Here is a 1,153,433-nt window from a genome sequence, read left to right as displayed (position 1 = left end):
GAGGAATAACCATGCCTGAGTTTTGGCAGTGATACAGAATAAGGAAAGGAGATGTTAGCAACCCACCAAAGAAGGGGTCAAGGCAGGACTGATATTCACTGTCGGTTGGCTACATTTGGAATATGAAGCTCACATATCAGAATGCTAGCTAGTGATAGCTTTTGTTTGCAAAGCATTCTATACTTAACACTCTGTTTTTCCTTAGGTTCAGTGAGTTAGGTGATGTTGCAAGCCATTCTGCAAAAGCCTCACAAGGGTTTCTGCCAGCATTGGTCTGGTTCTCACCTGTTCTCACCCATCATTCCTCAAGTGGACTCCACAGAGTGGTGTCCCCATGGCTGAAATGCAGCGCTTCCAAGAACTGAGTAAAATCCAGTAAAAGTCAGGTGGTATTTTGTGCAACAATGAAGTTTAAAACTCCTGTGGCTTCCCCTGGCCTCAGAGTGAAGGCCAAGTTCATACATGTGCTTGCAAGACTTTCTGGGATCTTCCCTATCTACCTTTCCAGCATCATCTTTCACCAATCCAGTCCTCACTTTTTCCTCAGGGTCTTAGTCATATGAAAGGATTTTCTCTCTGCTCTAAGGATTGTTTCTCTGGGCTCTAATCCAAAGGTTTCCCACTTTTTCTCATTTCTTGGGACCCTTGGTGTAGAAATTTCAGTAATTTTTTCACACCACTCATAGGCCAAATCAAAAACTTAGCTATTCCATTTATTAAGTGGTTACGTCCTAACAGTTTAGTAGTTGTTTGAAAAGAGAACACATAAACTGAAAGAAAAAATATTTTTATTTCCCTCCTAAATAACCAGAACCATTTACTTGTGGGATGTTTCAGTCAGTCAGTTCAGTCGCTCGGTCGTGTCCGACTCTTTATGACCCCATGGACTGCGTGCAGCATGCCAGGCCTCCCTGTCCATCACCAACTCCTGGAGCTTGCTCCAACTCCTGTCCATTGAGTCAGTGATCCCATCCAACCATCTCATCCTCTGTCATCCCATTCTTTGTTTACCTGTTGGGCAGACATCCACAGACCTTCTTGTCAGACCTTAGCATCAGACTGGACACCCATTGCACATTAATTTTCATGCAGCTACTGCTTTTTATCACAGAGAATTCTGAAAACCCAGCTTTGCAAAAAATACAAGATGTGGTATAATCTGTGGAAACCTTGAACTACCTGGTCGCACAGGAAGTGCCCAGAGATACTGAGAATTGCTATACTTCTCGGGAGCTTTGCAAACGTCCGTGGTGGCCCTGGGGGTTTACTATGGTACACTGGGCCACCTGGGCAGACAGTATGGGAACTATGGTTCTGAGCCATTGCGTTTGGTGTTAACTCTGCTTGAACGTGTCACCTCTCACGTTTTAGCCCTCAGCATGGATGTGATGCCTCCTAGAAGGCTCCCTGAGCCTCTCAGACTAAGCTCGGAGGTGCTTCTGCATGCTCCCCTCGCACACACTGTCCTCAGTCCTATACCCTGCGCACTGTCATTTTGACTTCTATTTCCTTGCACTGGGCTTTCGGTTCCTTGAGGAACTGCCCTCATGTTACCATATTGCAGATGCTTCATAAAGGTGTAGATTGGATGAATGAATGAATGAGTGAATGAAAACCTATTGAATTTGGTTTGGAATAAGCTTGTATATTGCAGGAAATAAAATAATAGTTCGCGACAGGTTGACATACACGGCTCTTTTCATTTGTCTTTTGATAATGGCCTGACCTTAAGAACATGCCATATCTATTTCTTCCCATGGCCTCGTTTTCTCTCTGGCCACTTTCTACTGACCTCTCTGGGAACAAGCACATCATCCTCCTAAATCATAATACCGACAACAGTGGAGGGCAGTTTGATTCTTTTGCATTTATTCGTGTTGTGAGGCATTGACCCATGCATACATCTCTTGGCTCAGAAACTGTAGATTTAACCTGTTTCAGATGTGTTTGTTGTTTCCTTGAGAAGGAAATATATTAAGTTGCCTGATGGCTCAGATTCCCAGGTCCCTGTAATATTCTGAAAACACAGCTGTGCTTGCAGCTACTTAACTGAGAGGTGATGGCGACTTGAGGACTGTGGCACGGCTCCTCTCAGAGGGAGTAGGGCTTGGGTTTTACACTAAAGCATGTGGGCAAGGTCACTTCAGGCCTCGACCAGCAGATGGTGGCCAGTCAGGGGCCTGCTCACTGTCTTGTTTATTTTTCATGTCTGTTCCTGGAACTAAAGTAACATCAGGAGCCTTCTGACATGATGAGTACCCTCCACCAAGTTGGAATGACTCACATGGCTTTTCAGAGCTCTATGAACATTGTTTGTCTTCAGTTTTGCCTTATCTTTATAATATGAGGTAATGCTTTCATGAGCACCGAGAGCTGTTTTTACTAGTAAATTAAACAACAGATTCATCAGAATAGTGATACGGACTTAGTCCTATGTATCTTCACTTAGGAAGACCATTGTGTCCTATTCCCATAAGGTTGCCTGTCCGATCTAGGCCTTTCCCATAGGCTGTTTTTTTGTTTTGTTTTATTTATTTATTTATTTATTTTAAAAACCTTTTCCCAATGGCCCTGGAAAGTGACAGAAAAGTTTGTTCCTTGTTCATTGAGGCTTAGCAGTGTTCAGCAACTTCCCAAGGGCAGCGCAGCTGGGAAACCCTCTGCTTTCTCCTCAGCATTGACTCCCTCGCTGCAGGCAAAGATTTCCCTCCCTTCTACTGCAACTGTGCGGTCCTTGAAGACTTTCGTTACACAGACTGAGGCTTCAGGACTGAAGGTCTGGCCAGTGTTTCTTGTGGGAGGCCATGGAGGGCTGAGGGGTCTGCAGAGATGTTTCCACCTACTCACTCCTGATGTTTTTGCAAAGGAATATCTGTTTCTATTCACCTTTTCATGCCATTAAATAACAGCGCCTTTATAACTTTAGAAGGAGTATAAGAAGCAGCATCATATGCAATAGAACAACTTCAGGAAATGTGAAGTAGCCCAAAGAGAATTCTTTCGCCTCCTGGTCCTGCTCCTAACATTCCCAGACACGTTAGGCAGTTGCCTGTGGGTCCCTGGATCTCACTTGCCTCATGGAGAAGTTATCACTTCTCCACCTACATCACTTCACGTGAAGGAACAATGGACTAGCACATCCACAGATGCTCCAAATTGGTCTCCGGGTGTTCCAGCAATGGGAAGGAGTATTATTTTTATCAGAAGCACATGGGAAGTGATTTCAAAGCTCACCTCCATCGTTGACAGGAAAAGTGGCTTGACTGATGTAATGAGATAAATTACTACTAAGAAATTTTTACCAAGTCTTGATTTCATACCTATTATGGGAATCTAAATGCCTCTTGTGCATTATCTTATGTATTCATCCCAGCAGTGCCACCAGGTATGTACTCAGTGGAAGATTTCTTACTCCACGTAAGAACGCACCCAGTAACCTAGCATTCCTCCAGGCCCTCTCTCAAGCACTGTTCACCGTCTGGGGCATGTGGAGTCTCTCGCTCTTGGCTGTTTTCTAATGCCATTTGGCACTGCTGATTCCCCCCACTTGAACTGTGTTCTTAGCTTAAGTCATTTTAATATTATCATCCAGACTTTTGGGTGTACCTTTACCATATAATTAAATAATATAATTAATATAACTAAACTATAGTTTAACAGAATTTAATTGTTATATAACAATGACATAGTACAGGAAGAACCATGTCAATAAACAACTAAGTTGTATATTTTGGAACAACCTTGATTGCCATAAAAATTAAATATAAACAAGACAACTAAAAAAAATGGAGGGAAAGATGAAAATGAGAAAAGAATGCTGGACTCTGATTACTTCACAAATGTCTTTTTTTTACATTTTCCTTACATCTTAAAGATACCTAGGCCAAAAGCATTTGGCAGCTTCTTTGTGGTTTTAGCACATGAAACAGGAAGGCGATGTTTTAATAGAACTTCCTACCTGAGCATGTTCTTACAGAAGAAGTCTTAGCTTCATTTAAAAACATTGTCTAATGAAGGCATGTTTATAGATGTTTATAGATCTTACATTAAAATGTGGTTGGCCTCGTAAGAATTCCTGCAGAATCTTTACTCCCATTTTCCAGATAGGGGAACTGAGGTGCCAAGAGGATCATGGACTTTAGCTCAGGATGGAAAGACCCGGAGTTAATCATTTATATTGTTTCTTCATCCTGTTGTCTGTTTCTGTCTTTAGAATGTCATGGGTATCGTCTTAGACATCCTACACAATTTAGACAATCCTGGCAGCTTCCTTATTACAGTCATGTCCCAACAAATGACTGGTCTTTTCAAGCCATACTAAGGACAGTGTCCTCGCTCTACTCCTGGGAATGAAGGCTTTTTTCTGTGTGCCATCCTTTCCCGTGGGAGGAGAGACAAGCTCAGTAACTTCTTTCCTCCCCACAAGCCAAGATAAATGTCATAACAGAGATGAGCCATCAGATACTTGGAATTTGATGCTGTTTGCATTTCCTTCTTGCTTCTTTGGGGCTGAAGCTTCTTAATCGACAGGTGCCAAGATTGAAAAGTGTCAAATACGTGAGGAGGATAAAAGCCTTCTTTTTGGAGAAACTAATAACCGCTCCATCATCCTGTACAATAACCCAGGTGTGTGTGCGTGTGCCTGCCCACATGTGCCAGATTGGATAATCTCAGGCTTTACACCTATCACAGTAGACTGCCTCTTCACCAGAGCTGAGAGGGAGGTCTCTTATCTGAGCTGGGGATTTTGACAAAGGCGCATTTTGAGATGTGGGCTTTATTTCTGCTGAGTATCTGGCTTGATGAGTACGGGGAAGCACATACAAAGCAGGCTGGAGCCCCGCCCGGCCCCAGCCTCCCCGGGGCTGCACAATCAGGAAGTGCTTCTCCCTCCCATTGTGGCTTCAGAGAGAAGTATGCTTTACATATGCAAATGCAAGCCCCCAGTTTCACTTAATAATTATCAGCTGGAGATTCTATTGATGAGCAGCTGAAGCTACTCATCAGGAGAGAAACTGTGAGTTAACCATTTCTAGGTCCCCCTGCAGACTGCTGCTTCCAACCAGCCTCTGAATACTCTGTTGATGGCAGACAAAGTTTCCGATTTCCCCGCATTCTTCCCTTCTCCTGTCTGGTGGGAGTCTGGCAGCTGAGCCTTCCTGACTCCTTTTATCATCGTATGTGCATCTTTCCTCTGCCCCCACCTGCTCTCTGTTGCATAGACTACGGAAGGCAGAATAGGCCCATCTCTATTTGCAGCCTTGGGATTGCTTGCTGCTGCTGCTGCTGCTAAGTCGCTTCAGTCGTGTCCGACTCTGTGTGACCCCATAGACGGCAGCCCACTAGGTTCCTGTGTCCCTGGGATTCTCCAGGCAAGAATACTGGAGTGGGTTGCCATTTCCTTCTCCAATGCATGAAAGTGAAAAGTGAAAGTGAAGTCGCTCAGTCATGGCTGACTCTTAGCAACCCCATGGACTGCAGCCTACCAGGCTCCTCCGTCCATGGGATTTTCCAGGCAACACTACTGGAGCAGGGTGCCATTGCCTTCTCCACAGCTTCGCAAGTAATGGCCTCATGTTAACTCCTATAGTAGCTCTCCAGCTTAGGTGACCAAAGGCTGGCATTCTTTCAAAAGGACCCAAGATGGGGAAGGGGATTGGGAAGAATGAACTCGGAGTTTGAGGTTGGTAGATGCAAACTATTACATATAGAACCAGTGGACAGCAAGGTCCTACTCAGTAGCACAGGGAACTATATTCAGTGTCCTGGGATAAACCATAATGGGAAAGAACATTAAAAAGAGGAATTTCCCTGGTGGTCCAATGGCTGTGACTCCAGGCTCCCAGTGCAGGGGGCCTGGATTTGATCCCTGATTAGGGAACTAGATCCCACATGCTCAACTAAGATCCAATGTAGTCAAATAAATGTTTGGTTTTTTTTTTTTTAACAAAAGAATGCATAAATATGTATAAGTGAGTCACTTTGCTGTACAGTAGAAACTAACACAGCATTGTAAGTCAGCTGTGTTAGTCAGTCACTCAGTCGTGTCTGAGTCTTTGCGACCCCGTGGACTGTAGCCCGCCAAGCTCCTCTGTCTGTGGGATTTCCCAGGCAAGAATACTGGAATGGGTAACCATTCCCTTCTCCATGGGATCTTCCCCACCCAGGGACTGAACCTGCGTCTCCTGCATTGCAGGCAGATTGTTTATTGTCTGAGCCACCAGAGAAGCCCCCAAGGTCAACTGTACTTAAATTTAAAATATAAAATTTGATGGTGAAAGGACACAAGAGGACTTCACAGCAGGGCACCTAGGATGCCGAGATCAAGATCAGTGTCAGTTCAGTTGCTCAGTCATGCCTGACTCTGAGACCCCATGGACTGCGGTATACCAGGCTGCCCTGTCCATCACCAACTCCCGAGTTCACCCAAACTCATGTCCATTGAGTCACTGATGCCATCCAACCATCTCATCCTCTGTCGTCCCCTTCTCCTGCTTTCAATCTTTCCCAGCATCAGGGTCTTTTCCAGTGAGTCAGTTCTTTGCATCAGGTGGCCAAAGTATTAGAGTGTCAGCTTCAGCATCAGTCCTTCCAGTGAATATTCAGGGCTGATTTCCTTTAGGATGGATTGGTTGTGTCAGGCGAGTGTATTCTCCTCAGTTCTGTCTTGTCACAACAAAGATTTGGAGCGACGGACATTAAAGCCCTCAGCGCGTCACAGCTCTCGGGTCTTGGACAAACCATGTTATAGCTCTTAGACAAATCAGTGTTACAGCTCTATTTTATTTAGAAGATAGAAGGAGAATCTATGCTCGAAGTGTGAGGGCATGCCAACCCAAAGACGCGAAGAGAAGAGAGTGGAGGAGCGCGCCAGCGCATGGGGCAGGGAGGGAGAGAGAGAGCGCGCGCGCGCACACATGGGAGAGAGAGAGAGAGAGAGAGAGAACGCGCTTTGGCTCCTCCGCTTATATGTTTTCTCCTCCCCTGGGCCTGCCCTGTGCAAATTGGGCTTAGCCAGGAGTGCCGTTTGTTCTTCCTGAGGTCTTCACTCGGGTCCTCGGACCTTCCTTTGTTCTATTTTTGCGGGCTTTTCCCTTCCTTGTCTTTGAGCCACTGCCATTTTGGACTCCTGTTTTCTATTCTAACTACCTAACAGTTGGATCTCCTTGCAAGCCAAGGGACCCTCAACAGTCTTCTCCAACACCACAGTTCAAAAGCATCAATTCTTCGATGCTCAGTTTTCTTTATGGTCCAACTCTCACATCCATACATGACTATTGGATAAACCATAGCTTTGGCTAGGTGGACCTTTGTCAGCAAAATAACGTCTCTTCTTTTTAATATGCTGTCTAGGTTGGTCATAGCATTTCTTCCAAGGAGCAAGCGTCTTTTAATTTCATGGCTGTAGTCACCATCTGCAGTGATTTTGGAGCCCCAAAAAATAAAGTCTGTCGCTGTTTCCATTGTTTCCTCATCTATTTGCCATGAAGTGTTGGGACCAGATGCCATGATCTTAGTTTTCTGAATGTTTTAAGCCAACTTTTTCACTCTTCTCTTTCACTTTCATCAAGAGGCTCTTTAGCTCTTCTTCACTTTCTGCCCTAAGGGTAGTGTCATCTGCATATCTGAGATCAAGATGCCAAGAATTTTCCTCTCTGCTTCGCCTTTTCTTTCTTCTGCGTGTGCTTGTCCTCCAGGATATCTGATAGTGTATTTGGGTTGCTTTGTCAGCCTCATGAGTTCTGGCTGTGTTTGAACAGAGTTCAGAGGGCTGTTAGAAATGGTTTTATGAGGATTTTCTTCACATCCATCTTTCTTCAGGAAATTCTATACTTTCTTGATCCCTACTGAAACTGTTCTACCACTTGTCTCTCTTATAAGTATACGCCATGCAGGGTGTCCCCACTTGTCACATGGGAATGCAACCTTGATTTCCTGGAAAGAGCTATTTAGAGGCAGAAGGTGGAATGAAAACAGGGGTGTGGGGGGCGGGGCATGGTGTCAATTCAACCTCTTCCCTTTGTTTGCAGAAAGTCTTGACAAGTTACTGCAGCTCAGTGAGCCCTTGCTTTTTCCTTTTTAAAATGGAAACAATAAAACCCTCTTCAGAGATTCAGGACCTAAATAAGATAATGTCTGAGACTCACTCAGCCAACATGCATGGTCAGTAAGGGTGCTCAGAATTGTCCTCCTCTTTCGGAACCCAATCACTGTCATTGACCTGTTCTAGTAATTGCTTGTATTCCTTGCCTTGGTCATTTAAGACCTTGATTGCAGGCCTATTACATGCTTGGTTCTATAGACTCTGGAGGTATATTAATGGCTGAGACAGATCCACAAAATACCCTTCTACCACTGAATTTGTATTCCAGGGGTAGAGACAGGCCAACAAGAAGGAAACAGATGTCTACGTGGGGAGAATGCTGTGATATGTGGAGAAGAAGAGCTAGAGATGGAGTGAGCAAGACTGGGGCCGACAGATGGGCAGGGATGGGGCTTCAGGGGCTGGCGCACAGATTCTTCTCTAAGGACTGGTGATGAAGCAGGCCTCCTAGTTCAGAGTGTGAAAGCCAGCAGCAGGTGCAGAGGCCCCAAGGTGAGACAGTACTTGGTACATTCAAGAGCATCTAAAAGGAGAGTGAGGTGGCTGCAGAGGGAGTGGAAGAACTTTCTGAGGTCAGATAGATAACTCTGGTCAAGGTTCGTGACCCATGGAACCCACGGTGAGGTGTTTGGCTTTTGTTTCTGGTTTGATGGGAAGCCATATGAGGGGTGGTTTGAGCATGGTACTGAGAGGGTCTGAGAACCATTTTTAAGTGTCCTCCGGCTGCTGAGTGGTGAGTGGACTGAAGCAGAGTGGCTGGGTAGGAGGCTGTTGCATAAATCCAGGTGGGAAATGGTGGGGCCTGGGACTTGCGTGGTGGTGGTGGTCAGATTGTGGATTCGGGGTGGACTTTGAAGGCAGAGCCAACATTCTGACACGTTGCTCACACAGCGTGTGTGGAAAGTGAGGGAAGAAATTCAGGGATGAGCCCTAGGCTTTTGGCCTGTTGGCACTGGGAACAGCAATAATGCTGTTGACTGAAGTGGGGAGCAGAAGGTTTGGGAAGGCCTCTAATCTGTTTTGCTGTTTTGTTTGGCTGTACCGGGTCTTAGTTATGGCATGCGGGACCTTTAGTTGTGGCATGTAAGATCTAGTTCCCTGGCCAGGGATCCAGCCTGGGCCCCCTACACTGGGAACACAGAGCCTTAACCACTGGACCACCAGGGAGGTCCCAGGAAAGGCTCTCTTTGGATGAGGGGACATCACTTCACTCCTCAGTCGTCGTCATCTTTCCGCAGTTGGGAGCATGTAAGAATGCCTGTCACTTACAGACATGTTGCTGGACATTCAGGAAAGTAAAGAGGCTCAATGTCATCCCTGCCTTCCCTGGCACCGTATCTGCCTTGAACAGGTGCTGAGGGGATGGGAGTCCCAGTGCCAAGCAGTTTGCATGAACAGCTGCTACAAATGTGGTGAGACCCATCCCCTTAGATCCGTGGGAGGGGGTTCCAGGAAATCTAGTTAGTTACTGGGAGAGGAACAGAGCCCCCAGCCCACTCTGGGCAGATTGGATAAGGCTGCCTCGAAGGGACTTTTGAGCCAGGTATTGGAGAGGCGGTGGGGATTCACCAGGTGACAAGGCCTGCAGATGAGACAGCACACTCCAGTTGCCAGCGCTGCCAGCCAGCATCTTAGGCCAGGGCTTCCATGTGTAAGGGCTCTGGAGATAACTGGGCAGAGAAGATCCCTGGTTCTTAGAGGTACACTTCAGGCAGAAAATGGAGTCAGAAATTGCAGGAGATTTCAAGAGCAGTTCCAGAAAGCCCTATGAATAAGGATTTCCTCCTGATAGATCCTCTCCAATTACCCCATCTAGACGTGGCTTCTGAGGTCAGTCCCATTAGTACAGCCTCAGGTGGGCCTCTGGCCTGCCAGGGCATCTCCTGTCTGTGGCCAGGAACTGCAGTCTGGTCCTGGAGCACCACCACCCAGGTATCCCTCGCGTCCTCTCTAGGTGCTCCCTGCACCCAAGCCCATGCTTCTTTGAACTTGCCAAGGAAACTCCTGGCTTTGCCTCCTAGTGGAGCTGAGTTGAGAGTCCTTCGTTTTCTTTTTGCCTCTGTGATAAGGTTGGAAGGACCTTCTAGAAAAATCTCCATTACCCCTGGAGTAGGACTTGGGAGAAAATAACAATCTGTCAAAAGTAGAGATGGCAGCTTTTTCTTAACAGGTATTAGCACGATATTTTACCCAAGCATCCATCTTGCTCTTGGTAATGTCTTATCTTTGCCAAGTGCCCATCCTGATAAAATACTATTTCTGTCAAACTGAACTCCTGATAAAAATCTTCCATCTATCCCCGCCCCCAATCTATGCTGATAAAACCTCATGCTTCATTTCTTATTTCCTCCCAAGGGATAGTTTGGATTTGTCAGGAAAGGGTGAAAAAAGGATGATAAGGGTTTTTCTTCTTCTTTTTAAAAATTTTGTCTCCATATATTAATAGACGCTCATGGCAATTGGAGTATAACTTTAAGTCCAACTGATAAGGAGGGCGTTGGAGGCTGTGAAGAAAGGAAAAGGAGAGAGAGAAAAGCAGAGCAGTCATTTATAGGCAAAGGGATGCTCAGGCAGGCTTTTGCTTGCTTTCTCTTGTTTTTAATTTACAATTGAGCCGAGGCTGGTAACATTGATTTAGGTGACGTGGCAGTTTACAGGAAGGGGATGCTGTTGAAAGAATCAACCGCATTCACAAAAATACTCGCTTCCTCTGGTCTTTGAAATGTGTAGAAATAGTCTCTTTTATTATTGAAGTATAATTGCGTTACAGTTTCTGCCGTACAATGAAGTGAATCAGCTGTATGGTTTATATCTAGCCCCTCCCTCTTGAGCCTCCCTTATCCCAACCACCTAGGTCATCAGAATGCCAGGCTGAACTCCCTGCACTAGAGAGCAGGTCCCACTAGCTGTTTTACAGATGGTTGTGTGTCTCTGTCAATCCCAGCCTCCCAATTCATCCCACCCTGCCCTTTGCCTATGTCTACTTTCTGTGTCTTTCATCTCTATTCCTGCCCTGGAAATAGGTTCATCTGTAGCATCTTTATAAATTCCACATACATGTATTAATATATAATATTTGCTCTTTTCTTTTTTTTTTTTTTCCTCTTTCTGGCTTACTTCACTCTGCATGACAGATTCTAGGTCCATCCGCAACTCTGCAAATGAGCCAGTTTTGTGCCTTTTTATGGCTGAGTAATATTCCATTGTGTATGTGTACCACACCTTCTTTATCCATTCATCTGTTGATGGACATTTGGCTTGCTTCCTTGTCCTGGCTATTGTAAGTAGTGCTGCAGTGATCATTGGGGTACAATGTGTCATTATGAATTAAATGTTTTTCTCAGGGTATATACCCAGAAGTAGGATTCCTGGGTCCTATGATAGTTCTAATTTTAGTTATTTAAGGAACTTCTGTGTTGTTCTCCATAGTAGCTACATCAATTTACATTCCCACTGACAGTGCAAGAGGGTTCCCTTTTCTCCACACCCTCTCCAGCATTTATTGTTTATAGATTTTTTGATGATGGCCGTTTTGACAAGTGTGGGGGTGATACTTCAATTGTGGTAACAGTTTTGATTTGCATTTCTGTAATAATTAGTGATGTTGAGCATCTTCTGTGCCTCTTGGTCATCTTTGTGTCTTCCTTGGAGAGATGGAGGAATATTCTCTGTGGCAACTACTGGTGCTGGTGGTGGGCTCCATAGCCATTTCAGACTTTAACCATGCACGTCAAGAGTCCTGCTTGTCTGGATAACTCTTTCTACTGATCTGCTTCCCAACTCCTTTTTTTCAGTATCTCATCAGGTCTAACTATATCATGAACACTGCAGGCCAAGTTGGGTTCTCCTGAGGCAGTGCTTTCTGCATGCGGTTTGCATGAAGAGCAGTGGCTATATCTCAAAGCCAGTTCAGTGTAGAGCAGATGAGGTGTGTCAGAGGGCCCAGAAGACGTGATGCAGGTCAAGCCAGTCCTCACTGACACAAGAGCTCCTGAAACACTAGAGGTGGGAGAGGGGGTTTTTCCCTGTGTTGATCCTCACTTACGTGCAGCCCAGAGAAAGAGCCTTTGCTCAGATAGGCATATGCCTCATTTCAGATGCCATGGCGGATAAGCACACTGATGACCGTCACTGATATAGAGTTTGAGGAATACTGTCTCAACTTCTAGCCACGTTTTGCACTCAGTTTTCCTTTTTCTTGCCTAGAGAATCCCATGGATGGAGAGGTTTGGTGGGCTACAGTCCACGGGTCACAAACAGTTGGACACGACTGAGGAACTTCACTTTCCTTTTTCACTCCCAGAACATTCATGAGAATGTGCTATCCTCCAAACACAGGAGAATATCCAAGTCCAGCTGTGCTGTTTGGTTGTCCCCTTCTTCCCTGGATGAGCGGAGCACCGTCCTTCAAGTCTGACACAGTCCAGTGAAAGATGCATGCATGCTAGAAGGCAGTCATTCTTTTGAGTCCTTTTTACAAGAGTCCTTGACTCTTTTCCCTAGATCTGAATTCCGCTCTGACACTTCACCCCTAAAATGAGATAACCTAGGAGCCCTGAGGGTAGGGGGACTTCGCTGGTGGCTCAGTGGTAAAGAATCCACCTGCTAATGCAAGAGACATGGGTTTGATCCCCAGGCAGGAAAGAACCCCTGGAGAAGGAAAGGACAACCCACTCAGTATTCTTGCCTGGAAAATCCCATGGACAGAAGAATCTGGCATGCTATAGTCCATGGAGTCACAAAAGAGTCACACGTGACTTAGCAACTAAACAACAACAGCAACAAAGAGCCCTGAGGAAGAGAAGGGAGCAGAATGGATGAGTGAGGGCTTTGCAGGTTTGTCTTGAGTCCTGACGCAGCTGCTGCCTGCCATTGAAATCTTCTATCCCTCCATAATCCAAACCAGACTTTCTTGTCAATACTCCCCACTAAAATTATTTTTCAGTGTTTTCTGATGAATAAAAATGGCCACTGAGAATGACAATGTGAGGCTTACACCAAGTATGAGTTCACATTTTTAGAAAAGAATAGTTTTCAGTATCCTTAGTGTGACAAATATAAAATTTAAAACCTCGATGAAGAGTTCATCCCATGTAGCTTTCTTGATGTGAACAAGATTTTAGTTACCAAAAAAAAAAAAAGTAAGCCTCATTAAGAATGGTTTACTATAAAATATGATTCTCTCCAACATATATGATTTGCTACTCTTGGAACATATTAGTGGGATTTTATAAGGGCTATGAATATTTCATATAAAATAGCACATTTATTGCTAAGGTTTAAAAAAAATAGATCAATGGAAAAATATGAAGTCGTTTATCTTGAGTGCTTCCAAAAAGGAAATTATAAGGAGGAATTCTAGAATATTTCTGATTATTCAATCAAAGGCCATGTTGGTTGGTAACTTGGGGTGGCATGTCCATTTCACACTTTGCAAAGGATAAAATCATTGTGCTCATTTTGCTTCTGGTTTTGAAGTCTCTCCTAATAAAGGGAACTTTTTCCAACTATCGCAAGTATATGAACTATGTCTCAAGGCACCATAGAACAGGAAACAGCCATTGAAGATCACCAGTAAAGCTTGGCATCTTTGAGGCTACGCAAGAAAAACATGATTGAAGTTAATGAACTAAATGGGGGCAGAGAGTGATCAAAGGTGATGGGAATGTGAATTTATTTTGCTCTCACACACTGGTTGATTCTTGAGACTGGAATAAAGACCACATTTTCTGGGATGCACCATGTTGTTATACTCCAATAGTTGTTTTCTAAACTACCTAAGTGGTCTAAGCCCATGTCATTCAATTATATAAAAAATAGAGCCCTAAATACATTATACTTTTTCTTGTTTGCTGACGATTTCAATGCTACCAACAAAGTCTTTCTGTTAATACTTAGATTCTTTGGACATCAAAGAGAAATAAGATTGGCCAGATTTAGAAGCGGAAAGATTCAGTTACACTTCTATAAGAACAGTGGTTCAAAAACCAACTGTCTCTGACTTTTAGAACTTAGGATGTTTGGGGGAAAAAAAAAAATTGAAGCTTTGAAATCATTGATCCTGAAGTTTCAAGGGGCAAACCACTGATACTGCTGCTTATTAGGATACCTTTAAGCACTTCTAGCCAAAACCCAACTAGGGAGACAGCAAATTGGTGCTAAAAATGTCTTCATTTTCTTGACTTAATGAAGCTCTTTAAGACAAGGTTCTGGAAAATAGTTTCATGAAGGAAAAATCTATTATGATGAGGTGAATCTAGGCCGCTTTTTCTAGCCTGCTGGTTGCAGTTCTTTTCTGCCTTTTTTTTTTTTTTCTCTCTTTTTAGTATATTTTATTTTTTTAATTAGAGGACAATTACTTTACAATATTGTGATGGTTTTTGCCATACATCAACATGATTTGGCATTAGTTATACGTATGTCCCCTCCCTATTGAACCCCCATCCTGCGTCCGTCCCCATCCCACCCCTCTAGGTTGTCAGAGAGCACTGGCTTTGGGTTCCTTGCATCATACAACAAACCCCCACTGGCTGTCTATTTTACATACGGTAATGTACATGTTTCAATGCTGTTCTCTCATATCATCCCACCCTCTCCTTCCCCCACTGTGTCCAAAATGTCTGTGTTTCCTTGGCTGCCCTTCAAGTAGGATCATCAATGCTATCTTTCTTAATTCCATATATATATACATTAATATGATATTTGTCTTGCTCTTTTTTACCTACTTCACAGTAACAGGCTCTCGGTTCATCCACCTCAGTAAAACTGACTCAAATGTGTTCCTCTTTGTAGCTAAGTAATATTCTATTGTATATATGTACCACAACTTCCTTATCAGTTCATCTCCCAGTAAACATCTAGGTTGCTTCCATGTCCTAGCTATTGTAAATAGTGCCGCAGTGAACATTGGGGTACAGGTGTCTTTGTCAGTTCTGGCTTCTCAGGGCATATGCCTAGTAATGGAGTGACTAGGTCATATAGTAGCTTTATTCCTAGTTTTTAAGAAATCTCCATACTGCTCTCCATAGGGACTGTATCAATTTACATTCCACCAGCAGTCTAAGAGTGTTCGCTTTTCTCCACACCCTCTCTAGCATTTATTGTCTATATACTTTTTGATGATAGCCATTCTGACTGGTGTGAGATGCTACCTCTTTGCAGTTTTTATTTGCATTTCTCTAATAATGAGCAATGTTGAGCATCTTTTCATGTGTTTATTAGCCATTTTCTTTGGAGAATGGCTTCTATGTCGTCTTTGGAGAAATGTCTGCTTAACTCTTCTGCCCACTTTTTGATTGGGTTGTTTGTTTTGCTGGTATTGAGCTGCATGAGCTTCTTGTATATTTTGGAGATGGGAAAACTGGTCAACTGTGTGTAAAAGAATGGAATTAGAACACCTCCTAACACCATACACAAAAATAAACTCAAAATGGATTAAAGACCTAAATATAAGACCACAAACTATAAAATTCTTAGAGGAAAACATAGGCGGAACACTCTGACATACACCACGGCAAGATCCTCGATGACCCACTTCTAGAATAATGGCAGTAAAAACAAAAATAAACAAATGGGACCTAATCAAACATAAAAGCTTTTGCACACAGAGGAAACTATAAGCAAGGTGGAAACTCAGCCCTCAGAATAAGATAAATTATTAGCAACTGAAACAATTGATAAAGAATTAATTAATCTCCAGAATATACAATCCGATTCTTTTTAGAAGTTGTGGGGTGCTCTTTTCTTACTGTTGTGTTTAATCTTTGCCAGATGACCTTCAGGGTCTTTGCTGGAACTCAAGTTTGCTTTGGTTGCTGAACATGACTTCCAGGAAATGACTTTGGAGAATCTTGGGGTAAAACATACCCTATTTATCCCATAACAAGTAAGCAGCCTTTTCATGTCATCACTCCCATTTTTCTTCTCTGGGTGAGCTGGATTCCACAATTCCAGAACTTGGGAAAGTGGCTCCACCCAGACCTGTGTCTTTCTCTGAAACTATCAACTACCAAGAATTAGTGACACCTGGACTTGTGGCATGTCAGTAGAATTAACTGTCACGTGGGGCTCCAGTGATTAAAATTTAACAACAGTTTTATCTGCCTGCACTGCGGGAGACCTGGGTTCCATCCCTGGGTTGGGAAGATCCCCTGGAGAAGGAAACAGCTACTCACTCCAGTATTCTGGCCCGGAGAATTCCATGGACTGTATATTCCATGGGGTCACAAAGAGTCGGACACAACTGAGTGACTTTCACTAAAACGTGCATCTTTCAAGGTTGCACTGAGATTTCTAAATTTTTCTAAAATGACTTTGGCCACAATATTTAATTTATTTTGCCATTTTAAAATGCCTTGAAGAAGGGTGTGAAGGTTTTGAGCTTCCCAGGTGGCCCTAGTGGTAAAGAACCCACCTGCCTATGCAGGAATACATAAGAGATGCAGATTCCATCCCTGGGATGGGAAGTACCCCTGGAGGAGGGCACAGCACCCCACTCCAGAATTCTTGCTTGGAGAATCTCATGGTCCGAGGAGCCTGGTGGGCTACAGTCCTTGGGGTTGCAAAGTCAGACGACTGAAGCGACTTAGCATGCACACATGTGAAGTTTCTATGTTGATTGAAAGAAGGGCATTGTGTTTTCTAAAATTACAAAATGCATCCTTAATGAGCAGAACCTTAGGTGGAAGGTGAGGAGTTGGAGAGTTCATTGGAATGAAGTGACCTATCGGTCTTAGAGATGGGTGTCTGGGTGAACCAGGGAAGCTGGAAGTTCTGGCTGCTGCAGTCATAGGGCCCTGCTTTAGGAAGAGCTCTCATCCTGGAAGGAAGGAGAATTGATAGCAGCAACCGCCCCAAGCTTGAGGAGCTAGAACACCGAGTAGCCTAGGGTATAATGGAAATTAAGTTTCCCTGGGTTACAGGACGGGAGTTTCTAAGAATATAGTAGAGACTCGAGCAAAGAAGCTGGGCCCTGGGTTAGAGCAGCACCAGAATAAAGTGCAGCAGTGCTGCTGAAGACCTCTGTGTATCTAAGCCAGTTTCTTAAATTTGCTTTAAGGAGCAAACAGTGGCAGCTGGGGCTTATGGTATCTCAGCCTGAGAACTGGGGGAAATTCCTAAGCCACGGTTTCTCAACCTCAGCTACAGAGGAGAACCAGGAGAGTGGTGCTTCTTAAAATTCTGATATCTAGACTTTAATCTCCATAGATTCTGAGCTAATTAATATGAGAGTTTTTGTTGTTGTTTCTCAAGGGATTGTAATGGTAGCCAAGATTGAGAACAACTGGCCTAAGGGACCAAAAGATGAAGCAGAAGAAACGACAAACTAGATTGTACTTGTTTGGAGAGGGGCAAATAGGAAACATTATGGTTGGGGCAAATAGAGAAATTGATCTGGAGCCGATGAACCTGAGTTCAAATTGCTCCCTTTGCTGTTCGTTCCTGGGATAAAATTGAACAAGTTAAATCATGAGCCTGTTTCTTCTTTTTCCCATTTGTCTAACACAGTGAGAGCACCCACTTCATTTAAAATGTTGTATGAATTAAAATGAAATGGCACAGCCTCTAAGCACTGGACATGTGCTCAATAGGAACTGACCAAGTGTTTGATTGATGACATTGAAGCAGATGGAGTGACTTCTGTACATTTTTCAAATTGCAAAATGTGATGGGAATAGAGTTCTCATTAAGAACATGATCCCTGGCACCTGTGAGTAAGGCTGGCTGGAACAGACAGAGATTGGAAATGGGGAGACAAACTGAGGAGACCAATGTGCTAGAACAATGGCCCACAAGCTAGGGCTCGCAGGCCAAATCTGGCCCAGCACTTGTTGTTTTAAATAAAGTTTTGTTGGAACACAGCCATACTCATTAGGAATGAGTTGGGAATTTCTGTGTCTGCTTTTGTGCTGCCATGCCAGTTGAGTCCTTGCATTCGAGACTGCATGGCCTGCAAAGTAAAACATATTTAGTCTCTGGGCATTTATAGAAAAAGTTTGACCCCTGTTTTAGGATACCATTAAAAGGCTGGATTTGATGGAATGTTTGAAATAGAATGAGAAACAAGTGCTTCAAACATCAGGAAGGGAAAATTGGCAGGCCCTGGCAACAGATTGTACGTAGGGGGATTTTGCTGTATAAAGGTTAGGGACGCAGTGTCTTCATCATGGGTAGGATGATGTAATTGGCGGGGCAGTGGGCGGGGACAGCCTTCATGAAATCTGAGCATGAGTGCAGGGACTCTAGTGTCCTTGCCTAGAAAGATCTAGGGGTGTCACCTCTGGAAGGGGCTGATGTGAGCCCCCAACATGGATGGCCTCAGGGCTGAGGGGCCCTGCCTCCATTAACGAGCCCCAAGTTCTATCCATTTTCAATGATGGATGTCACAGTGTGAAATGCCAGCACTCCAGAGAGATTTCAGCACACACAAATTGATTCAGATCATCACTTAAGACGTTCTGGATGCCAAGTCCCTAATCTCTGTCACCGCACTGCACGGAGGTTGATTTTCAATTTACCTTTTTTGTTCTGAATCTTAGATGTGTTGATTCTTAATTCAGAACATTCATCTCAAGTGGATTCCGAGATTCAAATTCAGTGATAAATTCATGTTTTTTAAGAAGTTTGGGAGGGAGGAGGAAGATGTTGTCAACTGAGATTTCAAATGATGTCTTGTTTGACATTTTAAAAGTGGGCTGAACTGTAGAGCAAAACATATAGGCATCATGTGATAAAGATGCTCTCTGTGTACAAATTAAGTGTAGATCAAAAAAAAAAGAAACCTGGAAGGAAAGGTAACAGAAAAGCAAAGGCCAAAGGGGCTCAGAAATGAAGGATCCTCTTCACCATGTCTTTGTGTCCTGCCTCCAGATTTGGTGGGGTGGGTGGAAAGGGGAAACTTGAGTGTCTACTCTGAATACGCCTGATGCTGGGTAGTATGCTTATCACACACACACACACCTGTCCCCCATTCTACATATGGGGACAGGGAATCACAAAAGGTAAGTACTTTGCCCGAAGGGAAACCCACTCCAGTACTCTTGCCTGGCAAAATCCCATGGACAGAGGTGCTGGGTGGACTGCAGTCCATGGCGTCAAACAGAGTTAAATATGACTGACTAACACACAGTTATAAACAGATGGCAGTACCATAATTCAGACTCAGCATTTTCTTATTCCAAATCCATACTCTTAGGAATAGATGTGATTTGTTTGCTTTTCTTGGCTATCTCTCCCCACTTCCCCCAGTAATTCAGATTATAATGAGGTCACTTTGTAAGTACAGTTGATCCTTGAATGACACAGGTTGGAACTGCACTGACCCTCAACGTGCAGATTTTTTTCAACGAATATGTATCTTGGTTGGTTGAATCTGCAGGTGTGGAACCACAGGCACCAGTGGACCTATCTTGGTGACTAGTGTTTAGACTGCTTGGTTGAATTCAGGTGATGAGTTGCACATGGGGCAGGCTATGTACTCAGCATGTGTATTGGGCTGGAATTTTATCCAAGCTGGATTGGAGGGGAAAGCTTCACCACTGCCAGCATGACAAATAGCTGCTGTGGGTACAGTAGTTTCCATAGGCCAAAAAGTCCCATGTGATGGGAGAGACCAGGGCCCAGAAGGCATCACACAGATGTTCAAAGCACTTCTAAGAGAGCAGAGCTTGCCCTGTCCTAACTCTCTCCTCACCCCACCTCCAGAGGGTTAGGAGGTGCAGGAGCCAGAGAGGAGAGTAGTCCAGGAACAAGAGCCAGAGTCAGGCTGAATGAAACTGGAATGAGCTGCGGATGTGGCAGGCAGTGGGCCCCACTGTCTTGGTTTCCGCCCACGCAGCACTGGATGGGTCGCCCGGGTTAGAGACGGAGGGTCCATCTGTACTTGAGCTCCTGGGAAGTTAAAGCCGAGAAGGGCATTGGAGCACATCTCCGGGACACTCCCTGTCAGAATGAAAACCAGCTGAGGAAGATGAAGGGCCCTGCTCAAGGTGACGCACTGTTCAGACAACACACAAACCAGCAATTCCAATTCTTTTTTTTTTTTTAATTGAAGGATAATTGCTTTCCAGAATTTGGTTTTCTGTCAAATCTCAACGTGAGTCAGCCATAGGTATACATATATCCCCTCCCTTTTGAATCTCCCTCCCATCTCCCTCCCTGCTGTTTACCAACCCCTTCTTAGGTGCCAGGCACTGGGCACAGTCAAGCATGTTGCTTTCTCCAACATCAGCTCCCCCCTCTTTGAGGCCTGGATTTTATTACTTTATTATTTTTATGTGACTTCATCAATGACAAATTTATGGAGTTTTATGGTAGAGAAAACACCTGCAAGTCTTTGAGAGCTATGTTTGGTCAAAACCAGCTGGGATTTAAAGCAGGAAATGGACACAGGTTATTGAAAGCATTTTCCCCCTCACTACCCTGGATTTAGAATTGCTTCAGGATTACATAATTGTGTCTTTACGAGCACATAGTCAAAGAATTAGAAATAACGCAAAATGCGGAGCTTTGGGGAAAGGAGCTAGAGGAAGTGACCGGGTCCCTATGGGAACCCTATTTGCTTTTCTCTTTTGCCTCTGGATGAAACTTGACTTGCCTAAGGCTGAAGGGAAGAAGGTGCAGGGATGCCACATAGCAAAGTAAGTGAAAGTTTGCTGACCACTTGCTCCCAAGGACCACTCAGAGAACAGCCTGTATTCAGTAGGTGGAGAGCCCTCAGCACCCTAATTGACATCATCAACTCATTTTGGCCATAACATCACCTGCAGCCCTTGGACAGGGGTTGCAGCAACTAATTGACACCAAATGCCTTCCAACGAGAGGCCAAATGGTTGGTATTTCAGTGTCTTACACTTCCTAGCACCCTTGCAGGGTGAGCGTTTCCACTCTCAGAATGGAAAACCAAAGTTCAGAGCTTTTAATCCCTCTAAAGAACAAATTTATTAGAGTTTCCATTTGTTAAATTTTTTTCTGGAGCTTCTGGGGTCCTAGTGGGCTTCCAGAGCCTCCTGAGTTCCTCCCCAAATATGCCAAGGTGCTTTCAGAAAAAAGAAGACCCCTGAGACACCAGAACAACTATACCTCCAATTCAGGGCCTAAATGCAGGAGCTCGGCCACGTGCAGTCACAGAGACCTTGTTTCCTGTCACCACGAGGGGAACACGGCTTAAGCTTTTAGAGGATCAGTTCCCTCATCTGTAATGGAGACACCAATTGCCACCTGCTTGTGCTGTGGTAACCCAAGACATTACCAGTGTCAACTACCCAGCCCCACACAGAGCCATAGCAGGTATAAAGCCTAACTGTCCTGCCCACTGATGGAAGCTTGGTGGTCATCTTCCTCACCCCTGCTGGAAGGGTCGATGTTGGCTGAGAAAACACAATTGCTGTTGCTACCTTTTCTTCTTCGTTTTCAGTGAAACTAATTTGGTTTTACCAAGCAAGGAGACAGGTTTCAACAGCCTGGGTCGAGCTTGTAATCAGAGAGCTTGGTAACAATGCAGTCCTAATCAACCTGTGATTTCATGTCCCCACACACACTGCCTCGGCCTTTGATCTGCAGTCCCGAGCAGTGGAATTCAGCAAGTCATATTTGCTGTGTGGATAGCAGAGGACTCGGAGCTCAGGTGTTTTACCCTGAGGTGATTAAGAGGGAAAAAAGGAGTTGTGTTTGTGCAAACCCACAGACACATCAAAAGGCCCTGGGCACAGGCCGGCTCGGCAAGGCAACACAGGTGAAACTCACAGGGTGTGATTCATCACAGTCTTTGATCCTCGAGTTTTGTGAGTCACACAGCCTCCCTGGGACAGTCTGCAAGCTCAGTGGGGTCTGAGTAGGAAGAAGAAAAACTCCAAGTGGGTTTTTTTTTTTTTAGCAGGCGGCTGAGAGAGTAATTTTCTAGAGACGTGATTTTTGCTTGGTTGTCTCTGAGGCAGCTGTGTTGTAGCTGGATTCTGGGATTTCTGCAGCATGGGACAGTTTGGGGTGTGTCTTGTGTCCCTGCGGCTCCTCAACAGTAAGATTGCATTGAGCACCTACTGTATACAAGGGGTTATGCTAAGTATCCTTAGAGATGGGACTTTTGTATTAATTTTTAAATCCATGGCTCTTTATGTGGCCTTTTATGAAATCGCATTTAAGTGGAGAGTGCACAGGCTCTGAGACAAGAGTAACCTGGGTACAAATTCTGATTCCCCTGTGTTCCGTTTGTGTGACTTTGAGAGATGTCATTGCCCTCTCTGTGTATGGTTTCTGACAGTGTATAGACTGTTTCTGGCGTTCAGTTACATGATTATGCTCCTGCTTCCTTCTTCCATTTTGCACTTAACTACTTCACTCTTGCCATGGACAGATGCATCCACCATGCCAGCATTTATCAGATATAATGTTACCACAAAGATAAGTAAGACCCGGTTTTTATCCTTATTAAGTTCTCAGTCTTCAAAGGAGACATTTAGTAAAACAATTTACCAAATCCAGTATGATAGGTACATATTTGTCTTAGTGCTGTGTTGAAATATGCTGATAGATATTTTATCTGAAAATTGAAGAAGGCTTCCCTTGAGAGGTGATGCTTCTGAAACTGGGTTTTGAAGGATGAATAGGAGTTTACATAGGAAGAACTAAATAAACTTAGTTAGTATTTCTCCTTTTTATTTCTTCTCTTCCTTTTGCTCTTCTCCACTTCCTCCTACCCACCCCCATTCTTCTCCTTCCCTCCTACCGCCTCCTCCTTCATATTCATATTTTATTGCTAACAAGAATATCCACCTGGAAATGTGCCCAGTAGGGAAAAGAAGACAGTGGATTTAATTAGGAAAATTACAATTGTCTTCTCTAAACAGCCTGTTAGTTTTTCTTTTTTTAATTGAAGTATAGTTGATTTACAATATTGTGTTTCTGCTGTACAACAAAGTGAGTCAGTTATACATATATACATATTCTTTTTCATATTCTTTTCCATTATGTTTTATTACAGAATTTTGTATATAGCTCCCCGTGTCATACAGTAAGACCTTGTTTATTTTATATATTGTAGTTTGAATGTTCCAATCCCAAACTCCTAATTTACTCTCCATATCCCTTTACATAACCAAAGTTTGTTTTCTAAGTCTCTTGAATCTCTGTGTGTTTCATAAATAAGTTCGTTTGTATCATATTTTAGATTTCACATATAGTAGATATCATATGATATTTGCCTTTGACTTAGTATGATAATATCTAGGTCCGTCCATGTTGCTGCAAATGGCATTATTTCTTTCTTTCCATGGCTGAGTAATGTTCCCACGTGTATATACCACAGCTTTATCCTGTCAATGGACTCCTAGGTCTTGGCGATTGTAAATAGTTAAGCAGCATGTTAGTTTTTTACCCCCGTGGCAAGTCATTCTGCTTTCAACTCTGTTCCCAGTTCACTCTGGATGCATACATTTATAACTCACTTTCCACCTGCTTTCCCTTCTCGGTGGGACTGTGAAGGGAATCTGGATGTCCTGGGTACGTGGAGGGGCTCACATCGTTTTCCTCGACCTTAACTGTTCCCGTCTCTCCGCGCCCACAGATGGGAAGCCGGTGTCTCTGTCCCCGCTGGAGGCCCAGCCACACAGCCCCCGGTACACTGCGTCCAGCCAGCGGGAGCGCGAGAGCCTGGAGGTGCGAGTGCGCGAGGTGGAGGAGGAGAACCGTGCCCTCCGCCGGCAGCTCAGCTTGGCCCAGGGCCGCAGCCCATCCCACCGGCGTGGCAACCACTCTAAGACCTACTCCATGGAGGAGGGCACCGGTGACAGTGAGAATCTTCGCGCCGGCATCGTGGCGGGCAACAGCTCCGAGTGCGGGCAGCAGCCAGTCGTGGAGAAGTGCGAGGTAAAGAGCCCTGCGAACCTTCCAAGGACCCAGCCCCTCATTGCCCACCCTGGCCGATGCCTCCTGGAAGCATGGCCAGGGGCCTGGAAAGAGCTGGCATGCTTGACTCAGGCCTGGGTGTGAATCTGGCCAGGTTACTCACTTTGCCAGGCAGATTGTTTAAGCCTCAGCCTCAGTTTTCCTCATCTGAAAAATGGGGATAAGAAAGCCTGCACCACAGAAGTATTAAGAGCAGCCATTTGATGGAAACTGCTGCTTGTTTCTTTGTGGCTTGTTTCGGCATGCTGAGAATTTCTAGCTGTCATCCTGGGGGCCCTGTTTCTTAGCCTCCAGTGGCAGTGGCGTCCCTGGCCTGTGGCCCAGCTGGGCAGTTCCCCTGGACCTCATTCTCACTTTACACCCAGCTTCTGTAATTCAGAACCAGAGACTTGCTCATCTAAGCAGTTTTTTGAACTTTGATAGCTTTCCTTCATTTTCCCCCTTTTGGGATATGCTGGCTTTCTTAGCAGCTCTTCGGTCATTTGAAAACCTTACCCACTGCCTCTCCTTGCTGCCCCTCAGCCCCCTCCTTCATACATCTGTGCTTTTGTGTGCTCTGAATGTGCACCAGGACAGACACACACACTCATTTGATGCTTCTTCCAGTCCTAGTGGAGGGAAATTAGAGTATCTCTGTTAAGTGTTAGTCACCCAGTCGTGGCTGACTCTTTGAGACCCCCTGCTGTCCATGGGATTCTCCAGCCAAGAATACTGGAGTGGGTTGCCATGCCCTTCTCCAGGGGATCTTCCCAACCCAGGGATCAAACCCAGGTCTCCTGCATTGCAGGCAGATTCTTTACCATCTGAGCCACCAGAGAAGCCCCTCCTTGTTAAGAGCAAGACCTTTTGAGATAAAGAAGCCTGAGTTCACTTCCCAGCTCTGTTGGCTTTTGCTGTGAGTGCTTCAACAAGTTACCTAACCTCTCTGAACTTCAGATGTGCCTCCTCAGTAAACTTTAGAAAATAACACCTGTTTCATGCACTATTGTGAAAAGGAAGTGGGATGGCCAGAGAAAGCCACAAATACTGTCTGGTACAGACTGTGTTTTCAATTGTGGGTCATTTTTGTTGTTTTCAGTTAGATACAGACAGATATTACCTGGTGTTTGTTTATTCCGTTTCCTGACCGCATTCTCATAATGTTTAGACTTCGAACTCCTGAAGAGAAAAGAATTTTCAAACTATCAGATGCTGTTCATGTGACGAGGGTTTTTAGTGATGTCACTGAGACTGAGTAGCATGTCATAAGCAGACACAGGGCTTAGTTGTGAAGTGATGTAGAGTCAGGTCTGTGCAAGGTCAGGGAGGGGATTCTAGACTACAGTGGTCAGGGAGAGCCCCTGAGGACTAGGAGATTTCTTGGGGATTCTCCACGCTGGTTGAAGTGTGAGCTGGTAGAGAGATGGAGAAAGGTAGATGGAGGATGTCCTATGAGGACTGCGTGTGGGGGTAGGAAAAATGTGAAACAAGACTCTGTCAAGCAAGAGAGGATTTAGGGCATGGTGAGATGGCTGATCAGGTGAGCCCAGAGAACCCAGGCAGGGAAGTGGCTGCGGTATCATCATTCATCCAACAAGTATTCGTTGAGTCTCTGTTGTGGATTTCACAGTTTTGTATGCTAAGAAATAGCAGTGATGGGAAAAGAGACAAAATTCCCTTTCTTCTGGCTCTTACCTTCTGAGGTGGGAAGTCAGGAAGAGATGATGGACGAAAAGAGAAATTCCGTTTGTTCCCAAACTCAGGTTTGTCTGCTCGCCATTCAAAAGTCAATAATTTGATAGGCAAATATTGATAGAAAGGAACGATGCTTTAATCCTAAATCTGGCAGTCTGGGGAGAAGACGGACTTGGGATCCGAGACCGACTCTGAAGATTGTGCTCTGCCATGATACTTTTTTTCCGTAATGAATTTCATTTTTGTTTCACTTTGAAAAAACATTTGTTCGTTTATGTGTTTACTTTTGGCTATGCTGGGTCTTCATTGCTGTGTGCGGGTCTTCTCTAGTTGTGACCAGCGAGGACTACTTCTCCAGTTTACACGGGCTTCTCATTGTGGCGGCTTCTCTTGTGGTGGAGCATGGGCTTTAAGTGAGGGGTCAGCAGCAGTGCTCACGGGCTTAGTTGCCCCACAGCACGTGGAATCTTCCTGGACCAGGGATTGAGCGCATGTCCCCTGTATTGGCAAATCGACTCTTTACCAGTCGACCACCAGGGAAGTCCTACAGGTTTGAAAGGGGAAAGGGGAGAAGGGGAGGATCTCATTGAGTCATCGAGGCAGGAAGTTGGGTTCTGCACCCTTCTCCATCGTGTGACTGACTCCTCCAAGTATTATCTTGCCTGCATGGTCCACTTGGCAGGTTGCTTGGGGGCGCTGTTGGGGAGTAGAGAGCCAGCTAGTCATTTGTTAACTGCATAATTCTTCATCCTTCCTTCTACCTAGGAAAAGAACCAATGGCTTAGGCAAGGCATGGTATGCATTCAGGAGAGCATAAGACAGGAATTATGTTAAATTGCCTAGTGATCTGCCTCCTATAATTAGGTACTGACTGTATGCCAGGCCCAGTCTCATTTAATCGTCCACAGCCATTGCCAGTGGCCTCTGTTATGGAAGATCTCTGTTTTACATCTTTGAAAATGAGCACTTAGCAACTTTAACAGTTAAACGCTCATGATCTAGGCTGGTCTGGGGTGGGCCCTAACTTGGGAATGGTCTTTCCCTGCCTGAGTAAAGGCTGGTTTGATTTCTTTCAGGTTCTCTACTCTCTGGTTATGGTCATGACATCAGTTTAGAATGTGGGCTGGCCCGGGGGAGGAAATGCTTTTCCTCGAGTGTGTATACATTATTATGACTCAGACTGACTTAAACCACTGGGTAAGATTAAGGAGGTGAAAAATAGAAAAGGAAGAGGAAAAAAAGAAATGGGAGGGTGCAAGTGTAACAGAGGGCGAAAACAGAGGATTCCTCTTCCTGCTGTTGCCTGTGTGGCCAGTGGCTTCCTTCTCCTGCTCAGCTTTCTGAGATACACACATCCCATTTCTAAAGAGGGCTTCTGCCCCAAGTGTCCCACAAAATAGTGTGAGCAAAAGACCACTGGCTTTTATTCCTGCCCTGTAGATAGTTTCATCTGTATCATTTCTCTAGATTCCACATACATGTGTTGATATATAATATTTGTTTTTCTCTTCCTGACTTCACTCTGTATGACAGACTCTAGGTCCATCCACCTCTCTACAGATGACCCAATTTCATCCCTTTATATGGCTGAGTACTATTTCAGTAATGTATCTATGTACCACGTCTTCTTTATCGATTCATCTGTCAGTGGACATTCAGGTTGCTTTCATATCCTGCTATAAACAGTGCTATGATGAACATTGGGGTACACATGTTTTTAATGGATGGGAGGAAGATCCAAGAGGGAGGAGTTATATGTATACATGTAACTGGTTCACTTTGTCATACAGCAGAAACCAACACAACGTTGTAAAACAGTTATACCTCCATTTTTTTTTTAAAGACTTTCAAAGTGGGAGACAGGAGCCCAAATCTGGCTCCCTTCCTACCTTGATGGTGGTGAGGCTCTGAGCACTTTACATCACTCTTCTGCGTGTGGATTTCTTTGTATGTTATGAATTAAAATCAAGTTCTTGCCTCAAACTGTTTCAGTGGTAACAACGTATACTAGAACTTTAGGCAAATGGTAGCATCATTAGTTGTGTTAGTAGTTGGCTTCACTGTGATTTATCAAACAATTCCAAGTAACAGCTACTTTGCACCATTTTTCTGTTTACATGTAAGAAGTCTGGAGGCTGCCGGTGTAGGGATGTTCATATCTGGAAGGGAGCCTTTCTTTATCTCGTCACCCAGCTGGCATGACTGGCATTCTCAAGGTCATTGCATGGTAGAGCTTCAGCTCTGTCAGTCACATTCCATCTAGCAGGAAGGGGGAGAGTATCAGCTTGCTTTAGAAACATGTCTTAGAAATTTCACAGTCAGTCCCTTTAAGATCACACTGGCAGAACTTCATTTAGCTGGTACCTTTAGCTGCCACCTGGCTGCAAGGGAGCCTAGAAAACAGATTTTTCTTCAAAGAAGTCGTATTCTCTGCTAACATTTTGGAATTTGGCTACTAGAAAGTGAAAGTGTTAGTCACTCGGTTATGTCCAACTCTGCATGATCCCATGGACTGTAGTCTGCCAGGCTCCTCTGTCCATGGAATTCTCCAGACAAGAATACTGGAGTGGGTAGCCATTTCCTTGTCCAGAGGATCTTCCAGACCCAGGTAACAAATCCAGGTCGCCTGCATTGCAGGCAGACTCTTTACTGTCTGCGCCAGTAGCCACTGGGGAGGCCCTTGGCTACTAGAGAACCGATATTATGGTTACAGTGAATATTCTCTGTCAAATGAGTAGTTACTGAACTGGGTTGTACATTAGAATTACATACCCAAACATGCATATTCATGGAACCCATCCATCCTACTGATTGAGAACCTCTGAGAACAGGGCTCAAAATTTAGGTATTAAAATTTTGTATCCACGTGATTCTGAGATATCTAGTAGAAACTGTTTGGAAACTACTGCTTTAAAGAACAACTAGAATAAATTATGGGGTTCACTTTATGCTCTTTGAGAGATAAAGATCTTGGGCTTGTTGCTACCATAACTTATCTTTTAGTCTTTTGCACCTGAGAATTAGGTTTTGTACATTTATTTATTGAGCACACCCCATGGCATGTGGGACCTTGGTTCCTTGACCAGGGATTGAACCCATCCCTGCTCAGAGTCTTAACCACTGGAGTGCCAGAGAAATCCTTGTTTGTTTATTATACGTTTTGTGCGTCTTGATAATGTTACTTCTTAGTTATTTTTATGGTGGAATTCACCTATGATGAACCCTGGATTCTGTTCAGAGTTTCCATAGATGAATTAGCAAGTTCTGGCCTGCTGGCATCTTATTTCAATGTTGTCTCCTCCAGGGGCACACGTTCCCTGAGATGCTGGCTTTAGACCTATTAGCAATATGCTTCTTCTGTTTCCATCACTTGGCATCTTTAAAGATTTTAGGGAAAATTCCATAGAGCCAAACAAGAAATGTCAGTCAGTGGAGTCAAAATAGAATCCTCCTCCTTCGGCAGCGCTTATGGTTACAAGTGCTCAAGCTGGTCCTGACACTCTGTCAGCGTGCAGGGCCTCGTAACTAGGGACGTTGTCATCATCTCTGGTGGCGCTGGAACTTCTCTGGGCTATGACAAGTATTTCTGGAAACCCTTCTGTAATGACGCCTGGGCTGTCAGCTGAGATTGCTGGTGATAGACACCGGGGCCTTGTGCCCTCTTATGGTTCCCTAATGATGTCCCCTTCAAGTCGCTGCTGCCCGTTTTCTTCCTGCATATTTCTGTTGTCAGGGCAATTCTGCTTCCACGAGGGACTGGTTTCTCTGTGCTTCTGGACTTGGAACAGAATGATCCTCTTTGATCTCCGCTTCTGCCTCTGTTTGTACAGATATGTGCATTTTTCTTGCATTTCTGGTTCTGGTCCATTCTGGGAGTCAGCCATGGTTCAGCACAAAAACTGTAAACTGGAGTCAGAATGTCTACCCAGAAATCTTTACTTTGCCACTCACTAGCCATGTGACCTGGGGCAGTTCAGTTACTCTCTTGGGATCTATTTTATTATGAAATGAGAATAATAATGTGTTCTTCCCTGTGCATTTGTGATGATGAAACGAGATAGCAGGTGGGAAAGTAACCCTGGATGGGTGTCACGTATGCTTATTATGAATCTTCCAGTTCCCAATTGCTGCCTAAGAGATCACCTAAAACATAAATGGCTTAAAAACAACACCAGTCATTTTGTTAGCTCTCATGGTGTCTGTGGGTGAGGGATTTGAGAAGGGTGTAGCTGAGTGATTCTGGTGGGTAGAAGGGCTCGTGCATTTAGTTGGTGGCTGGAGCAGGAATGGCGAGGGCTGGAGCTGTGGGCACTGGCCTGGTGTCTTTCTTTGCTGTTATAGGTTTGGGACCTTCCATGTGGTCTCTCCGTGGCTGGTTTGGGCGTCCTCACAACATGGCAGCTCCAGGATGGCCAGCTACTTCCATGGCAGCTGATGGCTTTTAAGTACAAGTATTCCAGTGAGCAAGGCAGAACAGAAACACTTTAATGACCTGGTCTCAAAAGTCACAGTGTCACTTTCGTCCATAATATAGTCTGTTGGTTGAAACAGTTACCAAATCTAACCCACTTTGAAGGGAGAAGGGCATACACCCCATCTCTGAATGGAAGGAATGTCGAAGAACTGAAGCAGCAACAGTTGATATTATTATTATGGAAAGTCAGGTGAATGGTAATGGCTGATGTCACACCACCCCTTGAGGAAGTATCTCTTTCCTTCTATCCCATGCTTTGGACTGTATTCAAGACTGTAATAGCAATGTGATAATAACAAAAGTGAACACGTATTGAGTCCTGCAAATGTAGGAAACAGCATGCTAAAACTTACATGAAATATCTCATTTAATCTGCATAACATACGCTCTTCTTTTTATAGAGTAGAAAGCTACCACTGAGTAAAGTTAAATAATTATGGCAATGTCATACTGCCAGGAAGAGGTGGAGCTCACATTTAAACCTAGGCAGTTTGCTTCCTAGAGCCTATGCTTTGAACCACTGTACTGAGCACTGTGAATTAGAGCTGCTGGGACCTGTGCTCCATCAGCTCAGAGCTACAGTCCTTATTCTCTGCCTGGCAGGTGCCTCATCTCAGAAGGCTTCTGGGTGACAGGCATGAAAGATGTGGGGGTCACCTTTCAGCTTGGGGGCTGTCACAGCCCTATGGGGGTACTCATTCCTCTGTGGTCTAAGCAAAGACCTGACTGTTCTTTAAAAAGAAGTTGGGTTGTTTCGCGGTGCCTGCCAGATTGTGATTGCATTTGTCAGCTCAGCAGGAGTTGAGCGGTTTGCTTTAGGTTTTATGTTTATAAACCTTGACACCTCTTACCTGCATTTTCTGGGTCCCTAACAAACCCAATGGAATTTTGATCTTTTTGTTTTTACTTCATCTTCAGGCTCTTTCTATAATTACCCCACAGTGAAGGGGTTTGTCTGACATCTTTTCATATACCATGTCACCATTGGAAGATACTTGTACAGCCTTTGGATTCACATTTCATTTGCTTCATATGTTGTCTTTGAGGCTCCTTCAAGGACATAAATCTGCTAAAATATTTTCCCCTGAATGTCGCACCCTTGAACTAGGGGACCTTGTACTAGAAGGTACCTCCATATGAAGCCGCTTCAGTCACGTCCCAATCTCTGCCACTCCATGGACTACACACCGCCAGGCTCCTCTATCCATGGGATTTGCCAGGCAAGAACACTGGAGTGGGTTGCCATGTCCTCCTCCAGGGATCCTCCTGACTCAGGAACTGAACCCGGGTCTGGTGCATCTCCTGCATTGGCAGGCAGGTTCTTTATCACTAGCGCCACCTGGGAAGCCCACTGGAATGTACCTAGGAGGACTTTTTTCTCTAGTGATTTTCAGGGACCCAAGCTCTAAGTGTGGCCTTTCAGATGCCTCCCTTGAGTATATTATTTATTGCTTTGGGGCAACTTATTCCCAAAACTTAACAGTCTCCATGCCACATGCATTTTATTATCTCATAGTTTCTGAAAAGTGGGAATCTGGGAGCAGCTTAGCTGGGGGTTGTGGCTCTGGGTCTCCCCTGAGGTTGCAGTTCAAGCATCTGCTGGGGCTGCCTCAGCCGAAGGCTTGATCAGGGCTGGAGCATCTGTTTCCGAGCTGGCACACTGGCCTGGCTGGGGGCTTCTGAATCCCTCTTTTTATAAAGGAGTTACTGAGGACCAGAGAGCTTAAGTCACTTGTCCAAGACCACCCAGCTGGCCAAAGGAAGAGCTAGGGCCGCCGTCTGGCTCTTCTGGCGTCCAGGGCTTTACTTTTGTGCAGGAGAAGCCTGTGTCCCCTGTTCTGCCCCCTCTGCCTTTTCCTCACCCTGGAGGAGGCGTCAGTTCCAAGGCCGTGGGAGACTGGGGTAGCTGTGGGCGGAGCTCTGCCTCTCCTGGCTCTCTAGAAGGGACGGGGGTGGTCCTCCTCAGAGAAAGTCGGAAACGGATTCTGTGGACAGCCCTCCTCTCCCAACAGAATCACAGCTAACATCTGTGGAGTGTTTAACCAGAGACACCCTTCAGAGAGCTTTAGCTAGAGTGGTTCTTGAGGTGGGGTCCCTAGACCACCAGCATTAGCATCACCTGGATGTGGGGAATCCTCAGACTCCTACAGAACCTCCTGAATGAGAAACTTGTCGGGGGGGAGGGACCCCACACTCTGTGTTAACAAACCCTCCAGGGCTTCTGATGGATGTTAGAGTTTGAGGACCACTTATCCTTAACAACTCCTTGAGGGTAAGTAGAATCATGCCCCCCATTTTACAGATAAGGAAGTCAGAGCCAGGGGATGACACCCAGCTTCTCTTTGTGCTGCGTATGCAGTCAGTGATGTGAACAAGCATCAGTTCAGTCATGCACTTATGTGTCTGATCCCCTCAGTTATCCAGTGGGGCATCTATTTTTATCTCCATTTTACAGGTGAGTCAATGAGGTTCAGGGATATAAAGCAGCTGTTCCAAGATCACGCAGTGACTTGTGTTGACATTGCCGCTCAAACCAAGGTCTCTCTACCCTTGTTGGGTTTTCCCCACTAACTGGGGAAACGGCCTCTGCAGCCAGCTGTGTGCCTCTCCCCAGCTGCCGCGACAGCATCTATCCTCTGGGAGGTCTTGCCTCCCCACCCCGGTCCCCAGCAGCTGCAGTTCAGGATCTAGACCGAGCCTGACTTTCCCCCTCGCATCACATGCCAGCATTTAAATAGGTTTCGCTCTCACTCCCACTCCTAAAGGCTCCCAGGTAGCAGAGGCTTTCACTGCATTGTGCCCCCCAGGCAGAATGCCCTGAGGGGAGCACCTGAGCTTTTCAGTTCAGTTCAGTCGCTCAGTCATGTCCGACTCTTTGCAACGCCGTGAATTGCAGCATGCCAGGCCTCCCTGTCTAATACCAGCTCCCGGAGTTCACTCAGACTCATATCCATCAAGTCAGTGATGCCATCCAGCCATCTCATCCTCTGTCGTCCACTTTTCCTCCTGCTTCCAATCCCGCCCAGCATCAGCATCTTTTCCAATGAGTCAGCTCTTCACATGAGGTGGCCAAAGTACTGGAGTTTCAGCTTTAGCATCATTCCTTCCAAAGAAATCCCAGGTTTGATCTCCTTCAGAATGGACTGGTTGGATCTCCTTGCAGTCCAAGGGACTCTCAAGAGTCTTCTCCAACACCAAAGTTCAAAAGCATCAATTTTTCAGCACTCAGCTTTCTTCACAGTCCAATTCTCACATCTATACATGACCACTGGAGAAACCATAGCCTTGAGTAGACGGACCTTAGTCAGCAAAGTAATGTCTCTGCTTTTGAATATACTATCTAGGTTGGTCATAACTTTTCTTCCAAGGAGTAAGCGTCTTTTAATTTCATGGCTGCAATCACCATCTGCAGTGATTTTGGAGCCCCAAAAAATAAAGTCTGACACTGTTTCCACTGTTTCCCCATCTATTTCCCGTGAAGTGATGGGACCAGATGCCATGATCTTCGTTTCCTGAATGTTGAGCTTTAAGCCAACTCTTTCACTCTCCTCTTTCACTTTCATCAAGAGGCTTTTCAGTTCCTCTTCACTTTCTGCCATAAGGGTGGTGTCATCTGCATATCTGAGGTTATTGATATTTCTCCTGGCAATCTTGATTCCAGCTTGTGTTTCTTCCAGCCCAGCGTTTCTCATGATGTACTCTGCATAGAAGTTAAATAAGCAGGAGGACAATATATACCCTTGATGGACTCCTTTTCCTATTTGGAACCAATCTGTTGTTCCATGTCCAGTTCTAACTGTTGCTTGCTGACCTGCATATAGGTTTCTCAAGAGGCAGGTCAGATGGTCTGGTATTCCCATCTCTTTCAGAATTTTCCACAGTTTCTTCTGATCCACATAGTCAAAGGCTTTAGTATAGTCAATAAAGCAGAAATAGATGTTTTTCTGGAACTCTTTGCTTTTTCCATGATATGGCGGATATTGGCAATTTGATCTCTGGTTCCTCTGCCTTTTTGAAAACCATCTTGAACATCTGGAAGTTCACAGTTCACGTATTGCTGAAGCCTGGCTTGAAGAATTTTGAGCATTACTTTACTAGCGTGCGAGATGAGTGCAATTGTGTGGTAGTTTGAGCATTCTTTGGCATTGCCTTTCTTTGGGATTGGAATGAAAGCTGACCTTTTCTAGTCCTGTGGACACTGCTGAGTTTTCCAAATTTGCTGGCATATTGAGTGCAGCACTTTCACAGCATCATCTTTCAGGATTTGAAACAGCTCAACTGGAATTCCATCACCTCCACTAGCTTTGTTCGTAGTGATGCTTTCTAAGGCCCACTTGACTTCACATTCCAGGATATCTGGCTCTAGGTGAGTCATCACACCATCGTGATTATCTGGGTCGTGAAGATCTTTTTTATACAGTTCTTCTGTGTATTCTTGCCACCTCTTCATAATATCTTCTGCTTCTGTTAGGTCCATACCATTTCTGTCCTTTATCAAGCCCATCTTTGCATAAAATGTTCCCTCGGTATCTCTAATTTTCTTGAAGAGATCTCTAGTCTTTCCCATTCTGTTGTTTTCCTCTATTTCTCTGTATTGATTGAGGAGGAAGGCTTTCTTATCTCTTCTTGCTATTCTTTGGAACTCTTCATTCAGATGCTTATATCTTTCCTTTTCTCCTTTGCTTTTCACCTCTCTTCTTTTCAGAGCTATTTGTAAGGCCTCCCCAGACAGCCATTTTGCTTTTTTGCATTTCTTTTCCCTGGGGATGGTCTTGATCCCTGTCTCCTGTACAATGTCACAAACCTTCGTCCATAGTTCATCAGGCACTCTATCTATCAGATCTAGTCCCTTAAATCTATTTGTCACTTCCACTGTATAATCATAAGGGATTTTGATTTAGGTCATACCTGAATGGTCAAGTGGTTTTCCCTACTTTCTTCAATTTAAGTTTGAATTTGGCAATAAGGAGCTCATGATCTGAGCCACAGTCAGTTCCCGGTCTTGTTTTTGCTGACTGTATAGAGCTTCTCCATCTTTGGCTGCAAAGAATACAATCAGTCTGATTTCGGTGCTGAGCATCTGGTGATGTCCATGTGTAGAGTCTTGTCCTGTGTTGCTGGGAGAGACCTGAGCTTTCAGGTCTCTGCTAATGGTGTCAGTGGTGGAAGCGGAGCAAGCAGAGTGGTGTTTACTTCTGCCCAGGCCACGGCTTGCCTGCCGTCCCTTATTAGTTTGGTCTGAATTTCACTTGGGGCAGCATGCACGTATGAGCACACAGCCCTGTGGGGCTGTCTCCTGTTGGAGGGCAGTTCTCTCTCAGGTATGAGGAGGCTAATACGGCTGTGAATCCCTGCTGACTCTGGAGATTGGAGTGAGTGTTGCCCTAGTCTAGTAACTGTAGTGTTTTCTGCTGGAAGTTGATCCTGCATCCGCTTGGTCTCAGTGCTGCTGGCCGCTCTGGGGGGCAGGGACAGAGAGGCTGTGGACATGGGAGCATCTGCAGTCTCTGATAGGATTGTCTGGTTGATTGTATTTCTCCCTGTCCCTTGACCTGGGGAACAAAGGCCAATTGACCTTTCTATCCTTTGATGCCAGGACAGCGCCTGGCACATCAATCTCTCTAAAAGCACCTATGTCATGCCTGAATTCTTCCTGTAGGCCCCAACAGTGAAGGTCACTTACTTGACCTCAGTGGTATCAGGAACGAAGCCCAGTCCACAGCCCTGGCACTCTTACCTGTGTTTCCAGGTACAGCTTGCAGCATTGTATTGATGACTAAAGGGAGAAAGCAGGAAGCTTTCCTTATAAAAAATCTTGTGGTCTCTGTGTCTGAGAATTTTGTATAGTGCTTTAACATTTTTTTAAGTTAAAAAAAAATATTTTGGCCGCACTGCATGGCTTGTGGAATCTTCGTTCCCTAAGCAAGGACTGAACCCAGCCCTCAGCAGTAAAAACACTGAGTCGTAATCACTGGATCTCCAGGGAATGTCCCTTCCAATTTATACCTACAATTTATCCATTCTCAGGTTTGTTATTTGGATGTCCTTCTGCCTTGCTTTGCCTTAGGGATCAGTGATACATCTATGGATGCCCCAAAGTCATCAGAGGTCCCCTTCTAGCCCCCAGGATAAATGGGGTGCTGAGGAGTAGTTACCAGAATTAGTCAGGTCCTGGCAAGAAACAGGGGGCACACTCACAAAAGGTGGGGAGAGGATTTAACACAGGGCCAGAGGCATGGGCAGGGTTCTGGGGTACCAGTGAGGGTTGTAAAGTTCCCAGGAGGGAGTCACCACAACCCCTGGGCCTGCAGGGGCAGGAGGAGGACTTGTGGAACCAGAACTAGAGGTAAAAGAGGACGAGGGGCTTTGGACTCCCGCTGAGGTCTCCCATTGACCAAACTCAAGCAGAAACCAGAGGCAGGAGGAACACAGTTTGTTGTTATTGTTGTTGTTCAGTCCCTGAGTCATGTCTGACTCTTTTCCACCCCATGGGCCACAGCAAGCCAGGCTTCCCTGTCCTTCACTCTCTCCCGGACTTTGCTCAAACTCATGTCCATTGAGTTCGATGCCATCCAACCATCTCATCCTCTGTTGTCCCCTTCTTCCTTTGCCTTCGGTCTTTCCCAGCATCAGGATCTTTTCCAGTGAGTCAGCTCTTCCCATCAGGTGGCCAAAGTATTGTAGCATCAGCATCAGTCCTTCCAATGAATATTCAGGACTGATTTCCTGTAGAATCGACTGGTTAAATCTCCTTGCAGTCCAAGGGACTCTCAAGAGTCTTCTGCAACTCCACAGTTCAAAAACATCAATTCTTCAGCACTCAGCTTTATGATCCAACTCTCACATCAGTACGTGACTACTGGAAAAACCATAGTTTTGACTAGATGGACCTTTGTCGGCAAAGGGATGACTCTGCTTTTTGATACACTTTCTAGGTTCATCATAGCTTTCCTTCCAAGAAGCAAGTATCTTTTTATTTCATGGCTGCACTTACCATCTGCAGTGATTTTGGAGCTCAAGAAAATAAAATCTGTCACTGCTTCTACTTTTTCCACTTCTGTTCACCAGGAAGTGATGGGACCAGATTCCATGATCTTAGTTTTTTGAATGTTGAGTTTTAAGCCAGGTTTTTCACCCTCCTTTTTCACCCTCATCAAGAGTTCCTCTTAGCTTTCTGCCATAAGGGTGGTGTCACCTGCATATCTGAGGTTGTTGATCTTTCTCCTGGCAATCTTGATTCCAGGTTGTGCTTCATCTAGCCCAGCATTTTGCATGGTGTACTCTGCAGATAAGTTAAATAAGCAGGGTGACAAGAACCCAATTAATTCAGTCTAAAAAAGGTTCTCAGTGCACAAATCCCGTTGGAAAAGGGCAGTGAGTCCATGATCACACTATATTCAGACATTTTGGCCAATAAAGGCAAGTATCATGTCTACCAAGTATAGGGGAGGAATGGACAAGGGGTCACAGAATCTGATGCTAGACCCTTTCTCTGAGGGGAGGAACATCCAGGTATCTGGGACCACCTTTAAGCCACCACATTGAGAAACTTGAAACCTGGACTTCATAGCTTCAGAATGGAAAATTCTCTTAGTGAGGCCATGTATGCATCCCTGGTCCGTCAAGGAACCTTCGTCCCTGTCCCCAGACTGTCCCCGCTCCTGCCTCAAGCCTCGCCTCACTTCTGCCATTCTCTTCTGCACCCATAAAATTTGGGACCATCCCGAGCTCTTTCAGGTACGTGTTCGTGACACTCCAATTTTCTGCCTTCCTGGGTAGCAGGGCTCTGCGGTGGTGGCTGCAGATGATGAATTTATTCATGGTGGCAGGTGTACTGGATGAAACTAAAGAGATTGGGAAATTATGTAAAATGTTTGAGAATGTGTGCGCTTGTGCTTACATTTAATGGGCCCATTTTAAAAAGTCCCTGAACCCTGAAGCCAAGACAAAGTTTGATATCTCGGAGGCTGGGTATTTAAATATTTGCGATTCCAAAGAGCCTGATTCAGCGTGCATTTACCCATTCTTGTTCCCACCCTGGTTATACCTCCCAAGGGCAGGCATTTTCCTATTCATCTCCTCCACTATTCAAACAGTGACAGTTGCATCTGCCTTACAGACTTTGATTCTAAGTCTTTGGGAGATATTTTCCAGAGATAAGTGGGGCTGTCGTCATTTTACAGGTGGGGAAGTTGAGATGTGCAGAAATGAGATTGAAAAGGTGGCTTTGGTGTCCTGTGGGATCTGAGCCTCCCCTCACTGCCCCTCTCCTTCCTTAAAACAGGGTTTCCTAGAGACAGTGCTCTTGACCTTTTGCACATAGGGTGATTCTTTGGGGCCCACCCTGTGCATTGTAGAATGCAGAGCAGCATCTCTGCCTCCACCCGTAGACTGCCACTCCTTGCATCCCCAGGAGTGACAACCCAAAATGACTTCAGACATCGCCACATGTCGTAGGGGAGGCAAAGGGGAGTGGATTACCCCCTATTGAGAACCACTGCCTTCTAGTAGGGTAGTTAAGGTCTTGGATATCTGAGAGTGTGCGTTAATTGGTGTGAGACAGGGCTGGCACAGGGTACATTTTTGAGATCTTTTGGGTGTTTCTCATGCACCACCAGCAGAGTGAAGAATCTCTTATGCAGAATTAAAATGCCATCTCTCTCAGCCTGTTTCCTGATCTCTAATACTGAAACAATAACCCTGTACTTGTCTCATACAGCTTAAACCTGGCAATCTGTGTAAAGTGCTAAATACTGTACCCAGTATGTACTAATTTGCTCAATAAATATTAGCTCTTAGCATAGTGATTCTTCTCTTCTGTCTTCCCTCGTCTTCCTTCTTGGTCCCCCGTATAAGTGTGGAGCAGGGATCCTGCTGCCCTGACTGTGGGGCACTGGCTTGCGTATTGCCAGTGGGGGATGAACACATGGGGGCTGAACATTTCAGGGAGCCAAGGGCAGGGTAGATGGGTCAGGTAAGCAGGTAGGGCCTGGTACACAGGGCGAAGTAGGGGAGGGGGTCTTCATAAGCAGGAGGGACAGCTGCAGGGGTGAGAGGCTCTTAGAATCCTAGAGCTGTGGGTGAACTGATAATTTCTCAGAAGCGATGATTTGGAGGAAGCTGAGGTTCAGTACCTGGCACTGAGAGTGAGTGGCCAGGGTGGAGTGAAGGTCATTGGAATTGAAAAGGTCTTGCAAGTGCATCCTAGACTCTCAGTTGGTTTATCCTGGATATGGTTAACCTTTCCTTGGTGATGTCAGGAGACACGGGCTGACGTAGGTCTGGGGAAGCCTGTATGGAAGTGAGCAGGACGGCAGAACTGCCCTGCAGCTGGAAGTGGCTGGTGAGGAGAATGGGGAGCCTGGGAGCCATGCACTAGGAGGAAGGGCCACGCATGGTTCTGAAAACGAAGCGGTGCCTATCCAGACCCCTGCTTTGAATTTCAGTATTGGGTGCCCAGAGGAATATAGAACTTGCAGGCAGCAGAGGGCAGCCAAGCCTGCAGGGTAGCCCTGCCTGGTAGCCTGGAACTCTCACTTGAAGAGATGTGCCATCTTCATCACCTGTAATTCATTCACGGCACACCAAGATGGCAAATCACCCCTGTTTCGGAAGCTCAGCTCTCGAGGGGCTTTCTCCTGTGATCAGACCTCGGTGTGCTGCATCTCTGTACTTGACATAGTTCCCTTCCGTGACATCCCACATGATGTGCGTCCTGACCGTCATGTTACAGTGAGTCCCCTGATGCTGAAGCTTTCCTGGGTCACCCGCAGTTAACGGGCATGCCAGGGCCCATGCTTTGGTGAGATGATCCATCCATGTCCTGTTGATTCTGCCAGCCTTCAGTTCCCTGAATGGTATCCCAGCTGGGCCCTTCGGTATTTCTTGGTTCCCTTTGTCCTGTTATCAGATTGCCCGTGACCTGCGATGTCCTGTGAGAACATTTCCTGAACTCTCAGCCACCACGTCTCCAACTGAGATCCCCGGTTGTCAGTTCATACATTCAGGCGTATTTCTTTCTCCTCTCTTGTTACCGATTGTCATTGTCTCCAGGCTTGGGGGCACAGGATGCACTGTTTGCCTATTCAAGCCAATTGCCATTTCTCTCGTCCCCAAAATGTAATTGAAAAGAGCCTTAATGGTTTCTAAATGATGATAGCTCCATAAAGCGATTAAAAAGGCCTTAATAAAACTGTCTGGAGTTATTCTTCACAGCTGCCGCCAATGTTCCTTGTGTCCCGACCATCCCAGCAAGAAATAGGGCACTTTCTCATGCTGTCAGAAGCGCCAGGAAGATCCTTCTCCTCCTGATTGCTCCTCTGCTCTCTTCCCAGACAATCCACGTCGCTATCGTCTGTGCCGGATACAACGCCAGCCGGGACGTAGTCACCTTGGTGAAGTCTGTCCTGTTTCACAGGTAAGCGCGCGGTTGTCCTCTGCAGGTTCCTGTGTAGCCACCGGCCCGCGCCTTTCCTCCAAAAAGGGTTAAAGCAAAGCAACATTTCTCATCCATCATCTAAGCTGCCATGAAAATGTAATTATTGTCTGAAGCCCCGGGGAGATTATTGTGTTAATAATGTTTAACAGCAGGGTTGAGTTTGCCCTCTCGCAATGTTGAGAATCGTAGCTCTGAGACCTCAAGGGACCTTCAAGGACGCTCTGAATTTGTTACTTCAATTTCTTCATTGGTTTCCTCCGGTTGACAGTCATCAGACCTCTGTTTACACATCCGTGTTGACAGGTTGTGTTGTGGACTGAATTGTGATCCCTTAAAATGTATCCTTGGGAATCCTAAACCCCAGGAACTCAAACTGAATTTGAAGTTAGGGTCTTTGAAGAGGTAATTCAATTAAAATGAGGTCATATGGGTAGACCCTCATCCAGTGGGACTGGGGTCCTTATAAGAAGAGGAGACAGGATGGAGGCGCAGTCATTTGCAAGCCAAGGAGAGAAACCTTAGAAGAAACCAACCCTGCTGACACTTCAACTTTGAATTTCTAGCCTTCAGAACTAGAGAAAATAAATTCCTGTTACTTAAGGCACGCAGCATGTGGCATTTTGTTGGGGCAGCTCTAGCAAATTTATACAGATGCTTACTCTATGCCAATCTGGCCCACCCCACCTCCAGGTGTCTCTGACCCTTAGACAGTCCTGCTTCATGCCAAGCTGAACTTTTCCAATCTGTGGATTGTGTGATGATGATCTCTGGCACTAGTATATCACCATGGAGACAGTCCTACGAAAGATGGATTCGTCTTCCACCTGGATGTGACCATCCTCTCCCGAGTCACCTCTCCTCCAAGTTAAACACCTGCCGTTTACTTTTCCTTTTTCATGGGACTTTTCTTCTGTCCCTTCACTGTTTTGATGTATATCTAATTCTATTCAGAGTATATCCAGAATTGGGTCTACAACTCCAGCTAAGGTCCTTGGTTCTGCCTTTACCTTCTTACCAAGGATTTGGATGAAGCTTATCCACAGCTACAGCCACCAGTGTGGAAATGTATCAGATAGCCATGGCAGGATCCAGAAGGATCTTAGCAGTAGGAACAGGCATGAAAAGCTCCCAGAGTTTAACTGAACAGAGATCAAGGTTTTACACCCACATCTAACTGTCAAGAGCATAAACAGAGTTGGGAAAGATGGTGGACATCCAAGACCTACCCACCCTGCAGGAAACTGGGGTTCATCTTGTGTCTGCCTTCTCTTGCAGTCCCCCAGCCAGCCTGTCCATTACCGATGCCTCCAGCTTCTCCCTCCTAAATGATTTTCAGTTCCACCTCTTCCTGTTCATCCCCACTGTGACTGGCATAGTTCCTGTCCCCATGGACTCTCACCTGTCTTTTCTGTCTCCCTGACCCATCCTCTGTGTTGCCAGAATGATGTTTCAGAGATGCTAATGTGATTTCCTACAACTGTTCAGTAGCTTCTCCTTGTCCAGGATAGAGAATTGAAGCTTTTTGCCGTGGCGCAGGGAGCATCCAGGATCTGATGTCATTCTCAGCAGTGTTCCCATGCTGCTCCTCACTGTCTCGAGCAGCACTCGCCTGCTGGCAGCTCCACACCCTGTCTGAGGTGCACCCTGCCTCTTGTTTCCTCTTACTGCTTTACCGTGCCTTTCTCCCATCCTCCTCCACTCCAAGCTGGCAAACTCCATCATTTTTTTTTCCTGACTTTTTTTTTCTTTTTTTGGAGTATAATTGCTTCACAATGTTATGTTGGTTTCTGCTATACAATGAAGTGGACCAACTGCATGTATACATATATCCCCTCCTTCCTGGACCTCCCTCCCAACCCCCCATCCCACCCCCAGGTCATCACAGAGCACCAAGCTGAGCTTCCTTGCTGTATAGCAGCTTCCCACTAGCTGTCTCATTTACACATGGTAGTGTATATATGTCCCTCCCAGTTCATCCCATGCTCCCCATCCCCGACCATGCCCCGTGTCCACATCTGCACCTCTGTTCCTGCCCTGGAACTAGGTTCATCTGTACGATTCTTCTAGATTCCACATACATGCATTAATATACGATATTTGTTTTTCTCTGACTTATTTCACTCTATATGACAGACCCTAGGTCCATTCCCATCTCTACAAATGACACAGTTCCATTCCTTTTTCTGGCTGAGTAACACCCCATTGCATATATGTATCGTGTCGTCTCTATCCATTCGCCTGTCCGTGGACACTTAGGTTGTTTCCATGTCCTGGCTACTGTAAATAGTGCTGCAGTGAACAAAGGGGCATGTGTATTTTTTTGAACTATGGTTTTCTCAGGGTATGTGCCTAGTAACTGGAAGCCGACCTGTACCTCTCAGCCTGGGTCAGGGCTCCCCTTCTACCAGCCCATAAAGTCCTATGTATTCATTATTATCTTTATTACATTATATTTTCTGTATCTATACATGTTGTATCTTCTAGCAGAATCTGGGCCTTCTGGAGATAAGACACCATGCCTTGATTTTCCTGTTTTCCCAGTATCTCAGCAAAGTACTATTTATATGCTCCATAAATGTTTCCTTGTTTAATAACTAAACCTAGGAGACTATTGAGAGTCCCTTGGACTGCAAGGAGATCCAACCAGTCTGTCCGAAAGGAGATCAGTCATGGGTGTTCATTGGAAGGACTGATGTTGAAGCTGAAACTCCAGTACTTTGGCCACCTGATGAGAAGAGCTGACTCATTGGAAAAGACCCTGATGCTGGGAGAGAGTGAGGGCAGGAGGAGAAGGGCACGACAGAGGATGAGATGGTTGGATGGCATCACCGACTTAATGGACATAGGTTTGGGTAGACTCCAGCAGTTGATGATGGACAGGGAGGCCTGGTGTGCTGCGGTTCATGGGGTTGCAAAGAGTCAGACACAACTGAGCAACTGAACTGAACTGAGGAGCCTGCATTAATAAATAACCTAAAGACATATTTATTCAACCAGTTACTTATTAACCCAGACTTAATTTTATTTCACTTCACATTCAGGCCACTATACAGCTCAGTGATTTTCAGCAGGCCATTTCACTCTTTAGACTGGAGGTTTTTTTAATCAGTTAGCTTATATCAGTTAGTTAGGAATCAGTTCACCCCAAAACTTACGTGGTAAAAGACAGCATTTATTTCCTAGCTCGGCTATTTGTACTGATCTCACCTGGCTGGTTCTTGATGGGCTGCCCTGTTCCTGCAGTCAGCTGGCAGGTTAACAAAACATCGGGTTGGCTGCCCTCCTGGAGCAGGGAAGGGAGGTGGGAGCTACTGGCGAATACGTTACAGGGTCAGTTACCACTGGGGGACTTGGGTCCTCCTGGTAGCTCTGTCCAGTTGCCACTGTGCTTTCAGCTGTACATCCGAGGAGGAAATGGGAATGTGGAATGAAGAAGAGCCTTTTCCCACAATCCTGGTTTCTGTGCAGTTTTGGGGACTCGTGGTTCTGCAGCCTTGATCTGCCGCTTGAAACCAGCCATCATGTAGGCTAAGCATTGAATTAGATGAGTGGTTCTCAGCCTTTATGTATTGGGGTGGCCAAAAAGTTCATTTGGGTTTTTTAACTTTTTGGCCAACTCAATATTTATTCCTTGTCTGCACTAAAGAACTCAGGTCCCTTCCTGGTTGGGAGGAAAAAAAGAAAAAAACACTCTTTAAAGAAGAGTATTTGCATGTTTGGGCTTCCCAGGTGGTACAGTGGTAAAGAATTCACCTGCCAATACAGGAGCCACAAGGGATGTGGGTTCAGTCCCTCAGTCAGGAAGATCCCCTGGAGGAGGGAATGGCTACCTGCTCCAGTATTCTTGGCTGGAAAATTCCATGGATAGAGGAGCCTGGCGGGCTTCAGCCCACAGGGTCGCAAAGAGTTGGACACTACTGAGCACAGCAGACATACATCATGTGATTACAGGTAGTTATGCTCTTTCTCAATTGTGGCACATTTTAAGATCATAAAAAGTTCTTATGGTAGTATTGGGTGTAAGTACTCTTGCAGCTACAATAATGTATATGTACAAACCTAAGTAATTCCAGTAGTTGTTGAAATTGTGAGACTCCTATTGAGTATAAACTCTTCCTCCTACAGGAGCTGCCGCACAAAGATGTTCAATTTAGAAAGAGCAGTGGTTTCATTATCAGCTGCCTATGGCAGGCCGTACTTTCATGGAGGCATGGAGATCTGAGAAGAAAGCAAATTCTCAGCATGTGATATGAAAATTCTGCACCCCACATCAGGGCTTGCTTGATCTCCTTGAACTGAGCAGCCAATTAAGTCCCTTGGGATTCTACAGATAAGAATGATTCTGTGAATTGATATGCTGGTCATAATGATTTGAGATATCAAGACAAAAGGACTTTTGAAAGACATTCCATTCAGGAAGGCCAGCTATAAATAGCTTCATTCCTTCCAAAGCATGTTATGAGGATTAACTAATACATGATTATAAAATACTTTGACAAATGGAGTACCTTCCTAATGTTAATAATATAATAATAGTGGTGCCGGATGCTTCTTTTGGCTTTCACTGTTAATTACAGTAATTAGATTCATTTTCCGGACAAGATTTTTAGCAAAATTTCATTTAAGGTTTGCTTTGTTACATCAAATCAATTTTTCTGCAGCATGCCTAATGATAGTGGACACACTACATTTTAAAAGATAGGAAAGGAGTGCTATCTGCACAGTTCTTTTTTTTTTATTCTTTTTAATATTTATTTGGATGCATCAGGTCTTTGTTGTGGCATATGGGATCCTTAGTTGTGGCGCACAGGCTTAGTGGTTGCAGCCTGCGGTCTTAGTTGCCCTGCAGCATGTGGGATCTCGTTCCCCGACCAGGGATTGAACCCATATCCCCTGCATTGGAAGGCAGATTTTTAACCACTGGACAGACCACTAGGGAAGTTCCTGTGAGCATTCTTATATACTGATGCTGGCATTAAGAATTGCTATAACCTTTTAGAAGTTCATAGTATTATTGCCCAAGATGTTTACCCTATATGACTACATTAAGGGATTCTGCCTTAAAGGGATAATCCTAACATCAGGGGAAAATTTTTTGTGAAATATTGCTTATAATCCTAAAAATTCTATTAATACTTAAACAATAAGTCTAAATAATGGAATATCCCTCTTATAGTAAACCATATTCTTAATTGGTTATAAAAAGTATGTTATAACATGGCTAAGTGATAGTTTATGATATGAAGTAAGTGACAGGACAGTTCAAAAACTCACACTTATCATCGTTCCACTATGTAAATGCACACATGTGTGTCATGCATACACACACACATCTACATGGTTGACATACAGCAAGTGAAAGAGTAGCAAAAAATACATGAAAAATGGAATTTTTGTATGTTCAGAATGGAAAAAATACAAATGACCTTGGTTTTGTTTTCTCTTTACATACATTTTTGGTCATCTCATTTTGCAACCTTTGTAATGAAGGAAGAAAGTGGATGAGAAAAAATAAAGGCAAGGTATATGTGAGCAGAGGTTTACCTCATTGAAAATAAGACAGTATTGTGTCTTTGTCACTTGGATGGGATACTATTTAAAGAAAAATTGGAGGAATACCTGTACTTCCAATCCTAATTGCAAATAAACTGGGAGACATAGCTATTCTGTAAGGAAACTGAGCTTTTAGTGAGCAGAGAAAAAATTCTTACTTAGTCACTAAGTGCTTACCTCCTGGTCAGAAAGGTGGCCCAGCTTGTAAAAAGTTAATATTTGTTTGCTAGGAAGATCTACTTACTCGCTCAGTCCATCACCCTGTTGGCAGGAGGAGACTGGGTGGTTTGCCTTGCTTTTCATATCAAGCAACTTTTTTGTGTGTTTTTAAATCTGTACCCCTCAAGAGCAGAAAGGATAAAACAACATCTTCATGATCAGTATTTGCCTCTAATTGTCTTATTGCTTATTCAGGCTTACACTTGTTGTAGAAGCTGTTTCCAGATTCTGCAGGGAGGAACCTAGGATTGAATAAAACAAAGAACTAGAAGTAGGTTCTGATTCTGATCTTTCTATCTGTGAGCTGCTGACCCAGGGAGGTCACTCTCCTTGGAGCTTTGTTTTGTTCCCCAGTCTCTCATAGAGCCCTGTTGTGAATATCCAAAGAGGTAGTCAATGTGAAATGCTTCTGTATTTTATTTATTTAACAAATAGAAGGGTAGTTCTCACTCTGTGTTACGCTATGTTCTGAGTGTTTTTCAGATACCAACTCACTGAATGTTCTTCTAATTCCATGAGGGAGTCTACTGGTATACCCATTTTACAGATGATGAAACTGAGGATCCACATATGAAGTCATAACTCAGGGTCACAGGGAGGAAGGGCGGGGCTGGGTTTGGACCCAGACAGTCTAGCTTCAGAGTCCGAACTCTCGAAAAGTTACTGTTTTGAGTATGATTTTCTTATTTTCACTCATCATTTTGGGTGACCATGTAGACATTGTTACTATTCCTGTGATCCATTTCCATCTTTATCCCCCACCCAGGTTATGTATTTTTGAAGTATTAAGTATAAATAGTGGGGTTTCTTTTTTGGCTGCCCCATGAAGCACTTAGGATCTTAGTTCCCCAGCCAGGGATCAAACTTGCATACCATCCATTGGAATGTGGAGTCAATTGCTAGGCCACTGGGGAAGTCCCTGGACTGAACATCAGTGTTCTAGTAAGACTTAAGAAAATGCATGGGGAAGTGAAAAGAAAATCTTCACGAGACAATAGATACATTAATTAGCTTGACTGCAATGATGATTTCACAATGTAGACATATATAAAAATATCACCTTAAATGTTTCATAGTATTTAATGTACTTTGGAAACACAAAGTATATAATACACTTTAAATACACAAATTGTTATTTGTCAGTTATACCTCAGTGAAGTTCGGGGCAAGAAAATAGCAAGGCCGTGGAAGATCTTTGAACAGGTGAAAGATGTGTGCTATGTAGTCATGCATGTAAAACCAAAAAGAATTAGTTGCTATAGTTTATAGGTCCCAAGGATAGGTCATTATATTTGACTTTCATCCCAGCCATGTACAGGTGCATACCCACAAATGGATGAGGAAACCGACGCTCAGAGGCTAAATCCTGTGTTCAAGGTCACAGGTAAATAAGTGATGCTCCTGAGGTTCTACCCTTGGCTCTGGCCAGCCGTGGAGTCCATGCTGCTTTTACTACACCATGAGGTCTTTGATTTGCTCTGTTCTTCTCCGCTGGCGAGCTCTTCTGACATGATGCTGAGGTGTCCTCGATTCTCCCCACATGATCAAGGCCACTTGTCCTCCCCCACACCAAGAGCTCACACCAAAAAACCCTCATTTGGGCTTCTGTGTTTTCCTGCAGTGAGTTCCATTAAATCTCTCAGTGTAACAGATTCACTGAGCATTTGAGTTGCTGTCACAGGCTCTTTCTTTTTCTAAAATTGCAATTCCATTGTAAACTTAATAATTAAGGATTATTCAACTCAGCTGTCCTTGTATATTTTAATAAAAAAACAGACCTTGGGTTGCCTTATAGGGACTGTGACACATTCCTGACAGAAATAAGAAAGGAAAAGCAGGGCGAAAGCTAAGGTTTAATCATCTTTGCCTCTTTGTATTACCATATTTATTGCATCCCAGCCTGGAACAGGGGAGCAGTTAAGGAAACCAGAGGCAGCAGGAGCATTGCTCATTATGAGCAAAATCTGCAGGCTCTGCTGAAGACGAAGCATGCACTTGCTTCCTTCTTTGTTAGGAAAGCGTGATCTGGTCTGAATTAGAAGAGACCTAATGTCTGGGTTGCTCGACCCCAATCAAGCTATGTGGGACCCATTGTATTTGAAGATGTGTACTCAAGCTGGCCCATTCAGGTAGAAGCCTTTTCCCATGGGCTTAAAGCATAGCTCCCAGAATGCATATGTAACTGGTGGACTGATATTAAAGGCTATTTTAGTTGTTTAATAGACACTGAATCATATATTACGAAAATCATTCCTTTTGTGATTCTTCTGAATGAGTTCTTATTATCTTCAGTTGATGAAACTCATTTTGGCATAAATATGTTCTTAACATCTGTCTAACTCTTGCTAATCTCCCTCCAAACAACAGAGAATAGGATGGAGGTTCCTCACCTTTGGCTGGTTTGGGGATTTGCAGACCTCTAGCATTAAAACGATTTTACCATCCTGAGTTAGGAACCAAATGCAAAATCAGCCTTGGGGATTACACATTGGGAATGAAATATCACCTGTATTGCTGTTCATCCTGAATTGTGGAATGTTATTTGAATTGAGGGCACTTTTTTGTCCTCATGAGTTGGGGTTACTTATAGTCTGAGCCAACCTGGACAATTGCTGGCTTTTCCTACCTAGGCAGATCATTTCTTGTACAACACAGCTTCTAAGACAGCTGAGTAGACCAGACCTCATTCCCACTCCCAGACTCATAGGTTAGACTGTCACTCTCCATCTCAGGCCAGTGGAGAAGCATTGGGATGTAATTCACATACTGTGACATTCACTCTTTAAAAGTGGACAGTTCAGTGGTTTTTGGAACATTCAGAATTGTGCAACTATCCCCACCATCTAATATTATCAATGGCCCATTTTCAGCATCTCATAAAGAAACACCCGTCCACATGAACAATCACTCCCCACTTTCCTCTCCCTGCATCCCCTGGAAACCACTAATCTTTCTGTTTATGTGGACTGTTCATTCTGAACATTTTATATCAATGGGACCACATGCTCTTTTGTCTTCCTGTAACGGGCTTCTCCTGTGTAGCATAATCTTTTCAGGGTTCATCCATGTTGTAGCATCTGCCAGTCCTTCGTTCCTTTTCATTACCTAATAATTTACTTCATTTTGTTTACTCATCACTTGGTGACCATTTGGGTTGTTTCCACTTCTTGACTGTTACAAATAATGCCAGTGTGGATGTTTTGTTAAAGTTCTTGAAGGAACACATTTTCATATATTATTTGTTGATATCAGATTGGCCACAGATTGTTTAGGTGTTTCCAAAACATGTTACAGAAAAATCCCAATAAACTTTTTGGCCAACCCAGTAGCTAGGAGTGGGATTTCTGGGTAAGTCAGCAATGGTAACTTTATGCTTCATGTTTTGAAAAGCCGCCAAACTGTGTTCCAGAGCAGCTACAGTCATTGTATAATCCCACAAGTAGCAGCTGAGGGTTCCGGTATCTCTACATCCTTAATGACACTTGTTATTGGCTGTTATTTTTATCTTAGTCATTTTAGTGGATTTCAGAGTGGTATCCCAGTTCTGATTTGCATTTCTCTACTGACTAGTGATGTTGAGCATCTTTTCCTGTGCTTGTTGGCCTTTTGTATGTCTTCTCTGAGAAATGACTGTTCAGATCTTTTGCTCATTTTCTAATCTGCTTACTTGTGTTTGTATTGAGCTGTAAAATATTTTTATACTATGGTTACAAGTCCCTTACCAGGTATATCTATGCCTTGCAGATATTTTCTCTCATTTGGTAGCCATCTTTTTCACTTTCTTGATGGTGCTCTTTGAAGCACAAAAGTGTTTAATCTTGATGAAGACAAATTAATTTATTCTTTTTCTTTTGAGTTTTAGATGTCTTACGTCAGAAACCATCACCTAACCCCAGATTAAAAGATAACGCTCTCACATTTTCTTCTAAGGGCCTCTACGCCAGAGTTGCAAGTAACTGTGTCCACTATGAGGGAATTTGGATCTCTTTAGTAATTATTCATTTGTCCTTTTATTCTATTTTTTTTTGATAGGCTATTACTGGATGATTATATCTATAAGGAATTGTTTTTAAAAATCTGAGGAAAAGATTATTCTTAATAAAATCTATTTTGTAGAACCGTTTTCGATTTACAAAGAAATTACAAAAGGAATACCACAGATTTTCCAAAACCCTACAGCCCATTTCCCCTCTTATGACATCTTATGGTATATTTGTTATAATTAATGAACCAGTCCCTAGTGGCTCAGCAGGTAAATAATCTGCCTGCAATGCAGGAGACACAAGTTTGATCGCTGGGTTGGGAAGATCCCCTGGAGAAGGAAATGGCACCCCACTCCGGTATTCTTGCCTGGAAAATTCCTTGGACAGGGGAGCCTGGTGAGCTACAGTCCATGGGGTCCCAAAAAGAGTTAAACATGACTTAGTAACTAAACAACAGCAACACTTGTGTCTTTCTCATATAATAATAAATGGTAGGCATCCAGACCACCAGTACTGGTTGGGTAGTTGTATTAGTGCTAACTTACAGACTTAGCTTCCCTTCCCTGGTGGCTTAAACGGTAAAGAATCTGTCTGCAATGCAGGAGACCCAGGTCCGATCTATGGGTGGGGAAGATGCCCTAGAGAAGGAAACGGCAACCCACTCCAGTATTCTTGCCTGGGAAAACCCCATAGACAAAGGAGCCTGGAAGGCTAGCTATAGACCATGGGGTCACAAAGAGTCAGACATGACCGAGCACATAAAACTCATTACTCACTGATATATTATTATAACTAAAGTTCTGTCCTTTGTTTCAGATTTCTTTAATTTTTGCCTAAGTTCTGTTTTCTGTTCCAGAATCCCATCCAGGATATAATACTGCATTTAATCATGTCTCCTTCGGTTCCTCTTTCTTGAGATAGCTAGGAGAAAGATTATTTACAAAATGTGGTTCCCAGTGCCAGGACTCCATCTAACAGGGAACAGTTGCAAAAGTGTAAGTTTTGAGCCCTGAATTCAGTGGGAGGCTCTGAGAAAGGGCATCTTGATACCATGGAATGTCTTCCTTGGAGCTGTGGTGTCTGAACTGAGAGCCGGAGGCTGGAAGCAGGAAGTGTGGTACCGTGCAGGCAGCTGTGGACACCACTCCAGTGTGAACACAGCCTATGGGAAGGCTAAGCCCTGACCTGATGCACGGCCAGGCACTTTCTAGGCACCAGGGTTGGGGAGAGAGTAGACAAGAGAGTAGGTGCTTTGTGAAATAAGACAGTCTCTACTCTAGACAGCTCGCATTCTACTGGAGGGTGGACATAGATCTGTAGATGTATGGGAAGATTTCCAGCCCTGCTAGTCACTGCTGGAAAGAAAGCAAACGTGGCGGTGGGGTGAGGCGTGATGGGTAGGGAGAGGGGCTTTGGATGGAATGGTCATGGCGGGCCTCTTTGAGAAGGTGAGATTTCACTGTATTCCTGAAGGAGACTTTGGTTTATTCCTGAGGAAGAATGCAGAAGAGGGGGAAAGCCCTGTAGAAATGCTGGCACCATCATCCTCTGAGAGCCTGTTCTTCTTACTCACGCTGTCCATCTTCTGCTTGGTAACCAGATTAACCTTCTGAATTACAGCTTCGGTCTGCTGCCTGCCGAGCCCTATAAACCTTATCTGGCTGTCTTTCACTTGGAGAATCAAATTCTGTTTTTTAGGAATTCACACACCCTGGCCCATCCTGTTGTTAATACTCTCTCTCTTTTCTTTCCTCCCTATTCCTGGCATACAGTGTGCATTCAATAAACATTGTATGATCTGCTCTAATAAGACTGTAGTTCTTTCACAGACACACTATGAACCTCTCCACCTCTGTTCTTTTCCTATTTCTGTTACATACTGCAGGATACATTTCTCTCTCCCTCATCTTTTCTCATCCAAAGGTCCAGTTTGCTTGCCACATGATCCGTGGAAACTGCCTAGACTCTCCACTGCTGAGAGGCCATCTCCTTCATTCTTATTCTCCATGAACATGTGTGTGTGTCTTTGTGTGGCCGTTCTGTACGGCTGTGCAGGCTGTTCACTGTCCAGCTCCAGGAATCCCTTTACTCACCATTCAGGTCCGTGTCTTCACATGGCTGCAGGGCAGCAGGGAGGGCCTGCTATTCCCAAACTTGCAGCTGTGTGTGTTACAGAGCCCTTATGTGCTAACATTTATGTGGTTATTTGTATTCTTTCTCTGTCTCGGCTACATTGATTGCTGCCTGAAGAGAGGACTCTGAGCTCATTCATCGCCTAAATCCCTATTCTGCCTTACTTGATGCTTGATAGCTCTTTGTTGGGTGTTTATCCATTCAATGCATTTTTTCGTCTATGAGTGGAAGAACTAATTGAAAACACTTTATTTGAAAAGTGATGTAAAAGCAGTAGAGAAAATAACAGTTTCATAAGTTCATGTTGATAACAGTTCTGGTCCATTCAGGCAGCTGTAACAAAACAGCACAGACCAGGTGGCTCATAAACAACAGGAATTTATTTTTTCCCCTCAGTTCTGGAGGCTAGGAAGTCCAAGGTCATGACACCAGCATGACCTGGCTCTGGCGGGGGCTGACTTCCTGATCACAGACTGCAGACTGCCTTCTGTGTTCTCCTGTGTTAAACAAGCCAAGGAGCCTCTTTCGTAAGGGCACTAACCCCTTTCAGGAGGACTCTGCCCAGGGACCTATTCACCTCCCAAAGGCCCCACCTCCTGGTACTCTCACCCGAGGGGTTAGGGTTCCACATAATGAATTTGGGGTGGGGGTCAACGAACATTCAGACCATACCAATTATTAACATGTATTGAAATATTACCCACGTGCCAGGCATTTTGCTAAGCACTTTATATATATCACATGTCACAATTAGCCAATATATTGATACTGCTGCTTACACATTATTGTTCCCGATTTGAAGAGAAATTGAGGCCTAGAGAGATGAAGTCACAGGCTTGCATTCACTTGTCATTAATGCAGCCAGGGTTCCGACCCAAGTGTTCTTGAGCAGAACGCCAGCCCTGAACCATTGATGTAAGCGTGTCCTCAGCTGCTTTCACTTCTTATGGGAAATGTGAACAGTGATGGGGAAGGAGAGAGCGCTGGCTTTCTTTCCCTGTTGTATGGGTGTTTCTTGAGCACACGTTATTTGCCAGCCTCTCTGCCCAGCACTGGGGGTGGAAAAGAAAAGATGGCTGCTGTCCTTGGAGGCCTCATGGTGGAGGGAAGAAGCCAGGTATTTGAATTGTTTGTTTGTTTGTTTTATTGAAGGATAATTGCTTTACAGAATTTGTTTTCTGTCAAACCTCTGCATGAATCAGCCATAAGTATACATATATCCCCTCCCTTTTGAAACCTCCTCCCATCTCTCTCCCCATCCCACCCCTCTCGGTTGATACAGAGCCCCTGTTTGAGTTTCCTGAGCCATACAGCAAATTCCCATTGGCTGTCTATTTTACATATGGTAATGTAAGTCTCCATGTTACTCTTGCCATGCATCTCATCCTCTCCCCCACTCTCCCCACATCCATAAGCCTCTATGTCTGTCCATAAGTCTTCATGTCTCTGTCTGTTTCTCCACTGCTGCCCTATAAATAAATTCTTTATACCATTTTTCTAGATTCTGTATATATACGTTAGAATACAATATTTATCTTTCTCTTTCTGACTGACTTCACTCTGTATAATAGGTTCTAGGTTCATCCACTTCATTAGAACTGACTCAAATGCGTTCATGTTTATAACTGAGTAACATTCCATTGTGTGTATGTACCACAACTTTATCCATTCATCCGTCAATGGGCATCTAGGTTGCTTCCATGTTCTAGCTATCATAAACAGTGCTGCAATGAACTCTTTTTCAATTTTGAATTCCTCAGGGTATATGCCTAGGAGTGGGATTTCTGGGTCATACGGTGGTTTTATTCCTAGCTTTTCAAGGAATCTCCATACTGTCTTCCACAGTGGCTGCATCAATTTACATTCCCACTAACAGTGCAAGAGCATTGCCTTTTCTCCACACCCTCTCCAGCATTTATTGTTTACAGACTTTTTGATGATGGCCATTCTGATCAGTGTGAGGTGATATCTCACTGCAGTGTTTTGATTAGCCTTTCTCTAATAATGAGCGATGTTGAGCATCTTTTCATGTGTTTGTTAGTCATCAGTATGTCTTCTTTGGGGAATTATCTGTTTAGGTCTTTTTCCCATTTTTTGATTGGGTTGCTTGTTATTCTGGTACTGAGTTGTATGAGCTGCTTGTGTATTTTGGAAATGAATCCTCTGTCAGTTGTTTCATTTGTTATTATTTTCTCCCATTGTGAGGGTTGTCTTTTCATCTTGCTTATAGTTCCCTTTGCTGTGCAAAAGCTTTTAAGTTTAATCAGGTCCCACCTGTTTACTTTTGTTTTTATTTCTGTTACTCTAGGAGGTGGGTCAGAGAGGATCTTGCTTTGCTTTATGTCATTGTTTGTTCTGCTTCTGTTTTCCTCTAAGAGTTTTATAATTTCTGACCTTACATTTAGGTCTTTAATTCGTTTTGAGTTTATCTTTGTGTATGGTGTTAGGAAGTGTTCTAATTTCGTTCTTTTGCATGTAGCTGTCCAGTTTTCCCAGCACCATTTATTGAAGAGGCTGTCTTTGTCCCATTGTATATGCTTGCCCCCTTTGTCAAAAGTAAGGTGCCCGTAGGTGCATGGGTTTATTTTTTTATTTTAGTGTACAATACTGTATTGGTTTTGCCATGCATCAACATGAATCCGCCACGGGTTACACGTGTTCCAATCCTGAACCCCTCTCCCACCTCCCTCCCCATACCATCTCTCTGGGTCATCCCAGGGTGCATGGGTTTATTTCTGGGCTCTCTGTCTTACTCCATTGGTCTCTATTTCTGTTTTTGTGTCAGTACCATACTGCCTTGAATACAGGTGTTTGAATTTGATCTCACGGTGCTTCGCTGTGAGTGCTCAGTTAGCTTTTCGTTGGAGGCAATCACAGAGGAGATGACTGACAAACAGTTTGAAGGGATGAACAGGAAATCACAGGCACTGGGGAGAATTCTGTGGGGAAGGAACAGCACAGGCAAAGATACAGATGTGTAGGAAATGTGATGTGTTAGAGCAACTATGTGTAGCTTGGTTTGTTTGGTATTGTTATCCCCATATCTAAAATTATGCCATCCCTCCACCATGGATAAAAATGCAAGTTGACAATTACACAGTTTACATTTATCCATTCTTCATACGTAAGATTCCTTTGTGCCTCCCGTGGGAGAGGGAGGTGGTTGTGCCAATACTGAGGGCTAAAGGGACCCTCTGTCTTCCAAGGAGTGACAGGTTACCCCTGGCCTAGCATCCAGGTTAAGTCACTGGCCAGTGAGCAAGCACATCATCACTCCCTGATGCCTCTGGCCATCTCTTAGGACCTCAGGAAGCAATGGCAGCTGGCAGCTTCCTATAGAGCTTCCAGGAAGGCTGTAGGGCACGCACGCCACTTGCTCCTGAGCATACGTGGTTTAATTGGAGAGTTTGCTGTGTTCAGGCAGTGGGTACCGTGGAGAAGTTCAGTGGTTCTGATGGCTTCTTTGAGTCAGTGATTCAGCTCAGCACCCTTGAGCACCTATTATGTGTTTGGCAGATTGACCTTGGATAATAACGTTCTTCAGGTCTAGACTCATCCTCCCAGCTCCACTTGGCTTTGCTACCCTCACCTTCAACTCGCTGTATCCAATACCAAGCCCACCATCTCCCTCCAGTGTGCCTTTCTTCCCGTGTCCTCTGTCCTAGGGGCATCACCACCAGCCCAGGGAGCCCCGCTGCCTTCCTCTTCCTCGCTAGCGTCCTCATATCCGAGACCTCTTCTTCTGAAATCCCTCAAGCTTTGACTCCTTCGTTCTTTGTTGCTCTTCTCTAGACGTGAAGTCAGGTTTTCATTTCACATTCGTTTTTTTTAATCGAACTCTTACTGCATCTGAGGCGTGGAGCTCCATCCTGGGACTCGGCATCACTGGCATTATCCTTTGTCTTTTTAAGCTCACAGTCAAGGAGGGACGCAGACAAGTAAACAGACAGTGACAGCCTAAGGATTGTACAGATGCTGAGAGGACTGTGTGTTAGGAAGGGCCCCTGACCTCATCACGGGTCACCAGGGCGGGATTCCAGGAGCACCCGATGGCCGACCTCAGAAGTGAAGGCCGGGTGAGAGAGAACCAGATGCTGAGTGGCGACTGTGAAAGTGAGGGAGGAAGAGGACGGAGAGGACAGGACTGGAATATGTGAGAGCAAGGATGGTGGGTCTTACCACCATGTCCCCAGGATCCTGCTCATCGCTTGGTGATTAACAGGTGTTCAGTAAGTGTAGAATAAGCAAATGCATGAGGATTTCCTACCCAGTAAACCACATACGCAAAGCCCTGGGTGGAAAGAGTGCATGGGGGAAGGGAGAGTTGAAAGACATTTATGTGTCTGGAACTTCAAACAGTGCTGGGGAGCGACTGTACAGGGGTTGAGAGCTATGGGGCAGGTCGTGTGACTCCCTCTGCTGAGCTGATGAAGTACAGACTGTTGATTGCACTGCTTACTATATGCCTGCATCTCTCCCCTTCTCTGTTCCAACCCCCGAGTCCCTGCTAACCTTCCTGTCCCAACACACTCTCAGTGCCTGCTGGGCTCCATTCCATCTCTTATTATTCTCCCTGGATCATGTCCCCTCTTCCTTTCCTTCCTGTGCCAAGGATAAAGCCTCCCCCAGTGCTTACACATCCTTCTGACCCAGTCCAGACTCGCCTTTCATTTTCTTTAGTCTGATGGAACCTTGTCTTCTGTTGTAGCTGTTACCACATCCCACCTCCTGTTTATATTTAATTTTGTCTATATTTAACTATCTCTTTAAATGGTAAGAGCTCCTTGAGATTGGGGCAGGGGGATGGGGTCCTTCTCATCTTTAGATTTCTCAGAGGTGCTCCTTCACCACAGTGCATTCTCTTATTATTATTAGCACTATGGTATCTGTGGTAGTATTTCTGCTGAGTTGAACTGTGGCTTTGTGCCTGGCAGTCCCTCAGGAAGGCAGCTCCACTGTCTATTATTATCCCACCTATGTTTGTTGTTTTGGAGAAGGAAATGGCAACCCACTCCAGTGTTCTTGTAAGTTCCCATGTTACTCTTTCCATACATCTCATCCTCTCCTCCCCTCTCCACAAGCCTCTATGGAGAATTCCAGGGACGGGGAGCCTGGTGGGCTACCGTCTATGGGGTCGCACAGAGTCAGACATGACTGAAGTGACTTAGCAGCAGCGTGTTTGTTGTTGAGGTGCAGCGAGTATTGTACTGCTAATCCCATCTAACTGACCCCGTAGCCCCAAGGGGACTCTTCATTGTGCACAATGAAGAGGCAGTGCGGAGGTATAAGTGACATGTTCAAAGCCCCCTCCATAGATGCTAGATCTGGGCTTCAGACCTATTTACATTTGAATCAGAAGCTTTGCCCTTGTGTGCTGCTCGTTTGTATTTTGGATGCTGGCTCAGTGTGACAGCGGGCCGACTGAGATGGAATGATAAAGACCTTAGAAATATTACATATGAGGATGAGCTGATATTCAGTAATGGGGGCCCCAGGTGATGCCACTGTGGCTCCCTGGGGGTGGTAATGGACATGGAGGGGAACAAGCAGAAGGAGAGATTTAGTGCTGTGCTATGAGAGAAGTACTTTCCAGCTCCATACAGCCAGTCTAAAGACCTCATCCTCTGTCCACGTGCTTCACTGAGGCCACTACATCCAGGTGGTAAAGATAAAGCATTGACCAAATTGTACACACGCTATGATTTTTGGAAATACAGATGCCCTAATAGCAGGTATGGTGGTTGGCTTGCATGGAGTGTCACCGATGATTTTACCCTCTCCGGTCCTTGGAGTTGCCATGTCTCTGAAATCTTGAGGTTGGATTAGATGTCCTCTCCCCTTGTCACCCCTGACCTCCCCAGCAGGCACTGGTGGGGCAACATGCCTGGTTGACCTTCCCCGTTGCTGTTACACATTGGTTGTGTGTGTGCTCAGTTGCTTCGGTCGTGCCCAACTCTTTATGACCCTGTGGACTGTAGCCTACCCAGCTCTTCTGTCCACAGGACATCCCAGGCAAAAATACTGGAGTGGGTAGCCATTCCCTTCTCTAGGGGATCTTCCCGACCCGGAGATCGAACCCACATCTGCTTTGCAGGAGGATTCTTTACCACTGAGCACTGGCGAACCCAAATATTACCGGTTGGTAGGAGCGGGTTTTTGTGGCTAGAATGCAAAGGTCTTGGTTCTCCCTCCTGACTCCTCCTCTCACTGCCCACAGGCGGAACCCCCTCCATTTCCACCTCATCGCTGACTCCATCGCCGAGCAGATCCTGGCAACACTCTTCCAGACCTGGATGGTACCAGCGGTGCGTGTAGACTTCTACAACGCTGATGAGCTCAAGGTACTGATGGGAAGGGAGTCATGCTTTTCTTGTTTATGGTTTAGTGGACAGAAGCAAAGGCAGAAATCTCAACTCCCAACTGGAAACGTCCAGGTGTACCTGAGGGTTTTTGCCACTTGAAATTGATTTGATTATCTCAAGCATTAAAGTAACCACCTCTTTAGCACAGGATACATGTTGTTCCATGCAATTCTGACCACCAAGCGTTTCTATGGAGGCTGGAGGCCTCTGGCCTGGTCTGTATCTAAAGGAGGCCCATGGTGGCTGATATCTAGAGAATTTGATTACCTGGTCAGGTCAGCACTGAACTCAGAGTGTGATGGGACTGGGTTTGAACTTGTGTATTGTCATTTACTGGTCATAAGACACAAAGTTATACCTTTGCTGGATCTGAGTTTTCATGAGTAGAAATGTGATTATAACAACAACCTCGTGGAGTAATGGCTCAAATGAGAGAATATATCTGAGTGTGCTTTAAAAGACTATGCTGAATAGAGACTTCCCTAGCAGTCCCTTGGTTCAGACTCTGCACTTCCATTGCAGGGGCCACAGGTTCGATCCCTTGTTGAGGAACTAAGATCCTTCATGCCATGTGGCATGGCCGAATAACCCCCACAAGATTAGGCTGAATAAATATGAAGGATTATGTTGGGCCAGAAGGTTTCAACCAAATGAAGATCGTTTGGCCACATCATTACCTTACTTGAAATCCTGCCGTGGTACCACGTGGTCTGCGTCAAGCTTGAGTTTCACAGTCTGATTAAAACGCCCTTCATCTTCTGGCTCTAGACCCTTCTTCCAGTCTTGTCTCTGGCCGTTCCTGCAAATTCACTTATTACTTAGCTCCAAGAAACCACCTCTGGGCTCTCTGCCCTCCTTCCTGTGTTTGAGCCTTTCCTTCTATCCGACATCCCCTTCCAGCTACTTTGTCACCACTCCACTCACCCTTCGGGTCTCAGCTCAGTGGCCACCTGCTCTGAGATCTTTCTGCGACTCCCTCAGGGAAGAGGAAGATCTTCTCTGTTCACTTGTCCAACTGCTGCTTTAGTTTAGACCCTTCTTGATGGGGGACGGGGCTGGGAACATGTCTCGTTCTGGCCTGTATTTCTGGTGCATTGGTTGTTACCCTGTGCTGCTAGTGGATTTTACAAATTGCTGTTATTAGTGGAACACGTAACGTTGCAGAAACTGTGGCTGCTCCATCTCCAGTCACCTTGGGAAGGACTAAACACCTAGGCATGAGGCTGATTTTAGCAAATTGCTTGTTCTAAACCTCATAAAGCCATTATCTTTTCATTTCAGAGCCGTAACATTTTAAATAGATCACTGAGATGCCGGCCAGAGTTTCTGATTTTCCCATATTTCAGGCTCTGAGGTTGATCGAGATGTTGAGAATTTAGCATTTGGGGATTGTCGTGGCAATTTGTGTGCCATTCCAATCTATTCTGAGCTAAAATTGATTAACACTCTTAAAAAGGGAAAAACAAAATTTAGCAAATTGCTGCACTAATTAAGGTGAAAGCAAGCCACTCTGTCTCCCAGGGTCTGAGCACCAGTTCCATGGGGAAGAGCTACGGGAAGGGAGGAGCTGTGTCTGGCACAGAAGGCAGCTTCTTCTGTCTTCATGTGGTTCCAAATCTGTGCTCTGTAAGCCTGGACCACCCCTACTTTTTAAGAGAACACGGAATGGTTGAAAAAACCCCAACTTCGTATTCCATCTTGCCACTAAAGAGCTGTCTGACTTGGGTTTGAGCCGTGAAAGTGAAAAATGAAAGTGTTAGTCAATCAGCTGTGTCCAACTCTTTGCAACCCTGTGGACTAATTTAACCCTGCCAGGCTCCTCTGTCCATGGAATTCTCCAGGCAAGAATACTGGAGTGGGTAGCCATTCCCTTCCTGACCCAAGGAATCTTCCTGACCCAAGGATCAAACCCTGGTCTCCCACATCACGGGCAGATTCTTTACCTCTGAGCCAAATGGGTAGGACACTACCAGACACAGAGGAAGATACTGGATTAAATAAGATAACTCACGTGAAGACCCAGCAGTGCCTGAGATGCGGCAGGTTCTTGATAGTCCCTTATTCCCCTTTGTAGCCCTGGCAATGTAGGATTAAAATGCTCTTAACTGTATGGCCTGCAGGGAAATCCCTGGGCCATTGGGAGGTTGAAAGGTAAGGCGCTGTGCCCTGTATGTAACCTGCCCCTGGGAACCCCAAGACTTTCTTAGGGTCCTGGAAGAAAGGAGGCAGGTGAGATTGGGAAAGACTGGAGTTCTGACTCCATCATGCCCACATGAATCCAAGTATCCATTATGTTTACACACTTTTTTAATTCTTTGGGCCACACTGGGTCTTCATTGTTTCGTTGCTTTCTCCAGTTGCGGCGAGCAGGGGCGACTCTTTGTTGGGGTGCGTGGGCTTCTCATTGCGGTGGCTTCTCTTGTTATGGAGCATGGGCTCTAAAGTGTGGGCTCCATAGTTGTGGCACAAGGGCTTAGCCGCTCCATAGCATGTGGACTCTTCCCAGCCTGGAGATCAAACCCGTGTCCCCTACATTGGGAGGCAGATTCTTAACCACTAGACCACTAGGGAAGCCTGCACACTGAATTTTTATCCATTTGAAGACTGCATGGCTTAAAAAATAAGAAAATTGCCATGTGATGTATTCTGAAGGATATGGTCTCCGGAGTCCTGCCCTTGACCCTGCCTTCTACTCATGACTGCAACGCGAAGTCCCTCCCACCTGCATTTCATTTCCTTACCACTTAAACGTCTATCACCCACAGTCCTGTATCCCATAAGGCGAGTTGTCAGAATCCAGTAAGGACGATGAGTATGAGGCATTCTGTAAAATGTAATTTTTCCACAATTCATGAGAACAGTCATAATAATTTATGCATAATTCTGCTTGAAAAACCTAAATCACGATCTGCCCACTCTCCCGACCTGAGCCTTCCGCATATCTAGCACCACCGTCTACTTAGCTGCTCATCCAGAACTAAGAGTCTGCCTTCAACGAGTCCCTTTCCCTCTCTCTGTATCTGACCATTCGAGGTCCAAGCTTGTTTCCATCTCCCCTGACACTATCATAGTCTAAGCATGTGAGATTTTTCCCCAGACAAGTCTCTTCCCTTCTTATCTGCCTACATCTCCTTTACTGAATCTGTTCTTCATCAGTAACATAAATCAACTTTCCCATAGGAAAGCCCAACCACACCATCCCTGTCCTCTGTGTAAAATCTCTGATGGTTTCCTGGTGCTTTTAGGATGGAGAGTACAGTCCTTAACTGAGTTGTGTTTCTGGCTCCTGCCTCCTTCCAACTTCTTCCAGTATTGTTAGCACCACTGCTCACCTGCTGAATTTTCCAGGCTGCTCTGCTCCTTCCCTTCTGCTGGGGGCCTTTGCACAAGCTATTTCTTCTGTCTGTTGTATTTGGAGTCTGTTCTTTCCCCATCGCTAATTAATTCCCTATTATTTTGCTGAACCTCTGTGTACTTGAGGAAACCTTCTCTGCTTTCATCATCTCATAGGGCTTTGTTATACCTTCTTGGAGGATCACATACGTTTCTTCTGGAAACTCACCACTGAGTGTAAACTTTCCTGCCTTTGTGTGATGAGCAGGTAAATGTCTACCTTCCCTCAAGTGTAGGGTCCAAAAGAGCTAGGCTTCTGTTTTTTATCACTCTTGTATCCCTACCACCTGGCTTGATGCCTGGCCTATGAAAATGTTTGCTAAATGAATATGCAGTAAACTCAGTGCTGGGTGCCTAAGAGACAGACGCAAAGTCATTAGGAAAGGATTTCAGTTTGTTTTTTTTTAATTGGAGTATAGTTGATTTGGAATGTTGTGTTAATTTCTGCTGTACAGCAAAGTAATTCAATTGTGTGTGTGTGTGTGTGTGTGTGTGTGTGCACGCGCATGTGTATTGAAGTAGGAAATGGCAACTCATTCCAGTATTCTTGCCTGGAAAATTGTAGGACAGAGGAGCCTGGCAGGCTACAGACCTTGGGTTTGCAAAGAGTCAGATGCAACTGAGCATATATTAATATATATATGCATTCTTTTTTATATTCTTTTCCATTATTGTTTATCACAGGATATTAAATATAGTTCCCTGTGGTTTACAGTAGGATCCTGTGATTTACCCATCCTCTATACATAAAAGAGTTTGCATCTGATCCCAAACTCCCAATCCGTCCCTCCCCCAACCCACTCCGCCTTGGCAACCAGTCTGTTCTCTATGTCTGTCATTCTATTTCTGTTTCATACATATGTTCATTTGTGTCATATTTTAGATTCCACATATAAGTGATATTTGATGCCTGTTTGTCTGACTAACTTTACTTAGTGTGATAATCTCTAGTTGCCTTGGTGTTGCTGCAAATGGAACCATCGCCCTCTTTATGGCTGAATAGTATTCCATTGTGTATCTGTACCACATCTTTATCCATCTTTATCCATTCATCTGTCAATGGACATTAGATTGAGGAAGGAGTTCTGGATCACTGTCAGGACGTACCACATTCCTGAGGCCCGTTGTACCTCAGGGCACTGGCAGACAGCCAGGTGTTTGTCTGACCCTGCAGTAGCACAGAGAAAACGTCTCCGTCTGTGCCAACCCACCTTAAGCCCAAGAGCAGCCGTGGGGCAGGCGTCTTTCCATGACAGGTAAACCAGGAAGGGGATGTATTGAAACACCATCCACCAGATGATGTTAGAGGAGGGACAGATGATGACGTGGAATCATGCTGATTCTGCACTTGCATCCAGGAAACGTATCGGACGGTACCCACAGCAGACGCATAAGATGGCCTCCCCCGATACGGCTGAGAAATCATTTTATATAGCTGTTGGAAATGACATTTCTCAGAAATACTCCTGTGGGGCCCTTACTCTGTCTGTTAGTGCTGGAGAATGGACAAACAGGGGAAAGGAAATTATGAAGGATCAGTGTGTGATTAAAAACAAGCTGTGAGAAATTTGCGCTGGACTGGTACGCTTCTCTCTGTAATGACCAGTTAGTGCGGGTTTGCAAACAGTGATCGCTCAGCATGCTCATCCCCGTGGCCTGTGAAACACTCATTGGTCTTTCTGATGTTTTTGTGGCTCGTTCATTTCTGGCTTTCTAGTTCCCAGACCCACAGGCTCCCAGGACTGAGTGCCTCCACACCCACTCAGGACAGGAAAGCCCCTGTCACCAGGGGAGGGAGCAGCAGGATGAGGACCACGCCTTCTATTTGCATGGAGCTTTGCAGGTGGTGGCATGCATCACTCACGTCTTGGGACCGCCCTGTGGGGTGGAAAGAGGAGCTTCATTACCTCCATCTCACAGGCACTTTGTAAACTGAAGCATAGAGGTGAAGGATATTTCCCTGAGATTAGGCAGTGAATAAATGCCGAGACCGCTATTTGATTTTTCCTTTCCAAATGAAATGGTGTGAGATCCGGGGTCATGTAACTCAGCAGACATGGAGGTGGGATGGATCTGAAGAAAAGGAGGGAATGTGGGCTGCCACCTGACTGGGGGATGAGGTTGCCACTGTTGACTTGCACTTGAACTCAGAATTCCGTTTGCAGTGACTTTGAACCCCATATACTATGGTGTGTGTTAGTCACTCATTGATGTTCTACTCATTGCGACCCCATAGACTGTAGCTTGCCAGGTTCCTCTGTCCGTGGAATTCTCCAGGAAAGAATATTGGAGTGTGTAGGTAGCCATTCTCTTCTCCAGGAGATCTTCTCGGCCCAGAGATTGAACCCACATCTGCATTGCAGGCAGATTCTTTACTGTCTGAGCCACCAGGGAAGCCCAGGCTACAATGTAACCTCTGCTATATATGGAACAATGTCTCTCTTATGTTCCATGGTTTTCACATGGAATGCTCACCATAACTCTGTGGACTGATTCTATAATGATCCCCATTTTACAGATGAGGAAACTGAGGGTTAAGGAAATAAAATACTAACCCCCCAATCACATGCATAGCTAGTATGTAGCAGTTGTTGTCGTTTAGTTGCTGAGTCATATCCAACTCTTTTGTGACCCCATGGACTGTAGCCCACCAGGCTGCTCGGTCCAGGGGATTTCTGAGGCAAGAATACTGGAGTGGGTTGCCATTTTCTCCTCTAGCTGATATTCCCCACCCAGGGATAGAACCCACATCTCCTGAATTGGCAAGTGGATTCTTTACCACTGAGCCACCTGGGAGGCCCAGTACATGGCAGAGCCAGGACTAAAACCCAGAACTGACTCCACAATCCATGTTCTCTCTCCTCTGTTCTGGTTCCTTCACTGTGGCCTGTTTTTAAGCTAAGATACCACAACTGTGTCTAGACAAAGGTCCTCTGAGCTCTCGGTGCTGTTCTTTTTCTGGTTGTTCCTGAAGAACAAATGTGTTAAGCGTGACTCCTCCATTTAAAGGCCTGCGGGGAGCGGCCTTCCTGCTGTGGACGAAAGTGTGTTTTACTAATGATGCTGCTGAGAGCTGGGACGGCCCCATCCCTGCCGTCCAAGGATCACTAAACTAAGCAGTCCTCACTTTGGACAGTTTGCCTTAAATCAGCAAGATATTTGTCAGTATTCAGACGAGGCCCTGAATACCCTGCCTTTGATCTTGCCCCTGGTTGGCCCGGGACGTCACCCCTGGCCCCCACTGGGGGATAATCCAGAGCTCAGGAAGGGAAGTGTCTGGGGCAGGGGCTGTTTCATGAGGCCCCTGTCTCACTGGGAGCCCTCATTTATCTCCTTTTCTCTTAGACCTGATGCCTGCTCGTTACCAGCATCAGAAAGACGATGAAGTAGGATTCAGGACTGTGGTTACAGAAGGTGTTGATGGTCGACTCTAAAAATTGGCTTCCTACTCACATTCAATTGCCTTTGTGCTGGTCCCTATGGAGTATTGTAGAGGTTCTCTTTAGAAAACCGCCGTCTTTCATCACCTGCTGTCCTCTGGGAGACAAACGTCTATTGTTCCTCTTCCTGGGGCAGGTGGAGACATGACTGCCTGCCTCACCTGTTTCCTAGGAAGCTATGCCTCCTGAGTGATGGGCATGCCCACTCGGCAGGGATTGATAATGACATGAACTCAAAGAGTCTCAGGGTTAAAAAGAAGCTCAATGCTCGTAGCTATATTTTTGGCAAATGAGCCCTCGTGGTGGAGGGTTAAGCAGATTGACCAGAATCTCACATAGGATTCTTTCCAATCAGTCCTCTTCCTCAAATTGGATTCAGATTGTATGATCTCGGGGCCTGGATTATAGTTCGAGGGGGATCACACACTTGGCAATGGCCAAGCTTCCAGTGCAGTGACAAAATACCCCCATGGGCTGGAGCAGTTCTGATTAGACTTGACCTGCAGATGAAGGACCAACTCCCCCAGATGTGTCTTTCTCATGGAGGGTAGGATATGTTACAGAGATGCCCTGCATAAGAATGAGAGATGAAGCAAGCGATATTTGGTCTTTAGAATTACCTTGTCCGGCATCACTAATTATATGGTAATGAGAAGAATGATCATCTTTCAATGTTGGTAGCTCTAGGTCCCCTTTAATGGTGAAGAGATGCAGTTAAATGAAGTCTTATAATGGAAAGCATGGTGCTTGACACATAGTAGGCCCTCAACCATCTCATCTCATCCTCTGCCACCCTCTTCTGCTTTTGGACCATGGAGTTGCAAAGATTCAGACACAACTTAGCGACTGAACAGCAGCAGCGAAGGCCCTCAGCAGATTCTGTTTCCTTCCCTTCCTCTTCGGTGTATTTGAAGATGGCTGCAATTAACCTCTTAAATCTTCTCTTTTCCAAACCTACCACATCAGCACACTTCTTCCCCTACGTCGAAGAAACAGGTGACCACTGACCACTCCTTAGAGGGTGTATGTTTTAGATTGCTTTCCTAGAAGAGTTTATGAATGTAGGCTCTTGTTCTTCCTCTGCTTGTAGGTCAAACATTGTGCAGGAGGACTGGCTGAGGCTTCCAGGTTTGGAAAAGGTGGCATTCTCCCACTTGCTTTATTGTTTTATGATTCCTAGATTATACGCATGATTTGTGAATGGGGGAGCTGGTTCTTTAAGGCCTGCGATGTACCTCAGGCCCTTGTGTCAGGCTTTTCTCTCTGATAGTGAGCATGAGGTCACAGAACAAATGTGGATGAGTGACGTGTAACATGCTATTCTGTATTCAGAAGACTGATCTTCGGCTTTTAAATATGAAACATGGAACCTTGTAGACAACCAACAGAAACTCATCTGTGTTAGAAAAGAAATTGTGTCAGTTGTACAATTCACTTTGTGCTCAGGCAAATGTTTCTTTATGTAACATAGTGTCTTAATGAATGGGCCCTGTCCCCTTTTGAGAATCATAGAATCTTAATTAGGCAGGAACTTGGCATTCATCTAGCATAACCTCCCATTTTCGTCTATAATATTCTATATAAATGGTCATTAATCTTCTCTTTTTGAGTCCTTCCAGAGATAAGAGATCATTACCTCCCAGAGGACCTTGTTCCATATTTAGAAACACGATTAGAAATGTTCACCTTGTGCTATGCTGAAATCTTCATCTTTTTTATCTCCCCCCTCCCCCACATTGGTCCTGAGTATTAAGAAAGGCCAAATGTGAGTGTATCTGTCATTATCTGGTCACTTGTCTGCCTTCCTCACCAGACTGGGAGGAGCTGGACGACAAGGCCTATACCATTTATCTTTAGGCCCAGGATTTAGGATAAAACCTGGCTCGTGGTGGTTTCCATAAATTGCATGAGTTCTGTCTTGGATCTGCAGAGTAAGTCAGACAGGGGGTTGAGGACCCATTGTATTTACTGAGTCCACTGTTCATCATCCCCGTTCCCTCAGCCATGATCAGAATGGCAAGGAGCCTAGTTAACACTTAAATGTGTCCTCTGACCTGTTAACATGATAAGTGGTTTCTGAGTTCTTATCTTCCATGAATGGGCTCACTTTTTTCTCTCTCATTCATGTCTGCCATTCTCTGTGGTTCTTCAGAATACAGCAGTTGTTCCAGATGGGTGTATGTGACATACCCCAGCTGGAGCTGTAATTGGTCTGAGCTCAGACTTAAACTCATTTTTAAAGCAATTAAATGTCCCCTGACTCACCCTTTCCCCATCTGGAACACTGATCCCTTTGCATTTTCATTGCTGTGGTTTTCTTGTCCATTCCTCTTGATAAAGAAGGAAATGCTTTTCCTGTACCTGGTTTCATTGTGTGTTTTCAAGAATCCCATGCTATAAGAACATCATATGTTTTCTGTGGTTAATAAAAACTTATCAAAGGAATTAGCAGCATGCTGCTAATCAGAGGTCTAAGTGATGCTAGAATCTAATTCTCTTGGCCTTCAATACACTGTTGTTCTCTTGAACCACAGATCTTACCTGCTCAGAAGTTGAGTTGAAAAACACCTTCAGTGATTCAAGAGGGTAGCTGTAATGATGGATTTTGGGAATGTGAGCTGCACCCCCCAAAAATAAAAAAGAGTGAAAAAGAGACCAGAGGTATTTATTTCATGGATAGTGAAAAGTAACAACCAGAGCAAACTGGAGATTATGGTGTGGTTAGAAAATTTTTATAGTGAGAACAGGAGTTTCTGTCCAAATGCTTTGAAAGAATAAAAGGCTGGATTTGGGGAGTGAAACATTAGAACTTCAGTGTTTTAGAGGAGGTACATTTTTGGCATGGAGTGACTGAGTGTGAAAAGCTAATGAAAATTAAGGGCTGTAGGCTCATCACTTCAAAGTCAAGGTGTTAGATGGTTCCTCCAGAGTTTGATGAAATCTAAGAAAAATTGTCAGGAGCAGAAAACAATTCTATGCAGGTAGATCAAAAGGGGCCCCTACAATCCAGGTCAAATCAGTGGTAAGTTGCCTACATCAGGCTACACCCTGGAAACAAAATTTTTCAGTTTATTTTATTGAAGTATAGGTGATTTACAATGTTGCATCAATTTTCATTGTATAACAAAGAGAATCAGTTTTATATATATATATATATTTATAATATTCTTTTTCCTCTCATTTTCCATGTGGTTTATCGTGGGATGTTGAATATACAGTACGACCTTGCTATTTATCCATTCTGTATATACTGGTTTGCATCTGCTAATCCCAAACTCCCCATTCATCCCTCCCCCATGCCCTCTCCCCATTAGCAACTGAAAATCTGTTCTCTGTGTCTGTGAGTCTGTTTCTGTTTTGTAGATAAGTTCAGCTGGGTCATATTTTAGACTCTACATATAAGGGGTAGCATATGGTATTTGTTTCTCTCTTTCTGATTTACTTCACTCAGTATGATAACCTCTGGATCCATCCATGTTGTTGCAAATGGCACTATTTCATTCTTTTTTGTGGCTGAGAGGTATTCCATTGTGTACATATACCACATCTTCTTTATCCATTTATCTGTTAATGGACATTTAGAGTGTATCCGTGTCTTGGCTATTATTAGTAGTGCTGCTGTGAACATTAGGGTGCGTGTATCTGTTTGAATTATAGTTTTGTCTGGATACATGCCCAAGAATGGGATTGCTGGGTCACATGGCAACTATATTTTTAATGTTTTGAAGAACCTCCATGCTGTTCTCCATTGTGGTTATACCAACTTACTTTCTCACTAACAGTGCAGGAGGATTCTCTTTGCACCCTCTCCAGCATTTGTTATTTGTAGACTTTTTAATGATGGCTGTTCTGATCAGTGTGAGGTAGTACCTCATTGTAGTTTTGGTTTGCATTTCTCTGTAATTAGCTGTGTTGAACATCTTTTCATTTATCTGCTGGCCCCCTATATGTCTTCTTTGGGAAAATGTCTATTTAGATTTTCTACTCATTTTTCATTTGCATTGTTTGTTGTTTTCTTATTGAGTTGTATAAGCTATTTGTATGGTTTGGAATAAAGCCCTTGTTAGTTGCCTCATTTGCAAATATTCTCTCCCAGTCCGTTAGAAAAATAAATTATAAAGTAAAAATTCTTCCTTTAAGAATAATTCTCATTAAAAAAAGAATAATTCTCATTAATAAGTATTGATTATGTGCCAACTTAATAGCTTCACATGCATAATCTTATTTTATTTTCATAATAATCCTTGAGGTGAGTATAACTATTTTCACCCATTTCCAGGTGAGGGAATAGAAACTTATAAAAGAGACTTGTGGAAATCACTCAATACTATGGAACCAAAATAGGAATCCGAGTAGTCTGTCTCTTGAGCATTGCCTTCCAGTAGAGCTGTAATGATGAATCACACATAAGCAAAAGGTCCCTTGTTATTGTTGTTGTTCAATTGCTAAGTCGTGTCCAACTCTTTGCAACGCCATGGACTGCAGCAGACCAGGTTCCTCAGTCCTCCACTATCTCCTGGAGTTTGCTCAAATTCATGTCCATTGAGTCAGTGATGCTATCTAACCATCTCATCCTCTTTAACCCCCTTTCTCCTTTTGCCTTCAATCTGTCCCAGCATCAGGGTCTTTTCCAATGAGTTGGCTCTTTGCATCGGGTAGCCAAAGTATTGGAGCTTCAGCATCAGTCCTTCCAATGAATAGTCAGGGTTGATTTCCTTTAGGATGGACTAATTTGATCTCCTTGGAGTCCAAGGGACTCTCAAGAGTCTTCTCTAGCACCACAGTTCAAAGGCATCAATTCTTTGGTGATCAGCCTTCTTTATGATCCAACAAACTGAAACAATTGAAGTGAATTTTAATAGTACATTTTATTTAATCCTGTATATCTAAAATAGCATCATGTCAACATGGGATCAGTATTTTTTAAATTACTAATGAGATATCTGGCATACCTTTTTCCTACATGAAGTCTTTGAAGTCCAGCACATGTTTTATTTCTCTCAACTTCAGCAGGCTACATTTCACAGGCTTAGTAGCCACATATGGTTGGAACCATGGGCAAAGGGTAGAGCTTGCTCTCTAAGGCTACCTCATAAGGCAAGGGTAAGTGGAGAAAACCGTCCTGTGTATGAAGAACCAAAATTTTCGCTATAATAATAAACGTCCTACTGCAATGTCTATAGAGTTTTGAGCAAGACAGAGACCCAAGAATACCAGTCAAGTTCTCTTATGCAAAAGACAACAGAAAAAAGAGAAATGCTCTGCAAGTGCTCACAAAATATGCACTAGTATATAGTTCTTGAAGAAAGTATCATAAGCTATTTGCCAGCCAACCAAAAAGCAATCAAAATGAATATTCATAATTGAAGAGGTCTTGTTTTAAGGGGGCAGGCATTATATACTGGAAGAAGTTACACATGGAGTTATCTGTAAATAATTATTTTAAGTCAGTTTCTAAGAGGAATGCAGATGTCGAACATTGCTCTTGCAAACATACCAGCTGATCACAGGCATTTTAAAGCAGCTTTGGAATTATGGGTTTGAAACCTGCCTTGCTTCAGGCATTGTGGGGGGTAACTCGGATAGTATTTAACCCTTCATTCTGATTATCAGGAAAAAATAGATGTTTCTGTATAGCTTAAAAGTGATCACTGGTAAAGTTATGTTGTTTTTCAGTCGCTAAGTCATGTCAGACTCTTTGCAACCCCATGAACTGCAGCACACTAGGCTTCCCTGTCCTTCACTATCTCCTGGAGTTTGCTCAAACTCATGTCCATTGAATCAGTGATGCCATCCAACAATCTCATCCTCTGTCACTGCCTTCTCCTCTTGCCCTCAATCATTCCCAGCATAAGGGCTTTTTTCAGTGAGCTGACTCTTTGCATCAGGTAGCCAAAGTATTGGAGCTTAAGGACCAGTCCTTCCAAAGAGTATTCAGGTTTGATTTCCTTTAGGATTGATTGGTTTGATCTCCTTGCTATCCAAGGGACTCTCAAGAGCCTTCTCCAGCACCACAGTTTAATAAATTTAAAATTATTGGAGATGATTACCTCAAAGGAAACAGACACTATATAAAATATGTAGGAAGCAAAGAAAATGAGAAAAAAATAATGATGCTGCAGTATTAAATAGCCATATGTGGAAAAATGAATTTTGACCTTCACTATATAGTATATGCAAACAATAACTTGAAATTTATACCTCAGTGTAAGAGCTTGGATGGTAAAGAATCCGCCTGCAGTGAGGGAGACCTGGGTTCAGTCCCTGAGTTGGGAAGATCCCCTGGAGGAGGGCATGCCAACCCACTCCAGTATTCTTGCCTGGAGAATCCCTGTAAACCAAGGAGCCTGGTGGGCTACAGTTGCAAAGAGTCAGGCAAGGCTGAGGGACTAAGCACTCCACAGCATATACAGCGTATACAAAAATTAACTTGAACTGAATCTCACACCTCAATGTAAGAGCCACAAACGCAGAACTGGTAGAAGAAAACAGGGGCGAAAATCTTAGTTAGGTAAAGATTTTGTCAATAGGATATGAAAAATGCAAATTAAAATAGAAAGATATTGATAAATTGGACTTCACCTAGACTGCTGGATTTTGTTTTTCCAAAGACATTAAGAAAATAAAATGACAAGCCACAGTCTGGAAGACGATGCTTGCAAAGCGTATATCTGATGAAAGATTTGTATCTGGAATGTATATAGAGAACTCTTAAAAGCATAAATGATTCTTATGCATAATTTGAAAATGGGCAATCATATTGTGAGATATATCACTGGACAGGACATAAAGATAGCCTCCAAATGAAATCTCTGAAAACTGTTCAACATTGTTAGTCATCAGGGAAATGCAAATTAAGATTCTCATCTTCACAGTCACTACAATGACTAAGGTCAAACAGTCTGACTATAACGAGTGTTGTTGGGAATGGGGAACAGCCAGAACTCTCATACATTGTTGGTGGAAGTATAAAATGGTACAACTACTTTGGAAAACAATTCCCTGGTTTCTCAAAAAAACAAAACAAAACAAGAAAACCTGTACTCACAATATGGCTCAATGATTCCACTCCTGGGTATTCATTCAAGAGAAATAAAATGTACATGCACACAAAAATGTGTGTGTGAATAAACATAACTTCATTCATAGAACTCTAGGGCCTCTCCATTGGAGAAGACAAGTGTGGCATATCCATTCAGTGGGATGTCACTCAGCAATGAAATATATGATGCCTGTAACAGTATGGATGACTCTCAAAGTGGTATGCTAAGTGAAAAAAGCCAGGCACAAAAGACTGACTGTTATATCATTTCATTTATATGGAATTCCTGAAAGCAGGTCAGAAGTTACTAGGGATCAAATGGTAGTGTGATAGGGATTGCCTTCAAAGGGGCATGACGAAACTTTGGGGCCTGATGGAATTGTTCTAGAAAGTGCTCACAGTGGCAGTTTCAGACTATGCTTTCATTGAATTGTACATTTTAAAGGACTCTTTGTAATGTACTTAAATTTTTTTCTCAAAGCTCAAAAATAGTTTTTACTCAAAGCATAAAAGTACTATTTCAGAAACAAAACCAACATCCTTGTTTTAATCAATATAAATGTCTTAAACTCCTCTATTGTTGGACAAAACTCTGGTACTTGATTCAACAGTGGTATCTTAGCTGTGTGCTTACTATGCTTAGGAAGCACACCTAATATAAATTATAGAGTTTAAAATTAAATATATATTATGTCTCAGACTTACGAAGACAAATACAGCACAGATATGTTAATTGCAGATGAATACAAATATAATTAAATGTATTTAATTGGATAAAATTAATAATTTCATCAGTTCAAAATTATTAATTTTATCCAATTAAATGTACTTGATTTAATTACATTTGAAGGAGTGTGGTTTTCACAAGAGGATATAATAGCCAACCTGTTTTCCAAGTAGAAATCTTCCAAATATATAAAGCAAAAGCTGATAGAAATAGAAGATGTATTGGGAGAATTTCAGCCACTAAGAATACAAATTGTATTCTTAAAAACATAGTTTTAAAACTATTCCACATGTATACCTGTGGTGGATTCATGTTGATATATGGCAAAACCAATCCAATATTGTAAAGTAATTAACCTCCAATTAAATAAATTTATATTTAAAAAAAGAAAGAAAAAATAAATACATAAATAAAAATTAAACTATTCCATATCAATAGGTATCGAATTTCATATCCATAAAATGGAATGAAAATGGATTTTCAAGTGTTCATGAAACACGCACATAAATTGAAGGCCAAAGAAAACCTTCTTAAAATTCAAATCATAAAAACTATATAGGCCCCACTTTTGGCCACAGTGTAGTAAAACTGCATGTCAGAAACAAACTTTTAAGTCTAATCTCTGTGTCTGTGAGTCTATTTCTGTTTGTAGATGGGTTCATTTGTGCCAAGGGGAGGGGGTTGAGGGGGGAGAACTGGGAATTTGGGATTAGCAGATGTAAACCTATCTATAGGATGGATAAACAAGGTCCTACCCTGTAGCACAGGGGACTATATTCAATCTCCTGTGATAAACCATAATGGAAAAGAATATTAAAAAAGTATTTCTCCATGTGTATAACTGAGTCACTTTGCTATACATCAGAGATTGGCACAACTTTATAAATCAACTATACTTCAGTTTTCAAAAAATTTTAAAGGAAAAACAAATTTTTGAATGGGTGGTTCAAACTACTTGGAAATTAGGAGAGGGTGAAGAATTTTTTTAAATGCTTATTTAATTAAAAAGGAAATAAAAATTAAAATGATTGCCTATTCTGGAAACAGCAAAAGAAGAACATTTCACAATAAAGTTTATGGCATGTGCCCAAAGCTGTCACTGGAGATGTTTTAATACCCTTCAACGCTTTCATTACTCAAAGATGATGATCAATGAATCTCACATTCCAACTGGTAATTTAGACAAGAACAGTGGTATGGACCTGAGGAAAGCAGAAGGGAAATAAAGTTAGCAGCACAAGTCCATGAAGTAAGAAAAATAAAAAAACAGAAAACTATTAAAATTTTCAAAGCTGCTTCTGTGTATAGAAAATGACAGACATCTGGCAATCTAATAATGAACAATGGAGAAAATATTAAGCTAAAGAATAAAGAAGATAGTATACAATAATACACATAAAAATGATAACAAATAGCATTAATATCCAATAGTTTATTTGGTATTTATCACATACCAGATATATATAGTCATAAACATTTAATGTAGATTAACTCATTTATTTCTCGCAACAACCCATTGTTATCAGTGCTATATGATCCCATTTTGCAGATGTGAAACCTGAGATGAGAGGCTGAAACAAGAGATAACTTGGCCAGAACCTCTGTGTTAGGGGTGGAAACAGGAAAGAAGCCCCTCAGCTTCGCCCTAGGTCTGGGTTTTAACCAACACATAGCACTGTGTAAAATCCCTTGCTGAAATCGGTGGGGTGTAATCCTCTGTTGGCCTGAAATAGTGCTTGCATTTATTGCTGCCAGTTGCCTAAGGCACTGTCAGTCCTGATTACTTTGAATTAAATTCTCCATTTGATGTTTATTGGAGTAACAGGTAGCCTGAGTATGGTACAGCGTACAGAATGGGTGCTCATTCTCAAGGCTCCCTCCCTGCACCCAGCCACAGTTCCCCACCAGGTTTAAAGACCAGGTGTTTCCTGTCTTTTCTCTCCTGGATGGTGGAGTTTATTTCTAGATCACCTTTATGCAGGGAGTACAGTCTTTCAGGTCCTAGCTTTATACAGTGTCCTCTCTCCTTATTAGGGCAGACCGGGATCCCTGCCTTCTCTCTTCTGCACCCCAACCACGGCAATGAAAGCAGAGTTCAAGGGCTGCTTCCCTCAGGGCAACGCTTGGTTTCAGGAATTACTTATAGTCTAATTGTCCAACTTTGCTTTGCTCTTAATGTTTGTAGTTTTTCCCAATTATGTTATATATATATATATATATATATATATGGTATAAATATATATATAATTATATGTACATAATGACTTATGCATAACTGTTATATAATATATATCTTTTTATAATACATTTTGATATCCTTAAGACCTTGAATGCTTTCCCTTGCCTTTATTTTTTAATATAAATTTATTAATTTTAATTGGAGGCTAATTACTATATTATATTGATTTTGCCATACATCAACATGAATCTGCCATAGGTGTACATGTGCTCCCCATCCTGAGCCCCCCTCCCACCTCCCTCCCTGTACCATCCCTCTGGGTCATCCCAGTGTACCAGCCCCAAGCATCCTGTATCATGCATCAAACCTGGACTGGCAATTTGTTTCTTTTTTTTTTTTTTTGCTGCTTTTTTTATTTTTATTTTTATTTTTACTTTATTTTACTTTACAATACTGTATAGTTTTTGCCATACATTGACATGAATCCAGCACGGGTGTATATGCGTTCCCAAACATGAACGCCCCTCCCACCCCCCTCCCCATAACATCTCTCTGGGTCATCACCATGTACCAGCCCCAAGCATGCTGTATCCTGCGTCGGACATAGACTGGCGATTCGATTCCTACATGATAGTATACCTGTTACAATGCCATTCTTCCAAATCATCCCACCCTCTCCCTCTCCCTCAGAGTCCAAAAATCCGTTATACACATCTGTGTCTTTTTTGCTGTCTTGCATACAAGGTCATCATGGCAATTCGTTTCATATATGATAATATACGTGTTTCAATGCCATTCTCCAAAACCATTCCACCCTCACCCTCTCCCACAGAGTCCAAAAGACTGTTCTATACATCTGTGTCTCTTTTGCTGTCTCGCATACAGCGTTATCGTTACCATCTTTCTAAATTCCATATATATGCGTTAGTATACTGTATTGGTGCGTTTCTTTCTGGCTTACTTCACTCTGTATAATCGGCTCCAGTTTCATCCGTATATATGGTATGCATATGTGCTCAGTCGTGTCTGACTCTTTGCAACCCCATGGACTATAGCTCACCAGGCTCCTCTGTCCATGGGATTTTCCAGGTAAGAATACTGGAGTGGGTTGCCATTTTCTCCTCCAGGGCATCTTCCTTACCCAGGGATCAAACTGACATCTCCTGCATCTCTTTCATTGGCAGGCAGATTCTTTACCACTGAGCCATCTGGGCAGTCCAATATATACTGTGTATATATAAGGTATAGAATATGTATATATTAAGCCTATATTGAATTTATCATATATGTAAGTATATATGCATATAAAATTATGTATACATATGTATATATGGTGAGGGACAGGGAGGCCTGGTGTGCTGTAGTCCATGAGGTCGCAAAGAGTCAGACACGACTGGGCAACTGAACAACAATATATGTATGTCCCAGAGAGAGTGGTTTGGGGCTATCTAGCTTACCGTGTCACCTGAAGCAGGCATCTATCATTTAGACCTCCGGTTGATCTCAAGGCCACTGGTCTTGACCCCTGTTCTGTTGCTATTTGGGTCCTCCTCTTACGGATCCTCATGCCGCTCTGTGCTTTCTTTGTCATACACTTGTCATTGTATAATTATTTGCTCAGTATCTTCCTTGTATAATTGTTAAGTATCTTCAAAGTCTGAAGTTCTTGGTTATAAGTCTGACGCATCTAGTACAAAGTAAAATCCACTGGATGGTCTTAACCACCCCATCCCTGTTGGCATGTTGCTTTCCCATAATTGACTCTAAGTAAACAATTGAATGAAGAAGTCTTGGTAAGGATGCTGAAGTTTTTTCCTCCATTCAGCAAGGAAAAGTCCCAGGAGCAGTTATTTCTCTCAGCTGTGAATATGAAAAAGAGCAAGAGAGACACCTCATGTTCTAGGTATTTGTCACCCCTTTCTCTTTTTTAATATAAATTTATTTATTTTAATTGGAGGCTAATTACTTTACAATATTGTAGTGGTTTTGCCTTACATTGATATGAATCTGCCACCCCTTTCTTAAGGAAGAGTTAGCAGCCTATAGAGAAAGAGTGGATTATGCAGCAAAAAGCATTATTGTAAAGATTAAGGATTTGGGGAAAATGTCAAATAGAAAATCGCCAGATGCAAAAGATAAATTTTGGGTTGATTAAAGAGTTAAGTTTAAAACATAGCTGGAAAAAATATGAACATTAAACATATTAAAGTTGGAAGAAGAATATGAACGTTATCATCCGAGGGTAAGGAAAATTTGCATATGGCCAAGGGAGACAGAAAGAATTGTCAAAGGAAAAGTCTGGTGAATGTGATTAATTAAAATGGAAAAAAAAGGGAAATTGTTGAATGTCAGTCAGCAACTGAACCAAGTTAAATGGCAAATGACAAACTGGGAAAATTATACTTTAAACAAACATAGCAGATAACATATAAAGGACTTTTACAAATCAATAGGAAAAATAAATGGACCAGTGGAAAATGAGTAATGGATAAGAATAAAGGAGTTCACACAATAAGATAAGCAAATGGTTTAAAATATACATATATAGAGAGAAACATAACAATATCACTATTTAATGAAATAGGAAATAAGATTTTTATATCTAAATGGCAGATCAAATTGCCATCTTTTGTTGGATCCTAGAGAAAGCAAAGGAATTCCAGAAAAACATCTACTTCCTTGACTACACAAAAGACTTTGACTGTGTGGATCACAACAAACTGTGGAAAATTCTTAGAGATGGGAATACCAAACCACCTTACCTGTCTCTTGGGGAACCTGTATGTGTACCAAGAAGTTAGAACCTTACATGGAACAATGGACCAGTTCAAAATTGGGAAAGGAATATATTGTCAACCTGCTTGTCTATCTTATATGCAGAGTGTGTCATGCTAAATGCAAAGCTAGATGACTCACCAGCTGGAATCAAGATTGCAGGGAGAAATTTCAACAAGCTCAGATGTGCAGATGACACCATTCTAATGGCAGAAAGTGAATAGGAACTAAAGAGCCTCTTGATTGAGGGTGAAAAATGAGAGTGAAAAAGCTGGCTTAAACTCACCATTCAGAAAACTACGATTATGGCATCCGGTCCCATCACTTCGTGGCAAATAGAAGGGGAAAAAGTAGAAGCAGTGACAGGTTTTATTTTCTTGGGCTCCAAAATCACTGCAGATGATGACTGAAGTCATGAAAATAAAAGATGCTTGCTCCTTGCCAGCAAAACTATGACAAAACTAGACAGTGTATTAAAAAGCAGAGACATCACTTTGCCATCAGAGGTCTGTATAGTCGAAGCTATAGTTTTTCCAGGAGTCATGTGTGGGTGGTGAGAGCTGGACCGTAAAGAAGGCTAAGCGCTGAAGAGTTGGTGCTTTTTGTGGCACTGGAGAAGACTCTTGAGAGTCGCTTCAACTGCAAGAAGACCAAATCAGTCAATCCTAAAGGAGATCAGCCCTGAATATTCACTGGAAAGACTGATGCTGAAGTTGAAACTCCAGTACTTTGGCCACGTGATGTGAAGAGTCAACTCACTTGGAAGAGACCCTGATGCGGGGAAAGATCTAAAGCAAAAGGATAAGAGGGCAGCAGAGGATGAGACGGTTAGATAGCACCACTGACTCAATGAACATGAATTTGAGCAAAGTGTGGGAGTGAAGGACAGGGAAGCCTGGTGTGCTGCAGTCCACGGGGTCACAGTGTCAGGCATGACTGTGACTGAACAACAACAATATAAATGGCAAAAGCTTTAAGCGTGTATCATCTAATATTGGCAAGTATCTAGCAGGACTAACTCTCATGAAAGTGTCTAAACGAATATCAGGGTAACCTTTCTTTTTAATAGTTTGCAGTACTTATCAAGATTCTTTAAAATTATATACAAGCTAGATGATACAAAAATGTGTGGTCAAACAGTCTCATTGTGGTATTGTTTGCTTAGCAGCAGCAAACATTAGACACAGTTTACTGCTCTACAGTGGTGAGAGGATAGATACACTACAGTACATCCTTACAATGACACATCCGAAGCTTCTCAAAAATCACTCTTTTTAACAAGATTTAATGGTAAAGAACCTGCCTGCCAATGCAGGAGACCTAAGAGACGTGAGTTCAATCCCTGAGTCAGGAAGATCTCCTAGAGGAGGGCATGGCAACCCACTCCAGTATTCTTGCCTGGAGAATCCCATGGACAGAGGAGCCTGATAGCCTACAGTCCATGGGGTCACAAAAAGTCGGACACAACTGAAGTGACTTAACACGCACACACATGTTGATTTAATAACACAAAATTGAGCATCGCTTGAATAAATGAAAAATACTTGCAATGTAACACTACGTTTAAAAAAAAGACAATGCTACTTCTCCGATACCTTGAAGTCATCTATACAGTAATTATTGCAAAAGGAATAGTAGGTCCCCTCTGGGTACTAGACATCTAGTTCTCTTTGTTGGTCCATTTTACAAAATTTCTATAGTACCACAGTTTTTAAGAAGTATGATTTTCTTTCTGAAAGAAGGGAGGGAAAGAGGGAGAAAAGGAAAGAGAAGATAGTGACATGAAACAGATAGGTAACCAAAAGAAGAGCCTTTTCTCCCAGTGTGGAGGGCAGCACGGCTTGTTCACGGGTATCAGAGTGTGCGTGCTGTGGGGTCCAACCTGCCTGAATACGCATCGTGGCTGTCAGGGGTGTGATCATTTATGTATGAGGGGCTTGCTGGCGAGAAGCTGGTTGGAGGGGCCTCTAAGAATTTCTCAAGGCTTTTTGTCCTTTGGAAAACCCATCCTTTTCACTTAGATCAGGGGTCCCCCAACCTCTGGGATCTAATGCCTGATTATCTGAGGTGGAGCTGATGTAATAACAATAGAAATAAAGTGCACAGTGAATGTCATGTACTTGAATCATCTGGAAACCATCCCCTCCCTGCCCTGGTCAGTGGAAATATTATTTTCCATAAAATCGATCCCTGGGGCCAAAAAAGTTGGGTAGTCCTGACTCAGATCATATCTGAGGTGTGTTTGTGGAATAGATAACGGGGCCTAATGTGGGGAGAGAGCATTAGGAATTTGCTTCACACCCAGAGACGCTTGCTCTGTCTGTGTGGTCCGAACATTGTTGGTTCATCTATTCTAGACTTAACCATTTTGGACTACAGCAGTTCTCAGGAGAAGTGTTTTGGTTAAAACAAAAGTGTTTTGCTTCCTAGTCGTTAACATGATGATCTTATATCAAACAGATTGCTTTTGGTGCAAGTAGGTGGGGGACCCCAGTAAAGATGACTTAAACACCTTAGTTATTTTTTCTCACATAGCAAGAAGCCCAGAGTTTGGCAGCTTTATATGAGACTGGTAGTCTTGGGGATTCTCCTGGGCTCCTCGTGGTCCCTGTGGTCATTGCAAATCCAGCAGTCATCTCCTCACAGGACAGGGGAGGGGAAAAGAGCTTTATTCCTCTCCCCCAAGGAAGGACTCTTTCACCCCAAACCTCCCAGCTGACTTCTCCTCAGCTGCACTGGCCATGATTGTGTCCTCTGTCCACTCACTATCTACAGAGGAGACTGGGCAAGCGAGGGCTTCAGTGTGTGTGTATGTTGTCGGGGGAGGGGGCAGGTTGCAGTCTTTAAGTTGAGAATGAGCAGAGTGGCTTAGGGTGGGCAAACAGTCTCTCACACTACCCTCGATAGGTTTACTGTGAGAAGAAAATGTGTGCTTAGGAAGCAGGAATGATCACTGTAAGTGTTGCCATCCCCATCTCTTTCTCTCATCTGAGACTTCTGAGTTAACTAGTTTGGAGCTTGGGTTGGCTGGCTTTGTTGGGATTTCCTGAGGCACTTAATCTGTACAAGAGGAGGTGCTCATGCGCCCCCAGTAAGACCAAGGTGAATGGACTGCCACTAGTTGCCATCCTCTCAGCAATGCAGGGCAGCTGGCTGGCTTGGGAAAGCTGATACTGAGTAATTAATAGGTAGCTGAATTCTCTCCTAATTAAGAGGAAACAGCTCAGGTCGGTGCCCGGGTGCCAATCAATCAGGAGATAAGGATGGGCTGAATGCACACTGTGGAGAATGCAGATGCAGGAAAGCTAATGTCTTTTCCAAGGATTTAATTGGGAACCGGAGAAATAGGGAGGGACTTCCCAGGTGACACAGCAGTAAAGAATACACCTGCCAGTGCAGGAGACGCAAGAGACGCAGGTTCGATCCCTGGTCGAGAAGATCCCCTGGAGTAGGAAATGGAAACCCACTCCAGTATTCTTGCTTGGAAAATTCCATGGTCGGAAGAGCGTGGTGGGCTACAGTCCATGGGGTCACAAAGAGTTGGACGTGACCTGAGCCACTGAGCACAGCACAGAGAAATAGGAAGCAGGGCAGCACCAATCAGTTAGCACCTGGATAGTCAGGGAAGGCTTCCGGGACAGATGGGACTTGGAGCTGGGCCTGGGGGCAGCGTGAGTTCTGGAAGGGGCAGAATCATTCCCCGTGCTAGGTGCGTCACGGTCAGGAACACGTGGAGAGCTTTTTATCTTGCCCTATGAATTAACGGTAGGCTTTCATTGCCTGAAGAAGAGAGTAGCTTTCCCCAAGCGGAACTCCTTTGCCTGCTTATGATCTGCTGAGCTTAGCTATAAAACTTAATACCCTTATCATTGCACTTTTTCTGTCAGAAAAGAAAGAAATGCATTTCTTTTATCTGCCTGGCACTTCTTTCTATTTTTCAGTTATGAAGGCTACAACTTTTCATAGGGGAAGCACCTAATAAACTAGATTATGAAAAGTATCTCCCAGCACTGCTCAGGATGCCTATAGATGGGGAAATTGGATCATTTCACCTCTGGTCTTCACTGTCCAAGTAGTCATTGTGTCCACATTTGAACAAAAAACAAATGGACTGTCTTTTATTTGCAAAATGTCTTGGAAAGCACTAAGGGAGTTTCCAAGGTAAAAATTGTGAGTCTTCCACAAAGGATAAAAAGGATGCTTGTATGGGGAGATAATTAATAGATACATGAATGCCGGAGTGTGTTACCTGTGGAGTAAATAAGGTGGAGAGAAGCATGCTTAGAAGCAGATGAGCGTGGAGCTAATTGGCCTTACATTTGGAGAACTGAACTTTGATTTTACGTTCAGAGTTCATTTTAAAACCAGTTTCCCTAACCTGTTCAGTGGGTTTGAGGGCAAAAGAGACAGCTGGGTGGGATAGGCCTTGTTAAACTCCTGCCTGAAGTTCTTTATCTCTTATTTATTAGATAATGTGCAACAGAAAGCCAGCTTCTTGCCCTAGGGGCATTGCTAAAATGAACCAGTGAGTCCAAGATACCAAGCCTAAGGATCTCAGGTCTAGAGACCTGGTGACAATGTGGTCAGATACCACGGGAGATGAGTAGAACATCAGGAAAGAATCGAGTTGGCTCCTCTGCTCCAGATCTACCATTGTATGCCACGATATTTCCCAAAGAGAAAACTCTTAAGTGTTTTTGTTAAAAACTGCCTCTGGAGGCTGCCTTTATCCTCTCCAGATGACTGCCTTGAAAGGCAGATAGGTGTTAACAGCAGGTGTAACAAGATTTGGACCTGCTGGATGTAGGGAGAGAGGGATCAAGTTCAACTCCTAGAATTCTGGAACAAGCTGGCGGGTGCCCGGTGGTATTTGCAAAGGTTGGGAAAACTGAGGAAGAGACAGGCTTTAGTGGGAGAAGCAGGGGTTCTGTCTGCTAGGGTCAGGGTTATCAACATTGTTCAGTTGATAAGTCATGTTTTTGCAACCCCGTGGACTGCCACATGCCAGGCTTCCTCTGTCCTTCACCGTCTCCCAGAGCTTGCTCAAACTCATGTTCATTGAGTCAGTGATGGCATCCAACCATCCCATCCTCCATCACCCTCTTCTCCTCCTGTCCTCAATCTTTCCCAGCCTGGGGTCTTTTTCAGTGAGTCAGCTTTTCACATCAGGTGACCAGAGTATTAGCGTTTCAGTTTCAGCATCCTTGCTTCAGTGTGAAGTTGAGTTTAAGATGAGGCTTACCTGGTCGGCAGAGGAGACATTCAGCCACATGGAAACGTGGAATCCCTCTTGTGGAGGGTTCATTGCTCCAACTAAGTCTCTTTGTTGAATCTGCCCCTGGACATTTCTTCTTTGTCTCAAGTTGGTATTCTTTCATTTGTAAAGCCTCATTTAATTATCTTTCTTACTTGTGGAGGGTTGCGGACTTGTCACTTTTTCTCTAAGTCAAGATGCTGAGGAGGCTAAAGCCTTAACCTCTTTCCTCAGAAGCAGTTCCTTAACTCTGGATAACGTAGAATTTTCGAGTAGGTCAAAATTGAGCAAAACGTATACTCTTGTACCAGGATCAAATTAAGAACCTGCTGTTCATCCACATGTTTTTCTGCTGCTGCTTCTGCTGCTAAGTCGCTTCAGTCGTGTCTGACTCTGTGCAACCCCATAGACGGCAGCCCACCAGGCTCCCCTGTCCCTGGGATTCTCCAGGCAAGAACACTGGAGTGGGTTGCCATTTCCTTCTCTGATGCATGAAAGTGAAAAGTGAAAGTGAAGTTGCTCAGTCATGTCCGACTTGTAGCAACCCCATGGACTGCAGCCCACCAGGCTCCTCCGTCCCTGGGATTCTCCAGGCAAGAACATTGGAGTGGGTTGCCATTTCCTTCTCTGATGCATGAAAGTGAAAAGTGAAAGTGAAGTCTCAGTCGTGTCCGATTCTTAGCAACCCCATGGACTGCAGCCCACCAGGCTCCTCCGTCCCTGGGATTCTCCAGGCAAGCGGACTGGAGTGGGCTGCCACTGCCTTCTCCTCAAATTTTTCTGAGTCTTCACTAAAACTTCCCATCAAGGGGCCTCAACTCTTGATGTTCTGGGCCTGATATGTCTTTGTCGCAGGGGCCATTGTGTCTGATGATGTTTGACAGTCTCTCTAGCATCTACCCACTAGGTACCAATAGCATTGTTTCCCTCATGTCACAACAGCAAAAATGTCTCCAAGCATTGCCAAATGCCCTTTAGGGGGAAAATTTACCCCTGGTTGAGAAGCACTGCATTAGAATCTGAAAAAATTAAGGGTGACTCCACTATTTAGGCAAGCCCTGACCAACCTGTGGTACTTTGGAAGGCAATGAGATAGAAAATTAAGTCCCTATGTCAGAGACCAGCCAGATGGATTTATGTCTTTTTATTCCCAGTCACATCAAATGTAAGTAGATGTTCATTACTAGATGCTTGACCTGAGGACCCCATGGTCCATGGTGATACTCATTCATAATTCTGACCTCATTTGGGACACCAAGGGGCCAGATCCTCTTTGGTAAAGAGGATATATGTAAAGCACTCCAGGATTATTGCAAAACAAGGATAACACTGAATAGGAAACTTGGAAACATTTCAAGTTTTCCCACCACATTGTACCATATCACCAACTGGATTTTGGCAAAAGGTGTCAAAACGTGAGTTTTCTTGTTTAAGAACAATAGACAGGACTTCACAGTCTGTAAATTCTGTCTGCTTCCCATAATCAAATCGAAGTATCACATAGAGGCATCAGAAGGCCCTAGACTTAATAGAAGTGATTTTCCTGAAGGTCAGAAGAAGCGAGTTTCAACCTTACCATTTACTAACTATGGGACTTTGAACAATGATGTTTTTGTTTGATTTTAATTTTATATGGATTCTAACTGATGAGCAGTTTTGTGATAGTTTCAGGTGAATAGCAGGAGTGACTCAGCCATACATACACATGTATCCATCTGTGTGTGCTGAGTCATTTCAGTCTTGTGCAACCAAAGGTTGCTCTTTGCAACCCTTTGGACTGTGGTTCACCAGACTTCTCTGTCCATGGGATTCTCCAGAACAAGAATACTGGAGTGGGTTGCTGTGCCCTCCTTCAGTGTATGTTTCCGATCCAGGGATCAAACCTATGTCTTCTGCATTGGCAGGTGGGTTTTTTACCACTGGTTCCACCTGGGAAGCCCATACATGAATCCATTCTCCCCTAAACTCTCTTCCTATCCAGGCTGCCATGTAACATTGAGCAGAGTTCTCTTTGCTATTTAGTAGGTCCTTGTGGATGATGATGTTTTGAAGTTTTAGTTTCCTGTATGTAAAATGGAGATACAAATTCCTTCCTTGCTTAATTCACAGAATGTTTTCAAGAATCAAATGAAAGAGATATGAAACTGCCTTGCACACCTAGCCAATGCCCTGCATCCGTGATGGTTATCATCAATACCATCATTATTCCTATTATTGTTTTTGAAAGATGGACATCTTTGGAACCTGACCTGTTAAATATCCATTTATATACTCAACTCCCTTGGCTAAAAACTTATCTAACTAGGATGTTTTCATTGGATTTAACCACTCAGCCAGGCTGAATTCAAGAACCCCAGTGGGTTTTAAATCTGCTCACTACTGGCTAAATAATATGTTTGAAGAGAAAATAGCAAGCAGTGATCAACATCTTATTCACAGGCATAATAGTGCTGCTGAAACTCCCCTTTCTCACCCCCTGTTATTATTAATATGGTGCTATTACTTAATGTACATTGTGTCCCCGAGTGTGCTTGTTGCCTTCACATTTATATACATAGTACATAAGCCCTCCCCTCCACAACCAGCCATTATAAAGAAGCGAGGGGAATCACAGGTTCTGGCAGCTGTGGTGAGGCACTGGCATTCTGAACTCCCTCCCTGTGATCAGACCTTTATTCTGCTTGTCAAGCAATGAAATATTCCTTATTCTGGATTCAGAATTAACTAGCAGCTCCTGAGCACAGACCCTGTCGGGCCCTTTGCTAGCTGCTTCTGTGTACATCATCCCATCCTCAGTCTCCCAGAACCAGTATCAGTGGCTTTGTCTCTATTTTTCAGATGTTGAATCTGAGAGACAGAGCTGAGGATGGACCAGACTCCAGCTTGTGCTTTCCAACTCTGAGTCCAGGCTCCTTTCATTATTCGAGGTTGCTTTCAGATCAAGAAGGCTTAAGTATTCCCGCACCAGAGAGTGAAAAACAAACATCTATAGTCAGGGGCTTGATGATATCTGTGCAGGTAACAATAGCGCACTGAAGTTACAAAGCTGTGCCGTTAATCTGAGTGTTGACGGTCCCAGCTGGAAGTTAGCATGGATTGGTTGGTTCATTTCCCCAGTTGTTGGGTACCTAACACTTGATTGCACAAAGGAATCACTTGATAACTTTTTTAATGCCAAACAATACCCAAAAAAAACAAAACCAGCCCTTCCCCTTAATTGTATGTTAGCATCACTCCTGTGTGATCTTTATGAAATCAAAACAAGCAGTGATGCCAGGCCCCATCACTAGATACCCCAAGTTAGTTTTTCTGGAACAGGCCTGGGAGTGGGCCCAGGTGATTCTCATCTGGGTTGTGACTGCAGCTGATCTTCATCCACATTCTGGAGAAGGGCACCCAGCCTCCAGAGGGCTTTTGCTCTGGGCCCACTGAGCATTGCTATGAGTGTTGTTCATATAAAAGGCTGAGCATCAGAGGCCAAGATTTTCTCTGGCTCCCTCTGGAGGTGCTAAGGATTAACAGATACACAGAGACATGCCGACAGAGGTCCATATAACCAAAGCTAGGGTTTTTCTAGTAGTCATGAACGGATGTGAGAGTTGGATCATAAAGAAGGCTGAGCACCACAAAGAATTGATGCTTTCAAACTGTGGTGCTGGAGAAGACTCTTGAGAGTCCCTTGGAAAGCCAGGAGATCCAACCAGTCAAGCCTAAAGGAAATCGACCTTGAATATTCACTGGGCTGAAGCTGAAGCTCCAATACTTTGGCCACCTGATGCAAAGACGCTGATGCTAGGAAAGATTGAGGGCAGGAGGAGAAGAGGGTGACAGAAGATGAGATGGTTGGATGGCATCACTGACTCAGTGGACATGAACTTGAGCAAACTCTGGGAGATTGTGAAGTACAGGGAAGCCTGGCATGCCACTGTCCATAGGGTTACGAAGAGTGGGACACGACTGAGTGACTGAACAACTACTACTATATATAAAGAGATAACCAACAAGGGCCTAACTGTGTGGCACAGGGCCTGTTATGGGGGGTGAACGCCAATACATCTCCAGTCTAAGTCATCTTGAAACAAGGCGTTTGGAATCTAGACTTATTTTTCAGACTTTTCTTCCTGCGTTTTTATGTGATCTTGTTAACAGATGGCCTAGTAGAATGTTGCCGGCCACTTGGAGAGCTGCGTCTGTGCTGAGAAGGTTGGTGACCCTTTGTTAGTTGCACTGACTGCCACTGTGTTGCAGGGTGTGTTTGTGTTGCACGTATGAGCTCAGTATAGTGGCCACCTTCTCCTTTTCTGATTTCACTTCCTACTTCCAGGTGCAGTTGGTGCTCTATCTCAAGAATTCTAATAAGACTTTATATTTAGCTTTCACTGCCTAATGATCATTTGAATATCTTCTTTGAGTCAGTTTCCACAAAGATTAAGACTTTTGGAATGAAGCAAATCAGATTTTCTGCCCCAGCTCCTATAGTTCTTCAGGATTATGCGACTTCCTTGAAGTCTACTTTATTAGGGTTATTGTGTAACTTAAAAGATAATATTTGTAAATTTCTTATAGTGTCTGTTACAAAGTGAGTATTCAACAAATGTGTTCCTGTAATTATCATAAATATAACACTCTTTTCTTTTAACTGTGATCTCCTAGGAAATCGGAATGTTCCACATTTGTTTTTGTTTTTTTTTTTTTTCCGTAACTTCTAGTGCAGAATCTGGCACACACAAAGAATGTTTAGATAAATGAGTCATTTTCAGAATTAGGTGATTTTTTTCTTTTGAAGGGGGTTTTAGAGCATTAGGAATTCCTTTGATCAGTAACCAAATCCCCAAGTGGAAGCAAAGGCTTAAATGGAATTATCTTGTACCATGTACCATCATCTGTAGTTCTTTCTAAGGGTGACATTCTGTTCCATTCTGCATTCTCACATATGATAAATTGTAAATCTAGACAAGTGAGGCAGCTATCCTCAACACCTGGTTTCCTTGACAGCTCTTCATATAAATAGTAAGGGCCTGTTATGGAGGGTGGATGCCAATATATCTCTGGTCTAAGTCATCTTGAAACAAGGCTTTCAAGGTCAAGGTTAAAATATTTGAAATGATAATAAAACCTTTGGTTAATGTTTCCTAGATGCATTATAAGAGTTGAGTAAAGGCATCATCTCTTCAGGGGTGACCAGTGAAGAGGGCCATCTCTGGCTGTGAGCCAGGAGACATTGTGACTGTCATTGACAAAGTTCTCCTTTGGATGTTTTTACAACACCTGTTTTGCCTTCCATGTTTCATTAAAAGAAAACAGTTTTCAAACCAACCAGAAATTAATTAAGTGGCACCTCTGGTTCATCCTCCTTCACCCTCCTTCCCTGCTTGGCGTTGCCCTCCCCTGCGTTTAGAGTAAAACTGACCTGCAGGGCGGATCTCTGAAGCCAGGAACAGAGAGTGTCACAGGCAAAGGCTTCACCTCCAAAGGATGACAGAGCCCTCTGGAAGCGGAAAAGCTGCTCATTAACGCAGAGCAGCACGGGGCCTCGTTAATTGCAGCCTCTGAGGCTGCCCTTTAGATGGTTCCCTGTGAGGGAGGTGGTGAGCCTGGAGGAGGAGGTATGGGGGTGAGAGGATGAGAATGGTAAAGTATCCTCCACTCTCCAGGTGAACTTGAGAACAGATCTGGCATGTTTTGTGATTAAACTGCCTTCTGATGAAACTCAGGAAGGCAAGAAGAACCACTCACTCAGCTCAGTACGTGCAAATGTCTGGATTCAGGTTTGGGCTCACTTTTCTGTTTTCACACAATTTTCTGTTTTCACACACTTTTCTGTTTTGAAGCTAGTTTGGTGTCAGATAATCCTACAGAGTAAAGTTTTTCAACTTTTTTGAAGAATGTGTTATATCACCCACCCCTCCCCAGGAGCCTTTTAATATATTTTTTAATTGTCCCTCCCAGTAGATTTTAATAACAAATCCTAGTAATATCCAAGATTTTTTCATCCCACAAGAAGTAATTTTTGCTTTCTTGCAAGAAGCAAAATGTTTGCATTTTTAAAGAATGAATGCTAAAGAGTAATTTATGGTAAGGGAAGAAGAGTTTTCTTTTTTCTTCACATTTACTAGCAAAGTGATTGTCTGCATTCTTAGCAGGAGCTGAGTGTGCATGTGTGTTTATGGGTATATTTGTACATATTTGTGACTTTTACCTGGGTCCCCTTAATTGCTAGGTCCACTCCTGGTCACATTCTTCCCCCTTGGTCCTTTGTGATGTTTTTCTGTACACACAGGCATCTGCAAATGGTTGAAGACTGTAGATTAATAGATTATGACATATACCAATAGAACACCACACTATCTAACTTAGAACTAGAAAAATATCACCAAATATACCTGGATGCCTTCCCATTCCATCACCCTACCTCCTCCAACCCCCACCAAGATAAACCTCTAATTTGAATGCTGTGACAATGCTTTTTGAAATCGTTTTCATGTCTCCTCAACTGTACTGTTACCTCTGAGCATTGATCTAATCTTTGAACAAAGGAATGATGAATGAATGAATGAATGAAGCGGGTTTACCAATGTATCCCCATCAAAGGAATGGTTCTCAATAAGCATTGCTTGTTTACATGTATTGTTCCGGTTTTTCAAAACTATTCATTGAGTGCCTCTGTGTGTCAAACACTGTACTAAGTAGACATACATAAATACGTACCATGGACTGTAATAAGAAAAATTGCAGCTTCTAAAAATATTAAGTCCAGGCTATGCAGGAGCTAATGCAGTTTTCTCCTCAGTGCATTGAAAAATCTATTAGTTAAGAAGGCAGCAATATTTCAGGAAATTAAACCACTGTAACAGTCCAGTTCACAAATCAGAACTCCAAGTGCTTTGAAATGCTCCATTTCATAACATAAAGTACTCAGAGCGGTTCAGACGATCCATAAATGGTCCAGTGACCAATCCCCCCAAGCTTCACAGAGCTAAATAGAGGATGCTTCTTGCCAGGCATGAGCGAGGAAGGGGTTTTGTTGCCACTGATACTGGGAGGAATGTGTTTACAGATCTGTGATCACATTCCTCTCGATTCACTGTGCCTTTGTCATCATCCTCGAATTAATTGTGCTTGCGGAAGATGGCTGCTCAGTCGATTTCTGAATAATGACCATTTCAGGTGAAAGCTGGATAACTCATTTTGGGCTGGGGTTATATTTTCTGAATAAGTGTTCATTGATGCTGCATAGTGTGCTGAGGTTATATTTTCTGAATAAATGTTCATTGACACCTCTTAAGATCGCTGTTGCCCATAAAGACTAATTTGGGGGCTATTACAAGGTTTCCTGCGAGACCCCATTGTGGGGAGATGGTAACTGTTTCACTTAGCTCTCCTGTTGGTACTGGTCACTTAGAATTTCACAGGAGGTGACCTAGAGATGCTTTTGTTGAAATGGGATTTCTGAGTTTAGAAGTAGAATAGCCAGGAAGCCTCCATGCCATGTGACATAGGATTGTCTAAAGAACCCCTGGTCTTCCGTCAACACTTTCTTTTGTTAGTCCTTGAAAAGGGTCCTCTCTCCCTATACATCCAACCCTGTCAAGTTCAAGGCTTTTTGTTAACGTGGACCATCTTTATTGAATGTGTTACAATATTGCTTCAGCTTTATGTTTTGTTTTATTGGGTGAGAGGCATGTGGAATCTTAGTTTCCCAACCAGGGATCAAACCCGCACCTTTTGCATTGGAAAGTGAAGTCTTAACCACTGGACTACCAGGAAAGTCTCAGGGCTATCTTATATCTTCTGAGCAGTAAGCTACCTGGTGATCCAGTGTAAATGACTCCACCAACAATGCCTGAAGAAATAAATGCTTCCTATTTATCCAAGTTAGTGTTTCTTAGGGTGTATTCTGGAACACCTGCTTTAGGGTTCATGGCTCTCTGGTTAACAATTCAGACTTCTTGGCTCTACTCTGGACCTGATAAATCATCACTTCTGGCAATGATCCTAGCAATCTGCATTTTCTGTAGACATCCTCCAAGGTCTTGATGCCTGTCAACTGCCTTCTATTACTCTTTCTCTTCCATGGGTTACTAGAGTATATTTCAAAATTACAATTGAGATTTTGTGTCTTTGCTAGTGAAAACCTTTTGTTTCTTGCCCCGGGCCCTAGGATATGATCCAGAACTCTTTAGCGTGGTATCAGAGCACTCCAACATTTGTCTGTCTCTTCCTCCCCAAGGCCTTTTCCATCACTTGCAGCTTCAAGCTTTACCTAGATATATCAGATTGTACTTATTTTACACACACAAACACACATGATTGTTTATTTATAACTTTGTGCCTTCACTGATGCAGACACCTCTCCCATCCTGCTTTTCTCTCAATATTTGAAAAACTCAACTTTCAGCTCATTTTGTCCAGACCAAATTGAAGGCTCATCTTTTCCAGACATCTGTGACTATTCTCCCTTCCTTCCAGCCACCCTCCTTTGACTGTCCTTCTTATAGGCTGCTGCTGTGCATACGCCTGGAGCTTATCATAGTCCACTTATTACCGTCTTAGTATTGGAATTGTGGAAGCCAGTCTCTAAAATAGCCCTCAATGACGGCATCTCCTGGTACTCACGCTTTTGTCTGATCCCTTCCCATGTCGCCCAAGGGTGACCTGTATAATCAATAAGACATTGCAGAAATGACACCATGCAACTTCTGAGGCCAAGTCATAAAAGACATCCTAGCTTCTTTCTTGTTATCTCTCGGATCTCTTACTCTGGGTGAAGCCAGCTGCCGTGTTGTAAAGGCATCCAGACAGACCTATGAGATGGTCCATCTGGTGAAGAACTGAAGTTTCCTACCAACAGCCCTGGTGGGCTTCGCTGGTGGTGCAGACTGTAAAGAATCTGCCTGCAATGCAGGAGACCTGGGTTCCATCCCTGGATCAGGAAGATCTCCTGAAGAAGGAAGTGACTCCCCACTCCGGTATTCTTGCCTGGAGAATTCCATGGACAGAGGAGCCTGCGGGGCTATAATCCATGGGGTCACAAAGAGTCAGACATGACTGAACAACTATCACAACAATCAACAGCAAGCATCGATTCCCAGGCCTGTAGTAGGAGTAAGCCATGTTGAAGCAGATCCCATTGCATTCAGAGGTCTATAAGGTCAACCAAGGTCTTGACTATAACCTTGTGAGGAATCCTGAGCCAGAACCACCCAGAAAGTGGGCTTCCAAATTCCTAATAGAAACTGTGTGAGATAATAAACAATTATTGTGGTTTTAAGCTCCTGTGTCTTGAGGTAACTTGTTATGCAGCAAAGGATAATGAATATCCATTAGACCATAAACTCTTCAAGCACCAGCCATGTTTTATTCATTGTGGACGCTAGTCCCTAGCCCCTTCTCAGTACCTGACCCATATTAAGTGTTCCGTCAATGCTGATTTAAATGATTCCAACTGAGCTAAACTGGAGCATTTTTTTTTCTTTTGCTGGCAAAGCGTAAATACAAATGCAGATGACTTTATCTTGTAGGTAAGAATCTCTTCTATTCTTCTAAACATCATTGGTAATACTACCAATCAAAAATAATTGTCAGTACCTATATACAGCATCAGAATTCTCACAAGCCTATGGAGTATGTTCTGTGTGGATGTCCATTTTGTGGATGAGAAAACGGAGGTACATGGAGCAGTTTAATTACTTCACAGTGACCCAGCCTGGTGAGTGATGGAGCCAGGATTCAAAGCCAGGCAGTCAGACTCCAGAGTGCGAGCTGTTAGCCAATTGAAAAGCTTATGTTGAGCGTTTGCAGTATAGCACACACTGTACCAGACCCTTTCATTCTCTTGCCTCATTTAGTGCTTTGGCAAACCTCATGGGATACATATTTATTTCCTCTCTTTTATGGGTGAGCAGATTGAGGACGAGAGCAATGAGCTCGCCAGTGGGAATCTGGCCGTTCAGACTCCCGAGCTTATGTTCAGTTCACAGTCCTCCATGGCATGGCCCAGGGTCCCCCACCCACCTGAGTTTCTTATCTTCCATTTCTCAGCAATTATGTTCTGAACATACAGGTTGGTTGTCAAGACAACGATTCCGAAACAACATGAAAGGCAAATGACTTTTCAGACATTCTGCAGCCAGGATGGTTTCTTCTTTAACTCTTAAAAATGAGTCAAGGTGATTTTTAATCCACAGGAAAAAGTGGATAGGTAAAATAAATGTATTATTTTTTCCTTTTTGAAAGAAATTTGTATTGGAATATAGTTGCTTTACAGTGTTTGTTAGTTTCTGCTGTACAGCAAAGTGAATCAGCTGTATCTACACACATGTCCCCTCTTTTTTAGGTCCTTCCCATTCAGTCACCCAGAGCTCTGAGTAGAGTCCCCTGCGCTGTACAGTAGGTTCCCAGTAGTTATCAATTTTATACACAGTATCAGTAGTGTATATATGTCAATCCCAATCTCCCAGTACATCCAATGCCCCCTCTTCCCCCCTTTGGTGTCCATACATCTGTTTTCTATACATATGCCTCTGTTTCTGCTTTGCAAATAGGTTCCTCTGTACCATTTTTCTAAATCCCACATATATGCATTAATAGACGATATTTGTTTTTCTCTTTTTGACTTTGTCACTCTGTATGACAGTCTCCAAGTCCACCCATGTCTCTATAAGTAACTCTATAAGTTTCTCTATAAGTTTCATTCCTTTTAATGATTGTTGTTGCTAAGTTGTGTCTGACTCTTTGTGACCCCATGAACTGCAGCATGCCAGGCTTCCCTGTCCTTCACTATCTCCCAGAGTTTGCTCAAACTCATGTCTGTTGACTTGGTGATGCCATCCAGCCATCTCATCCTCTGTTGCCCTCTTCTCCTCCTGCCTCCAGTCCTTCGCAGCATCAGGGTCTTTTCCAGTGAGTCAGCTCTTCGCATCAGATGGCCAAAGTATTGGAGATTTGGCATCAGTTCTTCCAGTGAATAGTCCGGGTCGGTCTCCTTCAGGATTGGCTGAGTCATGTGTACCACATCTTCTTTACCCATTTCTCTGTCAGACATTTAGGTTGCTTCCATGTGCTAGCTGAAGAAATTTATTTTGAGCAGAAAATATTCCTAGGATGATGAGGAAAGATTCCAGATTAGAAATAGAGCAATTCCCTAGAGAGGGAGCAAGATATACTACTCTTACTCCTGTTTTTTCAGGTGAAAAAATTAAAGTCCGCAGAGATTTTCAATTCAGGAATACCCAACTCCAAAGTCTTTGTATCTAATTGCCTTGAAAAAAGCTGCTTCTTGGTGAACATAGATTTCACTGATGGAGGCAGGGTCGTGGCTGCGACCCTACAATTACTAGCCGTGAGGAGTGGAGGACAGCTCTGAATAGACCAGTAACTATGGGGAGGGTAAAGAAGAAAGAAACACTGCATCATTTCAGAGCAGAGTATCTAAGGCCGAGGGGCTGAAATTTGAGGAAGGGGAAAGGACTCAGTCCTCTCCCCCCGCAGTTCATATACAGGGATATTAATTCCTGACCTTTAGTCGAGTTGGAAGCGATGTAAATAAGATAGCACATGGAACGCTCTCCCCACAGTGCCCGCGTGCTTGCGTGCTCCGTCACTAAGTCATGTCTGACTCTCTGCAACCCTACGGATTGTAGTCCACCAGGCTGCTCTGTCCATGGGATTCTCCAGACGAGAATACGGGAGTGGGTTGCGATTTCCTTCTCCAGGGGATCTTCCCAATCCAGGGATCAAAGTTGCATCTGTCTCTTGCATTGGCAGGTGGGTTCTTTACCACTAGCACCACCTAGGAAGCCCCCCAAGGAGCCCCTCACAGGGCCTGATGGCCAGTAAACAGCTCAAGCCCCAGCAAAGCCTAGATAGTATTATCATTATGGGGGCATCCTAGTGCCCCCGTAAGAATTGCTTATGCTCCTTTACGTAAGTGCATTCAGTGGTATCTTAAGCTCAGTTGCATTTTTGCTAATTAAATCTTAGAGCATGTCTGCCTAGAATTATTAACAGCCATTGGAAGGATAATAATCTGTCCATTAACATAAACCTAGCTTTCATTCTTATTATTTTAATTACATGAATCCTTTGGCGTGTTCAGTGATGAGGAACATGCTAGGATATTGCTCAGCTAGGTGGTGGTGTTTCTGCAGCATACTCCGGGGGCCAGTCTGCATGACGCCTTCCAGGTCTCTGTAACTTGCCTCTGAAGATGGTCTTCTCCACACTGATTCCCTGGTGGCTCACAAGGTCAGGAATCTGGCTGCAGTGCAGGATACCTGGGCGATTCCTGGTCAGGACAATCCCCTGGAGAAGGGAATGGTTACCCACCCTAGTATTCTTGCCTGGAGAATTCCATGGACAAAGGAGCCTGGCAGGCTACAGTCCATGGGGTTGCAAAGAGTTGGACACTACTGGACAACTAACACTTTTACTTTCTTTCTGATTGATTCCAAGAATTTAATATCCTCAGTTGGACTGGAGTTTATTGTATGTAGGCTGGAAGTGAGATCAGTAGCGGTGTGGATTGTACCAGGAGACTCCCCCTAAAAGTTGTATGGGTGACCACTCACACCCATTTTTCCCCTCCTCCTAAAACCCAGGATGTGTGGTCCAATTTGGAGGTTCACTAGAGAGGGCTTCACATTTCCCAGTAGATCCCAGTTTGTGATTTATTAATCTTATATATAAAAATATAGGGAAAAGATATGGGTGATTTATTTTCTCTGTCAGAACTATCTCTGTTCCCTGTTTCCCTTTTATTGTCAAAGTTATTAATACTATGGGCTTCCCTGATAGCTCAGTTGGCAAAGAATCCACCTGCAAAGCAGGAGACCCTGGTTGGGTTCCTAGGTCAGGCAGATCCGCTGAAGAAGGGCTAGGCTACCCACTCCAGTATTCTTGGGCTTCCCTTGTGGCTCAGCTGGTAAAGAATCCACCTGCAATGCAGGAGACGTGAGTTCTATCCCTGGGTTTAGTGTCTTGTCTTTATCATGTTCCAAATCATGTATCGTCTGAATCTGGGTAGCACTGACACACACTCATTAGGAGAAGGGAATGGACTTCACTTCCCTCTTTTTTTTTTTTTTTTTTGGTTACAATTTATATGCATTTTTTGCCTATGCTGGGTCTTGCTTGCTGTGCGGGCTTTTCTCTAGTTTCAGTGAGTTGGGGCTACTCTCTAGTTGTGGTGTCTGGAGCTCTCCCTCTGGTTTCTCTTGTTGCTGAGCATGGACTCTAGGGCACGTGTGTTTTAGCAGTTTCAGTAGAGCACAGGCTCAGTAGTTGGGGCACACAGACTTAGTTTATCTAAGGCACGAGGATCTTCCTGGACCAGGGATCAAACCCGTGTCCCCTGCTTTGGCAGGCAGCTTCTTTACCATTGACCCACCAGGGAAGCCCATTTACTTCCCTTCTCTTAATGAATAGATGCTTTGTAATCCTCACGGCAATATTGTGAAGTGAGCATTTGAAGTTCCCATTTTGCAGATGAGAAAACTGAGGCTTATGGCAGTTAAGTGATTTGCCTTGAGTCACATAGCTTATAAGCTTATTAGAACTCGTGCTAAAAACCAGGCTCTGGGGCTCAACAAGCTGTGCCTTTTTCAATGTACTGTACCGATCTGAACCCAAGCAATTACAGATGCCTTTTCTCCTAATTGGCAAAAATTTCACAGGTGGCATTTGAACTGAGGCCTGGTTAAGTCTGCAGTCATGCACATGATCAAATGACTGTGTTGTTACCATAATATGAATGACATCATGCCTACCTCAAGGATTTCTAGTCCAGAGCTGGAAAGAGGCGTGGAAAATTAGACACAGTGTGATGGCTTGCTGTGCCGAAGGAAAGGAAACAGCTCAATTTGGAAGCCCTCATCCAGCCTTGGGCAGCAGGGAAGGGGGCCGGAGGCTGGTGCCTTCCAAGTTGGGACTTGGAGGAAGAGCAAGATTTGGACAGAGGCAGAGAGTGCAGGTTCCATGCTGCTTCTAAGAGAAGGAGCCATTTGTAACAAATACATCTGCTTCTCACCACACGTTCTTCCCCCCTCTAGATTCCTTAGTTTGCTTTCTGGGATTTTCTTTCTGAATACAAACCCATTCGAATGCTTCCTTTACCTCTAATTGAACACTCTAACTTAATTGATTATGTATTAAGTCGGGGACTTGGGGCGAAATTCAGGCCTGGGCTCATGTTGAGATTAATTTATTCCTATAGTCCTTCTGTTCTGTGATGCATCCGAGTGCCTCGCCTGTGTGTGAAAAATAAAGCCGGGAGATGGAGCTGTCTAATTAGACGGCTTAACCCAACGTGCTGGTGTTCGGTCTCCACCAAGCTCTCTTGCTTTGATGGTAACCAAAATAGATGAATAAGTTAATCAAAGGTCTGATTAAATAGCACGACTCTGCGGCATGGGCCAGTGATTGCCAAGCTTCAGTTCAGGCAAATTCTCAGGGGAGTGAGGAAACCAAGCTGAGTTCCAAAGGCCCAGGCTTACACGAGGAAGAGTTTTATAAAACCCACGGGAGGGAATTATTCAGAGTCCTCAGGTGTCAGATCCTAAGGTGATGGCTGGCCTGGAAGCTGACTTCAAAGGAAGACTATGGTTTCGGAAAGGAACATAAGCATTTCGCCTGACAGATTCCAGCTATAGCTTTGCATCTTGCTTGGTGAGGATTTGCGACTAATCAGTCACCTTCCTGTGCCATCCATCTGTCCGTCCGTCCATCCATCTGTCTCCCCATGCATCCTTCCATCTCCCCAGCCATCCTGCAGATGTGTGTTGTGTCTGTGATGTGTAAGGCTTGGTGCTTTGATCTTGCCATCATTTGTTTAAATTAATGGCCATTCTGTTCTGTTAGGTTTGCCCCTCTGGGTTCTTTCTCATCTTTCTTCACTCTTCCCCTTGGGCTGATGCCTAAGGGCTGCATCCCCAAGCTTACTTTCTCACTGGATTATGTTTGAGTTTGCCCAGTGGGCTACCCTGGCAGGAGTCCTAGGGGCAGGAGGAGAGAGGGAGCTGAGATCTCTCTCCTTGATCCATCCTGAGGGATTGTTGCAGCAAGGTCATGTCTCTCTTCTGAAGGTCACTGCTCCTGCTAAGGGGCTTATTCATCTGACTCCCCTCTTTGGACACTAGCAGCAGCTGGCATTGGCCCTTCACGCCTTGAGTGGTAACGGCCCCCAACTCTTCCCCTCACCAAGCCTGCCCAGTGCCTTGTTGCTGCCGTTAAATTCTGCATTCACCCACACCCTGATCAATAATGATACACTGGAAGTGACTCCCTTTTATAAACGGCAGAAACTCAAGCCTAGCAGACTTGGCCAAGTGGACATGGTGATTAATTGACAGTGTCATAATATGAATGCAAGTATATCTGACTCTAGGACCCAAGGTTCAGTTCTGTGCTAGATCCCAGAGATGCCCCCCAGACTTCAGTATTAAGTATTGAAGAGGCATACGCGCGTGTGTGTGTTAGTTCCTCAGCTCAGTTCAGTCGCTCAGTTGTGTCTGACTCTTTGCCAACCCCATGGACTGCAGCATGCCAAGCCTCCCTGTCCATCACCAACTCCCAGAGTTTACTTAAACGCATCTCCATTGAGTTGGTGATGCCATCCAGCCATCTCATCCTCTGTCGTGCCCTTCTCCTCCTGCCTTCAGTCTTTCCCAGCATCAGGGTCTTTTCAAATGAGTCAGTTCTTCTCATCAGGTGGCCAGAGTATTGGAGTTTCAGCTTCAGCATCAGTCCTTCCAATGAACACTCAGGACTTATCTCCTTTAGGACGTACTGATTGGATCTCCTTGCAGTCCAAGGAACTCTCAAGAGTGGTCTCCAACACCACTGTTCAAATGCATCAATTCTTTGTTAGTTGCTCAGCCACATCCAACTCTTTGCAACCCTATTACTTTACATTGTAAAGTAATTAACCTCCAATGAAAATAAATAAATTTATATAAAAAAAGAAGTCCATCTGAAAAATAAAAAATAGATAAGTGTACGCCTTAATGATACCATTAAGTAATCATTTTTAATGGCACAGAAATGGAATAAGACTGTAAGAAATATATCTATCCAGGAACAATTAGACATTGGTTGCAAAAATATATACAGTATGATTCCATTTTTGAAACTTTTATTTCTTCTTTTGTGAATATTGTTTTCTCCAGTGAGCCTATATAATTTCTATAATAACAGAAATCTTATTTTAATGTATTTGCATGGGGTAGTTATTTCAAAAACATTACTCTCCTTCTCCCTTGATTCAGATACATTTTCTTCCAAAAGAACTTCATAAGCCAAACTGTAAATTACATGAACAAATCTTTAAGAAAATATTCATTCATTTACTCAACAATTTTTATCGGAAACTTTTTATGTACCAGGCACTATTTATAATGCTTGTGCAATAATTTAAATGTAGTGATTTTTTTTTTTTTTTGCTTTCTCCTACTCTTTCTCTTCACTTCCCTGTCTAGTCTGAAGTTTCCTGGATCCCCAACAAACACTACTCTGGGATTTATGGTCTGATGAAGCTTGTCCTCACCAAGACTCTTCCTGCCAACCTGGAGAGGGTCATCGTCCTTGACACAGACATCACCTTTGCAACAGACATTGCTGAGCTCTGGGCTGTGTTCCACAAATTCAAAGGTAATTGTAGCTCGTTTATTTTTTCCTGATATCTGAAGGTGTCGACTGACATAACAAGAATAGCAATTGTATTTTTTTTTTTTTTTTAATGTGAGGGCAACTCTTAAGGAAGTCATGCTAATGAAATAGACAAAGAATTATAAATAGAGGTGAACATCAGTTCTACTCTCATTTGATGCTTGTTAGAGGAAAACAGGGATTGGCTTGTATGTCTTTAATAATTGAAGAGGTAAGATCTGTGTTCATAGGAAGAACCCAATTGAGGGTTGTTGAATTGCTTTGTAAGAGACAGACATCAAATGTGTGTATTTTGTGTGCCCATAATTGAGTGTTGGCTTCCTTGTGTGGAGACATGCATTTATCGGTTTTCCCTTTTTATCAAATGATACTTTGATTGCTGAGAAAGCCTGTGAGATAGTGGTGATGGTATTCATTATAGAGTGTTTGAAAATGTTCTTATGACTTTTTCTTTCATTAAAAAGTTGATGGTTTATCATTTTAAAGAAGTATGTAAGTTCGGCTTTCTAAAAGGTTCTTTCTAGTCAGTTTCTTCTTAGTTTTTATTGTTAACTCTTGTCACTGCCCCGAGATATGTGTGAGTATCAGGTGGGAAATTGTGAGGACAGTCAGTGTTCATAACTGGTGTGGATTCATGAGAGAAGTGGCAGGCACAAACCCTACTACTATTTTTTTTAATATAAATTTAGTTATTTTTAATTGGAGGTTAATTACTTTACAATATTGTATTGGTTTTGCCATACATCAACATGAATCCGTCACAGGTATACATGTGTTCCCCATCCTGAACCCCCCTCCCTCCTCCCTCCCCATACCATCCCTCTGGGTCATCTCAGTCCATTTTAATCCCCCTCTCGCAGGTGTTATCCTTTAAATTACGTTATTAGTTTCATATTCTCTATATTAGACAAATACATTGAGAGATAAACCTAGCAGTGAGTGGTTTTTTTTTTTTTTTCTGACTTCTGCATGCTGGCTTCTGTGTTTAAAATCCCTCCTGCCTCTTCTCTATAGCTCTTTATCCTCTGAAGGTGAAATATTGCTTAGTGATTTTAAATCACAGCATTCTCAAGATTCACAGGCTATTCCAGTTGGTTTCTGTTTCCATTCACTGACAGAAGAGTAAATTCCTCACCCACTCCAGTCTCTGCCTGCTTCCTTCTGGGAGCCTCCCAGCTTTGGGATAATTGAAAAAAGTCCTCAGCACACCATGGGGGCAAAACACTCTGAGCCTTGGACTCTTTTCCTTGTCAGGATCAAAACTTCCCTTATTTGTGTCAATAATGACACTAATAGACTCTGTTGAAAGAGAGTGTGTCTCAGCTTTCTGAGCTCTTCTTCGTAGAATGTTTGGATCTGTCGTTTCAGTTCGCAAATAAAGGGGCAGAAGCTTGGCGGGATGCAAGGTTCCACTTGGAGCTGAGACCACAGTGCGTGTGTGTATTGCCTTCCCTGTGCCCCATCACATCTATTTGTTTTTGTTTTTTCCTGATTACACTGCACTCATTAGGGCATTTTTTCCTATAGTTATGTGGCATTTTATTCCTATTTTAGTGCTGACCTTCAGTATTCAGTGATGTATTTATTCAGCAGGCATTTGTTGCATCCCCGCCAGGGGTCACCGGCTGTAAGGAAGGAGTCATCCACTGGGCCCTGGATGTATGATGAGAAGTGGAGGGGAGGGAGAGTCACCACCTCCCGTGGAGGGGAGGGAGAGTCACCACCTCCCGTGGAGGGGAGGGAGAGTCACCACCTCCCGTGGAGGGAGGGACCTCCACCTCCAGCTGGGACCATGTCACTGCAGAGGTGATGATCATGTCTGTCTTGTAGGATGAGAGTAGCGATTGTGTGTGGTGGACACTCACATTCCCCTTTGGGAGGAAAGGCTCATTCCTCCAGCTGCTGGAAGACTGCCTGCAGGTGGGCTCTGCTCTCAGCCCTCTTTGGGGAATGGTCTCAGATGAAGAGTCACCTTGCCCGGGGCCATGCCCACACCGTGGACTGAATGATGCATGTGAAGTCTTGCAGGATCCACTGGCGTCTGCCTGGCAGCCCCGTTTCTCCCTGTGCCCAGTCCTGCTGGCGCGCTGCCCCTTTCATAGATGCTGTCCTGAGAATTCTCCCTAAGTTAACCCCCGGCGTGCTCATTCTCATTCCTGCGTCTACTTCCCGAGAAACTCAGCCTGCCGTATACATTCAGAGCTGCAAGTCTCTCCTGGATGAGTGTAACCCAGCAAGATCCCAGGGACAGGTGGTCCCTAAAGGTAACCTGTCGCTGGGAAATCACATCTATTCTGTCCCAGCAAGGACCTGCCACAGTGCTGGTAGGGTTCTGTCGCCAGTCACAACCGCAGTAATAATCCTAGTGTTAAGCCCGCCCACCCCCATATCCCTGTGGATGGGAAGGCATCCAAGGCTCTTGCTGCTCCCAGAGATGACCCAAGGATGTGGATTTGGAGGGCTCAGAGACTCAAGGCAGCTCCTGGGGCAGAGCAGAGTATATGGGCCAAGGTCAGGGCCGGGGAAGTTTGACTGCAAGGAGTTCAGTTAATGGGCTTTATTTTATTTACTCATCCTCTCATTGGTTCCTTTTGAGCATTAGTCAGGCCCCCACAATGCAGAGGAATATATTAGATGCTGTTGTTAGAACAGGGCACCTGCCTTCAAGGAAGGAATACTGTGTCTGTGTCTACCTGTCATCAGCAAAGGAGTATGACAAGCGTCTGAGGTTTTCCCATGCCCACCCTAACTTTTCTGGGAAAAGAAAGAAATGAAAAGAAAGTAAGCTCTTCTCTTTTCTGTATGGCGCTCTTTAGTATAGGGTCGTGTGTGTGTTTGATTATTTTTCCTAAACCGAATGATTAGAAGCCAGGTCACGGAATAGGAAGGAAGTCCCTTAGGACAGACCAATAAATGTGGAACAGTCTGATGCAGGAGGGAAGGTTCCCCTCTCATAAAGGTGATCGCAGTTGGTATCTTTCACTGTAAACCTTTGGAGTAACATTGATGCCACTTGGCCTTGCTGGGCTTTCTCTGGTCTGGAACACCTCATTAATCTGGGCTGCAGTGACTAGTGTTCAGTCTCATATAGACTTGACTCCTGAAGGATGCTGTGAAATCCCCCTTACCTAAGCTCATTACATGGAGAACCTGGTAAAGAGCTCTTTAGTAAGGACTTAGACCAGCCTCAGTCTCTGCCGTGGTCATCGCCTATGTGGCATTTGCCTGGCTCTGCATCCTGATCAAGTCTACTCCATCTGGCATGGGGGCAGAATCAAAGGCATAAGGAAGTGTGATTTTCCCCAGATTTGAGAAATAAAACCTCCATCTGCAGAATACTGGCCCAGCTTGTGAAGTTCCAGATCACTCTCTTTAGAGTAGCTGTGAGCCCTAGGAAGTCTCTGCATGTATTCATCCTGGACCAGTAGAATAAGCCAGAACTGGAGCCCCTCTGGAGACCCTGTGACCACAGGCAGGCTACTTGACTCCTCTGGGCCTCAGTGAGCCAAGAACCATGCCAGCAGGGCCCCTGCAGGAAATGCACAGATAGTTTGCACTATTCTTCCCATGTTCCTGTGCAGATCACAATAAACTGTGGAAAATTCTGAAAGAGATGGGAATACCAGACCACCTGACCTGCCTCTTGAGAAATCTGTATGCAGGTCAGGAAGCAACAGTTAGAACTGGACATGGAACTGGTTTTCTCTGAGGACTCCTGCCAGCAGCTGTGGGGTAACAGCAGATACCATTAATGGGTGTCTGCTCCATTACCTTGCAGCTTTGCCCACAAAGCCATGGGGCAGCTGTGAAGTGTACAATAATGTAAAAAGGCCAAATATGAAGAACTTTGGAAGTATTGTTTTTGACAAGACATTTAAGAACTTCTGTGGTTTTAATCACTTGCCTTGAAGGGGTTTTTGGACCCTCTAGGCCCTTTGTGTGGGACCTTCTCACATCCCTTCCTCCCTGCTTCCCTACTCCTCCAACCCCACCTTCCACATCTATTCAGTCAGTCGTTCATTAATTCATTATCTTTTGAGCCCTTGGACCTGTCCTTGGCCCTGGGGATAAAATAGTAAGTCACACAGACCCAGACCTGCCCCCATGTTGCTAATTCCTATTTTTTCTGTGTCGGGAGCCAGACTATCTTATTTCCCCCTCAAAAGTCTTTAAGTGTCTTGCCTGAGATCCTACAGCCTGTGCGAGGCAGTGGTGGAGCCTGGATGGAAGCCAGGCTGACCCCAGGCTGACCTCAGAGCCTACTAGATGTTTAACCACTAGATTCTAGATCCAGCTGAACTCACAGTTACATTAAAGTGTGGAAAGAACCTTGAAAGGCAGAATTCACAGTGAAGTAGAATCACACTTGAGGGGAAGCAGCCTTGGCCAAGGGGCTTCCCTGGTGGTTCAAACGGCGAAGAATCTGCCTGCAATGCGAGAGACCCAGGTTCGATCCCTGGGTCAGGAAGGGCCCCTGGAGAAGGGAATGGCAACCCACTCTAGTAACTCTTGCCTGAAGAATTCCATGGACAGAGGAGCCTGGTGGGCTACAGTCCAAAGGGTCACAAAGAGTCAGACACGACTGAAGCGCCTAGGCAGCAGCAGCAGTCCTAGCCAGGGAGGCTTGTGAAGGGAAGAAGCAATGGCAACATTAGCCTGATGGCCCCACTTAGAAGGGATGCAGTGTCCAGAGGCCAGAGGCCCAGAGAGAGAGCCGTGCAGACACTGAAACTGCAGTCTGTTCCTCAAACAGACCAGGCGGGCCCTGCCTTGGTCATTTGCTCTGATGTTCCCGTGCTGGGAATGCTAGTCCCCCAGGTCCCTCCCTGTCTTGCTGCCAGAACTCCCTTTAAGTTCCGCCAAGTGGCCCCTTTAATCCTGCAGCCTGGGATACCATCCCATCCCTCTCACACTGTTCTTTCCTGTTTTTTTTTTTTTTTTAACTGCATCCATCATCTTCTAATCTAGTCCATAATTGCTTATTAAGATTGCTCTGCTCCACCTAGGCAGCCGCACAGACCCCCAGATACCGGGGACCTGGCTGGCTTTACCTGATTATCGTGTGTCTTTCCTGCTAATACATACGTACCTTGAGGGCAAGGGTCTTTGTCTTCTTCCTGACGCTTTCCCAGCACCTAGAACAATACCTGGCAGGTGCTCCTTAAATAAGTGAACAGATAAAACATGTGATTCCAGGTTTGCAGAGTAGGAAATAAGGCAAGAGAACCATAAAAGGTTTTGTCAATTGCAACTTTGGGTTTTATCTAAAGGTAACTGAAAACCAGTTGAGAGTTTTAGGTACAGAAGAGGATGTTCAGATTTTCAGATTTGAAGAGGCTCCTTTGGCTACAGCATGGGGTGGTTCTATAAGATGAAGCAGGAAACCAGTGCCTTGAAAGAAAGTTTTGGCAGCAGGTGGGAGGTTGTCTACTGCTGTGGTCCAAGCAAGATATGACAGTGGCCGTACAGCAGGATGTTGCCCTTGGGGGCAGCAAGTGATGTTGAAGAGAGACGAAGGCGGGAGTGGAGTGGATGGCCCCAGGTGACGAGTTCCATGTTGGGCGTGTGCAGATGGAATGAATAGGTCTGGATCTTACAAAAGAGTCTGGGCTGGAGGTATCTTTAGGTGATTCATTTTTGGAATGAAAACGAAACTGTTTTATGAAAATGTTCCTGTTGGGTTATGACAGTTTCCTTTTCCAATTTCCAGGTATAGAATCCAGGGGTACGATGCTGTGGTTCGCAGCCCTGAAGGGAGGGTGGCTGGCTGGAACTGCTGCTTATCCAATGGGGGGTTCATTGGGTGATGGCAGGTGGGGGTCAGCACATCTAGAGGCTGGGCAAGGTGTGATTGGCAGGCTGTGATTAGCAAGGACGGGGATCAGACTTCTCCGGAGAACGGGTCATGGAGGGCACCCTGATCGTGTCAGGAGACCCTGACGGTGCAGCTCACACCCAGTGAGTGATGTCAGTTCCTGCCTCTAGTTACCACTGTGTCACCAAGCCAGCCACATCCTGATTGCCCTGTCTGCGTGGCTCATGGGATGGGACAGGACAGCCACACCTGTGCTCCCCAGGGGCCCCCGATGGGGCGACCAGACCTCTGTCCGCTGTGTGAATTTTCTCCAAGCACAGGGATGCAGGCTCTCTGTGAAGTGAGCTAGAGAGACACTATGAGTCTCCTAGGGAAGAGAAGGAGAGAGAAGTTTCTAGAGTGCTGTGACGTATTTCTTCCACCTCGTCCTCGTTCAGCTCAAGGGTCCACTCCCGGAGTCATCGGACATAGACGTCCAGGGCCTTTTCTAAGGCTGCCTCCCATCCATCTGCTCACCATCTTTCTAACCTTGGCACTACTCATGTCTCTGGACCTCTGTTTCTCACTGGCAGAGTGGGGATGATGACGTGGTGAGGGTGATGTGAAATGAGACATAAAAAGGTCTCAGGACGGGTCCTGATGCAGCAGAATGACCAGCAGTGTGCCGTGGCTGCTGTTTCGAATATATGAGAGTCGTTCTACTGTCATCACAGTGAGACAGCTGCCCGTCTCCCTGAAAGAGCCAGGATGGGGGGATCTCCATCTTAGAGGAGATGGTGTCAGTCCTCTATGAGTAAGAAAGTTTCCCCAGATATTCTCAATCAAGGTGAGGATGGCAGGGGGCGGGGGGTACAATTATACAATGGGATATTGCTTAGCCACTACAAAGAGGGAAATAATGCCATGTGCAGCAACATGGATAGACCTAGAGATGGTCATCCTGAGTGAAGTAAGTCAGAGAAGGAGAAAGTAAGTCAGAGAAGGAGAAAGTAAGCCAGAGAAGGAATGTCAAAATAAGTTTGACATCCCTTATATGTGAAATCTAAAATGAAATGATACACCAGAACTTACAAAACAGAAAAACACAGACTTAGAGAATAAACTTCTGGATGCCTGCACTTACTGCTATGTTTAAAATGGATAACCAGCAAGGATATACTGCAGAGCACAGGGAACTCTCTTCAGTGTTCTGTGACAGCCTGGGTAAGAGGGGAGTGTGGGGGAGGATGGATACATGTATATGTAAGGCTGAGCCCCTTTGCTCTTCACCTGAAACTATCACAACATTGTTAATCAGCTATATCCCAATACAAAATAAAAAGTAAAAAGCTTAAATGATAAAAAAAAAATTTTTTTTAATGAGGATGGGGGCTCGGGAGGAGGGTCATATAAGAAGAGTCAGGATTTTGTCCTGATGGGAGTCACCAACTGTGTGTCTCAGTGGGTAGAGCAGAGACCGTGGAGTGTGAGGTTCTAGGACCTGAGTGGAAGCCCGGCTCGCCCATGTAATTTACACTTCAGTTCTAATAGGAATAATATTTCAGAAGCAAAATATGTTACTCACCTAGTTCTTTGCAGAGATCTGTTAAATTATCTCAGTTTTTGATGCAGATTTTTTCACATTTTACAGTTTCTGAAACTGAGATGTGACTTAACAGAGCCCCTTGACTGCTGATCTTTTTCTCCTAGAAAATGTGTTGCTATTCTAAGTGTCCCCTTAGAATCTAGAGCTGAAGATTGGAGACTGATCACCTCCTCTTGGCAGAAAACTCGAATTCTGGTTTTGGTCTGGTCTGATTTCTGGTAGGGCCGAGTTCTAGTCCTCCCTTCTCTGGAGGCCCAGGGAAAACTCCCATAATGCCTGGGTATCTGTAGGTGGCAGGAGACGTCTGTAAGGCCACCCCTTTCGCTCCCGCCTCCTCCCCCTTCTTCTTTCAACCTGGCTTCCTTTCCTCCCTTGAAATCTTTGTTGTTAGTACTTGCATCTGAAGTTCTGTGTCTCTGTAGAAGGTTTTCTGACAGACTGTATTCTTGTATTTAAGGGCTTCCCTGGTGGTGCAGAGGTTAAAGCGTCTGCCTGCAATGTGGGAGACCTGGGTTCGATCCCTGGATCGGGAAGATCCCCTGGAGAAGGAAATTGCAACCCACTCCAATATTCTTGCCTGGAGAATCCCATGGACAGAGGAGCTTGGTGGGCTACAGTCCACGGGTTGCAAAGAGTTGGACACGACTGAGCGACTTCATTTCACTTTAGAATCTAGAAAATATGCCACTATCATTTTTATCAGTATTGTTTCTCTAGGTTTTCCTTTTACCTTAGGGTGCTGGAGGGAAAATGGAGGGCGGGGGGGGGGTGAGTTCTGCACTAGAGAAGGAAGAACTGAATTGGGAGGCTGATTAGAATCAGTGAGAGAGAAAGATCTTAGGGTCTCAGATCTTAGGGTCTCCTGAGGCCCTTTAATATGTGACCACAGGGTCCTGGAACCTTGTGCTGTTGCCATTTTTGGTAAATACCTTGCTTGAGTCTCACAGTTAGAATGGTTACCACCTCCTGTCAGGCCCACAGGACTTTTTTAAAATTTCAGGGAGAGATAGTGATAAGTTTAAAGGTTAAAACTATAGGGAGTTCCTCTGCCCAAAGGTATTTTCTTGCTCATTCAGATACTCGATAAATGTTTACTGAACACCTACGTGGTCCTGGATGCACAAGTTATGCCATCTAAGGCCTGATGCAGTAGAAATTCATGTGACTAATTCATCCTCATTTGAAAAATATCAGACACTTCCGGGGAACATTTTGGGGTTACCTGCCATTAATGTGAATTACTCACTTCGGTTGCTTTTCTAATATTTTTCTGATATCAGCTGCCTTGAGTGAAGGAAATTGTGATCGTGAATGTAGCCCCTGTGGGTGCCTGGATGCATGGGCTGTCCTAGGTCATTCTGGAGGAATTAGGAGATGAGAGGGTAGGGCAGGATCAAATAAAGGTGCTAAAGACTCAGTGGGGATGACTGTGAGAGACAGATGCAGACCGAGTAGCAGGAAGAGGCAAGAAACAAATACTTACTGAATCAGTTTATGAAGGGACTTCCCTGGCAGTCCAGTGGTTAAGACTTCACCTTCCAACACAGAGTGCCGGTTTGATCCCTAGTCAGGGAGCTCAGGTCCCACATGCCTCATAGCCAAATAATCCCAACATAGAACAGAAGCAATACTGTAACAAGTTCAATAGACTTTAGAAGTGGTCTACATCAAAAAAAAGAGAAAAATTTTTAAAAATAAATTTACGGAGTTAGAGACAAAGCCCAACTTGAGAATCACATGCTCAGGAAAGAAGGCTTTTTGTTCTTTTTGTTCTATAAGTATCTGGGCCAAAGGGGTCTTCCCTGAGGGTTAGCTCTGTTCCAAGTCTATATTAGTGAAATACCAAATCGGATTAACAGGCATATGCTGGTCAAGCAGCTAATGGTTATTTGCAACTGTGTTCTCTGAGCAGTAATTCTGAATTGCAGGGTGGAAGCTTTCAGTATCAGAATTAATTACCTGTGGTGTCTTTGCAAACTGTGCAACTCCAAGGCCCCTCCCTTCTCCTGCCAGCGGTCTGGACAGCACCAATGCTTTGGCTACCATTGCTTTCATGCATTCAGAGAAGGCGATGGCACCCCACTCCAGGACTCTTGCCTGGAAAATTCCATGGACGGAGGAGCCTGGTGGGCTGCAGTCCATGGGGTCGCGAAGAGTCGGACACGACTGAGCGACTTCACTTTCACTTTTCACTTTCATGCATTGGAGAAGGAAATGGCAACCCACTCCAGTGTTCTTGCCTGGAGAATCCCAGGGACGGGGGAGCCTGGTGGGCTGCCGTCTATGGGGTCGCACAGAGTCGGACACAGCTGAAGAGACTTAGCGGCAGCAGCTTTCACACAAGGTTTCTCTACCTCGGTGCTCTTGACATTTGGGGTTGGGTAACTCATCATTATCGGGGGCTGTCCTGTCATCCCTAGCCTCTACTCACTAGATGCCAGTTGCACCCCCTTCCCCAGATGTGACAAGCAAACATATCTGCAGGCATCTGCAAGTGTCCCCTGAAGGACAGTATTTCTCTGTTATGAACCACTTCCTTAGTGGTTCCATTACTGATTTTAAAAAAAGGTATAGGATGTCCAGTGCTGGTGGTGCTGCTTTACGTGGTCGGTAATGGCCAGTGCCAGAGAAGAAATGAAATCTGAACTTTCTGCCGCTTGTTCATCAGTTCATATCTTGAAGACCCCCTTAGCGCGTGCCTTTAATGAATGACTTCTGGAATCAACCCTGTGCTCAGGCTTCTACTGTGTGCACTTCAGACTTTCTGTCCCCCTTTTTTATGCTCAACACTAGCTTCCGAGATGCTTGATCTGTGAATTTTTTCCTCTCTTAGGGCTACAGATAGTTGAATAGCCACTGGTGAATTTCCTCCTTCAGAAGATGAATTTATTGTTGTAAGTAGCTAAGTCATATCTGACTCTTTGTGACCCCATGAACTGCAGTACACCAGGCTCCTCTGTCCTCCACTGCCTCCCAGAGTTTGCTCAAATTCATGTCCATTGAATCAGTGATGCTATCCAACCATCTTGTCCTCTGCTGCCCCCTTCTCCTTCTGCCTTCAAACCTTCCTAGCATCAGGGTCTTTTCCAATGAGTTGGCTCTAAGAATCAGGTGACCGAAGTACTGGAGCTTCAGCCTCAGTTCTTCCAATGAATATTCAGGATTGATTTCCTCTAGGATTGACTGGTTTGATCTCCTTGCTGTCCAAGAGACTCTCAAGAGTCTTCGCCAGCCCCACAGTTCGAAAGCATCAATTCTTTAGTGCTCAGCCTTCTTTATAATGCCTTCATTCTCTTATACCTGGAAGGAAACTCGATACCAGGGGAAGGCATGATTGAATTGACCTGACTCAGATGCATTCTTAGCCATAAATTTGGGTAGGACCCTCTGGAGTTGATGACTTTTCCCTCGGAATCAGAAGACCCAACAGGTTGCTCATCTCCATACTTGTGAAGAGAGGAAATCATGTCATTCTGTGACTATCGCAAGGACACTTTTTTTTCTCCTAAACACATACACATAGATTATTAGCAGCATCTAATATATGACAAGGACGGACGTGGCCTGTCAGGGAAGACAGATGGCTGTTCTCTTCTCCGTGCGGTGCACTGGGCTTGCGCATCTGGAGAGTGCAGTGGGCAGAGTTGTGTGTGCTGATCCCTTATTGAGATGGATGGAGGGGCTGTTGAAGGGAACACTGTCAGCCAGCATAGGACGGAGTGAAATCACCAGCTTCCCGAGAAGCAGAAGGATATTTTTTTCATTATCCACCATCTCCATTTGACCAGGAAACTTGGGTTTCTGTTTTCTTGTTTGCCTTTTGATGGGTCTCAGGACAGAGAAGGTGTGGCAATTTGAGGCTTCTCTTCTTTACAGCTTAGACATCAAAAGATCATATCCCATGATGGCAAAAATGCTTAAAAGATTAAGAAAGGATTTCCCAAATCTAACCAATAATCCATTTTCTGGGGCAGGGAGGAAAATGATGTGATACTAGAATATTTAAAAAAAGAGTCATCCTTTGAAGGATTTTTGGGTGGAAGTGAGAAAGAAGGAAGGAAGGAGAGGGTTAGTTAGCAGAGCTGGAACTTGCTTTTTTCTTATTTAAGTGAACTTTTAAAATTTTTGGAACAGTTTATTATTTACAGAAAAATTATGAAGTTGGTACAGAGTCCCCATATACCTTGCAGCCAGTTTCCCTTATTAATATCTTGAATGAGTTTGGTACATTTGGGGGATGCCTTGCTTTGATGAGATGCCTGATACAGTCCAGATTCTGCATGCACCTGGATGTTCGATGTACATTAGCTCCTTTCATCCTCACAACAGGCCTGACAGATGGCTGGTCCAATCTGTGTCTTACAAGAAGGAGAACTAATGCTTAAAGAAGTTAAACAACACACTCAAATCATCTGCCTGGTAAGTGGGAGAGCCACTGCCTCAGCCCTCAGCCTGTCTTTTTTCATTTGTGGATTTAGTCCATAGGTTTTTAAGCAACGCTCCTTGTCCTTCTCAAAGTCAGTACTGAGCTGTAAGGATGGGTAAGACGATACACCAGCCTTCATGAAAGTGAACTCTAGTTGAGAATTCAGAAGGGCAAATAAATACTAAGAAAGGGTTATAGTGAGAGCTATAGGCATGTACCAAGCACAATGCTGCCATCATGGGAGGAGAGATTAACTCTGGGAGCTGGGAAAGTCATCACTCAGAACACAAGAAAAAATGGGTCTTGTGGGTTGGCTGGAGATCTCCACATGGGAAAGTGGGACCAAGCAGAACAAAATGGACCAAAATCATGACGTGAAACAGGATGGCATGTCACCTGAACTTCAGGGCATTCCTACTGCTGGAATTCTTTTTGTGCAAAGAATTGAGTATGGGCGGATGGATTGGGAACCTGATGGAAGATTGCCAGGTAGGTGGGAGCAAGATAACAGAAGGTGTGGTGTGGCATGCCACACCAGGGAATTTGGGCTTTTCTAGGAGATGGTGAGAATCCATTGACAATCTCTAAGGCAAAGAGTGACCTAATCAGGCCTTCTCCTCAGGACAGAAAGGTACCTGGCCTGCAATGGGTGGGATGGGCTGGATGTGCAAAACCAAAAGCAGAGTCCAGTCAGTTGGCCGTGTCAGTAATCCAAGAAACCAATGATCATTGCCTGAGCTAAGGTAGGGGTAAGATGGAACAACATAATCATTTAAAGATGGGTGTCCCAGTAAGATGTGGTGCACGAGAGAAAAGATTCATCTCTAGTTTCCCAGTTTAGACGATTAGGTGGGAAACACAAGAGGAAGCATGTATTTAGGGTAAGAAAGTAAGTTCAGCTCTCTTGGCTCTGTGATTTTGTGCTGTTGCTGCTGGCGGTTAATGTTTATATAACAAATGCTTCCTCATAATGCACCCCATTTGTGCCCCACTGTGGTAGAAGTTCTGTCTTAGCTGCTCAGCATCCATGCCCCACTTCCACCAGCATCAGCAGGATGTCTCTCCTTGTCGTGATTGGTTTCCAGTGTGCGTAAGGGTTGGTGATCCAGTCCCTGGTTGCAGGGATAAGGGCATGACCCTGTCTGCCTAGCAGTGGGACTACAGTCGTCTCTCAGGCTCTGGTGGTTGGTCCACAGTGGTGGTATGCCTGAAGCTGAATCCATCGCAACTAATGAGGATAAGCCAAGAACTTTTATTGGAACTTCTGGGAGAGATTTTCTACTACAGTTGCTGTTACTGTGAAAAGATAAGACCGGAACTTTTGTTGGTAGTTTTGCCACTGTGTCAGGGGTCCCCAGGACCACCCCTAGATTCAGTGTTCTGTTAGGAGGAGTCAACATGAGTGGAATTCATGGCTGTGACTTATTACAGGAAAGGATGTAAAGTAAAATCAGCAAAGGACAAGGGTGCATGGGTGAAGTCTAGGGGAAACAAGGCTGAGGCTTCCAGAATCTTCTCCCAATGGAGTCACATGGGACACACTTGATTCCTCTGGCAGTGTGTGAAATGCTGTCCACCAGAGCAGCTCATTAGAAACTCAGCACCCAAGACCTTTATTCGGGGCTGGTCATGTAGGCATCCTCTCTTGTTGTTTAGTCATTAAGTCTCTCTGACTCTCTTGTAGCCCGCCTGGTTCCTCTGTCCGTGGGATTTCCTAGGCAAGAATACTATAGAAGGTTGCCATTTCCTCCTCCAGGGGATCTTCCTGGCCTAGGGATCGAACCCGTGTCTCCTGCATTGGCAAGCAGATTCTTTCCTACCGAGCTACCTGGGAAGCCCCAGGCATCCTCTTCTGCTGCTGCTGCTAAGTCGCTTCAGTCGTGTCCTACTCTGTCCGACCCCATAGACGGCAGCCCACCAGGCTCCACCGTCCCTGGGATTCTCCAGGCAAGAACACTGGAGCGGTTTGCCATTTCCTTTTCCAATGCATGAAAGTGAAAGTGAGGTCGCTCAATCGTGTCTGACTCTTTGCGACCCCATGGACTGAAGACCCCATGGACTCCAGGCTCCTCTGTCCATGGGATTTTCCAGGCAGGAGTACTGGAGTGGGATGCCATTGCCTTCTAGCACATAGCAAAACCCAAGACTCCCAAAAGGAAAGCGGGTATTCATCATAAACTACAATGTTTGCATAAGCAATTTTAAACACATTGGGCCATTCTTACCAGGGAATAATATTAATAGGAACCTTCCTGGAACCCACATTCACACATGCCAGCCAAGGGCTGGCTTTGCAAGCAGGTCTTTCTAAGGATGGCCGCCTCAGGCTGGGTGTGTAACCTCTTTCCTGCACAGCCACTGGGTCTGAGAGTGAAAGCAACTCGGATATCCTGAGAAGAGAGACAAATTCCATATTATGCTGTGTTGCACTCTCTAGTTCCAGCTATGCCGGGAGCAAAATATCTTTCTTTTTTTTAATTTCTTAAAGTCAGTTTAAATTTCTGTCACTTGCAGCCTTAAGGAGTACACTGGCTAATAGAACCCATTCTACATACAGTGTTCTTTTTTTATTCCCTTCCCACAAACCCCCATCACCATTTCCTGTCTTAGACAGACAGGGTCCTCCTCCATGACCATAACAGGTAATAGACATTTGAACATTTTTGATACCTGAAGAGATTTTTCTTTAGCATTTTAGAGCGCTGTTATGTCTAGGTGGAGAAGGTAGATTTTGGAACCTACTGGCCCACAGATGTGGCCTAAATTGAAAGTTTAACATACCTGAATATCTCCTTGATCTTCCCTTTTGCAAAATGCTCTGCTCTGAGAAATTGCACGCTGCTCGTGGTAAGTAGTACCTGCAGCTTGGGCTCTGTCCTGGGCTTTCTTCCTTGTTTGGTCTAATTAATTGTGTCATCATTCAAGCAGATGAGGTGTGTGCCTTCCTGGGACACCAATTACAAAATAAATCAGTGTTTGTCAAAGTGAAAAGGTGACATGTTGAAAGATAAATTTTCTTTCCGGTCTTGTACAGAAACAGGAAATGAGGGAAGTTGTAGCGTGGCTTTGCTGGCATGCACACACATAGAAACTAGGATTGAAAAGAATCTTAGAGATTGGGAACTAGTGCACTGCTTTTTGTTGCAAAGGCAAAGAAGATCCAGAAGGTCTTGCATTTGTGTGATGCAGTTGCAAGAGTACTTAACTTGGATGTGGGTCTCTGTTCTACCGTCACTAGCCTCAGGCAAGTCTCTCTCCCTTTCTGATCCAAGGATATCATTCAATAAGTATTTGTTGAATGACCGGTGAAGAGATGAATGAGTCTGTAAAATAAGTTTGACTGGGATCTCAGTGCTCCTTTCAGGTCTGTGAATCTTATACAAATTCACACTGGCAGAAGCAGAGCCAGAACCATATAAGGTGTGAGTACCTTTGATATCTTTCTTGCCCTCATGCTCTGCATTTATCTGTTGGCTCGGCCTTCAAGGTCTGTCCCAGTCTGAGCCTGGTTGATGCTAAAAAATTAGCTCCTATAGTCCCCCGTTATCTGAAAGTGGATGCCTGAAACTGGATGGGACCAAATGTTATATAGTCTATGTCTTTTCCTGCATTACTTTGGCAACAAAGGCCCATCTAGTCAAGGCTATGGTTTTTCCAGTAGTCATGTATGGATGTGAGCATTGGACTATAAAGAAAGCTGAGTGCCAAAGAATTGATGCTTTTGAACTGTGGTGTTGGAGAAGACTCTTGAAAGTCCCTTGGACTGCAAGGAGATCCAGCCAGTCCATCTAACAGAGATCAGTCCTGGGTGTTCATTGGAAGGACTGATGATGAAGTTGAAACTCTTCATGTTTCATGAAAGATTGAGGAGGATTGGGAAAGGAGGAGAAGGGGATGACAGAGGATGAGATGGTTGGATGGCATTACCGACTCAATGGACATGAGTTTGGGTAAACTCTGGGAGTTGGTGATGGACAGGGAGGCCTGGTGTGCTGAGGTCCATGGGGTTGCAGAGTCGGACATGACTGAGCGACTGAACTGAACTGATATGTACCTTGGACTGCAAAGAGATCAAACCAGTCAGTCCTGAAGGAAATCAGTCCTGAATATTCACTGGAAGGACTGAAGGTGAAGCTCCAATACTTCGGCCACTTGATGCAAAGAACTGACTCACTGGAAAAGACCCTGATGCTGGGAAAGGTTGAAGGCAGGAGGACAAGGGCATGAGATGGTTGGATGGCATCACCAACCCAATGGACACGAGTTTGAGCAAGTTCTGGGAGTTGCTGATGGACAGGGAAGCCTGGTGCTGCAGTCCATGGGGTCACAAAGAGTCAAACACAACTGAGTGACTGAACTGAACTGATATGTACCTACCTATGATAAAGTTTAATTTATAAATTAGGCACAGTAAGAGAGTATCCATTGTCAACATCCATTCTCTTGGCTTTGGGCCATTGTTAAGTAAAACAAGGGTTCCTTGAACATAAGCATCACAGTACCTCGACATCCCATCTAATAACCAAGGCAGCTATTAATACTAAATAACTCATGAGTGGGCTTGTTTTCAGTCGCTAAGTTGTATCTGACTCTGAAATCCCATGGACTGCAGCATACCAGACTTCTCTGTCCTTCAGTATCTCCTGGAGTGTATTCAAACTTGGGTCCATTAAGTCGATGATGTCATCCAACCATCCCATCCTCTTTATTCTCTTCTCCTCCTACCCTCAACCATTTCCAGCATCAGGGTCTTTTCCAATAAGTCTGCTCTTTGCATCAGGTAGCCAAAGTATTGGAGCTTCAGCGTCAGTCCTTCCAATGAAAGACATTAGAAATCAAATTCAGGGTTGATTTCCTTTAGGATTGATTGCGTTGCTCTTCTTGCTGTCCAAGGGACTCTCAAGAGTCTTTTCCAGCACCACACACAGTTCGAAAGCATCAGTTCTTTGGCACTCAGCCTTCTTTTTGGTCCAACTCTCACATCCATACATGACTACTGGAAAAACCATAGCTTTGACTATCTGAACCTTTGTCAGCAAAGTAATGTCTCTGCTTTTTTAATACACTGTCTAGGTTTATCAGAGCTTTCTTTCCAAGGAGCAAGCCTCTTTTAATTTCATGGCTGCAGTCACCATCCACAGTGATTTTGGAGCCCAGGAAAATAAAATCTGCCACTGTTTCCACTTTTTCCCCTTCTATTTGCCATGAAGTGATGGGACCAGATGCCATGATCTCAGTTTGTTTTGAATACTGAGTTTTAAGCCAGCTTTTTTACTCTCCTCTTTCACCCTTTTCAGGAGGCTCTTTAGCTCCTCTTTGCTTTCTGCCATTAGTATCATCTGCATATCTGAGGTTGTTGGTATTTCTCCCAGCATCTTGATTCCAGTTTGTGATTCATCCAGCCCAGCATTCTCCATGATGTGCTCTGCATATAAGTTAAATAAGCAGGATGAAAATATACAGCCTTGTCTTGAATGAGCAAAATTAGCTTTTCAGTTTCTATGGCCCTTTGGGTTCTACAACATTCTTTTTTTTCCCTGTCTACTCCTGTGAAGTGGCAAACCTCAGACAGCCTGGAGTCACCCTGGGGGCTTGCACCACCAAGTTCCTACACCGGCAAAAAAACACTATGTAAGGTAGAAACAGAGACACAAAGAGTACAGGGGAGTGATGAGGTCAGGCCCCAAACAGAGTTCCCAGAAAAGTTAGATCTCCCAAGAGTGAGTGGTGACATGTTGGCTCAGCCTAGTGAGAATCTCAGAACAGAAATCTGGGGCTTCCAAACCCATGCTAGATTCTAGTCTCTATCTCTGGAGACAGTCTTGGAAGCCACTATGGTGGGAGGTGGGGTTTTGAATACTCCTGGAAGCTGTTCATAGCAGCATACAGTAGGTCCTCTTCCCCAGTGCTTGTTTCCCTTAGGACTTTAGAGACCTCCCCCTCCCTTTCCGCCATAAATATATATATATATATATATATATATATATATAGAGAGAGAGAGAGAGAGAGAGAGTATATTTATTATATAATATATATTATATATAGTTTTTGCTTATTTTTTGGTCACACCATGTGGCATATAGGATCCTAGTTCCCTGACCAGGGATCAAACCCGTGCCCCTGCTTTGGAAGCTGAGTCTTAACCACTTGATCTCCCAGGAGGTCCATATTATATATGTCATATATGTACACATATGTGTGTGTATATATACATATTAGTTTCAAGGAAAATATGTCTTCTTTGTAGAACCATAAGATCAGAATTCCAGACAGGATGGGGTAACTGCAGCATAAAGTGTCCCCAGGCATTACAGTACTGAAAGCCCTTCACTTCAGCAGCAGAAACGAGATTTTACTGGACCCTTTCAAAAGTAGACTCTTCTGTCGCAGGCATCAGTAAGGTTCAGTATGTGGATCTCCTTGATATGTGTGTGTCATGAATTAAACAGTGCCTATCCATAACACACAATGAAGAAAATACAATTCCTCCTGTGTTTCTACTACCTAGAGTTAAGTATCATTAACATTTTGGGGTAAAAGGTTAGTTACTTGTTATTTAAATGTTGTGGTTATAGTTATGCTGGCTTCCCTGATAGCTCAGTTGGTAAAGAATCCTCCTGCCATGCAGGAGATCCCAGTCCAATTCCTGGGTTGGGAAGGTCCACTGGAGAAGGGATAGGCTACCCACTCCAGTATTCTTGGGCTTCGCTTGTGGCTCAGCTGGTAAAGAATCCACGTGCAATGCAGGAGACCTGGGTTCTGTCCCTGGGTTGGGAAGGTCCAGTGGAGAAGGGATAGGCTACCCACTCCAATATTCTTGGGCTTCGCTTGTGGCTCCGCTGGTAAAGAATCCACCTGGATTCTGTCCCTGGGTTGGGAAGGTCCCCTGGAGGAGGGAAGAGCTGCCCACTCCAGTGTTCTTGGGCTTCGCTTGTGGCTCCGCTAGTAAAGAATCCACCTGGGTTCTGTCCCTGGGTTGGGAAGGTCCCCTGGAGGAGGGAAGAGCTGCCCACTCCGGGGCTCTGGCCTGGAGAATCCCAGGGACTGTGGAGCCCGTGAAGTCGCAGAGTCAACACAGCTGAGCAGCGTGCACTTCCATAGCTGTTAGTTGCTTTCTTTCGGGCACTCTTCTGTGTCTCTAATACATAAGTTGGGGTCATATTATAGTAATGTTTATATTCTAGTATTTTTTTCTTTACCTACATATTCTAACCGTTTCCCCACCTTATGCATCAGGTCATTTGTTATGCTCCTGGTGTTCCATGACTATTATTTGTCTGTTCAAGCCTTGGATTCTCAGTCTGTTTCCAGTTGCTTTGGGTCTTCTAAAAAGAGCAAAATGCTGGTCCTCTCTTGAACTTCAGAAGACTATAGCCTGAGGCTGCTCACATACAGATGTCTGTAGATGCTCTGAGCTCAACAGTGCAATGTGATGGCTACAGAAAGTCAGACAGCCCTGCGTCCAAGTGCCAAGTGGCTATGTGATCTTGGGATAAGCCAGTTAACCTCTCTCTGCTGTATATTCCTGGTATGAAACGGAGCACTTTCTCCACCAGTTCACAGAGGCTGGCCAGAGTACTGGACCAGATCACCTACCTCTCCGTTCCCTTCACTTCTCCCAAACACAGTTATTTTTCACACTGGCTGCAGGTTAGAATCATGGCTAGGGGTGGGGATTGCACCTTTAGAATAATGATGCCCAAGTCTGCCCTTTGCCAACCAAGCCAGAATGTCTAGTCTGGACCCTTGACAGCCATACTTTCCAGGCTCCTTATCTAAGGCTTAAGTGCAGATGGGTCCATGCTCACTGCACAGAAGTTACTGACCCAGGATCTGCTGTCGACTGCAACAGAAGAGACATTGTGTCTTGGCTGTTTTGTCACTGGGGCAGGGTAGCATTTGGGAGAAGTGTTTGGAGACCAGGATTAAAATCCTGGCACTTGTACCTCCCAGGGAAGTATGCCAACCTGTTTACTTTGTGTCGAGAGCTCAAATAGTGATCAAAATCCGATCCGACATCATAAATACCAGGAAAGGTCAGGGTTGGGCTGGTTATGGGATCAGGCGCACACAGCCACACTGGGGCTGGCACTGGGTCAGCTCCAGACTTTCAGCTGGGGGCAGGGGGACTCAGCCAGACCCAGGCACACAGCACCCCCCAGCCAAAGAACGGAGATTCACATAGCTCTGTTGCTTTTACTGAAGGAGGAGAAATGCCATTTTCTCAGCAGTGGTTCTTCTTGACTCATTAGTGAAGTTGGCATGTGGTTATTTTGTAACTTCTCTGCAAACACTCATAGAAAGAGAAGGGGAGCAGAAGGCAGGAGGTATGAATGTTTACTGAGCTCCTATTCTGTGCATGCCTTTCCAGGGGTTGACAGGACGTTTCCCTTACCCCAGCCCGTGCCCACAGTGCAGCTGAGGGTCCCAAGTCAGTCACACGGCCACCAAGTGGCAGCGATGGGGATTTTGTCCCAGGTCAGCAGAACTTTAAAGCCTGCCTTTTTTTTTTTTTTTTTCTCAAGGCTACACATCATAATAGTTAGGGGGATTTAATTAGGCCATTTCTAGATAATCAGATCTTGATTGTGACAATGAGAAGGAAATCCCATTGAAGGCTGTTTAAAAGAACTTTCCATGTACATTTTTAAAGCCAGTGGAGATAGTGGAACAAATGATCAGGTCCTTTCCCCCTTGGGGCTCACATGGGAACCCCACTGGCTCCAAAACAAAACAAAACAAAACAAAAAAAGAGCATCCCAATCCTCAGGGATGGCAATGGAGGGGATGTGAAATACAGATACCCACGGGCTTCGGGAGCTTGCCTGCTTTTTATTAAAAGAGCTGGTGGGAAAGATGCCCAACAAAATGCATTATTGGTGAAAAAAAATTAAGAGCTAGTGGAGTCCATTGCCAGGCTTTGCTTTTTCTTTGTAACCAGGTGGAGATACTGGCCCATCCATACTTTTCATAGCTTATTGACTTATTGTATCCCACAGTAGGAAATACATTTCACATCACAACCCAAAAAATACATAGGTGTGTGTTATACACATCTATACAAATATGTATATGTGTGTGTCAGTCACTCAGTCGTGTCTGACTCTGCGACCCCATGGACTGGAGCCCACCAGGCTCCTCTGTCCGTGGAATTCTCCAGGCAAGATGACTGGAGTGGGTAGCCATTCCCTTCCCCAGAGGATCTTCCCGACTCAGGGATCAAATTCGGGTCTCCTGCACTAGCAGGCAGATTCTTTACCATCTGAGCCACCAGGGAAGCCCACATATGCAGACACATTATGTAGATGTGCAACCTAAATTTTTCTTTCATAAAACAATACCTCACCGTACTGTGTTCAATGAAGTTTATATGTTCAGTTTATTTGGTGTTTTAATTGTTAAAATGCTTGTCAAATCCACTCAATTATTTTTACAACCCTGTAGTGTGTGGCAAACTCTAGTTGCAAAATATTGGACCAGAAGGTCTCTGAAGGTGCCTTTTAACTCCATGTTAAGCATTCTGAAGTTCAGCAGAGCTGCCTATAATCATAGAGGAGATCATGAACTCACTTTCTAAAATCCATGTGCTGGCAGGGGCCATGGGGATCTCATTGAGGCTACTTCCCTCTTCCCTGGCAGACCTCCACTGAGGTCCTTTAAATGAGCTAACATGTCGGGGTGTCATGCACAGTGGTGGACACATAGTAGAGGACTCTGTGTGTCTCATTTTCCTTTCCTCCCAGGCAGGTGTCATGTTTTATTCATCTCTGTGTTGCTAACAGCTGGTATAATGCACAGCACTGGGCTCAGTAAATTGACGGGGGGAAATGAAAAAAAAAGTCTCAATTCTCTTCTTTCACTTAGTCTTTGGGGGAGGCTGCACAGTCTGCCTTTTATCATGCACTTCCTTGCTTTTTCTAAGCTAGTTTCAGTTTAATTCGGGAACATGTAATGAGTGCTCTGCTCTGTGCCAGGCAGTGTTGGGCATGGAAGGCACTAAACACTCCATACAGAAAGGGATGCCTGCACAAACAGGAAAAAGGAGAGAAAAAGCAGAAAGAGCTGCCAAGGTATGTGATTGTTGCTTGTACAGACAAGTTACCAAAGTTCTCTGGGGGCATTGAAGATGGAGAGCCAGTTCTGCTCAGGAGTGGTAGGAAAAAGATACTGAGGAGAAGCACTTGAGCTGGGCCTTGAAGTTTCAGTAGGAGTTTGTGAGGCACCAAGTAAAGGGAACTTTTAGGCCAAAGAAACACCTTGGAAAAGACATGGAGGAATGGCCTTGTAACGGTGGGGGCACCGTGGCCATGGGTGTGGCTAAAGCTCAAGGTTCAAGGGGCAAGTGGGTGTGCAGGGTAGTTGAACATTTGGTCTGTGAGCACAAGATTCTGATCTGAATGCCAGGCTTTCCTCTGTCTGCGGGCATGTGTGATAAGTCACTTCAATTGTGTCCAACTCTATGCTACCCCATGGACTGCAGCCTGCCAGGCTCCTCTGTCCATGGGATTCTCCAGGCAAGAATACTGGAGTGGGTTGCCGTGCCCTCCTCCAGGGGATCTTCCCGACCCAGGGGTCAAACCTGAGTCTCACATCTCCTCCACTGGCAGGCAGATTCTTTGCTGCTGGTGCCACCAGGGAAGCCTTGTAGAAGAATATCTTCATCCTAATTGCTGGAACCTAGGAAAGGTAACATATGAGGCAAAAAGGACCTTGCAGGTGTGACTGAGTTAAGGTTCTCAAGGTGGGAAGATTGTCCTGGACTGTATGTGTCAGCCCTAAATGTGTCTGTGATATAATAAAAGATATGTAATTGGTCTTTGCCCCAGACTCCTCACACGAGAGTTCCTAAACTCTTTGGAATTTTCCAAAGGAAAATAGGAATGTCTTTTATTCTATTAAGGCCACTCCTGGCCCCTCAATAACTTTAGGATGGGGCTGGTCGCTGGAAAGACCAGGGCATGATTAAAGATTAGGAAATTTTAGCCACACCACCTCAAGGCAGAGGGGAGGGGCTGGAGATTGAAGTAGTCACCACTGGCCAATGATTTGATCAATCCTTCTATGGCCTGAAACCTCTGATAGAAACCCTTAAATGATGGGATTTAGTGAGCTTCCAGGTTGGTGAATACAAGGAGGTGCTGGGAGGGTGGTCCACCCAGAGAGAACCTGGATGCTCTGTGCCCCTTACCTGCCCCATGCATCTCTTCCATATGGATGTTCCCAAATTGAATCTTTTAGAGTAAATGAGTCATAGTGTGTAAAGTGCTTTCCTGAGTTCTCTGAGTCTAGCAAATTATCAAACCTGAAAGGCAAGGGTTGAGGGCACCCCTGACTTTCTAGACAAGTTGGACAGAAGCATGGGTACCCTGGAGACCCAACACTGGCAACTGGCATCTACAGTGAGGACATCGTTTAAGACTGAGCCCTTCAACTGCTAGGGTCTGTGCCAATTCTATAAGCATGAGAAATAAATTGGGTTGAAAGACACCCAGGTGGTGTCCAGACTTTTGGGGTGAGGAAAACACCTATACATTTGATGTCCCAGGTGTTATGAGTAAAAGCAGTTCCGAGTGTCTTCAGGGGAGGGAGAGAGAGGGAGATTTGACTGCAGGGAGAAGCCGCATGATTACAAAAGCAGTGGCTGGGGTGATGCACTCTGAGGAAGGACCATGAGCCAGAAGGTGCAGGCAGCACCAGAAACTGCAGAGGGCGAGGGAGGCAGAGTCTCCCTCAGAGCCTCCAGAGGGACGCAGCCCTGCTGACACCTTGACTTGAGCCTCATAGGGTTTGTGTTGATCTCCAGAACCATGAGATAATAAATGTGTGTGAGTTGAAGCCACTGAGTTCGTGGTATCTTCTGACAGCCATGAAGACACTAACACAATGCGGAAACAGCCTTTGAAAATGACCTCTCCTCAAGCGCAGGGATAAATGGCAGGAGTGACAGTGGAGGAACGCCCTCACAGGGCTCTGGTGAGGACTGCATATGTGACTTCACGTGAGGCTTGGCTGGGGATCGGGCACAAAGTCAGGCCAGGAAGCAGAGAGAGATGAGCTAAGACAAGCAATCACAGATGGGCTTTACATCTTATTGGGAGCGCATGTTGACATGTCTTTATTTCTGGTGAAATACGATCGGAAGGGACCACACCTATCCAGTCATCGCTGTCTGCTAGTATATAGTGGGGTCGCAGCCTGTTTCACCTTCCACAGTTAACTGGTGAACGACTGAACGCAGGCACTGTTGTATTTAAAGGTCCTAAATCAGAGCAGAGAAAGGAACAGCACAGACGCTGTTTATAGAGGGAGGGGTCCCAGCTAAGTGTGGTCAGCACACTGGTCCAGAGGAGAGATGCCTTTTCTTCATATCTGGTTAAAATTCCTTTACTGTTGCCCTTTCATGCTCAGGACCTGTCATTCTGTTCTCAGAGCAAGAGAAGAGCTGCCACCTGTCCTCCTGTACGGTCTCTCCTATACCACTAATTCTTCCACCTTCTCTTTCCAAGCAAAATGACCCAAATTATTTTGGCTTTCCCTTATGCAGGGTATAGTATTACAGTGCCTGGCGATGTTCCAGAGGAGAAGTCTGACTTGCACATGCATTTTAAGTGACCCACACATTCTTTTTTAAAAATGTGATTTATACAAGATGGCAGATTGAACATAGAAGCTTATTGTAATACTTTCCCAAAGTCCACTAGAGTGGAGGGAAAGAATAAAGAACAGACATAGTTCACAAGGGCAAAGATAATAGAAAAAGAGAAAAGCAGACAAGTCTCGGAGCCAGAATGTAGATGGAAGGGCAGGGCGTGGCATCTCAGAGCATCGATCTGATTGGGTCACAGGACAGAGGATGAGTGCTTGGCTCCGCTGATCTCAGACGAGGCTCAGCCATGAGAGGCTGCAGGTATCCCAGATGCAGCATGGAATGAGTACAAAGACAGCTGGGACTCCAGCCTTCCTCAGTGCAGCCATTCACCCCTGTCCCCCAAGGTGCTGGAGCTTTTCGCTTGGGACACACCACACCCTCGTGGCTCAGGACACAGCTCACCATGCACAGATAGAGCTGGACAAGGTGCTAGAGTAAAAGTCGGCATCCAGAAAGAAAAGACCCCTCAGCCCCTTCCTCTACTCAGAACTTAAGAGGTCAGAGGCTGGTACTGTATTCTGCAGACAAGAAATTGTGTGATGTCTCTGGGGAAAAAACCCAGCCAAAGAATCTGGTACTGATGTTTGGGATACCCACACCCCACTGTGCTCACTTAAGGTAATTTTAAGGGATTAGTCTCAGTTTCAAACCCAGCCTTCTGGACTGAGCTCTAGGCAGGGACCCTGCTAATATTTCGGTGTTGCCAGGGGTTCCTAGGAAGGTCGACTTTGGGGAAAGAGGGAAGCTGAGGCTGAGGGAATGAAGGGTTCTGCTTCTGCTTGTCCATTTCTATCTTGGGGAGAACCATCCCGGCGGGGCTTCCTCACCTGGTTGTGCAGTTCATTCTGGTCTGCAGCCCTGCGTTTAGATTCCCTCTCTCCTAGGCTGGGTCCTTGTGCTGTGGCCCTCTTTCCAAGCTCCAAAAGCCTAGGCATCCTGACCCCTTCCTGTCACTGAGCCAGCCCTAGAAATGGCAGCTGCCACTTTTAGGAGCTATTTATAGGCTCTCTTTGTATTCCCCTTTTGCTTTTACAGTCCATTGTACCTGGTGAGCGGGTCTTTATTAACATTTCTCTATGAGGGCTTCCTGTTTCTTGAACGGAGCCTGATGGATGGACCCAATAAAAGTCCATGGCCTGCTTTATTACCCTTTAGTGAAGGCCAGCCACCAAGAAGCCCACCCCCATGAGATGTCAAAAGGTACAAACTTCCACCTGCAAGATTAGCACTTTGGGGACCCAGTGTGCAGCAGGGTGATTATAGCTGACAATGCTGCATCTTACATACTTAGCACGGCGAGAATAGATTGTAAATGTTCTTACTACTAAAAAGAAATGCAGCTGTGATGGGACTGAGGGGCTACCTAACACTGCAGTGGTGATCATTTTTCCATTTGTAAATGTATTCAATCAGTATGTTGTACACCTTAAACCTAGAGTGGATATCGCAACAAAGCTGAGGGTAGGAGACTCACCCACAGACTCAAAGCTACCAAGCCATCTCTAGGGCCTTACCCATCTGTACTGTGCAGAGTCAGCAGATACTGGAGGGAAAAGGAATGGAAAGGTCAAGGGTCTGTTTTGACAAATTAAAAAAGGAGTAGGTAAGAAACAAAGATACGGCAGAGGGGAGCAGGAAACTTCAAAGAAAAGCTAAGGTCGGTGTCCTCAGAGAGGAGAAAACGGCTATTTCAATCATAAGCTATGAGCAGATCTTATGTTTAAACAAAAAAAGGATTATTCAGAACACAGTCACTGTAAAAAATGAAAGATCTGAGAGCTAATAAGTTATAGAATGTTCAAAAGTTAGAAGACAAGGTTGAACAGTTCTTGAAGCAACACAGAGACAGAGATCTAGAAAAGAGGAGATGGAAGATAATTAGGATCAATTGGGGGGAAGATTTCTACATCTAATCAGAGAAGAAGATGAGAAAAACTTTTTTCTTGTTTTAAATTTTTATTGAAATATAGTTGATTTACAGTGCTATGTTAGTTTCAGGTGTTCAGTTATATGTGTGTGTGTATATATTTTATATTCTCTTACATTCTCCATTATGGATTATTGCAAGATATGGAATATAGTTCCCTGTGCTATACAATAGGTCTTTGTTGCTTATTTTATATTTTTTTAAGCCTGCATTTCCAGACTGAATGGGCTCAACAAATGCTCAGCACAGTGAATAATCAAGAAACATCAAGGCACAGGGAATTTCTGACCCTGACACTTAATGACCTTTGGTCTTAAGAAAGTTACTAAGTAGTTCTGGACTTCTATTTCCTTATAAATAAAATGAGGATGACAGTACTTAGTCCCTCATGGAACTCTTGTGAGTGTATATCATAAAATACAGACATCTAGCAAAGCTCTTGACACAATATTGCATAAACATTTTAATAATGGTGATAAGTAATAATAAATAATAAGGATTGTTTAGCTTCATATCTGCTTAGCAGGGAGCCTCACCATCTAGGTTCTTTCACATCTCTTTAAGCACATGAGAGAGAAACACAAACTAACATTTATTGAACACCAAGTGCGAGATCACTGGGCACCCTTTTTTTCCCTTTTATTATCCCATTGATTACTGGTGAAAAATCCACAAAATGTGAGTCTCACCTGTGCTGCATTGAGAAACTGATGCTCAGAGATCACTGCCTGATTTCACAGCTCCCATTAAAAATCCTCTGTGCCTCTGAGAAGGGGAGGTGCATGCCTGCAGAGGCAGCATGCCACAAAGTTTCTGAGGGGCCATATGGACAGACAGCCTCTTCGTTGTCTAGTTAATTTAAAAACAGGAAGGTGTTCCAAATAGAACTCGGCTGATAGGAATAGTCCCAAGTGAGGTCTTGTTCTTTCAGGCATGGACAGGGCCACCCGGCAGCTGACAGCATTAATAAAATTGTCAGGCAGCTATTAGAATAGCTTAAAATTATCCAAATTCGTATAGATACCTGAGGAGTTCGAATAGCTCTTGCCTTTTCTCATGAAATGAACATCTGTTAGCTCCTGAAAGACATATCTGCGCCTTGTGGCTGAGCCTCCCTGGCTCACTCCTTCTGGGATACTCACTGATACATCAGGTTTTTACCCCCTCCTCTAAAGTGGTCCTTCCAGTAAGTGCATCTGCTTGATGTTTCTTTGTTCTAAATATTTTTTACCTTTTTTTTTTAAATGACCCCCACTGAAAGATCTTGAAGTCAAGAATTCAGATTCAACAAGCATACCTTGAATCCTACCTCCCATGTGTCTTGCTCTGCGCTGGCATTTGGTTTACCATCTAGTTTACCATCTCTGTGGCCGTTTCTCATGAATCAGTTCCGTTCAGTTCCGTCACTCAGTTGTGTCTGACTCTTTGTAACTCCATGGATTGCAGCATGCCAGGCTTCCCTGTCCATCACCAACTCCTGGACCTTGCTCAAACTCATGTCCATCTAGTCTGTGTGATGCCATCCTGTCTGGAGATTATCTTGCAGCCATTGCCAGCCCAGTGGTGCTTAAACACTGTGTTTGACAATCAGGGAGGGATGAACACAAACTTGTATATATAAAGGAAAGGGGTCATAAGACTGAATACTTTCATCCTGGTACATCAGCACAATCTGAATGTTATGTCTTAGAAATACCAGGAGGAGGAAGCCTAGAAATTAAGCAACTATTAATAATGCTGATCCTTTGCAGACAAGAACTATGTCACCTGTTAGTTGTCTACTCTTGAATCAGGACAGTCATGCCCTCTTAGCTTCAGTTTTTATATCTGTAAATTGGCAGTGAAGGATCTCAGCCTTAGAGTGGCAGTATCTCAATTATTTGAGATAATCCACGTGAAAGGCACAAATTGGCACCTGCACAAGAGTAGGGCTCAATAAATAGGTATCCAACGTTGTTGTTCAGCTGCTAAGTCATGTCCTACTCTGCGACTCCAGGGCTACAGTCTACAGGACTGTAGCATGACAGGCTTCCCTGTCCTTCACCATCTCCCGGAGTTTGTACAAACTCATGTGCATTGAGTCAGTGATGCCATCCAAGCATCTCATCCTCTGTCGCCCCCTTCTCCTCCTGCCCTCAATCTTTCCCAGCATCAGGGTCTTTTCCAATGAGTTGGCTGTTCACATCAGGTGGCCAAAGTATTGGAGCTTCAGCTTCAGCATCAGTCCGTCTAATGAATGTTCAGGGTTAATTTCCTTTAGGATTGACTGGTTTGATCTCCTTGCTGTGTTCTATAATCTCCCTCTTTTTATGACTTGCACATCTGTGCATTCACCTGTTACAGGCACAGACCCATCTTCCATCCCTGTGGGAACAGAAACAAGCATAACTGGTGTTATAGGTGGGGGAAAAATCGGGACATTGAGAGATTAACAAGACCATGGCTCTCATTGTACAAGAAAAGAAGGATTTATAGAGGTTAGTACTATTAGCACATGATGGAGATAAAATAAGGGAAATACCTGGTCCTCTTCATCCCTGTTCTATTCAGTTCACTTGCTTAGCAAATATTAATTAAATGCCCACTGTGTGTCACACATAGAATTGTACCATTGCTGCATCTAAGTTCATTTAAAAATTGTGCTTAGCCTCCAATTAAAATAAATAAATTTATATTTAAAAAGTAAAAATAAATAAAAATTGTACTTAGGTTTCTGAATCTTCTTGGTGCTCCTGAGGCTTCAAGCCCTTGCTTATAACCCTGACTTGCAGGTGTGCAGCCTCAGTTGTATATATCCCTTGGAAGGAAGCTCTTCTGGCAAGACAGTCTTCTCTGTTTCCGGGCATCTGGAATAAATTTGGTATGAGCCTGAACCAAGGCTCTGTTACTTCCTGTCTCTGGTGTGAGTTCTGTCCTTGAGACCATACGGCCAAGGTTGGTTAATCCTCTTCTGACTGTCCTTCTAGTCACTGAAGGCTGTTTCTGCAGTGCCTGGGAGTTTCTCTACTCCAGCCAAATACTCTGAATTACCCTAAGAAAAGGCTCCCAAAGTCACAGGACCCCTGGCTGGGACAGCAGCGCATAACCACAGAGTAGGAGCTGTTTCCTGTTAAGCTCTGCTGGTTTCCAGCTGCATGACCTTGAGGTAGTGAATCAGTCAATCTGCATTGCTGCTGCTCTGCATTAGGGCCCCTCAAAAGGAAGTGGAGGTCACAGTGGTGTCCAGCCCCTGGGTCGTGGGAGGGTTAACTGATGTAATTTTCCATATGAGTGTTGTACGTGGGAGTGGGGGTCCCAGTTGTCCACAAGTGCAGAGCTACTGGTCTCAGGTTATCAGTGAGGAGGCTGCAGTATGGTCAGGACAGGCCAGTCTCCCAGAGTGGCTCATCTGATGAGGGTGAAAGAGGAGATTGGAAAAGCTGGCTTAAAACTCCACATTCAAAAAAGACAGGTCATGGCATCTGGTCCCATCTCTTCATGGCAAATAGAAGGGGAAAACAGTGGAAACAGTGGCAGATTTGATTTTATTGGGCTCCAAAATCATAGATGAGAAACAGTGGAAACTGAGAGATTTAATTTTGGCGGGCTCCAAAATCACTGCAGATGGTGACCGCAGCCATGAAATTAAAAGATCCTTGCTCCTTGGAAGGAAAACTCTGACCAACCTAGACAGTGTGTTAAAAAGCAGAGACATTACTTTGCTAACAAAGGTCCAGATAGTCAAAGCTACGGTTTTTCCAGTAGTCATGTATGGATGTGAGAGTTGGACCATAAAGAAGGCTGAGTGCCAAAAAATTGATGTGGTGCTGGAGAAGACTCTTGAGAGTCCCTTGGACAGCAAGGAGAGCAAAGCAGTCAATCCTAAAGGAAATCAACCCTGAATCTGATTACTAATGTCAGTGATGGTTAACATTGGCACTCACTTTTTTTTTTCATTTTCTTTACAATACTGTATTGGTTTTGCCATACATCAACATGAATCCGCCACAGGTGTACATGAGTTCCCAATTCTGAACCCCTCTCCCACCACCCTCCCCATATCATCTGTCTAGGTCATCCCAGTGCACCAGCCCCAAGCATCCTGTATCCTGCATCGAAGCTAGACTAGCGATTCGTTTCTTACATGATAGTATACATGTTTCAATGCCATTCTCCCAAATCATCCCACCCTCTCCCTCTCCCAGAGTCCAAAAGTCTGTTCTATATATCTGTGCCTCTTTTCCTGTCTCGCTTTTGAGGGGGCCTCTGAACCACCACTCCGGAACCACCAGCCACGAGTCTTGTGAAGACTGACCTCCACTGTGAGGATAAATCTCATTGCCCTTGCTCCTGCCCCCACTCCACACCCACTTGGCCCTTTGGAGCCCCTGCAACATGACAGTATCATTGTCACTGCGCCTGTGTTTCTCAAGGTTGTTCTCAGGACCACAGGCCAGAAGCATGTTGGGCATCCTTGAGAAAGCAGATTTCCATGTCTGTCTCCCCAGACCCACTAGGATTTGTCCTTGGTGATAAGTACTTTTAACCTTCACACAGTGGTGGGACTGCAGTCTTTGGGCCATGCTTTGCAAAACTGCTTGAGCTGCATGGGAGCAATTCTGTGCCCCTGTCTTTGCATTCCCAGCACCTTGCCTGGCATAATTGTTTTTAATTGAATGGTGAGTTAATTGAGTTACTTGATTAATTAGGATACAAAGAGAATAGAAGGTATTCCGGGAAATGGAAAGTTGTAGTTTCCTAAGAGTAAAGCAAAACAAAATTAATCAAAGTTGCCCTGAAAGACCAGAATGGCCTTTATGATTTAAGGACTTGTGTTTGACTTCGTGTGAGTTTTTCTTGGGGCTGCACTCAATGCAGGTGCTGTCCTGAGTCATACACACTGAGACTGCAGGCTCCAGATCTTGTACTCTGCAGAATATAATCTCAAGCCAGACCCTCAGTCGGAGAACCTCACTGAAATATAAACAGATGCCTGTACTAGATGGATTCACCTGATCACTGCCTCCCAAGGCCCCAGTCCGGTGTGAGCATCACCTCCTCTCTCAAGTGGATTCTTCTCTCCCCAAGCCAGATGAGGCCCATCTCTGCTTTATAGAAGCACTGGCTGTTTCTAGAACAGACCTCTTTAAGAGCTTTGCACTGTAGTTATTTAATATGTTCATGTGTGTATCTCCATCATTAGACTAGAAGCTCTGGAAGTCGGAACTTCCAGTGCTGTATACATAGCTGGCATATAAATCTGGAATGGATAAAAGGTTAATGGAGTGACCCTGGTTAATGGTTGAGTGATGCTAGTTATGCTTCTTTAGAACTAGCTGACTTCATCCCCCTGCTTCTGATTTTCTTGAATCTCAGAAAATGAATGATTAAGCAGTGGATCAGGCTATGCATGGAGAAAGATGCTAAGAGGTGGGCTGCAGGCTCTTTATTATCCTTTTATAACAGTAGCATAGAGACCAATTACTTTAACTCATCTTCCAAAGTTATAAGGATACTGGTTAACTTGGCTTTGATTTTTTTTCCCATAGTACTAATTTTTTAGCAGACATTCATTTACTGGGTCTTTCTTCAAGTATTTTATTGGGTAAGCCCGTTTCTTTCTTTTTTAAATAGCAGCTTTATTGAGATATAACTCTTAAAATTCACCCTTTTAAAGTATGTGGTTCGGTAATTTTTTAGTATATTTGAGTATTCAAAGAGCTGTGCAGTCATCACGGCTTTCTAATTCAGCACATTTTAATCACCCCGAAATAGATACCTCTTTCCCGTCAGCAGTCACTCACCATCATTCTTCCCTCTACGAGTCCATGGTAACCACTAATCTGTCTCTAGAATTTGCCTGTTCTGGATGTTCCATATACACAGACCCAGTTTGTGATCCTGTGTGACTTGCTTCTTTCGCCTGTATCATGTTTGCAAGGCCCATCCATGTTGCAGCATGTAACTGTGCTGCTTTACCTTTTAAGCTCAAATCATATTCCATTGTATGGGTGTACCACATACAATGCATTCATTCACTGATAGACATTGTTTCCACTTTCAGCCAATATGAATAATGCCACTATAAATATTCACATGCATAGTTTTTGTGTGGATATACTTTCAGTTCTCTTGGGAATAGACTTAGAAGTGGAATCCCTTAAGTGTCATTCCTAAGCAGGGTGACTCCTGTTTAATATTTTGAGGAACTGCCAGATTGTTTGTGCCCAAGCAACTAGACCATTTGCAAACCTCTGTCTTGGACTTAGCTGTTCGTGTGCTAAAAATACCAATGCTCTGTATCTTTGTTGCACGCCAGCTAATCAGACAGGTGGAGCCGGTGATGAATGTAGAGTGGAGAACTGCAGAATCTTCTCATCCCTGCAGCCACGCTGGGCAGCAGTTCAGACCCAGTGAGTCGGTCCAGTGCACTGGGTTCAAACACAGAGGATCATAGGGGTCACCAGGGAACAGATGAAGTTGTTTAACCATGAACTAAAGGCATGATGCCATTTAATAGATTCCCATGTCTGAGCCTATATCCTATTTACATATCATATATCACTTGCACTTGTTTGTCTTTATTTTCAGTGACATGTAACAAAATTATTTGAAAATCTATCTTTTGCAGCTTCTCCACTTGCTTAGGTCTCTTTTTTCCTTTGCACAATAGTCACAATCAAGATTCTTAATCCCTCCAATCTCTAATTGGAGGTTACATGCTCTAAGCTGCAAATTGTGCTGATACCGTGGCCCTGGGGTGTTGGTGGAAGTTGCACAGGACACGATTTCATTGAAGACATCTCTTCTCTGGGCCAAGAGAAAGAATGGAGCTGAGCATATTCTTGCCAGAAGGCCTAGGGATCCCTCTGATCCTGATAGCAGAGCATGTAATGGGACTTTTCTGAATGGAGTCAGGGTTGACCCTTGTCCTCCATCCTCCCTGCCCTGATTATGTGTCTCAGCTGAGATGGAACTTCCATGTTTATGTCAATATCTGCCTGACAGAAAGATCCAAAACCAAAATTAAACACGTAAATGCTTCCTAAACTACAAGAGCTTTGTACTAAATTAATAAATGCTTATCCATCTCAGCGGTAGCAACCCTGCTGTGTTTCAGGCAGATTCTCTGGAGTCCTTGCTGTGCCACCCAGAGAGAAAGTTAGTAGATATGCATGGAGAAGAAAAGGCTCCTGTGCTGTGCCTTCTCCCACCAGGCTTAGCTTAACTTCTGCGTGTCCATGCACTCAGTCGTATCTGACTCTTTGCAACCCCATGGACTGTAGCCCACCAGGCTCCTCTGTCCATGGGATTCTCCAGACAAGAATACTGGAGTGGATTGCCATTTTCTTCTCCAGGGGACCTTCCCAGCCCAGGGATCAAACCTGTGTCTCCTGCATTGGCAGGTGGATTCTTTACCTCTGTGCCACCAAGGGATCTTTTTTAAAAATCTCTACCTTCTGAATTTTGGTAGACCTGTGACTTCAGCTAGCCAGAAAAAGAGAAGGAGCCTTTTCAGACCGCCAGGTGCACCTTATTCCCTTTTCCTCACACCCACATTGGAATGAGAAAAGAGATGGGCTGCTTCTAAGATCTCTGGACTGGGAGACAGTTGTCTGGCACCTGTGATAATTCTAGAAAAGGGGTGGTTATAGAGAATGGGGGAGTTCAGGAAAATGACAGTGAGTGAGATATTGTGTGACTCCAGGACCAGTCAAAAGTCTGCTCTGCTCAAGTGAACAAGTTTTATATCTAATCCTATACCTGGAGCACTAGAGAAGATTGTATAAGTTAATGAGAGTATGAAGAAAGAATCAATATATTAGAAAGGAAATAATACTAGCAGTGGCCAGGAGTTAGGGATGATGGGGGAGGGGAGAGTGCAAGGGGATAGCTGTGATTTTTAAAGGGTTGAATTAGGGAGATCTTGGTGGTGATGAAACAGTTCTGTATCTTGACTACTGTGATGGTTTAATGAATCTACACCTATGATAAAGTGGTATATACACATGATGCTAATGTCAGTTTCCCAGTTTGGTTGCTGTAGCTGTCTAAGGCGATGGTACTTGAGACCTCTTTGCACTGTGTTGTAACTTTCTGTGCATTTATAATTATTTCAGAAATTTTTAAAAAATGTTTAACCTGGGAGGGGGAAAAAAAGGAAAATAATAATGCAAACAGAAAAAAGTAAATGATATGATAGACAGTGAAAATAATGGCCTAGCCTCTAGGTAGGTGTAACCTCTATTAGGCTTCTGACAAATGGTGACATTTAAAACAGAAAGATAGCCCCACTGTGACTAATGTAGTGGCTGTCATTAAGATTTCCCAAAATGTCTGTGACTCATGTCACAGGCAGTGGGCTAATCTCAGAATTATATACAAAGAACTTCTAGAAATTAATATGGAAAAGACCAATAACCATGGTCAAAGAATATGAATATATAGTTCATAGAGGAGGAAGTACAGATTTTTTTTTATATTTTTTATTTTCATCTCTTTGGTCATGCTGTGAGCCTTGTGGGATCTTAGTTCCCTGACCAGGGATTGAACCTCTGCCCCCTGCAGTAGAAGCATAAAGTCCTAACCACTGGTTAGGACTGGTTCTTAAACTTAACTTTACCACTATCAAAAAAAATTTTTTTAAACAGTAAAGCAAATTTAAAGATACCAAGATGCCATTTTTTAAACTCCTAGTTTACTGAAAACTCTAAAAATTTGGTAATACATTCTGCTGGTAATGCTGAGACCCTCTCAGGCTTTACTGGTGGCAGCCCAAATGGACACAGCCCCCTACAGACACCTACTTGGCAGTCTTGACACAATTCCTGGAACAGAAATGGCTAACTGTTCACCAAGATTCATTTTTCCCTTCCATAGTAATACAAATGCAACTGGAAAGTGCCTAAGCAGATACAGAAAACCCTTTCCAGCTCCCCTCCCAGACACGTTGCACGTTCTTTCCAGTGGGATGTGAGTAGGAAAGTAGCATGTGCATGTGTGTGCCTGTTTGCAAAGGTAGCCAAAAATTCCTCCCCTCCCTGTGCCTGGGTCATGACTTGGCAGCCCCTCCCAGGAAGAGAAGTCCGTCTTAACTCCCTGAATCTGGCCTGCCCTTATTGCTTACTGCCAACGCGACAGTAAGAGGCGTGCTGGGAGCAGAAACCTGAAAGCGCTTGCATTGGAGCTCACTCTCCTGCTGCTGTGATAGGAACAAGCCTGGGCCAGCCTGTCAGAGGATGGGGGACCACGCAGAGAGAAGCCCCGGTCATCTGAGCTGTCAGGACTGGCATGTGGTAGCTTTGCCAGCTGGTCCACAGGTGCTGGGCAAGAACAGCCAAGAGATCAGCCATACCGGGTCAGATCCAGAGCAGCCCGACTGAGTCAGGCCAGATAGCCCACCTGCACCTTTAATCGCTCTGTTTGGAGTGATTTGTTATACAGCAGTGCTAACTGATACAGTGTCCTACTTCCAGGACAGAGCTTCTCGGAACTGCGTATGCAGACGTGGACCTGGGAAGCAGTGGTGGAACGGACCTTGGTTCAGAACTGACCTGACTCCCAGAAGGGCAGTGGGGGCATGTGCTAGAGATGTGCGTTACAGATGGCCTTGTTCTGTGCTTGGCACAGAGAGGCCTGTTACCTGCGATGCTTGTTGGAAACAGAAGCCTGGAGGGTTCTTTCTGCCCAGCTGTGGGCTCCAGGAAAGGACATTTGATCAACTCCTGCACATGTATCTCAGACCCACAGCAGCTTAGGAACCACTGGAATAGACGGATAGTTTCTTAGCCTACCAGAGGAGGCCAGATGGAGAAACTGTTTAACCCCAAGGAGAAGAAAATGCTCCTCAAATGAATAACTGATCCCCTTTTCCCTGAGAACATGACTTGGTCATCTTCTTTTTTATACCTCAAAGTATAAACAGACTGTAGGCTGGCGATGGATGTAGTCCTCCAGATCAGATCTCTGAGCGATTGGCTTTCCTTTGCTTTCTTTTTTTTTTTTTTTTTTTCCTTCTCCTTTTAAAATACTAAGTTGTTTCTTTTGTTAAGTAACAGACTTTCTTCAGTAGAGGATGTAGAAAGGGCAATGATTTAGATGAAATCTGAGAAGGAATCTATATCAATTTTTAAAAAATATTTAGGAGGTTAACTGCTTAGGGGTGGGAGATAGGGAGCCTAGTGTCTGATCTGGGACCTGAATGGCAGTTTCTGAAGGGTCTGCTTGATTTTTTTTTTAATTTTTATTTTTACTTTATTTTACTTTACAATACTGTATTGGTTTTGCCATACATTGACATGAATTAGCAGCTCAGGTAAGTAGCCTCAAGACCTGTATCTTAAGGTGGGTTTTAGAGGTAACAGTGCCCCCTTCTGGTGCGAGTGGGGTTTTAAAGTATAACGTGCAAATCTAAGCCCACTGAGTTTTCCTCTCCTGAGAAGAGGAATCCTTACCTTAGCAGATCTTCTAAGGGATAAACCTCTCTCTGGGGTGTCTCTGTCTTCCCCCACGTGGGCAGCTCAGGGGCCTTCGAGTTTTGCCAGAGATCACTGCATTCCCTGGTGGCTCAGACAGTAAAGAATCTGCCTGCAATGCAGGAGACCCAGGTCTGATCCCTGGGTCGGGAAGATCCCCTGGAGAAAGGGAGTAGCTACCCACTCTAGTATTCTTGCCTGGAGAGTCCCATGGACAGAGGAGCCTGTTCATGGGGTCCCAGAGTCAGACATGACTGAGCAACTAACATTTTCACTTTCTTTTTTTTTTTTTCCCACTGTGCCGAGGAGTTCTTCACTTGCTTTTTGAAGTCATCTAGGGTTCGCTTTCCCATGCCTCAGGTTGTAGGGCCTCCAGATGATCAGCCAGGACTTATTCACAGTTAAGGAGTATCTGCAGAAAAGAAAGGCGCACACTGCCTTCCAGAGCTGGCATTCTCATCAGCTCGTCTGAATTACTCACACTCCTCATTCTCTTTATTGTTGTAGATAATTAAGAATTGGCTGCAGTTTGGAGTCCAAGGACCCAACACAAGAGTGTTTACATTATTGTTTATTTATTTTAAGGCTCTAGGAAAAAATAAATGATGATGCTGTCCTTGTGGGCTTTGCTGTGGGAGTCTTGTCATCACTCTCTATTAAATGAGAGACAGTTGCTTAAGTAGGAGAAAATTGGGGTGCTTACCCTGGTTAATGCAGGCGTTGTTCTCTAGGGTACACTTGGTCAGTCCTCCACCAATGGAGTGGTAGGAAGCAGGACCAACTTTGTAATCTGTGGGGTCCAGTGCAAAATGAAACATGGGGCCCTTTTAGAGTGATAGTTATAAATTCCAAAATGGTGACACAGCAGAGCTTCAAACCAAGCAGGCTTCTTCTCAGCACAGGGCCCTGTGTGACTGTGCAGGTCACAGGACCCTGCAACCAGCCGTGGCTGGGATGCTAGCATGTGGGGCTCCTTCCCCTAGCCCCACTGCCCTTCAGGCTTGCTCCCTACGGTGCCTTCATGCTGATCACACGCCTGCCTCATAGCTTCATGCTTGCTGTTCTGTTCTCTAGATTTCTGCTCAGATGTCATTTAGTGGTGACACCTGGGTCTGTCTTCACATTCTCCCTGCGTCCTTTGCAATAAAGATATGACTCATTATGTATTTCCTTGTTTATCATTTATCAGTGATCTTACCCCAGCAAAGCGTGAGCTCCTGGAAGACTGGTGCTTGATTGGCATTGTTCCCCAACATTATCTTTAGGGCTGGTGCAGTGCTGGGCACACAGGTGTGTGTGGAGTGCACAAGTCGGGGTGCTTGGGCCAGCTGAGGAAGGCAAGCCAAGAGTTAAGAGTTCAAGGAAACAGTGAAGGTTTGCCTCTGACTCTTGGCCCACTTATCACTGATCTTCTCAGGTAGAAACTCTTTCGTCCTCCTGGTCTCTCCATCCCTCTGGGTGCCATTGGTGTAAGATTCAGGACCCTGACCATGAAACAGAGAAACCGCCTTGATGTGACAGAGGCCAAATTTGTCACTGATTTTTGAGAATCTGCTAAAACACACTCCTTTCCAAGGCGTGTTAAGGGCTGTGGTATAGGAGGGCTCTGAAGGAGCATGAGTTAGACAAGGTCACCTGATGCTTGACTGCAGGATGCTCAGAGCCCTTTGTTTGCTGATACACATTCTTTTTCACCAACTTACTAGGCCGCAGGAAGCTATAATTCATCAAGCATCACAGGGCACCAGTGATCTCTGAAGTATGTTCATACCTGCTAAGTCTCTTCAGTCGTGTCCAACTCTTTGCGATCCTATGGACTGTAGCCCGCCAGGCTCCTCTGTCCATGGGATTCTCCAGGCAGGACTGCTGAAGTGGGTTGCCATGCCCTCCTCCAGGGGATATTCCTGACCCAGGGATCAAACCCGCATCTCCTGCAGCTCCTGCATTGCAGGCGGACTCTTTACTGCTGAGCCGCTGGGGAAGCCCAGTCTATGAAGTATACATGGTTATATATTCACCCTGGCGTGACCGTGGCGGCCTGCACGTCAGGAGACTAAATCCCATCCACCCTCAGCTCTACCTACTAGTCAGATGAAGTCAAAGCACCACCACCCCTCTCCTGGGTTCTTCAGTCTGTAAAAGGAAGACTTTTCTGCATTTTACTATTGAATATGTTCTGGTTGAGCCCAGAGTTCCCGTCTAGCTCCAACATTCTAGAAAAGACAATCTTGGCTTCCTCCTCTCTGATCCCTGTCAAAATTAATTCATTTATTCAACAACTGTGTGTTCAGTGCTTAACATATGCCAGGGATTCTTCTAGCCCTTCAAAAAACAGCAGTGAAAATCAACACACCAAACCTCTGCCCTTTGAAGCTCATTTTCACAGATGTCCAGGACACACAGGCTGGTGGGGAAGGGTCTGCTGTCTGCCAAGGTCTGAGTGGATCAGTTAGCATTGACAAAACACATCACACTGTAAAGAAAGGAGCGTTGTGACCCAAGTCTAGAGACCCGGCTTAAAGTCTAGCCCTCGCCACCATCAGGAGTGACTTGGAATCCAGAGCTTGTGCCCTCAAGTCACTCCATGCAGGTCCTGTCTTGGCTCTCCTGCTTGCTGAGACCATGAGCTCATAACTTCAGAGGGTCAGTTTGGGTTTGTTTTTGTCTTCATCTGGAGGGTGGGATCGGAACACCTTCCATCACCTTGGAGATGCTGCCCACGAGGCACTGAGTCCAGGGCCTGGCTCCTGCTATTCGTGTGATCCTGCTGTTCACAGTTTCTTTCTGTCATCACACCCTCAGCATACTTAGACAAGTCAGCCTATCTGGGCCTTGCTGTCTTCTCCTATAAGATGAAGTACGTGTCTGAGCTCCATGTGAGTCTGCTTTTCAAACTCAGTTGAGTCGTGCTGGAACTCGGATGACTGTCTCTCCTGCACACGTAGACCAGCCAGCTGGAATGTGGCTGTGTGTGATGTCTTCATCTCTGTGTAGGTTCAGGCATACCTCGGAGATGTGGCAGTTGAGTTCTAGACCAGTGCAAGTAAGGCAAAGGTTGGAAAAAGCAAGCCACTCGGATCTCTGGTTTCCCAGTGCACGTACAAGCTATGCTTTGCTGCTGTTGTTCAGTTGCTCAGTCCTGTCTGACTATTTGTGACCCATGGACTGCAGCGCACCAGGCTTCCCTATCCTTCACCATCTCCTGGAGCTTGCTCAAACTTATCTCCTTTGAATCAGTGATGACATCCAACCATCTCATCCTCTGTCATCCCCTACTCCTGCCTTCAATCTTTCCCAGCATCATGGTCTTTTCCAGTGAGTCAGCTCCACTGTAGTCTACTGAGTGTGTAATAGAATTATGTCCAAAAAACCCAATGTACATGTCTTAATTTAAAATATTACTAAAAAATGCTAACCATCATCAGAGTTTTCACTGAGTTGCAGTAGTAACATCAGAGATCGCAGATCACCATAACAAATTTAGTAACAATGAGAAAGTTCAAAATATTGTGAGAATTACCAAAATGTGACACAGAGACATGAAGTGAGCAAGTAGTCTTGGAAAAATAACACTAATAGACTCGCTAGACGCACAGTTGTCACAAGCCTTCATTTTGTTTAAAAAAATAATTAAACAGTATCTGTGAAGTCCAATAAAACTGAATGTGTCTGTATAAATATATATGTGTACATGCTGCTAAGTCACTTCAGTCGTGTCCGACTCTGCGCAACCCCATAGACAGCAGCCCACCAGGCTCCCCCATCCCTGGGATTCTCCAGGCAAGAACGCTGGAGTGGGTTGCCATTTCCTTCTCCAATGCATGAAAGTGAGAAGTGAAAGTGAAGTTGCTCAGTCATGTCCAACTCTTAGCGACCCCATGGACTGTGTAGCCCACCAGGCTCCTCCATCCATGGGATTTTCCAGGCAAGAGTACTGGAGTAGGGTGCCATTGCCTTCTCTAATATGTGTACATAAGTCTCCGCATATATATATCTGTGCTATGTGTATGTATGCGTCATCATTGGTGTATGTTTGCATGCGCATACACATGCGCACACACACACACACACACACACACACACATCAGTTTCCAAGTCTCCAAAGCTTTCTGCGCTGCACCACAACCTTTCAGCCACCCTTCTAGCCTCTGAGACCTGCTGCTTTTGCACTTGCAGGTAGGCTCCAGGGTCAGAAAAATGAATTCCTGACCCTTCCAGTGCAAGAATTCTATCATTCCTGTTGTAATCCAGGGAGATCTCACTTCCTCTTTTGCATATGTCTTAGTTTTGTTTTTTTTTTTGCAAGTTGACTCTCCTTCCCTCCTTCGTCTCTACCCGTCAACCTGCTTACCACTTTCAGATTTCCTGGGGCAGAAGCATTTTCTTGCTGCTGGTCCACATCCATCTGTCATTTGTAAGATTCAGGACCCCAGCCTTGTAACAGTCTGGAATTGGAACCAAAAAGTGCTTGAATGGCTCCATGCTCAATAATACTCAGATTTCACAAGAGTTAGCCCATTTAGCACACAAAGGAGGCTCAGCCAAAATTTAGACATGGGTAGCTTTTCCTATTACCTTGAAATTAGTCTCAATTACCCTTAAATTATTGAAGATTGACCACCATGCAAAGTAGTTTCTCCTTTCATTAATCTTACTAACCGGCTGCATTTGTTACAAATCTTTTTTCCCCTAGCCAGCACATGGTTCCTTTTCTGCAGAAAGCCTTCTCTCCTGCAGTGCCTTTCTTTTACATGACTTACTTTTATTTGAGCATTTGATTAATGGTCACACCAGAGCACATCCTGACAGCCTGTTTCTACCTGTGTTTCACCATCAGTGGCATCTGGATGCAGTATTTGCATCTTCTGGGATCCTCGGGTACTAAGGACTTCTTTTTGCAAAAACTTTGGTCTGAGTGATGCAACACATCTGGCTCAGGCATTTAAAAATGATATAAAAACTAACAGTGGATATGCTTCTTTGTTATAGAATAAAGCATTTGCATCACAGAATATGTTGGAGACTAGAGAAAATCAGGAGGGAAGAGAGAGAAATCATGTATTGCCTACCTAGAGATTGCCGTTATTTGATTAGTTACTTCCAATTTCTTTTTCTGCATATTTTTAAATATAGTTGTCTTCCTTCTGAGCACAGTTCTGACTCCTGCTTTGTATTTTCACGTAACATTATTGATCTTCATAATCGCTTTCACTGGCTGGATTATGTTCCATATAGTGATTTGTCATCATTATTACTTTTAAGACATTCTCTTATTTGGGACCAGTTAGGATGTTTCTGAATCTTTGTAGATTTAATGAAGACTTTCTTGAATTTCTTTAGCATATACCATTTGTTCTTTGAGGTTCATCACTGAGTGTAAATGAGCAGAATATGATTTCTGAGTCAAAGGACTTGAATTTTCCTAAGGTTCTTAATCTACAGTGTTGATTTTCTTCTTAAAAGGCATGTGCTGCTTTATAGTGCAAAAAAAAAAAAGATGTCAGAGAGAACCCTAGCAGAGGTAAAATTTAATGTTTAATGCAGTTATGCCCATGACTTTGATTTTTCTTTAAGAGGATGGTTTTAATTTAAAAAAAAAAAAGTGGAGGGGAATAGTGGCTTTCAAAAAAATCATTTTAATTGTACGCCCACCATCTGACAAAAAGACTGTTCCATTTCCTGGGCTTCAGTTTTCCTCCCTGTAAAATGAGATCAGATGAGATGTTACACCCTGGTCCCTTCCTGTGTTGGGGTGGCCTTTACAGGGAGACAGTTAGACAGAAGCATCTCTTCTGGTAGAGTAGAAGGAGGAAAGGCTGGCCACTAAGTAGAAAAATGGCATTTGGTTTCATGGGGAAAAAGCAACTTTGACATCACTCAGATTTGTCTCAGGAAGATGGAGTAGGCAGAAAGGGCCTCGAGATAGAAACAGGATGCCGTGGAGGCAGTTAGGTGTGAGAAGACACGCTCTGCATAAACATATTTCTTCTCGTTCTCCTGAAGCATGCCATCCCTGCCATAGGGGCTTGCAAACGTCATTCTCTAGTCCAGAGTCATCCTGTCTTTATGGGATTAATCTCAGTGGTGAAACTGCTTAGTTCACCTAAATCCTTAGAATATTCGGGAACTTATGATAACAGAGCCGGAAAGCCTCTGGGGTTTATGATGCAAAGCTGATTCCTGCTTTGCTCTCTGTAGTAGCAACATGGATAACATGTAGAAAACCTCCTTAAATGCCAGGAAAACACCACCCGTCCTATCTGTGTCAAAGCCTTCAAGCCTCCTTAACAGTGTAAAGGAGACGCAAATATTACCACGTAAGGTATTTAGCTTCCAGATCTCTCCACATAAAGGCATAAGGAGGTGAAGACACAGGTACCACTCACGCGGGCGGTACCAGCGGCATGAGGAAGAGGCAGCAATAAAAGCTGTGTGTGAAGATGCCCAAGTGCAGCTGCCACATGTGGAAACATCTGGCCGAATGGGAGCAAAATCTGGCTCCCCCAGATTGGTGTCATTAGTCATTTGATAGCCCATCAGTAGAAGAGGAAGAGAGTCGCTTTGTGTGTGATGGATGGCTTGACACTATAGCACCACCACGGCCCCCTCCACCTTAAAACCTGTGCATTTATGAGCCTGCCACTTTCAAAACCAGGAACTGTGTATCTGTCATCAGAAAGCCCTGGGCATATAGCACAGACTTCAGAATCAAAAGCTAAGTCAGTTTCTAACTTTGCAGGTTGCAGTTTTCTTATCCACTGAAAGATGGGCGACATCACTCACCAGCAGCTTAGTCCTTAGTCAGTAGGACCCTCTGGAGCCAGTTAATGTGGGCACACATTTTACCTCCACCTTTTATTAGCGGCATGGCTTTGGCCAAGTGACTTAACCTCTCTGGCTCAGTTTCCTCATCTGTGAAGTTCCTAACACACAGGGTTGTCTGGTGCTGAAATAAATAACCAGATACCTGCACAGCGCTCAGAGGGAGTGTGGACCCAGCAGGCACTGTGTGCACATTCCCAGGTATCAGCGGTCCTGCCTCACTCTTTCAGGGGGCTGCAGGGATGGAGACTCATACCCTGCTACCTCTTGGTGCACAGCAGGCTTCATAACTGGTTGTTACAATGACCATGCATATACTCTGAGGCCAGAGATTCTCAACAGACCACCTGGAACCTGCACCACTTGGGAACATTTGAGATGTTCACATTCTTGGCCTCCCACCCCAGAGCTACTGAATCAGAGTTTCTGGAGGGTGGGGCCCAGTGGTCTGGGCTTTCATAACCCTCCCGGTGATTCTGCCACATGGGACAGTTTGAGTGCCACTGGGTTAGGCCGAACACTTCAGGTAGGTGATCCCTTCGATAAGACCAGCCTAAGGCCTGGTATACCTGCTCTTTTTCCTCACTCCCCAAGCAAATATATACCTGTGACCACACAATCAGAGCGGTAAATTGAAGCCAATTAGCAGCTAAGTAACTGCCAGCACTTGTCACCAGGGTAGTTGTTAGTAATTAGCACTAATGACTCTAGAGAGGAAAGCAGTTGTGGTTCAAAGACATCCCCACCATTTGAATTCGCTCAGAGTTTTCTTCAATATCCACCTGCCATGTTTGTCTTTTACATGCAAACACCATCTCAGTAGGATGGATGCTTCTCTTGAGGCAAGACCACATGAAGCAGCAACACATGGTGGTGTTTTTTAATGAATGCCAGGATGAGCTGATTCAGTTGGGGCGCACTCGAAAGTTGTGAATCAACCTTTGGGATGCACCCTGCATAGTAACTATAGAGATGTCAGGATATACATTGTAACTTTCTCCAGGAAGTGAAAAGTGATTTATTGGCATGACAGAAATTGATGGATGAGCTTACCGAGTGACAGTTCTTTCTGAATTTTGTGAGAATAGACCCAAAGGGAAGAAAGAGAAGCCAAGAAAGGATAATTTTCAAATAGGAAATCAAATATGTAAACCTTAGTGTTGAGTTACCAAATGCAGGTTCTTAATCAATGCATCATTGATTTGTAATGTTGTATTAGTTTCAGGTGTACAGCAAACTGATTCCTTTATGAATATACATACATATATATATTCTTTCTGAGTTTCTTTTTCATTATAGGTTATTGTAGAACATTGAATATAGTTCCCTGTGCTCTACAGTAGGTCCTTGCTCGTTATCTCCCCTGCTTTCCTCTTTGGACACCATAAGTTTGTTTTTCTATGTCTGTGGAGTTTTTTTAAAGTTCATTTGTATCTTTTTTTTTTTTAGATTCCGCATATAAGTGATATATGATATTTGCCTTTCCCTTTCTAACTTGCTTCACTTAATGTGATAATCTCTATTACATCTATGTTGCTTCAGACTGCATTATTTTGTCACTTTTTATGGCTGAGTAATATTCTGTTGTGTAGTACACCACATCTTCTTTATCCATTCATCTATCAATGGATATTTAGATTGCTTCCATGTTGGCTATTAGAAATAGTGCTACAGTAAACATTGAGAACCCACCCCAGTGTTCTTGCCTGGAGAGTCCCAGGGACGGGGGAGCCTGGTGGGCTGCCGTCTATGGGGTCACACAGAGTCAGACACGCCTGAAGCGACTTAGCAGCAGCAGCAGCAAACATTGAGAAACCTATATGCAGTTAGAACTGGACATGGAACAACAGACTGGTTCCAAATAGAAAAAGGAATACATCAACACTGTATATTGTCACCCTGCTTATTTAAGTTCTATGCAGAGTACATCATGAGAAACGCTAGGCTGGAAGAAGCACAAGCTGGAATCAAGATTGCCAGGAGAAATATCAATAACCTCAGATAGGCAGATGACACCACCCTTATGGCAGAAAGTGAAGAAGAACTAAAAAGCCTCTTGATGAAAGTGAAAGAAGAGAGTGAAAAAGTTGGCTTAAAGCTCAACATTCAGAAAATGAAGATCATGGCATCTGGTCCCATCACTTCATGGGAAATAGATGGGGAAACAGTGTCACACTTTATTTTGGGGGGCTCCAAAATCACTGCAGATGGTGACTGCAGCCATGAAATTAAAAGACACTTACTCCTTGGAAGGAAAGTTATGACCAACCTAGACAGCATATTCAAAAGCAGAGACATTACTTTGCCAGCAAAGGTCCATCTAGTCAAGGCTATGGTTTTTCCAGTGGCCATGTATGGATGTGAGATTTGGACTGTGAAGAAAACTGAGCACCTAAGAATTGATGCTTTTGAACTGTGGTGTTGAAGACTCTTGAGAGTCCCCTGAACTGCAAGGAAATCCAATGAGTCCATTCTGAAGGAGATCAGTCCTGGGTGTTCTTTGGAAGGAATGATGCTGAAGCTGAAACTCCAGTACTTTGGCCACCTCATGCGAAGAGTTGACTCATTGGAAAAGACTTTGATGCTGGGAGGGATTGGGGGCAGGAGGAGAAGGGGATGACAGAGGATGAGATGGCTGGATGACATCACTGACTCGATGGACATGAGTCTGAGTGAACTCCGGGAGTTGGTGATGGACAGGGAGGCCTGGCATGCTGCAATTCATGGGGTCGCAAAGAGTCAGACACGACGGAGCAACTGAACTGAACTGAAACATTGGGGTGCATGTGTCTTTTTGAGTTATGGTTTTCTTCAGATATACCCCAGGAGTGGGACTGCAGGATCATATGATGGCTCCATTTTTATAAGAAGCTACAAACAGAGCTACCAAATGCAGGTCTTAGAGAATTCTTCCAAGAAATGGTGAAGGATAGGATTAACGTGATTCTCCAGTCCACTTGTCCACGAACATGGGGTGTGTTGGAACAGGGGAAGGGCTACCTTGGAACCCATGGTGCTCCTTCCAGTTAGCAGTGACTGTATGTTCCTTACCCGGAGTTGACTTTCCCAACAGTCTTCAGGAGGTTGGATTAAGTCGAGTGGCGTTGGAGTGAATGGTCTGATTTGGGCTTTGTGAAACTCTCCTGTTCAGAGCAGATGCTGTGTGCTCTACTGTGATCAAAGCTCATCACTGTGAAATTTTTTGAAATTGGCAGATGTTTAGTTGTGCAGGGTCTTGTTAATTAGAAGAAGGGGCAAGTTATCAAAGGGAAGCCTGGCTGTCTCAGCTGTCTTCTTCCTTCCCTCAACCCAAAGGTATAAAATTAGGGGCATTTGTTTAAAAAAAAAAAAAAAAACTTGGGGAGGGGGAAAATTATGTGATTGGAAGTTTCACCTCTTTCAGGAGGCAACAGCTACTTAAAAGTGCTCGATTATTTGTAAACAGTGAGCCTGAGACAGTTCCCATGAGTATATGATTCCCATATCGCATCAGTGCAAAACAACCTGAGACTTCTGAACTTCTACAGATTAGAGAATGGTGGTCCTAAACATGTGTTTACCAGCACACCATCCTTCCTGGGTGCATTCTTTTTTAAAAAAGAGAATTATGGTGGTAAAATATATATAACAGAAATCAGCATTTTAACCATTTAAGTATACAGTGGCATTAAGTATATTCACCCTACATGCAGCCATCACCCCATCCACTAATCTTCCCAAACTGAACCTCTGTATCCATTTAACACTGACTTCTCATCCCTCCTGTCCCCATGCCTGGCAATTACCATTGTACTTTTCATCTGTATGAATTTGACTGCTCTAAGTACCTCCTATGAATGGAATCATTCAGTGTTCTTTCTGTGAGTAGCTCTTTTCATAAAGCCTTCGGGGTCCATCCATGCAGTAGCCTGTGTCAGTTTCATTTCTCTGGGTGTGTACTTAAGGGCCATCAGCATCCTTAGCTATATGTTCAGGGTTCCTCTCTAGGTTTCCCTTCCAGCCCCAGGCGCCCACACAGATCCTTTGTTTCAGCCATGCTGAACTCTGTGGTTCATTAGACTCACAAGCTCTCAGGTCTTTGTGCCTTTGCAAAAGCTCATACCTGTGCTCCAAGGCTCATCCTATCAACCTGCTAAGTTCCAACTCATCCTTAAGGCTTCTCTCAGGTGTCACCACGGGCTGGGTACTCACGTCCCTCTATTTACGTGGCTCACACCTGTGACACTCTCATAATTGGCAATTCTCTGCCCCTCTCATAACTGTCAGTTCCTTATCTCTTCACAATGCTTCACTCCTGGTCCCTTCGGCCTGTGAGGACCCTGAAAGCAGAGACTCTTGCTCTGAGGTCTCCCAAATACCTGGCACAAAGCCCTGCAGTCTGTGCTCGTAACCTCCGTTGTTCATATGATTCTGAGTAGCTTGCTAATCTTAGGCAAGAAAGCTGAACAATTCACTAGAATTTTTACGAATGAAGGGGATCCATTTGGGACCAAACAGATTCTTTATCTAGCTCTATAATACTATACCAGCTCCTTCCTGGATGGAATTATGCAAGTGGTGTCCAGCCGAGGCAAAGAAGAAGTCTTCCCCATAGGATACATCAGCAGTCATATACCCCTCATGCTGAATCCTTGCTCCAGGGGAGTCAATTTCTGGCCCCAGGAGCTGTGTGGTTTCTATGCCTGGTCCACAGTTGTCATTTACTGCTGGATTTAAATGGAAAATTGTTCCAGAAGTAGCAGCTGCCTCCCTAGCCCTGAGTAAGAAGAATATCTCTTTCTCTGATTAGAACATTACATAGATTTTATGCAGCAATACTATGTTCAAGGGTTTTCCAGGTGGTACTAATGGTAAAGAACCCACCTGCCCGTGCAGGAGACATGAGAGACATAGGTTCAATCCCTGGGTCGGAAAGATCCCTTGGAAGAGGGCATGGAAACCCACTCCAGTACTCTTGCCTGGAGAATCCTATGGACAGAGGAGCCTGGCAGGCTGGAGTCCTTGGGGTCACAAAGAGTCAGACACAACTGAAGCGACATAGCATGCAGGCATGCACTGTGTTCAAGGCGTCTTGTGAGGCCCAGAGGTTTGCAAGGAGACGCATTGTCCCTTCAGGGAAAATGTAGCCTCAGGAGAGTCAGGCAGGTGTCAGGGAGAATGCATTGCAGTGAGTCTTAATACTGAGGACATTTTGTAATTGTAAAGCATAGTAGATGCTGCTGCCACTCTGACTTGGACTTTCAGCTCTGACTGTGCCTTAGGGCCCCAGAGTGTCTGGGACTAGAGGTGCCCCTGGCCAGGCTGGCAGCACAGCACCATCATTACATCCAGTATAAAGTGGCCCGGGCTTTGTCGAGCAGAGGGCAGGTTGCCCTGGAGAACAGTGGTCATCAGATCCTTCTTTTTCTTAAGCATTGATAAGTGAGGGAAGACAAGGGAAATTGATTCCAAATGACAAGAAGTGAGAGATAACACCAAAAATGACCCACCCTCAGCATGACAAGGAATCCTGAAAGCCTGGGATGCCTGCTTGTCTTGCCTAAATCATCATCAGCCTGTGCGCGCACACACAAACACACCCCAATGACGGGGAACTCACTACCTCTCGCTGCAACCCACCATACCTGCTCCAAAGAGCTCTTGACCTTTGAAAATTCTTCCTCTTGAGTCCCAGATCGCCCCTTGTAAGTTACACATGGGCTCTTGAAGTCACGTGCCTGCTCAGTTTTGGCTAGAATGACAAGCAGAGACTCTTCAGGAAGACCCTATGTTCTGAGCGTTTTCAACTTTGAATATTGAGCTGTTAGAAATGGAGCAGCTTATTGTCAGTCTGGCAGTCAACCCTTCAGTGCCTCCTCACCCCTGATGCCTTCAGCCACTGCCTACCTTCGGACCTGGGCTGGCCACCTGAGTTCTGTCTCCACATCCAGACTAGGACAGTAAACGTATGAGGAAGGCAGCACTTGCCTGAAAAGGTGATTCACTGTACTCCCGGATTCCATTTGTTGTTTCAGTGATCACAGCATCTAGCCGTGGGATTTAATTTTGTTAACTGTTCTATTCCCTTTGAGATGCGGGTGTCTTATGGCAAATAGGATGCTTAGACTTCAGGTGAAATATTTCATTTTGGAGCGGCAGCAGCCCCATGAGTTGATTTATGCATCTTGCACAGATGTGGAAACTAAAGCTTGGAGAGAAAAAAAATTCACCTGCCCTATTTCACATGGCTTAGCGATTAGTAGAACTAGGATTCAAAATCCCATTAGACTATAATATTTGAACTCTTACTGTTCATTTTTTAAGACATAGTTCAGAGGTAAAAATCCACCCGTTTATAGAGTACAGTTGTAGTGTGCTTGCAGAGTTGTGTGACCATCACCACAATCTAATTTTAGAACTTTTTCAAAAGGAAGCCTGTCCCCATGAGCAATCATTCCTCATTGCTTCATCCTTTCAGCTCTAGGTAACTGCTAATCTACGTTCTCTCTCCATGGATTTGCCTGTTCTGAACATTTTATATCAATTGATTTATACAGCACATGGCCTTTTGTGACTGGCTTCCTTGGCTTAGCATAATGTTTTCAAGATTCATTCATATTACTGCAAGGAGCAGGGTTATGTTTCTGTATGTAATATAGATGCATGAATATACTCCATTTTATTTATCCATTCATCAATTGATGGACATTTAGGTTATTTCCACTTTTTAATTTTTATGACTAGTGCTACCATGAAGATTTGTGTACAGATTTTTGCACGGGTGTATGTCTTCATTTGGTGTATACTTAGAATTTCTGGGTCATGTAGTAGGTCCATATGTAACATTTTGAGCAACTGCCACCCCATTTTCCATGGTGACTGCACCATCTCCTAGTCACTGTTGTTGACTGCTTTTCTGAGAGCAGGAATTGTGTCTAAGGTATTCTGGGCAAACTTTCCCCACCTCATTATTCTAGTTCAGTAACTCACCTGGTGATTTTTTACTCCACTGCACAAAACAGGAAACTCTCTGAAGCATACTGGATTGGGGTCTCACCCTTGGGATACACCACTTCCATAACTCTGGGTTTATCGAGTCTCTGTCAGCAAGATGAGTTGATCTGATGAGAATGAGTGTGGTACAGGATATAAAAGCTTGGCACAGAGCCTAGCACATAGTAGGTACCCTTTCATCCCCTTGGTATTTCTACTTGAACTCCTCCTATGCACTATCAAAGTACATAGCAGGAGCTGGAGGGGTAAGCAGTGGACAATACAGACACAAGTCCACACCAGGCTGCTTTCTTCTCTGCCTGTCTGCACCTGCCTCTTCCCAGCTCACTCCGGAAAGACTGGTGTTCTGTGTTTCTGGAGTGAAACTCCTTCCCTCCTCAGGGCCTTTGCACACGTTCCTCCCTCTTGGTGGAGCTGTCTTCCCTGTGTTCAGCTCAGTTCTCCTGTTTTACCTCTACATAAACATCATGTGTTTCCCTCTGTAGCACCTATCTTGGCTGTCACTTTACGTTCACCTGTGTTTGCGTGATTCTCTGATTAATGTCCGTGCCCCCCATTAGACTGTGAGCCCCAGGAGTGCAGAGCCTGGGCTGCCATTGTTCACCGATGTATCCCCAGCTCCTGACACACCGTAGGAAATGCTCAACTAACATCTAATGAGGGGACGAATACCCATCCCTCTCCCTGTCTTTACAAACTGTCCAGCGTGCCTTGGTTTAAGCTGGAAGGCAGCAGCATCCACATCATGCCTGGGTGAGTGAACAAGCCGCCTTGTTGTGCAAGCTGCCTGCCATCCCATCTGGACCACTGTGTTTATTTAGAACATGAGATGATGGACAGCCAGGTGTTCAGCAAGGCTGAGATTAAGAAAGACTTGGAGCACTTCCTACCAGATCCAGGAAAGGACCCCAGAGCACATGAGACCAGAACTGAGGGCTGCCAGAAGGCAATTTCAGGGCAGCCAGCCCATCTCCTACCCCACAATAAAGTTCATTAATCGTCCCTCTGATCCATTGTCCTCCCACCCCGTGACCACTGCCAGCTCCCGACCACCACAGGTGCGTGCATCCAGATCCATGCGCGCCTGGAGCTGGGCTCCTTTTACAGCAGAGACCCAGGGCCGACCTCCCACGCTCTCTCCAAGGCAGCATGTTCTGTCTCCTGCTCCTCTTCGGAGGATCAGTGCCTCTCCCCAGCCCCTCTGCTGCTCCCTGCCTTTGAAGTATAAGTAATAAACTTTTACAGATGGTGACAAGAAAAGCCTCATTAGCTTCATCCCTGACTTGGAGAGTGGCTCTAATCCACTCGCCTTCTCAGTCCAACTCTTTAATGTATCATTTCCAATCCCGTACCTCTCACATTCAGCCCAGCAGCTCCTTTGAAGTGTCTCAGCACCTCCCCCCACCCTCCTGCACCGCGCCCTCACTCTCTTGCTTCCTCTTTATGTTCCAAGCCTGTCCATGGAGGGTCCTGGGCTGGGCCTCCCATGGGACTTCCAGAAGCTTGCATCCTTTCACTGGTCCGGAGATGGAGGTCTGCCCCTCTCCACTGCACTCACATCTGAGCTGAGGGCACGCAATCCTCCTCCCGTCCTTCTGGGGATGGCAACTCTTCCTTTAACTGCTCAGTGAATCTCCATTAGGTCATTTGCTTGGACTGGCCTCTGTGTTAGCAAGTACTAAAGTCATAACAATGATAATAGTAGTAATGCTAGCAGTAATAATAAGACATTCCATTTATTGATAAAGCTGATCATTAGACTAACAGCTTCATACATATTGCATTATTTAATCTCCCAACAATCATTGAAAGAAAAGTCTTCTTTTTTTTTTTTTTAGCACCACTTATGGATGAGGACACACAGATTTAGGGAGGTTAAGTAGTCAGCAGAGAGAGGCTCTGCACTTAGAATTGGACAGAATGGTGCAAGGACATACACTAACCACCTTATAAACCAGGAAGTGATGGGACATGTTTTTCTTTAAGAAAAACGCAGTAGAATTTGTATATCTGAATAGTCTCCCTTGGGAGATTCGGCACTTTAAATAATACTTTCCCTTGCGTTAACTGTCAACATCATGGTTTTCAAATGGTGTTTGTTCCTATAATTGGACAGGTGAGATTAGGGATTTGGGGGAGATTGAGATGAAGTAAGTACCTTGCTAATTCCTTCACTGCCTAAAGATGTTCCAAAGCTTAAATGTAATGGTCTTATTTTTTTTTAATTGGAATATAGTTGCTTTACAATGTTGTGTTACTTTCTGCTGTGCAGTGAAGTGAATCAACTATATGTATGCGTATACCCCCTCCCTCTTGGATGCCCCTCCCACCCCCACCCCACCCATCTAGGTCATCACAGAGCACTGAACTGGACTCTCTGTGCTGTGTGGCAGGTTCCCACTAGCTATCTGTCTTATGCGTGGCAGCGTGTATGGCAGTTCTGATCTCCGTTTGTCCCACCCACCCCTTCCCCAACTCGTGTCCACACGAGCATTCTCTACATCTGTGCCTGTATTCTTGCCCTGCAGATAGGTTCATCTGTACCATTTTTCTAGATTCAACACACATGCTTTAATGTACGATATTTTTCTCTTTCTGACTTGCTTCACTTTGTATGACAGACTCTAAGTCCATCCACGTCTCTATAAATGACCCAGTAGCATTCCTTTTTATGGCTGAGTAATATTCCATTACAATAAGCCTGGCATGCTGCAGCTCATGGAGTCTCAAAGAGTCGAGCATGACTTAGTGACTGAACAATATTCCATTGTGTATATATATACCTCAGTTGATGGGGATGTAAATTGATATAGCCACTATGAAGAACAGTATGGAGATTCCTTAAAAAACTAAAAATAGAACTAACATATGATCCAGCCATCCCACTACTGGGCATATACCCTGAAAAAACTATAATTAAAAAAGATACATGCACCCCAATGTTCATTGCAGCACTATTTACGATAGCCAGGACATGAAAGCCACCAAAATATCCATTAACAGATGTGATGGTCTTTTGAGAGAATCCTCTTCCACTTAGCACCTCACTGTGTGCTAAGCACCAGGGATTCAAAAATGAATTAAACCCATTTTCTACTTTGAGAAGCTTACACAAAGAAGAAAAGAGAAACATATAAGCAGAGCTACATATTATCTCATGTATACATGTGTGCATATGTGTCTTAATGTGTACATAATCTATTTATGATACAAAATTTTGACTCTGCATTCACATATCTAATAATTATTGTAAGGCCTGATGACATAAGGTGCTATGGAAACAGTGTATTAGGAAAAAGTCAGAAGTAACTAATAATATATTACACTGATGCTCATGCCTCCACTAGAAGTGTTGCTCTTACTTATTCAATAGTTTCTGGACACTTTGTATGTTTTATCACATTGAGAAAGTGACATGAATATAGCCCTGTGCTTCTGGCAATAATCTTCCATGAATCATCTCCAGTGAAGTACAGGACTCTTTTTAAAACTGTGCAGAATAATTACTATAGCGGGCACTTACATAGCCCTCTTGGCCAGTCACCACGAGGCAGGCATTCTATCACGGTCCTTAGTGTCTACTGAGTATACTGAAGCATAGACTGTTCATTTCACTTAATTAAGAAAATAGCAAAAACAGGGTCTGAATGTGACAGTCTGGATCTTGAGCCTAGGATTTGGGTCCTTCTCCAAGCATCTCAGAATACTACAGAAAGAGCCCAGTTTTCACTGATAGAAGCAAAAAACAAAAATCAACAAATATAAAAAGAAAACATAAAAACAACAAAAAGAAACAAAGTTGAATGTATTACTTCCTCTTCCGGTTAGGGAACACACACCAATGGGGAAGAATTACTGAATAGATGGCAGAGAGAAAAGTTGAGAGTTTTTAAATGCAAAAAGGGGAAGGTCAGATAGGAGATGGAGTCTGAAGACTGTGTTCTGCATAGGAAAAAATAAATTCATAGGTTTGTACAAAGTTGTTCATTGACTAGAAAAGATGAGAAAACATCGCATTGGACCAAGTTAGAGCTCGCCATGATGCCGGTCTATTGAAATACAAACTTCAGTTTTGATCTCCCCTAGGCAGGTACTGTGAGGGCATGAATCTTTCTTTTCCTGCTAAATTCCAAGAGCTGCATGAAGTGAACAATACAGGCACCGGGCTTGTAGATTTCTAGTTGGGGGAAACAGACCGTAAAGAAGGGGGTTATCTCAGATGGGAGTCAGTGCTGTGAGAAGTGCAAGAAGGAGCAACATGATAGATTGAGGGGTGGGAGTTGGAGGCTGTAGGAGGCTACTGTTTAAAGTCACACAACTTGAGGGACTTCCCTGGTGGTTCAGTGGTTAAGACTCTAGTCTTCCAAGACAGGGGGCTTGGGTCCCATCCCTGGTTGGGGAACTAGGATCCCACATGCCATGCAACACTGCCAAAAAGTTTAAAAAATTAAGTCGCAAAAGATGAGAAGGTTCAGCCAAGAGAAGATACCATCACTTGCCGGAGGAGGAGTGTTCTAAGCAGACAAGAGCACGTGCAGAAGCAGGAGCGAGTTTGTGATGTTTGACGAAGAGAAAGGAAACCAGGGTCACTGAAGGGAAGCAAAGGGAGGAGCAGGAGCCAGAGACTAGTCCCTGAAGGACTTCCTGATGAACTGCAGGCAGGAGGCGGAGGGAAGAGAGGAAGTCCGTAACTCTTCCTGGACTTGGGGCTTGGACGGCATCTGGGAATGGAGTTTGGCTCCCCCTCTGAACCCCAGGATGCAGCCATCTGCCTGAAGGCAGCGCAGGGAGAGGACAGAGACCCAGGACAGTTTCCTGCCTTCTCATGGGCCTGCTGTGTGGTCCTGGAAAAGTCGATGAGCTCTCTTGGCTGTGATTCTGCAGGACCTGCAGGGGTTTTTCTAAGAGCAGTGGCAGATTAAAAAGGAGAATCCAGTTCCTGGTCTTCGCCACAGAAGTGATATTCATTAACCTAGTGCCTTGAAGCCACTTCTTTAATCTCACATTTCTCATCTGCAAAATGAGTATTATATTAGTTGAGCTACCTACCTGCAAGGGGAGTTGTGATTCTCCACTGGAAAAACTAGTGGGGAAGCAGTTGGAGACAGTTGAAAAGATACAAATTCACAAGCCATTAATGTTATTGATCTAATCAATTCAAAGTATAAATGGCAACACAGTGTCTAATATTTTGACACAGTTATTGTCATCATCAGCTACCACTTACTGAATGCTCACTACGTGGTAGGCACTGTGCTGAACACTTTCATGGGCAGTAATCCGTGTTGGATTTTAGCAGCAGCTCAGCCATTCCCGTCATTTATACAACCCATCAGGTAGCACTTACCTAGGGAAGCTCATCTCCATCGCTTTTTACAAGAGCTCCAAGAGACAAGCATTGCTATCTGCATTTTACAGGTGGGGGAAACAAAGATGTTGGTTAGATTCAGTGCTCAGAAGCTTACAGCCCATAAGTGGAAAAATTCCATATCTACACCCAGGGCTGTTTGTCTCCATAGTTGATCATCTGACTACAATGTACTGCCTCCTCTCAGCAAAGTCCTCTATAGCTGTAAGCGTTGCTGATATCTACAAATTACCTAATACTCAGACTCAGCTCTTTGGCTGAAGAGATTCAAAAGCAAATGTCTCTTGGGCATTTACCCTTGTACCATGTTAAACTTAGGATGGGCATCGCCATGCTTGAAGTAACACCTTTGAGATGAGGACCTGTAGAAGGGATTGAATGACTGCTGTGCGCTTTGCAAAAAGAAAGCGCCTCATGAGTGCTACTGTCAGAAGACAGGATCCAACAGATACGTTAGCAGAGCTTCACAATTGTGTCAGGAGGGTGGATGCTGATGTATACTAGCTTTGTGTGATGCGTATGTGGACCAGGGAGATAAGCTGCCTGGGACCACTGGGTGAAATGAAGGCTCTTGAGTCCAATTACACAGCTGTGAATCCCAGTCCCGGGATGTCCTAGCTTGGGTTGGGTCCTCTCCTGGGGCAGTGGCTCAACCACTGTGTCCTCAGTTCTGTCATCTGCAAAATGTGTATGACTGTGCTGCCCACCTCACAGGGCTATTGAGGATGGGTAATTGGGCAGAACTCATGTCAAGCCCTTTGCCAATGGACTGGGCCAGCACTCAGAGTCAATCTGTCATTTCCATTAGACTGAGCAATTGTATTACTTCCACAAAAGGTGCTTATAGATGTGAGCATGTCAAAACAAAACAACAACAACAACAAAAAAGAAACCACACCATGCTGGCAGGGACATCCACTTGGACAGAGATGAATTTTCCCAAGAAGGTAGCAGAGATAGGTTCTTTCTCAGTTCAAGAGAGTACACACATTTTACTTGCCTGAGCCCTACTACCCTCCTCACCACCCCAGCCATTAAACGTAACTTTGATAGGGTATGCTGCTGTTTCCTATTTGGCCTTGGAAATGAAATGTTAGCAGGCAGGATGGTATAATACATCACCTTCAAGACAGACTGCTCATCATCCCACATTGCCCTTCCAAGGGAACTCACTATTATGGTGGATACTGTTCTAAACCCCAAGACAATGTCAATAGGCCCATCCATACAGTTGTCATTGTTGTTCAGCCACTCAGTCGTGTCTGACTCTTTGCGACCCCATGGACCGCAGCACGCCAGGCTTCCCTGTCTTCCTTACTGTCTCCTGGAGTTTGCTTAAACTCATGTCTGTTGAGTCAGTGATGCCCTCCAGCCATCTCATCCTCTGTGACCCCCTTGTCCTCCTGACTCATTTGGGCATATATTCATTCCCAAGGACTCTTAGGGATTATGTTAGTGATAGGACATGCAGAGCTCTGGGAGCGCACGATCTGTGCCTTTGGACTGATCAGCCTGAGTCTGTACTTGCTTCCCACTTGCTGTGCAATGAGAGTGTTGCTCAGAACTTCAGTTTCCTCTGCTGTAGAATTAAGATAATATTGCTTTCCACTTGGGTGAATTGGGGGCAGCATCAAGAGAGATGACCCGCATCCAGATAGAGCACAGTGCCCAGCAGGTGGCTGACATGCAGTTCCTCACCCACCCTCCTTCAGCTTCGCTTTGGCCTTGGGGAATCAAGGTGGGCTCTGTTGCTGGCCTGACAGTCTGCAGCCCGAACTGCTAGCCCTCTGTGCCTCCCCACTACAGAAGCTTCATCTGGAGCCCAGAGCATCTCAGTGCCTTTCTCACATCTCCCTTGGTGACACATTGTCTCCTCTGTACCTGCCGGTGGACAACCAGTCTCCATCAGTCTCACTGTTACCTATTCATCTGCTTGCTTTCCTTCTTTTCTCTCATCACCCCATTAGTACTTCAGCACTTTCCTGGCACCCACTCTGTGCAGATAGAACACAGCAACTTTTGCATCTTTCTGGTTCTCTAATATTTGGTGAAACTCTTGTCATCTGTCTAGTCCCACGGCCCTCTCAGTGGGTTGGTCCCCATCTCAACAAAAACTTTGCTTTACGGCTGCCTCTGGAATGCTTTTTATTTTTTTACCCCTGACCATGTCTGCATTTTATAGTAGTCCAGCTATATCTTGAATTCCTCTTCTTTTCTGTGTCAGTTGGACAGTTTTGCTTAGTTTCAGCTACACAGGCAGCAATAGTCGAAAAGACAGATGGATCCATGCTATCTGAAAGCTTTTCAAACCTACCCAGTGCTGGGCACAGAAATGAAGTTGTAAAGCCAGTGATAGAGTTCCAGCTTCAGATTAAGTGGCTTATTGTCTAGGCAGAGCCTTCTGTGACTTCTTCATCATAAACAAAGAGCTATAAGCTCAGGGGAAATGCAGCCAACCAACACTTTAATTAAAAGGAAGTTTTGAGAAGATTCTTTCATCTTCAGAATTTCCTCTCACCTTGAAATGAGTGCCTGGCATTGTCTTTTAAGTTACTGAGTCCTGACTGGTTGGGATGCACAGTGGAGAACATGCATTCATCTTCTTAACTACTTTTATCAGCAGTTCTGTCTGACCTGCCTCTGATGCAGGTCTAGTGACCTCAGTCTCTTCCTAGCTCTGTATAATGACATAGTTCCTGCTTGAGCCTAATTAATAATTCTTGAGCTGTGTCTTACATAACCACATCAAGTAGATGGCCAGCTATTCAGCAAGAATGTTTTTGTGTCCTCAAGCTTTCAGAAGTCCCTGAGCCTGGAAGCAGACACATGACAGCCATGGCACTAATAACAATCCAACCTGTGTGCTAGCCCTGTTATGTGAAGATATGAGCGTCCTCTTAGCTGCCTTAAAAGCCAGTGTTGGGTCTTCCCTAGACGTTTAGCGGCTAAGATTCTGCCATCCCAATGCAGGGTGCTTGGGTTCAATCCCTGGTTGGGGAACTAGATCTCACATGCTGCAACTAAGACCCAGTTCAGCCAAAATAAAAACAAACAAAAAGCCAGTGTTGTCCCCACTTTATAAGAACATTCTGAGACCCAGAGACATATCTGCCCAAGCTGGTCTCACATACTTCAGTGGGACAGGTGGGTGCCACACTCAGTTTTGTCTGGGTGGGCTGCTGAGGTTGTTTCTGGTTTCTAAACAATGATCTCTAGGCGGCATAAAAGAGGAGAAATAGGGGGCTAAGAGGGAAGAATCCCCAGGGAGTTGGCAGCAGTGGTAGGAGGAGGCCAACAGCAGAGAAGGTTTATGAAGCGAGGGCTGCTCTGCAGCTCAGGCTTGGGAGCAAAGGGCCACAAGAGTCAGCACTGTAGGCTTTGAAGACAGAGTCTCTCCACCATGTCTGAATATGAAGAGTGTTGGAAGTGACATAGGTCACCTCTAACTCAGCTCATCTTTGAAGACATTGCACCATCTCGTTAGTGAGCAGACAAGCTGTACAGAATTCCCAGAAACTGTAGCACCCACTGCGGGGCTACTCTGGTCAGAGACTAAAATCAGAAATGTATTAATAGTATACTAGCTAACAGAATATGTTATTATAGTGGATCTCCCAAAATTGATATAGATGAATAATAATCTAAATTGCCCATAAGTCCTGAGCGGTTTCCTCATTCTGGTACTGCTGTAGACACTTTCCATCTATTATTTCATTTAAATGGCACATGAGTTCTTTTTTGATGAGTGCAGTAAAAAGAACGGCAGTGTTTCAAGCAGGGACAAAAGGTCAGGGGTTCCTCTTTTATTCCCTACAATAAGGAAGCTGGGCAGGCTTTGCGGTGGGTGTTCCATGAAAGTTTCTAGAGTGAATCAGTGAGGATGAATAAGACACAGTCCTTGTCCTCCAGGAATTTAAACCCAGCAGAACTAACATAAACCTAAACACAAAAGCATAATGTAATATCACGTGATACTATGTAAATCAGGGTATTTGCAAGGTACGGGGAGGACCCAGTTGAGAGAGGATCCGGAAAGCTCCAAGGAAGCACTGTTGCAGTCAGGGCTTGAGGGAGCAGGTGGCCCCATGTGCACCATGGGGAAAGCGCATTCCAGCAACTGTAAGCCATGCACGTATGTAATCTGCACGTGCAGGTGTAGTGACCTTCTCTATGGGTGGGGACACCATCTACGCCAGCCCCACCTGTGTACTTCCATCTTTCTTCACCTGCTTTATCCACCTTACCTTCGTCTGAGCTTTTACAGTATCATCTTATTTACTGTCTCTCTCTGCCACTAGAATGTAAGCTCCCTCAGTTCAGTTCAATTCAGTCGCTCAGTCGCATCTGACTCTTTGCCACCCCATGGACTGCAGCACGCCAGTCTTCACTGTCCATCACCAACTCCCAGAGTTTACTCAAACTCATGTCCATTGAGTCAGTGATGCCATCCAACCATCTCATCCTCTGTTGTCCCCTTCTCCTCCTGCCTTCAATCTTTCCCAGCATCGGGGTCTGTTTTTATGAGTCAGTTCTTCACATCAGGTTACCAATGTATTGGAGCTTCAGCTTCAGCATCAGTCCTTCCTATGAATATTCAGGACTGATTTCCTTTAGGATTGGTAGGCTCCCTCCGGGCAGAGCTTTGGTCTTTTCTGTTCATTGATCTAATCCCAGCACACATAGCATCTATCAGCACATACTAAGGGTTCAGCAAAATCTCATTGAGCGAATGAATGAACAAATACAGCTTCAAAGGCTATAAGAGAATAATGTAATGTCTAAATATAAAAAACTGCCCCCCACCACCCATTTTTTGACCTCTGTAGCACCATCACTATTTGGCATCCTATCAATATGTATCTTAAACATGTTTGTTTCTCTGTTGTCCGTCCTCTCCTGTTACAGTGGAAGCTCCATGAATGCAGGGATCTAATCTTGTTTTCTGTTGTTTCCACTACCACATCTCTAGTGCCTAGAGTATCTGGCATGTAGCAGTGCTGGATTAATATTTGTGGGAGGAATGAGTGACTGAATGAGGCAGCCGCTGGAGGGTTGGATGGAGAAGAGGCTGTGAGGGCAGGGGCGGGGTGAAGGAGTGATGGTGAGAGATTTGACAAACTGCATAGTCCCTTTGTGAAGGGGATCCTGCCACAGCCCAAGGGTTTCTGATGGGTACTCTGGGAAGTGGCGTGCTTTAAGGGAATTCTGAAGCTGGGTGATGTGATCACATTTGCATTTTACAAGGAGCATTGGGTGTGACCCGAGAGAGGTCAGGAGCACTAGTATATGGTAGGTTAAACTAGGCTTACCGCTCCTTGTATTTGGAAAGTGGCCCCTTAGGGACAGATTGTCAGAATTAACATGGTCAGGGCAAATGGTAGGAGTGGATTCTGTATGACTTTTTAAAAAATGTCTTTATTTTATTTTTGCTAATTAGTAAAAGATCTGAAAACACAGTACCTTTGAATGATGCTGAACTGTTGGTAACCATAGCTATTAAAGCTGCCTTATAGAACCATTGTTCTACATGCTCTGCTGCTGCTGCTAAGTCGCTTCAGTTGTGTCCAACTCTGTGCGACCCCATAGACAGCAGCCCACCAGGCTCCTCCATCCCTGGGATTTTCCAGGCAAGAGCACAGGAGTGGGTTGCCATTGCCTTCTCTGACGTGCTCAGTCGTGTCCGACTCTTTGCGACCCCATGGACTGTAGCCCACCAGGCTCCTCTATCCATGGGTTTTCCAGGCAAGAGTACTGGGAGTGGGTTGCCGTTTCCTCTTCCAGGGGATCTTCCCGACCCAGGAGGAGATGAACCTGTGTCTCCTGCATTGGCAAGCGGATTCTTTACTGTGCGTGGGGGGCGGGGGCGGGGGGGGGGGTGGGTAGTGGTAAAGAAAAGCCCTATAAAGCCATTAAATATCCTGAAAGCACTTTTTCAGGACAGTCCACCAGTAAGAAAACTGTTGGCCCCACAAATGTTTGAAACCATGTAAAAATTGCATGAGCCTTGGTGGAATTGACCCTCAGGCCCTCCTGTTGACTTTTCTATTTCTCCTGTCATAACTGATTTTCCATCTCCCAAGTCTATCCAACAGAACATTCTGCAATGATGGAAATGATTTATATCTGCACTTTTCAATAAGGTAGTTGCTAACCACATTGGTCATTAAGCATTTGAGATGTGGCAGTTGTAACTAGGAGAGTTAAATTTTAATTTGATCTAATTTTAATTAATGTGAAATTGAGTAGCTACATGTGGCTGGTGGCTATCACTGTAGACGTTTGGATCAACTCTGTCTGAGATTTCACCAAATTTTGTGTGCACCATTGATTTAAGCCTGGAACTGCCTTGGTTGCTCCAGGAAAACATTCTTCCTGGCAAACAGAAAAGGCAAATCCTTCACCACAGCTAGTATGAGTTCGAACAACTGAGATTAAATGAGATTCTGTTTGTGAAAATGCTTCACATGCTGCCTGACTCACTGTAAATGCTCAATAAAGGTAGCATTTACTTAATCCTCACAGTAACCCTGAGGCGAGGTCTCTTCATCTCCATTTTACAAATAGGGAAACTGAAACACATTTTTTTATTAGAGTATAGTCACATATGGATGTGAGAGTTGGACTATAAAGAAAGCTGAACACCAAAGAATTGATGCTTTTGAACTGTGGTGTTGGAGAAGATTCTTGAGAGTCCCTTGGACTGCAAGGAGATCCAACCAGTCCATCCTAAAGGAAATCAGTCCTGAATATTCATTGGAAGGGCTAATGCTGAAGCTGAAACTCCCAATACTTTGGCCACCTGATGCGAAGAACTGACTCATTTGAAAAAAACCTGGTGCTGGGAAAGATTGAAGGTGGGAGAAGGGGATGACAGAGGATGAGATGGTTGGATGGCATCACCAACTCAATGGATGTGAGTTTGAGTGAATTCTGGGAGTTGGTGATGGACAGGGCGGCCTGGCGTGCTGCAGTCTGTGGGGCTGCAAAGTCGGACACGACTGAGCGGCTGAACTGAACTGATAGTTGTTTTACCATGTTGTGTTAGCTTCTACCGTATAGTAAAGTGAATTAGCTATGTGTGCATATAGCTCCTCTCTCTTGGGTTTCCTTCCCATTTAGGTCACACAGGGCATTGAGTAGAGCTCCCCGTGCTAGACAGTGGTTTCTCATTAGTTATCCATTTTATACATAGTATCACTGGTGTATATATGTCAATCCCAATCTCCCAATTCATCTCATCCCGTGGTGTCCATACGTTTGTTCTCTACATCTGTCTCTGTTGCTGCTTTGCAAAGAAGATCATCTGTACCATTTTTTTCAGATTCCACAAATATGTGTTAATAGATGATATTTGTTCTTCTCTTTCTGACATACTTCACTCTGTATGACAGGCTCCAGGTCCATCCACGTCTCTGTTTTAAATCAGCACCCGAGATGATCCTGCAGCCAGTGAGTAGCAGAAGAGAAATTCCTTACCCAAGTCTGTTTGTGCTTTCCTGAATAGCAGGCCAAAAAGCAAACTTGTTTTCCAGATTTCAGTGCATTTTATCACCTTCCTCTGCTAAATGAGGGCAGTGACCTCTGCACAGCACCAGTACATACACTGTGTCTTTTGCAACTCATTCGCCCGTCTCCCTTATTCAGTCCATATGCTGACTCTGAGAGATGGATGGATAGGTGCGTCCTCTGATTACCCAGCTAGGTAAGGCCTTTAAAAACCAAAGTGCCTTCCAAAGGTCCTGACTCTGGTAACTCACAAGCCAGAGAAGCTGCCAGGGGGTGTGTGCTGGGGACAAGGACTTGGAAGGAAAAAGGAAGAACATAGGCTGCCATAGAGAAACCCCCAGACTGATGTAAGTCGGAGCAGGAGGTCTCCGTCTGGAGGACGGTCTCCATCTCCACATGGGAGCAGGGTCCAGGGATTCAGCAGACCTGCAATGAGGACAGGAGACTGCTTTCTAACTCCTGGCTCTGGTGAATGGCATCTTTTTCTCCAAGTCTGAATGACATACTTTATCCCCCTTGCCTGGATCAGTGACTTGTTGATAGGAGATGTTCAATAACCACTTGGTGAATGGATGAACAGGTGAACAAATAAATCACTTGATGAGTATAAATTTGCTGTTGTCCTGAAGCACTCTTCCTTTAAAAAAAAAAAATGGTATTTGCTCTTGCAAGCTTACAGCAGTCCAGAAAGATTGGAGAATAAACTTGGACTGCAATCACTCATCTGGAGAGAATGTGAGAAGGAATATTTCTGTCGGCAATTCAGATCTAGCCTTTTGATAAGTCACAGAATCACAATAAGATAGTTATATAATGCAGTAAACAGATTTGATAGAAATCTGGATATATTCTCCTAAATAAGTTATGGGAGATTTAGCAGCAGCTTTCGGGGGATCCCGCAACCCTTCCTAGTTTCCTGCTCCCTTTCTGAGGGGTGGAGGCGGCGGCGCCAGGTTCAGATTGACACCTGTTTGGGTAATCCCCGTGGGATTAGTGCAGTGTGACAATTGCATAGGGAGGATTTAAATAAGATTTGGATGGATTGTGTGAAAATTAGCTCCCCTGCCTTTTGGGGCCTCTTCTCCTTTTCTCTGAAGTTAGCATTTAATCTGATGAATGGAGTTTCTCGGTCTTTCTCAGCTGCCTCTCCCTGTCTCTTCTGTTTAGTCCTGCTCAGTCAAGGTGTCTTGGGTGCCCTCCATGCTTCTGTTTGAGAATCTTACACTGGTTAGGCAGTAGGTGAATTCATGAGATGGGCTTCCCTGTTGGCTCAGCAGTAAAGAATCCACCTGCAGTGCAGGAGACACGGGTTTGATCCGTGGGTCAGGAAGATCCCCTGGAGAAGGAAATGGCAACCCACTCTGTAAACTTGCCTGGGAAATCCCGTGGACAGAGGAGCCTGGTGGGCTCTAGTCCACGGGATTGCAAAAGAATCGGACATGACTTAGTGACTAAACAACAACAAATTAGTGAGATAAGCTAAATGAAATCACTTAGAGAACTGTCCATGCTGTGCCAGTGGAAGAAGGTGGACTGCATGGAGAGGTCGTGGTTAGATACACACCCTGCTTTCTCCGGGTTCAAGTTCTCCACAGAGTCTGTATAGTATTGAGGAGCAAGGCAATGGAAGAGCCTGTAGGCATTAGGCCCTCTCATTTGCGTTAGCCAGGAGACTGGGTCTCAGGGTGGACAAGCTACATGCTCAAACTCAACCCAGAAATTAGCAACGGAGCCCACACTGGCCAAGGGTCTCCTGTTCTCCTCCTGTCTCTCCCTCCCTCCCCTCTTCTGGCAGAAGTGCCAAGGAGCAGCAAACCTGCAAAGGCCATCATCTGTTCCTAACAGCTCTTGACTGTTGGCAAAGAGAAGCATTCACTGTTCTCTGGATAATCTGGGCTTATTCTTCAGCATCCTTTGCCCTGGAGCACTGGGGATATGGCCACAAACAAACAAAATCCATGTCCTCATGGAGCTCATATTCTCCCTTGGGAAAATGTGTCAATATCTACGTGCTAGATGGTATTATCTGCCTTGATGTAAAGCAAGCCAGAGTTAGGCGGACTGGGAGCTCCAGGGTTCCCGGAAAGGGGGTCTCTGTGGTCAATGGCAGGTGTGGGTCAGCAAGGTCTTGCCAATAATGTGATACTTAGACTAACTGCTGAATTTGGACAGTGGTCTAACGTAACTTATTGACAGAGACGTATTAGTACACCTTCTGTTGCTGCTGCTAAGTCACTTCAGTCGTGTCCGACTTTGTGCGACCCCATAGACGTCAGCCCACCAAGCACCTCCGTCCCTGGGTGTTTCAGTATTTGTTTACATAAAAAGTTGTTGGCTGCAGACATTAGTTTCTTCAAACCACCCCCCGCCCCAGTCAGTAACGTGTTAAAACCCAAATTCAAAGTAAGAATTTGGTGGAAAGTAGTTCAAGATTTTTTTTTTAAGCAAAATTGATAAAGTCATTGAGCATCCACCAAAATGTTCACAGTGCCAATCTCTGATTCATGGAACTATAATTATTTTGATTTTGTGGGGGTTTTTTTGCCACATAGTATGTGGGATCTTAGTTCCCTGACCAGGAATCAAACCCATGCCCCTTGCATTGGAAGCGTGGAGTCTCAACCACTGGATGGCCAAGGAATTCCCTGTTTTGTCTTTTTTTTTTTTTCTACTTTCTGAATTTTCTACAAGAAATACATATTCCTTACGTAATTTTAAAAGCAAAAAACAACAACAAAAAACCAAAGACTCGTTGGTTCCACTGGATGCGGGGATTTTACTGTACTGTAGTGGCAGCAAGCCAGTGTGGGAGGGAGTGAGAGGTGTGGGGGGAAAGAGATCGAACTCAAGTACCAGATGAAGGCAGGGCTTCAGTTCTGGCTCAGCATCTAACTAAAAGAAATTGGGAGAAGGAAAGAAACAGCAGCCATTATGATTGACCCTTAAAGTCAGCAGGAGAATACCTCCTCAGCCTCTCCAATATCTGTGTTTCTCCAGTTTGAAGCTCCTCCAGAGCCTTCCTGCATGCCTGTCCCTCCTCAATTTAAGAGTCCTCAAGCTCGTTAGCATTGCTCCCACCTTTAGATGCAGAAACTCCAAGAAGATGGGAAAGAGGAATTTATCATCCTTTAACATTTGTTTTCCAGAAGCATTATTCCCTTTCCAAGTATGATTCATAATAAGATTTACTAAGTTCTGTTCCTGCATTTAAATCATGATGACACTGAGTTTTGGTTTGGAGGGGAGACTCTTAAATAGTCATTAAGTTGAAACTCTTCAAGGTTAGAGACTGTGGCTCATTTTTCTTTGTATCACCCGTAGCAGCTAGCCCCATAAATATATATTGATTTTATCTGAAAAGAGTGTTTGAGAAAGTGAAAGGAGCCAAGAAAATGTAGCTAACTAGTTTTTTAAACATAGGGACACCAGAATCTCCCCCAAGTTTCATGTTATCCCAGTTTCTTTGTTCATTTAGTGAAGAGTGGTCATCTTCAGGAGCATCTTTGGAGAGAGAAATGTCTATGTAGGAGGAGGCGGTGGTCATCAGCCTAGATCACTGCCTTCCACTCCGTACAGTCAACTGTCTTCTCAGATGTGCTTGAGGACTAACAGAAAATCTAAAAACTTCACAGCTATCTTGGCCTGGGTCTCACCTTCCCAAACCACCGTGATGACTACACCCATCACGAGGAGACGCCCAGCAGCAGACTGAAATTCACAAGGAATGGGAAGTACCTGCTAACAGGTACAGCTCTCCTGCCCATCCAAGTGTGTTACCCCTTTGAGATCTCCAGCCCTCTGATGTGTTATCCCTGTTTCTGAAGAGGATTCTAAAAGCCAGGGGCCCACTGCCCTGGCTCCATCAGTTTAACTGACTGAAGATAATTTAATTGTTCCTTAACAAGGCAGGATCCGCAGTGCCTCTGGTTATAATTAAGAGCATCAGCAATCGTCATAAGCATCTATTATCCTGGTGCAGTCTCCTCCTCTTTAGTTCCCTGGAGTTACTCCTCTGCCCGCCCTCACTCACCTCCCTCTGAGTTTAAGGGCCCTGAGCTTCCATCTTACAATTTCCAACCTGCTTCTTCACTGTCCTTACCCGCTTACCATCCATCCTTTCCTCCTCAAGCTTCCAGTGTATCCCCAAGCTTTGCTGGACTACTGGTCATATGGGAGAGCATTTCCATTAATACATAATAAATATATTAATATTGATAATTCAGTGCTTAAAAGTAAAAATGCTGTCTTTTCTAAGAAGAGTTTGCTGCTGCTGCTAAATCGCTTCAGTCGTGTCCGACTCTGTGTGACCCCATAGACAGCAGCCCACCAGGCTCCCCGATCCCTGGGATTCTCCAGGCAAGAACACTGGAGTGGGTTGCCATTTCCTTCTCCAATGCATGAAAGTGAAAAGGGAAAGTGAAGTCACTCAGTCGTGTCTGACTCTTCACGACCCCGTGGACTGCAGCCCACCAGGCTCCTCTGTCCACGGGACTCTTCAGGCAAGAGTGCTGGAGTGGGGAAGAAGAGTTTGGTGCCCTCTAAATCTGTCATGGACTACAAGTCAGTTGACACATGTGAAAATTTCTATGGCACAAGTAATCAAAAAAAAAGGAAACAAATAACGGGGATTAAGCACTGGCAGTAATTTATATACATAGTTTCAGTGATAGTAAAGATTAAAAAAATGTAGACCCTTCTTCCTGGAGATACTATAAATTACAAAAGCATTTTTGTAGGACAGTTTGACAAAATGGATCTAATTTTTAAAACACTATATATATATATATTTATATGTGTGTGTGTGTAACATAGCACTTTTTAAAAATTTGTTTTTGTTTCTAAAAAATTGTGTTAGTTTCTACTGTACAGCAAAGTGAATCAGGACATAGCACATTCATTTCTAGAAAATTATAGCAGAAGAAAACAGGGAGGTCTTATCATCATTTATGATAAGAAAATATTTCAGAGAAACCCAGCTTCTAAAAACAAAAGCTTGTTAAATTTTGGTGTGCTCATATAACAGAATAACATGAAACTAATAAGTAAGATGTAGAGCTGGCATATTGCTGCTGCGGTTGTTCAGCCACTCAGTCCTCTCTGACTCTTTGAGAACCCACGGACTGCAGCAGGCCAGACCTCCCTGTCCTTCACTATCTCCCAGAGTTTACTCAGACTCATGTGCATTGAGTTGGTGATACCATTCAACCATCTCATACGCTGTTGCCCCCTTCTCCTGCCTTCAATCTTTCCAGTCATTCATAGACAAGCTGTAAAAGTGGGTTACATAATAATTCTGTTATCCTATTTTTTCAAGAGATGCGTCTGTATATCCAAACATGTTATGAAAGTCTGATTACAGTCTAATATCATCTCAAGGTGGTAAGATGGCAAGTAATTTTTGTTTTTGTGTCTGTGCTTTTTCTGCTTTGCACATTTCATGCAAGGAACACTTTGGTTTTGTCCTCAGAAATAAAGGTAATATTCGTGTAAAGTTATTGGAAACATGAGATTTGATTTACTGGGATTCCATCTATGGAATCACCTTTGGAGAATATGTTTATTGTTGAAAGCAAAGCACATGACTCTACAATTAGAATAAGGGTTTCTTTCTGGAAAATATGCCCAGGGATGAAAGGACAGTCTGCTCTGGGGCACTGGAGGCTCACCTTTCCTCCCTGGGTGGGGGAAGGGACAGAGAACCAGAGAAACGAGCAAGAGATTTATACCCACTTGACTTCCTGTTCTTATCCCTTTTGATTAAAAAATACATCAAGACATGAAACGGATGGAAAAACCCATAAAAATTGTTTTACTGCATCATAAAAGGCTTACATTTCTGACACTGGGATCACAGAGGGATTAATTGATGCTGTCAGTCTCTGCTTGCCATCAGAGCACACCCCAGTTGGGATGGGTGTCCCTTCTCAGTGGTCCTTGAAGCCGAGGGTGGTGTTCCTTCTCCCTGAGCTGCTCTCACCCTGGACTGCTGTTCAGTCCAGGCAGGGTTCTGGATCTTCGTGCTCCTGGAGGACAGTTACCTTGTCCTGCATCCCCTGAATTCTGTTTGCAGCTTAGCATGCAGGAGACACTCATTTTTCTTACTGTCCCTCATTTTGGATTATATGAAGATTAAAATACTTGAATAATTTGGGAGAATAGACAGACCAGAAAGCAATCTGAGAGCAGTTTCATCTGTCAATGAGTAAGTATCCTTCGGAGCCAGTTTTCCCAGTGGTGGCTTGGCTTAGCTTTCAGTCATGCATCTCTTTATTCAACAAATAGTTTCTACCAGTGCCAGGCAATGTCCTAGTCCCGTTGGATACATGAGAGCTAACAAGGGACAAAGGTGTTGTTTTTAGGGAGTTTATACTCCAGGAGCATTGGGGTTAGTTCCTTTCTTTATTCCTTCTTTTCCTTCCTTCCTCTCTTTTTCCTATCCCCCTTCCTTCTTTTTGTCCATCTACCATTTATTGAGTATTCTTCAGGTGCCAGGTGCTGTGCTAGGCATTGGTGGATACTGGTAAAAGAGACCCCATCCACATTCTGAAAGGTCATAGAGTTTAATGGAGGAAATGAGACAAGGTCTGGGGCATCCGTAAGACCTATGCCAGACATAACTCCAGGGTGCCAAGGGGGCATATGGTCCCACCCCCCACCAGTGGCAGCGCACCTCAGTTCCTGCCACGGAGGCACCTGCCGTGGTCTAGTTCCTGCCACTGTGGTTCAGGGGGGCCTCAGGAACCAGGCTTCAAGAAGTCAAGAGATGTTGCCATTTTTCCAAAATCACACTGGTGGATAGGACAGCTTCTTGAGGAGGTAGCTGCTGACACATGCATTACAGCATGCAAATAATAAGGCTCCTTGGGGAAACTGGCAAAATCCTCAATGTCAACCACACATTGAGCCACCTGCTGCATTCTGGGGTTCAGTGGAAGTATAAGTCTTGGGAGACCCAAGGTCTAAGCCCCAAGGAGCAAGAAGAGAGCTAGTAGTACTCACTCACACCTTTAAATGCAAAGTCAGTGACTCAGACTGTCCCTAGGAAAGGAATTACAAGTGCCAAAGAATTGATGCTTTCGAACTGTGGTGCTAGAGAAGGCTCTTGAGAGTCCCTTGGACAGCAAGGAGATCAATCCAGTCAATCCTAAAGGACATCAACCCTGAATATTCATTGGAAGGACTGATGCTGAAGCTCCAGTACTTTTGGTCACTGATGTCAACAGCCAACTCAGGAAAAAACTCTGATACTGGAAAGACTGAGAGCAGGAGGAGAAGGGGGCAACAGAGGATGAGATAGTTGGATGACATCACTGACTCAATGGACATGAGTTTGAGCAAACTCTGGGAGATAGTGAAGGACAGGGAAGCCTGGCATGCTGCAGTCCATGGGGTTGCAAAGAGTCAGACATGACTTGACGACTGAACAACCAGAGGGACAAGAAACAAACTCCTATCAATCACCTGTTAGATTTCTCCCAGGCATTGTATCAGATGCCTCTATGTGCTATCTCATTTAATTTTCACAGAAATCCTGTGACAAACGGTTCATTATGTTTTCACAGATGATGAAATAGTAGTTCAGAAAGGTTAATTGACTTGACCAAAGTCACAGGTATCTAACTGCTAAACTCAGTTCCCAAAGAGAACTGTCTCACCGCTCCCTCCTGCAATTAGGAAAGCCACGTGGAGGACAGTGTACCCTCTGGCACTCTATTTGAAGTTCTCTCCCAGCAATTATTTCACCCTGCTTCCTAATGCAGTGCTGTGTCCCAGACTGTTTTGTAGAAGACAAGATGCCAGTAGGTGTTTGTGGTTAAATACATTGAGGAGATACTGAGTTAAACAGGTTTCGGGAGGGAACTCTTTCATGCCTTCAGTATACCCCCAAGTATTGTGAAACTCAAGGAGAAATGGCAGTAGGTGTAGATGAACACACAGTGCCTCGGGGCACTGATGTCCTGTGGACGCCAGTTTGGGAAGTATTGTCCATTTAACACGCATCTGATGAGCTGCTGCTCTGAGGATGGCCTGTGCTCCATGCCCTTGCCTCCCTCTGGATATAAACAGAGACTTGTTGTGTTCCCCTCTCCAGTGCCCACTGACTTGTCGTGGTTAGAACTTAAGTAGTGTCTGAGGAAAGGCGTGAAATGGGCCCTGACTTGACCCTGAAGAAGGTCATAGAAATAGTTGTAGACTGAGAAGTGGGCTTCCAGGGAAAACGTCATAGGAACTGACAAGTAAATTCTTTCTCAGAAGAGACCCATTGCTCATGCCTCCCTTTTGCTTGTGTTGTAATGACAGTCTGCTGAGCTCCTCCTGATTCATATAACAAGGGAGAATCTATACATTCAAGTGTCAGGATTTCTCCAGCCCCAGGTGGGACTTTTTCTAAGAGCATTCCTAACAGTCCCCTTGTCACCAATGGCACTTTGAAAATTGTAAGTCACAGCGAAGCTCTTAGCACTTCTTCATCTCTTTGAAAACTTTTTCCAGGGAAGTTATTTCTGCATGACCTGAGAAAGGAGAGTCTGTGACAGGCTCGTGAGGCAGCCTCCTACAAGAAGTTTCTTCGTGTCCTGGGCAGCACTGTGCCTCCCCACTGCCCTTCACCTCAAGCAGGCTAGACTGAGGGGTAGCCAATGTATTAATCTCCTCAGGCTGCCGTCACACAGCACCGTAGACCAGGCGGCTTGGACGTTATTTTCTCACAGTTCTAGAGGCTGGGAATGCACGTGCATCCATACTCAGTTGCTCAGTCGTGTCTGACTCTTTGCGACCCCATGGACTGTAGCCCACAGGCTCCTCTGTCCATTGGATTCTCTAGGCAAGAATACGGGAGTGGATTGCCATTTCCTACTTTGGGGGATCTTCCTGACCCAGGGATCGAACCTATGTCTCTCGTATCCCCTGGGACACTGCATTGGCAGGCAGATTCTTGCCAATCTGAGCACAGAGGCTAGGAAGTCCAAGATCAAAGTGCCAGCGAGGTAGGCTTCATTAGGAGGCCTCTTCCCTTAGCTTTATAGGTGGCTGCCGTCTCACTCTGGGTTCACCTCTTCTCTGTGTCCGTGGAGCAATGGAGTGCAGGGCGGGGGGCACGTACTCTCTGATGTCTCCTCTTAAAAAGTTATTATAAGGGCACTAACCCCATCAGACCCGGACCTGCCACCATGACCTCCTCTAACCTGAATTACCTCCCAAAGTCCCCCTCTATAAATCCCATCTCTTTGAGTTACAGGAGAATTTTGGAAGGATGCAAACTTTCAGTTCCTAACAGCAAGATATCACATTGCATTTCTGAGTCACATCACTGAATCTTGTTGTGCATTGATAAAGAAAAACCCATTGGGAACACCCCAGTGCAGCCATTCTGGTATTTGATTCTTCTCCTTTTTGTTCGTGACCTTGCCATGCATTTAGGGCCTGCATAATGAATACTCAGTTACTCCCTGAGGTGTAAGTATGGAACAGAATAGGAATGAAATGTTACCTTGTTTAAATGACAGCCGTCTCCAATTGTTCCTGCTCAAGCTATGGTTTCTGGACAGTGTGTTGGTAGTGGTAATATGATTTAAAAGAATACCTACTTGTTCAGTGCATTAATTATATCTTAATAAAACTGTAAATAAAAGATAAATAATGGATAACTGATACTGAATATCCAGAATGAAACAGGAACTGGACGAAACATTTTCTCTGCATGTTCTCCTTCAGTTTTCTTCAGAACAACCTCTGTGGTATAAATTCTGTTATTAAAGAAATCAACCTTGAATATTCATTGGAAGGATTGATGCTGAAGCTCCACTACTTTGGCCACCTGATGCAAAGAGCTGACTCATTAGAAAAGACCCTGATGCTGGGAAAGATTGAGGGCACGAGGAAAAGGGGATGACCAAGGGCAAGACGGTTGCTTGGTATCACAGACTCAATGGACATGAGTCTGAGCGAGCTCTGGGAGATAGTGAAGGACAGGGAAGCTTGGCGTGCTGCAGTCCATGGGGTCACAGAGAGCTGGACGTGACTGAGTGACTGAACAACGACAAATCCTTACCAAACAAATAAGGCAGCCAGTTCTTCAATAGTCAACTTGGCTTTGACTGATAGGAATTTGAACCCTAGTGGTCCAACCCCAGAACCCACATTCGATTTTGGATCAGGATTTTGGAGAAAAAAAAACAAACAAACTTATTCTAAATGCATTGTTTTACATCCCAAAGCTCCATGCCAGTGAGTTGACTCCCTATCCCCTTTCCAGAATTCAGGTCTCTGTCTGTGCCTTGTCATACTGCTTATATGTTCCCAAAGATGGTTGCATATAGAGGTGTGGCTCAACCTAAGAGGCCACGAGGTCTTGTTAAATCCTGACATTTCAGAAGCAGATGCTATTGGCTTCTCACTTCCATTCGTCTGTCTTCTTTTGCGAACAATTCTCCCTTAAACAAAATTGCTTCAAGATTGCAGATGAGCAGCTGTGCTTTGGGTATAGGCACGTTCACATTTTGCTGACAGTTGAGTTTCCTCTGGGGACATCAGCCCACCAACAGCACCCTGCTCCTGTTCTGCCTGCCTTTATTTTCCTGAGAGCTTTGATCGGCTTGCTCTTGTGACCACAGCTTAATTTCTCAGAGAACTGTTTTTTAGTTAATGCTGATTATCTCAAAGCAGATGTTCAAGGTGAGACTCAAGATCACATATCCAAAATATAGAAGGTATTTGTGTCTCCAAGTCACAGAGCACGCACTCAGACTCATATGTATGCAGGCAGAAGGGAGGTCATGTAAGTACACAGAGCTTTCCAAATGCAGGTTGGGAGGCATTCTGTCTCAGGAATTATAACTAAGTGTGTCACCTGTCGAGTTATATTGCCTCTTAAAGGACAGGCTAAACACAGTGGCCACGAATACATGTCTGAGACCCTTTGAGTGAAAAAGATTATTCCATTTGAATGATTTTGAGGTTCCAGTGAAAGTCCATGATCCTGTGATGATATGATTTCTTTGTGGAAGTTGAGTCAGCCTATTTGCCACTGAAAAAAATGTGTTGGGGAGCAACTTTGCATTCAACTGTAAGACTATGTATGAGATGTCATCACGTTACAGGGTGGTCAGAAGGTGCACCTTCATATAAGCCACACATTTCTAGCAAGGAGCATGAATGGGGGTAAAATTTGTGTAACTGAAAAAATGCCCTCCTCTCTCTGTTGTTTTTTTTTTTTCCTTTCATCTCCCATTCATTTAATAATATTTTTTCAGCACTTTCCATGTGCAGGTACTAGTGGAAACATGGAAACAGTGAGAGAGACTTTATTTTTTGGGGGGAGGAGGGTCTCCAAAATCACTGCTGATGGTGACTGCAGCCATGAAATTAAAAGACGCTTGTGCCTTGGAAGAAAAGCTATGACCAACATAGACCGCATATTAAAAAGCAGAGACGTTACTTTGCCAACAAAGATCCATCTAGTTAAAGCTATAGTTTTTCCAGGAGTCATGTATGGATGTGAGAGTTACATGGTACAGGGAGGGAGGAGGGAGGGGGGCTTCAGTATGGGGAACACGTGTATACCTGTGGCGGATTCATGTTGATGTATGGCAAAACCAATACAATATTGTAAAGTAATTAACCTCCAATTAAAATAAATAAATTTATATTAAAAAAAAAGAAATCTGAGCGCTAAAGAATTGATGCTTTTGAACTGTGGTATTGGAGAAGACCCTTGAGAGTCCCTTGGACTGCAAGGAGATCCAACCAGTCAATTGTAAAGGAAATCAGTCCCAAATATTCATTGGAAGGACTGATGCTGAAACTAAAACTCTAATACTTTGGCCACCTGATGCGAAGAACTGACTCCTTGGAAAAGACCCTGGTGCTGGGAAAGATTGAAGGCAGGAGAAGATAACGACAGAGGATGAGATGATTGGATGGCATCACTGACTCAATGGACATGAGTTTGAGTAAGCTCCAGGAGTTGGTGATGGACAGGGAGGCCTGGTGTGCTGCAGTTCATGGGATGGCAAAGAGTTGGACATGACTGAGCAACTGAACTGTACTCTATGTATGGAGGGTATGAAGGAAAAGAGGTGATATGATTTTGAAAATACAGCGTATTTTGGGGGGAAGAGGGTTTTATTTTTGTTTGGTGGGTTTTTTCCCCCCTTTGGCCACATCACATGGCATATGAGTTCTTAGTTCCCTAACCAGGGATTGAACCCACAACCCCTGCATTGGCAGTACAGTCTTAATCACGCAGTTAGTCTGGACCACCCAGCGTATTTTTAAATGTTCCTGTTAATAGGGTGTCCAGCTCATCCCACTTTGCCAGAAACTTTCCTGATTTAGCATGAGAAGTCCTACATCCAGGAACCTCATGAGGACAATTAGTCACCCTGACGCTCAGAGTGGCCACTCGAGAAGAAACGCTGGGGGCATGATACGAAGCATCAGCATGCAGCGTTCCTGTACGTGTGACAGCCATACATGCAGAAGGATGCGAGGGTGGCTGTGTTGGTGACTCAGGGACTCCAAGCAGCACTGCTGTTGTTGCCATTATTTTACAAAAGGATGAACAACTCTTGGTAAAATTCCAAACAAAACGGAGTCAGTCTTCCCTCAATTTCCACAGCTGTACGTTGCTAGAAAATCCAGCATATATTAACAGGTGCATAAACCCTGGGATAGCATCAACAACTCAATGGGCACGAATCTGAGCAAACTCCAGGAAGTAGTGAAGGACGGAGAAGCCAGGCATGCTCTAACCATGGGGTCACAAAGAGTCAGACATGACTTAGTAACTGAACGATGACAAAACCCTTGAAGCTTGAGTGTAAAATATGACTTAGATTTTATCCACAAATGATCATTGACATCTTTTTCACTTAAATGAATATCTTTTGAAATCCATGAGAAGCAAGGGACAATTCTTTGTTGTGTGGAATTGTACCATATATTGCAGAATATTGATATCCCTTGACTTTGTTTCTCCATTTAGCCAGTGGCATCCTTCAGTCAAAGCAACAACCAACCACATGCTTCAACTTCCGAAATATCCACTGAACAGCAGTCTTGTCTTCCTTGGAAACCACTCTACTAGATATTTGAGAAGAAATAAGTATTTCAGAAAAGATAAAGTATTAGCTGAATCCTTCGACTGTCCTTTTCTCCTTGTTCTTTTTCCCCCTCTTTCATCAACTATAAACTGTTGAAATTTTCTTTATGTACAAACATCCTGCAAAGTGCTCCCTGAAAAGTCTACAGATAGGTACCATCTTTGTCCACAAATGGCTTAAAAGTATGCTTGGAGATACAAGCAATCTGAATGTCCATCAGCAGATGGATAAATAAAGAAGATGTGATATCTATAGATGAGACTATTACTCCGCCATAAAAAGAATGAAATAATGCCATTTGCAGCACCATGGATTGACCTAGAGATTATCATACTAAGTATATAAGACAGAGACAGACAAATATCATATGATATCATTTGCATGTGGAATCTAAAATATGATACAGATAAATGTATTTACAAAACAGAAACAGACTCACATAGAAAACAAACTTATTACCAAAGGGGAAAGAGGAGACATAAATTAGGAGTTTGAGATTAGCAGACAGATTCAAACTATGTAAAATAGATAAAGAGCAAGGTCCTACTCTATAACATAGGGAACTATATCCAGTATCTTATAATAAATTGTGACAGAAAAGAATATGTGTATAACTGAATCACTTTACTATGTAGCAGAAACTGACATTGTAAATTAACTGTGCTTTCCTGTGCTTAGTGCTGTGCTTGTGTCTGACTCTTTGCAACCCCGTGGACTGTAGCCTGCCAGGCTCCTCTGTCCATGGGGATTCTCCAGGCAAGACTACTGACGTGGGTCACCATGCCCTCCTCCAGGGCATCTTTCCAACCCAGGGATCGACCCAGGTCTCCTGCATTGCAAGCAGATTCTTTACTGTCTGAGCCAGCAGGGAAGCCCAAAATTTCCATTTAAAAAAACAAGCAAATAAAACCAAACCAAAGTTGAATCATCTGTAAAATGACCCACAGCACTAACTCAGGGATATCTGCTCACCTCCAGCTGTGGCTAACAGACTGGAGGGTGGGCTTTCCATCCCTTCCCTGACTTTCACCTGAGTCTCCACTTCTCTTCCGTTCTTGTTTCTGGTTGCTAAGTTGTATCTGACTCTTTGCAACCCCATGGACTGCAGCACGCCAGGCTTCCCTATCCTTCACTATCTCCCAGAGTGTGCTCAGATTCATGTCCATTGAGTTGATGATGCCGTCCAACCATTGTATCCTCTGTAGCCCCCTTCTCCTCTTGCCCACAATCTTTCCCAGCATTAGAGTCTTTTCCAATGAGTTCACTCTTCACATCAGGTGGCTGAAATAGTGGAGCTTCAACTTCAGATCTGCTTCTCTTTTGTGGATCATAAAATCAGCCCAGTGTCTCCAGCCTCTTTTTGTCTCCTAGCTTGGCAATGGGAGGGAAGGAGGGAGCTCAGACCCACACCTGCTGGAGTAGAATATCCTGGGTGGTCTTTTATTTGCTCTCAACCAGTTATTCAACATATTACATATTGGCATTTTTTCAAGTTGGGTGAGGTTCAGTGGTGAGAAATAATATGGACTAAGACATACAAAATTAGAGATGAATGAGAAAAGGGACCTGAAAGAAATTAGAGACGCACATTGAGAATGTGAGCAGATGTTTCCTACTGCTCGAGAAGCAGCAGTAATAACAGCAATAATAATGTAGAACAGTAAAAACATAATAATTATTGGTTCCATACTTCATGGGGTTCTTTTGGACTTTTCCAAAATCCATGTCTCAGGGCTAGAACAACAATTCAGATGTTGAATCTCACTGCATTTATAAGTCACTTTTAGCAACATTATCATATAAACATTCATCCCTTGGTATCCATGGGGATTGGTTCCAAGACTCCCTGCAGATACCAAAATCTGCAGATGCTCGCCTCCCTTCTGTAAAATGATGCAGTATTTGCATGTAACCTACGCATCCTTTGTATATTTTAAACCATCTCTAGATTACTTATAATACCTAAAACAATATAAATGCCATGTAAATAGTTGTAAATGCAATGTAAATGTTATGTAAATAGTTCCCTGGGCATGGAAAATTCCAATTTTGCTTTTCAGAACTTGCTGGAATTTTTTCCCAAATAGTTTCCATCCAATATTGGTTGAATCCACAGAGGCAAGGCAACTGTGCTCAGGAGAACCTGCTTCCTGTTCCCAGTTTATAGAAGTGTAACCTGAGGCTCAGTGAGAGTGGGTGATTTGATGAAGGTCTCACAACTAGAAAGTAATTGGCTCCTATCCACTGGTGTGGTTTCTGTAACACCACACTGGTCTTTACACAATGGGTGTTTGTGGAACAAGTCTACATGAAGCATGAGATGTGTGGGCTATACAAGAGGGAGGCCAGGGCCTGCTCTTCCTTATGGAAGAACTGGAACTCAAACTAGGTCTAGAAATGGAAGATTTCTTTTCTTTTTTTTTTTTTTTTTTTAGAAATGGAAGATTTCTAAAGGGAATGAGGGGCTCTTCCTGGGAGATGTGGGAGAGGGGCGTGCCTGCAAGAGAGCCGGGAGGCTTCATAGTGAAACCAGGATTATTGGGCCAGTAGGCGCTTACGATCATGGCATCCGGTCCCATCACTTCATGGGAAATAGATGGAGAAACAGTGCAAACAGTGTCAGACTTTATTTTGGGGAGCTCCAAAATCACTGAAGATGGTGACTGCAGCCATGAAATTAAAAGACGCTTACTCCTTGGAAGAAAAGTTATGACCAAACTAGATAGCATATTCAAAAGCAGAGACATGACTTTGCCAACAAAGGTCCACCTAGTCAAGGCTATGGTTTTTCCAGTGGCCATGTATGGATGTGAGAGTTGGACTGTGAAGAAGGCTGAGCGCTGAAGAATGGATGCTTTTGAACTGTGGTGTTGGAGAAGACTCTTGAGAGTCCCTTGGACTGCAAGGAGATTCAACCAGTCCATTCTGAAGGAGATCAGCCCTGGGATTTCTTTGGAAGGAATGATGCTAAGGCTGAAACTCCAGTACTTTGGCCACCTCATGCAAAGAGTTGACTCATTGGAAAAGACTCTGATGCTGGGAGGGATTGGGGGCGTGAGGAGAAGGGGACGACAGAGGATGAGATGGCTGGATGGGATCACTGACTCGATGGACGTGAATCTGAGGGAACTCCGAGAGTTGGTGGTGGACAGGGAGGCCTGGCGTGCTGCAATTCATGGGGTCACAAAGAATCGGATATGACTGAGCAACTGAACTGAACTGAACTGAGGCGCTTATGTGTGTTTTGACAAGGAGGGGCATGTGGAACAAAAGGAACAGGTTTCGAGGTCTTTAAGGCCAAAGTCTGCCTATTCATGTTTATCTCCCCAAGCTACGGAATATAGATGCCTGAAACAGAGTCGGTGCCTGAAAAATGTGCCCGTGAAGGTTGTGTGGGCAGGCTGAAGTCAAGCCAAGGAGTCTTTTTTTTTTTTTTTTTTTTTTGAGATTTCTTACATATTAGGACAGACTTTTTATTTGATTTTTTTAAATTGAAGGACAACTGCTTTACAATATTATGTTGGTTTCCACCACACATGAACATGAAGCAATCACAGGTATACACATGTCCCCTCCCTCCTGAACCCCACTCCCTCCCCCCACCCCCTCTCAGGGCTCTGGGCTGTCACAGAGCACTGGGTAAGCAATCACAGGTATACACATGTCCCCTCCCTCCTGAACCCCACTCCGTCCCCCTTCTCCTCCCAGGGCTCTGGGCTGTCACAGAGCACTGGGTGGAGCTCCCTGTGTCACACAGCAAATTCCCACTTTCTGTCTCTTTCATATGGCAATGCTTATGTTTCCATACCATTCTCTCAATTCGCCCCACCCTTGGCTTTACCCACCGTGCCCACTCGTCCATTCTCTGTGTCTGCGTCTCCATTGCTACCTGCAAATAGGTTCATCGATACCATTTTTTAATGTGGACTGTTTTTCAAAGTCTTTATTTAAAATGTTACAATATTGCTTCTGTTTTATGTTTTGTTTTTGACCATAAGGCACGTGGGATCTTCGTTCCCTGCAAGGATCAGATCTTCACCCCCTACATAGATAGGTGAAGTCTTTACCACTGGACTACCAGAGAAGTCCCCAAACAAGGAGTTTAGACTTAAAGATGTCAGCAAGAGAGAACCTGTCTCCAGCAAGAGAGAACCTATCAGTCCATTAATAATATTGTGGTTTCTAATTACTAATGAAACTCACAGCTCCCAGGGAATGATTAATGGTGACCTTGGTGTTATAGCAAGAGTAATATGGTGGTATGAGATGGAGGAAGGTCCCGACAGAGGTCTGGGCTCACAAGCAATCCAGATGGGAAGAGCTGAGAGGCTATGAGACCCTCCAGGAGATAGGCCTGGGTAATTGAAAGAACAAAGTTTTGTGGCCTCACAACCATGAGTTTGAATCCTGGCTCTGCCAGTGTCTAACCATCTGCCCCAGACAAGAAGCCTCAGACATCCACCTCAGTTTCCTCATCTATAAAAAATGAGATACATACCTCAGAAAGGTCCTGCGAAAAAATAAAGCAGAGAATACTTGTGAAGTTCCTGTGCCTAGGAAATAATCAACAAATTGCTGTGCCTTTTTGTCTTTGCTTTTTTCCCCCCAAAGGAATGATTGATCAGAATTTGATAACCAGTTGAGTTCAAGGCCCCAGATGTGTTGCCTAAAAAAATACCATGTTAGAAAATTTAGGAGTTTGAGTTTTTGAAGTGTTGAATTTGAGTGATAGTCTAGTTGGACATCTGGTGTGGCGTTGGTGACATGAAACTCAGAAGAGATTTGTTAAGAGTGAGTAGCTCTGGGAATGTTGATGTGGATGAAAAGTGAAAATGTTAGTCATCAGCCATGTCTAATGCTTTGTGACCCCTGGCCTGTAGCCCACCAGGCTTCTCTCTCCATGGAATTCGCCAGGCAAGAATACTGGAGTGGGTAGTCCTTAGCAAATAGGTCCTTCCTGCTGAGAGGGTGATAGAATCAGAGTGGAGACTGGGGTCTTTGTGTTCAGTAGCACCACCATGTTTTAGAAAACAGGCTGCTTAATTCCGTTCAACAGGATACTTCTCAAATGTTACTGTCAGATTCCTCATGGGGCCACCCCTCAGAGCCCCATCACGATAGGAGAGAAACTTGAACTGGAATTTTGCAGCATTCTGGAGAGGCTGAGCTCTGCCCATCCCCACAGATGAGTGAACTAACGAGCAAGGCTTCAGGTGGCTTGGGACTCAACTGAAGTCACTCCAGATGTTAGAATCAGAGCACCCTGTTCTATTGCTTTCCTCCCATGTAGCATTGAAATTATCCAGAGCACGAGTGCCAAGTAATGAAGTCTGGGTCATTCCCCGTCTGTCTCAGTAAATGCCACTTGGAGCCAGAGCCTTCTCATTTGACAATAAAATCAATGAATGAGATATTGCAGGGTTGCAAGCAATGCTGTGCAGAATTCATTACGGGCAGTACTGTGTTCAGGGAATGGAAAGGCTTGGCCCACTGTACTTTACTTTCCGGAAACATCAACACATCTACTTAATGAAACTTGAACCTTCTGTTAATCCTTCACCTTATTTGCTTTTTAAACTTGACTCCTTTGAACAAAACTCACAAGGCCTTCTCTTTGGATTCTGCCTCTCTATGAATGAGCTATAATGAAAAAAAAATGGAATATGCATCAGTTAAGGTGAAAAGGGACTAGTTAATTAGGAAAATGGTTGATGAGATTAGAGGGCTTTTTCTGGTAATCACCAGGTCCCCTGTGCATGAACATTATTTCTTTTTGAATTGTTTTTTCCTTCCAGGGATCATCTCAATACTGAGCACACTGAACTGAGTATTAGGATTTGTATAGATTCAGAGATAGCCATGGGGTCAGTGCAAAGAAGGATGACCAAGGGAAGGGAGGGTTTCTCCAGGCTTTTCTTTGGAGTTGGCCCTGCACCTTGGAGAGTACAAGAGACTATTGAAACAATAATATCATTCCCTCAGAAGTGATGAGAAGATAGGATTAGGGTGGGAAAACAACCTCTTAAGCTGTGTATGTGGCAGAGTGGGGAGAACAGGAAAATCAGGGAAAAGTGAAGCAAGGGCTGGTTGTTCTGCTGCCCTTTTGTTACAAGGAAGCGTTCTTTCCTTAGGAAAGCAGGTGTTAAGTGAGGGATCAGGAAAGAGGAAGAACATCTGGGATCACAGTTAATGGCTCATCTAAGGAATACCTTCAATTTTAATCCAGGCTACCACTTTTCTTTTTCCCCCTTCAACAAATAGTGGACTTTCCTGGTGAGTCAGTAGTTAGGAATCCACCTGCCAATGTGGGGGACATGGGTTCATCCCTGCTCTGGGAAGATTTCACATGCCGTGGGGCAACTAAGCCCATGTTCCGCAACAAGAGAAGCCACCACAATGAGAAGCCCTTGCACAGCAACCAGAGAGTAGGCCCCGCTTGCCAAAACTAGAGAAAGCCCACACACAGCAACAAAGACCCAGCACAGCCAAAAAATTAAAATTAAGAAAAAATTATTGAGCACTTACTATATTCCAGACCCTACTGGGCTCTAGATGTTTATATATAACAGCAACAACTCACAGCCTTTACTGAGAGGCTCACGTCCAAGTATGGAAGAGAGGCAAGAGAAACATGTCAATGGGAGCTATGAAGGAAGTGTCAGAGATTGAGAATTCGAGAATAAGGGCCTAGGAGCTACTTTGGAGAGAGGGTTGTGAAGGAAGGCCTCTCTGAGGAGGAGGCATTTATGCTAAAAGAGTGCAGAGTTGCTGATACTGAAGAGGGGAGAAAGTGGAGGAGAGCATTCCAGCTTGTGTGGAGCCTGGGGTGGGAAAGAGCTGATAGCCTTGGAGGAACAGGAAGTCCCCTGTGGCTGGAAGAGTGAGTGGCAGGCAGTGTTGGGAGGGACAGGAGATGGATAGGGGCTTGTTCCTAAAGGGACCCGGAGGCCATGATAGTGAGTTTGCTTTTTATGTTTATAAATAGAGTTTTGTAGTGAGGGGCTAAGAGCTGTAGTGATATGTGATTTGCATTCCAAAAGCCCTGCTGGTGTGCTGTGGGTAATGAATTGGAGGAGACAAGCATAGAAGCAGGGTGACCAGTACACAGCAGCATTTGCAGAGAGGAGATTGGACCTCGCATGCATTTGAGATGTGCTATTTTGGGGTGCTAGGATGTGGTTGATGAGGGAAGGGGAGGAATCAGGGTTGACTTTCAGCTTTCTGGCTTGAGCAACAGAAGGAGGATGTGGTCACCACAAATGCTGGTGGCCCGTTAACAATGTGCTCTTTACCTTCCCAGCCAGGGCTAAGGAAATGGACTCGAGTGGACTACGGGCCCTGCCCTCTCTGGGTTCACAGTTGAAACAGAAAGACATTTAATAGAATGTAATAGAACCTGTAGGTACATACTTGCAGCTGGAGGTTTTGTTAGAGTCCCCCTGTTCATTTGTTCTCCCCACTCTGGTTTATATTTATTTTGTAACAATTGTTGTCATTTTTGGTCTTGCTTAGATATTTAAAATATATATTGGGGGAGCGTGGATACATATATAGGTATGGCTGAGTCCCTTCACTGTTTACCTGAAACTATCACAACATTGTCAGTCAGCTATACCCCAATACAAAATAAAAAGGTAAAAAAAAAAAAATTATTACAAATGCCTATGAAAATAATGAGTAATTAGAAACAACTCAAATTCCTCCAGATAGGAGCAACAGTAAAAGTGAAATAAACGCTGTGTTTCAAAATTCCTCATAGGTGGACAGTGTTTACGTTGAATGTGCCAGACAGCAGTAGGGCCATGCACACGCATTAAAATGAAGCCAAGGAGAGGATGGGAATATAAGTAATTGTAGCTGTGGGCTTATTTTCAGTTTTTATGTGCATTTCCTAAATGTTTCCTAAAAACTATCATCTAAAAATAAGTACATCAACATCATTGTAATACATGAGAAAGTGCTAATTACGTTAAAACATTCAAGATTAAAGAACAAGGACATTGTAGTCTATATACATAGATGGAAAAAACTTCCTTCTAACCTGTGATTTTGAAATAAAAACAATTAGTGTTTCAACAAAAAATAAAATGTATGATACATACTCTACATGGATAGGAATATATATTTACGTTTTGTTTAAGTAATAAAAACTCCAACATCCATATATCTACCACCAAGCCAAACAAGTCAACCTTCATCAAACCCTTTGAAGCCCTCTGTACACTATGACTCAGAGTTAAACATTATTCTGTATTTTAGATTTATCAATTCCATGATCTTCTTGGTTTTCAAACTCCCATGTTCCCAAACATAGTATTTGCCTGTTCTAACTTCATGTAAATGGGAGCATTCTACATACACACTTCTATGACTTCCTTTTTTGGCTCGTTGTTGTAGCATGTTAATCGAGCTCATTCATTTTCATGCCATGTATGAATAAGTCACAGTATATCAATTCTTTTGTCACAGATCACTTAGACTATTCACAATAATACTTCTGTGAATGTTATTTTAAAATCTGCCAGAGTTTTCCTGAGGACTTTGGATTATAAAGTATATATGCTCAACTTTGTTCGTGATTGTCAATGGTTTTGCAAAGTGGTAGTTACAATTTACATTCCCGTCCTAGTGATGAACAGTTCCCACAGCTACCCATCTTCAGCATTATTTGCTCATTGCTGCTGCTGCTGCTAAGTCGCTTCAGTCGTGTCCAACTCTGTGCGACCCCATAGACGGCTGCCCACCAGGCTCCCCCGTCCCTGGGATTCTCCAGGCAAGAACACTGGAGTGGGTTGCCATTTCCTTCTCCAAAGCAGGAAAGTAAAATGTGAAAGTGAAGTTGCTCAGTCATGACCCCATAGACTGCAGCCCACCAGGCTCCTCCGTCCATGGGATTTTCCAAGCAAGAGTAGTTTCCCTTTTTAATCTTTACCAACCTAGTAGATGAAGTATCATATGTTAATGGCATATTAGTTCACATTTTTATTACTAATGAGGTTGTACATTTTTTAATATGTTTATTGGCTGGTTGAATTTTCTGTTCTAGAAGTATTTGTCCATGTTTTTTGCACATTTTTAGTTGAGCTGCTCATCTTTGCCTTATTGATCTGTAGCCATTCCTTATATGTTCTGGATGCCAAGCCTTTGCCAGTTTTATATGCTGCGGTTATCATCTCTGGGTTTACTGTGTGTCTTTCCACTTTTTATGGTGTCAATTTCAGTTGATATACTGAAGTTCTTAATTGTAGTGTAGTTGAATTTATCAGGTTTTCCTTTATGGATAGCATGTTTTTATATTTGGTTTAAAAAAGTAACTGATACTCTGAGGTTGTAAAAATATTTTCCTTAGAGTTTTGCCTTCCATTTAACTATTTCATTCATGTGGGAGTGATTCCTATCTGAAGTATGGATTAAGTTTTTGTTTATTTTTTGTGTAGTAACCATTTGTTCCAAGATAATTTTTCAGATAACCTTTTCCTCATTTATCTGCCATAGGTCAAGTTCCTACATATGCATTATTTTATTGCATTGCATATCCCTATGTCAATATCATATTATCTCTCTATAATTATACCTTTATAATAAATCTTAACATCTGGTAGCTCTAGTCCCCTCACTTGTTCTCCTTCCTTTTAAAAAATTGACCTGTAACAAAAATACTGTGTTTACATATTAATAAGTACATAGCATAATGAATTATCACAGTCTTGGCTAATCTTAAATATGCATGTTTTAGAATAGACTTGTTCTGTGCATGTACATACATACACACACGTATAGACACACAATGGAATTTTGATTGAAATTTTATTGACTCTGTATCCATAAATCATTTTGAGAATTGTTGTCTTTATGGTAATGAGCCTCCCTGTCTATAAAATTGATTTGTTATTCTTTTGGTTTGTTCTTCTTTCATATCTTCCAATAACATTTTATAGTGTTCCCCATACAAGTTTCACACATCTTTTGGTAGTGGTATTTCTGGATATCTAATATAGTTTGTTGACATTGCCAGTGATATTTCAGTGCATTTTTTTACCTATTGCTGGTATATGAAAAGGCAATTAATGTGTGTTGTTCGGAACCTACTAAACTCTCTTGCTGATTCCAATAATTTATCAACAGAGTTCAAGTTTTCTATAATGTAAACACATCCTATAATAATTTCTTTTTATTAATAGCCATATTTCATATTTTCCTTTTGGATATTTTTTCATCTTTTTATGTTCAATTTCTTTGTTTTCAATGATATAAAGCTGCAGTTTTAAAAATTTTGTATAAGTATCTCTCTTTCTCCCAGGAAGTTTAGTTTATTTAGCCAGGTAGCTGTTACCAATATGGTTGCTGTTATTTCTGCCATTTGATTTTTTGCTTCCTGTTTGTCTCATGTTTCTTCATTTCTCCATTCTTACCTTCTGTGAACTGATTATGGATTTTTATTACTCATTCAAAATTTAACATCTACTAGTTGAAAGTTACACAGCAGGGATCTTAACATGAGTACTTAATGTTTGAAATTAGTATCTTCCCTTTTCTAAACAATGTGAGAACTTTAGAATACTTTGTCTATAATTACCTCCTCCTGAATTATATGCCTGTTATTTAAAGTAGGCTTATTTGTTTTCTTGTTGTTCAAGTTTCTTTCCTTACATGGTATTGTTGATTTTCACTTGGCGCCTGAGTGCATGCTCAGTCACTTAGTTTTGTCCAGCTCTTTGCAACTCCACAAAACGTTGCCCACCAGGCTTCTCCGTCTGTGGAATTCTCCAGACAAGAATACTGAAGTGGGTTGCCATTTCACTTTGTACATTTTGAGAATTTCATCTATAAATGGGCTGTTTTCTTTTTTCACTCTCCTTTCTCACGTTTTAGACTTCCTTCTGGAATCATTTTTCTTCCTCCTGAAATATATCTTTTAAAATTTCCCGTAGCGAGTGTCTGCTACTAGTAAAATCTGGTTTTGATTCTCTGAGGAAAAAGTCTGTATTTTGCCATCCTGAAGGATGTTTTCACTGGATCTGTAGTTCTTGGTTGACACTTATCCCTCTTGGCACACCAAAGATGTTCTTCCACTCTCTTGGGCTTGCATTGTTTCTGTGGATAAGTCAGCTGTCAGTTACTTTTCATTTCTGTGCCTTTTACTTGGTTCATTTTCAGATATGCTGGGTCATTTTTTGACAGTTTTCTTGTTCTTTGTTGTACTTTTTATAGTCTGTATAGTTGTCTATTCATGTATAACAAGTTACAATAAAACATAGTAAGTTCAGACAAGTTGCTTTATTAGGTTGCATGGTTTCTGTTAGAAATTCAGCCGTTGTCTCAGCTAGGCTCCTCTCTTTTGGCAGCTCTCATGCAGTTATCGTCCTGTGTCAGCTTGGGCTGGATAACTGACTTTTTTTAATTAAAAAATGATACTGTGTTATGGTGTTTGTATTTTGGGTTTTGTTTTTGTTTTCGGTTTTATTGAGATATGATTGACTTATTGTACATATATTAAAGTCTATACTTCATTGATTCGACACACTTAAACACTGCAAAATGATTTCCACCGTAGTGATAGGTAATAATCTCCACTATGTCACATTACCACTTCTTTTTTTGGTGATAAGAACATTGAAGACCTAGTCTCTTAGCAACTTTCAAGTATATAATATGCTATTACTAACTATGATCACCATGTTCTATATTATTTCCTCAGAACTTAACTCATAACTGGAAATGTATCCCTTTAGCCAACATCTCCCAAATTCCCCCACCTTCCAGCTCCTGGCAGCCGCCATTCTCGTCTCTGTGTTCTAGGAGTTTGACTTTCATATTTCATATAGAAGCAAGATCATACATATATCTTTCTTTTTCTGACTTATTTCATTTAGCATAATGCCCTCATGGTCCATCTGTACTGACTCAAATGACAATATATCCCTGTTTTTATGGCTGAATAGTACACCCTTCGGCAGGGGACATTTTCCTTATCCATTTATCCATAGATACACACTGAGGTTTTTCATCCCTTGGCTGTTGTGAATAATGCTACAATAAATGTGAGTATGCAGAGGTCTCTTTGAGAGTCTGTTTTCGGTTCTCTGGGACGTGCACCAAGAGCTGGGATTCCTGGATCGTGTGATATTCTGTTGTTAGCTTTTTAAGGAGCCTCCATACTGTTTTCCATAGTGGCTGCACCAATTTACATTCCCACCAACAGTGCACAAGTGTTCCCGTTTCTCTACATTCCTGCCAATGCTTATTATCTCTTATCTTTCTGATGATAGCCATTCTTTTTTTTAAAATTGGAGTGCTGCCACCCCATTCTAACTAGATGGGAAGTGATGTCTCAGTGTGGTTTTCATTTGCATTTTCCTGATGATTCATGATGGTAAGATACTTTTTGTATATCTTATATATCTTTGAAAAAATGTCTTTTCAGTCCTCTGCTCATTTTTTTTTTATCAGACTTTACTTTTTTGCTATTGAACCGTAAGAATTCTTTTGGACATTAACTCTTATCGTATAGATATTGGCAATATTTCTCCCATTTCATAGCTTTTGTTTTATTTTGTTGATTATTTCACTGTGCAGAAACTTTTTAATTTGGAAGTTTTTTTTTTTAATGTAAATTTATTTAGTTTCAGTTCTTATCTTTAAGTTTGTAATCTATCTTGAATTAATTTTTGTGACTGGTATAAGATAGGGGTCTAATTTTCCTACATGTGGTTATCCAACTTTTCCAATTTCATTTATTGAAGAGACTAGATAATTTACTTAAGGTACACTGACATAGCTGGCAGACTGATGACTGCTATAGGCCAGGGGCTTTCTTTTCCTTCCTTGGGAGCCTCTTCACAGTACGCCTTGAGTATCCCATGACATAGAGACTGACCTCTCTCAAAGTGAGTAAACGGCGAGAGAGAGGAGGACAGAGAGAATAGGAATAAACAGGCAGATAGGTAAGGATGGTGAGCCAACAGAGGCAGCGTCCTTTTCATCACCTGGATCCAAGAGCCATGTATAGTACCATATATGTCATATATAGTCATATATAGTATCACACCTGCCTCATTCTGTTCATCAGAAAAGAATCGCTGAAATGAAGCATTTAATGGGAGGGGGTTTTGTTGTTGTTCAGTCGCTCAGTTGTGTCCAACTCCTTGTGACCCCGTGGCCAGGTTTCCCTGTCCTTCACCATCTCCCAGAGGTTGCTCAAACTCAAGTCCATCGAGTCAGTGATGCCATCCAACCAATCTAGTCTTCTGTTATCCCCTTCTCCTCCTACTGTCAGTCTTTCTTAGCATCAGGGTCTTTTCCAGTTAGTCAGTACTTCACATCAGGTGGCCAAAGTATTGGCGCTTCCGCATCAGTGCTTCCAATGAAGATTCAGAATTGACTTCCTTTAGGATTGACTGATTTGATCTCCTTGCATTTCAAGGGTCTCTGAAGAGTCTTCTCCAACATCATAGTTCAAAAGCATCCATTCTTCGGCACTCAGCTTTCTGTATGGTCCAATTCTCACATTCCATACATGACTACTGGTAAAAACATAGCTTTGACTATTCAAAACTACTTTGTTGGGAAAGTAATGTCTCTGCTTTTTAATATGCTGTCTAGGTTTGTCATAGCTTTTCTTCCAAGGAGCAAACATCTTTTAATTCTAAAAGACCAAGGAGGGGGTTTAGACTCTCTCTTTTCATGCAAAAAGAATGAAAGAATCTGGTGATATATTGTAAAACCACCACCTATTTCTTGTTACTTCTTTAAATATACTAAACAGATCTGCCTTGTGCTCTATATATGTTAATTTCAGTCAGTCTTTTGGAGTTAAATTCACTGTTACTTCTGCAGCGTTTGTTTCCTGATAGGTTTTGTGTGTGTTTGTGTGTCGGTTCATTTTCCTCAAATATTTATCTGTGGAAATTGAGACCAGGTTTTAAAAATACAGTCCTCTAGAGAGAATCTATATTTCCTTCCCCCAAACAACAGTTTTCACCATGGCCGTGAGACCAAAAAGATAGCTATGAGTTCTGGCCCTCAAACTACCTAACTCTGGGCCTAGAGTTAAGCATTCTCAGTAGTGACCTCTTTATCGTTGCCTTTCACCCAGATCCAAGACTAAGACGAGTTTTTCCCCCTCTTCTTCTATGGTGCTGGCTTTCTGCCACTTCACCCTCCGAGGGTCTGGCTTTTGGGAGACTGGATTTATACCTTGTTCTCCAGGCTGCTTTCACACAGAGCTATATTTGGCTCATTTAAAATAGTGCTTCATGATGCCAGGGATGGGCAGGTTCTCCAGCTTACGTCCTGCCTTCAGCCTGCTTCCCTGTCTGAACTATGCTCTCTTATAATTTTCATTACTGAATCTGAAGAATTACCTTATTTTCTTGCCTATTCATTTTTTTTCTTACATACGCATGTGCACTGATATATACATATATTACTTTCTATTGATTCAGCATTTTTAGATTGTTCTCTACCATGGTTTTATTTTTCAGGATATATTGCCTTCCATGGTATTGGATACTCATGGACCTAGAAAGCACTTTAAAAATACAAATTCCCTGGCCCAACCCAGACTTAGCAAATTAGAATCTCCTGAAATGGAGCCAAGTACATATATATATATTTTTTTAAGTCTCCCCAGAGGAGCCTGATGCCCACTACTGCTAAGAGATAATTATTACAGTGAAGACATGGTCCGGAAGCAACAGAAGTGCAGCAGGAGGGCTAAATTTGGCCCACAAAGTTGGGGAAGGTCTTATAGAGGAGGAAATTGCTTTTTTTCTAAACACTCTCTTTTATCCTTTAACTGCTGCAGTTAGCTTTATGGTGTGTGAACACCCCCACATCAGCATCACTCCATGTATCTGAACACCCCTGGGGGATGTCCCAAGGCAGCCATCTTCTCACTGTGTGTGTATCGAGATCATGTGCCTTGACCTACGTTGTGTTATAACACTCCCTGTACTTGCTAATGCCCATCCACGTGTCTGCCCGTTGCATGGGCTCAGAGCTACCAGGAGTCCAGCTTACAGAGCAGGAACCCATTGGTATTGCTCTCTGGTCCAACTGAGGGTATGCAGTGGGCTTTCTTAATTGACAGGTAGAGCATGGAAGTCAAAGAATTACAGCTATATTGCCTGGGAGGATTCTGCCAAGAAGACAACACTCAGAAGGTCAGATCCCATTCTTACATGATCCTGAGCTGTACCAAACCCTATGATGTCCATAGAGCTTTGTTTAACCTTACTCTTCACTACCCTGTAAAGGCTTTCACATCTAGTCGATCTAGTGAACCATACCCCTAGATCTACTTTGAAAGGAGATGCTGAACAGTTCAAGAGGCTTCCATATCTAGGGTCAGGAAGACCTAGTTTTGAATCCCAGCTCTACAACTTACTAGCAGCATAACCAGAGGCAGAAGACTTCAATCTTTCTGAGCTTCAGAGTTTTTCCATTTCTGTTACATGGAAGATAATGATATCTGTCTTCTAAGGTTGTCAGAAAACTTAAGTACCCAGTATAGTGGGTACTGGGTGCTTTTATTTGTTATTTTTGCTGTTGCTCTTACGATTCTTAAAAACCCTGAGAGATAAATAGGGCAAGGATTATTTTCATGTTCTTCTCCTACTTAGAAAATTGAATATGCACTTTTCTCCCCAAAGAGCTTGAGACCAGCCTTCTGTCTTCACATGCTGAAGGTAGTCTGCTACAGTTGCCCAATTGCAGCGTGCAAGCAAAAGAAATTCCCACTGCCCGTGTCGCATATGATGTGGAAATGGTGGCTGGATCAAACCTCTTGTGCCCAGTCTGCGTCTTTCTCTCTGGCCCCCTTTGGCATCTCAGTTCTTACCTGGCATGGTATTCCAAGTCTGCAGAAGGTGACTGGACAGCATGTCAAGTTCTCTCTGATCAGAGCTGCAGCTGCCACCAAGTACAGGCTCTTTAAAGTGATTCACCATGAGGAGCCTTATACCCGAGTTCCTGGGTTAGCATCAGTCAAAAATTGCATAAATGGAGTGGAATTAGAATCTCTCTGGGGCTAAGAGGTTGCATTTATAACAGGTTCTTCCATTTCTCCAATGTCTTTTATTCAATGACATCTCAGTGGAAAGTTAATTGAAATGGAAAACATCAAGCACAAAGGCAAAAAGGACTTTATAAGATGTTCAGGATTAGTCTACACTTTGATTTAGGTACAGATGCCAAAGTCAAAGGCAAACCAAACACTTTGTTTAAAAACTGTTCTGACAGTGATATTTCCAAAATCTTCCTTCCTCTAAGATTCAAAACACCCAAAATGAGGAGTATTGAGTCAGCAAATAATGTAAGTTGAGGTTCTTAGATCATATGGGAGATTTTTTGGTGCAGATGGACTAGTGATTGGGTCTAGATCTTAAATGGCCATGGAATAATCGACAGCCGTAGAATCCTAGACTATGAGAACTCAGCAGAGCCTTTGGGGTTATTTTTTGGAAATCTTTCTCAAAAGTGGAGGTCAAGGTCTCAGAACAATTGGGCCTGGCCTAGAGCTCAAGGTCTCTCGTTGCTTTTTTCTAATACTGTCTGTAGCAGTGACTCAGACTATCACAAAGCTGGCCACGACATAGGAAGAAAATGTACAAATAAATCATCACTGCATGATCGGAGAATTGCTCCAAGTGAAGGTGTTTTTACAGCCACAGATATTTCTTTGAGTTAGAGTCCATTTATTAGACTTTTGTGGCATTTTTCTTACATAGCCTATACCTGTAATTTTATTTCCAATTCCAGTTATTTAAAGCACAGTTAATATTTAAAGGCATGCTTCAAGCACTGAAATCCAGAATCCAGCTAGATTCTTACTACCTTTCTGAGTTGTCTAGTACAATAGTATTTTTTAAGCACTCATCCTTATCAAATCTTTTTCAAGAATTCAATTTAGTTTTCAGAGAAACAACTCTCTTTTCACACTTGTAATTAATCCATTTACATAATATTTACTTAGCATATTTAATTGCAACAATAAGAACTGATATAAACAGGTTTGAGAACAACCACAACTCACTGTTGGTAAACACACAACCCGATGGGTGTGGGGACAGGGGCAGGGCCACGTGCTGAGAGCTGCTCCCAGTGAGCTTTGTTCTGTGTGCCGTGTGCCCCCATCCATATAAAAATACTCCTGGGAAAAAAGGAAAGGGCTGGTAGCAGGCCCTCAGTGTATTGCAACGCAGTCCCTCCCTTTATTGGAGAAGGCATTAGCAACCCATTCCAGTATTGTTGCCTGGGCAATCTCATGCACAGAGGAGCCTGGTGGGCTATATACAGTCCATGGGATCAAAGAATCAGACATGACTTGGCGATTAAACCACCACCCCTCCCTTTATGGACCTAGGAAAGAAAGAAAGAAGGGTGACTTGGTACGTATCAGCATGTCAATGATGGAACTTCCATCACACACTTGTAGCACTCATTGGGAGGGAATTCTTCCTATCATCTATTTATCTGTCTCTTTATCTCCATCTCTCTACCTCGCTGGCTGGCTGGCTGGCTAGTTAGCTAGCTGCACCAGGTCATACTTGTGGCACACAGAATCTTTAGCTACAGCATATGAACTCTCAGTTGCAGCATGTCGGATCTAGTTCCCTGACCAGGGATCAAACCTGGGCCCCCTACATTGGGAGTGTGGATTCTCAGCTGCTGGACCACCAGGGAAGTCGCTGGGAGGGAGTTCTTATCTGTGGGTCCCTTCTAGCAGCCTGTACTAGGATTAATATGGTGTGTTAGTCTCTTTGGACTGCGGTAACAGCATACCATAGACTACAGGACTTAGAAACAACACACATTCATCCTCAGGGTTCTGGAGGCTGGGAAGTTCAAGATCAAGTCACCAGCAGATTCGCAGTCTGGTGAGAACCTGCATCCTGATTCACAAATGGCCATCTCACTGTGTCCTCAAGTGGAAAAAGGGCCAGGGGATCTCTCTGGGGATCCTTTCTAAGAACACTTATCCCTTTTAGGAGAGCTTTACCTATATGACATAATAATCTGCGAAAGGCCCCACCTCCACATAGCACATTGGGGGTGAGACTTTGACATGTGAATTTTGGAGTAGATAAATAGTCTGTATGTGTGCTCGGTTGCGTCTGACTCTTGTGACCCCATGGACTGTAGCCCTCCAGGCTCCTCTGTCCATGGAATTTTCCAGGCAAGAATACTGGAGTGGGTTGCCATGCCCTCCTCCAGGTGATCTTCCTGACCCAGGGACTGAACCCGCATCTCTTGTGTCTCCTGCATTGACAGGTGGATTCTTTACCACTGACACCACCTGGGAAGCCCATTCAGTCTGTAGCGTATGGTAAACAAAGCTAATCAGTGGATTTATGGGACAGGGCTCCACGGACAATAGCACATAAACGGTGTAACTGTTGGAATATAAAATAGGGATGGTTCATGGCTGACATGTTCCCTTTAGTGTAAGTGATGGCAGGATACGTAACACAGCTCAGAGACCTCATATGTTTCATCTGGGCCAGAGCACTTGCCAGTGAGGAGAGGAATCAGGGTGTGACACTGGCCGTCCTGGCTTCTCTCTGCCTGGCTCGTGCCTCGGGATTACTTGATTTTGGGAAGGAGCTCCAACCATTGTAGATCTGACCCTCAATGTCATTTCATCCAGTACCTAGATTAAATGTGCTTCAATGAAGAGCACCTGGGTAAAGGATAAAATGAGGGGTTTTCCCATTTTTCAGTTTTCTGAGAAAACTTTGAGAGAACCCAGGCAAGTAGTGGAAACCACAGGAAGTAAAACAGTCATAGGAACTGGAGGTCAGAGCAGAGTCACTTCTGTGTGAATTTAGCCAGAACCAATTATAAAAAAGAAAAAAAGAAACAGGATCCAGGAGAGAGAGGGAGACAGAGTCAGATGGAGACAGAATGAGGAGGAACTGGCCCCAGGCAGCTGTTGGCTGTGCTCCAGGTCAAAGTTCATGTTCAGGGCCAGGGCCCTTGGTGACATGGGTGAGCCTTTCTGTCCTTGACTGCAGCTGACTCTCTGTGCATGAGATGCAGCTTGCAAACCCTGCCCACTGCGAGGGTGCCAGTGGCTTGCTCTGTGGGATACCAGACTGAGTATATGGAGTTGTCCACGTTTGGAAACCAGTGAAAGGACAGCATCTCAAAGTCTTAGCTCTAAGACAGTCCTAAGTATTTACATGGTGACAATGAAGTCAGCTTGTCCCTGGCCCACTATTAGAAACTGGAAAATGGGAAACAGGTTTTGAAAACTCACGTGCAGCAAGTCGCAGAGACCATGGAAGATGTTTAAACAAACAGGACTCTAACAGGCACTGTGTTTGTGCAAATGTTCTGTTTTATTTATTACTCATTTATAGCCTGCTTTCTTTTACAAAAGGTTTTAGGCAACCTGTAAGAAGAGACGCAGGAATTTATGTACAAGCATCATTGTGCATGCTAAGTTGCTTCAATCGTATCCAACTCTTTGTGACCCTAGGGACTGTAGCCCACCAGGCTCCTCTGTCTGTGGGATTCTCCAAACAAGAATAATGGAGTGGGTTGCCATGTCCTTCTCCAGGGGATCTTTCCAACTGAGGGACTGACCTCACATCTCTAAATCTCCTGCACAGACAGGCGGGTTCTTTACCACTAGCACCACCTGGTTGTATCTGACTCTATTTTGAAAGTTGAACTCTGAGCCTCTTGGCAGTCCGCTCAGTCAGTTAGAGGATTCTTGCTCCAAAAGAATATATATCATTTATTTTCAGTGGATTTGAGTTAATCCCATTGTTTAGTTTTGAAAGGAATTTCTTACTTTGGATTTCCCAAAAGGAATACTGACCTAGAACCGGAGTGGACAGTGTCCTCAACACTATCCCTGCTATAAATGCAGCGGAAAGGTTTATGAAGCCCTTCTGTTCTGTGTCCAGCATCCCGCTTTCCCCTAAGGGCACTAGCCTTCAGTGCAGACCCAGGCAGTGTGGGTCAGACATGCAGGATTCTACAATTCCCCGACTGGCCTTCAGAGAGTCAACCACTGTGTCTTCTCTCTGCTGGGCCTTTGGAAGACCTACATAGCAGATTATCCAGCATTAATTTCTTGCAGAGAAAAAAAAGACCATTTTGTAAACTATAATGTAAATTGATTGAGGTAGCCCTCATTTGGGCTTAGGAAAGAGGATGGGGAAACTGCAGCCTTCTGCAAGAGTCACACTGGAGCTTCCAAACCTATGGGCTGAAGGGAGGGGGTCATTTTTCGGCAGTTTTCAGTCTTTACCCAAGTTGGGCATCTTCCCCTCCTTGGACGGCTCTGGAGTGTTATTCTGACATGTCCACCATACAGCCAGATGCCTTGCTGACCTATTCATTGTCAAACACTCCTGAGCCCTAAATAAGGAACAAATGTCATCCCAGGCCTGTTTTCACCTGCCACTTGCTACAAAGTTGGTGACCTTTTCCAAGTCGAGCCTGTGACAACAGCTTTTTATGCAGTCAGCTCACCTGGGACAGACATGTGGGAGCTGCCCCCAGCATGCCTTTTCTGGAGGCCTCAGCGCTGGAGCCTCTGTTCACCTGCCGCTCTTTCTGCTCCCCCGGCAATGCTCTGAGCAGGGAAAATGTCCTTTCTCCTCACATATCAGCTCAGCTCTGCTTTCAGCCCTGCCCTCCATCTTCTCTAGTAGGTATCCCACCCCTGTCACTTTTCATCCCTTCATCTATGTTACTTTCATCATATCTCTTAGCATCACTTGGAGTTTTATCATATATCTATTTGTACAGCTTCCTTGCCGGAATGAACATGCACAAGAGACAGAGACCCTGGGATTTGGGCTTTGTTTTTGTTGTTGTTTATGACTCAGAGCCCAGAACAGTGCCTGGCACTTGGATGGAGGATGGATGGATGGACGGACGAACAGGTGGATGGGTGGGTGGACAGACAGATGGATGAGTGGATGAGCGGGCGAACTTGGATTGAAGTGCAGTCTCTGGCTCCTTATTCAAAGTGACTGCTTAGTGCTCATCGCAGGCATCCTCCCCTCTTGCTCTCCCAGCCACTGCCCAGCCATGGCTGTGACTTTACCAGACAAAAATGTTCTACCCTGAGCTTGGAAGGCTGCACTTAGCTTCTGTCAGAAAGGATATCAGAACTATGAAGGGCAAGGTCCTGCTCCTTGTTATTGTTGGTGATTTGGTGCCATTCCAGGGGAAGGCCATTAGCTGACTCTTCTGGGCATGTTGCCCTTGGCTTGCTAAGAGAGGACTCTCTCCCAGAAGGACAGCAAGGTGCAGGCTTATAGAGGGGGCCTTCTCTAGCTGAATCCCCAGGGGGGTCATGTGGTATGTTTGCTGCTCAGCATTCAGGGATGTTGGGTGGGAATAGTCTGTGTCAGGGCCTGAAGGAAGCTGTGCTTCATCTACGCACCCTGTTCTAGCTGTTCATTTCAGCAGCCTTCGTTTCCGAGTTGATATGGAGCGGCTGAGAGGCTCAGTTTTGTTAAGAAACAAGGGTTCTGGTCCCTACTCAGCTGTGTGATCTTAAGAATATCATTTCCCCTGGCTACAACTCAATTTCATTTGGTATACTGTGGAAAAAGTTAGACTACATGATTACTAAGGTTTTTGCCGGTGTAATGTTTTTAATTATATTCAGTTCAGTTCAGTTCAGGCGCTCAGTCATGTCCGACTCTTTGCAACCCCATGAATTGCAGCACACCAGGCCTCCCTGTCCATCACCAACTCCTGGAGTTCACTCAGACTCACGTCCATTGAGTCAGTGATACCATCCAGCCATCTCATCCTCTGTCGTCCTCTTCTCCTCCTGCCCCCAATCCCTCCCAGCATCAGAGTCTTTTCCAATGAGTCAACTCTTCGCATGAGGTGGCCAAAGTACTGGAGTTTCAGCTTTAGCATCATTCCTTCCAAAGAAAGATCTCCTATTTGTATGGTGCTCAAATTTCCTCTTAAAGTCTACCTTTTGTTAGCATATCTCCATAACATGTATTAATAGTTCAGTCTATCTGGTCCTGTGTGCTTTGTCCCACCACCTGTTCAAGGAGGAGAACACCATCTTCTCTACAGACTTGGCCCCCAGAGACTGACACAGTGCCCCAGCACTCGTGCGTTCAGTGGCCAGCACAACCCACCTCTTCCTTCTGCGTTTGCATACTCATTGGTTGAGTTATAAACATGCAGTGAAGCATCCCCAAAGACAGAATTCTGCAAACTTGTGCAGAATTCATAAATCATCCATGCATAGGTTCTCAGAATCTTATCACCCATGCATGCCCTCTCTGACACCTCTTGGATACAGAAACTTCTTTTTAATCCTTCTCCTTTAACTTCATCCCAGTGAAACAACACCAAGGCTTTGGGATCACACTCAGATCCCAGCTCCATCATTTACTACCTAGTTGCGTGAAACTGTGCGGGTTACTTTGCATCTTTGAGCTTCAGGTTTTTTCATTGTAAATGAGAATAAATACTACTAACCTTGCAGGGTTGGTTGCAGGATCAAAGTAGGCCTCTAGCTCAGTACCTAAGAGGTTCTCAGTGATTTTAGTTGTTCCCTCCTGGGTTTAGTTCAAGACACCCTTTCCCCTCAGAGCTTTCCCAGCCAACCCTTGGCAGTTGTTCTCCAGGCGTCTTAGTCTATGACACCTTTATTGTTATCTGTCTTGAAACATCTGAACTGACTTCTGAAAAAGGACTATAGGATGCTAAGAGTCAGGGTACATCGTGGTACCTACGGAAGTGTTTCCTCCTTTCATAGCCCAGTGTCCTGAAAATAACAGGTGCTCAGCTCATGCTGCTGATGGCAACGGCAACAGCACAGTGCGCAGCAGCGGAGCATCTTCACCACGTGGCCTCGCTTAGGTCACGGGCCCTCTTTCTGCTTTAGTTCTCGTCATTCACATGAAAAGTTTGGATCAAAATATTCCCCAGGCCCTTGCAGTTTTGATATCCTGTGCTATGATGCTGTATTGGGTTTTAACAAAAGTACAAAAACCTCCTCTTGGATGCAGGAGTTTCCCTTGACACAGAGAGGCCTCACTGCACACGGGAGGCACAGTCTTCCTGCGTGAGCAGCTGCCCTCAGGTCATTGACAAAGATGAACGTGTTTGGGGCTCAGCTTTCCTTCAGAAGTAGGCTTGCTTGGCCATCCTATTGCTCTAGGGGGAAGGACCAGCACTGGTTTCGCTCCTGGAAGAATGTGCATCATGACACATGGGTACCAGGTGTTTCCAGCTGAAGCGGAAGAGAGGAAGAGACCTTGACTTTTCACTGAGGATGCTGAGGAAGTCTATTACAGATCTCAGGATCTCATAGAGCATCTTGTGAAGGAAAGGTGGGGCCAGCTATAATTAAATGGTGGTAAATATGAGCTTTGGGGTCAAGACTGCGTGTTGGCAGATTTCAGATCTAGGAAGATCTAACACAGGGACCATCTAGAATCTCGACCCTTAGATCCCCGTTGGCTCCTCTTGACACGACACCGCGTGGAGGCCTTCTGCTGTTTACTGGGGGAGGGGGACATGCACAACCTCTTTTAGGAAGACTTCTTTTCTGGCTTCTCTTCCTCTCTTGCTCAACAGCAGCTAAGCGCTGGGGGGAGGGTAGCCCTCCACCTTGGTCGTCTTTTCCGCTAACCTCTCCTATACATGAGCTTATGTTTTTAAATATCATTTAAGGTCAAAATCTGCAGTTTGGATCTCAGGCATAACTTAGGAAAAACAGAACTCCTGATTCCACCCAAATGGTTCTGTCACCATACTTTGGAAGACCACTCAGCAATGAAAAGGAATGTGATAATAATACAAGTGACAGCTTGGGTGAATTTCAAAAACATTGTGCTGAGTACAGGCAGTCAATCACACAAAACTGCACACTCTGTGATTTTGTGATTCTTTTTATGCACAATTCTAGGAAGGGTTAAACTGTGGTAACTGGAAGGAGATCAGAGGTTACCTGGAGCTGAGTTTCAAGGAAGTGGATTAATTGCAAAAGGGCCATAAAAAGACTTAGGCTGCTGGGATAGTCCTGTATCCTGATGGGTGATGATGGTTATGTGACTGTACACAACTGCCACAGTTTGTCAGAGCTGCACTTACTTAACATGGATGAATTTATTGAGTTTTATTGTACTTCAATAAAGCTTAGGGGGAGAGAATGACTCCATAGTTTCTGGCCTAAGCAACTGGGCAGCTGGCGAGAGTGAGCAGCTCTTTCCTGACCTGGGTGACACTGGTTAGAGCAGGTGCAGAGGAGAAAAGTCAAGATTTCAATTTGGGATTTTAAATCTGAGATACCTTTTAGCTGTCCAGAGTAGAGGTGTCAGGTGGGCAGTTGAATTTATGATTCTGGAACTCAGTATAGAGGTCAGACCAGAGACATAAATTTTGAAGTTATCGACATATAGGTGGTATCTGAAGCAGTGGCCTGGAGGAGATGACCGAGGGTGCAGGGCGGGAATGGAAAAGAGAAGAGCTTGGGGAGGTGGGGGTTGGGGTCAGGAGTGGGGGCGTCCCAGGCGCACCAGCCTTTGTAGTGAAGATTCAGCAGGATAAACTGTGTAAAAGTACTGTTGGCCGACTGCAGTTGTTCTTGCCATGCTAGCTGTATCATCCTCATTTTTTTTTATTAAGTTGAAATTCACATGATTTCATATAAATAGACATTTTTTAAATGTGCCATCCAGTGGTGCTTAGTTACTTATAGCATTATGAGGTGATCTCCTCTGTCTAGTTTCCAGACGTTTTCATCACCCCAGATAAGCACCATGCGCTCATCAAATAATCACTCCGCATCCCCTCTCCCCTATCCTCTGCTGACCACTGATCTGCTTTCTATCTTTATGGATCTGCCTCCTCTGGATACATCCTATAAGAGGAATCATAGACTAGACGGCCTTTTGTGTCTGGCCGCTTTCATTGAGTATAATGTGTCTGAGGTTCGTCCAAGGTGCAGCATGTATCAGTACTTTGTTCCTTTTTATGGCTGAATACATTATTTTATTTTATTATTATTCTACTTCTATCCCCACACCAACTCCTGAGGATGCATGCATGATTGAGTGTTGTTGCCTGAAAACTTTTCTCCAGTTCTCTGAAAACTCAAGTGGATGTCCTACAGTTCATTTCAGTTCCGGTAGTGGTGTTAGCAACAGACCCCACGGGTTTAGGGCTCAGACCCACAAGACTGCCTATACTTCAGATACCAGTCATAGGTATCGAGTCCCTGGGTTATCCCCACGTCTGTCAAATTTGGCTGCAAAGTCAGGGGGTTTCCAAACATGCCTCTCCTCAGTTAGGTTTGCTAACTTGCTAGAATGACTCACAGAACTCAGGAAAGAGTTTTATATACACTGGCGTGTGTGCTCAGTCGTGTCTCACTCTTTGTGACCCCAGAGACCGTAGCCCGCAGACTCCTCTGTCCATGGATTTCTCAGACAAGGATACTGGAGTGGGTTGCCATTTCCTTCTCTAGGGGATCTTCCCGGCCCAGGGATCGAACCCCCATCTCCTGCATGGGCAGACAGATTCCTTACCACTAGTGCACCTGGGAAACAATGTTACTATTATTTACTGTTACTGGTTACCCATAAAGGATGCAACTGAGAGACAGCCGCATGGAAGACACGCACGAGGCAAGGCATGGGGGCAGGGCGCATCCCCTCTGTGGGCCCACTGCCCTCCCAGAACCTTCACGTGTTCACCAACTCAGAAGCTCTCTGCAGCCTGTCATTTAGGGGCATGTATGAAGGTTCCATCCAGCAAGCATGAGTGATGATCATTGACCATCAGTGATTTTTTAAAATTAATTGATTTGCTTATTTGGCTACACTTGGTCTTAGTTGTGGCAAGGAGGACCTAGCTCCCTGAGCAGGAGTAGAACCCAGGCCCCTGCATTGGGAGCACAGAGTCTGAGCCACAGGACCAGCAGGGAAGTCCCTGGCCGTCAGTGACTAACTCATTCTCTACTCCACCTACTTCTCACCCAGAGATGGGAGGGTGGACCTGAATATTCTAAGCTTCTAATCAAGGCATGGCTTTTCTGACAAGCAGCCCTCATTCCAAAGCTGCTGAGGGTTTCTTCATTAGAACAAAAGATGTTCTTATGACTCAGGAAATTCCAAGGACTGTAGGCGTTGTGTGCCAGGAGCCAGGGACAAACACCAAACATCTTTCTGGGGCACCACAGCCTTCATTCTGGCCAGGCTTCCTCCTGCAAGGTCTTAGAGCACACTGTTCGTCTTTACACTCTGAACATCCTCCTTCCGATCTCAGTTTAATCCTTATTTCTTCAGGTGACTTCCTGACTGGCATCCCCTCTTGCAGACCCTGGACGTTACTCTGGACTGCTCCCTCCCATCCCTTTCAGGGTCGCAGTTCCGCCTTTGTTGCTGCGAATGTTAGGGGACGTTCACCTATGGAATGGCTGAATTATGTCCCCCAAAGTTGATTTGTTGAAATCCTAACCCCCAGTGTCTCAGAATGTGACTGTGTTTGAACTTAGGGTTTTAAGAGAAGTCACTAGGTAAAATGAGGTCATTAGGGTGGACCCTAATCTAATCTGATTAGTGTTCTTATAGGAGGGGATGAGGACACAGACCCACAGAGGAATGACCACAGGAGGATCCAGGGAGAAGATGACCCTTTTGTGGGCCCAGGAGAGAGACCTCAGAAGAAACAACTTGTCAAAACCTCAGACTCAAACGTCTAGCCTCCAGAACTGTGAAGGTGTTCGTCACTCAGTAGTGTCCAACTCTTTGCGACCGCATGGACTGAGGCCAGCTTGGCTGTTCGTTTCATGGTATTCTCCAGGCAAGAATACTAAAGTGGGTAGCCATTCCCTTCTCCATGGGATCTTCCTGACCCAGGGATCGAACCCAGGTCTCCCTCATTGCAGGCAGATTCTTTACCATCTGAGCCTTAATTATCCGCTGTTTAAGCTCCCCAGCCTCTGGCACTTTGTTGCAACAGTCATAAAAAACTAATACACACTATACGGATGTGAGCCCCACCAAGGGGAGGAGCCATCTCAGGTCCACCCATCTTTGCATCCCCACAACTCAGCTTGGCTCTGATGTGTATTCATTAGCTGTTTGGTGAATGTATGGATTACTTACCTCAAGGTGAAGACAGAGATCTTTGAAATATGGATATTCCGTTAACCCTGTACAGAGTGGTCCATGGGAAATGCTCCTTTATCCTTTCAGTTTCTCTGTTTTGAATTTCCTGCCTGTTCTTCTTCACAGAAGGAACATAACTACACCTTGATAATCTGCCCAAGGACCAGCCTTAAGAATATAGAGAGGTTTTGTGCTCAAGCTTCCTGAGTGCTTCTCAGACACACAGGGGCCTCTCCGGATAACTCCCACCTGCTAGGCTGTGTGTCAAAGAATAAAGTTTGCTCAGTATCTGTATTTTGCAGAAATAGAATACCAGTGAATAATAATGTTGTAATTTCAGAAACACTTCTATCGAGGAAAGAAAATTAGGTAATAGCTACATAAGATTCAGAAAGGCTTGGTCATAATGATAAGAATTAAAGTTGAGCAGTATTTTATAGTTTACAACTTTTCATTTCACCCTTAAAACAACCTTATGATGGCATAAAGGTGAATTTTATCATCATCCATTTTGTAAAATGAAAATAATAACAAAATAATAAAAACTAAAACTCAAAAATGGAGTCGTTTGGGCCCAGGTTGTATACGGTGAGTAACTGGAAAAGCCAGAGCTTTAAATGTTGCCCTTTGAATCCTGCAAGCAAGTACTTCTTATGCCTCCCAAGTGGGGAAAGTTAGAGGGCTTCTCCTAGGCCCTTTTATTAGTGATTCAAGGAGTGTCTTTGAGTGAAGGATCTGAAAGATGCCAACCCACTGTGTTTTTAAAGAGAGACTGACCCAAGGAGTTCACGGATGGAAGTGGTGGCTGGATTCAGGCCAGCTCTGTGCCCCAGCTGAGGCCCCGTCGGAGAGGTGACAGCAGCCGAGTGTCCTGGGAGTCGGTGTGATAAAAGCAGCCTTGGAAGAGAGCCCAGCGGCTGGCTCCACGTCCCTTTTTCATTTTTCCCATTTCCAAAGACCAGAGATCACGGAAGGAAGAAGAGAGAGATCGTTATTTGAGATCGAGCAGGAGTTTTCAAACCATAAATTAAGTTAAAGTGGGCTCACTTGGGGCTGACTCGAGGGATGGGAACTTGTCCTTGTAACTTGGCAGACGAAATCGTCGTCTGGACCTTTATTGAACTGCAGGCTTTCCTCTGTGTCTCAGTCCTGCCTTTTTTATTCTCCCCGGATGCTCCTGGGTAGGATGTGCTCTTAGCTCAGCGCCCTGGGATTACCGCTAAAAGAGATTAGACTCAGAGTGCCCTGATGGGGACCAAAGGACTCTTTAGAGTCCCCTAACCTCTGCCTGTAGTCCCAGGAGGTACCTTGGGCAGAAACAGTGGGCTCTCACATATTCCTTGACCAGCCTTTTCCCCCATCTTCTCTAGGTCCTTTGGAGCTTTTTGCCCACAGCTATGCCAGCTGCAGCCCTTCCCCTGGGGAGAGGAATACCTTACAGCTGGTTCCCAACCACGAGTGTAGCTATAAAACATGGGTTTTTGCAACAAGGAAACCTAAACACAAGCCCCAGCTCTCTGGTCCTTAGTCACACGTCTTTGACACATGACTCTCCCTCTCAGTCTCAATTTCCCTTCTGTGCTCACCTCACTGGCTTGTGGTAAGGCACTCTGAAATGATGCAAGACAAGCACATAGTCCGGTGCCTGGGTGAAGTGCTCACCGAGCAGGGATTGCCCTGGGAACACAGCCTTCAGCTGTGCATACACACACAGGAAGAACATGTCTGAGGATGAGGAGAAAGGCTTTGCTAGCCTAGAATAAAGAGATCTCACGGTCAGGTTGGAAGGGAGCTTCGAGGTCCTCAAATCTAGTGTTCTGCTTGGTGTAGGTAAGCCCTCTCCCACCTCCAGCCTGCTGGGTGACCTCCCACTCCCAAAGGTCCCCAAGCCCGCTTTGCATCAGAATTCATGCAGCTGTCCTTTGCAGAGAAACTCCCTGGCCTCACCCTGGGAGAATCTGCTTCAGTAAGATTTGGGCAGGGCCTGGCAGACCACAGCCAAAAGGCTTGAGAAGCTTTTTGTAGAGATCACATAACCCAGAAGGTTGTGTTCTGGGTCTGTTCCTTTACCGCTATGTCTCCCGCGGTTGGCAGAGTCCCCAGTGCACAGTAGGGATGTGATGAACACCTGCCAGGTAGGGGTTCAGTCATGCAGGCTCATCTAGAACTGTCCCAGTGCCCGGAAACTTCTCCCTGAAAATGCAGCTCACTTCTGTTTGGGTGAACTCCGGTGGTACTTACAGTCTGGCTTATAAGAAGCAAAATCTATCTTCCTTCAATCTTAACTCATGCAGCCTAATTCTACCTTCTAGAGTGACACTGATTCTAATTCCTCTTAGAAGGGATTATCCCTCAGCTATAGAGGTCAGTAAGGGTGAAGTATTTTTGTCCAAATGAAATCAGGGTTGGCTGAACCAAGGTATAAACTGGAGCCAGGGGTGCTTCAACAAGCAGCCCAAAGGAAACAGAAGGATGGACGATGGGACCTGTTTAACTAAAGCACGTGGACTCCATCTCAAGGACATGCAGCATAAACGTGGGGTATGGAAACCTGGTTAAGGGTCTCAGTGCACCCTCGTGAAATAGAATCCTTTGCCATTTTAGAGAGGCAGAACATCCGAAGCTAAGAATTTGCCCAGGATTACCATTCAGGCATAGAAGAGCTAGAAACCTGAACCAGATGAGAATTAAAATTCAAGGAAAGAAGAGGAGGCCAAGTTGGAGAAGCTTAAACACAGGGAAAAAACAAACCATTTGGTGTAGAGCTGGCGGTGGAGTCCCACTGCTTGTGTTGACGGCGTAACATCTCCCTCCCTCTCTACGGGCTTCATCTGTCAAAGTAGGCGATTCAAGAGGAATTACTCAGCCCTCCTCAGCCCCTGTGAATCTCTGTGATCCGAGAGTGCATTTAGCTGGAGCTGAACGGAAGAAGTTGGAGCTGTGAAACCTGCAAGTTCAGAAACAGTCCTTTTCATCGCTTTCAGGGTTGTTTAAATACCCTTTGTATCGTATCTTCTCAGGAGATGTTTTATTGTTCTGCACCCACTAGTAATGGGTGGGGTGGGGGTGCGCCTGTGGCTGTGAAGCAGTTCTTTCAGATGTTTAGTAAATGACAATGTGATACTCTTGTGTTTTCCTTATTACAGCCATCCTGCACTCAGACATGCATGGAATGGTGCTATTAAAGCCTTTCTCTTTTAAAATAGCTTAGTAGAATACATAAGAGGTTGGAAGCCCATTGTTAACTTTCTCTGCTGATACTCAGGACAGTTTTCATATTCACCTGATGCCTTAAGCAAGGCTGGTTTGGTGTGCAGCAATGATTGCAGACTCCCTCTGTGTACCCAGGAGCTTCCCAGGGTGTGAGGAAAGAGAGCTCTGGAAGCATCCGTGATCAGGATGAGAGCTACTGCTCCTGGTGTTTATCTGAAGAGGTTAACTAGGCCCCACCTAATTCCATGCCATTCACATAGACTCCACCAGTTCCAGATAGGCTAGGCTTATGGGTAACAGATAGTATTTACTTTTCATTTATCCATTCATCTGTCCATCCATCCACACTATACTAGGCCCCAGGAGCATTAACTTTTTCAATCAAGGAAGCAAAATCATTAAATTTGATTTCTAAATATTTCTGTGGCCAAGTAAGGCAAAATATTGGGTTGCCCCAAAAGTTCATTTGAGTTTTTCCATAACAGCATACTAAAACCGAAACAAATTTTTGGCCAACCCAAGAGTAGCAAGGGGCTTCCCTGAGGGAAAGGCGACCAAGTATGAATCTGCTAAGGTATCAGGGAAAGAGAGGTGATGAGGATGGAGCCAGGAAGGGGATGAGTTTGAAAAATAAAAGATAAAACCTGTAGGAGCTGGTTATAGCAGTGATGTGAGAGGTGAGGGGGGTGGGGTGTCTTGGTTGACTCCAAGGTCCTGGGTTTGGCAACAAGTTGGGTCTTGATGCCACCAACCAACAGAATAGGCAGGAGTCAGGCTGCTATTTAGGAAGAGAAAATGGTGGATCTGATTTTGATCCATTTGAGTTGAAGGTCTCTGTGGAAGAGCCGAATGAAGCCGTGAGCAGGTAGTTGGATTTAAGAGTAAGAAGCTCTGGAAAGCAGTCTGGGATGGAGATGGGCAATGACCTTCCTCTTGGCAGTAATTGAAGCCATTGGAGTCGATTCCGTCACCCAGGGGTAAAATGTAGAGCAAAGAGAGGGGCCGAGGATGGGAGTTGGGGAGCCCAGCTTTGAAGGAGAGGCAGAGGGAAGGGAGCCCCTGAAGGAGGCAGGGAAGGAGTGTTCAGAGGGAAGAAAACAGCCAGGAGGTTGGTGTCTCCGAAGTTAAAGGCTTCAGTGGGGCAGGGGAGAGGCCGGTAGGGTGGCAGGTAGGGGAGCAGTTGGCCAAATTCCCTAGAGTCCTGCCTACGCAGCTAGTGTCCGTGCTTCAGACAGAAAGCCCAGACTTCATGAACAATGAGCCACAAAGGAGAAGTCGAAGAATGCCAGCAGTTGAGCACCTACCAAGGGCTGGGTGCTTTATTTATGTGTATTATTTATCTGCACATTTATTTTTGGAGGCAAGTGGGGGGATTCTGTTCTTGTCCTTTTACTGATAAGGAACTTGAGGCTCAGAGAAATTATGCCTTGGTCAAGCCATAGAGAACTGGGGCTAGAACTCTGTTTTGCCTCGTTCTAAAACCCTTTGTCTTTCTCATTTATATCTGGTGGGTGAATGCCCCACCTGTCCTTGCCGCATCCAGCGTGCCACCTGGAAGCATCACCATGCCCTGCTCCCTTGGGCCCTCACCTCCTGAATGGCAGGAGCCTTGCCTGGAGCCAAAAGCTGCAGAAGGAGGGAGCCATTCGTCTGCTGGCTGGTGACACCAACACCAGGGCCCCAGCAGAATAGCAAGCTTGTTCGCTCTTGTCTGGCTGTTCATGGTAATGTATGAATAAGCAAAGAAGACAGCTTCATTTCCATAAGTTAACTTGTGCCTGGAGTAAGGAAGACGGGAAATGGTGCACTTAATCATAACCACAGGGCCAGCACAGAAAACAATGACAAAGCCTTTTCTGTTCGCCTTGGTGTTTTATGATAATAACTCCTAAGGAGGGGAGACAGGCGGTGTGGGACGCTGAGGGAGGCGGCACGTCAGCCACCTGGGTCATTTCCCCGAGAGGATTCCCTGGGACTTTTCCTCTTAATAGGGTGGCAAGCCCAGGATGTGTTTGCATCGTCAAGATCAAGACTTTAGACTTTGACTTCCGGAGACCAGACCCAGACTGCAGATGCCACCTGGCTGGTGAGCTGGGTTTGGCGAAGCTGTGAAAGATAATCTGTCTCCCGTGTGCTGTCACTGGAGACCTGGGGGGACCTGATGTCTAGGAGGGTGTGACAGGACAGTGGTGTCATCCGAAAAGCTTTAGGGGAAGCCCGGGAGCTTGGAGGTCTGGGTGGAAGGGGCAAGTGTGGCTGCAGTTCAGCAGGGTCTGTGGTAGACGCTCCAGGGGAGACGGGAAGTAGACTTCACCCACCCTGCCCATAGAATCCACTACTCCCTGCCCTCCACTCGTCTGACTTACCCGCATTTCCATCATTGCAAGCATCTCGCTAAGTCATAACTGTTTGTCTTTCTCCTTCTAACTGCCTCTAGGGTGCAGACTGTATTTTATTTGTCTTTGATTCCTTAGTACTTTGTGTGGTATCTGACACAAAGCAAACCCTCAATCAGTATTAAACTGAACCAAAGCCTAGGCAGAGTAAGGGTGGTGTCAGCTAAGGAAGCGAGGAAACGGCTGAGACCACAGATGCCTGAATCCAGGTAGAGGGGGAAGAGTATAGGGCTGGGGGACTCTGGGTATAGTGTTAAGTGTAGATACCTACTGAACATTTTACTGTTTTATGGACATTGTTTACTGGCGATCTGTGAATAAGCAAAGAACACAGCTTCATTTTCACAAATTACTTGTGTGTGTGTGTGTGTGTGTGCTCAGTTGTGTCTGACTCTTTGCCACCCCAAGGACTGTAGCCCACCAGGCTCCTCTGTCCGTGGGATTTCCCAGACAAGAATAGTGGAGCGAGTTGCCACTGCCTTCTCCAGGGGATCTTCCCTAACCAGGGATCGAACCCACGTCCCTTGAGTCTGCTGCACTGGCAGTCAGGTTCTTTACCATTAGTACCACCTGGAAAGCCCTAACTTGTACCTGAAAGTAAAGTCGCTCAGTCATGTCCCGACTCTTTGCGACCCCATGGACTGTAGCCTACCAGGCTCCTCCTTCCATGGGATTCTCTAGGCAAGAATACTGGAGCGGGTTGCCATGTACCAGAGAAAAGAAAATGGTTAATTCTAAAGTATGTACTTTTTGTCCACACTGTGTTATAAATGAATGAAAAAAAGGCACAGAGAGATTAAGTAACTAGTCAAAGTTCACACAGCTATCAGCTGGGAAAGGAGCCAGGATTGGAACCCAGGCAGTCCGGCTGTGTCATTCATTTCCTTCGCCACTTTACTGTACGCGGGAAGGGTCGGGCTAGAGGAGGACGCTGAACTCTGCTGGTTGATGAACTGGGTTTATACACCACATGAGTTGATTGTGTGCCAGTGGCCCTTCAGGGGAACCTTGCCGTTGACTAAAGCAGAGACAGAGCTCCCAGACCTTGATGAATAATTCTCAAATTTTAATATACATCCAAATTACCTGGGAAAGTTTTGAATGCATATTACCAGACTCAATGGCCAGAATTCTTATTTAGATGAGTGTTAGGTGATGAGGTAATTAATATACATTACACCCACACTCCCAGACCTTAGAGATAAAACAGAAAAATGAGAACAAAATGTCACCTGATTTTGCTGATAACAGTAAGTTTGGAGGATTTGACTTAATGTGCATCTACAGTGGAGATTCACTTTGCAGACAAAGGTCCTTATAGTCAAAGCTATGGTTTTTCCAGTAGTCATGTAGGGACGTGAGAGTTGGACCATAAAGAAGGCTGAGCACCAAAGAATTGATGCTTTTGAACTGTGGTGCTGGAGAAAGACTCTTGAGAGTTCCTTTGGGCAGCAAGGAGATCAAATTAGTCATTCCTAAAGGAAATCAACCCTGAATATTCATTGGAAGGACTAATGCTGAAGTTGGAGCTCCAATACATTGGCCACCTGATGCAAAGAGCCAACTCATTGGGAAAGCCCTGATGCTGGGAAAGACTGCGGGCAGGAGAAGGGCCAGCAGAGGATGAGATGGGTTGGATGGCATCATCAGCTCAGTAGGCAGGAATTGGAGCAAACTCCGGGAGATAGTGAAGGACAGGGAAGCCTGGTGTGCTGCAGTCCATGAGGTCACATAGAGTCGCACACATCTGAGTGACTAAACGACAACAGCAGTGGATATTCAGAATACCATCCCCAGAGCTGGAATGGCCCAGCTTGTCACAGGAAGCACGTAGAGACTGCAGCCTCGTTCAGAGGGGGCCTGCCCTGTGAGACTCATCCGAGGCTGCACTTTGCTGGCAGGCTGGCTCCTGGGAGAGAGGAGGCGGGAGGGCGGGGCTGAGCTACCTGAACTCAGTTCTATCTGAAACTCATAGGGGCAGGTAATTCCTTCCACATGCCCTTAATGAGAAATGGGAAGCAGCCTTCCAGTCACAATGAATTTCACAGCTGAGGCCCAGAAATCTGCAGATCTTGCCAACCCAGGGATTGAACCAGGTCTCCTGCATTGCAGGCAGATTCTTTACCATCTGAGCCACCAGGGAAGCCCTAATTGGTCCTGAGACCACACTTAAAGAAACAAAGTTCTAGAGACTTTCCTGGAAGTCCAGTGGCTAACACTTTGCCTTCCACCGCAGTGGGTGTGGGTTCAGTCCCTGTTTGGGGAGCTAAGATCCCACATGCCTCATGACCAATAAGTCAGAACATAAACAACAAAAGCAATACTGTAACAAATTCAACAAAGACTTTAAAACTGGTGCATGTCAAAAAAAAATCTTAAAAAAAAAATTCTAGAAAATCTTTGTTCTAGAAACAAAGTGCTAGCTGACTTCCAAAAAGAAAACCATGTGGATGGGCTTGCTATCTTTCAGAAGCTGACAGATGAGCTTGAATGATGGTATTTCAAAAGAGCTCTTACATACTTATATGGTGTTTCACATGGCCCAGCCCCTGTGGTTAGCCCTTAACATCAGTTCAGTTCAGTTGCTCAGTCGTGTCCAACTCTGCAACCCCATGAATCGCAGCACACCAGGCCTCCCTGTCCATCACCAACTCCTGGAGTTCACTCAGATTCACGTCCATAGAGGCAGTGATGCCATCCAGCCATCTCATCCTCTGTCGTCCCCTTCTCCTCCTGCCCCCAATCCCTCCCAGCTTCAGAGTCTTTTCCAATGAGTCAACTCTTTGCATGAGGTGGCCAAAGTACTGGAGTTTCAGCTTTAGCATCATTCCGTCCAAAGAAATCCCAGGGCTGATCTCCTTCAGAATGGACTGGTTGGATCTCCTTGCAGTCCAAGGGACTCTCAAGAGACTTCTCCAACACCACAGTTCAAAAGCATCAATTCTTCGGTGCTCAGCCTTCTTCACAGTCCAACTCTCACATCCATACATGACCACTGGAAAAACCATAGCCTTGATTAGATGGACCTTAGTCGGCAAAGTAATGTCTCTGTTTTGGAATATGCTGTCTAGGTTGGTCATAACTTTTCTTCCAAGGAGTAAGCGTCTTTTAATTTCATGGCTGCAATCACCATCTGCAGTGATTTTGGAGCCCAAAAAAATAAAGTCTGACACTGTTTCCACTGTTTCCCCATCTATTTGCCATGAAGTGATGGGACCAGATGCCATGATCTTCGTTTTCTGAATGTTGAGCTTTAAGCCAACTTTTTCACTCTCCTCTTTCACTTTCATCAAGAGGCTTTTTAGTTCCTCTTCACTTTCTGCCACAAGGGTGGTGTCATCTGCATATCTGAGGTTATTGATATTTCTCCCAGCAATCTTGATTCCAGCTTGTGTTTCTTCCAGTCCAGTGTTTCTCATGATGTATTCTGCATAGAAGTTAAATAAGCAGGGTGACAATATACAGCCTTGACGGACTCCTTTTCCTATTTGAAACCAGTCTGTTGTTCCATGTCCAGTTCTAACTGTTGCTTCCTGACCTGCAAACAGATTTCTCAGGAGGCAGGTCAGGTGGTCTGATATTCCTGTCTCTTTTCAGAATTTTCCAGAGTTTATTGTGATCCACACAGTAAAGGCTTTGGCATAGTCAATAAAGCAGAAATAGATGTTTTTCTGGAACTCTCTTGCTTTTTCCATGATTCAGCAGATGTTGGCAATTTGATCTCTGGTTCTCTGCCTTTTCTAAAACCAGCTTGAACATCAGGAAGTTCACGGTTCACGTATTGCTGAAGCCTGGCTTGGAGAATTTTGAGCATTACTTTACTAGCATGTGAGATGAGTGCAATTGTGTGGTAGTTTGAGCATTCTTTAGCATTGCCTTTCTTTGGGATTGGAATGAAAAGTGACCTTTTCCAGTCCTGTGGCCACTGCTGAGTTTTCCAAATTTGTTGGCATATTGAGTGCAGCACTTTCATAGCATCATCTTTCAGGATTTGAAATAGCTCACCTGGAATTCCATCACCTCCACTAGCTTTGTTCGTAGTGATGCTTTCTAAGGCCCACTTGACTTCACATTCCAGGATGTCTGGCTCTAGGTGAGTGATCACACCACATTGTGATTATCTGGGTCATGAAGATCTTTTTTGTACAGTTCTTCTGGGTATTCTTGCCACCTCTTCTTAATATCTTCTGCTTCTGTTAGGTCCATACCATTTCTGTCCTTTATCGAGCCCATCTTTCCATGAAATGTTCCCTTGGTATCTCTAATTTTCTTGAAGAGATCTCTAGTCTTTTCCATTCTGTTTGTTTCCTCTATTTCTTTGCATTGATCACTGAAGAAGGCTTTCTTAGCCCTTAACATATGTGAAGTCATTTAAACGCGTGAAGTCACAATAGTTAGATATTAGGGCAGAGAGAGATTAAGTAATTTTCTCCAGGCTCCATAGCTGAAAAGTGGCAGGGCTAGAAATTGGAACCATGATGTCTGGCTCCAGTCTTGCCCTCTGGCTACACTGCTACAAGTAGTTCCCTATCCACGGACACAGATCTCTGCAGGGGTGAAGGCACCGAGCAGTTCGCCCAGGGTATTCCCAAACCCACTGGCAAACCCCAGCTATCAATTTACTCATTGACAGAGCAGCTAATGAATTTATCTAAAAAACCAAATGAAGTCTTAGTAGCTGTTTATTATTTTGCCTTCCCAACCAGTGGATATTAAAATTCTAACTATCATGTTGCTAATTAAGGATTTGTTTTCTTCACCTTGAAGAGGACTGGCATAACGTGAAAGGGCTGTATGCCACCATCATGAGAAATGCAGCCCAGGTGCAAAGTGAGAGAAGGAGCACTTGGATGTTATTCTTTGAGATCACATGTTTTAAGGTTAACAATGCAAAGTACTTCTTCTCTGGAGATGAAGACCTTCAGGTGAAGACTCCAGTAGAGCAACCCATATAAAAAACGCTTCAGGGACTGTCACCCCATGTTTGCAGTTTTCCACACAACTGAGGATGACACCAGGGTTCCCAGAGCCGAGTGGGAGAATGTGTTGACTTTGGCAAATGGGGAAAGGATGAAATGCTTTGCAGTGTCAGAAATGTGGGGACGCTAATATACTAACATAAGTGGTCTCCAATCAGGAGAGATTTATGTACCAGACATCATTTATTTAGCAGACATTTATTAATGCGTTAGTGTGTTAGCTCTTACACAGTCCTTGCCCTTGGTCAAATGGAGAGATGGACATTTACAGATGAGATGTGTATGTGAATATCATCCACTGTGTCCCTGGCAGGACGTAAGTCAGCAGATGGCACAAATACCCAGAAGAAGTGCTAGGTAGAAATGTCCCCCATCATAGGCATCTTCTTGCTAGAAGATGAGCCTGAAAGGAATACTGTTGGGGGTTGGCAGGTGGGCAGGCCTAGCAAGAGCTGTGTGAGCAAGACAGACGTGAGGACCCAAGCAGCAGAACTGTGCGCTTTTGTGTGGCTATTAGAGAATTCACCTGCAGAAGTAGACTGAGGCAGAATACAGTTCATGGAATTCCAGAAAGTGGAATTTGGACTTTCAGACAGCTGAATATTATCTTTTGTGAAATTCACATGGCCATCCTAGATTCAATGAAACCTCATTCCCTTTTTATCATTTCTGAGCAGGTGACACTCTTCCTTCATTGTACCAAAAAAGCCATGATGGTGCCAACTAGGGTCATTAGTAATGATGAACAAGCTCCCCCAAGGACCCCATATCCCCTTTGCATTCTGACCTCAGAGCGAAGTTATTTAGTAGGCTCTCTAACAAGCATCGGGATTCGGCACATAGCTTGCTTGACTGAGGGCACCACGCCTTTCAGTTCTGTTTTACACGAACGTCCCAAGACTTGTTGCGTGTGAAATTGATTGGCTCTTGCACTTGCTGAATTGGTGATCTGTTTTTCTGAGGGATTCTACACGTATTGGATATGATCATATACAATGACAAAGTGGGTGGTAGTATTTTTCCTATGCCTCTAATTTATGTATTTGTGCTGGGGTGATGATTTAGATGGGAGCGTGATAAATTTATCAAGTAAATTACACCAAACCCACATACCATCATTTCAAGGAGCTGTCATCACACCAAGGAGGTTTTATTTCACCCAGCATGGTATTCTCGAAGAACCACTGTGTTTTCTTCACGTGCTGCTGGGCTTTCATTTGGTCAGAAATGGCTTTATTTCTCAGACTGGCCAACAATATAAGAATTTTAGCTCCGGAAGGCATTGGTTAGCTGTGACAGACAGTGCCTGTTCATCTCCTGTGACCTTTTGCAAGTTATTTAAACTTTCTGGGTCTAAGTTTCTCATCCTAGAAAATGTAGATTCATCATGTCTACCTCAAACATGTGTCCTAAAGGTAAGCAATAATGCGCTGACAGTGGAAAGAATCCGGATGTCAGATGACTGTGGATGCATATCTTGGCCCCATTGCTACTTGTGCAAATCATGATCCTATGTGAGCCCTCAGTTTCCCAGTCTATAAAAGCTGTTGATCATAGTTGCATGGAGGAATGGCTTCTGCACGTGGTGGGATAGGGTTGTCTAAGAGAAGACAGTTGATTCTGATGCCCACCTAGAAGACCTGAGTCCAGAAACATCAACACCCAAGGAGGTTGGGGTGAGTGGCAGACTCACCTGAGGTGCTAAAGCTGCTACGAAATTGACTGAGCAACCTGACTCACCTTCGATCCTCTGTGATTCTCAGTACACTCACAAGCAACGCCAACGTCAGAACCAAGCTCTGGGGACAGAGAAGCAATTGATCCTCTGGGAAACACTCCTGCCTTACTGACACAAGACAAAATGGATGTAATAGCAAAACGCTGTGAGAGGGTGGCTCTTCTCTGGGATATACTTTCTCATTAGCCAAGGGTCCTTTCTTCCTTTCTGAGTGAGAAAACTAGCTCATGCCCTGAAAGCCAGTACATTAATATACCTTGAGAAATAACTGGAACATTTAAAGACGAGTATAGCAGTAATATAGTAATACGTGTTGCATGAGTTAAGGGATGGATGGATGGGTGGATAGATAAATGAATGACTAGGGATTCTGGCTTTATCACAGATTAACTGAATGACCTTGCATACTGTCAGTTCAGTCCTGTCCGACTCTTTTTGACCCCATGGACTGTAGCCTGCCAGGCTCCTCTGTCCATGGGATTCTCCAGGCAAGAATGCTGGAGTGGGTTGCTGTGCCCCCCAGCAGGGGATCGTCCTGACCCAGGGAGCAAACCCACGTCTCTTACATCTCCTGCACTGGCAGGCAAATTCTTTGCTACTAGTGGTGCCTGGGAAACCATGAGTGACCTTGGGCAAGTTAATTAGCTATTGTGGGTGACCTCCATTTCTTTTCTATAAAATAGGGATAATGAAAATGGCTAGGCTGTCTAAGTGTGAGAATTAAATACGGTAATAGAAGTTAAGCACTTAAATCAGGTCTCGGTACCTCATAAATGAAAGCTGCGTTACAATGATTTGCTGTTGTTTCCTGTTCTGTACTTACATGGCTCGGCTTCTTTTATGACTTTTGCATTCTCTGTGCTTTGCAGGTCAGCAGGTCCTGGGCCTGGTAGAGAACCAGAGTGATTGGTACCTTGGAAACCTGTGGAAAAATCACCGTCCTTGGCCTGCCCTTGGAAGAGGCTACAACACAGGTAAACTCAGGAGGGTGACATGCTGGGCACTGGGGGGTGGGGTGCGATGTGATGTGAGGACTTTCTCAGGAAGAGGAGGTAAGTCAAAGCATGGGAGAAGCCACCTGGTTGCCTGAGTTCGGCAGTGGACTGTACTCGAGTTGGCCCTCTGGTTCTTGCTTAGGGCTGCAGCTGCAGGCAGTGTTGCTACTGGGCCATGGCAGTCGGTGGCATTCTCTCCTGACCTTCAGTCCCTGATCCAGCTGGCATCTTTACAAGTGTCACCTGTAGGATTCATTGTCTTTGTATGGGGATGAAAGTAGCTGATTTTTTTTTTTGTTTTTTGTTTTGGCTACAACATGTCATAGTTGCAGCATGTAGGATCTAGTTCCCTGTGTGTGCATGGGTACTAAGTTACTTCAGTCGTGTCTGACTCTTTGCAACCCCATGGACTGTAGCCCACCAGGCTCCTCTGTCCATGGGATTTTCCAGGCAAGAATACCAGAGTGGGGTGCCATTTCCTCCTCCAGGGGACCTTCCCAACCCAGGGACCGAACCCACATCTCTAACATCTTCTGAATTGGCAGGAGAGTTCTTTACCACTAGCACCACCTGGGAAGCCCTTAATTCCCTGACCAGCAATCAAACCCAAGCACCCTGCATTGTGGGTGTGGAGTCTTAGTCACTGTACCCCTGGGGAAGTCCCCTGATGTCTTACTCTTAAAGTTTCTAATTAAAAGTGACATAATTTTTTTTGTAATATTTTTTAACTCAAAGTATAGTTGATTTATAACGTGTTAGTTTCAGATGTATGGCAGTGATTCAGCTATACATACATAGATCTTTTTTTTTTTTTCAGATTCTTTTCCCTTATTGAATACAGTTCCCTGTGCTATACAGTAGGTCCTTGTTGGCTATCTATTTTTTTTTATATAGTAGCATATATATGCTAATCTCAAACTCCTAATTTATCCCCCCCCCTTTCCACCTTGGTAACCATCAGTTTGCTTTCCATGTCTGTGTGTCTATTTCTGCTTTGCATATAAGTTCATTTGTACCTTTTTCTTTTAGATTCCACATATAAGTGATGTCACATGATGCTTGTCTTTCTCCGAACGGCTTCCTTCACTTAGTATGATCATCTCCAGTTGCATTCATGTTGCTACAAGTGGCGTTATTTCATCCTTTTGTAGCTGAGTAATATTCCATCATGTATATACACCACATCTTCTTTATCCTTTCATCTAACAAGGAACTTTCAAGTTGCTTTCATGTTTTGGCTATTGTAAATAATGCTGCAGTGAACACTGAGGTGCATGTGTCTTTTCCAAGAAGTGACATTTCCAACAACATTAAATTGGCTAAAGGACGCCATGTGGTTGTGCCCACCTTCACTGGATGTGGCCAAGTGTAACACAGCCATGTGCCTAGAAGGAGAAAAGGCAGATGTATTTGGTAATTGGTACTTAAAAGGAGCACAGCCCCTGTACACCCTGTGTCAGAAATCAAATCCATTTTCTGTCTTGCTGCTGACCCCACACATGGGTCTCCTCTCTTCCTTGTCTCCATCAGTAGCGTCGGTCATTCATTCATTCGTTCATTCTTTGTTCGCCTCCTGTCTGTCTAACATTTACTTTGTGCTGGGCCCTGCGCTAGTGTACCAGACATAGGCCATGACCTCATGGAGCTTATAAAGAAGGAAACTAGAGTAACCTCCCCTCTTCAGGCTCTGGTCCTGCCACTGTCTACCTTCAGAATGCCTCTGGAGATCCTCTGCTTTGATACCCCATTCTCAAGGGTGCAGACCTGTGTTGTGGATCAGGATGAGAACTTGGAGCTCAAGGAGAGCAGTAGGATAGGTCAGACCAAGAAGGGCTGGGACTCGGAACCTAGACCAGCTCTACTGAGTTAGGGCAGCGGTCTGGGGATGGTGCCCCCTGAAGGTGACAGGTGGTAGCCGATCCTGGAGACTCAGGTGAGTCTGTATTGGGAGGAGTCAGTCAGCTCTGAGTGCTGAGGATCAGATGTAAATATGAGACCCCAGCGGCCACAGGACAAAGGATGAGAGCTGAGCATCCAGATGTGCACATTCAGAGGTCAGGTCAGAGTGGGATCAAAGCTGGAATAAGACAAGGAAAGAAAGGTCCAGGCTGAATGTCCTTGGCAGCCAGAGGTCAGGGATGCCTGTACAGAAAGCTGTCCTGAGTGGGGAGACATTCCTTAGCTGACATTTGCCAGAAGGTCCAGGTGTGCCTCACAGGATGTCATTTTCCTCTGTAACACCTACCAGGCATCGCAACCTGCAGGGTTGCAGTTGAAGAATTTTAACCTCCAGCACCTCCCTGCTGTACAGGGCATTAGCCCTTGAGTCACGGAATGGTGGGGGATTCTGGGGCATCCCTGAGAGAGGCCAGCTTCAGGGTGGTTGTTGTGCAGTCGCTCCGACTCTTTGCAATCCCATGGACTGCAGCACTCCAGGCTTCCCTGTCCTTCACCATCTCCCGGAGCTTGCTCAAACTCATGTCCATTGAGTCCGTGATGCCATCCAGCCATCTTGTCCTGTCATCCTCTTCTCCTCCTGCCTTTGCTCTTTCCCAGCATCAGAGTCTTTTTCCAGTGAGTTGGCTCTTCTCATCAGGTGGCCAAAGCATTGAAGCTTCAGCTTCAGTCCTTCCAATGAATATTCAAGGTTGATTTCTTTTAGAATTGACTGGTTTGATCTCCTTGCTGTCCAAGGGACTCGCAAGAGTCTTCTCCAACACCACAGTTTGAAAGCATCAATTCTTCAGGTTCAGGGAGGGGCCCCCAAAATGGGCTCAAAGCAGTGCAGAGGTATACTGTTATGGTAATGAGCAAGGCAATGTCTCTGCATCCCAGCTAAGTACTGGCCAGGTGCTGTACCCAGTGTGTTCTAGGTGTTACTCTCATCTGATCCTCACACTAACCTCATGGGGCAGGAACTATTCTCATCTCTCTTTTATACCTAGGAAACTCAAGCTTAGAGAGTTAAAGGTTGGAGTCTGATAAGTAAGGAGCCTGCTGTTAACCACTAAACTTCCTAGCTTGAATTTTAGTGGCTTCAGAATCAAGAATCCTGTTTTAAAAAATAACCCTGTCTCAGTAAATCACTTTCAGTTGGGACTGTCCGCTGGTCACCTGGCTCTGTGTCAAAGATCTGGGGACAGGCGAGATTTGACTACTTAAATCTATGAGCATATTAGATCATTTTAGCTGCTAGAAAGTTCTGAACGAAGTGACTTTGGTCTTTGTAAAGCACCTTTTTATGTGAAATTCCTGGACCATGCAGGTTATACAAAGTGAGGAAAGAGAACTGCAAAATTGTTTAAATCATTTCTCTACCTTAACTACAAAGTTAACAATGCATGGAGAGAAATTTGATCCAATCAAGAAGAGAAAGCATGAAAATAATTTATTTCTGTGACTTTGGAATCATTGCAATATTTTAGGCAAACAATAATGTAAGAACTCTGGATGCTTTTGTTATCTTATTCAACAAATTGCAAAATACAACAGAATAATACTGTTTTTTAAAAATGTGATATCTAGACTCTGCACCTTGAAAGGTCTGGAGAAGCCCAGGGTTTTGCCTTATACCAAGTCTCCAAGATGTTTCTGGAGCAGAAGGTGAAAGGATCTGTGCTGATTAAACATAATACCTTGTTTCCCCTTCCCCCCCTCCCCCCACCACAAGGGACTGTTTTCTCAGTGCCTTTGAGCTGGACCCTTTAGAGATCCACAGTGGGCCAGTGAGAGGGCTTCGCCTGCTTTTTTTGGTCAGAGAATGATCACCTCATGTTGATCTCCTGTGCCGGAATTTCAACACCTTCACTCCAGGCTTTCTTAAAGCTGGAGACAGCCATGCTTCTCTGATGGGTGAAGGGGCATCGCAGGTAAACCCTGGTGTGTGTTTAGTCCCTGCTTTCCACAGCATGGAATAATAGAACATGTCACATGGAGATAAACTACAGTGCCTCCAGGGCACAGGATCAGGGTCGTGATTATCCACATCAAACAAAAACCACCGGTCATCAATCTGGGTTTGCAGGGGGAAAGAAAAATGTAGCACACTGGGGAATTTGTTATGACCAAAATGGCATGTCCCCTCCTGCTCCTCCCGGTCTATCTCTGACTGTGAGGTCAGGAGAAAGACAGGTACCTATACCCTCTCCAGCTCTTACTTGGTATGCCAAGCCAGTGAGTTCCTTCCCTTCTTGCTGCTTTTGAAAGGGCAGAGCAGATGGGGGAAAGCCCTGTTAGAAGTGATGTGTCCATTTAAATCAGCCAGTGACATCAAGTGATCATTAGAAAAGGATTTATGGGACATAAAAATGCATTGACTTTCATGACGGGGATTTGTTATTTTAAGACCGAGGATTGCACCACACATCAGTGGATGAGTCATCCAGACCAGTCGTTTAGATTCTCTTGGAAATCGTGAGGACTCCACTGGAGGGAACCTGTCTCCCTGAATCCGAGTGCATCTCAGGCATCCAGACAGGGTGTCTTCAGCAAAGCCCCCTGCTGAGCCTTCAGCTTGGTGCTGGGAAACTGAGGCAGGTTCGGGTTAGGCTGGAATTCAGCTGCTTAGTCTCTGGGAGCTTAGCCAAGTTGCCTCCTTAAACCTTAGTTCTCTCCCTGGTAAAATAGGATAACAACAGCACCGAGAGTGTGAATATTAATGAGGTAACTTGTTTCATCAGCTTTTAGTCTGTGGCCTGTGGTATTTTTCTACCACTTATTCCATTAGAGAATGAGATCCACCTGCTTTTTTTTTTTTTAAACATGATCTTTCTTTTTAAGATTTTATTTACTTATTTTTGGCTGCACTGGGTCTTTGTTGCCGCACGTGGGCTCTCTCTAGTTGCGGTAGACAGGAGCTACTTTCTAGTTGCTGTGTGCAGGCTTCTCACGGTGGCTTCTCTTGCTGCAGAGCACAGGCTCTGGGCGTGCAGGCTCAGTAGCCGGGGCACAAGGCTTAGTTGCCTCGAGGCATGTGGGAACCTCCCGGACCGAGTTCAGACCCATGTCCCCTGCATTAACAGGTGAATTCTTAACCACTTTACCACCAGGGAAGCCCCCACTTGCTGTAAAAATGGTGGTTAACTGATTGCCTAGGGTTTGCTAAGGTCTCCTAAGCCCTTGGGTCAGAAAAAAAAAGTCCTTTTTTTGCTCTTCCCCAAGTATGACATGAGCTTCCCTGATGGCTCAGACGGTAAAGCGTCTGCCTGCAATGCGGGAGACCCGGGTTCGATTCCTGGGTCAGGAAGATCCCCTGGAGAAGGAAATGGCAATCCACTCCAGCACCCTTGCCTGGAAAATCCCATGGACGGAGGAACCTGATAGGCTACTGTCTATGGGGTTGCAAAGAGTCAGACACACCCACAAAAAAGAAAAGTATGACATAGTCACCTTACAGTTTTTAATCTCCCCACTGCCTAGAAAAGGTGAACTGTTTCATATTCTTTTAGGAAAAAATGACAATTTTTATGTATCAGCTGTGTTCTGCTTAGAAAATCCCCAGAAAATGCATGAAACGTTAGAGTTGGAAGATGGGCCTTCAAGACTTGACCTTGTTACTTTGTACCTTTGGAAAGCTGCTCAGGTTCAATCCCTGGGTTGGGAAGATCCCCTGGAGAAGGGAATGGCTACCCACTCCAGTGTTCTGGCCTGGAGTGTTCCATGGGGTCACAAAGAGTTGGACAGGACTAAGTGACTTCCACTTTCACTTTCAGGCTCTCCAAGCCTTGAGTTCCTTGTCGGTGATCTGAGAATGATAGTCCTACCCAGAGCCGTCAGAGAGGCTCTGAGGTGGTGGTATAGCTCCAGGCAGGGCTGGTAAATCCAGGTGATTTTGGAACTTGGTTGTTTTTCTTTCTCTTCTTGACCTCAGCCTAGCCGAGTACCTGTTTTCAAGGAATTCGTGTTTCAGCCGTGTTGATCAGATTCAGCTGTGTTCACCAGCCATGCTGCAGAGCACCGTTACCATGTGTTGTATTTGTTAGTTCCTAGAATTATCTTCTGTGGTAGACATTCACCTTCGAAGAGCCAGCCAGATCCCCTTCCTCTTTGTTTCCCTTTCCCAGTCAGCTGCACAGAACCCACAGGCCCCTAAAATAGGAGGGAAGATCTGCCTACCTCTCCCATTTAGCCCCCTCCCTTCTTATTGAAGCCATTTATGATTTAACCCATTACTGACCAGGGGATTTTTGTAGAAACTAATGACTATGGCTGGTGGTTTTTCTTTGGCTGCCCCAAAACTAATTAATTCTGGTATTTCACTACCAATGGGTTATAGTAGTCAATAGTTACACTTGACATACCTATAAAGTCTTCTAACTTTCATGAAATGTCTTCAACCCACTCTTCTATAGGAGCTAAGGAGCGTTCTCCAGCACCCTGAGTTTCATGTTCACTTAATGTATCAGAATCAGTCACTAAAGTTGTTGGTCTTATTGTGGATCTAATATTCACATCTTCTGAATCAGAACTATATTCTGAAGAGCTATCATCTTCTGAGACATTAGTATATGTGTTGCTCAGATAATAAGAGAAAATGTCTGCATAAAATTCACCTAAAACTTCCTCTTCACTCGAAGCTTCACGATGGGCCATTTTTGAAAATTTTGCATTTGTAATATATGCAAGATTAGAACAAAAACATAATGGAGCAAAATGTGAACGATAACAATCCTAAGCTGTATAATGAACTCTTGATCAACTTTAAGTTCTAACAACTTCCTATGGTGATGTTTATTGCATCACTCTCTAAAAATGTATTGATATGTCTCCAGTCAATAACGTTCAGGTAACAAAGATGTATTAATATGTCTCTGGTGATGACAATATGTCATGAGCAGATGTCTGTAGTCAATAATATGTTAATTCTGTATTAAAGGAGCCCCTAAACCATAGCAGCTGGGGATGACCAGATAGACACCAGCACAGGGTCCTTGCTGCAGCTGCCCACGTGGAATAAAGGGGAACTCCCACATCCTTGCACAGAGATGTTTTCACTCCCAACTGTTCTATCTATTCATCATCTCTTATATGCAAGCAGCTGTCATTCACCCAGCAGTCAGCTGTCTGCAGAACTTTAAAAACAAATAAAATTAAGATGATGATAGGCTCATAAAGATTCAACCCACTTCAGTTCATATGCTGTTAGTGAGTATCTTAAAAACAAACACCAGCGAAAAGGAGAAGGGGAAGACAACTCAAAGGAGCAGGTGATTGGAAAAGGAGTGGGGGAAGGCAGGCCAGCTGAGAGAAGATGGCAAGTTTATAGGAGGCTTGTTTGCACAGGATCCCAGACATTGCTTACAGAGAGGATGTGTCCTTCTGTATTAAGGACATAATATTAACCAGAAGATGTGCTTTAAGGAACAGTTTAAAAGTAAACAGCATCCTGTTCCTTTCAGTCTCCAAATTAGGCCAGAGGCAGGCAGATGGAGACCTGGCTCTCTAGGGAGGGAGGAAGAATTTCTCTAGGAATCCTTATCTGCAGAACAACAAAATTGGGATATTCAAGGACTGACTCACCTCTGAGTTTGGATCAAAGTGGGTCATGAACAAGTAAGGGAAAGGTAATTGATGGCAAAGTTGGACACCATGGTAAATTTCATGGTGGTGATTAAGGAAACCAACATTTGACAACTTGCTAAATAATTGTGAAAGAGATACTTTGAGTGGGATGATTGGCAGTATGAGATGTAGGTCAACTCTCCGCTCTGGCCTCTGACACAGGGCATTCTACAACCCTAGGCAAGTCTTCATTTCCCTGAGCTCTCCTTGGGTCAGGAACCAAGATCTCTTCATGCTGGAAAGCAATACTGTGATTGGATGATTTCTGTCTATAATAATTTCATCCAGAGAAACCAGATTTAAATGTAGCTTGTTCATTCAGCACATGCTGAATGCCTGTTACTTGAGACAGAAAATTATTTCTTAAATGTGATACCAAGAGCCTTCCTTCAAGAAGATGATTGTCTAGTAGAGGAGAGTTTGCATATCTACAGATAAATTCAGTGTGACTTGAGCCTGTAGCCTGGTTGAGATTCAGATTTGAACATCAGCCCTGCAGTAACCCTGGACTGGTATTTTCTAGACCAATTCTAGAAGATATTGCAGGAGACGGGAATATGTGTTCAGAAACTGTGGACAGAGCAGTTGAGAAATCCACATATTCTATCCCTCCCTCGGACATTCACCACGCTGGCATAGTAGAAATGCTTGGAAGTCCAGAAGTGAAGCTGTTAAACCCACTAGCATTCCCCACTCCTGCTTGATCCTAAAAATATGGAAACAGGTTTGGGAAAAACCACCTTTACATGAACTTGGGACAGAGATTATCACTTTTTGAGCTCTGTATCCCAAGTCCTTGGCATACAAGTATTTAAATGGAGTGTGTAGAATAGTCCCTAGGAAAGATGCTTGCTGTTTTAGGAACCATTCATCTGATACCACACTTAGTAGAAATGTTTATTCTCTTTCATACTATAGGATCTCATTCATTTTCCTACTGTAAGGACATAGACACCATATCATTACACCTTTTCTTATGAATTTTTATTGGATAATAGTTGATTTACAATGTTGTGTTGTTTTCTGCCACATAGCAAAGTGAATCACGTACATATATCCCCTCTTTTTTGAATTTCCTTCCCCTTTTAGATCATCACAGAACACTGAGTAGAGTTCCCTGAGCTATAGATTAGGTTCTCATTGGTTATCTATTTTATACATAGAATCAATAGTGTATACATTGCACCTTCTTAACAACATGTGTGCAGTTGCATATCTGAGCTAGTCCTCAGACAACAGCCCTCTAGAACTTTCCATATGGAAGAATGAGGAGTGAGATGGCTTTAATCTTGATTGGTAGGTCACCTCTCCATAGCCCGATTTCTCTGCGTGAGAGAAATTCTAATTCTGATGGCATGCTCTGGCTCTTATCAGACTATCGGAGGCTCATACGTCCACCTGCACACTTTCACCCACTTTTCTGAATCATTTAACATGCCTGTTTAAGGTGTCACTTTTGCTTGTGTGTTTTATTTGACTTCATTTTAGTTCTTAAATTAGGGTCCATCAAAAAAATAATGAAAATGCCTTCTTTTCATTCAGCTCATGGTCTTGCCCTGTTTTCTGTGACACATATTTTGAGCACCTCTTTTACAATCCTGGAATAAAATTCAAAGAGTGCCTATATTACACTGTCTACAAGTGTAATTTCAATAAAATCAATACAATGCCCTCGCTATGATATAAAGACAAAAAGGAAATTAATTTACTATAAAATAATATTGACTGCAACATGTAATTGTTCAGGCTTAGCTACAAAGACATAATGAAGTACTAACTGCTTCTACGTTTGGGACAGAGTTGTCTTCAGCATGACAACTGCAAAGCAAGATGGCTCTAATGGGAGACTGGTGATCCATGTTCCTTGAGTGGGGTTTTCCATTTGTGACAAGTTTTCAAAGCTAGCGAATGACTCTTCAGAGAGCAGGAAGTACCATATTTTCTTAATTTGTATTCCAAGTTCAGTGTCGATTAAATGATGTGGCCCCTGCCCCCGCCAAAAAAAAAAACAAAAACCACTCTGAAGTAGTAGTATTAATAGTTTCAGGCTCAGATAGTTACAGCAATTAAATTACACAAGTATAACATGAATGTCCAACGGGGCCCAAGTGAGATGCAGGTATACTCTTCATTGTGCCAGCCTGTCTTGGAAAGGAGTTCTCTGTCACCACTGAGGATCATGAATCCAAGATCTTACAGGCTGGTTCATGAAGCTGTGATGCGCCCAAGATCCTCCTGGACATTGACGTCAATGAGTAAGAGAGCTCCTGCCTGGAGTGGTGGCGGGGAATGAATAGGACATTTGGGATTAGTAGGCACTAATTTGGAGAAGGCAATGGCACCCCACTCCAGTACTCTTGCCTGGAAAATCCCATGGATGGAGGAGCCTGGTAGGCTGTAGGCCATGGGGTCGCTAAGAGTCGGACACAACTGAGTGTCTTCACTTTCATGCAGTGGAGAAGGAAATGGCAGCCCACTCCAGTGTTCTTGCCTGGAGAATCCCAGGGACGGGGGAGCCTGGTGGGCTACTGTCTATGGGGTCGCATAGAGTTGGACATGACTGAAGTGACTTAGCAGCAGCAGCAGCAGCAGCAGACGCTAATTTACTGGAAAGGACCCTGATCCTGGGAAAGATTGAGGAGGAGATGGGGGTGACAGAGGATGAGATGGTTGGATAGCATCAGTGACTCAATGAACATGAGTTTGAACAAACTCTGAGAGATAGTGAAGCCCAATGTGCTGTAGTCCAAGGGGACACAAAGAGTTGGACATGATTTAGCAACTGAACAACAACAAGAAGGGTAATAGAATGAATGAACAGCAAGGTCCTACTGTATAGCACCAGGGACTGTATTCAGTATCCTGTGATAAACCATAATGGAAAAGAATATGAAGAAGAATATATATACATATATATAGTATATATGTATAACTGGGCTTCCCTGGTGGCTCAGATGGTAAAGCATTGGCCTGCAATGCAGAAGACCCGGGTTAAATCCCTGGGTTGGGAAGATCCCCTGGAGAAGGAAATGGCAACCCACTCCAGTACCCTTGCCTGGAAAATCCCATGGACAGAGGACTCTGGAAGGCTACAGTCCATGGGGTCGCAAAGAGTCATACACAACTGAGCAACTTCACTTCATGTATAACTGAATCATTTTGCTCTACACTAGAAATGAGCACAACATTGCAAATAAACTATACTTAAATAAAATAAATTTTTAAAAAGAGTGCTCACAGAGATGGTTCAATCCACCAGAAATCTACTCAGCAGATATTCCATCCAAGCTACTTTTCTCCGCTTAACTTTTTTCTAAGGTTTGATTATTTTACCTGAGGCATGTCCTAAACCAAAATCTTTGGCCTTAGTGCTCCCTTGTGGATTCACACAGGATAAATCTGTTCCCTCGTCTACCAGATGACCCCATAAGTATCTGAGGGAGAGAAGATGAACAGTACATCATAGCCTCCTCTTCTGGGGACTCACCACCCCTGGTTCCCTGCAGGTGCTGATTCTCTGAGACCCAGTTTATCCAGAGTAAGATGAACATGGCTGGTCCTTCTGCCTCACAGAGGATTGTTGTAGGCCAGTGAGATCACAGAGTGCATTTAAGATGATAAGACAAGATGGGCTTATCAGGGCTAATTAAGTCAAGGCTCAGTAAACGTATGTTGCATGTTGTCATCAGTTACAAGGTAGAAAAAAAGACTGCAGGATGTCTGACCTTTAACCGTGTTGATCACTCTATGCTTCCCGAGCTCCTATTTCACTTTTCCTATTAAAAGATAGCATTGCTTATGTCCTGGAGATGAACTGTCCTGAGTTAAAGTCTTGCCTCCATGATTTGGGGCAATGACCAGTTTCTTTCTCTAGTTATCATATCGGGACAAGACGAGTTCCCACCTAATGAGGTTGCTTTGAGAAGGAAATGAGGTCATGTTTGAAAAGTGCTTGGGACAATGTTAGATCAATAAATTGTCAGATATTAGTATTACTTGCCCCTTCCTTTTCTATTTGAGATTCACAGGCAGGGCAGACAAGTGTGACTCTTCAGCATCTTTTGATATTAGCTCTGTCTCTTGTCCAGTGAAGACACCTGGGGCTGAGCTCTCCCTCCCCAGAGCTGACCATCCATGTGTCCATTCATCGGGCACCTTTCAAGGCCCTGGAGATGCCACCGACTGAGGCAGACAGGAGCCCTCTTCCTAGGAGATCTCTTGTCATCGTGGGAGAGAAGCAATCTTCCCCTGGTGTCCTTTGATGTTGTCATCTCCTGGGCTCCCACGCCCCCCCAACTCCAGCCCTTCTGCCTTTCCTGCTGTTCCTTGAACACCCCTATTTAACCTTGTGAGCCTCTCCACCCACCTCCAGACTGCAAGCTCACTCTAACCCTTGCCTGCATCATTCTTCTCCATAGTGTTCATTGCCATCTGGTCTGTGATCATTTTGTGCATTTTCTTCGTAATTATCTGTCTCTTTCTATGAGGATGTAAGCTCCTCAAGGATTGTAATGTTGTCTGTTAACTTCACTACTTGATCTCCTGTCCCTAGGATTATACCTGGCATATAGTATACTACTTACATATTGAGTAAGTTTTTGTTGTTGAATGAAATAATTTTGGAAGATGGTGTTTTGAAGACTAACATAGAACAGTGGTCATCAAAGGATGTTGGTGGCACCTTTGATGCCCTAGGGACACTGAAAATGTCCAGAGACATTTCTCATTATCACAACTGGGGAGATGCTGTTGTCATTTAGTGGATAAAGGCCAAGGAGGCTGCCACACATCTTGCAGTAAACAAGAGGGTCTCCTACAGTAAAGAGTTATCCAACTTAAAAAGTCATAGTTCTGAGTCTGGAAAACCCTGACATAGTGTGATGGCTGAGAAGCATGGGAGGGAATTGGATTCTTCTAGAAAGAACCTTCTTTTACAGAAGGGTTTTCTGAGAGAGTAATATTTGAGCTAAAGATCTGAGGAAGGGAAGTTGGCAGAGATCTAGAATAATAGTATTCTAGGCAGAGGCCTCTCTTGACGGCAGAGACCTCTGAGTGGAAGTGGACCTGGATGTATCTGTTTCTTTCACATCATCATGCCTCACACCCCCTGGTCAGAGACATCAAGCAGGCAGGACTTCACCAGGCTCCAGATGAATAGCCCATGTCCAGGCCATTCCTGTCCCCCTCGCCTACACTTTAGTGATGCTCTAGTGAATCAGATTCTGCAAGTTCTCAGACTGAGAATGCTGTCAGTTCTTCCTTCCATGCTCTTTGAGCTCCATGAATTGATTAACATGCTTTAGCGCTGTACATTTGATCCTGTTTTCCCGCCTTAGCTTTAGACTTTGTAAAGAACACCAGCAGCCCAGAGTGAATTGTGTCAAAGCCCAGCATCTGGGCAAGGGTCTTCCTGGGCTGGTCTTGGCTAGCTCTCCAGACACATGGCCCCTGCTCTTCCCTGGGCACTCCTGTTGAGCCCTGCTGGCCTCTGATTGTTGCCCGAATGCATTCCCATCCCAGGCCTCTAGCCCTCTGCCTGGACTGTTGTTCCACCAGCCCCCCACATTCCCACTCACCCTTCAGTCCTCTTGGATGTCATCTCCTCATGGTGGGCCTCCCTGTCTTATCCAAAATATCAATAGCACCTCCAGTGCCCTCACTCAGATTTATTCTACATTGCACTTTCCAGCAACATTATAAAATATATAAATCAAATAAAAATATCAATACAGAAATCAAATAACATTTTGATTATTCCCCTGCTGCCACTTTGATAGGCAGAATGCCTACGCACCCAAAGATGTCCATGCCCTAATCCCTGGACCTGTGGTTGTTATGTTACATGGCAAAAGAGACTTTGCAGCTGTAATTATGGATCTTAAAATAGGGAGATTATCCTGGATTATCCGAGAGGCCCAGTCTAACCACAGGAGTCCTTAAAAGCAGAAAACTTCCTCCACCTGGAAGCAGAACAGATGTTGCAGAAGGGAATTCAGATTTGAACCACAAGGAAGACTCATTGTGCCTTAACTAGTTTGAAGATAGAGGGGACAAAGTGACAAGGAATGTAAGTAACCTTTAGGAGCCAATAAAGTGTCCCAGCTCACAGTCAGCAAGCTAGGGAAGCTCAGTCCTACAACCATCAGAAACGGAATTCTGCCAACAACCTGATTAGCTTGGGATAGACTTTCCCCCAGAGCCTCCAGGTAAGATTCAGCTGGCTAACACATTGATTGTGACTTTGGGGGGGTTCAAGGAAAGAACCCAGCCCAGGCCCTAGATTTCTGACCTGTACAACTGTGAAATAACAAACTGATATGTTTGAAGTCACTAAGATTCTTTGTTATGGCAGCAAGAGGAAACTCATGTCCCTGACTTTGCCTGTAAAAATGAAAGTTCCTTGAGAGAAAGGATCTTGTTTTGTTTACTCCTATTTCCCTATCTGGAACATGAAAAGCTCTCAATGAATACTTGTTGAATGAAGAAGCGAATTCTAGCTTTCTGTACTCATGGCTTTCTGGTCATGGGAGAGAGCATGGAAAACTGTTGATGAGAAGCATTCTGTATTCCCAGGTCTTACCATGTTGCCCATTCAATAGGCAGAGCCCTCAGCAGGTACTGGCTGCCTGGCATTGGATCTTGCACCAGGAGTTGAAATCAGGAATAAGATAATAGTCTCCACAAAGAGGACTGAGCACCAAAGAATTGATGCTTTTGAATTGTGGTGCTAGAGAAGATTCTTGAGAGTCCTTTGGACTGCAAGGAGATCAAACCAGTCAATCCTAAAGAAAATCAACCCTGAATGTTCATCAGAAGAACAGACATTGAAGTTGAAGCTCTAATACTTTGGTCACCTAATACAAAGAGCCTATTCATTGAGAAAGACCCTGATGCTGGGAGAGATTGAAGGCAAAAGGATAAGTGGGCAGCAGAGGATGAGATGGTTAGATAATATCACCGACTCAATGGACATGACATTGAGCAAACTCTGGGAGTTAGTGGAGGACAGGGAAGCCTGGCATGCTGCAGTCCACAGAGTCACAAAGTCAGACACGACTTAGCAACTGAACAATAACAAAGTCTCTGCTTGCACTGTCATGACCCCCTGCCCCCTACAGTTGGTCCACCATGTAATTAAAGGTCAGCAGGTTAAGGACAGCTAAATGCCATGTGGTTGGGTGCTGTGATGGAGGAGCACATCCATGGTATAAAGAGCCAGGTTGGAGGTGGGCTTGGATACATTGAGAAGGGTGTCAGAGCCAGGAGGGCTGTAGGTGGGGAAGATGGAGTAGATGTTCCAGGCCAACAGAAGAGCGAGTGTGGAAATACTTGGCAGGGTTAGGGAACAACACACAGTTTGTCTATTTAATCACTTGTGTAATCTGCCCAGTACACAGGGTATGCTGAAGTCCCCAAACTCTGTCTCCATCCTTATTAGCAGAACAACCTTGGGTACATTCCTTCATCTTTTTTTTGTCTTGGGTTTTGTCTGTTGGTCAGACTTTTCTCATCTGTATAGTAAGGGTATCGGTACAGACTCACAGGATTGCTGGAATCTGTATTTTAAGATTTTATCTTATTTGTTTTATTTTATTTATTGAAAGGCACTGCTCTGCATTTGGGATCTTAGTTCCCTGACCAGGGATTGAACCTGTGCCCCCTGTAGTGGAAACACAGAGTCTTAACCACCAGACCACCTGGGAAGTGCTGTGGGAAAGATGAAGTGAATGGAAATACCTAGCAAACAGGAAGCACTCTGTACAGGATTACTGGAACTCCTAGCCCAGCCATGGAGCTAGGTGGGAAGTGTAGGCAGGCTAGGCAGGGAGGCTGGGAGCTGGGTGGGTCAAAGGTCTGACTGCTAAAGAGTCAGTTCAGCTTTATCCACTGGCTTCAGGAAGGGGGTCAGTTACACAATGCAGTTTCACTCCAGGCCTCAGGGAGAAACCACCCTCACCCACCATCCTCATCTCTCTATATGGTCTCCATTTATGTCTTGTCCCTGAGCCGAGTTTTCATCTCCTAACTCAGGGGCTCAGCCTGTTCAAACACTATGCAAAAGTTCCCATCAGCAAGCCCCGGGCACTTAACCCACCGCATCGCCTTCAGTGGCACTGGGTCCTCTGAAGTACCCTCTGGAGGCAGCCAAGTGCGAGCGCCGCCCCCCCTTATTGGGCTTGGTGGGGGATCTCTTATTAAGCTGAACTGCTGAAGAGTTCTCCCAGCTGCATCCTAAAAAGATGGGAAGATTTCCCATCACCCGCCCTCCTGAGCCAAAGCCGCTGCTATAGAAGAGTTACTCTGCCATTGCTTCCCTCTTCCGGCTGCACAGCCTCTTGGTGGGGAGAGAATGTGTATTTAATCTGAGGCTTCCAGAATCTGACCTTAAGTGCAAGAAGACTGCCCCCAGCTTCTCTTCTCCCTCTATCAAACCTTTTCGCCTGAACTATTTTCCGTATAAATGATTCTATTTCTGAGTGGTTCTGACAGTATGGTTTTCCTCCCTCTTTGCTAAGTAAATTGCAAGGCTTCTGCATGCTGGATAATGAGAAACAAAACAAGAAGGAACCAAAATCTTTCTACTGAGCTGGGCCTCACCTGCCCTTGCCCACACGAGCTAGAAGGGCTGCATCTGTCAGGCTGTAGAACTGGACACAGGGCTCTCCCTCCTGGGGCTGCAACTTACTGCTTATGCTTCTGAATTTAAGGCCTCTCCAAGCCCCAGTGTCCTCTTCTGTGAATTGAGACTAATGATGCTGTCTTGGTCTTTTCAGGCTTCTGTAGCAGAATACCGTAAACTGAGGGCTTATAAATGACAGATGTTTATTCCTCCTGGTTCTGGGGACCTGGACGTCCAAAATCACGGTAGCTGGTAGATTCTGTGTCTTGTGAGAGCTCGCTTCCTGGTTCATAGTCGGCTGCCTTCCTAGTGGAAGGGGTGAGGGAGTTTTGTGGGATCTCTTCCATAAGGGCACTAATTCCATCCCTGAGGGCTCCAACCCAGTGACCTTTTGTTGTTTAGTCGCTAAGTCTTGTTCGATTCTTTGCGACCCCATGGACTGCAGCACACCAGGCTTCCCTCTCCTTCACCATCTCCTGGAGTTCACTCAAACTCATGTCCATTGAGTAAATGATGCCATCCAACCATCTCATCCTCTGTTGCCCCCTTCTCCTCCTGCCTTCAGTCTTTCCCACCATCAGGGTCTTTTCCAATGAGTCGGCTGTTTTCATCAGGTGGCCAAAGTATTGGAGCTTCAGCATCAGTCCTCCCAATGAATATTCAGGGTTAATTTCCCTTAGGATTAACTGGTTTGATCTCCTTGCCATCCAAGGGACACTCAAGAGTCTTCTCCAGCACCATAATTCAAAAGCATCAATTATTCAGCACTCAGCCTTCTTTATGGTCCAAATGGTCAAAAGTCTTTACTTCCTAATCATTTTACTGTTGCCTAGGCTCTTAAAGTTATTTATATCTGCTCTATATGGTATTATTAGAAACACTGCATGTCCTACTGCACATAGCTTCCCAGTTCTTGTTAGTACCCTGAAATCTGCCGTGGTGGGAGTATTTACACCATGGGAATGAGTAAACAGGACAAATCAGGGCTTCTCTCTCCCTCTCCCTCCCTCCTCCCTTCCTCTCCTCTCTTCCTCCCTCCCCTCCTCCCTCTCTTCCCTCCTCCCTCCATTCCCTCCCTTCCTTCCTCACTTCCTCCCTTCTTGTCAAACCTTTACCAACAGCCAATGAAACAGATGAATATTTGAAACCCCCTCTCCTTATTATGTTCTCTAGAATTAAACACTGTTAGCAGTTTGCAGTATATTCTTCTCTTTCCACTCGTGTAACTATCTATTTCTCTCTGTATATGCATTTCCTTTTTAATTATTAAATGCTCAATTTACTTAAAAACAAAATGTTGGTTATCTTTCTACATTGATACTTAAAGTATTTTTTTGAGAACTGCATAGTTTTTCCATCTGATGAATGTACCATAATTTATCTCATTTCCTCTTAATTGGTATTTTAGTTCCTAGATTCTCCATGCCCCCAGTTATAAGCAGCAGCACACACAAACATCCTTTATATTCATCTTTGTTTGCTGATACAGTGGATTCTCTGAAATGGTACTGCTGTAGTATAGATATTTTAATTTTTATGCTTTGTAAAATACCAAATGTGTCAGAAGTCAGATAGGTAAAAATAGAAGTAATATTTGTAAGTAAACCATTTTAAAATTAAACAAATGTGTGTGTGTGTGTGTGTGTGTGTCTTTTGCTTGTTTGGTTTCTGTACTGGGAATACAGTGTGTGTGTTGCAGAAGAATTGGTATTTTGCAGAGTAGCTGCTTTAGAAGAACCTGCTTTGGACTGAATTGTGTCCCCCACCCAAAATTTATGTGTTGAAGCCTTAAACCCCAATGTGAGTTATTTGAAAATAGAGTCTTTGGGAGGTAATTAGGTTCAGATGAAGTCAAAAGGGTGGGGCCCTCAGGGTGGAATTAGTGCCCTTTTAAGAGGAGACCAGAGAGCTTGCTTTCTCTGTCGCCTGATCACACAATGAAACAGTTCTCTTCTGCAAGCCATGAGGAAAACTCTTATTGTACCAGTACCTGGATCTGAGATTTCCAGCCTCCAGAGCTCTGAGAAAATTCTGTTGCATAAGCTACAGAGTCCATGATATTTTGCTGCAGCATCTCTAATCACCCAACAGAGAACCTAATTTCAGCTTTTGTCAACATGGCAATGATCTCTTAACTAAAAGGGTCAGCCAGGCTTTTGAAGCCATAAATGATGGACATTTCCTTGCTGTGGATAACTTTACCTGGCTCTGGTATTTCAGCGAATTGATCTGGCCTGTGAGTGGACACAGGGGGTGGCCATTTCCTGAAAGTGTTTCTGCCCTGCTCTGCTGACCCATGCAAGGTCAGTGGTTTCTGTGTCACTCACTCAGGTCGTGGCATAGTAAGCGCTAACAGGAGCTGTGATCCAGCCACCCTGATGCTGTGTTACTCAGTTTGCAGTGCAAGGGAGAGACGGGAAGATGTGATCCTGAATCCTCCTGCCATAAAGAAAATAATTGTGTGTTTATTCAGTGCACAGTTTCTGTGAAGGCATATTTATGATGAGAAGAGGCATCTGATTTCCTGGAGGTCTCTCGAGTTCACAGTCCCCAGCTCTTCAATTTGACTCATGCATTCATGTGCATTAGCTCATGTAATCCACCTTACAGAGGAGCCGATGGAGCTGCAGAGAGGCTAATCGACTCCACCAGTTGGCAGCTAGCAGGCCACAGAGCCCAGTGCCTCAGCCTACCTTCCAGTCTCTGCTTGGTGCTCAGTGCTTCAGGCTGATGGAGCATTTGCTCAGAAGAGACTCTTCCTCAATACACAGGACTAGACAGCTGAGAACCATCTTGTAAACCTGGTGCCATCCTTTAATTGAGAACCCATATATATATATACACACACACATATATGTTCAGATCACCAACTAACATTCACTGAGCAATGACTTTGTGCCAAGTCTGTGCTAAGTGCTTTTCATGCTTTATTTCATTCAGTTCTCAATATATTCTTTGCAAGGTTTACATGCTTATTCAAAAGTCATTCTTTAGAACATCCTTCAGAATCATGGCTATACATGGAAATCACCTGAGGAAATTTTAAAAAGCTCTGAATCCAAGTTCAGTTCAGTTCAGTCGCTCAGTCGTGTCTAACTCTTTGCCACCCCATGAATCGCAGCACGCCAGGGCTCCCTGTTCATCACCATCTCCCAGAGTTCACTCAGACTCACGTCCATCAAGTCCGTGATGCCATCCAGCCATCTCATCCTCGGTTGTCCCCTTCTCCTCCTGCCCCAAATCCCTCCCAGCATCAGAGTCTTTTCCAGTTGACTCTTCACATGAGGTGGCCAAAGTACTGGAGTTTCAGCTTTAGCATCATTCCTTCCAAAGAAATCCCAGGGCTGATCTCCTTCAGAATGGACTGGTTGGATCTCCTTGCAGTCCAAGGGACTCTCAAGAGTCTTCTCCAACACCACAGTTCAAACGCATCAATTCTTCGGTGCTCAGCCTTCTTCACAGTCCAACTCTCACATCCATACATGACCACTGGAAAAACCATAGCCTTGACTAGATGGACCTTAGTCGGCAAAGTAATGTCTCTGCTTTTGAATATACTATCTAGGTTGGTCATAACTTTTCTTCCAAGGAGTAAGCGTCTTTTAATGTCATGGCTGCAGTCACCATCTGCAGTGATTTTGGAGCCCAAAAAAGTAAAGTCTGACCCTGTTTCCACTCTTTCCCCATTTATTTCCCAAGAAGTGATGGGACCAGATGCCATGATCTTCGTTTTCTGAATGTTGAGCTTTAAGCCAACTTTTTCACTCTCCTCTTTCACTTTCATCAAGAGGCTTTTTAGCTCCTCTTCACTTTTCTGCCATAAGGGTGGTGTCATCTGCATATCTGAGGTTATTGATATTTCTCCCGGCAGTCTTGATTCTAGCTTGTGTTTCTTCCAGTTCAGCGTTTCTCATGATGTATCCTGCATATAAGTTAAATAAGCAGGGTGACAGTATACAGCCTTGACGTACTCCTTTTCCTATTTGGAACCAGTCTGTTGTTCCATGTCCAGTTCTAACTGTTGCTTCCTGACCTGCATACAGATTTCTCAAGAGGCAGGTCAGGTGGTCTGGTATTCCCATCTCTTTCAGAATTTTCCACAGTTGATTGTGATCCACACAGTTAAAGGCTTTGGCATAGTCAATAAAGCAGAAATACATGTTTTTCTGGAACTCTCTTGCTTTTTCCATGATTCAGCAGATGTTGGCAATTTGATCTCTGGTTCCTCTGCCTTTTCTATAACCAGCTTGAACATCAGAGAGTTCACGGTTCACGTATTGCTGAAGCCTGGCTTGGAGAATTTTGAGCATTACTTTACTAGCGTGTGAGATGAGTGCAATTGTGTGGTAGTTTGAGCATTCTTTAGCATTGCCTTTCTTTGGGATTGGAATGAAAACTGACCTTTTCCAGTCCTGTGGCCACTGCTGAGTTTTCCAAATGCGCTGGCATATTGAGTGTGGTAGCTTCATAGCATCATCTTTCAGGATTTGAAACAGCTCAACTGGAATTCCATCACCTCCACTAGCTTTGTTCGTAGTGATGCTTTCTAAGGCCCACTTGACTTCACTTTCCAAGATGTCTGGTTCTAGATTAGTGATCACATCATCATGACTATCTGGGTAGTGAAGATCTTTTTTGAACAGTTCCTCCGTGTATTCTTGCCACCTCTTCTTAATATCTTCTGCTTCTGTTAGGTCCATACCATTTCTGTCCTTTATCAAGCCCATCTTTGCATGAAATGTTCCCTTGGTATCTCTGATTTTCTTGAAGAGATCTCTAGTCTTTCCCATTCTGTTCTTTTCCTCTATTTCTTTGCATTAATCACTGAAGAAGGCTTTCTTATCTCTTCTTGCTATTCTTTGGAACTCTGCATTCAGATGCTTATATCTTTCCTTTTCTCCTTTGCTTTTTGCTTCTCTTCTTTTCACAGCTATTTGCAAGGCCTCCCCAGACAGCCATTTTGCTTCTTTGCATTTCTTTTCCATGGGGATGGTCTTGATCCCTGTCTCCTGTACAATGTCATGAACCTCATTCCATAGTTCATCAGGCACTCTATCTATCAGATCTAGGCCCTTAAATCTATTTCTCACTTCCATTGTATAATCATAAGTGATTTGATTTAAGTCATACCTGAATGGTCTAGCGGTTTTCCCTACTTTCTTCAATTTAAGTCTGAATTTGCCAATAAAGAGTTCATGATGTGAGCCACAGTCAGCTCCTGGTCTTGTTCTTGTTGACTGTACAGAGCTTCTCAATCTTTGGCTGCACAGAATAGAATCAATCTGACTTTGGTGTTGACCATCTGGTGATGTCCATGTATAGAGTCTTCTCTTGTGTTGTTGGAAGAGGGTGTTTGCTATGACCAGTGCATTTTCTTGACAAAACTCTATTAGTCTTTGCCCTGCTTCATTCCACATTCCAAGGCCAAATTTGCCTGTTACTCCAGGTGTTTCTTGACTTCCTACTTTTGCATTCCAGTCCCCTATAATGAAAAGGACATCTATTTTGGGTGTTAGTTCTAAAAGGTCTTGTAGGTCTTCATAAAACCATTCAACTTCAGCTTCTTCAGCGTTACTTGTTGGGGCATAGACTTGAATAACTGTGATATTGAATGGTTTGCCTTGGAGACGAACAGAGATCATTCTGTCATTTTAATGCTCTCCTTTAATCATCAGAACCTCTGATATGGGACCCCTCCATTAGTAGTTTCTAAAACCATGCAGTTTCTTGTTGTTGTTGTTGTTTAATCTCTAAGTCATACCTGACTCTTCATGAGTCCATGGGCTGTAGCCCACCAGGCTCCTCTGTCCATGGGATTCTCCAGGCAAGAATACTGGAGTGGGTTGTCATTTCCTTCTCTAGAGAATCTTCCCAACCCAGGGATGAAACCCACATCTCCTGCATTGCAGGTGAATTCTTTACCCCTGAGCATGTGGGAAACCCAAAATCATGCAGGTATACATCTATAACTAATATAATACTCTAAGTCAATTATACTTCAACCAAAAAAGTAGAAGCATGCAGGTGATTCCTATCTACTAGATAGAAATGCTTGCTTATCTTTGCAAATATTGCATTAGAAAAACACATTAGTACCTTTTTTTGTAAACTTCTCTCCCTCTTTGTCCTGTTTTCCTAACCATCACCAGACTCTGGGACTCCATAGCTGTTTGAATTTCTGTATATTCATTCAGGAAAGATATTTTGAGTATTAGCTGTGAATAATACCATTCCCCCAACTAGGCTATGGGGATGCTTAAGTGACACCAGAATCCTGACCTTGAAAGGCTACTGTCAGGAAGGATGTAGGACAATGAAATGCCCTTCAGATTCATCCCTGGTATTACAAATGGCAGGATGGCTTTTTTCTTTTAAGGTTAAGTAATTTTCCAGTGTGTGTGTGTGTGTATGCATGTGTACACATTGTTTATACCCACACTGAGGAAACATTTCATTTTTAATCTTCATATATATATATATATGATATTTTTCGTTATCCATTCATCCTCGAGGGACATGTAGGTTTTTCCATATCTTGACATAATGTTGCAGTGAAATGGTGTGTGGATATCTCTTCAAGATACTGATTTCGGTTCATTTGGAGAGTTACCTGTGTGAGGTGATGGATGTGCTAACTGTCTTGATGATCATTCTACAGTATATACCATATCATCCAGATGGACACTTTAAGCATACACAGCTATGGGTCAGTTATTCCTCAGTAATATTGAAAACCAAAGGAAAGTACTTAGGAGAAATTACAAGAGATTATCATACATAAATGCCCAGATGGAGAAAGCCCTTGGGCTACTTGTAGGGAAAAGGGGGTGCAGGAATGCCCCTTCCAGGGGTTGATCTGCACCTGGTTCTTGTCTGGATTACGATCCTGTGCTTTCTCTGGGACTGATGGAACCTGGCAAAAAATGTGAGTGACAGTAGAAAGGGAGAGAACAGCCTGCTGGTCGTTTTCAGCAACCTTCACACTTGAGCATCCCTATTGCCCCACCCCTGCCTTGTCCCCCAAGCCCTCAGTTACTGAATATCCTCTTAGACCACAGGTGACTTTTTGCCCCAGCAGGTCAGATGTATTTGAATCAGAATGACATGGCTGATCCTGAATTGGTTACTGGAGCCTTGTGGGACCTGCTACAAGTAAGGGAATCTCAGCTCAGACAATTATCCAAGAGAAATGGCCCATCTCTGGGCCCCTGACACTGCTCTTTTCAGGCAAGCTTTGCTGACTAGACCCACATGTGTTCATTCAGGCTAGACTGTATGCCCAGCATGGTGCAGAGAGACTCTTCATCATCTCTGTTCAAACTGAAAGTGTTAGTCTCTCAGTCATGTCCAACTCTTTTCGACCCCGTGGACTATAGCCTGGCAGGGCCCTCTGTCCATGGATTTCTCCAGGCAAAATTAGTGGAATGGGTTGCCATTTCCTCTTCCAGGGGATCTTCCTGACTGAGAGAGAGATCAAACCTGGGTCTCCTGCATTGCAGGCAGATTCTTTACTGTGTGCCATCAGGGAAGCTTGTTCAAGAGAGGCAAGAAGAGAAGTAGAAAACATGGCTCTTGGTTCAAAAAAATTTTAAAAACTCTAGCATCAAGTTGGAGTAGCAGGCAAATATACTGAGGAAACATGTAACTCTTAATCTTATTCAGAGTCGATTTAATATCTTCCTGAGGAATGCTTAACTGTTTACAGCAGGGGTTGGTTCATGCCAGATTTATCCACCACCTGCTTTTGTCTGTGTCAAGTGAGGAATGGTTTTCACATTTTTAATAATTGAGGGAAAAATCAAAAGACAAGTTATGTTTTATGGCACATAAAAAAAGAAAAACTACATAAAATTCAAATTTCTGTGTCCAGTAATTAAGATTGAGTGATACACAGCCACACCATTCATTTTTGTGTTGTTTGTGGCTGCTTTGGGGTTGAAATGGCAGAAGCTGGGCAGTTGCTGCAAAGACTTTTTGGCTCACAATGCCATATATATATATATATATAGTCTGGCCCTTTAAGAAAAAGATGACCAGGGAAAGCTTGTAGCTTAGCAGAAAGAGCATATTTTGGGGAATTCAGGCTTGGATCAAGATGTTACCTCTGCCACTCAGTTTTCCACATCAGGAAAATGGGAATAGGAAGATGTCCTTAATAAGCTATTGTGAGGATAAAATAAGCTATTGTGAACATAGCACAGAATCCAATGATCTAGAACTAGTGTGTGTATGTGTGTGTGTGCGTGCGTATGTGCACGCGCCTGCTTTGTAGCTTTAGTCATGTCCAACAAAGAGTTGTAGCCCACCAGGCTCCTCTGTCCATGGGATTCTCCAGGCGTGAATAGTGAAGTAGATTGCCATGCCCTTCTCCAGGGGATCTTCCTGACCCAGGGATCAAACTGAGTCTCTTGCATTGGCAGGCAGGTGATAACTAGTGTAGATGCTCCATCAGTATTGGTTATCTTCTCCTACCTTAATCGATGTGCAGATAGATTTCATTTCTAGGCACCGAAAGAAGGACAAAATTGCTTGAGATTTAGTCCTACACTTAACCGGAGAATTCAGTTCAGTTGCTCAGTCATGTCCAACTCTTTGCGACCCCATGGACTACAGCACACCAGGCTTCCCTGTCCATCACCAACTCTCAGAGCTTGCTCATACTCATGTCCATTGAGTCAGTGATGCCATCCAACCATCTCATCCTCTGTCATCCCCTTCTCCTCCTGCCTTCGATCTTTCCCAGCATCAGTTGTTTCCAGTGAGTCAGTTCTTCGTATCAGGTGGCCAAAGTATTGGAGTTTCAGCTTCAGCATCAGTCCTGCCAATGAATATTCATGACTGGAGAGAGATGTCCCCAAAAATAAAGAGGAAAGGAATGGGACTCATGTATGTATGTGATCTGTTGAAATCTTCACTCCCCACCTGTAAGGAAGAGACAGAGGAGGGAAGAAAGACAGGAGTTATAGGTTGTGATTACTCCCTGAAGTAAAGAATCAGGACTCTGTGGGTGAGGATATCAGGACAGACTTCTCTTGAGGGGATGGTGTTTGAGCTGAGACCTGAAGGGTGCATTGGAGCCGACCATGGGCCTGATCTGGAAACAAGAGCACAACAGCCCTGATGAGAGGTACACCCTTGCCTTGTTCTGGAACTGACTGCAGGATGAGGGGCAGGAGAAGTTGGAGGTGAGGCTGGGAGTCATGCAAGAGCCTCCTGGGCGGCTGTGATGGGGTGCTTTGGAGTGTGGATTTTGTTCTCTAACACAGTGGTGATAAAGAAGCCTCTAGCTGAGAACATCAGTGATCTTTTGTCCATTAGTAATTAGTAATAATGACTATTATAAAATCAATTCCCATTTATCATTACTCATTCAATGCTGATTTTATAGGACATGCCCCCACTTGCATCTCAGTAAGCTCTTTATCAGTGTGCTTTGCTTTGCCCACCATATCTGGTACTCTCTCCAAATGTTCATACAATTGTAGGACATTGAGGGAGACATTCCCAATTCTGGGTCTCCGCTGTGACTTAATGACTGTGGTGAAAGGCACTCCCAGTAGCCTTCACTCGCCCTTCAGTGTTTCTTAGCCAGATATTTGCATCATCTCCCCACCTCTGGCCTCCTGTGGCTCCTTCCAGCACTCAGGTGAGATACCCCAGATGGCTCTGGACTGTGGAGCATGACCATTCCAGTACCTTCTACTGCTTTATCTTACCATCCTCTTTCCCCATTGCCTCCCTTCTTTGTAATTATCACCAACAGGTATGTTAAAATCTTTGTATAACTGAAGTATAAGTATTGTATTTGAAGGACACAGCCACAGAAGTAACTCCTCACAGAGTAGAATATCCCCAGAGAGAATCTTGCCTCAGGAGAAAAGAGCTGTATTTGCTGTCCCCATTTCACAGGTGAGAACAGAGTCGTTCAGTGACTGTCTCAGCGTCACACAACCAGAGAGCATCAGAGACCAAGTTCAGACCCAGGTCTGTCTGACTTCCAACCCTAGCTCTTTCCAAAACCCTCTGCTTTGGCCCACAGTTAGCAAGTGGGCTAAGGCGATGGCCTGAGGAGCTTTCTGATGCAAAGTTGTGACACCTTTCACTGTGATTGGGAGATAGACAGTCATTTAATACAGGAGCAGTGTTCTGACTTCTTGGTCTGATTTGTCCTGGCCACCCTTCCAGGACACACTTACTATGCTCTACAGGGCTTCTCAGATCTCTGTCTTTAACCAGTTTATTTGCATGTATCAAAACCCTTTTTACCATTAGCTATTCAGTAGATATTAACTGAACTTCTTTTGGGTACCTCTGGGCAGGTTCTCTATCTTATTTCTGAGCTCATTCATTTGTTTATCAGCTCAGTCTTAAGTGTTCTCTGGGTCTGTCTGCCCGGTCTGCCATAGGGATGGGTTCTCCCTGCCTCAGAGAACTCATCATCTAGAGGGGACCCCAAGAAGTAAGGTGAGTAGTGTAAGGGACCAGCTTATGGGCACAGAGGTGTGTAGCCAGCTGTGCTGCAGGGTCCAGGAAGGCATTCAAAGAGAAGACTGGGAAGGGCAAGAAGCAGAGAGAGAAGCAGGTAAAGGAAGACAAGAGGGAGAAGAGCTCAGAATTTCATGGTATTTTTTCTTCCGGTATTATTGGCATATAATTGACATACAGCCCTGTATAAGTTTAAGGTGTACAGCATAATTTTTTGACTTACATACGTCATGAAATGATCACCACAGTAAGTTCAGTGAACATTCATTGTCTCGTATGGATACAAAATAGAAAGGAAAAAACAAAAAAACATTTTCCTTGTGATGAGAATTCCTAGACTTTGTTTTGTTAACATTTTGTTTAATTTTATTTATTTTGCCCCCATGTGACATAAAGCAGTGCTAGTGATGCTTGTATACTACATCACTAGTACTCACTCTCCTTATAACAGCAAATTTGCACCTTCTGATCACCTTTATCCAATTCACCCCCACATCTGCCACCTTTGTTAACCACAAATATGATCTCGTTTTCCATGAGGTTAGTTGATTGGTTTTTAAAGTATAGTTCCATGATTTTAAAGAGTTCATCATTGTCTTGAAGAGACAAATTATAAGAGACCTGGGGCGGGGCGGGGCGGGGCGGGGGGGTTGGGGTGGCCGCTAGTAGAAAGTAAGCATAGCTTAGGATAACTGCATGCCCTTAAAAGCAAACATCAGGAGGCCAGCAAATTCCTTTATCTTCTGATCCCCAGCCTCCCAATACAGAGTCCATCCATCTGGTATCCCCTTTGGTTACATGATGGAGAAGGAAATGGCACCCCACTCCAGTATTCCTGCCTGGAGAATCACAGGGACGGAGGAGCCTGGTGGGCTGCAGTCCATGGGGTCGCAAAGGTCGGACACGACTGAACGACTTCACTTCACTTCACTTGGTTACATGATTCCTGAGAATCCCCCTGAACAATTGCTGACAAGTTCAGCTTTCACCACATGCTTCCCCTCCCCCATTTAAGAGAAGCAGAAATTAGTTTCTAGGGAAAAAATCTCACCCTGCATTAATGAGCTCCTTAAAAGGATGAAGGACTTGGCTCCACCATCCCCCACCCTTCCTTCCTTCTTTCTGTGTTATTAAATGCAAAAAAATTATCAAGGGAAGGACACTGATCACTCTTGCCCAAAAGCTTGAACCAGGAATCATTTTGCACATTCTTTAAAATCGTTGACACCACACGACACCACAACAAAGCTGGGTTTATTATTAGTTCTTCCTTCTTTTTCCCCAGCACTCAATGCATGCCCTGCTAATCCAGTTTACAGGAAAGCCTCTCCCAGAAACTGGACAGCCCATGGGTTTGCCACATCAGGCTGGCAGAGAGCACAGAGCCCATTCATTAGTGAAGGTCCAGACCCCAAAGGGTGACCTTGGCCTCCTCGCCTACCAGAGTCACTTTCCAGTAAATCAGGGCCTTTGTGTGCCCACAGGAATAACATTAATGGTCCTAGCTAACATTTATTGAGCACTTGTTATGAATGTGATATTTCAAATGGATGGTTATCTTGTTTAACTTTCACAGCAACCCGGGAGGCAGGCACTCCTCGTTGTTCCTGCAGTCAATCAGTTCGCTCAGGGCCTTTGCACTTGTCGCTGATTCTGCCTGAGTTCTTGCCTTGTATCAGCATGGCATGCTCCCTTGCCTCCTGCAGCTCTTTGCTTGAATCATATCCCTTCTCAGAGAAGCCTTTGCCAACCACCCATTGAAAATCTCAATAGTTCCCCCACCTGAGTCCCCTTGGCTTTCTCTACTCTGTCATTATCATATGTCATCCTGTATGTTTAACCTACTTACGTTGTTTACTGTCTGTTCTCTGTTTGCCTGAAGGCTCCATGAGGATAAGTATTTCTGTTTGCAGAATGGGTTCTGATACACCTGAGTCTCTCAGCAGGTATCCATTGAGTGAAAAAAATAAACGCAGTATCTCCATAACCATTTTACAGGTTAGATAAGAGAAGTTTACCTAACATTCAAACAACTAAAATCATGGCATCTGGTCCCATTAGTTCATGGCAAATAGATAGGGAAACAAGGAAACAGTAAGAGACTTTATGATGATGACTACATTCATGAAATTAAAAGAGGCTTGCTCCTTGGAAGAAAAGCTATGACAAACCTACACAGCATGTTGAAAAACAGAGACATCACTTTGCCAACAAAGGTCAGCATAGTGAAAGCTATGGTGTTCCCAGTAGTCATGTATGGGTGTGACAGTTGGACTATAAGGAAAGCTGAGCACTGAAGAATTGATGCTTTTGAACTGTGGTGTTGGAGAAGACTCTTGAGAGTCCCTTGGACTGCAAGGAGATCCAACCAATCAAATCTGAAAGGAAATCAGTCCTGAATATTCATTGGAAGGACTGATGCTGAAGCTGAAACTCCAGTACTTGGCCGCCTAATGAAAAGAGCTGACTCATTAAAAAAGACCCTGATGCTGGGAAAGATTGAAGGCAGGAGGAGAAGGGGATGACAGAGGATGAGATGGCTGGATGGTATCACCGACTCAATAGACAAGAGTTTGAGCAAGCTCCAGGAGATGGTGATGGACGGGGAAGCCTGGCATGCTGCAGTCCATGGAGTCGCAAAAAGTCAGATAAGACTGAGTGACTGAACAGCAACAACAAAGAGAAGTTTACAGACATTCACCCACAGGCCCCAGGTTTTATGGAAAACAAGTGATGGATCCATAATTAACCTGCATCTTTGGCTTCTAAGTCTTTTTGACACTACAGAGCCAGCACTCAGCCAAATCCAAAGCCTTCTCTAGAACTGTAGTTGTGCTGGGAAATAAGGGGATAGAACTACCTGTTCATCAATTGAAATGTCCCATTGAAGTCAGCTTTGGTACAATAGGGATTTACCTTAATAGAAGAACCATCTCAACCCCTCCTCTGCTCTGAGCACTTGCCTATTGAGATCCAGCTCCCTGGAGAGTAATCAGTTCCATTCAACACCAGTGCTGGTCATTACGCTTGAATGAGCAGACTTGCTGTGTGCTGTAGATAGTGTCAGAAGCTGTAGTCAGTGAGATGCATGACTGCCTGTATGTATCTACACTCACTGTGCATTTCAATGTCAATGTCACACGTAGACTGGTCACATAGTGCTTTTCTGCCTCTAGTTTCCTATACTAGTCATGTCATACTTCATGTTATGGGCTTCCCTGGTGGCTCACATGGCAAAGAATCTGCCTACAATGTGGGAGACCCAGGTTCAATCCCTGGGTCAGGAAGAACCCCTGGAAAAGGGAATAGTTACCCGCTCCGGTATTCTTGCCTGAAGAACTGTATGGACTGATGAGCCTGGTGGGCTACAGTCCGCAGGGTTGCAAAGAGTTGGGCACGATTGAGAGAGTAACACTTTCATTTTCATTTTATCTTATCGACGGTGGTATTAGAAAATGCACGGGCTTGGGAGCCAGAGGAAACTATGTATGAATCTGGGTTCTCCTGTATTAGCCTCTTACTGAGTATTTCTGGGATGCTGTAAGGAGGAGGGTGATGGCTGGGGCCTGGCGGGCACCAAGCAGTGGTGTGCTGCCAGCTTTGTTAGCTGTCACTGTCATCATTTATTTTTGGTCAGCTTATCAGTGGTGGCTTTGGTGCCTACAAGAGAATAGGAACTTATTTTGAGTTTTAAAAAAATCTGCCCCAGGTAATAACAATAGCTCTTATTTAATAGAGATTAGCCTTTGTATTGGGCTTCCCTGATGGCTCAGTGGTAAACAATCCACCTGTCAATGCAGAAGACTAGGGTTCAGTCCCTGGGTTGGAAAGATCCCCTGGAGAAGGAAATGGCAACCCGCTCCAGTATTCTTGCTTTGGGAAATCCTGTGGACAGAGGAGCCTAATAGGCTACAGTCCATGGGATCAAAAAAGAGTCCGACATGATTTAGCAGCTAAACAGCAACAAAGCCTTTGTATTAGTCACTGTGCTGAGTGGTCTCTTTTATCTTCTTTAATCCTTACCACAGTCCTATGTATTTGGTGTCTACAGGTGAATAGGACCTTAGTTTGGGTTTTAAAAAAATCTTCCCCAGGCAGTATCAATGCTTCCCTGGTGGCTTAGATGGTAAAGAATCTGCCTGCAATGCAGGAGACCTGGGTTCGATCCCTGGGTCAGTAAGATCCCCTGGAGAAGGAAATGGCAACCCACTCCAGTATTCTTGCCTGGAAAATCCATTGGACACAGGAGCCTGGTGAGCTACAGCCCATGGGATTGCAAAGGAGACCAACATGATTTAGCAACTAAACAACCACAAAGCCTTTGTATTAGTCACTATGCTAAGTGGTCTGTTTTATTTAAACCTTCCTATGGTCATTATTTATACCTATGAGTCGTTATTTATACCTATTTTACAGAGTACATAGAGCAGTAATTAGGGCACATAGCCAAGGTCATAGAGCTGGTAAACGGGGAGCTGACATGTGGATGGATGCTGGGACCTTGCTCTAATCTTTGTGTCAATTCCCCCAGGTGATCCAAGTGTGGGGCCTGAGAGGGGACTCTCTTCTTGCCGTCTTTCTCAAACCAGTCAGGGAAGCAACAAAAAGTACTGAAACTGGAGTCAGAAGACTTACACTCAAATCCTGATTCTGCCACTTGCATAAGCATCCTGGCTTTAGGACACTGAGCTCACTTCTCTGAGTTTTGATTTCTCTATTTATGGCAAATTAAGAGATTGCCCTGGATGATGTCTGTGAGTCCTTCCTATTCGATGGGCTTCTTTATTCAAACTGAGACAGGCTGAAGAGTCTTTAATAACTACCTTAACTACAGTAGGTTTGAACTCAACAGAAATGCATACATACCTATGACACCAAAAGGCATGTTCAAGAATATTATGTCAGCTTTCAAAATTGGAAACCACCCACATATCCATTAGCAAAGTAATGCATAACTAGGGTGAGATGTATTCATAGCATAGGTAACGATACAGCATTATTGGCCTTTGATTCAAAGAGATGGCCTGTTTGTTCAGCATGCTGCAGGCCTGCAGAGTCAGTCAGCCACACTGCCATTGGGGTCAGGAAGACCTCAGTGGAAATACCAGCTCTGCGGCTTGTGAGCTGTATGACCTCTCTGAGCCTCAATTTCCTTAACCATAAAATAAGCATTGTTGTTGTTGTTCTTTAGTCAGTAAGTCATGGCCAACTCTTTGCATGAATTGTAGCCTGCCAGGCTCCTCTGTCCATGGGCTTTCCCAGGCAAGAATACTTGAGTTTCCATTTCCTTCTCCAGGGGATATTCATGATCCAGGGATCGAACTCATGTCTCCTGCTTTGGCAGGCAGATTCTTTACCACTGAACCACCAGGGAAGCCCAAAATACACATGATCATTCCAGTTTCAATGGGGGCAGTCCAGGGGATTAAATAAAATAACATACGTGTAATAGTCCATCATCTGATCAGATTAATTCCAGTTCTTTTAATGAAAGGACTGTTTATGGAGTGGACAGAGAGCATTGATGTGTCAGCAAGCAGGCTGAGGCCCCAGAGACCAGCAGAAGCGGTCACTGTTACCAGCTCTAGGCCAAGAGATATGTTTTAGTTTCCTGAGGCCACTGTAACTAAGGACCACGGACTGGGCAGCTTAGCAGAATGTATTTTCTTTCAGTTCTAGAGGCTGAAAGTCTAAGACCAAGGGTTGGTTCTTTCTGAGGCCTCCAGCCTTTACTCATAAGACAGCTGTCTTCTCCTGGTATGTTCCCATGGTCATCCCTCTCTGCCTGTCTGTCCAGAGGTCCTTCTCTCATAAGGATAACTGTTCCTTCTGGATTAGGGCCCGCACTCATGACTTTAACACTTCTTTAAAGACACTCCCTCTGAATATAGTCACATCCTGAGGTCCTGGGTGGGGGTTAGGACTCCAGCATATGAATTAGGGGGAGGACACAGTTCAGCACACAACAGGATGCGAAGGAGGTGATGCTGTCAGACACCACTTGAGACTTTGAGCTGTGAAGGGTAGCTGCCTGGCAGAAGCTGGGGGTCAGGAGACAGGCCCTGCTGGAAGCACTGCCCAGACCCAAGAGTGTGCCGAGAGGACCACCTCCTCCTGCCTCCCTCCCTCTGGTCCGTTGTGATGTTTCCAATGAGAAACCAGCCACCAGGGATCCCAAGAGATTCCTTCTGAAGGCCATGAGCTCTATGTTCTTCACCAGCTGTTCTTTTAACACCTACTTTTCCTTCAAGTGCGTGAGCGAGTGAGCAATGAAGATATGTAGGGTGCCCTTCTGTGTGGGTTCACTTTGTTTAAGTTGGAAGTTGCAGAAATGCTCCTTGCTCTTCCGCTGTCCATTAGCGCGATGTTCAGTCAGGCTCTAGTACACGTTCGGCTGGTCCACACCGCTTGGCCTCCCGAGCCATCTCGCCCTTCTTGGTGAGCAAATGAGACATCATCTTGTGCAGCAAAGCATCTAGCCAGACTGGTAGGGAGATGCAGGCTCTTCATTTGTTAAAAATTAAAATCTGCATGCCAACAAGCCGGGCAGCAGATCTGACTTCTTTTCACAGAGTAGTTATTTTCCGGTTCCTAATAGAAAGTCTGTGGACCTTAGGACCCCTACGCAAGCTCGGCACTGTCCTCAGCTTTTGCATCCACCCTTGACTTTTTTAAGCACCAAAACATGTCCCGTTTTGTTCAGTGGTCATTTTAAGTTCAAAATCTTGGACACTCTGTATTTTTCCCCTATACAAATCCAAAAAACACTTTCTTCAAACTGAAAGAGATGGGCTAAAGTCTTTAATAACTACCTTAACTACAGTCGGTTTGCACTCAACAGAAATGCATACCTGTGACACCGAGAGACACGTTCCAGAATGTTATATCAGCTTCAGAACTGAAAACAAGCTGCATGTCTGTCAGCAATGAAGCGGATAAACAGGGTGAGATGTGTTCATAGTGTAGGTAACAAAGCAGCGTTAAGTGAACAGACTACAATGACATGCAGTAATATAAATGGGTTTCATGGAAGTAATATTGAGCCAAAAGGCCAGGCATGAAAGGAATCCATGCTTTATGATTCAATTTATGTATAATTCAGACCCTGATGAGGTATCCCAGGTGGCACAGTTGGTAAAGAATCCACTTGTCAATGCAAGAGACACAAGAGACACAGGCTTGATCCCTGCATCCAGAAGATCCCCTGGAGTAGGAAATGGCAACCCGCCCCAGTATTCCTGGCCTAGAAAATTCCGAAGACAGAGGAGTCTGGAGGGAGCTCAGTCCATGGGGTTGCAGAGAGTTGGACATGACTGAGCATGCACTGGCCAGCTGGCGGAACCTGATGAAGCTGAACTATGGTGTGAGAATGCAGGATCGCAGCAGGGTGGTGTGTATATATGTGACTTTAGGCCCACAGTAAGAGAGATTCTGGTCTATCTGTGATGTTCTGTTTCTTAGTCCAAGTTCCAGTTAAAACAGTGATTTCACTTTGTGAAAATTCATCACATGATGTACTTAAGATCTAAATACTTTTATGAGTGTATATATTAATAATACTTCAATATAAGTTCACTTATAAAAGGAGTGGTTAAAAAGTATTTGCCAGCCACCAAACCCTTTATGTTCTTCATCCTATCACAGCTCTGTTCAGTGAGAAGGAGATTATGGTAACATTGTATTCTCTTAAAGGACCACTCCCTGTGATGTGAGATCTGAACTCACCTCTTTTTGAACCAACCTTGCTTGCCCGAAACACGCCTTTCTTATTTCAGTGCCGCAAACGCAGGGATCAAGCCTGAGTCTTTTGTGTCTCTTGCATTGACAAGTCGATTCTTTACCAACTGTGCCAGGCTGTTGAGAGCAGGGACTACTGTGTTGTTCATCTTTGTATACCTATTGCCTAGCATGTAAAAGTCACTTGATAGACATTTATTGAATGAACGAATGAGTGAGTGAGTGAGTGAATGACCACCAGCCTTTTATAAGATTGAGCTGCTTTTTATACTTCATCCATGCACACTTTCAGAAACCCCAGCAAAATCAGGGAATGCTTCAGGAGAAAGGATTTCCATTTTCTCTCTCTCTGATAGAGTTTTTGAGAAGGAAAGCACTTAAAAAGCGAAAAGTAGAACCTTTTAATTTATATGATCAAAAGTAAGTCCTAGGTAAAATCAGCAGGGGGTTTTAAATTAAACGAATTTTAATAAATTCACCTATTGGGTCATCATGCATAAGAAGAGAACTCTAGTGCTTCAAAGCAGAAGAGAAGAAAGTCAGAATTATGTGGGACATTGTCATAAGCATTTCTGGGATGAAAGCTGGCATCTTCCCCAGAGGCTCCTGCGTAGACAACCACTCCATCTCCACTTAAAGTTTTGTTTCTTTGATTGAAGCCAGCAAAGCTACAGAAAGGGCTAAAGGCAGGACCAAGGGATAGACTTCCATTTTCATATATCAGCCCTTGAAGTACAGGCAGAAAGCTGAGAAAATGCAGACAGAAGCCAGAGAGGACTCAGGCAAAGGGAAAAAGCAATATTCTACCAGTTTCCTGGGGGAGAGGTCCTGGCAAATAAATCTAGAAAGTGTCAGATGCGGTAACCACCTTTGAGATTCACCAAGCACATTGATAAAACCCACACAGTTTAACTGTATTTAACCCCCTATCTCCTAAACTTATTTAACATAGCAGACCCTGCTTCCCATAACAGCTGTTAGCATCCTGCAGCAGGCCATGGAACATACTGTGGGAAACACTGCCTCTGGGAATAGAAGGTTTAATCTGAAATTTGTTCTCCACTGGTCAAAGGCATCAGGTAGCCACTTTGAACCTCAGTTTCCTCTTCTGATTTAAGGAAGCACGTGATTGGAATTGACCTAGTCTGTCCCAGCTGTATTCTTTAGCTTGGCTGGAGCATGAAAGCAAACTGCATGGAAAGAAAGAAAGCAAGCAGAGGCAGAACCTCCTCATTTTTCACTTTAGAAAAAAAAAGTATTTATTTGACTGTGCCAGGTCTTAGTTGTAGCGCAAAGGATCTTTGATCTTTGTTGCAGCGTGCATTCTCAGTTGTTAAGTCATGTCCAACCCTTTTCGATCCTATGGACTATAGCCCGCCAGGCTCCTGTGTCCTTGAGATTTCCCAGACAAGAATACTGGAGTTGGTTGCCGTTTCCTCCTTCAGGGAGTCTTCCCAACCCAGGATAGAGCCTGTGTCTCTTGCGTCTCCTGCATTACAGGAAGATTCTTTAGCACTGAGTCGCGGTGATCTTTTTAGTCATGGTATGCAGTCTTTAGCTGTGGCATGTGGGATCCAGTTCCCTGGCCAAGGATCAAACCCAGATTCCTGGGAGCATGGAGTCTTAACCAGTGAAACACCAGGAAAGTCCCAGAACCTCCTCTTAAACAGCAGATTTTCTTTAATAAGAGCTTGAGGTCTTCCGTTTGCTGGAAGGGTTTTAAGGGATTCTCCTGGCCTGCAGGAGGTGGTACAGCACAGGCTAAGAGGTTAGTTGTGGACTCAGATACAGAAAGAAAAGAATTTCTGTGCCATGAAGGAGGGGAATTGACATGTCAGCTATAGAACAGCACACTGTTTTAAATTATTCTTGGCTGCAACCCCTGGTCCCTTATACAGGTTCAGACCCCAGCTACATGAGCAGCCTCGGTCACACAGGGCTCCCTGCCTCTCCTGTCTTTGTATGCTTGGTTTCCTCCAGGTTCTGACACAAACAATCTGATTTTGGCCTGTGGTCTTCGCAGAATCCTCCAAACATTCACTAACTGTTCCTCTAGGAGCTCCCTGGCTTGTTTTGGCTTCAGGTCACAAATTCAGCAGAGTCTCACCATATTTACTATGGTCATGTACACAGACACACACAGGTCTAGTGTAGCTCAAAAGGCCACAGGGCTAAGAGTGAGAAGAATTTGGTCACCTACCAGCTAGACAAGAGCCTTAGTTTCGTCGTCTCAAAAATGGAAATAATTCCATGAACCTAGCTGGCTCATCATCAGAGTCGGAGGTTATTTAGGTCATGCACCTTGTCTTTCAGATACCACAGTTGCTTAATAAATAGTAGGTGACACTCATCAGCTTGTCACCATTTTTATTCTGCTTCCCTCTTGCAGTTGTAGAGGTAAAAAAAAAAAAATCAGTATCTGGCTCATTTTTTTTAAAAAGCGTTATATTCTGTCTCCGCATTCACATCCAGCCTCCTCTCCCTGCCATATTGGCTACCAAGCTGTTACTACATATTCAGTTTGGGAAAAAGAAACACTGTCCTCTGATCCGGAGATGAAACGCCCCACCACTGGACCAGATGTTCACAGGAGAAGCCTTTGATTTTTCATTTATTTATTCATTTATTTATTTAGTGTTAGTCTCTTAAGCTCCCAGCACAGCAGCAGAAGGTAAGGCTGTGCAAGCCCCACACATACCAGCCAACTCCATTGGGAGGGCCTTTCAAATTCCAATCATGCTGCCTCCGTGCAGAGCGCTGGCCTCGGGGCCAAGGGCTTGCTCTTCGCTCCCAGACCCCAACGGCAAGAATAGAAATGGCAGATCACGTAGCAGCAAATGCCAGGCAAAGGCCAGAGTCAAGCTTTTTGGCACCTCTGTCCCCCTGACAGCAGGAAGCAGTGTCAATCTCTGTCCTGGGGCCCAGATTCCAAAGCCAACCCTGCGTTATTTCAGCTTGAAAGGGTCCAATTGCAGAAGGAGCCATTTTCATCATTTTTAACTAGGGTTCACTGAAAAAGCTTCCTCCCACATTGCGTGCATGCCCATTAATTTGTGCTAATTCGAGTGGGAATCAAGCAAGTTCAATGAGTGATAATTAGGTACCTTAATGAAGAAATATATAGGTTTCTGTAACTGTTATTTACAAGCTTTTATGTACCACTTCATATTTCCAGAGGCCTTCACAATCATTCATCAGGGCAACCTCTCAGTACCTTTGGGGTGAGGTCAGTAAGTACTGAGAGTTGTGGTTCCCTTGGAAATGTTGTTTATCAGCTCTTGTATAATCTAGGTACAAATTCCCCACCTTTGACAAGACAGGAAGATTATCGTACAAGTACATACCCATATGATTATATTTAACAGCCTAACAGGCTCCTTAGCTGCTTGAGGACACAATTATGTACATGATTGTAACTACTTAGAGTGTATTTTCTTTTTCTTAAATCATTAATTTTTGTTTTTTTACTGTTCTGGGTCTTCACTGCTGAGCAGACTTTTCTCCAGTTGTGGCAAGTAGGATCTACTCTCTAGCTGCGATATGTGAGCTTATTGTTGAGATGGCTTCTGTTGCGGCCCTAGGGTGCACGGGCTTCCGCAGCCGTGGCTTCCGGGCTCCAGAGCACAGTCTCAGTACTAGCGGTGCACAGGCTTAGTTGCCCTGCAGCATGGGGGATCTTTCCTGATCAGGAATCAAACTCTGTCTCCTGCATTGGCAGGTGGATTCTTTACCACTGAGCCATCAGGAAGCCCTGGAGTGTATTTTCTTTCCTTCAATCTTCTTTTTTTTTTAAATTTCCTGTGGGTTGTATGCCTTGGCAGCTGCTTGCAATATCCCCAAGGGATATCCTAGTCATGAAAGTGCTTAAGTAATGACCCCCTAAGCTGTTGCTGTTCAGTAGCTCAGTCGAGTCTGACTCTGTGACCCTGTGGACTGCAGCACACCAGGCTTCCGTGTCCTTCACCATCTCCTGGAGCTTGCTCAAACTCATGTCCTTTGAGTCAGTGATGCTATCTAACCATCTCCTCCTCTGCCATTCTATTCTCTTCCTGCCTTCAATCTTTCCCAGCATCAGGGTCTTTTCCAATGAGTCGGTTCTTCGCATTAGGTGGCCAAAGTATTGGAGCTTCAACTTCCAATGAATATTCAGGACTGATTTCTTTTAGGATTGACTGGTTTGATCTCCTTGCAGTCCAAGGGACTCTCAAGAGTCAAGCTTCCTATTGACAAAAGACTAAGAAGCAATATGGACCTGGCAATATCTCACAGTTTTTAAGTGTCCAGTGCATTCTACCTGCACAAAGGGATTTTTAGAAAGACCAAATAATTTAGGTTCATAAATAAATGAGTTCATATAGACATTTATTATCAATATTTTTCAAGTCAGCAGTATTGAGAACAGTTTCTACTGTACTCAGTAATTTTTTTAATGTCATGGACTCTATTTCAAGGTGAAAGAAAGTGAAAGTGAAGTCGCTCAGTTGTGTCTGACTCTTTGCAACCCCATGGACTGTAGCCTATCAGGCTCCTCCATCCATTGGATTTTCCAGGCAAGAGTGCTAGAGTGCATTGCCATTTCCTTCTCCAGGGGATATTTCCAACCCAGGAATTGAACCCGGGTCTCACTCATTGCAGGCAGACACTTTACTGTCTGAGCCACCAGGAAGATCTTTCAAGGAAGATCTTCAAGGAAGAAATATCAAGGAAGATATTTCAAGGTAGAAAATCATAAATCATGGCTTATACCAGACACTTTTAAAGTTTTAGAGCTTCAGCATCAGCCCTCCAATGAATATTCAGCATAAATTTCCTGTAAGATTGACTGGTTTGATCTCCTTGTTGTCCAGGAGACTTTCAAGAGTCTTCTCCAGCACCACAGTTTGAAAACATCAATTATTTGATTATCAGCCTTGCAACCTTCTTTATGGTCCAATTCGCATATCTGCACATGACTACTGGAAAAACCATAGCTTTGACTATACAGACTTTTGTCGCCAAAGTGATATCTCTGCTTTTTAATACTCTGTCTAGGTTTGTCATAGCTTTTCTTCCAAAGAGCAAGCGTCTTTTAATTTCATGGCTGCAGTCACCATCCGCAGTGATTTTGGAGCCCAAGAAAATAAAATCTGTCACTGTGTCCACTTTTTCCCCATCTATTTGCCATGAAGTGATGGGACTGGATGCCATGATTTTAATTTTTTGAATGTTGAGTTTTAAGCCAGCTTTTTCACCCTCCTCTTTAACCCTCATCAAGAAGCACTTTAGTTCCTCTTTGCTTTCTGCCATCAGGGTGGTATCATTCACATATCTGAGGTTGTTGATATTTCTCCTGGCAGTCTTGATTCCCACTTGTGATTCATCCAGCCCAGCATTTCACATGATGTACTCTGCATATAAATTAAGTAAGCAGGGTGACAACATACAGTCTTGATGTACTCCTTTCCCAATTTAGAACCGGTCAGTTGTCCCATGTCTGGTTCTAACTGTTGCTTCTTGACCTTCATACAGATTTCTCAGGAGGCAGGTCAGGTGGTCTAATATTCCCATCTCTTTAAGAATTTTCCACACTTTGTTGTGATCCACACAGTCAAAGGCTTTAGCTTAGTCAATGGAGCTGAAGTAGGTCATTTTCTGAAATTCTCTTGCTTTATCTGGGATCCAGTGGATGTTGGCAATTTGATTGCTGGTTCCTCTGCCTTTTCTAACCCAACTTGTACATCTGGAAGTTCTCAGTTCACATACTGCTGAAGCCTAGCTTGAAGGATTTTGAGCATGACCTTGCTAGCATGTGAAATGAACACAGTTGTATAGTAGTTTGAACATTCTTTGGTACTGCCCTTCTTTGGGATTGGAGTAAAAACTGACCTTTCACAGTCCTGTGGCCACTGCTGAGTTTTCCAAGTTTGCTGGCATATTGAGTGTAGCACTTTAACAGCATCATCTTTTGAGGTTTGAAATAGCTGAGCTGGAATTCCATCACCTCCACTAGCTTTTTTCATAGTAACGCTTCCTAAGGCCCATTTGATTTCACATTCTAGGATGTCTGGCTCTAGGTGAGTGACCACATCATCATGGTTATCCAGGTCATTAAGACTTTTTTGTATACTTTTTCTGTGTATTCTTGCCACTTTTTCTAAATCTCTTCTGTTAGGTCCATATGATTTCTGTCCTTTATTGTACTGTTCTTTGCATGAAATTTTCCCTTGATGTCTCCAATTTTCCTGAGGAGATCTCTAATCTTTCCCATTCTATTGTTTTCCTCCGTTTCTTTGCACTGTTTACTTATGAAGGCTTTCTTCTCTCTCCTTGCTGTTTTCTGGAACTCTGCAGCATTCTGTTGGGTATATCTTTCCCTTTCTCCTTTGCCTTTCCCTTCTCTCCTTTTCTCAGCTATTTGTAAGAGCTCCTCAGACAACCACTTAGCCTTCTTGGCATTTTTTGCAATGCTCATGGTTAAACATTTACCAGCCTACCACTAGGGGCATGCAGCAGTTTTCTGAGTTTGCCAGGGCAAGTAACCCTGGTGGCTCAATGGTAAAGAATCAGCCTGCAATGCAGAAGACATGGGAGTTCAATCCCTGAGTCAGGAAGGTCCCCTGGAGAAGGAAATGGCAACCCACTCCAGCCTGGAAAATCCCATGGACAGAGGAGCCTGACAGGCTACAGTCCATGGGGTCGAAAAAGAGTCAGACACAACTTAACTAAACTACAACAACCCAGGTAGAAACCAAAAGTCAGAAAAAGAACAAGTCTTTGTCTGAGTCACAGAACTCCACAGAGGCATTGCTGGGACTCTGGTCTGGGTGGTGTCACTGAAGAAGCTCTGGCTTTGGAGTCAGGCAGATCTGACTTTGGATCTCATAGAACTGCTCTTACACAGTGAACTGTTTAAGTGTCTGACCCAGCGTCCACCCCACTCAGCCTCCCCACCTGCAAAATAAGGATGACAGTATCTAGATTATCCGTGTGCCAAAAAACCTAAGAAAGCACCAGGGAGATGCGCAATAGGTATGATTTTCCCTTTTGGCTTACAAGTTCAGATCTCTGTGTATTACCCCATTCTTGCCATAACCATATATATGTATTTTTTTTTTTCAACTCTACCCAATGGACCAAACACCTTTCACAAAATAGTAAATATACTTTTTTCTCCAAATATGTTCCACTGGAATAAGTTTTTTAAAAAAGTCTCAGCACTGACATTTATGTGTGATTTGGAGAATCGGTTTCTTTCCAACAATCTTAGAAATGTATGTACTAGGTATCAAGTAAGATCATTTTTCAGCTGCCCGGAGTTTTCTCCACCGACTGTTCTGCTGAGCTAAGCTTCCTGAGGAGGATTGATTTGGGAGCCCACGGGTGCCACAGTTCCATCCGCCAGATTAACTGCAGCAGCCTGCAGGGGCGTCCTTCTCACTGCTTGCATTCTGTGCTGTGTGCGTTCTCTGCATATGCTCACCAGCCAGTTAGCAGACACTCGCTCCTAAGCTATTCAGCTAAGCCAAAAATGTACTTTTCTTTTTAGACTTGTACTAATTTGTTTATACCTGAATAATACATTTAGTTGTTTTTAACATTTTTAAAAATACAAAGGTGTATAAAATGACAATTTCCCTTCCTGTGTGGTAGAGTGTGCTCTGTTGAACTCTTTGCAAACCCATGAACTGTAGCCTACCTACCAGGCTCCTCTGTCCATGGGATTTCCCCTGGACAAGAATACTGGAGTGGGTTGCCATTTCCTTCTCCAAGGGATCTTTCTGACCCAGGGGTCAAACCCACGTCTCCTGCCCTGGCAGGTAGATTCTTTACCACTGAGCCTCCAGGAAATCCCTCTCCTTCCTATACAATCCCCCATTCACTCAAGTCTTTCCCATAAGCCACCCCCCCCCCAAAAAAAAGAGGGTAGAGAGGAGGAGGAAGCGACCTCTGACAATTAGTTTCTTATGAACTTGAAGGCTCTTGGGGTTCCATCTTGAACTCCCAGTGTCAGCACAGCCTTCACCATAGTTTCTAATGCATTGGGCCAAAGAAAGCTATTAAAACCAGCAATACTGCAATGAGCTCATATGGCTTGTCAAGAGGCATAAAGCAAATTGGCAAGGACGTACCCATAATAAAGTCAGAGAGAATCTGCTTTGTTTCTGTAAAGATAAATGACACAGGTTGTACAAACACCATCTATCAGCTAACCCTCGGTAGGTTGTCATTTATCTGGGGAAAAACAGGAGAGAATCTGTGTTTACAGGGTATGTACCATGTGTTAGGTGTGCGGTGCTAGGCTTTTTTTTTTTTCTGGTGATAAAATATACAAAATGTAAAAATGCCATTTTAACCATCTTTAAGTGTACAGTTCAGTGGCATTAGGTACATCCACAATGTTGTACGACCATCATCACCATCTATCTCCAGGGAGTGCTAGGCTCCTTTGCCCATCTCACTTGGTCCCTGCAGCGGCTTCTGAAATCTGTGTTAATATTCTCCATACAGTGAGGATATTTCAGAGAGACTATTTAACATCTCATACCAAGTACTTGGCAGAGCCTGGGGAACCCAGGCGTATTCATCTCCAAAACACATGGTCAGGCGTGCCTGGCTCTCTCTCTTATCTGTGGTTTTTCCCTCTGTTTCATCCTATGCTGTTGTCCAGGGGTGATCCTGCTGCTTCTAGATAAGCTGCGGAAGATGAAGTGGGAGCAGATGTGGAGGCTGACGGCAGAGAGGGAGCTGATGGGCATGCTCTCTACATCCTTAGCTGACCAGGTGAGTCACCAGCCTAGAAGGTACGGTTATTCCCAAGCACCCTGGTGTGCTGCTTCTCAAACTTGCATGGGGCTGGGTCTAGGTTATTTTTCCAGCTCTTGCATGACCTCACACTTGGATAAATCTGCCTCATTCTTGCCAGCCTAAGACCACAGCCCTCTCCTTAGTGCATTCCCCTTGTTCATCCATGTTTATCACACTTTTTCCTGCACACTCTGCATGCCAGGAACTATGTTCAGAAATAGGATTACAGGGATAAACAAAGGACAGAATCCTCGGCCTCAGAAAGTTCATAGTTTATTGTTGTAGACTCACAAGTAGATGATAATCTGGTGTGTTAAGAGGAGGTCACGGTCTTCACCTCAAAGTAGAATGCACAGTGTCTGCCCCCCGAGATTCCGAAATGCCAAGGCATATTTCCCGGACAAGATTTCTTTTGCCTTCATGGCAAATAGAATCAAACCTTTAAAGCCAAGCCTTTTGCTTAGCTCCTGTACTGTGACCCCTATCCTCAAGGGGAATGAATTTAAATAGAAGAGACGAACCTCCTCGGCTTTTAATCCAGGCAGTCTGAAAAAGTCCATGAACTCCACCAAGCAACTAACATAAATTCATAAAATCCCCCTTTCTCATTTTTGCTGAGCCTTTGACTTTGAATCTACTAGGGTCACATATCTTGATTCTGAGATCCCCATGTTATATGTGGCCATCTCGAAATGTAAAGATATCTCTGTGTTCGCTGCATGTTATTCTTTCCTGTTCAACCAAAAAGCAAGGCCACTCTCCTTGTTTTTGTTCATCCTTCAGCTGCCTGTTTCACTGAATTCTTGGAGAGTGTTCTAGTATGAAGGAAAACAAGAAACTCTGTAGGGTTACTTTACTATTTTTTTTTTTAGCATTGTTATTATTCAATATCTCCCAAGCAACCAGAAACTAATTTCCTTTTTCATACCAGAGATATGGTATAATGAATGAGTTAAAAATTACCCAGGTAGCTGTTTTAAACCTGAGGGGAAAATTGTCCTCCATCATCATATTTCAGGTCGGGTCACAATGACTTGAGTGTGTCCCCAAAAGCTAGCAATTGCATGTCCATGTCCAAAGAGGATAGTTTATTCAGCCATCTCCTTCTCTGAAGGCCCATAATTCACCTTCCAGCACCACTTGTCAGCAGCTAGTTAATAAGCATGGCCTAGTGGTGCAGGAGCTTGGAGAAGAGCTGGAAAGAGGGAAAGCCCCATAGAAAAGTCAGAGTTGAATTTGGAGATGGGGCGCGCAGATACAGGCACGCTGGCCCACAGGAAGCCTAGGCACATCCATCATCAAGTCTGCCCAGAGCCCCAGGAAATGCGGCGGAAGCAGGGGTGTCATTCGTCTCAGCCCCTGGATCAGCGGAGCAACCTGTCATCACACAGTTTCCTCTCCAGGAGGCGCAGGATGGATGACATAGGGTTCCTCTATGAGGTGAGAAGAGGGCCGGAAAAGCGGCTTCATTTATCATATACCAGCTCGAGTGGAAAAGAAGCTCTGTGTCTGCCCCCATGTCCCTTTGCTGCAAGGGGATCACTGAGACCAGCAGGACCCGTGAACATCAAGTCAGGATGGGGCATTCCCCCCAGTGTAATGGGATCTATCCAAACAGGATTGCTTGGTTTCTAGAGATAAAAGGCACGGGAAATGCCCAGCAGGGCAAGCCATCCTGTGCTCCAAGCAGGAGGCTCATGAGAGATTGCATAGGAGATGTCATGCCTCGAGAGCCAGCATCACAAGCTGAGCCCATTTGACTATTTGACAGTTGTCTCTGGCTTTTATCCCCCAGGACATTTTCAACGCCGTCATCAAACAAAACCCCTTCCTCGTGTATCAGCTGCCCTGCTTCTGGAATGTGCAGCTGTCGGACCACACCCGCTCCGAGCAGTGCTACAGAGACGTGTCTGATCTAAAGGTAGGATAAGGAAAGCCCCAGTGGGCATCAGCTCACCCCCCGGATACAGTGAGGTGCCCAGCAGTGGCAGAGGGAACCCGGATCGGGCAGCACCCTTCAGGGGCATGAGTGGCTCGGAGCCTGTGTGCAGTGTGGGGAAAGAGAGAAGGGTGCAGGAGAGCAGAATGAATGTGCTTCTCTTCTTTGTTTGGTCCCCATTCGCCTTGTTTGGGCTTTCTGGAAAGCATAAGGCCTCCCAACACAAAAACCAGCCTGTGTGGTTATGCTTCCTGCCACCTGCTGCTCGCTGTTTGGATTCATTTAATTCAAACACAGCATTTAGGGAGGGTCTACTCTGTAGATGTTATACAGCCAGATGCTGTAGATATGGAGATGAACAATTTATTTTCTACTTTCAAATCATTCTTGGCAGAGAGAAACAGAGAAACAAATGAAGAAATAAATGTTTAAAAAAAAAAAGGACAGATGCTATGATAGCTATTGATGAGGTGAGCTGTTGGATAGCTACATGGATAGCTAGGGCTTCCCTGGTGGCTCAGATGGTAAAGAGTCTGCCTGCAATGCAGGAGACCCAGATTCAATCCCAGAGTCAGGAAGATCCCCTGGAGAAGGGTCTTGGGGAAGGAAATGGCATCCCACTCCAGTATTCTTGCCTGGGAAATCCCATGGGCGGAGGGACCTGGTGGGCTATACCCCATGGGGTTGCAAAGAGTTGGTCATGACTGAGCAACTGACACACATAGATGGATAGCTATTTATGATAGCATAAATTTCTCATTCAACCCCAGGGAGAAGGGACAGTGACAGAAAAGCCTTCACTGTGGGGTCTCCAAATGCACCTGGTAGGGCCTACCATTAGATAAAGAAGAAGGGATGTATCAATTACCTACTGCTATAGACAATGGTACATAACAAGCTATTCTAATAAGGGCTTAAATCATTGATTTGATCATCAATTAAATCATTTATTGTAGACAATTTAGTTGATAAGTCTAAAAGTTGGCTGGATGACTGTCTGATAGTGGCTTAGCCAAATGTCTGTGGTCAGCTTCAGACCAGGAGTCTGGCCGCTAGCGCAACGTGGTTCTCTTCTAGTACCTACTGGGTCCCATCACCTGGCCAGTCTAGCTTGTTCCCACAGCAAAGCATAGGTAGAAAAGGAAGCCCTCGGGCACATAAGGAAACCTGAATCCTTTTTGCCGGCATCCTGTGTACCAAAGGAACTGTGGGAGTGAGCCCAGAGTTAAGCGATGTTGCAGAATTCCTTGCTGTGGTACATATACACAAAGGAGTATTACTCAGCCATTAAAAAGAATACATTTGAATCAGTTCTAATGAGGTGAATGAAAATGGAGCCTATTGTACAGAGTGAAGTAAGCCAGAAAGAAAAACACCAATACAGTATGCTGCTGCTAAGTTGCTGCAGTTGTGTCCAACTCTGTGTGACCCCATAGATGACAGCCCACCAGTCTCTGCCATCCCTGGGATTCTCCAGGCAAGAACACTGGAGTGGGTTGCCATTTCCTTCTCCAATGCATGAAAATGAAAAGTGAAAGTGAGGTCGCTCAGTCGTGTCCGACTCTTCGCAACCCCATGGACTGTAGCCTACCAAGCTTCTCCGTCCATGGGATTTTCCAGGCAAGTGTACTAGAGTGGGATGCCATCGCCTTCTCCACCAATACAGTATACTAATGCATATATGTGGAATTTAGAAAGATGGTAACAATAACCCTGTATGCAAGACAGCAAAAGAGACCCAGATGTATAGAACAGTCTTTTGGACTCTGTGGAAGAGGGCGAGGGTGGGATGATTTGGGAGAATGGCATTGAAGCATGTAAAATATCATATGTGAAACGAATCGCCAGTCCAGGTTCAATGCATGATACAGGATGCTCAGGGCTGGTGCACTGGGATGACCCAGAGGGATGGTATGGGGAGGGAGGTGGGAGGGGGCTTCAGGATGGGGAACATGTGTACACCCATGGCAGATTCATGTTGATGTATGGCAAAACCAATACAATATTATAAAGTAATTAGCCTCCAATTAAATAAATTTATATATTTAAAAAAAAAGAATTCCTTACCTATAGTTGTGAAGGAGTGAAAGAGTGAAGAGCTGACTTCAGCTATTAAATGACAGCTTAACGATTTAACCTAGGCCCGTCTGACACCAAGGGTGTTTGCCCTCGGGCTGTAACAAAGAGGAACAAGATACGTGTATCCATAGTTTATTTCATTAAAAATTTATACCCATCGCCCAGGTGACAATGTGTAACAATAATTGCAAGTTATAAAAAGGAAAAGGGGACCAAATCTTACTTTTCTAATAAGTCAGCCTTTTCTTACTGACTTTTGGTCCGTGTCTACATTATGTGGTCCATGTTATGTCTTATTTATGGTCACAATATACATGGAATTTTATACTTTTCCATTACATAGCCATAACTGGTACCTTATATTTTCGCAAATATAAATATGTTAAAATCAACAGCTCAAAGTTCACACCTTCTCAGGAGTAAGATCACAGAGTCAAAAAGAAAGAACTGCTTTTTTAAACACAGTAGAAGTTCACTGCAGAATATTTAAAACAGAAGTACTTGCATTATTCATTATTTCAATCAGCATTTATGCAATTCATTCAATAGGCCATGTACTTCATAGACATAAGGAAAACAGATGAAATGCACATATTTCTAAGAAAATCATGAACAAAAAATTCAAAGGGGAGGAAAGTAAAAACAGCCTTATAAAGAACACCTAAATATGCTGCATAAAAATTTTTTAATGTTTTGAAGGCAGAGTTGATCAGTTCATATGGTAAATGAAGTAAGCAGAGTCCAGAAAACAATGATAACATGTGACTCCAGACTGATAAAAAGCAGCTGCATGTGATACTTGCTGGGTATTTGCTGATTCTTGGTGGCTGGGATCCTGGTGTCAATGTAGATAACTGTATAATTATTTGTTCAAACACGGGAATGCTATCATGAGTTGTCTTTCACCATCTCTCAGAGTTTCCTCAAACTTATGTCCATTGAGTCGATGATGCCATCCAACCATCTCATCCTCTGTTGCCCCTTCTTCCTTGCCCTCAATCTTTCCCAGCATCAGGGTCTTTTCTAATAAGTCGGCTCTTTGCATCACATGGCCAAAGTATCGGAGCTTTAGCTTCAGCATCAGTCCTTCCAATGAATATTCAGGACTGATTTCCTTTAGGATTGACTGGTTTGATCTCCTTGCTGGAGATCCCTTGGACTCTCAAGAGTCTTCTCCAGCACTGCAGTTTGAAAGCATCAATTCTTCAGCACTCAGCCTTCTTTATGGTCCAACTCTCACATCCATACATGACTATTGGAAAAACCATAGCTTTGACTATGTGGATCTTTGTGGGCAGTGATGTCTCTGCTTTTTAATATGTTCTCTAGGTTTGTCATAGCTTTTCTTCCAAGGAGCAAGCGTCTTTTAATTTCATGGCTGCAGTCACCATGTGCAGTGATTTTGGAGTCCAAAAAAATAAAGTCTGTCACTGTTTCCATTGTTTCCCCATCTGTTTGCCATGAAGTGATTGGACTGGATGCCATACTCTTAGTTTTCTGAATGTTGAGTTTTAAGCCAACTTTTTCACTCTCCTCTTTCTTTTTTTTTTTTATTATTTTTTTTAGAGTGATGATCTTTTTTTAAATTTTTTTAATTTTTATTTTTACTTTATTTTACTTTACAATACTGTATTGGTTTTGCAATACATTGACATGAATCCACCACGGGTGTACATGTGTTCCCAAACATGAACCCCCTTTCCACCTCCCTCCTCATAACATCTCTCTGGGTCATCACCATGCACCAGCCCCAAGCATGCTGTATCCTGTGTCGGACATAGACTGGTGATTCATTTCTTACATGATAGTATACATGTTTCAAGGCCATTCTCCCAAATCATCCCACCCTCTCCCTCTCCCTCTCCCTCTGAGTCCAAAAGTCCATTATACACATCTGTGTCTTTTTTGCTGTCTTGCATACAGGGTCGTCGTTGCCATCTTTCTAAATTCCATATATATGTGTTAGTATACTGTACTGGTGTTTTTCTTTCTGGCTTACTTCACTCTGTATAATCGGCTCCACTTTCATCCATCTCATCAGAACTGATTCAAATGTATTCTTTTTAATGGCTGTCACTCTCCTCTTTCACTTTCATCAAGAGGCTCTTTAGTTTCTCTTCACTTTCTGGTGTCCTCTGCATATCTGAGGTTATTAATATTTTTCCTGACAGTTGACTCCAGCTTGTGATTCATCCAGCCCAGCATTTGCATGATGTATTCTGCATATGAGTTAAATAAGCAGGATGACTATACACAGCCTTGCCATACTCCTTTCCCAAGTTTGAACCATTTTGTTGTTCTGTATCCAGTTCTAACTGTTGCTCCTTGAACTGCATACAGGTTTCTCAGAAGGCTGGTAAGGTGGTTTGGTATTCCCTTCTCTTTATGAATTTTCCACAGCTTGTTGTGATCCACACAGTCAAAGGTTTTAGCGTAGTCAGTGAAGCAGAAGTAGACTTTTTTCCCAGAATTCCCTTGCTTTCCCTTGTATTATATAAGAAATAAAAAAAAGGATATCGTAAGTAGGTTAGAAGAACAAGAGATTACCAAAGATGAACAGGCCTATTTAGATCAACTAGAACTTTTAGAAGTGAAAAATACAATTATTGAAAGTACAAATTAAATGAATGTGTTAACCAATAGATTAGTGCCAGCTGAAGAGAGATTTAGTGAACAGGAAGAAATATCTGAGGAAATTACCTAACACAACACACTGGGAAAAAAAAAAAGATAGAAAAACAGAGGGAAGATAAGATATTGGGATGTGTCTAATTAGATTATAGAAAAGAAATAAGGAGAAAAATTGGAAGTGAGGCATCACTGGATGGGATGGTGAGTGGGAATTTTTCAACTGTTAAAATGTATCCATGTGTTTTCTAAGCAGTATAAAGAGAAAGGATTGTGTTTGCAAAACAGTTTAAATAAGGAGAAAGTCATATTTAGACTTACAGTAGTGAAAGTTCACCAAGGTAAAGAAAAGTGGTTTTAAAAAATAGCCAGAGTGAAAAGACAGATTCTCTACAGCAATTCCATGTGTGATAAGAGTTCCAACAGCAACGGATGTCCGAAAAGAGTAAGAGAATACCTCCAATGTGCTGAGAAACAATAACAACACATTGTATACCTATGAAAACAATCTTTCAAGCATGAGAGAGGAATATCTAGATGAGTAAAAACAAAGAGGATTTACCATCAACATACATATGCAAAGCAACTTCTAAAGGGTATGCTTTGGAGTCCATTGGCAAATGGTTCCACATTCAAGAAGGAATGTTGAACAAGCAAGTTAGAAATGTATCAGAACTCTAAATAGAGTTTCTAAATGATAGCAATAATAGTAATAATAATAATACTATGGCATGTTGGTTTAAAAACATTATGCCTAAATTATCAGAAAATGACAGTGTGTAATCAGGAGGGAAATGATGAGAATTAAAGTACTATGAAATTATTGCTTTGTTGAAGAGCGGTATGAGATAAGTTAGAACTGTATGCATGGGCTTCCCTGATGGCTCAGATGGTAAGGAATCTGCCTGCAATGCAGGATACCTCGGTTTGATCCCTGGGTCAGGAAGATTACCTGGAAAAGGAAATGGCTACCCACTCCAGTATTCTTGACTGGAGAATCCCAAGGACAGAGGAGCCTGGCAGACTGCAGTCCATGGGGTTGCAGAGTTGGACGACTGAGCGACTAGCACTTTCACTTTGCACTTTGCACTTAGCACTAGCCTATGCATGCTAACATTTCAAGATTAAGCTCTCATAGAATTGAAAAAGGAGGTGGGATGGTAAGGAATAAGAAAAAACCAGACAACCAAACAAAACACCTCAATTATTTAAAAGAAAAATTAGATTGCAAGAAAAGAAAAAAAATTAGTGAAAGTAAAACTAGGGAGAAGTAGAAAACAAAAAATCAAGATGATATAAATAAGTCCAGATATATCAATAATCAAATAAACTAATTTTGCCAGTAAGAAGATAGGTTGTCATATTGAATAGGAAACAATATCCAGCATATGCCATTTACAAAAGATATGCCTAATACAAAACAACCCATTAAGTTTGACAGTAAACATTTTGGAAAGAATATCAAGCAGAAATCATCCCAAAGGAAACTAGGTAACTACCTTGATATCAGACAAAACATTGGTAGGTACAGAGATTGTCACAACTTAAAAACATAAAGTACATCAACAAGATAGAAGAATTCTAAACTTGTGTGCCTGTCATGTTGTAGCATATATGTATGCAAACCTGAATAGAACTCCAGAGAGAAACTGACAAGTCTGCTATCACAGTAGAATATTTTAACATATCCTTTTCAAATTGAAAGATCAGACATGAAAAAATGATATATATTCCTCTCAAGCTTACATAGGACATTTATTAAAGAGTAACCACGTATTAGACCATAAAACAAATCTCAGCACATTTCAAAGAATCATACAATGTCATACATTCTAAACAGAAATCATAATTGAAACTGAAAAGTACTTAGAACTGAATGAAAAAAAAATAGTACATGCCAAAATTAGTGGAATGAAATAAACATACAGGGAAACGTATAGCCTTAAAGGCTTATAATAAAAGAAAAGCCTGAAAATTAAGCCAAGTATATAACTTAAGATGATATATGAAAAATATTAGGATAAATTCAAAGAAAGTTAAAAAAGGAGCAGAAATTGATCAACAAAATCTTCAACAAATTCAAAGTTGGTTCTTTGAAAGACACCAATAAAATAGACAAAGCCATGGCCGGAGTCATTGAGGAAAAACTAGAGAACTCACCAATAAATCAATCAGTAGGCACACATGCAATTTCATTAATTCATTCATTTTCCAGATGGTTTTGAGCCCAGTGATTCTTCTGAGTTTTAGGAATACAACAAAGATTAAAGCACACAAAAGCCTCGCACTTATGGGGCTTTCGGTCTAGGAGATTAAGCAGAGTTATAGGGGATAATACGAGAATACTGTGAACAAAATTATGTCAATAAATTTGAAAACCGTGAAAGGACCATATTCCTAGAAATGTATAATTTACTAAAACCGACTTAAGGAAAAATTAAAAGTCTGGATTATTTCCTAGTCATTAAGCTTCCTTACAAAGAGAGTAGCAGCCCTAGATAGTGAAAAGAAGTTGTTCTACCAATTTTTTTAATCAAAAGATATTTCCAGTTTTAAGTCAACTTTTCCAGGGAATAGGAAAAGAGGACACTTTTTAATTCATTCAGTGAGACCAGACTATCCTTGATACCAAAACCAGTCAGTTCAGTTCAGTTCAGCCGCTCAGTCATGTCCGACTCTCTGCGACCCCATGAATCGCAGCACGCCAGGCCTCCCTGTCCATCACCAACTTCCGGAGTTCACTCAGACTCACGTCCATCGAGTCAGTGATGCCATCCAGCCATCTCATCCTCGGTCGTCCCCTTCTCCTCCTGCCCTCAATCCCTCCCAGCATCAGAGTCTTTTCCAATGAGTCAACTCTTCGCACGAGGTGGCCAAAGTACTGGAGTTTCAGCTTTAGCATCATTCCTTCCAAAGAAATCCCAGGGCTGATCTCCTTCAGAATGGACTGGTTGGATCTCCTTGCAGTCCAAGAGACTCTCAAGAGTCTTCTCCAGCACCACAGTTCAAAAGCATCAAAAAAGGAAAATTGCAGGCCTACCTCATTCATGAATATTGATGTAAAAATCTTAAGCAAAATATTAGCAGACTAAATCCAGCCATGTATAAAACAGATCATACATCATGGCCAAGTTGGGTTTATTCCAGGAAATCCAAAAGTGATCTAACACTGAAAAAATCCACAGCAGTCATTTAGCATGTTAATAGGTTAAAGGAGAAACACTGTCTGGTTATCTAAATAGATGCAGGAAAATTATTTGATAAAATTAAATATTTGTTTGTGATGAAACCTCTTATTAATAGTATCTACTGAAAACCTACAGCAAGCTTTTGCTAAAGGGCTGTGCTAAAAAATGAAAAGAAAACAGTAGGAAGCCCAGAAACACCCACACATTTATGAAAATTTGATATATAACATTATTTGAGACATGTATATGAGATGGCATTGCTGGCCATTGGAGAGAAGATGTAATCTTCCATAAATGGTGTTGAGACACTTGATTATGTGTGAGAATCAAGAAAAAATGAAAATGGGTCCCTGTCTCACACATACACACTTATTCTGATAGAGTAGAGACTTAAAGGTCAGAGGGCTTCCCTGGCAGTCCAATGGTTAAGATTCCACGCTTTCACTGCAGGGGGCACAGGTTCAATCCCTGGCCAGGAGACTAAGATCCCACATGCCAAACAGCACAAACAAAAAAAATAAAAAGTGAAAGGCCAAGTTAAACATTTATTTTTAAAAAACTAGGAAACTAGCCTATTACCTCAGAATAGGAAAGAATGTACTCAGTAAGACACCAAAAGTGATAGCTGCTCAGTTGTGTCCAGCTCTTTGTGACCCCGTTAACCGTAGCCTGCCAAGGCTCCTCTCGCCATGGAATTCTCCAGGCAAGAGAATGTTTCAGCACTATCCACTGGAGTGGGTAGCCTTTCCCTTCTCCAGGGAATCTTCCAGACCCAGAGATCAGATCCAGATCTCCTGCACTGCAGCAGATCCCTTACCGTCTGAGCCACAAGAAAGCCCAAGACACCAAAAGCATGTATATCAAAATGAAAACGTCAGTGAATTCAACCACATTGAAATTAGTAGCTCATCAAAGTGGTATCAAAAAGAGAAAACAAATAGTTGCAACATGGAGCACTAACAAAGGACTAGTAAACAAAGTATAGAGAAAGTTTTAATTTTTAAGAAAAACATGTGAAAGCTATAGAATCATTTCACAGATTGCAAAGAAAATGGCCAGTAAACACTTGAAAGGATGGACAACCTTTTGTTAATCAGGGAAGTGAAAATTAAGACCACAGATAATTGGAAAAGTGGTAGTAATACAGTCTCATTTATCAGTAGGAACGCTTCTATCCTGTATTTTTTGTTATTTTAGTTTCTATTTTTTTAGTGTTTACCTTGACTCTTCCTAAGTTTCACTGGTGATAAAGAATGAAATCAGTACTCTTTTTTTTTTTAACATATACTTATTTATATCATGTGGGACCTTAGTTCCCCAACCAGGGATCAAACCCAGGCGCCTATATTGGAAGCTGGAGTATTAACCACTGGACTGCCAGGGATGTCCCTCTCCTATAGTGTTGATGGAAGTTTCAGTTCAGTCACTCAGTCATGTCTGACTCTTTGCAAGCCCATGGACTGCGGCACACCAGGCTTCCCTGTCCATCACCAACTCCTGGAGTTTACTCAAACTCATGTCCATCAAGTCAGTGATGCCATCCAACCATCTCATTCTCTGTCGTCCCCTTCTCCTCCCGCCATCAATCTTTCCCAACATCAGGATCTTTTCTAGTGAGTCAGTTCTTCACATCTGGTGGCCAAAGTACTGGAGTTTCAGCTTCAGCATCAGTCCTTACAATGAATATTCAAGACTGATTTCCTTTAGGATGGACTGATTGGATCTCCTTGCAGTCCAAGGGACTCTCAAGAGTCTTCTCCAACACCACAGTTCAAAAGCATCAATTCTTCGACACTCAGTTTTCTTTCTAGTCCAACTCTCACATCCATCCATGACTACTGGAAACACCATAGCTTTGACTAGACGGACCTTTGTTGACAAAGTAATGTCTCTGCTTTTTAAATATACTGTCTAGGTTGATCATAGCTTTCCTTCCAAGGAGCAAGCGTTTTTTAATTTCATGGCTGCAGTCACCATCTGCAGTGATTTTGGAACCTCAAAAAATAAAGTCTGTCACTGTTTCTATTGTTTCTCCATCTGTTTGCCATTAAGTGATTGGATCAGATGCCATGATCTTAGATTTCTGAACGTTGAGTTTTAAGCCAACTTTTTCATTCTCCTCTTTTACTTTCATCAATAGGCTGTTTAGCTCTTCTTTGCTTTCTGCCATAAGGGTGGTGTCATCTGCATATCTGAGGTTATTGATATTTCTGCCGGCAATCTTGATTCCAGCTTGTGCTTTATCCAGCCTGGCATTTCACATGATGTACTCTGCATATAAGTTAAATAAGCAAGATGACAATATACAGCCTTGACGTACTCCTTTTCCTATTTGGAACCAGTCTGTTTTCCATGTCCAGTTCTAACTGTTGCTTCCTGACCTGCATACAGGTTTCTCAGGAGGCAGGTCAGGTGGTCTGGTATTCCCATTGCTTTCAGAATTTCCCACAGTTGATTGTGATCCACACAGTCAAAGGCTTTGGCATAGTCAATAAAGCAGAAATAGATGTTTTTCTGGAACTCTCTTGCTTTTTTAATGACCCAGCAGATGTTGGCAATTTGATCTCTGGTTCCTCTGCCTTTTCTAAATCCAGCTTGAACCTCTGGAATTTCACAGTTCACATGCTGTTGAAACCTGGCTTGGAGAATTTCAAGCATTACTTTGCTAGCGTATGATATGAGTGCAACTGTGCAGTAGTTTGAGCATTCTTTGGCATTGCCTTTCTTTGGGATTGGAATGAAAACCAACCTTTTCCAGTCCTGTAGCCACTGCTGAGTTTTCCAAATTTGCTGGCATATTGAGGACAGCACTTTCACAGCATCCTCTTTTAGGATTTGAAATAACTCAGCTGGTATTGCATCACCTCCACTAGCTTTGTTTGTGGTGATGCTTCCCTAAGGCCCACTTGACTTCACATTCCAGGATGTCTGGCTCTAGGTGAGTGGTCACACCATCGTATTTATCTACATTGTGAAGATCTTTTTTGTACAGTTCTTCTGTGTATTCTTGCCACCTCTTCTTAATATCTTCTGCTTCTGTTCTGTCCATACCATTTCTGTCCTTTATTGTGCCCATCTTTGCATGAAATGTTCCCTTGGTATCTCTAATTTTCCTTGAAGAGATCTCTAGTCTTTCCCATTCTATTGTTTTTCTCTATTTCTTCACATTGATCACTGAGGAAGGCTTTCTCATCTCTCCTTGCTATTCTTTGGAACTGCATTCAGATGGGTATATCTTTCCTTTTCCCCTTTGTCTTTGGCTTCTCTTCTTTTCTCAGCTATTTGTAAGGCCTCCTCAGACAACCATTTTGCCTTTTTGCATTTCTTGGGGATGGTCTCGATCACTGCCTCCTGTACAATGTCATGAACCTCCATCTATAGTTCCCCAGGCACTCTGTCTATCAGATCTAGTCCCTTTAAATCTGTTTCTCACTTCCACTGTATAATCATAAGGGATTTGACTTAGGTCATACCTGAATGGTCTAGTGATTTTCCCTACTTTCTTCAGTTTAAGTCTGATGGAAGTATAAGTGGATACAATCCAATTAAATAAACACTTTTGCACCATCTTGTAAAATTGAAGTCATACCTGTTTTACAACCTAAGGCTTGGCTGTAATTGGTCAAAAATTGAGATGTGGATGACTTCTTGCAGAAAGGAAATGGAGACAGATGGAAGTCCGGTCCCGCATCCTCATAGTAAATGACATTGTTTGAGTAGGAGAGGATGTGGGGGACTTAAACTCTCAAGTCGTATTTACATATCAAAAAGGAAAACATAAAACTTCCACTAAAATTGGTGCAACTAAAAACCTTGGCAGACCTTAAAAAAGAAAGAAATTATGGCACAGGCTATAGCATTGATGACTTTTGAAGACGTACTCAGTGAAACACTCCAAACACAGGACAAATATTGTATGAGTCCACTTATGTGAGATACCTAGAATAGTCAAATTCACAGATACAGAAAGTAACGTAAAGGTTCCCAGGGGCTGGGATGAGGGGAGAATGTGGAGTTAATGGGTACAGAGTCTGAGTCTGGGATGCTGAGAAAGTTCTAGAGACAGACAGTGCTGATGGTTGCACCACTCTGTGAATGTGCTAAGGGCCCTGAACTGTACACCTAGAAATGCTTAAAATGGTAGTTTTTATGTATATTTTACCACAGTAAAAAACAACTACAGGGATGGAAGGAACTTGGCAAGTATCCTATGAAACTGGTTGTTCCTACAAGGATTAGTCGGAGAAGGCAATGGCACCCCACTCCACTACTCTTGCCTGGAGAATCCCATGGATGGAGGAGCCTGGTAGGCTGCAGTCCATGGGGTCGCGAACAGTCAGACACGACTGAGTGACTTCACTTTCACTTTTCACTTTCATGCATTGGAGAAGGAAATGGTAACCCACTCCAGTGTTCTTGCCTGGAGAATCCCAAGAACGGGGGAGCCTGGTGGGCTGCCGTCTATGAGCTTCATTAAAGAAACCAGTCCTAAGCCAGTATATTTGGTGTGATTTCTGAATAGCTCTGTATCGGCAGCCAGTTGTGAACTTTCAATTTTGACGTTTTACAGATGCCAACAAAGCTTGGTCTCCAAGTGTGTGTCCCGTCTTCCCACCACGCATGTACCAGTGTGCTCCTGCTCCAGTCCTTACTGTTGGTACTAGGCCCAGGCACTGTTACAGACGCTGCAGACAAAGCCACTGGCCACATCCAGCTCAGGCACTGATGCAGCAAATTTGATTTTGCTTAGTGGTTGCTTCATTATTTCATTTGATGGGTTCAAAGTGACAATGATTTGTGAACCCTCTTTGGCAGCCTCTTCTGTATGTAAGTAGAGGAATTTCGATGATATGACAAAACCACAAAGAATGATTTAAACCAAGTTTATTCAAATGGCAACGCACGCACTCCAGGATTCTTGCCTGGAGAATCCCATGGACAGAGGAGCTTGGCAGGCTACAGTCCACGGGTCGCAGAGTCTGACACGACTGAGCAACTTCACTTTCACTTTATTCATCCATATCTTTTTAGATAAACCTAGAAAAGAAGTCATTTTACCCACTTATAGCTTATTTCACAAAGGCTGACACTGAACCCTAAAATACAGGCCATATATAAGAAGAGGAACTGCCCTGGAGTGGAGGGAGAGAATTAAGGGATGAGGGAGAGAGATCGGAAGGTCTGAGCCCCACCCTCTGGGTCTTACCAGAGTTTGAACATTGATGAGGATCCTAAAGAGCTGGTCCAAGAACCCAGCATGTCTGTAGGTCCTTCCAGGCCAACCTGGGCCTCAGATTCCAGTTAAAGGTGCAACTTGGACGTTTTCTTTCTTCTTCCTCCCACCCTCTTCATTCATTCATTCATTCATTGTGTTCAACATCTATAAAGAACCTCCTGTTTGCTGATTATTATGTCACTTCCTGGGGAGTATCCAGGGTACCCTGAGCTCTGCTCTCCATCAGCTCACACTCTGTTGCCCAAAAGGGTAGCCAACCTGAGAAGCCCACCTGTGGGACCCACTGGCTCCTGAGCTGGGTCAGCTGATGGCAAATGTCAGCTTAAGCAAGAATCATAAAAATATGTTAACTTGACTGTCCTTTAGGGCAACCAGGGCCAGGTCTTTTTGTGGCGGATTGTGTAGTACGACACTCACATGACTCGCCTCCTGGTCCTCTGTGGTTCTCATGTTCCTTCAAGTTAAGCAAGAACTTAAGGACCTACATTAATCAACTGAAGAAGAGTCCTGGATTTTTGCATTTCTTCCACTCTTTTACGCTTATCTCACCCACACCTCATCTGATGGTCAATTTTTTTTTTTTTTTGGTCATTTCTTTTTATTGAGTTGTTCCAGAATGTTTAACTTGCCTTTCATGAAAATAGTGACTCTCACTTAATTCAAAGAATGTTAATTGCATTTCCAATCACATTTGAAGTAGAAGTGGTGTACAAACACGTTTGGTAACAAATGCAGCTCCCTCCTGGTAGCACGGAGCTCAAGTGTAGGAGCTAACAGGCTCCCACCTCCTGCTAAAGCAGGATTTACCAGCCTTGGCATCTAGCCTGCCCTGGATATCAGCCGGCAACTTTGTGCTAAGTATAGGTTGGTTAAGAGAAGGTCTAAGGGGAGAAATGGTTTCATTGAGGAGGCAGAAGTAGATAGGCTTTTGGAGCGAAGCAATCTTATAAATTCTAATGACAGTTCTGCCTCTTACCAGCTCTGTCTCTGAAGGACTTGAGTAAGTCACTTAACCTCTCAGGCTCAGTTGTAAGATTCTCAATAAATTGGAGGCCATTATTGTCGGCCCGGTTCTCAGCCAGGCCCCTAGAGTGCTCCATTGAAATGCACTTGACTTTACCTCAGCCTTTTGTGTTTCAAAGACCTTCATTTTTATCTCTTCCATCCTAAAGCTTGATGACTCAGCCTTTCCTGGCTGAGTCTTAAAAGAGAAGGACCCAGAGGAGCAACTTCTTATTCCTTCACCAGGAGTGCAGACTCAGGAGACCAGCAAAGAAGCTGTGGGCTGGCTTAAAGGAGGGAGATAGGAAGATATTCTAGGAAACTGGTCCTTGAGTCTTGAGTACACTTATAAGGTGAGGAAGCCCTAGTCAGAAATAATGGGCAAGGCCAGGAAGTGGCAAGCAGAGGGTCCAGTCCTCAGGTCTAAAGAGCCCAAGGTTGAGTAAGCCATGATTCCTGCCCTTGGGAAGGTCACAGACTAGGATTAACCAGTAAGGAAACAGAAAATCCCAGTGCAGCCTGCTAAGTGCTGTGAAAAGGGAAGAAATGATAGTGTTAGTCACTCAGTCATGTCTGACTCTTTGCGACCCCACATAGCCTGCCCGGATCCTCTGTCCATGGGATTCTCCAGGTGAGAATACTGAGGTGGGTAGCCATTCCCTTCTCCAGGGAATCTTCCTGACCCAGGGATCAAACCCAGGTCTCCCACGTTGCAGGTGGATTCTTTACCATCTGAGCCTCGAGGGAAGCCCTAAGTGCTATGAAGCAGGGAAATGGAGAATGAGGGCAGCAGGAGGATCCTTGTCTAGTTGGGAGCATGACGCCGTCTGTGTCTTGGAGGGATTTCTGCATCTTGTTATACACATTTGACTGCTTCCATGTCCTCTGCCCTCGTGTCACTCTTTAGCCCCCAAACACCCAGCCTGACCCTCTCTCCAAGTCTTTTCCGTGCTGTTCCTCTACTTAGGGACTTGGAGAATGGGGAATGGAAACTCACATGCAAGTTAGGAAGGGCATACCAGATGCTGGGTAGGCAAGCAATAGGGACGGCTCCATGGCTACAGAAACACCTGCCAGGAATGCACTGACCCCTTTCTGGGATCAACAGGAAACATCTCAGAGGAAGCCAGCTGTGACCAGGACCTCAAAGGATGAAATGGAATATTCCAGGTAGATTGGATGGGAATGGTGTTCCAAGCATGGTGTCCCTTAATCTTGACAGAGGTTTCACCGGGTGAATTCTGTTCAGTCTATTTTATACATCAGAAAATGGAGCATCATACACATTAGTCATTTACTTGCCCCAAATCACACAGCTCAGTATGACAGAGGTGAGCTGTCTGTCTTAGTCCCAGTCCAGAGCTGAGTTCCCACCTGAATGTATTTTCCCAGAAAAATGTTTTATGTTAGTTAACAATTCTATAGAATTATTCTTGTGCATGAGTGTGTGCTAAGTCACTTCAGTCATGTAGGACTCTTTGCGACCCCATGGACTGTAGCCTATAAGGCTCCTCTGTCCATGGGATTCTCCAGGCAAGAATACTGGAGTGGGTTGCCATACCCTTCTCCAGGGGGATCTTCCCAGGGATCAAACCTGCATCTCTTAATGCATCTGCAGGCAAGTTTGCATTGGAGAAGGAAATGAAGCCTGAGAAGCCCAAAATCTTGTGAACCCTCTTTACATTAAGTGGATTTTTGAGAGCTAACCCCAGAACAGAGACCCTTAGTATAACATTCTCTCCTTGAAAGAACATTTGAATTTGAAGCAGCAGGCACGGATGCTGAATTTTTGAATTGGGAACTGCGTGCGCTTAAAAAGAAAAACCCTAAAGGAGAGGAGAAAAACCAAGAGAAAACATGCCATCCATATGGGGGAATGATCTATGTTCCTAGAGGCAATCTGTAGCATTTGCATAAGAGGAGTAGCACATAACTCAAGTTTTAAAACATTTTATAATACTTAGAGAGATGTCAGATTTCGCATCTTTTGAGGAAGATAAGGGACCACCATGGATTAGAATCCTGAGCTTGCCGTAGCTAAGCAGACTGCAGTGAAAAATGAAGCAGGGGAAGCCTGAGAAGGGGTAATAAGAATGATAAATGGTGAGGTTGATTTTGGAAGATTGGGATGGATCGAGGAAGAAAAAACAGTTGCGTTGGGGGAGAAGATCTAAAATCTAGAATTACCTTCCATCCAGGCCACTCTTTCCTTCAGGCCAGTGCCTGTTTGATTTCACTGCATGACCCCCGTCCGAAGACTCGAGTGTTTCTTTGTCTCTGTGCACTGCCATGGCTGGTAAACCCGAGGAGTTATGGGACTGAATATGACACAGCTGCCCCTATCCAGGGAGCCTGCCTTTTGGCACTGTTGCTCTAGGCTCATACCTGGGAATCACCCATTCACCCAGCAAACTGGGGGGCACCCACTGTGGGCCAGACTGCAGGACTGTCACTGGGCTAGTTAACCACTCTGCACCTTGTCCTCACCTGAGAAATCAGGGAAGAAATCATTCTACAGAGGAGATGTAAAGATTAAAAGGGACCTTAATATGAGACATGTAGTAAGCCTAGTATTCTTTCTTTTTTGCCTTTTGTATTTTTTTTAAATTGAAATATAGTTGATTTACAGCGTTGTATTAGTTTCAGGTATATAGCAAATGATTCACTTAGATATGTATGTGTGCATATATATACATATGCATGTATATGTTTATGTGTATATATATAAATGTATATATACACACACACATATGTATTTTTTCAGATTCTTTTCCATTATAGGTAATTCAGTTCAGTTCAGCTACTCAGTTGTGTCCTACTCTTTGCAACCCCATGAATTGCAGCACACCACACCTCCCTGTCCATCACCAACTCCCAGAGTTCACTCAGACTCACATCTGTGGAGTCAGTGATGCCATCCAGCCATCTCATCCTCTGTCGTCCCCTTCTCCTGCCCCCAATCCCTTCCAGCATCAGAGTCTTTTCCAATGAATCAACTCTTCACATGAGGTGGCCAAAGTACTGGAGTTTCAGCTTTAGCATCATTCCTTCCAAAGAAATCCCAGGGCTGATCTCCTTCAGAATGGACTGGTTGGATCTCCTTGCAGTCCAAGGGACTCGCAAGAGTCTTCTCCAACACCACAGTTCAAACACATCAATTCTTCAGTGCTCAGCCTTCTTCACAGTCCAGCTCTCACATCCATACATGACCACAGGAAAAAACCATAGCCTTGACTAGATAGATGGACCTTTGTTGACAAAGTAATGTCTCTGCTTTTGAATATGCTATCTAGTTTGGTGATAACTTTCCTCCCAAGGAGTAAGCATCTTTTAATTTCATGGCTGCAGTCACCCTCTGCAGTGATTTTGGAGCCCCAAAAAATAAAGTCTGACACTGTTTACACTGTTTCCCCATCTATTTCCCATGAAGTGATGGGACCGGATGCCATGATCTTTGTTTTCTGAATGTTGAGCTTTAAGCCAACTTTTTCACTCTCCTCTTTCACTTTCATCAAGAGGCTTTTTAGCTCCTCTTCACTTTCTGCCATAAGGGTGGTGTCATCTGCAAATCTGAGGTTATTAATATTTCTGCCGGCAATCTTGATTCCAGCTTGTGGTTCTTCCAGCCCAGCGTTTCTCATGATGCACTCTGCATATAAGTTAAATAAGCAGGGTGACAATATACAGCCGTGATGTACTCCTTTTCCTATTTGGAACCAGTCTGTTGTTCCATGTCCAGTTCTAACTGTTGCTTCCTGACCTGCATATAGTTTTTTTATCAAGAGGCTAGTCAGGTGGTCTGGTATTCCCATCTCTTTCAGAATTTTCCACAGTTGATTGTGATCCACACAGTCAAAGGCTTTGGCATAGTCAATAAAGCAGAAATACATGTTTTTCTGGAACTCTCTTGCTTTTTCCATGATCCAGTGGATGTTGGCAATTTGATCTCTGGTTCCTCTGCCTTTTCTAAAACCAGCTTGAACATCAGAGAGTTCACAGTTCACGTATTGCTGAATCCTGGCTTGGAGAATTGTGAGCATTATTTTACTAGCATGTGAGATGAGTGCAATTGTGTGGTAGTTTGATCATTCTGTGGCATTGCCTTTCTTTGGGATTGGAATGAAAACTGACCTTTTCCAATCCTGTGGCCACTGCTGAGTTTTCCAAATGTGCTGGCATCTTGAGTGCAGCACTTTCACAGCATCATCTTTCAGGATTTGAAATATCTCAACTGGAATTCCATCACCTCCACTAGCTTTGTGCGTAGTGATGCTTTCTAAGGCCCACTTGACTTCACATTTGAGGATGTCTGGCTCTAGGTGAGTGATCACACCATTGTGATTATCTGGGTCGTGAAGATCTTTTTTGTACAGTTCTTCTGTGTATTCTTGCCACTTCTTCTTAATATCTTCTGCTTCTGTTAGATCCATACCATTTCTGTCCTTTATTGAGCCCATCTTTGCATGAAATATTCCCTTGATATCTCTAATTTTCTTGAAGAGATCTCTAGTCTTTCCCATTCTGTTCTTTTCCTCTATTTCTTTACATTGATCACTGAGAAAGGCTTTCTTGTCCCTTCTTGCTATTCTTTGGAACTCTGCATTCAAATGGGTATATCTTTCCTTTTCTCCTTTGCTTTTTGCTTCTCTTCTTTTCACAGCTATTTGTAAGGCCTCCCCAGAAAGCCATTTTGCTTTTTTGCATTTCTTTTCCATAGGGATGGTCTTGATCCCTGTCTCCTGTACAGTGTCATGAACCTCATTCCATAGTTCATCAGGCACTTTGTCTATCAGATCTAGGCCCTTAAATCTATTTCTCACTTCCACTGTATAATCATAAGGGATTTGATTTAGGTCATACCTGAATGGTCTAGTGGTTTTCCCTACTTTCTTCAATTTAAGTCTGAATTTGGCAATAAAGAGTTCATGATCTGAGCCACAGTCAGCTCCCAGTCTTGTTTTTGTTGACTATATAGAGCTTCTCCATCTTTGGCTGCAGAGAACATAATCAGTCTGATTTCGGTGTTGACCATCTGGTGATGTCCATGTGTAGAGTCTTCTCTTGTGTTGGAAGAGGGTGTTTGCTATGACCAGTGTGTTCTCTTGGCAAAACTCTATTAGCCTTTGCCCTGCTTCATTCTGCATTCCAAGGCCAAATTTGCCTGTTACTCCAGGTGTTTCTTGACTTCCTACTTTTGCATTCCAGTCCCCTATAAAGAAAATGACATCTTTTTTGGGTGTTAGTTCTACAAGGCCTTGTTCAGCTTCAGCTTCTTCAGCATTACTGGTTGGGGCATAGACTTGGATTACTGTGATAGTGAATGGTTTGCCTTGGAAACGAACAGAGATCATTCATTTCTGAGATTGCATCCAAGTACTGCATTTCAAACTCTTTTGTTGACCATGATGGCTACTCCATTTCTTCTAAGGGATTCCTGCCCACAGTAGTAGATATAATGGTCATCTGAGTTAAATTCACCCATTCCAGTCCATTTTAGTTCACTGATTTCTAGAATGTTGACGTTCACTCTTGCCATCTCCTGTTTGACCACTTCCAGTTTGCCTTGATTCATGGACCTAACAGTCCAGGTTCCTATGCAATATTGCTCTTTACAGCATGGACCTTGCTTCTATCACCAGTCACATCCACAACTTGGTATTGTTTTTGCTTTGGCTCCATCCCTTCATTCTTTCTGGAGTTATTTCTCCACTGATCTCCAGTAGCATATTGGGCACCTACCAATCTGGGGAATTCCCCTTTCAGTATCCTATCATTTTGCCTTTTCATACTGTTCATGGGGTTCTCAAGGCAAGAATACTGAAGTGGTCTGCCATTCCCTTCTCCAGTGGACCTTCTCCAAGGTAATTAATCTTGTAATTATCTTGTAATTATAGGTAATTACAAGACACTGAATATAGTCCCCTGTGCTATATAGTAGGTCTTGTTGTTTATCTGTTTTATATATAGTAGTATGTATCTCTTCTACCTAGTATTCTTTTAAAAAAGCAAAAACTGCCAATTTCTTAATTCCATTTGTTTTCAAAGAGAAGGATGGTTTCTCACGTGGCAGCGCTAAAGAGCCCCAGCCTATAAAAAGATATTCTCCTATAGCACATCTCAGTTGCAGTCTTTTGTTTTCTTGTCTCTCTGTTTGTCTATATCTGGACTGTTATTTGACGTGAAAAGGTGCGTGACTGCTGTATTTCCATTGTGAATTGTACTCCAGTCCATTAAAGATAGGTCCTTTGTTTTATTTTTCTTTTGATATCTGAATTTTTGTTTATTTTTAATTGGAGCATAGTTACTTTACAATGCTATGTTAGTTTCTGTTGTACAACACTGTGAATCAGCTATATGTATACATATATTCCGTCCTTCTTGAGCCTCCTTCCCAATGCCTTCCCCATCCCACCCCTCTGGGTCATCACGGAACACTGAGCTGACCTAGGATTCTTATTGTTAACAACCTGTGAGTATTGTTTGCGCTCTCTCTTAGGGTAATAGTCAGTCAGACTAGAAGGCAAAACGTGTGAACCAGGTGTCTTCTTCCTCATCTATTCCAATGCTTGCATTTCACAGACCAGAATCAGGGACCCACAGAGGGGAAGGGGCTCACCCCAGGTTAAGCACTGATTTGTCGCCCATCACCTGATGTCTTGACATTGTGCTAGAGAATGGCTCACTCAGTGGAAGGGACTTAAAGTGCTTTAAGCCTTAGTCTTTCATCTTTCCTCAATACTCACCCATTCTTGGCTCATTGGGTAATCTTTAGAACTTCTTTGATTGTTATTGATTTAAGTTATCCATCGCTGGCTTGGTTACACAAAGCTGATGAAATTCAGTTGCATTTATTCCTGGAAACATCAACCCTAGAAGCCAGGTGATGACCCTTGGAGAGTTTGCCTTGCCATATAGCACTTTGTGGAGCATGTGGCCAAACAGTCTGAGAACCGTTAATGGGTTTTCTTTAAGACAGAGGAGAGCTGGGGAGAGGGGATTTCTGTATACTAGGTACTGTACCAAATGCCATATTATAAAATCCTGCACCAGGGAAATCTGACCAATTTTATGGATCCCCCAGCCTTTTCCCCCACATATTCTGTGTCAACACACAGAACTGTGACTGTGGAATGCCTTTGGGACAGGTTCCTGAGAAGCCCACCACAAGGAACACTTCCCCAGATACACTGGGCTCTATTGAGAAGGAGAAGGATTTTGAGAGAGTGGAGCACCAACTAAACGGTATTTGTTAATTATGGACATGAGCCACTGAAGTTTTTAAGAATGGAGAAATGATCAGTTTGATAGGGAACAACATTTTTACCTAAAAATCCCTATATCAAGAGGGAAACAATTTCAAATATTTATTTCTAAAAGCTCCATCTATGTTACAGATTCTTTAAAAAAGGAGTTACTTTTACATTCATCACATTTACATTGAAGATCAGATTCAGGGGTGTATTTTTTTTTTCCAAAAGCATGAAATAGCATACCACCAACAACCATTTTTTCATAAAAGCAGAAATGCGTGAATCATCTTTACATATGCCGTCTATTATACTTCCTTTGCCATGAGTTAACTAGTGAAGCTCTATGTTGGCCAGAGGGTTTCATTCTCATTCACATGTCATTAGAATGTACTGGAAAAAGTCTGTGATATCTTCAGTCTTTACAGTTACCCAAATTGACACCATCTATTAATAATAGTACCGAAGTACTGAGGCACACGGGCCTCCAGTGTTTTGTTACAGACTTGCCCATCAGTGGTGCAGTACAGGAATTCAGTAAGGGGCACTCCCTCTGTAACTTTTTTTAGAATCCCTTTGTTATTCCAGTTAAAGCAACTGTACCTTCGGTGATTCCACACATGCACTGTCCATAAAACATAATCGTCATTGAAGTAGGAATTCACTGCACAGAATAGAATTTCCTCAGGACATCTTTCCTGTAGCACTCACTGGGGAGTTGCTTTTTGTGTATTTCATTTTCTAAACAGAATCTTGCAAATAACATAAGATGATGCACGTTAGAATCCTCTGTACTTTGATTTTACTCTATAGCAAATCTTCCATGTAATTTGTTCTAATACTAGTTTCTTCAGGCTTTCTTCATCTGTTTTCTAGGACTCTTCCTACAATACTTGCTGACCAAGGAATTTACGTCGTTTGTTAACAGATTATCTTCTGTGTATTTTTCCAGCCATTTTTGCCACGGCAGGAAAAACAAGTGTTTTCCTTATTGGATTTTATTATCTTTCATTTTGATGTATGAAATCTCCAAAGAAACTGCAGAACCCTTTTCATGGGGTTTTAGTGAACGTTGTAAAGTTCAAAACTGGCTATCAGAAGACTTAAAACGTCATCAAAAATTTATAGAGGCTCATCTTCATATTCTGGATGCTTTGTTTTTAAATGTCTTGCTAATCATGCATCTTTGTACTAACATTAAGTAATATCTGGAGGCATAATACACACTTGGGGTGAAGTTCTTCCTTAACGATCATGGTTGTAAATTGTTTTTGAGGTAGTCTTGAGGATTTAATTTTTCTTTAACCAATTTCTTGTCAGAGCTAATTAGATAGGCATTTCTGTACTTTAGGATGTAGCTAAGAAAGAGCTTGTGTTGGGAACAGAAATATCAGCTCGGCTGTTTTCTTTCTGGTCACGTGCTTGTGTTGTTAGTGTGCTCAATCTGTCGTCCCTTTGTATTTAGAACTCTTTTTGTTTTTAATACACCCTTTTATTTGGAAGAATTTTAGACTTGAAGAAAAAATGTAAAAGTAGCAGGTAGAGTCCAGTTTTCCCTGATGTTCACATCTTGTGTGTGTCTGTGTGTTCAGTTGCGTCTGACTCTGCTGTCCTTTAGACTGTAGCCCTCCAGGCTCCTCTGTCCATGGAGTTTCCTAGGCAAGAATACTGGAGTGGGTTGCCATTTCCTTTTCCAGGGCATCTTCCTGACCCAGAGAAAGAACCTGCATCTGCTGTGTCTCTTGCATTGCAAGCAGATTCTTTACCTGCTGAGCCATTGGAGATGCCAGCATCTTATGTAACAACTGCCAACTTGTCAAAACTGACATACCAACATGGGTGCATTGCTGTTACTAAACGTCAGGCTTTAGCTTCATTTCACCAGTTCTACCGTTTATGTCTGTAGTCTGCTTTAGTCTCTGACAGTTTCTCAGTCTTTTTTTGTTTTTCTTTCATGATTGACCTTGATACTTCAGAGGTGTGAACCGATACGGTAGTTTATAAATATCCCTCAAATGTGTATTCTCTCGTGTTCAGACCGAGGTTATATAGGTCTTTGGCAAGACTGTCTCAGAAGTGAAATGCCCTCCTCATGACATTCTGCCTGGAGGAATCTTATCTCTACCTGTGGCACCACTAAGGTTGATAACCACCTTTCCTTTTTTTTTTTTTCTTTTTGAATATTTTATTTTATTTTATTTTGGTTGTGCTGGGTCTTTGTTGTGGCATATGAGATCTTTAATTGCAGCATATGGGATCTAGTTCCTGGACCAAGGATCGAACCCGAGCCCCCTGCAGTCTTAGCCACTGGACCACCTTGCCAGGTTTCTGTGCTATAAATTACTGTTTCCCTTTCCTTCTTCCTGTTTTGGAAGTGAGTCATGATACCTACCCCACACTGGAAGTGAGCAAATTGATCTCCATTTCCTGGGGAGGGGGTGGAATCTACATATATCACTGGGGTTCTTCTCCAAGGAGTTTTGTCTCTTTCCCCCATTTATACTTATTTCTTAGATCATGAAGTCATATCCCCATGGGCTCGTATAGATTTATTTTGTACTTTGTGTTATAATGCAGGACTCTTTTTAAGTCCTTTGTTCGTTTTGTGACAGTTATTTTAGTTAAATATTATTGTTATTATCAAGTAATATTCATAAATGCACTGAAAGAGATATTAGTATGATTGGTAATACACTTAGCCAGGCATATTTGTTCCTCAGGACATCTCAGTATGAGAGTTCAGGATCCTGCCCTCTGCACTGACACAGTGAGACTCGGAAGCTCCAGTGACAGAGCCCTTCCTGCCTCTCCTTCTCTCTCTGTTTCTTACTCTCTGCCTCCTCTGTCCTAGCAGGGTGACTTCCGGCAGCCTCCTCGGCTAGTATGTAGAGCTTCGCCATTCAACAAATACGTATTGCACGCATGCTGTGGGCCAGACACTGGGCACCGATCATACATGGCGAACCAGTCAGTGGTGGCTCTGCTCTCTGAAGCTTATATTCCAGAGCAGAATACAGATATCAGCTAAGAAAACAAATGATCAAACTGGTCCTTTCAGGCAGCAAAACACACTGTGAAGAAATCCAAGCAAGGGAATGTAAAAATGACTAGTACTCAGGATCTCAAATTGAAGAGAGAGACCCCTCTCTCCCTCAGTGACCCTGCAGGGCAACTCTGTTGCTCCTTTCTGGGACTCATGCCCGCGAATGGTCTGAAATGTCTCATTGGCTATGCCCTTCAAGTTGCATGCCTTTGCTCTGTCAAGCCTGGCCAGTAGTCCTGTTATAATCATCGGAAGAAAGCAAGGTCTGTTTCTGTGAAGGAAAGCGCAGAGCACACAGAAAAGCGACAGCAAGGCCTGCTGGGATCCTGGAAGCCAGCTTTGCCTTCTTGGAGTTTCCAAGCCATGACTCAAGGGGTGTTACTAACATTCTACCAAACTGGCTTCTCAACCAGCCTCGATAGCATCCCTCACCTGAAGACTTCATACCTCTCTGTGGAGGTGGAACCTACGTCCTTCTGTCCTCCTTGTCCTCAAATCAACAGAGACACCCTGGAGGTCCCTGTGCGGATTCTTTGAAAGTGAGTACAGTAAGTCCTCTACATACGAACCTTCAAGTTGTAAACTTTCAACAATGTGAACATGCATTTGCAGGTCCAGTCTTGTAAGTTGGTTCATGTGTCTGGCCTAGACTGGTACATGTGTGCATCCTCTACAGGTGGTTGTGCTTTTGTGTACTGCGCAGCAGGAGATATTAAGGAGAGGTGACAGGAATACACAGAACTGTACAAAAAAGATCTCCACTGCCCAGATAATCACGATGGTGTGCTCACTCATCTAGAGCCAGACATCCTGGAATACAAAGTTAAGTGGGCCTTAGGAAGCATCACTACGCACAAAGCTAGTGGAGGTGATGGAATTCCAGTTGAGCTCTTTCAAATCCTAAAAGACGATGCTGTGAAAGTGCTGCACTCAATATGCCAGCAAATTGGGAAAACACAGCAGTGGCCACAGGACTGGAAAAGGTCAGTTTTCATTCCGATCCCAAAGAAAGTCTATGCCAAAGAATGCTCAAACTACTGCACAGTTGCACTCATCTCACACGCTAGTAAAGTAATGCTCAAAATTCTCCAAGCCAGGCTTCAGCAATATGTGAACCGTGAACTTCCAGATGTTCAAGCTGGTTTTAGAAAAGGCAGAGGAACCAGAGATCAAATTGCCAACATCTGCTGAATCATTGAAAATGCAAGAGAGTTCCAGGAAAACATCTATTTCTGCTTTATTGACTATTCCAAAGCCTTTGACTGTGTGGATCACAATCAACTGTGGAAAATTCTGAAAGAGATGGGAATGCCAAACCACCTGACCTGCCTCTTGAGAAACCTATATGCAGGTCAGGAAGCAACAATTAGAACTGAACACGGAACAACGGACTGGCTCCAAACATCAAGGCTGTATATTGTCACCCTGCTTATTTAACTTCTATGCAGAGTGCATCATGAGAAACCCTGAGCTAGAAGAAGCATGAGCTGGAATCAAGATTTCTGGGAGAAATATCAATAACCTCAGATATGCAGATGACACCACCCTTATGGCAGAAAGTGAAGAACAACTAAAAAGCTTCTTGATGAAAGTGAAAGAGGAGAGTGAAAAAGTTGGCTTAAAGCTCAACATTCAGAAAACTAAGATCATGGCATCTGGTCCCATCACTTCATGGCAAATAGATGTGGAAACAGTGGCTGACTTTTATTTTTCTGGGCTCCAAAATCACTGCAGATAGTGATTGCAGCCATGAAATTAAAAAAAGTTTACTCCTTGGAAGGAAAGTTATGACCAACCTAGACAGCATATTAAAAAGCAGAGACATTACTTTGTCAACAAAGGTCCGTCTAGTCAAGGCTATGGTTTTTCCAATAGTCATGTATGGATGTGAAAGTTGGACTATAAGGAAAGCTGAGCACCGAAGAATTGATGCTTTTGATCTGTGGTGTTTGAAAAGACTCTTGAGAGTCCCTTGGACTGCAAGGAGATCCAACCAATCCATCCAAAAGGAGATCAGTCCTAGGTGTTCATTGGAAGGACTGATGTTGAAGCTGAAGCTCCAGTACTTTGGCCACCTGATGTGAAGAGCTGACTCATTTGAAAAGACCCTGATCCTGGGAAAGATTGAGGGCAGGAAAAGGGGACAACAGAAGATGAGATGGCTGGATGGCATCACTGACTCAATGGACATGAGTTTGGGTGAACTCCAGGAGTTGGTGATGGACAGGGAGGTCTGGTGTGCTATGGTTCATGGGATCGCAAATAGTCGGACACAACTGAGTGACTACTGACTGTATAGCATACAATAGTTTAGTATCTTTACTTCAAGCCCAGGATGTCCCTAAGTAAGCATTAACAACAGCAGTGATGTAGTTGGCACTGCTGTACTTTTCAAGGTACTGTACTGTACTGTAAGATGAAAAATGTTTTATTTTTTGTGTTTGTTTTTATGTATTTTTTGTGTGGAAAGTATTATAATCCTATTACAGCACTATATAGCCAGTTGTGTTAGTTGGGTGCCTAGGCTAACTTGGTTGGACTTACGCACGTGCTCTCGTTCATATGTTTGGATATAGGGGACTTGGTGTAAAGTTTTAGTAATTAATTCCCTCTGCAGGGAACACATAGGGCTGGTCCCCATCCACAGGTCGAGTGACTGCAGAGAAGCCATGCTAGGCAACGTCATAGAAAATCCTTGCGCTGAGTGCATCACTTTCCCACTTCTGGCTCTGAGAGGGCCATCTGGAATTCTTCAGATAGACCAGACAGAATCCACTTCAAGTTGATTGGTATTCCCAGTTTTATAGAAAACAAAACAAAACATTGAACATGATGAATGTTCGAGAACATAACTGAATCTCCTTAGAGTTACGGCCCTCCCAGCCCTGAGTATTTTCAGTTATCCACTTTCCTGTTTTTTGTTTTTTCATTTTGCCTCTCCTCAACCTCTACCACTTCAGGCAGGGAAAAATGAGAAATGTTACAGATGACAGACCAGACATGATCAGCTGTAAGACAGGCCTCGGGGGCACGCCCTGGCCTAAGTGTCTACATTTTCCAGATGAGGGAGCTAAATAATCACTCGTTTGGTCTTTCTTCCCCTTTCCTGGGTAATGATGCATTTTTGTCTGGGGAGAATTTTTTTCCGGGACTTGTGAAGACCAAGAAACAACCGGAACCTTTGTAAAAGGAGGCGGAGAGTCACAGGATCTGTGGCTTGTAGTCTTGAGTATCAGGGACACTGCTTTTATTTAATAGCAGCTACCTGGCACTTGTCAGGAATGAGAAAAGAGAAGGGAGAGAATTGGAATAGAATCTTTTAGCAGTTGATGGTTTGAGAGCGGGAAATTGAAGTGGATTCCATGGCAGTCAGGAATCACTGGCCAAACCTGTCACTGTGTGTGCAGAGATGGGCAAACATAGGTCTTGTGTTCACAGAACCAGCAGTCTAGGTTTAAGTACAGCCTGAGGGTCAGCATCACTTTAAAGACAATCCCATGGGGACAGATCACATATATTCCTGAGACTCCTGCACACTGAGTGCTGGTCTGTTTCAGGCTCCACAGTGGACATCTTTCCATTTCTTGTCTCACTGATCCTCTGAAGCATGTATTGTTATTGATAATTCCTTTTAACAGATTGGAAAATAGAGGTGCAGATACGTTAAGTTGTTTGGACGACAGAGTTGGGAAAAGCGAAGGTAACATTTGCTTCTCTCCCCTGCCTTTTAGCACTCTCCAGCCTCTGCCCAAGGAGTTAAATCCACCTGGGTGTCGGCCTTCCTGCGTAGCCCCTTTTTGAGGTTCTACCAGGAGGGCCTGCCTCTGGGCTGTGTTGTCTGTATGCATCCCACTGTTCTGCCCCCGGCTCCCTCAACCTTCAGTTTATCCTCTTAAGTCTTATTGCTTATTCCTCTTTGCGTTCCTGTTTTCATCCAGCCTTCCTAGTTGATAAGGTGGCTGCTTCATGAAGTCTATAACCAGGCTTATTTTTTAATTTAATAAATACAAGCGAAATACCTTCATGCCCATCAATCCCTCAGTCCTGGTCTTGACCACACACTGCAAGGCAGTTGCTCTTAATCCCTTTTATAGATGAGGGACTGTCTTCATGATACTAGGCAGCCATGTCCAAGCCACCTTGCAGATAAGAGCTGGAGCTGGGACTCGGATAAGGTGTGTGTCTTATTCTTTTCTAGCACGCATCATAATCCTGAAGATGACAAGGAAAGGAACTTGTGAGACCATTGTCCTTCTTGAAATACCAGACAAGGGAAGAACAGAGGAGCTTAAACTTCTTCAAGAGAAAATGGCAAGCTGTTTGGTCCTTAGACGAAGAAAAGGGGACTATGTTTCTCCATCCTAAAGCCCACATGAATAGGGCTTTTATAACTGATTTGCTGTAGACAGACAGAAAATGAGGATTATTGAGAATGTCATCATCATGATTTCCATTCTTGAATGAAATTGCAACTATTGAATACTAACTACCTGGCAGGCTGTATGGCACTCAGGATGAATAATAAGTCATGGTCCCTGCTGGTTCAGAAATTCCTATTCCAATGCTGCCAGGTGCAGGAATGTAAATAACTAATTACAAGAGCATGCAATGAGTTCTCTAATAGAATTAACTATAAGAGCATTAAGGAAGGACCCAACAACTGCCTTGGGTGTTATATTAGGAATACTCACAATGAAAATCAGAAGACCCAATTTGTAATGCCTAAAAATAAAACAGGGGGTTTGAATTTCTTGCCTAAGAGTTCTGGTGTAAGCAATGATAGCATTGGTTTGTAGATTAGCAGTGTGTTGACCTCACAGTCACAGAATGGCTGTCATAGTACCAATCTTCACATCTCTGTTCACAACAGAAAGGTGAGTGGGTGGGAGAATGATATCCTATCTGAACCTTATGACTAAGAAATCAAATATATGCTTTGCTGTCTCTTTTTGAGCAATCCTGGGCCACATGGTCTCCCCTAGCAGCAAGGGAGTCTGGGAAATCAAAGTAGAATCATCATGATTAGGTGGATCTTGAATGAATCATGAGCCAGTCACGGGGGCTAGGCAATTACAAACAAAATCAATGTTAGGAATGAAAAATAGAGAAGAGAGAAAGACGGCTCAGAGGCAATCTTCTGACATGAGTCATCAAGGAGAGAATTACAGAAGAGGTGCATTTGAGCTCATCCATGAAGGATAAGCAGGCATGTGTATGGTAGAGAAGAAATAAGGATATTCTGGGGGCGGGGTGGGGGGCATATGTAGAGGCACTGAGTCATGGAAGACATGTTCAAGAAATACCAGAAAGTTCTTTTCTCCTGGAGTTAGAGTTGGAATTGTAAGTGGAACAGGTTTCACTGCCGATCTAAAGAGGATAGTTGTTATTCTGTGAACCAAGAAAGTCAGTGGGCCAGAGAGCCCCACTTTGTCTCTTTTGAGACAGAGACCCATTTTCCAAATACTCTTTATCCCCATAACTTGAAACACATTAGCCCTGTGTTCTTATTTACCTGGCATTTGCACACAGCTTCTGATTTCTTAGCAGTTTTGCACCATCTACTATTTTTATGAGCCCTGTGGGTTCCAGAGGGCTTCCCTGGTGCCTCAGATGGTAAAGGATCCACCTGAAATGCAGGAGACCCAGGTTCGATCCCTAGGTCAGGAACATCCCTTGAAGGAGGGCATGGCAACCCACTCCAGTATTCTTGCCTGAAGAATCCCATGGACAGGGGAGCCTGGCAGACTGTAGTCCATGCGCACACAAAGTCAGACACAGCTGAGTGACTAATGCTTTCACTTGTGGGTTCCAAGTACTTCAGAAGTCAAAGTATTGGCTACACTCTTCCCATAGCCTTATCCTTGTACCAGGGTCTTGTTTCAGTCTTTGAAATGCTGTTTCCTGCACCCTTGATAGGTGACAGTTTGTTTCTCCTTTAATCACGTTGACTTCCGCTGTCTTCTCAGATAATGTTTAAGTTTCCTGGACAGTAGTCAATTTCCATCAACTTCTCAGGCTTATCTCAGGCTGACTCTAAGTCTGCACGTATTTTCAGCCTTTACAGACTTTTCAGATCCAATCAGATCACATCCTGGGGCCCCCAATGCCTGGCAGCTTCTGCAGCCCACCCACCATGCAATGTGGATACCACCCCTCAACTTCCCTCTGTTGGAGGTTCAGCTTGTATATCTGAGAAGCGCTAAATCACCCTGCAACCTTTGTATTCCAGGTTTGGGTGCAATCTCTGCATTCAGGAGGGGAGAGCAGGTATCATTTCTCATCCTGTAATCTGAAAATCTCATGTTCATTGCTGTAATCAGTCATTTGATGATTGCATGGGAGAAATAAGAGAGAGAGAGAGATTCTTAATGTCTCTACCTCTTTGGGTTTGAATCCTGCATCTCCCACTCTAGCTATGTGGCTCGGGGAGATTTGCTGGACTTCCTTACCTGTAAGATGAGATCGTGAGAATATCACTTGTAGTATTAAGTAAAGGATCAATGAACTATAAAAAGTGAAGTGTCCAGAGCAGTGCTTGGCACATAGCGAGCATCCAATATGTGTTAGCTGCTAATATTAGTAATATTTTTATTACTGTGCTAATGTGTCCCAGCAAGCAGAATAAGTTAAGATCTGTTTTCAGAGACTCAGAAGTACTTCTGGATTCTTGCAAAAATGTTTTTGGGGCACATTCCCAGTATCAGTTTCTCTCATAGGTGAAAGCTCATCAATGTATACCATCCACACCACCAAATTGCTGCCCCTGAGCCAGCGATGGTGGGTGATTCTGCCCCTCAAGGGACGAGGAAATGAGATTTCTCAGTAGTCAGACACGTGCTGATCAGAATTATCAGAAATACTCATCCTGAGTCGGAGTTTCAGAAGCAGGCTCATGACTTAGTGGCAGGAGCAGCGGCCTGGGAGGCAGAGCTGGGCGCCACTTTTCCCCCTGCTGTGACTCTGGGCAAGTCTCTTTCTCCCTCTGTGTCTTAGTTTCTCTAAACTTGCAGTGACTACGCCCAAAAATGACCACCAACAGCCTCTCTTTACCATCTCTTTAAAAAGCACGCGTCATACTTAATGGGTGGTTATGTAATATCTGCCTCTTCCCCTCAGTTGTAAATTCCAGACATAGAACTTTGACCTTTTGAGTACATCACTGCAGCCAGTGCAGGAGACCTAAGAAACGTGAGGTCCATCCCTGGGTTGGGAAGATTCCCCTGGAGGAGGGCATGTCAACCCACTCCAGTATTCTTGCCTGGAGAATCCCATGGAGTCTGGAGGGCCACAGTCCATGGGGTCACAAAGAGTCAGACACAGCTGAAGCCACTTAGCATATGCACACAATGCAGTCACAGACCCTGTCAGTACCTGACAGAGTTATTGCTCATTCTAATATTTTTTTGAATGAATGAATGATGTGGTAGAAAGAAAAAGATTTGGGAGTAAGACCCAATTTAGAATTAGGATTTACTACTTACTGAGAGACTCTCAGGATTATTGCCTGTAAAATAAGAATGATAACAGAAAAAAATTTGCCAGGTTGTTTTGAGGACTGAATATAAAACTTTACACACACACACACACACACACACACACACACACACCAGCAACTCTGGCCAATGCCTAGCATATAATCAGTGTTGCTGCTGCTGCTGCTGCTGCTGCTGCTGCTGCTGCTGCTGCTGCTGCTGCTGCTGCTATTAAGTCGCTTCAGTCGTGTCCGACTCTGTGTGATCCCATAGACAGCAGCACACCAGGCTCCCCCGTCCCTGGGATTCTCCAGGCAAGAGCACTGGAGTGGGTTGCCATTTCCTTCTCCAGTGCATGAAAGTGAAAAGTGAACGTGAAACAATAGATATCTTACTTACTTCTGTAGAGCCTAGCAAAGGGGAATGGAGTGTTCTGTGTTCTGATGATTAAATCCTAGGTGGCAAAGGGAAATCTGAATATATATTAATAGACTTTGAGTGCACTTAACTATCAGAGGGCAGCCAGCTTCATGCCTGCTTAGTCACTCAGTCACATCCAACTCTTTTGGACCCCATGGACTGCAACCACTAGGCTCCATCGTCCATGGGATTCTCCAAGCAAGAATACTGGAGTAGGTAGCCATTCCCTTCTCCAGGGGATCTTCCTGACCCAGAGATTGAACGCAGGTCTCCTGCACTGCAGGCGGATTCTTTACCGTCTGAGCCATTAGTGAAGCCATGTTCCTAGGGTTTTCTAAAACCCCCTTGGCCTGCTAGTGACCCACCATCTTCTCCCCCTACCTTCCTTTAACCTTTGCTGCTTTTTATATAATCTCATATTTTGCCTTAGATGATTCACAAATCTAGATCCCTAGGCAGACACAGCAGAATGAGGCATAATGGGAGGAGAGATGGCTGGGAGTAAGTGGCGGGTGGGAGGCAGTGGGGGACCACCGGGAGACCTGTATCCTCCTCCCAGCCCTGGCCTGGTCCAAACTCACCACGTGATTGTGAGCGGACCGTCTCTCCTCTGCAGGTTTCCCTCTCCACCCCTGTAAAACTCTCAGCCATTAACACAGAACACAGCAGCACTCAGGAACCTGGGGTTTGGGATTCAGAGCTAGGTTTGTGTCTCAGCTCTGCAACCTGACTGCTGTGAAATACGGGCAGGTCAAAGTACCATCTTTGTAAAATGGACAGTGGGATTCAAATGGGCTCATTTGGAGCATTTAAGGACACGGTGTCTCCAGAGTTTCCAGCAGGTTTGTGAATGCGAAGTTACGATTTGTTTGTTGGGAGGCTCACAGGCCGGCCCTGCCTTCCCCCTTAGTTAAAGTTTCTCCCTGATGAAGAAGCTCAGGTTTCCTGAGTCAGATGCACATCCATCAGCCTTCCTGCTGGCTCAGCACTTGGCAAGCACCGGCATCTTTCACAGCAAAGACATATCCCCACTGGGTGTGAGTGTCACCAGCTCGCATGCAATTATTTTAATGTCTGGCCCGGGACCTCCTTCTGCCCCGATTGGGCATATCTCAGGAAAGTCTCCACTCTTCCACCCTTCAAGCCCCAGCTGGTGGCAAGGGCTAAGTCTCCTTCTAAGAGATGCTTCTCTGAGCTTCCAGAGACGCCATTTCTTCTTGAGCCTCCCTCCATGATTGCCTCCTATTACCTGTCTGGGGACCCATCTCCCCAGGAGGCCACAGATGGGCACTGCCAACAGGGACCTCTGCCATCTCCCGACTCTGTATACTATAGGCACTTAATAGTCAGGGTCTGCATATACTGAGCACTTGTCCTATTCCAGGCAGTACTTCCATGCTTTACATGTATTAATGAGTTGATTTTTCCCAGCAGCTCTGGGAGACAGTGCATCCGTCAGTCCTGGCTGGAAGCAAAAACCATACCAATTATTTGAACAGATAATTTAATCTTTAAAAATGATAACTAGATGTAAAGAGTTCACTTGGTAACTATAAAAGCAAAAATAGAAAATTGCAGGAAGCAGTTCCCACCTCTGGAGCTGAAGGAACAGAGGGAAGAGGTGGAAATTAGTCCAGCTCGGGGCTGGAAGCCACACTCTGAGGTGGGGTCTGCAGGCAACTCCTGAGCCAGCAGCACCAGGCGGGGACAAAGGACCATGAAGCAGGGTTTGAGTTTTGGAAAAACTGCAGAGTGTGTTTAGCTGCTGCTGAAGGAAGTGCCACAGCTGGTAGGAGAAAGGACATAGGGACAGGAAGCAAAAGGAACGGGCAAGTCTTTCTTTCTCCCCCTCCTGACTTTGTCTCCCTCTCATGAATAGACAGTGGCTGGCAGAGCAGAAGTAGGGTTTGCAGAGTCCTGGCTTCAGCATCACAAAGCAGGTTTGGAGCCAAGAGGCAAAAGCTTGAAAGACTGATCTCAGCTGGAGCTGTTACTATTCAGTTTCACAGATGAGGAAACTGAGGCACAGAGAGATTCAGCAATCTGCTCAAGATTAAACCACTACCCAGAGCAGAGCCAGGATGTGACTCAAGGCAGTCTGGCTTCAGCACCTGGCTCTTAACCCCTGGACCATGAATGCTGAATGATGAATGGATAGATGAATGAAGGGATGGATGGATGGATGGATGGGAAGGCCCCAAGAGTGCTTAGACCAGTGCCCAGCCATGCTTCCCACAAGCACAGGTCCTCCTGGCCTGACTATCTTTGTTGCCCACCAGGTCATTCACTGGAACTCGCCCAAGAAGCTGCGGGTGAAGAACAAGCACGTGGAGTTTTTCCGCAACCTCTACCTGACCTTCTTGGAGTATGATGGGAACCTCCTGCGACGAGAGCTGTTCGGCTGCCCCAGTGAGGCTGACGTCAACAGTGAAAACGTGAGTGGCCCCAGGACTCGGCCACGCAGGCAGGGGTGGCCTCTCTGCTGGTCTGCCAAGGACCTCCAGTGCTTGGCTCTGTGCCAGGCTCAGGACAAGCCCAGAAGGAACCAGGTGCCATCCCCACCGTGGAGTGGGGAACAGGGCGGTGTGGGGTGGGGGACACATCAGTAGGTCGCTTCCATGCTCATCTCTGTGGTTGCAGAGGGGGTACGTGTGCCCAGACCAGGTGAAGTCAGAAGGGAGCTGTCAAGTAGAGGGATCAGTGTGAGAAAAAACTCAGTGAAACAACAGGCAAAGGGTCTCTCCACACCTGGGGACTCTGAGGGCTTTGTGGACACGGCACCCACATGGGAGACCCAGGATTCAGGGTCAGTACAAGGCACAAAATATCTTCATAGCTTGATCACAGACATAGCTGGCATTTACTGTATTATCCTGTTTCTTCACTGTTTATAATTTCTTTGTATATCTTATTTGATGCTCATAGAAACCTTTTTTTTCCCCAGTTAGAGTTGAAGACATTTTAGACACAGAGAGGTTGCACAGTTTGCTCGTGGTCACACAGCACGTAGGAGCAAAGTTGAGACTGATTTGAAGCTCTAAGGAGCAGGATGTGGGGAAGCAGCTTATTATCGTGGAAAAGGCAGGACATGTGGGGTCAGCTTGGCCTGGCTGGGCTTTAATCCCTTCTGATTTCCACTTCTGTGATCTCAGGCAAGTTACTCAGTCTCTCTGTGCTTCAGTTTCCTCATCTGTCACATAGAGATAAGAAAAACTCCCACAGGGCTATTCTGAGACTGAGAAACTCTGTGTAATCCATCTCGGTCAGCATCTGCCCCATGTTGCCATTGTTGTTGTTCAGTTGCTATGTCGTGTCTGACTCTTTGTGGCCCCATGGACTGCAGCACGCCAGGTCTCCCTGTCCTTCACCCTCTCCAGGAATTTTCTCAAACTCATGGCAACCCACTCCAGTACTCTTGCCTGGAAAATCCCATAGGCAAAGGAGCCTGGTAGGCTGCCGTCTATGGGGTCGCAAAGAGTCGGACACGACTGAGTGACTTTACTTTCACTTTTCACTTTCATGCATTGGAGAAGGAAATGGCAACCCCCTCCAGTGTTCTTGCCTGGAGAATCCCAGGGACGGGGGAGCCTGGTGGGCTACCATCTATGGGGTCGCACAGAGTTGGACACGACTGAAGCGACTTAGCAGCAGCAGCAGCATGTCCATTGAGTTGGTGATGCCATCCAACTGCCTCATTCTCTGTCATCCCCTTCTCCTCCTGCCTTCAATCTTTGCCCTATGTTAGATGCTTGATAAATATTTGGTCCCTGTCCTTTCCTTGACCCTTAGTATTAAACACATGAGTAACTGGTTCATTCAATCAGTCAACAAACATTTATTGAAGGCCTTCTTATTCTGAGCACTGAGGATTCATTCACAGGACAATGATCCCTGCTCTCATGGTGCTGATATTAATATTTTAGTAGGGAAGACACAATAACTAGACAAGCTATCAGGAAAAATTATCAGCCAGTGGCACATGTTACATAATGACATATGAAATCAAGGAGGACTTCTGAGGAGGTGACATTTTATCTGAGACTCAAATTTAAGAAACAGACAGTTGTGGAAGAGCACAGGATCAGGGGAATACAAGTCAAAGTCACACGAGGAGGGGATATCTCCTTACACCTGTCAGGAAGGCTGTTAACAAAAGATAATAAGAGTTGGCAAAGGCGTGGAGAAGTTGAAACCTTGTCCACTGTCGGTAGAATGTAAAATGGTGTAACTGCTATGGAAAACAGAATGGAGGTTCCTCAAAAAAAAAAAAAAAATAGTAGAACTGTCATATGATCCAGCAGCCCTACTTCTGGGCATATGTCCCAAAGTAAATTGAAATCCTGGAGCAGTATCTGCATTTCCGTGTTCAGTGTAGTAGTATTCTTAATAACCAAGCTCTGGAGGCAACCTAAGTATCCATTGACAGGTGAATGGATAAGGAAAAGGCAGTATGTACATACACGATGAATATTGTTCCACTTTAAAAATGAGGCCCGTCTTATCATTTGTGACAACATGGATGAACCTGGAAGACATTGTTTTAATGAAATGAATCAGTCACAGAAGGACAAATACTGCACAAGTTCTCATGTATGAGGCTTCTGAACCAGTCCGACATATTGATGCTGACAACAGGATGGTGGCTCCCAGGGGTTGGGGAGAGGGGGTCATGAGGACTTGATGTTCAGGGGCTATAAAGGTGCAGTTCATTCCAGAGATGCCCTCTACAAATATATTTAAAACTGTAGATTTCGTGTTAAGTGATCTTATCACACATACACACACACAAAGGAAAAACCAAGGAAGTTTTGGAGGCGATGGTTATCTTTAATACCTTAAATGTGGTCATAGTAGCATGAGAACATAAATATAGCCAAACTCACTAGATTGTTCTAACTGTGTGTCATTTTTTGTAGACCAACTATACTGCAGTACGGCTTCCCTGATGCCTCAGGGGGTAAAGAGTCCACCTGCAATGCAGGACTCGCAGGAGACGTGGGTTTGGTCCTGGGTCGGAAAAATACCCTGGATGAGGAAAGAGCAACCCCCTTCAGTACTCTTGCCTGGACAATCCCATGGACAGGAGCCTGGCAGGCTACAGTTCAAAGGTCATAAGGAGTCAGACATGACTGAGTGACTAAACATACACACACTGCAGAAAGTGGGGAAGGGGAAGAGAACAGCAAAGGAAGCGGGTTCCAGGTGGATGAAGTTGCTGGCACGGATGTCCTGAGGCCGGGCAGGCTTGCTGTGAGGACCGGAAGGATGGACCGTGTGCCCAGGGGCTGATAGGAAAGGTGGAGAGCAGGAGATGCCGAGCAGCGGGGAAGCAGGAAGCAGGCTGGAAGGACGCTGGAAGTAGGTTAGAGAGTCTGGATTTTGTCTTACTACTGTTGCTTGTATTCTTGGATGTCAGGAGGATTCTTTTAGACTCTAGTGCAGGTGGGGGCGGGGCAGGGCGGAGCGGGAGGCTCTGCCAGCATGCACCTACCTGGCCCTTTATCAGGATGACCAGTAGCACGGCCACCCCGCTCTCTGGCACTTACCCCCAGGTCACAGCATCATCCCCTCAATCTCCAGCCTTTCTCTAGTCACCCTCCGTGCCTTCCTCAGCATCTGCCCTTCTTTTCCACTCACCAGAGAGGAAACAAACCCATTAAGCTCTTGACCTCCATCTCAGACTCTGGGACGCCCTTAGAGGTCTCCACAAACACTGTGTTGTTCTGAGTTTTCCTTCCGTTCTTTTCACTCAAGTCAGAATTTGTTATCATCATCAATATTTGAGTGCCCATTCAGCACTTTTCCCCCAAACATTAAATATAAACTGTTCTCCTGCTCCCTTTTTTTTTTTTCCTCCACAGAAGAGGCTCAAATACAAAGCCTTGCAGGGTGATGTCATCCGTTAATCTCTGTAGGGGTGAGTTCCCGTGGTGTGCTGCTCAATGCCTTACGAAGTGGAACTGCCTTTAACAGTGACTCACCAGCCCTTCCTACGCCAGTCTCCCCTGGTGGATCATCAGAGGGGAGAAATCGTCTATGGTCCTTCTTGGAATCTGTGGCTGCATTTACTTGGTGAATAAGTACTTAGGAGAGCTGGCCACCTGCCAGGTGCCATGCAGGGCACCACGGTTGAAATTAGAGGCTGCTCCAGGCCCTGGAGATGGTCAGTGTCAGAGATGGTGAGAGGACAGTCTGCCCGGGTGTGGGGAGAGCGGCCTTCTCTAAGGCTCACCCCAGCTGTCCCCCAAAAAACTCTCGCCTTGACACTGAGCCCACACCCACCACCTCTGTGTTCCTTCCAACGTCCCAGGCTCCCCCTACCCTCCTCAGGGCCTTGCTTCTCAAGTCCTGGCATACCCGGCCTGTCCCAGCCTCAGGTAACCCTTTACATCACTCTCTGTGAGGCGCCCTATTTTCTTTTCATCAGCACATACATGCTGTCCACAATTACTTTATTCATGTCATTTTTTCCCTATTTTTCCCCCAAGTATAAGACTGTTAGACACTCTACCTGTACCAGTCACCCCTAGCATAGCAGCAAGCACATAATGAACACTCATTAAATATTTACAAAAAGAGCAGAATGAAGGACCAGACCTGAAAACCAAGAAGTAGAGAGTTCACAAAGAACATGCTGGTGGTTTCTCTGCTGGAGCAGAGGCATATCGGGAGAAGGGCAGAGAATGAAGCTGACCCTTGCAGGGCCTTGGCTATGCTTGGGCATTTAAATTGAATCCTGTTGGCTGTGAAGAGTCCCCAGAGGGCTTCAAATGTAGTCAGGTTTACATCTGAGAAAAGTTGGTCTGGGTGGAGAATAGAATGGAAGGGTCTAGACTAGAAGCAGGGAGCCTAGTGAGAGGCCATTGCTGCATCCCAGGCAAAAATGGTGGCAGTGGGGCTCTGAGCAGGGGCAGTGGCAATGGGGACAAAGACAGCTGGAGTGTTTTGTGGGCACTGAGGACAGGGGAGCAAGTGCAGCCAGTACCCATAAACCAAGGCAGCAGGTCGCCGGGCCCTGTTGCAGGCAGCCGCCTCCGGCCTGGCTGGCCCAGAGTGAGAGGGGCTAGAGCAGGAGTCTGTAACATACAGCCTGGAAACACATCTCTGCAGCCCTGGTCCCTTGCCACCTGCCCAGTGTTATCTGTAACCACTGCCACAGGGAAGGGGTAAGACCTTGGATCTGGCCCAAAGCCGACTGCTCTCAGTTCTGGGAAGAGGTCATTGGAGCCGTGAGAAGTGTATTGATAGTGGTCCTCTTAAAGTGAGGAAGTCAGGGACCTCTCCATTGAACTGTGGATCCCAGGTGGAAAAGGGCTGCAGTGGCAGGCACCAAGTCTCAAGACATGTTCATCCACTCGGCAGATAGTCATTCAAACAGTCACCAGCCACAGGGCCAGTGATCTGGGGCAGCAGTGCAGATCGAAGCCCGACTCTCACAGTGCTTGTCTAGTGAGGGGTGCAGACAGGCAGGAGGTTGTCATCAGTGTGAGAAGTGCCGGGACAGTGTGGTGCTTTGAGAGCACACAAGAAGAGGAGAGAAGGTGCATCAGGGAAGACTTCCTGGAGGAGGTGGAATTCAAAGGATGAATAAGGAGGAATGAGAAGGTGTGGAGAGTGGAGGGAGCAGCATGGTCAGTGGGGACCAGAGGTGAACAGGAGCATGGCACTCTGCCTCTAGCAAAGCCAGCATGAGTACACAGGGGACTGCGCAAGTTCAATTTTGTGTCATTATTATTCCTTTATGGAGAAGGTGATGATGATAAGCTTTCTGGTCATTCCAGGCTGCTCATTCAGTAGACACAGGCACCTTGGAGAGGTCACATGGATGCTCGGGGCCTCAGGTTCATCATCCGATAAGTAGCTGCAGGAAATGATGCCTTTGTCATAGTGTCTCACAGATAACTTTTTTTTTTTTTCTCACAGATAAGTTAAATCGCCAAAAATAGGGCTCGGCACCCAGAACACAATATTCATTGAGATGGGGTTTTTTACAAACCACCTGCCTGATCATAATCTGTTGTTACACAAATGGGTTTGGGGTCTTTAAGATTTTTTTTTTTCTTGGAAGGCCTAGTAGAGAAATGGACCTACATCTCTGTGTATAAAGCATGAGCGGGGACTATCACATTTGCTCTGATTCAAACAATCAATCCCAGGTAGATTTCCCTGCAATTAAGAGAATTTGGGTAGGAAGGAAGAGGCCATTTGGTTGGTCTCGGTGCCAGAAAGAAAGAGGGAAAGAGACAGGAAAAAGGAAAAGTAGGAGAGACAGAACATAAATTCAGGAAGTTGGGGATTCAACCCTTCAGTAAGCAGCAGACCCCATCTTCCAGCCTCTGAGGTACTTGCTCCGAAGCAGGATGATTTTGTTTGGAAGAGCTCGGGCTCCACGTGTGGTCAGAATGACAGTAGCTAATGGGACACAGTCGCTCCTGTCCCGTAGTTTGTCTGGGCATCTCTTCCTGGAACCAGTAAATTAATCTGTGTAATGCCATAAGCACTCGCTAGGCTTTAGTTACTATAATTTGATTGAAGTCACAATGGAGGCTAGAATTTTATATATTAGCATTTCTCTCCCCTTTCCTCAGCAACCCAGCCCCTCAAGCATAGCCAAGAAACCCTGGGACTCCTCAGAACACAGCTGGATAATCATGGATATTCTCCACCCCCTAATCCATGCAAAAATCCTTCTACAGCATCCCTAACAGGCTCGCATCTGGCTTCTGCTGGAATGTTCCCAAAGACAGGGAGCCCACCATCTCCAACAGCTTACTGCACTGTTAGAAAGCTCCAGATGCTAAGCCCCATTCTTCCTCATGTTGAGTTGAAATCCCCGCTTCTGGAAATAATCCACTAATCTGAGTGCTGTCCTTTGGAGCAGTGAAAAATAAGGACACCCCCTGTGGTCCCCAACAGCTGGGCAGATAGTGTCGCTTCCATACAGTGTGTTCTCCAGAAACATGTAACTGTCCCCCCAGGCACTGTATTTATAGCAGGCTGCTTTTATCATCAAGAGTGCCTGGCTCCACCTCAGGGATTTTTTTCCAGATAAAAGAAACTCACCTTTTTAAATGCAAGGCCATTAAAATATATATTGTTATAGATGTTTTATACTTTCCAATTTGGATGGGAAGTACATGCCCTTCCTTAATTTTCAGTGACTGAGGTTGCACTGAGTAGGCTGAAGGGGCAGGAACTGGCCAGAGGAGGGAAGATGCTGTTTATCCTGGCGGGAAATGGCCTCAGACTGTTCGCTGCTTATTCTGCAGATTTCATTCTGACAGCTGTCACTTTCAGTTCATCAACTTCAGAATAGCCCTTTCTGGGCTCACCACCCTGTGCATCCTTCCTCTAGCAGCCAATTAAAAAAAAACAAAAACAAAAAGGAAATCCAGTGGTCAAAGTCCAATGGTAAAATAATTATCCACTGTCATGTTAGTTAAATTATGAAACAAAACATCCAAGGGGTGAAAAAAAAAAAGACCAGACATCACTGAGTTTTCACATTTATATGTAATTGTAAGTCAGTAAACAGTGTCAGCAAACAGTTTTCTTTTCTTTCTTTCTTTCTTTCTTTTTGGCTTTGCTGGGTCTTCACCGATGCTTGGACCTCCCTCTGGTTGCCCTGCGCAGGGGCTGCGCTCTGGTTGCAGTGTGCAGGCTTCTCGTTGCAATGGCTTTCCTGTTGTGGAGCTCAGGCCCTAGGACGGGCGGGCTTCAGTAGCTGTGGCACGTGGGCTCTGTAGTTTCAGCTCTCACGCTCTAGAGTACAGGCTCAAGAGTTGTACACAGGCTTAGTTGCTCCATGGCACATGGGGTCCTCCCTCACTGGGGATCAAACCTGTGTCTCTTGCATTAGCAGGCAGATTCTTTACTACTGAGCCCCCAGGGAAGCCCCCAACTTAGAATGTTCTTATCCCATGCCCACAGCAGACATCACTAATTGATGACCTCGCTCAGCCATCTGGGGCCAGCCCCAGACTCATAATCCTCCCCAAGACAGCACACCAGTGAACCAGTAACAGTTTCCCAGTGATGACACGAGGTGCCAAAGCCTCCTGGGGGCATCCATGCCCTATGCCTCAGCCACTGTGCTCTCTCCTGTCTTGGAAGAGCTCTCTGTGCTGCTCAAAGAGCTTTCTCTGTTTCTTCTGGCCTTTAACAATTAGAGATTTCCTGCAGAGAAAGTAAAGAGGAAATGCAACTTTCTTCTTTACCACAATCAAGGGAGGGAGGCATCAACAAGTCACATTTCACAGATAAGAAAGCTCAGAGGAGATGCGTTATGTGAGTCAAGCAACTCCTACATGGTGAGGCCATTATTAGAAACCAGGTTGCCTGACTTTGAAGCCATGCTTCTCAAGTGAATGTAGATCCCTATTTAAAATTAACAGAAGATGGACTGCCCTGCTGGTCCAGTGGTTAAGACTCCGTGCTTCCACTGCAGAGGACACAGGTTCAATCCCTGTTTGGGGAAGTTCCGCATGCCACGTGACATGGCCAAAAAACTATATTGCTGCTCTTCTTTAGTCACGAAGTCATGTCAGACTCTTTTGCAGCCCCATGGACTGTAGCCTGCCAGGCTCCTCCACTCATAAAATTTCCCAGGCAAGAATACTGGAGTGGGCTGGTTGCCCTTTCCTTCTCCAGGGGATCTTCCTGACTCAGGGATCAAACCTGCAACTCCTGCTTGGCAGGCAGGTTCTTTATCACCTAGCCTTCAGGGAAGCCCCAGAAAGACATACATAATTAGCATAAGAGGAACTACAAGTCATTCAGTGATTCTTCTAGTGGCTTTTAGTTTGTATCATTTTTCTTACTCTTTTATGAGCCTGCAAGGTGGTTATTATTAGCATTACTTTTTAGAGGAGGAAAAGGAGGCTCAGAGAATGGAATTCAGAAGATAGGTTGGCAGCAGCTCTGGAACTGGTGTCAAGCTGAGTGGTCATTTTACAACTACTGAAAACACTCCCCAATCTAAAGTTGTCATATCTGCCCCAACCCCCACACCCCGTCTCCCAGAGCTCTTGCTTCTCATTTTCTCTGCAGCTCTTATCACCAATCAATGATTATATTCTGGACTTATTTATTTTTTTGGTTATATCTCTCCAACTAGAATGTAAGCTCTGGGATCGTGTGGCTGTTTATCTGTTTCATTCATCAGTATAACTTTATGCCTATAAAAGACTGCCTGGTATGTGCTCGATAAATTTTGTCAAACAAATTAACTATTACAAATCCTTGTCTTAAAGTATTGGTGGTGCTCTGGAAAGATCCCTGTACTTAAAAATCAGAAAACCTGGCCCTAGGACTAGATCTGTGCCTTCAAATGTAACTCTTGCCTTCCATGAGCTTCAGTTTTCTCACTTATAAAATGGTCAGTAAACAAACCGAGCCCAGGCTGGGATGAGAGCTCAGAGGGGTAAGGTGTGAGCAGGGCTGCAGGGTGCAGGAGGTCTCATTACTAGTGTTGACCAGAAATCTCATCCTGGACACCTTCCCGTCCAGCTGCTCTGAGATCTCTGCCTCATTGCTGAAATGAGGGATTCCAAGCTCAATGCCCTCATGCTGCAAGGGTGATGGGCTGCCTGCAGGGTCACATACCCAGATACTGAGCTCACTAAGAAGGAAAGAAAACGGCACCACCATGATTTAACGAGAAGTTAAAAATAAGACACATATAAACAGATCCTACAAACCCTTTACAGCATCATTGCACGGCAGTTCCAGGGAACAGATGGCTCTGTAGAAACAGCTGTATCCCCGAGAAACCCCAGAGAAACCCTGGAGTGCATCATTGCTCTCACATGCGAGCCGCGTGTCACCAGCTCCTTCATCACGCAGTGGGCAGAGGAACCCAGAGTGGATGGCACTCAGAGTCCCATGACAGGTTGCCCAAGGCCGGCCTCCAGTGACCCTCCTTGGCATGTTAAATCCCAGAGCTGAAGCATCCCGGTGTTTGCCTGGGTGGCCAGGAGAGGGGATGAAGAAGGAACCCAGGGTCCAGAGACTCACAGGACCACAAGCACACACCCCTCCTTCACACCCCTAGGCTCTGATCTATCCAGACATCATCTGTCCAAACCTGCCAGGTGCTTGACTCTCCCACATCTTTGTCGCAGACCTCTGCCTGCTTTCACTTTTGCCCTAACTGGCTCCTTGCATGAAACGTAAGGGAAAGCTCTGAAGCAACATTGCCTCATGTAAAACGGTAGGAATACTCCCTATGGGATTTCAGGCCACTCAAACTCTGTGCCTCAGTTTTCTCATCTATAAAATGGGAATCAAGTAGGACTGTTCCTACCTGGTAGGCTTGATGAGGGCTAAATACGGAAAGATAGGTCAGGAGCTTAGGTCAGTGGAGCACACAGCACACCACCACCCTTCCCTCCCCAGCCCCCCATCATTTTATTTGTATTATGAATACACAGTTTTTACAATTGCTAACTCGCTTCTTTATTCCCCCAACCAGATGGTATAAACAATTTAAGTGCAGACACTTGGGTTCATTCCGCATTCCTGGCGTGGGGCTTGGCATAAAATAAGGGCCTCTTAATTGTGTGGGATGTTCCCATTAATGGTGATACATGGGAGGTAACAGACCATGCCATTTTCTTCTTTATCCTCTCAGAGCCTCGGTCAGTGCTGGGAAGACGTCTCTGAACCTTCACTGAATGGTCCTAAGCCCATGCCTCTCCCTTCCCATGAAAGAATGAAAATGGCCCATGGTTTGGTTTCCTTGGAAAACAGTGTTTTGGGTTCCTGGAACTTTGATCATTAGTACACACAGCAGGCAACCAGTGAGTTGGTAATCTTTTTCTGCCTGTCCATGTGGTTTAATAAAATTTAACTGCTTCATAGAAACCACAGGGAAGAACCGTGAATGAGGTTCCAAGAGATGTGTTAGGGTCCCAGCTTTTCTGAGCACATCCCTGGAGCTTCAGTTTCCTCATCCGTCAACTAGGGGCAAGAGGGTAGCCCTCCTGGTCTCATACACTTACTGGGAGGGACAGATGAAGAAATGGATATCAAGGCTGCTGAAAGTGAAAAGTGCCGAAAGTGTAAAGCAACACTCTTGAGTGTAATTTTATCCCCATGTTTCTACCTGTTGTCCTAAGGCATCAGAAGGACACGTATCACAAGAAGGGGTGGCCTTAGAGACTTCTGAATTGGTCTGTAGTACTGTCTTCATCACTTACTGACTCAAAGAGTTCAAGTAAGCATGTTAGTTATGGGAACACAATTACTTATAAAATGGGCTTGGCAGGCTGGAAGTTGATGACTCACACAAAGTCCAAGCAGGTGTTCCTACTTGGCAGGTGGCTCTTCTCCATGATCAGGGTCCAGATTCCTTCCATCTTGTGGCTCTGCCCTCCATGGAGCATCTTCCACTAGGTGCTCTTGCTTTCTGCATGAGGCAGTCTTAAAAATGGAGCCTGTAGTAGCCAGAATCTACCCACGTTCTACTGACCTGAACTTGGCCACTTCTCTCAGCCTGAGCACCAAAGATCTCTGTCACCAAGGGGGACACATGATTCAGAACTCAACAGTCACTGAACCATCTAGCATTAGCCCCAGAGGTTGATGAACAAGGCATTGCAGTGACTTTATGATGTACAAGAACTTGGAGGAAATACCGCTAGTTGTGAATCTAAGCTGCTCTGTTCGTTTACTGTGACCTTGACCAAATGGCCAAACCTTTCAGACGATGATCATCTTCATCTATAAAACAGGCCTGCTGGTGGTCTCTGACCCATGTGAGTATTAATGAGGAAGTGCCTGCAGCGCTCTCAGCACTCACCTGGCCTGCCGAGCACATGATGCTTACAACCCAAAGTCTTTGTCCTGCTCGCCGGAGAAGTGACTTGCTCCAGGTCACGTAGCAAATGAGGGTCAGAGAGGTCAGGCCTCATTGCCCACTGATCCCCATAATCTCTCCATGTAGTTTCTCCTGACTTTGAGCAGAAGTTCAGAGGCCAGAGCCCCAGGACACTGTTCCTGTCCCTCTAGAGTCCGCAGGCATGACAGCCATCATCTCTGGCAGCTCAGGGGTCAGTCTAGGCCACTGTCCTTAAGGATGGAAAGAAATAAATGCAAACGGCTTAAAGGCCATTTTCCTTTGAGTCCAAATTTCCCTGTGCCTCAGCTGGCTGCCCAAAGAAGCAATTTAGCAAATGCATTTTGTCTCAGGAGGGATCTGTCTTTTGTTTCTGCGACTTACTGGTCGGGAAACCCCCTGCTCCCCACATGACTGGAGTGTGGAGTGGGGGTAGCATTCAGACCCTGTTAACAAAAGCCATACCACCCTTGCCCTCCAGCTCGGCATCTCCCTGGAGATATTACCTGGATGTGAAGGAGACAGATTTCAAGCTGCTCAAGTCCTCTCCTTGGGATCAGCCTGAAATCCCATCAGCCATGCAGTCAGCAGTGAGCAGTCCTAGATTAGAATTTGAAAAGGAACATAATGCAATCATAATATTTCTGAGGTGTGTGTAGCACTCTACAGTTTACAAAGCACTTGTACATGCATTAGCTCATTTGAGAAAATTGCAGGGAATTACTTAAGTACAAAAAAGTATAACAAGACCAATAAAATTCATCTGTGAATCCTCCACTCAGAAAAGAGCTTTGTTAACATTGCAATGGATTGCCTTTGGTCTGTTTCCACCTGGGGTTGGTCGGTCTGTCTTTTCGCTGTGTTGTGATCATACTGCAGATGCATTTTTGTGGCCTGCTTTGTTCACACTGCATGGTATCTTCCACTCCATGGTATCTTCCACCAGCACATTTGACCTTCACATCCATCCCCCAGGAAAGAAGTAATTGTGTCGTGAGATGTTCCTGGTGTGAAAGGTCCGAGGGCTGGATTCACAGTCCAGACTGCTGCTCTCTGGCTGTAATTGGCAGGTGACAGACACTTTCTGGGCCTCAGTTTCCTCCTCTGTAAAACAGAGATCTGTGCTGAAAACAAAGCAGGGCGTCTGATTTAGCACTGCACCTGGCACACCGGAGGTGCTCAGTCCACATTAGGGCAGAGGTGCAGAGCACCATGTTGATAATTAATATTTAAACTCAAGGAAGGCATTGGTGTAGAGTCCTAGACTCTAATGTATGTCTGATGTCATATCCGCTGGGCTCTCCGCAGCCCTCTGTGTGGCTGGTAAACAGCAATGTTATAGATCCTAGCCTTTAAGCATTGTGATGGTTAGGGGTGACCTTGGGAAGTGGCTGCCACTGAACCACATCAGTACAATGTAGCTCCTAGATGAAGGCTACTTATCCCCCAGGACTGCTGGTAGACCCTCTTAGAAAGTGACTCTAGAAGCACTTTCATGGACCACTGTTCCCTTTCTTAACATGCTATGAGTGGCTATGAGTATATCCACTAGAGGCTTGCTGGGCATGCAAGGATCAGGGAGGATTCCTGTAGGCCAAGAGACACTGAACTTAATCCTGCAGCCAGAAGGGATCACCTGGCTCCTAGGGCCTTAGGCAGAGGGAGAATTCTAGTTTCCAGCCTTATATCAGTTAGCTACCCTGTTGGCATAGGGGGAACTTTCAAATAGGCAAGGACATCAAATTGGTCTTGAGAAGCCGAGGAATATCCCTCACTGCATCCTTTCTAAAGGTTAAAAATGTTCAAGATAGCTGAGCATGTCTCATAGATCACTGGATCACAACTGATTACCCAAGTGGCCTTTGGGAATGTATGGGTGCATTTGGAGTTATACTCAGTCATCTGGAGAATGCTACAATCATTTATTGGGCTGGTGCCCAGGAGGCTAGCCACCCTGTGTTGTGTGAAACAGACTCATGTAATGAAAGTGACACTATCTGTCGTCTAGTGCTCAAAACCCATAAAACCTCGGTGGTGTACAGAGAGAAGCGTGAACAGTGAGAAGTGCTCGTGGAGGCAGCTCTGCTGACCTTGGCTGGGCTCACTCACATGATGGGCAGCTGGGGAGACTCCACTTTGTGCCATCTGTCTCATCTCCCAGCAGGCCAGTCCAGGCATTTTCCCAAGAAGTATGCACTTCCTCTTGAACCTGATCCCTCACGATTGGGACATCATTGCTTCCCCTCCATTCTGTTTGCCAAAGCAAGTCACAAGTCCAGCCAAGAGGTTCAGGGATTAGGGAAATAATCGTTGTCTCTGTAGTAGGCAGCACCAAGAGTCACGTGACAAAGGGCAAGGATATGGGGCAGGGGAAGTGAAGAAATCGGACCATTTAATGCAGTCAGCTGTCAGAATACACATCTTGAGAAATAATACCATAGTTTAACCCAACAGTTCCCAACCTTTTTGGCACCAGGGACTGGTTTTGTGGAAGACAGTTTTCCCATGGACCGAGCAGGGGTGGGGCAATGGTTTCAGGATGGTTCAAACACATTACATTTCTTGTGTACTTTATTTCTAGTAGTATTATATTGTGATAGATAATGAAACAGTTACACAGCTCACCGTACCATAGCATCACCGGGAGCCTTGGGCTTGTTTTCCTGCAACTAGGTAGTCCCATTTGGAGGTGATGGGAGAGTGACGGGAGCCGCTGTAAATATAAATGAAGCTTTGGTTGCTCGCCAACCGCTCACCTCTCACTGTGCAGCCTGGTTCCTAACGGTCCATGGACCAATACTGGTCCAGGGCTTGGGGACCCCTGGTTTAACCTATCAAGGCAATGGTCTTAACTGATAGAAATCATGTGAAAGTCATATGAAGTCATAGAAGTCATATGAAGGTCATAGAGAAGTGAGTGAATGTATTTTCTTCTTGATTACTACACTGTTGGTTTGGAGATTTTAAAAAAATATTTATATATATACACCTTCTTGGGAAAATGTTCTATCGTATTCAGCTATTAATCTTAATAATTCTAGCCATGTAAACTTTCATCCATATTCAACTATGTATCATCATATAATGGACAAGGCTCATGCAACAGAAAAAATATTGCAAGCAACCATGTGACCTTTGGCAAATTATTGTTTTCTTTCAATAAATTTTATTGAAATACAATTTGCATATATGATAAATCCCCCCATTCTAAGTGTACGTGTATGTTCACAAATGTGTGCTCCCATATACCCATCACCTTGATTGCGACATAAAACATCCCCATCACCCAAAGAGCTTCTCTCCTGTCTCTTCCCAGCCCTTTCATTCTGCTACTGCATATCCACTGGTCTGATTTCCATCACTATCGAAGTTCATTAGCTTTTTCATTGCAATTCTTCACCTGTAGAAGAGGTATAGTCACCTCTGCCTGGGAGGGATGCTGCGTATCAAACATCTGTGTATCAGCAGCTTGGAAACCTGAGATCTGCGTGTGTTTATGCTGGATGCTAAGTTGCTCCTTTCCTGTCAGTGGGACAGCTCACTCTTTCACTAGTTGGTTAGGAAGGAGGAAAGAAGAGCTAAGTGAAGAAGTCCTACTGGCAGATTAATGAAATAAAAGATCTCAGGGCACCAGAAGAGGAGAAAGAGAAAAGAGCAGGCACTGAGACTGACTGAACTTGGATGAAATTAAAGGAAGAGATTTTTTATTTATGGGATCGCTTTTCCTTTCCAGTACATGGTATAGAGTCTTAAGTCTGTAGCTCTAGGGAGAGAAAAGCATCACGTCACACAAAGGTACTGTTCAGTTTGGTTCTCATTACTCTGTTCTTTGACAGTTACCACCTGTTGTTTGAAATTGTTGTGCTGGGTCATCAGGGAAAATGTTTTCTGTTTTGTATAAGGAGTCTGTGGGTGCTTATCCATTTGTCAGTGCTGCCACCATGAGACCCTCACTCTCAGCTCGGAGGGTCTCATTCCTCAGATGACGAGCCAGCTGCCCCCTATCGTCACCTTTTTGAAATCAGATTATATTGCAGAAGAAAACAAAGATAGGATCCTGTCCTTCTCTGACTGGCCGATCAACAAGGTCCAGTGGATAAGAATCTCAGGGAAGGACAGGGCGCAACAGGCCGACCCCCTTGGGGATTTCCTTCTTGTTCCCAAGCCTTCTTTACTATCTTTCAGCTCCAGAAGCAGCTCTCAGAACTGGACGAGGATGACTTGTGTTACGAGTTCCGGAGAGAGCGGTTCACTGTCCACCGAACTCACCTGTACTTCCTGCACTATGAGTATGAGCCCGCTTCAGACAACACAGACGTCACCCTGGTCGCTCAGCTCTCCATGGACAGGTAGGCAGACGGGCCCCGCTGCCCACACCGTCTCCTCACAGCTGCTCTTCACCTGGAGAAGGCAGAAATGGCCCCACCAGCTTGGAACATGGAAGCCTGCTAACACAGGGCCTAGTCTCCTCCCTTCTCCAGCACTGAAAACCAAGGGCTCCTGTATTTTGATGATGCTGGTTGTTTTTGAGAATGGAGGAAGAAACGATTCTAAAAAATAGAGCTCTAGTCAAATTACCTCAAGGAAAGGGGGAGGTGTATCATAAGGAAACACCTGCACTGGGCCCACACTTGATGTTGGAAAGCAACTGCTCTTTCTTTTCTTACACATGTGTTGATGCAGGGATCATTCTTGGAGCCTTTATCAGGAAGTACTCATGTGGTCCCTACCCTTATGTGGCTTACAGTCTATTGCACTGATTCTCAGCCTTCAGTTCAGTTCAGTTGCTCAGTTGTGTCCGACTCTTTGCGACCCCATGAATCGCAGCACACCAGGCCTCCCTGTCCATCACCAACTCTCAGAGTTCACGCAGACTCACGTCCATTGAGTCAGTCTTGCCATCCAGCCATATCATCCTCTGTCATCCCCTTCTCGTCCTGCCCCCAATCCCTCCCAGCATCAGAGTCTTTTCCAATGAGTCAACTCTTCGCATGAGGTGGCCAAAGTACTGGAGTTTCAGCTTCAGCATCACTCCTTCCAAAGAAATCCCAGAGCTGATCTCGTTCAGAATGGACTGGTTGGATCTCCTTGCAGTCCAAGGGACTCTCAAGAGTCTTCTCCAACACCATAGTTCAAAAGCATCAATTCTTCAGTGCTCAGCCTTCTTCACAGTCCAACTCTCACATCCATACCTGACTACTGGAAAAACCATAGCCTTGACTAGATGGATCTTAGTCGGCAAAGTAATGTCTCTGCTTTTGAATATGCTATCTAGGTTGCTCATAACTTTTCTTCCAAGGAGTAAGCGTCTTTTAATTTCATGGCTGCAGTCACCATCTGCAGTGATTTTGGAGCCCCCAAAAATAAAATCTGACACTGTTTCCACTGTTTCCCCATCTATTTCCCATGAAGTGATGGGACCAGATGTCATGATCTTCGTTTTCTGAATGTTGAGCTTTAAGCCAACTTTTTCACTCTGCTCTTTCACTTTCATCAAGAGGCTTTTTAGTTCCTCTTCACTTTCTGCCACAAGGGTGGTGTCATCTGCATCTGAGGTTATTGATATTTCTCCCAGCAATCTTGATTCCAGCTTGTGTTTCTTCCAGCCCAGCGTTTCTCATGATGTACTCTGCATAGAAGTTAAATAAGCAGGGTGACAATATACAGCCTTGACGTACTCCTTTTCCTATTTGGAACCAGTCTGTTGTTTCATGTCCAGTTCTAACTGTTGCTTCCTGACCTGCATACAGATTTCTCAAGAGGCAGGTCAGGTGGTCTGATATTCCTGTCTCTTTCAGAATTTTCCACAGTTGATTGTGATCCACACAGTCAAAGGCTTTGGCATAGTCAATAAAGCAGAAATAGATGTTTTTCTGGAACTCTCTTGCTTTTTCCATGATCCAGCGGGTGTTGGCAATTTGATCTCTGGTTCCTCTGCCTTTTCTAAAACCAGCTTGAACATCAGGGAGTTCACGGTTCATGTATTGCTGAATCCTGGCTTGGAGAATTTTGAGCATTACTTTGCTAGCATATGAGATGAGTGCAATTGTGTGGTAGTTTGAGCATTCTTTGGCACTGCCTTTCTTTGCCTTAACTGGGGACAAATCAAATTATCAAAGGAGCTTTAGAAAAAAAAAATTCATGGTCTGGCTCCATTGCAAACTAGTTAAATAAGAATCTTTGTGAAGACCTTGCATCATTTTAGGTTTGCCATGTGCATCCAGTATTGATAATATGGGACTAGTAAATAGTTAAGTCAGATAATTAACATTGTGATAAGTGCTTTGAAGGAACACTGATCGATATTAACAATGTCAAGTGAGGGACCTTTTTTAGGTGGTATGATCAGGGGGAGGTCTTTCAAAGGAGGGGACATTTCTGCAGAGACTTGAGGATAAGAAAAGGAGTCAAGCATAGTGGGGGAGTGTGAAAGTATTAGTTGCTCAGTCATGTCTGACTCTTTGTGACCCCATGGACTGTAGCCAGGCTCCTCTGTCCATGGAATTCTTCAGGCAAGGATACTGAAGTGGGTAGCCATTCCCTTCTCCAGGATATCTTCCCAACCCAGGGATAGAACCTGGGTTTCCTGCATTGCAGGCAGATTCTTCACTGTGTGAGCCCCCAGAGAAGCATATGCATTGCCAAAAAAAAAAAGAAAAAGTTTTCCAGGCAGGATAAAATAGCAAGTGCAAAGGCCCTGTGGTTGGAAGAGCCTTGTATATTCAGATACCCTGATACAAGACCAGTGTGGCTGAAGCATCACTTGAGAGGACTTGAGATGGAAGCTGCATGAGATTAAGATTATAAAAATTAGAAATTCATAAAATATTTGGATTTTATTCTAAACGTGATGGGAATTTATTGTAGAAATTTACACAGAGTTTTTTCTTCAGTTTATGTTTTTGAAAACATCTCTGGCTGCCAGGAGGTGAGTGGATTCAAAGCCTTTCAGGGTTATGCAGTTTTTCTCTTTCTGGCCGTCCTGTGTGCTTCCTGCCAGCTTCCTCTCCAATTGACACATGGTGTGCAAGTGGCTGCCCTGGCCCCAGCTTTCTCCATGTCATTCCCTCTCGACTCCCATAGTTAGGAAGGGAGTTTGATGGCCTCATTCTGTCTTTGAGCCACTTTGGAGATGCCTGTGGATATGATTTCATGGGGTGGTTAGGAGGAAATAAGTTCATGCCTTTAAAGTGCTGAGGACAGTACCTGGCACACTTAGTAAGTGTTCAATAAATGTCACTTGTGATTAGTCACAAGCGATTGGAGAACTGGCAAAATGAAGAAACAAGCACTGGGACACAAGATAGTTCACAGATAGTAAGCAGCCCGAGAGTCCCAGAGAATGAGGGGGAACCTGGCCTCCAGAGGTATCTGGGAGTGAGGTGTGTTGACAGGAGCAGTGGAGGCGGTGAGTCCCACTGCTTCTTAGCAAATGACAGCTCATGGCTAGTGGTTTCCTGGAGATGCACAGACTCCAGAACACCTGTGCAGAACTTGCTAGCCATTGTTCAGTTGCTAAGTCATGTCCGATTCTTTGCGATCCCATGGATTGCAGCACACCAGGCTTCCCTGTCCTTCACTATCTCCAGAGTTTGCTCAAACTCATGTCCATTGACTTGGGGATGTTCTCTAACCATTTCACCCTCTGCCACCCTTTTCTCCTTTTGTCTTCAGTCTTCCCAAGCATCATGGTCTTTTCCAATGAATTGGCTCTTTGCATCAGGTGGCCAAAGTATTGGAGCTGCAGCATCAGTCCTTCCAATGAATATTCAGTGTTGATTTCCTTTAAGATTGACTGGTTTGATCTCCTTACAGTCCAAGGGACTCACAAGAGTCTTCTCCAGCACCACAGTTTGAAGGCATCAGTTCTTCAGTGCTCAGCCTTCTTTATGGTCCAACTCTCACATCTGTACATGATTACTGGAAAAATCATAGCTTTGACTATACACACCTTTGTCAACCAGGTGATGTCTCTGCTTTTTAGTACGCTGTCTGTGTTTGTCATGGCTTTCCAAGGAGCAAGCATCTTTTAATTTCATGGTTGCTGTCACTGTCCACAGTGATTTCATAACAGGTAACAACAAAGACCAAATGGGACGAAAAGGACAAGTACAGAGGTTCTGGCAGCAGCTAGGTCCTTGACCTGCTGTGTCCTCTCAGGAAAGGCCTTTCCCTTCTCACGACCCCAGTTTTCTCATCTGCAAAATCCACATGATCTCTCAGCAGATACTATGTAGGCATCTGTTACTGTGTTGTGGCCGACTCTTGTGGGGCTGGGAATACATAAGACCCCATTCCGCCCTCACAGAACATGTAGTGAACTCAGGACTCAGATCATGCATTTGTTTTCTGTTGTGGTTTAATCAATCACCACAGATCTTGCAGCTTTAGAAACACTTTTGTCTTTTCTGACTGTGTCATGGATCAGAAGTCTGGGTACATGTTAGCAGGTTCTCTGCTTGGGGTCTCAGGCCTGAAACCCAGGTGTTGACTGGACTGTAGTTTTACCTGGGAGTCAGGGTGCACTTCTAAGCTCATTCAGGTTTTGGCAGAACTCAGCTCTAGGACCATGGTCCCCATTTCCTTGCTGGCTGTTAGTTGGGATCCTTCTGGGCTCCTAGAGGCCACCCTTAGGTCTTAGCTGTGTGGAGAATTTCATAACAGGTAACAACAAAGACCAAATGGGATGAAAAGGACAAGTACAGAGGTTCTGTTCTCTCCACAGCTTCCTTCTTCAAAGCCAGTAGGAGAATCTCCCCGGTCTGTTATATGACATAATCACAGCCGTACTAGTCTATCGTATAGAATAGTACCAGGTTCTGCTCACACTCGAGGGAGAGGTGATCCAGGACTGTACACCAGGAGCTGGGGCAAGAGTCTTGGGGCCAACTGAGAATTCAGGCTGCCACAGGCAGGGAACAGGTTGGACAACAGACGGATGGTATGAGAACCCATGGGAGGAGGCCCTGTCCTGGCTGGAGCAGAGAACGGAAGAAGTGGGGAATGCCCCCAGGAGGGGTTCTGCCTACACTGAGCTGGAGGCTGAGTGAACTGACAGTAGAAGCCTTGCAGGGAGAGGAGGAGCCCCCTGCGAGGAAGGAGAGGATGCCAGTCCTGCTGGGATGCACACGGTTAGGGCTTAGGTACTAGGGTGAGGAAGAAGAGAGCAAATGACATCAGCCAGGTAGGCAGGGCTTGGGGAAACCAGGGTAGGTGGCCAACCCTTCCAGCTCAAACCTGCCAGGCTGCCAGTGAGGCTGCATGAGGGGCTGACCTAGACCCATGTCCCAAGTCACCCCTCCCCTTCCTTACCAGCCTGGGTGCACACGCCCTCTCCCACCAAGCACAACAGCAGGCCACCCACCAGAACAGTCCACTCTTTGTGTTTATTCTTCCTTCTTCTCTGTGCCATTTGAAAACAAAACCTAATCCTTGATCCTTGTGCTGAACGATGGTCAGGCTTGGTCTTCTGTTCTCCAGGCAGCGTAAATATATCTCAGTCCCCCCAGAGGAGGCACATGAAGCTCAGACACTATGATCTGCCCAGGTGAGTGAGTTCCAGGCGATTCCAGTTTCCCATCTTTCAGAGCATCCTGGCTTTCCTTGGTCACATTCACACCTTCTATTTGTATATTCAGTCTATCACCTAGATATTCTCCATCAAGATCAGTAGCCAATGGCCACCTGTGAACTCAGGAGAAAAATGTGAGACTCTCTGGGAAAGCCCTAGGACATAATGATGTTCAGTTAGTGCTTGCTGGATCCAGAGACTCTGACCACAGCATCTGCACAGGGTAGGTATTTAGGAGAGGGAAAATAAAGTAGAGGGATAAAGCAGAGGAAGACTTGGGTTCAAAGTCAAGTTGCACTACAGACTAACCATATGAATTTAGACAAGTTATTTAGGCTGTTTGAGCCTCACTCTACTTACCTATACCCCACTCCAGTACTCTTGCCTGGAAAATCCCATGGACGGAGGAGCCTGGTAGGCTGCAGTCCATGGGGTCACTAAGAGTTGGACACAACTGAGTGACTTCACTTTCATACATCGGAGAAGGAAATGGCAACCCACTCCAGTATCTTGCCTGGAGAATCCCAGGGATGGGGAAGCCTGGTGGGCTGCCGTCTGTGGGGTCGCACATAGTCGGACACGACTGAAGCGACTTAGCAGCAGCAGCTACTTACCTATGAAGTGACAATAATACCGTCAAGTTCATAGGTTACCATCTATGCTTTACAAAGTAAGAGATTGGAAAGTACCCAGTGATTAGCAAATGTGCCACAAACACGAGCACAGTTCTCTTAATGGTTTTTACCTTTATGCTGGCTATGGCGTTTGCAACCTGGAATTCACCAACAGTTAGAAGGAAAGGGCTTCAGAGGTGGTCTAGTGGTTAAGAATCTGCACTTCCACTGCAGGGGGCACCGGCTCACTCCCTGGTTGGGGAACTAAGATCCTATATACATCGTAACCCGCCCCCCACCCGCCCCGCCAAGAAAAAGGAAAAAAATTAAATTATTAACAACCCAAATCCATCCTTACGTATATACTTGTTATCAATGAAAGAATACAGACAGGACAGAGCCCCTCCTTCTGTGGCCAGCCCTGAGCATCCTCCCGGCCTGGGCTGCAGGAGACCTGGCACCTGCCCTCACCACCCCCTTAAAGACAGGCTGGGCACCTCTCACATCAGCTGCAAATACCAAGCGCAGGTGCCCTTCAAAGCACACGCATCCCCCAGCATGGCAGACGGGTGATTCCCCCCTAACGCATTGTGACAAGTACTGCCATCCAGACAATACCTCAGAGAACTCAAGGAATTCCACACCCAAGCAAGAGACGCTTAGCGGGACATAATCAGAAATTATAAAGCAGCAGCACACAAGCTGATGAGAACGGCGGAAATGCCTCCTTCCACTCCATCCCACACATCCAATTATGATGCAGCCGGCTGACTGGTGCCTCTTGGATTGATTTTTAATTGAAGAAACATTTCGGGTATGTTTGTAAACCTTTGAGTCAGAAGTAGGCCCTACGTGAGTGCCACAACGAATTAGGGGAGCCGGCATGTGGGCTCCTGTGCCCAGCTCCCTCTAGAATTCCGTTCAGAGAGAATGAATGTCGCCTGCTGCAGTGGTGGACCCGGCAGGGCTGCTCCTTGCCCGGCCACTCACTCCGGAAGATGATCAAAAGGACAGAGGGAGCTGGCCAGGAGGGATCCTGATTACAACATCGCTGCCACCTGGCCAGGAGACGCTTGCTCTTCCCTGCTTCTTGAATGAAGCCTTTGAAATACCATCTGCAGTTCCAGGGACTCATGTGGCTGATGGGCCTGCTGTTTGTTTTCTGCAAGAGAGGGAAAGAGAACATGAACTGAGCTAACGGGGTCCCATTCTTAGGTCCCATTGCAGCACAGCATCTCTTGGAACCTTGTTAGAGCACAGATACATGGATCTCACCCCAGATCTGCCCAACAGGGATCTCTGCAGTGGGGCCCAGGAATCTGTGTTGTAATAAGCCTCCCAGGTGACCCTCAGCCTGCTGAAGCTTGAAAAGCATCATTCTGAAGAGTGAAAAGCACTCCTTTCACCATGTGACAGCCAGGGCGATCTTTAAATATATACAGCAGGCCACATCATTAGAACTCTGATGCATTCTTATTGCCTCAAGAATAGTCTTAGAGCTGCCCACCGAGACCTTGATAGCCCTGTATGACCTGATCCCTGACCATCCCCGAACACGTCTCTCCTTCTGCCCCTCGCTTGTCCATATGCCATCCACACTGGTCCTGTTTCTTCTTACTTGAGAGCACACTAAACTCTGTATCCAAAGGGCTCCTCCCTCTTCTTGGAAAACTTTTCGCCCAGGCTTTCTCAAGATCAAGACCAGGCTTTCTGCTTGTCCAGGGCTCACACTGACCTTTCCACTTGCCCTCACCCTTATTCTTCATCCCGTTTCCTCCTCTGTGACCCCTCTAGCCCTCAGTTCACCCTGATCTTATCTTGGTCTGCTTATTATCTTCTCTCTAGAAGTGCATTCAAAACCCTTGTTTTTCTTTCGTTCTGGGGCCCAGCACAATACCTGCAGATGCTCAGTCGATATTTGCTGGAGGTATGTGTATTTGAAAGGCAGGAATCACAGGTGTCAAGTACCGAGTATGGATGTGTGCTGTTGCTTCAGTCATGTCCGACTCTTTGCAACCCTGTGGACTGTAGCCCACCAGGCTCCTCTGTCCATGGAATTCTCCAGGCAGGAATACTGGAGTGAGTTGCCATGCCCTCCTCCAGGGGATCTTCCCAACCCAAGGATCAAACCCACATCTCCTGAAGCTCCCACACTAAGCCACCAGGGAAGCCCCCATGTACCGAGTGCCTGCTGCATATCCAGTTCTGTGACAGACACGTGATGGTCATGACTAAGGCTGTTCACAGGGCAGCGGTCACAAGGTTCCAGGAGCAGCTCTGGGCAAGCCCCACCAAACAACCACTTTTCAAGTCCCCTGTTTGTGTCACATTTGTTAATGTCCCATCGACTAAAGCATGTCCCATGGCCAGCCCAGAATCAGTGAGAGGGGAGGGTAATAGCAAAGCATGTAGATAGAGGGGCAAGAGTTTATAGCCAATTTGTCATCGACTAAGGTATTATTGTCCCCTATATGCACGTGCGGAAATAGAAGCACAAACAACTATGGTCACTTGCCCAGAGATACTGACAGAGGTCAGAGTTCATACCTAGTTCTGCCTGAGCCCAGAACCCTCAGTTACCCTCTGGACCCCTCAGCCTGCCTGGCTCAGGGTACCAGATTGGAGTCATCGGCCTTGTAGGGAGCGGGTTCCCCATTCCAGCAGAGGCTGAGTGGCCACCTGCCTGGCTGCTTGGGATGACTGGCATTCTAGAATCCCTTCCAATCCAAGTCTTCTAGATTTTGGACTCTGCCATCTCCCTGCCTGCTCCCTGACACCTCCACAGACTGTCTGGGGCTCCCTGTCTCAGTAGGACCCCCTTGGGGAAGCCCTGCCTCTTTCAGACATCTGAAAGCGGAAGGCCTTCCAGACATCTCTAGGCATTCCTGAGCCTTTGCCCTCCTCTTCCCAGCATGAAGCGATGGTGGGCTCTCACAGGGAGGGGAGAGCAGGGGACAGAGCATCAGGATGGGTCCTGGTGTCCGCATTTCCTCTCGTACACTGTGTGCTCTTCAGCAAGTTAAGACCCTCCCTGAGGCTGAGCCCTTTCATCATGATGATGGTGTAATCAGACTGAAAATCTCAGAGATTCTTTCTAAATGGATGATACTGCAGCTGCAGAATTAATCTTTGTCTCTTGAAACCCTCTACATTGGTCCAGGTCCTTGATATGCCAGACCCTTATCTTCCTACCCAAGAAAGACTCAGCACAAAGCTCAGCGTCAACAAGAACTATACAGAGATAGACCTTAGGGAACAAGTGTGTTTCGGGGGAAACAACCAGGAGAAGAATGAAGAGGATGGGGGGCCTCTGACCCCAAGAGAGACCAAGGAGGAGGAGGAGGAATAAAGGGAAACTGACGCCAAGTTTAGACCGGGTTCCTGTTTGGGGAGACAGGTGATGGGGACATCTTTCTCAGCCAAGCCCAGTTTATGCTGAGTAGTGGTCTGGATCCCGGGCGCTGGAGTCAGACCTGGGTGTGTGGGTCCAGCCTGTCTACCTTGTAGCTATGTGACTTGAAAGAAGTCACTTCACCTCCTGGAGCATCCTCCCCTGTAACCCAGTGATGAGAATCCGCACTGTGTTTATAGCGTTACTGTGAGTCTTAAAAGTGCTAACAACCCAAATGTGGCTGGCATGCTGTTAACAACAGGTATGTGGTTTATTGTGTCACGACCACATTCTCTCTATTATCATCATTATGATGAACCTCGGTTTGTCTGTCTGCCTGTTGCTCAGATTCCGGCAGAGATCTGGTTTTAAGGGACAAGAGAGATTGGAGCCGGTGGCAGAGAGACAGGAAGTGGTCGCGCCATCACTCATTTTCACTCACCGAGGTTTTCTGGAACCTCTGGCGCTGTTTCCTGTAGAGTCCACATGGCTGTGACGTCTGTCACATTGCCAGCACCTTTCTCCTGTAAACCCTAAGTATTTTGTGTCTCTGTCCTCACTCTAAACTCTTTGCTGGGGCGGGGGGCGGGGGGAGATGAACTGGATTAGGCAGGGCTTGCTCCCTGCTTAGAAAACTCAGACACGAGTCCAAAAGCAGGTCAGTGGGAGAGTCCACAGCCAAAGCTGGCCTCCCTTCACGCTCAGTCATGCCTCCTCCATTCCATCCCCTCTAGCAGTTCTGACATACACATGGATGCAGAAATTATCCTTGCCCTTTACTCCCCAAATTTCAAAGGCTTTGTATAAACAGCTCTCTCATCCAATTGCAGAGTCCTTCCATTTTGCAGACAGAGACTGAGTTGCAAGTGGGATCATTCAAAATCCCAGGGTCTCAGAGCCCAGCAGAAACCAGGGGCCTTGTAGCAGAGGCTGAACACAAATTTCAGTGAAATCAAGCATTGTGGAGAATATAGTGCCTCTTTCAAAACTGGCTGTGGTCAATTTGATTAACAAGTGCTATAAAGTATGAGAAATGGAGGGTATTTTACCCCGATGAATACCTTAATCCTCCTTAGTGAAAGAGGAAGCAAATCCAGGCAATACCAATCCATAGAATTACTGAGAGGAAACTGAAAGTCTATCAGGAAAACCATGGACACAAGATAGGTGTGCCTGTTTTCTTTTGTTTAGAAGCATGGAAATGCATGTAATCTATTTTCTGGTAATTGTCCAAATAAAGTGAGCATTCTGATTCTGTACCTCTTGCTGGGTAGGGGGAAAAAAAACTGAAATGGGCTTTTGCTGTTTTTTTAACCATAGATTTTATGTAGCAGGCACCTCTAATGCTTCTAGAGAAAAAAAATTTTTTTTTCCTAGATCTCTCTCCATTTTTGCAGAACCCTCTTGGTTGGGAGCGCCTTTTGTTTTTTATCTGGGCTCCATTTTCCCCCCTACTCTCCATGGCCGTGTCTCCCAGGTAGCCTTGCCAAATTGCAAGGTGCCCTAGAGCAGGAAGGGCTCTAAAAAATGAAGACAGCATCACCCCAGGCTCACTTTTGTTTCCAGCATTCACATGTTTTGTTTTTTTCCCTTCCCTTTGCCAATGTCTGTCTTCAAAGTCTTGTCCAGATACCTGTCCACACAGTCAAGGTTCAAGAACTAAAGCTGACTGGACACCTGGAGCCTCGATTCCTTCATCAGAATGGGGGGAATGACAGATGGGGGCACAGGATTTGGGAAGTGTCTGGTGCATAGTAATGAGTCAATAATTGTGGTTATTATCACTCTTACTTTTACAGCTTGTTTCCATGCTCCTTGGAACTCATGGCCTCCCTTCGGCTAAGCCTCCTATGCCGGTCCCTGCTTCAGGAGGGCAGTAGCACTGCTGTCTACCTTTGCTGACCGAGAGGGGGAGGTGGGGGACTTTTAAGCTGGAAAGGGATCTTTGCATCATTTCATGTACATATCCCCACCCACTGTTGAAAAGAGGAGCCTGAAAAGGCTTATAGTGAAATATGACTCCATGTCACCTGTCTGGTTGTAAACGTTCAAAGGCTAGAAGCAAAAAGGTGAATGTTTTGTGCCCATTTTATAGATAAAGGAGCTGAGGTTTGGTGATTGGCCCCTGTCACATAGTGTTTAATTAAGGCCTAGAGCAGGGGTTTGGATTTGGCACCAGCCCCAGGCTGGCAGACGATGCGCAGATACGCAGATAACGGTTGGTTACGCCGGTGAGGCCTGCACATGCGCAGGTGCGTCAGGTGTCCTTTCTGCTTGCAGGCTCCAGATGCTGGAGGCCATCTGCAAGCACTGGGAGGGGCCCGTCAGCCTGGCACTCTACCTGTCGGACGCCGAGGCCCAGCAGTTCCTCCGCTACGCGCAGGGCTCCGAGGTGCTCATGGGCCGCCACAACGTGGCCTACCACATCGTGTACAAGGAGGGCCAGTTCTACCCTGTGAACCTGCTGCGCAACGTGGCCATGAAGCACGTGGGCACGCCCTACATGTTCCTGTCCGACATCGACTTCCTGCCCATGTACGGACTCTATGAGTACCTCAGGTGAGGACGCGCGGGGTGCAGGCTCTGACGCCCCTCTGAACGGGGCGGCTGCAACACAGAAGGGGATGCTGCTGCTCTGGCTAAGTCACTTCAGTCATGTCTGACTCTGTGCAACCCCATAGACAGCAGCCCACCAGGCTCCCCCATCCCTGGGATTCTCCAGGCAAGAACACTGCAGTGGGTTGCCATTTCCTTCTCCAGTGCATGAAAGTGAAAAGTGAAAGTGAAGTCGCTCAGTCATGTCCGACTCTTGGCGACCCCATGGAGATGGGAACTACCTAAATCCACCCAGGGATACGGCCGCTGACTGCCGGGTTTGCAGGGGCCCTAAGGCTACCCAGTGCCTTCATTTTTCTGACTATTGGCTTGAAATCCCAGTTTACCTCATGAAATGTTTGAGGCAGAGCTTGGTCTAGGAAGCATCTCTTGTCTGCCAGTCTAATGCTCTGTCTGTAGCTTTCATGAAAACATCCCTCTTCTAATTTTGGATCAGACAGCCTTCATCTAAGCATTCCAGTAAGATCACTGCCTATTATATAAAACAAATCAAAGTGGTAGTGATGGCTAACATGTATTGAAGTGCTCGCTGAGTGCCTGCCACAGTTCTGAATGCCTGACAAGTGGGATTTCATTCCCTCCCCTTGCAATCCTTGCCACAGGTACCATTATTAATCTTTGTTTTCCCAGTGGGTGACTGAGGGACTGAGATGGTATGTGGGCCTGCATACCTACGAAAGTGGGAGCTGAGGGCAGCTGGCCTGACCCCAGGGTCATGTACTGATCACTGCTGCTGCCTTGGAAGCTGTGATTCCCTTCCAGCCCTCCCAACGTGGAGGGCAGGTGTCCAGCAGCCAGAGAAAGCTCTCGGCTTGTGAGAGGCATAGATGGCTGTGTGGGGAGTGGCATTTGTTACGGAATAACAAACCATCTGAAGTGGAAGGGACTGTAGAATCCACCTAGCCTGAAAGTCCCCAAGCAAGCAAACTGAGGTCACAACATGTAACTGGTCAAAGTTTGTTTTAACCCTTTATCCCTGTCATACGTCAGCATGAGTTACCTCTGTTCCTGAGTGCCTTTCTGATCCAGGTACCATGAGGGTTTGCATATATTGTCCTGCTAGATCCATACATCAAGTTTAAAAGGCAGGTATGGTTACACTCTCCCTATTATTGTGGTGAAGAGGGAGGCTCAGGGAGTCAAGGTAACCTGCTCAGGTACACGTGGGCTGCTTCAGGATTTGAACCAACATCTTTCGGACCCCAGCTCTACAGCCTGCCTGCTTCACACCTGTCTGGCTGCTCTGTGGCTTATGACTGTGCCTAATGGAGCAGGATCAGAACTCCTCCTCCCCTGGTCTCTGGCCCTCCCCACTTCCCTCCATCATGTGTACCTGTCTCTCTCTCAGTCTTACAGCCTTAAAATAACTCCCTCAAGAGTTTTCAAACCTTTGGTCCTGAAGCCAGAGTATGTGTTTGATGTGAGCACACCCGTTCCCCGCCCCCTCCAACCCCCACCCTGCTCTCGACAGCAGGGGAAGGCAGCCGATGTTCTCTGTCCACTTTCTGAATTGAGTTTCCATCCAGGCTTATCTTGGGATGTTTCTCCCCTCTGAGCAGGTGGAGTCCCTTCCAGCCTGTCTCCGTTAAGAATCACAGATGAGTGACCTCAAGGCAACACCCCTCTGTCAGGCAGGATGGGAGATGTCTTCTCAGAATACATGGGCAGTGGCACTGAGCACCATGAACCCACGACCCTGCGGGGGCTTCAGGAATGGAGCTGTCCTCCGGTTCCAGCTGGGCCTTGGGATCTCGGTGGGTGGAGTGAGGGCGCCCCCGCGTGGCAAGACCACGCTTTCAGCCCCTGATTCTTGTGAATCCTGAGACCAGCTGCTTGCAGGTTGGTGACAGACTCTGGGTGCATCGGGTAGGGTTTCCAAGCGAACAGGTGGTGGTGGGGAGAGCTGAGCTCCACCTGTCAGAGAGAGGCTTCGGGACTGGGCCACAGCCCACCCTGCACCCTCTGGGGCTCTTGTGCAGGAGCACCTGTGGAGACTGCCTTCCAACTAGTTGAAAGGTAAACTGGCCCCATCTTAAAAGTCTGGTCTCTGCTCTCCCATCCAAAGACTGTTTTATTATTTTGCCTCATGGTCCTCGTGATTTTAAAAACATTACACGTGAACAGACTGTTCAGAATGTGTTTTATCTTCCTGTGTTTTATTGATCAAAGATGTCAATAATTGCTAATCATGACCTTACCCCATGTGACATAACTGGTATTGCCCATTAATTAGCACTTTCTTACTGCAGAGTGACCTGAAGTTTCTGTTGGCCTGTAGCCACATCAGAGGAACATGTGTGGTTTCCCTTGTACGTTTTGAAATATTACAAATTGCCCCTAAAAGCCCATTCCTTTCTTCACAGGCCACGACCCTGAGCCGAGAATAACTGCTCCTATCCAGTGCTTTTTAAATTATTTTTAATTGGAGAATAATTGCTTTACTATGTTGTGTTGGTTTCTGCCATACAATAACATGAAGCAGCCTTAAGTATTCATGTCTCCTCCCTTTTGAACCTTCTCCCCACCCCATCCCACCCCTCTAGGTTGTCACAGAGTACAGCATTAACTTCCCTGTGTTATCCAGCAACTTCCCACTAGCTATCTGTTTTATGTATGATAATGTATATATTTCCATGCTACTTTCTCAATTCGTCCCACCCTCTCTTTCCCCCACTGTGTCTACATGTCTGTTCTCTATGTTTGTATCTGTATTCCTGCCCTGCAAATAGGTTTACCAGTACCATTTTTCTAGATTCCATATATATGTGTCAATATACGATATTTATTTTTCTCTGACTTACTTCACTCTGTCTAAGAGGCTCTGGGTTTATCCACCTCACTGGAACTGACTCAAATGTGTCCCTTTTTATGGCTGAGTAATATTCTGTTGTATATAGGTACCACAACTTCTTTATCTGCTCATCTGTCAATTCGTCCAGCCTCTTTTAGTGCACATGTGAAGAGAGACCGGAGAAGTGAAGTGACTTCCCATCTAGGGTGAAAAGATAGTGGGACTTCCTTTTCTTTTCTTCTCCTCCATCCAGAGTTTCCATTCATTTAGTGAGTAACCATGACAAGGTACCTTAGGGCCCCCATATTTGTGACCCACATGGATAGGACCTGTGAATCCCATAGGTTTAGACCAACAGGAATGACGGTTGATTAAAGACAGACTCTTTAGGTACCCTGATGGGTGTGTCCTGTCCCAGGGTTGTCAGCTGATCTGGGGTGGAGGCAGTATAGGATGGATGTCCTACTGAGTTCAGCCTAAATGGAGGCTTGAAGACTGAGCTGGAGTTCACCAGGAGAGGGGTGATGTTCCAGGTGGAGAGAGAGAGATCCATTCTGGAGCGGCAGGGTGGCCAGAGCCCTGATGAGAACAGCAAGAGCTGATGTGGCCAGCAATGTAAGCCAGGGTGGGTCCTGCAGGACTTCTCATAAGATATGCTAAGGAGTTTATGAGCAGGGGTGGAGGGACAATGGAAAAACACTGAAAGCATGGCGTGACTAGATGTCCGTTTAAGGAAGATCATTTTCATTGCATCAGGAAAGGGTCACAGTCAGTAGAGCAAGAGAAGATAAGGGACGACTGCATTCATTCTGGTGAGAGATGAAGGCCAGCAAAGGGATCGGAAGTAGCAGCAGAGACAGGTAGATGGACCAGAGAGCAGTTCTGCAGCTGAAATCAAGAACTGTCTGCAAAGGTGGCTGGGCTTTAGAAGGCAACACAGGGAACGTCTTTCAAATGTTGCCACCCAAGACTTCCTCTGCAAAAGTCTCCACCTGGAAGTTCTGCCTGCTTTGGCCTGTTTCTTGTACTGGCCCCCTCTTGATCTGCTGTGCCTATGTCCCTCTTGGGCTGAGCAGGATGTCACTGAATTTGAGTGTTACAGCGGATGAGGCCTGCACGGTGACCCTGGCTCCAGCTTGCACCCTGTGCCATAAGTAACTGTGTGACTTGCAACAGTTCAGTTTTTTTCAGCCTGTTTCCTCATTGTGAAATGAAACAGACATATCAGGAGTCGCAAACACAGATGCCCACTGGGGCCAGGACCTTGGCCTAAAGGAACCAAGGGTGATGAGCGTGATTCATTGCTAGGGAGACAGGAGTCCCCATCTCAGACAGCTTCCATCTGTGCACTCTGATGTGGAATTTACTGGTGAGGGTAGAGGTCAGGCATAAGGTCTTTATATTTTGCAAGAGGAATGAGAAATCTGAATTTTCACGTTTTCATTTCTAGCGTTGACAACTAATTTTTTTTAAAAAAAACCTGACACACTGTTGAGTCAGACCAAACATGTCTTCAGGATGAATAGAACCTTCTTACCCCCAAAGACCACCAGTTTGTGACCTCTGACCTCTTAAAAAAATTTTATTGAAGCATAGTTGATTTACATTGTTGTGCTAGTTTATGCTGTACAGCAAAGTGATTCAGTTATATTTCTTTTTTAGTCTTTTCTCATATAGGTTATTACAGTATATTGGGTAGAGTGCCGGTCATCTATCTTAGACATAGTAGTGTACATGTGTTAACCCAGGCTCCTGATTTATACCTCCCCACCCATGTCTGCCCTTCAGTAACCATAAGTTTGTTTTCAGTATAAGTCTGCTTCTGGTTTGCAAATAAGTTCATCTGTATCTTTTTAAAAAATCAGATTCCACATATGACTGATATATATTTGTCTTGCTCTTTCTGACTTGCTTCACTTAGTATGTAATCTCTAGGTCAAGCCATGTTGCCGCCAGTGGCATTATTTCATGCTTTTTATAGCTGAGTAACACTCCATTGCATATATGTGTGCACCACACCTTCTTTATCCATCCCTCCCTTGATGGACACTTTGGCTGTTCCCACGTCTTGGCTGCTGTTAATAGTGCCGCTGTGAGCATAGGGGTGCATGTATCCTTTAGGACTGTGTTTTTTTCCAGGTGTATGCCCCAGAGTGGGATTCTGGATCATATGGTGAGTCTACTCCAAGGTTTTTAAGGAGCCTCCATACTGTTCTCCATTAGGACATTAGGAGTTGAGCCAATTTACGTTCCCACCAGTGGTGTAGGAGGGCTCCTTTTCTCCACACACTCTCCTGCATTTATTGTTTGTAGACTTTTTGATGATGGCCGTTCTGACCATTGTGAGGTGATACCTGATTGTAGTTTTGATTTGCACTTCTCTGGTAATTAATGATGTTGAGCATCTTTTCCTGTTCTTTTTTGGCCATCTGTATGTCATCTTTGGAGAATCTTTAGACCTCCCTTTTTTTTTTTATTGCATTGGGTTTTTGTTTTGTTGTTTTTTACATAGAGCTGCATGAGCTATTTGTAAATTTTGGTGATTAATCCCTTGTCAGTGTGACCTCTCATCTTGACCATCCCTAGGAACTAAAATTTGGGGAACTGGTAAGGAATATGATTGTATCCGAATAAGTCCCGAATCAGCACGCAGTCCTTTTCATGTGAAGATGACCATATTGACTTGCCGTAGGCTTAAGGGAAATCTTTTCCAGTGAGTGGGATAGATTTGTTCCTGATCCAAACTCTAGAAGTGGATCTGTTCGTGACCAGCATCATATAGCACTGGTTTGGGAAGAGGTTCAGGGCACAGCTTGCCATGGCAGCTGTGAGCCCCAGCAGCACCCCCAAAGATTGACTTCTTCAGCGTGGATATCCAACACTCTACCCAAGCCTTGTTAAAGCATTACTGCTAAAAGTGATGGTAGCTGCTATTGACTGAACCCTCACCAGCTACCAGCATCCCTGCCAGCTGCTTTGTATAAATGTCCTCGACTCTTCAACACTTCTTTATGAGGTAAGTGTTATAACGGGTGACCAAAATGATGCCCAGGGAAGGTAACTCTTCCTGTCCAAGGAGAAAGGTAGACGTCCCTACACTAGGCTGCTCGGTGAGTGAAAGCAGCTATATTCCCCCTTGAAACTCAGTATACCAGAGCAGTCTGATTGGCAGTCTTTTGATCAGACCCCCAAATACTTACCCATATCACCTTTTTGGAGGGGGAGGGGGGTTATTTGATTACCAAAAAAAGTTCAGCATCCTAGCTCTCCAGCAGTTGCTTAGTAACCAGCTAACATTACAGCAAAAACAAACAGATCAATTGGGAAATAATGAAATGAGCTCTATGCATAGACATAGCTGCAAAGTTTCGCTGAAATCTCTCTTCCACCCCCTCCACCTGTTTCTTCTAAAAATCGAGCGTGGAGATGTGCAGCTTTCACTCCTGATTTCAGAAATGTCAAGTGAAATTCCGCAGGCATGGTGGAAGTCACGCAGACCTGCCTTGGAACCCAGGTTCTGCTGTGCTCATCAGGGATGTGCCTTGGGGCTGCTTGTTTCATCTCCCCAATCCCATTTCCTCAGTTAGTAAAGGGGCTAATAATAGCTTTGTGGGGGCTCTAGTAGGCGTTCAGCAGGAGTTAATTGTCTGTGTTTTGGCCCATTCTCAGCACACGGAACTGAATGTCTCTGCCAGGCCCCCACCCTCTAGAACCCCCACTCTTGCAAACTCTGCTGCCTTCAGTACCGCCTGGCAACTTAGTTGGTAACGATCTCGTTTTTTAAGAAATGAGAAACTATGTACTCATACCCATTCACTCTCAAAACTATCGAGTGAGCACCTGTCACACACTCGGCAGCAGGCAGCACTGTGGCCGTGCTGCCCCTGGAGCCACTCAGACCTGCATTCCAAGCCTGAGCACGCTCTACCCTACATTCACTGGGCCTTCCGGAAGGTGCTTGACCTCTCGCTTTCATCGGTGGGGACCATAGACTTCTTCACGCTTAAGGTTCTGGGAGGACTGAGTGGAGTGACAGCGGGAAGCACATGGCTGAAGTGTCCTACACTGCGCAGGTGTGGCGGCACCTCTGGATGGCCGGGCCCTGTTCTAGGCACTCGGGCTGTCAGTGCCTGGGACAGGCCAGGTTCCTGTCCATACGGGGTCTACGCTCTAGAGGGCGCTCCAGCTGTGGGCACTGCCACTACTCTTAGCAACACAGGGAGAGAGAGAGAGATACAGGAGCTGAGACCCTCAAGAAGATGACCCAGTGTGGGTGGGCAGGGCCGCCTTGAACATAGTTCAGGCATGAAGGACTAGCTGGTGAACAGGCATGGAATGTTGCAGAATGGCCGAAGCTCAGACAGCTCCATCAGCTGGAACTTCCCACGTCCGTAAAACGGGGGCAGGTTTCTCACCTCTTTCCCTCACCCAGCAGAATCCTCATCTTTGTTCAGTGCTTGTAGCTTTAAACCTCTCTGCTGTGCTTTTTTTTGCCAATGTTGCCTTGCTCCCTAGGGGAGAGACCTGCCCCATTGGTCGAGATTATTTATCCTGGCTGCACGGGAGTGACAAATTCCACTTTTATCGTGTCCTCTGCAGGATGGTGTCTCACCATCCTCCCCCATCACGAGTCCCCTGGCATGTGATGGCTGCTCTGTCAGCACCGGTTGAATGAGGGTAGACATGTGAACAAGGGCCAGGAACAGGTGGTGCCACACAAGGCCAACTGGCTACTTGACGAGGGACATGACCAGGTGGCGTTTCCTTGTGTTCGTCATTGTTTCTACAACGGTGAACATTTGCTGAGCGTGTAGTATAGGCCAAGCACCGTGGCAAGCACTTCTGCATGTGTTTTGTCATTTAACCTTATCACAGTTCATTTAACAGATGAAGACACCTGGGTGAAATAACACACCCACAGGCACAGCATTACTAAGAAGAAAACTCATTTAGCCTGGGTTTATCCAAAGGCATTCTGTGCTTAACCTGTTTTTTTTTTTTTAAATTGAAGTATAGTTTATTTACAATGTTGTGTTAATTTCTGCTCTACGGCAAAGTGATTCAGCTATACATATATATACAATATATATCCTCTTCAGTTTTGGTTTATCATAGGCTAGTGCGTATAGCTCCCTGTGCTTACAGTAGGACCGTGTTCTTTATCCATTCTGTGTATTAATATAATCATTTGCATCTGCTAATGCCAAACTCCCACTCCATCCCTCCCCAGCCCCTTGACAACCACAACTCTGTTTTCTATGTCTGTGAGATTATTTTGCAATAAATTCATTTGTGGCATATTTTAGATTACACATATAAGTGATGAAAGTGAAAGTGTTAGCTGCTCAGTCGTGTCCGGCTCTTTACAACCCCGTGGACTGTAGCCTGCCAGACTCCTCTAATCCATGGAATTCTCCAGGCAATCTTCCCGACCCTGGGATCGAACCCAGGTCTCCTGCATTGCAGGCAGATTTCCTTGCCGTGTGAGCCACTAGGGAAGCCCAATGTAAGTGATACCATATGGTATCTGTCTTTCTCTTGCTGGCTCACTTAATATGATAATCTCTAGGTCCATCCATGTTGCTGTAAATAGCATTATTTCATTTGTTAATGGCTAATATTCCATTGTATATATCACATCTTCATTCACTCATCTGTCAGTGGACATTTAGGTTGTTTCCATGTCTTGGCTGCCGTTAACATGGGGTGCCTGTACCCTTTTGGAGTTTTGTCTGGATATATGCCCAGGAGTAGGATTGTCAGATCACGTGGCAAGTCTAATTTTAGTATTTTTGAGGAGCCTCTATACCTTTTTCCATAATGGCTGCATCCACTTACATTCCTACCAACAGTGTAGGAGAGTTCCCTTTTCTCCACACCTTCTCCAGCATTTATGGTTTGTAGACTTCGTGATGATGGCCATTCTGACTGGTGTGAAGTGATACCTCATTATAGTTTTGATTTGCATTTCTCTAATAATTAGAAAGATTGAGCATCTTTTCCTGTGCCTGTTGGCCATCTGTCTGTCTTCTTTGGAGAAATGTCTGATTAGTAAATATTGAGCATCTTTTCCTGTGCCTGTTGGCCGTCTGTCTGTCTGCTTTGGAGAAATGTCTGATTTAGGTTTCCTGTCCACTTTTTGATTGGATTGTTTGCATATTTTGGAAATTAAGCTCTTGTAGGTTGTATTGTTTACAGATGTTTTCTCTCCTTCCCATAGTTGTTTTTTCATTTTGCTTTTGCTTTCCTTTACTGTTGTGCTTAACCTGTTTGTGGGTCCAAATGCCTGACAGGCCCAGTGTTATGGCCGTGATCATCCTCCCAGGTTGTAGTTACCAAGTGCCTTCTATGCATTGAAGCACTGCCTTCACTTCTACATGAGATGACCCATTTAATCTGTAGAGAACTCCCCTGCCAAGGTCCTAATACTAGCCCCAGCTCAGAGAGGACAAAACAGTGGCACAAAGATGTAAGTTGCTGGAGAGTAAGAGCAGGTGAGTGTCCAAGTAGGGCCTGAATCTGCGCAGGCTGCCCTCCAAACTGAAGCTCTTGACAGCCCCTCCAGTGACCTCTGGCTCACAACTAACCCAGGACAGCACACAGAAAGCACCCTTGGTCCTTCAGTCATAATTGCTAACTGAAAATGGGTTACATAATTGCTAACAGGTAGGTAGGAATGAATAATCCTGGAGAAGGAAATGGCAGCCCACTCCAGTGTTCTTTCCTGGAGAATCCCAGGGACGGGGGGGCCTGGTGGGCTGCCGTCTATGGGGTCGCACAGAGTCGGACACGACTGAAGCGACTGAGCAGCAGCAGGAGCAGGAATGAATAAGGATGTTGAGAGGAACATGAGATGCTGACTCGAGTCCCTGGCAGAGATCTGGGTGCAATCAACAATAGCTTTCTCTTTTATTAATTTGCCCTGAAAGCTCATTCATAGCTTTTCTGCCCCTCCCTACCTGATATAACTTCCCCTGGATGCATTAATACCATCAATTCAGAAACCACCGAGTCTTGCTGCCCCCATCCCAGTTTTCAGAGGACTCTGCCCATCTCCGCCTGCATTCCTGGTGTGTCTTACGGCTCCATTCCCTGTAGTCAGTCTTACCTCCCTCATTTGCAAGTCCTTGCTGTTGTCCCCACATACCTCCTGGAAGCCTGTCTACTGGGAACTTATTTCCTAGGCAACTGGAATAGAATCTGAGCAAAACCATATTACCTGGCTGACCAAGCAGGGGTGTGAAGCAAGGCCTGGGACGGGCTGTGCCCAGGTCCACCTCCATAGTTATCACGCAGATTAGCAGCACTCCTAGCCCAGAGGTAGGCTGCTAAGTCCCACCTGAGAGGTGTCATTCAGATGATCTCTCGTTGCTCTAGTGGAAGCCAGGCTTCTTTCGGGTCCTCCTGAAACTAGGCGGTGTGAGGGGTGTGGGGCAGCGGGAGACATGGGGGCTTCTCAGAGCTACACACACGCTTTTCTGTGCCCCTCCAAGGGTTGGTGGTGTCTGTGGCCATGTTAACCCTGCTGCTTCTCACCATCTGCCAGCTTGCTCACTGGTTCGTCTGCACTCTACCCACACAGTTCCAGGAATAAGCAGAAATCAGAGAAGTATGGGGGCATTTCAGACACATGTCTCAGCCTCCTCTTCAAGGAGGGATCACCCCAGCTGTGCCCATAACTCCTCGTGAGCCTCCCAGGGGGACCTGAGGGTGCAGGCGATCCCTGCAGACTAAGGGATGTCTACAAGCGCCCTCCATGCACCAGGAGTTGCACTAGGTGCTTGACAAATGTGATTGTTTTTATCACAAACATTACCATTGTTTAAATGCAGAAGATAAACTTGATCAAAAGCCCCAAGTAGCAGAACTACAACTGCCATCTCGCCCTGTCCTTTCCAAGGGCCTTCTTCACAGTACCATCCATTCTGTCACGTAAGATAACCGCAGATTGATTCCTTCATCTCCTGCACATTTATTTAATGCCTGCTGTGTGCTTGGCACAGTGCTGGAGCAAGAAACATAACCATGAGCAAGGCTCATCCCTGACCTCAAGCATAGCAGAGCTGATGGGTACATGAGCAGGCAGTCCTGTGCGTTACTAACGCTGCCACCACCCACTGTCCCCAGTGAGCAAAAAGGTCCAGGATGATGCTCAACATTGCTAATTATTAGAAAAATGCAAATCAAAACTACAATGAGGTATCACCTCACACAAGTCAAAATGGCCATCATCAAACAGTCTACAAACAATAAATGCTGGAAATCATGGAGAGAAAAGGGAACCTCTTACATTGTTGGTAGGAATGTAAGTTGGTACATCCATTATGGAGAATAGTATGGGGGTTCCTTGAAAAACTAAACAGAATTCTCGTATGATCCTTCAAGCCCAGCCCTGGGTATATATCCAGAGAAAACTGTAATTTGAGAAGGTACATGCACCCCAGTGTTCATGTTGGCACTATTTACAATATCCAAGACATGGAACCAACCTAAATGTCCATCAACAGAGGAATGGATAAAGATGTGGTACAAATATACAGTGGAATACTACTCAGCCATTAAAAAGCATGAACTACCATTTGCAGCAACGTGGACAGACCTAGAGATTATCATACTAAGTGAAGTACAAAGACAAATGTCATATGGTAGCACTTATATCTGGAAACTAAAAATGCTACCAGTGAACTTATTTACAATATGCAAATAGATGCAGACTTATGATTACCAAAGGTGGGGAGGGATAAATTAGGAGTTTAGGATTAAGATACACACACTTGTTGTTTAGTTGCTAAATTGTGTCCAGCTCATTTTGTGACCCCATGGACTATATAGCCCACATTGCTCCTCCGTCCATAGGATTTCCCAGGCAAGAATACTGGAGTGGGTTGCCACTTCCTTCTCCAGGGGATCTTCCCGACCCAGGGATCAAACCCGAGTCTTCTGCATTGGCAGGAAAATAAGATAATCCATAAGGACCTCTCTGTATAGCACAGAGAACTCAGTATTCTATGAAAATCTATATAGGAAAAGAATCTGAAAAAGAATGGATATTTGTATAACGGAACCACTCTGCCATACACCTGAAACTAACAACACTGTAATTCAACTATACTGCAATATGAATTTTTTTAAAGTCTAGAATGAACCAGTCCCATAGAAGATGTAGCTCCCCATCAAGCGGGACACATCAAGACCAACAGAGGTGGTCAGGGGAGGTGCAGGGAAGCAAGTTCCTCAAACTGGCTGCTCACAAAGCCTTAAGAGAAAGAGTGATGCTGTTCTGGTTTTGGAAGCAGAGGCACACTCCACAAATTGCTTTCCCTCCTCCTGTTCCTTTCACTATAACTTTCCTGAGTCCTGGGAACTTGTATAAGCATCACTTAGATTCCTTACAACTCAGGTTTCATTAAAAAGCGGGCTCTGCGACCTTTGATGCTGCGGGTATCCAAGCTCCGAGAGCTGAGGTTCTCTTCTGGCAGCCTGACAGCAGCCCCTGTACCTTCAGCCCCATGGTTCCCAGCAGTTTGTCACTTGTCAGCATCAGCCTCAGCCATTCGTTGCACCAACACAAGGAAATCAGCACAACCACTTCTGTTAATGGAGTGGAAGCTTTCATGACCAGAGAGTGAGGATTTTCACCCCTACCGAGGGAGTAGGGGCAGCAAGAGATGTCCAGAAGACAACGAGCACCAAGAGGGCTCATGCACAAAGCAGCAAGAGTGGGAGAGTAGGAGATGGCGTTCTCAAGCTAAGGGCAGCGAGATTGGTCTTCAGCACCAAGTGCAAAGGAAAGGCAAGAAAAATGAGAACGGCAAAATCTGTTGGATTTGACAGTGAGGGGCCATTTCTGACCTTGGCCTGATCCGAGGAGTCAAAAGCAGACTGTAGTAGTTAGAGAAACTCGTGGATGGTAAAGAAAAGAAACATCACCAGTGTAGGAAGCTCAGTAAGCCAGGTCGGTGCATGCCTCTGTATCTCCAAATGCTGCCTGCGTCCTGGCCTCTGCTCAGTTAGCTGCTACAAGGTGGGATCCCCTGTGGGGATGCTGTGTAAGGAGCATCAGCATGCAGGCTCCAGCCTCCTGCCATCTCCCTCCCTCCCTTTCCTAACCTCTCCCACCAGCTGCCTTGATCCATGAACTCCCACGAGGCTCACTGCGCTAGCTGCCAAGTCACCGCATTCACAGGCCTGGTCCATACAGATCCTGTGATTGTTGACCTTTCCAGGTCATTTCTACACTGGGGTAGCCTTGATTCATACAGTGTTGATTTCAGCATCTTCATCCTTTGTTAATGATGGTGGTGACCACTAGCTGTGCTTTAAGGCAAATTACTTAGCCTCTCTGAGACCGAATGTCCTTTTTGGTAAACTCGGAACACTAGGACATATGGCACAGGTTGCAGTGATTCAAGGAGTAATGTCTATACAGAGTGCCTGGCACGGGGCTTGATACTGAATACACTGAAGAAGTACAGGTAATTCCGATTACTGTGTATTCACCACCTACAATGTATCAGGCACATTATAAGAAATGCAGTTCCCCTGGGTCCTTTATGCTTCCTTATTTCCAAACTTTGCAGATACCTTGAACCTCCTTCTCCCCCTGACTGGCTAACTCCTGCTTCTTAGAACACAGCTTAACCAATGGCATTTTTCACAGAATTAGAACAAAAAAATCTTAAAATTTAAATGGAAACACAAATGACCCCAAATAGCCAAAGCAGTCCTTACAGCAAGAAAGGAAGCTAGAGGAATCAAACTCCCAGATTCAGGCTATACAACGAAGCTACAGTAATTAAGACAGTATGGTAGTGACCCCAAAACAGAAATATAGATCAAGGAAAGGATAGAGAGCCCAGAAATAAATCCACACACTTATGGTCAATTAATCTGCAACAAAGGAGGCAAGAATGCACAAAGAAGAGGGAGTCTCTTCAATAAGTGATGCTGGGAAAACTGGACAGCCACCCGTAAAAGAATGAAATTAGAACATTCTCTAACACCATACAAAAAAATAAACTCAAAATGAATCAAAGACATAAATGTAAGGCCAGACACTATGAAACATAGGCAGAACACACTTTGACATAAATTGCAGCAGCATCTTTTTTAATCCACTTTCTAGAGTAACTAAAATGAAAATGAAAATAAATGGGACCTAATTAAACTTAAAAGCTTCTGCACAGCAAAGGAAACCATAAACAAAACCAAAAGACAACCCACAGAATGGCAGAAAATATTTGCAAACAAAGTAAGCTACAACGGATTAATCTCCAAAATACACAAAAAAAAAACAAACAAGTCAATTGAAAAACGAGAAGAACTAAACAGACATTTCTCCAAAGACGACATACAGATGGCCAACAAGTACATTAAAAGATACTCAACTTCACCAATTACTGGAGAAATAAATGTAGTTTATTATCTATAAACTCCAATCAGGTGTCACCTCAAACCCAAAATGGCCATCACCAGAAAGTCTACAAACAATAAATGTTGGAGATGGTATGGAGAAAAGGGAACCCTCCTACACTGCTGATGGGAAGGTAAACTGTTACAACCACTATAGAGAACCCTTTAAAATCTAAAAGTAGAATGACCATATGATCCAGGAACCCCACTCTGGGACAAATATCTTGAGAAAACAATAACTCAGAAAGATAAGCGCACCCCAGTGTTCACTGCAGTTCTATTCACAATAGCAGATGGGTGGATGGAGATGTGGGACATACCTACACTGGAATATCACTCAGCTCTAAGAAAGGATGCAGCAGTGCCATCTGCAGCAACATGGATGGGCCTAGAGATGATCACACTGAGTGAAGTCAAAGACAAACACATGTTATCAGCCATATGTGGAATCTAAGGTTTTCAAAAAGAGATACAAATGAACTTACTTACAGAGCAGAAATAGACTTAAAATTATCGAAAACAAACCTGTGATTACCAAAGGGCAAAGGTGGTGGGGAGGGATAAATCAGGAGCTTGGAATGAACACACAGACACCCACACTACTATGTATTATTAATAACAGATAACCAACAAGGACCAAGTTCTCCTGTGCTATGCACAGGAAACTACTCAATGTTCCCTGATATTCTATGTGAGAAAAAAATGATGAAAGAATAATGAACGTATGTATAATTGAATCACTTTGCTATACACCTGAAACGAACATTAAAAAATGACTATACTCCAATAAAATTGTAATTTTTAACAATGCAGCATCCTAACCCATCTGTGCATCTTTTAAGTGTGGAGTCTGGTGGCATTCGGTCTCACTGTTTTGCAACCATCACCATTATCCATCTCCAGAACTATTTGTACCTTCAGAACTGAAACTCTGTAACCAAACAGTAACTCCCCATTCCCTCTCCCTTAAGTACCTAATAATCTTTCAAATAGTGATACTTTGTCTCTCTAGGAAAAAAAAAAAAAAGAACCCAGCTCAGTGATGGGAAACTCCACACCAGAGACCCTCCATTTCTGTGTTCCTCACTCCCTCCTCTTTGGCCTCTGCCACGACAGAGATGATCACCAGTTCGCTCAGCTCTGGACTCTGTATCTCTGCCTGGCTTCATAAATATTCACTAATTAATGAATATATTATCTTAGCTTTCTTAATAACCGAGCCTGTGAAGTATTTACTTTTATCAAGATAAGGAAACAAAAGCCCAGAGTTAAGAAAAGTGCCTGTGATTACACAATTAGTGGTGCTGAGATAGAATCAGCATCATCTGATGTAAAAGGTGGCGCTCTTTTCCTCACTTCTCAGTCTCCAAATCGGCATCCCCTGAGACACAGCCAGCCCTCACATGCGTGATCGCTTTAGTCGGCTCCTCTTGAAACATCAGAATATCTGGCCGTCCTATGTGGCAGCACCTATATTATGTCAAGGGCTTTGTGATTGATCTCCTGGGAGACACTACGGTCAACTCTCAGCAGCAGAGTGATTTTTTTAATACAGAAAACTGATCCTCTCACCCCTCACTCAGCTCAGAGTTCCCCAGTGGCTTATCTCACCGAGTAAAACCCAAGACCCTTGTATTAGTTTCCTGTGGCTGCTGTAAGGATTCTGAGAAGGGTCAGGGTGTCTGCAGGGCTGCACAGTCTCTGGGGGACCTAGAGGAAAAGCTGTTTTCTTGCTCCCTGGAGGCCTACCCACATTCTTTGACCTGTGTCCGCATCACTTCAGCCTCTGCTTGCATCATCCCGCCTTCTTCTCTGACTCTCACGTATGTGTGTGTGTGCCTTATCCGCTCAGGTGTGTCTGACTTTTTGTGACCCCATGGACTGTAGCCTGCCAGGCTAATCTGTCCATGGGATTCTTCAGGCAAGAATACTGGAGTGGGTTGCCATTTCCTTCCCTTACCTCCCTCTTACAAGGATCCTCACTGTTAAAATGAGTCCACCTGAGTAATCCAGGATAACCCTCCTGTCTCAGCATCCTTAATCACATTTGCAGCATCGCTTTTGCCCTGGAAGGTCACTATCTGCAGGTTCCTGGGATTGGGAGGTGGCTGGCCTTGGGGGCAGGGGTTCATTTGCCCACTGCACCCTTCGGTGGTCTGTGAACCCCATGTAATCTGCAGGCGCCTCTCCAGTCCCCGTTCTAGGAACCCTCTCTGCTCTTTACTGTGCTTTTCTCAGGTGGGCCTTTGCACTGGCTGTTTCCTTAACCCAGAAAGCTCTTACCCCAGGTCACCATGCGGCGTGCTCCCTCACCTGCTCCAGCCGTTTGTTTAAACATCCCCTTCTCTGTGAGGCCTGCCTGGACCACCTTATTTAAAACCACAACCCATTCCCACCTCTGGCATTCCTAACATCCCTCACCCAGCGCCATTCTCTCTCAGCAGTTCTCACTCTCCAACATGCCATGCCGTTCACTCTGTTCTCATCTGTCCCCCGACCACAAAATGTCAGCTCCACAAGGGCAGGGATGTCTGCCCATTCTGTTTACCAGTGTAGCCCAGGTGTTTCAGCAGCGCCTGGTACAGGGTGCAACGAGCCAGGAAATGAACCAATGACAGGGTGAAATGGGAAGATCCAGGGTGGGTGCCAGGCTGTGGGCAGGCCAGCATAAAAAGAGGACAGGTGCCCATGCTGATGAGCAGTGCACACCACAGCTTGTCACCTGCCGGGCACAGGCTGAGCACTCAATGCTCACCAGCTCAGTGCTCACCAGCACCCTCTGAGATCAACGTTGGGATCACCATCCCCATCTTACAGACAGAAACCGCAAGACAAAGAGGTTAAGTAATCAGCTGGGGTGCAAACCTAAGCCCTCAGCCTCAGAGCCCTCATCTTTACTGCATTAGAACCCACAGTGTATCCCTGATTCTAATTTCTCTGAGACTCTTTCCCATCATCTCCTCATGTCAGAAACCTGGGCTGTTTTCCTGATGACAGATGCCTGCCTCTAGGATGGAGGATGGAGTTATAAAGAGAAGGGGTGAGGGGTGGCGGGGGGTGGGTATACACGCAGTCAACTACCAGGATCAGTCCTGGAGTTTGGTCATTTTAAGCCCCAGCAAGCCCGTCTACCTACAGTAGAAAGTCTACCCTTTCGTGCTATTGTTTGACATAATGCTGAGCCGCATGAAAACCTACAGTCTCTGCCCACCTCCACCCCCTCGACTGACTTAGGGAACCTTGCTACTCTCACATTCCCTCCTCATCCCCACCAGTCACCAGTTTTAGCAAGTGGGAACAACACAGTCTGAACAGTTTGCATACTTGAGCGAACTAACACGAGAGGCTGTGGGGAAAAGACGCCCAGGTGAGGACACAGGGGACTTGGAAGACAGTGGCGGCTCACAGTCTCCCAGCAGGTCAGCTGGGCCAGGCTGGATGGGATGAATGGACTCTTGTCGGGAACACTTGAATTATTTGTGATGTGAAAGAGGGCTCAGGGAGCTGGCACAGACCGAAATCAAATCAACTCTGTTTCCACAGACAGGCAGGCTGGCTGGCAAGCCAGAAAAGGACCCTGGTTTAAGCAGTTGGTGGCCTTTCCTGAGCCCTCTGTTCTCAACCCCTCACTTGCTGCAGACCCACCGGGAAGCTGAACCTGAAGAGAACGCTAGCTCATTTGTTACTCAGTTTTTCTAGAATGTCTCTAGAGCGATGGTTTCACTTCATCCTCACAGCAGTTCCGACTGATGAGAACATCATGTCCATTCTACACTACAGATGGGAAGGCTGTGACTACAAGGTCCCCAAGGTCACAGGAGGGTGACAGGCAAGGCCTGAACCTGCTGCTGGCTGCTTCCAAGTCACTGTGTTTCTTGGGTGCTCTGTTATACCAGCAAGATTCTGAATTGCTGCTGTAAATAACTAAGGTGCCTTCTAAGAGTTCTGCATGCCCAAAACATTCTAGTAGGCTTGTGAATAATTTCGAAGGGGTCGTTGGCAAAGGCAAGTGGGCCAGTCAGGATTTTTCAGAGAAACAGAACCATAGGGTGATTAGATGGCTGGATAGTGACTTTAAGGAACTGTGATGGTGGCAAGTCTGAAATTCAGAGAGCAGACCAGCAGGCTGGAGATGCAGGCAGGATTCCTGTTCTACAGTTTGTGGGTAGAATTCCTTCTTTCCCAGTAAAGCTCAATTTTTGTTCTTAAGGCCTTCAACTGCTTGGACGAAGCCCACCCACATTATCAAGGGTAAGGGTTTTTACTTGATCCTAAATGTTAATCACATCCATGAGATACCTTCACGGCAACATCTGGCGGATTATTTGACCAACCAGCTGGGCACCACAGCCCAGCCTAACTGACACATAAACAAACCATCAGTAGCGGCCACCATCAAGTAGCCAGCACCTAGTACGTACCAGGCGCTGCACCAAGCATTTCTGTATGCAACGCGCACCTTTTCTCATCAGAATGTTTTACATGTGCATGAACCCTGGACTCAGAAGGGCCCAAGTGACTTGCCCAAGCGGAGTGATGGAGTCAGGGCCAGAAACCAAGCTGCCTAGTTACTACCGCACCAGACTGCCCTCCAAAATCTTCAGCTGAGGGGCTGCCTTGGTGGTCCAGTGGCTAGGACTCCCTGCTCCCAGTGCAGGAGGCCCAGGTTCGATCCCTGGTCAGGGAACTAAATCCCACATGCTGCAACTAAAGGTTCCACGTGCTGCAAGAAAATCAGAGCCTGTGTGTGCCACAACTAAGACCCGGTGAAGCCAAATAAGTAAAAATACTGTTTTTTAAAAATCTCCAGTTTGGATGTTCTAGATTAACTAGTCTCAGAGAGGTGAATGACAGGCTCCAGAGCTGTTCAGCCTGTCAGAGCTGGCTCCAGGATGCAGGTCTCTTGGCCCTGGGCCAGCCTTCCCACTTCACCATCCCCCCTCTGCTCCTGGAAGAGCCTGCACTGGAGACATTCTGTCCTCTCCTGGACTCACTTTCTAGTAAAAGTGGCCGTAGACCATGCCACTCAAGGTGGTCAGCAGGCCAGCCAAGGTGGGAGGTGCTGGCTAGATACACTGGTGCAGGAAAGCCCAGGCTGCCGTTACCAGCTCAGGGCACAGATGTTCTCAGAGTCAGTGCCCTGAAACCACTTTGTTGCTGAAACAGCTTCTTAATAAGAACCATTCAGGACATCGATATGAAAGCCTCCTGGAACTGAGGTTGAAACGAGCCTATCTAATGACAAATCCATCTCCGTGGCACTTCGTGTTTCAGCGAGATTAAATGGAATTTACAGAAAGCACTCCAGAATCTCATGCTGTCTATGCAGAGGGAAATAAGCTTGCTTAGGACTCAGTTTTTGGGTGGCCTGCTGCTGACTGGGTCTGCTTACTATGGACCTTGCAGTGTATCGGTTGTTTGGTTGCAAGCAACAGAAACCAATGCTGGACGCTTAATTAAAATGAAAAGAAATCAAAGGGGAAGCATAATTGCTGAGTGGTTTATCTTATGGAATCAAAGTAGGATTCAGAAGACTAGTCCTTGAGACCATAAGTAACCCGTGGCAGCTCTGGGCCCCTGTGCAGCAGAAATTCAGAAACCTCTGGAGTGCTGCCTGGTGTTAGCACAAGTGAGCTCTGTGGTCTCCAGCCTCTGCATCTGTTCAGATTTCCAAGAGTGAGAAATTGATTTAAAACCTTAGTGTCTGCCCCTGAACACCTGGTCAGGGCTTCACGTAGGGCAACATAGCTCAGGGCTGCCCCTGTGTACAGGGACCATGAGAAGGGGAATTATCTTCTATTCCAAGAAGTGGCTTCTAGAGACTTCCCTGGTGGCCCAGTGGCTAAAGCTCCATGCTCCAAGTGCTGGGAGTCTGGGTTCGATCCCTGGTCAGGGAACTAGATCTCCCATGCAGCAACAAAGATCAAAGATCCTGCATGCCTCAACTAAGACATGGCACAGTCAGAGAAATAAAATTTTTTTTAAAAAATTATTGAAGAAGTGGTTTCTATAATAACCTTAATTGTAACAGCAATTTGAGGTTTATCTAGAGACACCCACATTCATAGACATCTGCAACAATTGTGTATGTGTGCACACTTCGCCGTTCCCTTTGTTGGTCAGCCCTCCCAGCCTCCCACTCCATTTCCACAGCAATCATATCTTCACATGATTAGCTGCAAGTGCGATCTTGAGCCCTGGTTTAGTGATCCTTGCCCTTGGGCTTTTAGCATCCTGAAACACGTTAGATGAGAATGTCAGCATCAGACAGGAAGAGACTTTGGAGGGTGGTGTTCTGTATTTCCAAGCAGAGTGCCTGGCACATAGTAAATGCATGGTGACTGTTGAAGGAATAGCGACCACCCATCAGTGCTGGGATATCTTCCCTCCCTCCAGGGGCTTTGCCATTTTGATCCAAGGATATTCTTTAGACCCATATGTCCCATCCCTAACACCCGCGGCAATAAATAAGATGCATGCCTTTCCTGGGTCTCCCAGGTTGCTCAGTGGTAAAGAATCCATCTGCCAAGCAGGAGATAAGCATTCGATTCCTGGGCAGGGAAGATCCCCTGGAGAAGGAAATGGCAACCCACTCCAGTATTCTTGCTTGGAAAATCCCATGGACAGAGGAGCCTGGTGTGCTGCAGTCTATGGGGTCACAAAGAGTCAGACACAACTTAGCAATTCAACAACAACAACAACAACGTATCTTTCTTGGAGGAAAGGTAACAAGCCCCCAGTCTGCCAGTGTCCGACATAAGGTTGATATGAAAGAGAATGTCTGGTCACAGGCCAGGGAACCTTAGGTGTTTGTGTAGAGGCATTGCTTAGAGAAAGACAAGAGGAATGCAGGCCAGAACAGGCTGACTCAGACCTCTGATCCTCCAACCGGCCAAGGGTAGCTCACCCAGATTCTATCTTGACATCATCCTTTATAAATCCGTCTTGAAATAGTGATGTGAGGGTCATATATCATTTGGTATATACTTAACTGAAACATAATTATAGAGTGAACTGCAAATAATACTTAAAGAATTCTCATGTCAACTTCCAGTCCATTTCAACCACGCTCTTGCACTGAGAGCTGGTGAGACCCCCTTCACCAAGAGTGGTTCCGAGAAACCCCTCCTTATCTTGACCTGGTCCAGATTCCCCCCTCATCTGTGGCTACCGAACCCTTCTGCTCTTCTTTTTTGGATTGCTCCTCTGTCCGTGTCCCATGCTGGCCTGGGCTCACAAGTTACTTCCTTACACAAGGTACTGCTCCTTGCAGACCAACCTGGCCTGCACACACAGGCTCAAAGTTCTATTGAATAAAGTTACTTTAAGTAAGAAGCAGTTGTATTGCTCTGGATGACTGCTCCTTACAGCATTTTTGCTAAATACCTCGTGTTACTCCAAGGGAGAATTCTTTCTCTGTCTCAGAGATAACGAGCATCTCAGGCTGGCCTGAGACCCGAGGGTCAGTAATCTGAGCAGGAAGCCAGCATGCAGTATCACAGCCATGGCGAAAGAGATGCCTGGGAATGGGACGGCACTGCAGTATAATGGGGACTGTTTGCCATGTGCCCGGTACGCCTGGCAGTACTATTGTTTCTGGTACCTCGTCCAGTTTCCACAGCAGCTCAGCAGGGAGATATTATTGCCCCATTTTGAGGAGGAACCTGAGGTCATGAGAAACTGAATTACTTGTAAAATATGGCAAGACACCTAAAGTGAAGAGCCAGGCTTTTAAGTCCTATCTGTGGTTCATTACAGCCTCATGCACCGTGACTTTTCTCTCTTTCAAATGATGGCCTCAGAGCTGGCTCCAGGCAGACAAGTCCAGAAGGCAGGAGCTGGGTCTCGGAGGGACAGAAGGCAGGATTGAGTGAGAGGATGGCAGGATCCAGAGCTCTGGCATGTTGTGTCAGGCGAGTTTGAAGGCTTAGCATCGGAAGGAGTCCAAGGAGTGAAGAGTCCCAGAGATGGGACCACAGATGCCCAGGTTGGCAATCAACTCATCAGCGTGTGTCCAGCTCTCCTTGTGGCCAGTGATGCATCAGGCGTGCGGCCAGCCCAGGGGACCCAGCAAGCAGGCTGGTCTCCACACCTTGTGGATACCTGGTCTCTTGGCTTTTGCACTTGGCTCTGACAGGGGCACACACTGTGAATGTGCAGCCCCTCTGCTCTCTCTCCAAAAAGACTCCGCCTTCTGGCCCAGAGACAGCCAGGCTCCTGAGTGCTGCTGGACAAGCTTCCAGGCCTCCCCCAGGTCTTGGTTTCCCTTATGTTTAAGCTGAGAGGCTGCCCCTGGCTTTCTCTACAACCCCTCCTTGTACCAGCCACCTCCACGCACTTGCATGGGCAGCCTCTACCTGCCATTACAGGGGCCCTGTCTCTCTGCCTGCCCTCTCTCCAGGAAGTCTGTCATCCAGCTGGACCTCGCCAACACCAAGAAGGCCATGATCGTCCCCGCGTTTGAGACACTGCGCTACCGGCTCTCCTTCCCCAAGTCGAAGGCAGAGCTGCTCTCGATGCTAGACATGGGGACCCTCTTCACGTTCAGGTGAGTGGCCCTCACTGCCACCCCCTGGGAGAGGGGGAGCCCAAAGTCATCCTCACTCCTGGGAAACCAGAAGCCAGAGGAGCTGCTGGCCTAGACGGTTGTCATTGGCATTAGACCATTTTAAGGCCACAGAAGCACTGCTGGCCCAAACTGTGTGCTTGGCATAATTCTTTCTCTTCCCACGTGCCATGTGCTTTTTATGTGATTGACCTGGAGGGCTTCCCTGGTGGCTCAGTGGTAAAGAATCACCTGCCAATGCCTGATACCTGGGCTTGATCCCTGGGTCGGAAGATGCCCTGGAGGAGGAAATGGTAACCCACACCAGTATTCTTGCCTGGGAAATCCCATGGACAGAGGAGCCTGGCAGACTACAGTCCATAGGGTCATGAAGAGTCAGACACAACTTACCAATGTGAGAGAGAGAGTTCGCCCTGTGTATCCAGATGGAAAGGACAGGAAGGCTGGGTAGGGTGGTCAGCTTCTTTCTTTTCCACTTTAACCAGCTGATGTGCTGCCCCTGTCTGTAGGGTGGTCAGCCTCTCTCTTTCCACTTTAATCAGCTGATGTTCCGCCCCTGTCTGTTGACTCTGACTTCTCCTTTTGGTTTGCTCGTCCATTCACTCGTTCGATCAGTGGGCTTCGTCACATTAGGGCCATGGTGGCCATCTCTCGTTTTCTTTTCTTGTGAGCGGTCTGTTCTCTGAGGTCCTCAAGCCTGGGATGGGCAGCAGTAGTAGCTTCAACAGCTAAAGGCATCCAGGTGACTCCAAGATTGCATACAGCAGTGTGGCAGCTGTCTGTCCTGTTGCCCGAGTGACAGTTTCAAACAAGTCCCTCATTTCCCTGACTTCCTAGAATCCTCAGTCCTCCAGAAACATAGCAGAGGAGCTACCCGTCCCCCTGTCCAAAGGGCCAGGAAGTCTGCACGATGGCACAGATGCAGATGGCTTCTGTCCCCAGGGACAGACTGCAGCATTAAGGGGAGCACCCCTGGGTGAGCAGGAATCCTGCTCGGCCTCCTGATTGTGAGAGAGAGCCGTGCCCACCTTCTGCTCCCATTTTAAAGAAAGGCCTCCCTTTTAAACAGTATAAACACTTCCTTTGAACTAAAAAAAAAAAAAAAAAAAACCACGTGCGTGCTCAGTCACTTCAGTCGTGTCCGACTCTTTGCGACCATATGGACTGTAGCCTGCCAGGCTCCTCTGTCCCTGGGAATTCTCCAGGAGAAAATACTGGAGTGGAAAAAAAATAAAATACTGGAGTAGTTTGCCACGCCCTCCTCCAGAGGATCTTCCCAACCCAGGGATCAAACCCACGCCTCTTATGTCTCCCACGTTGGCAGGTGGGTTCTTTACCACTGGCACTACCTGGGAAGCCCCCCCAAAACATACATTTCTATGCAATCTGAATTTTGCTGAAAAGATCCTAATTTAGGTTTTTATACCACTGTTAAGTTACTAGAAGTTTCTAGAAGGTTTTCTCAAGCAAACATTATTTTGTGAAGATAACTTTATGAGATAGGTTATTCATGCAACAATTCAGAGGAGCTCCCTCTTCACCTCTCATACAGATAAAGGAACTGAGGAGTGGAGTGAAGGATGGGGAAGCCTGGTGTGCTGCAGTCTATGGGGTCACAAAGAGTTAGACACAACTTAGCAACTGAACAACAAAGCATGAGCTGGGCACGGGGATCAGCTCATTTAATCCTCACAACAAATCCATGAGATAGATATGCTATCCCCATTTTACACATAAACTTGCGGCTCTGAGAGGCTGCATAACTAGCCCAAGCGACACAGCCAATACATGACAGAGCTTGGATTCAGCCCAGGTCTAAAAACCATAGAGCCTGGGCTCTTAATCAAAATACCATCAGACCACTGGTCAAGTCCTGAATTTACTTACCGGCATCTGAAAATGCAGGCAGAAGTGGAGACTTTGGAGTCCGTAGCCTCATGGCTGTGTGTGTGCTCAGTCACTCAGTGGTGCCTGGCTCTGAGACCCCGTGGACTGTGGTCCTCCAGGTTCCTCTGTCCATGGGATTTTTCAGGCAAGAGTACAGAAGTGGGTTGCCATTTCCTACTCCAGGTGATCTTCCCAAAGGCTGATCACCTGGCAAGTCTCCAAAGCACCCCTCCTTCCAAATCCCCAGGTTATTTAAGAACTCATTTCAAGGCCAAGTCCAAGGGCCTGAGAGCTGGGAGAGCTGGGGGTTGGCCTGCTGTGTCCGTGATTGCTGCTCTGGCCAAGAGCTTGCAAGCCATCATGCCAAGTGCTGAATTACAAACCTTCCTTCCAAGAAACTGCTTTGTCACCTTCCCTCCAAATGAACTCTTAAACCTCCTAGCCACTGAAATCTGCTTCTAACAGCGCCTGAACTAATAAGTCATGCTCAGGTCTACCCGTCCTCCAGGGCAGCGGTTCTGAGCATGGTCCCTGGACCAGTAGCATCAGCACCCCCTGGGAACTTGTTAGAAGCACCAAGTCTCAAGCCCTACCCCAGCCCTACTGGATCAGAAACTCTGGGGGTGGAATCCAGCAATCTGACTGTTAAGTAGTCCTCCAGGGGATTCTGATACACATGCCAGCTGGAAAACCTCTGCTCAACGCAGAGTGCCCCGAGTTTCTTCTAAGCAGCATCCCACAAGGTGGACCCAGGAAATGTCTTTCATCACTGTTTTTTGGTTTTTTCTTTCTTTTTCTTTTTTTTTTGAGACTAATGGTGGTGGTCTCAGAAAGCAAGTTCTGGAGACCAGTGTCTACTGGTGTGACAGTAGGTTTCCTGGGGCATTTTCTGAAGCTCTTCTTTCCAGAATTTTCTTTTCCTCGGGCCCCATCTGCTGCTTCACTGGCTCTCAGCTCCCATCTCTTTTAGCATCCAGAGACATATTCCTGCCCCACTAGCTGGCTTCTGTCTTAGGTGCCTGTCAGGTTTTTAGATTTCTCTTTCAACTTAGTGTAGAGGCCCCACTGACTACTTGTTCTAGATACAGGCCAGAGAGTGTGATGACAGTGACGTATAAAAAGAGGTAACTCAGCATAGTTAACTCAAACCCTAACCTGAGGAAAGGTCCTATCCCTTGAACCAGGCTGCCTAGGTGTGCATCCCTGATCTACCTACTGCTATTTGTAACTTGATATTGGGTATATTATGAGAACTTACAATTATGGGTAGGACAGTATAACCATCTTAAGTGCTTACTAGAGCTTATTATCATTATTGTTGTTGTTGTTCAGCTGCTAAGTCATGTTCAACTCTTTGACCTTATGGACCGTAGGCTTCCAGGCTCCTCTGTCCATGGGATTCTCTAGGCAAGAATCCTGGAGTGGGCTGCCATGCCCTCCTCCAGGGCATCTCCCCGACCCCAGGATTGAAACTGCATCTGTTATGTCTCCTGCATTGGCAGGTGGGTTCTTCACCACTGGCGCCACCCATAGTTATGTTCATTTCTATTACTATGTAACAAATTACCACAAGTTTAGAAGCTCAAAACAATACAAATTTATTATCTCACAGTCATTTTCTGAGGGTCAGAGGTCCAAGCATGGAATGCCTGGATTCTCTGCTTATGGTTCTCATTTGGCTAAAATCAGTGTGGGGGAGGCTGCAGTTGTCCCTAGAGTGTGTGGTTCTCCAGGCACACTGCTTGCTGACAGGATTCTTTTGCTTGTGATTGGAGGACTGAGGTCACCATTTACCCCCAGGCTTTTTGCCACATGACCCCCATAGGCAGCTCACACATGGCGTTTTGCTTTCTTCCAAACCCAGATCTAAAGGTTCATATGATTAGGTCAGGCTCACTCCCGTAGTCTCAAGTTAACTGATTAGTAACCATAACTGCATCTACAAAAATCCTTTTTGCCATATAATGTAACATAATTGCAGGAGTGATATCATGCTCATAGGTCCTGCCTCAAGAGGAAGGACATTGTACTAGGGAAGGGTCACCAAAAGGCATCCCAGATTTCTGCCTTCCACTCCCTGTTTCAGACTAACCTGCTGTTCCATATAAATGACAGATAGCAATCCAGAAAGTCATGTACCTTTTCATAGTGATAGCCTCTTTATTAGTGAAGGATGTATTGGATTGGTCAACAAGTTCATTCAGGGTTTTCCTTAAGATGTTATGGAAAGCCCTGAATACACTTTTTGGCCAACCCAAGGGGCTTCCCCAGTGGCACAGCAGTAAGGAATGTGTGTGCAATGCAGGAGACACAGGTTTGATCCTTGTGTCAGGAAGATTTGCTGGAGGAGGAAATGGCAACCCACTCCACCATTCCTGCCTGGAAAATCCCGAGGACAGGGGAGCCTGGCGGACTACAGTCCATGGAATCTCAAAGAGTCAGACACGGCTGAGCACATGAGCACAAGGGTAGAAAAAAAACAAACAAAAAAACTAGGAATTCAGGGAAAATATATTTCAACATTAATTACGTGGTCTTGGTCAAGCTGCTCAACCACTCTAACGCTAAAAAAAGAAAAAGTAAGGGGCTGTCTCTGTTGCTGTAGGGCTTCCCTGGCAGCTCAACTGGTAAAGAATCCGCCTGCAATGCAGGAGACCCTGATTCGATTCCTGGGTCGGGCAGATCCACTGGAGGAGGGATCGGCTACCCACTCCAGTATTCTCGGGTTTCCCTGGTGGCTCAGTTGGTAAAGAATCTGCCTGCAGTGTAGGAGACCTGGGTTCAATCCGTGGACTGAGGAGATCCCTGGAGAAGGGAACAGCTACCCACTCCAGTATTCTGGCCTGGAGAATTCCATAGACTGTATAGTCCATGGGGTTGCAGAGAGTCAGACATGACGGAGCAATTTTCACTTTTGTTGCTATAGCAAAGTACTACAAACTGGGTGGCTTAAAATGACAGAAACTTATCCTCACCATTCTGCCCACCAGAAGTCCAAAATCAAGGTGTTGTTGGTAGTTCCTTGATTCCTCCAAAGGCTCAAGGGCAGATTTCTTTCTTGCCTCTTTCTAGCTTCTGGTGGTTGCCAGTAATCCTTGGCATCCCTTGGCTTGGAGGTGTCTCACTTCATCTCTGCCCACGTCTTCACATGGAGTTCCTCCTGCATATCTCTGTGTCCAAAATTTCCTCCTTTTATAAGGACTTTGGATTAGAGACCACAACAATCCACTGTGACATCCTCTTGACTTGATTACATCTGCAAAGATCTTCTCTCCAAATAGGTTGCATTCACGGATACTAGGGGTCAAGACTTGAACATAGCTTTGGCCAGGGTGGAGGGGAAGGCGAGGAATGGGGACAAAAATTCAACCCACCACGAAGACTGTATCAGCATATACCTCTTCATCCTCCAGACCAGCATTTGGAAACCTCTGCTTCCTTCCCCTCCACCAATGGCTTTTCTCCTTGTGTCCCAGGTACCATGTCTGGACAAAAGGCCATGCACCCACAAACTTCGCCAAGTGGCGGACTGCCACCACGCCTTACCGGGTTGAGTGGGAGGCCGATTTCGAGCCGTATGTTGTTGTGAGACGGGACTGCCCTGAGTACGACCGGAGGTTTGTGGGCTTTGGCTGGAACAAGGTGGCTCACATCATGGAATTAGATGCCCAGGTGAGAAGAGTAGAATGTTATGGCCCCAGTACTGTGGGGGCAGTAGGGGGGTGGGAAGGGGAGGCCTGTACCTCAGAGCTGAAAGGCCCTTGGAGATAAGAAGGCAGGGACTCAAGAAGGAACAATATGTGCTCATGGTCCTAGAGTAAGAATGTGACAGTACTTGTTCTCAGTTCTGTTGATTCTTAATCCATTTTTCTTTCTCCTCCCTTGGGTGACAGTTGGGTTCCCAGCCAGGTCCCCAGCACATCTGAGTGTCCTGGAACAAACCATTTCACCCCCTCATCCTCATTCAACTGAGTGATGAAGATGAGTGAATGATGACCATTCATCACTCACCCTGTGAATCATGTAACTGACACAGAGCATTCTAGGAATTCCATATAAATGACACAAAGCATGCAGATAAGGTGCAGCTATTCTACCCCATAACTAAAGGAGTGATTTTCAGGCTGTGTTTAATCATGAAACCCTTTCATTCATTCAGCTAATACTTATTGAGCACCTGCCTCAAAATCGCCTACAGAATTCTAATAGGTTAAACCAGAGGTCTGCAAAGCTTTTCTCCAAAGGACCAGATAGTAGATTTAGGGGGATCTGTGCGGCCGGTAAGTTTCTTTTTGAGCTCCTCAGTTCTGCCTTCGTAGTTCAGTTATAGACTGCATACTGTAGGTGTGACTGTGGTAGTAGTCTCAAGGGAGGAGAATTACTTTCACTTTATAGACAAGAAAACTAAGGCTCAGAGAAGCCAAATAATGTACCCAGGATCATGGAGACAACCTTGAACTAACTGCCCTCATCCACGTGGTGATGCTGTCCATGGTGCTGCCCTGGTACTGGTGTCATACACGACTTCATTCCTTTGTTTAGTCAAGTAGCTGTCTGCTTGGGTGCTCATTGTACATCACTGGGGAACTCTGAGGGTCTCAGTCAGCTCTTGTCTGCTTCCAGGAGTATGAATTCATCGTGCTGCCCAATGCGTACATGATCCACATGCCTCACGCCCCCAGCTTCGACATCACCAAGTTCCGGTCCAACAAGCAATACCGCATCTGTCTCAAAACCCTGAAGGAAGAGTTTCAGCAGGACATGTCCCGCCGCTATGGCTTTGCTGCCCTCAAATATCTCACGGCCGAGAACAACAGCTAGCACCAGGAAGCCCACCATGAGCAACAGATGTTCTGCAGGGTGGGGAGAGCCACTTGCTGTTTGGGGCCCAGCCTTCAAACTCAAATTGAGCATCACCGTTTTGGTTTTTTATTTGTCTCTTTGGCCCAATTAAGCTGCCCTCATTATGGAGATCTGGGACAAGGATCCGGCCAACCCCGCTCTGGCCCATGATCCGTCATTCCCAGAGCAGGGGAAATTACCCATCTACGCAGTCTCTCCAAGAACGGGACACGGAGGGTGAGAGGGAGCAAAGGGGTTATCCTTCCACAAAGCCACACAGCCAGGTCTTTGGGATGTTTTCATTGTTTTTTTTCCTTTTTCTTTTTTTTTTAAAGGGAAGGCAGGGTGTTGGGGGTTATCCATCCCAGGAAATAAAAGCAAAAATGTCTCTTTATCAGAGAAAACGTTCTTCTTCGCCCTACAGTTTAACCATGTATCCAAAAGGAGGGCACGCCAATGATCGAACTATTGTACTTGACATTGTACTTGACAGGACCTGGAGGTAGTATCAGTTGGTTCCTTATCCTCAAGGTCACTCTTGTTTTGTTTCGGTGGGGTGGGGGGGGGGGGGTGTTTGTTTGTTTTGAGTCTGGGAATCCCAAATAGAAAACCTGATCCTTTAAGGCTCCGAAGGAAAACCAGCTGCCTCAGCTAACATCCCTTGATCAGCAGTGGCTCAACCAAGAAGACAAGAGTCTTCAACCAGTATTTAAACATGGGTAGCCTTCTTCAGGATGGTCCTCAAGGCCCCATGACCTTAAATCCCAACTGTTCAGAATCCGGGGGCTACAGAGGACTGTGGGAGTGCAAAGACCAGCTATTGTACAGCTGGTCTCGTTTTCTTTGGGCAGTGACTGAGTCACGGGGACAGGGCTTTAAATGGATGGTTTCTGTGCACATGAAAGGTATGAACCTCTCAGGCCTTTAGAAGAACTTTCATTATTCAGTCCTGAAGATTCATGAGCCCGTTGGGAGAACTTTGGAAGAATGTGTGGGGCTCCTCTGTGTTCCTGTCTGCTTTGCAGCGGCTGGGCCAAGGTCATGACCTCAGGCTTCCTTGGGGACCCATCCAAGGGTAGGCCAGCACCTTCACCATCACACAGACTGAGGGGACACTGGACTTTTTACCCATTTTCTTGAATCTTCAATATTAATGTTGTGTTTACATTGATGAGAACAAGAGTCAGGGCCCCACTCTCTGCCGGGCTGTTTGTATCGAGTTGCAGTGTGACCAGCAGGCGCTGCATCAATAAATGCAAGTACAGACTGTTTCTTCCTCACTCCCCTCCCACTCTCTTAAGGACCTGCTGGAGACACTTCAGTGTAGAAAGCAAAGTCGATAAACGGCAACTTTACACTTCTGTCCTCCCATTGTGTCCACTCGTCATTTGAACTTGAACTTCTTTTTCTCCCTACCTGAGGTTAGATCTCATTTCACATTCACGACCTCAAAGCAGTTTCCCACTGTCCGTTTAGCTTCCATCACAACATGGAAGCCACGGGTTTTAGGTACCAGATGTGGGCTAGCAAGGTAAACCATGGCTGCTGCTGCTAAGTTGCTTCAGTCGTGTCCGACTCTGTGCAACCCCATAGACGGCAGCCCACCAGGCTCCACTGTCCCTGGGACTCTCCAGGAAAGAACACTGGAGTGGGTTTCCATCTCCTTCTCCAATGCATGAAAGTGAAAATGAAAGTGAAGTCGCTCAGTTGTGTCCAACTCTTAGTGACCCCATGGACTGCAGCCTACCAGGCTCCTCTGTCCATGGGATTTTCCAGGCAAGAGTACTGGAGTGGGGTGCTGTTGACTTCTCCAAAATCGTGGCAGTTTATGACAATTATGAAATTATGAAACCCTGTGGCAACCGGATTAATGAGAGCCCCTCAGTGTGTTAGGCACTCAAGTGCATTCGCTCAAATTTACTAAAAACTTTAGGAAGACTGTTAAGACTAACTCTCACACCGATATGTTGGGTTGACCAAAAAAATTTTTCAGGTTTCTGGTACGATCTTATAGAAAAACCCGAACAAATTTTTTTAGCCAACCCAATATGTAAGTGTGTGTGTGTTTGTGTGTATATGTATATATATCATGTACTTATACTACATATCTGCAGGATTTGTTATTATGAAAGTTATACATGAATACTGTAAAAAGTGAAACATCACAGAAGTATTCGAAGTTCATGTTAAATCCCCATTTTCCACTGGTGCATGGGAGCCAGCTCATACCAGCTCAGGAGAACTTACTGTGCACACCTCTTTCTTACTCCTGCGTTCAGTAACATCACATTTGTAGCATGAAATCATCTGTGACCGTTGTATTTACACCATGGAAATCAGAAAAAAACACAAACCAGGGCGCCAGCGCCCTGAGAGCTGGTTGTCAAACGTCTACTGGCACACCACACTTTCCTTTCCCTGCACACACACACACACAGTCTGTTTCTCTCAAACTTTCACATGCTGGTAGCTCTAATTCCTCAGTGCTGAAAATCAAATTTTAACTCCCTAAAACTTATTTTTTTAATTTTTCGTGGCCCTTGAATCATGCCCAGCCACCTTGCTTTCACTCGCATTTCTATGAGTATGGTTGTGTCTACATAATTTGTTATCCAAAGTGGGTCACCTCTGAGAATGAAAGAAGGTGCTAATTACTTAGACACAATAGGTATAAATTGGGGGATAGTACTGCTTCACGTACACTGAATTTGTTAAAGCCAGAATCTGACACTCCATACCAGTAAGAGAAAAATCCTACTTTCCCCCAAGACAGGTCCTGACACTCTGAAGCCAATCTCACTTAAGGCTAGAGCTCAGATGTTGGCTGATGCCCAAGTTCAGCACAGAGACTGCCAGCCCAGTGGAGACTGAAGTCTGTAGAGCCAACGGCGTGAATTCCCAGAGCTTATGTTGCGAGCAGCAGCTCATTGCCAGCCCCAGCTCCTGTGTGCAGAGCTGCAGCCACTTGGGCAGAAGCAACTGCTGCAGATGTCGATTCCTTCGTATCAGTTTCCTAGGGTAAAACAGCCTTATAAATGGGGCACACTGATGTTTTCATGCTTAAATAAGCCAATGCCGTCTTGGCTTTCAGCTGGGAGGAAGGAAAGGATTGTTTCATTCAGCCCCCATAATACTCAGCGTACAAGAGAGCTGAGATTTATTGAGTAACCACTGTGCAAGGACCTTTGGCATGTATGAGCTCATTGAAGCCTTGCAGCAAAACAGAAAAGTGGATATTACTGTTTATTGATGGGGAAATTGAGCTCTGGGAAATTAAGTAACTTCCCCAAATTCACATAGTCCATATATCACAGAATCAAAATTTAAAACCCAAGCCTACCTGTTTAAATCCAAAGCCATGTAACCTGCAATGATGCTCTCTTCCCCAATAAAAAAAAAAAGAAATGTACTAAATATTGTCAGAGGGCCTTCCCTGGTGGTCCAGCGGTTAAGAATCTACCTTCCAATGCAGGGGATCCCTGGTTGGGGAACTGAGATCCCACATGCCATGGGGCAACTAAGTCCAAGCACCACAAACTACAGAGTCCACATGCCACAACTAAAGAGAAGCCCCCACACCACAATGAAGAATCCATGTGCCACAACTTACGGACACAGCCATAAATACATATTTAAATATTGACAGAGGATTTGAACCAATGGAATATTATGAGATTCCTGATCCTTCACCATCCCTCCAATAATGCACACACCCTAGAGAGCAACCCTTTTTTAGATGCTCGAAAACTTGCAATACTCACGGGCTTTCTGAAAATTCATTTGAAACAGGTCTGGGAAATCTATAACCATATACAGACAGCTGAGATCAACTCTAGGAGGGCAGTAATTGATTCCCTGCACACTTCTGGGTTATTTCCTAGATGGTGTGGCCCAGGTAGAAACACCTAAGTTTTCAGCTCCCCTTTGGACCTCACCAGCGTGCCACTTCAAAGTCATCTCTCCGAATGCCTTGAGCTGATTTACAGAGGACATATTTGCTGAATTGACTAATAGCGTCTTTGTACCCCATCATGAAAGGACAGACCCTACTTTAATTCTGTTCCTTTCAAAGACTCTACTGTCTTTGAGTTAAGGCTTCATTTGTGGTCACCAGGCCTTTAGGGAGCTCTGTGTTAGTGGAAGAAACGTGATTAAAATCCCCTCTCAGATGCGGCCCCTGCACCCTCTTGCTGAAGATAATAAGAGCTACCATTTACAGAGCCAAGACTTCTATGGGAGTTGGCACTGATGGGTCTTCACAGCAACATTATAATATAAGAAAGGTATTAGTATCTCTATTATTTAGCTAATGGAACTGGTCCTGAAAGAAATTATGTTATTTACCTTAATTCACAGAGGTTGTTAAGGAGGTGCTGGAATTTGAATCAAAATCTAGCTGACATCTGAAACCCACGTTGTTCTACCCTGCGCTGCTATTGCCTCCTAAGATACTGAAATCAGCTTGGCTGATGGGCTTATCCAGTTCCATCTTCATGTAGTTCATGACCGCATGCTTTTTTTTCCCTCTTGCTTTTTTAATCCCAAGGGTTTATTTTTCAGTCCAGTGTCAGTAAAGTTTAGGACAGTCAGTTATCTACCAAATGCATTCTAAGAAGTTTCAGATTCAGAGAATCTAGTATCAAAGATATACCTGTCTTCGTTTTCACTCATTTAACAAGAATGTTCTTAGTAAGTGTTCTCTAGTTTCAAGGGATGATTGATGATATCTGAAAGGAGACAGTGGGGCACCACAAAGATGTAGGGGTTCTCTTGTGAATATTTGATGGATTATTGGTTTATTACAACACAGTCAATAGTCTTCAGAGATAGCATCTTTTGGAACGCAGGAGTGTCAGTCAGTCAGTGGGAAAGTGTTTCTCACTTGGTTCTCAGGTACCAAGACTATCTGGTCAATGAGGCCGGACACTGCCACGAAATGATTGACAGGGCTTGCTCAGGAGAGACTCATCAACAGATTCCTGGGTAAGTAATGCTGCTGTGGTTCCACAGGAAAGAAGGCAAGGCTGTGGTAGCATCTTTATCACTTCTTCTGTATTCCACACAACTGAGTATCAGCTCCATGATGGGTATGTGAATACCACAGTAAGCCAGGAACAATCTATTTTTGTGTCACATAGAATTATCTAGTTAACTGAAAAGTAAACAGATGATGCCAAGATGTTTCACCATATTACATTCATGGAAGCAGTTTATTTTTAAACTTACAGTGCAGAAGAGTGGCAAGAATAATACAAATGACTTTCGTACACCCTTATTTAGTTTCACCCATTGTTAACATTTGGCCACATATGCTTCATATCTCTGTCTATAATATTTTTTTCTGAAACACTGCAGAGTAAATTGCATATGTCATGCCCCTTACATCCCAATATTTTAGCACATATTTTTTAAATAAAGACATTCCCATCTGTAACTGCAGTGCACTGATAAAATTTTAGCAGTTTAACACTGATGTAATACTATCATCTAACTCACAGCCTACATTTAAAGTCTGCCAGTTGTTCTAGTAATGTTTCGTATCGGCAACACTTTTAATGTCCATCCCTTACCTCCACCCCTGATCCCAAGACCCTGTCCAGGATACTGCATTTTAGTTGCCCATAGTCTTGAAGGAGGAACAATTCCTGGTTCTTTTTTGTCCCTTACGACAAGGACATTTTTGAAGAGCACAGACAGTTGTCTTGCTAGCTTAGTGTTTTGAATGCGAGGAAGGAACACATATACAGGGCAATTCAGAAAACAGATATGTAAATATATGTGACTTTTTTGAGTTCATTAATACTATATAGCACAAGATAACAAACATTTATGGCAGATGGTGCTGAAGAAGCTGGAACTCAGACGGCTCCCCACCAATTTGTACACATGTGTGCTGCTGAGACGGTCACGTGAGTGGTGCCCTGTAGCAGAGCACGTTGTCACAGGACACTTCCTTCACCCCACTCTGCTGCCTTATCACCTGACAATGGAAGTGCTCCCTGCTTCAAGTTCTGTAGCAACTTTTAAGATATAGCCACTAATTGAAATACTGTGTGTGTTCTGATGAGTGCATGCTATATGCAGATATAAATGTGAGCCTTTGGGATTTTTTCAGCTTCCCAGATCTATAAGAAAAAAGGTAAAACAACAATTCTAGACCTTTCCCTGACTTCATTATATATGAGCCCACATTATCTATCTCACTAATGTTTCCACTCTCCCCAAGGATTATTTAACATTTAGGTAGAACTGAGCAACTTGATTTTCTTCCCAAGAATATTATGATAAATATTTAGTATTCAGACCTTTCATGGATTAGAAACTAGGTGAGAGAAGACACTTACCCCCATGACACTAACACCCATGAAAGAAAAGGGCCGAGAGCTCTCTTTGTGTAGACTGGCTTAGCAATCTGGCCTCAAAACAAAGAGCTGCCCCTCAGAAGTCTCAGAAATGCCTCTGCTTTCTGGTTGGCCCATGGTCACTGCACCACACAAAGCTACTCACTCTCAGATTCCACAATCCCAGAAACCCCTCCATAAGCAATGCACTCTGTAGTCTAAAGGGCGTCCTATATACATTATGGAACCAAAGGCAACTCTGAGCTTGGAAATTTAATAAACTCTGAGTCACTTAGAACATAAAACCTACACACATAAAAACCTTTGTCTAATCCAACAGAAAAGGCTCATGAAGACCCTGTTTAATCACGTCTTCCCACAACTGATCTGCTGTGAAGACTCTAACGGTGTTAGAGCCCCTTGCAACCAACCACTACTCCCTCTGATGGGGCACTCACGTGTTGGTGGGCTAGATCTGATGCTTCTCTTGCCTGTTGGAATCCCAGAAGAGGTGGGATTCTTCTCTCCATAAATGAGGAAACTGAGGCTCAGTGAAGTGAAGCAGTTTGGGAGCCACATCTCAAACACTATTTGTCTGACTACGAGGACTGTCCTCTGCAGTTTTGGTGGATGAAGTGACATGAGTATGGGATGTGAGGACAAAGAGAATGAGGAGACACATGGCCTCCCTCCGTAAAGTTCTTTTCCTAATGCTGCTTGGTAATCAGAAACCATTCTCAACAATGCAGGTAAAGGTGAGTCCAGAACTGGGGGAAGGAGCAGGATGGAATAAACACTTGCTGAACAATATACATGATTTTATTTCATCTGCAATAGAAAATATGGTGTGAAGATAAGGGAGCAGAAACTCAGAGAGGTAAAATGAGAGTTCTGAAAACTGAACCCAGGTCTATGCGCCCCATGGATTACAACCTTGTCAGTTATCTGCAGTTTCCCAAGGATTCAGATAAACACGAGATTATAGGATCTTCACTTTTGAAAGATCCTTAGTAGTAACAATAAGCCTAGTCTTTAGGATCATATCTTTTTTTTTTTTTTGCCCACACCAGTGCTTCTCAAAACTTTAATGAATCACTTGGGAGGATCTTAAAACCTGATTCACTACATGCAGCCTGAAATTCGGCATTTCTAACCAACTCCCATGTGGTACACTGGCTGCTGGTCTACGGACCACACATAATACCATCTCTGCATACTTTTTAAGAATCAATCAGCTATTCCCAAATATTTATGAAGCCCTGATTGCATGTCCAGAGTCATCACTAGATACTCTAGAAACCCCAACTCAAGTGACTGGTTCACTATTTAAGAAATATTACTAGGCAAGGAGCCCCATATTTTCATTTTGCACTAGGCCCCCCAGATTATTATCTTCCCTGGTGGCTCAGACAGTAAAGAATCTGCCTGTAATGCAGGAGACCCAGGTTCAGTCCACATGCAGGGCCACCAAAAACAGACGGGTCGTGGTGGAAAGTTCTGACAAAATGTGATCCACTGGAGAAGGGAATGGCAAACCACTTCAGCATTCTTGCCTTGAGAACCCCATGAACAGTATGAAAAGTCAAAATTATATGACACTGAAAGAAGAAGCCCGCAGGTCTATAGAATTCCAAATGCTACTAGAGGAGAGTGGAGAAATATCCCCAGAAAGAATGAAGAGGCTGAATCAAAGGGGCAACGATACCCAGCCGTGGATGTATTTGATGATAAAAGTAAAATCTGATGCTGTAAAGAACAATATTGCATGAGAACCTGGAATGTTATGTCCATGAATCAAGATAAATTGCAAGTGGTCAAACAGGAGATGGCAAGGGTGAACATCAACATTTTAGGAATCAGTGAACTGAAATGGATGGGGATGGCAAATTTAATTCAGATGACCATTATATCTACTACTGTGGGCAAGAATCCCTTAGAATAAAGACATAGTCAACAAAAGGTCCAAAATGCAGTACTTGGGTGCAGTCTCAAAAATGACAGAATGATCTCAGTTCACTTCCAAGCAAACCGTTCAAAATCAGAGTAATCCAAGTTTATGCCCCAACCACTAATGCTGAAGAAGCTAAAGTTGAACGGTTCTATGAAGGCCTACAAGACCTTACAGAACTAACACCAAAAAAAGATGTCCTTTTCATCACAGAGGGCTGGAATGCAGAAGTAGGAGATCAAGAGATACCTGAAGTAACAGACAAGTTTGGCCTTGGAGTACAAAATGCAGTAGGAAAAAGGCTAACAGAGTTTTGCCCAAAGAACACACTGGTCACAGCAAACACCCTCTTCCAACAGCACAAGAGATGACTGTACACGTGGACGTCACCAGATGGTAATACTGAAATCAGATTGACTACATTATTTGTAGCCAAAGATGGAGAAGCTCTATACAGTCAGCAAAAACAAAACTGGGAACTGACTGTGGCTCAGATTATCAGCTCCTTATTGCAAAATTCAGCCTCAAATTGAAAAATGTAGGAAAAACCACTAGGCCTTTCAGATATGACCTAAATCAAATCCCTTATGATGATACAGTGGTAGTGACAAATAGATTCAAAGGATTAGATCTGAGAAGACAAAGTGCCTGAAGAACCTCCTTATGAACAGAGGTTCATAAAATCGTACAGGAGATGGTGACCAAAGCCATCCCCAAGAAAAAGAAATGCAAAAAGGCAAAATGGTTGTCTAAGGAGGCTTTACAAACAGCTGAGAAAAAAAGAGAAGCAAAAGGCAAAGGAGAAAAGGAGAAATATACCCATCTGAATGCAGAGTTCCAAAGAAAAGCAAGGAGAGATAAGAAAGCCTTAAGTGAACAATGCAAAGGAATAGAGGAAAACAATAAAATGGGCAAGACCAGAGATTTCTTTTTTAAAAAAAATAGAGATATCAAGGGAACATTTCATGAAAAGATGGGAACAATAAAGGACAGAAACCGTAAGGGCCCAACATAAGCAGGAGATACCAAGAAGAGGTGGCAAGAATACACAGAAGAACTGTACTAAGAAGGTCTTAATGACCCAGATAACCATAATGGTGTGATCACTCACCTAGAGCCAGACATCCTGGAGTACAAAGTGAAGTGGGCCTTAGGAAAAATTACCACAAACAAAGCTAGTGGAGGTGGTGGAGTTCAAACTGATCTATTTCAAATCCTAAAAGATGATACTGTAAATGTGCTACACTCAATAGTTGGAAATCGGAAATTTGGAAAATCTGGAAAACTCAGCAGTGGCCACAGGACTGGGAAAAATCAGTTTTTATTCTAATACCAAAGAAGGGCAATGCCAAATGTTCAAACTACCACACAGTTGTCCTTATTTCACATGCTAGCAAGGTAATGCTCAAAATCCTTCAAGTCAGGCTTTAACAGTATGTGAACTGAAAACTTCCCAGATGTATAAGCTGGATTTAGAAAAAGCAGAGGAAGCAGAGATCAAATTGCCAACATTCACTGGATCATCGGAAAAGCAAAAGAATTCCAGAAAAACACTTGCTTCTGCTTCATTGACTATGCTGAAGGCTTTGACTCTGTGGATCACAATAAACCATGGAAAATTCTTAAAGGGATGGGAATACCAGACCACCTGACCTGCCTCCTGAGAAACTTGTATGCAGTTCAAGAAGCAACAATTAGAACCGGACATGGAACAACAGACTGGTTCCAAATTGGGAAAGGAGTACGTCAAGGCTGTATATATTTCACCCTGCTTATTTAACTTATATGCAGAGTATATCATGAGAAATGCCGGGCTGGATGAAGCACAAACTGGAATCAAAATTGCTGGGAGAAATATCAACAACCTCAGATATGCAGATGACACCACCCTTATGGCAGAAAGCGAAGAGGAACTAAAGAGCCTCTTGATGAAGGTGAAAGAGGAAAGTGAAAAAGCTGACTTAAAATTCAGCATTCAAAAAACTAAGATCATGGCATCCAGTCCCATCACTTCATGGCAAACAGACAGGGAATCAATGGAAACAGTGAGAGACTTTATTTTCTTGGGCTCCAAAATCACTGCAGATGGTGACTGCAGCCATGAAATTAAAAGACGCTTACTTCTTGGCACTAAAGCTATGACAAATCTAGACAGCATATTAAAAGGCAGAGTAATCAATCTGCCAACAAAGTTCTGTATAGTCAAAACTATGGTTTTTCAAGTAGTCATGTATGGATATGAGAGTTGGACCATAAAAAAGGCTGAATGCTAAAAATAAACTCAAAATGGATTAAAGATCTAAACGTAAGACCAGAAACTATAAAACTCCTAGAGGAGAACATAGGCAAAACACTCTCTGACATACATCACAGCAGGATCCTCTATGACCCACCTCCCAGAATACTGGAAATAAAAGCAAAAATAAACAAATGGGACCTAATTAAAATTAAAAGCTTCTGCACAACAAAGGAAACTATAAGCAAGGTGAAAAGACAGCCTTCTGAATGGGAGAAAATAATAGCAAATGAAGCAAATGACAAACAACTAATCTCAAAAATATACAAGCAACTTATGCAGCTCAATTCCAGAAAAATAAATGACCCAATCAAAAAATGGGCCAAAGAACTAAATAGACATTTCTCCAAAGAAGACATACAGATGGCTAACACATGAAAAGATGCTCAACATCACTCATTATCAGAGAAATGCAAATCAAGACCACAATGAGGTACCATTTCATACCAGTCAGAATGGCTGCGATCCAAAAGTCTACAAGCAATAAATGCTGGAGAGGGTGTGGAAAAAAGGGAACCCTCCTACACTGTTGGTGGGAATGCAAACTAGTACAGCCACTATGGAGAACAGTGTGGAGATTCCTTAAAAACCTGGAAATAGAACTGCCTTATGACGCAGCAATCCCACTGCTGGGCATACACACTGAGGAAACCAGAATTGAAAGAGACACATGTACCCCAATGTTCATCGTAGCACTGTTTATAATAGCCAGGACATGGAAACAACCTAGATGTCCATCAGCAGACGAATGGATAAGAAAGCTGTGGTACATATACACAATGGAGTATTACTCAGCCATTAAAAAGAATACATTTGAATCAGTTCTAATGAGGTGGATGAAACTGGAGCCGATTATACAGAGTGAAGTAAGCCAGAAAGAAAAACACCAATACAGTATACTAACGCATATATATGGAATTTCAAAAGATGGTAATGATAACCCTGTAAGCAAGACAGCAAAAGAGACACAGATATATAGAACAGTCTTTTGGACTCTGTGGGAGAGGGACAGGGTGGGATGATTTGGGAGAATGGCATTGAAACATGTATACTATCATGTAAGAAACAAATCTCCAGTCTAGGTTTGATGAAGGATGCAGGATGCTTGAGGCTGGTGCACTGGGATGACCCAGAGAGATGATATGGGGAGGGTGGTAGGAGGGGGGATCAGTATTGGGAACTCATGTGGTGGATTCATGTCAATATATGGCAAAACCAATACAGTATTGTAAAGTAAAAAATAAAAATAAAATAAAAAAGGCTGAATGCTGAAGAATTGATGCTTTTGAACTGTGGTACTGGAGAAGACTCTTGAGAGTTACTTGGACAGCAAGGGGTACAAACCAGTCAATCCTAAAAGAAATAAACCCTGAATATTTATTGGGAGGACTGATGCTGAAGCCAAAGCTCTAATACTTTGGCCACCTGATGTGAAGAGCCAATTCCTTGGAAAAGACCCTGGTTTTGGAAAAGATCGAGGGCAAGAAAGGAGGGCGAAGCAGGATGAGATGGTTTGATGGCACCATTGACTCAACAGGCATGAGTTTGAGCAAACTCCAGTAGATACTGAAGGACAGGGAAGCCTGGTGTACTGCACTCCATGGGATTGCAGAGAGTCAGACACAACACCACTGAACAACACACACCACAGATTATGTATTAATAGGTCCTGCATATGTGGTAAGTAATGGGGATAAGCTCAGAGACAAGCTTTGTCTACATACTATTTATGGAACTTTATGATTTCTACCAATCACTGAATATGAGGGGCCATGGGCTCAGGAAAAGAGCAGCTCCAGTAGACAGCGAGGAGATGGACACTGCTTTGTGGTCTTCCTCCTGGCAGCAGGAGAAAGCAGCAATCTGAGGGCCTGCAAATGGGCAAGACAGAGAGGACTGAGACACTTCCACTGGTCTACAGAGATCTGCCTGTCCTATCTGCCTGACATGACATAGCAAATCTACCATTAGAACTTAAAAACAATGTTAATAGGATTCAGCAACTGGGGCTTCCCTGGTGGGTCAGTGCTAAAGAATTTACCTGCCCATGCAGGAAGACATGGGTTAGATCCCTGGTCTCGGAAGATCCCACATGCCTCAAAGCAACCAAGCTCATGTGCCACAACTACTCAGCCTGTGCTCGAGAGCCCAGGAGTCACAGCTGCTGAAGCCTCAAGGCCCTGGCGCCCATGGTCTATAACAAGGGAAGCCACTGCAACAGGAAGCCGGCACACTGCAGCTAGAGGGTAGCCCCCACTCGCCGCCACTGGACAAAAGTCCGTGAAGCAATGAAAACTCAGCACAGCCAAAATTAAATACTTTAACAGATCTCATTTTGAATCAAGGATTCGCTGCTTCCCAGCTAGTTATTGCAGCTCTCTGAGCCTCCATGTCCTCATTTGCAAAGTGACACTGCTAAGGATTCCTACTTTCCAGGACTAAGAAATTCATGTGAAATAGTACCCGGGACATAGTAGTCACACATAGAGTTGATCCTTTCTCTTCCTTTTATCTTCCCTGTGGCTTCTCTGTCCCTTTCACAGGTGCTTCCTCTGCAAATCCCTGCAGGAAAGAAAGGTCTTTAAGTGTGGACTCTGAGAACCATCAAGAGCATAGTGGTGAGAGGAAGAAGAGAGGGGTAGAGCAGTGAGAGACCTGGGCTGGGAGGGAGCAGGATACAGGATACCAGAAAGTAGAGAGGGCAGTACAAGCTACACAGAAGAGGAGAAACAGAGGGCCAACCCCAACTGCCGCTTGTATTTTTAACTACAGTCCCTCCTAGTGTTCTAGCCCTTTACACTTCGTGTATACATTGTCCCATCTGCCTCACAGAACAGCCCCGAGATATAGGCAGTGTGTACATTTTTAACCTGATTTTGAAAATGAGGAAGTTAAAGCTTAGAGTGGTTAACCAGAGTGCCCAGGTCCTACATAAGAAACAGAGTCGGCACTGGAACTCAGCCCCGACTCCAAGCCCTGTGCTCTTAAGATAACTCTTTGATGAGCCATCATCAAGAAGGGAGCAGCTGGAGGGAACGTTAGGTCCAAGCAGTTCATCAAAAACCCTCTCTCAGAACCTGTCAGGGTTGGCAGGGGGCTTCTGAATGGGAAAATAAAAGGCTCTGGTTGGCTGGAGGTTAACAAATACAGGAAGCAAAGGTTGAAGAGCTTACAACAAGTCATCCACGGGTTTTCTTCATGATTCCTGGTGGACTGAACAACAACAAAAATAGGCAGGCAGAAAGCAGACAGCAGAGGTGGCTCTATGTCCCAGACAGGAGGAGAGAACGCACGGGCAGAAAGCAGCCGCCCTGTCCTGGCCCTGTGCTGGCTGCAGGACCTTCATCACCTCATCCTCAAGCAGCCCTGGGACACAGACGCTGTGATCCTCTTCCCTGTGCATGGGAAGTAAGGGTCATGGAGGGGAAGCAAGGGGACTTCCCCGGTGGTTCCCTGGTTGAGAATTCACCTTCCAGTGCAGGGGACGTGGGTTCAATCCCTGGTCAAGGAACTAAGATCCCACGTCCTATGGGGCAGCTAAGCCAGTGCATCGCAACTACTGAACCCAGGTGCTTTGGAGCCCACACGCCACAATGAGACAGAAGCCCTTACACCACAATGAAGGTGCCACGTGTGGCCACTAAGAACCAAATAAATAATTTTTTAAAAAAAAGGTGGTGAAGCAAAAGCCCACAGTCTTGCAGCTGGTAAGGGGTGCATCAAGGCAATTAACTCAGGTGTGCCTGGCTCCAGAATCCTTGCCATTCCACCAGCATACCCAAGAAGACCAGAGGGATGTCACATGGGATTTCTCAGAAGGGAATGAAAGAAACCAGTCTGAGGAAGAGGTTTTAAAATATTGCTTTCAGTCACCAAATCATGTCCAACTCTTGCAACTCCATGGATCATAGCCCACTAAGGCTCCTCTGTCCATAGGATCTCCCAGGCAAGAATACTGGAGTGGATTGCCATTTCCTTCTCCAGGGCATCTTCCCAGCCCAGGGACTGAACCCACATCTCCTGCACTGGCAGGTGGATTCTTTACCACTGAGCCACCTGGGAAGCCCTTTAAAATGTAAGTTTTGCTATTATTCAGGAATGATGAGGCCAACAGATTAGGAGATGGTTGTCATTGAAAATAGAGTTTGTTACTCACAGTTCCCAAGAGGAGGGGACTGGCACACCATGCAGGGCCATGTGAGGAAGTAGCAGGACCGGTCCAGAGGCAGAAGGAATAGGAGAAAAATGTGGGCAAGAGGCCCTGCTGTGGTTTCCAGGGAAGGAACAGGTGAGACAGACTAAGCAGGCGTAGGGTTGGCTAGTTAAAATTTCAGTAGGCTCTAGGTGAAGGGCTTTCTCTCCTTGTCTGGTACCTGACCCTGCAGTGACTGGTGCAGAGAAGTGGCTCAGTGTCAGAGCTTGATAAAGGAGGCAGGAGAAGTGCTTTGCATTCGCTGACTTGCATATGGAAGATGTGCTCTGGGAGGGGCCACCTCTCCAGGGTCAACAAAGCCCCAGATGTTGGACACACATGGGTCTTACAGAAGAGCAATGTTTAATCAGGCAAACAGGTTACACCACAAAACTTCACAGTAGCTAATAATGGTGCTCCTGGGTCTTCTCTTCATTCTGGAATCAGAGAGTGGAACTTTACAATACCAGGAAAGACCTCTCGGTTGCACTGCCATCATTTGGAGAAAGCAGGATGGGCATTCTTTTCAGCACCCTGACAGCAAGTGATTGCAGGTCAAATGACCCAAGAGAATAAACTAATTGTAATTAAATGAGATTAATCAAAATAAGCTCTGTTATCTCTGTATCAGGAATGTCAAGACATTGTTTGCTAAAATGAAGAAGTACATATGAAGCAAGTGTGTGTGTGCGTGTGTGCACGCGCGCGTGTGTGGGCAGTGTTCACACAAATCTGGATTGGAAATAAAGAGAGGGCATTTGACTGCCTAGGCAGGCAGGGAAGTAGGATGAAGCAAGGGACTGAAGGAATGTTCTTTCAAGTTTATTTTTTCCCCTTTCGATGATTTCTGGATATAAATAGAAATTGAATCTGCCTCCTCTGTTACTTATCCTTAACATTATTTGACAGTGCGATTAAAGGTAAGGAATAGAAATAGGAATCAGATAAACCTTGCAATATTTCTAGGATAAAGATAAAGTTTCTTATCACAGCTTATAGGGTGCTGCAGGCTCCAACCTCCACCTTCATTTCTAACCTCATCTCACACCGCACTCTACCCCACTGCCTAAAATGCCCTTGCTCCTCCATCAGCTGCCTATCACCCTTTCATTCTCAGCTTTAGCACTATTCCATCAAGAAAGTGTTCACTGAGAAGTCACAAAGAAAAAGACAAATACCATATGATACATGGAAATTAGAATATGCCACAAACGAACTTATCTACAAAACAGAAACAGACTCACAGACACAGAAAACAGACTTGCGGCTTCCAATGGGGAGAGCTGTCGGAGTGATGAATTGGGAGCGTGAAATTAACAGATACAAACAATACGTAAAATATAAACAACAAAGTCATAATGTAGAGCTCAGGGAACTATATTCAATGCATAATGGAAAAGAATATGAAAAGAATACACATATATGTATATATATAACTGAATCACTTTGTTTTATACCAGAAACACACCACTGTAAATCAACTATACTTCAATTTTAAAAAGGGATTTAAATAAAAAATCCTACTAACAGAGAAAAACAAAGTGTTATTGAGCTCCCTGCTCAAGTCAAACCTCCAAACTATGTTCTCAAAGCACCAACAACTTCTCCCTTGCAACATCTGTCACAGCTGAGTTTCACACTTGTTTATGTAATGATTTGTTCAGTAAGGTTGACCTGAGGCTGTAGGTTCTTGAGGTAGGTAAGAACTGAAACTGGTTTTATTCAAGATCCTAACAGGTAGGAGGTCTTAAATAGATACCTGTTAGATGAATAAACACATGAATGATCTTGCATTCTCTTCCCAGACCCATCTCTGTACAGCTCCTCATTCTTGAATAAGTAATTCCCCCCAGCTACCGGCCTCCTTTATCTGTAATATTAAAGAATTGATGGCAATGGTTTCTAAAGTTGTTCCTGGTCTGATGCTGTGAAGGGCTGTTTAAAGGCTTTCTGTGTCTTGGAAGGTGCAGTTTTATTTCCTCCTCCTGTTAAGGAGAAAGGGACTTCTTTCAGATGTGGGAAGGCTGTAGGGAGAGACAGCACTCGAAATGCTGAAGGATGGTCAGGGGAAGTCTCACTGAGACGTTCAGAGACTTGAAGGAAGTGTGTGTGAGACGCGTGGACATCTGGGCAACAGCAGATGCAAAGGCCCAGAGGCAAGAGAATCCTTGGCAGCCTAGAGGGTTGGCAAGATGCATGGGAGCAGGGCAGACTAGGGGAGAGTAACAAGCAAGGAGGACCAGGAAGTAGGCAAGAGAGGACACACACACAGGGCCCGTGGGGCCATGGTGAGCCTGGCTTTCGCTCAGAGTGGGTTGAGAAACCACTGGAGAGCTTTGAGCAGAGGAGTGACACGAACTAGGACCTAACTGGGTTCCTGGGTGACAGTGAAAAGATGGATTATTGTAAACTGAGCTTATATTATCTACAGGTGCAAATTCCCTGGAGTTCCATGTCATGTCATAAAAATATTGCAATTACTGAAGAAAACAAGCACCAGTATGTGTCATTAACAAAGGTGCCCTTGGAATTCCAGCTACTCATTCCTTTGCCTCTCTTTCCAGTAGTGTAAACAAGCCCTGGATGGATCTAGAGTTTGTCATAGAGAGTGAAATCATAAAGAGAAAAATAAATATTGTATATTAATGCATATATGTGGACTCTAAAACAATGGTATAAAGGAACCTATTTGCAGGGCAGAAACAGACACAGACATAAAGAACAGACTTGTGGACACAGGGTGGAAAGCGGGGACGGGATGAATTGGGAGGTCAGGACTGATATATGCACCACCGTGTGGTAAGTGGCTAGCTGGTGGGACGCTGCTGTACGGCACAGGGAGCTCGGCTCAGTGCTCTGTAATGACCTAGCGGGTGAGAGGGAGATACAAGAGGGAGGGGATATATGTATACATATAGCTTATTCACTTCATTGCACAGAAGAAACTAACAAAACATTCATACCAATTTTAAAAAACAGCTTTGTAGTAAACCTAGGACTTTAATTTTGTCTCTGAAAGTTATCAACTATGAGACTTTGAACTTGTTATCACTTAAATTCCTGGAACCTGATCTACAAAATGAACACAGAAATAGACCTTAATACATGCTTCACTGGGCTAATGGAAAAGTTAGATGAAAGTGCACATGTAGTATTCTTCTGATAGTACTTGGATCATACTTGGTGCTCAGAAAATGCTAGTGTCCTTTCCTCTCCTTTTTGCATGACTTGGACAATTCTCCATATGGGAACAGCAGACTGGGGCTTGGGGCATGTAAAGATCATGACAATAATATACATTTGACCAGAAATGAATTATGTTCCTAAACACAGGTACCAGACAATTTTGTGAGCTATCCAGAAGAGAGAAAAGCATCTCCATTTCATAGATGGAAAGTGTAAAATCCAGCAAGTCAGAGAGGCTTATTCACTCTGTGGGATCACAGAGTGAATAAATGGCAAAGCAGGGGTTTTGAGCTTTACACTTCAGTGCCCATTTCTGTGTTCTTTCCAGCTACTTCTCTCCAGCGTTTGGCTTCAGTTTGTTTGAACAGTCAACCAATTTCCAAAAGTGCTGGAATCTGTGAAAGGTTTAAATAATAAAGGCAGTCCCCACAGGTGTTATCCACACCATGCCTAAGAATCTCTTCTCATATCCTCCAGATGTAAAAAAAACCACATTTGAAAGATTCAAGGAGCCACGCATCTCTCGGTAGATTAATTCTGCAGGAGAATTACAGCTGATAAATTCTTGGCTTGCCTTGCTGACAGTTCCCTGCTCAGCTGGTAGAGGAAGCAGCAAGAACTGCCATTCTGGACTTGATTTAGATCAATAAGGAAACACTGACTGCTTGTCTGGCAATGACACTGAAATGAAAGAAACAGCAGCATGGGGTAAAAGGAGAAGTCCCAGCACTCACCTCCTGGGGCTCTAAACTTTGATAACGCAGATGTCAAAAGCAAGGCAAAAAAATGGACATGATCCCAGAAACTGACTCTTCAAAAAAGCAAAACATTTAAGATAGAAGACCCTAAAAATGAAATCTGACAATATAATTTACAATATTCCTAGTCAGAGATGAAAGAAAGAGACATCTTAAGAAATTAATACAGCTGCCTAGCTGGGGTCTATATCTTAGGTAGGGTCCTTTTGGGCAGAAACAACAAATCACTTTGAACGAACTTTAGAAGAATCAAATAAAGCAGAGTACATTAAAAGCATCCTGGGAAATATCACAAAATCCATGGGCAGCTGAGTCCCTTTAGTGCTTCTGGGTTTCAAACAGTAAACTCAGATATGCAAGAAATATTGCGTCAGGGAACATCTGGTTGTGGCTCTCCCATTGGCCAGGCTGAAGGGATATAAAATCTTGGTTATCTGGGGGACACCCTTGCCCATCTTTGTCCTTGGAGCACCAGAGAAGAGAGAAGGTCTCTCCAGTCTTTGGTTAGCAGCTCTCAGTTTCCATCTGTTGTTCCATTTTTTTTTTCTATTGTCCTAGTTATTTTCCCATTGTCCCAGTCTGAACTTCAGGTCTTGAAACTCTCTTACTTTCTTGCTGAATCACATAAGATTCAATATGGCTATATACAAAACTTAAAAACAACAGAGCAATGGTTAAGATACAAGTCTACGGGGCTTCCCTGATGGCTCAGCAGGTAAAGAATCTGCCTGTGATGCAGTAGACCCAGTTTTGATTTCTGGGTCAGGAAAATCCCCTGGAGAAGGAAACCTACCCCACTCCTGTACTCTTGCCTCAAAAGTCTATTTCCCTCTCATACGAAAAAAAAAAAAAAAAGGAAATCCAGCCGCTTTTACAGGGGTGACTGACTAAAATTTGGCATTCTTTTCCTGAATAAGAAAAAAAGACTGGAAATTGGGAAGCTGCTAGCAGTCTGACATCCCTGCCATCCTCTGGGCCTAGGAACTTCTAGGGAAGCTTATGAGCAGTCCTGCTTTCCCAGATTCATGAAGAAGGTAGTGCTCCCCTCTGAGGCTCAGCCCATCCTCAGACACTGCTTCAGAGTTTCACACGAACTGCGGCTCTGCCAGGCCACCCTAATCTCTGCTGTCTACATGGTCCGCTCCTCCCAACACAGACAGTATCCTACACGGTGCTCCTCTCCCTCATCTCGCCCTCTGGGGTACTGTTCTTCAACTAGTTTGGGTCTTCGGTGGTGGTGGGGGGGAATTATGATAATAATAATAACTTGCACTTATTAGTTCCTTTATGATATGATGATTGTTGTAAGAATGTTATGTTATTACTTAATTTAATTGTCACACTAACACCATGAGGTAGGCAGCATTGATCTCTAACTTACAGATGGGACAACAGGTAGATTAAGTCATTTGCCCAGGTTCACAGCCAGGAAGTGATACAAGATCTTCTAAATCAGATGGCCCAGCTGGAGAACACTTGCTATTATTCACCACCCTATACTGCTTCTGTGTGTTAGCTTTAGGCAGCTCTTGCTTTCTATGCTATAATATGAACAGCAGCAATCCAGCAACCACCTCATAGTGGGAGTAGGGACACACAGAAATGCAAATTGAAGTTTCAAAAAATAAGCCTGCCATAATTTGCTCTATATAAGTGAAACTCGCTCAGTCATGTCCAACTCTTTGTGACTCCATGGACTGTAGTCCATCAGGCTCCTCTGTCCATGAGATTTCCCAAGCAAAAATACTGGAGTGGGTTGCCATGCCCTTCAGGAGATCTTCCCGACCCAGGGATTGAACCCGGGTCCCGTGCATCGCAGGCGGACTATTCACCATCTGAGCCACCAGGGAAGCCGTGATTTGCTCGGACCGGGAAAGTCATCAGGAGCTCGTCTCCTTGGTTCACTGTCTGTACGTCATTCTGTACATCTGTCCATTTTCCTCTCTTACCAGTTCATCGTGTACAGTCCAATTATGCTGCATTTCACAGCTTCTGAGGTCCCAATCTGTCCATTCAAGCAGTCATCCCAGACTAAAAGACCAACTCACTCTCAGCGCCAAATTGCTGGGGGAAAGAGTTCGATTCCCTGGGTGTCCATCCTTTGTCCAATCTGCAGTCAAGAGGGATGATGACCTTGCATCAACCCTGCATCTGGTGGTAGGCTCAGAGAAAGAGAGTGATCTCAAAAAGAATCACCTAGGTTCCGTTTTCTTAAATAAAAGTGTCTGTACAAAATGCAGAGAAAGGGAACCATAGCCAAACAACAATGACAAATTATTGAACCCAAAAGAATTTTGCCAGGAAATGCAGAGGTTGACATAGTTATAAATAACACAACAAAGCAAACAAAGAAAGGAACAGACTCACTTCTTTACGGCAGATATTAGAATGTTATCACATGAAACAGAGAAAAGTAAATGATTCAAGTCCTACTTTGCTTCACTGCCAAGGGGAATAACTCTAACAATAAATGGTAGAAAAACTGTCTTTAAAAGGACACTTCCCCGAAGATAAAAGATGATAATAAAAGAGCATTTAACATACTTTAAATTCCCAGAACCAGAATAATTACATCTCAGGGCACAAAATGTATTAATAAAATGTATCTTTGTTGATGCAGTCAACATTTCTGCTCTTTAAGAAATGATGGAGAAGGAGAGTTAGGCTGGAAGACTGGGGGAAGGTAAATGTTATTCTGTTTTACCAATAAGGTAAAAAAGAGGACTTCTAGAAATAACTATTAAAGTTTTTGAAATTAGAACAAGAAAACCTGAAGGAAATATCATTAAAAATATGGTTTATAAGCATTTAAAAACTTTAAAAGACTATTAGGAGCTAGAAAAAATAAATTATATGATTAATTTATTCATTTGTCAAACATCTATTCCGTACATAATACATGTGTTGACTGAAAAAATGCACAACCTACAAGTTAAGAATTATGTTTTATTTGGTGAACTCGCTAAGGACTTAAGCCCAGAAAGCAGCCTCTCAGATAGCTCTGTGGGACGGCTCTGAAGAGGTGAAGGAGGAGCCAGGATATATAGGAGTTTTTACCAAATAAAAAATAGTAGTCAAAAAGTACTGGTAATTAAAGAAAACTATGGCACCCCACTCCAGTACTCTTGCCTGGAAAATCCCGTGGACAGAGGAGCCTGGTAGGCTGCAGTCCATGGGATCTCGAAGAGTCGGACACGACTGAGCGACTTCACTTTCACTTTTCACTTTCATGCATTGGAGAAGGAAATGGCAACCCACTCCAGTGTTCTTGCCTGGAGAATCCTGGGGACAGGGGAGCCTGGTGGGCTGCTGTCTATGGGGTCACACAGAGTCGGACACGACTGAAGCGACTTAGCAGCAGCAGCAGCAAGTTAATGAATTTAACCCTTTTATACATATAGGAAGATGCAAGAATCTGGGCCTTACCTTTGATGTTCTCCTAAACTATATAGGGCCAGGATCCTGCTTTTCTCCATCCTGAAGCCCCTCAGGTGCACAGTAGAGGCAGCTGCAGTGGCTGATGGCTTGATGGCTGCAACACCATTTGTTTACTGATATGGCAGGGGTCAGTCTTCATCCACACATGCCAGACAGAGAAGTTATAAAAATATAGAACTTGGACTTCCCTGGTGCTCCAGTCCAGTCAATCCTAAAGGAAATCAGTCCTGAATATTCACTGGAAGGACTATGCTGAAGCTCCAATACTTTGGCCACCTGATGAGAACTGACTCCTTAGAAAAGATTCTGATGCTGGGAAAGATTGAAGGCAGGAGGAAAAGAGGACGACAGAGGATGAGATGGCTGGATGGCATCACCAACTCAATGGACATGAGTTTGAGCAAGCTCTGGGAGTTGGTGATGGACAGGGAAGCCTGGCGTGCTGCAGTTCATGGGGTCGCAAAGAGTCGGACACAACTGAGCAACTGAACTGAACTGGTGGTCCAGTGGTTAAGAATCCACCTGCCAACGCCGGGGACACTGGTTTGATCCCTAATCCAGGAAGACTCCACATGCCATGGGGGAACTAAACCCATGCACCACAACTACTGAAGCCCAAGTGCTCTAGAGCCCATGCTCTGCAACAAGAGAAGCCACAGCAATGAGAAGCTCCAGCCTGCTGCAACTAGAGAAAGCCCGTCTGCGGCAAAGACGACCTAGCCAAATAAATAAATTAATTATTTAATTGTATGTATGTATGTGTACACACACAAACAGATATGATGATTTCTAAATGTGGTGCTGGAGAAGACTCTTGAGAGTCCCTTGGACTGCAAGGATATCAAACCAGTTAATCATAAAGGAAATCAACCATGAATTGTCATTGGAAGGACTGATGCTGAAGCTCAAGCTCCAATACTTTGGCCATCTGATGCAAAGAGCTGACTCATTGGAAAAGACCCTGATGCTGGGAAAGACTGAAGGCATGAGGAGAAGGGGACAACAGAGGATAAGATGGTTGGATGGCATCACTGATTAAATGGACATGAGTTTGAGCAAACTCGGGGACATAGCGAAGGACAGGGAGGCCTGGGGTGCTGTAGTTAATGGGGTTGTAAAGAGTTGGACACGATTGAACAACAATACATACATACATATATATATAGCTTTACTATCAATTTAGTAGCATTTTCCCAGCAAAAATTCATAACTAGCCTCACTATATTTTTTGATACTTTTACTAGCTTGGTAGGGATACATTTAAATTCCAGTAAACCCTGTGAAATGGACTCTGATAGCTTACAGACAAGATGAGGATATATGGACTGACTGGTATTTGTTAAATCACCATAAACAAAGGCTGTTGACTACTTGTCAGTCTTACCACAGTGAACTTCTCTGAGGCCCAGGCATATTGTTTCCCAGCTGATGGGGACAAGGAGTGAGCTGAAAGGCTGTGTAGATTCGCAGCACCAAGGTGGGAGATCAGTGGAGGAAACTGATCTGGCAAGGGGCCAGGTTTGGAATTTGAACAAAGTTGAATAATAGCATCCCTCTTCTAAGCTTTTGAATTGGGTGAAAGAGGTGAAAATATAAGTACAGGGAGAACAAAGTTCTACTTCGTTTACCAAGAAAAGGTGACATTGGTAAATGTGCCACAAAGGCCAGCTGAATCCTAATACTAAGCCCTGAAATAGACAGATCCGTCTACCTTGTCACAGCTCATGGGGGACACCGGCCAGACTGCCTATGTGAGGGCACCCCCTTTTCTGTGTTTCACATGGTTCTGAGGGGAAACCAGAGAAAGGCTCTGGGTTACTCATGCCCAGGTTCTTCTTCAAAAATCACAGATCCCAGACTTCCCTGGTGGCCCAGGGTGCAGAGTCTGCCTGCCAATGCAGGGGATGTGGCTTCAATCCTTGGTCTGAGAGGATTCCACGTGCCACGAGGCAAATGAGCCTGTACGCCACAATCACTGAGTCCATGCTCTGGAACCCACGACCCGCAGCCACTGAGCCCCGTCCGCACCTGCTGAAGCCTCGGCACCCTGGAGCCCATGGCCTGCAACAGGAGAAGCCGTCACAGTGAGAAGCCCGTGCACCACCAACAGAGGAAGCCCACATGCAGTAACAAAGACCCAGCACAGTCGAAAGTATCAAGTTTTTAAAATTACAAATCCCACAGAAAAGGATACTTAAGGCCTGGTGTGTTTGACTTGTGGAGCTACCTCCACATGGAAGAAACCATCAGGAGTAAAGAAGAAACCTGTCTTTCTCAACAACAAGCTCCAGAAGGAGGACACAAGTGGTCCATATTCAAAGGAACACCGTAGTCTATCTTACCGCCAAACTTAAGCACTTGGCTCCAGGATATTCAACAGAGTGGGTGCAATATCAAGGGTCCAAGTGAGCGTACAAGCGTGCTAAGTCACTTCAGTTGTTTCTGACTCTTTGCGACCCCATGGGCTGTAGCCCGCCAGGCTCCTCTGTCCATGGGATTCTCCAGACAGGAATACTGGAGTGGGTTGCCATTTCCTTCTCCAGGGGATCTTCCCCACCCAGGGATCAAACCCATGTCCCTTATGTCTCCTGCACTGGCAGGTGGGTTCTTTACCACTAGCGCCACCTGGAAATATCAAGTAGTGAGAATTCAGATTTAGTCATGGGTCAAAAAATCAAAGAGGGGTTTCCAGTCTTGGGGGGGAAAGATGTGACCAAAATGAGGATTGATATTAACTAAATCAGTGGTCTGTGATTCAAATTTATTTTCTGCTCCAGAGGTAGGGGCTTTTAGAGGAGAGAGAAACCTAATCAGAATTTCTAGCACCGTCTCAATTTCTCAGCATTTGCAGACACTTCATGGGCATTTGTTGCACACAAGGCACCAGTTTTAGTTTGTCCATACCCAGTTTAATCATGAACAGCTTGACACATGTCCAGCTTCCACAATCAGTAGATAATTGCTTAATCTCTACACCTTCTAAATTGGAAGATCCCAATTCATCGTTGTAAGGATGTTTAAATAATTCTGGCTATTCAATTAAAACACTGACTCGGAAAGAACAAATGTATCACTGAAGATTGCTTTCCATGTTCATTAGACATGAACACATCATAGGCAAAGTTTTAACTTTAATCTTTCAACCTGAAAGATGAATACCAATTCATTCTTGCATTGAATGCATCTCTGGAAAATATTTCTACATGGTTTATGACAGCATTTTGAAGTGATTTTTCAAACATTATCAGTAATATATCATTGGTTTCTCTATCTGATAGCAGGAGAAAATTATTATCATGATGATTGAAGAATTTCTTTACAGTTCGGTCTTCTTAAGAAATTCTGCTATCTTGTCGTAAATATTAAAAATTATAATCCTTTATCTCTGAAATGATAGATTCAGTTTATTCAAGATATTGACTCCCATTTTGAAATATATCAATCCATTCCAAGTAATTGAAGTAATCAAGTCACAAAGAAATGTTTCCTTTTTATCCCTAACTTTTAAAAAAAGAGAACATTTTGTGTTTATCAGCCGCTATGCATCAGCATGAAAAGAAAAATAGAGTTTTGTATACACCAACCATTTTTTCAACACATAGCACCAAAAAAATTCACACATACAGGCTTTAATTCATCATGGTAAAAATTTCCATTTTTTTCAACCTTGGATCAAGATTGGGAGGCATATTGTTGGCTACTGATTAGCCTCTGGGAATAAAATATTCTAAAAAATACATGTGCTCTATTGGTATGGGTCCTCTGCATCTGTACTGTCCTTCTCATGGCTCACAAAATCACTTTAATTTAAATGAAAAAAGTTTTCTTACAACACAAGCTTTCAATGATCAGAGGTTACTGAATGCTTTTCTGTCATATACGTGGAAAAGAGCAGGACTCTTTGGGCCCTTCTCATCCCCATCCATGTCCTCTGTCTGCCTCTTGTCTGTAGAAAAACCTTAGCTTCCTAGGCCTTCCCCGAGTTCCAAAGAATAAACTTAAACATAAAAGTGAGAAAATTCAGAAAGAAAGAAAAACAAAGACAAATAATAATAGCTTAGCTTTTAAATAATTTCAAGGACCTTTAGTTTCTCCTCAAGAGCTATAGATAATATTCTTAGCCACGTCTTTTGAGCTGTTCTGCAGATACTGAAACTGCTAACAAGTGGAAGAAGTTTACTGTATACTACCCACAAGCACATAGACCCCAAACCCACTGGAATCAGGTTGATGATGTTGACTCCTGATTACCTCACCAGCAACCAATCAGAAGAATGTCCACGAACTGATGAGCCAAAATCTCCCTCTCTCAGCCAGTCTTTAAAAACCTTTCCCTGGAAGCCATTCAGGGAGTTTAAGCACTATCTGCCTCGACTCCTTGCTTGGAGCCTTGCAATACACTGCGTGTTCCTTCACCACAACCCGGTCTCAGTAGATTGGCTTTACCAGGAGCAGCCAGCTGGACCCAGGTTTGTTTTTGTGACACATGCACTATACATGTTTAAGGAGTTGACTTAGGTTCTGCAAACCAGTGTGATGCTGCTGCAGCTGCTGCTAAGTCGCTTCAGTCGTGTCTGACTCTGTGCAACCCCACAGATGGCAGCCCACCAGGCTCCTCTGTCCCTGGGATTCTCCAGGCAAGAGTGCTGGAGTGGGTTGCCATTTCCTTCTCCACTGCGTGAAAGTGAAAAGTGAAAGTGAAGTCGCTCAGTTGTGTCCGACCCTCAGTGACCCCATGGACTGCAGCCTTCCAGACTCCTCCATCCATGGGATTTTCCAGGCAAGAGTACTGGAGTGGGCTGCCGTTGCCTTCTCCGGGTGTGATGAGCTACATGTAAAGCAAAGCATACGCAAGAAATGTACACCTAGTAATTCCTCTTCACATTTTTTTTTACAGTTGATAAAATGTAAGCTAAAAAGACATTACTTTGCCAACAGAGGTCCATCTAGTCAAAGCTATGGTTTTTCCAGTAGTCATGTAGAGATGTAAGTGTCGAACTATAAAGAAAGCAGAACACGGAAGAACTGATGCTTTTGAACTGTGGTGTTGGAGACGACTCTTGAGAATCCCTTGGACTGCAAGGAGATCCAACCAGTCCATCCTAAGGGAAGTTGGTCCTGAATATTCATTGGAAGGACTGATGCTGAAGCTGAAACTCCAACACTTCGGCCACCTGATGCAAAGAGCTGACTCATTGGAAAAGACCCTGATGCTGGGAAAGATTGAAGGTGGGAGGAGAAGGAGACAACAGAGGACGAGATGGTTGGATGGCATCACTGACTCAATAGACATGAGTGAGTAAACTCCAGGAGATGGTGATGGACAGGGAGGCCTGGTGTGCTGCAGCCCATGGGGTCGCTGAGAGTCAGACACAACTGAGCAACTGAACTGAACTAGCGGTCCAAAAATGTTATATGGTGAACGAATTTCGCAAATTTTTTTTGGCCCTTCCTTAATCCAAAATTCACTAACTTTTTGACTAGTTTGACAAAATTTTCTGCAGTGGTATGATTGGTATATACTTTGAATAATGCTTCTGGAGTTTGGGACTCTTTTCTCCATTTGTATATACAATTCACTTATATATCATACTATTAAGCATTATTTGGTGCAAGGACTGAGGGGAGAAAACGTGACTGGATTACCAAAGAGGTCACTATTTTATTTGAAAATAGTACATTTCTATGGCTATCTGTCAGTATTTGCAAGGATTCAAAACTGACAGTTCCTTAGGCAGCAGAAGTAAATGGAATGCAAGCTCAATAAAATACATTTTCAGATACTTACTATTATATTTAATATTTTTTGGCTGAGGATTTATTCTTCACTCTATGTTGTATGGAGACCTTTCCTTAATTTATATCTGTAATGTTATTTTGAATTCCTCTTCACCATATATTGTATGGAGATCTCTCCATAATTTACATTTGTAATATCATTACTATTTTCATTACTTTTATGTTTCAAAAAAAGTACTTTTGAATCAGTAGCATTTTGCACTTTGCAGAATTTAGCCCAAAGCAGAATAGTTCTTGTCATCACTTTTAAAAATATGACAGCACTCTAAATGTTGTCTTCATGGTTGTCATTAAGAAATTAGAGAGAAATTAGAGAAGATGTAGGAAACTAGCATAGAGTCTGACACACAGTAAGCAGCTCCATAAACGACAGTAAAGTCCAAAAGAGGTGCATTCACAGAAATAAATGGGAGCATGAAGACGACATTCAGATAAATGGCTTTATCCAATTTAATCTTCCAGATAGCCCCACAAGCTTGAGTCTACATTCTCCTCACCTGGATGCTATAGCCTAAGAGCTTACTTTAAATGTCACTTCTCAGGGAAAGTTTTCACAACTCTCTACCCCAGACCCCAAACAAGGCTGGATAATCTTGTTCTATGCTCCTATTTAATTCTGTAATTTCTACCTCATGGCACTTACCTTAATTTCTGGTTGATGCTTGTTTAATTATCTTTACTCCCTCACTGGATTACATGTTTTATGAGGGTAGTGACTGCGACTGTTTTGTTCAGTGTTATACCCTTAGTAGCTTAGACAGTGATTCGTTTTTAAAAAACAGAGCACTGTAAAGATTGGGTAAATGAATGAATGAATAAAATTGGGGTCTAGAGTTTTTTGAGATGCTAAAAATCTCACAGTCTGCAAGTGGGAGGTGTCTAAAGCTACATATTTATACTGAAGTCCTAATGCCAGGTGCCTCAGAATGTGACTGTTAGGAAATAGGGTCATCGTAGGTGCAGTTACGTATATCTAGATCAGGTCATACTGGAGTAGGATGGCCCTTAATCCAAAATGACTAGCGTCCTTATAAAAATGAGGAATTCTGACACAGAGATACACACAAGGGGGACATCCCCTGAAGAAGGAGGCAGGGACTTTCCTGGTGGTCCAGTGGCCAAGACTCCATGCTCTCAATGCATGGTGCCTGGGTTCAATCCCTGGTCAGGGAATTAAATCCCACATGCCACAACTAAGTTAGCAACTAAATTAAATCCCACATGCCACAACTAAGTTAGCATACTGCACTTAAAAAAAGATACTGGGGGCTTCCCTGGTGGTTCAGTGGTAAAAAAAAAAAAAAAAAAAAAAACCCGCCTGCCAATGCAGGAGATGCAGGCTTGATCCCTGGTGGGGGAAGATTTCCCCATGCCACAGGGCAGCTAAGCCCTTACCCCACAACTATGGAGCCTGTGCTCCAGAGCCCGCAGGCCGCAACTACTGAAGCCCACACACCCTAGGGCCTGTGCTTTGCAACAAGAAAAGCCACCACAAGGAGAATTCCATGCAGCAATGAGGACCCAGCACAAGCATAAATAAATAAAAGTATTAAAAAGGAAAGATCCTGCACGCCACAATGAAGACTGAAGATCCTGCATGCCACAAGACCTGGCGTAGTAAAAAAAAAAAAAAAAAAAAAAAACCACGAAGGCAGAAATCAGTATGATGCTTGTATAAGATTGCCAGTAAACTACCAGAAGCTAGGAGACATGGGACAGATTCCGCTTCACAATCTACGGAAAGAACCAACTCTGCCACCACCTCAGACTTCTAGCCTACAGAATTACGAGAAAACGCATTTCTGTTTACAAGACAGCCAGCTTGCAGTTCTTTGTTACAACAGCCCTAACAAACTAATTCATGTCCCTTGAGTTTACTGTTCAGCCTTGTTAATCATTAAATTCAATTTATGTGTATCAAATGTCATCAAGATCGTCAACATTAATTTAGATCCTATGAGGGAAAAAACATGAGAAATAAGAGCTGCTCGCCTTTGGAAATGTATATATGAAAAAAAGGAAGAAAAACTTAGTTTTTTCGGTTCCCAGAAGAAGTTCTGAGATCGTATCCATGTCGACCAAAATTATGTAGAACTGCTTTAAAAAGTAGAGGCCAAAATACTCATTTACAGCATGAATCTATCTACTATTGTGTGTTACCCAGCCAACACATATGTGTTCCAGTTAAGAAATCTGCTTGAGAAGGGCATTGAGATTAGAAGCTTGGTTGGTGCAAATAAATTGATTTTGGACAAGGGATATTTTTTAACAAGTGTTGGGGGAAAATAGGTCACCTGTCTCCACCACAGGCACACAACTGCCATAGCATCTTTAGTGAGCCAGGGTTCCCAGCTCCTAAGAGTGTACCATGAACATATTGACAGTGTCTATTAATTTTTTTAATCGATGTCTTTTTTTTTTTTTTTTGGCCACACTGAGTGGCTTGTGGGATCTTAGTTCTCCAGCCAGGATCAAACTCATGCCCCCTGCAGTGGAAGTGCAGAGTCTTAACCACTGGACCACCAGGGAAGTCCATCCACTTATTATTCATTCTTTCCTCTAACAAATATTGGTGGAGAGCCTTGTCTGTGCCGGGCACTGTATAAGAGCTGGAAATTGGGAGTCTCTGGCAGAGACATGTGTCAACAGTGGCCTGCATGGGGTCAAGGGCACTGACTGCAGCAGTCCTGGGAGGCACGATGTGTTGACATGAGTCCTTTTAGAGGAAGTCGCCATTACCCTAGCATAGTTTGGCCTCAATGAAATTATGAGCCATGCTGTGTAGGGCCACCCAAGATGGACAGGTCATGGTGGAGAGCTCTGACAAAACTCCATGGTGGTCCATGGAGAAGGCAAAGACAAACCACTTCAGCATTCGTGCCTTGAGAACCCCATGAAAAGTACAAAAAGTCAAAAAGATATGACACTGAAAGATGAACCCCCCAGACTGATAGGTGTCCAATATGCTACTGGAGAAGAGCGGACAAATAGCCCCAGAAGGAATGAAGAAGCTGAGCCAAAGAGGAAATGATGCCCAGTTGTGGATTTGTCTGGTGGTGAAAGTAAAGTCCAATGCTGTAAAGAACAATATTGCATAGGAACCCAGAATGTTAGGTCCATCAGTTTTGGTCATTTCAGTTGCTCAGTCATGTCCAACTCTTTGCGGCCCCATGGACTGCAGCATGCCAGGCTTCCCCGTCCACCACCAACTCCCGGAGCTTACTCAAGTTCATGTCCCATTGAGTCAGTGATGCTATCCAGCCATCTCATCCTCTGTTGTCCCCTTCTCCTCCCACCTTCAATCTTTCCCAGCACCAGGGTCTTTTCAAATGAGTCAGCTCTTTGCATCAGGTGGCTGAAGCACTGTAGTTTCAGCTTCATCATCAGTCCTTCCAATGAATATTCAGGACTGATTTCCTTTAGGATGGACTGGTTGGATCTCCTTGTTGTCTAAGGGACTCTCAAAAGTCTTCTCCAATGCCAGTTCAAAATCATCAATTCTTCAGCGTCCAGCTTTCTTTATAGTCCAACTCTCACATCCATACTTGACTACTGGAAAAACCATAGCTTTGACTAGACGGAACTTTGTTGGCAAAGTAACGTCTCGGTTTTTTAATATGCTTTCTAGGTTGGTAATAAATTTTCTTTCAAGGACTAAGCGTCTTTTAATTTCAAGGCTGTAGTCACCATCTGCAGTGATTTTGGAGCCCCCCAAAATAAAGTCTGACGCTGTTTCCACTGTTTCCCCATCTATTTGCTGTAAAGTGATGGGACCAGTGTCCTATCATTTTGCCTTTTCACACTGTTCATGGGGTTCTCAAGGCAAGAATACTGAAGTGGTTTGCCATTCCCTTCTCCAGTGGACCACATTTTGTCAGAACTTGCCACCATGACCCATCCATCTTGGGTGGTCCTACATGGCATGGCTCATAGTTTCATTGAGTTAGACCAAGGTTGTGGTCCGTGTGATCAGATTGGTTAGTTTTCTTTGACTGTGGTTTTCAGTCTGTTTGCCCTCTGATGGAGAAGGATAAGAGGCTTATGAAAGCGTCCTGATAGAGGAAACTGGGTCTTGTTCTGATGGGCGAGGCCATGTTCAGCAAATCTTTAATCCAATTATCTGTTGATGGGTGGGGCTGTGTTCCCTCCCTGTTATTTACCTGGGGCCAAACTATGGTGTTTCCCTTGTGGCTCAGATGGTAAAGAATCCACCTGCAATGTGGGAGACCTGAGTTCGATCCCTGGGATGGGAAGATCCCCTGGAGAAGAGAAAGGCTACCCACTCCAGTATTCTGGTCTGGAGACTTCCATGGGTTTGCAAAGAGCTGGACATGACTAAACGACTTTCACTTTCACCAACTATAGTGGAAGTAATGAAGATAATGGCGACCTCCTTCAAAAGGTCCCATGCATTCACTGCTACACTCAGTGCCCCCAAGCCTGCAGCAAGCCACTGCCAACCCACGCCTCCACCAGAGACTCCTGTCCAGGGGTCTTTGTGCCCTCCAAGAGTCTGTTTCCCCAGTCCTGTGTAAGTTCTGGTGGCTCTATCGTGGGGTTAACAATGACCTTCTCCAAGAGGGCTTATGCCATACCCAGGTCTGCTGGTCCCCTGCCCCTGCGGCAGTCCGCTGCTGACCTGTACCTCCACAGGAGACACTCAAACACAGCTCTGTCTCAGTCTCTGTGGGGTCTCTGGGTCCTGGTGCACACAAGGTTTGTTTGAGCCCTCTGAGCGTCTCTGGCGGGTATGGGGTTTGATTCTTAATGTTAGGTCCATGAATCATGGTAAATTGGAAGTGGTCAGAAAGGAGACTGCAAGAGTGAACATCAACATTATAGAAACGAGTGAACTAAAATGGACTAGAATCAGCAAGTTTAATTCAGATGACCATTGTATCTACTATCCTGGGCAAGAATCCCTTAGAAGACATGGAGTAGCCCTCATAGTCAACAAAAGAGCCTGAAATGCAGTACTTGGATGCAATCTCAAAGATGACAGAATGATCTGTTCGTTTCCAAGGTAAACCATTCACTATCACAATAATCCAAGTCTATGCCCCAACCACCAATGCCAAAGAAGTTGAATAGTTCAATGAAGACCTACAAGACCTTCTAGAAATAACACTTTAAAAAGATGTCTTTTCCATCATACAGTCTGGAATGCAAAAGTAGGAAGTCAAGAGATACCTGGAGTAACAGGCAAGTTTGGCCTTGGAGTACAAAATGAAGCAGGACAAAGGCTAAGAGTTTTGCAAAGAGAATGCACCGGTCATAGCAAACACTCTCTTCCAACAACACATGAGAGGACTCTACACATGGACCTCACCAGATGGTCAATACCAAAATCAGGTTGATTATATTCTTTTTAGCTGAAGATGGAGAAGTTCTATACAGTCAGCAAAAACAAGGCTGGGAGCTGATTGTGGCTGAGATCATGAACTCCTTACTGCCAAATTCAGACTTAAATTGAAGAAAGTAGGGAAAATCGTTAGACCGTTCAGGTATGGTCCAAATCAAATCCCTTATGATTATACAGTGGAAGTGACAAATAGATTCAAGGGGTTAGATCTGATAGAATGCCTGAAAACTATGGAAAAATAGCTGAGAAAAGAGAAGCAAAAGGCAAAGGAGAAAAGGAAAGACATACCCATCTGAACACAGAGTTCCAAAACATAGCTAGGAGAGAGATGAAACCTTTAAGTGAACAATGCAAATAATAATAATAATACAGGAAAACAATAGAATGGGTAAGATTTAGAGATCCTTTCAATAAAATTAGAGATATAAAGGGAAGTTTCTTGCAAAAATGGGTACAATAAAGGACAGAAATAGCAAAGAGCTAACAGAAGCATTGGAGATTAAGAAGAGGTGGCAATAATACACAGAAGAACTGTACAGAAAAGATCTTAATAACCCAGATGACCACGATGGTGCGATCAGTCATCTAGAGCCATATATTCTGGAGTGTGAAGTCAAGTGGGCCTTAGGAAGCATTACTACAAACAAAGCTAGCGGAAGTGATGGAATTCCAGCTGATCTATTTCAAATCTTAAAAGATGATGCTTTTAAAGTGCTGCACTAAATATGCCAGCAAGTTTGGAAAACTCAGCAGTGTCCACAGGACTGGAAAAGGTCGGTTTTCATTCCAATCCAAAAGAAGAGTAATGTCAAAGAATGTTCAAACTACTGCACAATTGTTTTCATTTCACAGGCAAGCAAGGTAATGCTCAAAATCCTTTAAGCTAGGCTTCAACAGTATGTGAACTGAGAATTTCCAGATGTACAAATTGGACTTAGGAAAGGCAGAGGAACCAGAGATCAAACTACCAACATTCGTTGGATCATAGAAAAAGCAAGGGAATTCCAGAAAAAACATCTACTTCTGCTTCTTTGACTATGCTAAAGCCTTTGACTGTGTGGATCACAATAAACTGTGGAAAATTCTTATAGACATGTGAATACCAGACCACCTTACCTGCCTCCTAAAAACTTGTATGCAGGTCAAGAATCAACAATTAAAACCAGACATGGAACAACAGACTGGTTCCAAATTGGGAAAGGAGTACATCAAGACTGTATATTGTCACCCTGCTTATTTAACTTATATTCAGAGTACAGCATGTGAAATGCTGAGCTGCATAAAGCTCAAACTGGAATCAATATTGCTGGGAGAAATATCAATAACCTCAGATATGCAGATGACACCACCCTAATGGCAGAAAGGGAAGAGGAACTAAAGAGCCTCTTGACAAAGGTGAAAGAGGAGAGTGAAAAAGCTGACTTAAAACTCAGCATTCAAAAAACTAAGACCATGGCATCCAGTCCCATCACTTCACGGCAAATAGGTGGGAAAAAAATGGAAACAGTGACAAACTTTGTTTTCTTGGGCTCTAAACCACTGCAGATGGTGACTGAAGCCATGAAATTAAAGGACTCCTGCTCCTTGGAAGAAAAGCTATGACAAATAGACAGTGTATTAAAAAGCAGAGACATCACTTTGCTGACACAGGTCTGTATAGCCAAAGCTACAGTTTTTCCAGTAGTTGTGTACAGATGTGAGAACTTGACCATAAAGAAGGCTGCGTGCCAAAGAGTTGATGCTTTCAAACTGTGGTGGTGGGAAAGACTCCTGAGTGTCCCTTGGACAGCAAGGAGATCAAACCACTCAATCTTAAAGGAAATCAGTCCTGAACATTTATTGGGAGGACTGATGCTGAAGCTCCAATATTTTGGCCACCAGATGGGAAGAACGGATTCATTATAAAAGACTGATGCTGGGAAAGATTGAGAGCAGGAGAAGTGAGTGGCAGAATGTCATGGTTGGATGGCCTCACCAACTCAATGGACATGAGTTAGAGCAAACTCTGAGAGATAGTGAAGGACAGGGAAACCTGCTGTGCTACAGTCCACGGGGGTCGCAAAGAACTGGACAGGACTGAGCGACTGAACAGCAACAAACAGAATATACGTTCAGGGAACTACTAGTGGCTCATGATAGCTGAAGCAGTAATATAAAATAATGAGGTTAAGTGAGGAAATCAGAGAGGTTCCCCCATTCAAAAGCTTGTCTACCATACTGAGCTGTTTGGAGATTGCTCTCCTGGCTTTTCCCAGGAGTATAAGGCATCCTATGGAAACTGTAAATGAGAGTGCCTGGTTCCCAAGACAGAGAGGTCACAATACTGAGTAGATAATCTGAGCAGAACTCACCCAGGAAGAAGACAAACCATGAACTCAGAGATAAGCTATGAGTTGGTAATTAGAGGAGAGATAAGGCATCAAAGCAAGAGAGAATATTGGTACCAAGCTAAATTTAATTGGATGACAAAGTGAAGAGTCTAGGGAGTTCACACACAAAACAAGCAGCAAATAAATAGTGCCTAGACATAGGGTAGATTAGCAGAGGACAAGAAAGGGTTCATCCAAATCAATGGCTTTTCAATCAATATGTAAGGATGTCCACTCTCTCCAAACTGAATTATTAATACAAGCTAAATACAATATCAATCAAAACTGCAGTGATGGACTTCCCAGGTGACACAGTGGATAAGAATCTAGCTGCCAATGCATTGGACATGGCTTCAGTCACTGGTCCAGGAAGATTTCACATCCCTCAGAGGAACTAAGCCCGTGTGCCACACCTACTGAGCTTGAGAGCCCATTAGCCACAGCTACTGAGCTTGCATGCTGCAACCGCTGAAGCCCATGCATCCAGAACCCATGATCTGCAACAAAAGAAGCCACCACACTGAGAGCCCACACACTGCCACAGAGTAGCCCCGCTCACAGCAACTGCAGAAAAGCCCACGCAGCAACGAAAACCCAGCACAGCCAAAAAAGAGTATATATGTTCTTCATTGACAAGCTTATTCTAAAACTTATATGGAAATGCAAGGAACATTTTAAAGTTCATTTATATCATTTTTTTTATTCCAAATACAAGTGATAGCATATCTTTGTCTTTCTTTGACTTACTTCACTCAGAATGCTAATATCTAGGTCTTGTTTTTTATGACTGAGTAGTGTACCACATCTTCTTTATCCACTCATCTGTTGATAGACATTTGGGTTGCTTCCATAAGGTTGCTTGGCTGTTGTAAACAGTGCTGCTGTAACACTGGCGTGCATGCACATTTTTGAATTAGAGTTTTCTCTGGATATACGCCCAGCAGTGGGATCCCTGGATCGTATGGTAACTCTATTTGTAATTTTTTGAAGAATCTCCATACTCTTCTTCATAGTGGCTGCACCTATTTACATTCCCACCAAGAAACACAGAGAATATTAAAGAGCCAAAGCAATGTTGGAAACTGAGGAAAACCAGACACTATCACTGACACAAGGAGAGAAAAACAGGTCAGTGGAACCTAACAGGTCAGAGGTATACTCACACGTATATGGTCAACTGATTTTTCTGCCAAGGAACCAAGTCAATTCAGAGGAAGATAGAGGGTTTTGTTTTTGTTTTTTTTTAACAAATGGTGCAAGAATAAATGAGTATTATTTATGAAAAAAATTAAAAAGGGGAGACTTCCCTGGCAGTCCAGTGGTTAAAATTCCACACTTTCACTGCAGGGGTGTGGGTTTGATTCCTTTTCAGGGAACTATGATAATATATGCCGTTCAGCCAAAAAAGAAAAGAGAAAAGAAAAAAAGTCATACCCAAAATAAAAGAATATAAAGAAGTCCTTGAAATCAATAATACAAAGGCAAAAAGAAGAGAAGAGAAGTCGCTCAGTTGTGTCCAACTCTTTGCGACCCCATGGACTGTAGCCTACAATGCTCCTCCGTCCATGGGATTATCCAGGCAAGAGTACTGGAGTGGGTTGCCATTTCCTTCTCCAGAGGCTCTTCCCAACCCAGGGAACAAACCTGGGTCTCCCGCATTGTAGGCAGATGCTTTACCATCTGAGCCACCAGGGAAGTCCACATACAAAGGCAAACATTCCCCTGAATGGACAAAGACTTAAAGACTCTTGAAAAACAGTTATGAATGGGTAGTATGCAAATGTTACTAGTCCTCAGAACATTGAAAACAAACCACAAGAAAGAATGTTTCACATCTATTATAATGACAAAAATTTAAAGGACAGACAAAATCAAATGCTGGTGAGAATGCAGAGCAACATGAACTTTTATACATTGCTGGTGGGAGAGTAAAATGATTCAACTCTATTGGAGAATGGTTTGTCAGTTTCTTACAAAATGTAATGCATTTCTGTATTATGATCCAGACTTTCCACTTTTAGGCATATAGTCTCTAAAAATTAAAATGTATGTTCACAAAATGACTTGCAAATATATTTTCTTCCACTACAGGAGAAATTTGTTCTGCATTTAAATGACATAATAATATTGTCTGGAATTTACAACAAGTTTCTACAAATCTAAGAGAAAAATGCAAACAATATGATAGTAAAAATGTAAAATTTGAAAGAGCAATTCACAGAAGATAATATATAGAAATATCATTAAGTTACTGACAACCAAGGAAGTGTTAATTAAAATCACTATGATACAACATTTCACACGGTTGCAACCAAAAGCCCCAAAGAACAACCTGTTGTTACTAAGTGTTAGCAAGCCTGTGGCTAAGTGAGCACTATCACCCACTGCTGGTAGAAGTGTGAATTATTATAATTATTTTGGAAATACATTAACAATACACAATATCCTCTTTGACCCAGAAATTTTCCTAGGTATATACCCTTCCCCCAAATTCCAGCATAAATAAAATAATAAGAATTTTCAGTACAACACATTGATCTCTCTTTCTTTCCTGTCAATAACAATTTTATTCCAGTACAACATCAATCACCGAATCAAAATGAAAGTTTCTAAAATCACCAAAAAAAATGATGTTGAGACTTCCAAAGTAGAAAATAGAACTCACTCATGAAAGGCAGTCTACCAAATTTCTAACAGTGCTGGATTCTGCCTACTACTTAGATAGGTTTCTGGGATGTTCCTAAATAAAAGGAGATCAATTTCCACCAGCGACAAACATAATTATCTAATATGTCATATTTGTTACTTATAGTTTAATATATAGCTTTGTCCACTTTTTCCATTCCTAATAAGGTCAATTTTCGCTCTCTTTTTTTTTTTTTGATTGATCTTTTATTCAGTTATTAGTCTTTTTAAAGAACATTGATTCTTTTGTTTTCTCTCTCATTAATTTTGACTCCTACTCTTCCATTCTTTTCCCTTTGGAGATTATTCTGCTCTTTTTCCTTTCATCTTCTTGATTGCGACAGCTTCCTAAATTATTTTCAGTATTCTTTATTTCTCAATATATGAATTTAAAGTTATAAATTTCCCACAAGGCATTGCTTTAGCAATGTCACAGAGTCTTCTGAATGCACTAGTTTCATTGCTACATGATTCTTGTTTGTTGTTGTTCAGTCACTAAGTGTGCTGGTCTGACTTTTTGACCCCATGCACGGTAGCCTGCCAGGCTCCTCTGTCCATGGGATTCTCCAGGCAAGAAAACTGGAGTGGTTTGCCATTGCCTTCTCCAATGATTCTCCATATGATTCTTAGTATTTTCTAATTATTACTGTTACAATCCAAGCATGGTTTTAGCAGATTGTGATTGTATTTTTGTTACTGATTTCTAATTTTATGGCGCTGCAAAATACTTGTTCTTTGGTATTTGCTAAGTTTTATTTAAGGACTATTTTGTGGTCAATTTGTTAAGAACTGGACTAGAGACCATCACTGTCTAACCATCCATGGTAATTTAGCTGTCTTGCACTTGTTACATTTTTTAAAACAATTCCATATCCATGTCTCACTTGACAATGAGATTTTCAGTAGTTTGATGGTCTTTAAGGTTCAATCTGTAAGTCTCACATGACTGTAAGCCGCTCAGTCGTGTCTGACTCTTTGTGACCCCATGGACTGCAGCACGCAGGCTTCCGCGTCCATCACCAACTCCTGGAGCCTACTCAAACTGTAAATCTGGGGTTCTGGCAAACAGCTGGACTTCCTGAGGCACAGGAGTCTCATATAAGTCTCTCTCTTCTACGAGTGTGGTTGGGACATGCTCCATTCTTTCTAGATCCACGGATACTGGTCACATATGCCCAGTTCCTGTGGTCTCCTCCTAGCTTTGAACTGGACTGGCTCTTGTGCCTTATGGGGAAAAGTGACAGCAACATCCAACAACACCTGGGTGATTAATTACAGTTCCTTGATCTCAGTCAGAACAGGAGCTCAGAAACTGTCAAAGCTTTAGCTCAATCTCTACATACTACTGAGAAAAGTTTAAAATTCAGTCTGGCAAAAAACAGTGAAACTTACAGGCTGACGTGTAAGCTACAGACTTACCCCAGGGGAAAATATCGTTGGTGTGTTCACGCCCCAACACTTTCTGAAGAAGATATTGAGACTTACAGCAAGGAATACACACACATATCACACATCATGGGTCACCCATAGAAACAGAACATCAGATCAGATCAGTTGCTCAGTTGTGTCTGACTATTTGAGACCCCATGAATCGCAGCACGCCAGGCCTCCCTGTCCATCACCATCTCCTGGAGTTCACTCAGACTCACATCCATCAAGTCGGTGATGCCATGCAGCCATCTCATCCTCTGTCATTCCCTTCTCCTCCTGCCCCCAATCCCTCCCAGCATCACAGTCTTTTTCAATGAGTCAACAGTTTGCATGAGGTAGCCAAAGTACTGGAGTTTCAGCCTTAGCATCAATCCTTCCAAAGAACACCCAGGGCTGATCTCCTTCAGAATGAACTGGTTGGATCTCCTTGCAGTCCAAGGGACTCTCAAGAGTCTTCTCCAACACCACAGTTCAAAAGCATCAATTCTTCGGCGCTCAGCCTTCTTCACAGTCCAACTCTCACATCCCATACATGACCACTGGAAAAACCATAGCCTTGACTAGACAGACTTTTGTTGACAAAGTAATGTCTCTGCTTCTGAATATGCTATCTAGGTTGGTCATCACTTTTCTTCCAAGGAGTAAGCATCTTTTAATTTCATGGTTGCAATCACCATCTACCGTGATTTTGGAGCCCAAAAAAATAAAGTCTGATAATGTTTCCATTGTTTCCCCATCTATTTGCCATGAAGTGATGGGACCAGATGCCATGATCTTCGTTTTCTGAATGTTGAGCTTTAAGCCAACTTTTTCACTCTCCTCTTTCACTTTCATCAAGAGGCTTTTTAGTTCCTCTTCACTTTCTGCCATAAGGGTGGTGTCATCTGCATATCTGAGGTTATTGATATTTCTCCCAGCAATCTTGATTCCAGCTTGTGCTTCTTCCAGCCCAGCGTTTCTCATGATGTACTCTGCATAGAAGTTAAATAAGCAGGGTGACAATATACAGTCTTGGTGTACTCCTTTTCCTATTTGGAACCAGTCTGTTGTTCCATGTCCAGTTCTAACTGTTGCTTCCTGACCTGCATATAGATTTCTCAAGAGGAAGGTCAGGTGGTCTGGTATTCCCATCTCTTTCAGAATTTTCCACAGTTGATTGTGATCCACACAGTCAAAGGCTTTGGCATAGTCAATAAAGCAGAAATAGATGTTTTTCTGGAACTCTCTTGCTTTTTCCATGATCCAGCAGATGTTGGCAGTTTGATATCTGGTTCCTCTGCCTTTTCTAAAACCAGCTTGAACATCTGGAAGTTCACAGTTCACGTATTGCTGAAGCCTGGCTTGGAGAATTGTGAGCATTACTTTATTAGCATGTGAGATGAGTGCAATTGTGCAGTAGTCTGAGCATTCTTTGGCATTGCCTTTCTTTGGGATTGGAATGAAAACTTATCTTTTCCAGTCCTGTGGCCACTGCCAAGTTTTCCAAATGTGCTGACATATTGAGTGCAGCACTTTCACAGCATCATCTTTCAGGATTTGAAATAGTTCAACTGGAATCCCATCACCTCCACTAGCTTTGTTCATAGTGATGCTTTCTAAGGCCCAAGGCCCACTTGACTTCACATTCCAGGATATCTGGCTCTAGGTGAGTGATCACACCATCGTGATTATCTGGGTCATGAAGATCTTTTTTGTACAGTTCTTCTGTGTATTCTTGCCACCTCTTCTTAATATCTTCTGCTTCTGTTAGGTCCATACCATTTCTGTCCTTTATTGAGCCCATCTTTGCATGAAATATTCCCTTGGTATCTCTAATTTTCTTGAAGAGATCTCTAGTCTTTCCCATTCTGTTGTTTTCCTCTATTTCTTTGCATTATTTGCTGAAGAAGGCTTTCTTATCCCTCCTTGCTATTCTTTGGAACTCTGCATTCAGATGCTTATATCTTTCCTTTTCTCCTTTGCTTTTTGCTTCTCTTTTCACAGCTATTTGTAAGGCCTCCCCAGACAGCCATTTTGCTTCTTTGCATTTCTTTTCCAGAGGGATGGTCTTGATCCCTGTCTCCTGTACAATGTCACGAACCTCTGTCCATAGTTCATCAGGCACTCTATCTATCAGATCTAGGCCCTTAAATCTATTTCTCACTTCCACTGTATAATCATAAGGGATTTGATTTAGGTCACACCTAAATGTTCTAGTGGTTTTCCCTACTTTCTTCAATTTAAGTCTGAATTTGACAATAAGGAGTTCATGATCTGAGCCACAGTCAGCTCCCAGTCTTGTTTTTGCTGACTTATAGAGCTTCTTCATCTTTGGCTGCAAAGATTATAATCAATCTGATTTCGGTGATGTCCATGTGTAGAGTCTTCTCTTGTGTTGTTGGAAGAGGGTGTTTGCTATGACCAGTGCGTCCTCTTGGCAAAACTCTATTAGCCTTTGCCCTGCTTCATTCCATATTCCAAAGTCAAATTTGCCTGTTACTCCAGGTGTTTCTTGACTTCCTACTTTTGCATTCCAGTCCCCCATAATAAAAAGGACATCTTTTCTGGGTGTTAGTTCTAAAAGGTCTTGTAGGCCTTCATAGAACCGTTCACTTTCAGCTTCTTCAGTGTTACTGGTTGGGGCATAGACTTGGATTACTGTGATACTGAATGGTTTGCCTTGGAAACGAACAGAGATCATTCTGTCGTTTTTTAAACTGCATCATGGGTCACCCATAGAAACAGAACATAGGAATTACTAAAGGGAGAGGAAGCCAAGTTGACTGCTACTGAGGCTGTTACTGTTTGGAGATATGAACAGTAATAGCAATTGTATTTTGCAAAGATGGGCCTGACAATGTGTGTTTGTGTGCTCAGTCACTCGGTCGTGTCTGAATCTTTGCAACTTCACGGCCCATAGTCCACCAGGCTCCTCTGTCTGTGGGATTCTCCAGGCAAGAATACTGGAGTGGGTTGTGATTTCCTCCTCCAGGGGATCTTCTCAACTCATGGGTTGGACCCCCATATCCTGTGTCTCCTGCACTAGCAGGCGGATTCCTACCACTGTGCCACCCGGAAAGCCTGGGCCTGACACTGTCTCCCATTGCTATTCTCTTCTTCTATGTGACTTTAACACACTTTTTTCAAGGGGTGGAGTTCATTTTCTCACTCATGCATTTGTTTTCTAGGGCTGCTTTAACAAATCACCACAATTTGGGAGGCTTAAAACAACAGAATTAATATTCACACAGTTCTGAAGGCCAGACATCCTAAATCAAGGTGTCAGCCGGGTTGGTTCCTTGTGGGGTCTCTGAAGGAGACTGGTCCCCACCTCTTTGCAGCTCCTGGAGCTGCTGACAATCCTTGGTGCTCCTGGGATTAGAGTTGCCCCACTCCAGTCTCTGCCTCTATCACCACATGGGTTTCTTCCCTGTATCTCTGTGTCCTGCCTCTTATAAGAATCCAGTCATGATGGAGGGCTTACCCCAATTCAGTATGACTTCATTTTAGCTTAACTCATCACATCAGCAAAGACCCAATAAAGTGAGGTCACATTCTGAGATGGTGAATGGAAATGAAGTTTTCTATGTGTGCGCTTAGTCACTCAGTCATGTCCAACTCTTTGCGACTCCATGGACTATAGCCCATGAGGCTCCTCTGTCTGTGGGATTCTCCAGGCAAGAATACTGGAGTGGGTTGCTCAACAGTATGAAAGACCCTTTCATTTCTTAAGTGTTCCAAGTTTGTTCTGACACTGAGGCCTTGCAATGAACTTTTCTCCCCAAATGATTTTTCTTTCAAGCATGCACATGGGCGACTCCTTCCTATCATTCAGGCTTGAGCTCAAATGTCACCTCTCAAAGTAGCCACTCTATCATAAAACCCCCAAATATTGTTGTCACCTGACATTTACTTGCTTGCGTAGTTGTTTGCTTGGCTTTTATTCTGGATCTCCTCTTCTTCCTCTAAAATATATGTTCCATGATGAAGAGACCTGTCTTGTTTAGTGCTCTGTTCCCAGGTTCACAGAGAGCCTGACACACAGGAGACTCTCAATAGGTAACTGCTGAATAAATGGGAAAATGACAGCTTGTGTTTTAGAGTTGGAAGTTTCTTGAATCAAGCTGTCTAGGGGTTCAAATATAGCTGTGGCACTTGTTAGTGTTCTTATGTGAGTTACCTAATTTTCCTGAGCTGTTTCCTCATCTATAAAATAGGAATAAAACTATTCATCTCAGAGTATTTTTTGTAATTATTTGATGAAATAATTCATTGTAGCATGTACAGATCTCAGCTGGGAAACTCAGGTTTTTTTCTTTAAATACAATTACTTAATTTTATTGAAACCTGATTTTCTTATAAGTCCCTTGTGTCATAAGTATAATCTTAGAACATTTGGGTTTCTCAGTTTCCTTTGTATTGTAAGTGCTGGGCATGTGTGGTATCACCAGGACACCTGGCCAAACAATTCTCCTTTCTTCCAGATATATGTGGCAGGGTTGGACCCTTTGAGGATAGGCATGACTTTATGATGCCCATTGCCCACTGAAATGTAAGCAGTCAAGACACGTCACCTCCTGTAGAAGCATTAAGAGTGTCTCATATGCCACAGTCTCATTCTACCTTGGTAACTGTACAAGCAAACATTAGGATGGAGACTTCATGAACTGGACCCCTGAGCAACTATGATGAGCGGAGTCCCTTGGTGACACGTTAGACATGGAGCATGAGTGAGATTTTGTAGATGAGTCCATTGGATGTGGCGGCTGTTACTGCAGTCTATCCTTAATGATGCAATGTGTTCCCTAGTGCAGGCATCGGTGGGGACACTCTGGTCCATGGGAGGCAGTATAATACAGGGGCATAGAGCAGGAATAATGTTCAGAATATTTAGCAAACAGTGTGGCACAAGCATTTTTCAATCTGGGGTCTTATTTGGGAAAGAAGATCTGGCGAATCCTTTGAGTTTCCCCTTCTGCTCCTGATCCCTTAGGCCATCATTAGGGACTGAACTGTGTGCCTGTAAAGTTCCCATGTCTTAACCCCTGGAACCTCAGAGTGTGACTGTGTTTGAAGATAAGTTCTTTAAAGGGGTAACTGAGTTCAAATGAGCTTCCCCAGCAGTTCAGGTATTGGTTCTGCCAATGCAAGAGACACGGGTTTAATCCTTGGACCAGGAATATCCCCTGGAGAAGGGCATGGCAACCCACTCCAGTATTTTTGCCTGGAGAATCCCATGGACAGAAGAACCTGCCAGGCTACAGTCCATGCGGTCACAAAGAGTTGCACATGACTGAAGCGACTTAGCACACATGCAGTGGTCATCTAATCCAGTATCACTAGGGTCCTTATATGAAGAGGATATTAGGACACAGACTCACTTAGAAGGTCATGTGAAAACAGTGGAGGGAAGACAACTTAACTATCCATAACTCAAGGGGAGGTGACTCAGAAGAAACCAACACTGTTACCATCTTGATCTTGAACTTTTAAACTTCAGAATCATGAGAAAATAAATTCTTGTTGTTGAAGCCACCCAGTCTGTGGTGTTCTGTTAGGGCAGCCCCTAGAGAACTAATACAGCCTTCTCTGAGGGCATCCAGATATGAGACTTTTTTCTTAGAGACCAGAGCTTTGTGTCATCTCTCATACTGTCCCTTCGCACTAGCCTGGGAACTCTTTTCTCATCTGCAATCATACTTCTAACCACGGAAAGCTGACCATGCATTCTCTCTTTATCGTCTGAGGTCCCCCATGACCTAGACCTTTCAATCCCAAGGTCAAATGAGTAAAGAGGGGAGGGGACTAAAAACGCAGGATGTAGGATGGAGGCCAGAGGGAAGACAGGAGGTAGAGGATACATGACACCTTTTATATACGGAGGTTCTTAGCATAGGTTCAGCATAGAATAAATGCTCTGCAAGTGGTCACTGCTATTATTGTATGGCCACCATCATCTCCATCATCACCACCACTACACAGGCTGCTGACAACCTAACTTAGGCAACTCCCTCTACCTGGAAGTTCACTGCTTCTCCACCTTCACTGTGTTCTCCTCCAAGAGCCTCCCAGGATTCCTCCTCGCTCCCGAGCATGCTGTCTGGACCTGCCTTAGAAAGCCAGTTCCTGATAATGGTTAGCAACCCTTGGGAAACTGAAAACTTCAATGAGTTGTAATAACAGAATTCAAAGCACATCCTACCTTGGAAGCTCTGCAGAGGTCTCCAAGGCCTATGAATTCCCCCACTCAGATGATAAATGGTGCACACAGACACCTCATGAGTCATGAGGGTAAAATCCTGCTTTCTGCTCTCAGACAGCTAAGTTGTATTTGGTGTGCCATCACTTTCTCACTTTTCTCCATTGTTTTGAAGCACGATTGCCAAGTCCTGAAAGACTTATGAGTCCATAAGTTAAGTACCTTGTGAAATGGCTACCATCACTCTCCCATTCTTCACCCTGCCTTACCAATCAGCCCCATTTATCTGCGGCTTCCATGCCACAGAGCTTCCTTCTCCCCTTTACTGCTTTGCGTTCCTGTCAAACAGACCTCACTAAGGCCATCACCTAGGATGCGCTTTGTCAAGATAATCATGGCAACAGCTGGAAGGGAGGAGCCTAACTGAGAAAGCAGAAGGTCAGGCTTTCCAAACACCGGAAGGAAGATGGGACTTAATCTTCAGGCCATCCACTGCCAGATTCATGGCCCCGTGATGGTTTTCTCTTGGTTTATTTTTTCTCTTTCTTCCTGCAGATGAGCTTGACAGAGTTCATCCTTGCCTTTGGTCCCCAGAGGATATACACAGACTTGTCGTTTGTAGGAAACATTGCAAGTCAGTGGGTGTGCCACACTTTGGTGCTGTTACAGTTCTTAAAACACAGGCATCTGCTGGGTGTAGAGAAAGCTGTCGGCCTGTGCTTTTTCTAAATAATTAATATGCCACTGGCATTTTGACAAACTGGCACCGATCATCAGGCTCAGCAACCAGGAGCAATCTGTTTTGCAGGCTGAGAGAAACAGCTTTAAAACTCTGGTTAAAAAAATCTGTTCCATTGTGTTCAAATACACTTTAGATTGAGAAGTAGATTGTTGAAGTGGAAAAGGCATGGTTTGGGGATGCAGAGAGATCTAAGTTTGAATCCTGATACTTCTGCTCACTGCCTCTGAGTGGCAAGCAATTTTTTTAGACATTTTCCTCATCTGTAAAAATGGAGAGAGAAACACAGTCCTTGCAGAAATGCTGCTTTTAAACATGTCTAGTGTAAGATTGGTACATACATGGTTTCTGGTAGTAAGACAGTGAGAATTTCACAGCAGCATTGTTAGTTATGGTTGTGGTAATAGGAGCTATAATAGCAGTAGTTGAAATATAAGTATTAGTAATAGCAGTTGTAATAATAGTAGTAAAGTGATAAACTTGCTGGTCATGAGCCAGGAAACTGAGGCTGTACAAGTGATAGAGCTAACTGAATAAGCGGTAGGTTAAGAATCAAGAGACCTGACATCTAAGTCTTGGTAGCTACTCAACATTTTGTGAGTCGGTGTAGAATTTTAGAAAATTGGAAGATTTTATAGTCCTCTCCAAATCTTCATTTAAATGTCCTTCTCTAATTGCAATAACATGGAACTTGAATAGCAAATGTTACTTCCTTGTTCTGTGTGATTTAAGTGTTAATAAAAATAATAGCAATTTATGCTAACTTATATTGAGCATTGCCACGTATCCAGAATATTTCAATTTTATGCATATTTCTTCATTAAATTCTTAGAAGTACTCTATGAGCTATGTCTTCTTTTATTCTTATGGTTCCATGTTGAGGTATAAAGAAATTAAAACATCTTACCCAAGGCCACAGAGCTAGTGCTAGAATCAGAAGTAGATCTTAGGAAACACGGCTCCAAAGCTTGTGTCTAAACTGTTTACTATACTATCCTGCATTAATGAGAGTTGTTACAGTTTGGAGGGTAGGGCACATGGCTTGTATCATATGGAAGATTTCTTTTTCTATGTACAATCTGGTGTTACACTCTATCGAGTGGTTTAGTACAGCTGAGAGGCCAAGACTTAAAGATATATAAATTGCTTTTGTCTATTCAACCATTTAACTAATCAATCAATAAACAATCGATATTTATTTAATAAATAGTTCATAAAATATGACTTGTTTTCAAGGGTTGGTGAGCAGTCCAATCATTTTGAGGGGAGGGTTAGTCTGGGGAGTAGTAGATTATCTGAAAGGACTTGTTGGTGAAAGGCCTAGGGTGTCAAGCTAAGTCCGAACTACAGATAATGAGACAGACACCTCCTCTCTAGGTGGCCATCACATCCCATTTCTCTACTTAAGAGCACACCCATTCTTTATAATGAATATGACTTACTGCATTCAGTGTCTTGTAAGTTCTTTGAGATCTGTGACAATTTCACTGTCCTCCTAATCAGTCCAGACAACTATGTGTGTCTTCCATTAGAACCTCCCAGGCCAGTAGGCAAGTTCAATCACCTACCCATATACAGACTTCCCTGGTGGCTCAGACAGCAAAGAATCCACCTGCAATGAGGGAGACCTGGGTTCAATCCCCGAGTTGGGAAAGAGTCCCCTGGAGGAGGGCATGACAACCCACTCCCTTAGTCTTGCCTAGAGGATCCCCAAGAACAGAGGATCCTCTCAGGCTACTGTCCATGGGGTCGCAAAGAGCTGGACATGACTGAGCAACTAAGCACACAGCACTTACCCATACTACCAGCCCAGCCCATCTCTGAGAAAGGATTTACTCTCAGAGGTTGGAGTAAGTTAAGAACCTAAAATCAGCACAAACTTATCTGCCATGAGTGTTTTTCCTTTTTCTAGAAAGGAAAAGATGCTTTATTTTTAGGAAATTCTAGGTCCATAAATACTGGCATACACTCTGATTTCCAAGGGCCTTTTCATTGCTCTACCAGGACAAGGTTTGGAACTAATTGATCTAGGATGCTCATCAATGCTGGGTTTCACCACTGCTCTTGAATAGGAAAGAGTTGGCATTAATTCCAGGAGAGTATGTATTTAAGAACTTCGAAGATACTATTCTACAGTTCTCTGGTCATTATTGTTCATAAGAACTCTACTGTTAATCTAATCATAATTCTTTTACAGGGTAATCTTTTTTCGTTTCTTGTTGCTTTCAAGGTTTTCTTTTTTGTCTTTGATGTTAAGTTTCACCATGATGTGTCGATGTATGGGTTGGATTTTATTTATTATTCTCAAGACTCAGCGTGCCTTTTCAAGCCGTCTTTGTTCTAAAAAACTTTGCTACTATTATCTCTTCAAATATTGCCTCTTCCCTATTCTATTCCTTCCTTTTGAGGTATTTATATTCTCTCTTTCTGAAATTTCTATTAGAAATTAGTCTATTAGTTCCCTTGCATCTTATGTCCTCATTTAAAACTATCTCATAAAAACTGGAAATAGTACTGCCTTATGATCCAGCAATCCCACTGTTAGGCATACACACCGAGGAAACCAGAATTGGAAGAGACACGTGTACCCCAATGTTCATCACAGCACTGTTTATAATAGCCAAGACATGGAAGCAACCTAGATGTCCATCAGCAGATGAATGGATAAGAAAGTTGTGGTACATATACACAATGGAGTATTACTCAGCCATTAAAAAGAATACATTTGAATCAGTTCTAATGAGATGGATGAAACTGGAGCCGATTATACAGAGTGAAGTAAGCCAGAAAGAAAAACACCAATACAGTATACTAGGCAGAAAGTGAAGTGGAACTAAAAAGCCTCTTGATGAAAGTGAAAGTGGAGAGTGAAAAAGTTGGCCTAAAGCTCAACATTCAGAAAACAAAGATCATGGCATCGGGTCCCATCACTTCATGGGAAACAGATGGGGAAAGAGTGGAAACAGTGTCAGACTTTATTTTTTTGGGCTCCAAAATCACTGCAGATGGTGATTGCAGCCATGACATTAAAAGACGTTTACTCCTTGGAAGAAAAGTTATGACCAACCTAGATAGTATATTCAAAAGCAGAGACATTACTTTGCCGACTAAGGTCCATTTAATCAAGGCTATGGTTTTTCCTGTGGTCATGTATGGATGTGAGATTTGGACTGTGAAGAAGGCTGAGTGCTGAAGAATTGATGCTTTTTAACTGTGGTGTTGGAGAAGCCTCTTGAGAGTCCCTTGGACTGCAAGGACATCAGCCCTGGGATTTCTTTGGAAGGAATGATGCTAAAGCTGAAACTCCAGTACTTTGGCTACCTCATGCGAAGAGTTGACTCATTGGAAAAGACTCTGATGCTGGGAGGGATTGGGGGCAGGAGGAGAAGGGGACGACAGAGGATGAGATGCCTGGATGGCATCACTGACTCGATGGACATGAGTCTGAGTGGACTCCGGGAGTTGGTGATGGACAGGGAGGCCTGGCATGCTGTGATTCATGGGGTCGCAAAGAGTCGGACACGACTGAGTGACTGAACTGAACTGAACCCATATATATGGAATTTAGAAAGATGGTAACGATAACCCTGTATGCGAGACAGCAAAAGAGACACAGATGTATAGAACAGTCTTTTGGACTCTGTGGGAGAGGCAGAGGGTGGGATGATTTGGGAGAATGGCACTGAAATATGTATAATATCATATAAGAAACAAATCGCCAGTCCAGGTTTGATGCAGGATACAGGATGCTTGGGGCTGGTGCACTGGGAAGACCCAGAGGGATGATATAGGGAGGGAGGTGGGAGGGGGGCTCAGGATGGGGAACACATTTACACCTGTGGTGGATTCATGTTGAGGTATGGCAAAACCAATACAATATTGTAAAGTAATTAGCCTCCAATTAAAATAAATAAATTTAAATTTTAAAAAACTATCTCATAAATTTTATTCCTCTTTAATATAATTTATTTCCTTGGGTTTATTTTCCAGTTTATTGATTCTTTTTTCAACTATATCTAATCTTGTATTTAAATCCACCATACTGTTTTCAATTTTAATGACTATTTCTTTATTCTTCAATATTTTGATAATTTTTAATGTGGTTTTTACTTGCTTTTCTTGTTTGTTATTACTTCTATTTAATAATTTTTCTCTTTATTTTACATATCATTTAATATTTTCTCAAGTTGTTTTCTTTTCTCAATCTGTGAGTGCTAATTCTCTTTATTACTTGTTGAATTTTATCATGATAATAGTTATTTCATTTATAATTTTATATGGAAACTCATGATCATATGATTTTTTTCCCCCAGTGGGAGGTCCATGCGTCTCATAGGTATCCTTACAGAGTGCTTTTGAATTTGCAGCTGCTAAGATCCTTGTGATCACACTAATTCCACAACAAACTCAGCCTCTATTTCCTATTTGGGGTTTTCTGAAATATGGTAATAATGTTATTCAGCTTACCTACCAGGATGCTTCAGGCTCAATATTTCTATTTCTTATGGTGACTTTGTTTTCTCACTCATTTATATTAAAGCTTACCTGAGCAGGAAAACAAAGTTTTATCTCCTTTTAACAGATGGAACAGCACTTCAAGGCTCCTAGCTTTGTTAAAGCTCTCTCCTTCTCTCACCTTGCTACAAAAGCCAAGACTCTTTGCCTTCATATGGCTGTAAATATCCAAGTCCATAGCTAACATGACCTATTTATAAGACCACTAACCCTGTGCAGCATCATTTCTTGCTTCATATTTTCCTCAACTTCTTATTTTGTTTCTAGCAGCTACATATTTCTTTTTCTTCCTTTTGGGCTCAACGTAAGGTCAAGCACATGGCTGCTACAACAGAAAAAGTGTATTTTCTTTTTCATTTCAATTTATTTATTTTTTATTGAAAAATAATTGGTCTACAATATTGTGTTAGTTTCTGTCATGCATCAACAATAATCAGCCATAGGTATGTACATGCCCCCTCCCTCTGGAAACTCCCTTGCACCTCCCATCTCATCCCACCTCTCACAGAGCACTCCTTGATCTCCCTGCATTATACAGTAACTTCCCATTAGCTGTCTGCTTCATACATGGTAACGTATATGTTTCAACACTACTCTTTCAATTCGTCTCACCCTCTTCTTCCCTCATTGTGCCCTCACATCTGTTCTCTACGTCTGCCTCTCTATTCCTGCCCTGCAAACAGGTTCATCAGTACCATTTTTCTAGATTCCATATATATGCATTAGTATGCAATATTTGGGACAAGGTGTATTTAATAAAAATCTTTAACTGAATTTATTTATTTGGCCGCACCTCCCAGCATGTGGGAACCTAGTTCTCTGACCGAGCGTTGCACCTGTGCCCCCTGCAGTGGAAGCATGTGATCTGAACCACTGGACCACCAGGAAAATTTCCAAAACAGTACATATTTTACAGGCTCTGTTTTAAACTTTTTCTGGTTTTAACTTAGTGAGTATTTGGAGCACTAAGAATTCCTGCGACATCAGGTCTGACATACTGTCAGAAGTTGCCCTCAGTCGGCGTCACAGGTGTTCAGTTTTCAGACAGAGCCAACATTCAAAACATACACAAGGTTTTCTTCCACGCTGCTTCTGTAGCATCCCTCTGATTTTGAGGCCACTGGTTAAGGAGCAGAACAATTGTGCTAGGTCAGTATTTACTCCCATATAATGTTTGCTTCACAGTGAGGCAGTCAAGGTAAGGATTACTACCATCTCATTTATAATGATTTAACTTGAGCTCCAGTCACACTACATTCATCTTTTATCTTGTATCCCGGGTATCTGTCATTACAGTTGGCAAATGATAAAAACAACAACCAGCATTTACTGAGCTCCTACTTTTGTGCCAGGCACTGCTCTACCTACTCCACACATTCAATTTCATTTTATCTTTACCACAAAGAACTGAGATACAGAGAAGCTACGTAGCTTGCTGATGGTCACACAGCTAGTAGGTGGTGGGTCCAGTACTCAAGGGCTTCCCCTACGGCTCTGCAGTAAAGGAACTGCCTGCAATGCAGGAGACATGAGTCTGATCCCTGGGTAGGCAAGATCTGCTGGAGGAGGGCATGGGAACCCACTCTAGCATTCTTGCCTGGGAACTCCCATGGACGGAGCAGCCTGACAGGCTACAGTCCGTGGGGTCTCAAAGGTTCCAAAGTGTCAGACACAGCTGAGCATGCGTGCAACTGCACTAGTATTCCAATCTGGCCATTCTGATAGATGAGTACCTCTAATGAGCACCTACATAGACACCCACTGGATGAATAGGAATATGCTGACATTACTGTTATTACTATCATCATCATTGTGTTTGGAGAAGAAAGGATTTGAGTGAGATCCTCCCTGAGGGTGAGCAAATGGAAGACTGATGGGCAAGAGAACCAGGAAGTAAGAAGTGTGTCAAGGAAGCTATGCAGGCATGCGTCCAGCCCAGAGGTTTACATTCCAATTAGAACTGTGGCAAACTGCTCTTTCCTTCAGCCATGGCCCCAAGCACATTACTTATGCAACTGATCATTACAGGCAGCTTTTCTTTGAAATCTAGCTTTTCTCCCTCTAAACTCTGCAAGCCTTGTAACTATAGATAAAAGGTTTAAATGAAGCAAATTAAAAAATTATCTTTGGTGGCACCATGTAGATACAGTGCTCTGTATCGTGCAGTGAGCATGTTTTTTTAAAATCCAGACAGGTGTAGGGTCAAATCCAAGCTCTATTACTTACTTGCCTTTTTTCCCAGAGGTGATATGGAGAGAACATAAACCAGCAGGGTTGTTATAAAGAGAAACTTAGATAATACGACTGGGGGAGGGGCTCCAGTATCTAATCAACAACCTTTCTGAAACTTTGATGGCAGAAAGAGGGGACACAACTGACAGCATTTCTTTTCTAAGGCCCCACCTCTTAAGCTTGGTATTGTCTTTGGGACTAGGTCTCTCTCTGAGCAGAGGGGGACCATTGTAGCGAAGCCTAGTCCAGTAGTTAAGAGTGCTGCTACTAAGCCAAATGACTTGGGTTAAATCCTGCTCTGTTGTTTGCTGGCTGTGTGACATCAGGCAAATTACTCAGGCTTTCTGTGCCTCAGTGCTCTCATCTATCAAAGTAGATTTTACTTCATATGACTGTTATCATGAGCTAAGTATTTGGCACTCAGGCAGGATTCTGCAGGTCTTCTAAAAACATACCCTGGTGGGCCGGTGGTTAAGAGTCTGTGCTCCCCCTGCAGGAGGCACAGGTTCAAGCTGTGGTGCGGGGTGGGAGGGATAGGGGCGGGGGCACTAAGACCCCACATGCCGCATGGCCAAGAAAAGAAAACCACCCTACCTACCTACATTCATTTATAACTTAGTCACTCAGAACTAAAGGCAATGCAAGTTTCAAGTGTATATACTTGAATGGACACTTTTTTGGTTTAATAATTACAGTGCTATCTTCATTACAGGTGGTATAGCTCAAGTGAACTGTTCCTACTTATTTAATTTTCCTCTTGTGAGGCTCTGAGAAAGAGGGGAAAGAGAAGGGGGCTGCAATGACATTGTTAGGACTTAGAGAATTCCTGTCTGGAGAGATGAATGAGCCTGAGTGGGTCACAGTGACAAGACAAGCTCCGTGAGAAGGGAAGGGCTGATGTGTCCTAGAAGCCATGACTATGGATGTCCAGGTGCTGTGCAGTGCCCTTGTTTCATTCTTAAACTCCGGTCAGAAGCATCCAGCATGAATTAGCTGTGTGTTGGGACTTCAAAGAGGGTCCTGTCTACAGTGTGGTGGTGAGCAGTACATGGCAATGTGCAAAGTGGCCCCTGGAAAGCTGGTGACAGCATGGAAACATGATTTTGAGGCAACCAATGCAAACAGACTTAAGTTCATAAAGCAGCCTAAAGGGAGAGGTGGCAAGAAACAAGCGGATTTTTGGAACATAAAGCAGTCTGGGAAGTCTCAGAAATTCCTGGGAGATGCCCTGTCCTTCCAGCAAGCTTCAGGATGAATGCTGATATTAGTTATTTGGAAATAAAAGACTTACTCTAAAATTTGGTAAAAGACATACAGCGCCTATCTTTAGAGCAGCCGGCATGGTCCCTAGCACATTATGGATGTTCGAATGATGACCATTTTCTTCCCCTTATTATTTTTTTTTAACCTTTGTGAACTAAGGAACTCCCAAGGCACCCCAGCATTCAGACCAAGAGGTTGGCAGCTCCTCCAGCCCTGCTCCTGGGCTCAGAGCGTCCTCCAGGGCTTTGCTCAGCAAGTCACTCTCGGCTGCCTGACCTGGCTGGTCCCTGATACCACCTAGCAACACCTGTTCCCTACATCTACAGCCAAGCAGACATAGGAAAGTAATGTCTTCTGTCAGATGCTGAGCAGAAGCTTTCTCAGTGAGCCACTGAGAGCCCTGACAACAAGCACAAAGGAAACTTCATCGGGGAGTGTGGAGATAGGACTGTCTGGGTTTCCAGCCAGGTCTCTGACACGAGCTTGTCTGTCCAGCAGGCTCCACAGTCACCTAAGCACTTCCTGCAAAAGAAGACAGTCTCTTTCTGCTTCTCCTTCAGACAAATGACTCTGAATAATTATTCTGATTCATTACTTTGGGCTGTCAGGCCTGGCTCTGTCTCCTTTTGACAAGGGTTGACAGCCTGGGAGCCTGTGGCCTCTCTCTCCCAATCCTTCTAAACACTGGCTCTCCCTGTCCTGTTACTGACACATGTCATAATCTGAACCCCCTTTGATGAGGCCTGCAGGTAAGGATCAGATGCATTATTCACCTGGCACCAGGGAGCTCACTGGGTCCTGATTCAAGACATGGTGCACTCCAGACCCTAGGTCAGTGTTCTCTGAAGTGTGATGCCTTCACAGTGTTCGTACCTGACACGGTTTTTGGTCGTGTGAGGTTGGAACAGTTTACTGTGATACAAAGATACTGAGATGCTGTTTATCATTTAGAATATGAAATTGAAAGTTGCTCCATCGTGTCTGACTCTTCGTGAACCCATGAACTATACAGTCCTTGAAATTCTAATCCAGGCTAGACTACTAGAGTGGGTAGTCTTTCTCTTCTCCAGGGATCTTCCCAACCCAGGGATCGAACACAGGTCTCCAACATTGCAGGTGAATTCTTTACCAGCTGAACTACAAGGGAAGCCCAAGAATACTGGAGTGGGTAGCCTATCCCTTCTCCAGCAGATCTTCCCAACCTAGGAATTGAACCAGGGTCCCCTACATTGTAGGAGGATTCTTTACCAACTGAGCCACAAGAGAAGCCCCTATTTAGAATTTAAAGTACCTTTTAAAGTAGGATTTTTATTCCTCAAACATTTAAGAAAAAAAAGGTGATTCAATTTAAAGAATATAAAAAATATACTAGTATGGGCAGAACGTGGGTATGGAAAAAGTCACAAAAGTTAAAATAAGAATGAATACATTTGGAAGGTGGATGGGAGGGAAATCCAAGAAGCAGGGGATATATGCAGGGGACATATAGCTGAGTCACTTCATTGTACAGCAAAAACACAATACTGCAAAGCAATTATATCCCAATTATTTTTTCAAAGTAGTGATATGTTATACTATGCCTTGCAACATCCACTGAAAAAGTTGGCAGAATCAACCAGTGACTGATTCAGTGTCTATTATTAATCCTAGCTTATAGTATTCTCCTCCTCATAACAACAAACCTGTTGAAACAGTTCATCCATTATCTGACTTGTGGCATTATATACACAGTCTAAGATGAATCTTTCATTGGTGATTAGACTTCTAAATTATGCAGTTTTCATCTTTTTCATAAGAAATAAAATGTTTTGAATTTTTAAAAAAATTAATATATTTTAGGAAATTTGACACCAGGAGGAAGCTGTACTGTGTACACAGAAGGGGAATGTGTTAATTTATTCATTCACTAAATAGCTTTTTGAGCATCCGTCATGCTAGGCTTCTGCAGAGACGGTGAGTATCGGAGTGGGAGTTGTACAAAGACACTGGGCCACATCAGCATCAATGAGTTGTTTTGGGGTTGGGTGACTGGCATTTAGCAACAGCAAGCTGCAGGCCCAGGAGCTTGGTAGATCTGAGAAAGGTCTGGCACCAGAGACCTAAAATCAGGTAATGCTAGAGGCTGGTCCATGAAGAACTCGGACATCTTCATTTATGTATAACAAGTATGGTTCCAAGAGTCCAAAATGAGTCACACATGGCCAATTTGAGAGTTGGCCTTTGAGGGACTGAGTTACACAAAGGATGTCTCTACTGAATGAAGGATGAGGGAATTTGGTGTATGGGTGTCCGTCCACTTTCCCCTTAACATGGTGTTGGACACGGCATTGACTCATGGACTATAGGACAGATTGGGTACTATGCAACCCCCATCTGAAGCACAGACCATTTGAATTGTGGCAGTTTCTGGGCAGATGATAGTAAGCTGTTTTAGTCCATCCAAATTAGCATATTATAACCACCTTCCCATAGATGGAAGCCAAATGTTTTGGGGAAGGTGCACTTGGCAAATTGCCAAGTGATTCACATGGAGCATCTTGTTCCTTTAAATCTTGATTTTGCCTACCAGCAATATTCTTGGCTCACAGAAATAAACATGCCTACCATCAATCTTAAACAAGAGAAGCAAAAATGCACAATGGAGAAGACAGTCCCTTCAGCAAGTGGTATTGGGAAAGCTGGACAGCCACATGTAATTCAATGAAATTAGAACAGTCCCTCATAAGCTCAAAATGGCTTTAAGACTTAAATATAAGACACTTACGTTAAAATTTCTAGAAGAGAACATAGGCAAAATATTCTCTGACATAAATCATAGCAATGTTTTCTTAGGTCAGCCTTATAAGGCAACAGAAATAAAAGCAAAAATAAATAATTGGGACCTAATCAAACTTTTAAGCTTTTGCACTGCAAAGGAAGCCATAAACAAAACAAAACGTATGGACTAGGAGGACATATTTGCAAATGATACAACCAACAAGGGCTTAATTTCCAAAATATACAACCAGCTCATTCAACTCAATAGCAGAAAAACAAACAACCCAGTCAAAAAATGAGCAGAAGATGGAAATAGTCATTTCTCCAAAGAAGACATATCGATGGTCAATAACGCATTAAAAGCTGCTCAACACTGCTAATTATTAGAGAAATGCAAATCAAATCTACAACAACGTATCACCCCACACCAGTCAGAATGGCCATCCTCAAGAAGTCTACAAATAATAAATGCTGGAGAGGGTGTGAGAAAAGAAAATCCCACTACACTGTTGGTGGGAATGTAATTCCCATTCTTTGGCATTGCCTTTCTTAGGGACTGGAATGAAAACTGACCTTTTATCCAGAGAAAGTTCTACTTTGAAAAAGATACATCATAGCAGCACTATTTACAATAGCCAAGGCATGAAAGCCACCTACATGTCCATCAATAGATTACCGTATAAAGAAGATATGGTATGTGTATACATATATACATACACACACACACACTGGAATATTACTCAGCCATAAAAATGAAATAATGCTATTTGCAGCAACATGGATAGAGCTAGAGTTATCATACTAAGTGAAATCAGAGAGAGAGAGACAAATATCACTTGATATCACTTATGCATGGAGTCTAAACTATGATTCAAATGAACTTATTTACAAAACAGAAACAGACTCACAGATACAGGAAACTTATGGTTACCAAAGGGGAAATGGAGGAGGAATAACTGTGGAGTTTGGGATTAGCAGATACAAATTACTAGATATAAAACAGGTAAACAACAAGGCCCTACTGTACAGCACAGGAAACTGTGTCAACATCTTATAATAAACTATAATGGAGAAAACAGTTCAGTTGCTGCTCATGGTAATGCCTCATTAGCATTGATCATTTTGAGATTATAGGGAGTAAGTAACAGCCTATCTTCTCCACCTGAGAGATGGTCAAAAAAGTCAGGCAGATGGATATCAAAATGTTACCCTTACAACAGACAAGACTGGAGTGAAATGAATCTGATTTTTTGTAAAGTGGTCTTGCTAATTTTAATACTAGTAAGACATGCTCATTCATCCTGATACTGACCCAACTTCTCGCACTCACAGAGCTCCCCATACAGGGGCAGGCAGGCCCTTTACAACAAGGCAGAGAGCAGGTGAGAAAAGACATGCAGGTAAGTGGATCCCATACAAGAGAAGACAGAAAGGTCTGGAAACTCTGTAATAGGTCGTTTTGCTTCCTATGGAGAAAAAGGCCGGGAATATTACTCAAATGTCCCTATTATCCAAAATGATCTACAGATTCAATGCAATCCATATCAAAATTCCAATGGCATTCTTTTCAGAAAAACAGAAAATACAATCCTAAAATTTGTGTGAAATCACAAAAGACCCTGAATAGCCAATGGAAACTTGAGAGAAATAAGCAAAGCTGGAGTGTTTACATGTTCTGATTTCAAACTACATGACAAAGCTGTAATAATCCAAACAGTATGGTGTCAAAACAGACACAAGGATCAATGGAACAGAATAGCTCAGAAATATACCCATGCATACATATGTGGTCAATTAATCTATGACAGATGCACTAAGAACATGCAACGGGGAAAGAGAGTCTCTTCAATGAATGGTATTGGGGAAACTGGAAAGTCACACACAAAGGAATGGAACTAGAACTTTGTCTTATATTACACACAAGAATCAACTCAAAATAGATTATAGAATGTGAAACTGGAAACTGTAAGACTTCTGGAAGAAACATAAGGGATAAAACTTCTGGAAGAAACACAGGGATAAGCTTCTTCATACTGGTGCGGCAGTGACACTTTCAATTTGACACCAAAAGCCAAGGGAACAAAAGCAACAATAAACAAGTGGGACTACAGCAAGTTATACTCAGTTTTAATAACTAGCATTTTTAATACAAAGTAGAAGCAACATTCAGACTTCAAAACTATGGCCTGGCCTTCATTTGGCAGGTAGCCACTTGCAGAAGAGAATCAAGGTGAGCAGAGGGAAGGGAGAGGGGGAGAGGGGGAGAGGGGGAGAGGGGGAGAGGGGGAGAGGGGGAGAGGGGGAGAGGGGGAGAGGGGGAGAGGGGGAGAGGGGGAGAGGGGGAGAGGGGGAGAGGGGGAGAGGGGGAGAGGGGGAGAGGGGGAGAGGGGGAGAGGGGGAGAGGGGGAAAGGGGGAGAGGGGGATATAGGAAAAGACGGCACAGCCACTTTCCCTGGATGTTTATAGTTGACTTTGCTAGAGATGTAAACAACATAATACTTGTTACCAGAATTGTATGTCAAATTAATTCTTTTGTTCTTTGTGTATGCATGCTTAGTCATGTCTGACTCTTTGTGACCCCATGGACTGTAACCCACCAGGCTCCATGGGATTTTCCAGGCAAGAATACTGGGGTGCGTTGCCATTTCCTTCTCCAGGGAATCTTCCTGACCCAGGGATCTAAGCGCCTTCTGCACTGGCAGGTGGATTCTTTACCACTAAGCTCCCCTTTTGTTCTTCCCTCTCCCTTTTTTCACAAATGCAAAACATTGAGCAGAAAAGTGACATATCTTATAATTTAATAAATTCCTTAATGGTAGGAGGATATCCTATACTTTTGCTTCTGGTGTGTGTGGTGAGGAAGATGTGGTAGGGACTGGAAACCTAGGGCCCCATGGGAACCCTCCCTCTCAATTTTTCATGGTCTCTCTCTTGTTGGAGTAGGAGAGATAATAAGGCAGATTGGAGCCCAGAAGTCTTGCTCTACCCATGCAAGGCAGAATCTCTGTACCCTAAATAGCAAGGGATTACATGCAGCTGTCTTCCTAAGAGAACGAGCTTGCAGGATTCAGCTGAAGGGTTTCCAGGAGATGAAGGGAGAGGAAGGAGGGCAGCCAGTGTGGGCTGTTAAAATGTACAAGATGCAAAAATTGATTCCTTTCTGCAGCTGTATCCTCTGTTAAGCAGCATCTGACTCAGAGTAGTCTGTGCACAGCCTCAGTGCCATACTCAAGCAATTGAAAACTTTCTAAGACTATCCTTCAAAACCTAAGAGGAATTGAAGAGGAAAAAAAGAACAGGGTCATGGGCAGTCTGGGTGGGTAGTGGGGGGTCACGAAAGTGAAAAACTTATGCCACACTCCCTTTAAATGAAAGGGAGGGAGGCAGGACCTAAATTTTCTTCCCCTTTTGAGAACAGCAAGTTCTTTTATCTGTTTGCTCTCTTTTTCTATGCTTACTCTCCACTTCCCCTCTGTTCTTTCTTTAGTCTGTTTACTTGGTGTGGGGCTTTTTTCCCCTTGATTTTTCCACATTTTAAACAGCTGTTAAAACAAAACATAAAGCTGACAAAACAGGCAAATATCATCTTATAACCTAACCTCTGAGCTCGTAACAATATTAGCATAATACCACTCCCCAGAGAAAGTCATTTTGAGAAAATGGCTTGAGCTGGCAGCAAACTCAATAAACTCCATGCTCCCTGAGCTGTGTGTGACCTCACAAGTCCAGAGATGGCCTTTCTTTGTCCTCTTCCATTAAGAGAGGTTAGCAGTTTTCCCCAGAGTCCACAGTAGTGGAATTCAAGATGGAATCCAATTCACCATCAGTTGGATGAGTCCTTATAGAATAGTACCACAGACATCAAGGTTATAGTGGACTTTTATCAGAAAGGAATCTCAAAGTTTCTTTTTCCCCCTCAGCACTAAGGCTTTTTGAGGGGGAGGATCCTTTACGAAAGATTCTATTGGGAATAAATTATCCCTGGTGACAGTGGAGGAAAATCTGAGTTTAGCCACTGCTCTAATCTTCAGACAAGTTACCTGCTTCATGGACAGGCTGGACAGTAAGTCCGGCAGACATGAGGTCTGAGTTGTGACAGCTTGAAAGACAGCCTTCAGAATCAACAGCAGAGGGCCCATTGTAGCACTGTTGACAATAGCCAAAACGTGGAAGCCAGCTAAACGTCACTGACAGAGGAATGGATAAAGAAGATGGACGTATATACAGTGGAATACTACTCAGCCATAAAAAGAAGGAAATAATGCCTTTTACAAGACATAGGTAGACCTAGAGATTATCACATTAAGTAAGAGACAAATAAACGGTATCACTTATATCCACTTATATGTGGAATCTTTAAAAATGATACAAATGAACTCTTTTATAAAACAGAAATAGACTCACAGACTTCAAAAACAAACTCATGGTTATCAAAGGAGAAAGGTGTGGGAAAGAATGAATTAGGAATTACATACACACTGCTGCTGCTGCTAAGTCGCTTCAATTGTGTCCAACTCTGTGAGACCCCATAGACACTGCTATATATAAATAGTCAACAAAGCCTGGTGCATAGCACAGGAAACTCTACTCAACACTCTGTAATAGCCCGTATGGGGAAAAAACCTGGAAAAGAATGGAGATAGATATATATATATGTATGTATAACTGAATCACTTTGTTGTACACCTGAAACTAAAACAACACTGTAAATCAACTATATCTAATATAAAATAAAAATTAAACCAAAGTAAAAAACAAACAACCCCCCCCCAGAAAAAAAAAAAAAAACAGCAGAGGGCCATTTCTGACCATGGTTTAATGTCTTCCTGACTTCAGAAGGGATCCTGAGGGTGTTATCCAATAGGGATTAGGGAAACTGCACTGGATTTGGAATCAGGAAGACATGAAAGGTCTGAGGTTCCTTTCCAGATAAATGCCCTGCTGGCTCATACTTTTGTTCACTCCTGTCTACAAAGCTGCTGGATCTCTACTCTGTGCAAGTACTATGCTAACTATCAGAAGGAGACAGCACAGAGTGGGAAAGAGTTGCTCAGTTTTTAGCATGAGCCTTGCCAGGTGGCACACTGGTAAAGAATCTGCCTACCCAGGCAGGGGATGTAAGAGACACACACGAGTCCAAACTCTGGGTCTGGAAGATCCCCGAAGTAGGAAATAGCAACCCATTCCAGTATTCTTGCCTGGGAAATCCCATGGGCAGAGAAGCCTGGCAGGCTACAGTCCATGAGGTCCCAAAGAGTCTGACAGGACTGTGCAGGCACTCACAGCATGAGATCGATTCTCCTGGGAAGGTTGTTAATAATACTGATTGTTGTCCTTAAGTACTAGAGAGATTTTAACTCAGAAAACCTGGGACGAGGTACCATGTGTACATGTTAGGAGAGCCTCAGGTGATTCTTGTGATGAGAAAACGTTATGAGACAGCCATCATTATGAGAGACACTAGCTTTTGGTAAGAAGGCAATGGCACCCTACTCCAGTACTCTTGCCTGGAAAATCCTATGGACGGAGGAGCCTGGTGGGCTGCAGTCCATGAGGTCGCTAAGAGTCAGACACGACTAAGCGACTTCACTTCCACCTTTCACTTTCATGCACTGGAGAAGGAAATGGCAACCCACTCCAGTGTTCTTGCCTGGAGAATCCCAGGGACGGGGGAGCCTGGTGGGCTGCCATCTATGGGGTCACAGAGAGTTGGACACGACTGAAGTGACTTAGCAGCAGCAGCAGCTTTTGGTAATGAAAACTCTAGGCGTTGCATCTTACAGATAACTTTATATCTTTATATTATCCCTTTAATCAGAATCAAAATAACTTAAAACTATGCAAAAGCAGGGCTAAGAGGGAAACTTAGTGTTGTAAACATTTACATTAAAAAAAGGACTAGGGGAATAGTCAAGACGGCGGCAGGACGGCCCTGAGCGCACCTCCTCTCACGAGCACACCAAAATCACAACTACCTCGGGACAACCATCTATGAGAAAGACTGAAACCTACCAGAAAAGACCTTCTACAACTAAAGTCAAAGAAGGAAACACAAGGAGATGCAAAGGAGGGGTGAACTCGAGATATAATCAAATCCCATCCTCCCTGGTTGGGAGACCCATAAACAGGAGAAAGATATCACAGAGGTTCTCCTGCAGACATGAGAGTTCCGAGCCCCACATCAGGCTCCCCAGCCAAGGGCAGAGGGGTGAGGGGCCCTGCACCGGGAAGACGAGCCCCACAGAACTAGGGGAAATAAGTCTTCACTCAGAAAGGGCATTCTAAATCTCGCACGCACTGAGTCCAAGCGCAAAAGCAGTAATTTGATAGAAGCCTGGGCCAGACCTACCTGCTGGTCTTGGAGCCTCTCCTGGAGAAGGGAGGGGTGGTTGCAGGTCACCACGGGGATGGAGACACTTATTGGGGAGCATCCAGCCACAGAGCCCTGTGACGGCTGCTATCTTGCCTCGCTAGCCCCGAGACCTGGCATCAGCCAACACCCACAAGCCAAACAACTAGCTGGGCGGGGACACAGCCCTTCCCATCAGCCCACAGGCTTGCTAACCACTAAAGAGCCACAGCTGCCTTTGGACGTGCCTCCAGGCAAGGCCAGCCCGCCTGAGGGCAGAGACCCAGCTCCACCCACCCCTGCACCTGCACTGCCCCCTCCCACTAAGAAGCCTTAATTAACTTCTGAACCCCCAGGGAGCATAAGCTGCTGCTGCTGCTGCTGCTGCTGCTAAGTCGCTTCAGTCGTGTCTGACTCTATGCGACCCCACAGACGGCAGCTCACCAGGCTCCTGCGTCCCTGGGATTCTCCAGGCAAGAACACTGGAGTGGGTTGCCATTTCTTTCTCCAATGCATGAAAGTGAAATGTGAAAGTCAAGTCACTCAGTCGTGTCTGACTGTTAGTGACCCCATGGACTGCAGCCTACCAGGCTCCTCCGTCCATGGGATTTTCCAGGCAAGAGTACTGGAGTGGGGTGCCATTGCCTTCTCTGGGAGCATAAGCAGAAAGCCATAATCCTGCATTACGGGCCAGACACTACTCTGGAACCAGTTGGGCCCTGGCCCTGCCACTAGGAGGGCAATGCAAACTTCTGGACACTCCAGACTGTCTGGAGTGCTCAGTCGTGTCCCACTCTTTGTGACCCCATGAACTGCAGCCCGCCTGACTCCTTGTGACCCCATGGACTGCAGCCAGCCTGGCTCCTCTGTCCATGGAATTTTCCAGGCAAGAATACTGAGGTGGGTTGCCATGCCTTCCTCCAAGGGACCTTCCCAGTCCAGAGATGGAATGTCCACTGTGTCTCCTGCACTGTAGGCGAGCTCTTTTCTGCTGAGCCACTGGCGCTTCCCCAGACCTCACACCAGACTGTATGAGTAGTTTTCCCGGTCTGACTAGAAAACAAAGAACAAACAAACTAAACCCAAATCTAGCAGGAAAAAGGAAATAAAAAAGATTAGAGCAGAGATCAATGAAATAGAGAGCAGAAAAACAATTTTAAAAAAATCAAACTAAGAATTGGTCCTTTGAAAAGATTAACAAAAGATTAACAAAAATCCTTAGCTAGATTAACTAAGAAAAAAAAAGAGAAAAGATTCAAATAATAAAACCAGAAATGAGAGAGCTTTATGACCCATGCCACAGAAATAAAAAGGATTATAAGAGAATACTATGAAGATGTGTATGCCAACAAATTGGATAGCATAGATAAAAATGGATACATTTCTGAAAACACGCAGCACACAAGACTAAACACTGAAGACATGAAAATATGAACAGACCAATATCGGGTAGGGGGACTGAATCAGGTACCACTGCCCTTCCCCCACTTCCGCAATACGATCAGTGTCTGCATAAAAGGAGACTAGTACAGAGACGGGGGACAACCAGGTGAAGACATGGGGAGAAAGCGGCCACCCGCAAGCCAAGGAGAGAGGCCTCAGAAGAAACCATGCTGGTAACACCGTGATCTGGGACTTCCAGCCTCCAGGAACGTGAGAAAGAAATCTTCATTTTTTAAGCCACAGTCTGTGGTACCTCGTACTTTGTTTGTTACCCCAGCAAACCGAAACAATGGCATGAGCATCAGCTTCCTTCGTATTTGGGGAGCAGCAGCAGTGCCAGGTACAGAAGGGGGCACAGAACCTGGGGGGAGCCTAGGAGCCAGTGAGAACCAGAAGCACCGCTTCCCATGTGTCTTGCCTGCAACCTGGGAGACCCAGCCAGGTGACCGAGCGCACTGACCCTTTCTCAGTGGCAACAGCGGGTGGCAGGTGGGTGGTGTGAGGCTGGAGGGCAGGGGCTCTGGACCCATGCCTGTGAATGACACCAGGGCTGGGAACAGAGCCACAGAGGGGGGTCAGCAGGCAGACAGAGCGCGGGGAAGGCGAAGACCAAAGTTCCACAAAGACCAAAACCTCCCCGCTGAGTTTCCAAGAGTGCAGTTCAGGCCAGGCATCTTCCTGGAGTGGCATCAGTTACCTGGGACAAAAAAACCCAGCACTGAACCAGTGCAAGGGGGTGTGTAGACTGGGTTCTCTCATGGACTTGTAATTTTTCAGGGAATGGGACAATGGGAGAATAAATTCATTTTCACCACTGGGTGTCACCCTTGTGCCAGCAGGCTTCCTTCTTCACCGAGTTCAGCAGAGGAACAGAGATGATCCTGTCGCTGCTTCCCTGTGGATGTTTAACAGCGGAGGCAGGCAGGGATCCCTTCATCAAGGACCAAGGCTGACAAGGATTTAAAAGGAAAGTGGCACACTATTATATACAAAATAGGTAAAAAAGAAAGAATAGAACAAGGACCTTCTGTATAGCACAGGAAACTATGTTCAACATATTGTAATAGCCTATAATAGAAAAGAATCTGAAGAAAAAATATATATAACTAAATCACTTTGATGGACACCTGAAACTAACCCAACAGTGCAAATCAACTATATGGGTGCGAGCGTGCTAAGTCGCTTCAGTCGTGTCCGACTCTTTGTGACCCGTGGACTGTAGCCCGCCAGGCTCCTCTGTCCATGGGATTCTCCAGGCAAGAATACTGGAGCGGATTGCCGTGCCCTCCTCCAGAGGATCTTCCCGACTCAGGATAGAACTCTTATATCTCCTGTACTGGCAGCTGAGTTCTCCACCACTAGCGCCAACTGGGAAGCCCTAAATCAACTATACTTCAATTGAAAAAGGAAACTGATGGACTCGTGGGAAAGGAGCGCGTACTCTGGATTACCTTACAATAATGTTTCTTCACTTTGTCTGCATACCAGAAACTTCTGGAAAGCTTTCAACAATTTTATGCATGAATCCCACCCTCAAGATCTTCTGTGTGGATTGACTGGGCATGTAGCAGGGACACTTCTTCATGCTTGCCCATTCATTCGTTTTCAATTATTTATTCATTCATTTCACAAATGTGCTTTCAGCACTTGCCATTTTCCATCCTTGTGCTAGAAATAAAGGCTGTAAAGATACCAAAGCTTTATACCACACTTCAGTTACTCTCAGCCAGTGGAGGGCAGACCAAGAGACTTCCAAAAGAACTTAATAATTTCTATAATAGAAGTTTAAAAAATGCAGGAATAAGGGCATCAACAATGCACAGTGGGGACACAGTTGAGAAGAGTTCACCTCAGCTTCATGAAGTCGGGGAAGTCTCTTCTCAGAGCTGGATCTCCAAGAAAAATGCTACCTTAACCTTTGAAAAGGGATTTGAGGATATTCCTGGCAGGGGGAAGACCACATTCAAAAGCATGAAGTGAAAGCGTTTAAAGGTTGAAAAGAGCATGACTGGTTCTGGGAGCCCAAGAACTGAGGCAGAGGTCCAGCCCTGCAGAAAGCAGAGGGGTCTAAGACTGGTTGCACACAAAGGCAGCATGTGAAAGTTGTGTCACACCAAGGAGTGTGGGCTTTCTCTTTCAGACTGAGAATATTCACCTGGGAAGTGTCAGAGCATCTGGGTTTTAGAAAGATTGTTCAGGTAGAATGACCTTGGGATGGATGATGGGTTAGAAAGGGGGAAGTTAGGGCTAAGCTGGTGAGGGGACTGTCAGAATGATCTCAGTGAGGAATGATGAGAGACTCACTAGCAGCCCAACAGGAGCCAAGCAATGAGACATTTCTCGGGTCACAGCATTTGACCTTGGGAATTAGGGATAGTGGTGGATTAGAAATATCTTGATGATTTCTACCTTGGGGGGATGATGAGCCCGTACATGGAGACATTTCCAAGCAAGAAACCTGACATTTCAGTGAAGTGCAAAGTTAGAATCTTCTCTAATGGTTTTAGAGATCTTCTGAATTGTAGCCCGTTAATTTCTGCATAAGCCTTTATGTGGCTCTCTTGTCCTTCTGAAATAATAAAGATAATGATTATTATTATATAAATTTTAGCATTACACAAATAGTTCTTCCTCTGGCAGTGAAATGAGTTACTTTCTTAGAATTCATGATCACTTCCTGTTAGCTCTTAGCTCTTCCAGCCTCATGTTTTCAGTATTTCTTCCCTCTCTCCTAATGGCATTCATTTTTCTGTTCTAAGAGCGTTTAATCTGATTCCTCAGAACCAATGTGCATATTTTCCCATTTATTCTTCATTTTAATCATGTACCTTATAATGCAAAACCCCCTGCTAAACCCTGGGGACATACAGAATAATAAGATGGTCTGTCTCATTTCAGAACCTAGAGTTTACATGCAAAACAATTATATAAACATTGAAACACACATTTAAGTGGTATAGGGAAAAGGGCATGAAGGAGCAGAAAGAAATACATGACTGATTTTTATCAGGGAAAAGCAAGGGGTGGTGATCAGACAAGAGTTTCATAGAGAAGGTGATAGATGTTCCAGCTGACCCAGGAAGAGTGGGCATCTCAAGGAGGAGTGGGTGGGGAAAGCATCCTGGGAAAATGAAGCAGAATAGACAGAGTCACAGAAACCCAAAATGCTTGAGATGCTGCGGGGAGAAATGAGCAAGTGTGTGTGGGTCTTAGCTTAGCATATATGTCATCACTCTCTGCTTGCCTTTCCAGCTTCATCTCATGAAACTCTACCCTCGCTATAAATAACCTTTCCATACACCCGTTAAAAGCATGGAAAGCTGTGGAAGCCTTCCTAACCATAGCCAAATAATAGAGATATTGTTGGCACACGTGGGAATTGATGGAGAAATGGAGCAGTAAGGCGTTCAAGGATCATTACTCAACAGTCCCCCCTTAGAACACTGGGTGGCGTTGTCCACCCACTAAGAGGGAAAGACACTTTGAAGCCATTTTCAGCAATCATTTTTTTGGGAGTTAGGACCATTCATCCCACCTGAGGAATATGTAAGGCAGTTGGGCAGCCTGCTCTGCATTGGGACAACTAAAAATATCTGATGAAAAGAAAGAGGGAACCTGGCTTTCAAACTGATTTTGAAGTGGAAGCAGAATTGAGACCCTGGTTGATTGATGACATGTTTTGCTAGGGTCAAGAACACATACACACACGTCATGTAACATAAATGTAAAGTAATTTTATTGGTGGACTGCTTCAGACAGATGGGTCAGCTGGGCATGCTGTTCCCCCTCTCCTCTTCTCGTTCTCCTGAGAAGTGTGTCAATAGCTTTGGCCACCCTGGAAACACCAAGGAACGTTCCAATAGAAGGACTCATTCCCATAACTGTACAAAATCACAGGGAATTTCAGAAAGAAAGAGGAAACAGTTCACCTGGCTGGTGAACTAACCTGATTAGGGCTTAGCTAGGAGAATTTCCATTCCAACACGGCAGCTATCAATTAGAGAACCCATGTTTCTTCAATTAGCAAACTCAATTCTGCTTCAAGCCAAATAACCCAAAGTGGAAAGAGAAAGAGCCCCCTGGACCGTGCACTAGGGCAGCCAAGTGATGGAATATTCTTTCCTAAATACACTACCTGGATCTCCTATAATCCACCTTTTAAATTTTATTTATTTATTTATGGCTTCTCATTGTGATCTTGGCAAGGCAACAGTGAGCAGTGGTGTGAAGCAAGATCTTAATTAATTCCCTGCCCAGGAATTGAACCTGGGTAGCCTGGATGAAAACCAGGAATCCTAGCCACTAGACCAGTGAGAACTGGGGACTAGAAGCTATTTTCCCGTGGATTTTTGCCTCTAGTAACAAATGCATTCATCACAGAGGCAAAAACCATAAATGCAGGTACAAAATTGTTAGAGGCAAAGCACAGCAAGTGGGAGAGCACACAGAGAAATGGTTTGTTTAGATGAGACAGAAGCAAGGCAGAGATGCACACCCGGAGAGAAAGAAAGAGTGTGGGTGTCCCCCCCAGTGAGGAGGAGCCCAGTAAAGACGTGGTTAGTCATTTATATAAAGCAGTTCTTCTGGGTCTTTGTCTTCCATCAGGTCAAATATCTAGTTTCTTTTTCCACACCTGACCTACCCGAGGACCTTAACCTGGATGCACATGCTCCCCTCAGCCAAGATGGATCTTGAAGTGAAGGATTTTGGAAGGAGCAAGACTCATATGACCTGGCATTATCCCCCGACTTTTGACCCACAAGGAGCCTTTCTGCACATGTGTAGTGTCTCCCTTGTCTCCCAAGAGTGGGGAGTGGAGATCCCTTAATCCTTTACTCAAGCGGGGTTTTGTCCCTCTTTGTCCTTGCCATGACTATTACCGTAAGCTGTTCACAAGAGACAAACACCAGCTTTTTACCCTGTGTCTGTTGTTACTTCCAATTTGGAGGGCAAACAGGAGACTGTAAATTCCTCAACTGGAGCCTACCTATCTCTTGTCTCAGGAAATGCTAACAGTTGTGAGTATCCAGCCCACTTCTTCGTTCCCCATGAAATGAAAACGGGAAGCCAGCTGTAAATATCTAACCTGGAGCCCCTCTATCACCTAAGTTAACAGCAGCGGCTTCTCTCACTGCAGAGTGGGCTCTGGGGAGCACAGTGTTTAGTAGCTGAGGCTCGTGGGCTCAAAGCTGTGGCGCACGCATTTTCCTGGACCAGGGATCAAGCCCATGTCCCCTGCACTGGAAGAAAGATTCTTAACCACTGGACCACCAGGGAAGCCCTATAAGCGATCTTCTTATGGTTAAGGATGTGGCAAGGTGCCCGTAGTCACATTACTTATTAATGGCGAAGTTAGAAGATAAACCTATTAGTTTGGACACTGAAGGACATACCTGTGTTGTAGAGAGGCAAAATATTCATCTGGAAAGTAGAGAAGTTCTTCCCTCCCACACAACAGAAAACATTGTATGTTGACTTGGTGGATTCCCATATGCTATCAGGGCTTGACTTGTTTAGTGTGAACAAGGAGAAAGACTCAACAGAAAATATTTCTGAGCCCTACTCTCCTCTCCATTCATTCCCATACCAAAGTTGGCTCAGAGAAAGAGTCATCAGCACGTTTTATTTTTATTGTAATTTAAGCAGTTGTTCACCCTGCCCAGAGACATTTACATCAGCAGAGTCATCTTTAGTTGTAAAAGGAAAGACTCTGCCCCCAGAGCTGGGGCAGGGGTGGGGGGCATGGTGGGGGGGGGGGCGGTGGGAAGATGCCACAATTAAGTGTTGGAAGGGATGTTTTAGAATCATTGCAATTAAGCACTGCTCTCTTTCTGCCACACAAACGTGCATAAAGACTGGCACCTTTCTGGGCATGTGAGAGATGGCCAAAACAGTAGTTTGATGAATTCAAGCTTTAGTATCCTGTTGAAGAAAATTCTGCCTAACCCAAAACAATATCCCCAGGTAACCCTTCCAGCCCTCTTGGTCCCGGAATCCCACAGGGTCCTCAACTCCAAGGTCAACAGGGTGGAACGAGGTGCTTATGAGTCATTTTCACTGTCAGTGGCTCTTACCCCACTCTACCTCCTGCCTTTTCAGTTGTCGTATGTATTTGAGACATGCACACTGTGAGAAAAGGAACTTCATTCTTTTACCAAAAGGAGTCACAGAGGTGGGAGTTAGGGCACTAGATAAATTAACTATTGTTGGCTCTAAGAGCTGACTGGGTTTCAGCAAATTTTTACCCATCTAGGCAGGGAAGGCAAGTCAACTCTTAACACAGTTCTGACCTCAAATATTCCTGCTTCAGTGAGGATGTAAATATAATCATGTATAATTTATTTGAGGGAACTAGGGTCCCCAGGGACCTCTAAGTACATAAAACAGAACTTGGCTTCCATAGGCAGAGAAGGAAAGGATTTCCTTGAGAAACAAATCCTAACAAGTTGAATATTAAATGCAGCATTATCTTAGTTGTAATTAACATCTAGTCAAGCCTGGGGACATCTACAAATAAGTAACTATTTCCTGTGGCAAGAGATACTTTTTAATATATTGTGGAATTCCATTTTCTGATGTTATCAAAGAATTATATGTCAGTGTTCACAAAAGATTTACTTCTGTGAAGCAAAATGTTCCTGAATGGAGTCAGGGTGCCGTGGTTAGTCCCTCATAATTAAAGTGGAGAGAGACTACAAGAGACTATATTGTGAAGTTTGTTGGTTTCTACAATGATGGAGTCCATGTGTTATTGCCTATCTGTGTGGTCCATGAGCAGAACTGCTACAAAACTCAATCTGGTGCTCCTAGATTTAGAGCAGTGGCCCCCAACCTATTTGGCACCAGGAACCACAGGAAAATTTTTCGTGGACCGGCGGATGGGGAGGGGAGTGGTTTTGGGTTGCTTCAAGTGCATTACACTTACCATGCACTTTATTTCTATTATTATTACATCAGGTCCACCTCAGATCGTCAGGCATTATCACATCCTGGAGGTTGGGGACCCATGGTTTAGCAAATTTTAGGCAGAAGTGCCGAAGTGATAGTTCTTCAGACAGAGGTAAGGCAACTACTGCGCTCTCGAATTCCATAACTGCCCCCAAAGTTGGAATTGTGGATCCTGTCAATATGCGCAGTCCTGGAGCTGGGAGAGTGTTCATGGATTAGGATTAGGAAATTGGTACGGCTTGTTAGAGCACGGGGACAGTTCATGGGCCCAGGGAAGGAATGTGGTGGGATGTACCTGGCTGGGAGTTAGAATAGGAAAGAGAACCTAGGACAGAGATAGCTCGAGTCGGATGTTATACTGTCACCCTAGTTGGAGTTGTTTGTATTGAATTTCCAACTTAAATTCATAAGAATTTATAGATTTACAAATTGTAGATTTAGACAGACATTTCACTAAATGTGCCTCTGTTTTCACAATGAATGGATTAAACAGAACAGAGTACATGGGAGTTATTGGGTTTATAGAAAGAGGTCAATAGAGCAGAGTGGTTAAAACCTGTGTCCCCTAGGGTCAAAGTCCCTGTTTCAAAGGTGGATTCTGGACAAGTTTCCAAACAGCTGCTTTGCTTCCGTTTCATTTTCTATAAAGTGAAGATAATAATAGTAACGAATATTGTGGGCTCATTGCGTATTAGGTAAAATAAACATGCAAAGCCTGATACATAAGAAATTCACAGTAAGTGTTAGCTATTAGTTTTATTGTTGTTGTTCAGTCACTAAGTCGTGTCTGACTCTTTTTGACCCCATGAACTGCAGCACACCAGGCTTCCCTGTCGTTCTCTATCTCCTAGAGTTTGCTCAAACTCACAGTGATGCCATCCAACCATCTCATCCTCTGTCATCCCCTTCTCCTCCTGCCTTCAATCTTTCCAAGCATCACGGTCTTTCCAATAAGTCAGCTCTTCGCATCAGGTAGCCAAAGTACTGGAGCTTCAGCTTCAGCATCCATCCTTCCAATGAATATTCAGGGTTAATTTCCTTAGGATTGACTGGTTTGATCTCCTCCAAGGGACTCTCAAGAGTCTTCTCCAGCACCACAATTCAAAAGCATCAATTTTTTGGTGCTCAGCCTTCTTGATGGTCCAACTCTCACGTCCATACATGATTACTGGAAAAACCAGAGCTTTGATTATACGGACCTTTGTTGGCAAACTGTTGTCTCTGCTTTTTTAATATGCTTTCTAAATTTGTCATAGCTCCTTCCAAGGAGGAAGTGTCTTTTAATTTCACTATTGTTTATAAATCAATAAATTGAGATTTCTCAAATGATGAAGTTATATATAATAGGATGAAATATTTGCGTTTTTTCTTAAGCTTCTAAATAATCACCTCTAGAGTAAAGTACGTTTCTTTCTTTTGTGCTAGGGTAAGTTATTCTACATATTATGGGAATGAAATAATTAAAAGCGTATTAAAAACTCAAAATCAAGCTTAAAACAAAGTAAGCAGTTTTAATATCGTTGGTTTTATTGAAGGAGGAAACAATAGGTTCTATCTTGAAAGCAGGGCTCCATCTTGGGCCGGACTGTGGACTTTGAGCTATATGCCCAGTATCTTTGGAAACGACATACCAAGAGGAAAACCAGGCCCCCTGGAAGGAAGAGCCCCAGGGCTCTCCATCACCTAAAAGAATACCCTAATTATCTGTGTAACCGAATAGAATCATACATTCTATTATGCTTATTGGGGTATGACCACAGGCCTGTTGATAATTGTCCACTGTTAACTACCTAGGCTTAAGGCTTCTGAGTCTGGGGTTAACTTTGATTGCATCTTTCTTTTCCCTTTCTTCAGACTAGTTTCAGGGAATTTGGGGGAGGTGGCTTTGGGCATGTACGCTTGGGGTGTATAAGGTTTTCACAAAAACTGGTCGGGGTCCTTGACTAAGAGGAGACTCAGCCTTGGGCCCACCGGTGTAATAAACTGCAATCCACTATCTACATTGTCCTTCTGAGTGAGTTTGTTTCCCGGAACTCCTGGCTACAAGATTATAAGGAACTCTTATCTATAATTCCCTCGAAAAAAATTCCTCCTCCTTCCCCAGGCATCCTGACTTGTAGAAAGAAATTTGAACAACTATAGAGGCTCTTGTTTTTTCTGTTCTTATCTCCTGAGCTTCATTTAGACAGATTCAAGTAGGCTGATTAAATGAACTGATCTCCATAAATGTTTGATTTCTTATCTCTCTTAAGGCTAATAGGCTGGTTAATTTTTAACCAGAGAAAATTTAGGGCAATTGACATTCACACTGGAGTCCTTCCCTCTACACCCCTCTGGCAGTGAGTTGCTGGAGACCAGAATCTGATTATTGAAGTCAGTGGACTCCACCCTGAATCTATTCCTCTTTGAGCCACATCACAGCCCCAGAATATGACCCCAGCTCCTCCCTTATTTTTCCTTCTACCTACTGAATAGGACTGGGTTTATGAGCTTGGATTTTTTCCTTGGCATTCACAAAGCCAGCTAAAGAATTAAAGGATGCCAGTGGGGAAGGCATGAAAGCCACATGTCCTATGGGCGTCTTGATGGCTGACATGAAATTGCCACAAATTTAGAAGCTAAAAAACAGCATCCATTTATTATCTCATAGTTTCCATGAGTCAGAAATCTGGGTGAAACTGTGGGAGTGCGGGAGCACCATGTGGGTTCTTGGGCATAGAAGCCTTTTTTTTGGTCCCCTGTTTCTTGTAGGCAAGATTCCAGCCTCCAAGACCTTCCCTGAATTCTAAAGGGTAGATTCCAACTGTTACTAATCAAGGGAGGAGCAGCCAAGAAACCACCCAAGGCAAGATTTAAGGGACCAGAGAAACTAATCAAGATTAGGAAAACAACCACCTCAGACCGCACACACACCTGAACATTGTCAGCAATGTCGCACTGAAGTATTGAATTCTTGGGTCGGGAAGATCCCCTGGAGAAGGAATGGGCTAGCCACTCCAGTATACTTGGGCTTCCCTGGTGGCTCAGACGGTAAAGAATCTGCCCGCAATGCGGGAGACCTGGGTTCGACTCCTGGGTTGGGAAGATCCCCTGGAGGAGGACATGGCAACTCTAGTATTCTTGCCTGGAGAATCCCCATGGACAGAGGAGTCTGGCGGGCTACAGTCCGTGAGGTCACAAAGAGTCAGACACAACTGAGCGACTAAGCACACACACAGTTTCAGTTGCAGCACGTGGGAATCTTCCATCTTCGTTGCAGTATGCAGGGTCTAGTCTGCTGATCAGGGATAGAACTCGGGCCCCCTGCATTGGGAGTGCAGAGTCATAGCCACTGGACCATTAGGGAAATCCCAAGCTACCCTTTTCTACTTCATCTCAAACTCTGTCTTTGAGATTCAATTCAGCACAGGAGCACAGAGGCCAAGCTTTTGCATCATGGGCATAATATAGATAAGAGGACTTCTCTGCTGAGAGTCCCAGGAGGCCAGGATCAATGTGCCCATAGGGATGCCTTCCTTTCTGAAGGCATCAGAAGGAAAACTGCTTCCAAGCTTATTCAGGCTGTTGGGAGAATCTGTTTCATGAGAATATAGGTCTGAGGTTCAAGTTTAGGACCATTCTTAGCTCCTGAAGGCTGCCCTTCACCCTCAGCGGTTCATTTGTCTGCCTTTCTCTTTTGCCTTCCTTTTCTGCTTATCAGGGCTCAGGTGATTACATTAGGGCTGCCGCAGACAACCGAGGATTATCTCCTTAAGATCGGTCTGTAAGCTGATAAGTAAGGGGTCTCTGGAGAAAGAGAACCAGGCAGGCTTTATTGACTTAAGAGAAGCCATTTTGTGATCTAAGCCTTGCTGCAGTGCTTGCCTTTGAACAGGTCTCAGTCATCAATGATCTTAAGAGAACAAAGGAATTCAGGAACAGAGAAAAGGCAAATGAACAACCCTATTTCATTGACAGGGCTTCCCAGGCAGTGCTAGTGGTAAAGAACCTGCTGCAGGAGACATCAGAGTGCAGACGATCCCCGATTTGGGAAGATTCCCGGAGGAGGGCATGACAACCCACTCCAGCATTCTTGCCTGGAGGATCCCATGGACAGAGGAGCCTGGTGGGCTCCAGTCCATGGGGTCACAAAGAGTCGGAGAAGACTGAAGCGACTTAGCATGCACACATGCATTGCATTGATAATTCCTCCTCAAGAACTGTACGTAAGAATATATCTGAGTTCTGCAGGAACTAAAGGCAGAGCATGCAGGATGGAATGATGATGCTGACCCCTCTGACTTCAATCAACTAAAGCTGGAACTCTGTCAACTATGCCCCAGTCACATGCTGAATTCTCCTCTGCTCAAGCGCCTTCATGAATATGCATGTACCTTAGCTTAAGACTTACTCAGTTTTGCTGCTGGAGAGACACTGATTTGGGAAAGATCCCCGGTGTTCTACTTATTTGCTGCAAGTAATAATAAACCCTTTCTTCTCTCAGCCTTTGGCTTGGTTGTGTCTATCGGCTCCACATCCACCAAAAGGCAAACCTAGTTTTCAGGTAACAAGTTGCACGTATGACAAAACACAATCACAGACATGAAATCACATCCACAGGAGGCTGGGCATGAAATCCTGGGGGAATGATTCTCTCAGCCACTATATGTTTTAATTTCTCTCAGGATGGACACCCAAAATTGCTGAATCATACAGTTGGTATGTTTAATAAAACTCCCAAAATGTTTTCCACAGCAGCTGTACCATTTTACATTCCTTCTAAGAATGTGGGGGAGCTTCAGTTACTCTGTATCTTTCTTTAAAATTAATTAATTTATTTTAATTGGAGGATAGTTTCTGCTCTGTATCTTTGTATTATTAGTATTTTTTAAATTTTAATTTTCCTAGTAAGTATGTGGCCACGTCCCACGTTGACTTTAATTTGTGTTTCCCTAATGACTAATGGTGTTGGAACATTCTTCAATGTACTTTTTTGAAGTTTCCACCTGTATATCCTCTTTGGTGAAATGTCTGTTCAAGCCTTCCGTTTTCTAAAAGAATTGTTTGTTTTCTTACGCTTAGGTTTAGAGAATTTGTTGTGTATTCCCTTTACACGTTCTTTGTCAGAGATTGCAAATACTTTCTCCAGTTTGTGGCTTGCTTGTCCATCTCTTAGCAGTGTTTAAGAGCAAAATTTTTCTTTTCCAGAAAGTCCCTTTATCAAATTTTGGTTTTTGTGATTTAAGTTTTCAATGTCATGTTCAAGAATTCTGCTGCTGCTGCTGTTGCTGCTGCTAAGTCACTTCAGTCATGTCCGACTCTGTATGACCCCATAGATGGCAGCTAACCAGGCTCTCCCGTCCCTGGGATTCTCCAAGCAAGAACACTGGAGTGGATTGCCATTTCCTTCTCCAATGCATGAAGGTGAAAAGTGAAAGTGAAGTCGCTCAGTCGGGTCTGACCCTTAGCGACCCCATGGACTGCATCCTACCAGGCTCCTCTGTCCATGGGCTTTTCCAGGCAAGAGTACTACAGTGGGATGCCATTGCCTTCTCCATCAAGAATTCTACCTAGCCCAAGATTCAGAATATTTTTCTCCAATGTTTTCTTCTAAAAGTACTACAGTTTTACATTTTACATTGAGATCTATTATCCATTTAGAGTCAATATTTGTATGAGGCATAAGGTTTTCATTGGAAGGACTGATGCTGAAGCTGAAGCTCCAATACTTTGGCCACCTGATGTGAAGAGCCTACTCATTGAAAAAGACCCTGATGGTGGGAAAGATTGAGGGCAGGAGGAGAAGAGGGCAACAGAGGATGAGATGGTTGGATGGCATCACTGACTCAATGGACATGAGTTTGAGCAAGCTCCGGGAGACGGTGATGGACAGGGAAGCCTGGGGTGTTGCATGTAGTCCATGGGGTCGCAAAGAGTCAGACTGAACTGTCAGACTGTTTAGTGACTGAACAAACAACAACAAATGAGGTTTAGGTTAATATTAATTTTTTGCCCACCGATTGTTTCAACATCATTTTTAAATTTTTTATTGGAGTCCTATTGCTTTATAATGTTCTGTTAGTTTTTACTACACAGCAAAGTGCATCAGCTACACGTATACATATATTCCCTCTTGTTGAAAACTATCTTTTCTCTGCTGAATTAGCTTTGCATCATTGTAAAAAATAGGCTGATTGGGTGTAATTTATGCAGACTTTCTTTTATGTTCCACTGACGTATGTTTATATCCCTCTGCCAATACAACAGTGTCTTGATCACTAACATTATATACTAAATCTTAAAATTGAGCAGATCATAAATCATATGATTATATCAATTGATGCAGAAACATAATTTGACAAAATTCAATACATATTCATAATAAAAACTCTCAGCAAACTAGGAATAAAGGGGAACTTCCTCAACTTGATAAAGAACATCTTCTAAAACAGCTACTGTGGACATCATATTTATGGTCTGAAAATTATGTCTGGTACATGCATGATCATTTAATTCTCTTTCCTGTGGCTTTGGCTCCAGCTGCAGCCACATCAAAACACATATCCTTAGCAAGGACTCTCCCTGACAAGAAGTACTTTCTCCAAATAGAATTTAGGGCACACATGAGAAGATAAAGTGTTTCCCCATCTTATTCTATGTGTGGTCAAGTTCTAACCTTTCCTTGATGAAGGAAATCTCTATTATCATCAATTAGATATATCCTTAGTACAACATTGATTTTTTTAAAAAAAGATCAATATTTTATTACAGGAAAGCAAACTAATGACAACAGTTCAACCCTTTGCTTGCAAAAAATATTCTAGAAGCAAAGTCAAAGGATTCACTTACCTACATGTTCTGGGTTGCTTACCGGGCATTTACAGTCCACTGCTAGATCAGACAAATTTATTCCCTTTGACAACCATTGATATGCCAGTTGGCCTTGCATCCTAGGCAAGTGGTGGTTTACAGGAAAATAACAAGCAGTTATTCACTTTTGAATTATAGTTCACCCACTTCACTGCATTCAGTGCTGAGCTGTCCCCTACTCTAACTCAGAACTAACTTCTAATTTATTCTCTTTATAAAAATGTCTTCCCATACATTTATATATTTGATACAAATACAAAAGGAAACATTTGACCCAAATTTTAGAGTTCATCAAAGTTCAGGGGCATAAGAATTCCAGGGAGAAAGAATTTTAAAAGGGTAATAAGAATATGGCAGAGAAGGCAATGGCACCCCACTCCAGTACTCTTGCCTGGAAAATCCCATGGATGGAGGAGCCTGGTAGGCTGCAGTCCATGAGGTCGCTGAGTTGGACACGACTGAGTGACTTCACTTTCACTTTTCACTTTCATGCACTGGAGAAGGAAATGGCAACCCACTCCAGTGTTCTTGCCTGGAGAATCCCAGGGACGGGGGATCCTGGTGGGCTGCCGTCTATGGGGTCATACAGAGTCGGACACGACTGCAGCGACTTAGCAGCAGCGATAAGAATATGGAGTGTTCTATAAATAGTTTGATTTGTATAAAATATAATAAATTACAGATATTTTCCTTATAAGATTGTCATTGGGATCAAAAGAGGCAAGTGCCATGCATGTTAAAATAACGCGTGCGTGCTAAGTCACTTCAGTAGTGTCCAGCTCTTTCCACTCCTATGGACTGTAGACCTCCAGGCTCCTCTGTCCATGGGATTCTCCAGGCAAGAATACTGAAGGGGGTTGCCATGCCCTTCTCCGGAGGATCTTCCCGACCCAGAGATCAAACCTGAGTCTCACATCTCCTGCACTGGCAGGTGAGTTATTTACCACTAGCACCACCTGGGAAGCCCATGGTAAAATAGTATCTAATATTAATTAGCACTGCATACTCCACATTTGTTTGACCACTTAATTATGTATCACAATACATAGTACATTATTCTTACTGGGAATTACCCTCAATTCTAGACTTCCTGCTCTGCATTTGGCCTTCTGTTCAGAAAATGGTCTGTGATGACTCCAGATCTGTGGTTAAACATAAGGAATAAATCTTCAGAAAGAAGTTAGAACAGGAGAAATGACCTCCTTATCCTGGCCTTAAATGTATTGACAGCTGCTTCCATAATAGACCTGCTGGAAGTGAAATCTGAAAATGACTTAGGACTTCTAGTTGACAGTCCTACTGGGCCCAAGATCCAAATTCAGAAACAGTGGGTGGCCTAAGTCCACTGTGTGATTAAATATTAATTTTGTTTTTTCAGTTTCAACCAGGGATAAATATTTGAACTGGCAGCTTCGTATCATTTAGCTAAGGCCTTGACGGAGTGAGCAGTGACCAGAGCCCAAGCCTCAGACACACAGCTAGGCATTTCAGAAAGAAATCTGAGAAACGCCCATCCCACAAAGGAAAGGCTCTGTCCTGAGAATGGCTGGTAGGAGGTGGACGGAGGTTGTGGGAGGGGGGTCAAGTATTTGTAAGAGGATAGATGGAGTGTATCATTTTGTTAACGGAGGTGAATATTCTAGTGTCCCAAATAGGTTTTCTGAAATTATTTCTCTGGAAGACAGAAACATAACATAAACACAGAGTGAATACAATCCAAATCAATGTGCTTCTTGTGGGTTGCTGTGCTATAAGACTTAGCTGGATGAGAAAAGTGAGAGCCAAGAGCAGAGGGTTTGGAGAAATGAGAGGGCAGGGCCATCAGCTAACAATTAATTAACTAATTAAAAGCAGATAGCCGAGAACGCTGATTCTTAATTCAGAATGCTTTGAATAAGAATCTTGCCTCAGACTGTAACTGGGGTTTCCCAGGTGGCTCAGTGGTAAAGAATCCACCTGCTAATGCAGGAGACGGGGGTTCAAACCCTAGATCAGGAGATCCCCTGGAGGAGGAAATGGCAACTGGCTTCAGTATTCTTGCCTGGAAAATGCCATGGACAGAGGAGGCTGGCGAGCTACAGTCCATGGGGTTGCAAAGAGTTGGATTCCACTGGGCATACAAGCACGCACCCTCAGGTTGTAGCTGACTAGCAATCTGGTTGGAAGTAAGTAGAATTACCTCTTTGAATCTTAAACCACTAATCTGTAAAATGAAATATAAACTTTCCCTTGTAGGGGTGTAATGAACAATTCTAGGTACAGTTCTAGACCACCAGCTTCTTTGCCACAGACATCATGGTCCCAGGCATTTTCACTACAGACATTTTTGCCTCATAACTAACTGGCCACAAGGCAATTTTGCTCTAAAAGATAAAAATAATGAAAGATAAAAGAGAGACACTTAAAAGGATATAACAAAACATTTAAGAAATGAATAATGAAATTTTAAAAAATTAATTGTGAAATACAATTATTTGAATACATTAAAATGTGCAGATTTATGACAATATCATGCAAATAACTGATTTTACTTTGTAGGTTGTACTTAAGCACTTGTCTTTTTTTTTTCTTTTGCTTGTGGAGTTGTCTCTTCATTCAGCATTGCACTTTTTTGCTAAAACTTCCTCCTTCAGTTTTCAAATACTAAAGGTGCATATTTGTAACTGAGCTCTGTATTGCATTGTGAAATCCTCTACAAGATTGTTGCTCTCTTAACATTGTGTCACATGTCCTGTGACAGATGTTCCAAAGTTCCATGGGAAATACTGGTTCAACTCTTTGCCTTCGAATCTACCCAAGGATTTGCAAACTGATATGTTGTTATTTTCTAGGATGGTATGCAGTCTGACTTTGTACTATCTTATTTCACACTTGTAGTAAGTTTTATCCACTTATTTTCTATCAAGTCTTTATATCATCCACTGTTTTAAGATCACCACGCCTACTCATCACTATCAGGACCATTATGAGGACTAAGATTTATGTAACATAAAAATGGGAGTACTGCATCCGTGGAGAAATAAAACCAAACAACTATCAGCCAGTTGAAACTGAACTGTTTTTTCTTTTATGGCAAAATTGCCTTATGGCAAATTAATTATGTAGCAAAAATGATTGTGGTGAAAATGCTTGGGGCAAAGATGCTTATGGCAAAAATACTAGGCATGTGATGACTTCTTACTGATATGATGTTTCTAGCCCAATGTCTTTTCCATAATAAGCATTCAATATGTAGTAGGTTGGGGCTTCCCTCTTAGCTGCAATGAAGGAGACCTGGGTTCAATTCCTGGGTTGGAAAGATCCCCTGGAGAAGGAAATGGCAACCCACTCCGGTATTCTTGCCTGGAGAATCCCATGGACAGAGGAGCCTGGCAGGCTACAATCCATGGGGTCGTAAGAGTCGGAAACGACTTAGCGACTAAAGAGAGAGAGAGAGAGATGTGGTAGGTTCTCATAAGAGTAAAGGATTTTGTATTTAAGAATTGTGTTTGAGTGCTTTCTGTGTTCTAGCAGTTCAAGGACAGATGAAGAAAAAATGTTGACCTTTCAGGATTCAGAAACAGTTTTAACTGAGTAATTATTGCTGTATATGAATGATAAGGAAATTTCAGGGAGTTACTTGCTCGATTTGCTAGTAAGGGCAAAGTTGTTATTTGAGTCCATGTGTTTAGTTCTAGACATGATACCTTTCCTGGGCCAGGTTGCAACTCTACCTATTCACACTTCATATATAAATAAAACAAAATAACAAACAAACAAAAAAAAAAAACCTCTTTGTTTCTTTAATCAAGATCTCCGGATATTGGTCAGCATCATCCTAATGGCAAATGCTGTCCTGGAGAAAGGAGGGTGTGCCAGACCTCCAGGGCTTCCAGGACACCCAGGACCTCCAGGTATAAGAGGGCCTCCTGGTCCCAGAGGTGAGAAATACATTCCTCTGCTTTTTATTTGCAACTCCTGTTTCATGTTTTTGGTAGGAATGTCATAATCCTCATAAACTCAGGAGCAAAACGCATTGAGGAGTAAAAGAATGTGGAGGAAATGGTCAGCTGTACGGCTGGGTCCCAGGGCAGGGGAACCAGAGCTCAAGTCACAGGGAACAAGAGAGAATGGCCTAGTTCTAGAACCAGGGCACTAGTATCCATGTGGGTTAGTCACGCTGGGAACATGTGCTAAGTAGAGTCAGCATCATGAATCAGACTGTCTGATAAACAGCAAAAAAGGGGGGTTTAGTAAGTGTAGCAGGGCATCATATATCATCAGAACATTGGGTTTCATTGAGCACTTAGAGCCCCAAACCTAGTTCTTATGAAAAGGATGATGCCCAGGGAGCACCTGAGTACAAAGCAAGATTCTTCCCGGATTCTGTCCTGGTGACCAGCACTTCTTTGTAGCCAATGAGACCAGACCGAGAGGGGCTCTCAGGAAAGATCACAGCTGTGTGTCATCTCTTATGGGGCCATTATCATGGGCCTTAAGGTTTAGATTTGGTAATCCAAAGGCTTTCTGGTCCCCAGACTTAGACACCCAGGCCTTTTCATTGTCTTCAGTAAGATTAGAATCATTAGCAAGGATTTTCCTTCCCAAGGTTGGGACGATCCCCTGGAGAAGGAAAATTTCTGCTGGGAAGATCCTCTGGAGAAGGAAAATTCTTGCTAATGATTCTAATCTGATCAAACCCGGGTCTCCTGCATTGCAGGTAGATTTTTTACTGACTGAGCCACCAGGGAAGCTGTAGCAAGAATTAGTCCCACCCAAGTCAGGATGAAATAATATATAGGAAATAATACATACGCACCACGCATACAAGGATGATGCCCAGGGAGCACCTGAGTACAAAGCAAGATTCTTCCCGGATTCTGTCCTGGTTACCAGCACTTCTTTGTAGCCAATGAGACCAGACCGAGAGGGGCTCTCAGGAAAGATCACAATTGTGTGTCATCTCTTATGGGGCTATTATCATGGGCCTTATCAAATAATACATATGCACCACGCATATGTACTATAAGTACCTTACGCGCATTGTCTCATTACAACTTCACAATAAACACATGAGACGTCAATAATGATATTTTCAAATGAGAAAATACAGCCCAGAAATGTTGATTAACTTTTAGTAAGATTACACAGCTGGTCAGTTTCAGAGATGTGACTTGAAACCATTTAATCATACAGCAAAGATCAATCTCTTAACCATGATGTTATTTAACAAGATGAGAAAATACAGCCCAGAAAGGTTGGTTAACTTTTAGTAAGATTACACAGCTGGTCAGTTTCAGAGATGTGACTTGAAACCATTTAATCATACAGCAAAGATCCATCTCTTAACCATGATGTTATTTAACAAAAAAAAGTGGTGGTTTCACACATTGACTGGGAATCATCTTTTTATTGGATTCTATGACCTTCTTACTGTGTCTTGTCCGTTTCTCTAAGGAATACCAGGTTTACCAGGTGTGACGGGAATTCCAGGACCAAGTGTAAACTGCCCGTGCCAGAGAAAGTCCGCCTTCACTGTGAAGCTCAGTGGCCAGCTGCCTTCACCTTCGAAGCCTGTCCCCTTCACAGAGGTCCTGTACAATGCCCAGAGAGACTTACAGGAGGACACTGGGGTCTTCACATGCAGGGTGCCAGGAAATTACCATTTCCTCTTCGATGTGGATCTCCATCACTGCAAGGTGACTGTTCAGCTGATGAGGGACAAAAGTTCTGTCTTAGAAAAGCATCAGGTCTCCACCAAAGAGCCCAGGAATCTCTCTGGCATGTTGACTCTGCCGCTGCACGTAGGCGAGAAGGTGTGGCTGGAAGCAAAAGTGGAAACCGAGAAGCCAGAGCAAGCCAGAGTCACAATTTATTTCTCTGGTTTCCTAACATAGTTCTGGCCTCTTTCTGTAGCAAAAGCAAATCCCTTATGATTCTGCTGTCAAAAGCAAACAAATAAAATATGCACTATATCTTGGCCTCTTGGGCTTTCCCTTCCTTAACATTTTGGAATTTTGGTGAATAGATTTTCCTGTTCATATGAGGGAACTGGTAGGTTTGGTCACAGTAAAACTGGACCTTTGAATTCTACTTCAGAAATCATGACATTATTTCACTTAAATCACTCTTCTGATAGCTTTCAGGGCCAATTTGCCTCCCTGTCCCCAGATCCCCATTACTGGATGGACACCCTCTTATCCAAGAGAAATAGGCTCACGGTGCCTCCCATTCCCTAATCGACTTCTCCATCTAAGTGACAAGTTTCACCACAGGCGCCTCCTCATCTCTCTAATCCTTCCCTCTCTGTCACTCACACCATGAATCTGGTCAAGTCATTTTTATGGTTGAAGAAGGTTGAAGAAAAACACGCTGCCATCATCCTGCTTATGATAAGGATAAGATTTATCCTCCTTCTGTAACAACAAAAACTTGGGGAAATTTTATATGATTTAAGGTAACACTGATGAAACGGGGAAAAGAACTTAATTCAATAGAAGTTAACTTCTCACTTATTAAAATTCCAGTACTGGTATTCCTGGCTGGAGGATGAATCTCTCCTGAACAGTGACTCTGGGATCACGTGATCCTTCCGTCCTTTATGGCTCTGCTGTCTTTGACACGTGGCTTACGAGCTTCCATTATCCTTACATCAAGAGAGCCAAAGTGGAAAGATCCTGCAGAGTCCTGTGGGAGATGTTTTTCGAACTGGGGAATGCCAAGAGATGGGTCACAAAAGTTCTGCTTGCATGCCGTTGACAAAAATTCAGTCATTGGTTACCCCTAACTTTACCTCCTTCACAAGTGTGGAATTTTGGTAAATAGATTCTAAACACTTAAAAACCACCCTTCTCATAAAGTCACAGATGTAGGAAACAAACTTACGGTTATAAAGTGGGGGAAGAGAGGGCGGGATGGACTGGGAGACTGGGACTGGTGTATATAGACTACTATGTGTGAAATAGATAACTAACGTGAATCTGCTGCATAGCATAGGGAACTCTGTCCAGTGCTCTGTGGTGCCCTAAATGGAAAGGCTATCTAAAAAAGAGGAGACGTATTATGTATACGTATGGCTGACTCACTTTGCTGAACAGCAGAAACTAACACAACATTGTAAAGCAACTACACTCCAATAAAAATTTTTAAAACTCCCTCTTCTCATAGATACCAAGGTCATCTTTCTTCTTGTCCCTAAATCCACATTACTGCCTGGAAGAATCCTTTATCATAGTTACAAATTAAATGAGAAAATTACATAGCCATTTAAAAGGACAATAAAAGCACTTGATTTTTTAAAAAATCAGAACTTCTTAAAAGTTTAAAAATCTGTTAGGAAATAAAGAATAAAAGAGAATTTTCTCTTTTACATTTTAAATTTATTTATTTTTAACTGAAGGATAATTGCTTTACAGAATAGTGTTGGTTTCTGCCAAACATCAACATGAATCAGCCATAGGCATACATTTGTCCCCTCCCCCTTGAACCTTCCTCCCATCTCCCTCCCCATCCCACCTGAGAATTCTCTTAATCTGACAGTGACGACTGAAAGGTTGTACACAGAGCCTCTCACCCTGGAATGTGAGCTTGCAGACTGAGAGCTAAAGTAATAAGCCCACAATCACTTCTACTGAGTACTGTACCGAGATTTTCACCCACGGCATAAGCAGGAAGAAATATAAAGTTAGGAAGAATCAAAGTTATTATATTACCAGTGTATGAATTCAAGCAGAAGAAAAAAAACTACTCGTGTGTTATTAAATTAATGAAAATTAACTAACATTTTGGATATAATTTAATTCAAAAATCAATTGTGCTTTCTATAGCAGAATCAATTAGTCAGAATATATAATAAAACCATGCAATTTAACTAGCAACAAAAATAGAAAATATAGGTAACCTGGGCTGGGGAAGAGGGAGCCAAGCTCACCGAGTGAGCCAGCAGAAAAGAGCAAGAAGGGGTTGATCCAACCGCATCTCCCATTGTTTGGTGGTTCCCATGGCCATCTCTGCTGTGCCTCCGACAGGCCTGTGCCTACTGGCTGCTGGGAGGAAGGCCCAGAGTAACAGAGGGCACTGTATCTTTTATTTTTTAAAGCAAATGTATCTAGGATGAGACCTAACAGAATTGTGAAACTATTATGGAGAATAGTATATGTTTTTACTGAAAGGTTTTAAATAAGATAAAGAGAAACCCTGTTCAGGGATTGTAAGACTTAACATGCATGCATTTTCCCCTGAACTGGCTGATAGCATTCATCGATGGATTCCTAGTCAGATAAAGAAAGATGTTATGGGGGAGTGTTTTGTACGGAATATGCCTAGAGTGTATCCTTAAAGAACTAGGAGGCATATTGAGCAGCAGGTAAGCGTGTTCACAGTAGCATAGTAACAACTCAGATGTACCTTGACAGTAGCATAGAAACAGGATTCCCAGAGCACACATGTCACGGAGTGCTATACAGTGAAATTAAATGAGCATTGCCCACATATGTTACACATACTGTGAAGTACTATTGATTTAAAGGATTCTTACAATAATATCCCATGTTTATAAAGTTAAAAAACATGCAAACCAGGAGCTCCCCAGTGGCCTAATGATTAGGATTCTGGGTTCAGTCCCCGGTTGGGGAAACTGAGATCCCATAAAAAACAGAAACAAAAACAACAAAAAAGCACGTACTAAAATTAATAAATAAACATTAAAAAACAACCAAACATGCAAACCTAGACTACATTTCAATGTTTTTGGTTAGTTTATTTATTTATTTATTTTTGGCTGGGTCGGGTCTTCATTGCTGCATGCGGGCTTTCTCCACTTGCCTTGAGCAGGGTCTCCTCTTTGTTCTGGAGCCCGGGCTCTAGGTGTGCAGGCTCAGTGGTTTCCGCTCTCGGGCTCTAGAGTGTGGGTAGTTGTGGCACGTGGGCTTAGATGCCCTCCAGCATGTAGGATCTTCCTGAACCAAGGGTGGAGCCCATGCCCCCTGCACTGGCAGGCGGAGTCTTGACCACTGGACCACGAGGGGAGCCCTCGACTACATTTTTAAATGATTGATGCGTGTGTATTAAGATGAAGAAAAATTAGCAACAAGTCCTAAAAGGAGCGTGGGGTCTTTTAAAAGAATTCTGCCCAGGCAGTTATTTTATATTCACTTATCACATTGTTCATTTATGCTTTGCACTTTTCGGTATTCAGGCTTTGTTCACAATTAGGAAATCGTTAGTATGCAGCCACAGTGATTTCAGTCTCAATTCAGGACCACTGGTCACAATTAGATCCTTTGCGTTGCTTAGCAACTCCATGCTGTGTCCTTCACTCCCATTTGCAATTTCACACCCTCATTCTCTCTAAAGATCTCCAGCACCAACATTCAGCTGATTACCCTGCGTTCTGTTTTGCCTAGAAAAACAAATAATTAGAAGGAAATTTTCAAAGTCCTTCCATCGCACTGACTCACAGTTCTGCCCCTCTGCTGAATTTTCTGACTCCTGGCTTGTTCCTCCGGCTGACACCTACACTGCTGGGTAGGAATTCCACTTGTGCACTTGGTCCTGCTTTCTTGAGCTACTTGCAGACATAGTTTTAGTAAGTCTCCCCTTTCTCACCTAGTTTTGTTCTCTTCTAGATCATTCCTTCTGTATGTAACCACACCAGGTTTCCACATCTTCAAAGAGAAAATTCTCCCTTGACACCAAAGCCTTCTCCAACTACTGCCTGGTTTATCCTCTTTACACAAAATCTTCTCAAGAAAGTTTCTATGGGCTGAGTTATATATCCACGAAATTATCATGCTGAAGTCCCAACCCCTAGCACCTCAGAATATTACAGGACTTTTAAGGAGGTGATTAAAGTCTTGAGGGGGGATCCTGATCCTGTTATGAACTGGCAATCTGGACACAGGAAGGTGCAGAGGGAAAAAACATGTGCAGACTCAGTAAGGAGGTGGCCGTCTACAAGTCAAGGAGAGAGGCCTCAGAGACAGCCAGCCCTACCAACACCTTGATCTCAGATATCCAGCCTGCAGAACCATGAGAGAGGAAATGCCAGCTCAGTCACCCAGTTCCATGGTCCTAAACCAGTTGTCTATACCTCGGTTCCTAATTTCTCTTTCTTTTCAACATACTTCACTCAAGCTTTCTGTACTGTCCCACCAAAAGTGTCGTTATCAATGTCACGAATAACCCTGACATTGGATCCCGATGATCAGCCAGCCTTTTGCTTGACACACTTGATCCCTGGCTTGTTGCTACATTTCTCCCTTGACGCCTGTGCCACCACACTTGCCTGATTTTTCACCAGCCCCAGAGGTTTCTCTCTCAATCCGCTATATGTTGGCATGCCCTGTTTTTTAGATTTGTTCTTTTTACTTCTTACCTCCTTTCACCCCGGGGCTTTCCTGGGGGCTCAGTAGTAAAGAATATGCCTGCCCGTGCAGGAGACACAAGAGACGTGGGTTCAGTCCCTGGGTCAGGAAGATTCCCTGGAGAAGGAAGTGGTAATCCACTCTGGTATCCTTGCCTGGAGAATCCCATGGACAGAGGAGCCTGGTGGGGTATAGTCCATGAGGTCACAAAGAATCAGACACAATTTAATAACTAAACAGCAACAACAATCCATGCACCCCACATGTGATTTCACCCCATGTTGTGCTTTTAAATAGCTTCTAGATGCTGACAGTCCAGAAATGTCTCTTTCCAGACCAACCTCCTAGACGTCAAACTCCAGCTGAGGTATCAGACAGTGCTGAATGGTCAGCACAGTCCCATGAAATAGTAATTCTACAGGAAACACACTACTGAAGATGGGCCAAGAACACGACATAGAAGCTGTCCCAAATACTACAGAGACATTTGGGAGATTCTGAATATGTCAAGCAGAGATTATGGGATCTCTTTTCTCATCCAAGAAAATGATCAAGTTCCAGAGTGCTGGCTGCTAATTGTGTAATCAGGACATGATGGCGCAGGAGAGACATTTCGTTCGGGGATCTCTAGGGTTTTATGCCTTCCCTGGTGGCTCAGTGTTAAAGAATCCACCTGCAATGCCAGAGCTGCAGGAGATGCAGGTTTGATCCCTGGGTCAGGAGGATCCCCTGGAGAAGGAAATGGCATCCCACTCCAGTATTCTTGCCTGGGGAATTCCATGGACAGAGGAGCCTGGCAGGCTATAGTCTATGGGGTTGCAAAGAGTCGGACACGACTGAAGCAACTAGACACGCATGCAGGGCTTTATACTTTGAGAGTCACCTGGGCCTTCTGGTCATAAGGGTTTCATGACTAGCTTCCACGCTTTATCAATACATTAGTAAGCTGCATATTTATTTAAAATAAACCACTCAAGAGCATTAGCTCTAAGGTTTAGAAAATGTCTGACTGGTTACATTTACAAACTTCCATGGGGAAGGTGAGGATCAAATGTCAGAGCAACTAACTATTCATCCTTTCTTTATTTAAAAAATAATTTTAATTGACATATAGTTAAATTACAATGTTAGTTTCAGGTGTATAGCACAGTGATTCAGTATTTTTACAGATTATACTCTGTTAAAAGCTGTTATAACGTAGTGGCTGTGCTATACAATATATCCTTGTTGCTTATCTGCTTTATTCATAGTAGTTTGTATCTGTTAATTCCTTACCCCTAATTTGTACCTTCCCTCTCTTCTTTGGTAACCATGAGTTTTTCTACATTTGTCAGTCTATTTCTGTTTAGCATATATATTCATTTATGTTTAAAATGAGCTATTTAATGATTGTATATTTTGCTAAATGGGCTTTCAGAAAATAAACATCCTAGAAAGAATGACGGAAACTCAAAACTTGTTGAAATATATATTATAAATATTTTGTAAGAATTAACATTATACAATTTACATTTCAAAGCAAACTTCTAGTAGCTTGATGAATTATACTTATGCTGAATCCATAATATTTGTCCCAAGGATCACTGAGAGTTTATTTCTTTTCCTTCAATATTTTCTCATTCTGTTTTTTGGATTGGGTAATTCCCTTGATCTTTAATTTACTGATCCTTCCCCCTTCCAGCTTCAATCTGTTTTTGACCTAATCTAGTTAATTTTTATTTCAGTATTTTCTTTTCCAGCTCTCAAATTTACTTTTTGAATGTAACTTTTATTTTGCTATTGCAATTCCCTCTCTAAACATGTATTTCCTTTATTTTTGAACATACTTCCCTTATGTAGAAATATATATATTTATGATAGTTACTTTTAAGTTTTTATTAATTTCAACATCTGGGCCTGGTTGAAGTGAATTTCTATCAACTGCTCTTTTTTCTTTGCTGAAGATGGGAACATGTTTCTCATGCTTCTGTTTCTTGTAATTTTTTTGCTTGAAAACTAGTTATCATAGATAATACATCGTTGAGACTCAGGGTTTTGTTAAGCTGTTCTGAGGATTGTTATTTTCTATATTGTTTCTATTTATTTATAATATATAGATAATATATATTTCCATGTATTATATTTCTATATTATTTTCTATGTTGTTCTATTAGGCAGTTAACATGTCTGAACTCTAGCTGCAAACATTTGCCTTGCTAATATTTCTGCTCTCTTTCTTGGGTTTCTAACTCTTGATTGATTTATTTTTAACCTGACCTCTGTGGGTTTTCCCCGATGCTTGCTGAATTTGGTACCAAACATACAAGCAGAATTTAGCGAGAGACTGGGCTCGCCCTGTGGGCCTCTTGCCTGGGGGGATAGCCCAGTCTCCCACTGCAGGGCCGGCTCTACCCTCTACCACCTTGAGGCCGCAAGGCTTCAGTGTTTGGTCCAAACTGCATTGCTGTGAGATACGCTCAGTTGAAAAGGCAGAAAATTACAAGCCTTGTCCTGGGCTGTTGTCTCTTTCAAGAAGAGGTTTCTTTCTTGCCTCTGCCTGCTTTTTCAGGAGGCCCTCTGTTGTCTCACGCATATGGAATTCTCAGGCAGTACTTGCTTAGAGTTCATACTCACATCTTGGGTCTAGAGACTCTCCAGCTGCCATCACTTACTTCCTTTAAATTTCCAGGTGATTCTTCCAGCTCTGAACTCCTCTTTCTGGCACCTTAGGTGGGTGGTAAGGCTACAAACTTCTCTGCTGGTTTTGGCTATAAGGGATGGGAAGGATTAGGGAGTGTGCTAGGCCAGAAAGGCACACTACTGCAAATTCTACCCCTTCTAGGGGAACATCTTTGGGCATATACACTTGGCCATCCACTGTCTTATTTCGCATGCTTTCAGTGTCGTTTCAGTATTTTATCAGGTTATTATAGTACCCATGGCATAAACTTCAGGCCTTTTACTTTGATTGTTATCCTGACAGTCAATTAAGTGATATACTTACGGTAGCAGATCTTACACAAGATGTTAGATGGAAAAGCTTTACATCACAGCTGTGCAGACAAGTTAAGTGGAATGAAATCTGAGCCTCCCATGTTCTTTAAAGTTGTTGCCGTATTTCAGGCCCTTTCTCTTCCTTCACAGTTTTACACTGATTCAGTTCAGTTCAGTTTAGTTCAGTTGCTCAGTCGTGTCCGACTCTTTGCGACCGCATGAATCGCAGCACGTCAGGCCTCCATGTCCATCACCATCTCCCGGAGTTCACTCAGACTCATGTCCATCAAGTCCATGATGCCATCCAGCCATCTCATCTTCTGTCATCCCCTTCTCCTCCTGCCCTCAATCCCTCCCAGCATCAGAGTCTTTTCCAATGAGTCAACTCTTCTCATCAGGTGGCCACAGTACTGGAGTTTCAGCTTCAGCATCATTCCTTCCAAAGAAATCCCAGGGCTGATCTCCTTCAGAATGGACTGGTTGGATCTCCTTGCAGTCCAAGGGACTCTCAAGAGACTTCTCCAGCACCACAGTTCAAAAGCATCAATTCTTCGGCACTCAGCCTTCTTCACAGTCCAACTCTCACATCCATACATGACCACAGGAAAAACCATAGCCTTGACGAGATGGAACTTAGTCAGCAAAGTAATGTCTCTGCTTTTGAATATACTATCTAGGTTTGTCATAACTTTTCTTCCAAGGAGTAAGCGTCTTTTAATTTCATGGCTGCAATCACCATCTGCAGTGATTTTGGAGCCCAAAAAAATAAAGTCTGATACTGTTTCCATTGTTTCCCCATCTATTTGCCATGAAGTGATGGGACCGAATGCCATGATCTTCGTTTTCTGAATGTTGAGCTTTAAGCCAACTTTTTCGCTCTCCTCTTTCACTTTCATCTAGAGGCTTTTTATTTGTTTTTTTTGTTTGTTTGTTTACAGGTCACTCAGGTGTTTTTATTTTGCACACGAACCCACTGGACACCTCAGAGATGACAACCTAGATACACGTGGCTCTGGATACTTGGTGGAAGCAAGGTGAGAACAATGATTTGGGCCAAGTATGTGATTACAGAGCTAGGGTTTCCAGCAGGGCTCCAGATGGTCAGGCGTGGCTCTGCAGCAGGTCTAAGGAAGCGGTGGGGACGTCACAGGACGAGGAGAGGGCAGCTAACTACCAGAGGCCCCTGTGGGCATCAGTGGGGGCCTCACACTGCCCGGTGACATCAGACGCAGGTCTAAGGAGCCAACGAGTGACTGCAGGGGCTCGCCCGCCCACAGCTTACTTGGCGAGCAGGTTTCTGAAGCTCCTGCCGGCAAACTTGGCCTTGCTGCCCAGTTCCTCTTCAGTTCTGAGGATCTGGTTGTACTTGGCCAAGCGCTCAGATCGGCACGGGGCACCAGTCTTGATCTGCCCCGTGCACAGCCCCACCACCAGGTCAGCAATGAAGGTGTCCTCAGTCTCCCCGGAGCGATGTGACACCATGACGCCCCACCCGTTGGACTGGGCCAGCTTGCACGCCTGCAGGGACTCGGTCACGGAGCCGATCTGGTTCACTTTGAGCAGGAGGCAGTTGCAGGATTTCTCGCTCACGGCCTTGGTGATCCGCTTGGGGTTGGTCACCGTGAGGTCGTCCCCCACCACCTGGATCCCCGCGCTGGCAGTGAACTTCTGCCAAGCTTCCCAGTCATCCTGGTCAAAGGGGTCCTCGATAGACACCACCGGGTAGTCCCTGATGAAGGACTTGTACAGGTCGGCCAGCTCGTCGGGTGTGATATACCTGTTGGGGTCATCGGGCGACTTGAAGTCCAGGTCATACTTGCCCGACCTGTAGAACTCAGAGGCAGCTACGTCCATGCCGATGACGACCTTGTCGCTGTAGCCAGCCTTGCCGATGGCGTTCTTCAGCAGCTCCAGGGCTTCTTTGTTCTCCAGGATGTTGGGGGCAAAGCCACCCTCATCTCCAACATTCGTGGCGTCCTTCCCGTATTTCTCCTTGATGACGTTCTTCAGGTTGTGGTAAACCTCTGCTCCGATGCGCATGGCCTCCCGTAAGTTTTCGGCCCCAACAGGAAGGATCATAAACTCCTGCATGGCCAGCTTGTTGCCAGCATGAGAGCCACCGTTGATGACACTGAAAGCTGGAACTGGCAGGATGACCTCGGCATTGCCAGCCAAGTCGGCGATGTGGCGGTAGAGGGGCACCCCCTTCTCCACAGCACCAGCCTTGCAGACAGCCGGGGACACGCCCAGGATGGCGTTTGCACCAAACTTGGACTTATTTTCTGTGCCGTCCATCTCTATCATCAGCTTGTCGATCTTCTCCTGCTCCACGACGTTCAGCTTCTTGCTAACCAGGGCAGGTGCAATAGTTTTATTGATGTGCTCAACAGCCTTTGAGACACCTTTCCCCATGTAGCGCGTCTTATCATTGTCTCGGAGCTCCAGGGCCTCATAGATTCCAGTTGAGGCACCACTGGGCACAGCAGCTCTGAAGAGACCTTTCGCGGTGAAGAGATCAACCTCGATGGTGGGATTGCCACGAGAGTCAAAGATCTCTCTGGCGTGGACCTTCAGGATGGACATGGTGAATTTCCGGCCGCCGGAGGTCGCCGCCCGAGAGAGAGACAGAGGGTGCTGCGGACACCGAGGATGAGCGATCTAGAGGCTTCTTAGTTCCTCTTCACTTTCTGCCATAAGGGTGGTGTCATTTGCATATCTGAGGTTATTGATATTTCTCCCAGCAATCTTGATTCCCGCTTGTGTTTCTTCCAGTCCAGCTTTTCTCATGATGTACTCTGCATATAAGTTAAATAAGCAGGGTGACAATATACAGCCTTGACAGACTCCTTTTCCTATTTGGAACCAGTCTGTTGTTCCATGTCCAGTTCTAACTGTTGCTTCCTGACCTGCATATAGATTTCTCAAGAGGCAGGTTAGGTGATCTGGTATTCCCATCTCTTTCAGAATTTCCCACAGTTTATTGTGATCCACACAGTCAAAGCCTTTGGCATAGTCAATAAAGCAGAAATAGATGTTTTTCTGGAACTCTCTTGCTTTTTCCATGATCCAGCGGATGTTGGCAATTTGATCTCTGGTTCCTCTGCCTTTTCTAAAACCAGCTTGATACACACCCACTTACTTTTTGGCTGGAAGTCTATCTTTTCAGATCTAAGGATTTTTTTAAAACAGTCTGTGTACTTGGAAATTAATTAGAGGGCCCCTCAAGATTGATTTCTAAAGAGGAAAGCTTATAAATATTAAATAATTAAAAATATATAAATAAAAATATAATTATATATATAATTATATATAGGTAAAATTTTGTATACATATATAGTCACACACATTGTGTATGTTTTAGGATCATATATGTGTTTCTGTATGATTGTTCCAATGTTAGTTTGTATCTGTGTTATTAAAATCTAAAAGTATAAGGTGCTAACTCTAATATACATAAATAACTACAAATGATATAAAAATAAGTGCTAGGAAGTTGAGGGTAAAATTGGACTATTTTTTGGCAACATATCTTAAAGTAGGGGTCAGGATTATGTTTAGGGACAAACCTCTGAACTCCTCACGGCTCAGTTCACCTGTGGTTCATCCAAATGGGACGAAAGGGACTTAGAGCATTGGCTGCAGGGAACAGAAAGACAGTCTAAGCTGGTCACGCTGCTGAAATCATGTCTGTATTTCTTGTGAGACAAATGATGTGTATACTTTCTATTACACTGATAGCAAACATTTAGCAGAGATGCGTGGCCTGGTCAACATTTCCATACCCTAAAACCATGTCAGTGTTTAAACAAAAGGTCATCCATTGTGGATAGTAGAAGCTATAATGTTTTAATCTTTCCTTCTTCTGCCTCCCACAATTGTTAGTGTCAGTTACAAATTGGCACTTACCATCTTCCCCTATAAGGATTAAATCATGTGCTGCTGCAGCTGCTGAGCTTCAACAGACCCTGAAAGGAGTTCAGGGTAGAAAACAGAAATGAGGTACTCTGTGCTCAGGGAAAAGCAGGCAGAACAGGTCTTCAGATAGTTACATGTTTTCCAGAGCCAATTTTTTTAGCCCAATTCTATGTCTCCTCATTTCTAGAAAGCACTAAAATCCTTCATGGTGACAACTGTTGCTCGTGACTAGCAAAAGCTTCATGAGAGCAGCAGAAACTTTCTGGAAAAACATGTGTTTGATTCCACGTAGCCCCTCTTTACCAGAATCACATATATACTGACCTCCCCCGACCCCCGCCTCTCTGGAGCAGTCACTCAGAGCTGAGGTGCTGTCTCTTGGCTGCAGTCCTCATTTTTGCTCCAAATAAAACTTAGCTCGCAACTCTCACATTGTGTATCTTTTAAGTTGACGTTAGTAAGTAGAAATTAGTAGTAAATGTTTCTTTCCCACTCGTGGGAAAAGTTGTACCTACCTTCACGCCTTGGCTACACATGTGCATGTGCGTGTGTGGACATGTGTGCACGCACACACACACACATACACACTGGAAGTCAGAAGTGGCAAGTGTCAGTTTTGCGCTTTACGCATTTTTCATCCCTATATAGTTATAAAAATGCCTTCTAAAAATGGTGAGAAATTGAGTGGGAAAATTTATATTAAAAGGGTTTCAGATGGATAAAGTGCCTCGCTGATGTTCTTTACCATTAGTAGAGACTTCATATTCAGAAACAACTAAAATGTTTGAAAGAAAGAAAATACACTGTTTCCGTCTTCCTTGCAATTTTTCAGAAATAACTAAAAAATATTGGTGAAACAATATGTCTTCTTTCAAAATATTCTTGGATATTATAGAGCACCAGGTAAATTAAGACAAAAGCAGGTAAATTTGTTTTATTGAGAGTGAAGGGCTTGGAGCATAGTAAGTACTTAGTATGTATAATTTTCTTTCTTCTTGTTCTCCCTGCTGCTGCTGCTGCTAAGTCGCTTCAGTCATGTCCGACTCTGTGTGACCCCATAGACGGCAGCCCACCAGGCTCCCCCATCGTTCTCCCTATCACTCTGAAAATATCTGTCTACTGAATAAATGCATGAACAGTTTGAGTGAGTGTAGACTAAATCACACTACAAGTTATGATTGGAACAAAGTCAATTTTTAGTAACGACAAAATAACAAATCTGATTATAGCAAGTTAAACTTACATGTGTTAACAGCTGTGCTAAGTGTTTCTCAGCTCTCATTGTTTCAGAAACTACTGAGCACCTAGAATGTGCTAGACATATGTGGGATTTTGAGATTACAATAAAGACCAAAATAAAAGCTAGTTTTTGATATCATGAAACTCACAGGTTAGCAGAGGAGAGAGACATTAGTCTGAGAATTTTTTAAATGAAAGAATAAAGTGATGGCTGTTATTATAAAGAAGTAAGAAAATCATAATGTAAGAATGCATAAAAGGGGCCAGTTAGTTTATTATCAGTTCCTTTCTCAAGAAGCTATTTCTGAATTCTGACTGAGCACAAAGAATGTTGGTGGTTATGGAGATAAGTGACCTAGGCAGAGGGTTGAACAGTGTAAATGCCCTATGGCAGTGTGGTCCAATGACCATATGTTATTTAAGGGACTAAAACTTCAGTGAAGCTGGAAACCAGTCACTAAGGAAAACTGTAGTAGGAAGAACATATGGAGAGGTGTAAAGTAAATCATATTAATAATTTATTTTTTATTGAGGTATCATTGACAAAATGGAGTTATTTCCAGATGTGCAACGTAATGATTCAATATTTGCGTATATATTGTGAAATGATCACCATAGTAAGTCTACATAACAACTGTTATCATATATAGCTACAGAATTTGTTTTCTTGTGATAAGAACTTTTAAGATTTACCCTCTTAGCAATTTTCAAGTATACAATTACAATTTGATTTTTAATCCTAAGAAAAATGAGAAGCCATGAAATGATTTTGATCAGAGATTAATATGATAATCTTGTCTTTTGTGCAATGAGCATTCACTGCTGGGACAGAGAAGTCCAATCAAAGAGGCACCAAGTGGAGGACTGGCCCACCAGTTAGCACAGTGACAGGTGAAGATGATGGTGTTGCTTGTAGGAATGTAACAATGGACATTTATTTAGCTTGGCGACAGATTGGACTGGGGAGGTGACATGAAGGGAGGTAGGTGGCCCTAATCAGTGGATGGTGATGTTCATGGGGAAAGGAAACAATGGAAATACAGGAGGTGCTGGAGGAAGAAGCAGTCATGAACTCAGTTTTGGACACATCGATACGGCAGTCCTGACAATGCCGCTGTGTGCATCACTGATCTCTGATCTCTGGTAACACATTACAGAGATGTGATTCGTTCTTGTGTCTGTGTGTGAACTAGAGTGGGATCGCTAAGGTTCGAGACTGTCTCTTAGCACAGTATGGATGTTTAAGAGATGATGGAAAGGAAAGGGGGAAGAGTAAGGAGAGTGGAGGACGGTAGGCGAAGTCTCTAGGGGAGAGCAAGTCTGTAAAGGAGAACAGGTTTATCAGGGCTGCATTTGGTTACATTTAGCAGAAACTAGTCTACACTGGCTTACTCAAATCAGGGATTGTTATTCTCATCTGTAAGTCTGGTGCGTCTGTGCAAGGACGTTATCTGATATGTTTCCTACTCCTTCAGTCTGCTTAGCAATACATGTCTGTTGTTCTCAGGTTTGCAAAACTGCTGCCTCTGCCACAGGCATTGCATCTTCCTGGGTGTGGGAGTAGGGGCGGGGTAATGGGGGGAAAGGGAAGAGCAGAGGGCAAAGGGTAAAAATCCAAAGAAGCAAGTCACTCGAGGATTTGTCTTTGAAAGAATCATCCAGGAAGCCCTGACTGACTATATTTCATTCTCCAGATGGTGTCACAGGTGACCCATGGTTTGCAAAGAGGGTGAAGATCATGCCCTTAACTAGGTTCACTGACAACCCAAAGTTCAAGCTCTGTTAGAAATAAATCTAACAAGTGATAGAATGGGTACTGCAACAAAATAATTCCTTGAATCTGTACCATTGCTTCTTGCTCAAACCATCTTCAAAGTATGCTGCGGCTAAGTCGCTTCAGTCGTGTCCGACTCTGTGTGACCCCATAGACGGCAGCCCACAAGGCTTCCCCGTCCCTGGGATTCTCCAGGCAAGTACACTGGAGTGGGTTGCCATTTCCTTCTCCAGTGCATGAAAGGGAAAAGTGAAAGTGAAGTCACTCAGTCGTGTCTGACTCTTAGCAACCCCATGGACTGCAGCCTACCAGGCTCCTCCATCCATGGGCTTTTCCAGGCAAGAGTACCGGAGTGGGGTGCCATTGCCTTCTCCAGTATGCATCAAATGCAAAATATGGACTTGGTAGATTATATTCATAGCTTAGTGTGACTTGAAGCAAATTTTCTTCATCTCTTTGGGATATTTGCTTTCCTAGTTACACTATAAATTGTGAAATTGAACTGATGTCAAGGGCTGTGATCAACACTATTTTTTCCCCTCTGGTGAAAAACTATCAGAAAAAAACAAAAGGCATGATGACTTTCCTGGTTCCCCAGCCTCAACCAGCCCTTGATTCCTGACCTACCCTCTCCCCAGAGTTCCTGGGATATAGCAGAATACATGAAATTTCATGGGCTTTCAATAAGAAATTGTTGACCAGTTAATGAATAATTAATCTTTATTGCTTTTAGGGTTACATTCACATGGGTAAAGTTGGGCATTCTTAATGTGATTTATTCAGTGATCACTGAAAAGTACTGGGGCAGGGAGGGAAGTTTGCTGTGAGGTTTAGGACCACTTGAGGAATTCCAGTGTGCCATCACCCCTTAGCCAGGATAATGTCCATAGAGCAAATACCCAAAGAACATACTTTGAATTGGTCCTTTCTCGGTCTCCATTGTGTCTAGCTTGGATTCCAGCCAGACTCTGTCTCCCAATGTCAGCTGCAAGACTACATTTCCGGAAAGATGCCTATAATCGTCCTTGGCCTTGGACTCCTTCTCCAGGATTTGAGTGCCATTCTTCATGAGCCCTAACTTCACAGCATGCTGGAATAGCTCTATGTCAAAGCCAAAGCGGTACACGCCAGGGATGGTGCAGGTGAACACTCCCGTGGTAAGATTGAAGTGGTCCTGGTCATTATGCAGGGCTTCCTTGAAGACAATGGGCTGGGAAGGGGCTGGGAGGGGATCAATCAGCTTCACTGCAAAGGCAGATTTAGGGGGAGGCAAGCAACTCTCAGTGTCTCCCGGAATCCCAGTTGGTCCTTGCAATCCTGGAGGGCCTGGGGGCCCTGAACACCAAAGTAAAACAGAAGGAAGATAGAGGAGATTTGAAGTTCATACATTTCACAGTCCATAGTCTTTCCACACCACCCCTCCTACTAACTTACACTCTCCCTTTAAGGATCACCTTACACATCCTTTTCCCAGAAAGTGTCTCCTCCTCCTCTCTGTCATTACAGTGGCAGAATCCAGCGTTTACTTTGATTGTAGCATTTGCTTACACTGAGTAGTTATGTCTCCCATTAAGTACCTGTTTTATTTCCTTAAATAGATGATGAGCCAGTGCTGTACCTAATTTTGTTCCTAAAACACGATCATATGATATCCAAGGTCCAGATGATAGGAACAGTATATTTTTGGAAGCAGTGATTAAATAAATAATTTCTTGAATTGCCCTTTAAATTCGTTTCATAGGTATGATGTTTTTATCATAAACGCTAAGTAAGGAGCACTCAGGGAAGACACTGACACAGGGAACTCTAGGAATTGTAGCATTCCAGAAATAAAAAGGGGTATTAGAGCAATGTTTCCCCGGCTGGACTGTACACGACAGTCAGCTGTGGAACCTGTGAATAGTAGTGTCTTAGTTAACAATACGTGACCATCTGAATTGGAATTTCAAGGGGATAAAACGTGGAACCTGAATATTAACCAATGTCCACAGATGATTTAAAGGCAGTCAGGTTAAGGAATTATTGGATCACTCTGGTGAATAATTTCCAGTGAGATTGAGATGGCAAAGTAAGTTCTCAGAATTGAGGAGAAAGTGCATAATGCCTTATTCTCAGTTGTTTTCTACAATACCATTTTGCCCTTGAGTTTGCAGGAAACTCAACAGTATTCCAGTGTGGATCAAGGGTGAACACAGAGTACTTATGGGCCTCCCTGGTAGCTCGGCTGGTCAAGAATCCGCCTATAATTCAGAAGACCCCAGTTCGATTCCTGGGTTGGGAAGATCCCCTGGAGAGGGGATAGGCTACCCACACTAGTATACTTGGGCTTCCCTCATGGCTCAGATGGTAAAGAATCTGCCTGCCATGTGGGAGACCTGGGTTCAGTCCCTGGATTGGGAAGATCCCCTGGAGGAGGGCACGGCAACCCACTCCAGTATTCTTGCCTGGAGAATCCCCATGGACAGAGGAGCCTGGTGGGCTGCGGTCCATGAGGTTGCAAAGAGTCAGACACGACTGAGCATTAAGCACAGCACAGAGTCACCACGCTATGTTAAAGAGTACACCAATATGATGTCTGTCTGCCATTTAGGTTCACACGGTGGCTTCTTCAGAACCCATCCCTGGAGTTTTTCTGGGGTAAAAACCTCATCATCTGCTTTAAGACTCTAGGTGTGTAGATGGGCTGGGAAGTGGGAGACCTTGGCAATTTGCCTCCAAAAACCATTGTCTCCATTGTTACTGACCATCAGAAGCATCTGGATATTTCCTTGAGCTTATAGATATTTCACTCAGAAAAAGGTGACCAATGCAATGTGAAGAAAAATGTTTTCTCACCTGGAGGGCCAGGTAACCCTGGAGGGCCTGGCAGCCCTGGAAATCCTTGAGAATCACAGGACCCGGTAACTTCTGGAGAAGTGGCATCAGCCGTGACTGATAGAACAGACAAAGCTAAAATCCAGACACCTAGAGCAGGGGGTCAAACGGATAAATATTCACATAAGTTGAAAGATGGTGCTGCTTCTCTTGAAAGATTGTGTTCCCAACACTGTCTAAGCAGCCAGGTCTCCCAATCTCAAGAAATAACTGTGAACTCGGTCATTAAGAGAGACTTCCCCCCACTTTCCTTCTTCTTCTTTTTTTAAAGTCTTTATTGAATTTGTTACAATATTGCTTCTGTTTTATGTCTTGGTGTTTTGGCTGAGAGGCATGTGGGATCTTAGCTCCCTGACTAGGGATTGAAACCACAACCCCTGCATTGGAGGAGGTTTTAACCACTGGACTGCCAAGGAAATCCGCCCCCCACCGCCTGCCTTCCTACTTAATGGGGTGCAATCAGGGTCAAAGATAATCTATAGTTTCCTTGTATGTGCTGCTAATATTCTTACTGAAACATGAACTTCTGATGACCTAGAGGTTTTCTCTAGGACACTCAAACATCCAGTGTCTTCCCTCCCCGCCCCCCCCCCCCCCCCCGTCTCTTTAAATAAATAGTCTTGTGGTATTATCCTTATGACAGCTAGGCACCTGCAGCCCTTAATAATTAAGCATGGTGTTTCCTCAAAATCAAGTCATTGACTGGGGGTTTAATTTATTGATTCTACACTGCTTACCAAATGTTTTCCTTGTATCTGCATGGTAAACTTCTTTTCATCCTTAAAAAACAGTTAGGGTTCAAGACAGGGGGACATATGTATACCTATGGCTGATTCAGGTTGATTTATGACAGAAACCAACAAACTACAGTAAAGCAATTATCCTCCAATTAAAAATAAATAAATTTTTAAAAAATTCAGAGTTCACTCATCTTGGGATATCCTCCATGATTTCCTCAAAGGGAACTAATTTGTTTTATTTTAAAATGCACAGAAACAGAAGCTGTCAAATGAACAAGTGATGATGAAGAAGTTTATGCCAAACAGTGGAATAACTTTCAGTTATTTGGGGATCCAAAGACATTTGCTTGATCCTGAAGTACTGAAACACAAGATGGTCATTGGAAATGATGTTGTTGGGTGTTTGTTTTTTAATCAGTAAAAAAGTATCACACTTCATTTTATAATGGTATATATGGTTATGTAAAATATATTCCAGGCCTAAGTGACAAAAATAATTGGTAAATAGATAGTATATCATAGCAAACTAAAAATCAGAGCCTGAGAAATTTAGTTTCTCTGAATATCTCTTTCCAAACTGTGACATAGAGATAATGAGGGTTGTGGTGAGAATCAGTGACAAATAAAGCATCTAACGCACTGTTGGGTGTAAAGAAAATGCTCAACCAGTAACTGAAAATATATGAACATGTAGGACTTTCATTGAATGACACCCGTTTACCTGCCTTAATTAAGCAGTGGTATTACAGCATAGACATGAGAAGAAAATCTGTTAAGATAGGTGCCTCTGTTTATGGGTTAGCATATGTACAAAGAAAAATTATCCTAGAAAACTGAAATTCATCTCATCAATGAAACACTGATGAAGTAACTTTCGTTAAGTATGCATGTCCAAGTGTTAACATTTCAACAGGTAAAATACACTAAAAAACAACAACAACAATAAAAAAACCCAGCTCTTTGTTGAGATATAGTTTGTATATCATGAAACTCTCATTTTAAGTGCAAAATTTAATGATTTTAAACAAATCCCCACAGTTGTGCAACCACCACCACCATCCAATTTTAGAAGATCCCCATCATCCTCATGTGTCACTTCTCTCTCGGTCTTCTGACCTTCCTATGAGTATACTATGCTGATTTCCCAGCAAAGGAAGGTTACCCCTCAAAGTGTTGATGGTCACTAACATGACAACCCAGAGCATCCATCAAAGCAGTTCTACGATGGACATACAAAAATTGTCTATGGTGTCTAGACATGTGTCTTTCACGTCTCTAATCTCCTTTTCTTGACATCTTGTGAAATGGGAAAGAGCTTGATATTGTATTCATCAATGAAGAGAAGGGAAACAGAAACACACATTCCACAGTCAAATACATGAAATTTTTGCATTATCTCTCCTTCTGTTTACTTTATATCATAAGTCCCTTGTGCTAATTTGCTAGTAATTAGGGCTATTTGCAAACTGATAACATAAGCTTTGGTCCAAATCTAAGGGGGTAGAAATGGAAGTTACCACTTATATTTGCTGTATCTGATTGGAAATGCTGATATGAAATCTATCCTTTTGTCCTGTGTTGTGGGGAAATTGTATCTCAGAATTATCATGATCATAAAATGAATCACAAGTGTTGGCAGGAGACAGTCCTTTGGATAGTTCTTTGTAACAGCATATGGAATCCGATTCTCTAGTGATTACACTTACCTACACACACCATGGAGAGAGACTGTCCTCCTCTCCCAGGCATCCTGATGCAAAGATGGAAGTTGTTGTAAGGTGTATGTCTTCAGCTGCTCTGTTCCTCTTTCACTTGTTTGCCTTTCAAAGGTATGAGGAAGATGTTCTAATAAATCAATATTCTTTAATATTTAATTTTTTGCCTGTCTGAGGCCAATGACCTCAGTTGGTTTTTAACCAGAGTGAAGTGGTACCAGCTGATGTTCAGACAGAAGCTCTGTGTGTTATTTGTGCCCTCTTTTTTCTTTTACTAACTTCTGGAATAACTGAGAATTTAAAAATTTTATTGATTTATTTATTTAGGTGTTAGTCCTTTTGTATTTTTCCATACACATATGCATATAACTTTTCTGTTTATTTTTGCTTTTTTTCAAATTTCTATTGTTTATATATAGTATTGCATGCTGCTGCTGCTGCTAGGTCGCTTCAGTCGTGTCCAACTCTGTGCAGCCCCATAGACGGCAGCCCACCAGGCTCCGCCATCCGATATCCTGTTGGAGGAAGAAATGGCAACCCACTCCAGTATTCTTCTCTGGAGAATCCCATGGACAAAGGAGCCTTGTGGGCTACAGTCTATGGGGTCACAAGAGTCAGACACAACTTAGCAACTAAACCACCGACACCGCCGTGGATATCCTATGCTTAATGTAACTATTCCCTATTGAAGAGCATGTACACTGGTTATAGTGGCTCTTTAAATTTTTACTTATTTTTAATCGAATGAAAGATTCTTTAGATTTATAGTGCTTTACATTTTCAAAAGTTTCACACACATGATTTCATATAATCCCATAATAACCCTTTCCTTTTTCTTAACCCCCTTTCCTCTCTCCACTTGTAACCACTAGTTTGTTGTCTGTATCTGTGAGTTTGCTTCTTTTTTTTTTATCCACTAGTTTGTTGTATTTTTTAGATTCCACATAAAAGTGAAAGCATACAGCATTTGTCTGTCTCTGTATGGCCTTCCAAGTCACTCCATGTTGCTGCAAGTGACAAAATTTCACTCTCTTTTATGGTTGGGTAGTATTCCTTATACAAATTATATGTATATATATATATATATACATATTCTTTCTCTCCACTATTAGGTTATTATCTATGCCTTTGGTTTTATAGTTGTTTTTTTAAGTATGATTTTTGTAACATTTAGCATATATATTTTCAACTTATCATAGGCTGACTCCTCAGATTTGTATCCATGAAATTTCATTTCCCAAAGATCAGGAAAATGTAAGTACGTTCGTTTGCCCTCACTCTTTTTCAACATAGTACTAGGCGTTATAGCCATTGTAATAAACAGTTAAAGGAGATAAAAGGCATGCCAATCGGGAAACAAAATAAACAAACCTGCCCCAATTGTCTATGTTAGAATTTCAAGGACTCTACAAGAGAAAATCCTAGCACTAATTAGTGAGTTACACAAGGTTAAAGGAGACAAGGTCAGCACATACGCAAAAATCGGTCATATTTCTGTTTACTATCAGTGAACTCATTGCAAATATAAATGAAAAATACAATATCATATATTATAGCTCTGAAGAAATGAAATACTTATATAAAAGTCGAATAAAACATGTACAGGATATTGTATGCTAAAAGCTACAACCAGCAATCCCACTCCTGGGTATTTATCCTGGAGAAATGAAAATGTATATTTCTGTAAAAACCTGTGCATAAATGTTTCAGATAGTTTTATTTGTTATAGCCCTAAACCAATGAGTCACTATTCATGAATGGATGAACAAGTTGTAGTGCATAATATAAAGAATACTAGGGAACAACAATGTCTTTTGGAGGGAAGGAAATGGTGAGAACTTCGTCATATGGATTGCTTCATTCCTTTGCAGGATGGAAAGAACCTACGTGACATCTTACCTCATTGGTGCTGACAAGAAAATTCCAAGCTGGTTGATTAAGATCACATTTTGAAGGAAGACCAAAACTACAGTTAGGTTAGGTATTAAATCTAAGTTTGATATCATGAGCTTTAGCACAAGTGATACCATTTTGGATCCGTGATTCTTCTATTAAATGGATCTTATGTTCATTATACTGAGTCTCAATCACAGAGTCACCCTAATATCCATCAGCAGAAGAGTAGATAAATGGTGTAGGTTAGATAAATAGAGTAGATAAAAGAGTAGACAAATAGATAAATTGTGGCATATTTGTAACGGAGGGCTACATTTCCATTCACTGAAACGTTTCCTACTGTTACCACAGTGTGGATGGATTTCACAGACATGATGATGAGTGAAAAAAGACTAGACACACAACATTTTATATTGGATTACATCATTTATACAAAGTACAGGCATAGGCAAAGATGACAGCTTCCCAGGTGGTTCAGGGATAAAGAATCCATCTGCCAATAGAGCAGATGCAGGAGATGCGGGTTCTATCCTTGGGTTGAAAAGATCCCCTGGAGGAGGAAATGGCAACCCATTCAGTATTCTTGCCAGGACAATCTCATGGACAGAGGAGCTTCAAAGTCTACTGTCAATGGGGTCGCAAAGAGTTGGACATGTCTGAGCAACTGAGAGGGAGCATCAGTTCAGTTCAGTTGCTCAGTTGTGTCCAACTCTTTGCAACCCCATGGGCTGCAGCATGCCAGGCCTCCTTGTCCATTACCAACTCCCAGAGCTTGCTCAAACTCCAGGATGCCATCCAACCATCTCATCCTCTGTTGTCCCCTTCTCCTCCTGCACTCCTGAGCATGAGCATAGGCAAAGATAATTGATAAATGATGCTGACAGTCAGAAAAATAGATTCAATGATGCAGATGTGATTATGGATGGGAAGGGCACCGAGGAGACATCTGGGATGACAGAAATGTTCTATGTATCAATCTAGATGATGGGTCCATGCTTGTATGCATATAAAATTAATTAAACAGTTTACTTTAGATTTGTGTTTTACTGTATTTAAGTTATACTTCAATAATAAAAAGAAAGCCACCAATATCCTTTTATTTTTTAAAATATTAATTTATGTATTTGGCACTGGGTCTTAGTTGTGGTATACGAGATGGTTAGTTGCAGCATGTGGGATCTAGTTTCCTGAACAGGATTTGAATACAGTGCTCCTTTACTGGGAGTGCAGAGCAGAGTCTTAGTCACTGGACGACCAGGAAAGTCCCCAATATTCTTTTACAAGTCTAGTCATCAGTAGCATAAAGTTGACTTATGTCAGTGTACAAAAAACATTGTTACTTTTATCCTCACTGTGGCTTTGATTTAATGCCTGCAAGATGATTGTTACAGCTGTAAGAACTGCATCTTCATTCCTTATAGAAGAAAAGGAGAAAGCAAAGGGCAGAGATCGAAGGCCAAAAACATAAGCCAGTTGAGTCATATCCCTTTTAAATAAGACTCCTGTAAGTACCATGCATTTACATCTCACCAGGAAGGATAGTGTTTTTTGTGGCCATCCTGAATGCAATAGAGGCTGGTCAAATTACTTTTTTTTTTTTAACTGGGTTCATTGAGGCAATGCGAACAAAATTAGCTAAAATAGAAATTGCTAGAATGGATATTGGGTAAGTAAGTAAATAAGTAGCAGCTTCGAGTAAATTACTTCATGGGAAATAGACGGGGAAACAGTGGAAACAGTGTCAGACTTTTTTTTTGGGGGCTCCAAAATCACTGCAGATGGTGACTGCAGCCATGAAATTAAAAGACACTTACTCCTTGGAAGAAAAGTTATGACAAACCTAGATAGTGTATTCAAAAGCAGAGACATTACTTTGCTGACTAAGGTCCGTCTAGTCAAGGCTATGGTTTTTCCTGTGGTCATGTATGGATGTGAGAGTTGGACTGTGAAGAAGGCTGAGCGCCAAAGAATTGATGCTTTTGAATTGTGGTGCTGGAGAAGACTCTTGAGAGTCCCTTGGACTGCAAGGAGATCCAACCAGTCCGTTCTGAAGGAGATCAGCCCTGCGATTTCTTTGGAAGGAACGATGCTAAAGCTGAAACTCCAGTACTTTGGCTACCTCATGCGAAGAGTTGACTCATTGGAAAAGACTCTGATGCTGGGAGGGATTGGGGGCAGGAGGAGAAGGGGACGATAGAGGATGAGATGGCTGGATGGCATCACTGACTCGATGGACATGAGTCTGAGTGAACTCCAGGAGATGGTGATGGACAGGGAGGCCTGGCGTGCTGTGATTCATGGGGTCGCAAAGAGTCAGACACGACTGAGTGACTGAACTGAACTGAACTGAACTCGAGTAAATTATTAATCTGAAAACTATGAAGCCACAGAAGTTCCTTCACTTCCATCTTTGACCCTATGCCTTATGTACTATCACTCATCCAATTATCTTTAGATCATTTGATGGGAAGCATCTTCATTTGCTATTTTAAGCAAACTTGCTATCTCTGCCAGAGATATTTACTTGTATATTTACATCCTTAATTCCCAAAATAGATTTGAGAGTTTCAGTGAGGTTTTTGTCCCCTGGGGTGAGGTGGGGTGTTGTTGAGTTGTTAAGTCATGATCCAATTCTGTGATCCCACGCACTGTAGCCCATCAGGCTCTTCTGTCCATGGGATTTCCCAGGCAAGATACTGGAGTGGGTTGCCATTTCCTTCTCCAGGGGATCTTCCTGACCCAGGGATCAAACCCACATCTCCTGCATTGGCAGGCGGATTCTTTACCAGCCGCTGAGCCACGAGGGAGGAGGGGTGGGAGCAAGCAAACCAGGAGCTGAATGGGGGTTTTCCTGGTGTGTTTAACAGCAACCTGGCTAGGCAGCCTCCTACCTCACTTTGTTTTTTCACCCACTTTTTGCCACCCAGGATCTTGAAATTTGGGAATCACAAGAAATTACTGATAAATTGATGAACCATGCATATTTATTGGTTTCAGCAATTGGTAATACATTCATTTTGTTCAAGTTGGCCATTACTGTTTTAGTGATTTGTTCATCATTTAGCAGTTCTAGATAAAATATTTGGGATGTAGGAAGCTTTTTTTCTTAAATTCAGAGTTACTTGAGGGAGAGAATTGTGCAGTTACCCCTAGCTGTCTTAATTTCCATTGAGCAAAAACCCATAAAACACAGTGTGAGTAGTTCCTTTTTCAGATTCTTCTCTGTCCAGCTTAGACTCCAGCCAGACCCTGTCCCCTTTCTCCAGCTCCAAGATGGAACTTCCAGAAGCCTGCTCGTGGCTATCTCCAGCTTCCGCTCGCTTGTCCCGGATCTGGGTGCCATTCCGCATGAGACCCACCTTGACAGCACTCTGAAACAACTCAATGTCAAAGCCAAAGTGGTACACGCCAGGGACGCTGCAGGTGAACACACCAGTGGCAGGGTTGAAGTGGTCCTGGGGGTTGTACAGAACTTCCTGGAAGACAATGGGCTGGGAGGGTCCTGGGAAAGGCCCACTCAGCTTGACGGAAAAGGCAGACTGAGGCACGGGTGGGCATTTCTCAACCAGTCCAGGAAGCCCAGGTCTCCCTCTTGGTCCTGGCATACCTATGGGTCCTAGATTCCAAAATAAACAGAAAATAGGATGATACCATTTAAGGTTTTGTATTTTGCATAGTAAATGAATTAGTTCTTCCTTTCTATGCTTCTTGCCCTTCCAACTACTTTCTTCTCACTGGTCAGAGCCTAGCTCAAGCATCACTGCTTCCAGAAGGCTCGCCTCTCTCCTCTAGATTTGGAAAAGTTCTGTCTCCTTGTACCACATCTGGTGTTAATTGTTCCCATAGTTATAAAGAATTACCACAAAGAATTATAATCCTTCCCTTAAGTGACAGCCTCATCCAAACTGGAAACAAGAGTCGTACTTCATTTTCTTCCTAAATGTCATACTCAGCATCATTATAAAATTAGCACTCAATACACGTTAAATAAGTGAGAAATTGAATTAATAAGTATATGAATAGATCTTTAGACATGTTCTGCCATGTCTTTTCTTTACTATAAGGCTGAATATTAAGGATCATTATTGGAAGTTACCCAGATAAATCTACGGATCACACTAAGGCAGGACCAAATGGAAATTCTTAACAGGGGTATCCAAGCATGCCTGTTCATCCGAACAGCTGTGGAACACCATCCAACCAGAGTCCCCCCAGTCACTCAGGGCTAGTCTACACTGCAGGCCTCTAGAGGACTCTCTGAGGATGGAGACTAGGAACCTACATGTTTAACAATTCTGTGAGTGATTCTGATGCTCAGCCAGATTTCAAAACCATTGCTTTAGAAGTTGAATACAAGTCTTCAAAGCTGATGGGATCTCCATGGGAGCCTAACCAAATGTACTTCTCAGCAGATGGCAAGGGAACAGGATGTCAAAGTATCTGCTGTTCCATATGCCTGTGATATCACTGGCGAACCTCAGCTTACACCTGCCCCGTGTGATGCCAACATAAGTGCTCTGCACTTCCAGAGATGGGGCTGTACTCCTATGTTTCAACTTGCACTGCGCATCCGGTATGTCTGAACAGCTGTTTGAGCATACAGATTTCTGGGGAGTTGGAGGCTGACTTAGTAGATGAATCTTAGGACTCTACAGAATTGAAAAAAAGAGGCCATAGTCATTCGTTACCAAAAAATAACTTATCTCAATGATCAATATTTTCATCAGATCACCTGGAAGATTTCACTGGATCTATGAACACTGAAACCGAAGAGACACTATGGAGGCTAAGAGAGCCATTGAATTTTTTTCACCTGCATAACCAGGTGGCCCTGGAGGACCCCTGGGTCCCGGAGGTCCTTGGGGCCCGCGAGGTTCACACAGCTGAGAGTCTGCTGAAGACTTGACATCGGCCACAAGTAAGAGGACAAACTGAGCTAAAATCCAGAAACCTGGATCAGAAGGAAAATGAATGAAGTTTCAGATAGCTTGGGAGATGGTTCAGACTCTCTTAAAGAGATTGTGCTACAAATTTTGTCAACTGGCTGGATGGTTTTACGATTCCAAGAAACTGATATTATTTCGATCTTTAGTTCCATGAAGTACTTCATGCACCAATGCTATGATATTTCCAGACAATATCAGGAAGCACTTTGAACTGAGATACTTTCACGTTGGACACAATGAAATTTAAAAAAATAATCTTCTAATTTATGCTATATGAAATCAATGTTGCTTTTTCAATCTTATGCAAACCTCTCATGGACTCAGAGCCTCCTGCCATCTGTTTAGCAGTGACCTTTAAACAACTGGTGAGAGTAATCTCACCAGAAGATATATAAGGAGTGGCTGTTTGTTGGTGAATGAATCAACAAATACCAAAGACTGAATCAGCCAACTACTACTTCCCACTACCCTAAACCTTTTACTTAGTGCAGGAGCCTTCATTCCACTTGGAAGTATCAAGCTGATAAGATCAATATGCTCGGATTATACTTGCTCCTATTAATGCACTTGTTATATTGTCCCCTTTATGACACATTGAACCTTCTACCCCTGGTCCATGGCCAGGGGGTTGGAGATCCCTGATTTATGTCATAATGACCTTGATTTAATTTGAGTGATTTGATATTGATTTCATAATGAAAGCAAAGGTCTTGCCCTGTCCCCCATTAGCTTCTATTCCTTATACTCCCTTTACAATATCCAATTGGCAAATTTGAAAAAGTGTCTTTATTTTTGTCCAGCTTATAGGCAGCTGCCTTCCAGAGATGTTCCAATTTTTAAAAAATAATATAAATCACATGCTGGGAGACTAAAGTGCTTTAGAAAGTGCTATTTACCAATGCAATGGGTTAATTTAATTACGGTAGATATTAATAAGAAAACTTACCTGCAGTGTTCATGGACCCAGCTCTTCCTCTTCCCCTAGGCATTGAAGCGCTTTTGTTGACCACCTCCTCACCTGTCCTATAACTTGATCATCTGCTTGTTTTTGAAAGTTTATGGTAGATGGCTTAATAGATTGGTTTTTTCTCAGTATTTGATTTTCTGGTCTCATGAAGCTGAAGTCAAGGTTAATTTTTAACCAGATCAGTCAAACACTCAAATATTCCAGGAAAGCTCACAAATTGACATTCAAAGTGAAATACTTCTGTCCACCCATATCTGGAAGTCATCTCTTCTTGTGATGGCCAAGCCTGGGACTATTAAGCTGATGAACTTTGTTTGTTAGAGATGAACCCATCTCTGACTCTTCCAGGATAACAGAAATATGAGAGATGGACTATTATCCCATTTCCTCTAGTCTAACTCCATAGCTTTATAGACTGTGATACTAGCCCAGGGGAGGAAGTGATTTAGTGGATAAAATTGGAGCTAAATATAGAATAATGAACACTTTTCTCCTACATTAGAGCCCAGGAGGTTTTTCTTCTGCTTCTCTCCCTTACTATCTATATTTTCTGAGAACGTTTTGCTTGTCTATAATAATCAATCTACTGACATCCCTGTGTATGCCAATCAGGCACTCTGTGCTTGCCAAAGTGAACCTAAGTTAAGAAAAATATAATTAATTGAGAATGAGACCTTGGAAATAGCTGAGGAAAGAGCCTGACAATCTTCTCTTTAAAAAGCAAAAATAAAACTGGGCAAAACTGCCACACACAAAAATTGCAACTTTGGGAAATGATCAAAGTACCAAAAAAACTAAGAAATATTTATTTTGAAAGTCCACTGAATCTCATTAGGTAACAGTGGTAGTCTATGGCTTCTTTATTGGAGGCTGCTGCCGTCTAACTCCTAACTCTGGGCCAGAAGTTCTGCTGGAGTTGGGGAGGGATAGGAGGACTGGTAGGAGAGGGGACTGACTTTATTTTGAGCAGTAGGTGGAAAAGCCCATGCCCAGGACATTGTCAAAATAGTGTTGTAAGCATCCAATGATCAGGGAAAGCCAACACCACAGCTAGTCTGACATCGTGATAATAGTTAGAGCAAGCAATGGACTAGCCAGAAATTTTAAAGATTGTTGGGGGAATGGAACAGCCAACCAGGACTTTAATAAGATAGATCCACCAAGGCAATATTCTCTTTACACTCTTCGGTAGTTGGAAAAAGTTGGAAATTTTAGTTCTGTTTCTTTCTTATCCTGATCTAATCACTGAGGAGCTTAGTCACTTTTTTCATAAGACTCCCCATCTTGGATAGTTCTGGGACATTACTTCTGTCTTCATTGTCTCATAAAGCAATTAAGTGGCGTCTCCTATATGAACATATTAGAAAATACCTTCTGTAGGGAAAAAGCAGCTCCTGTGTCTTAATTTCCCTTTTTACTTCTCTTACCTCTAAACTCAGCCTTGTGTCTTTCTTAACATATGTTAGCTTTGACATGCTATTAAGGCAAATATAGATATACATACAGAATATATCTATACATATGGATAGATGGATGTCTCTATATCAGAGACTGGCTAGCTGTCTCCCAGTATTGGCACTCGTGACGGGAGTCACTTTGAAGGCTTGTCCACAGGTTTCTCCCATGTACTCCCACTCATCTTCTTTTCTCCTCTGCCACTTTGAATGTGCAGAACCTGGAAGTGCATGCTGAAGATGCCCATCCACAATAAGGAAGGACCCTGGTTCTCTTACTACTAAAAAGAGATTCACTCTTTTTTCAGAAATACCCTTGCAGAGTTTTTGTGAACACTTTGTTCAGCTGTTGAGAGTTATAGGTGACGATGCTACAGCAGCTATTGTCACTTTTTCTAATACAGTATTTTAATTCATCCTCATGTTTCAAGAAGAGGAATGATCACAGTTTGTTAGCCCTCTATTATTGTCAGGGGAAAGTTCCAGTTTCGCCTCAGCCCCTTCAATAGTACAAATAGGCTTGACAGAGCCTTGAGTTCATGCTCAGTTGCTCAGTTGTGTCTCTTTGCAACACTATGGACTGTAGCCCGCCAGGCTCCTCTGCCCATGGGATTTTCCCAGGCAAGAATACTGGAGTGGGCTGTCATTTCCTCCTCCAAGGAATCTTCCCGACCCAGGGATTGAACCCTCATCTCCTGCACTGCAGGTGGAATCTTTGCCGCTGAGCCACCAAGGAAGCCCCTGACAGTGCCAACGGGTTGAATTACAGAAAATTATTTACATGGAAGAACGCACAGAGAATAAGATCTTCAGGCACAAAAGAACTCTGAAAAAAAATGGGATGTGAATAGGGTAAGTGGGGAGAATGTATTCATCACATCTTCCCAAGACAGATGAATTGGGGTCCCGTGGACTCTAGTCGGGGTGGTGTAAACAAGAATATCCTTGGTCTTAAGGATGGGGTTGATTGAGTTAATTTCCTGATTCTGATAACATCTTTCAAGCCCCAGTTTTAAAGAGAGTAGAAATGCCTTTTTTAAAAAATGCAACCATTTTTCTCAGAAGAGGGAGAGGAATAAATCCAAGATTTTAGAAAGTGAAACCTGGCTTTATTCCCTTTCAGGCTGCAGATTCATATGAGGCTTAGAGTTTCAGGGATGAATTAAGGAAACCTGAGAAACAGTGACTTCTGCTTGCTTTTATCCTCACTTTCAAATGCTTCTAGCCACACCTTATCCCCCTTTTCCAGAAACATAATTATAGCATCAAAAATATTATTGTACTCTTCTTTGGCCATCAGATGTTTTTTCCAAAACTTGAGTTTGGTTCGTCGTTAGCTAAACCTTCACTTTGGAATATTAAAGCTCTACATCAAAGTTGAAATAGTAATTTTTAGGAATCCTGCAGGCTCAGTTCAATTCAGTCACTCAGTCGTGTCTGACTCCTTGCAACCTGGCATGGACTGTAGCACGCCAGGCTTCCCTGTCCATCACCAACTCCCAGAGCATACACAAACTCATATCTATCAAGTTGGTGATGCCATCCAACCATCCCATTCTCTGTTGTCCCCTTTTCCTCCTTCTTTCAATCTTTCCCAGCACTTGGGTCTTTTCCAAGGAGTCAGTTCTTTGCATCAAGTGGCCAAAGTATTGGAGCTTCAGCTTCAGCATCAGTCCTTCCAGTGAATATTCAGGACTCATTTCCTTTAGGATGGACTGGTTGGATCTCCTTGCAGTCCAAGGGACCCTCAGGAATCTTCTCCAACACCACAATTCGAAAGCATCAACTCTTCAGCACTCAGCTTTCCTTATGGTCCAACTCTCACATCCAAACGTGACTACTGGAAAACCCATAGTTTTGACTAGATGGACCTTTGTTGGCAAAGTAATGTCTCTGCTTTTTAATATGCTTTCTAAGTTGGCCATAGCTTTTCTTCCAAGGAGCAAGCATCTTTTAATTTCATGGCTACAGTCACTATCTACAGTGATTTTTGGACCCCCCCAAAATAAAGTCTGTCACTGTTATCATTGTTTCCCCATCTCTTTGCCATGAAGTGATGGACTAGATTCCATGATCTTAGCTTTTTGAATGTAGAGTTTTAAGCCAGCTTTTTCACTTTCCTCTTTCACTTTCATCAAGAGTCTCTTTGGGTCTTCTTCGCTTTCTACCATAAGGGTGGTGTCATCTGCATATCTGAGGTTATTGATATTTCTCCTGGAAATCTTGACTTCAGCTTGTGCTTCATCCAGCCCAGCATTTCACAAGATGTACTCTGCATAAAGTTAAAGAAGCAGGGTGGCAAGTAAGTCCTTTAAGTCCTTCTGGAAAGATGACAATTGTGGAGGGTGGAGGAAGGCTTGCATTGAGCTTCACTGTGAAGACTGGCCTTTCTCCACAAGGGCATTTTACATTTTGACTTGCCAGTCTTAGAATTCCTGGCTCACCTCTCAACCCAATAGGTTCTAGGAGAAACACAGAGCAGTCTATGGGAAACTAATTCCTTAGAGGAGCCTGAGTCCTTCCAGAATGCACTCGTGGTGTTGTGATTTCACAGGCTGATTTTGAGATGCACTCCTCTCTGGGTTGTTCTGTCTAGATTCCAATATATCAGAGTTTCGACTTCTGTTCTAGCTCCCCTTGTGCTATCAGAGTCCTCAGTATAGTGTTCCACTGAAAGCAACGCTAGCTCTATTTCTGCCTGGCATCCCCAGATCCAGATGCTTACCGTTTCCTGGAACAGAGTCTCGAGGACTGCTATTCTGTACTTGGCCAGTACCAACCACTTCAGGACTGTTTCAGTTTTGTACTTTGGGACTCTTGTTCAGAGCTTGGAAACTCCAGCTTGTTACCCACTAGCTATCTCATCCTTGCTCCCCTGAGATTTTCTTTCACTTCTATCTGAGCAAGCTATGCATCAATCAGAATGTCGACGTCACATTAGCCTTCCTGTGGGGATTAACATGCTATCTTGATTGAGAGTGTGAGTTTTGGCTTATAAAGGAAACAGTGCAGGTCATATCTCATCCCTGGTCAAGCTTCTTAACATTTATAAGGGTCCATTTTTTCATCATCCACAAAAGCAAGTCATAATATAATATGAACTCTCATTGGTGTGTTCTGAAATAACGTTAGCATTAAATATTATGTGAGTTATCTTACATAAATGAATAGTACAAAGTATAAAAATATAAGCAGGAGAAAATTAGAAGTAGACAAAAGACAAAAAGTAAAACCATACTAAATGATCAATTAAAGTGCAGATGTGTGCACCTACCCAGTTTCAAAATTTTAGTTGGAAATATGAAGCTGAGTTTCCTGCGGGCAAAACAAAACAGAAAAAAGTCCCCTTATATAATTCTTGTTGTCAATAATGGGAAATATGCATTTTCTTTGGGAATTTGCAATATGGATAGGAAAAAATTATTCCCAAAGATTTCATATAGGAGCATTGCATGAAATAAGTCAACTGATTATTTAATAACACTTTCCAGTGGTGGTTATATTTTCTAATCAGCGGAAGTACTATTACAATATCGCTGAGGACAGTGTTATAGCACCTAACAAAAACTATTAAATTCACTGTTTGTTGCACTAGGCAACCTGTATTGAATAACTGTGTGTGTGAGAGAAAACTTTGTGTTTGAGTGGCAAGCAGGTATATGTCTGTGTATATTTATTTGGGGGCAGGTGCTGTAGGGTACAGTTTAGACTCTGAACGTACAAGGTATTCCCCACTCATCTCCAGTCATGTGCGATTCGGCCATAACTAAATAACAGCAAAATCACCAAAGAGTAAACAGAACAATATCATAGAACGAAAGTTCCATCCTGTAAAACAGTCTCAAAGAAGTCAAAATACTTCCCTTTCCGGGACTTCAATTTTTTCCTCACTCCAATGAGGAATGTAATGTTGAAACTTTCTCAACCTCACAGAGAGGTCTAGAAAATTACAAAAATAAAATAAGGGCTATGGAAGCCTGAACACTTGGGATTTTTCTCATGACCATTTTAAAATTATTTAAAGATGCCCCAAGGCTTTCATATGAGAAACCATCAATAATTTCTGGTCATAAAGATGCTCAAATATGTACAGTGTTTTCATTAGAAGGCAGAAAGTAGGGGCCAGGGGCCAGGTACTACATGGGACTGTTTGATGTACCATGCATCATGGCAGGCATATTTATGACATCATTCTCTTCCGCTTCTAAGCAATTCTGTGACTTATGTCAGAGATCATAGCACCACTATAGCTGAGGCTGAGAAAGAGTTCAGTTATTTTCTTCAAGGTTGCACAGTTGGGAAGTGTCAGAGCTAGCACGTGTGAAAATGTGTCTGACTTTGAGAAACAAATTCTCAGATTATTTTGATAAATAATTGTCTTGATTTACACTCATAATTACTTGACTTAACATTTTGTAAGTCATCAATGGAATCAGAAATTACAGCCAGGTTTTATTACCAAGGATATGAATGGTGGCTTAGTTGTCTTTTAAAGCAAGTGTTAAGATTATTAAGAGGACACAGACCTTAGACTTGTAATAACAGTTAGGACCACTCTGCCACAGTAGTTGATTTATCAGCACAGACAGAGCTTTCAGTCATTAGGACAACTAGGGACAATTTCCTCTAGAATTTATATTTATTGTTGACATATTTTGTTAGATTTAAGTCCATGTTCAGGCTTTGCTTTGTTAATGGGAATAAAGGATGTCAATCAAGGAAAATTTCTACCACCTAGATATATTGACAAGAAGAGCAATGTTCAGGATAATCTTACATAGGATGTCAGCCTTGTGCCTTCATTGTACTAAACACTTCATTATATTATCCCCAAACCCTATGCTACCATCTTAGATAGGCGTAATTGCCCCTTTATGTATAGGTGGAAAAACTGAGAAGAAATGAAACTAGGCAATTTCTCCATGGAAGAAACGTCAGTGCTTAAATGAGTGGACTTCAGATGCCAACCATCACAGCTAAGACAAGTAGCAGGTGTGGCTGCCAGAGGCTTCAGGCCAGCTGAAGCATAAGTTGGAAGAAGTGACACTGGATTACAATAGGAAAGATCAGCAGGTCCCTTCTGCCTTCTCCATGTCCCATCTAGAGGGCATTTGGGATAATGCCCTTGGAATCTTCATAACCTCCTCTGACCCTAGTCCCAGCATTGATGTGGATGCCTGTAGTAACAGATACTTCTTGGGACTGTGAAGGTTTGCACCCCTTGATGGGGCGGGAATACAACCCTTTGAGCAGCAGCACTGGTTTCCAGTCTGTGAGAACTCTCTGTTACTGTTCTGCTCTAGGTTTCTGGATTTGGGCTCTGTCCATCATATCAGCCCTAGCTGATCTCAAGACTGAAGGAAATTCTGAACCTGTGAACCTTTGGGACCCTGAGGCCCCCCAGGCCCTCCAGGTCCTTTGAGAATACCTGGTGAAGATGGCGAGAGATAGCTTTCTTTTGCTTTTACTGGTCTTTCCTTTCTCTGGCTGTAATGTTCACAGACCCAGTTAAACTCCCAAATGCACTTGATAAGATTACTGAAGCAAGGCATTTCTTCTTTTCAGTGCCTATGAATTGTTTTCTTAATTCTGATTATGCATCAGAATGTCAAAATTTCATCCCACAGTTACTGAATCAGGAACTTGGGAATAGACGCAAATTACCTATATGTCTAGAAAGCTCTCAGGATATTTGACGTACCACTAGAGACCCAAGGCTGTAACTCTCGTTGCTATTCATGGTGTGTGGAAAGGACAAACACACGCATTAGGTTCATTTAGTGCATCTATAAGGAAATGTGGGAGAACTCTTATGGGTAAAAGTATCACTAGCACAAATTCATTCCCATCCCCTCACCATCTTGTTGAGGAGTGAACTGCGTTTGAGGCAGTTGGTTTGTACTTCGAAAAGATCTCCAAAAAAGGGATTCCATCTGCATATTGTTATTTATAGTAAGCTAAACCATTCAAAATTGCTGTTTTGTGGGGCAAAATCAGGGGAAGTACTGACACTGCAAACATTTCAATATAATATACATAAATTGGCAATGGGACAGGTGACACATAGTCAACTACATAACAAGAAGTGCTCCCTAAATGGAATATTGATGTTTGGCTGGAAGCTCACTAAGAATTCACCCACTAGTACTGCAGCTCTTGGCTAGAGACCTGGTGATTTCCCACTAGTTTAGTTCTTTCTCTAGAATTGGGAAAACGTAGTAAGGAAATTGAGATACATTTTGATTCACGTGGTAAGAAAGATCTCTCAGTTAACACATGCACGTGAACACATGCACACACCCACACACATGCAAACACAATGTGAAAAATAACTCACTTGTAAAACATTTAGAGACAAGTCTTTTTTGCTAGATTAGAGAAAACGGCTGAACCTGGTGAACTGAGAGAGCATACCATACAAGACATGCATGAATATTCAGATTGTTCGTTAATTTTTAAGTGTTGTCATGTCTATGAGAGAATAAGTTAACTTTATATTCTAAAAAAGACATCGATAGTGTCCATATGTTTGGTTATCAGCCCTGGGATTTCTTTGGAAGGAATGATGCTAAAGCTGAAACTCCAGTACTTTGGCCACCTCATGCGAAGAGTTGACTCATTGGAAAAGACTCTGATGCTGGGAGGGATTGGGGGCAGGAGGAGAAAGGGACGACCGAGGATGAGATGGCTGGATGGCATCACTGACTTGATGGACGTGAGTCTGAGTGAACTCCGGGAGATGGTGATGGACAGGGAGGCCTGGCGTGCTGCAATTCATGGGGTCACAAAGAGTCGGGCACAACTGAGTGACTGAACTGAACTGAACTGAAGGATAATTAGTTTGAAAAAATAGCTTGCATAGTGCTTTTGCAAATATCGTTGCTATTTCTGTGCAGTGTGGCAGCACATATTTCACACTGAAGCAGCGGCGATTCTCACAAAATCAGGAGCAAGGTGGTACCATGGAAAGATACCAATAAGCTGGGGATTAGGAAATCTCCACCCAGCTCTGAACATCTGCTCTGTCACTCGGATACCTGAACAGTGAGTTCCATCAGACTGACTAGTATACATAATTAACCTCAGCTCCACAACCAGGGACTCAGATTTAGAAGAGAGTGCAGACAGGGTATCAGTGAGCCTTTTGAGCTCCATAAGTGACTGTAATGCTTATGTGGGTTTCAGTATCACTGATCTGTGTCTTTTAGCAATATAGTACAATAAGATTTCTGGATTTTTCTGCATTGATTCCTACAGAAAGTGGTCCTTAGATAGAAAGTTTATAATAAAGATATTATTTTATATTATAAAATATAATTATTTTATATTATAAACATATGATTCTGCCTATGTGATAAGAAAAACAATTCATGCACTTATACATTCAGAAAATATACTTTGAATTCTGACTACAATCTGGACACTTCAGGTATAGTCAAGGACACGAGTGCTTAGGAAGGGGTTATAATTCAGTGTGGTAAAAACTATGACAAAAGTAAGCACGGGATGCCATTCCTATAGACTAGAGAGAGAACTCTGAAGAGAACCTGTAAGATCATAATTAAAAAAGGATGGGAGGGAGGGAGACAGAAATATGCTGATCATTGTTATGCCCAGTGTCCGAGTCCCCAAAACTGAGAGAATAAGACATCTACAGCAATGCAAAAGCATAAAGGGGTTTACTGCTAGCTCGAGCTAGGGCTCAAGTCTCATCCAGTGCAGTGGAGTCTTGACGAGAGCCCCGAGCTCTGAATCACATCTGCTTTTATACAGACGGTTCTTTGTTCCTGTAACAGCATAGCTGATTGGTTAAACCATATGCATGCGGAGGACTTTTAAACCTCGCATCACTATCCGGATTGGCTCAGGTCTGGCGCGGGCGAGGGGCTACGGGGATGTTTTTCTGATTGGTAGAGCTACACTGCCTGCGGGAGTTCCCAGTGCCTCAGCTTTCCTAGAGACTAAACCTCAGGCCTAGCCTGCCCCTTAGAGCCTGTCCTGGCTTCAGTTTGGTCCTAACAATCGTAAAATGCATGAGTTCACTCTTATTTCCTTCATTTTTCTATGTATCTTGAGCATAGGTCCTCAAGGTCATCCAGGAAAAATGGGACAAAGAAGGCCACCTGGAGCTTCTGAGAAGCTCCATCGCCACCAAAATCTGCCTTTTTCATGAAGTTGAGTGAACCCCTCCCAAAGCCCTTCCAGCCCATTATTTTCAAGGAAGCCCTGTAAACCAACAAGACCATTTAAATCTGACCACTGGTGTTCAGCTGCACCACCCCTTATGTGTCACACAGTTGTGGATGTGGCAGTTTATGTATGTGTGCCAATTCAGTTTCATATTGTACTGCAGTTGTGTCCCTTTCACACTTAAAATTACATTATGAGAACAGTCTATAATCTACACAACCTGCATGTTCAGTTTCTCAGTCGTGTCCGACTCTTTGCCACCCCATGGACCATAGTTGACTCATTGGAAAAGACTTTGATGCTGGGAGGGATTGAGGGGAGGAGAAGGGGACGACAGAGGATGAGATGGCTGGATGGCATCACTGACTCAATGGACATGAATCTGAGTGAACTCCGGGAGTTGGTGATGGACAGGGAGACCTGGCATGCTGCGATTCATGGGGTTACGAAGAGTCAGACATGACTGAGCGACTGAACTGAACTGGACCATAGCCTGGCAGGCTCCTCTGTCCATGGAATTTTCCTGGCAAGAATACTGGAATGCGTTGCCATTTCCTACTCCAACACAATCTGTATTTATGTACAAATAAATATATTTTTTGGAACCATAAAAAGGCAAGAAATATTTAAAGAGGAAAAGAATCACGTTGCCATAACTTTTGAGCCCTTTATGAATATAGCAGGTAAGATAATGGAGATCATATATTGTTTTAATATGTTCCAGATTTTTTTTCCTAAGCAGCAACACCACTCAATGATAGTGAACTGCCACAGGAACTTTAAAGTTGCAGAATCCTTCATGAACATTTTCCTGTGTGTCGGGAGCCAGCGTGAGGAATCCCACCCATGACAAGTTCATGCGGCAGAGATCTGATGGGCAAGGTTGAGTCAGATCTCAGGTTTTCCCCCTGGTATTTCCTGAGCGTGTACCCCCAAAAATAAGAATATGCCTGCCTGGAAAAAGTCATCTCAAGGCTTTAGTGTTCTGCATTTGAAAGGGTGTTTCAATCCAAAAACCCCTCTGAAGGCTTTTTAGCCTGCCTGCAGGACTCGTACAGCTGCGCATGTGATTGTTTGAGGCCTCTTGACTGCAGGAGGCACAGGAAGCTTAAAACATCCTAGGAATGTAGGGGCTTCCGAGGAGTCAAAATGATTAGAATAGGACTGATTAAAGGTTTCATTTGTTGAGCCAATACTTGCTGCCAAATTTTCTTATCTTTTACTTGTTGATATAGTTGGTATATAGAAAAAACAAGTAGCAACATTAGATCTTTGAGTTAAGTACCTTCTTTGTTATAACCCACTGCACCTTTGTTCTATAGAGATGTAACTTTAGTGCTTTAAGGAGATGCAGATTAAAGAAAAACACTTCAGGGGAAACGAAATTAACATTCATTAAGGAAGAGAGCCAAAAAGTGTTAGCAAGCCTCTTGGCCAGAAGATAATGTAAATCACCTGAGACCTTTTGTATACAAAAAGATATACAGAAAGAGTCTGGGTTGCTAATGCTACATAATTTTGTATTACCCATTGATCTCTATGTACAATCAAAAAGGTATAAAAGGCCTTTCTAGACAATAGAGGCGGGGCAAGGCCAGTCATTGGAAGGACTGGATTCCCCCGTGTCTCCTCTTTACTCCTTTTCAGGCTGATCCCTTGGAACGTGGAGGCTCACCATGTCTACTTACTTGTCCCGGCTTTTAAGATCCGTAAGAGAGAGAGCCCAAGGCGGGGCACTCTCTGATATTCAAACGGGCGCCGTTGGCCTAACGTAGATGGTGCAATCTCCTTGTCTGGAACTTTATTGGTTTTCCGCGTAAACCAAGTTAATCAGCCTCTTTTCTCCACTTAATTTTCCTACTACACTATTTCTTCCTAATCTAATCTTATGTTAATAAATAAATAAGTTTTTCCCTCGCCAATGTCGTCCCTGCTTCGAATTCCCTGGATCCACCGGGGCTGGTCCCCGGCACCTGTGCAATCTTCAGAGCATGTTTTTTGAAGAGGCATTTTTTCGTTACATTAGGATGACAAACTGTTATGTGTCCAGTGATTCCCTGGTGACTGAGTGGTAAAGAGTCTGCCTGGCAATGTAGGAGATGCGGATTCAATCCCTGGTTTCAGGAATATCCCCTGGAGAAGGAAATGGTGACCCATCAGTATTCTTGCCTGGGAAATCTTATGGACAGAGGAGCTGAGTGGGCTACAGTCCACAGGGTCACAAAGAGTCAGACACGACTTAGCAACTAAACAACGACAACAACCAATGATTAAGATATGGCTATATCGTGTTGGGGTGGGGGTGGGGGGCATTAGTCAGCCTATCTACCTCTCCTACAGACTTTAATCAATAGAAAAGAGAAAAGAGGGGGAAATCAGAAACATATATTTTCCCTCACATCACAATCCAATGGGTGGTTCTGAGCTGCAGTAGTTTCAAGGCTCCTTTGTGCTCATGTGTAATCTAACATCAGCAGTATCTACTGTAAATCTTTGATGGGCATGGGAACATACGACTACTTGCTCTCTTTTTTTGCCTTACTTCCAATTTTATATGCAACCGGTGCCCTAAGAGTGCACCCTCCAGTAAATTATCTGCACATAAAGGTTCTTCCTCAGCCTGGGTTTTCTGAGGATCTGGGCTAGAGGTTTCCATTAACAAGAGCATTTATATGCAATTCACATGCAAAGAGGTCTTCTATCTTCCTCAAGGAAACCAACTTGAGAAGGAAGCTCTTCTGGTAAGTGATTCCTCAAATGCCCTGTTTTGTCTCACTCGTTTGTTTCTCAAGGTTTTGGTGAGGTGCTATTAACCAACTTCCATTATTATTTGCTAGTCTAGTCTCTTCCAGGCTTCCCTGATGGCTCAGTCAGAAAAGAATCCATCTGCAATGCAGGAGACATGGGTTCACTCCCTTGGTAGTGAAGATCCCCTGAAGAAGGGCATGGCAACCCACTCCAGTACTCTTGGATGGAGAATCCCATAGATGGAAAAGCCTGGCGGGCTACAGTCCATGGGGTCACAGAGTCAGACAAGACTGACTAGAAGTCAGACATCTAGTCTCTCCCAAAATGATACATGCAAGTTAGAAGGCTTTGCTTCTGTATCAGGGTGCAAGCCTAGATATCCAACTCTGCTAACTAGTGACCACTTATACTGATGGATCTTTTATAATTTCCTGATTAGGGCTATTTTCCATCTTCGCGTTGCCTAGCTTCCCAGTGGTTCCAGGGCAATAGTGTGTAAGAACAAAAAGACACCTTGAATATTACACTCCATCCCAATAAGTTTATAGATGGAAAGGCTGAGGCTTAAAAAGGAAGTGAGTTCCCACATTTGGGCAGCAGTTTTTAACACGATTTATCTTTTTTATTTTTAGCTTTTTTGGTCACACCACCCAGCATGTGGCATCTTAGATACTCAACCTTAACCCATGCCCATTGTAGTGGAGGCATAGAGTCTTAACCATTGGACTGCCAGGGAAGTCCCTCAATTCATCTTTGTTAAATGCGAAAATACTTTATTTATTTTTTTTTTCAAAAATACTTTAAATTAACTACACATAAAATTATAAAGTATCAGTGCAATTACAGTAATAATTAAGTGAAGAGTCATGTGTTCACCACCCAAGCCAAACGAATATAGTGTTGCCATACACCAAAAGGCCCTTAGAATCCCCTTCTGCTTTCCCTTTATCCAAATAACGACTATCCTAAAATTTGTGTTGTTGGTGGTGCTTTAGTCACAAGTAGTGTCCAACTCTTGAGATCCCATGGACTGTAGCCTGTCTGTCTAGAGTATTCTCCAGGCGAGAATACTGGAGTGGGTTGCCATTTCCTTCTCCAGAGGATCTTCCTGACCCAGAAATCGAACCTGGGTCTCCTGCATTGCAGGCAGATTCTTTACTGATTGAGCTATGAGGGAAGCCCCCAAATTTTTGTTAATTATTTTCTTTCTTTTATTTGTAAATAAAGTTACTAAGTACATATTTGTATACTTTCATTAGTGCTCCTAGGCACTCATCTCATATGCACTCGTCTTTCCTGGATATCATACACCCAAGAGGGAATTACTGGGTCATAAGGTGGGTATATTCCGCCGCAATAGAAATTGCTAAAAAAGAAATTGCTAAGCTGGTTTCTAAAGAGGTCATACTATTCTATACTGCTACCAGCAAGTGTTAAGAATTCAGGTTGTTCCACATGGCCACCATCGCTTGGCATTAATATTTTTTACTCAGCGTTGAAATGTTCTTTTGATGAATTTGTGAGGGAGAAAGTGGTCTCCCTGTCCTATTCCTCCGCCATCTTAGGACCGCCCCCCTGGCATTAATATTTTAAAACATATCAATTTTGTTAAGTGTGAAGTGATACATCATTGTCATTTTACTTTGCATTTGTCTGAAGAGTAATTACTTGAGCACCTTTTTAACTATGCTTCCTGGCCACGTGGATACCTTCCTTTGAGAATGAGCTGTTTGTCCATTTTTAAACTGGATTATCTTTTTTAATTGATTGCAAGAAATCTTAAAGCTTTACTCTTACATGTTTTATCAGATACATATGAATTTTAAGGGCTTCCCTTGTGGCTCAGCTGGTAAAGAATTCACCTGCAATGCGGGAGACCTGGGTTCAGTCCCTGGGTTGGGAAGATCCCCTGGAGAAGGGAAAGGCTACCCACTCCAGTATTCTGGCCTGGAGAATTCTATGGACTGTATAGTCCATGGGGTCACAAAGAATCAGACACAACTGAGTGACTTTCACTTCACTGTAAATTTTAAATTTCTATTCTAATTCTCTGGATTACCTATGTACTCTGTTCATGCTACATCTTGAACAGATCAAAAGTCTCAGTTACCTTCTTTTAAAGTTCGTCGGTTTTTGTCCTGCTTAGAGCAGCTGCCTAACTGAAATTAGAAATAAATTCCTTTATGTTTTCTTTGATAAACTTAACAGTTTTAACGTTCTCACTCTAAGAAATTTATTTCATCATTTTCTTTCGGAAACAGAAATAGGGGAACTCCCCAGTGGTCCAGTGGTTAAGACTTTACCTCACAAATGTAATCCCGGGTTGGGGACCTAGGATCCCACATGCCTCAGAGTTAAAAAAACAAACAAACATAGAACAGGAGCAATGCTGTAACAAATTCAATAAAGATTCAAAAAATGGTCCACATTTGAAAAAAGAGTAGAAACAGATATGTGTGCTGATTTTTGGTAAGTTTATAATTCTTGCTAATTATTCAAGGCAAAATTGGGTCCTGAATTGCGTCTTATCACACTCTCCTCATCATTATTCACCATAGTACCCCTGCCCCTGTCCCCTCTCCTCTTGCCCCTCACATTCTTCCCTTCTACATTCAGGAAATGTGTTGTTCTTCAGGTTTCTTTAGTGACAGGAGTGATGTGGAACTTTAAAAGAACTGAGTATGAAAAAAAAAAAAAAGAACTGAGTATGAGAAAGAACTGGAGATTAAATATTTGAGGATAAATTTTATAGTTAAAATTGCAGGGACTACCCTGGTGGTCTCAGTGGGTAAGACTCCGTGCTTCCAATGCAGGGGGCCCACGTTCAATTCCTGGCAAGGGAACTAGATCCTGTATTCTGCAACTAAGACCCAGTGCAGTCAAAATAAATAATAAATATTTGAAAAATAAAAATAAAATTTCATTCTGTGGTTCACTGTGCTTGAATAAGCTCTTCTCTTCCTTCTTCTGACAACTGAACAGGATATGTTACCTAGACGCCCAAGAAGATAATTCAGGCACTGTGTTTAGTGGGTTCCTTAGCCCTGAGTCATTGACCTATTTGGGATTCACTAGATTCAGTTACAGTCCCATTGAAAATTTTCCCAGTTGACTACCCGTGCTCAGGAACAGAAATCCTGTGTGGCTCATTGTCTTCAGATCTATCTGCGGGCTGGGCATATAAGCAGCCAGAGAAGTGCATCCCATCCAGCCTCCCTCCCTTGCTCCCTGCTTCCGCATCTCACTCGCTCCTGGCACACTTCACATGTAAGGAAAGTCTGCTTCTCTCAAGGGTAACAAATCCCGCTGCTGTCTCTAGCTGTTGTTCAGTCACTAAGTCGTGTCCGACTCTTTGTGACCCCGTAGACATGCCAGGCTTCCCTGTCCTTCACTATCTCCCGAGTTTGATCAAACTTGCTTCCATAGTCTCAATGATGCCATACAACCATCTCATCCTCTGCCACCCCCTTCTCCTCCTGCCTTCAATCTTTCCCAGCATCAGGGTTTTGTCCAATGAGTCAGCTCTTCTAACCAGGTAGCCAAAGTAATGGAACTTCAGCTTCAGCATCAGTCCTTCCAAAGAATATTCAGGGTTATTTCCTTTAGGATTGACTAGTTTGATCTCCTTGCAGTCCAAAGGACTCTCAGGAGTCTTCTCCAGCACCACAGTTTGAAAATATCAATTCTTCAGTGCTCAACCTTCTTTATAGTCCAACTCTCACATCAGCACATGTCTCTAGAGGGTGCTCTGAATCCAGCATTCTACACTCAAGCAGCTCCCAAACCTACAGTGAAGAACACTGAGGAGCCAGATAAAGAATAATGCAAAGAAGGAGCAGATAGCTAAAATGAATAAAGCAAAATCCTTTTCTCCTTGGGGGAAAAAATCAGTGACCACTGAAGTTCTGGCTCGCTGGGCTGCAAAATATCACTCAGCATTTAGTATTCACCCAATAGGTAGACTTGAAGAGAAGACTCTTCAGAGTACCTTGGACAGCAAGGAGATCAAACCTGTCAATTCTAAAGGAAATCAGTCCTGAATATTCATTGGAAAGACTGATGCTGAAGCTGAAATTCCAATAATTTGGTCACCTGATGTGAAGAGCCGACTCACTGGAAAAGACCCTGATGCTGGGAATGATTGAAGGCAGCAAGAGAAGGGACGACAGAGTATGAGATGGTTGAATGGCATCACTGACTCAATGGACATGAATTTGAGCAAGCTCCAGGAGTTCATGATGGACAGGGAAGCCTGGCGTGCTGCAGTTCACGGGGCCGCAGAGTCAGACACAACTGAGTAACTGAACTGAACTGAACTGAACAGGTATCCTGAGAGACAGAACTAATCTATGCATTCCTCTGTGGAATAATATTAGATATACTATGAATAATATATATACGTTTACATATATATAGCATAAATATAACTACCATTATATGTACATCCATTTTGTGTGTTCCTTTGTTCGCAATGCTTTACCCACACACTATAGCTTATCCTAGCAGCAACACAATAGGATACATTTTATTCCATTTGTTTCATAGATGTGGAAATTGAGTTGCAGAGAAGATGAACAGCTTGATCAAAAGGAACACAGTGTATTGGTATTGTAACAAATTTCAAATTCATGTTTCCTCCCATACAGAATTCAGACCTTTTTTCAGACTCTCAGAAAGTCCAAAATTGACTTGCTGCGGCTGCTGCTGCTAAGTCACTTCAGTTGTGTCTGACTCTGTGTGACTCCATAGACGGCAGCCCACCAGGCTCCCCCGTCCCTGGGATTCTCCAGGCAAGAACACTGGAGTGGGTTGCCATTTCCTTCTCCAATGCATGAAAGTGAAAAGTGAAAGTGAAAGTGAAGTCGTGTCCGACTCCTTGCAACCCTATGGACTGCAGCCCACCGGGCTCCTCTGTCCATGGGATTTTCTAGGCAAGAGTACTGGAGTGGGTTGCCATTGCCTTCTCCAAAACTGACTTAAGGTGCAATGATTTACACACATGTTGCAAAATAGCAATGCATGATACAAATTGTTAAATATAATATATGGAAGTTTATAAAACAGAATTTCAGGGCTAAATCTGACCTCAGAGGCCATTCAGTCCAAAGCACAAATCAATGTGAGTCAATCTTCACCATATGTTGAAGTGTCCACTGCAGTTTCTTCATGAACGGCTCAAATGAGAAGGAATCCCCTACTTTGCAAACACATCCTTCCACTGATAAACTACAGTTAGATTTTCCTTGTGTGAACCCAGATCTGTCATCCTGAAACTTGCAGCTGTATCTTAAAGGCATTATTTGAGTCTACACAGGACAAGACCACTCTTTATTTTATATAACAATATCTCATATTTACATGCCCATTAAGCTGGCCCTATCCCTAGAATTTCTCCAGGTTTTACAAAAATCCAACTTCCTTCTCTATTACCGTATATATTGCAAGTTTCAGGTTTATCCACAATTCCCTTTGTCTTGTTCTGGACACATTCACACAGATGGGTACCAAGAATGAGCAAATATCTATTTGTCACATACCAAAAACCTCACGTATGTTCCATCCCAACTCTTTTCCAGACACCTCTTATGAGTTAATCATACACTTCTCAGGACCTCCTCTTTCTAAAGGCTTAATGGCATGTAACATTTCTGGGTTGTGATTTATACTTTCATTTCTTTAACAAGGATTTGAAGGCAGGAACTATATTCATCTTTACAACCTTAACAGTGTCTGGTACATATTGGATGTTAAAAAAATGTTTCCGTTTTCTACATAGATTTTGTTCACTGATGTGTACCCATCACTTAACTGCAGCTTGGCTCTAGTCCTAAAAAAAAAAAAAAAAAAAAATTTACTGAGTGACTGCACACATAACTCAACACAATGTTCCAGGAAAATCATTAAATCATGTGTTATTTTAAACAGTGTCTGCTGAGCATATATTAGGTGCCCAGCATTATTCTGTCCAAAGAGATTCCAAAATTGTAACCCAAAGTGTCATTTTATGATTTTGACAATTTGATATGTTCCAACAGTCTAAGGTTGTTTACCATAAAGGCAAGACTTTAGTCTCTTTTTCAAAGTCTGTTATTAAGCCAACTTTCTCACTTACCCTTTACCACTTTATGACAAACCCTGACAGTATATTAAAAAGCAGAGACAACACTTTGCCAGCAAAGTCCATATAATCAAAGCTATGATTTTTCCAGTAGTCATGTATGGATGAGAGAACTGGGCCATAACGAAGGCTGAGCGCCAAATAATTGATGCTTTTAAACTATGGTGTTGGAAAAGACTCTTGAGAGTCCCTTGGACTGCAAAGAGATCAAATCAGTCAATCCTAAAGGAACTCCACTTTGAATATTCATTGTAACGACTGATGCTGAAGCTCCAATACTTTGGCCACCTGATGCAAATAGCTGATTCTCTGGGAAAAGACCCTGATGCTGGGACAGACTGAAGGCCAAAGGAGAAGGAGGGGACAGAGGATGCGATAGATAGTGTCACCTACTCAGTGGACACGAATTTGCGCAAAAGTTCAGGAGGTTGTGGAGGAGAGGAGCCTGCCATGCTGTAGTCCATGGTAGCAAAGAGTCAGATACAACTTAGCATCTAAACAACAACAATGACTCACTTACCTCATTCTAGTGTTTGCAAGTTTGGAGGCTATGTTTTAGATTTACTGCTAGCATAATTCAACTTGCTCTTTTCTTCCCTGCATGCCAGCCTATTGATAGTTTTCTGAATCCTGATTCTATAATACAATCCATTTGTTCTTCCTCTCAGCCTTGATACATTCTCAGACTTGATTAGAGAACTATCAATGCTCTCACATGAAACATTGATAAAAATGTTGAACTGGACAAGACCAAAGCCAGAACTCCTCAGAAGAGACCTTTGCTCCAGGTTGTCATTAATCAATTAGCAGCAATCTCAGGACACAGTTATTCAGTGACGATTCCACTCAGCAGTGATGCCATCAGTATTTGGTCATTTGTTCACAGAGACACAATGAGATTTGGAAAATGCCACGCTAAAATCCGCATGTGCACGTCTCTAGCCATCCTCCCAGCAGATCATGTATAAACAAACCAACAGAGAAGGTGAGCAGGACTTGTTCTTGGTAACACTTTGATCCTTCTTTGTAACCACTGTTTTATCTTCCAAGTTTTCACATGCCATCTTCTTGGTATTCTTGTCTAGTCCTAAGAAACAGTTGTCACCATGAAGGAATTTAGTGCTTTTCTAGGTATGAGGCAGTATAAGAACTGGGCTCATAAAATCGGCTCCTGAGAATATCTAACTATCGCAAGACCTGCCCTGTCAGTTTTCCCGGAGCACAGAGTGCCTCATTTCTGCTCTCCACCCTGAACTCCTTCAGGGGTGTTGAAGGTCAGCAGCTGCAGCGGCACACGATTTAGTCCTTGTAGAGGTAGATGGTGAGTGCCAATTTGTGGCTGACGAAACAGAACAAGGTTCAGGGAGGTGAAGTAACTTTTCCAAACTAGCAAGTTGTAGAAATAGTTGCATGATTCCAGGCAAGTCATGTATCCTCCTCAATCTCAGTTTCTTCAGCTGTAAAATGGTTAATGTTACCTACACAGTAAGTGTGGGTGATAATTAAATGGCATAAATGCATATAAATCTCTATGCCAAGTTCCTGCCACAAAGTTAGTGCTCAAAATAGTCCCTCTCAACAGTCTGAGAAGTTTATATTGAGCACACATTCTTTTAAAATCCACAAAAACAATAAAAACATTCCCATTTTGAAATGAATCTTCACATGCCATTTGTCTGAGCCATGCGACTTGAATGTATTTAACAGAGCAAGACTGTCTTTTCTTCTCTCATGGATTTTTATTTCTTTATTCCCTCCAACCAACTTCAGTTTCCACTCTCCTGACTCAGTGATTAATTTTCCTGGCAGGTAGGATGGAGGATAGCAACATTCAGGATACAGGCTGTATATCTTCTGTGGGCTTCTTGTACCAAACTAAAACATAGCCTTTCCATCCGCCTAGAGATTTTTAAGCTTTCTTTCCCCACCCTCTTCAAAGGCTTTCCCATCCGCCCACCCCACTTGCCACCTTTAGGACACCTTCTCTTTGTCTCTTTGTGTCTCTTTAGGACACCTAATTCAGCTCACAAAAGCAGGCACACTGACCTCTTTGGACGACTTCCCTCCTCCCCCTTTCCTTCTTTCCTCACGGGGACCATTTGTACCTTTTAACCAGGATTTCATTCTGGAAAGGGGCTTGCTCTAGTACTCGCTGCCCATGCGGTTTGTTTCCTTTGCTGCTGCAGTGTGCCCTGAGCGCATCCTGCAGCACTGCTGCCGCCACCAGCAACAGTGACACTCAGTCCCATCCTGCCAGCACTCAGTGTGTGGCCGACGCCATGCTCCGTTCGCTGCCTGCATGATCTCATTTAATCCCATAACAACTCGGGGACAAGGATGCTGTTATTATCCTGCATAAACAACCGAAAAACAAGCTGAGGCTCAGCAAGGTTATCCAAGGCCACAGGATGAGCACATGGAACCATCGCCCGCTTTTCTCTATACCCACCTCCATCTCCGCATCAAGGCTGCCACTCCATCACCTAGACTGGGTCACCAGCCTCCCAGCTGGGCAGCTTGTCTCCAGCCTTGACCCTCTACCAATCTTTTCGCGACCCAGGCAAAATGAAGTTATAAAAACATAAATAAAGTCATGGTGCTTCTTTGCTTAAAACCTTTGGGTGACTCCTCATTTCTTTTACGATCATGTGTAAGTCCTTATGCAGCTTTCAGCTATCTGGATTTGCCTGAGATTTCCAGCCTCAACGTGCTTCCCCTCAATCCCTTCCCCATAGTTTATTGGAAGTCCAGCTCTACTGGACTTCGTCTGTCCTGAGGCCTTGCACTGTCTATTCTCTCAGCTTAAAAAACTGTTCCCTGTCCTCTACCCTCTGCCCTGAAAGAAAATAAAGGCATCTCTCTTGCTTCTCTGCCCTGTACTTCCTTCAAAAAAAAAAAGAATTTCCAGGTAATTCAATACATTTGTAAGTTTCTATTACATCATTTAATTTACCCCCAACCCTTCATAGGAGAGGAAACTGAACTGAAGTTAACCACTCAAAATCCGAGTTCTAGCAAGAGGCTGAGTTGGGATGTGAATGCATGTCTAACTTCAGACACTGATTTTTCCTGTGGGTTCTGTTGCTATGATGTTGTCTGAGGTTAAAAACAACAGTAGGCAAATACGGCTGGGGGTTGGGATTCTCTGGAGGCTGAAATTAATCTAGTGAATGGGGAGAAAAGGAATCTTAGCCTATGCCCTTGGGGGTAGGAAGGTCAGGCATTGGGCTCTAGCTCGAGGGTGGTTTTCTGTTTTTTTGAATCAGAGTTAATTTTTTTTTGCCTACCTTTGAGTGCTACAGTCACAGGACCTGTCTTATTAAGGCCCTTGGCAAAGCCCAGCAAAATGATCTGTCTCCTTGGCAATGAAGAGGCAGCTGAAGTCGGGTCCACAGAGCCAGAGGCTCAGCAGGACACCTGCAGGGGACCAGAGAGGACATCTGCCAAGGAGACAAGGATCCCAAGAAACCAGGTTTCAGAAACGCTCTCCAGAGAGCTCTCCACATCTCTCCTTCACCCCTTCTTTGCCCAGCACTCACCTACTACCTTGAAAGCTCTCTAGGGAAGGACGTGTTCTTCCTCCCTGACAAAAGACTTTTGAGTTCCTGCTCTGCTGTGCGACTTTCTCCATGTCCTTTCACCTACCCAGCTTTAGTTTCATCATTTTAAAATGTAATAAAAGTACTACCTACTGCACAGGTTTGTTTGTGATTTCATTGAAACCATGATGTGTAAGAGGGACGTACACAGTGCCTGACCCAGAGGGGTTTTCTTCAGTTACCTATGTCGTCACTGCCCTATACTTAGGAAAATGAAATTAAGAAAATGCATGAGAATCCAGTGTAGAATGACCCAAGTCTTGCCTACAGCTTTTGGCCTAACCCCTCACCTGATTTCCTGAAAGACCAGCCCTTATCTGAGTTCAGCCTCCTGTCCTACCTAAGCATCAGTCTGCTCATTGTCACTGAGTTCCCTGCTACTTGCCAGACATTGAGAAAAGCAGAGATCAAAGCATCTGCTCCTTGCCCACAGCCCAGCAGATGGACAACTGACCTTCCCATCCACTAGGGCTGTTTTGGCTATTAGGCTGCATGGTAACAGTATCTAAGACCTACAAGCTTTCTAAGGACCTAGGGAAATCTTTGAGATTTCAAATATGAAATCTTTGACCCTGCAATATGAAAGCAATAAAATCTAAATTAATATGTGTCTCATCTAGTATGTCTACAAAATGCATCATAAAAACTTTCATAACTTTATTTTTACAGCTTATAACTTTATAATTTGTCATGTATAAATTCCATTCATCATGGCATGTGGGGCATTCTAATATGTTTGTGTGAGAACCAAAGTCAGAATGCATAAAGCTAAAGATGGCCTTAAAACAACCCGTAGTAGCACAACAGACAAATTCCATCTGCTTCTTGACAAACCTTCACTCATAGTTTTCCTTTTCCCAAAAGGACTCCGCCCCTCTGTGCCACTGGTGCTAACAACCAGGCTGGGCCCTCTGCATCCTCAGAAGGCTGTCCTGTCTGTGATTCCATCATTCCTCTCTCACTCTCTGTCTCTGTGGTATAACCTCACTACCCCTGATCATTAGGGGCTCTCTTTATCAAGGAGAGAGAGCTGTCTATGTCCTTGAGGTTCTCCCTGTCAAGCAGGGAAGTGAACAAATCCACATAAAAACACAGCTTTAAGCCAGCTTTCCAAAGGACAGTAGATTTCCTCGGGCTTTCTCTGGCTTGAGAATTACATGAATCTGTAGGACCTCTCAGTTCCAGGAGCTCTCTGAGCTGGGCCCATGCCTTCAGAAGCTGTCATGATTAAGGTATTTCTATGTAAGGTCCTCTCAGGTGGGGGGAAATCAGGAAAGTTTGACAATAGCTACAATCAGCTCCTCCAATTGAATAATCAGATCTCAAAGGGAACTGGCATCTAGCCTGTGATAAAAGGTGTGATGCCTTGCTCCTGTCTTTGGCCTGATCCTGTTTAGCTTTTTAAAAAACATACCAAACACACATCACACAGTTTTACCTTTATATAAGCCTTCTTTTTTAAACAGAGCTTTTTTATCTCTGCCTTACACGGAATTTTCCCTTTTGTTGTTTTATTATCTAAGCAATGCATATTTATTATGAAAGAATTAGACCAACAGATAAACAATGACTCAAACCACCATCCCCTTGGCATTGTGACTGATGATCAAATCTGCCGCTACAGCAGAATGCCAAAAGCCTCCTGCCAGATGGTAAACAACCTGAGTAGGAGAACCATGTCTGCAGCCAGGCCCTGTAGGAAAGTGTGGATTGGGGAGCCCACGATTCGGTCTTGGACTTGGAGCCCAGCTCCCTGCCTTGCTGGCTGTGCACAAATCTCTACTCAAACTGCTAGGAACAATAAGGACAGTCATTGGCCCAGGGAACAGAAAGCTTCAGGACTGACTTAATCCCATGGTCTGATTCTCCTGGTCATGCCCACCCCTGCACAAGTCACGCTCAGGCTGACGGTGAGGTGGCTGTGGTACCCAGACCCCAAAACCATACACGACAATATCAGAGGATGAGATCGTCTCCTGCCAAGCCCTGCTCTAAACAGTGAAGATGATATTTACAAAAGAGAAAATTTTCCCTCACACTTTTTTGATTCAAATCGATGTTCTTTTTTGAACTAATCCTATAGCCAACAGAATGCTCTGCACTGATTGGCTTAGGCCTGGGTTCTCCCACTGGAAACAGGGATCTGAATTCCAAGGTCTGCTCTGCTTATCAAGTCCTGCCCTTACAGATGTTGTGGAGTGCACATTGGGAAGTCGATAGTAATTGTGTGGTGTTGGAAAAGTTAGCCACTCCTCTGAGCATCAACTCTCTCACTGATAAAATGGGAATAATCATATACATTTTGTGGTGGAGAGGACCTGAGATAATTCATGCTGCTGCTAAGTCACTTCAGTCATATCCGACTCTGTGTGACCCCAGAGACAGCAGCCCACCAGGCTCCGCTGTCCCTGGGATTCTCCAGGCAAGAACACTGGAGTGGGCTGCCATTTCCTTCTCCACTGCAGGAAAGTGAAAAGTGAAGGTGAAAGTGAAGTCCTGTCTAACTCTTAGTGACCCCATGGACTGCAGTCTCCCAGGCTCCTCCATCCATGGGATTTTCCAGGCAAGAGTACTGGAGTGGGGTACCATTGCCTTCTCCGGAGATAATTAACAAGAAATGGCAAAACATCGTGTCTGATGCTTAGGAGGGGCTCAGCAGGTTAACAATGTTTGATGAATCCATTAACTTAGCAGCTTCCTGAAGGTGGTGATGACCAGAGGATCATTTCTTCACTCCCCGCTGGCTGGACATTTCAGGGTACATAACTTCAGAAAGTCCTTGAAACAGAGTTAAGGTCAAAAATCTGCCCACGCTTGAGCAACCAAACCTGGCTGGGTTAATGAAGAAAAGCATGGGCTCTGTGGTTAGACTTCCTGAGTTTTGAATCCACACCTTACTGGCTGTGTGCCTTTGAAATCATGGCCTTTCCTCCCCAGGCCTCTTCTGCCTCCATGAGAGGATGGGTCCATAAGAAGCAACACCTCTTAAACACTAGCATCACATAGGCATCATTCTAATCAGTGTACCTCTCTACAACCCCCTCATCTTGGCACTTTCATCACACCACTGTCTGGAAAGCCTAAGTTCTTGCCTAAAACTTTATATTCAGTAGGTGTGGAACAGGGATATTTAACACTAATAGGTTAAAAGTATGTTTTCATAATAATTGACTTCTATCATTATAACAGTATATACCTCACAGGATTTTTGTGATGATTAAATGATATAATGCATACATGGTGCTCAGTAAGCTCTATAAATATTATTATTATTATTAGTCATTAGATGGTGATGAAAGATATTTTTACATTAGCTCAAAACTTCCACTATGAGAGCAATCTTGATTTGATGCCCATAAGGGCATACATGACTATTGGTTCTCTCATCTCCCAAGGAGAAAGTACAGTTCCTTCTTTGATTCTCCCCTGCGGCTCATCCCACCCTCCTCACAGGGCACAGTGCCAAGCCTGCTGGCATAAGCCTCCATCCTCCACTCAGCTGTTCCCTGTGATGGCACAATCCGCTATCTTCCCACCGTGCTGATTGAACAGGGCCCTTTTTGTTTTCTTTTTGTTTTTTTTCCCTCCCCAGCAAATCACTCCTTCCTTTGCATCCAGGAGCCACTGGGTCAAGCTCTCCTTTGGTGTAGACTGTAATCAATTTTCAGCTTCATCAGTTTAATATCTGTCTCCCCCTCAGTCCTGGGATGGGACATCATGTCCCAGCCGTCTTCTTTCCTCCAGGGCTTGATACAGCAGGATACAAATTCAATAGATGTTTGTTGAATGAACCACTGTATCACAATTAGGATGAGTACCTACTGAGCACTGACTGGGTGCTAGGTATCACCCTAGGTGCTTTTTGTGCTATAACCTGTGGTTACAAATGACAAATGTGCAGTTTAGATAATCTTATATGGGCTTCCCTGGCAGCTCAGATGGTAAAGCCTCTGTCTACAATGCGGGATACCTGGGTTTGAGCCCTGGGTTGGGAAGACCCCCTGGAGAAGGAAATGGCAACCCACTCCAGTATTCACGCCTGGAAAATCCCATGGACCAAAGAACCTGTTGGACTTCCCTGGTGGCTCGGACGGTAAAGCCTCTGTCTACAATGTGGGATACCTGGGTTCGAGCCCTGGGTTGGGAAGATCCCCTGGAGAAGGAAATGGCAATCCACTCCAGTACTATTGCCTAGAAAACCCCATAGACAGAGGAGCCTGGCAGGCTGCAGTCTATGGGTTCGCAAAGAGTTGGACACGACTGAGTGACTTCACTTCACTATGTGGAAAAAGAGAAGAATCTGTCTGGCCACATAACCTGATTGGTGGTTACATAGTATTGTTTTATGAGAATTTTAATGTTACATAATATATTATATATATTTTCTTCAGTCTTCTGCATATATATGTTTTATTCATCTTCTTTATATGTGATATCTTCATTTTCACTTATTTTATTTTTAAAGCTTCAAAACAAAAGCCTGAAGGCAAAATACCTCATTAAGGAGAAAGTCATAAAACTGAATGAAGCCTCATGGTAGCTGAGAATATTAAAATATGTAATTAAATTTTGATATTTGCCTTAAAAGTGGTTCAAAATGCAATGCCACCAATAAATATTTTTTAAATGGTTGAAAGACATTTTGGGAATGCTGACTACAGTAAATATATCAGATGATGAGCATAACAGGAATAGAACTGTCACTCTTCGGAATTATTCAGTTTCTTACTCTTGGTATTGGAAGCAGTTTCTCAGTTGAGTGGCCTCCATCATCGTGTATGAATTATTTTTCTTTCAATGATGGAGAGACTACAGGGCAATATGGAGAAGGAAATGGCAGCCCACTCCAGTACTATTGCCTGGAAAATCCTGAGAGGGTAACAGGCAGGAAGGCCAGGGGTCTCCAAACTGAGGAAATAGCCTGCAGTGTCAGACATTTTTCTCTCTCTTAAGTGGCAGGAGGAAACAAACTAGCGACATTTTTTCCTTCTCCATACAAATTTAAAAGGAGGTGGTCTCTTAAAATTCTGTGTTGCCATAATGACACCTGGTTTCACCTGAAGTTAACTATTCTCAAACCTAGAGATAACCAGTGCCTTTTTCTTATGGAAATGTTTATCTTAAGCTATGCTAATATACTATGCATTTACCCCAAACTCTGTCTTCAAGTCAGTTCAGCCCTTTGCCTCAGAACCTACTTGACAAACCAGTATGTTATACTCAGATATTGTTCCACTAATCTATGTAAATGAAACTATTTGTATGGTGATCTGCCCTTCTTCAAGATTCAAGTTAATCATTTTATGGCTCAGGATGAACCATTTGGTGACAAGAGTATCCCAAAATGCATCTTATGGGTGAGGGGCCTGGTGCCATTCTGAGTTTTAAGACATTCTTTAATTAACAGACTGCTAGTGACTATATAAAATCAGCTGAAGACTAGCAGGGGGGTACTCTTTCTGCCCCCTTCTGATGCCTATGTCAGAAGCTTTCTCTATCTCCTTTATACTTTAATAAAACTTTGTTACACAAAAGCTCTGAGTGATCAAGCCTTGTCTCTGGCTCCAGATTGAATTCTTCTCCTTCGGGGCCAAGAATCCTGACGTCGTGATTCAACAGCAACCTTTCAGTCCCTTGGACGGAGGAGCCTGGTAGGCTACAGTCCATGGGGTCGCAAAGAGTCAGACATGACTGAATGACTTCACTCCACTCCACTCCACAGGACAATAAGTAACCCTGAATTATCCTTGAGGTCTGCAGAAAACTGCAAGGACATTTAAATGTTAAATCATTGGAAGAAAACGAATTTTAACTTCTCTGGTCATTTCATACTGTTCTTTTTCTCAGTAAAGTTTTTTTTTTTTTAATTTGGCTGGAGCATAGTTGATTTACAATATTGGGTTTCAGGTGTGTAGCAAAGTGATTCAGTTATACATATACATATATTCATTTTTAGATTCTTTTCTCATATCAGTTATCACAGAATATTTGAGTTAGAGTTCTTTGAGCTATACAGTAGGTCCTTGGTGGTTAGCTGTCTTATATATAGTAGAGTGTGTATGTTCACCCCAGGCTCCTGATTTATCCCCTCCCCGCCCACATTTCCCCTTTGGTAACCATAAGTTGGTTTTCGATATCTGTACGTCTGTTTCTATTTTATAAATAATTTTCATTTGTATCAGGTTTTAAAAAAGTAGATTCCACATATGAGTGATATCATATTTGTCTTTCTCTGACTTACTTCACTCAGTATGATAATTTCCAGGTCCATCCATGTTGCTGCAAATGGCATTATTCATTCTTTTTAATGGCTGAGTAATAGTCCATTGCACGTATGACCCACATCATCTTTATCCATTCACCTGTCCATGGACATTTAGGTTGCTTCCATGTCTTGGCTACTGTAAAAAGTACTGCAATGAACATTAGGGTGCATGTATCTTCTGACTGAGATGGGAAAAGTCTAGTAACAGAACTGAATTCCTACTGAAGCCCATTTGGAATGTTGTAGTCTCTTCCTCATTCTAAGCTCCTTGCATGTATCATTCAATCAGGGCTTAGTAAGAGTCCATACCGCTGGTCAGCTTGTTGTCCACACCCTCATCTGCTAGAAACGAGTTCTTAAAGGGACTGTCTCTTTCTCTGTCTTCTGTATCCCCAGCCATTTCCGGGATGCTAGCACAGGAGAGGCGCCCAACCAGCAGGCGCTGATGGAGCCTGGTTCAACTGAGCAACAACCACCAAGGCCACATCAGAATTTCTTTCTCCACCTTTAACTTCCCATACCTGCAAGCTGGGGCCTAAGAGTGAGCTTAGAGATCTGGCATTTGGGGAGCTGCTCAGATAATCCAAAAGCATGCCAAAGCCAGAGAGAAACGTGAAAATCATCTGGGTTTACGTTTCATTTTGTAACTGAGAGAAAGGACACCCACAGTGGTGGAGGGTGTTATCTGATCTGACACCTGGTGAACAGTGAAGCTGGGACTGCACCTCACATCACCTGGCTTCCAGCGCCTCCTCCTTTGTCACCAGGCTTTGCCTGCCCAGACGGATGGGTGCCCTTCTTTTTAATGCTGGCACAGAAAGTTTCCAGGCCATGAAGCTCCATGCTGTCTGTACGAAGGGAAGCCTGCTACCAACCCGTGTTGAGAGTGAGTGTTGGTCACTCAGTTGTGTCCGACTCCCAGTGACCCATGAACTGTGGCCTGCCAGTCTCCTCTGTCCATGGAATTCTCCAGGCAAGAATACTGGAGTGGGTTGCCATTTCCTTTTCCAGGGGATCTTCCCAACCCAGGGATTGAACCCAAGTCTCCTGCATTGCAGGCATATTCTTTACCATTTGAGCCAAGAGGGAGCCAACCTATCTTAGGAAAACTCATTTTTCAGGCTTGCAGCTCTTGGCATAAACAACTCGGACTCAAGGGGGATGTTTCTTACAAGGAGCTGCCATGCCATGATTGCTTCACTCGAAGAGCTGACTCACCCCTGCCTCAGCCTCTGGGCTTATTTTAGCCCCACGTTTCTGGAGGAGGAAATGAGAACAAGATCAAGGATCCTGTGGGAAGAGCCTGGGGCTTTGGATTTCTCCTTGGGAGCCTCAGGCAGTGCCTCACAGCTCCGGCTTCTTTAGAAACTCACAGCCAATTCCCTCTATAGAATTAGGGTTGCCAGCCTGACCCAGTTATAGGGTGCCTGGCTTTAAGAAACTACCCCCCCCTCCCCCGCCCCAGAAGTGAGAATTAGGCAAAAGGACTAAATTTTGAAGTTGATTACTGACCCAGCAAAAGTTTCTTTCCTTTTCTTCACTGAACGGGGAAGAGTGGAACAAGTAAAGCTGTTGGATTCCCAGCTTCTGTTAATAAAGCTATGAAACCTTGGGTCTGGGATGAACCTTGCTGAGATTGGGGGATTAGGAGAGGAGTTTGGGGCTGAGTCTTGAAAGACAAGCGAGGAAAAGGGAAAGAGTGTTATAGAGAGAGGAAGGGGAATATGCCAGCGTCTGGAGGTATGAAAGTGTGGGGAGTTATCCAAAATGACTGCAGAAGAGGAAGGGGAAGCCAGCAGGGTCCCCAGCAGTGTCCTCACTCCTCACTTCTGGCTTTCTCCTGTCCACACACTTTTCCTTAGACCAATCCCCTTACCTGAAGTCTTTCCCTGTTCTCTCCAGCTCTCCAACCCTATCATCCATCCCTATCACGTGGTCCACTTCTCACTGTCCCAGGCCACGGGTCCCCTTGGCCAGCCTCTGGCACCACTTTCCTTCAGCGCTCCACTCAGCCTTTAGCCTTGGCACTGTGTAATCAGTAATGTTTTTCATCTAGAGCAGCAACAAAATTCATCTGCAAGGACTTCCCTCATGGTCGAGTGGCTAAGAATCTACCTTTCTATGCAAGGGACGTGGATTTGATCCTGGTTAGGGAACTAAGATCCCATATGCCAAGTGGCATGGACAAAAACGAGGAAAAAAATTAAAAAGGTTCATCTATGAGCTTTCCCATCACACCTATTCTCATGCTCCCTCTGTGTTAGGTTTCTATATTAGTTGCAAGTAACAATTTACTTGGGCTTCCCAGATGGTGATAGTGATGAAGAACCTGCCTGCCAATGCAGGAGACATAAAAGACGCGTGTTAGATATCTGGGTATAGAGGATCCCCTGGAGGAGCGGGGCTAAGGCAACCCCTCCAGTATTCTTGCCTGGAGAACCTTATGAACAGAAGAGCCTGGTCAGCTATAGGACATAGCATCGCAAAGAGCCAGACACGACTGGAGTGACTAAGCATGTACACTCGCAATTTACTGCAAACTTGGAGGTTTAAGACAGCACCCATTTCAGTTCATTTCAGTTCAGTCGCTCAGTCATGCCCGACTCTCTGCAACCCCATGAATCGCAGCACGCCAGGCCTCCCTGTCCATCACCAACTCCCGGAGTTCACTCAGACTCACGTCCTTCGAGTCAGTGATGCCATCCAGCCATCTCATCCTCGGTCGTCCCCTTCTCCTCCTGCCCCCAATCCCTCCCAGCATCAAAGTCTTCACCCATTTACTAGCTCACAATTCTCTAGGTCAGATATTCAGCCACAGCATGGCTGGGATCTCTTCTCAGGGTCTCAAGAGGCTGAGATCAAGGTGTCAGCCACATTGTGTCCCTTTTCTGGGTGCTCTGAGGAGATAATCCACTTCTAAACTCACTGAAGTTGTTGGTCAGAATCAGTTCCTGTGGTTGTGGGACTGAGGTCACAGTTTCCTTGTCAAGGGCTTCTCTGAGTTCCTAGAGGTCACCCACATTCCTAGCCACGTGGCCCCCATAGATGGTTCACGACTTCTTGCTGCTTCTTCCAGGCCACCAGGAGCACATCTCTCTCACCTCTTCCTTAGTGGCCACCAAGAGAAAACCCTCTGCTGTGGTCTGTTTTGTTTGCTTTGCCATGTGTTTTTTTTTTTTTTTTTAATAATTCACATATAAATAGAAACAAATGCATATTATACATTTATATTGATTACAATTTTAAAATTAGAAATTATACATATCTTAATTTTAATAGTGATTTGATGATGTTTCTAAAAAGTTTAAGCAATTCCTGTTATCATCAGCGATGTTTGAGAGAATGCTTCTCCCCATATTTAAACTAACAATTAAAGATGAGGGCTTTAAAATTTTTTCCAGTCTGGAAAATAGTGATTGTATTATTATTTTAATATGTATTTCCATACTTCTGTGAAATCTATCATTTTCACATGTTTCTTGGTCATTCGCCTATTCATATCTTTTACTCATTTTTCTTCTGGGTTATTTATCTTTCTAGTCCACTTTTTAGAGTTCATTTTTCATTGTAAAGAAATATCATTATATGACCATTTTTAAAAAACTTATCTTTAGTTTTACTTCCATGAGGTTTTTATTTTAAAGGCTCAAATATATTTACATGTTTTTAATAACTTCTGGGTTTCCAATCTTGGTTAAGATCTCCCCTCCTTGATATTGTACTCAGAGTCTCTTAGATTATACTATGAAACAATGATTACTATCACACTTATCTGTATAATAGGTCCAGGTTTCTTTTAATGGAATAAGAGCAGGATTTTGTTCCTCATTTGCATAGCTAGTGGTGTCACCATCATGTATTAAATCATTCACTCTTTCTTTTACATTCGGTAAAATCATAACTTTAGTCAAATATTAAATTATCAAATATACCAGGATCTACTTTTGGATTCTACATTCTATTTCACTGACTAATAAATAAGTCAATCTATAGCTATGCCAGTGCCATATCTGTGAAAACTCTCTGCTTTAAAAATGCTCACTTGGTTAGGGCAAGCTTCTCTGGAACGATCTCCCTTTGTTAAAGTCAACATGCATGTAACATAATCTGATCACAGGAGTGAAATTCAGCATGCTCACAGTCCCAGGTATTATGCAGGGCATGTACCCCAGGAGCAAGGATCCTAGGGGACATCTTAGAATCCTGTCTGCCACATCCTCCAAGCTTCTCTCTATCAAGACAGAATATTTGTATTCAGGATCAGTTTATGAATTCTCTTTTGTAATATGAGAAATGGACAGATTCCCACCCAAAAGCAAAGAGAGCTAGAGCTACAACCCCTCTCCTAGTATGTGGCAAGATGTGGAACAGGCCAGGAGCATGAGCTTTCGGGAAGGAAGTGGCCCTGTGGACATCAAGACTGGAGGAAGAGGAAGTCACAGGAAACAGTTTATGTATGGAGGGATGGGCAGATGAGAGAGGCAAGGCTTAGGCCTACTGCTTAACTGGGAAACTGGGAGAAGAGGCAGGAAAAATCACAAGCTTGATTTTATTTTTTAGATATTTATTTATTTATATATTGACTGTGTCAGGTCTTAGTTGCAGTACGTAGGGTCTAGCTTGCTGACCAGGAATCGACCCCAGGCCCCCTGCATTGGGAGCGTGGAGTCTTAGCCATTGGGCCACCAACCAAGTTCCACAAGCTTGGTTTCAGGTAAAGATTTGGTAGGAAGGTGAGAATGAGAAAGGGAGTTGAGAGGAATAAGGAAAACAGATTTTAAGAAGCTCTGCTTTGAGCTGTAAATTGCATCCTCTGGGACACTCTTCAAGGGAAGCCAGTAAAAACATAAATTTGTTTTACTAATATTAGTTATTGGACTGTCTTTCCTTGGATAGGACTCTGTGCAGACTCGGTGATGTATCTTTCTGTTGCATATGAAAGGACCTTATATAACTAGTTAAGTAGTAAGCAGGGTTGCCCTGTTATTGAACAGTGGTTCATGAATCAACAGCCTTGACACCACCAGGGAGCTTGTTAGGAATACAGAATCTGAGTCACCACTTCCAGACCTAATGAATCAGAATCTGCTTGTAACAAGGTCCCCAAGTGATTCATATGCACAATTGGAATTTGGGTAGCCTGAGTCATATTATCTAGGCCAGCATAGTCCAATAAAGCTTTCTGCGATGATAGAAATGTTTTATATCTGCACTGTTCAATAGAGTAGCCACTTGTGGTTATTAAGCACATGTGGTTAGTATGACTGAAGAAGAGAATTTTTTATTTTACTTAATTTTGATCTATTTATATTTAAATAGCTACATTTGGCTAGTGGTTATTTTATTGGACAGCACAGATTCTAAACTTATCGTTCCCCTGTGTTTATTTCCCCATGATCCAAGACAAGAAAGTCTTGTCTTAAAACAGCCGTGTCAGGGAACTCAGGGGAGGGCTTTGCGTCTCTTCTCTGCTTTGGTTAGAGCATTAGAGAAAACAAGGAATCGTAGCACCAAAGGCATCCTGTGGTCTGGCTGATCTTGCTGTCTGCCTGATGTGTCTATGTACTTCTTCAACAGCCTGTGCATTCTTGTACTGTCATAGGTGTAGTAGTATCTTCTGTTTACTCAACTGTATTCATCACCAAATGCAAGACAGTAACCAAGCCTAAACATCAGGCAACTTCTATAGCCATCAGCATGCCTTCAGCTACCAGTAACAGAAAAATAGTTATCAGTAACTATTCACTGAAACACCCATTGCCAACCTTATTTTAAATCACCTCCCTCCTGCTCCATGCTTCTTATTTTTCTCCATACTATTCATTCTCATTCAACACACATAGGGGAGAGAAAAAAAACCTTTTTCTGTACAGGCCTAGGTTCTCTAGGAGGGCAGTGCTGAGACCTTGCAGATGAAACTGACAAGAGACGGATTAACAAGAGAAAAAGAAACATTTTATTAACACACGCAGCATGCATGCATGTGGGAGAAATCCACTGATGAGCAACTCAAAGGAGTGGCTAGAATTTGGGCTTAAAAAGCATCTTAGCAAAGAGCAGTAAATGTGCAGAGAAGCGATAAAGCAAAGAAAAAGGTTTAGGTTTCCAAGGGCAGCACAACTTGTGAAGAGAAGTACTGGGGGGAAACTAACGGAGGAGGTTTTCTTTGTGCAGACGCATCTCATTGCTGGCTTCCTGTCCTCCTCATGACTATGAACCTTTCCTGGGAGAGGGGATTTATGGTAGTCCTCATTTCTCAGAAGTCTCTGCTTTTAGTCAGATAAGGCAAGCTCCTGGAAGGAGTCTTTTTGCAGCTGTTGATTCTTATTTGCCTCCAGCACAAAAAAATATGTATGTCAAAGTGACATTTTTTGGAGTGGGATACTTTGACCTTCTATACATGCTCTATATTTAACTTATTTGTGTATGGTCTCACTTCAATCAAAGCTTTATGAAGGCAAATGTTAAGTGCTAGGAATAGAAGAATGAAAAATACATTCCAAGGGTTTCATAAATCCAGCTATCTAATAATAGCTACCATATAATTAAGTTTGTCACTATGCCAGGACTATCTGAAGCACTTGACAGACATCATGTCATTTAATTTTTACAGTAACCCCGAGAGAGGACAGTATCATACTCGCTATTTCAAAATGATGAAGAAAATGACCGTCAGAATAAGTGCACTCACCTTCCTCTTACTTGACCTAAACTCTTAATTCTTGAGTTAGCTAGAGTCATATTAGAAATAATTGGGATAACAAAAGATGTCCTTGTAGGAGGCACTGGAGCGCCTAGTGCTAAGATCCAGAGAAAAATGAGCTAATTCTCTTGGAGAGAGGTGCCCGAAGAGGCTATTTAGATAAAGCACTCCTTACTGACTTATGCTTTTCTTGGGGGAAAAAAAAAAATCACATTAAGCTTGATTATCTCTTCTGCTGCTCCTTCCTCCATATTAATAGTTTAATCTGCATGATAGGTATTGGATGTGCACCTTGGGGCTGTTTACAGCAACTTGTGAAATACTTAACATTCTAAAGAAATTAGTTGTCTGGTGTAGAGGACTCCAGAGAACAGAAGAGCAAGAGATAGGATGTCTGACAATTCTGGTGTTCTTCCAGAGGGGGATAAATAAGGTCGCTTTCTCCTGGTTATCCTCCAAACTTGCTGACCTCTTTCATTTTCTTACTGTTATTTATTTCTTTGCTGACCCCTTAAAGGTAGACGTTCCCCAGGTTTATCTTTAGCTGTCCCTTCCACTGATGTTACATTCCCTCAGTGGACCATCTCATCCATCCAGTGTCCCAGAAGGCAAAGTAAGGGGGCCCATGTGAGGGGTCTAAAGAATCCAGGACACTCAGGACTGGTATTAAGACATATACTCCCAGTTTTTTCTGTTTTTGTTGGCAATCCTGGAATTCTAGTACCATTAGCTTCAGGAGAGTTTTGAGGATCCTCTAACCTTGTTTGGGCTTTCCAGATGGCACAGTGGTAAAGAATCTGCTTGCCAGTGCAGGAGACTCAAGACACGGGTTCAATACCTGGGTCAGGAAGACTCCTGGAGAAGGAAATATCCAACTCACTCCAGTATTCTTGCCTGGAGAATCCCATGGACTGAGGAGCCTGGTGGGCTACAGTCCATAGGGTCATAGAGAGTCAGACACAACTGAAGTGACTTCGCATGCAGGCACACAATATCATGGACCCAGATGCTTTCAAAACTCAGCACAAGTCCTGAAATGATGTCCTCTGAGCTTCAGTGGACTGATAAAACTATCACAAGTAAGTGATTGATTGAGAACAAGCTGCTACCATCTGGGGGGAGGGGGTGGTGGGGAAACTTGTCTAGAACACAGAGGGAAGTAGAGCAAAGATGGGACTTCCCTGGTGGCTCAGACGGGAAAGCGTCTGTCTACAGGAGACCTGGGTTCGAACCCTGGGTCGGGAAGATCCCCTGGAGAAGGAAATGGCAATCCACTCCAGTACTATTGCCTGGAAAATCCCATGGACAGAGGAGCCTGGTAGGCTACAGTCCATGGGGTTGCAAAAAGTCGGATCTGACTGAGTGACCTCACTCACTCAAAGACTTGATCACATCACCGGGACCCTTGGATCTAGCCATGCTTGAAGAAAGACTTTATTCTAGAACTTCCCAGTGATATTGTCAATAGAATTTTTAGAAACACCACTTTTACTGCTGTGTTTTAAGTTAGCTTGAATTAGACTTTCCATCAATTACCATCAGATGAATTCTTCCAAATTTGCCACCTAAACGTAGATGCCTTGCAACTTGACATCTACCAAGATGTCTTTCCTGAGCGTCTGACTCAGATACTCAATGAGCTATTTCTCTGGAGATCCTCACAGGTCCCTCAACTGAATATGGCACCAGTTAAGAACTAAAGAGCCTTTTGATGAAAGTGAAAGAGAAGAGTGAAAAAGTTGGCTTAAAACTCAACATTCAGAAAACGAAGATCATGGCATCTGGTCCCATCACTTCATGGCAAATAGATGGGTAAACAGTGGAAACAGTGGCTGACTTTATTTTGGGGGGCTCCAAAATCACTGCAGATGGTGACTTACAGCCATGAAATTAAAAGATGCTTACTCCTTGGAAGGAAAGTTATGACCAACCTAGATAGCATACTAAAAAGCAGAGACATACTTTGCCAACAAAGGTCCGTCTAGTCAAGGCTATGGTTTTTCCAGAAGTCACGTGTAGATGTGAGAGTTGGACTATAAAGAAAGCTGAGCACTGAAGAATTGATGCTTTTGAACTGTGGTGTTGGAGAAGACTCTTGAGAGTCCCTTGGACTGCAAGGAGATCCAACCAGTCCATCCTAAAGGAGATCAGTCCTGAGTGTTCATCGGAAGGACTGATGTTGAAGCTGAAACTCCACTACTTTGGTCACCTGATGCAAAGAGCAGGCTCATTTGAAAAGACCCTCATGCTGGGAAAGATGGAAGGCAGGAGGAGAAGGGGACGACAGAGGATGAGATGGTTAGATAGCATCACTGACTCAATGGGCATGAGTTGGGTAGACTCTGGGAGTTGGTGATGGACAGGGAGGCCTGGCACGCCACGGTCCATGGGGTCGCAGAGTCGGACGCAACTGAGCGACTGAACTGAACTGAATTGACCATCCATCCTCCCCTATCATTTACCCTGTTCTATCATTACTCCCCATGAACAGCTTGTCAATCTTCATTGTCCCAACTCGTGCAGACCTAGTTGTCCTAACCAGGAAACTTGGGGTCTCTGTCCCTCTTTATCATCTCTCAGACGCAATGATTCATTAAACCCTCCTCCCAAATAGTTTCAGAATTCATTCTCTCCTCTCCAAGGAGAGGATTTGTAATTCTCTGACTCAGTCCACCATCACCTTTTACTTGGTGATAGCCTTCTAATTTAGTCTCCCACTCTGATTTTTCTTTACCAAATGTAATCTGCAATCATCCTACGTTATAGTTATAAAGTTATGTCTCTCTATCCCACTCTGCCACTTTAAAAGTTTCTGAGTCACCCATGACTCTCAAGATGAATTTCAAATCTTTCATTGTAGCATTCAAAACCACATAACTTTTCTGGTCTCCATATCTGGCCACTGCTCCCCACCCCAACCCTCTGTGCTCCTATATACATACATACATACATACATACATATATATATATATATAGGATTTCACAATGGGTTGGGGGTAAAGAATTTGCCTACAATGTAGTAGACACAAGAGACATGGGTTTGATCCCTAGGTAGGGAAGACCCCCTGGAGAGGAAATGGCAATCCACTCCAGTATTCTTGCTTGGAAAACTCCATGGGCAGAGGAGCCTAGTGGGCTAGAGTCCAAAGGGTCGCAAAGAATTGGACCCAACTGAGCTCAACAGGAGTGTGTGTATATATATACATAAACAAACACATATAGCTGTAGTAGACTGTAAAAACAGGCAAGAATCTTCCTATCCCTATATTCTTGCCCCTTTCAGGGTGACCTTGCAGCTCCTCTCATCAAAAGAGGGTGATAATTCCCATACTCCTTGAATCTAACCTTGATCATGTGATTTGCTTTGACAAACAAGAGCAGTAAAAACAGTGCAGAAGATGCAGATTGAAAAGTACTTGAACATTAGTATTTGACTTTGTGGCTCTTGGAAATTCTGGGACAATTTTCATATGAAAAGCCCAGGTGAGTCTACTGGCAAATAGATGGGGAAAATGTGGAAACAGTGCCAGATTTCATTTTCTTGGGCTTCAAAATCAATAGGGACTGTGACTGCAGCCATGAAATTAAAAGACGCTTGCTCCTTAGAAGAAAAGCTGTATCAAACCTAGACAATGTTTTAAAAAGCAGAGACATCACTTTGCTGACAAAGGTCCATATAGTCAAAGCTATGGTTTTTCCAGTAGTCATGTACAGATGTGAGAGCTGAACCATGAAGTAGGCTGAGTGCCCAAGAACTGAAGCTTTTGAACTGTTGTTGGAGAAGACTCTTGAGAGCTCCTTGGACAGCAAGGAGATTAAACCAGTCAATCCTAAAGAAAATCAACCATGAATATTCATTGGAAGAACTGATGCTGATGCTGAAGCTCCAATACTTTGGCTACCTGATGCAAAGAGCTGACTCATTTGAAAAGACCCTGATGCTGGGAAAGATTGAAGGCAAGAGGAGAAAGGGGCGACAGAGGATGAGATGGTTGGATGGCATCACTGACTCAATAGACATGAGTTTGAGGAAACTCAGGAAGATAGTGATGGATGGACAGAGAAGCCTGGTGTGCTGCAGTTCATGGGGCTGCAAAGAGTCAGACATGACTCAGTGACTGAACAAGAATAACAACAGTCTACTGGAGACATATGGCCCCCAAAGCTCCATCACCCCATCTAACAGCTAGCATCAATTATGGGACATGTGAGTAAAACCATTATGAGCTGACCGGTCAGCTGACTGCAGCTGCATGAATGAGCCCAAGCAAAATCAGGAGAACTACCCAAGGGATCTCAAGTCACATTGCCAACCCACATGAGCTAATAAATGATTTTTTTTTTAATCACTAAATATTGAAATGGTTGTTATGCAGCAAACATTAACTGATCAGCTGTGTGACCTTAAGGAAGTCATGTTACCTCTCTAGGCATCAGATTCCTTGTAACTAGAAGGGGATAGCATCTCTATCCTGGATTAAAGGACTGCCACGAAGGTCAGTTGAAATATGGTTTTAAAATCCCTTTCTAAATTGTCATCAATAATATAAACATGACACTTATTATGATATATGTAAAATTAATGTACATATTCAGCACTGTTTCAGGCTGTCTTTGGACACTACCTATGCTGTGTCCCTGGTCTAAGACTGCATGTTCCCAGAAGCTGTGGTCAGGTTTTTATTTGTCACACAGTCTGAAAAATTAAGACTAAGACCCATTATTAAATGAATATGACACTAATGAGGTTCAGAGTATCTGAGGTTACTGGACTCCAAGAGCATGTCTCAGCTCTGGAGATTATGTAGAAAGGAAATGGGCTCCAGCATTTTTCAGAGGCCAAAAGAATTTTTTTAGAAAGACTACCAAGAGCCAGAGAGCAAGTGCTAACATCCAGATGCTTTTCAACCTGCATTTGCATCGTACTTACTCCTCTCTCATTGGTCAATGTGAATCACATGGTCAAGGTTATAGCCAAGGAGTAAGAGAACTGCCTCTACATTTTGGTGGGGGAGCCGCAGAGCCGCAAGGTTGTGTTGCAAAGGGGTGAAAATATAGGGATAGAGAGAATGTGTGTTTAAATACATTTTGAATACTATGTAACTAATTAACTAATAATACTACTATATAACTAATTAATAGTGTCATAACTTACTTCAGCTTGGGCAAACTCCAGGCGGTGGTGACCGACAGGAAGGCCTGGGATGCTGCAATCCATGGGGTCGTAAGGAGTCGGACATACTCAGTGAGTGAACAGCAGCAAACTTACTTCTATGTCCATTATGTCAATAACCTTGAGAAACTGGGTACTATCCCCATTTTACAAGGGAGGAAATAAGACTGAGAGCAGAACAGGAGTGGAGAAGTGGGGACTTGATCGCGAAGAGCCTACAGATTTATTTTGTGTCTCCTTGCAGAGAGTAAAACTCCCACAGCTGCTGAGAGGGAACAGGCCCCAGTGATCTTCAGAGGATGGGGGCGGGGGGTCCCAGCTGGACTCCCACGCCCCTGAACTCACTGCCAGGAAGGTCCTGAATTAGTCATGAACACTCTGGCATCAGACACATCGGTAGGTCTATTTAAAGCTAAAGAATGCAGGGTGAGCTGAGGGCTGCAAAAGAGCACGGCTGGGAAGTTGGGCACTTCGTTGGGGAGCCAACGATGGTTGAAGCCACGTTTTGCTTTCCTCTGTAATCTCGACACCTCATGAAGGGCGGAGCATAAATGGAGGCACAGGGTGAATGAGTGTGAACTGGGATAACGGATTCTTCCTTTCACTCACTGTTAATGCTTTCATCACTGAACGAGCACTTTTAGGTATCACTTAGATGCTGGGCTGGAGAAGAAAGTGGCAACTCACTCCAGTATTCTTGCCTGGAGAATTCTATGACCAGAGGAGTGTGGCAGGCTACAGTCTTCTCCCCCTCTCTGCTTTTCCTTTGATTATAAAACTGTAGCCCACTAAGTTCTCGGGGCATGGCATTTCTAGGCCACCCACTGGTAAATCTCACAAGCATCCAATTCTAATAAATCACTTCTTATCTACCACTTTGAGCTCACTGAATTCTTCTCTGCGCTGACATAAAGGACTGCAGTACTGGAGTTCTTCAGAGCCCCCCTGAAATGACACCAATCAGTTTCACCACCAGGACGGTGGAGAGAAAGGCTCAATTTGACCAAAGAGCCAGTCTGATAATGACTTGGACAAGCCGCAGCCTTCTCCCTAATTCTCCATCTCCCACATCATAATAGCTACAGCTATTCAGGGACAGCATCTTTTCTGATCCCTCAGCTTCAGATGAGCTGTGAGAGTCACTTTCATTGAAGAGCTATATTGAAGATGCTCTGAGATAGAAAGTTCAGTTAGGACTTCTCTAGTGATCCAGTGATTAAGAATCTGCCTGCCAACGCAAGGGACATGGGTTTGATCCCTGGTCTGGGAAGATCCCACAGGCCACACGGAGAAACTAAGACCGTGTGCCACAACTGCTGAAGCCTCCCACTCGAGAGCCCACGCTCTGCAACATGAGAAGCCCATACGCCACAGTGAACGGCAGCTCCTGCTTGCTGCAACTAGAGAAAGCCTGCACACAGCAGCGAAGACCCAGCACAGCCAAAAACAAATAAATAGTGTATGATTCGCTTAAAAAAAAGTTCTAGCTATATCTTTATGCCATATTACAACGCAAGAGCCCAATCTCCTGGATTTAGAATAAATGCTCACTTTATTTGTTACAGAGATAGGCAGCCAGAATGTCTGTAGGTCCCTCCATCCACTCTTCCCCACAGTACTTGCTCAGGACACACTAGAATGATTCCCAAAACTACTTCGACACTCCCTGAGGAGCTGGATCTTGGGCCAGTGAAACTCCTCTGTTGTATTTACTTATTTATTGAAGAAAAGAGAAAAGATAAAACCCTGCTTACTCTACAACTCTCTTCTTAAAGAATTAGAAGGAGAGCATAAAAAGTATTTCTGCTAGGGATTCAGGAGACTGGATTTTCTGAGATCTGGCTCTCAGAATAAAATCCTGAAATAGATAGTAATGGGATGGCAGGGAGGAAAACATCAAAGGAATATCAGAGACTAAAACATCAACTCTGGGGGTAATATCCTGGTGGTCTACCGGCTAAGACTCTGTGCTCCCAGTGTAGGGGGCCAGGTTTGGTCCCTGCTCAGGGAACTAGATCTCACATGTTGCAACTAAGAGTTCACATGCTGCAACTAAAATATCCTACATGCTGAAACCAAGACAGACTCTCCTTTGTGCCACACCTGAGACCCAGTTCAGCCAGATAAATAACTATTTTTTCAAAGAATCAACTTTGAACCTTTAGGTGGTCCCAGGCAACTAACAACTCATCAAACCAGTAAACTCTTAAAACATATCTCCAAGGTCAATACTACTATCTTCACTTCAGGGACACAAAAACAAAAGTTCAGAAATATTAAACCACTCCTTAGAGTCACACAGCACCTGAAGGGGCAGAGCTGGAATTTGAATCCAGGCCTATCAGTTGCAAAGTCTTTCTTTTCCCTCATTCTAGCTTAGCACCCAGCCCAGGCCAAGGATGGGATGGCTCTGGCCTGGTCTGCTCCATCCAGACATCTGGGCTCCCTTCTGAGCATCGAAGAAGAAGACCTGGAGCAGAGTCAGAGGAGAGGAAGTAGATGCTGGAGGAATTTGTCATATGAGGAATGATAGCAGGAACAGGGAAGACAGCGCTCTGGGGATGTGGGAGCTGTCTTCAAATATTTGAAGGGCTGTCATGAGGAAAAAAGATTAGACTTGTTCTGAAAGGCCTCCAGGGTGTAGAAATAAAGATGATGGATGGTGATGACAGGCAGTCAGATGTCAGCTCAATGAATGAGAGACTTCCACCAGGCAGAACTAAGAAGATGGAAAGATGAGAGCTCCCTCTCACCAGGGTGTCCAAGAATAGGCAGGTGACTCTGGTGTCAGGGCTGAGGAAGAAACCCAAGGACTGATGAGTAAAAGGACTCAGTTCTCTCAGAGGCCTCTGATGGCTCTGAGAATCCAATGTTGTGGTCTATTTATACTCTCGGTGACCAAACATGACTAGAAATGACTATGCACTTAGTAACTCAAGCCTCATGGTTATATTCTGTGCACCTTGATAACTTCAGTTCAGTTCAGTTCAGTTCAGTCGCTCAGTCATGTCCGACTCTTTGTAACCCCATGGACTGCAGCACACCAGGCTTCCCAGTCCATCACTAATGCCTGGAGTTCACTCAAACTCATGTCCATTGAGTCTGTGATGCCATCCAACCATCTCATCCTCTGTCGTCCCCTTCTCCTCCTGCCTTTCCCAGCATCAGGGTCTTTTCAAGTGAGTCAGTCCTTCGCATCAGGTGGCCAAAGTATTGGAGTTTCAGCTTCAGCATCAGACCTTCCAATTAATATTCAGGTCTGATTTACTTTAGGATGGACTGGTTAGATCTCCTTGCAGTCCAAGGGACTCTCAAGAGTCTTCTCCAACACCACAATTCAAAAGCATCAATTCTTTGGCGCTCAGCTTTCTTCATAGTCCAACTCTCACATCCGTACAAGACTAGTGGAAACACCATAGCATTGACTAGACGGACCTTTGTTGGCAAAGTAATGTCTCTGCTTTTAAATGTGCTGTGTAGGTTGGTCATAACTTTTCTTCCAAGGAGCAAGTATCTTTTAATTTCATGGCTGCAGTCACCATCTGCAGTGATTTTGGAGCCTCCAAAAATAAAGTCTGTCACTGTTTCCACATCTATTAGCCATGAAGTGATGGGACCAGATGCCATGATCTTCATTTTCTGAATGTTGAGTTTTAAGCCAACTTTTTCACTCTGCTCTTTCACTTTCATCAAGAGGCTCTTTAGTTCTTCACTTTCTGGCATAAGGGTGGTGTCATCTGCATATCTCAGGTTATTGACATTTCTCCCGGCAATCTTGATTCCAGCTCATGCTTCTTCCAGTTCAGGGTTTCTCATGATGTACTCTGCATATAAGTTAAATAAGCAGGGTGACAATATACAGCCTTGATGTACTCCTTTCCTTATTTGCAACCAGTCTGTTGTTCCATGTCCAGTTCTAATTGTTGCTTCCTGACCTGCATACAGATTTCTGAAGAGTTATTAACTTCACTGGAAGTAAAGCGATAGTCTTTACAGGGTCCCACAAGGCCCTGTATTCTACTCCAGACACAGCAGTCTCTCCTTGCTGTGCTCTGAACAGGCCAGATGCACTCCTCCTATAGGAAGTTTTGAGTGGCTGTTCCCTCTAAGCACACTCTTCACCCAAATAACCCTGTGATTATTTCCCTGGCTCTTCTTTTACAGTTTCCCAAGTGCTCTATTTCTAAGCCTTCCAAAGAATTGTTTAAATATTTCCCACCCCTACATCCCATCCTTCCAATTCCCCTTCAGTGTGCTCAGATTTTTTCATAGTGTTTATAATTTCCTAGTAGATCGAATAATTTTCTCATTTAATATGTTATTATTTAACATCCATCTCTGCCCTGCTTCTCCACTAAGATGCAAGTTCCACCAGGGCAGGAGGTTTTTTTTTTTTTTTTTTACCATTTATTCACAGTTGACTCCCAAGCACACAAACAGTGTCTCAAACAAGTGCTTAATCACTCAATTGTGTCTGACTCTTTGCAGTCCCATGGACTGTAGCCTGCCAGGCAGCTCTGTCCATGGGGATTCTCCAGGCAAGAATACTAGAGTGGGTTGCTATGCCCTCCTCCAGGGGCTCTTCCCAACCCAGGGATAGAACCCAGGTCTCCAGCATTGCAGGCAGATTCTTTACTGTCTGATCCACCAGGGAAGCCCAAGAATACTGGAGTGGGTAGTCTATCCCTTCTCCAGGGGATCTTCCCGACCCAGGAATCAAACCGGGGTCTCCTGCTTTGCAGGCGGGTTCTTTACCAACTGAGCTACCAGGGAAGCAAGATAAGTACTCAATAAATATTTCTGGAAATAGTGAATAAATGAATGAGATTTCTTTTCATTTTCATTCCTCTGCCTCGGGGGAGTACCTTTGGTAAACCTGAGTGAAGAGGCAGAAACTGCTCAGCATGATAGCACATCTACATTCAACTGTGAAATAGGGTCAAAGTCAGCGGTAAGAGTTGTTTTACAGATATTCCATTCTGTAGAAAATGGAAGACTTATTGTGTTTTCCAAGGATGACCTGAGTCTTAAGGACTTGTGATTTCTTAAATTGGAACTAGGGTACTATATGGAGGACTGAGGATTCGTGAGGAAGTAGATGGAGACAAATAAGAAAAGGAGGAAATTCCTAGATGCTCACCCATGGTGCACTCAGCATGGATGATAAAAGACATTGCCCATTTACTGAGAACTTCAAATATGGCAGGCACTCCTTGAAACACTTTACTGTATAATGGCTATCTCTCTCTTAATGAACCCTATGAGATAGGCCCTATTATTATCCCCATTTTTAGATGAGAAAATGAGGCATGGTAAATTAATTGATGTACCCGTATTCAAACAGTTGCTAAATCCCAAATCTTAAATCCCCTAGCAGCTGGGGATTCAGAGCCTGGCAGTCTGGTTCAGGAGCCTGTACCCTTTAACTATATTAAGATTCACTCCCTAAAAAAATAAACAATTAAGTTCTGATTTCTGAATTTGTGTGTTACTGTGATTGGCTGAGAGTAAGACATCTTTCTGCTATCAACTGCACCTATACACAGCCTACCAGCGACACGGGCTTCGCCGGCTACTTAACAAAGTCGTCCTGCTTTCTATGACACAGGTACTTTCTGAATGGAGTCACATTCAGCCTGAGACAGATTTCTCACTGGCACAGATGAGACAAAAACACGAACATTTGGACAGTGTTTTAAAACTTATAAATAGAAATATTTTAATTTGATCCACACAGCAAATATGTAAAGTGTTATAAGCAATCTCTTTTAAAGGACAGACATTTAACACACACAGCTAATGAGCAACGGAGTAGAGACAGCAAGCCCAGTCATTGGGTTTAATGTCCCATGCTTTTCCCTGTTACAACCATGCTGCTTTCACCACACATGGATGTGTACACCACTCCAACCTTTAGAATCCCCACTAGACTACTAAACATTAGATACTGTCTATGTATCACCAACCTTAGATTAGAGAGGAGCTAAGTATGATGCAACTAAGCTTAGGTCTTAACTCCCAGGGCTCAAGTGTAAAGTTGGTGAAAGATGTTTATCTGGGTCTATTTATTCAAAGAATGTTTGATGACAGCATACAGTGTGTTAGACCTGTGCTCTCCAATGCAGTAGCCACTAGTCACATGTGAGTTTTTCTTTCAAGGTTAATTTATTTAAGTTGAAGGATAATTGCTTTACAATACTGTGTTGGTTTCTGCCACGCATCAACATGAATCAGCCATAGGTATACATATGTCCCCTCCTCCCTTGAAACTCTCTTCCATCTCCCACCCCATCCCACCCCCACATGTGGGTTTTGAGCAGTGGATTTAGAACTAGTGTCATTGAGGAACTGAATTTTTTATATTACTTTTTATTGCTTTATATTTAAAGTTAAATGGAGAAGGCGATGGTACCCCACTTCAGTACTCTTGCCTGGAAAATCCCATGCACGGAGGAGCCTGGTAGGCTGCAGTCCATGGGGTCGCGAAGAGTCGGACACGACTGAGCAACTTCACTTTCACTTTTCTCTCTCATGCACTGGGGAAGGAAATGGCAACCCACTCCAGTATCTTGCCTGGCAGAGGAGCCTGGCGGGCTACAGTCCTTGAGATCCCAAAAGAGTCAAACGTGAATGAGCGACAAAACAAGACAAACACCGTTTAGTCCTCGCCTCCAGTCCTTTCATGTGCTGTCAGCTCTGCCTGAAATGCTTTTGTCCACAATTTTTGATTAATGAACTCTCATCTATTCTTCAAAATCCACTCAGATATCACTTTATTTATGAGCACTTCCCTGTTTTGGAGCCTGGTAGGCTGTGGTCCAGAGAAGGCAATGGCACCCCACTCTAGTACTCTTGCCTGGAAAATCCCATGGACGGAGCAGCCTGGTAGGCTGCAGTCCATGGGGTCGCTAGGAGTCGGACACGACTGAGCGACTTCACTTTCACTTTTCACTTTCATGCACTGGAGAAGGAAATGGCAACCCACTCCAGTGTTCTTGCCTGAAGAATCCCAGGGACAGGGGAACCTGGTGGGCTGCCGTCTATGGGGTCTCACCGAGTCGGACACAACTGAAACAACTTAGCAGCAGCAGCATATAGGGTCATTTAACAGAGCAGCAACAGAGCTTTACTATTTTGGTAGAAGTACATTTCACCTTAGCTTTTGTGTTGTGTAAGACTGTACGACTGTATAGTAATGCACGCATGTGCATGCTGTTGTTTCCACTAATACACATAAACACATCACTGATCTAGTTGGAGATGATGGATTGATTCAGTTTGAATGATTTTTTTCTATACATGACACATTGTAGTGGGTTTTCTTGGAATACTTTATTCTGATAGCTCCAGTTACTGTGTCAACTATGTAAATCCTCATTGATAATTAAATTGAAATACTTGCTAATATTTTAATTATAATATAGTGAAAAATTTTAGTATAAAAATAAGTATGAACAAATTTTTAAAAATATAAAACAAAAGCACACTACTGATGCAGAATTGAGTGGTGAAGGAAAAGCTACTACTGTGATCAGGATAGAAAAGAAAAGAAGAGACTGGAAGAAAAATATTTTAAACTTTACAATGAATGGCAATTGCAGCTTACTGCAGAATAAGACAAAGAAGATTTTTGTCTCATAAAAAAAGATAATAGACAAATATTAGAGACATTTATAGCAAATATGATGAATTTGATAAAAAGTTCCTTCTCAATAGTCAAAAAGTAATTTACTAAATTGGTCAATAAATTTTAAAGATTTTTAAGAGACTCTGAGCTTGTAATTTTGGCCAGCTATGAAATGACCCAGATTCTTACACATATATACATATACAGAACCATTTTTTTATAAATAATAAAATGAATTACTATTTCACTTATGAAAATTATTTTAAAATTATTAAGAAAATTATGAGGAAAATACTAAAAGTGATATTTAACAAAAGTAGAAGATTTTCAACTAAGGCAGTAAGCAGTTGCTCATAGATTACAAGACCTTTTTAACATCAAAGATAAATTAACACAAAATTTTAAAAATTGTGAGGATTGTTTTCAGCTTCTAATGAGTTAGGAAATCTAAGAGATGCTCCTCAATTAATATTTGGGTATATTTTTCTCAAATTTCAAAAATATTGTCAACCCCTGGCCTAAAGTATACTACTTGTGGCATAGATCATTTTTAATCTTTTGCACTTATAAAAGAGGAATTTCCTTATGTGTAGAAAAAACCAAGTTTCAGTCATAACACATGATGCTCTAGCCATGTTAAATCTTTTTAACTGATTTTAAAAAAATTTTAAACAACAGGCATCTGTTGTTTCATTTCACTGTATGATATATATTGAAAATATTTGGACTAAGTATCCAAAGCATTCTTTATGAAAAGTGTCATGTTTGCAGTTGTTAAAATTCTTTAGTATGTACACATAAACCTTGTGAATCATCGTCAGTTTACAGATCTATTAAACAAAACCAAAGGCAATGAAGTCAATGATCTTTTTTTTTTTTTTTAATTGGTACTTATCAGTTGAGTTGTTTTGCAAAAATTTGCTGTATTGCTAACTCCAGGATTTTCTTGAAACAAAATTCCCTAAGTCAAAGATGAAACATGTCACTATAATTTACCTTTCTAGCCATGTGAATGAGCCACTACAAACAAATGAGCCAGACTTGAGGCTTCACGGAAAGGAAACTTACTTGTGACCCAACAAAACTGGTATGAGAATTTGCTGAAATTAAAAAATTCCGTTACACAGGTTGATAATAATACTTACTTTTCTAGTGGGAATCAATATGCAGAATGTTGTTACTGAAATTGAAAGAAGTAGGTACTCTGGCTGCAAAACTGACAAGAAAAATTTGAAAAACTTTTTTCGGAGTAAATTTAGAGCTGCTTTTCAATTTATCCAATACCATTTTGAACCCAATGCCAATACTGAGTTCATGCATGCAGGCTAAGTTGTGTCCAACTCTTTGGGACTCTTTGGGACCCCACCAGCCTCCTCTGTTCATGGGATTCTCCAGGCAAGAATACTGCAGTGGGTAGCCATTCCTCCTCCAGGAGTTCTTGCTGACCCAGGGATCAAACCTATGTCTCCTGAGTCTCCTGAATTGGCAGGTGAGTTCTTTTCCACTGGGCCACCTGGGAAGCCCAATACTGAGTTCACACAAGAGTCAATGAATCTACACAGAAAAACTTAGCTTTGCAATGGATATGCTTTAGCTTCAAAGCCAAATTAATTGTTCTCAACATGATGGACCAGTTTTGTCTACATGGATTTAAATAGTAAGGGAAAATGATATTTTTGGCATTTAATTCCAATTTTAGAAAACTTTTAAGTATGTTTAGAAGAGTATGAGCATATGACTATCCTTTTTTTGAGAAGAAATTTTGTAAACTATAAATGTTGATCAAGCACTTCTGATGAAGCTTTGGTTTCTGAGTTGAGAAACCAAAGTTTCTGAGATGTGCTGTAAGTATAAAATACCTGTCAACTTTTGAAAACTTGGTGTGATAAAAAGAATGTAAACTAACATCACTGATTATTTTCCACACCAATTAAGTGCTGAAATGATGATGTATATATTGGTTTAAGTAAAACAGATAAAGAAAATGAATTTCATTTTTTCATATTCTTTAAATAGGCTACTAGAAATTTTAAAATTACACATGTAGTTTGCATTATATTTCTACTATACAATGCTGAGTTGGGCAAAGAGGATAGAGAAGTGAATAAAACCTAGTTCCTCCCTCAGGAAGAAAACTAAGTACAGACACCCCACTGTAACACAGTGTGGATGTCAAGCGGTGGAATACAAAAGATGTGGAAAGAAGAGAGCACCCAACTCAGACTGGAGAAAACAAGGAAGACTTCTTGGAGGAGCTGATAATAGAATCTGGCCTTAAAAGAGGAGTAGGGATTAATAAATGAGAAAAAATAAAAATGGCTTTCCAATGCAGTATTATTACCAGCAAATGTCTGAAGAGGTAAAATTGAATCCTCATATAGGGAATGAAAGCAGATCTGGTTTACCAGGGTATAAAGTGTGAGGAGAGTGTGGTCAGAGATCCCTGGAGAGACAGTTGGATCACGTAGGCCTAGTAGACAATGCTAGCACTGGGATTTATTTTGAAGGTGATGGTAAATAGATTAAGTTGGACACTCAGGCAATAAACTCTAGTTCCAAGAAGTGTTTCTTTCCTAATCTGTTTCAATGAGGGAATGGGATCAATGATCATTTTCACTGTTTATTATTTATTCTGTTGGATAAACAGAATTAGTTACAGGTACCTTTCTTGAGAGATGAAGAGATGTTGTATGGCAGCTGGCTTCATGTCACTAGTTTTAAGTCTTCCCCACATAGTATGTTTCAAACACAGATGATTTCTAAGCCTGAAGTCTTAAATTTCAGCATTTATTGATTGCACTGATTATTGTCTTATATAATATTATACATTTGTGGCTCAGATTTTCCTACTGGAATATAATTTTCATGAAGCAGAGATTCTGCCTTGTTCACGGCTGTATTCCTAGCACTTATAATAAAGTCCTAACATAAAAGTACATGCTCTGCTAAGCTGCTGCTAAGTCACTTCAGTCGTGTCTGACTCTGTGCGACCCCAGAGATGGCAGCTCCCCCCGTCCCTGGGATTCTCCAGGCAAGAACACTGGAGTGGGCTGCCATTTCCTTCTCCAATGCATGAAAGTGAAAAGTGAAAGTGAAGTCGCTCAATCGTGTCCGACTGTTCTCGACCCCATGGACTGCAGCCTACCAGGCTTTTCCTTCCATGGGATTTTCCAGGCAAGAGTACTGGAGTGGGGTGCCATTGCCTTCTCCGAGAGTACATGCCTAGTAAATACTTTTTAATAACACATTAGATAAGATGGTGACACCTACTGGTAACTTGCAGTATTGCTACCTAGCTCTACTGCAGTCTAGATACCTGGCTAAATCACCAATGGAAGACAGATTCCACCAACATGGCATCATTATCTCTGAATCACGCTGAGTTAACTGGTTCAAAAAAGTCAAAGCAAGTGGAAAGCCAAGGAAAGAAAATTCATATATATTAAAATTAGGCAGCCTAATGAGGTGGAAGAATAATGAATTCATAATCTCTCAAGCTAGGCTTCAACAGTATGTGAACCAAGAACTTTCAGATTTACAAGCTGGATTTAGAAAAGACAGAGGAATCAGAGATCAAATTGCCAACATCCATTAGATCATAGAAAAAGCAAGAGAATTCCAGAAAAACATCTTATTCTGCTTCATTGACTACGCTAAAGCCTTTGATTGTGTGGATCACAATAAACTATGGGAAAAATCTTCAAAAGATGGGAATACAAGGCCATCTTATCTGCCTCCTAAGAAACCTGTGTGCAGGTCAAAAAGCAACAGTTACAACCATACATGGAACAACAATTTCAAAATTGGGAAAGGAGCACTTCAGGGCTGTATATTGTCACCCTGCTTAGTTAACTTACATGCAGAGTGTATCATGCGGAATGCCGGGTTGGATGAAGCACAAGCTGGAATCAAGATTGCTGGGAGAAATATCAACAACCTCAAGTATGCAGATGACAGCACCCTTTTGGCAGAAAGTGAAGAGGAACTAAAGAGCCTCTTGATGAAGGTGAAAGAGGACAGTGAAGAAGCTGACTTAAAACTCAACATTCAAAAAACTAAGATCATGGCATCCAGTCCCATCACTTCACTGCAAATAGATGGGGAAACAGTGGAAACAGTGAGAGACTTTATTTTCTTGGGCTCTAAAATCACTGTGGATGGTGACTGCAGTCATGAAATTAAAAGATACTTGAAAGTAGGAGAAGAAGGGGACAACAGAGGATGAGATGGTTGGACAGTATCACTGACTCAAAGGACAGGAGCTTGAGCAAACACCAGGAAATGGTGAAGAATGGGGAATCCTAGCGTGCTGCAGTCCATGGGGTCCCAAAGAGTCGGACATGGCTGAGCCACTCAACAACAGCAACTTAGACCAAAATAGAATTCAATTCTCCACTCAGGTTTTTACTTGCTCTGTGACTCTGTGCAAAGTAACTCACATTTCTGAACCTCAATTTCTTCATCCTTAAAATGGGGCAATAAAACCATTGGAAATAACAGAATCAGAATTTGTGCTATGTAGGATTAGTTTCTACACAATGTTAGAAGAAGTTGGGAAATGGGGTTTGCTAGTCTGTTTCCAACTTTTCCTCCTCATTTTGATCAAGGAGGAGCCTTACAATTATCCTCAAGTGTGTGCTTTTTCAGAGAAGGTAGTTTCTTTGCTCATTGCATTATAATCCATTTTCTGGCCTCTTATGTTGAGCGAATAAGGTAACACATGGATTGCCCAGACTGCTGAGATCAGAAACCTCTCTCCAGGGGTTTTCCAGGCATGAGGAAATCAATATCCATTGTCAAGCAGCTTCAAAGCTGATTACCTTGAAATGAATGGTCATGCCTCCTTTGTAGGTCTCCATCCTCCCCTTGTACAAAGGACTGACTGCAATACATTAGGTCCCTAATTAAGAAGGATGATGCTCAGCAAATGACTCCTTTGAGCAGAATACTAAACCACTGGAAAAGTCTTGGAGCAGGTCTTCCAGCATTCACAAAGAGGGAGCAAATGTGAATAGAGTTGATGCTGCCTTAATTGGCAGTGGTGTAGGGATTATATTTCACCACTCTGCTGGGAGTAATAAAGGCTGACATTATAATCACTGTGGCAGTAAAGAAATGGAAACTTAGAATCTGAGCTGCTCTGCTATTCAGCTAGAGCCAGTGAAGAGGAAATGGATACCGCTTCAGCTGTTTGAAAATATAGACCCTTCACCTAATAATAAAAATACCATTGGCAGGATGAAATCAGACTCTATATCAAATAAAAATAATATTTCTGGAGAGAAGCCAACTTTAATTCAAATTGTTTATCATTCATTACCCACTGAACCTAAGGCATATTGCTCAGCCTTTCTGATATCGGTTTCAACATTTATCAAATGGGATTATAAAAAACATGTTAAATAAATAATTTATTGTAACTGGCAAAGCCTCTGGCACAGAGAAAGCTTGCAAACAATGTCATTTTCTCTCTTCTCTTTCCCTACTATTCGATATGTCTTTACATTTTTCAGAGGTTACCAACCTGAGATCTGTATGGACATGAGGGTCTTTATTGATAAGCATGTCTATGGTTTTCTGCACATTCCCAAAGGGATTTTTAAATCTCAAAACAAGGCTACTGCTGCAAAATCTTGTAAAGGCACTGATCTGTATCTTTCTTTTATGGTCTGGTTCCTGCCTTCCTCTATACTTTCATTAACTGCCAGTTTCCTTCTCATTCATTGCACTACAGCTAATCTAATCCTCTCTGTTCCCAAACACACCACAGCTTCTTCCTGCCTCTGAGGCTTTTTGCTTGTCATTCTCTCTGCTCTCTAGCTCTTCACATGATAAACTTAGATCAAATGTCACTTCTTGATATGGTCTTTCACTGATCTCCCAATCTAAAGAGCCTTTCCTAGTCACTTTCTATCATATGTGCAATTAGTCTACTCAGGCTGAATTACAGATTTCTGCATAGATGGGGTGGCTTAAACAACAGACATGGACTTCTCAGTTTTGGAGGTTGGGAAGTCCAAGATCATGGTGCCAGCCAGTTCAGTTTCTGGTGAGAAATCTTGGTTTGCTGACGACTGCCTTTTTAACTGTGTAAATGGCAATCCACTCCAGTCCTCTTGCCTGGAAAATCTCATGGGCGAAGGAGCGTAATATGCTACAGTCCATGGGGTTGCAAAGAGTCGGACACAACTGAGCGACTTCACTTTACTTGGCAGAGGAATAGTGATCTCTTGCTCTCCCTCCTCTTATAAAACCACTAATCCCATCATGATGCCCCCACCCTCATGACCTCATCTAACCCTATTATCTCTTAAAGGGCTAGTCTCCAAATACTATCACATTGTGGGTTAGGCTTTCAATAGATGAATTAAAGGGGGACACAATCCAGACCATAGTAGTACCACACATTTTACTGACCTCAGAGCATTTACCCTTATCTGGCTTACTGATTTATTCCTTTATTTTATTAATATCCAGGGTCTCATCAGTTCAGTTCAGTCACTCAGTCCTGTCAGACTCTTTGCGACCTCATGGACTGAAGCATGCCAGGCCTCCCTGTCCATCACCAACTCCTGGAGTCTACCCAAACTTATGTCCATCGGGTCGTTGATGCCATCCAACCATCTCATCCTCTGTCGTCCCCTTCTCCCCCTGCCCTCGATCTTTCCCAGCATCAGGGGCTTTTCAAATGAGTCAGTTCTTCACAACAGGTGGCCAAAGTATTGGAGTTTCAGCTTTAGCATCAGTCCCTCCAATGAATACTCAGGATTGATTTCCTTTAGGATTGACTGGTTGGATCTCCTTGCAGTTCAAGGGACTCTCAAGAGTCTTCTCCAACACCACAGTTCAAAAGCATCAATTCTTTGGCACTCAGCTTTTTTAATAGTCCAACTCTCCTATCCATACATGTCTAGTGGAAACACCATAGCTTTGACTAGATGAATCTTTGTTGGCAAAATAATGTCTGCTTTTTAATACGCTGTCTAGGTTGGTCATAGCTTTTCTTCCAAGGAGCAAACGTCTTTTAATTTCATGGCTGCAGTCACTATCTGCAGTGATCTTGGAGCCCCCCAAAATAAAGTCTATCACTGTTTCCATTGTTTCCCTTCTATTTGCCGTGAAGTGATGGGACCAGATGCCACAATCTTAGTTTTCGGAATGTTGAGTTTAAAGCCAACTTTTTCATTCTCCTCTTTCATTTTCATCAAGATGCTCTTTAGTTCTTCTTTGCTTTCCGCCATAAGGGTGGTGTTATCTGCATATATAAGGTTACTAGACCAGGGTATCCTAGGGCATGAAGAATATACCCCACACAAGCACAGAGACTTAGGCTTATTCACTACTAATTCAAAACAATTAGAACAATAATTGTCACACAATAGGTATACCAATTACTACCTATTCATCCACTACCAAGAGTGGAGTGGATGAATAGTTGGACGGATGGATGGATGGATAATGTCTATGTTTACCTTTGTGAGGGACGGAAGAAAGAGATTTTCCCCTAACTTTACATATGGGGAAACTGAAACTTGGACAAGTTCAGTGCCTTGAAAAAGGTTTATGTACAGTAGTCAAGAGCAGTCTCTGCAGCTGACCACTTGAGTTCAATTCCTAACTTTTCCACTTTCCGAACTATGTAACTTTGGGCAAATTAACCTCCCTGTTTTCAGCTTCCTCCTCTATAAAATGCTGATAATAACAGTATATTATGGTAGCTGTTCACCAATATTCAGGTTCTCCTATTTCAGGTAGATAATAAGATATCTCTTCCATGCCCACGAGAAGCTAAGTATAGCCATTAAATGGGAGCCCTGCAACTATGTCACTTCCATGTGGAAGCACGGAAGAGACCATGTGTGATTTGTCTCTTCCTTTTCCCTGACATGAAATCTAAAACATTTCAGATGGAGGCTTCTCGAACAGCTTGGATCCTGGGGTAAAGACAGTGTGGAATGGGGTACCCAGAGACCTACCATGAACACAGAGCATAAGTGAGAAACAAACCACTGAGATTTGGTAGCGATTTGTTATTATAGTATGACCTAGCTTAGCCTGACTAATATACCAAGTCCTTGAACCTTTGCGATGCCTAAATCAGTTAAATTATCACATAAACAACAGGGGCTGGCACACAGCAGGCACTATAAAAAATGGCAGCAATTATCATTACCCAGTTAATGTCAGGCTTCCCTGGTGGCTCAGACGGTAAAGCGTCTGCCTGCAATGCGGGAGACCCAGGTTCGATCCCTGGGTCGGGAAGACACTCTGGAGAAGGAAATGGCAACCCACTCCAGTATTCTTGCCTGGAAAATCCCATGGATGGAGCCTGGTAGGCTACAGTCCATGGGGTCACAAAGAGTCGGACACGACTGAGCGACTTCACTTCACTTCAGTTAATGTCAAAGCTGCGACAAGAATCTAGGTTTTCTGGCTATCATTATGATGTAATTTCCACCGTATTTTGTTATTTCAAAATCTGCAAAAGAACACCTGAGAGAAAGAGGGGCGAGGATAAGCAGAAGCCTCACCCTCACAAGCCTCCTGGCTCTAGCTCTATGAAACCCATCACTGGGAGGGATGACAGCCCCTGAAACACGCTCCTGAACACATGCAAGAACACTGTCACTTTGGCCGATGATTTCATTGTCTGGGGAGAAAGACTGTGACCCACTTTCATAGGTTTCTTCTTCAGCAGAGCATCCTTGCTTTGCTTTTCTTCCTTTTTTTCCTTGGGGTCTGGAGTAGAACTGTTCCTTGAGGGGAAATTTCCAAGCAGCCCTAAATTGCTGGGCTCTTAACAGAATGGACTGACAGTTCAAGTTTTAAAGGGAAGAGAAGGCCATATTTTTGCTAGTTCATTCTGTGAGGAAGCTGGGTTTGTTAACTCTGCTGATGTCTCTGGAAACCATGGCAAAGCTTGAAAGAAAATTACAGTGTATGATCCAGTCTAGTCCGTATGATGTCTAATAGAACACTGAGATAGTAATAAGCATAAAAATAATAAAGATAGTGGGTAATAAGAGCAATAGCTAGCTGCTATGGAGTGCTTTTAATAAATATGCCCTGCTCTGAGTGATTTGCATATCTTAGCCCGCACATTTAGCCCTTACTGCACAATCAAGGAGTTAACAGTATTACCATCCTCACTGCACGGCTGTTGTTGTTGTTCATTATTCAGTTGTTCAGTTGTGTCCAACTCTTTGTGACCCCATGGACTGCAGTGCGCCAGGCTTCCCTGTCCTTCACTATCTCCTGCAGTTTGCTCAAACTCATGTCCATTGAGTCTATGATGCCATCCAACCATCTCATCCTCTGTCACCCGCTTTTTCTCCAGCCCTCAGTCCTTCCCAGCATCAGGGTCTTTTCCAATGAGTCAGCTCTTCGAATCAGGTGGTGAAAGTACTGGAGCTTCAACATCAATCCTTCCAATGAACATTCAGGATCGGTTTCCTTTAGGATTGACTGGTTTGATCTCCTTGCTGTTCAAGGGACTCTCTAGTGTCTTCTCCAGCACCACAGTTCAAAAGCATCATTGTCGAGATGAGAAACTACAGCATAAAGAAGGCAAGGAACTTGCCACTGACCACCAGGTAGAACTAGGATTCAAATCCAAGAAGCCTAGCTTCAGATCTCTGTGCTGTAGTGTCTCCCATCTGTTTTGTGCCATTCAGTCTCACATTTCCAAGCCTTGACACATGCTGTTTCCTCTGAATTTTCACTTTTTAAAATTACTGTATTTGGCTGCACCGGTTCTGTTGTAAGCATGTGGGATCTCGTTCCCTGACCAGGGACTGAACCCAGACCCCCCTGCATTGGGAGCATGGAGTCGTCACCACCGGATCACCAGTGGTGAAACTTAGGTCCAGTGTCATATCTTGTGGAGATCCGCCTGACCACTCCTCGTTTACTCCTCTTTGTCTTCTTTCTCTTCTGTAACCCTCTCTGCCTTTATTACAATGAATTTCAAACTAAGCCACGAGGCCCTCAGGGTAAGAAAACTACATCTGAATAATCTTAGCAGCCTTTGTGTCTCACACAGTCCCTGGCACAAATAGAAGCTAATTCAATGTTATTGAGTTGACACCTAAGGATTTGAAAACCTTGAGTGGATAGAAAGCAGCAGAACATAGAAACAGAGAGCCTGAGCTCTGAAGTCAGACTGCTTGGCTTAAAATACCAGCCACCAATTTTTATGACTAACAGGTATGACCATGGCATGTTGATTTATTTTTCTGTGCCTCAGTTTGTTAATCTATACAATGGGGAGACAGCACATATCTCAGTGAGTCATTGCAAGGATTAAATGAAATGATGTAGCAAAGAACTTAGCCAGGGTCCTGACACATAGTAAATAATACATGTTAGCTCTTCCTGCCTGGTACATTTCACACTGAAAATGAATTGTAGCTATGCCTATCACTGACTAATGAGAAAAGAGCTTATAAGACCTTGGCCAAATAATGACAACATGGCAAACTGAGAAGCATAAACCAATTCACCTGTAAAGCTGCTGTACTTAAGTAATTTAGTCCAGGCCCAGCAGCAATCAACACATGCTTAACATTTTTTTCCCATTCAGATGGATGGAGGTTGAGCAGTCAATAGGGGAAAAAGAAATAGCCCTGAGAAAATTGATTACACCATTACCAGTTATTTTCTGGGAACATAATAATGCAGCTTTCATTATTTCTTTTATATGCCAGTCTCCTACTGCAAATTGAAAATAGTACATACACTTCAGATATCTCTGAAAAGAAGCCTAGTTTTGAAAAGAACTGAAAACAAAACAGTGGTGTATAAGCACATATATCCAGATTGGACGTGAATTACAGTTTATTATACTCAGACTGCAAGTGGGATTTCAAGTGAAGGATATTCAGTATTCAAGTTTAGACTATTGGCACAATAAACAACATGGATTATTGAAATTATTTTAATCATTGGATCAGAGGTGAGGGCAGTAAACCAAAAGGCATAACATATTCTAATCTCTGCATTAATATTAATGATAAAATATACACAGCACATGTTTAGGGTCTACATGCTAACTGTGCTAATTGGAAAAGGAAAGGGAAAAATCCCTTATCTTCCTATCTTCTCAAGGAAAAAGACAAAAATTTTGTAAATTTATCCTGCTCTATGTGAGGCTGTTACATTCCAATACTGAAAGAAAATTTTTAACCCCCAATTCTCTTTGAGCCACCGCTGTCTCACCTACAGAAAATACTATTTCCATATCCAGCCTGCCTTCTACATCACCAATTGTGGAAAATCAAGAATATTGAGAAGCAGCAGTGTTGCGCTTAAGGGCCCAGATTTTAGATATAGATAACCTAGTTTCAAATCTTAGTTATAAAACTGCTATGTGGCCCTGGGAGAGTTATTTAAGCTCTCTGTCTATAAAGTTCCTCTCTTACAAAAGAAATACTGCAAAGAAAACGGTGAATTAGTACATCTCATACAGATAAGCTCTCGATACATTTTAACTACTATTCTGTGTCTTGAATATGTCATTCATAAATATCCTTAGCAAAATGGAACGAGTAATAATAGCTTCTTCTTAGTACACAGCACTTTCAATATTAAAGATTCAGCTTTTAGCATTTTTTGCACACTAACTCCTTTGATTCTTATAAAACCTCTTTGTGATAGTTCTACAGGGTAGAGGAGAAATAATTTGTCCAGAGTCACACAGCTAATGAGTAGTGAATAACACATTCAGTTCAGTTCAGTTCAGTTGCTCAGTCATGTCCGACTCTTTGCGACCCCATGAATTGCAGCACGCCAGGCCTCCCTGTCCATCACCAACTCCCGGAGTTCACTCAGACTCACATCCGTCGAGTCAGTGATGCCATCCAGCCATCTCATCCTCTGTCCTCTCCTTCTCTTCCTGCCCCCAATCCCTCCCAGCATCAGAGTCTTTTCCAATGAGTCAACTCTTCGCATGAGGTGGCCAAAGCACTGGAGTTTCAGCTTTAGCATCATTCCCTCCAAAGAACACCCAGGGCTGATCTCCTTCAGAATGGATTGGTTGGATCTCCTTGCAGTCCAAGGGACTCTTGAGTCTTTTCCAACACCACAGTTCAAAAGCATCAATTCTTCGGCGTTCAGCCTTCTTCACAGTCCAACTCTCACATCCATACATGACCACTGGAAAAACCATAGCCTTGACTAGATGGACCTTTGTTGTCAAAGTAATGTCTCTGCTTTTCAACATGCTATCTAGGTTGGTCATAACTTTTCTTCCAAGGAGTAAGCGTCTTTTAATTTCATGGCTGCAGTCACCATCTGCAGTGATTTTGGAGCCCAGAAAAATAAAGTTTGACACTGTTTCCATTGTTTCCCCATCTATTTGCCATGAAGTGATGGGACCAGATGCCATGATCTTCGTTTTCTGAATGTTGAGCTTTAAGGCAACTTTTTCACTCTCCTCTTTCACTTTCATCAAGAGGCTCTTTAGTTCCTCTTCACTTTCTGCCAAAAGGGTGGAATCATCTGCATATCTGAGGTTATTGATATTTCTCCCAGAAATCTTGATTCCAGCTTGTGCTTCCTCCAGCCCAGGATTTCTCATGATGTACTCTGTATATGAGTTAAATAAGCAGGATGACAATATACAGCCTTGACGTACTCCTTTTCCTATTTTGAACCAGTTGGTTTTCCATGTCCAGTTCTAACTGTTGCTTCCTGACCTGCATACAGGTTTCTCAAGAGGCAGGTCAGGTGGTCTGGTATTCCCATCTCTTTTAGAATTTTCCACAGTTTATTGTGATCCACACAGTCAAAGGCTTTGACATAGTCAATAAAGCAGAAATAGATGTTTTTCTGGAACTCTCGATGTTGTGAAAGTGCTGCACTCAATATGCCAGCAAATTTGGAAAACTCAGCAGTGGCCACAGGACTGGAAAAGGTCAGTTTTCATTCCAATCCCAAAGAAAGGCAATGCCAAAGAATGCTCAAACTACCGCACAATTGTACTCATCTCACACACTAGTAAAGTAATGCTCAAAATTCTCCAAGTCAGGCTTTAGCAATACGTGAACCGTGAACTTCCTGATGTTCGAGCTGGTTTTAGAAAAGGCAGAGGAACCAGAGATCAAATTGCCAACATCCGCTGGATCATGGAAAAAGCAAGAGAGTAGCACATTAGATTCCTTTTAAGTTTGTCCATGTTTATTTCCGCTGAGGCAACTCATTGGAAAAGAACCTGATGCTAGGAAAGATTGAAGGCAAAAAGAGAAGGGGCAGCAGAGGATGGGATGGTTAGATAGCATCACTGACTCAATGGACATGAATCTGAACAAATGCTGGGAGACAGTGAAGAGAAGTCTGGTGTGCTGCAGTCCATGGGGCTGCAAAGAGTTGGACACGACTTAGCGACTGAACAACAACAAATATTCATTTCACTCACAGGCATATTGATAAACACTATTTTCCATGTCTATAGGTTTTTATGAGGTCTAAACATTTGGTTTTGTTTCTTTTACTTTTTCCTTGCCAGCTAAAAGTAACCACATTTGGAACCCTAATGGCTTGTACAATTCAGCACCAGGGACAGAAGACAAACTTGATTGGCACTAGGAATATATCTGAAGCTTTTCTTTCAAATTCCTGAAGATCTGGTACTTTAGCATACACACACACACACACACATACACACACACACACACACATATACACACAGGTATTAAAAAAGATGAAGAATCCTAAAAGTTACTAAACACAAGTCTCTTGAACAGAGAGGGAAATTTGCATCCATAAGGCCATAGCTGAAGCCAAGAACTAACTAAATTCCTAGAACTAATCTATTTATAATTTATCCCATCTCAAGTACATTGTCGCTATCAAGAAGAATTGTGTATATGTTCAGTGAGATGGTGTGGTGTATGGTGACAATTGCCTAAATAAGAATCAAGGAAGAAGTCAGGTATTCTGATTTAAGTTCCACAGGTATCTTTATTTAGTCAGTTAGGAAGGTTTATTTCCAAATATTAGTATTTATTATTTCATATCCCTGTATATTTCCTTATATATTTGAAAGCATGGGTGAAAAGAAGTTCCAGAGTTGATCAGAGGAGAAACAGATCTAAGTTACTACTGTCTCAGATACTGAATTTCTTTGACCTCATGGCGTACATTAGAATTCTTTCCGGCCTATCAATGTTTATTAGATTTGACACTGCCTAATTCTGACAACCCAGAGGAAGGTGACTCAGTCACAGGAAGTGTGTTATCAGTCTCTAAAGACATGTCTAATCTGAATGACATCACCTTGTCTGGAAGATACATTTTAGGTGGATGGTGCCCAGAGCTCATGAAAGGAAAACTTTCCATTTACTCTGCTTCTCTAATCTCATCCAATTAAAGCAGCTACAAGAGGCTGAAAGAGAAAAAGAATGTGATTCTGTGAAGGAATATAGAATTACAGATTTAATCACTCGACTATATAATGCAAAGCTCTTCAAGGAAGTCTCCATAGATATAAATAAGGATCACCATAAATCTTTTTCCTCTATGACCTTTTCAACAATTATTCAACTTTTACTACCTCTGAGCTACGTAATCACAGAAAGTTACTAAAGTTCTCTAAGCCTCAGTCACCTCTTCTGAATAATGAGGGCTGTTTTACTTATGGTTCCTCACTGGGGCATTATGTAGAATAATGAGAAAATTTGCCACCACTGGTGTATAAAAGCTGCAAGCAGAACAGCAGAAATGAGGCCCAGTTGACTAACGCACCTAAGGGAACTGAAATACCTTTTTTTTTCTTTCAGAAAAATAATGAACAAAATCTCCTAAAGATTGGTGTAAGGATTTTCCTTGTCACTGTCAATGAAATTCTTCAAATACTAAAGTGTTAAAAACCCACGAGATTTGAGTAACAACTGACCTCAGATGCCATCCTTATCACATATTAGCTGTCTGTCCTACCTTCTACCTTCCCAAACTTTTACTTCTCCAGGCTAAAAAAACCATAATTCTTCTACTGGAATATGATTATCCCTATATCTTTAGTAAAGAATCTAACCAGCTACTTGGATTCAAAGGTAGAGAAGCAGAGTTTCACAGTGGTTAACAGTAAAGGCTGCAGCAAGGATTTGAGTTTAAATTCTGATTCTACCACTCACAAGTAGAGTGTTTTTGGACCAGTTTCTTAATCTCTCTGAACCTTAATCGTTAAAATGGGAACAATATCAATAACCATATTATGAAGACATGCTGATTAGAAATGTTAATAGGTGTCAAGCACTTAGAGCAGTATCTGGCACCTATTTTAAAAAACTCAGTAAATGTCAGATATATGGAAAACATGCCAGACCAGATATAAAGTAGTCCGGGCCTTTGGAATAGGCACCCCCTGTCCCTTGTATACTTTCTGGACAGAGGACTAAAGACAGAGAATTCTGTCTCCTCTGTATATCTGCTTGTTATGAGACCGTACCGTGTTTTTCATTTATCTATTTTTCTTAAGGCCTTCTTGCTCAGATGATGACTCATACTGTAATCATGATCATAGGAGGAAACACACATCAAAGATAATTTACTCTACATTACAGTGATGCATAAGGGAATTCTATGGGAGAAAAAGAGAGATGAAAGGGTGTCCTGGCAAACAAGCAAGAGACCAGGCTTTAAAGAGTGAGAAAGAAGATGCGAAACAAGGCTATGCCCTTTCCTCCTAACATTTACAAATGCTGGCCCTCTGCTGATTCAGCCAGTTCGCCCCCTTTCCTGTTGACATCAGGGCACAGAAAGACAATACAAATCACCAGAATAAGCAGATAATGGACCTGGAGGAATTTAAGATGAGAAAGAGAGTGAGACCCAGGAAGGAAGCTCCTAGTTAGAAGAGACAGGAGGTCTGAATGCCCCGCTGTGCAGTGGGAGGGTTATAGGAATATTGTCATGGTGGCTGTCCGCAGGACTGTGATCTGCAGGACAGATGATAACCCCATCTGTGTTATTAGTGTGCCTATGTTCCCAGCCTCCAAATTCTCTACTCACCTTTGAAAAATGTTTTTCAAAAGTTGTCTGATTCCACCACTCACAAACTGAGTGTCTTTGGACCAGTTTCTTAATCTCTCTGAGCCTGGATTTAGTCATCATTAAAATGGGAATAATATCTATAACCATCTTATGAGGATATTACGGTGATTAAAAATGTTAGTAAGTGCTAATAAATGTTCATAATAAACAGCAATTAGTAGAGTTTTGGCATGCTAGGCCAGTTATCAGGGTTCTGTGATAAAATTCAGAATATGAAGAATATGAATGAAGAGACAGGTCTGGAGATCCAAAAAAAAAAAAAAAAAGGAGAGAGAGAGAGAAAGGAAGTAAAAATAAAAGCTGCAAGGGCTGGATGTTAAGAGTCTGAAGGATTTCATGAGGATGAGTTGAGGAGCACAAAAGGGATGAGAAAGAGGAGAAAGAAAGACTAAAAAGGATTTTTAAAAGTAGTTCTAGGGGATTCTCCTGGTGGTCCAGTGAGTAAGAATTTGCCTTGCAATGCAGGGGATGGGGGTTTGATCCCTATAAGATCCCACATGTCACAGGGCTATTGAGCCCATGTGCCACAACTAAAGAAGCTCTGTGCTCTAGCTAAGACCTGATGTAGCCAAAAATAAGCACTCTTTTTAAAAGTAAAATTTAATTTAAAAAAATGTTGTTCTAGGTTACAAGATAGGCTCTTTTTGAGAGAGTCAGGCATAGTTTAAAATTCCTTTTGATCATTAGTTTGCACTTTGTAAAATATGACTTTATTTAGAGACTGATTTAAGGTTCAGTAGTCAAGGTTATTTATGTATACTCTGAACTCTGAACTTCAGCCCCACTCAGTAAAGACATGGGTTGGCACATGCAAGCCTCTTAACTCAATTAAAGGCAAATTCCTTTGCTATCTTAAGGAACTGTAGTGAAGTCCAATAAGAAAATGTCAGCAAAGTCTATTTAAATTTTGGGAATAAAGTTTAAAGGGAATAAAACTAACCCCTCAGTCTTCTCTTGAGCAGAAATAGGAGGCACTTCCATCCTGCCCCTATTCCCTACGGGGAAGACAATCCAGTCAGCAGACGACCTGTTTAAATTGGATGAGCGCTGACATGATGTTCCCATCATCAGGGAAATTACCAACTCCAATGATAGGAAATGTATATCCCTTGAGACAGCTACAGGAAAAATTGATTTTCTCCCTTGCCCAGAAACGTCTGTGCTGAGGACTCACCAGGGGCGGGGTGCAGCTGCAATGGGGGCCAGCCCTGGGGGTTCATAGACCAGCATCTGACAGCCAGGGCTGAACAACCTTAGCTGGTAAGAGCTTGGTCCAAGAATTGATGAGAAAGGATCTTGAGGCTATGCACTGTGGGCTGTGGTGGGTTATGCTGGGTTGTGACTTAGAGTTGGGACAGAAAGAGTCAGAGCTGGCTTAATGAGAGGATGAGACTGTGCTAGGCTGAGAAATGGTCCACCACCCACTATACCTACTAATCTGCACTGTGAGATTGAGAATGAGATTGAGATATGAGAATCTCCAGGGAATATTTTTTGAAATAACTGTTCCTGTACCTTACCTGTGGAGACCCTGATTCACAAGATCTCATGTGAGGCCTGGGCATAACTCTTTCATAAGATTCTTAGATGATTCTAGTGAAACTTATCTACAAGCTGGAATTTGAGAACTACCTGTTAAGGCAGTCACAACTGTTCTCTTTCCAATCAACCAATTAAGAAAATGATTCCAATTGCCACAAACTCCTGCTTCCTAGGTGGTTCAGTGGGTAAAGAATGCAATGCAGGAGATGCAGGTTCTATCCCTGGGTTGGGAAGATTCCCTGGAAAAGGCATGGCAACCCACTTGAGTATTCTTGCCTGGAGAATCCCATGGACAGAGGAGCCTGGTGGCCTACAGTCCATAAGGCTGCAAAGAGTTGGACACGACAAGTGACTGAGCATGCAGGCATGCCACAAACAAGTCAATCAGAGACTTTTTCTCTTTCATTTCCACAGGAAACTCTCTCCAGGATGAAATGAAGGAAAGTCTCACAGCCTCTCCTAAAAGACCACGTAGTCCTCTTTCTCTCTTTTTTTAAGCTTAACATCAAACACCAAACAGCTTTAGTGTGTACACAGCTTACATGAAAACATAAATGTACTTTATCTTGTAGGTGTCTTCAAGCAGATCATGCAGACTCAGGAATGCAGTGCTACAGCCAGGAGGGAGCCAAGAGTGCTGTGGGGAGTGTAGAGAGGTGGATAGCAGAGACAAACCTCTCCCTCAATGTCAAGTAGAGATGCTCCTCTTAGGGTTTATGGGCTATGAAGGACCTGTATTGCTCCAGGGTCTATCAGAGGATCCACGCAGGATCAAGAATTTGGGGTCACTCACTTCCAAGCATTGGAGAAGGAAATGGCAACCCACTCCAGTGTTCTTGCCTGGAGAATCCCAGGGACGGCAGAGCCTGGTGGGCTGCCGTCTATGGGGTCGCATAGAGTCAGACACGACTGAAGCGACTTAGCAGCAGCAGCAGCAGCAGCACTGCTCAGGGGCAGTGAGTCCAGGGACTTAGAGACCCCAAGGGATAGGGATCAAGAATAGCCAGTGTAAGAAGGTTGAGACCTTGATCTCAGTAAGATAATCAAACTTGGGGACATCTCTGATTGGCAAACAAGGTTTTCTAAATGCCAGTCCCTGGACATCAGAAGTAGTCAAGGAACTAGTTTAAAATACAGATTCCCAGGCCCCACACCATTTCTGATCCTTGCTACCTTCCATCTTATTTATGCGAACCATTCTATCAGTCCATAATGTCTGCCATGTACCTTGCCAGTGTGTTCACTGCAGGAGAAGAGGGTTTGCCTCTCTCTTCTTCAGCCTCAGGGTCTAATGTAAGACTGGAAACAACATCCTTTCATCCAAAAATGGAGTGAGTGCTGACTGCACACCAGGCTGAAGTAGGGACAAATGGTTAATAAACACACTCCCTATACCAAGTCTGGTGGGGCATACATCCCAGCGGTCAAGTGCTAGAACAACATGTAAAAACATTCCTTACCTTCTGAATACACTGCACACAGAAGCCAGGAAGATAATCCTGAAATACCAAACCCAGCCATGGTATTTCTTCAAGACAGTCAGTAGTTTCCTCTGGTTCCTCCTTCCAAACAGAGGTCTGCAGACTCCATGCAGACAGGTGTCTGGGAAGGAAGTTTTCATGGTCAAGTAACTTTGGAAAACTCTGAGATAAATTCAATAAAATAATTCAAGTTTCTTTAATGGAGGAATTCTCAGAAAACATAATGATACAAATGAGCCTGGCAAATCTCCAAAAGGGGAGGGAGTGATATTAAGCACTTTCTCATTCTTCTTTCCCTGCAGCTCTTTCTGGGTACATCTTAAAGGATTCGTTCTCAGGGAACCAATTTTGGGAAAGTCTGGCTGACTGCATCATGCCCAAGCCCTGTAGTATGCCTCCCCTGGGGCCCCCAGGATCTCCTGCCACAGCCTCTGCTCCCTACTTGATTCTTGCACTTTAACAAAAACTGTACCGCTTCCCACTTTCAAGCCTTTGCTTGTGCTGTTGGCCCTCTGCTCGCATTCCCCAAGCCCTACAACTTCTCCCAGGACACACAGGATTTGCCCGAAGACCATATGTGTCCTTGAAGCACCAGCTCAGCCATTAGCTGCACCAGGAGCCTCTTCTGTCCTCTTGGCTTTGTCCTTATAGTGCTCTCCCTGTCTCACACACAGCATTCCACGTGCCTTGTTATCATGGCCCCCTGGGCCAAGAGCTTTTGGAGGGGAGGAGTCTTTATAAGCCTTTGTTCCTCTCTGATCTCTGACAGCAGAATTTCTCAACCTCAGCGCTATTAACATTTGGGGCTGGATAGGTTTTTGCTGTGGGAGGCTGTCCCAAGTACTGCAGGATGTTTAGCAGCGTTCTTTGCCTCTGTCCACCACAGCACCAGCATCACCTCTCCCCGTCCTCCAAGGCATGAAAGCCAAAAATGTCTCCTCTCATTGTTTGACATTCCTTGGGAAACAAATTCAGCCCCCATTGAGAACCAGTGTGCTGTATTTTGCATAATGCCAGGTATTTATCAAACAAATATTTGCTGAACATGTACTACTTCAGACTCTGTGTCAGGCATAAGTAATACAATTATGAGCAATCACATGCCCCTGCCTTGAAGATGTTTATCTAGTTGCAGGGACTGAGAAGTAAAGAGATATTATTAAGAATGTAACAACAGTCATAATTCCATGAAAACTGAGACAGACTTGCCTATTTTACTTATTTTTATATCCGCAGCTCACAGGACAGCGCCTGTTACATCTTAAGTGCTCAATAAATAATTTGTTGATATACTGTATTAATGAAAATGTGTAGAGTACTTACCATGCATCAGAAACTGTTCTACACACTTTATATTAAATAACTTTAGCTCCTCAGAGGCTCTGTTATCATGCTCATTCTACAGGCGAGCAAACTAAGTAACAGAAACTGTAGGTAACTTGACAGTGATCATGCAGTGAATAAAAGGTGGAGCCAAGAACTGAACTCAAGCCACCAATTCCAAGCTCTGGTGCCCCATGTGTGACCATCATTGATTGAACCTTGCTTTGTGCTAGGCATGGCTTCCCTGGTGGCTCAGATTGTAAAGAATCTGTCTGCAATGTAGGAGACCCAGGTTTGATCTCCAGGAAGATCCCCTGGAGAAGGGAATGGCAACCCACCCCAGTATTCTTGCCTGGAAAATCCCATGGGCAGAGGAGCCTGGCGGGCTACAATTGATAGGGTCACAAAGAGTCAGAGACGACTGAGCAGCTGACATTTTCACTCTATTGTGCTTATTTTACTCTCATCCTTATCAGCATGTTACAGATGGGAAATGTATAAATCTGTAAACTGAAGCACAGAAAGGTTAAGTAATCTGCATTCTCCCATAAGAGGTAAGTATTTGAGCTGATATTGAGTCCTCAACTACCATGCTATACTGCCTCGAATATGGGGGAGTAATAAAGGATTGACGGACAGTGTCTAAATGCTTTCTGCACCTCTCACCAAGCAGAGGGCCTGATACAAGGGCTGTACCCCACTCATGAGTTTGGAAATGATGGCAATGAAGTATAAGGATGGAACATTAGCCTGGTTTTCACATCTGACTTGTTCTCCTGACTCTGCCTCAGAGTTATTGTGTGACCTTTAAGACTTCACTCCCACCCAGCCTGGCCTCTCCAAATGAGAGATTTCAGATTTCCCAAGTTCCCTCCAGCTCTGATGCTGATTCCAGCAGCCACAGTCCTGAGTCAACCCAGAGAGTCCTCTTTCTATCTTGGAGGCCAACCAGGTAAAGCTCCTCCTCTGACTGCCCTGATTGGTTTGTTCATCTTCTGATGCAGGTGCTGTTTTTGTTGCCTGGCAACACAGTGATGGAGACTGCCAGTTCCCAGAGGAGCAATAAATGAATGAGCAGATATATTCATGCTGGGAGCAGTGGCCATAGCCAGAGCAGAGCACTGTAGAATTTGTAATTCCACCTGTCCTGAATGTGCTTTTCCCATCATGCTTCGAGAGAAGTCTAATGGGGAATATTTGGTTGGGGAGGAGAGAGAAAAAGAATTTTCATTCTGGAAGTGACAAACTTCCAAAGAGGTGACCCTATCACAAAAATCACAAGTACAAGTGTGCATTTTAGTATCACTAGTAAAAGATCTCCTTCTACTCTCTTTCATATACGAAACTATACTGTTTCCTGCTTGTAAACGTACATCCCAGGTTATGAATAAAAGGACAGGTCATATAAACTGGCTCAATCAATCCCCACGCTGTGCTGTGCTGTATTTTGTTACTATGATCACCCTGCAAAATAGGTAGAACTGAAGTAAGCAGACAGGGAAAACTTTAGAAAGGTTAAGAACAATGATTCTCAAATAATGTAGCTGCTGCTGCTAAGTTGCTTCAGTCGTGTCCAACTCTGGGCGACCCCATAGACAGCCTCCTATCAGGCTCCTCTGTCCCTGGAATTCTCCAGGCAAGAACAATGGAGTGGGTTGCTATTTCCTTCTCCAGTGTAGATGTGGGTTCAATTCCTGACTCTGCTACTTATAAAGTGTGCAACTTTGAATAACTTTCTTAGCTACTTTGAGTCTCAGTTTCTCCATCTGTAAAATGGGGATATTAACACTAATCTCACGGTGTCACTGAAAAAAGTAAGATAAGGGAGGTTAAAGACAGCACAATTATTATTATTATTGCTTTGGATCATGCACATCATGTTAGTATACAGCTGAGATTTGAACCCAGATCTTATTAATATCAAGGCTAATTTTTGCCATTACTTCATACCTCCTCTGAAAGGAAAAGCTATTAAGAAGGTATTCTTTGAACAAATATTTATGTGCCACTGTGTGATGGTGATGAAAATGATACCTAACTTCCATTCAGCATTTTATAGACCAAGTAGTGCTCTCACACGCACTCTCTCTCTTAATATGATGGTGGCTTCTCTTATGTCTGGTGGTATGTCTCTGATGAATGGTGGTAGTTTTGGGAAAGGAATTGCCTGAAGGTTAAACTGTTCTTCTCCTAGGGGCTAGAAAGCCAGAAGAGGGAGCCCAGTCCCCCAGAGTACTGAGACAACCAGAGGGGATGGAACTCTGCACCCAGGTCACTCAGCTCATCCTTCTCTCTTCTGTTTGCTCTGACCAACATAAAGGACTCAAAGTCCAGCATGAAGGGACCACTGTATGGCCAGCTGGCTGGAGTCTGGGCTGAATCTATTCTTCCTGATGACACGGTAGAAATGGAATCACAGAAATCCTCCTCCTTCTCTCTCCCTCTCTCTCTCTCTCTCGCTCTCTGTCTCCTCCCTGCCCCTCTCTCTCCAGGTCTCTTTCTCCAAGCCCTGTCGCACACCTCTCCTCCTCACATACACACAGTATGCAGTGGCCCCTGAGCCACCTCTGGAAACACTAGGGCACTGAGAAGCACAGTTAGAAAACCATGGATCAGATCCAAACTTCTCCTCAAGCAACAAAGGGAAAACAGAGACTCAGAGAGGGAAAGTAACTCTCCTAAAGTCACACAGCTGGACAACCTGACTCCCAGTCTAGGGCTCTTTCTTCTGTGTGCTTCAGTCATGTCAGACTCTTTGCAACACTACAGACTGTACCCCACAGGCCCCTCTGCCCATGGGATTCTCCAGGCAAGAATACTGGAGTAGGTTTCCAAGCCCCCTTCCAGAGGATCTTCTTGACCCAGGAATCAAACCTGCATCTCTTCCGTCTCCTGCACTGGCAGGCAGGTTCTTTACCACTAGCCGTACCTGGGAAGTCCGTGCTTCCTTGTGCATAGCACTAAATATGGAAACTTTTCCCAGGTTTCTGTTCCAAACCCTCTCATTTAAAAATATCTTACTGCATTGATTGAATTAAAAAAAAAAAAGGATTTGGGTCTTTAAATGATGTTTTGATTATATCAATAATAATGTAAACATACTGTTGTGCTGTTTAGTTGCTAAGCTGTGTCTAATTCTTTGCAACACTATGGACTGTAGCCCTCTAGGCCCCTCTGTTCATGGGATTTCCCAGGCAAGAATACTGGAGCCGGTTGCTCTTTCCTTCTCCAGGGGATATTTCCAATCCAGGGATCAAACCTGTATCTCCTTCTTGGAAGGTGGATTCTTTACCACTGAGCCACCTGCCCTTGTGTAATGCAAATATAGTCTTATACAGATATTATGGACAAGGCTAAAGACTCCTTTGAAACCTACCCACACGACATATAATGAGGTGGTCTTGCGAGTCTTAAAGATAACCATTGGTAGCAACTTTTTTGTGCTCTTATAGTATATGTGTGTTGCCATATGTGTGTACACATATATGTGTGTAGATACACAGCTAGTGTGTGTATATTTACAAATAAAATAAAATATGTAATTATAGATATATTATCTATATATATATAGACATTCACATACTGTAACATTTTATTTATTTACTAAGCACTTTCCCTTGATCATGATTAGCACATATTAGCTAATATGGATCTACCTCATTCTTCTTAGTACTCTATAACATTATATATATATGAACGAGCTATTTTATGCTTAACATTGCCCTGATGACCAGTTAGGGGGTTCATCATCCCTTGATGGACATCTTTGCACTGTACATGACTCCTTCTGTGCATGAGTGAGCCTGTCATTAGAAAAGTGTCCTAGAGGTGAAATAGCTAGATTGTGGAATATATGCATTTTTAATTTTGATGTGGCCTCAAATCCTTCTTATTGATGCACTTGGGTCTCCTGAGGGGTATTCCTGCCAAATTACTCCTTCCACACCAAATAGAAAGTGAGATAAAATATTTTGACTAAATAATACCACATGCACAGAACAGATGGGTCTGGAAAATAGAGAATGCACAGAAGGGATAAGCTGACGTGTAAGGAAAAGGTGCCCTAATGAAGGTGCCCAAAGTCCTAGACTGAAGCATAGCCTGCCACAGAGTTCCCTCATGAATGGACTTCCTTTGGGCAAAAGCATTAAGTCTTCAGAAAGCTCTTGTGACAATATAAGTATCTTAAATTAGAAGGATGACACATGAAGCCATTAATAGGGGTTAACTCATCAGTTTGGGGACTTCCCAGGTGGTGCTAGTAGTAAAGAACCTGCATGCCAATGAAAGAGACATAAGAGAGGTGGGTTCAATCCCTGGGTCGGGAAGATCCCCTGGAGAAGGAAATGGCAACCCGCTCCGGTATTCTTGCCTGGAAAATCCCATGGACAGAGGAGCCCAGCGGGCTACAGTCCATGGGGTCACAAAGTCAGACATGACTGAAGCAACTTAGAACAGCATTAGCAATTGATCCGTTTACCCAGCAAAGAAATGTAACAACTTGAGCAAACAAGTTTACTTCTCTGAACAACAATAACTTCAACTTCAGAGGGTTTTGTAAAGTCAAACAGAAAAAAATATGTAAATACATTTCAAAGGACAAATATTTTTCTATAGTTATGCAATTTAAAGTGTATCTATTCTGTTCCTTTTTCTCTGAGCCAATACTTAAACCACATTATATGCAAATTTATTTGTTTGCATATAATACATTAGTTTGCACGTTTGTTTCTGGGTTTCCCAATCCCAGGCTTGTTCTAACTCAAATGAAGCTAACATTGATATAATGGTATTTCCCAGGCACTTTCACATTTAAATTTTATTTATTGATTGATTTTATTTTTTGGCTGTGCTGCACAGCTTGTAGGATCTTAGTTCTCATGTGAGATCTTAGTTCGCTGACCAGGGGCTGGACACTCCCCAACCCCTGTACTGGAAGCACAGAGTCTTAACCCCTGGACTGCCAGGAAAGCCCCAGCACTTTTGTGTTTAAGATTCACAACAGCTCTGTAAAGCTATTTATATTACCCTATTTTATAGGTGAAGAAATCCGCAAGGTGGAGAAGTGAAGAGGCTGGGCCAAGACCACACAGCTGTACAGGAAGATGTGGATCTGGGATTCAAATTCCAGTTCAGTGGTTCTCTCAACCTTGATGACACAATGATGTCACCCAAAAGACTGACAAAAATGCCAGCTGATACCCAGGCCCCATTCCTTGTCACCTGACATATTTGGGGAATCAGAAGCCCAAACACTAGAATATCCAGAGGTGATTCTAACATGCAACCAGTGGTGAGAACCATGGCTTATGCATTTTCATTGCCTGTCTCATTGGATAGAGGCTGGTGGTCTTTCTGCCTTGCTGCAGCTGCTCCTTAGTGAATTGTGGAGGCAGATGTATTAGAACATTACCTTGAAAGTGACTTATCAGCTAAAACCTTCAAGCGCCCTTAATTACAAAGGAACGCCCACTGACATCTGCCTCTCCTGAAGGGGGATTCCAAAGACTTGGAAACTTAGCTTCCTGGTTGCCATGACAATCTTCTGCAATGTCAGCAAAAAATGCTTTGCACTACACACAAGCAAGCATGAAATCCTTATCTCAAAATCTGCTCTAAGGCTTTAGTTTACAATCTGATTCAGCTTCAGACCAGGCTACGTTACTTTTGAGCCTTTGCTTTGGGGTTGAAAACAAGAATTATAGATGTTGATGGCACCCCACTCCAGTACTCTTGCCTGGAAAATCCCATGGACGGATGAGTCTGGTAGGCTGCGGTCCATGGGGTCGCGAAGAGTCAGACACAATTGAGTGACTTCCCTTTCACTTTTCACTTTCATGCATTGGAGAAGGAAATGGCAACCCACTCCAGTGTTCTTGTCTGGAGAATCCCAGGGACGGGGGAGCCTGGTGGGCTGCCGTCTATGGGGTCACACACAGTTGGACACGACTGCAGCGACGCAGCAGCAGCAGCAGCAGCAGCAGCAGCAGCAGCAGGAGGAGGACATTTTAAACACTCCCCTCATTTTACTAAGCCTCATGGCTTCCCTGATGGCTCAGTGGGTAAAGAATCCACCTACCAAGCAGGAGAAGCAGGAGATGTGGGTTTGGTTCCTGAGTTGAGAAGATCCCCTGCAGGAGGGAATGGCGACCCGCTCTCAGTATTCTTGCCTGAAAAGTCCCATGGACAGAGGAGCCTGGTGGGCTACAGCCCAAAGGGTCACAAAGAGTCAGACACAACTGAGCAACTAAGCACAAGTACAGCACAGAGATGAAATGAATTGCTTCGTGTGGAGGAGTAAATTAATATTTTCAGGTTTTCTTTTATTCTATGCCCCACCTCCTTGTCTTTCTAAAACAATTTTTGTATAGAAAGAGGAGGGACTTCTGTGGTGGTTCAGTAGCTAAGACTCCATGCTCCCAGCACAGGGGGTCTGGGTTCAATGCCTCATCAGGAAACTAGAGCCTGCATTCTGCAACTACGAGATTCCACATGCTCGCAACTGAAAGATCCTTTCTGCTGCAACTGAAACCTAGGCAGCCAGATAAATAAATAAAATAAATGAATATCTTTTAAAGAATGTAAAGAGGAAACAAATAAAATAGCTATTATCTTTTTACAAAAGTTCAAAGAGGAAACAGGTGAAATTGAGAAGTTTTCTACTTTTATCTCTTTTTTTGAAGTCAAAATTTTTTGTTTTTTTTAGTTATTTTTAACACCTGAAGAATACTTGATATACACCAGGCATGCTCTAAGAACTTTCTCTGTTTTAATAGCTTTTGTCCTTACCAGAACTCCAGAAGGTATTATTATTGTTTCTGTTGTTGTTACTGCCCCCATTTCATATTTTATAGATAAGAACCTGAGGCTGTTACCACATGAGTATTTGATAAGCAAATACACAGTGAAATAATGACTACATTAACCCTTTCTGGATAGGCTCCAGAGCCGTTTTACCCCCACCCTACCCCCAGCTGATAAAACAGCATCTTACTCCTTACAGGCACATGTGTATTTGTGTCCCTTGATCAATCTTCAAACAGAGCAATTCATGTTTGACTAAGGATTTTAGGCACCATGACAGGTGGAGAGTGGGAAATATGAAAATAATTTTCTGTGACCTTAAACATCTCTCCATGAACAAGCCATAGCCAAATAGAATGGAAACGTTCCTGATTCAGGACCTGGATTCCAGTGATAGCAATGTCTCTCACTGGCTGTATTACATGACACCAAGCTATGTGTATGTTACAAGCACACAGCCTTTGTCATCAAGACAGAACTCTTGAGTTTGGAACAGAACTCTCAGTTCAGGACCTCCCTGGTGGTTCAGTGGTTGAGAGTCTGCACACTCCCAATACAAGGGGCATGGATTTGATCCCTGGTCAAGGAACTAAGGTCCTATATGCCCCAAGGCACAGCCAAAGACATTAAAAAGACAGAACTGAGTTTGAGTTCTCACATCATCTATATGACCTTGCACAAGCCTCAATTTCATCACCTGTGATATGGGGATAATATCTCCTTATCAGGGTTGATATACGGGTACTTAAAGCCTTTAGCCGGAGAAGGTAATGGCACCCCACTCCAGTACTCTTGCCTGGAAAATCCCATGGACGGAGGAGCCTGATAGGCTGCAGCCCATGGGGTCAGGAAGAGTTAAACATGACTGAGCGACTTCACTTTCACTTTTCACTTTCATGCATTGGAGAAGGAAATGGCAACCCACTCCACTGTTCTTGCCTGGAGAATCCAAGGGACGGGGGAGCCTGGTGGGCTGCCGTCTATGGGGTCGCACAGAGTCGAACACGACTGAAGTGACTTAGCAGCAGCAGCAAAGCCTTTAGCTGCAGCCATGAAATTAAAAGATGGTTACTCCTTGGAAGAAAAGTTATGACCAACCTAGATAGCATATTCAGAAGCAGAGACATTACTTTGCTGACTAAGGTCCATCTAGTCAAGGCTATGGTTTTTCCTGTGGTCATGTATGGATGTGAGAGTTGGACTGTGAACAAGGCTGAGCACCGAAGAATTGATGCTTTTGAACTGTGGTGTTGGAGAAGACTCTTGAGAGTCCCTTGGACTGCAAGGAGATCCAACCAGTCCATTCTGAAGGAGGCCAGCCCTGGGTGTTCTTTGGAAGGAATGATGCTAAAGCTGAAACTCCAGTACTGTGGCCACCTCATGAGAAGAGTTGACTCATTGGAAAAGACTCTGATGCTGGGAGGGATTGGGGCAGGAGGAGAAGGGGAGGACAGAGGATGAGATGGCTGGATGGCATCACTGACTCGACGGATGTGAGTCTGAGTGAACTCCGGGAGTTGGTGATAGACAGGGAGGCCTGGCGTGCTGCGATTCACAGGGTCGCAAAGAGTCGGACACGATGGAGCGACTGAACTGAACTGAACTGAACTGAACCAAACTGAACTGAACCACCACCATAATGAGTTGATAGGAGAACAGTGTATGCCTATCAGTGTGTGTGCATCCAGACATGTCCAAATTGTGTCTTATGATACAATGTTTCTTTCCTCCCTGGATCCATCAGGATTCTTCCTTAATAACAAGAGAAACAATTTGAACTGCTAACACAAGAAGGGAATTTAGCAGAGATAGGAGATTCACAAAATAAATCTGGATGGAGGACAGGGCTGGCATGAAGGAATAGGCTTGAAAAACTGGCAGAAACCAAGGGAATTCTGGAGACTGGCCAACAAGATTCATGACCGAGGAGCAAGCACTGGTCTTCAGGGTGTGGCTGCTGCCTCTACCATCACTCTATTCAGTCTCATGGTCAATCTCTAGCTTTCCATCTTTGTCACTTTCTGGAGAGACAAAGTCCCAGGAGTGAGCATCTAATTGGTCTAATTGAGATGACACCTCTGCCTGAAGAGTTTTGGGAGACTGAGAAGTGGAGAATCGTGGAAAGATCTGGCCCTGGGAATTACCAGGTCCCCACACGACGAAAAAGTTCCTCCAAAGAAATGTGGAGACTTGAATACAAATATCTTCTAGGAAAGCCACCTTCGTGCACCAGTCATTTTACTGATGGAGAAGGTTCAGAGAGGTTATTCAATGACTGTGTGTCAGGTCTCCCAGCTCTCAACCCCATGCTCACTCTGCTACACAAGATCCAGTGATTTATAAAATCATAAGCTGTTTCCTCAGTTTTAAACCATATCTCAGGTGGGGACAGAAGGGACTAATGCTATGGGGAGCAACTATCTGCTTTTAGGCTCTTTTCATTACCATAAGCTCAGCACATAAGAATAAATAATGCTAGAGTGTAGCTGACCTCCAATACATGACAGGAGAATCTCATTACTGCAAAACCATTGGTGATATATAGAGAGAATTGGCTACAATACATTGACGTTTTAGTAGAAACCATTAAGCACTCCTGATCTAATTGCCTTTTTTCTTATTCATAGCTCAATAAAAAATAATTTTCTATGCCACAATTTGCCTGGCTTCTCATCTAATCTTCTCACTCACTCCCTGTGTCCTCTTTTCTTCTTTGTTTAAAACTGATACTTAGTGAGACCTTTTGAATTTACAGACCCAGACAAGAACACCTTTTCCATTATTGCTATGCTATAACTCTAAATGTTAGAGTTGGGAGGGGTCTTGGAAGAGCACTGTTCTGAGCTCCTCATTTTACAGGTGGGGAAACTGAGGCTTAGGAATGATATGTCAGGTGGGTCAAGGCAGAGACTGGCCAAATGTCATCAAAGACTATGCTGTGCTTCCAAGCTGAGATTTCCTTGGTCCTCTTATGTCCAACTATTATCAACATCTGTGTCTGATGTCTAGACAGAAACTATTCAGGAAGTTTCTTGAAAGGACCTGAGATATTATCTAATCCAGAAGTGGAAAGTAGTAGCCAAAGAAGCAAATCCTATCCATACGTAAGTTTGATTTTGCCCAACAGTAGTGACTAAATTAAAATTAATTGCCAAATTAATAAATCTGGAGATTTAACATAATCTGAATTCCTAGCCCTTTAATAAATGTCAGATCATTTGGCAACTCAGGGTCCATGTTCCATATGGCAAAAATCAGCTGGTGTGGAATAATGATTGCTCCTTTAGACAGGTGGGCACACTTGAGTGTGACACACCTTTCTCTGTTCGATCCCCCCTGCCAACTTCACTTGCTACGTTACTGCCTGTCCATGTTCATATTAGAGTGTGCAATCCCTGAGCAAATCTTATTTCCCCTTAGTTACTACAGTTGGGTCACTCCTTCTTATTGACTAAGGTCACTTAGTAGAGGTCACGCAATAAGTGGAAGATGTTGGAAGAGAACCTTGCAAGGGCTCAGCCCTTGGCTCTCCTCTCTTCTCATAATGCATGCTCTCTCTTGGTGGTCCCATACAGCCCAGGTCAGGGCATCCTCCAATGCACATTTCCAGTCTCAGACCGTTACTTGTGCTCTAGACTTATGCATCCAGTCATCCACCTTGGGCAGTGCCTTCATTTCCTCATCTGGAATATGGGGACAGTGAGAGTACTTTTCTACCATATGGTTATCATGGGAATTATATAGACAATTGTTAACACATATGGAATCATTTGAAGAGAGCCTGGCACTGTTATATGCTATCTAATAGATTGTTCAAATGCCAACAATGGAGCCTTCCTTCATTTCCTTCTGCTTCCAACCTGTTCCTCCGTACTCTTCCCCACATTGGCAATGGTACCGTTACCCTGTGGGTAGTTCAAGATAAACACCCAGGAGTCATTCTTCATTCATTCGTTTCCTCATTTCCTAAATCCAATCCATCATTAAGCCTTTCCATGATATTCTCAAAATATATTTCAGTCAGTTCACTCTCTCCATCTCTGTTGTAACCATCTTGGTCTAAGCCCCTATCATCTCTTACCTTGATTTCTGTAACAACCTTCTGGTATTGTGTACTGAATTATGTACCCACCCCCCCGTCAGTCATATGTGGTGTTCCTGACCCACAGTGTGATGGAACTTGGCGATGGGGTGTTTGGGAGTTTCAGATTTTAGGTTTAGATGAGATGGTGGGAGATTAGTGCCCTCAGAAGCATAGACATCAGCATGCTTGGTCTTTCTTTACCCACCATGTGAGGACTCAGGTAGAAGGCAGCAGTCTACAAGCCAGGAAGAGAACTCTCACCAGAAACCCATCCTGAGAGCACCTTGATCTTGGACCTCTAGCTTCCAGAACTGAGAAAATAAATTTCTTTGTTTAAGCCACCCAGTCTACAGTATTCTGTTACAGCAGCACAAGCAGGGTAAGACTAAGACATCTCCTTGCTCTCCTGCTTCCATTCTTTCCCTTCGAAAATCCATTCTCCACACAAAAAAGCCAGAGTGGTCTTTTTAAAAGGGTCACAGTCCCACTCAAAACCCTTCTCTGGTTTATTTCTGTGCTTACAGCAAAGCTGGAGCCCCTAACCCTGCCTCACACTTCTGTGAGCTCTGGGTGACTTAACCCTCTCTCCCCTTGCTCACTGCACTGGGCCATCGTAGGCTACAGCTCCAGCCTCAGAACCAAGGTACATCTGCTGCTCCCTGTCAGCAATGCTCCCCCTCCGGCCCTGGAATGGCTTTTATTCTCCATCTCGTTCAAAGTGGCCTTCAAGACTATCCCATTTATAGCGTCCTCGGCCCCCTTTCTTATTTAAATCACCCCACCGATAATGCGCACAACAATCTGGCATTACCTTTTTATTTGTTTATCTGCACGTAGCCTGCCCGCCCCGACCCTCATCTCGTGCAAAACCCGTGAGGGCGACAAACTGTGTGGTTCCCCCGATGCACGCCTAGCTCTAAGTGCCTAGCACAGGGCCTGAGACATCTGCTATGGGATTTCTGGAGTCTCCCGAAGGCCAGGGAGGGTCAGGTGACTTTCTCAAAGCTGGTTTCCAGGGACTCTGAACTCTTCACACTCCCCGAGGGGCGTCTAGACGCTCTTGGGATGGAGAATTATTACCTTTCTTGGTTGCCTGAGCTTGATAAGAGCTGAGTCTAGAAGCACTTTACCAGCTAGAAGTGGCCGAGAGCCGGGTAAGCCGGGAGGCAAGAGGGGCGTGAGAGGCGTGAGGGGCGGGGCCTCCAGTGGGCGGGGCCTGGCTGCCCGAGCCAATGGGCCCCCGCGGCGCAGGAAGGCTGGGCTGCCGAGGGGAGACGCTCGCGCGCCACGGGGTGCGGAGGCTGAGCTCTGGGACCCGCGCGGATCCGCAGGCGAGCGCAGCGGCCAAGGCACACCCCCGGCTCCGGGTTCCTGGCGGCTCTCAAGGTAAGCAGAGCCTGCGGCGAACTAAGACTTTGTGAGGTTTCTGGTAACAGGGGAGTCCCCGCCACCTCCCGCCGAGACTGCTGGTGGCGTCCCGGCGCCAGGCTGCGTTCCTGGGCGCTCCCGCTCTGTGCCGGCGGGATGCGGGCGCGCGGAGGGCCCCGCCAGTGGGCGGAGGAGCCGGCGCGCCAAGCTGCCTCCCTGAGTGCTGCTGCCAGCTCTCCGGGCCGACCCTGGACGGACAGGTGCGCGTTGCGGGGCACGCCTGAGGGGCTGGGGAGCCAGAGGGGCTTCGGATAGGGGCTTCCAATAGAATCTCCACCCAGCGCCGGGGCCCCGGGAAGAGCTTGCGGGGAGCTGGCGACCGCAGAGGCCGGACGTTTGCTCTACCTAGATCTGCAGACGCCTCCTGTCCTGTTGCCCCCCGGAGCCGGGGGTCAGATTCGTCATGCCATTTCTTATTTCCAAGTCTCTTGGAGCTCAGAAAAGAAAAACAAAGCAAAACTAAGAGTGGTTCCCTGGCTAAGCTAGGACAGAGAAATTAGTGCTTTATGGAGCGCCTCGTGTATTTATTCTGTGTTTACTGGGTTCCTATTGTGTGCCAGACAATGTGCTAAGCCCTAGAGTCAGGAAGAAGGGTGTTGGAGGAGTTCCTGGGAATAAGAAGGAGAACAGGAGAAACAGTTATAATGCAGTGTTGTACAGGGGATGTTACGTGGAGAGGAGGACCGTGAGCAAGTCAGGGAGGCTTCCAAGAGGAGGTGACTATTGGGACTAGAGGAGTAGGAGGGTTTGCCAGGCTGAAAGCCGTGTGGGCTCTATGTATGTGTGTGTGTGATGGGATAGCAGACTGATGTGTGTGTGTGAGTGTGTGTGTGTGTATGTGTGTGTGATGGGATACCAAGCCTGGGGTAGGGGGTGTGTATGCATGTGTGTGTGTGTGATAGGAGACCAGGAATTCCAGAGATTTTCCTGTGCAAAGATGAAAAAGTCCAGTATCCTGACTTAGGCCATCAGTTAATCCTATGTCAGCTAATCAAATAGGACTAGGGCTTTTGTGGGGAGGAAATGAGCTGTCAACATGGCAGGAGCTAAAACGTGCACAGACCTTAAAATGCAGCCTTAGACTCTATAGATTTTTGTCCTGCGATCAAGGAGGGCAGTGGAAGAATTCTGGCAGCTTTGTGAAAATGGATGGAGATTGGAGCAATAGAAAGCTGGTAAGTTGCAGTTAATATTTTGGATGTGGTTGTAAATATTCTGGCCCCTAAAGGCAGCAGTGTCTGCCCAGGAGCCCTGCTCCCTGGCTTCCAGGCATGGATCATTCAGGCATGGAGATGTTGCTCATGTGATGCTTGCCTCTGGAACCTACAGGTCATTTTCATATTGTTTCTGGAGGTTTTGACCTGGACCTTGTTGTCAGGGGTGGCCCCTGGAGGTTGGTGAAGGGAACCTCTGCCTGTTGTTTCTGATCTTCTGGTTTTTCCTCTATGGGCTCCTCTTTCTGTCTCATGGAGACACAGCCTCGGCTGTTAGAGGCTGTGGTGAGGAGAAAAGTCTTGACAGGGAGTCACACCAGAAAGTCACTTTAGCCATGTGCCTTGGGGACATTATTAACCTTTCTGAATCTCAGTTTTCTGATTTAAAGGGAAGTCATCATCCCCACCTGTCATAGGTTGGTTTCTAAGGGAAAAGACTGAGGCTCTGAGAACTGGGTGTAAGTGGATTCTTGGGGAATGATCTCACTCTCCAAGGGATGGATGGTGAGGGAAGCAGGATGGGGCCAGAGGGAGAAATTGGTCAGTGATGCAAAGCAAGAGAGGCCTCAGGTGATCTGAGGCTGGGGGCCAGGCCTTTGAAACCCCATGTTGATCAATTAGTGGGGGCAGACTGCCTCCAGGGAAGGGGGCATAACTTTGGATGTTCCTTCAGCAGGATGGTTCCTAAAGAGAAGTGCAACTGTGAGCTGTGTGCAGCCAGCACTCCCAGAAACCAGCATGGGGAGTGAGAGGTGCCCTGTTCTTGGAGGGGGGTTGCTGAGAGCTGTGCCTGGGCAGGTGCCTCCCAGGGTGGGCTTGGGAAGTGGCCAAGATACCAAAGAGAAGGTGCTTTGCGCTGTGCCCGGTGAAGAACAGAAGCATTCCTTTCTCTTACCTTTAAACTTCTTGACTGCATGTGAAAATGGATTTTGGAGTTTGAATTGAGTCAATCAGCTTCCACAGGAAAGAATCTTTCCTGATAATGACTAGAATGACTACCATCCAGTGTCTCTCATGCATATGCATTCTCATTTTACATTGTTTTCTAAAACCCAACAGAGTAGGTGTCCTTCTGCCATAAAGTAATGACCACAGCAAAAAACACTAGAACTTGTTTCAGTCTGTGGAATGATTTCATTGGTAAATTGATTAACTAATTGATCAGTAATTAATGCATCAATGTGCGCTGAATACCTCCTAAATGGTCAGCACCGTCCTCGGTGCTGGGAATACAGTTTAGTCTATTAGGGGAGGCAGAGACTGACATTAAATGCTTTGATTCCTTCAAAGGAAATACTGAAGAATGGACTGTTGCATTACATAGCCAGGGTGTGATGGAAAGTAATAGGCTGTCTTCCCACGGGACTCTTTCTCACCATTCAGTTTCAATATAACCTCCTCAGAGAGGCCTTTTGGATCATCCGGTATAAAGCAGATATCCTCCCTTTTATGCCCCCTTCGCCACACTTGCTGATTCACTGTATTTACTTCCCTGTTATTGGTTCTCCTTGCTAGACCGAGGGCTCCAGGATGTCATACCTCACTTTATCCCAGTACAGTGTTCAGCACATATTTCTTGAATGAGTGAAGTTAATGAAGGGTAGATCCGCTTAGACGAGTGGTATCACCAAGATGTGACATTTACACTGAGATCTGAGGGATGAAGAAGGTCCAGCAATGCCAAGGTCAAGAGGCAGAGAGAACAACTTGTTCAAGGACTGTGAGGTGGAGGAGTGGAACCCAGCATGATTGGAGAGCAGCCTGAGATGAGTTTGGAGAAATAGATGGGGCCATGGAAGGCCATGGATTTTACTCAAGGTGCAGTGAAAACTCAGTGAAGGATCTTAATGACCTAGTAACAACCTGATGTTATATAATTGCTTGTTGTCTGTCATGCCTCTTGGAGGCAAACTCCATGAAGAAAAGTGCCCAGTAAATATTGCTGAAGTGAATGGATGATGTGGTTTATGCAGCTCGCAGGTAAGAAAAAGGAGTAGGAAGAAGAATGGGATCTTGCCACAAATTAGGAGTTTGGTGAGAGAGGTGTTGGTGTCCTGGCTTCAGGGTAGCAATGGTATTGGAAAAAGTAGAAGGAGCTGTATTGGGGGTGTTAAATGGACAAGACTTGCTGATACATTCAATGTCAGGATTATGGGAAAGGGAAGGATCAAGGGTGACCCCCCCCCCAGGTTTATGGCTCAAGATTGGATGCCAGCTGTCCATAAACAGGGGAACGGATAAACAAAAATGTGGTAAGTACTTACAATGGAATCTTATTCAGCCATAAAAAGGAAGGATGTCCTGATACATGCTGGGCTTCCCAGATGACACAGTGATAAAGAATCCACCTGCCAATGCAGGAGATACAAAAGATTCTGGTTCCATCCCTGAGTCAGGAATATCCCCTGGAGGAGGAAATGGCAACCCACTCCAGTATTCTTGCCTGAAAAAGTCCACGGGCAGAGGAGCCTGGAGGGCTACAGTCCATGAGGTCATAAAGAGTCAGACATGACTTAATGATTGAGTATGCACTGATCCTTGCTACCATGTGAATGAACCTTGGAAACATGTTAAGTGAAAGAAGCTGGACACAAAAAGTCACATGTTATATGATTCCACTTACATGAAATAGTCGAAGTAGCCTAATCCATAGAGGCAGAAGGCAGATTGGTGTTGGCCAGAGTTTTGTGTGGAGAGGGGAAGAAGGGTAGACAGGGCATGACTGCTAAGTGGTTTCCTTTTTGGATGGTGAAAATATTTTGGAACTGGATGGAAGCTGTGTTTGAACTATACTATGAATATACTAAATGCTACTGAACTGTATACTTTAAAATGGTTAATTTTATGTTATATACATTTCATCTCAATTACCAAAAAAATAAAAGGTCAATAGATAGGAGCACCAGTCAAAGAGTGGTGGTGAAGATCAGGGGGAGAAAATGTAAATGCTGTCTTGGAGATGTCCAAGACACCCACACAGACGGGGGGGACGTCCAGCTATTAAGAGGGGTGTCAGCACCTTGATGCCAGCCAATAATATGGATGAGATCGACGGAGAAAGTGCAGAGGAGTGCATCCGAGCCTGTATCATTCTTTAAGTTGATCCTCATGCCTACCTACAAGGAAGGTGCTTCTGTTCTTATTTTCAGATGAGGAAACCAAGGCCCCCTGAGAATGGGCTTGCCCAAGGTCAGACAAATTTTGTACATGTGGTTCCCCTGGCTTCCAGTCCTTTGCCTTTTCTGTGTCAGGGTGATGCTGTTTAGAATTTGAGTGAAGACCTTCCTTCCCTCCCTCCCTTCCTCCCTCTCTCTTTCCTTCTCTCCACCCCTCTCTCCCTCCCCTCTTTCCACAGTCAAGACTGAGTACTCACATGTGGCTGGTACTGTGCTGGGTCTATATTGGTGAAGGTACAAATGGCTGTAATTAATCTTGTGGAATTTACCTGGTAAGCAAGCAATGAGGCCACTGATAAAGAGGACATAGGAGCCTGGACCAGGGGCATCTCTTCCAGATTTGAGGGTAGGAGGAGGCTTCCCAGAGAAAGTGACAACTAAGCAGAGATTTGTACCAGAAGTGGAAGAACTGAGCTTAAAAAAGAGAAGGGTTCTCTGGAAGGTTCATGATCCCTGAACACCTGCTATGGGAATTCCCCTTCTCTTCACTCCCTAGTTCTTCATGCATCATGTGTTACTGGCATTTTTCAGCTTATCCGGGAGGTCTATTGTTTCTATATCCCTGGAGGCAATAAGTAGGCAAATAGCTTGATTTGATTTTGGAAGCTTCAAAAGAGGAGCAAGATAGGGTACAAACAGTCTGACTTTCAAAGCCAGGCTCTGTCTCTGAGCAAATGACTTAGTCTCTCTTTTTATACCTATGAAATGGAGCCAGTCACATCACTGCTCAGTGCAGGAAATAAGTGAGATGATATAGTAATGCATTGGGCACGTAATAAATGATCAGAAAAATCTCATCTCATTCCTTCAGAGAGGAAGCCTTTCTGAATAGGCCAGTGGTTTCCACACTCTGAACACTATTTAAGATACAGAAATCCATGCGGGCTTCCCTGGTAGCTCAGATGGTAAAGAATCTGCCTACAATGCAAGAGGCCAGGGTTTGGTCCCTGGGTCAGGAAGATTCCCTGGAGAAGGGAATGGCAAACCACTCCAGTATTCTTGCCTGAGAAATCCCATGGACTATAACCCTCTAGATAGAGGAGACAGGTGGGCTTCAGTCCATGAGGTCGCAAGAGTCGGACTTAACTTAGCGACTAAACCATCACATACTTCTCAGGAATCTCATTTGGATGATTTGGGATGGAACATAGCAATCTGTATGTTTAGAAAGCACCCCAGATCATCCTGGTAAAGCATGGTCCAGGACCCATAGGCTTAGACCAAATGCTTGAGTCTTTGCTGTGATGTTCACGAAAGGGTTAAGCACCTAGAAGCAGACAATGCCTTCTAGGAATTATTAGCCAATGGCAGCGCTGACCGGTGATGTAATGTCTTTGGCTGGCACTCTATTGGTTAAGTGTATTGTTTCTCTTGCTTCAGCTGTGTGAGGAGCAAAGCTGGAGCCCAAGGGTTAATAATTCTGTGGCAGCACACAGAGCTATTTTTCTCCCAGTCCGCTTCTGCTGGTTGTGAGCGTGGAGCATGGCTCAGCTGGCTGTTGCCCTTCTTCCAGTAAATAGCTGCACCTTCCTCCCTACCTCCTCCCAAGCAGAGCACATGTCTCCATAGTACTACGAGGGGGAGGAGGGTGATCAGAAGTGTTTAGGGAAGACAGAGCCCTTTCAAAGTTAACACGCGGCAGTCTCTCCTTGCCACTGGGCACGGGCACAGCTCCAGCTGTTCTGGCTTGCAGAGGTCCCACTGGATGAATTGCTAAATGGTCACCTTCTTCTGAGCATTGTTCAACCTGGCAGGATCCTCAGAACCAGGAGGTGAGCCCCCGGTTTTGGAAGGAAGAATGGGCCTGGAGGAGAAGAGCCTTGGGGGCAGCGGAAGGGAACAGCTCTAGAGGGCAGGTCGGCACAGGCTCCATGCAGAGCTGCCCCCACATGCGGTGTGAGCTGGGCCAGGATGGTCTCCCTCTCTGTGTCTTATTTGCTCAAGAACGCCATGTGAGGCTTGGATTAGGAGGCCGCTTGGTGGGGAGTGTGCTGACAAGACACTGTTCACAAGCCTGCTCTTGGTGTAGCTTTCTGCCCAGTGCTTCTGGAGGAGAAATGCTTCTCTCTGTTAATCTGAGGCAGGAGGGGGCGCATCAGGTTAGCACTGTCTCCCCAGAGCCAGCTGTCACCCACGCCCCTCCTTGTCTTATTGGGGCTCCCTCTTCAGTGCTCAGTTGAGTGCCCTTGGTGGACTCTGGGCTGAGGTTTCCAGGAGTACCTAAATGGTCTCAGGGATTTTTGATCGTGTCTTTCAGGGGGACCTTTGGATTGCTGGCCCTTGAGTTACGGGTATGCCTTTGTGGATTGGGTCATGTTCTTAATGTCCCATGCTGGACCTCTCTGGGGGCAGGGGGATTCTCTTTGTATTATGACAACACAGTTGGGGGATTGTGCTGTTTGTGTTTCAGAGGGCGTGTGTTATTGCCTGGACTTGAGACTTCTCACCTTGCTCAGAGGGGAGCCTAATGCAGCATGTCTGCCTCAAGGTGTGCAAACTGAAAAAAGTCAAAACGGGGAGGGGAAAGGGGACTGGAGTAACTGGGAAGGGCTACTAGCAAGAAACTCTGCCCTTCATCTCACAGGGAATTTGGGGAAATTTTGCATTTCATAGACAAACTGTGACTCTACATCTCTTCTGCAGCCCTTGCCAAAATTTGTAAGTAAAAACTACTGTTGCTTTTATTCATCAGAATTTGGTTTTATGTGGAGTGTCCCCATTTTCTTTAAGGAGAGCAGAGCCTGCAGAGGTTTCTGTCTGTGTCCTGTGTGGCCCTCGGCGTCTGCCACCCCATGTTCTGGGCCAGGCTTTACTGCTGAAGAACACCTAGGTTCTTGGGCCAGTCCTTCCGCCTCTCTGAGCCTCAGTTTCTTCATGTGTCAGTTGCAGAGGTGGGAGGGAGTCTAATTGACTTTTAGAGCCCTTCCTCTCTGGCTGGCTGTGCTCTGGATCATGAAAAGCCTCAGGATCGGAGTCTGTTGATTAAGCGGATGACTGCTGAGGTGAAGGATGTTTGCACAAAGGGAAACGTAGCATGTGTCCTCTGGGTGCAGGGGGCTTTACACACATTTTAACACATCACCCTCCCAGTAGGCCTGGGAGGAGGTAGAATAAGCAATCTAAAGATGTGAAAATCAAGGCTGAAGGAGTTCAGTGACTTACCCAAGATCATCACTCAGTAAATGTTGACACTGGTATTTGAACCTATACTGGGGTGGTGGTTCATGGTAGAGTAACAAAACGACTGGGGCTGGAATCCTTGTCTGCCTTTGACTCTTTGCATGCTCTCCATTCTTCTGGAAATTACACAGTGATTTTTCAGATCAGCTAGTTCAGTCAGATTATTGTGGATTATCTATTTTACTGTCTGGGACAGCAGATGGTCCCTGGATCTGGAGAGGACCCGACAGTCCATTGGATCAGGCCCCTCGGTTTATATCCGGGAAAATGAAGGTCTAGAGAAGTTAGGTTACCTGTTTTATATCACTCAGTGAGTTGATAGGTGGTAGAGATGGAGACCAAGACGCCTTACCTTAGGTGTGTGAAGTGATATTATTATTAAAGAGTTTTTTTAAACCTTCATTGAGAACTTTGGGATCATTTCAATTGAATGATCCTTACCTCCAGGCCCCTTTGAAGTGCCAGAGAGTGGAGTGAGGCTCAATGAGCACCTACTCTCGGCTTGACACTGAGGCAGATGTCTGAGACATGGATGGTGTAGTAAGTAAACAAAGCTTGAGACCTGGTCAGTTTCCCCAGAGAGATTCAGGATGCAAGTTGTGTTTCGGGAGAGTCTAGTTCATGGGTCAGCATGCTTTCCTGGTGGGGAGGCAGCTGCAACCCTGACCCTTTCTCTCTGCATGTGGCCGGCACCTAATTTATATACTGTAAGAACACTGGCCACATGACATGTGATCTCTGTTCTTTGTCTTCCCAACTAAGCTGCATATTTCCAGGGCATGGTTCCCAAAATGTAGAACCTGATCAGTGGAGCCGCCTTGTGGGGAGGTGGGTACAGAGATGAACACCCAGAAGTAAAAACCATCACTTAGTTATTTAAAAGCGCAATGCAGATACGTGACTCTTTTCTTGATCTCTATAACGTTAAGAAAGAATCATCCTAATACCAGGCTTTGAATACGCTAATGATTATCATAGGAAAGAGGGGTTATAAATATTCTGCAGGGCTAGAAAGCAAAGCTAGCAGCCAGGGGTGGATGTGGAAGGGAGTGGGTAGCAGGTAAATGGAGGAAGAGTGGGCTGAGGATGGCAGTGGTCCAGTGGGTAGGAGACTCCTCTCCTTGCCAGCATCATCAGAAATGGCTGGTGACCGTCAGGCATTGCTGCCCTGGCAAAGAGTAGGACTTGGTAGTCTCTTGCTTCCTTTCTCGATCTACGATCTCTTGATTATTAACCAAGCAGGAGTAAATGAGAGGACAGAAGGTAGAGCAGAGTTTCATCTTAGTGATATTTAGATTCCAGAGCCATAGTATGGGGGTAGAAATCATTCACAGCCAAAATACCCTTGAAGATATTTTCATTGCCCCCCAAATTGCATTTTGCCTGGTTTCTGTGTATGCAACCCTGAACAATAATTCCTGTGCTAACTAGTGTGTAAAACCCTGACCAAGACTAAAAGAACTAGCATATAAAAAAACTTATATGCAGTTGTTTGAGTTCCATACTGCTCTGTTTTTAAGAGGTAAGTTCAAAATTTCTAACTGGCATGAAGTGGGGGGTAGAGAATTCTCAGGTGTTCTTGTTTGCTTGCAGGATCGGTACCATTGTTTTTGGATAAACAGCCCTTAATGCTTCATACATGTAACCCATTTAAAATGATGATGAACATTAAGTGAGATACTAAATGTGAGCCTAGTGACAGAGCAGATGCTCAGTACACTTTTACTGGATGTGCTCAGCATCTTGCTTTAGCAGATTTGCTGATGCCGACCTTTGAGAAGTTTTAGTGAAGAACCTGGGTGTCCGAGCTGGCATTTCCTGTTTGAGGTTGGCATGTCTGCTTGGTTCCTCTGGAGAGTGCCCACCCTCATGACTCTGAATATTGCTTCTAAAATTCAGAGTGGGAAAAGAATCAGGTTGGCTGTTCCGCAGGCCTGAGTTCAGAGCACCAGTCATTACCTATAGATGTGTGACTCTGGGCGCATTACCTAACCTCTTTGTGCCTGGCTCTTTTCACGTATGAAAATGGGGTCCATAGAGTCCACCTTGAAGGATGGATGGAGGATTAAATAGAACCTTTAGAAAGTGCCTGGAACATAGAGAGTAGGCGTCCTTTAAGTGCTAATTTATTCCTTCTCCTTGGAATGGTGTTGAGGAGAGGTGGTATATTTTTTTCTTTCTTCAATCTCACCTCCAACTTCTTTGTACTTATTAGTAGCACTTCTAGATAGCTTTTTAGAAGCCTTGAGGAAACCCCATGTTGCATTACTCTAAGAATGAGGGTGCTTGCAGCCTTGCCCCATCCTAGCTCATCCCAAGCCAGTTACCTAACCAAGTAGTGGAAGGCTGCACTTAGTAGGGAGTTGTTGAGTTAATTCATTTTTAAAACACTGATAGCTTAACTAAATAGTCTGGACTAAGGCTGCTTTACTTAGGCACCAAGTGGACAGGTGATTTGAAGGATACTGCAAAGAAATCAAAGTATGCATCCAAGTTTAATGCATTAGGAATCTCATCACTAAATGTTCATCTCTTGGGTTTAATCACTGATCATTTAACAATTATTTGTGGAATTCTCATCTTGTGGTAGGCAAGGCCCTAGGTGCTGAGGATGTATTGATAAATGGTACAGACAAGATTCCTAGCCTCGTGGATCTTATATTCTGGTGGGAAATATAAAGTGCATACAGATGTGAGTTAGTGATGTGTGCTATGAATTAAAATGTAAACAGTATAAGGGCAGGGGAAAAATGCCATTATAGGAAATTCAGTTTAAGAAAGTCTCTCTGAGAAGTTGACAATTTGAGCAGAGGCATGGAGGAAGTTTGGAAGTGGATTTTGGAAATACCTGTGGGAAAGAATTTCAGGCAGAGGGAACAGCAGGGGAGCCTCAGGGTAGACAGAGAGAGACACAAAAGGAAGAGTTTGAGAAGATGTGGCCTGAGAGGTATCTGAAACCAGCACTGGTGGAACTCATGGCTGTGGAGAGAAGTTTGGATTCTGTTCTAAGTTGGAGGGTGTTTTCTTTTAATTTTTACCATTTATATTTTCAGCTGTGCTGGGTCTTGGCTGCTACATGTGGGCTTCCTCTAGTTGCAGCAAGCGGGGGTTACTCTCTGGTTTGCAGTGCACAGACTTCTCACTGCTGTGACTTATCCTGTTGTGGAGCATGGGCTCTAGAGCACAGGCTAAGTAGTTCTGGCTCACAGGCTTCATTGCTCCACAGCACGTGGAATCTTCCTGGAGCAGGGAGTGAACCCGTGTCCCCTGCATTGGCAGGCAGATGCTTAACCTCTGGATCACCAGGGAAGTCCCTCAGTTGGAGGTTTTGAACCAGGAGGTTACATGATTTGACTTCTTTCAATCACTTTAATTTTTTTAAATTGCCATATGGTAAAGTAGACTTTGTCTTGGTGTGCAGTTCTATGACTTTTAACAGATGTATAGATTCATGGAACTACCAGCGCCTCAGTGAAGATACAGAACTGTTTCTTTATCAAAAACATCCTTCCTGTTCTCCTTTTATAACCACGAATACCCCACTTCTGACATTTGGCAACTACAGCTGCACTTTCCATCACTACCATTTTGTCCTTTTGAGAATGTCAGATAAATGGAGTCATACAGTCTAACCTTCTGAGGCTGGCTTCTTTCCCTCAGCGAGGTCTTCATGATTTGTTCATGTTGTTGGGTATATCCAGAGTCTGTTCATTCTCATCGCTGACTAGTGTTCCATTGAATAGACATATCACAGTTTGTCCATCCATTCACCCTTTGAAGGATACTTGTTTCCTTTCCAGCTTTTGGCAGTTAGGAATAGAGTTGCTATAAACATTTGTATTCAGGTTTTTGTGTGAACATACATTTTTGCTTCTCTAGGATAAATAAATACCTGGGAGTTAGATTGCTGGGGCAGATGGTAAATTTACATTCAGTTTTATAAGAAACTGCCAAACTATTTTCCAGCGGGGTTGTAGCATTTTGGCATTTCCTTAAGCAGTGTATAAAAGTTCCAGTTGCTCTGTGTTCTTGTCCGCACTTGGCATTTTCAGTATTTATTTTAGCCATTCTGATCATTTAGTGGTATCTCACCGTGGTTTTAATATGCCTTTACCTAATGGCAAATGATGTTGAATATCTTTTCATTCATGTATGTTTTTTCCCTCTTTGTGTCCTTTTCAGTCAAGTATCTAGTCAAGTCTCTTACCCATTTTTAAGTTGCCTTTGTGTTTTTTACTCTGAAGTTTTGAGTTCAAGTCTTTGTATCTTCTTGATGTCAGTGCTTTCTTTATTTGACTGCGTCAGGTCTTGGTTGCAGCACGTGGGATCTTTGCTATGCCATGCGGGGTTTTTCCTTGTGATACACAGACTCTAGTTGTGGAGGATGGGCTTCGGTAGTTGCAGTGTGTGGAACCGGCGTCCCTTGCATTGCAAGGTGGATTGTTAACCTCTGGACCATCAGGGAAGTCCTTCAGTGCTTTCTTGAATATGTGTTTTGTAAATGCTTGATTTATTTTTAAGGAATTATTCTGAATGGTGTGTGAAAAGGAAGTTGTAGGGGATAGGGGTCAAGTTGGAAGGATCAGAGAGTGGACTGTTGCGGTAGTCCATGAGCAGAGATGGTGGTAGTTTGGACTAGGGTTATTGGGGTAGAAGAGGTGAAAAGTGGCAAAAAAACCCTATTTTAAAAGTAGAACTATCTGAACCCAGTGATGCATGGAATGTGAGGAAAAAGAGGAGTCCGGCATGGTAAGGTTGCTGGAGGTGCTGAGAGTTTAAGTACAATTCAGGCATGTTCCCTGCCCTCAAGAAGCTCATAGTCTGGTGACGGGAGATGTACTGTAAGCAGTTCGACTGGAATATGAGCAGGTATGCTCTCAAAGTCACATGAAAAGGACTGGGGGAGCCCAGATGACAGGGAAGTTGCTAAAAGACAGTGGTGCAAGGCCAGCTCTCTGGGCTGTAAACTTTAGTGTGTGTTGGGAGTCAGCTGGGGAGGTTGGTAACAATGCAGCTGGCTGGACTCCACCCACTAAAGTAGGAGGCCTGTGGTCAGCAAGCACCACAAATCATTCTGTGTTGGTGCTTGGCCAACTACACTGTAAGAAACCCCTGGGGGAGCTCACTGGGGTGACTTCACAGTAGTAAATGTGTTTGAGGTGGGGTGTCCGTGTTGAGTAGGAATTCTGACTTGGAGAAAGAGGGAGAAGGGGCAGACAGGCAGAAGGAAAAGCAAAAGCAGAAGCTTGGAGGTGGTCGAAAATAACTGGAGCTGAGAGGAAGTGTAGATTGGGTGATGATGCTGCTGGCTGACCAAGAGTACATGTCTGTATAGTGATTGGTGGGAGTCATGTGACTTCCTGTGCTCAGTGAGTCTGAGGGGATTGTAGCAACTCATCAGCTCCCCATTTACTAACAAGGGGCCCGCCACAGTGAAGGGTACCAAGCAATCCAAGAGTCAGGTGCGTGGAGGGGCAGCTGTGGTTTCCAAGGTTCTTGTGACACAACCTTTGAGGAAAGCTATGGCTTCAGTGGGGCTTCCTAGGTGGTGCTAGTGGTAAAGAACCCGCCTGCCAGTGCAGGAGACAAGATGAGGGTTCAATCCCGGGGTCAGGGAGATCCTCTGGAGGAGGAAATGGCAACTCACTCTGGTATTCTTGCCTGGAGAGTCCCATAGATAGAGGAACCTGGAGGGCTACAGTCCCTAGGGTCACAAGGAGTCGGACATGACTGAAGCGACTTAGCGTGCACACACGTGGCTCCAGCGAACGAGCTGGTGGGCCGTGCAGAGGTTTGCGACAGGACGCCCTGTACCCAGCCCTACCATGAGCCTTCCTCAGAGCTCACCGGCTCTGCATCCCCTTGCACATCACCCTGCCTGCTTTCCAAGGATGCCAGAGCCACGTCTTCCTGCAGCCTAACTAACTACCAACTTATTGCACATTCGCTGTGTGCCAAACTGCGTTCAGAGCACTTTACATAAATTAACCCATTTCATTCTCACAGCAGACCTTTAGATGAGATAGAATTATTATCTGTTTTTGGATGAGCAGAGTGAGACACAAAAATGAATGACAGGCCCAAGGTCACAGTGCTGGGAAATAGAACAGCTGGCTTGGGGTATTAACCCAGGTTGTTTTGACTTCAGAACCCGTGCTTCTAACTGTTATGCTGCATAAACCCTCCAGGGCATCTGCAGAGTATGAGAAGCAGTAGCAGCAGCAGTACCATGCATATCAATAGAATAGCTACTGTATCATGGTTGCGTTAACGGTGTGGTCTTGTTGTCTTAGGCTTATACTACATGGGGACTATTTCAGCGATAAAGTTTCATGTTATGAAGATTTTTCTTTTCTGATTTTGGCCTTTGGCTTAAAACTTACTATTTTTATTCTTTCTTGTCTAGTTAATAAGAAACAGTATGGAATATCTTTTTTGAGGTTTGAAAGAGCACCACATGAAACATCACGATACATATTACCCCTAAAAGTTGTTTTGTGTGGGAATGTTCACCCTTATCCTAGATGACCCTCGATTATTATGTTTTTAGAGTTCTTCTAAATCTGTCTTTCTGCTCAACTTTCCCTGCTTCCAGTAGATAATGTATTTTCCTCCAGCAAAATTCTGATTTTCCGTGTGTTTTTGACTGAAATCAGGGAAGGCAAATGACACTGACAATATACATGCGTTGTTTCCTAAGCAAGAATCAATAGAATCTGACTAATCACCCCACCCCCCCCCGACTTGAATGTGGCCCCCTCAAGAGGTCAGAGATCTGGGGGTACATCTCCAGCACCAACTGGAAAGGGTTGGCCCATGGGAGGCATTCAAAATACATTTGTTAGTCAAAGAAACTGAATATTGTTTCCCGTATTGTTTCTTCTATGTCCCTAATGTTATAAACTGTTTGAAGATAGGGATTGTACCAGATTTCACCTCCACACAATGCCGTAACAGAGCGAAGGGGTTTGTTCTGGGTGTGGGAGTGAATGAAAGGGGTGCTTTGCTACTCTCCTCATCTGTCTCTGTCATAGACAGACACGCACAGTCTCCTTCATAGACCACTGCGAAACCCTCCTTCCTGGTCTCCCTGTGTCCAGTTAGGTTTCCTCCAAATCCCATTTCCATAGCATATAGTGTCAGAGTTTGTTTTTTTTAAAAACACAGATGTGACCGCGTCACTGCCCTGCTTAAACACGGCAGCTGCTCCTTGCTGTTTGTCCAAGCTCTTCCATACTGTTCTGAGACCCTTCACTCCCAGGAGGCTGAGGCTCCAGCTTCCTCTCCCACCATGGTGCCCTTTCACATTATCTCCACTAACTCCTATCTGCTTGCCTCCCACATGGTCTCGTGTCTTTGCCTCCAGCAGCTCAGGGGTCCTTCTCCATCTCAGCTACCTAAGGTAGGATCCAGAGAGGGGAGAAAGGCTGAGTTCTAGCCTGACTCCTAGCCAAGATTCCTCACTTGACTCTTCTGTAAAACGGGATGTCTCCTGCCTGGGGCGGGGTCTGGGGGGCTGTGGGATCACCGGATTCCTTCCTCCACCCCTAACCCCCTTCTGCAAGGAAGAAGATGCTGAAGCACTGAGGGGCAGGGGAGCCGTGGGGACTATTGTCATGCCACGTTCTGAGGCCCATGAAGGTCTCCTCCTTTCCTGAGAAGGACTGTGTCTCCAGACAGCTTCAAACCCCCCAGGAAAGGGTTTGAGAAAACCTTTTTGTGATTAAAAAAAAAAAAAAAGTAAGTGGAGGGGAAAGAGAGCACTGGTGGGCGTGAAGGTGAGTCCAGCTTTCCTTCAGCACTTGGACCAGCGAGTGCAGCGGAAATGACTGTTCTGTGTGGGGGCTGGAGGCCTCCACTGTGAACGTCTCCATGCATGCTGTGCAGAAACCTCCCCTGGCCTGCCAGTGACAGCAGGAGAGAAACAGAGAAGGAGTCACGGTGGCTGCCTGGGGATGTCTCGGTGGAAATCTGATGCCAGGATAGGAAGGCTGTGCTTCCCGTGGGTACGTCCCCCTGCCTGTCACATGCCATCATCAGTCCTGGGGTATCAGCGCCTGGCCTGCGGGGGCATTACTGCTGCTTGGCTGAGGCCAGCCGCTTCCGCAGCTCAGTTGCTCCTGAAGAGGGAGGAGTAGGGAGGAGAAACAGACACAACTGGTGGTTAAAGGTCTAGACTCTGGGATCAGACCAACCTTGTTAGACTTCTGCAGCTTCTCTGCTGTGTGACCTCAGGCAGGTGACTGAGCCTTTCTGAGCCTTGGGTGCTTCAGCTCTGAAATAAGGATACTAGAACCTCGTAGGATTACTAGGAGTATGGGACACAGTGAAGGTGCAGGTAAAGTGCTTAGTGGAGTGTCTAACGTGTAGCAAGAATTCTGCCCATATTACTAGTATCAGTGGAGGCTGACAAGCACTGTTAGAAATCAGGATAAGGGAAGGCAGAGAAAGAAAGCACTTTTCTGTGTCTAGCTCTTTCTCTTGAAAGTGAGAATCAGAAAATGTGCATCTGAGTTCTTCAGATCTGAGCTCCTCCTCTTAGAAATGAGAGAAACTCCTGGGTGGAGGAGTGACGGAATGACGTGTGGGGCCGCATCCTGACCCCACACTGAATCACGCTGACTACTGGGCAATTTATTGTGCCCTTCTGGCCCTCAGTTTCCTCTGTGTGAAAAATGGATAATAACGAGATTCACGTTAGGACTAATTGATTTAATATATATATAGGGCTTAAAACAGTACCCGACACACAGAAAGCATTGTATAAATACTAAATGTTTATAATATTGTTGCCGTTATATTTTATTGTTACTGTGATTACTGTTAATGTTATTGTTGTGAATTGCTATTATTCTTGTTATTACCACCATTACCATCATCGTCATTATTGTTGTTCGGGTCACACAGGGAGTCCGTGGTGGTAGCTCCCACCTCTTAGTGAGAATCTGTGCTAGTGTTGCCCTCACCTGCTCCTTTATGCGAGCATGAGGCTGCCAGAGTCTCTATCCTGCAAGAGCAAGGACGGTGTCACCATAATTGCAGCTGAGCCCGCTGTTCCTGGAACTTTCTGAGCCAGTGCCAGGACTCAGGCTCCCCAAGGTGAAGGACACTGCAGAGGCTGCCAGAGTGCTGCCTGGTAGGTGCCAGGCTCTCATGGAGCACTCCATTGATACTGATGTCAGGATTATTGGGAGGAGGGGGGCCAGCAAACCAGGGTATCACATGGTTGAAGGGCTGCATCTGGAGATAGACTAGACTGATATAGTACAGGATGTCCTGCCAAGTCCTGAGCCTCAGTTTCCTCACCTGTAAAATGGGGCTAAGAGTTGTATTTGCTTCACAGGGTTATGTGAGGATTAATGAAGTAATTTAAATTGTAATTAAATTAGCTTAATGCTTGAGTAAGCAGTCAGCCACGTAGTGGTTATTAGTATTTTAAATTTAGGAGAAAAGTATTCCCTGGAGAGGGTGAAATGAGTGGTTGGCAAATAGGCACTAAATGCCTGAGAATCTTGTATTTTAATAGTGATATTGGTGGAGTCATTAAAAAAAAAAAACAACCACCAGCTGAAGACTTGGTGACCTGGACTTGCCCGGCCACTACCTTGCTGAACACACACAGGTAGGTCACTTCCTTGTGCATACCTGCTTTCCACATCAGGCAACAGAGTTGTGAGAGCAGGGGCGCCATGGTGTGCGGTTCTGTGTGGTTTCACAGGCATCCCCGCCTTCCCAGGTCCAGCCCTCCAGGTAGCTGTTTCTGCCAGGATATCGCCCACACCCTCCCTGGAGTCCGGGGATCCTGGAGTCCTTCGACAGAGAATTACCGAGTTCTCAGGGTGCCAATCTTGCATCTGGGTCCTATGTGAGGTGCCAGGAGAGGGCTGAGGGGGTCGGGTCTGGCAGGAAAACCATTCCCAAGATAAAGAAGATGCCGCAGGAGGATGGGAGGAGATTGGGGGTCCAGGGTGACCATGAAATGATCAGAGAAGAGCTCTGGGACAGTGGCGTTGGACTTGAGAGCTGGATGGCAAGGCTGAGCTGGGAAGGCCATTCTGGGCAGAGGGAGCGGCATGTGCGAAGGCCTGAGGCAGGGCGTGGTGCTGGGGAAGGGGGCTGGCTTGTTTGGGAGACAGGAAGGTGGGCGGTTGGGTGCAGAGACTAAGTGTGAGGGAAGGTCCCAGACAATGTTGGCCCGCAGGCTGTGAAAGAAGCTTGAATGCCATCCACAAGGAGGGCAGGAGTCTGAGCTGGGGAGCAGGTGGGGAGACAGGGAGGCCAGAGGAGAGCTTCTGGTTTGGTGCAGGAAGGCAGTTTGGTGCAGGTGAGGGATGCGGGCAGCTCACGCACTGACAGTGATGGTGGAGTTGAAAGAAATAGATGGATTCAGAGGCTTCCTTGGGGATAAGAGCTGGTGGTGGCCTGGATGTGGGAGGCTCTGCGGGGAGGAATCCCAGCATCTCCCCACGCTTCTAGCTTAAACCACTGGATGCGGTTTCTGCTGAAATGAGGAAGATGGAAAAGGGACAGTTTGGGTGGGAGTGAAAAGTGAAAGTGTTAGTCGCTCAGTCATGTCTGACTTTGTGATCCCACAGACTGTAGCCTGCTAGGCTTCTCTGTCCCTGGGATTCTCCAGGCCAAAATACTGGACTGCGTTGCCATTTTCTTCTCCAGGGGATCTTCCCAGGGATTGAACCCAGGTCTACCTGCACTGCAGGCAGATTCTTTATTGCGGGGGTGAGATGGCAGGAAATCAGGAGTTTGGGTCTGGACCTCATACACTGAAGATGCCTCATAGCACGCCGTTGCTCTGCAGAGTGAACTTGCTAAATTCCTCATTAGAGCAGCACCTGGCCACCAGAAGCACCGCCAGGCTGGCCGTCTGCCCCGAGGAAGCTCGAGTGGAGGCTGTGGGAGCTGAATGAAGGTGATGATCGCTACAGTGGCTACAGCCTGCACCCTCTCTGTCTCCCGGACTGCTTCTGTCTTAATCTCTGTCTCTGTCTTCCCCTGTCTCTCTGTCTCTATCTCTCTCTGTATCTCTTTGTCTCTCTATTTCTCTCTCGCTCTCTCTGTGTGTGTGTCTCCTTTTTTAAACTCTATTGTTGGAGTATAATTGCTTTGCAATGTTGTGCTAGTTTCTGCTGTGCAACAGTGTGAACCAGCTATAGCTATACATATCTCTGTCTCTCTGCCTCTGTTTCTCTGTCTCCCTCCTCACCTGTGAATACCTTCATCCACGTGTTCCAAGTGACTAGTGTTTCCCTCCGTGTCAGCCCTTCTTTTGTATCCTCTGGTATGCTGCAGACCTGAGCAAGCCTCCCAAAGTTCTCCTTTGTCTCTAGGAAGGTTCTTTATTTAGCTCCACGTGTTTTCTGATCCAGTGGACGGGAATGGGGCGGCTGGTTCCCAGACCTTGGCCATGCTGGCGTCTCTCCTTGACTCTGGGTACCCGGTGCTGCCTGCCACCATCTCTAATGCCAGACTTGGTCCCTACCCCACACCCATAGTGATGGGTGTGTGTCGGCCTCTGATGAGAGCCTTAGTCCTCATCAGTTGGTGAGAATAGTCAGGAAAGCCTCCTCAGAGGAGAAGGGGATAAGCCGAGTCAGAAGTAACCAGCTGGAGGATATAGGAAAGCAAAGGGAAGGTCATGCCAAACAGAGGAGACAGGGGTGTGACACCACTGTGTGGGAGGCAGGGCAGAGAGGAGGGGGAGCCCCAAGGGCATCTGTGTAACTGAGCTAAGGTGAAGGTGCCCAGGAAGACAGATTTCAGGCTCACAGAACCCCAAGGGACCATGATGTGATGAAAAATCAGTAGATCCCAGACAGACCTGGGTTTGGATCCTGATACCGTGAAGGGGCAGTGCTGCCCAATGGTTACCGTGGTGCCCACCAGAGCTGCATCGCCTGGGTTTGAGTCACAGCCCTGCCCCTTGCCAGCAGTGTAACTCTGAGCTTCAGTGTCCACATCTGTCAGCACAGGTGAGAACAGCACACCTGCCTCGTAAGGCTGAAGGAAGGGTGGCGTGGGTTCATAGGGACAGGTGCTGAAGGCAGTGCCTGACAGCCTGTAATGGTCATTTATAAACTGAATACATTTCTTGTTGTCACTGGACTTCAGTTTCTTCTTCTGTGAAATGGGGATGATTGTACGTCCTGGGCAGGGTGCTTGTGAGGCTTAAGCACCATCTGCAGGCCATCTGCCTGCACTCCCTGGCTCCCGATAGGGACTCAGGCAGTGGTGGCCACCGCCACCAGCACTACCCTTATCATGGTCGTTATGCTTCCCTGGCGGCTCAGACGTAAAGCATCTGTCTGTCTGGACACTTGGGTTCGATCCCTGGGTCAGGAAGATCCTCTGGAGAAGGCAATGGCAACCCACTCCAGTACTCTTGCCTGGAAAATCCCATGGACAGAGGAGCCTGGTAGGCTGAAGTCCATGGGGCTGCTGAGAGTCGGACACGACTGAGCGACTTCATACTTCATGCCAGCTGGTTTTGCAGAGAGTTCTGGCTCACTTACTCCCTCGCTCTGCTTTGCAAACATCACGCGTCACCCAGCCTGGAGACTGGAAGTTAAGTGCTGTCTGACAGGGCCACAGCAGTCCTGGAGGCCTACCTGCCTGTGGCTGGGCAGCAGTGATGCAGATGCTCTTCTGGCCATGCTGGCAGCTGTGTTGTCTGCTTTCTCCTAGATGATGGAAGAGGCCAGCACGGGGTACTGCCTGAAGCTGGTGCAGATTAGCATCACACAGCTGACTCTGGCGGAGAAAGCGATGGCACCCCACTCCAGTACTTTTGCCTGGAGAATCCCAGGGACGGGGGAGCCTGGTGGGCTGCAGTCCATGGGGTCACACAAGACTCGGACATGACTGAAGTGACTTGGCAGCAGCAGTAGCAGCTGACTCTGGGCCAACCCTGACAGGGATACAGCTGTGATCAGCGCAAGGAGATCCTGATACCATTCCGTGCTCCATTTTCTCCATTCACTTGGAGTTGAGACTGGATAGGACAGGGCTTGGGAGAAGGCATTGGCATCCCACTCCAGTATTCTTGCCTGGAAAATCCCATGGATGGATGAGCCTGGTAGGCTGCAGTCCATGGGGTCACTAAGAGTCGGATACGACTGAGCGACTTCACTTTCACTTTTCACTTTCATGCATTGGAGAAGGAAATGGCAACACACTCCAGTGTTCTTGCCTGGAGAATCCCAGGGATGGGGGAGCCTGGTGGGCTGCCGTCTATGGGGTTGCACAGAGTCGAACACGACTGAAGTGACTTAGCAGGACAGGGCAGGTTCCTGGGTGTCACGCTTGGGTTCCCTGTGTGCCTGTCTGTCTGTTATCTAGTCTTCGTTTTAGGAAGGCAGCATGGAGTATTTAAAACTGGACCCAGTTTAGAATGAAAAAGCCTAGAAATTACATTGTGCAATATCTCTTCCAAACCACTTGTGGTTTGTACTTTATTTTACAATAAGTTAACATCACTAGAAATTTCCTTAGTTTACTTTGCAGGGCATACCATGGACAGCAATGAGAGGGGCCAAAGATGACCATTTAGCTCCAGATTTCAGGTTGTTTGTATTTTTGACAATGACCTTCAGAGGAATGTCTTGATAACTCAGAGACAAGCCCGTATGATGGTCGGATAACACAAAGCCTATGTCCCAGTCTCGTTTGCTAAATGTCAATATTCATGTACATGAACATTTTTTGTGACTCTTCTTTGGCATTTCTCTATTTGGATGTATGTCAAGGTGGGGAGGGTGATTTCTTTCTTTTTTTTTTTAATTGATTTTTATTGGAGTATAGTTGCTTTACAATGTTGTGTTAGTTTTTTTCTATACAGCAAAATGAATCAGCTGTCCATATACATATATCCCCTCCTTTTTTTAGTTCCTTCTCATTCAGGTCAACGCAGTGCTACAAGTAGAGTTCAGTAGAGTTCTCTGTGCTGTACAATATGTTCCCAATGGTCATCTGTTTTATACACAGTATCAAAAGTGTTTATGTGTCAGTCTCAGTCTCCCAGTTCCTCCCAATTCCTCCCATTCCCGGACGGCTTGTGATCAGTCACTTCAGTGCTCCGCCACTTCGGTTGTGTGTCTGACTGAAGCACAGTGTCTGACTCTTTGCAACGTTATAGGCTGTAGCCCGCCAGGCTCCTCTGTCCATGGGATTCTCCAGGCAGGAACAGTGGAGTGGGTTGCCATGACCTCCTCCAGGGGATCTTCCTGACTCAGGGATCGAACCCACATTGTAGGCGGATTCTTTATCCCTGAGCCCCAGGGGGAAGCCCCCTGCCTAGGTGGTTTCTAATAACCTACAAATCCTGTCTCCAAAGCTCCAGTTCTTGGCTGGGGATCCACAGTGTCACACCTGTGGGAACCAGAGTGTTGCCTCTCACAGGAGATCTGGGCCCCTGTGAGTGGATATGAACTCATCAAAGACAGCACACACTTTCATGTAGTTGTGGCTGGAACAGAGCTCGGAGGATGAAAGGCCTGGCGGATCTGTTATGTGGAAATAGAACTGTTCCCTCGGCAGATGCGTGTTTGACCTTTTTTTCAGGAAGTTAAGCATCTCTTAGCTCTGCAACTTGAGTGGCACACTCTTTGAGTTTGAAGGCTCACCCACACGGCCTGTGCTCATCAATATATGGATGAAGCTCAGCCCATGTTGTCTCCATGAATTTTTAAACTTTCTGCTCAGGCAGAAGGAGTTTTAAACAGTTGTTAATTACCCAAACTCTGGTTCCAAGTTGGGGAGGAAAAAGAAAAATTTTTCAGCACTCATTAAGCCAAAGATGGTGAGAGAGAATTTATGAGTCTTGGTATTTCTTCATAGAGGAGTTAACTAAAAAAAATGAAATTGGTCATGCCCTCCTGTTATTCCAACTGTGGCCCAGCTTAGGCTTATATGCATCCACTAGGATGGATGCTGCCTCTTACACAATTACACGTTTAGTTTTCGCAAACAAAAGATAAGGAGGGTTTAATTTTGTTCCTGTTATTTTAAGCAGGTTTACTCAAAAAATATGTATCGAGCCCCTATTATGTGCTAGGCACTTTTCTAAGTGCTGGAGATACATGAACAAATCAGAAAAGAGTCTCTGTTCTTTGGGGGCTTACATTCTATCGGGGAGCAGAGGACCAGCAATAAGGAAAGTAAATAGGTAGAGTATGTAGTTTATAGAAGGTGATGCATGCTTGGGAGAAAGGAACAAGTGGAGTAGAGTAAGAGAGATCCAAAGAAACAGATGGCTTAACCTCAGGCGGGCGGGGGAGGCCTCACTGAGATGGTGACATTTGACCAAAGATCTGAAGGAGATGAGGGAGGAGCCATGCAGGTATCTGTAGGAAGGATGCTGCAGGTGAAGGAACAACCAGTGCAAAGGCAGCTGATGATCAGGAGGTTCAATTCCTGGAATTTGCCCTTTTCCCGTAATGTTCTAAGAAAGGTACCACGCCTTGAATAGTCCTTACCCGATACCCCCTTGTCGGAGAGCCAGGTATTAGCCGATGAAACATCATGCCAACAACATTTGCAGAGCACGTAAAAGGTTAAAAAGCAATTTCCTGTGGATCGATGGAACTGTTCTCTACCCTGGTTGTGGTGGTGGCTTCATGAATGTGTTAAAATTCATAGAACTGTACTCCGCAAAAGTCAGTTTTACCCAACGTTAACTTAAAAACATGAACATATTGAAAACCAGTTTAGTGCATTTTATTTCCGTCTGCTTAAAGACATATGGAGTAGGGAGGGCAGAGATTAGCACCTCCATTTTGCAGACCAAGAACCTGTGGCCAAAGTATTACTAAGCTGCCAGAGACAGACTGGGCTTCCCAGGGGGCTGAATGGATAAAAAATCCTCCTGCAGTGTATGAGGTGCAGGAGATGCAAGTTCGGTCCTGGGGTCAGGAAGATCCCTTGGAAGAGGGCATGGCAACCCACTCCAGTACTCTTGCCTGGAGAATCCCATGGACAGAGGAGCCTGGCAGGCTATAATCCATAGGGTCGCAAAGAGTCGGACATGACTGAAGCAACTGGGCACAAGAGGCAGACCAGGTCTCAAAGTCTGGTCCATCCAAAGCCTGTTCTCTTGTGGATCCTGCAGACCCTGCCACACTGCATCCCAAATAAAAGTGGACCACACTGCCAGACCTCCTGGCAATCAGAAAAGTAAAAGTGAAAGTCATTCAATCGTGTCCGACTCTTTGTGACCCCATGGACTATATAGTCCATGGAATTCTCCAGGCCAGAATACTGGAGTGGGTAGCCATTCCCTTCTCCAGGGGATCTTCCCAACCCAGGGATTGAACCCAGGTCTCTTGCATTGCAGGCAGATTCTTTACCAGCTGAGCCACAAGGGAAGCCCAAGAATACTGGAGTGGGTAGCCTATCCCTTCTCTAGCGGATCTTCTCGACCCAGGAATCCAACTGGGGTCTCCTGCATTGCAAGCAGATTCTTTACCAACTGAGCTATCAAACACAGCCCAGAAAGCAGTCAGTGTGACAACAACAGCTAACACAGGCTGCTCATCCTGTGCCAGGACTGTTCTGGATTCTCTTCGTATATTAAGCCACTTCATTTTCACAAGATCCTTTTGAGATATGTATTGTCTCCATTTTAGAGATGAGGAGACTGAGGTACAGTGAAGCTGTGTAGGTAGTAGGTAGCAGAGCTGGGATTAGAGACAGGCAGTGGAGTTCCAGAGTCCATGAGTTTAAGCTTAAGGCTCATTGTCTGTGTGCAGCAGTGTCCAGCACCAGAGTGCTAAGGCTAGGGTCATCCCTAGTGGGGGTTTGGTGGGGGTCTTACACTTGAGGAATCCTTTTTTTGTTTTCAGTAAGGCATTTTTTTTTTTTAAGTGTAAGGTTCATAACGACTTGTCAGCAAGGTAGAAAGATTTCCTTATACTCCCTGCCCCATCACATGCACAGCTTCCCCCACTATCAACATCCCCACCAGAGTGGTACATCTGTTACAATTGATGAATCAAAATTGATACATGTTAATCACCCAAGTCCATAGTTTAGAGTCCACTCTTGGGCATTCTGTGGGCTTGGACAAATGCCTAAGGCCATGTATCCATCATTATGGCATCATAGAGAGTATTTTCACTGCTATTAGTATTATACTGTAAGTATTTTCACAGATCTTCTGTGCTCTGTCTCTTCATCCTCCCACCAGTGTCAGACCTCATCCCCCTTCCACCTTTCCACCCCCTGCCATAATCCCTGCAGCCACTGACCATTTTGCTAACTCCAAATTTTGTCTTTTCTAGAATGTCATATAGTTGGAATCGCACACAGTACATGGCCTTTGCAGACTGACTTCTTTTGCTTAGTGCGTGGTGCTCAGTGGTGTCTGATATTTTGCAACCCCATGGACTGTAGCCTGCCAGGCTCCTCTGCCCATGAAATTTTCCAGACAAGAATACTGAAGTGGGTTGCCATTTCCTGCTGCAGGGCATCTTCCCGACCCAGGGATCCAACCTGCATCTCTTGTGTCTCCAGCATGGGCAAGTGGATTCTTTACCACTGCGCCACCTGGGAAGCCCCTTCTTTTGCTTAGTCACACGCATTTAAGGTGCCTCTATGTCTTTTCATGGCTTTTATAGCTCATTTTGTTCTGACTTTCTGGAGCTGGTCCTCAACAAGGGTCCTTCTGCTCAGTATTGTTCGAGCAGCCAGAATGAGATCGAGTTTGGTTTAGAGGCAAAGGAAAGGCTAATCCTTAAATCAAAGGGTGGAGAGGGGCAAGCTTGTGCACTAGAATACACGCCTCTCAAACACGCCACGGGCAGGGCAGCTTTGTAGGGTTTTTGTCCACACGGAGGGAGGCGGAGTTCTTGCCCAGCAGGTGCCGCTGTGCTACTCCCCACTGTTCAGATCAAAATGTGGAGCTCAGAGCTTCTGCACCTGGCCTAGTGTCACCATTTAGAGTGAGGTGCCGAGAGCAGTGGTTCTGCACACGGCCCTCTGCCGCCATCCGGAAGTGAGGTGCTGAGAGCCACCATCTTGAAGTGAGGTGCCGAGATCAGTGCTCTGCACACGGTCCTCTGCCGCCATCCTGAAATGAGGTGCCGTGTGCATTATCTCTGCAGACAGCCCGCCAAGCTCTGAAGTATAGGGTGCAGCCACTTTGCACTGGGAACCCTGGTCTGAAGTGCCAGTTAGGGGGCTTCTGCAGGCAGTTTCCTGTGAGCAAGTGAAACCAGACTAAACGCAAAGGAGAAAAAAAGGTTAGATTTTACTTTATTAGGCAGATTCTGTTTTGATTTCTTAGACATTGTTAATGGACTTTGCCGGTGAGTGTCTTCTTAGTACTAAATAATATTCACTTGCCTGGATGTACCACAGTCTATTTATCACTTCTGAAGAACATCGTGATTTTTTCTGAAGTTTTTGCAATTATGAATAAGCATCCTGCTGTAAACATTCTTGTGCAGGTTATTCTTTTGTGTGGACATACATTTTTTAGCTCCTTTGGCTAAATACCGAGGAGCATGATTGCTGGGTAGTGTGGTAGGAGTTTATTAAGTTCTATAAGAAATCACCAGACTTGCTTCCAAAGTCAGTGTTACCACGCCTTCTCACTGGCCACAAGTGAGGGTTCTTGATGCTCCACATCCTCATTAGCCTCAAGTGTTGCCGGTGTTCCAGATTTGGTCTATTCTCATAGGTGTGTAGTGGTATCTCATTGTTTTAATTTTCATTTCCCTGCCGACAGTTGATTTGGGGCATCCTTTTGTGAGCTGATTTGCCATCTGTGTATCTTTGGTGAGGTCTCTGTTAAGGTCACTGGTCCATTTTTTACCTTAGTCTGTGAAACAGACAGTGATAGGATTGATGGAGGGGAGGAGACGATATTAAAGATGTTTTGGGGGACAGAATTGACAGGACCCGGTGACTGAGTGGCTGAAACTGCTGAGGCATAAGGAGGAGCAAAAGGTGATATTCAAGTTCTGGCCAAAGTGAGTGGCTGGATAGTGGTACTTCTGGGAGGAAGGGGAGGCCGGGTACAAAAAATCATCTGAGGATGAGCACAGAAATGAGTGTGGGTGTCTGTGTCGGTGAGACACCTGTGCAGAGATGTCCACTCTCCTGTCCAGTTCATGATCAGTTGCTTATCTTCATGATCAGTAGCTGGTGCTGCTATGGGGCTGTTCTCACTCTGTGGGGTTGTTTATGCTTTGATGCAAAGCTTGCATCCGTATGATTTATACCTTCTGTTGTGTGGCTCCATTAACAAGTGAGAAGTCTCCATCCTTTTAAAACCTTCACAGAAAAGTCTTCCCACCTGCTACAGTCTCCAAGAAGTAAGCCTGCAAAGTTGCTTTATATTGTTCAGTCACTCAGTCGTGTCTGACACTTTGTGACTCCATAAGCCGCAGCACGCTAGGCTTCCCTGTCCCATCACCAACTCCCGAAGCTTGTTCAAACTCATGTCCATTGAATTGGTAAAGCCATCCAACCATCTTGTCTTCTGTCCTCCGCTTCTCTCACCTTCAATCTTTCCCAGCATCAGGAGCTTTTCTAATGAGTCAGCTCTTCGCATCAGGTGCCACAGTATTGGAGTTTCGGCTTCAGCATCAGTCCTTCTAGTGAATATTCAGGGTTGATTTCCTTTAGGATTGACTGGTTTGATCTCCTTGCAATCCAAGCAACTCTCAAGAGTCTTTTCCAGCACCACAGTTTGAAAGCATCAGTTCTTTGGCGCTCAACCTTCTTTATGGTCCAACTCTCACATCCATACATGACTACTGGAAAAGCCATAGCTTTGATTCTACAGACCTTTGTCAGTAAAGCGATGTCTCTGCTTTTTAATATGTTGTCTAGGTTGGTCATAGCTTTTTTTCCAAGGAGCAAGCTTCTTTTAATTTCATGGCTGCAGTCATTGTCCACACTGATTTTGGAGCCCAAGTAAATAAAATCTATCACTGTTTCCATTTTCCCCCTATCTATTTGCCAAGAAGTGATGGGACCAGATGCCATGATCTTCATTTTTTGAATGTTGAGTTTTAAGCCAGCTTTTTCACTCTCCTCTTTCACCTTCATCAAGAGGCTTTTTAGTTCCTCTTCACTTTCTGCCATAAGGGTGGTGTCATCTGCATATCTGAGGTTATTGATATTTCTCCCATCAGTCTTGATTCCAGCTTGAATTTCATCCAGCCCAATGTTTTCACATGATGTACTCTGCAGATAAGTTAAAAAAGCAGGGTGACACTATAAAACCTTGATGTACTTACTCCTTTCCCAGTTTTGAATATGTTGCTTTATGATATGTTTTATTTTTCTGTCTGGTGTGCTTCCCTGGTGGCTCAGACAGTACAGAATCCACCTGCAATGTGGGAGACCTGGGTTTGATCCCTGGGTTGGGAAGATCCCTTGGAGGAGGGCATGGCAACCCACTATAGTATTCTTGCCGAAAGAATCCCCATGGACTGAAGCCTGGCGGGCTACAGTCCATGGGAGTCACCAAGAGTCGGACAGGGCTGAAAAACTAAGCACATGTGGTCACTCGTGCCCTCTAGTGGCCAGTGGTGGCATAGTGTGGGGCTGAGTCCTCACTTGGCCTCTCCTGAATTCTATCCCAGGAAGAGTTTATCCCACGGTCTTCTGATCTGTTCCAATTTCTTTCCTTCCAGAATCTCCCTCACTCCCCCCTGGTCCCACTATCAAATTAAGTTTGTCACTGAAGAGATATCCAGTGTCTAGTGGCACAGGAAATCAGTGACTCAACAAAACAGGAAGACACCTTGCAAATCACATAATCCAACTCCCTTCATTTATACCTAAGGACCTAAGTGATTTTAACAGCCTCCTAACTTGGCTGCTGCAGCCATATATGTACTCTGCAGTCTGTTTTCCACACAGTGGCCAGGCAGACGAGATTATGTCCGCCTCTTGTTTATACTCATCCAGTGGTTTACTTTTCACCCTTGGAATAAAATCAGAATTATTCTCAAGATGCCCCTTCATGATTTGGCTCCTTTCTGCCTCTCTAAACATTTTCTTATAAAAGTCTTCTCATTTTCTGATTGAGCTGACCTTCCTTCTGGTCATCAGATGTGGCTAATACTTTCCTACCTCCGGGCCTTTGCGTATGTACTTCCCTTTCCCCTCATCCTTACGTCTCAGCTTAAAAGTCACCTCTCAGAGAGGCCTTCTCTGTTAATCTCTATAACAGCACTCTGTGTATTGCCCCAGTCCATGAGTTTTTGTCCATTATCTGCCTTCCTTTACCAGATGATAAGCTCCCCCAGGGCCTGCAGTGGAAGAAATTACAGAATGAGTCTTTAATGAACATTGGAGTTGGTCAAAAAACATAATGCCTCTAAAGGTGGTGAATTCCCGCCGGTGTAAGGTTGACCAGAGTTCCTAAAGAAAAGATTGTTAAATAATCTCTAAGGTCCCTTCATCTCTATTTGTAAACTTTTCTATCCAGTATTTGAAAGAAATGGAAGATGCTCAGATCCAGTAATTGCTCAGTAGCTTGTGTTGGACTAACCCTGTCATGGATGATAATGATAAATTTTGGATAAAGTATTTGAAAGAATCTAATTGAGATTTTTGGAGAGAAATAAAAAGTAGGTGGGATCTGGAGGAGATTTAACCCTTGAAAAAAGGCACCTGCCCCTACTAAGTGAGATTCACGGTGATGTGGTTCTTCTCTGTAGAGCACTCCCCAGTCTGTATGGCAGGGAGAAGCTAGAACCAGAGCAGGAAGCTGCAGTTTTAATTGATTTGACAGGAAGCAGGCAGAGTCTGGGGCTTCCCAGGTGGCGCTAGTGGTAAAGAACCTGCTTGCCAATGCAGGAGATGTAGGAGACAAGGGGTGATCCCTGGGTCAGAAGGATCCCTTGGACGAGGGCCTGGTGACCCCTCCAGTATTCTTGCCTGGGAAATCCCATGGACGGAAGAGCCTGGTGGGCTATAGTCCACAGGGTCTCAAAGATTTGGATGGGTCTGAAGCAGCTTAGCAAGCACACATGCAGAATACAGGCTATCAGAGTGGCTAGAAAATAAGGAAATCTAAGGAGATGTCCCCCAATCCATGCTCCCAGTAAGATCAGGTGAGGCCTCTGTGAAAACTGTATTCCAGTTCATCCCCTCCTTCTGCCCATTTGTGCTTTTCATGCTTGCAGTTATTAATCATGGAAACACTCTCCAATAAACTTTCTGCTTCCAAGTCATCCTGGCAGAGTCAGTTTCCAGGGGAACTTGACTTAACAACAGTCTAATTGATGTTTATAGAATGTTGTACCCAGCGATTGCAGAATACATGTTCTTTTCAAGTGAAAATGAAGCATTCATCAAGATAGACCATGGTGAGCCATAAAATTAATCTGAGTGGATGTCAAAGATGTTGACGGATTAAACCCCTATAGACTGCGTTCATTAATCATAAATGAATCATATTAAAAGCAATAACATTACAATATCTGAAAAAGCACTGGAGTTTGAAAATTAAAGATATATTTAAATAACACATAGGTCAAAAAGAATTAGAAAGAAATAAGAATAATTTTAATTGATAATATAAATATAACATGTCAGATTTTTGGATTCAGCTAAAGTGGTGCATGGAGGGAAATACATTGCTTTAACTGCTTGTATTAAAAAGAAAAAAAAAATAAAAAAAATAAAAAAAGAAAGGTTTAAAATTAGTGGTATATTTCCATCTTAAGAATGTAGAAAAAAGAGGAAATTAAAAATCTTACACCCAAAAAAAAAAAAAAAAATCTTACACCCAAAGTAAGAAGAGAGGAAGTAATAAAGAGCAGATATAGGTGAAATAGAAAACAAATAATAGAGAAAATATAAAAAGCTGCAAGTTGTTTCTTTAAAAGATTAATGAAATTTATAAATTCTTAACACAGATTAATCAAAAAGAGAAAAAGCAAATGACTAGTATCAGGAATATCAGGGGAAATTACTACAGATCTTGCAGAAAATGAAATGTTAATAAATGCTATGAACAACTTTATGCCAATAAATTATACAATTAAAATGAAATGGACAAATTGTTTGAAATCATATATTGCCAATATTGAAATAATACGAAACAGAGAATATGAATAGATTTATAAAAGCATTTGAGATAATTGTTAAAAACTTTCCAATAAAGAAAAAATCAGCCCCAGGTGGCTTCACTGTTGAATTCTGTCAATAAATTAAGGGGGAAAAGAACCCCAATATTACACAAACTTTCAGAAAATTGAAAAGGTAGGGACACTTCAGAATATATTTTTGTAAGGTCAATATTATGCTGGTATCAAAACCTGGCAAAGACATTCACAAAAAAGAAAATCACAGACCAGATTTCTCATGAATATGGACGTAAAAAATCTTTGACAAAATATTCTTGGCTTGAATCCAACGTTATATAAAAAGGGTAATCCACTATGACTAAGTGGGATTTATCCTAGGAATGAAAGATTGGTTTAACATTTGAAAATCAATTAATGTAACTCATCACATTAAGCAAATACATGATTTTTAAAAACCTTGTTGTTCAGTTGCTAAGTCGTGTCTGACTTTTTGTGACCCCACGGACTGCAGCACACCAGGCTCCCCTCTTCTTCACTATTTCCCAGAGTTTGCTCAAATTCATGTCCATTGAGTCAGTGATGCTATCTAAGCGTTACATCATTCTCTGCCGCTTTCTTCTCCTTTTGCCTTCGGTCTTTCCCAGCATCAAGGTTTTCTCTAATGAGTCAGCTCTTCCCGTCAGGTGCCCAAAGTATTGGAGCTTCAACTCCAGCATCAGTCCTTCCTGTGAATATTCGGGATTGATTTTTCTTTAGGGTTGACTGGTTCGATCTCCTTACTGTCCAAGGGACTCTCAAGAGTCTTCTTCAGCACCACAGTTTGAAAGTATCAGTTCTTCGGCATTCAGCCTTCTTTATGTTCCAACACTCACATCCATACATGACTACTGGAAAAGCCACAGCTTTGACTATCCAGACCTTTGTCGGCAAAGTGAAGTCTCTGCTTTTTAACATTCTGTCTAGGTTTTTCATAACTTTCCTTCCAAGGAGCAAGTGTCTTTTAATTTTATGGCCGCAGTCACCATCAGCAGTGATTTTGGAGCCAAGAAAATAAAATCTGTCACTGTTTCCACTTTTTCTCCTTCTATTTGCCATGACGTGATGGGATCAGATGCCATGATTTTGTTTTTTGAATGTTGAGTTTTAAGCCAACTTTTTCACTCTCAGTCTTTCACCTTCATCCAGAGGCTCTTTAGTTCCTCTTCACTTTCTGCCATAAGAGTGGTATCATCTGCATATTCGAGGTTGTTGATGTTCCCCCAGCAGTCTTGATTCCAGCTTGTGATTCATTCAGCCCAGCATCTAGCATCATGTACTCTACATATAAATTAAACAGAGTGACAATTTACAGTCTTGTATTACTCCTTTCCCAATTTTGAACCAATCTATTGTTCCATGTTCTGTTCTAACTATTGCTTCTTAACCTGAATACAGGTTTTTCAGGAGACAGGTAAAGTGGTCTGGTTTAAGAATTTTCCACAGTTTGTTGTGACCCACACAGTCAAAGGCTTTAGCATAGTCAGTGAAGCAGAAGTAGATTTTTTTTTCTGGAGTTTCCTTGCTTTCTCTATGATCCAACAAATTTTGGCAATTTGATCTCTGGTTCCTCTGCCTTTTCTAAATCCAGCTTGTATATCTAGAAGTTCTGAGTCTACAAACTGTTGAAGCCTAGCTTGAAGGACTTTGAGCATAACTTTACTAACATGAGAAATGAGCACAATTATACAGTAGTTTGAACATTTTTTGGCACTGCCCTTCTTTGGTATTGGAATGAAAACTGACCTTTTCCAGTTCTGTGGCCACTGCTGAGTTTTCCAAATTTGTTGGCATATTGAATGCAGCATTTTAACATCATTTTTTAGGGTTTGAAATAACTCAGCTGGAATTTCATCACTTCCTCTAGCTTTGTTTGTAGTGATGCTTCCTAAGGCCCACTTGAACTCACACTCCAGGATATCTAGCTCTAGATATGATCACACCATCGTGGTTATCCGGGTCATTAAGACTTTTTTGTATAGTTCTTCTGTGTATTCTTGCCACCTCTTCTTAATCTCTTCTGCTTCTGTTAGGTCTTTACTGGTTCTGTCCTTTATCATGCCCATCCTTGCATAAAATCTTCCCTTGGTATCTCCGATTTTCTTGAAGAGATCTCTAGGCTTCCTCTACTTCTTGGTGTTCATTGAAGTATGCCTTCTTATCTCTTCCTGCTATTCCCTGAAACTCTGCGTTTAGTTGGGTATATCTTTCCTTTTCTCCCTTGCCTTTGGCTTCTTTTCTTTCCTCAGCTATTTGTAAGGACTCCTCAGACAACCACTTTGCCTTTTTGCATTTCTTTTTCTTTGGGATGGTTTTGGTCAGTGTCTCCTGCACAGTGTGACGAACCTCCATCCATAGTTCTTCAGGCACCCTGTCTACCAGATCTGATCCTTGAATCTATTTGTCACCTCCACTGTACAATCATAAGGGATTTGATTTTAGGTCATACCTGAATGGCCTAGTGGTTTTCCCTACTTTCTTCAATTTAAACCTGAATTTGCCATGAGGAGCTCATGATCTGAGCCGTAGTCAATCATCTTAATTAATTTAGAAAATCACTTCACAAATTCAACATCCATTTGTGATAAAAACTCTAAGCCAACTAAGACTATAAGGGAACTGTCCCAACCACTATGGGAGGGTTTTAGACAATTTCTTAAAAAGTGAGACATATGCCTGCCCATGACCTAACAAATTAACTTCTAGATATTTTCCCAAAGAAAAAGTCAATCTCTTGACCAGCCTCTCTGTCTCTTCACCCCAGCCTTTCCCCTTTTTTTGTTTCTCTCTCCACAAAATTACTTAAATAAAACATCCTTAGAGCAATTCTATTCAGAATACCCACCCCAAACTGAAAACATTTCTTTTTTTTTTTTTGAAAACATTTTAAACATCCCTCAAAAGGAGAATGTAGTAACAATATGTAGTTATTCATCTAGCAGAACACTACTCAGTGATAAAAAAGAGTGACTTGTTACATACAGCATAGCTGAGTCTTGAAACCATTATGTTGAGGGAAAGAAGCCGCGCATAAGGAATAATACACAATCACATTTATATAAAGCTCAGGAATAGGTAAAATTAACATACAATGATAGACATCAGCAGAGCCTTTGCTGATGAGGACACGTGGATTGCTAGAAAGGGACACAAAAACTTCCTGAGATGACTGGAGTATAACAGATCTTATGCCAGCATATACATATATCAAAACTCCAAGAACTGTACACTTACGAACTGTGCATCTCTTAAGTAAATTTTAGCTCAGCAAAAACATAAAAGAATCTCTAAACACAAAATAAAATATAGGTGGGGTCGAATTGTATGATTGAAACCATCATCTTTCTCAGTGAGAAATTTTGATCTTAAATGAATAATTTGGTGTTTTAAAACTTATTTTGCTCTGTTTGGAAAAGGACTTCATTTATTTATTAAGCTGCTGGGCTGTCCTGACAAAATTTCACAGGCTGGCTTAAACAACAGAAATTTGTTTTCTCACAGTTCCAGAGGCTGGCAGTCTGAGGTCAGGGTGCCAGAATGGATGGTTTTTGGAGAGAGCTGTCTCCCTGGCTTGGCGACGGCTGCCTCCCCGTGTGTCCTCACATGGCCGAGGAATAGCAAACTCCCTCTCGTCTTTTTTTATGAGGACGTTAAAGCTCTCACAAGAGCACCACCCTCATGGCCTCACCTAACCCCATTACCTCTAAAAGAACCCATCTCCAGATACCAGCATGTTACTGGTGAGGGCTTCAACATACGAATTTGAAGGACACAATTCAGTTCGCAGCTGTATATGTTCTAAAAAATCTGGAAAATACAGGTAACTGGAAAAAACAAAACCCATGTAATCCAGTGATGCAGATATAGTCACTGTTAACATCCTGATGTCTTTTTCTTTCCAAAGTTTTGTTATTTCAATTTTTATGTGATTGTAGTCGTTCTGAACCTATAATCTTATATCTCGATCTTTTAAACTAAAACATGAAATTTTTTCTGCGTGACTAAAATCCCTTTTTAAGTACCTCTTTTTAATAGCCACAAAAGGTTCCGCTGGATGTGCTGTAGTTTACATATTCATTATCCTGTGGTCAAATGCTGAAAGACTTTCCAGTATTCTGCTAGTGTAAATAAGGCTGTGATAAATACATTTGTCCAAGAGGCTTTTTCTGTAACTCGGATTGCTTTCTTGGGGTAGAATTCCAGAAAATGGAAATTGTAGGTTAAAAGGGTGTGCTCTAATTAGATGTTGCCAAATTCCTTGCCAAAAAGATGTCCTCCTTTGCACTGCCCCCAGGAGCAGGGCAAGAAGGGGCGTCATTGGTTTGCTCTTAAGGGGCTGAGGTCGTTTGCACTAGTGTGTTTCTTGGCCTCTTTCCACAGGTGGAAGAAGAGACAGCTGCAGCCGGCTTGCGTGGGACCCCCGGCTCTTCCGGCCCGAGCCCCTGCCCCTCCCTCTCCTGGCAGCCTGTGTTCTGGGCCTCACCTAGACAGCCCGAGTAGGAACAAGCCATCTCGTCCATCACAGCCATGAATTTCCTCCGGCGGCGCCTCTCTGACAGCAGCTTTGTGGCCAACCTGCCTAACGGCTACATGACGGACCTACAGCGCCCAGACAGCTCCACCAGCTCCCCTGCATCCCCCGCCATGGAGAGGAGGCACCCTCAGCCCCTGGCAGCCTCCTTCTCCTCTCCAGGATCCAGCCTCTTTAGCTCCTTCTCCAGTGCCATGAAGCAGACCTCACAGGCCCCCTCAGGGCTGATGGAGCCTCCGGGTCCCTCCACACCTGTTGTTCAGAGGCCCAGGATCCTGCTGGTGATCGATGATGCCCACACAGACTGGTAAGCAGCAATCTGCAGGTGCCCCCACCTAAGGGCAGGAGAGGAGACGGGGCTTATCTCACTCTTGGGGAAGAGAGGGGAAGAGCTGTGAGAGGCTCTGGTATCAGAGACTGGCAGGAGGGAAGGACTTTAATGCCAGGCACCACAGCAGCTACTTTGTGCCACACTGTGTCCAAAGGGCTTTATATTTAAGGTCTGCAGTCTCTCACCTGCAAATCCAAAACCCAAAAAGCTCACTAGAAAATATTTTATAGCCTATTTTCTAGCAAAGCCTGATCTGAAGGAAAGTTAGACTGTCATAGTCTTTGTTGTACCACTTACTGTGCTTGTTCATATGATTTGCTGCTAACTTCTTAATACATTTGATATGGGGTACTGCCCAGGGCCCACAGGAAGTATTATATAATATATGGTATATGTACTATGTTAACTTTCTTAATAATAGAAAGCTTTAATAAATCTGAAATAACTGTGGTAAGTTGCTTAACCTCTTTGAGCTTCAGCCATGCTCCCTCATTGAGTGAGGTTGCTCTGAGGGTAAAAGAAACCAACAAAAATCTACAGTCCTTAATCTCAAGGGACCAGAGTGCCTGAGTTTGCATTCCTACTCTTCCATTGACTGGCAGTCTGGTTCCAGAACCTGTCTTAACAGGACAGCAAAGGTGGGCAGAAATGATATCCCTTCCAGTCTCTTCCCAGGTGTGCCCCATCCTGATAGACAGGAAGCATCCTGCCTGGGGTGCAGAGACTGGACACGTGTCAAGTTCACTGTAGCAGTAGTTCCACAGGTAGTTATTGAGCACTGATTGAGTGCAAATAACAGCCTTCAGTTCAGTTCAGGCGCTCAGTCGTGTCCAATTCTTTGCGACCCCATGGACTGCAGCACGCCAGGCCTTCCTGTCCATCAACAACTCCCAGAGTCCACCCAAAGTCATGTCCGTTGAGTCAGTGATACCATCCAGCCATCTCACCCTTCTCCTCCTGCCCTCAGTCTTTCCCAGCATCAGGGACTTTTCCAGTGAGTCAGCTCTCATAACAGCCTTAGGTACTCAGATAAGCAATGAACAGGCCCTGCCCACAAGATGCTGCATGCAGGTGGAAAAGAGGTCTCTATTTGAAATTTTTGGTAGAGAAGATACGTATTATCAGTCCAGTTGGAGACATAGAATTTGCAGTCCAGTAAACCTAAATATGGAGACCCGGAAGCACTCCGTTTAGGGCAGTTCTGGCAATGGACCCATGGATGGCCATGGGGGCTGGAGGGCAAGGTTTCCTGCGTGTGCCTCCAAAAGCCACCGCAGAGTAGGCACAGAACCAGCATCCAGTAAGCATGTATTACATACAGGAAGCAGTTAATATATTCAGTTCCCTGAGCATGCCAGTGCTCTCTTATTCTAACATGGGTGTGTGTGCTCAAATTCATTCCTTGAAAATGAACTCAGGTTGGGGATGGTTGAGCCTGTACTTTGGAGTGGGAGGTAATTATAGTTTATAACATATTCAATGCAGTCAACATTAAAGCATGTTCAGTATGTTCAGACTTTAGCCTTTATTTTCCTGCTATGGAATCACTTCGTCTTAACCAGGGTGGTCGGGTGCCTGGCCTCTATTCTGATCCATTCTGAGTTGTTTTCAGTGATGCTTGAAGGGTCTTACATGAAGTGTTGTTCATCTCTGCCCATGAGGTTATGCAGAGCATCATATTTAGGTTCTGAGCCAAGGGGTTGATTTCTGCAGAGGTGTTGATTTCACTCACCCCTGCCTGTGCAGTCATGCTGCCTGTCTGCCTGGTTATCAGAATGTCTACATGGCTTTTGCAGTCCTCTGTTTCTCTTTAACCCAACTTGACCTTGATTTTGAGTGTTCTCTGTTGACTGCACCATCTCTGGTTCAGTCAAGGTTTGCCATAATATGGTCTTGGGAAGGGGTATTGTCAAAAACATTACTTTCTCTGTGGATCCTGAGCTAATAAATGGCAGCAAGGTGATTAAGGATTCAGACTTCAGAGCTATCTGGATTCAAATCTCTACCCCATAATAGCTATGTGACCTTTGAAAGTTACTGCACCTAAATGGTAAAATAGTACCTACTTGTAGAGTTAATATATGTAAGTACGGTTGAAATCTGAATTACTATAAAAGTGTTTAGGATGTGTCTAGTAGACAGTAAGTGCTATTTAAGTGCATATTATTATAGCAGACTATTGTGACCTTTTGTGCAGTATTAATCATCTTGACTGCAACCCCTGTAGGCATACTTATTTAATTTCTTTATGCCCAATATTAGGCAGAATACATTAGGATTTATCCCCACTGTGCTATGGTTTTCTAATGGTCAATCTTCCCTACTAGCTCTCAGGTGATAAAATTGAGTCTTACTAATTAATCTCTGTCTGCCCCCCAACCCAGTGCCCATATGGTGTGCAGTTTAGTGTAGGCACACAGCTAATGAGACTGAAATGCCATAAATTACCTTAGCCAAGTGACATTTGAATTTTGACTTTGGTCTTCAATCTCTCTAATCCACAGGAGTGACCAGTGTGTGAATTTTAGTCTGTGCACCCTGGTGGGGGACACAGTTTTTGGCTAGAGGAATTTCTGCTGGTCTGTTTCAGTCATGCTTCATGTGCCCACAGGTTAATTAGGGATTGAGAAGAGCAGTCCACTTTTCTTGCCTCTCAGAGGGTTAAAAGTGGAACGGCGAGAAACTGAGCCTCATTATAATGTCACCTGAGAGTTAGCATTCATTGGCTGTTTGTGACGGAGACTTCCAACCCACACATGACGGCTTCTCATACAGAACGCATCCTAGATTCTTTAAGAACCTGAGACCCTTTGCTGGCTGCCTTAGAATCCCGATTTCTTCCCTGCCAAGTTCCAGATGGATACCTGTCGTCCTCCCATACCAGGAGCGGCCAGCAGGTGGCGGGCTAGCCCCACTGTCCCTGGCTAGTTTTGGCAGAATCCGGCTGCCTCTGGGGTCAGCCCCCTGCCCAGCGCCTCCTTCATTGTGCAGACTGTCTCCTGAGAGGAAGAAGCTGTTGAAGAGGGAGAAGCCCGCTCACACAGCCCCTTTCTTTCTCCTTTGAGATGGTAATGAGAGGGGGAGATGATCCACGTCTGGACTGAGCGTGAACCCATCAGGAACAATGTGGCTCCCTTTTCTCCCTTGTCAGCCTTAGTTCCTTCTCTCTGTCACCCCTTTCCTGGTCCAGGACCCTGCTGCAGAATCAGGTTTCCTAGAGGGTGAGAGAGCTACAGGAACCTCCCCCTGTTGCTTCCTGACAGAGGCCAGCTTGCAGACTCTCGGAACCAGCCTGGGCCTCCCAAGGATGAATGATACCTGGCCAGGGGCCAGGGGGAAGTGAGGGAGAGGAGGACTGTCCATCTTTTGCGGAGACACAGAGGATCCCAAAGCCGCCTTTACTGGAAAGAGGGACTAATGGCGGAGCATTTTGAGATCCCACAACCTTTTGGGGTTGCCCCAGAGGTCAGCCTGGCTACATCAGAGAGGTTGGGGAGCTTTGGGCCAGACTCACCCCCCAATAAGATATGGGTCAGGAGTCCCTCTGAACTAAAGCTGGTAGTGTCCTCTGGGATGATGGGCAGTCAGTCGGGTTTGAGAACCACAAGGGAAAGGAGAAATACAACAGATGGATTTCAGGCTCATTTTTCTTCAGCTCTCTCCACTCATTCTCTTGCCTGTTTTCCAGTGCTTTGACTGGTGTCAGTCTTCTAGTGTTGACCTTGCCTCTGGTATACCTTTCATGTTACCACCAAAGTACCCTCTTTCCAAAATCAAATCTTGTAAGTTTACTCCCATGCCCCGCCATGTGTCACCTTTTATAACCATTAGGTGGCACATCATTGCCCTCAAGTCCAAAGTCAGTGTTGTAAGCATGTCTGCCCTCCCTCTAGGTCTGCCCCCAGCTCAGCGTCCTGCTTGGCTGCTTGTTCCACAGGAATAGCAAAAGTTTGTAGTTTTCAAACACACCTCTGCCTTAGCCCATACTGTTCCCTGCTACCTGGAATGCCTTTCCCTATGTTGTTGTTCACTGGGCCAATCTCCATTCATCCTCAAAAGCCTGCTCAAGTTTCACTTCTTCTCTGAAGTCTTCCCTGACACACCTACCCTGCCAACAGTGCTAATGACTTCCTCCTTTGATAACTTAAAATACACTTCATCATGCCACCACAGCACACATCATGCTGTGTTGTAATTGGCTTTAGGTAGTTGTCTCTTCTGCAAGAACAAGGCCTGTGTCTTACCCTTTTTGTATCCCTGGAGCCCACCGTGTAATATATTTTCAGTTAGCATACGTCACTGTCTGAAACCGTTCCAACCAGAACAGCCTGCATTGGGCATCATGGGGCCTGAAATTCACCTTACTTCAAGAGTCAGCAATATAGTGCATACCGTTGAGGGCTTACCAGTTTTACTCACCTGTGTATAAAGTCTTGGCTGTTTATGTTTCAGTATGTATTCCCCCTTCACCCCAACATCCTCCTCCCCAAGCCCATCCAGGCTCCAGAGACCTTGAAGGTAAAACTGAGATCTTGTTATGGTCATGATCATTGTTCTTATTTTGAAGAAATCAAACCTAGGGTTCTGGTACATTCTGTAGCAATAATTTAAAAAATTCATCTACTTATTTGTTTTAACAATCTCATATAGCTGCCTTACACTGAAAAGCAGTAATCTACAGTGTAAATTATTGACACAGAATGTACTAGAACCCTAGGTTTGATTTTTTTTCAAAATGAGAACATTGATCATGACCCAAAAAAAGATTCTTCATAACAAGGGTGGGTGCACTTCCTTGATCTCAGTTTTACCTTCAAGGTCTCTCGAGCCTGGATGGGCTTGGGAGGGGGATGTTGGGGTGAAGGGGGCATAAAGCAGCTAAGGCTTGGCCCCCAACCCCTCCCTCCAGGGGTCTCTGAAACCCTCCCTCCTCTTGCCTCCCATGGTCCTTGTTCCCAGAATGGCTGCTCTGCTCTTTCAGCAATGATCTGTTGTTGTTGTGCAGTCGCTCAGTGGTGTCTGACTCTTTGTGACCCCATGGACTGCAGCACACCAGGCTTCCCTGTCCTCTACCATCTCCTGGAGCTTGCTCAAACTCATGTCCATTGAGTCGGTGATGCCATCCAAGCATCTCATCCTCTACCACCCCCTTCTTCTTTTGCCTTCAATCTTTTCTAGCATCAGGGTCTTTTCAGTGACTCAGTTCTTTGCATCAGGTGGCCAAGTATTGGAGCTTCAGCTTCAGCATCAGTCCTTCTAGTGAATGTCCAGGGTTGATCCATTGTTACCCTCCCTCTTATTCTCCACTGTTCTCTAGGATTTCCTTTTTCTTTTACTTGTTGAGGAGGAAATGAAAAGGGGATTCTTAGTTTTAAACACCCCTTAGCTACTATCCTTTCAGCCTGGAGTTTGTGAGGCTGGCTCATCCTACTATATGATGGTTAATGATACTAATTAAAGCACCTTGTGCATTCTGGATTCACTGAGAGTTGCTATGTTGTGTGATAATTTGTGTCTCCCCCACCACCAGCCACCCATGCCTGCTTGCTGTCTTTGTGTCCCAGAGCCTACTGGCTGGCTCTCTAGGAGACCTAAAAATCCTGGTTTGCAGTGTGTGCCCATTTCCATGGTGTAAATGCTCTCATGGTGGCCAGTGTGACTTCCGGTTAGACTGAGCGGAAGTAAGGTGAATCTCAGGCCCCATGATGCCCAGTGCAGGCTGTTCTGGTTGGAACGGTTTCGGACAGTGACGTATGCTAACTGAAAATATATTACACGGTGGGCTCCAGGGATACAAAAAGGGTAAGACACAGGCCTTGTTCTTGCAGAAGAGAACTACCTAAAGCCAATTACAACACAGGATGATGTGTGCTGTGGTGGCATGATGAAGTGTATTTTAAGTTATCTACCTGCCTACAGGGCAGGTAGATAATGGGTGCTGGGAAACATCTGTTGATTGAACAAGTGATTTGGAGGTGACATTACAGGTAATGGCAAGGGTGAAGGTGTGACAGTGATGCTGAGAGTGACCTTGGTGGCATTCTTTAGTCTCCTTTTCCCCTCTTACACCGCTCAGTCTAACCGGAAGTCACACTGGCCACCATGAGAGCATTTACACCATGGAAATGGGCACATGCTGCAAACCAGGATTTTTCGGTCTTCCTAGAGAGCCAGCCAGTATTCCACCGCCAGTCACACTTTCTGATTTTCCTAGGAAGGATTTTACAGACAAGAAAGCAAGGCACAGACATACCATGCACTGACTGAGAGACCAAAACGGGAGAGGGGTAGGCTGGGGCTTTAACAGGACTAACTCCTTTGCAGGCGTATCTGATGGTGACCTACCTCCTGCTGACTGTTTCCCAGGGCTTCAGTGTTTGGCATGATGTAGGTGCTAAGAGGTCTAGGTTGAAAATGAGTGAACACACAAATGAAGAAACCAAGAGCTCTTTGGGAATGCGGTCAGGTTCTCCTCCTTGTCCTATGGCAAGCACCTGTGCCCTTTGCATGACCAGACATTGTGCTAAATGGTTTTCATACATTCTCTGATTTAATCCTCTCAACAACTGTATGGAGTACTATTACTGTTCTCCTTGTGTGAAGAAGGGAGCTAAGGCTCCGAGCCCAGGATGAGAGCAGGCACAGTGGCGTGTGCAGCTGGCTCAGGCCGGCCAGCTGACAAGTCTGGCATCCCTGTTCTCCTGTCATCCTAACCTCTCCCACCTGAGCACAGGCCTTGTGTGCTGTGCCTGAGGGCTCTGGAGCCTTGTGTGAGCGCACACATCCACACACGCTCGTGTCTGACTCATGTGGGCACACACACTCATGTCCAAGGGCAGGACTCCCTGTTACAGCATGGTGGCCAAACACAGTTACCTCCTCCTCAGAGGAAAGTACCCACCTCAAGCACCCCCTCCACCAGTGCCTTTGGGCAGCCAGAATGTTGAGGTGCCAGGGGAAGTGGGGTTTCCTGTAGCCGTCCAGACACTCATGAGCTCAGGGTGTCTTGGCAGCACCTTGAAGCCTTGCTGTGGCCTAATTGGCCCCAGGGAGACCAGGACTTTCTGCTTCCCACTGTGCCATCTTGTCGGGGGAGGGTTGCAGTGGGTGGGCAGGGGCTATTAAATTCAGAGCTGGCATCACCAGCAGGGGCTTTTGGGTAGAGTTGCTTGTTGCTTTAGCCAGTAAAAATGGCGATGTCCAATTAATAATTAGACAATGAATCAGTATAAGCATATCCCATTCAGTATATAGATTTGTACCACAAAACTATTTGTTGTTTATCTGGAGTTCATAATTAAGTAGATGTCTGCTAGTTATCTTTCCACCCTACTTACGGAGGGTGGCAACAAGAGGCAGTGCCCAGCCCTGCTAACATGGGCCCAGTGAGAAGCTGGCCTTTGTGCGTCCTTGCTTTCTGGTTGGGGAGCCAAACCAGCCCTCCCACCCCTTCCATTGACCTCATTCTCAGGAAGCTGCTTTCCCTGCCTGTGATGAGGACTGAACAGTCACAGTCACCAGCAGGGCAGGAACAAAATCGAGTGGACGGTCTCGAGGCAGACTGCCTGGACCCCGTCCTCTCTCTCACTCATGAGACCTTGGGGGAGTCTGGCCTCTGGGCCTCACATCCCTCCATTGTAAGGCAGGATCGTGGCACCTCTCACGAAGGGTCAGTAAGAGTTGGAGATGATGGCACGAGGGGGCTGGTACTGGGCTTAGCTGTCGTAACGGGCACTGAAATGGTGATGGTGTTAACAGTTGATTGCAGGGACTTCCCTGTGGTCCAGTGGCTAGGACTCCATACTACCAATGCAGGGGGCGCGGGTTCAGTCCCTGGTCAGGGAACTAGATCCCACATGCCACAGCTAAAGATCCCATATGCTGCGACAAGAACTCCACATGCCACAATGAAGACGGAAGATCCTGTGTGCTGCAGCTAAGACCCTGCACAGCCAAATAAATAAAATGAAATAAATATTTAAAAAACCCCAGCTAATTGTGATACTAACTGCTAGTGAATATAGTGGCCCTGGCAGTCAGTGGGGAGGAAGCCACTTGGCATGTTTCTCAGTTCAGCTGGATGTGCTTGAGGGCTGCGTTCTAGAAGCCCTGGAGGAGGGGTGTCTGGGTGCTGGTGGGCTGGCACACTGTCTACTCTGAAGATGGGAAGACGGGGACCGGGCTGGTTCCCCTCCTGCTAGAGTTGGTCGGGGGCTCAAGGCAGGATTCACACCTGTCTGTTGGGGACACTAGGCTCTAGGAAACAAAATCCTTATGTTTCCCCCACCCACCTCTTCCCCCACCCCTAGGACTCTCCTTGAAATAAGGGCAAGCCCTGCCTGTTCCCTGTGGGGAAATCCAGAGGTGGGGGCAGGGAGCTAGGAAAGGCCTGGTGAGAGGGGTCTTGCCATCCTCTTACTCCCTTCATTCACGGATTCACACAAGCCACCCCCTGCAACCTGGGGTGGTGCTGGACTTCTGGGCTCGTCCTCCCACTCTGGGCACCTCCTGCCACTCCCCCTCCCTCCGCCCTGGTGCCTGGTGCGGGAGGGGCCTTGGGCATTCCCCAGCAGCCTGGCCTGTCGCCTGGACACCAGCGCCGCTTTCCCAGGCCCGGCCCCTTTTATCAGGGGGACAATGTCCGCACACAGTGAGGGCCTTGTGTGGCACCCAGGCCCCGAGCCCTTTGACTTGAGGAATTTTTCAAGTGCTGACCTCTCTCCGTGAGGTCTCCCCGCCATCCAATCGAGAGGCTCTGTGCCCCGGCCGCTTCCTCCCCTGCTCTTGCACAGTGAAGAGCTGTCTCCTGCCCTGGTAGAGTCTTCACCCTGTGAGAGTGTGGCTAGGAAATCTGGGGGAAGTGTCTTCAAGCAGAAGGTAGCACGGGGAGGAGTCTGATGGACGCTGTGTCTTCCCCAGTTCCCCCTTCCCTGCTGACGCTGTGAGATCTCAGGGGGGCCTTCCGCCTTCCCTGCTGACGCTGTGAGATCTCAGGGGGGCCACTGTCCTCTCCAGGCTTCAGTGCCTTCATCAATCAAACAATGACAATAAACTGAGATCACGGTCCCCAAAGCAGTGTTTCCGTCAGAATGACATTCAGATTATCAGGTACTGCTCTTCACCTTCTGTATGGATAGAGTTCTTTGTTTGCAAGAAAAAGAAATGACTTTGGCTGACTTAGGCAAAATGGAGGGTTTATGGAAAATATGCCAGAGGCTCACAGAATGAAGAGAAAACAAGAAGACCCAAGTTTTGGAGAGGTCAGGACCCAGGGCGCTGTCTGGACCTAAGAGGCAGGAACTTGTGAACACTCTCTGGAGAAGTCAGCTCCTATTGTCTTCCAAGCTTTGTGCCTCTCTGCTTAAAAATAAAATTCCTGGGCAAGAACAAACCTGACTGGTTCCATAAGATGTCCTGGGGATACTTGGGGACAGTCCCATCAAGACTGTGTGCAAGAGAGAGTCTTGGTTCAGGAATGCGAGTGCAGATGGGGGTGCTGATAATAGGAGTCAGAATGAGTGTGGGACAGCCACTCTGAGAGGCTCTTCCAGAACTCCTGAGACAGAATATCCAGAGGAGAGCTCAGGAGACATGTTTTAAATGATGAAGAGCCAAGTTTAGAAACCGTCGTGGCAAGAGGACCGGTTTCATGTGGCTCCCAACTGGTAGAACTGAGGCCAGTAAAGCAGACAAAGAGGGAGGTGTGTCAGCTCAGTGTATGTAATGGGAAGAAGACCATGTGGGCTGCCCAGTGAGGGAGTGAGCCCCCATCACTTGCAGGTTCCAGTACAAGTAGGCTGGCGACTTGGGAGGAATAATGCAGAAGAGGCTCAGACTCTGAAGGGGCCAGCCTGCAAGCCCTTAAAAAGAGTCTCAGACCTGAAACTTCTCATTTTCCTCTCTCTGCTTTTATGTCTCAGTCATTTTTCCTCCCATTGCCCTGCCTTTTTCTGGATAATTCCACTGTCCAACTTCTGAGTCTTTCCTCATTCTTCAAAATGTGATTTTCTTGCCTAGGTCCTCCTCTTTAAGAGAAGTCCCTCAGATGCCATGGGCTCTCCTAGCAATAGCTGTTCTTGTTCCTCCAGACTTCACCTGCCTGCCTACAGCCTTGCCCTGGGGAGGCAGGTCACTGGGCAGACATCAGTCTCACTGCAGAATGTCTTTCCTCCTGGGGCCTGTGTAAGCCTGCATGGGATGTGTTTCCTCAGCAGGAGGGAGGCTGTCTGTGATGGCAAGAGAGAGGGGACAGTGCTTTGTATCCATTTTGCTGACCTCCAAACCTGAGTTTGGAGGAAGGGCAGTGGTGTGGGCTTCCTGAAGATTTTCACTGAGCTAGTTGCCATCTTCATAATGGAATTAGTTAAATTAGGGGTTGCTTGTGCAGCTGCTTACAGGAGGCAAGGTGGTCGGTGAGTGAAGGGGCAGGTGCCAGGAAAAGGCAAAGGCGCAGAGAAATGTTTCCCTGTTGTAAGGAAGACAGCAGCCGAGGCTCTATGACAAATGCCTCTGCCACTTGACACAGGCTGCAGAGAGACAACAGGGAGCCATGGGGACTGTTGGGCATGAGAACTGACGCCCCAGCTGCAGGCAACAGCTGCCGTCCTCTCGGCCGGCTTTTGCCATGTGGAAATACAGGTCTCGTGATGCTCAGTTATTGATTTTCAGGGGGAGCCAGAAGTCTGAATTCTTGAAAAATGAATTCTCTGTTTTAAAGTCAAAAGTATATAATATAAGTCCAACAAAATAAGACTGTGGACTCCATGAGGTTTGCCAGTTAGTAATTTCTGATGAAGAGAGGAGTCAGTAAATATTCTTCATCTGGGCCTGTCTCCTGACTAGACCAGGAGCACCAGATGGCAGGGGGTTGTTTTGTTCAGTATAATTCCTAGGGACTAGCACAGTGCTAGGCACATAGTAGAGCCTGGATAGAGAGATGGAATACTTCCCTGGTGGCTCAGACAATAAAGCGTCTGCCTGCAATGCAGGAGACCCAGGTTCGATCCCTCGGTCAGGAAGATCCCCTCGAGAAGGAAATGGCAGCCCACTCTAATACTCTTGCCTGACAAATCCCATGGACAGAGGAGTCTGGTAGGTTACAGTCGATGGGGTCGCAAAGAGTCGGACATGACCAGGTGACTTCACTTAGAGAGATGGAGGGATGGGTGGGTAAGCAGATGGGTGGGTAATTGGTTGAATACGTGGAAGGAGGGAAGTGGAGGGAAAGTAACTTCTCTTAGGCTTCTCCTTCTGTGCCTGGCCCTTCTCACCTTGACAGGCCTCACACAACCATCAAACACTTAATATTCTCATGGTTCCCTTCTTCTCATCCTCCTCATACCATCTAAACCCCTTTTAGAGATGATCAGATATAAGTCACTTATACCTTGGTGTGAATTACCTTGCAGTGTGTCATCGTTTTCATGGGCGTTTTGCCAGGTTGAGCCCTTAGTGTTGCTGTTTAGTCACTAAGTTGTTTCTGACTCTGTGACCCTTTGGGCTGCAGCACACCAGGCTCCTCTGTCCTTCACTGTTTCCCATGAGTTTGCTCAGATTCATGTCCATTGAGTCAGTGATGCTATCTAACCATCTCATCCTCTGCCAGCCCCTTCTCCTCTTGCCTTCACTCTTTCCCAGCATCAGGGTCTTTTCCAATGAGTCAGCTCTTCCCATCAGGAGGCCAAATTATTGGAACTTCACCTTTAGCATCAGTCCTTCTAATGAATATTCAGAGTTGATTTCCTTTAGAAGTGACTGGTTTGATCTCCTTCCAGTCCAAGGGACTCTCAAGAGTCTTCTGGAGCACCACAATTCGAAAGCATCTTAATAGATAAGCAAGATGCTCTTTAAATGTTTGCTGGGGGAACAGCTTAGCCTTCTAAATGTGAACTGTTCTTGTGAAATGAAGGCTGTGGACTTTCAGAATTCTGTGGGAGTGAGGATGACACAGTGTTGTGTCTCTGGAGAGAAGAGGGCTAGGGATTGGGAGGTAACATTCTAGCATAATCCCTGCTGTCAGAGTGAGTGGGTGGCTGACGATTTTATTCGCCTTAAAGGCTGGTGCTGGGGAGAAAGAGGAGCTCCCAGAGGGTAGCCAAGGCAGGTTTCCATCATGCTTGATATGAAGCAGGAGATCCTTTTAGAGTAATGAAGATACTGCCCCCTTCCCCTGAATGATTGTCACTTCCTCACGTACATGCCCACCTCTTGAACGACAGGAGGGAAAGAGATGAACAGAAACATCTGCCATGTGTCAGGGATAGCATTCGTGGGGCCTAATGGCAGACAGAGTGATGTGGTTATTTTTGCGGATGAGACTAGTGCTTGGAAAGGTTGATGTTTGTCTGAGGCAGCGCTAGGAAGTAAATAGCAGAGCTGGAGAGGACCAGCTAGTTATAATGCTAGCAGTGCTCACCCACCTCTTTACCTGGAGGGTGAAATCCACACCAGCAGCTCACCAGAGAGCAACCACTTGCTGGCACATTTTTGGCAGGTTCCCAGAGGCCTTCAAATCTGCATGCTCATTTTATCCTCATGACCCTGTGGGTAGATCTTCCCATCCTCACCCTTCAGATAAGGGAGCGGAGGCTTATTCAAAATCATGTAGCAGGTACCAGAGCTGCCATTTCAAATCCAGGTCTTCTGCTCCGTGCCCGTCGCTCATTTTTCCTGCACATTGAGGGACATGCCCCAGGAGGATGCATTGGCCCCCCGAGTGCCACCAGTACCTGCCTAATTCTTTTGCTCTTGTGTGCCTTTCACACATATACACACTCTTCAGACCTTCTCAGAGCCATCTTTGCAGCCCTTGATACTGGCAAAGGATAGGTACCAAACATCGGATGGATGGATGAATGGGTGGATGGATAGATGGATAGATTGATGAACGGGGTCACTTTACCCGGGAAGCAGTCTTAGGCTCTTAAACTGGGCTGGGTCTCTTTCAGTGGGCTGACCTGGTCTTAGAGCTAATGTCCTGTGTGGTCATTGTACTTTATGAGTCTCTCCCTCCCATTGGATAGTAAACCCCCTGAGGCCAAGCACTGAGTTCTCTTCATTGCTATTTCTTTAGAGCCTGCAGGCTCTGGCACAAGTACATGGTTAGTACAACTGTGTTGAGTATCTTCCAAAGAAGGCTTCCCTGATTTCCTGGATCAGATCTCCCTGCTCCCCACATCCTACCCTGTACCACCTTGTTCATCGTATTCATCACTTCCTTTTCACCTGGGTAGTTTCCTGACTTTTCCAAGAGAATTCTAGCTCCACAAGAGCAGGGACTGTATCAGCCTTTCACCCCATACCTAGTAGGGTGTCCAGTCCTTACAAGGCTCAGTGAATAGTGGATAAATGATGTGAATTGTGAGCAGACCTCCACAGAGATCTCCTTCGCCATTTTTTGTCAGAGATCCTTGTACAGATGCAGGGGCCCTTGTCACTCTCAGAGAGCCCCTCCCCTTTCCAGTTCCCTGGAGCCCTTCCACTTGCAAAGAGGTACAGTGAGGTTGCCCCATCACTGGAGGGTCCCCTCTGACAGTGGGAGGGGAGCAGGAGGGTTAGCTGTTCCTGGGAGTAAATAATGGAACTAGAATTGGCCACTTGATGCAAAGAGCCAACTCACTGGAAAAGACCCTAGTGCTGGGAGAGATTGAAGGCAGGAGGGAAGAGGGCGACAGAGGATGAGGTGGTTGGATGGCATCACCAACTCAATGGACATGAGTTTGAGCAAACTCCAGGAGATGGTGAGGAACAGGGAGACCAGGCGTGCTGCTGTCCACGGGGTCACAAAGAATCAGACATGACTGAGCAACTGAGCAACAACGGAATTGGATCTCTGAGTTAGAACTCCATGTTCAAAGGCCCTGCTTTTGTCACACCTCCATCCATCCAACCTATCATGTTAGCCTCTTTATCTTGCTAACTGGAAAACCCTGAGTGACGTGTCCACCTTCAGAGTTCTCCTATGTGATCCATCATCCATCTCCCCCAGTTGTTGTCCAGGCCACAAATCAGCAACTGACATGTTTTATCAGAAATGTGAAAATCAGTTTCTAGGGCCAGATCCTGCCTTCACTCTCCCCCAACTCCTCCCCCGATAGGCTCTAGTGTGCCTGGGAACTTTCCTGGCCCCTCATCCCTGGGAAGGGCACTGCCAGGGCCGAGCCACGCTGACTTTACATCCCAGATGGATTTATTAGAAGGGCGCTGCTTGTGCACAGGTGGATCCTGTTTGTGCTAATTCTCCTCTTCCTTCTGCTGCTGCTGCAGCCATGAAAGAGCTCTGTATCGCTCCCCATAAATCTCTCTCACACACACCACATCCCGCCTCCCCAAACTAGGGATTTCCCACCCCAGGCGGCACTGGTTTTATAATATTCTCCTTCCTGGTGCCTCTGATGTGGCAGTAAAATATGAGACCACCCACAGAGGTGGAAGCTTTGTAGAATCAAGAGCTTCCCCCACCTCCTTCCCAAGGCCAAGGCCTTGACTGATTGGCCTGCGGACTCAGAAAACTCATTATGAGAATAAACATATTAGGGCCTTTGGAAGAGGTCTGCGTTTAGGGAGGCAGAGCCCTCAGGCACAGTGGGGTCATCCATTCTACCTGAGGTCAGACAGCCAGGCAATTACACAGGCAGCAACCCCAGCCCCCAAGGCATCTAGAATTCCAGACCAGCCCTACCCCTTCCTCTGCCAGACGGAACTGTTCAGAGGCAGCTCAAGCCTGAATGAGCCCCAGGCAAGGAGGCAGCAGTCTGTGTGGCCTGTCAGGAGACAGACTTCTGACTCAGGGCCAGGCAGGGGGATGGACCGCCTGACCCTCAGCTTCAGCCTGAGTCGTCTGGCAGGCCCTGCGGTGAACATTCCAGAGATGGGCAAAACAAGTGTTTATCCCGAGAAGGTGAGGCCGGTGGAGGCCAGAGCTGTTTGGGTGGTGGTGGTGTAGTGCTGCGTGCTCTGGGTTCCGAGCTAAGAGTTAGAATCCTGTGCGAGTGGGACGCTGAAAGGGGACTCCACGTGGTAATGGGTGGGGATTTGTAAGTGTTGTGTTACACCGTTGTACCAGTAGATGGCAGCAGAGCACCTGGAGCGCGAGCTGCCCCTTGGGCTATCCCAGGAAACATCATTCATTTACCCAGTCAGCAAGCATTCCTTAAACATGTGCCTGTGCCCTGGCACGTCGTGCCGGATACGAGAGATGCAGTGAACTTTGAGACACGGTTTCGGGTTTCCAGGAGCTCCTAGACTAGGTGTATGGGGACAGGGGATGTGTAATTCCAACCAGAATGATATTTGTTGTGTGGTGGTTAAGTATACCACCCCGTGGGGACCCAGAGGAGGGACACCTAACCCAGTCTTGTTGAGGGGGTGCTTCAAGGAAACAGTGGTCAGGGATCTTGGAACATGAGAAAGAGGTGAACAAGCAGAGAAGGAGAGAACCGCACAGGCTCAGACTCATAAAAGCACAGGAATTGCCGAAAGTTGAGCGTGTCCAAGAGGTGGGCAGAAAACCAGAGAAGAAATGGGTCATAGGTCAACAGGGTCTACATCATGAAGGAGCCTAGAGGGTCTAGACTGGATCCTGAAACTCTTAGAGCACAAGATCTAACTCACCGTTGCTGCTTGCGTAGAGGCTCTGTGTGACTGAACCTGTGGGAGCTGGTCCCAGCCCTCCCGCTTGATCGCTGGGGCCAGTACAACAGGAGGAGGGATGTGAAGGGCCTGCAAGCCTTCTGTATCAGTTCAGTTCAGTTCAGTCGCTCCATCGTGTCCGACTCTTTGTGACCCCATGAATCGCAGCACACCAGGCCTCCCTGCCCATCACCATCTCCCGGAGTTCACTCAGACTCACGTCCATCGAGTCAGTGATCCCATCCAGCCGTCTCATCCTCTGTCGTCCCCTTCTCCTCCTGCCCCCAATCCCTCCCAGCATCAGAGTCTTTTCCAATGAGTCAGCTCTTCTCATGAGGTGGCCAAAGTACTGGAGCTTCAGCTTTAGCATCGTTCCTTCCAAAGAAATCCCAGGGCTGATCTCCTTCAAAATGGACTGGTTGGCTCTCCTTGCAGTCCAAGGGACTCTCAAGAGTCTTCTCCAACACCACAGTTCAAAAGCATCAATTCTTCGGCGCTCAGCCTTCTTCACAGTCCAACTCTCACATCCATACATGACCACAGGAAAAACCATAGGCGGACCTTAGTCGGCAAAGTAATGTCTCTGCTTTTGAATATACTATCTAGGTTGGTCATAACTTTTCTTCCAAGGAGTGAGCGTCTTTTAATTTCATGGCTGCAGTCACCATCTGCAGTGATTTTGGAGCCCCCAGAAATAAAGTCTGACACTGTTTCCACTGTTTCCCCATCTATTTCCCATGAAGCGATGGGACCAGATGCCATGATCTTCATTTTCTGAATGTTGAGCTTTAAGCCAACTTTTTCGCTCTCCTCTTTCACTTTCATCAAGAGGCTTTTTAGTTCCTCTTCACTTTCTGCCATAAGGGTGGTGTCATCTGCATATCTGAAGTTACTGATATTTCTCCTGGCAATCTTGATTCCAGCTTGTGTTTCTTATAGTCTAGCATTTCTCATGATGTACTCTGCATATAAGTTAAATAAGCAGGGTGACAATATACAGCCTTGATGTACTCCTTTTCCTATTTGGAACCAGTCTGTTGTTCCATGTCCAGTTCTAACTGTTGCTTCATGACCTGCATACAGATTTCTCAAGAGGCAGGTCAGGTGGTCTGGTATTCCCATCTCTTTCAGAATTTTCCACAGTTTATTGTGATCCACACAGTCAAAAGCTTTGGCATAGTCATTAAAGCAGAAATAGATGTTTTTCTGGAACTCTCTTGCTTTTTCCATGATCCAGTGGATGTTGGCAATTTGATCTGTGGTTCCTCTGCCTTTTCTAAAACCAGCTTGAACATCAGGGAGTTCATGGTTCATGTATTGCTGAAGCCTGGCTTGGAGAATTTTGAGCATTACTTTACTAGCATGTGAGATGAGTGCAATTGTGCGGTAGTTTGAGCATTCTTTGGCATTGCCTTTCTTTGGAATTGGAATGAAAACTGACCTTTTCCATTCCTGTGGCCACTGCTGAGTTTTCCAAATGTGCTGGCATATTGAGTGTAGCACTTTCATAGCATCATCTTTCAGGATTTGAAACAGCTCAATTGGAATTCCATCACCTCCACTAGCTTTGTTCATAGTGATGCTTTCTAAGGCCCACTTGACTTCACATTCCAAGATGTCTGGCTCTAGATTAGTGATCACATCATCCTGATTATCTGGGTCGTGAAGATCTTTTTTGTACAGTTCTTCTGTGTATTCTTGCCACCTCTTCTTAATATCTTCTGCTTCTGTTAGGTCCATACCATTTCTGTCCTTTATCAAGCCCATCTTTGCATGAAATGTTCCCTTGGTATCTCTAATTTTCTTTAAGAGATCTCTAGTCTTTCCCATTCTGTTGTTTTCCTCTATTTCTTTGCGTTGATCACTGAAGAAGGCTTTCTTATCTCTTCTTGCTATTCTTTGGAACTCTGCATTCAGATGTTTATATCTTTCCTTTTCTCCTTTGCTTTTTGCCTCTCTTCTTTTCACAGCTATTTGTAAGGCTTCTGTATCAACGTCGCCTATTTATTATCATCACCAATCTCTCATCTCTGAGGGGGCAGATCAAAGTGAGGCGGAGTGTAATTCCATTCTATAACCCCCAAGAGGGTAAGATGTTTGTGGGTCCTGAGAAGTTCAAGTTCTGACCATTATGATCATTATGAAATTGTATTGTGCAAGGAAGGAAGAGACGGGCATGTTTTATTTAAATGTTTGCCACCTTTATCAATTTTAAATGTTGGGCATATGATACATAGACTTCCATTTGTTCTTTGGCCCCATGCTCTACAAATATTAGAGGTGGGCTTATCCCAGTGTCTGGAGTTTGCCAACATTACCTTTATTCGTGATAAAATTCACAAATAATGTGAAAAGTTTCCCTTTGCATGAGGCTGGTCAAACATACATTTTTTGGAAGACCATCCTGGGAGAAAAAAACAAAATCTTGTTTTTTAAAGTCACACTGACAACTCCTGTTCCCATAAAGTTCTATCCACTTGACGTCTAAGCCTGTCAACACTGTAAGAAAAAGTGGTATTAACATTAGAGCTGTCAGTCTGTGATTCAGGCAGTCTTGAAGAGAGATGAATTCCACTGAAATTGGCTAAGTGTAGATAGAGAGAATTCAGGAGCAACTTGGTCAGAGCATTTGTAGAAGGATTCTTTCATAAGTGGAAGGTTGAAAAGAGATGGGAACATCAGTGTTCCAGGGAAAAGAACAGAAAAGAAACTAAGAAGATTCTTGGATATAACACTACTGATAAGAGCTCAAGCATGTGGTCATACCATAAAGAAGGCTGAGCACCAAAGAATTGAGGCTTTCGAGCTGTGGTGTTGGAGAAAACTCTTGAGAGTCCCTTGGACTGCAAGGAGAGCCAATCTGTCAATCCTAAAGGAGATCAACCCTGAAAATTCATTGGAAGGACTGATGCTGAGGCTGAAACTCCAATACTTTGGTTGTCTGATGTAAATGCTTTGTCATTTAAAAAGACCCTGATGCTGGGAAAGATTGAAGGTGAGAGGAGAAGGGGATGGCAGAGGACGAGATGGTTGGATGGCATCACTGACTCAATGAACATGAGTTTGAGCAAGTTCTGGGGGATGGTGAAGGACAGGGAAGCCTGTCTGCTGCAGTCCATGGGGTCACAAAGAGTCAGACAGGACTGAGCGACTGAACAACTTGTGGTCATACCTAGCTGAATGGAAAGCTGGGATATATTGATATATTTCTTGGTGCCAGTCTATAAAAGTTGTCTCTGTGGGCAGAGAAGAGAATTGGGATTGGGAGCAAATAGCTGTCTGTGCCCCAGAGAAGGTCTATGGAAATGTTCAACACTGTGCTCAGGTTTCAGCAAGTCACTAAGAGCTCTTGGTTTCATCAGACCAACAACCAAAAAGAGCCAATGGAAACTTGTATTACTTCTGCTTTGTGGGAGGTCATCTAAACCCAGGAGCACCTCAACATTTGCTGCTGTTTTTCAGGGCTGAGAAAAAGCATTGATCTGACAGTGAAAGTCCAGGATTCAAGCCACTTAGGCAAAGTATTTCATCTCTCTGGGTTTCGGTTTCCTTATTTATGGAATGGAAATAATAATACCCACCTCATGGTGGTGGTTTTAAGTGTTAAATGAGAAGGGCTGTAGGTTAAGAGTATAGCACAGTTTTTGGGCACAAAGTGAGTACTCAAAAAGTATCTTTTTTTCCTTCATCTATCTCTTCAGTCATTTATTCTTTCAGCATATATAAATTGAGCTCGTACTGTGTATCAGTACTCTGGTGCATGTTGGAAATAGAATGATGAGTAAGACGGATTGTTCCTAGCCTGGAGGAATTGTGTTATAGTTCAATGGGAAACAAGCGTGAACCCAGTTACTGACTATAAGGAATTATAGTAAGGGCTGTGATACAAAATTAGAGCATGAAGAGAGAATTTATATGAGAAAAGAGATGACTAAGGGCAAGATTCGGATGCTTTTAGAGAAAATGGACAAGTGGATGGATTTGAGAAATAATTAGTATGTAGAACCCATGGCGATACAGAGAGAGAAGGAGGTGATAAGAATGAAGTCTGTGTTTTTGCTTTGAGTGATGGGCAGATGGGATGCCATTTACTGCTGATGGGAAGACAGAAGCAGGGGTGTATAGGAAAGATGATGGAAGGGTGGTTGGATGGACAAAGGGGCAGATGAGGTCTGCTTCATTAGAGAGATGGACAAATAAAGGAGTGGATGGATAGAGCAAAGTAATAAGTCATTTACAGGTCACATAGGTTCTACCTAATAAAATAATTCTGCATTGTTTATTTGTGTAGGACTTTTTATTTCTTTTGATCCTTAAAATAATGTTTATAAATATATTATGCAGACATTAATATCTCCCTTTTACAGAGGATAAAGCGGAGACACAGAGTTGTAAAGTTACTTGGCAGAACCGAAACCTGAGTCTCCAATCCTTCCATCCTGTACTCTTTCCCTTTCCCATGTGATACATATAAGTAATGAGAAAATCATCCATCTAGGTGGGAGAGAGCAGGAAGATGGGGAATGTCTCTGGACATGCACCTCTGGGGGTAAGGCCTTTGGAAGAAGGGAGGAAAGAGTGAAGCAACTGGTATCCTTACTCAGTAGATTTCTTCCTCTCCTTCACAGGGCCAAGTATTTCCATGGAAAGAAGGTGAATGGAGAGATTGAGATCCGAGTGGAACAGGTAGGTTGGAGCTAGTCTTTAGTGCTATCACCATGATCTTTTCTATAGGCAGAGCCGTTCCCAGGAGCGTACTTGGCCCCATCTTCTGAAACTGTAATGAGTAAGGATTACCAGAAAAATCCTGGCTTATACCTGGAAGATGTCTTAAATTCCAGAATCATTTAGTCCAATAGTTTTCAACCTTTCAGTTTTAGCAGCAGAACCTTTATTCAAGAGGAATCTCAAGTAGGGCCCATTCTGACAAATAGAGGCACATAGAGCTTCTCTGATGGAAATAGGCAGAGAGAGCCCAAAAGTCTGCTCCATTCTGTTCCACCTCCCTCTGTTCCCCACCATGGTCCCTGAGGTGTCTCTTTGGAAGCACAGTGTAGGCGCACAATGGGTTTGAATCCTGACTCTCGTTTTCTAGGTATTGGGCAAGTGAGTCTTTCTGTGTTTCATTTTCCTTGGGATTAAATTATTTAAAGCCTCAAAAGAGATTAGAATCTTGACTACTGGCTCTTGTTATTACCACTAGTATCAACATCCACACACTTCATTTTATAGGGAGAAAAAGCACAGACTTGCCTAAGGTTATAGTGGAAGTCAGCAGTAGAATTAGGACCAGAGCTCGTGGCCTCCAGATCTAGGACTCCTCCCCTTCGTTCACTGAACACTTGCTGGGGACCAACTCAATGCCAAGCACTGTGCTTGGCCTTAGGAGAGCACATCAGAGCATGGCCTCTGGAGCTCAACTCTTGGTTCCAGTCCCAACTAACTTTGTGACATTAGTTCAACAACACTTAAGCGCCCTGAAATTCAGTTTCTTCATCTACCACTGGAGAAGAGCATCAGCTTGATAGGGTAGCCAAGAGGATCGAATGAGTTAGTCCAAGAAAGTACTTAGACCAGCACAGGGCATACAGTAACACTTAGTAGATGTTACCCGTTTATCGTCATCCTTATCATCAAAGGCAAGCAATAAGATGGAAAAGGTTCTTTCAGTAAGATGAACTCAGAAAAGCACCATAGAAAAATCGAAGGATGTGACTTTTCCAGCACTCTTTTTGAGTTTGATGTGTTGGAGGAACAGAAAGGTTTTTGAGCATCAAATTTGACTTGGCTTAATATTAAAACACCTACAGCTTGAACTTCAATTTGATCCTGTGGCTTTCAAGTCAGTCCAGTGTCTACTGGTTTTCCTTCCATGGCAAAGAGTGGGTTATTTTTGTTCACTTGACAAATATTTGTCAAACATCTACTATGCTAGCTAGCTCACATGTGCAGAACAAGGATAGAGAAGCAGAGGTGCTGTCCCAAATAACTTGTGGTCTAGGAGGGGAGGCAGGATAAGTCTTCACAGAACCCAACACAAGTGGAATCCAGGAAAGAGAGATCCAAACTCAGTGTGTGGGCACCAGAAGCCACAGCTATTTGGAGGAGTCCGAGTGACTTTAAGGAGGGGGTAGTATTTCAAATGAATTGTAAAGAATGGCTAGGATTTCAACAAGTGGAGATGGCAACAGGAAGAGTGAGGAGACTAAATCAGCATGAGCAGAGGTAAGGAGAGTGGAAGCTCGGGGTGTGGAATGATCGAGGACACCGTCTTCCCCTGGCCCTAACCTATTCATCCTCCCAAATTCTCTCTCTACCATCTACTGGGCATCTTAGCTAGAAACTGCACAGTCTCCTGGCTGCCTCCTTTTCCCTCCACCATTACACCTGTTCACCACATGCTACAGACGCCACGCCCCACATCCCTCTGGTCCATCCATTCTTCTCCGTTCCCATTGCCAATTCCTTGGCTGAACCATCATCAGCTCTCATCCTGTCTTCATAATCAACAGCCTCCTAAGTTCGTATTTTCATCCACTTCCAATTTATTTTTTGTACTAGAACCAGGCTGATCTTTCTGAAAAAACAAAGTTTTAAAAGTGTTAGCTTTAAAATTCTTTTCTCGGACATTCTTTATTTAGCCCTCCCACCGCAATCTAAGTCAGGAAACCTGGTCATTCCTTTACCTAGCACCCCAGTTTTTCCTTTCTAGCCCTAATCTGCGTTTTCAACCATGTATTTAGGTGTGGTATTATTTGCATGAGGGTAGGAACCATGACTATTTGGATCTCACTCACTCTGTTAAATAACACAGGGCCTGGCACATACTAGAGTGGAAGCAAATATTTGCAGGATGACTAACTGATGGATTCCACAGATTCCAGTCTGCTTGTCAGTCTCCAGCAGAGATAAATTGCTGTTCTTTAATCTTCCCTCAAAAATCCAAGTTTTCCATAAACCATCTGGTAAACGCTCAGTTGCTAGCTGTCTCACTCCATTTGTAAACCCCAGGAGCATGTTTTAATTTTGCCCTTTATCTCAATGCTGCTTCTGGCCCAACTTATGGGTGTAAATCTGTAAGCAGGAGCATCAGAGAGAGTTGTCCTAAGAATAGCTCACCTAGGACCCTGGGGACACTCAGCCAACCTCTGAAGGCTACAGCCACACTGGAGAAGTTGGCTAATTTAGAGTCATCTTGATTTCTCGTCATCTTCCTCTGTGGCAGTCAGAAGGCAGATTAGCCAAGAGGCCAATTAGCAGTCATTTGGGCATTTTTCCCTGGAAGATATGCCTTCCTTAACTCATCCTAGAGTCTGAATTGTTTGTCTTTTCCCATCTGGATCGATGGGTGGGTCACATAAGCAACCCCCTAGGAATCTCACATGCATCCTTTAGCACTTAGGAGAAGTCTTAGGATGGAAGCCACTGTTTAGTCTGAGCTGGCCTCACATTTTGGAATTCTGTCTCCCAACTAAGGGCCAAATTAACCAGATAATTGCACTGTCTGGGTTTTGCTGGACAGAGCAAATGAGTTAGTTGTGGTTGGCCTAGAGGAAGCCTCCGCCCCCTTCTCTCCACCCTCTTCCCCCCAGTTCAAAAACTGTTTGCCTCAGCTTTTGCAGAGCCAGGAATCAAGAAACCCTGGGGAGGCCAGTGGGGGAAACTGCCTCATGTTGCATCCCATTACCCAGAATGCCCTGCTGGCTCTGCAGGGCCTCTCAGCAGTGTCCTCGCAGGGCCTGAGAGGTTCCGGCCAGGGTGGCTGGCATGTCAAGCTCTCTTCTGTTTATATTTGAGGGAAAGGATCTCTTTCTCCACAGGTACAAGTCACCCCTCTGTGGGACTCAGCAGCGAGGTTGATGAATGGATTAATATCAAGTAGACTCAAAGTTCTGAGACTAGCGGGCTAGTACTTGGTGGGGCAGAGCCTTGGACTTCATTCTTCGTTAATAAAAAGACCAAAATTTTAATAGTCTTTCCTCGGTGTTAACAGAGGTACCAAAGCCTAAGTGGCAGTGCGTTGCTTCAGCAGATGGAAAGAAAGGCAGGAGAAGGTGAAGACCCTTCTCCTCTGATTTACGTAGGAATGCCCGTGGCTCCTTTGGAATCCTGTCCTTGCATGATATTGGAGTTGAGATGGGCTTTGGTAGATGCATATGGATCCTAGGGAAGGCTGTTGGTTGAAGTCCTGTTCCTCTTCTCCTCTTTTTATATTTCCTCAACTTTGTCTGCTGGAAGCAAAGATGGAATTTCTCCCTTAAAAAAATTTAAGCACTCAAGACCATCATGTATATACATCATGTATATATTTTCATACCTACTTTAGCCTACCATCCACAATTCTTTCTGGGGCAGTCCTTCTTAGAGTAGACCCTAACTGTAGATATTGTCATAAAGGCTGTGTTATATTTCAAGAAATAATTGTCAGTGAGATAGAGAAGTGGAGGTTGCATGTTAGTTAATTCAGTTTTGTGGCTTGGTAACAGGTTGGACATGGCCCCCACTAAGAAATGACTACTTGATAGTAGTTCACCTTGAGGGAAAAACATCTAACACTTTGCCAAACAGCTCTGCCCTTGGCTGTGTTCTACATCTTCTTCTCAACTGTGATTTATCGAATTACATTTGCTGATGACTTGAAGTTAATGGGAGAGAGAGTATGCTGGATTAAATTTGATATGATCCAACTGAGTAAGGATACAATATAAGATCCTATGCAAAAGCTCAGCAGAAGAGGAGCAGGACTGGGGAGACTTAACTTATTAACATCTCATGAGGAGAAAACAAGACCTAAAATTTGAGTTAAACAGATTCTTAATATTTGTGAGAAGTATGGTGTGGAAGTTAGGATTCTGACTCTAGTATAAGATATACTGGGGATGGAGTCTCAGCTCCATCATATTTTAGCTGAGTTGACCTTCCACTTACAGCATCACTAAGTATTAGCTTTTTCATATGAAAAATGAGGATAATAATTTCTACCCTCTAGAGTTAATATGTGGAGTGAATTAGTCAGTATAAGTCATATGCTTGGCATAGTTTCTGACATGTATATTAAGAGCTTAGTAACTATAGTTATGGGCTTCCCTGGTGGCTCAGTGGTAAAGCATCTGCCAGCCAATGCAGAAGATGTGGGTTTTATCTCTGGGTTGGGAAGATCCTCTGGAGAAGGAAATGACAACCCACTCCAATATTCTTGCCTGGGAAATCCCATGGACAGAGGAACCTAGTGGGCTATATATAGTCCATGGGGTGGCAAAAGAGTTGGGCAAAACTTAGTGACTGAAACAACAACCGTGGTTATGGTTGTTACTCTCTCAAAACCTGATGCATTATCAGGCTGCATCTTCAAAGTACAGCATTTAGAATTCAGGAAAGTGATGGCACACACACAGCACACACACACTCTCATTGTTTTAGCCAGACTCCAGTGAGAGACCCAGTTGTACCATCACACCTGGAGGAGATAGAAGCAGCCTGGAATGCCTCACAAAGAGAGTGGCTGCAGCGAGAGAAGCAAAGGAGATCAGTGTAAGGAACTGGAGATGCTTAGTCCGGAGAAGAGAGCCTTTGGTAGAACTCATTGTACTCTCTGCAAATATTCACCACCTGAATGAGTGGTTGAAAAGAGTTAGAGCTACCATATGTTGAGTATTAATACTTAGAAGGTAAGGATAAATGCTTTTCGCTGTTTAGATGGGCACTATCATTGTCTCTATCTTACAGAAACAGGCTCAGGCGGAATAAGAGGGCTTTCTCAAGGTTGCCTGATTTGTAATTGGCAGGAACCTGTTCTTGAACCTAGACAGTCTAAATTCAGAGTCCTCTTATCCACTGCATTTTTCTGCCATTTGTTGCAGATAACCAAGAACAATAACCAGATGTATTGGTTAAATGATTTTGTATGCATAACCTTATTCCAGCCTTACCACAACACTTTGAGATGAGTATGAGGGCTCTCCATATTTGGCAGATGAAGAAACTAAGGCTCAGAAAGGTTAAACATTCTGCTTGAAATGAGTGATGGAGGAATTTGGACCCAGGTTTCATCTGTATGTGTGCTGAACCACCAGCCTATATTGTTTCACTGGGATTAGAATTCAGGCTAATGGTACAATTATACAAAAAGATGGACTTCAACTTGGTATAAACAGACATTGTTCAGCAATGCCGAGTAATGATGAATGGACCACATTCTTTTGGTGGGTAGGGAGTCCCTGTGTTGGACATGCTCTGGCAGAAACTAGATGGTTAATTTGGGAAATATTTCGCAGGAAATGTATGTACCTAATCAGATACAACTTTCATTATTTTTTCTTATTTTTTTGCATAAAAGTAATATGTTTAAATAGTCAAAAATTGAAAAGGTAAAAAATGGTATCTGGTGAAACGTCTACTTCTAACTCTACTGCCCTTACCAATCTACTTCTCTTTTGACTAATCATTTAACTGGTTATTGGCCAGTTCATTTAACCATGATAACTTGTTCCTTAGGCAACTTTCCAGAGAAATTTTAAATGCAGTAATCAAATACACATTTGTGTTTGTTTTCCTTTGCTTTTCATAGATGGTTCAGTTCAGTTCAGTTGCTCAGTCATGTCCAACTCTTTGCGACCCCATGGACTACAGCACACCAGGCTTCCCTGTCCATCACCAACACCCAGAGCTTGCTCAAACTCATGTCCATAGAGTCAGTGATGCCATCCAACCATCTCATCTTCTGTTGTTCCCTTCCCTTCCTGCCTTCAATCTTTCCGAGCATCAGGGTCTTTTCCAGTGAGTCAGTTCTTTGTATCAGGTGGCCGAAGCACTGGAGTTTCAGCTTTAGCATCAGTCCTTCCAGTGAATATTCAGGACTGATTTCCTTGAGGATTGACTGGTTTGATCTCCTTGCAGTCCAAGGGACTCTCAAGAGTCTTCTCCAACATCACAGTCCAAAAACATCAATTCTTTGGTGCTCAGGTTTCTTTATAGTTCAACTCTCACATCCATGCGTGACTACTGAAAACACCATAGCTTTGACTAGATGGACCTTTTTTGGCAAAGTAAAGTCTCTGCTTTTTAATATGCTGTCTAGGTTGTCATAGATGTCATAGTTTGTCATAGATGGTAGTTGATCAGAAAAAAACCATAAAGAACTGTGTTCAGAGTAGTATTAAATATGGCAGTTTGACTCCAAATGGGTCAAAGGGGGAACTCTTATTGCCCAGAGTTGCAGCAGTCCTGCATTCACTGTTATCACTGCCATGGCTAGAGCTGCCACTATTGCCAGTGGGAACACGAGCCTGAATCCCCCTGATGCTGGAGGAATTGCCACCAGCCTGCTTTAACTGCTACTGCTGTTGGCAAAGCTTTGTTGCCACCATCTTCCTAACCTCAACTCTTACCTGAATGGTAAGAAATTGGTAGAAATTAGCTGGAATTATGTGTCAAAAGGGCTTCCCTGGTGGCTCAGATGGTAAAGAATCTGCCTGCAGTGCAGGAGACCTGGGTTTCATCCCTGGGTTGGGAAGATCCCCTGGAGAAGGGCATGGCAACCCACTCCAGTATTCTTGCCTGGAGAATCCCTATGGACAGAGAAGCCTGGCAGGCTACACAGTCCATGGGGTTTCAAAGAGTCGGACACGACTGAGTGACTGACTAAGCACAGCACAGTATGTCAAAAGAACCCGGGAAGTGTAGAAATAGGCGTTCAGCCCCCGTAGTGCAGAAGAGGATAGGATGGGTGTGGGGCTGAGTGGCAGTCAACAAATGAGCAGTGCAGTCCATCCACACGTACCCTGTGGTTCAGTGTATCTTAGAGTTTATTCCTTGAAAGTATGTGCAGAGCTGCCTCATTCTCATTAATGGTTGCTGAGGGGCTGTTATTTGAATATACCATCGTTTATTTTCCATAACTTTACTATTATAAACAATGCTAAACCTATGTCATTTGAAGCATCTGTTTGTATGCCCCCAGGATTCCTATCTAGAATAGAAAAAGTGGTTATTAATGTATTGCATGTAGTGCTTGCTATAATGCACCTCGAAGAATGAAGGACTTTCCCCAGGCTGCTGGAACTGATACCAGAAGACAGCCCTCAGTTGTCAGCCCTCATTCTGTGCCTCACTCAGGTGAAAAGTGCTGCCTTGCTCAAGGGTGCATCTCCTGTGACCTTGGCTGGCACAGGGTGCAAAGACCTAGCTCCTTTATCCCAATTTGAGACAACTCTGAAGGGCCACCCCAGCTTCAGAGTTCCCTGTGGAGTTGGTGGAAGCGTCTGCTGAGATGGCAGTGCAGCCCAGCTGCTCTCTCTGCCCTGTCCCGTCTCCTTGCCTTTCTTCCCTTCCAGTGGTGGTCCCCCAAAGTTCTCCCTAATGAACTTCTCGTGGGCTAATGTTCATCTCAGAGTCTGACTCCCAGGACATTTATAACTCTGATAGATATTGACAAATTGCCCTCCGCAGTGGTTATACAAATGATCTATAAGGCCCTTTGGGTCTGAATTTCTAGGACTTTACATGCCTCGTGGGTTCTGGAGACCACCATGCACAGAATGCCCTCCTGGTTCCAGCCCAAGCATCGATGCTGAACTCTGAAGTGCTTCATCATTTGATCGTCATATTTGACCTCTTTGTGTTTGAAATTCACCAGAGCTTGGTATTTCTCTGCAGGGCTGAATCCGGCAAGAACTCTACCCGCTCTGATCCACTAAGCCTTGTTTTGTTAACACAATCCTGCAAGATTTATTTGTTTGGCTTGGCTTACCCTGACCTCAGACGTTCTGTTTTGTATTATTTTTAAAAGCGTGCAGGTCTCCATGGAGGTTTTTTTTCCTTTTCAAATTTAAGAAACAGCTGGAGGAATAAAGAAAAAAAGCAGGTGGGACACTAGGGCTATTAACTGAAACATAACTCATTAGAGGAGCAAGTGTTTCTCTACTTAACCATAACATTGATTGATGTGGATTTATTACCACCCTTGGTTAGGCTCACCGACTTAGGAAGACAATAGAGAAATCGAGAAACAATAATCATGGTGATAGTAGCAAACATCTTGAGCAGGGACTGTATGCTAGAAGCCACGTTACAGCCTTCCTCTGTGTTAATGCATTTAACCTGCACAATATGCCTGTCACTGAGGAAACTGAGACTCAGAGAGTTTAAATAAAGTGCCCAAGCAGAGTCACACAGCTAGTAAGAATGTGGGGATCTAGGGATTGGAAACCAGTTTCAGCCAAGTCCAGGGTCCTCATTCTTAACCAAAGTAGAACGTGTTTGTCACTCAGTCATATCCAACTCTTTGTGACCCCACGGACTGTAGCCCATCAGGCTCCTCTGTCCATAGAATTCACCAGGCAAGAATACTGGAGTGCGTAGCCATTCCCTTCTCCAGGAGACCTTCCCGAACCAGGAATCAAACCCAGGTCTCCTGCATTGCAGGCAGATTCTTTACCAAAGTATATCTATCAGCTTAAATATGTTGGATCTTGAATTTGCCTTCTTCAAGTTCTTTGCCTTGGCTCTCTTTGCTCAGGTTCTTTGAGCACATCATTCCACCATTGCTTCCTATCTCACCCTACTCGTTTGATCTGCTGGATAAATTAACAAGCTCTTATGAGATGTTCTTCCAGCAAAAGACTCCTCCTTTCCTGACTGACCCTGATGGCTCTGACTCATCATTTGATGTTTCTGGCTTATTGCTGCATTGTTCCCCTGTTAACAATTCTGTTTGTTCTTTTTTCTCCCCCAAGGGTTACTGTTTGTCTTTAAGTGTAGCTGTATATTTTTAGATTACATTAATAGTGTTAATAGCTCAGACTCTGGAACCAGACCTCCTGGGTTGGAATCTCAGCCTAAGTGACCTTAAGCAAGTAATTTGACTTCTGTGTGCCTCATTTTCCTCATATGTAACATGAAAATAACAATAACAACAGGAATATGTACCTATAGAGTTGTTATGAGAATGAAATAAATTATCACATGTGAAAAACGCAGAGCATATCCTGGCATCCAGAAGGTGCTGCGTAAGTGTTAGTAGTTGTTTTTACAGCTGCCTTCGCATCATTGATCACATGTCACTTGAGTAGTTTCTAGGTGTCAGTATGTGGCATTATTCAGAAATGGAAAGAATATAATCCATTCTGTAGAGCACTTAGCTGTGTAGTTGAGGAATCAGACATATATGCATGTCATGTTTATATCTGTGTTTTTATTATTTATACACACACACACACGGGCTTCTCAGGTGAAGCTAGGGGTAAAAGAACCCTCCTGCCAACGCAGGAGATCTAAGAGACACAGGTGCAGGTTCAGTCCCTGGGTCAGGAGATCCTCTGGAGGAGAGCATGGCACCCCACTCACGGAATTCTTACCTGGAGAATCCCATGGACAGAGGAGCCTGGTGGGCTACAGTCCATTGGGTTTTCACAGAGTTGGACATGAATTAAGTGACTTCGCATGCATGCACATGTGCATGCATATATATATATATATATATCTCCAATATTATTTCCCATTGATACATGGCATTCAATTGACACCTGGTGTAAACTTCTAGGTTTTCCTTGATAGCAGGTAGCACAGGTCCTGGTCAAAGTGTTCAGCGAATGTTGAGAGTATCAGTGAGTGAATGGATGACATGATACAGTCATAGAAGGGTGGAGTCAAAAAGGGACTTTGAGATCATCTAATCCAGAGGTTCACAGAGGGCAAGGGACTATTCCTAGCGTGTGCATCAGATTATGGTTGGAGTTCAAAATAGGGAGACCCTGGGCTTCCATCTCCCATGTCATTGATTTTCCTACTACATTTTCTCCAGCGTTATCTTTTGTCTTACCCTTTGAAGAAACTCTCGGTCACTTCTGATGGATGTGAGAGTTGACTATGAAGAAAGCTGAGTGCCAAAGAATTGATGCTTTTGGACTGTGGTATTGGAGAAGACTCTTGAGAGTTCCTTGGATTGCAAGGAGATCAATCAGTCAATCCTAAAGGAAATCAGTCCTGAATGTTCATTGGAAGGACTGATGTTGAAGCTGAAACTCCAATACTTTGGCCACCTGATATAAAGAACTGACTCACTGGAAAAGCCCCTGATGCTGGGAAGGATTGAAGACTGGAGGAGAAGGGGACAACAGAAGATGAGATGGATAGATAGCATCACTGACTCAAAGGACATGAGTTTGAGCAAGCTCTGGGAGTTGGTGATGGACAGGGAAGCCTGGAGTGCTGCAGTCCATGGGGTTGCAAAGAGTTGGACATGACTGAGCAGCTGAACTGAACTGATGGTTTTAATAGGAAACAAATTATTCTAATTTTCTAACTCTGAAGTTTATATTTTCCATATTTACCTGTAAGAGGCTTTCTTCTTCAAGAGTGGGAGGTGGGGGTGAGCAACAGCTAACAGCTGATGGTCAGTGAAGGAACTACAGTAGGGGGAGTGTTGATACCATGGTTGGAGAACCCTGCTGATTCTAAGTGCAACCAGGATTGCTTTGCCAGTTGGATGATTCTTCCTGGTCTGACTATACCTTAATCAGTGATGAGAAGAAAGGAGCCATGGACATGAAAGCAGGTCCATCTTTTGCACTGGGAATTGCTGCTCATAACTCCTTAGCCTGTGCCTGCCAAGTTCTGTAATTTACCCTTCCTAACTGCCACCCGCTCCATCAACATCTGTCCTGTCCCCTCTTAATATCATATTGAAAGTGAAAGTGTTAGTCACTCAGTCGTGTCTGCCTCTTTGTGACCCTGTGGACTGTAGCCCTCCAGACTCCACTGTCCGTTAAATTTTCCAGGCAAGAATACTGGAGTGGGTTCCTATGCTCTCTTCCAGGGGATCTTTCCAACCCAGGGGATAGAACCTGTGTCTCCTGCACCTCAGGCAGATTCTTTACCATCTGAGCCACCAGGGAAGCCCAATATTATATTAATAGATAGATGAGACTCCAATGGAGATCAAGTAGAGGTTCTGAAAAAGTATAAAATTCAAAGTGAAGTCACTCAGTTGAGGCCGACTCTGCGATCCCATAGACTGTAGCCTGCCAGGCTCCTCTGTCCATGGAATTTTCCAGGCAAGAGTACTGGAGTGGGTTGGCATTTCCTTCTCCAGGGGATCTTCCCAACCCAGGGATCGAACCCAGGTCTCCTGCATTGCAGGCAGATGCTTTACCGTCTGAGAAGGAGAAAGTAATAAGCCCTTTAATTTCTTAAGGAATGTATAATAAGAAAGTAAATAAAACGCCGTATCTTAACCTGCCCCTTCATTCAAGAAACAGTGAGCACATGGTTTGTATGTGGCCTTAATGACAGAGCTCTCCACTCTCAAAGGGTTCTCCCTCTGGTGGAAAATAAACAATGAGGGCGGTGGCTATTGTACACTGGGATGTTTGCTGACACAAAGCATAGTGGAGCACAGAAGAGGGAGGGATCGTCAGCCTTGTCCGGGAACACTCTTAGGAGAGGCTTCACAGAGGCTTGGGGGCAAGAATTAGCCAAGTGTCAGGACAGGAAGGGTACAGTTGTGCACATAGGGTAGTGAGGTAGTCAGGTATTCAAGCTTTCCCACTGAAGCGTATGTTTGAAATTTCAGTTTGTTACATGTCAGGGAAATGACCAGAGTCGAGGTTGCACTCAAAAGGGTGGTGGGAGATGAAGCTGAGAAAGAAAACAATCTCTATTCATGGTGGGCTTTGTATGGCAATGTATGCGGTTAGAAATTGAATTGTGTCCCAGGGGAGTGAGACATATTTATTGGACTTTTTATACCATGGAGTAGTACAATTATGTTTTCATTTTAGGATGCAAATGCTGATAGTGGTTTTAGAAGATAGGCTGGCTGGCATGAGACTGGAGGCAGGGACATTCTGCTCTTGAGTGGGTGAAAAAAACATCTTATCCTGGAAGATTATGCTTGGGGAGGAGGTTCATGGAAAGAACTTCATAAAATGCGTGTGTATCCCTGACTTGGTGTTCTTTAGCCCATTGAGCTTCATTCTCATACCTGTAACTTGTATTTGAGAATAGAAGGGATAACCCGTTTTCCTTAAAACAGAGAGGATGGAACCAAACCCGCAGGATGTCTTTGAGCTGGCATCGCATGAAAGTGACCACCGTCAACCTCATCTTATTCACCAGCTTAGTCCTGGCCACTTGCTCTGACCCATTTCACACCCGCATTCCGGCTTACTCCCAACCTGCTAAATCTCTGGCCTCGTGATTTCAACTGCTTATGCTCTCCCTCCCCACACCACTTCTCCAGCTTTGACCTTCAGCGTTTGCTCAGCCACTCTTTACGTTTGCTGCCAGCTCTGCTGTCATCTCTACTGTTTGGGGTCTGGCTCACTCCCTGATGAGAGGAGCCCTGCTGGGTTCACCCCAGCCCTGCCAGCAGCCCCTGCCCGGATGTACTTGCACACAGGATTTCAGTCTTTGCATTTCAGTAGGAATCAAGGGTTATTAATTAACCCAGGGTGGAACCTATTATGAAACATCCCAGAAAGCTGGAACAAACCAAAGGGACTTCTGAACTCACAGCAGGGAAAAATGCCTTTTAATTGACTTGGCTGACTTCACTGCAGAAATCTGTCTAGCTGTTATGCTAAACTGGAAACTAATCTATTAGATTATCTAAGGAATCTCCCAGCCCACCCTGACCAGAATCTCCTGAGGTGGGGAGTGTGGCCGACACATAAACAGGACACATGCTTTGAAATGGCTTCTTTTGGATCATATCCAGTGTGGCTGCCTTTTCTAGACCCTGGGAAAGAGAGGAGAAGCTGGTATCTGAGAATGAGCTTATATGTCCTACAGTATGTATATTTAACATCACATAGGGAGCTTTCATAAGGCACTGCTTCCTTTAGAGTAGAATTCAACCTAAGCTGAACCTAAGGGAAGTCTTGGGTCACTTCTCTCAGGGAGTTTAGAGGGTAACATGAGATAATTTCCACAGATGGTGTTGTCATGTACATGACAGCTGTGTAGTCTGGACTCAGAAGGGATTAGTGAAAATAACCAGTGTCTAATCACACGCTCACTAAGTGCCGGGCACATGCTGAGTACATCATACAGATTAGTTTCTTTATCTTCATCACTACTCTATGAAGAGCAGATGCTATAAGTTCCCCCATTCTGCAGATGAGGAAACTAGGGCTAGGAGAGGTTGGGTGGCTTACTGAAGGCCACACAGCTTACACATGGCAGAGCTGGAATTCACAGTTTGACTCCAGATGCTGTTTTACTTGGGAAAGTGTATCTGGAGAAGTAAAAATCTGAAAAAGACTTGGTGAATTTCTTCTTCTGTGTAAGGACTGGCTTGTCCATGAGTCTTGTTCTGTGGGCTGCAAACTTGCCTACAGGGTCCTCTGCAAGTGAGCCCTGCCTGCCTTTCCTCAAGGTTTAGCTCAGGCATTATTTCTATTCTGCTTCGCCTGAGCTGCTTCTGTCCAAGGAAGGTAAGGTGCCTCTTGGCTGTGCTGTCACATACCTCATGCATATTTCTATCATTCCATTTACCAGATTCCTTTGAAATTAGTTGTTCACCTGCCTGTCACTCCCTCTAGTCTCTGGGCGTATAGAGAACATGGACAATATCTTTATTCAACCTACAAATATTTACTGAGTGCCTACCATGTGTTGAGTGCTAAGACTGAAAAGGTGATTAAAAATAGATGTAGTGTCTACCTGATAGAGCTTAAAGTCTAATGGGAGAGACAGATGTTAATCACATAATTGATCTCTAGCTCTCTCTCACACACACACCCTGACATTTGCACACACTCGCATACATCACAATTGCAAACTGATTAGGAGCCATGAAAAAAAGACAGTGTTACAGTAGCATGATACCACTGGCTACTTAGTCAGGTATTTAGTAGATGTTTCCAATAACCAGATACCTAATCTGGGCTCAATAAATATTTGTCTAATAATCTGAAGTAGGGAAAAATGCAAAAGCTACAGAGAAAATATCGGATCTACTATAAGAATTTCCCAGGAAACAGATTGACCCAAATATTCTTTGGCGTGGTGAATGATACAGCTACAGCACTAGTCTGCACCAGTGACACGGGTGAACATTAGGTGAACACGACAGGCCAGCCACTGCCTGAGTTTATCTGTATATGCTTAACCCTCACCGTGGCCTCACCGAGGAAGTGCTGATGAAACGGAGACTCGAGAGGTTGTGTCTTAGGCAAGGCCACCCAGCAGTGGGCCAGTGAAAGAGCTGAGATGTGAATACTCCAGAAGCCGTGGTGCCCACGCCACTGACCCTGCATCCTACTGCCTGTTTTAATCTCTTCTCTAGAGCCAAGGCTAGTCACCAGGTATTCCTGGCCCAAGGTCATAGTGCTGGTTACAGTAGAGCCAAGCTTGTCTCCTTCTTGCCAAGTCGGGCTGTGGGAGTTCTCAAGGGAGAAACCTGGCTATGATAAGAGGGCAGTGCCAGACAGGAAGTAAAACTGAGTCCCCTTGAGGGGCATGAAGTTGCATCTAGGGGGTTCTGTGTGCATGTTAAAACCAAGAAGAGAAATTATTATTGAAGGTCAGTTATGTGCCCTTCATGGCTCTAACGCTTCTCTTACAGTGTTATATTTAGTCCTGTTATTGTTCAGATGACAAAACCAAGCCTGGGAGGGGTGAAGTAGGTATTTGTGGGATTAGCGACAGAATTGTGATTGGAACTTGTGCCTGCCTGCTTTCTTTGGCTCACCTGTTGCCCCGCTGGACCTTGAAAAAAGGCTTGCTTCCTACAGCACTTTTTCAGATTGATTTTCTCAGAGACTTGTTTACCTGTGTTTCTGGAACTTTCTTTCCTCCCTGAGGTTCCCTTCATGAGCTTCTGGGTGGGTTCTCAGACTGTTTGAGGTGGAACTGAACCAACTGACCTTTTCACCCACCCCACCTCAGGGCCTACATTCTGTCCAGACAGAGAGGAGACAGTCAGCCCTCCCCTCTGGCTGCCAGGAAAAGCAGGGGAAACGAAGGGGCTGAACCTCCTGTGGCTGGGCCAGCCAAGTGCCAGGAGCCCCAAATTTGCATTCACTGGATAGAACCAGGTTTTGATCATGTGTCTCACTTTGCTTACTCTCATACAACTGTTTTGGTCTCTCTCACTCCCTTTGCTCTCCATGGCCCAGACTCCTTAATGTCTGTGGGAGGGAGGCCAAAGTCTCTCGGCAGCACCAAGGCCCCCGTAACCAGGCACCACCATGGCTTTCTCACTGCCTCTCTTCCTCATTCTGCTCACTGGTGCCTCTAAGGGTCTTTGGAGAGCTAATACTTAATTCAGATGGTCTCTTATTTATAGTGACTTACCCTTAGGTTCTGCATCTTGATTCCCCAAATGTTGTTTCTATAAATATCTATCTATCCATTCTTCCATCTATCTATATACCTGTTTGTCCAGTTACCCATCTGTCTAAAACCTAACTCTTTCCTCACTGCTTTTTTGGGGGAGGGGTTTAAAAAACAGTTTAGAACTAGGTTCCTTTCCCCCAAAATACTTTCATGAACTTTAGTATTACATAATACCAATAATAGTGATAATAATAATAAAGTCCTAAATATTAAGCACTTGCTACACACACACACCCCTGATGCTGAGAGTAGGACCATAAAGAAAGCTGAGCACGAAAGAACTGATGCTTTTGAACTGTGGTGTTGGAGAAGACTCTTAAGTCCCTTGGACTGCAAGGAGATCAAACCAGTCCATCCTAAAGGAAATCAATCGGGAATATTCATTGGAAGGAGTGATGCTGAAGCTGAAGCTCAGTGCTTAGGCCACCTGATGAGAAGAGCTGACTCTGGAAAAGACCCTGATGCTGGGAAAGATTGAAGGCAGGAGGAGGACAGGACAGAGGACGAGATGGTTGGATGACATCACTGACTCAATGGACATGAGTTTGAGCAAGCTCTGGAAGATGGTGGAGGATGGGGAAGCCTGGTATGCTGCAGTTCATGGGGTCTCAAAGAGTCAGACATGACTGAGCAGCTGAACAACAACAACCTCACTTTATCCTCACAGCGGCCTTTGGAGTTGCCCGTTACTATTACACAAGAAGCTGAAGTTCAGAGAGGTCCAAGCAATGCAGGTTACAGGATTTGAACTCCTGGCTCCCAAGCAGTCCATACTCTATAAAAACAGATTCTCCTGACTTTCATGGCCAATTCACCCCTCATTTCTTGGATACACATCTGCTACCCCCACCACCCTTCTGTGTGGCTTCTGGTTTCTTCTAATCCTTACTTTAACTGTTCTTCACTTATATTTATTGGGAAATGACATTAAGAATCTGAAAGTAAACAGGCTCATTTCACTAATTCTTACTACTGTTCTGTAGTATTTGTGTGGAGGAAACTTTTTGTTGCCTCAGAAGATGAAACATCTCAAGAGAGTTTGGTATGATGGACAGAGCTGTGTCTTGGATCAGAAGACCAAGGATCAAATCCTGGCACCACCTCTTATTACCTATGGAACTTTGAGCATATGACTCAGTGTCCTTGGTTACAGTTTTTTTATTTGCAGAATGGAGATAGTAATAGCAATACTACTATGTTCATCACATCGTAAGATTTGGTTCATTTTAGTTAAATCCAGGAGGACCTTGGATCTGGGTTGACTGATTTGTAAAGGAGGAACTGGCAGATGCATGGAGTGTTTTCTACCTGCCAACTCTCCCCCAGCCACAACAGACACCACTGCTCGATGAAGGCAGGCTTTCCTGTTGAGTTAGGGCAGCTTCATCATTCTCCATGAAACAACCAGAGCTGGCAGCAAGATGAAACTCACTCGGTAACCCCAATGGAACTTTCAGTTCTCCCATTCCGTGGGTTTGATACGAGCCTACTTAAAGAGGATGGTAAATTATGGATGAGGTGGTTGGATCGCGCCAGATGAGCTGTTGGTAAATATACGACGGGAATGAGACCAAGACCCACCACCACTGGAATTGCTGAATTCTATTCTGGCAGTCTCTGGAGTTGTGCCCCTAGAGCCCTGCTGCTCCACAGGGGTACCTGGGGTTGCAAACGTCAAGCATTTTGGAAGAAGAGAGATGGGGAGAGAAAGGAGGAGGAGAAAGAAGAGGAAGAGGGAGAGGTGGAGTGGAGAAAAGAGGAGAAGGGAGAGAGCTTAACTCATTCCTTCTCTGTATCAGCAGTCCTCAACCAGGGGTGATTTTGCCCCTGGGGGCCATTTAGCAATACCGGGAAATGTTTCTGGTTGTCAAAACAGGGGCGTGCTGCTGACCTCTATGAGAAGAGGACAGGGACGCTTCTAAACATCTTATAGTACACAAGACAGCCTTCCACAACAATGAATGAATTATCCAACTCAAAAAAGTCAATGTGCCAAGCTTGGGGAACCCTGTACTAGATACAGTAATTCCAAGATGATTCCTTTTGTGCAGAGAGCCCTGTGGGCCCCTAGAGACAGGAGGTGGTACTTCAGTTTATCATGATGTGGGCTTCCCAGATGGCTCTGAAGAAACTTCACCTTCCCTCTTCCTTTTACTCATCACTAAAGGCCTCAGGGCAGAGTTGGGGTGGGGACCTTCTCCTTCATTCTTACAAAAATGCCATGGCAGAAGTTTCTATGATTTTCCCAAGATCCCAGAGTGAGGAAGTTCCAGAATGGAATAGACACCTCATGCTCTTGGATCTTTGTAACACAGCCCACCTCAGTCAGTGTGATCCCTGGTTGTGCACCCAGCAACCCGCAACAGAGGCCCAAAGCCAGGTGAAACCCCCAAGGGCTGGACCAAGCCTGGTGTTGTGTAGGGGCCTGGGATTTGTTATAGTTGAGTGTGGTAAGACATGCAGACACGGAAATGACTGTCATGAAGGAAGAAGTGTCTCGCACTCACAGTCCCCTAAAGAAGGAGGCACAGAATACCATGATGTGAGGATCCCGTGGGGAAGCAGCATGGCCAGTCTAGAGGCAGAGGGAGCAAGGGGAAGATGTGGACAAGAGCCTTTATTATTGTGTTTCCACTGAAAGGAAAAGGCAAGGCTTGGTGAGCACGTTCTGGATTGACTAATCGGAATGGTTTCAGCAGGCTCTGGGGTGTAGGGGCTATCCCTGGTTGTCTGGCACCTGGCCCTGGGTTGTTGGGGGTCAAGGGGAGATAGTGGCCCGGAGTGAGAGCCTACTTGTTGTTGATGTTCAGTCGCTAAGTCGTGTCTGACTCTTCCACCCTGTGAACTGCAGCACACCAGGCTTCCCTGTCCTTCACCATCTCCTGGAGTTTGCTCAAACTCATGTCCATTGAGTCAGTGATGTTATCCAACCATCTCATCCTCTGCTGCCCACTTCTCCTCTTGCCCTCAATTTTCCCTAGCATCACAGCCTTTTCCAGTGAGTCATCTCTTTGCATCAGAGCCCAGTAGAGAAGGTCGTTGCGGTATGGGCTCTGGATGGTTGTCTCACGTTTGACAGGTGCTCTCTATGGCAAGTCTTTACTTTCTCCAGGTTCTGGCTAACTCTTGTGAGAGGCGGTCCATCCAGGTTCAGTGAGCCTGAAAGATATGAAAGCATCAGAATACAGAAAATAAGACCTGGTTAGCACACCTCTCTAACCCCAAAGCCTCACCACACTGCTGCTTTTTAACAGTCTTTTGAAATGGAACTCTTTTGTTTCTAAGTCTTATATAAAACCCAGTATTTAAGCAAATTACAAAGTAAAAATTACTCTTCTGTTTGATGCAGAGCTTGGATGACTCTGAACCTTTGAACCTCCAGAAAGTATCCCACTCCATAGACATCCTCTTTAGAAGTGATTCTCACTCCCTCCATCCTGCTGCTCTCCTAGCCTTGGGTTCTGCCATGGGTTGGAAGAAGCCTAGGGGAGTATTTGAGAGCAGGGATCCTGTAGCCAGATCACTTCTTTTTGTATTCTTGATCTATCACCTCCCAAGCTGTGTGACCTTGGGTAATTATATTTAATCTCATGCCTTAGTGCTGCCAACTATAAAGTAGGCATAATGATAATATCCAGGAGATAGTGAAGGACAGGGAAGCCAGGAATGCTGCAGTCCATGGGGTTGCAAAGAGTAACACACAACTTAGTGACTGAACAGCAACAACAGTGATAAAAGGACCTACCTAATGGGCTACTGTCAGAATTAATACACGCAAAGCCGTTATAACAGCGCCTGGCACATAGTAAGTGCTTAACCATTATACATTGTAATCCTAATATAAATATAATTAGTGACATTAGTTTACAAATATGCTGTATTATAATGTTGCTGCCAGAACTGCCGAGGTTACACACACACTTTTCAGTCCTCTTGCTACTAGCTTAGTAGCTCCTTTCGTCTCTTCCTCTCCAAAGACTGCCACCACTGCTTCTCCCGTTTCCTTCTACTGCTGCTACTTCTACCATTGTTCCCCCTGGGATAACCATTCCCGCCTCTGCTGCTGGGCATTGCTGCCATCAAGTGAAAACACTGTCAACTAGATCCTGAGAGTCAAAGAAGGTGTGAAGGAGCAGAAAATGATAGGAGCCACGGATGGGCCACCATGAACATGTTCACCCTGGTGCTCTCGTACCCTCTTTGAACTTCTCTTGCTCCGAGTTTAGGGGAGGTTAGTAATAAGGACCCAGACCTGTGGGGCCATTATTGATGAAGTTGTACAGTGGTTCTACATTTGTGTTGTGTTTTTCCTGAGCCTGCAGGGTCAGAAATGGTCCATTACAGCTCTTGGTGGCCCTGGATGTGTAGATACCCTCATGACTCAGGAATGACATTGGTTCAGCAGCTCATGGGGGCTGCCTGCCCCCGGAATGTGGACAGAGAAGCCTCCTCGCCTTTGCTTCCCTGCATGGGAGTGCATAGACTGCAGGAGGCTACTCTCCCCTGACTCTGACCCTGGCAATCCCCATTTGGGGATTAGATTCACACTGACTCTGGGCTCTATCTGGGTCACACTGTCTTGGAACTGCTATGGCCCCTTGGGAAGAAAAGGAACATCTGAGAAAGGAGAACTCGGCCTTTAAAAATGTAAGTCTCTATTGAGGAAAAGGAATTGGGAAAACAGCCTTTTTGCAAGGAGGAAAATGGCTTTGGGTTCCCCTTTCCCAAGCCCAGCCTTAATTTGGAGATATTTCACAGTGGCCTTTTGAAGGGGTGACCAGTTTATACCAAGCTGCCTTAAATGCTTGGAGCAAAAGCCTGTGGGGACTTGCAAATCAACTCCGGGAAGAGAAATTAGCTGTGTCTTGTCTCAGAACTCCTGAAACCGGCTCCAAAGTAAACACATAAGCTGTGCCGGCAGGGAAAGCATGGCCCCTTTTTCTTCTTCATTTTGGAAACTCCATGTGTGCATTATTTTAAATAGGCGCCAGCACACGAGGCCCTTTTAACAAGATTGAAAACAGATGGGGCCTTAGGCTGTTCAGTAGCTCTCAGAAACTGACATGGGAAGTGCTAAGCCATCTTGTGTCCAGGCGACATTCATATTCTTCTTGAAGCACAAGTCTGGCCAGGCCTCTCGTTCCCAGGGAGCAGGAGTCTGCTTCCTGCATCAGGTGTGTCAGCAGGGGAAGGAAATATCTCCTTTCACTGCATTTGCCCATGTTTGCATTTACTTAACCCTCTGGCAGCCTGAAAGAAGAGAGGCTTGTGCTAGCCTTGAGACCCCATGCTTCTGGAGCTGGAAGCATTGGGTTTTAACTTACTATACATGGGATTGTTACTCCCCATAACCCACGGCTCTCCAGAGGCTCCCAATCTCACTGTAAGTGATGGCCAGAATCCTTCGCGTGGCTATACACCCTTCATGGTTAGACTTCCCTGGCCTTCTTCCTGCTCTTGTCTTTCTTGCTTACTCTGATCCAGTCACACTGGCCTTCTCACACTGTTCCTTAAAATCAAATAGCAGGAAACAAGTGTTGATGAGGATGTGGAAAGATTGGAACCCTTGTACATTGCTGGTCACAATGTAAAATGGTATAGCTGCTGTAGAATACAGCATGGTGGTTCCTCAAGAAGTCAGACAGAATCACCACATGACCCAACAATTCCACTCCTGGGTATATAGCCAAAAGAACTAAAATCAGGGACTCAAGCATGTTTGTTAACCCATGTTCATAGCAGCACTATTCACAGTAGCCAAAAGGTAGATATAAAACGCAAGTGTTCATTGACAAATGGGTAAACAAATGTGGTATATCCATACAATGGAATATGATTCAACCTTTAAAAGGAAGGAAATTCCGACATATGCTATAACATGGACAAACTTTAAGTCAAATAAGCCAGACATAAGAGGACAAATATTGTATGATCCCACTTGTATCAGGTATCTAGAATAGTCAAATTCAGAGAGACAGAAAGTACAGTAGAGGTTACCAGCCGTTATAGAGAATGAGTTACTGTTTCTTGGACATGAGGGTTTTGTTGGGGATGATGAGAAAGTTCTGTGGTTGGATGGTGGTGATGGTTGCACAACACTGTGAATATATTTCATGCCACTGATTTATACACTTAAAAAATAGTTAAAATGGTAAATTTTACATTGCAGTTATTTTACCACAAAGAAACAAACTTTGAAAAACTCAGGCAAGCACACCCTGCCTTGAGCTTTTGCTTTTCTGTTCTTTTTACCAGGAACCCTCTTTCCTAAGGTATCCACATGGCTTGTTCAGGTTCTTTGCAGCAGTGTCACCTTCTCAGAGGCGCTTGACTGCCCTCTCTGAAATGGCACTCTCCACGCACACTTCTCAGTCACTCTGTGTCATGTCGCTTGCTTCATCTTTCTTTGCAGCATTTAGCACCCAGAGTGGTGACACTGTGGTCCTTCTGAAGTCCAGCACTAAGCTCAGGCTGTAGGGGGCAGTAGGGACTCCATGTCTGGGGTTTAAAACCGGCCATGTTTTCTGAGGCCCAAGCAGAGGGAGCAGCAGGCCCTCATCTTGGCACAGGGCTTTACCCTGGTCCCTGGATGTGTGGACTGGATCAAGGGAAGGAAGGTAAGAGGAAAGACCTCTGGGAAGCAGCTCTAGGGAGAGAAGGTGAGGCCCAAGCTGTGGGTAGCAGCAGGTAGAAAAGGAGGGTTGAATGCTTTTTTCATTTCTACAGCACTGAAATGGTGTTGGACGTGTAAAATGAAAACCAAATAAAGGAAAGCACGTTAAGGTAGGATAGAACATTTTAATTTCTCGGAGCTTTGATGGATGAGATGTTCTTGTCATCACAAGTTTCCATTTGGAAAAAAAGTCTACAGAAATAAATTACATCAGCCCTACTTAAGCTCCTTCAGTATCTCTGCTCACCATACTCGACAGGGTCATGCCTGCTTCATCTCTAGGCTCATCATCCCACCCCAGGCAGCTCTTCCCAGAGCTCCAGCCTCACCACCTCACCGTCAGCGTCACACCCACCTGTGATACAACTGCCAAACATGGACTCTGCTTCTGCGCCTCGATCTCCAAGCCCCTGAACCCATCCATCAACCATCTGGAAAAATATGGGGAGACGTTCACATGTGCTTTGTTTAATCCTATAAACACACATTTCTGAGAATTCAGCAGAATGGTACTTACACCTGTGGAACCTAGCGCAACAGTGAAGAGAAGTAGATGTCAAGGGGACACGGTTCATCGTTCTTTAATACGTAGCTAAGCTGTGGTCTTAAAATCTCTGAACATTTGCCCGATCTGTCACAAGCAGCAAAAGTTTGTTGCAGGTGGCAAAATTCACCGCTCTGGCGGTCCCACCATTCTGGGACCATTCCCACCCCTTAAAGCTTCTTTCTCCCCCTCCCCTCCTCTTCGCCCTCTTCCTTGCCCCATCCTCCCCCCACCTCCTCAGTCCTCCTCCCCACCCTTCCTCTCCCCCTCCTCCCCATCTCTTACCCTCCTCTTCCTCCCTCTTCCTTGCCCCATCCTCCCCCCACCTCCTCAGTCCCCCTCCCCACCCTTCCCCTCCCCCTCCTCCCCATCTCCTACCCTCCTCTTCCTCCCCCTCCTCCCTCTCTCCTTCACTGAGCACTTCCCATCCTTCAGACATTATCAGAAGCTCCCCCTACCCTTCCAGTTTTCCCTGGCAGAGGGAAAATGACAGTGGATGTTTTACTTTGATTCTCAGATGCTGTTGTCTCAGTCTCTATTCTTGGCACAGTAGTTGCTCCAAAAAAGAAATAGTTGTTAAGTTAGTGAATTAATGGATAACTCAGGTTCAGGTAGCTCTGTGATCTTGGCCAAGTCATTTTCTCTCTCTGTTTCTCATCCACTAATGAGAATGCTAATACCTACTCCCGTATCAAGAAGTCATTGTAATGATCAAATTAAAGAACATAAATGTGATATCTAACATCGATTATTCATTTTTCACTTAGGCACCTTGCTAAGGACTCTTAAGTGAATATCAATTCCATTTAATGAAATCCATTAATTCCATTAAATAGAATTAATCCATCTAATGCTCACACCTGCCCTAGGAAGGTACCATTCTTAATCTCATTTACAGATGAGGGACTGAGGCTTAGAAAGGCTAACTTGTCTAAAGGTGCACAACAAATAAGGGGTAAAACTCTGATTCAGACTCATGGGGTTCAATTCTAAAAACCTTCACATGGCAACACTTTGTAAACTGCAAGTCACTGCTACTGATTTTTTTAAAAAATAATATGGTGAACTCCAACTAACTGGATATTTTATAACTTGAACATTTAAGAATGTAGCTTCTGTCATTTACTTGTCTCTATTGTACATGTGTTTGACACGTTCTCACCTCTCCCTTACCTGCTTTCTGCACACACACGCACACACACAGAGGACTATTAAGGTTTTGATGAGCAGAGGTGCCTTTGCATTTGCCTGCATAGCTGGGTGTTTCACACTGGAGTTGGGCAGCACTGCCAGGCAGCTCTCACTGACCCAGTGGCCCAGGTTTTTCCTGAGATGCCCGGTACTGCTTCTGCACAGTATTTCCTCCTCTGGAAAGGTCCACTGAATGAGTCTTCAGACATTCAAAGCCTCTTTTGTCTGCAAGGTGAGTCTGTACTGGTGGAAAAGAGCTCAGCCCCGAGATGCCAGCCAAGGAAGTCACTGAGCCCACCAGGCCTCAGAGCTGAAAACACGGCCTATGCGGGAAACCGACAGGAAGCAGTTCTTGCTGAGAGCAGGCTTTGGGCCGCCTGCCAAGTACTTGCTATCAGCAGGGCAGTTGGAAGGAGCAGAGCGGTGAAAGAGGGACCTGTGGGCTTCCCCAGCAGATGCTGCACACTGACGTGGGAAAGACACAGGAAGGTGTAAGAATTAGAGCTCTGCGAGTTAAGACTCGAGTCCCCGCAAATAAGCCACATGGTACAGTGTGAAGGGTGTCAGCCTGGGTTTGGACCCCAGAATGTAACTTTGGGCAAAGTCACCCCGCTTCCCTGGGCCTCACCTTTGGCATCTGCAAAATGGGCATCTGTTCATTCAGTGATATTCACAGAGCACCTGTGCTGCTTCCCCAGACACTGGTTTAGGTGCTGGGCTAGAGCTCTGAGCAAAACAGACAAAATCCCTGCCCCGTGGAGCTTCCGTTATAGTGAAAGAAATGGACGATTACATATTCACTTGGGATGGATGTAAATATTTACGTCAGATTAAGCAAGGAAATAGCTTGGAGCACAGCAGGTGCTTTGTAGGATGGTGCCACTAGGGGCGCCAGGGAGCAGAGGTGTGCTGCCGGCTCTCGGAAACAAGGTTTAGAGACTGAGGGATTGGAGGTTGGAGTCTGCTTCCTGTGCTTGGTAATGGGAAAGAGGCCAGCATGGCATGGCGATGACAGAGTGAGTTGAAACAGGGGCAGACAGGGGCTGGTGGAAGGAGGTGCCAAAGAACCTAAATCCTGTAGGAGTTCACAGCCTGCGTAAAGCTTGGGTTTTCTGTGTTTAATGTTTTATTATTGTTGCTGCTGCTGTTAATGCTTTTAACGAGTCTCTATAAGACCCTGTGAAAGAACCTAAGAAGTGAAGAAGGGACTCCCCTGGTGATCCAATGGTTAAGACTCCACGCTCCCAGTGCAGGGGGCCTGAGTTCAATCCCTGGTCAGGGAACTACATCCCTCATGCCACAACTAAGAGATCCTCCATACCACAGCGAAGATCCCAAGTGCTGCAACTGAGACCCAGTGCAGCCAAGTAAATTAAAAAAAAGAAAAAAGAGCACAGTACATGCAGAATGCTGATTTATTTTAAAAGGAATTTGTTAATAACACACTTTCCTTCCCAAGAGTAAACATAACAATCTGTTAGGGATTAGGGTGGAATTTTGATGAAAACTTGCTAGAGGACTCAAGAATGCCCTAATCCTACCTTGACAATTACTACCACCATCCCTTTTGCAGGTTCCTAAAGTAGACAAAAACACAAGGAGGAAGAGCAAATACGTTTTAGAGGGCCTGGGCCCACCACTCCTGTGCAGGGTTGCCTGAATCAGCTCCAGACCAAAGCAGTACAGCATCTTGCTGCTGCTGCTGCTGCTGCTGCTAAGTTGCTTGGGTCATGTCCAACTCTGTGCAACCCCAGAGACGGCAGCCCACCAGGCTTCCCTGTCCCTGGGATTCTCCAGGCAAGAACACTGGAGTGGGTTGCCATTTCCTTCTCCAGTGCATGAAAGTGAAAAGTGAAAGTGAAGTTGCTCTGTCGTGTCCGACTCCTAGTGACCCCATGGACTGCAGCCTACCAGACTCCTCCATCCATGGGATTTTCCAGGCAAGAGTACTGGAATGGGTTGCCATTGCCTTCTCTGTGCAGCATCTTGCCTGTTTTTAAAGCCAAATGTCCTATTTATGAGTGTTACTTACTAAATGTGAGTGGGTTGTCATGCCCTCCTCCAGGGGATCTTCCCAACCCAAGGATCAAACCTGCACTCTTATGTCTCCTGCATTGACAGGTGGGTTCTTGACCACTAGCGCCACCTGGGAAGCCCTGCTTACTAAATACATACAGCTAAATAATTCTGAGGTACCACAGACACAGTTACGAAAACAGAGAGCAGGACATCTGGGTCTCCTTGGAATCAAGAGTTCAGTGCTGCAAACTCATGGGACAGGGGGCTGAGAGCAAAATGGCTGCTGAGGGTGGCTTCTCTGAGGAGCTACAAGGCAGGAGAGAGGAAGTTAACATGAGGACCACCCAGTTCAGCAGACACTCAGCTGGAGAGAAGCAGAATGTGGACTCCAGAATCACACATGATTGCCTGGGTTTCAACCCAGCAGTGACCTTGCCCACTGTTTAAGGCAGCATTATGATGTCCTGAGCACTAGATTAACAGTTCCTCCTTATGAAGTGAGAAAGCGTAGAGAAAAGGGCAGAGGATGAGAAGTTGTTCTAGCATTAGGAAAGGTCCTGGAGGCTGCCCACCTTCTGCCATCAGCTCAGTATCTATGTGTCTCTCTTGTCTCTCTCTTTTACCCTCCTGCAAATTACAAAGGGTGTCTAAGGCCTTGGCAAGGGGCAGACAGTCTGGACCAGATAGGTCTTCACTAACTAACAAGAATTTCCAGTATCTTATCAGCCTCCCTTGGCTTCCAGAACAATCTGTCTGCCAGCATCTTGTCTTTCTCAGGAACTCTGGACAACAGCTCTTTGTGTCAAAATCCCCCCTCCTTCAGTCAGGCTTCATGGTCAAGGCTGATAGCTGCTACCTCCACATTCCCACACATTTTCGGTTTCTTGTGTACATTCCAGTCACTCATCCAATTCCAAGTCCCAATTTCAGTTTCTTTCCCATTGATCTGTTGGCCTAATAGCATCCTTCAACTTATTATAATAATGATGATTGCAATCACCATTTTCTACTCCGTCATCAACATCATTATCATTGCAAAAGCAATTATGGTAACTAAAGATGAATACCCCATGCTTTCAGTGATATTATCTGCTTGGCATCACATACTTTCTAGGTTACAGTGAGAACCCATGAAAGACTCTTCAGGAAACTGAATGCATTCCATCTTGTTTCTGTGTGATGCGCATACTCGTGAGTGTGTGTGCACGTGTTTTCCTGGAGCTGGACATGTGTTTAATTATAAACAGGTGCTTGTATTTCCTTGTGATCGAGGGTGCTATAGAAGAGGTCTTGTTAATGGATATGATTCCAACCATAACTAGCACTGATAATAGAGTCTGGAACTTAGGAAGTGCTATGTAAATACTGTGGTTAAATATTTATCACTCTCTTATAACACAGCCCTTCGTGTTTCCCAGTGGTCTCCCAAAGATGACTATACCCTAATCCTGGAATCTGTGAAAATGATACTTAGAAGGGAGATGACGATGTGATTACAACTATGGACTTTAAAATAAGAAGAGTATCTCTGATTATCCAAGTGGGCCAGTCTGACCACTGAAGCCCTTAAAAACAAAACTTTCTCTGGCTAGAGAGGAAGATGTGACAAAAGGGAAGTCAGAAAACTTTGGAGAATAAGAAGGACTTGACATGCCATGACAAGTTTGAAGATGGGGAGTACAGTGTGACAAGGAGTGCAGACAGCCTTAAGGAGCTCCCAGCTGAGATCAGCAAGGAAGTAGAACCTCAGTCCTATAGCTGCAGAGAGCTCAGTTCAGCAAACTTGGAAGCAGATTCTTCCCAAAACCTCCCAGAACGAGTCCAGATGGCTGATACCTTGATTTTGGCTTTGTGAAACCTAGAACAGAAGTCAGCTGAGCTAACATGGACTTCTGATGGATATAGAGCAGTGAGACAATTCATTTGTGTTGTCTGCAGCTGCTGAATTTGTGATAATTTGTTGTGGCAGCAATAGAATACTAATACCGTATAGAGTACCATTCCTTCACAGGGAATTCAAAATCCTCAGAATTGGCCTCCCCCACACTTTTCTGGCTCTGTTCTGTGGTGCTCCTCCACATACTCCATGTTGCAACAACGGACGACATCTCATTGCTTCACTGACCCAAGAGCCCTGTGTTCTCAGCTGTGCTTTTGTTCATGAAAACTTAGATTGGGCTTTCTCCTCCTTTCTACCTGGAACCACCCTCCTCCTTGCTGTGGTCTAGTGGATCTAGCAGTGGGGCAGTTTCAGAAGGTGAATTGTTTAGCGTGTGTAGGTATTGTAGTCGTCCGTTCATCTACAAAGTATAAAAAATAACACTTCATTCCACAAGTGTGTTTTCAATACCTCCTGTGTACCAGGAACTGGATATAAAGTGGTAAATAGCTTTCTAATAAAAGTATGATTGCTCGGCATTTCTTTTTCATAAGGTATGCTGTGGTAATAGTATTTTTGTTCCATGATCATTGGGAGACGCTGGTTAAGAAAGAGAGGTGAAAATGAAACAGACCATGGACATAATTGACTCAGTTGATGATAACTCATTTTGAAGATGAAGAGGATTAAAGTGGAGAGAGAAAGAGGGGTTTGCCTAAGGCCATACACTTGGTCAGTGTTAAATCTAAAATTTAGATCCCTTGACCCCAGACTTGAAACCAGTTTCTTTTCCACTATTCTTTGACTCCTCCATGTAGATGCTTAATAAAAGTCATAAACAGAAAAACTCAGAGAGTCTAGCATTTTCAGGTATCATTGAGATCAGTGTTGTAAACCTCCCACACCTGGTTTTAACAAGTGTAACAAAATACAAAGACCTTACATATGCTGCTGTGAAAACCTACCTGTCTTTAATGGTGTCCATGACCCAATAATTTCACTCCTAGGAATATACCCAAAAGAAATGAGAGTATATGTCCACCAAAAGAGATGTAAAAGAATGTGCATAACAGCTTTTTTCTTACTAGCCAATGACTAGAAATAGGCCAGGTGTCCATCATCAGCAGAACAGATGAATGTATTATTGTACAGGAGGGCATGGCAATCCTCTCCAGTATTCTTGCCTGGGGAATCCCATGGACAGAGGAGCCTGGCAGAGTACAGCCCATAGGGTCACAAAGAGTCATACACGACTGAAGAGACTTAGCACACACCCCTGTGCAGGCATTGAAGCACTACACAGAAATAAAATGATTTATTCTAAGCCCAACAGCATGAATGAATCACACAGATATAATGATGAGTGAAAAAAGGCAAATACGCAGGGCATATACTCTGAGATTCATATGAAGTTCAAAAACATACAAAACTAAGCTACAGAAATAGAAGGTATCAAAGTGGTAGCATCATGGTGTGAAAGTTGATGTCAGTTATATTGAAGTTGACAGAGTATTCAGGGAGGCTGGAATTGTTACCAATTTTCATCTTGATATTGATTGCTCATGCTAAGTTGCTTCAGTTGTGTCCAACTCTTTGCAGCTCTGTGGACTGTAGCCCGCCAGGCTCCTCTGTCCATGGGCTTCTCCAGGCAAGAATAATGGAGTGGGTTGACTCTTTCTTCTCCAGGGGATCTTCCCAACTCAGGGATCAAACCCACGTCTCTTATGTCTCCTAGCACCATCTGGAAAGTTGATATTGATTATGCAAGCACAGATCAATTAAGATCCATCAATCTGTAAAAATTTGTGAAATTTAATTTAGCTATCCCTCTTTTTTTGAGGCATTCTTCCAAGGTTTACAATAGCTTTAATTTATCAAGATCTATGAGTTTGAGTAAACTCTGGGAGTTGGCGATGAACAGGGAAGCCTGATGTGCTGCAGTCCATGGAGTTGCAAAGAGTTGAACACGACTGAGCGACTGAACTGAACTGATCTTTAAATAATGTTATACCACTTTATATACAGTGTAAGGACCTTTTAACAGTACATTTCCATTTCCATCTTTGTGTTCTTGTTACACATTCTACTTCTGCATGTGTGATGAACTCCCATGATTCATACTATTGTCTTGCAGTCAATTATTCACCTTGAGAAGCAGAGAACTACACTGACAAAAAAGGAACAGACTTCCTTCCAAGTCCGAGAGTATTTACAAATGCACTTTTTATGGCAAAATGTAAAGTGAAAGTGAGGTGCCTACAGGCATGGTAGACTGTAACAACTTGACTCTAATTCAAATTAAGAAGTCTTTGAAGAAAAAAGTCATCAGAGCACAGGCTCAGTATTTGTGACACATGGGCTTAGTTGCTTCGTATCATGTGGGATCTTTCCAGATCAGGAATTGAACCTGTGTCTCCTGCATTGACAGGTGGATTCTTCACCACTGAGTCACCAAGGAAGCCCAGCTGTCATTCCTTACCTCTCTGTATAAAGTATATTTTCCCCCTTTGATTGCTTTGAAGGTTTTCTGTTCATCGCTTGTTAGTAAGCTGATTATTATGTACATTGGTATGCTTTTCTTTATGTTTCTTCTGCTTGGGAGTCACTGAATTTCTTAGGCCTATAGGTTTATAGTTTTCATCAAATTTGAAAAACTTGAGACTGAGGTGAGCTTCTGCAAAGTTGAGAAAGCTCTAGGTAAACTAGGACAAGTTGGTCATCCTAGATCCAGAGCACACTGTGATCCAGGGCTCATTTAGCCCCACTACTAAATTTTTGAAAACTCGACTCTTATTACAAAGTCTTTACACTTTACCTGGTGAGAACATGCGCTATCCCCAGCCCTGTGTGCGTTCTGGAGTATGAGTCGACTGTTTTCTGATAGTTCTGTCACTGGCCCTGAGAAGTTTCCTTTCATGCACGCTCATAGCAGTACACAGCCAGAGACTTACAGATCTGCCCGGAGGCCTTTTTCTGTGCAGTTGTATCTTTCCTTTACTCTGCCCTGCAAATTCTAGCCACCTCTGATGCTGCTGCTGCTGCTGAGTCCTGTCAGTCATGTCTGACTCTGTGCAACCCCGTAGATGGCAGCTCACCAGGCTTCCCCTGTCCCTGGGATTCTCCAGGGAAGAACACTGGAGTGGGTTGCCATTTCTTTCTCCAATGCATGAAAGTGAAAAGTGAAAGTGAAGTCGCTTAGTCGTGGCCAACTCTTCGCGACCTCATGGACTGTAGCCTACCAGGCTCCTCCATCCATGGGATTTTCCAGGCAAGAGTACTGGAGTGGATTGCCATTGCCTTCTGCAGCCTCCCTGATTTTAACGTTTGACTCTTCAGCTTAGTGAGACTACTGGGCACTGATTGCATTCTCCTACACCTGAAAACTGCCTCTAGGCAGTCAGCTAGGGCAGTCACAGAGGTAATTTCATGTGTTTCCTTTCTGCAAGGTCATGGTCCTGTAATGCCCGTTGTTCAGCGTCTGAAAATTATTAATGTATTTTGTCTGGCTTTCCAAGTTTAAGATGACAATGTAAATATAGTCCCTGTTACTCCATTATGGACTTAATTAAACAGAAATCTTTACTCTTTATATTGTATGCCTTAATATTTTAAAAATTGTTTATGTTATAAATATTTGAAAAGGTTTCTCTTTTTAAGTTATACCATTTTTTATGCATTTCAATTTACTCTCGCTAAGACAGTTAAATATTTGAATATAATAATGACAGCTGTTTATAGAGATCTTCCTCCTATGTATGTCTCAACTCTGTGCTATGTGTCTCATACATTATCTTGAATCTTCACTAACAGTTTTAAAGCTAGATACCACTGATATTATTGCCTCCATTTTAGAGATGTCAAAACTGAGATTCTAAGCAGTCAGTAACTTGACCAAAATCATCAGATACTGAGCAGTTACTTTTAAATGTAGTTTCTTTAAATATTTATTTATCTATACCACCATGCCTAGTATATAGTAAAGAGACATCACATTAAAAATAATTGGGACCAAAATGTTTTTGAGGTCAAAAGGTTAACTTATGCAGAAAATGAAGAAACATGACTCTCATAGTAGTGCTCTATTTTGTGCGTGTGTGCATATATGCATTTAAGTATGTGTTTGCTGAAGTGGATAAAGGAGCCTTACCTAAACCAATTGACATTCTTTGAACCCTGACGCCTTTGCATGCAATACTAAAATTGGATCCAATTTCCAAAATTATTTTATTACATTCCTAGGATTATTATAACAAATTACTACAACTTGCGGCTTAAAATAAATTATCCTCTCATAGGCCAGAAATTGGAATCAAGGTGTCAACAGATCTGTACTCCCTCTGAAGACTGTCCTTCCTTGCTTCTTCCACCTTCTAGTAACTCCTGTTGTTCCTTGGTTTTGGGGCAATGTAACTCCAGTCTCTGCCTCCATCTTCAAACAGCCTTCTTTCCTGGGTCCCTCTGTCTCCCCTTCTCTTCTTTTATAAATAGATCTTCTTATATTTAGGGTCCACTCTCATCTAGGATCTGAGAGCCTTAATTATATTTGCAAAGACTCTCTTTCTATACACAGTCAAATTTCACAGGTATCAAGGGTTGGGACTTGGACATATCTTTTAGGGGAATCGATTTAACCCACTACAGTTTATGAGAGCTCTCCAGGCCCTGATATTTAGGATTCTACCAGCAGGGTCATCCTGCTGTCTTGAAGGAGAGATGGTTGGATACTTCTATGTTCATTTCCATGGTTGTTGAAATTTTTAGAAAGATAAATATAGGAAAGTGCCCTTTCTTTGCTACTCCAGCTCTCTGTGCCTGGAGGCCTTTTTCTGTGCAGTTGTATCTTTACTCTGCCCTGCAAATTCTAGCTACCTCTGCTGCTGCTGCTGCTGCTAAGTCACGTCAGTCGTGTCTGACTCTGTGTGACCCCATAGATGGCAGCTCACCAGGTTCTTCTGTCCCTGGGATTCTCCAGGCAAGAATACTGGAGTGGGTTGCCATTTCCTTCTCCAGTGCATGAAAGTTGCTTGCTGTTCTATAACCCAGGAATCTACCTCCTATAATTACTCATAAACTATGACTAGGAAACAACTGCAGACACTCAGATCTGAACCAGATGAACTTCTGACTCGTATATCCAAGCCTGAGGGTGTCTTCTATCCAGGTATTTCTCTTTCCATTTGAGCAGCAAAATAGCCCCTGGGTCTTTGCCATCTAGTTGGAGACTTTACCATCCAAGATTCTGATTCACTCCTTTTCTTCGCATATCTTGTGCCCAGCAATTCTGTGTTGCAGCTTTCTTTTTTTTCCACACAAGCAACAACTTTTCTCGCTAATTCTTCTTTGTAATCTTACCAATGAAATATCTTGAACATGATGGACTGAATTTTTAAGGCATTAGATTTAATTACTGGGTCATTACCACTGTTTACCAACCTGGCCTCATTACAGAGCTCTTTGCTTTTCACCTTTCCACAGCATAATGAGGTTATTAATTAAAACAAGAGACACAGGCACTCTGGATCTGCTTTAATGCCATCTGGGAAGATAGCTAGGTCTTTGGCCATAATTTCTGGTAAATGATTCCAAGGGGATACATCTAAATCACCATGAAATGATATTTCCCTTCAATGTAAACTTGTTTTTCTCTTTGAGTGGTTTATTTTTAGGTCCCTAAAATTCCCAGTTGCAGTCCACCTAATGCCTTATTTAGCTAAACAGTGGGGACAGTGGGGTGCTGCAGTTAAAAGACAGGCTGGAGCCAGACTGCCTGGGGTTAAATCCTGGCTCTGCTACCTACTGTGTGACAGTGTGCAAGTTATTTGATCTCTCTCTGCCTTGGTTTTTCATGTAGACAAGTATGAGGATTAAATGAATTCATACGTATAAAATGCTTAGGACAGTACCTGGCACATAGTGAGTGTTGCATGTATGTGAGCAGTTATTTTTATTCATTAAATCCAAATAAATAGCTTTTGGTTTCTGTATAAGTCAGTGTAGTATTATGCATTTTCTAGAGTGGGGTTACAGGTTGAATTATGTCTCCTAAAATTCATGTGTTAAAGTCCTAAGGCCCAGTGCCTCAGAATGTGACCTTAGTTGGACACAGGTATGTGGAGATAGGATCTTTACAGAGATAATCAAGTTAAAGTGAAGTCAGTAGAGTGGGTCCTAATCCAGTATGACTGGTAGAATGGCTACAGAGACTTGCATAGAGGAGAACATACTGATAAGAGACAGAGAGAAGGTGACCTTGCAGTGCAAAGAACTTGCAACAGAGCCTTCTTGCTCAGCCCTCAGAAAGAACCAGTGCTGCCCACACCTTGATTTGGGACTTCTATCCTCCACAGCTGTGAGAAAGCACAGTTTTCTGTGTTTAAGCTGCCTAGTGGGGTACTTTGTTATGGTAAACCTAGGAAATGGTTATAACATCAAGTCACTATCCCCAGGGAGCATATAACCTGGTAGGAGGGATGTATTCCATAGGAAAGGGCTTCCTAGATGGCGCTAGTGGTAAAGAACCCACCTGCCAATGCAGGAGACATAAGAAACGCAGGTTTGATCCCTGGGTTGGAAAAATCCCTTGGAGGAGGGCATGGCAACCCACTCCAGTATTCTTGCTTGAAGAATCCTGTAGACAGAGGAGCCTGGCAGGCTACAGTCCATAGAGTTGCACAGAGTCAGACATGACTGAAGCTACTTAGCATACGCACATTCCATAGGAATAGCAACAGAAAATTTTAAAGCTTGCTCAACCAAATAAGCCAACAAAAAGATGAACTTAGAAGGATGCAGAAATGTCTAGTAAAACACAAATGCGACATTGTAGTTGGCACATAAACATGAAGAATACTCCTTAGTGGGGACCGAAAAAAAAGAGTACTGCTTATATCTCTTGTCTCTGCCCCTCTCTTGGTAACTATGGAGTTTCTCTATACCACTACCTCCTATCTCTCTCTCCCCCTGCCTGTCCACTCCTTTAGAGTTAGAGTACCTTCTTCTACCTTCAAGGAGGTAGAAATTAGTAGTGATGTAACCTTGGACATGTCACCATGCCTCTCTGCATCTCAGCTTCTTCATCTTTCAAAAAGAGAGATAAATAATATTACTAATTTCACATGAGATTTAAATGTATATTTGGCACATATAAATGTGATGAGTCATTGGCATCCCTAGTATTTTGTGAATCCTTATTGTTTTGCTTTCTCTTTTAGGCTGAATTCTCAGAGTTGAATCTAGCCGCCTATGTTACTGGGGGCTGTATGGTGGACATGCAGGTCATGAGAAATGGAACCAAGGTTGTGAGGTAAGGAAGACCACGGTACAGAAAACCTTCATTCCAGAGGTGTGTATGAAGTACCTTCAGAGCCAACCCCTCTGTTTGTTGCCTGTAGCCTAACTCCTGTACTGCACATGCTTTCATGTGTAGAATGTATGCTTCCAAAGAGTTTAGGTGTTATTGCACATTAATGACTAATGGCACAAATAATATGGGGAAGCAGCTGAGTACCCTGGAATGATCCCTGGGCTTGGAGAAAGAAGACTTGGGTTTCATTTCTGACTTTGTGGCTCTGTTCAGTAATATTATTTACTCTCTCTTGCCCTCTGATTCTCATCTGCCACATGATGATAGTGAATATGAAAGTAGAAGGCAAGTATGTGAGAACACCCTATTGTTAATAATTATAAAGTGCTGTACAAATATGAAATTTTTTAAAATAAGCTGCATCCTGCTTTCAGCAGTAGGGAAAAATAAATGTTCAGAGACTCCCTTCTCAGGACATCACACCTAAAAGTAATGAATATTCCCGCCCACCCACCCAAATCTGTAATATATGCTGAACTAGACGGGACATGAGGGAATTCTTCAGAAGCCCAGGAATGTCAAGAAAGTATAAATCTGGAGGAGCAATAAAGAGCATATTAAAACATTTCTATCTAGTTAAGTACTGAGAGAATGATACAGACCAGGTCTTGTGAGGATTCAGATGGAGAAGAAATAGGATTCATATTTGGGAAAGTAGAGACAACAGGAATAAATTTGAGGAAAAGGTAGTATTTGTTCTAATGGGCATTCTGTGTGTTTTAAGAATAGGAAACGGTTCTTGTACAAACAAAAAAAAAGGGAGTATGTTTAGGAAATTATGGTAATTCAACTAATTCAGCCATTATTTTCTGAGTACCTGCTGTGTGCCAAGGAAGACATTACATGGCTTCCTATTTCCAATAATGGTAGACCAATTCTGGATTATCTGGAAACAGCTTCAAAGCTGGTTGTAAATAATGATACCTTCAAAGCCATCAAAGAGTTGACATGGTAGTAAGAACTTTCCAGGAAGAGAATGATGGGGAAGTAGAAATCCAGAGAGAGAAATGAGTACAAAAGCTTCATTTTTGCTGTGAGTATTGCTAAGTTCAACAAACTTGAAAATTGGTTTTGATAGTCTAGCAGGGGCAAGGGAGAAAGAAATCAATACCCAGGGTTACTTAGGATGTAATGGTAGGGCCTCCCCCAATAAGCTGAGACCTCAAAGGAACTACATCTCAAGGTAAATGTGAACCATAGGTATATGAGTCCTCATAAGTAACTGCAGCTTGCATTGCACTTTGATTGACCTTCCAGGGAACTTCGAGCATTAATCTTAATTTATGGTAATCCCAGACATGCAAGAAGTAAAAGCAAATCCTGTGTAGTGGAAGGCACCTTCATCCTAGGCTTCAAATAATTATTCAGATCATTTTTTGTATAATGGTTAGCACATAGTAAAAAATAATAAGGCATAGACACCATGAATGAGAAGAAAGTGAAAGTGAAGTCTCTCAGTCAGTGTCCGACTCTTTGCAACCCTGTGGACTACAACCCACCAGGCTCCTCTGTCCATGGGATTCTCCAGGCAAGAATACTGGAGTGGGTTGCCATTTCCTTCTCCAGGGGATCTTCCCAACCCAGGGGTCTAACCCAGGTCTCCCGCATTGCAGGCAGATGCTTTAACCTCTGAGCCACCAGGGAAGCCCATGAATGAGAAGAAATAGGAAATATAGACAGCAGAAAAGATATTCTCAAAGACACCATATATTGTAATGATCAGACACACATTCTTAAAAGAAAAATATCCTACATATTAAGTTGAAAAAAATCAGATTGAAAGATGTCCGCAAGGAATCAGTTCAGTTCAGTCGCTCAGGCGTGTCCGACTCTTTGTGACCCCATGAATCACAGCATGCCAGGCCTCCCTGTCCATCACCAACTCCCTGAATTCCCTCAAACTCACGTCCTTTGAGTCAGTGATGCCATCTCATCCTCTGTCATCCCCTTCTCCTCCTGCCCCCAATCCCTCCCAGCATCAGAGTCTTTTCCAATGAGTCAACTCTTTGCATGAGGTGGTCAAAGTACTGGAGTTTCAGCTTTAGCATTATTCCTTGCAAAGAAATCCCAGGGCTGATCTCCTCCAGAATGGATTGGTTGGATCTCCTTGCAGTCCAAGGCACTCTGAAGAGTCTTCTCCAACACCACAGTTCAAAAACAAGTCTTCGGTGCTCAGCCTTCTTCACAGTCCAACTCTCACATCCATACATGACCACAGGAAAAACTGTAGCCTTGACTAGACGGACCTTAGTCGGCAAAGTAATGTCTCTGCTTTTGAATATGCTATGTATAGGAAACTATAAAAAAATGACAGAACAAATTTTATTAAAATCAAAAAGAACTTCTAGAAAGGAAAACTACAATAACCAACATTATTAGAAGTGTTGTGTTTAATGACATATTAAACAGCATTGAAAAGGTGTTAATGAAGTGAAAGTATTTTATGAAATAAGGCAAAATAAAAATATTCACAAAGACCTCACTGAGGGAAATTGTAAAGTATGTACTTCAAGAAAAAGAAAATGATCTCATTATAACATAAAGCAGCAAGAAGATGTGAAGAGCAAAGAAGGTGGAAATGTTAATAAATGTTATCTTCAAAAAACAGTAGTAATATCTTACGGATTTGAAAAATATATGAAGGATTAAAATATACCACAGTAAGTAGATTCTGGGGTTAAATAGAATTAAGATATTTTGAGGCCCTTGTAGTAGCAGAGAGGAAAGTCAATATATTGATTATTAATAGGCTTCAAGAAGTTAAAAATGAAAATTAAAGAAATAAAGAATAATTAAAGGTTATCTCTGTGGTAATTACTAAAAATAGAAATGAAATGTAGTACTTAAAGGTGATAAGAGAAAAATAGAAATAATAAGAGAAGACAAAAGGAGAAAAGCCAATGCAGAACAGGTATTATAAATAACACAACTAATGTGATAAATTTAAATCAGTCCAACAGGCTGATAATCTGAATGGTGTGTATAGCAGTACTGGTTATTAAAATACTGAAATTTTTCTATAGAAATTGGTAAATATTCCCTCACCTGAGCCCACTGAATGTCTTCAGCCACCCTTAACCATAGATGGGCAGGGACATTGGACTACTCTTTGTTCCTCAGTTCACAACACTTCTGTCCCCCATGTCATATCCTTGTTTCTCCCATGGTCAGAGGACACCCAAACATTGTAGGGGAGATTCACCCTTGGAAGCAGTAGTGGATTCAAGTTGTCGTTGTTGTTGTTCAGCCACTAAGCCATGTCTGACTCTTTGTGATGCCATGGACCGCAGCACACCTGGCTTCCCTGTACTTTACTATCTCCCAGAGTTTGCTCAGATTCATGCCCATTGAGTTGGTGATGCTATCTAACCATCTCATCTTCTGTTGTTCTCTTCTCCTTTTGCCTTCAGTCTTTCCCAGTGTCAGGGTCTTTACCAATAAGTCAGTTCTTTATATCAGATAGCCAAAGTATTAGAGCTTCAGCTTCAGCATCAGTCCTTCTAATGTTCAGGGTTGATTTCCTTTAGGATTGACTGGTTTGAGCTCCTTGCTGTCCAGGGACTCTCAAGGGTCTTCTGCAGCACCACAATTTAAAAATGTCAATTCTTGGGTGCTCAGCCTTACTTATGGTTCAACTCTCACATCTGTACATGACTACTGGAAAAACCATAGCTTTGGCTATATGGACCTTTGTCTGCGAAGTGATGTCTTTGCTTTTTAATATGCTGTCTGAGTTTGTCATAGCTTTCCTTCCAAGGAGTGAACAACTTTTAATTTTGTGGCTTTAGTCACCATCTGCAGTGATTTTGGAGCCCAAGAAAATAAAATCTGTCACTGTTTCCACTTTTCCCCATCTATTTGCTGTGAAGTGATGGGACTAGATGCCATGATCTTAGATTTTTGAATGTTAAGTTTTAAGCCAACTTTTTCACTCCTCTTTCACCCTCATCAGGGGCCTCACCAGGGCTTCCCTGGTGGCTCAGATGGTAAAGTGTCTGCCTGCAATGCAGAAGACCGGGTTTGATCCCTAGGTCGGGAAGATCCCCTGGAGAAGTAAATGGCAACCCACTCCAGTACTCTTGCCTGGAAAATCCTATGGACGGAGGAGCCTGGAAGGCTCCAGTCCATGAGATCTCAGAGTCGGACACGACTGAGCAACTTCACTCACTCACTTCACTCTCATCAAGAACCTCTTTAGTTCCTCTTTACTTTCTGCTATTAGAGGGCTATCATCTGTGTATCTGAGATTGTTGCTATTTCTCCTGGAAACCTTGATTCCAGCTTGTGATTCATCCAGCCTGGGGTTTCACATGATATACTCTATATAAGTTAAATAAGCAGAGTGACAATATACAGCCTTGTTTTACTCCTTTCCCAATTTTGAACCAGTCCATTGTTCCATGTCAAATTCTAAGTGTTGCTTCTTGACCTGTATACAGGTTTCTCAGGAGACAGGTAAGGTGGTCTGGTATTCCCAGCTCTTTAAGAATTTTCCACAGCGTGTTGCAATCCACACAGTCAGAGGCTTTAGTGTAGTCAATGAAGCAGAAGTAGATGTTTCTCTGGAATTCCCTTACTTTCTCCCTTGCCTAGAATCAGAATATCACACTGTTTAGGAGGGAGAGCCTGGGACCCAAGCCAAGTCAGTGAGAATTCATGTGAGACCTTTGCTGGAATTCTTGGGTGACATACATATTTGTTCTGCTGGGGCTGCTGAGCCAGTGGAATGGTCTCCTGGAGCTGCTGGTGGCCATGGCTGTTTGTGCTGGAGGGAAGGATCTGCTAAGAATTAAGCAAAAGCAAAGGAAAACACAGCAAAGACAGAGAATAAGAGTCAATGACCTGATGATGTTGTTCAAGGCCTTGACTCCAGGCTCATCTCCAAACTAGAGCCAGAAAAAAAAAATCCTTTTTGATGAAGCCAGCTTGACTTGCACATACAGAATTCATGAAATTTATCTATGTAACCCATACTTTGTAGCATTTCCTATGTGCTAGGCACTGTCCCAAGCACTTAACATGTATTGACTCATTTCATCCTTTCAACAGCCCTGTAAAGTGTGTACTATTATCATCCACATTTTCCAGATGAGAATACTGAAGTTGGGTAATGGAATCAAGGTCTCCAGCCAGTAAGGGGGCAAAACTAGGATTCAGGCCTAGGTACTTGGTCCCATAGTGTTTGTGTCACCACTTACTGGACTGCCTCTTTGATAAGGGGAAGACTGTTTTGTAGTTAGAGCTGCTTAAAGAGGCAGAAAGAGCTTCCCAGGTAGTGCTAGTGGTAAAGAACCTGCCTGCAGGAGACAGGAGAAACACGGGTTTGATCCCTGGGTTGGGAAAATCCCATGGAGGAGGGCCTGGCAACCCACTCCAGCATTCTTGCCCAGGGAATCTCATGGACAGAGGAGCCTGGCAGGCTGTAGTCCATAAGGTTGCAAAAGTTGGACACAACTGAAACAACATAGCATGCATGCACACAGAGAGGCATTAAAGTAGTATACATTATGAGTAGTACAGAAAAATACCATTAGACAAATATCGAGATCAAAGAATCTGAATTTTAGACAGTGGGAACTTAGAAAAATAGGAAGATACTCATTAGTAAAATGAAAACAAAACTGATGAAGTGAAAGTGTTAGTCACTCAGTCATATCTGATTCTTTGTGATCCCATGTACTGTAGCCCTCCATGATTTTCTGTCCTTGGAATTCTCCAGGAAAGAATACTGGAGTGGGCAACTGTTCCCTTCTCTAGGGGATCTTCCCAACCCAGGAGTGAACCAGGGTCTCCTCCAATGCAGGCATTTTTTTTTTTTTTTTTTTTTAACCATCTGAGCCATCATAGAAGCCCCAGTAAAACTGATAAAGGTAAGTGTTTGGTCAGGTTAAGAATGCGTCCCTGGTGGCTCAGATGGCAAGGAATCCGTCTGAAATGTGGGAGACCTGGGTTCAGTCCCTGCGTTGGGAAAATCCCCTAGAGAAGGGAACAGCTACCCACTCCAGTATTCTTGCCTGCAGAATTCCATGGACTGTATAGTCCAGGGGGTTGCAAAGAGTCAGACACGACTGAGCAACTTTCACTTTCACTTTTCAAGGATACTCTAATACTGTAATGGTGGTGTGTAAATAACTTTTAAGTCTAGTAAAAAGGTTAAAAGGCAAAAGTGTTAAAAATAACAATAGCCACAATGATTCATTAATGAATATACAAAATAAGAAGATATAAATTGTGGCATCAAAAACATAGACTATAGGGAGGGGCAAGTAAAAGAGTAGTTTTTATATGGAAATAAAGTTAGGTTGTTTAGTTGATAACTTAAGATAGACTGTTGTAACGATTAAATGTTTTATGTAAGCCTCATGGTACCCATACAAAGAAGGCAATGGCACCCCACTCCAGTACTCTTGCCTGGAAAATCCCATGGGCGGAGGAGCCTGGTAGGCTGCCGTCTATGGGGTCACACAGAGTCGGACACGACTGAAGCAACTTAGCAGCAGCAGCAGCATGGTACCCATAAAGCAAAACCCTATAGGAGATACACAAAACAGAAAAACAAATAATTCAAAGCAAACTACTAAAAGTAGGCTTCTCAGGTATTGCTAGTAGTAAAGAACCTGCTTGCCAGTGCAGGTAGATATAAGAGATCCAGGGTTCGATCCCTGGGTTGGGGAGATCCCCTGGAGGAAGACATGGCAACCCACTTCAGTAATTCTTACCTGGAGAATCCCATGGACAGAGGAGCCTGGAGAGCTGCAGTCCATAGGGTCACAAAGAGTTGGACACAACGGAAGCAACTTAGCATGCATGCATAGAAAAGTATCAAATCATGAAGGAAACCAGCAAAGGAGGAATAAAGGAACAAAGAAACTGCAAACCAACCAAGAAACAATTAGGAAAATGGCAGGGATTTCGCTGGCAGTCCCGTGCTCAAGACTCCATGCTCCCAATGCAAGGGGTGAAGGTTTAATCCCTGCTCAGGGTACTAAGATCCCACATGCCATAGAGGATGGCCTAAGAAAATAAAATAATAAACAAAATGGCAATGATACTTTAAATAATTAATTTAAATGTAAATAGATTAAATTTTTCAATGAAAAGACATAGGATGACTGAATGAATTAAAAAAAAAAAAGATGCTGCTTAAAAGGGACTCACTTTAGCTTTAAAGACATACTTAGACTGAAAGTGAAGGGATGGAAAAAGATATTCCATGCAAACAGGAACCAAAACAGAGCAGGGGTAGCTGTGCTGATTTCAGACAAAATAGACTTTAAGTTAAAAACCGTAATAAGAGACAAAATTGACATTATACGATGAAAAAGCAATCTATTTAGAGGATCCAACAATTGTAAATATATATGTGCCCAACATTAGAGCACATAAAAATGTGAAGCAAATATTAACAAATATGAAGGGAAAAGTAGATAGCAATACCATAATAATAGAGAACTTCAAGACCCCACTGTCATCACTGGATCATTCAGACAAGAAATCAATAAGAACATTAAGCTTGAACTATCAGTTCAGTTCAGTTCAGTTCAGTCGCTCAGTCACGTCAGACTCCTTGCAACCCCATGAATCGCAGCACGCCAGGCCTCCTTGTCCATCACCATCTCCCGGAGTTCACTCAGACTCACATCCTTCGAGTCAGTGATGCCATCCAGCCATCTCATCCTCTGTCGTCCCCTTCTCCTCCTGCCCCCAATCCCTCCCAGCATCAGAGTCTTTTCCAATGAGTCAACTCTTCACATGAGGTGGCCAAAGTACTGGAGTTTCAGCTTTAGCATCATTCCTTCCAAAGAAATCCCAGGGCTGATCTCCTCCAGAATGGATTGGTTGGATCTCCTTGCAGTCCAAGGGACTCTCAGAACTAGAACAAATAATTTCAAGATTTGTATGGAAATACCAAAAACCTAGAATAGCCAAAGCAATCTTGAGAAAGAAGAATGGAACTGGAGGAATCAACTTGCCTGACTTCAGGCTCTACTACAAAGCCACAGTCATCAAGACAGTATGGTACTGGCACAAAGATAGAAATATAGATCAATGGAACAAAATAGAAAGCCCAGAGATAAATCCACATACATATGGACACCTTATCTTTGACAAAGGAGGCAAGAATATACAATGGAGTAAAGACAATCTCTTTAACAAGTGGTGCTGGGAAAACTGGTCAACCACTTGTAAAAGAATGAAACTAGATCACTTTCTAACACCATACACAAAAATAAACTCAAAATGGATTAAAGATCTAAATGTAAGACCAGAAACTATAAAACTCCTAGAGGAGAATATAGGCAAAACACTCTCTGGCATAAATCACAGCAGGATCCTCTATGATCCACCTCCCAGAATACTGGAAATAAAAGCAAAAATAAACAAATGGGATCTAATTAAAATTAAAAGCTTCTGCACAACAAAGGAGAATATAAGCAAGGTGAAAAGACAGCCTTCTGAATGGGAGAAAATAATAGCAAATGAAGCAACTGACAAACACTAATCTCAAAAATATACAAGCAACTTATGCAGCTCAATTCCAGAAAAATAAATGACCCAATCAAAAAATGGGCCAAAGAACTAAATAGACATTTCTCCAAAGAAGACATACGGATGGCTAACAAACACATGAAAAGATGCTCAACATCACTCATTATTAGAGAAATGCAAATCAAAACCACAATGAGGTACCATTTCACACCAGTCAGAATGTGTGCGATCCAAAAATCTGCAAGCAATAAATGCTGGAGAGGGTGTGGAGAAAAGGGAACCCTCTTACACTGTTGGTGGGAATGCAAACTAGTACAGCCACTTTGGAGAACAGTGCGGAGATTCCTTAAAAAATTGCAAATAGAACTACCTTATGACCCAGCAATCCCACTGCTGGGCATACATACCGAGGAAACCAGAATTGAAAGAGACACATGTACCCCAATGTTCATCGCAGCACTGTTTATAATAGCCAGGACATGGAAACAACCTAGATGTCCATCAGCAGATCAATGGATAAGAAAGCTGTGGTACATATACACAATGGAGTATTACTCAGCTGTTAAAAAGAATACATTTGAATCAGTTCTGATGAGATGGATGAAACTGGAGCCGATTATACAGAGTGAAGTAAGCCAGAAAGAAAAACACCAATACAGTATACTAACACATATGTATGGAATTTAGAAAGATGGCAATGACGACCCTGTATGCAAGACAGCAAAAAAGACACAGATGTGTATAACGGACTTTTGGACTCGGAGAGGGAGAGGGTGGGATGATTTGGGAGAATGGCATTGTAACATGTATACTATCATGTAAGAATTGAATCGCCAGTCAATGTCCGACGCAGGATGCAGCATGCTTGGGGCTGGTGCACGGTGATGACCCAGAGAGATGTTATGGGGAGGGAGGTGGGAGGGGGGTTCATGTTTGGGAACGCATGTACACCCGTGGTGGATTCATGTCAATGTATGGCAAAACCAATACAGTATTGTAAAGTAAAATAAAGTAAAAAAAATAAATAAAAAATAAAAATAAAAATAAATAAATAAAAGTAAATTAAAAAAAAAAAAAAGAGTCTTCTCCAACACCACAGTTCAAAAGCATCAATTCTTCGGCGCTCAGCCTTCTTCACAGTCCAACTCTCACATCCATACATGACCACAGGAAAAACCATAGCCTTGACTAGACGGACCTTAGTCGGCAAAGTAATGTCTCTGCTTTTGAATATGCTATCACTTAGTCATAACTTTTCTTCCAAGGAGTAAGCGTCTTTTAATTTCATGGCTGCAGTCACCATCTGCAGTGATTTTGGAGCCCAAAAAGCTAAGTCTGACACTGTTTCCACTGTTTCCACTATTTCCCCATCTATTTCCCATGAAGTGATGGGACCAGATGCCATGGTCTTCATTTTCTGAATGTTGAGCTTTAAGCCAACTTTTTCACTCTGCACTTTCACTTTCATCAAGAGCCTTTTTAGCTCCTCTTCACTTTCTGCCATAATGGTGGTGTTATCTGCATATCTGAGGTTATTGATATTTCTCCCGGCAATCGTGTTTCTTCCAGTTCAGCATTTCTCATGATGTACTTTGCATATAAGTTAAATAAGCAGGGTGACAATATACAGCCTTGACGTACTCCTATTCCTATTTGAAACCAGTCTGTTGTTCCATGTCCAGTTCTAACTGTTTTTTCCTGACCTGCATACAGATTTCTCAACAGGCAGGTTAGGTGGTCTGGTATTCCCATCTCTTTCAGAATTTTCCACAGTTGATTGTGATCCACACAGTCAAAGGCTTTGGCATAGTCAATAAAGCAGAAGTAGATGTTTTTCTGGAACTCTCTTGCTTTTTCCATGATCCAGCGGATATTGGCAATTTGATCTCTGGTTCCTCTGCCTTTTCTAAAACCAGCTTGAACATCAGGGAGTTCACGGTTCACTTATTGCTGAAGCCTGGCTTGGAGAATTTTGAGCATTACTTTACTAGCATGTGAGATGAGTGCAATTGTGCGGTAGTTTGAGCATTCTTTGGCATTGCCTTTCTTTGGGATTGGAATGAAAACTGACCTTTTCCAGTCCTGTGGCCACTGCTGAGTTTTCCAAATTTGCTGGCATATTGAGTCCAGCACTTTCACGGCATCATCTTTCAGGATTTGAAGTAGCTCAACTGGAATTCCATCACCTCCACTAGCTTTGTATGTAGTGACGCTTTCTACCCAACAGACATACACAGAACATTCCATCCAAGAGCAGCAGAATATGCATTCTCAAGTGCATATGGAACGTTCTCCAAATAAATTATATGTTAGGCACAAAACAAGTCTTAACAAATTTAAGATTAAAGTCATATCAGATATTTGTTCACACCACAGTTATATGAAACCAGAAATAAATCACAGGAAGAAAACTAATCTAAAACTAAAAATAAGTCTACACAGCAAAGGAAACCAACAAAATGAAAAGGCAAGCCATTTTTCTAAGGGGTTAATATCCAAAATATATAAAGAACTCATAAAAACTTAATAGCAGAATGAAATAACCTAATTTCAAAAATGGGTAAAAGATCTGAACAGACATTTTTTTTCCAAATGAGATATATAAATGGCCACTGGTCTATGAAAAGCTGCTCCACATCACTAATCATCAGGGAAATGCATATGAAAAGCACAATGAGATACTGCCTCACACCTGTTAGGATGACTGATATCAAAAATCAAAAGATAAGTGTGGTTGACGATGTGGCAAAAGGAGATTGTGGATTGTTGGAGGGAGTGTAAATTAGTACAGCCATTATGGACAATAGTATGGAGTTTCCTTGAAAAATTAAAAATAAAGCTATTGTATGACCCAGAAATTACAACTGGGTCATATCCAAAGGAAATAAGATCATTATGTTGAAAAGATATCTCTTCTCCTATGTTTATTGCAACATTATTCATAGTATCCAAGGTGTGGAGATAATCCACATGTCCATCAGTGGATTGATGGATTTACAAAATTACATATATGTATGTTTATGTGTGTGTGTATAAATGTTTTCCAGCCTTAAAAAAGAATGAAGTCCTGCCATTTGCAATAACATGGATAGACCTAGAGGACATTATGCTAAGTGAATTAAGTCAGAGATAGATAAATATTGCATGATCTCATTTATATGTGAAATCTAAAAAATTTTCAATTTAGTAACAAAGAATAGAATGGTGGTGACTAGTGTCTGGTCAGTGAGAGGAATGGGGAGATGTTTGTCAAGGGGTTTACACTTTCAGTTATAAGATGAATAAGTTCTGGAGACCTCATGTACAGTGTGCTGACTATAGTATATGTATAGGTGAAGGTGAAGTCACTCAGTCGTGTCCAACTCTTTGCGACCCCATGGACTTCTCCATGGGATTCTCCAGGCAAGAATACTGGAGTGGATTGCCATTTCCTTCTCCATATGTATATGTATAGTATACTTGACATCTACTGATTATATCTTAAGTGTTTTTTTAGCATACAGAAAAGGGTTAAGTATGTAAGGTGATAGATATGTTAATTAATTTGATCATGGTTTTCATTTCATAATGTATGCATATATCAAACCATGTTGTACATCTTAAACACATGACAAAATACGCTGTGCACCTTAAACATATACACGTTTTCGAAGAAAGCGCTTGAATTTGAATCCAGGTCTCTGATTTTATGCCAAGTGAGTTCCCAAATGTTTTTAAATCCATAAATTTTGTCCACTCCTCAGCACCAGTCCTGTTGAGCCCACCCCAGGCTGACTTGAGTGGACTCTGGGTCTGTGCAGGAAACAGCAGGAAGTAGAGATTTCTCCTGGGTGCTGAGTATGGCTTAGGCTCATCTAGGGTACAGAATATGTGTTGCTCTTCTTCAGAAATCTGTTGCTCAGATATGAGATTCTATCTCTCTCTGCTTTTTCATCTATAAAAGTTGATTGTATTATTTTACATAGTTTCAAAAGAATTAAATGAGATGTTATATGTGAAAGTTTGTTCATTCCTTCATCCCATAGGTGTTTATTAAGGGCCTATTCTATGTTCCAGGCTCCATTTCAGATATTAAGAATTGTATCAGACAGGCACTAGGCAGAAAACAGAATACACCCCCAAATAATTTAAATAAAGAGATTTTAATGAAGCAATCACTTATAGAAGAATATTGGGAGTCAGGGAACATGGGGCATCCAATAACAACATCAAGAAGCCATTATCATCATTAGGGATGAAGGGACAAGGAGAGGAAGTAGAAATAATAGACTCAGTCTGGAAGGTTTCATCTATACTTGGGCAGGAGAGCCATGTAATTGAAGCGGTAGTTGTCTAGGAACTTAACTACCTCCAAGGTCTTGGCACTGAAGCAGGGTGGGCACTAGAAAGAAGCACCATTGCCCTCCAGTTTCCTGCTTGGGCCTCATTTTGGCCCAGTGAGCAAAAGAGCCCAATACAACTATCCGCAGAGTTCAGTCTCCCGGGGCTCAGAGCAGGGCAGTGAAGAATGGGGTGGGGGCAGGCGGGTGCCAGAAGAGAATAACTCTCTTAGGAATCTCCGGTAAACAAAACAGCCCACTTCTCTGCTCAAGGCCAGGTTCTACTAGTGCTTTGTAAATGGTAAAGTATTACACATGAATTGGCTAAATCATGGGTAATTGTAGTAATTAAATTGATAGCACCCCTTACTCTGGTTTCTGTCAAACACCCAAACTAAGAGTGAACTGCCAGCCAGCTCGAGGTGCTCAAGAGCAACTCAGACAACCCAGGTTCTCAGTAAAGTTGCATAATTGTATTTAGAGAGCAGAGCAGGGGCCATTCCAGGGCATGTTAAGATTCATGCTTTGTGGATGGTTGTGGCCATTCTGGGCCCAGATTCAATCCTGGCTTCACAATGGAGCAATAAAAAAAGGGCAGCCGTGTCCATACAGCCAGATGGGATTCAAAATACAGGATAGGAGAAACCAAGAATGAAAAACACCCAAGGAGGCAGACGTTAATGAGGCCCCAGCCTAATTACACAAGCCCAGCTCTCAGTGTCCAGCATTAGGCAACACTAAATTACAGGCACCCGTTCAAACCACGGCGGCTGATAATGTGTCTCTGCTCATTAGAAGGTCAGACCTCAGAGAGGGTTGAAGAGAGGGAGCCAGCAAGCATAAGTACACAAGAACTTGAGGAGAGGCACTGAAGACTCAGAAACTACCCCCGTACCCGCTCTAGCTTTAGTGTTTCCAGGGAGAATGTTTGGGGCAAGATGGAGATGTGTGGGCCTGGCCCAGAGGAAAAGTTACTTTACAGAATCTTAGAGGTCCCGAGTTAGAAGAATCCCTTAGAATTTTCTGTGCGTCCTCAGTTTACAGACCGGCCCCTGGGGTCAGGGAGGAGGATGTCTTGTCCAAATCATCCTTTTGTGTTAGGATCAGTTCTCCATCCTGAACCTCTGTCCTGAGAATTCTCAGACGTCTCATCAAAGAATATTATAAAATCATGTTTATTTCACACATAATTGCTCAAAGTCTTCTGAGCTTCCTGAACTTGGAGTTTCAAATTCCGGATATTCATTCATGCAACAAATATTTATTGAGCAAATTTAGAGTGCCAGGTACCCTCCAGCAAATTACAAAGAGCTCAGTTTCTGCTCTCCCTTCTTGGTGCCTGTGTCTGTTTGGAAAAGTGTTTCCTTTAATTCTCTTAAGTGGCTACACACTCACTGAGCTTTCCTCCTTTCCTTTCTTTCACTCGTTGAAGATTTTCCAGGCACAGAGAATATAATAGTGGACAAGACAGACAATAGTTTTTGTGGAGCTGAGATTTAAGCTACAGAAACTGACAACAAATTAGAAAACAAATATACAGTCTAATGGCAGGTTGTGAGCAAAGGCTGAAGCCCAAGAAGAGTTCAAAGGTGATTGGTATTTGAGGTGAGTGATCAGGAGAGACTTCTTGTAGGAGTAGACCTGCGTAGAAACCTAAATAATGTGAGCAGAGTGAGCCATGTGGACTTGGGAGAGGCGCTGCCCTCTCTCTCTCTTGACTCTGAATGGATGTGCACACAGGTGTGCACCAGTGTGAGCCAGTGCACACACTGGCTTTGGGGCCAGAAGAGGCCAAGGAGGAAGGCGAGACCCCCATCAGCCTGGTTTACCCGTGTGCCTTTTTCTGCCTTCTTCCGCAAAGTTGAATTTTGCACCCCTGCTCTTTGCAAAGAAGCATCTAGGACTTGCCCAGGTAGGTGGCTTCACAGCCGAAAGTCCCCTTACCTGGGCAAAGCAGACCACCTGGGGTGGGTCTCAGCTCTCCCTGCTGCAAGCTGAGAGGCCCTGAATTAGTGTCTCCACCTCCCCAGCTCTTGGTTTCCCCATCTGTAAAGTGGGGAAACCCACTTAGTTCCGAGAGTGAAACACATGAAGTGGGTAGGACCGTGTCTGTACCTTTCAGGGACAATCTTTGTACTTGCTCTTTCTTTCTCCTAAAGCACTCCCCAGATGTCACTACGACACACTCTTAATTCCTTTGAAATATCTGATCAGATGCTACCTCCTCAGAGAGACCTTGCCAGACCATACCATTCCCACAGTCGAAGCTCAACTATGTAGTATTTTCCTTCAGGCAGTTGTCACTGCCTGAAACTGTGGATAGGTAAATAAACAGATGGATGATATATAGATGATTGATAGCTAATAGATTAGATACATTAATACAACATATTAATGTAATATTATTATATAATGTTAACTATTAAATACCAATTGTACGCTTTATGTAATTAGTTTGGGCATGCATGCATGTGTGCTGAATCTCTTCAGTTGTGTCCAAGCTTTTGCAACCCCATAGACCGTAGACCTCCAGGCTTCTCTGTCCATGGGATTCCCCAGGCAAGAATATTGGAGTGGGTTGCTATGCCTTCTTCCAGGGGATCTTCCTGACCCAGGGATCAAACCCACATGTCTTACGTCTCCTGCATTGGCAGGCGGGTACTTTACCACCCGTGCCACCTGGGAAGCACATTAATAATGTTAATGTTATGATTATTATAATGTGTATTATATTAATACAATCTATCAATATTATTTATTGAATATATAATGTATTGATTATATTACAGATATAGATAAGGTATGCTATTATGTAATTTATTTTATTGTATTGTTTTCTAGAAGAGAAGACCCTGTAGGCAGGGACTTTGTTTTGCTTTCCCTGTATTCTCAGCCCCTAGAACAGTGCCTGTCGCATATCAGTTTCTCAGTAACTGTTTGTTCAGTGAATGAAGGAATGAAACAGCCCTTAACTAATGGCTCTGTGTTCCTGTCTTTACTGCTCATCCCTTACTGTGATCGCTCCACGAGATTAGTAATTGCTGTTTACTTCTCATGCTTCCCACTGACTAGACCTTCCTCGAGGATCAGGTTAAGGACTGTTTTTTTAAGTGGTACCCCCAGCGCCTGGCACAGTGCCGAAATCTTTGCTGAAGGCATTCAAGACTGACCGACTCGTCGAATGAATAAGAATCCCACAACTTTGCAAAATAAAAAGCTCACCAGTGAGAGGACTCCAGCCAGCTTGCACCAGGCATGGACTTGCTGACCAGCACACCGCCTACCGCGTTCTCTTCCCGGGAGGGGATGGGGTCTGGGAGGCCAGAGACAATGAGGCATTGAGGGTCCCGGCGGAGCAGCCCTGGAGGGGGAAGGCCCGGTCTATCTCATCGTCCAGGGCCTTTGCCCTCAGCACTGCAGGAGAAAGCAGAATCCCTGGGGACTTGCAGAGGTGGGGCGTGGGAACGGGAAGAAAGCAGCACAAGAGAGAGACAGTGAGAGCCTGTAAAGAAATGCCAGGCTCTGCTGCCCATGCGCCTCCAGCCAACAGGCCAGCTGCGGATCTGCCAACTCCCCCAGGAGAGGGAGCGGTGCACTGATGGGGAAAAACAGTGTGGCTCCTGCTTCCCAGGATCATAGAACTGGGGACAAGAGACCTGGGAGGCCCTCGGAGAGCCCCTGCCCTCCCCACATGCACCTTCCTTCCCCCTTGCTGCTGCCACTCCCAGGAATGGCTCCAGTGCTGAGTCCCACTCTGCCCTCCCGGGCACCTGCTCCCAGCCTGGCACTATCTACGGGGGAGAAATTGCCCAATGTTCACTTCACCCTTTTGACTTGGGCATTTTGTTTCTCATTCAGAAACAATCACCTTTTACTAACAAGCTGCTGAGTACCTGGGAACTTCTCAGTGGCAGGTAATTTGATCCCCTTTTTGAATGAAATGAAGGGATACTTTCTGAGAAGGGTAGGGCCTAGGTCTATGGTCACACAGAGAATGAGCAGGAGTATGGGGTTCAGACTCCCGTGTCTTTATATTACACTACCCTTCCATCTGCGTGGCAGAACTTGATACCAGAAGCAACACTAGCATTGGTGCTAGGTGGCCCTGGGTTTGAATCTGGACTCACTGTTTGTATGACTGCCCAAGTAACTTCACTTCCTGACTCCCACATTCTGCAAGTGTAAAATGGAAGTATTGCCTACTTTGAGGGCCAAATGGGAAGGTCTGCTAATGCCTGAAACAGTGGGTGCTCTGCTGATATTCAGCCTGCCCCTTCCTCGTCTTCCCACCCCACGACTCGTCCTGCACACTCTTCCTTTCCTGACTCCCAGGGTGAGTCTGGTGGAGGGGAAGGAGGAGACTGTCTAGGATCCCTTCCTCATGCAGACAGCATAGGGGAGCAATCCATTTACAGTCAGACTCTGTCTCTTCATTTAAGCATGTCTGTCTGCTTCCTGATGGCTGATTGACCCAGCAGTTCAGTAACTTTCAGCCTTTCCCATGAAGGCGAATATTTTAAGACTCCTCTCCCCATTCCTGCTTATTTATTAAATCACAGATGCTTGTGCCCCTTTACCAGAAAGTCTGTTTCCTGGGTGTGGCCCGAGAATCTGTATGTTGTCAAGCTCTGCCTACAAGCTTTCAAAACCAGGAGTCCAAGGACGCTGCTTTAAAGTCCATTGTACACCTAGCCTGTGAGGAAGAGCTGCAAGCAGACAACTAACATGGAACGATCCTTTGATATTAATCTGTGTGGTTTTAAAATAAGTGTGGAAATTTTAGAACAGTCATAAAAAAATTGAACTTGCGTAGAGAGGTTACAGGTTCAAAGTCTAGCTCTACTGGTTACTGACTGTGGGGCTATAGAATAGTCATTGCTTCCTTTCTGAGTGTGTTTCCTCATTTGTGTTTGAGGGTGGCATTTCCAACTTCATAGGAGAGTAGATGGAATCAACAGAGGCAATGGGTATGAGCATGCTTGCTAAATTATGAAATAGAGCATACACATTAGCTGTTATGCTAAGATGAACAGTTTTTCTGGGACATGTCTTCATTTTGCTAATAAAGAGCTTTTCTGTGCTGTTAAGCCTATTTGAGGGCATTCTGGACTATATCTCTTTACCTTCTGTAGTTTGTCTTGATGGCAGTGAAGTTTCTTACAAGGAAGTCAGTCCTTGGACAATCAACCCTTCATTGAACGAGGGACTGGCAGAGAGAAAGCAGGCAGCACCATGCCCAGTGGGTTATGGGGTCTCCAGATCCCTGAGTTGCTCCTGATGGTGATGGGTGTGTAACTTTTTCTCATGTCAGCACTTTTTATTCCCCACTACCATTCCTGCTTCCCTGGTGGCTCAGATGGTAAAGAATCTGCCTGCAATGCAGGACAGCCAGGTTCCATCCCTAGGTCAGGAAAATCCCCTGGAGAAGGGATAGGCTACTCACTCCAGTATTCTTGCCTGGAGAATTCTGTAGACGGAGGAGTCTGGTGGGGTGCAGATGGGAGTCACAAAGAGTTGGACACTACTGAGCGACTGACACACACACACACCCCCCCACACACACACCCCCACACACACCCACCCCCACCCCCACCCCCCCCCACACCCCCACCCCCACACCCACACACACACACCCCACCATTCTTACCTTAGGCCAAATCGCCTCATTCCCTTACCTGGATTTCTGCAGTACCCATCTCACTAGCCTCCTTGCCCCTGTCTCAATTATCAGTAGCTGTGTAACAGACTGCCCCAAAACCTGATGGCTTAAAACCTCAGTCGTTTTATTTGCTTGTGGCCTGTGGGTCAGGAATCTGGGTAGGGCAGGGACAGGCAGTTCTGTGCCTGCCCTCTGGCTGGGCTGGACTGGACAGTCCTGTCACCTTCATATGTCTCTGGTGCCTCGACGCTCCTTCACGTGTTCTTTCTTCCCCGTGGCTATTGCACTTCCTCAAAGCAGTGTGGTCTCAGGATGTCAGACTTCTCATATAGCAACTGCTTTTCAAAAGGACAAGTTACAAGAGGCATAGAAGTTGTAAATATTAATATCTGAAGAGGTCAGAGTTAGAAGTTCCATAGCCTCACTTCTGCCACATGCTAGTGGTCAGAGACAGGGCCAGAGGCAGTTAGAGTTAATGAGACCCCACCAGTTGATGAAAGGAGCAGCAAAGAATTTGAGGACACTTTAATTCACCATGGCCCCATTCAATCCATTCTCCACACAGAAGCCAGAGTGATTCTTCCGAAATGAAATCAGATGCCAAGCCCACGAGTTCTTCCCATCTCTCTTAGAGTGGAGTTCACAGTCGTGGTTATGCTCTGTAGGCCCCTGTAGTCTAGACTTCCTCTGTCTCCCCCTTCCTTCCCATGAACCACACCAGTCCTCCTCTTTTGTGCCATTCTCTAAACAGGTCACGTGTATTCTCCTCTCCTCAGGGCATTTGCACCTGCTATTCTCAGCCTGGGAAGGGCTTCCCAGCTGGCGCTAGTGGTAAAGAACCCACCTGCCAATGCGGGAGATACAAGAGATGCAGGTTCAGTCCTGGGTCAGGAAAGTCACCTGGAGGAGAACATGGCAACCTACTCCAGTATTCTTGGCCTGGAGAATCCCATGGACAGAGGACCCTGGTGGCCCTGAAGAATCCTATGGACAGAGGAGTCTGATGGGCTACAGACTATGGGGTCGCAGAGAGTCGGACACAATTGAGGCGGCTTTTCTCCCAGATATAAAAACAGCTCACTCCACATGACTTTTGGCTTTGCTCAGGTGCCACCACTTCCTTCTCTGATTATCCTATCTGAAATAACCTCCCCTGTGGATCTCTAAGCCGCTCCATGCTTTATATTTTAATGAACAGCAGTCAGCACTGCTGCTGTGTCTGTCTGTGGTCCCTGCCTATAAGCTCTTTGAGGGGAGGGATCTTGTCTGTTTGCCAGTCACTGCATCCCTACTGGCTAGTGTGGTGACTAGCACCATTTTGTTTGAATAACTGATTCTTACATCTTGCCATTTGTTTTATGTTCTGCATTTGTACCTATCCTCCCACCCAGACTGGGAGGTCCTTGAGGGCAGAGGTCATGTTTTCGTCGTTGCTTCAAACTGGTCTCTAGCGTGGCCTTTGATAACTGTGGGTTGGGTGCCAGGTTTGAGTCCCACCCCCATTTGAAACCCCAGCCTTGCTCTTTTAGAAGTTTGTATTGTCCTTCTTTGTTCTGAAACATACATTGATTAAAAACTCTATGGCCTGTTGCTATTCCTATATTACAGATAAAGAAATTGAGTCACAGAGTGACTAAACAACTTGCCTGAGGTCACATGGAACGTGGAGGAGCCAGGGTTTAAATCCAGGAAGGTTAATTCAAAACTCAAGGCTGTAAGGGCTCTACCATACTGCTTCCCCGAGATTGGGTCCTTGGTCACAGCTAATCTATTTTATGCCATTTCATGACGGTTCTATGCTTACACAACCTACTTCCGCAATTAACATGGGCTTGTATCTTTTGATTTTAATTTTTTTTAATTGATAACTTTTTTTTGTTTGTGACATGCGGCATGCAGGATCTTAGTTCCTCAACCAAGGATTGAACTTGTGCCCCCTGAAATGGAAGTGCAGAGTCCTATCCACTGGACCACCAGGGAATTCCCCCTTCATTTTATTTTAAACCAGCTCTGTCACTTACATTGGGCAAGCTGATAGGCCTTTCTGTGCCTCAGTTTGCCCAGATAAAACAGAGATAATAGTAGGTCCTAGTGAAAAGCACTAATTCATAAAAGGACTTATAATAGGACCTGTGATGTAGTTAGTTAGTTTGGTAAACTATGAGTTTGGGTAAACTCTGGGAGTTGGTGATGGGCAGGGAGGCCTGGCATGCTGCGGTCCATGGGGTCGTGAAGAGTCGGACACAACTGAGCAACTCAACTGGACTGAACTGATGTAGTTAGTAGTCAGTAAATCTTAGCTGTTACTATAATTTATTTCCCCCAAAGCATGAAACACAGCTTTAGCCCTGGGCCATACATTCTTATAAATACTTTTGCCCTTGGCAGTAGACACTGAGACTTTTTACCTGCTACGGAACACCATCAGAGGATACCCACTGTCCCCCGACAAAGAGCTTTGGATCCTGACACTGTCTTCCCAGGATTGAGCTCACTGTTTCACGTTCTGCCAGAGTGAACCCAACACATGTCCTATACCTTGTGTCACTTTATATTCTTGTCCCTGTACCACAGACGGAGAAACTGGAGCTCTCAGAGCTTATATAACTTGTCCCCAGGGAACCCAGCAAGACAACAGAAAAACCTAGCCCTGTGGTCTCCCCTGCTGGCTTCCAGTCTATGCTCTATACCACAGCCAGACTGAGTTTTTTTCTCTTTTATTATTTATTTTTGAATTAATAGACTTTATATTTTTAGAGAGATTTTAGCTTCACAGCAGAATAGAGAGGAAAGTACACGGAGTTCCTGTATGCCCCCTGTCCTCCCCACCACAAGTCTGCCCCATTATCCATGTCCGCCACCAGAGTGGGACGTTTATTACAACTGACAAGGCTACACTGAAATATCATTATCACCCAAAGCCTGTAGTTTACGCTAGTGTTCATTCTTGGTGTCATACATTCTGTGGGTTTTGATGAATAGATAACATATATCCACCATTATAGCATCATACCGGACAGTTTACTGCCCTAATAATCCCCAGTGCTCTGGTTATTCATCCTCTCTCCTCCCTAACCCCTGGCAGCTACTAATCTTGTTTTTCTGTCTCTATGGTTTTGCCTTTTCTAGAGTGTCATAAAGTTGGAATCATACAGCATATACTCTTGTTAGAGTGAGCTTCTTAAAACACTGATTTGACTGTGTCACTTCATCAGTTAAAACCCTTTAATATGTTCCTTGTACTCTTAGACCAAAATCTTTACTGTAGCTTGTGTGGTCTGTCCCTGCCCACCCTGCTAGCCTCCTCCTGCTCTCTCTGCGTCAGCCTTGTCCCTATTCTTTTCCATCACAGGTTTTCACATATTCTGTTCCCTCTGCTTGGAAAGTTCTTTCCTCCCCATTTCAGCTAGAAAACTCCTGCTCACCCTTCAGATCGAAGTGGCACTCAGGGAAACAACTTAACCCTCCCCCATCATATTTACTGTGGCTGATTCTCAGCAGGCTGGGAGTCAGTCTTCATTGAATAAGTGAAGGCACTATGCATATAGCTATTTAAAGCATTCACTGTGTCTCAGGTACCATACCAGGCACTTTGCATTTATTACGGATAATCCTCCTTGCATGGTCAGTACATAAGTTATATTTTATGGATGAGAAATTTGGGCTCAGAGAGGTTCAGTATCTTACCCAAAGTCTCACTGTGCATGAGGGGTGGAGTTGCCATTTGTACCAGCTCTGTCTGAATTTAAAGCCAGGTTCATACAACCATGCCACGCACTCTGATTTCTCTTAACTCTGGAGCCGGTGTTTGGGCCTCTGTTGGTGGCAGCATACTGGGGCTTTCTGGGTGGGTGGGTAGCTATTCATTTCCAGGGATCAGGGGTGAGAGGAGAGGTTGGTGCCATTTAGTAATGTGCAGCGGCAGCTCTGCAGTGGGCAATCAGAGCATTTGTTCACCATATGATGCTTTGGCTCCCATTCAGCTACCCGGAGAGAGCCATACAGCCATCTTTTATTGCCACCTTCTGTGAGAAAGAAGGAAGCACAAAGAGATAAAGTGACTGTGTGGCTTGCATTTGCTTTGAGCGATCAGACAGAGCTTCCTGACTGCGCTGCCTCCTTGCTCCTTCTCCTCAGCCAGAGCTGTATCAGGGCAGGGCTGAGACTAGTCTTTGTCTTTCTCATCCAGCCGAATTCAGTCTCTTCCTGAGCTGCTCTCCACCAAATTCTGAGGCAGGGGAAGAGTAAGGGTCGTTGTGTAAGGTTGTACAGCTTGTGCATTGCTCAAAGGCCTATCTGGTGCCCTCCAAGTGGGGGCTGAAAATCAGCCCGTTCTCCACTCTTCTGTGCTCTAGCTTGGGGCTGCCTATGTCCTTTCTCTAATAAAGACCATCAGTTAGCCCTGGGCTCTGGCAACCAAACGCCTTTTTTCTGCTTGGAATTTGCGTTCAGTAAGGTGTTCAGACTCTAACCCTACTGACACCATAACTCCTGCAAGCATAAATTACTGTAGCCATCTTTAAATATCCTTCCTTCTAGGCTCGGAAGTCCTTAAGCAAATTACTAGGACCAGGACCCTGACTTGTAGGGTCAGGAACTCTAGAGTTTTGTCTAAGTGTTAAGACCATAGGCTGCACAGCTGAGCAGACCTGAATTCAGGTTTTCCTTCCATCACCTATTAATTGTGTGACCTAGGGGTGCACTCTTCACCTTTCTGAGCCTCAATTCCTTTCATCTGTGAAACAGAGTGGTGCTTATAAAAATTAGATATAACAATTTATTTAGTTGTGAGAAAAGTGGCTAACATAGGTTGCTTACTATGTACCTGGCACTGTTCTAAGCATTTTATGGCGATTAATTGTTTTAATACTCAGAACAATCTATTTCCCATATGAAGAATCTGAGGCACAGAAAGATTAATGGACTTGCCGAAGGTCACACAGCTGCTAAATTGGTGAAGCTGGGATTTGAATCAGGGCTCGGAATCAGGAGTCTCTACTGACTCTAAAAGTAAATAAGATAGAAGTCAAGTCCAGCCCTGGCACAAAGGAAGTGCTCAATAAATAAAAGCCGTTACCATTAAGACTCTGATCCCGGGGAAGATTGAGAGCAGGAGGAGACGGGGACAACAGAAGATGAGGTGATTGGATGGCATCACCGACTTGATGGACATGAGTTTGAGCAAGCTCCGAGGGATGGTGATGTACAGGGAGCCTGGCGTGCTGCAGTCCATGGGGTCATAAAGAATTGGACACGACTTAGCGACTTCACAACAATAACAGTTACCGTTATTAGCAGTAGCAGCTGAAGCTGCCAGAATCAGAAGCTGCCAGCGCTTGAAGTTTTTATAGATCATCTATCATGGCATATGGTTCTCAAACCTTTCCACAGAGGTACCTCCTGGTTTCTTTCAGATTATTAGCAAGGCTTATTAGCAGGCAGGATTCCAGCTCCCGCTTTTTCCACTCCTGCCATCTTTATACAGAGAATCAATCCCACTTTCATCTATTTCTATATTAAAATTCCAAGTAAAATTTTGTTTGAAAAAGAATTCTACTGCCAAGCAAGAGTTTGAAAATGTGGCCGAGTCTAATCCATTTATCTTTAAATAAAAGTGCCACAGAAAGGGCAAGTACCTTGCTCAAAGACACACAGCAAGTGAGCTGGAGAGCATGCCAGGGCAGAGTTCTTTCCTGCTTCCCAGAGTAGTGGCTGTTTGCTAAGCCTCGTTCAAGGTCTTGTTTTTTCCCCTCAAGTGCCAACTGGGAGAATATATTTTGTTCGCATTTCCCAGACCCCCCTCATTCCACTGCGCTTTCTCCCGGTCTCCGAGCACACTGCTTGTGTCTGCATCTGACCTGCGTGCACCCCCTCATGCAAAGTGCTGACAGGTGCCCCCAGTCCCAGGCAGACCAACCCCAGCACCAACCTGCTTCACAGAGGCGAGCCAGGCAGGCTGGCCTCACACTGCTGGCTCCACCTCTCACTGTGCCGGTCAGACCTGAGCTCAGAGAGGAGGGAGAGCTGACCAGTGCCTAGTGTTAATGGGGTACATTTGAGAAATGCTAAACCAACAGTGTTTGGAAATTCAGGCCAGCAGCCAGGCATAGAGCCGGCCAAGTTTCAGCTGGGTTGGGAGGGGATGGTTACTCTGAGGCGGAATTAGTGTCTTTTAAAAGCTGGATGAAGACATTGTTTATTCAAGACCCTGGGAGCACAAAGATAAAACATGCATAATGGATTTGGGGTCTTTTGGCAGACAGCTCTTCTAAACTGTCTCCATCATCATCATAAAAGAATCAGGTCCATCCTCTGAGGCCTATTGTGTGGTGGGGCAGCTCTGCAGGAGTCCTGTCCCTGCGGTAAACTGTATGGCACTGATTAGGAAGCTTGTGGTTGGTTCAGAGAGGTAAAGAAACTTGTACAGGGTCACACAGCTGATGGAGAAGCAGCCAGAATTTAACCAGCATTCTCGAACTTACAAATCATCATTCTTTTGATTAAGACTAGGTCTTAAGGCTTTAGGACCCTGATCTCTAGGGTCAAGGGCAAAGCAGTTTAGCCTGAGGTTGAGACTAACCCTTAGATGGAGGGTTTAGATGGAGACCATTGAGATACTCTAAGTTGGGATGGGCAGCATACTGGGATCAAAGACAATTAAGACATCCTCAAAACACTCTAAACCTTCAAATTAATTCAGGCTGATAGGACAGGTTATCATGGCAAGGAGACCCCTAAAGTCTTGTAATAAGTGCAGCAGAAAGACTGGACATTCCCAGGTGGGGTCAACCTAATTGTTTCTCTAGACTTGACTGGCCTTACCACAGTATGATATGCTTATACTATTCATTCAGTGAATATTAATGGAGTATCTTCCCTGGGCCAGGCGGGAGGCATTGGCACCTATGGCAGTACAGGGTGTATACAGCCATGCAGAGCTGGAAAGTTATGGTTTATCAGAGACACATAGGAACAGAACTTCAGGTAGCTGGATATTTTTAGGAACTGATTTTGTGATCCCAATCCTTGCATCTCTTCATATCTAGAAAAGCACTAAATCCCTCAAGCACAGAGCGCCTCACTCCCTACCCTGAATTCCCCTCAGAGGGTGTTGAAGGTCGGCGGCTGCAGCAGCACAGGGCTCAATCTGCAGAGGCAGATGGCGCATGCCCTTGCTGTTGCTGCTCAGTTGCTGGTGAACCCTCTGGGCAAGTGCCAGTTTGTGGTTGACAGTTCCCTTCTAACTGTGGGCATACCTTCACACTGCACGCTCATGCTGATCTCAGGGTATTCCACAGTGGTTAAGGGCAGGGAACAACAGCACACTTTTTCTGTAAAGGACCAAGTATCAAATTTTTTCAGCTTTGCAGTCCATTTGGTCTCAATCCCCACTACTCAGCTCTGGTTGTGGTGTGAAAGTGGACATTTGCAATACATGATTGAACGAGTGTAAGTGTGTACTGATAAAATCTTATTTACAAAAATGGGTGGTAGGCTGGATTTAGCCAGATTTGGCCTGTGGGTTGTAGTTTGCTAACCTATTTTTAGCAAAAAAACAAAACAAAAAAACAAACCACCTCCAACCACAGAGGATGAGATGGTTGGATGGCATCACCAACTTGATGAACATGAATTTGAGCAAACCCCGGGAGTTTGTGATAGACGTGGAAGCCTGGCATGTTGCAGTCCATGGGGTCGCAAAGAATCAGACACGACTGAACGACTGAACTGACTGAACTGAACCTCTTTTTAAGGGTGTGGCCTCTGGAATGTGCTGCCTGGGTTCAAATCCTGGCTCTGCCCTTTGCTGGCTATGTTGACCTTGGACAAATTACGAAACTTCTCTGTGCTTTAGGGTCACCATTACAAAATTGGGATGATAATCATCCTTCTATTATAAGGAGGTTATGAGGAATAAAATAATATTTGTAAGGCACTTAGAGAACAATGTCTGGCATGTTGACAGCATGCATAATCATTAGCTACCCATAGCGAGAGTAGTAGGTGTGGAAGAGCAGTGATATTAATACCTGCCCTGTGGGACCTTAGGGGCTTCTCTGGTGGCTCAGACGGTGAAGAATCTGTCTGCAATGCAGGAAAACCTGGATTCAATCCCTGGGTTGGAAAGATCCCTGGAGAAGGGAATGGCCACCCACCAGTATTCTTGTCTGGAGAATCCCATGGACAGAGGAGTCTGGTGGGCTGCAATCCATGGGGCTGCAGAGTCAGATACAACTGAGTGACTAACAGACACATACAGAGTGTTTAGAAGAGTATGGTACACTTCTTGAACATCTCAATAGTTAGTAACCTCTTTATTATTTTTCTCCTGAGATTATGAGTCACTGATGGGCAAAATGGCAGAAATGAGTAGGGCATCTAAGGAAGAACTAGCTAGTACTGTTTCAGTAAGTGGCATTTTCTCTTCTTAAACCTTACTAGGGATCAGAACTCTCTGGCAAGCTTGTCTAACATGTGGATTCCTGTTTCCCAGGATTTGGATTCATTACATTTGTGGCTCCCAAATCCTCTTTTCCAGCTTGCCAGGTGAGTGTGATGCAGGGGTCCCAGGAGCACGTGTTGAGAAACAGCAGATCTTTGGTTTCCAGGGAACAGCGTCTCTCAGGCCTTGCAGCTTCCTGAGAACAAGCAGATCAGCCACTTCCTGTCTCCTTTCCTCCCTCCATGTCCCTTGAGGAGGCTCTGTTTCCAGATGGGGTCAGTTAGTTTCAGCTGCTGCCAGACCTTTCCCCGGGGCCTCCAGCTGTGCAAACCTTCAGCCCTCTTGTCTCAGGGACTTCCTAGCTTATGTATCGAGGGCCCTGCTACACCCTTCAGCTGAATATGGGACTCTTCTGCAGAGGATGCCTTGAAAACCGAGGTGTTCCCAGGAGATCTGGTTCTGTGGTTCTTGATTGTCAAAGGCCAGGATGCCCTTAGAGGGATAACCAGCACCACTCCTTCAAGGGCAGCTGGAAACTGGGGAGAGAGATGTGCCTGGAAGGAGGGCACAGGCGAAAGGGGAGGATTGCAGGCTCTGTAGTATACAAATCATGGGGCCTTAGAGATTGAATATCCATGGACCGCTTGGATCCCGGCAGAGCTCTTGTGAGAACTAATTGGAGTAAGGAGGCAGAGCACCCAGCCGGTATTGGCACACCGTCAGTGTAACTTTGTTTACAGACAAGCAAGGATGTGAGGTGGGATGGGGGAGACCAGGAGATCTCCCCTGCCTGCTCACCCCTCTTCTACCACTTGGACGGTATAGGCCCCACCCTCTAGGATGTTTCTTGGTTTTGCAGGTGTGATTCTCATCCTTCCAGCTAGATTGTAGGCTCAATGAAGTCTCAAGCTACAATTAATACTGTGTATGGGTGCCACTCACCTAAAGTTCATTGACTACCACCTTTGTGGAAAGCAACTCATCTGAAAGCTTCCTACACAACATGAGAGGCAGTCCAGTGGTTAGCGGTGTGAGAGAAAGAAACTGCCCATTATTCATCCAAGTGCTTGGTAAAATCCAAAGACCCTACAGCCATAAGAAGGTTTGTTTGCTTGTTTGGAATGGGGTAGAAAAAACTACAAGGGCAACCCATTCCGGTACTCTTGCCTGGAAACTCCCATGGATAGAGGAGCCTGGTGGGCTACAGTCCATGGGGTCATGAGGAGTCAGACACGACTGAGCTACTTCACTTTTACTTTTCACTTTCATGCATTGGAGAAGGAAATGGAAACCCACTCCAGAGTTCTTGCCTGGAGAATCCCAAGGATGGAGGAACCTGGTAGGCTGCCGTCTGTGGGGTTCCCAGAGTCGGACACGAGTGAAGCAACTTAGTAGCAGCAGCAGCAGCAGAAAAAACTACCAGCCGTAGAGGAGAATGCCTTTAAAACCCAAGTTCTGGTTTTTCTTTGTGTATATAAGGTAGACTGACTATGGTGGGGAAACAAACTAGATGGCCTAATGCAAAAGAAGCTCATTTCTCACATTCAGTGAGTTATTTAGGAGGCCAGCCAGGCCCCTTCCATCATGTGGCTCCGTCATCCCTGCGTCCTCAGGATCCTCTGCAGGCAGTTTGCATCTGCTAACTGACAAGAAGGGAAAAAAAAAGCGGAGGACTGCTGGGAGGATTTTTGTGGGCTAGGCCTAGCAAAGCTATACGTCATTATTACCAGTGTTTCGTTTATTCCATTGGTCAGAACTCGGTCACGTGGCTGTGCCCAGACACAAGGTTTGCAGGGAAATATAGCCTAGCTGGGTATCCAAGTGAGCAAGCTTGGGAACAAGTTTGGCCAAGTATCTGGCCTCTGCTACACTTTGTAATTTTGAACAGGTCTCTTCTGTTACCCGTCTTTAAATGCAAGAAATGAGGCCTGCTTGTGTCATAGGATTGTGCTAAAGATCAAGAGATCATAGCTGTTAGAGGACTCAGAAGGAGGGAATACAGGTGAGCTGCTACTGTTACTAACTTCGCTGCCTCCTGAATGCCTGGCCCAGGGCCAAGTCCTTAGTAGGTGCAGAACAAACCATTGTACAGGTGATGGTCTTCCTCCCAGCCTCCTGACTGCACTCTTTGCCTGATCTAGCTGGTGTTTGGTTCACTCACACATCTTTTCAACAGCTCATCCTTTGCAATCAGTCATTGCCGATGGCCCTGCCAGCTGTGAACTGGAACACAGGAAGTGTTTTATCTGAAGCCAGGGACATCCTGAAAGGATGAGGTCTCCCTTCTTGGGTCCCTGGAAGGCTGCCCATTGCACCTCACATTCTTTTCTGCATAGAGGCCAGTGGTAACCATGCTCACTGATGGGTTGCTGTGGCCAGCTCTGGAAGCTGCTGCTAATGCATGGAGCTTGTGGCATGTGTCCTGGAGATTTTGTTTATTCCTAACCCTTCCAGGAGCCCCTGTGTTGCTCAGAAGGTGGAGGAAATGGCCTCAGATACTGTCAGAAATTGATCCCTAGTGGTGTGCCCAGCTTACCATACCATATTTAAATGGACATTATGAATGTTTAAGACAAGAGTCACTCCTCAGACAGTAACAATACTAACAGCTTATACTTAGGTAATGTTTGCTGTGTGCTAGGCACATTAACTCATTTAGTCTTCACATTAACCCTATGAGACAGGCAGAATTATTATCCCAGTTTCATAGAGAAGAACTCTGAGACACAAAACATTCACTGGCCTTCCCCATGATCCATCACAGGAGCATTCCTTAGTCAAAGCACAGAGCCTGTAGTTCACGATAGTCCCTGCCACTCCTTAATGCCTCCCAGATGTAGAGGTTGAGTGTCAGCTGCCACTTCTCTGCACTTGAGCAGTAGAGACTTGTGTTACTTAAGACTGGATGCTGGATCCAGATTGCCAAAGTCCTAGCTCTGTCACGTTTTAGCAATGCAAGCTTGGGCAAGTTCTTAACCAGTCTAAACCTCATCTGTAACATTCATCTAAAATCATTGGCTCTTTTTACCTCCAAAGGCTATATTTAGTCCAGGCTACTGGTTTGCAGCCTCTGATTGGAGCATATTCAGATGTGTTGTATTTGCCAGTAGAAGTGAACATGATCCTACAGCAGATGCCAACAGATGTGGAAATTGGAGCTCAGAGAGAGCAAGCAACTTCTCCGTAGTGGATGAGGGTACCAGATCTTCCGTTCAAAGCTGGGCCTATAAATCTGCCCACCAGCTGTGTCATCCTCTTATTTGCATGTCTTATAAAAGCTTCTATTCCCAGAACCTGGTGTGAATGCTTTGGAATGAACAGCTCTAATGCTTATTAGCAGAGTGACCTACATAAGGTACTTCCTGAGCCTTAATCTTTTCATCCAAAAAATGGGCTAATAACTACTTTCCATAAGGTTGTGTTTTGCAGATATTGACCAATCTTGCATGAAAAACCTGTTTTACCACCTCACCCCCAGAAAATATCACTGGCATGGCCAACTCCCAACCACTTTGTTGACTCTGTATTAACACTCATTTGGGTTTAGAAGCCCTCACTGGCTATGTTCCCCCCTCAACTTGGCTCAGCCTGAGATTTGGGGACTGTAGGGATTACAGTCATCATATTGTTTTTCAAAAGCCCTCTGTCCTTGCTTATCTCCCAGAACTGCCCTGGACTCAAGGGTTGCATATGTCTTGCTCAAGAGTTTATCTCAAGCACTAAGCCCTATGCCCCATGCAAAATAAATGTGTGTTGGGAACAGCAACAACCAGGGCAGGACGGGGTGGGCCAGTGGAATGTGCCATCATTCCCTTACCATTGGCGGGGAATTTAGAGCAGAGTTGGAGAGCGCCCAGCTTCCTTGTCATCTGTCCCAATTAAGCTGTGCAGACTCCCAGTTCTTATAGGGATCTCAAGACACCTCTTCAGAGGCAGGCTACACTATTCTCTGGCTCTGGTCATTGCTCTAGTAGAGCTTACTATCTAATAGGGAGGTCACCATGTAACTTAAAATGTAATGGTCAGACAGTTCAGTTCAGTTGCTCAGTTGTGTCCGACTCTTTGTGACCCCATGGATCACAGCACGACAGGCCTCCCTGTCCATCACCGACTCCCAGAGTTCACTCAAACTCAGGTCCATCACGTCAGTGATGCCATCCAGCCATCTCATCCTCTGTCGTCCCCTTCTTCTCCTGCCCCCAATCCCTCCCAGCATCAGAGTCTTTTCCAATGAGTCAACTCTTCACATGAAGTGGCCAAAATATTGGAGTTTCAGCTTCAGCATCAGTCCTTCCAATGGACACCCAGGACTGATCTCCTTTAGGATGGACTGGTTGGATCTCCTTGCAGTCCAAGGGACTCTCAAGAGTCTTCTCCAACACCACAGTTCAGAAGCATCAATTCTTCGGCACTCAGCTTTCTTCACAGTCCAACTCTCACATCCATACATGACAACTGGAAAAACCATAGCCTTGACTAGATGGACCTTTGTTGGCAAAGTAATACCTCTGCTTTTGAATATGCTATCTAGGTTGTGTAGGGCATGAGTTTTGTTTTGTTCACTGTATATGCTGTAGAAGAGTGCCTGGCACATAGTAGATATTCAATAACTAGTCACTGAATGAACAAATGACCTTGACATTGACACTGGTTTTTAAAGAATGAGTGGAATGTTGTGAGGAAATATGCTAGAGATTTGGCAGTGGCCAGGATGAAAGAGAGGCCATCAGGGCTGACTGAAAGATGAAGGGAGATTTGCTCAGAACAAGGTCCATGAGATGGTCCTGGACTGAGTGGCAGCTTACGATTCTCTTTATTCCATTTCCACTCTCTCTTAACTCAAGTCCATTTTTGTGTGTTGGTCTCTCAGTTTTCACTGGAAAGTTCTATTGGAGAAAGAGCCAGAAGGGCACACTCTCTCAGAATGTTTTAGCTGGACAGGGCCTCAGAAGTTGTCCTATTCTCCCCTCCTCATTTTACCCATAAAGGGACTAAGGCTTAATAGGGGAATTAACTTGTCCAAGGTCTCAGACTGGTTAGTGTCAGGGCCAGGACAGGAAGCCAGGTTTTTCAACTCCAGGCCTGTGTTCTTTCCATTATATGAGGACTTTCCAAGCCATTTCAGTTTACTTATTTATTTTTGTTTTAAGCAGCAGAATCCTGTTTTTTCCAAATAAAAGCTTTGTGGATAAACTCAGAGCTGCCCTGGATAAAGCCACATGAAGGGCCAGTGGTGGGTCCATAATCTCCATCATGGACTAGCTCCTCCCTTATACATAATGCTCTTTCTTTGATGGAGACAGTTAACATTTTCTCAGTCTTGTGAAAGTGCATATAAATGCCCCAATTCCCTAACTCCTCGCTTGCTTACAAAAAGATTTTTTTCTCCTAAGTCTGTTTTGAAAACCATTGCACTGTTTATGATGCTCTTAGCACAATGCCTGGCACACAGTAAGTGCTCAATAAATGTTCATTTATATCATTTTATCATTTATTTGGCTCAGTCAATAGAAAGCAGAGAAGTAGGGAGGGGAGCTGCTGCTTGTGGGCTACCTACTGTGTGCTGCACACAGAACTAAATGCTTAATGATAATTTACCTCATTGATCTTCCTAACTAGGTCAATATCACTGTCTCCATTTTATAGCTGAGGACACTCAGAGAGGTCAGCTACTTGCCTGTGGTCACACAGATAGTACGGACTAAGCTGGGATGCCAGTCCAGGTTGCTTGACAGCCCATATCCCTCCCTCTCAGACACACACATATAGAAAGCAAATTCAGTATTCTTTCATTTCATCCAGTCCTGACAACAGTACCATTCCTTCATTCAGTGACTCTTTTGAGCACCTACTATGTGCTAGGTACTCTACTAAACCCTGCTGCAAGCATTTGCTGTGTAAACAGGTGGACAAACACTGGGTGTGTAGTTACAAGAGTGATGAGTATTACCAAAGGGAGAAAAGAGTGACTCTGGACATGTTATTATCCCCATCCTATGAATGAGGAAATAGGCCCTCACAGGTTCAAGACTTACTCAAAAATCACAGGGTAAATAATAAAAATAGCTGAAATTCATTGTGCACTCACTACACACCAGGTACTTTTCATGAACTCAAATTCTCTTAATTCCAAGAAGTAAGTACTGTAATTCTCTTGATTTCCCAAAAGGAACCAGAGTCGTAGAGCATGAAAGTAACTTGCCTTAGTTTACAGGGCTAGAAAGTGGCTGGTTCAGGATTTGAGCCCAGAGAGGCTGGCTCCAGACCCCGTGTTCTCAACCCATTTGAATCTGCATGTGACTGGCTTCCCTGCTGCTGTTTCTGCAAGAGGGAGATGTGGAAGCAGGTTCCCCATCCCTGCATTTCAAGGCATCCTGCGAACCCCCTAGATGTGTAAACTGGATTTGTCATGACCGAGCTCTGTTTTAGGAAGGCCAGGATCCCCGTCCTGGGCAGAAATGACCCTAAAGCAGCATCCTGCAGCACAGCCTGGCTCGGGAAGAAGCGCCTCCTTCAGTCAGTAGTGCTTCCCAAGCCTCAGATCTCAGACTATTGGAGGGAGTTTCATGCTTTAGGAATCTAGGGCCTCTGAGGAGAGGAAGGCAAGGTTCTGACTTCTGTCTCACAGAGGCTGGAGCCAGGTCCCGGGGCTCACATTCCTGAAGGGCCCGGTTGCTCTGTGGGTGGGCAGGTGGCTTGTCGGGGTAGGGTCAGGAGTACGTCCTTCACAACCTCCCCAGCTTCAGAGATGGAGTCTTTAGAGAACCCAGAGAGGCAGAAAGAGTTCTCTGAGGGGCAGTTCCCACAGCCCAAGAAGCTGGAGAGAAGTGTGTTAAATAGGGCCCATTGGAGGAATATGGGGCTCTTTCCAGGGACCTGAGGTGGAGGTAGGACACCACTGGAGAATATATGATCTCTGAGTCTTCACATGGGGATAATCTCATGCACTTAAAAAAAAAACAAACTGTTTTAGAGAAGTTAGAGAGTGAGTATGTTCCCTTGCATCATCTCGTGTGAACCTCACGATAAGCCTATGGCCTCTCATCTGTAAAATGAGAATTATGCTCATTATTTAATGAGGTGAGGAGCAAAACCGGGTCAGGCTCAGAGCGAATTTTATGTAGTATTTACCTCTTTCTCACAAAGTTGTGTGAGTTCATAAAAATGATTTAGAAACTAAAAAAAAACAACAGCTGTGCAGTATTATCTTTTGCTGTATTAGTGGGCTTCCTTGATGGCTCAGACAGTAAAGAATCTGACTGCAATATGTGAGACCCGGATTCAATCCCTGGGTCAGGAAGATCCCCTTCTCAAGGGGGTAGAATGGCTACCCACTACCGTATTCTTGCCTGGAGAATCCCATGGACAGAGGAGCCTGGTGGGCTACAGCCGTGAGGTTGCAAAGAGTCAGACACGACTGAGTGACTGACACTTTCACTTTCATGTTAGTACAATTAATTCAAATCCCGGAGTGATCCCAAAATGCTTTGCTTCTTTCTTTGACATATTATTATGGTTTTGTCATCCACTAATTTATCTAAATCTTCCTTGAAGGCAGCTCTTAACCTATCTCTTGTGATAAGAAGGTACTTAGTTTACTTAAGAATGAAAGAAAAATTTTCCCTTTTTTCAATCATGAATGTGCATCTTTAAAGTTTGAGTCATATTCAAATGTCTATATTTCTTGATATTCAAGTAGACTCTAAACGCCCAAGAGCTGACCCATGTCTAATTTTTAGCTATGAATAATGTTCATTGAGCAATTTTATACATGCCAGATAATGTTCTAAGTGCCTTACATGGATTAATTCATTTAATCTTTCTAGCAACTCTTACCGAAAATATTGTTAGGAGCGCTACTTTAAAAACAAGGAAGATGACACATGGAGTGGCTAAGAAATGTTTCTATGTGTGTATGTGAGGGGTGAAGCTGGGCTTCTGAGCCAGGTGATCCGGCCCCAGAGTCCTCACTCAGGCACTAACTCTGCTGCCTGTCCTGGAGCCCTAAGCTCAGAGCCTTGCAGCCAGGAAGCGCTGGGACATGCCTGTGAGTTTTATTTACGGTCAATCCCTTCTCTGTTTTTTTCTCATTGTATAACCTGGGGAAATGAGGCTTAGAGATGTGAGATAATTGGGTGGGTCAGGAAAGTTTTCACTGCGGGTAACTTGGCATGTAGCAGCGCAGGCAGTAGAGACTCTTCCTTTTCTCACATAATAAGGGTCTAGATCTAGGTGCTCCAGGTGGGGAGAGTAAGAGGAGTTGCTGTCAAGCATTCAGGCTCTTCTTGTCTTTCTGTCACTTGTCCTTAAAATGTTGGCATTTTGTTCTCAGGTTCAATACCCCAGTGTCTGGGTTCTCCAGAGAAACAGAAGCAATAGGAGGAATCCGTAAATATATTGTATATTGAGATCCCCTGTGGAAGGGATTGACTCTCCGCTCCAGTATTCTTGCCTGGAGAATTCTGTGGACAGAGGCGGGCTACAGTCCATGGGGTTGCAAAGAGTCAGACACAACTGAGTGGCTAACACTTCCAAATATAATATATTTCATTTTATAATACATACAACATATTATAAATATTGTATATATAAATATATATTGTATATATAAATATATATTGTACACTTGCATATAAAACAAGGAATTGGCTTACATGATTATGAAATCTGGGAAGTCCAAGATCTGCAGTCATCAAGCTGGAGACCCAGGAAAGCTGATAGTATAGTTCCACCTTGATTCAAAGACTGGAAAAGTAGAAAAACTTGTGGTGTGAATTCCAGCCTAGAGTCGGGTCCAAAAGCAGGAAAAGATTGATGTCCCAGCTCAAAAAGAGTCAGGCTGAGGAAGAGCAGCTCACTTCTGCTCTTCAAAGTTGAGCAAGGGCTTCATTTAGTCAAATCTGCTTTATATTCAAAATCTTAGCTGCAAGGAAGTCAGGGAAAGAAGTTCCCAGCATTCCACCCTCCACAGGACAGGAAGACACACACACTTAGAAGAGGCTGGATTTCAAGTGGTGTTAGCTTCCTTTCACCCCAGGAAGTACAAAGAAGCTTTAATACATCTTACTCCAGTGGGAGTAAGAGCCAGGAAAGTTAGAACAACTCCTGGCTACCACTACAGTTCCCTTGGGGGGAAAAAGCCTTCTCAGAGACATAAAAACTTTGGGGAAAATACTGAAAATATGGCAAAGGATTACTACCTCATATGTAACTAGTTCTTATAAATCAACAAAGATGAATATCCCAATATAAGTAAACACATACATCTTCTTCACTAGAAAGAAGAAATGACCTGTGGACACTAGGTGAAAAGGCGTTAAATTTCAATAATTACCAAAGAAAACATGGAGGAAACCAGGAGACATTTATTTTTAGAATCAGAAAGATTTAAAGGATTGACTTCATGTTGTGAAGGGTAGAGGAGACTGGCTTTCCAATACACTATTGATAAAAGCGAAAATTAATGTAAGTTTTCTAGCGTGCATGCTAAGTCACTTCAGTCATGTGTGACTCTTTGTGACTCTATGGACTGTAGCCCACCAGGCTCCTCTGTCCATGGGATTCTCCAGGCAAAAATACTGGAGTGGGTTGCCATGCCCTCCTCCATGGGATCTTCCTGATGCAAGGCTTGAACCTGTATTCTCCTGTGGCTCCTGCATCGAAGGCAAATTCTTAACTACTGAGTCACCAGGGACACAAGTTTTCTAGAGGCCAGTATAATTTTAAATGTTTATAGTCTTTGACCCTCTAAGTTCCCTACTAAAGGCTTTAGGTAAGGAAAATTTTTTTAAATTCAAAAAGATAGACATTCTTCCCAGGACTGAATGTAATAATTTTTAAAAATCTAGATAGGCACCAAGATAATATGTAATAAATAAAAAGATCTCAGTTCAGTTCAGTCACTCAGTCTTGTCCGACTCTTTGCGACCCCATGAATCACAGCACGCCAGGCCCCCCGTCCATCACCAACTCCCAGAGTTCACTCAGATTCACGTCCATCGAGTCAGTGATGCCATCCAGCCATCTCATCTACATATTTACATTTTAGCAAAAAAAAGATCTCTGTGGAATAGTAATTGAAAAAAAGATTATAGGATGGCATGGATGTATAATTTCCATTTTATTTAGAAATATATGTATTTTCGTATTGAAAATATGGAAGGAAACTATTGGAATATAAATATTATCTCTGAACCTTGGGACTACTGCATACTTTTACCCTGTTCTTTATATGTTGCTGTGATGTTTGGTATCTTATTTTAAAAAGCACATGTCATATTGATTAACAGAAAAATCCTTATAAAACTTCTTTCTTCTTTGATGGGGATAGAGATTTAGCCCTTAGAAACTTGCTGGACACAGTCACTGCCCTTACCCTTCTTCAGAGGCTTTAGAAAATCAAGCTTTCAAGGCCCCTATAGCAAGGGTGTTTAGTGCCCAGGAATGGACCTTGGGGTAAAGGTGAGAAAGTTGAGGTGATGCTGGAGGAGCAGTGAGGAGGGAGATGTGCTAATTTTAGCATTGCTGGTAGAGAGTTGTTCCAGGTTTCCTATAATGTCCCCTCGCACATGCTTAGCTGTCTTCTCCAGCTCCCCAACCCCCAGTGACTGCAGGGCTAACGAAATGCTTCAGATCTCTGCTGCTTTAAATAGAGGCGCTTGGCACCCTTTTAGATGGCAGGTCTGGCAGGGCTAGGCTCTCAGCACTCACCCTAGTTTAAAGCTCTGCAGTGAAGCTACTTGGATGCCAGCTTTCCCTTCAACCTCAGTATCTCTAAGGCAAAACTCCTGATCATTCCTAAACCAAGCAGTACCTCCTGCCCCTGAAGTCTTCCAGCTCAGATCCTGAGGGCTCTTGCATTCTTGCTCCATCTTCTCTTTTCCGTTACCTCTCTCTCTTTCTCCTCCCCACCTTCTTCAGGACAGGGATCTAGGATATATTATTTAAAGTATATTCTGTGGGCTTTTTATAGACTTCTAGAACTCTGCCTCTTAAAAAGTATATAAATAGTAACTCTCTTTTATTTGGTGTCTATTAAATATCAACCACATTATATATGTATTTTTTCTTTTTTTTCAAATTAATTTATTTATTTTACTTTACAATATTGCATTGGTTTTGCCATACATTGACTATAATCCACCATGAGTGTACGTGTGTTCTCCATCCTGAACCCCCCTCCCACCTCTCTCCCCATCCCATCCCTCTGGGTCATCCCAGTGCACCAGCCCCAGCACCCTGTCTCATGCATCAAACCTGGAATGGCGATTCATTTCACATATGATGTTTTACATGTTTCAATGCCATTCTCCCATATTATCCCACCCTCGCCCTCTCCCACACAGTCCAAAAGACTGTTGAATACATCTGTGTCTCTTTTGCTGTCTGGCATACAGGATTATCATTACCTTCTTTCTAAATTCCATATATATGCGTTAGTATACTGTACTAGTGTTTCTCTTTCTGGCTTACTTCACTCTGTATAATAGGCTCCAGTTTCATCCACCTCATTGAAAAAAGTGAAAGAAAGAAAGTCAGTCAGTCATGTCTGACTCTTTGCAACCCCATGGACTATAGCCTACCAGACTCTTTCGTCCATGGGATTTTCCAGGCAAGAATACTGGAGTGGGTTGCCATTTCCTTCTCCAGGAGATCTTCCAGACCCAGGGATTAAACCCAGGTATCCCACATTGTAGGCAGATGCTTTACCATCTGAGCCACCAGGGAAGCCATCCACCTCATTAGAACTGATTCAAATGTATTCTTTTTAATGGCTGAGTAATATTCCATTGTGTATATGTACCACAGCTTTCTTATCCATTCATCTGCTGATGGACATCTAGGTTGCTTCCATGTCCTGGCTATTATAAACAGTGCTGTGATGAACATTGGCGTACACGTGTCTCTTTCGATTCCTGTATGTATGCCCAGCAGTGGGATTGCTGGGTCATATGGCAGTTCTATTTCCAGTTTTTTAAGGAATCTCCACACTGTTCTCCATAGTGGCTATACTAGTTTGCATTCCCACCAACAGTGTAAGAGGGTTCCCTTTTCTCCACACCCTCTCCAGCATTTATTGCTTGTAGACTTTTGGATAGCAGCTATTCTGACTGGCATGAAATGGTACCTCATTGTGATACCTCATTGAAACAATCTTATGGAATGGCAGTACTCCTTAATATTAAAAGGTATTTGAAAAAAGAAAATGTATAGAAAATAGCCAATAAGCACATGAAATGGTGCCAGACATCATTAATCATCAGGAAAATGCAGATAAAACTATAATAGATATCAAATTTAAAAGCCTGACAATACAAGCTGTTGGCAAGGATATGGAGCAACAGGAACTCTCAAAAACCACCAATGGGAGTATAAAATGGTACTGCCTTTTTGTAAAATAGTTTGGCTCTTTCTTACAAAGTTAAATATATGTACCATATAATCCAACTATTCTCCTACTACATTTTTTCTCAAGAGAAATCAAACATGTCTACTAAATGACTTATACAAGAATTTTCATAGCAATTGCATTCATAATAGCTTCAAACTAGAGACAACCCAAATCAGCTGATGAGTGGATAAACAAAATGTAGTATACCCACAAAATGGAATGCTTTTCAGTGATGAAAAGGAATGAACTACTGAGAGATATGTATTAGTTTTCTATTCTTGGTAACAAACCACCACAAACTTACTGATGTACCATAATAGGTATTTGTTATCTCACAGTCTCTGTGGGTCAGAAGTGGCAGAGTGTCGATCTTGTGTTTTCTCATTCCAAGTCAAGAGTTCTTTGTACCACTAGATCTTCCAGACTTTGTTAAAAGCCTTATAACAGATTTTAAGAGTTATCATTGCATTTTAAAATTTATCCATATGCGTTAGAGTAAATGCACAATGTTGTTCTCTTAAAACACATAATCCTATAGCGAGCTCTTTAAAAGAACAATGTATGGTCATCGACGAAGATGAAGGCTTCAGGTGTGTGTATACTGTTCTTTGCTTGCCTTCTTTCTTGCCTCGTAAATCCTGCATTTATCCACATCTTGGCCATGTACTCCAGGGAAGCATAGGCCCCCTCTAGTGCCAGCAGATGAATCTTGATTTCTTTCAGGCAGTTGTGATCATTCTGTTCCCACTGGGAGACATGTGTTTAGGAGAGAGTCTGAGATGCAGCTTTGACCACTGAGGTCAGAGAGGCACCTGCCAGGGGATGCTGGAAACTCTGCCAAGCTTCTTAAAAGCAACAGAGGGAAGGGGCTTTTTCTCAAGGGTATTAGAGTGGGAACCTGGGAGCTACAGTGACTCACTGATGATATGAAGGGACAGTATGAGGACAAAAGTCCCTGAGAATATGAAGTAGAAGGACATGAAACATGTAAGTCCTTAAGGATGACAGTGAACCTCTGATTCCCTTGCCCCGGACTGCCCATCTCAGTAATGTGAGTAATACGTTTTCTTTATTGCTTTGGTCATCGCTGTGATTTGCAGCCAAATATATGCTTATATGTTCTTACATACATAATATATAAGTAGATAACGTCAAATGCTTTTCTTACACCCAATTCCAGGTGCATAAAATTCTTTTAAGCCATTGTATGCACTACAGTACATTCAAAATTAATGGCAGGCAGTTGATGTTATACATTATGTGATTGCTGAGATTAGTTTCATTCTTAGAAATGTTTGTTAACCACTGAAGATTAGGAAAAAACCTAACTGTTGATCTGTAGGGAATTGGTTAAGTAAATTAGGGTAGAGCCTTATAATGAGATACTGATCAATGCCATTTGTCCTAATATGAAATGATTTCCAAGATATGCTGAGTAGAAATACAAGAGTCAAAACAGTATACAGAAGACAGTATACAGAAGAGTCAAAACAGTATGCAGTCATGGAAAAACATCTGAAGTTCATTGCTGGACTGTGTATAGGAAAGGACTAAACAGAACTTCCACCATAGATGGGCCTGCTGAGGACAGTAAGTGATCATGGGATAAGAGAGTGTACAGAGTGGTGGTGGATCAACAACATGGAAATGGCTACAAAACCAGTGTCTTGGGGCAAAAGCATCAGGGATTGTGCGGTTTGTAGCAGGGCTGCTGTATGTGGTCTCATATACATGAGATGGTCTATTTTCAAGATACTGAAGCAATAAAAAAAAGTATTCATGGAAACTTTGGCCTATCTCACAAATAAAATGATTAGCCCCAGTGATTAGCTAATATGACTACCATTTGTCAGGGCTCACTGTGTGCCAGACACTGGCATCCCTGTGTTGGTAGATTCAGTCCTCCTGGATATGAGGTACATATCATCATCATTGTCACCTTCCTTTTTTATAGATGGGTAAACAGAGGCACAGAAACTTTAACTAGTATTAGGATCATCAGTTCAGTTCAGTTCAGTCACTCAGTCGTGTCCGACTCTTTGCAACCCCATGAATCACAGCACGCCAGGCCTCCCTGTCCATCACCAACTCCCGGAGTTCACTCAGACTCATGTCCATCTAGTCGGTGATGCCATCCAGCCGTCTCATCCTCTGTCGCCCCCTTCTCCTCCTGCCCCCAATCCCTCCCAGCATCAGGGTCTTTTCCAGTGAGTCAGCTCTTCGCATGAGGTGGCCAAAATATTGGAGTTTCAGCTTCAGCATCAGTCCTTCCAGTGAACACTCAGGACTGATCTCCTTTAGAATGGATTGGTTGGATCTCCTTGCTGTCCAAGGGGCTCTCAAGAGTCTTTTCCAAAACCACAGTTCAAAAGCATCAATTCTTCGGCCCTCAGCTTTTTCTTCACAGTCCAACTCTCACATCCATACATGACCACCTGAGAAACCATAGCCTCGACTAGACAGACCTTTGTTGGCAAAGTAATGTCTCTGCTTTTCAACATGCTATCTAGGTTGGTCATAACTTTCCTTCCAAGGAGTAAGCGTCTTTTAATTTCATGGCTGCAATCACCATCTGCAGTGATTTTGGAGCCCCAAAAAATAAAGTCTGACATTTTTTCCAGTTTTTCCCCATCTATTTCCCATGAAGTGATGAGACCAGATGCCATGATCTTCATTTTCTGGATGTTGAGCTTTAAGCCAACTTTTTCACTCTCCTCTTTCACTTTCATCAAGAGGCTCTTTAGTTCCTCTTCACTTTCTGCCATAAGGGTGGTGTCATCTGCATATCTGGTTATTGATATTTCTCCCAGCAATCTTGATTCCAGCTTGTGCTTCTTCCAGCCCAGCATGTCTCATGATGTACTCTGCATAGAAGTCAAGTAAGCAGGGTGACAATATACAGCCTTGACGGACTCCTTTTCCTATTTGGAACCAGTCTTTGTTCCATGTCCAGTTCTAACTGTTGCTTCCTGACCTGCATACAGATTTCTCAAGAGGCAGGTCAGGTGGTCTGGTATTCCCATCTCTCTCAGAATTTTCCACAGTTTCTTGTGATCCACACAATCAAAGGCTTTGGCATAGTCAATAAAGCAGAAATAGATATTTTTCTGGAACTCTCTTGCTTTTTTGATGATGCAGAGGATGTTAGCAATTTGATCTAGGATCATACAGCTGTTAAATGCCGGAACCAGGAGTTCAAACAAAGTCCATGTCCTAAACAATTTATTAATTGACTTCTAGGGCCATTGAAAGGATTAAGTTCATGTATAGTTAACTGGTATTGGCTTTAACCAGTGGTCCCCAAAGGGTAGTCCACACAACAGCAATGCTAGATATTTGTTAGAAGTGGTACTTAAATTCTTAGAAATGTTTCCCAGGTTTAGATAGACCTGGTTTTACATGTTGATATGTTCCTTAGTTGATATGAATATAAGTATTTATGCTGGTGGGACTTCACTTATATCAGCTGAGAATAAGTCCATACCAGCTGAACCTTGAGGAAAGATAACTAAGTATTGTAGATCTAGTTCCCTCCTTGCTTTCTTGTCCAACAGGTATTTATGGACTCGGCAGGAAATTATCCTGTGATCTATCAGTGATATCCTACATGGACCTAATGGGTACCAAGACCCTACCATTCCCAGGCTGGCTGTGTGATCTGTGCATGCCAACACTGGCTAAGTAATTTCTCCTCCCAACACAGTTGCTTCTTGGGAAAGAGATCTCAAACTCCTTCCTTCTTAGATAATAGATGCTCAGTAATGTCCTTTCACATAGTAGATGCTCAGTAATGTCTCTTGATGATGAAGTCATCGCAGTTCACCTGCTGACAGCTGTCTTTTTAGCAAAAAGCACCCAGCAGGAGCTCTAACTGTTACAATCACCTCGAAAGCTTCTAAAAACGTCAGCCTGGGGCCAATCATATCAGAATATCCAGGGGTAGGGGAAGAAGGGGAAAGGTTAGGTGTGAGTAGTTTTGAAAGTTCCCCAGGTGATTTCAAGATGCAGCCACGATGGAGAACTCCTGAGCCAGAGTGAAAAAGCCACATTGCAGAGTCTTCACCTGATGAACACCAGATCAGCAGAGGGTCACAGCTGGAGACCCAGTGGGTTAAAATCCAGATAGGCTTCCTCGAAAGCTGCCCTCCACTTCTTAGATTAGGCCTGTGAGCCAAGCTGGAAGCAGCCAGAATCCTGTCTTAAGAAGTTCCTGTGCACAACGGAAGGTGCAGCTGGAAGCACTTATGCTGGAAACCCTGACTGGGTGATAGTCCTGAAATTATTGCCATATGTCTCTAGCTGGGAGGGCAGGGCCCACGGTTGGCCCTCCACCCCCTACAGCTTCCCTTCCACCAGCCGCTCAGTCATCACCCACGGGAGCCCCCAGTGTAGCTTCATCAAATGATTTTATGGAGCATCTAGATTTTCCTTGCAGGAAGCCAGGCCCTGGAAATGCAGGTAAAAATCCAACATCACCCCAGTGGAGTTCACAGCCTAGAAGGAGAAATGAGCAGTGAATCAACAACTAGAATGGGACGTGATAAGAGTCAGGATGGAGAAAAGCACAGAAAGATAATAATAATGGGGTTGATTGTGTGAGAGCTTTGGGGAGGAGGTTTGAGGGGGCTCCAGCAGTCTTCTGAGGAGAAGTTGTAGAAACATTGAGGCTTTTTTTTCCTTTTGAAATATTCATATATATATTTTTTAAGTTTGCAATAATTTTAAGTATTAAGTTGAACACACAAATTTAACAAATATTAATATTTTGCCATATTTACTTCAGATCCTTTAAGAAAACAATTCTAAACTATTTCAAGCATAGTAGAAGTTCAGAGAATAATATAACAAACACCCATTTATTGAGGTGGTGTGGTGAGGAGCCAGGCTTCAGGGCTCTGCAGTGGGACATTGGAGAGATGACTTAACCCTTTCGTTTCTCTGTCTTCTTTAAAAAAAAAAAAACAAAAAACTACCTCTACAGGTAATTGTCAGGATTAATTAAGGTAAAGCTCTTTAAAAGACAAAATTTCCTCACACACACTATGTGCTTAATAAACATTAACTATTGTTACTTATGTGCTCATGACCCTGCTTGTCAGATCAACATTCGGCTGCATTTGTTTTATAAAGTGGGCTTCCCATGTAGAGCTAGTGGTAAAGAAACTGCCTGCCAATGCAGGAGATAAAGGAGATACAGGTTCAATCCCTGGGTTGGGAAGATCCTCTGGAGGAGGGCATGGCAACTCACTCCAGTATTCTTGCATGGAGAATCCCATGGACCGAGGAGCCTGGAGGGCTACAATCCATGGGGTCACAAAGAGTTGGACATCATATCATAGCTGCTTTTAAAGACCCCTCTGTGCACACTTCCCTGTTCTGACTGCTAAGGAAGAATAAAGGTTCGCTAGGAGGTCTATGTGCAAACGTCCAGCGCAGGATATGGGGCAAGGGAAAGCCTGACTTCTGAGAAAACCCTACAGTATGGTCAGAAAGGAAGGTGATAGAAGGAGGCAGGAGAGGTGCTGGGTGTGTCAGCGGGGGCCGTGATGAGCCCATTTCCCTCCAGAGAGGACCCACCCAACTCTTTTCTCTCTCTCAGGAAACCCCTGGGGTCCCTTTTAATGGCTCCTTTCAAAAAACACAGACAGTAACCTCACCCATGCTTGCTCCTCAGCCTGGAAAATTCCACCCTGTACAGGCTAGCTTTAAGAGAAGAGACTCCCAGGGGAGCTGCAGGAAGGGGGCTTAGGTGCCCTAAGTACCCCAGAGGCAGGAAATGAGTGATTGAGGGCTGTGGCCCAGCCTGAAGCACTCAGCCCCTCTTGGCCCCAAGTCTGTTTCAGTGAACAGTTAGCTTGGGGTGGAACTCTACGGAAACTATGCACCCCACCCCCACCAGTTGGACACTTTTGCTGCCTGAGCTGATAGAACCCCCTGGCCTGTTGAGTAGTTAGCCTGATCAGAGGCACACATGGGGTTCACCGGCATAGACATTTGTGGGAAGGGCTTGGGGACAAGTGCATACTAGCACCCAGTCTCAGTTGGAAATGTGCTCTCCCATCACCCCTCAGCAGCGCCATCATTTTTTATCTCACAATGGGCTTTCCTCCTTGCCCCCCTCCCCTGTGCATCTCCGGCATCCGCTCCAACCCTGCTGAGGAACAGCTGCTTGGAGGCCCATCTCTCATCAGCTGCCTTATCTCCCTGATGAATAATGTTCCCCTTCCCGCAGAGGCAGCCTGGCAGGAGGCCCACCCCTGGGGAGAAGCAGGCTGCTGACAGGGCCTGGAGCCCAGGCAGCTGTCAGAGAGTGGGGTGCTCCCCTGGGCCCTCAGAGGGTAAGGACTGAGTCCCTGCCTCACAGAGACATGCCACCTGAGGCTCCACGGCTGTGGAGAGCTGCACCTCACCAACCCAGCCATCCTAAGCACACCTCCCACCCTTTGGATGCAGTAACCACTCTGGGTGCCAAGGAGACAGAGGTCCATGGGTCCTGTTCCACAGGGGTGGGGACTGCTTACGGGAAATGTGATTTATACTTAATGGTACAGAGTTCTGTATTTCATAGTTCTGTGACCAAGAGAGCACATCGAACCTCTCCAGGTCTCCGCTTTTCCCATCTGCAAATGGGCTAATAATAGTGCTGTGGAGATGCTGGGGTTGTCTGCTCAGACCCCCTTTGCCAGCTAGTGCACCAGTCCCAATGCTGTGAGTGCCATGGTAACAGCTACACCTCTGGTCTTCTCCAGAGCCTTTGGCTTAAGGTATTGGCATCTCTGAGACATCCGAAAGGCTGTCTCCTTCTGCCACCCTCCCTCTCCCTCTCCCATCAGCCGAGCTGGTAACTGACTAATGCTGGGGACACAGAAGCTGAGCCTCTTTCCTCAAGATGGGATAACTCCATGGGACTGTGCTCCAGAAATCTCTACAAATCCAGCCAAGGCTAGACCTTATCCATGACTACATCCATCCTCAGCCCCTTCCCCTTCCTGTCCTGCTTCTCTCATCCACTTACCTGCTTAAGAACACACCCTTCCTCCTCCATGGATCATAGGCTTTGGAAGACTGTTTTAGGCACCACTTTTAGGGGCCCAACCCAAGACAAGTACCCACTTCACAGGAGTTCTATGTGAGGATGCAATCAGATAAAGCTTAAAAATACCCATGTGGGTGCCTGCCACTCAGCAAGTACCAAATAGTGATTCTGATTCTCAAACTACTGCTGTGTGACAGGATGTCACAACAGAACTCGGGCAGGTACGACAGAGAGGTGGGTGTTGAAAGCCTCAGTTCCAAGACTGGAGTTGGAAGCAGGGCCCTAGGAGGTCATTTAGCCAAACTGTCCTATACAGTGAGGAAACTGAGGCCCAGAGAGGAGAAGCTGAGGTGTCAGAGGCCCACAGCAAGTCAGGAGCAGAGGGGGTACTAGACTGCCCCATGCTTCCCAGCCCTCGCTTTCCACTAGCCCCCCTTGCTGTTTTGGTGTCTTGAGATGCAGTGTCCCTGGTAGCTGTTGAAGTGCTGCTGACTTTAGATGGGCCAGGACCCTGGGAAGGTAAGTTGGAGCACACTCCCAATTCCACATGGCCCTGAGCACCTGCTAGTACTGGACACCTGCCGGGAGCTCAGAGACTTGGTATTACAGATGGACATACCACCTCCTCGTCATTCAGAGACCTCACTGTTCTTAAAGTGTGTGTGTGTGTGTGTGTGTGTATGTTGGTTAACTTTTATCCCAGGAAGTAAATAATGCCAGCCTATTCTACAAGGAACATTTTATTGACCAAGCTTTGAAAGAACAGTAAGAGCATTAGACGGGAAAGAACATTCCTGGACTCACTTTTTATCATATTAAATAAGAAGGATATTCTTAATTTTCATAATAGTCTCTCTGAATAGCCTGCTGTCCTTGTTTTCCCCAAGTATGTGTTGAATTACAAAGGTGAGACAGATCGTGGCTTCTGGATATAGCTGGAGTCCTGTGGGGTTGAAGTATAGAGTGCATATTATTATCCATGTGACCAACCCAGGCTTCCCTGGTGGCTCAGCAGTAAAGAATCTGCTGCAATAGAACCAAATATTCACTACTAATTCATTTAACAAAAATTGTTGAGGAACTTTTAATTGTCAACTTGTGCTTTGATATAAGAAGCAAATGTAGATATGAATATCAAAATCTGTAAAACTTAGAGAAAATTATGTACTGCAATAATAGTAAAGGTTCTTAAATAAAACTGTGATATACTTTAAAAAAAAAAAAGAAAAAGAATCTGCCTGCAATGCAGGAGACCTGGGTTCAATCCCTGGGTTGGGAAGATCCCCTGGAGGAGGGCACAGCAACCCACTCCAGTATTCTTGCCTGGAGAATCCCATGGACAGAGGAGCCTGGTGGGCTGCAGTCCATGTGGTCGTAAAGAGTTGGACACAACTGAAAGTCTGAGCATGTGCATCCGTGTGACCAGAGATGACCATAGTGGAACTGGAGAAGTAGACCTTTTAAAATCAAACCAGATGCAGGATTTTGTGTTGGTGATATGGCAATTGGACTTGAATCTGCACACAGTAGACAGCCTCTAAAACCACTCAGATGTGTGTCCCATAAAAAACGTCTCTGGGCAATGTGGAGAAGAGACTTCAAAGGCGGGGGAAGAACCCTGCCCCCAGATAGAGGCAGTCTTGGACAGGTGAAGAGTTAACTAGGAGACCACAACATGTGAGCAGTTAGGAGATGCTGTGTGAGGAGTTTTCAGGTGAGCCAGACACCTTGAAGGTATGGGAATGGAGGATGGGGAGGAATCATGAGGAGGTAGAGTCTGAATTGGAATTTTTGAGGGGCAGTTTCCTAAGCATGGGATTCCCTTGCAACTCAGCTGTTAAAGAATCTGCCTGCAACGCAGAAGACCTGGGTTCAGTCCCTGGGTTGGGAAGATCCCCTGGAGAATTCCATGGACCATATAGTCCATGGAGTCACAAAGAGTCGGACATGACTGAGCAACTTTCACTTTCCTAAGCATGGGCTTCCCTGGTGTAAAGATGGTAAAGATGGTAAAGAATCTACCTGCAATGCAGGATACACTAGTTTGATCTCTGCATTGGGAGGATCCCCCTGAAGAAGGAAATGCCAACCCACTCCAGTATTTTTGCCTGGGAAATTCCATAAGCAGAGGAGCCTGGTGGGCTCCAGTCCATGGGGTCGCAAAGAGTCAGACATGACTGAGCAACTGACATACTTCCTAGGCAGAGGGAGTTGCATGGACAGAGCACAGTGTGAATGGATGGAAGATGAGCGTGGGAGCAGCAGGGCCATGGACCTTGATGTAAGGATGTTCTAGGAGCAAGGAGGAGACAGAGCTAAAAGGAAGCCCAGGCTGCCTTCTGGAGAGCACTGAGCTGCAGGGGAAGAAGTAGGAGCTCCTGTCTGTGGGCAGTGAGGCTGCCAGGGGTTTGAACAGCAGAGTGGCAGGAGGGAACCATTACTTCAGGATTAGTACAGGAGTCGAATGCAGATGAGGGTGGTGGTGGGAGAGAGGACCCTTCCTCCCCACGTTGGAGACCATACACTGCTAGCTTTCAGGTCCTATGTCTTATCTAGACAACTTTGGTCTGCACATACAATGTGGCCCCATGTTTTTTTTAAATGAAAGATTTTACACAAAAAGACTTCACATAAAAGGCAGGTTTCTGGCTTCATTTGAAAACCAGAGGATTTGGTAAGACTGACCAAGGATTTCCATGTGGCCACCACATGCTGGAGTTGAGTCACAGTTGTCCTCCATAGTTGGAGACTTGAGTCTCATTGGAGTTTTTCCCATAGCAGTTCTGCTTTATTTATTTTTGGTGTACGATTAAAAAAAAAAAACTTGTTTATTAGCCATCAGCCTTTAAATTACTGAGAATTTCTTATAAATATCCAGAATTGGACTTTAGAAAGTTATTAGGGCCACCTGGGACCTTGTTCCTATGAGGGCTTAGCAGCTAGAGCAAAGGCTGTTTTCTATTTTCACCAGCGCCCACTTCCCCCAGCTCTTCACAGAGCCCTGCGTTAGCTGCCGTCTGTCATAGAGGTTGTTTTCTCCTACAGGAAGAGGAAACATTTCTAGTGTTCAAGTCCTTATTGAAAGTGGGAAAATGAAAGAGAGAGTAAGGGGTGTGCATGCTTCTAAAAAGAAGGAAGAAAAGTTATGACCAACTCAGACAGCATATTAAAAAGCAGAGACGTTACTTTTCCAACATACGTCTGTCTACTCAAAGCTGTGGTTTTTACAGTAGTCATGTATGGATGTGAGTTGGACTATAAAAAAGCTGAGTGTAGAATTGATGCTTTTGAACTGTGGTGTTGGAGGAGACTCTTGAAAGTCCCTTGGTCTGCAAGGAGATCCAACCGGTATATTCTAAAGGAGATCAGTCGTTAATATTCATTGGAAGGACTGATGCTGAAGCTGAAACTCCAGTACTTTGGCCAACTGATGAAAAGAGGTGACTCTTTGGAAAAGACCCTGATGCTGGGAAAGATTGAAAGCAAGAGGAGAAGGGGATAACAGAGGATGAGATGGTTGGATAGCATCACCGACTCAATGGACATGAGTTTGAGTGAACACCCTAGACACTTCTGGAGTGGGGAGTGGCTTCTTACGTGGGGGGTCAGAGAGAAGAATCACAGATGACTTCAAGGTGATAGATCCTGGGTTGCTGTGAGCCTGGGGGTGCTTTGACAGAAGTCAAGAGGTCCACAGTGGGGGAGCCTGATGATTTAGGGTCCAGGAAGGGTGAATTTGAGGTAATAAGGATGATGCTGGTGACACATTGGTTATGCACGTCAACTCTGAAGCACTCTGGTCCATGTGGAAATCGTTCTTATTGTGCTTAATCTCTCAGTGCCTTAGTTTCTTTTTAAAAATTATTCCTTCTTTACTTTTATTTCGGACTTCCCTGGTGATTCAGACCGTAAAGCGTCTGTCTACAATGCAGGAGACCTGGGTTCGAACCCTGGGTTGGGAAGATCCCCTGGAGAAGGAAATGGCAATCCACTCCAGTACTATTTCCTGGAAAATCCCATGGACAGAGGAGCCTGGTAGGCTACAGTCCATGGGGTCGCAAAGAGTTGAACGCAACTGAGCGATTTCACTTTACTTTTATTTGTATTTATTTTTAATTGAAGTATAGTTGACTTACAATATTATATTCATTTTATATATACAGCTCATAGTGATTTGATATTTTTATGAATTAGTGATGATTTCTTGAAAAATAAGATTATTGATAGTCTCCTTATAGGATCATTGTGAGGATTAAAGAGAACATAATTAAAAGCCTTCAAATGACTCCCGGGGCACAGGAAGTGCTCTATAAATCGGAGTTATTTCCACTATTGCCTGTGAGGACAAGGTGGGTGAACCCACTGAATAGAGGTGATTTTCCAGGGCAGGGAACCAACCTTGAGCCTTGGAGAAGAGCCAATCAGGGGAGCAGATACAGTGAAGAGCCGGGAGGGAGCAGCTGGGAAGCACGGGGAGAGCGTCTTCAGTGCAGGGCGGATGGTAATCACGTTGCAGAGGACCAGGGTGAATTTGCCCCATAGAACTCTTGGCAATGTCTAGAGACATTTCTAGTGTCACAGCTGGGCCTGGGGGTTCTATTGCCTCTATCGGTGGAGGCCAGGGATGGTCCCAACACCCTACAATGCATAGGACAGCCTCCCACAACGAAGAATCATCCAGGTCCAAGGTCAATAGTGCAGAGTGGGAAACCCTTCTCCAGAGCCAGCAGCTTCCAGGTTTGACTCATGGTTCCACCAACAACAGCTGTGGAACCTCGGCAAGTTCCTTAACCACTCTGTCTCTGTTTTCTTATCTGGAAAATGGAGATGAAAATAACAGCTCCTTAAATGAGTCAGGCTTGAATGAGTGAAGATACATGGAGGGCTTAGAATAGAGGCTCACTGAACATTAGCTGTTATCAGAAATCAGGGAAAGGGAGGACATAGCAGAAAGCATTTGATCTTGGAGTTTGGCTTTTAGGAATGACCTCAGTGTGAGTTCACTAAGGTGGAAAGGGGACTGGCAGCTGGATGCAGAGGGTGGTGGAGATGGGTACGTGGGAATTGGGGCTGTAGGCACATATTGTAGTAATGGGAGAGAGTGGAGGACGGGCTAGTTACAGCTGCCAGCCCAAGTGAAGGGGATTGTTTTACCTTCAGTTACTTGTTTATGCCAACCAAAATTTTGATTAATGCCCAAACCACGGTATAACAAAAATGGAAATTTTCAAAACAAAATTACCTGTAGCCTCACCACCCTAACGAATGAGCAATGTTCCAGCTGCCCTTCCAGTCTTTTCATGTTTATGGTACTTTAGTCGTAACGCAGATTCTCTTTTCTATTGTTTTATGTCATGTGAAATGGTCCCATCAGCATTTTCCATGATTTTACATCATTGTTACATTTATCATTTTTTTCTAAAATGAAGATGAACCTCATTGTTTTTTCATAGTTGTAAAAATGCTTTGTACTCTTTTTTTAATACAGATAGTACAAAAAAGTCTGAAGAGAATGTAAAATCCCCCATTTCCCACCCCACCCTTCAGAGATACCCAGCTTAGCGCTTTTGGTGAACATCCTTCCAAATAAATCTCCATACACTTATCTATGTGTTGATTTGTTAACTCTTTTACATAAAGTTACGTAAACATTACTTAACTGTCATTCATTTTCAGCCTTGAAGCAAAGGTTTTCTTATTGTTGGAGTCAGGGTTGTGTTTTTGGGAAGTGAGGAGGGGGCTGTGGATGGATACGCACAAGAAGAAAGAAAGCCAGGAAGCTGCTAGAAAGAGGAAATATTGGGGGCGTGCAGAGTATTTGTTTCCTGAGGCTGCTATAACTAAGTGCCAGAGGCTGGGCAGCTTACACAACAGAAGTTTATTCTCTCACGGTTCTGGAGGCAGGAAGTCTGCGATCAAGGTGTCAGCAGGGCCATGCTCCCTCTCAATGATCTAGCTGAGGATCCGTTCCTGTCTCTTCCTCATTTCTCGTTGTTGCCAGCAATCCTTTACATCCTTTGACGTGTTGCCAGCAATCCTTTACATCCCTCGATATGTCGACTCATCGCTCTAATCTTTGATTCCATCGTCACATGGCGTTCTCCTCTTCCTCTCTCTGTCTGCATCCAGATTGACCATTTCTTAAAAAGATCTAGGCATTGGGTTAGGCACTCTACTCCAGTATGACCGCACCTTAACTTGATTGAATCTGCTAAGACCTGTTTCCAAATCAGGTCACATAGCCAGGAACAGGGCTCAGGACTTTGATATATCTTTTGGAGGCACACAATTCAACCCGTAACATGTGAGATCCCTGGGGTGATGGAGAAGAAGGCTGGAGCAAGGGTGGAGTCACAAGAATATCTCTGAAATGAAAGGGAGAAGAGACTGAGATCAAGAGACCGATACTCTGAGGCTTCTGAGGCTTCGAAGGGAGACGGGGAAGCCTCCTTCCTCCAGCAACTCGTGTCTATGTTTTATTAACCTCTTCAGTTCAGTTCAGTTCAGTTGCTCAGTCGTGTCTGACTCTTTGCAACCTCATGAATCGCAGCACGCCAGGCCTCCCTGTCCATCACCAACTCCCAGAGTTCACTCAAACTAAGGTCCATCACGTCAGTGATGCCATCCAGCCATCTCATCCTCTGCCATCCCCTTCTCCTCCGGCCCCCAATCCCTCCCAGCGTCAGAGTCTTTTCCAGTGAATCAACTCTTCGCATGAGGTGGCCAAAGTATTGGAGTTTTAGCTTCAGCATCATTCCTTCCAAAGAAATCCCAGGGCTGATCTCCTTCAGAATGGACTGGTTGGATCTCCTTGCAGTCCAAGGGACTCTCAAGAGTCTTTTCCAACACCACAGTTCAAAAGCATCAATTCTTCGGTGCTCAGCTTTCTTCACAGTCCAAATCTCACATCCATACATGACCACTTGGAAAACCATAGCCTTGACTAGATGGACCTTAGTCAGCAAAGTAATGTCTCTGCTTTTGGATTTGCTATCTAGGTTGGTCATAAATTTTCTTCCAAGGAGTAAGCGTCTTTTAATTTCATGGCTACAGTCCCCATCTAGTAGTTTACAAAGAGAGCCCCGAGACTCACAGAGAGCCTGGCTGTGTGTAAGCGCCGCCAGGCCTCCCCCACCGCCCTCCGTGTGGCTGGCAGCTGCCGGCTGCCGTGCGCACACCCGCCTCCTCCACCCCCCGCCCCCACCGACCGCACTGAGGCCTCCTGTTGTCCGCTTCTCGCCAGATTCCTGGTTGGCCACACCTTGTTTCTCTTTGGCCTGGACTAATTTCTTGCAGTTCTCGGGCTGGCGGGAAGCATCGCTAATTCCTAAAGCCCTTCCAGATGGCCCATTCAAGGCTCTGCATCTGCCTAGCACGCACATCTCTGTTCTGCCCTTGCTACAGTAGTGGTCCATAGCCTTCAGGAGGGTGGATTCCCCTCTGCTTTTCCTCAGGACACCTGTTATGGCTGGCGTGCTCAGTTCTCTTGGTTTCCTTCCCACAGATTTGGTACCTGAGGTGGTATGTTTAGAGGTGGAGGGGGATGGGGAAGGAGTGTGAGAAGTGGGAGAAGTTTTGAGGACACCTGAAGTCTCTGCTGGTGGGCACAGATATCAGAAGTCCATAGCCTTCCCAGGCATGCCTGGGGTCACGTCTGGCTTTGATGGATCAACATGTGACCAAAGTTAGCAACACTGTCCCTTAGTCAGCCTGGCTCTTTCAGAAAACGACTGTGACAAAATAGCAGTCAGGTGGCTGAGAATAACGAGGCTTCTGCGTATTAACCTAGGCCGCAGGCAACGCCCAGTTGAAATCTTTTCTGGCCACTGCAGGCTTCTGCATATTGAGGGAATTGTTATGCTTCTCCAGTGATGAAAAGTGACTCAGCCTTTGGCCCCCCACTTCTTGACACTGCCTGGAGCACCTGGTAATCTCCCAGCAATGCATCACCTGTCCCGTCTCTACCATTTAATTGTATGTTGTCCTTGATTTCCTCTCCAGCGTCGAATGCCACTTCCAAGAACAGACCTGGGATCAGAAACCCATATAACATAGCTCATTTAAGTCTAAAGAATAATAAAACCCAGGTACAGCCTCTAGCCAGGATGTGCCAGCTTGTGTGGGACTGAAGGAGGCCTTCTTGCTCAGGCATGAAAGACACAGGGCATGTGCCCAGAGGGCCGGTGGAGGCAGAAGAGCAGGAAGGGGTTCACAGGAGTTGTTGGAAATGTTTACCCAACCATATATCTTGCCACCACCTCATCAGACTTTATACTCCTGCCATGTAACCAACTGTAGACTTTGCCACTTCCTCTCAATACCAGTCAGAGCAGTAGTGAGGGCGAGCACCAGACCCAATTTAAACCAGTGTAGGCAAAATAGAATACTTAATAGCTCAAGTGGGAAGATCCCCTCGTAGCTCAGTTGGTAAAGAATCTGCTTGCAATGCATGTAGACCTGGGTTCGATCCCTGAGTCGGGAAGATCCCCTGGAGAAGGAAATGGCAACCCACTCCAGTATTTTTGCCTAGAGAATCCTATGGACAGAGGAGCCTGGGAGGCTACATGAGGTCGCAAGAGTCGGACACGACTTAGTGACTAAACCACCACCAATAGTGCAAGTAACTCAGAAGATACGGACGGCTCCAGTGTCAGGCTCAGGAGGATTCAGGGTCTCAGTGAGGCAGACAGGCTTGATCGCCCTGTTACAGGTAGGGTCCTTTCATGGAGCAGGAAAACGCTGTCAGCAGGAAAACAGTGTCAAGCTTAGCTGGCCACTAAAGGAGGATTGTGACAACCCTTTTGACATCAGCAATGCAATCCTTAGACCAGTTACTGCCCAGAGGAATGCAGTTCTTTGATTGGAGAGAATTTTATCATGGAGTCTATTTCCCCCCCAAAGAGAAGTATACTGAGCAGATAAAACCGATCACAGACCACTATCTTCTCACCTCAGAAATCCCCGCTTTCAGTTGCAGGTGCTGTTCCCTCCACCTGGAAACCCTTAAAGCCCTGTCCATGTGACAAACCCCTACCTTTCTTTCTTGACCTGAGCCCTCCGGCACACACTCATCCACACACTCCCCAGGGAGAGTCGGCCCACCTTAGTGTTTCCTATTTGCTTCTGTTGTTTCGCTCACTCACTTTTTCATTTGTTCTTTTAGGAAATCCTTATCCTTTAGCATTGCACCCACCTCCTCTCGGACTGTGAGTCTTGTGAAAGCAGGAATGATGTTCCAATCATCCTAGGATTTCCAGCCTCTGCAGGGGTGCTTGGCCCACTGTCAGGGCCTGAAACTACTGACTGCATCCTTGGATGGTGGGGTGACATGCAGGACGTGGCTATTCCCTGACTGGACAGAAAGCATTGGGTGCTGGGTGTGCAGGGAGGAACTGCATGCTGGTGTCTCTGATTTTTCACCTTCTGTGAAATCTCAGGCTGTGTGGAAGACACTGTGCATTCTGTGCAGCAGTCAGTGGCAGAATTTGAACTGTGACACATGCCTGGTTTGCTCTGATACAGTACTCATGGAGAGTGTTTATTTCTCACAGATTGTATCTGAGGATCTTAAGCAGTCATGGGGTCCAACTTGCATTTCCTAGGGTTAAAACTTTCTTTGTGATGCTAACGTACCTCCAGGAACACAGGACTCATTGTAAGGCAGCCCGCTGGTTATTAGGGGCCACGTGTTAATTTCCTGGCTACTTTGGCCATCAACCCTATTTCTCTTCTCTAGGATCACAAGGAAAGAGAGCGTCCCTTTTTCTACTTCGCATTCACTCATTCTTTCATAATAGTAGTGTTAGTCACTCAGTTGTGTCTGACTCTTTGTGACCCCATTGACTGTATTTGCCAGGCTCCTCTGTCCATTGAATTTTCCAGGAAAGAACACTGGAGTGGGTTGCCTGGTCCTCCTCCGGGGATCTTCCCAACCCAGGGATCCAAGCCAGGTCTTCCTCACTGTGGGATTCTTTACTGCTCCGCCACCTGGGAGGCCCTCCTTCTTTCATGTGTGCATGCATTCATTAACTTCATCATTCGTTTAAAATTACTGATAAGGACCTGAGCAGGTCCCCTGTTCTCATTGAGCTGACATCTTTAGAGGGAAGAGACAGACAATAAACAACTAAATATATAAACCGGAGAAATACAGTTGTCATAAGAGCTGTGAAGAAAATAGGGCAATATGAGGGTTGAGGAAAATTTCAGTAGAGCTAACAGGACAGGTGTCCTTCAGGAAATGAATTTAAGCCAATAAGTGATAAGAATGAGGCAGCCACACACCCATTTGGGAAAAGAGCCTCCAGGAAAAGAAATTAAAGGGAGGAGCAGTTGTCAGTGTGGTTCTGGCAGAGGTGCTGCTGCTGCTAAGTCAGTTCAGTCATGTCCGACTCTTTATGACCCTGTGGACCGTAGCCTTCCAGGCTCCTCTGCCCATGGGATTCTCCAGGCAAGAATACTGGAGTGGGTTGCCATGCCCTCCTCCAGGGGATCTTCCCCACCCAGGGATCGAACCCACAACTCTTACATCTCCTGTATTGGCAGGCAGGTTCTTTACCACCAGCGCCAGCTGGGACGCCCTTGGTGGAGGTGAGGAAGAGAAAAGTAGAAATGAGAATGGAGAGGCAGGCAGGGGCTTTGTAGCTGAGGTAAGGAGGTGAGCATTTGTCATCAGAAAGACGGAAGCCTTCTGAGGGTTTTGAGCATGGAGCTGATGTATAATTTTAAAAGAGCACTTGGAATATGGAAGCTTGAGGTAGATTCTCAAATCCTGGAAGACACAGTGGAGGTTGCTACTAGTTTATTTCAAAGAGTAAGAGAGATCTGGTTTAGTGGTGAGTTCTAGGTGCTCTAGAGAGACAGCACCGTAATATCCGGGACTAGAGTTGGAGCATCCCGAGACAAGCCACTGGATTTTGGCCAGCGCAAGACTTTGAATTCCTCCCAGAGCAGAGTGGAGTCCCCCGAGTGAGGCCCCAAGTGTGCTAGCACTGTTGTCTGGGAGGAAAACTGCACTGCTGGGAAGAGGGCGTGTCACGCTGTCAGACCCGGAGCCCCACGGGACCCTCGGAGCTTCAAAGCAGAGAGCAAAAGCAAGAGGGAAAGACTCAAGGGGAATGGACAATGTGTTCATATATTCTGTTAAGATTCACAGGCATAAATAAAAAGATAATCAACTAGTAAAAACATCACCACACATGACAGATGAAGGCCCCATCAGAGCTCATGTCCATGAGGAAACATGGAGACCCCATTTTTTTTTCCGGTGAGGAAAGATGTGAGCAGACTTCTACAGTAAAGAAAGTAAATATGGTAATTAAAAGTATTCAATCTTACTAAAATCATAAAAATGCAAACTGAAACAGAAATGGGGTGCAGGGTATCTTTAGAGGGACATGGTTTATCAAATTGAAAAATGTATTTTGTAAAAACTGCTGAACTGGTGAGGCTGCAGTGAGACAGACACTGTCATATGCCCTGGTGCTGTGCACATTTAAAAAGGGATAGTTTTCTGAGTACCTTTAAAAAAGTTCATACCCTTTCACCTAACAGTTGCACTTAGACATTATCTTAAAGAAATAATTTTAAATGAGGTCAGTTTGTGTGCAAAGATGTGCATGTGTGAAATATTGGAAAGAGGCTACTTGATGATAATAGATGATTGGTTGGCTTAATAGTATATCCATTCAGTGCACTATTAGGAAACCATTATAAATGATACTTCTGAAGATATTTTGATAGGGAAAATACCCTATAATATGTGGAAAACAGCAAAATCATAATTACTAGAAAACATAAAATCAATTATGAGTATTATATACATAAAATAGATTATTGAGTCATAATGTACACATAAGAAAACACAAATAATATGTGCTTATTATTCTAAAGGTTATTAGAATTTTTTCTGTGTTGAGAATTGCAGATAATTTTGTTTCTTTCTGTTTTCCAAGGGTGGTTTGGGTTTTTTTTTTGTTTTTTATTTGCACAATGAGCATATATTATTTTTAAAATCATCTAAAAGTAGAAAGTACTTATAAATCAGTGCTCCCTTTGGTCATTGGATCCCTGTTAGAGATGGACACACCTCTTCACCCCTCCTTCCATGTCTGTTGCTGTGAGACCCTGCAGAGTGTAGGGCAAAGGGTGGGGAGGCAGGAGGAAAGAAGGGATGTGGTACAACCTCCTCCTGTGCCGTGGTATTGCTAGGTGACCTGGGACATGTCACTGCCTGGCTATAGGGCTCCGTTTCCCCATCTGTAATATGCACTTGTGGGACTAGTTCATCTCTAAGAATGCAGCAGGGATGTAGGCATAGCAGCTCTAAGGTTCTAGCCAACCCCAACCCTAACCACAGTGACATCACTGACTGCTTCTGTGCACCCACACTCGGATGTCACCGTACACATGGCCAGCTTCAGGATCAGTTACGGCTTAGCCAGGGACACCGTTGCCCTTTTCTTTGGGACTGGGATGTGATGTTTATGTACATCATTCATTCCTTCAACATGTTCTTGTAATGACCCTGATCCTGGGGGCAGGCACCATAAGGCCCGAGCTCAGAGCAATTCAAAAAGTGTCTTCCCTGGGGGCAAGTCTTTTCCCTTTGAGGGTTATTTTAATTTATATTTGAATTACTTTAAAGAACTACAGTTTATTTGAAGCTAAGTGTCTGTGTCTGGATGAGTCAGATGGCTCACACCATTTTAAGTGTAAACCACCTACCTACTGTGAGTCTTGACTTTCTCTGGACTTAGAAGTGAAGAATCCAGAATCAGGTGCAGTGTGAATGAAACACTGTGTGAATCTACCTGGAGCCATGTGACAGAGGGTAGAGCGTGTGGACTTGGAGTCGGATGATCTGTGTTCAAACATGGCTTTCCTGCTTCCCAGCTTTGTGATTTGGGGGCGTTCACAACATCTCTGATTTGCATTGTGTTCCCATTTGTAAATTGGAAATAGTGCTGACCTTACCCCAGTCTGCTTGTGAGCTTCAGTCAGGATCTTATCTCCAGAGGGACCTGGCAGAGCCTGGCATGTTCTCAAGCCATGGCATCACTACTCTTGCTGCTCCCCAGAGGTTGCCACTTGAAAGGGACAAGAAGTGTTGAAGACGCACTAGAAGGAGCCTGCGCTGCACCATCATTGTGACCCAGGGCCATGAGGCTGTACAGCCCTGGCCCTGCCATTTACCTGCAGTGTGTCTTTGTGAGCAAGTGACCTGTTCTTCCTGAGCCTCCAGGTGCTCGTCTGTGAGATGGAATTGACGGCAGCAGCACCCACATCCCAGGGCAATAGTGAGGACTCGGTAACTTGTGTATCTGCCATAGTGCCTAGTAAAACCACAGTATGTTCACTGAATTGTTTGATATGTTTTTTTTTTCCATTTGCAAATTAAATACTTGTTAAGTATAAAAAGTTTAAAAAACAGCCTTAAAAAGAAATAAAGTGTGAATTGTTTTCAGTCCTTTTACTTTGCAGTTGCTGTGTGTTTGCATCTGGTCTTCCTCATCCCCACTCCCCAACCCTGTCCCCATTCTGAACTGAGGTGCTATCCCCAGCAGGCTTTGGCTTGGTGTCCTGATTGTCCCATCAGCCCATCAAGTATGTAACACTGCTGTTGGTCCCTCTCTTGGCAGATCCTTCAAGCCGGACTTCATTCTTGTCCGCCAGCATGCCTACAGCATGGCCCTGGGCGAAGACTACCGCAGCCTGGTCATCGGCCTCCAGTATGGAGGGCTGCCTGCTGTCAACTCCCTCTACTCTGTCTACAATTTCTGCAGCAAGCCCTGGGTGGTAGGTGCTGGGCCAACCTGACTCAGAAGGAAGGGGGAAGCAGGGACTGGCCTCCTGGCCCTGAAATGGACCCATTCCCCAGCAGGGAGGCTCGGTAATGAAGGGAGTCTTTTTTATTTAAAGCAACTGCATAAACAACTTGGATCCCAGACCCCTTCTTGTAGTTATTACCTAACAGATATTATATAGCATGTTATGGTACAGTGTTACATTATAATAATGTCAGTGGTAAGAGGGGGACCCTACTGCTCTCACTCTTTGAGCATGGTGACAACAAGGTCTCTGCAGTGCTGGCACTCAGGATTTATTGAATGCACGTATGCATTCATTTAGTAGATATGGATAATTTTTAACCATTGTTACTATGGCCTTGGTCTCCTTCTCATTCTCCCCTGACTAAGCTTTGAGGCCTACAACATCCCAGGAAGGGTCCTCAGCGGTATTAGTTCACCATCCTTGTTTTCCCACATAGCCTTGGTGATGGTTGCAAGTACAATTCATTAGTACCAACTGCACTGTGTTGAGCCCTTCACATGCATATTATATTTAATCTTCAAACTACCCTGATGAGTAGGTATTTCTAATATCTCCATTGGACAGAAGAGGAAATTGAGACTTACGTCGCTAGTAGTAAGTAGTGAAGCTGGACATTCTCCAAAACCCTTACTTGATTATGGAATTGCTCTCCTTCTCTGGACTTCAGTTTCCTTATCTGGAGAATGAGGGACCCTTGCATCATTTCTCATATTTTTGAGGTCCCTCAAGCCTATTAAACTGACAGCATGTTTCACCACAGTGGCAGGCTACAGCCCAAGAATCTTCCAGTCCTGGCATGATGCAGAGAGTTCCTGAGTTATCTGTTCTTTCCGTGTGAGCTCTCAGTATTGAGTTTACGCCAAAGTCAGTTTGGCACAAGACTTAGCTCCTCTTCCAGCCAGTAGGCATCCACATTAGGCCTTCCACTGCACCTGATTCCTTCTTTCTGATCAGAGTCTGCCTTACTCTTCCCTGCTTTTGTTCACTGACAGCTCCCTTTGCCTGATGGGTGAATTCCCAGCTCTTTGTCCACTGAGCATCTCTAGCACACAGCTGTCTCACTGCACACTGGAATGCCCTTCCTCCTTCTCTTACATCATCTGCTCCTGAAGTCATCCTCACCCCCTGTCTGTCCCTCTTCCAGGCCCCACAAGCCCCTCACTTCCCTCTAGCAAGATGTTATTATCTCAGCCATCTGCCCACAGGCTGTCTTTCCTCCAGACCTGGTCTCACGTGTTCAGTGTGTTGCCCCTGAACACATATAGCTGTGTACCCTGTCGAGTACAGTGCTGGGCACAGAATGAGCTCCCAGGGCTGCTGAGCAAGGTGGATGACAGAGGAGACTGGAGAGGACAAATGTCCAGTCAAGGACCTGGCCTTTATCCTGTGGTCAGGGAGCAGCTACTGGCGCAGATAGGTGTTTGAGGCGTGGGATCCAGTGGGATATTTCTCCATACCAGGTAACAGTGGCTGACCAATGTTCTGTCATGTTCTGTCCTAGTTCTCTCAGCTCATTAAGATCTTCCATTCCCTGGGTCCTGAGAAGTTCCCACTTGTGGAGCAAACATTTTTCCCCAATCACAAGCCAATGGTGAGTACCTTTTTTCACTCTTATCATTTTTGTGGTATGGAATAAATACAGATGTCCATGTACTCAGTCCATTTGAATACAGGAGGTGGGCATGGGGGCTGCTCTCTGACCACCTAGGCTCTAAGGAAGAGCTGTGCTATCCTGTGGGAACACCTGGCTTTACAGGGGAAGAGTCAGGTCTCCAGGTGAAATTTCAGGTGGTAGAGTAAATGACAAAGATACACAGCATTCCGTGGGACACTGGCAATTTTCAGCAAATCAGGGGACAACTTGAGCTGGCAGTTGGAAACAAAGGTGAAAGATGTTTCTAAGGTAGAATGTTATTTCATGTGAGCCCTGTGCAGGTCTTGATTTCAACTCTTATTTTAATAAAAGCAGTGATATTTTGTTTCCATTAATCATCAAAGGGCAGTTTCCTTGTGCATCCTCTTTGCACTCAAACTTTTGAATATACCCAAGGTTGTTGCTGGGAAGTGGTTGGAGTTTAGCTTGAAATATGTGGGATAGCCTCCCATTTGGAGGATGGGAAAGGTGAACGTCTGTTTGGGTATGAGGTGGGGAACTCTCCATCCTGCAGCCAGAAGTTAGATGGAAGAGTTCCGGGCTGCTGGAAAGAGCCCGTGACATGCCTGCTTTCATGGTCAGTGGTCTTGTTAAACTGGTCAAAGGAATGCAGGGCCATGGCCCCATGCATGCCTTGCAAAGAACACAAGTCTTGGGGCACAAGATGGTTAATAGGGTTCCAGCAGTCTGCTTTTAGTCCCAAGCTTAGGCAACTGAGCTTCCAAGTCCTATTTGGAGACACTGATAGGTGTCTCCAGGTGGAGGGACAGTCTAAGCAGGCAAAAATGTTTCTCATTGACTCTCTTTCCCTTGTATCTGATCTAATGAGGTGTCATACCGTCCAGGGTGTACTGTTTGGAATAAGAAGGGGGCATGTTCCAACAAAGTGAGAAACAGTGAAGAAAATTTAGGATTTATCCTCAAACTAGCCTGAGTTTGAATCCCAGTTCTGCCTGCTTACTAGGCTTTGGATCTCTGTGAGCCTCAGCTTCCTTGGTTGAAAACCATGTATGAGAGTGGAACCACTTCATTGGGTTGTTGAGATTTAACACGATCATGTGTACAGGGTACTGTGCTTGGCATACAATGCTGCTACTGCTAAGTTGCTTAAGACGTGTCCAACTCTGTGCGACCCCATAGACGGCAGCCCACCAGGCTCCGCCGTCCCTGGGATTCTCCAGGCAAGAACACTGGAGTGCGTTGCCATTTCCTTCTCCAGTGCATGAAAGTGAAAAGTGAAAGTGAAGTCGCTCGGTCATGTCCGACGCCTAGAGACCCCATGGACTGCAGCCTACCAGGCTCCTCCATCCATGGGATTTTCCAGGCAAGAGTACTGGTGTGGGGTCCATTGCCTTCTCAGTGGCATACAGTAGGTGCTCAAAATAGAGTAGTTTTAAAAGTGGGGCAAAGCCATACCTTGAAACATTGTCAACACTGGGATAATATTTGGGTGAAGGGTTTGCCGCCAACCCAGCCCATTGAGGGTGACAAGCCCAGCTGTAAGTTCCGAGTGGGGCTGGGTTGGAGGAGGGTGTTGCACGGCTGTAGTGAGTTCCTGGCATTCCCAACTAGGCCGAGTCATACTTGAAATTCCAGGCAGGCATTTGGCATCAAGGACTGCTGTTTGAGCCGCCCCCCTCCGACTTCCACTAGGTTGAGATTCTAAGAAAGAAAATAGGGAAGGCTAAGTCAGGGCTCCAGTCTGGGAATACCCAAACCACTAACAGGTAATTAGATGTTGATCCAGATTCTGTAGAACTGGGGCGAACCCTGGTCATAGAATCGGGGAGGAAGGTCAGGGCTGGATTAGCCGCCACAGGAAGTCTCGGATGCCTCTCCTGAAAATGCTCCCGCTTGGGGAAAGGACTGGGGCAGGGTGGGTCCATACTGTGGAAATGAATGGAGGGAAGGGACTATGCACAGGCCAGGGGCCAAAGCAGGCAGGACCTGACTTCTGAGACCCTCTGTGGTCACCATAACCCCCAACAGCGGTCAGGACACAAAGAAGCAAGAGACTGCAGGTATGTGATAGAAATAAAACCACTTTACTGTTTAGAATAAAGGACACACTATAAAAAGTGAACATTATGCAACATTACAAGACAATATACATTCACGGAATATAAAATTCATAAATAACATGGAGGAAAACTGTAAACAGTGCTACAAAATTTAGCAACAAATACATTCCTTCCAGACAGGGTTTTCTCTAGTTGGTTTCTCTCCATCACTTCTGGGTCTCAGGACAGCAGACTGGCTAAGGAGGAAGGGGGGTGGTGCCTGGGAGAATTTATGAAGCCCCTCCCCTCGGACCATGAGCCCTTCTTGTGCCTCCCAGGAGTCCGTTTGGAAGCTGTTGATATCCGTCTCCCCAACATGCGCCCATTGTGTTTCGTTTTTGCTGTCAGAATTTTTAAAGTGTTTTTCTTGTGTAAAACTATTTTAGTGATATTTTTACTTTCTCAGCCAGGAGCCAAACACTTGGGTGTCATTTTTGGTTAATCCATGTTGCTGGTCAGGGAGCACATGATGAAGGACAGAGGCAGGGGTGGGTGTTGTCTCCTGGGGACCACAGTTTCTCTGAGACAGCTGTTCCAATAAGTCATTTTTTTTAATTGCTCAAGAACCCTCATTTTTTGTATGAAAAATGGTGCTCATGGGCTGTAGCCTGATTGCCATTATGTGTCTGGGGATCTCCCAGTGCTGGCCAGATGGAGCACTGGCCTGAGAGGTGAGAGCTTAGGTGTGGTGCCTCCTGCATAGGGAGGCAGAAGAGATGGCCAGAGGAGGCCAAGACATCTCAGAATCACAGGTCCCATGGCCCTGGATTTTTAGGTGAAATCATGGCTTCTCAATGGGGTGGACGAATGGACTAGAGGGAAAAAGGAATGGGAATGACCAGCAGAGTGCCCAGAGCCAGTTGATAACAGAGCAAGGATGTGAATGTACTTGCTGTTTTTTCTCTTCTCCTTCGTAGTCCAGAAAGCACTAGGATGCCAACAGGGAGGAATCTGGAGGACTCTCCATGCTCATTCCCTCTAGTTCCCCCATTTACCAATCTAGCTGCCTGCACAGTAGAAGTCTTTACCCTCCATTCCACTGTAGAATTTGATTCAGAAAAATGGCGGCGTGTGGGTTTTGTTTTTTCCTTTTCTCTTAAACACAGTGTACACATATTACAGCCTATACATGACATAAGATTTAGCAAAATAAAACGCTCATGAAATGAATGAAATACAGAAGTGTCTCAGCTACATAAATGACTTTAAATTATACAGTAAGTGAACAGGTGAAATAAACAAAGCTATAGCTTATAGAAAGCTCAAAAACCGCCCTCTGACATCACTCTGCAAAGGACCCTTCTTTGCTCAGGACCTGCTGTTCTCCTCACCAGGGCCTGGCAGATGGGACTGTGGTTCCACCAACTTTTCAGAGGGAAACTTCAGGTGATTCGTGCTCAGGACTCACCTCAAGTCCCTCTTTGTGTGAGTGGAGGTGACCCCACCAGGGACCAAGAATAGCCAGATGCCTCATTGAGTCACACTGATATCCAGTTGTGGGAGGGCACCTGTGCAGATCAGGTTAGGGGTTCCACCTTGTAGGACTTTGAGGTTCAAATTAAGAAAATCTTAAAATACCAAGTCTGGGACTTACCCCTTAAAAACCACTGGCCTCCTGAACTCAGCACCTTCCGCTTATGCTGCCCCACTGAGAGCAAAGTCTCCTGTTTCCTGCATGCCAAATGTCGCCACCACAAGGTGAAAGGTACTAGGTAATGAGACCAGTCTGGAGGAAACCAGATGCCTTGACTGCCTTCTTGCTCTGAGGTTCTGCCAGACACCTTGCCTGGGCATTTGTGTTTGTGAGCGAGACATTACATTGTGTTGTCTGCTTCTTTTTTTTCTCCCGTTTAAATTGGCAGCTCTGTTTCCTAAAGTGGAATGAACTGAAGATACAAATACTAATAGAGGACAAATACCCATAATCTGAAAAAAGAGACAGAGCCATCATGTTAAATGTAACCATCCTACCATCCTCCGTTCTATAAAATACACATCATCACTGACTCTTGGCATCTCACTTTCAACACTAAAACTTAAAGTAATTTTATTTAATCAGAGAATTTATATTATAGTTTTATTTCAAAAAACACAACAAAAACCCTACAGCTGTTTGCAGAGTCAGGTTTTCCCAGTGACCACCACTTTTAATTCTATGAGGTGAGTGCCTTAGGATGTGGCATTCACCCACCAGTAAGCTACAGGAAAAGGAGCAAGTTGTCCCCAAACCCAGAAAAGGTGGCCATCTAGCCAAGGCAGGACACTGCAGCTCTCCTTCCTGTGCCCAGGCCCTGACCCACACTGACTCGCATCTCCCATCTGAGCCAGCCAGTAAAGGCAGTTAAATGAAGGCCCCAAACATGAAGCAGGAGAAAAGGAGGACAGAGGTCAGATGACCCCAATTAGAGGGATGCTGAGGGTGCTCAGAATTTCAAATTTTAATTAAAATGAAAAAAAAAAATAAAAGATCAACTTGGAATGTCATGATTTTCTTCAAACAAGCAACAACAACAAAATAGAAGAGATTAAGCTATTGGCATATTTAACAGCATTGAACAGAATTCTGTGTCCTGTAGAAAAAAGAAAAAAATTAGCTTATGTCCCCACGTGGGTATATGTAAATGTGTATGCAAACACACCCCCCTAGGTGAACTAAAATGCTACTTTGGAAATAATATCCTCTACCCAAATCTACTTGTTCTATATCTGTGGATAGTGTACGGTGTTCGTATTTCTCCGATTTACATAAAGGCAAGCTCCTGGCCAGATCTACCAAAGACGTTTCCAGGAGGAAATCTTGTGGGAAGTGAGAAGAGGAAAGACATTCATCTTAGTCTCTCACCTGAGCTTTTGTCTAAGGCACATTGCCTCCTGACCTCAGGCAGATGTTTAAGTCTTCATCAACTAAGAAAATGCTGTTATTCTGGCCTGGCTGCTTGCTCCAGACTCAGAAACATCTGGTCAACCCAAGCATCAGTGGCTGGGGGAACTGTGTGTGCTGCATCGTCCAGACCCTCTTGCAGTTTCTTCCTTCCCTCCCTCACTCTCATGTGCAGACACAGACAGACACAGTCTGGTAAGGACATGCAGTAGCATCTCCTCGGTGTGTAAGATCTTCTGCGTACCTTGAGTCTATCTGCCGGCTGCCCTTGACTGATTTGAAACAGTTGGCTTTTCAGCAGCTTCCTTGTCTGTGTCCTTTATGTACTGAGGAAGAGGGTAGAGAAGGGCGAAGCGGGGAGAGTCTGGGAGATGGTGAGATGGGAAAGAAGAAAGAAGGGTAGATATTACAATGCCCTAATCGGGTAGTTTTTCAATTTTTGTTTTCCTAAAAAAATATAGATTATATCATCATGAAGAAGAGGAGTACCCATTCCTCATTCTTTCTGGCATGACACCAAAAATTTCCGGGTGGAAAGGGGTGATGTCAAAAACCAAAAAGAAAGGGAGGGGTGGGGCCAGGAGGATGGTTCCAAATAAACTCCATATGACAGCATAGATTTTCCTCTAAGTGTTCGAAGTGCTAAATTTGCAAGAAAACAGGCACTAATTTCATTGTCATCATCTGAGAAGAGTTAGTGTCCAAGGGAAGCTCAGTGGGAAGGGAGGGAAGTGAGGTGGGGCCGGGTCTGATGCTCAGGGGTCTGTGGCATTGATGATGCTTTTGTCCGGGGGTGCCCATCCTCGGTACCAGCTACAGTAGCCACCCTTCTGCCGGATGCAAGCGTAGTGTTTGGACTGGTAGCCAGGGTAGCCGAAATTGGAGAGCATGTCGGTCCAAAGACACTCGTTCTTGGAGGTTACAAAGCAAGGCAGGTAGTAGCAAGATTTGATCTGCAGTGAGATAACAGACAAAGGTTGGTGGACTCTGCCAGGGTGGACTTAGGCCTGATGCAAGATCTCTGCGGTGGAGCCCAGCCACATCCCTCCCTTAGTGAGGACAATATAAATAACACTCACCAATACTTATTGAGTACCTACTATGTACCAGACATTTCTGCTAAGTGCTTCTAACTTATTCTTTAGTCATGCCTCTATCTTTAATTCTCATAACTGATTTATCTCCCTTTTACAAACAATAGAGCCTCAGAGAGGTTAAGTAACTTGCCCCAAGTCACACAGCCAGAAAGTGATAGAATTAGATATTTGGGAGAGCTTTTCCTCTCAAGTGGTAACCCGCAAGCATGAGAGTTCTTAGCAGTTGTAGGGAATGGAGAAATCAAAAAGATTAAAGCATAAAAATGTAGAGTCCAGCTGCCATAGGCTGGAAATCAGACAGTGAACTGTGTGACTTAGGCCTAGCTACTCTCTGGGACTCTGTTTCCTCATCTGCAAAATAGGGATAATTAAAAGTATACTAGTTGTAATCACTGTTATCCCAATTTTGCAGAGTTGTCACGAGAATTAACTGAGAGACTGGCCCAACTGCCTCCCACAGCAGCAAGGCTGTGCGCCCTAACTCTGTGCTTGGGTCAAGAAGTTGGGCCAGGTTGAAGAATGACCTTCTGAAGCAAGTGGTATCAGCAGTCCTATACCAGTTAAGCCGCCTTGATTGGGGGCCACTAGTGAGTCAGCTGCCTAAGCAAGCCCACTTGGGACTTGGCAGGACCTGCCATTAAAGATCCTGTACCTTCTACAACCTTGAATCACAGTGCGGAGCAGGGGGTCAAGAATGCTGAAGAGCCCTCATGCCCCAGCAGCTGCCAAGTGGACAGTACAGATTACAGTAGAAAGGCATTCTTTCCTCTCCCTCTTTGCTGCTCAGCATAGGTGCAACATTGCTCGCCTCCCCTGCTCAGACCTGCCCCTCTGCCCAGGCCTGACACGAATGCCCTTCCCAGCCCAAGGGCCCAGGGCCCAGTTCTGGAGGAGCTGGCATTTCTAGGGCTGCCAGCCAGCAGGCCCCCTGCCTGCTCTCCCTGGGGCTTACCTTGCAGTTACAGCCCAGGTGATATCGATAGTTCAACCCCTTGCGCTGGGAGAGGGTGAGCTGGTCCCACCTCTCCACGAAGTTACACAGTCCTGTGTACATCTTGCCATCATAGACACGGCCTAGAGAAGGAAAGGGACAAGGGGAGAGTTATTCTGCCCAGAACCCAGCCAGAAGAGAAGGAATTCACGCCTACTGAGTAACCTCCTTAGGGCAGGGAATGTACGTACTATGTACTTTTCAGTCCCATGATTTTATTTCATCCTCTCCAACATCTTTTAGGATGGATTGTATTCCCATTTTCCAAATGCAGAAAATTAAGCTTGGAGAGGTTAAGCAATTTGTGGAAGGTCCACAAACCCAGTAAGCACTGGAGCTTGGGTCAGAGACCAACTGTTCTCTTCTCACATCAATGGCTTTTGGTCTTGCTTTTTTTCCCTTTTCTCTACTGATTTCCTAAAGGTGGATAACTTTAAAAGACAGACCTAATAGGTTGACTGAGATGTGGAGAGCAATAGGTACTAGCAATTTCTTTTTACTTATTGTAAAGCTGAGAAATTGCAAAACTAGGAGATTTCCTCCCCAGTCAGTGGTAGAATGGAGACTAAAACCCAGCCTCGTAAAGCAACTGTACTCCAATAAAAATTAATTTTAAAAAATAAGTAAAACCCAGCCTCACGTAGAAACTTTAAGCTCCTACCACTGGCCGAGTAAGATAGACTCAACTCTAGATAACTCCTTACAGCTCAGCAGGCACATCACCCGGGACCTGAGAACACTGCTGGGTCTACAATTCCTTCATCCTCTGAACTGAGGAGCAGGGGGCCTTGGCCAAACCTTGACCCAGCTGCTGGAGTTGGCCATCACCTGTGAGCAGGTACTGGTACTTGTTGACCTCAAGCTTAAGGCCACAGAGACTTTCAGAGGCTTCCGTGTGGATGTACTGCACATGGGGCATCTTGGTGAACCCTCGGTACATCTGTGGACAGAAGGAATGTCATGAGAGGAGGACCCGACCTCAGAACACATGCCATCATTTGGGCTGTGGGATCGAATTTCCTTCATAGGCCACAGTGGCCTGTCACTGAACTACCTCCCCAAGGGTCTTCACTCCAGAGGCAAAGCCACCAGCTCCTCTCTCTTCTGAGCCAGGGTTGGTGCCTTCCCCAAGAAACCTTCCCATCCAGCCAGTCACACCTCCCATCCCATGTTATAGGTGAGGAGCCCAAGGCCCAGGCAGGTTACGTGGCTTGTCTAAGGCCACACGGTTGGTGAGTGGCAGAGACAGGAATGTAAGCAGGAGAACTTCTTAACCATTATCCTATGCTGTCTCCCTGGCACCCTCACAAGCTCATGGCTAAGGGCCTCTGATGCAGGCAGGTGCCATTTATAGCTATGTGCCTCCTTCATCAGCATATGCTCAGAGCCACCGGTGTGAACATAATGGAGGCTGAACCCACTTGGTGATTCTAGGTCAAGTCCGTGAGCGTTCTGCAGGCCCTGATCTGTTGAGACAACTGTTAACCTTGTGAGCTGGCAGGGGTGGGAGGGGGCACCGAGGTGTTGCCGAGTCCCATTTTCCCCCAGTTCTCAGCCCTGGATGGTTGGTGGTCTCTGAGATTATCCCAGGGGTTTCCAATAAGACAATGTTTCTGCTTTAGTTCTGGTATGCGTTATTAATTTACTTATAGTAATTAATAAAAAGCCAGACATCACCTCACTGGTGTCTCATCTAAGTGTCTCCCATTCAATCTAATGGGCTGTTTTTTTCTCCCTGTTTTCTTTTAAGTGGTGATTGCCTGGCAGGGGTAGGTGGTCCATGAGCCGCCCCCTGTACCATCATAATGGGTTTGTTGGACTGACAGGGTTTGGGAGCTACTTCCTTTTTAAGGGGAGTACTGTTCTAATTGTGTACAACCGTCAGTGCAGGTGCTTTTAATTTACCTGGCCTCCCTTCACAACCCTCTTCTCCCTCAAGGCTCTCCAGCTAAACAAGGAAATGCAGCCAAGAGCAGGGGGTGGGGGTGACTTCTGTTTTCACTCAGTTTTCAGTTATGCTGCAGGGGCAGGGGCATGTCACATCCTACCCCCCAGTTCCTCAGTGGTGGATGGTGCCTCTCTGGCTCTAATAGGAACCGTACCTAAGAGGGCTGCTGTGTGCGTGCCATCATGTGTGGCCCTGGGAGAACATCCCTTGCATTTACTCCCAGGCCCAGCAACTTCTCGTTTTGGTGTGGATTACCCTTGACTTTTTGGCAAGTGTTCCAATTCAGTGCTTGCTCTAGGTTTTTCAGGACAGCCTACTGGAACCTCAGTTTATTCCATGTTGGTCTGTTCCCTTTATCTCCTCTCTGCTTTATGAGTGAGAATCAAGACCCTGCCCAGTAAGAACTCAACTTGTTGAAATCAGCTTAGCATCATTGCTACTTTTGAACTGAAGAACACCTTATTTTAACATGGTTTCTAGCACTTACACACAAAGTCAGAATCTTAATACATTATAAATGACTGAGTCTGACAAATACAGAGCTGCCTTTTAAGGTCAATTCTGAAAATAACAATACATTTGTAGTAAATGTATGGTAAAGTTAAGCTGATTTTTACTCATTTTGTTGTCTTTTCTTTATATTAATCTAGTTTAATCTAAATACTGATTCTAAAGTATTATTATGTCTGTAGCCATAGAGACCTAGAATTGGTTTGAAAAATTTAGAAGCGTTATAATGGGTTTATAGTGTCTTAAAATCAGAGAATCTCAGAATTGGAAAGGTGGTTAACCTAGTCCAGCCAATGCAATGGAGGATTAATGGTAAACTCAGGTTCTATAGACAGACAGCTAGAGTTTGTATCTTGTCTCTGCTACTTATTAGCTTCTTGGAAAGTTGTTTACTATCTTTGGGCCTCAGTTTCTTCATCTCTAAAATGGGGCAAATCACCCGATGCAAAGAACTGACTCATTGAAAAAACTCTGATCCTGGGAAAGATTGAGGGCAAGTGGAGAAGGGGGTGACATAGGACGAGATGGTTGGATGGCATCACTGACTCAGTGGACATGAGTTTGAGCAAACTCCAGGAGACAGTGAAGGACAGGGAAGCCTGGCACACAGCAGTCCAGGGGGTTGCAAAGAGTGGAACGTGACTTAGAGACTAAACAACAACCAGCTGACTTTATAAGGTGTTTTTGAGAATTAAATGCCTTAGAATAGCACCTGGCACACATTTAGTGAAAGTTAGTTTAAAAATAAGTTATACTGAAGTTTGTCATGAGCAGAGAGAAGAGTTTGGTCCCCTTCTTCCTACATGTCTTGCCCAGCCTCATCTCTTGGTACAAATAGTTAAAGCTGGTTTCAGAAGTAGGCAGGTTGCTCCTTCCCCACTCCCCACTGGCTTTATTGAGGTATGATTGACAGATAAAAGATGTATCAAAAGGGTAAGGTATGCAAGGTTATTTTAATATATGTATATGATGTGATTACCACAAGGAAGCTAGTTAAACACATCCATCACCTCACATAGTTACCTTTTTATGTATGAGAACACTTAACATCTACTCTCCTAGCAACTTTCTGGTATGTCCTACAGTGTTGTCAACTACAGTTCCCATGCTGTCCATTAGATCTCCAGAACTCACACATACTTCAGTACTGAAAGTCTGTCTCACCAACAGACTTTCACCAACATCTCCCATTTTCTGCATCTCCTAGACCCTGATAACGATCATTCCACTCTGTTCCTAAGAATTCTACTTTTTTTAGGTTTCACAAATAAATGAGTCTGTATAATGTTTTTCTTTCCGTGTCTGGCTTATTATACTTAGCATAATGTCCTCCAGGCTCACCTATGTTGTCAGAAATTTTCCTTTTTTGAGGCTGAATAATATTCCATTATCATATTTCATTGCTATATACGTACCCACACACCACACTGGACTTTGCAAGCCTCTCAGCCTCGCTTCATGATAGTAAGTACATGAAGTTCCAAGAGCTTAACTTCCCTTGGAGTGAAGGAACAAGTAATGTGAGAAAGGAATTTCTGAGTTTGGGGAGTTCTACCTGTTTCTTACGGAATGTCGTCTGGTCTTTATCAGTATTCGCAGCATGAACTCTCACCACTGTGTCAGATATTTCTGGCTTGCCTGTGGAAGATCAGCACTGTGCTGGACGCTGCTTTATAGCCTGAACTCATTTAAACTCACGCTGGTTCTTACAAGCAGTCGCGTTTCAGAGGCAGTAGAAACCTGCCTGACGTATCAAGTGCATGGGTTTTCTCTCACAGATCAGGCTGTCTAGCTGGGGAGGCAGAGCACAGGAGAACAGAGGCACAGGCACTGGGCTGTGGAGGGGCTCCCCCTCCCTGTGGGCTGGCCGGAGGGAAGGGGAGAGCAGGGAGGGGGCGGCCAGAAAGGCTTCCAGCTGCAGCTTCAAAGGCGAGATGCTGCCATTGCTCATTTTGATTAGACAAAGCCCCGAAGGAAGGAAGTTCTGGGGGCCAGGCAATCCAATTGTCCAGCAGATCTGTCCTCCCCAGGGTCAGGACATGCACAGCACATGATCACCGGGCCTTCCCATGGGACTTTCCCCGAGACCAGCTGGGACATCATGTCCCCCACATGCTGTCCCCTGTATCCAGTCTGAGAGCGGGTTTCCTTGGCATAAACTATAGCCACAGCAAAGCAGATGCTTTCTCACAGTCCTGATGAGAGATAAGGTCCCCAAAGATTAGAACATCCAGTTCTGGAAACTTCCACCTTTGCTCTGCAGCCCAGCACCCCAGCCCTAGCTAATCTCCAACTTCAAGTTTGCAATAAGCTGCCTCAACATTCTAACACCCTCCCTGTCTCTCCTCTGCACACTCAAGATATACCTGAGAGGGTGACCGGAGGCTCCAGAATTAGCATATTGGAGGGGGCTGCCTGCCTTTCATCTGGTGAGAAATTTGGGGGTGAGAGGTTGGGAACTCAGAAAAGAGAGAGGTCAGATAGGGCAGCTCAAATTCTCACGTCTTCTGAGTTCCTTTAGCCATGCTTTAAGGGAGTCCTTGCTTTCCCCAGCTGACTCTCTGGTTAGACTCTAATCCTCTAGAACAAAGCGCCCAGGGATCAGTGCCAAAACTCCTGCAGGCTCCCCTCTCAGGCCTCTTCCCCTTTCTTCCTACAAAGATTTTTTCCATACACCCTTTGCAAGTCAAGAGCTACACTGCTGGATGACAAATCCAAAAACCCAAGCTAACCTCCTTTTGTTTCCTAGGGGAATTATATACAAATGGTGTGTTGGGGGGGGGAGCCCCCAAAGTGGGCAGGAAGGGTGAATCAGCCTGCTGCTCTGTAATCTCCTTGTAGGCAAAAACTCTAATTTCACTCTAGTCACCAGTTTGTAACTAAATGATCTTGACTGTTGAATAACCTTTCAAGTCTCACCTGTAAAATAGAGGATAATGTTTATCTGTTTCATCAAGTTGTGAGGACTGACCCATGCAAAGGCTTATCAGGATGCATGGTACATAGTAAATGTTCATTCACTGTTACTTGTATGGAGCCTTGTGTTCATTATAACAATTATCTTTGTATCCTCAGCTCAGAAAAGCACAGTGCAAAGCACAGAGAGGGCAGGGAGGAAGAGAGAAAGGAAGTGAGAGAGGGAGGAAGGCCTACTTCTGCTCCCCTGCCCCGCACCTTCTCAGACCAGCCGACCGGTACCTGGAGACCAGCAGAATCCAGTAGCCTCTCTGGATAGGAGGGCAATGACCAGTTCTATGGCTTATCTAATAGTGGGCTGGTAGCAGGGGCAGAGTTAACAACGGTACTAGATGGTGGTTGATGATCGAAGTAGGATTTCAGGGAGATTTGGGGAGTCATGTAAAGAACACCCAGGGTTCGGAAGGAGTCCTGACACCTCAGCTTGGGAACTAGATTTGCCTTTAATGAAATGTGTGATTCTTGGCAACTCATTTCCCTTTGAGCCTCTGTCACAAGTAAGACAGGGAATTTTATTTTCTAACGCCCAGCACTCTGATCCATGGACCTGGGTGAAAGGTGGTGAATGAACAACATAAGACCAGCATCTTGGGAATGGGTATGTTTTCTCTGAAGCAGATAGGTGAGCAAGTGTCATTTGGCCTCTAAATGATGCCCTGCGGCTGTTCTTACCCCAGTGAGGCAGGAATGGGACATTGTGCCCACAGCAAGGTCTCTGGTGACCCTGGCATTCAGGCCTTGAAGGAAGGAGAGGAGCTGGGCAAGCTTAGGAACTGCTGCCCCCAGCTCTTCCTCTCCCAGCACTCTGCTAGCCACAGAGAGTCTCTCACAATGTGAAGGGCTGTTTCAGAGCAGACAGGGATGCTGCTGAACCTGAACCTCTGCCTTTGTCTAATCTGCTTTTGCATCTGCTTGCCAGCTACCAGTGGTTACACAGTGGGTTTTTGGGTTGTTACTGCTCTTGTTGGTTCCCCCTCCACCCACTCTTCTTTCCCCATGGCTGTCTGAAGACATAAGCTGGTCCCATGACCAAGCTTGGGCAGCCAAGGGCAGCTGGCCAGGGCTGACTCTGGACATTACATAACCAGAAGGCTGTGGATGTTTCCAAAATTGAATCCAAAGCAACAGGTTCCGCAAACTCAGTACATCTAACCTCGGGCTTCAGGACGCAGGAATTATGAGGCCTGAAGGTCTGCCTCCAGGATGGCTGGGTACCACCCATGGCTGTGTTTCTCCCTACTTCTCAATCCTACCCACGAATTGTTTCCTGTGCAGGGTTTCAGGCCAGTGGGTCTCACCCTCATTCCCTCATTATATGGAAAAGCATTTACTGAGTCCCTGTTGGTCCCACTCTAATTGCTGGGAATGCAAATATGAGCACTGAGTTGTACCCAGGCTGGCAGTCCACTGGGACCTGGGCACACCCCATCTCAAACTCCTGATTTGCCATGCACGTCTGCTCTCTCGCCTGACTATAGTTCCTAAACATAGGGACCGCATCTCCCTTGTGGCCTCCAGAGTTCCTGGCACAGAGTGCTGCATGCAAGGAGGTGCTTACAAAGTGAGGGGGAGGGATGATGGGCCAGCTGCCAAGCTGTTCAGGGTAGAGCCCCAGTCCTCTGTGCCAAGGCACCCAAACTAGCTCCTGCTTAGAAGCAACACAGTCCATGTCCCAGGGCACTTAGAATCCTGAAATGCCTGAGCCAGGAGGCTCTTAGGCGTGCTCAGCCCAACCCCACACTGTTAACAGATGGCAAAACTGCGCCCAGGAAAGGGGACGGTTCTAAAGCAAGTGAGCTGAGACTAGGAGGCGGGCTCCCTAGGTTTCGAATCTGATGTGCTTTTCCTGAATGTGTTTCCTCATGTTAATGTGCTCACAAATATGCTCAGTTATATGAATATGCTTAGTAGATGATGCTAACTACTGGGATATGAGAAGACAATTAGACCCAGGAAAGTAGGGAAAGAGGGTGCAGTTCCTACATTGACTTGAGGTTCCTGTGATATAAGTTCAATGTAAAGTTTTGAGAGGTCAAACCTAGGTTGTAACCTTAGTGACTGCATAAAAATAGGCATTGTTTAATCCTAAAAAGTCAAACCTCAGAAGAGCCCGTAGAGACCATCTAGTCAACATTCCTACCTGCCCCCATTTTATAGATAGAAAGACTGAGGCCCAGGGAGGGGCAGTGACTTAGCCAATAGCCCATAGTAACTAGATAACAGGACTGTCTGCTGTCTGGTTTCAGAGCCCAGCTTCTTAACAGCTGCCTCTGAGGGACTCCACCTGCCCTGGCTCTGGGATGAAACGGCCACCACCACCACCACCCTTCCCTTTCTGCTGCCTCATCTACGCCCTGTCCTGCCAGGTAGAGGGGCTATGGCTGGGGCTCAGACACCAAGCAAACACACACTCTAAGTCCAATTCCACTTGCCTCCACTGGCCAAGACTCTCTGACAGAAACCTTGCCCCCGTCCGCCCCCAAGCCCTCCTGGAGCCTGGGACTGGGCTATCACTCACCTTCATCTGCTTGATGGTGTAGACCAGCGTGCCAAAGGGCCCCTCCTTCACCAGTTTCTTCCCTACCACCTTGGCCCGGATCACTGGAGAAAAAGGCAAGACAAACAGGGAGGTTAGGGAGGCCTGAATCATATGAGGGACCACATCTCAGAGCAGGCATCTACCTGTCTGTGTGCCTGGAATTGCTTTCTTAGTAATAGTGAGGCGACTGGAATAGATGATTGTGTTTATAAGAGCAAGAATTCAGATAAGAAACCCTGGGATTGGGGGAGTAGGGGGCAGGGAGAAGTGGAAGAGAAAAGGGAAGCAGACATCTTTGGAGCTAATTTCCCTAAATGTTCATAGTTGCTGTCCAGAAATTTCTAGGCTGCAGTCACCCCTGAAGGAGTGACTCTCTGGTTTCACCATAATCCAAAATCTTCTCCTGTCAGTGCTTCCTGCCCTCTCTTCATGCACCTCTGATAATCCCGTGGTCTCTCAGACCCCTTTCTGAGCTCTTCCTCACTTGGGACTTGAGTTGCATGCCTACGTTTTGCCACATCCTGGTACTCCCACGGGGTTGTGACGCACCCCCGTTTCCCTCCATGCCCCAGTTGGTTCTGTGATAGGGCCCTTGGTACCCAGCAGTTAGATGGCATGGGATGTAATAGGGAGCAGCTCAGTGAGGGTGTGGTAGAGGAAGAAGCAGTTGGGAGCGGGGGCTTAGGAGCCAACTGAACTTTCCCAATCCCAGCCCTGTTCTTTATGGTTATTATGATTGTGGACAAGTAACTTTGTTTCTGGCTTCCAATTTCTATAAAACAGGATAATAATGTTACCAGTTACCTGAATTGATTAGGCAAGTAATGCATGTGAAACTCTTGGCACTATATCTCGGACAGAGTGTATATTAGGTAAATGTTATTACTGTCATCATCATTATCGTCATAATTGGCAAAATGAAATAGGCTGACCATGGAAGGATTGTTACTAGGAAAAAAATAGCTCCCATTTATCACACACCTACTATGTGCATGGTACTTATTTACTCTTCACAACTGCCTTACAAGGTCAGTATTAACATCCACATTCCACAGATACAGAAACTGAGAGAAATGTAACCACTGCCTCTTTCTGAACCTCAATTTTCTTATCTGTAAAGAGAATGTACCACCTATGTCAGGGAATGAGGATTGAGAATTGGAATGAGGATTAAATAAAACATCTCATGAATATAACATCTGGTTGAAGGGAGTTGCTCAGCAAATATTAGTTGATTATGAATATAAAAATAATTAGATCCAGTATGACAAAGACTTTAAGAGAGGCGTTTACTATATGCAGTAAGAACACAGAAGAAAGGGATTGTCTTGGAGATTATAAGAGGCTTCTTTTTCTATAGTATGTGAAGAAGCACCCAACAGTTGTCTTCAAATAGAGCTTAAGATGGAACTTGGAAACTGCAAAGAAGTTGCATTCATTGACTCAGCCAAAGAAAAAAGTGTCTAATAATGAGAATGAGCAACAAAGTCAGGGAGATCGAGGTGATGCCACCATAGGGGCAGAGAATGTCTCCATCAAAGGGAGCTGGATTCTCTCATTGAGTTAGCTGCTCAGTCATGTTTGACTCTGTGCAGCCCCATGGACTGTAGCCTGTCAGGCCCCTCCGTCCATGGGATTTTCCAGGCAAGAATACTGGAGTGGGTTGCCATTTCCTTCTCCAAGGGATCTTCCTGACCCAGGGATTGAAACTGTGTCTCCTGCATTGCAGGCAGACTCTTTACCATCTGAGCTACTAGGGAAAGACCTTAACCAGAATGGAATGGATTTTGCATTTATAGTAGCCACGTTTGAATTACAGATTGAACTCTTTCAGTTCTATGACTCTTTTTTACCTCAGGTTGCATTTAGCCCAAAAAAGAGTAGATGCTCAATAAATGTTTGTCAAATAGGTTACTCTTTACACACACACAGACACGCACACAGACACACGTGTGTGCGCACACAGACACGCACACACACACCTGCCTATTCTGGTAAATCTGTTATCCTTCCCCATTTTGGATGTCCCACTGCGTTTCTCAGTTCATCGTCTATTCCCCTACTCCAGCTGAGTCCTATCCTGTTTCTCCCCAGATGAGCTTAGAATCTACTCTCCTAGTCAGACATAAAGTCAGGCCCCAGATGAATCAAGGGCCCATCCAAACTTCAGCTGCCAGGGATGGCAAAACATGGAACCTATTGGCAAGTTTAGCAATTTAGGCAAGGCAGCTCGGTGTGAAAGAGACAAGTGATTGTTTCCAAGTCTGCTGTGAAAAAAGAGAGCTTGGCGAGATCCCAGGCCAAGCTCCCTAAAGATTCTGCCTCCACCTTTGTGTCCAATTTTGAAACAGCATCCTTGGCAGGAAGCCATCCTCCCAGAGGCCCCAGGGACTATTTCCTCTACATTAACTCCCACAGGCAGGTTGTAACAGCTTAACTGTTGGGCAGAAGGCATCTTTGCCAGGACTTTCCTATTGATTCTTCCTGAATTGATTTGGCTCCATCTTCTGCTGCTTCATTAATACAGAAGGTAAACGAAGGAGTGAGTCCTTGGCTTGGGAAGGAAAAAAGCAGAAGGGATTCCTTTAAATACTAACATCTACGCTTTCCTGGCTCAAAAATGGCTTGCCTTCGTTTAGACATAACATGTCATAAGCAGACCTGTTCTATAAAGCTCGCTACTCCTGGAAGCTTCTGCATGCACAGGGAGCCAGTTCCTTCCTTACCCTGAAATTGTCCGAGCTTAGAATCTTTCATCTGAGAATAGTTCAGGGGAAAGTAAGTTTCTGTAATCGGGAAGCCACATTTGAGTTGGAGCTCCATTATGTACAGCCTTCGGCAAATTCTTGTATCCCCAGAGCTCCTTCTTCCTAAATCTCTCTGACTGTCTTGGCCCAGTGCCCCTCACGTGGCTTCTAAGTGATGTACTTATTACTAGTGAAGAGCAGCATGACATAGTATTTAAGATCCTGGTCTCTGGAACCTGACTGCCTGGGTCTGAATCCCAGCCCTGATGCTGTGTGACCTTAGGAAAGTTACTAAGCCTCTCTGTGCCTTTGTTTCCTAATCTGTGACAATATCTCATAAAGTTGCTATGAAGGTTAAGTAGTACAAACACCAAGGACAGTGTGTGGCTCATCCCAAACCCTATGTTGTTTGCCATCACTATTATTAGTATTTCTGCCACTACCATGACTTGTGTTATGTGACCATCCTGAGCATCTTTAGGCTTCTAACATGCACTAAGGCCTCCTTAGCTTACAGTGGGTCTCACCCTCTGTGGGGCTTCTCCTTAGGACGAGGAGAAAGACAAGCTCATCAAAATACTCTAGTCTTGCAAAATTTCATTGAGAGGTGGTGGGACAGACATTAACCGGTCAGAACAAACTTAGGAGGTGTTTCTAAGCCTGGGGCACCCACTCTATCCCAGGTGCCTGTCTCATCTCATCACCCATGTGCAACCCAAGAGGGACCTGCCAGGACCAAACAAGATCCCACGGTCCTGGCCCAGCAAGACTGAGTCAGGGATGACCCAGCACAGAGGCCACACCAAGTGTTTTCCATACAAAAACAAGATTGCATTAAACTGAACTGAAATAACATTCTGCTCTCACAAATAGATCTGCAAAGTCTGTCCAAGGTAAAATCACTGGCCAACCCCAAATCCGCCTATTCGGTTGGTGAATTAATATGTCTTTATTTGCTTCGGTTTTTCCTCTGCAATTCAAATTGTGTGCTGTTTTGTACTTTCCTGTTTGGCAATCAGGATGCCCCCAAGGCATTTGCTGGCCCAGGGACCAGAGTGGCCAGGGGAGGTGCAGGGAGGTCACGGTTCAGCAACAACAGAAAACAGTTTCCAAACTTGAAGTTGGCAGCAGGTCTGACCGTTCCCACCACCTTGATGTGGCTGCACAGATGGGCTTGGCTGGACACAGGCCTTCTTTATTCTCCTCCCTGCTGGCAGCAGCCCCTGCGTTGTCTCCCCAGTGTCCTCCAGCAACTGAACCTACATGGGCGTGAACTGGATAGGTGTCTGGGAAAATGGGCTGGGTACTGTGGAGGTGACAGCAAAAATAGAAGTCCCATTTCCCACCTCCAGCAAGTACCTTCTAGCAGGAAGACAACGTTAAAATTTCATGGCTAGCACCAGTCAGAGAAGTGGGAGTGAGGTGTAGCCTGAAATCTCAGTCTTGGGGGCCTTTTACACTCCTGGGTTTCTGAGTATATGGAGTTCAAAAGAAATAATTTAAAAGCAGATAAGAAATTGACCAGGCTATAGGCACTTATACCATTGGCATATAGATATTTAAATGTATGTGCTTGTGAGTGTTTAGTCTCTTTGCAACCGTATGGACTATAGCCACCGCTCCTCTGTCCATGGGATTTTCAGGCAAGAATACTAGAGTGGGTTGCCACCATTTCCTGCTCCAGGGGATCTTCCTGACCCAGGAATCAAACTCGTGTCTCTTGTGTCTCCTGCATTGTAGGTGGATTCTTTTACCCACTGAGCCATCGGGGAAGGCCAAATGTATGTGGGGCCCTCATGAATATACCATACATCTTAGGATCCAGGTACAAACATGTATCTCTATAGAATTATCTTTATTTCCTTTAAATAATTTTTTTTATTTATTGGGGAAGGAATAATAAGCGCTTACAAAAACAAGTAAAACAAGGCACATCCCTTCCAGAAATAACTGTATGCTGCCTGCCCCCACCCATCCATGGTAATATAGACCACAAGCAGCATAAATTTTAAACGAAAACCAATTTTGATGCCAACAGGGTTCTGCTTCCAACACAGCTTGCTGGTGTGTCCCGAAAGTGCACATCTGCTGTTCTTCAGCATATTCAGAGATTCAGAAAGGGGCTATGAGCTGGCTCTACCTCCTGTCCTCTCCTTCCACCTCCTATCCAACCATCTTCAATCAAATCCAGACCTTTGTGCTCCAAACTGTTTGGAATTTGACTAAGTTTGAGAGCAAAGGATCCCTTACCTGAATTAATATATACCAAGGGAAGACCTTAGATTCTGCCTATCTTTTAGTATCCTGTCAAGAGCAGTACAGAGCCTCTCCGTGATGTAGGAGTTATTCAGCCATCTCGTGGTCTACTGGGTGAGATACTATCTCTGACACACACACACACACACACATATACACACACACACAATCTGTGACACACACACACAATCTGTGACACACACAGACTCTGCCCCCATACCTGTCTCTCAAAGGCCCTTTTGCTGGCTTAATGTACAGTCTTTAGGACAACAGTGAGAATAACTAAGGCACATCTGGCCAGAAGACAGAATGAACTTCTGCAAAAGTAGAAATCACTATTAATGTCAACCCCAGAGAAGGGCTGTCCTGACAGCAGCAGGCAGGATCTAGATAGGTACAAAAGCCTGGACCCTGGGATCACCCATCTCTTGGGTCTGGACTTAAAGGAAGAGAGGGGTCTGGGAGTTTTAAAATGATGCCCACTCCCATGGAAGCACTCTAGAAATCAGGAAGGGGGGATGTCTGCAATCCAGATTGTCTAATGGTCACCTCATGTTTATTTGCCAGTTGTCATTCTCAACAGGGTGACAAAGGAAAGGTCCTTTCTGAGGTCAGAGTACTCACAATAAAGGCAATAAGCAAGAGATTCTGTAGCCCATCTGGCTCAGCCACTGAGCAATTCTCGCTTCCTATGCATCATGGACAGCCTGCATTTCAGCCTCTGCAACTAGGGCAGCCTCAGGCTCTCTGACTTCTCCGGCTGCCTTTCCACTAATTAACCATGAGTTCCTTGCCTTTCTTTGCATCACGTCAGTAAGTCTAGGGAAGAGGGAAGGAACTAGAATGCATTGGTGACAACTACCACGCATGGAACCCCTCTGATGTGCCAAGCAGTGTGTACATGTTATCTCACTCTATCCTCATGGCAACCCTATGAGGTGACTATTATGGTCCCCATCTTCCAACTATGGAAAAGAAAATTAGATACCCTGAGACCAGTTTTGCGTCCCAGTGGGGGAAAAAATTGGTAGGCCCCCAAGAAAGCAGACTGGCTCCAAACTTTTCCGTGAGATTTATACTGACTGCACAAGAGTTCGTACTTTTTCTGCACCTCCTCCCCCTGCCACTGTCAGTGCTGCTAAGAATCAGAGAAGAAGACTGTCTCTAGGAGGAGGGACCCCTTTATAATTCCCTCTGACCCCTGCATCCTCTGACTACCCACTTCCCTTTCCAATCACTGACACACATGTCCTCAGATTAGTAACAGGAATCCACAAGTAATCAGCAATATAAGAGTATCATTTGTTTAGTATCCTGTGCTCCCCAGCAAGGCTTTCAGGGAAAAAGAAAAAAAAAACTTAAAACCACAAAACCTAATGATCCATGAGGTTTATCACAACACTAAGAGCCTGAGGTTAATCAGAGTGATTCATTAGGTGAGGCAATGCACATGTAAAGAGGCACTTTGTAACCCTGGAGCTAAACAGATGATATATGGCCGTGTTTCTGGTGGAGAGTGCTTGTAGATTCTCAGATTTACTAATCAGAGGGAGACAACCAGGGACCCAAAAGATTCCTATAATTCAGCCTTTCCTCATCTATTGAGGGTCTTTAGCTTCCAACTCCTGTGGCCTTTTCAAGCACCTCTTCAATTATCTGCTGCCTCTTTGGGGACACTTTGATGACACTTTGATGATGTCCATGTTTGAAGAAAGGGCCTTAGGAATTAAGGGTGGGAGGCAGAGGTCTACGGGGTCCACCCTAACTGAATCCTTCTGGTTCCCAGTCTGTTTGTCATGGCCACCCCAAACCCCAAAAGCCCGTCTGGAAAAACTCAGAAGCTGAAAGGTCAGATCAGGAAAGCCCTATGGAAGTGACCACGATATACTGGAATGAACATGCACAGAGCACATGGCACCTGGATGAGGGAGTTGCCCCTCTGTGTGACCTTGGGCAGGACACTTCCTATCCAAGCTTTCACATTGGTGTGATGATTACCAAGCTCAAAAGGTTCTTATGATGACCTCATGCATCTCCCCCAGTCTACCAAAACTGCTCTCACCCATGACCTCCATGGTACTCAGTCCAGTCAGCAGAGGGTTCACCATCCTCTCACTCACATGCAGCCTGTGCTATTCATACCAGCTGTACAGCTGACAGCGCCCACATTTTTGCATCCTCCAACCCAGAACTCCCATGACCTTTGACTTATATCCTGGAAGTCTAAGACAACATCTCAAATTCATCCCATCCAAAGCTGAGCTCCTGTTAACAGCCCTCACCCACACCTCGGCCTCCCATCGGCTTCCCCATCTCAGGAAATGGCAACAGGTTCCACACCAGCATACCACCTCCTTCCTACTTTCCTTCATGCCAAACAAGCCACCCTTTCCAGGCCTTTGCCTCTGCAGAGCCGCTGCTGGAGCACTTTTCCTTCAGTAGCCACATGACCCCCTCCTTCACCTGGTCAGGAGGCCTCCCCTGACCCCCTACATCCCTCCCCCAGGCATTCCCTATATCTGCCGGCCAGCCTTACTGTGCTCAACACACCAGCCCCCATCTGCCGTATTATAGAGACCTTGTGTGTTCCTTGATTGTCTCTCCCCACTAGAATGTAAGCCTCATGAGCAAGCAGGGTCTTTGTTCTATAACTACTGTAACCCAAGCAACCAGGAGAGAGCCTGGCAGATAGCAGGCCCCCAATATATATTTGCTGAGCACATGAAGCTAAAAGTGCCACCCACATGGAGGACAATTTGAAAAAAAAAAAAAAAAGCTCCTCTGAGCAAGTTCTGGCAAATGACCAAGTCTTTCTGAGACTTATTCTATCAAAAGGGGCTAATGGCAGGCCCCAGTTCACAGGGTCAGATAAACATCTGTCCAGTGATAGTTTATGGTACTAAGTTCACAGGGATCTGGAGATAAATGAAGGCCTGGAGGAACTTGGAACAGTTACTGTGAACTACGAAAGACAGGAAAGGAAACAAGTGAATGATATTCAAACCTGGCAAACACAGCCACTATGCCACAAAGAGGGGCAAAGCCTGTCCCAGGGAAGGGTGTCAGGAGGTCCCAAGAGGTGGCATCTGATTTGGGTCTTAGCTCATTTCCTGGTGAAGAGAGTCAGTTTGCTTCATCTGAATCCAGAGGAAGTATAATAGAAACCCCCAGACTTGGTGGGGAGAGCCTAAGGAAAACAGCTGGGAGTCAGCAGAGTCCCACCTTTCCGGGAAGAAGGCCCTGGAGAACTCGAGGGGTGCCGGCAGGCAGGGCAGGCTGGGCAGGCTATGTGGAAAAGAATGCTCCTCAGAGAAGTCTCACAAATAGGCTTTTCCTGCATCCTGTCCTGGCCCCCCGAGGGCACTTCTGTCTGTTTCAAAGGCCCTTTTTGTTGATGTCAAAGCCAAGGCCAGAGTGTTAAGATGCACTCCCAAACAAGATAGGGAGTCTCCAGTTCAAAGCCTGTCCTGACTAACTCTTTCCTTTAAGTAAAAATATTAATCTTGGTTTTATTTAAGCAGGTTTTTTTTTTTTGGCAAGAAATAAACCCCTGCAGCTAAAAATAAACCCGAATACACACACACACACTCAGAAAAATCTGGAGGGCTGCAAATCATTTCAACCCAAGTTTCCATCTCAGGGAAAGCTATTAAAACCCAGAGGATATTAAAACCTCTTTCTGCCTTTCTGCACAGACTCTTGTTTCTCAGTGCCTGCCGGTGTCCTGAGGTCCTCCCCCCCCCAACCCCCGCCGGCAAGGCTGTCCTGGGGATGCCCTGTCCTGGGACTCTTGGCAAGGGGCGGAGGGGGCTGGCAGGGTCCTTGCTCTCCTCACCTTGTAAGCACTGGATTTCTGCATGAGCAGGCCAGGAAGCACAAAGGGGCCCCTGCTGACGTCTGTTGTATGTGAGATGAAGGGGCCAGAGGAGGGAGGAAAGGAACACAGTCCCAGAAAGGTCAAGTTCCCTGGAATTTAGAAGTTATTGAAAAGGGAACACAAACAAAATCTGCATCTCACTCCTGCTTTCGTGTTTCAAATGGTGACCTCAATTTTAAACTTCTAAAAGGCAAAATTTAAGAGTCACTACCTGGGCACATGCCTAGATGTATTAATACATGTCATTTCTAATCCAGCTACTTGTAAAGTCAGCTACTATCAATTTCTTCTAGTGGCAACGGCCACCTTGGGGGAAAGATAAGGATCATTTGGCCCAGGAAGAGCAAAGTCCCAGGACTGGCTGGTCCTTGAATTCAGGGCTGACTCACCTGGGGCTTGATGACCAACTCTGAAGGGAGATGCTGTTTGTGTGATCTGGGTTTTCTAGGAGGCCAGTAAGGCAGCTACCCTGAAGTCCTCACCAAGCACAATTAGAGTCACAGAGGCTTTTGCTCTGAGAATGCAATCAGGAAAGGAGTATCAATATCCCAAAGCACAGAAAGTGGGAAAGGTTGATCCTTTACCCCCTCATTCTCCTAAGAACACATAGCAGCAACAATCCCATCCTAAAGCTCCCTGGTTTCCCAGCATTGACAGGATTATTTTGAGGAGCTCAACAATGTATATACTGCTTCCAGAGCTGGGATCCTACCTCAAGATCTGCCCTCCGCAGCGTCCATCACCCCCATTGCATTTGCCTCACTACACTGGCCTGTCCTGTAATGCCCCTTGTCTCTTCGAGGATGACTTTCTCCCTGGGCATCTGTCCACACAATCTTTCTTCCTGCACAACGCACCCAGGTGAAATGCCACCTCTTCCTAGAAGCCTTCTGTCCTTCCCAGGCCACACCAGTCCCTCTTGTCTTCTGTTCAGCTTCTTTTCTTCCCATACAGATTCCCTAATAATCAGTTTCTTGGTGCCCACTGCCCTGCATTATTGAACACTGGCGGCTGCATCTGGGCCTCCAGCACCAAGTACAGTGCCTAGAATGTGGCAAGGGTCCCCTAAGAATGTTTATTGAATGAAGGAATGGATGACACTGCAGGAGGGAATCAAAGGTAGTACAGTAAGGGGAGATGGGGATGGTTTCATGTTTAGGCTGTTGGAGTAGGGGGTCCAGAGTCCCTGAGGGTCACCCAGATAAGAAGAGGGGTGCAGGAAAAGTGTGATCCAAGAAGCCAGAATGAGACTCTGATCCCAAAATATTGAAGATTCACATCTGAAGAGGTGAGTCACAGGGTCCTGATACAGGAGACACTGGTTAACACGTCTCTGGAGAGGGTCAGCACCCAAACTCCACCCACAGATGACAAACCCAAGGCCTGGCATCCTAATGGAGGTCCTCCTCCTTTGTCCCCTTCTCTCTCCTCTTCCTCCTCTTCCTTTATTATGAATGATTGGAATTAATTCATTCACTCATGCTATTCATTCAGATGTATTTGAGGGACTACATGCCTTGGGTCCTGTGCTGTGCCTGGGGTTCTGCAGTCTGCAGGGAGAGGAAGCCCCTATGTCACGGAAGCTTACTTCTATCTTGTGAGATGAGAAGCCAGGTGGTCCTAGTCAGAGAGCCATGGGGGCGTGCAGCAGACACACCCGGCCAAGCGAGGCATACTTTCCATGCTTGGGGTGCCGACAGTCCCCTTCTGACCATGCTTTGCAGAGCAAGAGCCTCAGTGATCCTAATCATGCTTGGTGAACACTTCGAGGTAGTTGACTCACTGGCCTCCTAGAAACCCAGATCACACTAGCACCATCTCCCTTTGAAGATGGTCCTCACTCCCCAAGTGAGTCAGCCTTGAATCCAGCCCTGGTGGTGCTATGAATACGTCTGGGGAAGGCATCCTGCCTGAGCTGGCATCTAAGAAATCACCACAAGTCAGCCAAGAGAAAGAAAAGGAAAAGGTCTTCAGGTAGAGGTGGAGCCAGAGGCAAAGGCCTGGAGGCAGGAGAGCCCAGCCCATTACAGTGACAGAAAGCAGAATGTGAGACAAGGGGCAGGGGACAGTGAAATCCAAGAGGTAGGCAGGGATGCTGGCTTGTGGGGGAGGGGAGCCTTGTTCCAGTACATGGCAATGTCATTTCTCAGATGGGTTTTCACTCTTTGAGGGCAGTGATGAAGACGTATTACTTTGTCCTGCCAGCAGACCTCATGATAACATGGGCCTAAATGAGTAGGTGCCAGAGCCTCAAGAAAGACCTAGAAACAAGACCTAGACCAAGCCTTGCTTGCCCCACTAAGCATCAGACTCACCTGTGAGCCCATTCCAGTTCACATCCTATCTGTGATCTTCAAAGTTAAAATTTAATGAATCTGTCTGCCCCACACCCTCCTTTCCAGCCCATTAACCTCTTCCGGGAGTTTTCCAGGGTGTTTTGTCAGGCTCAGCTCCAGTGTGTCCCAGAGTCCAGAATGCACACCAGCCTCTGGAAGGTTCTATCCCACTCAGTTCAGAGGTGCTGACCTGCTCACTGTCATGCAGGCACATGGGTGAGGGGTGCACAGAACACCCCCCACCCACCAAGTACTCCAGCCCTCCCCAGGGGCCCATGGGAAACTTTATCCCACACAAGAGGCTACCAGAATAGCAGCCTGGTCTTCAACTATGGCCCCTTTGAAGCAATGCCCAGAAAAATACCGTGCCGACGAATGGTTCTCAGAACTTGGAGCTCTCAGGTCAGGTCACTTTGTGAGACCAGAACAGCTGGCAACATCTCAGGAGTTGTCTACAGTATTTATCTTACTTTCCTACTAATTGGGATGTGTTTGCTAGGAGAACTGGGTGACTGCAGGATAGGTCCTGGAGCAAGAAAGCCAAGGGACCTCCCTTGTTTGCACACCAGACCTGCAGATGGCTCTTTGCAGACAGCGAATCTGCCCCCAAAATGCATCAGAGGTGGGTAGAAGACTTTGTTGTGGTTTCAACAAACAGCACTGTCTGCTCTCTACTCCATCTCTGGGGAGTATACAGCACAGATGCCGAGAAGACCCCAGTGCTTTTATACCTTACTCGTTGAGTAGATTGTAAAACAGTCTCGGCTTCTCCTTCCTCTCTTCAGCTTCCCTAACTTCAGCCAGAAAGATTGTGGACCCAAATGGACACAGCTTGGAGGGTGGCACTGAAAGCACGTGTACCCTTGTCCCAGTTCACTCAGAATCTTTCCTCCACACCCTCAGCTCACCCCAGAACCCAGGGGGAAGACCCTCAGACCAAAACAGGTGTGAGAAGGACTAGGCTATACCTCTTCATGCTCCAAGACAGTGATCAGGGACAGCTAAAGCGCAGGGAATAGAAAAAATGGCTAGAGATAAGATCTAAGTGCCTTTTAAGGAGGCCAATCTCAGTTTTAAGAGTTCAGTAGAGAATGCTAACTGCTGCCCTCTTTGGTCAAAGTGGGTAACAGCAGGATTACACAGTCTATCCTTGGTATCTTTGAAAAACCTTCCCTGGCCTAACAGTGTGATTGGGAGGGGTGTCAGCGGTAAAGAATAAGACCACCTACCATTTGAACAGTCCTTGACCCTCTTGTTCATTCAATAAGTATTTCTTGAGTGACTACAACTTGCCAAGCACTGTGTCCCGGGTGGAAACACATAGGAAATAAAAGCTTACAAATGTTATATCTAATCCTTAAAACTAACTCGCAAGATATACAGTATGATTTCTACTGGGTCAATAAAGAAAACATGACTCAGGAAAGATAAGAAATTTTTCAGAGGTCATATGGCTAGGAATTCAATCCACATACACCTAACAGAAAAGCTCAGCCACCTTCCTACAACCTGACATTGTACAAATCTGGACATTCACCCAGGAAGTCAGATGCATCAGAAATGCAGAGAAAATGAAAATCCTTAAGGCTGAATTATCAGAGAAGGACTTATATATAAGACAAGATGCTGAGAACTTGGAGGTGGGGTTAACTTCCCCAAACAGAGTTAACTTCCTAAAGCCTTATGGTTTGGGGGACAGGAGCACTGGTTTGAGGACTAGGAAAAGTGGGAAGGAGGAACAACCAAACTTTTCTGGATACCTTTTCGATAGCCGTGGTCTAACCCTGCTCAGCTGCGAGGCCTCAGGTAGTGTCATCCCCTTTGCATAAGATCTTCTGCTTCCCTTTATCTAGAACACCTATCCATCTTTTATATTTCAACTCAAAGGGCATTTTCTTGGAGAAAGCTTTCCCTGACCCCTCCCCCAACATCAGACCAAAACAGGACTCCTGTTAGACCTATCATAGTCCCTGGTTTCTAAGTATATGTTTGTGCATTCATTTGAATAATGTGTCTTTCCACTCCTTCCTCTCCACCTCACTAAACTGTGCTGGGACCATGCCCTGTTTGGCTCACCATTCTAGCCCCAACATCTCACAGCATGCCTGGAACATAGTAGGTGCTCAGTAGATAGTTGCTGGGTAAATAGGTGCTTGCATAGTCCTAGCTCCCACTACCCTTCCTCTGCTTTACAGCCATTCCACCCCTATAACTGGCTGTAACTTTCCAAAGTCAGTTCCTCTGCCAGGAGTGACCAAGAAGAATGTTTGGTTTTGATAATGGAAAGAGAAGAAGAAGGGTGTTCCAGGCAGGGGGACTGCATGAACAAGGGCACAGAGGTCAAACTGAGCCTGCAGTGTCAGAGGTCCCATGGCTAAGGGACCATGAAGACCTGGCTGGAAAGGAGCAGTGGAGGCCCCATTAGCTCATTCCAACCGCAGCAAATGTCAGGTTCTTTGGGTGACAGGAGCTTGAATGCAGGCCTTCTCAGGACTGCCCACAAACTGGGCCTACAGACAATGACGCTGCTTCTCTGCGCACAGGTCTTCGGTCGCCTGAGCACTCCGCACCCAGTCCTGTCTTGGTAACCTTACACTTAACTGTATTTAAGCATATGGGTGTCCTGGAGAAAGGACTTCTGAACCCGGCCCAACTCTTCCAAGCTGGGCCAATACATAACTCTCCAAACCTCAGTTTTCTCATTCTGAAGAAAGGTGAATAGCACATTTGTGAGGGTAAAAAATAATAAAGATGGAAGCCACCTGGCATAAAATCTTCCAAATAAACCCAAGTCCCCTATTTCCCCCACACTCATCACTTCCTGACATACAGGCTTATTCCCTTGCAGAAGAGTTGCCTGTGGACCAAGTGGGACTGATGAGTGTTAGAAACACAGAGAAGCCCACAGGCATTCTCCAGATCTTCTGCAGGTCCCTGTCCAGCTGCCAGAATGGCTCCCTACACCAGACCAGACCAGTCATGTTTCTGGTTCTGTGGACCACCCAGAACACACCTCTCCTGATGGAGCATCTGTTCTCCAAAAGAGGGCTGGCCCAATAAACAGTGCATGTGCTGGATCACAGCCAGCCCTGCTGCTGGATGCCGGGTGACCACAGACTACCCCCATAAAGTGACCCTCCCCCGCTCCCTCTGCTGTACATCTGAGGGTGGCCAGGGCTTGCAGTCACGACATGACACCAGAACTTCCTACTCAATCTGTCCGTGGGCAACATACACTAAAATGTTGGCTGAGATAGTCTCTGGAGCACATCCCCAGTATCCCCAGATGTTTCCACCTGGAATGACACAGAACAAATAGGGACACATTTTCCTTGATATGCCAGTGCTTTTGGAGAATAAGTAATGGGAGTCTCAGAGATGAACATGGTTGCCAGACACAGCCATAAAAAACAGCAGAATGGTCATTGGAGGCTGTCCCCAGCTTTCCCTATTGATAAGAATACTGTTGTCATCAATTATAACACTAATTATAACAGTCATTAATTATAATAAATGCCATCATCCATCAAGCACTTGCTATGCACATGTATGCTCAATATTTGGATTATTCCATTTGAGCTTCATTCAGTTCAGTTCAGTCACTCAGTCATGTCCGACTCTTTGCGACCCCATGAATCGCAGCACGCCAGGCCTCCCTGTCTATCCCCAACTCCTGGAGTTCACTCAGACTCACGTCCATTGAGTCAGTGATGCCATCTAGCCATCTCATCCTCTGTCATCCCCTTCTCCTCCTGCCCCCAATCCCTCCCAGCATCAAGAGTCTTTTCCAATGAGTCAACTCTTCGCATGAGGTGGCCAAAGTACTGGAGTTTCAGCTTTAGCATCATTCCTTCCAAAGAGCTTCATTAAGACTTGGTAAAATAAGTGCTATCATTAGCCCCATCTTGTAGAAACTGAGGCTTGTAGCGAATGAGTAGGATGTGATGGACAAAGCATGCCAGTCCAGGCAGCCTGATTCTGGAGCTGCTGTTTTCCACCACTGGTTCATAACTCCCTTCCAGAAGCACGTGTGTGACTGCAGTGTAGGGGGACAAACATATTTCTTAGGCCGCAGACTCTAGATTGGTGGGACCTTCACAGTCACTCATCCTATCATCCCACGATTAGTCTGGCAACTATGCAACCGTGCTGACCTAGGTTCCATGTTGAGCCATTTCTTGACTGTTCTAAAATTCTCTTTTACACTGGCACTCTGTGGCTTCTTCCAACTAGCTGACACTTTGGGTTTACACAAAACAAGATATCTGAAGAGCATGGTCATGTGCCCCACACAGTCTCCAAGATAAGAATTTGCCGAGATTTTGATAGTTTTTCTCCAACTATCACATGATTCCAAGTCTCCTTCTCTGCCTCACTTGGGGCCTTGAGCTCCCCAATCGAGTTAGTTGAGGATGAATGCGGATTTCCCAGGGGCTGCTGATCAGTGTACAAAGTCAAGAGAGACCTCACCCTCCCCACTCTGCATGCTCTTCCTGATAGATCTACTTTGGTAAAGAATCTGCCTGTGAATGCAGGAGATGCAGGTTCAATCCCTGGGTCAGGAAGATCCCCTGGGGAAGGAAATGGCAACCCACTCCAACATGGACAGAGGAGCCTGGTGGGCTACGATCCATAGGGTCACCAAGAGTCAGACATGACTTGGTGACTGAGCACACACATGAAGAACTCTACTTGTTCTACTAAGTGTTCTCTTTTGGTATGGAAGTAAAGAAACTGGGGAGGGGTCTTATTGCATAGAAAGTATCAAGTTGTAGAAAGAGCCCTGGGCCAGGAGTTGGGAGAGGGATCCTCTTTCTGGTTCTTCCACACATGTGCTCTGTGCGTTTGATGAATCACTTACTTCTCTGACAGTACTAGTTTTTTATTCTGAAACATAAAGGGCTTGGATTATTATAAAAAAGGGCCCTGCCTGTCTCATAGGGCCCCTCCCAACTTAAAGGGCTAAGGTTATTTTTCCATCACCTTATATCTCTAATTCATTCATTTCCCCTGGGTTCTACTCTATCCATTGGTAATGGGCCAGGATGTCATGCTCTCCCTGTTTACTGGGTCTATAGTCATACTTCTGAAGAGTTAATCAAACCTGAGTAAGTAATTAGGATGCTGTAGGTGACTCTTCTGGCGTTGTCGTAAAAGTCTTTGTTAATTGGACTTTAAATCATCCTGTCTGGATGATTTGCAGTTGCTAAAACTGGGGACTGCAGCTTGGATGGAACTGGCTCCTATGTCACCCACCCGGTCCATCAACTGCACAATCTGAGTCATCCTTACCAATCTGTTTTCTTTATGAGCCGTTATCTTATTTTTTGTAGTAATATACTATTTTCCAGGCTGACAGTCCAGTAAAGAGATTATTTCCAAGAATGTCAACAAACCTGGGATAATTTCAGTGGTTAAAGTCATTATGGGAGCACTGTACGTTAATGCCAGGTCAGGCCTCCTCCTCTGAGTGGCCTCATATCTACCTACAGAAGGATTCTAAAAATGCCGAGAAGAAGGCTTCTGCCTTTAACCCCCCAATTGTATATTAATCCAAGGTAAATAAGAATGACTCCAGGGTGGCACCTGCATGGGGACTGTGCTCTAATGGCCTCACATGTATTAACTGGGGATATGCCACATCCATGGAGATGAACTCAGTCACCCTTGCCCTGCTGATTCAGTTTCACAGCAGCCAGGACAGTGATCCGATAGATGTGTGGATTCTCCAGCCCACTCCAGTGTTCTGAGTAACCTTAAACAACTCACCTCTCCTCTGGGTCCCTCTAGTTCTCCTATAGAGTGTGATGGGGCACCATCTGCCCCCATCTTCCCTGGATGGCTTATTTCAAATGCTCCTTGAGCTGCTCAGAAAAGCTGTTCTTAAAATAAGAGGGAGTCTCTTTTCTACCCAATCTGAACCCTAACCTCTTCCTGAAGGGTGTACTGTGAGGCACAGAAACCTGCCACCTTGATCTCAACTTCAACCTCAATCCAACCTGAACCCAGCCAAGTTCCATCCTAGCCTCAGAGGTTTCTATTTTTGAAACAGAAGGAATATTCAATATTTTTCACTGTCAGTATTTTTACCTTCATCTCTGTCCTCCTTCCTCCCGCTCCCATGCCCCTGGTTTTAGGGTGGGGGGTTGGAGGGGAGAAGTTTTTTTTTTTTTTTTTAAAGACCAAACAAAAACAAAACCCGGTCCAGGCAAAGGCCAACAGGTCATGATGTTCTGGGCGGATTTTGCTATGTGCCAGCAAAGACCGTCAGCAAGATCTACAGGAAACACCTTGCAGAATCCACTGGCAGAAGCAGAGGCCACCAAGAAGTGCAAGGCAGATACGCTCCGGTCCGTGTGACTGGCTTTTGAAGATGGGGTACAGGAAATGGCAGTGGGACTCCCAATTCCTCATGGGGGCAAACACATAACTGTGGCAGGGGTGCTGGCAGATCCCTCTGATATTTTCAATTGGGATTTTAATTTGCGTATCATGTCCCAACTGCCTGTGCATGATCTGTACAGAGGGGACCCAATAAAAAAGGTCAAAGGCAATTTTACAAGGGTGTGTTCCAGGGTTTAGCAGAAGCTACCTTTTCTGTGAAAGAGAGACACGTCATGTAGCGGTCAAGAACATGAGGACTTGAGCAGCAAAGAACCTAAGGTTGACTCTCAGTTCCAGCTTCTATAAGCTGCAGACTCTCAGATAAATCATTTGCTTCTGTGGGCTGTCAGGATGAAGTGTGACCCTGAACGTAAGGAACGCTGCATAGTGCCTGGCAAGCCACAAGCTTGATAAACAATGGTGGTAATGGTTGTTTCATGAGAGGCCCTCTTTCCTAAGGCAGTGAAGAGGCTGGAGGACAGCAGGAGAGAGAAAGAGGCAGTTCCAAGAGAGAAAAGAAAATGTAGAATACTCGCTGAGCCCCACATGGGGCATGGAGAGCTCACAGCCTAGCTGCCAGTCTTCCCTTCATGAGACATCGGCTGCCCCACTTACTCTTGTTCAGGGCATTGTGATTTCAGGTCAGGTTGAGCAAGGGGCAGTGACTGGTATCAGTCCAAGTGGAATGAACGCCCCACAGCCGTACAGAGAGGCCCAGCAGGAGGCAGCGGGAGGAAGCATTGCTGGAAATGCTGATGAGTAATTAAGTCCTTCAGGGTCACATCTTGGTCCCTCTCTACCCAGAGGTGGGAGGAGTTTGGACGGGTCTGAAGTGGTCGGTTAGAGTGTGGGGGTAGCCCCCAAACCTTCCTTGCAGAGAAGCTGTGTGTATGGGAAGCCAGTCTTGCTGTGCAGAGTGAGGACTGGGAGCCATGGAGTTGGCAGGCCTGCTTGGGCCGGGGTCAGCGACCAGAGCCCGGCATTGTTCTGGCCGGAGAGGGGAATGGCCCACAGCCAGTGTTCTGTGGGGAGGCTGTGGTAGAGCAAAAGGCCAGATGCAGTCCAATTAGGGTCTGAAGGAAACCAGGGCCGTTTTCATGAAACAGGAGGGAGGTGGCCCTGCCATGGTGGGGACACTGGATGCTGGCTAGTCGGAGCATCTAGCACTTATCAGCCATCAGGTCAAGCGGCTGGCCTGAGTGGGCATACAGGAAATGCCAAAGCTGCCCCTGCCCCCCTGTCTGTGCTGTAATGAAGTGCCAATTGGGAGCCCGCTGGGCAAAGGGAACATGTCTCCACATTCCATCCGCTGTTTGGTACCAATTACTGGTATTCTTTCAGCACCACCAGGACACAGTACACTGGGGGCAATTCTTTGAACCACTAGGCATGATCAAGAAAGGAAGGATCAGATAAAAGAGGGCACCAGTTTTAATGTTCAACACAATTCCCGGATCTTTGGCTTGGGACTGGAGTCAGCAGTGGTAGGGGCGGGGGCCCACTAAGAAGTGCTGCCCAGCTGAACTGCGCAGTTCCTCTTTTATCCCTGCCCCCTATTCAGCAGTGCACTCTGGTGTGGAGTTGGTGCCAGTTTCAGCTGGTCCCTTGTGCGAAGTGCAAGTCCACTATAGAGAGCGAACCAGTGGTCTCTTCTTACCCCCCAAGGCAACTTGTGGGGTAGTGGGGAAGTAAGGAATGATTGGTCTCCCAAGACCCTTGTTTTTGTCCCGCCCTTTCCCTCCCTGAGGACCCCTAATAAGAGAAGAAGAGTGCATGTCCTCATGTGACTATCTCCCACAGCTTGGCCCTGACACCCCACCTCTACTGGCCCCAGCACTGACTCTGGAGAGGGCCAGCACAGTGTGCTCAGGGAGCCAGACTCATGGGAGCAGTGCGTGTGGGAGGGTGGTGCGCTCTGTCCCCCAGGGCCAGTCTGGCCAGTCTGCGGTGGGCAGACAGTCAGTCCCAGCTGGGCTGCAAAGCCATGGTGCCAGCCACATGGCCCACTTAACCACAGGGCAGCCACGGGCAAGCCAGCCCCATCCCTGGGCCTGTTTCCCCAGCTGGGAAGCAAAGATTTTCCACAGTGGCCCTTAAAAAATCTTATGAGTCCGTATGGCCCTGCCTGTGGTCTGAGAAGTTCATCTAGATGTGCAGGAGAGGCTTCTTTAAATTGTGGTCCTTATTCCCGGATACTCACCAGTCAGCGAGTGGCGGGATTGCTGGCCTCCTTCAGAGGCTCTAACGTGGCAGCCGACAGATGGCAGAGTCTCCCAGAGGCCTGCGTCTCTGAAAGATCTGTTGCTTCACATCAACATAAAAGAATGTTGTCCAAGAGGCTGTCTGCTCCTAAGTGGCCCTGTAAGAACCCTCATTGGCCCTTGCTAGCTGTGTAAACTGGGGCAAGACTCTTCACTTGTCTGAGCCTCAGTTTCCTCATCTATCAAAAGAGCATTCATTTCTACATTTAACAAATGTCAGGGTTGCAAGTATGTTCTAAGCACTGAACCAGACAAATGAGGTCTCTACTGTCTGGGTGCTTAAATAAGGATAGAGGAGACAAAACAATAAACAATGATCCAATAAGATGTCAGGTACTAGGACGGAAGGAGGTGGAGAATGGGAGTGGTGGGTGGTATTATAAGACAGGGTGGTCAGGCAAAGCCTCTCTGGGGAAGTGACACCCAAGCTGACACCTTCATGATGTGCAGAAGCCAGCTTGTGAGAATCTAAGGATACTGTATTCCAGGGACAGGGGCTAACAAGTTTAAGGGCCGTGAGACAGGGACAAATGTGGCACCTAGAGCATTCAGGGAACAGCCAGAAGGCCAGTGTAGCCACAGCAAGGCAAGGGGAGACAAAGGCCAGATCCTGTAGAGCATTCTAGAACTCATTGAGTTGGGAGGCCACTGGAAGGCTTTAAGCAGTGCATTACCAAGATCAGAAGACATATTTCAAAGGTCAGTCTGGCGGCTTTTTGGAGAATAGAGTGGAGGGAGGACTGGAGTGGAGGGAGGACTGGAGTGAAAGCAAGGGAATTGATTATAGTCATCACCACCCCTTCCCTGCCCACTTCCCAGGGTCACTTCAGGCTCCCATGAGATTCATGCTGACACCTAGAGAAGTCCAGAGGCATGAGAAGCACCATATATCCTCACATGTTTTAAAATCCATTTTTACAAGTAGGAGCTTGCAGGGCCTGGCACCAGCTACTTGGAACCACGTCCCTGTATGGATTTCAAGGAAACAGGGTAGGGCGGCAGATTCCGCCCTGCCTGAGCGAGGCAGCTGTCTGGTCCAGAGGGGCTCACATGCTAAGCCAGGAGCTCTGCTCTCAGCCGGTGCCGGACGGGGGTAAGCTAACACCCAGCAATGGGGAGAAGTTGACCCTCTGTGCACACTCACTCGCTGAACTCCTGGCAGAAGCTCCTCTCTCCTGGCCTCACTTTCAGGACTAGGAAGGAAAGAGCAGGAAAGCTCAAGGTTTGTTCACTTAGGGATTTTTAATTTCAGAGTGGATCCCTCGTAAGGATCCTGGCAAGGGTCATGATCGGCAGAGCCCCTCCCCGAAGAGAATGTCCCAGTGCAGTGCTCAGAGGAAACGAAGAGAGGAGAGCTTGGAGGGCTCTTGTCCTTCTGCTGGTGTTGGGAGCGCTGCCTTGGAATCTGGAGCTTTGGATTAAACTCTCACCTCCACCTCTAGATTTCCTCAAGTGGAGTAAGAGAGGGAGAGTGGCAGCACCTTCTCAGAGCTGTCGGGGGGCCCAGTAGGAGAGCAGACATGAAGGGGCCGGACTCCATGCCTGCCTTCATTCACTCACTCACAGGCGGGGCCTTCTGGGCTGAATGGTGGACAATCTGGCACTTAGTAAATGTTTGGGGAATCTGAAGATGCATAGTAAACTGTATTACAGCTGAAATGTAATAACTGTTATTACAGCTAAAATGCCAGGGAGTTCAGAGAGGAGAATAATCAATAAGATGACTTGTACTGAGTATACAGTTTAAAAAAAAATTATGTGTTAATATCTTGGGACCTCAGTTGCCTGTCATCTGTAGAGTGGGGACACTGGAATTTTCCAAGACTTTACAGCTGGAATTTGGCAAAATGAGATCAAGGTATCTATTTTTCTGCTGTAGCTCCTGGTCCACACATTGCCTGCAAGTTTTCTGGGGTTTTCCCCATGCTTTTTATTTTCTTATATTCTTTCTTTCTTACAGAAGTAATGCAGCTTTACTAAATTAAATTTGGTGGGAAAAAAGGAAACAAAAAGAAAACTATCAGATAATTTTTAAAACCTCCACTGCTCAGTTGTAACTATGCTTCATATTTATGTTACCTTCAGTCTTTTTCCTCATATAAGCCTATGGATATAGGTTTCCTCCCCACCCTAGTCATAGAATCATACAGAACAAACTTGCTGGTGATCTGAGTTTCTTTTCAGTCCTAATATATCAGTCCATCTGGGTCTGCCTCATTCCTGTGAAGAGCTGTATTGTTGCAGTCATGTAGATACTGCACTTTTATAAGCAATTCTGTGATAAACATCCTTGTGTGTTTATGCTTGTGTATACATACACATATATACATATAAATGTTTATATACATATATAAACACATATTCACATACACATACACATCTTAGCGTACTTACCTGATTATTTCCTCTGGATCTAGAAGTTCTCACCACTATTTAAACACATGATTTTGATGCTAATTCAGTCCAAGTCAGCACATCTTTCCTACTCATAAGCTAGCTACTCTGCAGACATCTAAGCCTCACACTGGGCATAACTAGGAGCATCGGGCACCGTTTCTCAGGCCCTACAACTCAGTCCTACCTCCTCCCATCCTCTCTCCCATAGCCCCTGTCTTACCTAAGCCAGCCAGTAATCAAGTCGGAAGGACATCCTAAACTTCCTGAGTCCCATCCCTCTTCTGCCTCGTTGGGCAGGCCTGCTATTTCAAAGCTTTTACAAGGTTTGAGTAAACATTGCAGGACAGGCAGGGCCAGGAGAAGCCCAGCTGTTTATGTCACAAAGTCAATGGTTAAGGCCACCACCCCAAACAAGGTTCCTTCCTGCCCCTGCCTGCCCTTGTCTACTTATGAAAGCTCCCTACTTGCAGTGGGCAGCTTTAGTATGCTGCATGGGTGGGCAGCGTCACTTTGGGTCAGAGTGAATACAAACTGCCTTCCCTGTCTCCTTGCTCAGTGTCAAAAGCAAAAGAATAATGTTGAAAGGAGAGTAAACAGAAGAAACCCATAATAATTATCTGTCTAACTAATAAAAGTAACTTCCTTCTGTATTTGTATAGGAAATTTGTACCATACACGCACACACCTCTAACCAATCTGAACTTGGTGATTCTGTTTGGCATAAACCTATGCATACATGACGTGCCAGATGCTTCAGTTGCGTCTGACTCTTTGTGGCCCCATGGACTGTAGCCTGCCAGGCTCCTCTATCCTTGGGATTCTCCAGGCAAGAATACTGGGGTGGGTTGCCGTGCCCTCCTCCAGGGGATCTTCCCAACCCGGGGATCAAACCCCCGTCTCTTGTGTCTCCTGCGTTGACTAGTGGGTTCTTTACCACTAGTGTCACCTAGGAAGCCCAACCTATGTATATTTTACTGTAATATGTATTTTCCCTTGATTTTAAAAGGTCTGGTCAGTTTCTCCTGCCTCTGGTTCCCAAGTGAGCTTCAGCCAGGGTGTTGCTGTCTCAGTCCCTGTATGAACATGTGATTGTCTTAGGCTGCGCCCCACCTTTCCTCCTCTCCAAAAACAACTGAGCTGCTGCCCTTGGGGCTGCCCAATGAAGAAATGATGATCTGTCCCAGTGTTAAAGGAAGACCTGGCTCAGTTATTGAGAGATGGCACTGCATTTCAGAGGAAGTTAAGGGCTCTCTGACTTTCTATATATGACTTTTCATCTTTCTAGGTACTGCCTTCCTAAGATACCACTCCATTACCTTGATATCTATAGATTGTATAGATGTCAAGGGATTGTAGGTACACCCCGTTCCATAGATTTGAAGATGGAGGCTCTGAGGTCAACTGACCTGCCTAAGACAGCACGGGTGACCAAGGATTCCACTCAGCTCTTTTCACTCTGAGAGCAGTTTCCTCCCCACCCCCGTGAGAGGCCATCAAATCTCTTTCGACCTCAGCCAATCACAGGGCTGTGTCCACAGCCCAACATTCAGGGCCCAAGTTCCTCTTGGCAACACTTTTCCTTCCCTCCAGTTGCGATTCCCACCGGTGTTGGCTCACCCAGTCCCAGGGCCCGCCAGGCTTGGAGGGATGCCTGGCGGGCCCTGTGCCAGTCCACAGCACCCTGGCCACTTCTGGGCTGGCACAGGGAGGGCCCACTGCATCCTGGTTTCTCAGAGGTTACTCTTTTTGGCAAACCCCCAGGTACAAATCTGTCTTATCTATTTAGAAGAGAAGCAGAGGAAACCCACCCTCCCCACAGCCCCTAAGAAGAACACCCCCTCCTATATCCCCCGTGGCAAGTGCCAGCAAGTCCCACCCACTGCAGTTCCCTCAGAGACAGAGACAGCCCAGCGCAGGTCCTCAGGAGCAGGGCAGATGGGCAACAGGAGTTCCCAGGGAACCCACCACAAGACCCAGGAGTTCACCCCACCTTGACCAGGAGCCGCAGGTGAGTGCCAGGAAAGCAGGGGGGTCACTGCTGCCTTCCCACAACCATGCTGTATACCCAAATCCAGGGGATCTGCTGAGTCCTCACCTTCCCACCATTGTTCTGTTATCTGATTATGAAAATAATGTGTCACCATTGTGAAATTTCATTTTCGAGAATATAACAGTCAAAATTAAAATCACCTAAAGTCTCACAAAGCAGAGATAACTACTGGTGATGTTTTGGTATATAGACATTAAAACTTTCCTCTAAGCATCTATGTAAATATTCATATCATTTTTTTAAACAAACTGGTTTCTTTTACTCAAAAGTAAATCTCTTAGGGGGATCTCTCCAAATCATGGGAATTATGATGAGAATCTCTCCACATCATTAAACAGAGACTACGTCAAGTCACTATGTGGCCACCTAGTAGTCTACTGCAGGGATGCACTGCGATGAAAGCAATCTATTTGTGACAGACATTTAGATTAGCCCACTCTCTGTGTGTAATTATAAACAAGGCAGCCACGGACTCCATCGCTTAAGTACTTTTCTGGACTAGATTTCTAGAAGTGAGATTGCTGGTTGAAGTATCTGCACAGCTTTGAGGCTCATGGTTCTTTGTGCCAGCCTATCCTCCAAAGAGGCCACACCAGTCTCTTTTCCCATCAGCAGTCTGTGAAGGTGACAGACCAAACTCCATGAGGACGGGAATGCAAGTGCCAGGATTCTCTGCACGGCTCTGGGCAGACCGGGGACATTATCTGGAAATCCCCAGAGGCATCAGCACAGGAAACAAACTAGTTGTTGGCAGTGGGGAAAGGACAGAGGGGACGGTTCTCGCTTCTCTCAGAGTGATCAAAAATGGCAGCATGAGGCCATGAGTGTTGGGGCCCCCCACAGAGGTCCCTCAGCCTTTCCAAAGTGTCTCTCACCGAGAGGGCGCAGAGTGACAGGGCAGTGATAACTAGCTGGCCCAGGAATGCAGCCCCTGGGAGCTGCCTCCCTGCTCCCCACCAGCTGTGTGACCCTGGGAAAGGCCCTCTCCCCTCTCTGGGCCTCTGTTTTTCCATCTGAGCTGACATTCTTAATTCTTTGATCCCAGAACCAGCCTTAAAACTAGAGCAGAGATCTCCAGCCATCCTTCCTCTATTCACAAAGTCATAAATAAAAAACAGAGCTGAGATTCAACTTCAAGTCTGTTTAACTTAAGCTCCATCTCTTTCTAACACCCTTCACTGTGTCTCCAGTCAGACCTATGAAAGGATTCTTCATGTCCAGAAATCTTCTCTAGTGCAGGGCTGAGAGATGGAAAAGCATGAAGTCACCTGGATTTCTCAGATTGGTCATATTTGGCTCAGGGGCCTTGAAGCCAATTAACACGTCTCTCCCTAACTTTTATCATCTATAAAATAAGCAGCGAGAGAATTAATTAGCAATGTCTGGCAAAACCTGCTGAACTTCTTTATCATTCACACATTACTTTTTGTCTAGTAAATCTTCTTTCCTCCGTCCAAGAACGAACATCTGTAGACTTGGATTACAAATAGACATGAGTGAACTTCTGTGATCCTCTACCCCAGAATATATCCCAGACTCTCAACCCATCCCCACCTCTTACCAGCGCTTCCTGGCATCTAGAAGTCACCAGGTCCTGGCGATGCCAGGACTGGGTTCTCTAGAGTCTGTGCCCATCACTGTAAGCATGTTGCAGAATCAAGATGTTCCAATGGAACATGAATCAGGAAAAATCTCAGACTGACTCTGAAGACTGCCCCTCATCCTAAAATTAAATGAGGTTTAAAAAAAAAAAAACCAATGAGTTGGATGCTTATTGGTTCCTGATTCCAGGCCTTGTCCCTAGGTGTAGCTTTTCCAGGTCTCCAAGTGGTGTCAGGAGCTGCAGCAGAATGGTTAGAAGGCAGAGCAAGGACCACACGCACACACACCACAGTGGAAAAAGAAAGGAATACTGGGAATGACCCATAGTCATGTCCAGAAGAAATGAGGATGGTCTTAGGCACAGAGCCAGTCTCAGAGAGGGCCTGACACGGCAAGGGGTTTGACTCACCTTGCTTGCTGAGTCAGGAATGACTCCTGTTGGGCATCTTCATGTGAATCAAAGACACCCTCTCTAGGTGCTGGCAGCCTGAGCCACATACCACACAGAAAGAGGTCCCAGTGCTCTTGGGCTCCAGGAAAAAATGAGTTTCCAAGGGAGCCCTTGTGGTAGGATGGGTACCACAAGAAACCATCACGTCATGATTGTAAGAGCTTCCGTGCGCCCATGGGCACAAAGGAGTCAGGCAGTGAATGGGTTATAAGGAAGTTACTACACTGGCCACTTCAGAACCCCCCTTTTCTGTGTTCTGAACCATGGGAAACAAAAGATGAGGTGGGAAAGGGGGCCCTTTCACGTGCTTCCCTTAAGTATTCATCTGTCCAAGTTGGAATTGTGGGGAAGGGAGCCGCAGCCAAAAGAGGGGCAGGCTGAGCCGTGGCCTTGATGGAGGGGCTATGGCCAGTTCTTCTCTGTGGCCTCAGTACCTTGTCCAGTGCCTGGAACATAGTAGATGCTCAATAAATCTTTGTTTGAGGAGTTAGTGCGTCCATAGTGAATGCATTTGTGGACTTGTACACAGTCCCTGAAAGCTGGGCAGAGGCAGCCAGACTGGGAGATGATGGTGACTGAGGCCCAGGCCTGGTGGTCTCAATGAATGGCAGATGAAGAAAAAGGAAAGTGACACAGCCTCTTGCCTGTTCGTCTTCCCACAAGGAACCAGACAAGGCTTCAGAAGGACACCACTGGTCCTGCCAACATGGTGCCAGGCCCTCTGAGTATCCTGAGATGCCTTCTCTCTAAGCCTCTCAGCCCCGTGGCCCCGGGGGTCTGCAGCCGTCAGAGCAGCAGCTCCTGGCAGGCATAACCCAGCACTGGCCCAAGGGAGGCCACGCCTCCTCAAGCTAACACAGATTATTTCCTCTTTCAATACCTCACTCCCTAGTGGAAAAAATAAGGAAACCAAATTCCCCTGGGCAACCTGAAACCCTGTCACCCCTGGCCAAGTGCAGATGCAGCTCCACCTTTGTGCCCTCCACTTTCCTCACCTATGTTTAAGCCCACAGGGCAGCCTTGGAGTTATTTATAACCGTGTCAGAGGAGAAGGAGGCAGGAAATAGGAAATTATGAAGGAGGGGGTAAGAAGGAGTGACAGGGGCCACGTGACCCCTCTGGCTGGGAATCCACCGCCTGCCTGGCCAGTGGCCTTAGAGCCCCAGGACAGGGAATCCCTCCCCAGCCCACATTCCTCCCCACCTCAGAGTCCTACCTTCTGCTCTTCACCAGCACTGTCCCATTCCCCAGGCCAAGGTAGAAGCCGAGTCATCCTCAGGCTTTTCCTCAGTCTGGCCACAGTCACTGTGGGCTTTCTGACGGGAGTTAATGATGCAGGGGCTGGGGGCCTAATCCTGGGGCCAGGGAGAGCAGACACCCAGCCTTTTGCCTCCGCCAGCCCCACACTGCTCTTTTCTTCCCCTCTCCCTTTTAAATACCTTGAAACCCGGGGTCAGAATGGTCAATGCTTAGGGTCCAAGACTTCTCATTAACTGTATCAAGGGTGCCCAAAGGGTAAATGAGTTACCTAGAATCACACAGCCAGAGTGAGCAGAGCCAGGTCTAGGGCCCTATCCTTTTGGGGCACTGGCCCCCTTTTTCTACACCCCATACTGGCCCCCAGGACCTTGGCTAGTCAAGACTTATTTGGTACCAATATGAACGTACTGGGGACTTCCCTGGTGGCTCAGATGGTAAAAAATCTGCCTGCAATGTGGGAGACCTGGGTTTGATCTCTGGGTTGGGAAGATCCCCTGGAGGAGGGCACGGCAACCCACTCCAGTATTCTTGCCTGGAAAATCCCATGGACAGAGGAGCCTGGCTGGCTACAGTCCGTGAGGTTGCAAAGAGTTGGACACGACTGAGCGACTCAGCACAGCACAGCAGCATAAAGGTACTGGATCCACTGCAGAGGCTGGGAGTGTCTATCCTTGTTTTGTCCAGAGCCACAAACTATGAAATGGAATCCCTAGTTGATCATCTCCAATCCTGTATGGACTAAGGCAAAATATCCAATCTAGTCATTTACCAAAACATTACAGGCAACCACTGAATATGAAAAGCCACTAACTTTCAGACAATTTCACATTGTTAGGCTGTTCTTTTTGTTTTGTCTTAACACGGCATCACCAACTCAGGGATTCTCTAGACAAGTCCTCTGAATTGGGTAGGTAGAGGGCTATTTATATAGATGGCCTTAGAGAAGGTCTCTTCTGAACCTCTAGAAATGTGTGGCTTTAACCAGAATCTCAGAGAGGATGCTGTCTGTAAAATGGTAAAACCCCCATCTAAGAGAATTGCAGATCAGAGAGGTGACAGCTCAGGCTAAGACCATGTGGGGACCAGGGGTGGGGACATGGCTATGTCTCCCTGGCTGCTCATGACCTTCTCTCCACAGTACTTGTGCCCCAGACCTTCAAGTCATAAATGCTTCACGTGGCCACATTTCCCTTCCATCAAGCCCCTAATGGTATAAGCAAGATACTAGGGTTTACAAATCTGATGTGTGCCTAGGACCAGGCCAACTAAGGTTATAAAACAAGTCAGGGGCAGAGAACGGAAACTTGAATCTGGCCATTGTTTGGCCTTGAGGGTCTCTCCTCCTTTCCTCCTTTGTCTTGCAGCCCCTATAAGGTGCCCACTAACACTGATGTAGCCATTTCTGTTTGGCAAGTCCAGATGAGCAACTTCCCTCAGCAACGATATAGGTCCTTCTTGGGAAAAATTAATTCCTGGATTAGATACATTTAGGAAACACTGGGTTCAACAGAGCTAAACAGGTTACCATGCAGCAGGACTTGTCAGAGCCTTTACTCTGCTGATGGTCATTGCGCATCTCCAAAGGAGAATACAGGAAATAGCTTTCCTAAATGTGTTGGCTGAAACAGCATTTCTTACAACTGGTATTCAGAGAATCATGCCCTGGGAAACACTGCTTTAGGCTTTCCCACAGTACAAGGAAATCCGTGCCCCCATTCTCACAGCTCACCTGATAAACTACAAGAGGTGGTAGTGCTAGGAGTTTCTGCCAGGAAGGCAACCTCAATTCTTTGGAACCAGACAATGAGGTAACCCTTGGTAAGGACCCAGGAGTTCTGTGTTAGAAGATGGATCCAGGCCTGATGGCAAACTTGGAGGTTCCCACCTTCAGGCTCCAGGGGGACTGGCATCTGCAGTGTGCTCTAGGGAACATGAAGTCTTGATGATAAGACAAAAGGAAGTAACACCCAGCTTTCCAGCCTGGTGGGATAGCAGACCACAAACCAGAAGCTAACTCCACTTGTCTTTCCCTGGCGTTCTAACTGCCTGCTGCTCTTCTGGCCAAAAATATAAGACCCTGGCCTTGAGACTAAAAAAGTAGATAAATAAAGGTAACAGAGGCCTCCAGCCTGAAGGACTCAAATAACCTCAGTATAAATTTCTTTTTATACAGAGAATAGAGTCTTACTGGCTAAGGGCTCTCCCAATGACCCATTTTCAGTATTTGTTTATTTCTGTAGTTCACCGCATCGCATTTATTGAGCACCTACTAAATGGGATAGCCTGTGGTCAGGAATACCCATCAATTTCCAGGCAGCAAAGCTATTCTTAGTTTCCTGATGTCTATTTAGAGAGTGTTAATCCTCCCAGCCTCCCGCCCCCCCTGCAATTAGGCACATACCTCTTTCCAACCTGGTACACTAACCTCACCCAACTGGGAAGGCAGAAAAGACAAGTGTTCTTCCCACCCTCCTCCACTGGGCCAAGCAGTTAGCCTTCATGGGCTGGAGCAGTCTGGGATCAGCCAAACCAGAGGAGATGTGCCTGTTTTTCCTGGACCCTTCAACCACTGCTGGAGTCCAGAGCCTTCCTGTTCTGATCCTTACTGGCAACGGAGCAAGGCAGAAAGTGCTAGGAATCAAGAGGGCTGTGATGCAGGCAGTAGAGTGGGATAGTAAAGAAAGACCATGGACAGGAAACAGACATCCCAACTCAAATACCAGCTGTGCCTTTGTGTATGGCTGGGTGACCTTGGGCATAAGTTGTGAGTAAAAGCTCAGACTCTGGAATCAGGCAGCTTGGGCTCAAATCTTGACTTCACTGTATACTAGCTTCCTTTTAGGTCAGTTACTTAGCCTCTCTCAGCCTCAGTTTTCCCATCTGTTAAGTGGTGGTAATAATTCCTAATATGAAAGTTTATATTGAATTAATAGAATTACTATAATATGTATATAAAATTCTTAGAACAGCTGTGAATACATATTAGCCACTTTAATATTAATTTCCTTTAAACTGAGATCACTTCATCTGCAAAATATAAATAAGACTGCTTTCTCATTGGGCAGTGATAAGAGTTTATGAAGATAATGCATGAAAAGTTCTTGGAATAAATGTTTGTTGCTGTCAAATAGTACTATTATTATCCTATTTCCAGCTTTTATACATTAGGCCAAACTCCTCCACATTTCTGGATCTCCGTTCCCCATTTGTCAAGTGAGAGCAGGAGTCACGTGGCTTCCACAGTATTACAACATAGGGATCAGTGGCCGGAAAACTCACTTGTAGCAAAACTGAGTCAGTAACCCCGATGCACCTCCAGTTTCCCCACATCTCCGTGCACAGCTCATAAAATAACTAGCAGAGAAAAAAGATGGTTTCCATTCACAGATACTGTCTTGACTTGTGCTGTCCTACAGTTGAAGTGGCTATGGTCGCTACTAAGCACTTGAAATGGGACTAGTTCAAAATGAGATATACTATGAGTGTAAAATACATTCTGGGTTTCAAAAACTTAAAAAATTCAAACCCCATTGATAATGTTTTAAATTGATGACATTGGAAAGATAATATTTTGGAATACTGGATTAAGAACAGTATTAAAATTAATGTCATGGGTGTTCTTTCTTTTTTTCAAGTGTGGCTCCAAGAAAACTTAAAATTACATACATGGCCTATGTTTGTGGCTTGCAGTATTATTTCTCCCAGAAGGTGCTGGTCTAGCCTTTCTGCCTCCCTGCTTGTGGGTCACCCAGTAAGAAACTCTTCTCGCAAGGATACCAAAGGAATTTGAACTATTTGGGGTTAACTTTTTGAAACAAAATAAAACACAGATGTTAACTATCCAGGTGGGGCATTAAATTTTAAGAGCCTCTAGGAATCTCCTCTGGCTTAAAGGGGCCCTGAATAAATAAAATCCATCAAGCTGCCAAAGTGCCCATGATGTAAGCACACAAGGGTTCAGCATATGAATTCTGGGTTCCATGCCATCTCGTCTCTTCTGTTTGGAAAAGAATGGGCAATATCTTGGCTGTATTTCCCCAAGACAACCACCACTAGTTAGCATTCTGTCTCCTATTGCAGCTTAGAATAGCTTTTTCTTTTCATTGAGCTGGTCATACCCAACATGTCAAACCTGATTTCCCTTTTTCTCTCTCTCTTTAACACACACAGACAAGCTAAAGTGTACCATTGCCTGGAAAGGCTAGAAGGCTGTCGTCCTCCAATGTTTTCATCCATTCAAGACCCTCTTACCATGTGCCTGCTATGCACTGGGCAGTGGAGAGTAGGGTGTGACTCTCTGTACTTGAGCGGGCTCACTGTCCAGGAGGAGACACCAAATGGGAAGAAGATAATGGCTGACGTGCATCCAGCCCTCTCACTAGCCGCCAGGCAGTGGGCCAAGCCAGTGATGCCCATCACCTCAATGCATTCTCCCACCACTTTAGCAGGTTAAGAGTCCTTTATGGCATCTTTCATTTTACAGATAAGAGAAGGGAGTCTGAGAGAACTGACTTGTCCAGGACTGTAGAGCTATTAGTTAATGGAGCTAAGGTTTGAGCCAGGCAATAAGACCTGTGTTCTTAACCACTTCAGAAAGTGCAAGAAGTGTGATAACAAGCATATGAACAGTATTCTCTGTGGCCACAGAGGATAGGTATATCATTTTGCCTGAGAAAGCAGTTAGTCTTATTCACTCAGAGATCCTACAACCCAAAGGAGATGCAGGAAATCATCTGGATCACAAAGGTCACAAAGCTGGTGATCCCTAGGGCTGAACCTAGCCCAGGGATGTTTTGTATGGCTCACACATGTGTATGTGTGTGTGTGTGTTTCCTTTTAATTGTGCCGGCATTTAAAAATAAGATTTCACGTAAAAATCTTGGATTTCTAGGTTATCTTCAGAGACTGGAAATCTGACAGCAGTGGACTCATCACACTCTGATAGGCTGGAGCTGAGAGCAGCTGTCCCCTTCCAAAGGGGTGTGAACTATTCAGTCGTCCATGGTCAGCACCATTCTCTATCACTTCCCCACTCCCAAGCCAAAGATAAACCACTAGTTCTATCATATTTGCCCACTGTTTCGCTGTTTGTCTTACAATAAAGACTTAATTTTAGTACCCACTCATTCCTCCAAAGTGGGAAAACAAGAGACTAGGGAGACACATGTATACCTTTTGGTAGATGTGAATAATAATCCAGTATGTTTAATAAGCAAACATCCAGCTGCCAGTGACTGGCCTCTGTGGGCATTTGGGTTTGTGATCTGATGCAGATGAGACCCAGGCCAAGAGACAATCCATCAAGAAGGAACTGGAAGCCACACCTGAACCCATTTGCTCAGAACTGCATCCCAGAGAACACGCTGGATATTGGGGTTCTCTCACCTCTCTCAGTATTTCTGCTGGACATTTGTAGCAGGAAGCCATGGTTGTGAGATGTTTGGGGGTCCCTGTCCTGTTGTTGGAGAAGGGAGTTGCAGTTACCCAATAGGGCACAAGTTTCATCTGGGTCTTCCAAACCCCTTCCTCATCCATTTAAACGAAAGTATTCTCAGATGACACACTTCTTAATCTAAGCCAGTCTTCTATGAGGGTAGTTTTCTTAGTTTTCTCAGATACAGATGTTTAAGGCAAGCCATGAATCAAATTTTCTGGAGCAAGGGGCTGCTTAGGGAGACCATGGATCAGGAAGGCCTTGTTCCCATGAGCACTGTCTCAGTCTCACCTTCTCCCTGTCAGCTTCAGTAGTGGTATTAATGGGGTTCAAAAGCATTTTTACCAAGCTCTCCAGTGATCAGTGACAGGCACTGAAATGACCTTGATTTTTAATTCTAGCCATCAACTAGTTCTGCAAGTTTGCTATCTTGTTTGGCACATCAGCTCTGCTTCAACAGGAAGTCTGGTGGTCAAACATGTCATCTGATAAAATACGTCAACTCATTAGCGGCTTTGTTCAGTCCAAGCTCTCATCTACTTTTATAACCACAGAGATCCTGGCTCTCGTCTTAATAGACCGTATTTCTAAAGAAATTACCTCCTAAAAGGTGCTGTTGATGGATTTAGGTGTTAAATTATTCAGCTAGAATGGAGCGCCCCTTCCAAAGGAACTTAGAGCCAGAAATACTTGACACATAGTAGGCACATTCAGAAAAATATCAGTTACCATAAATACATGTAGGGGAAAAGTATACACATGCCACATAGAACCAATCCTGTTATTTCACAGATAACAGCCTGAAGTCCAGGAGGGTTGGCATCACCCAGGTGATCCTAGGATCTGGAGGAGACCTAGAACTCGACCCCAGGTGTCCTAAATTGCAGCCAGTGCTCACTCCTGGACACTGCACATCTCCCAGCCCTGGGGTAGACAGGGTGAATGGGACAGATGGGGACAGGGCAATGGACTTGATATCCAAGTTCAGTATCACAATTTTCCAGGCCGTCCCATTGACTACCCCAGCATATACCACGACTACCAGAGGTAACATGCAGGAGCAGCCTGAAGAGGGATGTGAGCCATCTGACCCTTGAAAAGAGTGTAGGACTTGGCCTTGAAAGACATTGTTTCCAATCCCGATTCCACGTATCAGCTGTGTGGCTGAGTTCCTGAACCATACGAGTTCTCACTGTCCAGCCTTCTCACTGTCCGGTGGGAACAATGACCCCTCACTGCCCTGCTTTCTGAAGGGGGATGTTGTGATCATAAAATAAGATCAGGGAGACTGAAGACTCTAAAATGTAAAGAGTCATGAAAATATAGAGTGGGAACTTTCTTTTTCTATGCTGTAGAAGGCAGTGTAACAAAGTGGAAAATCATTAGACTTGGGTGGGAAGGGGCACCAAATCGTGATGCTGAAATGCAGTTCTCCGTATGTGACCCTGGAAAACAGCCCATCTCCTCTCCAAGCCCCATGTTCCTCATCAAAAATAAAGTGAGACTACCCACTCTGCCATACAACAACATGCATGTGGGTGCGTGCTCTGTTGCTCAGTCCAACTGTAGCCCACCAGGCTCCTCTGTTCACGGGATTATCCCCTCAAGAATATTGGAGTGGCTTGCCATTTTCTTCTCCACGGGATCTTCCCAATCCAGGGATAAAACCCAAGCCTTTTGCATCTCCTGCATTGGCAGGGGGGTCTTTACCACTGTGACACCTGGGAAGCCAATATAACAACACTATTACTCAAAGCTGGCATCTGTTGAGCTTTTGGTATATGGCAGATTCTGTACTAAACATTTTTCCTGGAATTTTTTCACTTAATCACCAACCCAATGTGGTACATACTATTAGTCCCCCTATTTTGCAGATGAGGAAACTGAGACCAGAGAACTTACCCACACTAGGTGAGCAGTAGAGCTCACAAGAGGTACTGTGTTTCCAAATTTCAAAGATTATGAGTCTATTTATGATGATCAATATAAGTCAAAGGAGGTCCATCCCGATTCATGACCTGCAAGCACCTTAACCAAACAATGCAAACTCTCATGTCACGAAACCACATCCTCATGAAGTGTGCCCCAGGTTGCAAGGCTCCCCTTCCCCATGCCCTACCCTGGTGATAGCAGGAGCCTGAGATTTCTGAATAAACAGTGCTTCTCTACAGGCAACTGGGCTACCTGGTGCCCAGCGCCCTCATTCTGAGAGGGATCTCTTTGAGGCAGAGGGGGAGGGATAATCGTTGGGCAATATTTAAGGTCTGATTCTGGAATGACTCTAGTCTGCTCTGGATCTCCCCTCCTCTGTCATCCAAGGACTCTATTTTTCCACCTGCTAAGCTTTCGCTTGAGGTCACTGAAGCCAAATCTTTCAGATTTCCGTCCCTTCCCTACCCCTACAAAAAGCAAGTGGCCACAGACCTGGGAATACTTAAGGTCTCTACTCTCTGCATTGTGAATGCCACTGTTAAGTGATAGGCTTTACGTGAACATAAATCAGAAATGGGTGTTGGGCAGCACTTCTATGGCATCCAACCCACCCCAGCCACAGATGGCTTCTACAGGAATCAGGAAAAGTTGTCCTGGCCTGCATACCTCTCTCCTGAACACTAGTTTTTTAGCAACCAAGTAAAAAAGCCTCTTAGTTCCACTATAGCTGGGATAGACACCTTGTGACCTGTCAAATGCTATTTAGTGAGATCCTTTAGCCAGTCAGTACTCATCTGCTTCAGCCCATAAGAGATTAACACAGGAAAACAAAGAAGAGGAACCCATGTCACCTCCTCCAAAAGGCTAGGCAACTCAACCAGGACATGTCAGTTACCCACTGCCTCTGCCAGCCCTGTTCTCAGTACTCAGGGGAATCTAGAAAATGGCAAGGGTGGGAGACATGTGGACCAGTCCACAGGAAGAGAGACGGAAAACTGGTGTGAAAGAGAAGAGCCATTCCCAGAGGGTGAACTACAGTGCTCTGCAAGGGGTCCATGAGCTCCTTCTGCACTTCTGTGAACCAGCCCAAATCATACCTTGCCGTCATCCAATAGCCCATGAGAGTGCTCCCCAGGTTTGAGCAAATACCAGGTTTCTTTGCTTTGGGCAGCAATTAATTATATTATCTGATTATATCAGAATAATGACTGGCTAGTGTCAGCAGTAACAGATACCATTTAACTAGACTTTGTGATGGAAAAATAATCAACACCCAAGACATGAAGTTGTGATGGATAATTTTTTCCAAACATGAAATCCTTTGAAGGAAAATTAATAAAAACAGTCCATGGTGTTGAAAAGGCTGGGAATCGCTGATTAAGTGGAAAGAGTACTGAGTTAGGAATTAGAAATAGGGTGCAAGACTTGGTTTTATTAGGACTATTGTCTAATAAAACTGGGGGTTGGCTGGGGGGAAGCAGGGGCTGCAGAAGCTTGCTGTGGAAGAAAATCAAAGAGAAGCATACAGAGGAGACATCCAAAGTAGGGAAGTCAAAAAAAAAAAAAAAACAATTTGGGGGAAATTACAACAGGAGTAGCATCTTCTCAAATCCAAAAAGTCCTTGCCATTAGACTATGCCAATTTGGAACACAGATTTTGAAAGTGACTCAGCAAATGTCAGAGGTTCGTGATGTTGTACAGGAAGCAGTGATCAAGACCATCCCCAAAAAAGAAATGGAAAAAAGCAAAATGGTTCTGAGGAGGCCTTACAAATAGCTGAGAAAAGAAGAGAAACTAAAGGCAGAGGAAGAAAGGAAAGAGATACCCATCTGAATGCAGAGTTCCAAAGAATATCAAGGAGAGATAAGAAAGCCTTCCTCAGTGATCAATGCAAAGAAATAGAAGAAAACAATAGAATGGGAAAGACTAGAGATCTCTTCAGGAAAATTAGAGATACCAAGGGAACATTTCATGCAAAGATGGGCACAATAAAGGACAGAAATGGTATGGACCTAACAGAAGCAGAAGATATTAAGAAAAGGTGGCAAGAATCCACAGAAGAACTATACGAAAAACATCTTCATAACCCAGATAATCATGATGGTGTGATCACTCACCTAGAGCCAGACATCCTAGAGTCCCAAGTCAAGCAGGCCTTAGGAGGCATCACTACGAACAAAGCTAGTGGAGGTGATGGAATTCCAGCTGAGCTATTTCAAGACCTAAAGGATGGTGCTGTTAAAGTGCTGCACTCAATATGCCAGCAAATTTGGAAAACTCAGCAGTGGCCACAGGACTGGAAAAGGTCAGTTTTCCTTCCAATCTCAAAGAAAAGCAATGCCAAAGAGTGTACCAACTACTGCACAACTGCATTTATCTCACATGCTAGAAAAGTAATGCTCAAAATTCTCCAAGCCAGGCTTCAACAGTACATGCATCAAGACAGCTGTTCAAGCTGGATTTAGAAAAGGCAGAGGAATCAAATTGCCAACGTCTGTTGGATCATCAAAAAAGCAAGAGAGTTCCAGAAAAACATCTACCTCTGCTTTATTGACTATGCCAAAGCCTTTGACTGTGTGGATCACAACAAACTGTGGGAAATTCTTCAATAAATGGGAATTCCAGACCACTTTACCTGCCTCCTGAGAAGTCTGTATGCAGGTCAAGAAGCAACAGTTAGAACTGGACATGGAACAATGGACTGGTTCCAAATTGGGAAAGGAGTACATCAAGGCTGTATATTTTCACCCTGCTTATTTAACTTATATGCAGAGTACATCATGAGAAACGCTGGACTGGATGAAGCGCAAGCTGGAATCAAGGTTGCTGGGAGAAATATCAATAACCTCAGATATGCAGATGACACCATCCTTATGGCAGAAGTGAAGAGGAACTGAAGAGCCTCTTGAGATGAAAGTGAAAGGAGAGTGAAAAAAATTGGCTTAAAACTCAACATTCAAAAAACTAAGATCATGGCATCAGGTCCCATCACTTCATGGCAAACAGATGGGGAAACAACAGAAACAAAATAAAAGACATACTTTCTTTTCTGGGCCTCCAAAATCACTGCAGATGGTAACTGCAGCCACGAAATTAAAAGACACTTGCTCTTGGAAGAAAAGCTATGACCAATCTAGACAGCATATTAAAAAGCAGAGACATTACTTTGCCGACAAAGGTCCATCTAGTCAAAGCTATGGTTTTTCCAGTAGTCATGTTTGGATGTGAGAATTGGACTATAAAGAAAGCTCAGCACTGAAGAACTGATGCTTTTGAACTGTGGTGTTGAAGAAGACTCTTGTGAGTCCCTTGGACTGCAAGGAGATCCAACAAGTCCATCCTAAAGGAAATCAGTCCTGAATATTTATTGGAGGGACTGATGCTGAAGCTCCAATACTTTGGCCACCTGATGTGACAAACTGACTCATTGGGAAAAAAACCCTGATGGTGGGAAAGATTGAAGGCAGGAGGAGAAGGGGATGACGGGATGAGATGGTAGGATGGCATCACCAACTCAGTGGAGTTTGAGCAAGCTCCGGGAGTTGGTGATGGACAGGGAGGCCTGGTGTGCTGCAGTCCATGGGGTTGCAAAGAGTCGGACATGACTGAGTGACTGAACTGAACTGAACTGAAGCAAATGTAGCTTCCAGTTCATCTGTTTCTTCATGGTGTGATCTCAGGTGAGTGATTTCACCCCTCTGGCTTCAGATCACTCACCAGGTAGCTGGGATGGGCAGTCTCCAGCTAGTAGGATGACTGATATGCGGAAAAGGAGTTTTTTTATTTGGGATGGTGATGGAGTACCATGTCCAGAAGGTGGGATCAGATTTAATAAGTAATGCAATAGCTGGTGCCTCCCCTCTTTGGAGGGTCAGATGCATCTCTCTGGATAGTATACAGCCCTTAGGTCTGCTCAAGAATGAGCCCCTCTAGGAATTTCCCAAGCAGCTCCAAAGAATTGTTTTTTCCTAAAGATGATGTTTTTTGACATGTTTAAAATTTGGGCAAGGTTTGATGATCCTGCAATAATGCCAAGAAGTAGGCAGGGAAAAGACACCAAGTGAGCTCCAGAGAGTGAGACATTAACAAGGGGCACTCAAAATTGAGACAAGGACAATGGGCAGAGAGAGAATGGGAACAGCGGCACCTGGAAAAGCCTGTGATGTTGACAAGGCAGGCAGAGGCCAGGTTGGCTATTGTTGAAGCCATTTTATGACACTTTATCCCAAGAATCCTGAAAAGTTGTAATCAGAACAGTTGAAGTTCTCTTAAACCAGCCATTCTAGTTGCCATCAAAGTGAGACTCTAGCCTGATCTTTCTTGGCCGGGACCTACTCTGTCCCCTCTTCACTGTCCATCTCCCTCCTATGGCCATCCCACCACTCTCATCCAAGCACCATCCAAATTCAGTGAGCAGAAGGGAGACACAGGGCTGAGTCCTTGCTGCCACCATGAGCCTGGCCACGCCCAGCCAAAAAGGGGACAGCTTTGGGTTAGCAATAAGATCCTGTCTTTAAAACATGAACCTGGGTTCATGTCAAACCCTGGAGTCAAGCATCTTAATGTACTGAAAGGCCCATTGCTTCTTATTAAAGCAAAAAATAAAACCATCTGCAGTTGAATTAATCTAAAATGGCAACAAGTCAAAAGCCATTTGGCACGTAGCACCATTGGCACATAGCGCCATTCTCCCTACAAAAATGCTCCTATCAACTTGGTGTAAGTAGCCTTAATTTTGCCCCCTTTCAAAAGGATAAAAGAACAAGCAAAAAAGGGAAAAAACTCAGTAAGTCAATAAAAGTCATAGCGTGTTTTCCTGTTTGAGAAAAGTGTAGAAATGTCTCCAGCACAGGGCTAATGGTCTCTCCATCGCTGCATGTTGCATATATGAAAACAGTGGTTTCCCACAGCCACTCTGGAGGGTGAATTGTCAGGAACTGTTCAAATGTAAAGTGCACATACATTATGTCTGAGAATTCCAAATTGTATATTTGCCATAGGGAAATATCCACGCATATGAACAAGAGGATCGTACAATGAATACTTGCCATTATGCTCTTTGTAACCATGAAAAGCTGTTAGAAACCTTAAAATATCTAATAGAGGAATGGATAAATAAATCTATACCTATACCTATAAGACGCAGGTTCCATCCCTGGGTGAGGAAGATCCCCTGGAAGAGGGCATGGCAACCCTCTTCAGTATTCTTGCCTGGAGAATCCCATGGATCGAGGAGCCTGGTGGGCTACAATCCACAGGGTCAGAAAGAGTTGGATATGACTGAAGTAACTTGGCACTGGTACTGGCATAAGGCTATAATATTATTAGATTAATAAAATAGTATATAATTATATGTATCATATAATATTTCATATACTGTTGTACATGTATATATTTTAGACCTAGGCTGTAAGGGTTTAAATATGGGCTCTGTAACAGTCTTGAACAAGTTACATAATTTTATTAAGCCTCACTTTCCTCATCTGTAAATTGGAGATAGCAGTAGCACACCTGCCTCATAGAACTTTTGAGAGAATTAAGTTAAACTGAGTTGATGCATATTAATTATTTAGAATGGAATTTGGTGCACAGTAATCATTCCATGCTTAGTTTTTATAATTTATAACCCTATGGAATTCTGCACATTAAAGAAAATGAAGTACATATGTGTGCATATGAACTGAGAACAACCTCTAACATGTTGCTCATTGAAAAGAAGTTGAATGCTGTATTGGTATTCCACTGTTTATAGTATTTGCCATTCATGTTTCCAAGGGGAAAGGCTACTGCAAATTTTCTATGAGTATTATGTATGTAAATTCATAGGGAAGGGACTAGAATTAGAGGAACTGATCAAAAAGGACTTTACCCTTATCTGACTTTAGATAGATGGATAGACATGGATGGATGATGGTCGATGGATAGACGGATGGATACAGTTGAACACACAGATACATATACACATGGATATAATAGAATGTATGCAACTACTCTTGTAATTTTAGAAATGTGGATTCAAAATTAAAAGGCCAAGGATGTACAGATTATTATTCCCCTTTTATTAGTGAGGAAACTAAATCTTAAAGATGGCCCATAGCATGCTTAAGTGCATACAGCCAACACGCCCCACAGGAAGGATTTAAGCCCAGCCCTGCCCTGCCCATGCTATGGCCTTTCTACCGCCCCACACTGCCCCTCCAGGCCACCCAGGAGTTGACTATGACAAAGGCTAGAAGAAGGGGCCTCCTTGTCCATACTGACCAGAATGATAAAAGCTAAATGAAATGGAGAATTGTGTTGTTGTTTTTGTTTTTAATTAGTGAACCTGTTGGAATGTGCCATTCAGCAGTGGAGCTGAATGGTTCCTGCTGTTCCTGCAAAACAAACAAAAGTCCCTCCACCCAAGCCACTTCTGTGGCCACTTTTCTAGTCTTATCTATCGAGGGATTGTGAAAGGGACACAGAATTGTGGGAGGGGCACCTTCTCTAGCCAGCCCAGGACCCAGCCTCCTGACTCTCTCTGGTTTTCCTCCCATCATACTATCAGGCTGCACAGACAGGGCACATCACCCTGGGAAGCCCTCACTCAGCCCAACCTCAGAAGGGTAAGAGTATATGAGGCCAAACTTTAGTGAGACAAACCGAGTCTTTTTTTTTTCAACTTTGACTTGGTAGTTTTGAGGGTCTCTTCTAGTTCTAACAGCCAAAGAACATTAGAATTTTTTCTTTATTTTTCTCTATTGATAACCTGATATAATGAGGATGACAGTAATTAGTTCTTACTTTCCTATGATGATGTTTAATTATAACCTCTGGCCATTTCAGCCGTCTTCATATTTCTAAGGAAAACTCTCCAAATCAATAAGTAAGGCATTGTTCAAATGTTAACTGTCCATTCCATCCTGATCCTGGGAAGGGTTGTCTACCTTACAACAGCAAGGATAAATGGAAGTTGGAAAGTTTTGGAAGAATGGCATAATTCAGAATGGCTTTACCCTTACCATATAGTAGCTGGGTGAGCTTGAGCAAGCACAATTTATCTCAAACCCACAATTTATCTTCCATCTGAAGAAAAATAGGTGTAATACCCACTCTTAAGGATACTGAGTGGATAAAAGACACAAAGAGCCTGCACCCAGTTGAAGTCTGAGAGATGTCCCCTCTTCCCTAAGATAAGTAGCTCTCCTTTTTCCTGACTTGCTAAGATGTCCACAGCCTGGATCCACTCCCCAAGTGATTGGTTCCTTTCCGAAGCTGGATCCTTTTTATTTTCCTTAAGTCACCAAGCCCAGTGTAAAGTGTAATTTTGTGTTTGTGAGAGAGGATTGATCGGGCTTCCTTAAAAATGGCTTCTTTGCTAAAACCACTCAGATCTGATACCGAAAGAATCTGCTGGCACTGGTCCCTGTCAAAACAATCTGGAGACGTCCAGAGACCGTCCTCCAGAGCTGGCAGTGGGCCCCCCAGCTGAGCCTCCCTCTTGAATTCCCCACGGGCTCAAGGAGCAGGCCCCTAGCACTCCATCGCACAGCCCCATTCTTCTGTGCAAAGGAGGGGTTGGCATTCTGAAGTCAAATTCTCTCCCTACTGCTGCCACCCCTGCAGAAACCACACGCATGCATGCCCCACTGCCCGCCCCTTCCTGAGCCGGACAGAGCTGTGGAGCAGAAAGCAGGCCAAGGCCGCCTCCTTCATTCCTAGTCCTCCCCTTTCCCCTCCTCCAAAGTCAAAGTTGCGTCAAGAGTTTCAGGGGCAGTGACTGGTGGGGAGGGGGCCACGGACATCATGGAGGCTTCCAAGTCCTTTTCTCTCCGCCACAGTATGTCTTATAAGCCGGGATGTAGTTCATTCTTCTAAACACTTCACTGGGGTGTAGGGCCTGGAGTTGCCATAGAAACACCTTTTAACTCCTCGTCATCCAGAAGGCAGCGCCAATCCTCAGGTCTTCGGTGGGGAAGGGGTGGTGGGGGGGGGGAAGGCAAGAAGAGACACTTGTGGATGAGGAGGAAGGAGATGGAAGGCCATGGGGGGATTCCTTAGAGAGGGGCTTTGCCTGGCAATGTGGCACCCAGCCATGAAAAGAGCCAGGAAGGTTCTGAAAGAGGAAGCTAGTGGGCTGGCGTGAGCATCTTTTAAAGACTATAGTATTGACTGGTAGGGTCATAGGGGTGTCAAGGGGAATGGGAGCGTCTACACATTTCCTTCAAGGAGAGAACAGGCAGGCATCAGCCCAGACTGGGAACCAGAAGAGGCGCTGTGAGCTAGGAGTACTGGGAGCCACCTACTGGCCGCCGGCAGGGTGCCGTAAGGCAGTGGAGGTCAACAAGCCAGCAGCCCGCATCCACACCTCCCATAAAAAGCATTATCTCATCCCTGCCACTAGTGCAGTGCGCCAACCAAGGCAGCACAGCTTTGGATCCGGGCCAGCAGCACCGAGGTCTTTTTGTTTCTTTTTCATTTTTGCTACCACAATGTTCTTGCCTTTTGGTATTTCCTGGTAACTTCGCTTTTCTCTGGGCAGTCAGTTGAAGAGGGGGTTGTGGGAAGATTTCTTACTAAAATCCAGAGAAATTACAAGAAACTTTCTGTATCAGTCCCAGACACACAGCAGGAAACCTAAGCAGTGGTTAGGCGGGGCCACTATCAGACGTGGTCTCCTTGCTCCTGTTTCCACCGTCCCCTGGCGAACTCCCAGGGTAGAAGCCTAAAAGCCAAGGGCAAGGGGAAGGCGTGAGGTCTCCCTCTCCACACACATCAGAAATCCATGTGGACACGCCCGAACCACTGTCAGGTAGAGGACGACGCCCTGACTCCCCCTGATGCCTGGACCCAAGTATGTGCTCTTCACTGAGAGGACCAGAGCCGCCACCCCCAGCAGTAGCTGCCAGCATCACTTAGGTGGGAATGGCACCCACAGGGTGAGGAGGGACAGGCCAAGTGGAATTTGGGTGGGGGCAGTCAAGGGAGAAGAAAACCTTGCAGGCCTCTGGCAGCCCCGAAGAATCCTTCCCTGCAATCCACAAACCCAGGGGCCAGTCAGGTTCCCCCAGGAGAAGGAAAGGGGCACAGCAAGGACCCCAGGAAGCCACTAATGTGGGTGACCCTAGGTCACACAAATACTCCTGCCTGCCAGCCAGACTGACCCAGTCACCACAGCCACCTCCCTCACATCTCCTAGGCTTGCCAGGCCCACCAGCAGCACCCCTCCCAGCCTCAGCTGCCTCCCCTGCCAGGTTCCTGCCTCCTCCCCCTCCTCCCCTGCAGCACACTTGTGGAGGCCTTCACCCAGGACCCAGTGGAAAATTTCTTTTCCTCTTTATGACTGTGCTTAAAACACACACGCTCCATTCTTCACCTCTGAATCGACACAGGCAGAGGGTGACTAGACTGTGTTGTACCCCACCCCCCGCCCGCATTTACACACACACACAGAGCAAGGGCCACTAGACTTGCAAGCTTTATGAGCTGGAAAGGAGAGGAGAGATGTTTTCCAGCTGCTGCTCCCCCTCTGGCCATCCAAGCACAAGTGTCCCAAATACTCTGAAACAAGTTCTCCCAGGACTCTCAATGCCCTTGTCTCTAATCAAGACACTAAGTCCGATTTGGAATAGTCACCATGATGTGACCCTTGGCATCTTTGTTCTTTTGGTGACAAATCTGTTTTCCACTGCCCTGTCTCCCCCCACCCCACACACATTCAAGGAAAAAAAAAGCCTTCCTGTGCAATTCTCACAGCTATGTGATAAGTGATCCCTCACACACGCCACCTCCTGCTTGCTATCAACACTTTCAAATACAGTTCCTTCGGGGAGGGTCAACCCCACAGATTCCTTTTTATTTCCCCCCTTAAATCCACCCAAACTTGGCAGTCCAAGAAGCTCAGTTCGCACTTGCCCAGGGATTGTGAGACTGAGTTGGGTCTTGGTGAAAAGAATGAACATAGTGGAGAGATGGTGAAAACTCAGAAAACTACAAGTTTCTCCTGCAACTTTCCCCTGCACATGGCTGGCAACTTTTTCTTTTTAATTTTTCTTTTTTAAACTCGTCATCATCCCAGCACTTTAGTTGGCATTACAAGTTTTAGAAATGCTCTCCCCATCTTTCTTCCCCAGACAGTTGATAGTGAAAAGGGGAATTTTCCAGATGTCAAAAAGACCAGTAAGGACCTCACGCCCTAAAAGACCATGGCTGCAGAGTTCACTCGGCCTCGGTGGGTTTCTCTGCGTCTACCCACCTCGGTCATGCTGAAGCATACCTCAGTTATCTACCTCCACGACCTCCCCCCAAGCCCAGGCAATGGAAAGGATTGGGGGTTGGCGAGGCCACCCATAGCAGCGCCGAAGTCCCGGCTGCAGCTCGCGAGCGAACGGTCACCGCGAGGGCTCCGGCAGGGACCCCGGGAGCGCTTACCGATGTCTGAGTTGCAGAACGCGTCCTGGGGGTGGCTGGGCGAGCACGTGCACGCCTCAGTGCCCCAGTCCCCCAGGCTCCAGCTGCCCAGGAGCACGACGAGCCCGAGCCAGGGAGTCATCGCCGCTGCCGTTGCTGGGGCTGCTGCTCACGTCTCCAAAGTTGCCTTGCGCGCCGCGGGCCGGGTCGCTGCAGCCTGCGCTCGCCCGCCGCCTGTGGGGGGCAACTTTGGCTTGGAGCGCGCCGCCCTCCGAGTGCCCGGCGGGACGGGATGGAGTGCGACGGAGTTGCCTCGGCGCTGGCGCAGGACTGGGCGGGTGGGCAGTCTCTCTGGGCGGAGGAGCAGGAGCTGAGGGAGCAGAAGGAGGAGAAGCTGTCCGAGCGCCCGCCCGCTGCCCGCTCTGCGCCGCAGCCCCGCGGCCGAATGATATAGCGCGGGTCCCCCCGGGCACCCCCTCTCGAGCGCGCGGGGCCCGCCGACTCCGACCAATAGCAGAGCCGCATTACCTCATCGGCCCTCCAAAAAGGGGGCGGGGCCGGGGGCGCGGGGCGACGGGGCGGGGCCGCCCGTCCCGTTCAGGTCCTTTTAGGGAATAATGCAGCTGTGGGCACGCGAGTGGGTGGGCTGAACGCACCCCTGCTACGCGCTGGCGCAGGGGCCCTCGGAGCGGCGCCCCCTTGCCCTCCTCGCCTGCAAACCCGCCATACGCCCACCCCGGCCTCTGGGCGCCTCTGACCCGAACCCAAATCAACTACCGCTCACCCCAGCACCAACCCCTTTGGCAGGTCAGAGGTGGCCTTGCCTTGGGGACCTTGACTGCACCTGGTGGAAAGGATAAATAAAGGCTAACTGTGCCTTCTCTGGAGAGAGCCGGGTCAGAGGGGAAAGAACTAGGTTGCTGACAAATCCCCTATCCCTCCGCGTATCGCTGCTCCAGACTTTCCTGCTCAGTAGGAAGTCGTTTGCCTTTTGGAACTGACTGTAACGAAAGGTTGTTTCCCGGGCTCAGCCGGAGTAAATCGTGAGGCCATTCAACAGACATCGTTCTGGATTCTGGGATGAGCAAAACGAACTCTTTGTTCTCATGGAACTAGAAGGCAATACATTAGAAGATACATGAGTACATAGGGTGATTTACTAAGGTAATAGTGCCCTGAATGATGAATGATGGGTTAGAAATACTGCGGAGGGCGCTGCTGTCTACGGGATAATAAGCAAAATGGCTGAGAAGGTGACAGCCTGGCTGTGAACAAGAAGCCTCAGCCCTTTGGCAGCTGGGAGGAGATAACAGCAAGTGCAAAGTCCCTAGGCTTACTTGAAAAACAGTAAGTTAGGGCACGAGGAAATGGTAACCCCACCTAGGGCAGACAGGTCTCCATCCTTCAGCGAGGAATTAGAGGTGAACTAATTCCAACTGGAAATGAAACTAGATCCTGGAGAACTATCCAGGATTCAAGAATATGAGGAACAATGGATATCTGCTAAAAACTGATACTATTACTATTTTTCTTATTCAGTAATCTCTTGAGCCTGCCTTATACTAATATTTTCCGTACTTCACCTCATTACATCTCACAATGATCCTTTTAGATAGGAAAAACACAAAGTGTTATTCACACTTTCCAGATGAGGAAACTGTTGCAGAAAGGTGCCATTACTTGGCAACCAGCCAGGAACTGAATTCTCTGATTCCTGCCTTAGACAAGTGTTTATTTTCTTGGTCTTTTTAGTGGCAGTTAGCTTTATCTGTGCAAGTGTCCTTTTTGCAGCTGGAATCTTCTTTCTGTTCTTGCATCTTTCTCACTTTCTCACCCAACTCATCCCGTTTGGAAAGAGACTAAAGTGATTTGGCAATAAAAATGGTAAAAGTTTGGCACAAAAGAAGGATGAGAAGTATCACTCTGAAGTGCAAGTTCATCCTCTTTCTCAGAAACTCCTCTGTTTACACCTCAGAGAAGTGACACCACAATGGCAGGAGCAGAAAGCTTCATTGGAAATGATATTTCCAAGAACATTTTTAAAGCTTCCCTTTCCCCCTTAAGAATTTAGCTGTAAGGAGAGGAATCTAGTTTCCACATTTTTTCTGTCTTGTTTCCTCCCCAACTTTAAGACCCTTCCCATCCTAACTTTGACTGTAGCCCCATCCAGAGAGAGCTTTCCTTCTCTCAGTGTTTACTTAGAATTTTGCCCCTTGTTCCATGAACTGTAGTTGTACTATTTCCCCAGCCACACTAGAAGAAGAAACACTTTGAAGCCTAAGATATTTGAGAAGGCTGCTTTTTACTCCTTAGGGTATAAATTAGGGTCTCAAGGGACACCGGTATGGGTGTGGCCAGCAACCCATTGAGTCTTGAGCTGTGGACACTTTGGAAGCCACTCCAAGGATCCAGGTTGAATGAGGGCATACTTGGTAGGATTTGAGAGTTTCATTTATCCCTGCACTGTGCCAGTCATGTGGAAGGTTTTATAGGCCTTTCCAGACCAAATCTACTTTGGATAAGCATCTTACGTGTTGAAGCGTTCTCTTCACTCTCTCTCTGTCTCTCTTTTCTTTCTCACTTTAAGGTTTTGTCCAAATTACCAATAGTTTCTCCAAGGGAAGGCTTGCCTAGAAAATGAGTGTCAGAGAAATAACTTTTGCTGAATTTCAAGCAGCAGGTTCCTTATAGAAAACATCTGAAGCATATGATTTTATGGCAGTTCAGTTCAGTTCAGTTCAGTTGCTCAGTCGTGTCCGACTCTTCGCGACCCCATGAATCGCAGTACGCCAGGCCTCCCTGTCCGTCACCATCTCCCGGAGTTCACTCAGACTCACGTCCATTGAGTCAGTGATTCCATCCAGCCATCTCATCCTCGGTCGTCCCCTTTTCCTCCTGCCCTCAATCCCTCCCAGCATCAGAGTCTTTTCCAATGAGTCAACTCTTCGCATGAGGTGGCCAAAGTACTGGAGCTTAGTTATATAAGTGTAAGAGTAATCTGATTGTTTTTCTAGCTGAAAGGTAGCAAAATTGCCCTTTGGTTTATTTCCTCTAACTCCCTATCCTAAACTGGGTCAGTGTGTTTGGAGTTCAGCTTCTGTTTCAGTTGGAAAGTTCCCCCTAATGTCTAACCCAAGGGGACTATCTTCTGTCCATCCATCCTCAGTCCTCACTTTGAACAAGAGAAAAAGCAAGCTTCATGCATCCTTATAGAGAGGAGCACTACGCACTGCCTCTGGGTCAAGGGCAGCAAGCAGACCTCATAGCCATCAATCCAGATGTCATTGTGTCCATGGACCTAGTAATATGTAAGAATTGCTTTCTCAAGTCCACTTTAAAAGTTAGATGGAGGGGGCCTGGGGCCAATGGTAAATAAGAATGAGGATACTGTCTCCCCACTTTGTCTTGATAGCTAAGGACACTGATAGATTTATAAACCCCAGAAGAACTGAAGAAGTTTCTAAATCTGAGTGGTCCAACCCCTCTTCATATCAAGTTCCAAGATGCTAGACTCTCTGGGAAGTCTCTCACAGACATTTAGAGAACCTGAAAAATGACCTGAGATTCTGCCCATCCTCATTTTACAGGTGGGGAAAATAAGGTTCAGACAGATGAAGAAATTTGCCCAAAAGTCTCATGGTTAGCTCGTGGTAGACCCAAGATTGTGCTGTGGCTGCCTGATTCCTTACCTGGGCTGTCTTCCACACACTCGTGGCCCCAGTCCCCCCAACTGCAGTGCATGGTCTAACGTTTAGACTCTTATGCAGCCACTCGCAGTCCTGAATCTGCATTTCAAGTCTATAGATGAGTTTCAGAGTCCCTTTGTCCAGTACCCAACAGGTAGAGAACTGTACCACACTGACTAAATAGTTCTCTGTTATGTTAATAATCACCTCTGAGCCAGTCTTAACAAATGCAGCTCTGTACTCCTCAGAGATTTATCTCTTGTGTGTTTATTTTTCCCTTTCTAAATTATCTAATATCTTTTGAAAGCATTTCAAGTATATTGCTGCAAAGTGACACATGAAAATTTTCTTTCTGGGGGACAAAAAGAGGCTGGGATGAAAAACAGAAGCAAAAGATGTGAGATTTGTTCCAAAGGTTGCTGCAGAAACAGTTGTTGAGGCAAGTCATCTCACCTGTCTAGACTCAGTTTTCTTGTTCATTGGATGAAGGTTGTAACTCAGTGATTTCCAAGATCCGCCCTGGCTGAAAAGTCTCAGGACCCATGGAAAAGTCTCAAGGACAAGGTGAATGTCTCTGAAGGGAAGATAGATCTTGCCATTAAAGAAGTTTGAGAAAAATTAAATGTGAGAGACTAAAGCATGTCCATCAATTTCTCAATCAACACTGAGTTCCTATTCTGCTTTCTGCTCTCTCCTCCAAGACTCAGGCTGAAACCAAAGATTTTGATGGTGAAAGCATACAAGAGATTGAGGGTCATATTCCTGACAGATCCCCATTGTAATTACTTGTTTTTCTGCCTTTTTGCCTCTTGCATCATAAGCACTAAAAGATCAAGAAATAAGCCTTTTGTTATCTCCATGCCTTATTTCTAAAATTCATTTAACTCCTGTACTGCCTTCAGATCATAGTTTAAATGTCACCTCCTCTAGAGAGCCTTCTCTGATTCCCGTCTCCAGTCTTTGTCAAGTCCCTCCCATGTGATCCTGTGCTTCTTTCCCTCACACTACTTGTCTGACTGTAATGTGATTGTTTACCTTCCTGGATGGTAAGTTCCTTGAGGACAGTGTTCGTGGTAACAAAGATGTCAATAAGGATTAGCTGAATGGATGGAATTAATTGGCCCCACCAGCCAGTACTGACATAGGCAGGTGGCTAGCTCCTTGGAGAGCTCACAGGGCTCTATCCCTTTGACCAATGCTAGGGGGCGCTGTAAGCCAGAGAACACCCATTCCCTCAGCTTGAAGCCTCAGCTGGTCTCACTGAGAAGGGGGGAAAGGCACAGTTCCACACTAGTCAGTGGGGTGTGGGTGCCTTTGAGTGGGTGAAGCTAACCCCTCCCGTCTGCAATGGCCACAAAGCTCTCAGTCAGCATCCCGTCTGGGTCCGCAGCTGCCCAGCTTCTCCACCCTCAGGCTGGCCACATGTCAACCCAAGGGGAGCCGTGCTCTCAGGAAGCTACATACTTGTGAATCATGGATTTGAGGGGTACTGGAGAGACCTGGGAATACGACAGAGGATCCCATGGTCCTTCTCTTCCAGGGCAGAACTGGCCTCTGAAAACTGAAACTGGAGAAGGTCCTAAGATGTGTGTCATCTCTGCGGCCGTGTAGGGAAACACCTCTCCTCTTTCCTGTCCCTTCTCCTCCAGACCCCGGCCGCCGCGCCTTCCCCAAACCCACAGTCCATCTGAAAGTCATTGCATTTTAAAATAGTCTCTTCTGAACAACAGACAGCCCCGGTCCACCCTGCACCGTGAGCCCTGACCAGACCCTCAGCAGGGCTGCCACCCGGCGCTGGGGGATTATGGACCTAAGGTGACAGGCACTTCAGGTTCTCTCTGTGTCTGGCACCAGCAGGGAGTGAACACCTTGCCTTGCTTCCATCTGGAGCCAATTTCACGGCAGTAAAATTGCAGGGCGTCTCTTCCCCGCGCGTCTCTTCCCCCAGCTCTCCCCCATCCCTGCCAGGGAGTGAAGACCCCTTAGTGTGAGTCTCTGGCTGAATTCACCTGAATCCTGGGGTGTCAGCATTTCTTTTTGCAGGGAGCTACTCCCAGAGATTTTAAACCAGAAAACACATGTGCATAGTGGAGACATTTTGTGCTCCTTTTTACTGGGGTGGTGGGAGATGGGAAACGGAGCTAAGATTCCAGCACTTGCTCTTTTTTGTTTTTAAGTGACTGTGTACTCGGTTGACTGTTTCTATGAAGGGTAATATGAAGTGGAAGCAGAGCTTCTCCTCCTCGACCCTGTCTTAATGTCTTCCCTATGCCCATGGAGTCCGTGTGTTTTCCTTTAAAAATGAGCAGCTCCTTTGTGGTTTCTTTGAAGGTTGCATGCTCAGCTTTGCACAGAAGACTCATGTGAGTGTCTCTGCCTGCCGCTCTGTAGCTTGGGAGGGAATGGGATGGCCAGACAGATATAGGATTGTTATGCTGTCAGCGTGGGCTACAGATCCCATTTCTGCCAAGGTGCTTGAGCCTGTTGTGGTGGAACCTGCTGGAATTGAAATTGCCTTGTCCTATGCAATGGGGACACCATTAAACACATCCTCCTTAAACTCGACTCCTGAGACTCCACTCTCTCTGGGTTTTTGCTTTCTGCCTCTCCAACTGTACCTTCTCAGTCTTCTTTGCAGACTCTTCAGGCTCTTCCTGCCACTAAAATATAGGTGTTTCCCAATTTTGTCCAAGGATCCCTTTTCATCCCTTCCCTTCCTTCCTATCTTCCACACTCCCCCTGGCTAATCCCACTGTCTCCCCTGGACCCACCTCCCACTCTGGTCTGTCCACTGCTGTAAGCAGCAGTATCCCTATGAGCTCTTGTCTAGACCCAATTTCCCTGGGACAGTTGCACTTGGAGGTCCCATGGGCTCCTCAGACCCCTAAGAGTCCAAACTCACTGTCTTCCTCTCAGTCCTCTCTGGTATGACCCATCCCTGCCAGTGGCACCATCATTCACCAAGTGCTGTAGATTCTCACTCCATGCATCTCTTCTAACCTTCACTTCTTTCCACTATGTCTGCCTTGGATCAGGCCCCTATAGTCTTTCCTGACAATTTCAATTGTCGCATAATTATTCACTCGATCCAGGGTCTTTCTCTATCAAATTCAGCTTTTGCATTGCTGCTCATGTTAAGTTTTTCAAATATAAATCTGAAGTCATGCTGTCTTTGACTTAAAATGATTCACTTGTTCTCCGTGGCTTTCTGAACAAAGTATTAAGCTCCCAAGAAAGGCGTACAAGGCTCCGTGTGCTCTGGCTCATCCTGGGGTCCCCAGAGGCGCACCATTCGAGCAGAATACATTGTGACTGCTATCCCTGCCATTACACAACAGCATGTCCTGTCCTATGTCCCCATTCAACCTATGTTTCCAACCTATGTCCCCATTCTCATCTTCAAGCCTTTTGTTTTCCAGCTCTCAGTTACGCAACAGCATGTCCTGTCCTATGTCCCCATTCAACCTATGCTTCCAACCTATGTCCCCATTCAACCTAGGCTTCTAATCTATGTCCCCATTCTCATCTTCAAGCCTTTTGTGTTCCAGCTCCTAGTTCCTGCCTCTGAGGCTTGCTCACACTGCACTCTGCCTGGAATCCACCTTCCACCACTATATTCCTGACCCTCCTCTGTCTCATCTGTCAGGATCTTTGTCATTCCGGATTCAGCTTGAATTGCCTCATGGATATTTTCCCTGACCCTGTCTCTGCCTCAGCAGATCTGACTGCTCCTCCAAGGCCTCTCCTTCTTCAGTCCTCTCCCACTCACACAGTATCCTGCAGATTCCTACCGGGTTCTTCCCATACTCTGTTGTCCCTAGTGGTTGATATGTCTTTCTCTCCCTTAGACAGCAAGCAAATCCAGGCCCTTCCTCAGCCTCTAGCACAGCATCTGCACTTCATACTGATAGGCACTTTCCAAATATTGAGAAAATAAACTAACCAATGAATAGCAGAGAAAATGGGGGGAGGGACAGTCAATGTATCAGTTTCACAAGTTCATCGTAACAGAGGTTCTGGAATCCAGCTTCTCAAGTCCAGAAAGTCAACTAGATACAGCTCTGAGCTGAGCAGTCCCAGGAACACTAGGAATCATAGGAGACCAGCAACCCAAGCAAACTACATTATCTTTGTTTCCCATGAGAGATACAGTTGGCATGTAGGATAGGATACGTGTGTCAACATGACCCTTATGTTTTTTCCTGATAACCATAGAGAGCTTGTCATGAAGCTAGTTTCTCATCAGAAAGAGTTGGAACACAGGGGATGAGATCAGAAGGGTATTTCAGCTGAGATACTGTAGAATTCTCCTTCTCAGTGAGAGGAATCCTTGGCCACAAGAGTGACAGTGCCCACAGCTGCTGGCTAGAGTCCCTCTGCCTGTACAGTGACAAGGTCATATACATATTGCCAACTTTGGCTCTCTTGGTCTTTCCAATTTTCTGCTCCAAACTTGCCACTCCTGGCTTCTTCTGCCTAGGCTTTTCCTGTACTAGGAATATTATGATCTATTTGGTTTCTATATTTTCGATTAAAAGTCACCATCCTATAATGACCCTCACACTAACAAGTCTGAGTTTTGGATTTTGAATTCTCCCCTTACTGTGTTCTGATGTACTGTGAAGCACTTGCATAGCGTGTGGATTTATGGCTTCAGTGCTCAGAAGACAGACAGCCTCTTTTCACTGCTCTCCTGTGAAGCAGTCACTGGCAGTCAGACACTGGCAGTCTCTGCCTCACAGCTTGTGCGTCACAGTGTGATCATCAGCTCTTCGAAGGAAAGTATACGGTTCTCACCTTCCTGCCCTCCTTCCTTCCAGTTTCCTTAGACACTGAATGGGTGTCCACTGGTATGCAGCAAGCACACCAGGGATCCAAGTGAACAAGGCACAGACCACCCTCAAGGAGTTCCCAGTCTAGCAGGAGAGAAAGACGTGGAAACAATAGTGGGTGGCCTGATCTACAACAGGAGGGTCAGATGTGCCAGGAGTTGGGCCACCCAACCAGGGAACAGGGAGATGTTTGGAAACCCATATTAGAGTAAGACAGAAAACTGGAGGTGGGAGAGAATTGTGGATCATCAAATCCAACGCCTATGGGAAAAGGCCCCAGAGATCTGGGCTTCCATATGGTCACACAGGATTACTGGCAAAGACAAGGCAAGGAATCAGACCCCTTAGTATCTCATCATCTTCCCATCACTCCAGATTTCTCTAATTTGTGGCTGGGTACATAATAAACATGCAGTAAATAATTATTTTCCTGTCCTGTAACGTTCATCAACCTTGGGATGATAAACTGGAAAGGTTTCTAAGACGAGAGAAAGGAAAGGGAACTTGCATTAATGGAGTACCTGCTACATACAAGGCATTTAGTGTTTCCTCCAATACTCACAGCCCTAAAAAATAGGTATTATTTTATCTCCATTTTATAGCAAAGAAAACTGAGGTTCAAAAATTAAACTGCATGTCCAATTTCTTACAAGGAAGGGAGTGGCAGAACTGTGATTGAGACCTAGAGGCCTCTTTCCAAATGAGCACTCTTTCTGGAGACTGAAAAGTCACTGTATCCATAGGTTCATGGACTGCAGGTGACTTCCTCTTCATCTTTTGGGTTCCCATTGAGTACTCAGGGCTGTTGATTATTGTGTGATGCAGCCAAGCAGGAGACATGGTACCTTTTAAAGGAGGGCCAGTGAGGGAGTGTTTATGCATCATCTCTTCTTTGACCTGGTTTGCAGGGGAGGTGAGACAGGAGAAATCACAGAGCAGGCAGTATCTGGTGTAAGATCATGGCCTTCATGACTGAGTGAATACTACTGGAAAATTACATTTGTGTTACCAAAGAAGGGCCCAGAATCTAGAGGCAAGCTGATAAAATATTGGTCAGTATTTTTTAACAACTAATGAATATGACTTCATTTCCTTCTGAAATTTTAAGCATAAGATTGAGGCAGTATACCAGGTTTTTATCTCAGTTCTGCCATACACAATAGCTGAGTGACCATGAGTAAATCAATAAACCCACTTTCTTTAAATGTAAAACCAGGGGTTTAGATTTTATGATCTCTCATAACTTTCCAATGGAATATTCTGGAAGGCAGACTGAAGAGAGGCTTAGGCACCAAGACTTGTAATGTCCATAAACCTGGGTTTTGATCTTCCTTGACTTTTTCACATTGTGACCTTGTACAAATTCCTTCACTTCTCTGAGCCTCAGATCAGTTCAGTTCAGTTGCTCAGTCAAATCTTTGTGACCCCCTGGACTGCAGCATGCCAGGCCTCCCTGTCTATCACCAACTCCCAGAGTTTACTCAAACTCATGTCCTCAGATATCTGATGGTAAAACAGAGGAGCAACTCATAGGATCTTCATGAGGATCAAACAAGGTGCAGAGAATAAGGCTCTGGCACAGTGAGAACCTGTGTGGACCACGGTGTGGCCCTCCAGGTACAGAAATGAATGAGATCCCTGCAGATAAGTAACCTGCTGTTCGATGATCTCTGTTTATTAATGAAGACCATGTTCCCATGTCATATCCCCTTTGACCATGTCCGTAACACCCAGAGAAGGGATGGGGGAAAGGAGGAAGCAAAGAAGAGCAATCCTTGATAGTAACCGCTAATTCCTATAGTGTGCCTATGAAATTGGAGAAGGCAATGGCAACCCACTCCAGTACTCTTGCCTGGAAAATCCCATGGATGGAGGAGCCTGGTGGGCTGCAGTCCATAGGGTCACGAAGAGTTGGGCACAACTGAGCGACTTCACTTTCACTTTTTACTTTAATGCATTGGAGAAGGAAATGGCAACCCACTCCAGTGTTTTTGCCTGGAGAATCCCAGGGACGGCGGAGCCTGGTGGGCTGCCATCTGTGGGGTCGCAAAGAGTCGGACACGACTGAAGCGACTTAGCAGCAGCCTTAGCAGCAGCAGCTTATTAAATGCAGGGCATTCTTCTAGGCAGTTTTCATATATTAATTCATACTAATCTTATAGTGAAAGCTGTGAGGTAGATGAGCTTATCCTCACAATCCGTTTTTTCTTCAGGTGTAGAAACAAAGCTACACAGAGATTATGTAACTTGCTCAAGATCACATGGGCAGGATGGTGCAGTGCTTGGATTTGAATCCAGAGCAGCCTTTCCCAAGAGTCCGTACTCTTAACCACCCTGCAAGCCTTCCTGTTCAGGGTGAAGGTGAACATGCAGAAAATAGCAAGGATGCAATTTCCATTGGCAATAGCCAATGCCCAATGTCAGTCACCAGGTGGGTCTTCCTTCCCAGAATGCCTTGCACCCATCAATCCAGGTGTTTAGGAATCAGCTATGCTCCCCATCAGTAGGATACTTAGTAGGCCAGAGAGTACATGAGCAGGCCCTACTGGAGAGTAATACTCATGGGGTCATTGTGATTTCTGCCTTGGGTTGAGCACAGAAGCTAGAATCAGAACAATTACTGAAATTCTATCTCTTCTATCTACTGAGTTTATCTCTAAACTTACATTTATTCCCTTTAAAATGGGGACAAACATTCAATTCACAGAGGAAGTTTTAAGGATCAAAGTAATAAGTAACTAACACTGGCTGAGGATTTATTATGTACCGGGTCCTGTTCTATATGTACTTTACAAGTATCATCAGTTCAGTTCAGCCACTCAGTCGTGTCCAACTCTTTGCGACCCCATGAATCATAGCACGCCAGGCCTCCCTGTCCATCACCAACTCCTGGAGTTCACTCAAACTCATGTCCATCGAGTCGGTGATGCCATCCAGCCATCTCATCCTCTGTCGTCCCCTTCTCCTCCTGCCCCCAATCCCTCCCAGCATCAGGGTCTTTTCCAATGAGTCAACTCTTCACATGAGGTGGCCAAAGTATTGGAGTTTCAGTTTCAGGATCAGTTCTTCCAGTGAACACCCAGGACTGATCTCCTTTAGGATGGACTGATTGGATATCCTTGCAGTCCAAGGGACTCTCAAGAGTCTTTTCCAACACCACAGTTCAAAAGCATTAATTCTTCTGCCCTCAGCTTTCTTCACAGTCCAACTCTCACATACATACATGACCACTGGAAAAAACATAGCCTTGACTAGACGGACCTTTGTTGGCAAAGTAATGTCTCTGCTTTTGAGTATGCTATCTAGGTTGGTCATAACTTTTCTTCCAAGGAGTAAGCATCTTTTAATTTCATGGCTGCAATCACCATCTGCAGTGATTTTGGAGGCCAGAAAAATAAAGTCTGACACTGTTTCCACTGTTTCCCCATCTATTTGCCATTAAGTGATGGGACCAGATGCCATGGTCTTCGTTTTCTGAAAGTTGAGCTTTAAGCCAACTTTTTCACTCTCCTCTTTTACTTTCATCAAGAGGCTTTTTAGTTCCTCTTTGCTTTCTGCCATAAGGGTGGTGTCATCTGCATATCTGAGGTTATTGATATTTCTCCTAGCAGTCTTGATTCCAGCTTTTGCTTCTTCCAGCCCAGCGTTTCTCATGATGTATTCTGCATATAAGTTAAATATGCAGGGTGACAATATACAGCCTTGATGCATTCCTTTTCCTATTTGGAATGAGTCTGTTGTTCCATGTCCAGTTCTAACTGTTGCTTCCTGACCTGCATATAGGTTTCTCAAGAGGCAGGTCAGGTCGTCTGGTGTTCCCATCTCTCTCAGAATTTTCCACAGTTTATTGTGATCCACACAGTCAAAGGCTTTGGCATAGTCAATAAAGCAGAAATATAAATGTATTTAATTCTCAAAACCCTAAGATGTAGCAACTGTTATTATCATGCCCATTTTACAGAAAAGAAAGTTGAGGCATAAAGAAGTTCAGAAACATGGTCAAGATCACACAGTTAATAAGTGGTAGAACCAGAATTGGAAGTTCACCATCAAGCTCTGTGCTCCTTACCACTGCCCTGCACTCCAGTGATGGGTTGAAAACATTTTGCAAACACTAAATGTCACTATTGTGTATTCTCCCATTTCCATGTCTGAAGTCTTTTTTCATGCTATTCCCTTGACCTGGAGTGTCTTTACTCCTCTTCCGGCTACTTCTTACTTGTCTTATGGGATAAAAAGTGAGTTTCCAGAGCTCCACATGATGTGTTGGGGCTGCCTTACTCTCGCTTGTGAGTGAGAGCTGGTAGTTGTATTTTCTGGAATTTTGCCAGTCAGTTGTTAAACATAGGCATTATTAAATATGCAATTGTATAAACTTACAATCAAACAAATTATATTAAAAATACAGTAATGAATATTTAATACCCATCACTTCCTCATTATTTTATTCTGTTACATACTCTCATCTATGCTCTTGAGGTTATTTCCAGCTATTGTACCTATATGACAAAAACAGTCTTCCCAACTCTGCATTCAGTGACGTCACACTGGTAATTTAAAATTGGCCACGATTGAAGAAGATCTACTAGAGTAATTGCCAGATGCTACAAACCAAGCTTTTGGTTTTGAAGAGCTAGTTGCTAAGTAATTACCAGCACATCACCGTTAATTTACTGTACTCTTGGACAGGTAACCTTTCTGTTAATTTTCTTATCAACAAGATGGAGACAGCATTAGTGCCTACTTCACAGAGTTGTGAAGAATAAACACGATACATGGGAAGGATTTAGCAGAACTCCTAGTACAGAGTCAGCCATGAGTGAGTGGAGATGGTCAACATTATTATTAAAGCAAACTTATTATTATCATTAAGTCATCTTGTGCAAGTAGCCTTTCCTTCCATCCAAGCTGGGTCCCACCATAGAGATTATCTGTAACTTGATTTTCATCACAGTACGGTGGGATTATCAGTTTCTATGTCATTTCCCCTCTTTAAGAAGTGGGCTACCTAACAAACTCTTGAGTTTTCTTTTCTGAACACTTAGCCCAATGCTTGACCCACAGTAGGACCTAAACAAACTGTTTAGACTATTAGTGAGCTAAGTGTTTAGAAGCTTCTGAAAAACCAGAATTAGGGAACTTGAGGTTTCTTTAATCACATTGCAAACTTTAAGAAATTCTTCTCCACATCCAGGCACTGCTGGAATATTATGTTTAGGGTTCATGCCTTGGGAGTACCTTATCATGTGGTCATTTTGGAATTTCAGGAACCAAAAGTCCCCTGTTTTAGTGCCCAGACAGACCTACCACACACTGAACTCAAAGTTCTCAGTGCGTATAATATGGAGCCCCTGTGATAGTTTTCGTGTGTCTAGGAAGAATATGACCAGTAACTTTCCAAACCACTTGAAGGTAGCTGGAACTGCCTCTCCCGCAAGTATTTAGAGGAAAAAAACATCTTGATGTCACATCAACAAACTCTTAAAGAGATTGCACATACCTGGAGTGCTTTTCAAGGCCTAGGGGCCAGTGATTGCAGGCTGATTTCAGGCAGAAAGGAGGGGAGAGGCCAAAGGCATGTTGAAAATCATTTTTTGTCTGTTGTTCCTTTGTATGAACTGGTTGCTGGCTTATGCAACACCCAGTAATTAAAATGGCTGGAATGCTTCACATTTTTAAAACAACGTGAAGGCGGCTCAGAGGCCTGGAGCTGGAGCCAGCTGGAGGCCCAGTGATCCTACCCTGGCTGCCCCTTGGCCTGGCAGAGGTGGTTGGCATCTGCCTTGGGGGGGGGGGGTGGTAGGCAGTAGGGAGGAAGTCAGATGGGTCAGGAGTAGTCCCCTTCCCCAGTCAGGTGCATCCACCTCTAGCAGGAAGATACACGTACGTGGGCCACCCACCTTCTGGAAGTCTGTAATGATCAGTGGTGCTACCGAGAAATGGTAAACAATGAATGAGATAGCTACCCAGTACCAGGTCCTGTACTAATAACATTATGTATATTATCTGAATTCAAGAACAAAACTCAGACCATATCACCCTCCTGCTCAAAACTCTCTGAATCCCTCATGCATTTAGAGTGAATTCTGAATGCCTCCAGCTTCCATCCCCAGCATGATGTAGTCCCTGCCATCACTGCCCCTGCCTCCCCTGCTCTCCCCACTGCTCACCACGTTCCCATCATGCTGGCCTGCTTTCATCTGCTCACCAAGCTCAGCTCGCTTCCGTCTCCAGGACTGCCTTCATCTCCTCCCTGGGGTTTCCTCAGTACTGCCATGGCTGGTTCCTTCTTGTTATTCAGCATCCAGCTCAGTTGTCACCTTCTCAGAGACATATGCCCCGGTTGAAGTAGGACAACCATCCCCAGTCACTTATGCCTCCCGCTGCCCTGTGTTTCAGATTTATTTCCTTTTTGCACTTACTGCCATCTGAAAAAAAATCTTATTTGCTTATTTTTTATTCATTGTCTTTTCCACATAGAATAGAAGTTCCTTAAGGTCAGGGCCCTTGTCTGTCCTTTCTCTGGTGTATGCACAGCACCTAGATCAGTTCAGTTCAGTTCAGTTCAGTCGCTCAGTCGTGTCCGACTCTTTGCGACCCCATGAACCGGACCACGCCAGGCCTCCCTATCCATCACCAATTCCTGGAGTTTATCCAAACTCATGTCCATTGAGTTGGTATTGCCATCCAACCATTTCAACACCTGTCATCCCCTTCTCCTCCTACCCTCAATCTCTCGCAGCATCAGGGTCTTTTCAAATGAGTCATCTCTTCGCATCAGTTCAGTTCAGTTCAGTCGCTCAGTCGTGTCTGACTCTTTGCAACCCCATGAACCGCAGCATGCCAGGCCTCCCTATCCGTCACCAATTCCCAGAGTTTACCCAAACCCATATTCATCGAGTCAGTGATGCCATCCAACCAGCTCATCCTCTGTCTTCCCCTTCTCCTCCTGCCCTTAATCTTTCCCAGTATCAGGGACTTTTCCAATGAGTCAGCTCTTCCCATCAGGTGGCCAAAGTATTGGAGTTTCAGCTTCAACATCAGTCCTTCCAATGAACACCCAGTACTGATCTCCTTTAGGATGGACCGGTTGGATTTCCTTGCAGTCCAAGGGACTCTCAAGAGTATTCTCCAACACCACAGTTCAAAAGCATCAATTCTTCAGCAATAAATTATTTATAGTCCAACTCTCACATCCATACATGACTACTGGAAAAACCGTAGCCTTGACTAGACAGATGTTTGCTGACAAAGTAATCTCTCTGCTTTTTAATATGCTGTCTAGGTTGGTCATAACTTTCCTTCCAAGGAGTAAGCGTCTTTTAATTTCATGCCTGCAGTTACCATTTGCAGTGATTTTTGAGCCCCCAAAAATAAAGTCAGCCACTGTTTCCACGTTTCCCCATCTATTTCCCATGAAGTGATGGGACCAAATGCCATGATCTGTTTTCTGAATGTTGAGCTTTAAGCCAACTTTTTCACTCTCCTCTTTTACTTTCATCAAAAGGCTTTTTAGTTCCTCTTCACTTTCTGCCATAAGGGTGGTGTCATCTGCATATCTGAGGTTATTGCTATTTCTCCTGGCAATCTTGATTCCAGCTTGTGCTTCTTCCAGCCCAGCGTTTCTCATGATGTACTCTGCATAGAAGTTACATAAGCAGGGTGGCAATATACAGCCTTGAGGCACTCCATTCCTATTTGGAATGAGTCTGTTGTTCCATGTCCAGTTCTAACTGTTGCTTCCTGACCTGCATACAGGTTTCTCAAGAGGCAGGTGAGATGGTCTGGTATTTCCATCTCCTTCTGAATTTTCCACAGTTTATTGTGATCCACATAGTCAAAGGCTTTGGCATAGTCAATAAAGGAGAAATAGATGTTTTTCTGAAACTCTCTTCTTTTTTCAATGAATCAATAGGGTGGGAGCCACAATTCAGGGGAACAGCGCTCTCCTGACTAAGTGGATAAGCTCGGCACTGAGCAACTAGATTTAGAAGTTGGCCTTTAAAATCCTTTGTGCTGTTTGAGGAAGGGCAGACTTGGTTAAATAAGGAACATTATCACTATATTGCCTCCCTTATAGAAACTTCTTACTCCAGAGTCTGCCCCAACCTCACCCCCATCTCCAGGCTTCCTCCTAGCTAAGGAGGATCTGTGTCCTTCCTCACCATGACAAGGCTGTATCTTACCCCACTATTGGCTTTTTAAAAAGTGTTTTATTTTGATGTAATTTCTATCTATAGAAAAGTTGAAAGAATAGTTCAAAGAAATACCAGATACTTCTTGCCCTTAGAGCTTAATATATTAGTTCATTTTCTCTTTCCTCCCTCTCTCTCCCTCTCTCTCTCTCATACACACACACACACACACACACACACACACACACAGACACAGAACTGCTTAGCAGTTAGCTATAGACATGATGCCTCTTTATCCATAAGTATTTCAGTATTCATTTCCCAAACACAGGCCTCCATCAGTTCGTGCAGTGTGGAGCAGCTTAGGCAATGCGGTTTCCATTCCAAACCCCAACTCTACGTCTTACGAACTGTGTGCTTTCATGCAGGTTTCACTCCTCTGGACCTCAGTTTCTGCATCTGTACACTAGGGGCAGTAAGCACACCTACATCATCGGGTCAGTGTGAGAATTAAATGAGATATCCCATGTTAAGGGGTCGGCACTGTGCTTGGGATGTGAAAAGCATGTAATAAATAAATGGGAGTGATTTGCCAGAATGCTATGGTCTTTTCTTCTTTGAAATGGTTTGACTTCTTAAATTTCTTCTGATCCTTCTTCAAGCAGGATTTCCATAGGAGAAAGCAAGACAGGTTCTTTCCTTCATTCCCCTGTCTTTGCTTACTGAACAGTGATGCCCGGTGTGACTCTGTTTTGAGTACTGAGATAGAGCAGCTAACAAGGCAGTTGCAGTTGCAGTCCTTAGAGTTTGTGTTTGCATGGTGGGGATAGACAGTAGACATGAAAGCAAATAGATCGACCATTTCAGCAGGTCATAAGTGCAATGAAGACGAGAAGACCAAGTGACTCTAGGGCCAGGAAGCATATAGGAGTTCCTTTGATTAGAGTAACCAGAGACGACTTCTCAGATGAGATCAAAGTTCTACTAGATCCTTTTAATCTGAGAAAAATGCCTTCTGGGAATACATCAGGCACAATTTGGTTGCTCAATAAATGTTTTTCTCATGATTGTGTGCACAGTGGGATGCATGAGAGTTAAATCCTCTGCAAAGAATGTAATCATGGGAACAACACTTCTCTACCACTTGCTTAGAGCTGTGCGGTTCACATCGGTTGTCCTGTCAGCCTTCCTGCCCTCCCTCTCAAGTAGGTGTCATTGGCCTCATTTTATACATGAGGAGACTGAGGTTTGCAGAAGCAAGTGCATTTGCCCAAGAACAAAGAGTCAAATGTTCTCTGACTGCATCTTGCACCAAAAATGAGTGTCAGCTTCTTACTGTTCACAAAGACAAAGCAGAAGGTCTTCATTTGAGGAAAGAGGGTTGTGCTGGATGTCAGAGGCACTTTTCTAACCCCAGCTCTGTGGCTTGTGAGCCTTGAGTTTCCGTATAACCCTCCTTGACACTGGATGATTCCTCACAGGGTCTCCAGCTGAATCAGGTGAGTTCACCTGGTTTGTTACTTTCTCTGCCTCCTCTTTGATGGGGAAACGTAATGCAAAGAGAGAAGAGAATTAGGAAAACAAACGAGCTTGCGGGTACCACCTGTGCCAAGGGATCACACCGCAAGAGAATGGGTCTGCCTGGGAGGGGCACGAAGGGGAGAGATGACTGCCCTGCCTCACAGCATCCAGCCTAGTGCCCTGTGCACAGTAGGAGCTGAAGCCTGCTCTTGTATTGACCAGTGTTCTCTTTTGCCAGTTAGAAAAGCAATGCCACTGCTGCTGGCTGCCCCTCGTGCAGTGTGAAGATGTTTCCTGCTATGATTTGTTGCTCTGTTCTAGGATTCCTATTTTAAGCAGGCCAGTGACATATTAGGGAGTTTCCAAAGTAGGGTAGATAGGGGAAAGTTAGCATTTTGGTTAACTGACTGTATTAGTTATCTATTCCTGCACGACAATATTACCACACGTTCAGTGGCTTAAAACAACATACATTTGATATCTCATGGTTTCTATGGGTCAGAAGTCCAGGCCCGGCTTAACTGGGTCCTCTGTAAGGCCACGATCAAGATGTTGACCAGGGCTGTGGCTTTATCTTCCTTGCTTTATGTTTGTGGCCACATTGCATTTCCTGTGGACTCAGTTTCTCACTGGCTGCAGGCAGAAGTTCACCCTCAGCTCATTGCCTTTTGACTCTCGGTAGGAGCTCACTTTATCGCACTGGCTTCTTCAAAGCCAGCAGAGAAGAGTAACTCCTCCCAAGATGGGCACTGCAGTCCTATGTAATGTGATCATGTACACATGTACATGTATAATCATATCCATCCCATCTCTTGTGCTGTATTATTCTGGTGGAAAGCATGGCATGGTCCTGCTCACACTCAGGAAGGGAACTACGCAAAGATGTAGATACCAAGAGAAGGGGATAACAGGGACCACTTTGCCTTACCTTCCAAAAAGACTGGTAAGAATGTTGAAAACTTCAGAAAGCATGGTGTATGGAAAACAGTCAAAAGTACTTGAAAAATTTTACCTGGGAAAGAGGAAAATAATAATAATAATCAACCTTTATTTATTGATGAACTATGGACTGAGGTTCATGACATTGTACAGGAGACAGGGATCAGGACCATCCCCTTGGAAAAGAAATGCAAAAAAGCAAAATGGCTGTCTGTGGAGGACTTACAAATAGCTGAGAAAAGAAGAGAAGCGAAAAGCAAAGGAGAAAGGAAAGATATAAGCATCTGAATGCGGAGTTTCAAAGAATAGCAAGAAGAGATAAGAAAGCCTTCCTCAGCGATCAATGCAAAGAAATAGAGGAAAAGAACAGAATGGGAAAGACTAGAGATCTCTTCAAGAAAATTAGAGATACCAAGGGAATATTTTATGCAAAGATGGGCTCAATAAAGGACAGAAATGGTATGGACCTAACAGAAGCAGAAGATATTAAGAAGAGATGGCAAGAATACACAGAAGAACTGTACAAAAAAGATCTTCACGACCCAGATAATCACGATGGTGTGATCACTCATCTAGAGCCAGACATCCTGTAATGTGAAGTCAAGTGGGCCTTTGAAAGCATCACTACGCACAAAGCTAGTGGAGGTGATGGAATTCCAGTATTGCTATTTGAAATCCTGCAAGATAATGCTGTGAAAGTGCTGCACTCAATATGCCAACAAATTTGCAAAACTCAGCAGTGGCCACAGGACTGGAAAAGGTCAGTTTTCATTCCAATCCCAAAGAAAGACAATGCCGAAGAATGCTCAGACTACCGCACAATTGCACTCATCTCACATGCTAGTAAAGTAATGCTCAAAATTCTCCAAGCCAGGCTTTAGCAATACGTGAACCGTGAACTTCCTGATGTCCAAGCTGGTTTTAGAAAAGACAGAGGAACCAGAGATCAAATTGCCAGCATCCACTGGATCATGGAAAAAGCAAGAGAGTTCCAGAAAAACATCTATTTCTGCTTTGTTGACTATGCCAAAGCCTTTGACTGTGTGGATCACAATAAACTGTGGAAAATTCTGAAAGAGATGGGAATACCAGACCTCCTGACTTGCCTCTTGAGAAATCTGTATGCAGGCCAGGAAGCAACAGTTAGAACTGGACATGGAACAACAGACTCATTCCAAATAGGAATGGAGTGCCTCAAGGCTGTATATTGTCACCCTGCTTATTTAACTTATATGCAGAGTACATCATGAGAAATGCTGGACTGGAAGAAGCACAAGCTGGAATCAAGATTGCCGGGAGAAATATCAATAACCTCAGATATGCAGATGACACCACCCTTATGGCAGAAAGTGAAGAGGAACTAAAAAGCCTCTTGGTGAAAGTGAAAGAGGAGAGTGAAAAAGTTGGCTTAAAGCTCAACATTCAGAAAACGAAGATCATGGCATCTGGTCCCATCACTTTATAGCAAATAGATGGGGAAATAGTGTCAGACTTAATTTTTTTCGGCTCCAAAACCACCACAGATGGTGACTGCAGCCATGAAATTAAAAGACACTTACTCCTTGGAAGGAAAGTTATGACCAACCTAGATAGCATATTGAAAAGCGGAGACATTACTTTGCGAACAAAGGTCCATCTAGTCAAGGCTATGTATTTTCCAGTGGTCATGTATGGATGTGAGAGTTGGACTGTGAGGAAAGCTGAGTGCCAAAGAATTGATGGTTTTGAACTACGGTGTTGGTGCAGATTCTTGAGAGTCCCTTGGACTGCAAGGAGATCCAACCAGTCCATTCTAAAGGAGATCAGCCCTGGGATTTCTTTGGAAGGAATGATGCTAAAGCTGAAACTCCAGTACTTTGGCTACCTCGTGAAGATTTGACTCATTGGAAAAGACTTTGATGTTGGGAGGTATAGGGGGCAGGAGGAGAAGGGGAGGACAAAGGATAAGATAGCTGAATGCCAGGACTGACTCAATGGACATGAGTCTAAGTGAACTCTGGGAGTTGCTGATGGACAGGGAGTCCTGGCGTGCTGCGATTCATGGGGTCGGAAAGAGTCGGACACGACTGAGCTACTGAACTGACCTGAACTGAACTGAGGACTTTTCATATGTTACCTCACTTAAGTGTTATAGAACCCTGTGTGGTAGTTACTGTTATCATCCCCGTTTTACAGATAAGGAAACTAGGTCAAGATATGCCAGGTGTGACACAGCTATTGAGTAGTACTGCTGGGAGTTGGACTCAGGCAGTCTGCCTCCAGGGTTCATGCCTGGCAAAGACTGTCAGTCATTAGAAGACAAAGTCGGGTTTCCACTAAAAATAGGACCAAAGAAGAAAAGCTACCAGGTGGTAGGTTTGGGGCTTATCAGAAGCTCCCGAGTCCACATTGCCGGGGCAGAATTAGCCGGCACTGAGGAGCAGCTGTCCAGGTTAGACTAGGAAGTGTGCTTCTGACTACTGCAGTCTCCACCATACCCCACTGTCTCTTCAACTGAAGCCATAGGTCGATTACTTCTCATACTGCTGTTTCAAGGCACCTCGGCCAGGCATTCAGGTAGTCTAAAACTGTGGTCATGGGAGGAGGCAAAGGAGGACCTGGTCCTCAGTGACCGTGTGCGAGGCTCAGCCATTGTAGGAAGAGAGCCTTCAGACAGGGATACAAGTATAAAGCAGGTCAGCCTCCACCATGAACTGAGACAAAGGCCCTCACCTCTCTTGGTCTTAACTCCCTTACCTGTTTAATGGCAGCGGTAGCTGTGGTCCTTGGGAGGATCCAGTGAGATCCTGGAGAACAAACTAACTCCTACACATCCTTCATGGCCCAGATCCATAGTCTAAAAGAAACCAGATTCCTGGTATTAGATCTACAAGACTTGAAAACCCATGTGTTTTCCTTTTTTGTTCAGAGATAGTTTTGAAGGGGGAAAGAGCCCAATCCTTTGAGAAAATAGAAAGGGGAGGATGCATGGAGGGAAAGCACCACTGTGAGGTCAGGAGTTTTTTGTGGATACTTTGAAAGAAAGCTATTCTTCAAGAGAGTGAAAAGAAAGAGTAAGGAGAGAAGTATATTCTTCTGTGGGTCTTCCCTGCCCAAGAATCCCAAAGCAGCCCCTGGAGAAAGGAAAATGCATCATACAAAAAAAAAAGATCATGGAAACCCTTAAACACCAATTGTGCTTTGGCCCTACCTCAGCCAGTTATCATCAACAATAATAATAGCTGACACTTAAGTAGTGTATTTATTTATATTTACACTTTAGCACATATTTATTATGTACCTGGCAAGGATATAAGTACTGTATTATTGATTACTTTAAGCCTTGGCTGAGCCCTTTGGGGCAAACATTACCATAATTCCATTTGATAGATGAGAACTGAAACCCAGAAAGGTTAGGTAACTCAGCCAAGGCCTCACAGCTCATCAGAGGCAGAGCCAGGATTCAGAGGCAGAGTCAGGATTCATGCCCTTACAGTCTTGCTCTAACAGTTGAACCTTTATGTTGATTTTATATCCTGCAACTTTACTATATTTACTGATTAGCTCTAGGAATTTTCTAGTGGAGTCTTTAGGGTTTTCTATGTAGAGGATCATGTCATCTGCAAACAGTGAGAGTTTTACTTCTTCTTTTCCAATCTGAATTCCTTTTATTTCTTTTTCTGCTCTGATTGCTGTGGCCAAAACTTCCAAAGCTATGTTGAATAGTAGTGGTGAGAGAGGGCACTCTTGTCTATTTCCTGACTTTAGGGGAAATGCTTTCAATTTTTCACCATTGAGGATAATGTTTGCTGTGGGTTTGTCACATATAGCTTTTATAATGTTGAGGTATGTTCCTTCTATTCCTGCTTCAAATGGATGTTGAATTTTGTCAACACACAGAAATCCCTTGCATTCCTATACACTAACAATGAGAAAACAGAAAGAGAAATTAAGGAAACAATTCCATTCACCATTGCAATGAAAAGAATAAAATAGTTAGGAATATATCCCCCTAAAGAAACAAAAGACCTATATATAGAAAACTATAAAACACTGGTGAAGGAAATCAAAGAGGACACTAATAAACGGAAAAATATACCTTCCTCCTGAATTGGAAGAATCAATATAATGTGAAAATGAGTAGACTACCCAAAGCAATCTATAGATTCAATAAAATCCCTATCAAGGTACCAATGGTATTTTTCAGAGAACTAGAACAAATAATTTCACAATTTGTATGGAAATATAAAAAACCTCAAATAGCCAAAGTAGTCTTGAGAAAGAAGAATGGAACTGAAGTAATCAACCTGCCTCACTTCAGTGTCTACTACAAAGCCACAGTCATCAAGACAGTATGGTATTGGCACAAAGACAGAATTATAGATCAAAGGTACAAAATAGAAAGCCCAGATATAAATCCTCGCACCTATGGACACCTTATCTTTGACAAGGGGGAAAGACTATACAGTGAAGAAAAGACAATCTCTTTAACAAGTGGTGCTGGGAAAACTGGTCAACCACTTGTAAAAGAATGAAACTAGGTCACTTTCTAACACCATACACAAAAATAAATTCAAAATGGATTAAAAACCTAAATGTAAGACCAGAAACTATAAAACTCCTGGAGGAAAACATAGGCAAAACCCTCTCCGACATAAACCACAGCAGGATCCTCTATGACCCACCTCCCAGAATACTGGAAATAAAAGCAAAAATAAACAAATGGGACCTAATTAAAATTAAAAGCTTCTGCACAACAAAGGAAACTATAAGCAAGGTGAAAAGACAGCCTTCAGAATGGGAGAAAATAATAGCCATCGAAGCAACGGACAAAGAATTAATCTAAAAAATATAAAGCAACTCCTGCAGCTCAATTCCAGAAAAATAAAAGATCCAATCAACAAGTGGGCCAAAGAACTAAACAGACATTTCTCCAAAGAAGACTTACAGATGGCTAACAAACACATGAAAAGATGCTCAACATCACTCATTATCAGTGAAATGCAAATCAAAACCACAGTGAGGTACCATTTCACGCCAGTCAGAATCGCGGCTATCCTCAAGTCTACAAGCAATAAATGCTGGAGAGGGTGTGGAGAAAAGGGAACCCTTTTACACTGTTGGTGGGAATGCAAACTAGTACAGCCACTATGGAGAACAGAGTAGAGATTCCTTAAAAAACTGCAAATAGAACTGCCATATGACCCAGCAATCCCACTGCTGGGCATATTCACCGAGGAATCCAGAATTGAGATTGACACGTATACCCCAATATTCATCACAGCACAGTTTATAATAGCCAGGACATGGAAGCAACCTAGATGTCCCTCAGTAGACGAATAGATAAGAAAGCTGTGGTACATATACACAATGGAATATTACTCAGCCATTAAAAAGAATACATTTCAATCATTTCTAATGAGGTGGATGAAACTGGAGCCTAGTATACAGAGTGAAGTAAGCCAGAAAGAAAAACACCAATACAGTATACTAACGCATATATATATGGAATTCCGAAAGATGGTAACAATAACCCTGTATGCGAGACAGCAAAAGAGACACAGATGTATAGAACACTCTTTTGGACTCTGTGGGAGAGGACGAGGGTAGGATGATATGGGAGAATGGCATTGAAACAGGTAAATTATCACATGTAAAATGAATTGCCAGTCCAGGTTCAATGCATGATATAGGGTGCTCGGGGCTGGTGCACTGGGATGACCCAGAGGGATGGAATGGGGAGAGAGGCAGGAGGGGAATTCAGTATGGGGAACACATGTACATCTGTGGCAGATTCATGTCAATGTATGGAAAAACCAATACAAGATTGTGAAGTAATTAGCCTCCAGTTAAAATAAATTTATATTTTAGAAATTAATTAATTTTTTAAAAAAAGACTTGAACCTTTAACTGCTGTCTATTCAGACCCTCCAGGATTGATTGAGTACAGATAAGGCACCATGCTGAGTGCCAGGGAGTGAGAGGAAGGAGGAAGGAGGCATGAGGAAAGAGCACGGCCCTAAATGCTGAGTCTCCCAAGCTAAGTCCACTTTCTGGCTGGGTACCTCAGGCAGGACTCTAAGCAACTGGGTGTTTCAGGTCCTGGTAGTTGTAGTGCCTTATACAGTTGAAAAAACAATTGATGGAAGAAGGGAGAAAAGGAGAGACAGAGGGACAGATAGAGGGAGACAGTGAGGAAGGAAGGGAGGAAAGAAATAGAAGCAACAATATTTATAATAGTAGCCTGCTCTTAGTAAGTGTTTATTTTGTCAGGTACTGCTCAGTGCTTTACCCACATTATGTTATTTAATCTCACAGTTGCAACCCCATGACATGGTTAATACTACTATCTCCTTCTGAAGGATGAAGAAACCAAGGCATGAGAAGTTCATTAGCTTATTCAGGGTCACATGGGTGGTGAGCTGGGGGAGCCAGGATTCCGACCAGGCAGTGTCGTTTTAGTGCCCAGACTCTTAGTTGGTAGCAAAAACAGTAAATATTTGAGGTCAAGGTGTAATCCCACCCATATGCAGGGTATTTGGCGGATTATACAACTCTATGTGGTGAGGTTTCCAAGGGTGGAGATGGGGACAGAAATTTCCAGGGTTCTCAGCCAGCAATTCTCAGCTAACCCTTGGGTGGAAAATGCCAAGGTGATCAGAGACGTGAAATAGAAACCCAGTGCAGCCGACCTCAGTGTGCGGCTCAGAGGCCCCGTGGTGGTCTGATCCACTCAGGGGTGGCTCAGTCTCATGTAGTTCTACTCTGGTCACCTGTAATCTTACTCCCCAGGACACACTCCTGAGATACCCTTCTCATTTACCTCCCCGTCTCCCCAGGGCCACCTGCAGCCATGAAATCCCAACCTAGTTCAGCAAAACACAAACCAGATGCACTGTCCCACACCCGTAAGCTGACAGCTGTTTAATTGGTGTCTAGGCAGGTAGGCAAAAGAAATCAAGGGAACAGACATCGAGGGGGTCATTCAGGGCAGGGTTCCAGGTAGATTTGGTGATGCCAGGGGCAGAACACTGTGTGTGTGTGTGTGTGTGTGTGTGTGTGTGTGTGTGTCTGTGTCTGTGTCTGTGTGTGTGTGTGTGTCTGTGTGTCTGTGTGTCTGTGTGTGTCTGTGTGTCTGTGTGTGTCTGTGTCTGTGTGTGTGTGTCTGTGTCTGTGTGTGTGTCTGTGTGTGTGTGTCTGTGTCTGTGTGTGTGTGTCTGTGTGTGTGTGTCTGTGTGTGTCTGTGTGTCTGTGTCTGTGTGTGTGTGTCTGTGTGTGTGTGTGTGTCGTGTCTGACTCTTTGCAACCCCATGGACTGTAGCCCTCCAGGCTTCTCTGTCCATGGAATACTCTAGGCAAGTATACTGGCATGGGTAGCCAATCCCTTCCCCAGGGAATCTTCCCAATCCAGGGACTGAACCCAGGTCTCCCACACTGCAGGAAGAATCTTTACCATCTGAGTCACCAGGGAAGCTCATCATAGCTGCTACTGAGGATTGAAGGAATTGATATGGATAGTATCACCATTGTAATCTGCAAAGTGTGTGCAGCTGATAGCTACATTCTTCCTATTAATGCATTTCTGTGAGAGGCAGTGTGTTGTGAGGGAAAGCACATCGTGAGAATCACACAGACCTGGGTTTGCTTCCCAGCTCTGCCACAAAGCAGCTGTGTGCACTTGAGTCGCTCAGTGTACTTCCCCGTGCCAGGATTTCCTCTCCTGTGAAGTAGGGGTAGTAATGTCCACTTCAGAGGGTCTCTGGGAGATGAAATGAGATGCACCTGATTCATGGAAGGAGCTTGATGAAGAGAGTCGAGTAGTTTGGTGTCTTACATCCACAGTTCTGCACCATCGTCATTCCCTCAAGGGCAGCCTTCTCTTACCTCTGAGGCCAGATAAGAATCCGCTGTTGCAAGCTGGCACTTGTAGCAATTCTTTGTGGTATACATCACGTTTACATTTATTTGAATGATTATTTGATTCCTATCAGTCTTCCTCACTAGCAAGATATGGAGGCAGGAACAATGTCTGTCTTGGACCATCACTGTCACCCCAGTGCCTAAGACAAACCTGGCCCATAATAGGTGCTCAGTAAATGCATGTGGGGTAAATTAATGAAGGAAGTGAGTAGGAACTTAATATGTTGGTGTATTCCACTTATTTGGAAAACAGAGTTACAAGTAGGTTTTTGTTATTGGTAGTGAGGTTTCCGGAGTTCATTTCGTTCTGAAGAAATAATTAAGGCATCTTCAAGATTATCTTTAAAATAGTGTCATTCTTGTTACCAGAAGGTTTACCAGGAGCAATGGTGCAGGTGATCAGGGCCTTGTTGGTTTAGTCAGGTTCACTTGACAAACAGAACCAGGCACCAGACACCTGCTTCGAGCCCCACACCTGACACCACCCTTGGGAAAAGATAAGGAGCGGGAGGCATCTTATCAGCTGGGGTCAAGGCCATCCAGATCGGAACCTCCAGGCAGGCGGAGCTGCCCTGGCATTGTCAGGTGGCTCAGGTGTCCTTCCTGGTGTTCCTTCGCAGCCAGCACACACTCCAAAGCCCAGCTCTTTCCTCTGGTCCCCTCCTGCTGTCTGCCCTTTCCTCCTCCCTGTGCTTTTGCTGCAAAGCCCAGCCTCAAGAGCTGTCCCTGGAAAGGGGGTTGGAGCCTCACCTTCCTGGGTGAGCAGAAGGGCCTAGAATTCCACCTTAGTAGGCTAGGCAGGAGCAAACGGTCCACAGTAAGGTACACCTGCCTGAAGCTAGATTTCACCCGAGCCAAAAACTGAACATTACTCACTGTCAGAAAACATCCTCTAAACCTTTCACAAATCATCTGGGCTCTGATAAGTGCCAAGGTCAACATTTAGCCTTTCTTGTTCTCTCTGCCTCTTGGCTATCTCTTTCCTGAGACTGCGGAGACAGAAGTAGTTTGCAGGGGCGAGGCACAGCCAGACAAACAAAAGGATTTCGTTCCCTTTCTGCATTTGATTTTGGTGGGGGAGGGCAGAGAGGGGCCCAACTGCACTCTGGCAAGAGTGGACTCTCTCCGAGAAACACAGGTCCTGAACAAGCGGAAACAAAATGCTCTCAGGTCAAACATTGTATGCATAATAATTCTTAAAAACTGTAGGAAACTTTAACATTATTTTAAAAAAAACCTGAAAAAATAAAAGTGAAATTAAACTAATGTTATCCTCTTTTGCTTGCTTTTTAGTATGCTTTCTTGGGTGGAGCTACAGTTCATTGCAAACCTTGGGGGTTGCACTCCACCCATTGTAATCCCATGAGAATGTCTCCTATTCAAATATCCTCCAGTCTTTGGGTCTTGCTGGAAACAGAAGGTTGAGAAATGTGGTCTTATATGGCAGATCCTCTTTGCTTGTAGCCTCTGGCCTAAAAAACTGGAAATGAGAATGTCCTTGTCTTTCAGATGACGTGAACATTGAAAAGTTAATGCTTCTAAGAACCAAGGGTAAAAGCACAGAGTTATCTGCTTCCTGCCATATAACTTCCTGCCTTGAGATGCTGTTTATCAGTTCTTTAACCCTTCTTGACCAGCCAGGACCTGATAGGAGAAAAGCATTTTCTTCTTGGTGTAGAGCCTTCACATTTCTCTATTCCAGCAATAATTTAGTGTTGTTCACAGGTTTTAGGTGGTATCCCCATCAACTTTTTATTTTAATAGTTAACTGTAGTTAACTTAATAGTTAACTAGTACAGTAAGAAAAATTATTTGAAAAAAATTATAAAAAATATAACTAGCAAATTAGATCTACATATTCATGGATATTATTGCTTAGATAAACCCAAAACTGACACATCAATAAGAGGGGAGGAAAAAGAGTCAATCCAAGGAAAATACTAAGTATTAATAGTAAACTGTTAGGAGAAAATGGCAAAAACGAATGTGGAAAACTAATGTATGAGCTTTAAGAATGCTGCAATTATTTATTTTCTTCTCTCCCCATTAATTTGTGAGTTCTGTTAGGATAGAGACTACCTTTTATTCTTTATATCCCAAGCATTAGCATAGTACCTGACAGAAAGGAGCCCGGTATTCAGTGAAGGTGGGATGTACGGATACAAAAATGGTGAATGGAGAGATGGGCTTGACATCTTGGGCTGTGACAAACCCACAAAGGGTGAGGTCTTCCTAGAAGTGCCTTGGGAACAATGTACTTGGGAGGACTTTCCTTCCTAAACATGCTTCTGTGAGATATCAGTTGGTCAACTGAGGGTCAGGGAGGCTGCAGGCTGTGAAATCTAATGTGCCCAAGTGCTGGCTAGCTTCCCCCATCTCAGATTCTTCTCACAGACAGAATGTCTAGGTGCTTGGAGTAAAGCAGGAGCTGAGAATATCGGAATCCACAGTGAGGGCACTTCGGATGGGACACAATATCTGTGTGGCCTGGAATAGGTCACTTCTTGTCTCCTTCCCTGTAGAGTGAATTCATTACAGTGAAAGAAATTCTATGATTCTGGGAGGGGTTGGTTCTGAGTTTGAAACCTACAGGGAAGGCATAGGGGAGGAGGTACTGATAAGCTGGTGCATGACCAGATTCAGGCTTGAAGGACTGACACCTTGGTGTTCAGCCATCATCTGTGCAGTCAGCATCGTGGGTTGCCCTGGGTGGTGACATCTGTGGTCACTCCCAGCTTCAGGAGTTTTCCTGTATGTGCCTGTGTGGGGGAAGGGGTGACTTCTGCTCCTGGGGGCCTCCACTACCTTAGAACAGTGAAGGGCAGCCTCTCCATGCCTTCTAGGCAAGCAAGTTTGCTTCCACTTGGAATTCTTATGCCTCCCCTAGGACCACACTTTACAGTTTACTGAACACTATTCATGTCTTCTGTTACATCTGATCTCCAGTGGATCCCTGGATCCACTCAGGGTAGTGCAGAGTGAGGTGGTAACTAGGTTCTCTGAGCCATGTGTTATGTAAAAAAAACACCTACGGTGGGTCAGAGAGCTCACCTCAAGGTGGCCCAGAGCCACCTGTGTTCTAAGTGCAGCTCTACCATGTACCAGCTGTGTAGCCTCAGGAAAGCCAGATCTCCTCTCTGGACCACAGTTTCCTCATCTGTAAAATGGGACATTAAGAATATCTTATCTACCTCATATAGGGTTGTTGTGAATGTTGAATGGATGTTATCTGGCACATAGTAAGTGATCTATTTCACTATTAATACCTCAGGTTACTTTGATGATTTAGTGAGATAATGGGTGTATTTATTTCCCAGGGCTGTCTTAACAAAGTACCACAATCTTTGTGTCTTTAAACAACAGAAATTTATTCCCTCACGTTTCTGGAGGCCAGAAGTCAGTTTCACTGGGCTGCAATCAAGGCATCAGAAGGGCTGTGCATTCTCTGCAGGCTCTGGTAGAGAATCCCTTCCTTGCCTCTTCCAGTTTCTGGTGGCAGCCAGCATTCCTTTGCTTGTGGCTGCATCTTTATGACCTCTTCTTCCTCCATCTTCACATGGCCTTCTCCTCTGTGAGTGTGTGTGTGTGAGAGGAGAGAGAGAGAGAAAGAGAGTAATCTCTCTCTGCCTACAAAGATACTTGTAATGGCATTTAGTGTGTATTGTTAGTAACTCAGTTGTGTCCGACTCCTTGAGAGCCTGTGAACTGTAGCCCACCAGGCTCCTCTGTCCATGGAGTTCTCCAGTCAAGAATACTGGAGTGGGTAGCCGTTTCCTTATCTGCTAAATGATGGCATTTAGGGCCCACCCAACACCACAGTTCAAAAGCATCAATTCTTCAGTGCTCAGTTTTCTTTATAGTTCAACTCTTATATCCATACATGTCTATTGGAAAAACCATAGCTTTGACTAGACAGACCTTTGTTGGTACAGTTAATGTCTCTGCTTTTTAATATACTGTCTAGGTTGGTCATAGCTTTTCTTTCAAGGAGCGAGCATCTTTTAATTTAGTGGCTGAAGTCACCATCTGTAGTGATATTGGAGCCCAAAGAAATAAAGTCTGTCACTGTTTCCATTGCTTCCCCATCTATTTGCCATGAAGTGATGGGACCGGATGCCGTGATCTTTGTTTTCTGAATGTTGAGTTTTAAGCCAACTTTTTCACTGTCCTCTCTCACTTTCATCAAGAAGCTCTTTAGTTCTTATTCACTTTCTGCCATTAGCGTGGTGTCATCTGCATATCTGAGGTTACTGATATTTTTCCTGGCAATCTTGATTGCAGCCTGTGCTTCATCCAGCCTGGCATTTTATATGTGACAATATACAGCCTTTACATACTCCTTTCCCGATTTGGAACCAGTCTATTGTTTCATGTCCGGCTCTAACTGTTGCTTCTTGACCTGCATACAGATTTCTCAGGAGGCAGGTCAAGAACTGTGTTATTGGAGAAGACTCTTGAGAGTCTCTTGGACTGCAAGGAGATCCAACCTGTCCATCCTAAAGGAAATCAGTCCTGAATATTCATTGGAGGGACTGATGCTGAAGCTGAAACTCCAATACTTTGGCCACCTGATGTGAAGAACTGACTCTTGGAAAACACCCTGATTGTGGGAAAGATTAAAGGCAGGAGGAGAAGGGGATGACAGAGGATGAGATGGTTGGATGGCATCACCAACACGATGGACATGAGTCTGGGTAGGCTCCAGGAGTTGGTAATGGACAGGGAAGCCTGAGGGCTGCAATCCATCGGGTCGCAAAGAGTCGGAGACTACTGAATGATTGAACTGAACTGACGGCCCACCCAAATAATCCAGGTTAATTTCCCCATCTCAAAATCCTTAATCACAACTACAAATATTCTTTTTCCATTTCAGATGATATTTATAGGTTTCAGGAATTAGGATGTGGATATCTTTGGGGAGCCATTTTACAGCCTAGCACATGCATGGCCTTTTACAAAGTTTGCTGACCCGTGTTCTAGAAGGATAGGGAAGCCACCCCCAGACTAATCAGCTTCCACCGTCTGAGGCTGCCTTCCGGAGGCCCCTTGACTCACTTTATATCTGGCCCACACTAGGAGTCTCCATTTTGTCAAACACTTCCTAGGACTACGTATGGTTTTCCTCACCTGTGCCCTGAAAAAAAAAGTCAAATTACAGTAACATCTGCAACATTTCTGACTTTCTGGTCCCATTTTTATCTCGCCCATGGCCTAGCACTGTCCTCAGGTATAAAAAGGATGGGAAATTTTTAGCAGGGAAGTTCTGTTTTCCAGAGCAGGACTCTTTCTTCACCTTATTTTACAGGCTTGATGGCTTTTTCTGATGTCCTGGGAGGGTTTTACCTCATCCCCTCTGGCTGAAACTGCTCTCCTGATAACCTATTCCATTCTTATGCAAGCAACCATCCTTCCCACAGTGAACTGTTCTGCTCCCCGAGCCTTGTACAAACCTGGCAGCAAGCAGCAGCTCGCCAGTCCAGGTTTGATGCAGGATACAGGATGCTTGGGGCTGGTGCACTGGCTGGTGCACCTAGAGGGATGGTACAGGGAGGGAGGTGGGAGGGGAATTCAGGATGGGGAACACGTGTACACCTGTGGTGGATTCATGTTGATATATGGCAAAACCAATACAATATTGTAAAGTAAAAAAAAAAAAAGAAATATACTTTCCCTCCCCTTTCCAAGTTTGATGATGCAAATAGAGCTATGTTCATTTCCAGGTTGGTAAAAACTAGCACAAACATAGTGATAAATAAATGTTTGCTGTGGGAATGAATGTACACCACACAAACACACAAGTAATCCTCTCCAAGTAGAGTGTGCATCTTTTGGCACAAGCCACAGCTTGAAAATAAACACAGGACAGTGTTCATATTTTGGTGGGGTATTTGAAATGGCCAGTTGTGTATACTGAGTATGGACTTCAGGGTTCTGGGCACCATTGTGTCATGTGATCCTCCCCTGTGCAGAAGGCAGACAGGTGTTATTATCTCCATTTTAAAGAAGGGAGACTGGAATTCCATGGCAGTCCAGTAGTTAAGACTCTGTCCTCTCACTGCCCAAGACCTGGGCCCAATCTCTGGTCAGGGAACTAAGATTACACAAGACGTGAGGTGGCCAAATAATAAAATAAGACGGAAAACTGGGGTTCAGAATTGTCAGGTAGGTAACTGGCCTGTTATTAGAAAGACAGTAGGTAGCAGACTTGGTCCTGGAGCCCATCCCCCACCTAGTGTTTCCGCTGGCCTGGGTGAAGGCCACTGTGTAACAGAGGCAATGTGGAGGGTGCCAAGAGCCTGTCCTGGGAATTAGGAAATTGTTCTGGTGTCTTCTCTGCACTGTCAGTCAGTGAACTTTTTTCTCTCTGGTTATTCAGTTTTCAGAATTTTATCATCCGTGTCACAGACAACTTCAGGAGGCCAGGATGATTACATAAAATAGTTTTTAAAAATAATAGTAATGGCTACCATTTCACTGGCCACTTGCTATGAGCCAGGCACTATTCTGTGTGCTTTACATGGATTAATTCATTTTATCCTCGTAGCATCCTTATGAGTACTCTTACAGTAGCCACTTTATAGAGGAGAAAACTGAGACAGAACAGTTAAGAACCTTGATTCGGGCCACACACCTATTGGTTGGGGAATATGTCGTGACAGGAATAAGGATGTTGCTATAGAATGCAGGTAGATAAGGAGAGGTTTCTCCAATGGTGTGGACACAGGAATAAAGATAAGAGAGAGAACCATGTGGCAATGTGGGAGAAGAGTTTTCAGAGCAAGGGAATATCGAGTGGAAAGGACTGAGATGGGAGCATCCTTGGTGTGTCCAAGGAGTAGCCAGTGAGCAGTGGGGGTGGGAGGAGATGAGGTCAGAGATGGGATAGGTGGGGGAGGGGCAGACTGTGTAGGACTTTATAGCTCATGGAATTTCGTTTTTATTCAGAGTGACTTGGCTTGGCTCTGAGCAGAAGAGTGCCACTTGACTCACATTTGAAAGGATTATTTTATCTGCCATGAGGAAGAGAAGAAGGGAGGCTGATGGGGGCAAGAGCAGAAACAATGAGTAGATGGAGGAGAGTGCAGTAATCCCGAAGGGAAATGATGATAACTTGGACCAAGGTAGACGTGGTAAAATATGGTCAGCTCTGATTTTGTTATGAAGGTGTGGGTGGCAGAATTATTCAGTAGATTGGATGTGGAGTATAAGAGAAAGAGGAAAGTCAAGGGTAACACCAAGACTTTGGGGCTGATCAAATAAAAGGAGTTGCCATTAACTAAGACAGGAAAGTCTGCCAATGAATCAGCGAGAGTTTGGCTGTCAGCATATTTAACTAGCAGTGCCTGTCAGGCATCCTAGTGGAGCTGTTGAATAGGCCACTGAATGTGGGGTAGAGAGTGAGGGAGAGATCTAGGGGTACAAATTTGGGGAATCGTCAGTACATAGATGATGTTTAAAGTCGTGAGACTAAGATCACCATGGGAGGGAGTGTGGATAGAGAAAAGCCTAGACCAGAGTGCTTCAAAATTATCCGCCTGCAATGCAGGAGACGCCAGTTCGATTCCTGGGTTGGGAAGATCCTCTGGAGAAGGGATAGGCTACCCACTCCAGTATTCTTGGGCTTCCCTTGTGGCTCAGGTTGTAAAGAATCCACCTGAAAAGTGGGAGACCTGGGTTCGATCTCTGGGTTGGGAAGATCCTCTGGAAAAGGGAAAGGCTACCCACTCCAGTATTCTGGCCTGGAGAATTCCATGGACTACATAGTCTCTGGAGTTGCAAAGAGTTGGACACAACTGAATGGCTTTCACTTTTCAGAGTGTTTCAAAATTTAGAGGTCAGGACAATGAAGAGTAATCAGTGAAGGTGACTGAGATCAAACAGTTGGTGAAAATCAAGAATAGTGTCCCAGACAACAGATGAGGGGAAAGTTTTTCAAGGAGGTGGCATGAACAACTATGTCAAGTACAGCTGTTTGATACAGTAAAATGAGAGCTGAAATTTGATCATTGTGTTTAGCAATATGGAGCTCATACAACACCTTGACAAGTGGAGAGGTGGAAATGAGTTCAAGAAAGATTGGAAGAGAAGTTGAGCTCAGGAGTGTAGACTTTTTGCTGTAAAGATGATTAGAACGATTGGAGGATAACGACTGGAGGTAAGTGGAGGATAATATGGAGTCAAGAAAGGTTTTCTTAAGGGAGGTATTGCAATAATGTTTGAATGATAAGGGGAATGATCCAATAGTTAAATAAAAGTTGATGTAGGAGAGAAAGGAAAACTTGGTAAGGCAGTATCCTAAAATTGGTGGGGAAAAGGTGATAGCTACACAAACTGGAAGGGTTCCCATGGGTAGAAACAGTTCATTCAAAGGAACAAGAGGGAAGGCACAGTTTACGTGCTAGAAGGTGATGGAAAGTGGTAAATGTGGTGGTGGGAGCTTGGGCATATCTCTTTTGATTGCTTCTGATATTTTTGATAAAATATGAAGCTAGGTTATCATCACTGACAATCTAGAGGGGCAGGAAATAGTAAAAGTATTAGAATAAAGGATAAAATATTAAATATTTGCCTAGAAGTATGAGAGAGTGAATGGATCAGGGAAGTATAATATGAGGACAGAGCTTCAGGTGCGTCCTGAAGTTAACAGTCAAATTTTTCTCCAGTCACGTTCAGACGTGGTATGTTCTGACCACCTTTGCAGCTGAGAGCAAGATAAGGTGAGACAGGGTGACATTTGTCGTGGGAAGGCGAGATCGATTTTGAACGTGTGTTAGCGGTGAAGAAATTAGTTTTCTACAGACACCCAACCATCTATCAGAATCACATAGCTAAATCATGTGTTTTAGTGTAAATATATTTACTTCTGTGATCTGGGAACATAGCCCAGTCCGCACATCATTTGGCTGGAAGCTGTCTATTGTTACCCATTGTCAACTAGAGCAGACCTCTGAAGGAAGGGGTCTGATAAAACTAATGAGTTTTTTTGAGGAAGAATACATTAAAGCATATCTGGGAGTCTTAATCTGGGCAACTAGAGGAAAGCATCATGACAAAAGTGAGAAATCCCCAGGGAAGCAGGGATATAAACCCAAGACAAAATCAGGTAACTTTACAGAACAATATTGCATAAGGGTGGGACTGGCTGCACGTCACACTGGGCATGGCCTTCTGAGCTTCAGAGACCTGGGCTCAAATCTTGCTCAGACCTTGGCTCTCCTTCACTGTGAGACCTGAGAAAATGATTCCACTTCTCAAAGCATCAGCTTCCTCATCTTTAAATGAGAATGATAACACAGCCCTTGCAGAGCTTCTGTGAGTTTCACGTGCATTCAGCAGGTTGTTGCGGAGGGTCCACTACCGGGTACCTGGCTTTGTTTCCAGGGATGGGGGTTCCTTGGTAAAGAAAACATTCGTGTTTTTCCCTTCCGGAACTTCCCCTCTAGATGATCATGAGCAAGGATATTGTAAGCACAGAGCCTGGGGCATGGGAAGCACAAAAGTGCTCAGTAGATGTCACTTCCACCCTGTCCCTTCCTCAAGTGGCTTCCACAAAGACTCTTCTCCCACTCCGATTTCCCAGCCTCCCTCCCCTTGGTCTCCGGAACTGGGTGGCTCTGAGTAGCTCCCTTCACCCCAGTCTCCACACCACAAAAGTACAACCTTCCTCAACTTTCAGCAAAAATCCTTGAGAATCAAGTTCTCCCATCTGCATGCAAAGCTGGAGGAAGAAACCGAGTGCTTGGACCCCCAGGTTCCGGGACAGGAGTCCAGCCCAGCTCATTATGGATCATCACTAGAGGACCTCTGGCCCTCAGGACCTTCTTCTCAGGCTTGTGTTGGATGCGTGAGCTCAAACTTGGAAATACAGGATCACACGCTCAGTAGTGAGCCACCCAATCTTTGTATCTGTGCAAAGGGGTGCAGAACCCTCCAGGTTCCCCTACACCCCTTCCCCAAGCCCCTTTCCAGGTGTTTCCCCTCATCAGCAAACCTGTGCTCCCTCTCACATGTCGGTGCTCCCAGGGGGCCTTTCCCGCCTTTGGGGCTCCCTTCTCACCATGTGACCCTCCTCCGCTGTCACCGTTTTGCCTGGATAGGCTGGTCATTTTCTCGTTATCGTCATCACCCCAGACCCACATTTGTCCTCTGCTTTCCTGTTTCCAGTTAAACCACGTGCTATCAGGAATCCCAGGTCACACTGTTCTGTGGTCGCCAGAGAGGAAAATGACAGCAGTGGGTGGAGGGGGGATTCCCACTGAGCAGCCTCGTGGACTTGGCCGGAGATATGCTGGGGGTGGGTTGAAAGCTGTGGAGACCCTGGGGGCAGATGGCGTGGGCGGGCGAAGTTTGTGGCGGGTGCACTTTCCTTCCTTGCCTTGTGCTTTCCTTTCACAGCTGCAGTTCCTCAGAGCCCTAACATTCCAGAGCTAATTTTAGGTTCTTGGGACTGGCTTGTTCTAAGTGACCCCGGCCCCCGCCTTTCCCCTCCGCCCAGCATATTCATTCCGGCCTCTGGCTCACACAATCCACCCTGACTCGGGGGCTCTCTGGCTTTCACTCAAATCAGAGAGGAGTAATTGTGACCCAGGTCCCCCCACCAGCTTAAAGACCCTCAGGAAGCAGGAAACTGAATAGAGGGGGCGTGGGATGGGAATCCTGCAAAGACAAAAGAGGGTGGGAGAGGGGGAGACACTTCCTGCCTCCGCAATAAGGAGATAGCGTTTATGGCATCAGTCGTGAGCTCACAACCTTCTCAGAGCCTTGGAGAGAAGGACTAGAAGGAAGGATGAAGGAGCAGGAATGTGAATGAAGACAGATTGGTGGATGCCTGTAGTCTCTCCACTCCCCCCACCACCTGACTCAATATTTGTACAGCACGTGAACCTGAGCCTACCTACAAGAGTGGCCAAGGTCAGAGTCTCATTGGGTTCTCCAATCACAAAGTAGATCTTTAAGTTGGAAGAGAGAGATGTCATTTTCTCCGTGTGTCTAACTCCACAGCAGGGAGAACCAAGGCCCAGAGACAGAAGTGACTTCCCCAAGGTTGGATCTGAATTTGAGGTTATGTGCAGCCAGAGCTAGACTGAGACTAGACTAGAATTGGGCCTTCTGGCCTCCAACTCAGAGTTCCTTCAGCTAGGGTTCTGGTTCGTTTCTGTCATTTGAGAGCAGGTTGCCACATCCTTCATCCCCATCAGCACCATCAGGTGCCTCCCTCCCAAACGTGCTTCCTCAGCACAGCCTTTGCCTGCTCTTTACAGAGGTGAAGTGGAAACTCAGAGAGGAAGTGAGCTCCATGGGGAATGATCCAGCCACCTGCCATGGGCCGGGACAGGGATCCATGAGCAACTTACGGAGAAAAAGGGAAATTGTTTCTGTGCTCACTTCTTGTCTCTGCCAGTTTATCAGGAAAGCTGATTAAGAACTGAGTCTTCTAAAAGATTGCCACTGGGGAAGAACCTTCCAGTGGCTTCATGAGGACCTCCCGGTCTCCCAGCCACTGGTGACTCCAGTCACTTCTCCTGATGTCCTGGATCTCCAGGCAGTACCACAGGGCTAACAGCCTGCAGACAGACTGCCTGGATTTGAGTCCCTGCTCTTCATCAGTTTCCACACCTGAAAAATGGGAGTAAAGAGTATAGGGCTCTCGTGAAAATTGAATGAGTTCACGTGATCTATGCAATGTAAAAATTCATCAAACAGTACTCATAAGGTTAGAGCATTTTATTAATTTACTGTATGTATGTTATATATAAAAAGGTTAAATAAGTTCATTCAGTTAAATTAGTACATAATTTAAAACTCTTAGTGTCTAGCACATGATACTTACTGTTATTTTAACTATTATTTAACTCTGGTCTCTCTAAGGACCAACCTTGCTAAGGTTCTGTTCCAGACCCTGTGTCAATAAAGTGACTATTGAAATAAAGCAACTCACACAAATTTTTAATTTAAACTAGTTTTTTTTAAATTTTAATTTTTACTTTATTTTGCTTTACAATACTGTATTGGTTTTGGCACACACTGACATGAATCAGCCCCGGGTGTACATGAGTTCCCAATCCGGAACCCCCCTCCCACCCCCCACCCCTAGTTTAGTGCATATAAGAGTTATATTTCTAGTATATTGTAGTGTACTATGTGCAATAATGGCATTATATCTTAAAAAAAGCTCTGTACTTATATTAATTAAAACAATATTTTATTGGTGAAAAATGCTAACTGTTATCTCAACCTCCATCAAGTCATAATCTTTTTGCTGGTGGAGGGTCTTGCCTTAGTGGTGGCTGCAGACGATAAGGGTGGTGGTTACTGAAGTGACAGCAACTTCTTACGAAAAGACTACAAAGAAATTTGCCCCATCAATTGACTCTTCCTTTACTTGAACACTAAAGAGGCCATTGCAGGGTTATTAACTGCCCTAATTTCAGTAGTGTTGTGTCTCAGAATAGGGAGGCACAGCAGGGAAGGACAGAGATGAGGGAATGGCTGGTCAGTGGAGTAGTCAGAACACCCACAGCATTTATTAAGTTCACCATCTTATATGGTTAAGTATTTGTGTGTACATGCGTGCTCAGGTGCTTCAGTTGTACCTGACTCTTTGCGACCCTATAGACTGTAGGCTGCTAAGTCCCTGTGTCCATGGGATTCTCCAGACAAAAATACTAGAGTGGGTTGCCATGCCTTCCTCCAGGGGACCTTCCTGACCCAGGATTAAACCCACGTCTCCTGCATTGCAGGAGAATTCTTTACCCACTTAGACTCCTGGGAAGCCCATGTTTGTAATATGCAGTGTCCCAAAATAATTATAATAATAACATCAAAGATCACCAATCACAGATCACCATACAGATACAATTATTGTAGAGATTACCAAATGTAACACAGAAACATAAAATGATCAAATGGAAAAAATCGGGTTGATAGATCTGCTCAACCCAGAGTTGCCACAAACCTTCAATTCGTAAAAGATACTCTATCTGGAAGTGCAATAAACGAGGTGTGCCTGTAATGATTATCTCCTGTTTACCTGATGCTTTCCAGTTTAGCAGGCACTTTCCCACACTTTCTCTCCATTTCAGTTATCACAGCAATGCTTTAAGATGGCTGTTCTCTCCCACTTTATGGATGGGGAAGCTGAGGCTCCAGAGACAGAGTTGACCTACCCTAGGTCAGCCAGTACGTGCAGAACTGGGGCATGCCCATGTGACTCTCAGGCAAGGGCTTTTACCCTACCTTGATCTGCCCGTCACCAACTACGTTCTCATATCCTACCCGACTTCCTAGTTGGACAGCAGGTCCCTGACCCTGGTGCTGTCTCTGTCCTTAGGGAAGTGACCTGCGCAGGGTCCCACGGCTTAACACGCCAAAGCCGAAACAGAATCCACATCTCATGAATTTCCAGTCTGACACTATTTCCTCCACAACCTTTTATCTTATTGGCCTGTTTCCAATTTAGATGCATTATTACAAAGAGAAGGAGTTTAGTGTTTGTTTTCCCCACTGAATTAAAAGAACCAAGCCCATTGCATCAGGAATTATAATACATCACCGCCTGAGGACACAGGGCATGAAGGTTCAATCCATATACCACAGCTACCACCAGAGAGCCAGGTCATCTCTCTTCCACCATAGAGTTCAAACCCCTGCCTCATTTCTTCCTCAGGAAAATGGCTTGCCACAATGAGGTGGGGAAAACCGATGCTGAGACACCCATCCAGGCCCTTGCTGTGGAGAACAGGCATGGGGGCAGCTGCTGAGTCCATACTCCAGCTGTGTGCACCCTTCAGAAGCCCCGCAGGACTCTGCGTCCTGGTCCTCCTCTCCCCTCACTCCTGCCCTGAGAGTCTCCTAATACAGTTATTTTAAGGAAAGTTCCACAAGGCAAAACCTCACAGGGACTCTGATGTTTGAGGGTTTGGTTCTTCCTGCCTCCCACTGGAGACAGGTTTTGAGGCTGTTTCGCTGAATCACTTGGCAAAAAGTAAATAAATAAATGGAGGAAGGAAACCTTGCTTAAAAGGAATTCTGTTGCCTCCCAAAAAACAAAGCAGCTGTCATCACCAAAGGAATCCGCAGGACTTGACCTCTCTGGGACTCTGCTTCAGTTCATTCTGGGGCACCCTCCCCCCAACCCCTGCCCAGAGAGGAGCCCATCCAGCTCTCTGCAATGTGCTCAAAACTGGGCTGCCCACTCTCCCAGGCAAATTAGCTGTGTACCGCAGGTTCTGGTGGCCCAACCTGGCTGCTGTTCGCTGCCCTTCTCCCCTCAAGGTAGAAGAAGAACCCAGGAGTGACCTCTCCCTGGGGCTTGACATCCTGTGAATGTCCTGCCTTCCTTTGGGGTCCCTGCCACCTTCGGTTACTTGTGAACATGGCTGCCACCAGCCACCCCTTGCCTCTCCTTCATATGTCATTACTCTCCTGGGCTTCTGTCCTCCTTAAAAATAAAAAGACACAGCGCTGTAGACCATCAGCTAGTCTAATCCTCTCATCTTACCCTCGTGGAGACTGAGGCCAGGAGAGCATCAGCAACTGATCCTGGGTCACATGGCACCTTTGTAAAGAGTCAAGGCTAGCACTGAGCACCGAGATTCTGTGGCCGCAACTTCCAGAGGCTGGTAGCAGCCACCGTCCTGTGGATGGCAGAGCTGGCTGAGCCTGCTTGGGCCCTGGGAGCTCCCTCATCTACAGTGCAAGGGCAGGGAAATAGGAAATCGGGAGAAACATTCAGGGAGACCCCTGGCAGCCGCCTGACCAGTTTGAAGTCTGGTCCATCACTGTGGGTTAGAGTCTTCTTAAAGCATCTCATAGAGCATTTCTTTTGTCCTGCCTCAAATCCTTCCGTCACCCCAGGCCTTGTCCACTCGCAGCGTCCCTGGCACTCGAGGCCTCTGACATTTTTCCCATCTCCTCTCCTTACCTGTGTTAACCCTGCCCTCTGAAATGTGGTGAGGAGTAGAGCAGGCACACCCGGTGCTTGGTGAATGCCTGGAGCCTAAGGGATGGGGGGTTGGGGTGGACATGCCCATGGGTGCCCAACTCATGCCTCGGTCGGCCTCCCCATCTGTGGTAGAAGGAAGGCCCAGCTGGAGAGGCACTGTCCCACACTTCCTCCGAGACCCTGGACAAAGTGCTCGCTGTCTCTCAAACCCCATTCCCTCCCCTTACCTGGCATAGTTCAGGGAAGAGTAAAGCTCTGGCACATAGGTATCCAGTGGATATTCACTCTTCCCCTCACCTGGAGCAGGCAGAAGAGCAGCATGCACGTAGAGAGAGCTCTCTCCTGGGATGCTTGGACTCTAGTGCAAGACTCAGGGCTGTGTGAGGTGCTGGCAGGTGGCGGGCAGACAAGCAGGCCAGCGCGGGCGGGAGCATCCCTCCACCACCAGCCGTCTAGACAAGGGCCTCAGAATTGCCTCGTCTCCAGGTTAGGAGGAGCCACCTGTCTGAAAGGTCAAGTAGTCTCATCAGAGGCTGATTTGAAAACACTCTTCTGTTAGCTTTTCCATGAAACAGTTTCATCCCAGCCCCATTGCCCAGGATGGCCACTTCCACTGTCAGCTTTGTTGGTGAGTTCACTCTGTGTGTCCCCGCTCTTCCATATTTAGTCTCACTGAATCCTCCCAAGAGCCCTTTAAGTGACCACCACTTTGCTGTGAGGGAATAGAGGATTGAGAAGGTTAAGTCATTTCCCCAAGGCCACCCTGTGATAATTTCATCTCACAGCTATTTGTTGAGCACCTACTCTATGCCAGGTAGGCTTGGAAATACAGCAGTAAGCAAAGTAACCTGGATTCCCAGCTGACTCTGGGCCTCTCCTCCCTCCTCTTAGTGCTGCCTCTTCCATCTAGAAGCTACGACTAAATACAGGGCTTGAATAACTTAGAAAGATATTGAGAAGTTAGGATATAATCTTTTTGAGTAAAGCTTAAAACTTCTTTGGGCTTCCCTGGTGACTCAGGCGGTAAAAAATCCACCTGCAATGCAGGAGACCTGCGTTTGATCCCTGGTGGGAAGATCCCCTGGAGAAAGCTACCTACTCCAGTATTCTGGCCTGGAGAATTCCATGGACAGAGGAGACTGGTGGGCTATGTCCCTGGGGTCACAAAGAGTCGGACACGACTGAGTGACTTTCGCTTTTTTAAGAATTTCTACCAGTGAGTGGTTCCTCATGGGAGCAGCACTGCCCCTCGGGGTGCAGGTTGGAAACTGATGGGAGGACTTCTGGTTGTCGTCACAAGCACTGGGTGCTGTGAGTACTTAGTGGGAGGCTCAGGGATGCGCACAGGACGATTCTGCATGGCTGAGCGCTGTCCCCACCACCAGGCACTAGAAAGGTGAAAGCCCAGTTATAATTAGCCAAAGCATAGAACCTAACTGCACATTCAGTTCACACACAAAGCATTTAGATGGGGAGCAGTTTCAACAAATACCCGCCTCTCTTACTTACTCACCACCTCCCATCTCTTTAGGACTTCCCTGGTGGCTGAGATGGTTAAGAATCCGCTTGCAACGCTGGAGACCTGGGCTCGATTCCTGGGTTGGAAAGATCCCCTGGAGAAGGGAAAGGCTACCCACTCCAGTATTCTGGCCTGAAGAATTCCATGGACTGTATGTATCGTCCATGGGGTCGCAGAGTCAAACTCAATTGAGCGACTTTCACTTACTTACTTACTCCCCTCCAAAAGGCACTCACCATATAAATTAAGGGAAGACTGCAGTTTGGGTTTTTTTTTAACCTTACCAAGAATAGTTTCAGGAAATCATGTCAGCTTCCCTGGTTGCTCAGTGGTAAAGAATCTGCCTGCCAGTGCAGGAAACATGGGTTCAATCCCTTGTCTGGGAAGATCTGGCATGCCACAGGACAACTAAGCCCGTGTGCCACACCTATTGAGCCTGCGCTCTCGAGCAGGGAGCCACAGCTACTGAGCCCACACTCTGCAACTGCCGAAGACCTTGCATCCTGGCGCCTGCTCTCTCGAGCAGGGAGCCTCAGCTACTGAGCCCACACTCTGCAAGTGCTGAAGACCGCGCATCCTGGCGCCTGTGCTCTCAAGCAGGGAACCCCAGCTGCTGAGCCCACACTCTGCAACTGCCAAAGACAACACATCCTGGTGCCTGCGCTCTCGAGCAGGGAGCCACAGCTACTGAGCCCACACTCTGCAAGTGCTGAAGACCGCGCATCCTGGCACCTGTGCTCTGCAACAAGAGAAGCCGTTGCAGTGAGAAACCTGCACACTGCAACTAGAGGGTAGCCCCACTCGCCGTAACTAGAGAAAAGCCTGCACATCAACGAAGACCCAGATCAGCCAAAAATGAAGTAAATAAATAATAATTGAAGTTATTAAAAAAATGAAATCATGTCACCCATGGTGACCTTACTCCTGACCTTTGAGTTGCTAATGAAACATCTGAATCAATCCACATTTGTAACTTGAGTTCATGGTGATTCTGTGCAAGCATCAGACTGTTTCATTCTATCTCTTGATGTAGTCATGAGTGAATACTTACAAATGAAAATACATTATTTTATTATAAATTATTTTATTTACTTTTATTATAAATTTGATTTCTTCTTAACATTTCATTTAGGGCACCCTGTTATTTTTTTGGAATTGTGTATGTAGGTTAACTGTGAATTTTATTTCAACATGGTACAAAGGGCACTATAAGATATGTGTTATGGAAAGGGGCATTGGGTATGAGAAGGTGGGAGTGGGGTGGGGTCACTGCCATAGGTGAAAGGTCGCCAGCAGCAGAAGGGCGGGGAGCTCTTCCTCGTCGCTGTGCTCAAACAGAGTGGAAGCTGTGCTTGTAGGACTTGGAGAAGAGGTGGGGCATGATTTCCTGGCCCAAAGAGCAGTTCGTCACTAGACTAGATAGTTGATTGGAACGAGCATTGAGGTTGGCATCAAAAAATGTGAATATGAATCTTGATCCTGCCACTTCTGACACTGAAGCCGGGCAAAACCTCCCTGGCCTTTGTTCCTTCATGGTAAACAGAGCACCTTGTCTCAGAATGCAGGGATCTTGTGGTGTAACGTCCCTTGGTGCTAGGGTCAGTCTCCAGGGTTCTCAAGATTCCTTGTGCTGCTCGACCAGCCAATGCAGTGAGTCTGGAGGCAGGAGGGCGGAAATGATAAGAGCATCCACCTTGTTTGAACCTGGGTGTGCCACCTAGGAAAGGTCATTTTCCTTCTCTGAGCCTTAGTTTTAGCCTCAGCAAAGTGGTAATTAGAACAGCCCTACCTTGATAAAGGTTATGGTAACATTTGGGATTTAACAAGATAGCGTCTGCAAAAAGTACTGGAACTCAGTAAGTATCCATAAATGTTAGAGGTTAGTTCTCTTTCTCCAAAAACTCCACCTCCCCACAACTCCCCAGACCAGTTCCTGACCTCTGTCCCTTGATTCCAGAGCCAGGCTGGAGGAAGGAAGGAAGTGGAGTCGTGCTCTGACTTGTCCTGGAACAGTGAGCAGAGGTTACAAGTACTCCTACACTGGGGAGTTTCCTCCTCCTTCTCTGGCCAGCTGTAGGGTCTCTGGGGAGCAAAGTGACTAAGATGGGGAGAATTTCTGGACTCCTCCATGTCCCTGGCCTTAGGCCTTGCCACTGGGAAAAGCAGAGAAAAGTGGTGTCTCAGCCTGGAGATTCTGCACAAGGGTTTGGCTCACGGTCCATGGAGACTCTCACCTTCCCTTTCAGCGTCAGGGTGTGGAACTGTATGGTATGTTCAGGAGCATTTGAGAACTCACTGCAGTTCATAATGAGGATCCCAGTGAAGGGTAGGGGGAGCCAATGGAAAAGCCTGTTTGCCTTGCTTGGCCCAGATCTTCAGGTAGCAGGTGGTCCACAGCTGCAGAGGATGGCCTGAGTGGCCTTGGGAATGTTCAGTAGCGAGGATCAGGTGAACAACCACGGTATGGGGAACTGAGAGGAAGCACAGGCACCTGCCGCAGGACAGCTTCTCCCACAGCGCCCCCTACAGGGGGCCTTTGGCAGCAAGGCCACGGGACCCAAGCTCCTCCATATCCAAGCATTTCTAGAAGTCTTGTTCACACCAAGATGTGAGTGATTCAGGCTCTTCCAGAAGCCATTTCCAACAGGCAGCAGATCTTTCTTGCAGGGGAGTGGTTTGCCAACGATGCCCACTGAGGTTGGCATCATGAGCATCTCAGGGCAAGGGGAGGTTGAGCAGACAGGCTGTGGACCACCCGGAGCAGCACTGTGTTGGACACCAGACACTTGGACCTGCAGAAACACAATCTCACAGGGACCCATCTCCCAGTGAAGACCAATAGTCGGAGAGTGGCATGAGCCACTCCATCCATGGACATGAACCAAAGTGTCTGGGGTGAAAGGGGGTGGGGAGCAGAAAAGGCCTTCCAGAGAATTGGAGGCTTGAGAAGAGTCTTGAGCATGGAAAGAGGATCAGCTGGAGAAGAGGGTAGAGGGCCTTCTAGGCTGAGTGAGCAATTCATGCAAAGCCTCAGAGGTGTGGACTGCAACCACAGCCCAGGGGCTTCAGGAGCTTGTGGGAAAATAGAAAGATGAAAAGAACTGCTATGGAGTCAGACACACCTGTGTTCAAATCACCACTCTGCCCCCTGCAGCCCATCACCCTATCTGAGCTTCAGGTTTTCATCTGTAAACTGGGAGTAATTCCTCACTAGAACGTCAGCTTTGTGAGAGCAGGCAACCTGTGTCTCTTGTTTTTTTTCCTACAAGCCAAAGTTTGGAACAATGCCAAACAGGTCATCCCCTGATCTGGATTTCCTGAATGGGTGGTTGGATGAAGAACAGTGTATGTGAAGTCTCTGGCAAAAAGCAGATGCTACTGAATCAAGATGCTTTAGAAGCACAGGGTTCATAGTTCAGGGGATTCTACAGACGAGAACGGTATGGTGAGGACCTTGGATGTCAGAAATGAAGGCTTTTCCTGTAAGCAGTGGAGAGCAATGAAGGCCTCTGATGAGCCCATGAGTCACTGCTGCCCCCCGACCCCTGTGCTGGAGCCAGCCCTCCTGAGACCCCTCCCTGGGAAGCTCCCTACGTGTTGTTGTCACAGGGCAGTCAAGGTCTTCCCAGGAGGCCCCTGGAGACAGCGTGAGTCAAAAATTGGGAATTTCTGGAGATGACCAGATGTCAACCCTTGGGGCTGGTCCTGGGGCTGGGAAATAGCACCTGCCTGACTTGAAGTCATGGGGTCAGCATCCACAGAACCACAGGACTCATGAGCATTGACCCTTCATGCCCCCTGGCCTCGTCATCCAGCCAGGCCCTAGTAGCTGCTTCGCTCTGAGGAGAGGAGGGCTCAGGCTGACAGGGGGCAGGGCAGTGCTCTGTCACGCGGGTCTTACTCAGGGGCCCCGAGGCTCCACTTGGCCCCTTGGTGGTAGTAGCAGCAGTTGTTGCAGTGGTGCTCGTTAGTGGTCATCGTACTGACAGTAACAGTGACAATATTAGTAGTAGAGTTTTCTGTGATTTCCTGGGGTAGATGGTTGGATGGCAATACCAACTCGAGGGACACGAGTTTGAGCAAGCTCCGAGAGTTGGTGCCAGACAGGGAAGCCTGGCATGCTGCAGTCCGTGGGGTCACAAAGAGTCAGACATGACTGAGCGATTGAACTGAACTGAACTGAGAGATTCTAGAGAAAGAAAAACGTAGGGACATAAAGAACCTAAGGAACTCCAATCAGGCAGTTCAGACCCGCACCCTTGTCCTGAGGGGACCAGAGGGAGGCTGGCGCCAGACTAGGCTTCTACAAGCAAGGCTTCAGTGGTGAAGAGGACAGCTGTGTGTGAAGGGGAGAAGAAAGAATGCTCCAAAGTGAGTCAGTGGCCCAGAAAGAGCAGCCGCTGGGTGGCTGGGGGACATGAACCCGTATTTAGAGAGTATAGGTCTGGTACTTAGTATACAGTCAGTGTATAATGAAGGCTACTGATGCTCCTGGAGTTCCCCTCAGGAATCAGCAAGTCTAATACCTAGGGTCTTGCATTCATGTACTCTTTCAACAAGTATTTACTGAGCACCTGCTAATCTTCTTAAAGCTTCCCTGGTGGCTCAGATGGTAAAGTGTCTGCCTGCAATGCGAGAGACCTGCGTTCAATCCCTGGCTTGGGAAGATCTTTTCAAAGACTATTATCTTTTAGAGCCACTTTAGGTCCACATCAGAGTTGAGAGAAAGGTTCAGAGACTTTTGCATAGAACTCTTGTCCCCCCCACAGGCACAGCCTCCCCCATTGTCAACATCCCCAACCAGAATGTCACATGTACCAGCAGCACCAAGGATGAGCCCACACTGACACATCATAGTCACCCCCCCAAAGCCCATGCCTTATATTAGGGTTCACTCTTGGTGATTTACATTCTGTAGGTTTGGACAAACGTATAGTGGCATATATCCATCATTATAATATCATACAGAGTATTTTCATTGCCTTCCAAATCCTCTGTATTTTGCCTATTCCTCTCCCCCTCCCCCACATCACACCCCACCCCTGCAACCACCAATCTTTGTATTGTCTCCATTCTTTTGCCTTTTCCAGAATGTCGCATAGTTGAAATCATACAGTATGTAGCCTTTTTAGAATGACTGCTTTCACTGACTGATACACACTTAAGAGTTCCTCCACATCTTTTCATGAGCTGCTAGATCATTTCTTTCTAGCACTGAATAATATTCCATTGTCTGAATGTACCACGATTTGCTTATCCATTCACCTACTGACAGGCATCTTAGTTGCCTCCAACTTTTGGCAATTATAAATAAAGCTGCTGTAAACATTGGTGTGCAGATTTTTAGGTGCATGAGTTTTCAACCATGGGTAGAAACCAAGGACCGTGGTTCCTGGATTGTACTGTAAGAGTCTTTTTAGTTTTGTAAAATACTGCCAAACTGTCTTCCAGAGTAGCTGTACCATTTTGCATTTCCAACAGTGATGAATGAGAACTCTTGATGCCCATCCACATCCTTGCCAGCATTTGGTGTCATCAGTGTTCCAGATTGTGACCATTCTAATAGGTGTAGAGTGGTATCTCACTGTCATTTTAATTTGCATTTTCCTGATAACAATTGGAAAGTTATGACCAACCTATTGGTTTGGAAGGAAAGTTATGACCAACCTAGACAGAATATTAAAAAGCAGAGGCATTACTTTGTCAACAAAGGTCCGTCTAGTCAAGGCTATGGTTTTTCCAGTGGTCATGTATGGATGTGGGAGTTGCACTGTGAAGAAAGCTGAGCACCGAAGAATTGATGCTTTTGAACAGTGGTGTTGGAGAAGACTCTCGAGAGTCCCTTGGACTGCAAGGAGATCCAACCAGTCCATCCTAAAGGAGATCAGTCCTGGGTGTTCATTGGAGTGACTGACGTTGAAGCTGACACTCCAGTACTTTGTCCACCTTATGCGAAGAGCTGACTCATTTGAAAAGATCCTGATGCTGGGAAAGATTGAGGGCAGGAGGAGAAGGGGACTACAGAGGATAAGATGGTTGGATGGCATCACCGACTCAATGAACATGGGTTTGGGTAAACTCTGGGAGTTGGTGATGGACAGGGAGGCCTGGCGTGCTCTGGTTCATGGGGTCGCAAAGAGTCGGACACAACTGAGCGATGAACTGAACTGGTGACAGTTGATGTGGAATACCTTTTAATATATTTACTTGCCATCTGTTTATCTTTTTTGGCGAGGTGTCTATAAAGGTCTTTGGCCCATTTTTTAATCAGGTTCTTTGTTTTCCTATTGTTGAGTTTTCAGAGTTCTTTATATATATTGAATAGTCCTTTATCAGATGTTTCTTTTGCAAATATTTTCTCCCAGTCTGTGACTTGTCTTATTCTTTTGACTAGTATTTTACAGAGGAGGAGTTTTTAATTTTAATGAAGGTCAGCTTATCGATTATTTCTTTTATGGATTGTGCCTTTAGTGGTATATCTTGAAGGTCATCATTATACTCAAGGTCATCCAGGTTTTCTTCTATGGTATCTTCAAGGACTTTATAGATTTGCATTTTATGTCTACGTCTGTGATCATCTTGTGTCCATTATTGAGGTGTGCTGTGATTCATGGGGTCTCAAAGAGTCAGACATGACTGAGTGACTGAACTGAATTGAACTGAAGATCTGTGTCTAAATTCATTTTTTCCCATGTGAGTGCCCAGTTGTTGTAGCACCATTTGTTGAAGAGACTAAGTTTGCTCCACTGTATTGCCTTTGCTCCATTGTCAAATGTTGATTGACTCTATATGTTGGCAAGAAGCTGTTTCTGAGCTCTCTATTCTGTTTCATTCATCTTCTACCTATTCTCTCACCATTGTCATACTGCTTTGATTACTGTGGCTTTGTAATAAATCTTCCAGCATTGTTCTTCTCCTTCAGTGCTGTGTCGGCTATTTTGGGTCTTTTTTTCTTTCCATATAAACCTTAGAATCAGTTTGTCAATATAAAAAATATAGCTGTGAGCTGGGATTTTAATTGGGATTGTATTGAATCTACAAGTCAAGTTAAGAACTGGCATCTTAACAATAGTCAGTCTTCCTATCCATGAATGGGCTAACTCTACATTGCACATCTTTATGTGTGTGTGTATTAAGTCACTTCAGTCGGATCTGACTCTTTGCGACCCTATGGACCGTAGCCCACCAGGCTCCTCTGTCCATGTGATTCTCCAGGCATGAACGCTAAAGAAGGTTGTCATGCCCTCCTCCAGTGGATCTTCCCGACCCAGGGATCAAACCAGGGTCTCTTATGTCTCCTGCATTGGCAGGCAGGTTCTTTACCACTAGTGCCAGCTGGGAAGCCCAACCTACTAACTTTCAATCACTTTTCTAGGAGTAGGACATACAACCATAAACACATCTGGTCCTTAAGGAGCTTACTATCTGTTGGAGGAGAGAGCTGATAAAGAAACAACCTAAAAATATGTAGAGTACATTGTTTTTCCTTAGAGAAGGACTGTTTATACTTACAAAAGACCAGAACATTCATAAAGGACTTAGGCAGTGCCTGTCTTCATGGTAAGTGCTCAATAAATGTTTCCGATTATTTTAGCTAGCTCTAGACATACCAGTCTAGGACTCAGTAATCACTGTGAACAACAGTGAAGCGTTTTAGCCCCTGTCTTGGAAGACTTGTCATGTGGGCTCCCAGAATTTGTCCTCTTGGCAAACAAGTTCAACTGTGATTCAAGACAATGATATCCCACTGCTATTAATACTCTCTTTCAAGGTAACCACCAGAAACTGCCCAGTTCTGTCTAGCATCCACTGAGGCCCATGTGCTGCCTGACAAGGGCAAGTCAAGGGGGCAGACCCTTAGAGAGTGCTATCCCTCCCCCCCCCCCCCATCTGCCATCATCTGGACTCTCCCAATCCCAGGGAACATTGGCTGCACACATCTTGTTTTTATTTCTTTTTCCCATTTTATTTTTTAAATGGGGGTTCCCTTGTGGCTTGCTTGGATTATAAAGAGTCTGCCTGCAGTGCAGAAGACCTGGGTTTGATCCCTGGCCTGGAAGATCCCCTGGAGAAGGGAATGGCAGCCCACTCCAGTATTTCACCTTCTCCCTGGAACACTGAGTTAGATTCTCAGGGCCAGGACGGGCGCCATTCTGAGTGGGCCTGACCCAGCTCTGGTCATTCACTACTCCACTGCAGCTGCTTCTCTCAATATCACAGTGACTTCCAGTGGTTGCTCCTCAGTCTTATCTCATTTGACCTGCAGCTGATCCATTCTCCTCCTTGAAACACTTCCTTCCCTGGGTTTCTGGGATCCCTTCCTCTCCACATTCTCCCCTTGCCTCCCTGGCTGGTCTTTCTCCATCTCTCTTCTTGTCCCTGATCATCTCTCCACCTCTTTGCACTCGGGTCTGAGGTCCGGCTCAGTGATGTCCTTTCCTCTTCTCTAGCTACACCCACACTTTTGCTCCTGTGTTGATCTCACCCAGTGTCATGGTTTTTTTGAAAGTCAGAACTCCAGACGCAGGTATCCAAGACAGCTATGTTGTGTCTCCTGAGGACATCTAATAGATATTCAAGTTCATGTGTCCAAAATGGAACTCTCAGTCTTTCCCTCCAAACTTGCTTCTCTCTCAGCCTTCCCACCCACGCTAACACAGGCAACTCTGTCTTCCATCCCAAACCTTAGCGTCTCCCTAGACAGCTCCTTCTCGTTCTGTCCCTCCTCACCCTCAATTTAACCCACCAGCAATCCTATAATCCTTACTGTCAAAATCTATCCAGAATCCAGCTAGCTCTTTCCTGGCTGTGCCAGTCACCTTCTGAATGATTTTCTAGCATCTGCCCCTGCCTGCTGTCAGTATATTCTCACAGAGCAGAATGAGACCGAAAAACGTGGGTCCACCCTTCCACTGCTGCAGACTGTCCTGTGGCTCCCATCTCAAGAATCAGAGTCTCTGCTAGGTCCTTCCACCACTGAAAGGAATTTAGAGCCAAGAAGTGCAGGTCCCGCTGCGGTTTAACATGACAGAGGTGCTGACTCTGCAGGGCCATTGTCCCCACTCCCCGCTGCCTGAGAGGAGCCCCTCCCAGGTATCCTCGTGGCTCTGTCCCTCACCTAGTACAGAGTTTCACGCAGATGTCACTTTCTCCAGGCCTTCCTGGCCACACTATTTAAACTTGAACCCATTCCAATCCATAGCATTCTTTATCCCCTTCTCCCGCTTTTCCCCCTGTAGTTCATGTCCCAGCTCAGTCACTCAGTTATGACATATTTGTATGTCTGTTGTCTGTTCCTATTCCTCATCTACCTTATTCATCACTGTATCTCCACCACCTGGAACAGGGCCAGCACACAGAGGTATTTAAATAATTTGTGAAAGACACCACTCCCATCCCTTCCAGTCCTGGCTCATTGCCTTGAACTTCATGTGTGAGAGTTGATTCTCATTGCACTGAGGAAAGTTCTCACACTCTCTTCCAAATTCTCATGGTCCACCTCAGTTGAACCATGCCATCTGGGGGCTGCCTCCTTACTGGTGGAGGAGAAGGCAAAGATATACTTGCCCATAACTCCTGTTCCCAGCTTGACAAGGACACATAACTCAATCTAAGCACCTTCTAAGTTGAGTCATGATTATCTGCATGGCAGTCAGTCTCATCCCTAAAGATAGTGAGCCCCAGGCACTCATCTTGGTTGTTGTTCAGTTGCTAAGTCGTATCTGACTCTTTGCACTCCAGGGACTGCAGCATGCCAGGCTTCCATGTCCTTTACTGTCTCCCAGAGTTTGCTCAGATCCATAACCACTGAGTCAGTGATGCTGTCTTACCATCTCATTCTCTTTGTCATCCCCTTCTCCTCTTGCTCTCACTCTTTCCTAGTATCAGGGTGTTTTCCAGTGAGTTGACTTTTCACATCAGGTGGCCAAAGTATTGGAGCTTCAGCTTCAGTATCAGTCCTTCCAATGAATATTCACGGTTGATTTCCTTTAGGATTGACTGATTTGATAATCTTGCTGTTCAAAAGATTCTCAAGAGTCTTCTCCAGCACCACGATTCAAAGGCATCAGTTCTTCAGTTCTCAGCCTTCTTTATGGTCCAACTCTCAGATCTTTACATAAGTACTGGAAAAACCATAGCTTTGACCATTTATGCCTCTGTTGGCTAAGTGATGCTTATAAGGTCATTAATCAGATTAAATGAGATAATGTTGATCATGTGCTTGGAACAACACACTCACCAGGGTTCAATCATTGGCAGCCGTAATTACAATCAATTTATAATACACATGGGTTATAAAGATTGAGCGATTCATTAAGCCACCAGTAAATGGAGAAAATAATCCAGACCTCGTGGACACCACCTCCCACTTCTTTTCTTGTTCCTGGAAAAAGAGCACAGGACGTGGAGTCCAAAGATCCAACTTCGGCGTGGCTATGTCCAGCTGGTCTAAAAAAGAGAAGTGTTGATACTGGAACCTGTCCTACTTAGCCCCCAGGATTCCCACGAGGCTTGACAAAATAGTAGATGTAGAAATGTTATATAAAGCATAAAAGGCTGGAGAAATATTAGCTAAAGTGTTAAGATGGTTCCCCTTTCTTCTCCCCCACCCTACCTAGGCTCTCCCTAGCCAACTAGTCTACATCCCACCCTTTCTGGCTCTCAGCTGCCCTGGAATCAGCTTCCAGAAAGGGTTCAGAGCACAGCACAAAGTGTCCAAAGGTTGCTTCCAAAGCCTGGCTCCAGCCCTTCCTCCTTGAAAATGTCTGGCCTAATGGGAAAGAATGTGGGCTGGCAGTCCAGTCCTGTTCGAGTCCACTGGCATCCATTGGACGCCTCCTCTGTGCCAGGCCCTGGGCACTGAGAATCGGGGGATCAGCTTGATGGTCTCTGCCCTCAGAAGCTCAAAGTCTAATGAGGAAATAGTCACATCATAGGCAAAGATAATATGATACAATACAATTGGGTAGAACTGTGAGCGAGAGCCCAGAGGAAGTCACTGTACACAGCATGGGGGAATAAAAGAAGGCTTCCTGGAGGAGGGGATGTTTGAGAGAAGACATGTTCCAGTCATGTCCAAATAAAGCTTTAACCCCTTGGTGAAGCCTTCATCACACTAGCACCTCCTTATCCCAGTGGTTATAGGTTTGTCCACATTCCAAGCTAGAATTTTAACTATTATTGCACCCAGCTGTCATTTCAATACGGCCTAGAAAACTGACGTTACTTTCTAGCATCATCTAGCTAGGTCTCCTGGAAACACCAGGCAACTTTTATGTGAGGATCAGTGTTTCCTCCTGGGTATCCATTTCCAATCAGAAGTGGAAAGGACCCCAACTGGTCCTGAAAATAAATCCAGAGGGAGATTCTTAAAGCTCCCTCCTCTTATGCCCTGTGTCCCTGCTCAGTCCTTTACAGTTTACACAAGCTATTATATCCCTCCCAGCAAACTGTGAAGCCACCATCATTTAACATATTTTACAGATAAGGAAACTGAGCCTGGACAGAATCTTTAAGATGTGATTATGAAATTGAGAAATTGGTTTCAGAAGTCAAGGAGCCCTGACTCAACATCATGATTTGACTTCAAACTGGAACATCCGTTTTATTACTTAAATTAATTTTTTAAGAGTTGCTTGAAGTGTTAATTGCTCAGTCATGTCCTGCTCTTTGCAACCCCATGGATTGTAGTCCGCCAGGCTCCTCTGTCCGTGGACATTTCCAGGCAAGAATACTGGAGTGGGAAGCCATTCCCTTCTCCAAGGCATCTTCCTGACCCAGGGATCGAACCTGGGTCTGCCACACAGCAAGCATATTCTTTACCATCTGAGCCACCAGGGAAGCCCCTTTTTATTACTTAGGAGTATGTAACTATTTCCTAGCCCTTGCCTTTCTTCTCCTTCTGTCTTATTCTTTTATAACATTAGCTTCTAAGAAGCAGGCGTTACTGGTTGGCACCTGGCTGAGGGTAGTGTCTGGACTGGCGCTGCCTTTTCTGCCTTTGGTTCTGCCTGCCGTCTCTCTCTTCACAGCTCGCTGCCCTCCTTTCTCTGTGTTTCTGTCTCTGTTGCCAGTACTTCTCTGTCTGCCTCTGTCTCTCTCCATCTCCTTCCCCCTTTCTCTCCTCCATGCAGTCTCTGTTGTGTTGTGTGTGTGTCTCCTCTCTCTCTCCCCCTCTCTATCTGTTTTTTCCTGCCCGGTGTATCCTTCTGTCTTTGTCTTCTCCCTGCTCTTTCTCCCTCCCCTTCCCAGGAAGGCTGTGCAGGTACTCAGAGGTGCTACATAGCTTTGCTGTCACCAGCCCAGGGTTGTGCTGTGGCTGCTTTCTCAGACTCTACGGGTTTCCAGCCTCCAGTTCCTCAGACAGTGGGGGTGGGGGAACTGCCAAGAAATGTGACCAGGACCCTGCCCAAGCTGCTCATTCCCTTGGCAAGAAAGGAAAGAGGAGTTGAAAAGACAAACAGGAGGCATTGGTCAGTGACAGTCCCCTCCCAGCCCTCCACCCCCAAACATCTGGTCTGAAGAAGGGTGGAGTCTCACCCTCCAGATGTGTGGCCTGAGGCTGGACTGCTTGTGGGAGAGATGGGCGGTGACTTCACAGCCAGCCTAAGCAGTGGGGGCAGAGGGCATGGATGGGGAAATGGGAGTCAGTTTAAGTGAAAAACAGTCCACGCTCTCTGTCTGCTGTGGATGGGGAGCTGGTTGCTATGAGCTCAGGGTTTAGAGGGAGAGGAATAGAAATCCAACATGCCCCTTGTCCCCATTGGCTGGGTTCCAGTCCTGGCCCCTCTTGCATGTCACAGCATGCCTCTGGACCACTGGGTTTCCTTTCCTGGCCCCTAATTCCTTATCTGTCATGTGAGAACCATGATTCTTCCCTCCTAGGGTGACTGTAATAGTCAGTTTTCAAAGGTGCCTGGCCCAGAGGTTAGCAATGCACGTCAATCCCTTCCTTCCCTCTTCCAGAAAGTCTTATCGGACAAGCCCAGCTCCCACTGCTTTCCCGTCCTTTGCTTCCTACAGATCTTTATTGGTCTTTATCCACCTGCAGGTCCTCCCTCCAGGCTGCCTTACTGCTTGGGCAATAGCTGCACCATTACTGTTACTGCTGTTGCTATTGTTGTGGCTGTTGTTAGTTCTCAGAACGGTTTCTGCTGACAACTGTCTCCTTGCTGACACAGCAAGCCTGCTCTTGCCGACAGTATCTCAAACTAAAGGGGAGGTGTTCACATTGAATTTTGGGTGAAAATGCAGAATTTAGGGTCTCCTATACCCAGATTGACAGATTTGACCTTTTCTGCTTATTAGTTTTGTTTGTGGGCAATAAGTTAACCTTTCAGTTTAGTTCAGTTCAGTCGCTCAGTCATGTCCAACTCTCTGTGACCCCATGAATCGCAGCACACCAGGCCTCCCTGTCCGTCACCAACTACCAGAGTTCACTCAGACTCACGTCCATCGAGTCAGTGATGCCATCCAGCCATCTCATCCTCTGTCGTCCCCTTCTCCTTCTGCCCCCAATCCCTCCCAGCATCAGGGTCTTTTCCAATGAGTCCACTCTTCTCATGAGGTGGACAAAGTACTGGAGTTTCAGCTTTAGCATCATTCCTTCCAAAGAAATCCTTAAGATAGGGATAATATGGGCAAGCCTGGATTCTGAAGATTAAATGTGATGAAGAGCTTTGCACATTATGAAGCCCTCCTTGAATCAGGGGTCTAACTTCTAGCTGTTATGATGGAATCTTAACAACCCTAGCACCTAGTGCAGGGCTGGGGGTAACGTGCTGGACATTCAGTATCAAGATGGGATAGAATGAAACAATTGTCATAGATCAGTTGTTTCCCTTGGTGACTTTCTGTTACACTCAGCTTGGGCAGGGGCTCCTGGGGATGTCAAGCCTCCCAGACTCAGAAGGACCTCAGGAACCATAGGTCTGCCACCCAATTCCACATTTAGAAGGAAACGTTGAATCCCTAAAGAAGGAACGAAATTTGCTTAAACTTCTGATAAACATTTCCTGATTTGTTTACTCTCTAGTAATCCAAGGAAGATATAGCATCTAGATTTTATTGATTCCTGACTCCTGAGAATAGAGCGGTGATATACAAATCACTCTCTGACAGCAGGAGAGGGAGAGCAAGGAGTGGCCCGGGATGGCATGGAGTGGGTCGCTCCGTTCATGATCCCTTCACCAAACTGGGAAAGTTCATCCTGTTCTTTCCAAGAAGTTCACATGCTCAAGACTGCACAACTACAGGTGCTCAGATTTGGGATTCCAGCATAGGTCTGTCTGACTGCAGAGCTGAGTTGCCTCTGAATGACACCAAGAGGAAAATACCCCCAAGAGGAGGCTGGGACCCAAGAAGACCAGCTCACTGCCTCCCTGGGGCGCCTCAGGTTGCCCGAGAGGAAAGGGAAGGCGCCATGGGGCAGGAGTGGTGGATAGCCCAGGTGCACCTTCAGGCTCACCTGTGCTAATTGGAGCCCATGGTGAGTAACAACTGGAGACTCCTATCACCTTACCCCATGGATACCAACAGCAGATTCTATGTGCCTCGGATGGGAAAGTGGCTTATCTCTGCTGCTTTCATTTTCAAACATGTAGCCAATTTGGTGAATTCATGGAAACCATGAGACTTATATCTTCCCAAACAGGTTGGCACAGCCAGCCCTGAAAGCTGGTTCAGCCATCAGCCTCCCTCTTCGGTCCCTCTCTTCCCTTGATGCTCCGTCACTCTCTTCTGCCTTCAGTCTTCCCCTGTGCACTCCAGCCCTGGAGTGAAGGAGGAGGAGGAGGCAGCCTGGAGGAGATCCAGGTTACCAGTTGGCTCAGGGCACCGGGATGGCTCAGAGTTGTCTGCAGAGGCCAACCAAGGATTTTTCTTTAAGTCCTGCTCAGCTGGTGAGGCATAGTGTGTTCAAAGTCAGAGTTGGAGTGTTTGGCCTTAGACCACTGTGACTTCCAACAGGGGCCCTCCCCCTCCACCAGCCCTTAGGAATCCATTCGTAATTTCCTATGTTTCCCAAAGCCACTTGTGAATCATACTTTCATACTCATGCAAAGGTTTACTGAAAGAGCCAGCATGAGAAATTCTGGTCATCTCAGATTGATCAACTGATTTGTTACCTGTAGAGGTCTTTGGGTCCAAAGGGCTTGACTTAATGTAATTATTCATTATTATTTAGCAGACGAATGGTTATCATACTTTGTATGGTTTCTTAGCATCTCTGTTGCCTCCTGTGTAAATGAAAGTTCTCATAACTCCCAGGGTCCCAGTGAGGATTACATGAGCTAATATGTAGAGAATGATTGCAGAGACCTGGGTAACTTATGACTGTTAGCTGTTTCTGCTGTTACTATTTCTGTTAATCTCATGAGTAGATGTAGTATCTGAAAGCACATGGTACATTGTAGGAGAGCTGGCAATATATAACTCTCATTTTGCAGATAAGAAAATCAGCACAAGGAGGAGAAATAGGCTTTGCACTCACACAGAGCTGCATTCAAATCACAGCTCACCTGCTTCTTTTCTGGGTAGCTTTGGGTAACTTGCTTTTCTTCTCTGGGTCTCTGTTCCTTACCTCTAAACTGACTTTACACATGTCTGTCTTGCCCAGAGTAGACATTCAGACAATGGCTTCCACAGTGGTGATTATCATGTCACTTCCTGTCCCTCTAGACCTTTCTCTTCTTCTCTCATCTGCTGAGCCAGCAAGAATCAAACCTTTGATTTGAGCCAGGTCTTCTGTCCTTCTGTGCTCCACTTTTCTGAAAGTTTCTGCAAAACCTCATGATAGCCCAGCCAAGGCCAGAAGCCATCTGGCCTGTGTAGCCAAGTGCCTGGTGCTTTAACTTCCTGTCTGGCAAAATGGAAAGTTGTGAACTAGAAGGGTAAATATCTGGGTTTTAAAAACTAGTTTCTTACATGCTTTATCTCATTTATCAGTACAAGTCTGGAGCACTTTGGCTTAGGACACTTGCTATAATCTGGTCAATAACAGACCTCTGGGAGACCTTGTGAGAAATCCACCCATAAAGAGAATTCTGTCTCTGCTAATTTATCTGTTGGCAAATAAAGGTTTGTACTAATGTCCAGAGTTCTGTTGAATAATTTTTTAAAAGCCTGTTCCACAAGAGAAAGACACACACTTACACAGTAAGTACTGGGCTCAATGGACTTCCCTGGTGGTCCAGTGATTAGGACTCTACACTTCCAATGCAGGAGATACGAATTCGATCCCTGTTCAGGGAACATAAGCTCATGCATGCTGTATGGCACAGCCAGAGTCGGGATGGAGGGGAGTAACTGGGCTTAAGAATCGGAATCCTCAGGTTTGAATCCCAGCTCTGGCACTTTCAGCAAATTGCACAACCTCTCTGTGCCTCAGTTTTCTCAGCTATAAAATAGGGAACATAATAGAATTGCACATGGTTGTGTGGAGACCAAATGAAGAACCAATGCAAAGTGCTCAGAGCAGTTCCTGTGTAAGTACCAGCCCATGAGTATCAACTCTGCATTGCTCCCTTCCATCCCATTGCTTCAGTGGAAAACATCTAGAACCTATTCTTGATGCCCAGCAACTAAGGCATCTAAAAATAAAAATAGCTGAAGCTTTGGGAATTCCCTGGTGGTCCAGTGGCTAAGACTCCCCACTCCCAATTCAGGGGGCCTGGGTTTGATCCCTGGTTAGGAAAAGTGTATTAGTCACTCAGTCATGTCTGAATCTTTGTGACCCTATGGACTGTAGCCTGCCAGGTTCCTCTATCCATGGAATTCTCCAGGCAAGAATATTGAAATGGGTTGCCATTCCCTTCTCCAGGGATCTTCCTGACCCAGGGATCAAACCTGGGTCTCCTGCATTGGCAGGCAGATTCTTTACCACTGAGCCACCAGGGAAGCCCCAGATTAGGGAGCTAAACCCCATAGTCTGCAGCTAAGAGCTCACATGCTACATCTAAAGATCCTGCATGCCACAACAAGGTTTGGAGATCCCACATGCCACACTGAGACCTGCTGCAGCCCAATAGATAAATGAGGAAAAACTAGCAGAAGCCCAAATGGGAAAGCTTTAATGGGTCCCGAATCTTTTTCTTCCATCTGTTTGCCTGCCACCCTCCCTTCATCTCCATCACAGGGCTGTTATCTTTAGCTCACAGAAAAGCCCATTTGCAATGGACCATCAAGGTCATCTCATGTGACCACACTTTGGATATTGGGGTCTGTTTGCTCATTTCCCTTCAAACTGCCCTCCCACCTGCCCTCTAGTGCTTCCAGTGATCAGCACTCATCACACCTTGTTCTTTCCTCTCTGGCTCCACTGTTATGTCCAAACTCTCAAGACCCTCTCCCATGCAAGAACCCTCACGTCATCTCCAGCTGCACCTCCACCCCACAGGCCTTCTCCAGCTACACTCCAGGTCTCACCTGTTTGTAGGTTGTTGTTGTTTGTAGGTGGTGTTGCTCCATTATTTTGCATATGCTGTTCCCACCCTCTTCCCTTCTCTGACTGACAGTTTCCTACCCATTCTCTAAGACTCTGAGCAAAACCCACCTCTTCCAGGAGCCTTGACATCTCCCCAGAGGGTTTCAAGGTTTCAGTGTTCCATTCTCCAAACTTCTCCAGCACTTCTCATTTTGCACCGCAGTCTTCTGTTTATGTGTCTGTCTCCCCCCTAGTGACAGCACTTAATGTCCACATTGTGTCCCCTGGGCCTAGTTTTACACCTGCAAAGAGTTGTTGTTATTGTTGCTGTTGTTGTTCAGTTGCTCAGGTGTGTCTGACTCCTTGTGACCCTGTGGACTGTGGTGCGCCAGGCTTCCCTGTCCTTCACCATTTCCCAGAGTTTGCTCAAACTCATGTCCATTGAGTTGGTGATGCCATCCAACCATCTCATCCCCTGTCTCCCCCTTCTCCTCCTGACCTCAATCTTTCCCAGGATTAGGGTCTTTTTCAGTGAGTCAGCTGTTCGCATCACATGGCCAAAGGCTTGGAGCTTCAGCTTCAGCATCAATCCTTCCAATGAATATTCAGAGTTGATTTCCTTTAGGATTGACTGGTTTGACCTCCTTTCTGTCCAAGGAACCCTGAAAAATCTTCTCCAGCACTGCAGTTTGAGAGCTTTAGTTCTTTGGTGCTCAGCTTCTTTACGGTCCAACTCACATGTCTGTACATGACTACTGGGAAAACCAAGAAAAACCTGCAAAGTATATGTTTCCAGAAATTATTTACCCAGTGAACACTTGAGGACTAAACTGGCTAGTAATTCCACTCATTGATACAAGTTCTGTCCCTCTTCACACAGCTGCCCCTCAGATATGTGAAGACCATCTTTATGTTTCCTGGAAACCTCTCTTCTCCAAGTTAACATTTCCAGCTCTGCCAGCTTTTCCTATATGATGAGGTTTCAAGTCCCCCTTCAGCCCCATCACACTCCTCTGGACAAAATACAGGTCTTTTGTCCACCGCAGTGTATGTTTCCCAAAGCTACAGCCTGAGCTCCCACGGTGGCCTGGCATGTACAGGGGCAAGATCGTGCTCATTTGTTCAGAAAAGGAAGTGGCTCATTGCATGGAAAGAACACTGGTCGTATAACCAGCTGGACATGGGTTCAAACTCTTACCGGGGGTGATACTCAAAATATTTAACAACTGGCCTGGCCCAGGAGTTTGCTGGTCAACCGTAGCTTTACAGCAGGTTGAGAAAGACCCTCTATGCCTAGTGTTATTCCTTTAGTTTTGAGGGTCACTGGATGAGACTGGTGAGGAAGTAGTCAGGACAGTTGCTAATTAGCAAACAGTACAGAAATATCTGGATATTTTAACAGCTGGCACAGCCATACTTATGTGTACCAGATAGATATGAGCCCTGGATATAAGTGCATTTAAGTGTCTTCAGTGCTCTGAGCTTCAGTTTCCTCATCTATGATATGGAGTTGAAAGTAGTACCTACTGTTGGGGTCTTTGAAGGGACACCAATAGTAATGCCCCTCTTCTCTGCCAAAATTCAGAACTAATTAAGGAATAAGGGAAAAGAAAGGACAGATTCGAATGAAAATGTCACCTGGATTCAGGTTTGGCTTGTATCTGCAGGTGAGTGGGCTCCTAACTGAACCCAGGATTAGACCTACTCATCTTCAAAGTCAAGGCTGCCCTGGGCCAGGATTGGCCTCCCCTATAGTGTGGTGACCATCTAAGTGTCCAGCCTCACCTCTGTCACACCTTGTGTTCCAGCCACCCTGAGGTTCCTGGCAGTTTTTAAACACACCAAGACCTCAGATAACTGCCCCCCTCCCTCGCCTGCTGTTCTCTTCCCTGGAATGCTTCGTCTTTCCTCCTCTGCCTGACAAACTCTTTCTCATTGACTGAGGCTGGCTTACATGTCCTTCCTCCAAAGCCTAACCCTATCTCTGAACATAACTGGGGGCCCTGGGGGTCACGCTTAATCTTGAGGGCGAGAGGGAGTCAACTACCCAGAATAACCTGATGGGATTCATTTTTACAGGAAATCAGACTTCAGGAAGGACTTTATTTTATGCACCGTCATGCACACAGAGATTCATTTTGGCACTCTGCATCTACCAGAGTACGGGGCAGAGGGAGTCCACCTATGAAGTGCATTTCTTTCCCATCCCATGTATTCAAAAGCCACTCAGTTCCTATTTCCCTTTTGAGCCCTGTGTTTCTTCTCCTTGGTGAAATGCATGTGGGTTCTACTTAGTGACACAGTGTCCACACTTGTGGCAGCAGGCCTTTTTCAGGCTTGTGCAATTGTCAGTACTCTTGCTGGTAAGGGAGTTGCTAAGGCCCCACAGTTCTGCCTCCCAGGGAATGTCTTTCCATCATCGATCACTGACAAATTCAGGGCTCACTGGAGACCACTTGTTTCTTATGTAGGTAAGCTTGGAAGGTTAAGAAGAAATCCAGGAAACTGACAGATGTATTTAGCACACAATCCATGGTACAGGGTTAACCTTAGATTAGAGGTAGTAATTGTGGTTGTTATTAGTGTGTTAGTCAGGATAATTAATGCTCAGCTGCTGCAACACGCAAACCCCTGAAATCCTGGTGGCTTACCACAATAAAGACTAAGTTCTTGCTTATGTAACATCTAATGTGGGTCAGGCAATCCTCTCCCTTCTGGTAACTATACCATCTCGATCACGTAGCCTCCTGGGTCACAAACAGCCAGAAAGAAGGGAAACATAAAGAAGGAAGAACTGCCCCCTCCTGAAAGTGATGCCCCAACCCCTTCACTCAGTCTGGTGGCTAGGACTGGACCACAAGTCCAACCCTGCCTCCAGGGCAGGATGGGGAAGATGGGAAGGTAGGGGAGATTGGGTATTTGGTGATTAATACCATCTCTGCCAGAACTATTAGGTTTTTAGGAGTAGATTTGCTCCCTCACCTCATTTCAGGAAAGATTTGGGAGGCTGTGTATAGAGAAGATTCATGAGAATGGTTCAGTGACGTTACTTAGCCCTATCCATCCTGTTTCCTCTTTGGCGAAAAGGAGATACTGAGAATACTTACCTCAAAAGGTTGTTTGAGGTTTGGGTGATGAATATGACATTACATAGGGTCAGGCTGACCTCTTTTGATCATTCTATAAAAATACTGGGTTGGCCAAAACTGATTTGGGTTTTTTCAGTAATGTTGTATGCTAAGTCACTTCAGTTGTGTCCAACTCAGCCACCCGATGGACTTGTAACCCTCCAGGCTACTCTGTCCATGGGATTCTCCCGGCAAGAATACTGGAGAGGGTTGTCGTGCCCTCCTTCGGGGGAACTTCCTGACCCAAAGATTAAACTCACATCTCTTATGCCTCCTGCATTGACAGGAAGGTTCTTTACCACTAGCGCCACCTACAAATATCTTACCAAAAAAAAAAAAAATCCAAGCTGACTTTTTGGCCATTCCAATATTATTTGGATCAGGAGCTCAAATCAAACTGGCTCATTGAGTCTGTAACATCATTGAACGTACTGAATTTCACATACTCAAACCCCGAACTGTTGTTTGCAGGTCTCCTCTTTTTATGCTTCTGTAGCTGGTTTTTTGGACTTTTTTTCTCCCCAGGGAGCTGTGTCTGCTTGTTTATTGGTGTGACTAGCACATTGCCTGGCCCTGTCTTGTCAGTACATGTTTGGTGAATAACCAATAGGATAGCATTTGAGTTTGATATGGAAGGATATGCAGGCTTCAGACAAGTGAAGAAGGGGCCAGCAAGGGCTTTGAGCCCCCTCCGAAGGAGGCTGTGTGATTCTCTGGGAATCTGGGCTCTTGGATTGTCAGCATACTAAAAGTTCTGCCTCTGACTTACAATGTAATATTGATCAGATTACTTTAATCCCTGCCTGTGTTTCCCCATCTGTAAAGTGGGAGACAGTAGAGCATTATTCTTAAGGATATAGATTCTGTAGTCAGACAGACTTTGTTCAAATACTGGTTTCAACTTTCATCTATCGTGTCAGTTCAGTTCAGTTGCTCAGTTGTGTCTGACTCTTTGCGACCCCATGGACTGCAGCACACCAGGCCTCCCTGTCCATCACCAACTCCCAGAGTTTACTCAAACTCATGTCCATTGAGTCGGTGATGCCATCCAACCTTCTCATCCTCTGTCGTCCCATTCCCCTCCCGCCTTCCATCTTTCTCAGCATCAGTCTTTTCAAATGAGTCAGTTCTTCGCATCAAGTGGCCAAAGTATCGGAGTTTCAGCTTCAGCATCAGTCCTTTCAATTAATATTCAGGACTAATTTCCTTTAGGATGGACTGTTTGTATCTCCTTGCAGTCCAGGGGACTCTCAAGATTCTTCTCCAACACCACAATTCAGTCATGTATTTTGGGACAATTACTTTATCTCTCTCTTGAGCCTTTCCCTATTCATGAAAAGGGCATATTTATAGCACCTACCTAATGAAGTTGTAAAAACTCAGGGAGAAAATCTGTATAGAACATTAATGCTTTGCTTGTCTGACATGAGTCGAGTAATTTGGGGTAATATTATTTAAATAAAAGCAGATATTTTATATGATGGAATACTTCTCAGTAACCAAAGAAAAGGAACTATTGATACAGGCAACAGTATAAATGAATCTCAAAAACTGTACCAAGCAAAATTCGCCAGATGTAAAAGTACATCTATATACTATACTATTAACATCCTATATAATTTTATTTTTATGAAAAGTAGGAAAAGCTAAAATAATCTATAGTTTTCAACAGATAAGTGGTTGCCTGTAGCCTAGTATGAAAGGGTCTGTGATATTATTTTTTTTGAAATATAGTTGATTTGCAATATTTCAAGTATATGTGATGGTTAATTGTATGTGTCAACTTGGCTGGACTAGAGATGTCTGAATAGCTGGTATAACATTCTTTTTGCATGTGTCTGTGAGGGTGTTTTCCAGAAGAGATTAGCATTTGATTCTATAGACTGAGGAGAGGAGGTAGCCTTCACTGATGTAGTGGATAACATCATCCAACCCATTCAGGGCCTGGAGAGCACAGCAAGGCAGAGGAAGGACAGCTTTGCTCTGTTCTCCTGCCCTGGAAGCAGCAGCAGTGCTCCTAGTTCTTGGACTTTTGAACTCAGACTGGGGAGTCACCCCAGCAGCTCCCCTGGTTCTCAGGCCTTTGGACTCAGACTGAATTACACCACTGGCTGTCCTGAGTCTCTGGCTTACAGATGGAAGAAGGTGGGCGTTCTTGCCTCCCTCAGTATGTGAGTCAGTTCCTATAATAATTCCTAATTGTGTGTGTGCTAAATTGTGTCTGACTCTTTGTGACCCTGTGGACTGTAGCCCACCAGACTCCTCTGTCCATAGGATTCTCCAGGCAAGAATACCGGAGTAGGTTGCCATTTCCTTCTCCAGGGGATCTTCCTGACCCAGGCAGGGATCAAACCCTGTCTCTTATGCTTCCTGTATTGGCTGGCAGGTCACTATCTATAATGAATGTCCTTATATACTGGGGTGGCCAAAAAGTTTGTTCAGTATTTTCCATACGATCTTATGGAAAAACCCAAGCAAACTTTTTGGCCAACCCAGTATATCCTATTGACTGTTTCTCTGGAGAACTAAAACAGGGTCTCACTGTCAAAAGGGCACCGTGAATTTGGGGAGTGGTGGAAATACTCTATATCTTGATTGTGAGAATGGCTACATGAGTGTATCCATTTATCAATACTCAAGGGCTTGAACACTTACGTTCAAGGCTTTTTATCACATGTAAATTATACTACAGTAAAATAGATTTTAAAATTAATGAAACAATGAAAAGATTAGAGGGTTAGTCTAGATGAGTTCTAACCCTGATTCTAGGAGACCCTAGCAGGTCTGGCCACCTGCTCAGCCTACGACATAGGACTTGCTAGCCAGAAGCCCTTATTCTGCAGCCCTCCCTCCAGGGTCACCCTAGTTCCATTCTCTGCCCTTAGGCCAGCCAACCACAGTGCTCTTCTTTGTCTCTAAACCAAGATAAGGATGTGGGCTGGAGCAGTATGAGGTCCTAAGCATGAGTGGGAGCCCCAGTTAACAGCTCAACGATGGGATGGAAATGTTGGCAGCCCCACCTCCACCCCCTCTGGGTTGCGGGGGTACATGACCCCTGGGCCTTTTGAGTCTACTGAACATGATTCATGAGCCAGCATGGGAGGCAGAAGGGGAGTCAGCTGATGGTGACGCTTCAAGGTCTGGCCATCTTTTTTCTATTTATGAGCAACTATGTCAGGGATAACTCAGACACCCCCTGCACCATTTTAGGTAGTCAAAACTCCCAGGGTCACCGAATTCCAGGGTTAGATATGGAGGGAAGCTGGAAAGGGGACAGAATGATATTCTAGCCTATGTTAGGTGACTGACTCAGATTCGTTTGCTTCCCACTGCAAAATTATGGGTTTGAACTGCTAATAGTAGTAATAGTGATAATAACAGCTAGCATTAATTGAGAATTTACTATGGGTGTGCCCTTCCCCAAATACTTTACATTCATTACGTCCGCTAACACTTTTAAGTACTGTGTGACACAGATACCATCATTATCCTTATTTGGTCGATGAGGAAATTAAGGTACAGTGAGGTTAAGTAACTTGCCCAAGGTCTCACAGCTGGCAGTGGCAGAGCTGGGACTAGATCCCAGAAAGTCTGATGCCAGAGGCTGCAGAGATTGGTAGCCTCACGTCCTGCCCCCTAGCCCACACAGAGCTAATGGCCAAAAGCAGGGGCCACTGGAAATCCTTCTGTGGAAGAGCTCACTGGCAGAGCAGAGGCAGCAGGCATGCCCTTTCCCTGCTCTCCCAGATCCTGTATCTGATCAGGGAAACCTATTCCCCACCCAGAGCTCTAGTTCCAGAGACACATAGAAATGAAGTCTCTTTTGCTTTTCCTGATTCTTTCAGAGCCAGGTAGGCACATTAGAAGGAAAGTGGAATATATGCTGAGCGCCATGGCTATCCTGAAAAGCAACGGTGAGCTGGAGGAATCAAGGCCACGGAGCAGGTGCATGGGGCATTAGGTGAGACTCCTGAATAAGAAGTAGTAGCAGTTAATGCAAGTAACAGGCTTCATCAGGGATTTAGCCATATGAGAAATGTCTTATGGACTCCAAAGGCAACAATAAGTTAGGAACAGTCTGGAGCCAGGAGATACTGTCAAACTTTCTCTTCATCACTGGTCTCAGCCTCACTCTGTGCATTCGCTTTTATCCCTGTTCTCCCTGGAAGTGAGGGTTCTTCTACTTCTCAGATTCACAAAGCAGGAAGCTTAGCTGCCTTTCTAGGACCAGCCTCATAGAGTCATGATATGTCTGTCCACCTGTCAATCTCTTTCTCTTTTCCTCCACTACTTCCAAGTGCCCAGGTAGAGACCTGGATGAAGTTGGTCTGGTGCCCACCCCTGGTCACACATGTGAAGGCCTGGACAGCCTGGGATGTGTTATACAGAACAGCAGCTGCCCCTCATTTTCCCTCACCTATCCCTACCACTGTAGGTAAAGGCAGGCAGTTAAAATGGTATGGAGGGAGGAGTTGTCGGTCCATAAACTAAGAACACTTCCCAAGATATGTCCTACAGATTTATGTCTCATACATACCATCATCAATGGCCTAATCAGGGTTTGGGGAATTTTTAGATTTCTCCCATGTGCAGAGGTGCTGCCAAGCTGTCAGCACTTAGACCTCAGATCAGGAATTGCATCTGTTCACCCAACTCAGCCCTCTAAGGCAGCAAATTCTCTTTATACACCCATGGGCAATGGCAGCATCAGCCCCAGACAGCCTTCTTTGATTTCTGGACATTTTCTCACTCAGATGCCATCTCCTCTAGAGTCTTGGCTCTCGGTTTGGTGTAATCCTCTCTTCTGGCCCTTTAGATTAATTGTCAGTTGTTGGTTTCTACATTGTAAATCTCTGTTCTCTCAGCCAGGCTTTGGCTAAGAGTGGCCCCATGGTCCTGTAGTGTTCCTCCACGTGGCTGGTGTCATCGGGAAGGCCCCTGTCCACTGCCTTAAAGCTCAGCCTCCACCTCTTGTTGGCCAGCAGCCTGGCTGGGCCAGGCTGAGATGCTCATGTTGAAGACTTCAAGAACATCACATGGGCTTTAGTCATTTGTCCTTGGCCAAACTCTTGGGCTTTGGTTCAACATTCTGTGAGTTTGGACTCTACACCAAGCCCTATGCCAGGCAATGGGAAAGAGAAATCAAGAACATAAGGCTGTTGCCTTTGAGCAGACCATAGATAAGGCCATAGTAGAACTCAGGCAGACACTGGCCACAGTAAATGTTGGATAGCAAGCAAGAGCCAGCTTTATAGGCAGAGGCGCTCCTGGGCACAGACAGCCGGAGGGGAATTCACAACAGCCCAGAAGGTCAGAGATAATTCTGATCCTGGCATAGGAGGATGGAAGATAAGAAGTCTTTGTTAGTCCCTCCTCCATGGGTACAATGAGGTATTCATGCTGTTCCCCTCGGGACTTGGGAAGCATTTTAGGCCCAAGAAAGGTCTGTGCGTCATCATAATTGTGTAATATGGCTACCCTCCTGCCACCCCACCCCTCGAAACATCCTGGTCAGGCAAGATAAAGTTCTGTTGATGCTTTAGCTGCTGTTGCCACCATCAATCAAGCATCCTTCAGTGGCCTTGATTGGCCTTTGAAGGAACTAGGACTCTGGAGACCACTTCTTTCCATTGATCTCAACCCCTATTTTCTGTTGCCATGTAAGAGGATCAATCAGTTTACCAAGTGAATTGTTACAGACTCTATCAAAGGGCGTTGTGGTGTGAAGAGAAGGCATAGCCTCTGAAGTTTGACTGCCCTGAGTTTGAATCATTTACCAGCTCTGAAGGCTTGGACAGTTTTCTTGAACTCTCTGAATCTTTTTGTTTATTTTGTTTTTGTTCACTGTGTAAATAGATACTTATGAAAAGTTGTAGAGTTGATGTCAGAATTAAATGAAACCAGTGTATATAAATTCCCTAGCACTTTGCCTGACACATCTATATAGATAGATGCTCAATAAATATGATCTCCATCTGTTCAGTTCAGTTCAGTTTAGTCACTCAGTCGTGTCCGACTGTTTGTGACCCCATGGACTGCAGCACACCAGGCCTCCGTATCCATCACCAACTCCTGGAGTTCACTCAAACTCATGTCCATTGAGTCGGTGATGCCATCCAGCTTCCTCCTCCTCTGTTGTCCCCTTCTCCTCCCACCTTCAGTCTTTCCCAGCATCGTGGTGTTTTCAAACGAGTCAGTTCTTCACATCAGGTGGCCAAAGTAATGGAGTTCCAGCTTCAACATCAGTCCTTCCAATGAATATTCCAGACTGATTTCCTTTAGGATGGACTGGTTCGATCTCCTTGCAGTCCAAGAGACTCTCAATAGTCTTTTCCAACACCACAGTTCAAAAGCATCAATTTTTCAGCACTCAGCTTTCTTTATAGTCCAACTCTCACATCCATACGTAACTACTGGACAAACCATAGCCTTTACTAGACAGACCTTTGTTGCCAAAGTAATCTCTCTGCTTTTTAATATGCTGTCTAGGTAGGTCATAACTTTCCTTCCAAGGAGTAAGCGTCTTTTAATTTCATGGCTACAGTCACCATCTGCAGTGATTTTGGAGCCCCCCAAAATAAAGTCAGCCACTGTTTCCACTGTTTCCCCATCTATTTGCCATGAAGTGATGGTACTGAATGCCATGATCTTAGTTTTCAGAATGATGAGCTTTAAGACAACTTTTTCACTCTCCTCTTTCACTTTGATCAAGAGGCCATAAGGGTGGTATCATCTGCCTATCTGAGGTTATTGATATTTCTCCTGGCAATCTTGATTCCAGCTTGTGCTTCTTCCAGCCCAGTGTTTCTCATGATATACTCTGCATATAAGTTAAATAGGCAGGGTGACAATATACAGCCTTGACATACTCCTTTTCCTATTTGGGACCAGTCTGTTGTTCCCATCTGTACAGTCCCATCTGTAGGTTCTAAGCAAATTTTGTGAAGTACATAGACATGGTCCCCACCTGCCAGAAATGTATTTACTTTATCTTAAAGATAGGGGCTTCTTTATTATAAAGCTGAGTGATTAGACCCACATGTGCAAACAACCTTATTTGTAAATGGAGCAATAAGATCTACCCCATAGGATGTGTAGGCACAGTTAATCCCCACCTTACTGATTAAAAAAAGGAAACACAGAAAGACTGAGTGATTCATGTATGGCCACAGAGATGGGAAGTAGTATAGCTGAGATTCAAACCCCCCTTTTGGCTCCAGAGCCTGTGCTCTTGCCACTTCACTCTGCTGTCTGAAGCATCTTGACAGGCTAAGTGAGTGTAAGGATACACCAGGAAGCGGAAGGTGATGGGAAGAGGGTCAGGTTTGGAGTCAGGTAGGTTGGAATCTGACTTCACAATCATGGTGACTATGAGCACGTCACTCTGTTTCCTCATTTGCAAAATGACACCAATAATAACCTCTGCCTTAGGACTTCTTTTTAGAGCCCTTTAGATACATTGGTTCAGCAAGTGGTTGCTGGAAGCCTGCAGTGTGCCAGGCACTGTCATAGGTACTGGGGATGGAGCCGATGTAGATTTCTGGAGATTACGAGTGAAATGACATAAAACATACAAGACATACAAATGACAGACAGGACACCACTCTGGCCAGAGGAACAGCTGGGCAAACTAATTGCCGTTTATTATTATAAAGCCCCCCAGGCAGAATTCCAGACTGTATGAATAAGCCTTTTCAGTACAGTGCAGGTGCATACATGTTATCGTACAGCAAAGGGGAGTGAAATCCCTGTCTACTGCAAAGTCTGTCCAGAGCCCTTATCACAAGAAGGAAAGGTTCCCTTGTTAGCAAGGGACCATTAATCTCAAGGCTATGTCCGTCTCCTTGGCAGAACATCTTGTTTGTAAGCAGCACATCTCTACTTTCCCTATTGTGGCCGCATTAACCCTTCAGCCGTGAGCAAGAGTCATGGTGTGGGTCCCTGCCTTACTGTCTAATGAGAGAATACGATCATGTACTTAGATAGTACTTCCCAGAGGTTTGTTATTAGCATTAAGCAAGCAAAAGTTCTCTCTGCTCTACAGGGAGTTAATCAAACAAGAAGAGCAATAATAATAACAGTTAGCATGTGTTAAGCATTTTCACTGTGCCAGGCACTATGCTAAGCTCTTCACACTGATTTTCTTGTAATCCCCTCAGAACATTGAAGATAGGCATCATAATTCTCTTCCATTTTACACATAAGAAAACTGAAGCTGTTTGAGGCAGTTAATTAACAGCAAGTTGAACGGTAGAGCTGGTTTTTAAACCTAGGCAGTTTGCCTTCAGAGCCTCTCTCTATTCCTAAGTATCACACCATATGGTTTCTTCTGCATCTTACTACTGCCTCTGGTTGCTCGTGTGCCAGGAACTTGTATCTCAGAAACATATTTAGAAACATCTGGAAGGCTTGTAAAGGCTTTATTGTTATGTGTGGAGAATGTAGCCCATAAGCCTCCGTCATCTGGTCAAGCCTAGTCTTAATCCTGCACCTCTTTAGACATAAAGACAGATGCTTACTGCAGGCCTGGAGAGCAAAGCACCAGGGCACTGACTGGCAAGGCTGCCCAGCCTTGGCAGTTACCTCACCACTGGCCTTTACATCACTGCTGGCCAAGCCAAAAGCCTGGGTTGTGTCCTGAGTCTAAAAGCCTGACCATAGGCTTTTATGAAGCCATAGCTTTCTGAGAACTTCCTGGGCATTAGCTCACTTGTCCTCTATCAACTTCTCCGGAAACTGTGGCTGGCATCCTCATCCCAGATTTATAGATTGTGGGGCTGGAGGCTCCAGAAAAAAGATGTGCCCTTCCCAAGGTCACCTAGGAGAGCTGGGTACAGAGATGCCTCCAACCCTTGGGTTTCCTGAATCTCATTTCCAAGATGTCATCTGCAGTACATTGACTAGAGACTTCAAGTCACACAGCTAGAAGGTTGCCAAGGTCAGAGAGAAAGTCTGTGTCCTTGATTTTCGAAAAATACTTATTTATTTGGCTGTGTTGGGCCTTCGTTGTGGCACATGGGCTCTGCATTGCATCATGCAGGATCTTCCATTGCAGGGCACAGGGTCTCTAGTTCTGATGCATGGGCTAAGTAGTTACAGCACACAGGCTTAGTTGCCCCATGGCATGTGGGATCTTAGTTCCCTGACCAGGAACTGTACCCAGATCTCCTGCGTTGGAAGGAGGATTCTTAGCCAGTGAACCACCAGGGAAGTCCCTGTTTTTTTTGATTCTTAATCTAAGACCCGTTCCTCTGCACAGCACTGTGTTCATTCTTTCACCTAACAGGTATCGATTGCTCACCTACCGTGTGGTACTGCAGGCACTGGGGATACCAAAGTGGATGTGGTTCCTGCCATGGCAGAGCTCTTAGCTCAGCAGGGAAGACGACAGGTTCACAAGGTATCACGGCTGTGATGAATGTTACAAAGGGGAAGAAAACACAGGTGCCATGACATACCTTGTCCAGAAGACCTGAAGAAGGCCATCCTAGGAAGTAATGGTTATCGTGACCATAAAGACGAGGGAGAGTTTTTCAGGTGAAAGGGAGAAAGCCGTGCTCCAGGCAGAGGTACTGCGTGTGCAACCAGGGAGGGACTTGTTCAAGGGTGAAGGGAGGGTGGAAGACATGTTGCTGGTGGGCAGGCAAAGGCAAGGTGAGGGAGGCTTTGAGGTCTGTATTCATTTTCTGTGCTATGTAACAAGTTACCACAACTTTATCAGCTTAAGACAACACCCACTTATTGCATCAGAGTTCCTGTGGATCAGGAGGCGCCAAAACCCAAATTTATCAGTATATTCTGAGCAAATACATCATTTGGTGGTAGATACATTTAACCAGACTCACAAGATTATTGTATGAAAGTGCAATGAAAACTGCCAGAACACCCTTGAAGACTCTGCCAGTTCATCTTCTTCCATCAAGATCTGTAGGAAATCGAACTAAGATCAGAATGCCCAACTATGAATTCATCATGAGAAAATAAGCTCAAATCAGAAAATCCTGGAATCTGCATGTCCATCCCACTCTCTCTCTGAAAGCAGAAACACACAGGAAGCACAGCATACCCTTACATGTATGTCTTGCAAGTGTCGGGATGAAGGAAATCCATCGAATGGAATGTTTAACAGTAGTACCAGACTAAGACATCCCAATGCAACCACCTTGCAATAGGTTCATTTGGTCCATTGAGATGGAAAAGAACTGATGTATGCACTCAGTAAATGGTAGCCACTTTTACAATGAGATCTTTCTTTAGACACTGTCACTCTCTAAGAGCACTAGACTGGGTAACGTTGAAGTTCTCTTATGATGCTGATGTGCAGTGATTCCAAGGGCAACTTTTGCTCATCCTGGAGTATCATCTGGAGCCTGAGCACACTGCCCACATCATCAATATCATCATCATCGGTAACAGTATTGTGGAAAGCAGCCATTTTCTGTGGACTACTGCCTATGTTTAGGACACACTGTTAGACACTGGGGCTTACCTGATGGCTGAGTGGTAAAGAATCCACCTGAAATGAAGGAGACCCTGGTTCAATGCCTGGGTTGGGAAGAACCCTGGAGAAGGGATAAGCTACCCACTCCAGTATCCTTGGACTTCCCTGGTTGCTGACATGGTAAAAAATCCACCTGCAATGTGGGAGACCTGGGTTTGATCCCTGGAATGGGAAGATCCGCTGGAGGAGAGCATGGCAACCCACTCCAGTGTTCTTGCCTGGAGAATCCCCATGGACAGAGGAGCCTGGTGGGCTACAGTCCATGGGGTCACAAAGAGTCAGACACGACTGAGCGAGTAAGCATAGCACACAGCATTAAGCACTACCGACATTATCTTACTAAATCTTAACAATAACCTATTGGATACTTGTTCTCACTCTCAACTTGCAGATGAATAAAGGAAAAACTGAGGTTCAAAGAGATAGTGTAGTTTGCCCCGGGTCACTCCCCAGGGCAAAAGAGAGGAAAAGATGGGACCTCATCACATTCAACACGCTGGCCCTCTACAGCATGGATAGGATGGATCATGCTTTGCATGCCTACTGCGGTAGCACATGCTATAAATTCAGCCCCTTCTCTCCCACTCAGGAACATGGCTTGGATTGTGAGTCAGTGAGAATGATGTCATTATCGGGGTAACCTTGAACCCACTTTAATTTATTGAAAGAGGAAGCATTTGTACACTTAATAATTTTTATTCTTATTAATAGGGATGACTGCTGGCTTTAAAGTTTCCAAACATGTGGTCTAGGACTTCTGTCCCCATCCATGTAGCCCCCCACTACTTTGGAGTGTCCCCCACAAGGTTCCTCATATCTGTACATAAGACAGCCTGTCAGCTGTAATCATCTTTGTTCTCTCAGTCTCCTTTTTCTCTCTCTGTCTGTCTTCCACTTGATTATATGTATCATCCACATGCTGCCTGGAGTCTATGGCCCACAAAATCAGGACTGTACTTTTGTACCTGGATCATGAAGCAGAACATTCCTTCATTCATTCAGCTAATATTTACTGATGATTTACTTTGTACCTGACACTGTTCTCAGGCCTGGGGAGAAAATGGTGAACAAGACTGATAGGTCCTTGCTCTTACGGCTGATGTTCTAGTGGGTTGTGAGGAATAGACAGTTAGCCCTGGGTATCTGAATAAATAAATAAGAAAATTTCAGATAGAGATGAGAAGTACAAAGAGAAGAAATATCCTTGCCTGGGCAAAGGAGCGCTAACTAGGATGGTACAGGAGATGCTGTTGGGGCCCTGTCCCATGTCTCCTTGGCCTACCTTTGTGTTCTCTGCTACCTACAATGGTCAGTTCCCAGGCATATAGACTTCACCCCACCTGCATCTCTCCACCTTTCCTTCTGAGGGCTTTCTCTGGTGCCACAGGAGTGTGCTCTGGCTATATTCAGAGACTGACCACACTCAGGTCAGCCTTCCACCAAGAAGGGCAGGAGCCAGTGGATAAAAATGCCAGCTTCTTCATATCTGGTGGGACAGTTCTGAAGCATGTTCTGCATGTTACCTTAGAGGTCCCCAGCAGCACCGAAACAGTTTCCTGCAGGTGTAACCCACTCAATAACACACCCTGTTAACATCCCCATCTTTCTTAACACCTTCCTGACGCCCTCACTTGTGCTTCCTGGGATCACCTTGCAAATAAGCTACCTATACCAAGTATCTTCTAGTATCTGGTTGTGGGGAACCCAAAGAGAATCAAAGTCAGAGACAACCTCGCTGAGAAAGTTATACTTGAGCTGTGACCCAAATTATGTGAAGAAACCAAGATGCAAAGGTCTGGATGGGAGGACGTTCTAGGTAAAAAGAAGAGCAGGAGCCTTAGCCCTAAAGCCCAAAGGAACTGGTATGCTCAGGGAACAGAGAGCTGGTGTGGCCGGAGCAGGGGGCCAGAGAGGAGCTGGTGGAGTGAAGTCGGAGAGGTGGGTAAATGCAGGCCAGGAGCGGGAGTTTGGATTTCATTCAAGTTTAATGGAAGCTTTGAAGGATGGTAAGCAGGGGAGGGACCTCATCTGATTTACAGTTTTAGAAGAAGACTATGAGTGCTTTCGGAGAAGGCAATGACACCCCACTCCAGTACTCTTGCCTGGGACATCCCATGGACGGAGGAGCCTCATGGGCTACAGTCCATGGGGTCACAAGGAGTCGGACACGACTAAGCGACTTCACTTTCATGCACTGGAGAAGGAAATGGCAACCCACTCCAGTATCCTTGCCTGGAGAATCCCAGGGATGAAGGAGCCTGGTGGGCTGCCGTCTATGGGGTCGCACAGAGTTGGACACGACTGAAGTAACTTAGCAGCAGCAGCTGAGTGCTTCGTTGAGAAGAGGCTGTGGGATGGTAAGAGTAGAAGGTGGGGCACCACTTAAGATACTAATTCTGCTGTGCCCTGAGTCTCATGGTTGCCCTTAAACCGTTCTATCAAGTTTTGCTTCTAACGCCCCCTCTCCTTTGAGGATCTAATCCAGACAAGCCCAGATGCCATTCTATGGTCTTTATAGCTCCTGTTCTCCTAACCATGCCTTCCCCTCAACATCCTCCACCTTGTAAAACATCAGCTCCCATATGTGAAAATGCAGACTGATACAGGCATAAATGATGGGGGAGAGAAATGGAAGCTGTATCAACAACAGTCAAACCACAGTGCCATATTGTCAACCTGGGGCCACCTACCTTTCCTCCACATCCTGTGTCACACTCTCTGCTTTCACTGCTGCCCATACATGACCACTCGACAGCAAAGGCCGCATCTCCTGGGCGTGACATAGATACAGAATGCAGAACCCCTCCCAGTACCCCCAAAGAACCCACACTGGGCTTTCTGTAGGAAGTCTAGACTTTATCTCATATTTCACCAAGATCCTGTCCTAGGATGAGAGAGATATGGAAAGGAGACTCCTGCCAGGAAGGAACCAGGTCAAGCAGAGCTTTTCATGTCATGCTTAGGGGCACCTGTTCCTATTTGGGGGTTGTGCTAATAATAATAAGACCCAGACTACCCATATCCAAGGATAGGGCTGAGGCGGTCAAGGTCAGATTAAAGCAGTGTCAGTCCAAACATTGACTGCATGTATGGTTTCTATAACAAATAACAGCAAACTTGGTGGTTTGACACGGTTTAAGCCACTGTTGTGGTTTTGGAGGCGAGACGTCTCAAATGGGTCAGCAGGGTGGTTCTTTCTGAGAGCTCCAGGGGAGAATCCCTCTCGTTGTCTTTTCCAGCCTCTGGAGGCCACCTTCATTCCTTGACTTCTTCCCATTACTCCAACCTCTGCTTCCATCATCACGTTATCTGTCCCTGAATCCCTCTTTTGAGGACCCTTATTACATTCATCCCACCCACATAATCTGAGATAATCTCCCCATCTCAAGATTCTTAACCATATCTGCACAGTCCCTGTTGGCATGCAAGAACATCCTAGGGGTTAGGGTGGACGTCATTGGAGGGAGCCATTGTTCTGTCTATCACATTCAGGAAGCACATTTTCAGATACAGGAATTAGAAGCTAAATTTATGTTGAGCTTTATAATACATAGTTAGATTTTCTTTGATGGCCTCAGATGGCATCCTAGCACTAACCAGACAGTCCAGGTGGCAGGAAAAGAGTGTGAAGATGCTCTGTGCGGTGTGTCCCCCTCCTAGAAAATCAAGCCATGTTCTACTGGCATCAGTCCTCAAAAGCAGCAAAACTTGATGCAGTGGAAGATACCCCTTGCACCTGAGTTCTAATCTCCACACGTAACAGGTGTTTGAGGAATGTTTGGCCCATCTGGTCCTCTCAGTGTCTGTCTCCTCACCAGGTCAAACCCTTTGCCTGGGTTAGGACATCCTTGCTTCCCACTGTCCTGGCATTTTTAGCAATGAATCAGTTTTCGCTTTTTGTCTCCCCCACTTGACTGAGCTCTTTAGGGGGCAAAGTAGCTGGCATTTACTGGCCATTTAATACATTAAAAAGTAAAAATTTTACTGAGCTCTTAACTATTTGTCAGGCACCGTATGTAGAACTGCATATGTATTATCACTTTGACTTCTAATAGCAATCCTATTAGACAGTAGTCATATTATTCCCCATTTTATTAAAAACAAACAAACAAAGAAAAAAACCACTGAGCCACAGAGAGGTTAAGTAACTTGCTCAAGATCATCCAGCTAGGAAAGGTAGAGCCTAGGATCAACTCTGGTCTTCTGACCCAGAGCTTATGCTCTGGAACAGAAGGGGTGAGTATGTTAAAGAGCTTCGTATTAGGTACAAAATGATGTAGGTTTTTTCCCAGCTTCACCAACTCTGTGCTGGGCAACTTAGGAAAGTTGCTTCCCCTCTCTGGGCATCTGTTTCAACAAATCACAGCATGAGACCCTCACACAGAAAAGGGCAAGTCTGCTCTGACACTAGCGTTCTGTGCTTCTAACACTGGTAGCCTGTCTGGCCACCTCACCTTGCTTTGACCTGAAAACATCATGCCCATGAGACATGGCGCTTGCTGTCACGTGGCCATGGATGGTCAGCAGCACCAGGGCCAGGCTCCTGAGGCCCCTTCACGTGGCACGGCCAACAGCTCCCGGATCCCCGGGGCCTCCAGTGGGATACAGCAGCAGCCGGCAGCCGCAGGCATATGCTGTTTCTGTGGTTTCTACTTAGAATAGTTTCCTATTTCAACCTGCCAGTTCCTTAAAAGCATTAGGTTGAGGTTTTGCTGAATGACTCCACTTTATTTTCATAAAGGGGTGGAGGGGCTTCTCCTGGGAGATGAGCCCAGTGCAGAAATTCCACATGAATTAAGAGTATAGAGAGCTTGGAAGTCTGTCTCCTGGAGAAATAATAGTCTGGCGGGTGGTGACTTTCAGGGAGCAGAGTTCCTCCATCAGCCAGATTTAGGGACCCAACTTGCTTAGGATGCTGATCCACTGCCCTTCTTGGGGCCTCAGTTTTGCCAGCTGTTACAAGAGGGCGTTGGATCCTCTCTCCAGGTTCCAGACACCCCTGGGTCCCTGGGTGAGACTTCTCAGTGCATATTAAGACAATTTCAACAGTAGTAGCTAACATATGTATAGCACTTTCTGTGCTCTTCTAAGCTCTGCATAAAAATTAATATCAATTCTCTTAACACTGGAAATATCCCCATTTTATAGATGGGAAACAGAAGTGAGACTGACTCATTTGCTTTGCCCATGATCATATGACCTGGAAATGGCCCAGTCACCTTCTGAACCCCCGGCAGTTTGCCTCCAGAACTTACCCTGCTAGCTCTGTCAAACTAAGACCTTCCAGGGAGGAGATAGCTGAATATTGGGCAGAGTGCAGTCAGATTGGTCTTAGAGACCAGTATAAGCTGGGACTGTTGGAACCAGGCTGCTAATCTCTCAGAGCCTGTGGGGAATTCGAGGTGATGATGGTCCAGGAAGAAGCTCAAAAGCAAGATTAACAGTCTCCTCACAGAGGGGTATTGTTATTGTTATTATTATTGTCACTATCCCCACAGAAGTCTGATCTCAATACTTTCTACCCACCTTGTCTCTACTCCCACTATTACCTAGGTCTGCTTCTGTGCGAGAGCAACTCGCAGAGCAAGGCCTAGTGAATCCTGACAGTCTCACAGCTCCCTCCCTAGCCTGGAGTGGGGAAGGGGGGCAGTGCCTTCTTGGCAGCCTTGAGTCAGAGCAGATGGCCCTCTGAGGGCTGGTTGCCTCCCCCACAGCTCTGAGTTTGTGTGGAGGCCTGTGTGCATGGGTCCCTGTATGACCAGCCTTGGCCGCTGCCTCCAGACTTGTATCCATCTGCTTTGTTGGCACTGTCTTGAGTTTCTCAGAGGCATCTCCAATTTAATCTACCCAAACAGAACTCTTGATTTCCCTCCAGAAACCTGCTCCTCCCAGGCTTTCCCATCTTAACAAGTGCCATGACTATGTACCAGACTCTTGAGGCTAAAACCTTCCATCTCTCTTCTTTTCTTCACGGTCCATATCCAACCCATGAGCAAATTATGTGGGTTCAGTCATTGACTCTGTTCCCCAAATGTTCCCCGATTCTGCCCTGTTCTGTCCCCTTGCTACCACCGTTATGGGCCGGGAGGGGTGGGGGTCCACCACTGTGTTGTACTTGGTCTGCCTCAGGTAGCCTCCAACCAGCCTCTCTGTGTGAGCCTTAGTCCCTGCCTCGCTTAAGTCTGTTCTTGACACAGCCGAGGACTCCTTTTGAGAACACAAAATCCTTCATGTCAGCCCCTTGCTTGGAACCCCCATGGCTTCCATGTGGACAAAAATTAAACTCCTCCCATGATTTCTTGAAGAAGGAAATGGCAACCCACTCCAATATTCTTCCCTGAGAATCCCCTGGCTGAAGAGGCTGGCGGGCTACAGTCCATGGGGTTGCAAGAGTCAGACACAACTTAGTGACTGAACCACCACCACTATGATTTCTAGGCCCTTTGAGAGATACTTAATTATCTGGCGTCATTTTGTAGCAGTCTCCCCCTTCTTGCTCATCTGCTTCTGCCACACTGGCCTTCCTTCTGCTCCTCAGACAAGCCCGACTCATTCTCACCTGAGGATCTTTGCGCCAGCATCCCCTTGCCTGTACGGGTTCTACCTCCACATGTTCCTTTGGCTGGCCCTTTGTCATCACTCAGGCTTTAGTTTAGATTACTACCTTCTCAGAGAGACTTCCCCAACCACCTTTTTAAAATGTATTCCCTGCTCCCCAACCACTCCTCTTAAAGAGATGCCTCTCTTGGTTTTGTCAGAGCACTTGCCATCATTTGACAGTATCATGTTTATTTATTTGTTCACTTGTTTACCATCTGCCCCCATTGCTAGAAAGATCTTGAAGGCTGAAACATGTGGATGCTTTTGCACCTCTATCCACAGCGTGGAGAGTGGGAGTGGATATCTGGCTCATGAAAAACATTCAAACAATATTTTCCCAGTGAATCCAGGAATAAGTTAACTCTCTCATTTCAGTTTCTCCATCAGTAAAATGAAGGAGAAGAAGAAATGTCATAGGACTCTCTCGGTTCTGACTTTGGATTTTCAAGTTCTTGTTGGGATGAATGGATGGATGGTGGATGGATGAACAAATGGGCAGACAGATGAATGATTTCTGAAGGTTTCATTGAGGTCATTCAGGATAAAGGAATATCAGGAGGAATATGGGGACAGGGCAGGTAACCCTGGTTTTCTTCTTCTCCTACCTCAATTGAGAGATAGGCATGTTCCCCTCCTATATCTTCTGCTTACCCCATAGACCACCTTTCCTCATGGCCCCACCAGGGAGATGGCAGCAGCAGCTGCCTGCCAAGAGCTCCACCCAGGAGATAAAAGGAACCAAAGGAATGTGCTGGCAAGACTGGCATCCCTGTCCTCTCAGGGGTGTAAAATGGCTTTCCTGCTCCCCCAGGTTCAAAGAGCACTTCATTTCACAGCAAAAGTACAGCTAATGAGGAACAGATTCTCTGGCTCCAGCCACAGCTCTGAGAGCCCAGGAGGCAAAGGAAAACCCCCAAAAGCCTGGATGTGAATGTCTGCACTGTAGGGCCTTCTCCACCCCACCCTCTACCTCTCTGGGGCTGCAGCTGCCTCAGCCACATAGAAAAGGGGTTGTTGAGAGGTAGGGGTGGGGGCAAGAGCAGAGTCCACATAGTAGTTGAGAGGAGCCTTGGGTATGGGGACTGCTGAGTTGTGGGCCTTCTAACCACACTGAATCTTTTCTTTTTAGGCCTGAAAACTAAGCTAGGCAACACTTAATAATAATAACAACCTCCTGCTTGTTCTGGGGTCTTGGAAGTACCACCTGTGGGGTGGCACAGTGGGAAGGCCACTGGCTTTGAGGCCATAAGACCTAGTTTGTGGACTCTGGGCCTCAGTCTTCTCATTGTCCAGTGAGCACACTGATGGTGATCACTGAGAGTCCCAACACTGCTATCCATCATTCAATGAAACTAACACCAAGGTGAGGCCTAGAGGACCTGGGCTGTAGCCTTGGTTCTCCTGGGTGTGTGACCTTGGGCAGTGAAAGCTGGGGCAAGGAGCCTTGGATAACAAAAAGACTTAAGTCCTAGCTCTTCTTCTCACTTTGCTGGTACTGCTTGGGTTAGTCACTTGGCATCTTAGAACCTCTGTTTCCTCATTTGTAACCAGCATCAATACAGTCAACCTCAGGGACATAGGGAGAGGATTAAATGAGAAGAGACACATGAACTACTAGCACTTAGTAGGTACTTGAAGACAGTAACGGAGACTGATTTGCCCAAAGGTTTGTGACCGAACCAGAAGACAAATCCAGGCTAGATCCGTGGCCAAACAATACAAGAAAGGTAACGATAGTAAAGTGATCGCGGTGTCCCATGTTCTGTGCTCACAATCTCAGTCTGTCCTCACCAAAAACATGGGGGGCAAGTACTCCTGTTTTCCTTAAATAGTTAGAACCCAGAGCTAGGCAGAGAAAGTTGGATTGCAGATGTGCTAAGTCACTCATCCCTTCTTCAGAACATCTCCTTGTAGCCTTCTCCCCTCTTCTCTAATTGCCTCCTGCCTGCCTGGTGGAACCCAACCTGTGGTCAGTCTTGAGTGGTCTCAAAGTGGCAGAACAGATGTGTAGAGAGGATTTCCTGGCAATAATAAGCAAAATTATGCACAGCATCTTTGAGAACACAGAGTACTCATTCCTATGTAAGTGAAGAAAAGGGTAAATGTAGGGGAGAGATGAGACTGGAGAGTATAATAGGAACTCTGGTAAGTAATGAAGGGTTAAAGGAGATCTCTAAGTAAGAGTGTGAGACAATCACATGTGTATTTTACTTACCTATCTTCGTCTTCACTGGTCCTTTCTTCACCTGTGTCTAAAACAATATTAGACCTATCTTTTGGGTACTTAAAATGAGTTATTTCATCTTATGGTTCTGGAATTTCCAGTTGATTTTTGTCAGTTTTATTTTTCCATAAAACTTTTCAAGTTTTTTTCTGTTAGTATTTTATTGAACATATTAATCAGTTCTTTCAGCCTATGGTTCACCTGTGAATCTGTTCATATTGTCTGCCTTTTCTTTTGTGGTTTCAGTACTTTAGTCTTGTCTCCTAGTATGCTTGGATCCCTTTGGGTAAAGTGTCCACCAGTGACCATCTCTGGCCCAAAAAATAGCCTAGAATCTTTTCTGTGGCAGAGCATTGAGGGCAGGGCAGTGTTCCTCCAAAGAGCATGGGAGACACAGCAGATACCATCATTGGCTTAATAGGTGGGGCAAAAGCTAGAGAGATTCTGATGGAGAGTGCAGGATAGCAAGGAGGGTTTCAGAAAGGGGCTGTGGAAGAAGTGGATGACAAGGGTGTGGACTCTCCAGTCCAGGCCCCTCTGCAGTAATTGCCTATCAGCCAGAGTGGGAGCAGTACAGAGCCAATCACTTTCCACTCCACCCTGCTCCAGCTGGGAAAGACATCCTGGCTGTGTAAACTAACCTCATGAGTCTAATTCCAAGAAGGCCAGTGAATTTGACAGGAAACAACACAAGCTAGTCGCCTTAGATCTTTGTCTGGGCTTGACATGATTGAGCCTGAAATAGCTACAGAGAGCCTCATTATTAGACTTTTAAACCCACAGAAATATACACACACATTTGCATGTACAAACAGGAAAGTTTAAGATGAGGCCACCAAAAGGGTGAGACCATACAGGCCCCCACACAGGAACTTTGACCAAGGGTTCAATTTCAAGTCAGATCCACGAGTCTGGAGAGTATTTGACAGGCCTTGTCACTCATATTCCAGAAATCTGTCTCTACAGCCAAGAATCCTTCATATCTGTTCCCCACTCTCCATCTTGACTATTCTTTTGTCCTTTGGGAGGCTCTGCGGTGGCTGTTTCAAATGCCGAGTGAACCATCTCTGCCAAGACCTTGTCTTACCAATTACTTCCTTGGTCCCAGCCCTCAGCTTGCCCAAGTCTGACATCACCCTTAGACCCCCATCGACACCTCCAGAATAAAGAGCTGCCTGAGAGGCTGTGACTGCCAGACCTGGTCACACTCTGTCTCCATGTTTCTAGCTGAAAGCTCTCAGGGAAGCAGAATACCCTTCCCAGCTACATACACAGCTTTTTGCTGCTTGGTGGTCTGGCGACCCCAGATCTCCTCTGCTGGGGGTCTGGTCGTCTGGTATGGGAGGGACAGATGATGTCAGGTCCTGGTCACCCAAAGGCCAAGGGGGCTCCATCCCTCATGCACCTGGGATCCTCAAGCAGCCTCACAGTGAACTCTTTCCCCTTTCTGAGTCTGGGATGGATCCAGCTCTGGCCCTGAGGAAGGGAGCAGATATGGAATCATGGGTTCAGGGATCAGATCCGACTGAGTCGACATTCCAGCTCTGCTGCTCTTAGGTCTGTGTCCTTGGGCAAGTTGTTCAACCTGCATTTCTTCATCTTTCCATTCATTATGTGAAGTGGAGAGTTATATCCCAGGGTTATATTAGGATTAAGTGAATTGATACTTGCAGATTTCTTAAAACAGGGTCTAAGACCTGCGGAGTAGTTAGTGGGTAATAGCAGAAGGGGTGAATAGGGAGTTAGTAACTAATGAACCCAGAGCTGCAATCTGGGGAGGTGGAAAGCTCTGAAGATGGATGGTGGCGAGGATTTCACAACTTAATGCTATTGAACTATATACTTAAAATAGTAACAAATGGTAAATTTTATGTATATATAATCATAATTTTTTAAAAAGTAGCAGTAATGTTAGTATTACTCCACAGGACCACCTCTAGGTCCTCATGGAGCTCTAGGGTCAATGTGGCATTGTGGCTAGCTGGAAGGAGGACAGGCCTCCTTCTTCAGTATGGAGTTTAGGTTCCATGCTGGGCTCCAGCACCTTCTCCCTCTGAAGAGAGTTTGGCTCTCAATTTCTCCAGGAGTGATACCAAGGAACCTGGTTACCTGGGGAGCCCTCCAAATCATAGACAAACACACAGATGTGTCAAAGAGATGGACACACAGAAACCCACCCAAGGAGGCAGACAGGAAGAGCCACTGAAGGGCTGATCTAGGAGAGCACCTTGGTCTCTGGAGATGGGTGCTCCAGCTGCTCAGATGTGACCTTGAGGAAAACTGGGTGGGGTGGGGGCGGAGTGACCTACCACAGGCTCATTAGCTCGTCCAGGTCTTGGCTCAGGCCCTGCCCACTTCCTCGAGCCTCTCTCTCCGAAACCTCGTGAGCCCTCCCATGTTCTCAGGCTTGGCTCACAACCACCTCCTGCAGAGGGCTCTCCCTGCTTCTCCAGCCCCCTCTCTAGACTCTACCCTGAGCATCACAGCCTCAATATATTAGTTCTAGCTCAGCTGTGATTCACCAATTACTTTGTGTCTCCTCCTTAAAGATGGGAGTTGTGGCTTTTCTTCTTTGCAGTCCTCAGCTTGTACACTACTTCTAATTGTGCAGACCATACTTCCATTGTTTAAATGATGGCATGTTGATGAATGTTTAGAAAAAATACATGTATATGAGCTATTTCTCATCAGTAGTTCCTAAAGTATGTTTCCAAGAGCACCAGTTCCATAGAATATCAAGAGGTTTTATGAGAATAAAGGGTTCCATAGTCTAAGATATTTGAGAAACACTGAGTTAAGTAAGGCCTTCCCTGGTGGCTCAGCAGTAAAGAATCCATCTGCAATCCAGGAGACACAGTTTTGGTCCCTGGGTCAGGAAGAACCCCTGGGAGAAGGGGATGACAACCCACTCTAGTTTTCTTTCTGGGAAAATCCCATGGAAAGAGGAGCCTGGTGGGCTACAGTCCATGTGGTCACAAAGAGTTGGACACGACTGAAGTGACCAAGTATGCATGCATGCATGAGCTAAGTAAAACTAAATAGGCTTATTTATTAATATCACAGGACATATCAGAGATTGTGATGTGCCAATAGTTACTTTCGTGGTGTGCTGGCACCAGCTCTGACCAGCTCAAGAATGCCTATTCTGCACATCTCTTCCCAACTCACTCTCATTCACGCAGCATTGGTAACTTGAAATTGACCATAGAGGGAGAATTTATACCCAGAAATCAGCAAACACTACAAATCTGGGGAATATTTTTTTTAAGGAACTGATTTACCTACACATACTAAATATCACTTGAAGAAGAGAATGTGGCATGCAGGCTTTCCTAATGTATTTGGCCAAAACATTCCTTTCTAACATTGTGGGAAGTGTTTTGAAGGAAGTAGAATTCTACAAAATGTCCTATGGGGCAATTTGTTCTATGTGAACATACTTTAACCAAATACCAAAGAGAAGGAGTGATGGACAGGGAAGCCTGGCGTGCTGCAGTCTGTGGGGTTGCGAAGAGTTGGACATGACTCAGCGACTGGACTGAACTGAAAGAGAACTTAAGAGTAATTGAGTGTCTGCTATGTTCCCTGCAAGATGTTGGCACTGCATGTGCATTATTTCAGTTTAATTTTTACAATGACATAGGAAAGAGATATAAATAGTACCCACATTTTACAAATGAAGAAAAAAAGATCAAAGAATTTTCCCAACTTCATATATCTAGGAAGTGGCAGCACAAAGTTTATTTCAGTCAGGGCTTACAATGTCTAATGGGGCAATATTTGCAGCAAGGTTTCGGTAATAGTAGTTTGTTAAATGATAAGTAGACAGGTCATGAGCTATATTTAGAATCTAGTCATCCAGACTTGGGGCTTCCCAGGTGACTCATTGGGTAAAAAATCCACCTGCAGTGCAGGAGACACAGGAGAGTTGGGTTCAATCCCTGGATCAGGAAGATCCTGAGGAGGAGGGCATGGCAACCCCACTGCAGTTTTCTTGCCTGGAGAGTCCCGTGCTAAGCACTACAGTATATGGGGCCACAGAAAGTCAGACACGACTGAAGCGACAACACGCGTGCTTGCACACCTGCTCTAGAGTTGCTAGAAATACTTCTAGAAAGTAATGAAAACTGACCTGAAATCTCAGCTGGCCCGCATCTTGTCTGCTTCCTACTTATTATCTCCCATGGGCAGAATATCCGTGATTTCAGAATCTCCTGGGCACCTTTAAAAAAGTGCTGGTACCTGAACCTGACCTCTTCCCTAGGGGAGTTCTAACCTGCATCCAAGATTGAGAACCACTGAAACTGATAGAGAAGGCCCCTTACAGACCAGGCAGACTGACTCTTATTATTCTACAGATGGGGAAAATGAAGCCCGAACAGGGGAAATGGCCTGTCCAGAGTCACATAGAAGTCAGTTGCAGAACATCAGACTAGAGCTTGGGCCTCTTGGTACTTTGATGATCTTTCCTCATAGAATAAAGTTTTTTAAGAATTCATTCCCTGAAAGAGAGTATTTCACCTGAAATACAAACTCATTTTAGATAAGGAAGGGTTGGTTACTTTTCCACCAAGTAAACATTAGCCATATCAGCTAAGGATGTTCAGGGAGACACGCTCTTCCATGAATGTGCTATCACACGATGCGTACAGAATCAGGCCACTCAGTCTTCCAGTGCTCCCTGCTCTCATCTTGGAGGAAGCCTCCTTCCCAGCCTCAAATGACTGGGTCACTGGGAAGGTTGGCTCAAGAGGAATTGTCCAGCAGCATCTGACTTCTGTGATCTGGTCTCCCTTGATATTAACGAAGATTTTGGTTGCTTCTGGGGTTCCGTGATAGCTCAGTTGGTAAAGAATCCACCTGCAATGCAGGAGACCCCAGTTCGATCCCTGGGTCAGAAAGATCCCCTTGAGAAGGAAAAGGCTACCCACTCCAATATTCTGGCCTGGAGAATTCCATGGACTGTATAGTCCACGGGGTCACAAGGAGTTGGACACGACTGAGCAAGTTTCACTTTCACTCCCTTGGTTGTTTCCCTGGAACATTTGTTTGCTGAGACATGCTGTTAAGTCTGAATGGAAGCAGACTTCTCCCCACCTGGGCAAGAAGGGTCAAGCATTTTAAAGAGAAGGCCTAGGTGATTTCTAAAAATAAGCTGGAGCCTGCTGAAGGCAGGAAAAGCAAAACAGGGCTCTGAAAGTGCTCCCTGCAGAACATGGAAACTGGGGAGTGAGGAGACATTTTTTGAATTTGAACAAAGTTTTAAGCACCTAAAACATTTTCTGTAAATATGCCATATTTAATCTTGAGCATATAACTTTCTAGTCATACTTTTGAAGATGATTTGAGAGTAGAAACTATCTGATGACTGCATGAGTTAAGCTAGTGTCCAGAAGTATTGAGCCTAAGTCAGTTAAATGTTGGAGATGGTCTATTACAATGGCTGGTTTTGACTTTAAAATCACTCGTTCATCCATTCATTCAGCCACTTAATAAATATTTACCAAGTCTGGGTTTGTGGATATAGTGATAGACAAAAAGAAAGAGTCTCTAAACTCATGAAGTTTAAAACCCATGGGGATGGGGGCAGGGTGTACTCACATAATACAAGGGCAAGTGAGCAAATGAATAAGAAATAAACTAGTGGACACGTGGTGTAAAGCATGTGAGCAGTTGGAAGTGATGGAAGCCAAGCTAGGGTGGGGGATATTTTGATGAGAGGGTCATAGGAAGCTTCTCTGGATTACAAAGAAGATAAAATAAGGGGAAGGTGGGACTTTCCTGGTGGTCCAGGGGTTAAAGAGTCTAGCTTCCAATGCAGGGGATGTAAGTTCAATCTCTGGTCAGGGAAGTGAGATCCCACATACTATGGGGCAGCTAAGCCTGTGTGCCACAACTACTGAGCCCGTGTGCCACAACTACTGAGCCCATGTGCCATAAGCAGAGAGAAGCCCACTTCCCGCAGTGAGAGCCCGCATACAGCAACAAAGATCCAGCATGCTAAAGTTGGGACCCAACACAGCCAAATAAATAAATATAAACAAGGGTAAGGCAGAGGAAATGGTATATGTAAAGGCCCAGGACACAGCTTGACTCGAGAAACATAAAGAAGGCTAGTAGGAATGAGGCAGAATTAGAATGGGGCAAAGGGAAGATGATGTTGGGTTGATGAGCAGAGGTCTGGCCCTGAAGGCCTCCTTATTCCAAGTACAGTGTGAAGCTGCTGGAGGCTTTCAAGCTGACAAACACACCAGATATCCTGGGAAATATATCGGGACCCGAAAATCACACAGCCTTGTAAGCTCATCAGCCATACCCCACCCCCAGACTGAGCATGATAAGGGAGCCAGTGCACCTTTGCTGCAACAAATTTTCTTCCTCTGCCATTAATTAATTAACTCGGTCCATCAGTACCTGCTGATATGCAAGGCATTCTGTTCTCAAACTCTGCTAATAATAAGCAGTATGTATTAGATAAATCCCAAGGAGCTTACATTTAGTGGAGGAAGCAAGCAATAAAATTAGTCATTTAATATGAAATTGTGATATCTTCTAGATGGAAGATAAAGGCTATGAAGAGTACACAGGGAGATGGGGAGCAGAGGAGACCGCAACAGATGAGTTAGCCCAGGTAGGCTTCCCTGAGGAGCTAATACTTGAGCTGAAGCCTATATGAAAAGAAGCCCCTGGCCATGGGATAACTAGAAAGCGCTCTTGGCCAAGGAGAGAGCAAGTACAAAGACAGCCTTGACAGGAAGGTCAAGGTGAAGTTCTTCCTATTTGGCTATAGAGATGGGCTTAAGAAGAACCATGAATTAAAGCAGGAGGCCAAGTGACTTCAGTCAGGTTACCACGCCAGAGTCAGTTCTGGAAAGGTTGACATGCTGAAGAGCAGGTGTCAGACACCCCATCCGAGGACCCAGCATGTCTTGTCCTGTACCTTACTCATCTGACTCTGTCCATGAATTAAGTCTCGGAAGCATGAATTTCCGGAAAGATGTTCAGATTTATTCAAGATATCCAGGTTTTAACAAAATTACAAGAGGAGTCCGTTTTGGCCCTTCAGATTTATTGGCAAAAGGAAAATTATGGGTAATATCCAGGAGTGTTGAATAGGCTTCTTGGCTCAAAGGAACTGAGATTCAGTCATGTGATAGCAAGTTAATGAGAAGGAGAGGGCATAAGCATTTATTTTGAGGACACTTGCACAAGAATCCTGAGGAGAACAAGAAAGCCGTTAGGAAGTGCAGAGATGCTGAAGAATCTTGCTTCTCTGTTAAGACAGCTGCTCTGCTCCTCTGTCGGTCTCTTACAACCAGCCCCTCTTCCTTACTCCTGCTTTTTTCTCCCGTACTACTTTGGCTGGTGCTTAGCTAACTGACCCCTTTGTCCACTCTTCAGCTTATGAACTTTAGACCAATTCCCCATTGCTCACTGATAAATTCTTTCCTTGTTCCCCAAAGAAGAATTGTGATTGGCTCAGACCATCTCTTCATGCCACGTGATTAGCCATCCTTGACCCAGGTGTTCACTGCTGGGTCAATCAGCTGTCACAACACTCAGTACTGGAGCGTGTGCAGTTCTCCTAACAATCCTGGCTGCGTGACTGTCACGGGTTGTATAGGATGACCTACTCATTCTATGTGCCTGGGACTTCCCAGGTTTCAAAACCGAGAATCTCACGTTCCAGGACCCTCCTCAGTTCTGGACGAATGGGACAGTTAGTCACCCTGTGGCTGTGGGTGGGGCAATTCCCTGTGGAGTCCTGGAAGAACAGACAGAGTGAATGGACACATTTGGCATTTCAGTGGTAGTCAGGGTTTGGGAAAATCAGCATTTTTATCCGCTGATGGTGGGAGTGAAAATTGTTATGACCTTTCTGGGGGAGAAACCTGGAAATATGTGTGAAAAGTTTTAAAAATATAATGTGCTTCTTTGACTTAGAAACACTTGGGTAATTTATGCAAAATAATCAGCCCAGGGTGCAAAGATGCATGTCCAAAGCTGTTCCCTGAAGCATTATTTGCAAAACTGAAATAATGAAAGTAACCTAAATAACTGCCAGTAGGGAATTAGTGAAATGAACCAGAATGTATCCAGTGAGTAGTTTGCAACCATTAAAAATAATGATGTAGCTTTCTAAATATCGATATGGAACTTTGCCATGAGATATTCTTAACAAGACAAGGAGGTGATTAAATATTTATTATTACATGAATAATCACATTTATGTAAAATGGTGAGGGAGAGCACATTGAAAAAAGTTATGGAAATATCCCAGGATGAGATTGCAAATGACATTCATTTTAAACTATTTCAAGTTTTCTGAATATTTTGCATTGAGTAATTAGTCTTTTCATATTTGGATTTTTTCCCATGTTTTTAAAAGACATAAAAGATTCCTGGCCCAACAAACCCAGTGAAATAGTGTTTTCATTGAAAAGATGTTTTTATTTTCCAATTTTGTTCTGGTCCATTAATTTTAGAACACATAGGGATTTGACTCAGGTTCCAAGTGATCCACACAGGTTTGGTCTTATTTGAAAACAAAAACAACGTTGATTCCATCTGAATTGCATTTATAGAAAATTAATATTGGGGTTTGGTTTAGGATTAGGCCAGTTAAGCGGTTGGTTCCTATTCTTGGTTCATGGTTTGATGCAGTTCAAGTCGGTCCTCAGAATTCCCACAATAACCCTAAATAGTTGGAATGAAGGCCAAGAGGTTTGGAGCCTGAATTATCCAGAAAATTGCTGTGTCTCTCAGCCTGGAAGGGCTTGCAAACAGTCATTCCCCCAGGGCACAGAGCAAAGCCACAACTGGGACATTTCCAGAAGGCCTGTTGACCCTGACCATGGTGTGACCAGAGCAGCCCTGCCCTGAGACTTTGGCTCCACTGCAGCTCATTAACCTCTGCTGCTCTCACGAGACTGGGGCCAGCCCCACATACAGCCAGGAGGGCTTGGGGGCTTCCCTAGTCCATGCCAGGCCTGGGCATGGTCACCCAAAGCAGCTTGATCAGGTCTGCACAACCCTTGGTAGAATTCCTGCAGCCCGTAATGGTTCAACTAAAGCTGCCGTGCCAGAAAATGGCTTGCTTGAGGATGGTGTGAGTGGTGACCAGAGCTCCTTACCAACAAAACATGCATTTTTCTCCTTTTTAATGTCTTTAAAGGTGTGTCCTCTGGCTGTATGGAGGACTTGTTATCCTTCTCTTAGAAGGAGATGTAAAGATAAAAGGGAGGCAAGTGTGATGAAGTTTAGTTCCTGCCTTAGACAAGTGCTTCTGAGCTTCCCAGGTGGCACTAGTGATAAAAAATGCAGGAGACATAAGAGACTCGGGTTTGATCCCTGGGTTAGAAAGATCCCCTGGAGGAGGGCATTGCAACCCACTCCAGTATCCTTGCCTGGAGAATCCCATGGACAGAGGAACCTGGCAGATTACAGTCCATGGGGTTGCAAAGAATCAGACACGACTAAAGTGACTTATCACACACTTGTGCCCTCTGAAGTGAGCTGGGGGAGGACACTCACTGAGCCAGCAGACATGGTCCCCAGAGCGCTGGAGGACTGCTCCCTGATACTTTCCCAGAGACCATCTAAGCCTCAGCCAGGGTGGTTTTACAGCTTGTGTTATGAAGTCACTAGATGGGTACCTCGGTTTCCTCATTTGTGAACCAGAGGAAAAGCACACCTCCCTCCCAGGGTTGGTATGAATATTAAATGAAATGGTCTGTCTGAAATTGTCTATTGCACTGCAAGCCGCCAGTGGCATCTTAAGGGCAGTAGGAATAATATGCCTGGGATGCAGGCAGAAGGGGGATGCATCACCTGGAGATAATTTTAAGACTGTTATAAAGCTCACTAAATCCATTGTCTATGATCCCCACACATCAGCATTTCTAAATGACTCAGTAATAAATATCCTTCATCTTTTATGTTGACCCCTCCAACCATCCCTGACCTGGACACGCCATTGCCTGCCGCTGACTTCACATCATTGATGAGAGATTCTGCTCTTGTATTATTAGATGTTATATGATGATAACAAATAATCTGATGCTCTGCACACAGATGAGAAGCGCTGTGGTTTCTCATCTGTGTGCAGGCACTGGCAATTTCCAGAATGTTTTCACAGGCATATTCCCTCCTAGTTCTTATACTGGACCCACAGTATAGATACAGTTATGCCCATTTTACAGATGAGGAGATAGAGGCTCTGACAGGTAAAGTACCCGGGGGGCATTTATGAGAATTAGATACAGTGTCTCCCAACCCCTTTCCCACCAGTCCAGGGCTTAAAGCATTATCTCTAGAGATTATCAGGAGGGAGAAAACAGACCAAACGATTGATTAGTGCTTGGAGCTCATTGGTAGAGAAAGGAGATGGGAAATGATCCTAAATCATACCAGGCACTCTCACTTCTTATTGTGTTTGGGCTTCCTATTTAATAGAAACCTCCAGAAGCAGGTACTAGCTTAGCCTCAGTTCACAGGAAAGGATACCATGGCTCAGGAAGATAAAGTTTCCTTACCTGTAGGCACACTGACAAATAAGAAGCAGAGCCTAAAAGTCAACGCTGGTCACTTTGATGCTAATGCCCCTCACCTCCCTTTTGTCCCAGTGGCATGAGCAGTGGGATGGCTTGACAGCATGGCTGACTGGGAAGGAGATGAAGATTCTGAGCTTCTGAGCTTCTGAGCAAGAGGTGTTTGGGAAAAGGAATGCTGAGTCCCATGCTTCTCAGAATCACTAGTGGCTCCAAGTTGAGGTCTAGGGGTAAACGAGATGACTCAAGTATTGTCCACATGGCCTGGGTTTTTCCTGACTTACACTAACATGAGTCCCTGGTCAGTTGTGTGGCAAGTGCCCACAGCTCCTGGGGTGGCGAAGGAGTGTGTCCGCATCCGCTCAGGGATTCTGAGCTTGCATCATTGAAGAGGGTCTGGGACTGGGAATCTTCATTCATTCATTCTTTCATTTGTTATCCATCATGAGTTTTTATCAATATTATCATTTTTAGTATTATAGTAATATATGCTCATGTTACAAATTCAAAAGATGCTGAAGGGAGAACAGAAAAAAAAATCAGAGATCACAGGAAAAGATCATCTTAAAAGGAGAGTGACATTCAGATGTGGGTGGGATGACATAGGAGGCAACAGGATGAAGTTAGTCTCTTACAAAACTGAGTCAGAGAGGCCAGGTGTCCAGCCCTCTGGAGACTGACAAGAACCAGGGAAAAAGAGGAAGGGCCATTGGAGTTGAGATAAGTGATTTGGGAGCAAAGAGAAGAGGGAACAGGTCTTGGAAAAGATGCAGGACTCTCCTGAAGAAAGGGCATGAGCAGAACACTTGGTGCTGATGGAATGACCCTGGTCAGAGGTCAGAGTGGGCCTCAGCACCAGGGGGCTGTAAGTCAGTGAAGTGAGCAACAGTTTGCTGTAAAGGAATTCCTTTTCTGCCTCCCCCCTCAGATCCTGCATCTGCCCCTCAGTTGTCCCCTCCCTTCCTCTTCATCTCTGCTTTCTGCCCCTCAGCCTCCTTCTGCCAGAATTCCCCTTAACATTTATTTTTGTGAAGATCTGCTGGTGCTGAATTATCTCAACTTCTGTTGATGTGTACAAGTCTTCCTTTTGCCGTAATTTTTTAAAGATACTTTGCAGAGTACAGAATCCTCATTGTGACTCTTCTCCTTTTTGGCACTTTATAAATACTGTATTCCATTTTTCTTCTGGCCTGTTTGGTTTCTGCGGAGAAGTCTGCTGTCATTCTTATTTTTGATCCTCTGTACTTAAGGTGTCTTTAACTTCTCTGGCTGCTTTTATTTATTCATTTAAAATTTGTTTTTATTGAAGTATAGTTGATTTACAGAAGGGCTTGTGTCATGTCAACTTAGGTCTCACACCCTATCTTAAGCCAGGGGGTGCATCCTTTCCAGGGTGGCTACTGTTCAAGGCTCAGACTACTTGGCGGAAATCTTCAGGATCCCCCAAGGGATCCTGCATGCTTGGGATTTCACAGATTTTACATAAGCTTAAGACTCTTCTAGTCTCTATGGTAAATCCCTAAGCTAACCCTGAATGGTGCCCAAAGGAAGGAAGAGGCAAGCCTGTTTTAAAAGGTGAAGCATCTGAAAGCCTTGGAATTCAGAGGCCTTATATGAAATTTCAGGCATAAAATTATAATTATGAGAAGGATCTTTTATTCTAAAAATCAGAGAACCTAAGTTCTGGGTCTGAGGTTCATTGAAGAGTGTCAGAAAATATCTTCACATCTGTGGTCTCCACTTTCTCTATCTAAAACTGAGATTGGACTATATAACCTGTAAGTGCCCTTGACATCCCAAAGAATTCTGTATGCTGGGCCCTGTCTCAAGGTGCTTAAAATCCTAGAATTGAAGTGAAGGGTGGACTGTCCTTCTGATATCCCACTAAGATATTTTTTTTCTTGCAAATATTCTTATATAGAAATCTGAAGAGGACTTTTAGATTAAAAACAAAAATCCCACCTTGGACTTCACAATGGAAATAGCTCTTAGAATTTTAGAACTTTATCCTGAGATGAATCTTGTATGATCAATCTTTCCTCATCTTTTGAAAATGGAAGAAATGGGGTCCCAGAGGGAAGGTGTCTTGTCCAAGGTGACACAGAGCGTTCATGGTTGAACCTAACCCCAGTTTCGCCTTAACACACCACTCTGGATCCCACCAGTCTGTTTCTTCACCACCTCCTCCTCTTTGGCAGCACCGCCTGTCTCTGCAAGCTCTACTGTCTCTGCAGTGGAACATTCCTACACAGAGGGGATTAAAAGAGCAGGAGTGGAATGCTAAGTCTGCCTGCCCATTGGCAGTGGCCTCTCCCTGAGCTAAGCCCAACAGTCCTTGGCTCAGAAGCCAGCAGCCCTGGGGTGTCAGAACCAACTTCAATCCACATGCCATGGACGGTCCTCACACTGCTTGCTGTCAGGTAAGTCCCCCCAAAAAGTGCTCTGAGGTGAGGGCACTGCTGAGTTTGGGTGTTATCCTGGAGTCTCTCTGGGCCAATTCTGTCAGTGTACCTTGCCAAGCTCAGTGGAGCCTTAGGAGACCCTGGGCCAAGCTTTGTGTAAAGCCAAGCCAAGTTTCAGTGTCTAGTGCCAAGGCCCAATGTCTGATTCAGTGGAGAAAGTAAGAGGTCCAGATGCTTGTCTCCAGTCAACTTCTTATTGGCTTTCTGAGCTTGGATCTAGATGACCTGTTGGAGCCTCGTGATCTTGTGTGGGTAAAATGGAGACAATGTCATCTCCCCATCTGGGAGCACATTATCTAATTTCTCCATCTCATGCAATGAGTGGGTTGTGAAGAAACAGATTTGTGGGATCAAGAGTGGTGTGTTCAGGGGAAACTGATATCCCATATCTTCCTTGGGTACAGAGAGGATACATAATATTTACTCTCTAGTTGGCTCTCAGTTACCCATTAAAGAGTGATACTAGAGTATGGATGTTCTAAAATTCTTCCAGTGAGCAATGGGTATTTCCAAATCCATTCACTAACAACCTTAAATTCACTAGCCAACCTAAGTGGCTTCCTTGGGTTGGGAAGAGCCTCTGGAGAAGGAAATGGCAACCCACTCCTGTGTTTTCACCTAGAGAATCCCATGGACAGAGGAGCCTGATGGGCTACAGTCCATGAGGTTGCAAAGAGACAGGACTGAATGACTAACACTTTCACTTTCAAAGATAACAGAATTAACAGTGCACCATCTTTGCCCTCAAGGGACTTTTTAATAATGAAGGAAAATAAATGAGGATTACTATTATTTATAAACTACTGGCTTCTACAGAAAGTAGGTCCTACAGAGAGAAGGACTTTATGAGTACTTCGGTCTGGTATATCTGGAACAAGGTTGATTTGCTCTCTGGAAGAAAGACTGAGACATATTATGAAGGGGATGAAGAAACAGGGACTAGAGTAGATATACACTGGCAAAATAGTGTCCCATGTAGTAACAGTAAATGAGAATTCCTCATTAGCATCTGAGCCAAAGAAATAGGGAAGAAAAGTCGTGTTAAGTGGAAATTTATAAAGTTACATGGTGTCAAACTCCCTTTTGACTTATAAAGAGATGCCAAGTCCTATGTTCCAGAGAGCAGGAAGCCAGGACAGGGTATATCCATTGCCACAATAATGGTGTGTAACAAACAACCCTCAAACTTTAATATACAATAGTAATTATTTTTTATGAATCTGTGATCCTCTGGGATTAGCTAAGAGGCTTTTCTGATCTCAACTGCTCTTGCTCACATGTCTGGGGTCACCTAGGTGTGGGCTGATTAAGGATAGCCTTGACTGAGTGCCTGGGGCATCTTGGCTCTGCTCCATATATCTCTTTTGCTGCAGCCCACTAGCTCAGGCATGTTCTCATGTTGATGGCAGAGTTACAAGAACTCAAGGGCAAGTGCTTCTTCAAGTCTCTACTTGCTTCAACTAACATCCCACTGGCCAGAGTTAAGTCAGATGACATAACCAAATTCAAAATCAAGAAGTGGAAAATATACTTAGCTTGTTAATGGACAGTGATTGATAGCATTCCAGGTGGTGGCTGTTCTTGCAGCCTGAGGATTACTTAGATCAGAGTCCCCACCTGACCCTCCATGGACATGTAGCATGAGCAAGAAATAAGCTCTCTTTGTTTTAAGATATGAGATTTGGAGATTTTGTTGCTGAAGTAAAGCTAGCAAACCTAGCCTATCATTATTGGTATAACCATCTTACATTGACTGCTTATAACATGCCGGGTACCATTGTAAGAACTTTATGTACATTTGTATTTATTCATGTAAGATTACATGTTGACTGTCTCTGTCATGTCCTAGATTAAATTTAATTTATCCTCATAACAACCCAGCAGGGTACATACTATTATCTCAGGGTTATAGGTGAAGAAGCTGAAGCTCGAGTTGCTTAAATAATAAAGGGCAGTAAAGGACAGATCAGGACTTAAACTCAGGTCTGTTGGATTCCAAGGATTTAGCTACTTTATCCTACTATTTTCTATCAATGTGCCTTCCTTGGGAGTGTCATGGGAAAAGTAATTTGCCATTAGAAGTGGATTGGAATAGAGTGGACTACTTAGTTCGGGGTGTTTAAAGCAGGAAAGAGTTTTCTACTTGGTCAGGCTCCCTCACACACGTTTGACCCACATTCTAGTCCCACTTAATGTCCATGACTTTTGACACCAGCTTGAGTGGCAGCATACCTGGCATCCTCACCACTGAGTTATGTTTCTCCAGACAGAGATTTTCTTTCCCCAGTGTCAAATCTTACAGCCAAGCTACAATGAGACACGTCGTTAAATGTTGGCATGGCAGCAAGAAGCCTGCTGAGCCATGGGCTGGACTCTAACCAGATCTCATCCAGGGAGGGTTGAATCAGTGCTGAGAAATGAGGCACAAGTCTTGAGCCGGACCATGATGGGAACGAAAGTAGAGAGGAGACAATGCAGCAACCCTGACAATCCATCGCCTCACCTTTCTCCTAAAGAGAGAAGAGAGAGATTCAGTTGAGACGAAGACAATGGGAAGAGGAGGTTTCACCCACTCAGGACAGGAATTCACTCATCCTTTCATCCAAGAAACATTTATTCAGTATCTACTATGTCAGGCATGATGCTGGGGCCTGGAAAATGTCAGACAGGTAAATCATGGATCCCTTTTAAAGAAGATCACAAATTGGTAGTAGGGAGAGATTTGTAAACAAGTTGAAAGATGTTTACTGTGCTCCCTTCTGTGATACCCCCTGAAAACAACACAAGGAATAAAAATAGTAAAGAAAATTCCATCTTCAATAAAACTAGGAAATTGCTATGAGGCTGAGATGATTAACTCCTTACCAGAGTTCATTCTTGTCTTTTTTATAACAGAGAGGAATAGGTAGGGAACAACAGCCCAGGCAGGGGCCACATTTTCTAGCCTCCCCATTGCATTCTGTTGTGTGACTAGTTCTCATAGTAGGAATGTGAGCAGAAGTGAGCAGGGCCACTTCTGAGCCAAGGTGGTTGAGAGATGGGTGTGCCTTTCCCCTCCTCCTCCTCTTCCTCCCCTTCTTCTTCCTGCTCCTCCATTCCCTTCTTCTTCTCCTTCTCCTTCTCCCTTCTCTTCTTCTCTCTTCCTCCTGTCTTTCTCCTGTTGTACTTAGTTGCTCAGTCACGTCCAACTCTTTGCAACCCCATGGACTGTTGCCTGCCAGGCTCCTCTGTCCATGGGGATTCTCCTGGCAAGAATACTGGATTGGGTTGCCATGCCCTCCTCCAGGGGATCTTCCTAACCCAGGGATCAAACCCAGGTCTCCCTATCTCTCTCCTGATCCTCATGCAAAATACAGAGGTCTCCAGGACTCTACAGATTAGAAAGAGCCCAGGCCCCTGAATCACCATGTGCCTGACCCCTGACAGGAACACTGGCCTTGCACTCTTATGCAAATGAGAAATGAACTTGCATCATGCTAAACCATTGAAAGTTAGAAGTGGGGTTGTATGTTACAGAGCTAATGTTACTCTAAAATAAAATGAGTTAAAACCTGTATCTGCCATATTCAGTGAAGCTCGGATTTTATGAAAGAAAGACAACAAATTGCCAGGTTTCCCTGAAACTAAGAAAAGATTCTTAAAGGCCAAATAAATGGCTACTTGCTGGTGAGAGTAGGTACGAGTGGGCCATGGAAAAGTGAGGTTTTTTGTAGTAACTCAGTTCCACAAAGTGGGTAGGCAAGAAAAAGAGGGCCAAAGGAGGCACTATGTGGGTAACTGGCATTATTTTTTCAACATCAACTCCTATTCCTTAAATGTTTTTGAGGTTAGGTAGAAGAGAGAGGGAAACAACCATCAGACTTGCAGCTTGTCACCAGAAGAGAGAGATATACATAAATGCTAAATGACCAATCAGAGGGACATTGATCTATGGATCCTCCTTGTGACCCACACTGATGTAATACTGATGTAACTGGGGAAATACTTGTAAACTCAGACAGCGCATATTTGATAACAGATTCTGAGACTAGAAACTCAAGGGAAAATCTGCTGGCTGTCCTAGCTCACTCAAAGTGAAACTACATATAATGCAGACAGGATCTGACATGGAATAACAAAAGTTGAAAATAGTAGTAAAACTCTTATAGAGGGAACACTTATCATCAGCAAGATATAAAATTTATTCAGTTGAGGGGAGAGCCAGTAATACAGAGATTTTTTTTTTTTTAATGGAACAAGAGGGGAAATAAGACAGTGAACTAAGATTTCATAAGGCAATACTTACGAAATACAAAGGATATGCATACTGGGCGTTCCTGAAGAAAAGAACGGAACAATGGGACACAAATATATTTAATGATATTATAGAAGAAAACTTTTTCTGAACTAATGAAATGCCCAAATCTACAGAAATAAAAAAAAAAATAACCTTAACATATCATGTCACTTTGATGAGCAATATTCAGGTAGTAAAATCAGGAAATATCCTAAGGAAAAAAATCAGGCTGGCCTGTGCCTTTATACTTTAATGCTAAAAGACATGGTAGCAATGAGTACAAAATTCTAAAGGTAGTACGTGTGTTCTCAAATGTGATAGCCAGTCTGATTATATCTCATGTATTGAAGTAGCAGAAAGACATTTACCAGCACACAGACTCAGAGAAAATAGCACACAACCCTCATAAGTTCATGGTAGGTGTGGGAGGAATAGGGGACTCAATAATGAAATTTAGTTCTCCCAAAAGTACATATCAAAATTACTAATTTAGGAATGGGAAAGCTAGGAAATGTATGAGTTGCTGGTAAACATTATACTCATTTAAATTTAGAACTAAGGCTAAGCAGCTCTGGGGATTATGGTTACAGAGCAGAATGTAAATATTCTAAACCACAGCTATGTATAAACTGAAATTGCTTAACCAACAACAATGGCAGAGGAAAGGATGTGGGGAGACTTACACATGCCTTGATTTTTACATCTTATATGGTGGAGAATTTGTGAATTATATATGGAATAAATGATGTTTGGTATCAGCCTGTATGTGCGTGCATGCTCAGTCACTTCAGTTGTGTCCAACTTTTTGCGATCCTATGGACTGCAGCCTTCTGGACTCCTCTGTCCTTGGGATTCTCCAGGCAGGAATACTGGAGTGGGTTGCCATGCCCTCCTCTAGGGGATCTTCCCAACCAAGGGATCGAACCTGGGTCTCCTGCATTGCGGGCAGATTCTTTACCTACTGAGCTGGAAAGCTCATCAACCTGTACACTCTGCTATGTTTAAAATGGATAACCAACAAAGTCCTACTGTAGAGCACAGGGAACTCTGCTTAATGTTATGTGGCAGCCTGGATGGGAGGGCAGTTTGGAGGAGAATGGATACATGTATATGTATGGCTGAGTCCCTTTGCTGTCCACCTGAAACTATCACAACATTTTTAAAGTTTTTACAAGAAAGAATTAGATCTCTAGGTATACTGTTTAAAGCTCTAAGAGTGACTATTTCAAGGACTAAAACAGATTATAAACCTTCCAAACTATTAGAAGAAGATGGTGGGGGAAAAGAAACCTCATAAATGAGAGAGAGAGGAGGAGATGGGGCAGAAAAGGGAGAGGTGGGGAGGAAGGAAGGAAAGAAAGGAGGGAGGGAAGAAGGGAGAGAAGGAGGGAGAAACCACATAAAATCTAGAAGACAAAGGAGACAGTTTATTTTTTAATAAAATGACAGATTCTAGGCCAAGTCTAGTCAAGGCTATGGTTTTTCCTGTGGTCATATATGGATGTGAGAGTTGGACTGCAAAGAAAGCTGAGTGCCGAAGAATTGATGCTTTTGAACTGTGGTGTTGGAGAAGACTCTTGAGAGTCTTGGACTGCAAGGAGATCCAACCAGTTCATCCTAAAGGAGATCAGTCCTGGGTGTTCATTGGAAGGACTGATGTTGAAGCTCCAATACTTTGGCCACCTGATGCAAAGAGCTGACTCATTTGAAAAGACCCTGATGCTGGGAAAGATTGAAGGCAGGAGGAGAAGGAGATGACAGGCGATGAGATGGTTGGATGGCATCACTGACTCAATGGACATGAGTTTGAGTAAACTTTGGGAGTTGGTGATGGACATGGAGGCCTGCCGTGCTGCGGTTCATGGGATCGCAAAGAGTCGACCATGATTGAGTGACTGAACTGAACTGAACTGAACTGAGGCCAAATTTATTGACAGAGAATTAATACAAATGGAGTATAGTTTTCTACAGATATATAAAGATGTCCAACAAGGAAAAGTGCAGGTTGCATAGCAATAGATTTATGTGACCCATTTTGGATTAGACAACTAACTCTACCTACCCACATCCTCATGTATGCTTACTTACATATACAAATTTCTGGAAGTTCTCCAAAGAAATTGCTAGTAATGATTAGCTTTGGGGGATGGTGCTGGAAGGATTCTGGGGGAGGGAGAGAGAGAGAGGGGGGATTTTATTCTGTATACAGAAAACCTGTGGTTACATCTGTAATTTAAAATGTAACTTAAATATCAAGGCAGTATAATACAGAATGTGAAATGCTGCAGTGGCAGAACGTACAAAAGGTTTTGGAAGGTGACAGGAGGAAGAGCTAATTATGCTGAAGGAATTAGAAAAGGCTTCAGAGAGTAGATGACGTGTGAGCTGGGCCTTGAAGAATCACTGTCAGTTTTTGAGGTACAGATCAAGCAGACAAGGCAGAGGCAACAGAGGGAGAAAAGAGCATGTATTTTTCACAAATGATGGGCATTCCTGGGGTGATGGGAGCTCGGGGCATGTGTGCGTTGCTGGAAGCTTGGATCTGTTCCTCCCTGGGACTGAATGCAGGCTAATTGGCAAGCCGTGCAAAAGGACACAACAGATAGAAGAGGTTGTTTTGAGGGGGAAGACCAAGGCTGTCCGTCCTCTGAGCCCCAGCAGGAAGACAGGCGGGCAGAGGTGGATTCTCAGGACTTCCTGCACTCCCACTAAGCTCAGCTCAGTTTCCCATGCTCCCCCATGGCTGCACTGACCCCCACTGTGTCCCCATCCCCACCCTCAGGAGAAAGCAAGGGGTGATTGGCAGCAGTTTCTGAATGCAAGGACTTTCCAGCTTGTGTGTTTGGCAGAGGCTGTTTTGGTTGTATGTCTGTTCATTCTTTTATCTCTCTGCAGACCACCTTTTTATTATTTTTATTTATTTATTTGTTCTTCCGTACCACTGGTTAAAAAAAAAATGACATCTTCAGCTCTAGGGTAACATCATGTCCCTGTAGCAGGGCTGCCAGTCATCCCACTAGTTTTACTGTTTTTGTTTCAAATTCTTAAAGGAGATTGTCTCATTGGCTCAAGGATGAGTATAAGTCAAGGATCCAACATGGTCCATTTGGTGCCAGTCAAGGGTCTGAAGTCCAAGGAATAGAAATATGGCCTCCGGAGCTTCCTTTATGCATGTAGGTGAGGGGCAGTTTTTGGAGAATCTCAGTCAGCTCAGTTGCTCAGTCGTGTCCGACTCTTTGCAACCCTATGGACTGCAGCATGCCAGGCTTCCCTGTCCATTACCAGCTACCAGAGCTTACTCAAACTCATGTCCATAGAGTCAGTGATGCCATCCAGCCATCTCATCCTCTGTTGTCCCCTTCTCCTCTTCCCCTCTATCTTTCCCAGCATCAGGGTCTTTTCCAATGAGTCAGTTCTTTGCATCACGTGGCCAAAGCAGTGGGGGCCTAAAGATGTCTTGTGGAGAAGGAAATGGCGACCAATTCCAGTATTCTTGCTTGGAAAATCCCATGGACAGAGGAGCTTAGCAGACTACCTTCCATAGGGTTGCAAAGAGTGAGACAAGTGACTTAGCAAAGATTTCTTGTAGCCTCTGTCCCCATTGGTGGGCATGCTAACAGGTGGCTGTGTCCCTTCTATTTGTCCCTCTCTTTCTGACCCAGGCTCCACTTTTGCTTAGCACTCCCTTTCCCCTCTCAAACCTGAGCCTGGCTCACAGCATCCTGAGAGAAGCTTAAGCCAAGGGTTCCTCCCCATAACTCCCTTCCTCCCTCTTTTCCCTCAAGTCTAAAGTGCTCTTTATACCCGCATCTCCATCATCACTGGTTTCACTGAGATGGTGTCAGGGTAGATGTAGAAATGCCCACACTTTTCCAGAAGTTTTTCTGTTAAGTATGACCTTTCCTAAACCTTGGTAGACATATCAGCACCATACTATTAAGTGGAGAAACTGGGATTTGAACCAGGTCTGCCTGGCTCCATGGCCCAGAGGCCATTCACTTTCCACTCTCACTAACACTCGTACTATCACGCAACAAGGGTGCTTTGACAACTTCCTTAGACCGGACTTTTCAGCTATCATTCTAAGCAGAGCCCTTCCCTTCCCTAACCCATCTATGCTTGTGATCTTGTAATCCATCCCCACCCCTACCACTCCTAACCCTACCAAAAGCCAGAAGAGGAAAGAATTTTCTTAGTGCTCATTATTTGCTGGGTGTTCCCACCATTAACCCTAAACGATGTGATATTATTACTGTTTTACAGTTAAGGAGAGGGAGACATAGGGGCTTAAGTCCGCTTCCCAAGGCCCTGGTGCTAACACTTGGAAGAGCAAGGATTCAAACCTGGCTTTGCTCACTCCTGGCTATTGTCCAAGACTGCCTCTCACAGGACAACAGCCCAGGTGTTTTACCTGCCAAGGGCTGCCTCAGGACAGCCCCAGGACTGAAAACACAGCCCAGCACTGGAGGCAGAGGTGCTTCCATCCAGGGAGTAAATTGGAAAACAAACATGGCTAGACAACCTCCAGGTGGGCATTTTGGGAGGAATGGGAGCCATAGCAGATGGGACTTTGCCTGAGGGTGAAGTATAAAAAGTCTTCCTGAAAATCTGCGTTCAGAGACTTGGAGATGAAACATGGGCTACCATCCAAGCCTCAGGATTTAGAAGCTGTTTTCCAAATTCCTATCAGAAATCCCATAATTAAAAAGGATTGAAAGCAGGTCATTACGTCCCAAGCAGCAGATAGTGGGGATAAATAGTTTTCAGGCTGCCCAGCACCAGCTAACAAAGGGGGAAATATTTTTTTTTCCCCAGATGCTAACCAAGTAGCCTTCCCCTGGGCAAGACTTCCTATCACTGAAAAAAATATATGAATACCAATTCTGAGTCAGAAAACAGCAGAAATCAGATGTCCACCCAGCCATCAGAGCCCGAAGCAAAGATAGGACCCCAAGCTAAGGGCTCGAGGATAGGGGTTTATGCTTTTACATGTTACAAACCTAATAGAGTTAATTAATGCCCCACTTACCCCTGCTTCCTCATCTGTAAAATGGCCAACATGGAAGTGTTTTTGAAGGCTTCATTGGATGTTCTGATAGAGGTATACAGATATTAGCAAGCATTTACTCAGCATCAGTCAGATACTCATAGAGTGCTACAATATGCACCCTGACAGTCACTGGGGATATAAAGAATTGATACAGTCTTTATTGTGAAAGTGCCCTGAAGTCTCATAGAGGCAGTAGATATGAAACAAATAAAAGCAGTTTGTTGTTGAACTATGATTATTCTAGGTATTATGAAGGTGAATCACAGAATGACCTGACCTAAGAAGGATTCCTCAAAAAGGTGACATTTGAGCTGAGATGATAAGAATAAAAATCACAATAGCTAACACTCATATGGCACATAGGATGGACCAGCATTGTTCTGAGACCTCGAAGACTGGTTGAGATTAACACTAAGAAGAGACATGGAGAGAGAATTACAAACAAGTGGGATGGTATAGAAAAGGTCCTTTAGACAGGAGGAAAATGACAGATTGGAGGAGTTGCAAGCTAGACTGAGGAGGAGAGAGGTACAAAATGGGGTCAAAGAGGGAGGGGGGGCTATGCAGGGTCTTAGAGATTTTGGAAACTGGGCCTTAAGCAGAGAAGTGAGGAGATCAGAGAGTAATTAGGAAGCCATTGCAGTGGAATTTAGGTGGTAGCAGTGAAAAGAAAGAGAAACAGATGAGGGCAGAATATATATAGAAGATAGGCTGAATGGGAAACAGTGGAAACAGTGTCAGACTTTATTTTTATGGGCTCCAAAATCACTGCAGATGGTGACTGCAGCCATGAAATTAAAAGGCGCTTACTCCTTGGAAGAAAAGTTATGACCAACCTAGATAGCATATTGAAAAGTAGAAACATTACTTTGCCGACTAAGGTCCGTCTAGTCAAGGCTATGGTTTTTCCAGTGGTCATGTATGGATGTGAGAGTTGGACTGTGAAGAAGGCTGAGCGCCGAAGAATTGATGCTTTTGAACTGTGGTGTTGGAGAAGACTCTTGAGAGTCCCTTGGACTGCAAGGGAGATCCAACCAGTCCATTCTAAAGGAGATCAGTCCTGGGATTTCTTTGGAAGGAATGATGCTAAAGCTGAAACTCCAGTACTTTGGCCACCTCATGCGAAGAGTTGACTCATTGGAAAAGACTGTAATGCTGGGAGGGATTGGGGTCAGGAGGAGAAGGGGACGACCGAGGATGAGATGGCTGGATGACATCACGGACTCGATGGACGTGAGTCTGAGTGAACTGCGGGAAAAGGTGATGGACAGGGAGGCCTAGCATGCTGCGATTCATGGGGTCTCAAAGAGTCGGATATGACTGAGCGACTGAACTGAACTGAGGCTGAATGGGTCTTCATGCTTGATCAGTGCCAAGGATAACACCCAGCCTTCTGGTCTGGACACCTCATGGGAAGCTAGTGCCACTTCTCTGAGACAGGGAATGTTGGAGGAGGGGGATGCTGGAGGAGGGCAGGGATGGTAGGGAAAGTCCCATTTCAACAGTGGCTTGGCAGAGAACAGCTCCAACTTGAGAGTCGGAATCCCTTTCCTGTAGTCTGCCCCTGCTCATATTCAGTTGCATGACCCCAGATGAGTCATTTTACCACATTAAAGTCAAATGCAGCAATTTGACTCAATTACCTGCAACTCCCCTTCCAGCTCTAAAGTCACATTGGTCTAAAGCAGGCATTTCAAAACAGGTGACATGGGGGCTGGGTTCAAGACACATGAGTGTTCTAGTTGACCCACAAAGAATTTGAAAGTTAAAATGTTAGTCATTCAGTCGTTTCCAACTCTGTGTGACCCCATGGACCGTAGCCCACCAGTCTCCTCCATCCATGTAATTTTCCAGGCAAGAATACTGGAGTGGGTAGCCATTCCCTTCTCCAGCGGGTCTTCCCCAACCCAGGGATTGAACCCGGGTCTCCTACATTGCAGGGAGATTCTTTACCCTCTGAGCCGAAGTTTAATCACTGGTCAATTCCCAGCACAATCCCAATTTCTGACTTTTCTTGGAAAAAAAATAGATCCACAACATGGAGTGTGAATCACATCCCTACATGGTGATGGCTAGTGGGAGCTAAGTAAACCCTGCTGCTTGGAAAGGAGCTCTGCCTCTCACCCTGGTGCCTGATTCCCCTCAGCCCCCACCCAAGTGTATGCCCTGTCCAGAGGATCACCGTTTTTCTAGGGAATAGTTAGGTAACAGATCTAGTCATCAGCTATCTCTCAAGCTTATCCAACCTTAATCGTGTCCTTGTTGTTCAGGCACTCAGTGGTGTCCAACTCTTTGCAGTCCCATGGACTGCAGCACACCAGGCTTCCCTGTCCATCACCAACTCCCAGAGCTTGCTCAAATTCATGGCCATTGAGTCAGTAATGCCATCCAACCATCTCATCCTGTGTCTCCCCCTTCTCTTCCTGCCCTCAATCTTTCCCAGCATCAGGGTCTTTTCCAATGAGTCATTTCTTCGCATCAGGTGGCCAAAGTATTGGAGCTTTAGAATTAGCCTTTCCAATGAATATTCAGGGTTGATTTCTTTTAGGGTTGACTGGTTTCATCTCCTTGCCGTCTAAGGTATTTACTCTCAAATCTTCTCCAGTAGCACAGTTCAAAAGCATCAGTTCTTTGGCTCTCAGCCTTTATTTATGGTCCAACTCCCACATCCGTATATGAAATAACCAATAACCATCCACTAAATTATTTTGTTCTGATTAAAAAATAATTCTTGAAACAAGAGAAATGAAGTTAGCAATATAAAAGCCTCTTGTGACTTCACTACCCAGAAAAAAAATTAATTTTAGGTGTTTTTCCTGCTAGCCTTGTTTTATAAAATTGGGATCATACTACAGACATTTCTTTGTGATGCTATTTTTTACTATATCCAAACAGGACCATTTTGCTAGAGTTTTAAAGATTCTTTGGAAACAAGATTTTGAATGTATAATATGATGGATAATTTAGGGAATTAGTCCACCAGCATTTCTTAACTTTGTAAATGTATCTCAACTCTAATATTTCTTAAGACAACTTCTTAAAAAGGTCAAGAGTAATGGTAGTCCCATGCTATCCATGGAGGATACATTCCAAGACCCCTAGTAGATGCCTGAAATTGCAGATAGTACTGAACCATATATATACACATATATCTGTGTGTGTGTGTGTGTGTGTGTGTGTGTGTGTGTGTACACACACTATGCTTTTTCCTATGCATATATACCTATGGTAAAGTTTCATTTATAAAGTAGGAACAGTGAGAGATTATCAACAGTAACTAATAATAAAATAGAACAGTTATAACAATATACTGTAGTAAAACTTGTATGTATGTGGTTTCTGTCACTCCTTCAAAATATTTTATTGCAAAAATTTAATGTCTTTTCCATCTTAACTAAGCACTTATCACACACTATGGCTGTAACTTTTGCAATTTGGGATGCAAAAGAAAAACAAGCATGAACTTCTTCTGCACTCTTCACAATTTTATGAATAGAAGATTCTTTCTTACCAAAGATCTTAGCACCCTCAGCATATAATTTTTTTTCTTTCCATGTTACATCAAAAATTTGCATCTTCTAACTAAAAGGAAGCACTTTACAGATGCTCTTTGGCATATCCGAATTGCCAGCATTGCTACTCTTGTGCTCTAGGACCATTATTAGGTAAAATAAGGGTTACTTGAACACGAGGACTGTAAACCTGTGGATCAAAGGGGAGTACTATATCCTCAAAGCTTTGAAAGAATTGTCAAGATGCCCTCCAGAAACTTTTGTTTCCATTATCATCATCCATCACATCTTTCCAATACTGGATGTTACCGCTTTAGAAACATTCCCTCAAGTTTTTCAGGTGGAAAATAGGAAACCCATGAGAAAACCTTTCTGTCAATACAAACTATGTCTTGTGTAGAATAGATATTGGCAGATTTCTTCTAGAAAGCCCCAGGTAGAATAGGAACATTCCCCTGAAAATGTTATTTTTCTGCTTTTGAGCTGTTAAGTCTTTATGCAGACTACTCAACTCTTGTGAGAAAGCAGTTGTAGACAATTTATAAATGAAGGCCGTGGCTGTGTCCCTATGTAAGTGTATTTACAGAAACCATCAGCCCTGCCATAGTCTGGAGGTAGCTCTCAGCCATAGCCTGCTGACCTCTGCTTTATCTATTCCATTTTCTTTATCATCTTGAGAAGTAGGTAGGACAGCAGTGAGTGTGCCTTTTACACAGAGAGACTAAAGCTCAGAGAAATCAAGTAACTTGTTCATAGCCAAGCAGCTAGTAATTAGAAAAGCTGGAAATTTGAATCCAGATTTCCTGACTCCTAATCTAGGGCTCTCTCTACTGCATAATGAACCCTTTTTTGTGAATGCATAGCAATGTGAGTTAAATAAATAACCATAATGCCAAAAAAAAAGTCAAAGACATTAGTTATTCTTAACAGTGATGTTTGATGATGTAGTTGCTCTTTCTGAAAAGAGCTTGACATTGTTGCAAGGCAGCTGAATTAATAAACTTTTTCCATTGAAAGTAACAGAAGTGGTTAAGAGAAAAAGGAAATTCTTTGGGTTCTGTGTCTCAGATGAAGCTTTCCTGGTGGCTCAGCTGTAAAGAATCTTCCTAAAATATAGGAGGCATGGGTTCAATCACTGGGTTCGGAAGCCCCCTTGGAGAAGGAAATGGCAACCCACTCCAGTATTCCTGCTTGGAAAATCCCATAGAGAGAGGAGTCTGGTGGGCTACAGTCCATGGGGTTGCAAAGAGTCAGACACAACTGAAGGACTAAACAACTGACAGCATCTCATAGACCCAAGGGCAATGGCTTCAGGCACAGCTGGATCCAGGATCTGAAATGATGTCATCAGGATATTGTCACTCTCTCCTCTCTGTTCTCTTCTTGTCCTTGCACCAGTCTTTATGCAGAAGACAGTAAGTTCTCCACCAGCACTCACTGTGTTCAAAAGAAGTGGCTGCTCATCCCCTTGACACCATATTTCAAAATTTCACAGAAGGAATCTGATTGTTTTTTCTTGGGCTGTATGCCCACTACTGGATCAGTTATTATGCCCAGAGACATGTAGCACTCTTACCACTGTTGTCAGGGAACCTACCAATCTACGGTTGGTGCTTCATTAGGATCACGTTGGGTAGGAGAGGCGTTGTTCCCCTGAGGAGTTAATAATAGCTTCCAAGACCACTAATGCAACAGAACATTAATTTTAAGAGATCTGCATCCACCTCTTCTGTGATGATGTATCTATTCAGAGCCTAAGACTTTCCCCAGTCTGCAGTGCTATCTAGATTTGCTCCTGTACTTACAGCTGAGAGGAAAAAGTGGAAAAGGGCACTTGGTTCTCCCTATAAAAGATATGTTGAAGTCCCAGAGGGTGGTTCTAAGATGGCGGAGGAATAGGACAGGGAGACCACTTTCTCCCCCACAAATTCATCAAAAGAACATTTAAACGCTGAGTAAATTCCACAAAACAACTTCTGAATGCCGGCAGAGGACATCAGGCACCCAGAAAAGCAGCCCATTGTCTTCAAAAGGAGGTAGGAAAAAAATATAAAAGACAAAAACAGAGATAAAAGAGGTAGGGACAGCGCTCCGTCCCAGGAAGGGAGTCTTAAAAAGAGAGAAGTTTCCAAACACCAGCAAACTCTCACTGCCGAGTCTGTGGCGAGCCTTGGAAGCACAGAAGGCAACGTAACAGGGAGGAAAAATAAATAAATAATTAAAACCCACAGATTACGAGCCCAACGGTAACTCCCCCAGTGGAGAAGCAGTGCAGACACCTGCACCCGCCACTAGCAAGCGGGGGCTGTGCAGAGAGGCACAGGCTGCATTGCTTAGAGTAAGGATGTGGCCTGAATGCCCTGAGGGCAATCTGAGAGAACTAAGTTGGGCTAGCAAACCAGACTGTGGGATAACTACCATGCAAAAAGCCAGCCCTAACCTAAGACACCACCAGGCCTGTGCACAGAACAAAGGACTGAACAGAGATAGCCAGCTGCAGACCATCCCCCTCCGGTGACAGGCAACCAGAGCTGGAAGAGGGCAGTCGCAGCCCCAGAGAGACATTATCTACAAAACTGTAAGCAGGCTTCTTTGCTAACTAAGACTTCTTGGGATTCTGGCCGATCAACATCAGCCTGAGAAGGTGTTCCGGTTGTACACCCAGAAAACTGAGTGGAAGGGACAGGTGAGGTGATAAGTCACAACGACCACGCTCACCAAACACCTCATCACCTGAGCTGCTCGGACCTGTGAAGGGCACAAAACTCAGGCCCAACCGAGTCTGCGCCTCTGAGGACTACCCAAGTGCCTGAACCTGAGTGACTTAGACCTGGGTGGAGCATGCAGCCCAGGGCCGGCCTCCAGTGTTTCCTGGTGGAGCAACCTAGAGCCTGAGCAGTGTGGGCAGGGAAGGTACCCTCGCCGTGAGTGGAGGCAGGCCCACTGTGGCTGAGGCACTGCGAGCACATACCAATGTTATTCGTTTGCAGCATCCCTCCCTCCCCACAGCACGACTGAACAAGTCAGCCTACAAAAAGTGTACACCACCATCCTCTTTGTGTCAGGGCAGAAATCAGATACTGAAGAGACCAGCAAACAGAAGTATCTAAAACAGAGGGAACTGCCTTGGAAGTGACAGGTGCAATAGATTAAAACCGACTTCCTAGTTGGTACCGACTACATAGGAAGGGCCCTATAGATCTTGAGAAATATAAGCCGTACCAAAGAACTATGCAAAAGTGAACTGACCCCACAATACCCACAACAACACCAGAGAAAGTCCTAGATATATTTTTACTATTTTTATGATTATTCTTTTTTAAAACTTTTTGAATTTTTAAGTCCTCTATTACTCCTTTAATTTTCACTTTATAACCTACTATTACTTTGCAAAAATAAGAGACCCTATTTTTTAAAAGCAAACTTCATGTGTGTGTATATATATATATATTTTATAATTTTGTGACTTTTTTCCCTTTTCTTTTCTTTAATGTTGTATTTTTGAAATTCCAAACTCTACTCTAGATTTTTAATCTTTGCTTTTTGGTATTTGTTATCAATTTTGTACCTTTAAGAACCTAATCTTCAGTACCCATTTTTACTCAGGAGCAAGATTACTGGCATGACTGCTCTCTCCCTTTTCGGACTCTCCTTTTTCTCCACCTGATCGCCTGTGTCTCCTCCCTACCCTCTCCTCTACCCAACCCTGAATTTCTCTGTGTTCCAGACGGTGGAGAACACTTAGGAAACTGATTACTGGCTGGATCTGTCTCTCTCCTTTTGATTCCCCCCTTTTATCCTCCTGGCCTCCTCTGTCTCCATCCTCCCTCTTCTCGTCTCTGTATAACTCCATGAACATCTCTGAGTGGTCCAGTTGTGGAGTGCACATAAGGAGGTGATTACTGGCTAGCTTGCTCTCTCCTCTGTTGATTCCACCTCATCTCATTCAGGTCACCTCTAACTCCCTCCCTCTTCTCTTCATGTAACTCTATGAACCTCTCTGAGCGTCCCTCACTGTGGAGAAACTTTTCATCTTTAACCTAGATGTTTTATCAGTGGTGCTGTATAGAAGGAGAAGTCTTGAGTCTGCTGTAAAAATAAGACTGAAAACCAGAAGCAGGAGGCTTAAGTCCAAACCCTGAGAACAGCAGAGAACTCCTGACTCCAGGGAACATTAATTGACAGGAGCTCATCAAACGCCTCCATACCTACACCGAAACCAAGCACCACCCAAGGTCGAACAAGTTCCAGAGCAAGACATACCATGCAAATTCTCCAGCAACACAGGAACACAGACCTGAGCTCCAATATACAGGCTGTGCAAAGGTACTCCAAAACCACTGACGTTTCATAACTCGTTACTGGACACTTCATTGCACTACAGAGAGAAGAAATCAAGCTCTACTCACCAGAACACCGACACAAGCTTCCCTAACCAAGAAATCTTGACAAGCCACCTGTAAAACCCCACCCACAGCAAGGAAACTCCACAATAAAGAGAACTCCGCAAACTGCTAGAATACAGAAAGGACACCCCAAACACAGCAATATAAACAAGATGAAGAGACAGAGGAATACCCAGCAGGTAAAGGAACAGGATAAATACCCACCAAACCAAACAAAAGAAGAAGAGATAGGGAATCTACCTGATAAAGAATTCCGAATATTGATGGTGAAAATGATCCAAAATCTTGAAATCAAAGTGGAATCACAGATAAATAGCCTGGAGACAAGGATTGAGAAGATGCAAGAAAGGTTTAACAAGGACCTAGAAGAAATAAAAAAGAGTCAATATATAATGAATAATGCAATAAATGACCTCCAAAACATTATGGAGGGAACAAATAGTAGAATAACAGAGGCAGAAGATAGGATTAGTGAATTAGAAGATAGAATGGTAGAAATAAATGAATCAGAGAGGAAAAAAGAAAAACTAATTAAAAGAAATGAGGACAATCTCAGAGCCCTCCAGGACAATGTTAAATGCCCCAACATTCGAATCATAGGAGTCCCAGAAGAAGACAAAAAGAAAGACCATGAGAAAATCCTTGAGGAGATAATAGTTGAAAACTTCCCTAAAATGGGGAATGAAATAATCACCCAAGTCCAAGAAACCCAGGGAGTCCAAAACAGGATAAACCCAAGGTGAAACACCCCAAGACACATATTAATGAAATTAACAAAGGTCAAACACAAAGAACAAATATTAAAAGCAGCAAGGGTAAAACAACAAATAACACACAAGGGGATTCCCACAAGGATAACAGCTGGTCTTGCAATAGAAACTCTTCAAGCCAGGAGGGAATGGCAAGACATACTTAAAGTGATGAAAGAAAATAACCTACAGCCCAGATTCCTGTACCCAGCAAGGATCTCATTCAAATATGAAGGAGAAATCAAAAACTTTACAGACAAGCAAAAGCTGAGAGAATTCAGCACCACCAAACCAGCTCTCCAACAAATGCTAAAGGATCTTCTCTAGATAGGAAACACAAAAAGGGTGTATACACTCAAACCCAAAACAATAAAGTAAATGGTAATGGGATCATACCTTTCAATAATTACTTAAAACGTCAATGGGTTGAATGCCTTAACCAAAAGACAAAGATTGGCTGAATGGATACAAAAACAAGACACCTGTATATGTTGTCTACAAGAGACCCACCTCAAAACAGGGGACACATACAGACCGAAAGTGAAGGGCTGGAAAAAGATTTTCCATCCAAATAGAGAAAAGAAAGCAGGAGTGGCAATACTCATATCAGATAAAATAGACTTTAAAACTAAGGCTGTGAAAAGAGACAAATAAGTACACTACATAATGATCAAAGGATCAATCCAAGAAGATGTAAAAATTATAAATATATATGCACTGAACATAGGAGCACCACAATATGTGAGAAAAATGCTTACAAGTATGAAAGGGGAATTAATAGTAACACAATAATATTCGGAGACTATAATACCCCACTCTTATCTATGGATAGATCAATTAAACAGAAAATTAACAAGAAACACAAACTTTAAACAATACAATAGACCAGTTAGACCTGATTGATATCTATAGGACATTTCACCCTAAAACAATGAATTTCACCTTTTTCTCAAGCGCACATGGAACCTTCTCCAGGATACATCCTGGGCCATAAATCTAGACTTGGTAAATTGCAAAAAAATTGAAATCATTTCAAGTATCTTTTCTGACCACAATGCAGTATGATTAGATCTCAATTACAGGAGAAAAACTATTAAAAATTTCAACGTATGGAGGCTGAATAACATTCTGCTGAATAACCAACAAAGCACAGAAGAAATAAAAAAGAAATCAAAATATGCATACAAACAAATGAAAATAAAAACACAACAACCCAAAACCTGTGGGACACTGTAAAAGCAGTGCTAAAAGGAAAGTTCACTGCAATACAGGCATACCTCAAGAAAAAAGAAAAAATTCAATTAAATAACCTAACTCTAATGCAAAGAAATAGAGGAAAACTACAGAATGTGAAAGACTAGAGATCTCTTCAAGAAAATTAAAGACACCAAGGGAAGATTTCATGCAAAGATGGGCTCGATAAAGGACAGAAATGGTATGGACCTGTACAAAAAAGATCTTCATGACCTGGATAATCACGAATGTGTGATCACTCACCTAGAGCCAGACATCCTGGATCGTGAAGTCAAGTGTGCCTTAGAAAGCATCGCTACGTACAAAGCTAGTGGAGGTGATGGAATTCCAGTGGAGCTATTTCAAATCCTGAAAGATGATGCTGTGAAAGTGCTGCACTCAATATGCCTGCAAAATTGGACAACTCAGCAGTGGCCACAGGACTGGAAAAGGTCAGTTTTCATTCCAATCCCAAAGAAAGGCGATGCCAAAGAATGCTCAAACTACCACACAATTGCACTGATCTCACACGCTAGTAAAGTAATGCTCAATATTCTCCAAGCCAGGCTTTGACAATACGTGAACTATGAACTTGCAGATTTTCAAGCTGGTTTTAGAAAAGGCAGAGGAACCAGAGATCAAATTGCCAACATCCGCTGGATCATGGAAAAAGCAAGAGAGTTCCAGAAAAACATCTATTTCTGCTTTATTGACTATGCCAAAGCCTTTGACTGTGTGTGTCACCAGAAACTGTGGAAAATTCTGAGAGAGATGGGAATACCAGACCACCTAACCTGCCTCTTGAGAAATCTGTATGCAGGCCAGGAAGCAACAGTTAGAACTGGACTTGGAACAACAGACTGGTTCCAAATAAGAAAAGGAGTGTGTCAAGGCTCTATATTGTAACCCTGCTTATTTAACTTATATGCAGAGTACATCATGGGAAACGCTTGACTGGAAGAAAAACAAGCTGGAATCAAGATTGCCGGGAGAAATATCAATTACTGCAGATATGCATATGATACCACCCTTATGGCAGAAAGTTAAGAGGAACTAAAAAGCCTCTTGATGAATGTGAAAGAGGAGAGTGAAAAAGTTGGCTTAAAGCTCAACATTCAGAAAACGAAGATCATGGTGTCTGGTCCCATCACTTTATGGCAAATAGATGGGGAAACAGTGGAAACAGTGTCAGACCATATTTTGGGGGGCTCCAAAATCACTGCAGATGATGATTGCAGCCATGAAATTAAAAGACGCTTACTCCTTGGAAGAAAAGTTATGACCAACCTAGATAGCATATTCAAAAGCAGAGACATTACTTTGCTGACTAAGGTCCATCTAGTCAAGGCTATGGTTTTTCCTTTGGTCATGTATGGATGTGAGAGTTGGACTGTGAAGAAGGCTGAGTGCTGAAGAATTGATGCTTTTGAACTGTGGTATTGGAGAAGACTCTTGAGAGTCCCTTCGACTGCAAGGAGATCCAACCAGTCCATTCTGAAGGAGATCAGTCCTGGGATTTCTTTGGAAGGAATGATGCTAAAGCTGAAAATCCAGTACTTTGGCAACCTCATGCAAAGAGTTGACTCATTGGAAAAGACTCTGATGCTGGGAGGGATTGGGGGCAGGAGGAGAAGGGGACGACAGAGGATGAGATGGCTGGATGGCATCACTGACTCTATGGACGTGAGTCTGAGTGAACTCCGGGAGTTGGTGATGGACAGGGAGGCCTGGCATGCTGCAATTCATGGGGTCGCAAAGAGTCGGACATGACTGAGCGACTGAACTGAACTGAACACCTAAAGCAACTAGAAAAGAAAGAAATGAAGAACCCCAGGCTTAGTAGAAGGAAAGAAACCTTAAAAATTAGGGCAGAAATAAATGCAAAAGAAACAAAAGAGGCCATAGCAAAAATCAACAAAGCCAAAAGCTGGTTCTTTGAAAGGATAAATAAAATTGACAAACCATTAGCCAGGCTCATCAAGAAACAAAAGGAGAAAAATCAAATCAATAAAATTCAGAATGAAAATGGAGAGGTCACAACAGGCAACACAGAAATATAAAGGATCATAAGAGACTAGTATCAGCAATTATATGCCCATAATATGGACAACGTGGAAGAAATGGACACATTCTTAGAAAAGTACAACTTTCCAAAACAGAACCAGGAAGAAATAGAAAATCTTAACAGACCCATGACAAGCATGGAAATTGAAAGTATAATCAGAAATCTTCCAGCAAACAAAAGCCCAGGTCCAGACAGCTTCACAGCTGAATGCTACCAAAAATTTAGAGAAGCACTAACACTGATCCTACTCAAACTGTTACAGAACATTGCAGAGGAAGGTAAACTTCCAAACTCATTCTATGAGGCCACCATCACCCTAATACCAAAACCTGACAAAGATGCCACAAAAAAAAAGAAAACCACAGGCCAATATTACTGATGAACATAGATGCAAAAATCCTTAACAAAATTCTAGCAATCAGAATCTAACCACACATTGAAAAGATCATACACCATGACCAAGTGGGCTTTATCCCAGGAATGCAAGGATTCTTCAATATCTGCAAATCAATCAATGTAATATACCACATTAAGAAATTGAAAAATGAAAGCCATATGATTATCTCAGTAGATGCAGAGAAAGCCTTTGACAAAATTCAACATCCTTTATGATAAAAAGTCTCCAGAAAGCAGGAATAGAAGGAACATACCTCAACATCATAAAAGCTATATATGACAAACCCACAGGAAACATTATCCTCAGTGGTCAAAAATTGAAAGCATTTTCCCTAAAGTCAGGAACAAGACAAGGGTGCCCACTTTCACCATTACTATTCAACATAGTTTTGGAAGTTTTCGCTACACTAATCAGAGCAAAAAAGAAATAAAAGGAATCCAAATTGGAAAAGAAGTAAAACTCACTGTTTGCAGATGACATGATCCTCTACATAGAAAACCCTAAAGACTCACCAGAAAATTACTAGAGCTAATCAATGAATATAGTAAAGTTGCAGGATATAAAATCAACACACAGGAATCCCTTGCATTCCTATACACTAATAATGAGAAAATGGAAAGAGAAATTAAGGAAACAATTCCATTCACCGTTGCAACGAAAAGAATAAAATACTTAGGAATACATCTACCTAAAGAATCTAAAGACCTATATATAGAAAACTATAAATCACTGGTGAGAGAAGTCAAAGAGGACACTAATAGATGGAGAAATATACCATGTTCATGGATCAGAAGAATCAGTATAGTGAAGGTGAGTATACTACCCAGAACAATTTATAGATTCAATGCAATCCCTATCAAGCTACCAACAGTATTTTTCACAGAGCTAGAAGAAATAATTTTACAATTTAAATGGAAATACAAAAAACCTCGAATAGCCAAAGCAATCTTGAGAAAGAAGAATGAAACTGGAGGAATCAACCTGCCTGACTTCAGCCTCTACTACAAAGCCACAGTCATCAAGACAGTATGGTACTGGCACAAAGACAGAAATATAGATCAATGGAACAAAATAGAAAGCCCAGAGATAAATCCACGCACCTATGGACACCTTATCTTCAACAAAGGAGGCAAGAATATACAATGGATTAAAGACAGTCTCTTTAACAAGTGGTGCTGGGAAAACTGGTCAACCACTTGTAAAAGAATGAAACTAGAACACTTTCTAACACCATACAGAAAAATAAACTCAAAATGGATTAAAGATCTAAACATAAGACCAGAAACTATAAAACTCCTAGAGGAGAATATAGGCAAAACACTCTCTGGCACATATCACAGCAGGATCTTCTATGACCCACCTCCAAGAATATTGGAAATAAAAGCAAAAATAAACAAATGGGACCTAATTAAACTTAAAAGCTTCTGCACAACAAAGGAAACTATAAGCAAGATGAAAAGACAGCCTTCAGAATGGGAGAAAATAATAGCAAATGAAGCAACTGACAAACAACTAATCTCAAAAATATACAAGCATCTCCTGCAGCTCAATTCCACAAAAATAAAGACCCAATTAAAAAGTGGGCCGAAGAACTAAGCAGACATTTCTCCAAAGAAGACATACAGATGGCTAACAAACACATGAAAAGATGCTCAGCATCACTCATTATCAAAGAAATGCAAATCAAGACCATTTCACACCAGTCAGAATGGCTGCGATCCAAAAGTCTAGAAGCAATAAATGCTGGAGAGGGTGTGGAGCAAAGGGAACCGTCTTACACTGTTGGTGGGAATGCAAACTAGTACAGCCACTATGGAGAACAGTGTGGAGATTCCTGAAAAAACTGGAAATAGAACTGCCTTATGACCCAGCAATCCCACTGCTGGGCATACACACCGAGGAAACCAGAATTGAAAAGACACATGTACCCCAATTTTCATCACAGCACTGTTTATAATAGCCAGGACATGGAAGCAACCTAGATGTCCATCAGCAGATGAATGGATAAGAAAGCTGTGGTACATATACACAATGGAGTATTACTCAGCCATCAAAAAGAATACATTTGAATCAGTTCTAATGAGGTGGATGAAACTGGAGCCGATTATACAGAGTGAAGCAAGCCAGAAAGAAAAACACCAATACAGTATACTAACACATATATATGGAATTTAGAAACATGGTAATGATAACCCTGTATGCGAAACAGCAAAAGAGACACAGATGTATAGAACAGTCTTTTGGACTCTGTGGGAGAGGGAGAGGTGGGATGATATGGGGGAATGTCATGGAAACATGCATAATATCATATAGGAAATGAATCGCCAGTCCAGGTTTGATGCATGATACTGGATGCTTGGGGCTGGTGCACTGATATGACTCAGAGGGATGGTACAGGGAGGGAGGAGGGAGGGGGGTTCAGGATGGGGAACCCGTGTATCCCTGTGGTGGATTCATGTTGATGTATGGCAAAACCAATACAATATTGTTGAGTAATAACCTTCAGTTAAAATAAGTAAATTTAAATAAATCTTAAAAAAAGATATGTTGAAGTCCTAACTCCCAGTACTTCAGAATGTGAAATTACACTTGGAAATAGTGTTGTTGCAGATTAATTACTTAAGTTAAGATGAGGTCCTACTGAAGTAGGGTAGACTCCACATCCAGTATGACTGATCATTATAAGAACAAGGCCATGTGAAAACAGAGACACAGGAATATTGTCTTATGATGATGAAAGCAGAGATTAGAGTGATACAGCTACAAGCCAAGGAACTCCCAGGATGGCTGACAAACCAGCAGAAACTAGGAAGAAGCCAAGAAAGATTCTCCTGCAAGTTTCATAGAAAGTATGAGCCTGACAATCTTTAATTTGAAGATTCTAGCTTCCAGAACTGCGAAACAATACATTTCTCCTCTTTTAAGTCACCCAGTTTGTCACAGTGGCCCTAGGAAATTAATTTAGGTGTTATAGGCAAAATAAATGTTATAAGTAACAGTTAAGGGGATAAAAAGAGAAGAGCGCAGCAGAGGATGAGATGGTTAGATAGCGTCACCAACTCAATGAATACAAATTTGAGCAAACTTCAGGAGATAGTAAAGGACAGGGAAGCCTGGCATGCTGCAGACCATGGGGTCATAAAGAGTTGGAGACTTGGCCACTGAGCAACAACAACAATAAGAAGATATAAAGTATGGCAGTGGGAGCCTCAAGAAGAGAGGTTTCCAAAAAGGAAGGGCTTGGTGAGCCCGGTCACCCACCTGGGAATGTGGATGGCAGTAGAGGTGGAAGAAACGTACAGCAATGGCATCTGCTTCCCTTGTCCTCTACCTGGGCACCTCTAAGAGGCATTTTCATGTGTTTCTAGAAGGCGATGTGCCATGTTGGTGTAGAAGTAGCACCATCCAGAAGGACAGTGTGAGCAAAAAGTATGAAAGAAAAAACACTCTTTTTCCTACTGAAAGCCTTGTTTAAATTCAGGGATATGGTTACTACTTAAGTAACCAAACTCCAATCTAAGTGTTGAGGATAATAAAGATTGCTGCTGCTGCTGCTAAGTCGCTTCAATCGTGTCTGACTCTGTGTGACCCCATAGATGGCAGCCCAGCAAGCTCCCCCGTCCCTGGAATTCTACAGGCAAGAACACTGGAGTGGGTTGCCATTTCCTTCTCCAATGCGTGAAAGTGAAAAGTGAAAGTGAAGTCGCTCAGTTGTGTCCGACTCTTAGTGACCCCATCATGGACTGCAGCCTACCAGGCTCCTCCATCTATGGGAGTTTCCAGGAGTACTGGAGTGGGGTGCCAATGCCTTCTCTGTAATAAAGATTAGGTACAGTCTAAAAGAAAGTGAATGTGAAAGCCTGGCTCCCTCTAGATGCCCAGCAATGCTACTTTCCTTCATACCTGACTTGTCAGGCTTTTGATCCTAGAGATGAATGAGTCACACTATATCTCATGCCCAGGTTCCAGCAGTTCCTTCCAGGCTGGTCTCCCTGCTTCCTCCCTCGCCCCTTCCCCACATTCTATTTATTCTCAAAACTGTACCCAGAGGCTCCTTTCAAAATATAAATCAGAGCATGTCACTCCTTTATTCAGGATCCCCAAAGGTGTTCGATATTACAGCAAAAGTCAAAGTCCTTTAAATTTCTACAGCAGAATTTCTCACTCTCAACATTAGTGATATTTGAAGCTGGATAATTCTTTTTCCAGAGGGCTGTCCTATACATAGTCAGATATTTAGCAGCATCTTTGTTGATAGCTCAGTTGGTAAAGAATTTACCTGCAGTGCAGGAGACCCTCGTTTGATTCCTGGGTAGGGAAGATCCATTGGAGAAGGGATAGGCTACTCACTCCAGTATTCTTGGGCTTCCCTTGTGGCTCAGCTGGTAAAGAATCCATCTGAAATGCAGGAGACCTGGTTTCAAGAAATACCTGGTTGGGAAGATCCCGTGGAGAAAAGAAAAGACTACTCAGTTGAGTATTCTGGCCTGGAGAATTCCATGGACTGTATAGTCCTTGGCGTGCAAGGAGTTGAACATGACTGATCGACTTCCACTTTGTCTTTTATTCACCAGATGCCCATAGCATCCCCTCATAAAGCTGTGACAAAATAACAATGTCTCCAGATATTGACAGTTATCCCCTGGAGTAAAAACTACCCCTTGCTGAGAACCACTTCCATACACCATCCCAACCCCTGTTACCTCTGTGATCTCATCTTACCCCTCACTCCACCATGCTACATTAGCCTTTTTGGCATTCCTTGATCCTGCCGAAATAGATTCTGCCTCAGAGCCTTTCTATCTGCTGCCTGCTTGGGAAGTTCTTTCCCTAAACTGAACTCCCAGACTCTTTCCCCAATGCTATGTGACTCTCTCGTCACTTTCATGTCTCTGTTCAAACATCACTGTCTGAATGTGACTCTCAACAACTGTATTAGAAACTGCATTTATCACCCGGCCCTTAAGACACTCCATCCCCATCACTCAGTTGTCTTTTTCCATGTCACTTATTACTTTCTAGCACTTAATAACTTTAAAAAAAATTTTTTATTGTTTTCATGTATCTCCCTCCACTGGAATGTAACCTCTACAAAGGCAGGAGCTTTTGTTCTCTATATCCACCATATGTATCTTAGTGCTTAGAACAGTTCCTGCACATACAAGGTATTTGATAAATATTTATTGAATAAAGTGATGTGCCACTGAGAATGCTGGGTTGAGTCAGCAACTGTGACACCTCAATACAATGGTGAAAGCATAGACTTTCCAGTCAGACAGAGTTGGATTCCAGTCTTACCCTGGTCATAAATGAGCTGGGTATCTGTGGTCAAACACCTCTACTTCTCTGAGTCTTGGTTTTCTCATATGGTAAATGGGATAATATGTATGCCCATGGTTGTTGAGAAGATTAAAGTTTGTGTGTGTAAAATCATTTAGGACACATCCAGCCACATAGTAGTTGCTCAATAAATGCTAAGATTATTTTGTGAAAAGTGAAACACAGAGAAGATCCTCATCAAGGAATGAGCTGAATTTAACAAGCAAAGATGTGTAGAGATAAGAAGGAACCATGTTTTGCTGAACTTCACAACTTTCTTCTGGAAATAGAAGGAATAATTTTGTCCAGCCTACATTTCCAGGGCTGGGATACTTGACATCAGCAATAGCCTAGACATATGGAAGCAACCTCAGAAGATAGGGAAAAAATAAGTTAGGGAATCTGTTGATCCTTGACTTTAGGTGTTAATTTTGAAGTATGCTGTTAGTATAAGAGACAGAATAATGAAGAAACTCAGACTTGTAGCTTGGCCTTTGAAACTTTTGACTCTGAACAGATAGGAAAATCTGAATCCAAAAGGATGAAACCCATTTGGCAAGTTGAGTAGAGAGGATTGCCTTCTGGAACAGGGAGTCAACCTAGACCTAAGAAGGCGTTGTTGGGCAAAGCAGGTAAGCCATTTGGCCAGTCTATGCAAGCAATGCTATGAGAGTGTTGTCAGCCAGATTCCATCTCGTTCAATAAGGTACACTGAAGTGTAGGACATGCTGAGCTAGGTGCTGGGGGAAACGAAGAGAAACAGAGAAAAGCAGAACATGACCTCTGTCCTCATGGAGATTGCAATCTTATGGGAGAGACAAAGAAGTAGCAAACTCTACTATCCTGTAGAATTAAGTAATTGTAAGAATTCATCCAGAGGCAAAGTCATCAGAGGGACGTGAGTAATTTTGCCATTCAGAATTAAAGAAGAATGCATATAGAAGATTTCTTTTGAGCTCACACAACAGAAAATCAGGAGAAATATGTAAGGACTTGACTAAGATGAGAGATTTGTTCATGGAACCACAGGGAAATGTAGTTTAGAAGTTAATAATCTTAACAGCTTCTTGGGCAACAAAGGACTCTTTACATACAGGGATCAAGGATCATGTGTTCATTAATTCTGTTACAAAATAGTGTAGGTATTGAGGTGCTGAGGATATAGTCACAAATATACCTGCCTTCGTGTAGCTTATATTATGGTGGGGAAAGCAGAAATGAAAGATGTAGACAAATAGACAAGATAAATTTGGGGACCAGTAAGCACCAAGAAAACTACAGTGGAGTCTTGGTTTTCCTCCCAAGCTCACCAAGTATCATACTCCATCTGGGTAGGACAGAGAGAGCAAGGAGTATGACAAAAGACTTGATTTTTTGGAAATTTTTCTCTTCATTGCAACAGTGGAATAAAGAGGCAATACAATTCGGTCTTCCTCCCAAAAGGCTAAGTGGAATCCCCTAGGGAGAGGACTCAGGATCACATCGAGGCAAGCAAATTTAAGATTTCAGCTAAAGAAAAGGAAGTCAGCAGAGAACATCACACAAGAGTTGCCTGAAAGTGAGACCATGTGTCCTGTCACACAAGTCAGGAGTGCAGAACATATCTATAAAGGAAGGCACGCCCTGAATCAAACACTTGACAAAAGAAATAAGAAAAGGTCTCTTGGTGACCTTGATGCTTCATTGTTGTTTTGTCGCTAAGTTGTGTCTGACTCTTTACAACCCCATGAACTGCAGCACACCTCCATTGTATCCCAGAGTTTGCTCAAATTCCTGTCCATTGAGTTCGTGACACTGTCTAACCATCTCATCCTCTGGTGCCTCCTTCTCCTTTTGCCTTCAATCTTTGCCAGCATCAGGGTCTTTTCCAGTGAGTCAGCTCTTTTCATTACATGGCCAACGTATTGGCACTTCAGCATCAGTCCTTCCAATGAATATTCAGGGTTGATTTCCTTTAGGATTAACTGGTTTGATCTCCTTGCAGTCCAAGGGAGTCTCAAGAGTCTTCTCCAACCCCACAGTTCAAAAGCATCAATACTTTGGCACTCAGCCTTCCTTGTGGTCCAGTTCTCACATCTGTATATGGCTACTAGAAAAACCATAGCTTTGACTATATGGACCTTTGTCAGCAAAGTGATATCTCTGCTTTTTAATACACTAGTAGAACACTTAAGCTAGTAGGGCACCTTCAGTGGAGTGGTGGGCAAGAAGAGATGGTTGGAGCTCGTATTGCTTGAGCTGACTTTTTTTTTTTTTTTTCGTCTCCATCTGGTCTTATTAGTGGCATGTTGGAGCTTTAGTTGCAGCATGTGGGCTCTAAGTTGGCAGCATATGGGATATTGTTCCCTGACCAGGGATTGAACCCAGCCCCCCTGCATTGGAAGTGCAAAGCCTTAACCACTGAACTGCAGGGAAATCCATGGGCAGATTATTAAAGGATCTTGCCTGTGTGTGGCTAGGATGTCATGTGGGATCTGACACCCCCACACTTTAAAAGAGCTGGGAGCAGGTGAGAAAGGTCTAGAGAGGGGAAGGGACTCTAAGAGCCCCCGGTGAGTTCATAGTTGACTGGCCTGGGCCATAGATGTCTGGACTCACCAAGCACTCCTCTTCTTTCACCTCCTATGTCTCCCAGTCTCAATTCAAAGTCAGTTCTAACACCCTCTTTGTGGTTGTGACCATTGCAACACCAAATCCCTGTTGGAAACCAGACTTACGTCTCCCCATCTGAGGCCCACACCCAAGATGCTTATCCAATTGCCAAGTCATAGCCTCTCTCCAAAATCCAACCACACCTGATTTTCAACCCCTGGGAATCTCCTGCTTCCCTCTGAGGGTTTGTGTTCCTTGTGACACTGCAGCAGAAATGAGCTTCCCAGACAGTGGTGTACATCTCCTGACTTTGTCTACACTGTGTCTTTCACAAGGAATCTCTTTCTCTGAGTTCACATCAGCATTTATTGATGTGTGTGTGTGTGTGTACATATACATATGAAGAACAGTTTTCTGCAACTTCCTTGTCACTCAACAAAGCTTACATGCTTTTGATATGACTAGTTCAGTTCAGTTCAGTCACTCAGTCGTGTTCAACTGTTTGCGATCCTATGAATTGCAGCACGCCAGGCCTCCCTGTCCATCACCAACTCCCGGAGTTTACTCAAACTCACGTCCATCGAGTTGGTGATGTCATCCAGCCATCTCATCCTCTGTCATACGCTTCTCCTCCTGCCCCCAATCGTTCCCAACATCAGAGTCTGTTTCAATGATTTAACTCTTTGCATGAGGTGGCCCAAGTATTGGAGTTTCAGCTTTAGCATCATTCCTTCCAAAGAACACCCAGGGCTGATCTCCTTTATAATGGACTGGTTGGATCTCTTTGCAGTCCAAGGGACTCTCAAGAGTCTTCTCCAACACCACAGTTCAAAAGCATCAATTCTTCGCTGTTCAGTTTTCTTCACAGTCCAACTCTCACATCCGTACATGACCACTGGAAAAACCATAGCATTGACTAGATGGACCTTTGTTGCCAAAGTAATGCCTCTGCTTTTGAATATGTTGTCTAGGTTGGTCATAACTTACCTTCCAAGGAGTAAGCGTCTTTTAATTTCATGGTTGCAATCAGCATCTGCAGTGATTTTGGAGCCCCCCAAAAATAAAGTCTGACACTGTTTCCACTGTTTCCCCATCTATTTCCCATGAAGTTATGGGACCAGATGCCATAATCTTAGTTTTCTGAATTTTGCCAACTTTGCTTTAAGCCAACTTTTTCACTCTCCACTTTCACTTTCATCAAGAGGCTTTTTAGTTCCTCTTCTCTTTCTGCCATAACGGTGGTATCATCTGCATATCTGAGGTTATTGATATTTCTCGTGGCAATCTTGATTCTAGCTTATGCTTCTTTCAGCCCAGCATTTCTCATGATGTACTCTGCATATAAGTCAAATAAGCAGGGTGACAATATACAGCCTTGACACACTCCTTTTCCTATTTGGAACCAGTCTTTTCCATGTCCAGTTCTAACTGTTGCTTCCTGACCTGCATATTGGTTTCTCAAGAGTCAGGTTAGGTGGTCTGGTATTCCCATCTCTTTCAGAATTTTCCAGTTTCTTGTTATCCACACAGTCAAAGGCTTTGGCATAGTCAATACAGCAGAAATAGATGTTTTTCTGGAACTCTGTTGCTTTTTCCATGATCCAGCGGATGTTGGTAATTTGATCTCTGGTTCCTCTGCCTTTTCTAAAGCCATATCTAAAGTCATATTAGAGATATGACTCTAATCCATTCCTTTTAATTATTTCAGGATATTTCTTTGTTTGGGTGAACCACAGTTTTTTCAACCATTCTCCTACCAATGATCTCCCAATTCTCTTGTGAACAATCATGAAGGAAACACCCCGTATAATGTAGTTTTACTTAGCAGTGCATGGAAGGTTCTTTCCCTGGCACATTCCTACTTAAGAGCTTTAAAGTCAATTCAAGGACCTCTGCTTCAAAAAAAAAAAAAAAAAAGGGCATCTCTGATTACCCCAAAGGAGTGAATCCCACCCAATACCCCTTAGTCCTTTGTGCTTGTATCTCTGCTATAGCATTTTCAGGGATGTGTTGAAATTTCTAGTAAAAGTCTATTAGTCAGTAAGCTCTTTGAGGGCTGAGACTGTGGTACTCATCTCTGAATCCTCCCAGTACACCATAAAGCTTGCTGCAAGGTATGTGTCCAGTGGGTATTTGTTTACCTGAACTGTAGAAAATTTGGGCTTTGAAACCAGACAGGCTAGAGTTGAAATCATCATGGTTCTGTCACATACCAGGTCACTTAGTCTCTGAACTTAGCCTTCTCATCTGTGTAAAGGTGGAGAACAGTCCCCAGCTGCGTGCTGTTGGAAGGATGGGCTGAGAGCTTGCAGCACTAGGCCTGGCACGAGGGTGGTGTTTGATGATGAACACTATTGTGGTTGGCATGTGGTTAAAGAAGAAGACTAGACTGAGACTTTGGGTTGGCACTGGGCCCTTTCTGTGCACCTCCAGGCTTCATAGATAGGGAAACACTCTGGAACCAGCAGGCAATTCCCTAACAAATGCCCAGATAAATCTTGCTGGTGCCAAGATATCTGGGACCTATTGCCTCTACCTGCTGCTGCTAAGTCACTTCAGTTGTGTCCGACTCTGTGTAACCGCATAGTCGGCAGCCCACCAGGATCCCCGTCCCTGGCATTCTCCAGGTAAGAACACTGGAGTGGGTTGCCATTTCCTTCTCCAATGCATGAAAGTGAAAAGTGAAAGTGAAGTCGTTCAGTCATGTCCGGCCCTCAGCAACCAATGGACTGCAGCCTTCCAGGCTCCGCCGACCATGGGATTTTACCTGGATCCTCCTAAATACCCAAGCCCTTCCTAGGTGGAAATGGCTGCCTTCCCTTCCCTGTGACATACCTTGATGTGTAAGCCTTGTAGACATCACCCAAAGCTTCTCTCCAAGCTGATTGGCTATGTCATGAAGGTGCAAGACTTGATGAAGGGCGTTCAGTATTGCTTTTGATATGGGTGCAATTGGAGCAACGGTTAGGGAGGGTCTTTGGGGGAGATGTTGGGCTGGAATCATCTGAGATATCTGCAGGTATTGATGCCCATGGGGCTGTCCCTTTGCCTTTTTACTCCACTATCCCTTCCTCACAGTCTATTCTGGGAGCTTAGGAGTGTCTTGGACCACTGGATCGAAATTGATGATACAATAGCAACCTGAATAAGAGCTGAACAATGCCTTGGGGACAAATATTGGTTCCTGCTGGAGAAGCCACCTATGGTCCTCCTGGAATACTGACACCTGAGCACTGGTAGCAATGATTCAGCTTCTAACCACCTGATGGGGCTACCAGGGCAGAGGTGACCTGATCGCCTCAGCTCATCCCTGTCTGTGGTCTCACCTCCTCCCTCACCACCAGCTCAGGGAGGTTTTCACCAGTTCTGCAGTAAGAGCAAGCAAAACACAAACAGGCAATTAATCTGTCAGCCCTTACTTAGCTCAGCTGACTTTTTGTTTAATGCTCATAAATGTGGTGCCTTCGATTTTGGGTTCCATGGTTACCTCCTTCTCCCAAAGCAATGACTCATCTCCGTAGAGGTTGCCCTTGGGTGCAAGAGAAGAAATCCAATGCTCTGGGACTGGGATGGGGGTGCAGAGTTACATGAAACACGCTGTTTATAGCATGTCCAGTGTCAGCCCAGTTCCCAGACACCAGCCATGGCCTGCTCCCCAAATCACCCCAGCCTAAGCTGCCATATCTGAGACAACTGGACAATAGCCCCAAGTGTCCACCCTGTGATCACTGCCTGACATCACAGCCTCCTGATCCGGCTCTCCGCAGTGAAGCCCTGAGTCAGGCATGCTTTCAGAAAGAGATTCTCTAGGAGACAGCGTTCTGTTAGGTGGTGTATCAGGTCTCGAAACTGTACAGCTAGACTTGGGGGTGGGTGACAAAGAAACAAACCAACAAGACGCTACTTCCTTCTGAGCGCCCAGCCAGAGCAGGGCGAGATGCGTTCCCCAGCCCATTCAGACTCTGAAAAACCCAGAGGCCTCCTGAAACATCACAGAGTGTTCTCTCAACCTCGTAGTTTCTGTTTCAATCATGTTTTAGTTCCTTACCTGAGACAAGATTCTGGAATAGGAGGAAGGTGGCCTTAGAGTGAGAGAGACCCATGTTGACAACAGGATCTGCTCTGTAAGGTGTGGTGACAATTAAGTGAGATAATGTATACAAAGCACTATGAGTTTGGTTCCTGGTGTGTGTGAAGAGCTTAGACTTGTGATGATAATGACACTGATGATGACAATGAAACCACTGTAATGAGATTATCTCGGTGTTTGTGTGTGTGTGCACACGCACGCATGCACACACATGCTTATCTGTTATGTAGATGTGTACTTCATACAGTTTCGTGTCCCTAGATATGCTATCAGCCTTCTCCCCGTCCTGGTCGTTTCCTCCATCCTGGTCACCCTGTGATAAAGGGGAATGATGAAACCGGAGACATTTCTGTAACATCTCAAAAAGGTCCAGTCATTCCATCCCATTGATTGGAATGGCAAATCCCCTGATTCTGTGTTTGTTGCCTCCTGTGTTTTTTCACTCAACAAATGTTTTTTGTGAGTCTCTGGTGTTCAGGCATTACTCTTAATAACTGGGGCATAAATAGAAAATAACATCAAAAGTTTCTACCTTCATAGCATGAACATTCTAGTGAGGAAGACAATTAATATGCCCAGCATGGTCTAGTCTTTCTGTCCAGGCCATTCTCTTTTTTGGAACATCCCTTCCCCTGTCCCTCCAGCCCTGACCATGACTCAGGGACATATAAGGGCTGCAGAATTGGCTTCATCTGAACCCCAAGAGTTCTCAACTTGGAATACTTCAGTCTCTGCTAAGCTTCAAACTTGGTACCATGCAGCAGCCTTCCATCTTTCAGTCTTAGCCACTGCAAATCCAGTGTCCACTGGGGAGCCACAGTGAGGTTTCCAAAACTCACTTATGCTCAGTACTCATCAGGGGGCCTCTTTGAGCCCAGGACAAAGTTCAGCTCCTAAGCCACATTCTGAGTGATCAGGCTGGCTCACTTCTCTGGTAGCATCTTGTCTCTCCTCAACCTATGTGCAGTGAGATCTTCAGTCACATTCAACTCCGGGAGATCATCATCTTTCTCTCATGCCTATAGGCAGGCTTTTGCATGTATAATTCCTTCTGTCTTGGAGAAGGAAATAGCAACTCACTCCCGTACTCTTGCCTGGAAAATTCCATGGAATGAGGAGCCTGGTAGGCTACAGTCCATGGGGTCGCAAAGAGTTGGACACGACTGAGTGACTTCACTTTCTTTCTTTTTCCTTCTGTCTAGAATACCCCTCCACACACACACCCTTTCTAATCCTAACCCATCCTTGAACTCTCAGCTTGAACATCGGTTCCTCCAGGAAGCCTCCCTGGCTCTACAGGTCCTGTTGAGGCTCCCCTGCTGGGCACTCCATAGCACCCAGTACTTCTCTGTCATGGTGATGGATCCAATTCACTTGTTCACTCATCTGCCTTCCCTAATACAATGAGAATTCCTTGAGGTCAGGGGAAATCTCTCATGTGTTGTATGTGGAACATGGAAGACAGGTTCAGTTATTTCACACATGTGAAGCCAGTGCTTTGTATCAAGGCCCATGGTGGTGAGTGTCCTGTGTGGCTGTGATGGGTGGGTAACTCTTGATTCTGCTGCTGGGTCCCATTCAAGAGGAAGGGACAGTTTTGGAGGAGAAGCCACCTGGCTCCCTCCTCCCTGTCCATTTCTGATACAGCATCCTATGTATGGCTTTCTCTCCCACCAACTACCCACTGAGGAACCCTCTTTCTAAAGCATGACCCCCTCTTTGCCAGACATCGTCCCACCCACCCTCAATCCCATGACATTGAGTTTGTTTTGCTAAACCTACTCTACAAACAAAAGCTAAGGGTTTTATTTTGTTTTATTACATTACCCAGAAGGGGACCTACATCAGAATCCTCATGGAGGTCTAGTCTCCACCACTTACCCACCATCTGGGGCCCTTGAAATGGGGCTGGGCCCCAGTTTATCCAAGGGCAAGCCCTGATAAACAGCCAACCAAGTTTCTCAGCCCACATCCGTGTCAGCTGCCAACCCAGCCGTGGCCAGATGGGAGGGGACTATCTCCACAAAGCTCTCTTTCTCTGGCCATCTCTGCATTATATGGAATTCCCAGGGAGGGACCTAGGTCTGGATGCCTGACCAAGGACAAAGGGTTCCCCAGGCCCCACCCAGTTTCTGAATGTGAGAACCACCCAACTGGCTGCCTCCCCAGTTCTCGGCTGCAGAGAAAAAGAAAGGGCTGTTGAGAGTGGCTTTGAGTTCCCACAAGGAAAGTGCCAGCTCCAGACAGCACGGCTTTGTACTTGGGAGAATCTGTAGAGGGGAATCTGTGCTGTAGAGGACCAGAGGGAGCTGCAAGCCTGGCAGGGCCGTCCCTGCCCCAAGCAACATCCAACAGACACACACCTGCCCTCGGGGAGAGGACTTCTGACCAAGAACTTAACCTCGGGAACAGCCATTCCCAGCCTTCTCTGGAATAATCAGAATTCCTCTCCAATTCACACATCAGAATTTCTCTACTTGAGTAATTCTTAATTCAGAAAATGGCCCCAGACCAAAAGATACCATACATCTTAATCTACATATGTTTAAAGATAGAGATATATATGCCCATAGATGGGCAAGATGTTTTGTATAAACCGGGCTTGTACACATCGCTTTTCATAAGTACAGCTCCTCAAGAGGCTACAGTGTATCATGTTGACCAGAAAGTTCTTTCAGGCATTTCTATACCATCTTATGGAAAAACCTGAACCAACTTTTTGGCCAACCCAGTATTTTAATTTCTACCACTAATGAAAGAAAAACCCCTATCACTGGCTATAGCAGATGGATGAGTAAAAGCAAATGAGAGTAGAAATTCCTAGTCATTTGGCTGGACCTTCATAATTATTGCCTTTCTCTATATCCGCTGCTGTTCTCTAGAATTTAACGCTCAAGGCGCCCAACATTTCCCAGTTTGTATAGACCCATGGTCATTAGGAATTTGTAAGAGACACTTAAAGTCATCCAATCCAGAGAACTCTGAAGGATATATGTATGTGTTTTTATAGGGAATGAAAGATTTAGTGGGGATCCCTAACACCCTGACCAATACACCAAGAAACCAAAAATCTTCCCTAACTAAAAAAATGTGGAAAACAACTGAGCAAATTCAAGTTAATGTAATCTCTTTGCTTTACAGATGTGGAAAATGTGAGTCACTGGAGAAAGAGATGTACCAAATAGTTTTATGCTGCCAGGGCTAGAAATCAGGTCTCCTGACTTCCACTTGGTCCATCACACTTTGCTCTTTTGCGGATAGAACTGTCCTCAACGTTCCTGAACATCTGCAGTGGTCACATAAGAAGTGTGCTGTCCAGCCTCACCTTTTCAGAAAGTGCATCTTACACACTTATGCCTTCCTATTCCCTGCTCCTTATACTCATGTCATTTATCCATCTGTCTCATTATTCACTGTGATAGCAACACATACTCATTATATAAAATTCAATCTCCACATGGTGTGAGGTCCACATATACATGTTCTCTTACGCAGCATGCTTCCTGGCATGACTGACTTGTTTCCAGAGAGAGCAGCTGAACAAAGATGGGCCGATTGGAGTTCTTCCCCGAGAATGGTGACTGCAGAATGGAGAAAGAGAGTCATCCCTTTACAATGGTTAAGCTGTTAAGGTGTGAAACTTGCCTTGTGTTGGAAGAAAGTCTACAGCAATAAAAACTGAGTGTGAAATATAGACAGTAGAGTTAAGAGATGTAGAGAATCCCTGTTTCTAACTTCTTTAGGAACCAACTTCATCTCTGGACTTACTGTAGTTTGAATGTTTAATTCTCCGTTGGATTTTGTACACTCTCCTCTGCTCTTAAATTAGTTGATTAAAGTGGAGTCTCTTCCCCTTGGTAACTCAAAGCCAAAGAACAACAGTGGAACCATATCCTTGCAACTTTTTCGCCATCTACTTCCCAAATCTCTGTTCTTTTTTAAAAATTAAATATAGTTTACTATATTTAGTTCTAACTTCTAGATTAGGAAGAATAGAATTTATAATCATATAATAAGTTAGAGGCAAAAGCAGAAATGAAACAAGGCTTCTTACTACCAATTCTAGACTCCTTCAAAGAAACCATGATGATGTATACTAACTGTTATAACAGAGACTCAAACTAATAAGAGTCTCGACGGAGACTCAAAATAATATGCTGTGAATATGATGGAAGCTTAATTTTTTGTGCATCAAGGCCCAGAAGAAGGCATTTCAGGATTAGTATGATGGCTTTGTTCCATGAAGATCTCAAGGACTCAAGCTCCTTCTAACTTGTTGTCCTTATTCCTTTCTTGGTTTCCTTATCTGCAAAATACAGATATAGATAAACATGCTTCATGGCCCAAGATAGTTGCAGACTAATGGTTTGCAGAACCAAAGAGAGTAGAATGAAACTCACTTGGAGTGGAGATTGAGGCCAAGTGGCTCTGATCAAGAATTCTGGAACAGACCCGTGATTCAGTTGTGTTCCCCAGAGATTTTTGTCCCTAACCTTAGCCAGCCTACCAATTTATAAGGGATGACAAGCTAGAAAGTGTGAATGACTTAGTTCTTACACACATTACTCCCACCTCCATTTTATTACAGAAATATCTTCTGGTGGGACCCTCATAAGGGCAAGGCTGATGCACTCATCATTCATTTATTTAGTTGACACATAGTTTTCAGAGGCAGGCTAAAAGGACTAGCCCTAGATTCTAAGAGCCTCCTTGCAAACCCCAGACCTACAAGTCTAGGAAATCATTTCACCTGTTTATGGCTCTCTTTCCAATCTGTAAAATACAGATTTATCTATCTGCCTCATAGGATTATTGAAAGTTTATGCCAGATAATCCAGGTCTGATATATAATAGTAAAAATCTATAAATCCTAGCTCTAGCTAGACCTGCTGTGTTCCAAGAGTGAATCCTTGAAATTATGTGATTTCTAGAAACATAGGGTGCCATAAGCCAGATCCCATGGGGTGATCAACAGCAGCCTCTGAACACTGAGGCCTTACTTAGAGCAGACAGGGAGATCCTGGAGGGCAGAGGGGCATGGGAAGTGGAAAACCATGCTCCTCTGTCTCTTCCTTTCCATCATCTCCACAGAGGCTCACCTAAAGCATTTTGTGCACTGGGCTTTGTGTTAGGATGGTCCCAATCCCATGCTCCCAGTCAGGGCCTTTCTGTCAGTTGCCTCCTTGAAACGAGCAGCTTCAAAAAACAACAGCAACAACAACAACAAACCGCACAGAAATGGAAGGAAGGAAGGAGGGAGAAGAGAAAACAACAAACAAAAATTGTCATTTTTGTTGAAAAGACAATAACAATTTAACTTTCACAGTCTCATTTTATGTTATTGAGGTATGGTGGTCGTTTAGTCACTAAGCCGTGTCCAAATCTTGGAACCCTCCTCCATCCATGGGATTCTCCAGGCAGGAATACTGGAGTGAGTTGCCATTTCCTTCTCCAGGGAATCTTCTTGACACACGAATTAAGCCCAGGCAGATTCTTTACCAACTGAGCTACAAGGAAGCAGTATTGAGTTATAGCTGATTTACAGTATCATATTAGTTTCAGGTGTGCAGTGTAACGATTCAAAAATTTTATAGATTATGCTCCATTTATAGTTATTGTAAGACATTGGCTATATTTCCTGTATAATATATCTTTGAAGTTTATTTATTTTGTACCTCGTGGTTTGTACCCCTAATCCCCTCCACAGTCTCTTTTTAACATTTCTAAACAACTGGTTACTTTCAAAAATTAACAGAAGAATCTTGATGTATACTTTATATTTCTACATCTTTGCAGTAACTTTTTTCAGATATTTATCTCATTACTCGTTATAAAACTAATACACTTGTATAAAATTCAAGCACTGGAAAGGAGTATAAGTTAAAAAGCAAGTGGCACATGCCTGTATAGAGTAGAGCCACATCCTTAATATGCTCAGAGGAAGAGACAGAATGGAAAGACAAAGAGAAGCAATTGTAACAGTGCAAGAAGTTCCTCCTTCCTTTCTCCTCAATGAACGTGTTCTAGAGGAGGCTTCATCTGATAGCCCCCTGAGGGGCAGGCTAGTGTTTTATGATGCGGAGGGTATTTTTCATGCAGCAGGACCCCAAAGTACAGTATAGTAATTACTTTGTCCAGTGCTAAATGAAAACACTATAAGTCTGTTCCAATTTGGAAGGAAAACATTGAGAAATGGTGGAATTAAAAAAAAATTTTTTTTAATATAAATTTATTTATTTTAATTGGAGGCTAATTACTTTACAATATTGTATTGGTTTTGCCATACATCAACATGAATCCACCACGGGTGTACACATCTTCCCCATCCTGAACCCCCCTCCCTCCTCCCTCCCCATATCATCCCTCTGGTTCGTCTCGGTGCACCAGCCCCAAGCATGCAGTATCATGCATCGAACCTGGACTGGCGATTCGTTTCATATATGATATTATACATGTTTCAATGCCACTAATTGGAAGATAATTGCTTTACAGTGTTGTGTTGGTTTCTGCCATATAACAACACGAATCAGCAATAAGCGTATATATGGTTCCCATTCCAACCCTCTAGGTCATGACAGAGTGCCAGGCTGGGCGCCGTGTGCTCTGCAGCAGCTTCCACCAGCTGTCTGTTTCACACATGGCAGTGTAGATAGGGCAATGCTACTTTCGCGATTCATCCCGCCCTCTCCGTCCTCTGCTGTGTTCACAAGTCGTTCTCTGTGTCTGCATCTCCATGCCTTCCCTGCAGGTTCTCCAGGCAAGAGTACTGGAAGGGGTTGCCATTTGCCCTGTGAAGGGATATTCCCTACCCAGGGATCGAACCTGGGTCTCCTGCATTGCAGGTGGTTTCTTTACTGTGTGAGCCACCTGGGAAGCCCCCTTTCTGCAAGGACTGCATTAATAATATATGATATTTGTTGTTCTCTTTCTGACTTGCTTCACTCTATATAACAGGCTCCAGGGTCAGGTCTGAGAGAAAACCCAGCAGGGTACCTAGTCAAAAGAACTTAAACAAAATCCAGGAAATGAGAAAAACCAAATGAGAATCCATCAGAGTTTCTAGAAAGGATTTATCAAGTTTGTAGACACTGCATGGGTACAGATCCTGAAGTCCCAGAGAACGTAAGGATGATAAATAGGACATTTATCAGGCAACGCGCCCCCAGAGCCTAAAAAGTTACAGAAATTGGATGATGTATTTGAAATGAACTCTTCCCCCTTAGTAGATGTTGTTTTCAATGTATTCAATACCAGGTAACAATGACAGAAGCCCAGAGATGTGAAGCAAAACGCAGCTTTTCTGGTGTCAGTATTGAAAGCGAGTAAACTAAAGAGGGCTGCCCAGGCGGCTCAGTGTGAAGAATCCACTGCCAGTGCAGGAGATGCAGGTTTGATCCCTGGATGGGGAGGATCCCCTGGAGGAGAAAATGGCCACCCACTCCAGTATTTTTGCTGGGTAAATCCCATGGTCAGAGGAGCCTGGCGGGCTACCGTCCATGGGGTCGCGAAAGAGTCAGACCCAACGGAGCACACATGAGCATGCAAAAGGTTCATCTAAGAGATGGTGGGATTGTGTACCATCTCTTTGAGATGTATTAGAGGTTTTCACTGACTCGATGGACGTGAGTCCGAGTGAACTCCGGGAGTTGGTGTGGACAGGGAGGCCTGGCGTTCTGCGATTCATGGGGTCGCAAAGAGTCGGACATGACTGAGCAACTGAACTGAACTGAACTGAACTGAGAGGTTTTCAAGCATAATTTTTGCCGTATGCATTCTTTTCTTTGTGTTATTCCCATACTTTAGAACCAAAATACCAGGATAACATACAATCCCTTCCTTCCCTCCTCCCTTCCTCTCTTCTTTCTACCCTTCCTTTCTTCTTACCTTCCATCAGTTTTTTTTAAAAAAAATAGAGTAATACTTTGCAAACTATTTGGCAGTTAGTTTTCAGTCAACATCTTGACACATTTTTCCATCACCATGGAATAGTCTGTAGAATTAAAATTTTATTAAACCAGCTTCTGCTGACAGTACAAAAAACTGCAAAGTCTTGGCACACATACCTTTGTACACTTTCATGGGTTTTTTTGTCAGATAAGTTCTTTGAAGTAGATTGATGCGTCAAGGATATGCACATTTTAATTTGCTAAATTGCCTTCCAAATATATAGCAGTGTGTACTTTGGTGTGTATTCATTTTCATTTCCATGAGCAGTCACAGAGACAGTCTTACCTGTCTTGTATTTAGCTTCAGTCAGTTCAGTCGCTCAGTTGTGTCCAACTCTTTGCGACCCCATCAATTGCAGCATGCCAGGCCTCCCTGTCCATTACCATCTCCTGGAGTTCACTCAGACTCACGTCCATCGAGTTGGTGATGCCACCCAGCCATCTCATCCTCTGTCGTCCCCTTCTCCTCCTGCCCCCAATCCCTCCCAGCATCAGAGTCTTTTCCAATGAGTCAACTCTTCACATGAGGTAGCCAAAGTCCTGGAGTTTCAGCTTCAGCATCATTCCTTCCAAAGAAATCCCAGGGCTGATCTCCTTCAGAATGGACTGGTTGGACTTCCTTGCAGTCCAAGGGACTCTCAAGAGTCTTCTCCAACACCACAGTTCAAAAGCATCAATTCTTCGGCGCTCAGCCTTCTTCACAGTCCAGCTCTCACATCCATACATGACCACAGGAAAAACCATAGCCTTGACTAGATGGACCTTAGTCAGCAAAGTAATGTCTCTGCTTTTCAATATGCTGTCTAGATTGGTCATAACTTACCTTCCAAGGAGCAAGCGTCTTTTAATTTCATGGCTGCAATCATCATCTGCAGTGATTTTGGAGCCCCCCAAAATAAAGTCTGACACCATTTCCACTGTTTCCCCATCTATTTCCCATGAAGTGATGGGACCAGCGTCGTTTTCTGAATGTTGAGCTTTAAGCCAACTTTTTCACTCTCCTCTTTCACTTTCATCAAGAGGCTCTTTAGTTGCTCTTCACTTTCTGCCATAAGGGTGCTGTCATCTGCATATCTGAGGTTATTGATATTTCTCCTGGCAATCTTGATTCCAGCTTGTGCTTCTTCCAGCCCAGCGTTTCTCCTGATGTCCTCTGCATGGAAGTTAAATAAGCAGGGTGACAATATACAGCCTGGATGTACCCCTTTTCCTATTTGGAACCAGTCTGTTGTTCCATGTCCAGTTCTAACTGTTGCTTCCTGACCTGAATATAGGTTTCTCAAGAGCTTAGCTTAGTTTTATTTAGTATTTAGCTTAGTTTCCTGATAGAGTGAAAGTCAATCAAGGTCATGGAAGATGAGAGTCAGGGAAGCCTTCCAAGAGGAAGCCCCTGTTAAATTAGACCTTGAAGGATGGCATAATTTTCAGCCCAGTTTAACAGGCAATGGACATACCAAGTTTAGGCTGGAATATAAAGTCAAAGAAGTTCCTGAGGCATGGCTAAGTGGGGAGGGTGGTCTAGCCTTGGCAAATTGTTGGCAGTAGGATAATCTAGGCCCCAACCCTCAGCATGACACGTTAAGACGCTTAAATAAAATGCAGAAAAAGACAAAGGAACATTCTAATAGGGAAAAAACAATCAACAGAACCTAAAATCAACTATATGGCATGTTAGATGGTGCTAAGTGATATAGGGAATAAAAATCAGAGAAAGGGGACCAAAAGAATGTGCATGGGAAGGGAAGCAGGTGGAAGTTTTCAATAAGGTGATTGGCGATGGCTTCATGAGACACTGACGTTTAATATGGCCTGTAGGGAATGAACCTTGCAGATTTCTGTGAAGTGTCTTCCAGCAAAGGGACAGCAAGGCCCTAAGGTGGGAAGGAGAATGTCTGGAGTGTTGAAGGAGGAGCAGAGAGGCCACGTGGCTGGAGCAGAGCATACAAGCGAGGGGCATACATGAGACCTGAGGTCCCAGAGGCCTGGATGCTATAAGGCTCTGTGGTCCTTGTAAGGTTTCAGCTGCTTTGTAGAGGAAGATGAGAAACCTTTGAGAGGATTTGAGCAGAGGGGTGACACAGCTGCCTTACAGAGTAAGGAGATCATTCTGGCTTAAAAATGTGGGCCCAAGTGAGGAGACGGGTTTAGAGGTTATGAGATTGATCCAGGTGAGTGATGACAGGGACATGGACCAAGGCAAGGCAGTGATGGTGGTCGGAAATGGTCAGATTATGATATATTTTGAAGGTAGAGCCTTTAAGACTTGCCCATGGATTTGATATGACTTGTGAAAGAGAAGAAAGAATCAGAACAACACTAAGATTTTGTCTGAGAAACTAGCGGGATGAGCTGCCATTAACCAAGGCAGTGAGCAGTTTGAAGTTAGGGGATATTCAAGGGCTCATATATGGATTTTAAACATGTGATTTCTATCAGACATCAGAATGGAGATGTCAAATATGCAATTGGATATGTTAGAAGGAATTCAGGGAGAGGCCGGGGCTAGAAATATAAATAGGTGAGTCATCAGCATGTAGATGGTTGTCAGAGTCATTAAACTAGATGAGATCACACAGGAATGAGCATAGACAGAAAAAGAGATCAGAGAACTGACTCCTGGGGCCCTTGAATGTTACAGAGTCAGGATGGTGGCAGTGGGGGTAGGGGAGAAACCTGCAGTGGAGACAGGGGGTAGAACAGAAGGGCAAGCAAAACAAGTGTTCAAAGGAAGAGGGCGAGATTAGGTACTGTGCCAAATCAAAGAAGATAAGGACTAAAATCCCAACTACGTGTTTTTCCCCTAAAGACAATGTATTACTTTTAATCTAGTGCTGGTCATGCCTCCCTGGCCCTGGGTAGGAACTGTATCACTTTGCATATCATTCCCCCATATATTGTTTGGATGGTTTAACTTGCAAAAGGATATTTTATTTCCAAGTCCTAAAATGGGATTCTTAATAGGAGGGAGAACAGTATTATGTGTGAAACTCTGGACAAAGAAGCAATGGTGTCAGGCAATATGGGCTGCGCTGGTGGCTTTTCCACTTTTGTCTTGGGTGACATTGAGACCCCCCTCTAGTTCTCAGTTTCTTCACAGGCAGTATGATGGGTGATGAACAGGGGAACTTTGGCCAAAGAACCACTGAGATGCTTTTCATCTCTGCTGCTCAAGTGTAAAATTCAGACACTTCCCTCTCTTACACTGAGAACCAGCTACATAATTTGCAGTCTCTTTGTTCAAAATGCAAGGAAAAAGTGAGTGGTTTTATAGGTTCTAAGGCAGAGAGCATATTAATTTCTTCTACCATCTCTTTCTCAACTTGTCATGGTGTTTTTTATTTGCCACTTAATGTCATTATAAGTACAAAACTTAAAGAAATAAGATTTTAAATTGGTAAGAATGAATCTTACCATTTACTTTTTTTTTTCTTTTTGGCCCTGCTACACAGCTTGTGGGATCTTAGTTCCCCAAACAGAGATGGAACCCAGATCCCCATCAGTGGAAGTGTGGAGTTCTAACTACTGGACTGCCAGGGAATTCCCACCATTTATTTTTTTTTTAAACTCTTAATTTTATATTGGAGTATAACTGATTAACAATGTTGTGACAGTTTCAAGGGAACAGCAAAGTGACTCAGCCATACGTGTACATGTATCCATTCTCCCCCAAACTCCCCTCCCATCCAGGCTACCACATAACATTGAGCAGAGCTCCCTGTACTATACAGTAGATTACCCATTTTACATACAACAGAGTGTACACGTCCATGCCAAAGGAGCCTTATTTTAAATAGTGGAAAAGCAATACAAAGCTTAAATTTACCATCTTAACCATTTTAAGTATACAATTCGGTTATGTTAATTATATTAATATTATTGTGCAACCAAACTTCAGAACTTTTCATTTTGCAAAAGGAAACTCTATATCCATTAAACAGCTGCCTATTTTCCCCTCCCCAGTTCCTGGCAACCACCATTCTACCTTCTTTATCTACATTTAACCACTCTAAAAACCTCATATAACTGCAATCCTACAGTATTTGCCTTTTGTGGCTGCTTCACCATTTACTTTTATATCATATAATGCCAACTTCAGATTTAATAAGCATTTAAATCATATGCAGAGTCAATGAAATCACACAATCATATTTCATAGCTAATACATACATTTATATTTTCTTCTTACAAGAGTAGTGGAAATACAGCTCAAAACTAACTCAGCTGTTTTATTTCACTTCTTGATATGCATGCATTCTCTACTTTTGGCTTATTGACGAGTAAGGAAGGACTGGAAGAAGGAACCACATGTTGCCTTATCTTTCACTTTCCTTCCATGTTATCATTTTAAGCATAAGTTGTTGACTAGTGAGAAAAAATATGAGAGGGTTTCTTGGTTGTTTGTTGCTCTTAGAACATCATTGCCTTCTTTCTGCATTTGAAGCAAAGCAAGTCCTGGTTCAAACAGAAAGCATGGCGTCTCAAGACTGTCAGCACTCACTGCTTACTTGGCTGTAGATGCAACACATTTACCTGTGCTCACTTTGAGTTTCACCGAATCCCCCTGCATCACAGACCCCTGCAGATCCTGTGCTCATGGCGCATCAGTGAGGCTGTTTGCCTTTGGGACAAGAAACAGCAGCGGATGTGCTATTTTGACGTCTCCTTTGCTCACACATGTACTCCACTGTCCCATCAGTCATCACATACAAACCACAAGTTTAAAAGTTCAAATTATTAAGAATTTCAAGATGGCAACACACAGAGAATTAGACCAAGTGAGGCCCTTGTGAGTATGAGTCCCTGTGCCACTGACCAGGTCCAGTGCACAGGAAGCTGGCTCTGTTGTCAGTCCCCCCCTGCAAACACCATCCTGGCACTGAGCACACTGTTCCATGAGACTTGGTTTTCCATGTCTGTCTTCCACATCAGACTGTGAGGAATCTCATTTAGTTACAGCACCAGTAGGTAGCATGTTGCATGGTATATATTTGTTGTGGTTTAGTTGCTTGGTCATGTCCAACTCTTTTCTGACCCCATCCGTGGACTGTATCCTGCCAGGCTCCTCTGTCCATGGGATTTCTCAGGCAAGAATACTGGAGTGGGTTGCCATTTTCTTCTCCAGAGGATCTTCCCAACCCAGGGGTTGAACCTGTTTCTTCTGCTTGGCAGGTGGATTCTTTACAACTGAGCCACCTGGGAAGCCCATGCATAATATAGTGGGGACTTACTAAATGTTGAGGGGATGCACTTACTGTACGAGCAAGTCATTCTCTAATGTTAACCCATGGCCACTGGTGGATATTTTCCTTGACAAGTCCCATCTCCTCCTATTTTATTCATTCATTCCTCATGTTCAGTGAACCCTCAAGAAGCTCACCATCTAGAGGGAGAATGAAATAGACATTGAAACAGTAAATTCATTCATCCACTCATGCAATTCAGTACCAAGCACAGTAGCTAGTACTGCTGCTGCTGCTACTAAGTCGCTTCAGTCGTGTCCGACTCTGCGACCCCAGAGACGGCAGCCCACCAGGCTCCCCCGTTCCTGGGAATCTCCAGGCAAGAATACTGGAGTGGGTTGCCATTTCCTTCTCCAATGCAGGAAAGTGAAAAGTGAAAGTGAAGTCGCTCAGTCGTGTCCGACTCCTAGCGACCCCATGGACTCCAGCCTACCAGGCTCCTCCGTTCATGGGATTTTCCAGGCAAGAGTACTGGAGTGGGTTGCCATTGCCTTCTCCGAGTGGCTAGTACAATCACATGTAATCTGTGTATATTTGTTATGGGTAAGACACAGTAAAGTGTAATGGAGAAGACAGATAATTTGGCATTGAAAATGGATTACAGTGACTTGTAGCATGGAAATTCATTGATGATCCTATGGAGGCATAAAGAAAGCATAGCTAACCCAGCCTCAGGCTTCTAGGCAAGTTTTTCAGAGGAAGTATCTTCTTCAAGGATGGCATATCCTGAAAAGAAAGGCTTTCCAAGCATAGTGAGCAGCATATGGAAAGGTATCAAGATACATAAAAACAGGACTACGTGGGGCAGTTGTTTGCCCCTGGACCTGAGTGTTATGGGAGAAGCCTGAGAGATAGGGCAAGATGTAGGTATTATAATTAGGACTCTGTGAAAAATGCTATGGCAGTGGGATAAACAAAGAATCAGAACAAAGGAAGGAGCTGTTAACTTCTCGTGAGGGCAGTGGCAGTTACTCAGTCTGAAGGGTGGGTCGGAGTTAGCCTGAGAGAGGCGCATGAAGAGCATCCTCAACCAGCACAATGGCCCTTAACTGTAAAAGGCCCTGTTGTTGTTAAGAAATTAAGAATTCAGCGTGGTTCAATGGGGAGGATACTGAGATGCATTATAAAAATAACAGCTCAGTGCTTACAGCATGTACTTCATGCCAGGCATTGTGCTAACGCTATTGTTTTTACTCATTTTCCTCTTAATGACGGCCTCATGAAGTAGGTATTTTTATCATGCCCATTTTACAGATGAGGAAATTGGAAGGTTAAGCAATTTGGCCAGCGCCCCATAGCTAGTTAAATGGCATATCTGCAAGTCAAGCCCAGGCCTTTGAGCTTCCAAAATTCACGCTTCAGAATACTAACTGTACTGGTCCCATAGTTGCTTGACAATTAAACTGAAATAGTCAAAGGGGAACTTCTCTGGTCGTCGCCATGCAAGGGGCCCAGGTTGGATCCCTGGTGAGGGCACTAGATCCCACATGCTGCAACTAAGAACCAGCACAGCCAAATAAATATTTTCTAAGAAAATAGTCAAAGAGCTTTGGAGGAAAATGATGAATTCAGTTTGGGGCATCCAAAGAAGGTGCTGACAATACAGCGACATATACACATCTGTATCTAAGAAAATATGAATGGGCTGTAGATAAGATCTGGGAGCCGTCAGTGAACAGGTCATTGCTAATACCAGGAACGTGGATCTGAATAAGAAGAGAAGAAGGCCTAGGAGAGAGTCATATCCCACTTAGATGTTTGAGAGCCAGTGGTAGGTAGGTGGTTGGAGGGGCAAAGGATGCTGAAAAGAAGCAGCTGCAGAGTTAGGAAAGAAAAACAGAGGGGTGGTACCAATGGGCACCAATGTCACATGCTACAGAGTTGGATGAGAACTGCAAAATGGCCTGTAGAATTTGCAGATGACCTAAGTGACCTTGTGCTGATCAATTTCCTAAGTCTGATAGACAAGGGGAAAGGGTCCATTGATAGATTTATAACAAAACTTAGTATGACTTCTCATTTTTCACTTGTTGTTCAGTTGCTAAGTTGTGTCTAACTCTGCAAAGCCATGGACTGTAGCACACCAGGCCTCTCTGTCCGTCACTATCTTCTGGAGTTTGCCCAAGTTCATGAAAATCACCCTTTATCAAACTACATTTCCTGACCTGGGATACAGAAAAATGCAGTTGCTGCAGCAAAATACAAGATGTAATGAGGCTGTAGGGTATTTATCCAGGAGTTGGTGATGGACAGGGAAGCCTGGCGTGCTGCAGTCCGTGGGGTCACAAAGAGTCGGACACGACTGAGCAACTGAACTGAACTGAACTGAGGATATTTAGCAAGCCACTTCTCTTCTCGGGGCCTCAGTTTCCCCATCTAGAAAAAGATAGAAGGAGAGACAGACTAGTTTTCTCCCAGACCCAAAATTCTATTTTCTGCCATCCCAGATGTTCTTTGGGCATGCTGGTGTTGATGGGGATGGTGAAATAGGACTCAGTTGTGGTGAAAGAGAAGCCCCCAGCCCCACTTTAACTGCTGCAGTTCCCCCTGTGGTCTCTTCACTCTCAGTCTTGTTTTCTCCCCAGTCCTCCAAGGCAGCTATTGGAGCCAGTGATGAGAAACACATGTTTCTGGGCAGCTCTGGTGTTGCACAATGCCGCCAAGGGGAGGGGAAAAAAAGAAAGAGAAAAAAAAGAAAAGAAAGGAAGGAAAGAAAAGAGCTTTGGTATTTTCAGCCTCCACAGACAATTCCTCCATTGATGTGTTGTGAGTCACGGCGGGCCGCCAGGCCATCGTGGTTTCTGAATCACTTCCTCCAAAAGAGGCTCTCCACTTGTTCCTGGGCTGGCTTCAGCCAGGGCTGGAATGTGAGGAGGTTGAGCCCTTCAGAATGCCTCTGACTGCTTACTTCTTTGCTGGAGCTCCAACCACAGAGGTGGAAAGGCCTGGCTGGAAGGAGATGGGAAGCAGGTTGAACCTGCTTGTTCCAAGGAGTGGACCACCTCCCCGCTGCCCCTGGCCACAGAACTGAAACTCATGCCCCCTCCCTGGTCAGAGATGGAAGTCAAGTGAAAACCCAGATTAAGGGCCCTAGTTTTCTCCAGTCGGCGCCAGACTCAGATCTGAATTTTCCGTCTCCTCCACCTTTATCTCTGGCTGCCTTGGACAAGGCTGGCACCTTTTGGCCAGAGGTAGATGTAAAGTGGATCCTGGTCCTCCAGTGACTAACATCAGGGTATCTTGGGCTTCATCTCTCGGTCTCCCATCTTGCAGTTTCCATCTTTGAAGACAAGGATGTTAATGGCCTGAGACGCTCTCGCCAGGATGATGGTACTCAAGTGAGACTCTGTTTTAAGTTCTTGCTTAGAACAAACTTCATTCATTCAACAAGGAGCTTTAACCTTCACCCTGGGTCACACTTTGTGTAGGCACCAGGCATTCTAAGAGGAAAGGGATGTGGTCCTAGCCATGTGAAAGAAAAATGGTAAAGCAGTGATGCAAATCCAGTGTGGCACGTGCTCAGGTGGAGGGACCCAGAGGAGATTCTACACATACTTGGGGTCAGGGGAACTTAGGGAGGGCATCCGGGAAGGTTTGCTGGATCAGATAAGGCATCATTAGCACCATTTTCCTTTGTTCAGCACCATCGCCCTCTCCCCTCAGCCCCTGGCTGCAGGACTTTCCAGGTTTGTACTTTGAACAGAGGAGATGAAACCCACTCTCAGCCCCTGTAAGAGAGGAAGTGGTTTCTCCCCTCCGTGCCAACAGAAGGCGCTATTTCCCAGTAACCCCAGCAGTTGGGAATATGCTAGAATGCCGCCACCTTGTGGGCACACTGATCCTTGCCCACTTCTCTGAGATGGATTGACATGGAAGCCATCCTCCAAAGAAACAGGGTCTCTGGCTTGGTTCCTTACCTGATTGCAGTTACAGGTGAAGAGTGAAGGGAGCACCCTTTAGAAACTCCCCTGACCACGTTGGCCAGCTGAAGTCTCCCTTAAGGAGATAGATCTGGATTAATAAGCTTTCTTAGAGCAGGCACCCTATCTTAACCTTCTTAACCTTCTTTCATAGATCTACCAGAAGTCAGGCAGGTAAGAGGTGCTCAACACATGGATGTTAGATAAACAATTTCTGTCAATAATCAGCCAAAATTATAGCCAGGGCTAGACATTCTTTACCATTTTATTCAACACACTAGCCAGGAGTCCTAGTTTCCCTAGGAGAGCCAGTATGCATTGCACCAATATGTCCCCTGGTGCCTGGCCATACAATACATGTTGACCAAGTGAATGAAATCAGACTCTTAAAAGCAAAGTTCCAGAAACAGCAAATATTGTTTACTGAAGAGGAGTATGTGTATAAGTGTGTGTATATATATATGTGTGTATATATATATATATATTTATTTATTTATTTATTTATTTATTTATATTTTTTCTTCTGTATTGTCCAGTAGAGCCTGCTTTTTCTTGGGTACATCCCAGAAAGATACAATGACTATCTGTGGTCACACAGCTGGGGACCTGAAGGCATGTCAGCTGATTTACCACTGTGCTTGCCTGGCAGGGTCAGCCCACACTTACAGGAGAGACAAAGAAAGACAGGAGTTATCTAGAGTTGTCTAGAATTATACCTGGTAGAAGAGTTTTCCACCAGGGATTTCTGAAACACCTTTCAAAAACTCTAAGACCGGCCTGTTATGTGTTAGTTGTTAGTCCGACTCTTTGTGACCCCATGGACTGTAGCCTACCAAACTCCTCTGTCCGTGAAATTCTCCAGGCAAGAATACTGGAGTGGATATCCATGCCCTCCTCTAGGGGATCTTCTCAACCAAGAGATCAAACCCAGGTCTCCTGCATCGCAGGCAGATTTTTTACCATCTGAGCCACCAGGGAAAGGACAAGACTGGCCTATGCCCCTAGGGAAATAAGGGCTCCTTGCTAGTGTGTTGAATAAAAAAGAATGTCTCACAATCCAAGGACTATAGAAAGAGCTGAAACACAGGCACTGGGCACACAGAAAGTGATTCAGGAAGTGCCACAGTTGTGCTTTGGGGACATGTGGAACTTCTGTCTCCCAGGAAAAGCGTGTGAAATAGTGCGACCCATGTCCTGATGGTGTGTGGACCTGAGCTCCAGGATGGGTGATGATTATGCAAAGGGAAAGCAGTCTGGCCCACATGTAAGAAAAAAGTGTCTGGCCATCTCTCCAGCGTACCCCCCAAAGACCCCATACTCTCTGGTTCAGCCTCTGCCCTGTGCCACACTCCTCAGCTTAGACCACTGGGGACTCACAGTACCTGCAGGATAGAATCCAAATACCTTTATCCTCTTTACCAACTGGTCACTCTCCACCTCTCTAGCCACATGGTCCATACCTTAACACCTTGATCACACTATCTGCCAGTCTGAAGTGGCTTCCATTTCTGGCCACACAGCTTATAATCATTGTGACCTTAAGAAAATCATTTAAACTGTCAGTGCATCTGTTTCTTTATCTGTGCAGTGGAGATCCCAATAGCATTTCCCAGAATGGATCATGGTGAGAATCTATTGAGCTCAGCGTGGGAGGCCCTCCGAGCCATGCCTGGGACGTGTGCGCTCCCAGCATGTGGAGCCGTAGTCGCTGTGACCATCACTGAATCCTGCATGCTCACTCACGCTCCCTCCTCTTCGGATAGTCTGTTCCCTCTGCCTAAAATATCCGTCTTTACCTTCTCCAGCAGGTGGACAACATCTTTCTTCAAGATGCACTCAATGTCCCCTGCAACCACAGGGAAAGTTAATTGTGCTCTCATCTTAATCCACAGCCCTACTACATGTCCATCAGAAGTCCTTGAACCTCCTTGCATGGGGGTAATGGCATCTGTTGATCAGGATGCTACATGGATCAGATGGGCAACTCCATAGTCATCCCCCAGGCTATGCACAGCCCTTGACAAGCATGAGACGTGTTATTTTTTTAGTTACAGAAGGGATGTCAGCTGCCTAGCTTCTGACCTGACAGGACAGGGTCAGTCTGTCCCCACAGCCCCAGCCTCCAGCAGGGCAGACCCCCTCACATACACACAAGCTTTCTCTGCAGCCCTGCTTGCCCACACTTGCTTCCCAGATGCTGATAGCTCTGCCCTTGGCCCACCCACCAGGGCCCAGGGAAGTCATGAGCTGAGTCTTAGCACACAGAGCCCAGGCTTCACTACCAGCACAGCCAGCCCAGGAGCCCCCACCCTCTCCTCACTCACCTCCTTCCTCCAGTTTCTCCTGGACTCTGGGGGCCTCCCAGACTGCCTTCCTTTCCACCCCTTCTGACTGGCTTGGATTCTGTTTACAGTAAAAGTGGAAAGGTCCCCTCCTGTCTCCCCACCCACTTTCTCTTGTTCCTCTGTCCCCCGCAGCTCTCTTTAATGTCCTCAATCCATCCTAGGGGGTTTAACAAGCTTTTCTTCGAGCACTCATCAAGCATTGTGTGAAACACTCTCTGCAAGGCATTGTGGGAGATTCAGCAATGAATAAGATGCATACACTGAGCTCGTGAGGGGAGGGGAGGACATACATTTTTGAGACTCTGCTCTGTGCCTGCACAATGGCAAATACTTAGCTTATTCTTTTGAATTTGTACCTCTGGGGTAGGTTCTATTATATAACCCCCACTTCACGGCAGACACAGCTGAGATTAGGAAACTTGCCTGAAGTTACTCTACTACTCTGTTGCAAAGATAAAATTTTTAACTTCATCATTTCCCTAAACCATACCCTCACACAGCACATGGCACAGTAAGACAGATGCGTGTAATACAGAGATAAGTGGGATCCAGAACGTAGTAATGAGAATTCTAAAGGCAATTTCAAGTCAGATGTCTGTGTTGACTGTCATCACACATGCCCAAGATTGCTGAATTCCTCCTAATATATTCTTCATCCTGAAACTTGTTGGGGTGAACTACAGAGCTATCATTTTAGTGAGACCCAGGGGACTGGGTAGTGGCAAGAATGCCAACAAAAACTTACTAAAAAAATGACTTACATGTGAGAGTTTCACCTAAATGCTTTATGTGTACTCAGTTACTACAGCAAGACAATGAACTGGGTTCTGTTATCACCATTTTAGTTATAAAGAAACTGAGACACACCAAGGTGAAGAGACTTGCCCAAGATCACAGAGCTGGAAGTGGCTGAGCTGAGGTTTGAGCCTGGAGAAGGTGGCTCTGGAGTTTGGGCTCCTGGTAACTTTACTATACTGTATTTAATGCAACTGCTTTCTGGATTGGGTTCTCCGGTGGTACTAGTGGTAAAGAATCTGCCTTCCAATGCAGGAGATGCAGGTTCAGTCCCTGGGTCAGGAAGATCTCCTGGAGGAGGAAATGGCAGCCCACTCTAGTATCCTTGCCTGAAAAATCCCCTGGACAGAGGAGTCTGGCGGGCTACAGTCCATGGGGTTGCAAAGAGTCAGGCACAACTTTATGGATAGGATGCTTACTGTGTGCTGGTCACTATGCTGATGCCAGAGATTCAATGGTTAAACAATTATGCGTGAAGTTGCCCAAGACGTAAAGGGGAAATCAGCTATAAATGAGTGATTTCAATACCATATCGTCAGCGCCCCAGAGGCTGCAGGGTACAGGGTTAGGAGTGGGCTATGGAATCTGCCTGGATTAGAATCTCTGTTCCTCCACTTCCAAGCTGTGTGATCTTCATTCAGCACATTAACTTACCTTTCTGCGCCTCTGTGATACCAGTATCTACACTTGAGAGCCTCAGTATAAGGATTAGATAAGGGAATATGGAGTGGTGGTTACCATAGTGTGATATACCGCTTCAGTTTGATTCCCAGTTTCATCACATCCTTGCTTTGTGGCCTGGAACTGGTTACTTTCCGTGCCCCAGTTTCCTCATTCATTGACTGGAAATTATAGTATCTACCTTGCAGAGTCATCATCAAAGAATGGGTTAATACGTGTAAAGGGCTTCCCGAGTGGCTCAGGGGGTAAAGAACCTGCCTGCCAACGTAGGAGACACAGGCAGATGCAGGTTCAGTCTTCGGATCGGGAAGATCTCCTGGATGAGGAAATGGCAACCCACTCCAGTATTCTTCCCTGGAGAATGCCATGTACTGAGGAACCTGGTGGGCTACAGTCCATAGGGTTGCAAAGAGTCAGACACGACTGAAGTGACTGAGCTTGCACGCATGCAGTGGATGTAAAGCCCTTGATTTATGAACATTCGTTATGTAATAACAGGCAATATTAGTTGGGTCTGTCCTCCTGGCGATCACCAAGTGTCATGACCACTGAATACACTGTGCTTCCTCGTGCTTTCTTTTCACATGCTGTTCTCTGCCCCTGAAATGCCCTTCGCTGCCTTCTCCCTCAGATGGATGACAGCTCATTCTTCAAGGTCCAACTCAGTGTCCCCTGTGAGCCTCTTCTGTCTTCTGCAGGGGAAATTATGCCCTCCTCTTTGCACATCGCTCTAGTTTCTAACACCCACCCTTGTCCCTGACACAGATATCGGGGCTAAGTTCTAAGGAGACCGTGACACTTCTTTCCTATTTCCTCATTGTACTGTGTTACTTGGAATCACAGAGAACTGTGAGTAGCCTCTGAAATTAGTAACTTAAATATTAGATGTCATATAAGGGAGTTGTCAGAAACTGCTGCAAAACATAATACCTGTCTATTACTGAGTATGCACTTAATCCACATTTAATACGGCTGCTGGTCTACGAGCTCATGCTCTATATTGGCTGATGCTCTAGTGCGTGCTGTGTGCTAATACAAGTCATTTGTATTCTGGTTGAGTGTGTTTTGTTTGTTTACTTCTGAGACCCTGAGGAAAGTATAATACAAGTATTTAGCAGGCATTAAGAAACCATCTTACAGTCAATCGTACTTTCTCTCACGCTTGTGTGCTTGTTATCCATTTGTTCACAAGGATTTATTATGCACCTGTGGTAACAATTATATATCAGAGAGTCAGGCATATGCCTACCCTCAGATATGCAAAGAAAATGTCATTGCTTTATTTTGTAGAATTCCGTAAGCATCCTAACCCCGCAGATGGTGGAGAAACTTGGACATATCAGTAATGATATCTTAGCCTTTTGTGGTTTGAACAGCCTCTTGGTTTAGAAATTCAGTCTATCCCAGTTTTAATTCCCCAGCAGAGCTGGGTGAAGTTGTCTCTTTGGGATGACTTGATCCCTTTAGAGAAATATTCAGTTCTTCCAATTTTCACTCTCCCCAGCCTCTCCTCCCCACAGTGGTATCTGGGCTTATAGAGATCAGCTCTGCCTTTGGGGCGCTGAAGGTAGCAAAGAGAGGGAGGGTGCAGGCCTCCTGGCCTCATAGTGGTCTTTGGCTGGTCTCCACCAGGGGGCTGCATGCCTGACTTTGGCTGGGACTGGCTACCAAGCTTTGAGGGGTGGTCAGCCTGATCTTGTCCTGGGCATTCAGCTGATGAGTGACACTGGACGTTACTCTGGCCGTCTGTCCTCTCAGCACAGTCAAGGCCCCCAGGAGCATGGCCGGCAACCCTTGCTGACCAAGTGCCGCCTCACTCTTGCTGGTGTTTTCAAACCCCCTGTGTTCTAGAGTTGTTTCCAGTCTGGCAGCCTGAATGTGAGTGGCTCCTGGCTGAAGTGTCGCTTGGCTGGATGGCAGCAAGAGACCTGCCTCTGGTTCCTTTCCTTGTCACTCTAGAATTGAGAATGTTTGTGGAAAGAAAACTCAGGCTCTGTCTGGCTGAGGCTGACAGAGTATGGGGGAGGTCTCCTGCAAGGAGGTCTATGCCCAGAATTCCAAATGAGGATGCGACAAAAGCCCCTACCCTCTTCATCAGCTTCTCCTCAACCCAGCAAGGGCCCCTGCCCTGACACTGCTGCTCAGAGGTGATGTCGGCAAACCCCACTTCTCACTGGCCCCTCGCCCTGCATTTCTCTCTCTCTCTGACTTCCTCCCATGGGTGCCCGGAGGTAGAGAAGGTGACTTCATTCTCCATCCTCTCCGGCATGGATATCCCTACATCATGTCTTCCTCCAATGGACAGTCACCTTGTGGTTCAGCCTTAAAAGCAAAAGAGATAACCCACCCTGTCCTTTCAGAGAAACCCTACACCCCACTCCACATCTGTCGATAACATCAAAAATAATTTAGAAAAGTCTGTTTTTACTTGACACGATGACCCTACGTCAGACTCAGAAATTCCCCCGAATGTTAAAAGCTGAATAATGATCTCCTGTCACTCTCATGTGCTTGCTTTTAAACTCTAGACTAAGGAAGTCTGATTTGCTCATCTGGAAAATGGGGAAATAATAGAACCCATCTCATAGGCTCTGGAGAGGGTTAAATTAGATGATGTAGGTCTCATGCTCGGCCCTGCTAGATGCTTGGTAAGTGTTCCTCATCCCTCTCCAGGAGGACCACATGCCAGGCAGGTCACAGGGAGGTTCCAGCCAAGGAAATGCAAACAAGAGGACATTCTTCATTGTGCTTAGTCGCTCAGTCACATCCAACTCTTTGCAATGCCATGGACTGTAGCCTGCTAGACTTCTCTGTTCATGGGGATTCTTTAGGCAAGAAAACTGGAGTGGGTTGCCATGACCTCTTCCAGGGGATCTTCCTGACCCAGGGATCGAACCCAGGTCTCCTGCATTGCAGGCAGATTCTTTACCATCTGAGCTGCCAGGGAAGCCCCCCTTCTCTAGAGTATCTTTCCTACCCAAGAATCGAACCAGGGTCTCCTGCATTGCAGACAGATTCTTTATCAGCTGAGCTACCAAAAAACGTACTGATGGTTCAGTGTCCTTGTTCATGGAATAGGTATATCACTTGTTACATTCCATGGACCAGAGATCCAGGCGGGTGGGAAGGGAAACAGGGAGCACTCACTTTACTCCTCAGTAACCCAATGAGCACAGGATTTGAAGATTTAAAAATCAAGGCTCAGAGATGTTGAGCAAGTTTCTCAAAGTTACAAAGCTAGTAAAAGATAGAGTCAGAATTTGTACCCAAGGCTTTCTCACCACATTCACTCAACTCACCATGTTCTCCAACCACACTTCCCACCTCCCCACCCCCGAGCTTTCACCTCCTTTGTCTCCTGATCAATTAGAAGCTGTCTTTCATCTATGGGGAAACTAAAACTGTTCCTATTGGAAGCCTCCCCATAAAATATAGTACCAGCCTGGTCCCAGCAGACCTTCCAGGGACACTAACTGAGTCTGGTTGGAAGGAGGGTCCCAATATTTTTTTCCTAACTGGTTTTCTTATCTTTTTCTTACTTTTTTCTTACCTTGTTTTTTTTTTTGTTTTGTTTTTTTTAAGGAAGGAGGGGGAAATGTATCCGGGATGGGAAAATCAGTGGCGGAAAGGCAACTTGATAACTGATGATTTTCTGAGTGCTTCAGCCTGAAGGAAGCCAACAGCTGCAACATATTGGTTACATGGAAATCATTAAGTCATTCTGGGAAGGAATGACAAATGTGTGTGCCTGTGTGTGTATGGTAGACATGTGTTTACGTATGGAGCGAGGTGCCCACAGAGGGAATTGCTTCAATATTTCCTCCAGGCCAAGAGGAGGAAAAAAAAATTGCAGAAGATTCTGAAAATTAAATTCTCGGTTAAGAGTGAAGCTTGAGCTTAAAATTTAGGGGGAAGTCATCCATTCTTTGCATCCAGTCTGAGAGGGACTACCCTTGGCAAGAGGCAGCACAGCGGGGTGGAGCCATTCTGGACAGGGTGTCAGGAACCCCTGGCTCTCATTCTTCTCTGTCAGTAGCCATGGTGTGACCCCAAGGAAGTGTCTCCTCCCTTTCAGGCTCAGTTTCTTGAATGTAAAATGAAGGATTTGAGAAGGTGGTCTCTGACATCACTTCCGGTTCTGACATTCTGTCAATGTACAATAAATTTTTGTAGCATAAATTCTGAGACTGAACTTCTTACTTCTTAGAAGAGAGCTGCCTGTTTCCTTAACCCCCACCAAAATGTGTTTCCTTTAGTAAAACCAAAATTTTGTATATAAATATCAATTTGCCTAGTTGCATATAATCATTCACATTCATGTTTTTGTTATGGCCCCAAACTGACTCCTCAGAATATAAAACAATTAAAGAAAAAATAATTTTAAGTTAAAGTCACTTCCAGCAAAGGTGCTCACATCACAGACTTGAGTGCTTGGAAGGGCTGAAGCATGTCATGGCTCATGGGACAGAGAACTAACTTCTCTAGGCTTGGCCTCTGAACTTGTAACACACGGACCTTAAGGTACCACATACTGTCCCTAGGCCATGGAGGTTCTGGCTGTCTGTTCTACATTGAGGGTATGTGTTGGGGTGGGGAATGAGGGGAGGAGGAGGCAGGGGCCAGTTGTTGGTCAGACCCAATTTGATCATCCTGATGACCTTAAAGCTACATATAATTTTCATGTCTGTCTAGAAGTAAGTGGCAGAGTCAGGACCTAGACCAATTCTTTTACATTCCAGTGTGCTTTTAGCCAGATACTGTAATGCAGAACCTCTCAGCCACAGCACATTAACCTTCAGACTGGTTAACTGTTTGGGGTGTGTTATGTGCTGAGTGTTTGTGTCTCCCCAAAACTCACATGTTGAAGCCCTAACCTCCAATATGATGGTATTCGAAAGTGGGGATTTGGGGAGTTAATTAGGTTAGATGAGATCAAGAGGATGAGACCCTCATGATGGGATTAATGCCCTTTTAAGAAGAGGAACAGAGTGAGGGATTTCTCTCTGAGCACTCACACACCTAGGAGTGGCCATGAGTCCACAGTAAGAAAGCAACTGTCTACAAACCAGGAAAAAGACTCTCACAAGGGACCAAATCTGCCAGCACCTTGATCTTGGACTTCCCACCCTTCAGAACGATGAGAAATTACTATCTGCTGCTTAAGCCACCCAGTCTATGGTAGTTAGTTACATAGCAGCTCAAGAAGACCAGGAAGGGGGCTGTCATGTGCACTGTAGGCTATGTGGAAGCATCCATGGCCTCTACCCACTAGATTCCAGTAGCACTCTTCACCAGTTATGACAAATATGTCTGGATATTGCCAAATGCTTACTGAAGGGGAAATTGTTCCTGGCTGAAAGTCACTGCTCTGATGTCACTTCAAGGAAGGAGAAGAAGATGGCAGCAACAAGGTCTGTACAACATGATGCTCAAATTCAGGTCTTAAAAATGAGCCCAGAGATGGAGTTGGGTTGGCATCAGTGGCAGTTAGGGAAGCATGGAGCAGGTCAGGAAGGTGGCATGCAGTTCCATGACTTGAGATGTAAACAACCTAAGGAATCTAAAGCACCTTCTTCGGATGAGATTCCAAGAATGACCAAGCTGGCATTCATGCAAGCAGGCACCAGTGATCCTTAGTTCTGAGACTTTCATTCATTCACTAAAGAACCATGTGTCCAAGGCCTGCTGAGTTCCAGGGACAGAGCTGGCCCTGGGGAGCCAAGATGAGTGAGCAGGCATTCTAAGGAGAGATAGGCATGTTGACCACAGTACACTTATCAGCAACTTTACCCAGATGTCAGCTGGAGACCTCCTGCCCCTTTAGGATCCAAGGCAGATTCCTTGGCCTCCCTCACATGTTGCTAATCCCTCAGGCGGACTCATCTTCTTCAGAACCCACGGCTCCCCCGTGACTGTTCTCTTCCAGCACATCAACTGCAGTGTAAGCTCAACTGCTTCTCCTTCTCCCATCACAGGCAATAATCTGCCACCAAGGATGGTGTCTTTAGTGGGCTCACTGACCTCCTTAATGAGGTCCCGAGGGGGAGTCTCATCTCACAAGGCACAGCCTTCATCTTGTTGGTCTGCTCTGCTCTCTCATCTCCCCTCCTCAGCCCTCTCCCAGTTCACCAGCATCTCCAGCTTCTTCTCCTCTTCTATTCAGGGCATTCCCTACTACCTATAAGGCCCTGGCTCCAGCTGACCCCAGGACCTTAGGTAGATCTCGTCCTATCCTAGTCAGTTACTGAAGTATTTTTGCCGCAAAAAAAATCCCTCCCTAAGTAAAACTATGGAAGCAGTCATTATAAAGTAATAAAATAAATTCGTATCAGTGTAGTAATTCTTGGTATTATAGTAATATTTTTGTTCTCTCTAATATTAAGCATTGACCTAAGTGCTTAGCATGCATTTATCCACTTTAGTGATAGGATCAGATCATTACAATGATGTGCAAAAAACACACAGCAAAGTGCTTTCGACTACACTCGCAAAGCACCCCCCAACCTTTTTGGCACCAGGGACCAGTATCATGGAAGACAGTTTTTTCAAGGATCAGGAATAGGGGGATGGTTTGGGGATAATTCAAGAGTATTGTATTTATTGTGAACTTTATTTCTATTATTATTACATCAGCTCTACCTCATATCATCAGGTATTAGGTCCGAGAGGCTGGGAACCCCTACCTAGAGTTCCAGTCCCAGAACTATCTCTTTTTTTGTTTGTTTATTTAATTTTATTTATTTGTCTGTATTGGGTCTTAGTGTGACACACTGGATCCTTAGTTGCAGCATCTGGGATCTAGTCCCCTGACCAGGGGTTGAACCCAGGTCCCCTGCATTGGGAGTACAGAGTCCTAGCCACTGGATCACTAGGGAAGTCCCAAACCTGTCTCTTAATAACTGTGTTAGTTTGGGTTTTTAACTTCATTCCTCTGAGCCTCTGTTTTCTCCTTCATTTATATAAAAGGGGGATAATGAAATATCGTCCACTTCAGGTTGTCATGAGGATTGAGAGGGTAAATTAAAGTGGAAAGTGCTCCAAACAATGCCTAGCACTTCCTATGAGCTCAGTAAACATTGGTTGTTATTGTAATCACTAAAGAACAGAGAGATTTGGGACTGAGTCTGCAACAACTTACAGGGCAGGGGAATTAGAGGAAGAGATCTATAGCCAGAGTTTGCCCCCAGGAATATCTGATGCCCTGAATTTTATGCAATCAGGCCCTGCTGACCATGCCTTCCCAACTCTGTCAGCCTTCCCTCTTGGCTTTCCCCATTGATTTTTTTCATTCCCACAAGGCTCAGTGAGACACTTGGGAAAATATTTTCCAAAATAAATTTCAAGTCATTATTTGACCCAAACCACCCAATTCTGTGGCCCAACCCTGTCTACTAATGTTACCGCCCTGTTCCTATTTAGACTGAGGTTTATACTGACCAGCCCTTCACCAGGGCTTCCCTGTCCTGCCACCTCCTGCCTGAGTCATCCCGTGATGTCACAATCCTAGATTTATGATATTGGCCAGCGTGGTCTCAGGGATGACTATAGACGGGCCCAGACTGAAGCACAGCTGTGAAGCCAGTCACATGGCATTCCACCACCTCCCACCCCTTTCTTTCATGATGTAATGGAAAGAGATGTTCTGGGAATCAGACAGAACAGGGTTGCTTCCAAGCTCTGCTCTTTCCTTTCTGTGTGATCTTGGACCAGAGGGCTTATGAAGTCTCAGTTTCCTCATTAGTAAATGGGGATGTTGGAGGATCAAATTAAAAAGCCTAAGTAAAAGCACTTGAGCCGGTACATAACAGGGGTCATTAGCATCTCAGTGCCACAACTATGATGCCTAACAAAACAGCCCAAAACCCAGTGGCTTTAAAGATAACCATTAATCTTGCTCTTGCTGCTGGGTGGGAATTGGCTGGTCTAGACAGGGCCTTGGAGAAGGAAATGGCAATCCACTCCAGTAAACTTGTCCAGAAAATCCCAGGGACCATGGAGCCTGGCAGACTACAGTCCACGGGGTTGCAAAAGATTTGGACACACCTGAGCAATGAAACAAGACTGGGCCTAGCTAGGCTTGGCTCCACGTGGACCAGCAAGCTAACCAGGGCACACTGTCAGCATGGCAAGTGCAGAGGTACAAGAGGCCGTGCCCAAGCACAGAAGCTCATGCTAAGCCTCCACCAGATATCTCCTGGTATCCTGCTGGCAAAGAAAGTCAAATGACCAAGCCCAAAATTAAGGACAGGGGACATATACTTCTCCTTTAGTGGGAGAAATTACAGAGTTACCTGCCAAAAGGTATTGGTTCAGAGAAGCAAGGACAATTAGGAACAGTGATGCAAAATAGTACAGGAGATGGTCAGAAACCTTTGTTTCCTTATTTCTACTTTTCTCCATACCCAGGGCCTCTTGGTTTCACTTCATGCTCTTAAAACTCACCATGAAAAAGGAATGTAAAATTCCCACACATTGTATACACGTCCATTGACTGTCAGATAGCACCTCAGCATTTAAAGAGTGCTTTTCTAACAACAAAAGACATAATTGCTCACGTTAGTGTTTACTGTGCAGCAGGCTCTGTGTTCAGCCTCTACTTGGTGTACTTTAAATCATTTAATCCATGCAGCAACCCCACAAGGCAGGTGGCAGGACATTCTCATTTTATTGCTAACAAAACCAAGGCTTTGAAATCAGCTCAAGGTCATTTAGCTAATAAGACCCAAAGAGGGCCTTACAAAGTCAGGTTTCCAATGCAGATATATCACACCACTCCATTAAAACCCTGAGGGCCGGGTTCTCACTGGGACCAAAATTTTAAGTCTGAGTTTCTTCAAACTTCAATCATCAGTCACCAACTTTATAACTTTTACCATATTTATAGTATTATCTATACTATATATATATGGAGTAGGAAATGGCAACCCACTCCAGTATTCTTGCCTGGAAAATTCCACAGACAGAGGAGCTTAGCAGGCTACACTCTGTAGGGTTGCAAAGAGTCGGACACAACTGAGCACGCACACAGATACTGTATATAATAATATAGTTGCTGATTATCCCTTAAATATGGTACATTTTAACTTAAATTTGTTCTAAAATAAACTCAGTATGACTACTGTAAGTGGAAAATCAGTATCTCCTGCCACAAACAAAGGACGGTAATCACTAAAAGATTTACAAAAACAAAGCAAAGTTATGATATTCATGCCAGAAACTCTTGCCTGCTGTGAGCACCAAGAGAAAGTTACAGGTTTGCAGGTATGGAGAAGAAACACTTAAAGAGCACCAAACTAAGACTCTCCTTGATGGAATCTGAAGGCTTGAAAATTGCTTGAAAAGGAAATGACCTTCTCACCATGTGCTTCAGTCTATTTGATACATAGTTTAGTTGGTAAAGAATCCACCTGCTATACAGGAGAAGAATCCGCCTGCTATACAGGAGACCATGGTTCTATTCCTGGGTTGGGAAGATCCCCTGGAGAGGGATAAGCTACCCACTCCAGTATTCTTGGGCTTCCCTTGTGGCTCAGCTGGTTAAGAATCCACCTGCAATGTGGGAGACCTGGGTTTGATCCCTGGGTTGGGAAGATACCCTGAAGAAGGGAAAGGCTACCCACTCCAGTATTCTGGCCTGGAGAATTCCATGAACTAAGTCCATGGGTTCGCAGAGTTGGACACAACTGAGCGACTTTCACTCACTTCACTCACTAATTCAAGCATCACCAAAAGTCATTACAGGAACTCCAGCCCAGCTTCATATGTCTACAGCCTTAGAGGAAGAATCCTCAGTAGGTGCTGAGAAAATACCTTCAAGGGACCTTCCTAGAGGTCCTTCAGTCCCTCCCCTGCTGACCACTTGGATTTGGTCTTCGTAGACCTGAAGGAGAGTTTTCTTGATGGCATCTTCCAAGGGCAAAGGCCAGTTTTGTAGTGACATAGAGAATAAGTGGAAGAGAGAAAACCCAGACATGTCAAGCAGCTGAGCAGACCAGTCCCAAGCCTTTGGCAGTGATAGGGGTATACAGATCTGGGCTGATTCCAGTCCAAGGAAGTTTCCTTGATTCCCCAGCCAAGCAGGACAGGGGACTTCAGGAGAGTCAGCCCTCATCTTTCATCCTGATGACTTCTTACTGTCCATGCAGAATGGCTCACCAAAAACCTCTCCCACAAGCACAACAGGTGTCCACACACACTGGCTGTTCTGCCTGAAATATCCACCATTATCATGTCTCCTCAACACAGAACTGGAGAGGGGACATTGTTAGGTGCCGTCACTGTTTTCCTACAATATCTGCCTCCATCCTTCCCACCATTTCTTTGTTTCTCAGACTCTGCTCACAAAGGCAGTCCTACCAAAAATGCCTCAATCCTTCACTCATACCTCAGAAAACCTTGCCCAGAGTCTGCAAGGACTGGGAGGCCTTCTTAAGGCCTTCCTGCTTCTGTAGCACTGCCTTTGCAACCTTCCTGGAGCACTTCTTAGAGCACATTCTGTTCTGTCTTTATTCATCTATTATCCCTGAAAGATCTAGTGCAGAGAGGTCCTCAAGGAATGTTGAAACCTCAAATATAAATCTCTATTAAAATTGCCAGCACTAAACCAGCATGTGAGTAGAAATCTCAGTCCACCACCATCTCAGGGAGACTCAGATGCAAGAAATAGAACTGGGTTTTTCTAAGGTTCAACTTACTTCCTATTCCAAACATCAGGATGGATGTAACTCAGCAATCTAGGGATCTCTCCCCTTCTCCCAAACTTATGCCAAAGATTTGGAGCTTAAGTTAGTTCTGAAGGTTTAGGAGGCAAGAATCAATGTCAGTGTCATTGAGCCAAGAGATGTGCATTGCCTGTGGTCCTCAGTTGATGGTCCACACAGTTCGAACCTAGTCCATTTCACCCCTGGGTTCCTTTCAGGTCTCTCTGTTGCATCTGTGCCCTCCTGGATGCACAGGAATCTTTCTGCTCTTCTCAGACCTCATTAGACACAGTAAATTCTGTTGGAGGCTCTATCCACCTTGGCGTTTCATGTAGCAATCTCTTCTCTAGAGTCTTGCTCCCCAGTGATGTAGTTCTGCCAGAAAATTGTGCACTTGTCCTCTGTGCACCTGAACGTCATGAAACCTACCTGGGGGTTGCCACCTACCCCGGGGCTCATGCTGCAGAAGGAGGTACACCGGCCCCCATCTCCTTCCCCTGAAATGTCCCCCTTTACAGTTTCACCTCCTCATCTCCCCTCTCCCCAAGGACTGGGGAATCCTTCTCATCTGAGGTGAGAGGCCTTGCTCTCACTCGGCGTCTTTCTCCTACATCTCTACCGAACCTGTGGTCCAGGGTCGTCTCAGTTTTCCTAAGGACTTGGGTTTTGAGCTCAGAAGCCAGGAGGTGCGTCCTCTCCTCTCTGTATCCTGTGGTCACATCCCTTTCCTGAGGCAGTGGCCACAGCACAGGCTAGCTTCTCAATTCGGGAGAGTCTCAAGAGACGAAAGGACAAACCAGAGTAAAAAAGGTTACTACTTTTCAGAAACATCATCCAGCCTCACAAACACTAAAGAAACATGAAAGCACATGTTACTTTTAGAGAAATAAGTTAGTACAGACAGGTTTAAGATACAGGGGTGTATTTTTCTACCATTCCTAGACCCTTAATGAATGAATGTTAGTCTCTCAGTCATGTCTGACTCAGTGTGACCCTATGGACTGTAGCCCGCCAGGCTCCTCTGTCCATGGAATTCTCCAGGCAAGAATACTGGAGTGGATTGCCATGCCCTCCTCCAGAATACTGGAATGGGTTTCCATGCCCTCCACCAGGGGATCTTCCCAACCCAGGGATCGAACCCATGTCTCATGCGTCTTCTGAATTGCAGGCAGATTTTTTTACCACCTGAACCCCCAAGGTTAGCTCTCTGTTAACTATTCTTTGACTTTAGGAAGGATACTGGTGCCTTCTTAACTTTTAAGAAAAGTATTCTGAAGGAAGGAATGAAAGTGAAAGAAAGAAAGAAAGAAAGTGAAGTCACTCAGTCGTGTCCGACTCTTTGCTACCCTGTGGACTGTAGCCTGCCAGGCTCCTCTGTCCATGGGATTTTCCAGGCAAGAATACTGGAGTGGGTTGCCATTTCCTTCTCCAGGGGATCTTCCCAACCCAGGGATTGAACCTGGGTCTCCCACATTGCAGGCAGATTCTTTAATCTCTGAGCGGAATATCTTTGTCAAAACTCCCATTTTCACCCTGAGCATATGTTCTCAAACTTGGAAACTGCTCCTCTCCTCCTCACTGTCCCTGTTGCCATCCTCTTCCTCCCTAACTGCTTCCCACCACAAGGTTTAAAATCACTTTCAAGGACTGAGCTGGGGACGGAGGTGAGAGAGGCCTGGGAGGTACAGAGGCTTGGTAATTCCAAAAAGAGACCTGTCCCAAGTTTCCCTCCCATTCCCTCCCCTTTCCGGGAACAGCCAGAGAAAGAGGAGAAAGTCATCCAGGCTTCGACACCGGGAGGCCCCCACGCAGCCTCCCCAGGAGTGGAAGGAGGGAGCGGGCAGGAGGTGCAGAGAGGCTGCTTATGCTATTCCAGCGGGGATTTCTTCACTTCCTGGCAGGCTCCAGTACACAAGCCTGTTTGTTTAGGAGGGAAAGGAATGTCATTGATTGCCTCGGTGGTGGCGGTGAGGGAAAAACAAAAATAATCTGCCCTGCGATTCGCTCTGTTTCCTGTGCATGTGTCGCTGTGTGAGTGTCCGTCTGCAAGACTAGAGAAGCTCCCTGCTTGTTTGGGCCATTAAAGATACCTTTGGAAGAGGTAGATGGAGCCAGAGCTGCTGAAAAGGCACCGCAAGGGCCCCTAACACTCACCTGGCAGTGCAGCTGCCACCTGGCACCCAGAAGAAGGACCTTTATCCTCAGTTGTAGCTCCCGGGAGTGACGGGGAGCACCTCCCCTCCTCCCCCTGCTCCTCTGCTCTCTTTGCCAAGCCCTCTCCACTGCCACTGTCTAGTCTGGATGTGTGGCTTGCAGCACCCTCCCTTTCTGTCTCTCATCTCCCGGGTAAACTGGGCGCCTCCCTGAAGGGTAGTAACTCAATCCAGTTACTCTCTTGTTTGTTCTGCCTAGCACAGTCTTGGCACACAGGAGGTATCTGCTATATTTGTGGAGTGAACTCTGCCTTCTATCTTTCTTCTTTAATATTTCTTTCCTCCCACCATCTGTCTTATCTCTTCTTTGAGTGTATTCTCTCAGTTAATGCTCTGAACAAATAAGCACTGTTATCCCCATTTTACAAATGAGAAGGCTCAGCTCAAGGTCAGTTCATTCAGCAAGTGAAATATTGGAGCTTTGAAATATTAGGATTTGAACATGGGCCCTTCTGATCTCTTCCCACTACAGCTCTCTCCCCCCCAGTCCTTCCTCTGTTCTTCATTTGTCTTTCCTTTCTGAGCCTGCTCTTGCCAACCCACACACACCTACAAGTTCCTAGAGACTTTGCTCAATGATTTCAAGGACTCTCTGGGTCTCCAGTAGAGGACATAAGAATACCCTTGAGGAATGATTCGGTGGCAAGAAGAAAGAGTGAGAATAAACTTCACGCCGGTCTCTGCTCAAATCTCAACCCTTCAAAGAGGGTCTTCCTGTTCCTTTTTTTAACACTCACCTTTTAAAATGCAAATTGTGTGCATATTTTATCATGTTCATAATGAATCCACATAATCACACTAGTGTAATTTTTAAATAAATAGAAAAACCACAAATAACTAATCATATATTTAGATGTATCTTCAGATGTTTTGACAGGACCCACCACAGTTTTGTGCCTCAGATTACACTCCTGGAGTACGGAGTGAGTCCTCACCATGTGAGGCTGCCCACAGGAACTGTTCCGGGAGTGGGCATTCCCACCTCTGGGGGCCTGGGAGGGGCCGTCTGCAGCCCTGTGAATCCTGCACAGTTTAACTTGGAGAAACCAGAAACGGATTCCTCAAAAGTGGGGTCCCCCACCTCCATCAGAGGGACTTGTTTGTGCATGCATGCCAAGTTGTTCCAGTCATGTCTGATTCTTTGTGACCCCATAGACTGTAGCTCACCAGGCTCATCTGTCCATGGCGTTCTCTAGGCAAGAATACTGGAGTGGGTTGCCACGCCCTCCTCCAGGGGATCTTCCCTACCCAGGGATTGAACCTACAGGTCCTATGTCTCCTGCATTGGCAGGCGGGTTCTTTACCACTAGCACCACATGGGAAGCCCCGGGGACTTATTAAAGGTATCTTAATAACAGCTTTATTGAGATTTAATTCACGTGCCATAAAATTCACCCATTGAAAAAATATAATTGACTGGTGTGAGGGGTACCTTGTGGTTTGGGTCTGCATTTCTCGAATGACGAGTGATGTTGAGCATCTTTTCATGTGTGTGTTGGCCATCTGTATGTCTGCTTTGGAGAAATGTCTGTTTAGATCTTCCCCCCATTTTTTGATTGAGAAACCCCATATCTTTTAAGAAGTCACTCCTCATTCCCTTCTCTTCCTCCTCCGCCCAACCCTAAGCAGTCACCAATTTGCTTTCTGCCCCTGTGGATTTGCCTTTTCTGGACAGTTCCTAAGAATGGAATCATGCAATACGTATCTGGCTTTTTTTTTTTTTTTCATTTAGCATAATTTTTCAAGGTTCATTCATATTGTAGCATGTATCAGTACTTCATTCCTTTTCGTGGTCGAATAATATTCTTTTGTCTGGATATCCCATATTTTGCTTATCCATTTATCCATTAATGAACATTTAGATTATTTCTACCTTTTGGCTAATATGAATATGGCTGCTATGAACACCCTTTCACAACTTTTGGGGTGGATGTAGATATCTAGGGGTGGAATTGCTGGGTCAAGGCTGAAATAGGCATGTTAGCAAACTCCCAAGGGATTCTGAAGTAGACTTGAGCATTAGAACCTCTGGGGTCAAGGAGGCCCATGTTCATTTTTATCACATACCAGATGACCAGTTTGAGGGAGGCCAGATGGCTAGATAGCATCACCAATTCAATGGACATGAATTTGAGCCAACTCTGGAAGATAGCAAAGGACATGAGAGCCTGCTGTGCTGCAGTCCATGGGGGTCACAAAGAATAGTACACGACTTCGTGACTGAACAGGAACAGCAAGTCCTGGCTGACTGCCTCTAATTTAATCACCATCAGTTGATATTTGTGCATAATTTAGTTAGGCTTTTCTCCTATGTGATATGATGCCGTGGAACCACATTTAGTCTACACAACCAGTCTGAGAGGCCAGTATGATTGCCCCCATAAAATTGAAAAGAGGCAGAGGTGAGCCAACACCCAGGTGTACCCAGCTTCAGGGCAAAACAGGGCCTCCTGCCTTGGTGAAGGTTCTCCAACACTTCCCCGTAATATCTCTTCTGACTCTGTTTTCTAAATCAAAGGTCAACCCATGTATGTATAAGAACTGGTCACAGTCTCACAGCATCTGTGTGAAAATGGAACTATTGCTATCCTTATTTCACAGATGAGGAACTTGAGGCACAGAGAGGTTAGGAGACTTGTGCCAGGTCACCCAGGAAGCAAGCAGGAGTGTCAGGCCATAAACCAAGCCGTCTGGCTCTAGAGATCTTGCTTTAACCCAGCACTCCATTTTACCTCTGACATGATTTAGAACCTCAAACTCCCCAGGCAGAACAAAGCAGTGTTCAACAAATGTTAATTAATTGTTGCTTTTAGTTCAGTTTTCTCAGACTGCACACTTCAGCCTCTGCACAGCGTGACTCAGGCTTATGGTGGGGGCTAGACAGGGAAGAATAGCTCCATTTTTATTGTTTTATAAACTGGGATGCTGTATACAGTTCAATTCTTTCTCAAAAAGGGAACCTCTGCTTTTTTTAAAAAAATGTAAAACTGCCTGTCTGATCCAATCATCTCATTTTTTAGCTAAAGAAGTTGAGGCCCAGAAATAAGGAGCAACTAGTCCAGAGTCACACAGCAAATCAGGGATAAAATTGAGCCATGGTCTGGGTTTCCTAACACCCATTGAAAGAGCCTGTTGCTCTTTTTAGGGATTCCAGGTATCCAAGGAGAAAAAAAAATGGGAGAAATCAAAGATCCTAAGTGAAGTTTTTTGTCCAGTCCCAAATATATTGACTATTTGACGATGGTTTGCCCACCCAAGGTCAAATTCACCATTACTGAACCTCACTGCAAAAGAAGGGAGGTCAAGGTGTCAAGTCCATTTATCAATGGCCTGTCACAGGGGCACTCACTTTTAAATTGGATCTTCTCTCTCACCAGTGACTGGAGAAGGTGGGAACACCAGGCCCAGCAAAAAACTGTTGACTTTCTAACAGGTCTTGTCAGGTTCTCATGACATTCATGCTCCCTCAGAATGAAAAGATGGCTCATTTTTCATTAGGAAGATATTCAGAATTCAAGATTCCTTCTATATCAGTACTTTTATGGAAAAAAATTATGTATGTAGAGTTTCAAGTTCGAAAACACTTGTATTTCTGGAGGCATTGAGGAGCTCCTAATACTTTGAAGCAGGGGACTAGACAGTAGGGCTTTTTCTTTTTTTTTCTCTCATTTCTTAAATTTAAAAAAAAAAAAACTCAATTATAACAAAAGTATTAATAAACTTTGGGTTCAGCTCAGGTGATTCAGGAAATTCCTGGACTTGTTTGGGCATCTGCTGACATCCATCATATCCCCTTGGTTCTAGAGATCAGATTCCTAGAGGATAACCCCCAAGCAGTGTGTTTCTGCATAAGGTGACTCAGCCCTCCATTCCGCTCATACCTGCTGAGCACCTGCAATGAGCCAGGCACTGAGCCAGGGGCCAGGAAATTCACCATCAGCCGAAACCCAGGATTACACCAGGAACCTGTAAAGTTTCTGGCAAACATTTGCTCTGCTTTCCCTAGACATCCTTCCTTCAAATCTTTGGCCCCACTGTCTCTATGGATATGCCCTGATTTGTGTTGAAAGGATAAAGGCAGTGGGTTGATACCGTATCAGCTACAAATAAATGCCCCACTCTGTCAAATTCACTTGAGATTAGGAGCCATTTATTTTAACTAATACCTACTGAGCCCTCCAAATATATGCCAAATACAGTGTCAGATTTTGAAAATGAAAATTAAAAAGGTAAAAGATAGTGACTAGAGATAGATAGATAATTGATTGATAAATAAGGAGCAAAGAGTGAGTGCTCCTGCTAGACATCATTTCTGTCAAGGGTGGAAAGGTAGAGGTGGGAAGAGGGTTCCCCTAGCCAGGGGAAACCAAGGAGTGCTTCCTGGAGAGGAGGCAATGCCTCTCTGGGGACAGTCCTAAAGGATGAATAGGGGTTAGATGAGGAAGTGGGTACAAGTGAGCAAAAGGAGAACAGGTGAGCAAAAGCCTGGGAAGCCGTGAGACCCCTCGAGGTAGAGAGGGAACCACAAACATTTGTGTTGGTGGAGACTGGCCGGGTGACTTCACGAGGCAGCGGAGTGGTCAGTCATGCACTTCAGCTTGTAGCTGAAAGTCCTTTTCCCGGACTGCAATGCCTTTCCATTTCCTTCCACCACAGATGTCCAAATCTATTGTCCACACAGTCCCACCCAAGGCTAAAGGCTGTCTCCAGCCACCATGATGCCCCCCTTTTTTCCTAATGCCTAAGCACTTGGGACCTGCCTTGCTTTGAGGGCCTTTCTTCATACTGCCTTAGGATTCCACAGAGAAGTCAAGTGCTTGGGCAATAGTGGAAGATGGCCTCACCTTGGTTTCAGAAATCCTGGGGTATAAAGCAGGGACACTGCCATATACTAATTGTGTACCCTGCCCTCTGAGCCTGTTTCCTCAGCTAAACCTTAGGGGCAACAAAATCATTCCATCCTTACAGAATCAATAGATATGTCAAATCAGAAAATTAATACAAAGTGCTCCATAAAAATAATAGCTAATGCATTAATTATTACTCTGGACCTAATACTAAGTGCTTCATATGATGTCAAATCTATTAATCCTTGCAACAGCCCTATAGGGCAAAGTGCCATTATTTCTCCATTTGATATGTGAGGAAACCAGGGTACAGTGTGGAAGAATTCATTTGCCTAAAGTCTATGTGAATGAGCTGGGATAGAACCTGAGGGTTAGAGGTCCTCAGCCAACACTGTGGACACCAGACGAACTTTCAAGTGCTAGCCAAAGGCCATGTATTATGTTAGTGTCCATAACTGTCCAGCGAACAAATGGAAGTAAGTGCCAAAGACATCCACAGCAGTCTTGGGTCTTACAAAACCTGAGTGCATTACATGAATAGAAAATGAGGCTAAGAAAACACAGCAATTATAGCCCTAGCATTTTGGTTTATTTCTCTGCCAGTAATATATCATTCCTTGAGTCAAGCTTAAAATAAATAGAAGGTTAACGAGGACTTGCCAAACAGATGCCTGAAGGGCTTCTGCCCCAGCACTGAGTCAGTCAGTTCAGTCGCTCAGTCGTGTCCAACTCTTTGCAACCCCATGGACTGCAGCACACCAGGCTTCCCTATCCACCAATTCCTGGAGCTTGCTCAAACTCATGTCCATCGAGTTGGTGATGCCATCCAACCATCTCACCCTCTGTCGTCCCCTTCTCCTCCTGCCTTCAATCTTTCCCAGCATCAGGGTCTTTTCCAATGAGTCAGTTTTCACATCAGGTGGTCAAAGTATTGGAGTTTCAGCTTCAGCATCAGTCCTTCTAATGAATATTCAGGACTGATTTCCTTAGAATTGACTGGTTTGATGGGTGTCCTGCCCCAAATCCTTGAGCATGAGCTACAGATGCGCAGTCACAGAATCTTAGGGCAGGAAGGAACTGCAGAGATCATCTGGCCCATTCCTGATAGCTGACACACAAAAAGTTAAGGCTCCAAAGGGAAGGTGTCTTGCCCAAGGTCATACTGCTATTTCCCATTAATTTAGGACTTACCAAATACTTCATACTTACAAACACAGTCTCGTTTATGGATGAAAGAGTTAGTAATTTTTCTGAGGTCACAGAGCTATCAGATGTCAGCTCTGGCATTCTAAATGTCTAGGTAAGAGCTCCAACAGCCATAGAGTGCTGCCCAAAGGGGAAAATATCCCCATGTCCAAGTTGCCAGCTCAAGTCTCTTTTCTTAACACCAAGCTGCCACCTCCTGTGTCCTGGGAGATTCACCACCCACTCCTCCTTCCACATCCTGGCTGCCAGTGCTGGAACACCCAAGGCTCTGTGATGTGCCTGGTGACATGGGAGCACAGCCATGCACACATTCCAACACTCCTGCATTGTTCAACAAAGCCACTAGTCCAAGAGTTGCTGTAACACCTTTATCTGCAAAGGCAGCCCCCATCTGCCAATCTACAGCGACAGTCTGGCGCCTGGTAAACCAACAGAAGGGGCAATGAGATCCTGGCCCTTCAGTATCTGATTTGTTTTTGTAGGAGGTAAAATTAAGAGCCAAAAGCAAATTCCTCACCTCATAGGCTAATCATTTCCTGCCTTCAGTGACATAAAAGGGCTCTCACTTGGGCAAAGCAGACTTTAAGGTAAAGGATCTAAAGTCTGATTACTCCAGGTTCAGATATTACATTGCCACTTATGGCTGTGTGATCTTGGGCAAGTGACTTACCCTTTCTGGGCCTCTGTAACTTCATCTATTAAGCAAAAGTCTTAACAGTACCCACTTCATACAGTGCTGCTGCTGCTGCTAAGTCACTTCAGTCGTGTCTGACTCTGTGTGACCCCGTAGACGGCAGCCCACCAGGCTCCCCCACCCCTGAGATTCTCCAGGCAAGAACACTGGAGTGGGTTGCCATTTCCTTCTCCAATGCATGAAAGTGAAAAGTGAAAGGGAAGTCGCTCCATCGTGTCCGACTCTTCGTGACCCCATGGACCACAGCCTACCAGGCTCCTCTGTCCATGGGATTTTCCAGGCAAGAGTACTGGAGTGGGGTGCCATCGCCTTCTCCATACAGTGCTAGGAAGAATAAAGAGGTAATCAGTGAAGATGCCTAGTATGTGGTCGCTGTTCATAAAAAAATATAATTGCTGCTGAAACCTTAGGAAAGACCCAGCACTTCTGCTGCCCATCTTTGAACACCCAGCATTGTATCAGGTAGTTTCCAAAGGTCCTTCCTGCTTTGAGGATCTGTGAATTACTTGACTCTGGGTGAATTTTGATTCCCTTTTCCTTGTCCCTGAAGGAGCTTCTGGCTCAACAGTCATAGCTTTAAACAGAGCTGTACAGATATGCTCAGATGACTTAAGGGCCTGTCAGTCAGTCAGCCAGTCAGTTCAGTCTCTCATTCATGTCCGACTCTTTGCGACCCCATGAACCGTAGCACGCCAGGCCTCCCTGTCCATCACCAACTCCCGGACTTTACCCAAACTCATGTCCATCAAGTCAATGATGCCATCCAGTGATCTCATCCTCTGTTGTCCCTTTCTCCTCCTGCCCCTAATCCCTCCCAGCATCAGGGTGTTTTCCAATGAGTCAACTCTTCGTGTGAGGTGGCCAGAGTATTGGCGTTTCAGCTTCAACATCAGTCCTTCCAATGAACACCCAGGACTGATCTCCTTTAGGATGGACTGGTTGGATCTCCTTGCAGTCCAAGGGACTCTCAAAAGTCTCCTCCAACACCACAGTTCAAAAGCATCAATTCTTCGGTGTTCAGTTTTCTTCACAGTCCAACTCTCACATCCATATATGACCACTGGAAAAATCATAGCCTTGACTAGACAGACCTTTGTTGGCTAAGTAATGTCTCTGCTTTTGAATATGCTATCCAGGTTGGTCATAACTTTCCTTCCAAGGAGTAAGCATCTTTTAATTTCATGGCTGCAGTCACCATCTGCAGTGATTTTTGGAGCCCCCAAAAATAAAGTCTGATAGTGTTTCCACTGTTTCCCCATCTATTTCCCATGAAGTGATGGGACCAGATGCCATGATCTTAGTTTTCTGAATGTTGAGCTTTAAGCCAACTTTTTCACTCTCCTCTTTCACTTTCATCAAGAGGCTTTTTAGTTCCTCTTCACTTTCTGCCATAAGGGTGGTGTCATCCGCATATCTGAGGTTATTGATATTTCTCACGGCAATCTTGATTCCAGCTTGTGCTTCTTCCAGCCCAGCGTTTCTTATGATGTACTCTGCACATAAGTTAAATAAACAGGGTGACAGCCTTGACGTACTGTAGAGCTGAAGATTTCGACAGTGTAAAAAAATGACACTTCAAGCATCATCTGACTTTTGAGGTCATCTCAAAATGCCTCTTGGTCCAGAGTTAGCGTTAGTGTTGGTGTCAGCATTGCTGTTGAATTCAGGGTCAAGTTTGGCCTCCAGAGGCTCGGCAGTGTGATATGTTAGACATACAAGTTTTCAGGTGAAACATACCTGTATCTGGCTTCCCATTGAAAATTAGGACATGCACTGCAGCCCAGGAAGGACCCAACACAAAGGGGTCTGATCTTTCTCCTGACAGCAGGAAAAACTCATTGAAAGATTTTAAGCAAGAAAAGGTGCCTAAGAGGGAATTTTCTGGAGTGATGGAAATGTGTTCTATTTGATTAAGTGGTGGTCTTATAGCTGTGCACATTTACAAACAGTTATAGTCAGGAATATCCTCTGGAGGAAGGCATGGCAATCTACTCCAGTATTCTTGCTGGGAGAATCCCATGGAGAGAGGAGCCTGTTGGGCTACAATCCATAGGGTTACAAAGACTCAGATATGACAAGCAACTTAATCATGAATGCATGGAACCATACTCTTCAGAAGTATTCATTTTACTGTATGTAAACTATACCTCAATTTTTTTAAATAGAAAAATGTGTCCTGCCTAATAATAAGAGGCAGAGTGGAGACTCAGATCCACAAAAGGCCAGGATTAGGGTGAAGCAAGTGAGGCAAGAACATGCAAGCACACAGTCAAATCCTGCCTTTATTTTACATGTTGGTACGTTGTTTATCGTGAACTTAATTGCATTGATTTTTATTTTAAAAAACATTGCAGTCCAATAAGTATTTTGATTACTGAGTTTGAGAAACCCCCTTAGATTTTGTATCTGAGGCAAGTGCCTTCCTCTCCTCACCCTAGTCGCAGCCCAGGCGACCCAGCCCTAGTCCTCTCCAGGGCACATGCTCTTAACTGCTGCATGTGTGGCTTGCCTCTCCCATTCAGCAGCCGCATTATGGTTTCAGGAGCTTTGAAGAAGAAGGAACATGCAGAGAGATACTTAAACAAGGAGCTAGACAAGATTGTAACAGAGACTCCCAGGGATCGGCTCTGGCAAAATATAAAGAAAAACATTTAGAAAGTGTTTAAATAAATCCGTGCATGACACTAAAAATAGTGAGAGAAGCAGGAGCGGGAGGTTAGCTTCTCTTGGAAAAAGGAATTCCCACTAGCCAACTTCCCTGCACCTGGTGCTGCCCACTGGACAAAGCCTGAGTTGGCTGTCCCAGGGCTCTGACCCAGGGAGTCAGCCTCTTTCTTAGCTGTGTTTGTAATTTTCAGCCACTCAACACAAACATTTTGATGATGGTTTGTATATATTGATATTCTAACAAGGACAGCAAATGACTCTATGCATTGCACAGTACTTCAGAGTTTGTAAATGCTTTTACATATGTTGCCCAGATGTTAGCTGGGCCTCTCTCCTTGCCTTCCAGAGATCTAGATGCAGTTTTCTTGGCTCCTTACCCATTTCACGATCTCCTGGGAGAGCTATGCAATGCCGGAAAACCTCCACTTGTACTTCCAGGGGTGCTATTCTGCCATCACTGACCCGGGCCCCAACTCGAACCTAAACGATTCCTGATTATACTGGGTTTCACCAGGATTTGGGGAATACACAGGAAGGGTAGCACCTGGGGACTTCCTGTCCCATCTTGCAGGCTCTGAGCTCCTCAGCCTCCCCAGATTTCTTGGAGAGCTACAGCTTGTCCAGCAGGCAAAGCAACGCCACAGTCCCCAAGTACCAGGTCCAGCTGGGTCTAAGTCCCTCCCTAGAGGGCCCCAAAGCCCACCTGGGCCTCTCCTGGGTGAAGAAAGGCACTTCTTCCTCCAAGAAATTCCTCCCCCCTCGTTTCCATTTGTATTAGAGAAATTAAATGCACACCAAAGAAAACATTCCCAGTAACAGCACAGGTTACAGGAGGGAGAAGCAGGTCTCTCTCAGCTATACCTAAAGATCCCAGTGACCTTTTATCTTCCTTTCTTGTTTTGTTGTCACAGGAATTGTCGAGCCCCCCTCTCTCAGAACTTCTCTTCCAACTGCTTTTATTCAGCCCCTTTGGGGCACCAACTTGGAAACGTACAGAAATCTCCAGGGTGGGCAGATGACATGGCTGCTCCAACCAGCCCCCGACGCTTCCTCCTTGGCCCGTTTCCCTGCCTATCTCTCCTCACTTCTCCTTAGTTGTGAAGGGCTTACTTTGCAAAAGAAGAATTCAAACTTGTGGAGTAAATGAGAACACTAAGTGGAACATTTTAGAAACAGCAACACCCTAGGGAAAAGGGGGAAGGCAAAAGGACTGCCCTCGGCACCATGGAGGCTTCGGAACCTTTGTCTTGCCCACCCACTCTCCAAAGAGCTAAGGGCCTGATCCGAGTGGGCAGCAGGCCGAAGGGTGTGTGCAGAGAAGAGCTGCAGGTCTCCTTTAGAGATGCAGAGTCCCCAGGGGCCAGCTGGCTCCTTGGCCTCTGGGAGAAATACTCCCTTGTGTTTGTACAGGTGAATTCGGGGATAAGAAAAAGAGAGGAGAGTTATGTGCACGCATGTATGTTTTCAGTATGCAAATCCTTCTGTGGAAATGGCTGTCTCGGAGTTTCCCCGTGTCTCCGTGTGTGTCTGTTTGTCTGCGTGTCTTTGGTGGGGTGGTGTGCCCCTGCGTCCTCAGATGTGTGTCTGCATAGGGATCTCCACATTTCTGTTTTCATTTGCCATCTGCAAATGTGGCCATCCCTCTGTTGTTAGCAGGGTGTGTCTGTATGCACAGAAGCCTCAGCTTTCTGGTCTCTGGATGCCTGAGGAAGGTGTAGGTAAGGCTGTTTGTGTATCTGGATGTGTAGGTGTGCATGTGTGGACAGCATCAGGGGTACATTAGGACTCACAGAGCAGCAGCAAATGTACACACTGTCTTTGCAAAAGCAAGTCATCTGTTTTCCTGGTTTTGTTTTTCTCCTCCCTGTGGGCTCTGGACCCTCCTTGCAAACAAAGGGAGCTTAAAAAACGCGGCCCTTCCTGTGTTCCCAAATGTTCAGAATGCTGCGGTGAACTTGAATAGTGCCAGCTCGGATGTCCCGCCCTGCCGCTGTTGCAGGAAGCCACCAGCCAGCCGGGCTACCAACACCCACTTACATAACATGACAGGGGGAGGGTGGGCAGGAAGAGGAGCCACCCGACTCACTGTACCCCAACTCCTGAGCTAGCAGAGGGCCCTATGTGGGAACTGAGAGCCCATGTTGGGGTGTAAGTGTAGCATCTGGAGGCTTCCCCAAAAGAGGAGGGCTCCCTGGGAGTGGTGGGAGGGGAGGCAAGAGAGGAAACCTTTCCATGGAAATTATTACGAACCAGTCAACCTCACTTTCCATTTTACCAGGTCATTTCTAAGCAGAAGTCAACATTTTAACCATTTCAACACAATTTTCTGACTCCCATATGTTAGAGACTGTGAAAGATAAAAAACACTAGGCACTACCACCCCCAGGATCCATGTCCCCCAGCCCCACTCATGGTCTGTCAGTGTTCTCCAAAGCAACACGAGGAGGTTGCTGGATATCTCCAAAGCCTCATCTAGACTGGAAATTCCATGATTCTTAGTCTGGCAACTTCATGACTCGAGACTGCCGCCATACTTCTCGCTTCTCCACCAGCCCTGGTTGGAGCAGATCAACCGTGTTCCCTCCCCTCCTGCCTCTGCCCAAATGCTCATCTGCTTTCTGCCCTTCCTTCCCTCTGCAAAACAAGCTGTCACTCCTCTTTCACTTGAAGATAAAAATTACTGATAACTCCACTCCCTTGTCTGCACATCACTGGGGTTCTCACCTCCTAGCCAAGCAATCAAAGCTCTCCTAGGCGTGGCTCCACCCATCTTTCCAACCTTGGGCCCTGCACCACCCCCCACCTGCCTCTGTGTGCCAGTCACACCTGCTACACCCCCCTTCCCCACCCTGTGCTCGTGCTCAGTTGCTCAGTCATGTCCAACTCTTTGCAACCCCATAGACTGTAACCTGCCAGGCGCCTCAGTCCACGGGATTTTCCAGGAAAGAATACTGCAGTGGGTTGCCATTTCCTCCTCCAGGGGATCTTCCTGATCCAGGAGTTGAACTTATATCTCCTGCATCTCCTGCATTGGCAGGCAGATTCTTTACCAGAGCCACTTAACCTCTTCTTTAGCCCTTCCCTCTGCCTGCCTGGATCCTTCTTTCCTTCTCTCACCCCAACCAGTGCCCATTCCTTGACCTCCTAGTCATCCTTCAAAGCCTATCCCAAATGCTTCCTCCTTCATCAAGGCTTTCCTGATTGCTCTCATCCCTTTCCCAAAGGATATGAACTGTCTTTTTTGAAACCTTTCATATGAGGCAGTGTATTTGGCCTTTGCTTTCAGTCATTTCCTATCTTTGTTCCCTATGTAAGATCCTTAAAACAAAGTCAGAAATGTGTCTCTTATGCTTGAATCTGCATGCTTGACCTGTTGTCGTGGGTGTTTTGCAAATGTTTGTACGATGCCATCCGGGTACAGCTCTCAGCTGTGGCTCAGCAGTAAAGAATCTGCCTGCTGATCCAGGAGACAGGAGACATGGGTTCAGTCCCTGGGTCAGGAAGATCCCCTGGAGGAGGAAATGGCAACTGACTCCAGTATTCTTGCCTGGGAAATCTCATGGACAGAGGAGCCTGGCGGGGGGTCACAACGAGTCGAACACGACTGAGCACACACACACACACACACACAGGAGTTGGGTAGCTTGGATGGAATGAATGACCCTGCTGGGGAAGGAGGTGGGCAGAGAGGAAGGGAGCAACCTCAAAAGCCACAGCATTGGTCAGCAAGGACAACCAATCCTGAGACCCTGATATCACCGCTACCCAAAAGGGCCTGAGCCTGGGGAGAAAGATCACAATTGCTGAAGTCGTCTCCATAGCTTTTCCCAGAAATAAAAAGCAAGATAGTACAATGCAGCAAGAAGTCTCTGGGCCAGGCATGACAGACTCAAGGGCCCCTAGACTAGCAAGTGACTGAAGCAGCAGGGAGATAAGTGGGTGGGGGTGGGCAGCAAACAGGAGTACACACTGCATCTAAAAGGAGCAGGTTCTGCCTGCAGAAACACGGGCACATAGGTGACCAGATCCCTAAGAATTATTCAAGAAAAGCCTCATGTCTAAGTTTTTATGTCATCTCCCATTGGCGACTTACTCAGTTTTAAAAAGATGAGCAGCACTGGGTAGTCCTGATGAAACAGATCTGCAGGCCACACTCAGCCCCTGCCCTGCCAGACTGAGATCTCTGCTTAAGTACCTGCCAGGTGACTGGGTAATGTGACTGTGACTGATGAGGGCTGCATTTGAAATTCACTCAAACTAGAGAAAATGACAGTTGTTCTGCTAAAATTGACCTGGTGCAGAAAGGGAGCCAATAAGAGTAAGAGAAACATGTCAAATGGCTTCATGGTCTTTGCTCACCTCCTTCCCTGTCTCCTTGGCATCAGTCATTCGCTGGTCACTATGAGCACTCACGGTTGCCACCCCGTCCAGAGTTTCCTTACTGCAACCTGACCCTGCTTCATTCTCCTCTAGTGGGAAGTTTGTGCTCTGGACGGTCTAGACAGATCCCTTCAGTACTCTTGATCGTTCTTCCCCAGCTTCAAGCCCTTTTGGGTATGGGAGGTGTTCCCTGGTATATCATGACCTAAAGGAGAGTCAGAAGGCTTGGATGGGTCACCAGCTGGCTGTGACTTGAACCAATGACTTCCCTTCTGAGCCCCAGGTTCTCCTCTGTGCAAAGAGCGGGCTGGACTAGAGCACCTCTGAGGTGCCTTCCAGCCCCTGGCATAGGAAGTGCTAACCCTTGATTAGGCAAGGACTGTGCCTCACAGTGACTGGAGAGAATTTCTGTTGGCAGGTCCCAGGCCTGGGAGCCCAGGAAGCAGACTTTGACCCTAACCTACATGGCGGTGGTTTCCTACAGGCGTCTGGCCAACAAGCCAAGCCAAATTTCTCACATCCCTCTGTGAGGGGCAGTAACCATGCTTTATAGTACAGCACAGGCATCAACTAGCAGATGACTACCAGACAGGTCCTGGAGGTGCTGTCGGAATTATGGGATGTTGACCCAGGAAGAGGCCAGGGCACCCCAGGTGTCCAGAAGGTACCCCACCCCAGCAAATGATTATCAATGAAGATGAAAGTATTTCAATATTTTAGCAATTGGGGATAGCCAGGCAGGTGTGTATCCACTGAAGTCAGCTCAGCCCTCTTCAGAATGCTGTCCTTCCTGTGTATAGCAAGGCAGACCAAGATGCCAGCAAGAGAGTAGAAAATGAATCCCCCCACCCCCGCAGCCCCTGGGGACCTCATGGCGCCCACCCCTCTCTCACAAGTTTGCTTCACTCCCGGGCCCCCACCCCCAGGCCTCCCGGGGCATTGGCAAAGAGCAGGCACCATTCCAAACCCTGACTTCATGCTGACCATCAAATCCCCAAGCCAGGGAGGGAGCAATGATGTCATTGTCCCTGTGTTTCAGAAAAGCAATAATCAGACCCAGAAGAGGATCAACTTTCAAGGCAGAAGGCCAAACAGTTTATCTTGGCAAAGGCCTCTGAGGATTGCCTCATAGAAATAAAGGGCTGGCATGCCCGTGAACATCATTTGTTATGAGCTGGGACTCTGCAGTGTCCTTGGACTCAGGAAAACCTCGGGGATCCTGTTGAGATGGAGGATGTCAAATCCAAAACAAATGAGTGTTAGTGTCATCTCTTCCTGTCAGAACCCCCTCTTCTGGGCAGAGAGTGGGAGGAGCCTCTTCCAACAAAGTTGTGCCACTCCACCCTGGACCCAAGTCTCCTCTTATTATTATAGAAATATCACCAGTTTCCTCAATTTGAATAAGTTCCATGAAAGCAGGGACTTTTTTCACTACCTTGTCCAAGCATCTGGTATGGACTTGTGGTGGTTTAGTCACTAAGTCATGTCCAGTTCTTGCAACCCCATAGACTGTCGCCCACCAGGCTCCTCTGTCCATGGAATTTCCCAGGCAAGAATACTGGAGTGGGTTGCTGTTTCCTCCTCCAGGGGATCTTTGCAACCCAGGGATTGAACCCAGGTGTACTGCATTGCAGGTGGATTCTTTACGAACTGAGCCACCAGGGAAGCCCTGGTATGGACTTGAGAAATCAATAAATACTGGCTGACTGAATGGCTAGGAAGAAAGAGCAAGGATTGAGAAGTACCCTCCTGGCATGTCTTGTTCTGCCACCTGGCCTTAGGTAGGCAGGTTGGGATGGTGGGCAACTGTCATTGGTCAGTGCAGGTGTGTGTTATATATTTAAAACCTTAAACTACCTTCTCCCTATGGTTCACAGTCTTGCCTTCATGCTTCTGCCAAAGCCTATAATCTTACTCTTAATAAGCTTACTCATAATGGCTATCTGGTCAACCTTTGGTGGTAAATGCTGTTAAAAAAAAGTCCTACTTTGGGGAAATGTGTTCAGGAGGAACAGGTCTCCCTGCTACAGCTCTGCTGTACTCTAACCTAAGCTGGATCACATCAGTGACCTTGAGCGTGACATTTCCCCTCTATGGCTTCCATTTCCCCTTCTACATAAAAGGCAAGACAAACTAGAAGTATCCAGTGTGCTTAGCTTTTAGGGGGAAATGTTTGAGCTCTCTTTCAAAAACAAAAAGCTCACAGAACCTCCCCTAAAAAAATACAATTCCTTGCACGCACAGAGGAACATTTTTGCATCTGGTGTCTGGAAGTCCACAGCCCCCTTGCAGCTCGGCAAGGGAACCCAGGGTCAGAGCCTTTTAGACTTGCTGATCTGTAAGTTCCCTCCAGCTCTGACTTTCTGGAATGTTAACCAAAGTGTTACTGCAAGAAAACACGTTTCAGTCGCCCTCCTCTGAGTCTGCACCCTCCCACATCTTCTCTCAACTGCCCCTCGGGAACGAAGGAGCTTGGACTTCACTAATGGCCCCAAATACAGCCCCCAGTTTCCTCCAGACCCGACCTCAAGTCAATAAAGGTAGCCCTCCCGGAAATGAGGTGGGAAGCAAAAGGAAATCCAGGCAACTCAGCCTAAAAGGAATTTCCTCCTCTCTGCTTCTCCTTCCAATTTGGTCTTTCAAGAGTTTGACAAATGTAGGGATGGGGGTTGGAAAAATGCTAGGAGATTTTTTTTATTGAGGCCCAGAGAGGGAGGTGGAGATGGACCACAAAATAGAGAGGTCAGGCATAGGATGCCGAGGAGGGGACACTGAGGAGTGTGGGCGGGGCCTCCATGCCTTCTCTGGGACAAATTGGGCTTTTCCAGCTTGCTGGTTTTCAGAAAGCTATTTACGAAGCTGGGCTAATCCAGCCCAGCTGTGAGACTATAAGTAAACAGAGCCTTTAGTGGAGGGTCAGAAGCACCACTTTGCTCCCTGCTGCCTGTACTTACAGAGCTTACTTCATCTTTTCTGTAGAGGTGGCAGTGAGATGTCAAGATCAGGCAGGTGAAGCTTAATATGAATCCAGGACTCATTCCTATCTGTTGTCACTCTCAACCCTGACACATCTCACCTGGGCATCAGATGGTCAATCAGAGCCAAGTCAGGATGTTTGTTCCCATGCTTCTGAGCTGGGTAATCTTGGGTATGCTTCTTCATCTCCCTGAGCCTCAGTTTTCCCCATCTGCAAAATGGCCATGATAGTGCTTAACTTGAAGACTTACTGGGCAGAATCAATGAGGAAATGAACATAAAAGTGCTGCAGACTGTGCTCATCACAGATGATCCCCAAGATACGCTGCAAGCAAGCCCCTTTTAGCCACTCTTTGCCTCTTTGTCCTCCCTGCAGTAGAGATTAACATATATGAATTAGGAAAGAGGGACCCACAACAAGGAGTGTGACTTGGAAAAGACAGCACTACCTTTAAGCTAAAAGCAGTCCCCACCCCAGATACATGGCTCAGCAAATGAAGCATGGACTGGACTGAGTCCCCATTCTCAACCGCTCAGTGGGACACTCTAGTAGAGACCACCACCCACACAGATATATGCAAACAGTGACCACAAAACCCAAGCTGTACTGCCTATTCTTGGGCTGAGTTTTTATATATATATATATATATATATATATATATATATATATATATAAACTCCAATCTTTTATCAAAGTCATTGATCTCCTTTGAAAATGTTTCAGTTCATTTCAGTTCAGTCGCTCAGTCATGTCCGACTCTTTGCGACCCCATGAACCACAGCACGCCAGGCCTCCCTGTCCATACCAACTTCCAGAGTTCACTCAAACTCATGTCCATTGAGTCGGTGATGCCATCCAAACATCTCATCCTCTGTCGTTCCCCTCTCCTCCTGCCTCAATCTTTCCCAGCATCAGGGTCTTTTCAAATGAGTCAGCTCTTCCCATCAGGTGGCCAAAGTATTGGAGTTTAAGCTTCAACATCAGTCCTTCCAATGAACACCCGGGACTGATCTCCTTTAGGATGGACTGGTTGGATCTCCTTGCAGTCCAAGGGACTCTTAAAAGTCTTCTCCAACACCACAGTTCAAAAGCATCAATTCTCCAGCGCTCAGCTTTCTTTATAGTCCAACTCTCACATCCATACATGACCATTGGAAAAACCATAAGGGTTAAAACTGGAGAAAGTCATTTTTACCTTAGTATAAATGACTTTCTGGTTCATTCCTGCCCTAAGAAAGAGACACAAAAAGACAAAGGTAACCAAAACCCCACCTTCCCTGGCCCTCAGGACAGTTGTATGCTGCCTTTTCCTCCTAAAGCAGCAGCTCCCATCCTTTAACACAGGTGGCCCAGCAAACAGAGCCATCCCTGTGCTTTCCTGCTGTGCCCATGGGCTCTAGGTTGATAACTTGGTCATCACTTTTACTGTACTGTTTTGACCAAAGAAAGGCCCAAGGCCATCCCAGATTCAAGGAGTAGGAAATGAACTTCATCCCTTCTTGGCGGGATCTGTGAAATCACATTGTGAAGGATCCGGCTGCAGGGGAGCCATTAATTGGGACCATCAATGCAATCAGCCTACCAGGAATTGGGACTGTGTCTAATGCTGCTGGAGCCTATATTTTCCAAAACTAAATTTAGGACTGAAGGGTTGTTTGTCTAACATTTTATATAAAGATCAAACAAACCTCACAATTATTTAATATTTGAAACGCCTCCGTATACTAGTGCAAAAAATGCTCCAGTGAGGTTAATATTACCTTGGGAGCAAGACAAGAGTTTCAGTCATGCCATTTTGTTTCAGAACATTAACAGAGAAATATATTTAATACTATTTGGAAAAATTCTTAATTTCTATAAAACAGGTTTAAATGAATTTAATAATTATTTTTTGAAAGGAGGCTTTACATTTGGGAATTGTGAAAATGTTTATAGATATAACTGCAAGATCATTTTTAAACAAAAATGAATCCTGTTTTTAAATGTAGTAAAAAGTTCATTTTGATCCAGGCATCATCTTAGGTTACATGATTTCCCCAAATGTTAATAAAATGTGTTTTGTGCTACCTGAGAATTTATATTCTATTGAGGAGCAGATATGTAATAAATAAAATGCTATATTTAAAAAAAAGTACTAAAGGATTGATAATGTGACGTGAGGTTTTCAAATGAGGCTATGTTAGAAACTCTGGGATGCGTGGTCATAATTATACCTCCACATCACCGTAGTGCGGGGATGGCACTAGTGGTAAAGAACCCGCCTGCCAGTGCAGGAGACGTGGGTCGGGAAGATCCTCTGGAGGAGGGCATGGCAATCCACTCCAGTATTCTTGCCTGGACAGAGGAGCCTGATGGGCTACAGACCATAGGGTCGCAAAGAGTAGGACACGACTGAAGTGACTTAGCACACACACAGCCCAGCCCAGTGACCTCCCCTGAACACATACTCAGTGATTATCTGACCAATTCACAACCTGGCATTTCAGAACAGGGATGGAACGCCCATGTACATTTTGGGATCAAAGGCTGGTATGTGTTAGCAGACCTTGAATTTTATAGGACTTCAGACCTAGAAGCCATTTAAAGTAATATCTTTCACTTTAGAAAGGAATAAATTAAAATCGAGAGATAAAGTGACTCGGCCAAGATGATATGGTTAGGGAGACTGGTGTTTCTCAAACTAATAGACACATGAATCCCCTGAGCACCTTGTTAAAATGCAGAGTCTGAGCAGCAAGTCTGGAGTGGGGCTCGAGATTTAGCCTAACAAGAGCCCAGGTGGCACTAATGCAGCTGAGTCTAGAGCCACACAGCTCTAGACCTTGCAGGTTCTAGAGAGGAGATATGAGGCAGACACCTGCGCTTAGATCTCTCTTTTTTTGCAGTCCTTCACCAACACCAATTTTGTTGTTGTTCAATCGCTCAGTTGTGTCCAACTCTTTGCAACCCCATGGACTGCAGCACACCAGGCTCCCCTGCCCTTCACCATCTCCTGGAGCTAGACCAAACTCATGTCCATGGAGTCGGTGATGCTGCCCAACCATTTTGTCCTCTGTCGTCCCCTTCTCCTCCTGCCTTTGATCTTTCCACACCCATTGTACCAATGAGTAAACTGAAATTCAGAAAGGAGGTATTGGCATTGGATCAACTCCCTGAAATTTTACAGAAGGGGCCCACTTCCCTCCACCTCGAGGCAGCTCACCAAGAGGTGAGCTCAAGGAGCTATGGGCCACTGTGAATCTCTGGTTCCTCGAGCTGAGCATGGCCCTTCCTTAAGGGACTACACGGGACTCATGGTGCTGGCCCGAGGGTCTCTTAAGTCCCCAGGGCTGAGATTGTCCTGTCTAGTTAGTGATTTAGGAGCTTGGCAGCCTCTCTTGTTCTATTATGTGGCCTCTGAACATTCTGTCCAAACCCCTTTGTCATGCCATGTGTTTTCAAAATGAAAGGGGAGGGGAAAAAATGAACATTGCCCTTGCTCATTTGCCTAATTTAAAAGCATCTAGAAGCTTTTTTCAGAAGCCGGGGGAGGGGAGGCAGGAATCACCATCATCTGAAATGGAGGAAGCACCTCATCAAGGGTCCAAGAGAGAAATGGAGACATAAGTTTCAAGGGCTGACATTTTAATGGACAGACCTTGGTCCTGGTTTGCTTTTCCCATCCCCTTTCGGCTTAGAAACTACTGCCTTTTTGGAAGCTCTTGTGCTGAGAGGAAATTGCTTTTTCCTAAAGGAGGATCTGAACCTTCCTCACCCTCCTAGGATCCTGCACTTTCACATCAGTTCAGTACCCCCCACAGACATTTATTGAGGGCCTACTATGTGTTGGGTGCTATGCAACAGAGATTTAGTGATCAGGGAAATCCCTGTGCTATTCATTCATCCATTCATTCAGCAGCTGACTATTGCTGGGCATCAGGCCAGCTCTGGGAATAAGAAGGGAGGAAGACAGCCATGGTTTGGCTACACCTAGTCTAACCAGCGACACAGTCATTAAGTAATCCCTATTGACAGATTGCACTAAGTAATTACTTGTTGTGACAAGGAACCGCAAGAGAGCATAATGCTGGGAAGACAAAGATGAAAGAGGTCCTGCTCAGATCCATCTTTCCATTCTGCTCCCTGGTCCCTCTCTTAGGTTGGGTCCTCCCTGGAGGCACTGTCTAGGGGAAGTGTGGAGGGGCAGGCAGGTGCTCCCAGTCCTTGGGCTGGGCCCTCCACCTGACCCCAGCCCTCACTCCCCAAACACTTACACACACCGCTACTGTCTTCCAGACGCCAGCTACAAGTGTTCTTTCCCCAATGCAAACCTAATGGTGTCATTCCCCTGCAAAAATTCTTTCCTGGCCTTCCCATCATTTGCAGGATTAAGTCCAAACCTCTCAGAAGAGTTTACAAGGGTTTCACAGTTTGGCCCCAATTCACTTTTCAGCCAGTGACCCCTCCTTCCCCATCATTCATCCTTCTTTCTTACCAGAAAGAACATCCTGGGACTCCCCAGGACCACTCAGAGTGAAGGGGGCCCTTTCTAAAAAAATATTTTATTATGGAAATGTTCAAACATACACTGAGGCAGAGAGAGTTAAATCATGAACCTTTGTGTACCATCACCTAGCTTCAATACATTCTCAGTCTTGTCCTCTACATGCCCACCCCACATTGGGTTATTTTAAAGCAAATCTAAGACTATGTATTTTTTTAATCTGAAAATACTTCAGCATGTATTTCTGAAAGATGAGGACAGGGGTTCTTTTTTGAGATTCCAGGTTTGTTTTTTAAATTGCAAAATAGGACAACCAAATTTGTAGTACAGTTTTAATTTGTACAAACAAATTGGTTTGTACATTTGACAAACCAAAGCTTTTAACACATTCACACACATAGGAAAATGACTGTATTATATCCTTATTTTGGAGAGAGCCTTAAAGAGCCCAAATTTGAGGTCCTTGAATGTGAAACCCTGCTTTCCCAGGATCATCCTCTACTGACCTTCTACCCCTGTGGCTGGCCCTGATATTTTCTGAGTCCTCCAGGAACTTTCACTCTTTTGTGCATTTTCCCTTGTGCATTCTTGAGCATGGTAAGTCCTTTCCTCTGCTTGCTCAGTTGCTTCAGTCATGTCTGACTCTTTGCAAACCTATGGACCGTAGCCCACTAGGCTCCTCTGTCCATGGGATTCTCCAGGGAAGAATACTGGAGTAGGTTGCTGTGCCCCGCTCCAGGAGATCTTCCCAATCCAGGAATCAAACCCATATCTCTTACATCTATCTGTATTGGCAGGTGGGTTCTTTACCACTAGTGCCACCTAGGAAGACCAACAGTAACAGCACCAGCATTTATGAGCTTCCCTGGTGGCTCAGAGGTTAAAGCGTCTGCCTCCAATGCAAGAGACTTGGGTTTGATCCCTGGGTCAGGAAGATCCCCTGGAGATGGAAATGGTGACCCACTCCAGTATTCTTGCTGGAGAAACCCATGGACAGAGGAGCCTGGTAAGCTACAGTCCACAGGGTCGCAAAGAGTCGGACACAACTGAGTGACTTCACTTTCCCTTTCCCTTTTCAGCACTCTGCTTTTCTCTATTCATTCAGAAAGTGCAGTCAACAGATCCTGAACACTTGCTATGTGCTGGGTAAATCATGAACAAAATAAATACCTGCCTTGCCCTCATGGAGCGCAAATGAGTAAATGTGGAAGTCAGCGTATATGAGCAACGACAGCATTAGCTTTCCTAGTAGGATTGTGCAACCCGCACCTCAAAGCTTTCTCTCTGAATGGCTTCAAAGTTAGCCATGAGGGCTTGGAAAGTTAAGGTGGTTTTCAGAAGGAAAGAAGCAGTGGTCTCCTAAGGGGGAGGGAGCACCAGAGGTCACTTTCTCCCTTGCTCTGCTCTTGGGTTCCCAGTACCAGTATTTCTTGATACTTCGTTGTTTGGCCTAGACATGTTTCCCTCTTAGCCTTTCTCTTTATCAACTTGTTGCTGGGATGACAAATTTAGTAAGAATGTGCCAGAAGCAGAGATCCTGCTTGCTCCAATGATTGGACTAACAATCTGGCTTGGACCCTCTGCTTGCAAGTGCTGAAGAAACCATGGGGAATGAGACAGATAAGGTCTGACACACACAGGAGGCAAGTACCTTCAAGCCAGTATCAGTTTGCCAGTAAAAAACCTTCCTCTTTCCCAGGTATTATAAATTTATAAGATGCCCAACTATATATTATAATTTTTTAAGAGAAATACTTTTGGCATTGCCGAAATATTATCCTTGTTTATTGAAACTTGCTAAGACTTACATTTGCCTTTATGGTTTGCAGTCACAAACCATGAATATACACATCTAGCCCCTTCCAAGGTGTGCTTAAAATCTGCTTAAAATTTAAAAACTTCATACAATGGAATATTATTGTTGTTCAGTCACTAAGTCGTGTCCAGCTCTTTGTGACCCCATGGATTGCAGCACGCCAGGCTTCCCTGTCCTTCCCTATCTCCTGGAGTTCACTCAAACTTGTGTCCATTGAGTCAGTGATGCCATTCAACCATCTCATCCTCTGTTGCCGTCCTTCTCCTCCTGCCTTCAATCTTTCCTAGCATCAGGGTCTCTTCCAATGAGTCGGCTCTTTGAATTAGGTAGCCAGGTTTTAGAGTTGCAGCTTCAGGATCACTTTCCAGTGGTTTTTTCAGGGGCAATTTCCTTTAGGATTGACGGATTTGATCTCCTTGCAGTCCAAGGGACTCTGAAGAATCTCCTCCAACACCACATTTCGAAAGCATCAATTCTCCTGAACTCACCCTTCTTTATGGTCCAATTCTCTCATCCATACATGACTACTGGAAAGATCATGGTTCACATTATCCCCAGAGAATTTCTGGCCAAGATCCAGCTATATGTAGCATGTGATTTACATACAAACTCAAATCTTCACAATAACCTTCATTGCTGATGTATCTATTCCCACTTACAGAAAACGAACCTGGGAACTGAGTTGCCCAAGAGTGCTCCGATAGGAAGTGACACAACAGTATTTAATCTGCTGTGTCTGGCTTCAAAGCCTGTGCTCCCTCTTAACTCCTCATTCTACAGCATTCCATGAATAGCGCTTCTCTGAACCAGACAGAGGAAATGACATGTCCCTTTGCTTATAGCCCCAAGTAAGCAAGTTCTACGGAACACCAATGAGTGCCTTTAGTCAAAATATCACATTTATCTTGAATCTTAAGACATAACACTGTGAACATAAACTGAAGCAAAGAAATGCAGATGCTGAAGGAGTGCAGTTATTATTTGGCTATTTTCTGAAGTGACTAAAAAAAAACAATACTTTCCCATGTTAGGGATCATCTGATTATAAAGAGGGCTTTTTCCCACTGAGGGATGGAGCTGCAACAAGATTGTGAATAGAAATTAATAACAATGGAAAACCTAGGGAACGTAAAATCACACAGCTATGTCTATCCATTCAGGGTGCTCTTCATCACCTTGGTCTTTCAGACCCTTCCCAGAGCCACGGTTTTGCTGGGATGCTGTCCGAATTGTGAACAAACCCGAGAATCCTCACAGGAGGAGAACTGGCAGCCCAAGCCTGTTCAGTGCCATTAACCTCACCGGGGTGAAAACAAGAAAAGTGTATTCGCAGACAAATATTGCCATCCTATCGGTGTGTTTATTTTTGACTATTCCGTTTCTCAGGGAAACAGGAAATGTAAGAAAAAGGAATGTTTGTGTTTTCGTAGGGCAGGTTTAATTTAATTTTTCTAAAAATGCTACCAGTATTTTTCCAAGACACTCTAAAAGTAGGAGGAGGTGATGCAGAGAGTTCAGAGGTGGGGTTCTAAGGGCAGAGAGCATTAAGCTGGGCCATGAGGCCACAGACCTCATTTAGCAACGTTTTCTGGGCCCCTCCTATATGCCAGACCTGGTAGAGAGGGCAGATACAAAAAGAGGGAAGGCAGATGGGACCTCTGACACCTGGGTGAGTAGTGGGACCTTTGACTGAGATCAGGATACAGGAAGGAGAGAGCATTTCCGATGGGACATTTATGAGTTTGCTTGGAAACCTCATGGGTTTCCTTGGTTGGGTTGGAGGTGCCATCTGGGGCTGGGCTGGGTTTTTGAGGTAAGTCAGTAACTCAAGAGAGGCCTGAAGGTTCAGTGATGAGCAGTAGCAGACACAGACCTGAAACTTCTTACGGAGGTAACAGACTAGTGAGGGAATCAGACGATTGTTCAGCAATTTCATAGGTGAATTTAAAAAGGCCAAGTGCTAAGGAAGAGAAAGAGTTAAGTGGGCTGTTAGCTAGGCAAGAAGGTGAGTGCCAGCTTCTTGAGGAAGCAGCAGTGGAGCCGTGATCTGATGTGTGGATAGGAGGAGCAGGGAGAGTGTTCCAGGCAATGAGAACAGCATGTGTAAAGGCCCTGTGGCTAGAAGGAACAAAGCCAGTATCAGGTCAGAAAGAAAGCCAGAAAGACTGGGGTAGAGAAGGTGGTGGGGGAGCGAGGGTAAGACGGGGTCGGGGAAAGGCTGGAGCCAGATCCCAGAGCCCTGCAGGCTGCGGTCAGTTTTGTCGTGACATGCTCTGTCTTGTCTCTCAGTCACCTTGGTTATTTGTAGATTTGTCACGGCATTAGAGGATTGGAAAGGATTGCCACAGGTCACCATGTCCATTCTCCTCCCTCTAGACAGGACTTCCTTAGCATGCAGCACTTAAGCTCCAAGAAGATTCTGCCAGATACTACACACCAAGGTTAAGGTTTAGCAAGCAGTTGTCAGGATGTTTCTGTTTTCTCTTTTGAATGAATCTTTTTAAATGTCTGTAACAAGCCCTGTTTCTGTGCTTCCCCATATCTGTTAAAACTTCATTGAGTTTCCTGTGGACCACGTGGCATCAGGCTTCCTTGCCCTCTTCTCTCTCTTTCCTGTGTCCCAGAAATGACTGAATTCTGTCCATCAGGCCTTGACATCCCCCTCCCCACTCCATGCCCCTGAGATCACAGATGTGAAAGAAATGAGAACTAGTATGGACTGCTGGCCTACTGGCTTCCCAGGTGGCGCTAGTGGTAAAGAACCGGCCTGTCAGTGCAGGAGACCTAAAAGACATCGGTTCAATCCCTGAGTCAGGAAGAATCCCAGGAGGAGGGCATGGCATCCCACTGCCATATTCTTGCCTGGAGAATCCCATGGACAGAGGAGCGTGGGAGGCTACAATCCATGGGGGTCTCAACGAGTCAGACATGACTGAACAACTTAGCACATAGCATGCACACTGTCTAACAACCTGCCAGGCCTTGGACATCCTCTAACTCGATTTAAGCCTCTTCACCAGCAGTGACCATTTAGTGACAGACACCTATTATAATGTCAGTTCATCAAGTGATCTTACTAGGAGTATGAGAAAACTGAGTCACAAAGGTGGCCAATGAGTTGCCCGCAGGCTCATAACCATAGGTGTCAGCTGGATATGAACCCTAGGGGCCTTCTGGCTCCACAGTTCGTGCTGCCCCCGCCAGGCCCCAAGCTGCTTGGTCATTACAGTAGCCACTTTTGTCCTAATGAGTCTGCTGGCCTCCACCCACCCTCTTCAACCAAATCAACAAGTAGACATAGTTCTGAACACATGGAAGCCCTTGATGATGAATAGCGTGATTATCCAGAAGTAGCAGCAGGACAGTGGGCTCAGGCCAAATGCTAGTTCCTCCACTTTCTTGATGAGTAATACTAGGCAAGCATCTTTACCTCTCTCAACCTTCACTTCTTTCATATGTAGTAGCGTAGCATGCGGAGAAGGTAATGGCACCCCACTCCAGTACTCTTGCCTGGAAAATCCCATGGACGGGGGAGCCTGGTAGGCTGCAGTCCATGGGGTCGCGAACAATTAGACACGACTGAGCAACTTCACTTTGACTTTTCACTTTCATGCATTCGAGAAGGAAATGGCAACCCACTCCAGTGTTCTTGCCTGGAGAATCCCAGGGACGGGGGAGCCTGGTGGGCTGCCATCTATGGGGTCGCACAGAATTGGACACAACTGAAGTGACTTAGCAGTAGCAGTAGCAGCATAGCATGCATGCTCAGTCATGTCTCTTTGCGACCGCATGGACTGTAGCTCGCCAGGCTCCTCTGTCCATGAAATTTCCCATGTAAGAATACTAGAGTGGGTTGCCATTTCCCACTCCAGGGCATCTTTCTGACTCAGGGATTGAACCTGTGTCCCAAGTGTCTTCTGCACTGCAAGCGGATTCTTTACCACTGAGCCATAAGAGATGGGGCTAAAAATAGGAGTCATCTCATAGATGTGTCAAGAGATTTAAATGAGACGATATAGGTAAAGTGTTTAGCACCGTTCCTGGTACACTATAAGTGCTCCAAACTGGGAGCTGTTGTTAACACAGCCCCACAGAAGTCTTCCTGAACTTGCTTTGTCTGTGTCTGCACCCAAACCCTCAGTGGCTGCCCAGTGTTCACAGAAACCATCCTAAATCCCTTCCTCATGTGTAAGGCCCCCCAAGCTTGCCACTGCCTACATTTTCACCCTAATTCCCACTGTTTCCCCAGCAAGCCTCTACTCACACCAACCTTTACTAACAAGTTTTCTCCAAATTCTGTCCAACTCTGCCTGTATACATGTGACATCATTCCCTGTCATGGAAGCCTTTGTCTAACACCCATCCAACATATACACTTCATGCACAGCCTACTGTATGCTACCCCTTGGGTGGAGCCTGGGGAGACAGCTGTAAATGAAATATGCAGAGCACCTTGTTCTCTCAGAGCACCTACCTTGGATTTGAGAGAGCGACAACAAAGAAAATAAATGTGCAATTACAAATAGTGGCTAACTCTATGAAAGGAGAGTTCATGGTGTGATAAAGAAGATTCAAGAAGCACTTATTTTTTTAGACCAGTATCCAGGGAAGTGCACTCTGGGGACAGAGCATATCAACTGAGCTGTGAAGTATGAAAAGGAGTGGCCTAGAAAATAGTGTTAGGTAGCATCTTTCAGAGAAAAGGAGCAGCGTATGCAGAGGCCCTGTGGCCAGAGGGAATGAGGCTCATTCAGTAAAGATCTGAAAGCCCCACGTGTTGGAACATAACTTGTAGACAGAAGCTGGGGTGGGAAGGAGGGGAAACACAAGATGAAGCTTGTAGAGGTAGTGAGAAGTAGATCAGGCAGAGCCTCAGAGGCATCATGGAGGCCCACCTTCTCCTTGAAACCTTCCAAGGTGTTTTTGGTCCTTGTTTTCCTCCCCCAGATTCTTCCAAGCCTTGCTTTCTCCATCACTTAACCAGGACCAAACACTGTGTATTTAAATCTCCAGAGAGTCGTGAATATACAGAGAGCTGCCTCCTTCAGTGGGGAGCTGCCCCAGACCACTCAGGTCCCAGCTGTCTAATTCCTTGGCTTGAAGGTGAGGTTGGTACAACTCTGATCTGGCCTCACACTGCTCTGACTCCAACCCCCCAAGAGAATGCCTAGCAGGAGCCCTGGGCCACCCCCACTTATTTGGTTTTCTTGGGAGACTTCTGAATAGGGCCCTTATCAGGCTGGGGATCTCTGGTTTCAAAAATTGATTTGCCCCTTCTAACAGGATGTCAGGCTTCTCACGCCATTGGGTAGTGCTGAACTCTGGAGCCCCTGGGGGCATGTGAGCGGGGAACAGGGAGTCTGTGAGAGACTGATGCAGGCCTGCCATCCCCAGGGGAACTAAATAAAGCTATTGTTGGGAAGGGAAGAGAGAAAATAGCCGGCAAGATGTTTTCTGTCCTCCGTGACCTGTCTGTTTGGGGAGGGGCTGGCATGTTGCAAATGAGTGGTGGATTCATGTCAATGTATGGCAAAACCAATACAGTACTGTAAAGTAAAATAAAGTAAAAATAAAAAATAAAAAGAGTGGCCTTTAAAACCCGACTGAATGGCTTGGAAAGGGAAAGGGGAAAGCATGGGGAGAAGACCTGGGTGGCAGTGGAGGAGCTCCACCGTTTCCTAACTGCCTGACCTTGACAGATGGCTTGCCCCTGATTTCTTATCTATCACATCAGGAAAGGGGAGAATGCTAACAAATCTGAGTGCCTAGACCATCCCTGGCTCTTATGAGACACTCAATAAGTGTGGCTGTCATTAAACTGGGAGAGCATAGGGTGGGGGGATCCATCCAGGGTGCAGTATGATAGCATCCTTGTTCTTTCTTGAGCTTTTACATATGACCTTAGAAACCTAGCAGGATTTCTCCAAATACTGCTGATTCTCCCCTTGAGAAGCTCTTGACTAGGTATTATGACGCTAGTGCACAAGCTCACGTGTACCAAGATATTTAGTGGTATTGCTCATAGCAGCAGACAGAGAGAGAAAATGGCACAAATTAGGCCATTATAGGAAAATGGCCAAGAAATTGCAGTCCACGTGCCCTGTGGGATATTATGAAGCTATTAACACTATTGGATTAGGAGTGTAGCTACTGACATGGGGAAGGGAATGCACATGGTGAGCTGTGAAGTAAAAAGAGCCATTTTGGAAAAAACGGATCTCATTCATACATGTGTATAAATATTTGCAAAGATGGAGCATAACAGGTATTGGGCAGAAATCACCAGGACAATGAGATCAGTCACCTGGACTGGAAAGTGGGTTGCTGAGTCACTAAGTTGTGTCCAACTCTTTGTAACTGCATGGACTACAGCACACCGGGTTCCCCTGTCCCTCACTATCTCCTGGAGTTCAGATTCAGGTCCATTGAGTCAGTGATGCTATCTAACCATCTCATCCTCACCTGGCAGAGGATGAGATGGGAAATAGGGGAGGGATATAAAGAAAAGAAAAATCGATTGTGGCAAAAATAGGGAAAAAACTAATGGTGTAATGGTAAGTGAATAAATATAAAATTTTTTCTCTAATATTGCAGAATATCCCTTTTTTTAAATTGGACATATAAATGAGGACTATAAAGTAGGGTGGACCAAAGCAAACACTGATTTGGTTAGAGGATAAAGTTGTAGGCAATCCTAGTCTTGAATTTCTATGGTCATTTGAAGATGATATTTCCATTTTTTTTAAGTGTCACTTAAAAAACTTTTTGCCAGTGTCCCCACTCTCTCCATCACCCCCATCCTAGTTCAGGCCCAACCAGCAGCACTTCAAGTTGGTCATAACCAATTCCAAATTGCTCTCTGGTCCTTCAGTTCAGTTCAGTCGCTCAGTCCTGTCCAACTTTTTGCGACCCTATGGATTGCAGCATGCGCCAGGCTTCCCTGTTCATCACCAACTTCCGGAGTTTAGTCAGACTCATATCCATCAAGTTGGTGATGCCATCCAACCATCTCATCCTCTTGCACTTCCTTCTCCTTCTGCCTTCAGTCTTTCCCAGCATCAGGGTCTTTTCTGTTGAGTCAGTTCTTCACATCAGGTGGCCAAAGTATTGGAGTTTTCAGCTTCAGCATCAGTCCTTCCAATGAATATTCAGGACTGATTTCCTTTAGGATTGACTGGTTTGATCTCCTAGCAGTCCAAGGGACTCTCAAGAGTCTTTTCCAACACCACCATTCAAAAACATCAATTCTTTGCTGCTCAGATTTCTTTATAGTCCAACTCTCACGTTTGTACATGACTACTAGAAAAACTATAGCTTTGGCTAGACAGACCTTTGTCAGCAAAGTTATATCTCTATTTTTTAATAAGCTGTCTAGGTTAATCATAGCTTTTCTTCCAAGGAGCAAGCATCTTTGAAGTTTGTGACTGCAGTCCCTATCTGCAGTGATTTTGGAGCCCCCCAAAATAAAGTCTTTCACTGTTTCCATTGTTTTCCCATCTATTTGCCATGAAGTGATGGGACTGGATGCCATGATCTTCGTTTTCTGAATGTTGAGTTTTAAGCCAGCATTTTTACTCTCCTCTTTTTCATCAAGAGGCTCTTTAGTTCTTCTTCATTTTCTGCCATAAAGGTGGTGTCATCTGCATATCTGAGGTTATTGATATTTCTCCCGGCAATCTTGATTCCAGCTTGTGCTGCATCCAGCCTGGCATTTCACATGATGTAATCTGCATATAAGTTAAATAAGCAGGGAAACAATATACATCCTTGACATACTCCATTCCCAATTTGGAACCAGTCTGTTGTTCCATGTTCGGTTTTAACTGTTTCTTCTTGACCTGCATACAGGTTTCTCAGGAGGCAGGCAAGGTGGTCTGGTATTTCCATTCCTTGAAGAATTTTCCACAGTTTGTTGTGATCCACACAGTCAAAGGCTTTGGCATAATCAATAAAGCAGAAGTAGATGTTTTTTCTGGTATTCTCTTATATTGGCAATTTGATCTTTGGTTCCTCTGCCTTTTCTAAATCTAGCTTGAACATCTGGAAGTTCACAGTTCACATACTGTTGAAGCCTGGCCCTTCAGCCTCCCCCAGTACAATTTAACCTGCCCTCAGCTGACAGGTCATGCTGCTGTCCCAGAACTGAGCTATTTCTCCAGTCCATCCAGGCAACCTAGATTCTTCCCTTCAGATTTGAAGGCCCCTAGCAATCTGGCCCGAAATTGCCTCTTCCTTCTCAGATCACCAGCTCAGAAACTTGCAAGCTGGTTCTGAAAAGAATGCTTTTCTCAACCAAAGTAAAAAATGGCAAAGGAAACTTTCTCCTAGTATCAGGAAAATTCATTGTTTTAAACATATTTTCAAAATGCTTTCTTTGAAATATCCTACTGTAAATTCTCAGGTTTCCCTTGATTGACTTTCTGTGTCAATTTCTATTCCCACTATTTTTGACCATTAATGTGTTCCTCTAGTCTCATTTAAGAGTGTTGGAGAACACACTCAGTTCAAATATTTAATTCCACATAGAAATGATGTCCAAAATCACTTTATTGATGATAAACCCATACTAAGTATCATAAGATAAATCCTCCCTTCCTTTGAGTCTTCATTCATTAGAGCTCATGAAGAACCTAAACACCCTTCATGGGAAGACCATAGCACTCTGCACCATTCAGCTCTTGAGGGATGCTAAGCCTTCCCTCCACCCACCCACAAAGCTACTCATCCTTCGGAATCCTTCTCCGAGTCTTTCCTTTCTATGGGACTTGTTCATGACACCACCCACTCAGACTCACCCCCTGTACTGCTGGTTCTGCTCTTTCATTGCATTGTTCATCTCTCTAGGAAACACTGTCTCAATCTTCTGTGTGTCCTACACAACATAAAACAGAGAGCCAGCCACATAATAGCTCTTATTTCAATTAGTGCCCACTGAATTGATCTGATCTTGTGCTATTTTATTGATCCTTATGATTAGGGAAAAGTATTTATTGCACCTCAGAGATCCATATGGTCCCCAGGAAAGTGTGCCTTGGTAGAGAGAGGACTTGATTAAGACTCAAAACACATGAGCTTGATTAGTTCTGTTATTATATGTTGTGAAAACAATCACTTCACTCTTTGGTCTTCAGTATCTAGGAGGACACATGTATTAGTTTCCTATTACTTCTGTAACAATTTAGCAGCTTAAAAGAATACCTCTTTATTAGCTCACAGTTACGTACATTGGGCGGGACGGCATGACAAGGTTCTCTGCTTAGGGTCTCATCCAGCTGAAATCAAGATGCCACATTCTCCAGAGCTCAAATTTCTCCCCCAAGCTCAGTCTTGTTACTCACATAATTCAGTTCTTTGCAGCTCTGGGTCTGAGATACCCAGTTCCCTGCTGGCTTTCAGCCAGGGGCTGCCTTCAGCTCCTGGCATAGGAATGATATATTAAGTGTTTCTCCTGCTTCGAATCTCTCTGCCTTCCTCTTCTGCCACCAGTCTGAGAAAGTTCTCTGCTTTTAAGAGCTCGAGTGACCCGATTAAAATAATCTCCCTGTTTTAAGGTCAGCTGTGCATATAACAGACCAATCATTGTATGACAATCTCATCACATTCATGGACTCCAGAGATTAGAGTGGGACATCTTGGGGGGCATTGCTAGAAACTCTGCCTGCTTTAACATGTTAATACAGGGAATGGGCAAGATGACTGCTAAGGTTCTCACAGACTAAAACTGCCAGCCTTTAATCACCTCTGATAACTCTCTGTGGTGTAGCCCCCTGATTTTGCTTCGTTGGGCTTCATTTCACTCCCTCCCCTGCTCTTAACCAGATACTGCCAGGTTGGAGCCTCTAGTTTCTTTCTCCCATCACCCAGCCAACCCCCTTTATCTCTCTCTTTGCCCCACAAAACCAGTCATCTCCTTCTTCCCTTCAACTCTACTCCACACTTTGATTTTGAAACTGTATGTGGTGCCAGTTTTACATTCTTTATGTCATTTCTTCTTCCCCCTACTAACCTGTGAGTTGGGCATTATTGTCCCCATTTTGCTGATTCAGTTCAGTCAGTTAAGTTCAGTCTCTCAGTTGTGTCCAACTCTTTGTGACTCCATGGACTGCAGCACACCAGGCCTCCCTGTCCATTGCCAACTCCCTGAGTTTACTCAATCTCATGCCCATTGAGTCAGTGATGCCATCCAACCATCTTGTCCTCCATTGTCCCCTTCTCCTCCTGCCTTCAGTCTTTCCCAGCAACAGGGTCTTTTCAAGTGAGTCAGTTCTTCGCATCAGGTGGCCAAACTATTGGAGTTTCAGCTTCAGCATCAGTCCTTTCAGTGAATATTCAGGACTGATTTCCTTTAGGATTGACTGGTTTGATCTCCTAGCAGTCCAAGGGACTCTCAAGAGTCTTCTCCAGCACCACAGTTCAAAAGCAACAGTTCTTTGGTGCTCAGCTTTCTTTGTAGTCCAACTCTCACATCCATACAGGACTACTGGAAAAACCATAGCTTTAACTAAATGGACCTTTGTTGGTAAAGTAATGTCTCTGCTTTTTAATATGCTGTCTAGGTTGGTCATAACTTTTCTTCCAAGGAGCAAGTGTCTTTTTATTTATTTATTTATTTTAATTGAAGGCTAATTACTTTACAATATTGTAGTGGTTTTGCCATACATTGACATGAATCAGCCATGGGTGTACATGTGTTCCCCATCCTGAACCTCCCTGCCACCTCCCTCCCCATCCCATCCCTCTGGGTCATCCCAGTGCACCAGCCCTGAGCACCATCTCATGCATCAAACCTGGACTGGTGATCTGTTTCACATGTGATAATATACATGTTTCAATGCTATTCTCTCAAATCATCCCACCCTCGCCTTCTCCCACAGAGTCCAAAAGACTGTTCTATACATCTGTGTCTCTTTTGCTGTCTCGCATACAGGGTTGTTGTTACCATCTTTCTAAATTCCATATATATGTGTTAGTTTACTGTATTGGTGTTTTTTCTTTCTAGCTTACTTAACTATGTATAATAGGCTCCAGTTTCATCCACCTCATTAGAACTGATTCAAATGTATTCTTTTTAATAGCTGAGTAATACTCCATTGTGTATATGTACCACAGCTTTCTTATCCATTCATCTGCTGATGGACATCTAGGTTGCTTCCATGTCCTCGCTATTATAAACAGTGCTGCAATGAAAATGTCTTTTAATTTCATGGCTGCAGTCACCATTTATAGTGATTTTGAAGCCCCCAAAATAAAGTCTGTCATTGTTTCTACTGTTTCCCCATCTATTTGCCATGAAGTGATGGGACCAGATGCCATGATCTTCATTTTCTGAATGTTGAGTTTTAAGCCAACTTTTTCACTCTCCTCTTTTACTTTCATCAAGAGGCTCTGTAGCTCTTCTTTTCTTTCTGCCATAAGGGTGGTGTCATCTGCATATCTGAGGTTATTACTATTTCTCCAAGCAATCTTGATTCCAGTTTTTGCTTTATTCATAATTTTGCAGATTAGAGCAAATTTTTGCACCCATTTTGCAGATTAGAGCACATTATTGTACTCATTTTGCAGATTAGAGCACTAGGGTTCAGAGAAGTTAAATATCTAATCTAAGATTAAACAGAAAGTAAGGTTAACTTTGAGGACAGTTCTTTCCAGTACCTGCCAACATGCAGGGAAGCAATCAATTTGAGAGGGATGGAGAGGAAGAGAGAGCACAACGTTGCCCCTCACCTCAATTTCCACCCTAAAATAAGATGGAGATGAAGCCCCAATAGTGATCTGGGCAGTTTGTGGACTGAAGAGGGTGTCTAGGGTATGTGAGTGAATGGCTGGGGGTGACGATTTTGCTGGGGCACAAGAGCCACTTGGTGAAAATGCACCCATTCATTTCACTGTATGTCCCTTGAGTTGGTAAAATTTCAGTCTTTCAGCCTCAAGTGTCGGGATCTCTTTTCCTGCCTATGAGAGCATAGGTGGGTACATCCACTTTGCAGAGCAATTTGGCTACATCTAGCAAAGCTGAGGCAAGCACTGCCCCACCCCAGCAATTCCATACCTGTGCCTGTGTCCTGGTGAAGCTCCCTTACTAGTATTGTTTATAATTGGAAAAACAGAAGTCACCTAAGTGTTCGTTAGCAGGAAATGGGCAAATGGTAACGTGCTCATCAAATGGAATATTTGGCAGCAGTTAAATGGGAATCTGAACTATATATATCAACATACATGAATCTCACAAACACAATGTACCCAAAAAATGTATAAGAGTAGATTCTTTTGATGCCACTTACATAAGGTTTTTCGGAGAAGGCCATGGTACCCCACTCCAGTACTCTTGCCTGGAAAATCCCATGGACATAGGAGTCTGGTAGGCTACAGTCCATGGGTTCGCGAAGAGTGGGACACGACTGAGCGACTTCACTTTCACTTTTCACTTTCATGCGTTGGAGAAGGAAATGGCAACCCACTCCAGTGTTCTTGCCTGGAGAATCCCGGGACAGGGGAGCCTGGTGGGCTGCCGCCTATGGGGTCGCACAGAGTTGGATAGGACTGAAATGACTTAGCAGCACATAAGGTTTTTAAATGTGTAATGTCTATTATTGAGAATCCTATGTAGTAGTTAAATATGAATAAACACAAGGGAATAATAAACACATAATTTATATGATGGTTACGTCTGAGATAGGAGGGAAGGAAATGTGATGAGAAAGGACATCAGGGGCTTCAACTGTATGGACGATGGTTTATTGCTAAAGCTAAGTGATATTCACAATATTGCTTTTGAAGTCTTTTTTCATGTGAAATATTCCATAAAAACTCTTAAACTGACATATTACCACCAGGAACATGCTTACCATTTATAACATGAAATGGAAAGAGCAAGAAGCAGAATTGGGTATGCATTATACTCTCAACTTTGTAAGAACAGAACAAATCAAAAGAAAAAATTTAGATTAAAGAAAGAAAAAAGGAATCAGATAATATAGCAAAACCATTAAAGTTCAAGGGTGATTTTTATTGTGCTCTTTATACATAATGACATAATACTTTATTATAGTTTCCAAATTTTTATAGTGAGTACATATTGCTTTGGGAATCAAAAATAAACATTGCCTTTTCTAAAATCTGCATTTGTTAACTCTAGACACTAGGATATTATACATTTTAGCCTGAAATCAGGAAGAAATTTCTTACTCACCCTCTATTACAGAAAGCCCTTGCCTAGGTCTTAGAGGAAACAAGTCACATCGAGCTTGGAGTCTAACAGACCCAAGTTCATATCCCAGCTCCACCCTCTCCCAGCAGCTGCCTGAGTCTCAACTTTTTGTGTCGTGTTAGAAGAATACCTTTCCTGCTTGCCTCATGAGACCTTGGTGGGGGAAAATGAGATGAGGTCCAGCCCATGGCTTTGGGACCCACAGCAGACCCTCTGTGGCAGCTACAGTTGCTCCTGTGTGTCAGACCAGGTGCTGGGCACCAGGAGGGAAGACCTGGTTCCTCCTCTCAGAGCATCCAGGATGTGAGGGGACAGTCCAGGATGGAAGGACAGGCAACAGAACAGAAACCTGTACGATATAGAGGGTGGGACATGATTACCTCTTCTGGAGCTGACCAAGTCATGGAATTATTACTAAATAATGAGGAGGGATAACCTCTGTCCTTAAGCAACTCCAAGTATACTTCTAGACACCGAACAAACCTATTTCAAACAACATATGAACAGCATGAGGAGGAAATGCGAAGCCTAGGTTCAGTCCCAGTCCCCTCACTTCCTAGCTGAGTAAGCATGGCCAAGACAAGCATCTGACCATTTGAGCCTGTCTTCCTCTATATCACAGGGGGAGGCATGCATGCCTTACAAGTCTTACCCAGACGCAGACTGTGACACAGATTCTGTGTCAGCCCCTTCCCTGAGTCAGGCCGTGTTCTGGGTGCTGGGGGTGTGACAGGGAACTCACCAGGCCAGGCTGCTGCCCATCACTCTTTAAAGGTGGGAGTCCAGGACAGTAGCTTAACACAGTGCCCACGCAGTGCAGCCCACAGATGCTTGTTCTCATCTTGGTGTGACCACTATTATTCTTCTTCATTGGAAGATAATTGCTTTACAATGTTGTATTGGTTTCTGTCGTACAACATCGTGAAATCAGTCAGAACTGTATATATGCACAGATATGGGCTTCCCACGTGGCACTAGTGACCAGAGTGTTGGCGGTGATGCTCTGGGATGCTAATGAGTGGTTTTCTCTTGTCTCTTGCAGCTCACAGCCCCTCACTTCCCCGTGGTGGTTAAGCTGGGACATGCCCACGCTGGAATGGGAAAGGTATGAGAAGCAGCTCTTCCTTCCACTTAAGTTAATACTCATGCAGCTTCCCCGGACCACCTGCTCCCCTCTCTCCGTATCCCCCAACACCTCCAGCGTAGCCCAGCCTCCCAGAACAGAGTGTTAGAGGAACCCCACATTCACTCCCTCCCCCCAATAACACACCTTCCTCTGAGCTCTCATGGATCAGCTCTCCAGCTCGGTCCATACTTGCCAAACCCTCCCTGGCTAATCAGTTCCCGTGATTGTAGATTCAGAGAAATGGATGTAAAGCACTTTGTAGATGTATCGTCTCCACAGCTGCGTGTAAGCACATGTCTTACTCATCTCTTCATCACCTGCAGAGTTAGCACCTAGAAGGTGTTGAATGGCTCCGTGGAGGAAGCCCCTGGAGTCAGTTAGTTTTCACAAAAGTCAAAAATAAACATATCTTCCACAGTCACCGCTGACACTGCTATGGAACCAAACTTGGGTCCACTCGCCCACATCCTATAAAGCCTGTCTACTGACACCAGGTTGTGGTCAAAGAGAGTACAGCATTTATTGTCAAGGAGGACTGGGGGCTCATACTTTAAAACCTTGAACTTCCCAAAGGGTTTCAGCTGAGCATTCTTAAAGGCCAGGTGAGGGAGGGGGTCTCAGGGTATGTGATCAGTTTGCACAATTCTCTGATTGGTTGATGGTGAGGTCATAGAGTGGTTAATATGATCAATCCTTAGGTGCCAGTAGGTCTGGAGACTCATGATCATCAAGTAGTTTTAATATCTTCCATTCAGTGATGGTTTTAGCATCTGCAAAAACAACTCAGGAAGTGTGCATCAGATACTATTATCTAAATACTTCAGAGAGGAGCTACAGCAGAAGATGTGGGGGAGGGGTCTGTCCCAGGAAGGCCCAAGAGGGTCCTGCTCAGTTACAACATATTGTGACAAACCGTACCTGTCAGATTTTTGCAGTTGCAAGTATAGAAACACAACTCAAGTTAGAGTGCAAAAGACAATTCGTTGGTTCAAGCATCAGAAAGTCTCAGACAGTTCTTGATAGATTCAGGCAGAGCTGGATCCAGGAGCTCAAGTGATATTGGACCTCTTGGGCCTGTTTATCTCTACCTGGTGTTTTCTTCAGATGGTTGAGTTAGACAGCTGTGGGTGGCCCGCTCTGGTCCCTAAGCTCACCGTCCCAGAGGAAGAAAGACCCTGTCTCTTTCTGGTGCCTCTCTGTAAATCTCATGGAGGGATATTGATCAGTGCCCTGCGCTTCTAGAGATTTACTTCTAAATAAGGGGGATGGGGATGGGGAAGTTGGGGGCGGGGCCACAACAGGCTACCTCTCAAGCTTCTGGTTCAAACAGGACCATGTGAGAACAGGTAGATTTCAGTGCCTGCCGTCCCCATTGGAGGAACCTGAGGCCACATAAGAGGCCCAGCACAACTGTGCGCCAGCAGGGGCCGGTAGAAACCTCACTCTGTGTAGGCACAGTCCAACCATGAATAACCCTGCACCCTGCACCTCTGTTCTTCCCGTTCTTCCCATGCCATATGCCTTCTGTGTAGCCTCTTCCCACCTAAACTCCATCCCCTTCAAGCAGCAAAGGATGGAAAGGGTCAGACAGGTCAGGGCGTGGCCTCAGCTCTGACGTTTATGTTAACTAGAGCAAGTTGCCATCTAACTTCGTTTGGCCTCCTCATCTGGCAAATGATGATGCTTCTTACAAACATCTTTAAAATGAATCCTTATCAATTATGTTGCAGTAAAACTGGAAGAAAAAAGTATAATTTTTTTAAAGTCCTCCCTCCCTACTTCCTCTCCCTAAAACGTACACATTGTGAGGGCAGAGCTTTTTACTTGTTTGCTCCCTGCTGTTCCCACTGCCCACAGTGGCCCCGGGTGCACCCTAGCCCCTCAGGTTGCTGGGTGGTTGACTGACTCCCTCTTCTCCCTGAGTCTGTTCCCCACTGCCTGTTCTCCCTACCTCTCCTCCCTCCCCTGTCATCTGACTACAGCTCCCTGCCCTCCTAAGGCTGCCCTCCCCGTTGTCCTCAATGACCCTCTGCTGCTAATTCAGTGATCATATCTCTGTCCATATCTGAACTGACCTCTCTACATCCTTTGAAGCTGCTGGCCCTCCTTTCCGTCCTGAGATCCGTGCCCCTCTCCTGGATCTCTGGCTCTTTCTCTGACTGCTCCTTCACCGTCTCCTTCAAGAGCTTTCCTTCCTGCTCCATCTTTAGCTTCGTCTGTTCCATCAGCACGCACTGTCTGAGCTCTCGTCTGCGCTCTCCGCTGCAGCTCCCGTCTACACGCCAGCAGCCCTCCAGTGGCACTTGCTGTGCAGCGCAGCGGGCTCTTCTATCCGGTTACGTCCTCTGCATCTCCACTGGCCTGCCCAGGAAACCTCAGACTCTCAAAGTCCCAGACCACACCCATTTTCTTTTCAGAGAGCCCATTCTTCCTTGTCTTCATCCTCCTCCTCCTCTTCCTGGGACCCTCTTTACAACAGGAATCCCCAGTCCCTCCATTGTCTTCAAACAGAAATCTGGGAATCATCTCCCCTCCTCCGTGTCCACATGGTTATCATGTCCTGTCACTTGCCCTTTATTAATGTTTCTCGAAAATGTCCTTTTCTTCTTGCCCCCTGCCGCCATCTTGGACAGCTTTGATAAAGCTAGACGGTTCCCAAGAATTAAATTCCGTTTCTAAAGCTTAAAATAATCCCAGACAGGAAATAAAAAGAAGGAAATACTTAAAGAGACTGACGCAATGTCGGAGGAGGGGATGCCTCCCAGAGAGACGCAGGCCCCAGAGGAACTCGCAGAACACGGAAAGGAGGACTCATCTCCAAGGATGAAAAGTGTCACTGGCTGAAATAAACTGAGGTTTGCAAAAAGTGCTGAGATCAAGGGAAAGGGGCTTTCCTCCCTCTGTTTGGAATGAGAAAAGTATCAGGAATGGTCTGGACATGCCAACTGAGCAGATGATGTCATATTCATGGCTGAGGAGGAGAAAAACAGGACGGTACCTTTTACAGGACTTTCACCTTCTCTCCAGAAGAAAGATTGTCTGCCTGGAGAGAAGCAAGGAGAACATTTCCAGGAAGAAACTGCTGAAGAGACTGTGAATTAACTCAGTCTTCCTGGAAATTCACCCAGGATCCCATGATGGAAGTTTCTGAGCCTCCTCAAGTCTGTTTTTCTCCTTTGTTTGTATTGATCAGTGCCTACTCTGTGCCGACAATAAGAGTATGAATAGGACCCAGTCCTTGCTCTCTAAAAACTGAGACAATTGCATGGATAAATAAGTATAACACATGCTGGGGATCTGGTGGAAGGCTGTGAAGGGCGTGTAGAGATGATTGAAGAAAGGAGCTTAATTCCACTTGCAGGGTGGAAGGATGAAAAGAGGTTCCACATCAAGGAAACCACAGGGTTGGTGTGCCTGGAGATCTAAGGAATTCTAACAAACGAGAGACTCAAGTCAAGAGATGGACCCTCTTATACTAAAACAAAGAGTAGTGGATGCCACAGGGCAGAGAGATCAAAATAGAGTGAAGTGCTGTGCAGCTTGGGGAGCACTAAGATAGTTAGGAGGTAATCAGGAGGCACAACAGGAGTTCTCAAGAAACCAGAACAGCCAGACCAATGTTTCTTAAGGGGGTGGGGGAGGGTAGTCTTCCCCCGGGGAGCATTTGGTTACATCTGGAGGCAGTTTTGGTTGTCACAACTGGGGGGTGGAGGGATGCTAGTGACACCTGGCATCTACCCTGCAGAAACCAAGGATGCTGCTGAACACCCTGAAATGCCTAAGACTGCCCCCCAACACACAACAGAGAATTATCCAGTCCAAGATGTCAGTAGCATCAAAGTTGAGAAACCCGGGACAAAACTAATTTTGGTTCCTTTGTTGAAAGTTTTACCAGATTAGAAATCAAAGGAAGTAATGGTTATTATGGGCTTCTCTGGTGGTTCAGATGGTAAAGAGTCCACCTGTAATGCGGGAGACCTGGGTTCGACCCCTGGGTTGGGAAGATCACTGGAGGAGGGCATGGCAACCCACTCCAGTATTCTTGCCTGGAGAAGCCCCATGGACAGAGGAGCCTGGCAGGCAGCAGTCCATAGGGTTGCAAAGAGTTGGACAGGACTGAGAGACTAACCACAGCACAGTGGTTACTAGAGTTCACCAGTCTGTTCCAAAGGATTGTAATTCATCAGGATGCTAAAGGCTGTTTTGTCAAATATGAAAATTCCATGTTAAAGTAGATTTCTAGTGCAAGACTTCTCAAACTCATTAAGTTTGCTCATATACCTCCTGGGGGTAGAAGAACATAAAAATGTGTGCAGAATTTTCCAGATTTACTGGACCCATGAAACGTTTGACCAGTTTTTGAGATGAGTGTCCTTTCATTAACTTGTAAAAACTCTTTGCACATTATGAACATTCATCCTGTGTCATACTTTGCAATGATTTTTCTCCATTTGACAGCTACATGTCCATTTTATTATTCAGCTTTTAATCATTTTAAAGGGTTTTTTAAAATTGTAGTCATGTGTTTCCATCTTTGGGAGTTTGTTATAGTAACTAAAGGTAGTGATTTGAATCTACTTGTTAGTTATGAGACCTTAGGTTAAGTTGTGAAGTGAAGTTGCTCAGTCATGTCCAACTCTTTGCCTACCACGCTCCCCTTTTCATGGGATTTTCCAGGCAATAGTACTGGAGTTGTTTGCCATTTCCTTCTCCAGCAGATCTTCCCAACCCAGGGATCGAACCCGGGTCTCCCGCATTGTAGACAGACACTTTACCATCTGAGCCACCAGGGAAGTCTACCCTAGTATTATCTCATGTAAAAAGAGGATAATAATCAGTTCAGTTCAGTCACTCAGTCATGTCTGACTCTTTGCGACCCCATGAATCGCAGCACGCCAGGCCTCCCTGTCCATCACCACCTCCCGGACTTCACTCAAACTCACGTCCATTGAGTCTGTGATGCCATCCAGCCATCTCATCCTCTGTCATCCCCTTCTCCTCCTGCCCCCAATCCCTCCCAGCATCAGAGTCTTTTCCAATGAGTCAACTCTTCGCATTAGGTGGCCAAAGTACTGGAGTTTCATCTTTAGCATCATTCCTTCCAAAGGACACCCAGGGCTGATCTCCTTTAGAATGGACTGGTTGGATCTCCTTGCAGTCCAAGGGACTCTCAAGAGTCTTCTCCAACACCACAGTTCAAAAGCAACAATTCTTCAGTACTCAGCTTTCTTCACAGTCCAACTCTCACATCCATACATGACCACTGGAAAAACCAGAGCCTTGACTAGACGGACCTTTGTTGGCAAAGTAATGTCTCTGCTTTTCAATATGCTATCTAGGTTGGTTATAACTTTCCTTCCAAGGAGTAAGCGTCTTTTAATTTCATGGCTGCAATCACCATCTGCAATGATTTTCGAGCCCCAAAAAATAAAGTCTGATAGTGTTTCCACTGTTTCCCCATCTATTTCCCATGAAGTGATGGGACCAGATGCCATGATCTTAGTTTTATGACTGTTGAGCTTTAATAGTATCAACCTAATAAGCTGGTTGTGAGGATTAAGAGACAGTATGTAATATCATATATGAAATGAATCGCCAGTCCAGGTTCGATGCATGATACTGGATGCTTGGGGCTGGTGCACTGGGATGACCCAGAGGGATGGTATGGGGAGGGAGGAGGGAGGAGGGTTCAGGATGGGGAACACATGTATACCTGTGGCAGACTCATGTTGATGTATGGCAAAACCAATACAATATTGTAAAGAAATTAACCTCCAATTAAAATAAATAAATTTATATTAAAAAAGAGACACTATGTATGTCAAATATAGCTCAGTGCTTGGAACGCAGTAGACACTCGATAAGTATTAGTTGTCATTATTACTAAGAATATTTTGTCCTACTTTCAGAACCCAAAATCCAGCTGAAGTCAATAAGGGAGTTATGACTAAACAGCATCCTCTGTCAGAAACCATTTCATTTGGCTACAGGTTCAATATGAATCAGATTGTTAAGGAGTTGCCAAAAGCTCTAATCCATAAACACCTAATAAATAGGTGAAAATGGGCTCAACTTTGTTCATCACTAGGGAAATGCAAATGAAAACCACAATGAGATGCCACTATAAAACCACTAGACTATCTCAAGTTAAAAAGATTAGTAATTCTAAGTGTTGGCAAGAGCTTGGAACATGTGGACCATACCCACAGAGCTAGTGAAATTGTCTGTTTGATTTTATTTTTCATTAGAGGTTAATTACTTTACAATATTGTGATGGTTTCTGCCATACATAAACATGAGTCAGCCACAGGTATATCTATGTCCTCTCCCTCTTGGATCACCCTCCCACGGCCCTCTGCATCCCACCCCTCTAGGCTGTCACAGAGCACCGGCTTTGGATTCCCTGCATCATACAGCAAATTCCCACTGGCTGTCTATTGAAAGTGTCAGCTGATACAACTACTTTGGAATATGTATTGCTGTTATCTGCTAAGCTGAAATTACAAAGAGTTTCTTTTTTTAGGTAAAGTGAAGTCGCTCAGTCGTGTCCGACTCTTTGCTACCCCATGGACTGTAGCCCAGCAGGCTCCTCTGTCCATGGGATTTTCCAGGCAAGAATACTGGAGTGGGTTGCCATTTCCTTCTCCAGGGGATCTTCCCAACCCAGGGATCGAACCCAGGTCTCCCACATTGCAGGCAGATGCTTTAACCTCTGAGCCACCAGGGAAGCCCATGTTTTAGGTATACGCAATGTAAATGCATGTGTTTGAGTGCCCCAGTGTTTACAGAAACTTATTCATAGTTACCAAAATCTGGACACAGTCCATGTGTCCATTAAGAATAAAATATTAGTAGATAAATAAATTGCAGTAAATTCAGGCAAATGGGAATTTTCCAGAAATGAAAATGAATAAATTACAACTAAATATACAACAACATGCCTGAATCTCACAAACACACCAATGAATGAATTGTCAGATTTCAAAGATGCCAATGTATATGATTCCCTGTATATAAAATTCAAAGCCAGTGAAACTAATCTATAGTGCTATGTGGCATACATATAAGATGATAAAACTTAAGAAAAGCAAGAAGATTACTACCTTAAAGGAATGAAGTGAAGTAAAGTGAAAGTCACTCAGTCGTGTCCAACTCTTGTGACCCCATGTAGCCTGCCAGGCTCCTCTGTCCATGGGATTCTCCAGGCAAAAATACTGGAGTGGATTGCCATTTCCTTCTCCAGGGGATCTTCCCAACCCAGTAATCAAACCCGAGTTTCCTGCATTGCAGGCAGATTCTTTATCCACTGAGGTATGAGGGAAGCCCATTAAATAATAGAAGTTACCTTTGTGGAGGAGAGAGGCATGGTCATGGGGGTACAGCAGAAGTGGTTCAAGCCTAGTTCTTGACTTGGGTGGTGCTCATGTGGCTGTTTGCTCTGTGATTGTTAGCTCACTGAACTGTCACTTTATACCAGGTAAGTCTTTCTGTGTGTGTTATGTTTCAAAATAAAATAAGGTGTTTTTTTAACTTTATTAGGGCATATTAATGAAGATCCGATTTCCAAAATAAAGTGAGAATCCTGCACGGCACTGGTCACTTCATGGCTAGAACACTGTATCATGTTCTGGACTGTAAACAGGCTCTAGATATTTGAGAGAATCATTGATAAATGAATGTGTTCAGGAGAAAATGAGCTGAGTAGTGGAAGGCAGAGACTTCCTAGAAGCAGTGTGGTTGGCATCCTCAGAAACATGAAGAATTGTCCTGGGAAGGTAGGCTGGATATTTCTATGTATAGTAACATGTAGGAGCCAAAAATGGGACCAAAGTCTGGGGGAAACGCATGCCAGTTGTGTTGAAAGATCAACTTTCTAACAATCAGAGGTGAACATTAATGGAATGAACAGCTGCTTTGCGTAGAAAGTTCTCATCAATGCAGAACTGGAGCAAGAATAAATATGTACTAGAGAGTTTCAAGAGAGTTTAAGCATTATTTGAGATTTTTAGCCTGAGATGTTTGAACCTGGTGAAATTGAAACACTTCTGTTTATGTTTTTATGTGGTTATGTGAACTTTTTTTGTGACGGAAAGGGTCCATAGCTTCTTTCACCTTTTCACAGGAGCCATGATCCTTCCAAAGTTTCTGCTATAGTATCTTCCAAATGATGAGAATCTGTGGTTTTGATCAATACGATCAGCAGCCTTTTGAAAGGGATGGTGTATCTGTTATTATCATAGTAGTTGAGTTCATGGCCAACTGCCTATGGGGGTAGCATTTGTAGAAAGCAGGGATTCTGATTTTAATCTGGATTTACCATTTACTAGTTGTGTGTTGTTGACTAAGTTGCATAATCTCTCTGTGCCTGGATTTCCTCATGTCTAATATGGGGATAATGATTTCCCTCCTGGAGTTGTAATGATGATAGAATCAATCAGCCCAGGCTTGGGAAGATGCTGGGACAACACTCAGGGAATGGGAGCTTTAAAAACCCACTGCTAATATAAACTGTTAATCTGATGACTTAACTGCTTATCTCAACTAAGATGAGGTAAGCAGTTGCTCATAATAGATAGACCAAAAGGGCAGAAAAATTAAATTCTGGGTAAATTCTTAAAGTAAGCAAAATGGGCTTCTAGCATCCCCAAGAGAGGGCAAGATAACAAACAAACCCCAGCCTGGGAGACACCTTCTCCTTATTTTGTAAATTCAGACTTTCAGGGCTTGAGTCCCAGCACCTCACTTAGAAGATAAGAACCTGGGGCCCCAGAGAGGAGAAGGGTCTTGCCCAAGGCCACCCAGTGAGGAAGCACCCCACCCCCAGGATCAGAATAGGAAAGGGAAAAAAGTCTTCTGAGATGATTCCACCCCATTAATAATAGCCAGAGTGATAGTAAAAGCTAATTCTCTATGGAGTTTACTCTGTGCAGGTATTGTTCTAAGTGCTTTATTAATTACTCATTCAGTTCAGTTCAGTTCAGTCGCTCAGTCGTGTCCAACTCTTTGCTCATTACTATCTGTAAATTACTATCCTCATAACCACCCTATGAGGAAGATAGTAATCCTATGGGTATCCCCACTTGACAGATGAGGAAACAGACACCGGGAGTAGGAGGCAGAGTTGCGGTTCAACCCCGGGCAGTCTGGTTCTGGCTTCTAAGTTCTGATAGATAAAGGACGTTGCCATGGTCACAGTTTAGTAAGCCCAGACACGGGTATCCTAACACTCCCCCTTGCCCAGGGTGTGTTGTTCTACTGAGAGTAGCCTGGAGTGATGAGGTGTAGGGCTGAGGTGACCCAGCAGATGGCCTGTGTATTCTAGGGGGTCAAAGTGACAGCTCCTAACGCACTGTCTCCAGCAGCATCTTGCACACCCTGGCGTCTTGCACACTCCCACATCTTGCACACCCCCACATTTTGCACACCCCTGCATCTTGCACATCCTGGCTCGACCAGCGCTGCTGCTGTCTTCAGCTCCCAGCGACCTGGACTCCTTCTCTTCTCTCGGACTGACTCTCTCAGTGAGATTTCCCAGCACTGTCTGCTTTTTTAAGTGGGAGTAGTAGATAGTCAGCTGACACAGTAATGGAGAGAAAGGACTAGAAAATGAGCAAACGGGGAAACGGAACCCAGGACAACGCTTAAGACATAGAGCGCTCCCCCAGCACCTGGGTGAGGACCAGGGAGGAAAGTCGCTCTGTGTTTCCTGCTCAGCAGAAACCAAGTCAGGTGAGAGCAGGGAGGCTTCACCCTGCGGGGTGTTCAGGGAAGGGATGTTCAAGGCCCTGCCAGGCTGTGAGGGGAAGAAGGGAGAGGGGCCCATGCTCTGTACCCCCGCCCACCCTCCCTCTCAACTCCACTGTCCACCAAATCCCCCTCCCCCTCGACGACCATTGCCTCCTTTACTCTCTGCTTTTCTTCAACAAAATGGGCCTGGAAGGCAGTTCCATCCATTCTTTACCCCTTAGTGAAAATTGTAAACACCATACTCTGCTTCTCAGAGCCTCTGGCATGAGGTTACTCTCTCTATGAGCACGATAAACACTGTGGGTCCTCATTATTCATAGATTCTGCATTTATGAGTTTACCTACTTAGTAAAAATGTGTTCATCACCCTGAAATCAATTCTCACAGCCTTTTCAGTGGTCATTCACAGACATGTGCAGAGCGGTGAATAATTTGCATGTTCCTTCCCAATTAAGGTCAGCTCTGCCTTCTTGTTTCAGCCTCTTCTTAATGTGTTTAGTGCCACACTTTGGCATTTTTGTACTTTTTGTTGGTGATTTCATTGTTTAAGATGGCTCCCTATCATAGGGGTGGAATGCTGTGTTCCTAATCCCAAGCAGGCTGTGATGTTTCTTACAGAAAAAAAAAAAAAGCATGTGTTAGATACACTTTTTTCAGGTATGAGTCATGGTGCTTGCCATTGCCTTTGGCTATGAATTCAATGTTAGTGAATCAACTATGTATATTAAATAAGTTATCTTTAAAAGGAAGCACACGTAACAAGGTTATATATTGATAAGTTGATGAAAATGTAGCCATAAGCTTGCAGGAACCAAATCCTGTTTTCCTCTAGGAGAAGTAGTTCAGGATTCACTAATTCAGTGCTTATTGCAATGTTACAGAATGTAACTACTGGGAATAATGAGAATGGACTCGTGTGTGTGTGTGTGTGTGTGTTTGTGTGTGTATACATATGTGTATATACCACACACACAAACACATATTCTGTAAGGAGTTCTAAGGGTCTTTTTCCTCCTTTGGATGCCAAAATGCCACCATTCTAAGGACAAACAGAAGCAAACTAAAACAGTCATTTCAGTCTGACACTTGCCATTTTGAAGGTGACGTCACCTGGATCATCAACTTGTTTTCCTTACAAGGGTTTAAGGCTGAGATGTCTACTGCTGAAGCTCACTCCTCTAATCCCCACATCTTTCCACCATCCTTGGTTGGCCTCAAGTCAGGAAACCTGGGTCCTCCTGCCAGCCTCATACTCCCTGGGGCCCACAGCATCCACTTGGGCAAGTCATTTAAACACATAAGTGCAGGGTGTCGAATATATCAAATATACATGATGTTCCTCACCAAGCGCTTGGAAAAGCTAGTGAATAAAAGTGTGTTAAAAAGTATGAAGCGGCTCATGACTGAGATGGGGAGGTAAGCAAAGGAGGATGTGGACTTTTGACTTAGACCTCATTGGATTCAGATCTGGACTCTGCTGACATTGTGATCTGACATTGAGTCCAGATCTGACATTGTGACCTGGAGCAAATCCCTTGCCTTCTCTGGGGTAATTCAGAGCAGATGAGATGGGATGAGCAAAGGCACACCAGCTGTTGCAGAAGCTGATGCAGGACCATCAGTGCCTTCAGCATCTCCTCTAATCCTCAGAGATGGCTCTGAGAGCTCTTCCTGATTACAGCTTTGCAGAGGTTCCAAGAGTTGTTTTGCTTAAACTCACAGGTAAGTGACAGAAGCAGAATTCGAACTGAGGTTGTCAGGTCCTTCAGCCTGCTTCTTCCTGCTGCCTGGGACCCTCAGGAACGCCCTGGTGGAATCATCACTTCCTGTTTTAAGGCCACCAGCCAACTTAATAAGAGAGTTGATTTATAAAGAATTTCACAGGGTTCCACCCAAGCAGCATGTGAGTACCTTGGAGGCCAGCACTGACCTTTGCCTATGAACCACTCTTGTTGTCTGCTGAACTGACCTCATTCCAGGCCTAAAGCCAAGAATAAGCACACTCATGCAAGAGAACGAGATGAAGAGAAAGAAGACTGTCAGCCCCTGGCACTGTGCTTTACAGTCAGGGTACACCCCAGCCACCTAAAAGGCCCCATTTTGTCAAGAGGGACAGAGACACAGAAACAGTCTCATCTGGAAAGAATAAGTTACCTGCTCAGTGTGTACTGACCACACCACTCCTCCATGGAAAACAGAATATTTTTGAGCTGACAAACACTGAAAAACAGTAGGATTTCCTTTTTCTTTTTTCTGCTTTCCTGGCAGTGTCTGTTGACCCATCTTGGCTTTGTATGCAAGAAAGGTCAGAGAAGTCATGCCTTAAGAGGCTCCCAGAAGGAGGAGGAGGCCCACGCTGCCTGTTAGAGTGGAACACTGTAATTTCCCACAATCTGATGAGCAGCTCCATACTTCTACCCCAGCACGACAGTCAATTTGCAAAGGACTTCCACACTGGGAGCCTGCTTAGGCTCAAGCCATCTTTTGATGAGGGTATTGTTATCATGATCCTCATTTAACAGATGAGACCAGCAGAGATCAAGGAGGCAAAATGATTGGGCGTATGATCACACACTGCATTCTGTGAAGGCTGTTCATTCTTTCCTCTGGTCCCGGAACCCATGCCAGAGGAGGGAAGCCTCCAGAAAGCTCGCCAGCCCATCCAGAACACAGCCTGTGTGTCCACTGAGGTCTTCCTCAGCCAAAATGTGCAGGTGCAGCCCATTGTTGCTATCAGTGGGCTAGAGAAGTGATGGCCTGAAACAAGCAGGTGCCCCATGCTCACTGCGGCCATGGCCCAGGGCAGCCTCCCACCACACTTCCTGCAGCTGAGAACAGCCACTCCTCTGGCTTCTTGGAAGCAAGAACTCTTAGAGGCAGCTGGCACTGTGGCTGACAGGGGGCAGGGGCAAGGTTGGTTGTGGGAGGAAGTCAGGGAAGGATGTAAACAGTGGGCTTACTATGTTTTGGAGTATGTGTGGTGGGGGGGGGGGGTGGGACGGGCTGGGTGAGCAGATGTCTGATGCACAGTTATTACCACCTCTACTAAAGCCTCTGGACAAATGAACTGTTGGCAGAGTCTGTACTCTTACCTCAACTCCTCACCCCCAGCCCCAAGAAACCTTCATACACCAACACCCCATCCTCCAATAGTGAGATCAGAAGACCCAAGGTGGGCCACGTGGGACAGTGGATGCTGTCATGACACATCATGACACTCTTGGAAAATGGTTGAGATGAGGATTGAGTGGATCAGTGGAGAAGGCTGCCTGCAGTTGACGAGAAGAGCCTGGAGCTCCCAGCCATCCTGAGGGATCAGAGAGCAGCCGCAGGAGCACCTTATTGGGATGCTCTGGCTGATGAGCTAGGTGAGTGTAGCCCCTGAGTCAGACAGGCCCGAGATCCTTGACAGCCTTGCTCTTCGACATGGGGACTTTGTAGAAAGATGAGTTAGAAGGATCTAGTTGGAGTTAGAAAAGGCAGAGGAACCAGAGATCAAATTGCCAACATATGCTGGATCATAGAAAAAGCAAGGAAATTCCTAAAAAGTCATCTACTTCTGCTTCATTGAGTATGCTAAAGCCTTTGACTGTGTGGATCACAACAAACTGGAATATTCTTAATAAGGTGGGAACACCAGACCACATCACCTGCCTGCTGAGAAACCTGTATGCAGGATAAGAAGCGACAGTTAGAACTGGAACCCTGAATATTCATTGGAAGAACTGATGCTGAAGCTAAAACTCCAATACTTTGGCCACCTGATGCGAAGAGCTAACTCATTGGGAACAAACCTGATGCTGGGAAAGATTGAGGGCAGGAGGAGAAGGGGATGACAGAGGATGAGATGGTTGGATGACATCACCAACTCGATGGACATGAGCTTGAGAAAGCTCCAGGAGTTGGTGACGGACAGGGAAGCCTGGCGTGCTGCAGTCCATGGGGTCGCAAAGAGTCGGACACGACCGAGTGACTGAACAGCAACAACAATAATGGGTGAGGAGTTACTCTGCAGACTGACTGACATAAAGTACTTTAAAATTTTGTGGATCATTAAAGAGATGCAGTGAAAGTAGTGACAGATTTTCTCTTCTTAGGCTCCAAAATCACTGCAGATGGTGACTACAGCCATGAAATTGGAAGGCGCCTTCTTCTTGGAAGGAAAGCTATGACAAACCTAGACAGCATTGAAAAGCAAAGATATCACTTTGGTGACAAAGGTCCGTATAGTCAAAGCCATGGTCTTTCCAATAGTCATGTAGGGATGTGAGAGTTGGACCATAAAGAAGGCTGAGCACCAAATAATTGATGCTTTTGAACTGTGGTGCTGGAGAAGACTCTTAAAAGTCCCTTGGACTGCAAGGAGATCAAAAAAGTCAATCCTAAAGGAAATAAGTCCTGAATGAATATTCATTGGAAGAACTGATGCTGAAGTTGAAGCTCCAGTTTTTGGCCACCTGATATGAAGAGCCAACTCACTGGAAAAGACTCTGATGCTGGGAAAGATTGAAGGCAAAAGGAGAAGAGGGCAGCAGAGGATGAGATGGTTGGATAGCATCACTGACTCAATAGACATGAGATTGAGCAAACTCTAGGAGATAGTGAAGGACAGAGAAGCCTGGTATGCTGCAGTTCATGGGGTCGGAAAATGTCAGACATGACTTAGTGACTGAACAAAGAGATTTTGATTCACTTCCTCTGGGCCTAAGTGCTCCCTATATTTTTAAGTCTTTACAGATCACTGGGGAATCTCCTTAAGATGCAGATTCTGATTCGCTAGGCCTGAGTGAGGCCTGCCTGGGAATCTGCATTTCTAACAGGCTGCCCAGTGATGTCAGTGGTGCTAGTCCCTGGCAGGTAGTCATGCTAGTCAGGGGTCAGCAAACTTTTTCATTACAGAGCCAGATGGTAAACATCTTAACCTTTCAGGCTAAATGGTCTGTTGCAACTACAGGACTCCACATTGCAGTATAGAACTAGCCCTAGACAAGAGGTAAATGAATGGGCATGGCCAGGTTCCACCATGACTTTGTGAACACTGAAATCTCAGTTTCGTATGATTTTTACATGTTGTAGGATATCGTTCTTCTTTTGATTCTTTTTCCCCAGCCATTTAAGAACTATTCTTAACACATGGGCCTCATAACAACCCTCAGTCACCCTTTCCACACTGGGTTGTAAACCCCTGGGTACACTAGCTGCACCCACTGACTCCATCTCCCCTCCCAGCTTGGCCAGGGCCCTGAACAGTGGGAAGCCCTTCCTTCACCCTGCACAATGGAGGGGCCCTGGGAAGCTGAGGTGTTGCCTTTCAGAGCTGACACTTGTCAGGTGCCTCCCTTCCCTTCCATTCAATCTCACGGTCACACTGTAACTCTATAAACACCCGGGCAAAAGAATCAGTGACCCAGAGCTCAATACCAACAGAAGGAGTTCTGATTTATTAAAGGGAAGAGCAAAGGAAAGGAACCAGAAAACTGATAAGCAGGATAATTAGGCAGTTCCCTAAACAGTCCATCAAGCCCTCTGTTGTTCCCATCACTTCCCACCACCCCTTCCGACCCCTGGCAGCACGTGACCCCGGCTGCCAGGGCGCGGACATCCTTTGGACTCTGGGTCTCAGTCTTCAGAAGGGTTGGAGGAGGGGAAAAGGCTTTTGAGAACTTGAGGCCAGGACTGTTGTGTTCATTCAACCAACGTTAATGGAGTTGGTGCCTAGCTGTTCTGAGTTAAGGACTTAGTAAATGTTTATTGAATATTTTGGCAAAAATTTATGAACATTTGTTATAATGCAAAGAATGGGCTAGACCCTGAGGTGAAGGACTCTTGGTTAAGATTGAGACTTAAAAAAGACACGGCTCCTGAATGCAGGAAATTTACACACGAAAGACACAGGCTCTTGCTAGACTACAGTCTAATGCAGGATTTGGCAGATTACCACCCCCTCCCCCCCCAGGTCAAATTTAGTCCTGGACCTGGTTTTGTTAATGACGTTTTTTGGTAACACACCCCTGCCTGTCTGTGTACATATTGTCTATGGCTGCTTCTACTCCACAACATCAGAGTTGAATCATTTTCATGGCCTGCAAAGCCTAAAATATTTACCACTGTGCTCTTCACAGAAGAAGTTTGCCAATCCATAATCTAGAGCAGTGGTTTTCCAAAAATTTGTACAGCAAATCACGATAAGCAACACATCTTATAGGAGGAGGCAGAGATACAAGAATAAGTAAATTACACTGCAGTATGTCAGGCGAGGAGAAGGATTCTGAAGGCAGAAACAGGATAAGAGGAAGAGATCGTGAGGAGGGCAAGGGAGTGATCAGGGAAGGCTTTCTGTGACGCGGCTTGTGAAGGAAGGAGAGAGTGAGCTGTGTGGGCCCCTGAGGAAGAGCATGGCAGTAGAGGGGAGAGCACGCACAAAGGTCCTGGGGTAGGAGCAAGTGCTTGAGGTGAACAGAGACGGAAGTAACACTGGTGAGTTGGGGAGAGGTGGCGGAAGAAGATCGTGTAGACAACTGACTTCAGTCAGAGCATAATGACGTCAACCCTGCAGCAGAAATGCAAGCCAAGGACTGAGAAGAGAGTATAGGTAAAACCTAACCACAAGGGCTTTCCTGGTGGTCCAGTGGTTAAGAATCCATCTGCCAGTGCAGGGGATGTGGGTTCGATCCCTGGTCCATGAAGACTCCACATGCTGCAGGGCAACTAAGCCTGTGCACCTCACATACTGAGCCCAAGAGCTGCAACTGCTGAAGCCCACGTGCCTAGAGCCCGTGCTCCACAAGAGAACCTACCACAGTGAGAGCAAGCCTGCTCACTGCAAGGAGAGAAAGGCCCTTGCAGCAACGAGACCCAGCACAGCCAAAATAATAAACAACTTTATTCTTTAAAAACTGAACCATGAGTAGATACACGTATATGTATAATGGAATCACTTTGCTGTACACCTAAAAATATCCCAACATTGTCAATCAACTGTACTCCAATATAAAATTAAAAGTAAAAAAAAGAAAAATGGAACCATGATGGAGGGTGTATTCATTTGTCCAGAAATCTTGTCCTGTAAGCACGTGCAGGGACTATGATGAGACCAGTAAACATAAGCCCTCCTTCAAGGAGCTCCCTCCCTTATAGTGACAGAGGTGGTGCAGTCAAATACGTTGTAACAGAGGGACATGTCACCAGCAGGAGCACCTCTGGGGACCAGAGATTTCCACATGACAGGAAGACTCAGCTACATCTCAAAGGCTGAGGAGACATACTGCAGCTTGATAAAGCTGGGGGAAACATTCCAAGTGGTGGGATCTGCACACACAAACATGTAAAGGCCCAAGTGAGCATTGCAAGCTGCCAGGTGCAGTGGGAGCAGCGCTTCTCAACTCCAACAATGTGTTGGAAGCACCCAGAACGCTTCGAAATTATACTGCTCCCTGGGGCCCACCCCCAGACTTTGCCGTGATTGGCGGGAGGAAGGCCCAGGCATTGGCGTTTTTCTCTCCCCAGGCGATGCTAATGTGATGCCAGTATTCATAGCCGTGAGCTGCAGGGAGACCTGGACGAGTAGGTGAGACTAGGCAGGGGTCAGCGGCAGATTGTAGGTGCATTTTATTCTGTCCTCTACAATGTGGGCTTCATCTTCTAGGTAAGAGACAGACCCAGTGGCAGGGTTTGAGCAATGATGGGTGTGGTTGGATTTATAAGGTAGAGAAAGCACTCTGGCAGCAATGAGAGAGCATAGGAGACCAGTGGGGACAAGGAGGGGGAAGATTAGAGTCCCTGGGAGTTATTAGGGAAACACTGTAGCAGTTTAGAGAGAAAACAAGGGTTTGCACCCAGGCAGGAGTCCAGGCAGTGGAAACGAGATAAGGATGCAGTCAAGAGATAAGGAAAAAGCAGAACTGTAAGAACCTGGTGACTGCCTGAATGAGAAGAAAACTGAGACTGTAATGATTCCATTCACTGAAATATGAGATAGAAGAGAATAGGCCTGAGGGGGAGGAGAATGAGTCCAGTTTTAAGCATCTTTATTTGGAGGCTCCAGTGGAGAATAACAATAATAATAATCACAAACCATTTATTGATCACTTTACTAGGTGCTGGCCCCTGTACTCTGTTCATTGTCTTACTTGATTGTCACAACAACTGGATGAAGTAGATAATCCCATTGTCCCCATTTTACAATCGGGAAACCTAAAGCTCAGAGAGGCTCCGTAAGTATGAAGAATGATAACTGTCATTGTACGCACATGCCACTTTGCAGAGTGGGGCACATGGTGAGTGCTCAGAAAATGGCAGTAATATTAAGTATTACTATCTTCTCTCCACCATAGGAAGGAAACACAGGTCAGGTCTGCAGGGAGAGGAACCAGTCATATTAGGAAACCCCATGTCTATATAGATGTATATATACTTAGTATATATGTTTGTATATAGCATATAGAGACGTATATTTAAATGCCTTAGTGTGTATTTATGCTGTCAAACTCATACTCCATCTGTTGCTGCTTTTTCTTTTTGGCTTTTTTTTTCAAATTTTTTATTTATTTTATTTTGGGCTCTGTTGGGTCTTCACTGCTGCACACGGGCTTTCTCCAGCTGCGGTGAATGGACTTCTCATTGCAGAGGTTTTTGTTGTTGCAGAGCCCAGGCTCTAGGGCACAGGGTTTCATTAGTTGCGCACTCAGGCTCAGCAGTTGTGGCACACAGGCTTAGCTGCCTCACGGTATATGGGATCTTCCTAAACCGGGGATCGAACTCCTGTCCCCTTCATTGGCAGGCAGATTCTTAACCACTGGACTATCAGGGAAGCACTTCTTTTTGGCTTTTTAATTAAGCATCTTAAATGCCTCTTGATCTTACCTGTTCTCCAGTCCTACCCACTCACACGCCATAATTATTTTATTTCTTTAATTTTTTTCCCCAAAGTTAATCTCAGTCTACTCAAATTTGTTCTGTTCTGTTCTGTGAGGAAACCTGTGTTGCTGGCTGTGCAGCCAGATTAGGTCTTTTTCTTGTGGAAAGAAAGAAAACTTCATTTTTTAAAATATAGCTCCTCTTGCCTGTCCCAATACCAAACAAACAAAGCTGCTGTTCATTTCAGCATCTCCCCATCTCTATCATGCCCAGAGTCATTTTATCAGCAGAGCCTCTCGGGCTGTCTCTCCAAGAGCCTGGAACAGCAAATAAGAATGTTCTAAAAGTGAGTGCTGTGAAAATATAATCCCATTTAATGAGGCCACCGAGAGCAAGGCTGTTGCTCTCTCTTGGTGAGTGCAGAAGCAAATATTCTGTTTAAAGTCATGGTCAGAAAATGCCAGCTTCTCAGTGAAAAGCATCAGCTCGCCCATCACTAGTTAGTGACTCGGGAAAGGAGCTGAGGCAGCTGGAAGGAACCCTTAGAAGCCAGTCACCAGTCTCCCAAAGACCCTCTCCTCATACCTGGAGAACCCCACCCCACCATGATATGTCTGCCATGACCCTGCTCTTCTTGCCCCTCCCCTCAGTGGCAGTGCTTATTCCACGGCTGTCCCATTCATGGACTCCTCAGTATCCAGTTGGAGGTGTGCAGCCCAAATTCCTATCCAGCACTTCCTTAGCAATGACCTGGCCTGGCTCTTTGGTCTCTGAGCCCTCTGTCCAATGAACAATAAAACTAAAACTCTCCATATATATAGGCAGATCCATATGGACTCATCTGTGGTCTCCGTGTATGAGTCCATGCCCACAAAGAAGGAACCCCCAAGCTTCTCCAGGGTACCTCAAGACTGCATGGTGTCCAGGTTGAAAACCACCCCCTTAGGTCAAAAGAGTGCCCAGAGGTCATGTTCAGCATCTGTTGTTCATTATTTGTTAAAAAAAAAATAGATCCCGCCAAGATCCCACTATCCATCCCACTGTATGGATACATATATGTATATATACATGTGTATATATGGCTGAGTCCCTTTGCTGTCCACCTGAAACCATCACAACATTGTTAAATGGATATACTTCAATATAAAATAAAAAGTTGAAAATAGATCCAAAACACCTGCTACGTACAAGGAGCAAAGTATACAGTAGTGAATCTAACGGACAAGTCCTGGCTCTCACAGAACTTACATTCTTGTGGGGGGTGTAGACAGGTATAAGACAATGTGAGACCACGATAGTGCAAGAAAGAACACGCAACAGGTGATGTCACAGAATGCCATAGGGAAGTGAAAGAGCCGCTTTACCTTGGATTAGAAGAGGCCTCTCCAGGGAGGATAGAGCAATGGGACAAAGACAATGAGGAGTCAGCTGTGAGACTGCAGCAGGAGCTTCTCTGGAAGAAGGAATGAATACCGAGGCCCTGAGGCAGCATTGAGCTTGGCAGATTCTAGGAACTGAAAGAGTGAAGGGGTAGATGGAAAGAAATGAGGTCAGAGAGATCAGCCAGGCCAAGACACGTTGGCCCTTGTAGGTGCACACTTAGTAAACCCTAGTGAGCATGGGTTGAGTTAAGACATTTTGGGCACGTATTACTATGGTGATTTTGTTCCCTGCTCAAAATACAATCTCTGACTTAGGATGGTTCGACTTATAATTTTTTGACTTTACCATCGTGTGAAAGTGATATGCCTTCGGCAGGAACCATACTTGGAATTTTTATCTTTTCATGGCTAGTGATACGCAGTTTGATACCCCTTTATGATGCTGGGGAGCAGCTCCAAGTCAGCACACAACCACAAGGGTAAACAACAGACACACTTACATCCGTCCTGTACCCAGACACCCATTCTGTCTTTCACTTTCAGTACAGTATTCGACAAATCACATGAGAGATTCAGCACCTGATTACAGGCTTTGTGTTAGATGATCCTGGCCAACTGTAGGTTAGTGTAGGTGCTGAGCACATGGAAGGTGGGCTAGGCTCAGCGATGGTGTTCACTAGGTGAGGTGCATTGAATGCATTTGCAACCTAACGATATTTTCAACTTAGTGTGGGTTTACCAGGACGTGACGCCATTGAAAGTCAAGGAAGGTTTGTGATGAAATTTGGACATGTTCCTCCTTCATGTGGGAAAGGGCACTAGATGGGGGAGCCAGGAGTTCTGACTTTCAGAAAGTCTTCTTCCTTCCTTCCAGGTTTCCTCCCTTCCCTTCCCTTTCCAGAAGCTGCACCATCAGAAGCAAAGTAACCTTGTCCCTCTCAGATTCCTCTTCTGCAAAATAAGTTGACTGGGCAAAAAAAAAAAAAAGCCCTTTTCCAGTGAAATACTACAGAACTTGAAATTATAATGAGGATAAAAGTAGTATTATATTAGCTGTCATTTCATTCTATAACTTTTACAACTCTGCCAGAAGAGCATTGAGGCTACTCTGATGAACTTGGTCAGCCTCAGCACCCAGCCTCCCTTTATATTTTGTGTCCTTGCAGAGCATGGTTTTGAGAAAATAACTAGTGATTTCTTGCTCTGCAGTATCAGGTTATTCTCTAAATAAACCAAGTTGGAAGGAGAAGCCTTATTCTGCAGATTGCACAAAAAAAGATTGCCCAGGAATCCCAAGTTAATGCATATATTGGAGTTTGCTCTTTGGGTGCTTGAAAAATCAAGCTCTTAAATATATTGTTTAAACAAAACAATAATCCAGTTTTTATTGTAGCACTTCAAATCCTTCCATGGAATACTGAAAGAGAGTCAGCAAAAGTAGTCTTCCAACCAGTGGTGTTCTGGCAAACTGACTCTCTAGGGAGAAAAAAGTGCCCAAATTTGTAGTGTTTGCCAATTTCTAGGGTGTAAGTCCTTCCACTGGGGACAGCTTGAAGCTAACAATGGTTAATAACTGGCTCACAAATTTTCTAAATATTTAACAATTACATCCTTGGGAGTTCCTTGATCAGCAAGAAGATCAAACCAGTCAATCCTAAAGGAAATCAACCCTGAATATTCATTGGAAGAACTGATGCTGAAGCTGAAGCTGAAGCTACAATACTTTGGCCACCTGATGCAAAGAGCCGACTCATTGGAAAAGACCCTGATGTTGGGAAAGATTGAGAGCAGGATGAGATTGTTGGATGGCATCACTAACTCAATAAATATGAATTTGAGCAAACTTCAGGAGATGGTGAAGGACAGGGAAGCCTGGTGTGCTGCAGTCCATGGGGTTGCAAAGAGTCAAACACGACTTAGTGACTGAATAACAACTTATAAGTCAATATGAGCCAGTTCTAAGATGCTGTCACTTCCAGCCTGCATGCATAGTTGGTGCTTCTGGATAGAGCCCCCTTGAAGGCCATCATCCAAAAACTGACACATGCGGTGGCACACAAGGCCCTGAGACTTTGGGCTGGATCCAGGGAGGGGCGGTTAGAATGGGGTGTAGAGAAGGGGAGCTGGTGTCCTTAAGTTCAGGACCTGGTTTATTGTCAGAAATGGCCAGAGTGTGACCCCAGGAACAGGCAAGGTGACCCACCTTAAGCTAAGTCCTCCCAAACCTACCTGCACTTCACATACCTCACATCATACTTCTGGATGTCACCCCCTCGGAACTCCTCCTCCTGGACCCAGCTGAAGCAGCCTCTCCCCTTTAAAGCCTTCTATCCCCTCTGCGTTCCTTTGAGCCACCTCTGAACCTAGCCCGGCTCCCTCTTACTGTACCGTCTTACTGTTCTGTCTTTCTGCATCAGCTTGTCAGTGTTTCAGACCCCTAGAGCAGAAATATGATTGGAGCCCCAGTGCCTAGCATAGATCCTGATATTTTTGTTAATTTCTCAACAAATGTTAATAATGGGGTTTCCTTGGCATTCCAGTTAAGCACAGTTAAGACACTGTGCTTCTACTGCAGAGGACACAGTTTCGATTCCTGGGTGGGGAACTAAGGTCCTGCATACCACAGGATGCAGCCAAAAAATAGGAAAAAAGAAACAAAACAGGCATTAATTGGGCCCCTACTAAGTGCCAGGCAGTGTTCTGGTCACTGAGAATACAGTGGAGATCAAATCAGAATCCCTGCTTTCATGAGAATTTTGATGCTAGAAGGCACTCAATCCATGGTAAATTATTGTCTCATAGACACTCCTCTATGATCACTACTCTTAAGAAGACTAGGAGATGAGAACTTTCATTTATTTTATCTTAACCCTCGCATAGAACCCACCCTTGAGTTCTTGGGTTCACAAACATGGCCACCCTTCATAGTCCTTTTTTCTAAATAGAATTTATTTTTTAGAGCATTTTTAGATTCTCAGCCAAATTGAACAGAAGGTAAAGAGATTCCCATATTCCCCCTCCCCCCCTTACCTGCACAGCCTCCCCCATTATCAACACCCCCCACTGGAGTGGTACCTTTTTTACAAGTGGTGAATTTTATTCAGTGCTGAAAAGAAATGAACTATGAAGCCATGAAAAGAAATATAAATGGGTATTACTAAGAGAAAGAATCCTATCCTAAAAGGCTACATATTGTATGATTCCAAATATATGTAAAAGGGAAAACTGTGGAGAAAATACAAGGATCAGTGATTACCAAAGGCTTAAAGGGGAGTGCAGAGCAGGCAGAGAACAGAGTTTTCCGGCAGTGAAAGTATCCTGTATTATTCTGTGATGGTGGATGCGTGTCATTATGCATTTGTTAAAACCCATAGAGTGACGCTAATGTAAACTGTAGACTTTGGGTGATAATGATGTGTCGTAGCTTCACAGTCTTTTGATTTTGTATTTTAGTTATGATTTAGGGATATCCCAAGGCCTATTAAGGTACCATGGTCATAGACCAGGGGTTGTAGGAGGGGGCTGCTGGTGAGGTATTTATCCACTGTTAACCATTAATATTTTAAGAGTTTTTTTTTTTTTTTTACAGGTAGGCAGCTCTGGGAAGAAGGCAAATAGATACAGTAAGCTTGAAATTTCCTGGAGACAGGATGAGAAAAATCCCAGACTCTGGCCCCCAGAAGCCAGGGTCCTGTGTGAACCCCAGCTCCTGGGATGGGGAGCTCACAGATCCTCATAGGAAAGCCATTCCCCCTGCCTCATGGCTATTCTGAGCGTGGGGAGCAGAAGGACACAAAGGGACAGGAGAAACTGAAAAAGAAAGTAGAATAAAAGGACGAGGTGAAGGAAAGGGGACACTGGGGATTGAGGGGGCGGCTGCTTCTCAGGCTGAAAATGCCCAATTCTAGGAGAGCCTAGAAAGGCCTCCCGAGGCTTCACCCTGTAGCACCAAAAGCCCGAAAGGTGGGGTGGACTGTGGTCATGATTTATAACAAGCCTACAGGTCACCTATTCTGTTATTTCCCAACATTTAAAAAACAATACACACACATACTTACAAACATGCTACCTTTCTGTTTGCTTAAATAAATGTATTTTTAAATGACATCCTATATCCCATCATAGATTATGAGTTTCTTGGACCGGACAGTTTTTTCTAACACACATTGAAATAAATAACTAAGTGTTAAAAGTTAAAATGTTAACATCACTGACTCAATGAACATGAACTTGAGCAAACTCTGGGAGATAGTGGATGATAGGGATGGTCCTCAGCATGTCCTCCTGACATGCTGCAGTCCATGAAGTCACAGAGTCATACACGAGTCAGACACAGAGTCAGACACAGAGTCAAACAACATAGGGCATCCCTTGGACAACCAACGCCATGCACACCTCACTGTGGTGCACTGGGAGAGAGGAGTTGGCAGTCTCAGTCCTCGACTTGTGAGCAACTGTGGGCAAGTCTGCTGCCCCTCCCTGTATGTCAACTGCCTCATCTGCAAAATGAGAAGGTTGACCAGATGCCCTCTCAGGCCCCTTCACACACTGAGGCTCTGAGCTGTTTACTGAATAAATGTAGAGTTATTGAAGGCAGTCTACCCAGAACAGAACTTCTCAGCACCCTGCCCTCTCTCCTTCCACCAAGGCTTTCCCCCACCACCCTGTTACACCCGCTTCCCTAATTCAAGGCACATCCTCCTGGGAGAGAAGCCTGCACAGATCCAACCCCAACAGGAAAACTAAGTGTTTGAATTAAAAGAAAAACACCTCAACTTTTCCAAACCTCAGCACAGTGCTCTTACTTCTTTAACTTTGGTGAAGTGAGTAATACCCCTTGCCAGGGAGTCACCTCCCAACCCACACAAAAGAAATCTCTCTTTTGTTTTTTTGAAAAATGTTTACAGTGGCCTTTAATATCTCAGTGTGTCCCAAGGGAGCCAGACAGACAAGGAGTCTAACCATCCTCTGGCAGGATCCCTGCGCTTGTCCTCTTCCACTGTCTGGCCGGAGATAGACAACACCCAAGTCCTTCAGGAAAGTCAGCAGATTTGCAACCCTCCTTAAAAGGGCAGAGTGTGGAGAGAGGGGTTAAGTACCATGTTTAATGGGTTGCAGAATTGCCCATGAGCAAGATTAGGTATGGCATTGATACACCTAACCCTTCTTCAGCATTGCCCCTATTAAAACCACTCTACAGACAACTGGGAGAGAGGCCTCTACACCCAGAAAGTATAAGCTACCAGGGCCACAAAAGTAAAGGAAATAGCTTGAATTCTATTTGTATAAGTTGACTTTATAAAATGTCTAGATACCTTGTCATAAAGGTCCTTATAGTTAAGCACAGCATTTATAATTTTTATAATGAGGTTACACATGGAAATGATAAATATTTTTAGACATTGAGTTAAACAAAATATGTCATTAATTTTTTTCTTTTTTACTTTTACCTTTTTTAATGTGGCTACTAGAAAATTTAGAATTTACACATGTGGCTCTCAGGACAGCAGTGCCTTTGACAATCGCATCCACTTGCATCCACCCCGGTGGTCTCACCTGAATCAGAGTGACATCCAAGATAATTCAACATAGTGATAAGACATCTAAGTTCGAATCACAATTCTGCCACTTAGTAGCTGGGTGACGGGCAGGTGACTTAGGGCAAGGCCTGACACATAGGAAAGTGAAAGTGTTAGTCGCTCAGTCGTGTCCGACTGTTTGCGACCCCGTGGTCTGTATCCCTCCAGGCTCCTCTGTCCATGGGATTCTTCAGGCAAGAATACTGGAGTGAGCTGCCATGCCCTTCTCCAGGGGATCTTCCCAACCCAGGGATGGAACGCAGATCTCCCGCATTGCATGCGCATGGAAGGAGCTGGGTAAAAGTCATTCCCATAGAGAGGCAGCCATGTGCAGTCGCCCCAGCCAGGAGCTCTGAATCCAGACGATGGATGGGCATCCTTCTCCTCTGCCCACCAGCTGTGTGACCTGAGGCTATCCCACCCTCCTCACTGCAGCACAGCCAGCGTCCCGGTGTAGAAGCTCCCAGCAGGGGCCACCGTGTGGTCAGCACTCGGCACAGAGCCACGTGGTTCTCTTGCTTGGCTCCCGTGACTCCCACACCCACTGCACACACTCCCTGCCTTTTCCTTCTGTCTCAGGTCAGCTCTGTACCACTTCTGGCCTCAGCTGCAGCAACCACTACTTAAAGTTCACCAGGCCCCCTGGATGGTCCCTCCTATCCATTTCCCAGCATCTGCTGACCTTGGGTCTTAAAACCCAGAACTGTTACATCCCTCTTCTGCTTAAAACCCAGCAGTGGCTCCATGTTATCCATGAATAAAGGCTCCAAGATCCCCCAGAACCCACTAAACCCTCTAGGGTCCTCTCTCCCCTCACACCGAGGGCTCTTCCCACCCACTCCCTCTCCAGTCCCCAAACATGCAGCCAGTTTTACTCTCTTCTGCCTTTCCCTCGCTCTTTTATCTTCCACGACCACCTGCACCATGTCAGCCTCATCAACGCTAGATTCAGCTCCAGAGATCCCTAAACTTTTCCCCGAGCCCTCAGTGGGTGTGACCCCGACAATGTGCCTGTACTGTGCCTGTGCAGAATTCTGCTGCTCCATTGGCAACTCTAGCGCACTTTCAGGTGCATGCCTGACTCCCCTTACAGACTGTGAGCATCTTAGAAGTGAGGAGAGTGATGATGGATTGTTAAGGGCATGCTACCGGCCAGCACTGCCTGAGGACTGGACACAGATTAGCTTCTTCCTCTTACCTGGAGGGCATCTTAGTCAGGTACTGATAACCACTATACAGCTGAGAGAGCTGGAAGAGAGGTTTTTGATATTTGATATTTGGTGAGCCAGAGTTCAAACCCAGGAGGTCTGGCTTCAGAGATCTCACGCTTAACCTCAATTTACATTTTTAAAAATAGCATATAATTGACATATAACACTGTGTAAATTTAAGGTGTACATGTTGACTTGATATATTCATGTATTGCAATATGCTTACCATCATAGCATAAAACCTTCCTTTTTCCCATCACATAGTTATAATTTCTTTTTTGTGTGTGGTAAGAAAAAATTTACCACCTGCTCTCTTAGCGACTTTGAAATATATAATACAGTAAATATATATATATATATGCATACAGTACTGTTGACTAGAGTCACTTTACCATGCACCAGATCTCCAGAGTTCATCTTCTAGTTGTCTACTTACACCCTTCAAGAATATCTCCCCAATTTCCCCTACCCCCAGCCCCTGTAACCACCATTCTATAGTCTGTTTCCCTGAGATTGGTTTTCTTAGATCCACATATAAATGAGGTCAGATAATATTTGTCTTTCTCTGCCTGATTTGTCTCATTAACATAATGCCCTCAGTGTCTATCCATGTTGTCACAAATGGCAGGGTATCCTTCTTTCTTGTGGCTCAATTATATATATATGTGTGTGTGTGTGTGTGTGTGTGTGTGTGTATACATATATATGTATGTATGTGTATAATATACACACACGTATATCCCCACATTTTCTTTATCCATTCTGACAGACTCTGACAGACACCACTTAGGCTGTTTCCATATCTTGGCTGTTGCGGAGAGTGCTGCCCTCAATTGGCTTTTATCTCCTAAGCTAGCATGGTTAACTTTGAAGCCAGGAGTTCAGAGAAGGTAGGCAACTTGCTGGAACTGGAGTCCAGGCCTCTTGGCTCTCGGTGGTCTTTTCTTCGGTGTGGTTGGTCATGTGCCTCCGCCACGAAAGCCCAGGCTGCTGGCCTGGAGGGGGAGGCGGGACCCTGGGCAGGCAGACATGGCCCGAAGCAGCGAGACGTCCACAGAGAGGTTGAAATAATAAGCCTGGCTGAGGGAGCATCTGCTTTGTTTGCTTGGCTTGGTGTGTTTTCATTACACAGATCTGGAATCTGATCCTGCCTGGGAGGCTCTGAGGCTCCCTTTATTCTCCTGTTGGGCAGAAAAGAGAGTGGGGTGGAGCAGCTTAGCCAAGAAGTGCTGACAGGCAGGCAAAGCCGGTCAAGTCCAGGGTCAAGACACTCCCTGTGAAAGCCCAGACAAAGGGGAGTGCTAGACAGGGACCTGGGGGAGATGGGCTCACTGTCAGGCCCTGTCGCACAGAGCGGTGATCATGTCACAGTGAGTCATACCTCTCCAAGCCAACCAACGTGGTGCCTTGCCTGAAGGTCACATTCTCAAACCCTGAAGAGGAGGCTTACTACGGATGGCTTCAAGCAAGGAAAAGGCAGATGTTAATAAGCCCTGCAAGGAGCCTGCTGCCCTCTCTTCAGCCCACAAAGGTCACACAAGGAAGAGGGGAAAAGGCAGGAGAGAGGTTCCAGTTGGGTCAAGGGAAGATTCTGGCAACTTTGATAAAACCACAACTAATGGTGCCATTTTGCTATTCATTGTGGAAGGTCTCTTATGAGGAACCACTGAATGAATGCCATTTCAAAGTAAGTGTTAAGGGACAAAAAAGTTGACTCTTCAACACAACTGGGGTACTTTGTCAGATAATAGCACCCCTGGGTCTGGATTGGAAGAAGCATGAAAGGTCCTCAACCAGCCTCATGCCTGACTTTACTGCTAGAATACCCTTTTCCAACCAGTCAGCCATGTTGCAGGCACCGTGGGAGGTGTTGTGGTATAGTAAGTGTAAGGAGTTTGAAAAATCAAATGCATTTGTATGAATAAAGATATTAAAGAATGTGGCTTAGTTGTGCAGGCAAATGGGTTTCCAGAATTAGACAGACTTGTCCATCAAATGCACACATTGCTGGGCTGCCTCAGGCTTCCCTGCGCTGGGCCTGACTCAGAAAACTTACAATCTGAGAAGCAGAGCGGACTAGTGCTGTTTGTGGGAAGACGGCTTCCAAAGACAAAGGAGAGGAGAATGGGTGAGTCTTCTGCGTTTGCCCCGTTTCTCTTTCAGACCCTCTGATCTGAATCTGTCACTTCTGAGGAGGAGTGAGCGGCGGGGGCAGACAGGCCAGCAATGTCGCTCCCTCCACATAGAAACTACAGGAGTTTGGAAATAAGAGACTCCCCTAATAGCTTTCCTCCAATCTAAAGGTACCCTGCTGCTGAAGACAAGGACCGAGAGCCCCCAGGGCCCAGGGGAAAAGTCTGTCTCCAACAAGAGCCTCAGCGAGAACACCTTCCTGCAGACAGCCTCATTGCCAGCAGAGCAGGCTTAGACAGCCAGTAGCCAGTAAATGCATCGACCCTGCAAGAAATGGAAAATTCCACCTCAAACTGGCTTAAACACTCTGAAAGCCCAAGGATTAGTGTCTCAGTGTCGCTGAGGTCCTGGGCGCATTCTGTCTCTGCCGGCTGGCCCCAGTCCCAGCTTCACTCTTGGGCGGCTTCCTCGGTCTTAGCCCTGCTGCTAGTGGCATTCTGGGATGTTCTCTTCCATCTCATTGAGCTGATCTATTCATGAGTCCAGCCCTGGGCCATTGAGACAAGAGTGCCGTGTTCTGGTTGACTGAATATAGTCTGGATTCACCTGTTGTGTGGGGAATAACTTCAGTTCCCCCTGAAGCCCATGGTCAGGTGGAGGTGGGTAGATGCCTAAACAAAACTGGAGTTCTGTTAGGATGGAGGAAGTGGAGAATAAGTTTTGAGTAGACCCTAAGATGGGAACTTGCTTCAAGATGCACATTGGGATCTGAGCTTGAAAGCACTGGCTTGGGACGTGAGGGAAAAAAGATTAGGCAGGGGAGAAGTTGAACTGCAGTGCAGTTACAGCCCACTCCAGTACTCTTGCCTGGCGAATCCCATGGATGGAGGAGCCTGGTAGGCTGCAGTCCATGGGGTCGCTAAGAGTCAGACATGACTGAGCGACTTCACTTTCACTTTTCACTTTCATGCATTGGAGAAGGAAATGGCAACCCACTCCAGTGTTCTTGCCTGGAGAATCCCAGGGGTGGGGGAGCCTGGTGGGCTGCTGTCTCTGGGGTCGCACAGAGTTGGACACGACTGAGCGACTTAGCAGCAGCAGCAGTTACAGCAGAGACCTCAGCTGACTCCGTAAGGAGTTCCAGGGCTGAGGTGGCCCTTCAGAATCATCCCAAATCATGGCAAGGGGCTGTGCCATTGAACTCCTGCCCCAATCCATCATCAGGTGTGGGCTGCCCTAGGAGTGTGGTGTAGGCTTGGGCAAGGCATCTCCCCTACCTAATATGTCACATATGTATTTGTTTACTAACTCCTCACCCAACCCCATCAGTGTATTCCCTGGTGCCCACAACAGTGCCTGGCTTACAGTAGGGGATCAATATTTATCAAATGAATGGCTGGATTTGGGAGCCAGACAGACTTTAGCTAGAATCTCAGCACTTCCATATGCCAGCTCTAGGTCCTGCAACCAATTACATAACCTTGCTGGGCCACAGTCTTTTCATGTGTGAAATGGGGAAGTCACAGTACTTACTATATAGGATTGTCATAAAGGCTATGTGAATTAATACACAGCTGTTACAGTAGCGCATTAAGAGTAGCCGACGTGGTCCATCGTTATTGTTGTTACAGTCATTATTATTGTTTATTCACCAGATGAGTCAATCAGTCCCTACCCAGTGGCCCCCTCAGCCCCCAGCCTCTTCTTTCCACCCAGAGGTAGAGGGGTGATTCAGGTGGTGGCAGCCTGCCCCGTGAGTCAATTCTGAGCCTCAGCCATGCCAGGGTCCCTGGCACAGGCTACCCTGTCCAAGAGGCCCTGGGGTTGAGTCATCTGGGCCACAGTTCCAGCTGGGGGACACCTCGGCTGTGGAGTTTGGCTGGTAGAGTTTGTCCTCCCCAAGACCTTCCAGGAAGAGACTGGGCACCTGCCCCATTGTACTCCCAGGGGCTGCCCTTTGCCAGCTCAAGTATATCTGTCAGGAGAGTTTGCAAAAGATCCAAGTGAGAATACAGGGTAGGGGTGGGAAGGAAAAAGAAGGAAAAGAGTTGCCTCCATCCTTTGCATTCAAAGCAGGGCAGTGTCGTGAACAGATCATGGGGTTCTGATCTCAGCAGACCAGTTTCGAGTCTCCATCCCTCCACTTACTAGCTGGGGCACCTTGGACAAGCCCTTTGCTTCTCTGAGTCTCACTGGTGAAGTGGGAGGTTACAGGGAGGCTTGACTGAGTGGTCGTGTTGTCTGCAGGTCCCACATCTTCCATGAGGAGGTCTCAGGTCTGCTCTCTGTGGTCTCTGAGCTTCAGTGACTCATAAAAGGGGAGGAGGAATTCTCCGTCTCCACATTTCCCCCACCTCCCACGGGAAGAGGTAGGGCCAATCTGATATATCCTTCCTTCCTTCATTCATTCAGAAGCTCTCTATTGAGCACCTGCAGCATGCCAGGTGCTGTGCTAGCATGGGGTGTAGGAATCACGGGCTAGTGGGAGAGGCAGATAGGGTATAAATGAGCAAACAAATACACTTATAAACTTTACTCAGTACAGGCAGAAGAACAACATGTTGTTAAGAGAGAAAAACATGGTAGAGCTGTTGGAGAAACTTCTGAGGTGGTGGCCCATGAGCACAGGCCACAGACTTGAGGAAAGAGAATGAGCCAGCCTTGCAAAAGCAAGAGTGAAGACCCTTCCAGAGAGAAGCGCATATGTAAAAGCCCAAAGGCAGGAAAGAGCTGGAGTGGTTGAAGAAGTGCCAGTGTGTGGGAGCATTGCAGACACATGCAGAGAGTCTGAGAGGAGGTGAGGAAAGGGGCTGGGTGCACAGGGGCCCACCTCCTGATGCCCCTCATCTCAGGGATCAGCCTTGCACAGCCTGTTCCCACTGCCTTAACACTGTTGCCTCATTTTTTTTTCCAGTTTTATAGTTGTTTACAGGGACACGGCTCATGAGGGTACACCATGGCTGGATTCCCCCAGGGTTGTTTGTGAAGAGTAAATGAGATGCTGTAGATAAACTGTGTGGTATAGGTCTTGGCGTAGTTAGTGCTCAAGGAGAAATAGGTATCTTGAAAAAATACATGTAAAAATAATGAGAATATTTACAGCCCCATGCCAACACCCACTTCAAACTGTTACTCTGATATTTAAAAGAGAAGAGAAGCCTTGGGTTTCAAGTCATCCTCTTTTCCATAATCACAATGAAGAAAGTCGGAGTAGAATCCAGCGCCTCATCTGGGAAGCCTGCCCTGGTTCCCACTGCAGGGTGCACCAGGGTCCCTGCCGCAGCATCTGTCACCCTCTATTGAATTGTCTGGTTACTGGTCTTTCCCGTGGACTATGAACTCCTCAATGACAGGGACTGTTCCTTGATTCTCCATTTAATATAGTAGTTAGACAACATTTTATTTCAGATGGGTTTAAAGACTAGTCCAAATTGCTTTCTCTCATTAACTAGCCCACCTTAAGCTAAGAGCCTTGTCTTGATGAATCAATCTAGAATAGAATTTATGTCATTTAAAAAGCACAGTATCCTTGTAACTTTCCTAAGGTGGGGACTGGTTTAAAGTACGGACCAGTTTATTGGCTATCCCACTCCGCCTGCTGTGGGTTTCTCAAACCCACGTTTCACAGGAGGAGCAGACAGGCTCTTCTCCAGGGACGTTGCACCAGAGGCTTGCGTTATTCACTGCTGGGGGAGGGTGCCAGAAGCAATAACATTAGGCCCACAGTTCCCAAACTCTGCGCCCAAGGCCCTAGGGCAGCAGAGTGTATTTTAAATTTTCAGGGGGAAACACAGCAGTTCTCGGCATCAGTCAATCACCATGCAAATTACTAGCCGAGGTGGTTCACAGTTTCAACATTAGATCACAGCGTATTCCTTTCGGTGACATCACATTTTTGCAAAACTGGGGTTTTGGTGGTGGTTGTGCTAAAAGGCAAGTACTATATGAGAATCGGTATGGAACAGGAAATGGGGGTGAAGTGTCTGCTCTGATTCTAAGGTCCAGGAATGTATGCAGTGCCCAGCAAGCACACATGGCTCGTTTGTAAGTGATTGTAGTTATTTATGAATGAAATAAAGATATTATGTACATTGTTTATTTCAGTGACTAAGCTGGTAGGACATAAATAGTTGGCACTTCTTTTGGCCTTGGAATGCCATGAAATCATTCCTTAGATGGGCATCGTACATCCAGAAAGTGGGGACTCGTGCACTAGGTTTTTTGTAATTCCCATTTAACTCTTTTAAGCTTTTGATGCTGAACTCAGGAATGATTTTGAGCTTAATTCTGTGAGCATGGCTTAATGATGTATGCGTGGAACCTACCCTTGAGAGTGAAGCAGCTACAGGGCTGGGAAATATTTACTGGGAGGGAAAACAGATATTTAGCTCATCTCTCTCACTCCATCTAACTAGCTTCTTAATGAGCGTAGACCACTTTGGAATGAGCTGGAAGCACGCCTTCCTGTTATAAAAACAGAAAAACAAGCATGCGTTTGTGTGCCAGGGTTATGGTTTTATTATCTCGAACTAGGAGTGGCCTGAATATCCAGCTGGCTCAACCAGCTAATTATTGCCGGAAAAAGAGACTACAGAGCAAGTGTTCTGAAGCTACAGTTATTATTTTTGGTAGATCCCCCTGCTTAGCTTTTAGCTTATTCATAAATAAATCAGCCAGTTCAGTAAATTGCCTCATATAGTTAGTTATCTTTGAAAACAACAAGCTTGCCCCGGTCATCACAGCAGATGGAGCCTGCTCCAAACTGGGCCTTCAACAGAAACCTGATGGAGATGGATTTGGCTGGGGTGAGCTGCTGGTCATACTCGCCTGAAACATTTTCTAGGCTATTGAAATAGGGCGATGGGCTTCAAAGGCTCATGTGTATTTCTATCAATGTTGATTCTGAACCATCTTCTAAGAAGGATCTTGGCCCCATTCCCAGTGTTCACCGCTGAGGGCAAGTGGGATAGCCCTTCCTCCAAGCATGAATCCCTCTTAGCCCTCAGCTTCCACAAAAAAACTTCAAGGCTCCGTTTTCTGCTGATACTTGTGAGTCTCTTTTCAACAGGCAGCATCAGCCCCAGGGCCACTGTACCACCTTTCCCCTTTGCCTGAATTCTCTTCACCCAGCTCTTCTCATGACTGGCCTCTTCATTCATTCTTTCAGCAAATATTGAGCCATCTTCTGTGTGCCAAACACTATGCTAGGTTTCAAGGTATTAAAAGGAATGATAATAATGGTTAACATTTGTTGAAATCCTGTGATGAATGAAGAGTTCTTCTAAACCATTTATATGTATCTCATTTGATGTTCAACAGCAATCAAGTCATCCACACTGGATATTAACAAGTTACCCACATTTTGCTAATAAGGAAAGTAAGACACAGAGAAGCTAAGTACCTTCCCCCAAGGTCTCACAGCTAACAAGTGACGGAGCTGGGCTTTGAGCTTGCATTCTTCAACATTTTGTTGTATTGTCTCCCTAGAAAGACACAGGAGGCTCTGGTTTTATTCAGTATTGGGCTTACATTTTAATGGAGGAGAGAGACAATAATCACATTATCAATTAAGTCATTTCAGCTAGTCAAAGCTGGTAAGAAAAAAAATAGTAATTCAGTAGAGACTTCTCAGAGTGGCAGGAAGGAGTAGCTACTTGATATCAAGTAGCTGGAAAAGCCTCTGAAAAAAAACAGCCAAGGGAAGGTGCCCAGGAAAATGATTTCAAGCAGAGAGAATAGCAAGTGCAAAAGCAGTGAGGCAGGGACAGGTTGGGCCGAGTGCAAAAGAAAAAGATGACCAGGAACCAGATCGTAGAAGCTTTTTAACCTGGGCTGCACACATTTTCCTGGGGAGCTTACAAAAATACTGATGCCTTGGCCCATGCCCAGAGATTCTGAGGAAATCAGTCTGAGGTTTTGGCTCAGGCAAGAGGAATTCTAAATGAGATGAGTGCAGCAGTCCAGTGCAGAATGGTGGTGGCGTGGACCAGGGCAGGGGTGGTGGAAAGGCAGCATCTCTCCTTCAGCCCTGCTCCCTCCACACCACCCACCTGTGGTCCATGGGAAGCATGCACATCCTTAGCCTGGATAAACCAAAAGCAGGATGCTCACCTGCAGATAGCCTGGGGAGGATTCAGCACCAGAGACAGAGCAGTCTTGGTGGGTGTCCCACTGAAGCCCCTACTGGACATAGCACAAGAGAGAGCGGTAGGGTGACATAACCTTTCCCTAAGAAATCACCGTCTCACAGTCTCTAATCTCTGACAGCCCAACCTTATTATATCAATGTGGGTGAAGCTATCAGTTCTTGGCCATAGTGGTGTCTGTCACAGCTCACTCTGGGAGGTGGCATCTTTGTCTTCTTGCTACAGCACTAGCTGAGACAGAGTGTACATTGGGGTTGTCCAAAGAAATGGAAACCATAAGAAGGGTATACATAGACTTATTTTAAGGCATTGGTTTATGTGATTAATTTCGTGGTGCTAGTGGTAAAGAATCCACCTACCAATGCAGGAGACAAAGGAGATAAGGGTTCAGTCTCTGGGTTGGGAAGATCCCCTGGAGGAGGGCAGGGCAACCCACTCTGGAATTCTTGCCTGGAGAATCCCCTGGACAGAGGAGCCTGGCGGGCTACAGTCCATGGGGTCACAAAGAGTTGGATATGACGGAGAGATTTTGCTCTCATGTTGGGATGGGTTAAGAAGAGAGTGACTTGGGCATACCTGGATGACTCACATCCAGTGGATGAAAACCAGACTCAAGGCAAAGAGCCATGACTTACCCTGTATGATCAGTCATTGGAACCATTTGAGCACTCTTGGTCTAATATACAGTCGGACAAGTTCCCTGAGATGGTATGAGCTGCCTTGCCCTGTAGTGAGCTCCCTGTTACTGCTTGAGGCGTTCAAGCAAAGAGCGCACAGTCTGCTGAGGCTGTAAGGTGACTTTCCCAGGCCTGGATGAAGCCCACTGAGGAGACTCGGAGTTGTCTCTTGGCTCCTGTCTCCAGTTTGTCTCCCTCCGCACATGTATGCACGCGTGCAAGCACACACACACTCACACTCACATGAGGGAGGTGAAGCAGTTCAAAAAGCCAGAGAGGACGAGAGTGTGAGAAACCACACGGGGATCCAGTGAGGAAAACAAGGAGGAGAGATGGGAAGGAGACAGCGCTGAGAGGGGTGGGCCAAGTGGGGAAGGGGAGGAGGAGGGAGAGGAAGAGACGGGGAAAGGTTGCCTCTCACTAGAGGCGACCACGGGAGATGCAGAGGGAGAGCGGGCAGAGAGGGGACAGGCGGTACTGCAAGTAGGAGGCAAAGCATGGGAGAAGGCAGTGGACATGGGGGAGAGGAGGCATGGGGCCCAGGAGGAGGGGAGGTGGGCAAGGCCGAGGAAGCAGGGCACAAGAGACAGGGCCGGGCCGCAGAGTGGCTAGGGAGGTGGGTGAGGATGTGAGTCTTCAGAGTCAAGGAATTCACTGGGCACAGGTCCCCAGAGCAGCAAATGGGTAATCTTGAGTCACAGCTCATTTACAGTTTCCTGTTTTCAGCTTGTCTCTGTGAACAGTTGGAGGGGTTTCCAGCTAGTAAATACATGGGAGTGCCAAGACTCCCTTCCCTGCCTGTGGCCGTTCCATGGCTGCCCGTCCCCAGCACCTTCTCACGCCACCTCCCTTTATGCCCTGAGCACCAGCCCAGCAGCTCCTCCAGCACCACCCGACAGGCCACCTGCTCCCCTCTGCAAGGCCCCTGACTTCACCAGGTTCACAAGGAACATGAAGGAAGCCGTAAGCCTCTTCCAAGTACTGCACTCATGCTCACCGATTGCGCCACTGGCGCTCCACTAGGAAGCTGTAAACCTTTTAAGTGTGGAATCCAGCCCAATCATTTACAGAAAAATTTACTTTATAAAACAAGTTTCCCTGAAACACAGTTTCTTCGCCTTTTTCCAAGACCCCGTATTTTTCCTTCCATCCCCTTCCACTCTTCCCAGTTACAAGAGTTATAAAGAATTATAAAGAGTTACATCTTTATCCATCCTTCTTCAACTCAACCCAGCAGACATGTCTGGGCCATCCACAGCATTGCAGACAGCAGGGTTACAACTGGGAACAAGACGCCTTGTCTGCCCTCAGGAAGCTTGTGTCTAATGGGGAGACAGACATGGAGCCAGGGGTGGAGTCGGGTTTTATGGGGCTCAGACAGCACACAACTTGAGCATAAAATGACCAGCCTATGTATAAGAAACCTGGGTTACGTGTTCAGTCCTGGACAGGATGAGTGCCCCACCCAAACACCCGACTCTAGAAGGGTTCACAAAGGAAGGTTGAGATGACCATTAATTAATTAAACCGCTGCATCTATACTTTCTCTCTTTTGTCTATCCTGTGAATAAATGAATGCATATATGACGCATTCTACAGATATTTACTTAAGGATGAAGTTTAGCTTCTGTAACAAAAACCTATGTTGGCTTAAACAAGCTAGGACCTTCCCTCTCACATAACCGGCTCCTTCCATCCTTCCTTCCTGGGGTGTTGCCTTTCAGATACAAAGTCTATGATGGTGCCCCTCCAGCCAGCCAGATGAGGAAAGAAAGAATTGTGAAGCATTCCCCCTTCCTGCCTCACACACACATTTCCCTTTTAAGGCAGACCTGGAAGTTCGAACCCAACTTCTGCTCAAGTCCCATTGACCAAAATGTGATCAACCAGCCTTGAGTACATGAGCACACACAGGTGCCAGGGAGATGAGGAAGTATAATGTTTATTCTGGATGGTCGTGCACCCCCAGATTAAGGCATTTCACAGCTATAGAAAAAGAGAATGGATGCTGTGGACAACTAGAAATCTCTGAGACAGGCTGCGGCGTATGTTGTGCTTACTAGGAAACTGAGGTGCAGAAGTAGCTCTGGTTCTTCCCAGGTCCATCCACTGACAAAACTGAATTAAACGAGCTGTTCCTGCAAGCTACCAGCCCCATTCTTTAATTTCAGTAACTCGGACGCTCTTTACCAGATCCCAAATGATGGCCGAGAATGAAATACTATGACCACCCGAGGGGCAGTTGAAGGAAGGGGAAGCAATATAGACTGTGAAGAAGTTGCCAGGGGAAAAAAGGAAGAGAACCAGAAGAGAATAGTGAAACCAAATTTTAAGTTTAGTGATTTCATATACCATGGAGTGTCAAAGCAGCAAGAGGACCCAAAGAAGCGCGATTGGATTCACCAATGAGGAGGTCAGAAGTGACCTTTGCCAAGTCATTTTGTGTGGAATGGTGGGGAATGGAATCCAAAGAGAGTTGGTTTGGGAGTGAGTGGAAGATGAGGATGCTGAGATGGAGAGAGCGGTGGTAACTGAGGTACTGAAAAGCAGGAACAACCTGAGATTAGTGGATCCATGATCATGGTGATTCAAAAGGTAAAGAATCAATGACCCATGGTGGATTCATGTCAATGCATGGCAAAACCAATACAGTATTGTAAAGTAAAGTAAAAATAAAATTTTTTTTAAAAAAGAAGAAGAAAAAAAAGAATCAATGAAGAGCAAGAGCTGAAAAATGCATGGCAGAAATACAGTCTGGCTGCTTTAACAAAGGCCAAAATAACAATGGCTTAAAGAAGATTAAAGGTTTACTTCACTCTCCTGTAGGAGTCTGAGCATACACAATCAAGGGCAGACTAGAGACACCATGGTGTGGGAAATCCAGGTTCCTTCCACCTTATTAGTCAGTCGTGCTCAACGTGCAGCTTCCATCTTGTGGCCCATGAAGGTTGCACCAGCTCCCACCATCATGTAAACATCCCAGTAGAAGAAGGGAGAGGGAAAGGGAAGTTTTCTTTCATCTTAAAGGCACCACCCAGAGATTGCTCACATCACATCCGCTCACATTTTCACTAGCTGGACTTGGACACTTGGCTACATCTACCGAGATAAGGGAGACTGAGACAAAGTCATCTTTAGCTGAGAGACCAAATCCCCAGAAAAAAACTTCAAGGGTCCTATTGCTGAGGAAGGAGGGGACAGCAAGCAGTCAGAGCCTTAGGGGACCTAGAACAAAGGGTGGTTTCGGCCTTTGGTGGGAGGAGGCTCACGGTCTCAGAGGCGGGGACACAAAGAGAGCAGAGAGGAGGTCTGCCAAGCTGTTTACTATCTGTTGGGCAGGGGAGCAGGCGTGCACTCGTAAGTACCCTGAGATGGTTCAGAGAACACTGCTTTTGGAGTCCTAGGTTTCATTCTCAGCTCTGTGCTTAGCTGCTCTCTGGCCTTGGACAAGGAAAGAGATCTCCGTTTCCACATCTGTTAAATGGTTATAATAATGCCCACCCTGTCTGCCCCACAGTCCTGTTTCGAGTTCCAGAAGAGAACTGAGGAGATGTTCTGTAAGTGTGAGGTCGGGGCAGATGTGGACGGCATCGTTATGGGGGGCTGGAGTGGTCTAGGCACTGCTGAGCCTGAAGGGCAGGGGAAAAAGGGCTGGAAGAAGCTGGAAGGACAGCACCACCCCACACACAAGCTCCACACACCCATCCCCGAGGATCTGGCCTCTGCCCACTGCTGGCCAAGAAACCCCTCTGTTGTCCAAGTGAGGATGACAGGGGAGGGGGCATGCAGCCATGCACAGGGGCTGGAGTCAGCCTCTGGTGTGTCTTGAGATCGCCCTCGCAGAGCCTTGGCCTCATCCCCTGCCCTTGGCCTTGGAAGCTCTCCTGAGACCTCTCACTGACCCCAGGGCACACCCCATGTCCCTGGCCTCAGCCCAGTAAACAGCATGAGTGAGTTTCTCCCCCAGGCCTCTGGCCTAGCAGAGCTAGCTGTGTCCAGAGCAGTCACACTCCCTCCACACACATACATGCCCACACTGCCTGCACACTCAGAAGCACCACACCATGTGCATCACATGTGCAAATACCCCACACATATGCCACGAACTGCACATTCCACACACACTCTACACGTCCCCCACAAACTTCACACAGCCTATGTGCACACACCTGCCCATGCACACCACACGCACACACACACACACACACCTACACTGGTCTCTATCCCATATCACACCCCCTACCCGGCTCCCCACACTGCTGCAGGAGTGCTTTTTCTCAAACATAAATGTGGCTACTTTCTTGTTTAAACTCCTTTCCATCAAGTGGCTGTCCAGAGCCTTCAGGCTAGCATTCTAGCCCCTGCCAAAGCTGTTGAGGCCCACCATGCAGGTATCTCCACCCTCCTGCCCCCTCAGCTGGTCTGGACCACTGGCCCGCCCCCCTCTCCCAGCTCCTCCTGCCCCTGGCTTGTCCATCCTCCATCCTCTCCAGAGAATGTACCTGCTTCATAGTCCATGTGAGAATCGTATTCCCTCTCCTGACCCCTGTTCAGAGCCCACCCCTCCTATAAAGATTCCCTTGACTTCCCCAGGTGGAATGCTGCCTTTGGGGAGCAACTTGCATCCTGTGTCTGCCTCCGCTGCCAGGCAGATGATCTCACGGTCACTATATATGCAGCCCTGGGTCCCAGCACGAGGTGTGTGCTCAGTGAACACCAGGTATGTGGTACTCATCCTCTCATCCTCCCAACAGATCAAAGTAGAAAACCAGCACGACTACCAGGACATCACCAGCATGGTGGCTATGGCCAAAACCTATGCCACCACCGAGGCCTTCATTGACTCCAAGTATGACATCCGCATCCAGAAAATTGGATCCAACTACAAAGCGTACATGTGAGTCCCTGGGCAGGGGCAGGGGCTGGGAGGCTGGAAGGAAGGGTAGGAGCAGAGTGTGAGAGGAACCGAGACTAAATCCCATGGCAGAGACCCCATAGGGACATCTTATCTTCCCTTTCCGTCTCCTTTACTTCCTTTCATCTCTAGTTAGCACAGAGGAAGGCTGCTGTTCCATCATGGCTTATTTCAGGGCAAAAATCTGTCTACCTAAATGAAGGCCATTTCCCCCAGAGAAAGACTGTTGGCCTCTTTCCGAGTATACAGGGGATGTGTGTCACAGAAGACATACATAGAAGGGACACTTGGGAACACATCAGGGGTGGCCTTGAGTGCCTTGCTGAGGATTTGGGATTTTCTTCTCTTCCCTTCTGAGCAGAGAAGTGTCATGACCTGACCTGTAACCATGAAAGGAAGGCTCTGGGGCTATGGGCTGCAAAAGGGTTTCTCTGGGGCTAATAAGATCAGGTAGGAGATTACACCAGATTTCTTCACCTGCAAGCAGTAAAAACCATATCTGACTAATATGGTGGGATGTTTTTAAAGGGAATTTATTAGAAACCCATGGATGATCAGAAACTTAAAAAAACTAACCCCAAATTACCAATTTCAGAAATATTGGGATTCAGGGCAGCCCCAGGAATCTGGGTAGCCAGAAGTAATAGACAATCTTCGTGGCACCCCATTAGGAAGGGAATCTACCGTAATCATTTTCAGGGCTTAACTCAAGATTACGATTCCATGGAAACAGTGCTGATTAGTCCAACGGTGGTCACATGATTATCAGAAGACGGCAGACGATCAGTATAGAGAGTCCCACCAAGACAGCATGCGACACAGGCAGGGTCATTATCCAGTGGAGATAGAGGTTCTGTGACTAAAAGAAAAGGGATGAATGCCAGAAAATTCATCACACATTCAATCCAGGGGTGGTTCAGGCAGATGGTGACTCATGCTGGAGCTGTGGTTACAAGGATGAGTGGGAGCTCTTGACTGCATGGAGGCCTCGGTCTTTTCTGCTCCAAGGCCTCTCTGTCTTACTTTGGAATAGTGCTGGTTCCACTTGAAATGATGAGACTCCAGAGAGGCAATAAGTGCCTGGTCTCCAAGCCTGGATGGAGTGCTGATTGCATGGTTCCACCTTTGAAGACTGCAACAGATGGTTCTGGACAGTTGGAAAATCTCTCTATGTGCTTCTGTGTGGTGGAGCTGTGCTCTAGGTCAGGGTCAGCAAATCACAGCCCACAGGCCAAGTCTAGCTCCCACCTGTCTCAGTAAGTAAGGTTGAGTTGATCACAGCCATACATCTCCATTTCTGTATTATCTAGGGTTACTTTTGCTCTACCTGGATTGCTTAGACTGGAGGTTGGCAACTTTTTTTTCTGTAAGTGGCCAGATGGTCATTTTAGGCTCTGCAGGCCTCACAGTTTCAGTTGCAACCACTCCACTCTGCCACTGCCTGGAAAACTGTAGAAAATGCAGTCCATTGACCTACAAGGAAATATGCCCAGGAAAGGGATGGAGCCAAGGAATACTTCTGGCCTGTCTTGCCAACCGTTCTCCCACCCATGAGCCAGGCCAGACCTGTCACTGCTCTCAGATGCCTTCAGGGCGATAAAGTCACCTCCCCACACCCATAACCCCTCTGGGTCGGAGAACATTCTAGTGAATGGTCCAACACATTCCTGAGGCCTCCACCGTCCCTCATGATATCATTTCCCTCCTCTCCTCATTGTTAACATTTCCACTTGACATTGACGACACCTTGTCCCAGTTTCTCTTCTTGAGGATTACCTCATTGCTGCATTCTTTATGCTGAGCCTTTCTGTCCTGACAGCTCCAATTTGTCATTAGTTATGGCGTTTCCTGGACCCTGCATTGGCCCACGTCCGAGGGAAGGGGTTCGTGTCAGACCTCAGTGTAGAACGCCCTCTCCACCCATGACCATTCAACGTCCTTTCTGGCCCACTTCCTGCCCTGCACTCAGGCCTTTGTGCTTGTTGCTACTGAAAGTCATTGTGTCTAAGTCCTCTCAGCAGACAGAGCTGGGAAATAAATGTGTGTATCTCAACCCGTGTATACACACATGTCTATAATTATTTCTCTCTATATATCCGTCTATAGCTAAAGCTAAAGAGTACATATTGATGTGTCAGACTTTCAACTAGTACTCGGTTTTCCACATGATTCACTTTAGCCTTCCCAAGTTGCTTATCTGTAACTTTCCACTCCCAACAGGGAAAAAACCTGGCTTCCCCCATCCTCCACCCACATACTTCTTTGTTCAATCCCAGCACGTACGTATAGTTGCAGAACTGTCAAGCTGTAGCCCCATAAGAAACGAATTTACCAACTATGGTAGAGGACTTATATATGGTTTCTTCTGTTCTTAGGCACCCAGTCTCCACTAATTTCCAAAGTTAGTTAGGTCAGCACCTTTCCCCTCACCCCTGCCCTCTGCAACAAGGGGGTCAGCATCAAGCCTGTCATAAACATAGATCCCATTGTCACAGCCTACATTCCATCCTGCATGCAAGCAGCTGCGTCATGTTTGGGCCAGTCAACTTTTTTCCCCAAACCTGTGATCGGCTCTGCCATGGAGAGTCATGGTTAAGAGCACAGAGTTTCTCAGATACGGTTGGTGGCTTCTGTCATTCAATGGGACTGATGATAACAATAATGTCCATCTCGTTAGGTTTTGTGAGACTGAAGCCTGTGTTTATAAAGCCTTTAGACCCATGTCTCAGACATAGAAAGCACTCACTAAATATCAGCTCTCTCTATCATTATCTTCTTGGAAGGAGACCAATCTAGCTTGTGCTCCTGCTGTTTCTGGCATTAAAATGCTTTCTTTTCTCATCTACACTTACTGAAAAATAATAGTAGCACCCACTGTACTAAGAGATTTATGAGAATCTTTCCTTTAATCCACATGATGCCCTATAAGCATGGTACTAAAATGGTTCCTATTTACTAATGAGAAAATACTCAGAAATGTTGTCCATGGTTATACTAGGAAACACTACAGCCAGGGTTCAAACTCGTACCTGTCTGACTCAAGTCAGTTCTTACCTTCCCTTGTCACCATACAGATCCCACTCTACTATATCCTACTCATCCTTCCAGGTACATCTCAGTCACTACCTTCTGGGGTCACATAAAGTGTCTAAAAAGTTGTTTCCCCAGAATGCCTCACACCTCATGTGTACTGCTAATCCTACCATGCCTATGTTCTGGTTTTAGGCTAGTCTACCCTTTAAGGTAGTGAACAGCTGGAGGAGGGGGGTCATCTCTGCGCACTCAGATTAGTCCTGTAGTCAGGACATAGGGTGGCCTGATGATTGTTTGCCAAATTGAATTTAATTGCATTGAGTTGAACTGAACTGAACTGAACCAACTGAAGCTTATCAATGTCACTTTAACCTTTATGGCTCCTGTTGGCCACCTGGTCTCAGCATCTGCTATCCTCAGATACATTGTATTTTCTCTTTTAGAAAGACATTTGATAGCACTGGTTCACCCTTGAAGCTCAATCACATGCCTTTCCTTGGTCATGAAACAGATCACTTTATCACTTCCATTTTGCTTAAAGCCATTCAGTCTTTGCTGAATCCAGACATGCCACTGGATATATTTGTCTGTATTTCTCTTCAGCATACACAACCCCTTACCTAGTAAGTTGTTGCCTGGAACCTGCTACCCGCCAGGAACCCTTGGACACTAGAGGTACAGAGGGACGAGTCAAACATGCTCCCTGCCCTCAGGGAAGTCAGCACACTAAAGCGGTCATTGCAACTGAGATGAGCATTTCTAAACATTGGTAGAATGTAGTATAGGGGGTTCTTATTGGGGAAGTGTAATGGCACCCCACTCCAGTACTCCTGCCTGGAAAATCCGATGGACGGAGGAGCCTGGTGGGCTGCAGTCCACGGGGTCGCTAAGAGTCAGACACAACTGAGCGACTTCACTTTCACTTTTCACTTTCATGCATTGGAGAAGGAAATGGCAACCCACTCCAGTGTTCTTGCCTGGAGAATCCCAGGGATGGGGGAGACTGGTGGGCTGCCATCTCTGGGGTCGCACAGAGTCGAACACAACTGAAGCGACTTAGCAGCAGCAGCAGCAGTAGCAGCACGTCAGAAAGTCGCATTTTCAGATGAAACTTGAAAGATGAGTAGGACTTAGGGAGACAAGGATGGAGATGAAGACTGTATCAGGCAAAGGGGAAAAGTGTATGGAGGCCTATACACAGGAAAAAATCCATGGGCTTTGGAGCACCTGAGGGGAGGTCAGCTGTTGCTGGAGCAGAAAAAGCAAGGGAACTGAGAGGGTGATGAGGCAGACAGAGACAGAAGGCCTTCCTGCTCTTCACCATGAAAAGGCAGTCACTTCTCGCCATTGGTTATTTTTCCTACATTCTAGTGCTCAAAAAAGATTCCAGAGTCACCAGGGGCTATACTACCCTAGTTCTAAAAAAAAAACAGGAGGCCATTTGAAGGATTTAATCTGATAGTGTAGGCATTCATTAAAGTCAATTTTACATTTCAAAGGTGGCTTAGGAAAAGATACATAAGACCCAAGAAATAAGACAATCAACATAAAGGGAAATAAAAACACAAAAAATAAATCTGAAGACAGCATGCTTATCTAAGAATGCACGTCATAGTGGGCTTCCCAGGTGACGCTCAGAGTAAGGAACCCACCTGCCAATGCAGGAGGCATAAGAGACATGGGTTCGATCCCTGGGTCAGGAAGATCCCCTGGAGAAGGAAATGGCAACCCACTCTAGTATTCTTGCCTGAAGAATCCCATGGACATAGGAGCCTGGCAGGCTACAGTCCATAGGATAGCAAAGAGTCCAACATGACTGAAGCAACTTAGAACAATGTAAGCCAGATATTTGAATCAGAGCCACCAAACAGCCAAAGCAAAAAGGAAAGCAGATCAGCGGCAAGCATCCCTACTTCCCTCACTGTGTCGTTTGTTCTGGTGCAGGAGAACCTCCATCTCTGGAAACTGGAAGGCCAACACAGGCTCTGCCATGCTGGAGCAGGTGGCCATGACAGAGAGGTAAGTGGTAACGGAGGTGCTTAGGGATGGGTACCAGCCGCAGGGGGAGGTAGACAGCGATACAAGGATCCTGTAATGAATGCCGTCTCACACTTTGGCCAGCGTCTCACCGCCCACAGAGCACTTTCCTAGGCATGATCTACTTTACTGCCCATAATAGCCTTCAGGGCATGTTTTACAACAACCTCATTTTACAGATGGGGAAGATGGTTCAGAGGGGGAGCGTGGCTTGTCCAAGTCACAGAACTGATCAATGGCAGAGATAAAACTAAAACCTTGACATCTTGACTCTACGTCCGGGGTCTTTGTGGCCCTGCCAGTTGCTGCAGGAAGAGAGCAGGAAGTCCTTGCCAGTCTCTTCTGCTCTTGACAGCTGTATGGAAGCATCCCATTAGGGTACCAGGGCTCCCACCCGGAGCGTCCACTCCTCTCTCAGATGTATTCCTGTCTCAACATGAGGAGGGAGAGGTCAATTTCCTGTGAATCATGAATGCGGCAGAAAGGCACACTGGTTGAAAGTTCCTCCCTTTAAACAACACCTGTGAGCCATCTTCACCTGAAGAAGGGCCAGCCACCTGCTTTTGAGGCCAGCAGCACACACATCCCTTGCTGAGTGCCCGGTGACCTCTGCGTGCAAGCCTTCAGTGACAATGGGCAAGGCATGGGCTTTGGGGTCAGAAAGGTCTGTTCAGTGAACATGTATTGAGTACCTACTGCATGCCATGTATGCTGAGCACTAAAGAGGTCCAGATGAAAAGACCCAACCCTTCCCTTCAAGAACTCTGTATCAGTTGCAAGTTTCAGAAAATGGATTAGTTGGAGCCAAAGGGGATTTACTGGCTTGTGGCAATGGAAACTTCAGAGGTGCAGCTCCAGGTAGGTCTTTAGAACTTATTCTACCCACCCACTCCAGTACTCTTGCCTAGAGAATTCCATGGACAGAGGAGCCTGGTGGGCTACAGTCCATGGGGTCACAAAGAGTCGGACACGACTGAGAGACTTTCACTTTCACTGCCAACTTCAGTCCAGCTTTCTTCCATGTTGGCTTCATTCCGGTCAGCTCACTCATATAGTGATCCAAAGTGGCCCCAGGCTTACAGCTTAACTGTGTCGAGTCCAGCAGAAAGACGATGTCTTTCCCAACCATTTCAATCAAAGCCTGGAGTTGAGCCTTATTCACTGATAGGCCTGACTTAAGTCACATGACCATCATGGAGCCCATCACTATGACCCAGAAAGCAGCAGCACTGTAATCAGGTACTCCTGTGTCACGTCTCGGCCCCGAGAGAGGGAAGTGGGACCACCGTGCTACAGTAACACGGACTGAGACTTAGGGGAGGGATGTAACACGGTTCCTGCCCTTGTGGAACTCCCTGTCCAGGGCTCTAAGCTGAGGAAACAGCATGAATTAAAGTCAGTGGTCCTGCCTCCTTCAGAGCTGTGTTACACAGGTTAACTACCCTTTCTGAACTTCTTCAGCTGTACATTGGAGGTAATGCACCCAAGCCAGAGGGCTGATGAGAAAGGGATCTTCAGTTGGCAGGGAGTGTACTGGAAATAGTGGTCTCCTTCCCTTCCCGCCAGTCCCAGGTGCCGCCCCCAAGGTGGGTGCCCGCCTGTGCTCTCCAGTCTCAGGGGTTGTGCTCGTTCCCTGGCACAACTGCACCCCCTGGTCTGGGGGAGTGACAGCCTTCCCCCAGTGGGCATTCAAGGGGCGGTCGTGGCCCTTTTCTCCACCACCTTTCCAGAACGTAAGCCCAGCCTTTCCCTGGGCCTCGCACGCTGCTCAGAGGTGTCTCCAGCAGGTCATTATCTCCTTGGCTCTGCTCAGTTCCAGGCCCATGGGCCATTCCCTGCTGTGGAAGTGGGGCTGCTCAGGCCTGGAATCCACTTTCCCTTCTGCAAATTCATGGTCAGTAGCCTCAGTGCCTCAAGGGGACTTAGCAGCAGAGATGAGAGAGCCAGCTCTGAGAGCCCTTCAGCTCATTCCAGGCCTTATGGCTCAGAGACACAAATAGATCTCTGAGCAGGCGTGCCCCATGTGACCCTGGAGGGTGGGGAGAAAAGCAAGAACATTGACACAAAGTCCCCTGTGACTCCAAATCCAGCCACCACGAAGGAAGCCAAGCACAAGGCTGGGAAGATACAACCATCCCCTTGTTGCAGGGTCAGAGTCCAGCACTGAGATCTTCTGCAAAGCAAACGGACCCTACAGCCATCAAGTGGCTGGAAAGGGAACAAAAGCAGCAGGTCCAGAGGGCCAGGCCCCCGGGCCAGTCTGGAGAAGCCTGCCAGGCTCCTCTGCCTGCGTGCCCCAGGCAAGGGGGAGAATACACCCTTTGTCCCCGCAGGCTGGGCCTGGGAGGGATTTCTGGGGCCCTTCAAGCAGTTTTCCCAAGGGAAAAGGACTTCAGGAGCAGCTGGGGTCCAGGACAGCTCCAGCTGGGAGCAGGACAAGCTCCTCGGTACTGGGGGGCCGGCAAAGTCCTGGGGAGGGGAAGGAGGTCAGGTCTCTGAGATCACCCCAACTCCCCTCACTCCTCCCCCTCATCCCGCTTGCCGCCTGCCTGCCTAGCTGCCTGTCTCACCTCCCTCTGCGTGTCTCTCACTGTCCCTCTGCATCTCTGCCTCTCTTTCCACCCGTTGTCTCTCGCACTGCCTCTGTCTCTCTGCCTCTCTGTCTCTCGTGCATCTCTGTCTCTTACGCCTTCCTGTCTCTCTCCATCTCTGAATGGGTGTGTTTGTGCGTATGTCACTGTCTGTCTCCTGGCCTGTTTTTTCTGTGGGTGTCTCTCCGGGTCTCTCCTTCCCCCTGTCTCTGCATCTCTCGCCGTCTGCTTCCCGCTCCTGCCCCCTGTCCGGCATACTCACTGTCTGTCCATCCCTGCAGGTACAGGCTGTGGGTGGACAGCTGCTCGGAGATGTTTGGTGGCCTGGACATCTGTGCTGTCAAGGCTGTCCACAGCAAAGATGGCAGAGATTACATCATAGAGGTGAGCAATGGAGCAGGAGTTCCCCCTGGCCGGAACCAGGCCCCTGGGCAGGCATTCCAGAGGGAAGGAGTCCAAGTGTGACCTCCAGTGTGGTCAGCTGTGTCTTAGGTCAGGGCTGGGGCACAAGCAGCCTAGGCCTCAGGGAGTGGCTCCCAGAGGCTTCTCACCCACTGCCCTCACGTACCCCCATCCACCCTCTTGGCTGCATCTTTGTGCCCAGGGGTCCTGCCCTGGACTTTGATGACTTTGGGCATGAGGTTTGACAACCTTCCAACACTTGTGGCCCTAACAGTAGGGGAAGGGCACTGGGCCAAGAGTTGGCAAAATTCTGTCCCCTCCAGTCTGTTAAATTTTCTCAGTGTCCAAGCGGAAAAAGAGGATCCACTTCCACAGTCACCGTGCAGAGTCCATCATCTGTTCAATCAACAAACATGTATTAGGGGCTCCCATGGGCCTGGTGTGGGGCAGTTCTGGAGACAGAGTCCTGAACAAGACACGTATGGAGTGTGCCGGCCGGCAGGGAGGATGGTGCAGTAGTCACTGCGGGGCACTGATGGTTAGGAACGGGGTGAGAGCGGAGGGAAATGTATGAGAGAGGTTCAGAGGGCTCAGAGTACCAGAATCTCTCCCTCAACCTTCCTGCATCTCACAGGCCAACGAGCCCGCTGCCCTCCAGAGCTGTCGCCTGTGGGTCCCTGTGGGCCTCCCATTCCCCTGCCCACCCCCATGACTTCCTCCCCAGGCCTCCCTCAATCCCACAGTCCTCCTCCCACGCCACGGCGCCCCTGTGTCTCTCCTGACCTCACAGCTCCCCCTCCCCTCCTAACCCTTTCCTGGCCCCCGCCAGGGCCCATGGCTCTCCGTGGCTTCCCCTGAAAAGGCTGTGCTGGCTCAGAGTTCTCTCCTCAGTGTCACGTCTCTATGCTCACACACCCCCACCACCCCCACCAGTCCCTCCAGTACTTCCCTTCTGTGGCCTTCTCCTCACACCACAGCAGAGGGGGTGGTGCTGACACACGGCCAAAACACGTGAGGGAGCGCCCTGCGGCTGCCCCCTCCCCTGGGTGTGGGCAGTTAATGGGAAGCACATGGCTGGGATGACCGCGAGAGCCGGCTAGTGCTCCAGCCCCGCGTGCCTGCACCACTCCCAGGACCCGCAGCGAGCCAGGACCAGTGACTGGAGGGGTGGGAGCCCTGCTGGTCTCCTCCTGCCATGCCAGGAAGGCATTCCTCCCACCCTGGCCCCTAGACTGGCCAGCTCGGAGGTGGAGGGGAGGGAGTCCAGGGTGGGCTCAGCCCCTCTGCCCACTCTTGCCCCAAGGAAGGCCCGGTAACTTCCAAGGATGAGTTACCATCTATATTAGCAAGTTCAGTCCTGCTCTAGAAAACAACTCTCAGGAGTTCCTGCAGTCCAGTGGATAAGACTCCATGCTTCCAATGCAGGGGATGTGGGTTTGATCCCTGTGGCACAGTAAAAAAAAACTCCCCTCAAGTCCAGTGGCCACCATACCTGAAATCCCCGCAGCAGCCCCTTCTTGGGGGACACTGCAGGGGCCAGGAGCGGGACCACCATCCTGCACACTTGCTTCTGAGTCAGACCCAGGCTGCTCCCTGGAGGAATGAGGTGCCCACCTTCCTGAGGACGCCTGGGCACTTTGGATCCATGCCCAGGGCCTTGCATCTCCTGAATCCCTCCCTGGCCCTCCTGCCTCTGTATCTCCTCATGGGACCACCAGACATGAACTCAGCTTTGACACACACGTGGTCACTGATTCATTCACCCATTCATTCATTCACTGTTCAGCTCCTCCTCTGGACACCAGCCCCCCAGATGGGGATACGGCCGTGAGCAGGGTAGCAGGGACTCTGCTCTGGAGCTTCCATTCAGAGAGGGGCCTGCAGTCAGCAGGTGAAGGACTCTGGGGCTGCTTCCCCCTCCCTTCTGTGAGTTTAGCTCCTTCTCTCTCAGTTTAGCATTATCTCTGCCCCTGAGAGCTCCTGCCTCTCTGAGTTTCCTCAGCTTTCACTCTTAGGAAACAAAAGTTTGTACCCGTGGGCCCAGGCTCCATGCCTCCAGACATTCAGAGGGTCAGGGATGAAAGACCTTCCACATCTGAAAAGAAAAATCGTGGGTTTGGACTTTTAAAAAACAAGAAAACAACTTCTCAAAAATGTTTCGGGGGAAAAGAATGGCTTTTCAGACTTTTTTTTCCTCTCTCAGAAACATTACAGAGTTGTTTCCCTTGCTTTTTGGTTTAGAGTGGGGCCAAGGGAGATAGGGAACTTTTTACCAGGAAGATAAAAGGTATTTTAAAAAACAAAGACAGGATCTAAAAATACTGATTTCTTTAGCCACCTCTGTGGTAAGAAAATAAAATTTGTGTGACATGTGAAGATCCTCACAGTGAAATACTCAGGGGAAAGACCCTTGAACTTGTCCTCCATGACTTGTCCAGGGAATGACATTGCTCACTGGAAAAATGCTTCCCTGGGGAGACCAGAGCGTCCACTTCCTTTAGCTGTGTCCACTGTGGGGACTGCAAAATGCTCTGACCTCAGGTTCACTGTGGCGGCTGTTTTCCACTGTAGGGAACATAGGAAACAGAAACCAGAACAAAAAAGGAGTGGGCAGGCAGGGTCAGGAAGAGAAAGGCCAGAGCTGTGCACACTCAGACGCCACAGTCATAACTCAGCTCAGCCCACGTTGACTGAGACTGACTGTCCTTGTGCCGGGCAATGGGATCCAGAAAGCCAAGGACCCAGGCCCAACCCACAGGGAGCTCAATTTGCTAATACAATCTGCGTTCACATCCTTGAGTTTGCTTTTCAGCTTCCCAACCATAATAGGGCTTCCCTGGTGGCTCAGTGGTAAAGAATCCACCTGCAATGCAGGAGACACGGGTATGATCCCTGGATCAGGAAGATCCCCTGCAGAAGGAAATGGCTACTCACTCCAATATTCTTGCTTGGCAAATCCCACGGACAGAGGAGCCCGGCAGGCTACAGTCCATGGGGTTGCAAAGAGTTGGGCACGACATAGCAACCAAACAGCAACAACTATAGTAGGCGCTTTAGATTAATGGGCTCCTAAAAGTCCCAGATGCAAGGGTCTTCGCAGCTGCCCAACCCCCTCAGGTTATAGTTGAGGAAAACAACAGGCCCACAGATGAGAATTGAGCTGCCAAGATCATACCATGAGTCCCTAGGAGAACCAGAGCCTGGAAGCCAGGTCTCCGGTTCCCAGTTCTTACTCAGAGCTGTTTGGCGATTGTTGAGATGTAGAAGGAGTGCTCACTGTCCTGGAACTTGCTACTTCTCTGACCCTCAGCTTTCCCATCAGGATAAGAACAGTAATGGTACTATCTCAAAGAGATACTCTGAGATTTATGTGAGATCTCCACCCAGTGCTGCGAACAGCACCTCCCACCTAGTAAAACCATACAGCACTTACTAGTATCCTTATCGATAAAAGCAGGACTTGTCCTTCCATTCAGCAGGTACTTATCAAGGGCACACCTGTCTGGACACAGGGCCCATCCCCAAGCCAGGGGCTCACAATCTGGTTGGAGAGACACACAAACAGGAGATGGTGAGACAACCAAAGCAAGGATGGCAGGAGTGCCAAAAAGGCTTCGCAGAGGAAGGACCAGCTAGATATTCCTGACAGATGAGAAGGGCTAGCCAGGTAGAGAGTGGGCAGAGTCAATGACCTGCCAAGGGACCTGGATGGGAGACAGAACCTGGTGAGTCCAGAGCTTGGGAAAAGGGGAAACCAGATGGAGAATTAGATGGCGGTGAGCTGGGGAAACAGGCTGGATTCCTATAGCTGGGGGCCCAGAGAGCCCACCAAGGCCCCACCCTCCACCAACCCACCCAAGACCTTCTACCTCTGTCCATGCCTAGGGAACCACCTGGATCATTGGCCTACATGGCTTTGAGCAAGCCCCTTCCCATCTCTGGGCCTTGGTTTCTCCATCTGCCAAGAGTGGATGCACAAATGTGATCACTCAGCATGCATGCATGCCAAGTCACTTGTCGTGTCTGACTCTTTGCGACCCCATGGAATGTAACCCACCAGGCTCTTCTGTCCATGGAATTCTCCAGGCAAGAATACTGGAGTGGGTTGTCATGCCCTCCTCCAGGAGATCTTCCCCACCCAGGGATCGAACTCGCATCTCTTATATCCCTTTCATTGGCAGACAGGTTCTTTACCAGCAGCACCACCTGGGAAGCCCCTGATCTCTCAGGGCCCCTCACATTACAAGTGTGCCTCCTTTGAGAAGCAGCCTTCTCCTTGTGGAAGAAATTTCTCTGCAGTTTATTCTGCTAGAGTCCCGGAGAACAGGCCTCACCTCTTCCCTCTTCTCTCCGAACCTTGAGTTGACTCCAACCCATGTCATTTTTTGATCATAATTGAGCCCCTTCCTTCACTGCTTCCGGCTTTGTGGAAAACCTTGACCTTGGGCCAAAGTTCAAGAAGCTGGCCCCAATCCTCGGTAGGGGCCAAGGTGGGAAAGGAGGGGGCAGAGACCGGCTCCCCAAAGAAAAGAGCAGAAAAGGTCAGCAAAGGCTCCCCACCCTTGGTCGCATGTCTGAGGCCCAGCAAATGCAGACTGAATTGAACTGAGTCCAGGGAGTTGATTTAGACTGAACTGCAGGAAATTGGCTGTCTCCACGGGGGTCATTTCCAGCTGAGGCGCTGGGCTGGGGATTTGCATGGAGAACACTGCCATCTAGTGTTCACTTCTGTCCTGAGGTCTGAGCCCACCTTCCTGGGACACACTGCTCAGCTGCCAGGCTCCCCTGGCATGAAGCTCCTTCAGGACTCCTTTCTCGCCCGCAGGTGATGGACAGCTCAATGCCCCTGATTGGCGAGCACGTGGAAGAGGACAAGCAGCTGATGGCCGACCTTGTCATCTCCAAAATGAGCCAACTCCTGATGCCAGGGGGCATGGTATCCTCACCCCTGAGGCCTTGGGTAAGAGAGTGTACAGGCATGAGAGATACTTGGCCGTCTGGGAGGGGGTGCCCTGATCCAGAGGAGATGCACCCAGGGAGGAACCAACCTGGGGAGAAAGAACTGGGGTGTGGGTGGGGCTGGGCTTGGGGGAGAGTTTGTACCCCTGCTCCTGACAGGGACATTTGGGAGGCTCTGAGGGGCCCTTCCTCTCTCTGCCACCCTGGAGAGAAAAACATGGTCTTAACTGGGCTTTGAGTGTCCGCAGGCAGACATTATCATCATATGAAGCCAGCTGTCCCTTCTGTGCCCTCCATCCCGGGCCTGAGTGGTGAGCAGGTGTGTGTGTGTGTGCATGCTCATGCACACTCATGCCCACATGTACACGCACGCCCTTTGTGTGCTCCCCGGGCACTGGCCAACAGGGACTCTTGCGTCTTCCATTTCCTCATCTTCCAGCCTCTTCACGCTGACACAGAGCTCCTGTCTTCCCTGATCCTTACCATGGGGGTTACCAGATGATTCTCCAAAGAATTTGCTAGATCTCCAGCTTTCTGGAAAAGCAAGTCTCAAAACTTAATCTCCCTTTCCCCCCTCAAAACAAATCTGTGATAACAGATGTCAGAAAGATGCTTATTCTCAAGAAGGCCACTGGCTTGGAGAGGGCACGGGGCAGCCGTCTCCACTGGAAATGTTCTGTCTTGACCTGCTTGGTGATTACACAGGTGTCTCCACGTGTAGAAACTATTTGTCCTGTGCACATTATGTAAGTTTTACCTCAATAACGATGGAGAAGGAAATAGCAACCCACTCCAGTATTCCTGCCTGGAGAATCCCATAGACAGAGGAGCCTGGCAGGCTACAGTCCATTACACAACTGAGCAACTGAGCACCTCAATAACAAACAGATGTTTACAAATCCTGCCCTCCCACCCAGGAAGTGAACGGCTGTAGTGGCCACAACAGTCTTCTTTTTTCTTCTGCTGTAGGCTTCTCAGACTAAACCAGCAAAATCCCCTGGGCAAGCCCAACTGGGTCCTCCACTTGGACAACCCCAGCCACGGCCACCCACACAAGGTAGGACCCATGACGAGCCACCCACCAAGAGAAGCCATCCAGCAAGGATGCTGAAATGCCCTGAGGGATCCACATGTGACTTTCAAAAAGGCACTCTGAAAAACTCCATGTTAATACTTAATCACCAGACTTATTCCCTTGCTCTGTGTACAGAATGAATGAGACCATGGGGTTGTCACTCCCTTAAAGTCAGGAAAGGAGGGAAGAAAGACAGAAAGTAAATGTATTAAGTACCTAATATGTGCCAGGCGCTGTGCTAGGGACTTTCCCATTTATGGTTTCATTTTCAGCTTCCTAACATGTCAACAATGAAAACAGGGGTATTTCCTTTTTACAGAGGTACGTGTTGAGGCTTTGTGCAAGGAAGCACAAGAAAATGGCATGTGTACAAGTCTGATATTTCAGATCTTCTAGAAAGTGCCTGCTTCCTAGCCGCTAGCAGTGCCTGATTATAGATTTATGAGCCAACCAGCAAGAGTGAGAAAGAAAAATGGAACATTAGATAGAACCTTGTCAATTCGAATCATTCCTCAAAAATATCCCAGTATTACTAAGTAAATGCCACCATTTATCAGAGAATGGATGAACTGTTGATGACAAGATGAAAGGAGATTGTGGCAGTAACTAACCCCTTCTCTTGGGCTGCCAGCTGCTCGCAGGTTCTCACACTCAGGCCTGGGGCAAAAGTCACCCGTGTCCTCTCTTGATGTCGGAACCTTCCAGGCACCCTCATGGCTCTAGTGCCAGCTTAGGGCCTCAGGACAGCTTCACCGCAAGATGCCAGGCCAGGCATTTTCACGGTGGTCTTTTAAGGACCTGCTTTAAGACCCATCGGTAAGAAAGCACTACTATCACACTGGGACCTCCCCAGGCACGTTTATCAAAGTAATAGATTCATTGCTTCTTGGGAAAATCAGCCTTGGGCAGCAAAGGGCTTCCTCTTCCACAGGTCTTACATAAAACACCCATTCATCTTTCTCGTCTGTGCTTCTCTTCCTGGAAAAGCAGAAAGCGTTTAAGAAAAGGGAAATTGCAGGACTTACACAACTGTGTACCAATTAACACTGGGTCCTCTTCAGGCAGATGAACACGTTTGAGTCTACTTACAATGTCTCCCTCTGGCAGACTTAGGCAAGTTACCTCACTTCTCAGAGGTTCAGTTTCCACAATGATGAAGGAGGAAATGACATCTGCCTGTTTAGTAAGGGGGAGCTGTCTGTGAGATAATGCAAGAGAAGCAGTTATAACTAGCAAGGTGTCCCATTGTGGAGGTAGTGCTTAGTAGGTGCTGGTAATTTTCTGCTGATCACCACCACTCAGACATGTCCGACTCTTTGAGACCCCACGGACTATAACCCACCAGGCTCCTCTGTCCATGGAATTCTCCAGGCAAGAATACTGGAAGGGGTTGCCATTCCCTCCTCCAGGGGATCTTCCCTAACTCAAGGGTCAAACCCAGGTCTCTTGCATTGCAGGCAGATTCTTTACTGTCTGAGCCATCAGGGACTTTAACTGTTAAAAACTCACTATTAGAGACTTCCTTGGCAATCCAGAGGATTGCACTCCACCTCAGGGAGTGCAGTGGAACTAAGATCCCACATGCCACACAGTGTGCCAAAAAAAAAAGAAAATCTGGGTCCAAAGAGATGTCAAGTAGATGGAGAAACAGGATAGGGACCTCAAAAGGAGACAAAAGGGATTATCAAAACCTTTGAGGGCAGCAAGGATGCCAAGAACTTTATTCTTATGGATTTTTCTGTAAGGAAAGCAGTTATGCTGATATAAAGAGACACTGCCAGAATAAACTCTTATATTTTTTAAAACTCACTATTAATAATTTGTGTCTTACTAAGCTTCCCTGCTGACTCAGTGGTAAAGAATCCAACTGTCAATACAGGAAACATGAATTCGATCCCTGGGTCGGGAAGATCCCCTGGAGAAGGCAATGGCAACCCACTCCAGTACTCTTGCCTGGGAAAATCCCATGGACAGAGGAGCCTGGTGGGCTGCAGTCCATGAGGGTCACAAAGAGTTGACCACAACTTAGTGACTAAACAACAACAAACAACACAACAATGATAATATACATGTTGTTCTTAATGATTGTCATCATTAAGAATACTTATAACTACTGTAGCCCACTGCTCTCCTGCCAGGTGATAATTCTTCGATTGTAGAATGTTCAAAAACGACTGATTCATCACCCTGCCAGGCTCTCTCTGTGTCTCTGCCCTACCCTCTCCTTTCCCACTCTGCCCCAGGACTTACTTCTTCAGCCACATTTGCACAGAGCACTTCTAAAACAGAGAGCTACTGTATTCTTGCTTCCTCTCTGGCTCAGAGTAGAGACATGCTCGATAAATAAAGAGATATTATTTTAAGGGACAGGAGGCTAAACATACTTTTAGTGAGTTGAAAAACAATCAATTAAAAACAAATTAGGATAATTAAAGAAAATGCTCATTGAATTAACATTTAGAGTAAAAATACCAGGGCTAATTAAAACACAATGCTTTCATTGAGTTCCCAAATTAGCAAGATCACATTATTAACTTGTTTTTTGAACTTACTACTCATTTTCAACTCAGTGAAAGTGAAGTTCTCTTTTAAGGAACCTCATCATCTTTTAGCACTGATCCTGTGGTAAAGCAAATACTAAGCAAATACTATCTACATATAAGTTAATTTTTTTCTATGTGCTCAAACAAAAAGTATTATTATTTTATTTTGCTTTGCCAAGAAGCTGAAAGAAAATTACTAGTCTCTAGAGACCAAAAGAAAGCAGGAGTAGCAATACTCATATCAGATAAAATAGACTTTAAAACAAAGGCTGTGAAAAGAGACAAAGAAGGACACTACATAATGATCAAAGGATCAATCCAAGAAGAAGATATACAATTATAAATATATATGCACCCAACTTAGGAGCACTGCAATATGTAAGACAAATGCTAACAAGTATGAAAGGGGAAATTAACAATAACACAATAAGAGTGGGAGACTTTAATACCCCACTCACACCTATGGACAGAACAACTAAACAGAAAATTAACAAGGAAACACAAACTTTAAATAATACAATAGACCAGTTAGACCTAATTGATATCTACAGGACATTTCACCCCAAAACAATGAATTTCACCTTTTTCTCAAGTGCTCACGGAACCTTCTCCAGGAGAGATCACATCCTGGGCCATAAATCTAGCCTTGATAAATTCAAAAAAATTGAAATCATTCCAAGCATCTTTTCTGACCATAATGCAGTAAGATTAGATCTCAATTACAGGAGAAAAACTATTAAAAATTCCAACATATGGAAGCTGAACAACACGCTTCTGAATAACCAACAAATCTCAGAAGAAATGAAAAAAGAAATCAAATTATGCATAGAAACGAATGAAAATGAAAACACAACAACCCAAAACCTGTGGGATACTATAAAAGCAGTGCTAAGGGGAAAGTTCATAGCATTACAGGCGTACTTCAAGAAACGAGAAAAAAGTCAAATAAATAACCTAACTCTACACCTAAAGCAACTAGAAAAGGAAGAAATGGATAACCCCAGGATAAGTAGAAGGAAAGAAATCTTTAAAATTAGGGCAGAAATAAATGCAAAAGAAACAAAAGAGACCATAGCAAAAATCAACAAAGCCAAAAGCTGGCTCTTTGAAAGGATAAATAAAATTGACAAACCATTAGCCAGGCTCATCAAGAAACAAAGGGAGAAAAATCAAATCAATAAAATTAGAAATGAAAATGGAGAGATCACAACAGACAACACAGAAATACAAAAGATCATAAGAGGCTACTATCAGCAATTATATGCCAATAAAATGGACAACGTGGAAGAAATGGACAAATTCTTAGAAAAGTACAACTTTCCAAAACTGAACCAGAAAGAAATAGAAAATCTTAACAGACCCATCACAAGCACAGAAATTGAAACTGTAATCAGAAATCTTCCAGCAAACAAAAGCCCAGGTCCAGACGGCTTCACAGCTGAATTCTACCAAAAATTTAGAGAAGCGCTAACACTGATCCTACTCAAACTCTTCCAGAAAATTGCAGAGGAAGATAAACTTCCAAACTCATTCTATGAGGCCACCATCACCCTAATACCAAAACCTGACAAAGATGCCACAAAAAAGAAAACTACAGGCCAATATCACTGATGAACATAGATGCAAAACTCCTTAACAAAATGCTAGCAATCAGAATCCAACAACACATTAAAAAGATCATACACCATAACCAAGTGGGCTTTATCCCAGGGATGCAAGGGCTCTTCAGTATCCACAAATCAATCAATGTAATACACCACATTAACAAATTGAAAAATAAAAGCCATATGATTATCTCAATAGATGCAGAGAAAGCCTTTGACAAAAATCAACATCCACTTATGATAAAAACTCTCCAGAAAGCAGGAATAGAAGGAACATTCAGTTCAGTTCAGTTGCTCAGTCGTGTCCAACTCTTCGTGGCCCCATGAATCACAGCACACCAGGCCTCCCTGTCCATCACCAACTCCCAGAGTTCACTCAGATTCACATCCATCAAGTCAGTGATGCCATCCAGCCATCTCATCCTCTGTCGTCCCCTTCTCCTCCTGCCCTCAATCCCTCCCAGCATCAGTCTTTTCCAATGAGGTGGCCAAAGTACTGGAGTTTCAGCTTTAGCATCATTCCTTCCAAAGAAATCTCAGGGTTGGTCTCCTTCAGAATGGACTGGTTGGATCTCCTTGCAGTCCAAGGGACTCTCAAGAGTCTTCTCCAACACCACAGTTCAAAAGCATCAATTGTTCGGCGTTCAGCCTTCTTCACAGTCCAACTCTCACATCCATACATCACTACTAGAAAAACCATAGCCTTGACTAGACGGACCTTAGTCGGCAAAGTAATGTCTCTGCTTTTGAATATGCTATCTAGGTTGGTCTACCTCAACATAATAAAAGCTATATATGACAAACCCACAGCAAACATTATCCTCAATGGTGAAAAACTGAAAGCATTTCCCCTAAAGTCAGGAACAAGATAAGGGTGCCCACTTTCACCACTACTGTTCAACATAGTTCTAGAAGTTTTGGCCAAAGCAATCAGAGCAGAAAAAGAAAGAAAAAGGAATCCAAATTGGAAAAGAAGTAAAACTCTCACTGTTTGCAGATGACATGAACCTCTACATAGAAAACCCTAAAGACTCCTCCAGAAAATTACTAGAGCTAATCAATGAATATAGTAAAGTTGCAGGATATAAAATCAACACACAGAAATCCCTTGCATTCCTATACACTAATAATGAGAAAGTAGAAAACGAAATTAAGGAAACAATTCCATTCACCATTGCAACGAAAAGAATAAAATATTTAGGAATATATCTACCTAAAGAAACTAAAGACCTATATATAGAAAACTATAAAACACTGGTGAAAGAAATCAAAGAGGACACTAATAGATGGAGAAATATACCATGTTCATGGATTGGAAGAATCAATATAATGAAAATGAGTATACTACCCAAAGCAATCTACAGATTCAATGCAATCCCTATCAAGCTACCAGCGGTATTTTTCACAGAGCTAAAACAAATAATTTCACAATTTGTATGGAAATACAAAAAACCTCAAATAGCCAAACCAATCTTGAGAAAGAAGAATGGAACTGGAGGAATAAACCTGCCTGACTTCAGGCTCTACTACAAAGCCACAATCATCAAGACAGTATGGTACTGGCACAAAGACAGAAATATAGATCAATGGAACAAAATAGAAAGCCCAGAGATAATTCCACACACTTATGGACACCTTATCTTCGACAAAGGAGGCAAGAATATACAATGGAATAAAGACAGTCTCTTTAACAAGTGGTGCTGGGAAAACTGGTCAACCACTTGTAAAAGAATGAAACTAGAACACTTTCTAACACCATACAGAAAAATAAACTCAGAATGGATTAAAGATCTAAACGTAAGACCAGAAACTATAAAACTCCTAGAGGAGAACATAGGCAAAACACTCTTCGACATACATCACAGCAGGATCCTCTATGACCCACCTCCAAGAATATTGGAAATAAAAGCAAAAATAAACAAATGGGACCTAATTAAACTTAAAAGCTTCTGCACAACAAAGGAAACTATAAGCAAGGTGAAAAGACAGCCTTCAGACTGGGAGAAAATAATAGCAAATGAAGCAACTGACAAACAACTAATCTCAAAAATATACAAGCAACTCATGCAGCTCAATTCCAGAAAAATAAACAACACAATCAAAAAATGGGCCAAAGAACTAAATAGACATTTCTCCAAAGAAGACATACAGATGGCTAACAAACACATGAAAAATGCTCAACATCACTCATTATCAGAGAAATGCAAATCAAGACCACAGTTAGGTACCATTTCACACCAGTCAGAATGGCTGTGATCCAAAAGTCTACAAGCAATAAATGCTGGAGAGGGTGTGGAGAAAAGGGAACTGTCTTACACTGTTGGTGGGAATCCAAACTAGTACAGCCACTATGGAGAACAGTGTGGAGATTCCTTAAAAAACTGGAAATAGAACTGCCTTATGACCCAGCAATCCCACTGCTGGGCATACACACCAAGAAAACCAGAATTGAAAGAGACACATGTACCCCAATGTTCATCGCAGCACTGTTTATAATAGCCAGGACATGGAAGCAACCTAGATGTCCATCAGCAGATGAATGGATAAGAAAGCTGTGGTACATATACACGATGGAGTATTACTCAGCTGTTAAAAAGAATACATTTGAATCAGTTCTAATGAGGTGGATGAAACTGGAGCCGATTATACAGAGTGAAGTAAGCCAGAAAGAAAAACACCAATACAGTATACTAACGCATATATATGGACTTTAGAAAGATGGTAACGATAACCCTGTATGCGAGAGAGCAAAAGAGACGCAGATGTACAGAACAGACTTTTTGACTCTGTGGGAGTGGGAGAGGGTGGGATGTTTTGGGAGAATGGCATTGAAACATGTATAATATCATATAGGAAACGAATTGCCAGTCTAGGTTCGATGCAGGATGCAGGATGCTTGGGGCTGGTGCACTGGGATAGCCGAGAGGGATATTATGGGGAGGGAGGTAGGAGGAGGGTTCAGGAGTGGGAACTTATGTACCCCCGTGGCGGATTCATGTTGATGTATGGCAAAACCAATACAGTATTGTAAAGTAAAAACAAAAAAAAAATTACTAGTCTCTTGATGAATCCCATCTGTATAATAGGGACTAAATGAATAGTTAATAAATGAATGAATAAGAGTCCAGATTTTCTAAGATATTAATCAGCCTTCAGGGGCAGAGTGTTGGGGAAAGAGGGAAGATTTAACATAAAAGTAGAAAACATGTTTTTTTTGACCTATGGTGAGTTTAACAAAACAGAAAAGCAAACCAACATTTAAAAATGAGCTTTTACATAAAATCCAGATTTCTAGCTCCTGTGACAGAGTAGGAGCTCTACAAGCAGTGGGCCACGATGCAGCAAATGCCGCTGACTGAGTGATGGCTGCTCCCTTGGTGACGGGGCTTCCCAGAGGCCGCTGGTGACAACAAGCCCACCTTCCAAAGGAGGAGCACTCGGGAAGCAGCAGGCAGAACTGCACATGGAGCAACAGACTGGTTCCAATAGGAAAAGGAGTCCATCAAGGCTGTATATTGTCACCCTGCTTATTTAACTTCTATGCAGAGTACATCATGAGAAACGCTGGACTGGAAGAAACACAAGCTGGAATCAAGATTGCTGGGAGAAATATCAATAACCTCAGATATGCAGATGACATCACTCTTATGGCAGAAGGTGAAGAGGAACTAAAGAGCCTCCTGATGAAAGTGAAAGTGGAGAGTGAAAAAGTTGGCTTAAAGCTCAACATTCAAAAAACGAAGATTATGCCATCCAGTCCCATTACTTCATGGGAAATAGATGGGGAAACAGTGGAAACAGTGTCAGACTTTATTTCTTTGGGCTCCAAAATCACTGCAGATGGTGACTGCAGCCATGAAATTAAAAGACGCTTACTCCTTGGAAGAAAAGTTATGACCAAACTAGGTAGCACATTTAAAAGCAGAGACATTACTTTGGCAACAAAGGTCCATCTACTCAAGGCTATGGTTTTTCCTGTGGTCATGTATGGATGTGAGAGTTGGACTGTGAAGAAGGCTGAGCACCGAAGAATTGATGCTTTTGAACTATGGTGTTGGAGAAGACTCTTGAGAGTCCCTTGGACTGCAAGGAGATCCAACCAGTCCATTCTGAAGGAGATCAGCCCTGGGATTTCTTTGGAAGGAATGATGCTAAAGCTGAAACTCCAGTACTTTGGCCACCTCATGTGAAGAGTTGACTCATATGAAAAGACTCTGATGCTGGGAGGGATTGGGGCAGGAGGAGAAGGGGATGACAGAGGATGAGATGGCTGGATGGCATGACTGACTCGATGGACGTGAGTCTGAGTGAACTCTGGGAGTTGGTGATGGACAGGGAGGCCTGGCGTGCTGCGATTCACGGGGTTGCAAAGAGTCGGACACGACTGAGTGACTGAACTGAACTGAACTGAAGAGATGTGGCTTCCATCCCTGAGTCAGATCCCCTGGAGGACAGCATGGCAGCCCACTCCAGTATTCTTGCCTGGAGAATCCCATGGACAGAGGACCCTGGCAGGCTACAGTCCATGGGATCTCAGAGTCAGACACCACTGAAGTGACTTAGCATACATAGCCTGCTCCCTTGGACAGAGCAAGGACTCCTTCCTTTGCCTCAGGCATGTATTTTTATACATGCCAGAATGTAATTAACCCACAAATACTGTTTTATAAACTGCTTTCTGTCTAGCAATATATATTAATATTTAGCATATATTATCAACAACATCCCATGTCATTTAATATTGTTCTGCCACATCATACTTGATGACATAGCACATTCCATTACATGACTGTATCTTAATGTTCCAGTCAGCTCCCCTACAGTTGTGCGTCTATATCATTTTCAGTTTTTCACTGGTAGGAAGACCCCTGTGATGAACATCCTCAAAGTGACACTTGTGCACCGTCTTATTGGTCCTAAAAGAATTTGAATGGAATCATTTTTTTCTCCCTGTAGGGGGCCCTCGCCCAGCTCAGTCTCCGCAGCCCCCAAGATCTGGGAGCCCCTCCCAGCAGAGGCTCTCCCCACAAGGCCAGCAACCCCTGAGCCCTCAGTCTGGATCACCACAGCAGAGATCACCAGGGTCTCCCCAGCTCTCCCGTGCATCTGGAGGCAGCTCTCCAAACCAGGCCCCCAAGTCGAGCGCACCCTTTACCTCGCAGCCCCGGCCCCCTGTGCAGGGCCGCAGCGCCTCCCAACAGGGCGAAGAGGCCAAGAAGCCAGCATCACCCCATCCCCATCTCAAGTAAGTGCTTTGGGACCTGGGAAGGGCTGAGAGTGGACTTGGGGTGTGGGCGGAGCTGGGCTGGCTCAGGGTCAGGGACTCAGAGCAAGACCCACCAAGGCCTCACCCCAACTTTAAATGGGCAAAAGGAGGCCTAGAGAATGGAACCTGGGGAACAGGCAGGACCTAGCAAGGCCCGAGCATAGGTTAGGCCCCACTGTGATCCTCCATGTGTACCTGCATCAGTTACTCCTTGCTGCATAATAAACCACCCTAAAACTTAGTGGCTTAAGAAAGCAACCATTTTCTTTGTTCATAGTTTTTTTCATTTAGTCACTTGTACTGAGTTTGGTTTAGCTGGGGGGATCTCCCGATGGTCTCTCCTGGAGAGTTACCAGATAAAATGCAGGATGCCCAGTTAGATTTGGATTTCAGACAATGAATAATTTGGAGTATATGCACTCAAATATTGCATATGCTTAGTTGCTCAGTCATGTCTGACTCTTTGCTACCCCATGGACTATAGCCTGCCAGTTCATGGGATTCTTCAGGCAAGAATACTGGAGTGGGTTGCCATGCCCTCCTCCAGGCGATCTTCCCAACCCAGGGATCAAACCAGATCTCCCGCACTGCAGGTGGATTCTTTACTGTCTGAGCCACCAGGGAAGCCAAATATTGCACAGGTTAGACTTATATTCAAAAAGTATTTTTTTAATCTGAATTTCAAACTTAACTGGGTGTCATGTGTGCTTGCTTACTAAATCTAGCAACCCTCCTCTCCTGGGATTGCTCATAGGGCTATAGTTATCCGGCAGCTTACCTGCGGCTGGACAGTCCAAGAGGGCTTCCTGCACACATCTGGATGTTGGTGTCACCTGTCAGCCAAGCCTCTCTCTCTCCTGGGGCCTCATCCTCCAGCAGACTGGACCCAGCTTCCTTATGTGGTAGAATTACATTCCAAAAGGGCAAAAGTAGAAGCTTCAAGGCCTCTAAAGGTCCAGCCTTAGAAGCTGCACGATGTCATTTCATCCCATTATAGGCTTTTGATGAAAAAAAGTCACATGGTCAAGTCCAGATTAAAAAGGTGGGAAAATGGACTCCTTTTTAAATCCTTATTTATTTATCGGGCTGTGTCCAGTCTTAGTTGCAGCCTGCGGGATCTTTGTTGTGTCATGCAGGCTCAGTAGTTGTGGCACATAAGCTTAAGTTGCTCCTCGGCATGTGGGATCTTAGTTCCCTGACCAGGGATCAAACCTATGTCTCCTGCATTGCAGGACAGATTCTTAACCACTGGACACCAGAGAAGTCCTGGAAATAAACTCTTGATACAAGGACCTGCAAAGTCACCCTGTGAAAGGCTAGATGACTGGGATGGGAGGGAAGGTTCCATCCCAGGGCACATGTCTGTTCTCTCTCTTGTTTCCTCTCAAGCCCATCTCTTGGTTTGAGGTCAGAGAGAGAGATCCCAAATGTATTTTCTTTGGAAAGTTTTTCCTCTCCTTCAACTCTAAACAAGCTAACCATAAGTTTTCAGAAGAGGTAATATATTCACCTGGTTCAAAGATCTAAAAAATATTGATGTTTTTATTGAAAACCCTTACCCCACCTCATTCTCATCCAATCCTTTCCTGCCCCCTGCTCCCCAGATGTATCCTCTTTTGTTAGTTCTAGTGTTAGTTCCAGAACATATACGGAAATATATGTTCTGGTTTCCTCCTCCCACTTATTTACACAATCAGCAGTGTTCACCATCCACACCACTCGCTCCTTGCTTTTACATTTAGCAACACATTCTGGAGCTCTTCCACGCAGTTCACTGACATTTTCTCCTTTTCACAGCTGTATAATTATTCCGCTGTGTAATTATACTACAATTTATCTAACTAATCCACTGTAAATGGAAATTTGGTTTTCTCTTACGAAGAAGGCAGCAGTGAATAGCCTTAAAAACAAGCTTTTTATTATATGGGCAGGATCAACTGTATAGAAAATACCTGAAATCGTATTGGTGGATCAAAGGATAAATGCATTTTTGGCTTAGTAATATTAGCAAGTGGTCCTCCAGCAGTAGGCATAGAGGTTGACAGCACAGACTCTAGAGTCAGACCACCTTTGGGTTCAGTTAGAAGTCTGCCCCTTAAATGCTGCCTGACCTCAGAAAAAAGTTAGTTAACCTCTCTGTGTCTAAACTTCTTCACATGCAAAATGGGGACAATAGTATTCACCCCACATGATTATTATAAGAATTAAAATGAGTGTTTGCACAGTTGGTGCTCAGAATGCTGCTGGCTCCATACATGTATATCTTTGGCTGCCTCTCACACGTGAAAAGATGCAGCCCAGCTGATCACAGGACAGACAAAGGCTCTGGAACTTAGGCCAGGTTTGACCACTAATCTTGTAGTAACCTAGCTGTGTCTGTGTGTTAGTCATTCAGTCATGTCTGACTCTTTGAGACCCCATGAACTGTAGCCCCCCAGGCTCCTCTGTCCATGGAATTCTCCAGGCAAGAATAGTGGAGTGGGTAGCCATGCCTTCCTCCAATGGATCTTCCTGACCAGGGAGTGAACTTGAGTCTCCTGCATTGCAGGCAGATTCTTTACCGTCTGAGCCATCAGAGAAGCCCAGCAATCTAGCTAACAACACTTGAATCTCCTGGCTGATGCTCTAAAGTATTATTTGGTTCAATTCAGGTCAGCAGGTACTTACCAAACACCTACTCTGAACTAGACTTGAATAACACCCTGGGAGGAGAGAGCAAGGGGTAAAAGATAGCCCTGCTCTGAAGAAGACTTCAGTTATTTCCTGTGCTGACAAGACCCTGCGTGGAGCTCTTCCCAGGTCTTTCACCCCCACTAGACTGTGAGCCCCTTGAGGGCGGGGCCTGAATCTCATTCATGTTCGGAGCCCTGTCGCCTGGCATTAGGCTGGCACAAAGGGTCAAGCACTGCCTTTCAGATAGTAGGCACTGTGAGAATTCCAAAGTGCATTGGAATTGGCCATAAGAGCTTCAGGCAGAGTTGGAGTTGAAGCCCATGGTGTCAGAGCTGCAAGAGGCCTGAGGGTGGACAGGGCCAACCCTCTGTCTCACAGATGAGGGAAAAGAGGCCCCGCTCAGTGACTTTTTTGCCCACGGCTGGAGGAACAGATGGCAGAAAGGGTCTGGAACACAGACCCTCTGATCCCCCAACTGGTGCTGGAAAGTATAGGAGGAACAAGCCTAACCTGTTGATACTGCACCTTACAGTTTGCCAAGCGGGTTTGTGCACAGAGGCAGGAGAGGGGACAAGCTGCTCTCCAGCTGTGCCTGCGTCTCAGCAACCTGTTTTTGTGGGAAGAATTTGAGCCTTGGATGCTCCCTTGTTCCTTGCTATAAGCCCCAATTTCTGCACCTAAAAAAGGAGGGTCCCAGTAGCCACCTGGCGGGTTAATTGCGTGTGTGGTACAAGTGTGGGGATGCCTGGCTGCTGGGCTCAGTATCCTTGTGGTGATGGGGTTCATCCAGCTGGCTCCCAGGCAGGCCCCAGGATTCATTTCCTGGGGAGTCCAGCCATGTCACCCCCAACTTCCTTTGCCTTTCTGTTTCAGCAAATCCCAGTCCCTGACTAACAGCCTCAGCACATCTGACACCTCCCAGCGCGGGACCCCCAGTGAGGACGAGGCTAAGGCCGAGACCATCCGCAACCTGAGGAAGTCTTTCGCCAGCCTGTTCTCTGACTAACCATGGTCAGGCCTCTCCTGCCCCACCCTCCATCTCAGCCTTGGTTCCTGCTGGGAACAGAATGGAGGGCCTGAGAATATCCTTTCCAAATGCCTTTGATCCAGGAACTGAGTTCATGTGTACCCATTTCCCTTTGCCATGGCGTTCCAGCATCATCCAGCCAAGTGGTGGGCATTTGAGAGCCTCCAGATTCCTCAAAATGGGCCTAAAGATGGGTGTCACATCCACCTTCCTGCCCAGATGCTTGCTCTCCTGCCTCAGTTAACCAAGTGAGACATCAGTGTGATTGATTCGACATTGCTTGTTAGTGTTTTGCTTGCCTTTGGGAAGGGCCCCCTCTGAGCCTTGCCCCCATTTCCATCAAATGCAGATGTTGAAGTCAGACCTCAGCAATGTAGGAGGCAATAACCTTTTGACAGTGTTCTACAAACAAAAGGAGAAAAGCCCAGCCAAGGGAACTTAGCGCCTGCTCTTGTCAGTTCCATCCAAGCTCAAGAGACGGGCCTGCAGACCAGGCAGGCCGAGGCCCCATCACACCTGCCACCAGTGGACCTTGAGGACCACAGAATGAATTCAGACCATGTGACACACTGAGCCTTTCAGAACACGACAGAAACAGCGGGGAGGCTTTGCAAGGCCACTCCCACCCAGCATGCTATCCTAAATTGGACAGCCAAGAGCAGACCCCAGGTTCTTTTAGGAATCACTACTAGTTCCCAGAGGGAGAAGAGGTCGCCAACTAGTCAAGGCCCCTCCACCCATTCTGTGTTACATCACTGTTCAGTCTCTCTGAATTCCCACCAGGAATGCTGTTTCCCCCCAAGGACACACGAGGAGCCAGAGACAATGAGCAGACAGACGACACAGGATCAGAAAGTGTGATGACAGTAACTTCTAGCTCAGTGCTTCAGACTGAGCAGCAAGGCCTTGGTAGGTTACTCAGTTACAAAAGGGTTCACTGGTCAAATGTGCTTAGGAGATACTGTTTTGGGTTTGTTTTCTGAGCTCAATAGTACCTATTTCAAATGCTCTTGGAATTCTTGTAGTAAAGAAATTAGCTTTAACTTTGTTTAAGCTACACTTATTTGACTAAAAAAGTTAACTGCAGAGCTGGACAATGTAGCCCTGACTCTCTTCCCAATGCTCTTTCTCCTGCATCAGACTCTCCTGGGGAGGAGGGGGAGAGGGGGAGGGTGTCCTGATCACCAAGCACCTCATGCTAGAAACATTGTTGGCACCAGAACCAGCCTCCTGGTTCTAGAAAGCACTGAGGGTATTAGAACATAGCCACACTGTCCCCTTACATCCCACTTAGCAACTTAAGGGGCTTCCCTGATAGCTCAGTTGGTAAAGAATCCACCTGCAATGCAGGAGACCTGGGTTCAATCCCTGGGTTGGGAAGATCCCCTGGAGAAGGGAACGGCTACCCACTCCAGTATTCTGGCCTGGAGAATTCCATGGACCGCAGTCCATGAGGTTGCAAAGAGCCGGACACCACTGAGCGACTTTCACTTTCACTTGCAACTTGAGACACATCTTCCCCTTACTGCTCACAGGGAAGGGAGAGAGGGAGGTGAGAATGAAAGCATCCTTGCCCTGGAGCTGCAATCTGAATAAAAGAATGCAGAGAACCTGTCAGGAAGGTGTAACACCATGGAGCCATATGTTTTAGGAGATTTAGAAGACAGGAAATACACGAAGCAGTCGTCACTCTCCCACTATGGAAATAAGACCAGAAGAAGAAATCAAACTATCTCACCCAATTCTCACTTAAGCAGTAAAACACAGCCCAAAATACACAACGAAGTGGTGACAGGCTAGACAAGGTTCCCCAAAGCATAGGACATGGCCATGGGCATAAGTCACTTCATTTAAGGCCAGAGGGGTCAGAACTTCTGCTCATCAGGCCTTGGACCTGTGTCTCTGTCAACCTCCCTAAGTGTTTGGAATGCCGCTTGAAGTCAGACCTGCCCTGAGCTGTGTGGGAACTCTGCTGCTCAAGTGGTGCTGGGGTGGAAGCATCACACCCAGGTGGCCCCATAAACAGTGGTGACATGGCTTACACTGTCCCACTTTCCTGTATGCTGTCCCCTCTCCCTGAAAACATCGGAACATTCAAACACCAGCTATTCCAGTACAGTAGCACACTCATTTCTCAGGCTAGGCATCTTTGTTTTTATAGCCATGCACGGACAACTCCAGGACATGAGACAAAGGTTATAACCAACACATTGAAACAAATTCTCCCATTGGTCTGTGTGTGAATGCAGAGACCATGCATGGTCCTTTGTGACAGTTAGTCCCCAAAATGGACTGGTTTCTCATGTGAACGAGCACATGTTCCCTCCAAACGTTTTACCTTTATTAATTGTGATATTTCTAAATGAGAAAGAACAAAACGAAAGGGGCAGAAGAATCACTCTGGAGAGATTCTGAAAGGTTGTGTTTGTTTGTTTTTGCTTGGTTTCACAACTCTGATCCAAAGAAAAGCTAGCATTTCCTGTCCACACTGACTTGGTGAGGCCGAACCAGGACAAAGATCCATTTGGTTTGTGCTGACATGTAGCACAGTGAATAGAGAGTTTAAAATGCAGCCCCACTGGACACCTCCACCAGCTGCAGAAAATACCTTCTTCCAGATCTTCCTCCTAACAGCCTGATTAAAGGGCACTGTCACTTAACTGTCACATCAGCTTTTGAGGGACACTGGAATCTACATGTCCTTTCTCTTCCATTCATCCACTGTCCTCTTCGCCACACCCCCTCTGTCCCCTGGTTCAGTCCCTGCTGATGGGGCAGTTAGTTCTACCTTTCCAGAATTTCAGAGTGATAGGCCTTCATGCCCATGGTAACAAACACAGTAGTAAATCCCATGAGCCTGAACATCAGTGACCTTCTGGAAGTTCTCATCTGAATTTGCAATGAAAGGAACTTGAGGGGAAAGCAAGCTGGTGCCGGCAGCTCGTGAACAAGCTACACGGGCACAGCACAGCGCCTGCTGTCGGCACACAGTCGGCGTGCAGGGTGTGTGTTAGATTGGCCCTTCTAGAAAACTATGAAATCAACAAAATGCAATCAAAGTGTCAAAAGTAAAGAAAACGTTTGTTTTTTCTGAGAGTATCAATGTGAGGAAGTCACTTGCCCAGCAAAAGAATTAAACCAATAGAGAGATTAATGAGATAAGCTGAAGGAAACCTGTGGTCCACGGGAACAAGCAGAAGCAGGGGCTGTGGTGAGCGTGGAGCCCACAAGTGAACTCACTGCAGGGCCACCACAGCTGGGAGCAGAAGGGACGCGATGCCACTGTCAGCATCGGTCAGGAGGCGTGGTGAGCAGACCAGGACAATACCAAAGCTTGTCCAACTTTTCCAGACCCAGGACCCAGGGGTCCCTCCAGATCACCCAATACACAGCAGAGCCCAACTCTGGCCATCCCGCCCCTCCCAGCTCTGTGCTCACGTTCAACTTCGTAGAACAGGTCGGTGGCTCATTTGCTTTTGTGTGTTCAGAATGGGTGAAAGAATGCAGGTTAGGGTACAGTGTAAGCATGTGAAGTCAGCCTCGCAGATACAAGCTGTAACTCAACTATGCTGGAGGATTAAATAGCTCTGAGAGCATTTGCATATGCGTGGTTTTCTTTATCCAAGCGAGCATGGGGACTGGTTACTAATCATCCCCACTAAGTGTCAGAAGTTGTCCTGGACTCCGGGGCAGTCACAGATTAAAGCCTGTTTCAGTCTACTGTGTAGACTTTGATGGAAGGTAGCACTTTGGGTTTGCTTGCCGACAAACTGGAAGGTTGCGCGATAAGCAAGTCAAACCAGCCCATTAACCAAACACAATGCATAAAGGGCACAGAGGGTCCCTTGTGTTTCCACAAACGAAACAGGCAGCCGCAAGAGAGGAGACTCGTAGATTCTGTTCAGAGCCCTCTCAACTGGCAGGCCAGGAGGAAAAGAAAAAAAATTTGAAATTTTAGTGTGTCATAAAACCAATCTAAACATTCCTTCTACAGTGGTATGAGAGAAGAGAGAGAGAAAATTCTTTAAAGTCCTAAGTATCTTTTATTATTTCTATTCTGACTGGTTCTGCTGCTGCTGCTAAGTCCCTTCAGTCGTGTCCAACTCTGTGAGACCCCATAGATGGCAGCCCACCAGACTCCCCCGTCCCTGGGATTCTCCAGGCAAGAGCACTGGAGTGGGTTGCCATTTCCTTCTCCAGTGCATGAAAGTGAAAAGTGTAAGTGAAGTCACTCAGTCGTGTCTGACTCTTCACAACCCCATGAACTGCAGCCTACCAGGCTCTTCCATCCATGGGATTTTCCAGGCAAAAGTACTGGAGTGGGTTGCCACTTCCTTCTCTACTGATTGGGCCTACTGCTTGTAATTTCAATTTCCAGCCTATCATATTTAAGTATCTCTCTCTGGTCTTTTGTTGAGTCTAGAGCAAAAGCAAATTAACATCTCCTTCCCTCTTAATTAACACTTCACCTGGTTTGCTCTGGCATAGCAGAAGCTTCCAGTGCTATAACCTGTTCAGGAATCCCAAAGAGGGCCATTTAATTAAGATGAAACCGTCACGTGACCTTACTAATACTTGCATGTTTTATCCACTCCACATTTTCTGCAGTCACCTGGAAGCTGTCCAGAGGAGTGTAAACCCTGCCTGGCTCCTCCCGGAGCTCTGTAATCTGGCAGGGTAGGAGAAAGACAAACCTTGGTTCAGGGTCCCAAGTAGAGAGCAAAGGGGAGTGTCAGAATCACAGAGATATTTAGCTAAGCAGTGATCTCAGGAATTGGAGAGGCAAATTAGAGTGAGAGAATTTTTAGCTAAGCAGTGATCTCAGGAATTGGAGAGGCAAATTAGAGTGAGAGAATTCAATATTTTGTACCTAAGGAATCACAAAATCTACATTGTTGAGAGGCTACCTGCCATGATTTGATTCCAACCATGCCAAACCAGAGCTTTTCTTTTTTTAATAAATAGGGGCAGGGGGCAGAGGTGGTGGTTGGCAAGCTTCTGTTAATAAAAATACCTAAAGGGGAAAATGAGGGGCCAGAGAAAGTCTTTAAGGCTACAAGCCAGCAATGTGGAGCTGCATCTACCACGGCACTCATCCATCACAACACATCACAGTGATGTCAAAAAGTCGTGCAGCAAACAGGCTAAACCACACCATGACTCATTCCCATCATTCACCAGCAACACATACAGCTGAACCATCTCAGTCTGAGAACGTGGATTTTATAAGCTTCTAACTATGAGCTAGTTAAGACAAAAAGCTTTGATGGTGGTTTTAAGAACTCAGAATCAACTACTATGAGAGGACTGCAAATTTAGGTGTGTGACACACCGCTGGTATCCTAAACGGAGAGGGATCTGTCCTGTGGGCTGGTAAGTCTGAGATAAGGTTGGGCAGTAGCCTCTGTTTCCTTGGGACACCAGCACCACTCATGAACTTCTCCGGGACCACTCAAAAAGGAGCGCATTTTTAAAACTCCTGTATTATAGTACATGGTGCTTCTGGTTATCACTATGTCCTTCCATCCCCACTACACACACACACACAAACCACACACAGTGCAACCTAATAATGCACACACACACCACAGACAACGCATCCTAACATCATAAGGCCACAAAGAGGTTTGCTGGAGAACCAGCTTTGGACCCATCAAAATTTCAGGGTGACTCAACCTAGACCCAATTAAAGCCATATGGCCTCTGGTGGACACTTTGTTAAAAGCTAATCTATAGCTCAGATATTACAAAACACCACAGGAAAAAGAAAATGTCAATAGCCCTAATCCTCTACGTGTACATTAAGCTAGTAAAGGTAACATGGCCTCTGGAAAATAGTATGATTGGCTGAACTCTCTTCACTGTGATGGGAAAAAAAGACAATACACATGTGTAGCCCAAAAATATTCACGTGTATGTAGGACTCTAACATTCTTGCAGCACACAGCATTCCAAGCCATTTCCTTATATGCAAAACCAATTTTTAAAAAGGCAGGAAGACGTTGGCAATATTCCCATTTTCTGCAGATACTGTTTTATTCCTGTTTTGTGATTCAGACTTTAATCTGTCACTGTAGCATGTTTCTATAGTTGTTTGTATGCTAAGATATTTGTGTTTGACCTTTTTCTTGTTGTAGGCAAAATAAAACTTGAATTTTGTGTATTTTAAGTCTTAAAAGCAAAATATTCTACAAATGATGAGGGTTTCTTTGCAGAACAAGTACCTGAGCAGCACTCAAAGCACTATACTTTGTTGTTAGAAGACATCATCTACTTACAGGTTAGGCTCCAAGTATTCAAAACACAAGGAAAAAGAACCCAAACTCCACTCCAGAAGAAGTCAGAAACAGGAGTCCCTAACAACCCAATGGTGGCCAAAAACCGCTGTTTTGGAGCTCAGAAGTTTCAGCACAGAGCCTGAGGAGCAGCTGCAGAGAGAGGGGGGAGGGGGCTGAGCTGGCGGGGGTCCATTCACCTCACATCCAGTTCAACCAAACTGGCTCTACTGTGTTCATTCCATAGATCAGGCCTTTGCAAATAATTTCACGTGAAGAAAGGGTGCCACTACAGAACAAAAATAATCCCCTGCAGCAATCTGATGACAATGAATAGCTTCTCTGATCATTTTCAAATGTCCTGTAATATTACACATCTTTCTGTAATAAAAGTCAAGACTGCCATGTAATTTACACTTAATATTTTATTCTGGTATGCAACATTATCAATGTGTAACCTGCATTCTAGACGGTAACTGAGAGGGGATGTCAGGAACCATATTCCCAAGGCCAACCCTGTCGAGCAAGTAACCTGTGAGCCATACCACTCCTGGAGCTTTAACAATTAGGTTGGTGCAAAAGTAATTACAGTTTTGCATTGTTAAACATTGCTGTTTGATATTGGAATATTCTTAAATAAATGTGGTTATGTTGTACATCATTTTAATGTGCACTTCTCGCTTTATGTTTCTTTGCTAATGACTTGCTTATTTTATATTTTAGACTAGGGAAATGATGTTAGACGAAAAGCTAATTTGAGTGATTTTCTTATTCAAGATGGGTCGAAAATGGGTCCTCAGGCAGCAAGAACTTGCAACATCGACAACACATTTGGCCTAGGAACTGCTAACACAGTGCAGTGGTGGTTCAAGAAGTTTTGCAAAGGACACGAGAGCCTTAAGGATGAGGAGCACAGTGGCCAGCCATGGGAAGCTGACAACGACCAATTGAGACGATCATCGAAGCTCATTCTCTTACAACTACAGAAGCTGCTGAAGAACTCAACGTCAACCATTCTATGGACATTCAGCATTTGAAGCAAATTGGAAGGGTGAAAAAGCTCCGTAAGTGGGTGCCTCATAAGCTGACCAAAAATCAAAAACATCGTCATTTTGAAGTGTTATCTTCTCATTGTACCAACAACAACTAACTATTTCTTGATCAGATTGTGATGTGATGAATAGTGGGTTTTATACAACAACCGGCAACAACTAGCTCAGTGGCTGGACCGAGAAGAAGCTCCACAGCACTTCTCAAAGCCAACCTTGCACCAAAAAATGATCATGGTCACTGTTAGGTGGTCTGCTGCCCATTTGATCCACCACCAAATTTCTGAATCCTGATGAAACTATTACATCTAAGATGTATGCTCAGTAAGCCGACGAGACGCACTGGAAACTGCAACGCCTGCAGCTGGTACTGGTTGACAGCATGGGCCTAATTCTCTATGACAATACCTGACCACATGTAGCACAACCAACACTTCAGAAGTTGAAGGAATTGGGTTATGAAAGTTTTGCCTCATCTGCCACGTTCACCTGACCTCTTGCCAACCACCACTTTCTTCAAGCATCTGAACAACTTTCTGCAGGGGAAACGCTTCCACAACCAGCAGGAGGCAGAAAATGGTTTCCAAGAGTTCATCAAATCCCAAAGCATGGATTTTTATGCTATAGGACTTCTCATTTGCAGAAATGTGTTGATTGTAATGGTCCTATTTTGATTAATAAAGATGTGTTTGAGCCTAGTTATAATTTATGATTTAAAATTCATGGTCTGAAACCGCAATTATGTTTGCACCAACCTTAATAAGTTTATAAAAGGTTTCTGTGAGTCCATGTCCCACCATCGCAATCAGAAAACAATAGAGGTAGCACCCCAGCAAAATGACATCTGTAGTTTTAAAGAAACGAAACCAAAACAAGCTCCAGAGTGAGGTAACAAATCAGTCACATGAATGGTAGCCGGCTGTCAGTTGGCCAACCCCTGCTGGGTCTTAGGGGAAATCTGTCATTGGGGCCACCTCGCCCTGGCAAGATGGGGTTAGGACCTGGAAGTGGGCCCACTGGGTCAAAACGTGGTCTGAGTGGAGGGAACTGGCTGGGTGTCTCCCCAGGCCCAGGGATGAGTGAATTGATTGGGTCCCCGACATAGGGAAGGGTTAGTCTTTGATCATATTCACCACCGATAATTCCTGGAGGGAGAAGAGAACTGGGAGGAAAAGGTCTGGGGTGCAAGGGGCTGGGGTAGAATGGAATGGGGTGGGGGGATGACGGCAGGAACATCGCATGCCGCCCTCTCTGGGCTTCTTTCCTCTGTCTGTACCTCTTCTTGTACAGCTGCAGACAGATAAGAACAAGACGTGAGTGAGCTGGGCACCTCCCCGAAGCTCCAGTTGGCTTTCATTGTACAGATGTATACATACTTCTCTTTTCCCACAGTACGGAGGCAGACAAAGAAGCTAGCACACTGAAGGGAACTTCTACCAGTTTCTACCTGCATGAATAAGGTAGTAGCTGTGAACACAATGCCAAAGGCACTCTAGTCTTTAACCACACTGCAGCTCAGCAATTGTGCCAATATGGAGTAACACCACATCCAGAGAAGGGATGAGTGAGTGACATGGACTCTCACGACTGCAATCTAGCTTTCTCAAGCTGATATGAATTTCACGTCAGCCTTTTCTGAAAATGGAAATTTTAAATATTTGTTGAAAATATCATGCCATAGAATGTAAAAAGTTACAGTATTGGCAGGGAAGGGCGGGGGAAGTCAGTACTTAAGTTCACTTTCTCACCTAAATTATGTCCCTAATAGACCTCAATTTAAATAACAAAATAGATGACTATTTCAGAGGGTGGAATATATTCCTATCTGCAAATAAAACAATGTAACTTATTTTTTTCATAACTTACTATTCTAACTAGCTGAACAGCTGAAGACTACTCCAGCACAAAAACAACTCAGTTTTGTTTTGTTTTTACTACAAACAGGGAGCCTATATTAAGTAAAGGTGAAAACAATCACCATGCTAAGATTTTTTCCTGTGTAATTACAAGACACTGAGGAAAACAGTGGAAACAGTGGCTGACTTTATTTTGGGGGGCTCCAAAATTACTGCAGATGGTGATTGCAGCCATGAAATTAAAAGACACTTACTCTTTGGAAGGAAAGTTATGACCAACCTAGACAGCATATTAAAAAGCAGAGACATTACTTTGTCAACAAAGGTCCGTCTAATCAAGGCTATGGTTTTTCCAGTGGTCATGTATGGATGTGAGAGTTGGACTATAAAGAAAGCTGAGCACTGAAGAATTGATGCTTTTGAACTGTGGTATTGGAGAAGACTCTTGAGAGTCCCTTGGACTGCAAGGAGATCCAACCAGTCCACCCTAAAGGAGATCAGTCCTGGGTGTTCATTGGAAGGACTGATGTTGAAGCTGAAACTCCAATACTTTGGCCACCTGATGCAAAGATCTAACTCATTTGAAAAGACCCTGATGCTGGGAAAGATTGAGGGCAGGAGAAGGGGACGACAGAGGATGAGATGGTTGGATGGCATCACTGACTCAATGAACATGGGTTTGGGTGGACTCTGGGAGTTGGTGATAGACAGGGAGGCCTGGCGTGCTATGGTTCATGGGGTTGCAAAGAGTCGGACATGACTGAACAACTGAACTGAACTGAACTGAAGGACAAAGTCTAAGGTAAAAGTTGAAAACATTTTACTAAAAATTAGCAATAGACTCAAAACAGATTGTATTATATTATAATAAATAAGTGGAAAATATGCCCTTAACATATTAATTCACTAATTATTTCCATGCTACAGACATCAGCCTTGGTATTTACAAATACCTACTTCTTTCCAGTCTGTGTCTCGACCTCTGATACTACCATCTAGAAAGAAAAAAGAAAACAGAAGGATTTTAAAACGTTTCATTCATCTAGCATTACACCTGTCTTACCTCAATTTTCTATACTAAAAGAATCTACTTGGTCTAAAGGACTCTCTCTACTTGCAGAGAACACAAACACAAATGGGCAGAGCTTTGGCGGCACAGGCAGGGTACATGAGGCTTAGAATCTCTTTATAATAAGGCTATGCTATGACTATTTCCTACTCTTTAAAAAAAAAAGCCCACAACTTAAAACTTCTGGCCAGCTGAGTAATTAAGACCTCAGTAACAAAGAACACTTTTCTTGTTAGCATGGCATCATGGAAATCACCTCGAAAATCCCGCAGATACAAACACCTCCACAAAAGTTGATCATTTGAAGTAATACAGAGGTCACGACAAACTGCAGACAAAGACAGGACAGAACGAACATCCAAAAGTCGGAAGATCCGCAGCTTCAGCTCCAATGGGAGGACTACCAACCCAAATACATCTGGTAGGTTCAGCGCTAAAAGGAAAAAGAGAATAGATCTTACTGAGTAAAGGACATCCAGTTTTCCTCACGCCAACTGAAGTGGCCAGCTTTGTAGAGAGGTGATAAATTCGATGGTATTCTCCAGTTAGCCAGGCATAAGTCATCTATACAAACTTTTATCCCCCAGTTGACTATATTACTACTACTAACTCTAAGCCCCTTATTCTCTTTATGTTTTACTAGAGAGACAAATTACTTTGTAACACAGATCAAATGAATAACTCTGACAATTTTTAAATACCAGTCAATGGCCTCCTTTGTTTCAAGATATATTCAGTACAACAAAAAATTCTCTACTCAACTACAGAAAATGGATAATTCATTGGCTTTTACAATTGGTTCCCAATGCTGCCACTTACTGTGTGCCTTTGGACAAGTTTTTTAAGCTCCAACTCAATTTCTCATCTGTAAAATGGGTTAATACTATACCTCCTTCACTGAGTTGAGAATTAAATGTGTAAATACATATAGAGTGCTCAGAATAATATCTGGCAAGCAATAAGCACTTGAGTGTTAGATTACTATTATTTGGTATCTAGCAGGCTGAAAAAGAAGGGAGGAAGACAAATTCAGAAGCAAAACCAAGAAAGGAAAAGAATAATATATTCCAAAGTCAAGTGACAATTATTTTTTTATTATTAGCTACTTTGCATATAGGGATACTGTTCTCCACTAGCAAAGATAACCAAAATCCAATACAAGGTTTTAAAATTCACATTATTCTTTTCCCTCACCATCAACTGAAGAAGAAAACTATGATTGTATCAGCCTTGGCACCATGCCACTTGAGACCTAAAATACTATTTTTCTACATACAGACCGCAGATAAAAGTCAAATATCTATCTCTAGAAACCTGAGATTATTTATCAGCCAAAGACTGTGGTAGATTATGACTCCACCATATTATTTTCTACCCTATATCTCCCCATCCCACTATCACTAGGTTTGGCCATTTTCACTTGTTTTGCCCACTGAAATGAGAGTACAAGTGGCATACTATTTCTGAATTAAAGCTTTAAGAACCAACACATGGTCACTGGTCCTCTTTCCCCTGTGCTACAGAAGATCAAGTCCTAGATAAGGACCTCTCACCACTTTTTCAGCTAACCCTAACCCACACACAACACGTACCTGAGTGAGAAATAAACATTCAATTTAAGTCACTAAGATTTTAAAATATTTTTTACTACTGATAAAACACAAGGATTTGTGTTTATTAATACAAGGATTAATACAAGCTTATTAATACAAGGATTTTGAGTGAATTATAAACCTTGCTGAATTACTGTTTCATCACCTATAAAATGAGAATAAAATCCACTTCAAAGTTGTTAGCATTAAGTAAGAATGCATGTCAAATATCCACAGTACCTAGGCACAGAGTCCCAATAAATAGCTTTTTAAAAAGTAGACCTAATTTATAGGCTATAAATTGTTTATATATGTATTTACTGAACCCAATTATGGGCCAGACCGTGTGCTAGGCCATGAGAATACAAAAGAGAGTAAGACATATTTCCCTGCTTTCAGGGTAATTCATAACCTTAGGTGAAAAGAAATCATGTGAAAAATTATGATACAGTGGAAAAAGGGCTATAATAAAGATACACATAAAATGCAGTGAAGATACACAGAGGATGTGAATAGCGATTAAGGAATTAGCATTTAAGCTTAAGAGAGCAGGATTTCACTAGGAGCAGAAAAGAGGGAAGAGTCACATGTCATCTTTAAACATATGTGAACTTCCGATTCTTTCCAGCCCTTCAGCCTGTGATAATGTATAATTTCTCACCTTGCCGGGTAAAAGCCAGAAGAGGATACACCAGCTGGTCTTTGAAGAGGCGAGAGAGTTTCTGAAGATCTTTGTATATCATGGCTACATTTTCCCCTAGGATATTTATTAAATGAAAAGTCAAAACACAATAGCAAATGGAAAAACTTGAAATGGTATCCTCTACTTCTGCCAAACCAAATCAAAGTGGTAAGTTTTCACAAATAATTCCTACATAAAGAGAAATGAACTGAAGTCTCCAGTAGAAGAGGAAGTATACACTGTGTAACTCTGAAGGCTGAATTCTCTTTAAACAAAATCTTTCTTTAATGGACCCACTAAAGAAGTGATTAGGAATGTATAAATAAAAGGATAAGTAATAGTACAGAGCATATACTAGGTACTACATTATAAGCCACAGCAGAAATGATTTAAATGACTTGTCAAATGAGCAGCATACTCCTACCCAACATACAAAGTACACACTGAAAATACTAAATTAATATAATCCGTAAACTGGTGGCTTCCCTGATGGCTCAGGCGATAAAGCATCCGCCTGCAATGCAGGAGACACAGGAGACATGGGTTCAATACCTGGGTCAGGAAGATCCCCTGGAGAAGGAAAATGGCAACCTACTCCAGTATTCTTGTCTGAAAAATGCCATGGACAAAGGAGCCTGGTGGGCTACAATCCAAAGGGTCACAAAGAGTCAGACGCAACTGAAGTGACTTAACATGCATTCACATAAACTTGTATTCTAACGGTATTAACTTTCTTCCTCCTTTTTCACTTCTTTATTTCTTACTTAACATAAATCAAATAATCTGAGCAACAGTGCTATAAACACTGTTCTTAAAAAATAGGCTGAGGAGCCAAATCTACTCCAATCCTAAATTCTACTATTTATTAACTCTGTGTCCTTGAAGTAATTTAACCTCCTCTAGACCTGTTTCCCAGAGAAGGCGATGGCACCCCACTCCAGTACTCTTGCCTGGAAAATCCCATGGACAGAGGAGCCTGGTAGGCTGCAGTCCATGGGGTCACGAAGGGTCGGACATGACTGAGCGACTTCACTTTCACTTTTCACTTTTATGCATTGGAGAAGGAAATGGCAACCCACTCCAGTGTTCTTGCCTGGAGAATCCCAGGGACAGGGGAGCCTGGTGGGCTGCCATCTATGGGGTCGCACAGAGTCAGACACAACTGAAGCAACTTAGCAGCAGCAGCAGCAGCAGACCTGTTTCCTGATCTAGAAAATGGGCATAAAAACCTTTACTGCTATAACGTAGAGTATTTCTACTCTCCATAGTACAGAGATGAATATACAGTGTTCTAGCCAAGGAATCTCAAGTTTTTCTGGTCTTAATGGTAAAACCATCTGTACAGATTCATCAGTCTAGTTCATGCATTCTCAAAAGAAATAATACTGCCTCCAACCAAGCAAAAATCCTAGGTATTACATTGGTTTCTGACCCTCAAAAGGGCCATAGTATACAAATATATACTGTATCTATGAAATTTAAACTTCATCAGGGAGAATGATTTGGAAGTTGGGGTGGGGGATTGTGTACAAAGCCTTCTTAGGGGATTGATAATGAAAAAATGATTGAGAAACACTGGCCTAGTATGACATTAATTGTTCACAGACCATTAAAAATACATATTCTGAGGTCTCTCTTTTCTATCAACTTCAGTTCATATAAGTTAGTCTCTCAGAGTCTGACCTCCCCTGGGAGAGATCTCAAGGCCTTCAAAGCAAAGATCTAGATCGAGGGAGCCTACCCTAAAAGACACTGCTGTAAATGCCATTTCCCTGCTATCATGTATCACACCAGTCCCCACCCCCACCCGATTTTAAAACCCGCCTGACTTTACTATGAGGACAAGATGAAAAATATCCATAAAGGCACGTGTCTAGCAAAAAAGAAGTATTCCAAAAGATGTTAATTCCCTTCCCACACCATCTCTTCTCTTTCAACTGCCTACCTGTCAGTTACACTTTGGGTTTAACTGAAAAAAGAAAAACTATCTTCTTTGCATCTAATAGAATACAAGCAAAATCACACCTAGAATAAAAACTTTTGAAGTTCCACTCTGTATAAAACAGTAACCAAATTTATGTAAGTTTAAGCAAACATTTTGAGTACAGTTTTTCTTTTAATGACCTTTCATAATGCAGTTGTATTGTATGGTTTCCACAAAACATAGTTCCTTTCCATACTGGTTAAATGCAATGCTAGAAAAATCCAAAGATTTAATTCAGAAATTATGAAGTATCAATCCTGTGTAATGCATTATATAATAGCATCATTCCATAATGATGCTAAATATAATTTGGCGGTATACTTATATATTTATACGGCATAATGGCAGTATAACTATAATTTAGCATCCAAGATCTGAAGAGAAACAGGAAAGAAACTGAAACTCTGTAATACTGTCTTGTATTTGCTTTAGGCTCATCCAGAAATTTTAAGTCTTTGAACATTATCTTTCTGGGTTTTTTTTTCTTTTTTTTTTTTTTGCATGAACCTCTTAAACCTTTATCCCGAAAGCTAAATCACTGTTACAATACCTGATTCCTCTTTGCAAATAAAAGATTCTGGCAGCAGCTGCAGTCTTTTCACACTTCTAACCTCACTGTTGATTTTTAGCGTAGCTGAAATAGCAAAAGAAAGATGATGAACAGGTTTTGTCATTTCATCGACTGCTTCGCTTTTCCGTATGGACTTGGGTTCATTCCCTTGCCCCCAGTATACAGGCACATTATACAAACTGCTCTCTGCTTAATTCCTTCCCTCACAGCAAAGTCCAAAGTGCAAACCTGCAATCACGTTAAGTTAAACAACATTTTTAAAAACTACAGTAGACACCTTTACATGAAACCCAGTAAGTACGACCAACAGCAGCTTATTAATAACTGAAAGATATGCAACAAGGTTAAAAGACAGTTAAACACAATACAATCATTATTTGTAACGAGGTCACTAAAAACTCTATTTATTTTTTGTTTAACCCTTGGCAATGAGTCTTCCCTTGTTTATTAAAAGAATCCTGCTAGCTTTCACAGTATCATCTCTCTCTAGACCCAGAGGACCAATATTCTTGACATCACCAGAAGGTTCATTTTTTAATCCTATACACAAAGGCGCATTTCATTTCATTCTATGAAAGAACCAGTGATGTGCTCGTGCACATGTGCACTGAGCAGGATGTCTCGGGTAAAGGAAAGATTTAAGGACACACTGCTCCTTTTCAAAGAACTCGGCCTGGAATGCTTCTGGAATGGCTGTCTGCCACTAAGTCCACAAGCAGCTGATTTGTCGAGAATTAGTAAAGGAACAAAACATCAGAAACTAACACATTTAGCAGCTATTCTCTATATTAAGTATCTTAAGACTAGTAAATAAAGGTTAATATATTGTTGAAGTGTTGTTGAGCTGTTTTTATAAGAAACTGAAGCAAAAATTACCACCTCACTTTCACTATTTGATAGCTGTGACCTTGCAAGTTAGGCTGTGACATAGCAGCATGATTAGCCCTGTATTCTGTAACCTTTTGGCCCCTGTGTGATTAGTGGTCTAGGGATCAAACAAATTTGATAAAGACTCCTAGCTGTATTGTGACAGCCAATCACTGAAGTGGCTGTAAAGCATTTGGAAAGAAACATGTAAAGATCCATAAACTAACAAGCATGACTCTGCCATCTAGTTACCTATCACAACAGCCGATCACTGAAGTGGCTGCAAAGTGTTCGGAGAGAAACATATAAACATCCATAAGCTAGCAAGCATGATTCCTCCAGCTAGTTACCATTTATGACGATGAGGTTTCCCAAAGGCACACAGGTGAGCGCAGCAGAGCCACCCTCGCAGAGAGGGTGCGTGTACTGCAGCTTATACACGCCCCCCAACCTCCAGTTCTCCGGCATGGACAGAGCTTTGGCTTCAGTCCCCTGGGCGACAACATGAAACAGAGGGAAACAGATAATGAAGGACAGTGCACTACTCTCAAAAAGATGAAAAACACAAGAGGCCCCTTACCTGTCTGCAAATAAGCATTCCACACAGTCCCAAATCATTAATAAAACTGTGATAGAAAAAAAATGTTGTATTATCCACCATCAAAAGTTTGGTCCAAATAGATAAAATATCAGAGATGGAAACTGATTTCTCACTTCAAAATTTCACTTATCTGCCTTGCAGAGCCATATCATTATTCAAGAGCCCAGCTCAAAGGCCACTTCTTTTGTGAAGCCTTTTTCAAAACAAATCCTTGCTGTCATTCCTACCCTCTCACCCCCTAACATTCTGTTCATATTTCCATTGCAATGCTTCTATTATTTACCATAATACATTGTAATCTGCTTTTCACTTGTTTCTTTCTTCCCACTTACAGACTCCTTGAGGATAAACATTGTCCCAGCATCTATATATTCTAAATCCTGACTCAGCGCACGGCATGGTCCCCGTGTTAGCTGATCACTGAATTACTCTACATTCTCGTTACTCATAGCATGGCCCGCAGATCAGCAGCATCGTTATTATGTGGAGAATGCTCACTACTATCTCAGGCTCCACCCTAGACTTATTCAATCAGAATCAGCACTTAATAAGATCCCGTGGGTATTCTTATGCACATTCAAGTTTGAAAAACTTCTAAATGTTCTCCTGTGTGAATCTCTGGCATCCTCTATACATATACGCTTCTCCTACAATTCAGCCAATACAACGCACCAGTCTGTTACTTGTCTTTCTCCTCCATTTGGACAGGAAGCAAGCTGAGAGCAGAGACACAGCAGTGCACTGGACACTGGCAGATAGTTGTTGAATGGATAGGAATGAATGAATGTAAGCAACAACAACGTAAGAACAATGTCTCTCTTCCTAACTGAGTCGTATTAAGGTTAGTGGCAATTCATAGAACCACTAACATAAAAAAAAAATAACCCGGTGAGCCATCTATCTAGTCATACACAGTCCACGTGCACTGACCACATATTATCATATATAATCTTCTGGGATTTTTTTAAACTGTAGATGTCACAATACTAACTAAAAGCTGACAAGGAAATGAAGGAGGAAAAAAGGAAAGAGGGAAGGGAACATTTACTGACTGCCTACTGGTATGCTCAGCATTGTCTTCGACAGTTTACATTAATACCCAGACACCTTTAAGAAAGAAATCTAGAACATGACCCGTTTTCTAACAGGAAACTTTTGTTCTTGGCCGTAACCTCACCTGCGGTATGTAACCCGACTCCAACATGAGAAGATGTATGGATACTATCAGGGCATCGCAGGGGTTCGAACAGTCAGCTGACTGATACAGGATCTCCAGTGAATGTGGCACTTGCCCTTCCACTGATTCGCTGCAGAGCATTGGCTCTGCGGGATAGAAACCTGCGCCCTCCTCCACATCCACAACATCTGGAACTGACTCAGCTTCAAAATGCTGACCAGGCCCCGACTGAAAAGGATAACAAAAACAATGAATTCATTAAACAGACTTTCTTTTTTTTCACAGTATATTTTGTATCCTAAGTGAACTGAGATTAGAGCTCAGAGCTAAAGCACTTTACTGAGCTCAGAAATGGTACCCATTTTCTGCGAGGGCTCCCAAACCATGAATAAGCCTGCAATCTGCTCCTCCCTCCTGAATGTCTTGTGTGCATGCTCAGTCAGTCAGGTCCGACTCTTTATGGCTTCAGGGACTGTAGCCCACCAGGTTCCTCTGTCCATGGGATTTTCTTTTGATCTCCATTAATTTTGGAAGGAAACTTATGACCAACCTAGACAGCATATTAAAAAGCAGAGACATTACTTTGCCAACAAAGGTCCATCTAGTCAAGGCTATGGTTTTTCCAGTAGTCATGTATGGATGTGAGAGCTGGACTATAAAGAAAGCTGAGCGCCAAAGAATTGATGCTTTTGAACTGTGGTGCTGGAGAAGACTCTTGAAAGTCCCTTGGACTGCAAGCAGATCCAACCAGTCCATCCTAAAGGAGATCAGTCCTGGGTGTTCACTGGAAGGACTGATGTTAAAGCTCAAACTCCAATATTTTGGCCACATGATGTGAAGAAATGACTCATTTGAAAAGACCCTGATGCTGGAAAAGATTGAGGGCAGGAGGAGAAGGGGACGACAGAGGATGAGATGGTTGGATGGCATCACCGACTCAATGGACATGAGTTTGGGTAGGCTCTGGGAGTTGGTGATGGACAGGGAGGCCTGGTGTGCTGCAGTTCATGGTGTCATAAAGATTCGGATACTACTGAGCGACTGAACTGAACTGAATTTTGGCTGATTTGCCAAAAACCTGAAAATCATCCTAGACTTCCCCCTCAACCTTATAAGCCCCACCTCAACATAAGTAGTTATCCAAGTTGCACTGAATCTATCTCCTAAATCTCTCTAAAATCTGCCCCTTTCTACCCCAGTGGTACTTCAGACTCATTTATCTCCTAATCTCCAGCAACAGCCTCCCCAGGTATCCCTGGACTCCACTTTCTTGTCTCCCAAGACACTCCACCCACTGCTGCTAGAGTTTTCTGACAACCGAGAATCCAGTTATGTCCTATGTCCCAGCTTAAACTTGCCAGTACTTCCCCTACGCAGACAGCACCACTGGGCCTGTATTGTGCCTTGGAACCTGACCCTAAATATTCTTGGGAAAAAAAGAGGTCTACAATCAAATGAGTATGGAAAATGCTACATGTCACAGCCTCCTAACCTCACCCTCTATATCCACAAAATACATTCCGGCATTATAAAGCTCTGAGAAGTCCAGGAATAATAAAAAGCATGCCCAACATTTAACCAAAAAATACTATTCTCCGTCCTCAACATTCAGCATCCCCATAACACTTACTTTTAATCTCATTAGACAAGTTTTCCATAGAGGACATGCTGAGAAATGCAGGTCTACAAAGTAAAGTCCAAACTCCTAAACCCCTCAGCGTACAAGGCCCTTCATCATCTGACCCCTGACTCTGTATCAAGTTCAGGTTCTGCAGTCCCTCCCTCTCCATTCTGGTATCCCCCCACCTCTTCAAGTATTACAACAGACTATCTTTCTACCTTGCAAAGGTCTTGATTATTGCACTTCACCACCCTGTGTTGCAATTTTCTGATTTCATGTCTATATCCAACTATGACAAGAAGCTTAGAAAGGAATAGACATGTCACCCACTTTTGTAACATAAGAACAGTATCTGGCACACAGTAGGTACAATAAATGCTTGCTGAACAAATGATTAAAGATAATATCTTACAATTTCATGTTTTTCAGTGTCTTCTAATTTACCCCAAACAAAAATAGGCAAGACAGATGAGGTCACCTTTTTATACATGCTATAATTTTGATTCAGATTAAATAATATAACCAAGGTTACCAGCTAATAAAAATTTGAAATGATCTAAGATCTCCAGACTCATAGTTCGGAGCTTTTTGACATAACACTGCTTCAGTAAGACTGAGTTAGCTACATTAATTTTACTCAGAAAGACTACTTCCTAGGCATGTGCTCAACTCTTAATGCAAAGCACATTTCTTCTTTTTAAGTTTATTTCCATTAGAAAAGGAGCAGAAGAAAGTAAAGTTACATTTTATGAGTAAAATGGTGGAAGAATGTAAGGGAGCAAGAGGCTGTTCTTTCAAAATCCTTGAGGATCTGAGCCCTGATAGCTTGTAAAGACCCACATTCACCTGTTAAAAACACAGGGGACAATGACAATCCACACCACCTAAAAATAAGGCTCCTAAAAGGCTCCTTCCTTTGAGGAAGGAGAAAATACTCATTAAAATCACTTACCTGACAAAATTGTGAATTACAGGCATACCTGGAAATGCTTCAGGCTGGGTTCCAGACCATTGCAAGAAAGCAAATATTGCAATAAAGTAGGTCACAAAACTTTTTTGGTTCCCCAGTGCACATAAGAGCTATGTTACACTATGTAGCACTTATTAAGTGTGCAGTAGCAATATGTCTAAACAATGTAGACACTCTTAATTAAAAAATACTTAATTGCTAAAAAATGCTAACCATCAAATGAGTCTTCGGTGAGTCATAACCGTTTTGCAATAGTAACATCAAAGATCACAGATCAGAAATCATAACAAAATACAAATGTCAAAATATTTTTTAAATGACAAAAATAAAATTAAAAAGGTATAAAAATATAATGACAAAAATGTTTAAACTATTGTGAGAATTACTAAATGTGACACAGAGATAGAAGCAAGCAAATGCTGTTGGAAAAATGACACCAACAGACTTGCTTGACACAGTTTCCATAGACCTTCAGTTTGTAAAACACAGTGTCTGCAAAGCACAATAAAACTGAGGTATGTCTGAATATACACTCTTTGCTTCTTATGCCTAACTTTTGGTCATTTATTACTTACTGACAGATGTGTGGGAGAGAATATATGTGAGAAGAATGTTTTTAAAGGTTACCCTAGGCTAATAATGACATAGGAGGAAAATATCAAAACCCTCTGGTGAGCTTATCAAACTTTACACCCACTCCATGAGAACCACAGGCACTCTCTGAGCCATCCTGATATAAATACTTATCATATTCTTCATGCATGTGCAAACGAGAAAAAATGTTTAGCACCACCTCTCTAAACAGACCCTTTGTCACATGTCATTGACAAGTGAGTGGACAAGTGACAGTAATGCAATTTAGAGCTAATATTAGCATCTGATACCATACTCTCTCTGTTTCTCTTTAAAGATTCAATCAGTACTAGATGAATTCCCAAATACAATGAAATAAGGAATGTGTAAATCAACTATACTTAATAAAGTAATTAAAAAAAATTTCTATAGGAATATAATCTTTACTCTATTGATGGTAATCATCCTGACTAGTACAGAATTCAGTTGAGCTATTCAGTATGATTTATCAACTATTCTACTTCTTGTTTTGATATGAATACCCACCACACCGTCATCATTCCAGGCTTCAGGTTGGGCTGCCTGTCCTTGGAGTGAGTCATGCAGTTGTGCATCCTGTATGCTGGACTGACTGGAGCTGGCGGCCAAAGAGGGTTGGTCATTATTCTGCAGTGAGGAATGCTCTGAAACTGTGGATGAAGGTAAGTTAGGTGCTGCAATGGCATCTTCAAGAATCAAACATATCAAGTCCCCAGAAACAATCCCATATGAAGCCAAGGTCTCTTCATCTCCAGTGAGGGCATCCTTGTTGTTCAATGTAATTGCAAACCGGGCATCGGAACTGCCAAGAAAGATGAATAAGGACAGTAAGAGCTACCTATTGCCGCCAGCCCCAGTATAACACATTTGAAACATACACAGAGCACACGGTATGGCCCCAGCAACGGCAATGAAAACAAAACAAAACAGAGATAAAAAGAAAGCCAAAGTCTAGGAAAACTATCAAAATTATTTGTTCTTCTCACTAAATGCCTGCATTACAGATTCCAGCCTGAGGGATAGGATCAGTAATTCTCTATCATTAATCCATGTTTTCATCAATTCTAAGACACATACTTTTTTATACTTTGTCATCTTTGGAAAAGGGATGCATCTTAAAATTGACGACATATCATAGCTTAATGGACAGCCTTTTTTCATTTAGTGTGACTTAAGAATGTGCATCTGAGGGCTGATGGCAACTGAGAGTCAATGAAATATATTCTTTTCAAAATACACATTGTATCACATCATTCCTCTGCTGAGAACCCTCCAATGGCTTCTATTTGACCTTGGAATTGGCCTTAACATGGCCTCCAAAGCCCGACATCTGACCTACCCCACTCATCCTCTCACTCACTGTTCCCCATCTACATGAGCTTTCCACTCCTTCCTCTAAAACAGGTCAGTCTCACTGCAGCCTCTGGGCCTGTGCATCTGCTCTTCCAGTTCTTCAAATGACTGACTCTTTCTCATCACCCAGGTCTCAACCCGAATGTCACCTCTTGAGAGATCCCTTCTACCCCACCTCCATCACTCTATTCCATTCTTGTGCTTTACTTTTATTGGAACATCACTAATTGAAACTGTCATTTATTTGCTTATCATCTCTCTTCCACACCCATACCACTAGAATTTAAGTTTCATGAGATTGAGGACCTTGTCTAGTTCAAAATTTCATCTCCAGCACTTGGCAAATAAAAAGTATTTATGGAACAGATGTAACCAACAAACATTAGATGAAAAGATCAAGATGAGGCTGAAATCAGGGCTAACTATCCAATATCCTTCCACGATAGTTAGCTCATGCTGCTAAGTCGCTTCAGTCGTGTCCGACTCTGTGCGACCCCATAGACGGCAGCCCACCAGGCTCCCCCGTCCCTGGGATTCTTCAGGCAAGAACACTGGAGTGGGTTGCCATTTCCTTCTCCAGTGCATGAAAGTGAAAAGCAAAAGTGCAGTCACTCAGTCGTGCCAGACTGTTAGCGACCCCATGGACCGCAGCCTACCAGGCTCCTCCGTCCATGGGATTTTCCAGGCAAGAGTACTGGAGTGGGGTGCCATTGCCTTCTCCAGTTAGCTTATGAAGGTTCCAAAATACTAGACCCATGTCCTAATGAATATTCATAATCACAAAAAGTTAGATGAGTGCACATAGATGACTGAGTATAAATTCACCCCTCTTAACTCAGTAAGAGGTTCACCCTTCTCACTGAGGTCTTACTTAAAGTCTTATGTGGAAAAAGTGAACTCACTCAGTCATGTCCGACTCTTTGCAACTGCATGGACTGTAGCCCACCAGGGTCCTCCGTCCATGGGATTTTCCAGGTAGAATACTAGAGTGGGTTGATATTTCCTTCTCCAGGGATCTTCCCGACCCAGGGATCAAACCCAGGTCTCCCACATTGCAGACGCTTTACAGTCTGAGCCACCAGGGAAGTCCCTAATATGTGGAAGACTACACAAATCCAAAAACCCAGTGCTAAGCGAGCTAAGAGTTCAAATTAGGCTGAAGTAATGAACTCCCATCCTTTCTGCATCACAGATTATCTGATCTTCAGAGAATAATCATTTCATTACACACTGGTGAGGAATAATTAACAAACCACTGTAGAACATTTCATAAGACATTTGTACTCAGCAATGCTAACTTCATTAACTTTTTGAGAGGTTAACAAAGGATGAAATCCTTTGAAAACTGTGTTCTGTTTATTTTTACAATGCTTCATTGTCAAAAGTGCTCCCAGTAATTCATTTATGTTTTTCTTTCACGTGTAAATACATATTTTCTTACCAATTAAAGTCTCTTTGGTACAGAAATTACTGAAGCTTTAGAAACAACTCCTGCTTACGAGAAAACAAGTAGCTATGCCTCTGCTTTCAAATGTTTTGATAAATGCTGAAAATCAGCCAACTGTCCAGGAAAACAACATCCCATTTTTAGCAGGAAAAAAAGAAAAATACCTCAAATGAATTGTGTTTATGGATGATTTGTCAGAGCATAAGGTTGGTTTTTTAAAATGATTATCGAGCACAATATTCGTTCAAATATTGATTTGTAAAAAAGGTAAAGAATTGTCAGCTTAATAAAATGTCAGCCTCCCCTCCCCTTTAGTAAAAGACCTACTTCTAAAGTAACATATGGTTTTCCAGGAGAATGGTTAAAAAACAATCCTGTTTTCTGACACTGTGGGGGGAGCGGGGGGAATTAACTTCATCAGGAAATGCCATCCTAGAAACTCCAGGCCTTTGAGAATTATTTTATGGCAATCTCAGACCAACTTGCTCAGCAAGGATACTTTAAAAGTAATAAGGTATTATGGACACATTTTTAAACTGCCCATTTATTATAAAATGAACATACTGTGAGAATAATGAATTCACTTTCACAAGCTGAAGCTTACATTTCTTCCGGTTAACCAGCCTCAACTGTAAAAACAAACCTGAAAGAGAAACTAACTTGGGCTCTTGAGTAAACAAAGCTAGTCATATTGGGTTTCACATCCTTTCCAGATTGTCCCACCTAATTAAAAAGTGATATGTATACATATATACAAGCTATTTTTAAAACAGAAGTTAATTTTGATAATTTGTGGCGGGATAATGATACCAGTATGCAAAACACTTAGGCTTAACATCAAGAAAAAATAGACGTGTCAATTACTATAACACTTAAAAGGAATTTTGCCAGTATCTCATTTTCTGTATTTATGTTTTTTAATTTGGAGGGGAAAAAAAGGCTTACTATGAATGTAACGTCCTAAACTGAAAAATGAAAGGGTGAGAAGTTCATAATAAAACCTCATTTTACTGAATTTCCTAAAAATAAAATGTAAGTTTATAAAAGTCTTACGAAAGGAGTCAGTTAACAGGTTTTCTTTTGAAGAATTCACCTAAAAAGCCCCAGTGAACACCTTTTGTACTTTTTCTCAGCACACTCAAATTCCAAATTCGCTAGCTCAGGATTTGAAGAGGACCACCCTCACTTTTGTCCCTCTACTCCCAGGTTATGGTCTCCAGGATACCCAGGACAGCCTCATCTGCAACCCCATAAATACAGAATTTGATCCATTATTTCTCAACGTCACTGTCCCCAAACTGCAAGCTCTCCAGGGTCATCATAAGGCCAACGTTTACCATAGTTTCCATTACAAAAAAAAAAAAAAAATGCAACATCTTGGCCAGGAAAATAATATTATTTGAAACAGACCGACATGCTGCACTTCGCAAAACTTTTCAGCGGGGAAGTCAAAGTGCCCACAGCGGCACGCGGCAGGTAAACACTTAACGGAGTTTTAAGCGGACTGCAGGCTGGTAGTCCGAAAGCAGCGGTACAGGCTACAGGTGGCCTCGTATCTCCATATGAGATACGAAGCAGGTTTTTAACTCCTAACACTTTACAAACTTTTTCACTGAAATATTCCGACAGCTGGAGATGGTGAACTTAAATCCCTGGGAGTCTGAAGGGATTTAACCTAAGCCAAACCCGTAATTTCCCAGCTCACATCTCAAACGACTCGGGAATTTTGCATCTTAGCCTCTCCCTGGGTTCGTTTACTGCAAACACGGAAGCGAAGGCTCACCCTGGATGAGCTCGGAGCCCTCGGGACGCCGGGCCATGACCTCCGGGAGCCGGGACCCCGCGAGCTGCAGCCCTCGTTCCCGCTCCCCGCCTGGCCCGCGTCACAGTCCCGGGGTGCGGGCCCCGCCCGCTGGCCGCCCCGCCTCACGTGACCGCCCGGCGCGGGCCCGCGCCCCTGGGCGCCCCTCCCCGCCCCGCCGCGTCCCCACCCCCACCCCGCCTCTCCGCGGCGCCTACCTGTACCCCCAGGCGGGCAGCAGGGCCTGGCTCAGGTGCGCGCGCAGCTGCCCCAGAGTCGGCTCCGCTTCTGGCATATCCAGAGGCCAGGTCCGCTTCTGAAGCCGGACCCGCAGCTTCATGGCGGCCGCGAGAGGACTCAGCGGCCCGGACCCCCGAGGCGGCGACGGTAACTACAGAGCGGCCGGGGAGCTCCCGCCTACAGCGGCCACTGCTGTAGCTATGGAGATACTGAGGTGTAACCGACGGAGGACCCCGCCGAGCTGGTCTCTGGAACAGGAGCGCTCCGCCCCTTCTCTTGAGGGCGCCCCCTGGAGCCCACCGGCGAGCAGACCGCTGGCGGCCAACACGGGTCCAGGCCGCTCGGGAACTCACGATCGATGACTCGGCGCGCAACGGCGCCACCTGAGAGCGCGCTTTGAGTTCTGCGCAGGCGTGGAAGCTGCCGCGGAGCGCCGGGGTCGCGGCACTTGTGTAGCGGTGTCACTTGTCTCCGCCTTTCCTAGAGAACGTTAACGCTGAAAGGGATGCTACAGATCAGACTACTCGCCACTCCGCAAGGCCAGGTGTCCTGGTTCTTACTCCACTTCCTCCGTGGCTCCAGCACCATTCGCACCCATCAGCACCCAGATTCTGATAGTTTCCACGTTACAGCAAACTTAAAACAATTTGTAGGGACTTCCTGTGGGCCAGTGGCTAAGACTCTGCACTCCCAAAATGGGGGGCCCTGTTCAATCCATGGTAAGGGAACTAGATTCCACATGCGGCCCAGACCCAGGGTGGCCAAATAAATATTTATTTAAAAACAAAACAAAACATTGTAGGCGGTGATCTATGTCGGAGAGTATATTGGCAACCTGTCGCTGCCTAATAATCACCCCAAAGCTTAACTGCTTAGGACAACAAACATTTTTCACACAGGTTCTGTAGATCGAAAATTTGGTCATGACTTGGCTGTTTGGTTCTGTCTTGGTCTCTCGTGAGATTACAGTCAAGACGTAGGTCAAGCAGCCTTGACCTGCAGTTATCTGAAATCGACTCGGGCTGGAGGATCTCAATCGCATGACTGTTGACCTTGTTTTTTTCTGTTGAGGCCTTAGTTTTTCACGCCATGGGCCTCCCCGTTGGGCCGCTTGAGTGTCCCAAGGGCATGGTGTCAGAGTGTCCCTCACTTCCCCCAGAGCCAGTGATCTCAGAGAGACCAAGGCAGAAGCCGCAGTGTCTTTTATGATCTCATCTCAGAAGTCACATACCATCACTTCACTCGTTCAACCAAGACTTCAGTGTGGGAGAATCAACCCGAAGGCATGAATACCAACAGATAGGGATCACTGGGGTCCATCTGGGAGTCTAGCTACCACAGAGGGCTTGGCAATAATGACGATGATCTCTTAAATGAGGAAAAGAGTATTGTCACTTCATCCTTGTAAAGATAGCCATTTTCCAAATCATAAAAAAGAGTTGAATAACGTTTCTTCCAATAGGTGGCAGCACTTGTCCACATTCTGACCTTCATTCACTCGATAAATATATACTGATCACCTCTTTTGTGCCAGAGTATCCTTGGTCCTGAGAAGACAAGTTCCTACCCATGCAGAGCTTACAGGGAAGTGAATCGACTTTTGTGGTAGAGCGTAAAAAGTGTCTTGTTTGTGATGGAGATAAGAACAATCCTGGGGACTGGGATACATAGGGAAGGGTGGTTGGCCAGGAAGGTTCTTGAGTGGCAAGCGACATGAAATTGAGAAAGGAAGGATAACAGGACCAGGGTGGCTTGATGTGGCCAGAATGGACACAGTGGCTCAATGTGGACGGAGTGGGTATATCCCAAATAAAGAAGAGCCTCAAGCTAAGCAAAGGATTTGGGAAACATCCTAGAAAATGCGTAGGAAGCCACTGAAGAGTTTTAAGCAAGGGAGGCTTCATCTATCAGAGTTCTTAGCTCTGAGCAATAGAGACTGACTCTGACCAAACAGAAAAGCAGCAAATGAAAAGGATAATGGATAGTTTTGGGATTCTGGGATGGCCTGAAGAAGTGACTCCAGTTTAAGCTTCTAGGAGGATGCTCAGAACCACACTGAAGAACTGGCCTGATGAGGAAACTACCTTGACTGGTAGTCGCCCCACCCCATCCTGGATGGAAGCTGCTGTCACTGCTGCCGGGAACTGCTGGGGAATGGCTGCCACCTCCAAATGCCACATGATTTTACACCAATGGAATGCCAAACTTCCAGATGAACCTATATCCTCACCTCACTCACTTTGAAATTGAAACTTCAGTGCATCTGGGATGCATCTGCTTAAGGGAAACTGAGGCCTGAAAACTGAGGGAAACTCCTGGCCGGAAGAGACTGGAATTTAGACTCTGATCTCTTTCCCTGGGGAAACAAGACTTACAATATTTTAATTTCCCCAAATGGAGGAAGGCAGTTCAAAAGATGACAGGAGGCCGTGAGTCTGACAGATGGGTCAGATCTGAGATATGAATCTGTCCCTGGTAGAATATGGGCGAGATCAGGGTTTCTCAAGTTCTGCGCTGCTGCCACTTGGGCCTCACAGTCTTTGTTGTGCAGAACTATGATATCTTGTACCTTGTAGATGCTGCTATTTAGCGGTATCCCTGATCCCTATCCGCAGAATGCCAAGAGAACCCCGCTCCCTCAGTTTTGAGAACCAAAGATGTCTCCAAACTCTGCCAAATATCCCCTAGGAGGAAAATTGCCTTGGAAAGCACTGGATTAGAGACCAGCCTGGTTAGACCTGCCCATTCCAATGGGCTGGAATGACAGTGGGAATGGAAACAGTGGGATGGTCTGGGAATACGTGTCAGAGGTAGAAATTATAGAACCTGAGAAATGGCTATGTTTAGAGACTGTGGATATGAATTTGAGCAAACTCCAGGAGATAGTGTAGGACAGGAAAGCCTGGAATGCTGCAGTCCATAGGGTTGCAAAGAGTCAGACACAACTTAGCGACTGAACAACAGCAAATCAGGGTACAGCTTCAGCTACTTGAACAGATGTCTGAAATTGTAGTGACCTAAGCAGGATATAAGTTTATTTCTCTCTGAAATAATGTTCTTGAAGAAAGAAGTGTGAGGCTAATATGCTGTCCGTCTTTGGAGACTACATACCACAGTCTGCCTCTTACTATTGCATAAACCTATTAAGTTTTAGAGAAACCCAGGTAAGTTACTGTCTGTAAAAATGAAAATAATAACAAAAATATATTAAATAAGTATGCTGTAAAGATTCAGTGGGATGATACCTTTTGGTTTTTGTTCTGATCTATGAAGCTCCTGGTAATTTCTTAAGACAAAAACAGAAAACTAATCCACATGAGATCTTTGCCTCAATCCTTTGCACAATAGAGTGTAATCACTGGGGTGGAGGAAGTAATCCAACCCCAGGAGTGTAGGAGGGGCCTGAAACAGAACCAGAGCATCTCCAAGGCACAACCAAGATGTAAGGTACTCTAGAGAGCAATCCTCCAAAACCTCAAAGGTCCATGAGAATATTGTATACCCCTTCTCTCAACTATCTTCCTCATTGAAAATTTGTTTTTCTCTTTTGCAGGACGTCACCTTAATAATGTCTGCAAGGAACAGTCTCTGCAGTTTTCAGAGTTCTGAAATTTACATTTTTAAATTTTTATTTATTTATTTTTTTAAAAAAGGTTGGAAAAATTACTTTATGAAGGCTTAAGAAGCATTGAGTATAATTAAACCATAGTCCAGAGTTAGATACAATTTAATAATAGTTCAATTCCAAAGTAAAAGTTATTGTAGGTGAGGCCATGAAATTTCCTAACACGTGATTTTAATACATTACACTAAATTTTCTAAAATAACTCAGAGGAACTGGTATTTACAGTAAATGGAGTATTTATGAAAAATCTGTCATCAGCTATATTATGTATATGTATATATAGAACCCAAGATTATATGAACTAGGAAACATGTTGTATGTCTCAACAGCAGTACTAGAATGCAGAGTTTAAGACTGGGATTTATACCGTGGGATTTGGAAAAGGAACAGACATCTTGTTTTCAAAACCTGAAGTTTTTCTCAAGACCAAAATCAACGTTGTAACTGCCACAGACAGGAAAAAGGGAAGCTTTGCTCGCTTTAATTGTTCATCTGCATCAGAAAGTCCAGTATCCCTGAGATAGGAACCACTGCAATAAGAAGGGAGTGAGTAGGTTCTCCCAAAGGAAGATTGTTGCTTAATTATGCCTCCTGCCCTGGAACCAGGAGCAAACTTTGTGTTTCCCAACCTAATGCTTGGCAGCACCGAGACGCTTCAGTAATGGTTCATCATAAACCCAGCATTCTCCATCTTCATGAAACAGCCTTGTCTCCCATTGAATTTCCTTTTCCTTCCTTTCTCGGGCTTCTGCTCTTTGTCTTTCTTCAAGTCTGTGCTTGGCTTCAGTTGCTGCATCAATGTCTCTGATTTTTAAGTTGAAAGTGACATCCTTCCAAAGGCAGCGGGATTCGTACTCATTCTGATCTTCCAGCTTCCTTACTTTCTTCTTAATTATAGGCAATTTCTTGGTATCTATAAAAACTACATTTTCCCCTGTTGAGTATTTTGCATACATTACACCATTCCATTCCCTTTCAATTGAGCAGAAAGACTTCTTGTCATTTGGAGAAAAAAATCTCAGCAGTAATTCTGTTCTTCTTGCCCCCATAAAAAGGTTTAGTGTGGAAGACGATATTTGCACTATAGCCAGTTTTGGAACAATTAATATTGCATTCTCCGCCTAGTTCCACCCAGGGCACTGTGAGGATAGACCTGCCATAACCATTGGGGAATGTGAGAATGTAATGTTCGTCATGCTCTAGACACGAGACACAGCCCTGCCCTATGTTGTGCACCCCAATTGACATCCCAAGGAATTTTGACTTGGTCCAGATATGAGCATTGAATTGTATCTTCTTATTAAAACACTCAGCATAAAAGGCTGAAATGGGTGGATGGTGAGAAACCTGCTCAGCCACAAATGTTACACTATTCTTGGAAACCCAGGGAACTGGTCCTTCTGAAACTAGCTCCGCATTCTCTTCAGTATCATTTGGTAATGTCCAGTGACACTGAAAGATTTCGCCCAAAATGGGGTTGTATGGCTTTTTGGCAACCGACCCTTTCCTTCCTGGGTGAAAGGCTGAGAGATACCCTTTCACAACCTGAACCATTCGGTCTCTGGCATCCTTCTGATCACTAATACTCACAAACAGGTCCGGATGAGCAAAAAAGTCTGCATACATTTCTAAAAGAGATCTTCTTTCAAGAATAAATGTTGGAAGAACTACCTTCGTAAGATCCAGTCCAAGTCTAACCTGTGACAACAGATGCATGATAACACTCTTGTGCTCTTCCACCGACCCTGCCTCCCCTTCGTCATCTCTATCATCATGTGAATCGAAAAGGTCAGCATCGCTTGTTCCATTGGACATGGAAGAATTAAGTGATTCCGTGGTATCTGGACGCTTTAGACTATTTCCCGAGCTGCTGTGTGTCAAGACTGTGGCAGATCCAGAGGAATCTATTAAGCGCTTTGGTGATGAGCCACTCTGATGAAATTCATCTGCATCATAGAATTCATCTTCACTGCTAGAGTAAGAGAACTCTGGGACTGTGTTTGGAGACAAGTTGACATGACTTGGAGAAGTCAGACTGCTGCTAGGGGGTGAGTGGCCACTGCCTGTACTATTTGGTGTTGGAGTCTGATGATGTCCCAAGGTTGCTAATACAGGTCCAACTGGTAGAGAAGATGGACGCTGCTCTGACTTACACAACTGAGTAGGTTCTGGAGGTAAGACAGTCTGGGAAGGCATTGTGTTGACCACAGGTTCCAAGGGACTAGGTTGATATATTGCATCCACAGGATTAATAGTACTTTTAGCGATCTGCAGCAACACAATGCAGTGTTTAATTGATTCTACCATGCTATTTGTTGTCTCTTTGAGGGTTTCAATTTTCTTTCTCTGTTCATCATCTTTGCAGTTTTGAAGTTTGTCATCAAAAAGCTTCAACTGTTCTATCAAGATTTGTAGGTATGCATCAGCCTCTGTAAGTTTCTTATCAAAGTCCTGGACACTAGGAACAAATCCTGAATCCAAACCCCCAGAGGGCGACGGGATGGAGGCAGGGAGAGAATCACACTCGCGCCCACGGCCTGGGCAAGCAGCAGGGTCCCTGGGAACTCAGGGATGGGAGCCGGCCCCTCTCCCAGACCCTCCAGGTCTACTCACTCCGCAAGTGGCCACCAAGAAAGCCATTCGCCAAGGCCCCCGCCCTCTGTGCCTCCAGGGGAGGGAGCCGAAGGCTGCTTCCGAGCAACCCTCTTCGCCCGCTACGCCCTGAAATTTACATTTTTTTAATGGGCCATCTTATAGAATACTACAAAAGGATGATGTCACTCTTCCATGGGAATTCATTCATTGGCTCCCTGTAAGCCTTTTTTTTTTTTTTTGGAGTATAATTGATTTACAATACTGTGTCACTTCTGCTGTACAGCAAAGTGACTTAGTTATACACATATAGACATCCTTTTTCTTACATTCTAGGCTTTTTTAAAGTAATTTTTTAATTTCAGAACAGTTTTAGATTTATAGAATTATTTTGAATACTTATCCAATTTTCCTTTATTAACAGATTCGTATAATAGATTTGTCACAATTAATGGACCAATATAGATATTTCTATTAACTAAAATTTATACTTTATTCAGATTTCTCATTTTTTTTCCTGTTTTATTTTTTCTCATTCTTTCTGTTCCAGGGTCCTGTCTAGGGTGTCACCTTATATTTAGTGGTTGTGCCTCCTAAGCTCCTCTCATTTGTGATGGTCTCTTAGACTTTCCTTGTTTTTTATGACCTTGACAGTTTTGAGGATTACTAATCAGCTATCTGGAAGACTGTCCATCAGTGACAATTTGTCTGGTATCTTCTTATGAAAATACCATGGCTGAGGTAATGTGTTTCTAGGAAGAAGACCGTTGAGGTAAAGCACAATCATCATATCAAGATGACTTCTGATGTTAAATTCTGACCACGTGACTTCTCCACCACAGAGTCATTTCTTTTTTCTCCTAGGTTTAGTTTTGTAAGTGCCAAACTTTTCCAAAGTGGAAAACATTTTTCATTCCCATCGGCAATGAATGAGACTTCCTATTGCTTCGTATTCTCATCATCAGTTTGTATTGTCAATTGTTTGTTTGTTTCATCTTAGCCGTCCTAAAAGGTACATTGTTGTATCTCACTGTTTTAATCTGCAGTTTTCAATGACAATGCTGAGCCTCTTTTTATATGCTTATGTGCCATCTATATATCTTCTCTAGTGAGGGTATCTGTTCAGATCTTCTGCCCACTTCTAATTCAGCTGTTTGTTTTCTTGAATTTCCTTCAGTTTTCTGGACATAACTCAAATTTCTGTGCTTGACAAAAACACTTTATAATCTAGGTAGAAACCCCCTTCTTCAATCTGCCCAGTGACCCCCTAAAGAATACCCACACTGCCCTGTTCCAGAAAGCCTCCCTCACTTCCCTTGACCCTGTCTCCCACGAAGTCAGTTTGCCTCTGAGCTTTTACACATGCTGATTCTGGTACCTAGAATACCTTCCTATCCTCCTTTTAAGAAGAGTGTGTTGCCTCTTCCTTTTGCTCCAAAAGCACTTGGAATGTCCTTTTTAATGTTTTCCATCCCATTGTAGTGGAATGATTTGTGTAACAGGCTTTCTCTAGTCTGAGGCTGTAAGTTTCTCAGGGGGAAAAGGCAGGTCTTATCCATCTTCAACAACACTCAGCCCCCACCTTGAATGTAAGGGCTGGTTAAGCAAGATTCAAAATATGACATAAGGATATCCATGCTTATCTCAGAGGTCTTGATATATTTATTTGAAAAGTAAGATCTGCATTCTGTCTCTAAAAGAAAAAGGTTGGCCTTAGTTTCGATATTTCCTTACAAATCTAGTCCATTTTCCTGAATCTTGAGCTTTAGTCTGCATATTGATAGTTCTCACCCTTTGGAGTGTCTCATAAAACTTATGTGAATTACAGGACTTTCCTGGCAGACCAGTTGTTAAGACTCTGCACTTCCAGGGCAGGATGTGCAGGGTCAGTCCCTGGTCAGGGAGCTAAGATCTCACATGCTGGGCAGGGTGACCAAAAAATAACAAATATTTTAAAGAGTTATATGAATGTACATTTAAATTTTAGCATGAAGTTAAATTCATTTTGAACTGCAAAAATAAAAAGTAACTCCCTTTCAAATAAACAATAAGTAAGGGTTATTGGGTGAGTGGGTTTGTTTATTTTTCAAAACCAGCAGGAAGTCACTGCCATAAACCATTCCAAAGTGTGATTGGTGGGAGAGGCTGTGGTCTGAGTCAATCATCAGTGTCCACCCAGAAATGTTATCACATGGACAACAGGGGAATGTGGCCTGGCACTGAGCTGGGACGGGAGAGAGATGTGCTATCAGGCAGTTGGGTGATTCTGCTAGATGTCTCCCTAGCCCTTCCAGAGCCACGCTAATTCCAGGAAGCTTCCTCTGGTTAGAAGTAAACTAGCAACTTCAAACAAACACATATATCTGTGTTACTCACACAGATTCAATTAGCAACTCAAAAACCAGATGCGCTGCCTAGCAACAGCATCCTTCTCTCCTCACCTTCCACATCCGCTAGACTATGGCTTGTCCTTTTGTGACCTTCCCGAAAAAGGCAGCTTAGCACAGGGGTTAAGAGCCTCCCAGATGCAACTTAACCACAGAAGTAAACTTAACCATAGTGGTTCAGAGACTCCCAAAAGCAGAACACCTGGGTCCTGAATCCTGGCTCCACAAACTAGCTGTGATGCCTAAGGCTAGGCAAAACTACTTAAACTCTCAGTCTCCTCGTCTATAAAATGGAGATAATATTATTACCTCAAATAGCTTTGGTGAAGATTTAATGAGTTCGTATATAAATGGTGCCTGTACATGCATGCTTATTTGCTTCAGTTGTATCCAACTCTGTGCGACCCTATGGGCTGTAGCCTGCCAGGCTCCTCTGTCCATAGGAAGCTCCAGGCAAGAATACTGGACTGGGTTGCCATGCCCTCCTCCAAGGGATTGTCCCAACCCAGGAATAGAACTTATGTCCTTTATGTCTCCTGAATTAGCAGGCAGGTTCTTTACCACTATCACCATCTGGGAAGCCCCATAGAGTACCAAGCATTCAATAAATGTTAACTCTCATTTTTCTCTGCCTCTTATGTCGCTCTTCAGGGTTTCCTTTTAACCAGATATTACCAACACAAAATGTTGGGGAATGAGGAAGTCAAAGTGTCCTTTGTCCTAAAACTGCTTTATCTGGTTCATCCCATGCCCCACCCCCAACACACAAAGAATCCCTGTTTCCCCCCACTTTTGTCTCCTACAAAAAATAACATAATTTGTTTCCAAGCTCAAAAACAGTCTTATATTCAAATAACTTCTTTCTGTATGGGAATAGCCCAGACATTCTAGAAACCAAGAACTAGTATGGTCCATCCTTGTATCTTGACATCTTTCTTTAATGAAGATTCTAGCTAGTTGATTTTTATTTTTCCTTTGGAGTGTTAATTAAAGGTGTCTCTTGATCTGCAGAGACTAATATACTGTCAGCCATTAGTAAGTGGAATAACAGTAGGCAGTGACCAAAACCATCGCAAAGAAAAAGAAATAGAGGAAGGCAAAGTGGTTGTCTGAGGAGGCTTTACAAATAGCTGAGGAAAGAGAGAAGCAAAAGGCAAGGGAGAAAGGAAAACATACACCCAACTGAATGCAGAGTTCCAGAAAACAGCAAAGAGAGATGAGAAGGTCTCCTTAAATGAACAATGCAAAGAAATAGAAGAATGGAAAAGACTAGCAATCTCTTCAAGAAAATTGGAGATGTCAGGGGAAGATTTCATGCAAGGATGGGCACAATAGAGAACAGAAACTGTTCTGTTAAGGACTTAACAGAAACAGAAGAGATTAGGAAGAGGTGGCGAGAATACACAGAAGAGCTATGTAAGAAAAGTCTTAATGACCTAGATAACCACAATGGTGTGCTCATTCAGCTAGAGCCACACATCCTAGAGTGTGAAGTCAAGTGGGCCTCAGGAAGCATTACTATGAACAAAGCTAGTGGAGGTGACAGAATTCCAGAATTCCTGCACTATTAAAAATCCTAAAAGATGTTGCTGTTAAAGTGCTGAACTCAATACGCCAGCAAATTTAAAAACTCAGCAGTAGTCACAGGACTGGAAAAATTCAGTTTTCAGTCCAATCCCAAAGAAAAAAGTGAAAGTGAAGCCACTCAGTCGTGTCCGACTCTTTTCAACCCCACCAGGCTCCTTCATCCATGGAATTTTCCAGGCAAGAGTACTACTGGAGTGGGTTGCCATTTCTTTCTCCAAATCCCAAAGAAGGTCAATGCCAAAGAATGTCAAACTACCACACAATTGCGCTCATTTCACATGCTAACGAGGTTATGCTTAAAATCCTTCAAGCCAGGCTTCAGCAGTATGTGAACTGAGGACTTTCAGATGTATAAACTGGGTTTAGAAAAGGCACAGGAACCAGAGATCAAATTCCCAACATCTGCTGGGTCATAGAAAAAGCAAGGGAATTCCAGAAAAGCATCTACTTCTGCTTTGTTGACTATGTTAAACCCTTTAACTGTGTGGATCAAAACAACTGTGGAACATTCTTAAAGAGATGGGACTACCAGACCACCTTACCTGTCTCCTGAGAAACCTGTATGCAGGTCAAGAAGCAACAATTAGAACCAGACATAGAACAATGGACTGGTTCAAAATTGGGAAAAGAGTATGACAAGGCTGTATATTGTCACCTTGCTTATTTAACTTATATGCAGAGTACATCATGCCAAATGCCAGGCTGGATAAATCACAAGCTGGAATCAAGATTGCCAGGAGAAATATCAACAACCTCAGATATGCAGATAATACCACTCTAATGGAAGAAGGTGAAGAGGAACTAAAGAGCCTCTTGATGAAAGTGAAAGAGGAGAGTGAAAAGGCTGGCTTGAAACTCAATATTCAAAAAACTAAGATATGGCATCCGGTCCCATCACTTCATGACAAATAGAAGGAGAAAAAGTGGAAGCAATAACAGTTTTTAGTTTCTTGGGCTCCAAAATCACTGTGGATGGTGGCTACAGCTATGAAATTAAAGGACTTTTGCTCCTTGAAAGGAAAGCTATGACAAACCTAGACAGCATATTAAAAAGCAAAGACATCACTTTGCCAACAAAAGTCCATATAGTAAAAGCTATGGTTTTTCCAGTAGTCATGTACAGATGTGAGAGTTGGACCATTAAGAGAGCTGAGCACTGAAGAATTGATGCTTTCGAACTGTGGGGTTGGAGAAAACTCTTGAGAGTCCCTTGAACTGCAAGAAGATCAAACCAGTCAATCCTAAAGGAAATCAATCCTGCATCTTCATTGGAAGGACTGATACTGAAGCTGAACCTCCAATAGTTTGGCCACGTGATGCATAGAGCCAACTAGTTGGAAAAGACCCTGATGCTAGGAAAGTTAGAAGGCAGGAGGAGAAACACATGACAGGATGAGATGGTTAGATAGCATCACTGACTCAGTGGACTATGTGGGAGATAGTGGAGGATGGAAGAACCTGACATGATGCAGTCCATGGGCTCGCAGAGTTAGACATCACGTATTGACTGAAAACCAACCAAATTAGTCTTGCATTCTCAATTGTCATCATAGGTAGGCTGGATAAGTAGGAATTCCCAGAAAATCCTTAGTTAAGTCTGGAAGACTAAAATAAATAATGAAACTGGATATCTGGATATCATGTTGCTGGCTTTTGTTGTTTTTAATGATGAATTACCAGAAAATGATTCTTCCAACAGAAAGGAAGGCTTGAGGTAATGTCTAAGGCCCCTTACAAATAAAATAAAAACAGACCAGCTGTACTCTCTTTTATCTTCGTGTCTTAAACTCCAAGTATCTGAGACTGTTTTTCCAAAATTATTCCACATCATACATGAGCTGTACTATTATTTACTTCATAAATAAACCCTTTTCTTAAAGTGTATATAAATTTGTGTAAAAGGGGAAGCTATCTAAAGGGGAAACTTTTATTAATTTCCTAAAAGAGGATAAACATAAAAAATAAATATAAATATCATAAACATTAAACTCTGTACACTACTTCAAAGTAAAACTTGTTTAAAACATCTTTTAAATTATTAATTGAAAATAATAGAGAAAATACAAGTAATAGGGCATCTAAATTATTGACAGTGAAGGAAAAACTTAATATATGCTACCTCACTTAGTTTAATTCTCATAATGACTTTTCAAAGTAAATGTGATAACCACTTTTATAGAAGATTCTCGGAGACCCAAAGGAAATAAGTAAATTGCCCCAGAGTTGGGGTGGGCAGGGCAAGTCTGTGTGAGGCCAGAACCACAAGGACTGCAGGATGGGGTTCCTCCTCTCCCCATTTCACATCCTGTCTCCTCTCCTTCATTCAGGCCATGATTCCCAAGACTTCTCTCCAAATCCTCTGCCCAAAATCCCAGGATTCACAACATTGACTTGAGTTAGATTTTCAGTATTTTGTGCCAAAAATAAAAATTAGTATTTTCCATCAGAAAAAATACAATTATTTGTATTTTACAGTCTTCAGCTTACTTTTAAGTGGAGCAGATTCTTATGCAGCTGGTTAATGGGTCTGACGATGCAAATAGGAGGCTAATCAAGGTCTGAGTCTCCCTGACAGAAACAGGGAATGAGGATGGGAAAGACGGGGCAGAGGGTGGGGGGCGCAGGAGATGAAGGTGAAGGTAAGAAGCGGCTGGGGAGGTGGGGGAAAGAGAGATCAGAAGGAGAGCAGAGGGACAGGAGAGGAGAGGCAGCGATGCTGGCTCCGAGGGGAGATTCAGAGGGAAGGAAAGAAATATCCACAGGCACTGGATAAATTGTCTCCCATACAATGTATTATGTCATTCATCTTCTCCCATGTCTGGTTCTTGGTTTTTTATAGTACACTAAAATAAATACAAACAATTTCACGTGTTTATCTGTGTAGCACCTGAAATGACTCCATTCTTCTCCTGTAGGACATGTACATGGGAAACTGCCCCGGATGACCTCACCACTCCATCTCGAGGATAATGACTCGGAAATTCATATTTCTAGTCAACCTCTGCTGGGAACTCCAACTACCCACCGGATGAAGCCATTTAGATGTCTAATATCATCATTTCTGCCCTTACTGCATTCCAGACACACCGGCCCACCTTAGCTATTCCCTCCACCCAATCCCTTCGGGGCTTTTTCGTCTGGCTTCTAATGCTCAGATCTCAACTCAGATACACCTCCTCCGAGAAGCCTTCCTGAGCCATCCTCATAGAGGAAGCACTTCTCCCCTCAGTTGCATCACCCTACCAATTACAAGACCACCACCCCCCACCAACTACATTCCTTTATTTCCTCCCTAGCACATCACAGTCTACACATTTTGGTTTGTCTTGTTTGCCTGTTTGTTTTACATCTCCATCCGCTAGAATATAAACTCCACGTGGGCGTGAATTCTGTCTGTTTTACTGAAAGGAACTTGTACACAGTAGGTGTCCAAGATTTGTGGATTTAATGAATGAACTAGTCTATGACTGGCAATAACTGATTCTATGAGGAGAGTATCTTCAGGCTCCTATCACCATTGATATGACCACATACCAATGAATAAAGATTTTATAGCACTTTGCAATTCAAAAGCACTTTACAGCACAAAAAATTTACAGCATTTTACAATTCAAATGTTCTCCTAGGTTACTTAGGTTACTGCTATGGTCTGAATGTTTGTGTTCCTCCAAAATTCATATGCTGAAATCTTAACCCCAAAGGTGATGTTATTAGTAGGTAGCACTTGGGGAATTCATTTCTTCTAAAAGAGGCTCCAAAACTATTCTTAACTCTTTCCACCCTGTAAGAACACAGCCGAAAGAATCTAGCTGTGAACCAGATCTTAAACCACAGCAGTGACCTGGATCCTGCAACAGAGTCCTAATCAAGACATAACTATACTGGCTCCTTGATTGTGAACTTCCCATTTCCAGAACAGTGAGCAACAAATTTGTTGTTTATAAGCTATGTCTTAGCTTATACATTTAGCTGAGCTTAGACTGGCTTGTGAAACTTACTAGCAGCCTGAACAGACTAAGACAGCTATCAACATCTTTTTTCCACCAGTACCTATTAAAGTAGATGCTATTTTTATTCCCACTTTACCCCTAAGAAAACTGAAGTTAAACAGGTACCTGTAACTGGAGCTGTGCTGGATGAGGAACTTAAAAGCTGTCAGAAGTACAGACAATGCCAAGCAAACATGCCTGTTGTTCTTCCTAGTTTTCCTGAACTGTCCTGGTTTTAGTACTGAAAATCCTGTGTCCTGGGTAAACCAGAACAGTGGATCACCCCATCTTAAATTGTAAACTTAAGACCTGAGATGCTTCGTGTAATCAGATTCCTGCCCATCTAAAGTGCAATGATTAAAACATGGGGGATGGGAGTGGGGAATGGGGTTTAGAAACTATAGATACCAAGTTCCGAAATAGTTGATGAACCCACCTAAACTGACTTCAGAGGAATGCTGGGAGTGAAAGTCATTAATAATCTGAAAAACGAGCCAATAGTCAGAGATACTTTCTGTGATCCTACCCTGAAAGATAAAGATGGTCACTAGGTTGGCCTGGTTATCAAGCCTCATGCTTTCAGAATGAATCTGATCCACCAAAAGTCCAAAAGGTATCCTTGGCAGCAGTGGCAACACTCAGTACAGGCAGCCTGACCGAGGGAAGCCAGCTTACTCTCCCAGAAAGGAGAAGTCTTCCTCTTCCAATTCAATACAACTTAGCACCTTTTTAAAAATACACTGGAATTCTGAAGCTTTCTGGTAAAGTAGCCATAGTAATTTCTCAAGATGTGAGTGTGTGTGTGCACGTGCATGTATGTGTGTGTGTGTTAGGGAGATAATTATTGCATAGGTGGCATTGTCTGCTCATCTAGGTAGAGACTGAAGTGTTCATTCATGTCTTCATGTCATTGGGTAACTGAAGTGAAGCAATAATGTATCACATTTTGAAAGAGGCTTTTAAAAAGATTCACCACTAGATGATTCAGACTTAATTATCATCTTTGCAGCAGATGAGCTCAAGGCTCCAGTGGAGAACACATCGACTTCAAAGGCAGAGGGAACTGAAGGCGCTCCCTGGCTTTGGATACTTCCTCTTCTTGAGGTAAGAATCTTAAACCAAGATTGAACCAACCTGAAGCTTGAACACCTTCAAGTCTCTGCCAGTGCACAGTGTCCCAGCGGGAACTACCCTCTTGCTGGAGATGACCCAGATCTGGTAGGACACCTTGAACAGCCAGCTGTCACACATCCTGAATTATTTTGGTCTGCCTAGCTTTTTCTATGCTTTATTTCTTTACGTCACTCAGCCCACCCAGAAAACTGTGGACGGCTCTAAGACAGAAATGAGTTGGTTTAGACTATGTGTTTAGTTCTGCATCCTTCAAAAGTGGGGCTCAATAGTTTTGACTTCTATTTTTGCCTCCATTCCAGTGGGGAACCCAGCACAGTGGCAGGAAATGCTAACTTGTCTCTCGACTGGTGTGGTTAAGACTAAGGAACCTCAGTGATCTCTGTGCTTTGGGATCAGGTCTTAAACCACAACAGTGACCTGGACCCTGCTGAGCAAATGGCCTTCCCATCTACCTGAATTTTGTAACTCTTTTGTGTTAAGTATGGAGTTTGGGGGGACAGGGGTGGGGAGACTTGGGGTAAATTTTCAAGGCCCTTGTTATTAGAGATCTTGGTATAAAATCAAATGTGTGGGCTGAACCCCTTGAAATATTCTTCAAGTCTGCCTATATTCAATACCTGTTGATTTAAACTTCTTACCAATTTTATTATCTGTCTTAACCATTATGTTGGAATATTCTTATAGACCAGGCTTCTTTAAACCAATTGAACTTAATTTCTCAAACTTTGCCTTTATTTTAAAGGCTACACATTTCATTCAATCAACACACATTTTAATTTTTCCAGAGTCTGCCGAAGCTCTCCTTCAGGAGCAGTAATGATACATTGATATTTCTCAGGACTTTCCTAAGTCATATGTGAGTTTTCTTATTTCTAGTCATCAGAATGACTCAGGCAAAAGCCATTTAATTTAGCAGTATTATTCTGTCTGGATATTGGTATGGAAATGTAATGCCTTCTGAGGTTTTGAGTATTGGAAAGAGGAATTCCTCAGAAGCAACAAAACAGGTAACTTGCTGGCAGGTTTTTAAATCATCCTGAATCCCTTCTTTTAATAGGCAACTCACCCTGTCCTTACTTGTCAGCCAAATTACCTAACCTTTCAGGAGTCATCTCCTTGTTTGACAAGGTTCTGTTCCTCCCCTGCCTATAAATTATCATCCTAACCAAACAATTCAACTGAAAGTTACATACAATCTATTCCTTTATAGCCCAGTAATTTTACTCATTCATAAAATTTCGAGAAGAAAAATATGTGTTTTCTATATGCAGCTTTGAGTTCCTGAATCTCCGTCAAAGTAGACCACTTCAGAAAACTTCCTTGAACTGAAAAGTGAAAACAGGTTTTTTGGCTGCTGGAAGGAAATTTAAAACTCCATTTGTGCCCAAGAAAATATAAATGGATTTGTGCTTTGATACTTGAAAATTTCCAGACACTTAATGAATCTTTCCACATAAAAGATGGCATCAAGCAACCCCTATTAAAATTCCCAGATAAAAATGAAAAGTTTAGTACTGTCAAGTCATTAAATGAAATAAAAAAATCATAAACACTAGAATTAGGAGCCAGAAGAACAGGTTTGATTCCCAAGAGTCTGACTTACTCTGGGATCTTGGACAGGTCATTTGAACTCTGTAAGCCTCTATGTCCACATGTCTAAAATAGCAGAAATATACTAGTGTTGTGAGTTTTGTGAATGGTGAAGAAATATAAATTTATCATTTTAATTGCTCTTCCATTCACAAGTAATATCTCTGCTTTGGTTTATTGTGGTTTTTCACTGTAGAAATGAAGAACTATTTATATGATAGTTTGGTTTTCTCATTGTTTTCAACCTTTTCTACAACTTTCCTTAGCTAACAAGAATCTTGTAGGCCAGCTGGTTAGTAAGTTAGCAAATATTTGTTGAGGTCCTACTATATACCAGGCAGAGATAATTTCTACCTTACTTTGCATACATCTAATGGGTATAGACTTTTTGGTCTAACATTCATTTCTTTTCACTATTATGAAATCTTTTCCTCGTTTAAAAAATCCCTCTCTGGGAGGGGACATATGTATACCTAAGGCTGATTCATGTTGATGTTTGGCAAAAAACAACAAAATTTTGTGAAGCAATTATCCTTCAATTAAAAAATAAGTTAATTTAAAAAATCCCTCTCTTGCTCATGCTCAGTTGCTAAGTCGTGTCTGACCCTTTGTGACCCCATGGACTATAGTCTGCCAGGCTCCTGTGTCCACGGGGTTTTCCCGGCAAGAATACTGGAGTGGGTAGTCATGCCCTCCTCCAGAGGATCTTCCCGACCCAGAGATCGAACCTGCGTCTCCTGCACTGGCACAGCACACACACATATGTATGTGTGTGCGTCTGTGTGTTTGTGTGTCTCTGTATGATATATATATATCTATATATATATCATATATATATATATATACACACACATATATACAGTACCTGGCGTTTCAAAAAGTTGGACACAATTGAAGTGATTGAGCAGACATATATATATACACAGACATATATATGCACATACATATATATATATAACTGAATTGCTTTGCACACAGTATTATAAATCAACTATGCTTCAATTTAAAAAACTCTCTTGTGCCTGCCTAGGCATGACTCATCCATTTACAATTCTTTGCCTACAGTGATATTAACATGACTACACATCAGTCTGGCCTCATCCCCTGTTAAAATGTGGAACTACTTCTATACCACTTGGTAAATAGCCACTAATCTAAGCTAAGGAGCCCCAGGGGTGTTCCTCTTACTCCCATTGTCCCGCCCATCTCTGCCTATCCCTCTCTCTAGGGCCCTGGACCACTCCCAGGACAGCTAAAGGACCAAGGAAGGCCTAGGACAGATGGCATGCTGTGCATGTTCAGTCTCTCAGTGGTGTCCAACTGGGCCTGACTCCTGCATCCACCCTCAGTATCAGATGCTGTTGATATCATCCTGTCTCCCAGAACATGGAGAGCCTCACACTCATTTATCCCACTCCTCATATTTCCCCCAACCCTCAGATCACTCATTGCTTGACCAGAGAGACCCTCTTTTCCTACCGGAATTCCTTCTCCTCGGCTCTCGCTCTCACTCCCCTGTGCTTTCCTTAATGTTGTCTTCACCCTAATCTTCCTCAAGCTGCACCCCTGGCCCTGCCCCCTGCCTTGTCCAGTTTCTTTCTGTAGCCTGTCCTTTACTACCAAGACCAATTCCATACAGCTGAGACACCACACTTAATGCATAAGGTCATAGCAGTTCTAAAATATTGAAATACCTCAGTAGCTAACAGCAAATAGTCACTGCTCTGGGCCCCCCACCCCACCCCCCAGTATACCCGCACTGGCCACTCCTCCAAGACTTCCTCTGTCCCACGCGTGATCCAGGACCTAACCTCCCCAGCCCTCTCTAGAACTGTGGCCAGCATCCGTCCTAAAGGATGAATATGCTCTGCTAGCGTGTAAATGCTTCAACCACCTCTGCAAAGAGCTATAATAAAATGTAGACTGAAATAAATCCTATTCCTTTTAGTTGTTTGTGGCTAGAGGTATCCATCTTCACTGCTATATAATATTCCACCGTGTGGATAAATTTCAGTGTGTGTGCATTCTTTTGGGAACGTCTATGTTGTGTTCAACTCTCTGCTGGGCTCACTTTTCTGTTTTGGACATTTTGGCACCTGGCTCACGTGGGCAGGGGGTTCGCTTGAGTGCGTTCCTAGAAGAATAAGGTATGTTATATGCAAGGAAAAAATAAAGGCTATTTCTTTGCTTATGATTCATTGATTCCCTCTATCAGTACTTATCAGTCACTCACTGCGTCCAAGACACTGAGGGAGCCAGGCTCTGAAACCTCCAAACCAGACAAGGCCTTTGCCTTCACAGCACTTATATTCTGGTAGAGGAGACAGACAATAAGTTAAAAAAGGAAATATAGGCACATGAATAAATATGTATTTTGACTGAGGGTTCAGAAGGAAATGAGATTAGCTTAGGGAAGTCATAAATGGCTTCAGAAGGAAGGCTGTGTTTACAATGAACCTTAAGGATGCACAGACTTTCTGTAGGCTAAGTAAAGGGCAACAGCCTAAGTGTGGATATTAATCAGGAAACATGGGGTAAGTTTGGTGCTTCCTCAGTGGCTAAGATGCAGGTTTGATCCCTGGGTTGGGAAGATCCCCTAGAGAAGGAAACGGCAACCCCGTCCAGTGTTCTTGCCTGGAGAATCCCATGGACAGAGGAGCCGGCAGGCTTCAGTCCATGGGGTCACAAATAGTCAGACGTCACTTAGTGACTAAACAGCAAGAACAGTGGGGGGAGTTTGGGGACTTCTCTGGACAAGGGATATACAGATCAGCTGACAGATGTAAGCAGGTTGACTGAACCAGCCTCTTCTCATACCTGAAGGTGGATTTATGCAAGACAGGACAAATCAAGACTCTAATTCTCGATCTCATGGCCCTCTAGCAAAATGCCCTCTGTGAGTATTCACCAGTCTGAGCATAAGCCCATTGCGTGAGTGGGGAAGCTTGTGTACTGGACAGAATGCCAGCCCCAGGGGTGAGAGGAGCAGCCCTTTCTCTGCCACCAAGCTGGATACACTAGTGTGAGGTTTTCCTGGAACATTCTCTGCTGGTCCCACAGAGGCTGGTATATCTCCAGAGGGCACCCTTTCTCATTTCACACAAAAGCCCAACATAAGCCAGCAGTAGCCCTACTTGGACACTCCCTCCCCTGGTCAGACTGCTGTGCTCCTTTCAGATAAGTTCTCTGGAACTCCCCTTTGTCTACTTCACTGCATTCCCATTTCTATGGTCTTACCCAAGGGCACACACTAATGTTTGTTTTCTTTGTTGTTGTTCAGTCACCAAGTCATGTCCGACTCTTTGCAACCCCATGAACTGTAGCCCACCAGGCTCCTCTGTCCATGGAATTCTCCAGGCAAGAATACTGGAGTGGATTGCCATTCCCTGCTCCAGGGTATCTTCCCGACCCAAGTCTTGAACCCTGGTTTCCTGCATTACAGACAGATTCTTTACTTGAGCTATAGGGAAGTCCTTTGTTTATCTTGGCCAAGCACAGATTCTCTCTCTCTTTCTCTCTCTCACACACACACCTCTTACAGCGACCTTCCCCTTCATCTGGACTGCTCCTGAATCCCAGCCCCTCTGGGGTCCTTCCCTGCCCCAACTGGCCTGACTCCTCCCTCTGTCTAAATACACGGCTCCTACAACTTCCTCTTCCCTGACCACGCCCTCAAGTGCTCCCCTGACTAGTTTCATGTTTGTGTGTTAACTCCGTGGGTATCTGTGTGAATGCAGGAATGACCGGTCCCCCAGCTTGTAAACTCCCAGAATTAGAAACAAGGCCTGCAAACGCATTACTCACTCTACTGTCATTAGATGAAACCTGTATCACTGATGTTGTTGCTACCTCTGCTTCATTCATCAAGAAAATGGAGTGACATTAATTCATTGAATCCATTAATTCAGTAAGTGTACACTGAACATTTGGTCTATGTCAAGCACTAGCAAGGTAACAGTGAATAAGATGCGATCTTTCTCCTTGGAGAAGATGTTTAGTAAGTTTTTTCCTGTGTCTTCTATGTACCAGATATTGTACTAGACTCTGGAATCATAGTGGTAAGACAGACAAGACAATCACAATGCAGGACTGTACCATGAAAATCAAGGACTGTTCCGAGTACTGTGGGACCTTCAAAGGCATGCCTGGCCCACTGCATGGTCTCAAGGAAGAAACGAGCCATTCATCCATTCAATCAATATTTGCCTACTGGATGCCAGTCACTGTTCAAGGCGCTGAAGTGATGAAGTCCTCCATGAAGCCTTAAAATTCTAGTAGGAGAGACAGAAAATAATCAAGTAACTGGAAACTATGCTAGGTGAGACTAGTGCTTTGGAGAAAAATGCAGCAAGGGAGGCATGGGGAATACCGAGGTCACGGGGGAGTGTGTTTCATTTAGACAGGTTAGGAAAGGCTTCACTGAGATAATGCTCGAAATACCTGAAGAAAGTGAAAGGCCCAGCCATATGGTTTCTGGAAGATGTCTCTGCCAGGCAGAGGGAACAAGTGTAAAGACCTGAGATCCAGGCTGCTTAGAGTGATCCAGGAAGATCAAGTCAGCCAGTGGGGTTGGGTCCAGATGAGCCAGGTATGTCTATGAAGGAAAGTCAAGGCGGAGGTAGAGGTGTGAGCGGGGCAGGGCCTTGCAATTGGTAGAAGGGCTTTGGATTTTATACTGAGTAGGATGAGGAACCACTGGAGGGCTTGAACAGGATGGGGACAGAAGTGACAAGACCTGACTTGAGACGTTTTCCCAGAAGGAACTGTGCATCCGGCCCTGGAGGAGGATTCACCGGCCAGATGCGGGTGTGCAACCCAAAGGCAGAGAGACGGAAAGAGATGTACGTGCATGCATGTTTGTATTGGGAGGGTTAAAGACAAAGCCCTCAGTTGTGAGAGAACTGACAAACTGAAGCATAGAAAATAGCTCAGTGTGGACAGCTCAGAGCACTACCCCCACTTAGATAGGAGAGGAGGGCCGGGAGCATGGAAGAAGTCCGGAGCCAGTTATGAAAGGCCTTGATTGCCATGCTAAGAGCTTAAACCTGTTTGTCCTGTGGGCAAAGGAGAGTCAACAGGGATCTTAAAGCAGATAAGTGGTTGTTTCACATCCACTGAGGCCACCTTTCCAAACTCCTGACTCATTTGTTCTAGAACTCAAGATGCCTCCATCCCACTTCTGTATCCAAAGTATATCTTTCCCAAGACATATCCAAGTTGTTACATTTATTGTAAGACTCTTGTATTGCATTGCATTATATCTTACTGTGTTACAATTATCTGTATGTTTATGTCTGATTCACCCACTATTCTGTGGAAAGAAAAGGTCAGAGGCCACACATGGGTCATCTCTACATCTTCTGCACCTGGAACACATTCTGGTGTGTTCAATAAATGATCACTGGATGGATGGTTAGATGGATGGATGGATGGATGGATGGATGGAGTGAGTGAGTGAGTGAGTTCTGGAAGTAAGCAATGAAAATAAGAAAACCTAGAAATGCTAGGTTGGATTGGGCAATGAGAAAGCATAATAAAGGAACTCTAAATGTTGGCTAATTGCAGATGTGTACAAAGATGGCCCAAGTCCAAGTCCTCTGGGGTTGTATCCTCCTGTGGAATCTCTACATCTCATCTGCCCAGGCCATTTATCCTGGAATCAAGGCGAGGGCTACTCAGCGGGCCCTGGACTATGGTAAGTTGGATGCTTTCAGAAGCGAGGCTGTACTCACCTCCCAAGTGGAGTCTTTGACCCAAATCCAGAAGCTCATATTGGGGTATCTCATGACTGATACAAGCTCGGCAGTGGGCTGATCCAGAGATGTTAAGAAGGCTGAGGGAAAAGTGTTGCTTGAAAAATAATCCTCTTGACAATAGGCATATCTAACTACAGCCACAGACTCGTATTCCACCCCCCACCCCTCTTTCCCCTGCACATGCATACACAGTGAACATCTTGGGCGTATAAAGCACTCGGAACAGAATCTTGCAATAGCAAATTCCCAGTGAAGATTACCTACTTTATTTTCACATGGGTGAACAGATACCTCCACAGTTGCTAACATCCCCATGTTATAGATGAGGAAAGTGAAGGACGGGGAGATTTTGTAACTTGCAGAGTCACGCAAGCTAGTGAGCCAAAGTGTTGAGATTCAAACCTAAGCTGTCTGTGAGTGCTTTTGGTTCCATCTTTCTATCCTTTACCTCTGTCTTTATATCTCCACATTACTATGCTATTCACAGTATTATAGAGGATAAAGCTGCTCTTCATAATTTCCGACAAGAATAGAAAAGTGGAAATGAGCTTAAGCTGAAACGAAAGGAGTGAAAACAAAGCTTCCTCCTTGAGAAGGTTAAAATGAAAAGATCATTCTTTGTTATTGTGTGAATTACTTTTCTCAAGCATTCTGATGGGCAGGAGGACTCTATCCCTCTACAAGCTCAGAGAAGTGTGTTCGGTGGTGCTATTATATAAAGATGGGCTTATTCCAGTATTAAACAAAAGCAGTGGTTACTCAATTCTGGGGGGTGCTGGTATCTTTTGAGAATAAGATGAAAATGTGAACCCTCTCCCCTGAAAAATTAGATGGACACACACACACACACACCTTATAATATTTTATTAGAATTTTAGGGGGGTGAAGAGTTCCTAATAGTCCAAGGATCTCAGATCCAAAATTCCTGAATTTAAAGAATCTGGGAGAGAAAGAGGACAATGTAATATAATTTTCTGGAACTGGCCATCAGGCACAAACTCTGGAGTCAAATTGCCCAGATTTGACTATGGTCTCCCCCAGTTCTTAGCTGTGTGACTTAGGCAAGACTTAACCTCTTTGAGGTTCAGTTTCTTCATCTGCAAAACAAGATAATAATGATACTTTACATTTTTCCTAACACTGTCCTATGTTAACATATTCTCATGCTGTTAACTCTGGGGTCTCGGACAATTCCAGGAGCCTCTCTGAGGACCAGTGTTTTCTTCTACAAAGTGGGGACGATAATACGCATCTTGCAAGAATCTTGTTTTCTAAGTATCTAGGAGCATGATTTTACTTAATAAATTTCACTTATGTGTTTAATGATATTGTGCCATCATCATCTTTTTTATCAATAAACATTTTCTGGGGCTTCCCTGGCAATCCAGTGCTTAAGGCTCTGTACTTCCAACGCAGAGGACTTAGGTTTGATCCCTAGTTGGGGAACTAAGATCTACATGCCACATGGTGTGACCAAAAAAATACCAAATAAACAGTTTAAAAAGTCCAATTAAAATTTTTAATTAAAAAATAATCATTTTCTTTGGTTGCTTCACAGCTGTTCAAGCTGGAATGGAGATGATTGAACAAATGGCCAAGGAAAGAAAGCTCCCAGATTTAAAAGGTTCTGAGTCTCTTGAATTTCTGAAAATCGATTATGTGAACTACAATTTTACCAAGTAAGTAAAAGAGAAGAGCATTTTTAGCAGTGAAATTAATCTTTAAAATCTCAGGGTTGTGGCTATGCCACCAAGAGTCCTGGTGTAACACCAGGACAGAGAAGTTAACCAAGGTTTGGTGACAGGCTTACCAGATGACTCCCCCAAACGAGAGGGGTCCTGGAGTTGACCGAGCGTGTGCTATTTGGTCAGAACATGTGGGGCCAAGTCACACCTCTGCTGCATGCTCGTTGCGTGCCCCTGACACATCTGCTCAGAGTCTCAATGTCCTCTCCTCATCCCTAAAATGAGAATTGTAACTGAATGCAGATGCCAGCTGTGGCCACCTTGTCCCCAGGATTCTAAATGAAGTTCTTGTTCGTTCCATTGCTTACCCCCATAAACCTGGATGCAGGGTCAATCTCAGTTTCATACTCTACTCTCATCAAGTCTTAACTTACTTTAGTAAAGTTTAGTCAAGGCATCAGAGGTCATAGGAATGGGTTACAAGGCACATGGCCTTCTGCCCTCTTGCTCTCTAGACCTCCCCTCCTTCTCTGGAGCAATGTTAAGTTTCTTCCCCTGCTTTCATGTGTAGCAGTTCCACCCACTCCTGAGTACCAAAGAATCTTCCTAAATGCTTTTCCAAGTAATTTTCTCTGCTTTTCCTAAGAAGAATTCTGGTGGCAGTTACAATCTTTTCTACCATTCTACCACATTACAGCAATTAAATCAAATATCAAAATCAGTAAACAGTAAAAGTCAGATGTTATAACAAATGTGAAGATACTTCATAGAATCTGAAGCTGCTGAACATGGATTAGTTTGATAGACTTAATAATAGTGTAAGACCATCAATGTAAGAACAACAAAATTGCCACATTGATCCAGATCCTTGTTTCACCCAGCATAGGGTTTTGAGGTTATACTGTTACCCTCCCTCTTACACTGGGAGGACCCCAACTGGGTCCTTCTCTTGCCCAGTGCTGCTCATGTCAGCTGAGACCAGGTTCAGCAGAGCAGAAATTTTATTCATCAGTCAAGGAATGGAGGAGGAGAGCCCGCACTCTGAAGACACAGTCTCCCCATGGGAGGAAAGTGGGGGACTCTCAAGGGGTAGGTAGGAGGCAGGTGCAACATCAGAAACTGGGGGAAAGGGCAGAGATTTTCAGGAACAGTGCTCCTCGCACAGTGCCTTGCACCCAGCACTGTTTGTGCCTGGCGAGGTACAAGTCCACCTGCTGCGGGCACAGACCTTAACACGGCAGTGGGGCAGAAGCGGCTTCCAGACTCACCCAGAGTTCCTGACGCAGACGCTGCTCTTGCACGTAGGCTCCCACCAGCTCAAGGCATCGACTACGAGTTTCCTGCGAGGTGTGACTGGTAATCTCTAACAACCATCAGGTGTTTTGGAATGACAATAGAGATAGTTTAGAGCAGAGACCTTTCGGTTCCCTCGTGTGTCTGTGTGTGATCGCACGAATTAGGAGTAAGGTTTGGCTGTATGCAACAGAAAATGAGAGCGACTTAGATGAACTACGGGTTCATTTTTGTCTCACAACTTATAAACTCTAATGAAGCAGTGGAAGAATCCTGTCGAAGCCCCGCAGTTTCATCAGAATACAACTGTCTTATATTTTTCTCCTCCCCCATCCTTAACTCTGCCTCTGGTCTCAGTTGCCTCATGGGCTAACATGGCAGATGCTCTACAGTTATTCAATGGCAGCCCACTCCAGTATTCTTGCCTGGAGAATCCCACGGACAGAGAAGCTTGGCCAGCTACAGTCCATGAGGTCGCAAGAGCTGGACACTGCTTAGTGACTAAACCACCCCCACAGCACCACAGCCATCCAACAAAAGTTTGCTGGGCACCTACAGTGTACTAAGGCTCTGTTCTAGGCATAGGATCTACTTCAGAGAATGACCCAGACATGCTCTTAGTGTTCAGTGGGAGAGATGAGCATTAAATACGCATTTACAAAACTGATGATTTAATTACACTGATGATAATGCCACAGCAGAAAAATCCAGGGTGACTCCCATAAGATAAAGCAAAGTTAGAGATGAGGAGAAACAGGTGTTCTCATGCATTGCTAGTGGGAGCAGATAAACTGGGACAATGATTTCAGAGCTGGTTGTCTGAACAGGAGCTGCTGGCCTCATTTGACTATTGAGCCCTTGAGATATGACCAGTACAACTGAGAACTGTATTTTTTTTATTTTTTCAGCTGAGAAGTTTATCAACTCTAAATATAGTCAAGTATTTTTGATGAGGGGCCTCCCTGGTGGCTCAAACAGTAAAGAATCCACTTGTAATACATGAGACCCAGGTCTGATTCCTGGGTCAGGAAGATCCCCTGGAGAGGGGAATGGTAACCCATTCCAGTATTCTTGCCTGGAGAATTCCATGGACAGAGGAGCCTGGTGGGCTACAGTCCATGGGGTTGCAAAGAGTTGGACACAACCTAGCGACTAAACAACAACAAAATAATTTTGATGAAAATTCAGCATCTAGATTGAAGTATATCATGAGTATAAAACATGTCATATTTTGAAGGCTTATTTTCTAAAAAGGAAAATAAGGTATCTCATATATTGGTTACATATTGAAATGATAATATTTCCCTTTTTAATACTACTAGATAATGTTAAACTACATATATGGCTCACATTGTATTTCTATCAGGCAGTGCTATTTTAGGAGATGATTTGCAAGGATATTTTTAGGTGTGCTCTTTGACCCCACAATTCCATATCTCCTCTCTAGAGAAGCATATACACAAACAGCATGAATGAGGATGTTCACTGTGGCATTGTCTATAATACAGAGATACGCAAACATCCTAGATGTCCAAACACAAAGCAATGATTTTTTTTTTTAATCCACAGCTTGGATTACTCTGTAGCAATTACAAAGAATGTGTTAGACGTATATGTATCAAAATGAAAATATTTCCAAGATACAATAGTCTTTCCCATTGTCTTCCCACAGTGATACTCAGCACATTTGACAGAGGATAGATAGGAGAAGATGCCAAAAAGAGGAAGTAGTGAATAATCATTTCTTTTTGACTGTCACATTTAAAAATTTTCCCTAATCTTAGTTCATAACAATGCTTTCTCCTGTGCAACAGTTACATACAGATGATCTCATTAGTCTGCCCAACCTTCCCATGAGACACTCTTCTTTTAAGTGATTGACTGGAAGAGTTTAAGTGTCTTCGCTAAAGCCATACCACTAGCAGAAAACTTGGCTCCAAGATGAGTGTCCTTTGCGTGATACCTGTAGTGATATAGCTTAGTGGTTAAGAGGCTCACGACAGATGGAGGCTTCCAGGTCTGGTTCTACCACTTATATTTGAATTCAGCCAAGTTTCTCATCTTTTCATCACTGAATGGCAGATTACAAAATCAGCAATGGCCTCCAAGGATTATGGAGAGGGTTAAGATGAGCTAATGCATGTAAAGTGCTTACTCCAGTAACTAAGCAGATAGCAATTGCTCAATCAATGGTCATAATCATAACTTATCGTAAGGCACATGGCCATCGAACTGTGTCAGTTGCATGCCACCTCAGTTCAGTTCAGTTCAGTTGCTGGGTCATATCTGACTCCTTGCAAACCCATGAATCGCAGCACGCCAGGCCTCCCTGTCCATCACCAACTCCCGGAGTTCACTCAGACTCACGTCTATCGAGTTGGTGATGCCACCCAGCCATCTCATCTCTGTCGTCCCCTTCTCCTCCTGCCCTCAATCCCTCCCAGCATCAGGGTCTTTTCCAGTGAGTCAACTCTTTGCATGAGGTGGCCAAAGTACTGGAGTTTCAGCTTCAACATCAGTCCATCCAATGAACACACAGGACTGATCTCCTTTAGGATGGACTGGTTGGATCTCCTTGCAGTCCAAGGGACTCTCAAGAGTCTGCTCCAACACCACAATTCAAAGGCATCAATTCTTCGGCACTCAGCGTTCTTCACAGTCCAACTCTCACATCCATACATGACCACTGGAAAAACCATAGCCTTGCCTAGATGGACCTTTGTTGGCAAAGTAATGTCTCTGCTTTTGAATATGCTATCCAGGTTGGTCATAACTTTCCTTTCAAGGAGTAAGCGTCTTTTAATTTCATGGCTGCAATCACCATCTGCAGTGATTTTGGAGCCCCCCAAAATAAAGTCTGACACTGTTTCCACTGTTTCCCCATCTATTTCCCATGAAGTGATAGGACCAGATGCCATGATCTTCGTTTTCTGAATGTTGAGCTTTAAGCCAACTTTTTCACTCTCCTCTTTCACTTTCATCAAGAAGCTTTTTAGTTCCTCTTCATTTTCTGCCACAAGGGTGGTGTCATCTGCATATCTGAGGTTATTGATATTTCTCCCGGCAATCTTGATTCCAGCTTGTGCTTCTTCCATCCCAGCGTTTCTCATTATGTACTCTGCATATAAGTTAAATAAGCAGGGTGACAATATATAGCTTTGACGTACTCCTTTTCCTATTGGACTTCCCTGGTGGCTCAGATGGTAAATCCTCTGTCTACAATGCAGGAGACCTGGGTTCGAGCCCTGGGTTGGGAAGATCCCCTGGAGAAGAAAATGGCAATCCACTCCAGTACTATTGCCTAGAAAATCCCATGGACAGAGGAGCCTGGCAGGCTGCAGTCTGTGGGGTCGCAAAGAGTCAGACACGACTGAGTGACTTCACTTTTCCTATTTGGAACCCGTCTGTTGTTCCATGTCCAGTTCTAACTGTTGCTTCCTGACTTGCATATAGGTTTCTCAAGAGGCGGGTTACGTGGTCTGGTATTCTCATCTCTTTCAGAATTTCCCACAGTTTATTGTGATCCACACAGTCAAAGGCCTTGGCATAGTCAATAAAGCAGAAATAGATGTTTTTCTGGAACTCTCTTGCTTTTTCCATGATCCAGCAGATGCTGGCAATTTGATCTCTGGTTCCTCTGCCTTTTCTGAAACCAGCTTGAACATCTGGAAATTCACGGTTCACGTATTGCTGAAGCCTGGCTTGGAGAATTTTGAGCATTTCCTTACTAGCATGTGAGATGAGTGCAACTGTGCGGTAGTTTGAGCATTCTTTGGTATTGCCTTTCTTCGGGATTAGAATGAAAACTGACCTTTTCCAGTCCTGTGTCCACTGCTGAGTTTTCCAAATTTGCTGGCATATTGAGTGCAGCACTTTCACAGCATCATCTTTCAGGATTTGAAACAGCTCAACTGGAATTCCATCCCTTCCACTAGCTTTGTTCATAGTGATGCTTTCTAAGGCCCACTTGACTTCACATTCCAGGATGTCTGGCTCTAGGTGAGTGATTATACCCTCATGATTATCTTAGCCATGAAGATCTTTTTTGTACAGTTCTTTTGTGTATTCTTGCCACCTCTTCTTGATATCTTCTGCTTCTGTTAGGTCCGTACAATTTCTGTCCCTTATCGAGCCCATCTTTGCGTGAAATGTTCCCTTGGTATCTCTAATTTTCTTGAAGAGATCTCTAGTCTTTCCCATTCTGTTGTTTTCCTCGATTTCTTTGCATTGATCACCGGGGAAGGCTTTCTTATCTCTCCTTGCTATTCTTTGGAACTCTGCATTCAGATGCTTATATCTTTCCTTTTCTTCTTTACTTTTTGCTTCTCTTTTTTTCACAGCTATTTGTAAGGCCTCCCCAGACAGCCATTTTGCTTTTTTGCATTTCTTTTCCATGGAGATGGTCTTGGTCCCTGTCTCCTGTACAACGTTACGAACCTCTGTCCATAGTTCATCAGGCACTCTGTCTATCAGATCTAGTCCCTTAAATCTATTTCTCACTTCCACTGTATAATCATAAGGGATTTGATTTAGGTCATACCTGAATGGTCTAGTGGTTTTCCCTACTTTCTTCAATTTAAGTCTGAATTTGGCAATAAGGAGTTCATGATCTGAGCCACAGTCAGCTCCTGGTCTTGTTTTTGCTGACTGTATAGAGCTTCTCCATCTTTGGCTGCAAAGAATATAATCAATCTGATTTCAGTGTTGACCATCTGGTGATGTCCATGTGTAGAGTCTTCTCTTGTGTTGTTGGAAGAGGGTGTTTGCTATGACCAGTGCGTTCTCTTGGCAAAGCTCTATTAGCCTTTGCCCTGCTTCATTCCGTGCTCCAAGGCCAAATTTGCCTGTTACTCTTGTTTCTTGACTTCCTGCTTTTGCATTCCAGTCCCCTATAATGAAAAGGACATCTTTTTTGGGTGTTAATTCTAAAAGGTCTTGTGGGTCTTCATAGAACCTTTCAACTTCAGCTTCTTCAGCATTACTGTTTGGGGCATAGGCTTGGATTACCATGATATTGAATGGTTTGCCTTGGAAATGGACAGAGATCATTCTGTCATTTTTGAGATTGCATCCAAGTACTGCATTTCAGACTCTTTTGTTGACCATGATGGCTACTCCATTTCTTCTAAGGGATTCCTGCCTGCTGTAGTAGATATAATGGTCATCTGAGTTAAATTTACCCATTCCAGTCCATTTTAGTCTGCTGATTCCTAGAATGTCAACGTTCACTCTTGCCATCTCCTGTTTGAGCACTTCCAATTTGCCTTGATTCATGGACCTGACATTCCAGGTTCCTATGCAATATTGCTCTTTACAGCATTGGGCCTTGCTTCTATCACCAGTTACATCCACAACTGGGTATTGTTTTTGCTTTGGCTCCATCCCTTGATTCTTTCTGGAGTTATTTCTCCACTGATCTCCAGTAGCATATTGGGCACCTACCAACTGGGGAGTTCCTTTTTCAGTATCCTATCATTTTGCCTTTTCACACTGTTCATGGGGTTCTCAAGGCAAGAATACTGAAGTGGTTTGCCATTCCCTTCTCCAGTGGACTACATTTTGTCAGACCTCTCCACCATGACCCACCCGTCTTGGGTGGCCCCACACAGTATGGCTTAGTTTCATTGAGTTAGTCAAGGCTGTGGTCCATGTGATCAGATTGAGTAGTTTTCTGTGATTATGGTTTCAGTGTGTCTGCCCTCTGATGCCCTCTTGCAACACCTACCATCTTACTTGGGTTTCTCTTACCTTGGAGGTGCGGTATCTCTTCATGGCTGCTCCAGCAAAGTGCAGCCACTGCTCCTTACCTTGGACGAGCGGCATCTCTTCATAGCCACCCCTCCTGACCTTGAACGTGGAGTAGCTCCTCTCGGCCCTACTGCGCCCATGCAGCCACTGCTCCTTGGATGTGGGGTAGCTCCTCTCAGCTGCTGCCCCTGACCTCGGGCATGGGGTAGATCCTCTAGGCCGCTCCTGCGCTGTTGCAGCCTGGCACACCTACTGCCTCTAATTACCTGTGTGACCAGTGACCACTCAGAGAATCCTTAGGAAGAGTTCATGCTCTAAAGTTAGTTTCTCAACTAGGGAAGATACTGTCCACATAAGAGGCCATTTGGAAGGAAGGCAGGCTCTTTACTGTCCTGATGATTGTGAGGGATGGGGAACTATTGGCATTTAGTTGGTTCAGTTCAGTTCAGTCACTCAGTCATGTCCGACTCTTTGCGACTGCATGAATCACAGCACTCCAGGCCTCCCTGTCCATCACCAACTTCCGGACTTCACTCAGATTCACGTCCATCGAGTCAGTCATGCCATCCAGCCATCTCATCCTCTGTCGTCCCCTTCTCCTCCTGCCCCCAATCCCTCCCAGCATCAGGGTCTTTTCCAATGAGTCAACTCTCCGCACGAAGTGGCCAAAGTACTGGAGTTTCAGCTTTAGCATCATTCCTTCCAAAGAAATCCCAGGACTGATCTCCTTCAGAATGGACTGGTTGGATCTCCTTGTAGTCCAAGGGACTCTCAAGAGTCTTCTTCAACACCATAGTTCAAAAGCATCAATTCTTCGGTGCTCTGCCTTCTTCACAGTCCAACTCTCACATCCACACATGACCACTGGGAAAACCGTAGCCTTGACTAGACGGACCTTAGTCGGCAAAGTAATGTCTCTGCTTTTGAATATGATATCTAGGTTGATCATAACTTTTCTCCCAAGGAGTAATACATATGCCAAATATACTGCCTACAGTCCTTTATAAAAAATAATTGCCCCATCCAAAATATGAATGTTCCCCCCATTGAGAAATACTGAAACAGCTGAGGGGAAAGATCCTGAAACTAAAGAAGGAGACTGATTACCTGAAAATTTGCTTCTAAACCTGCTCATTTCTCCCCTCCACTAGATACAAGGGACTTCCTGCCAAGGGTCTGAAGGGAATTAGTGCCCTGAGGCTGCAGTGCAGACCTGAGGGTCCTTCCTCTACCTATAAGCAAGCGTTAGTCACTCAGTCATGTCCGACTCTTTGTGACCCCATAGACTGTAGCCCATCAGGCTCCTCAGTCCATGGGATTGTCCAGGCAAGTGTACTGGAGTGGGTTGTCAGTCACTTCAGTCACTTCAGGGGAATCTTCCAGACCCGGGGATTGAACTGGGGTCTCCTGCATTGCAAGTGGATTCTTTACCATCTGAGCCCCCAGGGAAGCCCCCCTTCCTCTATAGGAATTCACAGTTGCCTGTTCCTCTCAGGAGTTCTACAGCTGCATTTTGGGTTTTGCCTTACTGAAATATGTGCTACAAGAGTTGCACTAATATTTCTGTTTCTTGTTTTATAGCATAAAAATCAATGCCTTTTCATTTCCAAATACTTCACTCGCCTTTGTTCCTGGTGTCGGAATCAGGGCTCTGACCAACCATGGAACTACCAACATCAGCACAGACTGGGAAGTCAAGTCTGCACTTTTGTAAGTATTCCACTGAAAAGTCTGCTGCTATTTTGGGGGTAAATGGAGAAAAGAAAAAAACTCAACATGTTTGCCAATGTATTTGACTTTAGGCTTCTTTCCCTCAGTCATTAACTGTCAGGGGAGTGTGTAATTTCCTCGGTTCTGTCTCGCCACAGCGAAAATTTGAAGCGATGGTTAGGCCAGTGTTACAGCTTGGTTACAGCTCAGTTTAAATGGCAGACCCATGTTACAGCTCAGTTTTATTTGGCAAGCAAAGGAAAATATGTCCTCAAGGTGTAAGGGTGGGACGACCCAAAAGAAGCAAAGAGAAGAGAAGAGAGAGGCTCAATTTTGGCTCCTCTTTTTATGTTTTTTCTCTTCCCCCTGAGCCTGCCCTATGTAAACTGGGCTAGCCAGGAGGGCTGTTTGTTTCACTTGATGTTTTCACTCTGGTCCTCAGACCTTACTCTGTTCTGTTTTTGCAGGCTTTTTCCTTTCTTTGTCTTTTAACCACCACTATTTTGGACTCCTTTTTCCTAGTCTAACTACCTAACTCTAATTTTCTTGAAGAGATCTCTAGTCTTTCCCATTCTGTTGTTTTCCTCGATTTCTTTGCACTGATCGCTGAAGAAGGCTTTCTTATCTCTTCTTGCTATTCTTTGGAACTCTGCATTCAGATGCTTATATCTTTCCTTTTCTCCTTTGCTTTTTGCCTCTCTCCTTTTCACAGCTATTTGTAAGTTCTCCCCAGACCGCCATTTTGCTTTTTTGCATTTCTTTTCCATGGGGATGGTCTTGATCCCTGTCTCCTATACAATGTCACGAACCTCATTCCGTAGTTCATCAGGCACTCTATCTATCAGATCTAGGCCCTTAAATCTATTTCTCACTTCCACTGTATAATCATAATGGACTTGATTTAGGTCATACCTGAATGGTCTAGTGGTTTTCCCTACGTTCTTCAATTTAAGTCTGAATTTGGTAATAAGGAGTTCATGATCTGAGCCACAGTCAGCTCCTGGTCTTGATTTTGTTGACTGTATACAGCTTCTCCATCTTTAGCTGCAGAGAATATAATCAATCTGATTTCGGTGTTGACCATCTGGTGATGTCCATGTGTAGAGTCTTCTCTTGTGTTGTTGGAAGAGGGTGTTTGCTATGACCAGTGCGTTTTCTTGGCAAAACTCTATTAGTCTTTGCCCTGCTTGATTCTGCATTCCAAGGCCAAATGTGCCTGTTACTCCAGATGTTTCTTGACTTCCTACTTTTGCATTCCAGTCCCCTGTAATGAAAAGGACATCTTTCTTGGGTGTTAGTTCTAAAAGGTCTTGTAGGTCTTCATATAACCGTTCAACTTCAGCTTCTTCAGCATTACTGGTTGGGGCATAGGCTTGGATAACTGTGATATTGAATGGTTTGCCTTGGAGATGAACAGAGATCATTCTGTCGTTTTTTAGACTGCATCCAAGTACTGCATTTCAGACTCTTTTGTTGACCATGATGGCTATTCCATTTCTTCTGAGAGATTCCTGCCCGCAGCAGTAGATATAATGGTCATCTGAGTTAAATTCACCCATTCCAGTCCATTTTAGTTCACTGATTCCTAGAATGTCGACGTTCACTCTTGCCATCTCTTGTTTGACCACTTCCAATTTGCCTAGATAGCATATTCAAAAGCAGGGACATTACTTTGGCAACAAAGGTCCATCTAGTCAAGGCTATGGTTTTTCCTGTGGTCATGTATGGATGTGAGAGTTGGACCGTGAAGAACGCTGAGTGCCGAAGAATTGATGCTTTTGAACTGTGGTGTTGGAGAAGACTCTTGAGAGTCCCTTGGACTACAAGGAGATCCAACCAGTCCATTCTGAAGGAGATCAGCCCTGGGATTTCTTTGGAGGGAATGATGCTGAAGCTGAAACTCCAGTACTTTGGCCACCTCATGCGAAGAGTTGACTCATTGGAAAAGACTCTGATGCTGGGAGGGATTGGGGGCAGGAGGAGAGAGGGACGACCAAGGATGAGATGGCTGGATGGCATCACCGACTCGATGGACGTGAGTTTGAGTGAACTCCAGGAGATGGTGATGGACAGGGAGGCCTGGCGTGCTGCAATTCATGGGGTCGCAAAGAGTCGGACACGACTGAGCAACTGAACTGAACTGAACTACCTAACATTAACCGTCTTTCTCAGGTGCATTCTTCAAAGAGAGATTTAAAACAGAATATCTTTTCTGGGGACAAGGGAGAGGGGCCTGAAAAGCATCAGTGGCAGAGCCACTGACCAGTGTGCCATTTAAGATTTCCTAAGAGCTAGAAGTCCCTGACTGTTAGAGGCATTGACATGAGCTTAACATTTCAGAGTCCCAGTGAATCACCATCTGACCTTGAGCTAGTCTTTGAACATGCTTCCCTAACTGTAAGGACAACTGCTTAGAAATAAGCCTTCCTACCTCATAAGGATATTGGAGGAGGGTAGTCAGCTTGAGCCCAGTTCTCCCTCTACCAAAAGGCCTTTGCACTCTTCTATGGAAAGAAAGGATCAAATTCAAGGTACACTTACAAACTGCCTACTATGTGCAAGTCACTATCCTGAGTGTAATGTTTAGGTCTGCCTTGGTTGATGCCCCAGGATAACACGTTCATTCACCCATTTGGTCGTTCAGCATCCATTTATTGAGTGCCTACTGCATCTGTTTATGAATGGTACTGAATACCACTCATCTCCCTCTCAAGAACTCTAGTCTTATAGACAGTAGAAAAATGACCTTTTCCCTCATAAGAAGCAGAGATTCATGTATTATTCATTTCCTTGCTGACTTATCAACCATAGATTGAGTGCTTATTCTGTGTCAAGCCACAAGGTAAATCCTGGGGCCTGGAGATGAACCTCCATCAAGGAGTTCACAGATGACATCTAAGTGTCGCCTTCCCATCTAGATGCCCGTCCTAAATAAGCTGTGGCCACTTTACCCCTATGTTCTCCCTCCAAACAAGCTTCATATATGAACTGTGGTTAATATTAAAACATGCCCAACCACGATGGGAGCCAGAGCACTCAGGATGAAATACGTACAAGGTGCCTAGAGCTGTCACCATTCACATATTTGTTATTTCATTTCCTCAGTAAATATCCATTCAGCTCCACTCCTATCTGTTGTTAAGTGCCAGGAATCCAGAGATGATGATGTTCCTGCCCTCCTGGGGCTTACAGCCTATGGGTAAGCCCTCCTATGGGCGTAGATTCAGGGGAACAAGATCCACCTCCACCCCTGCCCAGGCTTGGGTAACCTTGCACTTTTTCTCTCAATAGCCAAGACACAGGAGCAGCTGACCTGTTTCTCTCTGGGGTCTATTTCACTGGTATAGTTGTCCTGTCCCGAAATGACTTTGGTCACCCAATCCTGAAGCTCCAAGACTGCTATGCTCAAGTGAGCCATGCCGACGTCTCATTTTCTGGAGAGCTCAGGTGAGCGAGGGAACCCTGGTGGGAAGTGGCCAGGCTGTGGCTGGATTCTCAGGCAGCTCCTAGGGGTGGTTATTAACTGGCAGATATGATTCTGTATAAGCCTTAAAAAAATTTTTTTTTCCTAGTGTCCTATACAACTCCTTTGCTGAGCCCATGGAGAAACCCATTTTAAAGAAATTAAATGAAATGGTAAGTCCTTAAAGATTATCCAGACACAGTGACATGCTGCCAACAGCAGTTCTACCATGCTTTGATGACCTCTAAGTCAATAAACCTTGCCTGAGCACCAACTGTGTGCTAAGCACTCCCCAAGGCACTTTCACAAACATTCTCCTTTGCAGCTTAATAGTTTCTCAAGTGCCTGCTATGTGCCAAATACTATGCTTGGTGCTAGAGGTATAGAGATAAGTAAAACAGCACTCCTTTCTTCAAATCTTCACCTCAGGGTGGGGAAACAGTCAAAAAGATTTGGTTTATTGTGTGCCTACTGCATGCCCAGCACTAGGTTAGAGTCTGTTGGGGATATGAAAAAGGAATAAGCTCATCTGTTTAGGAAAACCCAGTTCAGACTTGTGAAACTAACTGAATAAGTATTTGAATCTTGTACATACCTATGTTGTCCTTAGATTGAAGTGAAGGGGTTCAGAGAAATGGAAAAATTAAATAAATAGATCCTGTTGATATTTTTGGAGGGTGCAGGACTTGGACTTGGCCTTGAATTACAGGTAGGATTTGAATAGGTAAGGAATGGGAGAAAAAAATGGATATTTCCAGCCAAGTGAAACAGTATAAGTTGAGGTGACTTCCTGATGCCAGAAGTCAGCATTTGAAGAAGGAAAAGCTGGAATTGGTGGTGAGCCCTCTTTCCAATCCTGTCAGTATCTTCCCTGAACACTTCACATGTTTCTGGAGAGACAAGGAGAGGAGTGAGGAGGGCAGGGAAAAGAAAGGAGATTCATCTCTGGAAAAGAGGGGCAAGGATGATGTCTGGCTGTCTCCATCCTCCTTGTGTTGAATTCAGTGCTCAGAAGGCAGGAGGTGCATAATGAACGTTGATGAGGAAATCGACACACAGGAACATTAAGCAGCTTGTCCAACAAGGTTGCCCGGCTGGCCCAAGAATGCTGAAGCTTTCCTATCTTTCTCCATCCTGACCTGAAATTTGCTGAGTGCCAGCGAATGTGCATATTAAAGAGAGGCTAGGAAAGAGTGCTGCACCTTAAGAGACCCCACCCTTGCTCATCCATCTTTCAAAACAAGTCATGGTCCTTTGGCCTCCAACAAGAAGCCGATAGTCCAGCTTGCCTGGAGTTTATATATGACATAGAGCTCATAGATGCTTTGCTTCTAGGGTTCCCTCTGTGTCACTGGAAAAGGACAGGAGTGCTCCGACCAGTGGTCTAGCCATGTCAGACCAGATTTCAAATCCTGCTGGTCTACTTGCTCACCTTCTCTAAGCTTCAGTTTTCCCATCTGTAAATAAAGGACAGTAGTGCCTGCCTCTCAGGACTGTAGTGAAGACAAAATGGGGTTAACAATTGCCAACATTCATTGAATGCTTATGACATAGCAGATGCTATTATCATCCACAGGTTGCAGATGGGGGGACTGAGGCAAAGGAGTACAAGGAACTTGCCAAGGCATCCAACGCCAGGCAGTCAGGCTCCTGAGCCTCTGCTCGTAACCCCCACACTGAGTGTTCAGCACATGCCTAGCAAGTGGCACCCACCCTGGTACTTTTCCTCCTTCCTACAGATGTGCTTGGGAGTGATTCAGGATCGCTTCTCTGATTCCAAAAGGGGTTCTGATCTAAGTAGATGTCTGATCAAATGAGCTCTCAAAGCAGGCCAGCGAGGAAGTCAAGTCCCTGCTCTAACTCCCCCGGGGCAGGGCCTGGCATCCTGACAGTGGAGGTGAGAGGCAGGGGCATCCCTGCTGTCAGGAAAGGCTCAGCAGGTTCCCCAGGTGTCATAGCACATGGACTGGGCACACGTCCTGTCGTGCTGCAGGAAGGAAAGCCAAGAGCTCGTTCTTTGATGGGGCAAGCTGGGTGTAGTCCCAGTTGCTCTAAAGATGAGCCAGCATTCAGTGGCACACCACCCACTCATTAGGAACTTGAGGCTTGTGGATATCAACTCATTTAAGGGAAACCTTTAAGGGAAAGTCCAAAGGGAGACTCACTGAAAGGCCAAAGGTCTTCTCACTGAAATGCCTTTGTGGGCACTGTCTAGGCCCTGAAACAGAGATGTCCAGTACAATATGATAACCTGCATTTTTTTTCCCTTTTATGGCCAGCTCTGTCCCATTATCACAGGTGAGGTGGAGGCGCTGAATGCCAATCTCAGCATGCTGGAGGGTGAGTCCTAGAGCCGTCTCTTCCGGGTGCTTCTTCTCCCACCCCGCACTCAGGTGCTCTCCAGGTGGGCTTTGCTCCAGCTCTCCGGTCTGCTTTCCCCCCTGCAAACTAGTGCCACTGCAGGGAGGGGCATGTGGGGACTGACCTGAGTGTGTAGGGCCTGCTCTTCTCTGCTGGTTAGCTAGCTTCACCGCAGGAGGAGATGGCTTCAGGAGACAAGATGCAAGGCAGAGGATTAAACTCTCGTGAGCTTGAATCCCAGCTCTGGTACTAAATCCATCCTCTTCAGAATGATGGATGCTCATCCTGACCAGTTACCCCTGGTTCTAATCCCTTTGGCGGTCCCTATAGCTGCCTCCAGGATCAAGTCCAAATCCCTTTTCATGGGCTACAAGCCCTGCCTGTCATGGTCTGCCTCCTTCTCACCTCTCTGGACTTCATCCTTCTCCTCTAGCTGCTCCAGCCATCAAACTGCTTCTCCTGCCTCACACCCCTTGCCTCCCACCCTGCTGTCCTCTCTGCCTAGAAAAGCCTTCTCCCCTCTTCATCCATTTATTCACTTAAGAGATATTCACTGAGTACCTGTGCTAAGCACAGCTCCTTCTGCTTCCTGTCCCTCAGCCATTCCTTGTCCTGTTGCCTCCTCTTTATCTTTTAAGGCTCAGCTCAGGCATAGTTCCAGCTCCTCAATGCTCCCATGATGCTTTGGGTGTTTCTATCTCTTTGCACTCCATCCACTCATCCCCCAGTGATGTGCTGAGCCCCTGGAATAGGCTGGGTGCTATTCTTGGTGCTGGAGATGCAGCAATAAGCCTAGGAGACAGAAATACCTGCCCTCGTGGGGCCAGTGAGAGGAGACAGCCAGCCAGCAAGATAATTAGTAACATCTACAGTATCATTGCCATAAATGGTAAGAGGAAAACTAAACCAGGGAAGGAACTGGCTGGCGGTGGGGCGGGGGTGGCGGTGGGGTTGTTTAAAATAGCCTGGCTGGGAAAGGCACCCCTGAACAAGTGGCATTAGAGTAAGGACTTGAATGAAGTAGGGAGCAGCTGCTCCTAAATCTGGATGAAAGACTTTCCAGTCAGAGGAAAACTCAAGCTCAAAGGCCCCTGTGGGAGTATGCTGAGTGCCTTGGAGGAACTGTGAGGAGACCATACTGGAAACAGAAGGAACGAGGGGGAAGTATTAGCAGACAAGGTCAAAGAGGGGAAAGCAGATGGTTAGAGCTTCAGAGCTCTATAGGTCATCATGAAGGCTGGCTCTTAGTCTGAGATGAGAAGTTGTTGGAGAGTCCTGGTCGCACCTTGTATGTCCTGGCTTCTATATTAAGATCATGCTGGCTTCTATTAATTATAGGACAGGGTCAAAGGTGGAAGCAGGAGACCACTTAAGAGATTACTGCAGTGACCCATATGGGCAAGGAAGGGAGGCGCCTGGATGGAGTGAGGAAGATGGTGAGAGGTGCTCAGGTTCCAGATGTACCTGGAGGGTAGTGACAGTGGTACTTGCTGACACATTGAATGTGGATCACGAAAAGAGTCAGGGGTGGATGACCCCAGGGTTTATGCTGGGCACCTGGAAAACTGGAAGAAGTGGATTTATTGATGCCAAGGTGAGGAAGACTATAAGGCTCAGTTTGTAGTCGGACCATCCAGAGCTCAGCTATAGGTCTGCTCCGATTACATTGTGTTAATTTCCTGTTCCGCCTCGAGTTCCTTGAGGGGAGGAACTTTGACTCTTCTCTGTGTCCCTGACTCATAGTAGTTTAATAAATAAGGGATGAAAGGAGATGGTGTCTGGACAGATGGATTGATGAATGGAAGCAGATAGAAGAATAAAAAATAATAGATTGGCGAGGTAGGGAAAGAGTAAGAAGATGTAGGAAAGATGAGGAAAGAACCAGGGGAAGAGTCCCATGTCCTAGCTTGCTGTGGGCAAATTTCTTCACTTCTGGGAGCATGTATAAAAGGATATGGACAAAAATCTGGTGTACAATGGACATGAATTTGAGTAAACTCCAGGAGATGGTGAAGGACAGGGACGCCTAGGGTGCTGCAATCCATGGGTTCACAAAAAGTCAAGACACAACTTAGTGACTGAACAACAGCCAGAATTTTATCGATGTTTCTCTCAGGGCAACGTGACAAATGGAAGTTTTTACTTTCTTCTTTTGATTTATCTACTTATCCTGAGTTTTGAACAATGAGCAACTGTTACTTAAGAAATAGGATAATAGTTAATTTTTGTTTTAAATAACAGAAGGTTCAGAATTATATTGTTCTGGATAAACATTAATCATGGTTATACTATATCTGTATGAATGCAAATTTTCTTTTTTCTTTGTTTTTTAGTTTTAAGAAAGATTGACAACTATACTCTGCTGGATTATTCCCTAGTCAGTTCCCCAGAAATTACTGAGAATTACTTTGACCTGAATTTGAAGGTAATTTTGTCATCATCAGAGTTCTGATTTTGGCCATTAACAGCCAATATTCGAGGAACAAACATTATATGCAGAAGGAAATATAACTACGTTCTCTTCCAATAATTTAATTTTCTTTCAAGGAATTCTCTCATGTTTATGTTCCTTTAAAAGACTCTTGAACACTTTCTTGATTGGTAAATGATTGTTTGGATTACGTAACATATGTCTGCCTTCTTCAAGAAAAGTATCATGTTGTCTTTACTTCTGGGAGTAAGGTTTGAGGCTAAGAGCCAGCAAGTAAGATAGTCTGCATTTATTAGAACTCAACAGATCGGTATGTTCTAAATATTGATACTTCTACTTATTCCTAACTCTCAGCTTAGTGAATTTAACTGAGGGCTGCTGATCTTGGTCAGGGCCAATAGCACGTAATAATGGTGTTTGCTGATTCTAGAAAATGTAACTGTGGTTACATTTCGTTTGCTCCAAAGTTAATATCATTGTTTTTTTAAATGCATACAGACTTATGTTTCAAGGACTCAGTCATTCAAATCAGTTAAATGTTACACAGGACACCATTTTGTAATAACAACCTATAGCTAACGAGGTCAGCATTTAAAAATGTCACAAAAACTCTTTAAGCCACGTAGCATCCTGGGTCCTTTTGTGTCTGTGATGCCCCAGATGCTCAGAAGTCATGGGTTTTGTAGATCAGAGGTTTGACATCTCTAATTCTCTACGTGGCACTTCGGGAACTATCCAGAGCTGTCCCCTCCAGATACAGGCACTTGCCTTCCTTTCTCTGAGAAGGGGACCAAAAAGGACATTCTCACCAGATTACATCCTAGGGTGAACAAGACATGCTCAGATATGCTCAAGAAGTCATCAAAGCATTGAAACATAGTCCGTAGTCAAGGAGTCAGAGGACTCATGGTTTTCTCATCCCTACTGAGTTTCTGTGATTTTCCATATTCTGGCTTGAGTGGGTCCACTCCTTTTAATCCTGCACAGCTGAGTCTTCCCCTAATACACTGGTCTTTCTATTTCCCCACAGGGCGTTTTCTACCCGTTGAAAAGTCTTCAATATCCTCCCTTCCCATCAGTTCCTTTTGTGCTCCCGGAACGCAGTGACTCTATGCTCTACGTTGGGATCTCCAAATATTTCTTTAAGTCTGCGTCCTATGCTTATTTTACAGCTGGGGCTTTCAGCTTCACTCTCACCACAAAAGAGGTGAGGAATGTTAATGGGTGATAACAATCTACACCAACATTTGATCTTATTTTAAGTATCCCATTACGGGGGTTGTTATGTTCTTATTCCTGGGCCTTTGTAGACGCTATCACTTCTAGCAGGACGATGAATAAAGGGATTGCAGAATGAATGTTGATATTAGTTGGAGAGTTGCTGGCTTTCCAGTTCCACCAGTTTCAGCTTTTTACGTTCTTCTAGATTGATCTTAAATAATACTAAGAACCCCCTTCACTACTTATTACCTGTGATGAATACCTGTGAAATTTTGGCAGTTTCAATGTACCTCACATCTCTATGCCAGATTTTCATCATTTGGAAAATGGGAATAATAATAAATCCTTACACATAGGGTTGTTTGGGGCATTAAAGAGCTTTAAATATATGTGAAGTATTCAGGCCAATACCTAACACAGAGTACATGCTCCATACGTGTTTATTATTATTGTTTGTGTTATGCCAACATAAAGATTTCTCCTATTGGTAATTACAGTTGACATCTACAATGATCAGTGAATAGCACAGATATTCACTGATCCTCTTTGTCACGCCCTCCCTTTTGTAATGAGAACACTTTCTCCAGCCAGTCAACTAACAGCTTTCACTGAGCAGCCCTTATGACTCTTTCCATTCTCTAGGTCCAAATTATACATGTAGTTATGAATCTTATGTTCAAAATGCTGGTGGCAACACCAGCTCCCAGACACCGCTGAGAATGAGATATGTCTAGTTTCAGACTTGAAAACCGTTCATCTGTGAAGATAAATTGCTTATGCATTGTTTATCTCAGTAATGTCTGAAAATGAGGGCAATAAAACAAGACTTCTTGTTAACCACCGTAAAACATTTACATCTGGGTCATACCTATATGATGTACACTGTGTTCCCAAGGTTAAAAGGTACTTTGCAAAGCGATGTAACTTCCTGTGTGACCTAAGGGCAAGTCACTTTACTTCTGTGGGCCTCTGAGTTCCTGTGGTTGGGCTATGAAATGATAGATCGCCTTCAAACACTAGGCATTTCTGGTGCAACGGCTTCATGATTCATAAAAATTATAGAGAATGCTGCATTTTCCCTGAAAATACAAGCCAGGTATAAACCTTCCAGTGACACGATGTTCTTCATTTTCCAGATTTCCAACCATTTGCCTCACAACTCTCAAGCCCTTGGCAACATGCTCACCCGGGTGAGTGCTCAGGGCTTGGCTCCTTAATGGTGTATTTGCTTTCATTGCAGTTACTTCTGGAAGACTTCGTATTCCTTTTTGGTTCAAGCTTGCATCCGTATTTCCCTTCTTAAGAGTTTTGTCCTTTAAAAAGTACTTAATTATTTATAGTGCCACATGCGGGATCTTTAGCTATGGCATGTGAGACCTATATCATTCCCTGACCTGGGACTGAACCCAGGCCCCCTACATTGGGAGCATGGAGTCTTAGCCACTGGACCACCAGGGAAGTCCCAAGAGTTTTGTCTTTTAATCAAATATCAAACTGAACAATGCAAGTTTCTAGTGAAGACATTGTAAGTTCACAGAATAAATCCTCTGCTCCTTTTGTAAGTTCCACCACACTTGAAATAATTAGTTGAAGTGGGAAAGGAAGGAACAGGGCTTACATTTGTGACCTTAGTAATAGTAGTGTTAGCCACTCGGTTGTACCCAACTCTTTGCGACCCTGTGGGCTATAGCTTGCCAGGCTCCTCTGTCCATGGAATTCTCCAGGCAAGAATACTGGAGTGGGCTGCCATTCCCTTCTCCAGGGGATCTTCCCGACCCAGGGATCGAATCTGGGTCTCTCACATTCCAGGCAGATTCTCTACCATCCGAGCAACCAGGAGCCCATTTGAAACCTTAGCAAAGCAACTACTAAGATCATGGTGGCGTGGCACCTGAGTATTGGGCACAGTGTATTGAAAGGCTGAGGTTTGCCATGGAGGACCCAGAGGTGCTTGTGTAGCATCCTGGGTTTAGAGCAAGGATCTTAAGTCAGATAGACCTAGACTTGAACCCTAGTTCTACAACTTATCTGCCTGAAACCTTGAGAAAATTACTTAATCTCTCTAAGGCTCACTCTCTTTAGCTGTGAAAAGAGAATCCTGATAGAACCTCTCTCACAAAGATTTTGTGGAGATTGAATGAAATAATACTGAGAGTCCTGACATGTGCCTGACACACAGTATGTGTTCAGTACATGCCAGCTGTTCTTATTGCTATGTTGTTATTGGTATTATTATTAAAGAGCTTTTTGCTAACTGTGATGATGTAAGATTAATCACCACAGGCCACCCCAGATTTGTGATACCTCCTCTTCATCTCATGACTCCCGATCTCTGTCTCTTTCCCTGCATGTGGACAGATTGCAGAACTCTACATCTTGTCCCAGCCCTTCATGGTACAGGTCACGGCAACAGAGCCTCCTGTGATCAGTTTACTACCAGGTAACTTCACCCTGGACATCCCCGCCTCCATCATGATACTCACCCAGCCCAAGAACTCGACTGCGGAAACCATCGTTTCCATGGACTTTGTAAGTCTGGGGGGACAGGAGGGCAGCCTATGGATACCAATCCTGTCTGTGCAGTAGACCACTGACCTGGAGGCTCTGCCAAGTATTTGGAAGGATGGGATGAGCTCCATCAATTAGGGGAGGGGGCAGGGTTGAGACTGAGGTAGAGGAAGTTATGGAGGCCAGTTCTCATTCAATAGCTCACAACCCTTCCCCACATGCTGTGTGCCCTTTCCTCTGCTTCAGTTACATTAATAACCAAATTTCTTTTTTTTTAAAAATAAGTCTGTCAGGGTGGAGTTCAAGTTTATTTGAGTAGATGAAGGCCAAATGCAATCTGAGAGAAAATGACTGAACAATGTACCTAAGTGCGATGCTACACACACACACACACACATACACACACAAACATACACACACACACATACACATGCATGGAAAAGAGAGATTAGAAAAAAATGAAAAATAACTTAAAGGAGATCTTCAAACAGAAAGTCTTTATAGTTAGTCTTCCTACCTGCAAGGCAGTATTTTCAAGAGCTGTTTCTTTTTAATATTTTTTTAGATGAAAGTGAAGTTTATGTTTCTGCTATGGCTAGTGATATTTGTGGCCAAAATGGACAAATTCACTCATCTTACTAATGAGTGCCTTTGTTCCCTGCAGGTTGCTAGTACCAATGTTGCCCTGGCTATTCTGGGACAAAGACTGATCTGCTCTTTATCTCTGAACAGGTAAGCTCAGTTGATATGACTGTTGGATGGTAGTAACAAGTGAATCAACAGGCCAAGAGACAAGTGAATATTCACAACACAGGTTAAGTTATCATCCAATAGACATGAATCATTAAGCATTTCTCCTGTAACAGTTCAGATAACTTCAAAGTATGGACCTAACTGAAAATTGTATTATAAATTGTTTTTCTTCCCAATAAACAATATTCAGATAAATCTGGCAACAAAATTAGCATAAGTTTTATTCTACAATGTAAATTCTCATTCTAATAGTATAGCAATAAAAAATGAATTTCCTTTTCAACAAATTTAAAATAGATGCTATTGAAGAAAGGGAATGAAACTTTGAGGTCAAGGAATGAGGTTTCAAACCCCTGCTCCCTGGTTCCAGAACCATGATCAAGTCTTTTAACCTCTTTGAACCTCAGCTGCCTTATCTGTAAAATAATGAAGTCATAAAGAATCACCTCTTGAGTTACCTTCAGTCTCTAACATTCAGATCCCATTACTAGAGTGTAGAGTTTAGCTAGACCATGCCCCATGGCCTGGCTGGCTCTCAAATGCAAGCCATGCAGTGTGAAAGAGCTGGAGCACGTCATGTACACAGATCACTGAACACTAATTGCCACTGGGAAGGATCATCTTCAAAGCCCATTCTCTTTAGCCCTTATAAAGCCCGTGGAAGTCACGAACCAGACTACCTAGGAGTGAGGATATACAGAATCAGATGGCACAGATTAAATCCATGAAAAGAGGAAGAGGAAGCAATAAAATAGACAAATCAGAATCTAAAAAGACTGGGAAACTAACAGAGGAGAAAAGTCAATCACCATAAGTCAACTTGATGGCTGAGAAGACTATTGTAGGAACATGGAAAATATGTTCAGGAAAATAATACAAAATGAAATAAGCAGAATATAGAACTGCATAAACACAACAATCAACCATGTAAAACAGCTTTCCATCTGGACGAGAAAGTGAATTACAAATGAAGGATTGTGTTAGGATATGAGATTATGAGTCAGCTGTTTTTTAAAAAAAAATTTTATAACTGTGTTGCTTTTCCAATAAAAGGAGTGATAAAAGCAAAAAGTAGTGTGGTTTCCCAGAGATAAAAGATTTCATGAGGGCTTTCTCCTCAACTTTACCCAGGTTTTCAAAGAAGGACTGATTTCTCCATTAATAGGCATGGTGCCCAGAGCCTATGAAACTTCAGGGACTCATGAAAATGTTTTAATATATTTTAAAATAAGAAATTTAAAATGAATTCAATCCAGACTGTACTATACCATGACTTTATAACACGTCAGTCTTTGAAGATCAGCTTTAATATTTTTGTTTGTTTGTTTTTGTTTTTTGTGGAGGAAGAACTCCCAAAGGCTTCAGGCCTCCAGATGTCATGATGTAGCCCTGTTTCTAGAAGATCAAGGCTGATTAATTTCTTAACCCTGATGGGTGATCTTTGAGGTGGCAGTTTTAATGGTTGAGAGGGTAGAAGCCAGAGAGCAGGAAGAGAGAGGGGAAAAGGATGGAAGTTGAGGAGCTGGCAGTATCTGAGCTAGGCCATGAGAAAGGACAGAATTTGGAAGCTGGTGTGCCTGAGTCACAGTACTGTGAGTACAGGTGAGACCTCCATCTGATGGCTGAGAAGAAAGGGGAGCTGGAAGTCTGCAGTGATGGAGGGTCCCGGGGGCAAGGCTGCCAACTGAGGCAGCAAGCTCTGAGAAGGTAGAAATAATATTTACCGTTGAGCCAGGGTCTGGTTTCCTGGCAGGATGAGAAGGAAGGATTTACTAAGAACAGGACTTCAGGCTGTGGCAAGCTGGTAACAAAGACCTTGAGTTGCAGAGAGACCAAGGTGCTTTTCTGCTGACCCTCAACTCCAACATTCCTACCAGTAAGAAACTGCAGGTACAGTGGGCATTATGTTTATTTACAGAAAAGTGAAAGCATTTGTGGCTCAGCCATGTCCAACTCTTTGCCACCCCATGGACTGTAGCCCACCAGGCACCTCTGTCTATGGAATTCTCCAGGCAACAATACTGGAGTGTTCAGCCATTCCCTTCTCCAAGGGATCTTCCTGACCCAGGGATGGAACCCTGGTCTTCTGCATTGCGTGCAGATTCTTTATCATCTGAGCCCCCAGGAATAATTAGGAAAACTGATGGTAACCTGTTAAATTCACATCATCCAAAGAAATGTTTGAATTCATTCTCCAGCTTCCTGAGGTCCACAAGTCTGCTTTGACCTTGGAAACACAAATCTGAAAGTAGGACTCCTGCCTTCCCAAAGTCTCCTCAAACTCCCCGTGACCTCCTTTAGATTCAGGTCACTGGGCAGGCTTCCCGTACCCTGAGGCCTTGAGGGGCTCTGAACAGCACTACCTACATAATTTGTGAGGCTTGGTGCAAAATGAAAGTGCAGAGCCCCCTGTTCAAAAATCTTGAAGAACTGCAAGATGGAGACAGCAGGGCATTAAACTGAGCACAGAGTCCTGAGCACTGCACAGGTCACATGCACTGAGTCTGAGGGTGGTTCCTGCTGTGGTACAACAGCAAGCCTCAGGCAGTGAACAGACTGGGGGCAAGGCTGGTGGGCCTGGCACCGCTCGTGTCCAGCCAGACCCAGAAGCAAGGCTGCAAAGGAGCAGAGCTGTGCTGACAGAATGTTTTAATCGTTGGCAGCAACAGTCTTAACCCTGTCTCCCACACGCCCACGCCTCTGCTCCTGGGCTCTGGGAGAGAGGCTTTGCAGGGGGAGCTGGTTTGCTAGGTGACATCATAGAGGGGCTTCCCAGGCGGCACTAGGAAAGGCGGCATTGTAGTAAAGAATCTGCTTGCCCCAATGCAGGAGATATGAGATGTGGGTTTGAGCCCTGGGTGGGGAAGATCCCCTGGAGGAGGGCATGGCAACCCACTCCAGTATTCTTGCCTGGAGAATCCCATGGACAGAGGAGTCTGGCAGGCTACAGTCCACAGGGCTGCAAAGAGTCAGACACAACTGAAGCCACTTAGCATTCAGGCACACACATACATCATAGAGACACAGCAGGAGGAGATGTAAAGAGGACGGGGATCAGTGAAACACCCCTGAGAAGAACCAGGGGACACAGGGCCTCTGAACATATCCTCCCAGAACACATAGCCTTCCTAACCATCCTCTCCTGAGGGTGGCTCTCTGGAGCTGCTCAGGGCTGGCTCCCTAGATATAAGATGTAGAAATCACAGGCGAATCCAAGGTGGAGAGTTTAGAGAGGAGGTGAAATCACAGGCTCAGAATAGCTGGTTCACGTCCTAGCCCAGATATCATTAGCTGTGGGATCTCAGGCAAGTTTCCTAATGTCTCTGGGCCTACATTTTCTCCTCTATAAAATGATGTAGTAAAACCTACTTTAAGGACTTGTAAGGAATACGTGAGTTAATATATGTAAAGTGCATGTTAAGTGTCTTTAAAAAAAAAAAAGATGGCAATTTAAAACTTGGATGCTGGCTTCAGTCAAGGGAAGGCAATATTCAATTATTCAAGAGTATTTCAAGAATTTTATTCAGAAAATACCTCACTCCTCTGCCTCCTGCCCAGTGATGGCTACTAGAGAAATAGACTTTTGCTCTATTATTTATAACCACTCTTCATTATTGAGCCTTTACTATCTGCTGGTCCTGTGCCAAGCACCACACATATACTATTTAAACCTCACAGCCTGTATCTCCAGAACCCAGCACCATGTCTGTAGATTGAATGATTAATCCTAGAGGAAGCTTATTATCCCCATTTTATGGTTTATATGGGTCAATTAACTAAATGTTGACCAACATAAATGGACTGCCAGATATTTCTCCAGCAAACATGGTTTAATTTGGGACAAGCAGATAATTGCATTTTGGGGTCTATAACCATGGAGAGACTTGTACAAGCCCCCACATGGCAAAGGAAGGAGAACCCTTTTACAGAGGGGACAAGGAAGTCAAGAGGGCTGTAGTAAAGAGTCCATAACTTTTCTTCAACTGAATCCTTGCTAGAAAAGAAGAGGAGGCTTCCTTCTTCCTATTGGACTCTCTGTTGTCCCAGGGTGTGAGCGCTCCCCCTTCTGGTTTCCTGACTTTAAATCAAGCTTTCTGTTTATTAATAGTTTTTTACATGAGTCACAGAGCTATTGAATGGCAGAGCTAGAACTTGAATCTGAGTGAGTCTTCAAAGCAATGTGTGTTTGTTTACTTGCTACATTATACATTAGATGTGGTTAATAGCTAAGACTTAGAAAATGACACTTAGACCTTCAACTTATAAAATAAATATCCTTGCCTGGAGGAGGAAACCAAGAGCATGGAGTCAGGTTAAACTGAAATAGGCAGCAAATCCTTTCTCAATTTTAAGTACTGATAGAAAAAAAGAGAAGACACTGGCATTGCATGCCCTGAAATGGTAAAAGCACACAGCCCTTTTCTCATTGCATTAAATGAAACTCGGCCAAGGAAAGCTAAAGAAGTGAAAGCTGGAGTATTAGTAACAAACTTGACTTCTTTGGTATGTCCAATTAGAAGCACAGGCTCTGGAGTCAAGCGTGTCTCATTGTGAATTCTACCTCAATCATTTGCTGACTTGTGACCTTGTACAAGTCCACTGACCCCTCTAAGAATCAGTTTCTTCCTCAGCATAACAGAGCCCCTGTTTAGAGTATCGTTTTGGTGAAGTGAAGTCACTCAGTCGTGTCCGACTCTTTGCGACCCCATAGACTGCAGACTGCCAGGCTCCTCTGTCCATGGGATTCTCTAGGCAATAGTACTGGAGTGGATTGCCATTTCCTTCTCCAGGGGATCTTCCCAACCCAGGGCTCGAAGCCAGGTCTCCCGCATTGTAGACAGAGGCTTTACCGTCTCAGCCACAAGGGAAGTCACTGGTAGAGATGAGAATGTGTGAAAAGCACAGCTCCCAGCACATAATCAGTGCTCAAGAAACTTTGTTGTAACTAGTGGAAGGGCTTTATTCTTTCCCCATTCTGGGATCAAAGTTTGGCCAAATAAAACAGGAAAAATTGGTCTGAAGAGACATGACTAGTCAGGAGGGTCTTAAAAGCTGCAGAGTTGGCCTTCGGGGTTACAGCTCTTTCTACATTTGAGTCCTTTTTTTTTTTCAAACAGTTCTATTTGGAGGTAACTCAGATCCAGATTGGTCATGTAATAGGTGTTTTTGAGACTAATTCAGAGACTAAATTAAACAATACTTTCCCTTTTTTGGCCTTCATACAGATCACTTAATTCTAACCCTTTTTCTTAATCACGTGTAAAGCTCAAGGCAATCCAGTGCACATGACTGCTCAACCATTTAGAGTTTGGAACATTTTTTGACATTCCCATAATCAAGAATTTGGATGCTCCCAAACTGCACCCCATCCCACTACCATACACACAGGTGCGTGTGCATGCATATGCGTACACACACACACACACACACAGTTGCCCTACTACCTCTCCCATGCAGCACCATCAGAGAATGCAAATACAGCTGCCTACAAGCAGATAGTATCACACCCAACTCTATTTCTCACAGTTGGGCAGATAAACAGTTCCCAGCGTGAGCCATCTGGTGAGAAACAGAAAGGAAAACAGGTCTGGGAAGAATGGATTCAGTTTCTGTTGGAACGGTGCTCGGACAGGCCAGCAGAGCTCAGGCTTGGCAACCAGGCTGATTTCCGTCTCCACCCTCCCACTGAGCTACGGTTGAGGCCAGGGGAAAGGAAGGCCGCAGTGGGAGCCCCTCTTGGAGAAGCAACCCCCAATGACTTCTTCCCTTTCTCCCAGTCTCATTGGTGGGAGGGCAGATTTCTAGACTGCAGAAGGCAATGGAGTTAAAATACTGGGAAACTTTTCCTGAGAGAGAGAATCCTTTACTTCTGGAGGAGGCTCAACATATGCCTCCCCTCAAAAGTGTTCATCATTGGATTAAATCCACATTCTAGGGTTTTCAAGATCTTCAGCATCTGGTCCTACCTTTCAAACCAGCCTGTCTTCCCTCCCTAAAGTGAACATACTGCTCCAGCTGCCTCACCCTCAAGGTGACCTCAATCCATCAGACCAGTGGTCCCCAATCTTTTTGGCACCATGGACCGATTTTGTGTAAGACAAAATTTTTCCATGGACCGGGGTGGGGGTGGAGGGATGGGGAGAGATGATTCAGGCAGTATTGCCAGCAGTGGGGAGCAATGGGGAACAAACGGCATTGATTGCCCACCCGTGGCTGACCTCCTGCTGTGCAGCCCAGTTCCTAACAAATACCAGTCCATGGCCCAAGGGTTGGGGACCCTGAAATATACACTTTCCCATCCATCTTTTACCTACTCATTTATCCATACATACACTCAGTAAGAATGTATAGAGCACCAAGTATATGTTCTGCCCTGCTCTTGATACAGAGAGTTGAGAGAAAAACAATAGTTTCTACCTTCTGGGTCCTCAGCTTAGTGAGGGGAACACTCAGATTAACAAGCAATTACAGTACTGGGTGCTAAGTGACAGGTGCTTGTACGTGGTAGTATACAGAGTGCTTCTCTCAAAGGACAGTTTATTTTCCTCCCATATTACACACACACACACACACACACACACACACACACACACACACACACACACACAATCCACTCTGGTCTTATCACCTTTTCGCACCTTCCCAGAATTCCTGCAACAAGTAGTGTGCAAACCCATAAAACAGCACCTGAATACAAGCTGTTTTGTAATATCCTGTAATTGTTTCCTGCACATACAGCTTCTCCCCATCCCTCAAAAATACAGATATCAATAAAATTCCTCACATTGCCTAGCACATTACTGAGCATAGAAGAAGCACCTGGGATCCTCACCCTGCCAATCTTTTCTCCGTGTGCGACTAGAGTGATCTTTACAGAGCACTGACATCCCCTGCCCCTCCTTAGAAACCGTCCATAGATTCCTTTCCAGATAAACATGAAATTTCTAACATGGCCTGAGTGGTCTAGCCTGGTCAGATAGCCAGCCACAGTCTGTCTGTCTAGCATCATACTGCGGCTGTCTCCCTAGCTTTCTGTTCTCTCTACGCAGACCTTTGCAACCTCTGCCCAGACCCCTTCCCCCTTCCTTCTCCATTTTGCCTTTTTAATCCTGCTCATCCTTCTTATGTCAACTCTAAGACACAGCCCTTCCTTGGAAACCTTACTGCATCCACCAAGTTAGATCAGGTTCTTTTGTCATTTACCTCAATGAACGCATTTCTTTCCTTCAGAGTTTTTATCTAACCTTTAATTAAGCCTTCATCAGTGTGATTGTTTGGTTAACGTCTGCCTTCCCACTGGGCTGCAAACTACATGGGATAGTGGCTGTGTTTGATTTTTACTCACATTTCTATCTCTGGTCCCAGTTCCAGGGCTGACATTTACTAGGTATTCAATAGATATCTGCTAGAAGAGTCAATGAGTGAATGAGGGAAAACTGTGTGTGATATATGTCATGCTCTGTACTCAGTCCTAGGAATAAAAAGGGAATTAAGACTGGATCTCAACCCACAGGGAGCTTATAGTCAGAGGGCAAAGAGAGAAGCAATTATTATAGGGACTGCGTGCAGGGATCCATTATCAACGTCTGCCATGGCCACAGGGTTGCAGGAAAGGCATTGTGAGTGTCTGTGCTTTGGTCCACTTGGCCTTCAGTATGCCACACATGCTACATTAACTCAGAATATGAAGAAAATTTTTCTTTTGCTGTGTTTTAAAATTTGCAGTTTAGCTCTGGTTTTCGATCAGAGCAATAAACCTTCTCCAAAACGTTCCTTTCTTTTTCTCTTCTCATCTTTCTTTCTGCCATGTGGCACGCAGGATCTTAGTTCCCTGACCAGGGTTCAAACCCGCACCCCCTACAGTGACGGAGTGAAGTCAACCACCAGACAGCCATGGAAGCCCCCAAACCCTTAAAAATAGGCTTTACCTGGACTATCAAGTCTAGTGGTTAAGACTCCACGTTTCCAATACAGGGGATGCAAGTTCAGTCCCTCGTGGGGGGACTAAGATCCTGCATGCCATGTGGCATAGCCAAAATTAAATAAAATAGGTTATACTTTTATATGCCTGAAACATAGAACTATTTGAGCTCCCTTTCTCTCCAGCTACTCTGTGTTTCTCTAATAAAAATTAGCTGCTAGTAGCAGGACTTTAGGGCTTCCCTGGTGCCTCAGACTGTAAAAAAATCCATCAGCAATGCCGGAGACCTGGGCTCAATTCCTGGGTTGGGAAGATTCCCTGGAGGAGGGTATAGCAACTAGCTCCAGTATTCCTGCCTGGAGAATCCTCATGGACTGAGGAGCCTGGCGGGTTACAGCCCATGGGGTCGAAAAGAGTCAGACATGACTGAGCAAATATACACAGCCCAGCACAGCAGGGCTTGAAGTAACAGGTTAGGGGCCAAGTGGAGAATACAAGGTCAAAGGAGTGAAGTTGGTTGCCACCTAGTGGTCTGAGTTGAGCTTTTGTGTTTTTCAGAGCCAGGACAGGAAGAGTTTAGTTAGTGATACTTGTCCATTAAATGGCAACCCACTCCAGTACTCTTGCCTGGAAAATCCCATAGACTGAAAAGCCTGGTAGGCTACAGTCCACGGGGTTGCAAAGAGTCAAACACGACTGAGTGACTTCACTTCACTTCAAACTAGCAGGGTAAATTGAGAACTAGGAAACCAAAGTAATCCCAGGTGGCCCAGTGGTGAAGAATCCGCCTGCCAACTTAGGAGACACAGTAGATACACGCGTCCCATCCCTGGGTCGAGAAGATCCCCCGGAGTAGAAAATGGCAACTGGCTCCAGTATTTTTTCTGGGATAATCCCATGGACAGAGGAGCCTGGTGGGCTACAGTCCACAGGGTCCAAAGAGTCGGACATGACTTAGCAACTGAGCACGCGTGCCCAAGAAGAGGACAGCTGGTTTGTAGGAACCTCAGATGGTAACCACTCATGGTTTGGAGATGTCATGGAAGAACAGAAAGGAGACTCACAAGTGTGTTCCTCTCTCATGTAGGCCGAATTTCTAGACTGCCCTAGACTGTCCCTCATAAGAAGCAGGTTGACCAGGGGGAGGCATCCACTTCATATTTCCCCAGCAGTATCTTAAAGTGATGTTCAACTGCTCAGCTTACTTCCTTCAAGGATGCCCTAAAAATTCTGGTCTTCACTTTCTAGTAAGATCAATCTGAACCACAGGGCCTCTGATATCATCTCTCTTTTTTTTTTTTTAATTTATTTTTTGGGCCGCACTTCAGGGTATGTGGGATCTTAATTTCTCAACCAGGGACTGAACCTGCACCCCTTGAGATGGAAACACTATATCTGAAAAGTTCCCTCTGGTACCATTTCTGATCCTTGTCAGAATTAACAGTCTTTCTAGTTTTTGTTCTTAGCTGTCACTTTAAAGAAACCTCAAAGCCTAATTCATACTAACATGATATTGGCTGATAATAAGCAAACTTACCTCTTCCATACACATTTATTTCTTAAATGTTATAGCAGAAATGTTCTTGGGAGAGGCACAGCTGAGTAAAGTGGCCACACCTTATTGAAGAGGGGCATAGATAGGGAGACACTTAGATGTTGTTTGTGAACTCCTTGATCATCAGTTTTCTTGTCTGCCAAAGGGGCAGTAATAGTAGCATCACGCACAGAGTCATTGGGAAGATTACATTTTAAATGTTTATATAGCTTCTAGAAGAGTCCATGTCACCACCACTCTCGTCATCACTGTCATTGTCATATTTATTAATAAGGGGCCAGTCTAACTTGGGGAAGTTACAAGGTTGAGTTTAGGGCAAGAAGACTTAGAAACTGCTTGCTAAGAATGTTCTGGGAAATTCCCTGGTGGCCCAACGGTTAGGGCTGGTTACTATCACCGCCAGGGCCTGGTCTGGTTCCTGGTAGGAGGACTAAGATGTCAAACACTACAGATCTCAGCCAAAACAAAAGTGTTCTGTGTTTCAAGTTGGCAACAGTAAGTCCCTTACAGCAAATGCACTTGGGCAACCCATCTTGTTTCTGTTTTTCCTGCCCTGCTTCTTCAGCAGCAAATACGGGGGGAAGGACGTACTAGAACTCGATGTTCTCACAAGTTTGTGTGGCTTTTAAATAATAACTTATTGAAGGAAAAAATTGTTTCTTTTTATCTCTGTTTCTTTCTACTGATGTGGTTGTTCTTAAGCGTTCCCTCCTTGAACTTGCTCCTATTGTTTTTCATTGTTTTGTTTCATTTTCAGATTCCGCCTTTCTTTGCCAGAGTCCAATCGCAGCAATATTGAGGTAAGAAGCAGTGCTCTCCAAGTTCCCACCTAGGGAAAAAGGAGAAATCTATATAGTAGCTGGATAATTGTTTTCTTTGCCTCTTAGTATAGGCTTTGATTTTAAAACTCTTTATGTAGCTACACATCCACCAAGCCCATTAACCATTAAGCAAGAGAGGAATTCCGTTGTATATATTCAAAAAGACTTTAAAAAGAATTCAAAAGATTGTTAAGACTATGTAATGCTAGGGGAGGGAACAGACATTTTCAGGAACATGTCATTTTTTTGGATAAAATAATCCCCTAGAGTTTACGATTCAGACTACCAAAGGATGATGCCCTAAATGAATTGTTAGGCATGGTTCAGTTTGTTCTTCAAAGGTTTTCTACCCATCTCCTAAAATTAAGTTAAGGTTGGTTGTGTAGATGCCTCTTTGGAGGGGTCTAGCTTGGTGACCTCCTAATTGGAAGAGCTCATCCCAACATACAACTTGGAAACCCTCTGCCCCAAGCTTCAGGAAGATCAGCCAAATCACCAATTTATGTCTCTAGCTTGTCTCTACATGTCACTTATGTTATAGAGAAATGGTTCTCAGTTAGGGTCAATTTTCCCCTTCAGGAGCATTTAGCAATGTTTGTAGACATCTCTGAAAAAAATGACAATGGTGTATATAGGGAATTTTACATAATATTAACTTGTTTAATCCTGGTAAAACCCCAAGGGATTAGTATTATTATCTTCACTTTATGGTTGAGGAAATTGAGGCACAGAGAGGTTAAGGAACTTCCCCAACATCACACAGTAAGGTGGTCAAAACAAGAGATACACCTAGGAAGTCTGCTTCAGAGCCATCCTTGCTAAGCTGCAAAAAGGTTCTTATTATTGCTAAGCATATAGGATGCTTAAAAAACATTCATTAAATGAACTGAAGTTCATCATAGTCTGTTTCTAATACCTGAGTCTTCCCAGGAACCAGCAGTTTGCTAAAGTGAAAGTCGTTCAGTCATGTCCAACTCTTTGCGACTCCATGGACTATACAGTATATGGAATTCTCCAGGTCAGAATACTGGAGTGGGTAGTCTTTCCCTTCTCCAGCGGATCTTCCCAACCCAGGAATAGAACCAAGGTCTCCTGCGTTGCAGGAGGATTCTTTACCAACTGAGCTATGAGGGAAGCGTTTTGCTAAGATTATACAACTACTTAGTTTATTAGAGATAAATTGCATGTTCTGGTGGTGCCATTGACTATAGAGCATAACACAGGGAAACTCCTGTGACGGGAATTCCTAATAAATTAATGCAAGACCACTAACTAGAATATCTATTGGCCATTCTAGATTGTCTTACTTGATGCCTAAGCTGCCACATTTGCTCCCATTGTGTGGCCCCTCTGCATTTTTGTCACCATGATCCAGTGTAGAGAGGCAAAAATGCCCATCTTCAATGAGGAACAAAAATTAGGAAACCCTACAAAAATGGTTTTCCACAAAATAGGTTTCCGTGTCTGGAAACCTAGAACATGTCTATGGGGAATGTTGATTATTGCTGCCCATTCTGATAAGGTCTGGAAGAGTGCATGTCCAAACCAGGCATCGTACTTTCAAAGTACCCTTATTTAGCAACTGATCCAGTTTCCCCTTTCATTTTAGGTCTTGAGGTTTGAGAATATTCTGTCCTCCATTCTCCACTTTGGAGTCCTCCCACTAGCCAACGGTAAGGGAGTCTGGGGAAACAATGTAACTCGGACACTGGTTACATATTGGGGATTGTCCGGGACTTTCCATCCTGAAGCTTGTACTTGCTAATGTGTTATTATGAATCCAGGCCAGGGCCAGAATTGACAGAGTTGATACCATCAACTATACGGCTTTGAAATTAAATATTCCAGCTTCAAGCCTTGTTAGCAACCCTACTTGCAAGCAAGAACCGCTAACTCTGGTTGAGCTAAGGAAATTAAAACTCTTCTCCTTGGGCAGTCAAGAGTCTCCTTTGGGTCAGCCAGAAATGAGATGAAGCTCTCTTTGAGGGTGTCTCTGTGGTTCTTATGCAAAGATCACCACTGGAATAGACAGTGGAATGACAATCCCAGACCTACACTGCAATTGTTCACAAACGGTAGCATCTTGAGTGCAGCTTGGTTAAAATATGTTTTGTATTGGAAATCAAAATATTCTCAGGACCCAGTGATTAAGGTATTTTCAAAATACAAGTTGGATGAGTTGCTATCTTTTTTTTTTTCTGCCATCCAGATACACATAGTTGCAAGTACATTTTTATTAAGCACAGATTAATTAACCATTCTTTCAGGAAAATGCTAGGGATATATCAGAGGGAATTGAAGGCACAGAACCAGGAAGAGTGGAAGGATAAATTATCAAAAAGTTTTTTGTTAGCCTCTTACTAAAAAGTTTACCAAATCTTCCATGCTGGTGCCCGATTATTTCACATCTTATTCTGTATTTTAGCAAAATTACAGCAAGGATTTCCTCTACCCAACCCACACAAAATCTCACTCGTCAATTCAGATATTGAAGTTCTTGAGGTAAGAATCACCAATATTAATCGCCCCGTCTCTTTTCCTCGTAGAGTGCACCTCTTCCTATTTTGCTCACTTTTTGTTTTATTTTGTTCTGCTTTGTTTTTTCCCAGCCCAAGGAATTTTATAGACGAGATATTTAGCTCTTAAATATCTCTTAAATCATGAAAAGCCCTCAATAGCTCTTACATAATGAAAAGCCCTTAAACCTGAGTTTAAAAATCACACCAGAAAAAAAAAAAACAAACACATCAGACCACATGTGATCTCCCTCTGAAGCCAAGTTTATCCACACCACAGTACAAGAAGATGCGCTAGTGCACTTTCTTTCATTTGTTCTGCAAGATATGCTGTAAGGCAGGGATTGTGAATCCCATTTTACAGATGAGGGCAGGAAGACTCAGAGAGGTGAAAAGGTTTATGTAGCTGGAAAGGGCATATTCGAGACCAGATTGGCTCTTCTGATTCCCCTAGTGAGTAAACTTTGGACTGAACCACAGACACTCCTCTGGGTTCAGGGATCTGCCGTAAAGTGCTTTCCTGGTCAATCATTATTCACAAACTTCAGAATACCTTATTTCTTCCTTTCTGGGGCTTTTTGGTATGGGGAGGTAGATGTAAGATACTGACAGAATTCTCCAATCCCATGTACTACTCTGCACCCCCTATTCCCTCCCCATGTCCCCTTCTAGAATTGCTTAAGTCGCACAAGGTGACAAGAATCCAAAATAGCCGGTTCCTCTGTCTGAGGCATTGACAAGGAGGTGGGGGTAGACGAGGGCATGATATAGTAGGACCCGGCAAAGAAGCCCCATCCCCCTCACCCCTCAGGCAGACTTAGACATCCTATGGCTGCACACCCCCAAGTTTGACGTCGTCCTCGTTGTTGCATCCTTTTCAGGGTTTTCTTTTGATCTCCACCGACCTGAAGTATAAAACATCAAAGCAGCAGCCAGGTTTCCTTGGTTGGGAAGGTCTGCACCTGATAAGTGGACAGTGGAGCGGGAAGCCAACCCCATGATTGCCTGTTTAGACTCCAGGAAGCAAATGGCCCTTAATCCCATAGCTCCTATAAACCCAGAGCCGGAAGACAGTACACACTGGAATTGTAAAGCCCTTGTGGAACACCGGAAGTTTTCTTTTTCAAAGCCTCAGGAATACAGAGGGAGGCAAACTGGGTGGAAGGGTTAAATCAGGCTGTGTGTGTCCCCATGTGTGTGAAGGGGTAGATGTTTGAACGTGCGTTCATGTTTGAGTGCATGTTGTGTGCTCCTGTGTCTGTGAGATTCTCTGGCCAAGAACAAGGTATGTATTACTTCTAAGGTCTGTGAGAAGGTCTCAAATACAGATTTGCATCAGTGGTTGTCAGCAGATATCCGTTCAGCCTCTTCAGCTCTCTAGGGTTCCCTCCTCCCTGCATACTGAATTTTATGTTTTATATTTACTGCTACTGTCCCCTGTATTTAATTAAAATTGTTTTCTATCAAAGTAAATTTTGCCTTTTCATTTGCAAAGTTTCTTGTCCCTGATTTTTTTTGTAATAAAATAAGACAGGTAAGAAGAGAATGTAGTGTCCTTAAGGGTTTTTTGTTTGTTTGTTTGTTTTTATTTTTTTTTCTCTCCCACTCTGCACGGCCTTCTGGCTTGTGGGATCTTAGTTCCTTAGTGAGGGATGGAATCTGGGACCTCTTGGAAATGCAGAGTTCCAACCACTGGACCATCGGGAAATTCCCTAGTGTTTTTAATACTACCACAAACTGAGCTTGCATAGATTTCAAAACTTAATTTAAAAAGGGAATATGTTCTCTTTTAGATGTGTCTGGAGAGAAACAGTGATTGCAGGAAACTCTACAAATTGTGTCACTTTAAGTTTTAGGCTGTTTTCTCTCTCAAATTAAATGAAATGGCAACGCAGAGTACTAGATAAATCATAGATAGATTAATGTTGTTGGAGCAACAAATCAATGGGGTGAAATTGGGGCAGAAGAGGAGGAAAGGGGAACTAAATAGAATCCACACTTGTAGGAAATAGAATCCACACTTTGCTTTTGTGATGCTGACAATCCAGTGGGGGAACGGAAGACAGCTGTTTACTGGCGGGCTTACCCAGTGTTTAATCTTCACGACCACTTGTGAAGAATTATTATCCCATTTTATAGAAAAGGAAAAAAATTATTAAAAAGATATTTATCATACAAAGCTAGTAAACAGCAACAGTAAAAATTCAACCCAAGCCTTTCTAAATCCAATGTTGCTGTTCTTTACATGAGGTAGGATTGGAAATAGAAAACACTTAAGGCTCACTTATTACTGTGAAGAAAAGGCAGTGTGTATAAAAGCACGTTCATAGAGTACTTAGTCATCAGAGAAGACTAGGCTGGGAAGCCCTAGACATCCACAACAACTGCCGTTTACTCATCTTTGTATTGCTCATCTGACCTCAATAGATGTCCTTGTCAGAGTTGTTGGAATAAATGATAAACTGTCATGTTTCCTTCTTCGGAATGCTCTTTTCTAACGAAAATATTTACTGTGTTCACAAATTCGTTTTGAAACATTACAAAATTTCCATTGTGATATCTGTTTAAATGTTTCTCTTTCTCACCTGCAGACATCTCTTTCTCCCTCACTCAGTTCAGTGCAGTTCAGTCACTCAGTTGTGTCCCACTCTGCGACCCCATGAACTGCAGCATGCCAGGCCTCCCTGTCCATCACCAACTCCCGGAGTCCACCCAAACCCATGTCCATCAAGTTGGTGATGCCATCCAACCATCTCATCCTCTGTCGTCCCCTTCTCCTCCTGCCCTCAATCTTTCCCAGCATCAGGGTCTTTTCAAATGAGTCAGCTCTTCGCATCAGGGGCCAAAGTATTGGAGTTTCAGTTTCAACATCAGTCCATCCAATGAACACCCAGGACTGATCTCCTTTAGGATGGACTGGTTGGATCTCCTTGCAGTCCAAGGGACTCTCAAGAGTCTTCTCCAACACCACAGTTCAAAAGCATCAATTCTTCGGCGCTCAGCTTTCTTTTAGTCCAACTCTCACATCCATACATGACTACTGGAAAAACCATAGCTTTGACTAGACTGATCTTTGCTGGCAAAGTAATATCTCTGCTTTTGTGGGGTGTAAACCCCAAGCTCAAAATAACTGATGCTTTTGAACTGTGGTGTTGGGGAAGACTCTTGAGAGTTCCTTGGGCTGCAAGGAGATCCAACCAGTTCATCCTAAAGGAAATCAGTCCTGACCCAGAGGGGTGGGTGGGAGGGGGGGTTCAGGACGGGGAACAGGTGTACACCCCTGGCGGATTCATGTCGATGTACGGCAATACCAATACAATATTGTAAAGTAATTAGCCTCCAATTAAAATAAATAAATTTATGTTTAAAAGGAAGGACTGATGCTGAAGCTGAAACTCCAATACTTTGGTCACCTAATGGGAAGAACTGACTCATTTGAAAAGACCCTTATGCTGGGAATGATTGAAGGCGGGAGAAGAAGGGGACGACAGAGGATGAGATGGTTGGATGGCATCACCGACTGGATGGACATGAATTTGAATAAGCTCCGGGAGTTGGTGATGGACAGGGAATCCTGGCGTGCTGCAGTCCATGGGGTCGCAAAGAGTCGGACATGACTGAGCGACTGAACTGAACTGAAACTCCAAGCAGATGATTCCATAGAACAACTGGACCTGATCCAGACTCAGTGCGTTTTTCAATGCTGAATGTGAATGTGAAGTTGCTCAGTTCAGTTCAGTTCAGTTCAGTTCAGTCGCTCAGTCGTGTCCGACTCTTTAGTCGTGTCCAGCTCTTTGGGACCCTATGGACTGTAGCCTACCAGGCTCCTCTGTCCAATGCTGAAAAGCACTTCTAAAACGAAAGATAACTAGATCACACTAAAAAGTACTAGATTTAGCTTAGCTTTAGCCTGAAAGAGAGTGACTAGTTAACATCCACAAAGATAAACGCTAGAGGATGGTCTATCTTAACTAGCAAAGGAAGAAGAGAGCGCGCGCGCGCGCGCGCGCGATTGATAGAAGTTTTGAACCTCGGCGGTTGCCGTCGCCCACCCTGCTGCGAAACCGGCCGCGCCTGCGCGCTGAGTGCCAGAAGGCGGTGTTTAAGTCAGCGGGACAACGCGGCCAGTGGCTCCTCAAAGCGAAGCCGGGAGTTTTCGCCACCATGAGTCGCAGTTATAATGATGAGCTGCAGTTCTTGGAAAAGATCAATAAGAACTGCTGGAGAATCAAGAAGGGCTTCGTGCCCAACATGCAGGTGAGGCGGGGGAGCAGGGCCCGTGGCTGGGGGTCTGCGGCGCCTCCCTGCCCACCGGGCGGGGCCTTCTCCAACCCCTCCAGACCCCTAGCGCGCGCGGCCGGCCTCGTCCCGCCGCCAACGGATTTTCTCCAGGTCCCCGGCGTCCACCCCAAGTTCCCCTCCGGCCCGTGAGTGCTTCATCCGTGCAGACCTAACGTCTCCGGTGGAGACGTCTCGGCACAGTGAGGGTGAAGAAAGCGGAATGCGTCCAGCGCATCCACATAAATACGAAACTGGCCTTTGCGAAGCGTTTTCACACAGAAGTCTGGTAAACGGACCGTTCCTGAGCCTTGGAGACAGCAGTGGTCTTCCATTAGGTGATCAGCCAGTCCGGAGTAGAGTTGCTTGGGCCAAACTCCGCTCCTCTGAGTCATGCTGGTCATTTATGTAACGTTTACGGACCTGTATTCACTGTACCAAGTTTTTAGTTCACTGTACTGCTCTTTGTGGGTTTTTTTTATTTCAATTGACAGAGTTTTAATAGGACAGTCTTTATTCTCGAAACAGACGAGAAAGGTCACAGGGCGAGGTGTTGTCTTTTTCACAGGCACTTGTCAAGTAGGGCCTGGAGGGTCAGTCGGATGCACAGCTTCCTTTACTCACCTAGTAGAAGCTCAGCCAAGACACTGGTGTCCAGTTGATGTCTTCTTCGTCTGACAGGATGATGTATTCCCGACGAAGACTTGGAACCCTGATACTAGAGAGTTTTAAAACCTGGTCTCTGTTATTTTGGGGCTTCCTTGCCATTTGTGCTTACTGTCTTTCATTAAAGTGAAGAAAGAAGGCATTTGTCAGGATCCTTGGCAGATCCTTCATAATATTTGATCTCTGATTAACATGTTCTCGCCTTTGGTGTTACATAAGTATATCTTCCATTGTCTTGTGTGTGCCTCTATCATCAAGCTTTTTTATTCTCTTAAAATTACACAGATTGTAAAACTAAGCTTTTTTTAATTCACTGTCTACATAAGTACAGATTTGTAAATCAGAACAGAAGACAGTAAAGTGTAGTGGGCTGTTGTCTTAGACACGGAAAAAGTGTGCTTAGGTCAGATGATTGCATTTGTCTGTTTAGATCTGAGTTTTTGATTCTTTTTTTTCAAAAGCTACTGATGTTTTAGAAGCACGAGAATACTGAGACCTTTGGCCTTAGTGAGAGCATTGTTGGAAGACTTTTCTTAATCCCACATGCACACAAAATATTTTACCTCTTGAACTTTTAAATGTGGCTTATGAGAGTAGGAGAATAAACAAAATGATTTGTGGAATATTGTAAAATACCTTTTAAAGATATATTTAAAGATGGGAACATCTTGTAAGAAGTTGTCTGCTATTTAAGGTAGTGTGAAAATGTTTTATGAAGAGTAAAGCAAACTAAATATTGTCTGCAGTGTTTGTATTCTATCCAGTACTTGTATATCAGGTCCATGTGCTCTGACATAATTTTTCCTTTTCTCTGATACCAGGTTGAAGGAGTTTTCTATGTGAATGATTCTCTGGAAAAATTAATGTTTGAAGAATTAAGGAATGCCTGTCGAGGTGGTGGTACGTAAATTATACAGTTTTACATGTGGTAGTACAGCTAGTATGTACCTTGTGGCCTGAAAGTGGTAACTCAAATAATTATAATTTAAAAATACAAAAGTATTATCGAGGAATGATCAAGACTTGAAGTGAGACAAAAGCCTGTTACTTTTTCGTGATCACATTTTTGGCCACCTGGGCTTGTAGGTGGATCCACTTTAGCTTTATCCACTTTAGCTGTATAGACCTGGTTGGTTTTGCACCTAACCTCTGACAGTTACGATAAGAGCAACCATTTACTGTGCACTTACTATGTAAATGTACAGGCATTTACATAGCTTATGGCATGTAATTCTTGGAGTAACTCTAAGAGGAACATATCTCCATTTTACAGATGTTTAAGTCAAGGCTCGGTGAGGTTAAGTCATTTTAGTTCATCCAGGGCTATAGTTTCTCAGTGACAGAACCAGAATTCAGATCCAGTTGTGTCTAATTACAAAGTCAGTATACCTTTAGTCTCACTAAACTTTCTCATCTGTAAAAAAGAGTTTATCACACCTATCTTGTAAGACTACTGGGAGATATAGAGATAAATGTGTACCATTCTGATGATGATGGTGAAATAGAAATCTAGTTGTAACCCTTTTTTTTTTTCCGTCAACAAACCTAAAATAATTTCACCTCTGTCTCACCAGGGCATGCTGACTTGTCTAAAAAAATGTGCTGATATTACAACCCCAGATCCCCTGACTCTCCATGCAGTGTTTTCACAACACTTCCTAATTGCCCTTCTTTGTCATTTAGAGTAAAACTAGTTTTTGTGTTTTTTTTGATGTTATGAACAGTTAAAAGAATGCTTTTTTAATATTGACAACATAATGTGTAATGATTTTGTTTTACAACTCCAAGTAGAATATTTGTAGGCAACCATCATGGTCTGCACAGAATACTGATGGCATGTTTCATAATTAGTCTGGTTGCCCTCACCGCTTTCCTGTGTGTGTGCCGCCTTCTTTCCCACTTCATCTCAAACACACTCATGAAAACTTTGCTGTTGTAGAACTAACCACTACCCCTTCATTTGATCCAGTCTAGAAAAGTTTGACTATATTTCTGCCAAAAATCCCAAAGAAAGGCAATGCCAAAGAATGCTCAAACTACCACACAATTGCACTCATCTCACATGCTGGTAAAGTAATGCTTAAAATACTCCAAGCCAGGCTTCAGCAATACATGAACCATGAACTTCCAGATGTTCAAGCTGGTTTTAGAAAAGGCAGAGGAACCAGAGATCAAATTGCCAACATCCGCTGAATCATTGAAAAGGCAAGAGAGTTCCAGAAAAACATCCATTTCTGCTTTATTAACTATGCCAAAGCCTTTGACTGTGTGGATCACAATAAACTGTGGAAAATTCTGAAAGAGATGGGAATACCAGACCACCTGACCTGCCTCTTGAGAAACCTGTAGGCAGGACAGGAAGCAAGAGTTAGAACTGGACATGGAACAACAGACTGGTCCCAAATAGGAAAAAGAATCCATCAAGGCTGTATATTGTCACCCTGCTTCTTTAACTTCTATGCAGAGTACATCATGAGAAACGCTGGGCTGGAGGAAGCACAAGCTGGAATCAAGACTGCCGGGAGAAATATCAATAACCTCAGATATGCAGATGACACCACCCCTATGGCAAAAAGTGAAGAAGAACTAAAGAGCCTCTTGACGACAGTGAAAGAGGAGAGTGAAAAAGTTGGCTTAAAGCTCAACATTCAGAAAACTAAGATCATGGCATCTGGTCCCATCACTTCATGGCAAATAGATGGCGAAACAGGAGAAACAGTGGCTGACTTTATTTTTCTGGCCTCCAAAATCACTGCAGATGGTGATTGCAGCCATGAAATTAAAAGACACTTACTTCTTGGAAGGAAAGTTATGACCAACCTAGACAGCATATTCAAAAGCAGAGACATTACTTTGTCAACAAAGGTCCGTCTAGTCAAGGCTATGGTTTTTCCAGTGGTCATGTATGGATGTGAGAGTTGGACTATAAAGAAAGGTGAGTGCTGAAGAACTGATGCTTTTGAACTGTGGTGTTGGAAAAGACTCTTGAGAGTCCCTTGGACTGCAAGGAGATCCAACCAGTCCATCTTAAAGGAGATCAGTCCTGGGTGTTCATTGGATGGACTGATGTTGAAACTGAAACTCCAATACTTTGGCCACCTGATGCGAAGAGCTGACTCATTTGAAAAGACCCTGATGCTGGGAAAGATTGAGGGCAGGAGGAGAAGGGGACAACAGAGGATGAGATGGTTGGATGGCATCACCAACTTGATGGACATGGGTTTGGGTGGACTCTGGGAGTTGGTGATGGACAGGGAGGCCTGGCGTGTTGCAGTGCATGGGGTCTCATAAAGAGTCAGACACAACTGAGTAACTGAACTGAACTGAACTACCAAAAATCAAATGTGTTCACTTTTCTCATATTGAAATTTTGTTTTCAGGTGTTGGTGGCTTCCTGCCAGCCATGAAACAAATTGGCAATGTGGCCGCCCTGCCTGGGATTGTTCATGTGAGTCCATATTCAGAGCTTTAATCACTTATATTTTCTTTTAGTCTAAAACTTTGTTAAATAGATGAATGGCCATGCCTAGCTGATAGTGGTATCATCTAGACTGTGACCCTCAAACATCTAGAAATAACTGTGAAATTTAAAGAAATAATTGAATCTGGGTAATATCTCAGTTTCTGGTTGCCTTTGGCCAGAATCTGTAAGTGTTTGAGAACCTTTGGAGTAGATTTTGTTCTCTTGTTTCTTGTTGTACACATTATTCTTATATTAGTGTGCCACCAGTGAAAGTTTCAGTGTGGCCGCATTCAAGAGGATAACTGGAGGAAGACTGGAAAGAAGTATAAGGGTTAGGACTGAGGGAAGGGAGAGAGGTGCACAATAGAGCTGGTGAGGGTATGATTGGAAAAGGAGGCTGGTGGCGATGCTGTGGATAGAAGTGGATGATACAAGTGGGCCCCCTACCCGAGTCTGCATTTCGGATTCCACCACTAGGGGTAGATGTTAAATCCGGCAGACGTGATTTGAGGTCTTGATGCAGGTTACTGTGTTCAGCACTTGGGGGAAGAAATGAAGAGACGTGGGTTGTACATTTAAGGAAGAGTTCAGGTGTCTGTACGTATCCCTACCATGTTGTGATCTCCGTTCTTTCTGAGTCAGGATACTTCCCTAGGCCCCAGATGTAGACAGTGTACAGTTTTCATTCCATCAGATGTGTTACATTTGTCTTATTTCTTAAACACTGAGAACCTTTGTAAATCTGGCATTTCACTCCTGTCAACCTGACATGACCACAATTTGTCAATGTCTAAGCATCATCTTTAAAATGTAATAGTATTAAAATTAGCGTGTGGTTCTATATCATGTTGTACTGAGGCGTTTCTCTTTTCAGTTTTCTTAGTTAATGGTCAGGATTTGAGGGGGTGGGGAAGGTTGTGGATTTTTTTGTCTTTTGGCTGAACTGCACGTGGGAAAGTCCCAGTGGTCAAACTTTGTAAAAAGTCTTTCCTGCCATATCTAGCTTTATGATTAGGAATTTTTATACCCAGTTTCTACCAATAGAGAAGATTTCGTCAAAACAGAATCTTGATTTGGGGAAGGTTTTAATTCCCAGTCTGTTTTAGAGTAAGATCTGTCAGAGTGCCAGATGGAGAAAGCTGTATTTCTTTTTCTGATTTTCTTTCAGCGATCCATCGGTCTTCCTGATGTCCATTCAGGTTATGGGTTTGCTATTGGAAATATGGCAGCCTTTGATATGAATGACCCTGAAGCAGTGGTATCCCCAGGTAAGGTCGCTGTGCACGTCTGCTGTCAGGCGTGTAGTTTCTCAGAATCATAGCCTTTCCAGAATAGATTGTGGCTGCTTTTTGTGTGTGCATGTCAGCTTCATCATGTTCTATCATTTCTTCATTTTCTGAGAGGATTAATTGTGGACACTTGGAGGCTATTAAAATATCAAATAAAGCATATATTTATTTAAAACTATTTGAGCTCCTACTTTGTGCCAGGCATTATTCAGACATTGGCTACAAAACAAACCAAAAGACTTCCCTGGCTAGTGTATCTTCTTTGTGTCACAGTTACCTCTTAGGCAAATTGGAGCTAATGATATTACTTATGACATAATATTTTTGTGAAGATTAAATGCATTAAGCTGGGCTAAAATACTTAGTACAAAGCTAGACACTTAGGAAGTACTTGATAGGCATCTGCTCTCATTATCGTCGTTATTATCCACTTCTAGTTGTACACTGCTTTTCTGCTGTGGTATGCTTTCACTGAAAATACTTCAGACCAGAAGTAGTATCTTTGCTCAAAAAAAAGATGAAAGTACAAATTATATGTTGAGAGTTTTGGTGGACAGGATCATTTTAGAGCAATCCTCTGCCAAGAATAATGAGAAAAACTGTGTAAAAATTTCAAAACAAAACCAAAACACATCTGTTGAAACCATAAGAAAACTGTTGAGATGGTAAAAATTTGTGAGGCTAAGATCCAGAGGAAAAAGTGCAAGTACATGCCCCCAATATTTAGCACTTTTAGTTTTTCTTTTGAGGTCATGGCAAATTTGTCCTTGAGGACACAGCTGATGCAAATAACCCTGTTACAGACTTGACACTTTAACCTCTAAGATACGGATGTGATTGTATGTGCACCCACATTATAGTGCATCTGAGAACTGTAGAATACACATTCTTTTCAAGTGCACATAGAATGTTCACCAAAACTAAACCATGTACTGAGCCACAAAGATGATCTCAAATTTCAAAGCTTTGAAATCAGAGTAGCAGTTCCCAAACTTTAGACTTGAGACCTTTTTACATTCTTAAAATTACTGAAGGTTGGTCTCAAAGGCTTTTGTTGATGTTTACCTTACTGGAAATTAAAACTGAAAAAGTTTAAAACAGTAACACGTAAGGACACATTCCATGTTTCATTATGCCTCACAGCAAACATGTTATCACATGTCATGTAGCCTTTGGAAAACTTCACTGTGCAGTAGAGAGAATGCATTTAAAAGGCTAATGAATGTCTTAGCATTGTTATACAGTTAATCCTAAAGACATGATATGATCTCTGGGCCATACCTAAGAACCACTGATACAAAGAGTAGTATCCTGCTGCAGTGGAAGTTAAGTTAGAAATCGTGAACAATAAAAACTAAGGGGAAGAAACCCCATACGTTTATAAATTGAGCAGTATGCATTTAAATAACCCATGGGTCAAGAAAAGCATAATGGAAACTACAAAATAATTTTAACTAATGATAACTTTTAAAATAACTTGTCTAAAAATTGTTACTATTAATACCATCCTTGAATAGAAATACACAGCCTTCGGTGCACAGATTACAAAAGAAGAAAGGCTACAGTATCAATGATATAAGCATCCATCTCAAAAAGTTAACAGAAAGCACAACAAATTAAACCCAAGAAACAAAGAAAGATGGAAATAAGAGCAAGATTAATGAAACAATATACAATGGAAAGGATCAACAAAGTCAAAAGTTGGTTCTTTGAAAGGACTAATAGAATCCATGAACCCCTGATAAGATTGACCAAGAAAAAAAGAGAAGCACATAATTCACATTTTAATCTCTGGTCTAAATGTTACTTATGGTTATTTTTGCCTCCTTGGCCCACAGAGTACTTTAGTATGTTTTTAAATTATGTTGTTGTTAGCTACTTTGTCAGCTACTTTAAAACAGTTATCTTTAAGAGTGGCTATCTTTTAAACCCTTTATTCATAGTGAGTAACCACTGGTAACAATGCCTAAACACCTGGTTTTGCTAATATTTGACTTAATTTTTCTCTATTTTGTAGGTGGTGTCGGATTTGACATTAACTGTGGTGTCCGCTTGCTGAGAACCAATTTAGATGAAAGTGATGTTCAGCCTGTGAAAGAGCAACTTGCCCAAGCTATGTTTGACCACATTCCTGTGGGAGTGGGGTCAAAAGGTGTCATCCCGATGAATGCCAAGTAAGAACAAAAGTTTCCAATATATGGAATGAGAGATAATAACCACATGATCCTCAGGTTCATTTCCAGTGTAGGAGATTTAGGAGATAGGGATTGTTCAGTCACTTTTCAGGAAGTGTAATGAATTGTTTTTTTTCAGCATGAGGTCTATAACGTTTGTTAGAAACATTAGTCAATTCATGTTCATTGTGACAGCCTTTGACATACAGTTCTAAATAGAATAATATTCTTTAATGTTTACTGAGCATTTCCTGTGTGCAAAGCATTGTGTGGTGGTGGATGTGTGTATCATTTTGTATAGGTAATAATGCTAATATTATCCCTGGTTTACAAGAAAGGAAACTGAGGTTTAAAGAGATAATAGTAAATAAGCTAGTGAGTAAAGTCAGGATTCACATCAAGGATCCTTTGGCTTCAGAGGTTATATTCTGAACACCACTGTCCTTCGTCAGTGAATATGTATTTATTGACGACCTTCCTTTTTGGGTGATAGCCCTGAGTTTGTCCCTCACCTACGATTTCATGTATTTCCAAAGTAGAGAATTCTGTGTAGGACTACCCTGCAGTGGCCTTTTAGTGGCCATTGGTGTGTCATATCTCGTGTAAAGCTGTGCACCTTACACTTTGCAGGGTGTGCTTAGTAAGTGTACCTCTTTAATATCTTCTGTTTTATCTTTAAGATCTGTATGAATTTTGTGTTCTATTCAGTTACATGTAGAGACATTAATGTTAAAATGTTTTAGCTATTTCCTGTTATATATAATTCCTATTTACCAAAATGCAAAACACAACCCCCCAAAAAAACACTTAGAGTAAAACTGATACATTTGGAAGATGCTTATTTTATGATTTTATGTGGTCCCTGACATGCATTTCCACTTTGAAAAGCATACTTGGAACATCTAATAAATTCCAAGCATCTTTACAAATATTTTTGACAGGAATTTTGTCCTAATAGGTAATGTTTGAAATGAGCTGTTGTGGGGAGGGCACACTGATCATTGTAATTGCTCCTGATAATATTTGAAAGAGGGCTGGACCTTAGGTGAAGATGAGAGCTTTTTTCTTCTAGGGGTTTAATGTGTATATAGCTCAACTTCAAAATGCAGATACACTGAAGCTAGGTAGTACTTCTGTGAAGGTAGGAATAAACCTTAAAATTTAACCTATGTTGCCTGAGGATATTGAGATAGATTTATTTATTCTTTGTAATTTTTCATAAGTTACTATGAAAAATTAGTGTTAACTATGGTAAAGTTGGTGGTAGATAATGATTGTTGTTATAGTTATAAATTTTCTGTGGCTGCTTAATCACTGCATCACAGAATTCGGAATCAGAGAGGTAAATAAAATTTGAAAAGTATGAGGGGCTGTAAAAATGTGAAGAACTATAATCATCTCCAGTGTGGTATTTAGTACTTTAATATTAAATTATTTATGAAACTGCTTTCCTCAAAAAACTAAAATTGCTAATAGCATGAACTATGTCTCACACATTGCCTGAGGCACAGGCAATAAATGTAGTGCTTTCCTCTGCCCTTTGAGATGTGGTCATTCTTAGGTTTTGATCTGCCTTGGCTGTGAAGTGACCTTCACGTTGTTACTCACTCAGAGACTTGGAGGAGGCCTTGGAGATGGGTGTGGACTGGTCCCTGAGAGAAGGCTATGCCTGGGCAGAGGACAAGGAGCACTGTGAGGAGTATGGAAGGATGCTGCAAGCTGATCCCAATAAAGTCTCAGCCAGGGCTAAAAAAAGAGGCCTTCCCCAGGTAACACTCACTTTCGAGGGGAGATGTTCATTTTTTTCATGTTGTTTTTTTATTTTGGTGGAGAGGACATCTTCCATGTGTGGAGAGTATATCCCCAGCATTTTCCAGAGTACATTGAAAGGAACACAATTTTATTTATGCTTCATTCTTACTCTTTTAAAAAGCTGTCAGGAGCTTGCACATATTCATAAAATAAAACAAGGTGTCATGAATTAGAAATGGATGGGAAGAAAATGAAATACGATTATAAGACTTAAAATATATACCAAAATTGCTTATGTAGAAACTTTGACAATCTACAGATTTGGCTGAAAGTTTTCTAGCATCTAAGTTGAAAACAGATACCTTCTCAGTTCGTGGTGTCCATGAGATAAAAATATACCAGATGTTTGAAATTTACATTAATTGTAATGGCTTCGCCACTGATTGACTATGACTTTAGGCAAGTCTCTTGCCTTCTGGGTCTTGTTTTCTTAGGTGAGAATTGAGATAAAAGTTAAAACTAGGTAACCTCTGAAGACTCTTGTTGCACTGCCATTTTCTGGGTTCCTAAATCATCTGTTAGCTCCAATTATGGGATATATCCTTCCAGTGATGTGTAAGAGTCAGCATTCATCAGTTCAGTCCAGTCACTCAGCGGTGTCTGACTCTTTGCGACCCCATGAATTGCAGCACGCCAGGCCTCCCTGTCCATCACCAACTCCTGGAGTTCACTCAAACTCATGTCCATCGAGTCGGTGATGCCATCCAGCCATCTCATCCTCTGTTGTTCCCTTCTCCTCCTGCCCCCAATCCCTCCCAGCATCACAGTATTTTCCAATGAGTCAACTCTTCGCATGAGGTGGCCAAAGTACTGGAGTTTCAGCTTTAGCATCATTCCTTCCAAAGAACACCCAGGGCTGATCTCCTTCAGAATGGACTGGTTGGATCTCCTTGCAGTCCAAGGGACTCTGAAGAGTCTTCTCCAACACCACAGTTCAAAAGCATCAATTCTTCGCCTCTCAGCTTTCTTCACAGTCCAACTCTCACATCCATACATGACCACAGGAAAAACCATAGCCTTGACTAGATGGACCTTTGTTGGCAAAGTAATGTCTTTGCTTTTTAATATACTATCTAGGTTGGTCATAACTTTCCTTTCAAGGAGTAAGCATCTTTTAATTTTATGGCTACAGTCACCATTTGCAGTGATTTTAGAGCCCCCCAAAATAAAGTGTGACAGTGTTTCCACTGTTTCCCCATCTATTTCCCATGAAGTGATGGGACCAGATGCCATGATCTTCGTTTTCTGAATGTTGAGCTTTAAGCCAACTTTTTCACTCTCTGCTTTCACTTTCATCAAGAGGCTCTTTAGTTCCTCTTCACTTTCTACCATAAAGGTGGTGTCATCTGCATATCTGAGGTTATTGATATTTCTCCCGGCAATCTTGATTCCAGCTTGTGCTTCCTCCAGCCCAGCATTTCTCATGATGTACTCTGCATATAAGTTAAATAAGCAGGGTGACAATATACAGCCTTGACGCACTCCTTTTCCTATCTGGAACCATCTGTTGTTCCATGTCCAGTTCTAACTGTTGCTTCCTGACCTGCATATAGGTTTCTCAAGAGGAGTTCATCCCAAAATTTGACCATTCTGTCCATGATGTTTAAATTGTCCTGTGAGCTATTTGATGGTCTGAGTTTTGGTTGATGAAGCTTTTTGTGTTGTTCCTCAAGCAAATAATGATATAATAAACTGCAGGAACTGCTGTACGCTATTTTAATTGTGTGGAATACTACTTGAAATAAATGAAACCTTTCTAAGCTTAGAAGTTTCTTTATTACATAAAACACTATTTGTGTGGTTATCTTTTTGTTGATTGTTTCTACCAATTTGCTTTTTAAAGGGATTTTTTCAATCCAGAGTAGCTGCTGTTTCATCAAACATTCTCACTTTTGTAGTTGGGGACTCTGGGAGCAGGCAACCACTATGCAGAAATCCAGGTTGTGGATGAGATTTTCAACGAGTATGCTGCTAAGAAAATGGGCATTGACCATAAGGGACAGGTGTGTGTGATGATCCACAGTGGAAGCAGAGGCTTGGGCCACCAAGTCGCCACAGGTATATTCTGGACCTAAGTTTTGGCTTGGTGCTAAAAAGTACATTTTATGGGGAACCATATAGAAGTTTAAGGGAGAAAGTGCTGAAAGTTTACTTGTCATCTTTTACCCTTGTTTTTCTCACTGGCAACGCATCCTTGAACAAATTAACTTCACTAGGCCTTAACTTGCTTGTTGGAAAAAAGTGAGAATAATTATTTTGTATGGTGTTGTAAAAGCTCCACCTTTTATGTTTACTCTACAGATTACTGTTACTATCTGACCAAGAAAGAGCAATAAAAATCTTAAATTGTAGAATTTATGATAGATGCAGATTTATTTGGGTGTTATGATGGATTCAGTGATGAGATAGCAGGGACTCTGCCATCAGATTATCTTATGAGGGAGATAATCTCATGTTTATTAAAAAGAAAAACTAAAGACAAAAGATAGTAATTGATAAAATACTATGAAAGAGGCAGAATGTTTGGGTAAAAGATTTTAGGGGTGACTTCATAGACACACAACATTTGAACAATCATATGTGCAGGACATTCATGACCAGAAAACAGCATAAACAAAAGCAGGAGGCAGGGAATTAAAGGTCATTTTGGATGGTTTGTAGGATGTGTGAAAGGGTTTATGGATATAGGATAAGTTATATGGGCACATGGAAATTATAAACTCTGAGTTACAATTATGGTTCATCCTTGTATGTACGTTTCATTCTGTGGGAATTAAATGATTTGTCCCAACATGGCCTGTATAGGGTATTTTGTCTAGCAGGTGTATGGAGCACTGACTAACATTTCTGAACTTTCTACTCAGTACTTCTCTACAGTTTATCATGAATTCGATTTGCATACAGAAGATCTAGCAACTTGTCTCCAGTTCTTTTAGGTTAAGTCACTGAAAATTATTTTCAGAAGCCGTGATAGAAATACATGTTTTACTACTTCTCATTCATATGCCAGGAAAAGAGCAACTCAGACCATGATGTTAATTCTGTACACCTCTGTTCCCCTTACAAGTCCTAGAGAGCAGGTGTTCTCTTTGGAGTCCACATACATTGTGTCAGATAGCTCTGACAGAAGATTCTCCATAAATACATCTTAACCAACAAGTAGGTGAGCTCAGAAACAATTTAAAGGGAAAGTTGTGTTTTACTTGTTTCTTCTTAGAGTGGCTTTGAATATAGTCTACCTTTCTGCAGTAAATCTGAATTATAAAGGGAAAGCCGGCTGACTTGGACTTGTTGCTCTCTCTTCTTTCAGATGCACTTGTGGCTATGGAAAAAGCCATGAAGAGAGACAAGATTATAGTCAACGACCGTCAGTTGGCTTGTGCTCAAATCGCTTCCCCAGAGGGTCAGGACTACCTGAAGGGAATGGCAGCAGCTGGGAACTATGCCTGGGTCAACCGCTCTTCCATGACCTTCTTAACCCGTCAGGTACAGTTGAAGCTGCTCGGCTGTTCCTAGTTAAATATGATGAACTTAAATGATTTAAAACAGTGTAATTAAGTCAAAGCTTATATAATTTGGTTGTGTAATAGATATTCAAAATATTGGCAAAGAGTCCAAGTTTTTGTTGTGTCCTTAAGCTCACTCAGTAGGGTATCAGGAGTGGGGAGAAGAGAAGCTAAAATTATTCCTAGAATTTGCCTTGAGCGGTGGAGAGAGTGGAAGTCCTGTTCCCTAAAATTCAGAAGGCTGAGGAAGAACCACTTCTGAAGAGTGAGATCAAGAGTAGCTGTAATCTTTTTTCCCTCCAAAGGGTTTCTTTAAGAAAGAATCTGGCTTTGCTGGGTCTTTGCTGCTACTCCCAGGCTTCCTCTGGCTGCAGGGAGTAGTGGCCACTCTCCAGTTACGGTTCTCGGGCTTCTCCTTGCAGAAGCTTCTCTGGTTGCAGGGCACGGGCTTTAGGCGTGTGGGCTCAATAGTTGTGGCTTGTGGGATCTTCCCGGACCAGGGATCAAACCTGTGTTCTCTGCACTGGCCAGTGGATTCTCAACCATTGGACCACCAAGGAAGTCCCAAGAGTAGTTGCAATTTATTCGGTGAAACTTGCTCTGTGGTCTAAAGACAGTTTTTGTCCTTTACATGAAGATTAACAATTTTGCTAATTTTGAACTCTTAGATCCCTCACTCCCTTCAGGAACAGAGCTTTCAGAATCAATAATTTCTGAAGAGCTAGTTCTGGCCACTATTAACATTAAGCTTTCTCTCTTAGGCTTTTGCCAAGGTCTTCAACACAACCCCTGATGACTTGGACCTGCACGTGATCTATGATGTTTCTCACAACATTGCCAAAGTAGAACAGCATGTGGTGGACGGGAAGGAGCGGACTCTGTTAGTACACAGGAAGGGGTCCACCCGAGCCTTCCCTCCTCACCATCCCCTCATTGCGGTTGATTACCAAGTACGTACTGAGCCATTTGTGGTTTTAAGTGGTGGGGGCATGATTTGGACAGTTCTAAATATGGACGAATTTAAACAGGAAAGCAGCAATTGTGAAAAGAAAACAGTCTGTCATCCATGAGAACGGTGATTTCCAGTCTTCTCTGAAGCACGACTTCACCCTTCATCTGTGCTTGCAGTGTGCTGTCTAAACAATGCTGCACAGAGAATATTCTGCTCCATTGAGATACATTAAGATTATCTTTTTAAGGCCTTTGAATGATTAGAAGACAGGATTAAGACTAAACTCAGTCTGTTTCATTCCTCTTCTCCTTTTGATATCTGGCTGTGATCAAGTTAGAAGGACCCTTAACCAGCCATTTCACAGATCAGGAAACAAGCCTGAGAGGGCAAGTGCCACGCTTACTCAGCATGGTTCTTCCTAAAAACTCTTCCCTACACATTTGAGTTTTGTTTTGCTCTTACTTTTGGTCTGTCTTCTATCTTCCTGGTCTTCAATATTCCCTCCCATCCTCTACCCTTACCTCTCAGTTATGAGAGAATCAAAATACTGTCTTAATATAGTTGTGAGAGCAGTACATTGAGAGGCCCAGGCTTCTCCACAGTCCTTTAGTGCAAGAGGAAAGTTAAATCGCAGGCATGGAAAGTTCATGCAGTTCTGAATGTTAACATGTTTGATTTGTGTACTTCCTCAGCTTACCGGACAACCAGTGCTCATTGGTGGCACCATGGGAACCTGTAGCTATGTTCTTACTGGTACTGAGCAGGGCATGACTGAAACCTTTGGAACAACTTGTCATGGAGCGGTGAGTTATGAAAACAGAAGCTCACTTAGAAAAACTCGCTTCAGTGTAGTCATTGCTTTCCATTTTGAGGGTAAATATATTGAAAGTGAAAGTGAAGTCGCTCAGTCATGTCCAACTGTTTGTGATCCCATGGGCCGTAGCCTGCAAGGCTCCTCTGTCCATGGGATTTTCCAGGCAAGAACACTGGAGTGGGTTGCCATTTCCTTCTCCAGGGGATCTTCCAGAGCCAGGGATTGAACCCATGTCTCCTGCACTGAAGGCACACTCTCTACTGTCTGAGCCACCAGGGAAGCCCTTGGTTGAACATTAACAAAGTTGAGGTTTGGATCTGTCTTGTTTTCTACATGAGTTTAACCCCAGAATATATACTGTCTAATAATACATACTGAGGTCACCAAGTATCTCAACATTAGTGAGCTCATTGTATGGCTAGGGACTGTTCCTCAACTCTGAATCCACAAAATGTGGATTGAAAAATTGTCACACTAGCATAACTGATAAAACTTAACCTGATGCAAGTTTACCTCACAGTGTTTCTCAGTGATTTACAGACTTAGCCGTTAGCACAACTTGTTCCTTACTGAGTAGATCCACTCAAGATCTGGAGGAAATGCCGTATTTTGCAAATCAGGACCCGTGTGCAGACTGCTCACCTATTTCAGTATGTTGCCTCTTCTAAGCCAGGCGTTGGTAAACTTTCTATAAAGCACTAGACAGTGAACATTTTAGGTTTTTTGGGCCAGAAGATCTCTGTAGGAGCCATTCCATTTTGCCATCATAGTAGAAAGCAACTGTACATAAACAAGTGGGTTTGCTGTGTCTAATAAAACTTTATTTACAGAAACAGGTAGTAGGCCAGATTTGGCCCCTAGACAAGTTTTCTAACTGCTTTTCTAAGCCGTCAACGTTTTTAGCTGGTGATGGAGTGGAAAATAGAAACTGTCTAGGATATCTTTTCAACTGGACAGGCCCTCATATATATATATATATATATATATATAAACCGCACTATTTTCTCCTGACCCTTTCTTGTTTCCAGTTGCCTCTCAACTCCTAATTTTTAACCCAGTGATCAAAATCATCTTCCCTCACACACTGTCAACAATGTTTCAGGGCACTTTTTATTGTCACAGTCAGGGAGAGGAATTTTGCTGTTCGCATGTAGTGAGTAGAGGCCAAAGATTCTGGTAAATGTCTTACAGTGTGTATGACAGTTACCTAATCTAGGATGTCAGTAAATGCTAAGGCTGAGAAACTGTTTTAAATCACAAATGGCATAAAGTTTTTGTGATGATAGACTTATCATTTACAATTTTAAATGAACATATTTGTATTTACTTGATAATAGTGATCAAAAACACAAAACTGAATCTTAAAATGCTTTGTAAATGCAGATTTGTTTTCCACAAAGAAATGATGAATCTTACAACTAAAGGCACATTATAAGCTTGATGAAATAGGAAAAGCTTATTTTTTAATTCTTTTTATAGTTTAAAAAGAAGTCAAGGAAAAAGCATATAATCCTAAGGGTTTAAATAATCACTGGGATTGAACATAATTTATAAATGAAGTTCATTCCTTTCCCAACCTAGGGCCGTGCCCTGTCCCGAGCAAAGTCAAGACGTAATTTAGATTTCCAGGATGTCCTCGACAAATTGGCAGACATGGGAATTGCGATCCGTGTCGCCTCACCCAAGCTGGTAATGGAAGAGGTAAGTGAAATTTTGATAAGTATGCAGCATAAAACTGTTCATAATGTATGCCAGTATACAGAGACAGCAGTTGTTACTATTGCTAATAGAAATATCCTTTAGGAGATGAAAATTAGAGATACCAAGGGAACATTTCACGCAAAGATGGGCTCAATAAGGGAGAGAAATTGTAGGGACCTAGCAGAAACAGAAGATGTTAAGAAGAGGTAGCAAGAATACACAGAAGAGCTGTACAAAAAAGATCTTCATGACCCAGATAATCACGATGGTGTGGTCACTCACCTAGAGCCAGACATCCTGGAATGTGAAGTCAAGTGGGCCTTAGGAAGCATCACTACGAACAAAGCTAATGGAGGTGATGGAATTCCAATTGAGCTATTTCAAATCCTGAAAGGTGATGCTGTGAAAGTGCTGCACTCAGTATGCCAGCAAATTTGGAAAACTCAGCAGTGGCCACAGGACTGGAAAAGGTCAGTTTTCATTCCGGTCCCAAAGAAAGGTAATGCCGAAGAATGCTGAAACAACCACACAATTGCAGTCGTCTCACACACTAGTAAAGTAATGTTTAAAATCCAAGCCAGGCTTTAGCAGTATGTGAACCGTGAACTTCCAGATATTCAAGCTGGTTTTAGAAAAGGCAGAGGAACCAGAGATCAAATTGCCAACATCTGCTGGATCATGGAAAAAGCAAGAGAGTTCGAGAAAAACATCTATTTCTGCTTTATTGACTATGCCAAAGCTTTTGACTGTGTGGATCACAATAAACTGTGGGAAATTCTGAAAGAGATGGGAATACCAGACCACCTGACCTGCCTCTTGAGAAACCTGTAGGCAGGTCAGGAAGCAACAGTTAGAACTGGACATGGAACAACACACTGGTTCCAAATAGGAAAAGGAGTCCGTCAAGGCTGTATATTGTCACCCTGCTTATTTAACTTCTATGCAGAGTACATCATGAGAAATGCTGGGCTGGAGGAAGCACAAGCTGGAATCAAGATTGCCGGGAGAAATATCAATAACCTCAGATATGCAGATGACACCACCTTTATGGTAGAAAGTGAAGAGGAACTAAAGAGCCTCTTGATGAAAGTGAAAGCAGAGAGTGAAAAAGTTGGCTTAAAGCTCAACATTCAGAAAACGAAGATCATGGCATCTGGTCCCATCACTTCATGACAAATAGATGGGGAAACGGGAAATAATGGCTGACTTTATTTTTCTGGCCTCCAAAATCACTGCAGATGGTGATTGGAGCCATGAAATTAAAAGACACTTACTCCTTGGAAGGAAAGTTATGACCAACCTAGGCAGCATATTGAAAAGCAGAGACATTACTTTGCCAACAAAGGTCCATCTAGCCAAGGCTATGGTTTTTCCAGTGGTCATGTATGGATGTGAGAGTTGGACTATAAAGGAAGCTGAGCGGTGATGCTTTTGAACTGTGGTGTTGGAGAAGACTCTTGAGAGTCTCTTGGACTGCAAGAAGATCCAACCAGTCCATCCTAAAGGAGATCAGTCCTGGGAGTTCACTGGATGGACTGATGTTGAAGCTGAAACTCCAATACTCTGGCCACCTGATTGAGGCGACTCATTGGAAAAGAGTCTGATGCTGGGAGGGATTGGGGGCAGGAGGAGAAGGGGATGACAGAGGAAGAGATGGCTGGATGGCATCACCGACTCAATGGACATGGGTTTGGGTGGACTCCGGGAGTTGGTGATGGACAGGGAGGCCTGGCGTGCTGCAATTCATGGGGTTGCAAAGAGTTGGGCACAACTAAGTGACTGAACTGAACTGAGGTGAACTGAGGAAATGAAAGGAGGTGAGGTCTCATGGGGTTTTGTCTTTGCTAGGAGCTCAGGTATGATGAAATCATCATTTAAGAGAGAGTGATTGGCTTAGTGACATTCAGGTGATTGGCAGGACAGTGTCAAGGATTCACTTGAACTTAAATTCAGTGGTTGGGTGTTTTTCAGCTAAGTTCAACTCTATGGGTGGAGGCGTGAAATAGATGTTGAGTTTCCTTTAGTCAGGGTTGCAAGTACAGCACAATGAAAGATAGATAATCAAGGTTGTTGATGGGTTGCAGAAAGATTGTGGGTCTCGTGAGATTTAAAGGATTGTTGGAGGTGAAAACCTAGGCTGTGTTCACCAACGTGGGATGTTGGGAGCTGAGACTGGGGGAGCTATAAGCATTGGTGATGACTAGTTAGTTCTAGGGTATGACTCTGGGAGTGAATGGCTGACGTAAGCATCGAAGGAGCAGCAATGAAGGAACTAGGAAACCAGGTACTGAAAGGATCCTCTTCCTGGATATTGAAATTGTTCAGAATTATACCCGGAGAGGCTGAGGATGGCCCAGGAGCTGGAAATCTTCAAGTGACAATGGGAACGGACTCTAGCAGATGATTGCAGCAAGAAGAGTAGTAGTTGGCATGAATGGTGACTGCAGAATTCAGAACTGGGAGAAAGGAGGGAAAGTGGTCTGAAAGGAACCGTGAAGAGCAGGGACACCTGTCCCACCTCTCAGCCTAATGGCATGACCCAGTTTGGGAGAGAAAACAGCTGCTACTTCAGAAAGTTGGAGGCAGAAGTAACAGCCTCAGGGTAGATCCATGTTTCAGCAAGAACAAGAAGGCAAAGGGAATGTTTAAACAAGAAGGGAAGAAGTTGTTTGCTTTTGACTCAGTGAAAAGGAGTTCAGGGGTCATAGTAGAAACGTTTCAGGAACTGGAAGGGAATGAGAGATGGGCCTTCAGAAAGGGTTGCACACAGCCCCATGGGATTCAGTGAGAGTTCCAAGCTTGCTGTGCTGACGGGCATGGAGATGAAAGGTGTGCGTGAAGAGGTTTGTTCTGTTGGTGGCGAGACTGAAGGAAGGTGGGGAGGCCTTACTAGAAACCACAGAGACAAACTGTGTATGTGTATGTATATACACATGCATGAATACAGTGTTAGTTATATATGTGAATGTAATAACCTCTCCTTATTGTGAAGGTGTTATGTGTTCATTCCAGGAATTTTGAAAATTATAGAAACATATAATAAGAGAAAATCAAAATTGTTAATTACTCCACCATCCAAAGACAGTTACCACTAAGAGAATCATTTGATACATTTCCTTTCAGTTGGATATTGGTGTATGTGCTTTATTCAGTTACATTTACTGCTTTTCCTACTATGTAAATGACATAACGTTCTTTGGGGAAATTTAGAGAAATACAGAAAAAATTTTAAATAAGATGAGAATGTTTATCATACTGCCCCTTTACCCACACTGAACTTTCATCTTTTAAATTTTTGCTTATTTTATAGGCAAAAAAAAACAAATCCAACTCAGTGCTATTTGAATGTGCATATCTGTAATTACAAGTGGAGATTAATACTTTGAAAGATTCCATTTTAAGTAGACTTTTGCAATGTTTAACTCCACCCCTACAGGCCCCTGAGTCCTATAAGAACGTGACGGATGTGGTGAACACCTGCCATGATGCCGGAATCAGCAAGAAGGCCATTAAACTGAGGCCAATTGCTGTAATCAAAGGATAGAACCCTGACCACGGCCACCGGACACCACTGACCCTCCCTGAAGTGGAAGTGGACAAAAACACTCTTCAGACATCAGACTCGATTCCTGACAGGTTCCATGGTGTGCAGCTCTAGCTGCCTATTCCAAAATGGCTAGTGGGTCAGCTTCCAATTCTGGAGTCAATGTTGTAAACTTTCCTTCTGGGAGGAGTCATGGTGCCCCCACTTGGAAAGAAATGTATATGCTTCCTCCCTGATTATCCCACAGATTTTTAGAAAAATCTGGTAGGGAGTGAGGCTAAGTCAAGAAACTGCCTTACTCAGTCACACAAGTCTTTCTTCATCAGAATGAAGTTCTTTACACCAACCTCTGTTTCCAGCCTGTGAGGTATTGTGAAGAACATTCTATTAAATAGGAAGATTTTGGAATGTCTTTTTCCCTTCTATCACTTTGTCCACTTATCCACTCTTATACCATCTTGTCCTGCACTGAGCAAAACCCTAAATACTATTCTTACTTGGAGCAGACAAATGGGTCAAAGAAGGATGTTGAACAGATGGATAATGGGACAAGTTATAGAGGGGGGATGTGTGTGGAGGTGTAGGGATGGGTACCCAAAAGAAAATATTTCTTCATAGACTTGTTACCTTTGTCATTCTAAATATAAGGCAGAGTTTTGACTTACCTGTAGAAAATGGCATCAGCTGGTGTCTGTCATTAATTAGGCCTGGTCAGATAGACTTTTCTTGAATAATAACTTACAAGGCAGCATCAGAGAACCCCTCCCCCCAAAATACTGAGTATCTTTACATTTGTGATTGAATTATTATAAAACATCAAATGGCCACAGCTGTGATGCTAATGGTTACTCTGTGTTGACAGGTTGACTAGTCTTGTGCCACCTAATCAGATGAGGTGCTATGTACTATGACACCTGAAGATGTTTAATTTATAGGGTACTGAGGCCACAGTTGAGTCCAGACACTAAAATGGAAAAATCTAATAAAGTTGTAGTATATTGTTTATATTTCATGCTTAATGTTTCATAGCTTAGGACAGTATTTCTACTTGATTTCACTTTGGTCAGTGTTGCTGTTTTCTGATTTTCTCCCTGGTTGCTTTCAGAGATGCGCCTTAAAATACTCTTTTCTAACGCTTATCCCTCAACTTATAATAAAATCCCCCATTGGAGTATCTTCTAAATGCTAGCTAGAGAAAAGCAGACTTCCTCTGAAAAAATGTGACATGAAATAGCATGTCTTTACTTTGAGCACTCAGGAACTTAAATGGGTTTAGAGTTTGAAAGTTACCAATAAGTTAGTAATCTTAATGCAGTAATTATATGTTACTTGTGCCTCTGGGTTGGACCAGTGATCATTGTGCACAGGTGAGTTAAGGATCCAGTGGACACTGGAAGGCGTTTGAGGATGAGAAACAGGCTTCTGGCAGGTGCTAGGTTCTCCTCTCCAGAGATGAGGCAACAATGAGTATCTGTGTGGACTCCCTCTAACTGGGCTTCCCCAGTGATGTCATTTAGCAAAGTCTGCTTCCAGAACTGTGATGTTAGTGCAGGAAATGCTGCCGATCATCCAAGGTACATATGTTACATCCTATTGGACGTTTTGAAAGTCACTCTGGGGAGGGGAGAGGGGAGCTAATGAAGTAGAGAAATAGAAATGGTTTGTGCCATGACATTTCTGTATTATAAGCTTTTCTTATATGTAGCATTTCTCCCAAACTTGGCCCTATTAATGACCTTGGGAAGTAATAGTTAATATTTTGAGTTCAAAAAGAAAACTAAACATTGTTTTCCTTGTTCTAAAGATGTCATTTTCTCATTTCAGGCAAAAGCCATTTAAAAATGAATGTTCAAACAAAGTTGAAGTAACCAGCTGTTTTTATTGCTCTAAATGTTCCCCATGTCTTGGGCACATGGACACAGCTGGGAATGCACTTTGATAAGGGACTGTCTGGTTTCACCAGGCATGAAATGAATCTTATTACTGTGCACATCTTTTTCAGGCCTCTAAAGTCAGTAGGTTTATCAGTAATATTTTAAAAAGCACTGACATTCACACATTGATGATGGACTGTGTCATTCCTATCTACAAAGACCAATTCATGAGACATAAAATATGAACACTCACTGATTTTCTAATTTTGTGAAATGTTCTGTGGAGCAACAAGGAACTGAAGATTCAAATATTGAAGTAAAATCTTGCAGATCTTAAGATGCTCCCATCTTCATATAACCTTGATCTTCATATAATGTTCAAAAGCTTACATACAAGATAACTTTTTTTTTTAGGTTTTCCTATTTTGTTCTTGCTTTTTTAAAGTAACTTTCTCCTATTTCTGAAAATTGCTTTTAGCATCATCTGTATTGCTGAAGTGTTTACAACTCCCTGTGCCTGATATTTCAATACACAACTCACATTACCCCTTCTGTCCTTACTTCTCATTTATGTCCTTATTTTTGCATCTGCTCCATTGCTTGACTACATAGGATTTTCACATTGTCCAGAGAGCATGATTTGGGTCCATCTGGATCAGCTGAATATGAAGATGCTATTAATTATTAATCAAGCACCTTGGAGTGTGCCAAGTTATTAATAGTTTCTAATCTTTAAAGGCTCTTGCTTTGAAACTAATATCTGAAATACCAGTGATCTGAAGATACTGTTTTAAAGAGGACATATCATAGAGAAGTGAGTGGTGATTTAAGTTGTACCTTGCAGATAGATGTATAGTAAATGAAAAAAGTACCAAGCATATAGTAGGTACTTTACATGTTAAAAATCACTATTCCTGCTTTGTAGTATACCCAACATTTTTACATATGGTTTTAGTCCTTAATGAATGAGGGAGGGCTAGGCAGGATTGATGCCCTTACTCAGCCTTGAAGCAATTTCAGAAGGTTGACCTTCGCCCCTCTGCTTCCCATTAGATCTCTGAGGAGGGAATGAAACTGGAGGGAAGGGGCATTCCCCTTTAAACAACCATTAAAAGAATGACAGCCATCAGTTCAGTTCAGTTCAGTTCAGCCGCTCAGTCGTGTCCGACCCTTTGCGACCCCATGAATCACAGCATGCTAGACCTCCCTGTCCATCACCAACTCCCGGAGTCTACTCAAACTCATGTGCATCGAGTCGGTGATGCCATCCAGCCATCTCATCCTCTGGCGTCCCCTTCTCCTCCTGCCCCCAATCCCTCCCAGCATCAGGGTCTTTTCCAATGAGTCAACTCTTCGCATGAGGTGGCCAAAGTATTGGAATTTCAGCTTTAGCATCCGTCCTTCCAATGAACACCCAGGACTGATCGGATGTGACAAAAACTGGTTAGAACCAACTATCAACTAGATCCAAGATGGCGAAAGATTCAACTTCCAGTGGGCCTTGAGCCTCCATATATGCTTATTGTAATACATTAGCATGTGCAAAATGACACCCACCAGTGCCATGACAGTTCCAGGGCCAACCACTGAAAAGCCAAAAGGTGGGCCGTGGCCCAATTCCTGGACATCGGCGCCTCTTCCCCATAATGGTTGGGATAATCCTCCCACTCATTAGCCTGTGAAATTACCCAGCCCGCGAAAACTAACCATTCCATATTTCAGGGCCTCTCGGCTTTTCAAATGGACTGTATTCTGTCTGTGGAATGTGCATCTCTCTAAATTCATTTGTCACCTATAAATAAGCCAACAAACAAATGAGGGAGGGTGGGAGAAAGGATTATGTGAGCCAGTTCACTTGACTTTAATTAGGTTTGCCTGGTAGGTATTGTCCCTTCATTACAAATTGGAATGTAGCCTGAAAGATCAAGTAGCTTGCTGAAGGGCACCAAATAATGACAGAGCCAGGCATGGAGAACTAGGTATTTTGACTCCCAAGTTTAATTTTCTTTCTTTGACTGCTCCAAATGGCTGTTCTGATTGAGATTTGTCTAGTCATTTGAATCTCACACAGGGCTGCTTTAGAATAGTAAAAGGAGAAGAGATGTTGGTTGAAAATCAGAGTGAAGAGTCATTGAATTACAAAAATCCTTGCTTTATTTTTCTTGGCCATTATTGCCACCTGAAAACATATTGTTTATTGACTCTTCCTCTTCCTAAAGTTAAGCTCTGTGTAGGCAACTAGTAAATATTTTCTGATTGATGAATGGATGGATGTATGGGTGGATGAAGACCATCCATAGACGATTTACTACCACTGATCTGTATGATACATTAATTCCCTAAATTTTAGTTCTTCATCTTTAAAATGAAAGTGACGTGTAATACATACCTCGTTGGATGGTTGTAAAGATCAAATGAGAATAATACATAGAAGGGCCAACCTGCTCTCAGATAGGTCCTCAGGAAATGTCAGCTGACAGAGAATTTCTGTTACTAGAGGTCTTTTAAGAGAGAACAGATAGGCTTTTGCCTTGCATGGGTTAATCCTTCATTTCACTAAAACTCCTGGGGTTGAATCAGGTCATTTCCCAAGGCCCTTTCTAGTCCTGTGATTCTGAGATCTGATTCCTTCTTCAGAGGTGTTTCTACTGTCGGGGATATAAGAAATGTCTTCAGTGCCCCTCTCAAGGCTTGCTTTGCAGGCAAAAACCAGTTTGATTGTCTGGACACACTTCTGCCGCTTTTTAAGTTCCATTTTGACCATGGTTAATGACAGTGACTAACCCAACAAGAAAAGGCTGCTGACAGGTTTGCAGCAAAGGACACAGCTAAATAGCTACGAACAGATTAAAAATCATTCTCACCACCCAGAGAGCCTGTGCATAAAAACAAACACAACTCAGCGATGATAATCAAAGAGCTGGGAATGGTTCTACAGTTTCATGGACCAATAAAGCAGCGTCAGGCCCTCTGCCCTCTCCCAGAAGCCTGTCTGCATGATGGACATGAAAGGGCTGGCAATGGCTGAAAGCGAAGGGTCACGAAGTGATCATTCTGTGAAGGATTCCACTGACATTTCCATCGAAAGTCTCATTCCCAAGGTGACAAGTGGGATTGTTACCCATTTTGGGAGAAGACAATGATAACTTTGGGAGCTTTGAAGAAAACCTTTGTCTAGACAAACAGCTTGGAAAGCTTGTGAAATGCACCATCTGAAACGTGGCTGACTTGGTTATAGCTAGGTAACGCTGACTCATCCTATGAAATACCTTCCCTGACCTGATGGGACTTTGGTCTCAAATTCAATTAAGGTTTATAGCACCTGAAGTCAGAAGGATGAGTGTTAAGTTCAAGTGTCCTGAGTTGAAGGTATGTTGTTTGGTTGAAGGTATGTTGTTTGATTGCTAAGTCATGCCTGACTTGCAACCCCATGGACTGAAGCCCACCAGGCTCTTCTGTCCATGGTATTTCTCAGGCAAGAATACTGGAGTGGGTTGCCATTCCCTTCTCCAGGAAATCTTCCTGACCCAAGGATCGAACCCACATCTGCATTCTCCTGCATTGCAGGTAGATTCTTTTTTTACCACTGAGATACCAGGGAAGCCCTTTGAAGTTATGTTACCCACAGATCAGAAATGGCTAGGCCAAAGAAGCAGACCAGCCCAAGGGCATCTCAATTCTACTCCCCTCCAAACCCTGTTCCTTTTTCCTAAGTTATTTTTTCTTCCCCATCTCCAGATATTTCCACAAAGGGAAGAAAATACGACTGTTTTTTTCTTTCTCACCAACCCTTGATACATCGCATCTCCTTTATACTGGTTCCATAAAAGTTGGTCTCGGTGAGAATTTTATTTTTAGCCCTAGAAGCTACAGAGAAAAAATAAATTATTGAGCATCTGTTATTTGCTGCCTGACTCAGGCAAGGTGTGTTGTGTATATTATCATTATTTCATATAATAAACACTGGTGAACTTTCATAGTTAATTATAATCACAAAATTATAAAATATTAAATACAAATATCATTTAAGTTTCTGTGTCATCACAGGAGTTTGTGCAACTTTTAAACGAAGTCATTAAAAACTGAATTCCATGCTTTTGAAGCCAGACAGTTCTACAGGACAGTATTAAACGCGTACAGTCATACTTTTCACATAGTCCTTTTCTCATTGTCATCGCTGTTCCTACAAATGGCAGGCATTTGCAGACAGCTGCTTCATCTTCTTCAATGATTTAAAACACCCACCTTAGTCTCAACTGGTTACCTTCTAATCTGGTGCCCTCCCAGTTCTTTAATATTGCCGGTTTCTAGGACCTCCACCTCCACCAGACTTCAGACTCCTGAAAACCTTTGCCATCCGTGAGCTTCTGTGTTGATCTGAACTGTTGGTAGGACCTCAGGCTCAGAACTCTCTCTGATGTGCCATGTTCTCCTCCAGTGGTCCCTTTTGTATCATCCCAGATCTCCTACTCTGTTCACTGTGAAGCGTCTTGAAAGGGCGGTCTTTAGCCTTCCCTCTGCTTTCTCACCCCACTCCTTTCACAAAGGTCTCTGGTGATCTTTTAATGGCTAAATCTAATGGATCTCTCTCACATTTAAATCCCCTGACAGCTCTGACTCATATGATGCTGTCCACTCCCTCTTCCTTGCAAAATGACATCTGCATTTAATTACCATGATCTCACACAGCCTGTTTCTCCTTCCAGCTTCTTGGTCCTCTTCAAAGACATTTTTCTTACGCCACTCCTTCAGAGTAGGCCTTCTTTCCCTGGGAAATCTCATCTACTTGTTCAGTCACTAAGTCTATATGCATGTGCCTCTAAGCCTACAGCTGTCCTTGACTTCCCTCCTGACTGCACTGTCAGCATTTTCAACTGCTTGTGGACAGGAGTAACCTATTAATATAAACCCAGCATCTCCCAAAACAAGACAGATCTCTTTTCAACCTGCTTTCTCTTTTGTGTTTTTGACTTCAGTTGTTGAGAACTCACTAGACACATCTCTTAACTTCTCTTTCTCATCCACAACCCCATCCTCTATGAGTAGCCAAGACCTATCAATGCTACTCCCACTTTATCTCCCAATCCATCCCTTCCCATTCCCACCACCACTGGCTTTGTTTAAGCCCTCACTTCCTCTTTCTTCATGACTGCAATACCCTGTTGGTCTGCCGCTTCCTACCACCAGAGTGATTCTCAGCCACAGCACTGAACAGTTTACCCTCTCTCCAAGCCAAAAAAAAAACACCCCTTTTTTTCCAATAGTTTGCCATTGTCTACAAAATAAAGTTCAAGTTATTTTCACCTGGCGCTCAGTGCCTCCTAGAACCTTTTCTCAACCATCGTTTCTAATCTCCTATTACTCAGGTTCTGTTCTCCAAATACAGTTCCTTGCTTAAGGCTACATCCCCCAATGCCTTCCCTGCTAGTCCTCACCTCACTTGAAGCTAGAATAAACTCCTCTTTTCTTCGTGTCATAACACGTTTCATTTTGAACACCAGTTATAACACATAACCTTTTTCCTTCATACTGAGGTGAAATGGGTTCATTTTTCTTCCATATCGTAATATTCTTCAAAGTCTACTCCACAAAAGATTATGAAGCTTGCCTTTTTAAAATGAAGCGTTGTAGTAGCAATTAGGATTCAGTAAAGTGTAAACGGCTGCTCTGGGGCTGGATCTTTCCAGTAGGAAGAGATGACACAGAAGCACAGAGCCACTGAGCTGTGTGGCAGGAAGTGGGCATGCCTCACCAGCATCTGTTTCCCCTAGTCTAGGATTTCACACATATCAGAAGAAAGGCATCTTCCAGCTTGAAGGCCTAAAAGATCATGCAGTCCAATCTTCATGCGCTCTAGCATGGGGAAGTGATAGCACTGAAGCTAGGGAATCGCCCAAGGTTACCAGATGGGTGAGACACCAAGCCGGAGGGCAAACTTGCCCACACCCCAGGACAGCCCCTCTGCCTTTGCACCTTCAGGGTGGAGATAAGGTGTCACAGTTGTTAATCAGTGTTATGAATATTCCAAAAGCAATACAATGTAATTAAGTACTATATTGGGGCTGAGTATCCAAAGAAACAAGATCTTGAATGACATTAATATTTCTCCTTTCATGAAGGCATCATTTCCCTAAAACTCCCATTCACTCCATTGCTTTTATGTCACTTGTTGGTAGTTAATTTTGTCCTTTTTGAGTCTTTTTTTTTTTTTTTTGAGCTTTGCCACACAGCTTGCAGGATCTTAGTTCCCTGATCAAGGAATGAACCTGGATCCTCTGAGGAATGAAAGCTCAGAGTCCTAACTACTGGCCCACTGGGGAATTCCTGAAAATCAAATTGTACTATGGTTAGTTAGATGTTCAATCATAGAAAAGGGGAAGATTGAACATTTTAAGAGGGCTTATTCCTGGATTGGCATGCCTCCCTATGGCATTAGGAAAGTTGCAGAAAAACTGCCTGATTTTTCTTTCCCCCTTTAAAAAAAGTTACATGATTGACATGGGATTGTATTATTATTATTCCAAACGGTTTCTCAAAATCATTGCTTTATTCACGATAGGACTGGAAACAAAAGTCTCACCAGATGTCTCAAGGCATTTTATCCAGAAAGAAAGTTCTCTTTTAAAACTGCTTTGTACTCTCTCCCCTTAAAAAAATTTTTTTTAATTTGTTTGGCTGCACCACGTCTTAGCTGCAACACTCAGGATCTTGAGTTGTGGCATGTGGGACCTACTTCCCTGACCAGGGATTGAACCTGCATTGGGAGCTTGAAGTCTTAGCCACTGAACCACCACTAGAGAAGCCCCTGTTCTCTTTGTAAACTCATGTGTGCAAAGTATAGTATATTTATTCACACATTTTATAACATATTTTGAAGAAGTGAAAAAAAAAACTTTATTTCTTTTTTCCTGCATTGAAAGCAACCACATAACCTGTACAGATTAAGAAAATATACTTTTTAAAATACTATTACTACTTTAGAAAAGAGAATATCAAGGTGCCTGCCCATTAGCTGGAGCAGAAAAAAGTAATGAAGAATGTTATTACCACCTATAGAAGGCTCCTGAGAAAAGTCTCTCAAGGTTCTCCAATGAACAGCGTGGTTAGTTCGCCTCTCCTCCAACTCAGCCAGGAAGGTATTATAATAACATGAGTGTTTTCTCTTTTTTTCTCTTTTTCTTAATTAGAAAATATATCTCACCTATACATACTTGCTTCACTGAAACTCCCACTGGAGTAAGAACCAGCTTGGAGAACAAAATGGATACATTACAGGAGTTTGTGAGAATGTAACTAAGTAATGGGTAAGAAAATAGCTGTTTCTTGCTCATTCAAACCATAAATCTCCTCTTGCTTCTTAAGAAAAAGTAAAGCTTGGTGGTAAATCATGGCATAGCATTTATCTGAGCAGCCAGAAACAATAGAATCCCATAATTCATCATGATAAATATCAATAATACATTTTAACATGGATTCAGCATTCCATCGGTCATGTCTCCTAGAACCTTACAATAGAAGATAGAATGCTAGTGAAGAGTGGTTCACTCTACCCTGCTTCTGAAACACTGAGGAAATCACACTCCATCTAGAGATCATTTTTAATTAGGCCTACTCTCCCTGGAGCTAATAAATAACACTACTAACAATCATTGGATTGTAACTTGCAGATTACCAAGGTCTTTAATTTACACTTCTGTGAAATAGTAGGACAAGAACAAGGAAGCTTAGTTGCAGAGAGTTTAAGGAGCATTTGCTCAGTCACCAAGGTAGCAGATGGCAGGGCAAGGGAGAGCATGGTCAGAAAGAAAGCAAGCCTGGGCTTTTGGGTTAGGCCGACTTTGGACTAGATCTCAGCTCAGCTAATTCTTGAAACACTTAACTACTGGGCAAGGCATGTAATCTCTCCCAGTCTTTTTTTTTTTTTTTTTAGACTCCAAATACGTATAATACCCACCTCACAAATTTATGAGAATAAGTTGGACAAAATGTGAAAAGCAGCAAAATTTCTGAAAAGACATTCATTGCTTATTGCATCCTGTCGTTCACATATCTGAAGAAAGGGGGGTAATAAAACCTACCTCAGTGTGGAACTTCAGTGAATACCTGGAGAAGGCTCACCCTTGTTTTCTCTTTTCATCTTTTTCCTGGTTCCTCCACCCCCTCACCCCCACCCCCTTATTAGCAAAGCTGTCTCTGTGGAAAGGGGAATGCAGCACATTGGAAAACTGGAGAGGGACTCAAACGAGAGGAGGCTTATCTTCACATGTCAACAAGCTTTTGACTTAAAACCTGCTGAATTTATAATTGTTTCTCAGGAAAAAAAAAAAAAAAAAAGACTGCCAAAGTCTTTCAATTTCAATATAGTTGAAAGCCCCTCAAGGTGATAGAAGTTTGAGAATGCACCAGCCTCCATCCCTTCCTCCCCTTCAACCTGGTTGAAAGGAGCAGGTCCTTTTCCTTTTCCTATTTTACAGTCACAGTGTTACTTTATCTGAAGGTTAGGTGGAGTGAGAACAAGGGGAGATGAAAGGAAAATGGACAAAACAAGAGGAGAAAAAAGTTTTCATACAAATCTGAGTTCTCTTCCAAAAAGATCATTGATACGAACATGTGTTGTTATTAAATACTATGAGGTTTCCACATGGCCACTTTTTGATGAAACAGGATGGTTCAAATATGTAATGGTTTTTCTAGTACCAACGTTCAACACGCTCAGTCAACAGCACAGGCTGGTCCTGCAGGCTCTGGCAAACGTGTTTTCAAGTGTCAGGATCAGTTTCATCCAAAGCATGGTGTCACTGCGTTTCTCATCAGTTCCCAAAGGCAGGAAAACCGTTCCACTCATCTCAGGGCTGTCATTTAGTTAGCTAGTTCGGAAAGTTCTTCTTTGGTTATTGGTTGAGTTTGTTTCAGTATTTACATCCCTAATTTACCCACCCCTGCTGACTGGCAAATTACCGTTTTGAGCAGTTCAGAGTCTGGTACCTGCATAGTCGCTCAGTCAGTCTTGTCCGACTCTTTGAAACCCCATGGACGGTTACCTCTGCCAGGCTTCTCTGTCCATGGGGTTTTTCAGGCAAGAATATTGGAGTGGGTTGCCATTTTCCTCCTCCAGGGGCTCTTCCGGACCCAGGGATCAAACTGGCATCTCCGGCATTGCAGGCGGGTTCTTTACCCGCTGATCCATCAGGGAAGCCCTTGAGTCTGGTACAGCTTTTATTTGATATAGGCAGAGTTTCCTTAGCATCTTTGTTGCAGGCACATACCAAATAAGGGGTGGTGATGGTGGGGTGTGGATGGAAACAAAGAGAATGTCTCTCTAGAGCACTCATTCCTATTTCCTAAGATTTACTTCTGGAGAGCAGGGGTGGCGGCGGGGCGGGGGAGGGGGGGTAAGATAGCAAATGCAAGCTACCTCCGGAGGGAACCTTAGAGCAGACGCCAAATGCGCGCAGAGCCGCGGGAGGGCCGGGCGAGGGGGACGCTCGCTAGCTGGCCCCGTCCTCGGGCTCGCTGCTGGGCGAAGGCGCCGATGAGGCCTTGGACTCGCCGTCGCTGTTGCATTCGGCCCTGCGCGAGGAGCTGGCACCGGCCGCACCCTCCTGTGCCCGTGCATGGCGCTCCAGCACCTCCTGGAGCTGCTTGATGTAGCCGATGGCGGCGCGGAGAGTCTCCACTTTGCTGAGGCGCTTGTCCGCCAGCTCTCGGGGCAGGTGGTCTCGGAGGCGCGCGTACCCCTCGTTCACGCAGCGCACCCGCTGCCGCTCGCGCTCGTTGCGCTTGCGGAGGAAGGCGGGCTCGAAGGCGCCGTCCAGCCGTAGGGGCAGGTAGGACCGCCTCGGGGCGCCGCCGCCGCCGAGCGCCCGCTCCCAACCCGCGGGGTCCAGACTCGCGGAGACTCTGCAGGAGTCCCGCAGGGGGAGGCGGGGCAGGGACCTCGGCACGCCCAGAGGCACCTGGCGCAGGTGATGCGGCAGGGTCAGCAGTCCGGCCTGTGGACGTTTCTCCATCATTCGCCAAAAAGAAAACCAATCACCCCAGAGGTTAATCTCCCAGCAGATGATGACTGAAAATCTTCAAAGCGGATATCCTGGTCCATTCAGACTGCCTGATACTGCTGGTCAGCTTTTGAAGAAGTTTCTGGGTCCGGAAGCTAGGTTTCAGAACAAGCTTCAAGAAAACGTTGCAGGATTCCCTAAATTCATTGCACTCCTCGATCTTTTTATAATGATCCAGGCGGAGGTGATAGGCAAAGATTTAGGACCCCCTCTAATCCACACTTTAAACCCTCTCTTCCCTTCTGATCTTCTTATTTCAAAAGATAACAAAAGGGGTTCCTCCCTCGGTCCCGTGGCCTGGAAATGAGAATGCACACCGAACACTGAGTAATCTTCCAAAGCCACCAAAAGCTTTGCAATTACTGTAATCCACCGCTCTGGGTCTTCATGAGCACAGGAATCTTCAAGGTTTCAGAAGAGTTCCTCCCGGTTACCAACAGATCTACTGGCGGCTGAGCGAAAGTTTACCAGAGGCTTTCTCCTTGAAAATCAAAACTTGACTACCCTTTGTGGTTTCCGGCGTCCAGGGCTGATGGAAGGAGCTTTTAGACTGTTTGCAAACTTACACTTGCTCTTTCATTTCTGGAGAGTTGGAGAGAAGACCTCATCAAAGGGAACGCTGCTCCCTTGTGGTTAAAAAATGTGTCAAGTCAGGGAGGACCTCGGGGAAAGTTTGAGGGTTTTCTTCTCCAAAACTTTTAAAAACCCAAGTAGACATTTTTTGAAGGGAACAGAAAAGAAATACACTTTAGCAACAAATATATGCGTCTGCCTATTATTATGTTGAAGACTGGGCGGTGAGGTATTTGTGCTACTTTTTAAGAGCACATCAAAAGGCTGAGCAGTAACAAACACTTTTAGCCAAAGTTATTTCTCAGTGCTTACTGTAAACACAGCTTAAACACTGCTTCCAGACCTCTTCTAATCCCACCCAGGATATAAGGACATCATCTCTCCATAGTGTAAAGAGTATATTTCTATTGTATTCTTTTTGTTTAAAAAAAGAGAGAGAGATGCAATTTATTTTCACCCTTGAGGGTGAGAAAGCAACATTTGAAAGGAGGAGAGCCTCATTTCCAAGGAGAAAGGATGATGGCTTTGAAGACTGTCTTTTTAAAACATAACTAAAAAATGAATAATTAAACCACCATGTTGGTGAAGAGCTTTGAAGATGAAAGTGTCATTAAAAATCCAACTGTACTGGTTAATGTCAAAGAATGTGTTATCACACTGAAAATCAGATTTCCTGTTCTACAAACCAGCACATTAAAGGCAGCTTCTACTTTAAAAGTCCAACTTAAAAACAAGAGAAGCAAAACCCCCCTACATTTATAATCAGACTTTATGCCTGTTCCTCAGGAGCCAAGGTGTCGCCCTAACATGCTTTTCTGACAAGTCCTATGCGTCCCTGTTTACTCTAAATGATCAGCCCAAAGCAATTGGAAAAGTGCTTCCATCAAGGCAAATAAAATAGAAATAATTATTCCTTTCAGGCATAAGTTAGTCACATTTTAAAAGGTGTAGCTTCCTCTGAGACTTATACCAGCAAACAAACTAATATGTCATCTTGATTTCTCAGGAGAGTAGAGACATATTGGGAAAGCCCTACTGGGCAAAAAGCTCACAGAGAGGCAGAAATTAGACCACAATTTGCTTTTTGGCCATGTCAAAGCATGACTCTTAGCCATTATTCTACGAGTGATGAGAAATAAATGAGGCGTTTTGAGCAGAGAGATGACATGGTAAAGTTTTTTTTTGTTTTTTGTTTTAAAGATCACTGCCAAATAGAGAATAGATTGGAGGGGAACAAAAGAGAGAATGCTTACAGATACCATTTTTCATCTTCAGATTGGCAAAAAATTAAAAAATTACTAAAATCCAGGACAGGCAAGGATTTGGTAAGTGGCAGAACATACATTTCTACAAGCTTTGGGAAAAGTAACTGCTAACATTAATAGTACACATCACATATCCTATGACTCAAGATCCCTGCAATTTTATCCTGCAAAAATAAATGCACCAGTGTGGATTTACATATCAGTTCAGTTCAGTTCAGTTCAGTTCAGTCGCTCAGTTGTGTCCGACTCTTTGCGACCCCATGAATCGCAGCACGCCAGGCCTCCCTGTTCATCACCAGCTCCCGGAGTTCACTCAAACTCATGTCCATCGAGTCCGTGATGCCATCCAGCCATCTCATCCTTGGTCGTCCCCTTCTCCTCCTGCCCCCAATCCCTCCCAGCATCAGAGTTTTTTCCAATGAGTCAACTCTTCTCATAAGGTGACGAAGTACTGGAGTTTCAGCTTTAGCATCCTTCCTTCCAAAGAAATCCCGGGGTTGATCTCCTTCAGAATGGACTGGTTGGATCTCCTTGCAGTCCAAGGGACTCTCAAGAGTTTTCTCCAACACCACAGTTCAAAAGCATCAATTCTTCAGCGCTCAGCGTTCTTCACAGTCCAACTCTCACATCCATACATGACCACTGGAAAAACCATAGCCTTGACTAGATGGACCTTAGTCGGCAAAGTAATGTCTCTGCTTTTGAATATGCTATCTAGGTTGTGTTAGGGACCAAACGATGGGCTCTAGGACCTGAGTCATATTTACCAGAAAGAAACAGGACATGTGCTCATCCTGCCTGGCCAATCATGTAATGCCAGCTGCTCCTGTTACTGAGACAAAGAACTGCCTGTATATAAGCCACCATACTCCTTTGTTCGGGGCTCTTGTCGGATTCTGCTGTGCCGGATGAGACTTGGGCCCTAGCGCGCTAGAAATAAAACTCCCTTCTTGCCTTTGCATTACCGTGGTGGACTTGCTCTCTCTCTCGGTCGGTTCGGAGATACGGGCTCGGAGCATAACAGGTTGGTCATAACTTTTCTTCCAAGGAGTAAGCGTCTTTTAATTTCATGGCTGCAGTTACCATCTGCAGTGATTCTGGAGCCCCCCAAAA

The 1,153,433-nt window shown here is 44.4% G+C and overlaps 11 protein-coding genes and 1 pseudogene across 15 annotated transcripts in view; 5 read left to right on the top strand and 7 right to left on the bottom strand.

The window, feature by feature from the left end:
• The window catches only part of LARGE1 (LARGE xylosyl- and glucuronyltransferase 1), a 447,934-nt gene extending 93,111 nt beyond the window's left edge, over nt 1-354,823 (top strand). The window contains exons 2-14 of one of the 3 annotated variants that reach the window (XM_068970491.1): nt 23,664-23,965; nt 40,487-40,569; nt 58,696-58,819; nt 100,123-100,294; nt 217,272-217,376; nt 260,447-260,559; nt 262,379-262,504; nt 297,117-297,272; nt 312,860-313,023; nt 324,531-324,809; nt 347,471-347,617; nt 352,999-353,194; nt 354,146-354,823. In XM_068970491.1, coding sequence (XP_068826592.1) covers nt 23,664-23,965; nt 40,487-40,569; nt 58,696-58,819; nt 100,123-100,294; nt 217,272-217,376; nt 260,447-260,559; nt 262,379-262,504; nt 297,117-297,272; nt 312,860-313,023; nt 324,531-324,809; nt 347,471-347,617; nt 352,999-353,194; nt 354,146-354,343 — 2,165 coding nt within the window. In that variant the 3' untranslated portion in view covers nt 354,344-354,823. The remainder of the gene's footprint in view (nt 1-23,663; nt 23,966-40,486; nt 40,570-58,695; nt 58,820-100,122; nt 100,295-217,271; nt 217,377-260,446; nt 260,560-262,378; nt 262,505-297,116; nt 297,273-312,859; nt 313,024-324,530; nt 324,810-347,470; nt 347,618-352,998; nt 353,195-354,145) is intronic. The other 2 variants (XM_068970493.1, XM_068970492.1) reach the window with 2 other exon arrangements.
• Nucleotides 354,824-434,883: 80,060 nt separating this feature from the next.
• On the top strand, nt 434,884-439,376 carry LOC138079091 (protein HP-20 homolog). Its single transcript, XM_068971907.1, has 3 exons — nt 434,884-434,992; nt 437,235-437,363; nt 438,880-439,376. Exons 1-3 carry the CDS (start codon nt 434,986-434,988, stop codon nt 439,317-439,319), a joined length of 576 nt encoding a protein of 191 aa, XP_068828008.1. The 5' UTR covers nt 434,884-434,985; the 3' UTR covers nt 439,320-439,376.
• Nucleotides 439,377-447,771: 8,395 nt separating this feature from the next.
• Nucleotides 447,772-449,411, bottom strand: LOC138077843 (alpha-enolase-like). Of its 2 annotated transcripts, XM_068970146.1 has the most exons (2): nt 449,160-449,411; nt 447,772-449,033 (listed from the first exon to the last, which is right to left on the bottom strand). In XM_068970146.1, exons 1-2 carry the CDS (start codon nt 449,340-449,342, stop codon nt 448,038-448,040), a joined length of 1,179 nt encoding a protein of 392 aa, XP_068826247.1. In that variant the 5' UTR covers nt 449,343-449,411; the 3' UTR covers nt 447,772-448,037. The 2 variants fall into 2 exon arrangements, with proteins under 2 accessions (XP_068826247.1, XP_068826246.1); XM_068970145.1 differs by having other exon boundaries at nt 447,778-449,411.
• Nucleotides 449,412-454,402: 4,991 nt separating this feature from the next.
• Nucleotides 454,403-459,121, bottom strand: LOC138078841 (protein HP-25 homolog 2). Its single transcript, XM_068971577.1, has 3 exons — nt 459,008-459,121; nt 456,523-456,651; nt 454,403-455,022 (listed from the first exon to the last, which is right to left on the bottom strand). The coding sequence occupies exons 1-3, from the start codon at nt 459,048-459,050 to the stop codon at nt 454,556-454,558; spliced, it is 639 nt and encodes a 212-aa protein (XP_068827678.1). The 5' UTR covers nt 459,051-459,121; the 3' UTR covers nt 454,403-454,555.
• A 4,765-nt stretch (nt 459,122-463,886) lies between these two features.
• Nucleotides 463,887-466,942, bottom strand: LOC138078336 (protein HP-25 homolog 1). The gene is made up of 3 exons (XM_068971031.1): nt 466,805-466,942; nt 465,726-465,863; nt 463,887-464,528 (listed from the first exon to the last, which is right to left on the bottom strand). Exons 1-3 carry the CDS (start codon nt 466,845-466,847, stop codon nt 464,071-464,073), a joined length of 639 nt encoding a protein of 212 aa, XP_068827132.1. The 5' UTR covers nt 466,848-466,942; the 3' UTR covers nt 463,887-464,070.
• A 115,668-nt stretch (nt 466,943-582,610) lies between these two features.
• On the top strand, nt 582,611-1,029,917 carry SYN3 (synapsin III). 2 transcript variants are annotated; one of them, XM_068970769.1, is made up of 14 exons: nt 582,611-582,921; nt 603,204-603,261; nt 638,433-638,524; nt 659,135-659,137; nt 698,563-698,719; nt 700,257-700,346; nt 961,999-962,061; nt 1,002,568-1,002,710; nt 1,007,706-1,007,780; nt 1,010,671-1,010,773; nt 1,015,617-1,015,751; nt 1,016,720-1,016,807; nt 1,025,929-1,026,217; nt 1,029,785-1,029,917. In XM_068970769.1, the coding sequence occupies exons 1-14, from the start codon at nt 582,611-582,613 to the stop codon at nt 1,029,915-1,029,917; spliced, it is 1,740 nt and encodes a 579-aa protein (XP_068826870.1). The 2 variants fall into 2 exon arrangements, with proteins under 2 accessions (XP_068826870.1, XP_068826871.1); XM_068970770.1 differs by lacking the exon at nt 659,135-659,137.
• On the bottom strand, nt 702,445-761,192 carry TIMP3 (TIMP metallopeptidase inhibitor 3). Its single transcript, XM_068972152.1, has 5 exons — nt 760,810-761,192; nt 715,391-715,473; nt 708,267-708,378; nt 707,400-707,521; nt 702,445-706,303 (listed from the first exon to the last, which is right to left on the bottom strand). Exons 1-5 carry the CDS (start codon nt 760,928-760,930, stop codon nt 706,106-706,108), a joined length of 636 nt encoding a protein of 211 aa, XP_068828253.1. The 5' UTR covers nt 760,931-761,192; the 3' UTR covers nt 702,445-706,105.
• A 6,771-nt stretch (nt 1,029,918-1,036,688) lies between the features above and the next one.
• On the bottom strand, nt 1,036,689-1,056,021 carry FBXO7 (F-box protein 7). Its single transcript, XM_068970842.1, has 9 exons — nt 1,055,684-1,056,021; nt 1,051,372-1,051,666; nt 1,047,662-1,047,889; nt 1,046,234-1,046,375; nt 1,044,996-1,045,079; nt 1,042,441-1,042,536; nt 1,040,444-1,040,620; nt 1,040,076-1,040,113; nt 1,036,689-1,038,552 (listed from the first exon to the last, which is right to left on the bottom strand). Exons 1-9 carry the CDS (start codon nt 1,055,803-1,055,805, stop codon nt 1,038,163-1,038,165), a joined length of 1,572 nt encoding a protein of 523 aa, XP_068826943.1. The 5' UTR covers nt 1,055,806-1,056,021; the 3' UTR covers nt 1,036,689-1,038,162.
• Nucleotides 1,056,022-1,059,674: 3,653 nt separating this feature from the next.
• Nucleotides 1,059,675-1,061,818, bottom strand: LOC138078085 (oxysterol-binding protein-related protein 9 pseudogene; annotated as a pseudogene).
• Nucleotides 1,061,819-1,078,174: 16,356 nt separating this feature from the next.
• BPIFC (BPI fold containing family C) lies at nt 1,078,175-1,115,352 on the top strand. The gene is made up of 15 exons (XM_068972157.1): nt 1,078,175-1,078,304; nt 1,079,924-1,080,044; nt 1,088,673-1,088,801; nt 1,092,093-1,092,248; nt 1,092,374-1,092,437; nt 1,094,544-1,094,604; nt 1,096,959-1,097,050; nt 1,098,087-1,098,263; nt 1,099,414-1,099,467; nt 1,100,636-1,100,806; nt 1,101,450-1,101,517; nt 1,111,772-1,111,814; nt 1,113,445-1,113,508; nt 1,114,261-1,114,337; nt 1,115,233-1,115,352. Exons 1-15 carry the CDS (start codon nt 1,078,175-1,078,177, stop codon nt 1,115,350-1,115,352), a joined length of 1,527 nt encoding a protein of 508 aa, XP_068828258.1.
• A 3,133-nt stretch (nt 1,115,353-1,118,485) lies between these two features.
• On the top strand, nt 1,118,486-1,140,706 carry RTCB (RNA 2',3'-cyclic phosphate and 5'-OH ligase). Its single transcript, XM_068970657.1, has 12 exons — nt 1,118,486-1,118,608; nt 1,120,117-1,120,195; nt 1,122,676-1,122,743; nt 1,123,927-1,124,026; nt 1,126,065-1,126,221; nt 1,127,834-1,127,990; nt 1,129,932-1,130,091; nt 1,131,344-1,131,519; nt 1,132,301-1,132,489; nt 1,133,184-1,133,294; nt 1,134,887-1,135,006; nt 1,138,443-1,140,706. The coding sequence occupies exons 1-12, from the start codon at nt 1,118,516-1,118,518 to the stop codon at nt 1,138,548-1,138,550; spliced, it is 1,518 nt and encodes a 505-aa protein (XP_068826758.1). The 5' UTR covers nt 1,118,486-1,118,515; the 3' UTR covers nt 1,138,551-1,140,706.
• A 9,206-nt stretch (nt 1,140,707-1,149,912) lies between these two features.
• On the bottom strand, nt 1,149,913-1,150,434 carry ASCL4 (achaete-scute family bHLH transcription factor 4). Its single transcript, XM_068969729.1, has one exon. It carries the CDS (start codon nt 1,150,432-1,150,434, stop codon nt 1,149,913-1,149,915), a length of 522 nt encoding a protein of 173 aa, XP_068825830.1.
• Nucleotides 1,150,435-1,153,433: the final 2,999 nt, after the last annotated feature.

Source organism: Capricornis sumatraensis, chromosome 4 (assembly GCF_032405125.1).
Source record: "Capricornis sumatraensis isolate serow.1 chromosome 4, serow.2, whole genome shotgun sequence".
In the NCBI taxonomy this organism is placed as follows: domain Eukaryota; kingdom Metazoa; phylum Chordata; class Mammalia; order Artiodactyla; family Bovidae; genus Capricornis; species Capricornis sumatraensis.
The sequence above is the reverse complement of the archived record's forward strand: the minus strand, read 5'-3'. Positions and strand labels throughout refer to the sequence as shown.

What these genes read in the sequence shown, in the direction of transcription:
- ASCL4 (XM_068969729.1), bottom strand. Translation starts at nt 1,150,434, where the DNA reads ATGGAGAAACGTCCACAGGCCGGACTGCTGACCCTGCCGCATCACCTG.
- LOC138078841 (XM_068971577.1), bottom strand. Translation starts at nt 459,050, where the DNA reads ATGCCTGGGAGAGGAGGACAGTCTCTCTCCATGGTGTGTGTAG. An exon ending in TCTCTCCATGGTGTGTGTAG is followed by an intron (nt 456,652 to 459,007) that starts GTAAGTGTAATC and finishes CCCCTGCTCTAG; the next exon opens with GTGTCTGGATTTTAGCTTTG. An exon ending in AGGGTTACCTGGCCCTCCAG is followed by an intron (nt 455,023 to 456,522) that starts GTGAGAAAACAT and finishes TTTGGTGTTCAG; the next exon opens with GGCCCCCAGGCCCTCCAGGA.
- LOC138078336 (XM_068971031.1), bottom strand. Translation starts at nt 466,847, where the DNA reads ATGCCTAGGGGAAGAGGAAGAGCTGGGTCCATGAACACTGCAG. An exon ending in TGGGTCCATGAACACTGCAG is followed by an intron (nt 465,864 to 466,804) that starts GTAAGTTTTCTT and finishes CTTCTGATCCAG; the next exon opens with GTTTCTGGATTTTAGCTCAG. An exon ending in AGGGCCACCTGGTTATGCAG is followed by an intron (nt 464,529 to 465,725) that starts GTGAAAAAAATT and finishes TTTGGAATCTAG; the next exon opens with GACCCATAGGTATGCCAGGA.
- SYN3 (XM_068970769.1), top strand. Translation starts at nt 582,611, where the DNA reads ATGAATTTCCTCCGGCGGCGCCTCTCTGACAGCAGCTTTGTGGCCAAC. An exon ending in GCCACGGCCACCCACACAAG is followed by an intron (nt 1,016,808 to 1,025,928) that starts GTAGGACCCATG and finishes TTCTCCCTGTAG; the next exon opens with GGGGCCCTCGCCCAGCTCAG. An exon ending in TCACCCCATCCCCATCTCAA is followed by an intron (nt 1,026,218 to 1,029,784) that starts GTAAGTGCTTTG and finishes TTTCTGTTTCAG; the next exon opens with CAAATCCCAGTCCCTGACTA.
- BPIFC (XM_068972157.1), top strand. Translation starts at nt 1,078,175, where the DNA reads ATGTGTACAAAGATGGCCCAAGTCCAAGTCCTCTGGGGTTGTATCCTC. An exon ending in GAAGTCAAGTCTGCACTTTT is followed by an intron (nt 1,088,802 to 1,092,092) that starts GTAAGTATTCCA and finishes TTCTCTCAATAG; the next exon opens with CCAAGACACAGGAGCAGCTG. An exon ending in TCATTTTCTGGAGAGCTCAG is followed by an intron (nt 1,092,249 to 1,092,373) that starts GTGAGCGAGGGA and finishes TTTTTTTCCTAG; the next exon opens with TGTCCTATACAACTCCTTTG.
- FBXO7 (XM_068970842.1), bottom strand. Translation starts at nt 1,055,805, where the DNA reads ATGAAGCTGCGGGTCCGGCTTCAGAAGCGGACCTGGCCTCTGGATATG. An exon ending in CCTGGAATGATGACGGTGTG is followed by an intron (nt 1,047,890 to 1,051,371) that starts GTGGGTATTCAT and finishes TATCCTTTTCAG; the next exon opens with TCGGGGCCTGGTCAGCATTT. An exon ending in AGTCGGGTTACATACCGCAG is followed by an intron (nt 1,046,376 to 1,047,661) that starts GTGAGGTTACGG and finishes GTTGTCGCCCAG; the next exon opens with GGGACTGAAGCCAAAGCTCT.
- LOC138079091 (XM_068971907.1), top strand. An exon ending in AGGGCCTCCTGGTCCCAGAG is followed by an intron (nt 437,364 to 438,879) that starts GTGAGAAATACA and finishes CGTTTCTCTAAG; the next exon opens with GAATACCAGGTTTACCAGGT.
- RTCB (XM_068970657.1), top strand. Translation starts at nt 1,118,516, where the DNA reads ATGAGTCGCAGTTATAATGATGAGCTGCAGTTCTTGGAAAAGATCAAT. An exon ending in GTCATCCCGATGAATGCCAA is followed by an intron (nt 1,126,222 to 1,127,833) that starts GTAAGAACAAAA and finishes TTACTCACTCAG; the next exon opens with AGACTTGGAGGAGGCCTTGG. An exon ending in AAAAAAGAGGCCTTCCCCAG is followed by an intron (nt 1,127,991 to 1,129,931) that starts GTAACACTCACT and finishes TCACTTTTGTAG; the next exon opens with TTGGGGACTCTGGGAGCAGG.
- LOC138077843 (XM_068970145.1), bottom strand. Translation starts at nt 449,342, where the DNA reads ATGTCCATCCTGAAGGTCCACGCCAGAGAGATCTTTGACTCTCGTGGC.
- TIMP3 (XM_068972152.1), bottom strand. Translation starts at nt 760,930, where the DNA reads ATGACTCCCTGGCTCGGGCTCGTCGTGCTCCTGGGCAGCTGGAGCCTG. An exon ending in GTACCAGTACCTGCTCACAG is followed by an intron (nt 707,522 to 708,266) that starts GTGATGGCCAAC and finishes TTCCTTCTCTAG; the next exon opens with GCCGTGTCTATGATGGCAAG. An exon ending in ACCTGGGCTGTAACTGCAAG is followed by an intron (nt 706,304 to 707,399) that starts GTAAGCCCCAGG and finishes ATCTCACTGCAG; the next exon opens with ATCAAATCTTGCTACTACCT.